Here is a 1,153,433-nt window from a genome sequence, read left to right as displayed (position 1 = left end):
CCTTCAATTTTCAAGTATGAGCTTTCCCTGGGGAGTTAGACCAAAGTGCATCTCAGAATTGGCAGTAGGGCTCAATTAAGCCAGAAAACGCAACTTTTGACACAGAGCTCAGATTTGCAGAAGAAACACATATTCATGCTCCTCATAGTCTGAAAAGCACAAAAACGCCTTCAATTTTCAAGTACGAGCTTTCCGTGAGGAGTTAGACCAAAGTGCATCTCAGAATTGGCAGTAGGCCTCAATTCAGCCAGAAAACGTAACTTCTAACACAGAGCTCAGATTTGCAGAAGAAAAACATATTCATGCTCCTCACGGTCTGAAAAGCACAAAAACGCCTTTAATTTTCAAGTACGAGCTTTCCCTGGGGAGTTACACCAAAGTCCATCTGAGAATTGGCAGTAGGGCTCAATTCAGCCAGAAAACGCAACTCTTGACACAGAGCTCAGATTTGCAGAAGAAACACATATTCATGCCCCTCACAGTCTGAAAAGCACAAAAACGCCTTCAATTTTCAAGTACGAGCTTTCCCTGGGGAGTTAGACCAAAGTGCATCTGAGAATTGGCAGTAGCGCTCAATTCAGCCAGAAAACGCAACTTTTGACACAGAGCTCAGATTTGCAGAAGAAACACACATTCATGCTCCTCACGGTCTGAAAAGCACAAAAACACATTCAATTTTCAAGTACGAGCTTTCCGTGAGGAGTTAGACCAAAGTGCATCTCAGAATTGGCAGTAGGGCTCAATTCAGCCAGAAAACGTAACTTCTGACATAGAGCTCAGATTTGCAGAAGAAACACATATTCATGCTCCTCACGGTCTGAAAAGCACAAAAACGCCTTCAATTTTCAAGTATGAGCTTTCCCTGGGGAGTTAGACCAAAGTGCATCTCAGAATTGGCAGTAGGGCTCAATTAAGCCAGAAAACGCAACTTTTGACACAGAGCTCAGATTTGCAGAAGAAACACATATTCATGCTCCTTACTTTCTGAAAAGCACAAAAACACCTTCAATTTTCAAGTAAGATCTTTCTGTGAAGAGTTAAACCAAAGTGCATCTCAGAATTGGCAGTAAGGCTCAATTCAGCTAGAAAACCTAACTTCTGACAGAGAGCTCAGATTTGCAGAAGAAACACATATTCATGCTCCTCACAGTCTGAAAAGCACAAAAACGACTTCAATTTTCAAGTAAGAGCTTTCCGTGAAGAGTTAGACCAAAGTGCATCTCAGAATTTGCAGCAGGGCTCAATTCAGCCAGAAAATGTAACTTCTGACACAGAGCTCAGATTTGGAGAAGAAAAACATATTCATGCTCCTCATAGTCTGAAAAGCACAAAAACGCCTTCAATTTTCAAGTATGAGCTTTCCCTGGGGAGTTAGACCAAAGTGCATCTCAGAATTGGCAGTAGGGCTCAATTAAGCCAGAAAACGCAACTTTTGACACAGAGCTCAGATTTGCAGAAGAAACACATATTCATGCTCCTCATAGTCTGAAAAGCACAAAAACGCCTTCAATTTTCAAGTACGAGCTTTCCGTGAGGAGTTAGACCAAAGTGCATCTCAGAATTGGCAGTAGGCCTCAATTCAGCCAGAAAACGTAACTTCTAACACAGAGCTCAGATTTGCAGAAGAAAAACATATTCATGCTCCTCACGGTCTGAAAAGCACAAAAACGCCTTTAATTTTCAAGTACGAGCTTTCCCTGGGGAGTTACACCAAAGTCCATCTGAGAATTGGCAGTAGGGCTCAATTCAGCCAGAAAACGCAACTCTTGACACAGAGCTCAGATTTGCAGAAGAAACACATATTCATGCCCCTCACAGTCTGAAAAGCACAAAAACGCCTTCAATTTTCAAGTACGAGCTTTCCCTGGGGAGTTAGACCAAAGTGCATCTGAGAATTGGCAGTAGCGCTCAATTCAGCCAGAAAACGCAACTTTTGACACAGAGCTCAGATTTGCAGAAGAAACACACATTCATGCTCCTCACGGTCTGAAAAGCACAAAAACACATTCAATTTTCAAGTACGAGCTTTCCGTGAGGAGTTAGACCAAAGTGCATCTCAGAATTGGCAGTAGGGCTCAATTCAGCCAGAAAACGTAACTTCTGACATAGAGCTCAGATTTGCAGAAGAAACACATATTCATGCTCCTCACGGTCTGAAAAGCACAAAAACGCCTTCAATTTTCAAGTATGAGCTTTCCCTGGGGAGTTAGACCAAAGTGCATCTCAGAATTGGCAGTAGGGCTCAATTAAGCCAGAAAACGCAACTTTTGACACAGAGCTCAGATTTGCAGAAGAAACACATATTCATGCTCCTTACTTTCTGAAAAGCACAAAAACACCTTCAATTTTCAAGTACGAGCTTTCCGTGAGGAGTTAGACCAAAGTGCATCTCAGATTTGGCAGTAGGCCTCAATTCAGCCAGAAAACGTAACTTCTAACACAGAGCTCAGATTTGCAGAAGAAAAACATATTCATGCTCCTCACGGTCTGAAAAGCACAAAAACGCCTTTAATTTTCAAGTACGAGCTTTCCCTGGGGAGTTAGACCAAAGTCCATCTGAGAATTGGCAGTAGGGCTCAATTCAGCCACAAAACGCAACTCTTGACACAGAGCTCAGATTTGCAGAAGAAACACATATTGATGCCCCTCACAGTCTGAAAAGCACAAAAACGCCTTCAATTTTCAAGTACGAGCTTTCCCTGGGGAGTTAGACCAAAGTGCATCTGAGAATTGGCAGTAGCGCTCAATTCAGCCAGAAAATGCAACTTTTGACACAGAGCTCAGATTTGCAGAAGAAACACATATTCATGCTCCTCACGGTCTGAAAAGCACAAAAACACATTCAATTTTCAAGTACGATCTTTCCCTGGGGAGTTAGACCAAAGTGCATCTCAGAATTGGCAGTAGGGCTCAATTCAGCCAGAAAACGTAACTTCTGACACAGAGCTCAGATTTGCAGAAGAAACACATATTCATGCTCCTCACAGTCTGAAAAGCACAAAAACGCCTTCAATTTTCAAGTACGAGCTTTCCCTGGGGAGTTAGACCAAAGTGCATCTCAGAATTGGCAGTAGGGCTCAATTCAGCTAGGAAAAGTAACTTCTGACACAGAGCTCAGATTTGCAGAAGAAACACATATTCATGCTCCTCACGGTCTGAAAAGCACAAAAACGCCTTCAATTTTCAAGTAAGAGCTTTCCGTGAAGAGTTAGACCAAAGTGCATCTCAGAATTGGCAGTAAGGCTCAATTCAGCTAGAAAACCTAACTTCTGACACAGAGCTCAGATTTGCAGAAGAAACAGATATTCATGCTCCTCACGGTCTGAAAAGCACAAAAACGCCTTCAATTTTCAAGTACGATCTTTCCCTGGGGAGTTAGACCAAAGTGCATCTCAGAATTGGCAGTAGGGCTCAATTCAGCCAGAAAACGTAACTTCTGACACAGAGCTCAGATTTGCAGAAGAAAAACATATTCATGCTCCTCACGGTCTGAAAAGCACAAAAACGCCTTTAATTTTCAAGTACGAGCTTTCCCTGGGGAGTTACACCAAAGTCCATCTGAGAATTGGCAGTAGGGCTCAATTCAGCCAGAAAACGCAACTCTTGACACAGAGCTCAGATTTGCAGAAGAAACACATATTCATGCCCCTCACAGTCTGAAAAGCACAAAAACGCCTTCAATTTTCAAGTACGAGCTTTCCCTGGGGAGTTAGACCAAAGTCCATCTGAGAATTGGCAGTAGCGCTCAATTCAGCCAGAAAACGCAACTTTTGACACAGAGCTCAGATTTGCAGAAGAAACACACATTCATGCTCCTCACGGTCTGAAAAGCACAAAAACACATTCAATTTTCAAGTACGAGCTTTCCGTGAGGAGTTAGACCAAAGTGCATCTCAGAATTGGCAGTAGGGCTCAATTCAGCCAGAAAACGTAACTTCTGACATAGAGCTCAGATTTGCAGAAGAAACACATATTCATGCTCCTCACGGTCTGAAAAGCACAAAAACGCCTTCAATTTTCAAGTATGAGCTTTCCCTGGGGAGTTAGACCAAAGTGCATCTCAGAATTGGCAGTAGGGCTCAATTAAGCCAGAAAACGCAACTTTTGACACAGAGCTCAGATTTGCAGAAGAAACACATATTCATGCTCCTTACTTTCTGAAAAGCACAAAAACACCTTCAATTTTCAAGTACGAGCTTTCCGTGAGGAGTTAGACCAAAGTGCATCTCAGAATTGGCAGTAGGCCTCAATTCAGCCAGAAAACGTAACTTCTAACACAGAGCTCAGATTTGCAGAAGAAAAACATATTCATGCTCCTCACGGTCTGAAAAGCACAAAAACGCCTTTAATTTTCAAGTACGAGCTTTCCCTGGGGAGTTAGACCAAAGTCCATCTGAGAATTGGCAGTAGGGCTCAATTCAGCCACAAAACGCAACTCTTGACACAGAGCTCAGATTTGCAGAAGAAACACATATTGATGCCCCTCACAGTCTGAAAAGCACAAAAACGCCTTCAATTTTCAAGTACGAGCTTTCCCTGGGGAGTTAGACCAAAGTGCATCTGAGAATTGGCAGTAGCGCTCAATTCAGCCAGAAAACGCAACTTTTGACACAGAGCTCAGATTTGCAGAAGAAACACATATTCATGCTCCTCACGGTCTGAAAAGCACAAAAACACATTCAATTTTCAAGTACGATCTTTCCCTGGGGAGTTAGACCAAAGTGCATCTCAGAATTGGCAGTAGGGCTCAATTCAGCCAGAAAACGTAACTTCTGACACAGAGCTCAGATTTGCAGAAGAAACACATATTCATGCTCCTCACAGTCTGAAAAGCACAAAAACGCCTTCAATTTTCAAGTACGAGCTTTCCCTGGGGAGTTAGACCAAAGTGCATCTCAGAATTGGCAGTAGGGCTCAATTCAGCTAGGAAAAGTAACTTCTGACACAGAGCTCAGATTTGCAGAAGAAACACATATTCATGCTCCTCACGGTCTGAAAAGCACAAAAACGCCTTCAATTTTCAAGTAAGAGCTTTCCGTGAAGAGTTAGACCAAAGTGCATCTCAGAATTGGCAGTAAGGCTCAATTCAGCTAGAAAACCTAACTTCTGACACAGAGCTCAGATTTGCAGAAGAAACAGATATTCATGCTCCTCACGGTCTGAAAAGCACAAAAACGCCTTCAATTTTCAAGTACGATCTTTCCCTGGGGAGTTAGACCAAAGTGCATCTCAGAATTGGCAGTAGGGCTCAATTCAGCCAGAAAACGTAACTTCTGACACAGAGCTCAGATTTGCAGAAGAAACACATATTCATGCTCCTCACAGTCTGAAAAGCACAAAAACGACTTCAATTTTCAAGTAAGAGCTTTCCGTGAAGAGTTAGACCAAAGTGCATCTCAGAATTGGCAGTAGGGCTCAATTCAGCCAGAAAACGTAACTTCTGACAGAGAGCTCAGATTTGCAGAAGAAACACATATTCATGCTCCTCACGGTCTGAAAAGCACAAAAACACCTTCAATTTTCAAGTAAGATCTTTCTGTGAAGAGTTAAACCAAAGTCCATCTGAGAATTGGCAGTAGGGCTCAATTCAGCCAGAAAACGCAACTCTTGACACAGAGCTCAGATTTGCAGAAGAAACACATATTCATGCTCCTCACAGTCTGAAAAGCACAAAAACGACTTCAATTTTCAAGTAAGAGCTTTCCCTGGGGAGTTAGACCAAAGTGCATCTGAGAATTGGCAGTAGCGCTCAATTCAGCCAGAAAACGCAACTTTTGACACAGAGCTCAGATTTGCAGAAGAAACACACATTCATGCTCCTCACGGTCTGAAAAGCACAAAAACGCCTTCAATTTTCAAGTAAGAGCTTTCCGTGAAGAGTTAGACCAAAGTGCATCTCAGAATTGGCAGGAGGGCTCAATTCAGCCAGAAAACGTAACTTCTGACAGAGAGCTCAGATTTGCAGAAGAAACACATATTCATGCTCCTCACGGTCTGAAAAGCACAAAAACACCTTCAATTTTCAAGTAAGATCTTTCTGTGAAGAGTTAAACCAAAGTGCATCTCAGAATTGGCAGTAAGGCTCAATTCAGCCAGAAAACGCAACTCTTGACACAGAGCTCAGATTTGCAGAAGAAACACATATTCATGCCCCTCACAGTCTGAAAAGCACAAAAACGCCTTCAATTTTCAAGTAAGAGCTTTCCGTGAAGAGTTAGACCAAAGTGCATCTCAGAATTTGCAGCAGGGCTCAATTCAGCCAGAAAATGTAACTTCTGACACAGAGCTCAGATTTGGAGAAGAAAAACATATTCATGCTCCTCATAGTCTGAAAAGCACAAAAACGCCTTCAATTTTCAAGTATGAGCTTTCCCTGGGGAGTTAGACCAAAGTGCATCTCAGAATTGGCAGTAGGGCTCAATTAAGCCAGAAAACGCAACTTTTGACACAGAGCTCAGATTTGCAGAAGAAACACATATTCATGCTCCTCATAGTCTGAAAAGCACAAAAACGCCTTCAATTTTCAAGTACGAGCTTTCCGTGAGGAGTTAGACCAAAGTGCATCTCAGAATTGGCAGTAGGCCTCAATTCAGCCAGAAAACGTAACTTCTAACACAGAGCTCAGATTTGCAGAAGAAAAACATATTCATGCTCCTCACGGTCTGAAAAGCACAAAAACGCCTTTAATTTTCAAGTACGAGCTTTCCCTGGGGAGTTAGACCAAACTCCATCTGAGAATTGGCAGTAGGGCTCAATTCAGCCAGAAAACGCAACTCTTGACACAGAGCTCAGATTTGCAGAAGAAACAGATATTCATGCTCCTCACGGTCTGAAAAGCACAAAAACGCCTTCAATTTTCAAGTACGATCTTTCCCTGGGGAGTTAGACCAAAGTGCATCTCAGAATTGGCAGTAGGGCTCAATTCAGCCAGAAAACGTAACTTCTGACACAGAGCTCAGATTTGCAGAAGAAACACATATTCATGCTCCTCACAGTCTGAAAAGCACAAAAACGACTTCAATTTTCAAGTAAGAGCTTTCCGTGAAGAGTTAGACCAAAGTGCATCTCAGAATTGGCAGTAGGGCTCAATTCAGCCAGAAAACGTAACTTCTGACAGAGAGCTCAGATTTGCAGAAGAAACACATATTCATGCTCCTAACGGTCTGAAAAGCACAAAAACACCTTCAATTTTCAAGTAAGATCTTTCTGTGAAGAGTTAAACCAAAGTGCATCTCAGAATTGGCAGTAAGGCTCAATTCAGCTAGAAAACCTAACTTCTGACAGAGAGCTCAGATTTGGAGAAGAAAAACATATTCATGCTCCTCATAGTCTGAAAAGCACAAAAACGCCTTCAATTTTCAAGTATGAGCTTTCCCTGGGGAGTTAGACCAAAGTGCATCTCAGAATTGGCAGTAGGGCTCAATTAAGCCAGAAAACGCAACTTTTGACACAGAGCTCAGATTTGCAGAAGAAACACATATTCATGCTCCTCATAGTCTGAAAAGCACAAAAACGCCTTCAATTTTCAAGTACGAGCTTTCCGTGAGGAGTTAGACCAAAGTGCATCTCAGAATTGGCAGTAGGCCTCAATTCAGCCAGAAAACGTAACTTCTAACACAGAGCTCAGATTTGCAGAAGAAAAACATATTCATGCTCCTCACGGTCTGAAAAGCACAAAAACGCCTTTAATTTTCAAGTACGAGCTTTCCCTGGGGAGTTACACCAAAGTCCATCTGAGAATTGGCAGTAGGGCTCAATTCAGCCAGAAAACGCAACTCTTGACACAGAGCTCAGATTTGCAGAAGAAACACATATTCATGCCCCTCACAGTCTGAAAAGCACAAAAACGCCTTCAATTTTCAAGTACGAGCTTTCCCTGGGGAGTTAGACCAAAGTCCATCTGAGAATTGGCAGTAGCGCTCAATTCAGCCAGAAAACGCAACTTTTGACACAGAGCTCAGATTTGCAGAAGAAACACACATTCATGCTCCTCACGGTCTGAAAAGCACAAAAACACATTCAATTTTCAAGTACGAGCTTTCCGTGAGGAGTTAGACCAAAGTGCATCTCAGAATTGGCAGTAGGGCTCAATTCAGCCAGAAAACGTAACTTCTGACATAGAGCTCAGATTTGCTGAAGAAACACATATTCATGCTCCTCACGGTCTGAAAAGCACAAAAACGCCTTCAATTTTCAAGTATGAGCTTTCCCTGGGGAGTTAGACCAAAGTGCATCTCAGAATTGGCAGTAGGGCTCAATTAAGCCAGAAAACGCAACTTTTGACACAGAGCTCAGATTTGCAGAAGAAACACATATTCATGCTCCTTACTTTCTGAAAAGCACAAAAACACCTTCAATTTTCAAGTACGAGCTTTCCGTGAGGAGTTAGACCAAAGTGCATCTCAGAATTGGCAGTAGGCCTCAATTCAGCCAGAAAACGTAACTTCTAACACAGAGCTCAGATTTGCAGAAGAAAAACATATTCATGCTCCTCACGGTCTGAAAATCACAAAAACGCCTTTAATTTTCAAGTACGAGCTTTCCCTGGGGAGTTAGACCAAAGTCCATCTGAGAATTGGCAGTAGGGCTCAATTCAGCCACAAAACGCAACTCTTGACACAGAGCTCAGATTTGCAGAAGAAACACATATTGATGCCCCTCACAGTCTGAAAAGCACAAAAACGCCTTCAATTTTCAAGTACGAGCTTTCCCTGGGGAGTTAGACCAAAGTGCATCTGAGAATTGGCAGTAGCGCTCAATTCAGCCAGAAAACGCAACTTTTGACACAGAGCTCAGATTTGCAGAAGAAACACATATTCATGCTCCTCACGGTCTGAAAAGCACAAAAACACATTCAATTTTCAAGTACGATCTTTCCCTGGGGAGTTAGACCAAAGTGCATCTCAGAATTGGCAGTAGGGCTCAATTCAGCCAGAAAACGTAACTTCTGACACAGAGCTCAGATTTGCAGAAGAAACACATATTCATGCTCCTCACAGTCTGAAAAGCACAAAAACGCCTTCAATTTTCAAGTACGAGCTTTCCCTGGGGAGTTAGACCAAAGTGCATCTCAGAATTGGCAGTAGGGCTCAATTCAGCTAGGAAAAGTAACTTCTGACACAGAGCTCAGATTTGCAGAAGAAACACATATTCATGCTCCTCACGGTCTGAAAAGCACAAAAACGCCTTCAATTTTCAAGTAAGAGCTTTCCGTGAAGAGTTAGACCAAAGTGCATCTCAGAATTGGCAGTAAGGCTCAATTCAGCTAGAAAACCTAACTTCTGACACAGAGCTCAGATTTGCAGAAGAAACAGATATTCATGCTCCTCACGGTCTGAAAAGCACAAAAACGCCTTCAATTTTCAAGTACGATCTTTCCCTGGGGAGTTAGACCAAAGTGCATCTCAGAATTGGCAGTAGGGCTCAATTAAGCCAGAAAACGCAACTTTTGACACAGAGCTCAGATTTGCAGAAGAAACACATATTCATGCTCCTCATAGTCTGAAAAGCACAAAAACGCCTTCAATTTTCAAGTACGAGCTTTCCGTGAGGAGTTAGACCAAAGTGCATCTCAGAATTGGCAGTAGGCCTCAATTCAGCCAGAAAACGTAACTTCTAACACAGAGCTCAGATTTGCAGAAGAAAAACATATTCATGCTCCTCACGGTCTGAAAAGCACAAAAACGCCTTTAATTTTCAAGTACGAGCTTTCCCTGGGGAGTTAGACCAAACTCCATCTGAGAATTGGCAGTAGGGCTCAATTCAGCCAGAAAACGCAACTCTTGACACAGAGCTCAGATTTGCAGAAGAAACACATATTCATGCCCCTCACAGTCTGAAAAGAACAAAAACGCCTTCAATTTTCAAGTACAAGCTTTCCCTGGGGAGTTAGACCAAAGTCCATCTGAGAATTGGCAGTAGCGCTCAATTCAGCCAGAAAACGCAACTTTTGACACAGAGCTCAGATTTGCAGAAGAAACACACATTCATGCTCCTCACGGTCTGAAAAGCACAAAAACACATTCAATTTTCAAGTACGAGCTTTCCGTGAGGAGTTAGACCAAAGTGCATCTCAGAATTGGCAGTAGGGCTCAATTCAGCCAGAAAACGTAACTTCTGACATAGAGCTCAGATTTGCAGAAGAAACACATATTCATGCTCCTCACGGTCTGAAAAGCACAAAAACGCCTTCAATTTTCAAGTATGAGCTTTCCCTGGGGAGTTAGACCAAAGTGCATCTCAGAATTGGCAGTAGGGCTCAATTAAGCCAGAAAACGTAACTTTTGACACAGAGCTCAGATTTGCAGAAGAAACACATATTCATGCTCCTTACTTTCTGAAAAGCACAAAAACGCCTTCAATTTTCAAGTACGAGCTTTCCGTGAGGAGTTAGACCAAAGTGCATCTCAGAATTGGCAGTAGGCCTCAATTCAGCCAGAAAACGTAACTTCTGACACAGAGCTCAGATTTGCAGAAGAAACAGATATTCATGCTCCTCACGGTCTGAAAAGCACAAAAACGCCTTCAATTTTCAAGTACGAGCTTTCCCTGGGGAGTTAGACCAAAGTGCATCTGAGAATTGGCAGTAGCGCTCAATTCAGCCAGAAAACGCAACTCTTGACACAGAGCTCAGATTTGCAGAAGAAACACATATTCATGCCCCTCACAGTCTGAAAAGCACAAAAACGCCTTCAATTTTCAAGTACGAGCTTTCCCTGGGGAGTTAGACCAAAGTGCATCTGAGAATTGGCAGTAGCGCTCAATTCAGCCAGAAAACGCAACTTTTGACACAGAGCTCAGATTTGCAGAAGAAACACATATTCATGCTCCTCACGGTCTGAAAAGCACAAAAACACATTCAATTCTCAAGTACGAGCTTTCCGTGAGGAGTTAGACCAAAGTGCATCTCAGAATTGGCAGTAGGGCTCAATTCAGCCAGAAAAAGTAACTTCTGACATAGAGCTCAGATTTGCAGAAGAAACACATATTCATGCTCCTCACAGTCTGAAAAGCACAAAAACGCCTTCAATTTTCAAGTACGAGCTTTCCCTGGGGAGTTAGACCAAAGTGCATCTCAGAATTGGCAGTAGGGCTCAATTCAGCTGGGAAAAGTAACTTCTGACACAGAGCTCAGATTTGCAGAAGAAACACATATTCATGCTCCTCACGGTCTGAAAAGCACAAAAACGCCTTCAATTTTCAAGTAAGAGCTTTCCGTGAAGAGTTAGACCAAAGTGCATCTCAGAATTGGCAGTAAGGCTCAATTCAGCTAGAAAACCTAACTTCTGACACAGAGCTCAGATTTGCAGAAGAAACAGATATTCATGCTCCTCACGGTCTGAAAAGCACAAAAACGCCTTCAATTTTCAAGTACGAGCTTTCCCTGGGGAGTTAGACCAAAGTGCATCTGAGAATTGGCAGTAGCGCTCAATTCAGCCAGAAAACGCAACTTTTGACACAGAGCTCAGATTTGCAGAAGAAACACATATTCATGCTCCTCACGGTCTGAAAAGCACAAAAACACATTCAATTTTCAAGTACGATCTTTCCCTGGGGAGTTAGACCAAAGTGCATCTCAGAATTGGCAGTAGGGCTCAATTCAGCTAGGAAAAGTAACTTCTGACACAGAGCTCAGATTTGCAGAAGAAACACATATTCATGCTCCTCACGGTCTGAAAAGCACAAAAACGCCTTCAATTTTCAAGTAAGAGCTTTCCGTGAAGAGTTAGACCAAAGTGCATCTCAGAATTGGCAGTAAGGCTCAATTCAGCTAGAAAACCTAACTTCTGACACAGAGCTCAGATTTGCAGAAGAAACAGATATTCATGCTCCTCACGGTCTGAAAAGCACAAAAACGCCTTCAATTTTCAAGTACGATCTTTCCCTGGGGAGTTAGACCAAAGTGCATCTCAGAATTGGCAGTAGGGCTCAATTCAGCCAGAAAACGTAACTTCTGACACAGAGCTCAGATTTGCAGAAGAAACACATATTCATGCTCCTCACAGTCTGAAAAGCACAAAAACGACTTCAATTTTCAAGTAAGAGCTTTCCGTGAAGAGTTAGACCAAAGTGCATCTCAGAATTGGCAGTAGGGCTCAATTCAGCCAGAAAACGTAACTTCTGACAGAGAGCTCAGATTTGCAGAAGAAACACATATTCATGCTCCTCACGGTCTGAAAAGCACAAAAACGCCTTCAATTTTCAAGTATGAGCTTTCCCTGGGGAGTTAGACCAAAGTGCATCTCAGAATTGGCAGTAGGGCTCAATTAAGCCAGAAAACGTAACTTTTGACACAGAGCTCAGATTTGCAGAAGAAACACATATTCATGCTCCTTACTTTCTGAAAAGCACAAAAACGCCTTCAATTTTCAAGTACGAGCTTTCCGTGAGGAGTTAGACCAAAGTGCATCTCAGAATTGGCAGTAGGCCTCAATTCAGCCAGAAAACGTAACTTCTAACACAGAGCTCAGATTTGCAGAAGAAAAACATATTCATGCTCCTCACGGTCTGAAAAGCACAAAAACGCCTTTAATTTTCAAGTACGAGCTTTCCCTGGGGAGTTAGACCAAAGTCCATCTGAGAATTGGCAGTAGGGCTCAATTCAGCCACAAAACGCAACTCTTGACACAGAGCTCAGATTTGCAGAAGAAACACATATTGATGCCCCTCACAGTCTGAAAAGCACAAAAACACATTCAATTTTCAAGTACGAGCTTTCCGTGAGGAGTTAGACCAAAGTGCATCTCAGAATTGGCAGTAGGGCTCAATTCAGCCAGAAAACGTAACTTCTGACATAGAGCTCAGATTTGCAGAAGAAACACATATTCATGCTCCTCACAGTCTGAAAAGCACAAAAACGCCTTCAATTTTCAAGTACGAGCTTTCCCTGGGGAGTTAGACCAAAGTGCATCTCAGAATTGGCAGTAGGGCTCAATTCAGCTGGGAAAAGTAACTTCTGACACAGAGCTCAGATTTGCAGAAGAAACACATATTCATGCTCCTCACGGTCTGAAAAGCACAAAAACGCCTTCAATTTTCAAGTAAGAGCTTTCCGTGAAGAGTTAGACCAAAGTGCATCTCAGAATTGGCAGTAAGGCTCAATTCAGCTAGAAAACCTAACTTCTGACACAGAGCTCAGATTTGCAGAAGAAACAGATATTCATGCTCCTCACGGTCTGAAAAGCACAAAAACGCCTTCAATTTTCAAGTACGAGCTTTCCCTGGGGAGTTAGACCAAAGTGCATCTGAGAATTGGCAGTAGCGCTCAATTCAGCCAGAAAACGCAACTTTTGACACAGAGCTCAGATTTGCAGAAGAAACACATATTCATGCTCCTCACGGTCTGAAAAGCACAAAAACACATTCAATTTTCAAGTACGATCTTTCCCTGGGGAGTTAGACCAAAGTGCATCTCAGAATTGGCAGTAGGGCTCAATTCAGCCAGAAAACATAACTTCTGACACAGAGCTCAGATTTGCAGAAGAAACACATATTCATGCTCCTCACAGTCTGAAAAGCACAAAAACGCCTTCAATTTTCAAGTACGAGCTTTCCCTGGGGAGTTAGACCAAAGTGCATCTCAGAATTGGCAGTAGGGCTCAATTCAGCTAGGAAAAGTAACTTCTGACACAGAGCTCAGATTTGCAGAAGAAACACATATTCATGCTCCTCACGGTCTGAAAAGCACAAAAACGCCTTCAATTTTCAAGTAAGAGCTTTCCGTGAAGAGTTAGACCAAAGTGCATCTCAGAATTGGCAGTAAGGCTCAATTCAGCTAGAAAACCTAACTTCTGACACAGAGCTCAGATTTGCAGAAGAAACAGATATTCATGCTCCTCACGGTCTGAAAAGCACAAAAACGCCTTCAATTTTCAAGTACGATCTTTCCCTGGGGAGTTAGACCAAAGTGCATCTCAGAATTGGCAGTAGGGCTCAATTCAGCCAGAAAACGTAACTTCTGACACAGAGCTCAGATTTGCAGAAGAAACACATATTCATGCTCCTCACAGTCTGAAAAGCACAAAAACGACTTCAATTTTCAAGTAAGAGCTTTCCGTGAAGAGTTAGACCAAAGTGCATCTCAGAATTGGCAGTAGGGCTCAATTCAGCCAGAAAACGTAACTTCTGACAGAGAGCTCAGATTTGCAGAAGAAACACATATTCATGCTCCTCACGGTCTGAAAAGCACAAAAACGCCTTCAATTTTCAAGTATGAGCTTTCCCTGGGGAGTTAGACCAAAGTGCATCTCAGAATTGGCAGTAGGGCTCAATTAAGCCAGAAAACGTAACTTTTGACACAGAGCTCAGATTTGCAGAAGAAACACATATTCATGCTCCTTACTTTCTGAAAAGCACAAAAACGCCTTCAATTTTCAAGTACGAGCTTTCCGTGAGGAGTTAGACCAAAGTGCATCTCAGAATTGGCAGTAGGCCTCAATTCAGCCAGAAAACGTAACTTCTAACACAGAGCTCAGATTTGCAGAAGAAAAACATATTCATGCTCCTCACGGTCTGAAAAGCACAAAAACGCCTTTAATTTTCAAGTACGAGCTTTCCCTGGGGAGTTAGACCAAAGTCCATCTGAGAATTGGCAGTAGGGCTCAATTCAGCCACAAAACGCAACTCTTGACACAGAGCTCAGATTTGCAGAAGAAACACATATTGATGCCCCTCACAGTCTGAAAAGCACAAAAACGCCTTCAATTTTCAAGTACGAGCTTTCCCTGGGGAGTTAGACCAAAGTGCATCTGAGAATTGGCAGTAGCGCTCAATTCAGCCAGAAAACGCAACTTTTGACACAGAGCTCAGATTTGCAGAAGAAACACATATTCATGCTCCTCACGGTCTGAAAAGCACAAAAACACATTCAATTTTCAAGTACGAGCTTTCCGTGAGGAGTTAGACCAAAGTGCATCTCAGAATTGGCAGTAGGGCTCAATTCAGCCAGAAAACGTAACTTCTAACACAGAGCTCAGATTTGCAGAAGAAAAACATATTCATGCTCCTCACGGTCTGAAAAGCACAAAAACGCCTTTAATTTTCAAGTACGAGCTTTCCCTGGGGAGTTAGACCAAAGTCCATCTGAGAATTGGCAGTAGGGCTCAATTCAGCCACAAAACGCAACTCTTGACACAGAGCTCAGATTTGCAGAAGAAACACATATTGATGCCCCTCACAGTCTGAAAAGCACAAAAACGCCTTCAATTTTCAAGTACGAGCTTTCCCTGGGGAGTTAGACCAAAGTGCATCTGAGAATTGGCAGTAGCGCTCAATTCAGCCAGAAAACGCAACTTTTGACACAGAGCTCAGATTTGCAGAAGAAACACATATTCATGCTCCTCACGGTCTGAAAAGCACAAAAACACATTCAATTTTCAAGTACGAGCTTTCCGTGAGGAGTTAGACCAAAGTGCATCTCAGAATTGGCAGTAGGACTCAATTCAGCCAGAAAACGTAACTTCTGACATAGAGCTCAGATTTGCAGAAGAAACACATATTCATGCTCCTCACAGTCTGAAAAGCACAAAAACGCCTTCAATTTTCAAGTACGAGCTTTCCCTGGGGAGTTAGACCAAAGTGCATCTCAGAATTGGCAGTAGGGCTCAATTCAGCTGGGAAAAGTAACTTCTGACACAGAGCTCAGATTTGCAGAAGAAACACATATTCATGCTCCTCACGGTCTGAAAAGCACAAAAACGCCTTCAATTTTCAAGTAAGAGCTTTCCGTGAAGAGTTAGAGCAAAGTGCATCTCAGAATTGGCAGTAAGGCTCAATTCAGCTAGAAAACCTAACTTCTGACACAGAGCTCAGATTTGCAGAAGAAACAGATATTCATGCTCCTCACGGTCTGAAAAGCACAAAAACGCCTTCAATTTTCAAGTACGAGCTTTCCCTGGGGAGTTAGACCAAAGTGCATCTGAGAATTGGCAGTAGCGCTCAATTCAGCCAGAAAACGCAACTTTTGACACAGAGCTCAGATTTGCAGAAGAAACACATATTCATGCTCCTCACGGTCTGAAAAGCACAAAAACACATTCAATTTTCAAGTACGATCTTTCCCTGGGGAGTTAGACCAAAGTGCATCTCAGAATTGGCAGTAGGGCTCAATTCAGCCAGAAAACATAACTTCTGACACAGAGCTCAGATTTGCAGAAGAAACACATATTCATGCTCCTCACAGTCTGAAAAGCACAAAAACGCCTTCAATTTTCAAGTACGAGCTTTCCCTGGGGAGTTAGACCAAAGTGCATCTCAGAATTGGCAGTAGGGCTCAATTCAGCTAGGAAAAGTAACTTCTGACACAGAGCTCAGATTTGCAGAAGAAACACATATTCATGCTCCTCACGGTCTGAAAAGCACAAAAACGCCTTCAATTTTCAAGTAAGAGCTTTCCGTGAAGAGTTAGACCAAAGTGCATCTCAGAATTGGCAGTAAGGCTCAATTCAGCTAGAAAACCTAACTTCTGACACAGAGCTCAGATTTGCAGAAGAAACAGATATTCATGCTCCTCACGGTCTGAAAAGCACAAAAACGCCTTCAATTTTCAAGTACGATCTTTCCCTGGGGAGTTAGACCAAAGTGCATCTCAGAATTGGCAGTAGGGCTCAATTCAGCCAGAAAACGTAACTTCTGACACAGAGCTCAGATTTGCAGAAGAAACACATATTCATGCTCCTCACAGTCTGAAAAGCACAAAAACGACTTCAATTTTCAAGTAAGAGCTTTCCGTGAAGAGTTAGACCAAAGTGCATCTCAGAATTGGCAGTAGGGCTCAATTCAGCCAGAAAACGTAACTTCTGACAGAGAGCTCAGATTTGCAGAAGAAACACATATTCATGCTCCTCACGGTCTGAAAAGCACAAAAACGCCTTCAATTTTCAAGTATGAGCTTTCCCTGGGGAGTTAGACCAAAGTGCATCTCAGAATTGGCAGTAGGGCTCAATTAAGCCAGAAAACGTAACTTTTGACACAGAGCTCAGATTTGCAGAAGAAACACATATTCATGCTCCTTACTTTCTGAAAAGCACAAAAACGCCTTCAATTTTCAAGTACGAGCTTTCCGTGAGGAGTTAGACCAAAGTGCATCTCAGAATTGGCAGTAGGCCTCAATTCAGCCAGAAAACGTAACTTCTAACACAGAGCTCAGATTTGCAGAAGAAAAACATATTCATGCTCCTCACGGTCTGAAAAGCACAAAAACGCCTTTAATTTTCAAGTACGAGCTTTCCCTGGGGAGTTAGACCAAAGTCCATCTGAGAATTGGCAGTAGGGCTCAATTCAGCCACAAAACGCAACTCTTGACACAGAGCTCAGATTTGCAGAAGAAACACATATTGATGCCCCTCACAGTCTGAAAAGCACAAAAACGCCTTCAATTTTCAAGTACGAGCTTTCCCTGGGGAGTTAGACCAAAGTGCATCTGAGAATTGGCAGTAGCGCTCAATTCAGCCAGAAAACGCAACTTTTGACACAGAGCTCAGATTTGCAGAAGAAACACATATTCATGCTCCTCACGGTCTGAAAAGCACAAAAACACATTCAATTTTCAAGTACGAGCTTTCCGTGAGGAGTTAGACCAAAGTGCATCTCAGAATTGGCAGTAGGGCTCAATTCAGCCAGAAAACGTAACTTCTGACATAGAGCTCAGATTTGCAGAAGAAACACATATTCATGCTCCTCACAGTCTGAAAAGCACAAAAACGCCTTCAATTTTCAAGTACGAGCTTTCCCTGGGGAGTTAGACCAAAGTGCATCTCAGAATTGGCAGTAGGGCTCAATTCAGCTGGGAAAAGTAACTTCTGACACAGAGCTCAGATTTGCAGAAGAAACACATATTCATGCTCCTCACGGTCTGAAAAGCACAAAAACGCCTTCAATTTTCAAGTAAGAGCTTTCCGTGAAGAGTTAGACCAAAGTGCATCTCAGAATTGGCAGTAAGGCTCAATTCAGCTAGAAAACCTAACTTCTGACACAGAGCTCAGATTTGCAGAAGAAACAGATATTCATGCTCCTCACGGTCTGAAAAGCACAAAAACGCCTTCAATTTTCAAGTACGAGCTTTCCCTGGGGAGTTAGACCAAAGTGCATCTGAGAATTGGCAGTAGCGCTCAATTCAGCCAGAAAACGCAACTTTTGACACAGAGCTCAGATTTGCAGAAGAAACACATATTCATGCTCCTCACGGTCTGAAAAGCACAAAAACACATTCAATTTTCAAGTACGATCTTTCCCTGGGGAGTTAGACCAAAGTGCATCTCAGAATTGGCAGTAGGGCTCAATTCAGCCAGAAAACGTAACTTCTGACACAGAGCTCAGATTTGCAGAAGAAACACATATTCATGCTCCTCACAGTCTGAAAAGCACAAAAACGCCTTCAATTTTCAAGTACGAGCTTTCCCTGGGGAGTTAGACCAAAGTGCATCTCAGAATTGGCAGTAGGGCTCAATTCAGCTAGGAAAAGTAACTTCTGACACAGAGCTCAGATTTGCAGAAGAAACACATATTCATGCTCCTCACGGTCTGAAAAGCACAAAAACGCCTTCAATTTTCAAGTAAGAGCTTTCCGTGAAGAGTTAGACCAAAGTGCATCTCAGAATTGGCAGTAAGGCTCAATTCAGCTAGAAAACCTAATTTCTGACACAGAGCTCAGATTTGCAGAAGAAACAGATATTCATGCTCCTCACGGTCTGAAAAGCACAAAAACGCCTTCAATTTTCAAGTACGATCTTTCCCTGGGGAGTTAGACCAAAGTGCATCTCAGAATTGGCAGTAGGGCTCAATTCAGCCAGAAAACGTAACTTCTGACACAGAGCTCAGATTTGCAGAAGAAACACATATTCATGCTCCTCACAGTCTGAAAAGCACAAAAACGACTTCAATTTTCAAGTAAGAGCTTTCCGTGAAGAGTTAGACCAAAGTGCATCTCAGAATTGGCAGTAGGGCTCAATTCAGCCAGAAAACGTAACTTCTGACAGAGAGCTCAGATTTGCAGAAGAAACACATATTCATGCTCCTCACGGTCTGAAAAGCACAAAAACACCTTCAATTTTCAAGTAAGATCTTTCTGTGAAGAGTTAAACCAAAGTCCATCTGAGAATTGGCAGTAGGGCTCAATTCAGACAGAAAACGCAACTCTTGCCACAGAGCTGAGATTTGCAGAAGAAACACATATTCATGCTCCTCACAGTCTGAAAAGCACAAAAACGACTTCAATTTTCAAGTAAGAGCTTTCCCTGGGGAGTTAGACCAAAGTGCATCTGAGAATTGGCAGTAGCGCTCAATTCAGCCAGAAAACGCAACTTTTGACACAGAGCTCCGATTTGCAGAAGAAACACACATTCATGCTCCTCACGGTCTGAAAAGCACAAAAACGCCTTCAATTTTCAAGTAAGAGCTTTCCGTGAAGAGTTAGACCAAAGTGCATCTCAGAATTGGCAGGAGGGCTCAATTCAGCCAGAAAACGTAACTTCTGACAGAGAGCTCAGATTTGCAGAAGAAACACATATTCATGCTCCTCACGGTCTGAAAAGCACAAAAACGCCTTCAATTTTCAAGTATGAGCTTTCCCTGGGGAGTTAGACCAAAGTGCATCTCAGAATTGGCAGTAGGGCTCAATTAAGCCAGAAAACGTAACTTTTGACACAGAGCTCAGATTTACAGAAGAAACACATATTCATGCTCCTTACTTTCTGAAAAGCACAAAAACGCCTTCAATTTTCAAGTACGAGCTTTCCGTGAGGAGTTAGACCAAAGTGCATCTCAGAATTGGCAGTAGGCCTCAATTCAGCCAGAAAACGTAACTTCTAACACAGAGCTCAGATTTGCAGAAGAAAAACATATTCATGCTCCTCACGGTCTGAAAAGCACAAAAACGCCTTTAATCTTCAAGTACGAGCTTTCCCTGGGGAGTTAGACCAAAGTCCATCTGAGAATTGGCAGTAGGGCTCAATTCAGCCACAAAACGCAACTCTTGACACAGAGCTCAGATTTGCAGAAGAAACACATATTGATGCCCCTCACAGTCTGAAAAGCACAAAAACGCCTTCAATTTTCAAGTACGAGCTTTCCCTGGGGAGTTAGACCAAAGTGCATCTGAGAATTGGCAGTAGCGCTCAATTCAGCCAGAAAACGCAACTTTTGACACAGAGCTCAGATTTGCAGAAGAAACACATATTCATGCTCCTCACGGTCTGAAAAGCACAAAAACACATTCAATTTTCAAGTACGAGCTTTCCGTGAGGAGTTAGACCAAAGTGCATCTCAGAATTGGCAGTAGGGCTCAATTCAGCCAGAAAACGTAACTTCTGACATAGAGCTCAGATTTGCAGAAGAAACACATATTCATGCTCCTCACAGTCTGAAAAGCACAAAAACGCCTTCAATTTTCAAGTACGAGCTTTCCCTGGGGAGTTAGACCAAAGTGCATCTCAGAATTGGCAGTAGGGCTCAATTCAGCTGGGAAAAGTAACTTCTGACACAGAGCTCAGATTTGCAGAAGAAACACATATTCATGCTCCTCACGGTCTGAAAAGCACAAAAACGCCTTCAATTTTCAAGTAAGAGCTTTCCGTGAAGAGTTAGACCAAAGTGCATCTCAGAATTGGCAGTAAGGCTCAATTCAGCTAGAAAACCTAACTTCTGACACAGAGCTCAGATTTGCAGAAGAAACAGATATTCATGCTCCTCACGGTCTGAAAAGCACAAAAACGCCTTCAATTTTCAAGTACGAGCTTTCCCTGGGGAGTTAGACCAAAGTGCATCTGAGAATTGGCAGTAGCGCTCAATTCAGCCAGAAAACGCAACTTTTGACACAGAGCTCAGATTTGCAGAAGAAACACATATTCATGCTCCTCACGGTCTGAAAAGCACAAAAACACATTCAATTTTCAAGTACGATCTTTCCCTGGGGAGTTAGACCAAAGTGCATCTCAGAATTGGCAGTAGGGCTCAATTCAGCCAGAAAACGTAACTTCTGACACAGAGCTCAGATTTGCAGAAGAAACACATATTCATGCTCCTCACAGTCTGAAAAGCACAAAAACGCCTTCAATTTTCAAGTACGAGCTTTCCCTGGGGAGTTAGACCAAAGTGCATCTCAGAATTGGCAGTAGGGCTCAATTCAGCTAGGAAAAGTAACTTCTGACACAGAGCTCAGATTTGCAGAAGAAACACATATTCATGCTCCTCACGGTCTGAAAAGCACAAAAACGCCTTCAATTTTCAAGTAAGAGCTTTCCGTGAAGAGTTAGACCAAAGTGCATCTCAGAATTGGCAGTAAGGCTCAATTCAGCTAGAAAACCTAACTTCTGACACAGAGCTCAGATTTGCAGAAGAAACAGATATTCATGCTCCTCACGGTCTGAAAAGCACAAAAACGCCTTCAATTTTCAAGTACGATCTTTCCCTGGGGAGTTAGACCAAAGTGCATCTCAGAATTGGCAGTAGGGCTCAATTCAGCCAGAAAACGTAACTTCTGACACAGAGCTCAGATTTGCAGAAGAAACACATATTCATGCTCCTCACAGTCTGAAAAGCACAAAAACGACTTCAATTTTCAAGTAAGAGCTTTCCGTGAAGAGTTAGACCAAAGTGCATCTCAGAATTGGCAGTAGGGCTCAATTCAGCCAGAAAACGTAACTTCTGACAGAGAGCTCAGATTTGCAGAAGAAACACATATTCATGCTCCTCACGGTCTGAAAAGCACAAAAACACCTTCAATTTTCAAGTAAGATCTTTCTGTGAAGAGTTAAACCAAAGTCCATCTGAGAATTGGCAGTAGGGCTCAATTCAGCCAGAAAACGCAACTCTTGACACAGAGCTGAGATTTGCAGAAGAAACACATATTCATGCTCCTCACAGTCTGAAAAGCACAAAAACGACTTCAATTTTCAAGTAAGAGCTTTCCCTGGGGAGTTAGACCAAAGTGCATCTGAGAATTGGCAGTAGCGCTCAATTCAGCCAGAAAACGCAACTTTTGACACAGAGCTCAGATTTGCAGAAGAAACACACATTCATGCTCCTCACGGTCTGAAAAGCACAAAAACGCCTTCAATTTTCAAGTAAGAGCTTTCCGTGAAGAGTTAGACCAAAGTGCATCTCAGAATTGGCAGGAGGGCTCAATTCAGCCAGAAAACGTAACTTCTGACAGAGAGCTCAGATTTGCAGAAGAAACACATATTCATGCTCTTCACGGTCTGAAAAGCACAAAAACGCCTTCAATTTTCAAGTATGAGCTTTCCCTGGGGAGTTAGACCAAAGTGCATCTCAGAATTGGCAGTAGGGCTCAATTCAGCCAGAAAACGCAACTTTTGACACAGAGCTCAGATTTGCAGAAGAAACACATATTCATGCTCCTCACGGTCTGAAAAGCACAAAAACACATTCAATTTTCAAGTACGAGCTTTCCGTGAGGAGTTAGACCAAAGTGCATCTCAGAATTGGCAGTAGGGCTCAATTCAGCTGGGAAAAGTAACTTCTGACACAGAGCTCAGATTTGCAGAAGAAACACATATTCATGCTCCTCACGGTCTGAAAAGCACAAAAACGCCTTCAATTTTCAAGTAAGAGCTTTCCGTGAAGAGTTAGACCAAAGTGCATCTCAGAATTGGCAGTAAGGCTCAATTCAGCTAGAAAACCTAACTTCTGACACAGAGCTCAGATTTGCAGAAGAAACAGATATTCATGCTCCTCACGGTCTGAAAAGCACAAAAACGCCTTCAATTTTCAAGTACGAGCTTTCCCTGGGGAGTTAGACCAAAGTGCATCTGAGAATTGGCAGTAGCGCTCAATTCAGCCAGAAAACGCAACTTTTGACACAGAGCTCAGATTTGCAGAAGAAACACATATTCATGCTCCTCACGGTCTGAAAAGCACAAAAACACATTCAATTTTCAAGTACGATCTTTCCCTGGGGAGTTAGACCAAAGTGCATCTCAGAATTGGCAGTAGGGCTCAATTCAGCCAGAAAACGTAACTTCTGACACAGAGCTCAGATTTGCAGAAGAAACACATATTCATGCTCCTCACAGTCTGAAAAGCACAAAAACGCCTTCAATTTTCAAGTACGAGCTTTCCCTGGGGAGTTAGACCAAAGTGCATCTCAGAATTGGCAGTAGGGCTCAATTCAGCTAGGAAAAGTAACTTCTGACACAGAGCTCAGATTTGCAGAAGAAACACATATTCATGCTCCTCACGGTCTGAAAAGCACAAAAACGCCTTCAATTTTCAAGTAAGAGCTTTCCGTGAAGAGTTAGACCAAAGTGCATCTCAGAATTGGCAGTAAGGCTCAATTCAGCTAGAAAACCTAACTTCTGACACAGAGCTCAGATTTGCAGAAGAAACAGATATTCATGCTCCTCACGGTCTGAAAAGCACAAAAACGCCTTCAATTTTCAAGTACGATCTTTCCCTGGGGAGTTAGACCAAAGTGCATCTCAGAATTGGCAGTAGGGCTCAATTCAGCCAGAAAACGTAACTTCTGACACAGAGCTCAGATTTGCAGAAGAAACACATATTCATGCTCCTCACAGTCTGAAAAGCACAAAAACGACTTCAATTTTCAAGTAAGAGCTTTCCGTGAAGAGTTAGACCAAAGTGCATCTCAGAATTGGCAGTAGGGCTCAATTCAGCCAGAAAACGTAACTTCTGACAGAGAGCTCAGATTTGCAGAAGAAACACATATTCATGCTCCTCACGGTCTGAAAAGCACAAAAACACCTTCAATTTTCAAGTAAGATCTTTCTGTGAAGAGTTAAACCAAAGTCCATCTGAGAATTGGCAGTAGGGCTCAATTCAGCCAGAAAACGCAACTCTTGACACAGAGCTGAGATTTGCAGAAGAAACACATATTCATGCTCCTCACAGTCTGAAAAGCACAAAAACGACTTCAATTTTCAAGTAAGAGCTTTCCCTGGGGAGTTAGACCAAAGTGCATCTGAGAATTGGCAGTAGCGCTCAATTCAGCCAGAAAACGCAACTTTTGACACAGAGCTCAGATTTGCAGAAGAAACACACATTCATGCTCCTCACGGTCTGAAAAGCACAAAAACGCCTTCAATTTTCAAGTAAGAGCTTTCCGTGAAGAGTTAGACCAAAGTGCATCTCAGAATTGGCAGGAGGGCTCAATTCAGCCAGAAAACGTAACTTCTGACAGAGAGCTCAGATTTGCAGAAGAAACACATATTCATGCTCTTCACGGTCTGAAAAGCACAAAAACGCCTTCAATTTTCAAGTATGAGCTTTCCCTGGGGAGTTAGACCAAAGTGCATCTCAGAATTGGCAGTAGGGCTCAATTAAGCCAGAAAACGTAACTTTTGACACAGAGCTCAGATTTGCAGAAGAAACACATATTCATGCTCCTTACTTTCTGAAAAGCACAAAAACGCCTTCAATTTTCAAGTACGAGCTTTCCGTGAGGAGTTAGACCAAAGTGCATCTCAGAATTGGCAGTAGGCCTCAATTCAGCCAGAAAACGTAACTTCTAACACAGAGCTCAGATTTGCAGAAGAAAAACATATTCATGCTCCTCACGGTCTGAAAAGCACAAAAACGCCTTTAATTTTCAAGTACGAGCTTTCCCTGGGGAGTTAGACCAAAGTCCATCTGAGAATTGGCAGTAGGGCTCAATTCAGCCACAAAACGCAACTCTTGACACAGAGCTCAGATTTGCAGAAGAAACACATATTGATGCCCCTCACAGTCTGAAAAGCACAAAAACGCCTTCAATTTTCAAGTACGAGCTTTCCCTGGGGAGTTAGACCAAAGTGCATCTGAGAATTGGCAGTAGCGCTCAATTCAGCCAGAAAACGCAACTTTTGACACAGAGCTCAGATTTGCAGAAGAAACACATATTCATGCTCCTCACGGTCTGAAAAGCACAAAAACACATTCAATTTTCAAGTACGAGCTTTCCGTGAGGAGTTAGACCAAAGTGCATCTCAGAATTGGCAGTAGGGCTCAATTCAGCCAGAAAACGTAACTTCTGACATAGAGCTCAGATTTGCAGAAGAAACACATATTCATGCTCCTCACGGTCTGAAAAGCACAAAAACACATTCAATTTTCAAGTACGAGCTTTCCGTGAGGAGTTAGACCAAAGTGCATCTCAGAATTGGCAGTAGGGCTCAATTCAGCCAGAAAACGTAACTTCTGACATAGAGCTCAGATTTGCAGAAGAAACACATATTCATGCTCCTCACAGTCTGAAAAGCACAAAAACGCCTTCAATTTTCAAGTACGAGCTTTCCCTGGGGAGTTAGACCAAAGTGCATCTCAGAATTGGCAGTAGGGCTCAATTCAGCTGGGAAAAGTAACTTCTGACACAGAGCTCAGATTTGCAGAAGAAACACATATTCATGCTCCTCACGGTCTGAAAAGCACAAAAATGCCTTCAATTTTCAAGTAAGAGCTTTCCGTGAAGAGTTAGACCAAAGTGCATCTCAGAATTGGCAGTAAGGCTCAATTCAGCTAGAAAACCTAACTTCTGACACAGAGCTCAGATTTGCAGAAGAAACAGATATTCATGCTCCTCACGGTCTGAAAAGCACAAAAACGCCTTCAATTTTCAAGTACGAGCTTTCCCTGGGGAGTTAGACCAAAGTGCATCTGAGAATTGGCAGTAGCGCTCAATTCAGCCAGAAAACGCAACTTTTGACACAGAGCTCAGATTTGCAGAAGAAACACATATTCATGCTCCTCACGGTCTGAAAAGCACAAAAACACATTCAATTTTCAAGTACGATCTTTCCCTGGGGAGTTAGACCAAAGTGCATCTCAGAATTGGCAGTAGGGCTCAATTCAGCCAGAAAACGTAACTTCTGACACAGAGCTCAGATTTGCAGAAGAAACACATATTCATGCTCCTCACAGTCTGAAAAGCACAAAAATGCCTTCAATTTTCAAGTACGAGCTTTCCCTGGGGAGTTAGACCAAAGTGCATCTCAGAATTGGCAGTAGGGCTCAATTCAGCTAGGAAAAGTAACTTCTGACACAGAGCTCAGATTTGCAGAAGAAACACATATTCATGCTCCTCACGGTCTGAAAAGCACAAAAACGCCTTCAATTTTCAAGTAAGAGCTTTCCGTGAAGAGTTAGACCAAAGTGCATCTCAGAATTGGCAGTAAGGCTCAATTCAGCTAGAAAACCTAACTTCTGACACAGAGCTCAGATTTGCAGAAGAAACAGATATTCATGCTCCTCACGGTCTGAAAAGCACAAAAACGCCTTCAATTTTCAAGTACGAGCTTTCCCTGGGGAGTTAGACCAAAGTGCATCTGAGAATTGGCAGTAGCGCTCAATTCAGCCAGAAAACGCAACTTTTGACACAGAGCTCAGATTTGCAGAAGAAACACATATTCATGCTCCTCACGGTCTGAAAAGCACAAAAACACATTCAATTTTCAAGTACGATCTTTCCCTGGGGAGTTAGACCAAAGTGCATCTCAGAATTGGCAGTAGGGCTCAATTCAGCCAGAAAACGTAACTTCTGACACAGAGCTCAGATTTGCAGAAGAAACACATATTCATGCTCCTCACAGTCTGAAAAGCACAAAAACGCCTTCAATTTTCAAGTACGAGCTTTCCCTGGGGAGTTAGACCAAAGTGCATCTCAGAATTGGCAGTAGGGCTCAATTCAGCTAGGAAAAGTAACTTCTGACACAGAGCTCAGATTTGCAGAAGAAACACATATTCATGCTCCTCACGGTCTGAAAAGCACAAAAACGCCTTCAATTTTCAAGTAAGAGCTTTCCGTGAAGAGTTAGACCAAAGTGCATCTCAGAATTGGCAGTAAGGCTCAATTCAGCTAGAAAACCTAACTTCTGACACAGAGCTCAGATTTGCAGAAGAAACAGATATTCATGCTCCTCACGGTCTGAAAAGCACAAAAACGCCTTCAATTTTCAAGTACGATCTTTCCCTGGGGAGTTAGACCAAAGTGCATCTCAGAATTGGCAGTAGGGCTCAATTCAGCCAGAAAACGTAACTTCTGACACAGAGCTCAGATTTGCAGAAGAAACACATATTCATGCTCCTCACAGTCTGAAAAGCACAAAAACGACTTCAATTTTCAAGTAAGAGCTTTCCGTGAAGAGTTAGACCAAAGTGCATCTCAGAATTGGCAGTAGGGCTCAATTCAGCCAGAAAACGTAACTTCTGACAGAGAGCTCAGATTTGCAGAAGAAACACATATTCATGCTCCTCACGGTCTGAAAAGCACAAAAACACCTTCAATTTTCAAGTAAGATCTTTCTGTGAAGAGTTAAACCAAAGTCCATCTGAGAATTGGCAGTAGGGCTCAATTCAGCCAGAAAACGCAACTCTTGACACAGAGCTCAGATTTGCAGAAGAAACACATATTCATGCTCCTCACAGTCTGAAAAGCACAAAAACGCCTTTAATTTTCAAGTACGAGCTTTCCCTGGGGAGTTAGACCAAAGTGCATCTGAGAATTGGCAGTAGCGCTCAATTCAGCCAGAAAACGCAACTTTTGACACAGAGCTCAGATTTGCAGAAGAAACACACATTCATGCTCCTCACGGTCTGAAAAGCACAAAAACGCCTTCAATTTTCAAGTAAGAGCTTTCCGTGAAGAGTTAGACCAAAGTGCATCTCAGAATTGGGAGGAGGGCTCAATTCAGCCAGAAAACGTAACTTCTGACAGAGAGCTCAGATTTGCAGAAGAAACACATATTCATGCTCCTCACGGTCTGAAAAGCACAAAAACGCCTTCAATTTTCAAGTATGAGCTTTCCCTGGGGAGTTAGACCAAAGTGCATCTCAGAATTGGCAGTAGGGCTCAATTAAGCCAGAAAACGTAACTTTTGACACAGAGCTCAGATTTGCAGAAGAAACACATATTCATGCTCCTTACTTTCTGAAAAGCACAAAAACGCCTTCAATTTTCAAGTACGAGCTTTCCGTGAGGAGTTAGACCAAAGTGCATCTCAGAATTGGCAGTAGGCCTCAATTCAGCCAGAAAACGTAACTTCTAACACAGAGCTCAGATTTGCAGAAGAAAAACATATTCATGCTCCTCACGGTCTGAAAAGCACAAAAACGCCTTTAATTTTCAAGTACGAGCTTTCCCTGGGGAGTTAGACCAAAGTCCATCTGAGAATTGGCAGTAGGGCTCAATTCAGCCACAAAACGCAACTCTTGACACAGAGCTCAGATTTGCAGAAGAAACACATATTGATGCCCCTCACAGTCTGAAAAGCACAAAAACGCCTTCAATTTTCAAGTACGAGCTTTCCCTGGGGAGTTAGACCAAAGTGCATCTGAGAATTGGCAGTAGCGCTCAATTCAGCCAGAAAACGCAACTTTTGACACAGAGCTCAGATTTGCAGAAGAAACACATATTCATGCTCCTCACGGTCTGAAAAGCACAAAAACACATTCAATTTTCAAGTACGAGCTTTCCGTGAGGAGTTAGACCAAAGTGCATCTCAGAATTGGCAGTAGGGCTCAATTCAGCCAGAAAACGTAACTTCTGACATAGAGCTCAGATTTGCAGAAGAAACACATATTCATGCTCCTCACAGTCTGAAAAGCACAAAAACGCCTTCAATTTTCAAGTACGAGCTTTCCCTGGGGAGTTAGACCAAAGTGCATCTCAGAATTGGCAGTAGGGCTCAATTCAGCTGGGAAAAGTAACTTCTGACACAGAGCTCAGATTTGCAGAAGAAACACATATTCATGCTCCTCACGGTCTGAAAAGCACAAAAACGCCTTCAATTTTCAAGTATGAGCTTTCCCTGGGGAGTTAGACCAAAGTGCATCTCAGAATTGGCAGTAGGGCTCAATTAAGCCAGAAAACGTAACTTTTGACACAGAGCTCAGATTTGCAGAAGAAACACATATTCATGCTCCTTACTTTCTGAAAAGCACAAAAACGCCTTCAATTTTCAAGTACGAGCTTTCCGTGAGGAGTTAGACCAAAGTGCATCTCAGAATTGGCAGTAGGCCTCAATTCAGCCAGAAAACGTAACTTCTAACACAGAGCTCAGATTTGCAGAAGAAAAACATATTCATGCTCCTCACGGTCTGAAAAGCACAAAAACGCCTTTAATTTTCAAGTACGAGCTTTCCCTGGGGAGTTAGACCAAAGTCCATCTGAGAATTGGCAGTAGGGCTCAATTCAGCCACAAAACGCAACTCTTGACACAGAGCTCAGATTTGCAGAAGAAACACATATTGATGCCCCTCACAGTCTGAAAAGCACAAAAACGCCTTCAATTTTCAAGTACGAGCTTTCCCTGGGGAGTTAGACCAAAGTGCATCTGAGAATTGGCAGTAGCGCTCAATTCAGCCAGAAAACGCAACTTTTGACACAGAGCTCAGATTTGCAGAAGAAACACATATTCATGCTCCTCACGGTCTGAAAAGCACAAAAACACATTCAATTTTCAAGTACGAGCTTTCCGTGAGGAGTTAGACCAAAGTGCATCTCAGAATTGGCAGTAGGGCTCAATTCAGCCAGAAAACGTAACTTCTGACATAGAGCTCAGATTTGCAGAAGAAACACATATTCATGCTCCTCACAGTCTGAAAAGCACAAAAACGCCTTCAATTTTCAAGTACGAGCTTTCCCTGGGGAGTTAGACCAAAGTGCATCTCAGAATTGGCAGTAGGGCTCAATTCAGCTGGGAAAAGTAACTTCTGACACAGAGCTCAGATTTGCAGAAGAAACACATATTCATGCTCCTCACGGTCTGAAAAGCACAAAAATGCCTTCAATTTTCAAGTAAGAGCTTTCCGTGAAGAGTTAGACCAAAGTGCATCTCAGAATTGGCAGTAAGGCTCAATTCAGCTAGAAAACCTAACTTCTGACACAGAGCTCAGATTTGCAGAAGAAACAGATATTCATGCTCCTCACGGTCTGAAAAGCACAAAAACGCCTTCAATTTTCAAGTACGAGCTTTCCCTGGGGAGTTAGACCAAAGTGCATCTGAGAATTGGCAGTAGCGCTCAATTCAGCCAGAAAACGCAACTTTTGACACAGAGCTCAGATTTGCAGAAGAAACACATATTCATGCTCCTCACGGTCTGAAAAGCACAAAAACACATTCAATTTTCAAGTACGATCTTTCCCTGGGGAGTTAGACCAAAGTGCATCTCAGAATTGGCAGTAGGGCTCAATTCAGCCAGAAAACGTAACTTCTGACACAGAGCTCAGATTTGCAGAAGAAACACATATTCATGCTCCTCACAGTCTGAAAAGCACAAAAACGCCTTCAATTTTCAAGTACGAGCTTTCCCTGGGGAGTTAGACCAAAGTGCATCTCAGAATTGGCAGTAGGGCTCAATTCAGCTAGGAAAAGTAACTTCTGACACAGAGCTCAGATTTGCAGAAGAAACACATATTCATGCTCCTCACGGTCTGAAAAGCACAAAAACGCCTTCAATTTTCAAGTAAGAGCTTTCCGTGAAGAGTTAGACCAAAGTGCATCTCAGAATTGGCAGTAAGGCTCAATTCAGCTAGAAAACCTAACTTCTGACACAGAGCTCAGATTTGCAGAAGAAACAGATATTCATGCTCCTCACGGTCTGAAAAGCACAAAAACGCCTTCAATTTTCAAGTACGATCTTTCCCTGGGGAGTTAGACCAAAGTGCATCTCAGAATTGGCAGTAGGGCTCAATTCAGCCAGAAAACGTAACTTCTGACACAGAGCTCAGATTTGCAGAAGAAACACATATTCATGCTCCTCACAGTCTGAAAAGCACAAAAACGACTTCAATTTTCAAGTAAGAGCTTTCCGTGAAGAGTTAGACCAAAGTGCATCTCAGAATTGGCAGTAGGGCTCAATTCAGCCAGAAAACGTAACTTCTGACAGAGAGCTCAGATTTGCAGAAGAAACACATATTCATGCTCCTCACGGTCTGAAAAGCACAAAAACACCTTCAATTTTCAAGTAAGATCTTTCTGTGAAGAGTTAAACCAAAGTCCATCTGAGAATTGGCAGTAGGGCTCAATTCAGCCAGAAAACGCAACTCTTGACACAGAGCTCAGATTTGCAGAAGAAACACATATTCATGCTCCTCACAGTCTGAAAAGCACAAAAACGACTTCAATTTTCAAGTAAGAGCTTTCCCTGGGGAGTTAGACCAAAGTGCATCTGAGAATTGGCAGTAGCGCTCAATTCAGCCAGAAAACGCAACTTTTGACACAGAGCTCAGATTTGCAGAAGAAACACACATTCATGCTCCTCACGGTCTGAAAAGCACAAAAACGCCTTCAATTTTCAAGTAAGAGCTTTCCGTGAAGAGTTAGACCAAAGTGCATCTCAGAATTGGCAGGAGGGCTCAATTCAGCCAGAAAACGTAACTTCTGACAGAGAGCTCAGATTTGCAGAAGAAACACATATTCATGCTCCTCACGGTCTGAAAAGCACAAAAACGCCTTCAATTTTCAAGTATGAGCTTTCCCTGGGGAGTTAGACCAAAGTGCATCTCAGAATTGGCAGTAGGGCTCAATTAAGCCAGAAAACGTAACTTTTGACACAGAGCTCAGATTTGCAGAAGAAACACATATTCATGCTCCTTACTTTCTGAAAAGCACAAAAACGCCTTCAATTTTCAAGTACGAGCTTTCCGTGAGGAGTTAGACCAAAGTGCATCTCAGAATTGGCAGTAGGCCTCAATTCAGCCAGAAAACGTAACTTCTAACACAGAGCTCAGATTTGCAGAAGAAAAACATATTCATGCTCCTCACGGTCTGAAAAGCACAAAAACGCCTTTAATTTTCAAGTACGAGCTTTCCCTGGGGAGTTAGACCAAAGTCCATCTGAGAATTGGCAGTAGGGCTCAATTCAGCCACAAAACGCAACTCTTGACACAGAGCTCAGATTTGCAGAAGAAACACATATTGATGCCCCTCACAGTCTGAAAAGCACAAAAACGCCTTCAATTTTCAAGTACGAGCTTTCCCTGGGGAGTTAGACCAAAGTGCATCTGAGAATTGGCAGTAGCGCTCAATTCAGCCAGAAAACGCAACTTTTGACACAGAGCTCAGATTTGCAGAAGAAACACATATTCATGCTCCTCACGGTCTGAAAAGCACAAAAACACATTCAATTTTCAAGTACGAGCTTTCCGTGAGGAGTTAGACCAAAGTGCATCTCAGAATTGGCAGTAGGGCTCAATTCAGCCAGAAAACGTAACTTCTGACATAGAGCTCAGATTTGCAGAAGAAACACATATTCATGCTCCTCACAGTCTGAAAAGCACAAAAACGCCTTCAATTTTCAAGTACGAGCTTTCCCTGGGGAGTTAGACCAAAGTGCATCTCAGAATTGGCAGTAGGGCTCAATTCAGCTGGGAAAAGTAACTTCTGACACAGAGCTCAGATTTGCAGAAGAAACACATATTCATGCTCCTCACGGTCTGAAAAGCACAAAAACGCCTTCAATTTTCAAGTAAGAGCTTTCCGTGAAGAGTTAGACCAAAGTGCATCTCAGAATTGGCAGTAAGGCTCAATTCAGCTAGAAAACCTAACTTCTGACACAGAGCTCAGATTTGCAGAAGAAACAGATATTCATGCTCCTCACGGTCTGAAAAGCACAAAAACGCCTTCAATTTTCAAGTACGAGCTTTCCCTGGGGAGTTAGAGCAAAGTGCATCTGAGAATTGGCAGTAGCGCTCAATTCAGCCAGAAAACGCAACTTTTGACACAGAGCTCAGATTTGCAGAAGAAACACATATTCATGCTCCTCACGGTCTGAAAAGCACAAAAACACATTCAATTTTCAAGTACGATCTTTCCCTGGGGAGTTAGACCAAAGTGCATCTCAGAATTGGCAGTAGGGCTCAATTCAGCCAGAAAACGTAACTTCTGACACAGAGCTCAGATTTGCAGAAGAAACACATATTCATGCTCCTCACAGTCTGAAAAGCACAAAAACGCCTTCAATTTTCAAGTACGAGCTTTCCCTGGGGAGTTAGACCAAAGTGCATCTCAGAATTGGCAGTAGGGCTCAATTCAGCTAGGAAAAGTAACTTCTGACACAGAGCTCAGATTTGCAGAAGAAACACATATTCATGCTCCTCACGGTCTGAAAAGCACAAAAACGCCTTCAATTTTCAAGTAAGAGCTTTCCGTGAAGAGTTAGACCAAAGTGCATCTCAGAATTCGCAGTAGGGCTCAATTCAGCTAGAAAACCTAACTTCTGACAAAGAGCTCAGATTTGCAGAAGAAACACATATTCATGCTCCTCACAGTCTGAAAAGCACAAAAACACCTTCAATTTTCAAGTACGAGCTTTCCCTGCGGAGTTAGACGAAAGTGCATCTCAGAATTGGCAGTAAGGCTCAATTCAGCCAGAAAACGTAACTTTTCACACAGAGCTCAGATTTGCACAAGAAACACATATTCATGCTCCTCACGGTCTGAAAAGAACAAAAACGCCTTCAAGTTTCAAGTAAGAGCTTTCCGTGAGGAGTTAGACCAAAGTGCATCTCAGAATTGGCAGTAGGGCTCAATTCAGCCAGAAAACGTAACTTTTGACACAGAGCAAAGGTTTGCAGAAGAAACACATATTCATGCTCCTCACTGTCTGAAAACCACAAAAACGCCTCAATTTTCAAGTACGATCTATCCCTGGGGAGTTAGACCAAAGTGCATCTCAGAATTGGGATTAGGGCTCAATTAAGCTAGAAAACGTAACTTCTGACACAGAGCTCAGATTTGCAGAAGAAACACATATTCATGCTCCTCACAGTCTGAAAAGCACAAAAAACGCCTTCAATTTTCAAGTAAGAGCTTTCCGTGAAGAGTTAGACCAAAGTGCATCTCAGAATTGGAAGTAAGGCTCAATTCAGCCAGAAAACGTAACTTTTCACACAGAGCTCAGATTTGCACAAGAAACACATATTCATGCTCCTCACGGTCTGAAAAGAACAAAAACGCCTTCAAGTTTCAAGTAAGAGCTTTCCGTGAGGAGTTAGACCAAAGTGCATCTCAGAATTGGCAGTAGGGCTCAATTCAGCCAGAAAACGTAACTTTTGACACAGAGCAAAGGTTTGCAGAAGAAACACATATTCATGCTCCTCACTGTCTGAAAACCACAAAAACGCCTTCAATTTTCAAGTACAATCTTTCCCTGGGGAGTTAGACCAAAGTGCATCTCAGAATTGGAATTAGGGCTCAATTCAGCTAGAAAACCTAACTTCTGACACAGAGCTCAGATTTGCAGAAGAAACACATATTCATGCTCCTCACGGTCTGAAAAGCAAAAAAACGCCTTCAATTTTCAAGTACGATCTATCCCTGGGGAGTTAGACCAAAGTGCATCTCAGAATTGGCAGTAGGGCTCAATTCAGCCAGAAAACGTAACTTCTGACACAGAGCTCAGATTTGCAGAAGAAACACATATTCATGCTCCTCACAGTCTGAAAAGCACAAAAACGACTTCAATTTTCAAGTAAGAGCTTTCCGTGAAGAGTTAGACCAAAGTGCATCTCAGAATTGGCAGTAGGGCTCAATTCAGCCAGAAAACGTAACTTCTGACAGAGAGCTCAGATTTGCAGAAGAAACACATATTCATGCTCCTCACGGTCTGAAAAGCACAAAAACACCTTCAATTTTCAAGTAAGATCTTTCTGTGAAGAGTTAAACCAAAGTCCATCTGAGAATTGGCAGTAGGGCTCAATTCAGCCAGAAAACGCAACTCTTGACACAGAGCTGAGATTTGCAGAAGAAACACATATTCATGCTCCTCACAGTCTGAAAAGCACAAAAACGACTTCAATTTTCAAGTAAGAGCTTTCCCTGGGGAGTTAGACCAAAGTGCATCTGAGAATTGGCAGTAGCGCTCAATTCAGCCAGAAAACGCAACTTTTGACACAGAGCTCAGATTTGCAGAAGAAACACACATTCATGCTCCTCACGGTCTGAAAAGCACAAAAACGCCTTCAATTTTCAAGTAAGAGCTTTCCGTGAAGAGTTAGACCAAAGTGCATCTCAGAATTGGCAGGAGGGCTCAATTCAGCCAGAAAACGTAACTTCTGACAGAGAGCTCAGATTTGCAGAAGAAACACATATTCATGCTCCTCACGGTCTGAAAAGCACAAAAACGCCTTCAATTTTCAAGTATGAGCTTTCCCTGGGGAGTTAGACCAAAGTGCATCTCAGAATTGGCAGTAGGGCTCAATTAAGCCAGAAAACGTAACTTTTGACACAGAGCTCAGATTTGCAGAAGAAACACATATTCATGCTCCTTACTTTCTGAAAAGCACAAAAACGCCTTCAATTTTCAAGTACGAGCTTTCCGTGAGGAGTTAGACCAAAGTGCATCTCAGAATTGGCAGTAGGCCTCAATTCAGCCAGAAAACGTAACTTCTAACACAGAGCTCAGATTTGCAGAAGAAAAACATATTCATGCTCCTCACGGTCTGAAAAGCACAAAAACGCCTTTAATTTTCAAGTACGAGCTTTCCCTGGGGAGTTAGACCAAAGTCCATCTGAGAATTGGCAGTAGGGCTCAATTCAGCCACAAAACGCAACTCTTGACACAGAGCTCAGATTTGCAGAAGAAACACATATTGATGCCCCTCACAGTCTGAAAAGCACAAAAACGCCTTCAATTTTCAAGTACGAGCTTTCCCTGGGGAGTTAGACCAAAGTGCATCTGAGAATTGGCAGTAGCGCTCAATTCAGCCAGAAAACGCAACTTTTGACACAGAGCTCAGATTTGCAGAAGAAACACATATTCATGCTCCTCACGGTCTGAAAAGCACAAAAACACATTCAATTTTCAAGTACGAGCTTTCCGTGAGGAGTTAGACCAAAGTGCATCTCAGAATTGGCAGTAGGGCTCAATTCAGCCAGAAAACGTAACTTCTGACATAGAGCTCAGATTTGCAGAAGAAACACATATTCATGCTCCTCACAGTCTGAAAAGCACAAAAACGCCTTCAATTTTCAAGTACGAGCTTTCCCTGGGGAGTTAGACCAAAGTGCATCTCAGAATTGGCAGTAGGGCTCAATTCAGCTGGGAAAAGTAACTTCTGACACAGAGCTCAGATTTGCAGAAGAAACACATATTCATGCTCCTCACGGTCTGAAAAGCACAAAAATGCCTTCAATTTTCAAGTAAGAGCTTTCCGTGAAGAGTTAGACCAAAGTGCATCTCAGAATTGGCAGTAAGGCTCAATTCAGCTAGAAAACCTAACTTCTGACACAGAGCTCAGATTTGCAGAAGAAACAGATATTCATGCTCCTCACGGTCTGAAAAGCACAAAAACGCCTTCAATTTTCAAGTACGAGCTTTCCCTGGGGAGTTAGACCAAAGTGCATCTGAGAATTGGCAGTAGCGCTCAATTCAGCCAGAAAACGCAACTTTTGACACAGAGCTCAGATTTGCAGAAGAAACACATATTCATGCTCCTCACGGTCTGAAAAGCACAAAAACACATTCAATTTTCAAGTACGATCTTTCCCTGGGGAGTTAGACCAAAGTGCATCTCAGAATTGGCAGTAGGGCTCAATTCAGCCAGAAAACGTAACTTCTGACACAGAGCTCAGATTTGCAGAAGAAACACATATTCATGCTCCTCACAGTCTGAAAAGCACAAAAACGCCTTCAATTTTCAAGTACGAGCTTTCCCTGGGGAGTTAGACCAAAGTGCATCTCAGAATTGGCAGTAGGGCTCAATTCAGCTAGGAAAAGTAACTTCTGACACAGAGCTCAGATTTGCAGAAGAAACACATATTCATGCTCCTCACGGTCTGAAAAGCACAAAAACGCCTTCAATTTTCAAGTAAGAGCTTTCCGTGAAGAGTTAGACCAAAGTGCATCTCAGAATTGGCAGTAAGGCTCAATTCAGCTAGAAAACCTAACTTCTGACACAGAGCTCAGATTTGCAGAAGAAACAGATATTCATGCTCCTCACGGTCTGAAAAGCACAAAAACGCCTTCAATTTTCAAGTACGATCTTTCCCTGGGGAGTTAGACCAAAGTCCATCTGAGAATTGGCAGTAGGGCTCAATTCAGCCAGAAAACGCAACTCTTGACACAGAGCTCAGATTTGCAGAAGAAACACATATTCATGCTCCTCACAGTCTGAAAAGCACAAAAACGACTTCAATTTTCAAGTAAGAGCTTTCCCTGGGGAGTTAGACCAAAGTGCATCTGAGAATTGGCAGTAGCGCTCAATTCAGCCAGAAAACGCAACTTTTGACACAGAGCTCAGATTTGCAGAAGAAACACACATTCATGCTCCTCACGGTCTGAAAAGCACAAAAACGCCTTCAATTTTCAAGTAAGAGCTTTCCGTGAAGAGTTAGACCAAAGTGCATCTCAGAATTGGCAGGAGGGCTCAATTCAGCCAGAAAACGTAACTTCTGACAGAGAGCTCAGATTTGCAGAAGAAACACATATTCATGCTCCTCACGGTCTGAAAAGCACAAAAACGCCTTCAATTTTCAAGTATGAGCTTTCCCTGGGGAGTTAGACCAAAGTGCATCTCAGAATTGGCAGTAGGGCTCAATTAAGCCAGAAAACGTAACTTTTGACACAGAGCTCAGATTTGCAGAAGAAACACATATTCATGCTCCTTACTTTCTGAAAAGCACAAAAACGCCTTCAATTTTCAAGTACGAGCTTTCCGTGAGGAGTTAGACCAAAGTGCATCTCAGAATTGGCAGTAGGCCTCAATTCAGCCAGAAAACGTAACTTCTAACACAGAGCTCAGATTTGCAGAAGAAAAACATATTCATGCTCCTCACGGTCTGAAAAGCACAAAAACGCCTTTAATTTTCAAGTACGAGCTTTCCCTGGGGAGTTAGACCAAAGTCCATCTGAGAATTGGCAGTAGGGCTCAATTCAGCCACAAAACGCAACTCTTGACACAGAGCTCAGATTTGCAGAAGAAACACATATTGATGCCCCTCACAGTCTGAAAAGCACAAAAACGCCTTCAATTTTCAAGTACGAGCTTTCCCTGGGGAGTTAGACCAAAGTGCATCTGAGAATTGGCAGTAGCGCTCAATTCAGCCAGAAAACGCAACTTTTGACACAGAGCTCAGATTTGCAGAAGAAACACATATTCATGCTCCTCACGGTCTGAAAAGCACAAAAACACATTCAATTTTCAAGTACGAGCTTTCCGTGAGGAGTTAGACCAAAGTGCATCTCAGAATTGGCAGTAGGGCTCAATTCAGCCAGAAAACGTAACTTCTGACATAGAGCTCAGATTTGCAGAAGAAACACATATTCATGCTCCTCACAGTCTGAAAAGCACAAAAACGCCTTCAATTTTCAAGTACGAGCTTTCCCTGGGGAGTTAGACCAAAGTGCATCTCAGAATTGGCAGTAGGGCTCAATTCAGCTGGGAAAAGTAACTTCTGACACAGAGCTCAGATTTGCAGAAGAAACACATATTCATGCTCCTCACGGTCTGAAAAGCACAAAAACGCCTGCAATTTTCAAGTAAGAGCTTTCCGTGAAGAGTTAGACCAAAGTGCATCTCAGAATTGGCAGTAAGGCTCAATTCAGCTAGAAAACCTAACTTCTGACACAGAGCTCAGATTTGCAGAAGAAACAGATATTCATGCTCCTCACGGTCTGAAAAGCACAAAAACGCCTTCAATTTTCAAGTACGAGCTTTCCCTGGGGAGTTAGACCAAAGTGCATCTGAGAATTGGCAGTAGCGCTCAATTCAGCCAGAAAACGCAACTTTTGACACAGAGCTCAGATTTGCAGAAGAAACACATATTCATGCTCCTCACGGTCTGAAAAGCACAAAAACACATTCAATTTTCAAGTACGATCTTTCCCTGGGGAGTTAGACCAAAGTGCATCTCAGAATTGGCAGTAGGGCTCAATTCAGCCAGAAAACGTAACTTCTGACACAGAGCTCAGATTTGCAGAAGAAACACATATTCATGCTCCTCACAGTCTGAAAAGCACAAAAACGCCTTCAATTTTCAAGTACGAGCTTTCCCTGGGGAGTTAGACCAAAGTGCATCTCAGAATTCGCAGTAGGGCTCAATTCAGCTAGAAAACCTAACTTCTGACAAAGAGCTCAGATTTGCAGAAGAAACACATATTCATGCTCCTCACAGTCTGAAAAGCACAAAAACACCTTCAATTTTCAAGTACGAGCTTTCCCTGCGGAGTTAGACGAAAGTGCATCTCAGAATTGGCAGTAAGGCTCAATTCAGCCAGAAAACGTAACTTTTCACACAGAGCTCAGATTTGCACAAGAAACACATATTCATGCTCCTCACGGTCTGAAAAGAACAAAAACGCCTTCAAGTTTCAAGTAAGAGCTTTCCGTGAGGAGTTAGACCAAAGTGCATCTCAGAATTGGCAGTAGGGCTCAATTCAGCCAGAAAACGTAACTTTTGACACAGAGCAAAGGTTTGCAGAAGAAACACATATTCATGCTCCTCACTGTCTGAAAACCACAAAAACGCCTCAATTTTCAAGTACGATCTATCCCTGGGGAGTTAGACCAAAGTGCATCTCAGAATTGGGATTAGGGCTCAATTAAGCTAGAAAACGTAACTTCTGACACAGAGCTCAGATTTGCAGAAGAAACACATATTCATGCTCCTCACAGTCTGAAAAGCACAAAAAACGCCTTCAATTTTCAAGTAAGAGCTTTCCGTGAAGAGTTAGACCAAAGTGCATCTCAGAATTGGAAGTAAGGCTCAATTCAGCCAGAAAAGGTAACTTTTCACACAGAGCTCAGATTTGCACAAGAAACACATATTCATGCCCCTCACAGTCTGAAAAGCACAAAAACGCCTTCAATTTTCAAGTACGAGCTTTCCCTGGGGAGTTAGACCAAAGTGCATCTGAGAATTGGCAGTAGCGCTCAATTCAGCCAGAAAACGCAACTTTTGACACAGAGCTCAGATTTGCAGAAGAAACACATATTCATGCTCCTCACGGTCTGAAAAGCACAAAAACACATTCAATTTTCAAGTACGAGCTTTCCGTGAGGAGTTAGACCAAAGTGCATCTCAGAATTGGCAGTAGGGCTCAATTCAGCCAGAAAACGTAACTTCTGACATAGAGCTCAGATTTGCAGAAGAAACACATATTCATGCTCCTCACAGTCTGAAAAGCACAAAAACGCCTTCAATTTTCAAGTACGAGCTTTCCCTGGGGAGTTAGACCAAAGTGCATCTCAGAATTGGCAGTAGGGCTCAATTCAGCTGGGAAAAGTAACTTCTGACACAGAGCTCAGATTTGCAGAAGAAACACATATTCATGCTCCTCACGGTCTGAAAAGCACAAAAATGCCTTCAATTTTCAAGTAAGAGCTTTCCGTGAAGAGTTAGACCAAAGTGCATCTCAGAATTGGCAGTAAGGCTCAATTCAGCTAGAAAACCTAACTTCTGACACAGAGCTCAGATTTGCAGAAGAAACAGATATTCATGCTCCTCACGGTCTGAAAAGCACAAAAACGCCTTCAATTTTCAAGTACGAGCTTTCCCTGGGGAGTTAGACCAAAGTGCATCTGAGAATTGGCAGTAGCGCTCAATTCAGCCAGAAAACGCAACTTTTGACACAGAGCTCAGATTTGCAGAAGAAACACATATTCATGCTCCTCACGGTCTGAAAAGCACAAAAACACATTCAATTTTCAAGTACGATCTTTCCCTGGGGAGTTAGACCAAAGTGCATCTCAGAATTGGCAGTAGGGCTCAATTCAGCCAGAAAACGTAACTTCTGACACAGAGCTCAGATTTGCAGAAGAAACACATATTCATGCTCCTCACAGTCTGAAAAGCACAAAAACGCCTTCAATTTTCAAGTACGAGCTTTCCCTGGGGAGTTAGACCAAAGTGCATCTCAGAATTGGCAGTAGGGCTCAATTCAGCTAGGAAAAGTAACTTCTGACACAGAGCTCAGATTTGCAGAAGAAACACATATTCATGCTCCTCACGGTCTGAAAAGCACAAAAACGCCTTCAATTTTCAAGTAAGAGCTTTCCGTGAAGAGTTAGACCAAAGTGCATCTCAGAATTGGCAGTAAGGCTCAATTCAGCTAGAAAACCTAACTTCTGACACAGAGCTCAGATTTGCAGAAGAAACAGATATTCATGCTCCTCACGGTCTGAAAAGCACAAAAACGCCTTCAATTTTCAAGTACGATCTTTCCCTGGGGAGTTAGACCAAAGTCCATCTGAGAATTGGCAGTAGGGCTCAATTCAGCCAGAAAACGCAACTCTTGACACAGAGCTCAGATTTGCAGAAGAAACACATATTCATGCTCCTCACAGTCTGAAAAGCACAAAAACGACTTCAATTTTCAAGTAAGAGCTTTCCCTGGGGAGTTAGACCAAAGTGCATCTGAGAATTGGCAGTAGCGCTCAATTCAGCCAGAAAACGCAACTTTTGACACAGAGCTCAGATTTGCAGAAGAAACACACATTCATGCTCCTCACGGTCTGAAAAGCACAAAAACGCCTTCAATTTTCAAGTAAGAGCTTTCCGTGAAGAGTTAGACCAAAGTGCATCTCAGAATTGGCAGGAGGGCTCAATTCAGCCAGAAAACGTAACTTCTGACAGAGAGCTCAGATTTGCAGAAGAAACACATATTCATGCTCCTCACGGTCTGAAAAGCACAAAAACGCCTTCAATTTTCAAGTATGAGCTTTCCCTGGGGAGTTAGACCAAAGTGCATCTCAGAATTGGCAGTAGGGCTCAATTAAGCCAGAAAACGTAACTTTTGACACAGAGCTCAGATTTGCAGAAGAAACACATATTCATGCTCCTTACTTTCTGAAAAGCACAAAAACGCCTTCAATTTTCAAGTACGAGCTTTCCGTGAGGAGTTAGACCAAAGTGCATCTCAGAATTGGCAGTAGGCCTCAATTCAGCCAGAAAACGTAACTTCTAACACAGAGCTCAGATTTGCAGAAGAAAAACATATTCATGCTCCTCACGGTCTGAAAAGCACAAAAACGCCTTTAATTTTCAAGTACGAGCTTTCCCTGGGGAGTTAGACCAAAGTCCATCTGAGAATTGGCAGTAGGGCTCAATTCAGCCACAAAACGCAACTCTTGACACAGAGCTCAGATTTGCAGAAGAAACACATATTGATGCCCCTCACAGTCTGAAAAGCACAAAAACGCCTTCAATTTTCAAGTACGAGCTTTCCCTGGGGAGTTAGACCAAAGTGCATCTGAGAATTGGCAGTAGCGCTCAATTCAGCCAGAAAACGCAACTTTTGACACAGAGCTCAGATTTGCAGAAGAAACACATATTCATGCTCCTCACGGTCTGAAAAGCACAAAAACACATTCAATTTTCAAGTACGAGCTTTCCGTGAGGAGTTAGACCAAAGTGCATCTCAGAATTGGCAGTAGGGCTCAATTCAGCCAGAAAACGTAACTTCTGACATAGAGCTCAGATTTGCAGAAGAAACACATATTCATGCTCCTCACAGTCTGAAAAGCACAAAAACGCCTTCAATTTTCAAGTACGAGCTTTCCCTGGGGAGTTAGACCAAAGTGCATCTCAGAATTGGCAGTAGGGCTCAATTCAGCTGGGAAAAGTAACTTCTGACACAGAGCTCAGATTTGCAGAAGAAACACATATTCATGCTCCTCACGGTCTGAAAAGCACAAAAACGCCTGCAATTTTCAAGTAAGAGCTTTCCGTGAAGAGTTAGACCAAAGTGCATCTCAGAATTGGCAGTAAGGCTCAATTCAGCTAGAAAACCTAACTTCTGACACAGAGCTCAGATTTGCAGAAGAAACAGATATTCATGCTCCTCACGGTCTGAAAAGCACAAAAACGCCTTCAATTTTCAAGTACGAGCTTTCCCTGGGGAGTTAGACCAAAGTGCATCTGAGAATTGGCAGTAGCGCTCAATTCAGCCAGAAAACGCAACTTTTGACACAGAGCTCAGATTTGCAGAAGAAACACATATTCATGCTCCTCACGGTCTGAAAAGCACAAAAACACATTCAATTTTCAAGTACGATCTTTCCCTGGGGAGTTAGACCAAAGTGCATCTCAGAATTGGCAGTAGGGCTCAATTCAGCCAGAAAACGTAACTTCTGACACAGAGCTCAGATTTGCAGAAGAAACACATATTCATGCTCCTCACAGTCTGAAAAGCACAAAAACGCCTTCAATTTTCAAGTACGAGCTTTCCCTGGGGAGTTAGACCAAAGTGCATCTCAGAATTCGCAGTAGGGCTCAATTCAGCTAGAAAACCTAACTTCTGACAAAGAGCTCAGATTTGCAGAAGAAACACATATTCATGCTCCTCACAGTCTGAAAAGCACAAAAACACCTTCAATTTTCAAGTACGAGCTTTCCCTGCGGAGTTAGACGAAAGTGCATCTCAGAATTGGCAGTAAGGCTCAATTCAGCCAGAAAACGTAACTTTTCACACAGAGCTCAGATTTGCACAAGAAACACATATTCATGCTCCTCACGGTCTGAAAAGAACAAAAACGCCTTCAAGTTTCAAGTAAGAGCTTTCCGTGAGGAGTTAGACCAAAGTGCATCTCAGAATTGGCAGTAGGGCTCAATTCAGCCAGAAAACGTAACTTTTGACACAGAGCAAAGGTTTGCAGAAGAAACACATATTCATGCTCCTCACTGTCTGAAAACCACAAAAACGCCTCAATTTTCAAGTACGATCTATCCCTGGGGAGTTAGACCAAAGTGCATCTCAGAATTGGGATTAGGGCTCAATTAAGCTAGAAAACGTAACTTCTGACACAGAGCTCAGATTTGCAGAAGAAACACATATTCATGCTCCTCACAGTCTGAAAAGCACAAAAAACGCCTTCAATTTTCAAGTAAGAGCTTTCCGTGAAGAGTTAGACCAAAGTGCATCTCAGAATTGGAAGTAAGGCTCAATTCAGCCAGAAAAGGTAACTTTTCACACAGAGCTCAGATTTGCACAAGAAACACATATTCATGCTCCTCACGGTCTGAAAAGAACAAAAACGCCTTCAAGTTTCAAGTAAGAGCTTTCCGTGAGGAGTTAGACCAAAGTGCATCTCAGAATTGGCAGTAGGGCTCAATTCAGCCAGAAAACGTAACTTTTGACACAGAGCAAAGGTTTGCAGAAGAAACACATATTCATGCTCCTCACTGTCTGAAAACCACAAAAACGCCTTCAATTTTCAAGTACAATCTTTCCCTGGGGAGTTAGACCAAAGTGCATCTCAGAATTGGAATTAGGGCTCAATTCAGCTAGAAAACCTAACTTCTGACACAGAGCTCAGATTTGCAGAAGAAACACATATTCATGCTCCTCACGGTCTGAAAAGCAAAAAAACGCCTTCAATTTTCAAGTACGATCTATCCCTGGGGAGTTAGACCAAAGTGCATCTCAGAATTGGGATTAGGGCTCAATTAAGCTAGAAAACGTAACTTCTGACACAGAGCTCAGATTTGCAGAAGAAACACATATTCATGCTCCTCACAGTCTGAAAAGCACAAAAACGCCTTCAAGTTTCAAGTAAGAGCTTTCCGTGAGGAGTTAGACCAAAGTGCATCTCAGAATTGGCAGTAGGGCTCAATTCAGCCAGAAAACGTAACTTTTGACACAGAGCAAAGGTTTGCAGAAGAAACACATATTCATGCTCCTCACTGTCTGAAAACCACAAAAACGCCTTCAATTTTCAAGTACAATCTTTCCCTGGGGAGTTAGACCAAAGTGCATCTCAGAATTGGAATTAGGGCTCAATTCAGCTAGAAAACCTAACTTCTGACACAGAGCTCAGATTTGCAGAAGAAACACATATTCATTCTCCTCACGGTCTGAAAAGCACAAAAACGCCTTCAATTTTCAAGTACGATCTTTCCCTGGGGAGTTAGACCAAAGTGCATCTCAGAATTCGCAGTAGGGCTCAATTCAGCTAGAAAACCTAACTTCTGACAAAGAGCTCAGATTTGCAGAAGAAACACATATTCATGCTCCTCACAGTCTGAAAAGCACAAAAACACCTTCAATTTTCAAGTACGAGCTTTCCCTGCGGAGTTAGACGAAAGTGCATCTCAGAATTGGCAGTAAGGCTCAATTCAGCCAGAAAACGTAACTTTTCACACAGAGCTCAGATTTGCACAAGAAACACATATTCATGCTCCTCACGGTCTGAAAAGAACAAAAACGCCTTCAAGTTTCAAGTAAGAGCTTTCCGTGAGGAGTTAGACCAAAGTGCATCTCAGAATTGGAAGTAAGGCTCAATTCAGCTAGAAAACCTAACTTCTGACACAGAGCTCAGATTTGCAGAAGAAACACATATTCATGCTCCTCACGGTCTGAAAAGCACAAAAACGCCTTCAATTTTCAAGTACGATCTTTCCCTGGGGAGTTAGACCAAAGTGCATTTCAGAATTCGCAGTAGGGCTCAATTCAGCTAGAAAACCTAACTTCTGACAAAGAGCTCAGATTTGCAGAAGAAACACATATTCATGCTCCTCACAGTCTGAAAAGCACAAAAACACCTTCAATTTTCAAGTACGAGCTTTCCCTGCGGAGTTAGACGAAAGTGCATCTCAGAATTGGCAGTAAGGCTCAATTCAGCCAGAAAACGTAACTTTTCACACAGAGCTCAGATTTGCACAAGAAACACATATTCATGCTCCTCACGGTCTGAAAAGAACAAAAACGCCTTCAAGTTTCAAGTAAGAGCTTTCCGTGAGGAGTTAGACCAAAGTGCATCTCAGAATTGGCAGTAGGGCTCAATTCAGCCAGAAAACGTAACTTTTGACACAGAGCAAAGGTTTGCAGAAGAAACACATATTCATGCTCCTCACTATCTGAAAACCACAAAAACGCCTTCAATTTTCAAGTACAATCTTTCCCTGGGGAGTTAGACCAAAGTGCATCTCAGAATTGGAATTAGGGCTCAATTCAGCTAGAAAACGTAACTTCTGACACAGAGCTCAGATTTGCAGAAGAAACACATATTCATGCTCCTCACAGTCTGAAAAGCACAAAAACGCCTTCAATTTTCAAGTACGATCTTTCCCTGGGGAGTTAGGCCAAAGTGCATCTCAGAATTGGCAGTAGGGCTCAATTCAGCTAGAAAACGTAACTTCTGACAGAGAGCTCAGATTTGCAGAAGAAACACATATATATGCTCCTCACGGTCTGAAAAGCACAAAAACGCCTTCAATTTTCAAGTACGATATTTCCCTGGGGAGTTAGACCAAAGTGCATCTCAGAATTGGCAGTAGGGCTCAATTCAGCTAGAAAACCTAACTTCTGACAAAGAGCTCAGATTTGCAGAAGAAACACATATTCATGCTCCTCACAGTCTGAAAAGCACAAAAACACCTTCAATTTTCAAGTACGAGCTTTCCCTGCGGAGTTAGACGAAAGTGCATCTCAGAATTGGCAGTAAGGCTCAATTCAGCCAGAAAACGTAACTTTTGACACAGAGCTCAGATTTGCAGAAGAAACACATATTCATGCTCCTCACGGTCTGAAAAGCACAAAAACGCCTTCAATTTTCAAGTACGATCTTTCCCTGGGGAGTTAGACCAAAGTGCATCTCAGAATTCGCAGTAGGGCTCAATTCAGCCAGAAAACGTAACTTCTGACACAGAGCTCAGATTTGGAGAAGAAACACATATTCATGCTCCTCACAGTCTGAAAAGCACAAAAACGCCTTCAATTTTCTAGTATGAGCTTTCCCTGGGGAGTTAGACCAAAGTGCATCTGAGAATTGGCAGTAGGGCTCAATTCAGCCAGAAAACGCAACTTTTGACACAGAGCTCAGATTTGCAGAAGAAACACATATTCATGCTCCTTACTTTCTAAAAAGCACAAAAACGCCTTCAATTTTCAAGTACGAGCTTTCCCTGGGGAGTTACACCAAAGTGCATCTCAGAATTTGCAGCAGGGCTCAATTCAGCCAGAAAACGTAACTTCTGACACAGAGCTCAGATTTGGAGAAGAAACACATATTCATGCTCCTCACGGTCTGAAAAGCACAAAAACACATTCAATTTTCAAGTACGAGCTTTCCGTGAGGAATGAGACCAAAGTGCATCTGAGAATTGGCAGTAGGGCTCAATTCAGCCAGAAAACGTAACTTCTGACACAGAGCTCAGATTTGCAGAAGAAAAACATATTCATGCTCCTCACAGTCTGAACAGCACAAAAACGCCTTTAATTTTCAAGTACGAGCTTTCCCTGGTGGGTTAGATCAAAGTGCATCTCAGAATTGGCAGTAGTGCTCAATTCAGCCAGAAAAAGTAACTTTTGACACAGAGCTCAGATTTGCAGAAGAAACACATATTCATGCTCCTCACGGTCTGAAAAGCACAAAAACGCCTTCAATTTTCAAGTACGATCTTTCCCTGGGGAGTTAGACCAAAGTGCATCTCAGAATTCGCAGTAGGGCTCAATTCAGCTAGAAAACCTAACTTCTGACAAAGAGCTCAGATTTGCAGAAGAAACACATATTCATGCTCCTCACAGTCTGAAAAGCACAAAAACACCTTCAATTTTCAAGTACGAGCTTTCCCTGCGGAGTTAGACGAAAGTGCATCTCAGAATTGGCAGTAAGGCTCAATTCAGCCAGAAAACGTAACTTTTCACACAGAGCTCAGATTTGCACAAGAAACACATATTCATGCTCCTCACGGTCTGAAAAGAACAAAAACGCCTTCAAGTTTCAAGTAAGAGCTTTCCGTGAGGAGTTAGACCAAAGTGCATCTCAGAATTGGCAGTAGGGCTCAATTCAGCCAGAAAACGTAACTTTTGACACAGAGCAAAGGTTTGCAGAAGAAACACATATTCATGCTCCTCACTGTCTGAAAACCACAAAAACGCCTTCAATTTTCAAGTACAATCTTTCCCTGGGGAGTTAGACCAAAGTGCATCTCAGAATTGGAATTAGGGCTCAATTCAGCTAGAAAACGTAACTTCTGACACAGAGCTCAGATTTGCAGAAGAAACACATATTCATGCTCCTCACAGTCTGAAAAGCACAAAAACGCCTTCAATTTTCAAGTACGATCTTTCCCTGGGGAGTTAGGCCAAAGTGCATCTCAGAATTGGCAGTAGGGCTCAATTCAGCTAGAAAACGTAACTTCTGACAGAGAGCTCAGATTTGCAGAAGAAACACATATATATGCTCCTCACGGTCTGAAAAGCACAAAAACGCCTTCAATTTTCAAGTACGATATTTCCCTGGGGAGTTAGACCAAAGTGCATCTCAGAATTGGCAGTAGGGCTCAATTCAGCTAGAAAACCTAACTTCTGACAAAGAGCTCAGATTTGCAGAAGAAACACATATTCATGCTCCTCACAGTCTGAAAAGCACAAAAACACCTTCAATTTTCAAGTACGAGCTTTCCCTGCGGAGTTAGACGAAAGTGCATCTCAGAATTGGCAGTAAGGCTCAATTCAGCCAGAAAACGTAACTTTTGACACAGAGCTCAGATTTGCAGAAGAAACACATATTCATGCTCCTCACGGTCTGAAAAGCACAAAAACGCCTTCAATTTTCAAGTACGATCTTTCCCTGGGGAGTTAGACCAAAGTGCATCTCAGAATTCGCAGTAGGGCTCAATTCAGCCAGAAAACGTAACTTCTGACACAGAGCTCAGATTTGGAGAAGAAACACATATTCATGCTCCTCACAGTCTGAAAAGCACAAAAACGCCTTCAATTTTCTAGTATGAGCTTTCCCTGGGGAGTTAGACCAAAGTGCATCTGAGAATTGGCAGTAGGGCTCAATTCAGCCAGAAAACGCAACTTTTGACACAGAGCTCAGATTTGCAGAAGAAACACATATTCATGCTCCTTACTTTCTGAAAAGCACAAAAACGCCTTCAATTTTCAAGTACGAGCTTTCCCTGGGGAGTTACACCAAAGTGCATCTCAGAATTTGCAGCAGGGCTCAATTCAGCCAGAAAACGTAACTTCTGACACAGAGCTCAGATTTGGAGAAGAAACACATATTCATGCTCCTCACGGTCTGAAAAGCACAAAAACACATTCAATTTTCAAGTACGAGCTTTCCGTGAGGAATGAGACCAAAGTGCATCTGAGAATTGGCAGTAGGGCTCAATTCAGCCAGAAAACGTAACTTCTGACACAGAGCTCAGATTTGCAGAAGAAAAACATATTCATGCTCCTCACAGTCTGAACAGCACAAAAACGCCTTTAATTTTCAAGTACGAGCTTTCCCTGGTGGGTTAGATCAAAGTGCATCTCAGAATTGGCAGTAGTGCTCAATTCAGCCAGAAAAAGTAACTTTTGACACAGAGCTCAGATTTGCAGAAGAAACACATATTCATGCTCCTCACGGTCTGAAAAGCACAAAAACGCCTTCAATTTTCAAGTACGAGCTTTCCCTGGGGAGTTAGACCAAAGTGCATCTCAGAATTTGCAGCAGGGCTCAATTCAGCCAGAAAACGCAACTTCTGACACAGAGCTCAGATTTGCAGAAGAAACACATATTCATGCTCCTCACAGTCTGAAAAGCACAAAAACGCCTTCAATTTTCAAGTTCCCTGGGGAGTTAGACCAAAGTGCATCTCAGAATTTGCAGCAGGGCTCAATTCAGCCAGAAAACGTAACTTCTGACACAGAGCTCAGATTTGGAGAAGAAACACATATTCATGCTCCTCACGGTCTGAAAAGCACAAAAACGCCTTCAATTTTCAAGTACGATCTTTCCCTGGGGAGTTAGACCAAAGTGCATCTCAGAATTCGCAGTAGGGCTCAATTCAGCCAGAAAACGTAACTTCTGACACAGAGCTCAGATTTGCAGAAGAAAAACATATTCATGCTCCTCACAGTCTGAAAAGCAGAAAAACGCCTTCAATATTCAAGTACGAGCTTTCCCTGGGGAGTTAGACCAAAGTGCATCTGAGAATTGGGAGTAGGCCTCAATTCAGCCAGAAAACGCAACTTTTGACACAGAGCTCAGATTTGCAGAAGAAACACATATTCATGCTCCTCATGGTCTGAAAAGCACAAAAACGCCTTCAATTTTCAAGTACGAGCTTTCCCTGGGGAGTTACACCAAAGTGCATCTCAGAATTTGCAGCAGGGCTCAATTCAGCCAGAAAACGTAACTTCCGACACAGAGCTCAGATTTGGAGAAGAAACACATATTCATGCTCCTCACTGTCTGAAAACCACAAAAACGCCTTCAATTTTCAAGTACAATCTTTCCCTGGGGAGTTAGACCAAAGTGCATCTCAGAATTGGAATTAGGGCTCAATTCAGCTAGAAAACGTAACTTCTAACACAGAGCTCAGATTTGCAGAAGAAACACATATTCATGCTCCTCACGGTCTGAAAAGCACAAAAACGCCTTCAATTTTCAAGTACGATCTTTCCCTGGGGAGTTAGGCCAAAGTGCATCTCAGAATTGGCAGTAGGGCTCAATTCAGCTAGAAAACGTAACTTCTGACAGAGAGCTCAGATTTGCAGAAGAAACACATATATATGCTCCTCACGGTCTGAAAAGCACAAAAACGCCTTCAATTTTCAAGTACGATATTTCCCTGGGGAGTTAGACCAAAGTGCATCTCAGAATTGGCAGTAGGGCTCAATTCAGCTAGAAAACCTAACTTCTGACAAAGAGCTCAGATTTGCAGAAGAAACACATATTCATGCTCCTCACAGTCTGAAAAGCACAAAAACACCTTCAATTTTCAAGTACGAGCTTTCCCTGCGGAGTTAGACGAAAGTGCATCTCAGAATTGGCAGTAAGGCTCAATTCAGCCAGAAAACGTAACTTTTGACACAGAGCTCAGATTTGCAGAAGAAACACATATTCATGCTCCTCACGGTCTGAAAAGCACAAAAACGCCTTCAATTTTCAAGTACGATCTTTCCCTGGGGAGTTAGACCAAAGTGCATCTCAGAATTCGCAGTAGGGCTCAATTCAGCCAGAAAACGTAACTTCTGACACAGAGCTCAGATTTGGAGAAGAAACACATATTCATGCTCCTCACAGTCTGAAAAGCACAAAAACGCCTTGAATTTTCTAGTATGAGCTTTCCCTGGGGAGTTAGACCAAAGTGCATCTGAGAATTGGCAGTAGGGCTCAATTCAGCCAGAAAACGCAACTTTTGACACAGAGCTCAGATTTGCAGAAGAAACACATATTCATGCTCCTTACTTTCTGAAAAGCACAAAAACGCCTTCAATTTTCAAGTACGAGCTTTCCCTGGGGAGTTACACCAAAGTGCATCTCAGAATTTGCAGCAGGGCTCAATTCAGCCAGAAAACGTAACTTCTGACACAGAGCTCAGATTTGGAGAAGAAACACATATTCATGCTCCTCACGGTCTGAAAAGCACAAAAACACATTCAATTTTCAAGTACGAGCTTTCCGTGAGGAATGAGACCAAAGTGCATCTGAGAATTGGCAGTAGGGCTCAATTCAGCCAGAAAACGTAACTTCTGACACAGAGCTCAGATTTGCAGAAGAAAAACATATTCATGCTCCTCACAGTCTGAACAGCACAAAAACGCCTTTAATTTTCAAGTACGAGCTTTCCCTGGTGGGTTAGATCAAAGTGCATCTCAGAATTGGCAGTAGTGCTCAATTCAGCCAGAAAAAGTAACTTTTGACACAGAGCTCAGATTTGCAGAAGAAACACATATTCATGCTCCTCACGGTCTGAAAAGCACAAAAACGCCTTCAATTTTCAAGTACGAGCTTTCCCTGGGGAGTTAGACCAAAGTGCATCTCAGAATTTGCAGCAGGGCTCAATTCAGCCAGAAAACGCAACTTCTGACACAGAGCTCAGATTTGCAGAAGAAACACATATTCATGCTCCTCACAGTCTGAAAAGCACAAAAACGCCTTCAATTTTCAAGTACTAGCTTTCCCTGGGGAGTTAGACCAAAGTGCATCTCAGAATTGGCAGTAGGACTCCATTCAGCTAGGAAAAGTAACTTCTGACAAAGAGCTCAGATTTGCAGAAGAAACACATATTCATGCTCCTCACGGTCTGAAAAGCACAAAAACGCGTTCAATTTTCAAGTACGAGCTTTCCCTGGGGAGTTAGACCAAAGTGCATCTCAGAATTTGCAGCAGGGCTCAATTCAGCCAGAAAACGCAACTTCTGACACAGAGCTCAGATTTGCAGAAGAAACACATATTCATGCTCCTCACAGTCTGAAAAGCACAAAAACGCCTTCAATTTTCAAGTACTAGCTTGCCCTGGGGAGTTAGACCAAAGTGCATCTCAGAATTGGCAGTAGGACTCCATTCAGCTAGGAAAAGTAACTTCTGACAAAGAGCTCAGATTTGCAGAAGAAACACATATTCATGCTCCTCACGGTCTGAAAAGCACAAAAACGCCTTCAATTTTCAAGTATGAGCTTTCCCTGGGGAGTTAGACCAAAGTCCATCTGAGAATTGGCAGTAGGGCTCAATTCAGCCAGAAAACGCAACTTTTGACACAGAGCTCAGATTTGCAGAAGAAATACATATTCATGCTCCTCACAGTCTGAAAAGCACAAAAACGCCTTCAATTTTCAAGTTCCCTGGGGAGTTAGACCAAAGTGCATCTCAGAATTTGCAGCAGGGCTCAATTCAGCCAGAAAACGTAACTTCTGACACAGAGCTCAGATTTGCAGAAGAAACACATATTCATGCTCCTCACGGTCTGAAAAGCAGAAAAACGCCTTCAATTTTCAAGTACGAGCTTTCCCTGGGGAGTTAGACCAAAGTGCATCTGAGAATTGGGAGTAGGGCTCAATTCAACCAGAAAACGCAACTTTTGACACAGAGCTCAGATTTGCAGAAGAAATACATATTCATGCTCCTCACAGTCTGAAAAGCACAAAAACGCCTTCAATTTTCAAGTACGAGCTTTCCCTGGGGAGTTAGACCAAAGTCCATCTGAGAATTGGCAGTAGTGCTCAATTCAGCCAGAAAAAGTAACTTTTGACACAGAGCTCAGATTTGCAGAAGAAACACATATTCATGCTCCTCACGGTCTGAAAAGCACAAAAACGCCTTCAATTTTCAAGTACGAGCTTTCCCTGGGGAGTTAGACCAAAGTGCATCTCAGAATTTGCAGCAGGGCTCAATTCAGCCAGAAAACGCAACTTCTGACACAGAGCTCAGATTTGCAGAAGAAACACATATTCATGCTCCTCACAGTCTGAAAAGCACAAAAACGCCTTCTATTTTCAAGTACTAGCTTTCCCTGGGGAGTTAGACCAAAGTGCATCTCAGAATTGGCAGTAGGACTCCATTCAGCTAGGAAAAGTAACTTCTGACAAAGAGCTCAGATTTGCAGAAGAAACACATATTCATGCTCCTCACGGTCTGAAAAGCACAAAAACGCGTTCAATTTTCAAGTACGAGCTTTCCCTGGGGAGTTAGACCAAAGTGCATCTCAGAATTTGCAGCAGGGCTCAATTCAGCCAGAAAACGCAACTTCTGACACAGAGCTCAGATTTGCAGAAGAAACACATATTCATGCTCCTCACAGTCTGAAAAGCACAAAAACGCCTTCAATTTTCAAGTACTAGCTTTCCCTGGGGAGTTAGACCAAAGTGCATCTCAGAATTGGCAGTAGGACTCCATTCAGCTAGGAAAAGTAACTTCTGACAAAGAGCTCAGATTTGCAGAAGAAACACATATTCATGCTCCTCACGGTCTGAAAAGCACAAAAACGCCTTCAATTTTCAAGTATGAGCTTTCCCTGGGGAGTTAGACCAAAGTGCATCTCAGAATTGGCAGTAGGGCTCAATTCAACCAGAAAACGCAACTTTTGACACAGAGCTCAGATTTGCAGAAGAAATACATATTCATGCTCCTTACAGTCTGAAAAGCACAAAAACGCCTTCAATTTTCAATTACGAGCTTTCCCTGGGGAGTTAGACCAAAGTGCATCTCAGAATTGGCAGCAGGGCTCAATTCAGCCAGAAAACGCAACTTCTGACACAGAGCTCAGATTTGCAGAAGAAACACATATTCATGCTCCTCACAGTCTGAAAAGCACAAAAACGCCTTCAATTTTCAAGTTCCCTGGGGAGTTAGACCAAAGTGCATCTCAGAATTTGCAGCAGGGCTCAATTCAGCCAGAAAACGTAACTTCTGACACAGAGCTCAGATTTGGAGAAGAAACACATATTCATGCTCCTCACGGTCTGAAAAGCACAAAAACGCCTTCAATTTTCAAGTACGATCTTTCCCTGGGGAGTTAGACCAAAGTGCATCTCAGAATTCGCAGTAGGGCTCAATTCAGCCAGAAAACGTAACTTCTGACACAGAGCTCAGATTTGCAGAAGAAAAACATATTCATGCTCCTCACAGTCTGAAAAGCAGAAAAACGCCTTCAATATTCAAGTACGAGCTTTCCCTGGGGAGTTAGACCAAAGTGCATCTGAGAATTGGGAGTAGGCCTCAATTCAGCCAGAAAACGCAACTTTTGACACAGAGCTCAGATTTGCAGAAGAAACACATATTCATGCTCCTCATGGTCTGAAAAGCACAAAAACGCCTTCAATTTTCAAGTACGAGCTTTCCCTGGGGAGTTACACCAAAGTGCATCTCAGAATTTGCAGCAGGGCTCAATTCAGCCAGAAAACGTAACTTCTGACACAGAGCTCAGATTTGGAGAAGAAACACATATTCATGCTCCTCACTGTCTGAAAACCACAAAAACGCCTTCAATTTTCAAGTACAATCTTTCCCTGGGGAGTTAGACCAAAGTGCATCTCAGAATTGGAATTAGGGCTCAATTCAGCTAGAAAACGTAACTTCTAACACAGAGCTCAGATTTGCAGAAGAAACACATATTCATGCTCCTCACGGTCTGAAAAGCACAAAAACGCCTTCAATTTTCAAGTACGATCTTTCCCTGGGGAGTTAGGCCAAAGTGCATCTCAGAATTGGCAGTAGGGCTCAATTCAGCTAGAAAACGTAACTTCTGACAGAGAGCTCAGATTTGCAGAAGAAACACATATATATGCTCCTCACGGTCTGAAAAGCACAAAAACGCCTTCAATTTTCAAGTACGATATTTCCCTGGGGAGTTAGACCAAAGTGCATCTCAGAATTGGCAGTAGGGCTCAATTCAGCTAGAAAACCTAACTTCTGACAAAGAGCTCAGATTTGCAGAAGAAACACATATTCATGCTCCTCACAGTCTGAAAAGCACAAAAACACCTTCAATTTTCAAGTACGAGCTTTCCCTGCGGAGTTAGACGAAAGTGCATCTCAGAATTGGCAGTAAGGCTCAATTCAGCCAGAAAACGTAACTTTTGACACAGAGCTCAGATTTGCAGAAGAAACACATATTCATGCTCCTCACGGTCTGAAAAGCACAAAAACGCCTTCAATTTTCAAGTACGATCTTTCCCTGGGGAGTTAGACCAAAGTGCATCTCAGAATTCGCAGTAGGGCTCAATTCAGCCAGAAAACGTAACTTCTGACACAGAGCTCAGATTTGGAGAAGAAACACATATTCATGCTCCTCACAGTCTGAAAAGCACAAAAACGCCTTGAATTTTCTAGTATGAGCTTTCCCTGGGGAGTTAGACCAAAGTGCATCTGAGAATTGGCAGTAGGGCTCAATTCAGCCAGAAAACGCAACTTTTGACACAGAGCTCAGATTTGCAGAAGAAACACATATTCATGCTCCTTACTTTCTGAAAAGCACAAAAACGCCTTCAATTTTCAAGTACGAGCTTTCCCTGGGGAGTTACACCAAAGTGCATCTCAGAATTTGCAGCAGGGCTCAATTCAGCCAGAAAACGTAACTTCTGACACAGAGCTCAGATTTGGAGAAGAAACACATATTCATGCTCCTCACGGTCTGAAAAGCACAAAAACACATTCAATTTTCAAGTACGAGCTTTCCGTGAGGAATGAGACCAAAGTGCATCTGAGAATTGGCAGTAGGGCTCAATTCAGCCAGAAAACGTAACTTCTGACACAGAGCTCAGATTTGCAGAAGAAAAACATATTCATGCTCCTCACAGTCTGAACAGCACAAAAACGCCTTTAATTTTCAAGTACGAGCTTTCCCTGGTGGGTTAGATCAAAGTGCATCTCAGAATTGGCAGTAGTGCTCAATTCAGCCAGAAAAAGTAACTTTTGACACAGAGCTCAGATTTGCAGAAGAAACACATATTCATGCTCCTCACGGTCTGAAAAGCACAAAAACGCCTTCAATTTTCAAGTACGAGCTTTCCCTGGGGAGTTAGACCAAAGTGCATCTCAGAATTTGCAGCAGGGCTCAATTCAGCCAGAAAACGCAACTTCTGACACAGAGCTCAGATTTGCAGAAGAAACACATATTCATGCTCCTCACAGTCTGAAAAGCACAAAAACGCCTTCAATTTTCAAGTACTAGCTTTCCCTGGGGAGTTAGACCAAAGTGCATCTCAGAATTGGCAGTAGGACTCCATTCAGCTAGGAAAAGTAACTTCTGACAAAGAGCTCAGATTTGCAGAAGAAACACATATTCATGCTCCTCACGGTCTGAAAAGCACAAAAACGCGTTCAATTTTCAAGTACGAGCTTTCCCTGGGGAGTTAGACCAAAGTGCATCTCAGAATTTGCAGCAGGGCTCAATTCAGCCAGAAAACGCAACTTCTGACACAGAGCTCAGATTTGCAGAAGAAACACATATTCATGCTCCTCACAGTCTGAAAAGCACAAAAACGCCTTCAATTTTCAAGTACTAGCTTGCCCTGGGGAGTTAGACCAAAGTGCATCTCAGAATTGGCAGTAGGACTCCATTCAGCTAGGAAAAGTAACTTCTGACAAAGAGCTCAGATTTGCAGAAGAAACACATATTCATGCTCCTCACGGTCTGAAAAGCACAAAAACGCCTTCAATTTTCAAGTATGAGCTTTCCCTGGGGAGTTAGACCAAAGTGCATCTCAGAATTGGCAGTAGGGCTCAATTCAACCAGAAAACGCAACTTTTGACACAGAGCTCAGATTTGCAGAAGAAATACATATTCATGCTCCTTACAGTCTGAAAAGCACAAAAACGCCTTCAATTTTCAAGTACGAGCTTTCCCTGGGGAGTTAGACCAAAGTCCATCTGAGAATTGGCAGTAGGGCTCAATTCAGCCAGAAAACGCAACTTTTGACACAGAGCTCAGATTTGCAGAAGAAATACATATTCATGCTCCTCACAGTCTGAAAAGCACAAAAACGCCTTCAATTTTCAAGTTCCCTGGGGAGTTAGACCAAAGTGCATCTCAGAATTTGCAGCAGGGCTCAATTCAGCCAGAAAACGTAACTTCTGACACAGAGCTCAGATTTGCAGAAGAAACACATATTCATGCTCCTCACGGTCTGAAAAGCAGAAAAACGCCTTCAATTTTCAAGTACGAGCTTTCCCTGGGGAGTTAGACCAAAGTGCATCTGAGAATTGGGAGTAGGGCTCAATTCAACCAGAAAACGCAACTTTTGACACAGAGCTCAGATTTGCAGAAGAAATACATATTCATGCTCCTCACAGTCTGAAAAGCACAAAAACGCCTTCAATTTTCAAGTACGAGCTTTCCCTGGGGAGTTAGACCAAAGTGCATCTCAGAATTTGCAGCAGGGCTCAATTCAGCCAGAAAACGCAACTTCTGACACAGAGCTCAGATTTGCAGAAGAAACACATATTCATGCTCCTCACAGTCTGAAAAGCACAAAAACGCCTTCAATTTTCAAGTACTAGCTTTCCCTGGGGAGTTAGACCAAAGTGCATCTCAGAATTGGCAGTAGGACTCCATTCAGCTAGGAAAAGTAACTTCTGACAAAGAGCTCAGATTTGCAGAAGAAACACATATTCATGCTCCTCACGGTCTGAAAAGCACAAAAACGCGTTCAATTTTCAAGTACGAGCTTTCCCTGGGGAGTTAGACCAAAGTGCATCTCAGAATTTGCAGCAGGGCTCAATTCAGCCAGAAAACGCAACTTCTGACACAGAGCTCAGATTTGCAGAAGAAACACATATTCATGCTCCTCACAGTCTGAAAAGCACAAAAACGCCTTCAATTTTCAAGTACTAGCTTTCCCTGGGGAGTTAGACCAAAGTGCATCTCAGAATTGGCAGTAGGACTCCATTCAGCTAGGAAAAGTAACTTCTGACAAAGAGCTCAGATTTGCAGAAGAAACACATATTCATGCTCCTCACGGTCTGAAAAGCACAAAAACGCCTTCAATTTTCAAGTATGAGCTTTCCCTGGGGAGTTAGACCAAAGTGCATCTCAGAATTGGCAGTAGGGCTCAATTCAACCAGAAAACGCAACTTTTGACACAGAGCTCAGATTTGCAGAAGAAATACATATTCATGCTCCTTACAGTCTGAAAAGCACAAAAACGCCTTCAATTTTCAAGTACGAGCTTTCCCTGGGGAGTTAGACCAAAGTCCATCTGAGAATTGGCAGTAGGGCTCAATTCAGCCAGAAAACGCAACTTTTGACACAGAGCTCAGATTTGCAGAAGAAATACATATTCATGCTCCTCACAGTCTGAAAAGCACAAAAACGCCTTCAATTTTCAAGTTCCCTGGGGAGTTAGACCAAAGTGCATCTCAGAATTTGCAGCAGGGCTCAATTCAGCCAGAAAACGTAACTTCTGACACAGAGCTCAGATTTGCAGAAGAAACACATATTCATGCTCCTCACGGTCTGAAAAGCAGAAAAACGCCTTCAATTTTCAAGTACGAGCTTTCCCTGGGGAGTTAGACCAAAGTGCATCTGAGAATTGGGAGTAGGGCTCAATTCAACCAGAAAACGCAACTTTTGACACAGAGCTCAGATTTGCAGAAGAAATACATATTCATGCTCCTCACAGTCTGAAAAGCACAAAAACGCCTTCAATTTTCAAGTTCCCTGGGGAGTTAGACCAAAGTGCATCTCAGAATTTGCAGCAGGGCTCAATTCAGCCAGAAAACGTAACTTCTGACACAGAGCTCAGATTTGGAGAAGAAACACATATTCATGCTCCTCACAGTCTGAAAAGCACAAAAACGCCTTCAATTTTCAAGTTCCCTGGGGAGTTAGACCAAAGTGCATCTCAGAATTTGCAGCAGGGCTCAATTCAGCCAGAAAACGCAACTTCTGACACAGAGCTCAGATTTGCAGAAGAAACACATATTCATGCTCCTCACAGTCTGAAAAGCACAAAAACGCCTTCAATTTTCAAGTACTAGCTTTCCCTGGGGAGTTAGACCAAAGTGCATCTCAGAATTGGCAGTAGGACTCCATTCAGCTAGGAAAAGTAACTTCTGACAAAGAGCTCAGATTTGCAGAAGAAACACATATTCATGCTCCTCACGGTCTGAAAAGCACAAAAACGCGTTCAATTTTCAAGTACGAGCTTTCCCTGGGGAGTTAGACCAAAGTGCATCTCAGAATTTGCAGCAGGGCTCAATTCAGCCAGAAAACGCAACTTCTGACACAGAGCTCAGATTTGCAGAAGAAACACATATTCATGCTCCTCACAGTCTGAAAAGCACAAAAACGCCTTCAATTTTCAAGTACTAGCTTTCCCTGGGGAGTTAGACCAAAGTGCATCTCAGAATTGGCAGTAGGACTCCATTCAGCTAGGAAAAGTAACTTCTGACAAAGAGCTCAGATTTGCAGAAGAAACACATATTCATGCTCCTCACGGTCTGAAAAGCACAAAAACGCCTTCAATTTTCAAGTACGAGCTTTCCCTGGGGAGTTAGACCAAATGCATCTCAGAATTGGCAGTAGGGCTCAATTCAACCAGAAAACGCAACTTTTGACACAGAGCTCAGATTTCAAGAAGAAACACATATTCATGCTCCTCAAAGTCTGAAAAGCACAAAAACGCCTTCAATTTTCAAGTACGAGCTTTCCCTGGGGAGTTAGACCAAAGTCCATCTGAGAATTGGCAGTAGGGCTCAATTCAGCCAGAAAACGCAACTTTTGACACAGAGCTCAGATTTGCAGAAGAAATACATATTCATGCTCCTCACAGTCTGAAAAGCACAAAAACGCCTTCAATTTTCAAGTTCCCTGGGGAGTTAGACCAAAGTGCATCTCAGAATTTGCAGCAGGGCTCAATTCAGCCAGAAAACGTAACTTCTGACACAGAGCTCAGATTTGCAGAAGAAACACATATTCATGCTCCTCACGGTCTGAAAAGCAGAAAAACGCCTTCAATTTTCAAGTACGAGCTTTCCCTGGGGAGTTAGACCAAAGTGCATCTGAGAATTGGGAGTAGGGCTCAATTCAACCAGAAAACGCAACTTTTGACACAGAGCTCAGATTTGCAGAAGAAATACATATTCATGCTCCTCACAGTCTGAAAAGCACAAAAACGCCTTCAATTTTCAAGTACGAGCTTTCCCTGGGGAGTTAGACCAAAGTGCATCTCAGAATTTGCAGCAGGGCTCAATTCAGCCAGAAAACGCAACTTCTGACACAGAGCTCAGATTTGCAGAAGAAACACATATTCATGCTCCTCACAGTCTGAAAAGCACAAAAACGCCTTCAATTTTCAAGTACTAGCTTTCCCTGGGGAGTTAGACCAAAGTGCATCTCAGAATTGGCAGTAGGACTCCATTCAGCTAGGAAAAGTAACTTCTGACAAAGAGCTCAGATTTGCAGAAGAAACACATATTCATGCTCCTCACGGTCTGAAAAGCACAAAAACGCGTTCAATTTTCAAGTACGAGCTTTCCCTGGGGAGTTAGACCAAAGTGCATCTCAGAATTTGCAGCAGGGCTCAATTCAGCCAGAAAACGCAACTTCTGACACAGAGCTCAGATTTGCAGAAGAAACACATATTCATGCTCCTCACAGTCTGAAAAGCACAAAAACGCCTTCAATTTTCAAGTACTAGCTTTCCCTGGGGAGTTAGACCAAAGTGCATCTCAGAATTGGCAGTAGGACTCCATTCAGCTAGGAAAAGTAACTTCTGACAAAGAGCTCAGATTTGCAGAAGAAACACATATTCATGCTCCTCACGGTCTGAAAAGCACAAAAACGCCTTCAATTTTCAAGTATGAGCTTTCCCTGGGGAGTTAGACCAAAGTGCATCTCAGAATTGGCAGTAGGGCTCAATTCAACCAGAAAACGCAACTTTTGACACAGAGCTCAGATTTGCAGAAGAAATACATATTCATGCTCCTTACAGTCTGAAAAGCACAAAAACGCCTTCAATTTTCAAGTACGAGCTTTCCCTGGGGAGTTAGACCAAAGTCCATCTGAGAATTGGCAGTAGGGCTCAATTCAGCCAGAAAACGCAACTTTTGACACAGAGCTCAGATTTGCAGAAGAAATACATATTCATGCTCCTCACAGTCTGAAAAGCACAAAAACGCCTTCAATTTTCAAGTTCCCTGGGGAGTTAGACCAAAGTGCATCTCAGAATTTGCAGCAGGGCTCAATTCAGCCAGAAAACGTAACTTCTGACACAGAGCTCAGATTTGCAGAAGAAACACATATTCATGCTCCTCACGGTCTGAAAAGCAGAAAAACGCCTTCAATTTTCAAGTACGAGCTTTCCCTGGGGAGTTAGACCAAAGTGCATCTGAGAATTGGGAGTAGGGCTCAATTCAACCAGAAAACGCAACTTTTGACACAGAGCTCAGATTTGCAGAAGAAATACATATTCATGCTCCTCACAGTCTGAAAAGCACAAAAACGCCTTCAATTTTCAAGTTCCCTGGGGAGTTAGACCAAAGTGCATCTCAGAATTTGCAGCAGGGCTCAATTCAGCCAGAAAACGTAACTTCTGACACAGAGCTCAGATTTGGAGAAGAAACACATATTCATGCTCCTCACAGTCTGAAAAGCACAAAAACGCCTTCAATTTTCAAGTTCCCTGGGGAGTTAGACCAAAGTGCATCTCAGAATTTGCAGCAGGGCTCAATTCAGCCAGAAAACGCAACTTCTGACACAGAGCTCAGATTTGGAGAAGAAACACATATTCATGCTCCTCACAGTCTGAAAAGCACAAAAACGCCTTCAATTTTCAAGTTCCCTGGGGAGTTAGACCAAAGTGCATCTCAGAATTTGCAGCAGGGCTCAATTCAGCCAGAAAACGCAACTTCTGACACAGAGCTCAGATTTGCAGAAGAAACACATATTCATGCTCCTCACAGTCTGAAAAGCACAAAAACGCCTTCAATTTTCAAGTACTAGCTTTCCCTGGGGAGTTAGACCAAAGTGCATCTCAGAATTGGCAGTAGGACTCCATTCAGCTAGGAAAAGTAACTTCTGACAAAGAGCTCAGATTTGCAGAAGAAACACATATTCATGCTCCTCACGGTCTGAAAAGCACAAAAACGCGTTCAATTTTCAAGTACGAGCTTTCCCTGGGGAGTTAGACCAAAGTGCATCTCAGAATTTGCAGCAGGGCTCAATTCAGCCAGAAAACGCAACTTCTGACACAGAGCTCAGATTTGCAGAAGAAACACATATTCATGCTCCTCACAGTCTGAAAAGCACAAAAACGCCTTCAATTTTCAAGTACTAGCTTTCCCTGGGGAGTTAGACCAAAGTGCATCTCAGAATTGGCAGTAGGACTCCATTCAGCTAGGAAAAGTAACTTCTGACAAAGAGCTCAGATTTGCAGAAGAAACACATATTCATGCTCCTCACGGTCTGAAAAGCACAAAAACGCCTTCAATTTTCAAGTACGAGCTTTCCCTGGGGAGTTAGACCAAAGTCCATCTGAGAATTGGCAGTAGGGCTCAATTCAGCCAGAAAACACAACTTTTGACACAGAGCTCAGATTTGCAGAAGAAATACATATTCATGCTCCTCACAGTCTGAAAAGCACAAAAACGCCTTCAATTTTCAAGTTCCCTGGGGAGTTAGACCAAAGTGCATCTCAGAATTTGCAGCAGGGCTCAATTCAGCCAGAAAACGTAACTTCTGACACAGAGCTCAGATTTGCAGAAGAAACACATATTCATGCTCCTCACGGTCTGAAAAGCAGAAAAACGCCTTCAATTTTCAAGTACGAGCTTTCCCTGGGGAGTTAGACCAAAGTGCATCTGAGAATTGGGAGTAGGGCTCAATTCAACCAGAAAACGCAACTTTTGACACAGAGCTCAGATTTGCAGAAGAAATACATATTCATGCTCCTCACAGTCTGAAAAGCACAAAAACGCCTTCAATTTTCAAGTTCCCTGGGGAGTTAGACCAAAGTGCATCTCAGAATTTGCAGCAGGGCTCAATTCAGCCAGAAAACGTAACTTCTGACACAGAGCTCAGATTTGGAGAAGAAACACATATTCATGCTCCTCACAGTCTGAAAAGCACAAAAACGCCTTCAATTTTCAAGTTCCCTGGGGAGTTAGACCAAAGTGCATCTCAGAATTTGCAGCAGGGCTCAATTCAGCCAGAAAACGTAACTTCTGACACAGAGCTCAGATTTGGAGAAGAAACACATATTCATGCTCCTCACGGTCTGAAAAGCACAAAAACACATTCAATTTTCAAGTACGAGCTTTCCGTGAGGAATGAGACCAAAGTGCATCTGAGAATTGGCAGTAGGGCTCAATTCAGCCAGAAAACGTAACTTCTGACACAGAGCTCAGATTTGCAGAAGAAAAACATATTCATGCTCCTCACAGTCTGAACAGCACAAAAACGCCTTTAATTTTCAAGTACGAGCTTTCCCTGGTGGGTTAGATCAAAGTGCATCTCAGAATTGGCAGTAGTGCTCAATTCAGCCAGAAAAAGTAACTTTTGACACAGAGCTCAGATTTGCAGAAGAAACACATATTCATGCTCCTCACGGTCTGAAAAGCACAAAAACGCCTTCAATTTTCAAGTACGAGCTTTCCCTGGGGAGTTAGACCAAAGTGCATCTCAGAATTTGCAGCAGGGCTCAATTCAGCCAGAAAACGCAACTTCTGACACAGAGCTCAGATTTGCAGAAGAAACACATATTCATGCTCCTCACAGTCTGAAAAGCACAAAAACGCCTTCAATTTTCAAGTACTAGCTTTCCCTGGGGAGTTAGACCAAAGTGCATCTCAGAATTGGCAGTAGGACTCCATTCAGCTAGGAAAAGTAACTTCTGACAAAGAGCTCAGATTTGCAGAAGAAACACATATTCATGCTCCTCACGGTCTGAAAAGCACAAAAACGCGTTCAATTTTCAAGTACGAGCTTTCCCTGGGGAGTTAGACCAAAGTGCATCTCAGAATTTGCAGCAGGGCTCAATTCAGCCAGAAAACGCAACTTCTGACACAGAGCTCAGATTTGCAGAAGAAACACATATTCATGCTCCTCACAGTCTGAAAAGCACAAAAACGCCTTCAATTTTCAAGTACTAGCTTTCCCTGGGGAGTTAGACCAAAGTGCATCTCAGAATTGGCAGTAGGACTCCATTCAGCTAGGAAAAGTAACTTCTGACAAAGAGCTCAGATTTGCAGAAGAAACACATATTCATGCTCCTCACGGTCTGAAAAGCACAAAAACGCCTTCAATTTTCAAGTATGAGCTTTCCCTGGGGAGTTAGACCAAAGTCCATCTGAGAATTGGCAGTAGGGCTCAATTCAGCCAGAAAACGCAACTTTTGACACAGAGCTCAGATTTGGAGAAGAAACACATATTCATGCTCCTCACAGTCTGAAAAGCACAAAAACGCCTTCAATTTTCAAGTTCCCTGGGGAGTTAGACCAAAGTGCATCTCAGAATTTGCAGCAGGGCTCAATTCAGCCAGAAAACGTAACTTCTGACACAGAGCTCAGATTTGGAGAAGAAACACATATTCATGCTCCTCACAGTCTGAAAAGCACAAAAACGCCTTCAATTTTCAAGTTCCCTGGGGAGTTAGACCAAAGTGCATCTCAGAATTTGCAGCAGGGCTCAATTCAGCCAGAAAACGTAACTTCTGACACAGAGCTCAGATTTGGAGAAGAAACACATATTCATGCTCCTCACGGTCTGAAAAGCACAAAAACACATTCAATTTTCAAGTACGAGCTTTCCGTGAGGAATGAGACCAAAGTGCATCTGAGAATTGGCAGTAGGGCTCAATTCAGCCAGAAAACGTAACTTCTGACACAGAGCTCAGATTTGCAGAAGAAAAACATATTCATGCTCCTCACCGTCTGAACAGCACAAAAACGCCTTTAATTTTCAAGTACGAGCTTTCCCTGGTGGGTTAGATCAAAGTGCATCTCAGAATTGGCAGTAGTGCTCAATTCAGCCAGAAAAAGTAACTTTTGACACAGAGCTCAGATTTGCAGAAGAAACACATATTCATGCTCCTCACGGTCTGAAAAGCACAAAAACGCCTTCAATTTTCAAGTACGAGCTTTCCCTGGGGAGTTAGACCAAAGTGCATCTCAGAATTTGCAGCAGGGCTCAATTCAGCCAGAAAACGCAACTTCTGACACAGAGCTCAGATTTGCAGAAGAAACACATATTCATGCTCCTCACAGTCTGAAAAGCACAAAAACGCCTTCAATTTTCAAGTACTAGCTTTCCCTGGGGAGTTAGACCAAAGTGCATCTCAGAATTGGCAGTAGGACTCCATTCAGCTAGGAAAAGTAACTTCTGACAAAGAGCTCAGATTTGCAGAAGAAACACATATTCATGCTCCTCACGGTCTGAAAAGCACAAAAACGCGTTCAATTTTCAAGTACGAGCTTTCCCTGGTGGGTTAGATCAAAGTGCATCTCAGAATTGGCAGTAGTGCTCAATTCAGCCAGAAAAAGTAACTTTTGACACAGAGCTCAGATTTGCAGAAGAAACACATATTCATGCTCCTCACGGTCTGAAAAGCACAAAAACGCCTTCAATTTTCAAGTACGAGCTTTCCCTGGGGAGTTAGACCAAAGTGCATCTCAGAATTTGCAGCAGGGCTCAATTCAGCCAGAAAACGCAACTTCTGACACAGAGCTCAGATTTGCAGAAGAAACACATATTCATGCTCCTCACAGTCTGAAAAGCACAAAAACGCCTTCAATTTTCAAGTACTAGCTTTCCCTGGGGAGTTAGACCAAAGTGCATCTCAGAATTGGCAGTAGGACTCCATTCAGCTAGGAAAAGTAACTTCTGACAAAGAGCTCAGATTTGCAGAAGAAACACATATTCATGCTCCTCACGGTCTGAAAAGCACAAAAACGCGTTCAATTTTCAAGTACGAGCTTTCCCTGGGGAGTTAGACCAAAGTGCATCTGAGAATTGGCAGTAGGGCTCAATTCAGCCAGAAAACGCAACTTTTGACACAGAGCTCAGATTTGCAGAAATAACACACATTCATGCTCCTCACGGTCTGAAAAGCACAAAAACACATTCAATTTTCAAGTACTAGCTTTCCCTGGGGAGTTAGACCAAAGTGCATCTCAGAATTGGCAGTAGGACTCCATTCAGCTAGGAAAAGTAACTTCTGACAAAGAGCTCAGATTTGCAGAAGAAACACATATTCATGCTCCTCACGGTCTGAAAAGCACAAAAACGCGTTCAATTTTCAAGTACGAGCTTTCCCTGGGGAGTTAGACCAAAGTGCATCTCAGAATTTGCAGCAGGGCTCAATTCAGCCAGAAAACGCAACTTCTGACACAGAGCTCAGATTTGCAGAAGAAACACATATTCATGCTCCTCACAGTCTGAAAAGCACAAAAACGCCTTCAATTTTCAAGTACTAGCTTTCCCTGGGGAGTTAGACCAAAGTGCATCTCAGAATTGGCAGTAGGACTCCATTCAGCTAGGAAAAGTAACTTCTGACAAAGAGCTCAGATTTGCAGAAGAAACACATATTCATGCTCCTCACGGTCTGAAAAGCACGAAAACGCCTTCAATTTTCAAGTATGAGCTTTCCCTGGGGAGTTAGACCAAAGTGCATCTCAGAATTGGCAGTAGGGCTCAATTCAACCAGAAAACGCAACTTTTGACACAGAGCTCAGATTTGCAGAAGAAATACATATTCATGCTCCTTACAGTCTGAAAAGCACAAAAACGCCTTCAATTTTCAAGTACGAGCTTTCCCTGGGGAGTTAGACCAAAGTCCATCTGAGAATTGGCAGTAGGGCTCAATTCAGCCAGAAAACGCAACTTTTGACACAGAGCTCAGATTTGCAGAAGAAATACATATTCATGCTCCTCACAGTCTGAAAAGCACAAAAACGCCTTCAATTTTCAAGTTCCCTGGGGAGTTAGACCAAAGTGCATCTCAGAATTTGCAGCAGGGCTCAATTCAGCCAGAAAACGTAACTTCTGACACAGAGCTCAGATTTGGAGAAGAAACACATATTCATGCTCCTCACGGTCTGAAAAGCACAAAAACACATTCAATTTTCAAGTACGAGCTTTCCGTGAGGAATGAGACCAAAGTGCATCTGAGAATTGGCAGTAGGGCTCAATTCAGCCAGAAAACGTAACTTCTGACACAGAGCTCAGATTTGCAGAAGAAAAACATATTCATGCTCCTCTCAGTCTGAACAGCACAAAAACGCCTTTAATTTTCAAGTACGAGCTTTCCCTGGTGGGTTAGATCAAAGTGCATCTCAGAATTGGCAGTAGTGCTCAATTCAGCCAGAAAAAGTAACTTTTGACACAGAGCTCAGATTTGCAGAAGAAACACATATTCATGCTCCTCACGGTCTGAAAAGCACAAAAACGCCTTCAATTTTCAAGTACGAGCTTTCCCTGGGGAGTTAGACCAAAGTGCATCTCAGAATTTGCAGCAGGGCTCAATTCAGCCAGAAAACGCAACTTCTGACACAGAGCTCAGATTTGCAGAAGAAACACATATTCATGCTCCTCACAGTCTGAAAAGCACAAAAACGCCTTCAATTTTCAAGTACTAGCTTTCCCTGGGGAGTTAGACCAAAGTGCATCTCAGAATTGGCAGTAGGACTCCATTCAGCTAGGAAAAGTAACTTCTGACAAAGAGCTCAGATTTGCAGAAGAAACACATATTCATGCTCCTCACGGTCTGAAAAGCACAAAAACGCGTTCAATTTTCAAGTTCCCTGGGGAGTTAGACCAAAGTGCATCTCAGAATTTGCAGCAGGGCTCAATTCAGCCAGAAAACGTAACTTCTGACACAGAGCTCAGATTTGGAGAAGAAACACATATTCATGCTCCTCACGGTCTGAAAAGCACAAAAACACATTCAATTTTCAAGTACGAGCTTTCCGTGAGGAATGAGACCAAAGTGCATCTGAGAATTGGCAGTAGGGCTCAATTCAGCCAGAAAACGTAACTTCTGACACAGAGCTCAGATTTGCAGAAGAAAAACATATTCATGCTCCTCACCGTCTGAACAGCACAAAAACGCCTTTAATTTTCAAGTACGAGCTTTCCCTGGTGGGTTAGATCAAAGTGCATCTCAGAATTGGCAGTAGTGCTCAATTCAGCCAGAAAAAGTAACTTTTGACACAGAGCTCAGATTTGCAGAAGAAACACATATTCATGCTCCTCACGGTCTGAAAAGCACAAAAACGCCTTCAATTTTCAAGTACGAGCTTTCCCTGGGGAGTTAGACCAAAGTGCATCTCAGAATTTGCAGCAGGGCTCAATTCAGCCAGAAAACGCAACTTCTGACACAGAGCTCAGATTTGCAGAAGAAACACATATTCATGCTCCTCACAGTCTGAAAAGCACAAAAACGCCTTCAATTTTCAAGTACTAGCTTTCCCTGGGGAGTTAGACCAAAGTGCATCTCAGAATTGGCAGTAGGACTCCATTCAGCTAGGAAAAGTAACTTCTGACAAAGAGCTCAGATTTGCAGAAGAAACACATATTCATGCTCCTCACGGTCTGAAAAGCACAAAAACGCGTTCAATTTTCAAGTACGAGCTTTCCCTGGTGGGTTAGATCAAAGTGCATCTCAGAATTGGCAGTAGTGCTCAATTCAGCCAGAAAAAGTAACTTTTGACACAGAGCTCAGATTTGCAGAAGAAACACATATTCATGCTCCTCACGGTCTGAAAAGCACAAAAACGCCTTCAATTTTCAAGTACGAGCTTTCCCTGGGGAGTTAGACCAAAGTGCATCTCAGAATTTGCAGCAGGGCTCAATTCAGCCAGAAAACGCAACTTCTGACACAGAGCTCAGATTTGCAGAAGAAACACATATTCATGCTCCTCACAGTCTGAAAAGCACAAAAACGCCTTCAATTTTCAAGTACTAGCTTTCCCTGGGGAGTTAGACCAAAGTGCATCTCAGAATTGGCAGTAGGACTCCATTCAGCTAGGAAAAGTAACTTCTGACAAAGAGCTCAGATTTGCAGAAGAAACACATATTCATGCTCCTCACGGTCTGAAAAGCACGAAAACGCCTTCAATTTTCAAGTATGAGCTTTCCCTGGGGAGTTAGACCAAAGTGCATCTCAGAATTGGCAGTAGGGCTCAATTCAACCAGAAAACGCAACTTTTGACACAGAGCTCAGATTTGCAGAAGAAATACATATTCATGCTCCTTACAGTCTGAAAAGCAGAAAAACGCCTTCAATATTCAAGAACGAGCTTTCCCTGGGGAGTTAGACCAAAGTCCATCTGAGAATTGGCAGTAGGGCTCAATTCAGCCAGAAAACGCAACTTTTGACACAGAGCTCAGATTTGCAGAAGAAATACATATTCATGCTCCTCACAGTCTGAAAAGCACAAAAACGCCTTCAATTTTCAAGTTCCCTGGGGAGTTAGACCAAAGTGCATCTCAGAATTTGCAGCAGGGCTCAATTCAGCCAGAAAACGTAACTTCTGACACAGAGCTCAGATTTGGAGAAGAAACACATATTCATGCTCCTCACGGTCTGAAAAGCACAAAAACACATTCAATTTTCAAGTACGAGCTTTCCGTGAGGAATGAGACCAAAGTGCATCTGAGAATTGGCAGTAGGGCTCAATTCAGCCAGAAAACGTAACTTCTGACACAGAGCTCAGATTTGCAGAAGAAAAACATATTCATGCTCCTCTCAGTCTGAACAGCACAAAAACGCCTTTAATTTTCAAGTACGAGCTTTCCCTGGTGGGTTAGATCAAAGTGCATCTCAGAATTGGCAGTAGTGCTCAATTCAGCCAGAAAAAGTAACTTTTGACACAGAGCTCAGATTTGCAGAAGAAACACATATTCATGCTCCTCACGGTCTGAAAAGCACAAAAACGCCTTCAATTTTCAAGTACGAGCTTTCCCTGGGGAGTTAGACCAAAGTGCATCTCAGAATTTGCAGCAGGGCTCAATTCAGCCAGAAAACGCAACTTCTGACACAGAGCTCAGATTTGCAGAAGAAACACATATTCATGCTCCTCACAGTCTGAAAAGCACAAAAACGCCTTCAATTTTCAAGTACTAGCTTTCCCTGGGGAGTTAGACCAAAGTGCATCTCAGAATTGGCAGTAGGACTCCATTCAGCTAGGAAAAGTAACTTCTGACAAAGAGCTCAGATTTGCAGAAGAAACACATATTCATGCTCCTCACGGTCTGAAAAGCACAAAAACGCGTTCAATTTTCAAGTACGAGCTTTCCCTGGGGAGTTAGACCAAAGTGCATCTCAGAATTTGCAGCAGGGCTCAATTCAGCCAGAAAACGCAACTTCTGACACAGAGCTCAGATTTGCAGAAGAAACACATATTCATGCTCCTCACAGTCTGAAAAGCACAAAAACGCCTTCAATTTTCAAGTACTAGCTTTCCCTGGGGAGTTAGACCAAAGTGCATCTCAGAATTGGCAGTAGGACTCCATTCTGCTAGGAAAAGTAACTTCTGACAAAGAGCTCAGATTTGCAGAAGAAACACATATTCATGCTCCTCACGGTCTGAAAAGCACAAAAACGCCTTCAATTTTCAAGTATGAGCTTTCCCTGGGGAGTTAGACCAAAGTGCATCTCAGAATTGGCAGTAGGGCTCAATTCAACCAGAAAACGCAACTTTTGACACAGAGCTCAGATTTGCAGAAGAAATACATATTCATGCTCCTTACAGTCTGAAAAGCACAAAAACGCCTTCAATTTTCAAGTACGAGCTTTCCCTGGGGAGTTAGACCAAAGTCCATCTGAGAATTGGCAGTAGGGCTCAATTCAGCCAGAAAACGCAACTTTTGACACAGAGCTCAGATTTGCAGAAGAAATACATATTCATGCTCCTCACAGTCTGAAAAGCACAAAAACGCCTTCAATTTTCAAGTACGAGCTTTCCCTGGGGAGTTAGACCAAAGTGCATCTCAGAATTTGCAGCCGGGCTCAATTCAGCCAGAAAACGTAACTTCTGACACAGAGCTCAGATTTGCAGAAGAAACACATATTCATGCTCCTCACGGTCTGAAAAGCAGAAAAACGCCTTCAATTTTCAAGTACGAGCTTTCCCTGGGGAGTTAGACCAAAGTGCATCTGAGAATTGGGAGTAGGGCTCAATTCAACCAGAAAACGCAACTTTTGACACAGAGCTCAGATTTGCAGAAGAAATACATATTCATGCTCCTCACAGTCTGAAAAGCACAAAAACGCCTTCAATTTTCAAGTACGAGCTTTCCCTGGGGAGTTAGACCAAAGTCCATCTGAGAATTGGCAGTAGGGCTCAATTCAGCCAGAAAACGCAACTTTTGACACAGAGCTCAGATTTGCAGAAGAAATACATATTCATGCTCCTCACAGTCTGAAAAGCACAAAAACGCCTTCAATTTTCAAGTTCCCTGGGGAGTTAGACCAAAGTGCATCTCAGAATTTGCAGCAGGGCTCAATTCAGCCAGAAAACGTAACTTCTGACACAGAGCTCAGATTTGGAGAAGAAACACATATTCATGCTCCTCACAGTCTGAAAAGCACAAAAACGCCTTCAATTTTCAAGTTCCCTGGGGAGTTAGACCAAAGTGCATCTCAGAATTTGCAGCAGGGCTCAATTCAGCCAGAAAACGTAACTTCTGACACAGAGCTCAGATTTGGAGAAGAAACACATATTCATGCTCCTCACAGTCTGAAAAGCACAAAAACGCCTTCAATTTTCTAGTATGAGCTTTCCCTGGGGAGTTAGACCAAAGTACATCTGAGAATTGGCAGTAGGGCTCAATTCAGCCAGAAAACGCAACTTTTGACACAGAGCTCAGATTTGCAGAAGAAACACATATTCATGCTCCTTACTTTCTGAAAAGCACAAAAACGCCTTCAATTTTCAAGTACGAGCTTTCCCTGGGGAGTTAGACCAAAGTGCATCTCAGAATTTGCAGCAGGGCTCAATTCAGCCAGAAAACGTAACTTCTGACACAGAGCTCAGATTTGGAGAAGAAACACATATTCATGCTCCTCACGGTCTGAAAAGCACAAAAACGCCTTCAATTTTCAATTATGAGCTTTCCCTGGGGAGTGAGACCAAAGTGCATCTGAGAATTGGCAGTAGGGCTCAATTCAGCCAGAAAACGCAACTTTTGACACAGAGCTCAGATTTGCAGAAATAACACACATTCATGCTCCTCACGGTCTGAAAAGCACAAAAACACATTCAATTTTCAAGTACGATCTTTCCGTGAGGAGTTAGACCAAAGTGCATCTCAGAATTGGCAGTAGGCCTCAATTCAACCAGAAAACGTAACTTCTGACACAGAGCTCAGATTTGCAGAAGAAAAACATATTCATGCTCCTCACAGTCTGAAAAGCAGAAAAACGCCTTCAATATTCAAGTACGAGCTTTCCCTGGGGAGTTAGACCAAAGTGCATCTGAGAATTGGGAGTAGGCCTCAATTCAGCCAGAAAACGCAACTTTTGACACAGAGCTCAGATTTGCAGAAGAAACACATATTCATGCTCCTCATGGTCTGAAAAGCACAAAAACGCCTTCAATTTTCAAGTACGAGCTTTCCCTGGGGAGTTAGACCAAAGTGCATCTCAGAATTTGCAGCAGGGCTCAATTCAGCCAGAAAATGTAACTTCTGACACAGAGCTCAGATTTGGAGAAGAAACACATATTCATGCTCCTCACGGTCTGAAAAGCACAAAAACGCCTTCAATTTTCAATTATGAGCTTTCCCTGGGGAGTTAGACCAAAGTGCATCTGAGAATTGGCAGTAGGGCTCAATTCAGCCAGAAAACGCAACTTTTGACACAGAGCTCAGATTTGCAGAAATAACACACATTCATGCTCCTCACGGTCTGAAAAGCACAAAAACACATTCAATTTTCAAGTACGAGCTTTCCGTGAGGAGTTAGACCAAAGTGCATCTCAGAATTGGCAGTAGGCCTCAATTCAACCAGAAAACGTAACTTCTGACACAGAGCTCAGATTTGCAGAAGAAATACATATTCATGCTCCTCACAGTCTGAAAAGCACAAAAACGCCTTCAATTTTCAAGTTCCCTGGGGAGTTAGACCAAAGTGCATCTCAGAATTTGCAGCCGGGCTCAATTCAGCCAGAAAACGTAACTTCTGACACAGAGCTCAGATTTGCAGAAGAAACACATATTCATGCTCCTCACGGTCTGAAAAGCAGAAAAACGCCTTCAATTTTCAAGTACGAGCTTTCCCTGGGGAGTTAGACCAAAGTGCATCTGAGAATTGGGAGTAGGGCTCAATTCAACCAGAAAACGCAACTTTTGACACAGAGCTCAGATTTGCAGAAGAAATACATATTCATGCTCCTCACAGTCTGAAAAGCACAAAAACGCCTTCAATTTTCAAGTACGAGCTTTCCCTGGGGAGTTAGACCAAAGTCCATCTGAGAATTGGCAGTAGGGCTCAATTCAGCCAGAAAACGCAACTTTTGACACAGAGCTCAGATTTGCAGAAGAAATACATATTCATGCTCCTCACAGTCTGAAAAGCACAAAAACGCCTTCAATTTTCAAGTACGAGCTTTCCCTGGGGAGTTAGACCAAAGTCCATCTGAGAATTGGCAGTAGGGCTCAATTCAGCCAGAAAACGCAACTTTTGACACAGAGCTCAGATTTGCAGAAGAAATACATATTCATGCTCCTCACAGTCTGAAAAGCACAAAAACGCCTTCAATTTTCAAGTTCCCTGGGGAGTTAGACCAAAGTGCATCTCAGAATTTGCAGCAGGGCTCAATTCAGCCAGAAAACGTAACTTCTGACACAGAGCTCAGATTTGGAGAAGAAACACATATTCATGCTCCTCACAGTCTGAAAAGCACAAAAACGCCTTCAATTTTCAAGTTCCCTGGGGAGTTAGACCAAAGTGCATCTCAGAATTTGCAGCAGGGCTCAATTCAGCCAGAAAACGTAACTTCTGACACAGAGCTCAGATTTGGAGAAGAAACACATATTCATGCTCCTCACAGTCTGAAAAGCAGAAAAACGCCTTCAATTTTCTAGTATGAGCTTTCCCTGGGGAGTTAGACCAAAGTACATCTGAGAATTGGCAGTAGGGCTCAATTCAGCCAGAAAACGCAACTTTTGACACAGAGCTCAGATTTGCAGAAGAAACACATATTCATGCTCCTTACTTTCTGAAAAGCACAAAAACGCCTTCAATTTTCAAGTACGAGCTTTCCCTGGGGAGTTAGACCAAAGTGCATCTCAGAATTTGCAGCAGGGCTCAATTCAGCCAGAAAACGTAACTTCTGACACAGAGCTCAGATTTGGAGAAGAAACACATATTCATGCTCCTCACGGTCTGAAAAGCACAAAAACGCCTTCAATTTTCAATTATGAGCTTTCCCTGGGGAGTGAGACCAAAGTGCATCTGAGAATTGGCAGTAGGGCTCAATTCAGCCAGAAAACGCAACTTTTGACACAGAGCTCAGATTTGCAGAAATAACACACATTCATGCTCCTCACGGTCTGAAAAGCACAAAAACACATTCAATTTTCAAGTACGATCTTTCCGTGAGGAGTTAGACCAAAGTGCATCTCAGAATTGGCAGTAGGCCTCAATTCAACCAGAAAACGTAACTTCTGACACAGAGCTCAGATTTGCAGAAGAAAAACATATTCATGCTCCTCACAGTCTGAAAAGCAGAAAAACGCCTTCAATATTCAAGTACGAGCTTTCCCTGGGGAGTTAGACCAAAGTGCATCTGAGAATTGGGAGTAGGCCTCAATTCAGCCAGAAAACGCAACTTTTGACACAGAGCTCAGATTTGCAGAAGAAACACATATTCATGCTCCTCATGGTCTGAAAAGCACAAAAACGCCTTCAATTTTCAAGTACGAGCTTTCCCTGGGGAGTTAGACCAAAGTGCATCTCAGAATTTGCAGCAGGGCTCAATTCAGCCAGAAAATGTAACTTCTGACACAGAGCTCAGATTTGGAGAAGAAACACATATTCATGCTCCTCACGGTCTGAAAAGCACAAAAACGCCTTCAATTTTCAATTATGAGCTTTCCCTGGGGAGTTAGACCAAAGTGCATCTGAGAATTGGCAGTAGGGCTCAATTCAGCCAGAAAACGCAACTTTTGACACAGAGCTCAGATTTGCAGAAATAACACACATTCATGCTCCTCACGGTCTGAAAAGCACAAAAACACATTCAATTTTCAAGTACGAGCTTTCCGTGAGGAGTTAGACCAAAGTGCATCTCAGAATTGGCAGTAGGCCTCAATTCAACCAGAAAACGTAACTTCTGACACAGAGCTCAGATTTGCAGAAGAAAAACATATTCATGCTCCTCACAGTCTGAAAAGCAGAAAAACGCCTTCAATATTCAAGTACGAGCTTTCCCTGGGGAGTTAGACCAAAGTGCATCTGAGAATTGGGAGTAGGCCTCAATTCAGCCAGAAAACGCAACTTTTGACACAGAGCTCAGATTTGCAGAAGAAACACATATTCATGCTCCTCATGGTCTGAAAAGCACAAAAACACATTCAATTTTCAAGTACGAGCTTTCCGTGAGGAATGAGACCAAAGTGCATCTGAGAATTGGCAGTAGGGCTCAATTCAGCCAGAAAACGTAACTTCTGACACAGAGCTCAGATTTGCAGAAGAAAAACATATTCATGCTCCTCACAGTCTGAAAAGCACAAAAACGCCTTTAATTTTCAAGTACGAGCTTTCCCTGGTGGGTTAGATCAAAGTGCATCTCAGAATGGGCAGTAGTGCTCAATTCAGCCAGAAAAAGTAACTTTTGACACAGAGCTCAGATTTGCAGAAGAAACACATATTCATGCTCCTCACGGTCTGAAAAGCACAAAAACGCCTTCAATTTTCAAGTACGAGCTTTCCCTGGGGAGTTAGACCAAAGTGCATCTCAGAATTTGCAGCAGGGCTCAATTCAGCCAGAAAACGCAACTTCTGACACAGAGCTCAGATTTGCAGAAGAAACACATATTCATGCTCCTCACAGTCTGAAAAGCACAAAAACGCCTTCAATTTTCAAGTACTAGCTTTCCCTGGGGAGTTAGACCAAAGTGCATCTCAGAATTGGCAGTAGGGCTCCATTCAGCTAGGAAAAGTAACTTCTGACAAAGAGCTCAGATTTGCAGAAGAAACACATATTCATGCTCCTCACGGTCTGAAAAGCAGAAAAACGCCTTCAATTTTCAAGTACGAGCTTTCCCTGGGGAGTTAGACCAAAGTGCATCTGAGAATTGGGAGTAGGGCTCAATTCAACCAGAAAACGCAACTTTTGACACAGAGCTCAGATTTGCAGAAATAACACACATTCATGCTCCTCACGGTCTGAAAAGCACAAAAACACATTCAATTTTCAAGTACGATCTTTCCGTGAGGAGTTAGACCAAAGTGCATCTCAGAATTGGCAGTAGGCCTCAATTCAACCAGAAAACGTAACTTCTGACACAGAGCTCAGATTTGCAGAAGAAAAACATATTCATGCTCCTCACAGTCTGAAAAGCAGAAAAACGCCTTCAATATTCAAGTACGAGCTTTCCCTGGGGAGTTAGACCAAAGTGCATCTGAGAATTGGGAGTAGGCCTCAATTCAGCCAGAAAACGCAACTTTTGACACAGAGCTCAGATTTGCAGAAGAAACACATATTCATGCTCCTCATGGTCTGAAAAGCACAAAAACGCCTTCAATTTTCAAGTACGAGCTTTCCCTGGGGAGTTAGACCAAAGTGCATCTCAGAATTTGCAGCAGGGCTCAATTCAGCCAGAAAATGTAACTTCTGACACAGAGCTCAGATTTGGAGAAGAAACACATATTCATGCTCCTCACGGTCTGAAAAGCACAAAAACGCCTTCAATTTTCAATTATGAGCTTTCCCTGGGGAGTTAGACCAAAGTGCATCTGAGAATTGGCAGTAGGGCTCAATTCAGCCAGAAAACGCAACTTTTGACACAGAGCTCAGATTTGCAGAAATAACACACATTCATGCTCCTCACGGTCTGAAAAGCACAAAAACACATTCAATTTTCAAGTACGAGCTTTCCGTGAGGAGTTAGACCAAAGTGCATCTCAGAATTGGCAGTAGGCCTCAATTCAACCAGAAAACGTAACTTCTGACACAGAGCTCAGATTTGCAGAAGAAAAACATATTCATGCTCCTCACAGTCTGAAAAGCAGAAAAACGCCTTCAATATTCAAGTACGAGCTTTCCCTGGGGAGTTAGACCAAAGTGCATCTGAGAATTGGGAGTAGGCCTCAATTCAGCCAGAAAACGCAACTTTTGACACAGAGCTCAGATTTGCAGAAGAAACACATATTCATGCTCCTCATGGTCTGAAAAGCACAAAAACACATTCAATTTTCAAGTACGAGCTTTCCGTGAGGAATGAGACCAAAGTGCATCTGAGAATTGGCAGTAGGGCTCAATTCAGCCAGAAAACGTAACTTCTGACACAGAGCTCAGATTTGCAGAAGAAAAACATATTCATGCTCCTCACAGTCTGAAAAGCACAAAAACGCCTTTAATTTTCAAGTACGAGCTTTCCCTGGTGGGTTAGATCAAAGTGCATCTCAGAATGGGCAGTAGTGCTCAATTCAGCCAGAAAAAGTAACTTTTGACACAGAGCTCAGATTTGCAGAAGAAACACATATTCATGCTCCTCACGGTCTGAAAAGCACAAAAACGCCTTCAATTTTCAAGTACGAGCTTTCCCTGGGGAGTTAGACCAAAGTGCATCTCAGAATTTGCAGCAGGGCTCAATTCAGCCAGAAAACGCAACTTCTGACACAGAGCTCAGATTTGCAGAAGAAACACATATTCATGCTCCTCACAGTCTGAAAAGCACAAAAACGCCTTCAATTTTCAAGTACTAGCTTTCCCTGGGGAGTTAGACCAAAGTGCATCTCAGAATTGGCAGTAGGGCTCCATTCAGCTAGGAAAAGTAACTTCTGACAAAGAGCTCAGATTTGCAGAAGAAACACATATTCATGCTCCTCACGGTCTGAAAAGCAGAAAAACGCCTTCAATTTTCAAGTACGAGCTTTCCCTGGGGAGTTAGACCAAAGTGCATCTGAGAATTGGGAGTAGGGCTCAATTCAACCAGAAAACGCAACTTTTGACACAGAGCTCAGATTTGCAGAAGAAATACATATTCATGCTCCTCACAGTCTGAAAAGCACAAAAACGCCTTCAATTTTCAAGTACGAGCTTTCCCTGGGGAGTTAGAACAAAGTCCATCTGAGAATTGGCAGTAGGGCTCAATTCAGCCAGAAAACGCAACTTTTGACACAGAGCTCAGATTTGCAGAAGAAATACATATTCATGCTCCTCACAGTCTGAAAAGCACAAAAACGCCTTCAATTTTCAAGTACGAGCTTTCCCTGGGGAGTTAGACCAAAGTCCATCTCAGAATTTGCAGCAGGGCTCAATTCAGCCAGAAAACGTAACTTCTGACACAGAGCTCAGATTTGGAGAAGAAACACATATTCATGCTCCTCACAGTCTGAAAAGCACAAAAACGCCTTCAATTTTCTAGTATGAGCTTTCCCTGGGGAGTTAGACCAAAGTGCATATCAGAATTTGCAGCAGGGCTCAATTCAGCCAGAAAACGCAACTTCTGACACAGAGCTCAGATTTCAAGAAGAAACACATATTCATGCTCCTCACAGTCTGAAAAGCACAAAAACGCCTTCAATTTTCAAGTACGAGCTTTCCCTGGGGAGTTAGACCAAAGTGCATCTCAGAATTGGCAGTAGTGCTCCATTCAGCTAGGAAAAGTAACTTCTGACAAAGAGCTCAGATTTGCAGAAGAAACACATATTCATGCTCCTCACGGTCTGAAAAGCACAAAAACGCCTTCAATTTTCAAGTATGAGCTTTCCCTGGGGAGTTAGACCAAAGTGCATATCAGAATTTGCATCAGGGCTCAATTCCGCCAGAAAACGCAACTTCTGACACAGAGCTCAGATTTCAAGAAGAAACACATATTCATGCTCCTCAAAGTCTGAAAAGCACAAAAACGCCTTCAATTTTCAAGTACGAGCTTTCCCTGGGGAGTTAGACCAAAGTGCATCTCAGAATTGGCAGTAGGGCTCCATTCAGCTAGGAAAAGTAACTTCTGACAAAGAGCTCAGATTTGCAGAAGAAACACATATTCATGCTCCTCACGGTCTGAAAAGCACAAAAACGCCTTCAATTTTCAAGTATGAGCTTTCCCTGGGGAGTTAGACCAAAGTGCATCTCAGAATTGGCAGTAGGGCTCAATTCAGCTAGAAAAAGTAACTTCTGACACAGAGCTCAGATTGGGAGAAGAAACACATATTCATGCTCCTTACGGTCTGAAAAGCACAAAAACGCCTTCAATTTTCAAGTACGATCTTTCCCTGGGGAGTTAGATGAAAGTGCATCTCAGAATTGGCAGTAGGGCTCAATTCAGCTAGAAAAAGTAACTTTTGACACAGAGCTCAGATTTGCAGAAGAAACACATATTCATGCTCCTCACAGTCTGAAAAGCACAAAAACGCCTTCAATTTTCAAGTACGAGCTTTCCCTGGGGAGTTAGACCAAAGGGCATCTGAGAATTGGCAGTAGGGCTCAATTCAGCCAGAAAACGCAACTTTTGACACAGAGCTCAGATTTGCAGAAGAAACACATATTCATGCTCCTTACTTTCTGAAAAGCACAAAAACGCCTTCAATTTTCAAGTACGAGCTTTCCCTGGGGAGTTAGACCAAAGTGCATCTCAGAATTTGCAGCAGGGCTCAATTCAGCCAGAAAACGTAACTTCTGACACAGAGCTCAGATTTGGAGAAGAAACACATATTCATGCTCCTCACGGTCTGAAAAGCACAAAAACGCCTTCAATTTTCAATTATGAGCTTTCCCTGGGGAGTTATACCAAAATGCATCTGAGAATTGGCAGTAGGGCTCAATTCAGCCAGAAAACGCAACTTTTGACACAGAGCTCAGATTTGCAGAAATAACACACATTCATGCTCCTCACGGTCTGAAAAGCACAAAAACACATTCAATTTTCAAGTACGAGCTTTCCCTGGGGAGTTAGACCAAAGTGCATCTCAGAATTGGCAGTAGGGCTCAATTCAGCTAGGAAAAGTAACTTCTGACACAGAGCTCAGATTTGCAGAAGAAACACATATTCATGCTCCTCACGGTCTGAAAAGCACAAAAACGCCTTCAATTTTCAAGTACAAGCTTTCCCTGGGGAGTTAGACCAAAGTGCATCTCAGAATTGGCAGTAGGGCTCAATTCAGCCAGAAAACGCAACTTCTGACACAGAGCTCAGATTTGCAGAAGAAACACATATTCATGCTCCTTACTTTCTGAAAAGCACAAAAACGCCTTCAATTTTCAAGTACGAGCTTTCCCTGGGGAGTTAGACCAAAGTGCATCTCAGAATTTGCAGCAGGGCTCAATTCAGCCAGAAAACGTAACTTCTGACACAGAGCTCAGATTTGGAGAAGAAACACATATTCATGCTCCTCACGGTCTGAAAAGCACAAAAACGCCTTCAATTTTCAATTATGAGCTTTCCCTGGGGAGTTATACCAAAATGCATCTGAGAATTGGCAGTAGGGCTCAATTCAGCCAGAAAACGCAACTTTTGACACAGAGCTCAGATTTGCAGAAATAACACACATTCATGCTCCTCACGGTCTGAAAAGCACAAAAACACATTCAATTTTCAAGTACGAGCTTTCCCTGGGGAGTTAGACCAAAGTGCATCTCAGAATTGGCAGTAGGGCTCAATTCAGCTAGGAAAAGTAACTTCTGACACAGAGCTCAGATTTGCAGAAGAAACACATATTCATGCTCCTCACGGTCTGAAAAGCACAAAAACGCCTTCAATTTTCAAGTACAAGCTTTCCCTGGGGAGTTAGACCAAAGTGCATCTCAGAATTGGCAGTAGGGCTCAATTCAGCTAGGAAAAGTAACTTCTGACACAGAGCTCAGATTTGCAGAAGAAACACATATTCATGCTCCTCACGGTCTGAAAAGCACAAAAACGCCTTCAATTTTCAAGTACAAGCTTTCCCTGGGGAGTTAGACCAAAGTGCATCTCAGAATTGGCAGTAGGGCTCAATTCAGCTAGAAAAAGTAACTTCTGACACAGAGCTCAGATTGGCAGAAGAAACACATATTCATGCTCCTTACGGTCTGAAAAGCACAAAAACGCCTTCAATTTTCAAGTACGATCTTTCCCTGGGGAGTTAGATGAAAGTGCATCTCAGAATTGGCAGTAGGGCTCAATTCAGCTAGAAAACGCAACTTTTGACACAGAGCTCAGATTTGCAGAAGAAACACATATTCATGCTCCTCACGGTCTGAAAAGCACAAAAACGCCTTCAATTTTCAAGTTCGAGCTTTCCCTGGGGAGTTAGACCTAAGTGCATCTGAGAATTGGCAGGAGGGCTCAATTCAGCCAGAAAACGCAACTTTTGACACAGAGCTCAGATTTGCAGAAGAAACACATATTCATGCTCCTCACGGTCTGAAAAGCACAAAAACGCCTTCAATTTTCAAGTACGATCTTTCCCTGGGGAGTTAGACCAAAGTGCATCTCAGAATTGGCAGTAGGGCTCAATTCAGCTAGAAAAAGTAACTTCTGACACAGAGCTCAGATTGGCAGAAGAAACACATATTCATGCTCCTTACGGTCTGAAAAGCACAAAAACGCCTTCAATTTTCAAGTACGATCTTTCCCTGGGGAGTTAGATGAAAGTGCATCTCAGAATTGGCAGTAGGGCTCAATTCAGCTAGAAAAAGTAACTTTTGAAACAGAGCTCAGATTTGCAGAAGAAACACATATTCATGCTCCTCACGGTCTGAAAAGCACAAAAACGCCTTCAATTTTCAAGTTCGAGCTTTCCCTGGGGAGTTAGACCTAAGTGCATCTGAGAATTGGCAGGAGGGCTCAATTCAGCCAGAAAACGCAACTTTTGACACAGAGCTCAGATTTGCAGAAGAAAGACATATTCATGCTCCTTATTTTCTGAAAAGCACAAAAACGCCTTTAATTTTCAAGTACGAACTTTCCCTGGGGAGTTAGACCAAAGTGCATCTCAGAATTGGCAGTAGGGCTCAATTCAGCTAGAAAATGTAACTTCTGACAGAGAGCTCAGATTTGCAGAAGAAACACATATTCATGCTCCTCACAGTCTGAAAAGCACAAAAACGCCTTCAATTTTCAAGTACGAGCTTTCCCTGGGGAGTTAGACCAAAGTGCATCTCAGAATTGGCAGTAGGGCTCAATTCAGCTAGGAAAAGTAACTTCTGACACAGAGCTCAGATTTGCAGAAGAAACACATATTCATGCTCCTCACGGTCTGAAAAGCACAAAAACGCCTTCAATTTTCAAGTACAAGCTTTCCCTGGGGAGTTAGACCAAAGTGCATCTCAGAATTGGCAGTAGGGCTCAATTCAGCTAGAAAAAGTAACTTCTGACACAGAGCTCAGATTGGCAGAAGAAACACATATTCATGCTCCTTACGGTCTGAAAAGCACAAAAACGCCTTCAATTTTCAAGTACGATCTTTCCCTGGGGAGTTAGATGAAAGTGCATCTCAGAATTGGCAGTAGGGCTCAATTCAGCTAGAAAAAGTAACTTTTGAAACAGAGCTCAGATTTCCAGAAGAAACACATATTCATGCTGCTCACAGTCTGAAAAGCACAAAAACGCCTTCAATTTTCAATTATGAGCTTTCCCTGGGGAGTTAGACCAAAATGCATCTGAGAATTGGCAGTAGGGCTCAATTCAGCCAGAAAACGCAACTTTTGACACAGAGCTCAGATTTGCAGAAGAAACACATATTCATGCTCCTCACGGTCTGAAAAGCACAAAAACGCCTTCAATTTTCAAGTTTGAGCTTTCCCTGGGGAGTTAGACCTAAGTGCATCTGAGAATTGGCAGGAGGGCTCAATTCAGCCAGAAAACGCAACTTTTGACACAGAGCTCAGATTTGCAGAAGAAACACATATTCATGCTCCTTATTTTCTGAAAAGCACAAAAACGCCTTTAATTTTCAAGTACGAACTTTCCCTGGGGAGTTAGACCAAAGTGCATCTCAGAATTGGCAGTAGGGCTCAATTCAGCTAGAAAATGTAACTTCTGACAGAGAGCTCAGATTTGCAGAAGAAACACATATTCATGCTCCTCACGGTCTGAAAAGCACAAAAACGCCTTCAATTTTCAAGTACGAGCTTTCCCTGGGGAGTTAGACCAAAGTGCATCTCAGAATTGGCAGTAGGGCTCAATTCAGCTAGGAAAAGTAACTTCTGACACAGAGCTCAGATTTGCAGAAGAAACACATATTCATGCTCCTCACGGTCTGAAAAGCACAAAAACGCCTTCAATTTTCAAGTACAAGCTTTCCCTGGGGAGTTAGACCAAAGTGCATCTCAGAATTGGCAGTAGGGCTCAATTCAGCTAGAAAAAGTAACTTCTGACACAGAGCTCAGATTGGCAGAAGAAACACATATTCATGCTCCTTACGGTCTGAAAAGCACAAAAACGCCTTCAATTTTCAAGTACGATCTTTCCCTGGGGAGTTAGATGAAAGTGCATCTCAGAATTGGCAGTAGGGCTCAATTCAGCTAGAAAAAGTAACTTTTGAAACAGAGCTCAGATTTCCAGAAGAAACACATATTCATGCTCCTCACAGTCTGAAAAGCAAAAAAACGCCTTCAATTTTCAATTATGAGCTTTCCCTGGGGAGTTAGACCAAAATGCATCTGAGAATTGGCAGTAGGGCTCAATTCAGCCAGAAAACGCAACTTTTGACACAGAGCTCAGATTTGCAGAAGAAACACATATTCATGCTCCTCACGGTCTGAAAAGCACAAAAACGCCTTCAATTTTCAAGTTCGAGCTTTCCCTGGGGAGTTAGACCTAAGTGCATCTGAGAATTGGCAGGAGGGCTCAATTCAGCCAGAAAACGCAACTTTTGACACAGAGCTCAGATTTGCAGAAGAAACACATATTCATGCTCCTTATTTTCTGAAAAGGACAAAAACGCCTTCAATTTTCAAGTACGATCTTTCCCTGGGGAGTTAGACCAAAGTGCATCTCAGAATTGGCAGTAGGGCTCAATTCAGCCAGAAAACGTAACTTCTGACACAGAGCTCAGATTTGCAGAAGAAACACATATTCATGCTCCTCACAGTCTGAAAAGCACAAAAACGACTTCAATTTTCAAGTAAGAGCTTTCCGTGAAGAGTTAGACCAAAGTGCATCTCAGAATTGGCAGTAGGGCTCAATTCAGCCAGAAAACGTAACTTCTGACAGAGAGCTCAGATTTGCAGAAGAAACACATATTCATGCTCCTCACGGTCTGAAAAGCACAAAAACACCTTCAATTTTCAAGTAAGATCTTTCTGTGAAGAGTTAAACCAAAGTGCATCTCAGAATTGGCAGTAAGGCTCAATTCAGCTAGAAAACCTAACTTCTGACAGAGAGCTCAGATTTGCAGAAGAAACACATATTCATGCTCCTCACAGTCTGAAAAGCACAAAAACGACTTCAATTTTCAAGTAAGAGCTTTCCGTGAAGAGTTAGACCAAAGTGCATCTCAGAATTTGCAGCAGGGCTCAATTCAGCCAGAAAATGTAACTTCTGACACAGAGCTCAGATTTGGAGAAGAAACACATATTCATGCCCCTCATAGTCTGAAAAGCACAAAAACGCCTTCAATTTTCAAGTATGAGCTTTCCCTGGGGAGTTAGACCAAAGTGCATCTCAGAATTGGCAGTAGGGCTCAATTAAGCCAGAAAACGCAACTTTTGACACAGAGCTCAGGTTTGCAGAAGAAACACATATTCATGCTTCTCATAGTCTGAAAAGCACAAAAACGCCTTCAATTTTCAAGTACGAGCTTTCCGTGAGGAGTTAGACCAAAGTGCATCTCAGAATTGGCAGTAGGCCTCAATTCAGCCAGAAAACGTAACTTCTAACACAGAGCTCAGATTTCAAGAAGAAACACATATTCATGCTCCTCACAGTCTGAAAAGCACAAAAACGCCTTCAATTTTCAAGTACGAGCTTTCCCTGGGGAGTTAGACCAAAGTGCATCTCAGAATTGGCAGTAGTGCTCCATTCAGCTAGGAAAAGTAACTTCTGACAAAGAGCTCAGATTTGCAGAAGAAACACATATTCATGCTCCTCACGGTCTGAAAAGCACAAAAACGCCTTCAATTTTCAAGTATGAGCTTTCCCTGGGGAGTTAGACCAAAGTGCATATCAGAATTTGCATCAGGGCTCAATTCCGCCAGAAAACGCAACTTCTGACACAGAGCTCAGATTTCAAGAAGAAACACATATTCATGCTCCTCAAAGTCTGAAAAGCACAAAAACGCCTTCAATTTTCAAGTACGAGCTTTCCGTGAAGAGTTAGACCAAAGTGCATCTCAGAATTGGCAGTAAGGCTCAATTCAGCTAGAAAACCTAACTTCTGACACAGAGCTCAGATTTGCAGAAGAAACAGATATTCATGCTCCTCACGGTCTGAAAAGCACAAAAACGCCTTCAATTTTCAAGTACGATCTTTCCCTGGGGAGTTAGACCAAAGTGCATCTCAGAATTGGCAGTAGTGCTCCATTCAGCTAGGAAAAGTAACTTCTGACAAAGAGCTCAGATTTGCAGAAGAAACACATATTCATGCTCCTCACGGTCTGAAAAGCACAAAAACGCCTTCAATTTTCAAGTATGAGCTTTCCCTGGGGAGTTAGACCAAAGTGCATCTCAGAATTGGCAGTAGGGCTCAATTCAGCTAGAAAAAGTAATTTCTGACACAGAGCTCAGATTGGGAGAAGAAACACAAATTCATGCTCCTTACGGTCTGAAAAGCACAAAAACGCCTTCAATTTTCAAGTACGATCTTTCCCTGGGGAGTTAGATGAAAGTACATCTCAGAATTGGCAGTAGGGCTCAATTCAGCTAGAAAAAGTAACTTTTGACACAGAGCTCAGATTTGCAGAAGAAACACATATTCATGCTCCTCACAGTCTGAAAAGCACAAAACCGCCTTCAATTTTCAAGTACGAGCTTTCCCTGGGGAGTTAGACCAAAGGGCATCTGAGAATTGGCAGTAGGGCTCAATTCAGCCAGAAAACGCAACTTTTGACACAGAGCTCAGATTTGCAGAAGAAACACATATTCATGCTCCTTACTTTCTGAAAAGCACAAAAACGCCTTCAATTTTCAAGTACGAGCTTTCCCTGGGGAGTTAGACCAAAGTGCATCTCAGAATTTGCAGCAGGGCTCAATTCAGCCAGAAAACGTAACTTCTGACACAGAGCTCAGATTTGGAGAAGAAACACATATTCATGCTCCTCACGGTCTGAAAAGCACAAAAACGCCTTCAATTTTCAATTATGAGCTTTCCCTGGGGAATTAGATCAAAGTGCATCTCAGAATTGGCAGTAGTGCTCAATTCAGCCAGAAAAAGTAACTTTTGACACAGAGCTCAGATTTGCAGAAGAAACACATATTCATGCTCCTCACGGTCTGAAAAGCACAAAAACGCCTTCAATTTTCAAGTACGAGCTTTCCCTGGGGAGTTAGACCAAAGTGCATCTCAGAATTGGCAGTAGGGCTCAATTCAGCCAGAAAACGTAACTTCTGACATAGAGCTCAGATTTGCAGAAGAAACACATATTCATGCTCCTCACAGTCTGAAAAGCACAAAAACGCCTTCAATTTTCAAGTACGAGCTTTCCCTGGGGAGTTAGACCAAAGTGCATCTCAGAATTTGCAGCAGGGCTCAATTCAGCCAGAAAAAGTAACTTTTGAAACAGAGCTCAGATTTCCAGAAGAAACACATATTCATGCTGCTCACAGTCTGAAAAGCACAAAAACGCCTTCAATTTTCAATTATGAGCTTTCCCTGGGGAGTTAGACCAAAATGCATCTGAGAATTGGCAGTAGGGCTCAATTCAGCCAGAAAACGCAACTTTTGACACAGAGCTCAGATTTGCAGAAGAAACACATATTCATGCTCCTCACGGTCTGAAAAGCACAAAAACGCCTTCAATTTTCAAGTTTGAGCTTTCCCTGGGGAGTTAGACCTAAGTGCATCTGAGAATTGGCAGGAGGGCTCAATTCAGCCAGAAAACGCAACTTTTGACACAGAGCTCAGATTTGCAGAAGAAACACATATTCATGCTCCTTATTTTCTGAAAAGCACAAAAACGCCTTTAATTTTCAAGTACGAACTTTCCCTGGGGAGTTAGACCAAAGTGCATCTCAGAATTGGCAGTAGGGCTCAATTCAGCTAGAAAATGTAACTTCTGACAGAGAGCTCAGATTTGCAGAAGAAACACATATTCATGCTCCTCACGGTCTGAAAAGCACAAAAACGCCTTCAATTTTCAAGTACGAGCTTTCCCTGGGGAGTTAGACCAAAGTGCATCTCAGAATTGGCAGTAGGGCTCAATTCAGCTAGGAAAAGTAACTTCTGACACAGAGCTCAGATTTGCAGAAGAAACACATATTCATGCTCCTCACGGTCTGAAAAGCACAAAAACGCCTTCAATTTTCAAGTACAAGCTTTCCCTGGGGAGTTAGACCAAAGTGCATCTCAGAATTGGCAGTAGGGCTCAATTCAGCTAGAAAAAGTAACTTCTGACACAGAGCTCAGATTGGCAGAAGAAACACATATTCATGCTCCTTACGGTCTGAAAAGCACAAAAACGCCTTCAATTTTCAAGTACGATCTTTCCCTGGGGAGTTAGATGAAAGTGCATCTCAGAATTGGCAGTAGGGCTCAATTCAGCTAGAAAAAGTAACTTTTGAAACAGAGCTCAGATTTGCAGAAGAAACACATATTCATGCTCCTCACAGTCTGAAAAGCACAAAAACGCCTTCAATTTTCAATTATGAGCTTTCCCTGGGGAGTTAGACCAAAATGCATCTGAGAATTGGCAGTAGGGCTCAATTCAGCCAGAAAACGCAACTTTTGACACAGAGCTCAGATTTGCAGAAGAAACACATATTCATGCTCCTCACGGTCTGAAAAGCACAAAAACGCCTTCAATTTTCAAGTTCGAGCTTTCCCTGGGGAGTTAGACCTAAGTGCATCTGAGAATTGGCAGGAGGGCTCAATTCAGCCAGAAAACGCAACTTTTGACACAGAGCTCAGATTTGCAGAAGAAACACATATTCATGCTCCTTATTTTCTGAAAAGCACAAAAACGCCTTCAATTTTCAAGTACGATCTTTCCCTGGGGAGTTAGACCAAAGTGCATCTCAGAATTGGCAGTAGGGCTCAATTCAGCCAGAAAACGTAACTTCTGACACAGAGCTCAGATTTGCAGAAGAAACACATATTCATGCTCCTCACAGTCTGAAAAGCACAAAAACGACTTCAATTTTCAAGTAAGAGCTTTCCGTGAAGAGTTAGACCAAAGTGCATCTCAGAATTGGCAGTAGGGCTCAATTCAGCCAGAAAACGTAACTTCTGACAGAGAGCTCAGATTTGCAGAAGAAACACATATTCATGCTCCTCACGGTCTGAAAAGCACAAAAACACCTTCAATTTTCAAGTAAGATCTTTCTGTGAAGAGTTAAACCAAAGTGCATCTCAGAATTGGCAGTAAGGCTCAATTCAGCTAGAAAACCTAACTTCTGACAGAGAGCTCAGATTTGCAGAAGAAACACATATTCATGCTCCTCACAGTCTGAAAAGCACAAAAACGACTTCAATTTTCAAGTAAGAGCTTTCCGTGAAGAGTTAGACCAAAGTGCATCTCAGAATTTGCAGCAGGGCTCAATTCAGCCAGAAAATGTAACTTCTGACACAGAGCTCAGATTTGGAGAAGAAACACATATTCATGCCCCTCATAGTCTGAAAAGCACAAAAACGCCTTCAATTTTCAAGCATGAGCTTTCCCTGGGGAGTTAGACCAAAGTGCATCTCAGAATTGGCAGTAGGGCTCAATTAAGCCAGAAAACGCAACTTTTGACACAGAGCTCAGATTTGCAGAAGAAACACATATTCATGCTTCTCATAGTCTGAAAAGCACAAAAACGCCTTCAATTTTCAAGTACGAGCTTTCCGTGAGGAGTTAGACCAAAGTGCATCTCAGAATTGGCAGTAGGCCTCAATTCAGCCAGAAAACGTAACTTCTAACACAGAGCTCAGATTTCAAGAAGAAACACATATTCATGCTCCTCACAGTCTGAAAAGCACAAAAACGCCTTCAATTTTCAAGTACGAGCTTTCCCTGGGGAGTTAGACCAAAGTGCATCTCAGAATTGGCAGTAGTGCTCCATTCAGCTAGGAAAAGTAACTTCTGACAAAGAGCTCAGATTTGCAGAAGAAACACATATTCATGCTCCTCACGGTCTGAAAAGCACAAAAACGCCTTCAATTTTCAAGTATGAGCTTTCCCTGGGGAGTTAGACCAAAGTGCATATCAGAATTTGCATCAGGGCTCAATTCCGCCAGAAAACGCAACTTCTGACACAGAGCTCAGATTTCAAGAAGAAACACATATTCATGCTCCTCAAAGTCTGAAAAGCACAAAAACGCCTTCAATTTTCAAGTACGAGCTTTCCCTGGGGAGTTAGACCAAAGTGCATCTCAGAATTGGCAGTAGGGCTCCATTCAGCTAGGAAAAGTAACTTCTGACAAAGAGCTCAGATTTGCAGAAGAAACACATATTCATGCTCCTCACGGTCTGAAAAGCACAAAAACGCCTTCAATTTTCAAGTATGAGCTTTCCCTGGGGAGTTAGACCAAAGTGCATCTCAGAATTGGCAGTAGGGCTCAATTCAGCTAGAAAAAGTAACTTCTGACACAGAGCTCAGATTGGGAGAAGAAACACATATTCATGCTCCTTACGGTCTGAAAAGCACAAAAACGCCGTCAATTTTCAAGTACGATCTTTCCCTGGGGAGTTAGATGAAAGTGCATCTCAGAATTGGCAGTAGGGCTCAATTCAGCTAGAAAAAGTAACTTTTGACACAGAGCTCAGATTTGCAGAAGAAACACATATTCATGCTCCTCACAGTCTGAAAAGCACAAAAACGCCTTCAATTTTCAAGTACGAGCTTTCCCTGGGGAGTTAGACCAAAGGGCATCTGAGAATTGGCAGTAGGGCTCAATTCAGCCAGAAAACGCAACTTTTGACACAGAGCTCAGATTTGCAGAAGAAACACATATTCATGCTCCTTACTTTCTGAAAAGCACAAAAACGCCTTCAATTTTCAAGTACGAGCTTTCCCTGGGGAGTTAGACCAAAGTGCATCTCAGAATTTGCAGCAGGGCTCAATTCAGCCAGAAAACGTAACTTCTGACACAGAGCTCAGATTTGGAGAAGAAACACATATTCATGCTCCTCACGGTCTGAAAAGCACAAAAACGCCTTCAATTTTCAATTATGAGCTTTCCCTGGGGAGTTAGACCAAAATGCATCTGAGAATTGGCAGTAGGGCTCAATTCAGCCAGAAAACGCAACTTTTGACACAGAGCTCAGATTTGCAGAAATAACACACATTCATGCTCCTCGCGGTCTGAAAAGCACAAAAACACATTCAATTTTCAAGTACGAGCTTTCCGTGAGGAGTTAGACCAAAGTGCATCTCAGAATTGGCAGTAGGCCTCAATTCAGCCAGAAAACGTTACTTCTGACACAGAGCTCAGATTTGCAGAAGAAAAACATATTCATGCTCCTCACAGTCTGAAAAGCAGAAAAACGCCTTCAATTTTCAAGTACGAGCTTTCCCTGGGGAGTTAGACCAAAGTGCATCTGAGAATTGGGAGTAGGCCTCAATTCAGCCAGAAAACGCAACTTTTGACACAGAGCTCAGATTTGCAGAAGAAACACATATTCATGCTCCTCATGGTCTGAAAAGCAGAAAAACACATTCAATTTTCAAGTACGAGCTTTCCGTGAGGAATGAGACCAAAGTGCATCTGAGAATTGGCAGTAGGGCTCAATTCAGCTAGAAAACCTAACTTCTGAAACAGAGCTCAGATTTGCAGAAGAAACAGATATTCATGCTCCTCACGGTCTGAAAAGCACAAAAACGCCTTCAATTTTCAAGTACGATCTTTCCCTGGGGAGTTAGACCAAAGTGCATCTCAGAATTGGCAGTAGGGCTCAATTCAGCCAGAAAACGTAACTTCTGACACAGAGCTCAGATTTGCAGAAGAAACACATATTCATTCTCCTCACAGTCTGAAAAGCACAAAAACGACTTCAATTTTCAAGTAAGAGCTTTCCGTGAAGAGTTAGACCAAAGTGCATCTCAGAATTGGCAGTAGGGCTCAATTCAGCCAGAAAACGTAACTTCTGACAGAGAGCTCAGATTTGCAGAAGAAACACATATTCATGCTCCTAAGGGTCTGAAAAGCACAAAAACACCTTCAATTTTCAAGTAAGATCTTTCTGTGAAGAGTTAAACCAAAGTGCATCTCAGAATTGGCAGTAAGGCTCAATTCAGCTAGAAAACCTAACTTCTGACAGAGAGCTCAGATTTGCAGAAGAAACACATATTCATGCTCCTCACAGTCTGAAAAGCACAAAAACGACTTCAATTTTCAAGTAAGAGCTTTCCGTGAAGAGTTAGACCAAAGTGCATCTCAGAATTTGCAGCAGGGCTCAATTCAGCCAGAAAATGTAACTTCTGACACAGAGCTCAGATTTGGAGAAGAAAAACATATTCATGCTCCTCATAGTCTGAAAAGCACAAAAACGCCTTCAATTTTCAAGTATGAGCTTTCCCTGGGGAGTTAGACCAAAGTGCATCTCAGAATTGGCAGTAGGGCTCAATTAAGCCAGAAAACGCAACTTTTGACACAGAGCTCAGATTTGCAGAAGAAACACATATTCATGCTCCTCATAGTCTGAAAAGCACAAAAACGCCTTCAATTTTCAAGTACGAGCTTTCCGTGAGGAGTTAGACCAAAGTGCATCTCAGAATTGGCAGTAGGCCTCAATTCAGCCAGAAAACGTAACTTCTAACACAGAGCTCAGATTTGCAGAAGAAAAACATATTCATGCTCCTCACGGTCTGAAAAGCACAAAAACGCCTTTAATTTTCAAGTACGAGCTTTCCCTGGGGAGTTAGACCAAAGTCCATCTGAGAATTGGCAGTAGGGCTCAATTCAGCCAGAAAACGCAACTCTTGACACAGAGCTCAGATTTGCAGAAGAAACACATATTCATGCCCCTCACAGTCTGAAAAGCACAAAAACGCCTTCAATTTTCAAGTACGAGCTTTCCCTGGGGAGTTAGACCAAAGTGCATCTGAGAATTGGCAGTAGCGCTCAATTCAGCCAGAAAACGCAACTTTTGACACAGAGCTCAGATTTGCAGAAGAAACACACATTCATGCTCCTCACGGTCTGAAAAGCACAAAAACACATTCAATTTTCAAGTACGAGCTTTCCGTGAGGAGTTAGACCAAAGTGCATCTCAGAATTGGCAGTAGGGCTCAATTCAGCCAGAAAACGTAACTTCTGACATAGAGCTCAGATTTGCAGAAGAAACACATATTCATGCTCCTCACGGTCTGAAAAGCACAAAAACGCCTTCAATTTTCAAGTATGAGCTTTCCCTGGGGAGTTAGACCAAAGTGCATCTCAGAATTGGCAGTAGGGCTCAATTAAGCCAGAAAACGCAACTTTTGACACAGAGCTCAGATTTGCAGAAGAAACACATATTCATGCTCCTTACTTTCTGAAAAGCACAAAAACACCTTCAATTTTCAAGTACGAGCTTTCCGTGAGGAGTTAGACCAAAGTGCATCTCAGAATTGGCAGTAGGCCTCAATTCAGCCAGAAAACGTAACTTCTAACACAGAGCTCAGATTTGCAGAAGAAAAAGATATTCATGCTCCTCACGGTCTGAAAAGCACAAAAACGCCTTTAATTTTCAAGTACGAGCTTTCCCTGGGGAGTTAGACCAAAGTCCATCTGAGAATTGGCAGTAGGGCTCAATTCAGCCACAAAACGCAACTCTTGACACAGAGCTCAGATTTGCAGAAGAAACACATATTGATGCCCCTCACAGTCTGAAAAGCACAAAAACGCCTTCAATTTTCAAGTACGAGCTTTCCCTGGGGAGTTAGACCAAAGTGCATCTGAGAATTGGCAGTAGCGCTCAATTCAGCCAGAAAACGCAACTTTTGACACAGAGCTCAGATTTGCAGAAGAAACACATATTCATGCTCCTCACGGTCTGAAAAGCACAAAAACACATTCAATTTTCAAGTACGATCTTTCCCTGGGGAGTTAGACCAAAGTGCATCTCAGAATTGGCAGTAGGGCTCAATTCAGCCAGAAAACGTAACTTCTGACACAGAGCTCAGATTTGCAGAAGAAACACATATTCATGCTCCTCACAGTCTGAAAAGCACAAAAACGCCTTCAATTTTCAAGTACGATCTTTCCCTGGGGAGTTAGACCAAAGTGCATCTCAGAATTGGCAGTAGGGCTCAATTCAGCTAGGAAAAGTAACTTCTGACACAGAGCTCAGATTTGCAGAAGAAACACATATTCATGCTCCTCACGGTCTGAAAAGCACAAAAACGCCTTCAATTTTCAAGTAAGAGCTTTCCGTGAAGAGTTAGACCAAAGTGCATCTCAGAATTGGCAGTAAGGCTCAATTCAGCTAGAAAACCTAACTTCTGACACAGAGCTCAGATTTGCAGAAGAAACAGATATTCATGCTCCTCACGGTCTGAAAAGCACAAAAACGCCTTCAATTTTCAAGTACGATCTTTCCCTGGGGAGTTAGACCAAAGTGCATCTCAGAATTGGCAGTAGGGCTCAATTCAGCCAGAAAACGTAACTTCTGACACAGAGCTCAGATTTGCAGAAGAAAAACATATTCATGCTCCTCACGGTCTGAAAAGCACAAAAACGCCTTTAATTTTCAAGTACGAGCTTTCCCTGGGGAGTTACACCAAAGTCCATCTGAGAATTGGCAGTAGGGCTCAATTCAGCCAGAAAACGCAACTCTTGACACAGAGCTCAGATTTGCAGAAGAAACACATATTCATGCCCCTCACAGTCTGAAAAGCACAAAAACGCCTTCAATTTTCAAGTACGAGCTTTCCCTGGGGAGTTAGACCAAAGTCCATCTGAGAATTGGCAGTAGCGCTCAATTCAGCCAGAAAACGCAACTTTTGACACAGAGCTCAGATTTGCAGAAGAAACACACATTCATGCTCCTCACGGTCTGAAAAGCACAAAAACACATTCAATTTTCAAGTACGAGCTTTCCGTGAGGAGTTAGACCAAAGTGCATCTCAGAATTGGCAGTAGGGCTCAATTCAGCCAGAAAACGTAACTTCTGACATAGAGCTCAGATTTGCAGAAGAAACACATATTCATGCTCCTCACGGTCTGAAAAGCACAAAAACGCCTTCAATTTTCAAGTATGAGCTTTCCCTGGGGAGTTAGACCAAAGTGCATCTCAGAATTGGCAGTAGGGCTCAATTAAGCCAGAAAACGCAACTTTTGACACAGAGCTCAGATTTGCAGAAGAAACACATATTCATGCTCCTTACTTTCTGAAAAGCACAAAAACACCTTCAATTTTCAAGTACGAGCTTTCCGTGAGGAGTTAGACCAAAGTGCATCTCAGAATTGGCAGTAGGCCTCAATTCAGCCAGAAAACGTAACTTCTAACACAGAGCTCAGATTTGCAGAAGAAAAACATATTCATGCTCCTCACGGTCTGAAAAGCACAAAAACGCCTTTAATTTTCAAGTACGAGCTTTCCCTGGGGAGTTAGACCAAAGTCCATCTGAGAATTGGCAGTAGGGCTCAATTCAGCCACAAAACGCAACTCTTGACACAGAGCTCAGATTTGCAGAAGAAACACATATTGATGCCCCTCACAGTCTGAAAAGCACAAAAACGCCTTCAATTTTCAAGTACGAGCTTTCCCTGGGGAGTTAGACCAAAGTGCATCTCAGAATTGGCAGTAGGGCTCAATTCAGCCAGAAAACGTAACTTCTGACACAGAGCTCAGATTTGCAGAAGAAACACATATTCATGCTCCTCACAGTCTGAAAAGCACAAAAACGCCTTCAATTTTCAAGTACGAGCTTTCCCTGGGGAGTTAGACCAAAGTGCATCTCAGAATTGGCAGTAGGGCTCAATTCAGCTAGGAAAAGTAACTTCTGACACAGAGCTCAGATTTGCAGAAGAAACACATATTCATGCTCCTCACGGTCTGAAAAGCACAAAAACGCCTTCAATTTTCAAGTAAGAGCTTTCCGTGAAGAGTTAGACCAAAGTGCATCTCAGAATTGGCAGTAAGGCTCAATTCAGCTAGAAAACCTAACTTCTGACACAGAGCTCAGATTTGCAGAAGAAACAGATATTCATGCTCCTCACGGTCTGAAAAGCACAAAAACGCCTTCAATTTTCAAGTACGATCTTTCCCTGGGGAGTTAGACCAAAGTGCATCTCAGAATTGGCAGTAGGGCTCAATTCAGCCAGAAAACGTAACTTCTGACACAGAGCTCAGATTTGCAGAAGAAACACATATTCATGCTCCTCACAGTCTGAAAAGCACAAAAACGACTTCAATTTTCAAGTAAGAGCTTTCCGTGAAGAGTTAGACCAAAGTGCATCTCAGAATTGGCAGTAGGGCTCAATTCAGCCAGAAAACGTAACTTCTGACAGAGAGCTCAGATTTGCAGAAGAAACACATATTCATGCTCCTCACAGTCTGAAAAGCACAAAAACGACTTCAATTTTCAAGTAAGAGATTTCCCTGGGGAGTTAGACCAAAGTGCATCTGAGAATTGGCAGTAGCGCTCAATTCAGCCAGAAAACGCAACTTTTGACACAGAGCTCAGATTTGCAGAAGAAACACACATTCATGCTCCTCACGGTCTGAAAAGCACAAAAACGCCTTCAATTTTCAAGTAAGAGCTTTCCGTGAAGAGTTAGACCAAAGTGCATCTCAGAATTGGCAGGAGGGCTCAATTCAGCCAGAAAACGTAACTTCTGACAGAGAGCTCAGATTTGCAGAAGAAACACATATTCATGCTCCTCACGGTCTGAAAAGCACAAAAACACCTTCAATTTTCAAGTAAGATCTTTCTGTGAAGAGTTAAACCAAAGTGCATCTCAGAATTGGCAGTAAGGCTCAATTCAGCCAGAAAACGCAACTCTTGACACAGAGCTCAGATTTGCAGAAGAAACACATATTCATGCCCCTCACAGTCTGAAAAGCACAAAAACGCCTTCAATTTTCAAGTAAGAGCTTTCCGTGAAGAGTTAGACCAAAGTGCATCTCAGAATTTGCAGCAGGGCTCAATTCAGCCAGAAAATGTAACTTCTGACACAGAGCTCAGATTTGGAGAAGAAAAACATATTCATGCTCCTCATAGTCTGAAAAGCACAAAAACGCCTTCAATTTTCAAGTATGAGCTTTCCCTGGGGAGTTAGACCAAAGTGCATCTCAGAATTGGCAGTAGGGCTCAATTAAGCCAGGAAACGCAACTTTTGACACAGAGCTCAGATTTGCAGAAGAAACACATATTCATGCTCCTCATAGTCTGAAAAGCACAAAAACGCCTTCAATTTTCAAGTACGAGCTTTCCGTGAGGAGTTAGACCAAAGTGCATCTCAGAATTGGCAGTAGGCCTCAATTCAGCCAGAAAACGTAACTTCTAACACAGAGCTCAGATTTGCAGAAGAAAAACATATTCATGCTCCTCACGGTCTGAAAAGCACAAAAACGCCTTTAATTTTCAAGTACGAGCTTTCCCTGGGGAGTTAGACCAAACTCCATCTGAGAATTGGCAGTAGGGCTCAATTCAGCCAGAAAACGCAACTCTTGACACAGAGCTCAGATTTGCAGAAGAAACAGATATTCATGCTCCTCACGGTCTGAAAAGCACAAAAACGCCTTCAATTTTCAAGTACGATCTTTCCCTGGGGAGTTAGACCAAAGTGCATCTCAGAATTGGCAGTAGGGCTCAATTCAGCCAGAAAACGTAACTTCTGACACAGAGCTCAGATTTGCAGAAGAAACACATATTCATGCTCCTCACAGTCTGAAAAGCACAAAAACGACTTCAATTTTCAAGTAAGAGCTTTCCGTGAAGAGTTAGACCAAAGTGCATCTCAGAATTGGCAGTAGGGCTCAATTCAGCCAGAAAACGTAACTTCTGACAGAGAGCTCAGATTTGCAGAAGAAACACATATTCATGCTCCTAACGGTCTGAAAAGCACAAAAACACCTTCAATTTTCAAGTAAGATCTTTCTGTGAAGAGTTAAACCAAAGTGCATCTCAGAATTGGCAGTAAGGCTCAATTCAGCTAGAAAACCTAACTTCTGACAGAGAGCTCAGATTTGCAGAAGAAACACATATTCATGCTTCTCACAGTCTGAAAAGCACAAAAACGACTTCAATTTTCAAGTAAGAGCTTTCCGTGAAGAGTTAGACCAAAGTGCATCTCAGAATTTGCAGCAGGGCTCAATTCAGCCAGAAAATGTAACTTCTGACACAGAGCTCAGATTTGGAGAAGAAAAACATATTCATGCTCCTCATAGTCTGAAAAGCACAAAAACGCCTTCAATTTTCAAGTATGAGCTTTCCCTGGGGAGTTAGACCAAAGTGCATCTCAGAATTGGCAGTAGGGCTCAATTAAGCCAGAAAACGCAACTTTTGACACAGAGCTCAGATTTGCAGAAGAAACACATATTCATGCTCCTCATAGTCTGAAAAGCACAAAAACGCCTTCAATTTTCAAGTACGAGCTTTCCGTGAGGAGTTAGACCAAAGTGCATCTCAGAATTGGCAGTAGGCCTCAATTCAGCCAGAAAACGTAACTTCTAACACAGAGCTCAGATTTGCAGAAGAAAAACATATTCATGCTCCTCACGGTCTGAAAAGCACAAAAACGCCTTTAATTTTCAAGTACGAGCTTTCCCTGGGGAGTTACACCAAAGTCCATCTGAGAATTGGCAGTAGGGCTCAATTCAGCCAGAAAACGCAACTCTTGACACAGAGCTCAGATTTGCAGAAGAAACACATATTCATGCCCCTCACAGTCTGAAAAGCACAAAAACGCCTTCAATTTTCAAGTACGAGCTTTCCCTGGGGAGTTAGACCAAAGTCCATCTGAGAATTGGCAGTAGCGCTCAATTCAGCCAGAAAACGCAACTTTTGACACAGAGCTCAGATTTGCAGAAGAAACACACATTCATGCTCCTCACGGTCTGAAAAGCACAAAAACACATTCAATTTTCAAGTACGAGCTTTCCGTGAGGAGTTAGACCAAAGTGCATCTCAGAATTGGCAGTAGGGCTCAATTCAGCCAGAAAACGTAACTTCTGACATAGAGCTCAGATTTGCTGAAGAAACACATATTCATGCTCCTCACGGTCTGAAAAGCACAAAAACGCCTTCAATTTTCAAGTATGAGCTTTCCCTGGGGAGTTAGACCAAAGTGCATCTCAGAATTGGCAGTAGGGCTCAATTAAGCCAGAAAACGCAACTTTTGACACAGAGCTCAGATTTGCAGAAGAAACACATATTCATGCTCCTTACTTTCTGAAAAGCACAAAAACACCTTCAATTTTCAAGTACGAGCTTTCCGTGAGGAGTTAGACCAAAGTGCATCTCAGAATTGGCAGTAGGCCTCAATTCAGCCAGAAAACGTAACTTCTAACACAGAGCTCAGATTTGCAGAAGAAAAACATATTCATGCTCCTCACGGTCTGAAAAGCACAAAAACGCCTTTAATTTTCAAGTACGAGCTTTCCCTGGGGAGTTAGACCAAAGTCCATCTGAGAATTGGCAGTAGGGCTCAATTCAGCCACAAAACGCAACTCTTGACACAGAGCTCAGATTTGCAGAAGAAACACATATTGATGCCCCTCACAGTCTGAAAAGCACAAAAACGCCTTCAATTTTCAAGTACGAGCTTTCCCTGGGGAGTTAGACCAAAGTGCATCTGAGAATTGGCAGTAGCGCTCAATTCAGCCAGAAAACGCAACTTTTGACACAGAGCTCAGATTTGCAGAAGAAACACATATTCATGCTCCTCACGGTCTGAAAAGCACAAAAACACATTCAATTTTCAAGTACGATCTTTCCCTGGGGAGTTAGACCAAAGTGCATCTCAGAATTGGCAGTAGGGCTCAATTCAGCCAGAAAACGTAACTTCTGACACAGAGCTCAGATTTGCAGAAGAAACACATATTCATGCTCCTCACAGTCTGAAAAGCACAAAAACGCCTTCAATTTTCAAGTACGAGCTTTCCCTGGGGAGTTAGACCAAAGTGCATCTCAGAATTGGCAGTAGGGCTCAATTCAGCTAGGAAAAGTAACGTCTGACACAGAGCTCAGATTTGCAGAAGAAACACATATTCATGCTCCTCACGGTCTGAAAAGCACAAAAACGCCTTCAATTTTCAAGTAAGAGCTTTCCGTGAAGAGTTAGACCAAAGTGCATCTCAGAATTGGCAGTAAGGCTCAATTCAGCTAGAAAACCTAACTTCTGACACAGAGCTCAGATTTGCAGAAGAAACAGATATTCATGCTCCTCACGGTCTGAAAAGCACAAAAACGCCTTCAATTTTCAAGTACGATCTTTCCCTGGGGAGTTAGACCAAAGTGCATCTCAGAATTGGCAGTAGGGCTCAATTCAGCCAGAAAACGTAACTTCTGACACAGAGCTCAGATTTGCAGAAGAAACACATATTCATGCTCCTCACAGTCTGAAAAGCACAAAAACGACTTCAATTTTCAAGTAAGAGCTTTCCGTGAAGAGTTAGACCAAAGTGCATCTCAGAATTGGCAGTAGGGCTCAATTCAGCCAGAAAACGTAACTTCTGACAGAGAGCTCAGATTTGCAGAAGAAACACATATTCATGCTCCTCACGGTCTGAAAAGCACAAAAACACCTTCAATTTTCAAGTAAGATCTTTCTGTGAAGAGTTAAACCAAAGTCCATCTGAGAATTGGCGGTAGGGCTCAATTCAGCCAGAAAACGCAACTCTTGACACAGAGCTGAGATTTGCAGAAGAAACACATATTCATGCTCCTCACAGTCTGAAAAGCACAAAAACGCCTTCAATTTTCAAGTAAGAGCTTTCCGTGAAGAGTTAGACCAAAGTGCATCTCAGAATTTGCAGCAGGGCTCAATTCAGCCAGAAAATGTAACTTCTGACACAGAGCTCAGATTTGGAGAAGAAAAACATATTCATGCTCCTCATAGTCTGAAAAGCACAAAAACGCCTTCAATTTTCAAGTACGAGCTTTCCGTGAGGAGTTAGACCAAAGTGCATCTCAGAATTGGCAGTAGGCCTCAATTCAGCCAGAAAACGTAACTTCTAACACAGAGCTCAGATTTGCAGAAGAAAAACATATTCATGCTCCTCACGGTCTGAAAAGCACAAAAACGCCTTTAATTTTCAAGTACGAGCTTTCCCTGGGGAGATAGACCAAACTCCATCTGAGAATTGGCAGTAGGGCTCAATTCAGCCAGAAAACGCAACTCTTGACACAGATCTCAGATTTGCAGAAGAAACACATATTCATGCCCCTCACAGTCTGAAAAGCACAAAAACGCCTTCAATTTTCAAGTACGAGCTTTCCCTGGGGAGTTAGACCAAAGTGCATCTGAGAATTGGCAGTAGCGCTCAATTCAGCCAGAAAACGCAACTTTTGACACAGAGCTCAGATTTGCAGAAGAAACACATATTCATGCTCCTCACGGTCTGAAAAGCACAAAAACACCTTCAATTTTCAAGTAAGATCTTTCTGTGAAGAGTTAAACCAAAGTGCATCTCAGAATTGGCAGTAAGGCTCAATTCAGCTAGAAAACCTAACTTCTGACAGAGAGCTCAGATTTGCAGAAGAAACACATATTCATGCCCCTCACAGTCTGAAAAGCACAAAAACGCCTTCAATTTTCAAGTACGAGCTTTCCCTGGGGAGTTAGACCAAAGTGCATCTGAGAATTGGCAGTAGCGCTCAATTCAGCCAGAAAACGCAACTTTTGACACAGAGCTCAGATTTGCAGAAGAAACACATATTCATGCTCCTCACGGTCTGAAAAGCACAAAAACACCTTCAATTTTCAAGTAAGATCTTTCTGTGAAGAGTTAAACCAAAGTGCATCTCAGAATTGGCAGTAAGGCTCAATTCAGCTAGAAAACCTAACTTCTGACAGAGAGCTCAGATTTGCAGAAGAAACACATATTCATGCTCCTCACAGTCTGAAAAGCACAAAAACGACTTCAATTTTCAAGTAAGAGCTTTCCGTGAAGAGTTAGACCAAAGTGCATCTCAGAATTTGCAGCAGGGCTCAATTCAGCCAGAAAATGTAACTTCTGACACAGAGCTCAGATTTGGAGAAGAAAAACATATTCATGCTCCTCATAGTCTGAAAAGCACAAAAACGCCTTCAATTTTCAAGTATGAGCTTTCCCTGGGGAGTTAGACCAAAGTGCATCTCAGAATTGGCAGTAGGGCTCAATTAAGCCAGAAAACGCAACTTTTGACACAGAGCTCAGATTTGCAGAAGAAACACATATTCATGCTCCTCATAGTCTGAAAAGCACAAAAACGCCTTCAATTTTCAAGTACGAGCTTTCCGTGAGGAGTTAGACCAAAGTGCATCTCAGAATTGGCAGTAGGCCTCAATTCAGCCAGAAAACGTAACTTCTAACACAGAGCTCAGATTTGCAGAAGAAAAACATATTCATGCTCCTCACGGTCTGAAAAGCACAAAAACGCCTTTAATTTTCAAGTACGAGCTTTCCCTGGGGAGTTACACCAAAGTCCATCTGAGAATTGGCAGTAGGGCTCAATTCAGCCAGAAAACGCAACTCTTGACACAGAGCTCAGATTTGCAGAAGAAACACATATTGATGCCCCTCACAGTCTGAAAAGCACAAAAACGCCTTCAATTTTCAAGTACGAGCTTTCCCTGGGGAGTTAGACCAAAGTCCATCTGAGAATTGGCAGTAGCGCTCAATTCAGCCAGAAAACGCAACTTTTGACACAGAGCTCAGATTTGCAGAAGAAACACACATTCATGCTCCTCACGGTCTGAAAAGCACAAAAACACATTCAATTTTCAAGTACGAGCTTTCCGTGAGGAGTTAGACCAAAGTGCATCTCAGAATTGGCAGTAGGGCTCAATTCAGCCAGAAAACGTAACTTCTGACATAGAGCTCAGATTTGCAGAAGAAACACATATTCATGCTCCTCACGGTCTGAAAAGCACAAAAACGCCTTCAATTTTCAAGTATGAGCTTTCCCTGGGGAGTTAGACCAAAGTGCATCTCAGAATTGGCAGTAGGGCTCAATTAAGCCAGAAAACGTAACTTTTGACACAGAGCTCAGATTTGCAGAAGAAACACATATTCATGCTCCTTACTTTCTGAAAAGCACAAAAACGCCTTCAATTTTCAAGTACGAGCTTTCCGTGAGGAGTTAGACCAAAGTGCATCTCAGAATTGGCAGTAGGCCTCAATTCAGCCAGAAAACGTAACTTCTAACACAGAGCTCAGATTTGCAGAAGAAAAACATATTCATGCTCCTCACGGTCTGAAAAGCACAAAAACGCCTTTAATTTTCAAGTACGAGCTTTCCCTGGGGAGTTAGACCAAAGTCCATCTTCGAATTGGCAGTAGGGCTCAATTCAGCCACAAAACGCAACTCTTGACACAGAGCTCAGATTTGCAGAAGAAACACATATTGATGCCCCTCACAGTCTGAAAAGCACAAAAACGCCTTCAATTTTCAAGTACGAGCTTTCCCTGGGGAGTTAGACCAAAGTGCATCTGAGAATTGGCAGTAACGCTCAATTCAGCCAGAAAACGCAACTTTTGACACAGAGCTCAGATTTGCAGAAGAAACACATATTCATGCTCCTCACAGTCTGAAAAGCACAAAAACGCCTTCAATTTTCAAGTACGAGCTTTCCCTGGGGAGTTAGACCAAAGTGCATCTCAGAATTGGCAGTAGGGCTCAATTCAGCTGGGAAAAGTAACTTCTGACACAGAGCTCAGATTTGCAGAAGAAACACATATTCATGCTCCTCACGGTCTGAAAAGCACAAAAACGCCTTCAATTTTCAAGTAAGAGCTTTCCGTGAAGAGTTAGACCAAAGTGCATCTCAGAATTGGCAGTAAGGCTCAATTCAGCTAGAAAACCTAACTTCTGACACAGAGCTCAGATTTGCAGAAGAAACAGATATTCATGCTCCTCACGGTCTGAAAAGCACAAAAACGCCTTCAATTTTCAAGTACGAGCTTTCCCTGGGGAGTTAGACCAAAGTGCATCTGAGAATTGGCAGTAGCGCTCAATTCAGCCAGAAAACGCAACTTTTGACACAGAGCTCAGATTTGCAGAAGAAACACATATTCATGCTCCTCACGGTCTGAAAAGCACAAAAACACATTCAATTTTCAAGTACGATCTTTCCCTGGGGAGTTAGACCAAAGTGCATCTCAGAATTGGCAGTAGGGCTCAATTCAGCCAGAAAACGTAACTTCTGACACAGAGCTCAGATTTGCAGAAGAAACACATATTCATGCTCCTCACAGTCTGAAAAGCACAAAAACGCCTTCAATTTTCAAGTACGAGCTTTCCCTGGGGAGTTAGACCAAAGTGCATCTCAGAATTGGCAGTAGGGCTCAATTCAGCTAGGAAAAGTAACTTCTGACACAGAGCTCAGATTTGCAGAAGAAACACATATTCATGCTCCTCACGGTCTGAAAAGCACAAAAACGCCTTCAATTTTCAAGTAAGAGCTTTCCGTGAAGAGTTAGACCAAAGTGCATCTCAGAATTGGCAGTAAGGCTCAATTCAGCTAGAAAACCTAACTTCTGACACAGAGCTCAGATTTGCAGAAGAAACAGATATTCATGCTCCTCACGGTCTGAAAAGCACAAAAACGCCTTCAATTTTCAAGTACGATCTTTCCCTGGGGAGTTAGACCAAAGTGCATCTCAGAATTGGCAGTAGGGCTCAATTCAGCCAGAAAACGTAACTTCTGACACAGAGCTCAGATTTGCAGAAGAAACACATATTCATGCTCCTCACAGTCTGAAAAGCACAAAAGCGACTTCAATTTTCAAGTAAGAGCTTTCCGTGAAGAGTTAGACCAAAGTGCATCTCAGAATTGGCAGTAGGGCTCAATTCAGCCAGAAAACGTAACTTCTGACAGAGAGCTCAGATTTGCAGAAGAAACACATATTCATGCTCCTCACGGTCTGAAAAGCACAAAAACGCCTTCAATTTTCAAGTATGAGCTTTCCCTGGGGAGTTAGACCAAAGTGCATCTCAGAATTGGCAGTAGGGCTCAATTAAGCCAGAAAACGTAACTTTTGACACAGAGCTCAGATTTGCAGAAGAAACACATATTCATGCTCCTTACTTTCTGAAAAGCACAAAAACGCCTTCAATTTTCAAGTACGAGCTTTCCGTGAGGAGTTAGACCAAAGTGCATCTCAGAATTGGCAGTAGGCCTCAATTCAGCGAGAAAACGTAACTTCTAACACAGAGCTCAGATTTGCAGAAGAAAAACATATTCATGCTCCTCACGGTCTGAAAAGCACAAAAACGCCTTTAATTTTCAAGTACGAGCTTTCCCTGGGGAGTTAGACCAAAGTCCATCTGAGAATTGGCGGTAGGGCTCAATTCAGCCACAAAACGCAACTCTTGACACAGAGCTCAGATTTGCAGAAGAAACACATATTGATGCCCCTCACAGTCTGAAAAGCACAAAAACGCCTTCAATTTTCAAGTACGAGCTTTCCCTGGGGAGTTAGACCAAAGTGCATCTGAGAATTGGCAGTAGCGCTCAATTCAGCCAGAAAACGCAACTTTTGACACAGAGCTCAGATTTGCAGAAGAAACACATATTCATGCTCCTCACGGTCTGAAAAGCACAAAAACACATTCAATTTTCAAGTACGAGCTTTCCGTGAGGAGTTAGACCAAAGTGCATCTCAGAATTGGCAGTAGGGCTCAATTCAGCCAGAAAACGTAACTTCTGACATAGAGCTCAGATTTGCAGAAGAAACACATATTCATGCTCCTCACAGTCTGAAAAGCACAAAAACGCCTTCAATTTTCAAGTACGAGCTTTCCCTGGGGAGTTAGACCAAAGTGCATCTCAGAATTGGCAGTAGGGCTCAATTCAGCTGGGAAAAGTAACTTCTGACACAGAGCTCAGATTTGGAGAAGAAAAACATATTCATGCTCCTCATAGTCTGAAAAGCACAAAAACGCCTTCAATTTTCAAGTATGAGCTTTCCCTGGGGAGTTAGACCAAAGTGCATCTCAGAATTGGCAGTAGGGCTCAATTAAGCCAGAAAACGCAACTTTTGACACAGAGCTCAGATTTGCAGAAGAAACACATATTCATGCTCCTCATAGTCTGAAAAGCACAAAAACGCCTTCAATTTTCAAGTACGAGCTTTCCGTGAGGAGTTAGACCAAAGTGCATCTCAGAATTGGCAGTAGGCCTCAATTCAGCCAGAAAACGTAACTTCTAACACAGAGCTCAGATTTGCAGAAGAAAAACATATTCATGCTCCTCACGGTCTGAAAAGCACAAAAACGCCTTTAATTTTCAAGTACGAGCTTTCCCTGGGGAGTAAGACCAAACTCCATCTGAGAATTGGCAGTAGGGCTCAATTCAGCCAGAAAACGCAACTCTTGACACAGAGCTCAGATTTGCAGAAGAAACAGATATTCATGCTCCTCACGGTCTGAAAAGCACAAAAACGCCTTCAATTTTCAAGTACGATCTTTCCCTGGGGAGTTAGACCAAAGTGCATCTCAGAATTGGCAGTAGGGCTCAATTCAGCCAGAAAACGTAACTTCTGACACAGAGCTCAGATTTGCAGAAGAAACACATATTCATGCTCCTCACAGTCTGAAAAGCACAAAAACGACTTCAATTTTCAAGTAAGAGCTTTCCGTGAAGAGTTAGACCAAAGTGCATCTCAGAATTGGCAGTAGGGCTCAATTCAGCCAGAAAACGTAACTTCTGACAGAGAGCTCAGATTTGCAGAAGAAACACATATTCATGCTCCTCACGGTCTGAAAAGCACAAAAACGCCTTCAATTTTCAAGTATGAGCTTTCCCTGGGGAGTTAGACCAAAGTGCATCTCAGAATTGGCAGTAGGGCTCAATTAAGCCAGAAAACGCAACTTTTGACACAGAGCTCAGATTTGCAGAAGAAACACATATTCATGCTCCTTACTTTCTGAAAAGCACAAAAACACCTTCAATTTTCAAGTACGAGCTTTCCGTGAGGAGTTAGACCAAAGTGCATCTCAGAATTGGCAGTAGGCCTCAATTCAGCCAGAAAACGTAACTTCTAACACAGAGCTCAGATTTGCAGAAGAAAAACATATTCATGCTCCTCACGGTCTGAAAAGCACAAAAACGCCTTTAATTTTCAAGTACGAGCTTTCCCTGGGGAGTTAGACCAAAGTCCATCTGAGAATTGGCAGTAGGGCTCAATTCAGCCACAAAACGCAACTCTTGACACAGAGCTCAGATTTGCAGAAGAAACACATATTGATGCCCCTCACAGTCTGAAAAGCACAAAAACGCCTTCAATTTTCAAGTACGAGCTTTCCCTGGGGAGTTAGACCAAAGTGCATCTGAGAATTGGCAGTAGCGCTCAATTCAGCCAGAAAACGCAACTTTTGACACAGAGCTCAGATTTGCAGAAGAAACACATATTCATGCTCCTCACGGTCTGAAAAGCACAAAAACACATTCAATTTTCAAGTACGATCTTTCCCTGGGGAGTTAGACCAAAGTGCATCTCAGAATTGGCAGTAGGGCTCAATTCAGCCAGAAAACGTAACTTCTGACACAGAGCTCAGATTTGCAGAAGAAACACATATTCATGCTCCTCACAGTCTGAAAAGCACAAAAACGCCTTCAATTTTCAAGTACGATCTTTCCCTGGGGAGTTAGACCAAAGTGCATCTCAGAATTGGCAGTAGGGCTCAATTCAGCTAGGAAAAGTAACTTCTGACACAGAGCTCAGATTTGCAGAAGAAACACATATTCATGCTCCTCACGGTCTGAAAAGCACAAAAACGCCTTCAATTTTCAAGTAAGAGCTTTCCGTGAAGAGTTAGACCAAAGTGCATCTCAGAATTGGCAGTAAGGCTCAATTCAGCTAGAAAACCTAACTTCTGACACAGAGCTCAGATTTGCAGAAGAAACAGATATTCATGCTCCTCACGGTCTGAAAAGCACAAAAACGCCTTCAATTTTCAAGTACGATCTTTCCCTGGGGAGTTAGACCAAAGTGCATCTCAGAATTGGCAGTAGGGCTCAATTCAGCCAGAAAACGTAACTTCTGACACAGAGCTCAGATTTGCAGAAGAAAAACATATTCATGCTCCTCACGGTCTGAAAAGCACAAAAACGCCTTTAATTTTCAAGTACGAGCTTTCCCTGGGGAGTTACACCAAAGTCCATCTGAGAATTGGCAGTAGGGCTCAATTCAGCCAGAAAACGCAACTCTTGACACAGAGCTCAGATTTGCAGAAGAAACACATATTCATGCCCCTCACAGTCTGAAAAGCACAAAAACGCCTTCAATTTTCAAGTACGAGCTTTCCCTGGGGAGTTAGACCAAAGTCCATCTGAGAATTGGCAGTAGCGCTCAATTCAGCCAGAAAACGCAACTTTTGACACAGAGCTCAGATTTGCAGAAGAAACACACATTCATGCTCCTCACGGTCTGAAAAGCACAAAAACACATTCAATTTTCAAGTACGAGCTTTCCGTGAGGAGTTAGACCAAAGTGCATCTCAGAATTGGCAGTAGGGCTCAATTCAGCCAGAAAACGTAACTTCTGACATAGAGCTCAGATTTGCAGAAGAAACACATATTCATGCTCCTCACGGTCTGAAAAGCACAAAAACGCCTTCAATTTTCAAGTATGAGCTTTCCCTGGGGAGTTAGACCAAAGTGCATCTCAGAATTGGCAGTAGGGCTCAATTAAGCCAGAAAACGCAACTTTTGACACAGAGCTCAGATTTGCAGAAGAAACACATATTCATGCTCCTTACTTTCTGAAAAGCACAAAAACACCTTCAATTTTCAAGTACGAGCTTTCCGTGAGGAGTTAGACCAAAGTGCATCTCAGAATTGGCAGTAGGCCTCAATTCAGCCAGAAAACGTAACTTCTAACACAGAGCTCAGATTTGCAGAAGAAAAACATATTCATGCTCCTCACGGTCTGAAAAGCACAAAAACGCCTTTAATTTTCAAGTACGAGCTTTCCCTGGGGAGTTAGACCAAAGTCCATCTGAGAATTGGCAGTAGGGCTCAATTCAGCCACAAAACGCAACTCTTGACACAGAGCTCAGATTTGCAGAAGAAACACATATTGATGCCCCTCACAGTCTGAAAAGCACAAAAACGCCTTCAATTTTCAAGTACGAGCTTTCCCTGGGGAGTTAGACCAAAGTGCATCTCAGAATTGGCAGTAGGGCTCAATTCAGCCAGAAAACGTAACTTCTGACACAGAGCTCAGATTTGCAGAAGAAACACATATTCATGCTCCTCACAGTCTGAAAAGCACAAAAACGCCTTCAATTTTCAAGTACGAGCTTTCCCTGGGGAGTTAGACCAAAGTGCATCTCAGAATTGGCAGTAGGGCTCAATTCAGCTAGGAAAAGTAACTTCTGACACAGAGCTCAGATTTGCAGAAGAAACACATATTCATGCTCCTCACGGTCTGAAAAGCACAAAAACGCCTTCAATTTTCAAGTAAGAGCTTTCCGTGAAGAGTTAGACCAAAGTGCATCTCAGAATTGGCAGTAAGGCTCAATTCAGCTAGAAAACCTAACTTCTGACACAGAGCTCAGATTTGCAGAAGAAACAGATATTCATGCTCCTCACGGTCTGAAAAGCACAAAAACGCCTTCAATTTTCAAGTACGATCTTTCCCTGGGGAGTTAGACCAAAGTGCATCTCAGAATTGGCAGTAGGGCTCAATTCAGCCAGAAAACGTAACTTCTGACACAGAGCTCAGATTTGCAGAAGAAACACATATTCATGCTCCTCACAGTCTGAAAAGCACAAAAACGACTTCAATTTTCAAGTAAGAGCTTTCCGTGAAGAGTTAGACCAAAGTGCATCTCAGAATTGGCAGTAGGGCTCAATTCAGCCAGAAAACGTAACTTCTGACAGAGAGCTCAGATTTGCAGAAGAAACACATATTCATGCTCCTCACAGTCTGAAAAGCACAAAAACGACTTCAATTTTCAAGTAAGAGATTTCCCTGGGGAGTTAGACCAAAGTGCATCTGAGAATTGGCAGTAGCGCTCAATTCAGCCAGAAAACGCAACTTTTGACACAGAGCTCAGATTTGCAGAAGAAACACACATTCATGCTCCTCACGGTCTGAAAAGCACAAAAACGCCTTCAATTTTCAAGTAAGAGCTTTCCGTGAAGAGTTAGACCAAAGTGCATCTCAGAATTGGCAGGAGGGCTCAATTCAGCCAGAAAACGTAACTTCTGACAGAGAGCTCAGATTTGCAGAAGAAACACATATTCATGCTCCTCACGGTCTGAAAAGCACAAAAACACCTTCAATTTTCAAGTAAGATCTTTCTGTGAAGAGTTAAACCAAAGTGCATCTCAGAATTGGCAGTAAGGCTCAATTCAGCCAGAAAACGCAACTCTTGACACAGAGCTCAGATTTGCAGAAGAAACACATATTCATGCCCCTCACAGTCTGAAAAGCACAAAAACGCCTTCAATTTTCAAGTAAGAGCTTTCCGTGAAGAGTTAGACCAAAGTGCATCTCAGAATTTGCAGCAGGGCTCAATTCAGCCAGAAAATGTAACTTCTGACACAGAGCTCAGATTTGGAGAAGAAAAACATATTCATGCTCCTCATAGTCTGAAAAGCACAAAAACGCCTTCAATTTTCAAGTATGAGCTTTCCCTGGGGAGTTAGACCAAAGTGCATCTCAGAATTGGCAGTAGGGCTCAATTCAGCCAGAAAACGTAACTTCTGACACAGAGCTCAGATTTGCAGAAGAAACACATATTCATGCTCCTCACAGTCTGAAAAGCACAAAAGCGACTTCAATTTTCAAGTAAGAGCTTTCCGTGAAGAGTTAGACCAAAGTGCATCTCAGAATTGGCAGTAGGGCTCAATTCAGCCAGAAAACGTAACTTCTGACAGAGAGCTCAGATTTGCAGAAGAAACACATATTCATGCTCCTCACGGTCTGAAAAGCACAAAAACGCCTTCAATTTTCAAGTATGAGCTTTCCCTGGGGAGTTAGACCAAAGTGCATCTCAGAATTGGCAGTAGGGCTCAATTAAGCCAGAAAACGTAACTTTTGACACAGAGCTCAGATTTGCAGAAGAAACACATATTCATGCTCCTTACTTTCTGAAAAGCACAAAAACGCCTTCAATTTTCAAGTACGAGCTTTCCGTGAGGAGTTAGACCAAAGTGCATCTCAGAATTGGCAGTAGGCCTCAATTCAGCGAGAAAACGTAACTTCTAACACAGAGCTCAGATTTGCAGAAGAAAAACATATTCATGCTCCTCACGGTCTGAAAAGCACAAAAACGCCTTTAATTTTCAAGTACGAGCTTTCCCTGGGGAGTTAGACCAAAGTCCATCTGAGAATTGGCGGTAGGGCTCAATTCAGCCACAAAACGCAACTCTTGACACAGAGCTCAGATTTGCAGAAGAAACACATATTCATGCCCCTCACAGTCTGAAAAGCACAAAAACGCCTTCAATTTTCAAGTACGAGCTTTCCCTGGGGAGTTAGACCAAAGTGCATCTGAGAATTGGCAGTAGCGCTCAATTCAGCCAGAAAACGCAACTTTTGACACAGAGCTCAGATTTGCAGAAGAAACACATATTCATGCTCCTCACGGTCTGAAAAGCACAAAAACACATTCAATTTTCAAGTACGAGCTTTCCGTGAGGAGTTAGACCAAAGTGCATCTCAGAATTGGCAGTAGGGCTCAATTCAGCCAGAAAACGTAACTTCTGACATAGAGCTCAGATTTGCAGAAGAAACACATATTCATGCTCCTCACAGTCTGAAAAGCACAAAAACGCCTTCAATTTTCAAGTACGAGCTTTCCCTGGGGAGTTAGACCAAAGTGCATCTCAGAATTGGCAGTAGGGCTCAATTCAGCTGGGAAAAGTAACTTCTGACACAGAGCTCAGATTTGGAGAAGAAAAACATATTCATGCTCCTCATAGTCTGAAAAGCACAAAAACGCCTTCAATTTTCAAGTATGAGCTTTCCCTGGGGAGTTAGACCAAAGTGCATCTCAGAATTGGCAGTAGGGCTCAATTAAGCCAGAAAACGCAACTTTTGACACAGAGCTCAGATTTGCAGAAGAAACACATATTCATGCTCCTCATAGTCTGAAAAGCACAAAAACGCCTTCAATTTTCAAGTACGAGCTTTCCGTGAGGAGTTAGACCAAAGTGCATCTCAGAATTGGCAGTAGGCCTCAATTCAGCCAGAAAACGTAACTTCTAACACAGAGCTCAGATTTGCAGAAGAAAAACATATTCATGCTCCTCACGGTCTGAAAAGCACAAAAACGCCTTTAATTTTCAAGTACGAGCTTTCCCTGGGGAGTAAGACCAAACTCCATCTGAGAATTGGCAGTAGGGCTCAATTCAGCCAGAAAACGCAACTCTTGACACAGAGCTCAGATTTGCAGAAGAAACAGATATTCATGCTCCTCACGGTCTGAAAAGCACAAAAACGCCTTCAATTTTCAAGTACGATCTTTCCCTGGGGAGTTAGACCAAAGTGCATCTCAGAATTGGCAGTAGGGCTCAATTCAGCCAGAAAACGTAACTTCTGACACAGAGCTCAGATTTGCAGAAGAAACACATATTCATGCTCCTCACAGTCTGAAAAGCACAAAAACGACTTCAATTTTCAAGTAAGAGCTTTCCGTGAAGAGTTAGACCAAAGTGCATCTCAGAATTGGCAGTAGGGCTCAATTCAGCCAGAAAACGTAACTTCTGACAGAGAGCTCAGATTTGCAGAAGAAACACATATTCATGCTCCTAACGGTCTGAAAAGCACAAAAACACCTTCAATTTTCAAGTAAGATCTTTCTGTGAAGAGTTAAACCAAAGTGCATCTCAGAATTGGCAGTAAGGCTCAATTCAGCTAGAAAACCTAACTTCTGACAGAGAGCTCAGATTTGCAGAAGAAACACATATTCATGCTCCTCACAGTCTGAAAAGCACAAAAACGACTTCAATTTTCAAGTAAGAGCTTTCCGTGAAGAGTTAGACCAAAGTGCATCTCAGAATTTGCAGCAGGGCTCAATTCAGCCAGAAAATGTAACTTCTGACACAGAGCTCAGATTTGGAGAAGAAAAACATATTCATGCTCCTCATAGTCTGAAAAGCACAAAAACGCCTTCAATTTTCAAGTATGAGCTTTCCCTGGGGAGTTAGACCAAAGTGCATCTCAGAATTGGCACTAGGGCTCAATTAAGCCAGAAAACGCAACTTTTGACACAGAGCTCAGATTTGCAGAAGAAACACATATTCATGCTCCTCATAGTCTGAAAAGCACAAAAACGCCTTCAATTTTCAAGTACGAGCTTTCCGTGAGGAGTTAGACCAAAGTGCATCTCAGAATTGGCAGTAGGCCTCAATTCAGCCAGAAAACGTAACTTCTAACACAGAGCTCAGATTTGCAGAAGAAAAACATATTCATGCTCCTCACGGTCTGAAAAGCACAAAAACGCCTTTAATTTTCAAGTACGAGCTTTCCCTGGGGAGTTACACCAAAGTCCATCTGAGAATTGGCAGTAGGGCTCAATTCAGCCAGAAAACGCAACTCTTGACACAGAGCTCAGATTTGCAGAAGAAACACATATTCATGCCCCTCACAGTCTGAAAAGCACAAAAACGCCTTCAATTTTCAAGTACGAGCTTTCCCTGGGGAGTTAGACCAAAGTCCATCTGAGAATTGGCAGTAGCGCTCAATTCAGCCAGAAAACGCAACTTTTGACACAGAGCTCAGATTTGCAGAAGAAACACACATTCATGCTCCTCACGGTCTGAAAAGCACAAAAACACATTCAATTTTCAAGTACGAGCTTTCCGTGAGGAGTTAGACCAAAGTGCATCTCAGAATTGGCAGTAGGGCTCAATTCAGCCAGAAAACGTAACTTCTGACATAGAGCTCAGATTTGCTGAAGAAACACATATTCATGCTCCTCACGGTCTGAAAAGCACAAAAACGCCTTCAATTTTCAAGTATGAGCTTTCCCTGGGGAGTTAGACCAAAGTGCATCTCAGAATTGGCAGTAGGGCTCAATTAAGCCAGAAAACGCAACTTTTGACACAGAGCTCAGATTTGCAGAAGAAACACATATTCATGCTCCTTACTTTCTGAAAAGCACAAAAACACCTTCAATTTTCAAGTACGAGCTTTCCGTGAGGAGTTAGACCAAAGTGCATCTCAGAATTGGCAGTAGGCCTCAATTCAGCCAGAAAACGTAACTTCTAACACAGAGCTCAGATTTGCAGAAGAAAAACATATTCATGCTCCTCACGGTCTGAAAAGCACAAAAACGCCTTTAATTTTCAAGTACGAGCTTTCCCTGGGGAGTTAGACCAAAGTCCATCTGAGAATTGGCAGTAGGGCTCAATTCAGCCACAAAACGCAACTCTTGACACAGAGCTCAGATTTGCAGAAGAAACACATATTGATGCCCCTCACAGTCTGAAAAGCACAAAAACGCCTTCAATTTTCAAGTACGAGCTTTCCCTGGGGAGTTAGACCAAAGTGCATCTGAGAATTGGCAGTAGCGCTCAATTCAGCCAGAAAACGCAACTTTTGACACAGAGCTCAGATTTGCAGAAGAAACACATATTCATGCTCCTCACGGTCTGAAAAGCACAAAAACACATTCAATTTTCAAGTACGATCTTTCCCTGGGGAGTTAGACCAAAGTGCATCTCAGAATTGGCAGTAGGGCTCAATTCAGCCAGAAAACGTAACTTCTGACACAGAGCTCAGATTTGCAGAAGAAACACATATTCATGCTCCTCACAGTCTGAAAAGCACAAAAACGCCTTCAATTTTCAAGTACGAGCTTTCCCTGGGGAGTTAGACCAAAGTGCATCTCAGAATTGGCAGTAGGGCTCAATTCAGCTAGGAAAAGTAACGTCTGACACAGAGCTCAGATTTGCAGAAGAAACACATATTCATGCTCCTCACGGTCTGAAAAGCACAAAAACGCCTTCAATTTTCAAGTAAGAGCTTTCCGTGAAGAGTTAGACCAAAGTGCATCTCAGAATTGGCAGTAAGGCTCAATTCAGCTAGAAAACCTAACTTCTGACACAGAGCTCAGATTTGCAGAAGAAACAGATATTCATGCTCCTCACGGTCTGAAAAGCACAAAAACGCCTTCAATTTTCAAGTACGATCTTTCCCTGGGGAGTTAGACCAAAGTGCATCTCAGAATTGGCAGTAGGGCTCAATTCAGCCAGAAAACGTAACTTCTGACACAGAGCTCAGATTTGCAGAAGAAACACATATTCATGCTCCTCACAGTCTGAAAAGCACAAAAACGACTTCAATTTTCAAGTAAGAGCTTTCCGTGAAGAGTTAGACCAAAGTGCATCTCAGAATTGGCAGTAGGGCTCAATTCAGCCAGAAAACGTAACTTCTGACAGAGAGCTCAGATTTGCAGAAGAAACACATATTCATGCTCCTCACGGTCTGAAAAGCACAAAAACACCTTCAATTTTCAAGTAAGATCTTTCTGTGAAGAGTTAAACCAAAGTCCATCTGAGAATTGGCGGTAGGGCTCAATTCAGCCAGAAAACGCAACTCTTGACACAGAGCTGAGATTTGCAGAAGAAACACATATTCATGCTCCTCACAGTCTGAAAAGCACAAAAACGCCTTCAATTTTCAAGTAAGAGCTTTCCGTGAAGAGTTAGACCAAAGTGCATCTCAGAATTTGCAGCAGGGCTCAATTCAGCCAGAAAATGTAACTTCTGACACAGAGCTCAGATTTGGAGAAGAAAAACATATTCATGCTCCTCATAGTCTGAAAAGCACAAAAACGCCTTCAATTTTCAAGTACGAGCTTTCCGTGAGGAGTTAGACCAAAGTGCATCTCAGAATTGGCAGTAGGCCTCAATTCAGCCAGAAAACGTAACTTCTAACACAGAGCTCAGATTTGCAGAAGAAAAACATATTCATGCTCCTCACGGTCTGAAAAGCACAAAAACGCCTTTAATTTTCAAGTACGAGCTTTCCCTGGGGAGTTAGACCAAACTCCATCTGAGAATTGGCAGTAGGGCTCAATTCAGCCAGAAAACGCAACTCTTGACACAGATCTCAGATTTGCAGAAGAAACACATATTCATGCCCCTCACAGTCTGAAAAGCACAAAAACGCCTTCAATTTTCAAGTACGAGCTTTCCCTGGGGAGTTAGACCAAAGTGCATCTGAGAATTGGCAGTAGCGCTCAATTCAGCCAGAAAACGCAACTTTTGACACAGAGCTCAGATTTGCAGAAGAAACACATATTCATGCTCCTCACGGTCTGAAAAGCACAAAAACACCTTCAATTTTCAAGTAAGATCTTTCTGTGAAGAGTTAAACCAAAGTGCATCTCAGAATTGGCAGTAAGGCTCAATTCAGCTAGAAAACCTAACTTCTGACAGAGAGCTCAGATTTGCAGAAGAAACACATATTCATGCTCCTCACAGTCTGAAAAGCACAAAAACGACTTCAATTTTCAAGTAAGAGCTTTCCGTGAAGAGTTAGACCAAAGTGCATCTCAGAATTTGCAGCAGGGCTCAATTCAGCCAGAAAATGTAACTTCTGACACAGAGCTCAGATTTGGAGAAGAAAAACATATTCATGCTCCTCATAGTCTGAAAAGCACAAAAACGCCTTCAATTTTCAAGTATGAGCTTTCCCTGGGGAGTTAGACCAAAGTGCATCTCAGAATTGGCAGTAGGGCTCAATTAAGCCAGAAAACGCAACTTTTGACACAGAGCTCAGATTTGCAGAAGAAACACATATTCATGCTCCTCATAGTCTGAAAAGCACAAAAACGCCTTCAATTTTCAAGTACGAGCTTTCCGTGAGGAGTTAGACCAAAGTGCATCTCAGAATTGGCAGTAGGCCTCAATTCAGCCAGAAAACGTAACTTCTAACACAGAGCTCAGATTTGCAGAAGAAAAACATATTCATGCTCCTCACGGTCTGAAAAGCACAAAAACGCCTTTAATTTTCAAGTACGAGCTTTCCCTGGGGAGTTACACCAAAGTCCATCTGAGAATTGGCAGTAGGGCTCAATTCAGCCAGAAAACGCAACTCTTGACACAGAGCTCAGATTTGCAGAAGAAACACATATTCATGCCCCTCACAGTCTGAAAAGCACAAAAACGCCTTCAATTTTCAAGTACGAGCTTTCCCTGGGGAGTTAGACCAAAGTCCATCTGAGAATTGGCAGTAGCGCTCAATTCAGCCAGAAAACGCAACTTTTGACACAGAGCTCAGATTTGCAGAAGAAACACACATTCATGCTCCTCACGGTCTGAAAAGCACAAAAACACATTCAATTTTCAAGTACGAGCTTTCCGTGAGGAGTTAGACCAAAGTGCATCTCAGAATTGGCAGTAGGGCTCAATTCAGCCAGAAAACGTAACTTCTGACATAGAGCTCAGATTTGCAGAAGAAACACATATTCATGCTCCTCACGGTCTGAAAAGCACAAAAACGCCTTCAATTTTCAAGTATGAGCTTTCCCTGGGGAGTTAGACCAAAGTGCATCTCAGAATTGGCAGTAGGGCTCAATTAAGCCAGAAAACGTAACTTTTGACACAGAGCTCAGATTTGCAGAAGAAACACATATTCATGCTCCTTACTTTCTGAAAAGCACAAAAACGCCTTCAATTTTCAAGTACGAGCTTTCCGTGAGGAGTTAGACCAAAGTGCATCTCAGAATTGGCAGTAGGCCTCAATTCAGCCAGAAAACGTAACTTCTAACACAGAGCTCAGATTTGCAGAAGAAAAACATATTCATGCTCCTCACGGTCTGAAAAGCACAAAAACGCCTTTAATTTTCAAGTACGAGCTTTCCCTGGGGAGTTAGACCAAAGTCCATCTGAGAATTGGCAGTAGGGCTCAATTCAGCCACAAAACGCAACTCTTGACACAGAGCTCAGATTTGCAGAAGAAACACATATTGATGCCCCTCACAGTCTGAAAAGCACAAAAACGCCTTCAATTTTCAAGTACGAGCTTTCCCTGGGGAGTTAGACCAAAGTGCATCTGAGAATTGGCAGTAACGCTCAATTCAGCCAGAAAACGCAACTTTTGACACAGAGCTCAGATTTGCAGAAGAAACACATATTCATGCTCCTCACGGTCTGAAAAGCACAAAAACACATTCAATTCTCAAGTACGAGCTTTCCGTGAGGAGTTAGACCAAAGTGCATCTCAGAATTGGCAGTAGGGCTCAATTCAGCCAGAAAACGTAACTTCTGACATAGAGCTCAGATTTGCAGAAGAAACACATATTCATGCTCCTCACAGTCTGAAAAGCACAAAAACGCCTTCAATTTTCAAGTACGAGCTTTCCCTGGGGAGTTAGACCAAAGTGCATCTCAGAATTGGCAGTAGGGCTCAATTCAGCTGGGAAAAGTAACTTCTGACACAGAGCTCAGATTTGCAGAAGAAACACATATTCATGCTCCTCACGGTCTGAAAAGCACAAAAACGCCTTCAATTTTCAAGTAAGAGCTTTCCGTGAAGAGTTAGACCAAAGTGCATCTCAGAATTGGCAGTAAGGCTCAATTCAGCTAGAAAACCTAACTTCTGACACAGAGCTCAGATTTGCAGAAGAAACAGATATTCATGCTCCTCACGGTCTGAAAAGCACAAAAACGCCTTCAATTTTCAAGTACGAGCTTTCCCTGGGGAGTTAGACCAAAGTGCATCTGAGAATTGGCAGTAGCGCTCAATTCAGCCAGAAAACGCAACTTTTGACACAGAGCTCAGATTTGCAGAAGAAACACATATTCATGCTCCTCACGGTCTGAAAAGCACAAAAACACATTCAATTTTCAAGTACGATCTTTCCCTGGGGAGTTAGACCAAAGTGCATCTCAGAATTGGCAGTAGGGCTCAATTCAGCCAGAAAACGTAACTTCTGACACAGAGCTCAGATTTGCAGAAGAAACACATATTCATGCTCCTCACAGTCTGAAAAGCACAAAAACGCCTTCAATTTTCAAGTACGAGCTTTCCCTGGGGAGTTAGACCAAAGTGCATCTCAGAATTGGCAGTAGGGCTCAATTCAGCTAGGAAAAGTAACTTCTGACACAGAGCTCAGATTTGCAGAAGAAACACATATTCATGCTCCTCACGGTCTGAAAAGCACAAAAACGCCTTCAATTTTCAAGTAAGAGCTTTCCGTGAAGAGTTAGACCAAAGTGCATCTCAGAATTGGCAGTAAGGCTCAATTCAGCTAGAAAACCTAACTTCTGACACAGAGCTCAGATTTGCAGAAGAAACAGATATTCATGCTCCTCACGGTCTGAAAAGCACAAAAACGCCTTCAATTTTCAAGTACGATCTTTCCCTGGGGAGTTAGACCAAAGTGCATCTCAGAATTGGCAGTAGGGCTCAATTCAGCCAGAAAACGTAACTTCTGACACAGAGCTCAGATTTGCAGAAGAAACACATATTCATGCTCCTCACAGTCTGAAAAGCACAAAAGCGACTTCAATTTTCAAGTAAGAGCTTTCCGTGAAGAGTTAGACCAAAGTGCATCTCAGAATTGGCAGTAGGGCTCAATTCAGCCAGAAAACGTAACTTCTGACAGAGAGCTCAGATTTGCAGAAGAAACACATATTCATGCTCCTCACGGTCTGAAAAGCACAAAAACGCCTTCAATTTTCAAGTATGAGCTTTCCCTGGGGAGTTAGACCAAAGTGCATCTCAGAATTGGCAGTAGGGCTCAATTAAGCCAGAAAACGTAACTTTTGACACAGAGCTCAGATTTGCAGAAGAAACACATATTCATGCTCCTTACTTTCTGAAAAGCACAAAAACGCCTTCAATTTTCAAGTACGAGCTTTCCGTGAGGAGTTAGACCAAAGTGCATCTCAGAATTGGCAGTAGGCCTCAATTCAGCGAGAAAACGTAACTTCTAACACAGAGCTCAGATTTGCAGAAGAAAAACATATTCATGCTCCTCACGGTCTGAAAAGCACAAAAACGCCTTTAATTTTCAAGTACGAGCTTTCCCTGGGGAGTTAGACCAAAGTCCATCTGAGAATTGGCGGTAGGGCTCAATTCAGCCACAAAACGCAACTCTTGACACAGAGCTCAGATTTGCAGAAGAAACACATATTGATGCCCCTCACAGTCTGAAAAGCACAAAAACGCCTTCAATTTTCAAGTACGAGCTTTCCCTGGGGAGTTAGACCAAAGTGCATCTGAGAATTGGCAGTAGCGCTCAATTCAGCCAGAAAACGCAACTTTTGACACAGAGCTCAGATTTGCAGAAGAAACACATATTCATGCTCCTCACGGTCTGAAAAGCACAAAAACACATTCAATTTTCAAGTACGAGCTTTCCGTGAGGAGTTAGACCAAAGTGCATCTCAGAATTGGCAGTAGGGCTCAATTCAGCCAGAAAACGTAACTTCTGACATAGAGCTCAGATTTGCAGAAGAAACACATATTCATGCTCCTCACAGTCTGAAAAGCACAAAAACGCCTTCAATTTTCAAGTACGAGCTTTCCCTGGGGAGTTAGACCAAAGTGCATCTCAGAATTGGCAGTAGGGCTCAATTCAGCTGGGAAAAGTAACTTCTGACACAGAGCTCAGATTTGCAGAAGAAACACATATTCATGCTCCTCACGGTCTGAAAAGCACAAAAACGCCTTCAATTTTCAAGTAAGAGCTTTCCGTGAAGAGTTAGACCAAAGTGCATCTCAGAATTGGCAGTAAGGCTCAATTCAGCTAGAAAACCTAACTTCTGACACAGAGCTCAGATTTGCAGAAGAAACAGATATTCATGCTCCTCACGGTCTGAAAAGCACAAAAACGCCTTCAATTTTCAAGTACGAGCTTTCCCTGGGGAGTTAGACCAAAGTGCATCTGAGAATTGGCAGTAGCGCTCAATTCAGCCAGAAAACGCAACTTTTGACACAGAGCTCAGATTTGCAGAAGAAACACATATTCATGCTCCTCACGGTCTGAAAAGCACAAAAACACATTCAATTTTCAAGTACGATCTTTCCCTGGGGAGTTAGACCAAAGTGCATCTCAGAATTGGCAGTAGGGCTCAATTCAGCCAGAAAACGTAACTTCTGACACAGAGCTCAGATTTGCAGAAGAAACACATATTCATGCTCCTCACAGTCTGAAAAGCACAAAAACGCCTTCAATTTTCAAGTACGAGCTTTCCCTGGGGAGTTAGACCAAAGTGCATCTCAGAATTGGCAGTAGGGCTCAATTCAGCTAGGAAAAGTAACTTCTGACACAGAGCTCAGATTTGCAGAAGAAACACATATTCATGCTCCTCACGGTCTGAAAAGCACAAAAACGCCTTCAATTTTCAAGTAAGAGCTTTCCGTGAAGAGTTAGACCAAAGTGCATCTCAGAATTGGCAGTAAGGCTCAATTCAGCTAGAAAACCTAACTTCTGACACAGAGCTCAGATTTGCAGAAGAAACAGATATTCATGCTCCTCACGGTCTGAAAAGCACAAAAACGCCTTCAATTTTCAAGTACGATCTTTCCCTGGGGAGTTAGACCAAAGTGCATCTCAGAATTGGCAGTAGGGCTCAATTCAGCCAGAAAACGTAACTTCTGACAGAGAGCTCAGATTTGCAGAAGAAACACATATTCATGCTCCTCACGGTCTGAAAAGCACAAAAACGCCTTCAATTTTCAAGTATGAGCTTTCCCTGGGGAGTTAGACCAAAGTGCATCTCAGAATTGGCAGTAGGGCTCAATTAAGCCAGAAAACGTAACTTTTGACACAGAGCTCAGATTTGCAGAAGAAACACATATTCATGCTCCTTACTTTCTGAAAAGCACAAAAACGCCTTCAATTTTCAAGTACGAGCTTTCCGTGAGGAGTTAGACCAAAGTGCATCTCAGAATTGGCAGTAGGCCTCAATTCAGCCAGAAAACGTAACTTCTAACACAGAGCTCAGATTTGCAGAAGAAAAACATATTCATGCTCCTCACGGTCTGAAAAGCACAAAAACGCCTTTAATTTTCAAGTACGAGCTTTCCCTGGGGAGTTAGACCAAAGTCCATCTGAGAATTGGCAGTAGGGCTCAATTCAGCCACAAAACGCAACTCTTGACACAGAGCTCAGATTTGCAGAAGAAACACATATTGATGCCCCTCACAGTCTGAAAAGCACAAAAACGCCTTCAATTTTCAAGTACGAGCTTTCCCTGGGGAGTTAGACCAAAGTGCATCTGAGAATTGGCAGTAGCGCTCAATTCAGCCAGAAAACGCAACTTTTGACACAGAGCTCAGATTTGCAGAAGAAACACATATTCATGCTCCTCACGGTCTGAAAAGCACAAAAACACATTCAATTTTCAAGTACGAGCTTTCCGTGAGGAGTTAGACCAAAGTGCATCTCAGAATTGGCAGTAGGGCTCAATTCAGCCAGAAAACGTAACTTCTGACATAGAGCTCAGATTTGCAGAAGAAACACATATTCATGCTCCTCACAGTCTGAAAAGCACAAAAACGCCTTCAATTTTCAAGTACGAGCTTTCCCTGGGGAGTTAGACCAAAGTGCATCTCAGAATTGGCAGTAGGGCTCAATTCAGCTGGGAAAAGTAACTTCTGACACAGAGCTCAGATTTGCAGAAGAAACACATATTCATGCTCCTCACGGTCTGAAAAGCACAAAAACGCCTTCAATTTTCAAGTAAGAGCTTTCCGTGAAGAGTTAGACCAAAGTGCATCTCAGAATTGGCAGTAAGGCTCAATTCAGCTAGAAAACCTAACTTCTGACACAGAGCTCAGATTTGCAGAAGAAACAGATATTCATGCTCCTCACGGTCTGAAAAGCACAAAAACGCCTTCAATTTTCAAGTACGAGCTTTCCCTGGGGAGTTAGACCAAAGTGCATCTGAGAATTGGCAGTAGCGCTCAATTCAGCCAGAAAACGCAACTTTTGACACAGAGCTCAGATTTGCAGAAGAAACACATATTCATGCTCCTCACGGTCTGAAAAGCACAAAAACACATTCAATTTTCAAGTACGATCTTTCCCTGGGGAGTTAGACCAAAGTGCATCTCAGAATTGGCAGTAGGGCTCAATTCAGCCAGAAAACGTAACTTCTGACACAGAGCTCAGATTTGCAGAAGAAACACATATTCATGCTCCTCACAGTCTGAAAAGCACAAAAACGCCTTCAATTTTCAAGTACGAGCTTTCCCTGGGGAGTTAGACCAAAGTGCATCTCAGAATTGGCAGTAGGGCTCAATTCAGCTAGGAAAAGTAACTTCTGACACAGAGCTCAGATTTGCAGAAGAAACACATATTCATGCTCCTCACGGTCTGAAAAGCACAAAAACGCCTTCAATTTTCAAGTAAGAGCTTTCCGTGAAGAGTTAGACCAAAGTGCATCTCAGAATTGGCAGTAAGGCTCAATTCAGCTAGAAAACCTAACTTCTGACACAGAGCTCAGATTTGCAGAAGAAACAGATATTCATGCTCCTCACGGTCTGAAAAGCACAAAAACGCCTTCAATTTTCAAGTACGATCTTTCCCTGGGGAGTTAGACCAAAGTGCATCTCAGAATTGGCAGTAGGGCTCAATTCAGCCAGAAAACGTAACTTCTGACAGAGAGCTCAGATTTGCAGAAGAAACACATATTCATGCTCCTCACGGTCTGAAAAGCACAAAAACACCTTCAATTTTCAAGTAAGATCTTTCTGTGAAGAGTTAAACCAAAGTCCATCTGAGAATTGGCAGTAGGGCTCAATTCAGCCAGAAAACGCAACTCTTGCCACAGAGCTGAGATTTGCAGAAGAAACACATATTCATGCTCCTCACAGTCTGAAAAGCACAAAAACGACTTCAATTTTCAAGTAAGAGCTTTCCCTGGGGAGTTAGACCAAAGTGCATCTGAGAATTGGCAGTAGCGCTCAATTCAGCCAGAAAACGCAACTTTTGACACAGAGCTCAGATTTGCAGAAGAAACAAACATTCATGCTCCTCACGGTCTGAAAAGCACAAAAACGCCTTCAATTTTCAAGTAAGAGCTTTCCGTGAAGAGTTAGACCAAAGTGCATCTCAGAATTGGCAGGAGGGCTCAATTCAGCCAGAAAACGTAACTTCTGACAGAGAGCTCAGATTTGCAGAAGAAACACATATTCATGCTCCTCACGGTCTGAAAAGCACAAAAACGCCTTCAATTTTCAAGTATGAGCTTTCCCTGGGGAGTTAGACCAAAGTGCATCTCAGAATTGGCAGTAGGGCTCAATTAAGCCAGAAAACGTAACTTTTGACACAGAGCTCAGATTTGCAGAAGAAACACATATTCATGCTCCTTACTTTCTGAAAAGCACAAAAACGCCTTCAATTTTCAAGTACGAGCTTTCCGTGAGGAGTTAGACCGAAGTGCATCTCAGAATTGGCAGTAGGCCTCAATTCAGCCAGAAAACGTAACTTCTAACACAGAGCTCAGATTTGCAGAAGAAAAACATATTCATGCTCCTCACGGTCTGAAAAGCACAAAAACGCCTTTAATTTTCAAGTACGAGCTTTCCCTGGGGAGTTAGACCAAAGTCCATCTGAGAATTGGCAGTAGGGCTCAATTCAGCCACAAAACGCAACTCTTGACACAGAGCTCAGATTTGCAGAAGAAACACATATTGATGCCCCTCACAGTCTGAAAAGCACAAAAACACATTCAATTTTCAAGTACGAGCTTTCCGTGAGGAGTTAGACCAAAGTGCATCTCAGAATTGGCAGTAGGGCTCAATTCAGCCAGAAAACGTAACTTCTGACACAGAGCTCAGATTTGCAGAAGAAACACATATTCATGCTCCTCACGGTCTGAAAAGCACAAAAACGCCTTCAATTTTCAAGTAAGAGCTTTCCGTGAAGAGTTAGACCAAAGTGCATCTCAGAATTGGCAGTAAGGCTCAATTCAGCTAGAAAACCTAACTTCTGACACAGAGCTCAGATTTGCAGAAGAAACAGATATTCATGCTCCTCACGGTCTGAAAAGCACAAAAACGCCTTCAATTTTCAAGTACGAGCTTTCCCTGGGGAGTTAGACCAAAGTGCATCTGAGAATTGGCAGTAGCGCTCAATTCAGCCAGAAAACGCAACTTTTGACACAGAGCTCAGATTTGCAGAAGAAACACATATTCATGCTCCTCACGGTCTGAAAAGCACAAAAACACATTCAATTTTCAAGTACGATCTTTCCCTGGGGAGTTAGACCAAAGTGCATCTCAGAATTGGCAGTAGGGCTCAATTCAGCCAGAAAACGTAACTTCTGACACAGAGCTCAGATTTGCAGAAGAAACACATATTCATGCTCCTCACAGTCTGAAAAGCACAAAAACGCCTTCAATTTTCAAGTACGAGCTTTCCCTGGGGAGTTAGACCAAAGTGCATCTCAGAATTGGCAGTAGGGCTCAATTCAGCTAGGAAAAGTAACTTCTGACACAGAGCTCAGATTTGCAGAAGAAACACATATTCATGCTCCTCACGGTCTGAAAAGCACAAAAACGCCTTCAATTTTCAAGTAAGAGCTTTCCGTGAAGAGTTAGACCAAAGTGCATCTCAGAATTGGCAGTAAGGCTCAATTCAGCTAGAAAACCTAACTTCTGACACAGAGCTCAGATTTGCAGAAGAAACAGATATTCATGCTCCTCACGGTCTGAAAAGCACAAAAACGCCTTCAATTTTCAAGTACGATCTTTCCCTGGGGAGTTAGACCAAAGTGCATCTCAGAATTGGCAGTAGGGCTCAATTCAGCCAGAAAACGTAACTTCTGACAGAGAGCTCAGATTTGCAGAAGAAACACATATTCATGCTCCTCACGGTCTGAAAAGCACAAAAACGCCTTCAATTTTCAAGTATGAGCTTTCCCTGGGGAGTTAGACCAAAGTGCATCTCAGAATTGGCAGTAGGGCTCAATTAAGCCAGAAAACGTAACTTTTGACACAGAGCTCAGATTTGCAGAAGAAACACATATTCATGCTCCTTACTTTCTGAAAAGCACAAAAACGCCTTCAATTTTCAAGTACGAGCTTTCCGTGAGGAGTTAGACCAAAGTGCATCTCAGAATTGGCAGTAGGCCTCAATTCAGCCAGAAAACGTAACTTCTAACACAGAGCTCAGATTTGCAGAAGAAAAACATATTCATGCTCCTCACGGTCTGAAAAGCACAAAAACGCCTTTAATTTTCAAGTACGAGCTTTCCCTGGGGAGTTAGACCAAAGTCCATCTGAGAATTGGCAGTAGGGCTCAATTCAGCCACAAAACGCAACTCTTGACACAGAGCTCAGATTTGCAGAAGAAACACATATTGATGCCCCTCACAGTCTGAAAAGCACAAAAACGCCTTCAATTTTCAAGTACGAGCTTTCCCTGGGGAGTTAGACCAAAGTGCATCTGAGAATTGGCAGTAGCGCTCAATTCAGCCAGAAAACGCAACTTTTGACACAGAGCTCAGATTTGCAGAAGAAACACATATTCATGCTCCTCACGGTCTGAAAAGCACAAAAACACATTCAATTTTCAAGTACGAGCTTTCCGTGAGGAGTTAGACCAAAGTGCATCTCAGAATTGGCAGTAGGGCTCAATTCAGCCAGAAAACGTAACTTCTGACATAGAGCTCAGATTTGCAGAAGAAACACATATTCATGCTCCTCACAGTCTGAAAAGCACAAAAACGCCTTCAATTTTCAAGTACGAGCTTTCCCTGGGGAGTTAGACCAAAGTGCATCTCAGAATTGGCAGTAGGGCTCAATTCAGCTGGGAAAAGTAACTTCTGACACAGAGCTCAGATTTGCAGAAGAAACACATATTCATGCTCCTCACGGTCTGAAAAGCACAAAAACGCCTTCAATTTTCAAGTAAGAGCTTTCCGTGAAGAGTTAGACCAAAGTGCATCTCAGAATTGGCAGTAAGGCTCAATTCAGCTAGAAAACCTAACTTCTGACACAGAGCTCAGATTTGCAGAAGAAACAGATATTCATGCTCCTCACGGTCTGAAAAGCACAAAAACGCCTTCAATTTTCAAGTACGAGCTTTCCCTGGGGAGTTAGACCAAAGTGCATCTGAGAATTGGCAGTAGCGCTCAATTCAGCCAGAAAACGCAACTTTTGACACAGAGCTCAGATTTGCAGAAGAAACACATATTCATGCTCCTCACGGTCTGAAAAGCACAAAAACACATTCAATTTTCAAGTACGATCTTTCCCTGGGGAGTTAGACCAAAGTGCATCTCAGAATTGGCAGTAGGGCTCAATTCAGCCAGAAAACGTAACTTCTGACACAGAGCTCAGATTTGCAGAAGAAACACATATTCATGCTCCTCACAGTCTGAAAAGCACAAAAACGCCTTCAATTTTCAAGTACGAGCTTTCCCTGGGGAGTTAGACCAAAGTGCATCTCAGAATTGGCAGTAGGGCTCAATTCAGCTAGGAAAAGTAACTTCTGACACAGAGCTCAGATTTGCAGAAGAAACACATATTCATGCTCCTCACGGTCTGAAAAGCACAAAAACGCCTTCAATTTTCAAGTAAGAGCTTTCCGTGAAGAGTTAGACCAAAGTGCATCTCAGAATTGGCAGTAAGGCTCAATTCAGCTAGAAAACCTAACTTCTGACACAGAGCTCAGATTTGCAGAAGAAACAGATATTCATGCTCCTCACGGTCTGAAAAGCACAAAAACGCCTTCAATTTTCAAGTACGATCTTTCCCTGGGGAGTTAGACCAAAGTGCATCTCAGAATTGGCAGTAGGGCTCAATTCAGCCAGAAAACGTAACTTCTGACAGAGAGCTCAGATTTGCAGAAGAAACACATATTCATGCTCCTCACGGTCTGAAAAGCACAAAAACACCTTCAATTTTCAAGTAAGATCTTTCTGTGAAGAGTTAAACCAAAGTCCATCTGAGAATTGGCAGTAGGGCTCAATTCAGCCAGAAAACGCAACTCTTGCCACAGAGCTGAGATTTGCAGAAGAAACACATATTCATGCTCCTCACAGTCTGAAAAGCACAAAAACGACTTCAATTTTCAAGTAAGAGCTTTCCCTGGGGAGTTAGACCAAAGTGCATCTGAGAATTGGCAGTAGCGCTCAATTCAGCCAGAAAACGCAACTTTTGACACAGAGCTCAGATTTGCAGAAGAAACAAACATTCATGCTCCTCACGGTCTGAAAAGCACAAAAACGCCTTCAATTTTCAAGTAAGAGCTTTCCGTGAAGAGTTAGACCAAAGTGCATCTCAGAATTGGCAGGAGGGCTCAATTCAGCCAGAAAACGTAACTTCTGACAGAGAGCTCAGATTTGCAGAAGAAACACATATTCATGCTCCTCACGGTCTGAAAAGCACAAAAACGCCTTCAATTTTCAAGTATGAGCTTTCCCTGGGGAGTTAGACCAAAGTGCATCTCAGAATTGGCAGTAGGGCTCAATTAAGCCAGAAAACGTAACTTTTGACACAGAGCTCAGATTTGCAGAAGAAACACATATTCATGCTCCTTACTTTCTGAAAAGCACAAAAACGCCTTCAATTTTCAAGTACGAGCTTTCCGTGAGGAGTTAGACCAAAGTGCATCTCAGAATTGGCAGTAGGCCTCAATTCAGCCAGAAAACGTAACTTCTAACACAGAGCTCAGATTTGCAGAAGAAAAACATATTCATGCTCCTCACGGTCTGAAAAGCACAAAAACGCCTTTAATTTTCAAGTACGAGCTTTCCCTGGGGAGTTAGACCAAAGTCCATCTGAGAATTGGCAGTAGGGCTCAATTCAGCCACAAAACGCAACTCTTGACACAGAGCTCAGATTTGCAGAAGAAACACATATTGATGCCCCTCACAGTCTGAAAAGCACAAAAACACATTCAATTTTCAAGTACGAGCTTTCCGTGAGGAGTTAGACCAAAGTGCATCTCAGAATTGGCAGTAGGGCTCAATTCAGCCAGAAAACGTAACTTCTGACATAGAGCTCAGATTTGCAGAAGAAACACATATTCATGCTCCTCACAGTCTGAAAAGCACAAAAACGCCTTCAATTTTCAAGTACGAGCTTTCCCTGGGGAGTTAGACCAAAGTGCATCTCAGAATTGGCAGTAGGGCTCAATTCAGCTGGGAAAAGTAACTTCTGACACAGAGCTCAGATTTGCAGAAGAAACACATATTCATGCTCCTCACGGTCTGAAAAGCACAAAAACGCCTTCAATTTTCAAGTAAGAGCTTTCCGTGAAGAGTTAGACCAAAGTGCATCTCAGAATTGGCAGTAAGGCTCAATTCAGCTAGAAAACCTAACTTCTGACACAGAGCTCAGATTTGCAGAAGAAACAGATATTCATGCTCCTCACGGTCTGAAAAGCACAAAAACGCCTTCAATTTTCAAGTACAAGCTTTCCCTGGGGAGTTAGACCAAAGTGCATCTGAGAATTGGCAGTAGCGCTCAATTCAGCCAGAAAACGCAACTTTTGACACAGAGCTCAGATTTGCAGAAGAAACACATATTCATGCTCCTCACGGTCTGAAAAGCACAAAAACACATTCAATTTTCAAGTACGATCTTTCCCTGGGGAGTTAGACCAAAGTGCATCTCAGAATTGGCAGTAGGGCTCAATTCAGCCAGAAAACGTAACTTCTGACACAGAGCTCAGATTTGCAGAAGAAACACATATTCATGCTCCTCACGGTCTGAAAAGCACAAAAACGCCTTCAATTTTCAAGTAAGAGCTTTCCGTGAAGAGTTAGACCAAAGTGCATCTCAGAATTGGCAGTAAGGCTCAATTCAGCTAGAAAACCTAACTTCTGACACAGAGCTCAGATTTGCAGAAGAAACAGATATTCATGCTCCTCACGGTCTGAAAAGCACAAAAACGCCTTCAATTTTCAAGTACGATCTTTCCCTGGGGAGTTAGACCAAAGTGCATCTCAGAATTGGCAGTAGGGCTCAATTCAGCCAGAAAACGTAACTTCTGACACAGAGCTCAGATTTGCAGAAGAAACACATATTCATGCTCCTCACAGTCTGAAAAGCACAAAAACGACTTCAATTTTCAAGTAAGAGCTTTCCGTGAAGAGTTAGACCAAAGTGCATCTCAGAATTGGCAGTAGGGCTCAATTCAGCCAGAAAACGTAACTTCTGACAGAGAGCTCAGATTTGCAGAAGAAACACATATTCATGCTCCTCACGGTCTGAAAAGCACAAAAACACCTTCAATTTTCAAGTAAGATCTTTCTGTGAAGAGTTAAACCAAAGTCCATCTGAGAATTGGCAGTAGGGCTCAATTCAGCCAGAAAACGCAACTCTTGACACAGAGCTGAGATTTGCAGAAGAAACACATATTCATGCTCCTCACAGTCTGAAAAGCACAAAAACGACTTCAATTTTCAAGTAAGAGCTTTCCCTGGGGAGTTACACCAAAGTGCATCTGAGAATTGGCAGTAGCGCTCAATTCAGCCAGAAAACGCAACTTTTGACACAGAGCTCAGATTTGCAGAAGAAACACACATTCATGCTCCTCACGGTCTGAAAAGCACAAAAACGCCTTCAATTTTCAAGTAAGAGCTTTCCGTGAAGAGTTAGACCAAAGTGCATCTCAGAATTGGCAGGAGGGCTCAATTCAGCCAGAAAACGTAACTTCTGACAGAGAGCTCAGATTTGCAGAAGAAACACATATTCATGCTCCTCACGGTCTGAAAAGCACAAAAACGCCTTCAATTTTCAAGTATGAGCTTTCCCTGGGGAGTTAGACCAAAGTGCATCTCAGAATTGGCAGTAGGGCTCAATTAAGCCAGAAAACGTAACTTTTGACACAGAGCTCAGATTTGCAGAAGAAACACATATTCATGCTCCTTACTTTCTGAAAAGCACAAAAACGCCTTCAATTTTCAAGTACGAGCTTTCCGTGAGGAGTTAGACCAAAGTGCATCTCAGAATTGGCAGTAGGCCTCAATTCAGCCAGAAAACGTAACTTCTAACACAGAGCTCAGATTTGCAGAAGAAACACATATTCATGCTCCTCACGGTCTGAAAAGCACAAAAACGCCTTTAATTTTCAAGTACGAGCTTTCCCTGGGGAGTTAGACCAAAGTCCATCTGAGAATTGGCAGTAGGGCTCAATTCAGCCACAAAACGCAACTCTTGACACAGAGCTCAGATTTGCAGAAGAAACACATATTGATGCCCCTCACAGTCTGAAAAGCACAAAAACGCCTTCAATTTTCAAGTACGAGCTTTCCCTGGGGAGTTAGACCAAAGTGCATCTGAGAATTGGCAGTAGCGCTCAATTCAGCCAGAAAACGCAACTTTTGACACAGAGCTCAGATTTGCAGAAGAAACACATATTCATGCTCCTCACGGTCTGAAAAGCACAAAAACACATTCAATTTTCAAGTACGAGCTTTCCGTGAGGAGTTAGACCAAAGTGCATCTCAGAATTGGCAGTAGGGCTCAATTCAGCTAGAAAACGTAACTTCTGACATAGAGCTCAGATTTGCAGAAGAAACACATATTCATGCTCCTCACAGTCTGAAAAGCACAAAAACGCCTTCAATTTACAAGTACGAGCTTTCCCTGGGGAGTTAGACCAAAGTGCATCTCAGAATTGGCAGTAGGGCTCAATTCAGCTGGGAAAAGTAACTTCTGACACAGAGCTCAGATTTGCAGAAGAAACACATATTCATGCTCCTCACGGTCTGAAAAGCACAAAAACGCCTTCAATTTTCAAGTATGAGCTTTCCCTGGGGAGTTAGACCAAAGTGCATCTCAGAATTGGCAGTAGGGCTCAATTAAGCCAGAAAACGTAACTTTTGACACAGAGCTCAGATTTGCAGAAGAAACACATATTCATGCTCCTTACTTTCTGAAAAGCACAAAAACGCCTTCAATTTTCAAGTACGAGCTTTCCGTGAGGAGTTAGACCAAAGTGCATCTCAGAATTGGCAGTAGGCCTCAATTCAGCCAGAAAACGTAACTTCTAACACAGAGCTCAGATTTGCAGAAGAAAAACATATTCATGCTCCTCACGGTCTGAAAAGCACAAAAACGCCTTTAATTTTCAAGTACGAGCTTTCCCTGGGGAGTTAGACCAAAGTCCATCTGAGAATTGGCAGTAGGGCTCAATTCAGCCACAAAACGCAACTCTTGACACAGAGCTCAGATTTGCAGAAGAAACACATATTGATGCCCCTCACAGTCTGAAAAGCACAAAAACGCCTTCAATTTTCAAGTACGAGCTTTCCCTGGGGAGTTAGACCAAAGTGCATCTGAGAATTGGCAGTAGCGCTCAATTCAGCCAGAAAACGCAACTTTTGACACAGAGCTCAGATTTGCAGAAGAAACACATATTCATGCTCCTCACGGTCTGAAAAGCACAAAAACACATTCAATTTTCAAGTACGAGCTTTCCGTGAGGAGTTAGACCAAAGTGCATCTCAGAATTGGCAGTAGGGCTCAATTCAGCTAGAAAACGTAACTTCTGACATAGAGCTCAGATTTGCAGAAGAAACACATATTCATGCTCCTCACAGTCTGAAAAGCACAAAAACGCCTTCAATTTTCAAGTACGAGCTTTCCCTGGGGAGTTAGACCAAAGTGCATCTCAGAATTGGCAGTAGGGCTCAATTCAGCTGGGAAAAGTAACTTCTGACACAGAGCTCAGATTTGCAGAAGAAACACATATTCATGCTCCTCACGGTCTGAAAAGCACAAAAACGCCTTCAATTTTCAAGTAAGAGCTTTCCGTGAAGAGTTAGACCAAAGTGCATCTCAGAATTGGCAGTAAGGCTCAATTCAGCTAGAAAACCTAACTTCTGACACAGAGCTCAGATTTGCAGAAGAAACAGATATTCATGCTCCTCACGGTCTGAAAAGCACAAAAACGCCTTCAATTTTCAAGTACGAGCTTTCCCTGGGGAGTTAGACCAAAGTGCATCTGAGAATTGGCAGTAGCGCTCAATTCAGCCAGAAAACGCAACTTTTGACACAGAGCTCAGATTTGCAGAAGAAAGACATATTCATGCTCCTCACGGTCTGAAAAGCACAAAAACACATTCAATTTTCAAGTACGATCTTTCCCTGGGGAGTTAGACCAAAGTGCATCTCAGAATTGGCAGTAGGGCTCAATTCAGCCAGAAAACGTAACTTCTGACACAGAGCTCAGATTTGCAGAAGAAACACATATTCATGCTCCTCACAGTCTGAAAAGCACAAAAACGCCTTCAATTTTCAAGTACGAGCTTTCCCTGGGGAGTTAGACCAAAGTGCATCTCAGAATTGGCAGTAGGGCTCAATTCAGCTAGGAAAAGTAACTTCTGACACAGAGCTCAGATTTGCAGAAGAAACACATATTCATGCTCCTCACGGTCTGAAAAGCACAAAAACGCCTTCAATTTTCAAGTAAGAGCTTTCCGTGAAGAGTTAGACCAAAGTGCATCTCAGAATTGGCAGTAAGGCTCAATTCAGCTAGAAAACCTAACTTCTGACACAGAGCTCAGATTTGCAGAAGAAACAGATATTCATGCTCCTCACGGTCTGAAAAGCACAAAAACGCCTTCAATTTTCAAGTACGATCTTTCCCTGGGGAGTTAGACCAAAGTGCATCTCAGAATTGGCAGTAGGGCTCAATTCAGCCAGAAAACGTAACTTCTGACACAGAGCTCAGATTTGCAGAAGAAACACATATTCATGCTCCTCACAGTCTGAAAAGCACAAAAACGACTTCAATTTTCAAGTAAGAGCTTTCCGTGAAGAGTTAGACCAAAGTGCATCTCAGAATTGGCAGTAGGGCTCAATTCAGCCAGAAAACGTAACTTCTGACAGAGAGCTCAGATTTGCAGAAGAAACACATATTCATGCTCCTCACGGTCTGAAAAGCACAAAAACACCTTCAATTTTCAAGTAAGATCTTTCTGTGAAGAGTTAAACCAAAGTCCATCTGAGAATTGGCAGTAGGGCTCAATTCAGCCAGAAAACGCAACTCTTGACACAGAGCTCAGATTTGCAGAAGAAACACATATTCATGCTCCTCACAGTCTGAAAAGCACAAAAACGACTTCAATTTTCAAGTAAGAGCTTTCCCTGGGGAGTTAGACCAAAGTGCATCTGAGAATTGGCAGTAGCGCTCAATTCAGCCAGAAAACGCAACTTTTGACACAGAGCTCAGATTTGCAGAAGAAACACACATTCATGCTCCTCACGGTCTGAAAAGCACAAAAACGCCTTCAATTTTCAAGTAAGAGCTTTCCGTGAAGAGTTAGACCAAAGTGCATCTCAGAATTGGCAGGAGGGCTCAATTCAGCCAGAAAACGTAACTTCTGACAGAGAGCTCAGATTTGCAGAAGAAACACATATTCATGCTCCTCACGGTCTGAAAAGCACAAAAACGCCTTCAATTTTCAAGTATGAGCTTTCCCTGGGGAGTTAGACCAAAGTGCATCTCAGAATTGGCAGTAGGGCTCAATTAAGCCAGAAAACGTAACTTTTGACACAGAGCTCAGATTTGCAGAAGAAACACATATTCATGCTCCTTACTTTCTGAAAAGCACAAAAACGCCTTCAATTTTCAAGTACGAGCTTTCCGTGAGGAGTTAGACCAAAGTGCATCTCAGAATTGGCAGTAGGCCTCAATTCAGCCAGAAAACGTAACTTCTAACACAGAGCTCAGATTTGCAGAAGAAACACATATTCATGCTCCTCACGGTCTGAAAAGCACAAAAACACCTTCAATTTTCAAGTAAGATCTTTCTGTGAAGAGTTAAACCAAAGTCCATCTGAGAATTGGCAGTAGGGCTCAATTCAGCCAGAAAACGCAACTCTTGACACAGAGCTGAGATTTGCAGAAGAAACACATATTCATGCTCCTCACAGTCTGAAAAGCACAAAAACGACTTCAATTTTCAAGTAAGAGCTTTCCCTGGGGAGTTACACCAAAGTGCATCTGAGAATTGGCAGTAGCGCTCAATTCAGCCAGAAAACGCAACTTTTGACACAGAGCTCAGATTTGCAGAAGAAACACACATTCATGCTCCTCACGGTCTGAAAAGCACAAAAACGCCTTCAATTTTCAAGTAAGAGCTTTCCGTGAAGAGTTAGACCAAAGTGCATCTCAGAATTGGCAGGAGGGCTCAATTCAGCCAGAAAACGTAACTTCTGACAGAGAGCTCAGATTTGCAGAAGAAACACATATTCATGCTCCTCACGGTCTGAAAAGCACAAAAACGCCTTCAATTTTCAAGTATGAGCTTTCCCTGGGGAGTTAGACCAAAGTGCATCTCAGAATTGGCAGTAGGGCTCAATTAAGCCAGAAAACGTAACTTTTGACACAGAGCTCAGATTTGCAGAAGAAACACATATTCATGCTCCTTACTTTCTGAAAAGCACAAAAACGCCTTCAATTTTCAAGTACGAGCTTTCCGTGAGGAGTTAGACCAAAGTGCATCTCAGAATTGGCAGTAGGCCTCAATTCAGCCAGAAAACGTAACTTCTAACACAGAGCTCAGATTTGCAGAAGAAAAACATATTCATGCTCCTCACGGTCTGAAAAGCACAAAAACGCCTTTAATTTTCAAGTACGAGCTTTCCCTGGGGAGTTAGACCAAAGTCCATCTGAGAATTGGCAGTAGGGCTCAATTCAGCCACAAAACGCAACTCTTGACACAGAGCTCAGATTTGCAGAAGAAACACATATTGATGCCCCTCACAGTCTGAAAAGCACAAAAACGCCTTCAATTTTCAAGTACGAGCTTTCCCTGGGGAGTTAGATCAAAGTGCATCTGAGAATTGGCAGTAGCGCTCAATTCAGCCAGAAAACGCAACTTTTGACACAGAGCTCAGATTTGCAGAAGAAACACATATTCATGCTCCTCACGGTCTGAAAAGCACAAAAACACATTCAATTTTCAAGTACGAGCTTTCCGTGAGGAGTTAGACCAAAGTGCATCTCAGAATTGGCAGTAGGGCTCAATTCAGCTAGAAAACGTAACTTCTGACATAGAGCTCAGATTTGCAGAAGAAACACATATTCATGCTCCTCACAGTCTGAAAAGCACAAAAACGCCTTCAATTTTCAAGTACGAGCTTTCCCTGGGGAGTTAGACCAAAGTGCATCTCAGAATTGGCAGTAGGGCTCAATTCAGCTGGGAAAAGTAACTTCTGACACAGAGCTCAGATTTGCAGAAGAAACACATATTCATGCTCCTCACGGTCTGAAAAGCACAAAAACGCCTTCAATTTTCAAGTATGAGCTTTCCCTGGGGAGTTAGACCAAAGTGCATCTCAGAATTGGCAGTAGGGCTCAATTAAGCCAGAAAACGTAACTTTTGACACAGAGCTCAGATTTGCAGAAGAAACACATATTCATGCTCCTTACTTTCTGAAAAGCACAAAAACGCCTTCAATTTTCAAGTACGAGCTTTCCGTGAGGAGTTAGACCAAAGTGCATCTCAGAATTGGCAGTAGGCCTCAATTCAGCCAGAAAACGTAACTTCTAACACAGAGCTCAGATTTGCAGAAGAAAAACATATTCATGCTCCTCACGGTCTGAAAAGCACAAAAACGCCTTTAATTTTCAAGTACGAGCTTTCCCTGGGGAGTTAGACCAAAGTCCATCTGAGAATTGGCAGTAGGGCTCAATTCAGCCACAAAACGCAACTCTTGACACAGAGCTCAGATTTGCAGAAGAAACACATATTGATGCCCCTCACAGTCTGAAAAGCACAAAAACGCCTTCAATTTTCAAGTACGAGCTTTCCCTGGGGAGTTAGACCAAAGTGCATCTGAGAATTGGCAGTAGCGCTCAATTCAGCCAGAAAACGCAACTTTTGACACAGAGCTCAGATTTGCAGAAGAAACACATATTCATGCTCCTCACGGTCTGAAAAGCACAAAAACACATTCAATTTTCAAGTACGAGCTTTCCGTGAGGAGTTAGACCAAAGTGCATCTCAGAATTGGCAGTAGGGCTCAATTCAGCTAGAAAACGTAACTTCTGACATAGAGCTCAGATTTGCAGAAGAAACACATATTCATGCTCCTCACAGTCTGAAAAGCACAAAAACGCCTTCAATTTTCAAGTACGAGCTTTCCCTGGGGAGTTAGACCAAAGTGCATCTCAGAATTGGCAGTAGGGCTCAATTCAGCTGGGAAAAGTAACTTCTGACACAGAGCTCAGATTTGCAGAAGAAACAGATATTCATGCTCCTCACGGTCTGAAAAGCACAAAAACGCCTTCAATTTTCAAGTACGAGCTTTCCCTGGGGAGTTAGACCAAAGTGCATCTGAGAATTGGCAGTAGCGCTCAATTCAGCCAGAAAACGCAACTTTTGACACAGAGCTCAGATTTGCAGAAGAAAGACATATTCATGCTCCTCACGGTCTGAAAAGCACAAAAACACATTCAATTTTCAAGTACGATCTTTCCCTGGGGAGTTAGACCAAAGTGCATCTCAGAATTGGCAGTAGGGCTCAATTCAGCCAGAAAACGTAACTTCTGACACAGAGCTCAGATTTGCAGAAGAAACACATATTCATGCTCCTCACAGTCTGAAAAGCACAAAAACGCCTTCAATTTTCAAGTACGAGCTTTCCCTGGGGAGTTAGACCAAAGTGCATCTCAGAATTGGCAGTAGGGCTCAATTCAGCTAGGAAAAGTAACTTCTGACACAGAGCTCAGATTTGCAGAAGAAACACATATTCATGCTCCTCACGGTCTGAAAAGCACAAAAACGCCTTCAATTTTCAAGTAAGAGCTTTCCGTGAAGAGTTAGACCAAAGTGCATCTCAGAATTGGCAGTAAGGCTCAATTCAGCTAGAAAACCTAACTTCTGACACAGAGCTCAGATTTGCAGAAGAAACAGATATTCATGCTCCTCACGGTCTGAAAAGCACAAAAACGCCTTCAATTTTCAAGTACGATCTTTCCCTGGGGAGTTAGACCAAAGTGCATCTCAGAATTGGCAGTAGGGCTCAATTCAGCCAGAAAACGTAACTTCTGACACAGAGCTCAGATTTGCAGAAGAAACACATATTCATGCTCCTCACAGTCTGAAAAGCACAAAAACGACTTCAATTTTCAAGTAAGAGCTTTCCGTGAAGAGTTAGACCAAAGTGCATCTCAGAATTGGCAGTAGGGCTCAATTCAGCCAGAAAACGTAACTTCTGACAGAGAGCTCAGATTTGCAGAAGAAACACATATTCATGCTCCTCACGGTCTGAAAAGCACAAAAACACCTTCAATTTTCAAGTAAGATCTTTCTGTGAAGAGTTAAACCAAAGTCCATCTGAGAATTGGCAGTAGGGCTCAATTCAGCCAGAAAACGCAACTCTTGACACAGAGCTCAGATTTGCAGAAGAAACACATATTCATGCTCCTCACAGTCTGAAAAGCACAAAAACGACTTCAATTTTCAAGTAAGAGCTTTCCCTGGGGAGTTAGACCAAAGTGCATCTGAGAATTGGCAGTAGCGCTCAATTCAGCCAGAAAACGCAACTTTTGACACAGAGCTCAGATTTGCAGAAGAAACACACATTCATGCTCCTCACGGTCTGAAAAGCACAAAAACGCCTTCAATTTTCAAGTAAGAGCTTTCCGTGAAGAGTTAGACCAAAGTGCATCTCAGAATTGGCAGGAGGGCTCAATTCAGCCAGAAAACGTAACTTCTGACAGAGAGCTCAGATTTGCAGAAGAAACACATATTCATGCTCCTCACGGTCTGAAAAGCACAAAAACGCCTTCAATTTTCAAGTATGAGCTTTCCCTGGGGAGTTAGACCAAAGTGCATCTCAGAATTGGCAGTAGGGCTCAATTAAGCCAGAAAACGTAACTTTTGACACAGAGCTCAGATTTGCAGAAGAAACACATATTCATGCTCCTTACTTTCTGAAAAGCACAAAAACGCCTTCAATTTTCAAGTACGAGCTTTCCGTGAGGAGTTAGACCAAAGTGCATCTCAGAATTGGCAGTAGGCCTCAATTCAGCCAGAAAACGTAACTTCTAACACAGAGCTCAGATTTGCAGAAGAAAAACATATTCATGCTCCTCACGGTCTGAAAAGCACAAAAACGCCTTTAATTTTCAAGTACGAGCTTTCCCTGGGGAGTTAGACCAAAGTCCATCTGAGAATTGGCAGTAGGGCTCAATTCAGCCACAAAACGCAACTCTTGACACAGAGCTCAGATTTGCAGAAGAAACACATATTGATGCCCCTCACAGTCTGAAAAGCACAAAAACGCCTTCAATTTTCAAGTACGAGCTTTCCCTGGGGAGTTAGACCAAAGTGCATCTGAGAATTGGCAGTAGCGCTCAATTCAGCCAGAAAACGCAACTTTTGACACAGAGCTCAGATTTGCAGAAGAAACACATATTCATGCTCCTCACGGTCTGAAAAGCACAAAAACACATTCAATTTTCAAGTACGAGCTTTCCGTGAGGAGTTAGACCAAAGTGCATCTCAGAATTGGCAGTAGGGCTCAATTCAGCCAGAAAACGTAACTTCTGACATAGAGCTCAGATTTGCAGAAGAAACACATATTCATGCTCCTCACAGTCTGAAAAGCACAAAAACGCCTTCAATTTTCAAGTACGAGCTTTCCCTGGGGAGTTAGACCAAAGTGCATCTCAGAATTGGCAGTAGGGCTCAATTCAGCTGGGAAAAGTAACTTCTGACACAGAGCTCAGATTTGCAGAAGAAACACATATTCATGCTCCTCACGGTCTGAAAAGCACAAAAATGCCTTCAATTTTCAAGTAAGAGCTTTCCGTGAAGAGTTAGACCAAAGTGCATCTCAGAATTGGCAGTAAGGCTCAATTCAGCTAGAAAACCTAACTTCTGACACAGAGCTCAGATTTGCAGAAGAAACAGATATTCATGCTCCTCACGGTCTGAAAAGCACAAAAACGCCTTCAATTTTCAAGTACGAGCTTTCCCTGGGGAGTTAGACCAAAGTGCATCTGAGAATTGGCAGTAGCGCTCAATTCAGCCAGAAAACGCAACTTTTGACACAGAGCTCAGATTTGCAGAAGAAACACATATTCATGCTCCTCACGGTCTGAAAAGCACAAAAACACATTCAATTTTCAAGTACGATCTTTCCCTGGGGAGTTAGACCAAAGTGCATCTCAGAATTGGCAGTAGGGCTCAATTCAGCCAGAAAACGTAACTTCTGACACAGAGCTCAGATTTGCAGAAGAAACACATATTCATGCTCCTCACAGTCTGAAAAGCACAAAAACGCCTTCAATTTTCAAGTACGAGCTTTCCCTGGGGAGTTAGACCAAAGTGCATCTCAGAATTGGCAGTAGGGCTCAATTCAGCTAGGAAAAGTAACTTCTGACACAGAGCTCAGATTTGCAGAAGAAACACATATTCATGCTCCTCACGGTCTGAAAAGCACAAAAACGCCTTCAATTTTCAAGTAAGAGCTTTCCGTGAAGAGTTAGACCAAAGTGCATCTCAGAATTGGCAGTAAGGCTCAATTCAGCTAGAAAACCTAACTTCTGACACAGAGCTCAGATTTGCAGAAGAAACAGATATTCATGCTCCTCACGGTCTGAAAAGCACAAAAACGCCTTCAATTTTCAAGTACGATCTTTCCCTGGGGAGTTAGACCAAAGTGCATCTCAGAATTGGCAGTAGGGCTCAATTCAGCCAGAAAACGTAACTTCTGACACAGAGCTCAGATTTGCAGAAGAAACACATATTCATGCTCCTCACAGTCTGAAAAGCACAAAAACGACTTCAATTTTCAAGTAAGAGCTTTCCGTGAAGAGTTAGACCAAAGTGCATCTCAGAATTGGCAGTAGGGCTCAATTCAGCCAGAAAACGTAACTTCTGACAGAGAGCTCAGATTTGCAGAAGAAACACATATTCATGCTCCTCACGGTCTGAAAAGCACAAAAACACCTTCAATTTTCAAGTAAGATCTTTCTGTGAAGAGTTAAACCAAAGTCCATCTGAGAATTGGCAGTAGGGCTCAATTCAGCCAGAAAACGCAACTCTTGACACAGAGCTCAGATTTGCAGAAGAAACACATATTCATGCTCCTCACAGTCTGAAAAGCACAAAAACGACTTCAATTTTCAAGTAAGAGCTTTCCCTGGGGAGTTAGACCAAAGTGCATCTGAGAATTGGCAGTAGCGCTCAATTCAGCCAGAAAACGCAACTTTTGACACAGAGCTCAGATTTGCAGAAGAAACACACATTCATGCTCCTCACGGTCTGAAAAGCACAAAAACGCCTTCAATTTTCAAGTAAGAGCTTTCCGTGAAGAGTTAGACCAAAGTGCATCTCAGAATTGGCAGGAGGGCTCAATTCAGCCAGAAAACGTAACTTCTGACAGAGAGCTCAGATTTGCAGAAGAAACACATATTCATGCTCCTCACGGTCTGAAAAGCACAAAAACGCCTTCAATTTTCAAGTATGAGCTTTCCCTGGGGAGTTAGACCAAAGTGCATCTCAGAATTGGCAGTAGGGCTCAATTAAGCCAGAAAACGTAACTTTTGACACAGAGCTCAGATTTGCAGAAGAAACACATATTCATGCTCCTTACTTTCTGAAAAGCACAAAAACGCCTTCAATTTTCAAGTACGAGCTTTCCGTGAGGAGTTAGACCAAAGTGCATCTCAGAATTGGCAGTAGGCCTCAATTCAGCCAGAAAACGTAACTTCTAACACAGAGCTCAGATTTGCAGAAGAAAAACATATTCATGCTCCTCACGGTCTGAAAAGCACAAAAACGCCTTTAATTTTCAAGTACGAGCTTTCCCTGGGGAGTTAGACCAAAGTCCATCTGAGAATTGGCAGTAGGGCTCAATTCAGCCACAAAACGCAACTCTTGACACAGAGCTCAGATTTGCAGAAGAAACACATATTGATGCCCCTCACAGTCTGAAAAGCACAAAAACGCCTTCAATTTTCAAGTACGAGCTTTCCCTGGGGAGTTAGACCAAAGTGCATCTGAGAATTGGCAGTAGCGCTCAATTCAGCCAGAAAACGCAACTTTTGACACAGAGCTCAGATTTGCAGAAGAAACACATATTCATGCTCCTCACGGTCTGAAAAGCACAAAAACACATTCAATTTTCAAGTATGAGCTTTCCGTGAGGAGTTAGACCAAAGTGCATCTCAGAATTGGCAGTAGGGCTCAATTCAGCCAGAAAACGTAACTTCTGACATAGAGCTCAGATTTGCAGAAGAAACACATATTCATGCTCCTCACAGTCTGAAAAGCACAAAAACGCCTTCAATTTTCAAGTACGAGCTTTCCCTGGGGAGTTAGACCAAAGTGCATCTCAGAATTGGCAGTAGGGCTCAATTCAGCTGGGAAAAGTAACTTCTGACACAGAGCTCAGATTTGCAGAAGAAACACATATTCATGCTCCTCACGGTCTGAAAAGCACAAAAACGCCTTCAATTTTCAAGTAAGAGCTTTCCGTGAAGAGTTAGACCAAAGTGCATCTCAGAATTGGCAGTAAGGCTCAATTCAGCTAGAAAACCTAACTTCTGACACAGAGCTCAGATTTGCAGAAGAAACAGATATTCATGCTCCTCACGGTCTGAAAAGCACAAAAACGCCTTCAATTTTCAAGTACGAGCTTTCCCTGGGGAGTTAGACCAAAGTGCATCTCAGAATTGGCAGTAGGGCTCAATTCAGCCAGAAAACGTAACTTCTGACACAGAGCTCAGATTTGCAGAAGAAACACATATTCATGCTCCTCACAGTCTGAAAAGCACAAAAACGACTTCAATTTTCAAGTAAGAGCTTTCCGTGAAGAGTTAGACCAAAGTGCATCTCAGAATTGGCAGTAGGGCTCAATTCAGCCAGAAAACGTAACTTCTGACAGAGAGCTCAGATTTGCAGAAGAAACACATATTCATGCTCCTCACGGTCTGAAAAGCACAAAAACACCTTCAATTTTCAAGTAAGATCTTTCTGTGAAGAGTTAAACCAAAGTCCATCTGAGAATTGGCAGTAGGGCTCAATTCAGCCAGAAAACGCAACTCTTGACACAGAGCTGAGATTTGCAGAAGAAACACATATTCATGCTCCTCACAGTCTGAAAAGCACAAAAACGACTTCAATTTTCAAGTAAGAGCTTTCCCTGGGGAGTTAGACCAAAGTGCATCTGAGAATTGGCAGTAGCGCTCAATTCAGCCAGAAAACGAAACTTTTGACACAGAGCTCAGATTTGCAGAAGAAACACACATTCATGCTCCTCACGGTCTGAAAAGCACAAAAACGCCTTCAATTTTCAAGTAAGAGCTTTCCGTGAAGAGTTAGACCAAAGTGCATCTCAGAATTGGCAGGAGGGCTCAATTCAGCCAGAAAACGTAACTTCTGACAGAGAGCTCAGATTTGCAGAAGAAACACATATTCATGCTCCTCACGGTCTGAAAAGCACAAAAACGCCTTCAATTTTCAAGTATGAGCTTTCCCTGGGGAGTTAGACCAAAGTGCATCTCAGAATTGGCAGTAGGGCTCAATTAAGCCAGAAAACGTAACTTTTGACACAGAGCTCAGATTTGCAGAAGAAACACATATTCATGCTCCTTACTTTCTGAAAAGCACAAAAACGCCTTCAATTTTCAAGTACGAGCTTTCCGTGAGGAGTTAGACCAAAGTGCATCTCAGAATTGGCAGTAGGGCTCAATTCAGCCAGAAAACGTAACTTCTAACACAGAGCTCAGATTTGCAGAAGAAAAACATATTCATGCTCCTCACGGTCTGAAAAGCACAAAAACGCCTTTAATTTTCAAGTACGAGCTTTCCCTGGGGAGTTAGACCAAAGTCCATCTGAGAATTGGCAGTAGGGCTCAATTCAGCCACAAAACGCAACTCTTGACACAGAGCTCAGATTTGCAGAAGAAACACATATTGATGCCCCTCACAGTCTGAAAAGCACAAAAACGCCTTCAATTTTCAAGTACGAGCTTTCCCTGGGGAGTTAGACCAAAGTGCATCTGAGAATTGGCAGTAGCGCTCAATTCAGCCAGAAAACGCAACTTTTGACACAGAGCTCAGATTTGCAGAAGAAACACATATTCATGCTCCTCACGGTCTGAAAAGCACAAAAACGCCTTCAATTTTCAAGTACGAGCTTTCCGTGAGGAGTTAGACCAAAGTGCATCTCAGAATTGGCAGTAGGGCTCAATTCAGCCAGAAAACGTAACTTCTGACATAGAGCTCAGATTTGCAGAAGAAACACATATTCATGCTCCTCACGGTCTGAAAAGCACAAAAACGCCTTCAATTTTCAAGTAAGAGCTTTCCGTGAAGAGTTAGACCAAAGTGCATCTCAGAATTGGCAGTAAGGCTCAATTCAGCTAGAAAACCTAACTTCTGACACAGAGCTCAGATTTGCAGAAGAAACAGATATTCATGCTCCTCACGGTCTGAAAAGCACAAAAACGCCTTCAATTTTCAAGTACGAGCTTTCCCTGGGGAGTTAGACCAAAGTGCATCTGAGAATTGGCAGTAGCGCTCAATTCAGCCAGAAAACGCAACTTTTGACACAGAGCTCAGATTTGCAGAAGAAACACATATTCATGCTCCTCACGGTCTGAAAAGCACAAAAACACATTCAATTTTCAAGTACGATCTTTCCCTGGGGAGTTAGACCAAAGTGCATCTCAGAATTGGCAGTAGGGCTCAATTCAGCCAGAAAACGTAACTTCTGACACAGAGCTCAGATTTGCAGAAGAAACACATATTCATGCTCCTCACAGTCTGAAAAGCACAAAAACGCCTTCAATTTTCAAGTACGAGCTTTCCCTGGGGAGTTAGACCAAAGTGCATCTCAGAATTGGCAGTAGGGCTCAATTCAGCTAGGAAAAGTAACTTCTGACACAGAGCTCAGATTTGCAGAAGAAACACATATTCATGCTCCTCACGGTCTGAAAAGCACAAAAACGCCTTCAATTTTCAAGTAAGAGCTTTCCGTGAAGAGTTAGACCAAAGTGCATCTCAGAATTGGCAGTAGGGCTCAATTAAGCCAGAAAACGTAACTTTTGACACAGAGCTCAGATTTGCAGAAGAAACACATATTCATGCTCCTTACTTTCTGAAAAGCACAAAAACGCCTTCAATTTTCAAGTACGAGCTTTCCGTGAGGAGTTAGACCAAAGTGCATCTCAGAATTGGCAGTAGGCCTCAATTCAGCCAGAAAACGTAACTTCTAACACAGAGCTCAGATTTGCAGAAGAAAAACATATTCATGCTCCTCACGGTCTGAAAAGCACAAAAACGCCTTTAATTTTCAAGTACGAGCTTTCCCTGGGGAGTTAGACCAAAGTCCATCTGAGAATTGGCAGTAGGGCTCAATTCAGCCACAAAACGCAACTCTTGACACAGAGCTCAGATTTGCAGAAGAAACACATATTGATGCCCCTCACAGTCTGAAAAGCACAAAAACGCCTTCAATTTTCAAGTACGAGCTTTCCCTGGGGAGTTAGACCAAAGTGCATCTGAGAATTGGCAGTAGCGCTCAATTCAGCCAGAAAACGCAACTTTTGACACAGAGCTCAGATTTGCAGAAGAAACACATATTCATGCTCCTCACGGTCTGAAAAGCACAAAAACACATTCAATTTTCAAGTACGAGCTTTCCGTGAGGAGTTAGACCAAAGTGCATCTCAGAATTGGCAGTAGGGCTCAATTCAGCCAGAAAACGTAACTTCTGACATAGAGCTCAGATTTGCAGAAGAAACACATATTCATGCTCCTCACAGTCTGAAAAGCACAAAAACGCCTTCAATTTTCAAGTACGAGCTTTCCCTGGGGAGTTAGACCAAAGTGCATCTCAGAATTGGCAGTAGGGCTCAATTCAGCTGGGAAAAGTAACTTCTGACACAGAGCTCAGATTTGCAGAAGAAACACATATTCATGCTCCTCACGGTCTGAAAAGCACAAAAACGCCTTCAATTTTCAAGTAAGAGCTTTCCGTGAAGAGTTAGACCAAAGTGCATCTCAGAATTGGCAGTAAGGCTCAATTCAGCTAGAAAACCTAACTTCTGACACAGAGCTCAGATTTGCAGAAGAAACAGATATTCATGCTCCTCACGGTCTGAAAAGCACAAAAACGCCTTCAATTTTCAAGTACGAGCTTTCCCTGGGGAGTTAGACCAAAGTGCATCTCAGAATTGGCAGTAGGGCTCAATTCAGCCAGAAAACGTAACTTCTGACACAGAGCTCAGATTTGCAGAAGAAACACATATTCATGCTCCTCACAGTCTGAAAAGCACAAAAACGACTTCAATTTTCAAGTAAGAGCTTTCCGTGAAGAGTTAGACCAAAGTGCATCTCAGAATTGGCAGTAGGGCTCAATTCAGCCAGAAAACGTAACTTCTGACAGAGAGCTCAGATTTGCAGAAGAAACACATATTCATGCTCCTCACGGTCTGAAAAGCACAAAAACACCTTCAATTTTCAAGTAAGATCTTTCTGTGAAGAGTTAAACCAAAGTCCATCTGAGAATTGGCAGTAGGGCTCAATTCAGCCAGAAAACGCAACTCTTGACACAGAGCTGAGATTTGCAGAAGAAACACATATTCATGCTCCTCACAGTCTGAAAAGCACAAAAACGACTTCAATTTTCAAGTAAGAGCTTTCCCTGGGGAGTTAGACCAAAGTGCATCTGAGAATTGGCAGTAGCGCTCAATTCAGCCAGAAAACGAAACTTTTGACACAGAGCTCAGATTTGCAGAAGAAACACACATTCATGCTCCTCACGGTCTGAAAAGCACAAAAACGCCTTCAATTTTCAAGTAAGAGCTTTCCGTGAAGAGTTAGACCAAAGTGCATCTCAGAATTGGCAGGAGGGCTCAATTCAGCCAGAAAACGTAACTTCTGACAGAGAGCTCAGATTTGCAGAAGAAACACATATTCATGCTCCTCACGGTCTGAAAAGCACAAAAACGCCTTCAATTTTCAAGTATGAGCTTTCCCTGGGGAGTTAGACCAAAGTGCATCTCAGAATTGGCAGTAGGGCTCAATTAAGCCAGAAAACGTAACTTTTGACACAGAGCTCAGATTTGCAGAAGAAAAACATATTCATGCTCCTCACGGTCTGAAAAGCACAAAAACGCCTTTAATTTTCAAGTACGAGCTTTCCCTGGGGAGTTAGACCAAAGTCCATCTGAGAATTGGCAGTAGGGCTCAATTCAGCCACAAAACGCAACTCTTGACACAGAGCTCAGATTTGCAGAAGAAACACATATTGATGCCCCTCACAGTCTGAAAAGCACAAAAACGCCTTCAATTTTCAAGTACGAGCTTTCCCTGGGGAGTTAGACCAAAGTGCATCTGAGAATTGGCAGTAGCGCTCAATTCAGCCAGAAAACGCAACTTTTGACACAGAGCTCAGATTTGCAGAAGAAACACATATTCATGCTCCTCACGGTCTGAAAAGCACAAAAACACATTCAATTTTCAAGTACGAGCTTTCCGTGAGGAGTTAGACCAAAGTGCATCTCAGAATTGGCAGTAGGGCTCAATTCAGCCAGAAAACGTAACTTCTGACATAGAGCTCAGATTTGCAGAAGAAACACATATTCATGCTCCTCACGGTCTGAAAAGCACAAAAACGCCTTCAATTTTCAAGTAAGAGCTTTCCGTGAAGAGTTAGACCAAAGTGCATCTCAGAATTGGCAGTAAGGCTCAATTCAGCTAGAAAACCTAACTTCTGACACAGAGCTCAGATTTGCAGAAGAAACAGATATTCATGCTCCTCACGGTCTGAAAAGCACAAAAACGCCTTCAATTTTCAAGTACGAGCTTTCCCTGGGGAGTTAGACCAAAGTGCATCTGAGAATTGGCAGTAGCGCTCAATTCAGCCAGAAAACGCAACTTTTGACACAGAGCTCAGATTTGCAGAAGAAACACATATTCATGCTCCTCACGGTCTGAAAAGCACAAAAACACATTCAATTTTCAAGTACGATCTTTCCCTGGGGAGTTAGACCAAAGTGCATCTCAGAATTGGCAGTAGGGCTCAATTCAGCCAGAAAACGTAACTTCTGACACAGAGCTCAGATTTGCAGAAGAAACACATATTCATGCTCCTCACAGTCTGAAAAGCACAAAAACGCCTTCAATTTTCAAGTACGAGCTTTCCCTGGGGAGTTAGACCAAAGTGCATCTCAGAATTGGCAGTAGGGCTCAATTCAGCTAGGAAAAGTAACTTCTGACACAGAGCTCAGACTTGCAGAAGAAACACATATTCATGCTCCTCACGGTCTGAAAAGCACAAAAACGCCTTCAATTTTCAAGTAAGAGCTTTCCGTGAAGAGTTAGACCAAAGTGCATCTCAGAATTGGCAGTAAGGCTCAATTCAGCTAGAAAACCTAACTTCTGACACAGAGCTCAGATTTGCAGAAGAAACAGATATTCATGCTCCTCACGGTCTGAAAAGCACAAAAACGCCTTCAATTTTCAAGTACGATCTTTCCCTGGGGAGTTAGACCAAAGTGCATCTCAGAATTGGCAGTAGGGCTCAATTCAGCCAGAAAACGTAACTTCTGACACAGAGCTCAGATTTGCAGAAGAAACACATATTCATGCTCCTCACAGTCTGAAAAGCACAAAAACGACTTCAATTTTCAAGTAAGAGCTTTCCGTGAAGAGTTAGACCAAAGTGCATCTCAGAATTGGCAGTAGGGCTCAATTCAGCCAGAAAACGTAACTTCTGACAGAGAGCTCAGATTTGCAGAAGAAACACATATTCATGCTCCTCACGGTCTGAAAAGCACAAAAACACCTTCAATTTTCAAGTAAGATCTTTCTGTGAAGAGTTAAACCAAAGTCCATCTGAGAATTGGCAGTAGGGCTCAATTCAGCCAGAAAACGCAACTCTTGACACAGAGCTGAGATTTGCAGAAGAAACACATATTCATGCTCCTCACAGTCTGAAAAGCACAAAAACGACTTCAATTTTCAAGTAAGAGCTTTCCCTGGGGAGTTAGACCAAAGTGCATCTGAGAATTGGCAGTAGCGCTCAATTCAGCCAGAAAACGCAACTTTTGACACAGAGCTCAGATTTGCAGAAGAAACACACATTCATGCTCCTCACGGTCTGAAAAGCACAAAAACGCCTTCAATTTTCAAGTAAGAGCTTTCCGTGAAGAGTTAGACCAAAGTGCATCTCAGAATTGGCAGGAGGGCTCAATTCAGCCAGAAAACGTAACTTCTGACAGAGAGCTCAGATTTGCAGAAGAAACACATATTCATGCTCCTCACGGTCTGAAAAGCACAAAAACGCCTTCAATTTTCAAGTATGAGCTTTCCCTGGGGAGTTAGACCAAAGTGCATCTCAGAATTGGCAGTAGGGCTCAATTAAGCCAGAAAACGTAACTTTTGACACAGAGCTCAGATTTGCAGAAGAAACACATATTCATGCTCCTTACTTTCTGAAAAGCACAAAAACGCCTTCAATTTTCAAGTACGAGCTTTCCGTGAGGAGTTAGACCAAAGTGCATCTGAGAATTGGCAGTAGGCCTCAATTCAGCCAGAAAACGTAACTTGTAACACAGAGCTCAGATTTGCAGAAGAAAAACATATTCATGCTCCTCACGGTCTGAAAAGCACAAAAACGCCTTTAATTTTCAAGTACGAGCTTTCCCTGGGGAGTTAGACCAAAGTCCATCTGAGAATTGGCAGTAGGGCTCAATTCAGCCACAAAACGCAACTCTTGACACAGTGCTCAGATTTACAGAAGAAACACATATTGATGCCCCTCACAGTCTGAAAAGCACAAAAACGCCTTCAATTTTCAAGTACGAGCTTTCCCTGGGGAGTTAGACCAAAGTGCATCTGAGAATTGGCAGTAGCGCTCAATTCAGCCAGAAAACGCAACTTTTGACACAGAGCTCAGATTTGCAGAAGAAACACATATTCATGCTCCTCACGGTCTGAAAAGCACAAAAACACATTCAATTTTCAAGTACGAGCTTTCCGTGAGGAGTTAGACCAAAGTGCATCTCAGAATTGGCAGTAGGGCTCAATTCAGCCAGAAAACGTAACTTCTGACATAGAGCTCAGATTTGCAGAAGAAACACATATTCATGCTCCTCACAGTCTGAAAAGCACAAAAACGCCTTCAATTTTCAAGTACGAGCTTTCCCTGGGGAGTTAGACCAAAGTGCATCTCAGAATTGGCAGTAGGGCTCAATTCAGCTGGGAAAAGTAACTTCTGACACAGAGCTCAGATTTGCAGAAGAAACACATATTCATGCTCCTCACGGTCTGAAAAGCACAAAAACGCCTTCAATTTTCAAGTAAGAGCTTTCCGTGAAGAGTTAGACCAAAGTGCATCTCAGAATTGGCAGTAAGGCTCAATTCAGCTAGAAAACCTAACTTCTGACACAGAGCTCAGATTTGCAGAAGAAACAGATATTCATGCTCCTCACGGTCTGAAAAGCACAAAAACGCCTTCAATTTTCAAGTACGAGCTTTCCCTGGGGAGTTAGACCGAAGTGCATCTGAGAATTGGCAGTAGCGCTCAATTCAGCCAGAAAACGCAACTTTTGACACAGAGCTCAGATTTGCAGAAGAAACACATATTCATGCTCCTCACGGTCTGAAAAGCACAAAAACACATTCAATTTTCAAGTACGATCTTTCCCTGGGGAGTTAGACCAAAGTGCATCTCAGAATTGGCAGTAGGGCTCAATTCAGCCAGAAAACGTAACTTCTGACACAGAGCTCAGATTTGCAGAAGAAACACATATTCATGCTCCTCACAGTCTGAAAAGCACAAAAACGCCTTCAATTTTCAAGTACGAGCTTTCCCTGGGGAGTTAGACCAAAGTGCATCTCAGAATTGGCAGTAGGGCTCAATTCAGCTAGGAAAAGTAACTTCTGACACAGAGCTCAGATTTGCAGAAGAAACACATATTCATGCTCCTCACGGTCTGAAAAGCACAAAAACGCCTTCAATTTTCAAGTAAGAGCTTTCCGTGAAGAGTTAGACCAAAGTGCATCTCGGAATTGGCAGTAAGGCTCAATTCAGCTAGAAAACCTAACTTCTGACACAGAGCTCAGATTTGCAGAAGAAACACATATTCATGCTCCTCACGGTCTGAAAAGCACAAAAACGCCTTCAATTTTCAAGTACGATCTTTCCCTGGGGAGTTAGACCAAAGTGCATCTCAGAATTGGCAGTAGGGCTCAATTCAGCCAGAAAACGTAACTTCTGACACAGAGCTCAGATTTGCAGAAGAAACACATATTCATGCTCCTCACAGTCTGAAAAGCACAAAAACGACTTCAATTTTCAAGTAAGAGCTTTCCGTGAAGAGTTAGACCAAAGTGCATCTCAGAATTGGCAGTAGGGCTCAATTCAGCCAGAAAACGTAACTTCTGACAGAGAGCTCAGATTTGCAGAAGAAACACATATTCATGCTCCTCACGGTCTGAAAAGCACAAAAACACCTTCAATTTTCAAGTAAGATCTTTCTGTGAAGAGTTAAACCAAAGTCCATCTGAGAATTGGCAGTAGGGCTCAATTCAGCCAGAAAACGCAACTCTTGACACAGAGCTGAGATTTGCAGAAGAAACACATATTCATGCTCCTCACAGTCTGAAAAGCACAAAAACGACTTCAATTTTCAAGTAAGAGCTTTCCCTGGGGAGTTAGACCAAAGTGCATCTGAGAATTGGCAGTAGCGCTCAATTCAGCCAGAAAACGCAACTTTTGACACAGAGCTCAGATTTGCAGAAGAAACACACATTCATGCTCCTCACGGTCTGAAAAGCACAAAAACGCCTTCAATTTTCAAGTAAGAGCTTTCCGTGAAGAGTTAGACCAAAGTGCATCTCAGAATTGGCAGGAGGGCTCAATTCAGCCAGAAAACGTAACTTCTGACAGAGAGCTCAGATTTGCAGAAGAAACACATATTCATGCTCCTCACGGTCTGAAAAGCACAAAAACGCCTTCAATTTTCAAGTATGAGCTTTCCCTGGGGAGTTAGACCAAAGTGCATCTCAGAATTGGCAGTAGGGCTCAATTAAGCCAGAAAACGTAACTTTTGACACAGAGCTCAGATTTGCAGAAGAAACACATATTCATGCTCCTTACTTTCTGAAAAGCACAAAAACGCCTTCAATTTTCAAGTACGAGCTTTCCGTGAGGAGTTAGACCAAAGTGCATCTCAGAATTGGCAGTAGGCCTCAATTCAGCCAGAAAACGTAACTTCTAACACAGAGCTCAGATTTGCAGAAGAAAAACATATTCATGCTCCTCACGGTCTGAAAAGCACAAAAACGCCTTTAATTTTCAAGTACGAGCTTTCCCTGGGGAGTTAGACCAAAGTCCATCTGAGAATTGGCAGTAGGGCTCAATTCAGCCACAAAACGCAACTCTTGACACAGTGCTCAGATTTGCAGAAGAAACACATATTGATGCCCCTCACAGTCTGAAAAGCACAAAAACGCCTTCAATTTTCAAGTACGAGCTTTCCCTGGGGAGTTAGACCAAAGTGCATCTGAGAATTGGCAGTAGCGCTCAATTCAGCCAGAAAACGCAACTTTTGACACAGAGCTCAGATTTGCAGAAGAAACACATATTCATGCTCCTCACGGTCTGAAAAGCACAAAAACACATTCAATTTTCAAGTACGAGCTTTCCGTGAGGAGTTAGACCAAAGTGCATCTCAGAATTGGCAGTAGGGCTCAATTCAGCCAGAAAACGTAACTTCTGACATAGAGCTCAGATTTGCAGAAGAAACACATATTCATGCTCCTCACAGTCTGAAAAGCACAAAAACGCCTTCAATTTTCAAGTACGAGCTTTCCCTGGGGAGTTAGACCAAAGTGCATCTCAGAATTGGCAGTAGGGCTCAATTCAGCTGGGAAAAGTAACTTCTGACACAGAGCTCAGATTTGCAGAAGAAACACATATTCATGCTCCTCACGGTCTGAAAAGCACAAAAACGCCTTCAATTTTCAAGTAAGAGCTTTCCGTGAAGAGTTAGACCAAAGTGCATCTCAGAATTGGCAGTAAGGCTCAATTCAGCTAGAAAACCTAACTTCTGACACAGAGCTCAGATTTGCAGAAGAAACAGATATTCATGCTCCTCACGGTCTGAAAAGCACAAAAACGCCTTCAATTTTCAAGTACGAGCTTTCCCTGGGGAGTTAGACCAAAGTGCATCTGAGAATTGGCAGTAGCGCTCAATTCAGCCAGAAAACGCAACTTTTGACACAGAGCTCAGATTTGCAGAAGAAACACATATTCATGCTCCTCACGGTCTGAAAAGCACAAAAACACATTCAATTTTCAAGTACGATCTTTCCCTGGGGAGTTAGACCAAAGTGCATCTCAGAATTGGCAGTAGGGCTCAATTCAGCCAGAAAACGTAACTTCTGACACAGAGCTCAGATTTGCAGAAGAAACACATATTCATGCTCCTCACAGTCTGAAAAGCACAAAAACGCCTTCAATTTTCAAGTACGAGCTTTCCCTGGGGAGTTAGACCAAAGTGCATCTCAGAATTGGCAGTAGGGCTCAATTCAGCTAGGAAAAGTAACTTCTGACACAGAGCTCAGATTTGCAGAAGAAACACATATTCATGCTCCTCACGGTCTGAAAAGCACAAAAACGCCTTCAATTTTCAAGTAAGAGCTTTCCGTGAAGAGTTAGACCAAAGTGCATCTCGGAATTGGCAGTAAGGCTCAATTCAGCTAGAAAACCTAACTTCTGACACAGAGCTCAGATTTGCAGAAGAAACAGATATTCATGCTCCTCACGGTCTGAAAAGCACAAAAACACCTTCAATTTTCAAGTAAGATCTTTCTGTGAAGAGTTAAACCAAAGTCCATCTGAGAATTGGCAGTAGGGCTCAATTCAGCCAGAAAACGCAACTCTTGACACAGAGCTGAGATTTGCAGAAGAAACACATATTCATGCTCCTCACAGTCTGAAAAGCACAAAAACGACTTCAATTTTCAAGTAAGAGCTTTCCCTGGGGAGTTAGACCGAAGTGCATCTGAGAATTGGCAGTAGCGCTCAATTCAGCCAGAAAACGCAACTTTTGACACAGAGCTCAGATTTGCAGAAGAAACACACATTCATGCTCCTCACGGTCTGAAAAGCACAAAAACGCCTTCAATTTTCAAGTAAGAGCTTTCCGTGAAGAGTTAGACCAAAGTGCATCTCAGAATTGGCAGGAGGGCTCAATTCAGCCAGAAAACGTAACTTCTGACAGAGAGCTCAGATTTGCAGAAGAAACACATATTCATGCTCCTCACGGTCTGAAAAGCACAAAAACGCCTTCAATTTTCAAGTATGAGCTTTCCCTGGGGAGTTAGACCAAAGTGCATCTCAGAATTGGCAGTAGGGCTCAATTAAGCCAGAAAACGTAACTTTTGACACAGAGCTCAGATTTGCAGAAGAAACACATATTCATGCTCCTTACTTTCTGAAAAGCACAAAAACGCCTTCAATTTTCAAGTACGAGCTTTCCGTGAGGAGTTAGACCAAAGTGCATCTCAGAATTGGCAGTAGGCCTCAATTCAGCCAGAAAACGTAACTTCTAACACAGAGCTCAGATTTGCAGAAGAAAAACATATTCATGCTCCTCACGGTCTGAAAAGCACAAAAACGCCTTTAATTTTCAAGTACGAGCTTTCCCTGGGGAGTTAGACCAAAGTCCATCTGAGAATTGGCAGTAGGGCTCAATTCAGCCACAAAACGCAACTCTTGACACAGAGCTCAGATTTGCAGAAGAAACACATATTGATGCCCCTCACAGTCTGAAAAGCACAAAAACGCCTTCAATTTTCAAGTACGAGCTTTCCCTGGGGAGTTAGACCAAAGTGCATCTCAGAATTGGCAGTAGGGCTCAATTCAGCTGGGAAAAGTAACTTCTGACACAGAGCTCAGATTTGCAGAAGAAACACATATTCATGCTCCTCACGGTCTGAAAAGCACAAAAACGCCTTCAATTTTCAAGTAAGAGCTTTCCGTGAAGAGTTAGACCAAAGTGCATCTCAGAATTGGCAGTAAGGCTCAATTCAGCTAGAAAACCTAACTTCTGACACAGAGCTCAGATTTGCAGAAGAAACAGATATTCATGCTCCTCACGGTCTGAAAAGCACAAAAACGCCTTCAATTTTCAAGTACGAGCTTTCCCTGGGGAGTTAGACCAAAGTGCATCTGAGAATTGGCAGTAGCGCTCAATTCAGCCAGAAAACGCAACTTTTGACACAGAGCTCAGATTTGCAGAAGAAACACATATTCATGCTCCTCACAGTCTGAAAAGCACAAAAACGACTTCAATTTTCAAGTAAGAGCTTTCCGTGAAGAGTTAGACCAAAGTGCATCTCAGAATTGGCAGTAGGGCTCAATTCAGCCAGAAAACGTAACTTCTGACAGAGAGCTCAGATTTGCAGAAGAAACACATATTCATGCTCCTCACGGTCTGAAAAGCACAAAAACACCTTCAATTTTCAAGTAAGATCTTTCTGTGAAGAGTTAAACCAAAGTCCATCTGAGAATTGGCAGTAGGGCTCAATTCAGCCAGAAAACGCAACTCTTGACACAGAGCTGAGATTTGCAGAAGAAACACATATTCATGCTCCTCACAGTCTGAAAAGCACAAAAACGACTTCAATTTTCAAGTAAGAGCTTTCCCTGGGGAGTTAGACCAAAGTGCATCTGAGAATTGGCAGTAGCGCTCAATTCAGCCAGAAAACGCAACTTTTGACACAGAGCTCAGATTTGCAGAAGAAACACACATTCATGCTCCTCACGGTCTGAAAAGCACAAAAACGCCTTCAATTTTCAAGTAAGAGCTTTCCGTGAAGAGTTAGACCAAAGTGCATCTCAGAATTGGCAGGAGGGCTCAATTCAGCCAGAAAACGTAACTTCTGACAGAGAGCTCAGATTTGCAGAAGAAACACATATTCATGCTCCTCACGGTCTGAAAAGCACAAAAACGCCTTCAATTTTCAAGTATGAGCTTTCCCTGGGGAGTTAGACCAAAGTGCATCTCAGAATTGGCAGTAGGGCTCAATTAAGCCAGAAAACGTAACTTTTGACACAGAGCTCAGATTTGCAGAAGAAACACATATTCATGCTCCTTACTTTCTGAAAAGCACAAAAACGCCTTCAATTTTCAAGTACGAGCTTTCCGTGAGGAGTTAGACCAAAGTGCATCTCAGAATTGGCAGTAGGCCTCAATTCAGCCAGAAAACGTAACTTCTAACACAGAGCTCAGATTTGCAGAAGAAAAACATATTCATGCTCCTCACGGTCTGAAAAGCACAAAAACGCCTTTAATTTTCAAGTACGAGCTTTCCCTGGGGAGTTAGACCAAAGTCCATCTGAGAATTGGCAGTAGGGCTCAATTCAGCCACAAAACGCAACTCTTGACACAGTGCTCAGATTTGCAGAAGAAACACATATTGATGCCCCTCACAGTCTGAAAAGCACAAAAACGCCTTCAATTTTCAAGTACGAGCTTTCCCTGGGGAGTTAGACCAAAGTGCATCTGAGAATTGGCAGTAGCGCTCAATTCAGCCAGAAAACGCAACTTTTGACACAGAGCTCAGATTTGCAGAAGAAACACATATTCATGCTCCTCACGGTCTGAAAAGCACAAAAACACATTCAATTTTCAAGTACGAGCTTTCCGTGAGGAGTTAGACCAAAGTGCATCTCAGAATTGGCAGTAGGGCTCAATTCAGCCAGAAAACGTAACTTCTGACATAGAGCTCAGATTTGCAGAAGAAACACATATTCATGCTCCTCACAGTCTGAAAAGCACAAAAACGCCTTCAATTTTCAAGTACGAGCTTTCCCTGGGGAGTTAGACCAAAGTGCATCTCAGAATTGGCAGTAGGGCTCAATTCAGCTGGGAAAAGTAACTTCTGACACAGAGCTCAGATTTGCAGAAGAAACACATATTCATGCTCCTCACGGTCTGAAAAGCACAAAAACGCCTTCAATTTTCAAGTAAGAGCTTTCCGTGAAGAGTTAGACCAAAGTGCATCTCAGAATTGGCAGTAAGGCTCAATTCAGCTAGAAAACCTAACTTCTGACACAGAGCTCAGATTTGCAGAAGAAACAGATATTCATGCTCCTCACGGTCTGAAAAGCACAAAAACGCCTTCAATTTTCAAGTACGAGCTTTCCCTGGGGAGTTAGACCAAAGTGCATCTGAGAATTGGCAGTAGCGCTCAATTCAGCCAGAAAACGCAACTTTTGACACAGAGCTCAGATTTGCAGAAGAAACACATATTCATGCTCCTCACGGTCTGAAAAGCACAAAAACACATTCAATTTTCAAGTACGATCTTTCCCTGGGGAGTTAGACCAAAGTGCATCTCAGAATTGGCAGTAGGGCTCAATTCAGCCAGAAAACGTAACTTCTGACACAGAGCTCAGATTTGCAGAAGAAACACATATTCATGCTCCTCACAGTCTGAAAAGCACAAAAACGCCTTCAATTTTCAAGTACGAGCTTTCCCTGGGGAGTTAGACCAAAGTGCATCTCAGAATTGGCAGTAGGGCTCAATTCAGCTAGGAAAAGTAACTTCTGACACAGAGCTCAGATTTGCAGAAGAAACACATATTCATGCTCCTCACGGTCTGAAAAGCACAAAAACGCCTTCAATTTTCAAGTAAGAGCTTTCCGTGAAGAGTTAGACCAAAGTGCATCTCGGAATTGGCAGTAAGGCTCAATTCAGCTAGAAAACCTAACTTCTGACACAGAGCTCAGATTTGCAGAAGAAACAGATATTCATGCTCCTCACGGTCTGAAAAGCACAAAAACGCCTTCCATTTTCAAGTACGATCTTTCCCTGGGGAGTTAGACCAAAGTGCATCTCAGAATTGGCAGTAGGGCTCAATTCAGCCAGAAAACGTAACTTCTGACACAGAGCTCAGATTTGCAGAAGAAACACATATTCATGCTCCTCACAGTCTGAAAAGCACAAAAACGACTTCAATTTTCAAGTAAGAGCTTTCCGTGAAGAGTTAGACCAAAGTGCATCTCAGAATTGGCAGTAGGGCTCAATTCAGCCAGAAAACGTAACTTCTGACAGAGAGCTCAGATTTGCAGAAGAAACACATATTCATGCTCCTCACGGTCTGAAAAGCACAAAAACACCTTCAATTTTCAAGTAAGATCTTTCTGTGAAGAGTTAAACCAAAGTCCATCTGAGAATTGGCAGTAGGGCTCAATTCAGCCAGAAAACGCAACTCTTGACACAGAGCTGAGATTTGCAGAAGAAACACATATTCATGCTCCTCACAGTCTGAAAAGCACAAAAACGACTTCAATTTTCAAGTAAGAGCTTTCCCTGGGGAGTTAGACCAAAGTGCATCTGAGAATTGGCAGTAGCGCTCAATTCAGCCAGAAAACGCAACTTTTGACACAGAGCTCAGATTTGCAGAAGAAACACACATTCATGCTCCTCACGGTCTGAAAAGCGCAAAAACGCCTTCAATTTTCAAGTAAGAGCTTTCCGTGAAGAGTTAGACCAAAGTGCATCTCAGAATTGGCAGGAGGGCTCAATTCAGCCAGAAAACGTAACTTCTGACAGAGAGCTCAGATTTGCAGAAGAAACACATATTCATGCTCCTCACGGTCTGAAAAGCACAAAAACGCCTTCAATTTTCAAGTATGAGCTTTCCCTGGGGAGTTAGACCAAAGTGCATCTCAGAATTGGCAGTAGGGCTCAATTAAGCCAGAAAACGTAACTTTTGACACAGAGCTCAGATTTGCAGAAGAAACACATATTCATGCTCCTTACTTTCTGAAAAGCACAAAAACGCCTTCAATTTTCAAGTACGAGCTTTCCGTGAGGAGTTAGACCAAAGTGCATCTCAGAATTGGCAGTAGGCCTCAATTCAGCCAGAAAACGTAACTTCTAACACAGAGCTCAGATTTGCAGAAGAAAAACATATTCATGCTCCTCACGGTCTGAAAAGCACAAAAACGCCTTTAATTTTCAAGTACGAGCTTTCCCTGGGGAGTTAGACCAAAGTCCATCTGAGAATTGGCAGTAGGGCTCAATTCAGCCACAAAACGCAACTCTTGACACAGAGCTCAGATTTGCAGAAGAAACACATATTGATGCCCCTCACAGTCTGAAAAGCACAAAAACGCCTTCAATTTTCAAGTACGAGCTTTCCCTGGGGAGTTAGACCAAAGTGCATCTGAGAATTGGCAGTAGCGCTCAATTCAGCCAGAAAACGCAACTTTTGACACAGAGCTCAGATTTGCAGAAGAAACACATATTCATGCTCCTCACGGTCTGAAAAGCACAAAAACACATTCAATTTTCAAGTACGAGCTTTCCGTGAGGAGTTAGACCAAAGTGCATCTCAGAATTGGCAGTAGGGCTCAATTCAGCCAGAAAACGTAACTTCTGACATAGAGCTCAGATTTGCAGAAGAAACACATATTCATGCTCCTCACAGTCTGAAAAGCACAAAAACGCCTTCAATTTTCAAGTACGAGCTTTCCCTGGGGAGTTAGACCAAAGTGCATCTCAGAATTGGCAGTAGGGCTCAATTCAGCTGGGAAAAGTAACTTCTGACACAGAGCTCAGATTTGCAGAAGAAACACATATTCATGCTCCTCACGGTCTGAAAAGCACAAAAACGCCTTCAATTTTCAAGTAAGAGCTTTCCGTGAAGAGTTAGACCAAAGTGCATCTCAGAATTGGCAGTAAGGCTCAATTCAGCTAGAAAACCTAACTTCTGACACAGAGCTCAGATTTGCAGAAGAAACAGATATTCATGCTCCTCACGGTCTGAAAAGCACAAAAACGCCTTCAATTTTCAAGTACGAGCTTTCCCTGGGGAGTTAGACCAAAGTGCATCTGAGAATTGGCAGTAGCGCTCAATTCAGCCAGAAAACGCAACTTTTGACACAGCTCAGATTTGCAGAAGAAACACATATTCATGCTCCTCACGGTCTGAAAAGCACAAAAACACATTCAATTTTCAAGTACGATCTTTCCCTGGGGAGTTAGACCAAAGTGCATCTCAGAATTGGCAGTAGGGCTCAATTCAGCCAGAAAACGTAACTTCTGACACAGAGCTCAGATTTGCAGAAGAAACACATATTCATGCTCCTCACAGTCTGAAAAGCACAAAAACGCCTTCAATTTTCAAGTACGAGCTTTCCCTGGGGAGTTAGACCAAAGTGCATCTCAGAATTGGCAGTAGGGCTCAATTCAGCTAGGAAAAGTAACTTCTGACACAGAGCTCAGATTTGCAGAAGAAACACATATTCATGCTCCTCACGGTCTGAAAAGCACAAAAACGCCTTCAATTTTCAAGTAAGAGCTTTCCGTGAAGAGTTAGACCAAAGTGCATCTCAGAATTGGCAGTAAGGCTCAATTCAGCTAGAAAACCTAACTTCTGACACAGAGCTCAGATTTGCAGAAGAAACAGATATTCATGCTCCTCACGGTCTGAAAAGCACAAAAACGCCTTCAATTTTCAAGTACGATCTTTCCCTGGGGAGTTAGACCAAAGTGCATCTCAGAATTGGCAGTAGGGCTCAATTCAGCCAGAAAACGTAACTTCTGACACAGAGCTCAGATTTGCAGAAGAAACACATATTCATGCTCCTCACAGTCTGAAAAGCACAAAAACGACTTCAATTTTCAAGTACGAGCTTTCCCTGGGGAGTTAGACCAAAGTGCATCTGAGAATTGGCAGTAGCGCTCAATTCAGCCAGAAAACGCAACTTTTGACACAGAGCTCAGATTTGCAGAAGAAACACATATTCATGCTCCTCACGGTCTGAAAAGCACAAAAACACATTCAATTTTCAAGTACGAGCTTTCCGTGAGGAGTTAGACCAAAGTGCATCTCAGAATTGGCAGTAGGGCTCAATTCAGCCAGAAAACGTAACTTCTGACATAGAGCTCAGATTTGCAGAAGAAACACATATTCATGCTCCTCACAGTCTGAAAAGCACAAAAACGCCTTCAATTTTCAAGTACGAGCTTTCCCTGGGGAGTTAGACCAAAGTGCATCTCAGAATTGGCAGTAGGGCTCAATTCAGCTGGGAAAAGTAACTTCTGACACAGAGCTCAGATTTGCAGAAGAAAAACATATTCATGCTCCTCACGGTCTGAAAAGCACAAAAACGCCTTTAATTTTCAAGTACGAGCTTTCCCTGGGGAGTTAGACCAAAGTCCATCTGAGAATTGGCAGTAGGGCTCAATTCAGCCACAAAACGCAACTCTTGACACAGAGCTCAGATTTGCAGAAGAAACAGATATTCATGCTCCTCACGGTCTGAAAAGCACAAAAACGCCTTCAATTTTCAAGTACGATCTTTCCCTGGGGAGTTAGACCAAAGTGCATCTCAGAATTGGCAGTAGGGCTCAATTCAGCCAGAAAACGTAACTTCTGACACAGAGCTCAGATTTGCAGAAGAAACACATATTCATGCTCCTCACAGTCTGAAAAGCACAAAAACGACTTCAATTTTCAAGTAAGAGCTTTCCGTGAAGAGTTAGACCAAAGTGCATCTCAGAATTGGCAGTAGGGCTCAATTCAGCCAGAAAACGTAACTTCTGACAGAGAGCTCAGATTTGCAGAAGAAACACATATTCATGCTCCTCACGGTCTGAAAAGCACAAAAACACCTTCAATTTTCAAGTAAGATCTTTCTGTGAAGAGTTAAACCAAAGTCCATCTGAGAATTGGCAGTAGGGCTCAATTCAGCCAGAAAACGCAACTCTTGACACAGAGCTGAGATTTGCAGAAGAAACACATATTCATGCTCCTCACAGTCTGAAAAGCACAAAAACGACTTCAATTTTCAAGTAAGAGCTTTCCCTGGGGAGTTAGACCAAAGTGCATCTGAGAATTGGCAGTAGCGCTCAATTCAGCCAGAAAACGCAACTTTTGACACAGAGCTCAGATTTGCAGAAGAAACACACATTCATGCTCCTCACGGTCTGAAAAGCACAAAAACGCCTTCAATTTTCAAGTAAGAGCTTTCCGTGAAGAGTTAGACCAAAGTGCATCTCAGAATTGGCAGGAGGGCTCAATTCAGCTAGAAAACGTAACTTCTGACAGAGAGCTCAGATTTGCAGAAGAAACACATATTCATGCTCCTCACGGTCTGAAAAGCACAAAAACGCCTTCAATTTTCAAGTATGAGCTTTCCCTGGGGAGTTAGACCAAAGTGCATCTCAGAATTGGCAGTAGGGCTCAATTAAGCCAGAAAACGTAACTTTTGACACAGAGCTCAGATTTGCAGAAGAAACACATATTCATGCTCCTTACTTTCTGAAAAGCACAAAAACGCCTTCAATTTTCAAGTAGGAGCTTTCCGTGAGGAGTTAGACCAAAGTGCATCTGAGAATTGGCAGTAGGCCTCAATTCAGCCAGAAAACGTAACTTCTAACACAGAGCTCAGATTTGCAGAAGAAAAACATATTCATGCTCCTCACGGTCTGAAAAGCACAAAAACGCCTTTAATTTTCAAGTACGAGCTTTCCCTGGGGAGTTAGACCAAAGTCCATCTGAGAATTGGCAGTAGGGCTCAATTCAGCCACAAAACGCAACTCTTGACACAGTGCTCAGATTTGCAGAAGAAACACATATTGATGCCCCTCACAGTCTGAAAAGCACAAAAACGCCTTCAATTTTCAAGTACGAGCTTTCCCTGGGGAGTTAGACCAAAGTGCATCTGAGAATTGGCAGTAGCGCTCAATTCAGCCAGAAAACGCAACTTTTGACACAGAGCTCAGATTTGCAGAAGAAACACATATTCATGCTCCTCACGGTCTGAAAAGCACAAAAACACATTCAATTTTCAAGTACGAGCTTTCCGTGAGGAGTTAGACCAAAGTGCATCTCAGAATTGGCAGTAGGGCTCAATTCAGCCAGAAAACGTAACTTCTGACATAGAGCTCAGATTTGCAGAAGAAACACATATTCATGCTCCTCACAGTCTGAAAAGCACAAAAACGCCTTCAATTTTCAAGTACGAGCTTTCCCTGGGGAGTTAGACCAAAGTGCATCTCAGAATTGGCAGTAGGGCTCAATTCAGCTGGGAAAAGTAACTTCTGACACAGAGCTCAGATTTGCAGAAGAAACACATATTCATGCTCCTCACGGTCTGAAAAGCACAAAAACGCCTTCAATTTTCAAGTAAGAGCTTTCCGTGAAGAGTTAGACCAAAGTGCATCTCAGAATTGGCAGTAAGGCTCAATTCAGCTAGAAAACCTAACTTCTGACACAGAGCTCAGATTTGCAGAAGAAACAGATATTCATGCTCCTCACGGTCTGAAAAGCACAAAAACGCCTTCAATTTTCAAGTACGAGCTTTCCCTGGGGAGTTAGACCAAAGTGCATCTGAGAATTGGCAGTAGCGCTCAATTCAGCCAGAAAACGCAACTTTTGACACAGAGCTCAGATTTGCAGAAGAAACACATATTCATGCTCCTCACGGTCTGAAAAGCACAAAAACACATTCAATTTTCAAGTACGATCTTTCCCTGGGGAGTTAGACCAAAGTGCATCTCAGAATTGGCAGTAGGGCTCAATTCAGCCAGAAAACGTAACTTCTGACACAGAGCTCAGATTTGCAGAAGAAACACATATTCATGCTCCTCACAGTCTGAAAAGCACAAAAACGCCTTCAATTTTCAAGTACGAGCTTTCCCTGGGGAGTTAGACCAAAGTGCATCTCAGAATTGGCAGTAGGGCTCAATTCAGCTAGGAAAAGTAACTTCTGACACAGAGCTCAGATTTGCAGAAGAAACACATATTCATGCTCCTCACGGTCTGAAAAGCACAAAAACGCCTTCAATTTTCAAGTAAGAGCTTTCCGTGAAGAGTTAGACCAAAGTGCATCTCGGAATTGGCAGTAAGGCTCAATTCAGCTAGAAAACCTAACTTCTGACACAGAGCTCAGATTTGCAGAAGAAACACATATTCATGCTCCTCACGGTCTGAAAAGCACAAAAACGCCTTCAATTTTCAAGTACGATCTTTCCCTGGGGAGTTAGACCAAAGTGCATCTCAGAATTGGCAGTAGGGCTCAATTCAGCCAGAAAACGTAACTTCTGACACAGAGCTCAGATTTGCAGAAGAAACACATATTCATGCTCCTCACAGTCTGAAAAGCACAAAAACGACTTCAATTTTCAAGTAAGAGCTTTCCGTGAAGAGTTAGACCAAAGTGCATCTCAGAATTGGCAGTAGGGCTCAATTCAGCCAGAAAACGTAACTTCTGACAGAGAGCTCAGATTTGCAGAAGAAACACATATTCATGCTCCTCACGGTCTGAAAAGCACAAAAACACCTTCAATTTTCAAGTAAGATCTTTCTGTGAAGAGTTAAACCAAAGTCCATCTGAGAATTGGCAGTAGGGCTCAATTCAGCCAGAAAACGCAACTCTTGACACAGAGCTGAGATTTGCAGAAGAAACACATATTCATGCTCCTCACAGTCTGAAAAGCACAAAAACGACTTCAATTTTCAAGTAAGAGCTTTCCCTGGGGAGTTAGACCAAAGTGCATCTGAGAATTGGCAGTAGCGCTCAATTCAGCCAGAAAACGCAACTTTTGACACAGAGCTCAGATTTGCAGAAGAAACACACATTCATGCTCCTCACGGTCTGAAAAGCACAAAAACGCCTTCAATTTTCAAGTAAGAGCTTTCCGTGAAGAGTTAGACCAAAGTGCATCTCAGAATTGGCAGGAGGGCTCAATTCAGCCAGAAAACGTAACTTCTGACAGAGAGCTCAGATTTGCAGAAGAAACACATATTCATGCTCCTCACGGTCTGAAAAGCACAAAAACGCCTTCAATTTTCAAGTATGAGCTTTCCCTGGGGAGTTAGACCAAAGTGCATCTCAGAATTGGCAGTAGGGCTCAATTAAGCCAGAAAACGTAACTTTTGACACAGAGCTCAGATTTGCAGAAGAAACACATATTCATGCTCCTTACTTTCTGAAAAGCACAAAAACGCCTTCAATTTTCAAGTACGAGCTTTCCGTGAGGAGTTAGACCAAAGTGCATCTCAGAATTGGCAGTAGGCCTCAATTCAGCCAGAAAACGTAACTTCTAACACAGAGCTCAGATTTGCAGAAGAAAAACATATTCATGCTCCTCACGGTCTGAAAAGCACAAAAACGCCTTTAATTTTCAAGTACGAGCTTTCCCTGGGGAGTTAGACCAAAGTCCATCTGAGAATTGGCAGTAGGGCTCAATTCAGCCACAAAACGCAACTCTTGACACAGTGCTCAGATTTGCAGAAGAAACACATATTGATGCCCCTCACAGTCTGAAAAGCACAAAAACGCCTTCAATTTTCAAGTACGAGCTTTCCCTGGGGAGTTAGACCAAAGTGCATCTGAGAATTGGCAGTAGCGCTCAATTCAGCCAGAAAACGCAACTTTTGACACAGAGCTCAGATTTGCAGAAGAAACACATATTCATGCTCCTCACGGTCTGAAAAGCACAAAAACACATTCAATTTTCAAGTACGAGCTTTCCGTGAGGAGTTAGACCAAAGTGCATCTCAGAATTGGCAGTAGGGCTCAATTCAGCCAGAAAACGTAACTTCTGACATAGAGCTCAGATTTGCAGAAGAAACACATATTCATGCTCCTCACAGTCTGAAAAGCACAAAAACGCCTTCAATTTTCAAGTACGAGCTTTCCCTGGGGAGTTAGACCAAAGTGCATCTCAGAATTGGCAGTAGGGCTCAATTCAGCTGGGAAAAGTAACTTCTGACACAGAGCTCAGATTTGCAGAAGAAACACATATTCATGCTCCTCACGGTCTGAAAAGCACAAAAACGCCTTCAATTTTCAAGTAAGAGCTTTCCGTGAAGAGTTAGACCAAAGTGCATCTCAGAATTGGCAGTAAGGCTCAATTCAGCTAGAAAACCTAACTTCTGACACAGAGCTCAGATTTGCAGAAGAAACAGATATTCATGCTCCTCACGGTCTGAAAAGCACAAAAACGCCTTCAATTTTCAAGTACGAGCTTTCCCTGGGGAGTTAGACCAAAGTGCATCTGAGAATTGGCAGTAGCGCTCAATTCAGCCAGAAAACGCAACTTTTGACACAGAGCTCAGATTTGCAGAAGAAACACATATTCATGCTCCTCACGGTCTGAAAAGCACAAAAACACATTCAATTTTCAAGTACGATCTTTCCCTGGGGAGTTAGACCAAAGTGCATCTCAGAATTGGCAGTAGGGCTCAATTCAGCCAGAAAACGTAACTTCTGACACAGAGCTCAGATTTGCAGAAGAAACACATATTCATGCTCCTCACAGTCTGAAAAGCACAAAAACGCCTTCAATTTTCAAGTACGAGCTTTCCCTGGGGAGTTAGACCAAAGTGCATCTCAGAATTGGCAGTAGGGCTCAATTCAGCTAGGAAAAGTAACTTCTGACACAGAGCTCAGATTTGCAGAAGAAACACATATTCATGCTCCTCACGGTCTGAAAAGCACAAAAACGCCTTCAATTTTCAAGTAAGAGCTTTCCGTGAAGAGTTAGACCAAAGTGCATCTCGGAATTGGCAGTAAGGCTCAATTCAGCTAGAAAACCTAACTTCTGACACAGAGCTCAGATTTGCAGAAGAAACAGATATTCATGCTCCTCACGGTCTGAAAAGCACAAAAACACCTTCAATTTTCAAGTAAGATCTTTCTGTGAAGAGTTAAACCAAAGTCCATCTGAGAATTGGCAGTAGGGCTCAATTCAGCCAGAAAACGCAACTCTTGACACAGAGCTGAGATTTGCAGAAGAAACACATATTCATGCTCCTCACAGTCTGAAAAGCACAAAAACGACTTCAATTTTCAAGTAAGAGCTTTCCCTGGGGAGTTAGACCGAAGTGCATCTGAGAATTGGCAGTAGCGCTCAATTCAGCCAGAAAACGCAACTTTTGACCCAGAGCTCAGATTTGCAGAAGAAACACACATTCATGCTCCTCACGGTCTGAAAAGCACAAAAACGCCTTCAATTTTCAAGTAAGAGCTTTCCGTGAAGAGTTAGACCAAAGTGCATCTCAGAATTGGCAGGAGGGCTCAATTCAGCCAGAAAACGTAACTTCTGACAGAGAGCTCAGATTTGCAGAAGAAACACATATTCATGCTCCTCACGGTCTGAAAAGCACAAAAACGCCTTCAATTTTCAAGTATGAGCTTTCCCTGGGGAGTTAGACCAAAGTGCATCTCAGAATTGGCAGTAGGGCTCAATTAAGCCAGAAAACGTAACTTTTGACACAGAGCTCAGATTTGCAGAAGAAACACATATTCATGCTCCTTACTTTCTGAAAAGCACAAAAACGCCTTCAATTTTCAAGTACGAGCTTTCCGTGAGGAGTTAGACCAAAGTGCATCTCAGAATTGGCAGTAGGCCTCAATTCAGCCAGAAAACGTAACTTCTAACACAGAGCTCAGATTTGCAGAAGAAAAACATATTCATGCTCCTCACGGTCTGAAAAGCACAAAAACGCCTTTAATTTTCAAGTACGAGCTTTCCCTGGGGAGTTAGACCAAAGTCCATCTGAGAATTGGCAGTAGGGCTCAATTCAGCCACAAAACGCAACTCTTGACACAGAGCTCAGATTTGCAGAAGAAACACATATTGATGCCCCTCACAGTCTGAAAAGCACAAAAACGCCTTCAATTTTCAAGTACGAGCTTTCCCTGGGGAGTTAGACCAAAGTGCATCTCAGAATTGGCAGTAGGGCTCAATTCAGCTGGGAAAAGTAACTTCTGACACAGAGCTCAGATTTGCAGAAGAAACACATATTCATGCTCCTCACGGTCTGAAAAGCACAAAAACGCCTTCAATTTTCAAGTAAGAGCTTTCCGTGAAGAGTTAGACCAAAGTGCATCTCAGAATTGGCAGTAAGGCTCAATTCAGCTAGAAAACCTAACTTCTGACACAGAGCTCAGATTTGCAGAAGAAACAGATATTCATGCTCCTCACGGTCTGAAAAGCACAAAAACGCCTTCAATTTTCAAGTACGAGCTTTCCCTGGGGAGTTAGACCAAAGTGCATCTGAGAATTGGCAGTAGCGCTCAATTCAGCCAGAAAACGCAACTTTTGACACAGAGCTCAGATTTGCAGAAGAAACACATATTCATGCTCCTCACGGTCTGAAAAGCACAAAAACACATTCAATTTTCAAGTACGATCTTTCCCTGGGGAGTTAGACCAAAGTGCATCTCAGAATTGGCAGTAGGGCTCAATTCAGCCAGAAAACGTAACTTCTGACACAGAGCTCAGATTTGCAGAAGAAACACATATTCATGCTCCTCACAGTCTGAAAAGCACAAAAACGCCTTCAATTTTCAAGTACGAGCTTTCCCTGGGGAGTTAGACCAAAGTGCATCTCAGAATTGGCAGTAGGGCTCAATTCAGCTAGGAAAAGTAACTTCTGACACAGAGCTCAGATTTGCAGAAGAAACACATATTCATGCTCCTCACGGTCTGAAAAGCACAAAAACGCCTTCAATTTTCAAGTAAGAGCTTTCCGTGAAGAGTTAGACCAAAGTGCATCTCAGAATTGGCAGTAAGGCTCAATTCAGCTAGAAAACCTAACTTCTGACACAGAGCTCAGATTTGCAGAAGAAACAGATATTCATGCTCCTCACGGTCTGAAAAGCACAAAAACGCCTTCAATTTTCAAGTACGATCTTTCCCTGGGGAGTTAGACCAAAGTGCATCTCAGAATTGGCAGTAGGGCTCAATTCAGCCAGAAAACGTAACTTCTGACACAGAGCTCAGATTTGCAGAAGAAACACATATTCATGCTCCTCACAGTCTGAAAAGCACAAAAACGACTTCAATTTTCAAGTAAGAGCTTTCCGTGAAGAGTTAGACCAAAGTGCATCTCAGAATTGGCAGTAGGGCTCAATTCAGCCAGAAAACGTAACTTCTGACAGAGAGCTCAGATTTGCAGAAGAAACACATATTCATGCTCCTCACGGTCTGAAAAGCACAAAAACACCTTCAATTTTCAAGTAAGATCTTTCTGTGAAGAGTTAAACCAAAGTCCATCTGAGAATTGGCAGTAGGGCTCAATTCAGCCAGAAAACGCAACTCTTGACACAGAGCTGAGATTTGCAGAAGAAACACATATTCATGCTCCTCACAGTCTGAAAAGCACAAAAACGACTTCAATTTTCAAGTAAGAGCTTTCCCTGGGGAGTTAGACCAAAGTGCATCTGAGAATTGGCAGTAGCGCTCAATTCAGCCAGAAAACGCAACTTTTGACACAGAGCTCAGATTTGCAGAAGAAACACACATTCATGCTCCTCACGGTCTGAAAAGCACAAAAACGCCTTCAATTTTCAAGTAAGAGCTTTCCGTGAAGAGTTAGACCAAAGTGCATCTCAGAATTGGCAGGAGGGCTCAATTCAGCCAGAAAACGTAACTTCTGACAGAGAGCTCAGATTTGCAGAAGAAACACATATTCATGCTCCTCACGGTCTGAAAAGCACAAAAACGCCTTCAATTTTCAAGTATGAGCTTTCCCTGGGGAGTTAGACCAAAGTGCATCTCAGAATTGGCAGTAGGGCTCAATTAAGCCAGAAAACGTAACTTTTGACACAGAGCTCAGATTTGCAGAAGAAACACATATTCATGCTCCTTACTTTCTGAAAAGCACAAAAACGCCTTCAATTTTCAAGTACGAGCTTTCCGTGAGGAGTTAGACCAAAGTGCATCTCAGAATTGGCAGTAGGCCTCAATTCAGCCAGAAAACGTAACTTCTAACACAGAGCTCAGATTTGCAGAAGAAAAACATATTCATGCTCCTCACGGTCTGAAAAGCACAAAAACGCCTTTAATTTTCAAGTACGAGCTTTCCCTGGGGAGTTAGACCAAAGTGCATCTGAGAATTGGCAGTAGCGCTCAATTCAGCCAGAAAACGCAACTTTTGACACAGAGCTCAGATTTGCAGAAGAAACACATATTCATGCTCCTCACGGTCTGAAAAGCACAAAAACACATTCAATTTTCAAGTACGATCTTTCCCTGGGGAGTTAGACCAAAGTGCATCTCAGAATTGGCAGTAGGGCTCAATTCAGCCAGAAAACGTAACTTCTGACACAGAGCTCAGATTTGCAGAAGAAACACATATTCATGCTCCTCACAGTCTGAAAAGCACAAAAACGCCTTCAATTTTCAAGTACGAGCTTTCCCTGGGGAGTTAGACCAAAGTGCATCTCAGAATTGGCAGTAGGGCTCAATTCAGCTAGGAAAAGTAACTTCTGACACAGAGCTCAGATTTGCAGAAGAAACACATATTCATGCTCCTCACGGTCTGAAAAGCACAAAAACGCCTTCAATTTTCAAGTAAGAGCTTTCCGTGAAGAGTTAGACCAAAGTGCATCTCAGAATTGGCAGTAAGGCTCAATTCAGCTAGAAAACCTAACTTCTGACACAGAGCTCAGATTTGCAGAAGAAACAGATATTCATGCTCCTCACGGTCTGAAAAGCACAAAAACGCCTTCAATTTTCAAGTACGATCTTTCCCTGGGGAGTTAGACCAAAGTGCATCTCAGAATTGGCAGTAGGGCTCAATTCAGCCAGAAAACGTAACTTCTGACACAGAGCTCAGATTTGCAGAAGAAACACATATTCATGCTCCTCACAGTCTGAAAAGCACAAAAACGACTTCAATTTTCAAGTAAGAGCTTTCCGTGAAGAGTTAGACCAAAGTGCATCTCAGAATTGGCAGTAGGGCTCAATTCAGCCAGAAAACGTAACTTCTGACAGAGAGCTCAGATTTGCAGAAGAAACACATATTCATGCTCCTCACGGTCTGAAAAGCACAAAAACACCTTCAATTTTCAAGTAAGATCTTTCTGTGAAGAGTTAAACCAAAGTCCATCTGAGAATTGGCAGTAGGGCTCAATTCAGCCAGAAAACGCAACTCTTGACACAGAGCTGAGATTTGCAGAAGAAACACATATTCATGCTCCTCACAGTCTGAAAAGCACAAAAACGACTTCAATTTTCAAGTAAGAGCTTTCCCTGGGGAGTTAGACCAAAGTGCATCTGAGAATTGGCAGTAGCGCTCAATTCAGCCAGAAAACGCAACTTTTGACACAGAGCTCAGATTTGCAGAAGAAACACACATTCATGCTCCTCACGGTCTGAAAAGCACAAAAACGCCTTCAATTTTCAAGTAAGAGCTTTCCGTGAAGAGTTAGACCAAAGTGCATCTCAGAATTGGCAGGAGGGCTCAATTCAGCCAGAAAACGTAACTTCTGACAGAGAGCTCAGATTTGCAGAAGAAACACATATTCATGCTCCTCACGGTCTGAAAAGCACAAAAACGCCTTCAATTTTCAAGTATGAGCTTTCCCTGGGGAGTTAGACCAAAGTGCATCTCAGAATTGGCAGTAGGGCTCAATTAAGCCAGAAAACGTAACTTTTGACACAGAGCTCAGATTTGCAGAAGAAACACATATTCATGCTCCTTACTTTCTGAAAAGCACAAAAACGCCTTCAATTTTCAAGTACGAGCTTTCCGTGAGGAGTTAGACCAAAGTGCATCTCAGAATTGGCAGTAGGCCTCAATTCAGCCAGAAAACGTAACTTCTAACACAGAGCTCAGATTTGCAGAAGAAAAACATATTCATGCTCCTCACGGTCTGAAAAGCACAAAAACGCCTTTAATTTTCAAGTACGAGCTTTCCCTGGGGAGTTAGACCAAAGTCCATCTGAGAATTGGCAGTAGGGCTCAATTCAGCCACAAAACGCAACTCTTGACACAGTGCTCAGATTTGCAGAAGAAACACATATTGATGCCCCTCACAGTCTGAAAAGCACAAAAACGCCTTCAATTTTCAAGTACGAGCTTTCCCTGGGGAGTTAGACCAAAGTGCATCTGAGAATTGGCAGTAGCGCTCAATTCAGCCAGAAAACGCAACTTTTGACACAGAGCTCAGATTTGCAGAAGAAACACATATTCATGCTCCTCACGGTCTGAAAAGCACAAAAACACATTCAATTTTCAAGTACGAGCTTTCCGTGAGGAGTTAGACCAAAGTGCATCTCAGAATTGGCAGTAGGGCTCAATTCAGCCAGAAAACGTAACTTCTGACATAGAGCTCAGATTTGCAGAAGAAACACATATTCATGCTCCTCACAGTCTGAAAAGCACAAAAACGCCTTCAATTTTCAAGTACGAGCTTTCCCTGGGGAGTTAGACCAAAGTGCATCTCAGAATTGGCAGTAGGGCTCAATTCAGCTGGGAAAAGTAACTTCTGACACAGAGCTCAGATTTGCAGAAGAAACACATATTCATGCTCCTCACGGTCTGAAAAGCACAAAAACGCCTTCAATTTTCAAGTAAGAGCTTTCCGTGAAGAGTTAGACCAAAGTGCATCTCAGAATTGGCAGTAAGGCTCAATTCAGCTAGAAAACCTAACTTCTGACACAGAGCTCAGATTTGCAGAAGAAACAGATATTCATGCTCCTCACGGTCTGAAAAGCACAAAAACGCCTTCAATTTTCAAGTACGAGCTTTCCCTGGGGAGTTAGACCAAAGTGCATCTGAGAATTGGCAGTAGCGCTCAATTCAGCCAGAAAACGCAACTTTTGACACAGAGCTCAGATTTGCAGAAGAAACACATATTCATGCTCCTCACGGTCTGAAAAGCACAAAAACACATTCAATTTTCAAGTACGATCTTTCCCTGGGGAGTTAGACCAAAGTGCATCTCAGAATTGGCAGTAGGGCTCAATTCAGCCAGAAAACGTAACTTCTGACACAGAGCTCAGATTTGCAGAAGAAACACATATTCATGCTCCTCACAGTCTGAAAAGCACAAAAACGCCTTCAATTTTCAAGTACGAGCTTTCCCTGGGGAGTTAGACCAAAGTGCATCTCAGAATTGGCAGTAGGGCTCAATTCAGCTAGGAAAAGTAACTTCTGACACAGAGCTCAGATTTGCAGAAGAAACACATATTCATGCTCCTCACGGTCTGAAAAGCACAAAAACGCCTTCAATTTTCAAGTAAGAGCTTTCCGTGAAGAGTTAGACCAAAGTGCATCTCGGAATTGGCAGTAAGGCTCAATTCAGCTAGAAAACCTAACTTCTGACACAGAGCTCAGATTTGCAGAAGAAACAGATATTCATGCTCCTCACGGTCTGAAAAGCACAAAAACGCCTTCCATTTTCAAGTACGATCTTTCCCTGGGGAGTTAGACCAAAGTGCATCTCAGAATTGGCAGTAGGGCTCAATTCAGCCAGAAAACGTAACTTCTGACACAGAGCTCAGATTTGCAGAAGAAACACATATTCATGCTCCTCACAGTCTGAAAAGCACAAAAACGACTTCAATTTTCAAGTAAGAGCTTTCCGTGAAGAGTTAGACCAAAGTGCATCTCAGAATTGGCAGTAGGGCTCAATTCAGCCAGAAAACGTAACTTCTGACAGAGAGCTCAGATTTGCAGAAGAAACACATATTCATGCTCCTCACGGTCTGAAAAGCACAAAAACACCTTCAATTTTCAAGTAAGATCTTTCTGTGAAGAGTTAAACCAAAGTCCATCTGAGAATTGGCAGTAGGGCTCAATTCAGCCAGAAAACGCAACTCTTGACACAGAGCTGAGATTTGCAGAAGAAACACATATTCATGCTCCTCACAGTCTGAAAAGCACAAAAACGACTTCAATTTTCAAGTAAGAGCTTTCCCTGGGGAGTTAGACCAAAGTGCATCTGAGAATTGGCAGTAGCGCTCAATTCAGCCAGAAAACGCAACTTTTGACACAGAGCTCAGATTTGCAGAAGAAACACACATTCATGCTCCTCACGGTCTGAAAAGCACAAAAACGCCTTCAATTTTCAAGTAAGAGCTTTCCGTGAGGAGTTAGACCAAAGTGCATCTCAGAATTGGCAGTAGGCCTCAATTCAGCCAGAAAACGTAACTTCTAACACAGAGCTCAGATTTGCAGAAGAAAAACATATTCATGCTCCTCACGGTCTGAAAAGCACAAAAACGCCTTTAATTTTCAAGTACGAGCTTTCCCTGGGGAGTTAGACCAAAGTCCATCTGAGAATTGGCAGTAGGGCTCAATTCAGCCACAAAACGCAACTCTTGACACAGAGCTCAGATTTGCAGAAGAAACACATATTGATGCCCCTCACAGTCTGAAAAGCACAAAAACGCCTTCAATTTTCAAGTACGAGCTTTCCCTGGGGAGTTAGACCAAAGTGCATCTGAGAATTGGCAGTAGCGCTCAATTCAGCCAGAAAACGCAACTTTTGACACAGAGCTCAGATTTGCAGAAGAAACACATATTCATGCTCCTCACGGTCTGAAAAGCACAAAAACACATTCAATTTTCAAGTACGAGCTTTCCGTGAGGAGTTAGACCAAAGTGCATCTCAGAATTGGCAGTAGGGCTCAATTCAGCCAGAAAACGTAACTTCTGACATAGAGCTCAGATTTGCAGAAGAAACACATATTCATGCTCCTCACAGTCTGAAAAGCACAAAAACGCCTTCAATTTTCAAGTACGAGCTTTCCCTGGGGAGTTAGACCAAAGTGCATCTCAGAATTGGCAGTAGGGCTCAATTCAGCTGGGAAAAGTAACTTCTGACACAGAGCTCAGATTTGCAGAAGAAACACATATTCATGCTCCTCACGGTCTGAAAAGCACAAAAACGCCTTCAATTTTCAAGTAAGAGCTTTCCGTGAAGAGTTAGACCAAAGTGCATCTCAGAATTGGCAGTAAGGCTCAATTCAGCTAGAAAACCTAACTTCTGACACAGAGCTCAGATTTGCAGAAGAAACAGATATTCATGCTCCTCACGGTCTGAAAAGCACAAAAACGCCTTCAATTTTCAAGTACGAGCTTTCCCTGGGGAGTTAGACCAAAGTGCATCTGAGAATTGGCAGTAGCGCTCAATTCAGCCAGAAAACGCAACTTTTGACACAGCTCAGATTTGCAGAAGAAACACATATTCATGCTCCTCACGGTCTGAAAAGCACAAAAACACATTCAATTTTCAAGTACGATCTTTCCCTGGGGAGTTAGACCAAAGTGCATCTCAGAATTGGCAGTAGGGCTCAATTCAGCCAGAAAACGTAACTTCTGACACAGAGCTCAGATTTGCAGAAGAAACACATATTCATGCTCCTCACAGTCTGAAAAGCACAAAAACGCCTTCAATTTTCAAGTACGAGCTTTCCCTGGGGAGTTAGACCAAAGTGCATCTCAGAATTGGCAGTAGGGCTCAATTCAGCTAGGAAAAGTAACTTCTGACACAGAGCTCAGATTTGCAGAAGAAACACATATTCATGCTCCTCACGGTCTGAAAAGCACAAAAACGCCTTCAATTTTCAAGTAAGAGCTTTCCGTGAAGAGTTAGACCAAAGTGCATCTCAGAATTGGCAGTAAGGCTCAATTCAGCTAGAAAACCTAACTTCTGACACAGAGCTCAGATTTGCAGAAGAAACAGATATTCATGCTCCTCACGGTCTGAAAAGCACAAAAACGACTTCAATTTTCAAGTACGAGCTTTCCCTGGGGAGTTAGACCAAAGTGCATCTGAGAATTGGCAGTAGCGCTCAATTCAGCCAGAAAACGCAACTTTTGACACAGAGCTCAGATTTGCAGAAGAAACACATATTCATGCTCCTCACGGTCTGAAAAGCACAAAAACACATTCAATTTTCAAGTACGAGCTTTCCGTGAGGAGTTAGACCAAAGTGCATCTCAGAATTGGCAGTAGGGCTCAATTCAGCCAGAAAACGTAACTTCTGACATAGAGCTCAGATTTGCAGAAGAAACACATATTCATGCTCCTCACAGTCTGAAAAGCACAAAAACGCCTTCAATTTTCAAGTACGAGCTTTCCCTGGGGAGTTAGACCAAAGTGCATCTCAGAATTGGCAGTAGGGCTCAATTCAGCTGGGAAAAGTAACTTCTGACACAGAGCTCAGATTTGCAGAAGAAAAACATATTCATGCTCCTCACGGTCTGAAAAGCACAAAAACGCCTTTAATTTTCAAGTACGAGCTTTCCCTGGGGAGTTAGACCAAAGTCCATCTGAGAATTGGCAGTAGGGCTCAATTCAGCCACAAAACGCAACTCTTGACACAGAGCTCAGATTTGCAGAAGAAACACATATTGATGCCCCTCACAGTCTGAAAAGCACAAAAACGCCTTCAATTTTCAAGTACGAGCTTTCCCTGGGGAGTTAGACCAAAGTGCATCTGAGAATTGGCAGTAGCGCTCAATTCAGCCAGAAAACGCAACTTTTGACACAGAGCTCAGATTTGCAGAAGAAACACATATTCATGCTCCTCACGGTCTGAAAAGCACAAAAACACATTCAATTTTCAAGTACGATCTTTCCCTGGGGAGTTAGACCAAAGTGCATCTCAGAATTGGCAGTAGGGCTCAATTCAGCCAGAAAACGTAACTTCTGACACAGAGCTCAGATTTGCAGAAGAAACACATATTCATGCTCCTCACAGTCTGAAAAGCACAAAAACGCCTTCAATTTTCAAGTACGAGCTTTCCCTGGGGAGTTAGACCAAAGTGCATCTCAGAATTGGCAGTAGGGCTCAATTCAGCTAGGAAAAGTAACTTCTGACACAGAGCTCAGATTTGCAGAAGAAACACATATTCATGCTCCTCACGGTCTGAAAAGCACAAAAACGCCTTCAATTTTCAAGTAAGAGCTTTCCGTGAAGAGTTAGACCAAAGTGCATCTCAGAATTGGCAGTAAGGCTCAATTCAGCTAGAAAACCTAACTTCTGACACAGAGCTCAGATTTGCAGAAGAAACAGATATTCATGCTCCTCACGGTCTGAAAAGCACAAAAACGCCTTCAATTTTCAAGTACGATCTTTCCCTGGGGAGTTAGACCAAAGTGCATCTCAGAATTGGCAGTAGGGCTCAATTCAGCCAGAAAACGTAACTTCTGACACAGAGCTCAGATTTGCAGAAGAAACACATATTCATGCTCCTCACAGTCTGAAAAGCACAAAAACGACTTCAATTTTCAAGTAAGAGCTTTCCGTGAAGAGTTAGACCAAAGTGCATCTCAGAATTGGCAGTAGGGCTCAATTCAGCCAGAAAACGTAACTTCTGACAGAGAGCTCAGATTTGCAGAAGAAACACATATTCATGCTCCTCACAGTCTGAAAAGCACAAAAACGCCTTCAATTTTCAAGTACGAGCTTTCCCTGGGGAGTTAGACCAAAGTGCATCTCAGAATTGGCAGTAGGGCTCAATTCAGCTAGGAAAAGTAACTTCTGACACAGAGCTCAGATTTGCAGAAGAAACACATATTCATGCTCCTCACGGTCTGAAAAGCACAAAAACGCCTTCAATTTTCAAGTAAGAGCTTTCCGTGAAGAGTTAGACCAAAGTGCATCTCAGAATTGGCAGTAAGGCTCAATTCAGCTTGAAAAACTAACTTCTGCCACAGAGCTCAGATTTGCAGAAGAAACAGATATTCATGCTCCTCACGGTCTGAAAAGCACAAAAACGCCTTCAATTTTCAAGTACGAGCTTTCCCTGGGGAGTTAGACCAAAATGCATCTGAGAATTGGCAGTAGGGCTCAATTCAGCCAGAAAACGCAACTTTTGACACAGAGCTCAGATTTGCAGAAGAAACACATATTCATGCTCCTTATTTTCTGAAAAGCACAAAAACGCCTTCAATTTTCAAGTAAGAGCTTTCCGTGAAGAGTTAGACCAAAGTGCATCTCCGAATTGGCAGTAAGGCTCAATTCAGCTAGAAAACGTAACTTCTGACACCGAGCTCAGATTTGCAGAAGAAACACATATTCATGCTCCTCACGGTCTGAAAAGTACAAAAACGCCTTCAATTTTCAAGTATGAGCTTTCCCTGGGGAGTTAGACCAAAGTGCATCTCAGAATTGGCAGTAGGGCTCAATTAAGCCAGAAAACGCAACTTTTGACACAGAGCTCAGATTTGCAGAAGAAACACATATTCATGCTCCTCACAGTCTGAAAAGCACAAAAACGCCTTCAATTTTCAAGTATGAGCTTTCCCTGGGGAGTTAGACCAAAGTGCATCTCAGAATTGGCAGTAGGGCTCAATTAAGCCAGAAAACGCAACTTTTGACACAGAGCTCAGATTTGCAGAAGAAACACATATTCATGCTCCTCATAGTCTGAAAAGCACAAAAACGCCTTCAATTTTCAAGTACGAGCTTTCCGTGAGGAGTTAGACCAAAGTGCATCTCAGAATTGGCAGTAGGCCTCAATTCAGCCAGAAAACGTAAATTCTAACACAGAGCTCAGATTTGGAGAAGAAAAACATATTCATGCTCCTCAGTCTGAAAAGCACAAAAACGCCTTTAATTTTCAACTACGAGATTTCCCTGGGGAGTTAGACCAAAGTGCATCTCAGAATTGGCAGTAGGGCTCAATTCAGCTAGAAAACGTAACTTTTGACACCGAGCTCAGATTTGCAGACGAAACACATATTCATGCTCCTCACGGTCTGAAAAGCACAAAAACGCCTTCAATTTTCAAGTACGATCTTTCCCTGGGGAGTTAGACCAAAGTGCATCTCAGAATTGGCAGTAGGGCTCAATTCAGCTAGAAAACCTAACTTCTGACACAGAGCTCAGATTTGCAGAAGAAACAGATATTCATGCTCCTCACGGTCTGAAAAGCACAAAAACGCCTTCAATTTTCAAGTACGATCTTTCCCTGGGGAGTTAGACCAAAGTGCATCTCAGAATTGGCAGTAGGGCTCAATTCAGCCAGAAAACGTAACTTCTGACACAGAGCTCAGATTTGCAGAAGAAACACATATTCATGCTCCTCACAGTCTGAAAAGCACAAAAACGCCTTCAATTTTCAAGTAAGAGCTTTCCGTGAAGAGTTAGACCAAAGTGCATCTCAGAATTGGCAGTAGGGCTCAATTCAGCTAGAAAACGTAACTTCTGACACAGAGCTCAGATTTGCAGAAGAAACACATATTCATGCTCCTCACGGTCTGAAAAGCACAAAAACGCCTTCAATTTTCAAGTAAGAACTTTCCGTGAAGAGTTAGACCAAAGTGCATCTCAGAATTGGCAGTAAGGCTCAATTCAGCTAGAAAACCTAACTTCTGACACAGAGCTCAGATTTCGAGAAGAAACACATATTCATGCTCCTCACAGTCTGAAAAGCACAAAAACACCTTCAATTTTCGAGTACGATCTATCCCTGGGGAGATAGACCAAAGTGCATCTCAGAATTGGGATTAGGGCTCAATTCAGCTAGAAAACGTAACTTCTGACACAGAGCTCAGATTTGCAGAATAAACACATATTCATGCTCCTCACGGTCTGAAAAGCACAAAAACGCCTTCAATTTTCAACTACGATCTTTCCCTGGGGAGTTAGACCAAAGTGGATCTCAGAATTGGGATTAGGGCTCAATTCAGCTAGAAAACCTAACTTCTGACACAGAGCTCAGATTTGCAGAAGAAACACATATTCCTGCTCCTCACGGTCTGAAAAGCACAAAAACGCCTTCAATTTTCAACTACGATCTTTCCCTGGGGAGTTAGACCAAAGTGCATCTCAGAATTGGGATTAGGGCTCAATTCAGCTAGAAAACGTAACTTCTGACATAGAGCTCAGATTTGCAGAAGAAACACATATTCATGCTCCTCACGGTCTGAAAAGCACAAAAACGCCTTCAATTTTCAAGTACGATCTTTCCCTGGGGAGTTAGACCAAAGTGCATCTCAGAATTGGGAGTAGGGCTCAATTCAGCCAGAAAACGTAATTTCTGACACAGAGCTCAGATTTGCAGAAGAAACACATATTCATGCTCCTCACAGTCTGAAAAGCACAAAAACGCCTTCAATTTTCAAGTAAGAGCTTTCCGTGAAGAGTTAGACCAAAGTGCATCTCAGAATTGGCAGTAGGGCTCAATTCAGCCAGAAAACGTAACTTCTCACACAGAGCTCAGATTTGCAGAAGAAACACATATTCATGCTCCTCACGGTCTGAAAAGCACAAAAACGCCTTCAATTTTCAAGTACGATCTTTCCCTGGGGAGTTAGACCAAAGTGCATCTCAGAATTGGAATTAGGGCTCAATTTAGCTAGAGAACGTAACTTCTGACATAGAGCTCAGATTTGCAGAAGAAACACATATTCATGCTCCTCACAGTCTGAAAAGCACAAAAACGCCTTCAATTTTCAAGTAAGAGCTTTCCGTGAAGAGTTAGACCAAAGTGCATCTCAGAATTGGCCGTAAGGCTCAATTCAGCTAGAAAACCTAACTTCTGACACAGAGCTCAGATTTGCAGAAGAAACAGATATTCATGCTCCTCACGGTCTGAAAAGCACAAAAACGCCTTCAATTTTCAAGTACGATCTTTCCCTGGGGAGTTAGACCAAAGTGCATCTCAGAATTGGCAGTAGGGCTCAATTCAGCCAGAAAACGTAACTTCTGACACAGAGCTCAGATTTGCAGAAGAAACACATATTCATGCTCCTCACGGTCTGAAAAGCACAAAAACGCCTTCAATTTTCAGGTACGAGCTTTCCCTGGGGAGTTAGACCAAAGTGCATCTCAGAATTGGCAGTAGGGCTCAATTCAGCCAGAAAACGTAACTTCTGATACAGAGCACAGATTTGCAGAAGAAGCACATATTCATGCTCCTCACAGTCTGAAAAGCACAAAAACACCTTCAATTTTCGAGTACGAGCTTTCCCTGGGGAGTTAGACCAAAGTGCATCTCAGAATTGGGATTAGGGCTCAATTCAGCTAGAAAACGTAACTTCTGACACAGAGCTCAGATTTGCAGAGTAAACACATATTCATGCTCCTCACGGTCTGAAAAGCACAAAAACGCCTTCAATTTTCAACTACGATCTTTCCCTGGGGAGTTAGACCAAAGTGGATCTCAGAATTGGGATTAGGGCTCAATTCAGCTAGAAAACGTAACTTCTGACACAGAGCTCAGATTTGCAGAAGAAACACATATTCCTGCTCCTCACGGTCTGAAAAGCACAAAAACGCCTTCAATTTTCAAGTACTATCTTTCCCTGGGGAGTTAGACCAAAGTACATCTCAGAATTGGCATTAGGGCTCAATTCAGCTAGAAAACCTAACTTCTGACACAGAGCTCAGATTTGCAGAAGAAACACATATTCATGCTCCTCACAGTCTGAAAAGCACAAAAACGCCTTCAATTTGCAAGTACGAGCTTTCCCTGCGGAGTTAGACCAAAGTGCATCTCAGAATTGGCAGTAGGGCTCAATTCAGCCAGAAAACGTAACTTCTCACACAGAGCTCAGATTTGCAGAAGAAACACATATTCATGCTCCTCACGGTCTGAAAAGCACAAAAACGCCTTCAATTTTCAAGTACGATCTTTCCCTGGGGAGTTAGACCAAAGTGCATCTCAGAATTGGAATTAGGGCTCAATTTAGCTAGAGAACGTAACTTCTGACATAGAGCTCAGATTTGCAGAAGAAACACATATTCATGCTCCTCACAGTCTGAAAAGCACAAAAACGCCTTCAATTTTCAAGTAAGAGCTTTCCGTGAAGAGTTAGACCAAAGTGCATCTCAGAATTGGCAGTAAGGCTCAATTCAGCTAGAAAACCTAACTTCTGACACAGAGCTCAGATTTGCAGAAGAAACAGATATTCATGCTCCTCACAGTCTGAAAAGCACAAAAACGCCTTCAATTTTCAACTACGATCTTTCCCTGGGGAGTTAGACCAAAGTGGATCTCAGAATTGGGATTAGGGCTCAATTCAGCTAGAAAACCTAACTTCTGACACAGAGCTCAGATTTGCAGAAGAAACACATATTCCTGCTCCTCACGGTCTGAAAAGCACAAAAACGCCTTCAATTTTCAACTACGATCTTTCCCTGGGGAGTTAGACCAAAGTGCATCTCAGAATTGGGATTAGGGCTCAATTCAGCTAGAAAACCTAACTTCTGAACAGAGCTCAGATTTGCAGAAGAAACACATATTCATGCTCCTCACGGTCTGAAAAGCACAAAAACGCCTTCAATTTTCAAGTACGATATTTCCCTGAGGAGTTAGACCAAAGTACATTTCAGAATTGGCATTAGGGCTCAATTCAGCTAGAAAACCTAACTTCTGACACAGAGCTCAGATTTGCAGAAGAAACACATATTCATGCTCCTCACGGTCTGAAAAGCACAAAAACGCCTTCAATTTTCAAGTACGATCTTTCCCTGGGGAGTTAGACCAAAGTGCATCTCAGAATTGGAATTAGGGCTCAATTTAGCTAGAGAACGTAACTTCTGACATAGAGCTCAGATTTGCAGAAGAAACACATATTCATGCTCCTCACAGTCTGAAAAGCACAAAAACGCCTTCAATTTTCAAGTAAGAGCTTTCCGTGAAGAGTTAGACCAAAGTGCATCTCAGAATTGGCAGTAAGGCTCAATTCAGCTAGAAAACCTAACTTCTGACACAGAGCTCAGATTTGCAGAAGAAAAACATATTCATGCTCCTCACGGTCTGAAAAGCACAAAAACGCCTTCCATTTTCAAGTACGATCTTTCCCTGGGGAGTTAGACCAAAGTGCATCTCAGAATTGGCAGTAGGGCTCAATTCAGCTAGAAAACCTAACTTCTGACACAGAGCTCAGATTTGCAGAAGAAACACATATTCATGCTCCTCACGGTCTGAAAAGCACAAAAACGCCTTCCATTTTCAAGTAAGAGCTTTCCGTGAAGAGTTAGACCAAAGTGCATCTCAGAATTGGCAGTAAGGCTCAATTCAGCTAGAAAACCTAACTTCTGACACAGAGCTCAGATTTGCAGAAGAAACACATATTCATGCTCCTCACGGTCTGAAAACGACAAAAACGCCTTCAATTTTCAAGTACGATCTTTCCCTGGGGAGTTAGACCAAAGTGCATCTCAGAATTGGCATTAGGGCTCAATTCAGCTAGAAAACCTAACTTCTGACACAGAGCTCAGATTTGCAGGAGAAACACATATTCATGCTCCTCACAGTCTGAAAAGCACAAAAACGCCTTCAATTTTCAAGTACGATCTTTCCCTGGGGAGTTAGACCAAAGTGCATCTCAGAATTGGCATTAGGGCTCAATTCAGCCAGAAAACGTAACTTCTCACACAGAGCTCAGATTTGCAGAAGAAACACATATTCATGCTCCTCACAGTCTGAAAAGCACAAAAACGCCTTCAATTTTCAAGTACGATCTTTCCCTGGGGAGTTAGACCAAAGTGCATCTCAGAATTGGCAGTAGGGCTCAATTCAGCTAGAAAACCTAACTTCTGACACAGAGCTCAGATTTGCAGAAGAAACACATATTCATGCTCCTCACGGTCTGAAAACCACAAAAACGCCTTCAATTTTCAAGTACGATCTTTCCCTGGGGAGTTAGACCAAAGTGCATCTCAGAATTGGGAGTAGGGCTCAATTCAGCCAGAAAACGTAACGTCTCACACATAGCTCAGATTTGCAGAAGAAACACATATTCATGCTCCTCACGGTCTGAAAAGCACAAAAACGCCTTCAATTTTCAAGTACGAGCTTTCCCTGGGGAGTTAGACCAAAGTGCATCTCAGAATTGGCAGTAGGGCTCAATTCAGCCAGAAAACGTAACTTCTGACACAGAGCACAGATTTGCAGAAGAAGCACATATTCATGCTCCTCACAGTCTGAAAAGCACAAAAACGCCTTCAATTTTTGGCCTTCCGGTTTGCTGTTTGTTACTGCCAGACGTTCCTTTGGGATCGTCAGCTTCCACTGCCTGTCAGAGCCGCCTTCACAACGGAACGGCGGCTCGAAAAAACTCCGTTTCCATGAGGAAATGGAGATAGAGCCGGCAGGGGTGGGTAGAACTCTCTGCGGAGTCCCAAAAGTTTTTTTTTTACTTTTGGGACGGAGCGGATGAGATGCCCCGTATCCCCAGCCGCCGCTCCGGGCTTTGGGAGACCTCTGCTGATGCAGAGCCAGGCGTCAAAAGCAAGCCTGCAAATTTAACAGACTACTCAAAGAAAATGTGAGCTGGACCTGTAATATTGAACCGCAAGTATTTTACTGATTTTTTAAAAAAGAAATTACTTAAGAGAGAGGAGGAGAGGAAGGAGGGGAAAAAAAAGCCTTTTAAAATGGCGTTGGCTGGAGGAGAGGCTTCCGTTTTCTATTACTACAATGTAGCGGAATAAATACCACTGGCTACATTTGTAGACAAAACTTCGCTCCTGTGTCTTTCTCTCTCTTTTTTTTCCCTTGGAGACCTGATATTGTTGTTGATTGGAAAGAAGTCCTTTTTTTTTTCTTGCTTTTTTTTAACAAAGCCTGCCTGGGCGGAAACATGGCACTGAGACTCATAAAGTCAGATAAACAAGAAGGGGGGGATCCCCCCACCAACAACTTAAAGGAACAAGTCTTAATTCTTCAGTCTCAGAAACCTGATTTTAATATAATAGAATTTTTTATAGAGGAGATTGAAAGAAGGGAGGAGATTGTGAATCAGCAATTTGAAAAATTTAAGCAGGAAATTAAAGAATTGGTGAAATCTAAGTTTGATTTTTGGGAGAAAAAACTCTCAAAAGTGGTTAATGGTTTTACAGGATTTATGATGCAGTTGGACACAAATACAAATGTACTAGAGTCTAAAATGGAAGAAATTCAAGATAAATTGGACAATAGAATTCAAAAAATTGAAAATGATTTGACAAACACTCAGGATAATAGCTTAGAAGAAAAATCTAAAATGGACGCTGATCAAAAGTATGGTAATGTAGAAAATCTGCAACAGAAGATTGAAAAAGAGATTTTAATGGTACAATATAATTTCACAGAATATGCGATAAGATTAAGAGGTTTGCAGGAAAATAATAGAGAGGATTTAAGGAAAATATCTTCTGAATTTCTAGCTGGGATTCTAAAGGTTCAACCTGACAAAGTGTTTTGTAGGATCGACAGAGCTTATCGAATCAACTCCTGGATTGCTAAGCAAAGGCAATTGCCTAGAGATGTGGTGATTTATTTTACAGATAAGGAAATTAGGAATAATATCGTTCAAAATTCCTTTAATTCTAATTTGCAATTGTATGGAAGAAAGATTTGGATTTATAAGGAACTCCCACCTAAGATATTGATGGAAAGGAAGAAATTTGGTTTTCTGGTGAATGAGTTAAAAAAGAGAAATATCTCCTACAGGTGGGACGCCCCAGTTGGTATTATATTTAGATACCAAGGAGAAAGATATCAGCTAAATACTGTTGAAAGAGCGGAAGAATTTTATCAAAATAGGTTGAAAATGAATTTAACATCTCCAGGTATAATACAGGATAAGCAGAAGGAGCCGGAAATAAAGGTAAAATTTCGAATTACAGAGACTGTACCAGATGAATTGCCTTTGGATTTATTGGATACCCCAGCTGGACTATCTACAAATTTGAGAGAAGAGGCATCTAATCTTAATGTGATGACTTATCAAGGCAAGGATAAACATGGAAACCAATTAGGGGATATACAAGGGATAAAAAAGAAATATGAGATACAAAAGCAAAACCAACAAGACCAATCTACAAAGCAGAATAAAAACCGACCAGATGATACATATTTTGTAGAAAGGGAACCAGGATGGAAACCAAACCCACAAAAAGAAAAGAAAAAAAGAAATAGGTGGCATAGAAATAGAAATTTCTAAATCAGGCAACAGTGAAGCCAGTGATTTTAAAATATGATCGATTATGTGTAAATACAGAAGAGGCGACGTATTGGTTAATATCATCCTGAGGTTTGTGGCAGATCTCTGCATGGCTGTAATCTGGGGACGTGAAATGAGCCTTAAACTGATGGATTTGAATTATCCATTTTGGAATTTCTTTTTGTGTTGATAAACATATTATATTATCTTGAATCACAAGGCAAGAGAATTATGCTGGGGCATGCAGAAGATCGGGTTGTTACCCACTACGATGATGGGAATTAATAATCCTGATGAAATCCACAATTATTACTATATGGAATATAATTATAATGTCACTCGGGTGGTTGTTTTTACTTTTATACATATAAGAAGATATTTACTACTGATGGGGGCAGATATGATTGAAGATCCTGAATAAACTGTTGCACCAGTGAGCTATGTTACCCGATTATGGATGTTGGTTCTACCAATCCAGTGGAAAGACCTCAAAGAAGATACTATATGGATTATAAATTTAAAGTCATTGTTTTTCTTTTTTTTTATTTAGATATAATGGAAAATATAGACATATATTTTTAAGTAGTGTGGGCAGTGAATCAAAGATGTTAAGAAATGTTGTGTATGGCAATTTTGCATGATAGTGGGTGAATAAGCTAGTTAGTAGATTGACTAGTCTAAGAAAAGGGATTTTTAAGTGTTATACTTGGGGGAGTGGAGGAAATGGATAGAGTGGAATAAATGTTAAACTAGATTTTACGGGGAAGGCCGCTTTGAAATGTTATAGTAATATATATAGAAGATTAAATGTTAAAGTAGGACTTATCGTATAGTTTTAAAGTGGAGAAGTTATTCTATAATGTCATAGTATAATGTCTTTTTTTTTTCCTTTCTTTTCTCTTTTTTGATATATATGGATAAAGGGGGATGTTATAATATTAATAATATTTTTAGTAAGTAAAGGTCAATATCTAGAGGAGGGAGTAAGTAATCTGTTATGAATTAGGTTTTTTTTTGTTATGAAGAAGTCACAGGGGGGATGGGTGGGGAGGGGGGGTTAGGGAGGGGGAGGGAGAGGGGAAAAAAAGGGGGAAAAATTTGTATTTGAAAACTTTTTCAATAATAAAAAAAAAACGCCTTCAATTTTCAAATACGATCTTTCCCTGGGAAGTTAGATGAAAGTGCATCTCAGAATTGGCAGTAGGGCTCAATTCAGCTAGAAAACGTAACTTCTGACACAGAGCTCAGATTTGCAGAAGAAACACATATTCATGCTCCTCACGGTCTGAAAAGCACAAAAACGCCTTCAATTTTCAAGTACGATCTTTCCCTGGGGAGTTAGACCAAAGTGCATCTCAGAATTGGCAGTAGGGCTCAATTCAGCTAGAAAACGTAACTTCTGACACAGAGCTCAGATTTGCAGAAGAAACACATATTCATGCTCCTCACGGTCTGAAAAGCACAAAAACGCCTTCAATTTTCAAGTAAGAGCTTTCCGTGAAGAGTTAGACCAAAGTGCATCTCTGAATTGGCAGTAAGGCTCAATTCAGCTAGAAAACCTAACTTCTGACACAGAGCTCAGATTTGCAGAAGAAACACATATTCATGCTCCTCACAGTCTGAAAAGCACAAAAACGCCTTCAATTTTCAAGTACGATCTTTCCCTGGGGAGTTAGACCAAAGTGCATCTCAGAATTGGCAGTAGGGCTCAATTCAGCCAGAAAACGTAACTTTTCACACAGAGCTCAGATTTGAAGAAGAAACACATATTCATGCTCCTCACGGTCTGAAAAGCACAAAAACGCCTTCAATTTTCAAGTACGATCTTTCCCTGGGGAGTTAGACCAAAGTGCATCTCAGAATAGGAATTAGGGCTCAATTCAGCTAGAAAACGTAACTTCTGACACAGAGCTCAGATTTGCAGAAGAAAGACATATTCATGCTCCTCACGGTCTGAAAAGCACAAAAACGCCTTCAATTTTCAAGTACGATCTTTCCCTGGGGAGTTAGGCCAAAGTGCATCTCAGAATTGGCAGTAGGGCTCAATTCAGCTAGAAAACGTAACTTCTGACAGAGAGCTCAGATTTGCAGAAGAAACACATATATATGCTCCTCACAGTCTGAAAAGCACAAAAATGCCTTCAATTTTCAAGTACGATCTTTCCCTGGGGAGTTGGACCAAAGTGCATCTCAGAGTTGGCAGTAGGGCTCAATTCAGCCAGAAAACGTAACTTCTCACAAAGAGCTCAGATTTGCAGAAGAAACACATATTCATGCTCCTCACAGTCTGAAAAGCACAAAAACGCCTTCAATTTTCAAGTACGATCTTTCCCTGGGGAGTTAGAACAAAGTGCATCTCAGAATTGGCAGTAGGGCTCAATTCAGCCAGAAAACGTAACTTCTGACAGAGAGCTCAGGTTTGCAGAAGAAACACATATTCATGCTCCTCACAGTCTGAAAAGCACAAAAACGCCTTCAATTTTCAAGTAAGAGCTTTCCGTGAAGAGTTAGACCAAAGTGCATCTCAGAATTGGCAGTAAGGCTCAATTCAGCTAGAAAACCTAACTTCTGACACAGAGTTCAGATTTGCAGAAGAAACACATATTCATGCTCCTCACGGTCTGAAAAGCACAAAAACGCCTTCAATTTTCAAGTACGATCTTTCCCTGGGGAGTTAGACCAAAGTGCATCTCAGAATAGGAATTAGGGCTCAATTCAGCTAGAAAACGTAACTTCTGACACAGAGCTCAGATTTGCAGAAGAAAGACATATTCATGCTCCTCACGGTCTGAAAAGCACAAAAACGCCTTCAATTTTCAAGTACGATCTTTCCCTGGGGAGTTAGACCAAAGTGCATCTCAGAATAGGAATTAGGGCTCAATTCAGCTAGAAAACGTAACTTCTGACACAGAGCTCAGATTTGCAGAAGAAAGACATATTCATGCTCCTCACGGTCTGAAAAGCACAAAAACGCCTTCAATTTTCAAGTACGATCTTTCCCTGGGGAGTTAGGCCAAAGTGCATCTCAGAATTGGCAGTAGGGCTCAATTCAGCTAGAAAACGTAACTTCTGACAGAGAGCTCAGATTTGCAGAAGAAACACATATATATGCTCCTCACAGTCTGAAAAGCACAAAAATGCCTTCAATTTTCAAGTACGATCTTTCCCTGGGGAGTTGGACCAAAGTGCATCTCAGAGTTGGCAGTAGGGCTCAATTCAGCCAGAAAACGTAACTTCTCACAAAGAGCTCAGATTTGCAGAAGAAACACATATTCATGCTCCTCACAGTCTGAAAAGCACAAAAACGCCTTCAATTTTCAAGTACGATCTTTCCCTGGGGAGTTAGAACAAAGTGCATCTCAGAATTGGCAGTAGGGCTCAATTCAGCCAGAAAACGTAACTTCTGACAGAGAGCTCAGGTTTGCAGAAGAAACACATATTCATGCTCCTCACAGTCTGAAAAGCACAAAAACGCCTTCAATTTTCAAGTAAGAGCTTTCCGTGAAGAGTTAGACCAAAGTGCATCTCAGAATTGGCAGTAAGGCTCAATTCAGCTAGAAAACCTAACTTCTGACACAGAGTTCAGATTTGCAGAAGAAACACATATTCATGCTCCTCACGGTCTGAAAAGCACAAAAACGCCTTCAATTTTCAAGTACGATCTTTCCCTGGGGAGTTAGACCAAAGTGCATCTCAGAATAGGAATTAGGGCTCAATTCAGCTAGAAAACGTAACTTCTGACACAGAGCTCAGATTTGCAGAAGAAAGACATATTCATGCTCCTCACGGTCTGAAAAGCACAAAAACGCCTTCAATTTTCAAGTACGATCTTTCCCTGGGGAGTTAGGCCAAAGTGCATCTCAGAATTGGCAGTAGGGCTCAATTCAGCTAGAAAACGTAACTTCTGACAGAGAGCTCAGATTTGCAGAAGAAACACATATATATGCTCCTCACAGTCTGAAAAGCACAAAAACGCCTTCAATTTTCAAGTACGATCTTTCCCTGGGGAGTTGGACCAAAGTGCATCTCAGAGTTGGCAGTAGGGCTCAATTCAGCCAGAAAACGTAACTTCTCACAAAGAGCTCAGATTTGCAGAAGAAACACATATTCATGCTCCTCACAGTCTGAAAAGCACAAAAACGCCTTCAATTTTCAAGTACGATCTTTCCCTGGGGAGTTAGAACAAAGTGCATCTCAGAATTGGCAGTAGGGCTCAATTCAGCCAGAAAACGTAACTTCTGACAGAGAGCTCAGGTTTGCAGAAGAAACACATATTCATGCTCCTCACAGTCTGAAAAGCACAAAAACGCCTTCAATTTTCAAGTAAGAGCTTTCCGTGAAGAGTTAGACCAAAGTGCATCTCAGAATTGGCAGTAAGGCTCAATTCAGCTAGAAAACCTAACTTCTGACACAGAGCTCAGATTTGCAGAAGAAACACATATTCATGCTCCTCACGGTCTGAAAAGCAAAAAAACGCCTTCAATTTCAAGTACGATCTATCCCTGGGGAGTTAGACCAAAGTGCATCTCAGAATTGGGATTAGGGCTCAATTAAGCTAGAAAACGTAACTTCTGACACAGAGCTCAGATTTGCAGAAGAAACACATATTCATGCTCCTCACAGTCTGAAAAGCACAAAAAACGCCTTCAATTTTCAAGTAAGAGCTTTCCGTGAAGAGTTAGACCAAAGTGCATCTCAGAATTGGAAGTAAGGCTCAATTCAGCTAGAAAACCTAACTTCTGACAAAGAGCTCAGATTTGCAGAAGAAACACATATTCATGCTCCTCACAGTCTGAAAAGCACAAAAACACCTTCAATTTTCAAGTACGAGCTTTCCCTGCGGAGTTAGACGAAAGTGCATCTCAGAATTGGCAGTAAGGCTCAATTCAGCCAGAAAACGTAACTTTTCACACAGAGCTCAGATTTGCACAAGAAACACATATTCATGCTCCTCACGGTCTGAAAAGAACAAAAACGCCTTCAAGTTTCAAGTAAGAGCTTTCCGTGAGGAGTTAGACCAAAGTGCATCTCAGAATTGGCAGTAGGGCTCAATTCAGCCAGAAAACGTAACTTTTGACACAGAGCAAAGGTTTGCAGAAGAAACACATATTCATGCTCCTCACTGTCTGAAAACCACAAAAACGCCTTCAATTTTCAAGTACAATCTTTCCCTGGGGAGTTAGACCAAAGTGCATCTCAGAATTGGAATTAGGGCTCAATTCAGCTAGAAAACGTAACTTCTGACACAGAGCTCAGATTTGCAGAAGAAACACATATTCATGCTCCTCACAGTCTGAAAAGCACAAAAACGCCGTCAATTTTCAAGTACGATCTTTCCCTGGGGAGTTAGGCCAAAGTGCATCTCAGAATTGGCAGTAGGGCTCAATTCAGCTAGAAAACGTAACTTCTGACAGAGAGCTCAGATTTGCAGAAGAAACACATATATATGCTCCTCACGGTCTGAAAAGCACAAAAACGCCTTCAATTTTCAAGTACGATATTTCCCTGGGGAGTTAGACCAAAGTGCATCTCAGAATTGGCAGTAGGGCTCAATTCAGCTAGAAAACCTAACTTCTCACACAGAGTTCAGATTTGCAGAAGAAACACATATTCATGCTCCTCACAGTCTGAAAAGCACAAAAACGCCTTCAATTTTCAAGTAAGTGCTTTCCGTGAAGAGTTAGACCAAAGTGCATCTCAGAATTGGCAGTAAGGCTCAATTCAGCTAGAAAACCTAACTTCTGACACAGAGCTCAGATTTCCAGAAGAAACAGATAGTCATGCTCCTCACGGTCTGAAAAGCACAAAAACGCCTTCAATTTTCAAGTACGATCTTTCCCTGGGGAGTTAGACCAAAGTGCATCTCAGAATTGGCAGTAGGGCTCAATTCAGCTAGAAAACCTAACTTCTGACAAAGAGCTCAGATTTGCAGAAGAAACACATATTCATGCTCCTCACAGTCTGAAAAGCACAAAAACACCTTCAATTTTCAAGTACGAGCTTTCCCTGCGGAGTTAGACGAAAGTGCATCTCAGAATTGGCAGTAAGGCTCAATTCAGCTAGAAAACCTAACTTCTGACAAAGAGCTCAGATTTGCAGAAGAAACACATATTCATGCTCCTCACAGTCTGAAAAGCACAAAAACACCTTCAATTTTCAAGTACGAGCTTTCCCTGCGGAGTTAGACGAAAGTGTATCTCAGAATTGGCAGTAAGGCTCAATTCAGCCAGAAAACGTAACTTTTGACACAGAGCTCAGATTTGCACAAGAAACACATATTCATGCTCCTCACGGTCTGAAAAGAACAAAAACGCCTTCAAGTTTCAAGTAAGAGCTTTCCGTGAGGAGTTAGACCAAAGTGCATCTCAGAATTGGCAGTAGGGCTCAATTCAGCCAGAAAACGTAACTTTTGACACAGAGCAAAGGTTTGCAGAAGAAACACATATTCATGCTCCTCACTGTCTGAAAACCACAAAAACGCCTTCAATTTTCAAGTACAATCTTTCCCTGGGGAGTTAGACCAAAGTGCATCTCAGAATTGGAATTAGGGCTCAATTCAGCTAGAAAACGTAACTTCTGACACAGAGCTCAGATTTGCAGAAGAAACACATATTCATGCTCCTCACAGTCTGAAAAGCACAAAAACGCCTTCAATTTTCAAGTAAGAGCTTTCCCTGAAGAGTTAGACCAAAGTGCATCTCAGAATTGGCAGTAAGGCATAATTCAGCCAGAAAACCTAACTTCTGACACAGAGCTCAGATTTGCAGAAGAAACACATATTCATGCTCCTCACGGTCTGAAAAGCACAAAAACGCCTTCAATTTTCAAGTACGATCTTTCCCTGGGGAGTTAGACCAAAGTGCATCTCAGAATTGGCAGTAGGGCTCAATTCAGCTAGAAAACCTAACTTCTGACAAAGAGCTCAGATTTGCAGAAGAAACACATATTCATGCTCCTCACAGTCTGAAAAGCACAAAAACACCTTCAATTTTCAAGTACGAGCTTTCCCTGCGGAGTTAGACGAAAGTGCATCTCAGAATTGGCAGTAAGGCTCAATTCAGCCAGAAAACGTAACTTTTGACACAGAGCTCAGATTTGCAGAAGAAACACATATTCATGCTCCTCACGGTCTGAAAAGCACAAAAACGCCTTCAATTTTCAAGTACGATCTTTCCCTGGGGCGTTAGACCAAAGTGCATCTCAGAATTCGCAGTAGGGCTCAATTCAGCTAGAAAACCTAACTTCTGACAAAGAGCTCAGATTTGCAGAAGAAACACATATTCATGCTCCTCACAGTCTGAAAAGCACAAAAACACCTTCAATTTTCAAGTACGAGCTTTCCCTGCGGAGTTAGACGAAAGTGTATCTCAGAATTGGCAGTAAGGCTCAATTCAGCCAGAAAACGTAACTTTTGACACAGAGCTCAGATTTGCACAAGAAACACATATTCATGCTCCTCACGGTCTGAAAAGAACAAAAACGCCTTCAAGTTTCAAGTAAGAGCTTTCCGTGAGGAGTTAGACCAAAGTGCATCTCAGAATTGGCAGTAGGGCTCAATTCAGCCAGAAAACGTAACTTTTGACACAGAGCAAAGGTTTGCAGAAGAAACACATATTCATGCTCCTCACTGTCTGAAAACCACAAAAACGCCTTCAATTTTCAAGTACAATCTTTCCCTGGGGAGTTAGACCAAAGTGCATCTCAGAATTGGAATTAAGGCTCAATTCAGCTAGAAAACGTAACTTCTGACACAGAGCTCAGATTTGCAGAAGAAACACATATTCATGCTCCTCACAGTCTGAAAAGCACAAAAACGCCTTCAATTTTCAAGTACGATCTTTCCCTGGGGAGTTAGGCCAAAGTGCATCTCAGAATTGGCAGTAGGGCTCAATTCAGCTAGAAAACGTAACTTCTGACAGAGAGCTCAGATTTGCAGAAGAAACACATATATATGCTCCTCACGGTCTGAAAAGCACAAAAACGCCTTCAATTTTCAAGTACGATATTTCCCTGGGGAGTTAGACCAAAGTGCATCTCAGAATTGGCAGTAGGGCTCAATTCAGCTAGAAAACCTAACTTCTCACACAGAGTTCAGATTTGCAGAAGAAACACATATTCATGCTCCTCACAGTCTGAAAAGCACAAAAACGCCTTCAATTTTCAAGTAAGAGCTTTCCGTGAAGAGTTAGACCAAAGTGCATCTCAGAATTGGCAGTAAGGCTCAATTCAGCTAGAAAACCTAACTTCTGACACAGAGCTCAGATTTCCAGAAGAAACAGATATTCATGCTCCTCACGGTCTGAAAAGCACAAAAACGCCTTCAATTTTCAAGTACGATCTTTCCCTGGGGAGTTAGACCAAAGTGCATCTCAGAATTGGCAGTAGGGCTCAATTCAGCCAGAAAACGTAACTTCTGACACAGAGCTCAGATTTGCAGAAGAAACACATATTCATGCTCCTCACGGTCTGAAAAGCACAAAAACGCCTTCAATTTTCAAGTAAGAGCTTTCCCTGAAGAGTTAGACCAAAGTGCATCTCAGAATTGGCAGTAAGGCACAATTCAGCCAGAAAACCTAACTTCTGACACAGAGCTCAGATTTGCAGAAGAAACACATATTCATGCTCCTCACGGTCTGAAAAGCACAAAAACGCCTTCAATTTTCAAGTACGATCTTTCCCTGGGGAGTTAGACCAAAGTGCATCTCAGAATTGGCAGTAGGGCTCAATTCAGCTAGAAAACCTAACTTCTGACAAAGAGCTCAGATTTGCAGAAGAAACACATATTCATGCTCCTCACAGTCTGAAAAGCACAAAAACACCTTCAATTTTCAAGTACGAGCTTTCCCTGCGGAGTTAGACGAAAGTGCATCTCAGAATTGGCAGTGGCTCAATTCAGCCAGAAAACGTAACTTTTGACACAGAGGTCAGATTTGCAGAAGAAACACATATTCATGCTCCTCACGGTCTGAAAAGCACAAAAACGCCTTCAATTTTCAAGTACGATCTTTCCCTGGGGAGTTAGACCAAAGTGCATCTCAGAATTCGCAGTAGGGCTCAATTCAGCTAGAAAACCTAACTTCTGACAAAGAGCTCAGATTTGCAGAAGAAACACATATTCATGCTCCTCACAGTCTGAAAAGCACAAAAACACCTTCAATTTTCTAGTATGAGCTTTCCCTGGGGAGTTAGACCAAAGTGCATCTCAGAATTGGAATTAGGGCTCAATTCAGCTAGAAAACGTAACTTCTGACACAGAGCTCAGATTTGCAGAAGAAACACATATTCATGCTCCTCACAGTCTGAAAAGCACAAAAATGCCTTCAATTTTCAAGTACGATCTTTCCTTGGGGAGTTAGGCCAAAGTGCATCTCAGAATTGGCAGTAGGGCTCAATTCAGCTAGAAAACGTAACTTCTGACAGAGAGCTCAGATTTGCAGAAGAAACACATATATATGCTCCTCACGGTCTGAAAAGCACAAAAACGCCTTCAATTTTCAAGTACGATCTTTCCCTGGGGCGTTAGACCAAAGTGCATCTCAGAATTCGCAGTAGGGCTCAATTCAGCTAGAAAACCTAACTTCTGACAAAGAGCTCAGATTTGCAGAAGAAACACATATTCATGCTCCTCACAGTCTGAAAAGCACAAAAACACCTTCAATTTTCAAGTACGAGCTTTCCCTGCGGAGTTAGACGAAAGTGTATCTCAGAATTGGCAGTAAGGCTCAATTCAGCCAGAAAACGTAACTTTTGACACAGAGCTCAGATTTGCACAAGAAACACATATTCATGCTCCTCACGGTCTGAAAAGAACAAAAACGCCTTCAAGTTTCAAGTAAGAGCTTTCCGTGAGGAGTTAGACCAAAGTGCATCTCAGAATTGGCAGTAGGGCTCAATTCAGCCAGAAAACGTAACTTTTGACACAGAGCAAAGGTTTGCAGAAGAAACACATATTCATGCTCCTCACTGTCTGAAAACCACAAAAACGCCTTCAATTTTCAAGTACAATCTTTCCCTGGGGAGTTAGACCAAAGTGCATCTCAGAATTGGAATTAAGGCTCAATTCAGCTAGAAAACGTAACTTCTGACACAGAGCTCAGATTTGCAGAAGAAACACATATTCATGCTCCTCACAGTCTGAAAAGCACAAAAACGCCTTCAATTTTCAAGTACGATCTTTCCCTGGGGAGTTAGGCCAAAGTGCATCTCAGAATTGGCAGTAGGGCTCAATTCAGCTAGAAAACGTAACTTCTGACAGAGAGCTCAGATTTGCAGAAGAAACACATATATATGCTCCTCACGGTCTGAAAAGCACAAAAACGCCTTCAATTTTCAAGTACGATATTTCCCTGGGGAGTTAGACCAAAGTGCATCTCAGAATTGGCAGTAGGGCTCAATTCAGCTAGAAAACCTAACTTCTCACACAGAGTTCAGATTTGCAGAAGAAACACATATTCATGCTCCTCACAGTCTGAAAAGCACAAAAACGCCTTCAATTTTCAAGTAAGAGCTTTCCGTGAAGAGTTAGACCAAAGTGCATCTCAGAATTGGCAGTAAGGCTCAATTCAGCTAGAAAACCTAACTTCTGACACAGAGCTCAGATTTCCAGAAGAAACAGATATTCATGCTCCTCACGGTCTGAAAAGCACAAAAACGCCTTCAATTTTCAAGTACGATCTTTCCCTGGGGAGTTAGACCAAAGTGCATCTCAGAATTGGCAGTAGGGCTCAATTCAGCCAGAAAACGTAACTTCTGACACAGAGCTCAGATTTGCAGAAGAAACACATATTCATGCTCCTCACGGTCTGAAAAGCACAAAAACGCCTTCAATTTTCAAGTAAGAGCTTTCCCTGAAGAGTTAGACCAAAGTGCATCTCAGAATTGGCAGTAAGGCACAATTCAGCCAGAAAACCTAACTTCTGACACAGAGCTCAGATTTGCAGAAGAAACACATATTCATGCTCCTCACGGTCTGAAAAGCACAAAAACGCCTTCAATTTTCAAGTACGATCTTTCCCTGGGGAGTTAGACCAAAGTGCATCTCAGAATTGGCAGTAGGGCTCAATTCAGCTAGAAAACCTAACTTCTGACAAAGAGCTCAGATTTGCAGAAGAAACACATATTCATGCTCCTCACAGTCTGAAAAGCACAAAAACACCTTCAATTTTCAAGTACGAGCTTTCCCTGCGGAGTTAGACGAAAGTGCATCTCAGAATTGGCAGTGGCTCAATTCAGCCAGAAAACGTAACTTTTGACACAGAGGTCAGATTTGCAGAAGAAACACATATTCATGCTCCTCACGGTCTGAAAAGCACAAAAACGCCTTCAATTTTCAAGTACGATCTTTCCCTGGGGAGTTAGACCAAAGTGCATCTCAGAATTCGCAGTAGGGCTCAATTCAGCTAGAAAACCTAACTTCTGACAAAGAGCTCAGATTTGCAGAAGAAACACATATTCATGCTCCTCACAGTCTGAAAAGCACAAAAACACCTTCAATTTTCTAGTATGAGCTTTCCCTGGGGAGTTAGACCAAAGTGCATCTCAGAATTGGAATTAGGGCTCAATTCAGCTAGAAAACGTAACTTCTGACACAGAGCTCAGATTTGCAGAAGAAACACATATTCATGCTCCTCACAGTCTGAAAAGCACAAAAATGCCTTCAATTTTCAAGTACGATCTTTCCCTGGGGAGTTAGGCCAAAGTGCATCTCAGAATTGGCAGTAGGGCTCAATTCAGCTAGAAAACGTAACTTCTGACAGAGAGCTCAGATTTGCAGAAGAAACACATATATATGCTCCTCACGGTCTGAAAAGCACAAAAACGCCTTCAATTTTCAAGTACGATATTTCCCTGGGGAGTTAGACCAAAGTGCATCTCAGAATTGGCAGTAGGGCTCAATTCAGCTAGAAAACCTAACTTCTGACACAGAGCTCAGATTTCCAGAAGAAACAGATAGTCATGCTCCTCACGGTCTGAAAAGCACAAAAACGCCTTCAATTTTCAAGTACGATCTTTCCCTGGGGAGTTAGACCAAAGTGCATCTCAGAATTGGAATTAGGGCTCAATTCAGCTAGAAAACGTAACTTCTGACACAGAGCTCAGATTTGCAGAAGAAACACATATTCATGCTCCTCACAGTCTGAAAAGCACAAAAACGCCTTCAATTTTCAAGTAAGAGCTTTCCCTGAAGAGTTAGACCAAAGTGCATCTCAGAATTGGCAGTAAGGCACAATTCAGCCAGAAAACCTAACTTCTGACACAGAGCTCAGATTTGCAGAAGAAACACATATTCATGCTCCTCACGGTCTGAAAAGCACAAAAACGCCTTCAATTTTCAAGTACGATCTTTCCCTGGGGAGTTAGACCAAAGTGCATCTCAGAATTGGCAGTAGGGCTCAATTCAGCTAGAAAACCTAACTTCTGACAAAGAGCTCAGATTTGCAGAAGAAACACATATTCATGCTCCTCACAGTCTGAAAAGCACAAAAACACCTTCAATTTTCAAGTACGAGCTTTCCCTGCGGAGTTAGACGAAAGTGCATCTCAGAATTGGCAGTAAGGCTCAATTCAGCCAGAAAACGTAACTTTTGACACAGAGCTCAGATTTGCAGAAGAAACACATATTCATGCTCCTCACGGTCTGAAAAGCACAAAAACGCCTTCAATTTTCAAGTACGATCTTTCCCTGGGGCGTTAGACCAAAGTGCATCTCAGAATTCGCAGTAGGGCTCAATTCAGCTAGAAAACCTAACTTCTGACAAAGAGCTCAGATTTGCAGAAGAAACACATATTCATGCTCCTCACAGTCTGAAAAGCACAAAAACACCTTCAATTTTCAAGTACGAGCTTTCCCTGCGGAGTTAGACGAAAGTGTATCTCAGAATTGGCAGTAAGGCTCAATTCAGCCAGAAAACGTAACTTTTGACACAGAGCTCAGATTTGCACAAGAAACACATATTCATGCTCCTCACGGTCTGAAAAGAACAAAAACGCCTTCAAGTTTCAAGTAAGAGCTTTCCGTGAGGAGTTAGACCAAAGTGCATCTCAGAATTGGCAGTAGGGCTCAATTCAGCCAGAAAACGTAACTTTTGACACAGAGCAAAGGTTTGCAGAAGAAACACATATTCATGCTCCTCACTGTCTGAAAACCACAAAAACGCCTTCAATTTTCAAGTACAATCTTTCCCTGGGGAGTTAGACCAAAGTGCATCTCAGAATTGGAATTAAGGCTCAATTCAGCTAGAAAACGTAACTTCTGACACAGAGCTCAGATTTGCAGAAGAAACACATATTCATGCTCCTCACAGTCTGAAAAGCACAAAAACGCCTTCAATTTTCAAGTACGATCTTTCCCTGGGGAGTTAGGCCAAAGTGCATCTCAGAATTGGCAGTAGGGCTCAATTCAGCTAGAAAACGTAACTTCTGACAGAGAGCTCAGATTTGCAGAAGAAACACATATATATGCTCCTCACGGTCTGAAAAGCACAAAAACGCCTTCAATTTTCAAGTACGATATTTCCCTGGGGAGTTAGACCAAAGTGCATCTCAGAATTGGCAGTAGGGCTCAATTCAGCTAGAAAACCTAACTTCTCACACAGAGTTCAGATTTGCAGAAGAAACACATATTCATGCTCCTCACAGTCTGAAAAGCACAAAAACGCCTTCAATTTTCAAGTAAGAGCTTTCCGTGAAGAGTTAGACCAAAGTGCATCTCAGAATTGGCAGTAAGGCTCAATTCAGCTAGAAAACCTAACTTCTGACACAGAGCTCAGATTTCCAGAAGAAACAGATATTCATGCTCCTCACGGTCTGAAAAGCACAAAAACGCCTTCAATTTTCAAGTACGATCTTTCCCTGGGGAGTTAGACCAAAGTGCATCTCAGAATTGGCAGTAGGGCTCAATTCAGCCAGAAAACGTAACTTCTGACACAGAGCTCAGATTTGCAGAAGAAACACATATTCATGCTCCTCACGGTCTGAAAAGCACAAAAACGCCTTCAATTTTCAAGTAAGAGCTTTCCCTGAAGAGTTAGACCAAAGTGCATCTCAGAATTGGCAGTAAGGCACAATTCAGCCAGAAAACCTAACTTCTGACACAGAGCTCAGATTTGCAGAAGAAACACATATTCATGCTCCTCACGGTCTGAAAAGCACAAAAACGCCTTCAATTTTCAAGTACGATCTTTCCCTGGGGAGTTAGACCAAAGTGCATCTCAGAATTGGCAGTAGGGCTCAATTCAGCTAGAAAACCTAACTTCTGACAAAGAGCTCAGATTTGCAGAAGAAACACATATTCATGCTCCTCACAGTCTGAAAAGCACAAAAACACCTTCAATTTTCAAGTACGAGCTTTCCCTGCGGAGTTAGACGAAAGTGCATCTCAGAATTGGCAGTAAGGCTCAATTCAGCCAGAAAACGTAACTTTTGACACAGAGGTCAGATTTGCAGAAGAAACACATATTCATGCTCCTCACGGTCTGAAAAGCACAAAAACGCCTTCAATTTTCAAGTACGATCTTTCCCTGGGGAGGTAGACCAAAGTGCATCTCAGAATTCGCAGTAGGGCTCAATTCAGCTAGAAAACCTAACTTCTGACAAAGAGCTCAGATTTGCAGAAGAAACACATATTCATGCTCCTCACAGTCTGAAAAGCACAAAAACACCTTCAATTTTCTAGTATGAGCTTTCCCTGGGGAGTTAGACCAAAGTGCATCTCAGAATTGGAATTAGGGCTCAATTCAGCTAGAAAACGTAACTTCTGACACAGAGCTCAGATTTGCAGAAGAAACACATATTCATGCTCCTCACAGTCTGAAAAGCACAAAAATGCCTTCAATTTTCAAGTACGATCTTTCCCTGGGGAGTTAGGCCAAAGTGCATCTCAGAATTGGCAGTAGGGCTCAATTCAGCTAGAAAACGTAACTTCTGACAGAGAGCTCAGATTTGCAGAAGAAACACATATATATGCTCCTCACGGTCTGAAAAGCACAAAAACGCCTTCAATTTTCAAGTACGATATTTCCCTGGGGAGTTAGACCAAAGTGCATCTCAGAATTGGCAGTAGGGCTCAATTCAGCTAGAAAACCTAACTTCTGACACAGAGCTCAGATTTCCAGAAGAAACAGATAGTCATGCTCCTCACGGTCTGAAAAGCACAAAAACGCCTTCAATTTTCAAGTACGATCTTTCCCTGGGGAGTTAGACCAAAGTGCATCTCAGAATTGGCAGTAGGGCTCAATTCAGCCAGAAAACGTAACTTCTGACACAGAGCTCAGATTTGCAGAAGAAACACATATTCATGCTCCTCACGGTCTGAAAAGCACAAAAACGCCTTCAATTTTCAAGTACGATCTTTCCCTGGGGAGTTAGACCAAAGTGCATCTCAGAATTGGCAGTAGGGCTCAATTCAGCTAGAAAACCTAACTTCTGACAAAGAGCTCAGATTTGCAGAAGAAACACATATTCATGCTCCTCACAGTCTGAAAAGCACAAAAACACCTTCAATTTTCAAGTACGAGCTTTCCCTGCGGAGTTAGACGAAAGTGCATCTCAGAATTGGCAGTAAGGCTCAATTCAGCCAGAAAACGTAACTTTTGACACAGAGCTCAGATTTGCACAAGAAACACATATTCATGCTCCTCACGGTCTGAAAAGAACAAAAACGCCTTCAAGTTTCAAGTAAGAGCTTTCCGTGAGGAGTTAGACCAAAGTGCATCTCAGAATTGGCAGTAGGGCTCAATTCAGCTAGAAAACGTAACTTCTGACAGAGAGCTCAGATTTGCAGAAGAAACACATATATATGCTCCTCACGGTCTGAAAAGCACAAAAACGCCTTCAATTTTCAAGTACGATATTTCCCTGGGGAGTTAGACCAAAGTGCATCTCAGAATTGGCAGTAGGGCTCAATTCACCTAGAAAACCTAACTTCTGACACAGAGTTCAGATTTGCAGAAGAAACACATATTCATGCTCCTCACAGTCTGAAAAGCCCAAAAACGCCTTCAATTTTCAAGTAAGAGCTTTCCGTGAAGAGTTAGACCAAAGTGCATCTCAGAATTGGCAGTAAGGCTCAATTCAGCTAGAAAACCTAACTTCTGACACAGAGCTCAGATTTCCAGAAGAAACAGATAGTCATGCTCCTCACGGTCTGAAAAGCACAAAAACGCCTTCAATTTTCAAGTACGATCTTTCCCTGGGGAGTTAGACCAAAGTGCATCTCAGAATTGGCAGTAGGGCTCAATTCAGCCAGAAAACGTAACTTCTGACACAGAGCTCAGATTTGCAGAAGAAACACATATTCATGCTCATCACGGTCTGAAAAGCACAAAAACGCCTTCAATTTTCAAGTAAGAGCTTTCCCTGAAGAGTTAGACCAAAGTGCATCTCAGAATTGGCAGTAAGGCACAATTCAGCCAGAAAACCTAACTTCTGACACAGAGCTCAGATTTGCAGAAGAAACACATATTCATGCTCCTCACGGTCTGAAAAGCACAAAAACGCCTTCAATTTTCAAGTAAGAGCTTTCCGTGAAGAGTTAGACCAAAGTGCATCTCAGAATTGGCAGTAAGGCTCAATTCAGCTAGAAAACCTAACTTCTGACACAGAGCTCAGATTTCCAGAAGAAACAGATAGTCATGCTCCTCACGGTCTGAAAAGCACAAAAACGCCTTCAATTTTCAAGTACGATATTTCCCTGGGGAGTTAGACCAAAGTGCATCTCAGAATTGGCAGTAGGGCTCAATTCACCTAGAAAACCTAACTTCTGACACAGAGTTCAGATTTGCAGAAGAAACACATATTCATGCTCCTCACAGTCTGAAAAGCCCAAAAACGCCTTCAATTTTCAAGTACGAGCTTTCCCTGCGGAGTTAGACGAAAGTGCATCTCAGAATTGGCAGTAAGGCTCAATTCAGCCAGAAAACGTAACTTTTGACACAGAGGTCAGATTTGCAGAAGAAACACATATTCATGCTCCTCACGGTCTGAAAAGCACAAAAACGCCTTCAATTTTCAAGTACGATCTTTCCCTGGGGAGGTAGACCAAAGTGCATCTCAGAATTCGCAGTAGGGCTCAATTCAGCTAGAAAACCTAACTTCTGACAAAGAGCTCAGATTTGCAGAAGAAACACATATTCATGCTCCTCACAGTCTGAAAAGCACAAAAACACCTTCAATTTTCTAGTATGAGCTTTCCCTGGGGAGTTAGACCAAAGTGCATCTCAGAATTGGAATTAGGGCTCAATTCAGCTAGAAAACGTAACTTCTGACACAGAGCTCAGATTTGCAGAAGAAACACATATTCATGCTCCTCACAGTCTGAAAAGCACAAAAATGCCTTCAATTTTCAAGTACGATCTTTCCCTGGGGAGTTAGGCCAAAGTGCATCTCAGAATTGGCAGTAGGGCTCAATTCAGCTAGAAAACGTAACTTCTGACAGAGAGCTCAGATTTGCAGAAGAAACACATATATATGCTCCTCACGGTCTGAAAAGCACAAAAACGCCTTCAATTTTCAAGTACGATATTTCCCTGGGGAGTTAGACCAAAGTGCATCTCAGAATTGGCAGTAGGGCTCAATTCAGCTAGAAAACCTAACTTCTGACACAGAGCTCAGATTTCCAGAAGAAACAGATAGTCATGCTCCTCACGGTCTGAAAAGCACAAAAACGCCTTCAATTTTCAAGTACGATCTTTCCCTGGGGAGTTAGACCAAAGTGCATCTCAGAATTGGCAGTAGGGCTCAATTCAGCCAGAAAACGTAACTTCTGACACAGAGCTCAGATTTGCAGAAGAAACACATATTCATGCTCCTCACGGTCTGAAAAGCACAAAAACGCCTTCAATTTTCAAGTACGATCTTTCCCTGGGGAGTTAGACCAAAGTGCATCTCAGAATTGGCAGTAGGGCTCAATTCAGCTAGAAAACCTAACTTCTGACAAAGAGCTCAGATTTGCAGAAGAAACACATATTCATGCTCCTCACAGTCTGAAAAGCACAAAAACACCTTCAATTTTCAAGTACGAGCTTTCCCTGCGGAGTTAGACGAAAGTGCATCTCAGAATTGGCAGTAAGGCTCAATTCAGCCAGAAAACGTAACTTTTGACACAGAGCTCAGATTTGCACAAGAAACACATATTCATGCTCCTCACGGTCTGAAAAGAACAAAAACGCCTTCAAGTTTCAAGTAAGAGCTTTCCGTGAGGAGTTAGACCAAAGTGCATCTCAGAATTGGCAGTAGGGCTCAATTCAGCTAGAAAACGTAACTTCTGACAGAGAGCTCAGATTTGCAGAAGAAACACATATATATGCTCCTCACGGTCTGAAAAGCACAAAAACGCCTTCAATTTTCAAGTACGATATTTCCCTGGGGAGTTAGACCAAAGTGCATCTCAGAATTGGCAGTAGGGCTCAATTCACCTAGAAAACCTAACTTCTGACACAGAGTTCAGATTTGCAGAAGAAACACATATTCATGCTCCTCACAGTCTGAAAAGCCCAAAAACGCCTTCAATTTTCAAGTAAGAGCTTTCCGTGAAGAGTTAGACCAAAGTGCATCTCAGAATTGGCAGTAAGGCTCAATTCAGCTAGAAAACCTAACTTCTGACACAGAGCTCAGATTTCCAGAAGAAACAGATAGTCATGCTCCTCACGGTCTGAAAAGCACAAAAACGCCTTCAATTTTCAAGTACGATCTTTCCCTGGGGAGTTAGACCAAAGTGCATCTCAGAATTGGCAGTAGGGCTCAATTCAGCCAGAAAACGTAACTTCTGACACAGAGCTCAGATTTGCAGAAGAAACACATATTCATGCTCATCACGGTCTGAAAAGCACAAAAACGCCTTCAATTTTCAAGTAAGAGCTTTCCCTGAAGAGTTAGACCAAAGTGCATCTCAGAATTGGCAGTAAGGCACAATTCAGCCAGAAAACCTAACTTCTGACACAGAGCTCAGATTTGCAGAAGAAACACATATTCATGCTCCTCACGGTCTGAAAAGCACAAAAACGCCTTCAATTTTCAAGTAAGAGCTTTCCGTGAAGAGTTAGACCAAAGTGCATCTCAGAATTGGCAGTAAGGCTCAATTCAGCTAGAAAACCTAACTTCTGACACAGAGCTCAGATTTCCAGAAGAAACAGATAGTCATGCTCCTCACGGTCTGAAAAGCACAAAAACGCCTTCAATTTTCAAGTACGATATTTCCCTGGGGAGTTAGACCAAAGTGCATCTCAGAATTGGCAGTAGGGCTCAATTCACCTAGAAAACCTAACTTCTGACACAGAGTTCAGATTTGCAGAAGAAACACATATTCATGCTCCTCACAGTCTGAAAAGCCCAAAAACGCCTTCAATTTTCAAGTAAGAGCTTTCCGTGAAGAGTTAGACCAAAGTGCATCTCAGAATTGGCAGTAAGGCTCAATTCAGCTAGAAAACCTAACTTCTGACACAGAGCTCAGATTTCCAGAAGAAACAGATAGTCATGCTCCTCACGGTCTGAAAAGCACAAAAACGCCTTCAATTTTCAAGTACGATCTTTCCCTGGGGAGTTAGACCAAAGTGCATCTCAGAATTGGCAGTAGGGCTCAATTCAGCCAGAAAACGTAACTTCTGACACAGAGCTCAGATTTGCAGAAGAAACACATATTCATGCTCATCACGGTCTGAAAAGCACAAAAACGCCTTCAATTTTCAAGTAAGAGCTTTCCCTGAAGAGTTAGACCAAAGTGCATCTCAGAATTGGCAGTAAGGCACAATTCAGCCAGAAAACCTAACTTCTGACACAGAGCTCAGATTTGCAGAAGAAACACATATTCATGCTCCTCACAGTCTGAAAAGCACAAAAACACCTTCAATTTTCAAGTACGAGCTTTCCCTGCGGAGTTAGACGAAAGTGCATCTCAGAATTGGCAGTAAGGCTCAATTCAGCCAGAAAACGTAACTTTTGACACAGAGGTCAGATTTGCAGAAGAAACACATATTCATGCTCCTCACGGTCTGAAAAGCACAAAAACGCCTTCAATTTTCAAGTACGATCTTTCCCTGGGGAGTTAGACCAAAGTGCATCTCAGAATTCGCAGTAGGGCTCAATTCAGCTAGAAAACCTAACTTCTGACAAAGAGCTCAGATTTGCAGAAGAAACACATATTCATGCTCCTCACAGTCTGAAAAGCACAAAAACACCTTCAATTTTCTAGTATGAGCTTTCCCTGGGGAGTTAGACCAAAGTGCATCTCAGAATTGGAATTAGGGCTCAATTCAGCTAGAAAACGTAACTTCTGACACAGAGCTCAGATTTGCAGAAGAAACACATATTCATGCTCCTCACAGTCTGAAAAGCACAAAAATGCCTTCAATTTTCAAGTACGATCTTTCCCTGGGGAGTTAGGCCAAAGTGCATCTCAGAATTGGCAGTAGGGCTCAATTCAGCTAGAAAACGTAACTTCTGACAGAGAGCTCAGATTTGCAGAAGAAACACATATATATGCTCCTCACGGTCTGAAAAGCACAAAAACGCCTTCAATTTTCAAGTACGATATTTCCCTGGGGAGTTAGACCAAAGTGCATCTCAGAATTGGCAGTAGGGCTCAATTCAGCCAGAAAACGTAACTTCTGACACAGAGCTCAGATTTGCAGAAGAAACACATATTCATGCTCCTCACGGTCTGAAAAGCACAAAAACGCCTTCAATTTTCAAGTACGATCTTTCCCTGGGGAGTTAGACCAAAGTGCATCTCAGAATTGGCAGTAGGGCTCAATTCAGCTAGAAAACCTAACTTCTGACAAAGAGCTCAGATTTGCAGAAGAAACACATATTCATGCTCCTCACAGTCTGAAAAGCACAAAAACACCTTCAATTTTCAAGTACGAGCTTTCCCTGCGGAGTTAGACGAAAGTGCATCTCAGAATTGGCAGTAAGGCTCAATTCAGCCAGAAAACGTAACTTTTGACACAGAGCTCAGATTTGCACAAGAAACACATATTCATGCTCCTCACGGTCTGAAAAGAACAAAAACGCCTTCAAGTTTCAAGTAAGAGCTTTCCGTGAGGAGTTAGACCAAAGTGCATCTCAGAATTGGCAGTAGGGCTCAATTCAGCTAGAAAACGTAACTTCTGACAGAGAGCTCAGATTTGCAGAAGAAACACATATATATGCTCCTCACGGTCTGAAAAGCACAAAAACGCCTTCAATTTTCAAGTACGATATTTCCCTGGGGAGTTAGACCAAAGTGCATCTCAGAATTGGCAGTAGGGCTCAATTCACCTATAAAACCTAACTTCTGACACAGAGTTCAGATTTGCAGAAGAAACACATATTCATGCTCCTCACAGTCTGAAAAGCCCAAAAACGCCTTCAATTTTCAAGTAAGAGCTTTCCGTGAAGAGTTAGACCAAAGTGCATCTCAGAATTGGCAGTAAGGCTCAATTCAGCTAGAAAACCTAACTTCTGACACAGAGCTCAGATTTCCAGAAGAAACAGATAGTCATGCTCCTCACGGTCTGAAAAGCACAAAAACGCCTTCAATTTTCAAGTACGATCTTTCCTTGGGGAGTTAGACCAAAGTGCATCTCAGAATTGGCAGTAGGGCTCAATTCAGCCAGAAAACGTAACTTCTGACACAGAGCTCAGATTTGCAGAAGAAACACATATTCATGCTCCTCACGGTCTGAAAAGCACAAAAACGCCTTCAATTTTCAAGTAAGAGCTTTCCCTGAAGAGTTAGACCAAAGTGCATCTCAGAATTGGCAGTAAGGCACAATTCAGCCAGAAAACCTAACTTCTGACACAGAGCTCAGATTTGCAGAAGAAACACATATTCATGCTCCTCACGGTCTGAAAAGAACAAAAACGCCTTCAAGTTTCAAGTAAGAGCTTTCCGTGAGGAGTTAGACCAAAGTGCATCTCAGAATTGGCAGTAGGGCTCAATTCAGCTAGAAAACGTAACTTCTGACAGAGAGCTCAGATTTGCAGAAGAAACACATATATATGCTCCTCACGGTCTGAAAAGCACAAAAACGCCTTCAATTTTCAAGTACGATATTTCCCTGGGGAGTTAGACCAAAGTGCATCTCAGAATTGGCAGTAGGGCTCAATTCACCTAGAAAACCTAACTTCTGACACAGAGTTCAGATTTGCAGAAGAAACACATATTCATGCTCCTCACAGTCTGAAAAGCCCAAAAACGCCTTCAATTTTCAAGTAAGAGCTTTCCGTGAAGAGTTAGACCAAAGTGCATCTCAGAATTGGCAGTAAGGCTCAATTCAGCTAGAAAACCTAACTTCTGACACAGAGCTCAGATTTCCAGAAGAAACAGATAGTCATGCTCCTCACGGTCTGAAAAGCACAAAAACGCCTTCAATTTTCAAGTACGATCTTTCCCTGGGGAGTTAGACCAAAGTGCATCTCAGAATTGGCAGTAGGGCTCAATTCAGCCAGAAAACGTAACTTCTGACACAGAGCTCAGATTTGCAGAAGAAACACATATTCATGCTCATCACGGTCTGAAAAGCACAAAAACGCCTTCAATTTTCAAGTAAGAGCTTTCCCTGAAGAGTTAGACCAAAGTGCATCTCAGAATTGGCAGTAAGGCACAATTCAGCCAGAAAACCTAACTTCTGACACAGAGCTCAGATTTGCAGAAGAAACACATATTCATGCTCCTCACGGTCTGAAAAGCACAAAAACGCCTTCAATTTTCAAGTACGATCTTTCCCTGGGGAGTTAGACCAAAGTGCATCTCAGAATTGGCAGTAGGGCTCAATTCAGCTAGAAAACCTAACTTCTGACAAAGAGCTCAGATTTGCAGAAGAAACACATATTCATGCTCCTCACAGTCTGAAAAGCACAAAAACACCTTCAATTTTCAAGTACGAGCTTTCCCTGCGGAGTTAGACGAAAGTGCATCTCAGAATTGGCAGTAAGGCTCAATTCAGCCAGAAAACGTAACTTTTGACACAGAGCTCAGATTTGCACAAGAAACACATATTCTTGCTCCTCACGGTCTGAAAAGAACAAAAACGCCTTCAAGTTTCAAGTAAGAGCTTTCCGTGAGGAGTTAGACCAAAGTGCATCTCAGAATTGGCAGTAGGGCTCAATTCAGCCAGAAAACGTAACTTTTGACACAGAGCAAAGGTTTGCAGAAGAAACACATATTCATGCTCCTCACTGTCTGAAAACCACAAAAACGCCTTCAATTTTCAAGTACAATCTTTCCCTGGGGAGTTAGACCAAAGTGCATCTCAGAATTGGAATTAGGGCTCAATTCAGCTAGAAAACGTAACTTCTGACACAGAGCTCAGATTTGCAGAAGAAACACATATTCATGCTCCTCACAGTCTGAAAAGCACAAAAACGCCTTCAATTTTCAAGTACGATCTTTCCCTGGGGAGTTAGGCCAAAGTGCATCTCAGAATTGGCAGTAGGGCTCAATTCAGCTAGAAAACGTAACTTCTGACAGAGAGCTCAGATTTGCAGAAGAAACACATATATATGCTCCTCACAGTCTGAAAAGCACAAAAACGCCTTCAATTTTCAAGTACGATATTTCCCTGGGGAGTTAGACCAAAGTGCATCTCAGAATTGGCAGTAGGGCTCAATTCAGCTAGAAAACCTAACTTCTGACACAGAGTTCAGATTTGCAGAAGAAACACATATTCATGCTCCTCACAGTCTGAAAAGCACAAAAACGCCTTCAATTTTCAAGTAAGAGCTTTCCGTGAAGAGTTAGACCAAAGTGCATCTCAGAATTGGCAGTAAGGCTCAATTCAGCTAGAAAACCTAACTTCTGACACAGAGCTCAGATTTGCAGAAGAAACAGATATTCATGCTCCTCACGGTCTGAAAAGCACAAAAACGCCTTCAATTTTCAACTACGATCTTTCCCTGGGGAGTTAGACCAAAGTGCATCTCAGAATTGGCAGTAGGGCTCAATTCAGCCAGAAAATGTAACTTCTGACATAGAGCTCAGATTTGCAGAAGAAACACATATTCATGCTCCTCACGGTCTGAAAAGCACAAAAACGCCTTCAATTTTTAAGTAAGAGCTTTCCGTGAAGAGTTAGACCAAAGTTCATCTCAGAATTGGCAGTAGGGCCCAATTCACCTAGAAAACGTAACTTCTGACACAGAGCTCAGATTTGCAGAAGAAACACATATTCATGCTCCTCACGGTCTGAAAAGCACAAACACGCCTTCAATTTTCAAGTACGATCTTTCCCTGGGGAGTTAGACCAAAGTGCATCTCAGAATTGGCAGTAGGGCTCAATTCAGCCAGAAAATGTAACTTCTGACATAGAGCTCAGATTTGCAGAAGAAACACATATTCATGCTCCTCACGGTCTGAAAAGCACAAAAACACATTCAATTTTCAAGTACGAGCTTTCCGTGAGGAGTTAGACCAAAGTGCATCTCAGAATTCGCAGTAGGGCTCAATTCAGCTAGAAAACCTAACTTCTGACAAAGAGCTCAGATTTGCAGAAGAAACACATATTCATGCTCCTCACAGTCTGAAAAGCACAAAAACACCTTCAATTTTCTAGTATGAGCTTTCCCTGGGGAGTTAGACCAAAGTGCATCTCAGAATTGGAATTAGGGCTCAATTCAGCTAGAAAACGTAACTTCTGACACAGAGCTCAGATTTGCAGAAGAAACACATATTCATGCTCCTCACAGTCTGAAAAGCACAAAAATGCCTTCAATTTTCAAGTACGATCTTTCCCTGGGGAGTTAGGCCAAAGTGCATCTCAGAATTGGCAGTAGGGCTCAATTCAGCTAGAAAACGTAACTTCTGACAGAGAGCTCAGATTTGCAGAAGAAACACATATATATGCTCCTCACGGTCTGAAAAGCACAAAAACGCCTTCAATTTTCAAGTACAATATTTCCCTGGGGAGTTAGACCAAAGTGCATCTCAGAATTGGCAGTAGGGCTCAATTCAGCTAGAAAACCTAACTTCTGACACAGAGCTCAGATTTCCAGAAGAAACAGATAGTCATGCTCCTCACGGTCTGAAAAGCACAAAAACGCCTTCAATTTTCAAGTACGATCTTTCCCTGGGGAGTTAGACCAAAGTGCATCTCAGAATTGGCAGTAGGGCTCAATTCAGCCAGAAAACGTAACTTCTGACACAGAGCTCAGATTTGCAGAAGAAACACATATTCATGCTCCTCACGGTCTGAAAAGCACAAAAACGCCTTCAATTTTCAAGTACGATCTTTCCCTGGGGAGTTAGACCAAAGTGCATCTCAGAATTGGCAGTAGGGCTCAATTCAGCTAGAAAACCTAACTTCTGACAAAGAGCTCAGATTTGCAGAAGAAACACATATTCATGCTCCTCACAGTCTGAAAAGCACAAAAACACCTTCAATTTTCAAGTACGAGCTTTCCCTGCGGAGTTAGACGAAAGTGCATCTCAGAATTGGCAGTAAGGCTCAATTCAGCCAGAAAACGTAACTTTTGACACAGAGCTCAGATTTGCACAAGAAACACATATTCATGCTCCTCACGGTCTGAAAAGAACAAAAACGCCTTCAAGTTTCAAGTAAGAGCTTTCCGTGAGGAGTTAGACCAAAGTGCATCTCAGAATTGGCAGTAGGGCTCAATTCAGCTAGAAAACGTAACTTCTGACAGAGAGCTCAGATTTGCAGAAGAAACACATATATATGCTCCTCACGGTCTGAAAAGCACAAAAACGCCTTCAATTTTCAAGTACGATATTTCCCTGGGGAGTTAGACCAAAGTGCATCTCAGAATTGGCAGTAGGGCTCAATTCACCTATAAAACCTAACTTCTGACACAGAGTTCAGATTTGCAGAAGAAACACATATTCATGCTCCTCACAGTCTGAAAAGCCCAAAAACGCCTTCAATTTTCAAGTAAGAGCTTTCCGTGAAGAGTTAGACCAAAGTGCATCTCAGAATTGGCAGTAAGGCTCAATTCAGCTAGAAAACCTAACTTCTGACACAGAGCTCAGATTTCCAGAAGAAACAGATAGTCATGCTCCTCACGGTCTGAAAAGCACAAAAACGCCTTCAATTTTCAAGTACGATCTTTCCCTGGGGAGTTAGACCAAAGTGCATCTCAGAATTGGCAGTAGGGCTCAATTCAGCCAGAAAACGTAACTTCTGACACAGAGCTCAGATTTGCAGAAGAAACACATATTCATGCTCCTCACGGTCTGAAAAGCACAAAAACGCCTTCAATTTTCAAGTAAGAGCTTTCCCTGAAGAGTTAGACCAAAGTGCATCTCAGAATTGGCAGTAAGGCACAATTCAGCCAGAAAACCTAACTTCTGACACAGAGCTCAGATTTGCAGAAGAAACACATATTCATGCTCCTCACGGTCTGAAAAGAACAAAAACGCCTTCAAGTTTCAAGTAAGAGCTTTCCGTGAGGAGTTAGACCAAAGTGCATCTCAGAATTGGCAGTAGGGCTCAATTCAGCTAGAAAACGTAACTTCTGACAGAGAGCTCAGATTTGCAGAAGAAACACATATATATGCTCCTCACGGTCTGAAAAGCACAAAAACGCCTTCAATTTTCAAGTACGATATTTCCCTGGGGAGTTAGACCAAAGTGCATCTCAGAATTGGCAGTAGGGCTCAATTCACCTAGAAAACCTAACTTCTGACACAGAGTTCAGATTTGCAGAAGAAACACATATTCATGCTCCTCACAGTCTGAAAAGCCCAAAAACGCCTTCAATTTTCAAGTAAGAGCTTTCCGTGAAGAGTTAGACCAAAGTGCATCTCAGAATTGGCAGTAAGGCTCAATTCAGCTAGAAAACCTAACTTCTGACACAGAGCTCAGATTTCCAGAAGAAACAGATAGTCATGCTCCTCACGGTCTGAAAAGCACAAAAACGCCTTCAATTTTCAAGTACGATCTTTCCCTGGGGAGTTAGACCAAAGTGCATCTCAGAATTGGCAGTAGGGCTCAATTCAGCCAGAAAACGTAACTTCTGACACAGAGCTCAGATTTGCAGAAGAAACACATATTCATGCTCATCACGGTCTGAAAAGCACAAAAACGCCTTCAATTTTCAAGTAAGAGCTTTCCCTGAAGAGTTAGACCAAAGTGCATCTCAGAATTGGCAGTAAGGCACAATTCAGCCAGAAAACCTAACTTCTGACACAGAGCTCAGATTTGCAGAAGAAACACATATTCATGCTCCTCACGGTCTGAAAAGCACAAAAACGCCTTCAATTTTCAAGTACGATCTTTCCCTGGGGAGTTAGACCAAAGTGCATCTCAGAATTGGCAGTAGGGCTCAATTCAGCTAGAAAACCTAACTTCTGACAAAGAGCTCAGATTTGCAGAAGAAACACATATTCATGCTCCTCACAGTCTGAAAAGCACAAAAACACCTTCAATTTTCAAGTACGAGCTTTCCCTGCGGAGTTAGACGAAAGTGCATCTCAGAATTGGCAGTAAGGCTCAATTCAGCCAGAAAACGTAACTTTTGACACAGAGCTCAGATTTGCACAAGAAACACATATTCTTGCTCCTCACAGTCTGAAAAGAACAAAAACGCCTTCAAGTTTCAAGTAAGAGCTTTCCGTGAGGAGTTAGACCAAAGTGCATCTCAGAATTGGCAGTAGGGCTCAATTCAGCCAGAAAACGTAACTTTTGACACAGAGCAAAGGTTTGCAGAAGAAACACATATTCATGCTCCTCACTGTCTGAAAACCACAAAAACGCCTTCAATTTTCAAGTACAATCTTTCCCTGGGGAGTTAGACCAAAGTGCATCTCAGAATTGGAATTAGGGCTCAATTCAGCTAGAAAACGTAACTTCTGACACAGAGCTCAGATTTGCAGAAGAAACACATATTCATGCTCCTCACAGTCTGAAAAGCACAAAAACGCCTTCAATTTTCAAGTACGATCTTTCCCTGGGGAGTTAGGCCAAAGTGCATCTCAGAATTGGCAGTAGGGCTCAATTCAGCTAGAAAACGTAACTTCTGACAGAGAGCTCAGATTTGCAGAAGAAACACATATATATGCTCCTCACAGTCTGAAAAGCACAAAAACGCCTTCAATTTTCAAGTACGATATTTCCCTGGGGAGTTAGACCAAAGTGCATCTCAGAATTGGCAGTAGGGCTCAATTCAGCTAGAAAACCTAACTTCTGACACAGAGTTCAGATTTGCAGAAGAAACACATATTCATGCTCCTCACAGTCTGAAAAGCACAAAAACGCCTTCAATTTTCAAGTAAGAGCTTTCCGTGAAGAGTTAGACCAAAGTGCATCTCAGAATTGGCAGTAAGGCTCAATTCAGCTAGAAAACCTAACTTCTGACACAGAGCTCAGATTTGCAGAAGAAACAGATATTCATGCTCCTCACGGTCTGAAAAGCACAAAAACGCCTTCAATTTTCAACTACGATCTTTCCCTGGGGAGTTAGACCAAAGTGCATCTCAGAATTGGCAGTAGGGCTCAATTCAGCCAGAAAACGTAACTTCTGACACAGAGCTCAGATTTGCAGAAGAAACACATATTCATGCTCCTCACGGTCTGAAAAGCACAAACACGCCTTCAATTTTCAAGTACGATCTTTCCCTGGGGAGTTAGACCAAAGTGCATCTCAGAATTGGCAGTAGGGCTCAATTCAGCCAGAAAATGTAACTTCTGACATAGAGCTCAGATTTGCAGAAGAAACACATATTCATGCTCCTCACGGTCTGAAAAGCACAAAAACGCCTTCAATTTTTAAGTAAGAGCTTTCCGTGAAGAGTTAGACCAAAGTTCATCTCAGAATTGGCAGTAGGGCCCAATTCACCTAGAAAACGTAACTTCTGACACAGAGCTCAGATTTGCAGAAGAAACACATATTCATGCTCCTCACGGTCTGAAAAGCACAAACACGCCTTCAATTTTCAAGTACGATCTTTCCCTGGGGAGTTAGACCAAAGTGCATCTCAGAATTGGCAGTAGGGCTCAATTCAGCCAGAAAATGTAACTTCTGACATAGAGCTCAGATTTGCAGAAGAAACACATATTCATGCTCCTCACGGTCTGAAAAGCACAAAAACACATTCAATTTTCAAGTACGAGCTTTCCGTGAGGAGTTAGACCAAAGTGCATCTCAGAATTTGCAGTAGGGCTCAATTCAGCCAGAAAATGTAACTTCTGACACAGAGCTCAGATTTGCAGAAGAAACACATATTCATGATCCTCACGGTCTGAAATGTGTAATGTGTAAAATGGTTTTACACCTAAGCAGGAAAAACCAAGGATACAAGTACAAATTAAGTGAAACCTGGCTCAATAACTGTGTGAGGGACCTTGGGGTTCTAGTGGATGATCACTTAAACATGAGCCAGCAGTGTGCAGCAACAGCCAAAAAAGCTAATATAATCATTGGCTGTATAAATAGAGGCATAGAATTAAAATCATGTGAAGTAACGCTTTATAAATCCTTAGTAAGACCACATCTGGAATATTGTATCCAGTTTTGGTCACCACATTACAAAAAAGATGTTGAGACTTGGGAAAAAGTGCAAAGAAGAGCAATTAAGATGATTAAGGGCATGGAGACAAAAATATATGAAGAACAGTTGCAGGAATTGGGTGCGACCAGTCTAGAGAAAAGAAGGACTAGGGGTGATATGATGACAGTATTCCAGTATTTGAGGGGCTGCCACAAAGAAGAGGGGGTCAACTTATTCTCCAAAGCACCAGAAAGTAAGACAAGAAACAACCGATGGAAACTAATCAAGAAGTGAAACAGTGGTGGTATTCAGCTGATTCTATCTGGTTTGGGTGAACTGGTAGTGGCAGCTGCGGAAGGCTCCGCCCACCAACCTGGATGTCATCACGTCCAGTTTTTGACGCTCTGCGCATGCACGGAAGGACCTGCATGCACGTGCTCACATTTGTGAACCAGTAGCGAGGGTAAGAGAATACCACCCCTGGAAAGAAGCAACCAGGAATGAAGGAGAAACTTCCTGACAGTGAAAACAATTAACTAGTGCAGGGGTCAGCAATCTTAAACATTCAAAGAGCCACTTGGACCCGTTTCCTACAGAAAAAAAAAACTCACCGGGAGCCACAAAATCTGGGTGGGCATGGCCAACTCAATGTCACTTACTCCCACCCAGTCACATGACCACCTAGCCACGCCTACCCAGCTACAAAACTATTATCTATGTCTCTCTCCCCCTCTCCCTATCTCCCCCTCTCCCCCCTCTTTCTGTATCTCTGTGTCTGACCCTCTCCCTATCTTCCCCCCTCTTGTGTCTCTCTCCCTCTGTATCACTCTCTCTCCCTCTCTTCCCCCCTCTCTATGTATCATTCTCTCTCTCTCTCTGTATGTGTGTGTATGTCTCTCTCCCACCTCCCTTCGGGCGACCTTCCTCCTCCTCCCCCCTCTTCTCGTAATTCCCTGGCCAGCTGTGGCTGAGCCAGAAGCGTTCGCACGCGCATGGAGACCCTCCTCAAGTGAGCGCCAAAACACAGTAAAGGCATGCGTGGGGTGGGTGGCCGCTCACTTAAGAGGGTCTTAACAGGACGCGGCTTCTCTCTTGCACTAATGCTCTGGCCATCGCCTTGCCATGTCATCGCCCACCCCTGGCAGTTCTTCGGCCGAAGGGAGCGCGGAGGGAGAGAGAGAGAGAGAGAACATGCATGTGTCTTTCCTGAGGGCGTAACTTTAACTCTGTTGAGGCAACTGAAAAGTTCATGTGGATGTGTAATAGTTGCATATTAGGAAGTCATATGAATTGCTAAAGCAATATGTTACTCTCTCTCTTATACAACACTAATAGTAATTACCTTGGGGATTTGTATTGCCATTTCAAAGTGAGGAGTTTCCATTCCTGTCCCATCACTGGTTGGCCCCGCCCCTCTTATTTCTTTTTGGGACTCTAGCCTGAAGTGGCAGGAAGCGAAGGCTGCCTTATGTGCAAATGTGGCGCAAAAGCAGATACAGGGCAGCTTCACTCCTGCACTCTCCGGCGACCCTCTTCCCCCTCCTCCTCTCAGGACGCCCAGGCCAGCTGTGGCTGAGCTGGGAGCGTGCACACATGTGGGGAGACCCTCCTCAAGCGAGCACCAAAGCTCAGGAAAGGCGCGCACGGGGCGGGCAGCGGCTCACTTGAGGGTCTCTTCGCACGTGCGCACACTCTCGGCTCATCCACAGCAGGCCATGGGGTTACGAGAGGAGGGGGGAGGAGAGTGCAGGAGCAAAGCTGCCCTGTACCTGCCTTCACGCCACATTTGAGCGTAAAGCAGCCTTCGCTTCCTGCTACTTTGGGCTGGAGTCCAAAAAAGAAATAAGAGGGGCGGGGCAAACCAGTGATGGGACAGGGAGCCGTGGCAGAGGGCCCAAAGAACCGCTTGTGGCTCTGGAACCGTGGGTTGCCGATCCCTGAACTAGTGGAACAGTTTGCCTTCAGAAGTTGTAGGTGCGTCATCACTGGAGGTTTTTAAGAAAAGACTGGACAGCCACCTATCTAAAATGGTATAGGGTCTCCTTCTTGAGCAGGGGGTTGGACTAGAAGACCCTCAAGGTACCTTCCAGCTCTATTCTGATTCTTTGGATTCTCTTTTACAAACCTCATGTGTTGATACTGGAGGTTTTATGGAGAGGTGTACTTGTATTCTTTGCACCATGTATCCTGTCCACACATCTAGAATGTTAATTAAATGGAATCCTAGACCGCAAACAAAAGTGCTACATTACATTCATGGAAAGCATAGCTGCCCTTTAAGAGCAAGATCAGTGTCTATACATCATTCTCTACTAAATCTGAAGCCCACCATACATTTATCTAAACCCCTAAAGGATTTAAAATAGATTTCCTGAAACTTCTGAGTCAAGATGTTCCTCCTTTCTCCAACATGAATAGCTCTGCATCTAATCTATCTATCCAAGGCTATAATTCCATTAAAATTAATGAATACTAACAAAGAAATTAAAAGACGCTTGCTCCTGGGGAGGAAAGCTATGGCAAATCTAGACAGCATACTAAAAAGCAGAGACATCACCCTGCCAACAAAAGTGTATATAGTCAAGGCTATGGTTTTCCCAGTTGCAATGTATGGCTGTGAAAGTTGGACCATAAGAAAGGCAGAGCGCCAAAGAATTGAGGCCTTTGAACTATGGTGATGGAGAAGACTCCTGCGAGTCCCTTGGACTGCAAGGCGATCAAACCGGTCAGTCTTAGAGGAGATCAACCCTGACTGCTCTTTAGAAGACCAGGTTCTGAAGATGAAACTCAAATACTTTGGCCACCTAATGAGAAGGAAGTCTGGCTGGAGAAGAGCCTAATGCTGGGAAAAATCGAGGGCAAAAGAAGAAGGGGACGACAGGGAATGAGGTGGCAGGATGGAGTCACTGAAACAGTCGGCATGAGCTTAAATGGATTCCAGAGGATGGTAGAAGATAGGAAGGAACAAAGAAAGAAATAACAAACAACTGGTGTATTATAATGGCTAAGGTGTTAAGGACTGGGGAGATGTAAGTCTACCCTTAGTCAGGGAAATTCACCGGTTCATCTCTCTGCCCAACTTTTTTTTACAGGTTTATTGTAGATAAAATGAAGGGGAACCTCATGAAAGTTCCTCTGAGCTCTTGGGGGAAAATTGGATCTAAATGGAATAAAGAAATTCATAATAAAGAACCTGCTAAAACAAATACCTTCCTAACAAACCCACAATATGTAATTTACAATGCATAATCTAAAATTATACATTACTACATTCTTCTTACCTCCATGTGAACATAGAGTTTTTCTGTGGTGTCAGTTTGCTTTTCACAGAAGAGACAGATTGCACAAACAGGATGTTCTTCCCAATCAGACCAGTCCCTATAAAAAAAAACAATGCAAAGAACCATCTGTAACTGGCATTTTGGAATTATTAGAAAAATTGTAGGCATGGAAACAAAATCTGTTTTAACTCATCTATTCCTGCAAAAAGCAGAAAGGTGTAATTCTGCTCTCATCAGTCAGCTGCAATCTTAAACTATTTCCTCTTCCATACCTGTCCCCATTGGCTTTTAGTTCCTCCTTCCTACCCCTGAAGATACTCAGTTTTCTGTTATCACTGAGCAGGTTTAATCCACTCTACGTTGTTTTGTCATATATACTTTTTCCCACATATTATTTTTGTAGCATTGCAAGTTTTGCAATTCCCAAGCATGCTGCTATTTTCTTCTTATTCTTGGTCTTAGTATTTTGAGGAGATAACTATTCCATCTATTAACTGTTATAAATTGTAACAACATACATCACCCAAATGGGTCAAAGGTACTTATGACTGGATGCTGCTTATGTCAAAGAAAGAAAAAAATAACATATCCCAGAATGGGGTTTTTTTTGCAGTTACCAAAATTTAAGTGGTTAATTTTTAGCAGCAAAACAAAGTAGATGCCATGTTTTTAAGCTTAAGTATAGTTTTATCCCGCTAAAAACCAACACCTCCCCGCTATCTCTTTTCCATGTACTGCAATGATGCCACCATAATATTCTGACTCCATTGTGATTTAATAGCATTGCTTGTGTCAACAGATATTTTACAACCTATATCCTGGCACCAAAGAGCCCTGAGATCCTCTTAACGTGGAGGAATGTTTATGATAGCCATGTGGATCGTTTTACTTTAAAGGATAACAGTGTGAATACATGTTTGTTTGGGTTCTCAGGGAAACTAGTAAAGAAAACATCTTCACACTTGTGTATTGGCTAAAATCTGCATTCTGATTTAAAGGGAGAGGTCTCTACTGCTTTAATCCTACTTGTCTTGCCTAAGGGTATTCAGATCTTGCTTTAACTTGCTTGCTTTCACTTCTGCTTAATAAAAGGTTCCTTTTGAACGACCACGTTTCAAGAGTCTTTACTTTCTTAAGTTGGCAGGAGAGGCAATCATTACACTAACATTTTTTCCTTAGGGTGCAAAAGTAAATTTGAGGTGGGATATTGTCATGCCAATTTATAATCTTTATATACTATTGTTGCTCTCTATCCCCATCTAGTGGCCGGACAGACAAATACCAATTATATTGTTTTGAAGTTGACCCAATCCCTTTACCCATCAGCCTGCACTCTCAAAACAAGTGCACTCTCAAAACAAGTGCACGCTGGGAAGCCAGACTTCATTTTTCTTTAGCATTTGGAGGAGACAGAAGCACAAAGAAGAATCCATCTTAATCTGTGGCACATGTTCATCCAAGGACAAATCCACATCCCAGACACAGAGCATCACTGGTAAGATTTAGATTGCTTGTATTTATTAATTGTTATGTTCAGCAGTAACTCAATCCTGCCTATCTTGTATTTGGTTCTCATTGTATGTATTTCTATCTTCCCCAGTTTCACCATATCTTGTTCTTTCAATAAAGCATCTAGATCTATGCACACAGTTTGTTTTATTGGCGGATTTTTTTTTTTTTGAAAAAAAAACAACAGTGATTCTCATTTAGATCAATGTGGCATTTGTTGTGCTTCATTTTTTGCTAAAAGAAACAAAGGAATTACAGAGTGGCAAATGATAGACCAGCCAGTACAGAAACTGTTGAAAAGAGACCAAAAAGAATAGATACTAATCAGTGATGAACAGTGGTTTTTTTCAGTGACCTGGGGTTTATTTGCAGGGTGATTTGTGCAAATCCTGCAAATCAAATTCTGATTTGATCAGGATTTGTGCAAATTTAGACTGTACCCAAAGACAAATGCCTGGCTTCAACTTCTCATACATTTTTTCTTCTGTTTACCATTTTGCTTAATGGGAAATCATTAAAAACCCAAATTACACATTAGGACAAACGCATTTATCCTCTATGGATCTATATAAAATATGGAAGCATAATCAGTGGCCTTATAAATTAATTTCAAACAAAGAAATCTACAACTTTACAGCTTTATAGCCAAAAAGTATTTAAGACAAAAATAGCAAATACAGATCTGTTAACATATGACTGTAAAGTCTATTAAAAAGTCATTCCTATTTTCAAACAAACTTCTAATTTCCAATCATTGAAGGCTAAACCAAGTGAATAGAATATAACTTTATTATGGTCAAAGACCAGCAATAGACATCACTGTTTACAATATATTAAAAAATAGTGCTGACATTAATAGTGGATAATAACATCCCTGTTAAGAAAATATGTGTTCTCAAACAGTTAGGATCACTCCCTAGTTTACGTGAGTGGAGAGCCGATAAGTATGTGAGTAAATATAACTTTCCAAAAATTGTTAGAGTTCCATAAAATTGGCACAAATTGGCAACTATAATTCTGTAACCAATTTTTTTCTTGCGGACATTGCAGCAACCCAGAATTTTGCCACTGCATGCATAATAATAATAATAATAATAATAATAATAATAATAATAATAATAATTTTATTTCTATACCGCCCTTCTCCCGAAGGACTCAGGGCGGTGTACAGCCTATTTAAAAACACAGAAACAAAACAACAGTTAAAATTTAAAATCATTAAATAATTAGGCTCCAATTAAAATCCCAGAAATTTAAAATACCCCAATTTAAAACGTTATGTTAATAGCCCGGCCTGGCGGAACAACAGGGTCTTCAGAGCGCAGCGAAACACCCGGAGGTCGGAGATCTTATGTATTTCCGGGGGCAGTTCATTCCACAGGGCTGGGGCTCCCACAGAGAAGGCCCTCCCCCTGGGTGTCGCCAGCCGACATAACTTGGCCGATGGCACCCTGAGGAGACCCTCTCTGTGGGAGCGGACTGGTCGGTGGGAGGCTATTGGTGGCAGAAGTCGGTCTCGAAGGTACCCGGGTCCTATGCCATGGAGCGCTTTAAAGGTGGTAACCAACACCTTGAATCGCACCCGGAAGACCACTGGGAGCCAGTGCAGCTCGCGCAGGAGGGGTGTCACGTGGGCGCAACGAGTTGCACCCATAACCACCTGCGCGGCCGCATTCTGGACCAGTTGGAGCCTCCGAGTGCTCTTCAAGGGGAGCCCCATGTAGAGAGCATTACAATAGTCCAACCGGGAGGTGACAAGGGCGTGAGTGACCGTGCGCAAGGCGTCCCGATCCAGAAAGGGCTGCAACTGGCGAATCAGGCGAACCTGATAAAAGGCCCCCCTGGCCACGGCCGTCTTGTGCTCTTCTAAAGACAGCCGTGCGTCCAGGAGGACACCCAGATTGCGAGCCCTCTCTGTGGGGGGCAAGGATTCACCCCCAATAGTCAGCGATGGCACCTGCTGACTATATCGGGGCGCCGGAAGCCACAGCCACTCAGTCTTGGAGGGGTTGAGTCTGAGCCTGTTCCTCCCCATCCAGGCCCGCATGGCCTCCAGGCAGCGGGACATCACATCAAGGGCACCGTTGGGGTGGTCTGGGGTGGAGATGTACAGCTGAGTATCGACAGCGTACAGATGACACTTCACCCCAAAACCACAGATGATCTCACCCAGCGGCTTCACATAAATGTTGAACAGGAGAGGCGAGAGGACTGACCCTTGCGGCACTCCCCATGCGAGATGCCTCGAGGTCGACCTCTGTCCCCCTGCCAACACAAACTGCGAGCGGTCGGAGAGGAAGGAGGAGAACCACCGCAGAACGGTGCCCCCTATTCCTAACCCCCTCAACCGCTGCAGCATGTTACCATGGTCAATGGTATCAAAAGCCGCTGAGAGGTCTAATAGGACTAGGACAGAGGAGCAACCCCTGTCCCGAGCCCTCCAGAGATCATCCACCAACGCGACCAATGCCGTTTCTGTGCTGTACCCCTGCCTGAAGCCCAACTGGTATGGGTCCAGATAGATAGCCGGGTTTGAGTCCTGGAAGAGAAAGCCTACAGAAAAATTGTCTGCCCTCACTGGCAATCTCTCTAATAAGTGGAGAATATATACTGACCTATAAACTCTGTATCACTCACAGTACAATAAAACATGTGAGATATCTTCAGCCGAGGGTTCAGGGGAGAGGAGGGGGGATAGCGGTTGTTATAAAGGAAGGTCTTGGTCCGAAGGAGGCCACTGTGCCTCAGATAGCCGGATGTGAGTCCCTTTTTGTGAAGTGGGGTCATGGGGTGCAGGTGGGCCTGCTGATCACGTACCTGGCTCCCTGCCACGTGGTGACGGACCTGCCCGAGCTGTTCAACATGATAGCCAGGATGGCGGTTGATACCCCCAGACTTATGGTTATGGGGGATTTCAACCTGCCGTCCGTCGGTGAAACGTCTGAGGCGGCTCGGGAGTTCATGGCTTCCATGATGGCCATGGACCTGACCCAGTTAGTTCATGGCCCTACACACATAGGGGGACACACTCTGGACTTGGTTTTCATCTCTGGCCAGTGGCTGAATGGTTTAGATATAGGGGATGTAGTGATTAAACCCTTGTCATGGTCTGACCATTCTCTCCTTCAACTTGACCTTCAAACCACTACACCCCGCCGCAGGGAGGCGGAACCGACTAAGTGGTTCTGCCCCAGGCACCTGATGGATCCTGATAGGTTCCAGACAGAGCTTAAGCCATTCCCTGAGGCTCTGGCTCACGATCCGGCTGAAGACCTGGTGGCTGCCTGGGATAGGGTGGCTGCTGGAGCTTTGGACCATGTCGTGCATTTGCGGCCTCTGACCCGCCGCCGATCTCACTTAGCTCCCTGGTTCTCCAAGGAGCTGAGGGAGATGAAGCGCTGGAAAAGACGCCTAGAGAGCAGTTGGAGGGCTAGCCTTTCCGAATCCAACCGAACACTGGTAAGGTCGCATATTAAGACCTACCTAGTGGTGATAAAAACGGCAAAGTTTAATTATTTTTCCGTTCTTATCGTGTCTGCAGATAACCACCCAGCCGCCCTGGTCAGGGTGACCCGCTCCCTGCTCCATCCGGGAGCACAGGAGGACCCCTTTGAGGGCAGGGCTGAGGATTTTGTGCAGTATCTGCATGACAAAGTCACTCAAATTCGGGAAGGCCTGGACTCTTGACTGGGTAGATACAGGCGGGGTGACGGAGACAGGTCTCGAGAGTGTTATCTGGGAGGAGTTTGACCCAGTGACCCCTGAAGACGTGGACTGGATTCTGGGTAGACTTAGCGCGGCCACATGTTTATTGGACCCGTGTCCCTCCTGGTTGGTGCTGGCTTCCCGGGAGGTTACACAAGGCTGGCTCCAAGGGGTTGTTAATGCTTCTTTGAGAGAGGGCTACTTTCCCGCCACCTTGAAAGAGGCAGTGGTGAGGCCTCTCCTCAAGAAGCCCTCCTTGGACCCGGCTGTTTTAGCAAATTATCGTCCAGTCTCAACCTTTGCTTTGTGGTGAAGGTTGTTGAGAGTGTGGTGGCATGACAGTTCCCCCAGTATCTGGATGAAGCAGTCTATCTTGATCCGTTCCAGTTGGGCTTCAGGCCTAGGCACAGCATGGAAACGGCATTGGTCGCATTGGTTGATGATCTCTGGAGGGCTCGGGACAGGGGATGTTCCTCTGTCCTGGTCCTGTTAGATCTCTCAGCGGCTTTTGATACCATCGACCATGGTATCATGCTGCGCCGGTTGGAGGGGTTAGAGGTGGGGGGCACCGTGTTGTGGTGGTTCTCCTCCTTCCTCTCTGACTGGTCGCAGTTTGTGTTGATGGGGGGGCCATAGGTCAACCCCGAGGCGCCTTGTATGTGGGGTGCTGCAGGCATCAGTCCTCTCGCCTCTTCTGTTCAACATTTATGTGAAGCTGCTGGGTGAGATCATCCGTGGTTTTGGGGTGAAGTACTATCAGTACGCTGATGACACTCACCTCGGACTACCCCAATGATGCCCTTGACGTGATGTCCCGGTGTCTGGAGGCCATACGGAACTGGATGGGGAGAAACAGGTTCAAGCTCAACCCATCCAAGACCGAGTGGCTGTGGTTTCCGGCATCCCGATATAGTCAGTTGGTGCCATCTCTGACTATTGGGGGCGAGTCATTGGACCCAGAGAGAGGGCTCGCAACTTGGGTGTCCTCCTGGATGCACGGCTGTCTTTAGAAGAGCATGTGACGGCCGTGGCCAGGGGGCTTTTTATCAGGTTCGCCTGATTCGCCAGTTGCGTCCCTTTCTGGATTGGGACTCCTTACGCATGGTCACTCATGCCCTCATCACTTCCCTCCTGGACTACTGCAATGCTCTCTACATGGGGCTCCCCTTGAAGAGCACCCAGAGGCTCCAACTGGTCCAGAATGCGGCTGTGCGGGTGATTATGGGAGCGTCATGGCGCTCCCATTTAACACCTCTCTTGCATGAGCTGCACTGGCTCCCGGTGGTCCTCCGGGTGCGATTCAAAGTGTTGGTGACCACCTTTAGAGCGCTCCATGGCTTAGGGCCAGGATATTTATGTGACCACCTTCTGCCACCGAGAGCCTCTCACCAGCCAGTATGCTCCCACAGAGAGGGGCTCCTCCGGGTGCCATCAGCCAAATAATGCCGACTGGAGGCCCTCAGGGGGAGAGCTTTCTCTGTGGGAGCATCTGCCCTCTGGAACAAGCTCCCCCCGGAGATACTGATGATTCCAGACTTACGTACTTTCCGTCGGGCCCTCAAAACCTTTTTATTTCATCAAGTTGGGCTGGCCTAATCTCTCCAATTGTGTATTTTAATTTGGATTTTTAATGGGGGATTTTAACTGTCGGGCCAAATTGTTTAATTCATTTTTAAATTGTTTTTATATTTTGTATTTGATGTTTTTTTTGTTTTTTTTTATTGAAAAAGTTTTCAAATACAAATTTTTCCCCCTTTTTTCCCCTCTCCCTCCCCCTCCCTAACCCCCCCTCCTCACCCAACCCCCCCTGTGACTTCTTCATAACAAAAAAAAACCTAATTCATAACAGATTACTTACTCCCTCCTCTAGATATTGACCTTTACTTACTAAAAATATTATTAATATTATAACATCCCCCTTTATCCATACATATCAAAAAAGAGAAAAGAAAGGGAAAAAAAAAGACATTATACTATGACATTATAGAATAACTTCTCCACTTTAAAACTATACGATAAGTCCTACTTTAACATTTAATCTTCTATATATATTACTATAACATTTCAAAGCGGCCTTCCCCATAAAATCTAGTTTAACATTTATTCCACTCTATCCATTTCCTCCACTCCCCTAAATATAACACTTAAAAATCCCTTTTCTTAGACTAATCAATCTACTAACTAGCTTATTCACCCACTATCATGCAAAATTGCCATACACAACATTTCTTAACATCTTTGATTCACTGCCCACACTACTTAAAAATATATGTCTATATTTTCCATTATATCTAAATAAAAAAAAAGAAAAGACAATGACTTTAAATTTATAATCCATATAGTATCTTCTTTGAGGTCTTTCCACTGGATTGGTAGAACCAACATCCATAATCGGGTAACATAGCTTACTGGTGCAACAGTTTATTCAGGATCTTCAATCATATCTGCCCCCATCAGTAGTAAATATCTTCTTATATGTATAAAAGTAAAAACAACCACCCGAGTGACATTATAATTATATTCCATATAGTAATAATTGTGGGTTTCATCAGGATTATTAATTCCCATCATCGTAGTGGGTAACAACCCGATCTTCTGCATGCCCCAGCATAATTCTCTTGCCTTGTGATTCAAGATAATATAATATGTTTATCAACACAAAAAGAAATTCCAAAATGGATAATTCAAATCCATCAGTTTAAGGCTCGTTTCACGTCCCCAGATTACGGCCATGCAGAGATCTGCCACAAACCTCAGGATGATATTAACCAATACGTCGCCTCTTCTGTGTTTACACATAATCGTTCATATTTTAAAATCACTGGCTTCACTGTTGCCTGATTTAGAAATTTCTATTTTTATGCCACCTATTTCTTTTTTTCTTTTCTTTTTGTGGGTTTGGTTTCCATCCTGGTTCCCTTTCTACAAAATGTGTACCATCTGGTCGGTTTTTATTCTGCTTTGTAGATTGGTCTTGTTGGTTTTGCTTTTGTATCTCATATTTCTTTTTTATCCCTTGTATATCCCCTAATTGGTTTCCATGTTTATCCTTGCCTTGATAAGTCATCACATTAAGATTAGATGCCTCTTCTCTCAAATTTGTAGATAGTCCAGCTGGGGTATCCAATAAATCCAAAGGCAATTCATCTGGTACAGTCTCTGTAATTCGATATTTTACCTTTATTTCCGGCTCCTTCTGCTTATCCTGTATTATACCTGGAGATGTTAAGTTCATTTTCAACCTATTTTGATAAAATTCTTCCGCTCTTTCAACAGTATTTAGCTGATATCTTTCTCCTTGGTATCTAAATATAATACCAACTGGGGCGTCCCACCTGTAGGAGATATTTCTCTTTTTTAACTCATTCACCAGAAAACCAAATTTCTTCCTTTCCATCAATATCTTAGGTGGGAGTTCCTTGTAAATCCAAATCTTTCTTCCATACAATTGCAAATTAGAATTGAAGGAATTTTGAACGATATTATTCCTAATTTCCTTATCTGTAAAATAAATCACCACATCTCTAGGCAATTGCCTTTGCTTAGCAATCCAAGAGTTGATTTGATAAACTCTGTCGATCCTACAAAACACTTCGTCAGGTTGAACCTTTAGAATCCCAGCTAGAAATTCAGAAGATATTTTCCTTAAATCATCTCTATTATTTTCCTGCAAACCTCTTAATCTTATCGCATATTCTGTGAAATTATATTGTACCATTAAAATCTCTTTTTCAATCTTCTGTTGCAGATTTTCTGCATTACCATACTTTTGATCAGCATCCGTTTTAGGTTTTTCTTCTAAGCTATTATCCTGAGTGTTTGTCAAATCATTTTCAATTTTTTGAATTCTATTGTCCAATTTATCTTGAATTTCTTCCATTTTAGACTCTAGTACATTAGTATTTGTGTCCAACTGTATCATAAATCCTGTAAAACCATTAACCACTTTTGAGAATTTTTTCTCCAAAAAATCAAACTTAGATTTCACCAATTCTTTAATTTCCTGCTTAAATTTTTCAAATTGCTGATTCACAATCTCCTCCCTTCTTTCAATCTCCTCTATAAAAAATTCTATCATATTAAAATCAGGTTTCTGAGACTGAAGAATTAAGACTTGTTCCTTTAAGTTGTTGGTGGGGGGATCCCCCCCCTTCTTGTTTATCTGACTTTATGAGTCTCAGTGCCATGTTTCCGCCCAGGCAGGCTTTGTTAAAAAAAAAGCAAGAAAAAAAAAAAAAAGGACTTCTTTCCAATCAACAACAATATCAGGTCTCCAAGGGAAAAAAAAGAGAAAAAGACACAGGAGCGAAGTTTTGTCTACAAATGTAGCCAGTGGTATTTATTCCGCTACATTGTGGTAATAGAAAACGGAAGGACTTTCCCTTTCAGCCTCTCCTCCAGCCAACGCCATTTTAAAAGGCTTTTTTTTTTCCTCTTTCCTTTCCTCCTCTCTCTTAAGTAATTTTTTTTTTAAAAAATCAGTAAAATACTTACGGTTCAATATTACAGGTCCAGCTCACATTTTCTTTGAGTAGTCTGTTAAATTTGCAGGCTTGCTTTTGACGCCTGGCTCTGCATCAGCAGAGATCTCCCAAAGCCCGGAGCGGCGGCTGGGGATACGGGGCATCTCATCCGCTCCGTCCCAAAAGTAAAAAAAAAAACTTTTGGGACTCCGCAGAGAGTTCTACCCACCCCTGCCGGCTCTATCTCCGTTTCCTCATGGAAACGGAGTTTTTTCGAGCCGCCATTCCGTTGTGAAGGCGGCTCTAACAGGCGATGGAAGCTGACGATCCCAAAGGAACGTCTGGCAGCGACAAACAGCAACCCGGAAGTCATATTTGATGTTTTTTACTTCTGGCTGTTCACTGCCCTGAGTCCTTCGGGAGAAGGGCGGTATATAAATTTAAATATTAAATAAAATTATTAAATTAACTTCTCTTTTACCACATATACCCATGATGGCGAACCTATGGCATGCATGCCCAAAGTGGCACACGAAGCCATGTCACCTGGCATGCATGGCCTTGCCTGTTTGTCTCCCAGGTTTCTGGCGCGCATGCGCACGTGATGATCAGCTGTCCTTCACATGTGTGGCAGTGCCAAAAACTGGTGAGCGCATGCATGCCGGCCAGCTGATTGTCGGGTGTGCATGCACGCTGGAACACGGAAGTTCATCTTTTCCAGAGCACAATCCCTTCGCATGCGGGGCAGTGCCAAAAACTGGCCTGCACATAAGCGCCAGCCAGCTGATCATCAGGCGCACATGCGTGCTAGAATCCGGAAGTTTGGCTTTTCCGGAGTGTGGCCCTGATGAGCGCGCATGCACGTTTCTGTGTGACCTTTTTGGCATTTGGTGCTGAAAAGGTTCGCCATCGCTGACATATACATACCCATTCTGATATTGGTGTACTCTTACACCTGCCCTGGAGGAGTGCTGAGGGGAGAATGTTAAATCTGGTTCTGAAGAAAGCTATTCTTTGTTTTGGGAAGATCAGATCATTTAGATATCTTGCCAATTCCCACACACCATGTTTGATTTTGTCCCTACTGTTGAGAGGCAACCTATTTAGTTCTTGGAACTCCATGTCCTTCATTCTATTGATTACTACTTGCTTTGTTTGGTCAAAGCCTAGGGACATTAAGAATACCGGTGAGAGCCCATAAGAACCCAGCTTGTGGTCTATCACCTGTTTCCAGGGGGAGGGGAAGTTATCAGTCAACACTAGCAGGGACAGTCCCTCTGGAAAGAAATGCATTTTTAGCCAATGAATGATCATTATCTTCCAGGCTCTTACCTGAATTTGAGGCATGCCTATCTCAATTCTTAACTGAGCATTTGAAGTTCCTTTGGGTGCAGCTAAGATGGCTTACAGGAATTTGGTTTGTATGGTTTCTAGCGAGTCTTTCTTTGCAAGGATTCCTATTTGTGCCCCATATAGAATTTGCACCAATGTTTTGGCCTCAAAAAGTTTTAAGGCAGCTGGTACTAATTGACCTCCACCTGTGTAAAAGAAATGTTTAATTGCATTTGAGGACCTATAGGCTGCTTGCAATGTATGATCCAGGTGTGTCTTCCATGTTCCTTGCGAGTGGAAAACCACCCCAAGGTATCTAAATGTCCTAACTTGTTCTAAACTTTGTCCTTCTATTTTCCAGGAGTATTGGCTAGGTCTTTTAGCAAAAACTAAATTTTTTGATTTATCAAAGTTAAGGACCAACTTATTCTGTCTACAATATCCAAGTGTTGCCATAATTGCTCTCTTCAGTCCCATGGGAGTTTGTGAAATAATAGCAGCATCGTCAGCATATAGGAGAATCAGAATTTGCGTTGTGCTAGGTTAGGAGGATGTAGATCAGGGTTCTGTAAGAGATCGATCAGAGGGTTAATATAGAAGTTAAAAGGGGAGGGGCAGGATGCAACCCTGCCGTACTCCTTTTTGTACCCTTACTAGGCCAGTTAAAGTCCCTTGAGAATTACACCTCACTTTCAAGGTGGAATTAACATGCAATTTTTGTATGAGGAAAAGGAGGCGTTTATCAATAGTAGTGTGTTTTAATTTCTCCCAGAGGTTGTTCCTGGATATTGAATCAAAGGCCTACTTAAAATCAAGGAAGTCAAAAAAAAGAGAGGATTTTTTTTAATATGTGAAATGAAGAAAATAATATAACAGTGAAAATCTGGTGATAATGGTTTCAGAAATGCTTAAATAGACAGCACAAAAGAATATATTTATAGCATCAAGGTTTTCTTCCTGATTTCATCTACCCCGACATGTTCCCCTTCCTAGAGAAACCTAAAATCATTCCAAAATACGATATTTAGAAGTTTTATAACTCAACATCATTCACATATAACATGGAATAATATTGACATATGCTATTTCATTGAATTTCTACCCTGCCTTTAATTTTCTCTGGAAAATTTCAAAAAATGTGTGATTTCCTAGGTCGGAGGTTCCCAACCTTTCCACCTTGGCAGCCTGGGCCAGTGCATTTGTGTGTGTGTGTGTCAGGTCTAGAAGTACACCTTCTCTGTAGTAGCAGATCCCCAGAGATCTAGATGGCCCTTACTTTGCTGTTGTTTAGAAGAGTTGTAAATACCTCTTCTTCCATGAATGAAGATAAATAATCTGTCCCAGGATAATGTTGCAGGATCCAATCTGTGTTGGTCACTGGGACTGGAAGTTTAGTCTTCTGAGCTTTTGGACTCATGCTGGAAGCCTTCCTCAGAGAATTTCTCTCTACCGACTGACCCAGATTGGATCCTGCAACCTCCTCTTGAACTAGGCATTTGGCAAGAGAGAATAAGACATCTTCCTTCATTGTGCTTGTCATGTTTTTTTCTTTTTATATCTTCTTGTGATTTCTTTAATTATTTTGAACCACCCAGAGTCATTGAAAGTCAAGCAGCATACTAGTTTAATAAAGTAGAAGAGTATTATTACTGTGTTTCCCCAAAAATACAACCTATCCCGAAAACAAACCCTAGCCTGATTTTTTGGGAGATCGGCCTAATATAAGCCCTACCCCAAAAATAAGACTAGTGAAGGGGTGGGCTTGGCCAGCACAGGAGACAGTCCTTCCCTTCCCCGTCACCTCATGGAGGCTCTGCCCCTTAATTGCGGCCCCACAGATCAGCTGAACCAGCAAGGGCTGGGAACTGTCTCTCATTCTGTCTCTCTGGCTGCTTGAAGGTGTTTCCTGTGCACTCTTGCCAGCCCCAGTCCTGCCCACAGCACCAGGCAACCTTGCAGCTGAAGGCCCCTCTCTTTTGCAACTCACCTTGTGGCTCTGGAGCAGGCGGCGACCATGGTTTGCGCTCCACCAGGCCTGGAGCTCAGGTCTTGCTCAGGCTGCTGCTACAAGGCAGAAAGCCATGCGGCACGTTGGAATCAGCTCCCTCCCCACCTCTCCTGGACTGCTGGGCCAGCTGCACCTGCTGCTGTTGGCCTCGCCCTGGGCTGTTCCTGCCTGGCATGGAGCAATTCGGCCCAGATCTCAAGAGCACCTCCCCTGCCGCCAGTCTGCCAGAGCCCCCATCGCCAGCAGTCTTGCTGCCCTGTGCAAGCTCCGTGGTGGCCCTGCAGTGGGATGGAGGAGGGTGGGAGAGATTGCCCCTTCCTCCTTTGCACCCCAAAACCCCATCTTCCCTGGCTGCCGAGCCCCTGGCCTGCATCCCTTTCACTGGAGCAAGACATGCAACTGAATGTTACCCACTGCGGCCTCCCAATAATAAGCCAAGTAAGTTCAGGCAAAAAACAAATACTGACCAAGATCCTGAAGAGAAGCATTCTTATCACACTTCTGTATGTCCCCTGCCCATCTTCTGAAGCTATTATCTATCTCCAGTCAGCATGAAACAGGATCTACACACTATTCTGGGGTCCGCTGAAGCTTAGTGCAGGTAGATTAAAAAAAATCTATATATAAAAAGTATATTTGTATATTCTATAAAAAAGAGTATAGATTACTGGTCTGACTTTTATATAGATTAATTAATGTGTTTACTTTCCTTGTCTATGCTCTATTGCTCAATCAGAAAATACTTGGGTATATTACTCAGATGTTTCAGTACCATTTTTTACTTAGTTGGAATCTTACTATCAGTATTGCTAATATGTAACCTTGGACATTTGAAAATTAAATTTAATTGCATTAAAGCAATTTAAGAACAAAAAAAATCTGTACAATATGGAATGAAGTATCAAATGGTGACCTTCTTTGAGAGCACAGTCAGTCAGGAAAGACAATTCCATCTAAACATAGAAATTGGTATTTTTCACTTCATTCTGACAACATTGCCATTGGCAATAAATCAAAGATTAGTAATATTTTTATAAGCATAAGCGTCATAACATACACGGAGATGCAATAGTAATTGTCACTAAAGAGTAAAATTCAAGAAATTCTCTTGAAGTTTGCCCATATCCCCAGCCGCTGCTCCGGGCTTTGGGAGACCTCTGCTAATGCAGAGCCAGGCGTCAAAAGCAAGCCTGCGAATTTGACAGATTACTCAAAGAAAATGTGAGCTGGACCTGTAATACTGAAGCGCAAGTATTTTACTTATCTTTTAAAAATTACTTAAGAGAATAGAGGAAGAGAAAGAGGAAAAAAGTTTCTTTTTAAAATGGCGTCTGCCGCGGCTGGAGAAGAGTTTGAGAGGGAAAGTTCTTCCGTTTTTTATTATTACAATGTAGCGGAATAAATACCACTGGCTACATTTGTAGACAAAACTCCGCTCCTGTTTTTGTTTTTCTCTTTTTTCCCTGGAGGCTTGAGTGTTGCTGGCTGGAAGTCTTTTGTCTTGTTTTTTTTTTTTTCTTCTTCTAACAAAGCCTGCTTAGGCGGAAACATGGCACTGAGGCTTGTGAAGTCAGACAAACAAATAGGTGGGGGGGATTCCCCCACCAAGAATTTAAAGGAACAAGTTTTAACTCTTCAGTCCCAGAAACCTGATTTTAATATAATAGAATTTCTCTTAGAGGAGATTGAAAGAAGGGATGAGATTGTGAATCAGCAACTTGAAAAATTTAAGCAGGAAACTAAGGAATTGGTGAAATCCAAGTTTGACTTTTTGCAGCAAAAAATTTTAAAATTGTCAGAATTCATGATTCGGTTGGATACAAATACTAATTTACTAGAGTCAAAAATGGATGAAATTCAAGATAAATTGGACAATAGAATTCAAAAAATTGAAAATGATTTGTTAAATATTCAGGATTATAGTTCAGAAGAAAAATTTAAAATGGATGCTGACCAAAAGTCTGGTAATGTAGAATATCTGCAACAGAGGATTCAAAAAGAGGTTCTAAAGATACAATATAATTTCACAGAATATGCAATAAGACTTAGAGGTTTGCAGGAAAATAACAGAGATGACTTAAGGAAAATATCTTCTGAATTTCTAGCTGGGATTTTAAAGATTCAACCTGAGGAAGTGTTTTGTAGGATTGACAGAGCTTATCGAATAAACTCCTGGACTGCCAAGCAAAGGCAATTGCCTAGAGATGTGGTAATCTATTTTTCAGATAAAGAAATTAGGAATAAAATTGTGCAAAATTCCTTCAATTCTAATTTGCAATTGTATGGAAGAAAGATTTGGATTTACAAGGAACTCCCACCTAAGATATTAATGGAAAGGAAGAAATTTGGCTTTCTGGTGTCTGAGTTAAAAAGGAGAAATATTCAATTCCGGTGGGACGTCCCAGTTGGTATTATATTGAGATATCAAGGAGAAAGATACCAGTTAAATACTGTTGAAAGAGCGGAAGAATTTTATCAAAATAGGTTGAAAATGAATTTAACGTCTTCAGATATAATACAGGATAAGCAGAAGGAGCTGGAACTAAAGACAGAGACTGTACCAGATAAATTGCCTTTGGATTTATCGGATACCCCAGCTGGATTATCTACAAATTTGAGAGAAGTGCCATCTGATTTTAATGTGATGACTTATCAAGGCAAGGACAAGCATGGAAACCAATTAGAGGATATACAAGGGATAAAAAAGAAATGCGAGACACAAAAAATTAGGATGGAGGTCAAACCCACAAAAAGAAAACAAAAAAAGAAATAGGTTGTACAAAAATAGAAATTTCTAACCCAAGCAACAGTGAAGCCAGTGATTTTAAAATATGAATGATTATGTGAAAACATAGAGGAGGCGACATATTGGTCAATATCATCCTGAGGATAGTGGCAGATCTCTGCATTGCCGTAATTTTGGGACATGGAAAGAGCCTCAAATTGATGGTTTTGAATTATCTACTTTGAAACTTCTTTTTGTGTTGATAAATATATTATAATTATCTTGAATTATAAGGCAAGAGAATCACATTGGGACATGCAGAAGATCGGGTTGTTACCCAATACGATGATGGAAATTAATAATCCTGATGAAACCCACAATTATTATTATATGGAATACAATTATAATGTCACTCGGGTGGTTGTTTTTACTTTTATATATATAAGAAGATGTTTACTACTGATGGGGGCAGATATGATTGGAGATCTTGAATAAACTGTTGCATCTGCAAGCTATGTCACCCTATCATGGATGTTGGTTTTAACAATCCAGTGGAAAGACTTCAAGAAGATATTATATGGACTATAAATTTAAAGTTATTGTCTTTTCTTTTTTTATTTAGATATAATGGAATATATATATATATATATATTTAAGTAGTGTGGGCAGTGAATTAAAGATATCAAGAATTGTTGTGTATGGTAAATTTGTAAGACAGTGGGTGAATAAGCTAGCTACAGACTGATTAGTTTAAGAAAAGGGATTTTTAAGTGATACATTTAGGGGAGTGGAGGAAATGGATAGAGTGGAATAAATGTTAAATTAGATTTTATGGGGAGCCCGCTTTGAAATGTTATTAAAGTAGGACTTATTGTATAGTTTTAAAGTGGAAGGTGGTTTTGAATTGTTGCAATAATGCATAGATATAAAACACTATTATGCTAAATTAGAAGTTATTTTATAATAGTTATAGTATAATGTGTTTGTTTTTTTTTGTTTTTTTTTTTCTCTTCTTCTTTTCTGAAATGTATGGATAAAGGGGGATTTATAATACTTTTAGTAAGTAAAGGTCAGTATTTTGAGGAGGGAGTAAGTAATCCGTTATGAATTAGGGTTTTTTTTTGTTACGAAGAAGTCACAGGGGGGGAAGGGTGGGGAGGGGGGGTTAGGGAGGGGGGGAGGGGGGGGAAAAGGGGGAAAAATTTGTATTTGAAAACCTTTTCAATAAAAAAAAAAAAAAAAAGAAATTCTCTTGAAGTTTGACGAAGATTTCGAAGAGGTGAGCTCATTCTCTGGATTTAAACTAATAAAAGTTAAGGAGTTAATAAACTTTGCTATGCCTCCACCAACTTAAAATAGCAAGAAACTGCCTTGGTCCGACTAATCACGGAATGACATCCAAGTTGATATCCGAATCGGTCATCGACCAAGCAAGCACGTTATTGCCAGACTCCGCCTCCTTTTTACATTGGTTCCTTCAGCCACTAAGTTCTTTCCAAAAACCTTTCAATTCGCTAACCAAAGTGACGGAGAAATCAGCCTCCCTTTGTCAAAGGGATCCACTTCTCCGAGTTTTCTGAACTCCCGGAGAAACGACACCCTCCGGCGATTGGCTTGTGCGGCCAGCTGCAGCCAATGAGATGCGAGAAAAGCTTTTCTCATTGTAGTGGGCACCCGACGCTGGAGTCCCATTAGCAGGGATACTCGCGGTTCTCCAGATTGATTCTTGCAGGAGCCGAAGGCTCAGCGGACGGGTCGTCACGCTTCTCCAGGTTGCTTTAGCTGACATCTTCCGCTCCCTTTCGCATTTACTATGCGGAGCTTTGGCTTGCACTGATTTTCCCAGGAAGCCTCGAGAGCCGAGCCGGACTTCTGAGCACCGCGGGTTCCTCTTCAATGTTGCTTCTTTGCCCTTTGTAGGAATACCTGGGCTGCTGCGTCGCCGGAGATCTTCTCTTAGGCAGTGAGTCGCTAAACCTTCTTTTGCGTACCGGGGAGGAGAAAGTGGGGAGGGGAAGTTGTTCTTTAGCGATATGAGCCTTCTCACTTTTCGGAGGGGAAAGGGAACCTGGCTACAGGATGGCTCAGCACCCTTTCCGCAGCATCTCCTGTCACTTCCTGCAGACCGAAGAGATTTATTAACCAAGCGCAGGGGAGTCGCAAAGCCAAGCCTGCTGCCGTTTTCTGCTTCGGAAAGTAGTGGTCGCAACGCTGGTTTGCAAAATAGCGGCTTGACTCTGAAATGTGGAGGCTGCCATCCTAAATGCATTTACCTGGCTGTAAGCTCTGACATCGGGATGCTACCATAACCTTTGGTATGAGTACTAAACACATATAGATTTGTTCAGAGAAGTAAATCCCGCTATATCGAATGAGGCTACTCTATTTTGTGCTTCCCCATCGTCTGGTCTACTCTGGATGGAGAAATGTGAAATCCGGGACGGAAGGGTAATGTGTAGTTACTGAAATTTAATTAATGCGGAACATCAAGAATGCGCGGCCCTCGGGCTAAGAGCCAACGTTCATAATCCGCAAGGCAATTAACTAACTTTATTTGCTATGCTTATAGTTCTTATGGGGATCTTTTTTTGTGGGGGGGGGATGTCTCTAGCTTTAAGAGGAGTTAAGCCTCTGCTGTGTGGGAGGGAGTTCTGTCTAAATTGCTGAGTGGGGCTTTGGGTTCCTACCCTTATGGCTGCAGAAGGTTGGTTGGGCTTGAGCTATGGTCCTGTATCCATTGAGAGAGAAGTTAAATGGATGTATTTCTTGGTACACATGGAACTGAATTGTAGCAGATATGAGAAACAAGAAGTATAAGAAACACCTTATTTTTGTTCAATATGCCCAATTTTGGCTTTGGAGAACTCTGGAGAGTTCTGAAAAACCAGCCCCAACTATTGAGCCCATTGTGCGGACTGCAGGTTCCAGTTAGTTGTAACCGACTTGAAGCCAAATCCAAAAAAACTGACTTCTGATTGCAGTGTTGCTATGCTGTCTACACAGCCAGCTGCTGCTCCTTACCAACACATGAACGTATAATCTGCCAGAAGAAATGTAAACATCTAGAATGGAGCATAGCATTATGAATTTACAAAGCTATTTATTACATTGAGGTCAGGGCATGTGTATAATTAAAAATTCTTCACACTAAGAAGCTATATTTGTCTCTTAGGACTGTAGCAAGCTGCTACACTATAATCAAAGGATGAAATATTTAAAAACCACAAACCTAGTGGCAATCTCTGGGTAATATCTGGCTTTATTATTTTTACTCCTAGCAAAAGCTCCATCTGTCTTTCTAGCAGTCCTTGACTATAGATGGGTGTGAATTTTGGTATGTCCAGATGTGTGAGCTCAGCTGTTGTTTGTTACTTGGGTGACAACTTCCTTTCCCCTCAAGAGTATGCTTTCTACATTACCTTCAGTCCAGTATCAGTGTTTCAAATACCTTATTTTGTGTAACAGTCTGCCCTATTAGGGCAGTTCTTTGGGGGATTTCCCTAACTCTGTCTAGCATCTTCTAAGATTGAGCCTTTTCTCCCGCAAATTGTGATAATAATCTTCTTGAATGGCCATAAACCTTGCCACAGGGATCTAAACCATTAAGAGTAACCATATCTCTTAAACGCCTGGGGGAATGGGGGAGAGGAATGATTTTTCTATTCAGGCTGTCATCAGTTTCTAGTAGAAGTTTCAGCTTGAGTCCTTGGTCAAAAAGCTGGCTTTGATCCCCCAGCTGGTGAAAATAAAATTCCCCTCCATTTGATATTTTTAAATGCCATCAACTAGAGAGCTGAAACAAACTGTCATTTTAAAAAGTGGAATTTAAAGACTACCACATTTTCCATGCATTAAGATTAAAAAGGTATAAGGTAAATAGATACTATATTTCAGGGATGAAATGCTCCGAAGTCTGCTACCGGTTCACTTCGCTACTGTTTGCTGTGCATGTACATGCGTGGTGTACACCAAATGCACGCTTTGCACACACATGTGTAGTGCACGCCAAACACACATTTCACACACATGCACACCACAGGCGCTACTATGCAGCGCTGAAAAAGGAGGATTAAGAAGCCTTTTCTAAGGTAAGTAGAACAGCGAGGGTTTCCTGCTTTCTAGCGAATATAAATTACGCGGCACAGCTGATCGTCTGAAATACCGGTTCATCCGAACCAGTAGCATTTTTTTACTACTGGTTCGCCTGAACCAGTAGCTTTTATTACTACCAGTTCAGGCAGATTGGTCCTAACCAGTAGCATATATTTGTTTTATATCTTGAATTGTAGTTGAGATGACTGACTCTTGGAGTCTTTTCCTCCACTTCCACTCCATGTTATAACTTTACTTCTAACTAGGTAGTTAGAATGATAGTATTCTGCTGAAGGGTTTGAAAACATAGAAGAGCGGTGCTAGTATCTATGTGGTTTGAACTGCTTGCTGAACAAGCTTTTACTGGTGCCTAATTAAAACTGATTTAGTGAAATAGAGAACAGAGATTTCTCTATTTCACAATTAAACACTGAATTGAAAGCTTAAAACAATTATAGCTTGGTCATATATATAGCTTAGAAGAAAACTCACTATGTTAAAAGGCCCCATGCCTCTGTAATCCTAAATCTGCATACTGTGCATCAGTACTGGAAATCAGTTCCACTGAATACATAAATATTCTAAGTGAGCTTTGCATAAGATACCATTGCAATCACATTTATACTTCATCATCTATACGATATTTTTCTTTGCATTAAGGGATATTATTTTCACTCAGTCTTAGCTACCTGGATAAACTTTAACATCAGCTGTGGGGCTGCGAAGGGAAAATTTTACAGGGTTAATAGCTGAGCTATTAAGATTGGAGTCAGATGTGACTAAGAGCTACAGAAGAGACTGAATTTTTCTAATATCTTGTAGCAAAACTGAAAATGTAATTGTGCAGTTACAGTTTAAGTGTTTTTTTAAAACCCTGGAAGAAAACAATATTTTAATTGTTATTCTAGGGTAGAATTTTGAATTGTGACCTTCAAACTGAGATAAGATTCACTACCATCATAAAATATCCTTGTATTTTCATTTCTTGGTGAAAAATCACATTAGTGTTCTAAAGGTCAGTAGGTTTTCTTTCTTTTTTTAAAGCAAAGTTTAAGATGCTGCACTCATTTAATGGTCTTAACATTAGTTCTTTACTGTGGATAATCAAAAAACAGTTGTCAAACAGTGAGATATTTGACCTTTTTTGCTTAGATAGTTCAAGAGTAAAAACTATGTGAAATATAAGCGTTTAACTTCATTGTGTATTTGGTCTGTCTCCCCCTATTGTCTTAGACTATACATTAGTTTATGTTGCTTCAGTTTATTCAAAGTTCTGTATCTTGCTCAGAATTCTAAAAGAATCATGGCACCATCAGAGCTACTTATGTTTAATATGATTACTATGTCATCACTTGGTAGTAGACAGTTTCTCAAGAACAATTAAAATATGTAGTAGATAAGCTATCCATACTGAAAGTCTTGTTGAACACTTGTTAAAAATATATTTTGCAATTGCTGAAACAATAAATCTGTGCTGCAGCTTTTAAATAGAAAGGCAAGGTCTGTATTCAAAGTATTCAAAAGCCATGTATTACAAACTCTTGCACTTTTGTATTCATTAAAAGTTTTTTCATGATAGCTTCTCTGAAGAATTTCCACAATATATAATATATTCTCTCACGAAGATAGATGCATGGATCAATAAAATGTTCTATATCTCTTTCAAGAAGTCAGCAAAATCAAATACTAAGCTTGCTATCATATATTTCTTCTTTGAGTGGTATCTGTCTGTCGTCCCCTCCCTTCCTCAGCTACAAGTTAGAATCAATTACAATGGTTGGGAAGAGTTAGTTTGGCCTAGTGATTAAGGCACGAGGCTAGAAATTGAGAGCCCTTGAGTTCTAGTCCTGCCTTAGCCATGAAAGCCAATTGGATGACCTTGGGCCAGTCATTCTATCTCAGCCCAACCCAGCTCACATGATTGTTGTTGTGGGAAAAATAGAAAGAGGGAGGTACATTGGATATGTTCACCACCTTGAGTTATTTGTAAAAATAAAGTCAGGATGCAAATAAAATACACTTCATCCCATTTAAGTAATGAGGCTGAAGTGTGATTGCTGATTTTTTGCAACAATCTTGCATTATCAAATACACAGAAGTATCTTCAAGATATTTTTGGAAACTTTTTAGGAGACTCATCATTTTAAGATTGCAATGATCCATCTTTGGAAAGACAGATTCTGTGTGATCAAGCTATTTTGGATTGGGATCTCCTCACTTCATTATAGATAGCATTGAAAGGACTACTGGTATAGTTCATATTTTTTAGAAGAGAGTGCTATGAATGAAATCTTGGAAAACCTGGCTTTTTTGGAGGATGTTTGCAATTTGGTTTGAGTTTATTGTCTCTTGTTTGGTTGTTGCTGGATGCTGTCTTGGTGCTTTGATATAATTATTATACAATTTTATTCTTTAATCTTGTTAATTGATAAGGGAGTGATAAAATTGTGCACAACTGGCATGAAAACTGTCAAAGATTTTTTAAAAATCAACCATTTCTATTGTAAATTGGACAGCTTTTGGAAAATTGCTTTCTTTCTGTAATCCCTAATATCTGTCTTTTTTTTACCCCCAATTATAATATGGGTGTGGTTATGCTAACGTAATTGTTTTAAGAGTTAAAAGTGGATAATGGTTATGAAACTCCTTTCTTTGTGGGAAAAACATAGAAATTATAACTATTACTGATACTAGCATTCTCAAAATGAGCACATATACCTTAATGTTTTTTTCTTGTATTGTGACAAAAGTTAGCAAAACTAACTAATTCTTAGGAAAACAATATTGTCTCAGCAAAGAATAATATTGCAGGTCTCTTAAGTAGTAAAAAAGTATCTTCTAAGACTTAATAAACAAAAAACACATTTTTTAAAAAAATGTTCTTGTTTATTAGCTGAAATCTCTACTTTGTTGGAAATTATGTATTTCTAATAGTTCAACTAATTGATGCCTTTAATTGAAGTCATTGACATATTATTTATATCCCACCTTTATTTTTTATTAGTTATGGATACAAAAATATGCCTCTTTGTGAACATGTCTAATTCATGCCTTCCTATTGCTCTATAAACTAAAATATCTGTTATATTCAGTGGTGAGATTCTGCCGGTTCTAGGCGGTTCCGCTGAACCGTTTGTTAAATTGTTGGCTCGCCCGCTCCTTACCCCCTCCCTCCGTACCACTATTTATTGCCAATAAATAGTGGTGGGCGAGGGGCGGGCGAGCCAGCAATTTAACAAATGGTTCGGTGTTTGTTTGTAATTTTATTGGCCCGCGGAGCTTCAGCATAGGCTAATTAGCCCATTGATTAGATCAGCCTCCCAACTCTCAGCTGATTTGCTCTCAGCTGTTTTGCTCAGGGCTCTGCTGCTTGCTTGCAAAGAGTGCTGGAGCATATTTTTTTCCCCCTAGCTATGCTGAAAAACGAAATTGAAAGTAAATCAGGCTGTTGGCTTTGCTGTTTGCTGCAACTGCTGTTTGCTGCAAAAATTAGGCAGGCAGATTTCTTTTCTTTTTCCTCACCAAAAAAGGTAGGTGCAAACAATGGGAAATTTAGGGCAAAAGAGGAGAGTTCAAGATTTTAAAACACAAAAGAAAAAAAGCTCTATTTAACTAAGAAATTGTAATAATTGAGATACTATTAATTGTATATTGTGTTGAAAGCAGAAATGGTTAAGTTGTGGTTTGGAGGAATATATGGGGGAAATTATTTGGTTTATTATTATTGGTAAATATAATTAATTGATTTGTAAGAAATTGGATTGCATGGAAATAATTGGAATATTCATGTTCATATTGATTAATATACAAAAAAGATAGTTATATAACTAATTGATTTATATTAAAATGTTGAATTTATATTAAACAACTGTAATATTACATAATTAACCAATGTGAGAATGGATATAAAAATAAATGACAATGGGAAGGGGTATAATATAGAATAGAAGGGAAAAATTGAATTTGATTAGGATTAGAGATGAGGATGAAGGGTAATATTGGTTTTTTAAAAAAATAGATAAGGAATAAATATGGCAAAAAGGAAATATAGAAATTGTAAATTTAATTGAAATGACTAAACACTGTTTAGATTTGTGAACCGGCCAAATACTCTGTTCAAAGAAAATACATTGTATGTTTGTATGTGTGTTTCTAATTATTGCTATTTATTCATATTTGTTCTCTTTTATTCTTTAAAGTTTAACAATTCATTCTTTATCTTAATATCTTTATATTTGTTTGGGGTTGCCTTTCTTCCATTTCATCTTTTTACTGTACAGCAATCTTTCTCCTCAAACCTACCACCTCTCTCTTTTCTTTCCTTCTTACTTTCTTCCTCCCCCCCGCTTCTTCTCCTCCCTACTTCCTCTCCCTTTCTTCTTCTCCTCCTCTCTTCCTCCCTCTCTTACCCTCACTCCTACTCTAATTTCCCTTCCCTTCCTTCCTCCCTTCTCTTCCTTCCCTCTCTCTCCTTCTTTCTTCCATCTCTCTTCTCCTTCCTTCATTCCTCTCTATTGCTGTATCCTTTTGTGCATATGGATTACTCAGAGGGCTGAAAAAGTTATTTTTGACTGGTCCTCACACTTTTGACCAGTCCTTGAAGTTACGACTGTCCTCACATTTTACGTTTTGCGCCCTATCTTGTCACTGTGGTGAAGAGAAGTAGTGGTGAAATGACTGACACGGTTGTTAAGAATGCCGCAACGGGCATAAATGTGAGGATGGTCATAAGTGCTAGGACCAGTCAGAAATGACTTTTTTCAGCCCTCTGAATAGTCCCTATGCACATAGCCACGCCCACCCGGTCACATGACCAGCTAGCCACGCCCACCCGGTCACATGACCAGCTAGCCACGCCCACCCAGTCACATGACTACCAAGCCGCACCCCCAACTAAGCCACACCCACAGAACCGGTTGTTAAAAAAATTGAATCCCACCACTGACTACATTGCTATCCCAAAGTCATTCTGACATACCATTATAGTATCATCTACTTTCAGAGACTGCCCAGTCCAGAAAGCTTTGGAATATCTGATTTGACAGCCATAGTCTGTGAGTTAAAATGCACTTTCAATTTGTGGTTTGTGTGTTAATTGAATTTAGAAAATTCTATAACTTTTTTTATTTATAAATACAAACTAAACAAAACAGTAAAACATACAAAACATATAAACATATGGACATAAATTTACATACACATCCAGTTTATCGCAACTGTAATGTATATTCTCATTGGTATTTTGACTCCTCCCTGTTTACTCTTTCCCTTCTGTCTATCTTTATAATTCTTGGTTGACCTATACTTGTAGTTTACATTCCTCTTTCTATATTTGGTCATTTCATTTATTTCCTAGTCTTTTATCCTTTTCCTATCTTCCAACCAGACATACCACTTTTCCCATACTAAATAATAGTCATGTTCAGACTTCCGGTTTGCGAGCTTCGGCGACGGCGGTGACTTTTTAAAGACCGCCAGCCCCGCCGCCTGTAGAGCCGCCCCGCGAACGAGGTGCGGCTCGAAAACTCCGAAATCTTGAAGATTGCAGGAGCAGAGACAGCAGGGTACAGGTTGAGCCCCTGTAACCCCCCCAGGGAATTGCTTCTGGGGGTGAAAACAGGTGTGGCTCCCTTCCAACCTGCGGAGACTCCGGGCGGCGTGGGACGATTCTGCCTTCAGCAGAACAAGCCGGCAGCAGCAAACTTTTAAAGTGAGAGGAATTAATTTTAACAAACAGCGGAAATATCAACTTGAATCCAGAAACTTGAAAACTGCAAGTATTGGTGCTTTGTTGACTTTTTAAATCAAAAGAGAAAGTGAGCGAGTGAAAGTGATTTGGAAAAAAATGGCGTCCAGCGTTTGAGTTAACGAGCTAGTGAAAGTGGATTTGTGAAGCCTCCCTGCTTTGCTACAAAGTTGTAAAATTGCTACAAAGTTGCTCTATCTAAAGAAAAAATTTCTTTTGCTAAAATTTGACTTTGCTTTACTCTAGTTCCACCTGATTAAATCTGGGGGACTTCTTTAGAAGTTTCTGTGGAAGAGGGAAAGGAAAAAGAACTTCCCTCTTCAAAAAAACTAGCTTACGTGGCACGATGGCTTCAAAGAAGCAGGAAGGGAAGGCATCAGGGGGGGGATCCCCCACATATAAACATCAAACGCAACTTCCCCCTGCTCAACAGTTACAAACTCAGAAAAAAGAATTTGATGTGGCAGATTTAAAAGAATTTATTTCTAAAACTTTGGATGATAAATTTCAAGAATCACAACAGGAGATAGATGATAAACTTCAAAAATCACATCAGGAGATAGATGATAAACTTCAAAAATCACATCAGGAATTTTTGCAGGAAATTAATGAAGTTAAAGACATGGTGAAACAGAATCAAATTATGGTGACCAAAAAAATATCAGAAGTGGCGTCTGGCCTGGCAGATTTTATTGGGAAAGTTGATTTTAAAGTTGAAGAATTTAAATCAGAAGTTAATGTTAGGATGAAAGATAATGACTATAAAATTGATGAAGTTGACAATAAAATGCAGAGAATTGAAGATGAGATTGTTATGATACAATTCCGGGCGATGGAATTTGCCATACGGCTTCGGGGAATTCGAGAGGAGGAAAGACAGGACTTGAGACAAGTTTGCTCTGAAGCCCTGGCTAAGATTTTACAAGTTAATCCTGATTTGGTATTTCATAAAATAGATAAAATTTACAGAGTGAACTCTTGGGTGGCCAGGCAAAGACAATTACCCAGAGATGTGGTCATATACTTTACTGAGAGAGAAATTAGAAATGATATCCTGCAAAAATCTTTTCACACTTCTATACAAGTGGGGGGCTCACGGCTTGTAATTTTTAAAGAATTACCTCCTAAAATGCTGAAAGCTAGAAAAGAATTTGATTTTCTTGTTAAGGAATTGAAAAATTTACAGATACCCTTCCGGTGGGATGCACCAGCTGGGGTAATTTTCAGATATAAGGGAGAAGGATATCGGTTGAATACCGTGGAGAAGGCGCAACACTTTTACAGTACTATTCTTAAGGAAAGAACACCATCTCCACGTACATCTACAGTTTTGGAGATTAAGGAGAGTGAAGAGAGGCAATTGAAAGAACAGTCTAAGCAGGAATTAGAAAACGTGCAAGGTGCAGAAGGAGGTATTCTGAGTGAGCCATTGCTGGATTCTTCTCCAATTTTGGATTTGATTCAGTTGACTGAAGTTAAAGATCAACGTATAACTAGAGCTCAATCCAAGCTACTTAAACAAAAGCAACAACAACAACAGGAAAGACAAGATAAGAAGGCAGTTAAGAGCACTGCACAAGAGACTGGCGCTATGGGAGGAGCGAGATCGAAGCTCTCGGATGAACTTCAAGCATATTGCTCTGCGCTCCAGAAAGAGGCTAATGACCTTTAAGTGTTTATCTTGGAATGTCAATGGGTTGAATTCAGCACAGAAAAGAAAAAAATTATTTACATATTTGAAACAATTTAATAATGATATAATATGTTTACAAGAAACGCATATTACAACTCAAGATCAAAAATATTTGATAAACTCAAAACTAGGAGTACATTATATATCTTCAACTTCGCAGAAAAAGAATGGTGTGGTTATTTATGTAAATAAAAAATTAACAGCAAAAGTTATAGAAGTAGATCAAGATGGTAGATTTGTAGCAATTGAATTGTTTACAGCAAATGGGCAAATTCTTTTGATTGGAATTTATGCTCCCAACCAACAACAGGATTATTTTTACAAGATGTTACATACTAAAATATTGCAATGGGACTACAGATCTATTTTAATTATGGGAGATTGGAATGGAGTAATTGATTCTAAATTAGATAAAAAGAGCTTGGCAAAGTCTAGAATTAGATTACCACAGACCTTTTTTGATATGAAAGAAGATATGGAACTAAAAGATGTTTGGAGAATACATAATCCAAATGAATTGGATTACACTTTTTTTTTCTGATAGACATAGATCCTTTTCTAGGATTGATTTTATCTTGTTGTCAAATGATCTACTTGTTAAGACAAAAAGAACAAAGATTTTTCCAAGAACTTTGACTGATCATAGTCCTGTATGGATAGAAATCGAGATGGATAAGGTTGAGAGACATTCTTGGAGATTAAATGAGAACTTGTTTAGATATGAAAAAAATATAATAGAACTTAAAAAGCATTTGAAAGAATTTTTTGAAATAAATTTGAATAAAGGTACCCCAGTTGAAATTGTTTGGGATGCAAGTAAAGCTTATATGAGAGGGGTACTTATCTACATGAATTCTAAACATAGACTGTTCCGACAAAAGAAAAGATCTGAGTTGGAAATGGAAATAAAGAATAAAGAACAGTTACTTATTAAAAACCCAACAGATGAAAGAATACGAAGTGCTATAAAACTTTTGAAAGACCAATTCCAAATGCTTATGGCGGAACAAGTTGCAACAAGCTTACAATACGCGAAGCATAATACATTTTGCAATGCTAATAAACCGGGCAGATGGTTGGCCTACACATTGAGGAAAAAACAAAGTATGCGGACTATTGACAGTATCGATATTGGAGGGAAAGAAATTTTTCAACAAAAATTAATTAAAGAAGCTTTTGTGGATTATTATACTAAACTATATGCTAAAGAAGAGGTGCAGAATGGACTTATAGAAAAATATTTAAAGGATAAGAGAGTTACAAAAATTACTGATCAACAAAAGGAAAGAATGAATTATCTTATAACAGAGGAGGAGATAATAGTAGCAATTAAACAGCTAAAAACAGCTAAAGCTCCTGGCACGGATGGTTTGACTGCAGTGTATTACAAAACTTTACAAGCTGAAATGGTGGGACAACTTAGAGATTTATTTTGCAATATTCAACAAGGGGGTAAAATACCCCCATCCTGGACAACTGCTTATATATCTTTGATACCAAAGGAACAAGTTGGTCCTAAAAAACCAGAGAACTACAGACCAATATCTCTTTTGAACACAGACTATAAAATTTATGCGAAGGTATTAGCCAACAGGTTGATGCCAGTAATCCAAAAGGTGATTCATGAGGACCAAGCGGGATTTATTGAGGGCAGATACATGAAGGACAATGTAAGGCAAGTAATAGACTTATTGGAATATCTTGATAAGAATAAACAGATTTCTGCAGTGCTGGTCTTTTTGGATGCGGAGAAGGCCTTTGATAGAGTGGATTGGAATTTTCTACTAAAGACTTTAAAAAAGATGGGCTTTGGGGACCAATTTACACAGGCGATCTCAGCAATTTATCAAGAGCAAAAAGCACAGATTATTATTAATGGAAGTTTGACGACAGAGTTTAAAATTGAAAAAGGAACAAGACAGGGATGTCCGTTGTCCCCACTTTTATTTATCTTAACATTGGAAGTCTTGCTAAACACAATACGGGACTCAAAAATTTTGAAAGGTATAATGATAAGGCAAGAGGATTATAGAATAAAGGCATTTGCAGATGATCTGGTGGTTACCCTATCACAACCAATGGAATCAACAATCCTGATGAATGACATTATACAAGATTATGGTAGAGTTTCAGGTTTTAGACTGAATTCAAAAAAGACTAAAATGATAGTCAAAAATATGACACAAGATCGTAAACATGAGCTTGAAAGGAGGGCAGGTTTTGAAATTGTACCTAAGGTAAAATATCTTGGAGTTCAGGTTGCAGAATCAAATATGAAATTGTTTCAAAATAACTATGAGGTGTTGTGGCGAGAGGTTCAGAAAGACATGGAGACTTGGAAAAAGCTGCAACTGTCTTTACTTGGAAGAATAGCAGCAGTTAAGATGAACATGTTGCCAAGATTTCTGTTTTTGTTTCAAATGATTCCGGTGCTTAAAAGTGATAAACAACTGAAAGTTTGGCAAACTGGACTTAATAAGTTCGTCTGGAACGAGAAAAAGCCGAGAGTGAAATTGAAAATTATGCAAGATGTTCCAGAAAGAGGAGGCCTTAAACTTCCAAACCTACAGTTATATTATGATGCAGCAGCTTTAACTTTAACAAGTGATTGGTTTGGGGGTAAAAAGGCTGGAATATTGAATGCAGAAAGTTTTGATCTTGAATTTGGATGGCATGCTTACCTATTTTATGATGACAAAGTTGATAAAGTATTTAAAAGTCATATACTTAGAGACTCTTTGATGAGAGTTTGGAAGAAGCACCGACTCAAATGGGATTATAAAATACCGCTATGGCTGGATCTTGGTCATACCTTGTGGAATACAAATATAATGTCACTCGGGGGGTTTTTATACAAAGAGGTTCTTTTTACAGATGCGGGCAGATGGCAGCTGAAGACATTGCAGACACTGTTGGATGAAGGGATTAATTTAACCTGGTTACAATATAATCAATTACAATTGAGATGGAAAGAGGACCAAAAAACTGGTATTATGTTGCATGAGGAAGAATTGGTTAGACATATAAGAGAGAAAGGTCCAATGCATATTAAAAGGCTTTATAATGTTTTGCTAGAAAGGGATTCAGAAACGGAATTAGTTAAAGATTGCATGATTAAGTGGGCACAAAATTTTGAAGAACCAGTGATGTTGGAAACATGGGAAAAAATTTGGGTTCAGAATGTTAAATTTACACAGTCGCAGAATCTGAGGGAAAATTTTTATAAAATGTTTTATAGATGGCATTTAGATCCTAAAAAGTTGTCATGTATGTACCCTAATGTTCAGCCAAAATGTTGGAGATGTGAATGTTTGGATGCTACGTATTATCATGTTTGGTGGACCTGTAGGAAAGTTAAGGCTTTTTGGATAAAAATATGGTGGGTCATGCAGAATGTTTTGAAGAAAAAAATTCAATTTTCTCCACAATTGTTTTTATTGGGCATAGTTAAGGGTTTTACACGGGATGAAACAAAATTAATATTGTATATGATAACAGCAGCAAGATTGTTGATAGGTAAATATTGGAAGAATGAAGCTTTGCCTACTATCGAGGAATGGACTTCGAAGATGGCCAGTTTTGCAGAGATGGCGAAGATTTCAGCATATTTAAAAGATTGTTCACAAGAGACTTATGAATGGGAATGGAAAAGGTGGATAGAATATGTTCAGAACAAATACCAAATTAGAAAGTATCAAATAGCTTTTATTTGAAAACAATGTATTAGAAATATTTTAATATAAAGAGACAAAGAGGGAAAATTATATAGGGGGAGGGATGGGTTCAGGTATATATATCAGTGTTATTAGTTATGAGTACATAATAGGGAAGTCTGGGGGGGGGAGGGTTAGGGAGGGTTAGGGAGGACGGGAAGTTTGGGGAGGGAGGTGGGGGGGTGAAAAAAGGGGTGAAAATGTAATTGTAAAACTTTTGCAATAAAAAAAAAAATAGTCATGTTCCTCCCTGTTTTGTAGTTCCTTTGTGAGTCTATCTAATTCTGCACATTCCATGATTTTGCTAATTACCCTATCTTCTGTTGGTATATCATTGCTTTTCCAATATTGTGCGTATATTATTCGTGCTGCTGTTATCATGTGTATGATTAAGTATGTTGTTTCTTTTCCATGCTGTCCATGTACTATACCAAGTAGGAAGGTTTCTGGTCTTAATTCTATCTTTTGGTGTGTTATTTCCTCTATTTGTGTTTTAATCATTTGCCAATATTGTTTTGCCATTGGGCAGGTCCACCACATATGATAATAAGTGCCTTTGTGGTGTTTGCATTTCCAACATGTTGATGGCGTGTTGGGGAACATTCTTGCCAATCTGGCTGGTGGCAGGTGCCACCTATAAAATATTTTATAAAGATTTTCTTTGTAGGGTACAGACATTGTCAATTTATAATTTATTGTCCACAATTTTTCCCATTTGTCTAGATCAATATTATAGCCAAAAAAATTTGCCCATGTTATCATATTTTCTTTCACTACCTCTTCTTCTAATTTGTATCCTCTTAAGTAATTATAAATTTTTTTGATCAGTTTATCCTGTGCCCCTTGCAAAATTTTATCTAATTCAGCCATCAAGTGCTCTTCTAAAGACAGCGGTGAATCCAGGAGGACTCACGCCCTCTCCGTGCCCTCTCCGTGGGGGCCAATGATTCACCCCCAATAGTCAGTGATGGCACCAACTGACTATATTGGGACGTCGGAAACTACAGCCACTCGGTCTTGGATGGGTTGAGCCTGAGCCTATTCCTCCCCATCCAGATCCACACGGTCTCCAGGCACCGGGACATCACTTCAAGGGCATAATTGGGGTGGTCCGGGGTGGAGATGTACAGCTGGGTGTCATCAGCGTACTGGTGGTACTTCACCCCAAAACCATGGATGATCTCGCCCAGCGGCTTCACATAAATGTTGAACAGGAGGGGCAAGAGGACCGACCCTTGCAGCACCCTACATATGAGGGGCCTTGGGGTCGACCTCTGCCCCCCTGTCAACACAGACTGCGACTGGTCAGAGAGAAAGGAGGAGAATCACTGCAACACAGTGCCTCCCACCCCTAACTCTTCCAACCGGTGCAGCATGATATCATGGTCGATGGTATCAAAAGCCACTGAGAGATCTAACAGGACTAGGACAGAGGAGCACCCCCTGTCCCGAGCCCTCCAGAGATCATCTACCAACGCGACCAATGCTGTTTCCATGCTGTATCCGGGCCTGAAGCCCGACTGGAACGGATCCAGATATGTCGTTTCATCCAGGTGCTGGGGGAACTGTTGCTCAACCACACTCTCAACAACCTTCGCCACAAAGCGAAGGTTGGAGACCGGACGATAGTTTACCAACATTGCCGGGTCCAGGGAAGGCTTCTTGAGGAGAGGTCTCACCACCGCCTCTTTCAAGGCGGCGGGAAAGTCACCCTCACCCAACGAAGCATTTATAATCCCCTGGAGCCAGCCTCATGTCACTTCCCGGGAATCCAGCACTAACCAGGAAGGACACGGGTTCAATAAACAAGTGGTTGCGTTCAGTCTGCCCAGAATCCTGTCCACGTCCTCAGGGGTCACAGGATCAAACTCATTCCAGATAACATTCTCAAGACCTGCCCCCAGTCCCTCCCCCTGAGACTACCCAGTCGGAGTCCAGATCTTCCCAAATCTGAGTGATTTTGTCATACAGATACTCAGCAAAATCCTCGGCTCTATCCTCCAAGGGGTCCTCCCGCGCTTCCTGGTGGAGCAGGGAGTGGGTTACCCTAAAGAGGGCGGCCGGGCGGTTATCTGATGACGCAATAAGAGCAGCAAAATAACTACATTTCTCAGGCTTTTATACAGAGAGATTACAGTGCTAAACAGATGCAAAAGGAAAACTGTTCTCAATCATAATTTGTCTTTGTTTTGGATGCTTTCAACAGATTGAATTCTGTTGAACAGATTGAACAGATGATGCCACGTATTATCATATATGGTGGACATGTAAAAAAATCAAAGCGTTTGGATAAAAATATGGTGGATTATGCAAAACATTCTTAAAAAGAAGATAAAGTTTACCCCACAGCTGTTTTTGCTGGGTATAATTACAGATTGTATGGTTATAGAGACTAATTTGATTTTAAATTTAATAACTGCAGCAAGACTTTTGGTGGCGCAGTATTGGAAGAAGGAAGATTTGCCTATGGAAGAAGGAAGATTTGCCTACGATTGAAAAATGGACACTAAAAGTAGCAAATTTAGCAGAGATGGCCAAAATTTCAGCATATTTGAAGGACTATTCAAATGAAAGATATATTTTGGAATGGAGAAGATGGATTGACTATATTCAAAACAAATATCAGACTAAAAAGTTTCAAATAGTTCAAATAGACTTCAAAAGTTTCAAATGAATGAAAAGAGAGATTTTAGAAAAGTACTTATATTTAGTCATGTTAAAGGGGAGTTAAATCACAAAAGGAAGATAGGAGTCTATAGATAGTTAGCTTGTGTTAGTATATGTTTGTTGAATGCTATACCCTGTATTTTGCTCTGGGAAGTCGGGGGGGAGGGTTGGGGAGGGAGGTGGGAGGTGGGATGGGAAAATATTTGTAAAATTCTCTAAAACTTTTCAATAAAAAAAACAGATTGAATTCTAAACCATAGTCAATACAAAATGTTATTGTTTTTGATGCACTGTTAGCCTTTTTGTTTTTTTGTTTTGCTTTCAACTCAGAGTTGACTCTTGCCTGAACAATTCCTTGCAGTTTTCTTTATCTAGATAAAAATAGATTGGCCCAAGGATCCACAGCAGACTGTGCAAATCCAAGAGGCAAGGAAGAGAAGTACTGAGTGAAACAGAAGGTGAACTTTTCAGTAGTTCAACTTTTAACTTTCTGAAAATCGATGCAGTTGGATAAATATTAAGATATAGTCTCCTGTCTCTTCCAAAGACTACAATTATTTTAAAACATGGATATGCTGGTTGTCTGCAGAGAATAGTAATTCAAGATAGGTAGGGCTCCAAAGTTTTCTTGCTTCATCTCTGAGATGGAATTTTGGGAAATGGGCTTTCAGCTGCTCTGGATACTTACCTATTTGGTTTCAGAATTTATCACCGATGGTTGCAAATGTTGGTATGACTAAGACCTTTACAATGTTGCTTACATCAGAATGGCCATAAGGCTGAAGAGATCACGACACCATGAATGAAGCCTTGCTTATTCATATTGTTAATTGGACTAATGAATACTTATTTGATTGAAGAAGGCACTTTTTAAAATATTAATCATGCTCAGGACTGCTTTCATACATTCATGTCTGTTGAAAAATTCTTGAATATATATACTTTCTGTGTTAGAAGACCACAGGAAAATTAAAAACAAAACAAAATAATAAAAGGAGTCCACACACATCTGAATCAGCCTTCTTCTTTCTTACATTATCTGTCTTAGAATAATTAATATGTTTGTAAATTGCTTATAATTTCTAAAGCGAATTTAAGTTTGGTCTGAAATACTTTTTTGCGTTTTCACAAATGTTTCCTGAAATATGTTGCTCATGTAATATTAAGAATTTTGTTGTGCTTTCTCTTGCTTCATTTATCAAAATTTTCATAGGGTAAGGTGACCAGATTTTAACATTGGTAAAGAGGGACATTGTGGGCGTGGCTTATTTTGCGGGCGTGGCTAGCTGGTCATGTGACTGGGTGGGCGTGGCTAGCTGGTCATGTGACCGGGTGGCCATGGCTATGTCTATAGGGTAAGGTGAACAGATTTTAACATTGGTAAGAAGGACACCATTGTGGGCGTGGCTTATTGTGTGGGCGTGGCTTGGAGGCCATGTGACTGGGTGGGCGTGGCTACCTGGTCATGTGACCGGGTGGCCATGGCTATGTGTATAGGGACTACTCAGAGGGCTGAAAAGTCATTTCTGACAGGTCCTCACACTTTTGACTGGTCCTCACACTTATGACCATCCTCACATTTATGCCCGTGCAGCATTCTTAACAACCATGTTACTCATTTCACAACTGCTTCTCTTCAACAAGGTGACAAGATAGGGCAAAAATGTAAAATGTGAGGACAGTCGTAAGTTCGAGGACTGGTCAAAAGTGTGAGGACCAGTCAAAAATAACTTTTTCAGCCCTCTGAGTAGTCCATATGCACAAAAGGACTAACCAGAGGGCTGAAAAAAAGTCATTTCTGACAGGTCCTCGCACTTTTGCCTGGTCCTCACACTTATGACCATCCTCACATTTATGCCCGTGCAGCATTCTTAACAACCATGTCACTCATTTCACAACTGCTTCTCTTCAACATGGTGACAAGATAGGGCAAAAATGTAAAATGTGAGGACAGTTGTAAGTTCGAGGACTGGTCAAAAGTGTGAGGACCAGTCAAAAATAACCTTTTCAGCCCTCTGAGTAGTCCATATGCACAAAAGGACTAACCAGAGAGCTGAAAAAAGTCATTTCTGACAGGTCCTCGCACTTTTGACTGGTCCTCACACTTATGACCATCCTCACATTTATGCCCATGCAGCATTCTTAACAACCATGTCACTCATTTCACAACTGCTTCTCTTCACCATGATGACAAGATAGGGCAAAAATGTAAAATGTGAGGACAGTCATAAGTTCGAGGACTGGTCAAAAGTTTGAGGACCAGTCAAAAATAACTTTTTCAGCCCTCTGAGTAGTCCATATGCATTAAAGGATTACAGCAATAGAGAGGGATGAAGGAATGGAAATTAGAGTAGGAGTGAGGGTAAGAGAGGGAGGAAGAGAGGAGGAGAAGGAGAAAGAAAGAGGAAGTAGGGAGGAGAAAAAGAGGGTGGGGGAAGAGAAAGTAAGAAGGAAAGAAAAGAGAGAGGTGGTAGGTTTGAGGAGAAAGATTGCTGTACAATAAAAAAGATGAAAGGGAAGAAAGCCAACCCCAAGCAAATATAAAGATATTAAGATAAAGAATGAATTGTTAAACTTTAAAGAATAAAAGAGAACAAATATGAATAAATAGCAATAATTAGAAACACACATACAAACATACAATGTATTTTCTTTGAACAGAATATTTGGCTGGTTCACAAATTTAAACAGCGTTTAGTCATTTCAATTAAATTTACAATTTCTATATTTCCTTTTTGCCATATTTATTCCTCATCTATTTTTTAAAAAAACCAATATTACCCTTCATCCTCATCTCTAATCTTAATCAAATTCAATTTTTCCCTTCTATTCTATATTATACCCCTTCCCATTGTCATCTATTTTTATATCCATCCTCACATTGTTTAATTATGTAATTATGTAATACAGTTGTTTAATACAAATTCAACATTTTAATATAAATCAATTAGTTATAAAACTATCTTTTTTGTATATTAATCAATATGAACATGAATATTCCAATTATTTCCATGCAATCCAATTTCTTACAAATCAATTAATTATATTTACCAATAATAATAAACCAAATAATTTCTCCCATATATTCCTCCGAACCACAACTTAACCATTTCTGCTTTCAACACAATATACAATTAATAGTATCTCAATTATTACAATTCCCTAGTTAAATACAGCTTTTTTTCCTTTGTGTTTTAAAATCTTGAACTCTCCTCCTAAATTTCCCATTGTTTGCAGTTTTTCACCTACCTTTTTTGGGGAGGAAAAATAAAAATAAAAATAAATCTCTCTCTGCCTCATTTTGTCACGCTGCACCAAAGACCCTGGTTTCGGTTTCGTTTCTGAAGCTTAGCTAGGGGAAAAAAAAACTGCTTTACACTGATTGCCTGTAGGGCGGCCCTTTGAAGTCCTGGGCAAGAGTTTAAACAGTTTTTTTTTCTTCTAGCCATCAGCTGGGGCTCAAGAAAAATCGGGACTTTTTTGAAACGCCGCGGGACGCGGGACAAATTGCTCAAAAGCGGGATTGTCCTGCCAAAAGCGGGACGTCTGGTCACCTTATCATAGGGTCTTCTTTGCTGTGAGATCCTTCAGTCTGTGAATTTCAAAAGGTAAATATAGTTTGCACTTATGGCTGATGAAGTGATATCTTTGTTTCTTAGGCATATAGAGGAAAAGAATAATATAGAGTTTATTTTAGTAAAATGTAATTCTATAAATTCCTTTGTGCTCTTTCCATATGTCTAGACAGCTTGGACTAAATGCCAGCAAACTGCCCAGTGTGCCTGAAAGAACCAGACAACTGTTCGACTACACTAGATGTACGTTTTCTTTTTTTAATTTACTAGAATTTACTAGAATTTACTAGAAGTTTGCTGCTTTGCTTTGAGAAGCAAATGGCTAACAAATCTAGACCTCCATGGGCAGGGCTGGATTTTCCTATAGGCTAACTAGGCTTCAGCCTAGGGCCTCAAGATGAAGAGGGGCCTACATAGTGGTGGGATTCAGGGGGCTCTAGGGGGTTCGGCCGAACCCTTTGTTAAATTGCTGGCTCGCCCGCCCCTCGCCTCCCACCCGCGCGGCGCCAGCCTACCGTAGCCAGGGGTAGGCAATTGTGGCTCTTTTACAACCTGTGGACTTCAAATTCCAGAATTCCTGAGACAGCTGGGAGTTGAAGGCCACAGGTTGTAAAAGAGCCACAATTGCCCACCCCTTCCCTAGCCTGAGTTCCGCTGCCTGGGATCCACGTGGGCTGCCACATGGTTTCCCACCGGCTCCGGACTTAAGAGAGCAAGATGGAGAAAGCAGCTTCCACGCCTTCACTCACCCTCACTCTCTGCTCTGTTGGATCGCCGGCCATTCGCTTACCCCACCCACTCCCAATCTATTGCTGCCTCCGATGGCTAGAGGGAAAAAAAACTTCAAATTCTTGCCGCGGGGCTTCAAAGGGCCGCCCTAGAGCCAGTGGTGCAGCCGAACCCTTTGTTAAATTGCTGGCTTGCCCCGCCCCTCCGCACCACTATTTATTGCCAATCAATAGTGGTGGGTGAGGGGTGGGGGAGCCAGCAATTTAACAAAGGGTTCGGTGTTTTTTTTGTAATTTTATTGGCCCACGGAGCTTCAGCATAGGCTAATTGGCCTTCCGGCTCTCAGCTGATTTGTCTCAGCTGTTTTGCTCAGGGCTCTTCTGCTTCCTTGCAAAGAGTGCTGATTTTTTTCCCCCTAACTATGCTGAGAAACAAAACTGAAACTGCTTTGCTGTTGCTGCAAGGTTGGAAAATTAGGCAGGCAGAATTCTTTTCTTTTTCCTCACCAAAAAAGGTAGGTGCAAACAATGGGAAATTTAGGGAAAAAGAGGAGAGTTCAGGATTTTAAAACACAAAAGAAAAAAAGCTCTATTAAACTAGGGAATTGTAATAATTGAGATACTATTAATTGTATATTTCTGAAAGCAGAAATGGTTAAATTGTGGTTTGGAGGAATATATGGGGGAAATTATTTGGTTTATTATTATTGGTAAATATAATTGATTTGTAAGAAATTGGATTGCATGGAAATAATTGGAATATTCATGTTCATATTGCTTAATATACAAAAAAGGTAGTTATATAACTAATTGATTTATATTAAAATGTTGAATTTATATTAAACAACTAATATTACATAATTAACCAATGTGAGGATGGATATAAAAATAGATGACAATGGGAAGGGGTATAATATAGAATAGAAGGGAAAAATTGAATTTGATTAAGATTAGAGATGAGGATGAAGGGTAATATTGGTTTTTTACAAAAATAGATGAGGAATAAATATGGCAAAAAGGAAATATAGAAATTGTAAATTTAATTGAAATGACTAAACACTGTTTAAATTTGTGAACCGGCCAAATACTCTGTTCAAAGAAAATACATTGTATGTTTGTATGTGTGTTTCTAATTATTATTTATTCATATTTGTTCTCTTTTATTCTTTAAAGTTTAACAATTCATTCTTTATCTTAATATCTTTATATTTGTTTGGGGTTGGCTTTCTTCCCTTTCATCTTTTTTATTGTACAGCAATCTTTCTCCTCAAACCTACCATCTCTCTCTTTTCTTTCCTTCTTACTTTCTCTTCCTCCCCCTCTTCTTCTCCTCCCTACTTCCTCTTCCTTTCTCTTTCTCCTCCTCTCTTCCTCCCTCTCTTACCCTCACTCCTACTCTAATTTCCCTTCCCTTCCTTCATCCCTCTCTATTGCTGTATCCTTTTATGCATATGGACTACTCAGAGGGCTGAAAAAGTTATTTTTGACTGGTCCTCGCACTTTTGACCAGTCCTTGAACTTACAACTGTCCTCACATTTTACATTTTTGCCCTATCTTGTCACCATGGTGAAGATAAGCAGTTGTGAAATGAGTGACATGGTTGTTAAGAAAGCTGCACGGGCATAAATGTGAGGATGGTCATAAGTGTGAGAACCGGTCAAAAGTGCGAGGCCCAGTCAGAAATGACTTTTTTCAGCCCTCTGAGTAGTCCCTATGCACATAGCCATGCCCACCCGGTCACATGACGAGCTACCCATGCCTATACAGTCACGTGACCAGCTAGCCATGCCCACCCAATCACATAATTGCCAAGCCACACCCCCAACTAAGCCACGCCCACAGAACCTGTTGTTAAAAAAATTGAATCCCACCACTGGTGAAAGGGCCTCATAAGTGGAATAGCCTAGGGCCTCTTTTCATCTAAATCCGGCCCTGTCCATGTGCTTGTGCTTTCAGAAGGCCTGTTCTCAACTTTTACCCTGCTGGGAGGGCCATGTTATTAAAGATAAAATATTACCATTGCTTAGCATACTGATTCAATACTAGGCTGTTGAGAGAGCAGTCTCACAGAACCTGGAGCTCCCATGCCCCGACACCTATCATGCCACTGCGCAACTTCTTCTGCAGCTGCTTGGAATCATGACTCTTCTAGAGTACTTGGAGTTGCAGGCTATTGGACACATACAATTTGGAGCCTTTTCAGGCTAATCCATCTTTCAATGTCTGTGCTTCTTTGTTGTTTCTATACTATGGGATGGCTGGCAATTCTTCCCTTAGTTTTTGGGTCATCTCCCCCACCATCTGTGGTCCTTCATCATTTAGCCTGTTCCCTGGTTGTGGTTTGAGAGACAAGTTGGGAGGGGGGATCATAGCATGGACCACCTCTTTGCGTTTCTATTGTACTGTGGCTTGCATGACAGAGCATCTACCAGGAGGTTCGTTCCCCCCCCCCGAGATGTACTTTAGTTCGAAATTGAACCATTTTAAATACTGTTTTGGTGAGAGTTTTGGTGGGGTTTTGAGTGCCTCTAGGTTGTTGTGTTCAGTCCACACTTTGAACGGCATGTGGCTGCCCTCAAGAAAGGCTCTCCACATCAGTAGGGCCAGTCGGACTGCATAAACTTCCTTCTCCCACACTGCCCATCTTTTTTCAGTCTCTCAATTTTTTGGAGGTGTATGTGTAGGGTTGCAAGTTACCATTGGCGTTACTCTCCTTTGAAGGAGAGTTGCTGCAATGGCCACATCACTAGCGTCGGCTTGGACTGTGAAGGACTGTTCTGGATTAGGGTGACTGAAGATTGGCTCTTTGGCGAATAGCCTTTTCAGTGCCTCGAATGCCCACTGGCATTCCAAAGTCCAGTTTAGGGGTTGGCTCAGCTGTGGTGTTGAGCCCCTGCCCCCAGTCTTTCAGCTCTGTGATGGGTAGGGCAATTTCAGTGAAGGAGGGAAGAAGTTAGCAAATCTCAAGAAGCTCTGAAGCTGTTTTCATGTGCAAGGGGGTTGCCAGTCTAGGACCGCTTTAACTTTAGCCAGGTCCATTTCTATGCCCTCGCTTGACACTCGATAGCCCAGGTAGTCTAGGCTAGTCTTCTGGAATTTGCATTTTGACAGCTTCACGTATAGTTTGGCAGCAAGGAGTTTTTTCAACACTTGGTGCACCAATTTGACATGCTCATCCAGGGTTTCAGTGAAAATAAGAACGTTGTCTAGCTATATGAAGATTCCTTTATACAAGTGCTCATGTAGCACCTCCTTTATCAGTTGCATGAAGACTGCAGGGACTCCCTGCAACCCAAAGGGCACTGCTTTGAATTGGAAGCTTCCTAAGGGACAGTTGAAGGCAGTTTTCCATTCATCTCCTTCCTTAATTCACATCCAGTAGTATGCCTCTCGTAGGTCTAGCTTGGTGAACACCTTCCCCTTGGGTAGATGTGCTAACATGTCTTTCATGAGGGGCAGTGGGTATGTATTCTTCACACATATGGCATTAATTCCTCTAAAATTGCTTAGCGCATTGTAAGCCACCCTGAGTCTCCGGAGAAGGGCGGCATATAAATCAAATTTAAAAAAAAATCAATGCAGAGCCTCATCGACTCGTCTTTTTTCTCTTTAAACAGGACTGGGGTGGCCACTCTGGATTTAGCTGGCTGGGCTAGGTTGGTGTCAATGTACTCTCTCAGTTTTCTCATCTCAATGGGGGTCATGGAGTACATCTTTGGCTTGAGTAGTTTGGCTCCAGGTACAATTTCTATGGCACAGTCTGTGGGGTGGGTGGAGGGTAGCATGTTGCAATCCTCCTCGCTAAATGCCTCAGCCAAGTCCTGGTATTCCTTGGGGATCTAGGGGGTGCCTGGTATGGTTGTGAAGCAGCTGCATCTCTTTCGCTTCACTTAATGCTGTTCAGTCTGAGGATAGCTCCTTCCCTAGCCATGTTGGGAGGGAGGAGAAGCCTATTCCTAGCTTCAGCTTCCTGTAGCTGCCTTCCCATGAGATGGTGGGGCCCCACTTGTCCAGCCATGCCAGGCCTAGAATTGCTGCTTCTGTCATTTTTGGCACTACTGTGAACCATATCAGCTCCCAGTGCTGGCCCATCTCTAATTTTATGGGTTCAGTGAGGATTGTGGCAAGTGCTCCCCCTATTAGCAACCTATCAACTTCTTCAAAGCATATGGGGTTGGCTATGGGCTTTATCTTGATTCCTAGCTTCAGAACTGTGGGCAGACTGATCAGACAATGGGTATAGCCTGTGCCCCTGTCTTAGGTACCACTAGCTTCAACTGGATGGCAAATGGACGGATGGTTTCACTGATCATCAGGTCATTCCCTCTTCCCCACTGAGGTGAGGGGGAGCCTTGATGACTTGGCGGGCAAATTTTCCCCTCTCTGTAGCTTTTTGCAGTGTTTTTTTCAGCTTGGTCTACTCTGAGGTCTTTGCTTGTGAGACAGGGGCTGGAGCCAGGCACTCCACTGCTCAGTGACCTTGCTGGCCGCATCAGAAGCATTTAATAATTTAGGTCCCCCGCAGGTTCTCTTCCGCTTGGCAGGGGCTGGGTTGCTGGCTGAGTTGTCACTGTTCAGGTTGGCTTTTGGGTTTCTTATTGGTCGATCCTCCCTTCTTGTGCCAGTGGAGCTCGAGGTCCATGGCCACTGCCATCCAGTACCACTCATGGATTCAGTTGGGCACCCCTCAGAGAAGGTAGGTGTGGAGAAGTTCCTTGTCCAAACCTTCCTTAAAAAAGTACACCCGGAGTCGCTCAGGCCAGTGCTGCAGTTTGCCAGAAACTCTTCTGAACTCTCAGAGGTACTCTTTGGCTGGGCGATCCCCTTGCTTAATTCCGTTGATTTCCTCTTCAGCTTTCTGGGCTTGGGATTCATCCTTGAGTCTGATCCTCAGCTCCTGCAAGAAAACATTGATGTTTCCCAACTCTGGCACATCCTCATCATACAGTTGGGTTACCCATTCTGCTGCCTCTCCCGTTAGGTTGTCAGTGAGTGCCAGAACTATTGCTTGATCGGGGTAGTCATCTCCATATCTGTCAATGTGGGCCCATGCCCAATTCAGGTAGAATACCAGCTTGTCTGGGTCTCCATCAAAAGTAGCTCTGAAGCATGGCAGAGCATCTGACTAGGCTGGCAGTGGATGCAGTGGTGGCGCAGGGGCAGGTGTCCACTGGGCTTGGACTCAGCCTTGCCCCAGGTGGTAGGTCCAGTCAGGTGGCACCTGCCAATCCTTTGGTAGCTGGAGCTGCTTGGGTAGGCTAGCTGCTCTCTGGCACCCTGGTAGCCTCCGCCGCTGCAGTCTTGGGCTCAACTGCACCAAAGGAAGCAGTGGAGGCCTAGTCAACCAGAATGCTGCAGAGGTAAATCACTCCCGCTGGGGAGGAAACATCAAAATCAGCTGGCTCAAGATCACCTTCATGCGCTCGGGCTGGTGCAAGTGCCCCAAGCTGCCAAGGCTCATCTGGTTGAACCTCTCCAGCAATTTCTCCAGGTCTGGCTGTGTACCACAGTATGGTATTTCCAGTCTTCGGAGTCACTCAGGTCCAGTGGCCCCTTCGCCATCCATTCGAGGATCATGGTCCTTGACTACCTCATCAAGGTTACTGGATGGTCCCTCACTGGCTCTGGGAATGAACCTTGGCCACCGAAGTCTTCTTCCTCTTGATACAGGTTCCTGGTGACAGGCCTGGGCCGGGCACCCACCTGGTGTGTGATCTCTGCCACTGCTTCTGCCATCCGTGGGGTCTCTGAAAGGACCGGCAGGCTCTCCTGGACCCCACCGCAGGCTCCTGAGGTCTCTCTCTGTTAGGGTTCCAACCAATGCCCTAATAAAATTAAAAGTCTCAAGCCATTTAGCAAGAAAAATCCAGTTGTTTATAGGGAGCGCCATGTCAGCATGACCTAGGTGAAGCCACCTCCCCCCAGAGTGTGTCACCAATCACGTTCCCCAATGAAACAATTTCGGTGCTTTGATTGGACCATGTAATGGTTATGTGGGTGTTGGGTAGGGACTTGGACTTTCTTTTGGGTGGGGAAAATCTTGAAGCTTTCAGATTTGGGTTTTCCCAGATGTGCCAATATGACATCTCTAATAAAATGGAATTTTGAGGAACTTCTAGCCTCGGAGTCTTCTTTCATTGGGGGTGGTACTTGGTGGTACTTGGAGCCTTGGTGGCGCAGCAGACTAAAGTGTTATTAAGTAGCACCAGCTGCCCGCAATTTCTGCAAGTTCAAATCTTACCAGGCTCAAGGTTGGCTCAGCCTTCCATCCTTTCAAGGTAGGTAAAATGAGGACCCGGATTGTGGGGGCAATAAGCTGACTTTGTATAAAAAAGAACACCGCTTGGGGGGGCCGAAAGCCCTACTAAGCAGTTATATACAAAAGTATGAAGGCTATTGCTTAATGCATTGTAAGCTGCCCTGAATCTCCGGAGAAGGGCACCATATAAATCGAACAAATAAATAAATAAATAAATAAATAAATAACCCTGACATTAACCCGAATCTCCTTTAAAATTCCGCCAGCTTCCCAGATTCCGGGGTGCTAGTAGTGCATTGGTTGATGGGTCATGGCCCCGCAACTGGTACCAGTCCAGGCACCACTGCAGCTCCAGCCACCAGGTGTGGCCCCACCTCTGATAGCAGCCCAGCAGCCAGCGCCATCCCAGCAGCCCACGCTGGCTCTGCAACGGGCCTCGCCAGCCGCTCCCCCTCCGTGGTTTAGAGCAACATTTGACAGGACCCCAGGAAGGCTAGCCTACTTCCTCGATCAAGTCTCGGGTTACGTCAACCATTATGGGTATCAATACCCATCTGATCAAGAATTGATTTCAGCATGAACAAGGGAGAAGCAGTGGAGTGGATAGCTGAACTACATGACGAGGAAGCCCCTGAGCTAGAAGATGCTGATGAATTCATCCAACTGCTCCGAGGCTGGTTCAAAGATATGGCCCATAGAGTAGAAGCTGAGGCCCAGATTACAGTCCTGAAGCAAGCAGGCTGGCCTCCCAAGGAACTAGTATGGGAGTTTCGAAGACTGACTGGGAAACTGAGGGACTGGCTGGAGCATCTCCTTGTCCACGACTTCAAGGAGGCTTCAACCCAAACCTTCGACTAGCTTGCCGCATCAGAGGAGTACCAGAACATATACAAGCATGGTACAGCACAGCAGTGGCCAGGGATCTGTAAATCCACCCCCATAGAAAACTAACTGCAGAGAAACCAATGAGAAGACCCCTGGGTCGCCGAACCCCAGCTAGACCACCCGAAACGCTGCAACCCACACTGTCCGGGACTATCAAATGCCACTGGTGTGGTCAGCACGGGCACCAAGCTTCTGAATGCTTGACTCCAGCCCTGGTCCCCAAAGCCCAGACTCCTGCCACACCCTGGGCAAGGAGGACCCCACAGAAGCTACTGGATAAAGGGAGAATCACAAAGCAGGCTGTGGAGGTTCCATTCCTTTCTATCAAAGTTGAGGGAACTCCAGCCAGGAAAAACCCCTCCAGGCTCCGCCAAAGGAAGCAGTGGCGATGATGATCCAATGGTAAGTGAAGCCATCTACCCTTTCACTATCAAGACCAGGATAGTAGTGCCAGAAACGGGGGCCCAAAGGGAAGTAGAAGTAGAATAGACACTGGCTGCCTCCCCATAGTCAAACAGCTAGGCATACGCACGAGGCTCCTAGCACGCCCCATCTGCTTTGAACAGGTCAATGGGACACTAATACGTGGAGCCCCTGCCACCCTAGTCACGGAACTTGTCAGATTAGAAATGGGCCACCACCAAGAACTCATCCGATTTGTCATAGCTCCAAAAATGACCAAATCAATCATATTGGGCCTCGCGTGGCCTGACAAATGGGGACCGACCATCACGTGGAAAGAGAGTATCAAGACCTATCTGGAATCTTTAGTGAGGAAGATTGCAACTTCCTCCCCCCTCATCGCTCAACTGATTGCGCAATCGAATTCGTGCTGGGAGCAAAGCTGCCTAAGCCAAAGATGTACTCCATGACTCCCAAAGAAATGGCGGAGCTGAGAAAATACATTGATGCCAACCTAGCGCGGGACTTCATCCAGCCCGCAAAATCCAGAGTGGCTGCCCCAGTACTATTTAAAAAAAAAAAGATGGGGGTGATGAGGCTTTGCATTGATTTTCATGGATTTAATGCTGTGTGCATGGAGAACACCTCCCCTCCCCCTCATGAAGGACATGCTAAGCCTCTTAACCAAGGGCAAGTTGTTCACCAAACTGGACTTGAGAGAAGCCTACTATTGCATAAGAATCAGAGAAGGAGATGAATGGAAGACAGCCTTTAACTGTCCGCTTCGCAGCTTCCAATTCAAAGTCATGCCATTTGGTCTGCAGGGAACCCCAGCAGTCTTCATGCAATTAATCAATGAAGTGCTACATCAGCACTTATACAAGGGGATCCTAGTTTATCTAGATGACATTCTTTTTTATATATATAATTTTTTAAAATTATTTTTAAAACAAAAACATAAAACACATCTTTTCAAAACGCAGCTTTTGCTTCAGTCACAAATTAATACCAATCACTAACTAATTTTAATTTTCAATTAACACAACTTAATATTTTACAAAAATATTTCCCTCAGATCTATTTAACTATGCCATTATCCCCAAAAACCCGTTACTTAAATCTTAAATCCTAACCAATTATCATTCCATTTTTTTCTTTCATTTGCTTAGATGGATATATTTTAACAATATAAGTCATACAATTATGATAAATATTCATAAAATATTTAATTTCAACATACTCATTTTCTTTTAACTATTAAACTCAAAATTTATACTCTTTATTACTATTATTAAACCTACTTATTTTATTTTAACTGTCACTCTCAGCATACACCTCCTCACTTTAATTATCCCACCTCGTTTTATATTTTGCTAAAAAACCCAGCATTGTTATCTTTATCTTTGTTGTTAAACCAATCATTTTTATTTCTTGGCTGTTAAACACAGCATAACCATTTTGTTTTTGGCTGTTGAATACAACATACCCATTTTTTGGCCGTTACATAGCATGCCCATTTTTGTTTGGCTGTTAAACACAGTATATTCATTTTTATTTTTTGGCGGTTACATGGCATATTCAGTTTTGTTTTGGCTGTTACACAGTATAACCATTTTATTTGGCTGTTCAACATAGCATATTCAGTTTTGTTTTCTGGCTGTTACACATCATACCTATGTTTACTTTTTGGCTGTTAAACACAGCATATTCATAGTTGGTTTAACTATTAATCCCTACTTAATCCTTTCTTAGTTGTTTCCATCCATCTATGCATTGCTTATTTTCACTTAATCATATTTATCTTTGTCCTTTCTCATGGCATTCATAACATTTTAACATTGAGACATGGTTCTTGCTTAAAACATATCTTTAGATGTATTTATAAATTCCTTTTAACATTTTCATTTAATCAAATTTATCCTTATTCTTTTAAGGATAATTATGTTTTAACATTGAGACATAATTCTTGCTTTAAACATACCTTTACATATATTTATTAATTCCTCTTAACATTCTTAATTTCTATAGGAACCTCCCTTTTATTATTACAATTATTATTTTGATCACATTATCTTCATTTCCTCGCCTGCAAACATATATTTCCTTCCATTTTCCAAGTTTTTAATTTTGTTCTCCATAAGTCAGATTAATTCTCTTTCTTATTTTTATTCCAGATATAATGTATCAAATCACTTCTTTTGAGCCTACGCTTAATCCTTCTTCTGTTCCTGCACCAGTATTTGAATTATTATTATTTCAACTATAGGAGTTCCATTGTAAATTCCTTTTGTTTTCACCAAAACCAAGCTGCCTGCAGACAGGGGGGAAAAATCCTCCTCCACAAAATCCAGTAACTTTTATCTGTAAAGCTCAGAGTTTCCCATAACAAAGAGAAATTACAAAGTTCCTCTTTAGGCCAAATGGTGTCTCTCTATAATCCACATTTTCCATTAGTCATGCAAGACTCCATTTTGCCATTATATAACCATCCAATTTATTTCTTCTTCTTTTAATTTAAAAAGTATCAAATCTTCTTTTTTTTCTTTTTAAAAACCAATTCAAGTTTTAAAGTATTTAGTCTTTTTACCATATCTTCATGATTAATTCCCTTAGTTCTGTTCCAAAATTAATTGTTTCTCAGGTCTTTGTCTCTTTAAGGTTGCAGTTTAAAAAAATTTCCAAAACCCCTTTGTTGCATAGCCTCTGTTTTAGGCTAGGGGTCTTCTAAATATTAATATTGCTCCAAACATTGCAAACCTGGGTTGTTGTCACTCACCCAGCTTCAAAGAGGTCCGTTTTACTCCGCTTTTCTCCAGCACTTTTCATAGCCCGGTTGTCCCAGCTTCGTGGCAGCCGCCATGGCTGCTGCCCCCCCACCGCCGACTCAGAGGGTTCCCTCTGATCTCCGAGGAACTTGCCTGTTCCTCTTGGTCACTGGATGACATTCTTATATTCAGCGAAACTCTCAACGAGAATGTAAAGATAGTGCGGCAAGTACTGAAAAAACTCCCCGCTGCAAAGCTCTTTGCAAAGCTGTCAAAATGTGAATTCTATCAAACCTCCCTAAATTATCTAGGCTACTGAATATCCAGTGGAGGGATGGAAATGGACCCAGGAAAAGTGAAAGCGGTGCTAGACTGGCAGCCCCCATGAACCCGCAAACAGCTTCAAAGCTTCCTGGGATTTGCAAACTTTTACAGGCAATTTATCGCAGCATTCGCAGAAGTCGCCCTGCCCCTAACAGAATTGTTAAAAACGGAGTCTCCTCCTGAGACACCACAACCGAGCCAACTGCTCGCCTGCTCAATGGACTGCCAAAGAGTCTTTGAGAAATTAAAACAGCTCTTTACCAAGGAGCCAATCCTCCAGCACCTGGACCTAGAATGACAGTTCATCATCCAAACAGACACCAGCGACGTAATGGTGGCAGCCGTGCTCCTACAGAAGGACCCACAAGGACAGTTCCTACCCTGTGCCTACGTGTCCAAGAAGCTCACAGACACTGAAAGAAGGTGGCCATTTGGGAGAAAGAAGCCTATGCAGTCTGCTGCGCCCTCCTCTCCTGGAGACATTTCCTGGAAAGAGGGAAAGTGCCCTTGGAGGTCTGCACTGATCCCAAAAACCTTGAAGCTCTAAAACCCCCCAGAAAACTATCTCCCAAGCAAATCCACTAGGCACAATACTTTTAGATGGTTCAAATTCGAGCTGAAGTACATCCCGGCGGGGAAAAATCTGCTAGCTGATGCCCTATCAAGAAAACCCCAATTCAATAGCTGCAGGGAAGAAGTCATCCATGCCATCATTCCCCCCTCGCAATCACCAGGGGCCAAGTCAGGTGGCAATCTGATCCAGGGCGGGACAAACTGACAGCAGATCCATAGCTCACAGATAATAGAGACATCTTGACCATGAGAGATGGATTGGCTTGGAAGGGATCAAAACTATAAGCACCTGCCATCTTGAGACTAGAAGTGCTACAATGCAGCCATGACTCCTGACTGGCTGGCCATTTTGAATTCTTGAAAACCCTACACCTCACCAGGAGGCCATTTTGGTGGCCAAAGATGAAGGCTGATATAGAAGACTACGTGAGAAGCTGTGCCACCTGTGTTGCCATGAAGATGAGACCAGGAAAACCTCCTGGGCTCCTCCAGCAAGTAGCTAGCCCCAGCAGACCTTGGGAGGAAATTGCAATGGACTTTATAGTTGAGCTCCCAGATAGTGGAGGAAATACGGTCATTTGAACAGTAATTGATTTATTTTCAAAACAAGCCCACTTCACAGCCTGTTCGGGATTGCCAACAGCAAAAAAACTAGCAAAGATGTTCATCAAACAGATTTACTGACTGCATGGAATAGCCCGCCGGGTCATCTCAGATCAAGAAGTCCAATTCACAGCTAAATTTTGGAAAGAGTTCCTGCGATCTACACAAGGACTTAGTTCTGCTTTCCATCTGAGTATGAATGAAGCTGTAGAACGAGCGAACGCAATGGTGGAACAATATATAAATTGCTATTGGTATGTGGATTACCAACAGGAGAACTGGACGGACCTGCTGCCATTTGCAGAAGTGGCTTACAACAATGCCATGCACAGCAGCACTGGATTAACCCCCTTCCAGGTCACCAGTGGCATGGACTTTGTACCCATGTCCAAACTGCCCAGAGAACCTCCCTCCTCCATGACTCTGACCGAGTGGAGGGAGTCGCTGAGGAAGAGCTGGGAGAACTGGAGCTTCAATATTCAGTGAGGTATTCTGTATACTGCAAACCATCTTTCCAAGCAGTCTCCATGTTTCCAGTGTCTTTTTCCCCACTTGGAGCTGAACCCAGAAGGATATTTCTTCCTACACAACAATTGGCTGACATCTTGCCAGCTAAATAACCACAACAACCCTTGCTATAGTCTAGCATTGAGCAGAATCCTACTACTCTGCTACTTCACAGAGAAAGAAACCTCAGGAATGTGTGGGAGAGAGAGAAAGAGCAGATAACCAGCAGTTCATATATTTCAAGACTGAAAACATCTTCATGCCAACAAACATTGGAAAGAAAGCAGATTAGATAAATGCAACTTTGGGAAAAGAACGCCAACGGCCCGACGAACACTAGTTACGTTAAGGTAACTCTGTTTGCATCCCTGGGGATACTTTTTCATCTTTTTTGCCTCAGAGACTGTATATTCATCAGCCATCGAAAGGAAAGGAAGAGCCCGCGGGAGAGGGCCTTCTCTGTGGCTGCCCCAGCTCTCTGGAACCAGTTACCTCCTGAGGTCTGGACCATCCCCACCCTACTGGCCTTCTGAAAAGCTGTGAAGACCTGGCTTTTCTGGCAGGCCTGGGCCCTCGGCTTTTGATACCATCAACCATGGTATCATGCTGCACCGGTTGGAAGAGTTAGGGGTGGGAGGCACTGTGTTGCGGTGGTTCTCCTCCTTTCTCTCTGACCGGTCGCAGTCTGTGTTGACAGGGGGACAGAGGTCGACCCCGAGGCCCCTCATATGTGGAGGTGGAGTACCATCAGTACGCTGATGACACCCAGCTGTACATCTCCACCCCGGATCACCCCAACGATGCCCTTGAAGTGATGTCCGGGTGCCTGGAGGCCGTACGGATCTGGATGGGGAGGAACAGGCTCAGGCAAAACCCATCCAAGACCGAGTGGCTGTGGTTTCTGACGTCCTGATATAGCCAGTTGACGCCATCACTGATTATTGGGGGCGAATCATTGGCCCCCACGGAGAGGGCTCGCAACTTGGGCGTCCTCCTGGATTCACGGCTGTCTTTAGAAGAGCACTTGACGGCCGTGACCGGGAGGATTTTTTATCAGGTCCGCCTGATTCGCCAGTTGCGTCCCTTTCTGGATCGGGACTCGTTACGCACGGTCACTCATGCCCTCGTCACCTCCCGCCTGGACTATTGTAATGCTCTCTACATGGGGCTCCCCTTGAGGAGAACCCGGAGGCTCCAACTGGTGCAGACTGCGGCCGCGCGGGTGGTAATGGGAGCGACATGGCGCTCCCATGTAACACCTCTCCTGCGCGAGCTGCACTGGCTCCCGGTGGTCTTCCGGGTGCGCTTCAAGGTTTTGGTTACCACCTTTAAAGCGCTCCATGGCTTAGGGCCTGGTTATTTACGGGACCGCCTACTACCACCAATAGCCTCCCACCGGCCAGTACGCTCTCATAGAGAGGGACTCCTCCGGGTGCCATCAGCCAAACAGTGTCAACTGGCGGCCCCTAGGGGGAGAGCCTTCTCTGTGGGGGCACCTACCATCTGGAATGAGCTCCCCCCAGAGATACGGAGGATCCCGGATCTGCGCTCCTTCCGCCGTGCTGTGAAGACCTTTTTATTCCATCAAGCGGGCTTGGCCTGATCTCTTCCCTTTTTAAATACGTAAATTTTAATCTGTTTTTAAATTATTGGGGTATTTTAATTTGTCTGGGCCAAATAATTTAATTTGATTTTATCGGGTTTTTAAATTTTGTGTATTTATGTATTTTATTGTTGGCTGTTCACCACCCTCAGTCCTTCGGGAGTAGGGCGGTATACAAATCAAATAAACTAACTAAACTAACTTGATCTTGCTTTGCGATCTGGCGAGATCCGGCCATGAATAGTGTGAATGCGTTCTAAGGTTTTTAATGTTTTTTAATCTTTTAAATGTTTTTAGAATGTTTTTTTTAAATGTATTGTGAACTGCCCTGAGTCTCCAGAGAGGGACGGCATATAAATTTAATAATAATTTTTAAAAAAATAGAACACTAAAAAAGCACTAGTGGAAGCCACTAAGGCATATAAAAAGCAAGCGGACAAACACCGATCTCTTCAACCTCCTTTCCATGTGGGAGATTGGGTTGATCTATCAATCAAATACATAAGACTGAAGTTACCTAGTAAAAAGGTACCCTTCGTCTGAAGCTACTTGGGTTAAAAGCTGCAATGTGAAAGCAGATAGGCTAATAAAACAATTCCATGATAAATACCCTGATAAGCCAAAGGGCCCCCCTGGGGGAGAAGAGGTGGTTAGTCCTTTGAATTAATCCCCTGTGTTACTCTCATTGCAGAACACGATCTTCTGATGGGGGGGCAGCCTGTCAGGCCTGGAAACCATCTTTTGCATTGGGCCTTCAGGCTTGGCACATTTACTGCTGTGGGAAACTGGGAGGGGGAATTGTATCCCCTGTGTTACTCTCGTTGTAGGACATGATCTTCTGATGAGTTTTAAGAGGCTACTGTGGAATACCGGATGTATTGCCTCAGTCGGGGCAGCTTCAGTTGCACCGTGACAGGGTTGATAATCTTTACTGTGGGGAATGGCCCCATGAACTTAGGTCCCAGCTTCTTGCTGGGAAGCTTTAGTCTTAAGTATTTTGTGGATAGGTAGAACAGACATTGTGGAGCTCATGTGCGTGGGTGCCACGGGATTGCTCTGTGGTCAGCTCCAGCTTAAACTTGGGGCTGGTTAATTGGAGTTTAGAGGGTTGGATTTGGCTTCTCCTCCCATCTGGGAATTTGATTTCATCCCCCATCTCTTTCCCCCTTTCTTTTGGGCAGCATGACTGCCCCTCGTTGCAAAGGGTGGTTCGATTGAATTATTCCCTCAATTACTCCAAGGATTCACCTAGGGTCCCAAGTATGGATTTTGGGGTTCTGACCTCTTCCCACTCCTTCATCCACTCCAGTCTTCCTAGTTTGCTTATGAGCTGTCCCAAATGACAGGAACTAGGGTGGAGGAATTCGGCCTCAGCTGCTTTGCGGACTTCTTTCCACCAATACTCATCCCTTTCCGCTTCGGTCGCTGAGGCAGGCATCCTGGCCATCTTGGTTTCCATGGTCAGAGACGGCTACACTTGGATTCCGATTTGGCTGCTGGTTCCTAGAGTTCCTGGATGGGAGTAGGATCTGCCTCCTTCTGGGCTTCTTCAGAGATTCCTCCTTCTACAATGGTGGCCTGAGTTTCTCTCCATGCACCCCAGGTATTGGAGAGCAAGTGGAGAGTCCGGGGCTCAGGAATCCCGTTCATTTTTGGTTAGTTTTTGGAGAAGTGGCTTGATGTCAGGGTTCTGACAAATACCCTAATAAAATTAAGCCATTTAACAAGAAAAATCCAGTTGTTTATTAGGAGTACCATGTCAGCATGACCTAAGTGAAGCCACCTTTGGCTTCACCCAATTCGCACCTTGCCTCTGACCCCGTTTCCCCCTCCCCCCAGAGTGTGTCACCAGTCACATTCCTCAACCAAACAATTTTGCAGAGCATAGAAGTCACTCCCTCCAGCCATTGCGGGTCTCCATGGAGGTGGCCTTGACTTTGGCCGGCTAGGCTGTGTCTTGTTTTGACTGAGGTGTGAATCCCTTGGTGCAGCTGCGAGGTGTGATTCCCATCCCCCTTGCCTATGGCAACTCGGGAGAAGATCAGGAAAGCTTCGCAATTTGACTCCTTTATCCTGTCATCTTTCCTGAGTCTTCCTGCTCCTGGGGTAGATCAGGTGAGCAGCTGGGGCTCAGGACCCTGGTTAGAGTGGAAATTAGGAGAGTCAGTTTAATGTCAGGGTTCCAAGTAATACCCCCATAGCATACATAACTCCAAGGCAACTATTCCTCAATTTTTATTGGATATATCTTATTGACACAGGCTGGTGAAAACCAACTCAGTTCCCATGGTTTTCACTAATTAAAACTAAAAGTTTTTTCTCTTCCCCAAACAGTTAGTCACAAGATCCAATCAAGGTGTCATCATGTCTGGCAACTTCACTCCTACTCTCTCCAACCACCTGTGTTCTTGGTTACCAGGAGAAAGTATTTTGTTTTGGCTACAAACTCCAACTATCTAACTAAACCCCTATCTAACTAACCCCAACTAACAAACAGGGGGAACCTGAACTATTAATACATGAAGGTTGATATGATATAATTAGAATTACAGAAACATGGTGGTACAAAATCCACAACTGGAACATACTGATAGAAGGATACAAACTGCTAAAAAAACCCAGACCCCTTAAAGGGGAAGTGGAGTTGTACTGTATGTAAAGGACCACTACATTGCTACAGAAATGCATGGAACCAAAGATGAAAACCTCGTAGAATGCATATGGGTCAATATAAAAGAAATAAAAGAATGACATTACCAAAGGTGTATACTACAGGTCAACCCAACCAAGCAGAAAAAATAGAATTACTTTTTGACAACCAACTAACAAATATATGTAGGAAACACACTACAGTAGTAATGGGGGACTTCAATTACTCTGACATCGAGGCTTCTGGTTGGCACTGCAGGCGTCGTGGACGGTCTCCTTAGACCACCAGCCCTGCGATCTCGTAAAAGCCGCTTTGACAGCACTAATCAGCTGTCTGGCAGCTGAAAAATCTCTCCATCGGGAGAAGAAGGACAGGAGAGCTGGTGGGTGCGAGTAGAGCTCCCTGAAAGTCCTCTGGAATAATTCCAGAGGCTTGGAGGGTGAGAGCTCCCCGGCCAGCCCACCAAGAAGCTCCGGATCCGAGGCAACTCTGTTTCAAACAGAGCCAGACGCCGCGACCATCCTGCTGTCAAAAGTGAGTTTGATTGATTACAAGCGCAGGCAGAGCATAAACAGGAGAACAAGTCTTAAAGTAACAGAGCTTAACTCCGGAGTTACTTTGTTTCAAACTGAATTTCTTTGAGCTGGAGGCTGAAGATGGCGTCTTTGTTATGGTTTTGAAAGTGAAAGTCAGAAACGGAAGTGCTTATTGAGAACTTTTAAAGCTGCTGGGAAGTGAGAACTTGTGGAGAAAAGACTATTTTGCCTGATAAATTAGAGACTATAAATTACAAGCACTTTAAAGTTGTTCAAGGGACTTTGTGGCTTTGGGGGGAAAAAAAATCTTTTTTAAAAAGGAAAAAAAGATGGCTTCTAAACAAGTTAAGCCAAGAGTTGTTAAAGGAGGGGGAGGTTCCCCAGTTGTGTCAGTGGTGACACAGAAAGCACAACTTCCGGCGGATTCACAGAGTCAGGAGGTTGCTCTCAATGATTTTAAAGAGTTTATGAAAGAAGCCATGAATAATCAAGCAACAGCAATGAAAAAAGCCATGAATAATCAAGTCACAGCAATGAATAATTTAACAGTACTTGTGGAAGGGAAATTAAAGAAAGTTGAGGAGGATATAAAATCAATTAAAGAAGTGGTTGCAAAAAAACACGATGAAATAAGAAATGATATTGTTTTTGCAGTATCAGGATTGTCAAAACTTGTTATTCAGTTGGATGAGAAAGTGGAAGAAATTAATGAAGCCAATTTAAATTTGGAAAGCAAAATGGGAGATGTCATGACAAAAACAGACAAAGTTGATGATGAATTGGTAATGTTATAATACAGGCCCATGGAATTTGCTTTGAGATTGAGAGGCCTGAAAGAAAACAGCAAAGAAAATTTAAAGGATATTTGTGCTGATGCTATTGCAGAGATAATTAAAGAAAGACCAGAAGAGGTGGCAAGCCGAATTGATAAAATCTACAGGGTTAACTCCTGGTTGGCAAGACAAAGACAGCTGCCAAGAGATGTGGTGATTTATTTTACAACTAGGAGGATCAGAAATGATATTTTACAAGCTTCCTACAAGAATAAGGTTCAGTTGGCTGGGCAAGAAGTGGTGGTTTTGAAAGAGATCCCTCCAAAGATGTTGAGAAGTAGAAAAGATTTTGGCTTTTTGGTAAATGAGCTGAGAAATCAACAAGTGGCATACAGATGGGACGTTCCAACTGGTCTAATAATGACTTATAATGGAGAAAGATACCGGTTAAACACAGTCTGGAAGGCAAAAGATTTCTATGTTAATGTTTTAAAGGCTGGATACCCACCCTCACCAGGGGGGAGCAGAAAGAAAATGGAGATGATACAACAAGAAAAAGATGGAAAGCAAATACAAACTTATGCTGAAGTTACAGCCGGAGGAATCATCACGGAAGAAGATCTGGATCTTGGGGGCTTACCCCCAACTCTGGAACCACTCAAGAAGGGAGAACCGAAAGCACAACGACTGACCCGATCAATTTATAAAGTTCAAGAACAACAGTTAAAAATGCAACAATCTCAAGTTCTATCTCAAGAAGTTCAGAAAATAGAAGCAGTGGGGGAAGCTAGGCTGAAGAGTAAGGTGGAGGAGGATCTTCAGCTGATGCTTATGCGGCTTCGAAAAGCTAAAGATGGCAACTAAATTTCTATCTTGGAATGTTAATGGCTTAAACTCACCACAAAAAAGAAAGTATTTCATTACTTGAAACAATTTAACAATGATGTTATTTGTCTGCAAGAAACACATATTAGGTTATTAGACCAAAAATATTTGATAAATTCTGGATTAGGTACACACTTTGTGGCATCAGCGCCAGAGAAGAAAAATGGGTTAGTTATATATGTAAAGAAAGGATTATCAGCTAATTTAATCGAGGCAGATGATCAAGGAAGATATATCGCAATTGAATTATTAACACAGACTGGAAAAATGCTTTTTATTGGAATATATGCCCCTAATCAGCAACAAGACAAGTTTTATAAATTTTTACACACTAAAATAATACAATGGGATTATAAATCTTTTATATTAATGGGTGACTGGAATGGAGTAATAGACACACAGAGAGATTAAAAAAAGTTTAAGATTTCAACACGTGCAAAATTACCTAAATCTTTTTTTGATATGATGGAAGAACTGAGAGATATTTCAGATATATGATGGAACTGAGAGATATTTGGAGAGAACGCAATATGGAGGAAAAAGACTTCACCTTCTTTTCTGATAGACATCAATCCTTCTCCAGGATTGATTTTATACTAACCACAAATGATTTTATTTCTAGGGTGAAGAAGACCAAGATATGTCCAAGAATTTTAACTGATCATAGTCCGGTTTGGGTGGAATTTGAACAGGAGAGGGGAGAAAGGAGGTCTTGGAGGTTAAATGAAAATATATTTAGATATGAAGAAAATGTGAAAGAGCTTAAAAAACAAATGAAAGAATTTTTTGCTATTAATATGAACAAGGGTACCTCTATGGAAATGGTTTGGGATGCAAGTAAGGCTTATATGAGGGATATGTTAATACATATGAATAATAAACATAGACTAAAACAACAAAAGAAGTGGAAAGAGATAGAGGAAGAAATAAAAAAGAAAGAACAATTACTTATACTTAATCCAGGAGATAAGAAGGTAAAAGAAACAATAAATATATTACGAGGGCAATTTAATATGTTAATGGCTGATCAGGTGGCAACTAGCTTACAATATGCTAAACATAATACGTTTTGTAATGCCAATAAACCAGGTAGGTGGTTGGCCTACATGCTGAGGAAAAAACAGAAATCACGAGTCATTGGTAAGATAGAATATAGAGATAAGGAAGTTTACCAACAGAATATGATTAAAAAGGCTTTTTTAGAATTTTATACAAAGTTATATGCTAGTGACGCAATACAAGGTATAGATATAGATAGATACTTAAAGGAAGGGAATATTCCGGAATTAACGTTGGAACAGAGGGAAGGATTGAATCAACCAATAACTTCTGAGGAGATCATTGCTGCAATTAAGCAGTTAAAAACATAGAAAGCTCCGGGAACAGATGGATTAACATCTGTTTATTATAAGAATTTACAGCTTGAAATGGTAGAACCGCTTAGAGCTTTAGTTTGTAAAATTCAATTAAGGGGAGGAGTTCCACCCTCTTGGAGAACAGCTTTTGTTTCATTGATTCCAAAGGAAGATCAAAACTGTATCAAACCTGAAAATTTTAGGCCAATTTCACTTTTGAACACTGATTATAAAATTTTTGCTAAGATATTAGCGAACAGATTAATGCCAGTTATGCAACAAACAATTCATAATGATCAATCAGGTTTTATAATAGGGAGGCAAATGAAATATAATGTTAGACAAATTATTAACTTATTGGAATATTTGGAAAAAAATAACCAGGTCCCTGCAGCGTTCATATTTTTGGATGCAGAGAAAGCATTTGATCGATTGAATTGGCAATTTTTGTTTAAGATAATAGAAAAAATGCATTTTGGGGAGTATTTTATACATTCAATTAGAGCAATATATCAGGAGCAAACAGCACAAATAATAGTTAATGGAGACCTAACCGAAGTCTTTAAAATTGAGAAAGGTACAAGGCAGGGTTGTCCCTTGTCGCCATTGTTGTTTATCTTAACTTTAGAAGTTTTGTTGAATAAGTTACGTGAATCTGATAAAATAAAAGGAATTGTAATTAGCAGGATTATAGATTGAGAGCGTTTGCAGACGACCTGGTTGTTACTTTATCTCAACCTATAGAAGTGGCTCCATATATGTTGGACATAATAGGTCAATACGGTAAGCTATCTGCATTTAAAGTAAATCAACATAAGACAAAGATGATAATTAAAAATATGTCCATATCTCAAAGAGAAGATTTAGGGAGAATAACGGGGTTTGAAATAGTTAAAAAGGTTAAGTATTTAGGAGTATATATTGCAGCCTTAAACACGAAACTGTTTAAAAACAATTATGAAGTTCTTTGGCAAAAAGTACAGAAAGAAATGGAAAATTGGAAAAAGCTACAACTATCATTACTGGGAAGGATAGCAGCAATAAAAATGGATGTTTTACCTAGGTTCTTATTTTTGTTTCAAATGATACCAGTGCTTAAGAAAGATGGAAATTTGTTGGAATGGCAGAAAGGGGTTAATACTTTTATTTGGGGTGGGAAGAAACCAAGAGTGAAACTGAAAATTATACAGGATGTACGTGAGAGAGGAGGTCTTAAAATGCCTATTTTAAGATTGTATTATGAAGCGGCTGTTTTATCACAAATTAGCGACTGGTTTAACATTCTTTGAAGAAAGAATGTTAAACATAGAAGGCTATGATTTGTTATATGGATGGCATGCTTATCTGTTATATGAAAAAAAAGTGGATAAAGTGTTTAAGGGTCATTTACTTAGAAATGCATTGTTGAGGGTTTGGAAAAAGTATCAATATAAGTTAAACTATAAGATACCCATATGGGCAAATCCTAGACATGCAATAGAAAATATAAGTATAGAGCAAAAAACAGAGGTGATTACTTATAAAGAGCTTCTTCTTTTGGAAAGGGGTAATTTGCAACTGAAATCTTTAGATGTACTAAAAGAAGAAGGGATAATCTATACATGGTTTCAGTATAGTCAGCTTCAAGCTAGATGGAGGGAAGATAAAAAAAATGGTGTTATGCAAAATGAGGAAAATTTGGTGAAACAGATTAGAGATCAAAATCAGATGCATATTAAAAGGTTGTATAATGCTTTATTGGAAATAGATTCAGAAACGGAATTTGTTAAGGATTGTATGATAAAATGGACACAAAACTTTCAGGAACCAGTGATGATGGAAACATGGGAAAAGATTTGGGTCAGAAATGTTAAATTTATGCAAGCACAAAATTTGAGAGAGAACTTTTATAAAATGTTTTATAATGGCACTTAGATCCTAAAAAATTATCATGTATGTACCCGAATTTGCAAGCTAAATGTTGGAGATGTGAATGTGATGATGCAACCTATTATCATATATGGTGGACCTGCAAGAAAATCAAGGCATTTTGGATAAAAATTTGGTGGGTGATGCAGAACATTTTGAAAAAAAAGGTTGAAATTTACTCCTCAATTGTTTTTACTGGGTTTAACGATGGATTGTACAGTATTAGAGACTAAATTGATTTTGAACTTAATATCAGCAGCAAGGCTGTTGGTAGCGCAATACTGGAAGAAGGACTTTTTGCCTACTATTGAAGAGTGGATACTGAAAGTAACGAACTTAGCAGAAATGGCGAAAATCTCAGCGTATTTGAAGGACTATACACAAGAAAGATACGTATCGGAATGGGGAAGATGGATTGATTATATTCAAAATAAGTATCAGACAAGAAAATATCAAATAGCTTATGAATGAATGTTTAAGTATTAGAAGTATTATGTTATCTATAGTGGAGTTAAGGTTTCAGGGGGGGATTTCGTAGTCTGAGGATAGATAGGTTAATTTAGCTTATGATTGTTAATTGAAGTACCCTGTATTTTGCTCTGGGAAGTCTCGGGGGGGGGAGGGGAGGGAAAGGGTGGGGGGAATATTGGGGGGGATTTTTTTTTTTTGTAAAACTTTTCAATAAAAAAAAATTACCCTAACATCAATTGGAAGACTAGTTCCGCACCAAGTGAGAAATTGAATATTTTCCTGACCAACCTAGCTGACAACTGTGTTGTCCAAAAGGTAGAGGAAGGAACTAGAGGGATAGCTATACTGGACTTAATTCTCATGAACAGAGAAGACGTGATAGGAAAAGTTCGAACCACAGGAACCTTAGGTGAGAGTGACCATGTCATATTAGAATTCAACATAATGCAAACACAAGCAATAGAACACAATAATAACAGAGTCCCAGACTTTAAAAGAGCTGATTTTAACAAGCTCAGAGAGAACTTGGGAAAGATTTCTTGGATGAAAATCTTTAAGGGGGAAACAATTCAAGAAGCTTTGGAAACTCTGAAAAATACAATCATGAAAGCCCAGTCCAGCACAATACCGCTGAAAAAGAAAAACAAGAAATCCAAGAAGAAACTAGCATGGCTGCATGAAGATCTCTGACAAATTGAAAGACAAAAAGGACAAGTAAAAAAAAATGGAAAGAGGGACGCATAACTAGGGCAGAAATTCAGCAGAAAGCAAGAATCTGCAAAGACGAAGTCAAGAAAGCAAAGGTTCAGAATGAACAAAGACTTACAACAAAAGTCAAAGATAATAAAGTTTCTTCCAACATATAAATAACAAGAAAAAAATCAAGGAAACAGTTGCTCCACTAAAGAGAGAAGATGGCAAACAAGTAACAGGCAACAGAAAGAAAGCAAAGCTGCTTAACTCTTTCTTTGCATCAGTCTTCACACAAAAAGAAACAATAGTCCAACCTCCCAAAAACATAACTGTAAAAGACAGACTAGAAATAAAAATTAAAATAAGCAAGAAAATGGTAAGAGAACACCTGTCTGACCTTGATGAATATAAATCACTGGGACCTGATGGATTACATCCCAGAGTTCTAAAGGAGCTGGCAGATGTCATCTCAGAACCACTGTACCACATCTTCCAAAAATCCTGGAGATAACCCAGTTATCTTGCTGATAATTTATGTAACATCTCAGATATTGTTCTAACACGGAATTGGTTCTCTCACAAGCCCCATTTGTCTGGGCGGAGCTTAACTCCTGGGCGGAGCCTATCAACATCAGAAACTCCTTCCAAAATTTGGATGTAAATTGTACACCCCTATCGGAGATTGTACATTTCGGAACACCATGTAACCTATACACATGTTAAATAAACATTTTTGCAAGAGTTTTAGCTGAAGGGATCTTAGGACATGGGATGAAATGCACCTGTTTGGAAAACAAATCAGTTACTGCCCATATGACTGTGCACCCCCCACTATCCGGCAGGTCTACAATAAAATCCATTGATATCTCGTTCCACGGGGCATTTGGCCTTGCCACACTCTGCAGTAGACCAAGTGGCTTCCCCGGAGGTCTCTTAGCTGAGGCACACACCGGGCAGCTAGCTACGTATGCCTCTATGTCCTTCTTGAGTGTGGGCCACCAAAATTGTCTTTTAACGAGATGGAGAGTTTTAACAAATCCAAAGTGTCCCGCCACTTTGGCGTCATGAGCGTTGTGCAATACTGTTATTCTCAAACTGGCAGGAATGTAAATTTGGCTCCAACCCAAGCTAGTCCATCATGAAGTGTACATTCATTCGAGTAGGTTTGAAACCACTCGTCAGTTTTCAGAGCTTCTTGTAGTTTTTGACGCAAACCGCCCGAGAGGGCTGGATCGCCCCTCGCTTGCGCTCTGGTAGTCACTGGTGCTGCCAGTTGGGTCGAAGGGATGATCAGCCGAACCACTTCCTCCTTGGTACTGTTGTATTGAGGCAATCTGGAAAGTGCATCAGCCATGAAATTCTTTCCACCAGGAAGGTAGCGTAGAGTGAAATTAAAACGGTTGAAGTGCTGAGCCCAGCGAATTTGCTTTGGTGACAGCTTACGCGGTGTTTTCAATGCCTCCAGGTTTTTATGGTCAGTCCAAGCTTCAAAAGGATGCTTAGCTCCTTCAAGAAATTGTCTCCACATTAACAATGCCCAGCATACTGCAAAAGCTTCCTTCTCCCATATGGCCCATCTCCTTTCGGTCTCCGACAATTTACGGGATGTATAGGCACAGGGTTGTAATTTCCCTTCTGCAGTCTTTTGCAGGAGTACTGCTCCTACTGCCACGTCACTCGCGTCAGCCTGTACTACAAAAGGCTCTTCCATGTCTGGATGTTTGAGGACTGGTTCAGCGGCAAACAACAGTTTTAGCTTTTCGAATGCCACCTGGCAGTCCATAGTCCACTCAAGGGCCCGGGAGAGCTTTGGTTTTGCTTCACCTTTTGTTTTCAGGAGATTTGTAATTGGTAGCACAATTTTTGCGAATGAGGGGATGAACTGTCTATAGAAGTTAGCAAATCCCAAGAAGCTCTGTAGTTGTTTGCGGGTGCAGGGCACGGCCCATTCCAATACAGCCTGGACTTTTCCAGGATCCATCTCTATTCCTTCATGTGATATGCAATATCCAAGATAGTCAATTTTACTTTGGTGGAATTCGCACTTGGAGAGCTTGGCATACAGTTCAGCAGCCCTGAGTTTTTTCAGGACAGTTCGTACCAATTTCACATGGTCGTCCATGTTTTCAGAGTAGATAAGAATGTCGTCTAAGTAGACCAACACCCCTTTATACAAGTGCTCATGCAATACTTCGTTGATCAATTGCATGAACATAGCAGGGGCTCCTTGTAGTCCAAAAGGGAGCACTCAAAACTGGAAACATCCCAATGGGCAGTTAAACGCTGTTTTCCATTCATCCCCTTCCTTAGTTCGTACTCTGTAGTAAGCCACTTGTAGGTTGAGTTTGGTGAAGATCTTCCCCTTTCCTAGGTGGGCTAGCATGTCCTTCATGAGCGGCAGGGGGTAGACATTTTCCACGCAAATGGCATTCAGATTCCTATAATCAACTACCAGATGAAAGGAGCCATCTATCTTTTCCCGAAACATCACCGGTGCCACCACCCTTGGTCTGGCTGGTTGGATAAACCCCCATTCTAGGTTTTTGTCAATGAATTTTCGTAACTCCCCCAGTTCTCGAGGGGTCATGGGGTAGATCTTTGGCTTAGGGAGCTTTACCCCAAGGAGTATTTCAATTGTACAATCCGTAGCTCTGTGAGGGGGCAGCACGTCCGAAGCTGTTTCACTAAAAACTTCTCGGAGATCCCAATACTCCTTTGGAATCTTCTCCTCCCCTTCAATATGACCTATTGCCACCTCTGCCCCTTCGTGTTCTACCCCGTCCTCAGGGGGGTTTTCTTCCCTTTCTTGCCCAGGGTTTCTGGTGCGGATGCGCAAAACCCCCATTTTCCAGTTAACACGTGGGTTCCATCTATGGAGCCAGGGCAGTCCAAGTATGAGGGGTCGTTCCATGCTAGGGGCCACAATAAAACTGAGAGTCTCTACGTGGTCCCCCAATTGCATTTCAATGGGTTCAGTCACAAAACTGTTGGGCCCCCTCCTGCTATTGATCCGTCCAGCTGACAGAACGCAATAGGCCTTTTCAACGTTTTTAGTCTCAGGCCCATTTTCTCCACCACTTTCGGGCTGATTATGCACCTGGTGCACCCAGACTCTAATAGGGCTAGCAGCTGCGCATGTGCCCCTGTGGACGGCACCCTTATTTCTATGGGAACGAACATGGGGCCCTCAGTGTGACACACCAGATCATCGGAGTCGGAGTCCGTCTCGCTGTTGTCCGCGGTGGTCGGGGTTCCCAACTCACCCTGGTTTTGGAGAGCGAACTCAACGACTTCCCCTTTCAGGGCGGCTTCATTGAGTTTTGCGGGCGCTTTGTCAGCCTTCTTTGGAGCCGGTAGATTTGGGCATTGGCTTGGAGAAACACTCAATGGCCCGATGACTTTCCTTGCCACATTTGAAGCACGTGAAGGGCTTTGACTTGGGTTTGAATTCCGCTCTCCCCCCGGCCATCTTGGGCGCTCCTTTGCGGTAGTAGGAGGATGACTGGTCCCTTGTAAGGGCCCCTCGGAGTCGGGTTTGGGCCAAATCGATCTCCACATCCTCAGCTACTATGTACCAACTCTGCAAATCTTCGGGGACCCCCCATGATCTACAGTCCTTGTAGACGTCTTCATTCAACCCATCCTTAAAGCTCTCCAGTAGGGCCGCTTCGGACCACCCTGTCATAAAAGGTGCCAGCTCGCGGAACTCTTGGGTGTATTCTGCCACTGATCTCCGGCCCTTCATTCGGAGTCTCGCCTTCCTCTCAGCTACGTGGTCTTCAAACCGCCTCCTCAGGGCCCCCATAAATAGGTTGTCGTTTCTCAGCAAGGGGGAGTTGTTATTATGGAGAACCACCATCCATTCAGTTGCCACTCCCTCTAGGGCATTCGTGATGCATCTCACTTGTGCCGCATCTGACAGGTAGTCCTCCCCCCAGTCCTGCATGTAGTTCCACACTTAGGTCAGGAAAAGCCCCAAGGTCTTCAGATTCCCTCCATACTTTTTGGTTGGGGGGAATTTTTGGCTTTTTGTGTCTCTGGGGTGGGGCCTCCAAGGCTGGGGGTCCCTGGGCTGCTGCATCCCTCGCTTGGGTCCCAGAAGCTTGAGATGCTCCTTCCCCAGCTTCCTCTTCCTCTCCCCCACAAGCAGTCTCTTCAGGGTCCACTCTGGGGTAGTCTCCTCCCTTCCCACTAAGGAATTCATAAGACTCATGGTTTTTTCGGCTTTCTTTGGCATCGTGGAGGAGTTGCATAACCTGACCAGTCATGAGGCTCTCCTTTTGCTCTTGCAGCCACACTGCCTCTCCTTTACGAGGTCTGGAGCTGGTTACTCCGTGGGGGGTCCTCGCCAGGTCCGGTAGCCTTCCTACTCCCCTCGACCATCTGGCTTCCTCTGGCTCCTCTCTCAGCCGAATTTTTTCCATCCATTCCGCAGCTTCCTTTTCTGCTTGAAGTGAAGTTATCATAGAACCAGAAGCTCCCATCTGGTCTCCATCATTCTCTTGATCAGACATAGTTTGAGTTCAGCCCCCTCGGTAGTTATCTGGGATGGCTGGAGAAAGGAGATTCTGCTTAATGTCAGCTGTGCTTTCTTCAAAGTCCAAGAAAGGATGACCCAGACTCCATTATTTTAGAAGCAGGTACTTTTACTGGAAAATGAAGTGATCGCAACCAAAGGAAAGCAGAATCTAAGCCAAAAAGAGCGAAAGTTACAGATAGGAAGCATTCCCTCCCACTGTCCATCGTAAATCATCCAATCCAAGGGTCTCCCAAAGGTCAGGTGGGAGCACATGTCTGGCAGCGTCATCAATGCCACGACCGTTTCTCCGAGAGCAGCTTCAAAGATGCAGCCCAGTAGTTTAAGAATCACTTTTGTTTTTCTGTCTCTCCTGTACGCTTCCCCTCCCCCCAACCTGGCTTTCCCCCCCCCCCATTACCATGGCAGCCAAAGCAGAAAAGGCGGAGGCTGACACTGGATGACAAACTGTACTCAATAAGTAGTCCTTAATGGTACTACATCTGCATGGAAGGAAGGAAGCAGTGGGGTACCACAAGGTTCTCTCTGGATCAAGTACTCTTCAATATCTTCATAAATGCTTAAATGAGGGACTAGAAGGGGAACTCATCAAATTTGCAGATGATATTAAACTGGCAGAAATAATCAACACCACAGGGGGTGGCGGCAAGGACAGGCAGGCTGGGGCTTTCCAGCCTCTCCGCCGGAGGCTTGGGGCTGCGCAAGAAGCCCACTTGGACGCGAAGGGAGGGAAGCATGCCCTCTCGCCCCAGCGGTTCTCATACTGCTGCTTCCCCAGCAGTGGCAGGAGCAGTGGGCTGGAGCTTCCCTTCTTCCCTGCCAGAGGCTTGGGGCTGTGCAAGAAGCCTGCTTGGGTGGGGAGGGAGAAAAGCATGCCCCCTTGCCCCAGCAACAGCAGTTCTTCCACTGCCGCTTCCCTGGTGGTGGCAGGAGCAGCGGGCTGGGGCTTTCCTCTCTCCCCACCAGAGGCTTGGGGATGCGCAAGAAGCCCACTCAGGTGGGGAGGGAGGGAAGCGTGTCCCCTTACCCCGGCAAATGGTGGTTCTTGCACTGTTGCTTCCTTCCCTCCCTGCTGGAGGCTTGGGGCCGTGCAAGAAGCCCACTCGGGAGGGGAGGGAGGGAAGCCTCGGCACACCTGTCCTCACCACCACCCCCTCGCCCCCACCAGCAGCGGCTGTTGCACTGCCGCTTCCAGCCGGGATGCTGGAGTAGCCAGGAGAAGGAGAAGCTGCCGGATGGGAGGCGAGCTGCCCCAGGAGGGCCGAAGGAGAGCACAGCTTCTCACTCATGGAAACCTGCTGGCCAGGAAGTGGTCAGGGTAAGTGGTAAGAGACGCGCAGGTCAGGAAGCTGTCATGCTCCCTTGGAAGAAGTGGCGGAAGAGGGTTGCACCAACTTTTGCTGGCGTGAATGGCCTGCTGCGATTCGCACCGGCAAAGTTTGGTGTAGGATGCTTTCCAGGCCCAAAACGGGGCGCAGGGAGGGCATGCGTGGGGGGGGCATGCGAGGGGAGCGTGCAGGTCATGCATACATGTGCAGATGGGGCACGCATTGCATTATGGATGTCGGCACGCACGAGCGCTGTTGCGGACGTGCATATACACTTTTGGCTCACAACAACAAAAAGGTTAGCCATCACTGCCCTAGATGAAAGGCTCAAGATCCAGATGGATCTTTTTTTTTTTGAAAAAGTTTTTTATTTTTCTTATAAACATATATTAAATGTACAATTTCTTATCTAACATACATATTTTCTTTTAACTTTCATACTAATATAATCTTCATCCTAAACAATTTAATTATAGTTATAGGGGGGCATTTGCCCAGGTTCACCTGGTGTGCCAGTTGCACCCCTACTTGGACCGTGATGCCCTACGCACAGTCACTCATGCGCTTGTCACCTCCCATGTTGACTACTGCAATGCTCTCTACATGGGGCTGCCCTCGAAGACCACTCGGAGGCTTCAGCTGGTGCGGGTAGTGATGGGAGTGTCCCGACACTCCCACGTTACACCTCTCCTGCGTGACTTGCATTGGTTGCCGGTTGCCCTCTGGGTGAGATTCAAGGTGCTGGTGATTACCTATAAAGCCCTTCATGGCTTAGGCCCGGGATACTTGGCAGACCATCTGCAGCCAGCAACAGCTTCCCATTGCCCTGTGCTTTCCCACAGGGAGGGCCTACTCAGGGTGCCGTCAGCCAGACAGTGTCGACTGTCTACCCCAAGGGAGAGAGCTTTCTCTGTGGGCGCACCCACCCTTTGGAATCTACTCCCTCTGGAGCTCCGGATGGCCCCCGACCTTCGCTCTTTCCGCCATGGACTGAAAATGTGGTTATTTCACCTGGCTGCCCTGGACTGATGGGGGTTTTAATAGAATTTTAACTGGGTTTTATTGAATTTTTGTTAATTTTAACTTGGATTTTTGTTTTAATGGTTTGTTTGTTTTGTTTTAATTGTTGTGAGCCGCGCTGAGTCCATTGGAGATAGGGCGGCATATAAGTTCCATTAATAAATAAATAAATATTCGGAGTTGCTCTTCTACCATTTCGTCTCTCTTGTTTTACAACAATCCTTCTTCTCCCTCTCATCTCTTTCCTTTCCCTCCCTTCTTCCATCTACTCTTCTACTTCCTTCTTTCCTCCTCTCCTTTTCCTTCTCTACTTCCCCTTCCTTTCCCCCCACACCTCCGTTCTTCCTCCCTTCTAACCTTCTCTCCTACTCATTTCCCCTCTCTTTCTTCCTCTCCTTTTCCCTTTCTTCTTTCCCTCTCTTTCCGTCCTCTCTTCTCTTCTCTATCCCTCTCCATTCTCTATTGTTGTATTCATTTTCAATTTAGTATTTTCCAAGGTGGTATTCGAGCAATTCCGATTTTTACTTTCTTTTCAATTACCTTTTCATTTTACTAAATTAACATATATCATAAATGTACATTTATATAATAACATTTTCCTTCTCCTCCCCCCCTTTCCCCTTTTCCATTTACACAGGTGTCTTCTGGGTTTCTATTTCTTTTTTTGTCTTCTCTCTCATTTACTCATACCCTATCTAATTTATTTCTCTATAATCTTTTATTCATATTTCTTTTCTAACCATACATAAAATCATCCCCATGTCTTGAAATACACTGATTCCTCTTTATCTTTTATTCTCATTGTTAACCTATTCATTTCTGCACATTCTAAAATCTTCTTTATTACCTCTCCTTCTGATGGGATTTTTTTCTGTCTTCCACTTTTGTGCAAATACAATTCCCGTCACTGTTATTATATGAATAATCAAATATGTATCTTTGCTATATTTTTCCAGTAATATACCCAATAAAAATGCCTTTGGTTTTAATTCTATATGTGGTGCAACATTTCCTCTAATCATGCCTGTATTCTAACCCAATAATTTTTTGCTTCTGTACATGTCTACCACATATGATATGATCCTGGCAATTGAAAATGTTTCCAACATTTAGCTGATTGATCCTTAAACATTTTTGCTAATCTTTCTAGTGACATATGCCATCTATAAAACATTTTATATAAATTTTCTTTATATGCAGTTGCCATTGTTAATTAATGGTTGTTGCCATCTCTCTAGTTCTATCGTATAACCAAAGTTTTTTGCCCATGTTATCATTGTCTCTTTTACTTCTTCCTCTTCTAATCTGATTTGCAATAAGTAATTATACAATTTCTTAATCATTTTTTCATCTGTCCCAGTCAATATCTCATCCAATTCTGATTTTTCCAAATTAAAACCATACTGTTTCAAATCTTTATCATATCTTGATTGTATTTGCAGTCGTATATACCAATCTGTCTCAATCCCTTGTTTTTCTAGTTCTTGTTTCTGTTTTAGTTCTCCCTTCTTTGTTAAAATATCCTTATATCTCACAATATTTTTCATGTTAATCATATTTGGATGTGTCAAAGCTTCTATTGTTGAAAGCCACATTGGTATCTTCATAAAACATCTTTCTTTCACTTTTTCCCATGTTGTTAGCACACCATTCCTTATGTAATATCTCTGAAAATACCCATGTATCCTATTTTTCCCATACCAAAGAAAAGCGTGCCACCCTAGTTGCAAATCATGTCCTTCCAGAGTCAATATTCTCATATTTCTCAATAAAATCCATTCTTTAACCCAGGTTACCATTGCCGCTTGATGTATAGTTCCCAATTTGGTAGTCCAAACCCGCCTCTAGTTCTAGAATCTTGAAACAGTTTAATTCTTGCTTTTTTCCCTTGCCATACATATTTCCATATCCTTTTGTTCAAATTCTCAAAATATTTTTTCTCCAATTTTATTTATATTTTGGGAAAAAAACAAGATTCTTGGTAGTATATTCATTTTAATTTACGCTATTCTTCCCATTAGTGATAATTGCAAATTTTTCCATTTCTCCAAGTCTATTTCAATTTGATTTCTCAGTTTGTAATAATTATCTTCCTTCACCGTTATACACCTTGAAGTTAATTGAATACCGAAATATTTCACTTTCTTCACTATTTAAACATCTAACTTCTCCATTAGTTGCTTTTCTTGTTTTTCTCTCATATTTTTAACTATGATTTTTGTCTTGTCTTTATTAATTTTCAATCCTGCTACTTTTCCATATTCCTCTATTTGCTCAATTAATTTTGGCCCTGTTTCTGTTGGTTCTTCCATGATAACCCAAGAGTGGGTTCTAAATTTTTTTACTACCGGTTCTGTGGGCGTGGCTTATTTTGTGGGTGTGCCTTGGTGGAGGGAGTAATGTGACGGTGGGCGTGGCCAACCTTTTTTTTTAACTTTTAAAAGCATTTTTTGTACAACCTTAAGAGGTTGCAGAAAAAAATGCTTTTAGAAACCTCTGACGATCAGGCAACTCAGCTGGGATCGCCGGAGGCTTTTAAAGGCATTTTTTTTCCTACAACCTCTTCGGCCGAAGAGGTTGCAGAAAAAAATGCTTTTAGAAGCCTCTGACGATCAGGCAACTCAGCCTCCAAAAATAACAATGCCATTTGCTTTTCTGGATGTGCTTCATAGCATTTCAACGTGTCCAATATAATTTGCATATTATCCCTAATCTGTCTTTTAGGTAGAAAACCATTCTGATCTGGATGTATAAATTCATTTAAAAGTCTCTTCAATCTTTCAGCCATAATTGATGCAAAAATTTTGTAATCCGCATTTAATAATGAGATTGTCTATAGTTCTTTATTTATTGTAGAGCTTCTTTCGGTATATGAGTTATATATGCTTCCATCCACAAATTCGGAATTGTGGATGTCAGCAGAATTAATTTCCAAGATATATAAGATTGAAATAGAAGCAAGTACATGGGCAGACCACAATCCAATAACAATGATATGGAAGGGGAAGAGAAAAAGAATGAGATGGACATTAAACCAAAACAAGACTTTCTTCTTTAAAGAAAATAGAAAAGAGGATACATCACTGCAAAATGTATGGGATACTAGTAAGGCATATATTAGAGGATTAACAATGACATATTTAGGAAAATGGAATAAATGGAACAGACAAAAACAAAAAAAGTTGGAAAAAGAATATAAGAATTTAGAGGAAGAACTACAGAAGTAGCCACAGAATAAAAAAAATTAAAAACTTGATGGATTTGCAAAAACATAAATTAAATTTAATCGAAAATGAAGAATTATCAAATAAAATAAAATTAACAAAGCAAAAAAAGTTTTGAAAATGCGAACAAGCCATGATGATGGTTGGCATATAAAATGAAAAAAGAAGAAGAAGAAAATTGATAAATCAATTATTAGATCAAGATGGAAGAATATGCTATCAAAATGAGGAAAAGAAAAAAATAATTGAGAAATATTATAAAAGTTTATACCAGCAAGAGATGGCGGCAGAAGGAAAGATAAAACAATACTTAGAAAAAGCTAAAATACCTAAAATTCCAGAAGAATTTAAAAAGTTGTTAGAAGAAAGAATATTGATGATGGAATTGATGGAGGGAATTAAGAAACAAAAGAATGGTAAAACACCAGGACCAGATGGATTGCCAGCAGAACTATACAAAATGTTGCAAGATGTATTAAGCAATGTAATGTTACAAGTATTTAATGATTTATTATTAAAAGCCAAGATCTAGATGGATCTTGACAGACTTGAACACTGGGCCCTATCTAACAAAATGAAATTCAAGGTAGAGAAAAGTAAAGTCTTACACTTAGGCAAGAAAAACCAAAAGTACAAATATAGACTGGGTGAAACCAGGCTTAATAGTAGTAATTGAGAGAGGGATCTTGGAGTCTTAGTGGACAATCAATTAAATATGAGCTAACAGTTGCTGCAGCAGTCAAAAAAGCTAATACAATCTTAAATTACATTAACAGAGGGAATCAAAACCAAGGGAGGTACTAATACCACTCTATAAAACCTTAGTAAAGGCTTAGTAGAATATTGCATCCAGTTTTGGTCACCACTCTATAAAAAAGATGTTGAGATTCTAGAAAGAGTGCAGAGAAGAGCAACAAAGATGATTAGGGGACTGGAGGCTAAAACATACAATGAATGGTTACAAATACTCGGTATGGCTTATCTAGTGAAGAGAAGGACTAGGGGAGAAATGATAGCAGTGTTCCAATATTTGAGAGGCTGCCACAGAGAGGAGGGGGTCAAACTATTTTCCAAAGTACTTGAAGGCCAGACAAGGAATAATGAATGGAAACTGAACAAGGAGAGATTCAACCTGGAAATAAGGATAAATTTTCTGATAGTGAGAACAATCAAACAATGGAACAGCTTGCCTTCAGAAGTTGTGGGAGCTTCATCACTGGAAGCTTTCAAGAAGAGATTGGACTGCCATCTGTCAAAAATATGGTGTAGGGTCTATTGGACAAGTGGTTGGAGTAGATGACCTACAAGTTCCGTTTCAACTCTGTTAATCTGTATATGTATCTCTATTCCCCCCTCCCTATCCCTCAGCTCCAGTGTGGTAACACTGAAGCCTCAAAATGGCCTCGATCAGGTCAGCTTCAGGGGTGACAGGTGGGTGAATTCACTTGCAATATATTCTTAAAGTCTCAGCAGGAGGTCACTTGGGTAGTAGGCTGAGAAAGTCGAGTTAATATGTGAGGTGTTGGTATGGGTTGAGCTTGGCATTTCACTTTCCTGCCTTTTGCGGACTTTTGCGGACTTTTGGCTGCACACAAGGAAAGCAAATGCAGCAGAGAGCTTGGCTTGTTTCTCTCTCCCAAACTCTGCCAGAAATGAGTCTTCATGAGGCTTGTTGTTGTGCAGTCGTGAGCGGCAGGAAGTGACAAGTTTTTCCAATTTTCTAAGTCTTTTTTTATTTGCTGTAGAATTTTATTGTAATTGTCTTCCTTGATTGAGGAACATTTCGCTGTAAGCCAAATCCCTAAATATTTTATCTTCTTGGTTGTTTGTATTTTTATACTACCTTCCAATTCTTTTTTATGTTTCTTTGTAAGATTTTTGGTTATTAATTTAGATTTATTTTTATTAATCTTGAGTCCTGCTACCTCACCAAATTCTTCTATTTTTTGTATCAGTTTTGGTCCCGATTCTAATGGTTCCTCCAATATAAACACCAAATCATTGGCAAAAGCCTGGACCTTATATTCTTCTTTCTTTATTTTTAGACCTTTTATTTCTTGATCTTCCCTAATTTTCATCAAAAGCATTTCTAGGGTTAAAATAAATAGAAGTGGAGAGAGTAGGCACCCTTGTCTCATTCCTTTTGTTATATCAAATTGTTCTGTAGTGTCATCATTCATAATTACCCTTGCCATTTGTTTGGTATAAATGTTTTCAATCATCTTTTAAAATTTTGTTCCAAATTCCATAAATTTCAATTGCCTTATTATAAATTTCCAATTCAAATTATCAAATGCCTTTTGGGCATCAAGGAAAACCAGTGAAGCATGTTTTTCAGGGTGTGTTTCATAGGGTTCTAGAATATTTATTATAGTTCTCATGTTGTTTTTAATTTGCCGGCCTGTCAGAAATCCATTTTGGTCCGGGTGGATATATTTGTTCAAGATTTTTTTGATTCTCTAGGCTACTATTGATGCAAATATTTTGTAATCCGTATTTAATAGTAAAATTGGTCTATAATTTTGAATTTGTTGGTAGTCTGTGTCTTCTTTAGGAATAAGGGTGATAATTGCTTCTGTCCATGTTATCGGTATTTTAGCCTCCTCAAGAGCATCATTAAATACCTCCAATATTATCCATCCCAGCGTTTCTTGGGTGTTTTTATATATCTCCACAGTGAGCACATCTGGGTCAGGTGTTTGTTGGTTTTTTTGTTTTTTTCGATGCCATTTCAAATTCTGTCACAGTTATCGGTCTATTTAATATTTCTTTTTGCTCTTCTGTAATTTTATTCAAGTTTGTTCCCTCTATCTATTATTTGACTTTTTCTTCTATTATAGCCTCCTGACAATATAGATTTGAGAAAATTTTTTGGATTTTTTTTTCTTCCCTTCTATATTGCATTGTCCCATTCTCATCTTGTAATTGATATATCATTCTTTTATCCCTTTCCTTTTTTAATTTATAGGCCAACCATCTACCAGTTTTGTTTGCATGTTCGAAATAATTTTTTTTTGACATCTTTATTTTCTGGGCTATTTCCTTTTAATTTATCAGATTGATTTTATGTTTTATAATATTCCATTCCTCTTTTAATTTATTATTCTGAGGGTCCTCCTGTAATTACATTCTGCCTTTTTAAATTCATCTTGTAATTTTCCTTGTTGACATTTCCTTTCCTTATTTTTCCTTGCTTTATAAGCTATCGTCAATCCACAGATATATGCTTTTACAGTGTCCCATAAATTTTGTATTGAAGTATCCTCTTTTTTATTTACAGTAAAAAATAGTGTCAGCTCTTTTTCTAGCATCTGTTTATATTCTTTATCTCTACATATACTTTGATTCATTGTCCATCTCTTAAACTGTTTTTGTCCTTTCCATTTTATAATTATTGGATTATGATCTGTCCAATCATTGACTTCTTCTAGTCCTGTTTGAATTTCTGCTGTCATCCAGGCCATATCGATTCTGAACCAGGATTGATGTGGGTATGAATAAAATGTATATTGGCTTTCTACGCTATGTGTTTTTCTCCATACATCTCAGTTTTAATTCTGTTGCCATATCAAAAAATGCTTTTGGTAATGTATCTTTCTTCTTTTTATTTTTCTTGTTACTTTTATAATCTTTTTTAACATCCGCTATTGTGTTATAGTCCCCAATTAGGCAAATATTATCATATTCTAATTCTATTATTTTATTATGCACCTTTTTAAAAAATCCGTGTTGGTTTTTGTTAGGCACATACATTACTGTAAGTAAAGTTTGTTTATGTTCAGTTTCTAATTCTACCATTAAAATTCTACCCTCTTCGTCCGAATAAATTAATTTTGATTTTATTCTTTCTTTTACATATATAGCAATTCTTCTTTTCTTTTTTTGTATTAATGATGTATATAGTATCCCTAACTTAGGGTTCTCTAACAACTTTTGATACCCCTTTTTAATGTGTACTTCCTGTAGACATATCACAACTTCTTCAAGCTTTCGCCATTTGGTAAAAGTTTGTGTTCTTTTTCTTGGTGAATTTAACCCGTTTATATTCACCGAGAAGAGTTTAATTGCCTCTTCCATTTCTTACTGGAGTTGTTTTTTTGTGTTTCTTGTCTCCTTTCGTACTGTCCCTTTCAGGCCCTATCTTTCTTCTCATTCTTTTTCTTGTGTCTTTCTTATTTCTCTTTCTCGTTCTATTTTCTCTATTTGATCTTCATCTTGACTTTTACTCTTCGATTCTTCCCTACTTTCTTGCTCTTTTTCCTGTGTAAAATTATGTTTATAAAATTCTTGAGCTTTCTCTAATGTGTCCACCTTGTATTTTTTCTCTTGCCACGTTATAAGTATGCCTTCTGGTATCAACCATCTAAACATAACTTTATATCTTGTTAATTGATTTGTCAAGAATTGATATTGCCGTCATTGGTTCTGTATCCTGGTTCAGAATTACAATTTCCTTGCCCTTATATGTTATTGATTCTTCTCTTGACTTTTTGTATATTTCATCCATCACTGTTTGTTTGGTAAATCTTACATGTATCTTCCTCACCAGTTGATGTCTTCATGCATAATTTGTGTGCACACGGTAAATTTTGTCTATCTGTCCTCTTAGTTCTGCCTTATCTCTTTGCAATACCTCCACCAAAATTTCCACCATTTTCTCTCCCAAATCTTCATCTTTTTCTTCCAGGATATTTTGGAACCGTAAAAAATATGAAGCTTTCTCCATCTCCAATAACACAATTGACTCTGTCAGCTCCCTGTTTAGTTGCAGAGACTTCTGCTCCATCATTTCCATTTTATTGTCCACTTGATCCATTTTTGTTTCCATTTTTTTATTTTTTTGTTCATTTTCCATCATTGCTTGTTGGATATTCCCTATTTTATCATTCATATTTTTAATATCATCTTTCATTTCTCCAATTTCATTTTTAATTTCTTTATTATGTATTTTCGTCTCTTTATGATTATCAGCAATTTTCTCTTATGCTTTCATTAATGTTTCTTGTATCATTTGCAGCATACTCTGCATACTCTGACTACTCACTGTCACTTCTGATTTTTCTTTTTCTTTTCCCAGCATATTTTCTATTGTTCTCTGATTTGATGGTGATCCTGTTATAGGAGAAAGATTTGTGGTTGTTTTTTTCACTGCTTTAGTTATAGTTGCCGTGTTTGACATTTTTAACACTTGAGTAAAATTCTTCCACAATATCATACAACAAGTATTATCAAAATATTTTTATATAGGGTTTCCGGTGATGTCATCGTGCAAAGCAAGACAGACATGGAGCTTGCTCCTGCCTTGTTCTTGCAAACTTTCTAACCTGGGCGGCTTTCGTGCCGGCAGCAGCCCCGGAGAGGTGGCCGTAAGTGGAGAGGAGCAACAGCACATGTGGAGTGGCGATCCTACGCGCGTAGGCGGATCTCTCTTGTCACAGGTTAGGAAGACGGCGCCAGTCATGGCGGCCCCAAAACGATGACTACCCCGTAATGGAAGGGAAACCCGATCACAGATGGGCAAAGAGCCCCTTTCTAATTTAAATTACTTTATTCTGAGCCGGATCTTTGATCCTCTTAATTAGTTTTTGATCTGTTCCCATTAAGTTCATTTGGTTCATTATAAAACCCATATTCCTTCCTGTCCTTTTTATACCTGGATTGTATCTGCAACTGTGGCCACCATGATAGGTCAACCCCTAATCTTTTTAGTTCTTGATTTGTTTTTAGTTCTCCCCTTTCATTTAATACGTCCTTATATCATATAATTTTATCCATATTTATAACATTGGGTTATATCCATGCCTCCATTTTCGATAACCATACTGGCACTTTCAAATAGTATTGTTGTTTAATTTTAGTCCATGCTAGCAGTAGTGCATTTTTAATATGATGCGTCTGGAAGTATTATTTATTGATTGATTGATTGATTGATTGATTGATTGATTGATTGATTTGATTTGATTTGATTTGATTTGATTTATATGCTGCCCTTCTCCGGAGACTCAGGGCGGCTTACAATGCGTTAGCTATGTATCTTGCCCTTTTCATACCAACAGCCTCTCTAGGAGTCTCTGGAGGCTGGGGACAGCAAAAAATGTCACTTCCTGTCCCACTGGGAGTTGGGAAATGGGCCATTTCAGTCCTCCAGGGGGCCTCCGAGGGAGTGGGAAAGGCTGTTTTCACCCTCCCCAGATGCATAGAGAGGATCTGGCGCCAGGTGAGAAACAAAAATGGACCTCCCCCCACCCAGGCCCTCTGGAGGCAGGAAACAGCCTGTTTCTCTACTTCTGGTCCGAAAATCAGCTGGCCAGTGCATGCATGCGCACCAAAACTGAGCTGACATGTCCAATGATGGCTACATGTGCCACCTGTGGCACACGTGCCATAGGTTCGCCATCATGGCCCTAGAAACTAGTGTTTAAATTGAGTCTCCGCTTGCAAGATCCTTTCTTCTGGAATTGCCTAAATCTCTTTTTAAAAAATGTTTTGCAACTTAATTTAAGATTAGGTATGTTTTGTTGTAGAAAACCAAATGAAATAACATATCTGCTATGTGTTTCATGCCTATTTTTAAAAGTGTTCTATGTATTGAGACTTCCATAAGTGAACATTGAACATACTGTAATACTACTGTATCACTATTGAATGGACATTTTACCAAAATGTATCCAAGACAGAAGTGGGTGATCAACCAGTGTCTGCAAAGAAAATTAACAAAATAAACAAAAAAGGTTCTGTATGAAAGCAGTCAAACTTTACAGTTTGCATAAGAGAAAATATTACTGGAACTTTCCTGGAGCAATTTAGCAACTGAAGTTTTACAGAAAACTTAGTCTTAAGTAAAAATGGTAGTAAATCTTAAGGGAAACATTGTACCATTATTTAATTAAATTTGCATTTTTTGTTTGAATTATTACTATGCTTTTTACTTTGAAAATATGATCATGGATAAAGAGGAATTATTCAACAGGTTTGTTTTTATTCAAATTAAGGTGTGGTGCAGACAAACTAATTGTAAGTGATGTACGTATAATACCCTACTATATAAACTTGTTGGTTACAAAGAAACGATTCAATGTATTTGTTTTTATGATTTAACTTTTACATTTTCTTCTAAGTGGTTTCCTGATTTTCACTTGTAAATTGTGTAAGTTGGGCTCTTCATGTATGTGTTTTAAATTGTTTGTGTACATTCACCATAATGCAAAATATGTTAATTGAAGAGAAATATAAATCTTGATAAAATTTATTTCCAAGTAACTCTAATTAGATAACAAGTATGCCAATGCCTTTAATACTATTTATCCTATATACAAAAAGAATAAATCATTGCAGGAAACTCCAACATGGAGCCTTGGATTAAAGACAGAACATATGGGCAGAGACAGGTGGCAATGGGGTGCCCATGTGATGCTCCTGTGACAAAAAAAATTCCCTTATCCTTCTCCTGTGTAAAGGTCAGTGCCTTTTTACTCCATCCTAGGCCTAGGGGACGCTCCGGGCGCAGGTCGTCATTGGCCTTACCTTTGTGGGCAGATGCAGTGAGCAGAGCAATATGAGCCGGGTTGTTAAATTACGCCCCCCCCATCAAAGTGAATCCTAGGCGCTGTACTGCAATGGAGAAATGGGAAATGGAGCAGCCGGCATGAGGGAATGACGAGCAGGGAAAGAGGAAAAGCGGCCTCCTTCCCTCATGCTGGTCACTCCGTTGCCCATTTCTCCATTGCAGTGCAGTGCTGTGGAGCTTGCCCCACCCACCACTGTCCACTGCCCACATGCCCTCGCTTCCCCCAAGCATTTCTTTGCCTGATTTCCAGCTCCGTCAGGTTTTTCCATCATGTCCTGCCTGCTGCTCCTTCCCAGCCAGAGCTGGAATGCCGCTGCATTTAAGTGCTGGTAGATGCTGGCCTTCCCTCCGGTGGGCCTGGGCAACTGCTGGAGAGAGACGGGCTCATTTCAACACCTGGTGCCCAGATGCCCATGCTTCCCCCAAGCATTTCTTTGCCTACCTGATTTCCAGGGCCATTGCGTTTCTCTGCCAGGTTCCTAGCCATCATGTGCAGGGAAACAAATTTGTGGGACTAAAAAAATAAAAGTTCAATCAATCAATTCTAACTTCACAAAATCTTTTTGGTTTTTTTGCAAGGTTGGAATTGATTGATTGAACTTTTTTTAGTCCCACAAACTTTTGTTTCCCTGCACACAATGGCGAGAAACACAATGGAGAAACGTGATGGAGCTGGAAATCAGGCAAAGAAATGCTTGGGGGAAGCAAGGGCATCTGAGCATTGGTGGGTGGAGTGGAGCAAGCTCCACAGCACTGCACTGCAATGGAGAAATGGGCAACAGAGCGGCCAGCATGAGGGAAGGAGGAGGCCACTTTTCCTCTTTCCCTGCTTCTTCTCCTTCCCTCATGCCAGCTGCTCCATTTCCCATTTCTGCTTTGCAGTGCAGCTTTTCTGCCCACAAAAACCTCATCTTTGATGGTTGACACTGAAAGGCAGAGAAAGAGCTGCCAGGAAGAAGCCAGTCAGCCCAGAAGTTGGGAATACCCTTCTTCCCCCGCCCCAGCCCTTTCCACCTGCCACCCCCAAATTGCATCGATAAAGGGCAGGGGGCTAAGTGAGGGACAGGAAGCCTTGTCATGCCTGGTGAGGGGGGGGTAGAAGAGATGGCAAGAGGTGCCCCTTCTCGCTCATGTGCCCCAATGAAAAGCAGCCTGACCACTTCCCTTCCCCACCTGCTCCGGCGCTAGAAGCCAACTGTCAGCCACATGTCATTCGCCCATTCATCCCCCCCCCTCTCTCTGTATCACTGGGCTCACCCGGTGCCACAGTCCACCACACAGGCCAGAAAGGGTACACCTCTGGTGGGGCAGCAGCAGTGGTGGCTGGGTGTGCTCGGCGAATTGCTCAATGAACTCATGTAGGCAGGCATAGAGCATGCCCAGGCAGCAGACACAGGCCAGGAGGGCAGCCTTGCTCACATGCAGGAACGGCAGCAGCTCGGAGGAGGAAGAGGAGGAGGAAGGGTGTTGGGCCATGCCTGTGGAGGGAGGGCCAGCCCCCCTGACCTGCCACCCCCCCACAGGCTGCCATGAAGAGGCTGCCCGGCTAGCTGTGCAAGACCAGCAGCAGCTTGTGGATCATGGTACCATGTGGGGACCGGGCTGAGGCCTTCTTCACAGGAGCCCCAACAATGCCCCCAGCCTCCTTAGGACAGAGCCCAGCCAAAGCTTTGTTCACCACCTGCTGAGGTGCCTAGACTTCTGGTGATGGATGGCACTTAGCTTGGCTGCTTGTTTAGTAGCTGCAGCCTCTCCCTCCGAGTGCCTTGTCAGAGCTGCCTTGGAGGGGGCGGGGAGCCAGTTAGAGGAGTGTTGAGATGCCAAAATGGCCTCAGACGAGGCGAGGAGTAGCTGGAAGGGAAGTGGCGAGCCACAAGGTGGACTCAAGTGTGGTGATTCAGCTGGTTCACCAAACTGCACACAAAGTTCGGCTGAAACTGTGCAATCTGGCTGAATACCACCACTGCTGCTCCCACTACAGTACAGACATGGAAGTGTTACTTTGCTCAGCCTAGTAGAAATGTAGATTCCAAATGCTGATTTAGAAGTGATAATGTCTTGATCTGCAATGATATTTGAAAATTATCCATTTTTAAGCAAGATCTTGGAATATATGAAGTCTTAAAATCCAGGTAGACCTGGAGGTTGTTGATTATTAAATACATTCCATACTGGCTTTCAGACTAGTTTTATACTGAAGAGTAGATGCAAGCATGTAATTCCATCATAGGAAAAAGTTGAGACAGTATCCTGGATCCATTTTGAGACATATTCCCTAAATGGAGGCATAATAAAATGTAGTCTTTTTTTTAAAAAGTTTTTTTTATTTTTTTTTAAACATGAAACAAAATACATCTGTAGTCTTAAAACACATTGAACATAGACATACATGTAGTGATAATATGCAATGTAGCCTTTTTCTGTTTGTGTTTCTTTTATTGATAGGGAACTTGGAGCTGTCCAGGTTCTGACAGCTGAAAGATTGCTTAGGTCAGATCCCTAAAAGTGATACTGCCATTCAAGTGGAGGAAGGTGGGACTTGGATTCGATTTACTAGCATGGCCTGTGTCATCAGATATTTTACAACCTATATCCTGGCGCCAAGGAAGCCTGAGATTCCCTTTACCTGCAGGAATTTTTATGATAGCCATGTGGGTTGTCTCACTTTAAAGGGTAGTGGTGGGAATGCATGTTTGTTCAGGTTCTCAAAGGAAATAGTAAAGAAAACATCTTCACACTTGTGTATTGGCTAAAATCTGCATTCTGATTTAAAGGGAGGGGTCTCTACCACTTTAATCCTATTGCTTTGCCTAAGGGCATTCAGATTGTGCTTTAGCTGGATGGCTTTCACTTCTGCTTAATAAAAGAATCCTTTTGAACAACTACGTTTCAAGAGTTCATACTTTCTTAAGTTGGAAGGAGAGGTGATCCTTACAGTTTATCCCTATGTTGAAAAATTGCTTATCCCTCAGTGTAAACCCTACTACATAGGGTTGGTAATTTGGGAATTATTTTTCAACAGCATTTGGATATCATAGGTTCTCCACTCTTCTTTATTGTTCAGAATGAAAGAAATCTAGTCCACACTTAGCTTTAGTTTGAAAGAGAAGATCAACCATTTTTTTTATTTATTTTTTTGCTTTGGGATTATTCATTCCAACTATTTGTCTACTCATTGGACTATAAGCAGTTTAAAATATTGAAATGTAAAAACAATTTTAAAAATCTTCCTCGGCTAATTGCTGAGGACCTTCCCTTCCAAAATGCCTATTAAAAGGGATGAGGGCCATTCTGACTTGAGATATAGTTTTTTTTAGTTGCACCTGCCTCAGGAAAGGTTGCAACTGGTAGACCAGCCAGATGGCTCCAATACTTTTCTAATCCTGGCTTCCACTTCCTGCCCTAACAGAAACCATGAGACCACAGTATAGTGTGCATATCTTTTCATATAAAGAACTACCATTCTATAAAGAGCAATGGATTAAATTTGAGTGGACATCCCTGTTTTAAATATATATACACAAAGAGAAGGTGATCTACATTAAATGCCACTTTTTCAGATATTTTAAGATGATCCTTCCAATTTCAAAGGTAAATTAATTTGTGGGAAAAATACTCTTCATTTCTTGTAAATATATTTAATCCACCCATCATGTTGTTTGTGTACAGATAGCTCAATGGGAACTAGAGACCAAGCTACTTTTGCCCACGGCCAATTGCATGAAGTATATGATAGGTTGATGCTTATTTATTTTGTAAAAAAAAATCTTTAATAATTAATTGAGGTACAAAAATGTTAATTCTGTGATATAGAAGATAGGATTTTTAACATTTTTTTCCCATGCCACAGACCTCACACATATTCCTACTGAAGCTGTTCTACCTGTCTAGAAGACTAATATCATTTTTACTTTTTGTTGTTTCTCTTTGGCACCAAACAACAGTTACTCATTGGGTTATCTATAATTTTCATTAGAATTGTAGTAAAGATTTAAATCTTCTCTTCCCAACATGCTAAGGTTCTCTTTGTGCTTACTGTGTCTATTCAAAAGTATGTATTACCAACGTGAAGATTATATTGTGCTATGTAAACATTACAATGGAACTTTAGCACAATTTTGTATTCCACAATACAAAATTGTGGAATACAAAATCAGACAATGCCTTTGATGAAACATAGTCAACAGATCACTGGTTCTGCTTCTGTACTCTTTTCTGAACAAACAACGCCACTGTGTCCTCCTATATTGCCAGCTAACCAACAGTAGAGCCAAAAGAATGCTGCCATCTAGTCCCACCTTTGTCTGTTGCCACATTTGCTTTTTATGCCAAGTGAAAAAAAGTATTGTTTTTTAAGAGCAGCTAGTGATTGCAGAAAGGGAATGGGAAGAGTCTATTTCTTGGAAGGGATAGAGAAGATATGCTATGGTGTTATGGTACCTTGACTGCAATACAGGGATGAAATCCAAGATCAAAAATCAGATGAAATAGGTTGTTCTTACCAGTAAGAAACTATCCACCCTGCTGTTCCAGAGGAAATGTTGTAAAACTGTCTTCACAGTTTTTACAAATGGAAAAGACGATGATTTAAAACTTCATTGGAGGACCTTTCTTCTCAGGATTCCTCTAATGAAAAATGCTTATGATAGAATGCCACTGGTCAAACTCAAATTTTGGATACCCTGTCATCTAAGCAGTTTTTTAAACTCTTCAACCAAGGATAAATTTCCTTTCTTCAGAAGAAAGACACACATCTGAGTCTTTTTCTTAGATATTATTATGGAAGCCTTCCTTCCTGTAGCCTTGGGTATTATCCTCAGTCTCTAAAATCTAAATGATAATTGAACACCAGGCTGTTGGGCTAAAAGAGGGGTTTCAAACGTGTGTTGTCACAGCAATGTCATGTGACATATTGGGACTTTTTCCCCCTTCACTAAACCGGCCAGCACATGATGCATCCGGCCCATGGGCCGCGAGTTTGACATCCCTGGGCTAAAACATTAGTCAAACTCTTCAATCAAGCAAAGTGTTTCCTTTGTGCAGTTCAAGGTCTAGTCATCAAATCAGAAAATAAGTGCTGCTGAAACCTATCTTCCTAATGTACCTTGATGGAATGATAAAGGCATAACCCAGTTTTCATTAGTTATGCCATCATACAAATAGGAAAAGCTTTTGGGAGATTGGGAAATGGAATTTTTTTCAAGCTTCTTGCAATTGCATTTTTTTTTATTAAAGAGTTTTACAGAAAGAAAAAAAAACAAAAAAATTTTTTACAAGTATTTGCCCATCCCTCCCTCCCTTCCTCCCCCCCCGAACTTCCCAGAACAAAATACAGGGTATACAATTGACAATCATATGCTAAACTAAGCTAATAAACTAAGGATGCTTATCCCCCCCCTTCACACTTTAACTCCCCTTTTATTAACTAAGCATCAATACTCTTAATTTTTCTATTCATTCATAAGCTATTTGATACTTTTTAGTCTGATATTTGTTTTGAATATAATCAATCCATCTTCTCCATTCCGATATATATCTTTCTTGTGAGTAATCTTTCAAATATGCTGAAATCTTCGCCATTTCTGCCAAATTCGTTGCTTTTAATGTCCATTCTTCAATAGTAGGCAAATCTTTCTTCTTCCAATATTACACCACCAAAAGTCTAGCTGCAGTTATTAAATTTAAAATCAATTTAGTCTCTATAACCGTACAATCTAAAACCTCTTGTCCTGCAATTTGAAGTTTATTTTTATAAAAAGCTTGTAAAATTTCATTTCGGGTCCTCCTCGTTGTAAAGTAAATCACAATGTCTCTTGGCAGTTGATTCTGTCTGGCAAACTAGGAATTAACACGATATATTTTGTCAATTTGCAATGAGAGATCTGCTTGTTGCTCCCCAGTTATCTTTGCAAAAGCCTCTGCAAAGATCTCTCTCAAATTATCTCGAATGTGTTCTCTCAAACCTCTTACTCTCAGGACAAATTCCATCGCTATATACTGTAACATCACCACTTCATCATCTGCCCTATCCACCTTGGTCTGAACTTCATCCATTTTATTTTCCAAATTCAAATTGGACTGATTAATTTCTTCTACTCTTTCATCCAACAACTCAATGTGTTTTGCCAGACCCTGAAATGCCATTACTATGTCTTCTCTTATTTCTTTATTCCGAGTTTGTATAACTTCTTTAATTTCAGCCATTTCTTCAGACACTCCCTTAATTTTCCCCTCTAAGTCAATATTTATGGGTTTGAAGTAGACAAAGATTGTAATTTTGATGGTTGTGCTGGCGATCCAGCACTTTTGAAACCAGATTTTATTTGCTTAGAAGCCATTTTTAGCTTTCAATTTATACTTCCTACAGAAACCAAATCAGTAAATCCAAATGTTTTTAAATCTTTTGTAAGTATTATAGTTTATTTAAAGTCCAAACTGTAGTCTTTCCACTTTAAATCTTTCTTTCTTTGGTGTAGAATCCAATAATCTTAAATAGCCTTAGAAGCAGTGGTAGGATTCAATTTTTTAAAAAACCGGTTCTGTGGGCGTGGCTTAGTTGGGGGTGTGACTTGGTGGTCATGTGACCGGGTGGGCGTGGTTAGCTGGTCACGTGACCGGGTGGGCATGGCTAGCTGGTCACGTGACCGGGTGGGCGTGGCTAGCTGGTCATGTGACCGGGTGGGTGTGGCTATCTGCATAGGGACTACTCAGAGGGCTGAAAAAAGTCATTTCTGACTGGTCCTCGCACTTTTGACCAGTCCTCCCACTTATGACCATCCTCACATTTATGCCCGTTGCGGCATTCTTAACAACCGTGTCACTCATTTCACAACTGCTTCTCTTCATCATGGTGACAAGATAGAGCAAAAACGTAAAATGTGAGGACAGTTGTAAGTTCGAGGGCTGGTCAAAAGTGCGAGGACCAATCAAAAATAACTTGTTCAGCCCTCTGAGTAGTCTATATGCACAAAAGGACTACCCAGAGGGCTGAAAAAAGTGATTTCTGACAGGTCCTCACACTTTTGACCGGTCTTCGCACTTATGACTGGTCATCATTTATGCCCATTGTAGCATTCTTAACAACCGTGTCACTCATTTCACAACTACTTCTCTTCACCATGGTGACAAGATAGGGCAAAAACATAAAATGTTAGGACAGTCGTAAGTTTGAGGACTGGTCAAAAGTGCGAGGACCAGTCAAAAATAATTTTTTCAGCCCTCTGAGTAGTCCATATGCATAAAAGGATACAGCAATAGAGAGGGTTGAAGGAAGGGAAGGAAAATTAGAATAGGAGTGAGGGTAAGAGAGGGAGGAAGAGAGGAGAAGGAGAAAGGAAGAGGAAGTAGGGAGGAGAAGAAGGGGGGAAGAGAAAGTAAAAAGGAAAGAAAAGAGAGGGGTGGTAGGTTTGAGGAGAAAGATTGCTGTACAATAAAAAAGATGAAAAGGAAGAAAGCCAACCCCAAACAAATATAAAAATATTAAGATAAAGAATGAATTGTTAAACTTTAAAGAATAAAAGAGAACGAATATGAATAAATAGCAATAATTAGAAACACACATACAAACATACAATGTTTTTTATTTGAACAGAGTATTTGGCTGGTTCACAAATTTAAACAGTGTTTAGTCTTCAATTAAATTTACAATTTCTATATTTCCTTTTTGCCATATTTATTCCTCATCTATTTTTAAAAAAAACCAATATTACCCTTCATCCTCATCTCTTATCTTAATCAAATTCAATTTTTCCCTTCTATTCTATATTATACCCATCGTCATCTATTTTTATATCCATCCTCACATTGGTTAATTATGTAATATTACAGTTGTTTAATACAAATTCAACATTTTAATATAAATCAATTAGTTATATAACTATCTTTTTTGTATATTAATCAATATGAACATGAATATTCCAATTATTTCCATGCAATCCAATTTCTTACAAATCAATTAATTATATTTATCAATAATAATAAACCAAATAATTTCCCCCATATATTCCTCCAAACCACAATTTAACCATTTCTGCTTTCAACACAATATACAATTAATAGTATCTCAATTGTTATAATTCCCTAGTTAAATAGAGCTTTTTTCCTTTTGTGTTTTAAAATCTTGAACTCTCCTCTTTTTCCCTAAATTTCCCATTGTTTGCACTTACCTTTTTTGGTGAGGAAAAAGAAAAAGAAATCTCTCTCTACCTCATTTTGTCACGTTGCAGCAAAGACCCTGCTTTACTTTTGGTTTCGCTTTTTCAGCATAGCTAGGCTAGGGGGGGAAAAATCTGCTCGAGCACTCTTTGCAGAGAGCAATAGAGCCCTGGCAAAACAGCTGAGAGCAAATCAGCTGAGAGTTGGGAGGCCAATCTAATCAATTTGGACTAATTAACCGATGCTGAAGCTGAAGGGGCTGTTTTTTCTTGCTGTTTGCTTGCAAGGAGGTAAGTGCTGCGAGGCACAGGGCAAAGGGTGGGGGCCACCCTCCTTGCCATTTAGCCCCTCCTGCTGCCCCCTTGCCTCTTACTGCCCCCTAAAGCATTCCACCGCCCCCCAGGGGGCAGTACCGCCCACTTTGGCAACCACTGGCTTAACTACTTAACCGGTTCTACCAAAGTAGAATCCCACCACTGGGTCTACTCATTTATTTTTGCAGGCGTCGGTCTACTCATTTCTTTTCTTTTAATACTGATCAGCTGTAGGGTGGCTCTTTGAAGCCCCGCGGCAGCTGCGAGGCCAATAAAATTATAAAAAAACACCGAACCATTTGTTAAATTGCTGGCTCGCCCACCCCTCGCCCAATGGTGTGGAGGGACGGGGCAAGGGGTGGGGTGAGCCAACAATTTAACAAACAGTTTGGCCGAACCGCCTAGAACCGGCAGAATCCCACCACTGCTTAGAAGCCTTGGAAGCGCTAACGATGTTAACTATCACTTTCACTTTCACGCCCTGTTACAGTTCAGGCACCATTTTTGCTTTCATTTTAAAAGTCTTAAAAGGAAGAAGTATAGACACAGAGTTCAAGTTCAGTACTTGCAGTTGCTAGGACTCCTGTTTTTGTTCTGCCTGCTTTGAGCTTATTTTGAATCTGAATGTTGATTGCAGAGGTGGTTGCGGCGTCTTGTTCTGCTTGAAGCAGAAAAGCTTCTGATTTGGAGCTCAGCCAGACTACCAGGGAGCTCTCACCCTCCAAGCCCCAGAATTGCTCCTAGGGCTTTTGGGGAGCTCTACCTTAGTCCGGCTGCTCTCCTTCCTCTCTTCTCCCAAGGGGAAGGTTTCCAAGCCACCAGACAGCTGATTTGCGCTGTCTTGGCGGTTTTAACAAAATCATGGAGCTGACGGTCCGAAAGGAGCATCTGTCAGTACCTGTGGTGCCACCGGAAGCCCGCAATTGCATTCTTTTAACATGTTTTAGCAGTCACTATTGTACCATATTAAAAATTAGGGAGCTGTGTTAATCATGTAATTTCCACAATGTGGGCTGAGCTTATAAGTATCAGCTTCCCAGTTAGGACAGCAACTAATGCTTCCTGTGGAATGCTTTAATTACAAATAAAACTTTAAATATTTAATACTGAGAGACCATGATAAGCTGATACCCTAAGAGTAGTTTTTTTAAGTTTCTTCTTAATCATTCCAGTATATTTGACTTCCCTCTGAGAACTCACATTCATAATATAAAGTGGAACAATCAAGCTAGCTTTCTCCTAGCCATGATTATTATATTGTGTAGAGCTAAAAATATAAATACGCAAACTCCCTATACAGTAACTAAGACTCACATATGTAATTAAAACAATTGCAAAAACCTTCCTATTTATGTTTCCCCTGCCTTTGTTTCCCCTTCCCTTCTGTTTATTTCTTTCACTTTCAGACATATTTTATTATTTTCTGTAAACCATTATATACACTGGTAGTATTATGCAAATAAAGTGGTACTTGGTATATTCCTAAAAGTACTTGTCGGAAAATGAGCTCCTTTGAATTTGGTGTGTCTTGATTCCAAGATAAATGTTCAGAATTTGACAGGTTCTTGGTGACCTTAGGTTTAATTACTTGATCTGGTAATCAAATGTTTGCAAGAGAAAAATCAAGTTCAGACAACAACAGGTACTGCACTATAAGTTTTACACAAGTATAACAGGTATCTCTGTAGCAAAGCAGGGTCTTGAGTTCTCCCTTAAATCAGCAACATACTAGAGCTAGCCAGCAGACTAAACCCTTCTAGCTCTAATAAACTGATGTTTTTGTCAGGGCATTGATTAATCCCATTTTTGGCTCTGGGACAATCACCACTGATTTAATTAGAGGATGGATCGTGGCTTCTCCAAGTTGCAATATTCTGAAATAAAACCCGAAGAAAGTATTTTCTAATAAAACTCATTTATTTGTTATAAAGAAAATAAAACACTTCACTAACTAAGAAAAGTAATTGTTACATTTTGAAATAGTTCGTGCCAGCTGCTTTTCTCAGCAACCGGCACCTCCGTGGCAAGAGAACAAAGGAAAGAGTGTGAAGGAATGTGGGTGGACACGGAACCACGTAGCTTACTGATAAGAAGTTGGAAAGCTACGGAAAGTCTGACAGTCCAGAAATGATGAGCTCAGCTGGTAAATAAAATAACGCAGTGACATTCCCCTTCTTTTGCCAGTTGAGCGAATATCAGTACATCATCAAATAAGGCACATCTTCTTACGCAGATACTCATGTTGAGCTGCTGGAAGTGGTTTGTTGAGCATATCAGTAATTTGATCATGTGTAGATACATATTGCATTTTAACAAAACCTTTTTTCACTAAATGTTTTATGTTTTGATAACGAATGTCAAATGTCAATGTGTCTGGACCTAGAACCTGTAAAATGTGATTCAGAAATATAAACCACCGATTCATTGTCTTCCATCACGGTGATCGGTCAGATCGGGTGTGTCCAGATATCTGTGACTAAAGCATCAAACCAAGTTAGAGAATTACATGCATCTGAAACACAAGCATATTCAGCTTCAGTAGATGAACAAGAAACAAAATTCTGTTTACGTACTTGCAAATAAACAGGACATCCATTTAAGAACATTATATAACCTGAAGTACTTTTGCGTGATTTCTTATCACTTGCCCAATCAGAATCTGCATAACAACATAATTCTGCATAATCAGTATGTGTTGGTTCTAACAATAACTTCAAATGTTTAGTGTATTTTAGGTATCTCAATAACTTCTTAATGCATGTCCAATGAAACTGTTTTGCCTTACCTACGTGTCGAGATAAGAGATTAACACTAAGTGCAATGTCAGGTCTGGTCCAACTACTAATATACAATAGTGACCCAATGACTGAATGATAAAGTGTTTGATCCTCGAACTCAGGACTTTCTTCTTGTGTCAAGTTGTGAAAATCTGTTTGCATGGGTGTCTTTGTTGTGTTAGCATCCTTCATGTTGCAATGATGCAAAACTTGTTCAATTTTATCTTCTTGTGAAAGACTAAACCCCTTCTGTGTTTTTTCAATCTGAACACCTAAATAAGTGCTAATATGACCTAATGATTTCAATGTGAAGTATCTCTGCAAAGCTTTGGCAAAAATTTCACTCATTTGCTTATTTGGACCAATATAAACAATATCATCAACATAAACAAGAACTATCTCATATGCATTGTTAGATCTTTTTGTGAACACGCACTCATCAGTTTCGGACTTAATAAAGCCCATTGAATTTAGTTTGTCAGTAAGACATAAGTACCACATTAAACCAGATTGTTTCAGACCATAAAGACTTTTGTTTAGAAACCAGGTATCCCCTTCTTGCTGTCGGAATCCTGGAGGACCTTTTATGTAGATCTCTTCGTCTAGGTCTGCATGTAGATAAGCCGTGTCAACATCGAACTGGAAAGCTTCTAAACCAAGAGTAGTGGCAGTGGCTAAAGCAATTTTTACATTCTCAGTCTGGACTGTCGGTGAGTAGGTATTTGTGTAGTCCTCAGGATAACGTTGAGCGAAACCCTGAGCTACAAGTCTGGCCTTGTACAGTGACTCACCATTTGGTTTCTTTTTGATTCTGTAGACCTATCGAGTGCCAATGACCTTTTTGTTTGCTGGAGGTTTTGCAGGTGTAAATACTTTAAGTTTCTTTAGACTGTCCATTTCAACCTGCATTGCATCATACCATTTGTCTTCCTCTGAATCAGGAAGATGTTTGATTTGTGTGAACGTATCAGGTGGAAGTGTAACATTGCAAATCAAAGGCAAGGGTGCTTTTGTCAGTTGCCAAGAATATCGTTGTGGACGGATCCCTTTTGTGGCCCTCTTGGAACGTCTCGGAACAACTGTCCAGTCTTCTTCTGCTTCGTCCTTGTCCTCACTTTCATTGCTAGCGTCAGCATCCGCGGCTTGCGAAGATGGAACATCGGGTTGAGAAGAACTGGTGGAATCTTGATTATCAATCTGCGTAGCATCAGCAGTATCATCTCTAGGAAAATAAACTCCAGGATCATTGAAATGAATTCTGGACCAGTCAATATCTTCCTCAAAATTAGCAGATTGGGAAATCACAATTACATGTTTAGAGTCAATAAATTTGCTCCATTTTGATTTATCATTGTCACTGCGTTATTTTATTTACCCGCTGAGCTCATTATTTCTGGACTGTCAGACTCTCCGTAGCTTTGCCAACTTCTTATCAGTAAGCTACGTGTTTCCGTATCCACACACATTCCTTCACTTGCCTCTCTCACTCTCTTTCCTTTGTTCTCTTTCCAGCAAGGTCCGGCTGATATAGCCGGCAAGAATTATTTTCAAAAATGTAGCAATTAACTTTTCTTAGTTAGTGAGGTGTTTTATTTTCTTTATAACAAATAAATGAGTTTTATTAGAAACCTTCCTCGCGTTTCTTTTCAGATTATTGCAACTTGGAATAAGCCATGATTCATCTCCTCTAAACCAGGGTAATTAGTCCCAGAGCCAAACATGGGATTAATAAATGCCCTGACACTCTGGTAGCTCGGATGGTCTGATTTATGGCTTTTTCCTTGTTTTTGTTATTTCTGATAAGAGCGCATAGGCAATTAGTTTTTAGCTACTGAGGTACGCTAATTATATTGCTGAGATGCTGAAACAGAAGTAAAACAAATACAAAATGTATTTTGCTGAGAAGGTGGCAGAAAGGAGGTTTCCAGATTTCCAGCCCCTTACTACAGCCACACGCCTGGAACGAGAAGAAGCCGTGGGAACAGAAATGGACGGAGATAAGACAGAAGCTGTTTTTGAAGATGATGATTTACGACTGAGGTCAGTAACATTTTCTTCTGATCTTCCAAGCTCTGAAAAAGTCTTCCCAGAACCTTCTGAATTTGTAACGCTCGATGCAAGGCCAAAGCACACTGCTGAGCAAAATTCCTCCCACACAGAGAGAGAAACAATTCATTACTCTTCTCAAAGCCCTGAGCTCACCCAGCGTGAGATGGCTATGAAAGCCTATCGTGACCATATAAAACTCTATGAACAGCAGCTATCCCAGGCAAAAATGGCTATATCTATGCTTGAGCAAGATATGGGAGATAACTTAAATTTTTCAAAAAGCGCCATATTGTCTTCTTGCTCAGAGCCAAAGACACTCCCCCTGGTGGATTCTGTGTCAGGCCAATTAAGACAGAGGGCACTGCATACGTCACATGAAAGTCTCCCTGATCAAGTTACACATGTCTTAAATAACCACTCCTACTCAAAAGCATACAATGTCCCGTATGCAAAGCTGCCCGAAGCTAAAGGTACAGCACCATCTGCTGGCAAAAGTAATTTACTACAGGAAGCTGAAATGCCACAAGTGTTTCCACAGGCCCAAACTCAAACACCCCCTGGCGGTGTTGGTGTCCTTTTAGATGGAACACAATTAAACTTAATGAAGCAAAGGCAGATGATTGCATCTCCAGCAGGTCATGCCAATATTGCAGATCAAGCACAAATGGCAACTGGAATACAGCAGATTCCAGTGCATCAGCCACAGCAGCTACAAATGCCTGCATATGTGCCCCAGCCACAAGTGCAAATAGGGCCACCTCCTGGCCCACCTCCAATGGCACAACCAAGACCATTTTTAGGTCCGCAACAGGCACAGCAAATACCACAGGCATTTCTGCCAGCACAGCCAGCGTACCAAGTGCAGGCTCCTCACGAGGCATTTTCTGTCTCTCCACTAACTGGTGAGTCAAAACTAAAAATGTCAGGACACAATTACAAAGCCTGGGTCAGTGAGATTACACTATTGCTTCTTAGAGAAGGCACTCATTTTATGGTATTTAACCCACCTGCTCAACCTTGGACTTATGCAATAAGAGATCTAGAGATAAGGGCTCGCACAACATTATTGATGTCCATGGATACTGAACTGCAGATCACTTTTCCACCAAATACAACAGCCCGACAAATTTGGGCTGAATTGGAAAATTGCTACAGGCCTATCTCAATTGAATCTTCATGTTTACTCATCTCTGAACTCCACGGTTCGAGATTGAAACCTGGTGAACAAATTGGAGGACATTTGACCAAACTGAAAGGTCTGAGAACAGAATTGAGAGAAAGAGGCCATAACATTGAAGATATTCAAATGATCAGCATCATTATTAACTCTTTGAATTATGAATGGAAAGATGCTGTTACAAAAATTAACCAAGTCCCAATTGCTCAACGCACAGTGGACAATGTCTGTAGACTTTTAATTGAAGAAGAGGCATTCATGCTGGCCACACCACACTTGAGAGGACCACCCGCATCAAGAGCTCCAGCTAGGCGCCCCTTCCGAGGAAGGACCTACGCTCCAAGGACGCCAAGATGCTACACCTGCAATCGTGTGGGACATGCCACCCGGGATTGTCCCCAACGAGTTCCAGCTCCCGTCACACACCAGCCCAGAGGAACAGATTCCAGAGGCAGAGGCAGAGGCGGTAGACAAGGTCGTCGTGGTCCCCGGCGTGATCCACAAACTCCAGTCACCACATTGGCTTTAACCAATGATCCACAACCTCAACCAGAGTACGACAGACGACTCCTGTGGACTTTGGACAGTGGTGCAGCATTGCATGTTACCTACAGAAAGGAACTTTTCACAGAAATGCACGAGCCTGAACCAGAACTACGTGAACTTTATTCTTTTTCAAATCATCCTTGTCAGGTCAAAGGAAAAGGAACTGTTTATGTTGAAGAGCTCAATGCATTCATTCCTGATGTTTATTACATACCAACAGCAACCAGTAATTTGCTTAGTCAGTGTCACTTGTCTAGAATGTTAAAGTTCCAAGTTCACCACCTTGAAAAAGCAAGTTACATAGTTAAAGATGGAGATATTGTTGCTGAAACCATATTAATTGGTGGTGTTTATTACTTAAAGCCAAAGCCTAAACCACAAACACAGGCAAGTATGCAAACTCCAAAAAGGCAGAGCACAGGCCCAGAGAGAGATGCTCCAGAGAGAGATCCTGTTGCTATTCCTAAGGCTCCTAAAGCCAACAAAAAGAGAGTTGGTAAACAGGTTGCTCAGAGCAAGCCTGAGGTTCCGCATAAAAATGTTAATGTTGAGAATTCACTAACAGGTAAACCTTTGCATTCCAGGTGTATCCACAAATGGCATAGAAGATTGGGGCATGCCAGTTTCCGTGTTCTTAGGAAGATGCCGGAGTTCGCAAAAGGTTTGGATCTAAAGGGGTGTAAGGTGTTTTTGGATTGCGCTGTATGCAAAAAGGCCAAATCCAAAGCAGCAGCCATTCCCAAACGTGCTACACGCCTGTCAACACGCATTTTTGATTTGGTTCACATTGACATAGTTGGTCCTTTCCCACCATCATTTGGTGGTAGAAAATATTTTCTAACAATTGTTGATAATTACTCTAGATATGGATATGTATATCCTATGAAAGAAAAATCAGAGACTTTTCAGATCTTTAAAGACTTTGCAACCCTTGTTTCTACCCAACACCAAGTTCGCATCGCCAGAATCCAGAGTGATCGTGGTGCCGAATTCATGTCTCAGCGTTTCCAGGACTGGATGCGTAAGAATGGAATTATTCATCAGACGTTGGCGCCTTACACACCGGCTCATAATGGAGTCGCAGAACAAAGACAAGGGGTACTGCAAACCATGATGCGTTGTCTCCTAGAAGACGCCAACCTTGGTAAGATATACTGGGGTGAAGCTATCAAGTATGCAAATTACATTGTCAATCGTACTTGGAGCAGTGTAACAAATCAGACTCCTTTCTTCATGTTGTATGGCTACAAGCCTGATCTTAAAAACATCCATATTTTTGGTTCATATGCTATGGTGAACATTCCCTTAGCTCAAAGAAGAAAAGGAGGTCCAGCAGCAAAGAGACTGAGATTTATGGGTATTGATGATAACTCAAAGTGGAGCAAATTTATTGACTCTAAACATGCAATTGTGATTTCCCAATCTGCTAATTTTGAGGAAGATATTGACTGGTCCAGGATTCATTCCAATGATCCTGGAGTTTATTTTCCTAGAGATGATACTGCTGATACTACGCAGATTGATGATTGAGATTCCACTGGTTCTTCTCAACCCGATGTTCCGTCTTCGCAAGCCGCGGATGCTGACGCTAGCGACGAAAGTGAGGACGAGGACGAAGAAGAAGAAGACTGGACAGTTGTTCCGAGACGTTCCAAGAGGGTCACAAAAGGAATCCCTCCACAACGATATTCTTGGCAACTGACAAAAGCACCCTTGCCTTTGATTTGCAATATTACATTTCCACCTGATAATTTCACACAAATCAAGCAGCTCCCTGATTCAGAGCAAGACAAATGGTATGATGCAATGCAGGTTGAAATGGACAGTCTAAAGAAACTTAAAGTATTTACACCTGCAAAACCTCCAGCAAACAAAAAGGTCATTGGCACTCGATGGGTCTACAGAATCAAAAAGAAACCAAATGGTGAGTCACTGTACAAGGCCAGACTTGTAGCTCAGGGTTTCGCTCAACGTTATCCTGAGGACTACACAAATACTTACTCACCGACAGTCAGAACTGAGAGTGTAAAAATTGCTTTAGCAACTGCAACTATCCTTGGTTTAGAAGTTTTCCAATTTGATGTTGACACGGCTTATCTACATGCAGACCTAGATGAAGAGATCTACGTGAGAAGTCCTCCAGGATTCCGACAGCAAGAAGGGGATACCTGGTTCCTAAACAAAAGTCTTTATGGTCTGAAACAATCTGGTTTAATGTGGTACTTATGTCTTACTGACAAACTAAATTCAATGGGCTTTATTAAGTCCGAAACTGATGAGTGCGTGTTCACAAAAAGATCTAACAATGCATATGAGATAGTTCTTGTTTATGTTGATGATATTGTTTATATTGGTCCAAATAAGCAAATGAGTGAAATTTTTGCCAAAGCTTTGCAGAGATATTTCACATTGAAATCATTAGGTCACATTAGCACTTATTTAGGTGTTCAGATTGAAAAAACACAGAAGGGGTTTAGTCTTTCACAAGAAGATAAAATTGAACAAGTTTTGCATCATTGCAACATGAAAGATGCTAACACAACAAAGACACCCATGCAAACAGATTTTCACAACTTGACACAAGAAGAAAGTCCTGAGTTCGAGGATCAAACACTTTACCGTTCAGTCATTGGGTCACTATTGTACATTAGTAGTTGGACCAGACCCGACATTTCACTTAGTGTTAATCTCTTATCTCGACACGTAGGTAAGGCAAAACAGTTTCATTGGACATGTATTAAGAAATTATTGAGATACCTAAAATACACTAAACATTTGAAGTTATTGTTAGAACCAACACATACTGATTATGCAGAATTATGTTGTTATGCAGATTCTGATTGGGCAAGTGATAAGAAATCACGTAAAAGTACTTCAGGTTATATGATGTTCTTAAATGGATGTCCTGTTTATTGGCAAGTACGTAAACAGAATTTTGTTTCTTGTTCATCTACTGAAGCTGAATATGCTTGTGTTTCAGATGCATGTAATTCCCTAACTTGGTTTGATGCTTTAGTCACAGATATCTGGACACACCCGATCCGACCGATCACCGTGATGGAAGACAATGAATCGGTGGTTTATATTTCTGAATCTCATTTTACAGGTTCTAGGTCCAGACACATTGACATTCGTTACCAAAACATAAAACATTTAGTGAAAAAAGGTTTTGTCAAAATGTAATATGTATCTACACATGATCAAATTGCTGATATGCTCAACAAACCACTTCCAGCAGCTCAACACGAGTATCTGCGTGAGAAGATGTGCCTTATTTGATGATGAACTGATATTCGCTCAACTGGCAAAGAAGGGGCATGTCACTGCGTTATTTTATTTACCAGCTGAGCTCATTATTTCTGGACTGTCAGACTCTCCGTAGCTTTGCCAACTTCTTATCAGTAAGCTACGTGTTTCCGTATCCACACACATTCCTTCACTTGCCTCTCTCACTCTCTTTCCTTTGTTCTCTTTCCAGCAAGGTCCGGCTGATATAGCCGGCAAGAATTATTTTCAAAAATGTAGCAATTAACTTTTCTTAGTTAGTGAGGTGTTTTATTTTCTTTATAACAAATAAATGAGTTTTATTAGAAACCTTCCTCGCGTTTCTTTTCAGATTATTGCAACTTGGAATAAGCCACGATTCATCTCCTCTAAACCAGGGTAATTAGTCCCAGAGCCAAACATGGGATTAATAAATGCCCTGACAATCATCAATACCCATAAATCTCAGTCTCTTTGCTGCTGGACTTCCTTTTCTTCTTTGAGCTAAGGGAATGTTCACCATAGCATATGAACCAAAAATATGGATGTTTTTAAGATCGGGCTTGTAGCCATACAACATGAAGAAAGGAGTTTGATTTGTTACACTGCTCCAAGTACGGTTGACAGTGTAATTTGCATACTTGATAGCTTCACCCCAGTTTATCTTACCAAGGTTGGCGTCTTCTAGGAGACAACGCATCATGGTTTGCAGTATTCCTTGTCTTTGTTTTGCGACTCCATTGTGAGCCGGTGTGTAAGGGGCCGAAGTCGGATGAATAATTCCATTCTTACGCATCCAGTCCTGGAAACGCTGAGACATGAATTCTGCACCACGATCACTCTGGATTCTGGCGATGCGAACTTGGTGTTGGGTAGAAACAAGGGCTGCAAAGTCTTTAAAGATCTGAAAGGTCTCTGATTTTTCTTTCATAGGATATACATATCCATATCTAGAGTAATTATCAACAATTGTTAGGAAATATTTTCTACCACCAAATGATGGCGGGAAAGGACCAACTATGTCAGTGTGAACCAAATCAAAAATGCGTGTTGACAGGCATGTAGCGTGTTTGGGAATGGCTGCTGCTTTGGATTTGGCCTTTTTGCAGACAGCACAATCCAAAAACACCTTACACCCCTTTAGATCCAAACCTTTTGCGAACTCCGGCATCTTCCTAAGAACACGGAAACTGGCATGCCCCAATCTTCTATGCCATTTATGGAGACACCTGGAATGCAAAGGTTTACCAGTTAGTGAATTCTCAACATTAACATTTTTATGAGGAACCTCAGGCTTGCTCTGAGCAACCTGTTTCCCAATTTTCTTTTTGTTGGCTTTAGGAGCCTTTGGAGCAGCAACAGGATCTCTCACTGGAGCATCTCTCTCTGGGCCTGTGCTCTCCCTTTTTGGAGTTTGTATACTTGCCTGTGTTTGCGGTTTAGGCTTTGGCTTTAAGTAATAAACACCACCAATTAATATGGTTCCAGCAACAATATCTCCATCTTTAACTATGTAACTTGCATTTTCAAGGTGGTGAACCTGGAATTTTAACATTCTAGACAAGTGACTCTGAGTAAGCAAATTACTAGTTGCTGTTGGTATGTAATAAACATCAGGAATGAATGCATTGAGCTCTTCAACATAAACAGATCCTTTTCCTTTGACCTGACAAGGATGATTTGAAAAAGAATAAAGTTCACGTAGTTCTGGTTCTGGCTCGTGCATTTCTGTGAAAAGTTCCTTTCTGTAGGTAACATGCAATGCTGCACCACTGTCCAAAGTCCACAGGAGTTGTCTGTCATACTCTGGTTGAGGTTGTGGATCATTGGTTAAAGCCAATGTGGCGACTGGAGTTTGTGGATCACGCCGGGGACCACGACGACCTTGTCTCCCGCCTCTGCCTCTGCCTCTGGAGTCTGTTCCTCTGGGCTGGTACATGACGGGAGCTGGAACTCGTTGGGGACAATCCCGGGTGGCATGTCCCACACGATCGCAGGTGTAGCATCTTGGCATCTTTGGAGTGTAGGTCCTTCCTCGGAAGGGGCGCCTAGCTGGAGCTCTTGATGCGGGTGGTCCTCTCAAATATGGCGTGGCCAACATGAATGCCTCTTCTTTAATTAAAAGTCTACAGACATTGTCCACTGTGCGTTGAGCAATTGGGACTTGGTTAATTTTTGTAACAGCATCTTTCCATTCATAGTTCAAAGAGTTAATAATGATGCTGATCATTTGAATATCTTCAATGTTATGGCCTCTTTCTCTCAATTCTGTTCTCAGACCTTTCAGTTTGGTCAAATGTCCTCCAATTTGTTCACCGGTTTCAATCTCGAACCGTGGAGTTCAGACATGAGTAAACATGAAGATTCAATTGAGACAGGCCTGTAGCAATTTTCCAATTCAGCCCAAATTTGTCAGGCTGTTGTATTTGGTGGAAAAGTGACCTGCAGTTCAGTATCCATGGACATCAATAATGTTGTGCGAGCTCTTATCTCTAAATCTCTTATTGCAAAAGTCCAAGGTTGAGCAGGAGGGTTAAAAATCATGCAGTAAGTGCCTTCTCTAAGAAGCAATAGTGTAATCTCACTGACCCAGGTTTTATAATTGTGTCCTGACATTTTTAGTTTTGACTCACCAGTTAGTGGAGAGACAGAAAATGCCTGGTAAGGAGCCTGCATTTGGTATGCTGGCTGTGCTGGCAGAAATGCCTGTGGTATTTGCTGTGCCTGTTGTGGACCTAAAAATGGTCTTGGTTGTGCCATTGGAGGTGGACCAGGAGCTGGCCCTATTTGCACTTGTGGCTGTGGCACATATGCAAGCATTTGTAGCTGCTGTTGCATTGGAATCTGCTGTATTCCAGCTGCCATTTGTGCTTGAGCTGCAATATTAGCATGACCTGCTGGAGATGCAGTCATTTGCCTTTGCTGCATTAAGCTTGGTTGTGTTCCATCTAAAAAGATACCAGCACCACCAGGGGGTGTTGGAGGTTGGGCCCGTGGAGACAACTTGTGGCATTTCAGCTTGAATCTCTGAGTGAGTTAGAGACAGGTTTGCCAGGGTCTGCTGTAATAATTTAAAGTGTTCATCTAAGCTTCGTTCTCTTTCAGCTTCCTGTAGTAAATTACTTTCGCCAGCAGATGGTGCTGCACCTTTAGCTTCGGACAGCCCAGTTACAAGAAATGACTGTGTGGCAGGTTTATATGTAACTTGATCAGGGAGACTTTCATGTGACGTATGCACTGCTCTCTGCCTTAATTGGCCTGACACAGAATCCACCAGGGGGTGTTTCTTTGGCTCTGAGGAAGGAGATAAGATGGCGCTTTTTGAAAATCTTAAGTTACGAGATTCTCCCTTATCTTTTTTTTTTTTTATTGAAAAGGTTTTCAAATACAAATTTTTCCCCCTTTTTCCCCCCCCTCCCCCCCTCCCTAACCCCCCCTCCCCACCCTTCCCCCCCTGTGACTTCTTCGTAACAAAAAAAAACCCTAATTCATAACAGATTACTTACTCCCTCCTCAAAATACTGACCTTTACTTACTAAGAGTATTATAAATCCCCCTTTATCCATACATTTCAGAAAAGAAGAAGAGAAAAAAAAAAAACAAAAAAAAAACAAACACATTATACTATAACTATTATAAAATAACTCTAATTTAGCATAATAGTGTTTTATATCTATGCATTATTGCAACAATTCAAAACCACCTTCCACTTTAAAACTATACAATAAGTCCTACTTTAATAACATTTCAAAGCGGGCTCCCCATAAAATCTAATTTAACATTTATTCCACTCTATCCATTTCCTCCACTCCCCTAAATGTATCACTTAAAAATCCCTTTTCTTAAACTAATCAATCTGTAGCTAGCTTATTCACCCACTGTCTTACAAATTTACCATACACAACAATTCTTGATATCTTTAATTCACTGCCCACACTACTTAAAAATATATATATATATATATTCCATTATATCTAAATAAAAAAAGAAAAGACAATAACTTTAAATTTATAGTCCATATAATATCTTCTTGAAGTCTTTCCACTGGATTGTTAAAACCAACATCCATAATAGGGTGACATAGCTTGCGGATGCAACAGTTTATTCAAGATCTCCAATCATATCTGCCCCCATCAGTAGTAAACATCTTCTTATATATATAAAAGTAAAAACAACCACCCGAGTGACATTATAATTGTATTCCATATAATAATAATTGTGGGTTTCATCAGGATTATTAATTTCCATCATCGTATTGGGTAACAACCCGATCTTCTGCATGTCCCAATGTGATTCTCTTGCCTTATAATTCAAGATAATTATAATATATTTATCAACACAAAAAGAAGTTTCAAAGTAGATAATTCAAAACCATCAATTTGAGGCTCTTTCCATGTCCCAAAATTACGGCAATGCAGAGATCTGCCACTATCCTCAGGATGATATTGACCAATATGTCGCCTCCTCTATGTTTTCACATAATCATTCATATTTTAAAATCACTGGCTTCACTGTTGCTTGGGTTAGAAATTTCTATTTTTGTACAACCTATTTCTTTTTTTGTTTTCTTTTTGTGGGTTTGACCTCCATCCTAATTTTTTGTGTCTCGCATTTCTTTTTTATCCCTTGTATATCCTCTAATTGGTTTCCATGCTTGTCCTTGCCTTGATAAGTCATCACATTAAAATCAGATGGCACTTCTCTCAAATTTGTAGATAATCCAGCTGGGGTATCCGATAAATCCAAAGGCAATTTATCTGGTACAGTCTCTATCTTTAGTTCCAGCTCCTTCTGCTTATCCTGTATTATATCTGAAGACGTTAAATTCATTTTCAACCTATTTTGATAAAATTCTTCCGCCCTTTCAACAGTATTTAACTGGTATCTTTCTCCTTGATATCTCAATATAATACCAACTGGGACGTCCCACCGGAATTGAATATTTCTCCTTTTTAACTCAGACACCAGAAAGCCAAATTTCTTCCTTTCCATTAGTATCTTAGGTGGGAGTTCCTTGTAAATCCAAATCTTTCTTCCATACAATTGCAAATTAGAATTGAAGGAATTTTGCACAATTTTATTCCTAATTTCTTTATCTGAAAAATAGATTACCACATCTCTAGGCAATTGCCTTTGCTTGGCAGTCCAGGAGTTTATTCGATAAGCTCTATCAATCCTACAAAACACTTCCTCAGGTTGAATCTTTAAAATCCCAGCTAGAAATTCAGAAGATATTTTCCTTAAGTCATCTCTGTTATTTTCCTGCAAACCTCTAAGTCTTATTGCATATTCTGTGAAATTATATTGTATCTTTAGAACCTCTTTTTGAATCCTCTGTTCCATATATTCTACATTACCAGACTTTTGGTCAGCATCCATTTTAAATTTTTCTTCTGAACTATAATCCTGAATATTTAACAAATCATTTTCAATTTTTTGAATTCTATTGTCCAATTTATCTTGAATTTCATCCATTTTTGACTCTAGTAAATTAGTATTTGTATCCAACCGAATCATGAATTCTGACAATTTTAAAATTTTTTGCTGCAAAAAGTCAAACTTGGATTTCACCAATTCCTTAGTTTCCTGCTTAAATTTTTCAAGTTGCTGATTCACAATCTCATCCCTTCTTTCAATCTCCTCTAAGAGAAATTCTATTATATTAAAATCAGGTTTCTGGGACTGAAGAGTTAAAACTTGTTGCTTTAAATTCTTAGTGGGGGAATCCCCCCCACCTATTTGTTTGTCTGACTTCACAAGCCTCAGTGCCATGTTTCCGCCTAAGCAGGCTTTGTTAGAAGAAGAAGAAAAAAAAAAACAAGACAAAAGACTTCCAGCCAGCAACACTCAAGCCTCCAGGGAAAAAAGAGAAAAACAAAAACAGGAGCGGAGTTTTGTCTACAAATGTAGCCAGTGGTATTTATTCCGCTACATTGTAATAATAAAAAACGGAAGAACTTTCCCTCTCAAACTCTTCTCCAGCCGCGGCAGACGCCATTTTAAAAAGAAACTTTTTTCCTCTTTCTCTTCCTCTATTCTCTTAAGTAATTTTTAAAAGATAAGTAAAATACTTGCGCTTCAGTATTACAGGTCCAGCTCACATTTTCTTTGAGTAATCTGTCAAATTCGCAGGCTTGCTTTTGACGCCTGGCTCTGCATTAGCAGAGGTCTCCCAAAGCCCGGAGCAGCGGCTGGGGATATGGGGCATCTCATCCGCTCCATCCCAAAAGTAAAAGAAAAACTTTTGGGACTCTGCAGAGAGTTCTACCCACCCCTGCCGGCTCTATCTCCGTTTCCTCATGGGAACGGAGTTTTTTCGAGCCGCCGTTCCGTTGTGAAGGCGGCTCTGACAGGCAGTGGAAGCTGACGATCCCAAAGGAACGTCTGGCGGCGGCCAGCAGCAAACAGGAAGTCGAGATTCTCCCTTATCTTGCTCAAGCATAGATATAGCCATTTTTGCCTGGGATAGCTCCTGTTCATAAAATTTTACACGGTCACGATAGGCTTTTATAGCCAGCTCATCCAGGGTGAGCTCAGAGCTTCGAGGAGAATAATGAATTGTTTCTCTCTCTGCATGGGAGGAATTTTGCTCGGCAGTTTGCTTTGGCCTTGCACCGAGCGTTACAAATTCAGAAGGTTCTGGGAGGACTTTTTGAGAGCTTGCATAATTAGAAGGGGGAGTTACTGACCTCAGTCGTAGTGCTTCGCCTTCAAAAGCAGCTCTTCTGTTATTTTCCTCCTGAAGCCGTTGTAGAATTCTTTTCGCTTCTTCATTAGTGAGAGCAGAGATATCTATATCTTCGGCAAAATGCATTCTGTATTTGTTTTACTTCTTCTTCGGCATCTTAGCAAAAATAATTAGCATACCTCAGTAGCTAAAAACTAATTGCCTATGCCCGTGATGGCGAACCTATGGCACGCATGCCACAGGTGGCACGCGGAGCCATATTAGTGGGCACGCCAGCTCAGCTCTGGGGCACATGCGCGCACCGGCCGGCTGATTTTCGGGCCTTCTGGGCCCACCAGAAGTAGGGAAACAGGCTGTTTCCTGCCTCTGGAGGGCGTGGGGGGTGGGGAAGGCCCGTTTTTTTTTCTTACCTGGCTCCAGATCCTCTCTGTGTATCTGGGCACGGCGAAAACAGCCTTTCCCACTTCCTTGGAGGCCCTACAGAGGCTTAAAGGGCCCATTTCCCCACTCCCGGTGGGACAGGAAGTGACGTTTTTTCCTGTCCCCAGCCTCCAGAGACTCCTAGAGAGGCTCCTACAGACTTCTAGAGAAGCTCTTAGAGACTCCTAGAGAGGTTCTGGAGGCTGGGGACAGCAAAAAATGTCACTTCCTGTCCCACCGGGAGTTGGGAAATGGGCTTTTTCAGCCTCCGTAGGGCCTCCAAGGGAGTGGGAAAGGCTGTTTTCGCCGTTCCCAGATACACAGAGAGGATCTGGAACCAGGTAAGAAAGAAAAACGGGCCTACCAGGCCATCATGTGCCAGGAGCGGGGGGTGAGGGGGAGGCGGTTGCACACACATGCACGTGGGCACGTGCGTGTGTGACCCTCCCCCGTCCCCCCCTCTCCTGGCACGCGATGGCAAAAAGGTTAGCCATCACTGGCCTATGCGCTCTTATCAGAAATAACAAAACAAGGAAAAAGCCATAAATAAACCGTCCGTCTGCTACCAGATGTCAAGGCATTGATTAATCCCATTTTTGGCTCTGGGACAATCACCACTGATTTAATTAGAGGATGGATCGTGGCTTCTCCAAGTTGCAATATTCTGAAATAAAACCCGAAGAAAGTATTTTCTAATAAAACTCATTTATTTGTTATAAAGAAAATAAAACACCTCACTAAGGTGTTAAGAAAAGTAATTGTTACATTTTGAAATAGTTCGTGCCAGCTGCTTTTCTCAGCAACCGGCACCTCCGTGGCAAGAGAACAAAGGAAAGAGTGTGAAGGAATGTGGGTGGACACGGAAACACGTATCTTACTGATAAGAAGTTGGCAAGCTATGGAAAGTCTGACAGTCCAGAAATGATGAGCTCAGCTGGTAAATAAAATAACACAGTGACAGTTTTGATCCCTGAAGTTAAATAATAAAAGAGTAGTTTGCTGGAGATTTTAATTCTTTGAATTCCCATAATAGCAACAAGAGAGGAGAGGAGAGGAAACCATCCCAAATAATGGAATAAAACCTTCCAAATTCCAGAAAAAAATATAATATAGGCCAGATGTCTATGGGTAGTGAATACTGGTGGTGCTAAGGATTTATTTTGTTTTGCATGTGTGAAAGCAAATGGCTGGTTTCCTCCCCGGCAGTTTTTCTCTTAGCCCTGATCTCCATGTGGGTTGGACATGCCAACTGTTCCTTTTGAAAAGACTGCAGTTTTCATTAATTACTGTATTTTTCGCACTACAAGATGCACCAGACCATAACACACACATGGAAAACAAGAAAAAAAAATCCGCCTCTGCCTCCCATCATCCATCCACCCAGTATTCATCTGGCTAGTGTCCTTACAGCAAATCCTTACAGCAAACCACAAACAGCCTGGTCAGCTTCAGCACATTATCGCAGCCCCAGCACGTGGCTCAACAAGGCTCTGCTCCATTGCACCCACCACCGGTCAACTAAGCTGAGTTGCCGCCGCCACTGAAGAATGTTGGAGCCTTTGCTGCCAAGCAGCTGATTGGCGGTTGGATCGGCCTCCTGGAACACCACCGATCAGCTGTTCTAGGTGGTGGGATCGCTTCCGCCTATCGCCGCTGCCCCAATCACCACCTTCGCTGTTCACTGCTGACCATGCTGATCACCGCTGCTGCCAATTGCCACTGCCACCGCCAATCGCTATGATTGGCAGCAATGCCCGCCACCTAGAACAGCTGATCGCTGGTATTCTGGGAGGCCAATCCAATCACTGATCAGCTGCTCAGCAGTGAAGGCTCTAGCGTTCCCCAGCAGCGGTGAATGGCGGCACCAAACCCCCTCTCCTCGCCATAATATTTGCTCTGTAAGGCACACAGACATTTCCACCCATTTGGGGTGGGGGGGAGTGCATCTTATAGTGCAAAAAATATGGTATATTTGGTGTGGTAATTCTACAGAGCAATGCTTGATGAAACAGGGTTACAATAGTCAGTTATGTGATATTTTATTATTTGGGGTGCAAAGAACAAGAGGACAGGAAACACCAGCTGGTGGGCATTGGAGATGCTTGCCTGTGAGTAAAGGCTTCTGATGTGGAAACAATATCTCTGTAATGCCATGTTCTAGCTTCTTTAAAAAGTAGTATAGTCAGTTTAACTGAATAAACTTGATTCTCTGGTTATTCTGTAATTTAACATGATTAAATTATTTTCAAGTCAGTTTGTGACTTCATTAAAATGTTGACAAATTCTTGATATTCAAGTTAACATAATAATTCAGAGTAGAAGAATAAAATAGAATTATAAGAACTGAATATCTGCTTTTAATACGCACATAGATTTGTTGGTCTTAAAATAGAGAAGCATAATAATAAGATGATGCTGATATTACATATATTGTAATTTACTAAATTAATTTGTAATAACAAAAAGCCTTTCCTAATTGTTTGAGTGTCATTAATTTGTATGGGCGAAACTAATTTCAAACACCGAAATGATAATAACTAGAAAGGTATAAGGAAGGTCTATGAAAAAGTAAAAGAGTTGAATGAATCAAGAGAACTGTTTGGTTTGATTTGATTTGATTTGTAGCACTTCATCTGGTCTGGCAAGCAAGATGCTTAGAAAGGTTCAAGCTTTTGATCTGAAATACCAGGTCTGTCCAATACACACTCTTGCTGATGTATTCTGTGTTAAATTTATGATTAAAGTGTTTTAATTTTGGACTACTTGTATTATTTTTACCTGTGCTATTTAGTTCTTTTGTCCTGGGTGTCTTTTGTCCTGGGTGGCTATAGTTGAATATTGCTCTTTTTTTTCTTTTGCAAGCTTGTTGGCTTGTCATTACAGTTGTTACAAATTCATAGAATGCTGCATATACTTAAAATTATATGTACTTGAGACAAAGTCCAGAATTTGGGCTGATAGTTTCATATGGTTCAATTTTAAGAACCATATGGACTTCAGAAATAAAACATGATGTCAGAATGTTTAGCACTTGAGCAAAATATAATAAGACAATAAAATAGATGGATGATATTGAAATATCTTTGGAGATAAATTTGGACATATGGTGAGTATTTAATGCATGCAGTCACAATTTTGGCTCAAAAATACTAAACTGATTCATTAAGAGGAGCCTAAGATTTTTTTTTAATTTGATTTATATGCCGCCCTTCTCCGGAGACTCAGGACGGCTTACAATGCATTAAGCAATAGACTTCATACTTTTGTATATTTATAGAAAGTCAGTTTATTGCCCCCATAATCTGGGTCCTCATTTTACCTACCTTAGAAAGGATGGAAGGCTGAGTCAACCTTGAGCCTGGTGAGATTTGAATTTGCAGTAATTGCAGGCAGCAGATGTAAGTGGATGTTAATTAGTCTGCTGAGCCACCAGAGCTCCTCTAATTATTATTAGTTTAATATATCTCTACAAGGAGAATCACTGATTTCCTGGTAAGGTTCTAACTTTTTTTTACTTCCTAAGTAGTTTGGAGGAATTTGGGTTATAAAACCATACTTTTAATTGATTTGAGAAAACTTAATAATACCATATTTATTGGATGCTGAGATAAGATAGATATTTGGTCAAACTAAAGTTGGATAAGTAGGGTAGCTGAGAAAAAAAAGACATGGGAAGAGAAAGAATGAATGGCATTCTTCCAGGTTGTGTTTACTTGGGAGCTCAAAAAAGAAACCTGTTCAAATAAAGAAAGTATTAGGCAATGAAATGGCCAAACTCTGGCACTTACTTTTTATAGTCACTTTGCATCTCAGTTAAGTATCCTATTTTGGAAAGATCAATGGATGTTTACTGCAACAATTACAATAGGGTCATGATTTAGTTGTGAGGGAATGGCTGGGAAGGTGGTTATGGATACTTTGTTTTGATGTATAAAACCAAAGCAAAATTGTTATAAAAAGCAGTTAACCTGCAACATTTTTGTGCCCTACATTATTTCCTATGGCTAAATAATGACTGCAGTTGAGCATTTCACACTCTGTCCCTATAATGGTTGGGTGGATTGTGAACCCCAGATTTATTTTGACATAGCTGTGTGACATTGACTTTATGCATTTTTTTCACATACAGGCCAGTATAAATCTTCAGACTTCTGCATGTAGAATGCCCAGTGGAAATTAGCATTGGTGACTGTGGTCAGTTCAAAGTATCTCTATAGTCCATATCTTTTGAAGTGCTTGTTTGATTGCACTATTGTCATACCAGTTGGAAACAAGATTTCTCTTTACAATTGAGCTAGCTGATAAATACTGGTATCCTGGTGTGAAATTGACCTTTTGAACTGAGAAGAATCACGTCAGATAAGTAACAAGTGATGCGATAAAAATACCTAACTTTTATTGTTTGATGTGTTTGTAACATTTAAAGTTCAGACTGCTTTTTCAATATAAGCCTTTCTCTCACCTCTGCGCAAATGTAGATAACAGAGTACACGTGTTGAAGATTAGGCTCAGGTTTGTTGAATTATCTTAAGAGCAGAGTATTGAAAACAAATTGGCTTAGACCATACTGCTTCTAACACAGATCATGTTTCAAATACTGTAAGATTAAAGTATAATTGTGTCTGGTAGTATGAAAATACATCTTTCAAAGGCAGAAAAAAGGTTGCTACAAAGAATGAATGACTTTTTTCCCCCAAAGGTTAGCATTTTAGTCACAATCTAGGAATCTTCTCTGGGAAATAATTCCAATTTGATAGAGTTTTAAAACAGTTCAATTCAAAAGGGAAAATATTAATACTTACTACATAAACAAAACATTACAAATATTAGTTTACTTTTTCAGAATCTGTGCAAATTGTTGAAACAAATTCATATTTTAGAAGGCAAGAAGTTCAATTTTCAGATCAAATTTTTCAAATTTGACAACTTTAATAATGTGTGACCTTCAAGTTCCAGAATTTCCCACATCTTAAAGTTACTGAGAAAAATAGATCTAGATGAATGGCTATAATGATTGCTTTCTATTTTATATATACAGTATATGAGGCCTGTTAGGTGAGCCTTTAAATACATTTTCGTTTAGTTTAGTTTAGTTTAGTTTAGTTTAGTTTAGTTTAGTTTAGTTTAGTTTAGTTTAGTTTAGTTTAGTTTAGTTGATTTGTATACCGCCCTACTCCCGAAGGACTCAGGGCGGTGAACAGCCAAACAATAAAATACATAAATACAAAAAAATTTAAAAACCAGATAAAATCAAATTAAATCATTTTGGCCCGGACAGATTAAAACACCCCAATAATTTAAAAACAGATTAAAATGTACATATTAAAAGAGGGAGGAGATTAGGCCAAGCCCGCTTGATGGAATAAAAAGGTCTTCACAGCGCGGCAGAAGGTGCGCAGATCCGGGATCCTCCGTATCTCTGGGGGGTGCTCATTCCAGACGGTAGGTGCCCCCACAGAGAAGGCTCTCCCCCTAGGGGCCGCCAGCCGACACTGTTTGGCTGACAGCACCGGGAGGAGTCCCTCTCTATGAGAGCGTACTGGCCGGTGGGAGGCTATTGGTGGTAGTAGGCGATCCCATAGATAACCAGGTCCTAAGCCATGGAGCACTTTAAAGGTGGTAACCAAAACCTTGAAGCGCACCCGGAAGACCACCGGGAGCCAGTGCAGCTCACGCAGGAGAGGTGTCACATGGGAGCACCATGACGTTCCCATTACCACCCGCGCGGCCGCACTCTGCGCCAGCTGGAGCCTCCGGGTGCTCCTCAAGGGGAGCCCCATGTAGAGAGCATCACAATAGTCCAGGCGGGAGGTGACGAAGGCATGAGTGACCATGCGTAACGAGTCCCGATCCAGAAAGGGATGCAACTGGCGAATCAGGTGAACCTGATAAAAAATCCTCCCGGTCACGGCCGTCAAGTGCTCTTCTAAAGACAGCCGTGAATCCAGGAGGACGTCCAAGTTGCGAGCCCTCTCCGTGGGGGCCAGTGATTCGCCCCAATAATCAGTGATGGCGTCAACTGACTATATTAAACTACTTTTATATAATATACCATAGAATGATAAATAGGAGTAGTTACAAAAAGTTTCTTGGGAGAAGTAAATATGGATAGACCTCTGAAATCTGCACTTCCCTATTTTTCATTTTGTATGGAGCATAGACAAATCTAGAAGCTGTTTTTCTTTCTCCTCTTGAAACATCAGAGTAGAATGATACTTATTGAGAAGATAGAATATTGACTATTTCTATTAAAACACATATTGCTGTATTTTTAAAGAACATTGCATCTGAATTTTAAAATAGATGTTGCTTTAAATAATAAGGTATCATTGTGAAGGATGGTTTATCTACTTCTCTGTAATATTAAAAAGCTATGCGATCAATTGTACAGATAACAATTCCTAACCTTTGCAGTGTATGTGTATGTGAGTTGCTCTAGGATATTTGCTAGTTAATGGAACTTTAACTTTTAATTTTGGAGAGAGGAGAGATGATGAAGATGATAGAAGGTTGAAGGTGAAGGTTCAAAATTTCACATCTTGTCTGAAATGTATTTGTCATCTGGTAAACGCATCTTCATTCCAGTTAACCAAGGTTATAAATTGGTTTTTTTTCCTTTATTAGAATTGAAAAATTCATTTGTTTCTTCAGAAAGACCAAAACTTAAAAGTAGATATGTTAAACACAGTATCACTTACATTTGATTTTCACCACTGGTTACATCAGACAAAGAATTATGGGAAAGTCTATTGCCAGTTAGACAATACTAGCTTTGTTGGACAAATAGTCTGACCTGGCATAACTTCTCTTAACTACAGTTAATTCTACTGTTGTTGCTTTAGGTTGTTTTTTTTTATCTCTCTCAGTCATGTTCTCAATATAATGTTTAGGATGAAATGAATTCAGAGCTATGCATGGCAATTCATACAGAAGTATCCTTGCCTTTTAGATGGCTGACACTGCATATGACAGAACTCTTTTTTTATTCCTCTTAACACATTCCAGGATAGCCTTGAGGGATGTTCCCTAAGCTAATAATTTGATTCTTGTTTAAACTAATTCAAAAGAGTGTATAAAAGTATAATTGGAAGACTTTAAAAAAATGTATAAAATTTCAAATTAGGGGATGGGTGCCTTTTGAATGACTTACCTTTGGGGAAATTAAATAATATACTGCTTCTTAAAAAATTGGAAATAACTCAAAATAAGAGTGATGCATTAATTTAATTATAGTTAGTATAAAAAATGGAAAGTAACATGGCTTGTGCCTAGAAGCAATTTTATAAAATTAAAACTACAATATCAGCAGTCTCTCTCTCTCTCTCTCTCTCTCTCTCTCCCTCCCTCCCTCCCTCCCTCCCTCTCTAAGGAAGGGAGGGAATGTCATGGTTTTTGAAAGTTGGTAAACTATTGCATTGAATTGAGGGGGGGGAATTATCATTCCACTCCACCTCATATAACATGAATAAACGCAAAAGCAGTGAGAACATACTTGTTGAATACAGGGCGCATATGATCATAAATACTTAATGAGTAAGAGGAAAAACACTCTTCAGATGTTGAATTGATTATGACTAGTAGATGAATATTTGTGTGTGGTTCCACTGGTTTAAGTAAACTGACATGAAATACTGGATGTATTTTCCCTAGTAAAGAAGGTAGTTTCAGTCTAACGGTTACGGGATTGATTACCTTGGTCACCAAGAAAGGTCCGAGGTATTTTGGGCTGAGTTTTTTACATGGGATTCATAGTTTGATATATTTGGTGGACAGAAACACACCGTCCCCCACATTGAGAGGTTTGGGTTCTGCCCTCCCCTTGTCTGCCTGGTGTTTATATTCCTCTTCGGCTTTCTTTAATGCTTGCTTTACGTTTGGCCAACTCACTCGAATTTTATTGGCCCAGGCGGCTGGAGACATGCCATCTGTAGTCTGAGTATCCAGTTCTGGTATGGCTGGGAAATCTTTACCTGTTACTACATGGAAAGGGGTTAGACCTGTACTCCTATGCACGGCATTATTATATGCCACTTCAGCAAACGGTATCAGATCAGCCCAATCTGATTGTTGATAGGAGACATAACTCCTCAAGTACCGTTCAATCATGGCGTTAGCTCATTCAGATGCACCATTTGTACTTGGATGGAAAGCTGAACTGAGAGCTTGTGATGACCCTATTGACCTTATGAAATCTCGTCAAAACCGGGCGGTGAATTGTACTCCCCTATCTGAAATGATTCTATGGGGTACTCCGTGTAATCAGTATATATGGTGGATGAACATTTGTGAGAGCTTTCGTGCCGATGGGAGCCCTTTACAGGGTATGAAGTGGGCTTGCTTTGAGAAAAGGTCTATTACAGTCCATGTTACTGTTTGTCCATTGCTTTCCGGGAAGTCAATGATAAAGTCCATAGTTATCTCCTCCCATGGCCTCCCGGGATTAGCAACTGACTGTAATAGCCCCAATGGTTTTCCTGGTCATGGCTTATACGTGGCACACGTCTTACAGGATTTGATGTAGTTTTCAACATCTTTGCGCATGCGAGGCCACCAAAACTGCCGCCGTGTGAGGTGTAAAGTTTTAAGAAAACCAAAGTGACCGGCGGGTTTGACATCATGACACTCCTTTAATACCTTCATCCTGACCATCTCTGGTATATCATTCCATCAGGCTAGACTGTCCCTTGTGGTGATCAAAGTTCTGTTGTTCTGTACCCACTGATCTGTCATTAGAGCCTGTGTCACTAAGTTATGCCACGGGTTCGTTGTTCGGTCGGGCGATACCTGGCCTGCTGTCTGTGCTGATGGTATTATGGCTTGTATTATTTCTTCCCTCTTGCTGTCGTATTGGGGCATCCGGGAAAGGGCGTCAGCCAAAAAATTGCATCCAGTGGGAACATATTTTAGAGTAAACTTAAAGCGGGAAAAATACTGCGCCCACCGGACTTGTTTAGGTGACATTGGTCTAGGGGTTTGCAAGGCCTCTAAATTCTTGTGGTCCGTCCACACTTCGAAAGGAGGTGTTATTCCTTCAAGTAAATGTCTCCAGGTTAGTAACGCCCAATGTATCGTGAACGCCTACTTCTCCCATATAGCCCATCATTGTTCTGTCACTGTCAGTTTTTTCGAGGTCTAGGCGCAAGGCTGTAAAGTCATCTGGGAGTTCTCTTGAAGCAATACTGCTCCAACAGACACATCGTTCACGTCAGTTTGGATTATGAAAGGGAAAGATGGATCTGGATGTTTCAGTATTGGTTCGCAGGCAAACAGTCTTTTCAGTTGCTCGAATGCTTGTTGACACACTGGTGACCACATGAGGACCTGGCCTGGTCTCGGTTTTGTGGTACTGGGTTTCATTTTTAACAAATCCATCAGTGGTAATGCAATACGGGCAAAGGAGGGGATAAACTGTCTGTAAAAATTTGCAAATCCAAGAAAACTTTGTAACTGTTTCCTCGTTTTCAGGGCTTGCCATTCTAGGACAGCCTGTACCTTCTTGGGGTCCATTTCCATTCCTTTGCTCGATATACCGTACCCTAAATAATCAATTTCCGTCTTGTGGAACTCACATTTCGAGAGTTTGATGAACAATTTGGCTGCTAACAGCTTCTCCAAAACCTGGTGCACAAGTCATATGTGTTCGTCCATGTCTTTTGTATAAATTAGAATATCATCCAGATATACCAGAACCCCCCGATAGAGATGTTCATGGAGAACCTCATTTATTACTTGCATAAAAACAGCAGGTGCCCCTTGTAAGCCAAATGGCATCATCCTGAATTGGTAACTTCCCAGGGGACAATTGAAAATTGTCTTGCACTTGTTCCCTGGTCAGATGCATACCCTGTAGTATGCTTCCCGTAGATCCAGCTTTGTGAAGATTTTTCCGATTGCCAATGTGGATAACAGGTCTTTCAATAACGGTAAAGGATACAAATGTTCAACACACACGGCATTGAGACCACGGAAATCGATGCACAGATGTAACCCACCGTCTTTTTTCTCTCTGAAGAGAACTGGAGCTGCCATGCGAGATCTGCTGGGTTGAATGAAACCCTGGGCCAAATTTTTATCAATGTATTCTTGCATTTCTATGAGTTCCCTTGGAGTCATAGAGTACATGCAGGGTTTTGGCAGTGTGGCCCCTGGTATCAGTTCTATGGCACAATCAATCGGACGATGGGGTGGTAATTCATCACATTTGTCCTCGCTACACACCTCTGCCAAATCTTCGTAAACACTAGGGAAAAGGTCTTCCATGGGGTGAAGTATTCCAGTTGGTATTGCCTTTGCCTGGTCTGTCACAGGTGGGTCAGGCCCTACAGAGAACCTGAGCTTTCTGAATCCCCCTTCCCACCAAATCATAGGTTACCACTTATCCAACCAAGTGAGACCCAGAATCAGGGGTCAATCATTCTGTCCACTATAAACTGCAGGGGTTCCCAATGTTCTCTTATTTCCATCCTAATAAGCTCCGTGACATGGGTAGCCGGGGCACCTCCCATGATAGACCCGTCCATTTGTTCGAACCGGATGGGCGTGTTTAATGCTACAACCCGGATAGACAGTTCATCCACAACAGAATGGTGTATTAAACACCGTGTGCACCCAGAATCAATTAAAGCCCCCTGGTTACTACTCACTCCCTTGTGTGTATTACGGATTACTACCGGGATGATGAATGGCTGCATGGGTTTGCTTACCATTGGGTCGTTTGGATCGTCCTCATCACTCCCCTCTGGTTCCTCCGGTAATGGGTCTCCCCCTGTGGCAAGAGACTTTCCTCCATTGTTCCTAAAGGTACCGGTCTTCCCGGCTATGATGTGAGCAGCCAGTCGTGTTTTTTCCAATGTTAATCTAGGCCAACCTCGGTCTTGAGGTTTCTCTCCAATTGTTGGGGCTTGTGGCCCTGCCATCCTTGGTGGTGTCATAGGACAGTCAGCCGCCCGGTGTCCAGCCTGGTTGCAACGGAAACACCAGAAGATAGGATGTCGTCCCAGTCCCTCTGGTCTCACCAACGGGTTGATCTGGACATTAGGTAACTTTGTTGGTAGCCTGTCCACTGGCCTGGGCTGATAGGGTACTCTGTTCTCCCCCCGAGGTATGAACTCTCGCAGGCCAACATCTAACTCCACCGTTGCTTTGAACCATTCGGACAAGCGAGGGGGTAGACCTCTGTAAAGACACACCTGTTATAGTTCCCTATCAAGCCCCAGGTGAAAATTATGAACCAGCAATTGTTCTGGCCATGCCCACAATCGGCCAGCTGCCTTTTTGAACTCTTTAATATATTCCTTGGCAGGTCGACCTCGTTGCTTCATAGTCACTATTTGTCCCTCCACTGCCAGCATTCTGGTTTCATCTTCAAACCTGCCCCGCAGACTTTCCAGAAACATACCTACGTTAGTTAACTCCCTAGCGTGCTCACTGTGCAAATTGGCCACCCAATCTGCCGCTTCTCCAGTTAACACTGTGATAACAGCTATCACCATGGACCACTGGGAAGGGTAAAACTGACCATATAGGTCGAAGTGACCTATAAAGAATAGTGCCACCCCATCTGGGCTTCCATCAAATGAGGGCTGGATGGGAGGTGGGCCCCAGAAGTGGGGTTGTTGAAGTGGCCACACCCCTGCAGGCCATACAGGTAGGTGCGCAGCAGCTCTGCCACTATCCACTATTCTGCCCATGCCCCAAGAGGACTCCCCCTGCTTCTGTCCAGGCAACGCTGGACATTGACCTGGTCCATAACTACTATCCCCACCCATGGGTACAGAAACCCCTCCACCAGGAGGTTGCTTTACTATTTCCTTTTTTGAGAGACTTGTTCCCTTTTCAGTTTTGGACTAGTGAGGTGGAAGCGAGTGTCGGAACCTGGCCCCCCTCACTCTCTCCATGTACTTGAGAGGTCCAGTCCTATTGCCCATGGTTGCCAAGAGGGGGCATCTCTGAAGCTGGCTTCGCCAAACCTCTCCCATGCTAGCAGTCCCAGGATCTGTGGTATAACCCCACTCCTGATCCTCCTCCTCCATCCATCATTGTTCCCTCCAACCCTGAAACATAGTCTTTGATGTGGGAGGTGGGGTTCTAGACAGTGCTTCCCCTTGGCCTGATAACACAGAGCTATGCAACTGGTGACCTGATGCAGCCTGTGATACCCCCTTCTCCTTCTCTCCCTGACCCTCCGCCAAGGGGTCTGTGGGTTGGAACTTCTTCTCCTTCGGTCACACCACACGTTCCTCACACTCCTTCATGACTATCTCCTCTGTCCGCACCCCCTCCTCCATCACTTCACCTTCTACTTCCTCCAATACTCCCATATTACACCTCTCCTGTGCGGCTTGCATTGGTTGCTGGTTGCCCTCCGGGTGAGATTCAAGGTGCTGGTGTTAACCTATAAAGCCCTTCATGGCTTAGGCCCAGGCTATTTGTCGGACCACCTGCAACCAGTGTCAACTTCCCATCGCCCGGTGCACTCTCACAGAGAGGGCCTACTCAGGGTGGCATCGGCTAGACAATGTCGGCTGGTGACCCCCAGGGGTAGAGCTTTCTCTGTGAGTGCCCCCACCCTTTGGAATCAACTTCCCTTGGGGCTCCGGTTGGCCCCTGACCTTCGCACCTTCCGCCGTGAATTGAAAACCTGGCTATTTATGTCCCCCAGCCTGGATTGATGGGGTAGTATATTTTAAAATTTTAAAAACTTTTCATATTTTTGTGTATATTTGTTGATTTTAACAGTTGCTTGGTTGATTGTTGTTGTGAGCCGCCCTGAGTCCTTGGAGATAGGGCAGCATACAAATTTTATAAATAAATAAATAAAATAAATAAATTTTCACTGACTCTTAACCATTTTCTTTTAAACTCTCCACAATCCCATTTCTTGATTCTTTCCTCCCTTTCTCCCATTCCCTTACCTTCTTCCTCTTCCTTTTCTTATATCTCCCTTTCTGCCTCTTTTCTTTAATTTTCATTCTGTTAATTTTCCCTCTCAATATTTCCCCATTTATTTCTCTTCTTTTCAGTTTTGAGATGTATTCTCTCTTATCCATTTTTATTCTATCACTGTTAATCCCAGTGTAATCATCTTTATCTTTATTTTCATTTATTTCCTTTTCAATATTTTCTCCTTGTTTCTCTTGCTTCTCATTCATCTTTTTTCTTTCTTTTTTCATTCTAACCAATCTTCTGCTTCCTTATTTCCCTTAAATGCTTCTCTTATTTTTTCAAACATCTCCCTTAATATCTCACATCCTCCCAATTCTCCATAGAAGTTTCCAATTTATTATTTTCATTTACTTATACTTCTAGTTTCAAAGTCCATGCGATATCTCCTTTTTCTTTCCAGATAGTGTCCAGTTCAAATGCTCACTTGAGCCATCACAATCTCAGTCCTCATCCTCTCTGCTTCTTTTAATCTTTTCAGCTGTATACTCCTATGGCTCTTTCCCACGATCTCTCCTCCAGCAGATGTCTCTCTTCAATTCACAACTCTTTCAGCAATATTTTATAACTCCATGGGAATGCCCGTTTCCTCTCTTCCGAGTTAAATCTTTTTATTGTTTAAAAAATGTTCCTCTGTCTCCTTTTCCCTTGTCTTGTTTTTATTTCTTTCAAAATCCAATTTTAAATCCAGGTGAAAGATTCTTTTTAGGGCTTTTGTTTTAACTTTAAAGTTCCTCTCCCCCCCCTTAAATTCCCAAGTGCAAATTAGCCACTGATTGCTCGTTGGGACTTTCAAGCTTTTAAAAGTTTTTTCTTTTTACCTGTGAGTTGGCCAATCACTCATCTGGTAACAATACTCTGTTCAATCACCACTCCTACACTTCCTCTTTCTGATTGTGGCTGCTCCAGCTTTTGACAGCTTTATGACTGCCTTTCTTCGCCGATGGGTCGAAGACTAATGCCAGCACTTCAGGGAACTTGCTCTTTCCCTATCCGTGCCAGCCTGTGTCTTCTTTCTTCACTGTCCCTACAAGACAGCTATGATCCCTAGGGATCCCCAAAATCGGCTGTGATATCAGTGCTCTTCTGGAGCTCCAGAATCCACACCGTATTGCCCGATGCCGGCCACGCCCTCTCCTTGTCCTTCTTCCTGAAGGGAAGAGGTTAATCCCATCCCTAGATGGGTGATTGATGGGTTTCCCTGCCCTAATCATGTCAGTTTCTGTTGTTTATTGACTTGATTCAGCCTGTGTCAGCTGCATTCCAGCTGCACCTGTTAAGTGGAGCTATTAACTGAAAGGAGAGAGAGAGAAAAGAAACCTCTCTTTATTTTTAACTGGTTCTCTGAACTGCCTAAGCAATTTACTAACAGTTCGGGAGAACCAGCTGAATTTCACCTGTGCTATGAACCTCATCCTGGGATGTTGAATGTGCCAAGGATCCTGTTTCCTGACTATATGGCTAACAGGCCAAATATCTTGCTCTTGTATATCTTGAATTGGGTGTTTTTAATGTATTACTGGTTTTAATGTTTTTTTCTGCTTATTGTTTTAAAATGTTTTTTTCAATTTTTAATTGTAATATATTTCTGAACTGTAAGCTACTCAGAGTCATTGACTGGGATGGACAGCCATAGAAATTAAACAAATAAATAAAATGCTTTGCTTACTTTATCTTAACTTTGTGTCTTAATCAGTTAATTTTCTCTTATTAAGAAATTGTGGTTGAGCCATCCATGGTTGAGCATGATGTATAAATTCAGCCAATTTTCATACAGTATATACAAATTCCATAGAGATTAATACAGTTTTATTAACTGGAAAATTAACTTGAGACACAAGTCACATCAAATTCAGCTTTATTGTAACTCAGCATATAGTTATTGTAAGTCAGCATTTATTTCTGTCTATATACAATTGGAAATAGTTTGTAATTTAATATGGCTTGTTAAAATCAAGAATACATATGCAGATTAAATAAAAGTAGGGTCTTTGAGCATGATCACAGTCTCATGTTAAAAGAGGTGATTCAAGACTAGAATAGTTCTCTCGCTGATATTTTAGTACTATAATTTAATCTAACTGCAGTTGTTCTTATATGATTTTTTCCAGCAAGTGTATGTGTCTGTGTGCATATGTATATAAAATCTATATGTTGGAAGCAGATTTAATACTTAAATCTGCTTCCTTCTTACTAACATATTGACTGTATATTTATCTTATCCCCCCCCTCGTTCTCAAAGTCATGTAAGTTTGCTCACATCTTTGTTGTATTCATCATAATTTCTACATAAGAGAGGAACATCCTGATCTCTTGGTATGGTCAGCATAGAACCATTCAGAATGAATCTCTACAAAAGAAAAGCTTCCATTCATGCAACCAAACTGAGATCCTGCTGAAATTGCGAATAAATAGGTAAAAACAACATCTATGGTAAATATATTAATGTCATGGGTGTCTGGGTAAAAAAACCAAAAGAAAAGAAAAACAGTGTGAGAAACAGAAGCTGGACTCATAGTGACAATGGATATACAGTCATGCCATTTTCTTCCTAACAGTGTAGTAATACTACATTTTTTTTGGAAGCAGCTACCAAGGCGCTTCCAGGTTGAAAGGATTAGCCAGTGACATCAACGTTGCCCAGGGAACGTCTGAGAAGGCTTCTTTCATGTCCCTGTTATTTTCTGACTGAAGAGGTACCTATTTATCTATTTGTATTATTAGCATGCTTTCAAACTGCTAGGTTGGCAGGACCTGGGAATTTTGAACTGCTGAGCTGTTGGCTTCTCAATGGTTTTCTGACAGTATTCTAGCCACGTGAGCCACTTCAGCCCCTAGTGTAGTAATAACCTATGCCTTATGGCAGGTTGCTTTCTTCATATTGCTGTTACAGTTTTCTCTGCTTCATAGAAACCAGTTATGCCCTTGCATAACTTTTATGCACACACAAGTTTCACCGGTGTTGCTACCTACTGAGACGTGTGCCTTAATAAAATAACTTTGTATATACTCTAGCCTTCACCAATCTGATGCTCTCCATATGTCATCTCACTTACTCCTTTGAGTTGAGAAGTTCTAGTGGACAAGGTTAAGAAACTTATCATATTCCCTGCTTATAAAGTTGTGTTCTACAATACTGCTTTTTGAGATGTTAATCTAAAATACAGTTTCCATTATTACCGTTTGTGTGAATTTGATTTTGTTTTGTTTTGGGTTTTTTGCTGGCCATGTTTTCATCAACTTTTCCAAAGAACATTATAGTATTTCTTCTAATCAAATTTAAGATACTACTGAAAACATTAGTATGGCTGACCTCTGATCACAAGTAGGGATAACTTCTTTTTTGGATCCCCCAGTGATAATATCCCTAGGACATTAACTTGTCCTGGTGTCAAATCACTTAAATTTGAACCAGCAGTGTGCTGCAGATCTGCCCCTCAGAAACCTTGTTCATCTGTCCAGAGACCTTGCCTGGCCTGTTGCAAGCCAAAATGGAGTCCCCAGAGGCCACATCCAGTCCTCCGAGGCTCCATTTGGTCCTCCATGCCCTCCCCCGGGCTGTTCCAGGCCAAAATGGAGCTTCTGGGGGCCATGGAGCTGCAACGGGCTGAATGGAATCTTGGAGGGCTGGAACTGCCCCTGGAGGCTCCATTTCAGCCTGCAACAGGCTGGAGAGGAGACTGCTTGCTAGATCTTCACAAGCTAAGTGACCCAGCACGGCAGGCTGGAGGGGAAGCAATTTGGGGATCATGAGGTGTTTCAGTGACATGGGGAGGCCTTGGGTGGTCTTAGACATATAGCCTGTTCCATCAGTAGCCCCCCCCATGGCCTTTCCCACCCTGAAATACCTCATGAGCCTCACATTCGATTAGTGAATGCGTGGGCAAAAGAAGGAAGTGATCTCTTTCAAGGTATGAGACTCACTCCCACGAATCCTCAGGTTACGAATGGAATGGGCAGGCTCCATTACATTCGTAACTCAACTACTTGTACGGCATATAGTTTTGGTCACCACAATGTAAAAAAGATGTTGAGACTCTAGGAAGAGTACAGAGCAACAAAGCATGATTAGCTTTAGACTGGAAGCTAAAACATCTAAAGAACAGTTGCTGTAATTGGGTATGTCTAGTTTAATGAAAAGAAGAACTAGGGGTGACATGATAGCAGTGTTCCAATATCTAAGGAGTTGCCACAAAGAAAAGGGAGTCAATTTATTCTCCAAAGCACCTAAACGCAGGACAAGAAGCAATGGATGGAACGTAATCAAGGAGAGAAGCAACCTAGAACTAAGAAGAAACTTTCTGACAGTTAGAACAGGGGTGTCAAACTCATGGGCCGTGGGCCAGATGTGTCACGTTCTGGCCACGCCCACACCCAGTTTAGTGAAGGGGGAAAAATTCGTGATATGTCATGTGATGATGCCGTCATGACTTGAATTTGACACCCCTGAGTTAGAACAATTAATTTGTGGAATGGCTTGCCTACAGAAGTTATGGGTGCTCCAACTCTGGAAATTTTTAAGAAGAGATTAGAGAACCATTTGTCTGAAATGATATAGGGTTTCCTGCCTGAGAAGGGGTTTGAATAGAAGACCTCCAAGGTCCCTTCCAACTCTGTTATTCTGTTATTCTCTTATGAAGAATCTTGTTATAAATGCATTGCACCTGGACTATGTGTGTGTGCAGATTAAATGAGTCAACAAAGATGTAAATTGATTTGTATCTAGAAATAGTTGAAGGTGATCCATCTAGCCTGGAGCTTCATGTCTGTTAGCAAAGTGATTAGTCTAGGTAAAGATACTTTAACAAGGTGTACTTCAATGTTCTGACACAACCTGTCAGTCTTGAGTTATTAAACAGGCTCTTATGACTTGGATATACTTTAGGTGGGGGATGGGCGCATTAAGATAATTTTTCTATATCTCTGTGTTTTTAAATTAAAGTACATAAGAGGAATTAAAAATAGAACTATTCCTCTGTAAAGAATATAGAATAAAGACCCTTTAAAAATATTTACTTTGCCTGCCACACACAACTGAGAAAGGATAAAATTTCTTAATGGGTGTCTGTTGATTGTCAATGATAACGCATATTTTGATTCTATGTAATACCATTCAGTTTACATTGCAATGTACAAAGTTAAGAGGATTTTCTTAAAAAGTAGGAGAAAATATTAATTTAAATGTAAAGGAAAGACATATTAGAAATATTGTCTCAAAGGTGCTGATTAGCCCCATATTCAGATATTTACACGTTCTCTTAGAGAATGGGTCTTCAAGTCAACTGAGTTTATTATTTGTCTATAAAAACCTGTGTATATCGAGATTTCCGGTTGGCACCGCCAGCGTCGCGGACGGTCTTTTTGGACCGCCAGCCCCGCGATTCCGTTGGAGCCGTTCTGACAGCGCTAATCAGCTGTCAGATGGCTTGAAAACCTCTCCTTTGGGAGAAGAAGGAGAGGAGAGCCAGTGGGTGAGGGTAGAGCTCCCCGGAAGCCCCTGGAGCAATCCCAGGGGCTTGGAGGGTGAGAGCTCCCCGTTCAGCCCACTGAAGCTCTGGATCCGTGGCGACTCCGTTTAAATGGAGCCAGACACCGGCGACTGACTCTGCTGTCAAAAAGGAGATTAATTGATTTCAAAAGCAGACAGAACGGAAGCAGGAGAACAAGCTATTGCAAGTATGATGCTTAACTCCTGGGATACATTGTTTCTACTTGATTTTGCTGAGCTGGAGGTGGTTAAGCTGCTGGATTTGAGAGCTGGGTGAAGAAAAGATTATCTTGCTTGATAAATTACAAACAAATCTGAGAAAGCTGTTCAAGAGATTTTATGGCTGTGAAAAGAAAAATTCTTTTAAAATAATATGGCTTCCAAGCAAGCAGTTCCTGAAAGTGGTGGAGGCTCTCTAATGGCGTCAGAAATGACACAGAGAGGATTTTTTTAGAGACCTTACAGAATTTATAAAGGAAGCCATGAATAACCAAATTGTGATTATTAATAACCTAACAGCAAAACTGGTGGAGGATATGAACTGATTGATTATATAAGCAAGAAGAGTCGATATGGGGGCTCTAAACAGAGGAAATGGTTCCAAGAAAGGGACAAGTTTTAAAGATACATCAACTCCCAGTTAAAATTCAAAACCTCCTCAAAATAAAAGTAGGAGGGAGGAAGAAAGACTGGAAAAAATACAGAAAGAAAGGAAGAATGGAAGATTAACTTTCTTTGGTCTAACTATTGATGTATTAATGATTAATTACAATGATTAAGTAAATGAATTAAGAACTCAATGATTAATTAAGGTTTAAGATTTTTTGAAAATATTTGAATTTTGAGAATAAAAGTAGTAGGAGGAGTAAAATATGTTATTTTGAGTTTAAAGGGAGGTTGATGAATAATCTGTAAAAGGGGAGTTAAGGGGTCTAGGGAGGTTTAAATCTTGCATTAACTTAGCATATTTTAGCGTATGTTTGGTAAAATATATGCCCTGTTTTTCTTCTGGGAAGTCGGGGGAGGGGGGTGGGAAGGGGGGGTTGAAGGTTGGGTTTATAAATGTTTAAACAGATAAGTGAAAATGATTTGTTTGATTATAAAAAAATAATAAAAACTTTTTTTTTCAAAAAAAAAAAAACCTTGTATATAACCAAATATATTGAAAGGCTAGTTAATCATAATCCCCTTTGTAATGCTTAGCAATATTTCTCAGAGCCAAATAGTATTAATATTATTAATTTGTTAATATTATTAATTTGTTCTTTATTCTACGACTGAAATTGTAGTTGCTCTGTCCCCAACCACTTGGTCATAATACATTACTATGAATGTGAGTACACTATTTAGCCCCAATCCTAATCTTTGGGACATCCACCATTTATAGATACTGGCTCAGAAAGATAGGCAAACACATACCTGGAACAGAATGCTTATTAGTACTCACATATTTTAAGTAACTGAACTGAGCTAGTAGTCACTGACTAATAGGATTTTGATTTAGGAAAGGATAAAATTGTTGCAAAATAATTTGGAATCAGAAAAAATTGCTGCCTGATGCTGATTTAGTTTTGTTTAACCAAAGTTATGCAGGTTCTATTAGCTGATTATCATGCCTTTAAAAGTCCATTAGTGATTTAGAATCAGTTGATGAAAGAACTATAGGTATTTAAAACTAAACTAATGTACTGTAGTACTGTACTGTAGTATACAAGTAAATATAGGAAGTGTGTATTTAGAACTAGACTAATATGGGGTGTACTGTAGTATATAACTGAACATAGGAAGTGCCTTATACTAAGACCATCTAATTCATTATTGTTCATCCCAATAGTAAGGAACCAGTGGCTCTTTGGATGTTCCTGAACTTTACAGACAATGATGAAGGATACTGAGAGGATTTTTTTTTATACAAAGTTTTTTATTTTTTATTTTAAAACAAACATTACATCATTAACCAATCAGTGTGTCATCTGGATACAAAGTTAACCAATCAGTGTGTCATCTGGATACAAAGTTTTGTGTCATCATATTTAACGCTTATCATCATTTTCTTAATATATATATTTCTTTGCTTTTACATTTCAATTTAATATATTTCCTGTTAAAAACATTTTTCTTCCAGATTTATTTAATTTTATACCACTTTTTGTCCATATTCATTTTCTATCCAATGATAAAATTGCCCCCATATGTTATAATACTCCAATTCTTCCTTCCCTTTAATTGCCAATGTTAATCTATTCATTTCTGCACATTCTAATATTTTCTTAATTATCTCTCCCTCTGTAGGGATTTTTTCCGCTTTCCAATTTTGTGCAAATACAATTCTCACTGCTGTTATTACATGAATAATCAAATATACATTTTCTTTACTATATTTCTCAGATAAGATACCCAACAAAAACAGCTCCAGTTTTAAATCAATGTGTTGCTGGGTCATTTTCTCTAACCATGCCTGAATAGTTTGTCCAATAGTTTGTCGCTTCTGCACATGTCCACCACATATAATAATACAATCCCGGTGTCTGGTGACATTTCTAACGTTTAGTTGATTTATCTTTAAACATTTTTGCCAATCTTTCTGGTGACATATGCCATCTATAAAACATTTTATACAAATTCTCTTTATATAGAGAACTTTATAAGAGCCTTGGTACTACAGTGGTCTAAGGCACCCTGTTATTAAGCTGGTTATTAAGACCAGATGCCTGCAATTACTGCAGGTTTGAATCTCGCCAAGGCTCAAGGTTGACTCAGCCTTCCATCCTTTCTAAGGTAGGTAAATTGAGGACCCAGTTGTGGGGGCAATAAGCTGACTTTGTATAAATATACAAAAGAATGAAGGCTATTGCTTAGCGCATTGTAAGCCGCCCTGAGTCTCCGGACAAGGGCGGCATATAAATCAAATTTATTTATTTATATATATATATATATATATATATATATATATATATATATATATATATATGCATAAATGCTGTAGCCATTGTTAACTTATAATTTCTTTCCCATAGTTGCTGCCATTTATCTAGCTCGATTGTATATCCAAAATTTTTCCCCCATGCTATCATTGTTTACTTGTTCTTCTTCTAATTTAATAGAAAGTAAGTAACTATACAATTTTTAAACATTCTCTCATCTGTTCCTGTGATTATCTCATCCAATTCTGTCATCTCCAAGTAAAAACCATATAACTTTGTATCTTTTTCATATCTCGATTGTATTTGCAATTGTGTACACCACACCATATCAATCCCTTGTTCTTCTAATTCTTGTTTCGTTTTCAATTCCCCCTTTTCTGATAAAATACCTTTATATCTAATAATATTTCCCATATTGATAATATTTGGATGTGCTAATGCTTTTGTTATGGAAGAAAGGATATAAGAGACATCCCTTTGGGTCAGCCAGAGCCAGTTTATTGCGCAATAGGTTCAGAGAGGTATGCGTACCTAAAAATCTGAACAATTTATGATTCTGAGACCACAGTTTTATACATTTTCAAACAAAAGATTCTGTTAACTCAGCAGTTTATATGGTCATATACATTAGTTATATTTAATTGACATTTCTTAATTACTAAAGTTTTACATTATCCTTGCCAAACAATCATAATTCTTCTGTAAATTATTGGAGCATAGATTCAAATTATCTTCTGTTGATAAACGACTTCTAACTCATGTGGATACCCTTGACCTTACCAACCTTTAAGCTGTATGTCATTAGAATGTTCCTATCTTCTGACAACTTAGAGGCCTCCTAAAGGTATCAAAAGGATTTTGGCTGACTTTGTACTTTTTCCAACTGGATGCATTTCCTGCTTTTAGAATAGAGTGAATAGAAAGTTATCCAGTGGTCATCTATCAGATCCCGCTTCATCCACATTATTCCCCCCTCTGAAAGTTTTTCAATGCAGAAACTTTCACTATTCTCTTATAAGTTTAACTTCTGAGTATACAAGGTTCCAATAAACAAATCTACCATTTATAGGGTCTAACAAAATATAATTACTAAAGGTAAAGGATAGGTAGTTCTTGATTGTTTTTACTCTCTTGATTCTTGGGGAGATTCTCTCCCTCTTTCTACAGGTTCCATTTCCTCATATGGGTCTGCCTCAGAATCTTTATGTTCTTCCACAGGATAGGGACCAAGTTGATTAAGAAAATGTTCTGTCAAAGCTAGTTCCTTTTCAATTTGTATCTCCTTTACTGCTCTTATTGATAGATGTCTGAGTATTGGGATTACGCATGGAATGAATGCTAGACCAGCTATCGCACATATTATCAAGAATATCATTTGTTTAATCCATCCAGAACCTGGCACCCAAGAAAATCACATATCTGATGTCTGTAACCTATGGCTTATCTTGGAAGCCCTTTCCTGCAATTCCTTAGCACCCTCCCTGACCACACCTGATTTGTTCATATAGAAACAACAGTCTTCTCCCAAAAATACACACACACCTCCTTTCTCAGCTGTCAGGAGGTCTAAAGCACGTCGATTTTGTAGAACTACTGCTGCCAAGGAATCTATCTGATCTTGGACTTCGACCAAGGTTCCAGCAATTCGATTCAGGCTTCCTTGAAGCTCCTCTGATATTTGCCGAAACTGTATTGAGGAGTGTGTTAGTCCTGCTACCCCTGTCCCAACAGCAGTACCCACACCCATAATCACTAATAGTGGGATCAATATTGGGACCCTCTTCTGAATATGTCCCATAAGGGGAACAGGGATAGTATGTTCTCCACTGACAACACCTATTTTAGGAAAAAGGTGGACTAATGTACATGTTCCTGTCCAGTTTGTTGGCAAACACAAATATGCATCCTTTCCACACAAGAAGAACACTCCTTTTTCCTCTACACATACTCTTATGTTCATGGAGAAAGCATGGATCCTAGGGTAGTTTTCATTAGTCCAGACCCCCAAAGTCTCTGCCACAAACATTCCTGCCAGTGGTTGCAATGGGACTTCTAGTGAAGGGTCCTTTTGTTTATCTGTAAGGATTGGTCCTTCAAAAAGATATCGGGAAGTAGTATTCCCAGGTGGAAAAAGGATACATAAACCTGATTTGGACTTAAAGTTTAACCAAACTGGAAACCATGGAGGCTGAAATGATCTTGGACAGCTTTCAAAGGATATATTCCATCCTCCCCACTTTCCTTTCTTAAAGCTCATTTCTGGTGGTGTTGAGAAAGTAACCTTTTGTCGAAATAGGTGGTGGGCAGAGGGAAAAATACCTTTTGTTAATTTTATATCCATCAAGTTCATCTTAGGGCCAAAGTATATTTCTGACTGACATTGTTCTTCTGTCAGGGACCCTACAGGCCTACCAAGTTTCTGGTGTCTCTTTACACACAGAGAAGCCATTCCTATGAGGTCTATACCTGTAGCTATTGGGCCTGCAATAGGAAGGTGGCTTTTTCCCAATCTTTTGAATGCCTCATAAAAATCTCCTTGTATTGGTGAGACGGGTGCTTTATTTCTACTATCCCTTTCAAGGATAATTGTAGCCTTTGTTCTAACCCAGAGTTGTGGCTTGACAGGAAAAGCATGATAAGATGCAGGGTCAGCAGATAAACATAACCAGCATTTCTGACCTAGGGTAGGGTCATACTGATTAACAAGGTCTTGACTTAATTCCAGGATCCTTGATATGTAGTCTCCTTTTTGCAATTGTTGTAGGGGCCCATTTTCCTTATTTATTCCCCCCTCTGCTGGGATTGTCAATAGTGCAACCTTAGGTCATGGAGTTGGCTTAGGTCTAAAGTAATGACCCCGTGCATAGACAATGCGTTTTTGGCGGGAGCGTACTTGACCTAAAGTGACTCTGCTTAGGGAACTAATGTTCATGATATGGTCACGTGAGATTCCTGTTGCGAACAATGTCCAAAGCCATAAACAAATCATAATCACCTATGGTGTAAGACTCACCACGTCAGGAATAGGATCAGTGGTACGTCGTGATTGGGAAATAGCAGTAGCAATAAAAATCCTAGGTTTACCACAAAACCGTTCCTTATATATGTAAAACAAGAGTAAAAGTAGGGCTAGGATAGCAACTACCCACAGAACCCACACCCACACCCAACCTTCCTCTAACATTAGTATGTGTAAGAACGTCTTATATTACAGCAAATAAGATGTATATCTACAGTGTGAAGGCAGTCTTCCTCCTTACTGATCTTTGGCCGTGCGCAGGGAACCAGCTTTCGGAGTGGTTCAGCAGGGCGGACGTTCACCACCCTGCATTGAGAGTTCGTTGCCGGTAGAACTCAGCAGGGTGTATTCTTCTTGAATTTCAGCACCAAGGGTTTTTCTGATCGTGTCACCTGATATGTCACCGGATCACTTTGGTTCGCTGGCTTCAGTCTCGTCCAATGGATCCAGGATTTGCCTTCTAGAGTCTTAACTGCAAGAGGTGAACACATCACAACAGTATATGGTCCTTTCCATCTAGGCTTTAAAGGTTCATCTTTCCAATGTTTTACCCATACTCTATCACCCGGTTTGTAATCATGACCTGCAGTTGTAATAGGGGGGGGGGTCTGCACTCTTGCATATAATGCCTTAATTGATTAACATGATTGTTATGTTGTTGTAACTGCAAAAGTAATCTTTTAGCTTCCACTCCCCCTTTTTGAGCTAAGTCAGGCCAGCCTTGAAAATGGTGTTTGAACAAAGCCGGGGGTCTTCCATATAGAAGTTCAAAAGGAGACAACTGGTATTTGGTACGTGGGGCAGTTCTAAAAATGTACAAGGCCATAGGAAAAACTTGAAGCCATGGCAAGTGGGTTTCTAAGCACAGCTTGGTAATTATTGCTTTCAATGAGCGATGGGGTCTTTCAATTTTTGCAGACAATTGAGGTCGAAACACACAGTGATATCTCCATTTTACACCTGCCGCTTCAGTTAAGTGGCGATTTACATGTTGTACAAATTCCGGGCCATTATCAGAACTGATGTTAGATGGGCAGCCGAATCTTGGAATTATTTCCTTTAAAAGAAAGCGTGCCACTTGTATAGCTAACTTGTTTCGATTAGGGAAGGCCTCCATCCATCCAGAATAAGTGTCAATAAAAGTGAGCAATGCTTTATACCCATTGCATTTAGGCATATCAGTAAAATCCACTACTAAATAATCCATTGGCAAGTGAGAGATGGGTTGTTGTCCTTGAGGTAAACGTGGTCCCTGCCTGGCATTTACTTGAGCACAAGTGGAACACTGAGAAGTTACCTTGGCCACCAGGCTGTGTAAATTAGGGATGTAAAAAGCGGCCTGTAACTGTTGGCCTCCAGGAGGGCAAAAATGGCCTCCCCTGGGGAGGCCCATCTCCAGACTCCCAATAGGCCCTCCCAGAGCCTCCGCGTGCGCCCTGCACTTACCTGGCATCCAAAACGGGCCTCTCTAGGAGTCTCTGGAGGCTGGGGAAAGCAAAAAATGTCACTTCCTGTCCCACCGGGAGTTGGGAAATAGGCCATTTCAGGCCTCTGGAGGGCCTCCGAGGGAATGGGAAAGGCTGTTTTCGCCCTTCCCAGATGCATAGAGAAGATCTGGAGCCAGGTGAGAAAGAAAAACGGGCCTTCCCCATCCCCCCCAGGCCCTCCGGAGGCAGGAAACAGCCTGTTTCCCTACTTCTGGTGAGCCCAGAAAGCCCGAAAATCAGCTGGCTGTCGCACACATGCGCGCCAGAGCTGAGCTGGCATGCCCACTGATATGGCTACATGTGCCACCGGTTCACCATCACGGGTATAGGATCTCCTGCTTAAGCAGGGGGTTGGAGTAGATCAGGGGGCCACAACCCTCAGGCTGCAGCGCACTAGTGGTCTGTAAGTCATTCGGAACAGCGCTGCAGAAATGGGTGAGCATGCATGTGTGCGCATATCCCCATTTGGGGATCAGTGGGTGAGCAGATGCACATGCACATGCACATTTGCGTGAGTGGCAAACAAATGTCCTGGCCAGTCCTGCAAATGGAGCTGCATGTGTACGCTTGCCAGCTGTTTGTGCGGAACCATCTCCTCTCCTCTCCCCCTCCCCCTCCCCCTCTCCCCCTTGCCGGTCCACAAAGCCAGTAAGGTTGGGGAACTCTGGACTAGAAGATCTCCAAGGTCCCTTCCAACTCTGTTATTTTCTGTGTTTGTATATTTCAAAATCAGATATTTTTCAGTTTTATTTGATATCTTGTTATTAATCTTAGTATTTAACTTATCAAGTATTTAACTTACTGAGAACACATTGTTCTCAGTAACATTTCCTAAATCCTTTTGGCATACTATATTATAGCATACTGTATAGTGTATTATACTTACTACTACTTACTGTAATATACCATTATACTTGTAGGTATATTGCATTATTTGCAATTCAGTGAAAGTAGGAATATATTTATTTATTTATATTTTATTTTATTTTTCATGTTTTTGGATTGCCCATCTCCTTTGGGGGGGGGGACTCTAAGAGATATACAATGAAATGTTAAAATATAAAAACTGTCAGGTTCCAAACAAAAAGAAAAAAAAAGAAACACAGCCAAACACAAACTTGGTTTGTTGCTGCCTGCTTTACTTCGTTTTTGGAATACACTGATAATTGCAAAAGGAACTTCTTTTTATTTTTATTTTTTCTTTCTTTTTTTTTTATTGGAAAAGTTTTACAATTACATTTTCTCCCCATTTCCCCCCCCAACCCTCCCTAACCTCCCTAACCCTCCCTAACCCACCCCTCCCCCCCGAACTTCCACAGAATATAATCCAAATCAAAATCCCCCTTTTATAAAACTTGAACCCCTCCACCCCCTGTATATTTTTCACATCTTCACAAAATTCAAATATTTCTATCTTTATATAATACTTTCAGTTAAAAGCTATCTGATACTTCCTAGTTTGATATTTATTCTGCACATAATCTATCCACTTTTTCCACTCCCATTCATAAGTCTCTTGTGAGCGATCTTTCAGATATGCTGAGATCTTCGCCATCTCTGCAAAGCTGGCCATCTTCAAAGTCCATTCCTCAATAGTGGGCATAGCTTCATTTTTCCAGTATTGACCTATCAGTAATCTCGCTGCTGTTATCATATACAATATCAACTTTGTTTCACCCAATGTAAAACCCTTAACTATACCCAATAAAAACAATTGTGGAGAAAACTGAATTTTTTTCTTCAAAACATTCTGCATAACCCACCAAATTTTTATCCAAAAAGCCTTCACTTTCTTACAAGTCCACCACACATGATAATATGTGGCATCTAAGCAATCACATCTCCAACATTTTGGTTGAACATTAGGGTACATGCACGACAATTTCTTAGAATCTAAATGCCATCTATAAAACATTTTATAAAAGTTTTCCCTCAAATTCTGCGACTGTGTAAATTTAACATTCTGAACCCATATTTTTTCCCATGTTTCCAACATCACTGGTTCTGCAAAATTTTGTGCCCACTTAATCATGCAGTCTTTAACCAATTCAGTTTCTGAATCCCTTTCTAACAAAACATTATAAAGCCTTTTAATATGTATTGGACCTTTCTCTTTTATATGTCTAACCAATTCTTCCTCATGCATCATTATACCAATTTTTTGGTCCTCTTTCCATCTCAATTGAAGTTGATTATACTGTAACCAAGTTAAATTAATCCCTTCTGCCAACAGCGTTTCTAGAGTCTTCAGTTGCCATCTGCCCGCACCTGCAAAAAGAACTTCTTTATATAAAAACCCCCCGAGTGACATTATATTTGTATTCCACATGATATGACCAAGATCCAGCCATAGCGGTATTTTGTAATCCCATTTGAGTCGGTGCTTCGTCCAAACTCTCATCAAGGAGTCTCTAAGTATGTGGCTTTTAAATACTTTATCCACTTCATTCTCATAAAATAAGTAAGCATGCCAACCAAATTCAAGATCAAAGCTTTCTATATTCAATATTCCAGTCTTTTTCCTTCCAAACCAATCACTTGCTTGGGTCAAAGCTGCTGCTTCATAATATAATTGTAGGTTTGGAAGTTTAAGACCTCCCCTTTCTGGAACATCTTGCATAATTTTCAGTTTCACTCTCGGTTTTTTCTCGTTCCAGACAAACTTATTCAGTCCACTTTGCCATTCTTTCAATTGTTTATCACTTTTAAGCACCGGAATCATTTGAAACAAAAAAAGAAATCTTGGCAAAATATTCATCTTAACTGCTGCTATTCTCCCAAGTAAAGACAGCTGCAGTTTTTTCCAAGTCTCCATATCTTTCTGTACATCTCGCCACACCTCATAATTATTTTGAAACAGTTTCATATTTGATTCTGCAACCTGAACTCCTAGATATTTAACCTTTGGTACTATCTCAAAACCTGCCTTGCTTTCAAGTTCGTGTTTTCGATCTTGTGTCATATTTTTAACTATCATCTTAGTTTTTTTCTGGTTCAATCTAAATCCTGATACTGTACCATAGTCTTTTATAATGTCTTTCATCTGGATTATTGATTCCATCGGCTGTGTTAGGGTAACAACCAGATCATCTGCAAATGCCCTTATTCTGTAATCCTCTTGCCTTATCACTATTCCTTTCAAGATACTCGAGTCCCGTATTGTATTCAACAAGACTTCTAATGTTAAAATAAATAACAATGGGGATAACGGACAACCTTGTCTTGTTCCTTTTTCAATATTAAAGTCTGTTGTCAAACTTCCATTAATAATAATCTGTGCCTTTTGTTCTTGATAAATTGCTGAAACCGCCTGTATAAATTGATCCCCAAAGTCCATCTTTTTTAAAGTCTTTAATAGAAAATTCCAATCCACTCTATCAAAGGCCTTCTCCGCATCCAAGAAGACCAGCACTGCAGGGATCTGTTTACTCTTCTCAAGATATTCCAGTAAATCTATAACTTGCCTTACATTGTCCTTCATATATCTGCCTTCTATAAATCCCGCTTGGTCACAATGAATCACCTCTTGAATAACTGGCATCAACCTGTTGGCTAATACTTTTGCAAATATTTTATAATCATTATTCAGAAGAGATATTGGTCTAAAATTCTCAGGTTTTTTAGGACCTATTTGCTCTTTCGGTATCAATGAAATATAAGCTGTTTTCCATGATGGGGGTATTTTACCCCCTTGTTGTATACTACAAAATAAATCTTTAAGATGCTCAATCATTTCTGCTTGTAAAGTTTTATAGTACACCGCAGTTAAACCATCTGTCCCAGGAGCTTTAGCTGTTTTCAGTTGTTTAATTGCGGCAATAATCTCCTCAGCTGTTATAGGATAATTCATTCTCTCCTTTTGTTGATTGGTAATTTTTGTAACTCTTTTGTTTTCTAAATATTTTTCTATAAGTCCATTCTGTGTATCATCTTTAGCATATAATTTAGTGTAATAATCTACAAAAACTTCTTTAATTAATTTTTGTTGAGAAATTTCCTTCCCTCCAATATCAATACTATCAATATTCCGTGTACTCTGCTTCTTCCTTAGCCAACCATCTGCCCGGTTTGTTAGCGTTACAAAATGTATTATGTTTTGCATATTGTAAATTTGTTGCTGTTTGTTCTGCCATAAGCATTTGAAATTGATCTTTCAGAAGTTTTATAGCACCACGTATTCTTTCATCTGTTGGGTTTTTATAAGTAACTGTTCTTTGTTCTTTATTTCTACTTCCATTTCAGATCTTTTCTTTTGTCGATTCAGTTTATGTTTAGAGTTCATATGAATGAGTACCCCTCTCATATACGCTTTACTCGCATCCCACACGATTTCAATAGGGGTACCCTTATTCAAATTCATTTCAAAAAATTCTTTCATCTGCTTTTTAAGTTCTGTTATATTTTTTTCATATCCAAACAAGTTTTCATTTAATCTCCATAATCTTCTCTCAGTCTTTCCCATCTCAATTTCTATCCATACTGGGCTATGGTCGGTTAGAGTCCTTGGAAAAATCTTTGTTCTTTTTGTTTTAACAAGTAAATCAGCTGATAGTAAAATAAAATCAATCCTAGAAAAAGATCTGTGTCTATCTGAGAAAAAAGTAAAGTCCAATTCTTTTGGATTATGTATTCTCCAAATATCTTTTAATTCCAAATCTTCTTTCATGTCAAAAAAAGTCTGTGGTAGTCTAATCCTTGACTTCGCCAAACTCTTTTTATCTATTTTAGAGTCAATTACTCCATTCCAATCTCCCATGATTAAAATAGATCTATAGTCCCATTGCAGTATTTTAGAATGCAAAGTTTTATAGAAATGATCCTATTCTTGATTAGGAGCATAAATTCCGATCACTAGAATTAGGCCATTTACTGTATGCAGTTCAATTGCTATAAACCTACCACCTTCATCTGCTTCTATAATTTTAGCTGACAGTCTTTTATTTATATAAATAACCACACCATTCTTTTTTTCCAAAATTAAGGCTATAAAATGTGTTCCTAATTTTGAATTTATCAAATATTTTTGATCTTGTGTTTCTTGTAGGCAAATTATATCATTATTAAATTGTCTCAAATATGTGAATAATTTCTTCCTTTTCTGTAGTGAATTTAATCCATTCACATTCCAAGATAAAAACTTAATCGTCATGTAGACTTTTTTGAAGCGACGAGCAGAATTGCCGAATATCTTCCGAATCGATAGTCTTCGGCTTTGCTCCCCCCATGGCTTCACATTCTTGTATATTACTCTTGACTCCCTTCTTGTATTGTTGTGGCTTGGGCCTTTCCTGTTGTTGCTTTTCTTTAAGTTGCTTAGAAATTGCTCGAGTTACACGCTGATCTTTAGCTTCAGCCATCCGGGCTAGGTCCAAAGCCACATCTCTTGTGGTCACAATCGGAGAGGGGTCTAGCAGGGGCTCCTCCAGAAAACCTCCTGTAGCACCCTGCATTTCCGCTGCCTCTGGTTCCACCTGCTTAAGCTGCTCTTCCATCTCTTGCTGAAGTTGCTTCTCCTTGTCACTCTCCTTTATCTCCAACACAATAGATGTACGTGGGGATGGTAAACTCTCTTTAAAAACATTAGAATAAAATTGTTCTGCCTTCTCAACAGTGTTTAATCGATATCTTTCTCCATTATACCTCAAAATTATGCCAGTTGGAGCGTCCCACCGAAATGGAATTTGTTGTTTTTTTAATTCATTCACTAAAAATCCAAAATCTTTTCTATCTTAGGTGGTAGCTCTTTATAGACTCCAATCTGAGTTCCCTCCACTTGCACAGCAGAGAGAAAAGACTTTTGCAAAATATCATTCCTCATTCTTCTGTCTGTGAAATATATCACCACATCTCTAGGCAGTTGTCTTTGTCTGGCCACCCACGAATTCACTCTGTAAATTTTATCCATTTTGTAAAAAATCTCTTCAGGGCTAATCTTTAACAACAGGGCTAGAGCATCAGCACAAATCTGTCTCAAATCTTGTCTATCATTCTCTTTTATGCCTCTCAGCCTTATAGCGAATTCCATGGACCTGAACTGCATCATTGTAATTTCATTTTCAACTCTCTGTATTTTGTTATCAGCATCAAAAATTTTATAGTCTGTTTCCTTCATTTTAACATTCATTTCTGATTTAAATTCTTCCAGCTTAGCATCCATTTTAATAATTGCTTCTGACAAACCAGACACCATTGTCATTAATTTTTTAGTCACCTTGTCATATTTCTCTTGCACCACCTCTTTAATTTCATTAATCTCCTGCTAAATTTCCTGTTGTGACTTCAAATTTCTCATCCAGAGCCTGAGTAATAAAATCCTTTAAACTTTCAAAATCAAACTCTTTTTTCTGGCTCTGCTGGCTGGGAGGCTGCTGTTCAGATTTACGTGTGGGGGATCCCCCCCTACCGCCTTCCCTTCCTGTTTGGACTGCTTGGAAGCCATTCTGCCACGTAGACTAGCTTTTCCAAAAAAGGAGATCCTTTTTCCTTTTCCACCACCACAAAGTCCTCTAAAAAATTCCCCCAGGTTTAATCAAATTGGGGATGAGATTAAAATTGAAGCAAGATCAGGCTTGTTTTAAAAGAATTTTTCCTTTCTTTTCTTCCTTGTTACAGACAGCGCAACTTTGTAGCTAGTTGAAGTAACGTTGCTAATCCACTCTCACTTTCAGCTTGTTAATGCTGAAGCCGGGCGCCATTTTCAAGCAACTTTCACTCACTCACGCTTCTACTTTGAATCACAGGGGTAGTAATACTTGCATTTTCAAGGTTTCGAGGTTCAAGTTGTTGTTTCCCCCTGGTTATTTGAATTAACTTTATTTAAATGGAAAGGTTGCTCCTGCCGCCTTGCTCTGCGCTGGGCAGACTTGTCCCATGCCGTCCGGAGTCTCGGCGAGCTGAAAGGGAGCCACACCTGTTTCCTCCCCAGTAACAGCTGTCTGGGGGCTCACAGGGGCTCAACCTGCTCCTCGCCCACTCTCTTCCACAAATCCTTTGGATTTGGGAACTTCCGAGCCGCTTCTCTGGATCGAAGCAGCTCTAACAGGCAGCGGGGCTGGCGGTCCAAAAACGGGACCGTCTTTCATCGGCAGGAAGCAAACCGGAAGTCGCAAAAGGAACTTCTTATTAGGGCTAACCGCCTGTGCTCCCAACCATCTTTTAAACTATAAGCACCCACTCACGCACGCAGCTCCCTCCCATGTGACCCTGAAATGATCAGGGGATAATACATGTGAAGAAACCAGCATCCGCCTTAAGTCCAGCCTTTTTTTTCCTCCTCCTTCGCTGCCAATAAGTTTTTAAGGAGGACTGGTCCTCTTCTTTCGCTGTCTGTCAGCCTTTACTGCCAGTCAGCCTTTACAGGAGGACCCTTCCCGGCCAGTCATCCAGGACGTTTCAGGATGGCCAGGGAAGAACGGTGGCTGCCTCCCCTCTGAATGGCAGCTCTGGGCAGGCCGGCACGCCGGAGCTGACATGTGACCCCCTCTACCATGGAGACAGCATCTGTAACGGAAAGAACATGATAAGTGGAGGGTGGTGGGGATGCCATCCCCCTGTTTCCCTGGATATTTCTGGTGGAACCTAGCGACCAGCCGGGGGGCTCGTACCTCTCTTTCGGGTATCCATGAGGCCTCAGAGAGGGGATATCCCTTCCACAGAAGAAGGTACTGCAGCTTTCCCCTGTCCCATCGGGTGTCCAATACCTTTTCTACTTCGTAGTGCTGTTCACCATCCACCATGAGTGGCAGAGGAGGCAGAGGGATTGGCTCCCTGAGGGGGGACGAGCGGGCTGGGCGAGGGAGACTGCAGTGGAAGACAGGATGTGTTTATCGCAGCAGACGGAGTAGCTGGAGCTGCACCAAAATGGGGTTAATCACCCATAGCTGTTGTGGCCCGTCAGCGGCCTGTGTAGCCAGTAGCTGATTCTGACAGCGAGGAGGCTGGTGTGGTGCTGTGCCAGCAGTCTGTGCAGCTGACTCTCGAGTTGGACAATGAGGAGGCTGGAGAAGATGTGGTGCCAGAGGCGGGGATTCAGCCAAGGCCTTCAGAACCTCCAGAAGCTCCCATAAGTGAAGAGGAAGATGAGGAGGAGCCTCTTCTCAATGCACGGGCGCGCAGAGCTGCCAAAAGGCAGGAGTGGCTCCTCAGGAGGAGATCTCCTCAAGAGTAAGGTTTGGGGCTAATTGGCCACTCTGCCTATTTAAGGAAGGACGACTGAGGCAATTTGCAGGGAACAACTTTGTTCACTCTCCTTCACGTCTTGATCTTAGTTCTCTTATCAGTTTCCTGCAAATTGCTTCTGGGCTTTCTGCCAACTATAGTAAGATTACCATTATTTATTCTTTGGATTCTTGTAGGCTGTTAAGAAATTTAATTAAGAGCCTTTGTTTGAAAAAGACTGATTTAATTTAGTAAACTAAGGTTTGTACAGAGTTTGTGTGTGCTGTGTTCTTTGGGGTCCGTAGCTGGGGCAGAACAATACCACTGGAAAAGGCCCAATGTACTTAGGACCCAGCTTCTTACATGGGAGATGTATTTGGTGGACAGGAATACCTATTGACCCATGTAGAAAGGGACCTGGGGCCTCTGGATTTTATCAGCCTGCTGCCTATACTTTTCGGCTCTGTGCTGCAAAGCCTCTGTAACCGTCTTCCACATTTGTTGCGCTCAGCCATCCATTCCCATACATCTGGATCCTCTGTGGTATTTTGTGGGCATTCGGGTATGGGCATGACCTCCTTTCCAGTAACCACTCTGAACGGGGTAAAGCCGGTACTGTTGTGTACTGCATTGTTGTACGCCACCTCTGCAAAAGGGAGTAGGTCAGCCCAATCTGTTTGCTGATGTTTCGTGTAACAACACAAATACCTCTCCACCATTGCATTGGCCCTCTCAGCTGCTCCATTGGTGGCTGGATGGAAGGCGGAGCTTAGATCCTGTTTGGTCCCCACCCTCTCTAAGAATTTCTGCCAGAATGTGGCGGTGAAGTGTACCCCTCTGTCTGAGATTATTCTTTGTGGAATACCATGGAGCCGATAGACATGTACAATAAACAGCGATGCCAATTTCCTAGCTGAAGGTAGGCCGGAGCAGGCAATAAAGTGTGCCTGCTTTGAGAACAGGTTGATAACCGTCCATATGACGGTATTTCCCTGGCTCTCCGGCAAGTTGATTATGAAGTCCATGGCTATCTGTTGCATTGGTTGGCTCGGATCGGCCACTGGTTGTAAAAGGTGTGGAGGTTTCCCAGGCTGGGCCTTCATGGTGCTGCACACAGCACAGCTGTGCACATACTCCTCCATGTCCTTCCACATTTGCGGCCACCAGAACTGCCGGTTTGTTAAATACAAAGTCTTTAGAAACCCGAAATGACCGGCTGGACAGATGTTGTGGCAATGCCATAGGACGGTCAGCTGCACAGGTCTGGGCACATACAGCTTGGACCCCTTCCAGGCAAACCCCTCTCTTTCTGTTAGCCATGTCTGGTTCCCTTGGAACCACGGATCAGTGGCAAGGGCTTCCCGGATAGCTTGGGGTATGTCCTCAACAAGGTGGCTCAGCAGAGTAGCTTCAGTGGGTAGGTCTGTGGTTGGTTGGGCCGAACTGACAGGGATCATTGCCTGGACCATCTCCTCCCAGCCACTGTCGTATTGTGGTTTTCTGGACAAGGCGTCCGCTAAGAAGTTTCCCCCCCCGGGATGTATTTCAACAAGAAGTTGAACCTCTAGAAATACAGTGCCCATTGTACCTGTTTGGGGATAGCCTACATGGGGATTTGAGAGCCTCTCAATTCTTGTGGTCCGTCCAGACCTCAAAGGGGATACTACCCTCCTTCAACAGGTGCCGCCATATGAATAGAGCCTACCGAACCGCAAACGCCTCCTCCTCCCAGGTGGCCAATTGTGTTCAGTGTTGTTCAACTTTTGTGATGTGTACGCACACGGAGGGCTCCTTCTCGTTGACCTGGAGGAGCACTGCCCCCACTGCCACCTTGCTGGCATCCGCCTGCAGTACAAATGGTTTTGACGGGTCTGGGTGCTTTAGCACTGGCTCCTTCGCAAACAGGGACTTTAACTGCTTGAAGGCCCATTGAAAATTGGTTGTCCACTGGATTGGAAACCCCGAACGTGGTTTTCTATTTAAGTGTTTAATTCTTAACAGGTTGGTCAGCGGAAGCATCACTTGGGCAAAGGATGGTATAAAGTGGCGATAAAAATTAGCAAACCCCCAAAAGCTTTGCACCTGTTTTCATGTTTTGGGGGCTTGCCAGTCTAATACTGCCTTGACCTTCATGGAATCTATTTCCACGCCCTTTGGTGAGATCCTGAACCCAAGGTAGTCCAAGGTCATCTTATGGAATTCACACTTTGAGAGCTTGACATACAAGTGTGCATTCACTTGTCGCACCAGCTGGATATCTTCTTCCATTGTTCTGGTGTATATGAGAATGCCGTCTTTGCACTGGGTACCACTCTTCTTGTTGCATGTGTCCTCTGGAGCGTGGGGTAGGCTCTCGTGGGGTGGTGGATCGGGCCCTATCCCTATTCTTAGGTGTCGGCAACCACTCCCCACCATATAGTAGGGCCCCATTTGTCCAACCAGGCTATCTCCTCGGTTATCCGAGGGACCACTACAAACTGCAATGTTTCCCTATGCTGGCTTAGCTCCAATGCTACCTTTCCGGTGACGTGCATTGCTGGTTGGCCTCCCAATAACAACCTGTCCATCTGCTCAAACTGAATTGGTTGAGCTAACCTGTGTAGGCTTACCCCCAGGTCGGAAGCAACTGCCGCACTCACAACCGGGTACACCCAGAGTCGATGAAGGTGGTGCACTTCCGATGCCGGCTGGCCTCCAATACCACTGGCACGACAAAGAGTTTTATGGGCATACGAACCATCGGGTCGGCTTCCCCATCGCTCTCGCTGGTGTCGGTGCTGTCGACGGGAGTGGAGATCTCCACCAGGGTTGACTGGGCCTGGACCCTCTGGCATGTCCCGCAGGACTTCTCTGGCATGGTTCGGATGGTTTTTTGGACGGACCCCTGTTTCGTGCTGGTAGGACACAGTGATGTCTTGGGACCTTCGTCGGTGCAGTCTGTGGCTCTCTGTTCCGGTCAACCATGTCATAGCCGGCCTTGCGGGCAGAGCTCACTCTGCAACCGCCAAAGGAGGCGCCGAAGCAGAGAAAGGCCAGGCTGTCAGGACATGGCCCGTCCATGACTGCCACCGCTGCCATGACCATGTCCCAGCGGAACTGTCAGGTTCCAAACAAAGAGAAAAAGAAAAACACAGCCAAACACAAACTTAGATTGTTGCTGCCTGCTTTACTTCTTTTTTTTGGCACGCACTGACAGTTGCAAAAGGAACTTCTTGTTAGGGCTCCCCACCACGTTTTACACTATAAGCACCACCCACTCACACGCTCAGCTCCCTCCCACGTGACCCTGAGATGAGCAGGGGACATGTGATGAAGCCAGCATCCGCCTTAAGTCCAGCCTTTCTTTTCCTCCTCCTTCGCTGCCAGTAAGTTTTTAAGGAGGACTGGTCCTCTTCCTTCGCTGTCAGACAGCCTTTACTGCCAGTCAGCCTTTACAGGAGGACCCTTCCCAGCTAGTCATCCAGGATGTTTCAGGACAGCCAGGGAGAGCAGTGGCTGCCTCTCCTCCGAATTGCAGCTCTGGGCTGGCTGGCATGCCGGAGCTGACATAAACAGCATATAAAAACTGAAAATTTAGAAAATTTAGAATTTAAAAGGTGGCAATTATTTTTAAAATTTAGAAATGTTAGAAATTAGTTAAAAAGGTGAGGCTCTCAGGCCACTAAGCACTGTGTTTCATGCTTAGCTGCATGCTCCTCCTCTACATTTTAATTCCTTTGTGGAAGGTCAGGAGAGTGGGGGCTGTCTCACCTGGGAGTGGGAGAGGATGTTCCACAGAGGAAATGGCAGAGAAGGCATATTTTTACCCATGATTATCACAACTTTTATAAAAATTATGTGTTTCTAGAACATTTTTTTTTATAAAAGTTTTTTTTATTTTTTTAGACAAACACACATACGAACATACAATGTATTTTCTTTGAACAGAGTATTTGGCCGGTTCACAAATTTAAACAATGTGTAGTCATTTCAATTAAGTTTACAATTTCTATATTTCTTTTTTGCCATATGTATTCCTTATCTATTTTTTTAAATAAACCAATATTACCCTTCATTCTCATCTCTAATCTTAATCATAATCAAATTCAATGTTTCCTTTCAATCTATATTGTACCCCTTCCCATTGTCATCTATTTTTATATCTATCCTCACATTGGTTAGTTATGTAACATTACAATTGTTTAATATAAATCCAACACTTTAGTATAAATCAGTTAATTATATAACTATCTTTTTTCTTTGTATATTAATCAGTATGAACATAAATCTTCCAATTATTTCCATGCAATCCAATTTCTTACAAGTCAATTAGTTATATTTACCAATAATAATAAACCAAATAATTCCCCCCCTTATGTTACTCATTAAACTCCTAACCAAATAGTTTTGCCTATATAATCCTCCGATTCACAACTTAATCATTTCTACTTTCATCACAATATACAATTAAAAATATTTCAATTGTTACAATTTCCCTAATTAAATTTACCATTACAGGTATTTTGATTGCTACAGTTTATGGTTATCCATATTTCTAAAAGAAATTTTAAAAAAGAAAAACTTGTCATTATCTAGATTTCAAAGATACAAAAACAAATATTCCAATTATTATTCATTTCATTTTTACAGTCATATGATTTTCCATTTGTTTCTTACTACTATTCATATTTCAATTCTAAATATATATATCTTTCTCTTTCATTTCTTTTTCTCCCTTCCCATTTTTATTTTTGCCTTTTTCTTTACCCTTTTTTTCTTTTGTGTTTTAAAATCTTGAACTCTCCTCTTTTGCCCTAAATTTCCCCTTGTTTCCCATCTTTTTTCTCTTTTTCTTATCTCCCCACTGTTTATTCCAATGTAATCATTCTGTATTTCATAAATCTGGACTCTTCTATTTGGCCCTGCATTTCCTGTTGTTTTCCATCCTTTTCCTCTCTTTTTTTCCTTTTCACTGTTAATCCAACTGTAATCATTTAAGTTTTTTATATTCTTTCTATGCCACCCTTCATTCCTTCTTTGTCTCTTTCTGCCCTTTCTGTTTTTTCCATTGTTAATCCCAATATAATCTCTAAAAATCTCCTTTTTATTATTGCTATTTACATATTCAATTATTTTTTCAAAATTAATCTCATTGTCTTTGTATTCTTCTTTATATTCAGTCTCTGTATCTTGCTTCTCTGTCTTTGTTTCCTTGTTAGCTTGAGCATGCTAAATTTTTGCATCTCAATTTTTGGATCCTCAAGTTTTGATTCTCCATGTAACATTGTAATTATTCCTCTTATTTCCGCTTTCCACAACGAGTACATCATTTCCATCATTTCTCTAATTTCCTGCACCATTTTGTTCTTTCTGTGTTAATATTGTTCCAGTTTTAAAAGTTCCATTGTTTTTCTTTTTTTTCTAAAGTCAAGCTGCTTGTGAACAAAGCAATCCTCCCCAAAAATTCTCACGACTATTATCACTGATGTAGTTCAAAATTTTCCAAAACAAAGATTCCAAATTGCAATGCTCTTTTTTCTCCTGAAGATGTCTCTCTACAATCCACAATTCTCTTAATTGTTTAACAAAGTTTTGTATCAGTCCTCCTTCACAATCTAGCTTCTTTTTTCTTCTTTTTAACTTTGAAAATATCAAATCAATTTTATAGTCCGGTCCAAATTAAACAATACTTTCCCCCTCTCTTTCTTTTCTCTCCTTTATTTTATCTTTAGGTATACAGCATTTCTCTTTGCAGGGCTAATATCCAATTGTCTTTTATTTTTCTTAGCCTTCAAAAAGAAAGGATCTATTTATTTTCTTTCCAATCCTTTAGTCAATTTTGGGGTTACTTCTTCTAATTCTTGAAAGTTTTCCAGATAATTTTATTCAAAAGTCAGTTTTCTTTTTGGGTTTTTGTCCCTTTAAATTCTGCTTGCATCCTCTTTTTCTCCCCCCATGCCCATTAGCCGCTATTTTTACGCTGGGGGTTTCAGGTTTAAAAATAATTTTGTTCTTTTTTTTTATTGAAAAGTTTTACAAAGGAAATTCCCCCCCCCAATATTCCCCCCACCCTTTTTCCCTCCCCACCACCCCCACACCCCTTCCCCCCTTCCCATCCCCCCCTCCCCCCCAGACTTCCCAGAGCAAAATACAGGGTATTTCAATTAACAATCATAAGCTAAATTAGCCTAACTATTCTTAAACTACCTAATCCCCCCCTGAAACCTTATGTTATCCACTATGGATAACATAATACTTCTAAAGTAAAGTTTAACATTCATTCATAAGCTATTTGATATTTTCTTATCTGATACTTATTTTGAATATCAATCCATCTTCTCCATTCCGATATGTATCTTTCTTGTGTATAGTCCTTCAGATATGCTGAAATTTTCGCCATTTCCACTAAGTTCACTACTTTCAATGTCCATTCTTTAATAGTAGGCAAAGAGTCCTTCTTCCAATATTGCGCTACCAACAGCCTAGCTGCTGATATTAAGTTCAAGATACTGTACAATCCATCGTTATACCCAGTAAAAACAATTGAGGAGTAAATTTCAACCTTTTTTTCAGAATGTTCTGCATCACCCACCAAATTTTTATCCAAAATGCCTTGATTTTCTTACAAGTCCACCATATATGATAATAAATTGCATCATCACATTCACATCTCCAACCTTTAGCTTGCAAATTCGGATACATACATGATAATTTTTTAGGATCTAAGTGCCATCTGTAAAACATTTTATAAAAATTCTCTCTCAACTTTTGTGCTTGCATAAATTTAACATTTCTAACCCAAATCTTTTCCCATGTTTCCATCATCACTGGTTCCTAAAAGTTTTGTGCCCATTTTATCATACAATCCTTAACAAATTCCGTTTCTGAATCTATTTCCAATAAAGCGTTATACAACCTTTTAATATGCATCTGACTTTGATCTCTAATCTGTTTTACCAGGTTTTCCTCATTTTGCATAACACCAATTTTTTGATCTTCCCTCCATCTAGCTTGGAGCTGACCATACTGAAACCAAGTATAAATTATCCCTTCTTCTTTCAATACATTTAAAGATTTCAATTGCAATTTACCCCTTTCCATAAAAAGAAGTTCTTTATAAGTAATCACCTCTTGTTTTTGTTCTATACTTACATTTTCTATGCATGTCTGGGATTTGCCCATATAGGTATCTTGTAGTTTAGCTTATATTGATATTTTTTCCAAACCCTCAACAACGCATTTCTAAATATATGACCCTTAAACACTTTATCCACTTTTTTTTCATATAACAAATAAGCATGCCATCCATATAACAAATCATAATCTTCTATATTTAACATTCTCTCTTCAGTTAAATTAAACCAATCGCTAACTTGTGATAAAACAGCTGCTTCGTAGTACAATCTTAAATTACGCATTTTAAGACCACCTCTCTCATGTACATCCTGTATAATTTTCAGTTTCACTCTTGGTTTCTTCCCGCCCCAAATAAAGGTATTAACCCCTTTCTGCCACTCCCTCAAGTTTCCATCTTTCTTAAGCACTGATATCATTTGAAACAAAAATAAGAACCTAGGTAATACATTCATTTTTATTACTGCTATCCTTCCCAGTAGAGATAATGATAGCTTTTTCCAATTTTCCATTTGTTTCTGCACTTTTTGCCAAAGAACTTCATAATTGTTTTTAAATAATTTCGTATTTGAAGCTGCAATATATACTCTTAGATATTTAACCTTTTTAACTATTTCAAACCCCGTTATTCTCCCTAAATCCTCTCTTTGAGGTATGGACATATTTTTAGTTATCATCTTTGTCTTATGTTGATTTACTTTAAATCCGGACACCTTACCATATTGACCTATTATGTCCAACATATGTGGAGCCGATTCTATAGGTTGAGATAAAGTAACAACCAAGTCATCTGCAAACACTCTTAATCTATAATCTTGCTGTCTAATTACAATTCCTTTTATTTTATCAGAGCCACGTATCTTATTCAACAAAACATCTAAAGTTAAAATAAGCAATTTTAAAAGCATCTGTTAAACCTCCATTAACTATTATTTGTGCTGTTTGCTCCTGATATATTGCTCTAATTGATTGTGTAAAATACTCCCCAAAATGCATTTTTTCTATTATCTTAAACAAAAATTGCAAATTCAATCGATCAATTCTCTGCATCCAAAAATTATGAACGCTGCAGGGACCTGGTTGTTTTTTTCCAAATATTCCAATAAATTTACAATTTGTCTAACATATTTCATTTGCCTCCCTTTTATAAAACCTGATTGGTCATTATGAATTGTTTGTTGCATAACTGGCAATAACCTATTCGCTAATATCTTGGCAAAAACTTTGTACTCAGTGTTCAAAAGTGATATTGGCCTAAAGTTTTCAGGTTTGGTACAGTTTTGATCTTCCTTCGGGATCAGTGATACAAAAGCTGTTCTCCAAGAGGGTGGAACTCCTCCCCTTAATTGAATTTTACAAAATAATGCTCTAAGCGGTTCTACCATTTCAAGCTGTAAATTCTTATAATAAACAGCTGTTAATCCATCTGTTCCCGGAGCTTTCCCTGTTTTTAACTGCTTAATTGCCGCAATGATCTCCTCAGAAGTTATTGGTTGATTCAATCCTTCCCTCTGTTCCAACGTTAATTCCGGAATATTCCCTTTCTTTAAGTATCTATCTATATCTATACCTTGTATTGAATCACTAGTATATAACTTTGTATAAAATTCTAAGAAAGCCTTTTTGATCATATTCTGTTGATAAACTTCCTTACCTCTAAATTCTATCTTACCAATAACTCGTGATTTCTGTTTTTTCCTCAACACATAGGCCAACCACTTACCTGGTTTATTAGCATTACAAAATGTATTGTGTTTAGCATATTGTAAACTAGTTGCCACTTGATCAGCTATTAACATATTAAATTGCTCTCGTAATATATTTATTGTTTCTTTTACTTTCTTATCTCCTGGATTAAGCATAAATAATTGTTCTTTCTTTTTTATTTCCTCCTCTATCTCTTTCCGCTTCTTTTGTTGTTTTGATCTATGTTTATTATTCATATATATTAAAGTTCCCCTCATATAAGCCTTATTTGCATCCCAAACCATTTCCATAGAAGTACCCTTATGCATGTTAATAGCAAAAAATTCTTTCATTTGTTTTTTAAGCTCATTCACATTTTCTTCATATCTAAATAGATTTTCATTTAGCCTCCAAGACCTCCTTTCTCCCCTCTCCTGTTCCAGTTCCGCCCAGACAATGGTCAGTTAAAGTTCTTGGACATATCTTCGTCTTCTTCACCCTAGAAATAAAATCATTTGTAATTAGTATGAAATCAATCCTAGAAAAGGATTGATGTCTATCGGAAAAAAATGTAAAGTCTCTCTCCTCAACATTGCGTTCTCTCCAAATATCTCTCAATTCCATATCTTCCATCATATGAAAAAAGGATTTATGTAATTTTGCACGTGTTGAAATCTTTGATAAAGTTTTTTTATCTTTCTGTGTATCTATTACTCCATTCCAATCACCCATTAATATAAAAAAATTATAGTCCCATTGTATTATTTTAGTGTGTAAAAATTTATAAAACTTATCTTGTTGTTGATTTGGGGCATGTATTCCAATTAAAAGCATTTTTCCAGTCTGAGTTAATAATTCAATTGCAATATATCTTCCTTGAATATCTGCCTCAATTAAATTAGCTGATAATCCTTTCTTTATATATATAACTAGCCTATTTTTCTTCTCTGGCGCTGATGCCACAAAGTGTGTACCTAATCTTGAATTTATCAAATATTTTTGGTCTGATAGTCTAATATGTGTTTCTTGCAAACAAATAACATCGTTCTTAAATTGTTTCAAATAATGAAATACTTTCTTTCTTTTTTGTGGTGAATTTAAACCATTAACATTCCAAGATAGGAATTTAGTTGCCATCTTTGGTCTTTCGAAGCTTCAAGAGCATCAGCTGAACATCCTCCTCCACCTTACTCTTCGGCCTAGCCCCCTCCACTGCTTCTGTTTTTTGAGCTTCTTGAGGTAAATCTGGAAGTTGTTGCACTTTTAATTGTTGTTCTTGACGTTTATAAGTTGCTCGGGTCAGTCGTTGTGCTTTCGGTTTTCCCTTCTTGAGTGGTTCCAGAGTTGGGGGTGGGCCCCCAAGATCCAAATCTTGCTTCCATGATGGTTCCTCCAGCTGCAACTTCACCATAAGTTTGTATCTGCTTTCCATCTTTTTCTTGTTGTAACATCTCCATTTTCTTTCTACCCCTCCCCCGGTGAGGGTGGATGTCCAGCCTTTAAAACATTAACATAAAAATCTTTTGCCTTCCAAACTGTGTTTAACCGGTATTTTTCTTCACTATAATTCACTATTAGTCCAGTTGGAACATCCCATCTGTAGTGCACTTGTTAGTTTCTCAGTTCATTTACCAAAAAACCAAAATCCTTTCTGCTTCTTAGCATTTTTGGAGGGATCTCTTTCAAAACCACCACTTCTTGTCCAGCTACTTGAACCTTATTCTTGTAGGAAGCTTGTAAAATGTCATTTCTGATCCTCCTGGTTGTGAAATAAATCACCACATCTCTTGGCAACTGCCTTTGTCTTGCCACCCAAGAGTTAACCCTGTAGATTTTATCAATTCGACTTGCCACATCATCTGAACTTTCTTTGATTAGCCCTGCAATTGCTTCTGCACAAATGTCCTTTAAGTTTTCCCGGCTATTTTCTTTTAACCCTCTCAGTCTCAGGGCAAATTCCATAGATCTGTATTGTAACATTACCAGTTCATCATCCACCTTCTCTGTTTTAGTCATAATATCTCCTACTTTGTTTTCCAAGTTCATATTGGCTTCATTAATTTCTTCCACTCTCTCTTCCACCTGAATAATAAGTTTTGACAATCCTGAGACTGCAAAAACAATATCATCTTTTATTTCATCATGCTTTACTTCAACAACTTCTTTAATTGACTTTATATTCTCCTCAAATTTCTTTAATTTCCCTTCCACAATTACTGTTAGGTTGTTCATAGCTGCAGCTTGATTATTCATGGCTTCCTTTATAAATTCTTTAAGTTCATTAAAAGAAGCCTGACTCTGTGACTCAGCCGGAAGTTGTGCTTTCTGTGTCACTACTGACACTACTGGAGAACCTGCTCCGCCTCTAGGAGCTCCTGGCTTAACTTGTTTAGAAGCCATCTTTTTTTTTTAAAAAAAAATCTTTTTTCCTTTCAGAGCCACAAAATCCCTTGAACAGTTTTCAAAAGCTTGTAATTTATAGTCTATAATTTATCAAGCAAAATAGTCTTTTCTCCACAAGCTCTCAATTCCCAGCAGCTTTAATCCACTCTCAAAGTGCAAAGTTCTCAATAAACACTTTCGTTTCTAACTTTCACTTTCACACCCATAACAAAGGCGCCATCTTCAGCCTCCAGCTCAAAGAGATTCAATTAGAAACAATGTAAATCCAGAGTTAAGCACAGTTACTTTTAAAGCTTGTTCTCCTGTTTCCGCTCTGCCTGCACTTGTATTCAATCAAACTCACTTTTGACAGCAGGATCGGTCGCGGCATCTGGCTCTGTTTAAAACAGAGTTGTCCCAGATCCGGAGCTTCTTAGTGGGCTGACCGAGGAGCTCTCACCCTCCAAGCCTCTGGAATCAATCCAGGATCTCTACTCACACCCACCAGCTCTCCTCTCCTTCTTCTCCCGATGGAGAGGTTTTTAAGCCGCCAGATAGCCGATTAGCGCTGCCAAAGCGGCTTTTATGAGATCTTGTTTTTACTTCACGTGTAGGTTGGCTGTCACTCACCCAACTTCAAAAACTCTGTTGCACTCACCACTCCAGCTCAATACTTAGTCCGATTGACCCAGCTTCTTGACAGCCGCAGTGGCTACCGCCCCCGCTGCCAAACCGGAGAGAGATTCCTCTGACCTTTGAGGAACTTGCCTGTTCCTCTTGGTCTTCCGAGATGTCTCTCTTTCTTCCCCGTCCCTACAGGACGGTTCTGGTCCGAAGACCCCTCGGCAGCAGTTCGTCAGTCTGAGTTTTCACGGAACTCATCAGAGCCCGTTAATTCCCCGACTGCCTCGCGGCGACGCTTCCGGTAATCTTGAACATTTCTTTGTTCAATATTTTTTTCTTCATGAAAATCCTTTGTAAAGAAGAATAAGGTTAGGCTCTATTTTGAAATGTGTGTTGGAGGCAATGAATATTTAATATTTTAGGATATTTTAGTGTAGAAATATCTTCTATTTGTCTCAATTTCTGTGGATAGAATGTAGTTCTTTCCTGTTTCATTTGTTTATACACTTTTTATACAGTATATCTTGTTAATTTTGTTATCTGAAACCTGATTCTATAGTTGTTGATATTCATTTTTTTCTCATTTACACTCAGTACCCTATTTTATGACAAAGTGAAAGAATTTTAGAAATGTCTGTAAATTTATTAAAAAGAAAAAACTGAAATATATTGGCAGACCCTTTACTCAGTACTTTGTTGAAGCACCTTTGGCAGCAATTATAACCTCAAGTCTTTTTTGGTATGACACAAGCTTTGCACATTTGGATTGGGGGATTTTCTGCCATTCTTCCTGCAAATCCTTTCAAGTTCTCAGACTAGATGGTGACCATCGGTGGACAACCATTTTCAGGTCCCTCCAGAGCTGTTCAATAGGAGTCAAGACAGGGCTCTGGCTGGACCACTCTAGGACATTCACAGAGTTGTTCCTAAGCCACTCCTGTGTTGTCTTGACTGTGTGCTTAGGATTGTTGTCATGTTGGAAAGTGTATCTCGGCTCGTCACCCAGCCAGCCCGGATTGCAACAAAAAGAACCAGACGAAAGAGCGATTCACAATGCTTTTTACTTTTGGTCGTTTCAGCAACACAGCCAGCAGAAAAGAACAAGCCGGATCACAAGTGTAAAGTCAGCGCTACACGCAGCCGCTGTGTAGCACTATTTATACATATCTCCCCATTCTAACCACCATCCGGCAGTTAAAGGCAAAATCCCTCCCAACAGCTGTTTGGTGGTGAAAAAGCCAGCGCTTCCCTGATGTCATAGGAGAGCGCCGCGCCCTTGGTCTCTGCTCCGCGCCGTCCTCTGTGCTGTGCTGCGACGCCCCGAGACAGTGTGACAAGCCGCCTCTCATGTAGGCCTTTTGAACAGCTGGTATCCTCCAGTCCTGTGAGTGGCGAGACCCAGGTGGGGCTCGACAGGCAGCTCCCCCTCTACGAGGAGTCCACCTGAGCAAGGCAAAACAGACATGTTAGTCACAGCGGATACCGTTCCTGATGGTCCTGGCCTATCTAGATACTTGCGGTGAAATCGGTTAATTAAACGGGTGGCATGAACATCAGGTGCTGCCACCCAGGAGGCCTGTGCTAAAGGATAACCTTTCCAGCACACTAGGTAGTGTAGTCGGCCCCTACGGAGTTTGGAATCTAAGACCTTATCTATTTCATACTGATCTGTATGGATCGGTCCTGGTGGTCCGGCTGAACCAGTATTCCTATCCACAGTAACGGGTTTTAATAAGCTACTATGGAAGACCAGGTGTATCTTACCTAGTAGCGAGGGTAATTTAAGTACCACAGTAACAGGGTTGATAACGTGCCTTATAGGAAATGGGCCGATATATTTCAGACCTAGTTTCCTGCTTGGTATTCGTAACTTTAAATATTTGGTCGATAGATAAACTTGGTCCCCCACTGCAAATGGTTTTGGGTCTGCTCTTTTCTTATTAACATACGCCTTATATTCCTCCACCGCTTTTTGTAAAGCGGACTTAACACCTGGCCAGATTTGGTGGATCTTGTCTGCCCATCCAGATGGCGTATCTATGTTCGTCGAGGGAGGTTCTACTTCTGGTATGGCTGGGAACTCTCTACCATAGACTATCTGGAAGGGGGAAAGCCCTGTACTATGGTGGGTGATGTTGTTGTACGCAACCTCTGCGAAAGGGATAAGATCGGACCAATCGGTTTGTTGGTATGACATGTAGCAACGGAGATAGCGTTCTACAGCGGCATTAGAACGTTCTGCAGCTCCATTGGTGCTAGGGTGAAATGCTGAACTCAACCCCTGGGTGGATCTTATCCTGTGTATGAAAGACTTCCAAAACTTTGCAGTGAACTGAACACCCCGATCCGATATAATTCGTTTGGGGACCCCGTGCAACCGATATACGTGATGAATGAACAGCTCTGTCAACCATCGGGCAGAGGGCAAAGCACGACAAGGTACAAAATGGGCTTGCTTTGAAAATAAGTCCACTACCGTCCATATGACAGTGTAACCGTTGCTGATAGGGAGGTCTACTATGAAATCCATAACGACCTCCTCCCATGGTCAGCTGGGGTCAGCCACTGGTTGTAATAACCCTATCGGTTTTCCGGACCATGGTTTGGCTGCTGCACATATGGGACATTCTTTTATATATTGTTCGATGTCACCTCGCATCCGTGGCCACCAAAATTGCCGTCTGATTAAGTAAAGCATTTTTAAAAACCCAAAATGTCCTGCTGGTTTGGAATCGTGACATCGACGAAGAACAGTCGCCCGAAGACTTTCTGGAACATATAACCGGTCTCCATTCCAACCTGAGCCGTCCTGCATGGTTATCAAGGCCTGATTCTGTGCTAACCATGGATCTTGTTGGACGGCTGTTTTCAGCTCAGTTAGAAAAGATGGTTCTGATCAAATTGCTGCTGATAGAGTCTGAACAGATCAACTGGGCGGTATAAGAGCCTCTACTACATCTTCTCGCCTGCTATTGTATTGTGGCATACGGGACAGAGTGTCTGCCAGGAAGTTCCTTCCTGCCGGGACGTATTTCAGTCGGAATGAAAACCGACGGAAGTATAGCGCCGATCTTAGCTGTTTTGGGGATAATCGTCTTGGTGTTTGCAAGGTCTCTAGATTTTTATGATCTGTCCACACCTCGAATGGGAGAGTTGCCCCTTCGAGGAAATGACGCCACGTCATCAGCGCCCATTGGACAGTGAATGCCTCTTTCTCCCAAATTGCCCACCTCCTCTCCGTGGGACTTAATTTGTGGGAGGTATAGGCACATGGTTGTACATAGCCCTGTTCATCCTTTTGCAGTAGCACCGCCCCACAGTGACATCGCTAGCGTTCACCTGAACGATGTACTCCCGCGCAGGGTCGGGATGCATAAGAATCGATTCCCTTGTAAACAGGTGTTTCAATTGGTCGAAAGCGACTTGACACTCCATGGTCCAGTCCAAAACTTGACTGGGCCTTGGTTTTGCTGTGGCTGGTTTAGTCCGTGAAAGGTCTGTCAATGGTAGAGCAATACTGGCGAAGGCAGGGATAAACTGACGATAAAAATTTGCAAACCTGAGAAAGCTTTGGAGTTGTTTTCTCGTTTTAGGGCTTTGCCAATCCACTATCGCTTGTATTTTTCGCGGATCCATTTCTACACCGTTGCCTGATATCCTATATCCTAAGTAGTTGATTTTTGTTTTATGAAACTCACACTTAGAGAGTTTTACGAACAATTTAGCAGCCAGTAATTTTTTCAAGACCTCGCGTACCAAAGCAGTATGTTCTTCCATGTTGCGGGTATAGATTAGGATATCATCCAGGTACACCAAAACCCCTCTGTATAAATGGTCATGCAGCACTTCATTAATCAGCTGCATGAACATAACCGGCGCGCCCTAGAGACCGAACGGCATAACTCAGAACTGATAACTACCCAGAGAACAGTTGAAAGTGGTCTTCCATTCATCCCCCGGTTTAATGTGAACACGATAATAGGCTTCTCATAAATCGAGCTTTGTAAAGACTCAACCAGTTGATAATGTGGCTAGAAGATCTTTCATCAAAGGGAGAAGATACAAATGTTCTACACACACTTCGCTCAAACACAGAGACGCAACCCGCCGTCCTTCTTCTCCCGGAAGAGAACAGGGGCTGCCATACGGGACCTACTGGGGGTGATGAAACCTCTGGCCAAGTTCTTATCTATGTACTGTCTCAAATCAGCTAATTCCGGTTGTGTCATTGCATACATTCGCGGTTTTGGCAATTTGGCTCCAGGTACAAGCTCAATTGCACAGTCGGTGGATCGATGGGGAAGTAATACCTCACACTCCTCCTCACTAAACACGGCTGCCAGGTCCTCGTACACACTAGGAAATCCTTTAGTGTTTGAAGACTCTGTTGAGACACTGCTACTGTTCCTGTTCCCTGCTACCAGGGGCGTAGATGGGATAGGGCTTGGGGTGGTCGATTCCAAATCGAGTGGTATCCTGAGCTTCTGAAAAAAACCCTCCCACCAAATGTTAGGCCGCCATTTGTCTAACCATGTCAGTCCCAATATGAGCAGTTCGATCATCGTCTCAATCACAATAAAACGAATGGTTTCTTGGTGACCTCCTATCTCCAATGATGTCATCTCTGTCACATGGGTGGCAGGCGCCCCCCCCCCAACAATGTGCCGTCCATTTGTTCAAACTTGACCAGGACTCTTAGTCTTCTCACTCTCAGACCTAGAGCATCCACTACAGCCTTACGGATAAGGCACCAGGTATACCCAGTATCGATCAAAGCCCCATACTGGAGACCAGTAGGACAACGTGGGTTTCTCAGCACCACTGGAATAACAAAGGGGTAAACAGGGTTGGTCACCATTGGGTCCTCTGGCTCCTCATCGTCACTGTCTCCCGACACCACTGGAAACCTCTCCACCGCTGATGTTGGGTTGATGTCTCAAGTTTGGGTATTTACGGTCACTTTCGGGCCTTGGAGCGCCTGTGTTCGTTCGGTTGGTTGTCTCGGACATCCTCTCATGGGGGCTCCAGCAGTTTGTTTTGGGGGCTGTGGTCGTGGTGGCGGCATGGGGCAATTGGCCACTCTGTGACCCACCTGATTATATCTATAACAATGAAAGATCGGCCTCTGGGCTCTGTCCTGGGACCGACCAGGTGGCACAAAACCCCCAGGAGGATCTCGTACTGTTGGAGGTTTTTCCAGCAGCCTCTCTACCGTGGACCACTGTTGTCCAAGGGTGGCTTCTGGTTTAGCACGAAACTCTCGGAGGCCCACATCCAACTCTATTGCTGCCTTGAACCAAACAGCCAACCACGGAACCAGACCCTGGTACACACAGGCCTGTCTCAGCTCCCGGTCCAACCCCATACAGAATTGCTGCACCAACATTTGTTCTGGCCAATCCACCAAACGACTGGCAAGCTTCCGGAAGTTTCGTACATAGTCCTTTGCAGGGCCACCCCTTTGTTTGAGTGCAACTAGATCACCTTCCGCCACTTACACTCTGGACTCGTCCTCGAAAGTGGAGCGAAGGGCCTCCAAAAACTGTCCTAAGTCCACCAGTTCTCTAGCATGGTTCCGATGCAAGCTGGCCACCCAATCAGCAGGGTCACCAGTTAACACCGCTGTAATGGCCACAACCAGGCCCATTGGGAGGGGTACCAACGCCCATATTGGTCTAGATAGCTTATCACCTGGCTTAAGAACAACGCCACTCGGTCTGGGCTTCTGTCAAACGTGGCTTGCAATGCAGGAGGACCCCAGGTGGGCTGAGGACCCCACATCCCTGGCACGGGGCCCCACACCGGTACCGGATCTGGGGTTCTGCTCGCTCCAGCACTCCTCCGCTCACCTCCTACCCTCCTCTCCGGCCGAGGTCGATCCATCACTGGTCGCTGTGTCCTTCTTTCAGCCCCGACCTCCGTCCTCTGTGGCTGCTGTTCTGGGGCTCAACCAACGCTCTCTCCCACAGGTGACCTCTGGTCCCAGGATCCCCCATGGTCATCCACTTGACCTGGTTCCTGTTCCCTCCGGAATTTAGGACTAGCAATGCGAAAATGTGAACTCGAATTGGGCAACCCAGTCTGCTGCCAGGACATGCTTTGTGATGTATCCAGCCCAGTGGCCCATGGCTGCCAGGCATGGGCATCATGGAAACTCCCCTCCCCAAAGCGGTCCCGAAGGGTATCCATCGTACTGGGTCCGGGACCGGTAGCAGCAAAACCCCAGTCCCCCTCTTCCTCGTCTGTCCAACGGGGCTCCCTCCAACCCCGGAAAGACAGACCCATGGGGGGAGGGGTCAGCATCTTGGGGCCGACGAGGGTATAGCTAGGCCACCAGTCTCCACCGGTTGACTGTCCAAGGCGGCCAGGGTCCTGACCCTGCGTGCCATCCATCCCACGACCGTCATCCCCACATGGTATGCGTAGTTTGAGTCTAACCACTGGTTGCTCTATGGTCTCCTGCGGTGCCTCCACCTCTGCAAGCACCTCTGCGGTAGCCTCAAACACCAGCTCCGACTCTAGCCCTCCTGGCACTGTCCCTTCAGCCATGCTCCAAACCATCAGTCAAAAAGTTAGAAAGAAGAGGGTAGCGCTGACTTTCTCTCGGCTCGTCACCCAGCCAGCCCAGATTGCAACAAAAGAACCAGACAAAAGAGCGATTCACAATGCTTTTTACTTTTGGTTGTTTCAGCAACACAGCCAGCAGAAAAGAACAAGCCGGATCACAAGTGTAAAGTCAGCGCTACATGCAGCTGCTGTGTAGCACTATTTATACATATCTCCCCACTCTAACCACCATCTGGCAGGTAAAGACAAAATCCCTCCCAACAGCTGTTTAGCGGTGAAAAAGCCGGCACTTCCCTGATGTCATAGGAGAGCGCCGCGCCCTCAGTCTCTGCTCTATGCCGTCCTCTGTGCTGTGCTGCTACGCCCCGAGACCGTGTGACAAGCCGCCTCTCATGTGGGCCTTTCGAACAGCTGGTATCCTCCTCCCCTCCAGTCCCGTGAGTGGCGAGACTCGGCTGGGGCTCGACAGTGTATGTTGTTCCATTCAGTTTCCCTCAACTCTAACCACCAATTTCCTAGTCCCTGCTGCTAAAAACAGCATCATGGCCATCACCATGCTTCACTGTTGGGATGATATTGGGCAAGTGATGAGCGGTGCCTGGTTTCCTCCAGACATAATGTTTAGAATTGAGGCCAAACAGTTCAATCTTCGTTTCACCAGACCAAAGAATCCTGTTCCTCACAGTCTGAGAGTCCTTCAGGTACTTTTTTGCAAACTCCAAGTAGGCTTTCATGTATTTTGCACTGTGGAAAGGTTTCTGTCTAGCCACTCTGCCATAAAGACCAGATCAGTGGAGGGCTGCAGTGGTGGTTGTCCTTCTGGAACTCTGTCCCACACAGGATCTCTGGAGCTCAGTCAGAGAGAACATCAGATTGTTAGTCACCTCTCTGACTAGGGCCTTTCTCCCCCAATTATTCAGTTTGACTGGGCAACCAGTTCTTGGAACAGTCGGGGTTGTGCCAAATTTCTTCCTGTCAGCCTCCATGATGCTTGCTTGCTATATGCTGCCATATAGGGAAGCGAGCTGGTGAAGATGTCTCATGATGTTACCAAAAAGGGAGGAAAAGGGAGGAATGCTCTCATTGTCTTCTGCACAGCTGAATGGACTTGTTGATAGCCAGTCAAGGTCAACCATTTTGGCATACCAGATGAATGGGGCCATCTGAAGATGCACCTCACACAACACCTTGGGGAGCTGGGGATTGGACATTCAGCCAGGGTCCTTGGGGGGAGGATTTGGGAATACTTACTTTCTTTCTTTTTATAAAAAGTTTTTTATTTTTGAATACATTAAAAACAAACACAAAACAAACAACACATATATAGAAATCATTTTTCCATTGTTAACAGCTCGTTTAAGGTGATCCTTATTATTTACATTTATTCTAACTTTATCTTAATCTATTTAAATAATCTAATTTCCTTTGTGTCAACTTCTCTTTACTTTGATCTTCAGCACATTCAATCCATATTATCACAAAAATAAACAATAGAGTATTATTTCCATTCCCCCCTTTCCCCCCCTTTATTCCTTTTTTTTGTTTTTCCTTTTCTCGCACCAATCATACCATCTAAACCATATTCTATAGTAATCTGAGTCCTATCTTTACTTAAGTTCCTTTGTAAGCTTGTCCATCTCTGCGCATTCAAGGATTTTTTTGATTAAATCCTCTTCTGTTGGTGGATATTCCTTCCAGTTTTGCACGTATATTATGCGGGCTGCAGTTAATATATGTAATATTAAATATTGAATTTCTTTTGTATAGTTTTCTGTTGGAATCCCTAATAAGAATTGCTCTGGCTCTCCCTTTACTGGTTTCTGTATTATATCCTCTAATAGTTTTTTAACTTTAGTCCAAAATTGTTTTGCCACCGGACACATCCACCAGAGGTGATAGTAAGCTCCATAATTATTATTGCATTGCCAACATTTTGGTGAATTACCAGGGAACATTTTTTCTATTCTAGCTGGCGGAAGATGCCATCTATGAAACATTTTCATCTGATTTTCCTTGTATGCCATTGATACTGTCAATTTCATATTTATTTTCCACATCTTTTCCCATTTCTCTAACTATCATGTGATTAACATTTCTTGCCCATTTAATCATAGTGTCCTTCACAGTTTCCTCTTCCATTTTATACCACAATAAAAATTTATAAATTTTACTAATTAACTTTTGGTCTTTTTCATATATAATTTTGTCTAATTCGTTTTGTTCCAATTGTATCTGATTAATCTTTGTGCCCTCTTTGTATTTTGATCTGATTTGCAAATACGTCCACCATTGTACTTCCCTACTCAAATCATGCTCTAATTGTTGTTTTGTTTTTAGATTTCCCAATTCGTTAAGTATATCCCTGTACCTAATTATTTTAGTCCAATCTAATAGACTTGGGAGGGTTAATATTTCATTGGGCGAAATCCAATTTGGCATTCCCGTATAATGTTGTTTTTTAATTTTCTTCCAAATTATTAATAATGAATTCCTGATTATATGTCTTTTGAAATATCCATGTAATTTGTATTTTTCGCCCCATTAAAATGTATGCCATTTTCAAAGCTTTTGACTCTGTACAATGGGAAACTATTAAAATTAAAACAATTGTTGAGGTACTAGGTTTTGGTAATAAGTTTATACATGTTATTTCAAAACTGTATCAAAAAAGTAGTGCAAGAGTGAAGGTGAATGGAAGGCTGACAGAAGAGATAAGATTGGAAGCGGGTACAAGACAAGGATGTCCCCTGTCTCCAACATTATTTTTATTAGTTATGGAAATTTTGACTAAAATGATAGAAAAAGATGAAGAATTGGAAGGGTATAAGGGATATAAGATAAATCTGTATGCGGATGATACTTTGATTATTTTGAAAGATATAGAGAAAGATTTGAAAAAGATACATAAGCATTTGGAAGAATTTGAGGAAATGACAGGTTTGAAAATAAATTGGTCAAAATCTGAATTATTAATGAATAATAATGGTAAGGAGTGGGAGAATATGCAAGAACAACTTGGGATAAGGATTAAAAAAACATTGAAATATTTGGGCATAACACTTTCACTCAAAGTTAAAGAAATGAAAAAATTAAATTATGATGTGGTGATGAATGAAATTGAGAAAAAGATAGATAAATATAAAATGATAAAGTTGTCTTGGTTTGGTAGAATTGCAATGTGTAAGATGATGTTGTTGCCAAAGTTTAATTTTTTATTTGAGATGTTACCGTTAAACTTGACAGAAAAAGATATTGAAGGATATCAGAAGAAATTGGATAAATTTTGTAATGGTGGGAAAAGACCTAGATTAGTGAAGAAAATGTGGTATCAAAATCAAAAGGAAGGTGGATTAGGAATCCCCAAACTACTCAATTATTATTGGGCTTATGCTATTTGGACTGTGGTAAAAATATTTAAAGGTGAAGATAGTCATTGGAGAGATTTAGAATTAAAGGACATCAAGAGATTTGGCTCAACATGGTTTTTAGATAAAGCAAAATCAAAATGTGTAATTAATAGCTATTGGTTAAAGGGACTGAGTAAAATTTGGAACAAATTTGTTAAAATTTTAATTCCAGATATAATTTTCTTAGGGAAGACAATTGAAAATTGGCCGATTAAAACTAATATAAGTCGTGATAGGGTAATGGAAGATGAAAATATACAAACTATAATAGATTGGTTAAAAACTTCAGAAAATGAAAGGAGGAAAAAAGAAATAATTGAAAAATTGGGTTTAAGCTGGTTTGAAAAAATACAGATAGAAAAATGGACTAAGAAGGTAAGGGACAATTGTTCGATAAGTAGAAGTAAAACTGAATTTGAATATTTAGTATTCCAAATTATGAAAGATGAAATTGGGCTAAAGGGACTCGTTAGTAAGATATATAAGATTATAAATTTTGATGGAAAACCACAAAGGGTGATGAAGATGAATTGGGAAAAAGAACTTAATATTAAAATATCAGATTTAGATTGGAACGTGAATTGGAAGAGTAGAATTATGAAGACTTTATCTGTAAGGATTAAAGAGCATAATTATAAGGTTGTTTGGAAATGGTATTTGACTCCATTAAGATTGTCACTGATGGATAAAACAATTAGTAAACAATGTTGGAGATGTGATATGGAATTAGGGACTTATGAACATATGTGGTACAAATGTGATAAAGTTAAAAAGTTTTGGCAACAATTGGAGGAAATGATATTTGAAATGATGGGGAAAGCAATAATATTGAGACCAGAAACTATATTACTGTTGATAATTAAGGAAATAGAACCAACAAAATATGAGAAGGAATTGATTAGAATTATGATTATAGTGGGTAGAATTATAATAGCCAGATATTGGAAATTAGATGTGAATTTTAGAATAGAAGAATGGTATTGTGAAATGTGGAAATTAGCTTTAAATGATAAAATGACATGTGATATTAAAATTAGAAATGGTGACTATAAAGAAGATATTTTCTGGAAAATTTGGAAACCATTTGTGGACTATGCGCTGGGAAAATTGGATGCTTCGGTACCTGTACCCCGAGAACGTGGATTTTGGCGATCATGAGGATATATCCGAAGAACCAAATCTTCCTTTCTTATGTATAGCACAGGGTGAAATATTGTATATGTTGTTTGTAATGTTAGTAATTTAAAATAAAAAATTTCTAAATAAAAAAAAAAATGTATGCCATCCAGCCTGTAGGTCATGATCCTCAATTATTAAAGTTCTTTTATTTCCCAACTCAATTCACTCTTTTATCCAGGTCAGGCATGCTGCTTGATAATAGGTCTCCCAATCTGGTAGGGCAACTCCTCCTCTGTCCCTCATATCCTGTAGAATTTTCAATCTAATTCTGGGTTTCCTCCCTTGCCAAATGAACTTTGCAATCAATCTGTTTAATAGGTCAAAACATTTTTTTTCCTATTTTTATCGGTATAATTTGGAAGAGGAACAGTATTTGGGGCAAGATATTCATTGTCAGTCTCCGCCTTTACTGCTTTGGCTGCCATAGTAGTGGGGGGAGGGGGAGCTAGCATGGAGTGGGAAAGCGTGCTGGAGAGACAGAGAAACGAAAGTGATAATTAAGCTACTGGGCTGCATCTTTGAAGCTGCTATCGGGTCAATGGTCGTGGCATTCCTGATTGATGACGCTGCCAGATGTGTGCTCTCACCTGACCTCTGGGAGACCCTTGGATTGGATGATTTATGATGGACAGTGGGAGGGAATGCTTTCTATCTGTAATTTTCGTGTTCTTGCATCTGATTCTGCTTTTCCTTGGTTGTGATCACTTCATTTTTCAGTAAAAGTACCTGCTTCTATAAACAATGGAGTTTGGGTCATTCTTTCTTGGATTTTGAAGGAAGCATACCTGACATTAAGCAGAAACTGATTTTCCCAGCCATCCTGAATAACTACAGAGGGGGCTGAACTCAAAGTATGTCTGATCAAGAGAGTGATGGAGATCAGATGGGGGCTTCTGGCTCTACAATAACTTCACTTCAAGCAGAAAAGGAAGCTGCGGAGTGGATGGAAAAAATTTGGCTGAGAGAGGAGCCAGAGGAAGCCAGATGGTTGAGGGGAGTAGGAAGGTTGATGGACCTGGCAAGGACCCCCCCAAGGAGTAACCAGCTCCAGATCCCATAAGGGAGAGGCAGTGTGGCTGCAAGAGCAAAAGGAGAGCCTCGTGATTGCTCAAGCTATGCAACTCCTCCACGATGCCGAAGAAAGCCGGAAAAACCGTGAGTCTTATGCATTCCCTGTGGGGAAGGGAGGAGACTACCCCAGTGTGGATCCAGAGGAGACTGCTTGTGGGGGAGAGGAAGAGGAAGCTGGGGAAGGAATAGCTCAGGCTTCTGGGATCCAAGCGAGGGATGCAGCAGCCCAGGGACCCCCAGTCTTGCAGGCCCCACCCCAGAGACGCAAAAAGCCAAAAATTCCCCCCCTAACCGAAAAGTATGGAGGGAATCAGATGACCTTGGGGCTTTTCCTGACCCAAGGGTGGAACCACATGCAGGACTGGGGGGAGGACTTCTTGTCAGATGCGGCACAAGTGAGATGCGTTACGAATGCCCTAGAGGGAGTGGCAGCTGAATGGATGGTGGTCCTCCATAATAACTCCTCCTTGCTGAGAAACTACAACCTGTTCATGGGGGCTCTTAGGAGGCGTTTTGAAGACCACCTAGCTGAGCGGAAGGCGAGACTCTGAATGAAGGGAATCCAGCAGGGCTGGAGATCGGTGGCAGAATACACCCAAGAGTTTCGGGAGCTGGCACCTTTTATGACAGGGTGGTCAGAAGCGGCCCTACTGGAGAGCTTTAAGGATGGGCTGAATGAAGAAGTCTACAAAGACTGTAGAGCATGGGGGGTCCCCGAAGATTTGCAGAGTTGGTACGTAGTAGCTGAGGACGTGGAGATCGATCTGGCCTGAAGCTGACTCTGAGGAGGCCGTGCAGGGGATCCGTCATCCTCCTACTACCGCAAAGGGGTGCCAAAGACAGCCGGGGGGGAGAGCAGAGTTCAAACCCAAGTCGAAGTCCTTCACGTGCTTCAAGTGTGGCAAGGAAGATCACCGGGCTGCTTAGTGCTTCTCCAAGCCCATGCCAAAATCTACTGGCTTGGGGCCTAAGAAGGCTGACAAAGCACCCACAAAAATCTGCGAGACCACCCTGAAAGGGGATGTCGTTGAGTTCTCTCCCCGAAACCAGGGTGAGTTAGGAACTCCAACCACCGTGGATGACGGTGAGACGGACTCCGACTCCGACGATCTGGTGAGTCACATTAAGGGCCCCATGCTCATTCCCATAGAAATAAGGGTGCCGTCCATAGGGGCACGCGCAGATGCTAGCCCTATTAGACTCTGGGTGCACCAGGTGCATAATCAGCCCGAAAGTGGTGGAGAAAATGGGCCTGAGGCTAAAAACGTTAAGAAGGCCCATTGCGTTCTGTCAGCTGGATGGATCAATAGCAGGAGGGGGCCCAGCCAGTTTTGTGACTGAACCCATTGAAATGCAATTGGGGGATCATGTAGAGACTCTCAGTTTTATTGTGGCCCCTGGCATGGAACGACCCCTCATACTTGACTGCCCTGGCTCCGTAGATGGAACCCACGTGTTAACTGGAAGACGGGGGGTTTGCACATCTGCACCAGAAACCCGAGACTAGAGAGGGAAGAACTCCACCTTGAGGACAGAGTAGAACACGAAGGGGCGGAGGTGGCAATAGGTCAAATTGAAGGGAAGGAGATTCCAAAGGAGTATTGGGATCTCTGTGAAGTTTTTAGTGAAACGGCCTCGGATGTGCTGCCCCCCCACAGAGCTACAGACTGTACCATTGAAATACTCCCTGGGGTAAAGCTCCCTAAGCCAAACCCCTCGAGAACTAGGGGAGTTACAAAAGTTCATTGACAAAAACCTAGAACGGGGCTTCATCCAACCAGCCAGACCAAGGGTGGCGGCACCAGTACTGTTCCGGGAAAAGAAAGATGGCTCCTTTCGTCTGGTAGTTGATTATAGGAACATGAACGCCATTTGCGTGGAAAATGTCTACCCCCTGCCACTCATGAAGGACATGCTAGCCCACCTAGGAAAGGGGAAGATTTTCACCAAACGCGACTTACGAGAGGCATACTACAGAGTTTCTTGGGATTTGCTAACTTCTATAGACAGTTCATCCCCTCATTCGCAAAAATCGCGCTACCAATAACAAATCTCCTGAAAACAAAAGGTGAAGTAAAACCAAAGCCCTCCCGTGCCCTTGAGTGGACTATGGACTGTCAGGCAGCATTCGAAAAGCTAAAGCGGTTGTTTGCCGCTGAACCAGTCCTCAAACATCCAGACATGGAAGAGCCTTTTGTAATACAAGCTGATGCAAGCGAAGTGGCAGTAGGAGCAGTTCTTCTGCAAAAGAATGCAGAAGGGAAATTACAACCCTGTGCCTATACATCCCGTAAATTGTCGGAGACCGAAAGGAGATTGGCCATATGGGAGAAGGAAGCTTTTGCAGTATGTTGGGCATTGTTAATGTAGAGACAATTTCTTGAAGGAGCTAAGCGTCCTTTTGAAGCTTGGACTGACCATAAAAACCTGGAGGCGTTGGGGACTTCCGGTTTCCTCGTCTTCAGCGGCGGCGGTGCCTTTTGAAGCTCCGCCAGCCCCGCCGCTTGTAGAGCCGCTTCGCGACTAAGAAGCGGCTCGAAAACTTCAAAATCCTTAGGATTTTTGAAGAGAGATTGCAGGGCACAGGTTGAGCCCCTGCAACCCCCCCAGGGAACAGTTTCTGGGGAGGGAACAGGAGCGGCTCCCGTTTAACCTGCTGGAACTCCGGGCGGCGTGGGACAAGTCTGCTTTTGCAGAACAAGCCGGCTACAGGAAACTTCAAACTGAAAGGAAAGGAATCAGCCTTAATAAGCAGCATATTTTCACTTGAACCCTGAAACTCGGAATCGCAAGTATTAGAGTTTTCTTGGCTTTCTAATCTGAGTGAAAAAATGCGGATGAGTGAAAGTGAACTGTAAAAACATGGCGCTTAGCCTCAGAGTTAACGAGCTGGCAAGTGTGGATTGCTGAACTCATCTTGCTTTGTCACAAAGTTTCTAAACTGTTACGAAGTTGCTTCGCTTGTAACAAGAGAAATAAGAGAGAAATTTCTCCTTTTTCAATATTGGACTTTGCTTTACTTTAGTTCTTATTTGATTAAATCTGGGGGACTTTTTCAGAAGTCTTTGTGGAGGTGGGAGAGGAAGAAGAACTTCCCTTTTTAGTAAAACCAGCCTACGTGGCAGGATGGCCTCAAAGAAGCAGGAAGCGAAGGCAACAGGAGGTGGATCTCCCACACATAAAACACAGCCTCCCCCTGCACAACAGACACAGATTCAGAAAAAAGATTTTGATGTGGGAGATTTAAAAGAATTTATTTCTAAAATTTTGGATGATAAATTTCAAAAATCTCAACAGGAGATAGATGACAAACTTCAAAAGTCACATCAGGAATTTATGCAGGAAATTAATGAAGTTAAAGATATGGTGAAACAGAATCAAAACAAGGTGACCAAAAAAATATCAGAAATGGCGTCTGGCCTGGCAGAATTTATTATTAAAGTTGATTCTAAAGTTGAAGAATTTAAATCAGAAGTTAATGTTAAGATGAAAGATAATGATTATAAAATTGCTGATGTTGACAATAAAATGCAGAGAGTTGAAAACGAAATCGTGATGGTACAATTCAGGGCAATGGAGTTTGCAATACGGCTTCGAGGAATTCGAGAAGAGGATAGACAGGATTTGAGACAGGTTTGTTCTGAGGCTCTGGCTAAGATTTTAAAACTTAATCCTGAGGTGGTTTTTCACAAAATAGATAAAATTTACAGAGTGAATTCTTGGGTGGCCAGACAAAGACAATTGCCCAGAGATGTGGTCATATATTTTACAGACAGAGAAATAAGAAATGACATCCTGTAAAAATCCTTTTACACCTCTGTGCAAGTGGGGGGCGCACAAATTGGAGTCTTTAAAGAATTACCTCCTAAAATGTTGAAAACTAGAAAAGACTTCGGCTTTCTTGTTAAAGAATTGCAAAATCAACAGATACCATTTTGGTGGGACGCCCCAGTTGGTATAATTTTGAGATACAAGGGAGAAAGATATCGTTTGAATACCGTGGAGAAGGCAGAGCACTTCTACACTACTACTCTTAAGGAAAGAACACCATCCCCACATACATCTACAGTTTTGGAGATTAAGGAGAGTGATGAGAAGCAACCTCAACGAGAATTGCAAGAACAGTCTAAGCAGGAACCAGAGGAAATGCAAGGCGCAGAAGGAGGTTTTCTGGATGAGCCTTTGCTGGAATCTTCTCCAATCTTGGACCCGGTTCGGATGATCGAAGTTAAGGATCAACGTATAACTCGAGCCCAATCTAAGTTACTTAAACAAAAGCAACAACAACAACAGGAAAGACAAGACAAGAAGGGAGCTAAGACTACTATACAAGAGACTGGAGCCATGGGGGGAGCGACTCCGAAGATTTTGGATGATATTCGGTTATTCTGCTCTTTGCTCCAGAAAGATGAAGATGACGCTTAAGTGTTTATCTTGGAATGTGAATGGGTTGAATTCAGTACAGAAAAGGAAGAAATTATTTACATATTTGAAACAATTTAATAATGATATAATTTGTCTACAAGAAACGCATATTACAGTTCAAGATCAAAAATACTTGATAAACTCCAAACTTGGAATACATTTTATATCTTCAACGTTGCAAAAAAAAGAATGGTGTGGTTATCTATGTAAATAAGAAATTTACGGCTAAAGTTATAGAAACAGATGAAGATGGTAGGTTTGTAGCAATTGAATTACTTACAACATATGGCCAAATTATTTTGATAGGAATTTATGCTCCCAACCAACAACAGGATTATTTTTATAAAATGTTACATACTAAAATACTACAATGGGACTATAGATCTATTTTAATCATGGGAGACTGGAATGGAGTAATAGACTCTAAATTAGACAAAAGGAGTTCAGCGAAATCTAGGATTAGGTTACCTCAGACCTTTTTTGATATGAAAGAAGATTTGGAACTAAAAGATATTTGGAGAATACATAACCCAAAAGAACTGGACTATACTTTTTTTTCAGATAGACATAGATCCTTCTCTAGGATTGATTTCATTTTGTTGTCAGATGATTTACTTGTCAAGACAAAAAGAACAAAGATTTTTCCAAGAACTTTGACTGACCATAGCCCAGTATGGATAGAAATTGAGATGGATAAGATTGAGAGACGTTCTTGGAGATTAAATGAGAACTTGTTCAGATATGAAAAAAACACAATAGAACTTAAAAAGCACTTGAAAGAATTTTTTGAAATAAATTTGAATAAAGGTACCCCAATAGAAATTGTGTGGGATGCAAGTAAAGCTTATATGAGAGGGGTGCTTATCTACATGAACTCTAAACATAGACTGATTCGACAAAAGAAAAGATCTGAATTGGAAATAGAAATAAAGAATAAAGAACAGTTACTTATTAAAAATCCAACAGATGAAAGAATATGCGGTGCTATAAAACTTTTGAAAGATCAATTTCAAATGCTTAAGGCAGAACAAGTTGCAACAAACATACAATACGCGAAGCACAATACATTTTGTAACACTAATAAACCGGGCAGATGGTTGGCTTACACATTGAGGAAAAAACAGAGTATACGGACTATTGATAGTATTGATATTGGAGGGAAAGAAATTTTTCAACAAAAATTAATTAAAGAAGCTTTTGTGGACTATTATACCAAACTATACGCCAAAGAGGAGGTGCAGAACGGACTTATAGAAAAATATTTAAACGATAAAAGAGTTACAAAAATTACTGATCAACAAAAGGAAAGAATGAATTATCCTATAACAGAGGAGGAGATAATAGTAGCAATTAAACAGTTAAAAACAGCCAAAGCTCCTGGCACGGATGGTTTGACCGCAGTGTATTACAAAACTTTGCAAGCTGAAATGGTGGAACAACTTAGAGATTTATTTTGCAATATTCAACAAGGGGGTAAAATACCCCCATCATGGACAACAGCTTATATATCTTTGATACCAAAAGAACAAGTCGGTCCTAAAAAACCAGAGAATTATAGACCAATATCTCTTTTGAATACAGACTATAAAATCTATGCGAAAGTATTAGCCAACAGGTTGATGCCAGTAATCCAAAAGGTGATTCATGATGATCAAGCGGGATTTATCGAGGGCAGATACATGAAGGATAATGTAAGGCAAGTAATAGATTTATTGGAATATCTTGAGAAGAATAAACAGATTCCTGCAGTGCTGGTTTTTTTGGATGCAGAGAAGGCCTTTGATAGAGTGGATTGGAATTTTCTACTAAAGACTTTAAAAAGATGGACTTTGGGGATCAATTTATACAGGCGATTTCAGCAATTTACCAAGAGCAAAAGGCACAGATCATTATTAATGGAAGTTTGACAACAGAGTTTAAAATTGAAAAAGGAACAAGACAGGGATGTCCGCTGTCCCCACTTTTATTTATTTTAACACTAGAAGTCTTGCTAAATACAATACGGGACTCTAATATCCTGAAAGGTATAATGATTAGGCAAGAGGATTACAGAATAAAGGCATTTGCAGATGATCTGGTTGTTACCCTATCACAGCCAATGGAATCAATAATCCTGATGAAGGACATTATACAAGACTATGGCAAAGTTTCAGGTTTTAGACTGAATTCAAAAAAGACTAAAATGATAGCTAAAAATATGACACAAGATCGTAAACATGAGCTTGAAAGGAGGGCAGGTTTTGAGATTGTACCAAAGGTAAAATATCTAGGAGTTCAGGTTGCAGAATCAAACATGAAATTGTTTCAAAATAATTATGAGGTGTTGTGGCGAGAGGTGCAGAAAGACATGGAGACTTAGAAAAAACTGCAGCTGTCTCTACTTGGAAGAATAGCAGCAGTTAAGATGAACATTTTGCCAAGATTTCTTTTTTTGTTTCAAATGATTCCGGTGCTTAAAAGTGATAAACAATTGAAGGTTTGGCAAACTGGAGTGAATAAGTTCGTCTGGAACGAGAAAAAGCCGAGAGTGAAATTGAAAATTATGCAAGATGTTCCAGAAAGAGGAGGTCTTAAACTTCCAAACCTACAGTTATATTATGATGCAGCAGCTTTAACTTTAACAAGTGATTGGTTTGGAAGGAAAAAGGCTGGAATATTGAATGCAGAAAGTTTTGATCTTGAATTTGGATGGCATGCCTACTTATTTTATGATGACAAAGTTGATAAAGTATTTAAAAGCCATATACTTAGAGACTCGTTGATGAGAGTTTGGAAGAAGCACCGATTCAAATGGGATTATAAAATACCGCTATGGCTGGATCTTGGTCATATTTTGTGGAATACAAATATAATGTCACTCGGGGGGTTTTTATACAAAGAGGTTCTTTTTACAGATGCGGGCAGATGGCAGCTGAAGACATTGCAGACACTGTTGGACGAAGGGATTAATCTAACTTGGTTACAATATAATCAATTACAATTGAGATGGAAAGAGGACCAAAAAACTGGTATTATGTTGCACGAGGAAGAATTGGTTAGACATATAAAAGAGAAAGGTCCAATGCATATCAAAAGGCTTTATAATGTTTTGTTAGAAAGGGATTCAGAAACTGAATTAGTTAAAGATTGTATGATTAAGTGGGCACAAAATTTTGAAGAACCAGTGATGTTGGAAACATGGGAAAAAATTTGGGTTCAGAACGTTAAATTTACACAGTCGCAGAATTTGAGGGAAAATTTTTATAAAATGTTTTATAGATGGCATTTAGATCCCAAAAAGATGTCATGTATGTACCCTAATGTTCAGCCAAAATGTTGGAGATGTGAATGTTTGGATGCTACGTATTATCATGTATGGTGGACCTGTAGGAAAGTTAAGGCTTTTTGGATAAAAATTTGGTGGGTCATGCAGAATGTTTTGAAGAAAAAAATTCAGTTTTCTCCACAATTGTTTTTATTGGGTATAGTTAAGGGTTTTACATTGGGTGAAACAAAACTGATATTGTATATGATAACAGCAGCAAGATTGTTGATAGGTAAATATTGGAAAAATGAAGCCTTGCCCACTATTGAGGAATGGACTCTGAAGATGGCCAGTTTTGCAGAGATGGCGAAGATTTCAGCATACTTAAAAAGATTGTTCACAAGAGACTTATGAATGGGAATGGAAAAAGTGGATAGAATATGTTCAGAACAAATATCAAACTAGAAAGTATCAAATAGCTTTTATTTGAAAATAATGCATTAGAAATATTTTAATGTAATGAGGGTAAAAAGAAAAATTATAAAGGGGAGGGAGGGGTTCAAGTTTTTACACAAGTTTTATATTAAGGGTTTTTTTATATTTTTTTTACCAGATATGAGTATAATATAGGGAAGTCTGGGGGGAGGGGAGGGTTAGGGAGGGTTAGGGAGGTTGGGAAGTTTGGGGTGGGTGGTGGGGGGGGGGAAAAGGGGTGAAAATGTAATTGTAAAATTTTTGCAATAAAAAAAAACAAAAAAAAAAACCTGGAGGCGTTAAAAACACCTCGTAAGCTGTCACCAAAGCCAGTTCGCTGGGCTCAGCACTTCAACCGTTTTAATTTCACTCTACGCTACCTTCCTGGTGGAAAAAACTTCATGGCTGTTTCACTTTCCAGATTGCCTCAATACAACAGTACCAAGGAGGAAGTGATTCGCCCGATCATCCCTTTGACCTAACTGGCGGCACCAGTGACTACCAGAGCGCAGGCGAGGGGCGGTCCAGCCCTTTCGGGCGATTTGCTTCAGAAACTACAAGATGCTCTGAAAACTGACGAGTGGTTTCAAACCCACTCGAATGAATGTACACTTCGTGATGGACTAGCTTGGGTAGGAGCCAAATTGTATGTTCCTGCCAGTTTGAGAGTAACAGTATTGCAGCACGCTCATGATGCCAAGGTGGCGGGACACTTTGGATTTGTTAAAACTCTACATCTCATTAAAAGACAATTCTGGTGGCTCGCACTCAAAAAGGACATAGAGGCTGTTAGGGAATGGGGTTGAGGGGTCCCCCGGACCTGGAACCAGCTCATGAGCAAACGCGCTAGGACTGAAATAAATCTAACAGAGGTGTCTTGTGTAAAAATATAATTTACTTTAAAATGTTTAAAAAGCACTATGTCTTTAAGAAAGCATATTAAAAACAAAGTCTTATCTTGGTTATGTGAAGCAAGGCTATCTCCCTAGATTCCTCTCCACAATACCGAAACAGTTCACAAGAGAATAAAGCTAACATGAAGATAAGCAGCTTCGGTGTCGATACATCATCGAGGTAGTAGAAGGGCGGCAGCACAAACTTCACAGCTAAAAGTCACCTGAAGTAAAAACAGTTCAAACAGCAAACATTGCTTGAAGCTTGTGGGAGGAAGAAGGTCCAGCAACAGCAGTCCCGATGATAGCTTGCGTGCTACAAAACAGCAAAAGGCAAGCATCCGTGGGAGTTTCTCTGCAACGGCGTCTGGGGTCCTTATCTGCATTCTTCTCCCATCTGCGGCATTTGCACTTAGCTTCCTACAGGAGCTGTGCATTTAGGCCTAAACCGGAGTCTAGGCCCGAGTAGCAAGCGAAAAGGTCCTTGCTTATATGGGGAGTTAACCTGCAATTAACTAGGGCGGGGAAGGCTTGCAGGTAATTGCAAACAGGAGATGGCTTGATTAAAACCGTACTGTTTGTGAGTAGGCAAGTAGCCACAGCAATCCTGGAAACACTCATGACAGAGGCATATGTAGCTAGCTCCCCAGTGTGTGCCTCAGCTAAGAGACCTCCGGGGAAGCCACCTGGTCTACTTCAGAGTGTGGCGAGGCTGAATGCCCCTTGGAAAGAGATATCCATGAATTTTATTGTAGACCTGCTGGATAGTGGGGGGTGCACAGTCATATGGGCAGTAACTGATTTGTTTTCCAAACAAGTGCATTTTATCCCATGTCCTAAGATCCCTTTAGCTTAAAACCCTTGCAAAAATGTTTATCCAACATGTGTATAGGTTACATGGTGCTCCAAAAGATATAATCTCAGACAGGGGTGTACAATTTACCTCCAAATTTTGGAAAGAGTTCCTGATGTTGATAGGCTCCACCCAAGGGTTAAGCTCCGCCCACCATCCCCAGACAAATGGGGCTTGTGAGAGAACCAATTCCGTGTTAGAACAGTATCTCAGATGTTATATAAATTATCAGCAAGATAACTGGGTGGACTTATTGCCATTTGCGGAGGTTGCATATAATAACTCCATACATAGCAGCACAGGCTTCACTCCGTTCAAGGTGGCTTCTGGCCAAGAGTTTGTGCCAATCCCAGAGCTACCTCAAGATAACCCACAGAACCCTTCTTTGATTGAGTGGATCGAACAGTTACGAGGCACTTGGGCAGTAACTCAAAAAGCTCTAGATGAAGCACACCGAGCGCATAAAGCTCAAGCCGACAAAAAGAAGTGCCCGGCACACGCTTACAAAGTGGGTGATATGGTTTACCTTTCCACCAAATATTTACATACTCCCCAGAAATCAAAAAAGCTCGGACCCAAGTATGTGGGCCCTTTCCCAATTACTCGAGTCATTAATCCAGTCACAGTTGAATTGGAATTGCCAAAAAATTTGTGACGAATCCACCCTGTGTTTCATGTCAGCTTGCTGAAACCGGAACATTCGTCCCCTTTACATCCGAACCAGGAATCTCCTCCTGTCCCCATACTGATTGAGGGGGAACAACATTTTGAGGTTAAGGAGATCTTGGACTGTAGGAAGCATCACGGTACAGTATCTGGTGGCCTGGAAGCATTTCCCATTGTCTAAAGCTGAATGGGTGAACAAACGTGATGTCCGGGCGCCAAAGAAAGTACAGTTGTTTCACACCAAATATCCTGATAAACCTTAATTTATATTTTGTGCTGTTATCTCCTTTCCCCTTTTCTTTTCCCTTTTAGGACTAACATTTCTTCTGAAGAGGGCTGAATGTCAGCCTCCGCCTTTGCTGCTTTGGCTGCCATAGTAACGGGGAGAGGGGGAGCTAGCATGGAGTGGGGAAGTGTGCTGGAGAGATAGAGAAACGAAAGTGATAATTAAGCTACTGGGCTGCATCTTTGAAGCTGCTATCGGGTCAACGGTCGTGGCATTCCTGATTGATGATGCTAGACGTGTGCTCTCACCTGACCTCTGGGAGACCCTTGGATTGGATGATTTACGATGGACAGTGGGAGGGAATGCTTTCTATCTGTAATTTTCACACTCTTGCATCAGATTCTGCTTTTCCTTGGTTGTGATCACTTCATTTTCCAGTAAAAGTACCTGCTTCTATAAACAATGGAGTTTGGGTCATTTTTTCTTGGACTTTGAAGGAAGCATACCTGACATTTATTTTTAATGTCGCCACTCTTCCCATCCATGAAATTTGAAGGTTCTTCCAATATTCTAAATCTTTTCCAATTTGCAGCATTAATTTATCATAGTTATCTTTTTTGATTGAGGAACCTCTTGCTGTTAACCAAATCCCTAAATACTTTATTCTCCTTGTTATCTCAATATCTGTAATGTTCTCCAATTTTATCTCTTGTTTTCTAATAAAGTTTTTTGTTAGCAATTTGGATTTTTTTGTTAATTTTTAGTCCTGCCACTACGCCGAATTCCTCTATTTTTTAAATCAATTTGGGGCCTGATTGTAGAGGTTCCTTGATTACAAAAACCAAATCATCTGCATAGGCTTGCAATTTATACTCCTCGTTTTTAATCTTCAGTCCCTTGATCTCTCGATCTTCCCTAATTTTTGTTAACAGTAGCTCCAATGATAGAATAAAGAGAAGCCTTTAGTAATTTCAAATTTGTCCGTTATATCCTGATTCATAATTACCCTTGCCATTTGTTTTGAGTAATTTTTTTCAATCATTTTTTCAAATTTTAATCCAAATCCCATCTTTTTAATTTGTTGTAACATAAAATTCCAATTCAAATTGTCAAAGGCCTTCTGGGCTTCAAGGAAAACCAGTGAAACCTGTTTCTCTGGGTGGACTTCGTAGAACTCTAAAATATCAATTATAATCCGTAAATTATTTTTAATCTATCGGCCAGGCAAAAAGCCATTTTGGTCTGGGTGTGTAAACTTATCTAGAATTGTCTTTAACCTTGCAGCAATGATTGACATATATATTTTGTAATCGGAGTTTAATAGTGAAATAGGCCTATAATTTTGTACCAATTGCTGATCTGAATCTTCCTTGTGTAATTAAGGCTTCTGTCCATGTTTGGGGAATATTGGATTGTTGTAATGCTTCATTAAATATTTCCATCATTAGTCCTCCTGTCTGTTTTTGTGTTATCATGTATAGTTCCACTGGTATTCCATCTGGTCCAGGTGTTTTATTGCTTTTTTGCCTTTTTATTGCAAATCCAAATTCTATTTCCGAGATTGGTCGATTTATTGCATCTTTCTGTTCCTCCGTGAGCTTACCTATGGTTAGTTCCTCTAAATATGTTTTAATTTCTGATTCTATTATTTCTTCCTGTGTATATAGTTTGAAGAAAAAAGTATGAATTATTCTTTTCTTAACTTCTTTTTTGTCTTGGGTTTTCCCTTCCTCATCTTTTAAACATTGTATCATTCTTTTATCCCTTTCCTTTTTTAGTTTGTAGGCAAACCATCTGCTTACTTTGTTTGCATGTTCAAAATAATTTTGTTTAGCCATCCTTATTTTCATAGCAATTTCCTCTTGGGTTATCAAATTTAGTTTGTGTTTAATCATTCTCCAATCCTCTTTTACTTTTTTATTTTGAGGGTCTTTCTGTAGAATTCCTTCTAATTTTCTAAGTTCTTCCTGTAATTTATTTTGTTGGGACTGTTTCTCTTTTCTTTTCTTTGCCATATATGCGATCGTCAGTCCTCTAATGTATGCTTTCAATGTATCCCATAAATTTTGGGTTGATGTGTCCTCTTTCTTATTTATTCTTAGGAAGATCTCTAATTCTTTTTCTAAGAACTGCTTAAATTCTTTCTCTTTACATACAGTTTGATTCAAAGTCCATCTCTTATATCATTTCTGTCTCTTCCATTGAATAATTATGGGGTTATGGTCGGCCCATTCATTTGTTCCTATATCTATTTTTTTTAATTCTAACTGTAGTTGTATTGTCATCCAGGCCATATCCATCCTGGACCAGGATTGATGCGGATGCGAAAAATATGTATATTGTCTTTCTTCTTTGTAGATTTCTCTCCATGTATCCCTTAAACTTAGTTCTGCTACCATGTTGAAAAATTCCTTAGGAAGTGTTTCCTTTTTTAAAAAAATTTCTTATTGCTGTAATAATCTCTTTTACTGTCAACTATAGCGTTATAGTCTCCTATCATACATACATTTTCTATCTCTTGTTCCAATATTCTATTATGTACTTTTTTGTAATATTCCTGTTGATTTTTGTTTGGGGCATATACTACTATCAATAGAATTTGTTTATGTTCCGTATTTAGTTTTATCATTAAAATTCTACCCTCCTCATCTGCATAAACTAATTCTGAATTTATTCTTTCTTTTACATAAACTGCTATTCCTCTTTTTTTCTGTTGCGATAACAATACATATAGTTTTCCTAATTTCTTATTTTCTAATAATTTTTGAAATCCTATTTTTATATGAACCTGCTGCAAGCAAATCATGTCAGTGTTTAATTTTTTTAATTTTGTAAATATTTGTGTCCTCTTTTTCTGTGCATTTAAACCATTGATGTTCACGGAAAATAGAGATCTTGCCTCTTCCATCTACTGTGCCTGTTTTTTGGTGTTTCTGGTCTCCCTTTTTACTCTTCCTCTTGCCCCTTCTTTATCTTCTCGTTCTCTTTCTTGGGTTTTCTTAAGTTCTTTTTCTCTTTCTATCTCTTCTTGTTGATCCTCTTCTTGACTTTTACTTTCTGATTCGTCCTTGCTTTCTTGCTCTTCTTCCAGGAAGTTTTTATAAAATTCTTCAGCTTTTTCTATCGAATCAAATTTATATTTCTTGTCCTGCCATGTAATTATCCTTCAGGGATAATCCATCTAAATATTATTTTATATTTAATGAGGTGTGATGTTAAGAAATGGTATTGTTGTCTTTGTTCTCGAATTCTTCGTGGGATTTGTTTTAGAATTATGATTTCCTTTCCTTTGTATGTAACCGTCTCTTCCCTTGATTTTTTATAAATTTCATCTCTCATTGTTTTTTTCGTGAATCTTATATGTACTTCACATGCTAGATGGTGCCTTCCTATGTAATTGTTGTGGACTCGGTAAATTTCATCTACGGAGTCTCGTATTTCCAATTTGTCTCTGTATTAAATCTGCAATTATTTCAATCATTTTCTCCCCCAAATTCTCCTCTTTCTCCTCCTCAACATTCTGGAAGTGCAAGAAAAATGAGGCTTTCTCCATTTCCAGGAGGATAATCGAATCTGATAATTCTTTGTTCAATTGCAGTGTCTTCTGCTTTGCCCTTTCTAATTTATAATCTAGTTGGTCTACTTTAGTTTCTATTTTTTTCTCTTTCCGCTCATTTTCTGCAATTGTTTGTTGAATATCTTGCATCTTTTCCTTCTGGCAAATTGATTGCAGAAGATAACTCGCGAAAATGCAGGGCGGCTTTTCACAAAAAGGGCTCCTTTCCAGGAATTAGTTGGGTTTTCGAGAGCTATCACTCACACCCTCACCCACTCCGCTCAGACATCACCGCTGGAAGCCAGGAATACTTTCAATATGTAATTTTTGCACCTTTTGCCTCAGATCATGCTTTCTTTTCGCTGCTATCAGTTCATGCTCAATAAAAGTACCTTTCTCTACAAACATGGAGTTGGGGTTTTTCTTCCTTGAGTTTTGAATGGGGACACACCTGACATTTCCATTTGAGAATTATGGAGGCCACTGGGCTCTTAGGGAGCTTCAGTGCAGCAGAAATTTTATTGTAGCCTTCCCCAGGTCTGTGCCTTGCAATAATCCTGTCTCTGAGCTCTTCAGGCAGTTCCTTTGACCTCATGGCTTTTGCTCTACTACAGTATGCATTGTCAGTGGTGATGCCTTCTATAGTGAGGTGTGTGCCTTTCCAAATCATGTCTGTTCAATTTAATTTACCACAGGTGAACTCCCAAGGTGTAGAAACATGTCAGCAATTATCAAGAGAAATGGGAGGCACCTGAGCTAAATTTCAAGTATTGTTGCAAAGAGTCTGAATACTTATGCCAATGTGATATTTCAGTTTTTTCTTTTTAATAAATTTACAGACATGTCTAAAAGTTTGCTTTCACTTCATCATTATGGGGTACTGAGTATAGATTATTGAGGAAAAAAAAGAATTTCAACAACTGTAAAATCAGGCTGCAGCATAATAAAATTGACAGAACTGAAAGGGGTCTGAATTAGGGGTGAAATGCTCCCGGTTCAGACCGGATCACCTGATACTGTAGCGATGGCGGCAGATGGTTCAGAGAACCGGTAGCAAAAATCCCTACACCCCCCCCCCATGCCCAGCTGAGCCGCAAGATCATCCGAGGCTGTTTTTTTTACTTTTAAAAGCATTTTTTTCCTACAACCTCTTTGGCCGAAAAAATGCTTTTAAAAGTAAAAAAAAAAAAGCCTCGGATGATCGTGCAGCTCAGCTGGGATCGTCAGAGGCTTCTAAAAGCATTTTTTTCTACAATCTCTTCGGCCGAAGAGGTTGTAGAAGGATGTAGGGGGGAAAAATGCTTTTAAAAGCCTCTGGCGATCCCAGCTGAGTTGCCTCATCGTCAGAGGCTTCTAAAAGCATTTTTTTCTGCAACCTCTTCGGCTGAAGAGGTTGTAGAAAAAATACTTTTAAAAGTTAAAAAAAAAAGTTGGCCATGCCCACCCAGTCACATTACCCCCCTACCAAGCCATACCCACAGATCTCACCCCTGTCTGAATACTTTCTTATGACCCAGGTGGTCAAGGTTAGGCAGGCCTCCAGAAAGTTATTTATTTCTCTTGGGAATGGTTAAACAAATGGCCTTCCACCATCCTGTAAGGCTCAACCCTCAGTCCCCCAAACAGCAGCCCATAGATTAGCTGGCAAGTCCACAAGACAAAAATCCAGGCATAAGACAAGGACAGTTTCGAAGGCAAAGTCCTCAGGGCTAGGGAAAGACAAGAACTGTCTTCAAAGCAAGGCAAAAACAGTGTTCAAGGCAAACAATGTCCTCGACATTCAAAGCAAGGCAAAAGGTCTGAGTCAAAGCCGGGGGAGTGTAATCCGAAAACAAACACTTGTTCCTAGCAAAAGCCCCCCCTCACGGTGTTTCCTTAAATTCTACTCTTTAGGTGAACTTCATGAGGAGGGATGGGGCATCCTCCTCCCAAGTAGTCAGTTCGCCCTGTACTGACTCTGCCTTCTTTCCATTCTCTGTGCTCAGGGATTGAGCAGGGGAGGCATTTGCTTGTTTCTGAAGCACTGCTGCTCCTGTGCTCCGCTGCCTGCCTTCCCCCCTTCCTCGGTCAGCCTGTACCCGCTCTTCCTCCCTGTGTACTTTTCTGAGGCTTGAGGGACCCGGGACTCCCTAGTCCTCATCCCCAGGTCATTCCTCATAGGCTATAGGGACTGAGATTAAAGGGGGAGGGAATCAAATGGGAAGCATGCAGTTCTAGTTCATATTTTCACATGATTAACATAAAAATGATTAAGCATTTTTCCTAAATTATACTACGTATTAAAGTATAATCTGCATATATTCACTTTATCCCAAAAATATTTTTATTTTTTCTTTGCCTATTACAGCATGGTTAGCATGCAGAACTTCACTTCTGTTTTCTTCTGTTTCACGCTCCACATGACTGGAAAAACATTTTATTACTTTGAAAAAATAACCTAGAATAAAGCACAAGTATAGGAGCAGAGATAGTATGATATCTGTGTGTTTTGAAGTAATAGCTATGCTTTTTATTGCAATATTTAACCTTTGAACTGTATTTTCTTAGAGCTCTTAATTGATGATCTATAACTGAACTTCTTGATATTGTCCCACTGACCTGTGTCTTTTGGAAATGGAGCCAAAAGTTGGCAATTGTACATCTGGCTTCCAACGAAGTTCAACATCAGATGATGATTCTGGGTGTGCCTTAGAAGAATATGCCTGGGTTCCTCCAGGTCTTAGACCAGAACAGGTATGGGCAACTATTAATCAGCTTATGTTTCAACTGCATATTCCAAAAGTAATTTTGTACTTAGGTTACCTTGATCTTCATTTTTTTCATATAAATTGTGGACAAAAAAAGCAATATCCTTAAAATCTGTTTTTATTATTTAGGTTTTATATGATAGCATTGTCATGATTAAAAAAGATAAGTAAACTTTGAAGTAAGATAAGAAGAAAACCAAAAGACAATAACACAATCTTCCCCAGCAACCAATAGCCAGATAAACAGGGATTAACACCATGCAAACAGTAAAACAGAAAACAGTACATAATCAAGGAATTATCATGGAGGAAATCACACCCCCATCAAAAGTGGGCAAACTATTGTACTGAATTGTAAGTAGGGAATAAACCAGGGATGAAATGCTCCTGGTTTGGTCCAGTTCGCCCGAACTGGTAGTAAAAAAGGCTACTGGTTCGCTGAACCAGTAGTAAAAAATGTAAAAAAAAAAAGTTCCGACGATCAGCTGAGCAATGCACGATCGTCAGAACTTTTTTTTTTTTTACTTTTTAAGCATTTTTTTTTACTACCAGTTCTCTGGAACCAGTAGTAAAAATGCTTTAAAAAAGTAAAAAAAAAAGGCTCTGATGATCACAGCTGTGCTGCGTGATTGTCAAAGCATTTTTTTTACTTTTTAAAAGCATTTTTTACAATCTATTTACCCGAATAGGTTGTAAATTTTTTTTTAAGTAAAAAAAAAAACTTGGCCACGCCCACCCAGTCTTATTACCCCACCACTAAGCCACGCCCACAGAACCAGTAGTAGCAAATTTTACATTTTACCACTGTAATAAACCACATATTCACTCACACTGATGATGTTTCCTGGTTGGGTAATGAAAGCCTGCAAGCAAACAACCAAGCTCAGCATCAAAGCATCAAACCTTTCAACTCTGAGCTACATATATTCTCTTCATATCAATTAAGAAACTATGAGCATCCTAGACCAAGCTAAATCCAAGAAATTCCTAGAAGCTGGCATTCAGACAAATGAACTATCAGTAGATATATATAAATAAACCGTATTTCCACACCATTCAAGAGACAATAAAAAGGCTGAGAAGGAAAGAAAAAGATCAGAACGCATCCTTTCCAGCAGCGAACACCCAAATAAGTAGGGATTAACACCAGGCAAACAATCAAACAGAAAAGCATATACTTATCAAAGAGAAAACCATACTCCTACCAAAATTGGCAGGGCAAGTTATTGTATATATAAACAGGGAGCAAACCCCATACTTAGTTGGGCAATGAGACCAAACTCAGGGCAAACCAAGGTGTCAAGAGTGATTTGCTCTTTCACCTAGTTGCTTCTTTGCTCTCAGCTTGACAACAGTTGGGAAGAGGGTGGTTGGAATGTTGGGGAGGGAATGGAATGCCAAGACTCTGTCTGCAGATCGTGAGACCCTGCTGCCAGCCCAAGATCATACAATGCAGGTGCTTGAACTATCCGGACTGTTCCCATAATAAAAGAAACAGATTTATTTAGACAATGCAATGAACTGAGGAGGAATGGCCAAATGGAAAAACAAGTTAACTGTGGGATTCTGTGCAGGAAAACCAGAGCTAGTTTCACTTCTTCTATGCCAATGTAGTGTATTCAATAAATTTTTACTTTTGGGAAGCACAATGTCCCAGGAGTTCTCTTTTTGGATTCTCTAGCTGGACACCTGACATTAAACCAGCTCTATAAACTACTGCTTACCTGGAATCTTCCAGGAGAACTGAGATAACGAGATGTCAGCAGTCAACAAGAAGACAGATGACAGGGTGAAGTTGGGAGAAGCCCCCCTCTTGGAGGCACCAACAGTGGATTGGAAGCCAGCCAATCAGGGCACGCTCTAAACTGGGACCCAAAAAGTTGGAGCAGCGACCCATATTTGGAGAAGAGGTGGTTTCAGAAGCTTTCTGGTCTAAGAAAAAGGAGCCATGAGCAGGCAGCATGGGAAAGGCAGCAGAGACAGAATACCCACTGATCCCTCACGGAGTTACATTGATCCGAGGAAGCAAGTGGAAAAGCATGAGAGCCGCCAAGTGGGAAGAGCTGATGGGATGGAGGTTCCTGATCGTGACCTGCAGCTTATCAATGGAACAGCTCAGAAGTTCGGTGGGCTGGAGATCTGAGGCTCCACCTCACCAAAGTCGATGATGACAGGGGCTGGGATGGGGATGGCCAAGCCGCTAGTTACCTCATCCCCTCCTCTATTGCAGTCAGTATGTTGAACCTACCTGGAGCAGTGGGTACCACGCAGCAAGGGGCAGAGGCAGCCCCCCTTTGGCAGGTCTGGCACAAGCCCAGTCACCTCTCATGGCGACGGGAAGCCCTGCACAGGTGCCACCAGGCTTCGTGTTGGTACAATAGGACTGAGAGCCTCCTCCCTTGAAGGCAAAGTTTGATGGCCAGCCCGAAAAGCTGGCCATCAACACAGGTGTGGAAATATTTGGAGTGGTACAGAGCAATGTATCCCAACGTGCCCTCCCATGTAAATATTGTCACATCGACCCTGGAAGGAGATGACACAGAGTGGCTGGTGTGACTTCACAATGAGGACACCCCAGAGCTGATGAATGTGAACGCCCTTATGCAAGAGATGTGGTACAGATTTGAGGACGCCATGGAAACCCAGCGAGCAGAGGCCAGGATCCGCTCCATTCGGCAAAGGAAGTGACCAGTCACAGAATACATTCAAGAATTTTCCAGCTTGGTGGCCTGCCTGAGGGAATGGCCTGAGCCCCTACTGATCTACCAATTCCAGGATGGTCTGAACCGAGAACTGTACCACAACTGCTTGCCCTGAGGGGTGCCTAATGATCTTTGGGCATAGTACCAACTGGTCACCAACGTGGAGCTAGACCTGATGGAGCAGCATGCTGTGCATGAGGATTGCCCCCACTGGACAACCAAGAGGTGCTCTGCAACCCTTGGAGGAAAAGGAGGTTCTCCTCAGATCCCCAAGAAGAAGCCCTGCCGTGTGTTGAGAGCCTGTTTCCGATGCAGGAAGAAAGGCCACTGAGAGGCTGACTGCCCCACCCCACATCCAGCATCTGCATTGCGAGCCTTGGCCCAACCAAAGAAGCCGCCAGCAAAGACAAAGGAGAAGATGCAGGCAGCACAGCAGTTTGTAGAGGTCTCTCCACAGTCCAGCAAAGGAGAGGGAACTCTAATCCCCAAAATACCAGACATGATCTTCTACAAGAGTGACAGCGAAGAGGAAGATGACCTGATGGTAAGTGACACCATCATTCCAATGACTGCCAGGGTGGAGATAATGGTGCCTTACTCGGGAATGAAGGACATCATCATGGCCTATTAGACTCAGGGTGCATCCAGTGCCTAATCAGCTTGCCGAGAACAGAGAAGTTGGAGCTAAGACTCAGGAAACTGAGGTGACCTGTGGGATTTGAACAACTAGACAGTTTCCTTTTGGGGGAGTGGTGCCAGTGATCTATCTGACAGAGCCAGTGAGCCTAAGGCTTGGGAACCACATGGAGACTATCCACTTTTATCGTGGACCCCAGAATGACTGAGGCCATGATTCTAGAGCTAGTCTGGCTAAAGAAATGGAACCTAGCAGTGGACTGGGAGAACAAGTGGCAAATGAAAAAGAAAATGGCTAACAGGAAATAGGGAAAGCACCAGGTGCCAGCGATGAGCTGGTGGTTGGGAAAGTGAAAGCAGAGCTGGCTAAGGTGCTGACAGAGGGCAAAGCATTACAGCTGCTTATTCGAAAGGAGTACTGTAATCTTGCTGAAGTGTTTAGTGAGAAGGAGTTGGATGTGCTGCCGCCCCCTCACAGACTGTGCTATTGAAATTCTGCAGGGGGAAAAACTACCAAAGCCAGAGATGTATTCCATGATGCCCAGGAAAATGGAAGAGCTTTATAGATAAGAACCTAACCAGGGGCTTCATCCAGTTGGCCAAATCAAGGGTGGCAGCCCCTGTTCTCTTAAAAAAAAAAAAAAGAGTCGGGTCCCTGAGAATGTGTGGATTATAGGGGGATAAACGCCATTTGCATGGAGGACATGTACCCCATCCCCCTGATGAAAGACATGTTAAATTACTTGTCAAAGGGGAAGCTGGACCTGAGGGAAGCTGGACTTGAGGGAAGCATTCTACTGAGTGAGGATTAGGGAGGGAGATGAGTTGAAGACCATGTTCAACTGCCTCTTAGGATGCTACCAATTCCAGGTGATGCAATTTAGATTACAGGGGAACCCAGCTGTGTTCATGCAGCTGATAAAGTCCTACATGAGCACTTATACAAAGGGGTACTGGTGTACTTGGTGATATTTTAATTTATACCGAGAACACAGAAGAACATGTAAAACCAGTAAGAGCTGTACTAAGGAGTTGCTAAAAGCCTTGCTATACACAAAACACATCCAAATGTGACCTTCACAAGACCAGCTTAGACTACCTAAGGTACCATATCTACAAAGAGGGGGTTAGAGATGGACCCAGAAAAGGTGAAAGCAATCCTGGGAGGCCCCAAGGACCAGAACACAGCTGCAGAGTTTCCTAAGATTTGTGAACTTCTATAGACAATTCATTCCCACTTTCACACAAATAGCACTGCCCATCACAAACCTGTTAAAAACGGGGAAGGTGGTGAAACCTAGACGAAGTCAGCCCTTGAATTGGACTGTCGAGTGCCAAGCAGCTTTTAAAAAGCTAAAGAGACGTTTTGTCTCTGAGCCAGTCTTGAAACACCCGAACCCAGAGGAGCCATCGGTGATCCAGGCAGACACTAGTGACGTGGCCGTGGGGGCAGTGTTATTGCAGAGGAATAAAAGGGGAAAACTGCAGCCTTGTGCCTATACTTCTTGGAAACTGTCCAACACCTAGAGACAATGGACAATCTGGGAGAAGGAGGCTTATGCAGTCTGCTGGGCTCTCCTTATATCTGGAGGCAGTTCTCAGAAGGCAGGAAAATCCCATTTTTATTTTATTTTTTTAAATTTGATTTATATGCTGCCCTTCTCCGGAGACTCAGGGCGGCTTACAGTGCGCTAAGCAATAACCTTCATCCTTTTGTATATTTATACAAAGTCAGCTTATTGCCCCCACAAACTGGGTCCTCAATTTAGAAAGGATGGAAGGCTGAGTCAACCTTGAGCCTGGCGAGATTCAAACTTGCAGTAATTGCAGGCAGCTGGTCTTAATAACAGGGTGCTTTAGACCACTGTACTACCAAGGCTCATTGAAGTTTGGACCAGCCACAAAAATCTAGAAGTACTAAAGACCCCTGGGAAACTGTCCCCTAAGCAGGTCCAGTGGGCTCAGTACTTTAGCTGGTTCAATTTTATCCTGCGTTAGTTACTGGGGGGAGGGATTTCTAGCTGACACACTTGTGCCTGCTGCAATATAAGAGCATGAGAGAAGAGATAATTAATTCTATCATCACATTCAACCAACATGCAGTGCCAGTTCCTGTGAGGCAACCACAGAAGAGCTCCCGTTGGTTAGAAGATGCACTGACCCAGGAGCTGAAAAAAGCCTTGGGTGGGAGATGAGCAATTCCAAAACCATAAAACTGACTTAATCATAAAGCAAGATTTAGCATGGAAGAGGAGCAAAATATATGTCCCAGCCAACCAGAGAACTATAGTCCTACAAAGAAGCCATGACGCGAAGCCAGCAGGACATTTTGGGTTTATAAAAACCCTGCATCTCATAAAGAGGCAGTTTTGGAGACCCAAGATGAAGAAGGACATAGAAATCTATGGTGAGTTGCCCTTTATGCGCATCTATGAAGGATTATTACAACCAGTAGCCAACCCAACAATGCCGTGGGAGAAGATAGCCATGGATTTCATAGTGGAGCTTCCCAAAAGTGGTGGGAACACTGTAATTTGGACTGTTGTAGACCTGTTCTCAAAACAGGCACATTTCATACCATATCCTTCAGCCCCAGGTCTTAGCAAAAATGTCCATGCAACACACCTACAGGCTGCACAGGGTCCTAAAGCAAATTATCTCAGACTGAGGGGTACATTTCACTAAGTTCTGGTGGAAGTTTTTAAAGCTAATAGGTTCATCCCAAGGGCTTAGCTCTACCTTTCATCCTAGTACTAATGGGGCAGCAGAACAAGCTAACTCAATGATAGTACAATACCTGAGATACTATATAAGCTATCTGCAGACTAATTGGGCTGAACTGCTGACATTTACCAAAATGGCTTACAACAACTCAGTGCATAGCAGCACAGGATTTACTCCTTTTAAGGTGGCTACGGGGGTCGAATTCGTGACTATGACAGAGTTTCCCCAAGGGACCCTATCCTCTGCGACACTGGTGGAATGGAGGGACTCTTTCAGAGGCATGTGGGCTATAGTGTGTAAGGAACTAGGAAAATATTAAAGCAATTTCATTCCAAATACCCAATGCAACCAATGTGAGAAAATCTTGTACAGTGATTAATTGTTCATGCTTATGTATTCCAGTTGTATCTTTCTTTCAGGGGTGTCGGCATGTCAAGAGTGCTTGAATTATCTGGACTGTTCCCATAATAAAAGAAGTGGATTTAATTGGACAACACAATGAACTGAGGGGGGATGGCCAAAGGGAAAAGCAAGTTTAATTATGTGGGATTTTGCACAGGAAAACTAGAACTGGTTTTGCTTCCTCTGTGCCAATGTGTATTCAATAAAGTTTTACTTTTGGGAAGCACAATGTCCCAGGGTTTTTTTGGGCATTTTCTAGCTGGACATCTGACACAAGGGTTCCACTTACTCTTTTCTGTTGGTACTTTGTCCTAAACCCGTGATGGCGAACCTGTAGCACACGTGCCACAGGTGGCACATGTAGCCATATCAATAGGCATGCCAGCTCAGCTCTGGCGCGCATGCACGCGCCAGCCAATTGATTTTCGGGCCTTTCTAGGAGTCTCTGGAGGCTGGTGACAGCAAAAAAAATCACTTCCTGTCCCACCAGGAGTTGGAAAATGGGCCATTTCAGGCCTCTGGAGGGCCTCCGAGGGAGTGGGAAAGGCTGTTTTTGCCCTCCCCAGATGCACAGAGGATCTGGAGCCAGGTGAGAAAGAAAAACGGGCCTACCGGGCCATCGCGTGCCAGGAGCGGGGAGGGGGGTTGTGCATGCATGCGCAGGGCAGGGCACATAGAATTATGGGTGTAGGTATGTGTGTGCGCAAACCTCCCCCGCCCCCCTTCCTGGCACGTGATGGCAAAAAGGTTAGCCATCACTGCCCTAAACATTAAAATACAAAATAATATTCAAACTAGCATTAATATGGCTTAACAGAAAAAGTCAATTTTTTAATATCACATGTAAGATGCAGCATGCATATACTTAAGATACCTGAGGTATTCTTTCTTTGGAACGTATGTTTGCTTTGTGCTGTGCATTTTATAAATGTCCTATTTGTTTGAAATGCTGTGAATAATGTCACATTTTTCTCCAAACTTTCTTTCATTTAAATGTAATTATCTGCCTACTTACCAATTTACTCTGTGCATTAAAATTAGAGCAGTACTGACACCAATAACTTAGTGTAGTCCTCCAAGTAAAATAATACTTGGAGCCAGAAAATAATATTCATTAAAGACATTTTATTTGTATAACTATAAAAATATCTTGCCTATTAATCCTTTCATAATTTAAAGAACAAGGCAAATGGAAAACAACTTTTACTTTGAAACATTTTCTTTTTCAATACTATTTGGGCAGGGAATAGAGAATAGAGTTTATTGAAATCACAAGCAGCAATAGCTTTTCTGCTTGTATTATGTGGCAAATATGGTTTTATTTAATAACTGTGAAGTTTAAATGGAATGAATGAACTTAAAAGCAAGAAAGTACAGGAGAGCCTATGGAACAAGTCAGACTTGTTGATATGTTAGTTGTTTTCTGGATAGCTTTATAATGTGTGATAAAATGCAGAGTGCTAACTATTCTGAAGGAGTTGGAAGTGAGATGTGCATAATTTATGGCAGCTGTAATTGCCACTGAAAATTGGATTCCAGGGAAGCAATTCAACAGCTGAGTGCTAGTAATCTTAGGTAATTTAGTTCTGCTGAGTTAGCTTATTTCTTTTTTCTAAAAAAAAGGAATGTAAATTCTGCTAAAAATGAAAAGAAAAAAGTAAAAAGTAAAACAGACCTAGCATACCCTATAAATAAAAAAATAAATTAGCAGATGAAGAATTCTTACAAGGAAGTGAATGAATGAGTTATATGTCTGGCTTCTAATTTAGGTTCAGCTTTTCTTTGCTTGCCTGTCAGAGGAGAAGGTCCCATATGTTAACAGTCCTGGAGAAAAATATCGAATTAAGCAGCTTCTCTATCAGCTACCACCCCATGACAATGAGGTAGGTATAGATAATCATGTTTGCTCTGCTAAGATGAGGCAGAGGGACATATTACCTTTTTTGGGGAACAAATCTATGGTTTCTCAAATAGTCTGACAAGATGTAACTAATTACAGTGACTCATGCCATGATAACTTCCAGATTAAATACTGAAACATTATGTACTTTGAAAATCTCCAGTTGGTAAGTAATACAGTTTAGTAATTCTGACTGCACATTTCGTTTCATGCAAATGATCTTGACTGATTTCCAAAAGTCAAGCAGGATCATATCTAATTAGTTTTCGAATGAATTTTTTGAATTTCCGCCAGGAAATTCTAGGATTTTACTGTAAATTAGACTAGGAAGTTGAAAAAAATTGTATAAGATCACAAGGATACACCACTTCTATACTGTTGACAAAATACACATCCATCTGGTAAGCAGGAGTCAAGTCTCTTGAATGGAGGGCTTCTTACAGGAGCTCTATTTCTGGTGTGTTTCTGGGACTAATTCAGATTACTAGAACACAAGTGCAAAGGTTTGCTCTTCCACTTCATCCTGCCAAGGACTTTTGCTGTGTTAAAGGCCAAGGATGAAAGTATTTTTCTAGATAAATCTGTGGGCCATCAGTAATTTTTTCATTTGGTCATCTCCCAAATCTTTAAATTTCATAGCAGTTAATAATTAGTTTTTTTAAAAAAAATTGCTGCCAGCAATATGACTTATTGTATTATTTTAGTGTTTTTAAATGTTTGTAAACCCCCTTATTAATAAATAATAAAAATAAAGAAATAGAAAATGGAAAGGTTGTGAGGAAAGGTATACTCATCAGCATATAAAACAATATGTGCAAATTGCATCTATATTTAGCACCCTAAAACTCTTAAAGAACATTTTAAACTCATCCCCTTGTGCCTTATTTTTATGCTTTGCTTTCCACTTTGCAACATTAGAGTTCCAGTACTTTCCTACAGTAGCACCTGTTGTATGGAATAATGACTATTCACTGTTGTGTGAGGCACTTCTCCTAGTGTAATTTAGTGTGGGGTTTTTTAAAAGTATAATAACCCTGGTTTATAACTACTTTTTATCAGTATTTTTATTTTTTCCTGCTATTGGATGCATAAGTTTAAATCATCATGAGTGCCTGAATGATCCCTCCTAGACAAAATAGAAGTATCTAATAAGAGATACATCAGTTAGATGGTTTTAGAAAATAAAAAGCCTAGTGTTTATCATTATATATTCTGGATTGCAAGATGTAGGCATATATTTACCATATAGCTCAATTCTTTGAAAACTATTTGGAAAAAAATGCATCTAATTCACTAATACAATTAGATTCAAACAGCAAAGTTTAATTTGGACAGGCTGGGTTTAGAAAATGATTTTGTAATTAAAGCCATCAGTGATCTCATGCCTGCTGTGGATGGAAACTGCACCGAAACCCTATGGTGCCACTTCTCCTCTCTTCCTTCTCATAAAGCATGAAAGGAATAATCTGCTTCTCCATTCTATACTTGTATGCTATAGAAATTTATCTTATATCCATAAATTAGGAAAACCAAATGCAGAAAACCTTAAATCTTCAAAATATGCCAGAATCCAGGGTAGTAATGCATAGATAGCAATAACACTTCATCTCATTGTAGCAGCTCCAATTGTTGAGACAGATTATTACATTGTGGTGAAAGTATAAAAAGAAAATTAGCTGTGTATGCAATTCTTTTTTATGTCTAAATCTGACACAAATCTTTCAGTTTCCAAACAGGTATATGTATACCTATTCATGCATGTCAATTCCAAATAGAACTTGTGTAGATTCTAAACATGTTATTGGCTTTTGTTGAAGGTGCGATACTGCCAGTCTTTAAGTGAAGAAGAGAAGAAAGAACTTCAAATATTTAGTACACAACGTAAAAAAGCAGCACTGGGGCGAGGCTCAGTCAAATTACTCCCTAGAGCAATAATACATGCACTTTGTGAACAGGTAACATTGCTATTGTTAAAATAGAATTCTGTAATTCTGTGAAATTCAGGTACTGATGAACATGGAATAAAACACATTTAAATAAAACATGCGTTCAAGCCTTTTAGGTTGAAAACTGATCAAACAGCGTTTGTTGGCTTATAATACTGTGTTTTCCCGAAAATAAGACCCTGTCATATATTTTTTGAACCCCAAAATAAGCGCTTGGCCTTATTTTCGGGGAGGTCTTATTATTTTAGGGCATGTGGAGCAAGATGGGGCTCCTCTTGCCGTCTTACCTGATTTCCAGCTCTGTTGTTTAAATATTTTCGGGGAGGGCTTATTTTCGGGGGAGGCTTATTTTAGCGCATGTGCTCAAAAGCCCGATTGACATCCCCACATCAGGGGATGTCTTATTTTCAGGGAAACAGGATACCTATTTTGTGCTTTCCGATATAGTGATACGTATAAAATATTGATCAAGATAAATCTGATAAATAGCAAGGTAAATCATGGGGATAATAAAGATTTGATTAGAGGATGTTGATGAATCAGTATGCTTGCATACTTAACACAATGGAATGCTCAAAGGAAGTGTCTAAGAAATTATGTTACTGACAGTTAATATGAGTCAGTAACCTTGTACCAAGGAAGAGCATATAATAGTAGTGGCATGTGCCCATTTAGTGTCCTGGTTTGTTCTTTCCTCACAGAAGTGAGGTCCCATTGTTCTGACAAGTTGTATATGTATGAAAATTAAAATCCATGTGTGTAGGTTTATCTAGATGGATATATGGAAAAAAAAACTTAAACCCCTGTTTTTATTTCCAGTGTGGTATAAAAATAAATGGAGGTGAAGTTGCAGTATTTGCTTCAAGAGCTGGGCCTGGAGCATGCTGGCACCCATCCTGTTTTGTATGTTTTACATGCAGTGAACTTCTTGTTGACCTAATCTATTTCTTCCAAGATGGAAAAATTCATTGTGGTAGACACCATGCTGAACTGCTCAAGCCACGATGTTCAGCATGTGATGAGGTAAATCTCACATTCTCACGAACCTTAAGATGGAATTGAAATTAACATGGCATTTATTACCCAGGAACTTCTGAGTGTGATCTTCAAATTTTTCTTCTATAGCCTTCATAAATATTGGCATCTAATTGCAGAAATGTGGGAATAGTGGGAGATTTGACTGAATTTGTAAATTTTATAATACTTGGAACATTTGTTGGGTCTTATTTACAGAATTTTCTTGAAGACTCAAGCCCTTAAGTCAAACATTATATAATGAAATGGATGCAAAATTAGAATACACAATAGAAATGCAATAATGGGAATTGTAATAGAAGATCATTAAATTTACCCAGAACATTATACTCAGAGAAAATAATATGTTTGATCATTTATTTCAGTTTTTTTTATTGAAACGTTTTACAAAAAAAAAAAAGAATTCCCCCCCCAATATTCCCCCCACCCTTTCCCTCCCCCCCACCAGAGACTTCCCAGAGCAAAATACAGGGTATTTCAATTAACAATCATAAACTAAATTAACCTATCTATCCTCAGACTACCAAATCCCCCCTTGAAACCTTAACTCCACTATAGATAACATAATACTTCTAATACTTAACGTTCATTCATAAGCTATTTGATATTTTCTTGTCTGATACTTATTTTGAATATAATCAATCCATCTTCTCCATTCCGATCCGTATCTTTCTTGTGTATAGTCCTTCAAATACGCTGAGATTTTCGCCATTTCTGCTAAGTTCATTACTTTCAGTATCCACTCTTCAATAGTAGGCAAAAAGTCCTTCTTCCAGTATTGCGCTACCAACAGCCTTGCTGCTGCTATTAAGTTCAAAATCAATTTAGTCTCTAATACTGTACAATCCATCGTTATACCCAGTAAAACAATTGAGGAGTAAATTTCAACCTTTTTTTCAGAATGTTCTGCATCACCCACCAAATTTTTATCCAAAATGCCTTGATTTTCTTGCAAGTCCACCATATATGATAATAGGTTGCATCATCACATTCACATCTCTTGCAAATTCGGCTACATACATGATAATTTTTTAGGATCTAAGTGCCATCTATAAAACATTTTATAAAAGTTCTCTCTCAAATTTTGTGCTTGCGTAAATTTAACATTTCTGACCCAAATCTTTTCCCATGTTTCCATCATCACTGGTTCCTGAAAGTTTTGTGCCCATTTTATCATACAATCCTTAATCAATTCTGTTTCTGAATCTATTTCCAATGAAGCATTATACAACCTTTTAATATGCATCTGACTTTGATCTCTAATCTGTTTCACCAAATTTTCCTCATTTTGCATAACACCAATTTTTTGATCTTCCCTCCATCTAGCTTGAAGCTGACCATACTGAAACCATGTATAGATTATCCCTTCTTCTTTTAGTACATCTAAAGATTTCAGTTGCAAATTACCCCTTTCCAAAAGAAGAAGCTCTTTATAAGTAATCACCTCTGTTTTTTGCTCTATACTTACATTTTCTATTGCATGTCTAGAATTTGCCCATATGGGTATCTTATAGTTTAACTTATATTGATACTTTTTCCAAACCCTCAACAATGCATTTCTAAGTATATGACCCTTAAACACTTTATCCACTTTTTTTCATATAACAGATAAGCATGCCATCCATATAACAAATCATAGCCTTCTATATTTAACATTCTTTCTTCAGTTAAGTTAAACCAGTCGCTAATTTGTGATAAAACAGCCGCTTCATAATACAATCTTAAATTAGGCATTTTAAGACCTCCTCTCTCACGTACATCCTGTATAATTTTCAGTTTCACTCTTGGTTTCTTCCCACCCCAAATAAAAGTATTAACCCCTTTCTGCCATTCCAACAAGTTTCCGTCTTAAGCACTGGTATCATTTGAAACAAAAATAAGAACCTAGGTAAAACATTCATTTTTATTGCTGCTATCCTTCCCAGTAATGATAGTTGTAGCTTTTTCCAATTTTCCATTTCTTTCTGTACTTTTTGCCAAAGAACTTCATAATTGTTTTTAAACAATTTCATGTTTGAGCTGCAATATATATTCCTAAATACTTAGCCTTTTTAACTATTTCAAACCCCGTTATTCTCCCTAAATCTTCTCTTTGATTTATGGACATATTTTTAGTTATCATCTTTGTCTTGTGAAGATTTACTTTAAATCCAGATACTTTGCCATATTGAGCTACTATGTCCAGCATATAGGGAGCCGCTTCTATAGGTTGAGATAAAGTAAGAACCAAGTCATCTGCAAATGTCTATAATCCTGCTGTCCAATTACAATTCCTTTTATTTTATCAGATTCACGTAACTTGTTCAACAAAACTTCTAAGTTAAGATAAACAACAATGGCGACAAGGGACAACCCTGCCTTGTACCTTTCTCAATTTTAAAGACTTCTGTTAGGCCTCCATTAACTATTATTTGTGCTGTTTGCTCCTGATATATTGCTCTAATTGAATGTATAAAATACTCCCCAAAATGCATTTTTTCTATTATCTTAAACAAAAATTGCCAATTCAGTCGATCAAATGCTTTCTCTGCATCCAAAAATATGAACGCTGCAGGGACCTGGTTATTTTTTTCCAAATATTCCAATAAGTTAATAATTTGTCTAACATTATATTTCATTTGCCTCCCTTTTATAAAACCTGATTGATCATTATGAATTGTTTGTTGCATAACTGGCATTAATCTGTTCGCTAATATCTTAGCAAAAATTTTATAATCAGTGTTCAAAAGTGAAATTGGCCTAAAATTTTCAGGTTTGATAACAGTTTTGATCTTCCTTCGGAATCAATGAAACAAAAGCTGTTCTCCAAGAGGTTGGAACTCCTCCCCTTAATTGAATTTTACAAAATAAAGCTCTAAGCGGTTCTACCATTTCAAGCTGTAAATTCTTATAATAAACAGCTGTTAATCCATTTGTTCCCGGAGCTTTCCCTGTTTTTAACTGCTTAATTGCAGCAGTGATCTCCTCAGAAGTTATTGGTTGATTCAATCCTTCCCTCTGTTCCAATGTTAATTCCGGAATATTCCCTTCCTTTAAGTATCTATCTATATCTATACCTTGTATTGAGTCACTAGCATATAATTTTGTATAAAATTCTAAAAAAGCCTTTTTAATCATATTCTGTTGGTAAACTTCCTTACCTCTATATTCTGTTTTACCAATGACTCGTGATTTCTGTTTTTCCCTCAGCATGTAGGCCAACCACCTACCTGGTTTATTGGCATTACAAAATGTATTATGTTTAGCATATTGTAAGCTAGTTGCCACCTGATCAGCCATTAACATATTAAATTGCCCTCATAATATATTTATTGTTTCTTTTACCTTCTTATCTCCTGGATTAAGTATAAGTAATTCTTCTTTCTTTTTTATTTCTTCCTCTATCTCTTTCCGCTTCTTTTGTTGTTTTAGTCTATGTTTATTATTCATATGTATTAACGTACCCCTCATATAAGCCTTTCTAGCATCCCAAACCATTTCCATAGAGGTACCCTTGTTCATATTAATAGCAAAAAATTCTTTCATTTGTTTTTTAAGCTCTTTCACATTTTCTTCATATCTAAATAAATTTTCATTTAACCTCCAAGACCTCCTTTCTCCCCTCTCCTGTTCAAATTCGACCCAAACCGACTATGATCAGTTAAAATTCTTGGACATATCTTGGTCTTCTTCACCCTAGAAATAAAATCATTTGTGGTTAGTATAAAATCAATCCTGGAGAAGGATTGATGTCTTATCAGAAAAAAAGGTGAAGTCTTTCCTCCATATTGCGTTCTCTCCAAATATCTCTCAGTTCCATATCTTCCATCATATCAAAAAAAGATTTAGGTAATTTTGCATGTGTTGAAATCTTGGATAAACTTTTTTTTATCTCTCTGTGTATCTATTACTCCATTCCAGTCACCCATTAATATAAAAGATTTATAATCCCATTGTATTATTTTAGTGTGTAAAAATGTATAAAATTTGTCTTGTTGCTGATTAGGGGCATATATTCCAATTAAAAGCATTTTTCCAGTCTGTGTTAATAATTCAATTGCGATATATCTTCCTTGATCATCTGCCTCAATTAAATTAGCTGATAATCCTTTCTTTACATATATAACTAACCCATTTTTCTTCTCTGGCGCTGATGCCACAAAGTGTGTACCTAATCTTGAATTTATCAAATATTTTTGGTCTAATAACCTAATATGTGTTTCTTGCAGAGAAATAACATCATTGTTAAATTGTTTCAAGTAATGAAATACTTTCTTTCTTTTTTGTGGTGAATTTAAGCCATTAACATTCCAAGATAGAAATTTAGTTGCCATCTTTAGCTTTTCGAAGCCACATAAGCATCAGCTGAAGATCCTCCTCCACCTTACTCTTCAGCCTAGCTTCCCCCACTGCTTCTATTTTCTGAACTTCTTGAGATAGATCTTGAGATTGTTGCATTTTTAACTGTTGTTCTTGAAGTTTATAAGTTGATCGGGTCAGTCGTTGTGCTTTCGGTTCTCCCTTCTTGAGTGGTTCCAGAGTTGGGGGTAAGCCCCCAAGATCCAGATCTTCTTCCGTGATGATTCCTCCAGCTGCAACTTCAGCATAAGTTTGTATTTGCTTTCCATCTTTTTCTTGTTGTATCATCTCCATTTTCTTTCTGCTCCCCCTTGGTGAGGGTGGGTATCCAGCCTTTAAAACATTAACATAGAAATCTTTTGCCTTCCAGACTGTGTTTAACTGGTATCTTTCTCCATTATAAGTCACTATTAGACCAGTTGGAACGTCCCATCTGTATGCCACTTGTTGATTTCTCAGCTCATTTACCAAAAAGCCAAAGTCCTTTCTACTTCTCAACATCTTTGGAGGGATCTCTTTCAAAACCACCACTTCTTGCCCAGCCACCTGAACCTTATTCTTGTAGGAAGCTTGTAAAATATCATTTCTGATCCTCCTGGGTGTAAAATAAATCACCACATCTCTTGGTAGCTGTTTTTGTCTTGCCAAACTCTGTAGATTTTGTCTTGTTAACTCTGTAGATTTTATCAATTCGGCTTGCCACCTCTTCTGGTCTTTCTTTAATTATCTCTGCAATAACATCAGCACAAATATCCTTTAAATTTTCTTTGCTATTTTCTTTCAGGCCTCTCAATCTCAAAGCAAATTCCATGGACCTGTATTGTAACATTACCAATTCATCATCAACTTTGTCTGTTTTTGTCATGACATCTCCCATTTTGCTTTCCAAATTTAAATTGGCTTCATTAATTTCTTCCACTTTCTCATCCAACTGAATAACAAGTTTTGACAATCCTGATACTGCAAAAACAATATAATCTCTTATTTCATTGTGTTTTTTTGCAACCACTTCTTTAATTGATTTTATATCCTCCTCAACTTTCTTTAATTTCCCTTCCACAAGTACTGTTAAATTATTCATTGCTGTGGCTTGGTTATTCATAGCTTCTTTCATTGCTGTTGCTTGATTATTCATGGCTTCTTTCATAAACTCTTTAAAATCATTGAGAGCAACCTCCTGACTCTGTGAATCCGCCGGAAGTTGTGCTTTCTGTGTCACCACTGACACAACTGGGGAACCTCCCCCTCCTTTAACAACTCTTGGCTTAACTTGTTTAGAAGCCATCTTTTTTTCCTTTTTAAAAAAGATTTTTTCCCCCCCCAAAGCCACAAAGTCCCTTGAACAACTTTAAAGTGCTTGTAATTTATAGTCTCTAATTTATCAAGCAAAATAGTCTTTTCTCCACAAGTTCTCACTTCCCAGCAGCTTTAAAAGTTCTCAATAAGCACTTCCGTTTCTGACTTTCACTTTCAAAACCATAACAAAGATGCCATCTTCAGCCTCCAGCTCAAAGAAATTCAGTTTGAAACAAAGTAACTCCGGAGTTAAGCTCTGCTACTTTAAGGCTTGTTCTCCTGTTTCCGCTCTGCCTGCGCTTGTAATCAATCAAACTCACTTTTGACAGCAGGATGGTCGCGGCGTCTGGCTCTGTTTAAAACAGAGTTGCCTCGGATCCAGAGCTTCTTGGTGGGCTGGCCGGGGAGCTCTCACCCTCCAAGCCTCTGGAATTATTCCAGAGGACTTTCGGGGAGCTCTACTCGCACCCACCGGCTCTCCTCTCCTTCTTCTCCCGATGGAGAGGTTTTTCAGCCGCCAGACAGCCAATTAGCGCTGTCAAAGCGGCTTTTATGAGATCGCGGGGCTGGCGGTCTAAGGAGACCGTCCACGATGCCTGCGGTGCCAAGCGGAAGTCCCATTTATTTCAGTTTTGATGCTAAACAGGATAGTTTATCTTCAAAAAATTAGTGGAAGTCTAATGAGCAAATGTGGTCATTTGTTTCTCATATTTGGCATTAAGCTTTAATGCCATACAACTCAACAATTCTGTAAGAGGATTCAGAATGAAACAATTCTTAAAACCTTAAGATTCATTTTAGTCTAAACTATTCTTATTAAACTACCAAACTATTTATCTCCTCAAAATATATGTAGATTTTTATGATAATTGTTGCAAGGATATTATCTGTTTCTTATTGGAAATATCTGAATCTTCAATGGAAAAATGGTTAGCCAAGTTGTGGGAGTATACTTTGATACTAAAATAAGTTGGTACCTTAAAAGTAAATCAAACACAAATTTTAGCTCAAACAGGAAACTGTTTTTCAAGTAAAATACATGGATTGGGAGCATATCCAATATTTGGGCTTATCTCTGCATAGATGTTATGCTTCAAGATATTTAAATAATCAAAATAATTTATTTTTACTTATTTTATATCCCGGATTTATTATTACAAATAACTCAAGGCGGTGAACACATCCAACACATCCTCCTCCTTTTTCTGCACAGTAACAACCCTGTGAATGACTTTGGCTGAGAGTGACAGGCCCAAGGTTACTCAGCTGGCTTTTATAGTCAAGGCGAGACTTGAATTCACTGTCTCCTGCTTTCTAGCTGTGTCTTAATTACTAGACCAAACTGGCTTTCTAATTCGTCTCTTATGAAACCCGATTCTAATAATTCTTAGCAATATGCACTGAACCTAATATAATATATAATTTATATCGTATCGACTATGACCAGCATGGTGGCCTAGTGGTGAAGATTCTCACCTCCCACTCAGAAGGTTGAGAATTCAATTCTAGGTAGTGACAGATGTTTCTCTCTTAGAGCGCAAAGGAAAAATATCTGCTGCGAACTCCACATGGATGGCAGGAAGGGCATCCAGCCAGTAAACACTCAGCTCCAGTCAGTCGCCCATACTCTACCCTGAATAGGGATTATAGAGTTGTAAAAAGGGAAGTTTTTTTTAAAAATTGTCCATAGTTCTTGATATTCATTCATTGGCCATCACCTTTACCATTGGGTGATTGGAAAACCATTTATACTATTGAAGGAGTGTGACATAATTATTTCTCTCTTTTAACATACCTTGTCAGCATTTGTTTCCTAATTGCTACCTGCACTAAAAATTGCTGCTGCTCAAAGGGAAAAGTCTTGTCCACAGGTTCCCAATGCTGCTTCAATTGCTAAGTAGCTTGGAAGGAACAAATGTGAGTAAATTTGGATATAACTTATCATCTGATATCACACACACTCTTTGGACAAAAATGATTCCCCGTATCACTTAAAACTAAATTTTTATGCATTGATTTCTAGTAAAAGTAATAATTAAATTGAAGAAATGTTACTTGCAAGAATACTGTTGGGTTGTATATGGCAGATAAGTCTTATGTGTGAGTTTTGCCCCTGTCACTTTTAATTTTTTTAAAAAAGAAAATAAAGAAGAGGAAAGAGTTAAAATGGTAGACTATCAGTAAGTAGACAAAGAAGTAGAAGTGGTACACTAGTGATCAAGTATATTGTTAATATATTCTACTTATTAATTTTCATTAAGATATTTTCAACAAGGGAAATGATTTTAAGATCCTTTGGAATCTCTGAACTGAATACCTTATTTACACAGATAATCCTTGAATTATGACTATAATGGAGCTTGTTGTAAGTTATAACAGTTGTAAAATGGGTCATCACGTGACCAACCTGGTTTTGCAAATTTTTCGAAGTGGTTACGTGAATACAGTGGCCATAAAACAAATGCCATAGTCATTAAGCAAACGCTGTGATCATTAAGTAAACCCATTATTCAGTATAGCACATTATGACCAAAACCCGGAATTAAATGCCATTTTTGGCAAAACCATTGTAAAATAGTCACATGACCATAAGATGTTGCATACCAGCTATAAATGCGGACATATTGTGAGTACCTGAAGTGCAGTAATGTGACCATGGGGGAATTCTGACTGTTGGAACTTTGGAGCCAGGTTGCAAACCCCCTTTTCAGATAGGTTGTAATGTTGAATGGTCACTAAGCAACTGGTCGTAAATTGAGGACTACCAGTAATCTCTTTTATCTCCACTTTTTATTGTTTAAGGATAAGTCATTATCCCCCAAAAGAGTGAGAAATAACTGAAACTCCTAAAACCTAAACTATTTCCTCCCCACCTACCTTAGATCATTTTTGCTGATGAATGTACAGAAGCAGAAGGTCGTCATTGGCACATGAAACACTTCTGTTGCCTTGAGTGTGAAACCATCCTTGGAGGACAGAGGTATATTATGAAGGACGGATGCCCATTCTGCTGTGGCTGCTTTGAGTCCCTTTATGCAGAATATTGTGAGACTTGTGGGGAACGTATAGGTAAGCTTGCATCTTGACTGGCAAAAAATATTTGTTGAAGCTAGTTACAAAATCATGTTTTCAACCTGATGAACAAGTTAAATGACCTCCTTTTAAATGGCTGTCATGACTCAATTGATTGGCTTTTAGTTTATTTGTAGAACCTGAGGTCCTTAGGATTATGCCTATTATTTTAAAATTATTATCCAGATGAGAACATCATTTCAGGCCCACAGAGTTGTTTCCTGTTGCTGCTAACATTATCATACTTCCTTCAAGGAAAATAAGACTAATTCTGTAAATGCAGGCTATCAGCAAATTGTTTTAATAGACATTTTAGTATGGTGGTATAGTTTTTCATCTTTTTTACTATTCTTGCTATTGTTTTTAATTATTGTTGATAGTATAGTCATGATAGATGGTTAGCTATACAAATTGAATGAATGAATAAATAAAAATTAATTAATTCCATTCTAATTGGGCAGTCTTTTTTTAGCCATGCTATGTTAATGTAATTTGACTAATATACTATTCTGGTTCATGTCTATACTCAAAACTATTTATTAGATTATCTTTTATCTAGTTCTCTCTGAATATTAGTTACCTAAGGCTAAACATTAATCCTTTATTTTACTGTATTTTAAAAACAAATTGATAGATGAATATCTGTAGACTGCTTTACTTATTCATAATGGAAATAGAGCTTTATGCCATGGCATGTAGTTTAGTTTAGTTTTTTTGCACCAGTATAATGTAAATAGACTTAGTCTCAAGTCTCAGTAATTAACATATTAACTAAATTAAATAACATATTAATGTGTGTTAACAGGGGTTGATCACGCTCAAATGACTTACGATGGACAACACTGGCATGCTACAGAAACTTGCTTTTCTTGTGCTCATTGCAAAGTTTCACTACTTGGTTGCCCTTTTCTTCCCAAGCAAGGACAGATTTTTTGTTCTAAATCATGCAGTTTGGGAGAGGATGTTCATGCTTCAGATTCTTCTGATTCTGCTTTCCAGTATGCTCGCTCGAGAGACTCCAGAAGAAGCATTCATATGGGAAAAAGCAGTCAATCAGCAGATCAGTGCAGGCAATCTCTCCTGTTGTCTCCAGCAATGAATTACAAATTCCCTGGTCTTTCAAGCACAGAGGATGATACTCTTTCACAGAAACTGGATGACTTAAGTCTTTCAAGGCAAGAAGTAAATTTTTTTGACAAAGAACTCTGGAAAGTAAGGGGAGATGAAATGCCAGAAGAATGGGCTGAGCATGAAGATTATATGACTCAGCTGCTCCTCAAATTTGTTGATAAAAGTCTATTTCAACAGTCAGTGGAAGCCAATCCTAGATCAGATGATCAGTGGATTTGTGAAAAAGTGGTTAAAGGAAGATCAGAATTGAAGAAAAATAATCAAAGCCTAGCATGTAAGAAATACCAGGCAAATATGTATTGGGCACAATCCCAAGATGGCCTGGGTGATTCTGCATATGGTAGCCACCCAGGACTTGCTAGTAGTAGGAAAATCCAAGAATTAGACATGGAACATGACACAAGATACAAACATAACCAAAAGCAAAGGTATAATGATTCATTGGAATGTTCGTCAAATCTGAAACAAGAGCAGTGTGTTCGAGACTCAATGGATTTCCTTGCTTTATCTAACATCACAGGTAAAGCAGCTAAAAACTATGTTCAGGGCCTCAAGTATTTTATAGTGGAATTTAAGTGCTTATGAATTTATCTTTTGCTTATTTATCACCTTGTACAAGTTCCTGATTTAAGATCATTGGTGACCTTCAAAGTTACAATAGCAGTAAAAAAAAGTAATTTACACCCAGTTCTTGCATTTAACAACCATTGCAGTGTCCTGGCATTCATGTGATTAAAATTTGAGCACTTGGCAACCAGCATATATTTACTATGGTTGCAGCATCCTGGGGTCATGTGATGATTTGCAGCCTTCTCAGGGGCTTATGACAAAGTCAATGGAGGAAATCGAATTATTTGCATCAATTAATGACGTGGTTGTCCCAATTGTGGTTGTCAATAAGAACTACCTGTGAAAGAGTCATTTGAGATGGGCAGTATAGAAATTTGATAATTACAAAAATTAACAAAACCATGTTCTCCAACAGGTGTCAGAGTAAGATGGCAATGGAATAGAAGCTTCCCTCTTGAATCCCTTATGTGTGATTAGATCAATGAACATTTTTAGCTGGACACTTTATGGATATAATTGCTTTGAATTGGAAGTCAGATGGTCAGAATCCAAGAGTAACATTTTGTGCAGTTATCTGGAATATTTTTTTTAACCTATACCAGGGGTATCAAACTTGATTTCATTGAGGGCTGCATCAGGGTTTTGTTTGACCTCGAGGGGCTGGGGTGGAGGTGGGCATGGCCAGCTTGGCATTACTCATGTCGGGGCGCCTGAGTGCTCTGCCAGTGAAAACGGGCTCCCGAGCTCCTTTTTTGGCTGCGACGGCCTCCTGCAATCCTCTGCCAGTGAAAGCAGAGCTCAGGAGGGCCGCCTCCATTTTTACTGACAGAGGCACAGTGGGCCAGTCCTTCACTGTTTCCAGGGTGGCCCCATGGGCCGGATCTAAGCACCCCATGGGCCACATCTGGCCCCCAGGCCTTGAGTTTGACACCCCTGACCTATACTGTCAAGAAAGTGGACAGCGTCCTTTGTTATATCAGTTCTGCTACTTGGAGTCTCTTGGTCTTCATTGTTGGTTCAGGCTGTCAGGGAGGGGATAAGCAACTGAATCCTAGTGATAGTCAATACCCGGTAGTGGAAGGGAAATCATGCCTATGTTGAAAGAGGTGCTGTTTCCTTAAGAGACCTGCTTTGAAATCAGCAATTTCAAATATCACTAATAATCAAGTTATTTCAAAATTAACTTAAATTACATTTTTAGAATTTAACTGGATGAAATAAATTTTCCAACCAAAATTATTTTTTTCTTTTCATTCTTAGGTGCTTCAATTGATGAAATCAAACCAAGACCTTCTCTGTACTCCTTTGAAACCTACCAGGAGCTAGAGGGGGATGATTGTGAGAAAATGAGCAACATGGGAACTTTGAATTCATCAATGCTTCATAGAAGCACTGAGTCTTTGAAAAGTGTAAATTCTGAATTATGTCAGGCTGAGACGCTGCCAGAAGAAAAGTCAATGGATGTGCCAGTATTGAGAAAATCCAAATCACGGACTAGGCCTCAGCAAGTAAAATTTTCAGATGATGTCATTGATAATGGAAACTATGATAATCTTGATATTCATCAACCTCCTATGAGTGAAAGGACTCACAGACATGTTTATCAGTTTGAAGTCCATGGAAAGAAACATCATCGAAGGAGCAGAAAGTCTCGATCTGAGAATGCACTTCATCTGGTTGCAGAAAGAAAACCTTTTCCAAAAGAAAAGCTTAATTTTTATTCCCCCCAGTATTATGATGCATTTATTCAGAATAAAAATCCTCAGGCAGTTCGGGCATATACTCCCACTTTTTTCAGCCAATATAATCATATTGCACCTGACTATGCAATGGGGAAACCAAGAGATCAGTGTTTTGGATTTTTGGGTGAGGACGAAGAAGATTGGTGCTCATCTTCATCATCTTCAGATTCTGAAGAGGAAGGCTATTTCTTAGGACAACCCATTCCAAAGCCAAGATCTGTGAGATATCACTGCTATGAAGATTTTGTTTCTAGTCCAAGTGCTGAACTTCCTACTACCCAATTTAGACAGATAACAAAATCTGAAAAAAGGAAAGTGCACAAAGGCAAAAACTGTATAATTTCCTAAAATGTACTGCCTATAAACTTGGTGCCTACACTGTGTTTCAAATCTTTTGTATCTAAAGAATGTCAGCAAAGTCTGTAACATGGAAAAAATTTGTTTGTGTTCTTTGTCAAGGCTTTGAAAGCAGTTCAAGACACTACATCAAAAAAATAAAAATATGATATTGATTAGCTTGTTTAGAACTATTCTGGTTTGCATAGAACTTCAGATTCAGGGAAAATAAACATTAGAAATTGTCCCTCTGATTATATGAAGAGTATATGAATGCCAGGCTCGGGACAGTCTTCCTTGTATACATATCCATAAGGATATAATACTAAATCAGAGATGAGTCTGTACTTTGGATTTTATTGGATTCTTATTCCCATCAACTCTGTTAACATGGCTATAGGGATGATGGAAACTTTCCACACAGAGATGGGCAGTATGAAGAATTAGGATTTTATAGAGATCCTGGCCTAATTTCAGAAGTTTGTTTTGAAGGGACAAATGCAATATTTTATAAAAGGAATACATTTTCCAAAGGATCAATTCAAGCATCTGGCAAAAACAAGCTGTCCAACTGAATGTGTCTCTTCAAAAAGAAAAATGGTAGTCTTATTCATGGCATGAAACTTCAGAGAGGCTATTACTCTCTGAGGGAATATGACCATAGACTGTAACAATTGCGCATTTAATGTTATGTGCAAATAATTTGATTTTTGCATTTTCTTTATCTTATATATTTAATGTAACCTAACCATTTTGATACCAAGCAACAATTATCTGGTTCTGTGCTGGACATTAAATTGCTTATCAAATTGACACTTTTATCTTCATGGGAGTGAATCTCAGGCAAATTTTGCTTTATATAATCTTAATCTACAGTTTGTAAAAACTAAAGTGATGTGAGCTAATAATCCCTGTTTTCAAAATTAATAAGATGTTACTGAATTTGCTTAAAGTAAAAAAAAATTATGAAAACATGAGAATCCTTGATATTTGAAACAGTATCTCAAGTTTCAAATGTAATATGAGCAGCAATTAAGATTTAACAGATTGATAATGTATTTTACAGTTTCCTGTATTCATAACTTAACAGTGCAATTAATGTATATATTGTAAAATTAAGATTTATCTGACTATTTTTATATTCCTGAATTGCAAGGCATTTGTTTAAAATAGACAAATAATTTTGTTAAGAACATCATTGTTTAACATCAGTTTGGTTTAGGCAGGAGTTTGTTAAATATTCATACATTTATAGTGAAATGTTTAATTTTTTATAGTAAAGCTCTGTTTGCATGGTGGAGCTATGTAAATAATGTTTCAGCGATGGTTCACAATATTAAAGAATTATTTATGGGTCAATAAACTTTAAATTGTGTAAATTAAACAAGTAAAACTGGCATGTATAAATTGAACTAAACATACTTTAAGCTAAATTTCAATGCTAGGTTCTAAACCTAAAATAGATAACATTGCTTTGTTAATTGTGATTTGTTCAGGAGACATTGTTATATCCTGCTCGGTTAAGTAGCAATACATAAAAGCTGATGAGCATTCTGAAGAGTGAATTAATCTCACCTTACCTTGATAGATTATTAAATCGCCCAATATAATTCTTCTAACAACCAAAAAAGTAAATGTTTTTACAATCAGCCGAATGTTATTTCTAAGATCAACTAAATAAAATTATACCATGCTTTCTACTAAGAATGGTTAATGGTCCACTGAATTCAAATCTACATTTGTAGCTTCTTTGCTTAGTGTGATATGGATTTACTTAAGATACATTTATTTAATGTATCTTAAGTAGTCTCAGGTTCCATCAGCATGCAAGTGATATAATTTTCTACTGGCTTTTGCTGAATTTTATTTACTAGTCAGTGAGATCAATTCTTTAATTCAGTTTCTAATATCTGCCTTTTCTGTAATTGTAATTTTTCACAATTTATAAATTTGGTTTATTTTCATATTTTTCTCAATATCTGTGTATAGGTTAGAACATTGAAATGTAATACAGTACGTTCTAGCAGCTTTCACAGTCCCTTTCACTGGTCATAGTAGCTGAGGCAAACTGAGGGACAGAATGAAGTGTTCAGAAGCATATCTGTATGTTTATTCATTTTTATGGGTTTAAACAACAAACATAAACCACCATGTTTCACTCCATTCCAATGAATACAAGAAGCATTGCTTCCAAATCATCTATCTGTTTAAACAGAGAAAACTGTTACTGTTTGTTACTTTAGGATTAAATAATCTTACACCTAACCATGGGTAAACAACACTTGAATTTACAGGACCAAAATTGTTCTGTATATTACATGTGGAAAGTACACTTGAACAGTGACAACTGTAATAAATAATCCTGTTGCCCATGAGGCAGTTAATCGTTTTATCAAGTATGATATGTGAATGTAACCAACCTTGTTGCAATTCTGGGAAGCTTACTTCTACCCCACAATTATGGGAAGTATCTTGTCTGAATTACTGTACCATTTGTGAAATGATGAATTACACACTTCTCATACTTTGAAAACACTTGTGCTGCCTTCACCAGACCCATTTCTAAAAATAATATCCCATAGTATAGTGGAAATTACAGAAACTGCAGAAGAGAATAAGAATATATATTTTCCATTACTATTAAAGACAAATATTGTTTATACAACTGTACAAAGCTTTCAAAAAAATGCAAATTTTGATATTAACTCTGAAGGAGTTTAATTACTATTTAAACTAGGCTATTTGAACTTACAAAACCACTAAGCTTAAACAAATAGCTTAATGGAACTGTCCTAACAATGGTTTCCAATCAAAGTTTATATAACTACTCTAATTAAGGGCAACACATATTTAAAATTTATATAAATACAGATGCACATTTATTTTATATACATTCATCAATATCAATAAAATTACAAAATGGTCTGTCATACTCAGCAACCTATTTCAATAATTGGAGCAGCTTTTTGTTAAGGATTTTCAAAATATGGCTGACATGAACTGAACTTTATATATTCAATATATTTTCCAAACGGAATCAACTAAGTAAATGATATTGTTGTTTTGCAATTAATTCAAATTTATGAAGAGATCAAATGCAAAGTGAACAAATTTAGAAGATTAGCATCCATGAATCAGGTAGCCTTTATATATATGAGCAACCCATAATTCATCTTACGTTTCTTCAAATTCTTGACTCGTAGAATCATATTCTGCAATGAAGTGTTTAAGTTCTTCAACACATCGCTCACCAATCTCATGCAAATTTTGTCTCAAAGAAAACTGAATAGATTTTTCTAATGCAGGGTCTTTTTCAATCAGCATCTTCACCACAGCACCAAAAGTTTCACAATCCTGTCGGTATACCTAAAAAATCAGTTTTAGAAATGCATGCAATGAAGTACATTATAGTATCTATCCCAAACTGAACTAAAGCTAGATTTATAGATCTTATCAAAAATGGTATAAGTTTATATTTCTATTTTCTGGAATGAAGAAAAATGTATTTTTGTGCAGGAGATGGAGTGGTAGAACCTGGGGATGGAAATAAAAGACGGAACATCCTAGATTCCCCACATAGCAACAAGCAAACTAAGTGCAACTCTCCCTTGAATTCTATTGACAACTATTAGCTGAGAAGATTCCTGTTCATAGGCTGTTTAGTAATAAACCATTTTAATTAGATCTTCACTTGTGGACCTGGTTTTTGTGTCTCTCATTATGCATGTTTTCTAAGATTTCAAACAAGTGTTAATATATTTAAAATTTAATAGCTGGAGTAGTGAAGGGTTGGACAATGAGTAAGAACACACTTACAGCTAATTGGTTAAAGAGAGCTGGCCACTGCATGAGGGAATTTCAGTTGTAATTAGTTGCTGTGAGAGTAAAGGAGGAGTTTTGTTTTTTCTCGCCTTTTGCCCTATATGCTCTGTGATTTACCTGATGTTCCTGCTGTGTTGATTTACCTAACGATGCTGCTGTTTGCCTCTCTTTTTTACTGTAAATATATTTATTTACCATATTTTTCGCACTATAAGATGCACTGGACCATAAGACGCACATTAGCTTTAGAGGAGGAAAAAAGAAAAAAAAATCCCTGCCTCTGCCTCCCAGCATCCATCTGGTATTCATCTGGCTAGCGTCCTAACAGCAAACAGCCTGTCTACTCAGTGTCAGCTGCCTCCGTCGGAGAAAGCTGGAGCTTTTGCTGCCGAGCAGCTGATTGGCGGTTGGATTGGCCTCCCGGAATACCGCCGATCAGCTGTTCTAGGCGGCGGGGATCACCACCACTGATCGCCACCGCCGCCAATCACCGCTGCCTATTTCCACCACCTCTGTTGTGGTGGCGATTGGCAGTGGTGGCGAACCGCAGCGATCCCTGCCACCTAGAACAGCTGATGGGCAGTATTCCAGGAGACTGATCCAACCATCGATCAGCTGCTCGGCAGCAAAGGCTTCAGTGTTCCCCGGCGGGGCAAACAGCAGCAGTGGTGACAGGTGGCGGCAAACGCTGCCGCACCAACCCCTTCCCCCGCCGCAATATTCACCCTATAAGACACAGACATTTCCATCCACTTTTTTACTGGGGGGGAGGGGAGAGTGCGTCTTATAGTGTGAAAAATACAGTATATAAAATCACAAATTCTTGTCAGCATCTCTGACTCCATTTGGACACCGGCTATGCAATTCCCTGACAAGAAATTGAAAAATTCTTCTATTTACTAATATTAAACATAAAGCAGTTGATCTCAATTATCAAAGTGCCAAGTAAGCATGCATAGGATTCTGATTCATAATGTAGTGGCATGTATTGTGTTGGGTTTATCCATGTTAGCTCCTCTGTTAGGTGAGGTGCACTGGCTTGCAGTTTCTTTTGGGATGCAAAATGCTGGTCATCATATACAGTCTTGAATGTCACAGAGCCAGGTTATTTCCAGAATGTCACAGAGCCAAGTTATTTACTGCCTTTCCTAAGGACATCTACCCATTCTAACAGATCATATACGGTGAACATGCTATGAATCCTTTCCTTTAACCATTACCATCTTATGGGAGTTAAGCAGCATGCCTGTCAGGTCCCACAGATTCCTATAGGGACGCTGTCATTCTGGTGGGAGGGTGAAGGCTTAGAGGGATCTCTGTATGGGGTTTCTGTTTCTATTTCTTGCTTTGCTTTGCTGTAACTTTCAGGACCTTGGGAGTGGAAAAGGAATGTGCCTCGAGTAGCTGCCTTATCTCTTCTCTGGAGATAAGGCAGTTTCCTTGGAGACCAGCGTTTATCACCTTCTCGGTCTGAGTTTCCCATAACATCTTCACACACCAGAATTGGCTTGATGATGTATTGGACTTTGGGAGGGGCTCTGTCTGCAATGGTGTAATATAACGTTTCAAACGGGAAAAGTTACTTCCTGCCTACATCTCTTGCTGTCACAATCTTCCAATAAAAGTTTCCTTTTGAAATGGCTTTCTTTTCAAGAGTTCTGCTTTCTTGAGAAGACTGGTGAGGCAGGACCTTATAGTGCCTTTTCCATGGCCATCCCTGCTTTGCAGAACACTCTTCCCCCTGAAATTTGGCAGGCCTCTACCCTCCTAGCCTTCTGAATTGCACTGAAGACCTGGTTTTCCCCCCAAGTGCTGGGATAGGATGACGTGATTGCATGTTGGAAGCTAGACATAGTGCCAGGGGGTTTTGTTTGTTTTTCATGTTTATGGTTTTAAGAATTTTAATGCAGTTTTTATGTTATTTTAATTCTTGATTGAGGGCCACTCAGAGTTTGGTTGGAGATGGGTAGCTATATAAATATTTTAAATAAATATGTAAACTTTCTCAGAGATGCCAATTAATTCAGAATCCCAACATTCACCAAAATAATACAAAAGGGGACAATGGCACAGATGGGGAATCTATCTGATATACAAGAACATTTTTTGAAAGAGTTACATAGAATTCTTGTGTAAAATAGATCATGATCAAGAGTTATTATTTTTATTCCATTTTGAATGGGAGGAGAGATGAGTGAGGTTTGTAAATAATAGAAAGCAGATAGAGAAACCCATGTATAGGACCATTTATTAAAAATTCTAATTTTAAACCTGAAATAATAATACAGATAGTCCTTAATTTACAACAGTTCACTTAGTGACCATTCAAAGTCACAAAAGCACTGGAAAAAGTGATTTATGACCGTTTTTCACAATTACAACATTGCAGCATTCAACAAGGCAATGATCACTACAATGTTTCCTTTACAACACGGGTGTCAAACTCGCGGCATCATGTGACATATCGCGTCGTTTTTCCCTTCATGGAGCTGGGATGGGCGTGGCCTGCACGTGATGCATCCAGCTGACGGGCCGCAAGTTTGACACCCCTGCTCTACAATAAAAAGAAGCATTCATGAATAGACAGATATGCTGTATATTCTAAAACGTAATCTTGGCATTTAATTATTCTAATTCTACTTATGGAGCTGCATTTTGTAAAGTAACAAAATGGTATCCTGTTAGCCTTGGAAGCCATATTAGGCCAGAAGCTTCAATGCTGCCACCTCCTCGTGTGTGGGAAAGTAGTGGGGGGGGATTTAGGAGAGGGGAATTAGTAGACATAATAGCATTCTTCCTATCGGTCAAGGTCAGGGCATTCTAGCATCTGGAGGAGGAGTGGTCAGGGGCTGAGTCGAGGTGGAACGGATGTTGATTGGAGCATGTGACCGACTGGGGAGAAATGGGATGGTTTCGGGATTTGAATTACTGAAGGAAAGCCCAGGCTTTTCAGATTCGGGATTTCCCAGATGTGCCAGTTTGCCTATTCTAGTAAAGAGGAGTCTGGAAAACGCTTGCTTCCGCATCTTTACTTGGAGAGGGGTTTTTTTCTGGAACGCTGACATTATCCCGAATCTCGCCCAAACCTAACAGCACCCCATAAGGGGGCTGTCAGGGGTACTAAGCCCCAGCATCTACCTAAACCCTGGGTGATGCAAAGACTCAGTGAAGATGGAGGAGAAAGGAGAAATCAGAAGGAGGCTCGCCAGGGGCCTGAATGCTCAAGAAATTGCCAATCCCTTGCTTTCTCTTGCTGAAGAAATGGGACGAGCCATGGAGGCTGCTGAGGCGTCAAGATTCCTGGAAGAGTTGTCACTCCGACCCAGCTCCAGGAGAGGAAAAGAAGTTGCCCCGTGAGCCAGACTGGAGGATGGAAGCGGAGATTTTCGCCCCCCCTTCTCAATCCCTAGAGGTGAGTTGGAGGCTAGTGAAACCAACATTCACCGTCCCTGATCCAGAACATGGAGGGGGGATTAGTAGGATGCAGAGCCCCCCTTACCCACCCAGAGGCCAAACAAGAGGATTAGCACAGCATTCCAATCCTGCAGCAGTGGGGCATCAGGCTCAGCCGGCATACGAAATGCAAAACCCCCCTTTCGGGGCCCCTTGCCAGCCTGCCTTCTCGCTACCTCCTGCTGAGAATATACAGTCCGGATGGGGTTTCTGTCCCGGCCAGGGATGGATCCAGGGCCAGTGGTATCCCGCGCCGTCTGTTTCAAGCTTCCAGGGATCCCCCTGGCCCCCCTCCTATGGCTCAACGATCCTGGCACCACAGGGGGGGCTAATCCAGCAGCTGGCTGGGCTGCCCTTCCCTCCAGCACAGCAAGCAGCTCAGCAGCCAGGCCCCCTCCCCCAACAGCCGATGCTGTTGCCCGCCCCCCCTCCAACCCATCTACCTTCACACTAACCTGTTGGAATGCAACAACCAGGGGCACCACAGGGGGGATTAATCCAACAGCTGGCTGGAATGCCCCCCCCCACTTCAGTGCAGCAAGCAGCTCAACAACCAGGCCCCCTCCCCCAACCACCCCGCTTCACAGCAACTTTTTATGGGACGCCAGCCAAGCTAGCTTATTTCCTCAGCAGGGTCTGAGCAATGTTGATCAGTATGGTGACCAATAAGAATCAGAACGGGACCTGGTGACAGCAATCTCAGATGGGATGAATGAAGTGGAGGCCTCTGAATGGATAGCCCAGCTGCACGATGAGGGCACTGTTGAACTGTACGATATTGATGGCTTTATCACACTGCTACGGTCCCGCTTCGACGACCCAGACTGCGTAAATGAAAATGAAGCCACGCTAAAAGTCATGAAGCAAGGTAATCGACCGATGAAAGAATTTGTATGGAACTTTAGGTAAGTCGCAGGGAATCTGGGAGATTGGCCTGACCGCATACTCCTGCACTACTGCAAGGAAGCCATCGACCCAGAAATCAGAAAAGCCTGTGGGATCCGGGGAGTGCCTGAGTGTCTCCACAAGTGGTATACCATGTCGGACTTCCGGGTGGCTCCGCGCGCACTGCAGACGCTCCTCCATGATCGCCCGATCCCCTGCTTAGTAAAAGCCGCCAGAACAGCTGAAAAACAGCTGTCTGGCGGCTTGGAAACTTTCTCCCCGGGCAAAGGGGAGAGAGGAGAGCCGACAGGTGAAGGTAGAGCTCCCCAAGTGCCCTAGGAGAAATTCTGGGGCGTGAAGGGCGAGAGCTTCCTAGAAGCCTGTCAATCTGCTCCGGACCTGGGACAACTCTGCTATTTAGCGGAGCAAAACGCCGTGACCAATTCTGCTAATAACAAATGAAGGGATTTCTAACATCTGAATTCGCTGCAAGCAGAGCAAGCCAGGAGAAGTCAGACTGCAAACTTAACTCCAATGCTTTTTACCTCCTTTGGAAATAACAACTTAGCAAATTTGTAACAAGATGGCGATTGAGGCTTGAAAGGGTGTGGAAAGTGAAAGTTAAAGGAAAGTTTTGTTTCGCTAGTAGCCTCTTGCTTGAAAGAACTTTTGTACCGAGAGAAGGAGGATCTTAAGACATTAATTTAAGACTGTGAAAATTTTTGAGTTTGTTGAACTCTTCCTTTTGGCTTCTGATTAAAATACAAAAAGTAATTTAAACTGAAAAATAGCCTCAAAACCTGTAAAGACCGTTCCTATTAAAGGAACTGGGAGCGCTGGAAGCTCTCCAGCCCACACTTCTGGAATGCAAGCCTCTGTTCCCCCAACAGATCCACAGATTTTAACGTTTGAAATGATACAAGAAGCTACACAGGATAAAATTGCTACTGTGATTAATCAAAAAATTAATGAAACTAATGAAAAAATACAGTCTGTCTCAGAGGAGATTGCAGTTCGGAACCAGGAAATTAGGGAAGATATAATACTGGCATTTAAAGGTTTGGCAGGTCACATTGAAATTTTGGATGATAAATTTGAAGAAATTAAGCAATCTACAGAAAATTTGGATAATAAATTAGGAGAGACTCAGAATAAAATTGAAAGGGCTGAAGCTGATGTAACAGTGATTCAATACAGGGATATGGAATTTGCTCTAAGAATAAGAGGGGTGAAGGAGAAAAAACAAGAGAATTTGAAAGAGATGATGTCAGAAGCATTGGCACAGATGTTGGGGGAGCAGAAAGTGGAGTTAGGCTGGCAGATTGACAAGATATATCGTGTCAATTCGTGGGTGGCCAGACAGAAACATTTACCAAGAGACATTGTAATATACTTTACCACAAGGAGACTACGCAATGAAATTTTACAGACCACTTTTAAAAATAAGCTTCAAGTGGAAGACCAGGAGGTGATGACAATGAAAGAAATCCCCCCCAAAATGTTGAGAGCCAGAAGGGAGTATGCTTTTCTGGTGGATGAACTGAGAAAACGCCAAATACAGTATAGATGGGAAGTGCCAGCTGGCCTAGTTGTGAATTATCGGCTTAATACAGTATGGAAAGCAAGAGATTTTTATGCCAATGTGTTAAAGGCTGGACCACCAAAAACTAAATCACCAGAAGTTAAAAGAAAGAAAGAAGTAATGGAAGGAGAGAGAGAAGAGCTGATGACAATAGTTCAGGGGGAAGCTTCGACCAGTCAAGAAAAGAGCCTTGGTGGCGCAGCAGACTAAAAAGTGCTGTTAAGTAGCACCAGCTGCCTGCAATTACTGCAAGTTCAAATCTCACCAGGCTCAAGGTTGACTCAGCCTTCCATCCCTTCGAGGTAGGTAAAATGAGGACCCGGATTGTGGGGGCAATAAGCTGACTTTGTATAAAAAAGAACACCGCTTGGGGGGGGGCAAAAGCCCACTAAGCAGATATATACAAAAGTATGAAGGCTATTGCTTAACGCATTGTAAGCCGCCCTGAATCTCTGGAGAAGGGCGGCATATAAATAGAACCAATAAATAAATAAATAAGATTTGCTACAAATTCAGATTGCTGTTCAAGGTTTGGATTTAATTGATGTATCAGAAGAACCAAAGGATCAAAGATAGACCAGAGCAGCAACAGCTAAATATAAGGAAGAATTAAGACTGCAACAACTGCAGATGGCAACTCAAGAAACTACAAAAACAGAAGCAGTGGGAGGAGCCAGACCTAAAGGTCAAATGAGGCAAGATCATCAGCGAATGCTCCAAATCCTTCAGAGGCCCAAAGATGGGAACTAGATTTCTAACTTGGAATGTCAATGGTTTGAATTCTCCACAGAAGAGGAGGAAAATATTTCATTATCTTAAACAATTTAAAAATGACATAATTTGACTCATATTAGGATACAAGATCAAAAATATTTAACAAACACAAGATTAGGAACACATTATGTAGCAGCAGCACCAGAGAAGAAAAACGGTATAGTTATATATTTGAAAAGAGACTTAATTGCCAAATTAATTGAAGCAGATGATCAAGGACGATTTTTAGCGATTGAACTTTTAATAAAAAGAGAAAAATTACTTTTAATTAGAGTATATGCCCCGAACCAACAACAGGAAAAGTTTTATAATCTTTTACACTCAAAGTTGATACAATGGGGATACAAAACTTGTATCCTACTGGGTGATTGGAATGGTGTTTTAGATGTTAAAAAGGACAAGAAGGGACCTAAGCAAAATGTTTTAACAAGAGCAAGATTACTCAAATCGTTTTTGGAGATGATGGATGATTGGGAGTTGAGGGACATTTGGCGTGAAAGAAACCCAGAAGAAAAAGACTTTACTTTCTTTTCGGATAGACATCAATCCTTTTCAAGGACTGATTTTATACTAATTACTAATGACCTCTTTTCTAGGGTGAAGAGTACGAAGATTTGTTCAAGAACATTGACAGACCATAGTCCAGTCTGGATGGAACTGGAGTATGGAAAGGGGTTTAGGAGGTCCTGGAGGTTAAATGATAATCTGTTTAGATATGAAGAAAATGTGAGAGAGTGTAAAAAATTTATGAAAGAATTTTTTGTTATGAATATGCAAAAGGGTACATCTATGGAAATGGTGTGGGATGCAAGTAAAGCATATATGCGAGGTATTTTGATATATTTGAATAATAAATATAGAAAGAAACAGGGGGAAAAAAGAAAGGAATTAGAAGAAGAGATTAAAAAACAAGATAGAGCTTTGATGGTTAATCCAACAGATAAGAAAATTAAAGAGGCAATTAATTTACTGAAAGGTCAATTTAATATGTTAATAGCAGATCAAGTGGCAACTAATTTAAAATATGCTAAACATAATACTTTTTGTAATGCAAATAAACCTGGCAGGTAGTTAGCATATCTGTTAAGGAAAAAGCAGAAATCAAGGACTATAGAGAAAATAAAATACAAGGGTAAAGAGCTGATTAAAAAATCTTTTTTAGAGTTTTACTCAAGGCTGTATACTGGTGATAAAATTCAAGATACAGATATAGATAGATATTTGCAGAAAGAGAATATTTATATGACCTCAGAAGAGCAGAGGGATAGTTTAAACCAATTGATAACTTCCGAGGAAATTCTGTTTGCAATTAAGCAATTGAAAGTGGGTAAAGCTCCTCGGACGGACGGTTTGACAGCTGTTTATTATAAAAGTTTACAGGAGGAAATGGTGGAACCACTGAAGGGATTATTTAACAATATACAACAAGGAGGAGAGGTACCTCCAACTTGGAAGACAGCTTTTATTTCTTTGATCCCAAAAGATGGTCAAGATCATACAGATCCAAAAAACTATAGGCCAATTTCACTTTTAAATACAGATTACAAGATTTTTGCTAAAATATTAGCAAACAGATTAATGATAGTTATGCAGCAAATGATCCATCATGATCAAACTGGTTTTATAAATGGTAGACAAATGAAAAGCAATGTAAGGCAAATTGTTAACTTACTAGAGTATTTGGGGAGGAACAACCAGGTCCCCGCAGTGCTAGTATTTTTGGATGCTGAGAAAGCCTTTGATAGATTGAACTGGCATTTTTTAATGAAATTAACAGAAAGGATGCAACTTGGAGAATATTTTATACAATCTATTAAGGCAATATATCAGAAACAAACAGCGCAAATAATAATTAATAGTGGTTTAACAGATATTTTTAAGATAGAAAAAGGAACAAGACAAGGTTGTCCCTTGTCTCCATTATTGTTTATTTTGACGCTGGAAGTCTTACTGAGTAAAATACGTGGGACAGATACAATAAAGGGAATTAAAATTAGACAGCATGAGTATAAGCTACGAGCATTTGCGGATGACCTGGTTGTTACTCTAGCCCAACCAGTACAATCGATTACAGCCTTGATGGATATAATTAATCCATATGGACAAATATCTGGTTTTAAAATAAATACAGCTAAAACAAAGATAATAGCTAAAAATATGACTAGAAGCCAAAGAGAAGAGATAGAAAGGGTAACAGGATTTGAGATAGTAAAGAAGGTCAAATATTTAGGGGTTTATATTATGACCACAAATAATATGACCACAGCATAATTATGAACCGCTGTGGCAAAAAATACAGAAAGAGATGGAAAACTGGAGAAAATTACAACTGTCTTTGCTGGGAAGGATAACTGCAGTAAAAATGAATGTTTTACCAAGGTTTTTATTTCTTTTTCAAATGATACCTATACTTAAAAAATTTGAAGGAATGGCAGAAGGGCATAAATAAGTTTGTTTGGGCAGGGAAGAAACCACGAGTAAATCAAAAGATAATGCAAGACACACGAGAAAGAGGAGGTCTTAAAATGCCCAATTTAAGATTGTATTACGAAGCCGCTGCCCTCTCAGCAGTTACTGATTGGATAAATTTAACAGAGGAAAGGATATTAAATATTGAAGGATATGGTCTGGTCTACGGTTGGCATGCTTATTTATTGTATGACAAGAAAGTAGATAAGACTTTTAAAAGTCATATATTCAGGAATGCTTTATTGCGTGTCTGGAAAAAGTATCAATACAAATTAAATGATAAGTTACCAATATGGACAGTACCCAGACACGCGATAAATAACATAAATGTGGAGCAGAAAGAAGATAGGACTACATACAAGGAACTCCTCTATAAAGAAGGAGTGAGATTACAATTAAAATTTATAGAACAATTAAGAGAAGAAGGAATAACTAGAACTTGGTTTCATTATGGACAGCTGCAGGCCAGATGGAGAGAAGATCAAAAAACTGGTATTTTGCAACAGGATGAGAATTTGATAAAACAAATAAGAGACAAAAATCAAATGCATATAAAAAGTTTGTATAATGTACTAGTGGAAATAGATTCAGAAACAGAGCTAGTCAAGGATTGTATGATAAAGTGGGCACAAAACATTGGAGAACCAATAATGATGGAAACATGGGAAAAGATATGGGTTAGAAATGTAAGATTTACACAAGCCCAAAATTTAAGAGAGAACTTCTATAAAATGTTTTATAGATGGCATTTAGATTCAAAAAAAACTAGCCTGTATGTATCCAAATTTACAACCTAAATGTTGGCGATGTGAGTGTGAAGATGCTATGTATTTTCATATATGGTGGACATGTAAAAAAATCAAGGCTTTTTGGACAAAAATATGGTGGATTATTCAAAATATTTTAAAGAAAAAGATTAAATTTACACCACAGGTTTTTTTGTTGGGAATAGTTACGGATTGTACTGTAATAGAGACTAAGTTGGTTTTAAATTTAATAACAGCAGCCAGGTTACTGGTGGCACAGTACTGGAAGAAGGAAGATCCACCTACTATTGAGGAATGGACATTAAAAGTCGTGCATCTGGCAGAGATGGCAAAAATTTCATCATATCTCAAAGACTATTCAAACGAAAGATATATATCGGAATGGAAAAGATGGATTGACTATATTCAAAATAAGTATCAGACTAACAAGTTTCATATAGCGTATGAATGAAACATTCTTAATTTTTTTAGTTTATGTCTATAGTGTTTTAAGTTATAAGGAGTTAAAGACCTGGGGAGAATTTGAAGTCAACAAATTGTTAGCGTATTTTAGTTTTATGTTTGTGAATGCTATACCCTGTGCTTGTTCTGGGAAGTCTAGGGAGGGGGGTGGGGGGAAGGAGGAGGGGGAAAGGGTGGAGGGGTGGGTAAAGGGGGTGGGAGGGGGTGAGGATGGAGGGGTGGGGGGGAGAAAATGTTTCTATCTTTTATAAAACTTTTCAATAAAAAAAACAAAAACAAGTGGTATACCATGTCCATTGCTCTAGAAAGAGAAGTCCACCCCCCCCAGCCAAACCCCAGCACAGCAGCCACCTCGTATGGCGTTAGCTAAAAAGCCCATTTCAAAACAAATCTCAGCCCCCCTCCACCGGGGTGTGTGTGTGATTAAGTGCTATCGCTGTGGACAAATAGGGCATCAAGCTTCTGAGTGCTTGGCTCCTGTCCCAGTTTCACAACAACGGCCCACCACAGCTGCATGAGAGAGGAGGGCTCCAAAGAAAACCCCAGACACTGGCCGATTTGCCAAACAAGCCGTGGAGATTCCCCTCCCCACTGAAGAGAGGGGGGGACCCTCCAGCTACAGGAGCACCTCCCGACAAGCCCAACGGGAATGAAGACCCGATGGTGAGTGCACCCATCAAGCCTCTCTCAATTAAAGTAAAACTAATCCTGCCAGAAACAGGGAAAGAAACAGAACTCCCAGCAGCAATAGATGCTGGCTGTACCAGATGTCTAATCGGTCTTAAGATTGTAGAACAACTGGGCATCAAAACAACACCCTTAAAACAACCGATTAAATTTTACCAGGTGGATGGCACGCTAATTGGGGGAGTCCCTTCCACTCATATTACTGAACTGATTAGACTGGAGATGGGGAAACATCATGAACTTATATGATTTATAATAACCCCAAATATGTCAGAATCTATCATATTAGCCCTGGCTTGGCTAGACAAATGGGGCCCCACCATCACATGGGAAGATGGATACCGGAAAATCAGGATAAGGGTTGGCCCAACACCCCCTGCCCCTCCCCCCAAACACCAACCTACCCAAAATGACCAGCAGCCAGAAACAGCAGTGGCTTGTTCAGATGGGCCTCCAGTCGAACACCAAATCCCTAAGGTGTATGCAGACTTAGCCAAAGCTTTGAGCGAGGAGGAATGTAACCTCCTCCCCCCTCACCGGCCCACAGACTGCGCCATCGAATTACAACCGGGGGCTAAATTGCCAAAGCCTAGAATGTACTCCATGACACCTGCTGAGATGACTGAATTGAGGAAGTACATTGACACCAACCTAGCCAGAGGTTTCATTGAGCGTGCGAAATCCACTATGGCTGCCCCAATATTATTTAAAGAAAAGAAAGATGGCACTTTAAGATTGTGTATCGATTTTCGATCCGTGAATGCTATTTGCATACAAAATACTTACCCCTTCGCACTGACGACTTACTGAACCACCTATCAAAAGGAAAAATTTTCACCAAGCTAGATCTAAGAGAAGCCTACTATCGAGTTCGCATAAAGGAGGGAGACGAATGGAAGACTGCTTTTAACTGCCCCTTGGGCAGCTTCCAATTCTGGGTCATGCTTTTCAGACTCCAGGGGGCCCCAGGGGTCTTCATGCAACTGATCAACAAAATTTTGCATGAACATTTATATCAGGGGGTTCTTGTTTATCTCGATGACATTCTTAATTCAGCGAAAATATGGAAGACCATGTCTAATTGGTCAGACAAGTGCTGAAAAAACTCCTAGCAGCCAAACTTTATGCCAAATTGTCCAAATACGAGTTCCACAAGGAGGCCCTGGACTACCTGGGATACAGGGTGTCCAATAAGGGCATCGAAATGACCCGGGTAAGGTGAGTGGTAGCCCCCACGCACCCGTAAGCAGCTCCAGAGCTTCCTGGAGTTTGCAAACTTTTACAGACAATTCATCCCTTCCTTTGCTGAGGTCGCACTCCCTTTGACAGAATTGTTAAAGACCGGCCCATCTCCCACCAAGCCAAAACCTAGCCAACCCTTAGCTTGGACAATGGACTGCCAAAAATCTTTTGAACGACTAAAATTCCTATTTGCGGTGTAGCCGATCCTACAGCATCACGACCCAACTAAACTCTTTGTGGTTCAGGCGGACGCAAGTGATGTGGCGGTGGCAGCTGTTCTACTACAAAGGGACCCCCAGAACAATCTAATGCCACGTGCTTATGTATCCAGGACACTGGATGCAGATGGGCGGTATGGGAGAAAGAAGAGTTTGCGGTGCGATGGGCTCTTCTGTCCTGGAGGCACTTCCTGGAGGGGGTGGATGAACCTTTTGAGGTTTGGACTGACCACAAAAATCTCGAGGCGCTGAAGACCCCGAGGAAACTCTCTCCAAAGCAGGTCTGTTGGGCTCAATATTTCAAATGCTTTAACTTTAACCTGAAATATATCCCAGGGGGTAGGAACCTTCTGGCTGACGCTCTCTTCCGCAAACCACAATTTGACAGCCGACGGGAAGAGACAGTTCACGCCATGATCTCAGAGACTCAGCCAGCCGTCCAAGCCTGCACCAGAGCGCAAACGCGCCAGGGTTCAAATCTCCCTGAAGACAAGTTGACAGCGGAGCTAAAAGCGGCACTCTCTAATGATTCCTGGTTCAAAGAAAACCAGGCAGACCTAACCCTAAGGGACGGGTTGGCCTGGAAGGGGACTAAACTTTATGTGCCCCGCAGCCTGCGGTTCCTGATACTAAAGAGAAGTCAAGATTCGCACCTAGGGGGCCACTTTGGGTTTTTAAAAACCCTCCACTTGACTAGGAGGCAATTCTGGTGGCCACAGATGAAAGCTGATGTGGAAGAGTACGTGAGGAGCTGTGCCACCTGCGCCACCATGAAATATCGACCAGGAAAGCTCCCTGGACTTCTCCAGGCTGTGGCAGAACCCACAAAGCCCTGGGAGGAGATTGCGATGGACTTCATAGTTGAGCTCCTGGACAGTGGGGGCAACCGGGTCATTTGGACTGTCATTGATTTATTCTCCAAGCAAGCCCACTTCACTGCTTGCAGCGGACTCGGCCAAAAAACTAGCAAAGCTGTTTGTGAAACACATCTACAGGCTACATGGAGTCCCAAAAAGAATAATATTGAACCGCGGGGTCCAATTTACCGCTAAGTTCTGGAGGGAGTTCCTACGATCCATTGGTTCATCCCAGGGACTTAGCTCGGCTTTTCACCCATCGACTAACGGATCAGCTGAAAAATTGAACTCAATGGTGGAGCAGTACATTAGGTGTTATGTGAATTATCAACAAGAGAACTGGGTGGACTTGCTACCATTCGCAGAAGTTGCTTATAATAATACACAGCAGTATTGGGTTGACTCCTTTTCAGATAACTACGGGCATGGATTTTGTGCCGATGCCTGAGTTGCCTAGAGAGCCGCCTACTTCCAAGTCCTTGACGGACTGGATGACCTCATTGAAAAAAGGGGTGGGAGAATACCAAAAAAGCTTTAGTGGAGTCAGCAGAAAAGTATGAGGCCCAGGCCGACAAACACCGGGGTCTCCAACCACCTTTCAGAATAGGTGATAAGGTGTATTTGTCAACCAAGTACCTAAAATTGAGATTGCCTAGCAAGAAGTTTGGACCCAAATTCATCGGTCTCTTTCCTGTAATGAAAGTGATTAATCCGGTGACTGTCCAATTTAGACTCCCTCCCATATTAGGGAAAATACACCCCGTTTTCCACAGTAGCTTATTGAAACCGGTCAGAGAAGCTACCCTCAGACCTTTGCCAGTTGCTACGCCCCTCCTTTAGTAGTACAAGGGGAGACTCATTATGAGGTGAAGAAAATCCTGGACTCTAGACTCTACAGGGGGAGATTACAATATTTGGTGCACTGGAAAGGCTACCCTTTGGCTGAAGCTACTTGGGTTAAGAGTTGGGATGTGAAGGCTGATGCGCTTGTGAAACAGTTTCTTGACAAATTTCCTGACAAACCGAAAGGTCCTCCGGGTGGAGGGAGGGGGGGGGTGTTGAAGGCATTGGAGCTAGCGTTAACCCCTTCTTTTGTGTTTGTCTGTTTTATTTTTAGGATGTGGTTTTTCTGCAGGGGGGGACGCCTGTCAGTCAGCCGGAAGCTTCAATGCTGCCACCTCCTCATGTGTGGGAAAGTAGGAGGGGGGATTTAGGAGACAGGAATTAGTAGACATAATAGCATTCTTCCTATCGGTCAAGGTCAGGGCATTCCAGCATCTGGAGGAGGAGTGGTCAGGGGCTGAGTTGATTGGAGCATGTGACCAACTGGGGAGAAATGGGATGATTTTGGGAGCTTTGAATTACTGAAGGAAAGCCCAGGCTTTTCAGATTTGGGATTTCCCAGATGTGCCAGTTTGCCTATTCTAGTAAAGAGGACTTTGGAAAATGCTTGCTTCTGTGTCTTTACTTAGAGAGGGGTTTTTTTCTGGAACGCTGACATTAAAGCACGTTTAAAAATTAAGAATATTTTATTTTTCTCTCCCCTTACTTTTTTTCCCTGTAGTGTTTTCTCCCATTTCTTCAAAATTTCTGGAAATGGACTTCCGGTGGCACCGCAGACACCGAGGAGGCTCTTTTCTTGAGCGCCAGCCCGCGATCTCATAAAGCCGCTAGAATAGCGAAAATCAGCTGTCTAGCGGCTTGGAAACTTTCTCCCCGGGAAAAGGGGAGGAAGAGAGCAGACGGGCATAGGTAGAGCTCCCCAAGGAACCCCAGGAACAATTCTGGGGCTCGAAGGGTGAAAGCTCCCTGGAAGCCCGACAGAGCTCCGGATCTGGGACGTTTCTGCTTTAAGCAGAAGACGCCGCGACCACCCCTGCAAACAACGCTTGAATAAACATCATTCGGAAGCAGGCTGAGCAAACTCAGGAAAGATTAGATCTGCAAGTACTGAACTTTAACTCCAAATGTATATTATTTCCTTCTGACTTATTAAGGGGAGAAAGTGAAACCAAGATGGCGATTGAGCTTTAATGGGGCGTGAAAGCGAAAGTTAAAACAGAAAGTTTCTTTTAATGTTGGCAGTCCCTGTTCAAAATTAGAGATTTGTGGTTTTTTTTTTTTTAAAAAGGAGAAGATCAAAGATTACAGCAGTGATTTTTAAAAAAAGGATTGATATTATTTAAAGACGGATTTCTGGATTTGGTGGATCTATTGTTCTGGCAGCTGATTAAATTTAAATTGGAAACTAAAAATGGCTTCAAAACAAATTAAGGCTATTGTCCCCAAAAGTGCTGGGACTTCGCCAGTTCAAACGTCCAGATTGCAATCTCTCTCTGTTCCAACGGAACCAACAATATTAACATTTGAAATGTTGCAGGAAGCCCTCAAAACACAAGCCTCTGTTACAGAAAAAAAAATTTGCTTCAATATTTCAGGAGCAAACTCGAGAGGTTGCTGAAGAGATAGCCCAAGTCAAAGAGACTATTCAAAAACGAAACCAAGAAATTGGAGAAGATATTATTATGGCAGTACAAGGATTGGCAGGACATATTGAAGCAATAGATGAAAAAGTGGAAGAAATTAAGCAGTCTAATGAGAACTTGGAAAATAAAATGGGGGAGGTCCAGGACAAGATGGAAAGAGCAGAGGCTGATGTGATAATGATAAAATATAGAGACATGGAATTTGCTCTGAGAATAAGAGGCCTCAAGGAAAATAAGCAAGAGAATTTGAGAGAGATCTTTTCAGAAGCATTTGCACAGATAATGGGAGATCAAAAAGCAAATTTTGAATGGCAAATTGACAAAATTTATCGTGTCAATTCATGGGTGGCTAGACAGAAACATCTAACAAGAGACACTGTAGTTTATTTTACAACAAGGAGACTACACAATGAAATCCTACAAGTCACTTTTAAAAATAAACTTCAAGTGCAGGGGCAGGAGGTTTTAACATTGAAAGAAATTCCCCCCAAAATGTTGAGAGCCAGAAAGGATTATGGCTTTCTGGTGGAAGAACTGAGATACCGTCCAGATACAGTATAGATGGGAAGTTCCAGGTGGTCTAGTGGTGAATTATTCAGGAGAAAGATATCGTCTCAATTCAGTGTGGAAGGCAAGAGATTTCTATACCAATAATGTAATTTGTTTACAAGAGACTCATATTAGAAGTAAAGATCAAAAATACTTAATAAATGCAAGGTTAGTTATACATTTTGTTGCATCTGCTCCTGAGAAGAAGAATGGTATAGTTATATACCTAAAAAAAGACCTAATTGCCAAATTAATTGAAGCAGATGATCAAGGAAGATTTATAGCAATTGAACTTTTAATAAAAGGAGAAAAATACTTTTAATTGGAGTCTATGCACCGAACCAACAACAGGAAAATTTTTATAAGCTTTTACATTCCAAGTTACTACAATGGGACTATAAATCATGTATTTTATTGGGTGATTGGAATGGAGTTTTGGACACTAAAAAAGATAAGGAGCTCTTGCAGAACATTTCAACGCATGCCAGATTGCCAAAATCGTTTTTTGAAATAATGGAGGATATGGAACTGAGAGATATCTGGCGAGAGAGAAACCCCGAAGAAAAAGACTTTACCTTTTTTTCTGATAGACATCAATCTTTCTCCAGGATTGATTTTATATTAATTACAAATAATTTCTTTTCCAGGGTGAAGAAGACGAAGATTTGTCCAAGAGCTTTAACGGATCATAGTCCAGTTTGGATGGAATTAGAGTATGGAAGGGGATCTAAGAGGTCTTGGAGGTTAAATGAAAATCTGTTTAGATATGAGGAAAATGTAAAAGAGTGTAAAAAATTTATGAAAGAATTTTTTATTATAAATATGCATAAGGGTACACCTATGGAAATGGTTGGGATGCAAGTAAAGCATATATGAGAGGCATTTTGATATATTTGAATAATAAATATAGGGGAAAAAAGGAAGGATTTAGAAGAGGAAATCAGAAAAAAAGAACAAGCTTTGATATTGAATCCAGCAGATAAGAAAATAAAAGAGGCAATTAATTTATTGCGAGGGCAATTTAATATGTTAATGGCAGATCAGGTCGCAACTAATTTGCAATATGCTAAATATAATATTTTTTGTAATGCTAATAAACCAGGGAGGTGGTTAGCATATTTGTTAAGGAAAAAACAAAAGTCACAGACTATAGAGAAAATAGAATATAAAGGTAAAGAGGTTTATCAGCAAAATATGAGTAAAAAAGCATTTTTAGAATTTTATACGAGGTTGTATGCTGGTGATAAAATTCAAGGTACAGATATAGATAGATATTTACAGAAAGAGAATATTTCTACAATTACAAAAGAGTAAAGGGAGGGTTTAAATCAACCAATAACCATTGAGGAGATTATGTTTGCAATTAAGCAGTTGAAAGTGGGTAAAGCTCCTGGGACGGATGGCTTGACAGCTGCTTATTATAAACATTTGCAGATAGAAATGGTGGGACCACTTAAAGGATTATTTACTAATATACAATCTGGAGGAGATGTACCCCCATCTTGGAGGACAGCTTATATTTCTTTGATTCCAAAGGAGGAGCAAGACCACACCCAGCCAAAAAATTATAGGCCCATATCACTCTTAAATACAGATTACAAGATTTTTGCTAAAATATTAGCAAATAGGTTAATGCTAGTAATGCAACAAATGATTCATAATGATCAAAGTGGTTTTATAAATGGTAGACAAATGAAGAGTAATGTAAGGCAACTTGTTAACCTATTGGAGTATTTGGGGAAGAACAACCAAATCCCTGCGGTGCTGATATTTCTTGATGCAGAGAAAGCATTTGATCGATTGAATTGGCAATTTTTATGGAAAATAATAGAAAAGATGCAGTTTGGAGAACATTTCACAAAATCTATTAAGGCACTATATCAGAAACAAACAGCGCAAATAATAATTAATGGTAGTTTAATAGATACTTTTAATATAGAAAACGGAACAAGAAAAGGATGCCCTTTGTCTCCATTATTGTTTATCTTGACTTTGGAATTTTTGTTAAGTAAAATACGTGGGTCGGACAAAATAAGTGGAATTAAGATTAGGCAGTATGACTATAGATTACGAGCATTCGCAGACGACTTGGTTGTTACTTTAACCCAACCATTACAGTCGGTTGTAGGTCTAATGGATATAATTAATCAATATGGACAAGTATCTGGATTTAAAATAAATGCAGGGAAAACAAAGATAATAACTAAAAATATGACTATAAATCAAAAAGAAGAATTAGAAAGACTAACAGGATTTGAAATTGTAAAAAAAGTTAAGTATTTAGGGGTCTATATTATGACATCAAATGCGAAATTATTTAAGTATAATTATGATCCATTGTGGCAAAAAATACAGAGAGAGATGGAAAACTGGAGAAAATTACAATTAACCTTGTTAGGAAGAATAGCAGCAGTAAAAATGAATGTTTTGCCTAAGTTTTTGTTTCTTTTTCAAATGATACCAATACTTAAAAAAGATGAGAATTTGAAGATATGGCAGAAGGGTATTAATAATTTTGTTTGGGCAGGGAAGAGACCGAGAATAAAACAAAAAATAATGCAGGATATACGTGAAAGAGGAGGTCTCAAAATGCCTAACTTAAGACTATATTATGAGGCAGCTGTTTTATCAGCAATGAGTAACTGGATGAATTTAACAGAAGAAAGAATATTGAATATTGAGGGATATGATTTGGTTTACGGGTGGCATGCTTATTTATTATATGATAAGAAAGCGGACAAGACTTTTAAAAGTCATATATTAAGGAATGCTCTATTGCGTGTCTGGAAAAAGTACAAGTATAAACTAAACGAGAAGTTACCATTGTGGGCAATACCCAGACACGCGATAGAGAATATAAGTGTAGAGCAAAGGCAGGATGTGATTACATATAACGAGCTTCTTAACAAGGAAAGAGGTATACTACAATTAAAATCTTTGAATCAACTAAGAGAAGAAAGGACAATTCGAACATGGTTTCAATATGTACAGTTGCAAGCTAGATGGAGAGAAGATCAGAAAATTGGTTTTCTGCAAAATGAGGAGAACTTGGTAAAACAGATTAGAGATCAAAGTCAAATGCACATAAAAAGGTTGTTTAATGCATTGGTAGAAATAGATTCAGAAACGGAGTTAGTTAAGGACTGTATGATAAAGTGGGCACAAAATATTGAAGAACCAATAATGATGGAAACATGGGAAAAAATATGGGTTAGAAATGTGAAGTTCACGCAAGCCCAAAATTTAAGAGAGAATTTTTATAAAATGTTTTATAGATGGCATCTGGATCCTAAAAAGCTAGCCTGTATGTATCTAAGTGTGCAACCTAAGTGTTGGAGATGTGAATGTGATGATGCCACGTATTATCATATATGGTGGACATGTAAAAAAATTAAGGCATTTTGGATAAAAATATGGATTATTTAAAATATTCTCAAAAAGAAGATAAAATTTACTCCACAGTTCTTTTTGTTAGGCATAATTACAGATTGTACTGTTATAAAGACTAAGTTGATTTTAAATTTAATAACAGCAGCCAGACTCTTGGTGGCACAGTACTGGAAGAAGGAAGACTTGCCTACTATTGAAGAATGGACACTAAAAGTAAAGAATTTAGCAGAGATGGCTAAAATTTCAGCGTATTTGAAGGACCATTCAAATGAAAGATATATATTGGAATGGAGAAGATGGATTGACTATATTCAAAACAAATATCGGGCTAAAAAGTTTCAAATAGCTTATGAATGAAATCTATATTTTCTTTTTGAATATGTTTAGTTAGTTGAAAGGGAAGTTAAAGAGCAAGGGGGAGTTTGGAGACCAAAGAAAGTTAGCCTATTTTAGTTTATGTTTGTTATGCTATACCCTGTTTTTGCTCTGGGAAGTCCGGGGGGTGGGTGTTGGGGGGGAGGGGGTGGGAGGGGGAGGGAGGATGGGGGGGTGGGAGGGGGAAAATTGTTGTAATGATTGTTAAATATTTTTAAATAATAAAAAAAAATGCTGGAAATGTTACTTTCTTTTCTAAGCTGCTTTTCTCAATATGCTGTTCTTTAGACATACTGGTCATGCTGCAAAAGTTGCAGTCTCAATATATCTAAAAAGCAACATATTGGGAAAGGTTCAGAATAATCATTTTTACTAGAACCTAAAATAGATGCGAGTCCAAGCAGTTGTTGCTACAGCTTCATAAAAGGGATTAAACATACTACTCTAGATCTATATTGTTTCATTCTATAGATGACTAGCAAGAGCAGCTGCCTCCAGTCTCAGCTTTTTTTTAAACTCTTGTAAGCATGCTATGGTGTAAAAGCATAATCCTATTTCATGGGAAATTTACTCTACTTTCCCAGTAATAAATATTGAAATTAAAAACAGTATAAGATGATTTAAAGATGGAAGGTGAGATAAAAATTTAAATAGAGATGTGAAAAAATGTGTTTTGCTCTTAGCATTTACTCAATTGCACCACAAAAGTTAATAGATGTTCACAAACCGTAACACTGGAGATAGTCATCCATAATAATTATTGAATAGCATTCCAAAATATAGTCATGGCAAAGTTGCAAATTACAGTGAAAATACAACCTTATACTTCCTAAAATGAACACTTATTAGGACAGTGAAACAAGCTAACTTAACGAAACATTCCTTTATATTCTCAATCCAATGAATGTATTAATTTTGATCTGATAACAACAAAAAACAACAAATAACGAAAGCAATTAAACTCTTTTTGTAGTAAAAGAAAGTGCCAGATTTATTTTTGAAATTTAAATCATTGTAATAAATTTGCTATTAATTTCATCTTAAACTATGTTGTGTAGATCAGTTAAACCTTTTAGTCAAATTGTAAGCAAAGTTAATTTGGAGGAAAAAAAACCCTCACAAGTATTCATAAAAGCAAAGTGTGGCTTACTTGTTCAATTTCCTTTGTCTTTTGAGCAATTGCCTTTGAGCGATTAACATGATGGTTGTCTTCAAATAATTGATTGCTGTCTGTTATACTAGCACCTGTTTCTTCATGGTGTTCTATATACAATGGATCTGAGGATGTGGCCTTTAAAAATGAAGAATAATTTTATGTGGCTAAAATCCATTATATGAAATATTGTTAATTTAAATAATTGCCACTAGTTATCTGAATTCTTATATTTCAAGCAATCCTCAGAGTTCACATTAGAAAAACATGAACATTGGACTTACCTGAAGGTTCTTTTTCCTTGCGCTGTGTGAGAGTCCATTGAGTGGACTTCGGATTCGGACTTCGTGCAGAACTGGGGCTAAACAGGTGCAGAACTGGGGCTAAACTGACACCCTGAGCGAAACAGAACACAAAGAAGGGTCCCAAGAAAAAAACAAGGGAGGGTATGGACTCTCACACAGCGCAAGAAGAAAGAACCTTCAGGTAATTTCCAATGTTCATTCTCCCTTGCGCTGTTTAGAGAGTCCATTGAGTGGGATATACCCAAGCTAAATATCCCCAGGGCGGGAAGAGACAGAGGAGGTGAAACTGCCCTCCACAGGGAGGATTCGCTGAAGAACCCTGCGGCCAAAGGCTGCCTCGGTTGATGCAAACTTGTCCAACTTGTAATGATGAATGAAGGACGTCAGTGACACCCAGGTAGCTGCCCGGCAGATCTCGAGAAGAGGGGCCTGGTGGCCCAGGCCACGGTGGTGGCGGCGCTACAGGTCGAATGAGCTGTAATACGACAGGGAAGCTGTTCGTTCCGTCGCTCATCAGCCAGAGTGATGCAGACCTTGATCCAGCGGGCGATGGTGGAGGAAGAAACCTTGGATTCAAGAGAAATAGGTTGAAAGGAAACCAACAATGATTCCGATTTGTGGAAGGAAGCGGTCCTGGTTATGTACTTTTTAAGCGCTCGACGAACATGCAATTTATGTCAGCGGCGTTCGCTGTGGTGAACAGGATGGGGACAGAAATCCGGTAGTACAACCTCTTGAGTCCTGTGGAAACAGGTATTGATTTTCGGAAGAAAGGTGGGGCCAATCGTAAGACAAGGTCCGAATGGAATATGCACAGATCCTTGCAAACGGAAAAGGCTGCCAGTTCGGATACATGACGAGCCAAAGTGATAGCAACTAGGAAGGCAACCTTGAAGGTCAGGAACTTGAGACTGACAGAAGACAGGGTCTTGAAAGGTGCCTCCATTAGAACCTGTAAAACAATGCACAAGTCCTACGAAGGGTATCTATGAATAACAGGCGGTCTTAGGTTGGCCAGTCCCTGTAGGAAGCAACGAACAAGGGGATGATTGGCCAGTGACTTGTGATCCTTGCAGGAGATAACTGTCGCCAGGGCCACGACCTGCCGTCGTAGGGTATTGACCGCCAACCCCGACTTGAGGCCTGCCTGAAGAAACTCCAGGATCTGTGGAATGGTCAGTCGTGTGGGATCAATGTGCGATGAGACACACCAGCGACGAAAAACAGACCAAGTAGCGTCATAAATGCAAGTGGTGGAGCTTCTGCACGATGTGAGAAGAGTGGCTATCACCTCGTCCGAAAACTGATCTTGTTTCAGAAGCTCCCTTTCAATAGCCAAACGGCTAGCTGAAGCCACTGGGGGTCTGGATGAGCCACTGCTCCTTGATGAAGTGAAACTTGGTCCGGCAGTATCCTCCAAGGCGGAGCTATCGAGAGCTCTTTGAGGTCCACGAACCAGGTCAGCCGGGGCCAAAAGGGAGCGATCAAAATGACCTCTTTCTCCTCCAGGATCTTCCGTACAACCCTTGGAATCAATGGAATGGGAGGGAAGGCATAGAGTCGACCTGGAGGCCACTGGCAGCGAAGTGCGTTGGTGCCCTCGGCCTCTGGAGTCCAGAATCTGGAGAAGAATCGGGTCACCTGGGCATTGGTCGGAGTGGAGAACAGATCCACTAACAGTTGACCAAAAAGTTGTACAATTTGACGAAAGAGAGAGGGATCAGGCTCAGCCAGTCCGCACGAGTGTTGGAGACCCCCTGCTATGTGTTCTGCTTGTAAGGAGAGCAGGTGTCTCTCTGCCCAAAGGCCCAGCTGAGCGGCTTCGTCCATGAGGAGTCTGGAACGAGTACCGCCCTGATGATTACATGGGCTTCTGTCGTGACATTGTCCATTCGTAAGAGAACATGATGCTCCAACAGTTGATTTTGGAAATGACGAAGAGCTAGATGGCAGCCCGCAGCTCAAGCCAGTTGATGTCGTTGAGAAGATTTTTGGACGTCCAGCACCCCTGAGTGATCTGGGAGTTGAAATGCGCACCCAAACCGACCAGACTGGCATCCGTGGTGACTATAAGACGGTGTGGTTCGAGAAAGGGAGACCTCTTTTTCAGAGCAGCGGATGTCCACCAGTGGAATGACCTGAGTACTTTTGGGGGCACCCTGATCCGGGTGTTAGAGTTGCTGGTGCCCGCCTTCTGGCTTGGAAGAAGCAGCAATTGGAGTGGTCTTGAGTGCAACCTTGCTCAGGGGACAATTGACAAACATGAAATCATTTGTCCTAGTAACTGAAAGAGGAGCTCTGCGGAGCGCTCTGACTTGTTGAACCGTAAGTCTGATGTTGTGAAGTCGCTCCTGTGATAGGAAGACCAGACCTGTCACAGTATTGATGCGGGCACCCAGGTGAACCAACTCGTTGGATGGGATCAACTGACTCTTTTCCCAGTTCACTGTGAAGCCGTGTTGCTGCAGAACCGCTGTTGTGGCTCTGTTACCTGAGCCTGTGTCATCAGCAGGAGAGGACTCCGAGAGTGAAGGAGAGGAGTTGCCAAGGCCTCCCTCTCCAGGACCCTCCTCTCTGGCAATGCCTTTGGTGTCCACCGAAGGTCAAGAGATAGGCCCGGAGCCAAGCACGTCCACACAGCCATAGGTGGACAGTAATGAGGGAGATGAGTCTTGGCTGGATCCTCAGCAGTGTCGCAGAGATAAGCGCGTGCAACAGAAGAAGAAGCGTGCCAGAGATTAAGCTGAGTCACTGGACCACATCCCACAGGGTATAAAAGGGGGTGAGGTGGACATTCAGACTCTGTGACGGACAAAACTAACTACTATCAAGTCACATTGCATCTTTGGAAACAACATTATCTGCCTTGGATTTAATTACGGACTGGACTTGACAATTCTTGAACTGTGTGCATCTTGTTTATGAGTAAAGTCTTGGCAAGCAGCTACTGGGTTACTGCCAATCCTCTTATCGAAAGAATTTGTTGTCTGCCAGTTTATTTAAGCCCCGGCTGTCTGTTTGTGTGCGTTGTGTGAGACAGGGACAGAACAACCACATGGTCTGCTGAAGATCCCTCCGGGCAAGTTGAGGTGAGGAAGACTGAATCAGAATGTCGTCTAAATAACATTGTAATCTAATCGGGAAGGACTGTAAATGAGCCGCCACCACATCTAGAAGTTTAGTAAAGATGCGGGGGGCCGAAGAAAGTCCAAAAGGCATAGCCCTGTATTGATAATGGGCCTGCCCGTAACAAAATCTAAGAAACCTCCTCTGGGACAGCCTAATGGGAACATGTAGATATGCCTCCCGGAGGTCAATTGATGACAAAAAAAATCACCCAATCTAATGCCGTTCAGGATGGAGTGCAAGAGTGCATTTTAAAGCGCCTGTAACAGATATGGACGTTTAGGCGTTTCAAATCCAGAATGGCCCTGTGACCCCCCGACTTCTTCTGAACTAAAAACAAAATAGAATAAAACCTGGAGCCCTGGTGTTCTGGGGGCACCGGTTCAATAGCCCGGATGGACAGTAGGTGTTGAATCCCAGCTTCCATCGAGGCCCTCTTGGAAGGGTCAGAGGAGATGGAACATTTGGTAAATCAACGTGGGGGCGTAGAAACGAGTTCCAAGGTGACCCCCAAGGGACACCATTTGTATGGCCCATGCATCGGTGGTCGAGGAGCGCCAGATGTCTGAAAAGTAAGCGAGCCGGCCACCAATGGGGACTGGAAGGGGAGAGGTATCATTTCCTGCGATAGGGATGAAACCCAGATCCCCGAAACGGATGTCTGCCCTGAGATTGACATGTGCGGTCTCTGAAGGACTGTTGCTCCTGAGGTTTGTCGGATGTATGAGCGAACTGTCTTGCAGGAGTTGGGGCCTGGAATCTGTGTTCAGCGGAACGAAAGGACTGCCTGCGATAAGGGAAGGTAGATCTTCTGTCGTAATGTCTGGATGAGAAAGGGAGGACCTTCTTTTTGTCCCTACCTTCCACTAAAACAGGGTCCAAGGCCTCTCCGAAGAGGGACCCACCCTTGAAGGGGGCTGCTGCCAGATGCCATTTGGTCTTCATGTCTGCCTGCCAATGGCATAGCCAAAGCAGACGACGTGACGTGATATTGGAAGCCATGGCACACAAGGCGAACTTGGCAGAATTAAGGGTTGCGTCTGCCATGTATTCGGAAGTGGCGATCATCTTATTGATGTTTTGATGCAGGCGAGCATCCTCAGCAGACGCTCTAGCCTACATTTGTCGGAGCCAGATGAGGGACGTTCTGGCAAAAAAGGAAACAGCCGTGGCTGATTTAATAGCCCATGTGGAGGCCAGATGAGTCTTACGTGTAGATATCTCAGTTCGTTTGTCCTCAGTGCGAAGACCCTCTGCCGCATCGGATGGAAGGATGCTGGGGGAGGGGGGGTCAGGCTGGCCATAGGAGGATCAATTATGGGTTTTAGGACATCCTCAAATTCCTGTTCAACTGTGTACAATTTCTTGTCCAGACCGCTCGGATTTGCTATGGAACCGGGTTGTGACCATTGACGTTGAAGAGTATCCAAAAAGAGTTTTGGAGATGGAACAGTCTCCTGCTGGGTGACCCGTTCAGTAAAAAGATGTGTCACAGGGATCCGAAGTTTCCGACGATAGCGGCTGGGCAAGGCCCATGTTGGCAGTGATCTTCGTCTTGTGTAGCAAGGTCTTGAACATCTCATGGCGGAAGAGACCCGTGGAAGGGGAACTGACTGAAGAAGGATCCTCCTCATCACCTGAAAGACAGTAGTCAAAGGCCTCTTCCTCATCAAGAAATGACTGGTCACTGTGATGAGAATGAGAATGAGCAGCTGCAGGGGCTTCGTGAGTCAAATGCGAGGAGGCCCTAGAGGAATGCATCGCTGGAACCGGAGCAGAAAAAGGAGCCAAGATACTCCTTTGTGAAAGGGCAGAGTCAATGCTTCTAGCCACTGTCTGAGCAATTAGATCACACATCTCCTGAGGGATTGAAGACGACAGGCTCTCCACAGGGTGGAGCCCCGCCGCTGTAGGGGTGAACGTGGCAGAAGGCTATTCAACTGTAGATGGGGATACATCTGTCCCTTGTGCAAAAACTTCTCTCACCATTGACTGATCTTCCTGAGTCGTAGTTGCTATGTTTGGAGACCAAGAAGAGGTGTCTTGGTGAGGAGGAGCCTCAGGAGCTTAATCTGAAAGAAGTTCAAGTGGAACTGGCATAACCGTGGGAGGAAAGTGAACAATGGCCTCTGCCTGCTTTTTAGCTTTATCAAATTGCCTATTCAAAGCCATGTGTCTTCTCTGGGCATCCTTTTCTGCAGCAGCAGAAAGAGTAGCAGAGGTGGCAGAGGTTGGATTGGGTTTGGATCTGCCCTTGTGCTGAGAAGGTGATTTGGCATTCCTGATAGACCGGGTGTGGTCTGCCATTGCTTGAATGAAAGAAAGCCGTGACCAAACTCAAACAAAAGGAGAAGAGGGGTAGAGGAAGAACCTCTGTCACTGTTCAAGATACCTGAAATAAACAAGGGAGATCAGGAAAATTAATAAAATCCCAACAGTGAAATAATAGAAAAAACAATACTGATGAATGGCAGCAGAGAAAAAGAAAGAATATCAATGCTGATTCACTGAAGCTCGAAACAAAAATGGCGCCCGCTGACTAATCAGCTCTGAGGAGGAGGGAAAACATGGCGGCCATTATAAGGGAACTAACAAACAGTTCCGCACTGAGAACCGACCCAAGCAGTGAGGTGAGAAAAGCCAACAACACAGCTCCTAAAGTAAACCTCAGATCACATAAAAAAGGTTTAAATGGCTCAGGACAGACGTAACAGTCCCACAAACACCAAAAATTCAGGCCGTTAGAATTAAGGCAAGGAAATCCAGGGAAGAGCTGAGCCCCGACACCACGAGGCTATTCTCTATTCCTGCGGCGCAAGGCTGAGCAACACAGCCTCCCATGCACCCTCCGCTCACTCCTCACATAAATTTAGAAGCGCACGACATAAAGCCTGCAACCCAGCCTCTGGTTCACCCTCCAAAGCCGATAATCATTAAAATCATACAGTGCGAGGCCAACAACACAGCCTCTCATGCGCCCTCCAGTAACTCACGATCGAAACCACTGTGATATAGAAGCGATTTGAGCCGCCGCTAGCACAACCGCTCGACAGCTGCTCAGCTGCTCGGCGAAGAATCCTCCCTTCTGATTAAATTCACTCCCCAGAAGAAAAAAGTAGCAAAAAAGAGAATATTTCCCAATTAGAGAGTCCAATGGGTGGAGCTCCAAAAAAGCAAGTCTCGAAGGCTCGGACTGAGTAAGGAACTGGGGCTAAACAGGAAGAGGAGGTGTGTTTAGTCAAATTTCTTACTCAGTCTGGCCTATCGGACGAGGAATAACCCACTCAATGGACTCTCTAAACAGCACAAGGGAGAAAATCAAATTTATTCTACGAATGAAATATGTATGTATACCAGCGGTGAAATCCAGCAGATTCTGACAGGTTCTGGAGAACCGATAGCGAAAATTTTGAGTTCGGAGAACTGGCAAATACCACCTCTGGCTGGCCCCAGAGTGGGGTGGGAATGGAGATTTTGCAAAATCCTTTCCCCAGGAGTGGGGAGGGAATGGGGATTTTGCAGTATCTTTCCCCTGTCACGCCCACCAAGCCACACCATGCCCACAGAATCGGTAGTAAAAATTTTTGGATTTCACCACTGATATATACTTACATTAAACTAGATATCAAAATATATTACAAATCATTGGGTAAATAGTACATATTTCAGATCTGATGTGTTGTGATAGCAACCAGATGTATTACATTGGAAAGTTGGTCTAGTGATTAAACACCAGTCTAGAAACTGGAAGACCAGGAGTTCTAGTCCCAATTTAGCCACAAAAGTTAACTGGGTGACCTTGGACCAGTCATTCTCTCTCAGCCCAACATCTCACAGGGTTGCTCTTGTGGAGAAAACAGGAGGAAAAAGTATTAGCTATGTTTGCTGCCATTAGTTATTTATAAAAATAATAAAGATGGGATATAAATAAATAAATAAATTTTTAGATATTAATTTTTAGATATTCAGATTTTAAACATGTATAAAGCAAAGAGTACAAATTAAGTGAAATCAAATTATATTGAAGAGTACATACAGTTTTAGTAATATAGTTACTGTGGAAGAATAATGAGAACTTTGAAAAGAACATGAGGTCCATGTTTCCAGATCTTTTCAACAAAAGCTGTGCAATCCTCATTGCCTAACCTTCAAGCACATTTTTTCCTCTTTGGAGAACAGCTTTGTATTTTGGTGACAAGCTGTGATTTTTTTTTCAATCTTTCTGAGAATCAAATTTTAAATAAATACCAAAAGCCTAATCATACACTAAAGAAACATTTTACTCAGATAATTAAGCAAGATTCTTTAAGAAAAAAAAAATGATACGGGATCATTTTTGGTATGTAAGGATAAGAAGAATATCATATCTGAAAAGCTAGGCATCTGTATTAAATGGGGATGAAAATAAAAGAAAGTACATTCATCATCAAAGACATCGTGCCAACTTCTATTTCTCATTAAAACAGAGTCCAAAACAATAGGTAGCTCTTGACTACCAACCATAACTGGGATTGGAATCTGTCACAAGTCAGTCTGTTTGTAAAACAAGATATCACGTGACTGCAGCAACTTATGATGGTAATCATGATGTTTGTCATTGTAACCATTAACCAAGATCATGGGTCATGAACTGAGTGTCTACTCAAATCCAAGTCTCAGTAAGGTAAGGGACTGCTTCCAATTTTCCCATCTGCTCATCTTCCCCCACATCTGACTTTTGGCCAATCTGCACCTTCCTTGCAGGTCACCAAGCAGCCCCAGGATTGTACTGCTTGCCCAGCGGCCTTCTCTCCCAGTTCCCTGCACTAATCTTTCCCTTTTTCACCCAGCTATCAAAGCAGAAGTGGCTCATTGCCTTTGCTGTCTTCTTTTGAGACTCTTTTTGCTACCTTTGCTGCCTCCTGCTTGGACTCAACTTTTTCCACAGTTATCTTTGAGCTTGAAATGCTCTTGTAGTTGTAAGTGGGAGTGAGTTAGCAAGGATCCAAAATTCTACCACGTGGCCTGTGGTCATGTGATTGAAATCTGGGAGCTTGGAAATTTGTTTATTCTTACAAACGGTTGCAGTACCCCTTGATCGCCCCTTGCAACCTTCCCTGTTGTACTTCTCCAGAAGAGTCAATGGGGAAGCTAGCAAGAAAGGTTGAAGATTATTAGAGTAAGTCTCTTCCACTGATTCATTCTGCCCCAGCCATTCTGCACTCATGTCACACCAATCACACATAATTTTGTGCTTCCACTGTACCTCCATGCATCCCTCCCAACTCTCGCCACTTGTGAATCTTATTGCCTGCATTACCTCTTTTGCTCTCTCCCTGCCCTTCATAATAATAAACTTTATTGTCATTGTATGTGTATACACAGTATACACATACAACGAAATTTACTTAACACCCAAAGACCAGGTCCCACACACATAATCCCCAAACACACTCCCACCCACCACAATTCCCCAACCCTAAACCACCCAAACATCCACACAACAGACCAAGTAATACTGTCCAACAGCTCACTGATGGTGGCCCTTTAGTTCATTGTTGAGTGCAATTATAGCTCTGGGATAAAAACTATTCAGAAAACGTGTGGTCCGAGTTTTAATTGTTCTGTATCTTCTGCCAGAAGGCAACAGTCCAAAAAGATTGTAAGCAGGATGGGAAGAGTCTCTGAGAATGTTATGCAACTTCCTCAAACAGAGAGATTCGAAGATGTTGTCCAGGGCTGGTAGCTGGAGTCTGATAATATTCTGGGCAGTTTTAATGATTCTCTGTAGAGACTTTTTGTCCGTTACAGAGCTGCTCCCATACCATGCAAGAATGCTGTATGTCAGGACACTCTCAATGGTGCTGCGATAGTAGACAGAAGTAGATGCTGAGATAGATTTATCTTCCTGAGCATTCTCAGGAAGTACAGCCTCTTCTGTGCCTTCTTCACAAGCATGTTAGCATTCATAGTCCATGAGAGGTCCTCCGAGATATAAGTGCCCAGAAATTTAAAACTACCCACCCTCTCCACCTCCTCACCATTTATGTACAGTGGTAGATATATATCTCTCTTCCTCCTGAAGTCAATTATAAGTTCTTTAGTTTTTGTGGTGTTAAGTGTGAGATTATTTTCATTACACCACAATGTCAGCCCTTGTACTTCCTTCCTGTAAGCAGACTCATTGTTCTTATTAATGAGCCCCACCACTGTTGTGTCATCCGCAAATTTAATAATTGTGTTGGTGTTATACAGTGGGGTGCAATCATGCGTGTACAAGGAATAAAGGAAAGGGCTTAGCACACAACCCTGGGGGGCTCCTGTGCTTAGTATCAGAGTAGAGGAATGATGAGATCCCATCCTTACTGACTGTGGCCTACCTGTCAGAAATTCCTTATCCACAAACAAATCCTCTGATTTATACCCAAATTGGACATTTTAAAAAACAACCTGTTGGGTAAAATGGTGTTAAAGGCAGAGCTATAATCCACAAATAACAGCCTTGCATATGTCCCCTGTTGTTCCAAGTGATTCAATACAGTATGGACAACAAGAGACATAGCATCATCAGTTGATCTATTACTCCTATATGCAAATTGGTATGGGTCCGAAGTAGATGGAAGACTAACCTTAATATAGTTCAACACCAGCCTCTCAAAACATTTCATGACAACAGATGTTAAAGCTACTGGTGTATAATCATTAAGGGATACCACTACTGTCTGTTTAGGGACTGGCACTATTTTTTTTTTTTTTAATTTGATTTATATGCCGCCCTTCTCCGGAGACTCAGGGCGGCTTACAATGCATTAAGTAATAGCCTTCATACTTTTGTATATTTATACAAAGTCAGTTTATTGCCCCCACAAACTGGGTCCTCATTTAACCTACCTTAGAAAGGATGGAAGGCTGAGTCAACCTTGAGCCTTGGCGAGATTCGAACCCTGCAGTAATTGCAGGCAGCTGTGTTAATAACAGGGTGCTTTAAACCACTGTAGTACCAAGGCTCCTATAATAGATGACTTCAGGCAGGTAGGGATAGAGCACTGCGACAGGGATAGATTGAAAATATCGGTGAACACTTCAGCTAGCTCTGCAGCGCAGTCCCTGACAACTCGTCCCAGAATTCCATCAGGCCCAACTGCCTTCCGGATATTAATATTCTGGAAAGTGCGTCTCACATCAGAGATCTGCAGTAGAGGTGGTTGTCTATTTATGGTAGATGTTAATGGTGCACTATCAGTGGTAAATGCTGGAATGATGGTCGTTCCTGTGTCCACCTCAAAACGGCTGAAGAATTGATTTAGCTGCTCAGCCAAAGAGTCACTACTCCCAGGCAAACTATTTTTATTGCTTTGTCCTGTGATTTGTCGCAGACCTTGCCATACCCGACCAGAGTCTGAGTTCTCAAAAAAATGTTCAATCTTTTGTTCATTGTGCCTTTCTTACACTTGCACACACCCTCTTGTTCCCTTCCATATTCAGCGGCAGCCACTTACCTGCCTAATGGCCTGGTGGGGAACCTTTTTGTTAGGTTCCCCACCAATTTTGGTTGTGGGAAGCTGGCAGGAATTTGCCTCACATAATTGTGAGATTTGATTAATAATGGCATTCGGAAGTGCAAGGACTGCCATTGCTAAGTAATTACATTTTATGACATTGTTTAGCCAATAGAAATTGTAGTCCCAATTGCCATTGTAAGTTAAATACTACCTATATATATTAAACAAATCTGCATGGTTGGTTAACCTGGAAAATATTATATTATCCAATTGACTTAAAAACTAGGACTTTCAAATCTGCTATCCGGGTTGTGTGGAAATAGAAGATTGTTGTTCAGCTCATATATGACAGTTTATCTCAGTACAGGTAGTACAAGAATTAACTGATTACTGATACCACTATAATTGAGTGAATGAAATAAATGACCATGTACAAATGTTTATTAGTGTTATTTTTACTCACGTCATACTCTGAAATTTCAGGTACAGTGCTTGCCTCTACTTTCTCTGTCTTTTCAGCTGCCCATCGGCTTGCAGCCTCTGCAAGCTCCTTTTCCGATAATCTGCTGCTTTTGACCAAAGTCTGATGAAAAAAAATCCCAACGTGTAAATGAAGTTGTATTAAATAGGATAGAAACATTTTAGTGAACGGTTTAAGAATCCTGCAGTAGACTCAAATGTATTACTGCAGCAAAAGCTATGTACCGAATAAAGAATGTTAACATTTTTCCAGCAGAACTCTCAACAATAAATCTTCTGCAGAAAACTGAGAAACTTTCCAAAATAAACTAAGGACACAGGTGTACCAAAACAGAGAGGAGACTAACTGAAAACCCCATTGCACTCTAGCTTAATGTAACACTTTAAAATATATGCACAAAAATCAAAATTTTTACTGCTAAAGATTTAGAACAATTTAGAACTTACTTTTGCAGGTGACAGTGCTGTAGCTCCTGAAGGAGATACATCTCCTGAAGTCTTCAAACTCTGAGTTGAAGATCTCTCTTTATGTAGAGAGAATATAAAAATATGAGCAGAAAAACATTTTAGCCTGTAGTACTAAGTCTATGGTTAGACTGAAAATATGTTATGAAACAACTATGATTGTGTGCATTGATTATGGATTAGAGTAGTGGTTTTTAAAACATTTTGGTCTGAGCAGCTCTTTAACATTCTTAAAAATGATTGAGGTTCATCTTTTAAGTGACTGACAATGTGTTTACATGGGTTATATCTATCAATATCTGCTGCATTAGAAATTAAAAAATTTTAAATGTTAAAAATATTTGACTTTGTGGACCCCTTGAAAGGTTTTGGGGATAACCAGATTCCCCAAACCACACTTTGGGAACCACTGGGTTAGACCAATATTTTTCAACCTATAGTATGCATACCAGTGGTATGATGCATAAATAAAAGGGTTTTTATTTTTTTATTTTCCTAGTATAATTACTAGGAAATTGGAATTTTCCTGATAATTAAGATTTGTTTCCCTTTCACTTTGTGACCAGCATGAAGTTTGATATATTGGGCACTGATATACTGCATCCACTGAACAGCTTGAAGAACCTCTGCCTTTTCACTGAAATTTAAAGAGTACAATAATCTAGAACAGGGGTGTCAAACTGGCAACCTGCGGGCCAGATGAGTCACTCGCAGGCCACACCCATCCCAACTCCGCAAAAAAGCATTGTGAAACGTCCCGTGATGGCAACGTGATGCTGCGAGTTTGACACCCGTTATCTAGACTGAAGAAGCATTGCCCACACAAAGTCAGATGTTTTGCTGAAGGGGATTCTTTGCAGACTATTTCCCTAATTTTCCCAAATTTTTATCTTCACTTTACTAGATGTGTGCATGTTTTTTCTTTGCTGCTTTGTGAAAAAAAAAAAAGAGAAAAGATTGTTTTCTCTCAGCACTACCAGGTTCCTTCTCTTCATATTTCCCTCAAGTATATATCTCACAGAACATATCATGATTTACCTTATATGTTATTCCTTTCATTGAACTGCTTTGGACTTTTACCAATTTGCACACAACTAAAATAAACAAAAGCTTTCCTCCAAAGCAGCAAAAAGAAATAAGAAGTCATGGGTAGATCAAGACAATCAGTAATTTTTCTTCTCTATATTGCTGGCCTAGTTTTAGAATGCTTACACCTAATCCTTTTTCATCCTCCACTCACTGGCTATACATAGCGTTTTGCCCTTTTTCTACTTTGCAACTAAAAGCAAGAAGCTAGAACAAGCTTTGGTGAGTCATACAGTAGTTGTTTGGCCCACTATTTTACTCACATTTTGATTCTTAGCTTATGGATAGAAATGGGAGAGAAGGGATACATATTTAAACATTAATTATAACAGAATACTTTTAACAAAGCTGTTAGAATTCTCAATTTGAAACATACAGCAATGATTTTTAGCTATGGTAGGTATATTGTTTAACAATTTAGATGGAATATAAGGTATGTGACTGAATTTATAAAGATTTAGATATAACCATGATGAAGAATAAAATATAAAGTTCAGAGTTCTTCTCAGAAAAAGTTAGGAAAGGATGTTTGTAGTATGGTGGGACCCATGTTCCTGACATGAGTCAGTTGTGGGGCATTCTATTCAGAGAAATATTATTTTGGGGAAAGGAATGGAATATACTGTCCATCTACAGGAGGGGAATATATAATTTAAAAAAAATCTGTTAACCTAGAACACTTACTTTTAAAAGGATATTTATAATCTTCCTGAATTAACCATTAGCCAATTAGGTTGCAATTATATACAATTATGCAACACATTATTAAGTGTAGTAATTATGTACAAACTCAATTCAAATAAAGCTGTCACAAAGTTCTAATGTATCTTTGCTTTGAGAGTCATATTATTTCACTGCTTATCTTTAGTATTTTTCTAAATAAAATCAAGTGACAACATTGTATTACTTCTAGGAACAATTTCACTGCAGATCATCATGTTCACATAATTCTTATTATATTCCTAACTCAAGACAGGTTCATTATGCAGAGACTGCTTCCTAGATATCTAGGGACAGAACTACTGCTCAAGGGATGTTACACTTGTGTGTAACATCCTTTAAGTCAGCGGTTCTCAACCTGGGGGGTCGCGACTCCCTTGGGGGTCAAACGGCCATTTCATAGGGGTCGCCAAAGCCCTCTCTCACGCCCCCACACCTTCACTCACCCTCACCCTCTGCCTCTGTTGGATCGCCATTCGCTTACCCGGCCCACTCCCAATCTATGCTGCCTCCTGAGTCCCAGCTGATGGCTAGAGGGAAAAAAACTGTTTAAATTCTTGCCACGGGGCTTCAAAGGGCCGCCCTATAGCTGATCAGTGTTAAAAGAAAAGAAATGAGTAGACCTGTGCCTGCAAAAATAGAAAAAACAGCCCCTTTCAGCTTCAGCATAGGTCAATTACCATAAGTTGATTTGATCAGCCTCCCGACTCTCAGCTGTTTTGCGGAGGGCTCTGTTGCTAGCTAGCTGCAAAGAGGTAAATTGCTGGAGCAGATTTTTTCCCCCCTAGCTATGCTGAAAAAGCGAAACTGAAAGTAAAGCAGGGTCTTTGCTGCAATGTGACAAAATGAGGCAGAGAGAGATTTCTTTTTCTTTTTCCTCACCAAAAAAGGTAGGTGCAAAACTGCAAACAATGGGAAATTTAGGGCAAAAGAGGAGGTTCAAGATTTTAAAACACAAAAGAAAAAAAGCTCTATTTAACTAGGGAATTGTAATAATTGAGATACTATTAATTGTATATTGTGTTGAAAGCAGAAATGGTTAAGTTGTGGTTTGGAGGAATATATTTATTTATTTATTATTATATTTCTATACCGCCTTTCTCCCGTAGGACTCAAGGCGGTGTACAGTCAAGAAAAATATAGATACACAAACATCATAAAATTGCTAATTAAAATTATTATTATAACATAGTTGCAGGGGCGACATTATAATATAATTTTAATTATATTTAAATGGTACTTTAAATTATTGTATTTTATCCCGATTTTATTTTAGATCGTATTTTATTCTAATTGTATTTTAATTGCGAGTTACTCCAATCTTACTTAATTTGTTTTACCAAACCTTTGTAATGATTTGTCTTTGTAATTCTGCACTTGATATGGCCCAAAGGGCTAATCAATAAATAAAATTGAAAATTTAATATAACATAGTTTGGCCCAATTAAATAGAACCTAAAATTAGATAACATTTTAAAAACATTCATATGTTCATATGTTTAGCCCCACCTGTTGGAACATCAGGGTTTTGAGGACACGGCGGAAAGCACGGAGATCAGGGATATTTCGTATCTCAGGGGGCACTTCATTCCAAAGGGTTGGAGCCCTCAGAGAGAAGGCCCTCCCCCTGGGAGTCGCCAGTCGGCATAATTTGACTGACGGTACCCTGAGTAGTCCCTCCCTGTGAGAACGAACTGGTCGGTGGGAGGCTATTGGTGGCAAAAGATGGTCTCGTAGGTACCCAGGTCCTAAGCCATGGAGCGCTTTAAAGGTGATAACTAACACCTTGAATATGGGGGAAATTATCTGGTTTATTATTATTGGTAAATATAATTAACTGATTTGTAAGAAATTGGATTGCATGGAAATAATTGGAATATTCATGTTCATATTGATTAATATACAAAAAAGATAGTTATATAACTAATTGATTTATATTAAACTGTTGAATTTGTATTAAAGAACTGTAATATTACATAATTAACCAATGTGAGGATGGATATAAAAATAGATGACAATGGGAAGGGGTATAATATAGAATAGAAGGGAAAAATTGAATTTGATTAAGATTAGAGATGAGGATGAAGGGTAATATTGTTTTTTTAGAAAAATAGATGAGGAATAAATATGGCAAAAAGGAAATATAGAAATTGTAAATTTAATTGAAATGACTAAACACTGTTTAAATTTGTGAACCGGCCAAATACTCTGTTCAAAGAAAATACATTGTATGTTTGTATGTGTGTTTCTAATTATTGCTATTTATTCATATTTGTTCTCTTTTATTCTTCAAAGTTTAACAATTCATTCTTTATCTTAATATTTTTATATTTGTTTGGGTTTGGCTTTCTTCCCTTTCATCTTTTTTATTGTACAGCAATCTTTCTCCTCAAACCTACCACCTCTCTCTTTTCTTTCTTTCTTACTTTCTCTTCCCCCCCTCTTCTTCTCCTCCCTACTTCCTCTTCCTTTCTCCTTCTCCTCCTCTCTTCCTCCCTCTCTTACCCTCACTCCTACTCTAATTTCCCTTCCCTTCCTTCATCCCTCTCTATTGCTGTATCCTTTTATGCATATGGACTACTCAGAGGGCTGAAAAAGTTATTTTTGACTGGTCCTTGCACTTTTGACCAGTCCTCGAACTTACGACTGTCCTCACATTTTACGTTTTTGCCCTATCTTATCACCATGGTGAAGAGAAGCAGTTGTGAAATGAGTGACATGGTTGTTAAGAATGCTGCACGGGCATAAATGTGAGGATGGTCATAAGTATGAGGACCAGTCAACAGTGTGAGGACCTGTCAAAAATGACTTTTTTCAGCCCTCTGAGTAGTTCCTATACACATAGCCATGGCCACCCGGTCACATGACCAGCTAGCCATGTCCACCCAGTCACATGACCTCCAAGCCACGCCCACAAAATAAGCCACACCCACAGAACCGGTAGTAAAAAAAATTAGAACCCACCCTTGGTTGGGGGTCACCACAACATGAGGAACTGTATTAAAGGGTCGCGGCATTAGGAAGGTTGAGAACCACTGCTTTAAGTGGAAAATTATTTTCATCAATTAATGTTTCCTTCTGTTTTCCCAGCATCATCTTCTTCATTATCCAGATGACTTTCCCCATTTTCTTGGAAGTAGTTTTGGAGACCAAGAAATGGCAGGGATAAAGAAGAATGTGTAAATGGAAAGCATTTTGGAAAGATGATCGAAGGCCTGGAGACTAAATCATATGGAGAACAGCTGCAGGTTTTGGGTCTGGCTAGTCTAAAGAAAAGAAGAATTAGGGGTGACATGATAGCAGTATTTCAGTATTTGAAAGGCTGCCACAAAGAAGAGGAGGGTCTAATTATTCTCCAAAGCACCAGAAGGCAGGACAAGAAATAATGGTTGGAAACTAAACAAAGAGAGAAGCAACCTGGAATTAAGGAGAAACTTCCTAATAGTGAGGACAATTAACAAGTAGAACAGCTTGCCTGGAGGTTTTTAAGAAGAGACTGGACAGTCACTTTCTGAGATGGTATAGGTTCCCCTACTTTAGCAGGGGACTGGACTAGAAGACTTCCAAGGTCTCTTCCATCTCTATTCTATTCTATTCTATTCTATTCTATTCTATTCTATTCTATTCTATTCTATTCTATTCTATTCTAGGTCTTATTAACAAAGATATAATATAAAAAATTCTCAATGAAATGAGAATTCACAATAAAATATTACATACCAATAAAATGTGTGTACTGAAATGATGTATGGATAAGATAAATAATAAAACCACTTGCTTTTCCTTTCCTTCCCACTCCCTTTGTGTCTTTTCCTGACTGCCTTGCGTCCTTTAAGATTAAAGTGTTTTCTTGTTTGTTTGCTCATTACGATGCAAAATTGCTACTTGAAATATTATTTCACTTGAGAAAATGTAAATCTACATGGTGCCAAGGATTGAATTTTTCCGGTTTTGAGTACTGTAGCTTTTGTTTGCAAGGATAGCCATTCCAGCTCATGGCTTTGGGTTTTCTTTTTTGAATGGTTAATCCTACATTACCTTGTAGGGAAATATTTCTTTTATGTAAAGATGACATACTTCTGCTATGCTGGGACTGATGGAAGGTGTAGGCTTTGCTTCTATCAGGTGAATAACTTCTGCTGCTGACACTGGAGCCAGATCTGCTGTGAGGAGATTCTCTCCGGCCAATTGGTGATTCTCTGAAGTAAGGGGAATCCCTTTTATGTGGGGAGCGATCTCTTGCATACTGAGGATATACAGGTTTCCGTCGTGTGCCATCTCTTTAAAAATCATTGCAATAAACAAATAAAAACATTCATTTATTCAGCAAGAGCGCCAAGTAAAGACCAATCTTTTTCTGAATCTTTCCTTAGACAAGGTTCTCAATTCTCTAACTGACAAGGAAGAAATACAATGAAAATCAGGATTTTTAAAATAATAATAAAAAAAGACTTAATCACTCAAGCAGGAAAAAAAAATTATCAACAAAGTGTATAATGGATTGGTAATGGAGGCAAGTTCAAATTTTGAGCAGTCTCAAAAATAAGTATTGTTCCTTTGCTAGGAATCTGGAATATTTTTAAATATATTTTTTACATTTTAAAATATTTTTCCATTAAGAAAAAAAGACTTCATACATATTTATGACTGAAAATCTTTTTTAAATTTCTTGGATTGTAGTAACAATTGTCTAAACCCATTTACTAAACAATAAGAAACAGAACATTTCCCGATGCAGCTCTATGTTTTTATCAATCATTATGTTTTACCCTTATGGAAATCATTGTTCAGGGAAAAAATATGACTTTCCTTTGTTTCACACTATTTCATACTTTTATATAATGACCAATTTAAGTCCAATGAAAACAAAATTTTACTCACTAGAAAACTAAATAGCCAAAGTTAACATTGCATCTGGCCATTAAATCAAAGCACAATATACTAAGGAAAATATCTAAGGATAATAAACAAAACTTCGAACTGTAGAGATACTTATAAAGTTAATAAGTGTGCAAACCCACACTAAGTAGATCCAGATTAGAGCTGTCCATTACAACTAGGAAATAGGTGAATGGGTACTTTTCAATGTATTAAAGAGTTCTCACCTCTTCTCTAGGCTTTTACAACCATTTTATTACATGCAATAAAAAGGAACTATTTAAAGCAACCTGAAACCCAAGTTATTTAATGCTTATTTCTGTCTCTTTCAAGTATATGTTGTAAAGTGCATGACCTCCAGAAAATAACACAAATTCAGCCACTGAATTAAAGGTAAATAGGGGAAAAACGACCTCTAGTGTACACTAGAGGCTCTTCAGCATTGAAACAAACATAATTTGCATGAAGTTTTTTCCAAGGTTGTAGCTAACAATAAAACAATCACAGTACTGGCATCAACTTAGCAAGATAGACCCTGAAAGTAATATAACCAAATACTATAATATCTAGAAATTCAATAGAAGAGGTTTCTGTAACAACCAAAGAAGTAGAAATCTGCAAATGTAGAGTATAATTCAACATCAACCAAACAAATAGTCTGGGGCTTCCAGGGAAACTGAAGACAGCTCTATGAGAGTGGAAGCAATGATCACAACAATAAGAGAAGACAGTTTGGAACTCCTCTCCAGATCAAGGAGAGGACAAGGATCACTCATAAGTTTGTTTCATAGAGTCTGCCCACAAATACTGATCTCCAGCGGGTTTGAGAGCTCTGGGAACCATTTGTCTAAGCCATGGTTGAGCATCTTCAGATAGCAGATTCACCTGTTTCCTCTCTTAACTTCTTTAGGAGTTGCTTATTACTGATTTTCTGGATTTTAAGAATCTTCTCAAAGACAGGTTCACTCAAGCCAAGAAAGTTTTTTTCTATTCTGGATAAAATAAGTTTAATTAAAATTTAAGGATTAAAAAGAAAAATTTTTTTTGGAAAACAACAAAAGGCAATTGAAGGTTGATTTTGGAAACTGAAAAGTAACTTAAAAGTCTGAATGGATCCCTTAGGGCAGAAATAACTGCAATTAAACATTTCCAATAACTATGGATCAGATCTGCACACTGGCTTGGAGGAATTTTATCCCATCACTCCTTACAAAACAGAATGAGCTCTTACATTTATTGTAGTATTTTAACACCACTCTATGTCCTATGTTATTAGATGGTGCAATGGTCATTAAAAATAAAATCAATCACACTAAAATAATAAATAATATCACATCAAAAGCATAAGCACTATAGCAAATTAAAAAGAATACAGGTAGTTCCCACTTAATGAGTCTAAGCAGGACCAGAATTTCCTTTGCTAAGCGATGTGGTTGTAAAGTGATTGCATTGCTTAGTGACGGCAATCCTGGCAGTCCCTGGTTGCCATAGTTAAGCAAGTCATTAATGACCTTGTTATCACAAGTCATTAAACAAGGACTGTGTGATTGTGACTTCTGAATTCCTGTTGGCTTCCTTATTGACTTTGCTGTGAAAAACTGGCAGGGAAGGTCAGAAATTGTGATCATGTAACATGCGGACAATGTGATAGTTTTAATTCCAGACTTGTTAAGTGTACAGATTGTGATCATGTGACTGCAGGGGTACTGTGATGGTCATATCTTCAAGGATTGCTCATAATTACCACTCATTCAGCACTGTCATAAGTTCAAACAGCCACTGAACGAGAGCCCATTAAGTGAGGAATATCCATATTCCAAAATGTATACTTTCACTGCATCATGTCAACATTACATTGCTTTAAATTTTGTATGTTTTGGTATCTTACTTAATACTGAAATTAAACCAGTAAGCAAACATATTTTTCAAATTTAAAAGACTGAGATATTTGCTTCTTTCAAATCATGTAAAATACCATCTATGCTTTGCTATTTCTTTCAAATGAAATCCTGACAAATGGTTGTCAGGATTCATTAGCCCGCTTTTTTGGCAACCATCTGTCACTGAAGACATCAATTTACTGGATTCTCCCTGGTGCCTATAGACAAATCTCAGAGCACCAGTTAATTTAAATGTACACAAACTATGTTTCCATTTTTTATTCTAGAGACTTCAGAACTTTATGTAGCTAAATTGAAAAACAATACCTATAATCAGGTGGCCGACTATCAGAATGGTCTTCTCTTGACCATCTATATCCTGGATCATCCTACAATAGAATATATCAAAAAAATTTAGTTTCAAGAAGCTAATAGTAATAAGATACTGTGTAACACCATTGAACATTTTTTAAATAATTTCTTCCAAAATTGATTAAAAGAAATTTAACATGCCACTAAAATGTATTTAATGTATTTTAAAGGGAAAAAGAACTATCCATTGAACAAATATTAAATGCAAAAATAAGAGGCTGATTTATCATATTGCTGTACAAGAAATAATCAATATATCATTAAAACAGACTGGTGATTGCTATGCATCCAACATTGTTATTTGCCTTCAAACAATATTTGTGAATGAATTCTCTTCCTCTTCTGAAACTCAATGCTCCTTCTCATGTTTTCTTCAGAGAGATGGAAGCTTTAAGCATTAATCTTCAAGCTTTCAAAAGCACAGTTGCTTTAGTACAGTATATTCATAGAGTTACAGTATAAAGTTTAAATATCCAAATTATTTTTAAGTGCTATTAATGTAACACAGAGCTGTACCTAACAATTATAGAACATTTAGCTTCCAGCCACATATTCATCAGAAAAGGAAAACTCACGATTCTATGTGGTAGTCCACTTCTTCGTTCGTGGGGAAAACCTCGACCTTCACCATAGTCTCTATAGCCTACATGAGCATGGCCATATTCATATCTACTATAGCTTCCTTCACCAGGTCTTTCTGGAAGTGGTAGTTTCTTGGATGCAAAACTGACTACTCGATGGTAGTCATCCTAAAATTATATACAATACCAATCATTAAAAATTATAAATAATAAAAATAATCTCAAAGATTAATATGGATATTGAAGTTTTAATAAAGCCAGTAAATACATTAGAAATCAAGATACAATCTTGCTTTAGTTCATGCCTCTTGTTAAAAAGCAGATGAAATATCCTGAATTTAACAAGATTGAAAATGTGTATTTAACTGAACAATAATTATACTAGGCTCATAAAAAAAATGAACAAATACTTGAACTAATTGTTTTTCTACAAGTTTAGTATCAACTATCGTATTATAAAATCTTTACCATTATTTGAAAATTATTTAGAAAATTTTAAATTACCTAGCTGTAACTGTTTAGAACTAAATAGGATTAAAAAAAATAATAGCATATATGGGAAAAATAATAGCACAGAAAACAAAAAATCTTTTTCTCTGCAAAACAACCATTGCTTTTGGCATCATCCTGAATAAATAGGCTTTCTAATGGAATACAAAAAATGGTGGTACAAATTTGAGACTGCACCCTGAGCTATCCAATGAAATAAAAAAATCTGCATTTGAAAAGAGAAAACAATTAGTTTATGCAGTTAAAAAAATCAAACCAAAAATAAAGTACAGGCCTGGGCTTTTAACAATTACCTCCCTATTTTATCTCTCCCATGCCAGATTTTTAGGGAACCTGTATTTGCCCAGTTTAGGCATACCTACATTTACACTGGTAAAACAGGTTACAGTGTGCAGTAGTATTTTGAGACAGCTGGAAACAGTGCCTTGGAGAAAGGAAGCTTGTTGTTTTTTTTTAAAAAAAAATCAAAGCAAAGCAAAAAAAGCCAAACTCAGCTCATCTACATTAGAATCCAATAAATAAACCATGGATAGGAAAGAGACACCAATTAATAATTTTTTGGTAAGGACAATTAGGTCAGTTTGGTCTAGTGTTTAAGGCAGCGTTCAAGTCCCGCCTTAGCCATTAAAGCCAACTGGGTGATTTTGGGCCAGTCACTCTCAGACCAATCCACCTCACAGGGTTGTTATTATGGGGAAAATAGGAAGGTGTGTGTTGGATATGTCCGCTGCCTTAAGTTATTTGTAATAATAAAGGCGGGATACAAATAAACAATTACCACAGTGGATGAAGAGAAGCAAAGTGAGCAAGGCCACATCATGATCATGGGTGGAGTTAGGATTTCTGTTCCTTCTCAATTTTTAAAAGAAACGTTTGTGTATGCGTAAGAAGCGGTGGGAGAGGGGGATGCTATACTGATTTTTATCCGCTGATATGGAAGGGAATGCTGTGAACTGGAAAAAAAAAGCCTGGGGGGGGGGAAGGCGGACATAGATTAGATATAAAGGATTTGTTTCTCCTTCTCATTTATCCATTCTAGGATAAGTAAGAGACTCACATAATCAAGATAAAAGCTCTATCAAAAAGCATTTTACAAAACCCAAATAGGTATTTAAGGAGGACATATTAAGAAAGAAACCAAGTTTTATAAAACACAGCATTAATTGTGAACCGTTGTAGGCCTTCTAATTGAAAGTCCGTCCATGTGTGCACTGTAACCCCCATAAGTTTAAGATCATAAATTTAAATTCCTAATCAACAGCTAAAAAGATTAAAAAGAGAAACCCATAACTATTAGCAATCAACTTACATCAGGACGTGGCGGGAGTCTTTCTCGTGGTAATCTTTCATATTCATACCGCTCAGACCACATTTCATCTCTTCTATATGACACTAAAAATAAACATGTTATCAATTAAAGATATATGTTTGAGTAACTATTTATTAACATGAACTAAACAAAACACTCCTTTGTATTAATATGCAAAACTTGCAATGGCTATTTTTAAATATACCAAGGCTGAGATATTTAGCATTTTTGCTTAAGAAACTTATTCATCATCAAAAATAGGTAAATACTCTCCGGTACATTATTTTAAAAATTATTTTATTTATATTATTTTAGAATAGAATAGAATAAATTCTTTATTGGCCAAGTGTGATTGGACACACAAGGAATTTGTCTTGGTGCATACGCTCTCAGTATACATAAAAGAAAAGATACATTCGTCAAAACACTTAATGATAGTCATAAGGAACAGATAAGCAATCAAATCATATTAGGAAACAGTTAATATAAATCGTAAGGATACCAGCAACAAGGTTACAGTCATACAGTCATAAGTGGGAGGAGATGGGTGATAGGAACGATAAGAAGATTAATAGTAATGCAGACTTAATAACTAGTTTGACAGTGTTGAGGGAATTATTTGTTAGCAGAGTGATGACGTTCGGGAAAAACTGTTCTTGTGTCTAGTTGTTCTGGTGTGCAGTGCTCTATAGCATCATTTTGAGGGTAGGAGTTGAAACAGTTTATGTTTAGGATGCGAGGGGTCTGTAAATATTTTCACAGCCCTCTTTTTTACTTGTGCAGTATACAGGTCCTCAATGGAAGGCAGGTTGGTAATAATTGTTTTTTTCTGCAGTTCTAATTATCCTCTGAAGTCTGTGTCTGTCTTGTTGGGCTGCAGAACCAAACCAGACAATTATAGAGGTGCAGATGACAGACTCAATAATTCTTCTGTAGAACTGGATCAGCAGCTCCTTGAGCAGTTTGAGCTTTCTGAGTTGGTGCAGAAAGAACATTCTTTGTTGTGCTTTCTTGATGACTTTTTTGATGTTAGGTGTCCATTTTAAGTCTTGAGATATGGTAGAACCTGGAAATTTGAAGGTCTCTACTGTTGATATTGTGTTGTCTAGTATTGTAAGAGGTGGTAGTATGGGAGGGTTTCTCCTAAAATCCACCACCATTTCTACGGTTTTGAGTGTGTTCAGCTCGATTGTTCTGGTCACACCACGAGGCTAGTTGTTCAATCTCCCGTCTGTATGCGGATTCATCATTGTCTTGAATGAGACCGATCACTGTTGTGTCATCTGCGAACTTCAGTAGTTTAACAGATGGATCATTTGAGATGCAGTCATTGGTATATAGCGAGAAGTGGAGAGAGCATACAGTCTTGTGGGGCCCCTGTGCTAATTGTATAGGTATCGGATGTGATTCTGCTTAGCTTCACCTGCTGCTTCCTGTCTGTTAGGAAGCTTATGATCCACTTCAAGTGTGTTCAGGTACCTCTAGCTGGTTTAGCTTAGTTAGAAGGATGTCTGGAATGATGGTGTTGAATGCTGAACTAAAGCCTACAAAGAGGACCCTTGCGTAGGTCTTTGGAGATTCAAGATGTTGTAGGATGTAGTGCAGAGCCATATTAACAGCATCATCTGTTGATTTATTTGCTCAGTATGCAAATTGCAGGGGATCTAACAGCGGATCCATGATGGTTTTCAAGTGGGACAGCATTAGCCTTTCAAAAGTTTTCGTAACTACAGATGTTAGAGCAACTGGTCTGTAGTCATTTTGTTCCTTGATGGTGGGCTTCTTCGGCACTGGGATGATAGTAGAGCGTTTGAAGCAAGAAGGAACATAGCACATGTCTAGTTATTTATTGAAAATATGGGTGAAGATGGGGGCCAATTGGTCAGCACAGACTTTTTTTTAAATTTTTTTTTATTGGATTTTAAACAAGAATATAAAGACAATACAAAGAATATAAAGACAAACAAAATCCCACCACCTACATACCCACACCACGTTTTACATACATATTTTGGTCATCATCAGAATATATATATATTACTTTGTAAATTAGTAAATAAGCGGTATATTCTTGATTCAAGTGTTTTAAATTAAAAATAATCTTGCATCTTCTCTTTATTCATCTCCTATTTTTAATTTTCCACCCTATTTTCTGTCATCTACATTTGTACTGATTTTCCTTTCCAGCCATTGATACCATCGGTGCCACACAAGATAATATTCACTTTCTTCCTTATCCTGGAGTTCCAGCGTCAATCTATCCATTTCGGCACATTCTGTTATCTTTGAGATTATTTTATCTTTGGTTGGCGAGTTGATCTGATTTCCAATTTTGAGCGAACAATAATCGTGCTGCAGTCAGAATATGTATGATAAGGTATTTTGTCTCTTTGTTGTGCTGTGTTGTTATCATTCCAAATAAAAAGAATTCTGGAGTGTTTTCTACTTGTTGATTTATTATTTCCTCAATAGTTTCCTTTATGTCCTGCCAATATTGTTGGGCCTTCGTACATTTCCACCAAGCATGGTAATATGTCCCCTTTTTTGTTTTGCACTTCCAACAGTGTGGGGAGGCGTTCGGGTATATTTTGGCTAATCTGGCTGGTGCTAAGTGCCATCTGTAAAACATTTTTATGAGGTTTTCTTTATAGGATGTGGCTCTTGTCATTTTGATGTTTTGTTTACACAATTTCTCCCAGTTTGCCAATTGAATGTTGTGCCCTATGTCCCTAGCACACCTTATCATGTTTTCTTTTACTGTTTCTTCTAATAATTTATATCTAAGAAGATAGTTATATATTTTGGTTATCATCTTTTGTTCTGGCCCTTGTAAAATCTTGTCCAATTCATTCAAATTATTCGAGATTCCATATTGCTTTTTGTCTGCTATGTGTCTTGAGTGTATTTGGGTATAGGGCCACCAATCGATATTTATGCCAGAATTTTGGAGTTGCTGTCTTGAGATGAGTTCGCCTTCCTGATTCAATAAGTCTTGATACCGCATCATCTTTCCTATTTCGAGGGTATTCGGGTATATCAATGCTTCCATCGGGGACCACCATTTTGGTATTCTGGTATAGTAAGTTCTCTTAATATCCTGCCAAATCTTGAATAGTGAAGCTCAAATTATATGACGTTGGAAGTACATGTGTCGTTTGTCCGATCCGTCCCATAGGAAAGCGTGCCATCCTCTTATTACATCGAAGCCTTCTAAATATAGAGTTCTTTTGTTGTCCAGTTTCATCCATTCTTTGATCCAGGTCAGTCCTGATGCCTTGTAGTAGAGTTCCCAGTCTGGTATTGCTAGGCCTCCTTTGTCTCCTGAATCCCGTAGAGCAGTGGTTCTCAACCTTCCTAATGCCGTGACCCTTTAATACAGTTCCTCATGTTGTGGTGACCCCCAACCAGGGGTGGGTTCTAAATTTTTTTACTACCAGTTCTGTGGGCGTGGCTTATTTTGTGGGCGTGGCTTGGAGGTCATGTGACTGGATGGCCATGGCTATGTGTATAGGGACTACTCAGAGGGCTGAAAAAAGTCATTTTTGACAGGTCCTCGCACTTTTGACTGGTCCTCACACTTATGACCATCCTCACATTTATGCCCGTGCAGCATTCTTAACAACCATGTCACTCATTTCACAATTGCTTCTCTTCACCATGGTGACAAGATAGGGCAAAAATGTAAAATGTGAGGACAGTCGTAAGTTCGAGGACTGGTCAAAAGTGCAAGGACCAGTCAGAAATAACTTTTTCAGCCCTCTGAGTAGTCCATATGCATAAAAAGATACAGCAATAGAGAGAGATGAAGGAAGGGAAGGGAAATTAGAGTAGGAGTGAGGGTAAGAGAGGGAGGAAGAGAGGAGAAGGAGAAAGGAAGAGGAAGTAAGGAGGAGAAGAAGAGGGGGAGGAAGAGAAAGTAAGAAGGAAAGAAAAGAGAGAGGTGGTAGGTTTGAGGAGAAAGATTGCTGTACAATAAAAAAAATGAAAGGGAAGAAAGCCAACCCCAAACAAATATTAAGATAAAGAATGAATTGTTAAACTTTAAAGAAAAGAGAACAAATATGAATAAATAGCAATAATTAGAAACACACATACAAACATACAATGTATTTTCTTTGAACAGAGTATTTGGCCGGTTCACAAATTTAAACAGTGTTTAGTCATTTCAATTAAATTTACAATTTCTATATTTCCTTTTTGCCATATTTATTCCTCATCTATTTTTCTAAAAAAACAATATTACCCTTCATCCTCATCTCTAATCTTAATCAAATTCAATTTTTCCCTTCTATTCTATATTATACCCCTTCCCATTGTCATCTATTTTTATATCCATCCTCACATTGGTTAATTATGTAATATTACAGTTCTTTAATACAAATTCAACATTTTAATATAAATCAATTAGTTATATAACTTTTTTGTATATTAATCAATATGAACATGAATATTCCAATTATTTCCATGCAATCCAATTTCTTACAAATCAGTTAATTATATTTACCAATAATAATAAACCAAATAATTTCCCCCATATATTCCTCCAAACCACAACTTAACCATTTCTGCTTTCAACACAATATACAATTAATAGTATCTCAATTATTACAATTCCCTAGTTAAATAGAGCTTTTTTTCTTTTATGTTTTAAAATCTTGAACTCTCCACTTTTTCCCCAAATTTCCCATTGTTTGCACCTACCTTTTTTGGTGAGGAAAAAGAAAAGAAATCTGCCTGCCTAATTTTCCAACATTGTAGCAACAGCAAAGCCAACAGCCTGCTTTACTTTCAGTTTCATTTTTCAGCATAACTAGGGGAAAAAAAATTGCTCCAGCACTTTTTGCAAACAAGCAGCAGAGCCCTGAGCAAAACAGCTGAAAGCAAATCAGCCGAGAGTCGGGAGCCGATCTAATCAAGGGCTAATTAGCCTATGCTGAAGCTCCGTGGGCCAATAAAATTACAAAAATACACGGAACCATTTGTTAAATTGCTGGCTCGCCTGCCCCTCGCCCACCACTATTTATTGGCAATAAATAGTGGTGCAGAGGGGCAGGGTAAGGGGCGGGGCGGAACCAGCAGAATCCCACCACTGGCTATAGGGCGGCCCTTTGAAGCCCCACGGCAAGAATTTAAACAGTTTTTTTTCCTCTAGCCATCAGCTGGGACTCAGGAGGCAGCAATAGATTGGGAGTGGGCAGGGTAAGCGAACGGCCGGCAATCCAACAGAGCAGAGAGTGAGGGTGAGTGAAGGCGTGGGGGGGGGCGAGAGAGGGCTTTGGCGACCCCTGTGAAATGGCCGTTCGACCCCCAAAGGGGTCGCGACCCCCAGGTTGAGAACTGCTGCTGTAGAGCTTTGATTTTAATTCTGGCCTTCTTTCCCTGCCATATATAGTTCATTGTTGTTTCGTTGAGATTCTTAAAGAAATCTCTTCTGGGGTGTATTGGTATCACTTGGTATAGATATAGTACTCTTGGTAATATATTCATTTTTATTGAGGCAATTCTGCCCATCAACGACAGTTGTAATCTACTCCAAATTTCCAAGTCTTTTTTGATTTGTTTTAGTAATTTATTATAATTATCTTCTTTGATTGTAGTTGCTTTTGCTGTCAACCAAATACCTAAGTATTTTATTTTCTTTACTATTTGAATTCCTAATTCTTCTTCTAATTTCAACTTCTGTGTTTGCGTCATATTTTTCGTCAGTACTTTTGTCTTCTGCTTATTTATTTTGAGGCCCGCAACTTCCCCGTATTCCTCTATCATTGTCATCAACCTGGTTCCATACTGGTTTTCCAGTATGAAAATCACATCATCTGTGAAGGCAAGTAGTTTATACTCCTCTCCCTGGATCTTGAGACCTTTAATGTCTTCCTCCTTCCTGATTTCCGTTAGTAAAACTTCCAATGCGATTATAAATAATAGAGGTGACATGGGGCAACCTTGTCGTACTCCTTTCTGAATGTCAAAAGTTTGTGTCATGTCGCCGTTTATTGTAATTTTGGCTGTTTGACAGGAGTAGATTTTTCTTATCAATTTAAGGAATTTCTCTCCGCAATTCATCAACTCAAGTTGTATTGTAAGGAAGGACCAATTTAAGTTGTCAAAGGCCTTCTGGGCGTCGAGAGATATTAGGGCTACTTCCTTGTCTATCTTCTTATCGTAATATTCCAGAAAATCTATAATCGTTCTCAAATTATTTTTGATCTGCCTCCTGGGTATAAAGCCGTTTGGTCTGCATGTATATATTTATGAATTATTATTTTGAGTCTCTGTGCTAGTATTGACATAAATAGTTTGTAATCCACATTGAGTAATGAAATGGGTCTGTAGTTTCTAACTTGGGTCGGATCTGAGTCTTCTTTATGTATTAACGTAATAATGGTTTCTGTCCATGATTTTGGAATTTCAGCTGTCAATAGTGCTGCATTGAAAACTTGTAGCAATGTTTCATCTATTTCTTGTTGGGAGTGTTTATAAAATTCAGTAGGAATTCCATCTGGTCCTGGGGTTTTATTGTTCTTTTGTTTTTTGCGAGCTTCGATCAGTTCGAACATTGTTATGGGGCGGTTCAGGGTCTCTCTGTGTTCTTCTTCGAATTGTATGATATTAGCTTTACTAAGATATTTTCGAATTTGGTCTTCCGGGACATCTTCCTGTCGATAGAGATTTTGAAAGAATGTTTTGACTGTGTTTTTTTTATCTAGGTGTGTGTGGACTAAAGTTCCTGATTCGTCCTGGAGTTGGTGAATAATTCTTTTTTCTGTTTGCTTTTTTAGTTTGTAAGCTAACCAGCATCCAGTTTTGTTTGCATGTTCAAAGTTGGTCTGTTTTGCCATTTTTATTTTTTGTGCCAATTCAGTTTTTGTAGTCAAATTCAATTTGTGTTTAGCCAAATTAAGTTTTTGCTGTGCTATCTTGTTATTAGGGTACTGTTGTAATTTAGTTTCCTCTATCCTGATTTCTTCCAATAAGTCATTCCTAATTCTTTGTTTCTCTTTTTTTCTTTTTGCCACATATGCAATGGTTAAGCCCCTAATATAAGCTTTCGTCGTGTCCCATAAGTTTTGTAACGACGTTTGGTCCTTTGTGTTAATTTGAAAAAATATCTTAATCTTCTTTTGTATCATTTGTAGATACTCTTTTTCCTTTATAATACTTGTGTCCATTTTCCATCTTTTTTGTTTTCGGGAGCCTTTCCAAATTATTTTAATGGGATTGTGGTCGGCCCATATGCTAGGCATAATTTCTACGTCGTGTGTTTCTTTACTTAATTGGGGTGTCATCCAAGCCATATCCAATCTGGACCACGATTGATGTGGGCCAGAAAAATATGTGTACTGTTTGGTTTTAGTATTTAATTCTCGCCAAGTGTCATGTAGACTCATTTCTTGTACCAAATCCTTGAATGTTTGTGGCAATGTCTTCCTTTTGATTTTATTCTTCCTATTACTGTGATAATCTTCTCATGTGTTGACAATTGCATTAAAATCTCTGACGATGCAAATATTTTCATAATCTAGCTCTTTTAATTTATCGTGTAGTTTTTTATAGAAATCTATTTGGTTTCCATTTGGAGCGTAAATGGCTACTAACAATATTATTTTTGTTTCCAGTTTTACTTCTATCATTAAGACTCGACCCTCTTTGTCCACATATATTAGCTTTGTTCTTATATGGTCTCTAACATATATTACCACTTCCCTTTTTTTACAGTCGCCTAAGGATGTGTATATTACTCCTAGTTTTTTATTTTCGAGTAATTTTTTCTGTTGTTTTCTTATGTGTACCTCTTGTAATGTAATTATATCTGCTCCTAATTTTTGCAGTTTAGTGAATGTCTGATGTCTTTTGCTTGGTGAGTTTAGACCATTTATATTTATAGAGATGAGTTTTAGTTCTTCTTCCATTCCTGCTGTTGTTTATTTGCCTGTTATTTTAAGTTTTGTTGTGTTTCTTGTGACTCTTTGTGTAGTCCCCGTCACTTCCTCCTTCCCCAACTTTCCCCTCTTCCGTTCCTTGTCCTCCTTGTTTGTTGGTTGCTCCTCTTGGTCACTGGGGTTTTGATCTTCTCTACTTCCTCTGCTTTCCTGTTCTCCTTCATATCCTAGGTGTTGATCGGCGAAGTCTTGGGCTTTTTCTATGGTGTCAATTCGAAATTTTCTTCCTTCCCATGAAATAAGTACTCCTTCTGGTATGAGCCATCTGAATTTTATCTTGAACTTGTTTAGCTGTCGGGTTAAGAAGTTATAATCTTTTCTCCTGTCCCTGGCCCTTCTCGGTACTTGTTTTAGTGTTAGAACTTCCCTCCCTTTATACATGACTGTCTCCTCTCTCATCTTTCAGTATATTTCTTCTTTCATTGTTTTCTTCGTAAATCTGATATGTACTTCTTTAGGGAGTTTGTTTCTTCTTGCATAATTTGTGAAGGCACAGACTTTTAAGCAAGGAGGAGTTATCTTGTCTGGGCCTCGAGCTTTTCCTGGCTTGTCTGTGAAATAGGTCTTGCACTTCCTTTTCTGTGATCACTAGGGGTTGTGAACCCAATGGAATGGGGTCAGTTGTAGGAGGCTTGGCTGTTGTTGGTGTATCTGAGATGGGGGTTGTGGAGATAGGTGGCTGTAGTTTCCTTTCAAACCTGCAGTAAAACATGTTCAGATCATCTGCCAGTTGTTGATTTCCTTCAGCCTGGGAAGGAGGTTTGCTGTAATCGGTAATATTTTTAAGAGTTTTCCACATGTTTGCTGGTTCATTTGTTGAGAACTGATTCTTTAGCTTTTCAGAACAGCTTCTTTTTGCTGCTCTGATCTCCCTTGTTAATACATTTCTCAGCATTTTGTTACCTTTTCTGTAAGCTTCCTCTTTGAAACAATGTAGCTGCTTAAGTTTAGCTGTGAAACAAGGTTTGTTGTTACTGTATATTCGCAAGTTCCTGGTCAGTTTGAGCTATGTTACTCAGGATCTATTTTTTTGAGTTTAATGAATAAAGTAAATAATAATAATAATACGATAATAATAATAATAATAATAATAATAATAATAATAATAATACTTTATTTCGATCATAGACCAGCAATAGACAAGAATTATCACTGTTTACAATAGTATTAAAAGATAGTATACTAATAATAGTGGATAATAACATCCATGGTAATAAAATACATGAACTCAAACAGTTTGGATCATGTCCTTGTTTACATGAAGTGCAGATAAGTATATGTGTAAATAGATTTCCTCTAAAAATTGTAAGAGAAATCTACAAAAAATAGGTGCAAGTAGACAACTTTGATTCTGTAACCGAATTTTTCTTTGTGGTCATTGCAGTAGCACAGAATTTTGCTACTGCATGCGTGGTAGCCGGGTTTGAGTCCTGGAGGAGACAGCCTACATAAAATTTGTCTACCCTCCCTGGTAATCTCTCTAATAAGGGGAGAATATGCACTGACCTATAAACTCTGTATAACTCACAGTACAATAAAACGTGTGATATTTCCTTTGGTAAAGTCATTCTCCTTTACCACATATACCTACTTGTTCCGCTATTGAGGTCTTCTTATACCTGCCCCAGAAGTGCTGAGGGGAGGATGTTAAATCTGGCTCTGAAGAATGCTATTCTGTTTCGGAAAGATCTGGTCCTTTAAATATCTTGCTCGTTCCCACGCACCCCTTTTAATTCTGTTCCTACTCTGGAGAGGCATCCTAATTAGTTCTAAGTGGAACTCCATGTCTTTTATTCTATTAATAACTATTTGCTTAGCTTGGTCAAACCTTAGGGATATTAAGAATATCAGGGAGAATCCATAAGAGCCCAGCTTGTGGTCTATCGCCTGTTTCCGGGGGGAGGGGGAAGTTATCAGTCAACACTAATGGGGTCAGTCCCTCTGGAAAGAAATGCATATTTAGCCAATAGATAATCATCAGCTTCCAGGCTCTTACCTTAATTTGAGGCATACCTGTTTCAATCCTTAACTGGGCGTTTAGTGTTCCTTTGGGAGCAGCTAAAATGGCTTTGCAGGAATTTTGTTTGTATAATTTCTAGCGGGTCTTTGTGAAGATTCCTGTGCCCCATATAGAATTTGTGCCCATGTTTTGGCCTCAAAAAGTGTTAAGGTAGCAGGTACTAATTTATTTGTTTGTTTTATTTATTTATTTATTTTGTCAAGCATGTATTAGATAACAGATATAAGTATAAACATGATTATGAATACATGAAATGGATATGAATAAAAGGGAAAATTAGGACAGGGACGGTAGGCACATTGGTGCATTTATGCACGCCCCTTATAGACCTCTTAGGAATGGGGTGAGGTTGACAGTAGACAGTCTAAGGTTAATGGTTTTGGGGATTTGGGGAAGAAACCACAGAATCAGGTAGTGCATTCCAGATATTGACCACTCTGTTGCTGAAGTTGTATTTTCTGTAATCGAGTTTGGAGCAGTTTACCTTAAGTTTGTATCTACTGTGTGCTCATGTATTGTTGCGGTTGAAGCTGAAGTAGTCATTGACAGGTAGGACATTGCAGCAGATAACTTTATGTACTACACTTAGTCAGACTGAAGGTGGCATAGTTCTAAGTTTTCTAAGCCCAAAATTTCAAGTCTGGTGGCATAAGGTATTCTGTTGCGAGTAGAGGAGTGGAGTACTTTTCTCGTGAAATACCTCTGGACCCGCTCAATTGTATTTATGTCCGATATGAAGTGTGGGTTCCAGACAGATGAGCTGTATTTGAGAATTGGTCTAGCAAATATTTTGTATGCTCTGGTTAGCAATACAATGTTACCAGAGAAGAAGCTATGCAGCATTAGGTTAACAACTCTTAATGCCTTTTTGGCAATGTTGTTACAGTGGGCTCTGGCACTTAGATCATTAGAGATAAGTACTCCAAGGTCCTTGACAGAGTGAGGGTCATCTATTAGGTTGTGTCCACGCAGCTTGTATTTTGTGTTCTGCTTTTTTCCCCAATGTGCAAGACAGAGCATTTGTTGCTTGAGATTTGAAGTTGCCAATTGTTTGACCATTCTGGCACACAGTCAAGGTCTTTTTGAAGGGTAGCAACATTGTCGGTGGTGTTAAATAGGGTGTTCCCTATTTTGACCACTTGTTGCCTGCCAAAAAAAACTTTATTGAACTCGCGAGAAGTTTTTTTAACAACGTGTTTCCTTGGACACAACGGTGAGAAACGCAACAGAGCTGGAAAGGTAAGACACGCGTCCCGCTCTGCACCCGCCCCACCTGCCACCCCCAAATTGCATCCCTAAAGGGAGGAGGTGGCTAAGCGAGGGACATGAGCCCTGCCTGGTGAGAGGGGTGAGAAGGGATGGCAAGGGGAGCCACGTCTCGTTCCACGCGTCTCGCTTGTCCCCCGCCCCACATGCCACCCCTCTTGATAAAGAGACAGCAGGGAAGGGAAGCAGCCAGGTGTGGGGTGAGATGTGTTGGGCTGCAATACACGCATCTTACCTTTCCAGCTCTGTCGCATTCCTCGCCGTTGTGTCCAGGGAAACACATTGTAAAAACAAACTTGCGAGTTCGAGAAGTTGGATTGAAATCGCGAAGGTTTTTTTAAAATGTTTCCCTGGACAAAATGGCAAGGAACACGACAGAGCTGGAAAGGTAAGACACGTGTCCTGCTTCTCCCCTGCCCCACCTCCCACCCCTCTCGATAAAGAGACGGCGGGGAAGGGAAGCAGGCAGGGGTGGGGTGGGACGTGTTGGGCCGCGAGATGCATGCCTTACTTTTCCAGCTCTGTTGCGTTCCTCGCCGTTGTGTCCAGGGAAACATGTTGTAAAAGAAAACTTCCTGCAAGTTTGAGAAGTTGAATTGAAATCGCGAGGGGTTTTTTACATATTTCCTGGACACAATGGCGAGGAATGCAACGGAGTTGGAAAAGTAATACGTGCATCCCACTTTTTGCCCGCCCCACCTGCCCCTGCCAAATTGCATCCCTAAAGGGGATGGATGGCTAAGCGAGGGGCAGGAGCCATGCCATGCCCAGCGAGGGGGGAGAAAAGACAGCAAGAGGAGCCATGTCTCACTCCACGCATCTCGCTTCTTCCCTGCCCCACCTGCCATCCCTCTCGATAAAGACATGGTGGGGAAGGGAAGCAGCCAGGCTGCTGTTGCCATTGGGGTGCGACGGGACGTGTTGGGCCATGAGACGCACGTCTTATCTTTCCAGCTCTGTTGCGTTCCTCACCGTTGTGTCCAGAGAAACCTGTTGTAAAAGAAAACTTCTTGCAAGTTCAATCAAATTTCTCGAACTCACGAGAAGTTTTCTTTTACAATGTGTTTCCTTGGACACAATGGCGGGGAACACAATGGAGCTGAAAAGGTAAGACACACCACCCGCCACCCCCAAATTGCATCCCTAAAGGGGGTAGATGGCTAAGTAAGGGGCAGGAGCTCTGCCATGCCCGGCGAGGGGGGGTAGAAGAGACGGTAAGGGGAGCCACATCTCACTCCACGCATATCAGTTCTCCCCTGCCCCACCTGCCAGAAATGAGTCTTTGTGAGACTTGTTGCGCCGCTGCCTCATGGAGCAGGACTCTGCAAGGCTTGTGCCGTTGCATGCATGAATGGCAGCACTGCCGTGAGGCTTGACATATCGGCGCAGCTGCAAGCTGCAGGATGCCAGCTGTGCAGGTATGATGAAGCTTGCGGCGGTGCTACAGTTCATGCATGCAACGGCACAACAAGCCATGCAGAGTTCTGCTCCATGAGGCAGTGGCAGGACATGTCAGGGAAGCGGCAGCCAGCTGCTCAGCCAGCACGAAGAACAGGGAAGCGACGGCAGCAACGGGACATCCAGTCCACGCTCGCCATCTCCTGCACCCCCAAAATAAGACTCCCCAATAATAAGGCCAAGCCCTTATTTCGGGGTTCAAAAGAAAATAAGACCCTGTCTTATTTTCGGGGAACACGGTAGTAGTTTTAATTTCTCCCAGAGGGTGTTTGTGGATATTAAGTCAAAGGCATACTTAAAATCAAGGAAGGCTACGAAAAGAGGATCTTTTTTTAATATGTGTATTTTTGAACCAGATGGTGAAATACCAAGATAGGATCCACTGTTGATCTTCCTTCTCTAAATCCAGCTTGTTTGTCTTTGATTATCCCCCTCTGAAATTAGACAATTCTGGAATTTATAATTTAGGTGGTTGGCATACAATTTACTAACATTCAGAAGACTAATGGGTCTATAATTGCCTGGGTCATTTCTATTACCTTTTGTAAATTGGAATAATAATTGTTAATCCCCAATCTCTTGACATACAGCCCATTTTATCTATAAATGTAAGAGATGCTAATAGAGGTGCCCACCCACTGGCATTCTTTTTAATTATTTCTGTCAGGACATTGTCAGCATCTGGTGCCTTATTAGCCTTGAGGGATCCGATCTACGAGGATATCTCTTCTGGTGTGACAGGGGGCCAGTAAGGAGTTTGATCCAAACTAATTTGGCTCTCCTTAGTTACATAGTTGGGGTCTGTATACAGCTCTCTAAAATATTCTTTCCAGGCCTGAATTGGTACCCGATTAGTTGGGGGGTAGGGGGGATTTTCACAATCCTCTGGCGATGTACCCAAAAAGGGATGTATTTTTTGTCTTAACTGATGCAATTACATATTTTTCGCACTATAAGACGCACCGGACCATAAGACGCAATTTAGCTTTAGAGGAGGAAAACAAGAAAAAAGAAGTATGATCCCTCAAACTTACTTCTTAGGAGAGATGTATGTAGTTCTTTGGTTTCTGGAGCTAACATCTGTTTTGTAACTTCCTTTGTGTTTTTCTCGCTCCATTTAATTTTTACCTGAGTATTTTGATTCTGTAACCTGGGTAGGTAGATTGAGCCAGCCCTTAAAAATTTCTGGTGTAATGTAAGAGTAAGGGTTACTGGATCGTGATTGCTTTCCAATCACTAATCTACCTCCATCTTCTGTAAGAACTTCAGGTCATCAGATATTATCCAGTAATCAATTGTGGATTTTCTTATTTTCTTCCTGCTCCCCAGTAAATATATTCTGCTGGGTAATCGCCATGTGTGGAACCATTAAAGATAAATAGGTCCATACGTACACTCATCTGTCTTATACACAAACCTGCCCAATTTGCTTTGGGGTCTTTAAATTGTCTGGAATGCAGGGGTTCTCCTGGTGCATTCTCATCGTAATGGATCTTAAATTGATTAAATAATGCTTGATTGTTTGGGCCCATCCTAGCATTTAAGTCCCACACCTATAATTATTACTGCTGTGAGATATTTGTCTGAGCAGCCAAGGATAAAATCTTCTATGAGGTCCCAAATGTTGTTCATCAAATTATTAAGGGGAGGAATGTAAAGCGAAGTCTCCATCTGTTTAGATAAGAGTAAGGTAGACACAACCCATGACTGTAAAGGTGGCAGTAATAAACATTTAAATTGCACGGATGTATTAACTAGTGTCACAATATCCCTTTGGCTCTCCCACCCACCTTACTTGGGACAGCCAAGATAGAGTTAGCCCAATAACCATCTGTATCTCTGCAGATGTCCAGGTTTCCTGTAAGAAGAGGATGTCAAATTGTGATATATAGTCAAAAAAGAGTTGGTCTTTTGATGGGACAGTCCAACCTGCTATATTCCAGGTTCTAAGGGAAAGAGGGTCATCATTTGCAGCTCATCAGGAAATATGATTTAAGGTTGTTACATTAGCTTGAGATATAGTCACGAACAAAATTGGCCTTCTCTAAAAGGAGAGGGGTCTCATCTAAGTCCTTTGTAGACTCCTGAGGAACTTGTTCAGAGTAAAAAGCTTTAACACCAGCTAATAGAGCTTGCCTTTCAGGTGCCTCCTCTCGAGGTGTAGGGCAAGGAGTTATTAAGTCATGCTGTATTTGACTTTGAAATTGTGGGTCCTCTCTCGATCTCTTGGCTTGATGCTGAAGGTATCATAGGATATTCATATAAGGATGATAGCATCTCCATCTCTACCGTGGCCTCTATTGGCCCCTGTAGATCTTGGCTTCTGTTTTCCATGATCTCATATTCATGCAATCCCTTGCCGGGGGGGAGGGGGGAGTAAGAGGCTCAATTATTGGGGAGACCAGATCTATAAGCGGCTCAGCTGTGTCGATTGTGACCAACAAGGATTTCTTTAAATTTTCTAACTTGAATAGTATGTTGTCTTGTTCTTTCCTTGGTAGAAAGCAAAAACATTAATGAGGCCAGCTTTTGTGTTGTTAAATACATCTTCACCGAATAAGGCTGACTGACTCCCCCTTTCTTTCTCTCGCTTTCCCAAGGTTGAAAATGAGGAAGAGACAGCAATCTTGAGAGCTCGCATGTTAACAATTAAGGGTTTAACTGTTTCCACACAGAAAACTCTGATGGGAAAGATTTGCCTTCATCTTAAATAGCATCAGAGGTATGGTGGGCTGCTTTGGAGTATCTGCTTCCAATTTGGGGCCTCAGGGAGCCACTCGGCAGCACGGAGCTCAATCTGCCCCCATTGGCAGTGAAGAAGCTGGGTTAGGGAATTTAGTATTGCACTCTTGGTATTCCAGCGTCCATAATTCATATGGATTCTAAGAGCAATCTGTTGTGTTTGCAGTGAACTATGTAACTGTTGTAATTGTATGAAGGCTATTGCTTAACGCATTGTAAGCCGCCCTGAGTCTCCGGAGAAGGGCGGCATATAAATCGAACCAATAAATAAATTGGGGCAAGGGTGGGGGTGGGAAGATGCTTTACTAGCTTCCAAGGAAACTTCTCTATTAATACATCCTCTTCTCACTGTCTTGTCAGGAGAAAGCCATTTTTTCTGAGAAGGCTGCCATTTTTTAGTAGGTTCTTTAACTGTTTCCTTGGCTCTTTGCTCCTTGTCGAGAGACTTATCCGGAATGTAGGATTTAACCAAGTCTGCTGCAAGTTCTTTAGTGCGAGTGCATGGACCCAGATCTTGTGCTTGAAGAAGAACAGCTATATCTTTTCTTAATGTCTCCAAATCATGTTGCATGGCTATTAGTTGCTCAAATATTGAAACAACAGTTTGGGCTGTGAGAAGGCATTATTTTGCCATAAATTCAGTTGTATTTTCCCATGGTAATCTCTATGTACTCTGGGTAGCTTGTTGTTCTTAGCCTTTATGTCAGACTCCATACAGGATGTAACTGGACTAGTTGTGAGAGCAGCTGGCTTTCAGTTTGCTCTCCCCCCCCAAAAAAAGATTGGGAAAGTCTAATAGCTGTTGTTTTGCCAATTCTCTTTGAAAGTCCAGTTCTAACATCTCAAATTTGTTGGAGATGGAGAAAGGTTAGTTTTACTTATAGTTCTCTTTCCAGCAAAGTGCTCCTCAATTCTTGGTTGTTTTGCAGTTTTCACGGACAGGAGAGATCCCGGGCTTATACCATGGTGTTTCTTTCTTTTTCCCATGTCTTATCAGTCCCAGGAAAAAAAAAAACACCTTTATCTGTGTTGTGGTCTTCGCTCTTATCTCATCCAAAGAATATTAGTTAAATAAAAATGGATCCAGTGGGAATACTAAAAATTGATAAAATAAAATAAAACTGAGAGAAGCTACTGCAAACATGCTCCGGCAGTTAACCTCCCAGTTCCTCGAGCCAAGTAACTTTTAGACAGAATCAATAAAATACAATTGGAGCATGACTTTGGTTCAAAGTACTTCTGTTTTTCTTGAGAGCATATATTTGCCACAATAGTGAGAAAAAAACAACAGAACTGCTGATAAAATAGGCCAATATATAAAGAAGTACTCCTTGACTTATATTTCTTGCCATGGTAAGGATAATTGCATAAGTATGTCTGTGTGCCAACTATAACCCTTTTAAACCAGTTTGACTCAGCAATGATAATCCATAACTTGATCAAATCCTTACAGTAGCACATTCCTGAAATCTTTATGGCTTCTGTTTCTTGAGATGTCATATCAAGAAGGACTGACATTAATCTTGAAAACATGGACAAGTTTCTCTTTGTCCTATCTTATATTAATCAAAATCAAAGCTTCTCATGCTTCCTATCTCTAAATTGTGTAAATTCTTGCACAAGCTCTTACTTAGCATTCTTCTTTCTTTCTTTCTTTCTCCAGTTTAGTTCTATGCCATGTACGTAGCTCTCAAGCAATGAAATAAGCTCCCTAAGGTGGAGTACTTGGCTCCTACTCTCATAGCATTTGGGAACATAGGAAAAAACACCTTTTCACCAAGCTGTCAGTTTCATGATTGCATTTTATTTTATTTAACTGCATCATTTTATTATGTTTTCTACTTTATTTTTTATAATTGTAAGCTTCTACAATGTTGTAATAAACAATGTGTAAATTTAATAATGAACAAAAATGTTCTGAAAATTCTAAAATTTACAATCTTTCTAAAGTTTTTTTTACTTGCAATTGGGACATTTCCCATATTAAAAGTTGTTTCTGTAATACCTACAACTAAACATTTTTTGATTCATATACAAATCTACATTCTTAGCTCACTTTCAGTCACTTGTACATCAACAGTTTCAACAGATGTATGAAAATATATAATGTATATAAAATACCCATCATAAATTGTCCACGTCACATCAAGTATAGCGAGTAATATTGTGAATAATATTTATCTCAATCATAGAGCACTTTCATTTAGATAAATCATTAAGATGCAGATAAATAAGTTATGAATTGCAAAAACATAGTGTCAAGGGATGGCATAAAATATTGACTGACTATCTAGGTTTCATTATAGGAATATTATAGAGGAAAACCTGGTAACTCACTATAAAGATTAGAAAGAAGCATGCACTTATTTTCACATGACCTTTAAAATGATATGTGTAATTTTTGTTGCAGACTGAGGTTTTTCATTTCTTTTCTAGTATCACTTTACAAATTACAATTTGTCATCAAATTGGAGGGGCTCAGAAGGCATGCCTAATGATTTACATGGCACAGATTATGCACCCGTAGTTTAGGAAATTAGAGTTAGTCTTCGTTTAGCAATTTCCTTGTTTAGTGGCCATTCAACATTATGACAATAAAGGTATTCCGGTTTGGCGCCACGGCAATTCAGTCAGGGAAATGGCAGGGCTCTGATGAGCCCCGCGAAAACAGTGACTGTCGAACCGCCGACAGGTCTGCAGACCGAACCTGTCCTGTAGGGACAGGGGAAAGAGAGGGACACCTAGGACGGCTGGGAGGAGCAGGTAAGCTCCTCGGAGGCCGGAGGAAACCCTCTAAGCCGGTGGCGGGGGTGCGGCAGCCATGGCGGCTGCCTCGAAGCCGGGGCAAACCGGAGAAGCGTTGTGCAGGAGGAAGAAAGAAGAGAAGGGCGAAGTGTTTGGAAGCCGGGTGAGTGACACCAACCCAGGCGGGAACAACGGTAGAACATGGATTTTTACAATTAACCCCTAGCCTTAAATAGCGGCTATGGATCTGTGGGGTAAGAAGATTTTGTAAAATAATTTGCAGGACGAAAGGACCCATTAAGGAGCTTAATGTACTACTGACTGATTTGGAATAATCTTCTAATTGAAACAAATTATAAAATTGAGAAACTTTTTTTAAATTGGAATATTTATTTATTTATCTATTTTATTTATATACCGCCCTTCTCCCAAAGGGACTCGGGGTGGTGTACAGTCAGCATAAAACACACAAATATAAAATTTAAAAACAATTTAAAAATATTAAATAGTTTGGCCCATATCTGATTAAAATAAAACTACTAGATTTAAATGTTTAAAAAATTAAGAATTGACAATTAAAAAATTTTAAAAATTAGGCTAGCCACAACGCTCCCACAACCAGGAGGGACACGGGTCCAATAAACATGTGGCCGCGCTAAGTCTACCCAGAATCCTGTCCATGTCTTCGGGAGTCACCGGGTCAAACTCCTCCCAGATAACACTCTCAAGACCTTCCTCCATCACCCCATCTGAACCTATCCCGTCAGAGTCCAAGCCTTCCCAAATTTGAGTGATTTTGTCATGCAGATACTGCACAAAATCCTCAGCTCTACCTTCCAAGGGGTCTTTCTGCGCTCCCAGATGGAGCAGGGAGTGGGTCACCCTAAACAGGGCAGCTGGGCGGTTATCTGCAGACGCAGTAAGAGCGGAAAAGTAGTTAGACTTTGCCGCTTTTATCGTCACTAGGTAGGTTTTAATATGAGACCTCGTGAGGTGTAGTGGTTTGAAGGTCAAGTCGAAGGAGAGAATGATCTGACCATGACAAGGGCTCGATCACAATATCCCCTACATCAAAATCATTCAGCCACTGGCCAGAGATAAAAACCAGGTCCAGAGTGTGTCCCCCCGTGTGAGTGGGGCCATGAACTAACTGGGTCAGGTCCATGGCCGTCATGGAAGCCATGAACTCCTGAGCCGCCTCAGACGTTTCCCTGATAGATGGCAGGTTGAAATCCCCCATGACCATAAGCCTGGGGGTATCAACCGCCACTTCGGCTATCAGGTTAAGCAGCTCAGGCCAGCAAGCCCATCTGCCCCCCACAGCCCCACTTCACAAGGAGGGACTCACATCCGGCTATCTGAAGCACAGTGGCCTCCCTCGGATCAAGACCTTCCTTAATAACAACCGCCACCCCCCGCCCCTCCCCTGAGACCTTGGCTGATGGAATGCATGGAAACCTGGTGGGCACATTTCAACAAGGGGGACCCTCCCCTCCAGGCCCAATCAGGTCTCCGTAATACCTGCCAGGTCCGCTCCCCCCTCTTGAACGAAATGAGGGGGGCTTTATTTATCACGGACCTGGTGTTGCACAACATCAACCGAAGGCCCGGGCCCTGAGGATCTGCGCAACCCAGGGAACAAGAGCATTGGGGGCCAGAAAATAGCGAATGCGTACTCCCCTAACATATGACCCTCTGCTCCCATATCTGCCCCTCCCACACACAGTACCGATGGAACAGCCCTCATTAATACGGAAACTAGCCCCCTCCTTGACCCCCGACCCCGCACTCCCAGTCACAGAGCCCGCTGTCGGGCTAAGCCCAACCCCTTGTGGGTTACCCCCCTTTAAACTTTACCCCCCTTTAACTTTAAAAGCTAAAAGATCAGAGACAAATGGATGATCACATAATTGACAAAATGGAGAATTGCCGTGACTAAGTGAAAGTGTTTGTGGATTGCTTTCAGCTTGATAGAGGAACAATGTGTTTTGTTTAGATTACTTTGAAAATAACCAAGAGTTTTGGACTTTGGGATTTAACATCTTTGGGAAGTTAAAGGAGAGACAAACGTATGGTTACATAATAGCCATAAAATGGGGATTGCTTTGACTAAGCGGAATGTGGATTGCAGAGTCCCTCCTTCTGTTTGGAAAAGAAACACTTTGAATTGTTATCTACTTTGGATTATTTTGAAACTTTGCATTTTGGAGATTTCTATTCTGTCTTTGGATGATTCTACAAAGAAAGAAGAAATACACTTGATTTATTAAAATTGAAACTAACTGGCTTAGCAACAAAAGGTGTGGCGCAGGAACAAAAGAATTGAAGTTGAACGTTTATGGACAGATAGGGAAATGAAGAAATAAAGCAGATAAAATTAAAGTGTAATGCTAAAGAGCTAAATATATAAATGATTTTTAGATAAAAACAGGAGGGCTCCTGAAGTAATAAAGATGGGAAATAAAAGAAGGTAATATAAAATAGAGGATTGATGTATAGGTGGTTAAAAATGATATTTTTGTTAAAACATAAAAGTATATACTAATATGAGACAAATTTAAGAAAATTTATTGTTTGATGTAACATGTTTTAATTCTAAATTTGTAAACAAATTTGAGAAGGGTAAATATAACTGATTAATGTATTATTGAATGAAAATATAAGATACACAGACTTAAGTAACGAACTGTGACTGAATTTAATATATGCTGGAAATGATAAATACTATGAAATGTGTTGAGAATCAATCTGGAAGAGTATACTGGGGAATTATTATCTAAATAATAGATAAACATACTGTAAGGAAAAAGTTAAAATAAGAGATGCTGGGTACCAGCGAAATAAGAGTTGGAATTCTGGAGATGATGCTGGAAATCAGCCAAAATAAAATATGCTGGAAATCAGCCAAACAATAGTTGGAGGCTTGGAGGAGATGATGCTGGAAATCAGCCAAAATAAAATATGCTGGAAATCAGCCAAACAATAGTTGGAGGCTTGGAGGAGATTATGCTGGAAATCAGCCAAAATAAAAGATGCTGGAAATCAGCCAAACAATAGTTGGAGGTACGAAGATTATGCTGGAAATCAGCCAAAATAATAATATGCTGGAAATCAGCCAAATAATAGTAGGAGATATGGAGGAGGATATGGATTTTGGGATCAATCTGTGTAAAATGAAATGTGTAATAGATGATAAATGTGAGAAAATTAAAGCTAAAGTGATAAAAGTCTAAGATTTAAAGATTTGATGAAATGGGCCTAGAGATTAAGAAATATGGATAGAATTGTGTTCTATAAATTGAAATAAAAATAAAGTTGTATTCAATTTGAAAACAAGATTTGTGGTAATAAAATTGAAAGGTAAATAATTAGATTAAGAGGTTAGAATATTGTTTTAAGATTAATGTTTTGATATTGAGGTTAAAAGATAAAAATGAGAAGTTTAGTTGGAAATTAAATTGGTGGTGATATAATAGAATGGTTTAGATTAAGATGTTAGAATTCAAGTTAAAAAAATTTATGTTTTGAATTTTAAAAGATGTAATGGGAAATTGTGAATGGAGCTGGTTAAAGAAATGTAAGTGATTGTACCTATCTATGACCGGATCGAGACTTCGCTCTTGAAAGATATATTTTATGTTTATGTTTGAAAAAATAAAAAAATATTTAAAAAAAAACATTATGACAATAATGAAAAAAGATTTTTTATGACCAATTCTTGTATTTACAACTTTAGGAAGTCTGTAAAGCAAAAGTGAAGTAACAACATAAGCACAATGGCAGTTTCACTTAGCAACTACCATATTTTTTGGACTATAAAATGCACCTTAGTTTTTGAGGAGGAAAATAAGAAAAAAGCTGATTGGCGCCTCCCGGAATACCCCCAATCAGCTGTTCCCAGAGGTGACTTTAGCAACAGGTTCATTGGTTGTGAGCTCTGCACGTCGCTTTATTTTCAGCCTCTGAAACCTCCCTTTAAGAGGCTGGGCGGGACTACATTTGCTGTATAAAACGCACCCAAATTTTCACTCTCTTTTAGGGGGGAAAATGGTGTGACTTATACTCCAGAAAATACGATACTTTGCTTAACAACCAATTTGCCAATCCTAATTGTGGTAAACAACTATCTATACTGGAGACAAAGTATTTCTGAATGACATTTTCAGTATTCAGAAATGGAAGTTATTTTCCTACCCTTTCTTACAATTCTCATATCTCAAAAATCGGCTATCTTGAATTAAAAGATTCACTTGAACAGAATTCAATTAAAGGAACAAAATTCTTTCTCAGCTCCTATCCTAGCCACAAGCTATCATTAACAATGATCAAACCATAAAGCTAGAATTTAGAAAAATAAAAATCAACTTAAACAGCATAATTTACTTCAAGTCATTCTACTTCCATTGTCAAAAAAGACATTTTAAAAAATCTACTTACTTCTGTGCTTCTTTCAACTATGCTTTAATCCCAATCCAACTAATTCCTGCATATTAAAAAAAAACATGAAAAAAGGTCAATAATTAAAACTTCCAAATGAATAATCAAATAAACTTTACTGAGATAAACACAAGGATACTTATGCAAGGGACCCTGTGCTGCACCCAAATCAGCCATACTTTCCAGTCAGAAGTTGAATACCTTTTTCAACTGATTTGTGGAGCAGAATATGGGGAATACTCCATGGCTTTCTATTCCACTCATTCATTTCCCATTCAAACAACTACAGTGTATAAACACAGCTTCTTAGCATGTTTAAAAAGTGGATTATTTTGCTAAAGCTCAAAACTTTATCACCTCCCTACAGTAATTCAAACTCTGATACAATCTATTCATACAATCCAAAACCGCTTTTGCAGCTTATGACTTTCTGCCAGCTTCCCCCTTGACTTTGGTTGTTGGAAGCTGGCTGTTGCAAATGGTGATTGTGAGACATTGTGATCATTGTAAATGTATGTTGGTCTTGAGGCAACCAAATCATATGACCAGGAGGATGCCATAATTTCAAGAACCAATCATAAATCTTCTTTTTTAGTGCTATTGTAACTTCCGATTGCTAAATGAGCAGTCGGTAAGTGAAGATACTTGTAATAAAGACAGGCTTTGTATCACTTCAGTGATGACTGGCTGTGCTATGAAAGTGTAAATAGTCACCATGGAAATGCTGCCCTAGATTCAAATCCACAGAAAACAGTGAACTGTAGATACTTACATCTAAATTTGGTTGTGCATCTGATTTTACCTTTGATTCTTAATGTATGTAGTTTCTTTAGTAGTATATGGTGAGGAAAATGGTGAGAAGTAAAAAAATTAGAATTTGTACTCCTCTTTAAATTTTCCCATTATAATTTAATTCTTAAATCAAAATATTGAAATTAAACATGTTTTAAGAGTCTTAAAATGGATAGACATCTAGTACTGTAACTAAAATATAATTTTTTAAAAAGGTTTTACCTGCTTGACAGCATGTGGTAGGATGAGGAAATAGTAGTTAGGAGCAATCTATTTACTGGCTGTTGTTCTTTGACAAAAAAAATCCCAAACTGAGCACAACATTGCTTAGTCAATGAGACTAATGAGTTAGCTTTAATCACTTTTAAGGGGAAGCTCATTATGTCGATGACAAACATTGAATATTGCGCCCCAAGGTTTGGCGTACCGTACTAAATTACCTCATTAGCGAAGAAAATATATACAATACTACGGGGGGGAAGGAATAAAAGAACCACCCATTACACACGCGGTAGGAACTTACATTACAGGGAACTAGCCTACATGCTTCAATCGCTAATTCTCAACAAGGAAAGTTGCGCGAAGCAGCTTCCTTGAAGTTATATTCAAAGCCTGATGAAGGGCAAAAGCGGGGCAGAGCTCCAAATCCTAAACAGAGCTTCACGTGAAAGCCAATCCGACTGAGCGAGCCGACATTCCTTTCAAACGAACGGGCCCAGGCCAACCTCTTCCGGACCAACACGGCTCTTACCCCTCCAGTCCATCCACCGGGCGCGCTTAACAAAGCAGGAGGAAGCCCATGCATGAGCGGGAAAAGAAGCCTCTGGAGGTCACGCTGAGCCGCGGTCGAGCGCCGAGGGTACGTCACAGCACGTCGCTCGGGACGGGAAAGCAGAAATAAGCTTTCTACAAAGGCCAGGGCCGATAACCCTTCGCACACACTTAGGCCGGTCCAAAGCCCAACCAAGTCACCCGCCGCAAATCAAAGTCTCGGCTGCACAGCGGTGTGACCTGGAGCATCCGGCGCGCCGGTTACGTCACCATTAAAGCGACAGCACCCCCTTTCCTTTTCTCGTCCCGAGTCCCGCCCTCAGTTGGAGGCACGAGTACCGCCGGGCAAGCGGGGGTCGTCTTTGCTGGTGCTGCAGTAGCAGCGGATAGCAGGACAGCTAAGCCTCACCGGTGCATAGTTCCTTCCCTTCGCGTGTAAATGAAGAGGGCGCTCTACTTCCTCCACCTGCGCTTTCCCGATTGCGCCCTTCCCCGCGCGCGTCGTTAGCAGAGCATCGAGCGGAGGCTGCTAAGAGCCGGCCTCTTGGTGGAGACGCGGCGGAATAAAGGAAGCGAGAGCGATGGTCTTCTTTGACCCCGACTGAGTGACGTCCTTCGGGCACGGTTAGTGCCTCAGTTGTTTTTCATTCTTGTCACATGGCCTCATCCTACCAGGAAATAAATGGTCGGGTTCCTCTACGCTAACTCCTGGGTCAACGAGCGCCTTCCGATTTTGTTAAGGACCTTGCGTTGCCTCTAGTTGCGTTTTAACGGTGATCTGTATTCTTTTTATTATTGATGTCAGGTATGCTTCCTTCAGTATCCAGGAAAGAAAAACCCAAATTCAAGCATTTTGAAGAATTTAGTACTTTTACTGAATATGAAATGAATAGCAACCCAGGTAAAGCTGGAAGTGAGCAAAACGCGCGAAATGCATCTACTAAGCTTCCCCCCCCCCCCCCCGTTCATAAATCATCAGCCAATCCAAAGGTCTTCCAAAGGTCAGGTGGCAACACATTTGGCAGCGTCATCCATCAGGAATGTAGGGCAGTTGGTCAGCCGTCCCCTTTTGAAGATCCACTTTCGTTTCTCATGAAGACACATCCTACAAGGAAAAAACACCTCCTGCTTCCCCCCACCCTTTGCTCCATAACTAATCCCTCCCCCCCCCCCGTTTCTTATGGCAGCTGAAGCAGGCAAAGCTGAGGCTGACATTCAGCCCCCCTTGCAGGCTGACAGATGAGCAGAAATAAGGTATCTCAAAAGAATTAAGGATGATTCAAAGTCTACAGTTCTGAGCATTCATTTCTCTAGCTACTTTTCTCTCGAACTATAGTGGGGAGGAAGGTTGTCAAATTGCTCCGAAGTTTTTTTTGTGTGTGCCCTCTCTTTTCCCCCTTCAAAATAATAGATAAGTTATTGGATAAAATACCCAAAGGATAAAATCCTTTGGTAAATAGTATTGAATTTGGGTAAGTATACCTTTGCTAACAGTATTAGTTCCCAAATGAACTAGGAATAAAGGGAGGATGGCATGGGGGCACCTGCAGGATAAAAGTGTGGCAATGCGGTTTCTTCCTCATTCATACAAGCCTGAGATGTTGCAGCATATGTACAAAAAGGCTGGGGCCAGTGGTGGGATTCAGCTAGTTCGCACTGGTTTGGTAGAACCGATAGCTAATGCCCTTGCTTCCCCCAAGCATTTCTTTACCTACCTGATTTCCAGCTCTGTCGCATTTCTCCGTCGCATTTCTTGCCACTGTGTGCAGGGAAAGAAAAGTTTGTGGGACTAAAAAAAAAGTTCAATCAATTCCAACTTCTCGCCAAAAAAAATCGCGCAAAGTTAGAATTGATTGAACTTTTTTTTTAGTCCCACAAACTTGTTTTCCTGCACACGACAGCAAGAAACACGATGGAGAAATGCGATAGACCTGGAAATCAGGTAGGAAAAAAAAATGCTTGGGGAAGTGAGGGCATCTGGGTGGTGGTGGGTGGGGCATCCTCTGTGGCATGGCATGGTGCTGCAATGGAGAAATGGGCAACCGAGCAGCCAACGCGAGGGAAGGAGAAGGCCGCTTTCCCTTTTTTTTCTCCCTGCTCCTCCTCCTTCCTTTGTGCCAGCCTCTCCATTGCAGCGCAGCGCCCAGGATCCACTTGGGGGGGGGGAGAGGGCAGTGGTGACATGTAAAATTTGTTACTACTGGTTCTGTGGGCGTGGCTTGGTGGAGGGGTAATGTGACGGTGGGCGTGGCCAACCTTTTTTTTTTTTACTTTTAAAACCATTTTTTCTACAACCTCTTCAGCTGAGCTGAGTTGCCTGATTGGCAGAGGCTTTTTTTTTCTTTTAAAAACATTTTTTCGGCAGAAGAGGTTGTAGAAAAAATGCTTTAAAAATAAAAAGCCTCTGATGATTGCGTGGCTCAGCTGGGCATGCGGGGAGGCAGGGATTTTTGCTACTGGTTCTCCGAACCACCTGCCGCCATCGCTACTGGATTGGGTGATCCGGTCCGAACCGGGAGCATTTCACCCCTGGGGGGATAATTTAACAACCGATTCACCCAGGGTCAGGTTGGCCATCGTGGGAGGCGTGGCTCATCCTGTATGTGCGGCAGAGCTGGGGGACGGGGATGTGCCATGCTTCCCACAACAGCAAACCTGACCCTGGATGAACTGGTTGTTAAATTATTTGAATCCCATTACTGGCTGGGGCTCACATCCTGATCACATGTTACTTTCATGCTGATGCCTCTGGGAGAGCTTTGCTCCAAAGACAAATGTAAAATGCCCCTTCTGCGCATGCTCAAGATGGCAGCCCGGATCTGAAGCTGCCGATGCCGCAGGGGTGATTTTCTGGCCATTTGGGGTCTTATGGGCCAATTTCAATCTTTCTGGCCCTGGCTCGGCAGAGTGAGCTTTTCGCTGGCTTGCTGAGAGCTTTTTGCTGTCCGGTACGCTGCAGCCAGCGAGTTGGAGCCAGTGTGTGTGGGCGCCGTGGAGAGGACGGCGGCTGTCAGCCTCCGACTTTCTGGTTTGGCTGCCATAAGAAACGGGAGGGAAGAGCGTGGGGGGAGGGAAGCAAGCTGGTGGATTTTTGAAGAAACGAAACCTAAGCACCGAAGTGGCTATCGGGTCAACCGTCATCGCGTTCCTGATTGTTGACGATGCCAGACGTGTGTCCACCTGACCTCTGAGAGACCTTTGGATTGGGTGATTGATGATGGACAGTGGGAGGGGATGCTTTCTATATGCAACTTTCGCGCCTATTGCTTTAGTTTCAGCTTTCCTTGCTTGCGTTCATTTCATCTTCCAGTAAAAGTACATTACTCTATAAAATATGGAGTTTGGCTCATTCTTTCCTGGACTTTGAAGGAAGCACAGCTGACAGCGGCGTTGCCGGGAGGACGCCAGAAGGATGGCATCAGCAGCCTGGGCGGCGGGCGGCCTGTTCGGTGGGTGTTAGCGGTGGCATCCGGAGTGGCGGCGGCCCACATCAGGGCCTGGGAGCCTGTGGAGGACCCAGGGGTGACGTGGATTCTGTCGGCTGCAATGGCGACCGCTGGGACGGCGCCGATGGGAGCGGCAGCAGCCTGGCTGTGGCCTACCTTGATGACGGGTTTTGGAACCCCGAGAGGTGGCATGCGGCGAAGAGGAGGTTTAGGGGTTTTTTATCTAAATCTTTAGCTCAATTTTTAAAGGGTTCGGGGGGGGGAGGGTTTTTTTTTTTAATTGATTTATATGCCGCCCTTCTCCGGAGACTCAGGGCGGCTTACAATGCGTTAAGCAATAGCCTTCATACTTTTGTATATTTATACAAAGTCAGCTTATTGCCCCCACAAACTGGGTCCTCATTTCACCTACCTTAGAAAGGATGGAAGGCTGAGTCAACCTTGAGCCTTGGAGAGATTGGATTGGTTGGATTGGAACTAGGGTTGTGGGTTTGAGGGATAACCCACTGAGGGTGGGGCCTGGTCCGGCTGAGGGTCACGGCATGGGAGGTGCGGGGCTCGGGGTCAAGGAGGGAGCCCTCATCGTTTGTACCGATGAGGGCCATTCCATCAGTACTGTGGGTGGGAGGGGCAGTTATGGTGGGAGCAGGGGGCCATATCCTGTTGCGGGAGTGCGCGCTCGCTGTCTTCAAGTGGTGGCGCGCTCCGGCCCCCAATGCTCTTCTCGTTCCCCGGGTTGCACAGATCCTCAGGGCCCAGGCCTTCGGCTGATGTTATGCAACGCCAGGTCCATGGTAAATAAAGCCCCCCTCATTTGTGATCTTATTCAGGAGGGGGGAGCGGACCTGACGAGTATTACGGAGACCTGGCTGGGCCAGGAGGGGGGTTCCCCCTTGTTGAATTGTGCCCACCTGGTTTCCGCGCATTTCATTAGCCGAGGTCACAGGATAGGGGCGGGGGGGGGGTGGCGGTTGTTATAAAAGAAGGTCTTGGTCCGAGGGAGGCCATTGTTCCTCAGATTGCCGGATGTGAGTCCCTCCTTGTGAAGTGGGGTCATGGGGTACAATTGGGCTTGCTGATCATGTAGCTGGCTCCCTGCCACGTGGCGGCGGCCCTGCCCGAACTGCTCAACATTATAGCCGGGGTGGCGGTTGACATCCCCAGGCTTATGGTCATGGGGGATTTCAACCTGCCATCTATCGGCGAAATGTCTGAGACAGCTCGGGCATTCATGGCTTCCATGACGGCTCTGGACCTGACCCAGTTAGTTCATGGCTCTACTCACACGGGGGGAAACACTCTGGACTTGGTTTTTTTTCTCTGGTCAGTGGCTGAGTGATCTTGATATAGGGGATATAGTGATTTTTCCCTTGTCATGGTCAGATCACCCTCTCCTTCTCTTTGACCTTCGAACTGCTACACCCCACCGCAGGGAGGCGGAACTGATGAGGTGGTTCCGCCCCAGGCGCCTGATGGATCCGGATAGGTTCCAGACGGAGCTTGGGCCATTCCCTGAGGCTCTGGCTCACGACTTGGCTGAAGACCTGGTGGCCGCCTGGGATAGGGCGGCCACTGGAGCTTTGGATCAGGTCATGCCTTTGCGGCCTCTGACTTGGCTCCCTGGTTTACCGAGGAGCTGAGGGAGATGAAGCGCCAGAAAAGATGCCTGGAGAGCGGTTCGAGGGCCAGCCTTTCCAAATCTGATCGAACACTGGTGAGGTCTCATATTAAGACCTACCTAGTGGCGATAAAAGCGGCAAAATTTAATTATTTTTCCGCTCTTATTGTGTCATCAGATAACCACTCGGCTGCCCTGTTTAGGGTGACCCGCTTCCCTGATCCATCTGGGAGCGCGGGAGGACCCCTTGGAGAGTAGGGCTGAGGACTTTGTGCAGTATCTGTATGACAAAATCGCTCAAATTCGGGAAGACTTGGACTCTGACTGGGTAGATTCGGGAGGGGTGATGGAGGCAGGTCTTGAGAATGTTATATGGGAGGAGTTTGACCCGGTGACTCCCGAAGACGTGGACAGAATTCTGGGTAGACTTAGCTCAGCCACATGTTTATTGGACCCGTGTCCCTCCTGGTTGGTTCTGGCTTCCCGGGAGTTTACACGAGGCTGGCTCCAGGGGATTATTAATGCTTCATTGAGTGAGGGTGACTTTCCCGCTGCCTTGAAAGAGGCGGTAGTGAGGCCTCTCCTTAAGAAGCCTTCCCTGGACCCGGCAGCGTTAGTAAATTATCGTCCAGTCTCCAACCTCCGCTTTGTGGCGAAGGTTGTTGAGAGTGTGGATGAAACGGTTTATCTAAATCCATTCCAGTCAGGTTTCAGACCTGGGTACAGCACGGAAATGGCATTGGTTGCATTGGTTGATGATCTCTGGAGGGCACGGGACAGGGGTTGTTTCTCTGTCCTGGTCCTATTAGACCTCTCAGCGGCTTTTGATACCATCAACCATGGTATTATGCTGCGCCGGTTGGAAGAGTTGGGGGTGGGGGGCACCGTGTTGCGGTGGTTCTCCTCCTTTCTCTCTGACCGGTTGCAGTCTGTGTTGGCAGGGGGGCAGAGGTCGACCTCGAGGCGCCTTGTGTGCGGGGTGCCACAAGGGTCGGTCCTCTCGCCCCTTCTGTTCAACATTTATGTGAAGCCACTGGGTGAGATCATCCGTGGTTTCGGGGTGAAGTACCACCAGTATGCTGATGACACTCGTCTGTACATCTCCACCCCGGGCCACCCCAATGATGCCCTTGAAGTGATGTCCCGCTGCCTGGAAGCCGTACAGATCTGGATGGGGAGAAACAGACTCGGGCTCAACCCGTCCAAGACCAAGTGGCAGAGATGGAGCTTAAGGACCAATCTCCTAAATGAAAAAGAGTTCACACTCAAATTGAATGAAGAAATCAAACGCTTCTTCTTAGAAAACGGAAACCGAGGGACAGCCAAAGAAATTGTGTGGGACACCATGAAGGCCTATGTCAGAGGAGTAGCTATTTCATATACTGCCTTTAAAAATAAGGAAAAAAGAAAGAGTAGAGAAGAACTTACTCAAAAATTATTACAAACTGAGGTTGAACTACAGCAACGACCGGGAGATGAGGCGACGAAACAACAGTGGTTGATGATGAGACATAGATTGAATCTATTGGACCAGGAGGAGGTAGCTCAAAAAATAAGAAGATCTAAGCACTATTGTTTCGAGAACGCTAACAAGTCGGGGAGATGGCTGGCATATAAATTAAAAAAAGAGAAGGAAAAAAACCAAATACTAGCTTTAGAAGACCCACAGGGCATCCTGTTGACGAAGGAAGAAGACAAATTAGAAAGTATAAGGAAATTTTATGAATGTCTTTACAAAAATGAAGGAATTGAGTTAAACAAGGTAGAACAGTATTTGTTGGAAGCCAACCTTCCTCAAATTCCGGAAGAAGAAAAGGAAATGTTAAATGAAAAGATCACCATAGGGGAGTTAAGAACTGCCTTATCCAAAATAAAGAAGAACAAAACACCAGGCCCTGATGGTCTCCCCGGGGAATTATACCAAAAACTTGATGATGCCCTGAAACTGGAACTGTTAGGAATTCTAAATGATGTTATTGCTGGCATAACAATCCCAGACTCCTGGAGGGAAGCGTATTTGACGATCATTCTGAAAGAAGGTGCCGACCCGAAGCAGATCTCCAACTATAGACCCATCTCACTGCTTAACGCAGATTACAAATTATTTATGACTATAATAGCGGAGAGATTCAAGAAAATTCTAAACCGATGGATACATAAGGATCAAAATGGTTTTCTCCCAGGGAGACAGATTAGAGATAACTTGAGAACAGTCCTAAATACCATTGAATATTATGAACAACACCCTGGAAAACAGATGGCCTTAATGTTTGTCGATGCCCAAAAGGCATTCGACAATTTGAATTGGACCTTCATGATAAACCAAATAGACTTAATGGGATTCGGGACTAATTTTAGGAGGATGATAGAGAATATCTACCAAAATCAGAGGGCAAATATATTAGTAAACGGAGGCAGAACCCAGACATTTCAGATCCAAAGAGGAGTCAGGCAGGGATGTCCCCTATCCCCCTTACTTTACATTCTAGCATTAGAGGTCTTACTTAGAAGGATTAGAACTAATGAAAATATCAAAGGCTTGAAGATTAGGAAGGAAATATTTAAAACACAGGCTTTTGCGGACGACGTTGCCTTCATAATAGAAGACCCATTAGACACTGGCTTAAAATTAATGCAGGAAGTTCAGAATTATGGAGAAGTCGCGGGCCTTAAACTTAATAAGAACAAAACTAAAATAATTGTGAAAAATATGACAAACCTACAAACGAAAGAATTAGAAGATTTACTAGGCCTCCAGGTAGTTAAGAAGATAAAATATCTGGGAATATGGATTACGGCGAGACTTTCTTCATTAAAAGATGATAACTATATCCCTTTATTGCAGAAAACTAATCAAGACCTCGATAGGTGGAGGAGGCTTAAATTGTCCCTGACTGGTAAAATTGTGGCGATCAAAATGAATATTTTACCGAAATTTCTATTTCTATTTCAAAATATACCGATATCACTAGATAAAAAAATTTTTTTGGATTTGAATAAACATATCAGGAATTTTTTGTGGGAGGGCAAGAAATCGAGGATTTCTCTCAAGACACTTCAAGGGAAAAGAAATTTGGGTGGGTTCGGGCTCCCTGACTGGGAATTATACCAAAAGGCGGCAAAAATAATTTGGATAAAGGAGTGGGTCAAATTACAAGAAGGTAGAATTTTGACACTAGAAGGACACGATCTCCTTGAAGGATGGCACGCTTACCTCTGGGATACAAAGGATAGGAGGAAAACTCATTTCTATAAACATAAAATTAGAGAGACATTGATTCGTACGTGGCTGGAAATTAGACAGAAGATATATACCAAGGTTCCTAGCTGGCTGTCGATTATGGATGCTCTAGTGGCCCCAAATAGAAGAGGGAACTATAAAATGGGCACATATAAGGATATCTTGGATGAAGAAGGGAAGCTCAAACCTTTGGAAGTATTGAGGGACCAGGGGTTTATTCTGGATTGGTGGAAATATCTCCAGATTAAGTCTAGATTTCAAGAAGATAGAGATAAATGTGGTATTGAAATGAAATATGGATATTTTGACAAAATTATTTGGGGACCAGATAAGAAAATGTTATCGAAAATCTATAACTTTATACTAGATGAGGATAGAGCCGAAACGATAGCTAAAAATCAGCTAAGCACTTGGGAGAAAAACTTAGGATATGGCCTTAATTTCAATGACTGGGAGATAGCTTGGAACAGAAATTTCAAAATAACGAAATCGGTAACATTCAGGGAAAATCACTACAAAATGTTGCATAGGTGGTACCTAGCCCCGGACAGGCTGGCCAAAATATTTCCAAACTCCTCTGCTTTATGTTGGAAATGTGGAAAGACGGTCGGCACCTTTTATCATCTGGGGTGGACTTGCCCTGAGACCAAAAAGTTTTGGTTAAAGATTCGACTCTGGCTCTCGGAAATAATGGGACAGGAGATAGCCTTGGCCCCGGAATCCTTCCTCTTAGGTATGATTGAAGATGGTCTCGACAACAATAAAACCCAACTGGCAATTCAAATTATTACTGCAGCTAGATTAGCCTTTGTGAAACTCTGGAAATCCAACTCTACCCCCTCTGAAGAAATATTAATAAATAAAATTCTAGAGTGCGCAGAGATGGCTAAATTGACGAGCGAGCTAAAAAATGAAGAGAACTCTAAGTACTACGAAGTATGGTGAATGTGGTATAACTGGTTAAAGAATAGGATAAAAATATGATAATAGGTTATGATTTGTTAGACACCCGAAATGGACTTAATTGTATAGAAATGTAGAGAATTGTATAGAACTGTATATTGTATAGTTATGGATGGAATTCATCTAATGTTTGATCTATGAAATGTGTAAACACTGCACCTCGGATCAAGATTGTGATTGTACATTGTCTTTTTAAAAAATTGGAAAATTCAATAAAGTATTTAAAAAAAAAAAAGAAAAGTGTAATAGATGATAAGTTGGATAAAATCAAAGATAAATTGATAAAGTTTAAGATATTAAGAATCGAGGAAAGGGTCAAGAGATTAAGAATTAGATGGAATTTTATCTTATAAAGTGTAATAAAATGGAATGGTATGGAATTTGAAATTAAGATTTGTGGTGATAAAATTGTAGGGTAAATAATTAGAATAAGAGGTTAGAATATTGTTAAAAAATTTTTTTGATGCTGATGGTAAAAGATATAAGGTGAAGAAGAAAAGATATAATTAAGTTTGATATATAGATATAAAAATGAGTAAAAGTTAATTTGAAATTAAAATTGTATTGATATAATGGATTTGATTAGATGAAGATGTTAGAATTTATGTTAAAACTTGCTTTTTTATGTTTTGAATTTCCATTTGTAAAAGATGTAATGGGAAATTGTGAATGGAGCTTGTTAAAGAAATGTAAGCGTGGTAACCATCTATGGACCGGATCGAGACTCTGCTCTTGAAAGTTATATTTTATGTTTAAGTTTGAAAAAAAATTAAAAAAAAAATTACACACAAAAAAAGGAGCATTTTTCAGGCAAGCATTTCTATCCTCCCAAAACTTATATTTTGTACTTTAGCTTACATAGATAATATGCACGTTTGAAAATAATGTTATATTTATATGAACCATTTGAATAGATTACATTTTTCCCACTGTTTAGGTCAATCTTGTTGGAATTACAATAGTCTAATCCTGAAGAAAATGAAAATATATTTGGATATTCTATAGGAGTCACGGTGGCGCAGTGGTTACAGTGCAGTACCTCAGGCTACTTCTGCTGATCACCGGCTGCCAGCAGTTTGGCAGATTGAATCTCACCAGGCTCAAGGTTGACTCAGCCTTCCATCCTTCGGAGGTTGGTAAAATGAGGACCCAGATTGTTGGGGGCAATATGCTGACTCTGTAAACTGCTTAGAGAGGGCTGTAAAGCAGTGTGAAGCAATATATAAGTCTAAGTGCTATTGCTATTGCTAATGCTATTTTTAAGATCTTGCCTTTTTCCCCTCCTTTACATTTTTTTCAATGGAACTACAAATGTCAGTTTCTGGTGCTGAAATTATATTTGGTTTTCTTTTTCTTTTATACTTATTTATTATATTTATATTTATTCTTTTATATTTATTAACAAACTCTTTCTATAGCTGTTATCATTAATAAATATTAAGTGTGATGTAATTAATAATGCATAGAATCAGACTCAATGTGTAGCTCCGAGGACAATAGACTAATTAGGACTGTGGGCTGCAGAGTCAATAGATGGCAGGAAAGAGTTATATTTTATACATTTCTTTGCTGCCAAATGCAGATTTTTAACAGATTAACAAAGTTGGAAGGGACCTTGCAGGTGATCTAGTCCAACCCCCCCACCCTGCCCAAGCAGCAGACCCTACACCATTTCTGACAAATGGCAGTCCAATCTCTTCTTGAAAGCTTCCAGTGATGAAACTCCCACAATTTTTGAAGGCAAGCTGTTCCATTGGTTGATTGCTCTCACTGTCAGAAAATTTCTCCTTATTTCCAGGTTGAATCTCCTTAATCAGTTTCCATCCATTATTCTTTGTCTGGCCTTCAGGTGCTTTGGAAAGTAGGTTAACCCCCTCCTCTCTGTGGCAGCCCCTTACATTTTGGAACACTCCTATTATGTCTCCCCTGGTCCTTCTCTTCACTAGACTAGCCATGCCTAGTTTCTTCAACCATTCATTGTATGTTTTAGCCCAGTCCCCTAATCTTCTTGGTTGCTCTTTTTTGCACTCTTTCCAGAGTCTCAACATCCTTTTTATAGTGTGGTGACCAAAACTGGATGCTGTATTCTAGGTGTGGTCTTACTAAGGCTTTATAAAGTGGTATTAGTACATCACTTGTTCTTGATTGTATCCCTCTGTTAATGCAATTTAAGATTGCATTGGCTTTTTTTTGGCTGCTGCCACACACGGTTAGCTCATATTTATTTGGTTTTCCACTAAGACTCCAAGATCCCTCTCACAGTTACTGCTATTAACCCTGGTTTCATCCAGTCTATATGTGTACTTTTAGTTTTTCTTGCCTAAGTGTAAGACTTTACTTTTCTTTACATTGAATTACATTTTGTTAGATAGTGCCCAGTGTTCAAGTCTGTCAAGGTTCATCTGGATCTTGATCTAGGTGTTGGCTATTCCTTCCATCTTATATCATCTGCAAATTTGGTAAGTTTCTCTTCTAAGGTGGTACTGGACTGCTTATTTCCCTACTCATTTCCCTACTCATTGAGTACGGTTGTCAGCCAGTTACAAATGCATCTGATGGTGATGCTATCTATCCCAGTTTTTCCTAGCTTACAAAAAAGTAGGTTGTGGTCTACTTCATCGAATGCCTTGCTGAAGTCTTAGTATATTATATCCACAGTATTTCACTCGTCTAGCAACTTAGTCACTGTATTGAAGAATGAAATAAGATTGGTTGGCATGATCTGTTTTTAACAAACCTGTGCTGACTTTTAGCTATTACTTTACTTGTTACTAGATGTTGGCAGATCTGTTTTTTTATTATCTTTTCCAGTATCTTCCTGGGTATTGACGTTAGGCTGACCCAGTGGTGAAATCCTCTGCCAGTCGCCACTGGTTTGCAGCCTGCGCATATGTGCTAGAAGTGCGTTGTGTGCATGCATGCACAATGCATGTTCGATGCATGCTGCACGCATGCATGCACAGCCTGCACCAGACACACACTATGCGTGCATGCACAATCTGCACCAAATGCGCGCTTTTGGATTTCCTGCTTTTTTTTTTTTTTACTTTTTAAAACATTTTTAACTACTGGTTCACCGGTAGTTGAACGATTATCTGACCTTTTTTTTTTTTTAACTTTTAAAGCATTTTTTTACTACTGGTTTGGGCAAATCAGCCCGAGCCGGTAGCATTTCACCCCTGGGCTGACCGGTCTGTAGTTTCCTGGGTCTGTGTTTTTTTCCCTTTTTTGAAGATGGGAACCACATCAGCTCTTTTCTAGTCCTGTGGTAATTCCCCGGTGCTCCTCAGGCTTAATTTGTTGCCTTCACTTCCCTTGTTTGCTGCTCTGGCCTTTTGTTGTTTTCTCTGCCAGCTCCCTTCTATCCTTTGGTGCTCTGGTCTTTTCAGCCTCGTCCCTGCTCTGGTCAGCTCTCTTGGCCTGCCGTGCAGCTTTCTGGACAGCTCAGCTCTGCTGACCGGTTTGCTCCAGTCAGCTCCACTGTCGCTTTCCCCGTTGCTCTCAGACTCTGCTCACGTGCTGCCCCGTGCTGCTGCTGGTTCTCTCTTTCCTCCTGTGTTGCCGCTGCTTTTTGCTCTGGAGCCACGTAGCTCCCATTTGCCATCAGCAGACAGGACTGCCTGGATGGTCCCCAGCAAGCTTGTCTTTCTCTTTCCTTCCTCCCTGCTCTGCTCGCTCACTGGCTCACCTTTTTGTTGTCTGCCGGTCATTGCCCTGCCCTCGATCGGCTGGCCTCTTTGCCCCACAGCTGTTTTTTCTCCCTGCTTCGCAGCTGGCTCTACTCGCTCACCAGCTCGCCTCGTTGTTCTCCACCAGTTGGCTTTGCTGCCTGCAGTCAGTTTGTCTCTCTACTCATCTCACTTTGATGGGCCTCTGGTCTCTTGGGTAGGCCTCTAGGGTGGAGTTGGGCTTCTGTCCCTTTTAATTTTTCCAATCTTCCTCTCCTTCTTCTATGACTTATCGTTCCACCTCTCCTCCTACCGTTTTATTTTATTTTAGTAGCAACTTTTCTGCCGGTGATGTGACTATGCTTCCTCCGTTGTCACCATCTTGAATTGGTAAGTGACGTTCAATGATCTGAAAAGCGGTCCCTGCACTTCTAGGAATACACTAGAAAGAAGATGATTCAATAGTTTGCAGAGTCCATTGAGTCTCCTTTGTTTGGTGTTGGCATAATTGATCTCTTCCATCCTGTTGGCCGCTGTTTCCAGATATGCTGGTATATTGCAGAATTAATTAAACTAGAATTCTCAGCTCAAAATCTATGTGAATAGGATTATTATTTCCTTGCATAAATTGAAAGGAATGTAGAAAATAGGAAGGAAATTTGTTCCCCAAAGATAAACATTGGGAAAAGTAACAAAGTGGCACATAACCTAACCATCTTTTTTCTGCGATGATAGTTGTTTTCATTGTTAAACACTATTTGTTCAGGGTAAGTAAGATTGTTGTGAAATTACCCTGTATATTTTAAATAAGTTTGACGCTTCCTTTTCACTTGACATTTTCTTTTTTGTTTCTAGAAAAAAAAAATGAGTGGAGGATTAGCACCAAGCAAAAGCACAGTTTATGTATCTAATTTGCCCTTTTCATTGACAAACAATGACTTGTACAGAGTAAGTATACTTTAAAATTAAACATTAGAATTGAATCTATCTTTGTGTGAATAATCATAGAACATTTATATTTACTTCTATGTTTTGTGAAGTATTTACTTTCTTATTTTTATATCTAACCTAAATAACTATATTTTTTCTGTCTTTTCAGATTTTTTCAAAATATGGGAAAGTAGTTAAGTAAGTATAAATATCGAATTGTATATAGCTTATTCTTTAATGTTGTGTCTAATAATAACAACACCCTCGATTTAACAAGATCTTTTCACATGTGTAATTTTTGTAATAGGATACTAAGCCAGGTGCTTATTTGTAATGTTACTGCCACACTTGGTAAGAACTTTCTATAAAAATATTCTATTCATAGGTTGTGCTTTTCTAGGGGAGGGGATTCTTCAAAAGTACTTATTTACCATTTCTGTGTTATGGTATTTATATTACATTTAGGGGTTATGTTGTATATATATATATATATATATATATACAGATGCAGGTGGACAGGCAGATAACTAGTCAAACGAACAAACAGGCACCCTACTACGCAGCAACAAAATTATTGGCTCACAAGAAATCGAACCACGTCTCAGTAACAACAGCCAGCCACTCAAACTATCAAACAAGCCAAAACCAGATCATCACTCAGAAGCACCCACATAAACAACTCTAATCCTAATCTGCATCACACAGATGGTAATTACAGTATATCACAGAAGTGAGTACATCCCTTCACATTTTGTAAATATTTAAGTATGTCTTTTCATGTGACAACACTGAAGAAATGACACTAAGTTACAATGTAAAGTAGTGAGTATACAGCTTGTATAACAATGTAAATGTGCTGTCCCCTCAAAATAGCACAACACACAGCCATTAATGTCTAAACTCCTGGGAACAAAAGTGAGTACACCCCTGAGTGATAATGTCCAAATGGGGCCCAAAATGTCAATATTTTGTGTGGCCACCATTATTTTCCAGCACTACCTTAACCCTCTTGGGCATAGAGTTCACCAGAGCTTCACAGGTTGCCACTGGAGTCCTCTTCCACTCCTCCATGATGATGTCACAGAACTGGTGGATGTTAGAGACCTTGCGCACCTCCACCTTCCGTTTCAGGATGCCCCACAGATGCTCAATAGGGTTTAGGTCTGAAGACATGCTTGGCCAGTCCATCACCTTTTCGGTTGCGCTGTTTAGTCAATTCATGTCTGGGATTTCCTCGCCTGCTTGTCAGGGACTGAGCGTCATATTTCTTTAAATTTGCATAGGTCACGCCTCCTTTGCCTTCTAGATCCCCAGTTGTTTTCGCTCAGTCTTCTTGTAGGGACCTGTTTTAAACTGCTCTGGCAGTTAGATAGGTGTTAGAGAGGCTTTAGGTTTTATTATTTTCTCTCTTCTCCTAACTAGTGGGAGCTGAAGAGTGCAGGTTCCGGCTGCCATTGCAGCTGGAGCTGCTTTACGTTGCTCGTGGTGGGTGAATGACTTTGGGGCTCCAGGTCACCCCCTCCACCTCGCTTTTCAGCAGCTGGAGGAGTTTATCCCGGCTGGGATACTCTGGAAGGCGCAGAGCTGCTGATTTGGCTGCCGGCAAGCCACGGGTCACCCGATATGCCGGATTAACCGCGGCCGCCATTTTAGGCTCCCGTTAGAGTAGGGCGTCACTGCCCGGGGCTCCGAGGCAAACTCTGAGGAGATTCTTCACTGATTGGCGCTTGAAGAGCATTTTGCTCTAGCGCATTGCCAGCCTTGGGACTGACCCACACTGAAGACCCCAGTTGGTGGAAATGTCTGGCAGCGGAGGAGTGCAAGAAGCAGGTGGATTGCTTCGCCCCAAATTGCTGACAGGTTTGACGGTCCCAGCGGCGGGAGGACATTGTTTCCTTCTCCACAGCTAATTTCAGTCTGTACAGAGGGCAGCGATAGGAGGGCTTAGCCCACGCTTTGAATAGTCAGCTGCTGGCGTCGCTGGAGTGGAAGGAGACTTATTCAAGAGTTCCCAGCACAGCAGCCAGAGAGCTAGGAGAGCTTTGCTCTAATGCCAGTTTGTATCTTTCTGGGAAGGAGTTGGCAGTTAATTTAGGCGCCAACTGTGCTATTGCTTCAGAGACGCAGGCCTTGAAGTGACTTTTAAAATGGCTGACCCAGAGTTCTCCTCAGACGTGGAACAGCCCCCGACTCCTCCCAGAGCTAAGAAGACCTCTAAATCTAGGTCTAAGAGCTCTTCTTCCTTTTCCAGTAGGAGGGAGCCTAACCAAGGAGCTCCTAGATCATCCATTGAGGAAAGGGATGCCCAGAGACGGCATAATGCCCTGAAAAGACAGTTTGAACGGGCCAAGAAGCAGGTCCAACCTATTCCTGAACCACCACCTTCTCAATTTGGAGGAGGAGATGTTGTTACTCAGTCTGTAGTGGCCAAGCCTCCTTCTGTTACAGCCTTAGAGCTTCAAGGGTGATGATCTGTCCCCGTACCCACACACACACACACAGCCAGTCGAGGGTTAAGGAAACACTTTGGAACGCACCCAGTTCTTATCTCCCCACTTGGCAGCGATAGACACACCGTCTGCCAAGGGACTTTATTTTCACAAACAGACAGATAAGATACGAACGTTCAAGAAAGTCCAAACAGAAATAATATTCCTCCCAGCAGTTCCGGACGAGGCTTTAGTGACTGTCCAAGGTTTTGCTTTGTTCGTCACAAGGATCCTTTGACCACTACCCTCTATTATATAGTCTCTGGGGTGTGGTCCAGTGACTCAGTGCTAATCCCTAGCACGCCTCCCAAGCTGCTGCAAACGTTTATCACGCCTTCGGAGGCGTGCGTCCAGGAATGATGTTTCATTATCACTTTGACTTGAATCAGCTGTCTCCTCTCCCTCGACTGGCACTTGAGACAATGCCAGAGGGGAGGGGCCTGGAGAGGGAGGCCTGGCTGACTCCTCTTCCTCATGCTCGGAGCTTTCTTCCTCCGATGGGACAGGCTCAGAGGGCGGGGCCACAACAGGTGTCAGGAGAAAGACCCAGTACCTGCCCTGGAGTCCCTTGGGGAAGCACAAGCACGGCAGCCAGGAGCCAGAATGGCACCAGAGGCCACTTATACCCCGACCGCAGCGGGGCTCCGCGCAGGGGTGGAGCAAGGACAAAGCCAGTCCTTTGATTTTCAGATTTTACTGACAAATGCATTAGCACAGGCTTTGGCAGCAGGCCTTAATCCGCATGGCCATATGCAACCACCCTTGACGGGTTGTCAGCCTCAACCCTCCATTCAATCGAGGCATCATCCTTTAACTATCACCCAGCAAGAATCAGTCTGCAGCGAAGATTCATGGCAGGAGGAAGGAGACCAAGGGGACCAGGAATTTTTGGAAGATGACAGAGCACTGCCAGATAAGCCGACCTTCGCAACCCTTTTCCGTCCATCTGTGTTCAAGACATTGTTACGCAAGGCAAAATTAGCAAGTAACATGGGGTCAGTAGAGAGTTCGGGGGATCAGTAGAGGGCTCGCAGACGTCTCAGAACAAATTCTTTGCAGTTCCCGCCCCTGACCATGATTTTATTCCGTACCCAGAATTATTTTCCGAAGTCATTAAGAGGCAGTGGGATCACCCCGGGGCCTTTTCTGCTCCCACGGGTCATGACAAAAGGACCTATTGTGTAGACCCAGTAATAGACAGGCTGTTAGCTTTTCCCATGGTAGATCCACCTGTGGTGAGTTTAACTTCCTCTACTGTTTTGTCTAGTGATGCTGCGGAAGTGTTAAGAACTGAGGATAGACAAGCGGAGGTTTCCTTTAGGAAGACACACCAAGCAGCTGCTTAGGCGGTAAAAGCAGCGACCTCTGCTTCCTTTTTTAATCACGCTAATTTGATCTGGTTGAAACAATTGTGTGATCGTCTTCCTCCAGACGATTTACGCCTCCAGCAGGATATCAATAAATGGTTGCTGCTGCCGAGTATTCGGCAGATGCATCTCTAGATACTGCAAAATTCGCGGTAAGGGCTATGGCTTCTAATGTAACATCTAGGAGGCTCCTCTGGTTACGCCCTTGGCGTGCAGATTTAAAATCAAAATGGAAATTGGCCTCCGCCCCCTATAAGGGAGCGGACCTGTTTGGAGCAGCATTGGAACCTATACTTGTAGAGGGTAAGGATAAACGGAAGGTGCTTCCGGTGTCCTATCGGAGACCAAACCACAGGTTCACACCGTACCCTCAGAGACAGCCTTTTCGCCAGGACTCAGGACCCAGTGGGTCCTACTTTTCTAGGACTTACCCCCAGGGGTTTGACAGAAATTCAGATAGGCAGTCCTTTCAGGACAGAGGTAGATACCACTGTGCCCCAAGGAGACCCTATAGAGGAGAAGGATCCGGAGCAGGATCCAGACCAGTTAGGTGAGGCAAGTGACTTGCAATCCCCTCTTCCCATTGGTGGACATCTCAGTCACTTCATCCATCAGTGGGAAACAACCACGTCCGAAGATTGGATACTTCGGATGGTGAGGCTGGGTCTCACCTTAGAATTCAGGGCCACACCTCCCAACCGCTTCCTGACTTGCCCAATGGCCAGACAGCTGGAGAATCGTCAGCAACTGTCCAAGGAAATTCAGCATTTGTTAGAAATAGGTGCAATAGAGCCAGTTCCAGCAGGACAGGAAGGGTCTGGGGTTTATTCGATTCTGTTTTTGGTCGCCAAATCTTCGGGGGGCTGGAGAGGCATCTTGAACCTAAAGTTCATCAACAAATTCATTCTGTACAAGAGATTCAAGATGCATTCTCTCCGGTCAATATTGGCCTGTGTGAGACAGGGAGATGTCATAACATCCCTGAATTTGCAGGAAGCATATCTCCACGTGCCCATACATCCGCAACACCACAGATTTCTGAGATTTGCCTTTGCCGGCAAGCATTATCAATATCGGGCCATGCCGTTCAGCCTGTCATCAGCCCCACGTACCTTCACAAAGTTGCTGGCAGCGGTGGCGGCTTCGATTCGTCTCGTCCCAATTCGACTGTTGTGTTACCTGGACGATATATTGCTTCTGTCTCCCTCACATCAGCAGGCCTTACGAGATCTACAGACTGTATGCCGCATTCTCGATCTTCACGGTTTCTCCATCAACCGGAAGAAGAGTCACCTGCAGCCCATGACGCGCATTACTCATCTCGGGGCTGTGATCGATTCCATACAAGGCCAGGTTTTTTTGTCGCCAGAAAGGCAACAGGACATCAGGGCTCTGGTGGACCATGTTTTAGCAAAGAGGCAGGTAACGTTGCACACCTTATTGCAACTGCTCGGCAAATTTATTTCCTGTATTGCAATAGTGCCCTGGGCACGCAGACATGCCCGCCAGTACAGTGGTTCCTGCTACCAGCGCAGAGAGCCAGCCGCAGTGCATCGAATGCCAAGGTGAGGTTACCGGACAAGGTACGTGCTTCCCTTCGATGGTGGGCGTCTGGGGCCATACAGAAGGGGTGCCTTTTCCAAGAGCCCACTTGGTTAGTGGTAACATCAGACGCGAGCCTGACCGGCTGGGGCGCTCATCTGGGGGCCCAGGTGGTCCAGGGACAGGGGTCACAGGTGGAGGCCAAGTTCAGTATCAATTGGCTGGAGCTGAGGGCTGTCCATCTCGCCCTCCGTCATTTCCAGGACATTCTATTACATCAACATGTTCTGGTCTTAACGGACAATGTGACCACAAAGGCCCATATAAATCGAGAGGGGGGCACTCAATCCCGGTCCCTGTTGAAGGAGATGGACAATCTGTTCAGCTGGGTAGAGAACCACTTAGTATCTGTTCGAGCAGAGCACATTTTGGGAGCTTCAAACGTTCGGGCTGACTGGCTGAGCCAGACACAGCTGGACCCATCAGAGTGGATGCTCCATCCGGACCTGTTCCGGGAACTGGTGAAGAAGTTCGGCCAGCCATCTGTCGACCTGTTTGCCTGTCCAGACAACGCACAACTCCCGAAATTCAGTCTCACGTTTTCTGAGCCCGGGGGCAATGGACTACAACGCTCTGTCTTGCCTATGGCCTGTTATACGCTTTCCCCCCAATCCGAGATTGGTGTCCGAGAGGGCAGAGATGTTACTGGTTGTGCCTCATTGGCCGAGATGCCCATGGTTCGCTGACCTGGTGGGCCTTTCTGTGTCACAGCTCTGGTGAATTCCTCAGGGGAGGATCTCTCTCAGCCAGGGGGCCGTATTACACCCAGACCCCCAGTGGCTGCAATTAACCGTGTGGCATTTGAGAGGATCCTCCTGAGGAAAGACAATTTGTCAAGGAAGGTGATTCGCACCATCCAGGCTGCCAGGCGGCCTTCCACCACAAGAATCTATGAGGCATCGTGGAGAATATTTTGTTTTTGGTGTTCGCATAACCATGTGGATCCTACTTCAGCTTCTGTGCCTGACGTTTTAAATTTTTTGCAGGAGGGCCTAGACAAGGGACTGGCTCCAGCAACCCTGAGGCGGCAGGTGGCAGCCTTGTCGACCGTTTTGTCCCGGGACGGTTCCCACTCTTTGACTCAGGACCCAAGGATTCGGGGGGTTTTGCAGGGGGCCACTAATATCAGGCCTCCAGTGGTCCACAGATTTCCTACATGGGATTTGACATTAGTCCTGCAGGTCCTTACGGCTTCCCCATTCGAACCTCTGGCATCAGTTAGTCTTAGACTTGTATCACTTAAAGTGGCCTTTCTTCTGGCAGTTACATCAGCCAGGAGAGTTTCTGAACTGGCTGCCTTGTCGGTCAGGAAGGATTTGTGTATTTTCAGGCCCAACACGGTTGTTCTTAGGCTTTTTTTTTTTTTTTTTTAATTTGATTTATATGCCGCCCTTCTCCGAAGACTCAGGGTGGCTTACAATGTGCTCAGCAATAGCCTTCATCCTTTTGTATATTTATACAAAGTCAGCTTATTGCCCCCACAAACTGGGTCCTCATTTCACCTACCTTAGAAAGGATGGAAGGCTGAGTCAACCTTGAGCCTTGGCGAGATTCGAACCCTGCAGTAATTGCAGGCAGCTGGTCTTAAGCAGCTTAATAACAGGGTGCCTTAAACCCTTGTACTACCAAGGCTTGACCCCTCATTCATGCCAAAAGTGAATTCCAGCTTCCATCATGCCCAGGAGATTGTTTTACTGGACTTTTGTCCCTCCCCCAGGCATCAGAGGTGCAATGGCACATGTTGGATGTTACGAGGGCACTATTGCGCTACATAGCTAGAACAGCCTCCTTTCGTAGAACAGAGGCTCTCTTAGTGTCTTTTAACCTTGCCTCAATGGGACAGAAGGTTTCTTCTAGTACTGTCGCACGTTGGATTAAGGCTTGCATATCATTAGCCTATAGTTCCAAAGGCAGACCAGTCCATGGTAGGGTGTGGGCTCACTCTACGAGAAGTGCGGCTACTTCGGCAGCCTGAGCTACGCAGGCATCAGTCCTGGACAATTGCAGAGCTGCCACTGGGACAACATTGACTCCGTTCGTCAGACATTATAAATTAGACAGTTATGCATCAGCCGAAGCTTCCTTTGGGCATAGAGTCTTGCAGCGAGTCCATTCAGATGCAGACGTGGGGTGCAGTCAGCCTCCCTCCCCATAAAGTGTGTTGCTTGGGTATATCCCAGACATGAATTGACTAAGCAGCGCAACAGAAAATGGACGTTGGCTTACCTGAACGTCCTTTTTCATTGCGGTTGCGTCTCAATTCATCCCGCCCTTCCGGCTGACTGAGCTTGGGGGCCGGGGAGTGTTTTTCTCTTTCTTATACATAGGTCACATTGGAGGAAGAAGCTTTTGCGGAACAACTGGGGATCTAGGAGGCAAAGGAGGCGTGACCTATGCAAATTTAAAGAAATATGACGCTCAGTCTCTGACAAGCAGGTGAGGAAATCCCAGACATGAATTGAGATGCAGCAGAACAAAAAAGGACGTTCAGGTAAGCCAACGTCCATTCACCCTCAGCTTCTTTAGCAAAGCAGTGGTCATTTTGGAGGTGTGCTTGGGGTCATTATCATGTTGGAATAGTGCTCTGCGGCCCAGTTTCTGAAGGGAGGGCATCATGCTCTGCTTCAGTATGTCACATTACATGTTGGCTTTCATGGGTCCCTCAATGAACTGTAGCTCCCCAGTGCTGGCAGCACTCATGCAGCCTTAGACCATGACATTCCCACCACCATGCTTGACTGTAGGTAAGACACACTTCTCTTTGTACTCCTCACCTGGTTACCGCCACACATGCTTGACACCATTTGAACCAAATAAGTTTATCTTGGTCTCATCGGACCACAGGACATGGTTCCAGAAATTCATGTCCTTAGTCTACTTGTCTGCAGCAAAATGTTTGCGGGCTTTCTTGTGCATCATCTTTAGAAGAGTCTTCCTACTGGGATGACAGCCTCTCTGGTCACTCCTCCCTTGTCTGGTGCTTCCCCAGTTCAGCGAAAGTCAATCGATGCATAGACTTGTGTCCTGTAAAAGAGGAGCCCCTCCCAGACTGTGGACCAGACCTTAGTAAGGGTGGGGCTGGATGCTCTCTTCCAGCTCTACTAGAAATGGCGTTCAGGTAGGATCAACACCCATTCTCCCTAGAGCTGGATCGAGAGCATCCAGAGTGGGACATACCAAAGCCGGCCTGTCCCTTTAATGGGTGGGTAGTGTCTGGTCTCAAGTCCACCTGGCATTATGGACCCTCTGGAGGACTCTTCTCCCAAAAGCCGCTTCCGCTGAAGCGTAGGTGTCCAACTTATAATGCCGAATGAATGATGAGGGGGAGGACCATGTAGCCGCTCGACACACCTTCTCGATGGAGGCCTGTGTCACCCATGCTGCTGTGGTAGCCACACTCCTAGTGGAGTGAGCCGTTACTCAGCTGGGAGTTGGGAGGGCGTGAACCCTCATATGCCTTGGCTATGCAGGCCCTCAGCCACCGACCCACCGTTAAAGGAGTGACCCTGTTGCCTAATGTTGATAGTTGGAATGACAAATAAGGATTCCATCCGTTGGAATGAAGACGTACGCTTGATATAAATACGGAGGACCCTTCTGACATCCAAGGTATGTCACCTGTGTTCAAGAGCATGTCGTGGCTCCAGGCTGAAGTTTGGTAGGACCAACTCCTGTGCCCTGTGAAACCAAGTGTTTATCTTGGGAATTAAATAAAGGTCCAGCTGCAGGATAACTCTGTCCTGGTGAAAGATACATAAGTCATTGTCTTATTGATAAGGCCGCCAGTTCTGAGATCCTGTGAGCTGAAGTGATGGCAATGAGAAATGCCACGTTGAGTGTTAGAAAACGCAGTGTGGCTAACAGTAAAGGTTCAAAGGGGCAGACAGTGAGGGCTTGCAAAACCTTAGTCAGGTCCCAGGTGGGATACCTGTGAACAACTGGTGGGCACAAATTAGTACCTCCCCTAAGGAATCTACGTACAGTGGGATGTCTAGAAAGTGATTCCCATGTTCCTAGGGAGAAAACAGAAGACAACGCCGCAACCTGTCTCTTGATGGTGTTGGGTGTCAACTCTTTATCCAACCCATCCTGGAGGAACTCCAGGACCTGGGCCACCAAGGCTCTCGATGGATCAACCTGTAGCCTGGAGCACCAGGTACAGAAGGAACGCCAGGTTGCATTGTATATTCTAGAAGTGGATTGTCATCTGGATGCCTGAATGGTGTGGATAACCCTGGGAGAAAAATGTTTGCACCTCAGGGCTCGCCACTCAACCACCATGCTGTCAGTTGTAGCCACTGGGGTTGTGGGTGGATCAAGACCCTTTGGCTGAGATGGATCCTGTTGTCTGGGATTCTCCAAGGCTGTTCTATCAATAGACTCATCAGGTCGGCAAACCAGGGCCTCCTGGGCCAATGAGGAGCCAGAAGGATCACCTCCGCCTTTTCCTCTAACAGCTTCCTGATGAATGCTGGAATCAGGGGAAGAGGAGGAAAGGCATACAGAAGGCCCGGAGGCCAAGGTGAGTGGAGGGCATCTATCCCCTCTGCTGCCCATGTACCTGCTGAAGTACCTGCTGAAGAAGCAAGGGAGTTGAGAATTCTCTGGAGATGCAAACAGATCCAGGACCGGAGTCCCGTAGTGATCTGACAGCCACTGGAACAGCGAGGGATGGAGGCACTATTCTGCTTGATCCACCGTTGTCCTGCTGAGACTGTCTGCCTGTATATTCAGAACCCGAGATGTGGTCGGCCCTCAACGAAAAAAGGTGTCGCCCTACCCAGCAACCCAACTGACCCGCTTCTGCCATGAGGGACCTGGAATGTGTCCCCCTTTGTTGATGTGTGCTTTGGCCATCACATTGTCTGTTAAGACTAATACATGGTGACCAGAGATTGAGCCCTTGAAGGCCTTGAGAGCCAAATGAACCGCTCTGAGCTCCAGCCAATTGATCCTATGGGTCAGGTTCTCCTGGGTCCACCTGCCTTGGGCTAGCATATTTTGGCCGTGTGTTCCCCAACCAAAAAGGCTGGCGTCGTCGTGATGGTGACTTGGAAGGGTTCCTTGAACAGGCAACCCTTGCGGACTGCTGTTGATGTCCACCACTGGAAGAAATGCCATATGGTTAACGGGAGTCTTACCTTGTCCTGAGAGTTGCTCCTGCTGGATCTTTGATATGGCAGGAGGAGCCATTGCAGTGTCCTGGCATGTAGTCTCGCCCATGGAACTATGGCAATGCATGACATCATTTTGCCGAGGAACTATGACAGGAGTGATAGAGGAACTGTCCTCATGGCTATGATACTCTTGGCTAGCTGAGGTATGCTGTCATGCCTCTCCGGAGAGAGGGAGACTTGGCATGTTGTTGTGTCTATTAGGGCTCCCCGATGGAGCAGATTGGTTGTTGGAGAAAGGTGACTCTTCTTGTGGTTTATGGAGAAACCATGGTCTTGAAACTCTCTTATTGTGGTCCATAGATCTCTCTCCGCCGTCTGGCCAAAGAGGACTGGACCAAAATGTCATCCAAATAGCATTGGACTCTTATTGGGACTGAGTGCAGATGGACTGCCAAAGCCACCAAAATCTTCGTGAAGTCTCTCGGTGCTGATGAGAAGCCAAACGGCATGGCTCTGTACTGATAATGTCTGTCCGAATAGGCAAAATGAAGGAACTCTGTGTGCTGGTTTGATCTGTACATGAAGGTATGCTTCTGTTAAGTCTATTGAGGTGAGGAAGTCACCCTCGTGCATGCTGTCTAATATTTATTTGAGAGACTGCATTTTGAATTGTTTGAACTCCAGACACTGGTTCAGGTGCTTTAAATCTAAGATTGTCCTCCAGTCCCCTGAATTCTTTTGGATCACAAATAGGATCAAATAGAATCCCTGTCTGTGCTGTTCTTGAGGAACTGGCTCAATTGCCTGGATTTCCAGCAAGTGCTGGATTGCTGTCTCCACCAGGCACCGCCGGGAAGAGTCCCTGGAAACAGGACAACTGAGAAAAAAGTTTGGGGGGGGATTCCAGCGCCAACCCTGATCTTATCGTGTTGAGAACCCATGTGTCTGAAGTTGTGGCCTCCCACTGTTGGAAATGGAGGCTGAGCCGACCACCTATGGGTGGTGCGGCCCTGCAGTCACTTTGCTCGATGGTAAGGACGACCTCCTGCCCCTCGAAAGGGCCGCTTGCCCTGGGTTTGATGTTGACTCCTGAACTCTGACCTGTCAGGATGTCTCTCCTGTCAGTTAGGGTACTGTTGTTGAAAGTGTTGATAGTCAAACTTTCAGGGGCCCAAAAGGGTTGCTTCCTATAATAAGGGGAAGACGGTGTTCCCCTCGCCAATAAAGGAAAGGCATGGCTTTACCCTTGCCTTTGGTGTCCACTAGGATAGGTTCCAGAATTTCTCAGAATAATTTGTCACCTGTAAAGGGCGCTGAGGCTAATTTCCATTTATTCTTATTGTCGGCCTGCCAGTGCTTAAGCCAGAAGAGGCGACGAGTGGTAATTGATGATGCTATGGACTGTGAAGCGAACTTGGCTGCATTCAATATCGCATCAGCTGAGAACTCAGCAACCGCAATTAATTTATTTTTATCTTGGTGTACCCTCAGATCTTCTGGTGGAATGTGTTTCTGCATCTAACGGAGCCAGAGCAGGGAGGCACGATTAAAGAATGAAGCCGAAGTGGCAGCTTTCACTGCTCAGGCAGCCACCTGATGGGACTTACATAACAACACCTCAGCTTTCTTGTCATCAGATCTCAGACAATCCATTGCATCCGTTGGAATCAGAGCAACCGATGTCACTGGCTTGTCCACTGTGGGTACCTGCAAAATGTCAGCCAAATATGGAGCTACATTGTTTAGCTTTTGTTCAGTTCTGGAAGGGGGTAGTCCTGCCCCCGGATTATGCCATTGCAGTTTAACTATGTGTAAAAATAGTTTGGGCGATGGTACCACCTCAGCCTCAACTGCTGGCTCTGTAAAGAGCAAGTGACCAGAACCCCATGGGGTGGGGTCAGGTTCTGTGACTGCCTCAGATTCCATGTTTGTAATGGATTTGGCCTTGCGAAGCAAGGGTTTGAAAAGATCTGGTTTGAAAAGGCCTGTAAAAGGAGAAGGCTCTGAATCTTTCCCTTCATCCTCAGAAAAGGCCAGCAGGTCCTCCTCCTCAGCCGAGGAGTCTCCACTTCTAATTGAATGGGCCCCAGATGGAATACTCTGAGGCCCCATTAAATCCTCTTAAAAAACAGGTTGCAACCCTGGAGGCTGATGGATTGGAACCCCTGGAGAAGGTTGGTTCCTTTGCTGTAAACCAATGGCTATTCCCTGGGTAATAGCCTGAGAAATCAGTTGCTGCAAATGTGCAGGCATTGCTGACATAGTTTCCTCCTGTGGGCGGATCAGTCAGAGTAAAGGAAGCCCTGGGGCCTGAAGTGGATGACTGTGCAAAACTTGTTGCAGACAAATTGGGATTTGCAAATGCAAAGGCCTCAGCCCTATCCAAGACATATCCTAAAGTGGGAGAGGAGGACTCCCTGGCATAAGAGGCTGGTTGCAAGTGAGCCGGATCATTTGTGGGATCCAATGGCTCCTGTCCTTGAGGGCGGGAAAATTCCATCCCTCCTCTGGGGTTCTCACTTCGCTCCTGGCTTTCTTTAGCCTTCTGAAGCTTAGCCAGCTCTTTTTGCAAGGCCTTTTGACATCTTTCTGTGGCTTTTTCGGCCGATTTGGAGCCCCTCTTGCCACTCGAAGTGGCTGCCTGGCTTCTCGTAGTTGTCCCTTTGGCTGCAGCTCTTTGGCTGTAAGCCCCTTGTTTCTGGCCCGGGGAGGAATTAGGGCAAGTCCTCTTGTCCCCTTTCTGGGCCTGCTGGCTGGTGGAAGGCGTACGCAATGCCATTTTCCCCATTTAATAAAGGCAAGCCACTTGCGAAGAGCTGAGACTGCCGCGGCTCTAAATAGCGTTCCCACCACTTCACAGTGTGCCCAGGCAGACTGGGCAGGGACTGATTCCCCCTCTGCCGTCTGGTGGGAATGCCTGGCCCCACCCCCTGCTCTGATCAATGCCTGTTGAGGCCCTACCGCTGCCTCGCGGCGGCGGGGACTTCACCTTGGAAGCTGGAACAAGACTGCTAGCCGGCAGACCAGCTAGTGGTTTGATCGCTGAAGCGATCTTCCAAATAAGTATTGTAAATCTCACGCTTAGAAGATCACAGAGAGAAAGGTGAAGCCGTTCTTCGATCACGTCTGTTTGCAATGCAGACTAAGCCAAACTGGGGAAGCACCAGGCGAGGGAGGAGTGACCAGAGATGCAAATGAAGATCACGTGCTCAGTCTATATGCAGAACATAGAGATACTACCCACTCTGGATACTCTCGATCCAGCTCTAGGGAGAATCAGAGAGTTCATTGCCATGTTGAACTTCCAGTTGAACTTCCAGTGACCAGTATGAGAGAGTGAGAGTGATAACACCAAATATAACAAACCTGCTTCCCTTTCACACCTGAGACCTTGTACCACTAACGAGTCACACGACACCAGGGAGGGAAAACAGCTACTTGGGCCCCATTTGGACATTATCACTTAGGGGGGTATTCACTTTTGCGTCCAGCAGTTTAGACATTAATGGTTGTGTGTTGCGTTATTTTGAGGGGACAGCACATTTACACTGTTATACAAGCTGTATGCTCACTACTTTATATTGTAGCCAAGTGTCATTTCTTCAGTGTTGTCACATGAAAAGACATACTTAAATATTTACAAAATGTGAGGCGGTGTACTCACTTCTGTGATAGACTGCAACTATAGCCCAGCAACAACAGCCAGCCAATCAAACAGTCTGAAATCAGACCATGGCTCAGAAATATCCGAACAAACAACATTCAGACTAATTTGCATCTCATAAAAAACAAACCGTATTTAAAGTCCTGTGTTCTGACGGATGAGCACAATTCAAAATACACTGAAGATGTCTCCCCGAATTGGGATGAAATGTTTGCAACCAAATTGCCAAGTTCAGAGCTCAAACCAACAGCCTAGATACTAGCCAATCAACCAGACATCATGGTAGTAGAAAAGATCAAAGGGCAACAGTGATGATAGATGTAGTGGTGCCAAGTGACATAAACATCAGGAAGAAAAGAGTATGAGAAGCTAGAGAAATACCAGGGCCTGAAAGAGGGATTAGAAATGATGTGGAAAGTAAAGGCCAAAGTGGCCCCAGTGATATTAAGAGCACTCAAGCCCATGACTCCTATGCCAGAAGAGTGGCTCCAACAGATCCCAGGAACAATTTCAGAGTTCTCTGTCCAGAAGAGCGCAGTGCTAGGATTAAATAAAATACTGCAAAGAACTCTCAAACTCCTAGTCCTCTGAGAGAGGATCTCAGATTGAGGAAGAAAATCATGCTTATTCATAGCTTTCTGGAATCTTATCATAAAAATGGCTTTTTAACACCTCAGTTCTTTAGGTTAAATGTTGTACAGCATCATCTAATGTAGCAAACAAATTGAAGTGTTATAGGTAATTACCTACCTATAACATTTCAATTTGTTTTCCTGCATTTACTTGCAAAATGCTGCTAGATACTGTACCTCCATTTTCTAAAATTAGGGTATCATCTACTCAGCATTTTAGAAGCTGGAAGAGAGAAACAGAATTGTATTTCATCTGCTTACTGATGACAACTCACCCAGATCACTATATTTCACAATACATCTCTATATTTACCCTTTTCCAGAAACCTATAAATACTTTTATCACAGCTGATACACATAAATAGAATCTGACCCAGAATGATAAAAAAAAAGATTGAATTATGTTCCAAAGAGCAAATGGCTCCCATCTTTTCAAGTATCTTACTTGTTTAGAATGTATTAGCTGAAAGGTATGTATAACAGGAATCAGACCAATCTCAATCAATCTCTCTCTCTCTCTCTCCCTTTCTCAAGTCTAAACAGAAAGAATATTCCACCGTTTAATACAATGATCCATAAAGTTTGTGAACTTCTGTCACTACTTAACCAGTTTAAGAAGTTACCGTATTTTTCGGAGTATAAGACGTACCTTTTCCTCCCCTAAAAGAGGGTGAAAATTTGGGTGCGTCTTATACATGAATGTAGCCCCGCCCAGCCTGTGAAACAGAGGTTTCAGAAATTGAAAAAAGCCTCTTAAAGGGAGGTTTCAGAGGCTGAAAAAAAAAGCAAGATGCAGAGCTCACAACCAACGAATCTGTTGCTAAAGTTCACCTCTGGAAAAAGCTGATTGGGGGTATTCCGGGAGGCCATCCACCCGCCAATCAGCTTTTTTCTTATTTTCCTCCCCAAAAACTAAGGTGTGTCTTATACTTCGGTGCATCTTATAGTCCGAAAAATACGGTATTTTATTGACCATCATTCCCACAGAATAAATCTTCAAATGAACTGTAAAGTATATCTGGTCTTGGTCACTTTGTTTTGTGCTCTTCCTTGCACAGCAGGAATGCAAAATCTTTGGCACTTCATAAAATGTTAAAGTATCTCCTAGCAGCCCAGCTAGCAAGATCAGTGAAGAGTGATATTAAGAGTTGCATTTCACCAATATCTGTACAGTCAAAGTTTCCCTATGGCTTGGCTTTGGATATTCTAAACTATTTTTTCATTCCTGAAATAAATAAGCTTAGAGAAGATTGCTGCCTACATCTTCTACACTATTGAGGTAGCATATGGTAAATCCATCCTTTTATACAGGTTTTTGGGGGAAATGATCAGAGACTATGCCTAATATAAATTGTATTATTTTTCATCCACATCAGACAAAACCAAATTCAGATAATAGATTATTCTGTGTCTGCTATCTATGACTTTAAATAGCCTGTCATAGTAGCAATCACATCCTGAACTACATTGAATAAGATGTGTATGCTGAAGTTTCCCCAAGTCCAAAATACTTGAAGTGCCAAGTATCTTCAAGGACAGAGGTATTACATCAGGCAGGAAACAGGCTAATTTTTATATCAATAGAATCTCAGTCCTATTACATTCCAGCAATACTAGGTTGAAACAACTGGAATTAGAATCTGTCAAACAGATTTATAATTTTAATAAGTAGTACCATTACGGATTTTTATTCTAGCCTTATTTGAGAGGAAAAACTGAAAGAGCATGTTTTTATGAAAAAGGATAATGGCACGTACTACTCTTGACAATATACTTGTTGATCTTAGTCTTATGCAAACATTTGTAATGTGGAGCTCCACAAATAGTTAATGAATGGACCTGACTGATTTATTGTCAGGTCTCTGTTTTTAGAAACACTTTTCATATATCATGACTCTCAATAAAGGCTATTCTTCAAGTTTAATGTAGTAACCTTTTCTCTATTGTCATTTATTAGGAATGATTTGAATTTCATTAGTAGTTTTTTATGGATGTTCTCATGCTGTGTTTACTTTGATAGCTGCCCTTTTTCTGGAATTTGAAATAAACGGGACTAATATAGGCAACCTGAATAACTGTAAGGCTTGCCTCTCTGTGTTGTAATAGTATGTGAATGTATCAGTATTTTTTTTTCTAGAGTTACAATTATGAAAAACAAAGACACACGAAGAAGTAAAGGAGTTGCATTTATTTTGTTCTTGGATAAAGAGTCAGCACAAAACTGTTCTCGGGCACTTAATAATAAACAAGTAAGTGACAAGGGTATATTATTAAGTAACTTTTGAGATATTCTGAAAGCTAAAATTGTATTTATTGGTTTTTTTAGCTATTTGGAAGAGTAATAAAAGCAAGTATTGCTATTGATAATGGAAGAGCTGCAGAATTCATTCGAAGGAGAAATTACTATGACAAGTCAAAATGCTATGAATGTGGAGTGAGTAAATGTTGATGTTTTTGTCATGTTCTTAACTAATGCCATCCACTGAAACTATACACACTTGGGTTATCAGTTGATAGTCAGTTCAGATAACTTTTTAAACTACATACAACGCTACATTTTCTAAGAGTAATTATAAATGAATACAAATCTACTATTTACAAGGTAAATTTATGAAGAAGTAAAAAGTAATCTCCAAATTCACCTTGTTCAATATTATTTCCTTTCTCTTAAGGAAATAGGACATTTAAGTTATGCATGTCCGAAAAACATGCTAGGAGAGCGTGAACCTCCCAAAAAGAAAGACAAAAAGAAAAGGAAGAAAGTAATTGAACCAGAAGAAGAAATGTGAGTAAAATATGTACAACACATATTCCTATTCTCATTTACTAATTTATGTGCCTGCTCTATACAATTCAATATATGTGGGTTTTTCTGTTTCCTTTGTGCTGTTCAGAGAAGAAGAAAGTGAAGATGAGGGTGAAGATCCTGCTCTTGATAGTCTCAGTCAAGCTATAGCTTTCCAGGTACTAAAATAAATATTTAATGCATTATTCTCTTCCTTTTAAAGCAATTTAAGGGCCTCAGAACTTGCAGTTAATGATTGTTCTAATTTCTTTTTTTCATATAATAATTGCTAAGATTCTCATAAAAGATTTTACTCATTCAGCTGAATGTGTCTCTGCATATACAGTGTATCATGATTCGTAACATACTTGGTTTCTAAGAAAATGGATACACTTTTATAAATACAGCCTCTCGGGCCACCAATAGATAGACATTCTTATTTTCTTCTATTTACAGCTGAATTAAGCATATTAGGTTTTCCCCTTTGGTTTTACACAATGGCAATTAAATAAAAAATAGCTCATTTTAATTAGGGGTTTTGGAACATGGTTCCACATAGTGTTTTGAGAAATACAGGTAGTCTTCAAGTTATGAATGGAATGGAGCCTGGCCATTCCCTTCGTAACCCGAGGATTTGTGGAAGTGAATCTCGTACCTTGAATGGGATCACTCCCTCCTTTCGCCCATGCATTCAGTAATCGAATGTGAGGCTCATTAAGTGCACATGAGGTATTTCAGGATGGGGAAGGCCATGGGGGGGGGGGCTTAGGCCACCTAAGACCACCCAAGGCCTCCTTGACCCACTGAAATACCTCATGCTTCCCACAATTGCTCCCCCCCCCCCAAACCAACCTGCCGTGCCAGGTCACTTACATTGTGAAAATTTAGCAAGCAGTCTCCTCTCCAGCCTCTCAGCCATGTGCACCCCTATGCAGTTCCGTTTGGGCCTCCACAGGCCTCACCCTGATTGCAGGTCGAAATGGAGCTTCCAAGGGATGGATTCAGCCCTCCGACACTCTGTTCGGGCCTCCACAGGCCTCCCACAGGCCCATTGCAGACCGAAATGGAGCTTCCGAGGGGCGGAATTATTGATTATGAATTATGGCAGAACATTTATTTCTTATTTTTTGAGTATCTTACTTAATATGCAAGCTGATTTAATTATCAAGTAATAGAGTCATGATTTCATATACAGACTAGATTCATATATCAAGGGATATGTGAACGTACTATGCATGAACAGTATATATGAATATATATGAACATAACCTGTGCACATTGTCCATGTGTGTGATTAAAGAATGAGTGTGAGATTAAGGAATGAGCATATATGAACATATATCAGAAGGATACATGTACATACACCACAAGGAACTATATTGATAGTTCATTTTCTGCTTGGTTGTTTTCATCTGGTATTAATCCCTGCTTATGTGCATGGTCGCTTGCATGGTTAGGACACTGGCTTGACAAGCAGCAAGTTCATGTTTGAGACCTGAGTGCTCCCATGGGACAAAGTGATCTCCTGTCCTTTGCTCTAGCTTCTGCTGGGGACATGAAAGGAGCCCCCGACTGGGTCCCCTGGACAACAATGTCACCAGCTAATCCTTTCAACCTGGAAGCACCTTGATCCCTCCAACACCAGTGCAATGAGAATCTCTGCTTATCTGGCTGTTGGCTGCAGGAAAGAATGTGTTGTGATATTTCTGTTTACTCAGCCTTTTTATTGTCTCTTGAATAGGGTGTAAATGTGTCTATTGATGGCTGATATGTCAAGAATGCCAAACTTCCAGGAATTCCCTAGCATTTGGGAATTTAGCTTGGTCTAGTATGCTCAGTTTCCCAGCTGAGTCTATCCATGTGTTGTGAGATTAAGGAGTTTTGATTGTGTCTTCTGACTGCTAGTTGGTGCTCATGGATATCCTCGCCTAATGTTTTGCCTTTCCTGTCTGTCCCATACAGCAACTGTTACAGTCCTTACAGTGTATGTTGTAGCTAAGTCCTATTCTTTGTTCTTGGGCTACTGGGTCATTTAGTTTACTTACAATGTTTTGGAGGGCTTTAGTTTTTTAGGTTTTGGTGATGCTGTATCAATATATATATATAAGTGAAATACCACTCACGCACCATCACAAAATCTCCAGAACCATAAAGCCTACAAACTTGAAATTTGCCACATATGTTCCTCTTGGCTTCTAGGTGCTCACTAAGAAAGGATTTTTCGAAATGACCATCAGAGCATTAGTATTTCCTATATTATTATTAACACACTCTGATCCTAAGGAGTTCTACTCCCCCTCCCCACCTGAAAAGAAATCTGTTCCAAATGCAAAACAGAAGCAGAGGAGTTTCAGTTTCAGTTTTACTTTCACAGCAGCAAGCAGGGGATAGGATAGGGGAGGTTTCTGGGGGCAAGGCCGAGTGAGAAAAGGGGATAGGATCAGTGGTGGGATTCAATTTTTTTAATAACCGGTTCTGTGGGTGTGGCTTATTTGAGTGGGCATGGCTAGCTGATTATGTGACTGGGTGGCCATGGCTATGTGTATAGGGACTACTCAGGGCTGAAAAAGTCATTTCTGACCGGTCCTTGCACTTTTGACTGATCCTTACACTTTCATAAGTGTCACGCTTACCACGGATGCCAGCCTGTTTGGGTGGGGCGCCCATCTGGAGTCATTCCTTGCGCAAGGCACTTGGTCCCCTCTGGAACGCCGACACAGCATCAACTGGTTGGAGCTCCGAGCAGTGCGGTTGGCCTTGGCTCATTTTCTCCCTCAGGTGCGCAAAAAACATATTCTCATTCTAACAGACAATATGGCCACAAAGGCCCATGTCAATCGACAGGGGGGCACGTGGTCCAGGGAGATGATGGCGGAGACAGAAAGGTTGATGTCTTAGGCGGAACAGCATACCCTCTCACTAAAAGCAGAGCACATATTGGGCAAGGCCAATCTGCAAATGGACTACCTCAGCAGGGGTCACTTGGATCCATCGGAGTGGCGATTGTATCCCCAACTGTTTCACGACCTTTCCGCCAAGTTCGGGATTCCAACCGTCGACTTGTTCGTGACGTCTCAAAATGCGCAGCTTCCACAATATTTCACCCACTTCCCTTCTCCAGGCGCAGAAGGCCACGACGCCCTCCGCTCCCCGTGGCCCAAAGGTATCCTCTACGCATTTCCCCCGCTTCTGGTCATTCCCAGGGTGATCCGGAAGGTAATTCTGGAACAGGCAGATCTTCTCCTGGTGGCGCCTCATTGGCCACGAAGGGCGTGGTTCGCCGATTTGATGGACATTTCTGTCGAGGCCCCATGGCGCATTCCTTGCAACCGAGTGTCCCTGAGCCAAGGTGTCATTCTCCACCCGAATCCAGATTTGCTCCAGTTGACCGTCTGGCGCTTGAAAGGATCATCTTAAAGAAGGATAACCTTTCTCCTGGAATCATCTCTACCATTCAAGCGGCCAGGCAGTCTTTGACCGTACACATTTACAACGCGTCCTGGAGGACCTTTGCGCAGTGGTGCGCTTCCAACCTTGTGGATCCTACGTTGGCTTCCGTTTCCAACGTTCTCCAATTTCTGCAGACTGGTTTCGACAAAGGCTTGGCTCCATCTACTCTTCGACGGCAAGTGGCGGCTTTAGCTACCGTCTTGACTGGTGGTGGTCAACAGTCTTTCTCTCATGATCGTAGGATTAGATCCTTTTTGCACGGGGCTGCGAATTTATGTCCGACCGTAATACACCGTTATCCTACCTGGGATCCTACCCTTGTATTGCAAGCTCTCACATCAGCGCCTTTTGAGCCCCTGGGTTCGGCTTCCTTGCGTTACTTGTCCTTGAAGATGGCTTTCCTCCTGGCGGTGACATCGGCTGGCAGAGTCTCTGAGATTGCGGCGCTCTCTATTCGCCAGGATCTTTGTGTCTTCTTCCCAGATCATGTAGTTCTTGGGCTCGACCCAGCGTTTGTGGCCAAAATCATTCTAGATTCCACTGGGCACAAGAGATCGTTCTACCAAATTTTTGTCCGGACCCACGCCATCCGCTAGAAAAGAAGTGGCATACTTTGGACATCCGCAGGACTCTGCAGCATTACATCCAACGTACCTCTTCGTTTAGGAAGATGGAGGCCTTGCTGGTGTCCTTTTTGCCCTCATCAATGGGACAGAAGGTCTCTTCTGCTACTGTGGGGCGATGGCTTAAAGCCTATATTTCCAAAGCCTATGAGTTGCAAGGGGGTTCCATCCTGGATGGGATCTTACCATATTCGACACGGAGTGCTGCCACTTCTGTGGCCTGGGCTACTCAGGCTTCTATAGATGACATCTGTCGGGCGGCCACCTGGTCCTCCCTTTCCTCCTTTATTCGACATTACCATTTGGATGTTTTTGCTTCTGCCGATGCTTCTTTCGACAGACGTGTTTTACAATCTGTAATTTCCCCCTATGTTCAGGGGATGGCTCCGGTTCCCGTGAGCTTGGGCATGTCCCATGAGTAGGATTGTCGGAGCAGCGAGTCAGGAAAATGGACGTTGTCCTACCTGAATGTCTCTTTTATGCTCGCTGCGACGACAATCCAGCCCGCCTGTTGGCCAGCCATCCCCTGCCATGGTTGGGTTTTCCTTTTATTACCTCTGCAGTCCTTGTTGGAGTTTGGAGGTGCTGTTCATCGACTTCTCTGGTCTTCGCCGGTTGGAGATACTTCGTGAAAAAGACTGATGGTGTGAGGCAGAGTGGGCGGGACCAGGACTGCAGGGGAGAAAATTATGAGCACTCAGTTGAACCAATCAGAAGAGAAGAACCATCCTCATATTTATGCCCATTGCAGCATTCTTAACAACCATGTCACTCATTTCACAACTGCTTCTCTTCACCATGGTGACAAAATAGGGCAAAAAAACATAAAATGTGAGAACAGTCATAAGTGCGAGGACTGGTCAAAAGTGCGAGGACTGGTCAAACATAACTTTTTCAGCCCTCTGAATAGTCCATATGCAGATAGGGACTACCCAGAGGGCTGAAAAAAGTGATTTCTGACAGTTCCTTGCACTTTTTTCTGACTTTTTCCTTGCACGGCTCGGGAGTTCATGGCTTCCATGACGGCCATGGACCTGACCCAGGTAGTTCAAGGCCCCACCCACTTGGGGAATCACACTCTGGACTTGATTTTTGTCTCTGATCAGTGGCTGAATGATCTAAGAATAGGGGATATAGACATCAAGCCCTTGTCATGGTCTGATCATTCTCGCCTTCACATGGACTTTCAAGTCACTTCCACCCACCGCAGGGAGACGGAACCAACCAAATGGTTCCGTCCCAGGCGCCTGATGGACCCCGAAAGGTTCCTGATGGAGCTTGGGCCATTTCCTGAGACTCTGGCTCACAACTCGACTGAGGACCTGGTGGTCGCCTGGGACAGGGCGGCTACTGGGGCCTTGGACCACATTGTGCCTTTGCGGCCTCTGACCCGATGCCGATCTCGTCTAGCTCCTTGGTTTTCCGAGGAGCTGAGAGAGATGAAGCGTCGGAAAAGACGCCTGGAGAGCGATTGGAGGACAAGCCGATCTGAATCTGACCGAACACAGGTGAGATCTTATATTAAGACCTACCTAGTGGCGATAAGAGTGGCAAAGTCTAGCTACTTCTCCGCTCTTATTGCATCTGCAGAGAACCGCCCAGCTGCGCTGTTTAGGGTGACCCGCTCCCTACTTCAGGTGGGGGTACGGGAAGATCCCTTAAAGGGTCGAGCTGAGGATTTTGTACAATTCCTGCATGATAAAGTCGCTCAGATTCGGGAAGGCCTGGACTCCGATTGGGTAGATCCAGGGGAGGAGACGGGGGCAGGTCTTGAGAGCGTTATCTGGGAAGAGTTTGACTCTGTGGCTCCTGAGGACGTGGACAGGATTCTGGGCAAGCTTAACGCTGCCACATGTTTATTGGACCCGTGTCCCTCCTAGTTGGTACTGGCCTCCCGGGAGGTTACACGAGGCTGGCTCCAGGGGATTATAAATGCTTCTCTGAGTGAGGATGTCTTTCCCACCGCCTTGAAAGAGGCGGTTGTGAAGCCCCTCCTCAAGAAGCCTTCCCTGGACCAGGCTATATTATCAAATTATCGTCCAGTCTCCAATCTTCGCTTTGTTGCGAAGGTTGTTGAGAGTGTGGTGGCACGACAACTACCCCGATACCTGGATGAAGTTGTCTATCTGGATCCGTTCCAGTCGGGCTTCAGGTCACGATACAGCACGGAAACGGCATTGGTCGCATTGGTGGATGATCTCTGGAGGGCTCGGGACAGAGGTTGCTCCCCTATCCTGGTCCTATTAGATCTCTCAGCGGCTTTTGATACCATCGACCATGGTATCTTACTGCACCGGCTGGAGGGGTTAGGAATAGGGGGCACTGTGCTTCGGTGGTTCTCCTCCTTCCTCTCTGACCGTTTGCAGTTTGTGTTGGCAGGGGGGCAGAGGTCGACCTCGAGGCACCTTATTTGTGGGGTGCCGCAAGGGTCAGTCCTCTCACCCCTTCTGTTCAACATTTATGTAAAACCGCTAGGTGAGATCATCCGTGGTTTTGGGGTGAGTGTTCATCAGTATGCTGATGACACACAGCTATACATCTCCACCCCAGACCACCCCAATGATGCCCTTGCTGTGATGTCCCGTTGCCTGGAGGCCGTGCGGATCTGGATGGGGAGAAACAAGCTCAGACTCAACCCCTCCAAGACCGAGTGGCTGTGGCTTCCGGCGTCCCAGTATAGTCAGCTGGTACCATCACTGACAATAGGGGATGAGATCTTGCTCCCCACAGAGAGGGCCTGCAACTTGGGTGTCCTCCTGGATTCACGGTTATCTTTAGAAGATCATTTGACAGCCGTGGCCAGGGGTGCCTTTTATCAGGTTCGCCTGATCCGCCAGTTGCGTCCCTTTCTGGATCGGGACGCCTTGCGCACGGTCACTCATGCCCTAGTTACCTCCCGTATGGACTACTGTAATGCTCTCTACATGGGGCTCCCCTTGAAAAGCACCCGGAGGCTCCAACTGGTCCAGAACGTAGCCGCGCGGGTGATTATGGGCGCAGCTCGTTACACCCATGTAACACCTCTCCTACTTGAGCTGCACTGGCTCCCGGTGGTCTTCCGGGTGCGATTCAAGGTGTTAGTTATCACCTTTAAAGCGCTCCATGGCTTAGGACCTGGATACCTACGAGACCGTCTTTTGCCACCAATAGCCTCCCACCGACCAGTTCGTTCTCACAGGGAGGGACTACTCAGGGTACCGTCAGTCAAATTATGTCGACTGGCGACTCCCAGGGGGAGGGCCTTCTCTGTGGGGGCTCCAACCCTTTGGAATGAACTGCCCCCGGAGATACGGAATATCCCTGATCTCCATGCTTTCCGCCGTGCCCTCAAGACCCTGATGTTCCAACAGGCGGGGCTAAACATACGAACATGTGAATGATTTTTTAAATGTTATCTAATTCTGGGTTTTATTTAATTGACCAAACTAAGTAATAATTTTAATTAGCAATTTTATGATGTTTGTGTGTCTATATTTTTCTTGACTGTACACCGCCTTGAGTCCTACGGGAGAAAGGCAGGAAAGAAAGAAAGAAAGAAAGAAAGAAAGAAGGAAGGAAGGAAGGAAGGAAGGAAGGAAGGAAGGAAGGAAGGAAGGAAGGAAGGAAGAAAGAAAGAAAGAAAGAAAGAAAGAAAGAAAGAAAGAAAGAAAGAAAGAAAGAAAGAAAGAAAGAAAGAAAGAAAGAAAGAATAAATAAATACTGGTCATCATTTATGCCCATTGCAGCATTCTTAAAAACCATGTCACTCATTTCACAACTGCTTCTCTTCACCATGGTGACAAGATAGGACAAATAACGTAAAATGTGAGGACAATCGTAAGTGCGAGGACTGGTCAAAAGTGCGAGGACCAGTCAAAAATAACTTTTTCAGCCCTCTGAGTAGTCCATATGCACAAAAGGACTACCCAGAGGGCTGAAAAAAGTGATTTCTGACAGGTCCTCACACTTTTGACTGGTCCTCACACTTACGACTGGTCATCATTTATGCCCGTTGCAGCATTCTTAACAACCGTGTCACTCATTTCACAACTGTGATGCTTCATGTGACTGGGTGGGTGTGGCCAGGTGGTCATGTGGTATCACTTCTTTGCCCTAATGACAGTTTGCTGCAATGGTCATAAATGTGAAAAACGTTCATAAGTCACTTTTTCCAGTGCCATTGTAACTGTTGTAAGTCAAGGATTACCTGTACAAAAATACAAAAAGCTTCTTTGCTTGCAAAAAGCTGCCCTAAATACCAATTATTAGATTAGAAATACCTGCAAACTGGAGTTACAAATCAGGGAAGGTGCCAAAGTACCTTGAGGAATTAAAATAGTTAAAATGCAATGATAACTATCAGCAGCCAAGTGAAACCCTTTAGCAGAGAAGTCATTTAAGCTCTCCAGAATGAAGCAAAGGAGAAAACAGAGTATCTGTTGCTTATTAAACCAATTACCAGAACAGATAGACACAGAACTAGTCAGATTTCCAAAGCTGGTTCTTTTCAGGAACAGAGATTAACATTTTTCCTTCCAAACAAAGCTGAATAGGTAAAATTACCCCATCACTAAACACAGGATTAAACATCACCAAGCACAGAATTAAACTTCACCAAAAACCAGTTTTAGACCAAAAGTCAGAAAGGGTATGTAAGCTCACATTTGAATGTCAATCTTTCTAGCTAGCCAATAAGCCTTGCTGAATGTCACTCATCTTGGTTCCTTGTCATTAAAAGTTTCTGCTTCGTTATTCAATTATTTCTTCAAAGTGCTGATCATTGCACCCTGGCTGGAAGAACTCCAGCAGGGGAGTATTTCCTCCCAACAGCGGTGTAAAAGGCTTAAAACAACCCTTCCCCTTTAAGAAAGTCAAGCAAAAAAAAAATCTCCGAGTACCTCCAGAAATGGAAGTCTAGGCATACTGCCGGAGAGGCAGTTTCTGTAAACTGGGCAATAAAGATTAGGTTAGGAAACAACACCGAACGTTGTAATTCCTTACAGGATTAACCCTGTAAAGTGGAAAAAAACCAAAAAGATTTCTTTTAACAACCGGTTCTCCGAACTGCTTAACTACTTAACAACCAGTTCTACTGAACCAGTGCGAACCGGTAGAATCCCACCACTGGATAGGATAGGAGAGGTTTCTGTGGGAAAAGGCCGAGCGAGAAAAGAGGATAGGATAGGGGAAGCTTCTGTGGGGCAAGGCTGAGGGAGAGAAGGGGATAGGATAGGGGAGATTTCTGTGGGGCAAGGCCGAGCGAGAAAAGAGGATAGGATAGGGGAGGCTTCTGTGGGGCAAGCCTGAGGGAGAGAAGGGGAGAGGGGAGGCCAATCATAACTACTCATTAATTTTCAAGCTGTGTCGATTTATCAAGCCCGATCACATAATTTCGTAGCGGAGCACAGGTATTCAGCTAGTGTTTATAATAATCTGTTGGTTGTTCCTCATTTGAATAATGTTTTTACACAGTTCCTGTTGTGAGGTTTGGTTCCCTCCTACTTGCTTGCTCCCTCCTACTTGTCCATGGCCGCAACAGCTTCCCAGGGCACACACACTTTTAGCCCAGACAGAGAAATGATGGCGACTGGAAGCCTTGTCTTTGCAAATGACTACTTGGTAGTACATTTGCAAATGTACTACTAAGTCTCTCTAAAAGAGCCTTGGTAGTACAGTGGTCTAAGGCACCCTGTTATTAATCTGGTTATTAAGACCAGCTGCCTGCAATTACTGCAGGTTCGAATCTCGCCAAGGCTCAAGGTTGACTCAGCCTTCCATCCTTTCTAAGGTAGGTAAATTGAGGACCCAGTTGTGGGGGCAATAAACTGACTTTGTATGAATATACAAAAGGATGAAGGCTATTGCTGAGCACATTGTAAGCCGCCCTGAGTCTCCGGAGAAGGGCGGCATATAAATCAATTTTTTTTTAAAAAAATGGGGTGCTTTGGAATAGAGTGATTAGCTAATTGCTCCGTTTCAAAGCGCCCCGTTTGCAAACAAAGCTTCCAGTCTCCCTCTGACCAAAGTGTGTGGTGGAGCCAGAGGCATGGGGGGGGAGGCAGGCAATTCCCAACGCACCTCCCACTCTGTCTCACTGTCTCTCGGCTTGGCCGCATTGGGGCAGGTGCCCATAAAGGGCATCAAAATTGCCTGCCTCACCCCTATGCCTCTGCTGCCGCACAAGCCTCCCATGAGCCAGCCGCACAGCATGTCTGGATCTGCTCTCTCCCCCCCACCCACCCCCGCCTCTGTGCTCAGACGTAACTGCACTGCACCATGGGGCTGGTGGTCTACAGCTACTGCCGGACACCATCGGCACTTACCGCCTCTTGTGCTGGCCATACCCATCCCCCAGGCTTATTTTTGGGGCAGGGCTTATATTAGTTCCATCCCAAAATATCAGGCTAAGGCTTATTTTGGGAGTGGGTCTTATTTTCAGGAAACATCGTAGTAACGATTGTTAAGTGAATCTGATTTCCCCATTGACTTTGTTTGTCAGAAGGTTGCAAAAGGTGATCACATGACCCAGGACACTGCAACCATCATAAATGTGAGTCAGTTGTTAAGTATCCAAATATAAATCACATGACCAGGGGATGTTGCAATGGTCATACCTGTGAAAAATGGTCATAAGTCACTTTTTCAGTGTCGTCGTAACTTCTAATGATAAATAAATGAACTGTTGTAAGTCGAGGACTATCTGTACTAGAGTGAATGTGTGCTGGCCTTTCTGTTTCCTTCTTAGCTTTTTTATTGTTTATTTTGAATGGTATGTAAATGTGGTTTATTCTTATGTATGCATTGATGGCATATTTGTCTTGAGTGTCAAGGTTCCAGGAATTCCCTTGTGGTTTTTGGATTTTGCTTGGTCTAGGATGCAGTTTTCCGGTTGAAACTATGGTTGAATCTGTTCATGTGTTGTGAGATTAAGGAGTATTGTGTTGTATATATATTCATAGTATAGGTAGATGTACACACAATCACACACACAGTCTATTTTTGTGTATGTGTAATTAGTAAAGAGATTAAGGATTAACATGAGAGGCAATGAAGCAGAAAATAATACCGTATCAAGGAAATACTGAAATAAACAAGCAAACAGTCAAGTAGGAAACAATACCCTAATTAAGGAACTATCAAAAAGAAAAAACTATATCCCTACCATCAATAGCAGGGCAAGCAAATCCCATTGATCACTCAAACAGCACTCATGGTATTATCTAACGTGGTAAGGAAATGTCTGCAAGCAAACAGCCAAGAGACCACTTAGGATTCCACAGTTCAAACCTGAGCTTCCTATATTCTCTTCTATTGATATCATATATCACACGAGATATGAAGAACACATCTTCCTTCCCCTATCCTTGCCACTTTCTATAGAGGGATGGTTGAAAGCATCTTGTCTTATTATATATTACTGTGTGGTTTGGATGTATTACTGTCACAGACAGGAAGGTTGTGTAGAGAGTGGTGAGGATGGCAGAAAAGATTATTGGATGCTTACTTACTTCTATTTAGGACATGGCATATAAGTGCTGCTTGGCCAATTCCATGACCAGTTTTCTTTGTTGCCTTCTGGGAAGAGGCTTCATGGTATCTAAAGCAGAGCAACTGGATTCTATAATAATATTGTGTGGTGCATGTGTGTGTGTGTGTGTGTGTCTGTGTGTATGCATTCATATGTATATGTATGTATATATTGCATATGTTTGTGCATGTATATGTATGGGTATATATTTATTTTCTTTTGAGAGTGAGCATCAGAATTTCATTTTTTAATGTGTGCCAGTGTGCTCCCAGAAAAAAATAAAAATCCCATCCCATCCCATTTTATCGTGGTGTGGTTTATGTGCAGCCATTGTGGTTTGGTTCATGTTATCTGTGAACATCGCCACAAACACTATAATAAATCAGTTAAAACATAATATTCTATTATGGAAAATTGCATGATGACTTGAGGAAAGAAGGCACCGTTTTGTCTTTCCTTTAATAATTAATTTGTAATTTAACCTATAGTTCAAAATAATAGAAATTACAGGGGTGAAGCAAACAACTGGGCCTATCTATTTTGGAGAATGTGTGTTACAGAAATTAATATAATTTTGTTTCCCATTTTTGTGTTTTATGCAATTACCTTGCAGCAAGCCAAAATTGAAGAAGAACAGCAAAGTTCAACTCAAAATGCTGGTGAGCCCTCCACATCTGATTCAAGACGACCACGCATCAAAAAAAGTGCATATTTTAGTGATGAGGAAGAACTTAGTGACTGATACAAATACTATGTAAATATACTTTATGAAATAAGATTACTGTTGTTAACCATGATCTCACTTTTGTAATTAAAATATAATTAGAAACACCAAACATCTATAGTATTATGTTTATTTCAGTTATTTCAGTTGTTTTTTGTTATATTTTTAAAATTTATATCATTTATATAGCATTCCATCTGATTGACTGCAGATAACATACATGAGCAAATAAAACTAAAATATATTTGAAAAAATAAAACAGTACGGAAAAAAATGCACATTGTAAATAGAATATGGATGTCCTGCAGCTATCCTACAATTTGAAGATTCAGCTGAAATGGGAGTTATGTTAGGCCAACCTCAACATGAGGAGGATAGGAGCCAAGTGTTCCTTTGGTGATAATATATTCCACAATTTGGAATCTAGAGAGATTTGCTCAGATTAGTAAGTAGTGGATTTTATTTTTTCTGTGTAGGAAAAACTGTTTGAGTCAGGGTTATGTTGCTCAGAAGAAAAAATATATATCCTGCCTTGATTGTGAATTAATTGTTCTTCACCAAAAGAAAGGGGCCAGTTGAATCAAATTTTAGTTTCAAACCTCTGAAAATTACAATACTTCCTTGTTAACTTCGTTGTATTATGTTTTTTAAATCCAAAAAGTGAAAAGTGATGTATGCTGTGCTCTTAAGTACATTTGGAGAGATTTGGATCCTTCTTAGGATTGTTAGCTTAATACTTATACTTTGTTAATAGTGAAATCAATGCCTGCACATATCTTTATTGTGAAAGATCAGAAGAATTGCATTATTCAGAAACCAGTGCATTTCATATAAGGTTAAAAAATGTGTTTAATAGGAAAAAGCTTTGGACAGTTGTCCATTACCTTTCTTTTAGTAGATACACTTTCTGAAAGTTGAAAGTGCAAAGTATTATACATATTTCAGGATAAAGGATTGCAGGGAAATATAAATTCAGGTTCTGTATATTTATCACTAGCTGAATACCTGTGGTCCGCTACGAAACTATGTGACTGGGCTTGATAAATCAACACTTACAGCTTGAAAATTAATGAGTAGTTATGATCAGCCTCTCCTCTCCCCTTCTCTCTCTCAGCCTTGCCCTACAGAAACGTTTCCTATCCTATCACCTTCTCTCCCTCAGGCTTGCCCCACAGAAGCCTCCTCTATCCTATCCCCTGCTTGCTGCTGTGAAAGTAAAACTGAAACTGAAAGTCCTCTCCTCTGCTTGTGTTTTGCATTTGGAACAGATTTCTTTTCAGTGGGAAGGGGAAGTAGAACTACTTAGCATCAGAGCATGTTAATAATAATATAGGAAATACTAATGCTCTGATGGTCATTTCGAAAAATCCTTTCTTAGTGAGCACCTAGAAGCCAAGAGGAACATACTGTACGAGGCAAATTTCAAGTTTGTAGGCCTAACGGTTCTGGAGATTTTGTGATGACATGTGAGTGGTATTTTGCTTTTTTATATATATAGATTATCAATAGTTCATATTTGGCCAGAAAATTTAATTATGACTGAGCCCTATCTTAAGAAATGAACATCATGATTTTACGTTAAAAATGTTATTTTGCTGATTCTGCTGTGTTTAGACGATAACATATTATGAAAATATACATTATTTTTTTGCTGTGAGCTTATCGTGCTAGATTTGAATAATTAAACATTAGATAGAAAACCTCTTATATTCAGTTTGTTCCTTGGTGACTTAACTGCAGAATTTGGAAACAGGACAAATGGGAAAAAAAGTTTCAAAAGATCTGCTTGGTTGAACTACAGTTGATTTGGCAGTATACTTTGTAGCTTTTTCATATCCCTTATTATGGTGTTGAGATTATCATTTTTTAATTTCATTTTGGTGGGTTTATTTCTAGGGGGTAATTTTATATTATATTTGTAATTGTTAGCTACTGAAAGCCTTCAGAAATGAACAGCATAAATAAACAAACCAACAAGTAACAAGCGATCTGTAATACTGACCAATGATTATGAGTGCTTTCATCTCTGGTCTTGGCAAATCAACAGATATGTAGGCATGGCTTTATAGAGCTTTATGGTTAGTGCCACATATAAAATCCTATGTTGTAAAAGCTACTTGGATTTGTTGTGTTGAGGAATGGCTTCAGTAGCATATGAAGCTCTGGTGAGGGGAATAATTAAACAGTATGGGTATATTTAACACACATACATAGAAGATCTTCCACATTTATTTATTCTGGCTATTACCAAACATAGATATTTTAGTAGTTCATAAATGTTGGCAGTGGGGAAAAACTCATTAAATTGAAGCTGCTCTGGTGTCATACCTAATGTTTAACAACAGGAAAATTGTGAGCATCCTAGACCAAGCCAAGTTCAAAAACATTAGAGAATTCCTGGAAGCCTGGCATTCAGACATATTGGCCATCAACAGGCACCTAGAGATAAACAACACCTACACACCATTCAAAAGAGACATTCAAACAGCCAAAAAGGAAACAAAAATACCACAATACCTCCTCACCAGCTATCAACATGAGCAAAGATTAATACTAAGTTCAACATTAGATCAACAATCAAGAAGCAAACAATACCCCAATCAGTAAACAGCCTAATGAAGGAACTACCAACACCACTCCCACCAACACTGACTAGTATATAAAATGAGAACAAGCCCCACTGCCTACTAGCATTATGTTACCTAGTTTGGTAATGAAACAAGAAAACAACCAAGCTCAGAGAGCACCAAGGACCATCGTACAGTTCATTCCTGAACTACAACTACTGTACGTTTCAGAGTAGAAGACATACTCCCACCCCCCCAAAAAAGATGGTGAAAATGTCAGTGCGTCACCCTGCACGTCCAGGTTTCCCAAAAATGGGCTCATTTTTCGCAAAAACGGGACGCACAAAGAGTTTGGGAGGCCTGCAGAGTGCTCCTGGGGGCTGGGGAGGGCAAAAATGGGATGCGTGGGAGGTTTGGGAGGCCAAAAACAGGCTCACTTTTTGCGAAAACGGGCCCATTTTTCACAAAAACGGGACACACAGAGGGTTTGTGTCAGGTATGCTTCCTTCAATATCCAGAAAAGGAAAACCCAAACACAACCATTTTGAAGAGATTAGTACTTTTACTGAATATAAAAAGATCGCAACCCAGGTAAAGCTGGAAGTGAGCAAAACGCGCGAAATAGCATCTACTAAGCTTCCCCCCCCCATGTCCATTGATCATCAGCCAATCCAAAGGTCTCCCAAAGGTCAGGTGGCATCACGTCTGGCAGCATCATTCATCAGGAATGTAGGGCAGTTGGTCAGCCGTCCCCTTTGAAGAATCACTTTCGTTTCTTGGGAAGACACGTCCTACAATGGAAAACAAAACACCTCCTGCATCTTCCCCCCCCTTAACTAATCCCTCCCCCGTTTCTTATGGCAGCTGAAGCAGGCAAAGCTGAGGCTGACATTCGGCCCCTCTTGCAGAAGAGACGTTATTCCTAAATAAGAGGAAAGAAAGGAGAAAGAAACAGAATATATACAATGATTATGGTTTATCTGGGTATTTGGTATAGAATTGCTGTATTTTCTTGGGAGCTCAGACATCCCGTTTATTCACCCATTCAGCCTGAGACAAAGGGAAATGTTTCCAGGCAATCAGATATTGGACTTTACCATGGTATTTTCTAGAGTCCAAGATTTCCTTAACTTCAAAATGTTGCTCCCCCTCTATGAGAATGGGAATTGGAGGGGTGCCTTGGTCAGCCCTTAGGGGAGACAAGTGTTCAGGTTTTAATAAACTAACATGAAATACAGGATGTATATGCCTCAACGTTTTTGGCAATTCCAATTCAACTGTTACTGGATTAATCAGTCTAATCACAGGAAATGGTCCCACATACTTAGGGCCCAGCTTTTTAGACTTCTGGGTAGTCTATAAGTATTTAGTAGATAAATGGACTTTATCACCCACTTTATAAATGTGAGCTGGGGACCTTTTCTTATCTGCTTGCGCCTTATGGGCCCGATGTGCCTCATCTAATGCCTTCCGAGTTACTGCTCATGTGCTTTTTAACTGTTCAATCCAATCCATCAAAGAGGGATTCTGGGGATCATCTTGTGGTAGCTCGGGAATGGGTACGAAATCCTGGCCCGATGCGACCTTAAAAGGAGTGAATCCAGTGCTACTGTGTACGGAATTATTATATGCCACTTCTGCAAATGGCAACAAGTCTACCCAATTGTCTTGTTGGTAATTTACGTAACACCTCAGGTATTGTTCTAGAACCCCATTGGTTCGTTCACAAGCCCCATTTGTCTGAGGGTGGTGACTTGAACTCAGCCCCTGGGCGGAGCCTATCAACTTCAAAAATTCCTTCCAGAAACAGGACGTAAATTGTACACCCCTGTCAGAAATAATTCTTTTTGGAGATCCATGTAGTCGGTAAATCTGCCGAATAAACAGTTTTGCAAGGGTTCTTGCTGAAGGAATCTTAGAGCAAGGGATGAAATGTACTTGTTTGGAAAACAAATCAGTCACTACCCAAATGACAGTGCAGCCTTCACTCTCTGGCAAATCCACAATAAAATCCATAGATATTTCCTTCCATGGGGCATTCGGTCTGGCCACACTTTGCAGTAATCCCGGAGGTTTTCCTGGAGGTCTTTTAGCCGAGGCACATACTGGACAGCTAGCCACATATGTCTCTATGTCCTTTTTAAGTGCAGGCCACCAAAATTGTCTCTTAACAAGATGTAGGGTCTTAACAAACGCAAAGTGTCCTGCGGCCTTGGCATCATGAGCATAATTCAGTACGGTTGTCCTTAATGTGGTTGGAACATACAATTTCGATCCAACCCAAGCTAGGCTGTCACGAAGTGTGCATTCATTCGAGTGGTTCTTAAACCACTCGTCAGTTATTAGTGCTTCTCGCAAATTTTCGAGTAAATCCCCCGAGAGTTCTGGTTCGGTTTTACTCTGCGCTCTGGTAGTGACAGGTGTCGCCAATTGTGTCAAGGGGATCATTGGTTGAACCACTTCCTTCTTGATGCTGTTGTACTGCGGCAATCTGGAGAGTGCGTCTGCCATGAAGTTTTTTCCACCAGGAAGGTAACGTAGAGTGAAATTGAAACGCTTGAAATGTTGGGCCCAATGCGCCTGTTTTGGTGATAGTTTGCGTGGTGTTTTTAATGCTTCTAGATTCTTATGATCAGTCCACACCTCGAAAGGGTGTTTCGCCCCTTCTAAAAATTGTCTCCATGTTAACAGCGCCCATCTAACTGCAAACGCCTCTTTCTCCCATATGGCCCATCTCCTTTCCGTCTCCGACAGTTTACGAGATGTGTAAGCACAGGGTTGTAATATCCCGTTTTCAATCTTTTGCAAGAGTATTGCTCCTACAGCTACGTCGCTGGCGTCAGCTTGTACTACAAAAGGTTGTTCCATGTCGGGGTGTTTGAGCACAGGTTCAGCCGCAAAAAGTCGTTTCAATTTTTCGAAAGCGGCTTGACAGTCCATAGTCCATTCTAGTGGTTTCGAGGGTTTGGGCTTAACTTCCCCTTTGGTTTTTAGCAAGTCTGTAATTGGTAGTGCGATTTTCGCGAAAGAGGGGATAAATTGTCTATAAAAGTTAGCAAACCCTAAGAAACTCTGTAACTGTTTACGGGTGCGCGGTGCGGCCCATTCCAGCACTGCCCGGACCTTTTCAGGGTCCATCTCTATTCCTTCATGCGATATACGATATCCAAGATAGTCGATTTTGTCTTGGTGAAATTCACATTTAGAAAGCTTGGCATAGAGTTCAGCCGCTCTGAGTTTCTTCAAGACTGTCCGTACCAACTTTACATGGTCGGCCATGTTGTCAGAATAGATCAGAATGTCATCCAAATAGACCAACACCCCCTTATACAGGTGCTCATGCAATACTTCGTTGATCAGCTGCATGAATACAGCAGGGGCTCCCTGTAGTCCAAAAGGGAGTACTCTAAACTGGAAACATCCCAGAGGGCAATTAAATGCTGTCTTCCATTCATCCCCCTCTTTTATTCTCACTCGGTAGTATGCCTCTCTTAAATCAAGTTTGGTGAAAATTTTTCCCTTCCCTAAATGGGCTAACATGTCCTTCATGAGTGGGAGGGGGTAGACATTTTCTACGCAAATAGCGTTCATATTTCTATAATCAACTACTAAACGGAAGGAGGCATCTTTCTTTTCGCGGAACATTACTGGCGCCGCCACCTTGGGTTTGGCTCATTCGATGAATCCCCGTTCTAAGTTTTTGTCAATAAAATTTCGCAATTCCCCCAGTTCTCGAGGTGTCATGGGGTAAATTTTCAGTTTGGGAAGCTTCACCCCAGGAAGGATTTCAATGGTGCAATCGGTGGCCCTGTGGGGAGGTAGAGCATCCGATGCCTTTTCGCTAAAACTTCCTTGAGATCCCAATATTCCTTTGGAATTTTCTCTTCTCCCTCAATATGGTTAATGGCTACTGCCGCCCTTTCTGATTTTATGTCGTCTCTCAGTGGGGGGCTTTCCTTTTCCGGAGTTGGTTCTGCCGTGCGGATGCGCAGGACCCCCGTCTTCCAATTTACCCGTGGGTTCCATTTTCGAAGCCAGGGCAGTCCTACAATGAGGGGTCTCTCCATACCAGGGGCTACAATAAATCTGAGATTTTCTACATGATTCCCCAGCTGCAGTTCAAGGGGTTCGGTCATAAAGCTAGCTGGGCCCCCTCCTGCAATCGACCCGTCTAATTGACAGAATGCAATGGGTCTTTTTAAAGTTTTTAGTCTCAGTTCCATTTCCTCCACTACTTTGGGGCTAATTATGCACCTAGTGCACCCCGAGTCCAACAGGGCTAACAATTGCGCGTGAGTCCCTGTGGAGGGCACCCTTATTTCTACAGGGATGAGTAAGGGTTCTTCCGTGTGACTCACCCGATCGTCGGTGTCGGAGTCGGAGTCCGTCTTGCTGTCGTCATCGTTGGTCGGAGTTCCCAACTCACCCTGGTTTCGGGGAGTGAACTGAACGACTTCTCCTTTCAGGGCGGTGGCGCGGGTTTTGGCGGGTATTTTGTCGCCTTTCTTTTGGCCAGTCCCGGTAGCTTTTGGCGGTGGCTTGGAGAAACATTCAGCAGCCCGGTGACCCTCCTTCCCACATTTGAAACAGGTGAAGGGCTTTGACTTGGGTTTGAATTCGGTCTTCCCTCCAGTCATCTTTGGTGCCCCCTTATGTTGGAAAGAGGATGAGTGGTCCCCCATGCGCCTTCCTCGGAGTTCGCTCCATCTCAGCTCGATCTCTACATCCTCAGCTACTATGTACCATCTATCCAAATCATCGGGGACCCCCATGCTTCTGCAGTCTAGATATATCTCTTCATTCAACCCATCCTTGAAACTCTCCAAAAGAGGCATTTCTGACCAGCCTGTCATATAGGGTGCCAGTTCACGAAACCCTTGGATATACTCTGCTACCGGCCTCCGGCCCTGCTGAATGCTCTTCATTCTGAGTCTCGCTTTTCGTTCAGCTAAATGGTCTTCAAAACGCCTCCTAAGGGCCCTCATGAACTGGTTGTAATTTCTCAGCAAGAGGGAGTTGTTATTGTGGAGAACCACCATCCACTCAGCAGCTACTCCCACTAGGGCATTCGCGACGCTTCTGACTTTAGCCGCCTCTGTTTCGTAGTCCTCCCCCCAATCCTGCATGTGGTTCCACACTTGGGTCAGGAAAAATCCCAAGGCTTTAGGATTCCCATCAAACTTCCCAGGAAGGGGGGGGGATTTTTGGCTTTTTACGTCTGCGGGGGGGGGGGCTGCAAGGCTGGGGTTCTCTGGCCGGCTGCATCTCTCCCTTGAGCTGCCGAAGCCTGGGATGTTTCTTCCTTAAAATCTTCTTCTCCCCCACAGGCTGTCTCTTCTGGCTCCCCCCTGGGGTCTACTCTCCCCTTCTCTACAGAAATTCCAAAAGACTCACGGTTTTTTCTGCTTTCTTCTACATCACGGATAAGCTGCAAGGCCTGTTCCATCATGAGACGTTCCTTTTGTTCCTGCATCCACACTGCCTCTTTTTTACGGGGTCTGGAAGTCGTCACTCCCCGGGGGTCTTCCCCCCAGTCCAGCAGTCTCCCCACTCCCTTCAACCATCTGGTTTCCTCCGGCTCTAAACAGAGTCTTTCCAACCACTCTGCATTCTCTTTTTCTGCTTGGAGGGCGGCGGCAGTCGAACTCGCTGCTCCCATCTTCTCTCCTCCATCACTGTCTCGATCTGACATATTTTGGATTTACAGTCCCCTCGGTTTTTCACTTTCGTTTCTTGGGAAGACACGTCCTACAATGGAAAAAAAACACCTCCTGCATCTTCCCCCCCCTTTCCCCCCTTAACTAATCCCTCCCCCGTTTCTTATGGCAGCTGAAGCAGGCAAAGCTGAGGCTGACATTCTGGGAGGCCTGCAGAGTGCTTCTGGGGGCAGGGGAGGCGAAAACCCTTTTTGTTTTCCTCTTTGAATTCTTGGTGCATCTTATACTCCAATGCATCTTATAGTCCAAAAATACAATATTCTATCATGGATACAATTCCCATAGTCTTTGACTATGCTGGCTGTGAATTTGCAAATGATCCTACAAAAGGAGTAGGTTGAGGAAACTTGTCCAAGTTTATAGAAGAAACTGACTGGATAACTCTATGGACAAACCATTCTATAACCTCAGTATACTTTCCAGTACTAGACTCATCGAAGAGCAATTTTTCTTTTCTTTTTTTTTTTTTGTAAATATTTTTTTATTTTTTCCCAAACATAAACATAAAATATAACTTTCAAGAACAGAGTTTCAATCCGGTCATAGATGGTTAACATGCTTACATTCTTTTAACATGCTCTATTACACTTTTGCATTACATCTTTTAAAAATTTAAAACAGCGAAAAAAAACAAAAAACAAATTTAAACATAAAATTCTAACACTTTCATCTAAACAAATCTAATATATCAATACAGTTTTAACTTCGAATTAAATTTTAGCTCATTATCTCTGTATCTATATCTCATCAATATCCAAATAGTTATTAACAATATTCTAGTCTCTTATTTTAATTATATACCTTACAATTTTATCACCAAAATTATCAAGTTCAATTTCAATACAACTCCATTTTGTTAAAATTTATAAAACACAATTTTATCAACATCTTAATTATTTGACCCTTTTTATCAAGTCAAAATATCTTGAATTTTCCAATTTAATATCCCACATATTAAACAGTTTTATCACAAGAACATATTGCTTATTCTTCTCCAAGTTATCAACTCTTTTGAGATTATTCCCAATATTATCTCCTTCCAATCTCCCAAAATTATTGGCTGATTTCCAGCATATTGTATTTGACTAGCTTCTAGCATAAGCTTCTCCCAGACTCCCTCCATTGTTTGTCTGATTTCCAGCATATTTTGTTTGGCTAATTTCTAGCATAATCTCCTCCAGAACTCCTTCCATTGTTATGCTGATTTCCAGCATATTTTTCTCCAACTCTCCTCCTATTGCTTGGCTGACTTCCAGCATATTTTATTTGGCTAATTTCTAGCATCATCTCCTGCAGAGCTCCTCCTATTGCTTGGTTGATTTCCAGCATTTTATTGGCTGATTTCCAGCATTTTCTGTTTGGCTGATTTCCAGCATAGTCTCCTCCAACTCTCCTGCCATTGTTTGGCTGATTTCCAGCATTTTATTTATTTTCTCACTTACTTCCTCTGAGTCTCTAACTCTTATCTAGTTAATATCCTTCACCTCATTGTTTTAGTTTCCCTTACATAATTATCTAGTTAATCTCTATATCTCAGCACATTCATCAAAATTAATTCTCATTATGTTTCATAATAATCATTTCCCATATTTGTTAAATTAGATTACAATTTATCTCTATCATCTGTGTATTTCATAGTTTCATTCAGTAATATGTTAATCAATCATAGTCAACAGTAACTTTGTTTGCAAAATATAGTTAAGACATATTACAACAAATAATAAGTTTTCTTAAAATTATCTCACATTAGTATACACTTCTCATAGTAATTTTTAACCACTTAGTATATAAATCCCTACTTTAATTGCCATTTATTATTACTTTTTTCTTTATTATTCCAAAAACCTTCCTGTTTAATCCAAAAGAAAAAAAAACCCTTTTATTCCTTTAGGCTTTTAAGCATTACATTACAATTTAGTTACATTTAGTTTAAATCTATTTTGTTTCTTCTTTTTCCTGTCTGTCCACATGTTCCACTTCAAAGTTCATCTATTCAAATTAAAAGTTCTATGTATCACTTTAATGCTCTTATAAATGTCTGCTCCAAGCATGATGTCTCCACTTCCTGTCTTTGTTCGTGCATCACACCTTCTTTTTGCTAAGTCTGTAAATTTCCATTATAGAAAAGGTCCAAGATCTTTCTTCTTAAAATCACCCAGAACAGGATAGAAATTTCCAAAGTTTATCAGTCTAATGTTAATTCCAAAGTAATCATAATAATCCAAAGTAGAAAGCCATTTAGGATATTTCTTTTCCAAGCAGAAAGTAAAATCTCTTCAATCCACTTTCCTGCTTAGTCACCGCAGACTTCATGGCAATTTTGTAGCCATCCGTCTGTCAATCTTCATTAACTTCGTTAACTTTCACAGGTTTAAATTCCCCAAAAAATACTTCTTCAATCCACTCCAAAGAGAACAGAAAAAAAAAAGTCCAATTTTCCAAATTATTAGAAACAAATTCTTCTAAGCCAAATTAATTAATGCAAAGTTTGTCTTGGGTCTCCATTTCCCCCCCCCTTTCTTTTAAGTCTTCGAGCCCCATGGATCAATAGCCACTGTTTAAGATTGGGGTCTTATTTTTTAAAAAAATATTCCAAGTAATCCCTTTATTTGCCTGGGTTGGTGTCACTCACCCGGCTTTTAAACGCTCGTTCTTTCTTCTTCCTCCTGCACGATCTTGTGTCCCGGTCTGCCGCAGCTTTGTGGCAGCCGCCATGGCTGCCTACCCCCGCCGCCGACTTTGAGGATTCCCTCTGGCCTCCGAGGAACTTGCCTGTTCCTCTTGGCCCTCCGAGGCGCTCCTCTTCACACCCCATCCCTACAAGATGGGGGTCAGTCCAAAGACCGGTCGGGCAGCGGTTTGTCAGTTGGGGTTTCCACGGGCTCATTAGAGCCTGCTAATTCCCCGACTGTGGTGCCGCGGCTCCAGACCAGAAGTCCCGAAGAGCAATTTTTTCAAAGGTATAATAAATATAATAGAATACATGTGAGACACTTTAGATTCCCCAAAGATAATATGAATATCTTTGAAAAATACATATTTCTGTGATCTGAGGACTATAAACACAAAGACTGAAGATTCCAAGTGTCTGAATTTTGATCATGTGACTATGGGGATACTGCAAGGTTTGTAAGTGTGAAAAAGTCATAAGTCACTTTTTCCAGTGCCATTTTAATTTTGAACAGTCACTAAATGAACTGTTTTAAGTCGTGTGCTACCTGTATTCATTTTTATTTGTGATGTAGACCTCATGCAGTTTAGTATTAACACAAGAGAGCTATTAAATACAGTGAACAGAGATTGATTTCAGAAATACTCAAAGACATTGAATGAAAATGATAGCCACCATTTGCCTCAGAAATAGATTCATAATATATCCTGTTATAGATGGTTTACTATACAACTTAAAAACCATGACAGTTAACATTATTTAAAAATATATTTGCCTGGTTTAACAATTATACCTATTCACTTTTTTGTTTGTATTCAGAATATTACAACTATAAAGTAATTACATAGATTTCATTTGTATTTTATTTTGAAAAACAGATCAAGCTTAATTTCATATTTTATTTTGGAGTTTATTTTTATTTCTCCTACTTCCTTTCTTATTATTTTATATCATCTCATGAGCTTGAAGCCATAACCAGGTTATATAATTAATAATGTAGAATCATGAATTTTAAGATACACTAAAATAACAGATTTAAATAATTTAAATTGAATTTATATTATAGTATAGTATACTATATATTACCCAATATATAGGTGAATGACATAATTATAAAAAATGCCTAGATAATTTACTGCTACAGAATTATACACAATATTATAAAGTATTGTGTGCAATTCATTTTCACAAAGAATTTGACACTCATCACATTATAATTGAAGTAATGTCTGCAGTAAAAAAAACATAAGGTGGAAGCTGATAATGAAATAGTAACATTACTTTCTTACAGTAATCAAAATAATGCTTTGCATTAATGCCCTATTTTAGACCCATGCACAGAGATTAAGACTATGAAGAGTCTTTGTTCCTTCAGATGGTGCTAAATTTGCACTATTAACATCCTAGCCACCATGTACTGAAGTCTTGCTGATTCTACGTCCCTGATAATCATCTATCCATGTTATAATCTTCTGAATTCCCAGCTGACTAATTTAGCATGCAACAAAGTTATAAAAAAAGTGTTTCCCTTTCAAAACAATTTTGGTGTTTCTGATCTCCCTTTGGATTGGTACAAACTGAAACATATACATATTTAAACGTGAAAGCTGATAAAATTAATAGCTCCAGCTATTATAACCATCTGAAGTTCCTATAAAACTGTTTCAACCAATGGTAAATGTGTCATTCTGTTCCCACAAAACAAAGCAGATGCCAAACTCCAAAGATAGGATATAAATATCAGAGCTCCTCCTTCATAATACTTAAAAAACAAAATATATTTATTTTTGTGTTCCTTTGAGTCAGTGTTGAGTCCTGCTGACCATCTGGACAAGTGCCTGAAATTTCTTGGCAAGATTGTCTGAAGTGATTTCTCATTGCCTTCTTTCTGGGATTAAGACTGTTCCTCAACAGCAATATTACAGATAGTCCTTGATTTATGATAATTGGGACCAGAATTTCAGTAGCTAAGCAATGTGATTATATGAGTCATCACATGACTGGATCAGATTTTATGACCATTTTTACTGCAGTTCATATATATATATATATATATTATATATATATATACCCCGTTTCCCCCAAAATAAGACATCCCCTGATAATAAACCCAATTGGGCTTTTGAGCGCATGGCAATAAGGCCAAGCGCTTATTTCAGGGTTCAGAAAAATATAAGACAGGGTCTTATTTTTGGCTCCAATCCAGGAGCCCTCAAGCAGTTGCATTCACGACGAACCATTTTATACCAAATTTATATTTTGCTGGATTGGAGCCAAAAGGCGAAAGGGAGCAGAATGCCCCCTCCCACATGTTGGGGTAGACCAGGTGTCTCGATAGAAAAACACTTAATCTTTCCCCTGGCTCAAGCTGATGAAGGGAGGAGAACTTGTGGCTCAGAAGGTTAATTCAACTGCCTATTATTATTATTATTAATTCAATCCTCTCCGAAGACTCAGGGCGGCTCACAATGCATTTAAAATCATTACAAAAAACATTTAAAAATTAAAAACATTAACTCATTCACACCATTCATAGCCGGATCTCGCCAGATCGCAAGAGCGAGCTCAACGGCCCCAGGCCTGCCGGAAAAGCCAGGTTTTCACCACTTTTTGGAAGGCCAATAGGGTAGGGATGGTCCGGACCTCAGGAGGTAACTGGTTCCAGAGCTGGGGCAGCTATGGAGAAGGCCATCCCCCACAGGCCCGCCAGATGGCATTGTTTAGCTAATGGGACCCGGATTAGACCAACTGTCAGCCTCCGCCTTTTCTGCTTTGGCTGCCATAGTAACAGGAGGGGGGAGAGCCAGGTAGCATGGGGGGGGAAGCGTGCTGGAGGAAAACGAAACCGATAGTTAAGCCACCAGACTGTATCTTTGAAGCTGCCGTCGGGCCAACGGTCATGGCATTCCTGATTGATGACACTGCCAGATGCGTGCTTCCACCTGACCCCTGGGAGACCTTTGGATTGGATGATTTACGGTGGACAGTGGGAGGGGATGCTTTCTATATGCAATTTTCGCGCCTTTTGCCTTAGATTCTGCTTTCCTTTGGTTGCGTTCACTTCATCTTCTAGTAAAAGTACCTTTCTCTATAAACAATGGAGTTTGGGTCATTCTTTCCTGGACTTTGAAGGAAGCACACCTGACACCAACTCTGTGGGATCTTACCGGTCGTTGGGAGTTATGCGTAGAAGGCGGTCTCAAAGATACCCTGGCCCTGAGCCATGTAGGACTTTAAAGGTAATAACCAACACCTTGAATTGTGACCGGAGACCAATAGGGAGCCAGTGCAGCTCGCGGAGAATGCCTAACATGCAGGAAGCCCAAGTTTGAATCTCAAATATATATATAATTTTATTTGTATATATACATCAACATCAATACATGAACAGTGTAGTATTTGGGTATCATTTTGACACAAATAACAATACTAATATCAATAATATTTGTTACATTAATTAAGCTTAAATACTATTAATAGTATTAATACTATTTGTATTGCCTTCATTATGTAATTATTCAATATTTCAATGTATCATTCTAATGCCAATTACAACATTGTTTAAACATGCATAATAATACTATCTTTCAACCTCTAATCTTTCCATTTAATTCTTTAATTTATTCTATTAATCAGACCATCCTTACTAATCCTAGTATACATATTGTATTACTCCATCCCGACAACAATCACCAAATTATTTAAGCATACATATTAAATCCATCTTTCATCCTCTAATCTTCCATCTATTTATTACTTTTATAATATGTATATCTTTATTTCTACTTCTATTCTAACTTTTAATCAGGCCATTATATTAAAGAAAGAAGGGGGGAAAATCCCAAGAAATAACATTTCCTTTCTAGCCATCATATCTTGCACGTTTTAACATTTCAATTCTTATTTGTTTTTTGGCATACCTCCCATACTCCTCTCTTGGATCTTTGTCTCTATCTACCTCTGCATTTTTACTGTTTAGTTTAAATATTCCTTCCATTTCTATCCTCTTGTGCTGCCAAGCCTCCAGGGTATCTGCCCAAACCCCTATCTCTTTTTCAATGGTATCTTCCCATTCTATTTTTAAATCTCTTAAAATACTTTTCCCCCAGATTTGTTTCATTAATCATTATGGCCTTTATTATCTTCTCGTTTTGCTTGTTGATTTATCTGTTCTGTCTTTTCCTCTATTCTTTCCGTTGTCTCCTCCCTCTCCTGGGCATCTTGGTCTTTATTCACTGTCTGCTGTAGAATATTTTCTATTTTCCCATCTATGCTTTGCATTAAATTGTTTATCTCTCTAAAGTTCTTTGTCATAGAGTCCTTAATGCTTTTGAACATCAACAATATTTCTTTTGAACTTCCACCCATTTCCCCCATATGGAGCATCTCGTCTTATTTTAATAAGATCCACTTTTACTCAATAGTTCAACAACCATATGTTCAGGCCTAATGTTGCTCCTCAAAGAACACTATAGTCACAGTTCTTTTATATCCAGGGTTATTCAATCAAACGTTCAGGTAGTCCAGGAAATTCTCCAAATATGTCATTATGTCCCCTCTATAAGTTTAATAGCATTCAAAAATTGCTTTACTTAGGTATCTTCCTTGTTCTCACTGTTGAATCTCCCATAGTTATAAGGAAGATAAGTATAGAACAATAAATATCACCACAGTTAAATGTTGGTTTATTTTTCTAATCAAAAATTTTCCCAGGGTTGTAGAGTATGGTATATTTTCCTTCGTCAGTAGATGGCGCTCTCAGCTTAGGTTTCAGCATCGTCTCAGTTCTAACAGTTATTAAATCCAATTTAAATTCAATTTATAAAAGCAAAGTCAATTATTAAAGTAGATAGATACAGCATTATGAAATGCCTTTCCAAAATAACGCCTACCCAATTTAGCCATCCAATTTTCTGTGCTTTGAAATTTTTAACTTTTACTCTCTTAGTTCTTTTCTTTCAGGTCTGTAGTTTTTCTCTATGTGATTATTCGCCGCTTTAATAAATAGTTAAGTGTCTTTTTCGGATTTATTTCCTCTTTTCTTTTTAAGGTTAGGTTTTGAGTAAAAAGAAATCATCTCACCGAGTTCCATTCACTGTTCATTTACACAGCTCCTGCGCTTTCTTTGTTGTCTCGGCTATCCCAGCTTCATGGCAGCCATTTTTAGCTGCCTCTTCAGGGGAAAAAACCGTGGAACAAATGGAAGAGATTGCGACTCTCTGTGATCTGCAGGTCGCCCCTCTTTTCTTCACTCGTCCAGGGTGGCTTTAGCTCCTTTTGGAGACTTCTAACGTGGAGAACTCAGCATGGGAGCATGGAGACCCATTCCTCATGTCTGATATCACCGCAACATCAGCTGAAAGTCATTTTTACTGCAGTTCTTATGCAAATCACCATAATCATTAAGTGATCATTTGGTTATTAAGTAAAACATGCAGTCATTAAATGAGTGCGGAGGTAGTTCACTCCCCGTGGTACACCCTAGATAGTGCGCAAACCTGAACTGAACATACTACCAATCTTGGCAGCAAAACAACTATTCTGTACTGACACTGTATTCTCCTGGCTAATGTACCATCATCATATACTAAAAAAAGTCATTAAATGAAACCAGCTTCGATGTGGTGGTCTATTTCGCAACCAGGAGGATCAGAAATGATATTTTACAAGCTTCTTACAAGAATAAAGTTCAGGTGGCTGGGCAAGAGGTGGTGGTTTTGAAAGAGATTCCTCCAAAGATGTTGAGAAGTAGAAAAGACTTTGGCTTCCTGGTAAATGAGCTGAGAAATCAACAAGTGGCATACAGATGGGACGTTCCAACTGGTCTAATAGTGGACTTATAATGGAGAAAGATACCGGTTAAACACAGTCTGGAAGGCAAAAGATTTCTATGTAAATGTTGTCAGCGTTCCAAATTAGGCTTTCTTCCAGCGCTGACATAACAAGTTGAAGCAGAAAGAGCGGAAGCTTGATTTATTGCTGAGATGAACTTTTACCTAGTTTTGTATATACAGATAGGGTTTCCTGGGAGACGAGGGTGGGGGCTGCATTCCTGTGAAAAGAACGTGCCGGGATGTAGAGATGGATCTGTATGATGGCCAATGGGACGTGGGGGCTGGAGAGCGGAAGAGGAGGGGGTTGGAAGGAGGGGCCAGTTTGGCTGCAATTTGAGTCAGAAATGTCGGATTCTGCTATGCTTAAAAATAAAATGTTTCATTAGACAGCTTGCGCTTGAGAATGAAGTTTATTCAAGATAGCACCGAAACCTGACAGACAGCCAAACTCTCCTCCAAATCCAGGCTGGCTGAGTTTAAATCATCCCGTTCCCTCCCAGACATCTGGTCGGACGGACTATGGCTGAAGCCAAGCTCTCGGAGGAAAGCCTGCTTCAAGAAACGGGAGGAGCAGAAGCGGTCGTGATTCCAGCCAACTTGGAAAATACAAAGGTAAAAGATAAAGAAAAACCCCTAAGTGAATTGGGAAGGGCGAGCTGGGGATGGGAATGGCAGCGAAGCCCAGACAAGGCAGCACCTCCCCACCCCACGATGAGAGACGAGGCAGAGGACTACCAACACCAAGGCTGGCCCTCCAGAGCTCAGCACAGAGAGGAGGGCAGAGAGGGAGGAACCACCCCAGTTCAGAGGGAAATTCGATGGTGACCCAGACAACCTCGCCCAATTCCTCGATTCAGCTGAGATATACATAGAGCGGTTCGGACACCTCTACCCTTTCCCCAGAGCCCTAGTGAATGCTATCTCGGAAGGGCTGGAGGGAGAAGCAAAGAGGTGGTCAGCATCACTCTACAAATACAGGGCCCCCCAGCTACAAAATGCGGATGGGTTCTTGCAACTATTGAGAGCCCGTTATGAGGAGGAGGAGGAGGACCCCTATGTGGAAGACGAGCTCAGAAACCTAATGCAGAGGGGGAAGCCTATCAGAGAGCATATCCGTGAATTCAGGAGAGTCATTGGGACACTGCCTCCCCTACCAGAGCGATTGCTGGTGTATTTTTTTAGAACAAGCCTAGATAAAAGAATTTCCCAAGTGACTGCCTATCGTGACATCCCAAACCGACTCGCTGAATGGTTCCGGGTAGCGATAAAAGTCGACAGAGGGCTGCGGGCGAGTGACACGTCAAAACCACCAGAGGGAAAGGAGAGAGGCCGACCAGACCAGGGGCCACTCAATAGACGAGAAACCCCAACATCACAGCCCTCCTACAGACCAACTGCCCCACGGAGCCCACTGAAATGCTACAGATGTGGGGGAAGCGGCCACATAGCAGCAAGATGTGGAACGCCTAGACCGGGACCCGATCCACCACCCAAAGCACGGCCGGAACGAGGGCCCAAGCGCGTCACCCACGTACTGCAGGAAGCTCCCCAAATCCCTGAGTTTTTCGCTCATCTGACCGAAACCAGAGGAATCCCAGACGAGAGAGATCAGTTCCCCGAACCCTATGACACGGAAGACGAAGGCGAGGATGACCCGATGGTGAGTGGACCCGTCCACCCTTTTCTTTTCCCCATACGCCTAACAGCCCCCAAAACAGGGGCCCAAGAGACTTTCCAAGCCCTAATAGACTCGGGTAGCACACGGTGCCTAATCAACCTACCCACAGTTCTAAAATTGGGAATCCGAGCTAAACAGCTCAAACAACCAATTCGCTTCGAGCAAGTTGATGGGTCCCTAGTGGGAGGAACGTATGCCACACATTTGACTGAACCCGTGAGACTAGAACTCGCAGATCACTGGGAGACGATCCGCTTCATAATAGCCCCCAAGATGACAGAACCAGTCATATTGGGACTCTCATGGCTCGACAAATGGGGCCCAATCATTTGGTGGCAAGAGGGAACCCGCAGGCTGAGAATAGCAAAGGGGCCCCAACCCCTGCCGACCCGACCAGAAGAATTCCCTCCCACGCTGAAACCCCAAAGCAGCCCTCCACTACAGAAGAAAACACCACCAACACAAGGGCCCCTCCCAGAAGGTACAGCAAAACAATTGGCAGCCGCACCCACCACCACTTGTAACGCAAACCAGATCCCAAGGGAGTACCAAGACCTTGCAGGGGTATTCAGCGAGGCCGAGTGTGACATTCTGCCCCCCCACCGCGAGACCGATTGTGCCATCGAGATTATCCCAGGAGCGAAACTACCCAAACCTAAAATGTATGCTATGACGCCCCGAGAAATGCAGGAAATGCGGGACTACATAGACAAAAACTTACAAAGGGGATTTATTGAGCCAGTGAAACCAAGGGTAGCGGCGCCGGTCATGTTTAAAGAGAAAAAGGACGGCTCCATGAGACTGGTGGTCGACTTTCGAAGTATCAATGCTGTTTGCGTACACAACTTGTACCCCCTCCCCCTCATGAAAGACATGTTAGCCCACCTAGCTAAAGGGAAGGTTTTCACCAAACTAGACCTTCGAGAAGCTTATTACCGAGTACGCATAAGGGCAGGAGATGAATGGAAAACAGCATTCAACTGCCCCCTGGGTAGTTTCCAGTTTAAAGTAATGCCTTTTGGATTGCAAAGAGCCCCGGCAGTGTTCATGCAGTTAATAAACGAAGTCTTACATGAACACCTTTACAAAGGGGTCCTCGTCTACCTGGACGATATTCTTATCTACACGGAGACCATAGACGAACATATACCCCTCGTCCGCCAAGTACTGGAAAAACTGCTACGGGCAAACCTATATGTCAAACTGCCAAAATGCGATTTCCACCAATCACGGCTAGACTACCTGGGCTACCGAGTATCAAATGAGGGGATAGAGATGGACCCAGCCAAGGTCCAATCAGTTCTACAATGGCAGCCCCCTCGCACCCGCAGACAACTGCAAAGTTTTCTAGGTTTTGCGAATTTCTACAGACAATTCATCCCCTTGTTTGCGAAAATTGCCAAACCTTTGACAGACCTCCTAAAGACAGGAAGCCCAGCGATGAAACCTCACCCGGGACAACCCCTACAGTGGGACCTGACCTGCCAACAGGCATTTGAGACGCTAAAAGGACTGTTCGCGAAAGAACCTGTCTTAAAACACCCGGATCCAGAACAGCCTTTTGTCATCCAAGCAGACGCAAGTGATGTGGCAGTAGGAGCCGTGTTACTCCAAAAGAACAACCAAGGGGATCTACAACCCTGCGCCTACACCTCCCGCAAACTCACTGATACGGAGAGGCGATGGGCGGCGTGGGAGAAGGAAGCGTTTGCAGTAAGGTGGGCCTTGTTGACCTGGCGGCACCTTCTAGAGGGAGGCCAGAAACCATTTGAAGTCTGGACTGATCATAAAAACCTAGAGGCCCTAAAAACCCCACGAAAACTGTCGCCCAGGCAAGTGCGGTGGGCACAATACTTCAATCGTTTCAATTTTGAGCTTAAGCACATCCCAGGTGGGAGAAATTTCCTGGCTGATGCCCTCTCCCGGATGCCCCAATACAACAGTGAGCGGGAGCAGGTAGTGAATGCCATCATCCCCTCCACCCAAGCTGCGGCCCAAGTGATCACCAGACGGCAATGACGTGACCAGCAAGGCCAACTTGCAAGTGACTTAACTGCAAAATTAAAAAATGAAACACTGACAGACCCCTGGTATCGGGACAATCAACATCTCTTGACAAAAAGAGATGAACTAGCATGGAGGGGGACAAAGCTCTATGTCCCACAGAGTTTACGCATCCTGATTCTCAAGAGGAGCCACGATGTTAAACCAGCAGGACACTTCGGGTTCCTAAAGACTCTGCACCTAGTACGGAGGCAGTTCTGGTGGCCACATATGAGAAAGGACGTAGACAGTTATGTAAAAAGCTGCACCATTTGTGCCACGATGAAGACAAGGCCAGGGTGCCCACCTGGATTGTTGCAACCAGTAGCTAAGCCAACAAGACCATGGGAGGAGATTGCAATGGACTTTATAGTAGACCTACCGAGGAGCAGTGGAAATACAGTGATCTGGACTGTAATAGACTTATTCTCCAAACAGGCACACTTCATTCCTTGTAGTGGACTGCCTTCAGCCCGTCAGTTATCCAAACTGTTCCTGAAACACATTTACCGCCTACATGGAGTCCCCAGGAGAATCATTTCCGACAGAGGGGTCCAGTTCACAGCAAAGTTCTGGAGGGAGTTTCTACGGTCCATAGGTTCATCCCAAGGGCTCAGCTCAGCATTTCACCCGAGCACCAATGGGGGGGCAGAAAGACTGAACGCTATGATAGAACAGTATTTAAGATGCTACGTCGACTACCAGCAGTCCAATTGGGCAGACCTCCTATCTTTTGCGGAGGTTGCATATAATAATGCTGTCCACAGCAGCACGGGGCTAACCCCGTTCAAAATAGTGAGTGGCATGGATTTTGTTCCCATGCCAGAATACCCGAGGGAGCCCCCTTCCTCAGTCAGTTTGACCGACTGGATGGCAATGTTGAGACAAACGTGGGAAAATGTTAAGAGGGCGCTGGCAAAGGCGGCTCAATCTTATAAGGACCAAGCAGACAAGTACCGAACTCCCCAAAGACCATTTCAGCTAGGAGAGAAAGTTTACCTCTCCACCAAGTACTTGAGACTTAGACTCCCGAGCAGGAAATTGGGCCCAAAATTTATAGGACCATTTCCTATAATAAAAATAATCAACCCCGTTACAGTGCAATTGCAGTTGCCACGGCTTTTGGGGAAAATTCACCCCGTTTTTCACAGTAGCCTTCTAAAACCTGTAGTGGGGTCTACTTTAAGGCCAACGCCACGTGAACCTCCTGGGCCCCTGGTTGTTGGGGGCCAAACGCACTACGAAGTGCAGCGGATTCTTGATTCAAGATGGCACAGGGGGCGCCTTCAGTACTTAATTAAATGGAAGGGTTACCCATTGTCAGAGGCTTCCTGGGTGAAGAGCGCAAACATCCAAGCTGATCGCCTTATAGCAAAATTCCATGCAGACCACCCGGGAAAGCCGGGAGGGGGGGTGCACAGCCAGGGAGGGGCTGATGAGACTAATCTTGTTGTGTTTTCCCTATGGGATAGGTGATGTTGCAGAAGTGAAGGGAGAGAGGCCGGATGTCAGCGTTCCAAATTAGGCTTTCTTCCAGCGCTGACATAACAAGTTGAAGCAGAAAGAGCGGAAGCTTGATTTATTGCTGAGATGAACTTTTACCTAGTTTTGTATATACAGATAGGGTTTCCTGGGAGACGAGGGTGGGGGCTGCATTCCTGTGAAAAGAACGTGCCGGGATGTAGAGATGGATCTGTATGATGGCCAATGGGACGTGGGGGCTGGAGAGCGGAAGAGGAGGGGGTTGGAAGGAGGGGCCAGTTTGGCTGCAATTTGAGTCAGAAATGTCGGATTCTGCTATGCTTAAAAATAAAATGTTTCATTAGACAGCTTGCGCTTGAGAATGAAGTTTATTCAAGATAGCACCGAAACCTGACAAATGTTTTAAAGGCTGGATACCCACCCTCACCGGGGGGGGGGGGGGAAGAAAACGGAGATGTTACAACAAGAAAAAGATGGAAAACAGATACAAACCTATGCTGAAGTTGCAGCTGGAGGAATTATTTTGGAAGAAGATTTGGATCTTGGGGGCTTACCCCCGACTTTGGAACCACCTAAGAAGGGAGAGCCGAAAGCACAACGACTGACCCGATCAACTTATAAACTTCAAGAACAACAAACAAAAGGCAAAAAAAAAAAAACACGCCCTCGCGCATGCCCAAGATGGCGACTCCCGATGAAGCTCCGATTTTGTGGGGGTAATGTCCTGGCGGTTGGGGGGTCCTTAGGGCCAACTACCCACCCGCCCATGGTGTGATGAGAGGGTTAACTCGTCGATCCGATGGGAGCATTTTTGGCTCCGGAAGACCTTTTAGGAGAGCAGTTTGTGGATTCGCTCTCCGGAACAGCTTGTGATGAGACGGGCGGTGCTGGCAGGATGTGAGAAGGCGAGTTAGGCCGAGAGCTCCATAATGGCCGGCCCTGTATTCAATTGGAGGCTGCCGGAGGGATGGCGGTGCGCGGCTGCGGTGGCCGTCCGGCACCCTGGGCGGGACTCCGTTGGACCCTTGGCGAGGATAGAAATTGCCTGTGGAGGCCAGCGGAGGGTGGAGTCGGCGCAGAAGAGGCCGATGGTAATAGCAGCAGTGATGACGGTGCCCAATATGGCGCCCGAAATGGCAGTTACAGGCAGTTACAGGCAGCGGTTACAGGCGGCGGAAATTGGAGCAATGGAGATCAAAGAGGCCACAAACGAGAGATTAGGGACCTGCCTATTTTTTCAACCGAATCTCCTGGGGGACGGAGGGATGCCGACCCTTTCATTATCGGGCCAGCCCTGGATTGCCTCCCAGAGGCCTCCCCCTCTCTTTCTATGGGGGGGGGGGTTTAAATCTTCATGCATAAAAGACCTGAAGAAGGCTAAGGAGAATAAAAAAGGATTGTTGCATCTATCATGGGGGGCTTTGCTTCTGCAAAGTGACTGCCTTATTCCATCTCCCCTCCTGTATTTTTATCTCCTGTGCCCCTTTTGTGGCTGGATATTCGGCTTTTTGTGATCATTTGCTATCCAGGTTTGTTGTTTCCTGTATGTCAGGATGAGAATTTCCCTACTTTTATGTCATCTGAATCTCTCTGGATTTTCGCCTACTATATATTTCCCACAGACTATCCGTATCTCTAAACTCAAGGATTGGCTATTCCATCTGTGCCTAGGTACATCATTGAAAGAACAGGACTATAACTGCTGTTTTTCTCCCTTATATCTGATTGCCATGAAAGGGTGATTGATGTTTACATCTGAGTTCAAAATGGCTTAAGTCTTCCTACTGCTGATGTGAGAGATCAGTGGGACTAAAATGACTTGTACCTCTGATTGATACTCTCTCCACAGGACCCTGGATAACTAGGACATGCCTACCAGCTGTAGACTATCTAGCTACAAAATGTACTCATTGGGAGAACTCCTCAAACTGCGAGATGCCCCCCTCTCGCAGGTCTGGCCCTCTTCTTTATCGAGGGCCTATCTCGATGACGGTCTTTGGAGTCCAGAGAGATGGCATACAGCAAAAAGAGGGTTATGGGGTTTTTTAGGGAATTTTTTTAATAAGATTTTAAGGGATTCTGGGAGGGGGATTGGTTGCGGGGGTTCGGGGGAAGACCCGCGGGGGAGGGTATCTGGGCCAGCCGAGGGGCGTGGCATGGGAGGTGCGGACTCAGGGGTCAAGGAGAGGATTAGACCTTACGATACAGATGGCCATAACGTCGATACTATAGGTGGGAAGGGCAGATATGGCGGGAGCAGGGGGCCACATCATCTTGTGGGAGTGCGTCCTCGCTGGTTGCAAGCGGTGGCACGCTCCGACCCTCAAAGCTCTTCTCGTTCCCCAGGTTGTACGGAATCTCGGACCCCAGGCCTTCGGCTGATGCTATGCAACGCCAGGTCCGTAGTAAATAAAGCCCCCCTCATTTGTGACCTTATTCAGGAGGGGGGTGCGGACCTGGCGGGTATTACGGAGACCTCGTTGGGCCAGGAAGGGGGAGCCCCCCCTTGTTGATATGTGCCCACCAGGTTTCCATGCTTTCCATCAGCCAAGGTCACAGGGGAGGGGCAGAAGGGTAGCGGTTGTTATTAACGAAAGTCTTGGACCGAGGGAGGCCACTGTTCCTCAGACGGCTGTATGTGAGTCCCTCCTTGTGAAGTGGGGTCATAGGGTGCAGTTGGGCTTGCTAGTCACATACCTGGCTCCCTGCCACGTGGCAACAGCCCTGCCTGAGCTGCTTGATGTTATAGCCGCGGTGGCAGTTGACACCCCCAGACTTATGGTCATGGGGGATTTTAACCTGTCATCAGTCAGTGAGACGTCTGAGGTGGCTCGGGAGTTCATGGCTTCCATGACGGCTATGGACCTGACCCAGTTAATTTATGGCTCTACTCACATGGGGGGACACACACTGGACCTGGTTTTTGTCTCTGGACAGTGGTCGAGTGATCTAGAGATAGGGGATATAGCGATTGAACCCTTGTCATGGTCAGATCACTCTCTCCTTCGCCTGGACCTCCGAACCGCCACACCCCGCCACAGGGAGGTGGAACCAACCAGGTGGTTCCGCCCCAGGTGCCTGATGGATCCTGAGAGATTCCAGATGGAGCTTGGGCCATTTCCTGAGGTTCTGGCACACGACTCGGCTGAGGACTTAGTGGCCGCCTGGGATAGGGCGGCTGCTGGAGCTTTAGACCGAGTTGTGCCTTTGCGGCCTCTAACCCGGCGCCGGTCTCACCTGGCTCCTTGGTATACTGAGGAGCTGAGGGAGATGAAGCGCCAGAAAAGACGCCTAGAGAGCAGTTGGAGGGCTAGTCGTTCTGAATCCGACCGAACACTGGTAAGATCTCATATTAAGAATTACCTAGTGGCGATAAGAGTAGAGAAGAGTAACTACTTTTCTGCTCTTATTGCGTCATCAGATAATCGCCCAGCCGCCCTGTTTAGGGTGACCCGCTCCCTGCTCCACCAAGGGGCGCGGGAAGATCCCTTGGAGGGTAGAGCTGAGGATTTTGTACAATATCTGTATGACAAAATCGCTCAGATTCGGGAACAGCTGGACTCTGACTGGGTTGATCCAGGGGAGATGACAAGGGCAGGTCCTGAGAATATTATTTGGGAAGAGTTTGATCCTGTGACTCCCGAAAGCGTGGACAGGATACTGAACAGACTAAATGCGACCACATGTTTATTGGACCCGTGTCCCTCCTGGTTGGTACTGGCCTCCCGTGAGGTGACACGAGGCTGGCTCCAGGAGATTATAAATGCTTCTTTGAGTGACGGTGTCTTTCCCGCCACCTTGAAAGAGGCGGTGGTGAGGCCCCTCCTCAAGAAGCCCTATGTCAGCATCAGCTTTCCTGCTTTAGCTGCCATAAGAAACGGGGAGGGATTAGGTATGGAGCAAAGGGGGGGAGAGAGCAGGAGGGGGTTTGTCTTTGTAGGAGGGGACTTCGTGGGAATCGAAACTAAATTTCAGAAGGGGATGGCCGACCAACTGTCTTGACATTCCTGATGGATGACGCTGCCAGACGTGTTGCCACCTGACCTTTGGAAGACCTTTAGATTGGCTGAGAAACTATAAACACGAGGGGGGGAAGAAGCTTAGTAGATGCATTTCGCGCGTTTTGATCACTTCCAGCTTTTCACTGGGATGTTAATCTTTTCATATTCAGTAAAAGTACCAGATTCTTCAAAATGCTTGAGTTTGGGGTTTTCTTTCCTGGATACTGAAGGAAGCATACCTGACATTAAGCTGGAAGTCATCTCAGTCATCCCGGACAAAACCCAAGGGGACTGAAAATCCAAAGTATGTCAGATCGATGGAGTGATGACGAAGGGAAGATGGGGGCAGCGAGTTCAACCGCCCTCCAGTCGGAAAGAGAAACTGCAGAATGGCTGGAAAAACTCCGTTTGGAACCGGAGGAAGCTAGATGGTCCAAAGGTGTGGGCAGACTGCCGGACTGGGGGGAGAATCCCCGGGGAGTGACGACTTCCAGACCCCGAAAAAGGGAGGCAGTGTGGATGCAACAGCAGAAGGAACGTCTCATGATAGATCAAGCCTTGCAGCTTATCCGTGATGTGGAAGAAAGCAGAAAAAACCGTGAGTCTTTTGAAACTCCTGTGGAGAAGGGGGAAGCAGACCCCAGGGGGGAGGCAGAAGAGACAGCCTGCGGGGGAGAGGAAGAGTTTGAGGAGGGAACATCCCAGGCTTCGGCAGCTCGAGGAAGAGATGCAGCCGGCCAGAGAACCCCAGCCCTGCAGGTCCCCCCCCCCGCAGACGTAAAAAGCCAAAAATCCCCCCCCCCTTCCTGGAAAGTTTGATGGAAATCCTAAAACCTTGGGATTTTTCCTGACCCAAGTGTGGAACCACATGCAGGATTGGGGGGAGGACTACGAAACAGATGCGGCTAAAGTCAGAAGCGTTGCGAATGCCCTAGAGGGAGTGGCGGCTGAGTGGATGGTAGTTCTCCACAATAACAACTCCCTCCTGCTGAGAAATTACAACCAGTTCATGAGGGCCCTTAGAAGACGTTTTGAAGACCATTTAGCTGAACGAAAGGCGAGACTCAGAATGAAGAGCATTCAGCAGGGCCGGAGGCCGGTGGCAGAGTATATCCAAGAGTTTCGTGAACTGGCACCTTATATGACAGGCTGGTCAGAAATGGCGCTTTTGGAGAGTTTCAAGGATGGATTGAATGATGAGATATATCGAGATTGCAGGAGCATGGGGGTCCCCGATGATTTGGATAGATGGTACATAGTAGCTGAGGATGTGGAGATCGAGCTGAAACGGACCGAACTCCGAGGAAGGCGGATGGGGGACCAGTCATCCTCTCTCTACCGTAAGGGGGCGGCCAAGATGACTGGCGGGAAGACCGAATTCAAACCCAAGTCAAAGCCCTTCACCTGTTTCAAATGTGGGAAGGAGGGTCACCGGGCGGCCGAATGTTTCTCCAAACCACCGCCAAAAGCCACCGGGGCCAGCCAAAATAAAAGCGATAAAATACCCGCCAAAACCCGCGGCACCGCCCTGAAAGGAGAAGTCATTGAGTTCATTCCCCGGAACCAGCATGAGTTGGGAACTCTGACCAACGATGACGACAGCGAGACAGACTCCGACTCGGACACCGATGAACGGGTGAGTCACACGGAAGAACCCTTACTCATCCCCGTAGAAGTAAGGGTGCCCTCCACAGGAACTCACGCGCAATTGTTAGCCCTGTTGGACTCGGGGTGCACTAGGTGCATAATTAGCCCCAAAGTAGTGGAGGAAATGGGACTGAGACTGAAAACTTTAAAAAGACCCATTGCATTTTGTCAATTAGATGGGTCGATTGCAGGGGGGGGGCCAGCTAGTTTTATGACCGAACCCCTCGAACTACAGTTGGGGAATCACATAGAAAAGCTCAGCTTTATTGTAGCCCCTGGCATGGAAAGGCCCCTAATTCTAGGACTGCCCTGGCTTCGAAAATGGAACCCACGAGTAAATTGGAAAACGGGGGTCCTGCGCATCCGTACGGCAGAACCACCTCCGGAAAAGGAAGGCCCCTCCCTAAGGGACGACATAAGACCAGAAGGGGCCGCAGTAGCCATTAACTATATTGAGGGAGAAGAGAAAATTCCGAAGGAATATTGGGACCTCAAGGAAGTGTTTAGTGAAAAAGCTTCTGATAATCTGCCTCCCCACAGGGCCACTGACTGCACCATTGAAATACTCCCAGGGGTGAAGCTTCCCAAACCAAAAATATACCCCATGACACCTCGAGAATTGGAGGAATTGCGGAATTTTATTGACAAAAACTTAGAACGGGGATTTATCGAACGAGCCAAACCCAAGGTAGCAGCGCCAGTAATGTTCCGCAAAAAGAAAGATGGATCCTTCAGATTAGTTGTTGATTATAGAAACATGAACGCCATTTGCGTGGAAAATGTCTATCCCCTCCCACTTATGAAGGACATGTTGGCCCATTTAGGAAAGGGAAAATTTTTTACCAAACTTGATTTAAGAGAGGCATACTACCGAGTGAGAATAAAAGAGGGAGATGAATGGAAGACAGCATTTAATTGCCCACTGGGGTGTTTCCAATTTAGAGTACTCCCTTTTGGACTACAGGGGGCCCCGGCCGTATTCATGCAGTTGATCAACGAAGTGTTGCATGAGCATCTATATAAGGGGGTGTTGGTCTATTTGGACGATATTCTAATTTATTCTGACAACATGGCCGACCATATAAGATTGGTTCGAGCGGTCTTGAATAAACTCAGAGCAGCTGAACCTGTGCTCAAACACCCCGACATAGAACAACCTTTTGTAATACAAGCGGATGCTAGCGACGTTGCCGTAGGAGCGATACTCTTGCAAAAGAATGAGAATGGAATATTACAACCCTGTGCTTACACATCCCGTAAACTATCTGAAACAGAAAGGAGATGGGCCATATGGGAGAAGGAAGCGTTTGCAGTTAGATGGGCGCTGTTAACATGGAGACAATTTTTGGAGGGGGCAAAACATCCTTTCGAGGTGTGGACTGACCATAAGAATCTAGAAGCATTAAAAACACCACGCAAATTGTCACCCAAACAGGCACGCTGGGCCCAACATTTCAAGCGTTTCAATTTCACTTTACGTTACCTTCCTGGGGGAAAAAATTTCATGGCAGACGCACTTTCCAGATTGCCACAGTACAACAGCATAAAGAAGGAACTGGTTCAACCAATGATCCCCTTAACGCAATTGGCAACACCTGTCACTACCAGAGCACAGAGTAAAACCGATCCAGAACTCTCAGGGGATTTACTCGAAAAGTTACAAGAAGCACTAAAAGCTGACGAGTGGTTTAAACTCCACTCGAATGAATGCACACTTCGCGATGGACTAGCTTGGGTTGGATCGAAATTGTATGTTCCGACCACATTAAGACCAACCGTATTGAAATATGCACATGATGCCAAAGCCGCAGGACACTTTGCGTTTGTCAAAACTTTACATCTTGTTAAGAGACAGTTTTGGTGGCCTGCACTAAAAAAGGACATACAGACATATGTGGCTAGCTGTCCAGTATGTGCCTCGGCTAAAAGACCTCCAGGAAAATCCCCTGGATTACTGCAAAGTGTGGCTAGACCGAACGCCCCATGGAAGGAAATATCTATGGATTTTGTGGTGGACTTACCCGACAGTGAGGGCTGCACTGTCATTTGGGTAGTAACTGATTTGTTTTCTAAACAAGTACATTTCATACCTTGCTCAAAGATCCCTTCAGCAAAAACCCTCGCAAAGTTATTTATTCGGCAGATTTACCGCCTACATGGGTCTCCGAAAAGAATAATTTCTGATAGGGGTGTGCAATTTACTTCCAGTTTCTGGAGAGAATTTTTAAGATTGATAGGCTCCGTACAGGGGTTGAGTTCCAGTCACCACCCTCAGACAAATGGTGCTTGTGAAAGAACCAATGGGGTACTCGAACAATACCTTAGATGCTACGTGAATTACCAACAGGACAATTGGGTAGACTTGTTGCCATTTGCAGAAGTGGCGTATAACAATTCTGTGCATAGTAGCACCGGATTCACCCCTTTTAAGGTTGCATCGGGCCAGGATTTTGTACCCATTCCCGAGTTACCTCAAGATGATCCCCAAAATCCCTCTTTGATAGATTGGATAGAACAATTAAGGAGCACCTGGACAGTGACTCGGAAGGCATTAGATGAGGCACACCGAGCTCATAAGGCACAAGCCGATAAGAAAAGGTCCCCAGCTCACATTTACAAAGTGGGGGATAAAGTTTATTTGTCTACCAAATACTTACAAACCACCCAGAGGTCTAAAAAGCTGGGTCCTAAGTATGTAGGACCATTCCGTGTGATCAGACTGATAAATCCAGTGACAGTTGAATTAGAATTACCAAAAACCTTGAGACGAATACATCCTGTATTTCATGTTAGTTTATTGAAACCTGAACACTCATCTCCCCTAAGGGTTGATCATAGCAACCCTCCAATTCCCATCCTCGTAGAAGGGGAGCAACATTTTGAGGTTAAGGAAATCTTGGACTCTAGAAAACACCATGGTAAAGTCCAATATCTGATTGCCTGGAAACATTTTCCACTATCTCAGGCTGAATGGGTAAATAAACGGGATGTCCGAGCTCCCAAGAAAGTACAACAGTTCTATGCCAAATACCCTGATAAACCTTGATCATTGTATATATTCTGTTTCTCCTTCTCTTTTTCCTTTTAATTAGGACTAACGTCTCTTCTGCAAGAGGGGCCGAATGTCAGCATCAGCTTTCCTGCTTTAGCTGCCATAAGAAACGGGGAGGGATTAGGTATGGAGCAAAGGGGGGGGAGAGAGCAGGAGGGGGTTTGTCTTTGTAGGAGGGGACTTCGTGGGAATCGAAACTAAATTTCAGAAGGGGATGGCCGACCAACTGTCTTGACATTCCTGATGGATGACGCTGCCAGACGTGTTGCCACCTGACCTTTGGAAGACCTTTAGATTGGCTGAGAAACTATAAACACGAGGGGGGGAAGAAGCTTAGTAGATGCATTTCGCGCGTTTTGATCACTTCCAGCTTTTCACTGGGATGTTAATCTTTTCATATTCAGTAAAAGTACCAGATTCTTCAAAATGCTTGAGTTTGGGGTTTTCTTTCCTGGATACTGAAGGAAGCATACCTGACACCCTCCCTGGACCCAGCTGTGTTAGCAAATTATCGTCCTGTCTCCAACCTTCGCTTTGTTGCAAAGGTTGTTGAGAGTGTGGTTGCACGACAACTGCCTCAGTACCTGGATGAATCGAATTATCTAGATCCATTCCAGTCGGGCTTCAGGCCCGGGTACAGCACATAGACAGCATTGGTCGCATTGGTTGATGATCTCTGGAGGGCTCAGGACAGGGGTTGCTCCTCTGTCCTGGTCCTATTAGACCTCTCAGCGGCTTTTGATACCATCGATCATGATATCATGCTGCACCGGTTGGAAGGGTTTGGGGTGGGGGGCACTGTTTTACAGTGGTTCTCCTCCTTTCTCTCTGACTGGTCACAGTCTGTGTTGACAGGGGGGCAGAGGTCGACCCCGAGGCCCCTTATATGTGGGGTGCCACAAGGATCGGTCCTCTCGCCCCTTCTGTTCAACATTTATGTGAAGCCGCTGGGTGAGATCATCCGTGGTTTTGGGGTGAAGTACCATCAGTACGCTGATGACACCCAGCTGTACATCTCCACCCCAGACCACCCCAATGATGCCCTCGAAGTGATGTCCCGATGCCTGGAGGCCGTACGGATCTGGATGGGGAGGAACAGACTCAGGCTTAACCCATCCAAGACCGAGTGGCTGTGGTTTCCGTCATCCCGATATAGTCAGTTGGCACCATCTCTGACTATTGGGTGGAGTCGTTGGCCCCCACAGATGGGGTTCGCAACTTGGGCGTCCTCCTAGACTCGCGCCTGTCTTTAGAACAACATATGACGGCCGTGGCCAGGAGGACTTTTTATCAGGTTCGCCTGATTCGCCAGTTGCGTCCCTTTCTGGATCGGGACTCGTTACGCACGGTCACTCACGCCCTTGTCACCTCACGCCTGGATTATTGTAATGCTCTCTACATGGGGCTCCCCTTGAGAAGCACCCGGAGACTCCAACTGGTCCAGAATGTGGCCGCGCGGGTGGTGACGGGAGCAATGTGGCACTCTCATGTGACCCTCCTCCTACGCAAGCTGTACTGGCTCCCGGTGGTCTTCCGGGTGCGCTTCAAGGTTTTGGTTACTACCTTTAGAGCGCTCCATGGCTCAGGACCAGGGTACTTACGAGACCGCCTCCTGCCACCAGTAGCCTCTCACCGACCAGTTCGCTCCCACAGAGAGGGGCTCCTCGGGGTGCCGTCAGCCAAACAATGTCGACTGGCGGCCCCCAGGAGGAGAGCCTTCTCTGTGGGGACTCCTGCCATCTGGAACGAGCTCCCCCCGGAGATACGGAGGATCCAAGACCTACGCATCTTCCGCCGCGCCCTAAAAACGTTTTTATTCCAACAGGCTGGTCTGGCCTAACTCTTCCTTTTAAATTGCCCTTTAAATTGGCTTTAAATTGGGTTTTAAATCTCTTTTAGTTAAATTGGATGTTTTAATCTTTGAACCTAATCCTAAATTATTTAATATTTTTTAATAGTTTTTAACTTTTGTATGTCTTTGTATTTATTTATGGCTGTTCACCGCCCTGAGTCCCTCGGGAGTAGGGCGGTATACAAATATGTAAATAAATAAATAAATAAATAAATCTCAAGACTTATCTCAAGAAGTTCAAAAAAACAGAAGCAGTGGGGGGGGGGGCTAGGCCAAAGAGTAAGGTGGAGGAGGAGCTTCAGCTGATGCTCACAAGGCTTCGAAAGGCTAAAGATGGCAACTAGATTCCTATCTTGGAATGTCAATGGCCTAAATTCACCACAAAAAAGAAAGAAAGTATTTCACTACTTGAAACAATTTAATAATGACGTTATTTGCTTGCAAGAAACACATATCAGATTATCAGATCAAAAATATTTGATAAATTCAAGATTAGGTACAAATTTTGTGGCATCAGCGCCAGAGAAGAAAAATGGACTAGTCATATATGTAAGGAAAGGACTATCAGCTAATTTAATTGAGGCAGATGATCAAGGAAGATATATTGCAATTGAATTATTAACACAGACTGGAAAAATGCTTTTTATTGGAATATATGCCCCTAATCAGCAACAAGACAAGTTTTATAAATTTTTACATACTAAAATAATACAATGGGACTATAAATCTTTTATATTAATGGGTGATTGGAATGGAATAATTGACACACAGAAAGATAAAAAAAGCTTATCAAAGATTTCAACACATGCAAAACTACCTAAATCTTTTTTTGATATGATGGAAGATATAGAATTGAGAGATATTTGGAGAGAACGTAACCTGGAGGAAAAAGATTTTACTTTTTTTTCTGATAGACATCAATCCTTCTCCAGGATTGATTTTATACTAACCACAAATGATTTTATTTCCAGGGTGAAGAAGACGAAGATATGTCCAAGAACTTTAACTGATCATAGTCCGGTTTGGGTGGAATTTGAACAGGAGAGGGGAGAAAGGAGGTCTTGGAGGTTAAATGAAAACTTATTTAGATATGAAGAAAATGTGAAAGAGCTTAAAAAACAAATGATTTTTTTTTTGTTATTAATATGAATAAGGGTACTCTATGGAAATGGTCTGGGATGCTAGCAAGGCTTATTTGAGGGGTATGTTAATACATATGAACAATAAATATAGACTAAAACAACAAAAGAAGCATAAAGAGATAGAGGAAGAAATAAAAAAGAAAGAACAATTACTTATATCTAATCCAGGAGATAAGAAAGTAAAAGAAACAATAAATATACTACGAGGGCAATTTAATATGTTAATTTAATTTAATTTAATTTCCAATTTATATACCGCCCTTCTCCCTGAGGACTCACAATGGCTGATCAGGTGGCAACTAGCTTACAATATGCTAAACATAATACATTTTGTAATGCCAATAAACCAGGTAGGTGGTTGGCCTACACGTTGAGGAAAAAACAGAAATCACGAGTCATTAGTAAGATAGAATATAGAGGTAAGGAAGTTTACCAACAGAATATGATTAAAAAGGCCTTTTTGGAATTTTATACAAAGTTATATGCTAGTGACTCAATACAAGGTATAGATATAGATAGATATTTAAAGGAAGGGAATATTTCGGAATTAACGTTGGAACAGAGGGAAGGATTGAATCAACTAATAACTTCTGAGGAAATCGTTGCGGCAATTAAGCAGTTAAAAACAGGGAAAGCCCCAGGAACAGATGGATTAACAGCTATTTATTATAAGAATTTACAGCTTGAAATGGTAGAACCGCTTAGAGCTTTATTTTGCAGAATTCAATTAGGGGGAGGAGTTCCACCCTCTTGGAGAACAGCTTTTGTCTCATTGATTCCGAAGGAAGATCAAAACTGTATCAAACCTGAAAATTTTAGGCCAATTTCACTTTTGAACACGGATTATAAAATTTTTGCTAAGATATTAGCGAATACATTAATGCCAGTTATGCAACAAACAATTCATAATGACCAATCAGGTTTCATAAAAGGGAGGCAGATGAAATATAATGTTAGACAAATTATAAACCTATTGGAATATTTGGAAAAAAATAACCAGGTCCCTGTAGCGTTCATATTTTTGGATGCAGAGAAAGCATTTGATCGATTGAATTGGCAATTCCTGTTTAAGATAATAGAAAAAATGCACTTTGGGGAGTATTTTATACATTCAATTAGAGCAATATATCAGGAACAAACAGCACAAATAATAGTTAATGGAGGTTTAACAGATGCGTTTAAAATTGAGAAAGGTACTAGGCAGGGTTGTCCTTTGTCGCCATTGTTGTTCATTTTAACTTTAGAAATTTTGTTGAATAAGTTACATGACTCTGATAAAATAAAAGGAATTGTAATTAGACAGCAGGATTATAGATTAAGAGCGTTTGCAAATGACTTGGTTCTTACTTTATCTCAACCTATAGAAGCGGCTCCCTATATGCTGGACATAGTAGCTCAATATGGCAAAGTATCTGGATTTAAAGTAAATCTTCATAAGACAAAGATGATAACTAAAAATATGTCCATAACTCAAATAGAAGACTTAGGGAGAACAACGGGGTTTGAAGTAGTTAAAAAGGTTAAGTATTTAGGAGTATATATTGCAGCCTCAAACACGAAATTGTTTAAAAATAATTATGAAATTCTTTGGCAAAAAGTACAGAAAGAAATGGAAAATTGGAAAAAGTTACAACTATCATTACTGGGAAGGATAGCAGCAATAAAAATGAATGTACTACCTAGGTTCTTATTTTTGTTCCAAATGATACCAGTGCTTAAGAAAGATGGAAATTTGATGGAATGGCAGAAAGGGGTTAATCCTTTCATCTGGGCTGGGAAGAAACCAAGAGTGAAACTGAAAATTATACAGGATATACATGAGAGAGGAGGTCTTAAAATGCCTAATTTAAGATTGTATTATGAAGCAGCTGCTTTATAACAAATTAGTGATTGGTTTAATTTAACTGAAGAAAGAATGTTAAACATAGAAGATTATGATTTGTTATATGGATGGCATGCTTATTTGTTATATGAAAAAAAAGTGGATAAAGTGTTTAAGGGTCATATACTCAGAAATGCGTTGTTGAGAGTTTGGAAAAAGTACCAATACAAGCTTAACTATAAGATACCCATATGGGCAAATCCCATATGCAATAGAAAATATAAGTATAGAGCAAAAAACAGAGGTGATTACTTATAAAGAGCTTCTGTTTTTGGAAAGGGATAAGTTGCAATTGAAATCTTTAGATGAATTAAAAGAAGAAGGGATAATTTATACTTGGTTTCAGTATGGTCAGCTTTAAGCTAGATGGAGGGAAGATCAAAAAATTGGTGTTATGCAGAATGAGGAAAATTTGGTGAAACAAATTAGAGTTCAAAGCCAGATGCATATTAAAAGGTTGTATAATGCATTATTGGAAATAGATTCAGAAACGGAATTGGTTAAGGATTCTATGATAAAATGGGCACAAAACTTTCAGGAACCAGTGATGATGGAAACGTGGGAAAAGATTTGGGTCAGAAATGTTAAATTTACGCAAGCACAAAATTTGAGAGAGAATTTTTATAAAATGTTTTATAGATGGCACTTAGATCCTAAAAAATTATCATGTATGTGTCCTAATTTGCAAGCTAAATGTTGGAGATGTGAATGTAATGATGCAACCTATTATCATATATGGTGGACCTGTAAGAAAATCAAGGCATTTGGGATAAAAATTTGGTGGGTGATGCAGAATATTTTGAAAAGAAGGTTGAAATTTACTCAATTGTTCCTATTGGGTATAACTATGGATTGTACAGTATCAGAGACTAAATTGATTTTGAATCTAATATCAGCAGCTAGGCTGTTGGTAGCACAATATTGGAAGAAGGACTCTTTGCCTACTATTGAAGAGTGGATATTGAAGGTAACGAATCTAGCAGAAATGGCGAAAATCTCAGCGTACTTGAAGGGCTATACACAAGAAAGATATCTATCGGAATGGAGAAGATGGATTGACTATATTCAAAATAAGTATCAGACAAGAAAATATCAAATAGCTTATGAATGAATGTTAAGTATTAGAAGTATTTTTTTATTTATAGTGGAGTTAAGGTTTCAGGGGGGGGAGTCAGTAGTCTGAGGATAAATAGGTTAATCTAGTTTATGATTGTTAAATGAAACACCTTGTATTTTGCTCTGGGAAGTCTGGGGGGGAGGGTGGGATGAGGGGAGGGAAAGGGTGGGAGGAATATGGGGGTGTGTGGAAAATTTTTGGGTTTTTTTGTAAAACTTTTCAATAAAAAAAAAATGAAACCAGATTCCTCAATTGACTTTTCTTGTTGAAAGCCAGCTCCGAAGTTTGCAAATCGCAATCATACGACTGCAAGACTCTGCAACTTTTGTAAATGCAAGCTAATTGCCAAGCATCCAAATTGTGATCATGTGATCATAGGGATGCTGTGACAGTTGTAACTTCAAGGACAGATCATAAGTCACTTTTTCTGAGGCTGTCCTAAGTAAAGGACTAACTAGGTAGTGCAATAGTTCAGTGGTTAAGATGCTGAACTTGTTAGCTGGAAAGCCAATAGTCCAGGTTCGAGACCGGGCACCACACAACAGTGAGCTCCCATTACTCACCAGCTCCTGCCAATCTAGCAATTTGGAAATATGCAAATGCAAGTAGATAAACAGGTACCATTTCAGCAGGAAAGGTTTACTGTGTCCTGTATTTTCATACTGGCCACATGATGATGGAAATGTCTCTCAGGCAATGCAAGCTCCCTTAGCTGAGAATTGGAGATGAGCACTGTCCCCTTAAGTCGGTTACTACTGGACAGGAGAAAACTTTAAACCTTTAAAAGATTACCTGTATTTTATTTTGTGTACATAGGAAGCAAGCCCCATTATTCGTTTGTTTTATTTATTTAAAATGAGCCATGGTGGCGCAGTGGTTAGAGTGCAGTACTGCAGGCTACTTCTCCTGACTGCTGGCTGCCTGCAATTTGGCAGTTCAAATCTCACCAGGCTCAAGGTTGACTCAGCCTTCCATCCTTCCAAGGTGGGTAAAATGAGGACCAAAATTGTTGGGGGCAATATGCTGATTCTGTAAACCAATTAGAGAGGGATGTAAAGCACTGTAAAGCAGTATATAAGTCTAAGTCCTATTGCTAAGTGCTATTGCTAAAATGCTTATGAATGCTGTTCATTCTAGAAAACACAATAATGGGTGCTTTACAACAATAAAACCCGAAAGACTGTTTGCTTAAATGATTTATGATTGCCAATCTCACAATATTGACTCTAGTGGTGTACAAAGTTGAAAAAGACTTAATCCCCTAACTATGATATGTAATATTAAAACAATAAATCCAATTATTAAAAGCAGATGTCAGCACTCCAAAGTATGATTTCCCCAGTGCTGACATGAATGAGTGGGAAAGAGCCTGTTAGAAGTAGTAGCTTGACTTTTCACCCAGTTCTTTCCCCCGGCAGAGAACGTCACCTAGGTGATGGGAGGAGGGGGAAATTCCTGTGACTTGAAGTAACTGAGATGGAAGATGGACTTGGAAGATGGCCAATGAGACACTGAGATTGAAGAACGGAAAGGGAGGGGTTTGGGATCAGAGGATCAGTTTCGGCTGCAAATGAGTTCAGGACTATATCGTTATTCTTCAATAAATAATAAATTTCATCAAAGACTTTGTGTTTGAGAATGAAATTTATTTGAGATAACATCGGAACCTGACAGACAGCCGAAACTCCTTTCCAAGCCAGGCTGGTTGACCTCCAATCCTCCAGTTCCCTCCCAGACGTATGGACTGAATGGAGATCTTCGCCTGACACCATGGCTGGAGCTAAACTGTCTGAGGAAAGTTTATTTCAAGCAACTAAAGAAGAGCCAGCTGTGATTCCAGCCAGCTTGGAAATTACAAAGTCTAAACCCTCCCCGTCTCCCCCGGCAAACTTCAAGCCAAGAAGAAGGCAGATAAGTATCCAGGGATTTTGCCAAAAGCCGCAGAGGCTGAGTTTCCCTTCCCGAACGTGCAGGGGAAACCCCTAAGTGAATTGGGGAGGGCAGACTAGTTATGGGACTGGCAGCAAGCCAGGCACAAGAAATTTTAAGGAAGCCACTCGATAGCCCCATAGATGAATTGAAGGAGAAATTTGACCATGCCATCCTTCGAGAGGAGGAGCCATCATGCAGACCAAAGGAAAAGAGGGAACCAGTTTGGGCTGCTGAACCGAGAGGCCGTAGGCTGAAGCGCAGCCCTTCCCCCCTCCCCAGCAGAAGGAGCCCAACAGTGCATCCATGGGTTCCCCCCTGGCCCAGCAAGCAGAGCAGCTTAGATGGGACAGCACCTCCCTACCCTAGAATGAGGGATGAGGAAGAGAACCATCAGCACCGAGGCCAGACTTACAGAGCCCCGCACAGGGAGGAGAGGGCAGTGAGGGAGGAACCACCCCAGTTCAGAGGGAAGTTCGATGGCGACCCAGACTACCTAGCCCAATTCCTTGACACCGCTGAGATCTACATAGAGCGTTTTGGGCACCTCTATCCATTCCCCAGAGCCTTAGTGAGTGCAATCTCAGAACGGTTGGAGGGAGAAGCAAGGAGGTGGTCAGCAGCCCTCTACAAGAACAGGGCCCCCCCAACTGCAAGACGCAGACGGGTTCTTACAACTACTACGAGCCCGTTTCGAGGAGGCAGAGAAGGACCCCTATGTGGAGGACGAGCTCAGAAACCTAATGCAGAAGGGGAAGCCCATCAGAGAGCATATCCGTGAATTCAGGAGAGTCATTGGGACCCTGCCTCCCCTACCAGAGCGACTACTGGTGTACTTCTTTAGGACAAGCCTAGATAAGAGAATTGCCCAAGTGACCGCTTATCAAGACATCCCGAACCGATCTCCGAATGGTTCCGGGTAGCGATAAAAGTCGACAGAGGGCTGCGGGCTAACGACATGTCAAAGCAACCAGGTAGCAAGGAGAGAGGCCAACAAGACCAGGGGCCACCCAGCAGACGAGGAACCCCAGCACCACAGCCCACCCAGAGGCCAGCCGCCCCACGGAACCCACTGAGGTGCTACAGATGCAGGGGGATTGGTCACCTGGCAGCAATGTGTGGAACCCCTAGATCGAGACCAGATCCACTGCCCAAGGCATGACCGGAACGAGGGCCCAAATGCGCCACCCACATGCCACGGAAAGCTCCCCAGGGCCCTGAGGTCTTCGCTCACCTGACTGAAACAAGAGGAATCCCAGATGAGGGAGATCAATCCCCCGAATCTTATGACAGCGAGGACGAGGGTGAAGACGACCCAATGGTGAATGGACCCGTCCATCCTTTTATTTTCCCCATACGCCTAACAACCCCGAAAACAGGAACCCAAGGGACTTTCCAAGCCCTAATAGACTCTGGCAGCACAAGGTGCCTGATTAACCTACCCACAGTCCTAAAATTGGAGATCTGAGCTAAAAAGCTCAAACACCAAATTCGTTTTGAGCAAGTTGATGGCTCCCTACTGGGGGGAACTTACGCCACACACTTGACCAAGCCCATGAGGCTGGAGCTAGCAGATCACTGGGAAATGATTCGGTTCGTAATAGCCCCCAAGATGACAGACCCAGTCATATTGGGACTCTCATGGCTGGACAAATGGGGCCCAATCATCTGGTGGCAAGAGGGGACCCGCAGGTTGAGTATAGCAAAGGGCCCCCAACCCCTACCTCCCCAACCAGGGGAGATCCCCCCCACGCAGGGACCCCAATCCCTCCCGCCTCAGAAAAAGAAACCACCGCCAACACAAGGGCCCCTCCCTGAGGGTACAGCAAAGCAACTGGCAGCTGCATCCGACAGTGCATATGACACAGATCAGATCCTAGGGGAGTACCAAGACCTTGCAGAGGTATTCAGTGAGGCCGAGTGTGACGTTCCACCCGCCCACCGCGAGGCTGATTACGCCATCGAGATCATTCCCGGAACGAAACTGCCCAAACCTAAACTGTATGCCATGACGCCCCGTGAAATGCAGGAAATGCGGAACTACATAGACAAGAACCTACAAAGGGGTTTCATTGAGCCAGCCAAACCACGGGTCGCGGCACCGGTCCTCTTCAAAGAGAAGAAAGACAGCTCTATGTGGCTGGTGGTTGATTTTATAGATATCAACGCTACCTGCGTACACAATTTATATCCCCTTCCCCTCATGAAGGACATGCTAGCCCACCTGGCCAAAGGAAAAGTTTTCACCAAACTAGACCTTCGAGAAGCTTACTACCGAATATGCATCAGGGAAGGAGATGAGTGGAAAACAGCATTCAACTGCCCCCTGGGGAGTTTCCAGTTCAAGATAATGCCCTTTGGACTGCAAGGAGCCCCGGCGGTGTTCATGCAGCTGATAAATGAAGTCCTACATGAGCACCTTTTCCGGAAGACCACCCTGTTAGGATGGAATACACATAAATCCTTTCAGACTGAAAGAGCTGCCAGTTCCGAAATGTGTCTGGCTGAGGTGATAGCCACCAAGAACATGACCTTAAAGGTCAGAAGGCGTAAGCTCACAATCTGCAACAGCTCAATTGGTGCTGATGTCAGGGCCTGGAGCACTTTAGACAAGTCCCAAGTGGGGTACCTATGGATTATCGGAGGCCTGAGGTTCACTGCCCCCTTGAGAAATTTCTGAAGGACTGAGTGATGATCCGGGAATGTTCTTTTCCCACACCTCAATACCATGGACAGAGCTGCCACCTGTTGATGAAGGGTGTTGTGTGACAGGCCCTTGTACAGGCTGTCCTGTAAAAATTCCAGGACTTGGGGCACTGATGCTGAGGTGGGTACAATGGTGTTCTTGACTGTACACCAGTTGGTAAAGGCTGCCCATGTTGAATTGTAAATGTGATTCGTAGATGGTCTTTGTGAAGCCTGAATAGTCCGAATGACCCTGGAGGAGCATTTGTCTGTCCTAGGAGTCTCCTCTCAAGTGCCAGATGGTCAAGTGGAGCCACTGTGGCTCTGGAAGGTTCAAGACCCCCTGGCTTAGAGAGATCCTCTCCTGAGGGATCCTCCAGGGCCGAGAAATCGAAAGTCCTACCAGGTCTGTGAACCATGGGCACCTGGGCCGGGGGGGGTCACGAGAAGGACTTCTGCCCGCTCCAGTAATATCTTCCGGATGAACCCCGAAAGGAGGGGAAGAGGCGGGAAGGCATAAAGCAGACCTCTGGGCCAAAGGCTGCAAAGGGCGTTTGACCCCTCTCCCCTGGCGACAGAAACCTGGTGAAATACCATGGTGGTTGAGCGTTCTGCGGGCCTTGGCCATCACGTTGTCAGTGAGGATTAGGATGTGTTGTCTCTGGATCATGTCCCTGAATTGGTGAAGGGCTAGGTGTATCGCCAGAAGCTCCAGCCAATTTATGTTGTGGATCAGGTCCGCTGGAGTCCAACAGCCCTGAGCCATGTGTGTCTGAAGATGGGCCACCCAGCCAAAGAGGCTGGCATCCGATGTAATCGTGATGCGGCTGGGCTCCTTGAAGACAGAGTCCTTGTCCAAAGCTGGGGACATCCACCAGTGGAGGGACTACAACACATCCAGGGGAACTCTTACCCTGGTGTGTGTGTTGCTGCTGCCCGTCCGTTGGTATGGGAGCAAGAACCAGTAAAGGGTCCTGGCATGCAGTCTCGCCCAGGACACTACTGAAATGCATGACACGAACATCCCCAATAGGCAAGCTAGCAGGGCAATTGGAACCGTGTGTTCTGATCTTACCTGCCGGATCAGGGAAATCAGGTCTGGAAGACCTGTCTGTCAGAGGAAACGCCTCTGATCATTTTGCTGCAACTAATTGATTGTTTAGTTTGCATGGTTTGAATGAACCAATCAGAGCACAGCTTCCTGGCTCTGAGTTTCCTGTGCTTTCCAACATCAGTTGGTCAGAATATAAGTAGCAACAGGATTACAGCCATCAGAGATCCTCAGAGAGAGCCTCTCCTGCAGACTCTCTGAGAGATGCTGAGAGACAGAGAGAGAACAGCTGTGAGCTGAGACAGCTGAGAACAGCCGAGAGCCTCCAGAGCTGAAGTCACTGCAAAGAGCTGAGTCAGTGCCTTGCTCCTGAGAAGACTTGCAGGAGAAGACTGGCAAACAACACAGAGAACCTCCCATGCTTTGGGAAGATTAGAGCAAATGGACTTTGCTAAGAGGAGAATCTTTTAGGCTGTTGATGCCTTTTTGTAGGTTTGTTTTTATGTGTTTTTTATTATTAAACTAGTTAAGACTCCTCTGTTAACTTGCATACTTTTGTGCGTTTGTGTGCGTATCGGGCCACGGTCCATTCGAACCCAGAACCCCTCCTTCACACTGTCCCAGACTGATGTCGATTTCTATCCCCAGATGTAAGAGCCTAGTGGCCGGAACCAGATGACTCTTTGGGAAATTGACGGAGAAGTCGTGTATTGTGGTCCGCCAGCAGCCTGCGGAACTGACAGCAGAATTGAACAGCTATGAGGCTGAGGAGGAACATGGGCCAGTCCTGGAGGCTGGGGAAGGCCTGGATGAGGACTCTGCGTCGGAGGCAGAGATGGGGCCAGGGCCAACGGGGAGTGATGTGCACACTCTGGAGCCTCCAGAGGCTGAGAGGCAGAGGAACAGGAGGAGCCTGTTCCTAGTGCACATATGAGAAGAGCTGCCAGAAGGCAAGAGCAGCTAAAGCAAAGAGACAACTCAAGGTTGACTCAGCCTTCCATCCTTTCAAAGGTAGGTAAAATGACCCAGATTGTGGGGGCAATAAGCTGACTTTGTATAAATATACAAAAGTATGAAGGCTATTGCTTAACGCATTGTAAGCCGCCCTGAGTCTCCGGAGAAGGGCAGCATATAAATTAAAGCAAAACAAAAAACAAAAAAACAAAAAACAAAACTCGAGAGTAGGGCCAAGAGATGATTGGCCCCTCCCATAAAGCTTAAAAGACCAGCAACGGCTCATGGGCCCTGTGTCGGAAAACAACATTGATAGACTTGTTCTTGTATTGCTGCACTTATCTCTGGTCGGCGTCTTCTGTTTCTGAACGTTTGCCAAGATAAGCCTTTGGCAGTTTGTCTAATTATACCAAGGTTGGTGATTAGACTGAAGAATTTGTGTTATGAAGAGTTTGTTTTGATTTAGTTTGAACTACGCTGAGAATGAGTTAATTCTCAGCTGTTCTAATAAAGTCTGTTTGTTTTGGAACTGTTTGCGTCGACTACTACCTACTTGGGCCTGGATCACAATAGTGTAATCCTGTAAAACTGTGATCGTAGTCTGCAATGCCTGTGTCGCCTCGTCGAAAGAGGACACCTGCACAAGGATGTCGTCTAAGTAACATTGTAGGCGGATTGGTATTGACCGGAGGTAAACCGCTAGAACTGCCAGAACCTTGGTGAAGGCTCGGGGCACCAACGCCAGGCTGAAGGGCAATGCCCTGTATTGATAATGGTTCTGTTTGTAGCAGAAGCGTAGATACTGTCGATGTGCATGGAGGTAAGCACATCGACATGGAGCATGGAGCATTGGGACATGGAGGTAAGCCTCCGTAAGGTCGATAGATGCCAGGAAGTCGCCCTCCCAATCTCCCTCTAAGATGGAAGTGAGGGAGTTCATTTTGAACCTTTTGTAGACCAGGTACAAATTTATTTTTTTTAGATTTAGTATTGCTTTCTATCCCCCGAAGACTTTGGAACCACGAAAAGCGTTGAGTAAAACCCCCGTCCTGTTTGGCTCTCCGGGACCGCCTCAATGGCCTGAATCTCCAGCAGATGCTGGATGGCGGTTTCCATGAGGCCTTCCTTTTCATTGTTCTTCGAGACAGGGCAACGAATAAAATAGTTCGGAGGAGTGGAGAGAAAGTCCAGGCTGAGGCCAAGCCTCACCATATTGAGGACCCAGAGGTCCCTCGTGATCATCTCCCATTGGGGCGCAAAGAGTGCCAATCAGCTGCCAATGGGAGGGTTGGGTGGGTAGTCATCGTGGTCTACGAAAGGTGCGACCTCCTGCCCCTCGAAAGGGCCATTTGTTCTGGAAGTTTTGGCTGGGCTGGTTGCGAAACCCCGCCCTATCCAATTGTCACTCTGCCCTCTGAGGGAAGAAGCGTTGTTGTTGTTGTTGAGAAGGACTTGAGTCAGGTCTAAATGAGGACCTGCGGTAGTATGGTGTGGTCCGACGATCAGTCCATTTGAAGGATAATGTAAGGACCTTTCACTTGTCCTTATTTTCGATAAGGACCAGTTTCAGAGCCTCCCCAAAGAGGTTGCCCCCTGTATAAGGGGCAGAGGTGAGCCTCCATTTGGATTTGGCATCTGCTTGCCAATTGCCGAGCCAAAGCATCCTTCTCAAAGTTATGGAGGAGGCAAGGGATCTGGAGGCATATCTGGCTGCGGATAAAGTTGCATCCGTTGAGAATTGCGTGGCTGCAATCAATTTATTTAGGTCTTGATGGAGTCTGGTCTCACTGGATGGAACCCTCTGCTGCATTTGTTGTAACCAAAGCAGCGAAGTGAGATTAAAAAATGAGGCTGCTGAGGCGGCCTTGATCGCCCAGGCTGGATTGGTGCACCTTCTGCAAGGTCAATTCAACCTTTTTATCATCTGGTTTCAGCCTTTCCACTATGTCACCTGAGACTAGTGCGGGTGAGACCAGAGAAGCCACCAGGCCATCTACCTTGGGCAATTGCAATGGTTCCTCCAACTCTGGTGCCAGATTCTAAAAGCGGCGTTCAAACCCACTTGGAGTTGGGAACGACCCTGGCTGTACTCATTGTTGCTGCACCACGTTTATAAATAACTGAGGAGCAGGTATGTCCTCCTGTACCATGGCCAGTTTAGCAAATAGATGGTCACTAGTGCTCGTGGTACCCCCGGATCCAGGGTTGGGATCTAATCCTATCCCTGATGTCACCGTGCCTTGTGCAAAATTGATTTAAAGATTGCAGGAGGGAAAAGGCCTGTGAAGGCCGGCACATCGGGTGTTAAACACTCATCCTCTGACAATTCTGCTTCTCCTTGACTCTCCTCCTGCATTAGTGAGTCCTCTCCATCAGAGGAGTTATCAGGTGATTGGGACTCCTGCCAGTAGGACTGGTTCCTTGCTGATTGAATGCCCTGTGGAAAACTGGTAGAAGGTTCCATGGGCGGGGCTGCCGGGGCATGGATGTTTTGCAATCTATCCGCAATGCCCTGAGAGATGGCCTGCGCTATCATTGATTTACGATCAGCAGATAAATCAAGAGATACTACTCTCACCTTGCCACAAGCCTGCGGCTGTCGGTATAAATATTGCAGAAATTTCCTTTCTGGTGGTGGAATGCTGAGATGCAGCAGTTGTTGCTGCTACAGAAAGGAGAATCTATTTCAATTGCAATATCAGCATGAGGAGACAAGTTAAAGGAATGCTCACTTGCTCCCTCTGGTGTGTAATTGCAGGCTCTGGAGGCCGCAACGTCTCAGATAGAAAAGGGTGGGAACTTTCTGCAGCAGCCCGATTAAAGGCTTGCTGTGACTGTTCTTTCTGAGCTCTGTGAATTTGCTTCTCCAGAGCTTTGTGCCTTCTGCTGGCATCTTTTTCAAAAGCCTTACATGCTTCTGATTACCCTGGGCTCGAGATTTAGAGGTGGCCTTTTTACTGGGAGCAGCTTCCCTTTCTAGGGAATGGACGTTGTCTTACCTGAATGTCCCTTTTCTGGGCGCTGCGTACACTATCCATGCATGGGTTAATCCCTCAGTCTTTGGCAACAACTGAGTGAAAAACAAAAGGCTTTTTCCCTCCTTTCCAGCTCCCAAGCCACGCCTCTACTCCCATGATCCCCCAGTCTGAACGAAGGCGCAGCAGACAAGAAACCAAACCAAGGTAAGATTAAACTCAACTTTATTAAAATTAACTTAACTTAATAAGGGAGAACTAGGTTCAGTCATAAAACAAGGGCAGGCAGCCAGAAGGGCGGGATATGGATAGTGTACGCAGCGCCCAGAAAAGGGACGTTCAGGTAAGACAACGTCCATTTTCCTGTGCGCTGCTCCCACTATCCATGCATGGGATATACCCAAGCTTAAACACCCTGGGCGGGATGCTGACTGCCCTCACGGTCATCCTCCGTCAGCACCTTCTGAAGAACCCTGCGGCCAAACGATGCCTCCGCTGAGTTGTACACGTCTATCCTGTAATGACGGATGAACGGTGTGAGGGATGACCAGGTCGCTGCTCTGCAGATGTCCAGGACCGACGCCTGAGTGGCCCAGGCCGCTGTGGTGGCCATGCTGCGGGTAGAGTGAGGTAAGATCCTGCTAGGTGTCGGTTTGGCATTCAGGTCATACGCCAAAGTAATGCAGGCCTTAATCCATCTGCTGACTGTGGCTGTTGATATCTTCTGACCCATGGACTTCGGGTTGAAGGAGACCAGGAGTCCTTCTGAGCGGCGAAAGGGCGCCGTCCGGCGGATTTAAATGCAGATGGCCCGGAAGTCGATATCTCTTTTGAATACAGATTATAAAATTTTTGCGAAAGTACTAGCCAACAGGTTGATGCCAGTAATTCAAAAGGTGATTCATGATGATCAAGCGGGATTTATCGAGGGTAGATATATGAAGGACAATGTAAGGCAAGTAATAGATTTATTGGAATATCTTGAGAAGAATAAACAGATCCCTGCAGTGCTGGTCTTTTTGGATGCAGAGAAGGCCTTTGACAGAGTGGATTGGAATTTTCTATTAAAGACTTTGAAAAAGATGGATTTTGGGAATCAATTTATACAGGCGATTTCGGCAATTTATCAAGAGCAAAAGGCACAGATTATTATTAATGGAAGTCTGACAACAGAGTTTAAAATTGAAAAAGGAACAAGACAAGGATGTCCGTTGTCCCCACTTTTATTTATTTTAACACTAGAAGTCTTGCTAAATACAATACGGGACTCTAATATCTTGAAAGGTATAAAGATTAGGCAAGAGGATTACAGAATAAAGGCATTTGCAGATGATCTGGTTGTTACCCTATCACAGCCAATGGAATCAATAATCCTGATGAAGGACATTATACAAGACTATGGCAAAGTTTCAGGTTTTAGATTGAATCCAAAAAAGACTAAAATGATAGCTAAAAACATGACACAAGATCGTAAACATGAGCTTGAAAGGAGGGCAGGTTTTGAGACTGTACCTAAGGTAAAATATCTAGGAGTTCAGGCTGCAGAATCAAATATGAAATTGTTTCAAAATAACTATGAGGTGTTGTGGCGAGAGGTGCAGAAAGATATGGAGACTTGGAAAAAACTGCAGCTGTCTCTACTTGGAAGAATAGCAGCAGTTAAGATGAATATTTTGCCAAGATTTCTTTTTTTGTTTCAAATGATTCCGGTGCTTAAAAGTGATAAACAATTGAAAGTTTGGCAATCTGGAGTGAATAAGTTTGTCTGGAACGAGAAGAAGCCGAGAGTGAAATTGAAAATTATGCAAGATGTTCCAGAAAGAGGAGGTCTTAAACTTCCAAACCTACAGCTATATTATGATGCAGCAGCTTTAACCTTAACAAGTGATTGGTTTGGAAGGAAAAAGACTGGAATATTGAACGCAGAAAGTTTTGATCTTGAATTTGGATGGCATGCTTACTTATTTTACGACGACAAAGTAGATAAAGTATTTAAAAGTCATATACTTAGAGATTCTTTGATGAGAGTTTGGAAGAAGCACCGACTCAAATGGGATTATAAAATACCGCTATGGCTGGATCTTGGTCATACTTTGTGGAATACAAATATAATGTCACTCGGGGGGGTTTTATACAAAGAGGTTCTTTTTACAGATGCGGGCAGATGGCAGCTGAAGACATTGCAGACACTGTTGGACGAAGGGATTAATTTAACTTGGTTACAATATAATCAATTACAATTGAGATGGAAAGAGGATCAAAAAACTGGTATTATGTTGCATGAGGAAGAATTGGTTAGACATATAAAAGAGAAAGGTCCAATGCATATTAAAAGGGTTTATAATGTTTTGCTAGAAAGGGATTCAGAAACTGAATTGGTTAAAGATTGTATGATAAAGTGGGCACAAAATTTTGCAGAACCAGTGATGTTGGAAACATGGGAAAAAATATGGGTTCAGAATGTTAAATTTACACAGTCGCAGAACCTGAGGGAAAATTTCTATAAAATGTTTTATAGATGGCATTTAGATCCCAAAAAGTTGTCATGTATGTACCCTAATGTTCAGCCAAAATGTTGGAGATGTGAATGTTTGGATGCTACGTATTATCATGTTTGGTGGACCTGTAGGAAAGTTAAGGCTTTTTGGATAAAAATTCGGTGGGTCATGCAGAATGTGTTGAAGAAAAAAATTCAATTCTCTCCACAATTGTTTTTATTGGGTATAGTTAAGGGTTTTACATCGGGTGAAACAAAACTGATATTGTATATGATAACAGCAGCAAGATTGTTGATAGGTAAATACTGGAAAAATGAAGCTTTGCCCACTATTGAGGAATGGACTTTGAAGATGGCCAGTTTTGCAGAGATGGCGAAGATCTCAGCATACTTAAAAGATTGTTCACAAGAGACTTATGAATGGGAATGGAAAAGATGGATAGAATATGTTCAGAACAAATATCAAACTAGAAAGTATCAAATAGCTTTTACTTGAAAATAATGTTTTAGAAATATTTTAATGTAATGAGGTAAAAAGAAAAATTATACAGGGGAGGGAGGGGTTCAAGTTTATACATAAGTGTCATATTAAGGGTTTTTTATGAGTATGAGTATATTATAGGGAAGTCTGGGGGGAGGGGAGGGTTAGGGAGGGTTAGGGAGGTTGGGAAGTCTGGGGGGGGAGGTGGGGGGGAAAAAGGGGTGAAAATGTAATTGTAAAACTTTTGCAATAATAAATGCAGATGGCCCGACACACGTCCAGGGTGTGCCACCTCCTTTCTCTGGGGTCCCGAGGCGAGGGACAGAAGTCCGGCAGGATGAGTTCCTGGGCCCGGTGGAACCACGAGTTGATCTTTGGGATGAAGGCCGGATCCAGACGAAGCATCACCGTAGAATCGTGGAAGATGCACAAGTCTTTGCGGACCGAGAGAGCCGCTAACTCTGAGACCCTCCTGGCCGAGGTGATCGCCAGCAAAAAGGTCACCTTAAACGATAGGTGCTTGAGAGAAGTCGAGTTTAGGGGCTCGAACGGAGGTCCGGTCAGCGCTCGCAGTACCAGAGGCAGATCCCATGATGGGTAGCAATGCACTGTGGGGGGATGCAGGTTGGTGGCCCCGTGCAGGAACCCTTTAATGCGAGGATGGTGAGCGAGTGATTGGTACGGAGCGCATGCAATAACTGTCGACAGTGCTGCTGTTTGTCTCCGTAGGGTTGCGGGAGCTAAGACCTTGTCTAGGCCCGCCTGTAGGAACCACAGTATATCTTGAATAGTAGCCGACGTGGGGTCGATGTGTTGGTGAGCACCCCAGCGACAAAACGCCTGCCATGACGCCTCGTAGATGCGGGTCGTAGATGGGCGCCTAGCCGCCTGGATGGTGGTGACTACTTCGTCCGGTAGTTTGTCCTTCTTCAGAATGACCCGTTCAAATGCCAGATGGCTAATTGAAGCCACTGAGGCTCTGGATGTGTGACCGCCCCTTGGCATAGGACGAGCTGCTGTGGAGGGATCACCCACGGTTGATCCACAGACAGTGCCACCAGGTCGACGTACCATGGTCTCCGGGGCCAGTTGGGGGCTACCAGTAGCAGATCGGCCTTTTCTGCCAGTAGTTTTTGGATGAGGTGCGGGAGCAGTGGGACTGGCGGAAATGCGTACAGGAGACCCTTGGGCCACCTGCAGCGCAGCGCATCGTGGTCCTCCGCCTGAGGTGTCAGGTAGCGCGACACAAAGCGGGGTAGCTGAGCGTTGGCCGGGGTTGCAAAGAGGTCCACCACTGGTTTTCCGAAGCGAGATGTGAGTTCTCGAAACAGCTGGGGATGAAGCTGCCACTCCGCTTGATCTATTGTTTCCCGGCTGAGCCAGTCCGCCCTGACATTGGTTACTCCCGAAATGTGATCTGCCCTGATTGAGAGGATGTGTCTCTCTGCCTCCCTAGCCCGGCGATGCTGGTTTGGTGCAGGAGATGTTGAAGCCTCCGGTCCGGGCCCTGACACTGTCTCGATACGGGGTGTTATGAGACTCGGCCCAACCCCTTCAGGGGTTCTAGGAGTTACTGTGATGTCGGCCACAGATGTAATTCCCAGTTCCGCCTCTCTTGGGGAGATGGGTGTTGGCTCCCCAGGTGCAGGCTCCCTGGGCGGGTTTCCTGAAACCGCCTTGTGCGCCCTCTCCCACTGTCGCTCCAGGGCGTTGTGTCTCCTTAGGGCGTCCCTATCCTGGAAGGGTAGGGAACCTTCTGAGGCAGCCCTGCTGGCAGAGCTCTCGTGCCTCTTTTTTGACTTCTTTTTCCCCCTTTTTTCGGTTATGCGTGGGGGGCTTAGTTCCAGCTCCATGTCTGACGATGGGGGGGAGCAAGACATGGCTGAGGAGGCTGGGATATTGAGGCAGAAACCTTGCCCTGTAGCTCGAAGAATGATCGCTGACTGAGAGTCTGGGGACCTCCCAAACCTCTTCAGACGGTGGTGGGTGGAGGTGGTTGGATGCCCCTTCCAGTCGTGGGGGGTGGGGTAGGTCTGCAGCTGGCTCCCTGATGGTGGAGGGAGGCACAAGCTTAACGATCTTGCCCAAAATGGCGGCCCAAAGGTCCGCCAATATGGCGCTGCCACGTGGTGCGCTTCTCCGTGGAGGCAGACTTTGGCAGCGGGCTTACAATGGCGGCCCGAGGGTCCGACCAGACGCCGCACGATTCCCCTATCGAGGGGTTATTCTGTAGTGCAGGGAAGGGCTGGCTCGTTCTCCGGCGCTGGTCTTGCCTCGCGCCCTCACTCCGGTGCAGCTCTGCGAGGCACAGCCCTGGGTGAGGCTCCGGATCGGCGCCGCGTGGGCGGCTGGCGCTTCCGGCTCTGCTGGCCAGCTGATGAGCGCGCCACCACTATGGAAGGCTCCGGCGTGGGGGCGATGAGCTTTGAGCCCTTTTGCCAGCTGGGGGGGCGCGGATCGTTGCGGTAGCACAGCACTCGCAGAGAACCAGCCGGTATGAGCTTGAGGGGCTGGCGAGCGAGCGTGTGGGCCCTAAGCTCCACTCCCCCTCTTCTGCTAGAAGTTGCTGTAAGCGCTTTGCACGAGAAGCCAAAAACAAAGAGAAACCGCGAAGGCGAGCTACTCAAAATTAACACAAAAGCCTAGACGCTCAAAGGAAAGGGGAAAGCCACGAACTTTAGAAATTTAAAGGAAAAAAAGGAGAAAAAACCCCCACAGAACCACTATACCTTAGAAATCTGTGGAGCTCCAAAAATCACTACAGTGTTTGCCAGCAACTGAGTGAAGACTGGGGGATCATGGGAGTAGAGTCGTGGCTTGGGAGCTGGAAAGGGGGGGGGAAAGCCTTTTGTTTTTCACTCAGTTGTTGCCAAAGACTGAAGGATTAACCCATGCATGGATAGTGGGAGCAGCGCACAGGAAAAAAGCTGGTAAAGAGCTGTTTCTTGGATCTATGCCCAGCTGTTCTTCCCGCCATTTTGGTTTTCAAATCTCATTGACCGTTGCTGCAACTGCTGTCTGTAGCCTGCCTGTTATATTAGTATGCCTAGTATGCCTAGTATGCCCTTGAGTATGCCTAGCCGAGACTAGGCAGGGACTCTGTTGCCGCTCCTGGCGATAAAAATAGTTGGAGCTGTTAAACAGCTTGCACACCCCAACTGGTTGATAATGAGGAGCCGACGATCCCACCGGCTCTGTGGCAGGAGCATTTATGCGTTGCCGCCAAATTGGGGCTCAAAGCTCCCAAGGGGAAGGCCAGATGATCCCATTGGTTCCTGGGCGTGCTGCGATCTGTCGTGGCAAACTGCAAGCCCGCCGTTGCCCAGTTATCCCAATCGCTAAAAACACTTGGCTGCAAGCCACAGCTCCGATACAAGCCTCCGCTTTAAATAAATGCTCTCCACTCATGAAGCGATCTAGTTGATTTCCTCCTGAAGTCCTAGCAATCTCCAGGAATGTTTTGACATGTCTCGTCAGGTTAAGATCGAGCCGAAACTGGGGCAGAGAGGATGAGGGTGTGGCCCAAAAGAAACTGACAGCTATGTCTCAACAGGAAACAGACGAATCAACCCATTCTTGGACACTCCTGGGAGCTTTCAGGAGAATTAACTATTCTGAAGCAATGGCTGAATATAATCAAATACCAAAATGTAAGTAAGGAGTAAAGAAGATGATCTTTTTCATACAATTTTATTTAAAAGGCTAAAAAATACAGAAGAAAAAAAGCAAAGACAAAAACACTAGACAAAAACATTAAAAATGCAAACTAATAAGAGTAAGGAAAATGATCTTGACCAAGATATACTATATGAGATTTATTACCAAAACCAGTTTGGTGTAATGATTAAGGCACAAGACTAGGAACCAAGAGATTATGTGTTTTAGTCCTGCCTTGGGCATGAAAGCAGATGGGTGACTTTGAACCAGTTACTTGGTCTCTCAGCCCAACTCATCTCACATGGTGGTTGTTATGGGGAAAATAGGAAGAGAAAGGAATATTAGGTATGTTTTGAGTTATTTATAAAAATAATAAACAAACAAAAAAAATGAATCTAAAGAACAACATAAAACTTGGTAAGGCAGAAATCATACTGTAAGTCCACAATAAGCAGAATATAGATGGAATATAGATACCTTCCTAATTCTCAAGAGTAAAGAAGGGGAGGACAATCAGACAATCAGATTCTGTTATTATAACAACTCTCTATAAAAGTAGTTTTAGATTTCCTATGATTCCTGGCCTACTTTAATTGATGGGGGCTGACATAGATCCAGCCCTACTATAGGTAGGTAAGCCATTGAGGAAGTCATAAGAGTAGGAACTTCGGGATGGGAAAGTTTCAAAGCAGGGAATCTGTCACACAGGATGGCCATATCATGCCCCTTCTTACTGCACCTCACAGTACGGAAGAACCTTCAGCAAGTGTTCTCTGTTCATCTAATTTGAAAAAGAAGAATATATCTGGGAAATGCCGTTTAAGAGATACCAAGACCCCAATCTATATAAGACTTGCAAGTAATGACCAGCACCTTAAATTGTACTCAGAAACATAGCATTTTCCAATACAGCAGTCTCAAAATTGCCCAGTAAGCATGTGGGCTATTGCATTAGCTCGAAAGGCAGCCCCATTTATATCTAATTATAATAATCTAGTAACAATGACAAGGATATGAGTGGCCATCTCCAGCGCTTCCTGATTGAGATAAACCTGTAATTGACCCCTAACCCTAACCCAAAGCTAGCCAAATGTTCCCCTGGGTACTGCTTCTAGAAAGTGGAAGCTAGGAGTTAGTAGTAGTTAGGCAGAAGAGGATCCAGAGTTAGTTTCTTAAGCAGAGAGCAAACCAGTGCCTCTTTCAAATCCACTTCTCTTTCTCTCAAATAGGTGTTGATTATCACCTGAATCCAATTTCCTATCACCTCCCAGACTCCTTGCCTTGATGTGACAAAGCTGATTCAAGAACTATAGCCTCAAAAACCTCCCAAGAAACACAGGGCATTACGTCTTTTCATTCTATTAATTTGGCTTCCTACTTGAAGCTAATACAAATAATTCTATCACAAAATTTCAGCCAGATAATTGCAATTTACCACCAATTGTCTCTTCTTAACTATTCTTCCCTAAAAATCTGATTTACAGAGACATAAACCATTACCCTAATTACCACAATAGGCTCAAATTTAAGTTTGTATCCTTGTCTGGTATATTCATTTTCATTTCCATCAATTGACATTTCAGAGTAATCCCATAGGTTCTATAAATTTGAAAAGTCTTTCGATCCATTAGGCACCAAAGGTAAGAAGGTAGTATTGCTTATTGCTGCGCAGGCCTCTACTATTTGCTGCAAGGAGGCAAATTGCTGGGAGGCAGAGGCAGATTTTTTTTCTCATTTTCCTCCCCAAAAAAGGTAGGTGCGTCTCTTCAGCTAGACTGAGTGAAAAGACTGAAGAGCAGGAGCAGGGGGCATTATACTCCGAAAAATGCAGTACTTCTGACTTCAAAAAAGATTTAAATGAATCAGAATTAACAATCTAGTCAAATCCATCCTTGCCCTCTCCAAATTCAAGTGCTGTAGTTCAGAAAGGGATATTGCTATACCACTAAAAGAAAAGTACAATAGCTGCATGCTTAATCTCATTTAGGCCTAACCTTATAAATACAGTTTTGCATCCCCTGACCTGTGAAACAATATTCCTCACAACAAACAAGGTCTTGCAATACGCAATTGCCTTCCACCTCACTGCTTTCAGGTTGTGAATGACCTGTAACTCAGCCAGGCAGATCATATTGAGAGATACCTTCCATTTGTTGTCCAGTCAGGTTTTGGTGATACATGTCAACACTGCTCCCTTGTCTACAATTTAATTAATTAGTCCACAATTATTTTATTTTATTATAAATAAATCTGGCAATCAAAATGTTATTCTGAGCCCAAGGCACCCAGCTACCAGAACGTTTAGTTCAAAATATGAGATATGGGGCCTGAAATAAATATTGCGTCCAAAATTACCCATCTCTCTTCCCCTCTCCCCAAAATGAGGTGCCCTCATTTACCAGCATATTTTATTCATCTGTCACTATTGTTATCCTCCCCTGTGTACATTGGTCAGCCATTTATACATACATATTCTTCTGTAAAAAACAGCTGTCTGGTCATTCCTGCAGTTCAAGCCAAAATAGTCAGACAGTGCCTAATGACTGAAATGGGGAAGGGGGGGATACATGTTTGCAGCAGCCTAAAGTGACCAATAGGAATGCAGCAGATTCTAACCCTTAGCTGCATCTGTAACCAAAAGATTGATGAAGCATGACAGATCCTATCCATAACACAACTGAAGAGGGAAAATATTGGTACAGATTAAAGGCTGATTTAAAACTGCCTTAGATAGGCCTGGGACAAAGTTGTCATGAGGTAAAAAAAAAAAAGAGCACATACCATGAACTATGTTCATGCCATGGTTAATGGCAAATGTGGAAGAATCCTCAATTGATCCAGGAAATGTTAAAATAATATATCTACTAAAAAATTGAAATGATTATAAATATAGCACACTGCTACAATAATCACTTTTGGTAATAAATCTAAACACATCTACCCATATTACATTTTACATTCTATGATTTCAAGGAATATGAAAAGGGATGTGATGTACTCCCTTTGCTTACATGATTAAAATTGTTCAATGCAGATCAGTTACTTCACCAACATCATATTCCGTTGTTTGCATTCTTAAACCATCCTTCACAGCAAGTTGACCCTGTCTTACCAGAGGTAGATGCGAGCACATGCCTTGGAGGTAGATAATTTCAGGCATTCGGGCACCCAATTACATAAGCATAGTTGAAGTCAGCATTGTACTCCTTACCGATATAAACGTGGAACAGGGTTACTCCAGATTTATATGAAATCCAACGGTATGATTTTGGGTTGACGGCGTGGACATGCTGGGAGACGCTAACCCAAATGAGAGACTAAGTTAAATTGAATATTAGGGCAACCGTTCGCTAAAAGGCTTGGCCTAGGAAGAGTTACGGCTTCACGACGGGGGGGGGGGGAGAAACCCATCTCCGGCAAAGCGAGCGCAAAAGGGGAGCCCGGCGACGGTGCTTCGCAAAAAGGGCTCCTTCTCGTCGCCGTCTGAGGAAGGCGAAAGCCGTTCCACTTTGCTCCGGCCGCCGTCTGGGACGCCTCGGCCTGGCTGTGGGCTGACGCTGGTTGGCGACGGCAGGAACACGTGAGTGAGAAGAAAGGGGGAGCACAAGGTCGGGTTGAGCAAGGGGGCGGCAGCAGCAGGAGTTTCCCCGACATCTGGAGGTGTCGGCGGCCGCGCTTGGGAGCGAGCGGCAGGCGGTAGCTGTCCGCCGCAGCAATAGCGGCTGCAGCGGCTCCTCCTCCTGCTACTGCTGCTTCGCTGAGTCCCTCCGCCCGAGTGCCAGCCGTCGCCTCTCCGAGCCTTCGGTCGCTCCTCCTTATTGACAAATACACAAAGGGCCGCGCCGGTCTGGAGACGCGTCTGTAGCCGGCATGGGAGACAAGAAGAGCCCCACAAGGTGAGAGCAGAAAGCCGAGCGGGAGGGCAACCACGTAGACAGACAGGCAAAGGGCCTCCGCGGGCAGGCCGGTCAGGAGACAGTAGGCGGCGGTGGGGCTGTGAGGCCGGCGTCCCCGCTTCTTTTCATCACCCTCCCCCTCTCCCTCCTCCTCTGCCAAAGTGTTTGGCGCCCCCCAACGTAGCAGAAGCGATGGCGGTGAAGAGGAGGAGGAGAAGGAAAAAAGAGGGAGAGGAAGGAGGAGGAGGAGACGTGGTGGGAAGCGGCGGCGGCGGCCGAGAAGAAGCGAGGCCCTAAGGGGAAGCAGGGAGGGATGAAAAGGGCGGCCGCGGCGATGCCTTGTTTTGTGTCTTAAATTTCCTTACGTTTTTCCTCGTCTTCCTCTCCCTTTCCCCCCGCTTTTTGAGTAGGCCGAAGCGGCAACCGAAACCTTCTTCCGACGAGGGCTATTGGGACTGCAGTGTGTGCACTTTCCGGAACAGCGCCGAGGCCTTCAAGTGCATGATGTGCGATGTGAGAAAGGGCACTTCCACCCGGTGAGTGAGCGGGCAAGAAGCCTGGCCTGACAGCCACTTCCCCGGGCAAAGCAGGAGCGGGGACGGATGTGGGGCGGCGGCGGGGAGAAGACGGCCCAACTCAGGGAAGGTGGATCAGAACAGGGGAGCCGGCGACTGCCACCACCATAGCCGTTGGGCAGGCGTATCGATTGCTCTCCTCTATGGGAAGCATAACAGCTCCGTTTGCACCTTTCCCCCTCTTTACTTCAATAAACACCCCACTCTCGGGCTGAAATAGAATTCCCCTGTGGTGAATTTAAAACTTGCGAATAAGATGCTCTTTCTGTCTGCTTCCCACCTCTCTGGATATGTAGGAAGATGGGAAGTGCTGGGCTGTTGGTTTTTAATCCTGGTAAGATAAAGTATTTCTCATGCTTTGGAATGCTCAAACTGACCAAATATTAATAGCAAGGAGTTGCACAAATTGTGAGAATATATTTTGTTTCATCATCAGTTGAAAAGAAAACAAAAATGGCCCAGAATTTGTTTTATTTTTATTGAGAAAACTATGTTGTTATACTGTGCTGTGTATACACAAACATATAGATAAGTCCATGGACTGTCCCATTTATATTGTGATATTAGAAATCACATATATACTGTTGATCAAAATAGAATCCGAGGTCAGGAAGTACTTTCTATTGCGTATATTTTTCTGTCCCTGTATTCCAGAACTTTTAAAAATTATTTGATTATCCAAAAGCAGTTACAAGGAGACAGGTAAATGAGGAAATACTGGATGGAGATACATATTTATGAAAGCTGAGTGAATGGTGGCTGCTGAGGTTATGAACATTTCAAACTTCTGTGGGATGTTTAAAAAAGTGAAAAACATGGTTATTGGTGATTTGGGAGGCAAAGGTGGACCAGGAGGTTTGTTAGTCCACATTCTAGAACAGTGGTTCTCAACCTTCCTAATGCCGCGACCCTTTAATACTGTTCCTCATGTTGTGGTGACCCCCAACCAGGGGTGGGTTCTAAATTTTTTTATTACCGGTTCTGTGGGCGTGGCTTATTTTGTGGGCGTGGCTTGGAGATCATGTGACTGGGTGGGCGTGGCTATGTGTATAGGGACTACCCAGAGGGCTGAAAAAAGTGATTTCTGACAGGTCCTCGCATTTTTGACCGGTCTTCGCACTTATGACTGGTCATCATTTATGACTGGTCATCATTTATGCCCATTGTAGCATTCTTAACAACCATGTCACTCATTTCACAACTGCTTCTCTTCACCATGGTGACAAGATAGGGCAAAAACGTAAAATGTGAGGACAGTCATAAATTTGAGGACTGGTCAAAAGTGCGAGGACCAGTCAGAAATAACTTTTTCAGCCCTCTGAGTAGTCCATATGCATAAAAGGATACAGCAATAGAGAGGGATGAAGGAAGGGAAGGGAAATTAGAGTAGGAGTGAGGGTAAGAGAGGGAGGAAGAGAGGAGGAGAAGGAGAAAGGAAGAGGAAGTAGGGAGGAGAAGAAGAGGGGGAGGAAGAGAAAGTAAGAAGGAAAGAAAAGAGAGGTGGTAGGTTTGAGGAGAAAGATTGCTGTACAATAAAAAAGAAAGGGAAGAAAGCCAGCCCCAAACAAATATAAAGATATTAAGATAAAGAATGAATTGTTAAACTTTAAAGAATAAAAGAGAACAAATATGAATAAATAACAATAATTAGAAACACACATACAAACATACAATGTATTTTCTTTGAACAGAGTATTTGGCCGGTTCACAAATTTAAACAGTGTTTAGTCATTTCAATTAAATTTATAATTTCTATATTTCCTTTTTGCCATATTTATTCCTTATCTATTTTTGTAAAAAACCAATATTACCCTTCATCCTCACCTCTAATCTTAATCAAATTCAATTTTTCCCTTCTATTCTATATTATACCCCTTCCCATTGTCATCTATTTTTATATCCATCCTCACATTGGTTAATTATGTAATATTACAGTTTAATATAAATTCAACATTTTAATATAAATCAATTAGTTATATAACTACCTTTTTTGTATATTAATCAATATGAACATGAATATTCCAATTATTTCCATGCAATCCAATTTCTTACAAATCAATTAATTATATTTACCAATAATAATAAACCAAATAATTTCTCCCATATATTCCTCCAAACCACAACTTAACCATTTTTGCTTTCAACACAATATACAATTAATAGTATCTCAATTATTACAATTCCCTAGTTAAATAGAGCTTTTTTTCTTTTGTGTTTTAAAATCTTGAACTCTCCTCTTTTCCCCTAAATTTCCCATTGTTTGCACCTACCTTTTTTGGTGAGGAAAAAGAAAAGAAATCTGCCTGGCTAATTTTCTAACATTGCAGCAACAGCAAAGCCAACAGCCTGCTTTACTTTCAGTTTCGTTTTTCAGCATAGCTAGGGGGAAAAAAATCTCTCCAGCAAGCAGCAGAGCCCTGAGCAAAACAGCTGAAAGCAAATCAGCTGAGAGTTGGGAGCCGATCTAATCAAGGGCTAATTAGCCTATGCTGATGCTCCGCGGGCCAATAAAATTACAAAAAAACACCGAACCATTTGTTAAATTGCTGGCTTGCCCGCCCCTCGCCCACCGCTATTTATTGGCAATAAATAGTGGTGCGGGGGGGCAGGGCGAGCCAGCAATTTAACAAAGCCCCGCGGCAAGAATTTAAACAGTTTTTTCCCTCTAGCCATCAGCTGGGACTCAGGAGGCAGCAATAGATTGGGAGTGGGCGGGGTAAGCGAACGGCCGGCGATCGAACAGAGCAGAGAGTGAGGGTGAGTGAAGGCGTGGGGGGGCGGGAGAGGGCTTTGGCGACCCCTGTGAAATGGCCGTTCGACCCCCAAAGGGGTCGTGACCCCCAGGTTGAGAACCACTGTTCTAGAAAAACACATCAGAACCTCTCTTGATGCAGATAATTGATGTCAATAGGATTGCCTAGTCCTGTGATAGCTAACCTTTTTGCTGTGGTGTGCCAAAAGCGGGAGCGCGGGTGTGTGTGTGTGTCGTGTGTGTGCATGTGCCCACACCCATAATTCAATGCCCCCCCCACATTGGATAGGTGGACTTCAACTCCCAGTATTCCTTTGCAACCATCTCCACGCTCCCCCCGCTTTTGGCACGTGATGGCAAAAAGGTTACCGATGGGCCTGGTAGGCCCGTTTTTCGCCCTCTCCAGGCTCTAGAGGCTTTCTTGGAGAGCGGGGAGGGTGAAAATGGTCCTTCCCACACACACACCCCGAGGCCAGAAACGGCCTGTTTCCTGACTTCCGGTGGGCCCAGAAGGTCCGGAAATCAGTTGGCCGACACACGCATGCACGCTGGAGCTGAGCTAGGGCAACGCTTGTGTGCCCACAGATATGCTCCACATGCCACTGTGGCATGTGTGCCATAGGTTCGCCATAACGGGCCTAGTCAGTAACAATAAATATTTGCTGAGCTACTCCCTGCTTCTTTACATGATTATACAAGTGTGTAAATATAATTAAGATAATATTTTCATATTACACTTATCTCCTAGGTCCCACTGTTACTTTAAGTAGTTACTAATGAACTTGCAGTTTTCTTTAATTTCTTTCAACAATTTACAGTGGCAATACATGTTTTCTTTCAAATGACCATCTCTCACAGCTGTTTCTTAACAGAGTTAGAGATCATATTTTGCTCCAGGTAGAGTAGTAACCTAGAACAGTACTTAGCATTTAATCCAAAAAATTAAACAGAAGTGATTTACCTAAATATATGAAGCAAGTGATCCATGTGCAGAATCCTCGGGGCTCAGGTTTCGTTGCAGCGAGGGGGTCGCACACCCTCTCCTCGCCTCCGAAGAAAGCCCCTCTGCTCCCCCTGCCTCTCCGGGGCTGAGAGTGGCTAAAAAAAGTCGCGGAGCTTTAAGAAATTTGATCGGCACAACGGAGCTCGTGCCGCACCGATCTTCCGCCTTGACAGCTGCACCGGAAGTCCTCGATTAATACTGAGATCTTGACCTATTTGTCCCCGTATCATTATTTGTTATTTCCATGGCACTCTCAGACTTTGACTATTCAGACCAAGCCAGTAGACATGCATGCACACATGCATTTGTGACATTTAAAAAATTTATCAGCAATATTTTCTGCCCAGTTCAATTATGCAAGATACTTGTTACAAATCTATTGTAGTTAAAAAAATCTTTTATAACTTGTGGCATTATAAATACATTTCAGACTTTGAAAAAGTGTGGGTGCTGTCACAAAATAGTTATCAAAAGGTCACGTGCACTAACATATTAGTGGCTATAATGTTCATGCTAATGCCCATAATAGAAGTGGCAAAACTTAAAGTCAAATAATCATTTGTCCAAGAAAGTGAATACAGAATAAAGCCAAAGTGCTTCTGAGCTCCAAAGCCACTTGTTTGAATCCAGATTTCAGTTTAAAATAATTCTCACTTTCTTTGTCTATTCTTTATCTTTTTTATTATGTAAATTTTAAAGAATAAGTTTATTGGGTATGTCATATTGGCACAGAATGGTGAAAACCGACTCTGATTATTCCCATGGTTTTCACCTAATTAAAAGTTTTTCACTTTCTCAAAACAATCAGTCACATAGTTCAATCACAATACTGTCCAGTTGTTAGGTGACTCCAGTCCCTTCCTTCCGAGCACCTGCAGGAATGTCCTTAGTTCCCAAGAGAAAGTATTTTGTTTTGACTACAACACCCCAACTATCTCTATTCCCCCCTTCCTGTCCCTCTTCTCCAGTGTGTGACCACTGAAGTCTCAAAATGGTCTCGGTCAGGCCAGCTTCAGGGTTGACACCCTCCCTAATCAAAGTTGCAATTGGTACATAGCAGCTAAACTGCTAACTAGTGCAAAGTAAAAGAATTACATATCTGTAAGAGTTCCACTTGCTTATCAGGCACAATTTAAGATAATGGCATGTACCCTTAAAGCCCAAATGTTTAGGTGCTGTGCAGTGAACAAGATCTATAGGAAAGAATTTCTTTTAATGATCAATCCACTGATTGTTGTTATTGTTCAGTTGCTAAGTCATGTCTGACTCTTCACGACCTCATGGACCATAGCACGCCAGGCCCCCTTGTTCTTCAGTTACTCCCTGAATCTGCCAAACTCATGTCCACTGCATCGATGCATACATACTATCTATAATCCTCTGCCATCTTTTCCTTTTGCCTTCAATCTTTCCCAACATAAGGGTTTTTTGCAATGAGTTGTCTCTTCTGATTTTGTCACCAAAATATTTGAACTTCAGATTCACTGATAGAGTTTCATTTATCTTGCATACAGGAGAAGATTTCCCTGTATTGTTTTCATGATTTGGAATGCACTCCTGTTTGAACTATATTTACTTTCTTGTCTTCCTATGTTTAGAAAATTTGCAAAAGACATACATTTTACTAGTTTACAATAATTTTGCTAACTTAAAAAAATAAACATGTTTGTATTTAGCAGTTTAATCATAGTTAGTCGCATAGGGTATTTATAGTATATCAATGTAAATATATTCATGAACTGGAATAGCCAGCCAATGGGGGATTGTTTGATAACTGAAACATAGTGTTTGTTGTATGGGGCCATAAGAAACAGTTTGGAGCCTGGGTGTGGCTTAACTGTTATTTATATAAGCTTGAGAGCTCTAGCTTCTCCCTTCTCCATTTTGTGTTTCCGTTTTGTGCTGTGTTTGTACTTGCTATTTCTCTTCTCTACAACGCGGAAAAACCTACAAGGGTATTGTATACATGCCTTATGTGTTATTATGTATATAACGAAATTTTGAATCCTGCTGAATTGTCTTATTGTGTGTGCTGCAACAAACTCTGACAAGTTATGGGCCCAGAGCACACAGAAAAACTGAAATGTAATTAAGCTAAAGGACTGCCTGTATTAATAGAGAAGGCTTGCGGGATGGCAGAGACCTCTTTGCCTTGATTGGGACAGAAGAATTATATTATTTGGGCTGCAAAATTGGAATGCTTCCTGAAGGCTAAGGAGCTCTGGGATATTGTTGTTAATTCACCCCAGCACCATTAGCAGCTGCAGATCAAAGGCAATATAATAAGGGACTGGCCTATATCATCTTAAGTTTAGAAGATGAACAATTCTTGAATGTAGCTGATTTAAAGACTGCGAAGGCGGTCTGGCTGAAATTAAGTGTGCATGTGAGTGCATCAGCATGCAATATTGTGCAATTATGGCGACAATTATACAGAGCCCGGCTGCAGTCACATGAGAATGTGGAAAAGCATTTGGTGCAAATGCCAACTTTATTTATTGAGTTGGAACAGCGTGGAATGCAGATTCCCAAATCTCAGAAGGTACTGTTGGTGTTAAATAGTCTTGATGAAACATGGGACATAGTTTCAGCCATATTTGAGTGCAAATCAGAGCAGGAGTTGCGTATGGAGCCCCTAAAAGCCTTTTTAATTTCTGAAGAGCAGAAATGCCATTTTAGAAAAAGCCACGAGGAGAAATTCCTGACGGTAACTCACTTAGTGATGGTGTCAGCGTTCAGGGAAGAGAAGCTGAAAAAGATATGAAGCAAGAGAGAGTTGAAACACAGCAGCAGTCAATGCCACGCAGTTCAGAGTGATGGAACAAGGGGATTCTGCTAGTAAAGTAAAGGTGTGTAATGTGTGGTATGAGCCAAGGAACTATAAGGAAGTATTGGCATTACCTAAAATTGAATAAGTAAAGTGGAAAGAAGCCATGGACAAAGAAATGAAATCCATGGGTGAAGATAAGGTGTTTACATTGCAAAGCCATAGGATGTAAATGGGTATACAAAAAGAAAGTACTACCCAATAATGAGGTCCAATATAAAACAAGGTTAGTGACACAAGGTTTTTCATAGATGAAAAATGTGCACTATGATGAGGTATTTGTGCCTACAGTAAAGTGTGAAAGCATAAGGCTGGCACTAGTGTTGGCAGTGGCACATGGCCATAAAATTTGGCATTTTGACATAACCACTGAATGCAGAATTAAAGGAAGAAATTTACATGGTTCAAGCACCAGGGTATGAAAGTAAAGACCCTAACACGGTGTATAAATTGAACAAGGCTGTGTATGGGCTGAAGTAGTCAGCCAGGAATTGGAATATCTGTTTAGATAAGGCACTGAAGGGTCTTGGGTTCAAGAGTTGCAGGGCTGATGGTTGCATATACACTGGAAAGTTACAAGGTGGGGATTTGTCAATTATTAGCATTTGTGGATTATCTCTGTTTCATTGCAAAAGATTTGTCACAGATAAAAGAATTCGTTAATTCGAAAAAAAGTTTGAATTAAAGAATTTGGAAGAAATACAAAATTATCTTGGTGTGGAGATACAAAAAACTGAGAAAGGTGGTTATGTTCTCAGTCAAAGAAGAAAAATTGAATAGTTGTTGGAGAGATATAACATGAAAGATTGTAATATTGCTCCAACACCTATGAGCACAGATTTTCATAACAGTTTGGGTGAGGACAAAAGTGAAGCCTGTGATCAAGAGATATATCAGTCAGCAATAGGAAGCCTGTTATATCTGTCACAATGGTCCAGACCAGACATAGGTTGTGCAGTAAGCATCTTAAGCCGCTTTACTGCTGCACCAATGCAATTGCATTGGATGGGTGTAAAAACGATTCTGATATTTTGAAGGGAACTGTGAATTTGGGTTTCTGAAGAATTAAAATTGAAATGTTATGTTTGCAATGATTATGCCAATGAAGTAAAAATCAGAAAGTCCAATTCTGGGATTATGTTATTGTTTGGAGGGGCTTTAATTGGTTGGAAGTCCAGAAAACAAACAACTGTAGCCATTTCTACTGCGGAGGCAGAATTTATTGCTTTATCTGAACTTTGTTCAGAGGTAACTTGGTACATACAGCTGTTACAGGATTTAAATGTAAAGGTAAATGAAATAATGGTGTTTGAGGATAATGCTGCCTTCATTAAAATGGCAACAGATGACAGAGTAAAAAATAGAAGCAAGCATGTGGACATTAAATATTGTAATGTAAGAGAAGCTATCAAACGTAAATTAATTAGCTTGCTTCACTGTTCTTCAGAGGACAATCTGGCAGATATAATGACCGAGCCATTGGGTGGAATGCACCATGGGAAGAATATTAAGTTATTCAATTTTATGTCTATTCCAGTTATGAAGGGAGGAGTGTCAATGTAAATATATTTATGAACTGGAATGGGCGTTGGAGTTACCTGATACGCCCCTTCTCTATCCAGGTGTCACGGCAGTCAGGCATGGGTAAGGCGTCGGTAGCTGCTTTATAGGACCGAGTCTACTGGAAGTTTTTAAGCTCCGCCCTCTCTGCTCGGCTTCCAGTTTTGAGGCGAAGGATTCCAGTAGACAGGCGTGTCTGTAGAGATAAAATGGTAGAAGTGAAAGCACCATCCACCCCGGAGGGCCCCCACGGAACAGCTCAGGGTGGGGCTGACTGCCGTGACAGCTGGATAGAGAAGGGGCGTATTAGGTAAGTTCAATGCCCATTCTCCTATTGGCTGTCACGGCAGTCAGGCATGGGACATACCAAAGCCATGTCCTATTGGGAGGGATCAACTCGAACACTTTGTGTTACTCTCCTGCCGAAGGCTGCGTCAGCGGAGGTGGAGGCATCCAAACGGTAGTGCCATATAAAGGGGGTCACCGAAGTCCACGTTGCGGCACGACAAACCTCGAGCGGCGCTTGAGTAGCCCATGCAGCCGATGTAGCAGCACTTCTGGTGGAGTGCGCAGTAATCCAATGTGGAACAGGCAGGGATTGAGATTCATAAACTGTAGAGATGGTAGCCCGCAGCCAACGACCCACGGTGGTGGATGTAATACGAGAACCCATAGACGACGGTTGGAAGGAGATGAAGAGGGCTTCAGTCCTCCGGAATGATGACGTCCGGGATAAATAGATCTTCAAAGCCCGGCGGATGTCGAGGGTGTGCCAGACCTTTTCCAAGTTGTGACGTGGAGACGGGCAAAAATTGGGCAGGATGGGTTCCTGAGATCTGTGGAACGCGGAGTTAATTTTTGGGATGAATGCAGGGTCCATATGGAGCACCACTCTGTCCTTGTGGAAGATGCATAGATTGGAGCGGACAGAAAGGGAGGCCAGTTCCGATATACGCCTTGCTGAAGTAATCGCAATCAGAAATGAAACCTTAAAGGAAAGGAATTTCAGGTTGACCTCTTGAAGGGGCTCAAAGGGGGGCTTCGTGAGGGCGGTAAGCACTTTGTTGAGGTCCCAGGTAGGGAACCGATGAACAACCGGTGGGCGCAGATTGGTGGCGCCACGGAGGAAGGGCCGAATGAGCGGATCTTTAGCTAGAGGGGTCCCGGGAACAAAGGACAAGACAGTCGACAAAGCTGCCACTTGACGGCGTAAAGTATTGGGCGAGAGGCCGGAGGCGAAGCCGTCCTGAAGGAAGCCCACTATCTGAGCTGCTGAAACAGAAGAGGGATCCAGGCGACTCAGAGAGCACCAACGACGGAAGGATTCCCAAGTTGAGTCGTAGATGCGGGAGGTAGATGGTCGACAAGCGGCCAGAATGGTAGGGATGGCAGCGGGAGGCACCTTGGCCTTGATCAAACGGCACCGCTCAATCTCCAGGCGGTCAAGTGAAAGGATTGTGGGTCTGGATGGAGCAGGTTGCCCTGCTGCAAAATGACCTGACCGTCCGGGATCCACCAAGGAGGAGCCACTGAGAGAGACACGAGGTCTGCAAACCAGGGTCTGCGGGGCCAGTACGGGGCAAAGAAGACGAGTTCCGCTTTCTCCAGCAACAGCTTGCGAATCACCTTGGCCACCAGAGGAAGAGGAGGGAATGCATAAAGGAGAAGGCCCTGGGGCCAGGGGCTCCATAGAGCATCCACTGACTCCGCCCTGAGCGAAGGGAATCGAGAGTAGAAGCGAGGGAGCCGGTGGTTGCTGGGGGAGGCGAACAAGTCCACCTGTGGGGAGCCGAATCGAAGAGTCAGTTGGGTGAAGAGATGTTGGGGAATGCTCCATTCCGTATGGTCCATCCAAGCGCGGCTGAGGGCATCTGCCTGGGTGTTGTCCTTCCCGGCAATGTGGTCCGCCCGGATGGACATCAGATGGCGTTCCGCCCAGAGTCCCAGACGGAGAGCCTCCTTCATTAGAGCCTTCGAGCGGGTGCCGCCCAGCCGATTTATGTGGGCCTTGGCCGAGATGTTGTCTGTGAGGACCAACACATCCCGGCCCTGGACTTGAGGGAGGAAGCTGCGGAGAGCCAAGTACACTGCATGCAGTTCTAGGACATTGATGCTGAGGGACTGTTCCTGAAGGGACCAACGGCCTTGGGCCGAGCAAGACTCGAGGTGAGCCCCCCAACCGAGCAGACTCGCGTCTGTAGTGATGACAGTCCTCTGGGGCTCGAGAAACTTGGAACCCTTGGACCCCGCAGGCGAAGTCCACCAAAGGAGCGATGTGACGACAGAAGGAGGGAGCTGCACACGATGATTGGGCGGCGTGGCGGGGTTCTTTTGGAAGGGGAGTAAGAGCCATTGTAGCTGCCTGCTGTGGAGTCGAGCCCAAGGGACGATCCCATAGGACAACACCATCTTGCCCAGTAAGGTGGAGAGATCTAATATAGAGGCAACCTTATGTGTCCTAAAACTGCTGGCAAGGGCGGAAAGACTGTATTGACGGTCTGGGGACAAGAAAACCTCCACCAAGATGGTGTCAATCACCGCACCCAAATGTTGAATCCGGGTTGACGGGACCAAATGGCTCTTAGCCCAGTTAATCGAAAAACCATGGGCTTGCAGAATGCCAATGGTACGGGTGACATCATGAGATGCCTGGGCAGAGGAAGGGGATAGGATGAGAATATCATCCAAATAGAACATGGCCCTGATGTGAATAGAAGAAACATGGGCCGTAAGGGAGGCCATTACCTTGGTGAATACTCTGGGGGCCGAGGACAATCCAAAGGGGAGGGCAGTATATTGAAAATGCCGGTCATTGATGCAGAAACAGAGAAATTTGCGATGGGCAGGCCGAATCGGGATGTGGAGGTAAGCCTCCGTCAAATCTATCGATGCCATGAAGTCCCCTTTCCTAATTCCCAGGAGAATGGTTTGAAGGGACTGCATCTTAAACCGGTGATATACAATGTGCCGGTTTAAGGATTTCAAATCAAGGATAGCCCTCCAACCCCCCGAGGACTTGGGGATGAGGAAGAGACGTGAATAATAGCTATGTGCCCGCTCAGAGGAGGGGACAGGCTCAATGGCTTTGATATCTAATAAATGTTGGATGGCCGAATTGATCTGGAAAGACCTGACGCGATCCCGAGAGACGGGACAGCGCAGGAAAAATTTGGGGGGAGTGGATCAAAACTCCCAAGGAAAGGCCAAAACGGATAGTAGACCCGACCCAGGCATCAGAAACCGTGACGTCCCATTGATTGGCGTACTGGGAAAGACGGCCTCCTATTGACTGATCTACAGGGAAATTACCGGGACCTGTGGAAGGGGCGGCCTCTGCCCCCTCGAAAGGACCGTTTGAACCCAAATCGTACGTCCTGTCTAACCTGACTGTCCGGGGGAGTGGAACCTCTGGAATTGAAGGAACGCAGGGGCCTCTGGGCAGCAAAGGAAGGGTCAGAGCTGCGAAAGGAGGGAGGACGAAAATAGGGCTGTGCCCTAGAGTCAGGGTGGCGGTTCAGGGAAGGGAGTACCTTGCGATGATCCTTTGTTTCAATCAGGAGAAGATCCAGTTGTGATCCGAAAAGTTTCTCACCGGCGAAAGGAGAAGATGCAAGGCGCCACTTGCTCCTGATGTCTGCTTGCCAGTTGCGGAGCCATAAAAGGCGTCGGGATGTTACGGAAGATCCAATGGCCTTTGCAGAAAAACGGGCTGCGCTGAGGGTAGCGTCAGCAGAAAATTCAACCGCTGCTAAGATCTTATTCAGATCCTGATGAGAGCGGTGGTCCGAAGGGGGAAGTTGCGCTTGGAGTTGCCTCAACCAGAGGATCGTAGCTCTATTGAAAAACAATGCAGCGGAAGAAGCCTGCACGGACCAGGCAGACGCCTGATGCCCCTTGATTAAGGTTCGTTCGGCCTTCCGTTCCTCCGGGCGAAGGCACTCTTCCAGCGGACCTGCGAGAGGGGAAGAAGATGACAGAGCCAAAACTGGTGAGTCAACTGAGGGAACTTGAAGAAGGTGCGAGAAATCAGGAGCCACATTAAAGAATTGCTTGTCCAGGTTGTTGGGTACCGGACCAGAACTGGAGAAGGACCATTGCCTGAGGACCATGTCGGAAAATAGCTTCGGGGCCGGAATTACTTCCTTTTGAATAGAGGGTTCCTGGAACAGGGAAGGAGCAGAACCCACAGTAGTGGACGTGGAGACCGCGGCAGAAGAGGTTGAAGAAGAAGCGGAAGCCACACCAAGGCCAGTGACAATCTGGGCCTTATGGAGTAGGGACCGAAATATTTGCGGGCGAAAAAGGCCGATAAAGGCGGGCTGGTCAGGTTCCAGACCTTCGTCATCTGAGAGGTCTTGGTCTGGTAGTAATTCCCCTTCAGACAGGGAGTCCTGGCTGACAGAATCAACCACATCATCGGGTTCAATTACGCCTTCAGCATCCTCCCTGTCGGGCAGGGAGGCGGCCTGATGTTGGGATCCCGACTGGGCGGGAGCTTCAGATGGAGGGGCAGATTTCTGCTGGAGCCCCTGGGAAATGCCCTGGCGAATGGCCTCAGAAATAACAGCTGCCAAAGCAGGTGTAATGTCAGGCAAGGGCTGAGGGATCTGGTTGACCTCCTGAGTAGGATTAGGCATGGCCTGAGCCTCCGGTACAGGGGGGAGTCAGGCTTCAGTGTTGACTGGGAAAACCGAGGCAGCCTCAGTGCCACAGACAGAGTCTTCAATGATAGACCTATCAGGGGACAAGGCAGGTGTAGGCCTTTGAGGAGGAGTATTGTTAGAGGCCTCATTGGAGGGAGGAGCACCGGAATGTTTAGAAGAGGCCTGCAGGGAGGAGGCGGCTTGGGCCTTGTGGAAGGCCTTTTCTATGGCCTTATGACGCCTCTCCTCCTCCCACGATGGCTTCGGAATGGTGGATCGCAAATGGACCTCTGAAGCCAGAGCCCTGGACTTGCTAGGGCGTCATCTTGATGTCCCCTCCTCGGGATCCTCCACCCGGGGACGTTTCCCCTTGTCACGGCCCTGGCATGAATGGCGCGATTTGGTTGCGTCCGCCATCTTGTTAAACGACCACGAGGCTAAGAAGGGGCCTTTCGGGACAATAAGCTGAGAAACAATCCCCGATTACTTGCGGTTGGGTCGGAGGGTGTGATCCACGAGGCAGGGTCTCCAGACAACGTCACTAGGCCGACTGGCAAGGCGTGACCTGAGGCGCGGCAAAAAAACCTCGCGCCGACAGACAGCTGCGAAGCTCGAGGCTCAGAAGCAGCAATAAGCCGCCGCGTGGTAGAAGGCGGCCAGACCCGGTTGCAGACCCCCCGGAGAAATTAAGAGGGGTCTGAGGAGAGGACCTCCGCAATTTGTTTGTCTGCAGGAAAGCCGGGCGACGCGGCAGAGCGAACTCGTGCTCGCGCCGAAGGAGGGGCTGTCAGCTGACAGCGCAATCAATTAACAGTAGCCGAAAAGTAGCCGTTCCGAGTCAAAAAACAGGTAATACAAGCAATTAGAAACAGAGAGCTCTAAGACACGACTAGTCCAGACAGACCGAGCCGAAAAACTGGAAGCCGAGCAGAGAGGGCGGAGCTTAAAAACTTCCAGTAGACTTGGTCCTATAAAGCAGCTACTGACGCCTTACCCATGCCTGACTGCCGTGACAGCCAATAGGAGAATAGGCATAGCAACAGGTCAGCCAATGGGGGGGACTGTTTGGTAACTGAAACATAGTGTTTGTTGTATGAGGCCATAAGAGACAGTTTGGAGCCTGGGCGTAGCTTAACTGTTCTGTATATAAGCTTGAGGGCACTAGCTTCTCCCTCCTCCATTTTGCCTTCTCCATTTTGTGTTTCCATTTTGTGCTGTGTTTGTACTTGCTATTTCTCTTCTCTACAACGTGGAAAAACCTACAATGGTATTGTATAGATGCCTTATGTGTTATTATTTATATAAAGAAGTTTTGAATCCTGCTGAATTGTCTGTGTGTGCTGCAATGAACTCTGACATAGTATTCAATTATTTATATTCATATTTATATTCAAGATGAAAGAAGATATAAATTTATGATCAGGCTTTCTATCAGCTAATGTAAAATTTTATTTTTCATTCAGATTGAAAGTTTAATTATTGTAAGAAACAATTGCTAGGTAGTCGAGTAACACAACTTTTATATGCTTTTAATTGTATGTTGGTGCTTATGTAAATTAAGCAATCATAAATAATAGTGAACAGCTTCTTATGTTAGGCATCATGTCCATGGGCATACTTAGGCAATTAGATATAAAGTATTATACACCTGTATCAAGCTCAGGCTCATTATGACTTTATTAGAATATGTCTGAGGATATCTTATAAATATTATATATTTTATATTCACATGCCATACATTGCTTGCAAAGAACATAAAATATAATTTGAAAGCAATAAGAATAAACAATACTTTAAATTCTTGTGAATAGCAGAAAAGAACACTTCTTGGTTCTTTTCTGGGACAAGCCATAGTGTCAGGGAAATTCAAATCCTCAGAGGGTAAAAGTAAAAGCATACAATAGAAATGAGGACATAACATTTTTTCTGAATTTTAGACTAGAAACATATATTTATTTATTTATCAAATTTTAAAACCCCACAAATCCTTCACAGAGATAGAGTAACATTTTGGATTCAGATAAGAAACAAAACTTGTCAACATAATTCCTGCAACTCTTCTTGAACCCACCTATAAGTAGTCCTCAAGTTACTGTACAACAGTTCATTTAGTGACCCTTTGAAGTTAAACGGCACTGAAAAAAATGACTTATGACCATTTTTAACACTTACAACCATTGCAGCATCTTCATGGTCACATGATCAAAGTTTGGATGCTTGGTAGCTGACTCGTGATGGTTACAAGTGTCCAAGGGTCATTGATCACTTTTTACAATCTGACAAGCAAAGTCAATGGGGAAGGCAGATTCATTTAACCATGTTAATGACTTAACAATTACAGTGATTCACTTAACAACTGTGGTAAAAACGGTTACAAAATGGGACAAAAATTATTTAACAAATGTCTCGTTTAACAAGAAATTTTTTGGACTCTTGTGGTTGTTTTTTATTGTTATTTTTTATTTTTTAAATACAAATAATACAAACATATTACATATATATTTAAATACAAAAAAAGAAAGAAAAAAGAAAAAGAAAAAAAACACAAATATTATAGTGCACCCCGATAACCCGGAGACCATTTTTCCCCCTTATATTTCTTTGTCTATAACAACTAAAAGAGATCTACCGTATTTTTCAGAGTATAATATGCACCTTTCCCCCCCCCAAAAAAGGGTGGAAATCTGGGTGTGTCTTATATTCTGCCCAGCTTCTCAAACAGAGGTTTCAGAGGCTGAAAAAAGCATCAGAAATGAAGCTTCAGAAAAGAAGCCCCAGAGCTTCAGAAAAGAAGCCCCAAAACAGAACTTCAGAGGCTTTTTTTCTGAAGCTCTGTTTCAGAGGCTTTCAGAGGCAGGAAAAAAAAAAGCAAGGCACAGAGCTCACAACCAAGGAACCTGTTGCTAAAATTCACCTCTAGGAACAGCTGATTGGGGGTATTCCGGGAGCCGATCCACCTGCCAATCAGCTTTTTTTTTAATTTTAAAAAACAAACTATTAAATTTAAAAATATTTAAAAAAAGAGAAAATATACAAATTTTCTCAATCATAAAATTACATTTTCAATACACAGTTACACTAACAAAGTAAATACATGTGATTATATAAACACATATATACAAACAGTGACTCATTTACCTATTCTGTCTATCTGACAGTGCATTCTTTATTGCTTGAATTTCCCCTAATTCTTATCTTTACCCTTTTTTCCTTTGGTTTATCCACTTATACCATCTATTCCATACTATAAAATATTTTGAGTCTTCCTTGTCTTTTAATTCTAGAGTTAATTTATCCATTTCTGCGCATGTATAAATTTTTTGAATTACTTCCTGATCTGTTGGCATACGATCTGTTTTCCACAATTGTGCTAATGCCAGTCTGGCCACCGTAATTATGTGTAGTGTTAAATATTTTATGTCTTTTCTAATGTTCCCTTTTATCATGCCTAATAAGAAAACTTCTGGTTCTAATTCAATTTCTTGGTCTATTATTTCTACTATCCATGTTTTTATTTTTTTCCAATATTTCTGGGCAAAGCCACCAAACATGGAAAAAAGTACCCTGGGCTTGTTTACATTTCCAACAAACAGGATTTACATTCGGGTACATTTTCGCTAGCCTCTGTTGTGGCTCCGTCCTCCGAGCCTATCTTATCGGAGGAAGAAGGCTCCGAACATGAAGGAGAGGAGATGGCCAGGCCTCCCTCTCCAGGACCCTCCTCTCTGGCAATGCCTCAGGTGTCTCCCGAAGGAGAAGAGATTGGCCAGGAGCCAGGTGTTTCCGAGCCGTCGGATAGTGACGAAGAAACATTGTGGTTGGACCCACGCCAGCGTCGGAGAGACAAGCGTGCGCAGCAGAAAAGGAGGCGTGCCAGAGATTAAGCTGAGTCACTGGACCACACCCCACAGGCTATAAAAGGGAGTGTGGTGGCCATTCGGACTCTGTGACGGACAAAACTAATCTCTGGCGAGTCACTTTGCACCTTTGGACACAACGCCTACTTGCTGTGGATTTAATTACAAACTGAACTATTCAAACTGTGTGTACTTTTGTCTGTGTTATCGGAGTAAAAGTTCTTGGCAGGCAGCCATGGAGTTGCTGCCAAGTTCCTTATCACTGATGTTGAGTGTTTAAAGAGTTTATTTAACCCTCGGCTGGCTGGTTGGGTATGTGCGTGGTACGGGGTCAGAACAGCCTCGAAGGAGCTAGATACCATCTATACCACATCTTATAATGGTTTTCCTTATATGCTACCGATTTTGTCATACTGTAATTGTTTTCCCAAATTGAATTCTAATAAGTATTTGTAAATTTTTGAAATTAGTTTTCCTTCTTTGGATTCTAATAATTTATCTAATCTGTTTGGTTTGGGATCTATTCCTCCCTCCTCTTGGTCTTTTCTGTATCTTATTTTTATTTGTGAATAGGGCCACCAGTCTATTAATATTCCTTGTTCATTGAGTTCTTCCCTTGTTTTCAATACTCCTTGTGAATCTAATATTTCTCTGTATCTTAACAGTTTTTGTTTTACTAATAAATTGGGATGAGTTATTGCTTCTATCATTGATAACCAGCCGGGAACTTTCATATTTACTTATTTGTTTATTTATTTTTCAAATTTATATACCGCCCTTCTCCCGAAGGACTCAGGGCAGTGTACAGCCAAAGTAAAAACATAAATACAAACATTAAAACCAATTTAAAAAGATATATATATATGTTTGATCCCAAAATTAAAAGAACAATAACAAAGCTATTAAAAACATTTTTAAAAAAGTGTTAAGCCAGCCCGGCTTGCTGAAAAAGAAAGGTCTTCAAGGCACGGCGGAAGGCACCGAGGTCTTGAATTCTTCGTATCTCTGGGGGCAGTTGATTCCAGAGGGCAGGTGCCCCCACAGAGAAGGCCCTCCCTCTGGGGGCCACCAGTCTACATTGTTTGGCCGATGGCACCCTGAGGAGGCCCTCTCTGTGGGAGCGCACAGGTCGGTGGGAGGCCATTGGTGGCAGCAGGCGGTCTCGAAGATATCCAGGTCCTATGCCATGGAGCGCTTTAAAGGTGATAACCAACACCCTGAAGTGCACCCGGAAAACCACTGGAAGCCAGTGCAGCTCACGCAGGAGAGGTGTTATGTGGGAGCGCCATGCAGCTCCCGTAACTACCCGCGTGGCCGCATTCTGGACCAGCTGGAGTCTCTGGGTGCTCTTCAAGGGGAGCCCCATGTAGAGAGCATTGCTGTAGTCCAGGCGAGAGGTGACGAGGGCATGAGAGACTGTGCAAAAGGAATCCCAATCTAGGAAGGACCGCAACTGCGGATCAGGCGAACCTGATAAAAGGTCCCCCTGGTTACAGCCGTCAGATGTTCCTCCAAGGACAGCTGTGTATCCAGGAGGACGGCCAAGTTGCGAGCCCTCTACGTGGGGGCCAAGGACTCGCCCCTAATAGTCAGTGATGGAGTCAACTGACTATATTGGGATGCCGGAAACCACAACCACTCAGTCTTGGATGGGTTGAGCCTGAGCCTGTTCCTCCCCATCCAGATTCGCACGGCGGATTTTTTGCTTTTTATCTCTTGCCATTTGTCAATTAGTGATTTCCTAATAATATGGTTATTAAAATGTTTGAATATTTTATTTCTGGGACTCCATAAAAAGGCATGCCATCCCTTCATTAAATCGTGACCCTCTAAATTTAATAATCTTTGATTTTCCAGGGTTACCCATTCTCTAATCCATGTTAAACTTGAGGCTTTATAATATTTTTCCCATGCCGGGAGTCCAAATCCGCCTCTAGTTTTGTCATCTTGTAATATACTTAATTTAATTCTTGATTTTTTCCCCTCCCACACGAATTTTGTAGTTATTTTATCCAAATTGCTAAAAAATTTCTTATCTAATTTTATTGGGATTGTTTGGAATAAATAAAGGAGTCTTGGCAGTATATTTGATTTTATTGCTGCGATTCTCTCCAACAATGACAATTTTAATTTCCCCCATTCCTTCCTGCTCATCATCGGACATCATTCTTCCAGTGGGTGCACAATGGCTGCATTTAGAGCCAGTGCTCAGCAGCAGTTTGGCTCGATGATCGAGAATTCCATGCCGGAGTTGATTGCATTTTCAGCCTGAGGGCTAGCGATTGGGGCCTTTGCAGCGGCTTCCATCCCACCATTTGCCTGATGGATTCAGCTACAGTTTTGGCCACAGGGTTTCTGTGCCGGCGCAGTGAATAGCGGTTTGGGGATCCAACCACATAGACCATAATTGGTGCAAAGCGGCTCCAAAATGACAGATGCCAATTTATCAAGATTGGCCCACATGGCAACGGCCCAAGGGAAGAGGAAGCGCCATAGTGACCCAGGAGAGGGGACTTTGGGAACTCAGCGCCAATACAAATGGACCAGGGTAGAGGGTCCTTCCCCTCAAACCCACCCCAAGTCCTCCCAGGCCTATAAGGCTGAGCAGAGGCAGCACATGGCCATCGAACGTGCCATACAGGAGGCACAAAAGAAGGCCAGGTCCCCTCCCAGATTGGAGCCTGCTCCTGCACTGGCTACTGTTTCTCCTGCTTTGGCTCGCCAATTGGCTTCTCAGCCTCTTCCTCAGGCCTCATTATCACCTGATGTTTTGGATCAAGGAGCTACCTCCACATCAGCTGAGGCAGCCATTTTGTTTGCGACCTTGCCTGCCAATGGCCTTCAACAGGCCCCTTCTATTCAAATGGACAGCCAGTCTAATCTTCTGGCCTCTACGGCACCCTTGGTTTCCACTAGCAGGTCTGCTGACCCGCAAGACCCACAAATAACCCCTGCCCTAGCCTCCTTGATATTAGAGGGCATTTGGCATGGTATTGCACAAGGCCTCCAACAGAGATCTGCTTCGGAGGTTTCTGAGTATGTGAGCCAGGTCAGTCAGTCCCACTGTTCCCGTCAGTTGGAGGAATCGGGTGGAGCAGGAGAGACCGGATTCTCCGGTTTCCGCTAGTCAGGTCTCCTTGTCTGTAGAAGAAATGTCTTTGGATCAGGAATGGTCTGATGATGAAGGACGGGAGCCAGACCATCCTTCCTTCATAGGCCTTTTTCGGCCTCAGCTCTTTCGCTCCTTGTTATTTAAAGGTCAATCTTCTACAAAGTTGGTTTCTACCTCTTCGGTGCTAGAATCGGTTTCGGCTGAGGTTGATCCGTCCGCCACTCTTTTCCTGGAACAGACTGTACGTGCCAAGATCTTGCCTGCTCCCAAATTATTTTCAGACGTGGTTCAGCATCAGTGGATGTCGCCCAGTTTGGGTCCCCTTCCCAATGCGCAGGACAAACATCTTTATAAACTGGCTGCGGAATTTTCTGATCTTCTACAGGTTCCCACGGTGGATGCTTCTGTCGTTGTTTTCTCTTCTTCTACGACCTGGCTGGTCCCCGGAGGAGTCCTTGTGCCCGGAGGACAAGAGAGCTGAGAGAACCTTAATCAAGGGCCAACAGGTAAGACCTGGTCGGTAAGAGCTGCTTCGGCAGCCTTGTTCTTTAACAGAGCTTCTATTTTGTGGTTGAAACAGCAATAGGAGAGGCTTCCTTCCTCTGATTCCAGGGCCCATCAAGATATCAATAAGATATTGGCGGCTGTCGAATTCTCAGCAGACGCTACCCTCAATGCTGCCAGATTCATGGCCAAATCTATTGGTTCCTCAGTTACATCTCGGAGGCTTCTCTGGCTCAGGCATTGGCAGGCCAACGCTAGAAATAAATGGCATGTGGCTTTGTCTCCCTACACGGGGGGAGAAGCTGTTTGGTTCTTCCCTCGACTCTATACTCGTTGAGACCAGGGATCGGCGTAAGGTTTTGCCTTCTGTCTCCAGGAAGACCAAATTTCGTCAACAGGGTTATTTTTGTTCCCAGCCCTTTTGGGCCTCAGAGAGCGGATTCAATCAACAGCGTCCCCAAAGGTCCTTTCCAGCCAGAGGGGCTCAGCATCAGGTCAGCAAGGGTCCCAATTCTTCCCCAAGAGGTCCTTTCGGGGTGGCAGGGGTCATCCCTTCCATAGTCCAGATAGATTTCCCCAGGACTCCCACATTGGTGGTCGACTGGCCCTCTTCTCCAGTCAGTGGGACTCCACGATATCTGATTCTGGGTGCGGGAGACGATTCAGGCAGGCCTCTCCCTTGAATTTCGCTCCACATCCCCCCCCGGGGGGGGTTGTATCTTGTCCTTTGTCTTGTGATCAATCCAAACGCCTGTACATGTCAGCTGCAATCTGTCATCTACTAGCTATTAAGGCCATTCAGTTGGTTCCACGGAACCAGCACAGACAAGGATTCTATTCTCGTTTATTTTTGGTACATTATATAGCACCGGTTCAAAATGCGCTCTCTTCAAACAATCCTAGAATCCATCCGAGTGGGTGACTTCCTTTCGTCAGTTGATCTGACAGAAGCGTATCTTTACTTCCCCATCCTTCCCACCCACCGTAAATTCCTTCATTTTTATTATGCTGAACACCATTATCAATATAGAGCCTTGCCCTTTGGGCTTTCCTCCGCCCCTCAGGTGTTCACTAAACTCATGGCTGCCCTCATTGCCCACAACCATTCCCTACCCATTCACATTCTCTTCTACTTGAATGATATCCTTATCCTTTCTAACTCCAAATCCCTAGCACAGCAGGACATCCGCACGTCCCTTCAGGAGCTGCAGGCCCATGGCTTCCTGATAAATGGGTCCAAGAGTCATTTGACTTCCTCTACCCGTATTAAGTACCTGGGGGCTCTGATAGATACTATCAGATTGGAGGTTTCACTGTCACAGGAACACCAATCCAGCCTCACAGAACTGGCTCGTCGTTGCCATAGGGATCATTCGGCCACTCTCCTTACCTTTTCCCGACTTTTGGGTAAAATGGTTTCCTCCTTCAGCATCATTTCCTGGTCTCGCCTTCATAGCCGAGAGTTGCAGTAATTCCTGCTTCCCTTCCAAAGGGCTCGCAGGAGCACAACCTTGACGAACATCCTCCTTACTCCCGTGGTCCTCAACTCCCTGGCTTGGTGGACCTCCCCTGCAATTGCCAAAGGCAGCCCGTTCCGGGAACCTCGCCGCATGGTCCTTACAACAGATGCCAGCCTGTTCGGATGGGGAGCCCATCTGGGTCCTCACATGGCTCAGGGTCAATAGTCTCAGCAAGAGCAGAAGTACAACATCAACTGGTTGGAACTCCGGGCCATCCACCTGGCTCTTCAGAAGTTCCACTGCCACCTGCTCCTAGGTCAGCATGTTCTCGTGCTGACGGACAATGTCTCGGCCAAGGCACATGTAAACAGGCTGGGCGGCACTCACTCAAAGGCCCTCATGCAGGAAGCCCTTCGTTTAGGCCTTTGCGCGGAAAGACATCTAGCCTCCTTAAAGGCCTTGACATATCAGGGGCAGCGAACGTTCGAGCTGACTCAGCTGCCACCCAGTAGACCAGGCGGAATGGAGTCTCCATCCTCTTTTCTTCAAGGAACTAACCTCTCTATTTGGTCTTCCCGCGGTAGACCTCTTCGCTTCCCGGACCAACCACCAGGTTCTGTGGTTTTATGCCAGATTTCCGGCTGCCGAAGCGGAGGCGGTGGACGCTTTACGCAGCCTGTGGCCTCTGAGGCTCCTTCTTTATGCATTCCCTCCTCTACTGCTCATAGCCAGGGTCATCAGGAAGATCCTGGAGGAGGAAGTGCAGTTGGTTCTTCTGGCTCCGCATTGGCCTTGGCGGCCTTGGTTTGCGGTCTTGGTCTCCCTATTGGTGGAGCGGCCCTGGCGGATCCCTAACGACAGGATCGTCCTACTTCAGGGGGCTTTGGTTCATCCAGAACCCCAATGGTTGCAGTTAACCGCCTGGAGACTGACTGGTGCCTCCTAGAAAGGGCCAACATTTCTGCCAGGGCCATCCGGACCATCCAAGTGGCTTGTTGCGCCTCTGCTAACCGCATCTACGAGGCCACCTGGCGCTCCTTCTCTAACTGGTGTAGGAAGAGCAGCCTGGCTCCATCCTCTGCCTCTATTGCTCACATTCTGGATTTCTTGCAGGCGGGCTTCGATGGTGGTCTCTACCCCTCCACGCTACGGAGGCAGATCGCCACCATCTTCTCTATTTTGGCATGCGGTTCATTGACATCTATTTCTAGAGATATCTTGATCTGTCAGTTCCTCAGGGGAGCCTCCAATCTACGACCTACAGTCATACACTGGTTCCCCATATAGGACCTCAACAAGGTGCTAACCGCTTTGACCAAGGCTCCCTTTGAACCCTTGCGTGAAGTCGCTCTCCAGTTCCTTTCCTTCAGGGTGATGTTTCTCGTCGCAATCACCTCTGCCCACCGCATTTCGGAGCTGGCCGCCCTGTCAATGCGTCACGACCTTTGTGTGTTCCACCTTGACAGGGTCGTGCTATGGCTTGATCCCACCTTCATCCCGAAGGTTAGTTCCATTTTTCATAGGGCTCAGGAACTTGTCCTGCCCAATTTTTGCCCATCTCCTGCGCATCGTCTAGAGAGGGTATGGCATACCTTGGACGTTCGAAGGGCTTTGAAAAATTACATTTCCCGCACATCTTCATTCCACCAGACAGAAGCCCTGTTCCTTTCATTCCAGACAGCATCCATGGGCTCCAAAGTTACAGCTCTGGCATTGGGTCACTGGATTAGGGCTACCATCTCCACAGCCTATGAATCTCAGTCTTTACCTATTCCTCGTCATATCCCAGCCCACTCCACCAGGAGTGCGGCTACGTCGGCTGCATGGGTGACTCAGGCCCCATTGGAGGAAGTCTGTAGAGCCGCAACCTGGTCTTCCCTGACATCATTCATTCGGCATTATCGCTTGGACTCCTGCGCATCGGCGGATGCTGCCTTTGGCAGACAAGTGCTGCAAGGGGTCCATTTATCTCAGGATCAGCGGAGCCGGCAGGTTCCTATCCAATAGGACATCGAGCTTTGGTTTGTCCCATGCCTGACTGCCATTTCCACCAAGGAGGAGAAGGGGCATTGGTCTTACCTGTCACACCCTTTCTCTTGTAGGGGGGGACAGCAGTCAGCCCCACTCTGGCTGAAGCCGACCCAGGGGGTGGTGTCAGGGTGGGTGGGTGCTGTTAACTCTTTATCTTTCCAGCTGGAGACACAGTCTGCATCAAGGTCCTCACCGACAAACTGGAGCACAGCAAGAGAGGCGGGGCCTAACAAATCTACAGACTCGGTCCTGATTGGCTAACAGACAGAGTCATCCCATGCCTGACTGCTGTTCCCCCCTACGAGAGAAAGGGCTTGACAGGTAAGACCAATGCCCATTCTATAAAATATATGGTGACAGAGAACACAATGAATTAATTCCCTTGCTATTATGCTTTTGAGGATATATGCATTATGTGTGAATGTGATAGCTTTGGATATTCCCTAAGGTCATTGCTTAGCATTGTTAAAAAGAAAGAAGTACATTATGCCATATTTTAAACTTGAATACTGGGAAATACTAGTTATTCTAGATACAAAAATCTATAGTTTTCTTATGTATTAATGTGTGTGCGCTTGGTATTAATGGTGTACACATTTAACCTTTGAATTATATGTAGGTTAGATACAAACAGATAATATTTGTTGAAAAATATTTAAAAATAAACATTAAGTTTCAATTTTCCAAGTTCCTGTTCTTTCTAAAGCAACAAACTGTAAACATATTGGGACTCTAATTTATCTAATATGAAATATTTAATAATGTCTACTTTTTTATTTATATATGACCCCATATATAAATCCCCCCCATGCTAAACAACTAATCCCATCCCCCCTCTGCTAAACAACTAATTCCCACAACACTTATCAAGCAAACTAAAAAGGCAGTATTACCATAATTATTTTCATCTTCCCTATTACCTATCTCCTTATGACTATAACTTTGTTGCTTATCACTATTGTTGTATGTACATTGCGAGCTTACACACCGGAAACAAGTTCTTTGTGTGTCTAATCACACTTGGCCAATAAAGAATTCTACTCTACTCTACTCTACTCTATTCTATTCTACTCTACTCTACTCATTCTATTCTATATATGAACATAAAAAGAAAACAGATACACCCAGATTGAACATAGTAGGGAACAAACAGCTTCTGTAAAAAAAAATGAGCCTATATCAGGGGTGAAATCCAGCAGGTTCTGACAGGTTCTGGAGAACTGGTAGCGGAAATTTTGAGTAGTTTGGAAAACCGGCAAATACACCTCTGGCTGGCCCCAGAGTAGGGTGGGAATGGAGATTTTGCAATATCCTTCCCCCAGGAGTGGGGAGGGAATGGGGATTTTGCAGTATCCTTCTGCTGGAGTGGGGTGGGAATGGAGATTTTGCAGTATCCTTCCCCTGCCACACCTACCAAGGCATACCATGCCCACCAAGCCATGCCCACAGAACACACCTTGTGCAACACAATGAAATTGCCCTTTACTTTTTTTTTTATTGAAAAAGTTTTACAATTACATTTTCTCCCCAATTTCCCCCCCCCAACCCTCCCTAACCTCCCTAACCCTCCCTAACCCCCCCTCCCCCCCGGACTTCCACAGAATATAATCCAAATCAAAATCCCCTTTTTATAAAACTTGAACCCCTCCACCCCCTGTATATTTTTCACATCTTCACAAAATTCAAATATTTCTATCTTTATATAATACTTTCAGTTAAAAGCTATCTGATATTTCCTAGTTTGATATTTATTCTGCACATAATCTATCCACTTTTTCCACTCCCATTTGTAAGTCTCTTGTGAGCGATATTTTAGATATGCTGAAATCTTCGCCATCTCTGCAAAGCTGGCCATCTTCAAAATCCATTCCTCAATAGTAGGCATAGCTTCATTTTTCCAATATTGACCTATCAGTAATCTCGCTGCTGTTATCATATACAATATCAACTTTGTTTCACCCAATGTAAAACCTTTAACTATACCCAATAAAAACATTTGTGGAGAAAACTGAATTTTTTTCTTCAAAACATTCTGCATAACCCACCAAATTTTTATCCCAAAAGCCTTCACTTTCTTACAAGTCCACCACACATGATAATATGTGGCATCTAGGCAATCACATCTCCAGCATTTTGGTTGAACATTAGGGTACATGCACGACAATTTCTTAGGATCTAAATGCCATCTATAAAACATTTTATAAAAATTTTCCCTCAAATTCTGCGACTGTGTAAATTTAACATTCTGAACCCATATTTTTTCCCATGTTTCCAACATCACTGGTTCTGCAAAATTTTGTGCCCACTTAATCATACAATCTTTAACCAATTCAGTTTCTGAATCCCTTTCTAACAAAACATTATAAAGCCTTTTAATATGCATTGGACCTTTCTCTTTTATATGTCTAACCAATTCTTCCTCATGCATCATTATACCAATTTTTTGGTCCTCTTTCCATCTCAATTGAAGTTGATTATACTGTAACCAAGTTAAATTAATCCCTTCTTCCAACAGCGTTTCTAAAGTCTTCAGTTGCCATCTGCCCGCACCTGCAAAAAGAACTTCTTTATATAAAACCCCCCCAAGTGACATTATATTTGTATTCCACATGATATGACCAAGATCCAACCATAGCGGTATTTTGTAATCCCATTTGAGTCGGTGCTTCTTCCAAACTCTCATCAAGGAATCTCTAAGTATGTGGCTTTTAAATACTTTATCCACTTTGTTCTCATAAAATAAGTAAGCATGCCAACCAAATTCAAGATCAAAACTTTCTATATTCAATATTCCAGTCTTTTTCCTTCCAAACCAATCACTTGCTTGGGTCAAAGCTGCTGCTTCATAATATAATTGTAGGTTTGGAAGTTTAAGACCTCCCCTTTCTGGAACATCTTGCATAATTTTCAGTTTCACTCTCGGTTTTTTCTCGTTCCAGACAAACTTATTCAATCCACTTTGCCATTCTTTCAATTGTTTATCACTTTTAAGCACCGGAATCATTTGAAACAAAAAAAGAAATCTTGGCAAAATATTCATCTTAACTGCTGCTATTCTCCCAAGTAAAGACAGCTGCAGTTTTTTCCAAGTCTCCATATCTTTCTGTACATCTCGCCACAACACCTCATAATTATTTTGAAACAGTTTCATATTTGATTCTGCAACCTGAACTCCTAGATATTTAACCTTTGGTACTATCTCAAAACCTGCCTTGCTTTCAAGTTCGTGTTTTGGATCTTGTGTCATATTTTTAACTATCATCTTAGTTTTTTTCTGGTTCAATCTAAATCCTGATACTGTACCATAGTCTTTTATAATGTCTTTCATCTGGATTATTGATTCCATCGGCTGTGTTAGGATAACAACCAGATCATCTGCAAATGCCCTTATTCTGTAATCCTCTTGCCTTATCACTATTCCTTTCAAGGTACTCGAGTCCCGTATTGTATTCAACAAGACTTCTAATGTTAAAATAAATAACAATGGGGATAACGGACAACCTTGTGTTGTTCCTTTTTCAATATTAAAATCTGTTGTCAAACTTCCATTAATAATAATCTGTGCCTTTTGTTCTCGATAAATTGCTGAAACCGCCTGTATAAATTGATCCCCAAAGTCCATCTTTTTTAAAGTCTTTAATAGAAAATTCCAATCCACTCTATCAAAGCCCTTCTCCGCATCCAAGAAGACCAGCACTGCAGGGATCTGTTTATTCTTCTCAAGATATTCCAGTAAATCTATAACTTGCCTTACATTGTCCTTCATATATCTGCCTTCTATAAATCCCGCTTGGTCACAATGAATCACCTCTTGAATAACTGGCATCAACCTGTTGGCTAATACTTTTGCAAATATTTTATAGTCATTATTCAGAAGAGATATTGGTCTAAAATTCTCAGGTTTTTTAGGACCTATTTGCTCTTTCGGTATCAATGAAATATAAGCTGTTTTCCATGATGGGGGTATTTTACCCCCTTGTTGTATACTACAAAATAAATCTTTAAGATGCTCAATCATTTCTGCTTGTAAAGTTTTATAGTACACCGCAGTTAAACCATCCGTCCCAGGAGCTTTAGCTGTTTTCAATTGTTTAATTGCGGCAATAATCTCCTCGGCTGTTATAGGATAATTCATTCTCTCCTTTTGTTGATTGGTAATTTTTGTAACTCTTTTATTTTCTAGATATTTTTCTATAAGTCCATTCTGTGTGTCATCTTTGGCATATAATTTAGTATAATAATCTACAAAAACTTCTTTAATTAATTTTTGTTGAGAAATTTCCTTCCCTCCAATATCAATACTATCAATAATCCGTGTACTCTGCTTCTTCCTTAGTGTATAAGCCAACCATCTGCCCGGTTTGTTAGCGTTACAAAACGTGTTGTGTTTCGCAAATTGTAAATTTGTTGCTGTTTGTTCCGCCATGAGCATTTGAAATTGATCTTTCAGAAGTTTTATAGCTCCACGTATTCTTTCATCTGTTGGGTTTTTTATAAGTAACTGTTCTTTATTCTTTATTTTTGCTTCCATTTCAGATCTTTTCTTTTGTCGATTCAATTTATGTGTAGAATTCATATGAATGAGTACCCCTCTCATATACGCTTTACTCGCATCCCACACGATTTCAATAGGGGTACCCTTATTCAAATTCATTTCAAAAAATTCTTTCATCTGCTTTTTAAGTTCTGTTATATTTTTTTCATATCTAAACAAATTTTCATTTAATCTCCATGATCTTCTCTCAGTCTTTCCCATCTCAATTTCTATCCATACTTGGCTATGGTCGGTTAAAGTCCTTGGAAAATTTTTTGTTCTTTTTGTTTTTACAAGTAAATCAGCTGATAGTAAAATAAAACCAATCCTAGAAAAGGATCTGTGTCTATCTGAAAAAAAAGTAAAGTCCAATTCTTTTGGGTTATGTATTCTCCAGATATCTTTTAATTCCAAATCTTCTTTCATGTCAAAAAAAGTCTGTGGTAGTCTAATCCTTGACTTCGCCAAACTCTTTTTATCTATTTTAGAGTCAATTACTCCATTCCAATCTCCCATGATTAAAATAGATCTATAGTCCCATTGCAGTATTTTAGAATGCAAAGTTTTGTAAAAATTATCCTGTTGCTGATTAGGAGCATAAATTCCGATCACTAGAATTAGGCCACTTACTGTATGCAGTTCAATTGCTATAAACCTACCACCTTCATCTGCTTCTATAATTTTAGCTGACAGTCTTTTATTTATATAAATAACCACACCATTCTTTTTTTCCAAATTTGAGGCTATAAAATGTGTTCCTAATTTTGAATTTATCAAATATTTTTGATCTTGTGTTCTAACATGAGTTTCTTGTAAGCAAATTATATCATTATTAAATTGTCTCAAGTATGTAAATAATTTCTTCCTTTTCTGTGGTGAATTTAGTCCGTTCACATTCCAAGATAAAAACTTAATCGTCATGTAGACTTTTTTGAAGCGACGAGCAGAATTGCCAAATATTTTCCGAATCGGTAGTCTTCGGCTTTGCTCCCCCCATGGCTTCACATTCTTGTATATTACTCTTGACTCCCTTCTTGTATTGTTGTGGCTTGGGCCTTTCCTGTTGTTGCTTTTCTTTAAGTTGCTTAGAAATTGCTTGAGTTACACGCTGATCTTTGGCTTCACGCATCCAGGCTAGGTCCAAAGCCACTTCTCTTGTAGTCTTAGGTGGTTCAATCACAATTTTCGAAGGAAGGTCTAGGAGGGGCTCATCTAGAAAACCACCTGTAGCTCCCTGCATTTCCGCTGCCTCTGGTTCCACCTGCTTAAGCTGCTCTTCCATCTCTTGCTGAAGTTGCTTCTCCTTATCACTCTCCTTTATCTCCAACACAGTAGATGTACGTGGGGATGGTGAACTCTCTTTAAAAACATTAGAATAAAATTGTTCTGCCTTCTCAACAGTGTTTAATCGATATCTTTCTCCATTATACCTCAGAACTATGCCAGTTGGAGCATCCCACCGAAATGGAATTTGTTTTTTTTTTAATTCATTCACTAAAAATCCAAAATCTTTTCTATCTTTTAACATCTTAGGTGGTAGCTCTTTATAAACTCCAATCTGAGTTCCCTCCAGTTGCACAGCAGAGAGAAAAGACTTTTGCAAAATATCATTTCTCATTCTTCTGTCTGTGAAACATATCACCACATCTCTAGGCAATTGTCTTTGTCTGGCCACCCACGAATTCACTCTGTAAATTTTATCCATTTTGTAAAAAATCTCTTCAGGGCTAATCTTTAACAACAGGGCTAGAGCATCAGCACAAATCTGTCTCAGGTCTTGTCTATCGTTCTCTTTTATGCCTCTCAGCCTTATAGCAAATTCCATGAACCTGAACTGCATCATTGTAATTTCATTTTCAAATCTCTGCATTTTATTATCAGCATCAAAAATTTTATAATCAGTTTCCTTCATTTTAACATTCATTTCTGATTTAAATTCTTCCACCTTAGCATCCGTTTTAATAATTGCTTCTGACAATCCAGACACCACTGTCATTAATTTTTTAGTCACCTTATCATATTTCTCTTGCACCACCTCTTTAATTTCTTTAATCTCCTGCTTAATTTCCTGTTGTGACTTTTCAAATTTCTCATCCAGAGCCTGAGTAATAAAATCCTTTAAACTTTCAAAATCAAACTCTTTTTTCTGGCTCTGCTGGCTGGGAGGCTGCTGTTCAGGTTTACGTGTGGGGGATCCCCCCCCCTGCCGCCTTCCCTTCCTGTTTGGTCTGCTTAGAAGCCATTCTGCCACGTAGGCTAGCTTTTCCAAAAAGGGAGATCCTTTTTCCTTTTCCACCACCACAAAGTCCTCTAAAAAATTCCTCCAGGTTTAGTCAGATTGGGAATGAGATTAAAATTGAAGCAAGATCAGGCTTGTTTTAAAAGAATTTTTCCTTTCTTTTCCTCCTTGTTACAGACAGCACAACTTTGTAGCTAGTTGAAATAATGTTGCTAATCCACTCTCACTTTCAGCTCGTTAACGCTGAAGCCGGGCGCCATTTTCAAGCAACTTTCACTCACTCACGCTTCTACTTTGAATCACAAGGGTAGTAATACTTGCATTTTTGAGGTTTCGAGGTTCAAGTTGTTATTTCCCCCTGGTTATTTGAGTTTACTTTGTTTAAATAAAAAGGTTGCTCCTGCCGCCTTGCTCTGCGCTGGGCAGACTTGTCCCACGCTGTCTGGAGTCATGGCGAGCTGAAAAGGAGCCGCGCCTGTTTCCTCCCCAGAAACAACTGTCTGGGGGCTCACAGGGGCTCAACCTGCTTCTCGCCCACTCTCTTCCACAAATCCTTTGGATTTGGGAACTTCCGAGCCGCTTCTCTGGATCGAAGCGGCTCTAACAGGCAGCGGGGCTGGCGGTCCAAAAACGGGACCGTCTTTCGTCAGCAGGAAGCAAACCGGAAGAAATTGCCCTTTACAATGGGGGAGACAGGGTCCCCTCCTCCTGGAGCCCATTATGACGCGAAGCCACAATGCAACCCTGTGTTGTCGTCGGCTCGCTCTTGCCTCCTGGATGTCAGTTGCTTTTCCTGCAGAGCTGCTGGTGCTGTGATGCCCCGCCTCCCCATCAACCAGCTGGTATTCATCTCTCTGCTGACCATCTGATCGTCAGCGCACTGCTCCTTGGCTTTTTGGCCTCTGGACATCAGATTCCCAGCACAAGTTCAGGGGTTCCTTTCCTCCCCTGGGGGGGAGAGAGAGAGAAGAGAAGAGACACAGAGACAGAGACAGAAAGAGAGGGGGGAAGAGAGGGAGGGAAAGAGAGAGTCAGAGAGAGGGGGAGGGAGAGGGAGGGAGGGAAAGAAAGAGAGAGAGAGAGAGACAAAGAGAGAGAAAAAAAAAGATGAACAACATTTTTACAGAATTATAAATACATTGAGGCCTTTATGCGAGCGGCCGGGAGGTGAGGCCGGGTGTGATGAAGTGGCCGGGAGGAGAGGGTTTAGGCGGGGCTGGACATTGCAAATAATTTAACAACCGGTTCTCTGCTCTAATGACTGGCTGTGTAGGCATAGCTGGGAAGGTCATGTGACTGGGTGGGAATGAGTGACGCCGAGTTGGCCATGCCCACCCAAATTTTGTGGCTCCCAGTGTTTTCTGTGGGAAACGGATCCAAATGGCTCTGAGTGTTTAAGGTTGCAGGCCCCTGACGTAGCCCACTCCAATGAAGCCATTCTGGAACTGAACAATTATTTTCATAGACTCCTCCTGAAAGAAAATATGCAGACACTCATAAAAGAGCATTCACCAACAGTTTCTAAAAAAGAGGCACAACGTAGCATTCCTGCAAAAGGAAGAAAAGTATCCCAGACTTCCCTAAGGAATAAAACGCAAATATTGGTGAGAGGAGATTCAATTCTTAGGGGTAGATAAACTATAGTTTTCAGACCAAGCAGTCAATCTAGGGCAGGGGTTCCCAATTCCCGGTCTACGGATTGGCAACAGTATGCGGCATGCCAGCAACCGGGCCACGCAAACAAGTGAAGCCCCAAGAAGAAACTGGACTGTCATCTGTCAGAAATGATGTAGGGTCTGCTTGGGAGGGGGATTGGACTAGATGATCTACAAGATCCCTTCCAACTCTGTTAATCTGTTAATACCACTGAAAAAGAAAAACAACAAATCTAAGAAAAAAATCAGCATGGTTGCACAAAGATCTCTTTGATAAACTGAAAGACAAAATGGATAAGTAAAAGAAAATAAATGGAAAGAGGGACACATAACTAAGGCAGAATATCAGCAGATAGCCTGAATCTGCAAAGATGAAGTCAAGAAAGGAATGGCTCAGAATGAACAAAGGCTTGCAACAAAAGTGAAATATAATTAAAAAAACGTTTTGATATATAAATAATAAGAAAAAAGTCAAGTCCACTAAAAAGTGAAGATGGCAAGGAAGTAACAGGCAAAGAGAAAGCAGAGCTGCTCAACTCATTCTTTGCATCAGTCTTCACACATGTTATCTCAGAAACATTGTACCATCTTTGAAAAATCTTTTTTTTTTAATAAAAATGAATGTTTTACCTAAGTTTTTATTCCTCTTTCAAATGATACCAATACTAAAAAAGGATGCCAATCTGGAAGAATGGCAGAAAGGTATTAATAACTTTGTATGGCAAGGTACGAAACCAAGGATAAAATTTATTTATTTATTTATTTTTCATATTTGTATGCCGCCCTACTCCCGAAGGACTCAGGGCAGTGAACAGCCATAATAAATACAAATACATATAGAAGTTAAAAACTGTTAAGAAACAGATTAAGTAATTTAGGCTCAAAGATTAAAAACATCCAAATTTATCTAAAGAGGTTTAAAACCCAATTTAAAAGCCAGTTTAAAAGCCAATTAAAAAGGGAGAGTTAGGCCAGACCAGCTTGTTGGAATAGAAATGTTTTCAGGGCACGGCGGAATATGCGTAAGTCTTGGATGTTTTGTAACTCCGGGGAAAGCCCGTTCCAGATGGTAGGTGCCCCCACAGAAAAGGCTCTCCCCCTGGGGGCCGTCAGTCGACATTGTTTGGCCGACGGCACCCTGAGGAGTCCCTCTCTATGGGAGCGAATTGGTCGGTGAGAGGCTATTGGTGGCAGGAGGCGGTCTCGTAAGTACCCTGGTCCTGAGCCATGGAACGCTCTAAAGATAGTAACCAAAACCTTGAAGCGCACCCGGAAGACCACTGGGAGCCAGTGCAGCTCGCGCAGGAGGGGGGTTACATGAGAGCGCCACATTGCTCCCATTACCACCCGCGCGGCCGCATTCTGGACCAGTTGGAGCCTTCGGGTGCTTCTCAAGGGGAGCCCCATGTAGAGAGCATTACAATAATCCAGGCGTGAGGTGACAAGGGCGTGAGTGACCGTGCGTAACGAGTCCCGATACAGAAAGGGATGCAACTGGCGAATCAGGCGAACCTGATAAAAAGTCCTCCTGGCTACGGCCGTCATATGCTCTTCAAAAGACAGCCGTGAGTCCAGGAGGATGCCCAAGTTGCAAACCCCATCTGTGGGGGCCAACGACTCGCCCCCAATAGTCAGAGATGGCGCCAACTGACTATATCGGGACGACGGAAACCACAGCCACTCGGTCTTGGATGGGTTGAGTCTGAGTTTGTTCCTCCCCATCCAGATCCGTATGGCCTCCAGGCACCGGGACATCACCTCGAGGGCATCATTGGGGTGGTCTGGGGTGGAGATGTACAGCTGGGTGTCATCAGCGTACTGATGGTACTTCACCCCAAAACCACGGATGATCTCACCCAGCGGCTTCACATAAATGTTGAATAGAAGGGGCGAGAGGACCGATCCTTGTGGCACCCCACATATAAGGGGCCTCGGGGTCGACCTCTGCCCCCCTGTCAACACAGACTGCGACCGGTCAGAGAGAAAGGAGGAGAACCACTGTAGAACAGTGCCCCCCACCCCCAACCCTTCCAACCGGTGCAGCATGATATCATGATCAATGGTATCAAAAGCCGCTGAGAGGTCTAGTAGGACCAGGACAGAGGAGCAACCCCTGTCCCGAGCCCTCCAGAGATCATCAACCAATGCGACCAATGCTGTCTCTGTGCTGTACCCAGGCCTGAATCCCGACTGGAACGGATCTAGATAATTCGATTCATCCAGGTACTGAGGCAGTTGTCGTTTAACCACACTCTCAATTGAAAAATTGTTAAATTGAAAATAATGCAGGATATACGAGAAAGAGGGGGGCTGAAAATGCCCAATTTAAAATTATATTATGAAGCAGCTGTCTTATCAGCAATTAGTGATTGGATTAATTTAACAAATGGAAGGATTCTGAACATTGAAGAGCATGATTTGGTTTACGGTTGGCATGCTTACTTAGTGTATGATAAAAAGGTGGATAGAGGATTTAAGAGCTATATATTGAGGAATGCTTTATTGCATGTCTGGAAGAAATATCAATATAAGTTAAATGAAAAGATACCTATATGGACAGTACCCAGGCACGCAATAGAGAATTCGAGTAAAGAAAGCAGACAGGATTTAATTACATATATAGATATTCTTAATATGGAAGGAGGTATACTAAAATTAAAACCTTTGAATGTGTTGAAAGAGGAGAAAATAATTCAAACTTGGTTTCAGTATGTACAACTACAAGCCAGATGGAGAAAAGATCAGAAAATTGGTATTATACAAGGTGATGAAAATTTAATAAAACAAACTAGAAACCAAAGTTCAATGCATATAAAAAGATTGTATAATATATTGATAGAGATAGACTCGGAAACAGAGCTAGTTAAAGATTGTATGATAAAATGGGCGCAAAATTTTGAACAACCAATAATGATGGAAATATAGGAAAAAATATGGGTAAGAAATGTGAAATTTACACAAGCGCAAAACTTAAGGGAGAACTTTTATACAATGTTTTATAGATGGCATCTAGATCCAAAAAAACTATCTTGTATGTATCCGAATGTACAACCAAAATGTTGGAGATGTGATTGTGAGGATGCTACATACTTTCATATTTGGTGGACATGTAAAAAGGTTAAAGCGTTCTGGATAAAAATTTGGTGGATTTTACAAAATATTCTTAAAAAGAAGTTAAAATTTACACCACAGTTGTTTCTGCTGGGTATAGTTACGGATTGTACGGTTATAGAGACTAATTTGATTTTGAATTTAATAACTGCAGCAAGATTGTTGGTGGCACAATATTGGAAGAAGCAAGATTTACCTACTATCCAAGAATGGACAATGAAAGTAACAAACCTAGTGGAGATGGCAAAAATCTCGGCGTACTTGAAGGAACATTCAAATGAAAGATATTTAAGGGACTGGAGAAGATGGATAGATTATATTCAAAGTAAATAACGGAATAAGAAGTTGCAGATAAGTTATGAATAAATATGTAGATATTTGGTGTGTTTTTAGGCAATTAAGTTAGCAGGGTAATTAGGGAATTGAAGGAATAAAAGATGCGGAATATTATAATTATTTAGATTAGGATGGATTATGATTGTTGAATGTTATACCCTGTAATTTGTTCTGGGAAGAGGGGGGGAGGTGGGCGGATTGGAAGGGGAAGGAGTGGGGGGAGGGGTGGGGGGTAAGGGAGGGGAGGGGGAGGGGTGGTAGGGAAGGGGGGGAAATAAACATGTAAACCTTCTGTAAAACTTTTTAATAAAAAAGAAAGAAAGAAAGAAAAATCTTAAAGCACTGGGGAACTACCAGAGGATTGGAAAAGAGCTGATACGGTTCCCATCTTTAAAAAAAGGGGAGGGGGGACAGACCTAGGAAGCTACAAACCAGTAAGCCTAACATCAATACCTGGGAAGATACTGGAAAAAATGATCAAAAAACATAACTCTAAACACCTAGAAACAAAGTTATAACTAGTAGCCAGCACAGGTTTGCTAAAAAGTTTGGTTTGGCATGATCTATTATTTCATTCTTTGACAAAGTGACTAAATTAGTAGACCAGTGAAATGCTGTGGACATAGTATATTTAGACTTCAGCAAGGCATTTGACAAAGTAGACCACAACCTACTTCTTGATAAGCTACAAAAATGTGGGATAGACAGCATCACCACCAGATGAATTTGTAACTGGCTGACAAACGGTACTCAAAAGAGTAGTCGTTAACGGTACTACATCCACATGGAGAGAAGTAAGTAGTGGAGTACCACAAGGGTCCGTCTTAGGCCCAGTATTCTTCAATATCTAAATGACTTAGATGAGGGAATAGAAGGGGAACTCATCTAAATTGCAGATGACACTAAGCCGGCAGGAATAACCAACACTCCAGAAGACAAGCTCAGGATCCAAAAATATCTTAACAGTCTTGAACAATGAGCCCTATCCAACAAAATGAAATTTAATGTGGAGAAAAGCAAGGTTTATACCTGGGCAGGAAAAACCAAAACTACAGATTAGACAAAACCTGGTTCAATAAAAGTAACTGTGAGAGGGACCTTGGAGTCCTAGTGGACAATCACTTAAATATGAGTCAGCAGTGTGCGGCAGCAGCCAAAAATGCTAATACAATCCTTGGTTGTATAAACAGAGGCATAGAATCACTTGAAATATTAGTACTGCTTTATAAAGCTTTAGTAGGGCCACATCTGGAATACTGCATCCAGTTTTGGTCACTACGTTACAAAAAAGATACTGAGACTTTGGAAAAAGTGCAAAGAAGAGCAACTAAGCTGATTAAAGGCCTGGACACTAAAACATATGAAGAACGGTTGTAGGATTTGGATTTGGCTAGTCTAGAGTTTGGGTTTGGCTAATCTAGTCTAGGATTAAGGATGACATGTTAGCAGTATTCCAGTATTTGAGAGTGTGCTACAAAGAATAGGGGGGTCAATTTATTTTCCAAAGCACCAGAGGACAGGACAAGAAGCAATGGATGGAAACTAGTCAAGGAGAGAAGCAACCTGAAATTAAGGAGAAATTTCTTAACAGTGAGGACAATAAACCAGTAGAACAGCTTGCCTTCAGAAGTTGTGCATGTTTCATCACTGGAGGTTTTAAGAAGACTGGACAGTCACTTGTCTGAAATGGTATAGGGTCTTCTGCTTGAGCAGAGGACTGGTCTAGAAGACCTCCAAGATCTCTTCTAGCTCTATTCTGATTGATTGATTGATTGATTGATTGATTGATTGATTGATTGTTGAGAACTGTAGTAAAGTAAGATTCCCAGTCGTTGAGAGATTTCTACTTGTATTTTAGCAGAACTTCTTGTTCCAAAAGTAAACTTAAAAATGTCATTTCATTTATTCATATTAGTAATATGAAACTAATTTGGTTATACTGTGATTAGATTATAGTGATTTATAGTCTGATGGAATATTTATTTGATTGTTATTTTTCCCTGTTTTTTTTTCCATCTTGTTCCTTTTTGTACCTATAGATTTTACTTCATTGGATTAAAAATATAATATTGCATTAAAACTTATACAATAGCAAAAAGGCACAATTTCCTTCTGTTTTTAGAATGTTCAAAAGATTTGTCAAATTTTTGGACTTTGAGCAGGAATGTTCTGAACATCTTTGCTACTCCTAACTAGGGCTATAATGAAGGAACAAGTTCTTGACAGAAGAGCTAAGGACTTCTAGACGAAAAGCTAGGTTGCATTAGGCTTTGTTTTACCTGACAGAATGAAATTGTCATATTATCTTTCATTGAGAATTCCTTAAAAGTAAAATTTCCTAGTGAAGTTTAAATTATCCAACCTTTCAGCTTCTAATATTCAAGAAAGTGAATGGACACACTAACTCATATGTTTGATGTATAGTCCTGTGATATTGCTAGAATCAATTATCATTTTTCTGGATTAAAATATGAAATTATTCATATTTATTGCATTTATTGCATGTTGAAAATGGATACTGCACATTGCAGTAGGCATATAATTATATCATGAAAAAATATTTGTTTTAATGCCCTTGTTCTAAGATGAGATATATGGAAATATAATACCTTCCAAAATAAAGTATATATATATTCTGACAATTAGAGGAAATTGTGTAGAGATAGTTCTCAACTTAATGGCCACAGTTGGGGCCAGAATCTCTTTCATAAAGCAATGTGAAGGATTTCAGTCTTCATTCCCCAGGAATGGGGTCTGAGGTAGCTCAGGAATTCATGCTTACCATGGTAGCCACAGGCCTGTCCCACGTTACACTGCTCTACAAGGAAAAAGCCTCAGAAATGAAAGTAACTTAATTTTACCAAAATGGGGTCACTAATAAAGGAAAATTAAGTCCTGTGTATTTATTGACTAATTCAAAACTATGAGGGGTGTGTGCAATTATGCTCCATAACTTTTCTGCAAAATGTGATACAGCAATGAGAATGGTGCCACACCAATCATTATAAATTTATCTTTTTATTGATACCAATAACATAACTTTCCATTCATTTATTGGTTTTTTCTTGTAACATTTTCATGCTTTTTGCATGAAAAACTGACAATCTCTAACATCAGATTAAGCGACAAGGTTCCATTTTTATTTGGTATCTAAACTGCACTTTTTGGCTTTTCTCTTGTGAACCGCAGTAGGATCATCCTTGGGGAGATTCCAGCAGTAATAATCAAGCATGGACGGACTCCATTTCCCTTGGTATCTTTTTCCATGCCTGCAATATCCTGGTGGAATCTCTCCCCATGCTCATCACTCATTGCCCCACAGTTCAAAGGGAAATAGTCTAAACGTGAGTGTAAGAAGTGAATTTTCAGTCACATGTTTGTCACATGACCAAGTGCTTTATAGGACCTAAGCAAATTTTCCATGTGTTTTTCATAGTCATCTGCCTTGCTGTTTTCAAAGTGAAGATATTTATACACTTCCATGTGGTACCATTTTCATTGTTCTACTGTACTTTGTCGAGAAGTTATGAAGTATCATGAACGTTAGACACCTCCCTCCCTTGTAGGCAAATATACTCGCCTGTGTATAAAAATTTATTGTGAAATATCTTGAAAACTTTAGCCAACCAGCACTTTTCTCCATTGTGGGTGGAGACAGCAGCCAGACGTGGGTTCCGCTCACGTGTTCAGATGAAGGACTGAGCCTGTCAATAAAGCTAAATCCCGCCCCTGTTACCAGGGACTCCCAGCTTTGCTCAGTCCTTCAGACTGGATGGTTGTGTGGAACTTTGTCTCTGTTTTCATTGCAGCATTCTTCATCTTTTACTTCGGAATTTTCGGCTTGATCTTTGGACTGTTATTTGACTATTCTTCTCATTTGGACAAGTTGTTTGCCTCGATAGCTACCCTTCTGGGCAGCCTTACGACTCCCAATTTTATGTCTACTGAGGCCTCTGGTCCACTTTCTCATGCTCCTTCTAGTGAGCCACCACCTGCTTCAGCTTCTGCTCCAGTTCGTACTTCTACGGAAGTCGGACCGGCTCGTGACCTTGCACAGGCCATACTATGACCTGAGGACATACAACAAATGATTACAGCAGCTGTGCAACAAGCCTTGGCAGCGCACATGTTTACCACTTCCAAACGGTCTGCGGCCCTGTCTGTTCACTCGGATCACTCCATCTCTCCTGACAGGATGTCTCTCCCGACGATGATGTTTTGTCGATTGTCCGGTCTGATTCTCCGACTCCTTCTTGTGGCAGCCACCCTTCAGCCCTTGGGGATGTAGAGGCTCCAGAACCAGAATTGTCTGAGGATGAAGGGCTTCCCCCAGACCAACCTGCTTTTACGGGCCTTTTTCCTGAGGCCTTATTCAAATCTCTGCTGTTTAAGGCTGTGAATACGGTGCAGCTCGCGACTTCTACGCAGCCCGATCCTCTGACAGGTGCGGGGTTGCTAGATCCCTTATTTGCGAAGCTGCCCAAACCGGTGATGGCCATTCCCACGCCTCCACTCTTCCTTGACGTCATCCGGAAGCAATGGTCATCGACTGCAACTCCTCCGGTTCCGTCTGCTACTATCGTAAGAACTTTACTGTATCGCTGGACTTGACTTCCCTTCTTCAGGTGCCCACAGTCAATGCCCCAGTTGCGGCGTTACTGTCTAATTCTTCTGTTCTCGGGGTTCCTGAGGAGAGTCTTCGCCTGGAGGAGCGCCGGTTTGAACAGGTCCTTCAAAGGGCTCACCAAGGGGCGGCCTGGGCCATTAGATTGGCTACCACCACCTCATTTTTCAATCGCTCAACCCTTCTCTGGCTACATCAGCTCCAGGACAACCTTTCTCCTGAGGACATGAGACTGAAACAATTCATTAATAAGATTGTTGCAGCAGTGCAGTTTTCCGCAGATGCGACTTTGAATGCCACCTGTTTTGCCTCTAAATCGCTGGCCTCGACTATTGCTGCCCGTCGCCTGGTTTGGCTTCGCCATTGGCCAGCTGACGCCAGGCATAAATGACGTCTGGCCTCGGTGCCTTTTATGGGGGGCAAATTGGGGACCCATTGGAGGCTTTCCTGATAGAAACCAAAGACAAACGGAAGATTTTACCTACGGTCTTCCGTAGGGGGGAGCCCCGTTACTCACCTTATATTCCTCATTCCCAGTTTCGACCATTGGACGGGGGTTTGGGATCCTCTCGTAGCATGGGTAATTTCGTCCCCAGGCAGAGGGGGTTTCAGGATAGGCCAGTGAGGGGCAGGTCCTTTATGTCTCGATGGCCCTTTTGAGGGGGAGGGGGCGGTTCCATTCGTCGCTGTCGTTACTAGTGCACTAGAGCCTCCCATTGGCGGAAGATTGGGACTCTTCGCCACTGTTTGGGAGCGTACTCCTTCGGATTGCTGTGTCTGGGCCTCCATTCAATCAGGGTTGGCCATTGAATTCATTTCCACCCCCGCTGTCTTTTCTCCGATGTCCTTTATGTAGTAGTTCCGAGCATAGAGCCCTTATGGATTCGGCTATTAGTCACCTTCTCAACATCAGGGCCATCCAGCGGGTGCCCAGAGAGCAAGTTGGACAGGGATTTTATTCTCAGGTTTTTCTGGTCCCTAAGTCATCGGGCGGATGGAGACCTATTCTGGACCTTAAACGTTTGAACCGCTATGAAGTATATCGTAAGTTCAAAATGCAATCCTTACGAACAATTTTAGACTGCGTTCGGAGGGGCAATCTCCTCTGTTCAATTGATCTCACTGAAGCGTACCTTCATGTCCCCATTCGGCCTTCGCATAGGCAGTTCCTTCATTTTTGTTATGCAGGGGCCCATTTTCAGTACAGGGCTTTGCCTTTTGGGCTCTCCTCCGCTCCCCGTAGTTTTACCAAGATATTGGCGGCTTTGGCAGCCTTCCTTAGACTTAGCTCGGTTCGTCTCCAGTGTTATCTGGATGACATCCTAATTATGTCCAGTTCTCTGCAAGAGGCCTATTCTGACCTTCGGCTCACAGTTCAGACCCTTGCTGCCCATGGCTTTTCAATTTAAAAAAAAAAATTAACACGGAGAAGAGCCATCTGATCCCTTCCACTAGAATTTTTCACTTGGGTGCTGTAATTGATTCCGTTGAGGGCAGGGTCTATTTATCCAGGGAGCGCCAGGATGGGTTGAAATCTCTAGTTGCCAAGGTAGAGAAGGACAGACAGGCATCTCACTTACTGCTGTCCATTCTGTTGGGGAAAATGGTCTCAGCCATTTCTATTGTTCCCTGGGCCAGATTACAGCTGAGAGACCTTCAGTGGTTTCTTTTGTCTTTACAGAAGGCGGGGAAGGGCACCTCATCGGCCAGGATTCTTGTTCCCAGGGAGGTGATCGCATCCCTGCGATGGTGGTGCTCCACGGCCATTTCCAAGGGCTGCCTGTTTCTGGAACCTCAGTTAGTAGTTGTGACTACCGACGCCAGCCAGTTCAGATGGGGAGCCCACTGCAATGCACAGGTGGCTCAGGGCAGGTGGTCGGCCAACGAAGCGTCTCGCAGCATAAATTGGCTGGAGCTCCGAGCAATTTATCTCGCCGTTCGGGCATTTCGACATCTGGTGGCCGGATCCCATGTTCTGATACTCACCAACAACATGTCGGCAAAGGCCCACATAAATCGCCAAGGTAGCATCAGGTCCAAGTCTCTGATACTGGAAGCCAAACGACTCTGTCTTTGGGCAGAACGCCATTTGTCTTCCTTGAAGGCGGAGCACATTTCGGGAGATGCGAATGTGAGGGCGGATTGGCTGTGCCGCCAGTCGATAGACCACTTGGAATGGCGCCTGCAGCCTCTTCTCTTCCAGACCATGGCGGACCACTTCGGACCACCAATTGTGGACCTGTTTGCATCACCGCAGAACGCCCAACTTCCCAGATTTTTCTCCCGTTTCCGGTCAAATCAGGCAGAAGCAGTGGATGCTCTGCGCTCCCCTTGGCCTTCAGGCCTGCTTTACGCATTCCCACCGATTCCCCTCATCCCGAGGGTCCTCCGGAAGCTAATACAAGAACGGGCAGAAGTTGTACTCATAGCGTCTCATTGTCCAAGGAGGTCGTGATTCACTGACCTCATGAACCTGTCAGTGGCTCCTCCCTGGAAGCTCCCGTGCACTACCGATTGTCTCAGCCAGGGAGTGATAGTGCACCCAGACCCTCAGTGGCTACGACTGACTGCTTGGCGGTTGAGCGGCTCGCTCTGCAGCGGGACAACGTCCCAGCATCTGTGATTAAGAACATCCAGGCCTCAGCGTCCCTCCATGGACCGGATTTATTCGGCCACTTGGCGGGCCTTTTGTACTCGGTGCGACACCCAGGGTTTCTCGCCACTCCAGGATTCAGTGGTACAAGTCCTGTGTTTTCTTCAGGCTGGATTGGACAAAGGGCTCTCGCCCAACATGTTACGGAGACAGGTGGCCGCTATTTCATTGATCCTGACTTACAATTATCTCCCATCCTTATCTCACCAGCCTCTCATACATCGGTTCCTCTGGGGGGCGACCAACTTATGTCCACCGGTGCTGCATTGGTACCCCACTTGGGACCTTTCGCTTGTGCTGAACTCTCTTACAGGTGCACCATACAAACCACTGAGGTCGGCCAGCCTATGGCTCTTGTCATGCAAAGTGGCCTTTCTTGTGGCTATAACTTTGGCGCGGCATATTTCGGAGATCACGGCACTGTCAATGAGGAGCGATTTGTGTGTTTTTCATGTGGACCGGGTAGTCCTTAGACTGGACCTACCTTTGTACCTAAAATTGACTCTCCCTTTCACCATTTGCAGGAGCTTGTTCTTCCAGATTTCTGCCCGCACCCGTCTTATCCGCTAGAACGATAATAGTGTCAGATCCCTAAAAGTGATACTGCCATTTAAGTGGAGGAAGGGGGGACTTAGATTCGATTTACTACATGGCCTCTGTCATCAGATATTTTACAACCTATATCCTGGCGCCAAGGAAACCTGAGATTCCCTTTACCTGCAAGAATTTTTATGATAGCCATGTGGGTTGTCTCACTTTAAAGGGTAGTGGTGGGAATGCATGTTCGTTCGGGTTTTCAAAGGAAATAGTAAAGAAAACATCTTCACACTTGTGTATTGGCTGAAATCTGCATTCTGACTTAAAGGGAGGGGTCTCTACCACTTTAATCCTACTGCTTTGCCTAAGGGCATTCAGATTGTGCTTTAGCTGGATGGTTTTCACTTCTGCTTAATAAAAGAATCCTTTTGAACAACTACGTTTCAAGAGTTCGTACTTTCTTAAGTTGGAAGGAGAGGCGATCCTTACAGAAAGCACAATCTGCAAAACGGTCAACCCAGAGAAGCACTCTTCGCTCTACTGAGGGGATCTTGCAAACCATGTCTGAACAAAGCAGAGAGCTGGGAGAAACCGATTGCTGGGGAGAGACAGCAACCGCCACCCAGTCAGATGCCTGTATCGTGCAACCCATCGGAGAGGATGAGGTAACCCTGGGGAATCCGGAAAAACCCCGCTGGTTGATTGGCATTGGGAAGAAAGATGGCTGGGATGAGAGAACCAGAGAGTCACCCTCAACCGTGGCAAACAAAAACTGGGGTGGAAACTGGAACTAGAAGCCCTTACTGACCAGGGGGGACTGACCGAAGCACCCCTGAGGGAGGACTATCTGAAGAGGCATATAACCCAATTGGTGATGGAGACTTTGGAAAATCTTAACATCCGAAGGGAGCCAGGACAACCACCAAAGAGCACTGAAGGGGCAGCAGTCGTGGATGATGTCAGGGGAGGCACCCTCCTCCTGGAGCCTGCCTATCGGGTAGGTGGTGCAGCAGCAATGGGAGAAGACCCAGCAAACCCTCCCCCCCAGGCAGCACGCACACCGGCACCCATTCCCAACCAACCCCGGGCTCCTCAACTGGAAAAAGAAACTCTCCCCCCCCTTGGGGTGAAGTTTGATGGGAATCTGCAACAATTAGGATTCTTTGTGGCACATGTGCTCACCTACATGCAAGAGTATGGGCGTGATTTCCAAACCCAAGGCTCCTGAGTGCGAGTTGTGACCCTAGCCCTAGAGGGTGCCTCAGCCAGATGGATGGTGACCCTACATAACGCCAACGCACCAGAACTGCAGAATTTTGACCGTTTCATGATGGCCCTGCGACGTCGGTTCGAAGACCCACTGGCAGATCGCAAAGCATGCAACCGCATTAAGGTGGTGAGGCAGGGGCGACGGCCAGTAGCAGAGTATACTGAAGAATTCCGGGACTTCGCGTGTCGTGTGCACTGGCCGGAAGATATTTTGGTGAGCTGTTTCAAGGACGGACTGAGTGATGATCTATACAATGCTTGCATGGCCAGAGGGGCACCGAATGACCTACATAAATGGTATGTCACCGCCGAAGAAGCTGAGATCGATATGGCCAGAAACCAGTATCGAGCGGGGCGAGCATGGAAGAAATCCTCACCCCAATGGAAGCAGGAGCCCCACAAACCACAAACCACATTCTCCCCGAGATCTTCAGCCTGTTTCAAGTGTGGAAAAGAAGGGCACCGAGCTGCAGAGTGTCATTTGCAAACACCCGCCCGGAACCACCCACCGGGGGAGGGTCCTGAAAAACCGGGTTGGCGTGGGAAGGAAACTGCTCTGAGGTGCAGGGGGACTGTAGAAGTCCCATCGCCTCCCCTCTTTGGGGAAGAAACCCTGGCATCTGAACAGGAGGAATCACACTCGTTCGGAAGCGATCCAGATGATGAGCCACTGGTAAGCAAACCAATTAAACCGCTTACCCTCCCCTTAAGACTATTTATCCCAAACCAGGACAGGGAGATAAGTATCCCCACCCTAGTGGATTCAGGGTGCACCCATTGTTTGATCAGCCCAACCTTAGTAGGGAAGTTAGGGATTAACGTAAGAAAGCTGAAAAACCCCATTGCTTTCTACCAACTAGATGGGTCAATAGCAGGAGGGGAGCCAGCTTCTCTGGCCACCGTGCCTCTACATATAGGCATCAGAAACCACGAGGAAAGGCTTACCTTTATAGTGGCACCTGGCATGGAATGGCCATTGGTTCTGGGCCTTGCGTGGCTAAAAAGATGGAACCCACAAATCAGTTGGAAACAAGGCATCATAAAATTTCAGAGGAAGGTGACTTTTGCTGAGTATCCACATAAAGGACTTGAGGGGGCAGAGAATCGAGAAACAACCATGCCTGGTCATGCCACACCAACTGAGGGCATACCCATAGAATACAAGGATTTAGCTGAGGTTTTTAGCGAAAAAGCCTCAGATTAGCTCCCCCCCCCACCGCGCCACTGTGCAATAGAAATCTTACCCGGCGCGAAACTCCCTAAACCCAAGATGTACAGCATGTCACCGAGGGAGTTGGAAGAGCTGAGAACATTCATTGAGAAAAACCTAGCAAGGGGTTTCATCGAGCCAGCCCGACCAAAAATTGCAGCTCCAGTGTTGTTTAGAGAGAAAAAAGATGATTCAAAATGCTTATGTGTTGACTTTCGAAACCTTAATACTATCAGTGTGCAGAACGTGTATCCTCTCCCCCTTATGAAAGTTATGTTAGCACACCTCGCTAAAGGGAATTTTTTTTCAAAGCTGGACTTAAGGGAGGCTTACTACAGGGTCAGAATTAAGGAAGGGGATGAGTGGAAAACGGCATTTAACACCCCCCTCAGCTGCTACCAATTCAAGGTGCTCCCCTTTGGGTTGCAAGGAGCTCCTGCAGTGTTTATGCAGTTAATAAATGAAGTGCTGCATCAGCATTTATATAAGGGGGTTCTGGTCTATTTGGACAACATTTTAATCTATACCGAGACCAAAGCAGAACATGTAAAACTAGTCAGGGCAGTTTTAAACAAACTCCGCGCTGCCGAACTTTATGCCAAACTTTCCAAATGTGAATTCCATCAAGAGAAGATTGACTATTTGGGATACTGCATTTCACACCAGGGGATTGAGATGGATCCTCTAAAAGTGCAGGCTGTACTTGATTGGGACCCTCCACGCACACGTAAACAGTTACAGAGCTTCCTGGGGTTTGCCAACTTTTACCGCCAGTTTATCCCTGCGTTCGCTCAGATTGCCCTCCCCATCACCAAGCTGTTAAAAACAAAGGGGGAGGACAACCCTAAACCAAAGCAACCATTGAACTGGACTATGGAATGCCAGGCAGCATTTGAAAAACTTAAATGGCTGTTCTCGGCAGAACCAATTCGGAGACACGGAGAAACCATTTGTCATACAAGCAGATGCCAGCGATGTGGCAATAGGAGCGGTCCTGCTTCAGAAGAATGAGCAAGACCAACTATAACCCTGCGCTTACACATCCAAAAAGTTGAATGAGACTGAGCAAAGGTGGGCTATTTGAGAGAAAGAGGCATATGCAGTTCGTTGGGCATTGTTAACCTGGCGGCACTTCCTAGAAGGCAGTAAGTCTGGACTAATCATAAAAATCTAGAAGCCCTAAAGACCCCAAGGAAACTCTCCCCAAAACAAGTACGATGGGCTCAGTACTTTAAACGGTTTGATTTTACTCTAAAATACCTCCCGGGGGGTGGGGAAACTTTCTGGCGGATGCGCTATCCAGAAAATCGCAATACATTAGTGCAAAGTCAGATGTAATCAAACCTATAGTACAAAACAATCAACTAGCCGCTAAAGTAGTCACCAGATCCCAGGAAAAACAAGAAACAGTGACGGACAATGACATCACCCAAAATTTTAAACAAGCATTGACCACTGATGAATGGTTTTTGAACAACAAATCCATCTGTCTGATGAAAGAAGACTTGGCTTGGGTGGGGGGGAAGTGGTATGTCCCTGCAAGCCAAAGACTATGCTTAATGGTACGGTGCCATGACTCCAAATTAGCTGGACATTTTGGGTTTATGAAAATTTTACACCTGATTAAAAGACAATTTTGGTGGCCATCACTAAAAAAGGACATAGAAAGTTATGTAGCTAGCTGCCCCATTTGTGCAGCAGCAAAAAGACGCCAGGGAAAATCCCCAGGTCTATTGCAGAAGGTAGCTGAACCTTCAGCGCCTTGGAGAGAGATCGCTATGGATTTCATCGTGGAATTGCCAAACAGTGAGGGAAATACTGTTATTTGGGTTGTGACAGACCTATTTTCAAAACAGACACATTTTATACCCTGCCAAAAGATCCCAACTGCTAAAAGTTTAGCCAAATTATTCCTAATATACATTTATCGACTTCATGGTGCTCCACAAAGGATCATCTCCGACAGAGGGGCTCAATTCACCTCCAACTTTTGGAGGGCGTTTTTGGGCTTACTTGGTACTGGCCAGGGGTTGAGCACATCTTTTCATCCTTGTACTAATGGTAATTCTGAAATTTTGAACCCGGTACGAGAACAATATTTAAGATGTTTCATTAACTTTCAACAGGATAACTGGACCGAACTTTTGTCTTTTGCTGAAGTTGCGTTTAATAATGCTGTACATTCAAGCACTGGTTTTACCCCTTTTAGAGTAGCAACAGGCCAGGATTTCAGCCCCATGCCTGAACTACCCACAGAAGAACCCACCATCCCCTCACTTAAGGAGTGGATGGATAATTTGCAAAACACGTGGCCAGTGGTTAGATTAGCCTTACAGGAAGCTAGAGAAGCTTTTAAGATTCAAGCTGACAAGAAAAGGATGGAACCCAAACCTTTTCATATTGGAGACAGAGTATACTTATCTACAAAATTATTGAAATCATTACAACCATCAAAGAAACTGGGGCCAAAGTTCATTGGACCTTTCCCCATCACTAGAATCATCAATCCAGTAGCAGTTGAACTACTTCTTCCAAACACACTCAGGCAGATCCACCCAGTATTCCATATCAGTTTACTCAAATGAGAAGTAATCTCATCCCTCAGACCACCTGCATCTACACCACCTGTTCCCATCATGATTGAAGGTGAACAACACTTTGAAATCAAGGAAATCCTTGATTCTAAGATCCACAGAGGGAAAATCCAATACTTAGTTGCTTGGAAACATTTACCATCAGCACACAATGAATGAGTCACTAAACACCACGTTAGGGCTCCAATCTTACTGAGAAAATTTCACTCCCAATACCCTAACAAACCTTGTTGATCTACTCTTATGAAATCTTCAAATCTTGTGTATATTTGTTTTTGTTTTTTTACAGGTGGACCCTTTTGTTTTCTAAGGAGGGTAGCATGTCAGATCCCTAAAAGTGATACTGCCATTCAAGTGGAGGAAGGGGGGACTTGGATTCGATTTACTAGCATGGCCTGTGTCATCAGATATTTTACAACCTATATCCTGGCGCCAAGGAAGCCTGAGATTCCCTTTACCTGCAGGAATTTTTATGATAGCCATGTGGGTTGTCTCACTTTAAAGGGTAGTGGTGGGAATGCATGTTCGTTCGGGTTCTCAAAGGAAATAGTAAAGAAAACATCTTCACACTTGTGTATTGGCTGAAATCTGCATTCTGACTTAAAGGGAGGGGTCTCTACCACTTTAATCCTACTGTTTTGCCTAAGGGCATTCAGATTGTGCTTTAGCTGGATGGTTTTCACTTCTGCTTAATAAAAGAATCCTTTTGAACAACTACGTTTCAAGAGTTCGTACTTTCTTAAGTTGGAAGGAGAGGCGATCCTTACAGATGGCACAAGTTAGATGTCCGGAGGGCGCTTCGCATCTACCTCAAGAGGACAGCGGATATCCGTCGGTCGGAGTCCTTGTTTGTCTCCTTTCTTCCTGCATCTTTATAGAGTCCAAAGTATCTTCTTCGATGATTGGTCATTGGCTCCAATATACGATCGCTACAGCATACGAACTTCGCTCCCTACCTCCGCCCGTATCTGTGACAGCTCATTCTATGAGGAGTGCGGCGACTTCTGCAGGGCTGGACTTCCTCTTGTCCCTTTATTCATCACTATAAATTAGATAAATTCGCCTCTGCAGAGGCGGCTTTTGGGAGGAGAGTGCTACAAAGAGTACATAGGGACGGGGAGTCTCTAGCCCAGACTGCTCCCACCCAGTAATTGGGACACTGATCTTGGTTATGTCCCACGTCTGGCTGCTGTCTCCACCCACAATGGAGAAGGGGTGTTGGTCCTAACTGAGATGGACCTTCTCATTGAGTGGAGACAGCAGCCAGCCCCACCCTTCGGCAGTCTGGTTTCTAATTTTTTTGCTTTCCCTTTTTTTCCACACGTCGAGCCTGTCTTCCTCCTTCGCAAAGCTGGGAGTCCCTGGTAACAGGGGCGGGATTTAGCTTTATTGACAGGCTCAGTCCTTCATCTGAACACATGAGCGGAACCCACGTCTGGCTGCTGTCTCCACCCAACGAGAAGGTGCGTCTCAGGTAGGACCAATGCCCCTTCTCACCTGTTTTCTAATTCATTTAATCAAAATATGTAGAATGAACACATTGTCAACTCTGAAGTGAACCTGACTGAAGCCATCTTATGCTGCCTCACAGTTGCCACTAAGCCTGAGAAAGGAAGGTCAGGGGGAAAGTAGATAGCCCAGCTAACAGTCAAAAATTTTTCCTGTGGGAACCAAGGTCATCGTAACAGGTGCTGGTGAAGGAGGATATATTCATTGGACAATGTGACTGATGGCCCCCGGGGGGGGGGATTTTACTCTTTTAATTAGGTGAAAACCGCAGGAACTTTCAGAGTTGGTTTTCACTGGCTGTGCTGATATGATGTATCCAATAAACATGTCCTTTGAGGAATCTACTTGCCTCAGAGTTCTGATTTTAATGGGTGCATTACTCAGAATGCTGACATTAAACCAACTCTCCTAACTCTCCACTCCAACCGGAGCCACTCTCCAGGGGCGTGAGCCCTGGCTGCTCACCTGATCTCTTGAGGGGAGCAGAGAAGACCCAGGGAAGACTGCGGATATGGAGAAACAGATAGAAAGAGGTGCTGGTGGACCCCCCGCCCCCGGAGTGCCTGCAGAGTGCAGCGATTCTGACAGAGGTCACCCTCCCTGCAGAGACCCGTCCCAAGATCCAAGCGGAGACAATGGCCACTGGGGACTTGTCCCGGGCCGAGGAGGACCTCAGACACCAGGGCTCCATTCAGAGACTTGGGGTGGAATTCCCACTGACATCTACATGGGAGTCGGCCGCTGTCTCACCGCACTGGAAAGAGGGAAAGCCTCCTGAACTAGACAAGTCCAGAGAATGGAGATACGTGACAGCTCACCCAGGGCCAGCAGTGGAGACCCTGCAGGAGAGGTTCAACCGGCTGAGCTTCGAGAGGATGGGACAGGCAGGTATGCTTGAACAGCCCGGCGGGGTCCTGAGCAGACCTGTCCTGATGTTCCCTCCTCATTGCGATCCAGCTTTAGTGGCAGTGGTGCAGCCAGTTAGCCCTCCTCCACCAAAGGAGGACTCCAGGCCCACATTAGAGCCCATCACACCGCTGTCGGATAACAAGCTCTCCCGGCTGTCTGGCCAACCCTCCAGGTTGGCGAGGCTCCCCCAGGCATACCACCCTGGGGCCAGTTAGGCTCCCAGTTACTGGCCTCTGGCTTGGCTGCCACCGCAACCACCTCCTCGCCCAGTTGCACCTCCCACTATGAAAGCCACCTTTGACGGGGACCTGGAGAAACTGGCATTCTTCATGAACCAGGTGTGCGCTCACCTAGATAATCACATGGCAGAATACCTGAGTGACTGGGCGATAGTCTGCACATTGACAGTGAACCTGGAGAGCGAGGCAGCTGAATGGGTGACCAAGTTCTATGAGAAGGATGCACCAGAGCTGGGGAACATCGACACCTTCCTTCAAGAGTTGAAGTCTAGGTTTGAGGATGACTCCCAGGCCCTGCAAGTTGAAGCCAAGATCTACAAACTAAAGCAGAGGGGGAGACTCACCAAATAATATGTCCTAGAGTTCTGACAAGTAGCTGGTAGACTGCGGCAGCGGCCGGAGAGGCTACTTGTCTACTTTAAAGGGGCCTGGACTGTGAGCTGCTGAATGCCTGCATTTACCTAGGGGTCCGTCATCAGATCCATGAGTGCTACCGAATGGCAGTAGCAATGGACCTCGAGCTCAAATGATGCAAGCAGCATGGAGCCAAAGCCAAAGGCCCAACCAGAGAAGCAACAACTGGAGAGATGATCAACCTCCAGTCAAGCTGCAGACTCCTCCAGCGGAGTTTCAGGACCACCCATCAAATGCTTTCACTGCGGCCAGCAAGGCCACTGGGCTGCTGCGTGCCTCGCTCCTCCCCAACCGAGTATGAATCCACCAGAACCTGCCAAGGAGAAGAAGCCCCCCCAAAAAGCCAAGAGAGAGGGGGAAGTTTGCCCATCAGGCTGTTGAGATCTCTCCCCTCCCCCAAGTGAAGGGGAGAGAACTCCAGCTGGGAACGTCCGGCAGCTACTGCCTTATTTATTTATTTATTTATTTATTTATTTATTTATTTATTTATTTTATTATATTTCTATACCGCCCTTCTCCTGCGGGACTCAGGGCGGTGTACAGCCAGGATAAAACATAGCATACAAAAATTTAAAAACGTTTTAAAAAAGAAATAATTTTGGCCCGAATTTAAAACAACCCAATTAAAACCGAAATTTGATTAAAAAACTGAGAAGAAGGGATCAAGCCAGCCCAGCTAGATGGAACAAGTGTGTCTTCAGGGCCCGACGAAAAGTCTGGAGGTCTGATATCGTGCGTATCTCAGGGGGCAGGTCATTCCAGATGGCAGGTGCTGCCACAGAGAAGGCTCTCCCCCTGGGGGTCGCCAGCCGGCACTGCCTGGCTGACGGCACCCTGAGGAGGCCCTCTCTGTGCGAGCGAACCGGTCAGTGGGAGGCTATTGGCGGCAGAAGGCGGTCTTGCAAATACCCCGGCCCTAAGCCATGGAGCGCTTAAAAGGTGGTCACCAACACTTTGAAGCGCACCCGGAAGACCACAGGAAGCCAGTGCAGCTCGTGCAGGAGAGGTGTTATATGTGAGCGCCCCATCGCTCCCATAATCCCCCGCGCGGCCGCATTCTGGACCAACTGCAGCCTCCGGGTGCACCCCAAGGGGAGCCCCATGTAGAGAGCATTGCAGTAGTCCAGGCGGGAAGTGACGAGTGCTTGAGTGACCCTGCGTAGGGAGTCCCGATACAGAAAGGGACGCAACTGGCGTATCAGGCGAACCTGATAAAAAGCCCCCCTGGCCATGGCCGTCATATGCTCTTCTAAAGACAGCCGTGCATCCAGGAGGATGCCTAAGTTGCGAGCCCTCTCCGTGGTGGCCAGTGATTCGCCCCCAATAGCCAGTGATGGCACCTGCTGGCTATATCGGGATGCCGGAAGCCACAGCCACTCGGTCTTGGAAGGGTTGAGTCGGAGCCTGTTTCTCCCCATCCAGGCCCGCACGGCCTCCAGGCACTGGGACATCACTTCAAGGGCATCGTTGGGGTGGCCTGGGGTGGAGATGTACAGCTGAGTGTCATCAGCGTACTGATGGAACTCCACCCCAAAGCCACGGATGATCTCGCCCAGCGGCTTTACATAAATGTTGAACAGAAGGGGCGAGAGGACCGACCCTTGTGGCACCCCACAAACAAGGCGCCTCGGGGTCGACCGCTGCCCCCCTGTCAACACGGATTGCGACCAGTCAGAGAGGTAGGAGGAGAACCACCGCAGAACGGTGCCCCCCACCCCCAGCCCCTTCAACCGGTGCAACATGATACTATGGTCGATGGTATCAAAAGCCGCTGAGAGATCTAACAGGACCAGGATAGAGGAACAACCCCTATCCCGAGCCCTCCAGAGATCATCCACCAACGCGACCAATGCCGTTTCTGTGCTGTGCCCAGGCCGGAAACCGAACCGGAGCGGGTCTAGATAGACAGCTTCATCCAGGTACTGGGGAAGCTGCCGCGCCACCACACTCTCAACAACCTTCGCAACGAAGTGAAGGTTGGAGACTGGACGATAGTTAGCCAAAATAGCCGGATCCAGGGAGGGCTTCTTGAGGAGGGGCCTCACAACCGCTTCTTTCAAAGCGACCGGCAGGACCCCCTCACTCAGAGAAGCGTTAACAATCCTCTGGAGCCAGCCTTGTGTAACCTCCCGGGAAGCCAGTACCAACCAGGAGGGGCACGGGTCCAATAAACATGTGGTCGCGTTCAGCCGTCTCAGGATCCTGTCCACGTTCTCGGGAGCAACAGGATCAAACTCCTCCCAGATAACACTCTCAAGACCTGCCTCAGTCATCCCGTCCGGACTTACCCAGTCAGAGGCCAGGCCTTCCCGAATCTGAGCGATCTTGTCATACAGATACTGCACAAAGTCCTCAGCCCGACCTTGCAAGGGATCATCCTGCGCTTCCAGATGGAGAAGGGAGCGGGTCACCCTAAACAGGGTGGCTGGGCGATTATCTGATGACGCGATAAGAGCGTCAAAATAGCTAGGTAGGTCTTAATATGAGACCTCACCAGTGTTCGGTCGGATTTGGAGCGGCTGGTCCTCCAACTACTCTCCAGGTGTCTTTTCCGGCGCTTCATCTCCCTCAGCTCCTCGGAGAACCAAGGAGCTAGGTGAACCAAGGAGCTAGAACCAAGGAGCAAAGGCACGACTTGGTCCAAAGCCCCAGCGGCCGCACTATCCCAGGCGGCCACCAGGTCTTCAGCTGAGTCATGAGCCAGAGTCTCAGGAAATGGCCCAAGCTCCATCTGGAACCTATCAGGATCCATCAGGCGCCTGGGGCGGAACCACCTGGTCAGTCCCGCCTCCCTGCAGCGAGGTGCAGTGGTTAGAAAGTCCAGTTGAAGGAGCGAGTGGTCAGACCATGACAAGGGTTCGATGACTATATCCCCTGTATCGAGGCCACTCGACCACTGACCAGAGACAAAAATTAAGTCCAGAGTGTGTCCACCTATGTGAGTAGGGTCATGAATTAACTGAGTAAGATCCATGGCTGTCATGGAAGCCATGAACTCTCGAGCCACCTCAGTCGTTTCACCGATAGATGGCAGGTTGAAATCCCCCATGACTAAAAGTCTGGGGATACCAACCGCCACCTTGGCTATGACGTTGAGCAGCTCGGGCAGGGCCGTTGCCACGTGGCAGGGAGCCAGGTACGTGATCAACAAGCCCATCTGTACTCCACGGCCCCACTTCACAAAAAGGGACTCACATCCGGCTATCTGTGGAACAGTGGTCTCCCTCGGATCAAGACCTTCCTTTATAATAACCGCCACACCCCCGCCCCTGCCCTGGGCTCTCGGCTGATGGAATGCACGGAAGCCTGATGGGCACATATCTACGAGGGGGACTCCCCCCTCCTGGCCCAACCAGGTCTCCGTAATACCTGCCAGGTCCGCTCCCCCCTCTTGAATAAGATCACAAATGAGAGGGGCTTTATTTACCACGGACCTGGCATTGCACAACAGCAGCCGAAGGCTCGGGCCCTGAGAGACTGAACAGCCTGGGGTGCGAGAAGGGCTATGGGGACCGGGGCGCGCCACCGCTCAAAGATAGCGAGTGCGCGCCCCCAACACATGATACAGCCCCCTGCTCCCGCCATATCTGCCCCTCCCACACAACGCGTTGATGGAAAGGCCCTCAACAGAATGGACTCTAATGTCCCCCTTACCCCCAGAATCCGCACCCTCCGTGGCCCCATTGACAGCTGGGCCGGACCCCTCCCCCCGTAAGTTAACCCCCAAACCCACACAACCCTCTCGCCCCTTAAAATCCCTTAAAAATCTTATGACAGTGAGGGTGAGGATGACCCGATGATAAATGAAGGCACCCCGTTGCCATCCCCTTGAAAAATCATAGCACCAAAATTCAGAGCCAAGGGGGGTGTAGAGGCCATAATAGACTCGGGGTGCACCTGCTGCCTAATCAGCTTAAAACTGTCCTGAAGCTAGGAATCAGGGTGAGAACCCTGACCTGACTCATAAGATTTGAGGAAGTCAATGGATTGTTGATAGGGGGAGCCCCCACCACACTCCTCACCGAACTGGTGAGGCTAGAGATGGGCACTGGGAAAAAATCCACCTCGTGGTGGCGCCAAAAATGTCTAGGGTGTCCACACTGGAGCTATTCAAACAGAAAAAGGATAGGTCAATGGGGCTGTGTGTTGATTTCAGAGAAATTAATGGAGGCTGCATGGAAAATATGTACCCTCTCCCCCTAATGAACAACATGCTAGTTCACCTATAAAAGTTAAAAAATCTTCACCAATCTGGATCTGCGTGAGGCATACTACCGAGTGAGGATTAAGGAAGGGGACACGTGGAAAACTGCATTTTATTGTCCCCTTGGGAGTTTCCAATTTAAAGTCCTGCCCTTTGGGCTGCAGCCCCTCCCCCCCCACAGTATTTATATAACTAATTAATGAGGTGCTGCATGAACACCTATACAAGGGGATTCTCATATACTTTGATGACATTCTCATCTTCACTGAGACACTGGAAGAGCACATCAGGCTGGTGCACCAGGTGTTCAAGAAAATCCTAGCGGCGAACCTGTATACCAAATTGTCTAGTGCAAGTTCCATAAATCCAGCTTAGGCTACTTAGGGCAGTGATGGCTAACCTTTTCTGGACCAAGTATCCAACCTTTTCCAGATTGCGTGTGCCCAAACCCTCAAATTGTGTGGGCCCTGCACATGCCCTATCCCCGTGCATGTGCGCACGGGGCCCCCACATGCACCCCACCCTTTGCACATACGTGGCAGAGACCCGACAACCACCTGGCTGGCGGGAAGCATGCGTGCATGCGTGGCGGAGCTGAACTTGGGCAATGTCTAGCATGCCCACAGAGGGCGCTGCGTGCCACCTGTGGCACATGTGCCATAGGTTTGCCATCACGGACTTGGGGTATCGTGTGTCCAGTGATGGGGTAGAGATGGACCCAGGGAAAGTCAAAGCCAGTCTGGACTGGCAACCGCCTTGAACCTGCAAGCAGCTCCAAAGCTTCCTGGGCTTCGCTAATTTCTACAGACAGTTCATTCCCTCCTTTGCTGAGATCACCCTCCCAATCACTGAGCTACTAAAGACTGGAGGAGGGGAGTGAAACCACGGCCAGGTCAACCCCTGAAATGGACCCAGAATGCCAAAAGCCATTCAAGATGCTCAAAAGACTGTTTGCCAAAGAACCGATCCTTAAGCACCCAGACCCGAACCAAGCATTCATCATCCAAGTAGATGCCAGCGATGTAGCAGTGGTTGCAGTCGTCTCCAAAAAAATGTGGAGGGGAACCTGCAACCATGTGCATACACCTTCAGAAAACTAACAGAGACTGAAAGGAGGTGATCAGTGTGGGAAAAAGAATCATACTCAGTCTGCTGGGCTCTGCTGACCTGGCACCATTTCCTTGAGGGGAGCTAAGAGCCGTTTGAAGTATGGATGGACCACAAAAACCTGGAGGCACTTAGGACTCCACCGAAACTCTCACCAAAGCAGGTCCGGTGGGCACAGTACTTCAACCGATTCAATTCCACTTTAAAATATATCCTGGAGTGTGGAGAAAACTTTTAGCTGATGTTTTGTCACGAATGTCACATTACAACAAGCCTGAGGAGGTGGTCCACACTATGATACCTCCCCCCCTGCCCCCAAAGCAAGCCTAACAAGCCACCACCAGGCAGCAAGCCTAAAGGCGGAAAACTAATGGAGGGGGTTTGACTCAACAGTTAAAAACAGAGCTACCCACCGATCCTTGGTACCGGGACAACAAGGAGCTACTAACCCTCAGAGATGGACTGGCCTGAAAGGGCTCTAAACTGTATGTCCCCAACAACCTGCTTCTGCAAGTACTGCAAAGAAGCCATGACGTCAAACAGTTAGGCCACTTCAGCTTCCAGAAAATCCTGCACTTGGTCAGGAGGCAATTTTGGTGGCCAAAGATGAAAGTTCCCTTAACATACTACTATGTTAAAAGCTGTGCTACATGTGTCACAATGAAGAAACAACCAGGGAAGCCCCCAGGACTGCTCCAACAAGTAGCTGGCCCTTCCTGCGCATGGGAAGAAATAGCCATGGATTTTATAGTAGAGCTTCCTGAGAGTGGGGGAAATATGGTCATCTGGACAGTGATTTATTTATTTATTTATTTATTATATTTCTATACCGCCTTTCTCCCGTAGGACTCAAGGCGGTGTACAGTCAAGAAAAATATAGATACACAAACATCATAAAATTGCTAATTAAAATTATTATTATAACATAATTTGGCCCAATTAAATAGAATCTAAAATTAGATAACATTTTAAAAACATTCACATGTTCATATGTTTAGCCCCGCCTGTTGGAACATCAGGGTTTTGAGGGCACGGCGGAAAGCATGGAGATCAGGGATATTTCGTATCTCAGGGGGCAGTTCATTCCAAAGGGTTGGAACCCTCACAGAGAAGGCCCTCCCCCTGGGAGGATTGACCTCTTCTCTAAGCAAGCCCACTTTGTAACCTGCTCCAGTCACCCATCAGCCCACAAGCTAGCCAAACTATTCGTAAAGCACATTTATAGGCTGTATGGAGTTCCTAGGAGGATTATCTCTGACCAGGGATCCAATTTATGGCCAAATTTTGGAGGGAGTTTATAAAGTCCATTGGCTCCTCCCAGGGGCTTAGCTCTGTGTTCCATCTGAGCACTAACAGAACCGCGGAATGCGTGAACACAGTGGTAGAACAATACTTAAGGTGCTATGTTAATTATCAACAAACTAACTGGACAGACCTGCTACCATTTGCTGAGGTAGCATACAACAATGCAGTGCACAGTAGCACTGGGTTAACCCCTTTCCAAATCACCAGTGGCATGGAGTTCATCCCTATGCTGAAACTCCTTCCTCCATGACCTTAAATGAGTAGATGGAGTCACTGAGGACAGCATGGGAGACTATAAAACAAGCCCTTCAGGAGGCTGCAAAAGCCAGCAAACGTAAGTGCAAGCCGACAAACATAGGTCCTCCCAACCACCCTTTCTAATAGGGAGCAAGGTTTACCTCTCCACCAAGTATTTAACGCTAAAATTACCCTGCAGAAAACTAGAACCTACATTCATAGATCCTTTCCCCATCGTGAAGATTATTAATCTTGTCATGGTGGAGTTGAAGCTTCCCCACCTGCTAGAGAAAGTGTATCCAGTTTTCCACAGCAGCTTGTTAAAGCCAGCAATCAGGTCTCAGCTGAGGCCAGTAGACCGGTACAGGGAATAAACACATTATGAGATAAAATGAATCCTAGATTCCATACTGTACAAAGAAAGACTCCAATACCTAGTGCAATGGAACGGGTACCTGTTGTCTGAAGCCACTTGGGTAAAGAGCTGGGCTGTAAAAGCAGATAGACTTAATTCAGCAATTTCACAATAAACACCCTCAAAAGTCAAAGGCACCTCTGGGGGGAGGGGAGTGATTGAAAAACTAATTTCTCTTCGTTTCAATTTTTCAGGAAATTCTCTCCAATTAAAGGGGGGAGGTCCAACTGTCAATTCTGAAGCAAACCTGGCTGAAGCCATCTTGTGCTGACTCAGTTGCCACAAAGCCTGAGAGAGGAAGGTGAGGAGGAAGTAGATATCCCAGTTTACAGTCAAAATAAAAAGTTTTCCTATGGGAACCAAGATCATCGTAACAGGTGGCTGGTGAAGGAAGAGAGGAGCCATTGTCCTTCATTGGACAATGTGACTGATGACACTGGGGAGGGGAGAACTTTTACTTTTATTTAGGTGAATACTACAGGAACTTTCAGAGTTGGGTTTCACTTGCTGTGCCGATATGATGTATCTAATAAACATATCCTTTCAGGAATCTACCTGCCTCGGAGTTCTGATTTCAGTGGGTGCATTACTTGGGATGCTGACACACATTTTATCTTGGAGGTCAATAATTTCCCAAAACTTATAGACGGAGCCTGACATGGGACAGTGGTCTCACACACATGGATCTGGTGTTCTTGTCAAATTAGTAGCTATGTGATATTTAAGTGGGGTAGCTTTAGTGTGCCCCTTTTCATGGTTAGATCACACCTTGATTACTCTAGGGTTCTTTGGCATTACTGTCCATTGCAGGGAGACAGACCCCATTAGATTGTCCGTCCCTGCTGACTGAAGGATCTAGAGAAATTTTAGAGATTAGTCGGGGTTGTTCCTGCTGGTCTGCACGGTCCATATGAAGCCTTTGTTGCCTCTTGGAATAATTGGCAGCTAAGGCATTGGATTGGATTGCACTTCTGCTAATTCTCTCTTGTGTTTCTCATGGGTTTCATCACTTCCTGTGATTTGTAGAGGAACTAAGAAAAATGGAATTGAGAAAAGAGACATCTTAGAACTCCACTGGCTTCCAATAGTCCTTTAAGGTCTGGTTATGCCAGCAAGCCTGAGGAGCCTAAGGAATGGGTGAATTTGTGAGGTGGTTTTATTATTATTTTAATCCCTTAATTGTTATTTCCCTGTTTGTTTTGTTTTTTATAGCTTTTAAACTTTTTTTATAATAATGATTAATAGTGTTAAGGATTTATTCATTGTTTAAACTGTGTTCTACACTACTCAGAGTCACTTCTGGTGAGATGAGTGGCTACATAAACTAGATAAGTAAATAAAATAATATTTTTAACTTAGGCATTAAAGATTTTTTCTCATTCTTTCTCCTTTTTTTAGTGACACTCAGAAGAATTGTTAAATGACATTGCATCTGTTCCATGAGTCTGTGTGTGCGCGCACATGCATGCATGCACATACATCAAAATAAAATAATAGACCACTAGTGAAGAATTGTAGAATAGCAGTAGTTTGTAAGTTGGAAAAAGTATTTGAATGTATTAAAATCACCAGGATGTATTTTAAGATTGCCCTGCATATGTGCAAATTTGGTCAAATTATTGCCAGAATATTGATAAACATCTGCAGCCAGGACACATCTATCCAAGGAGAGGCCTCACTAACACAGTAGTCAGGGGAAACTATTATTGAGGCCAGTTGTATCTTTAGCAGAAATTTTAAATCAATTCAATTCTTCATACTGTATTGTATTAGAAACCTTTAACAGCTTTTTGAAGTACTGCAAGAATGAGGCTCCTGCCATTCTCCAAACTGCACATTTCATTCTTGCAAGAGTTGGGAAAGACTAAAAGGTTTCTGAATGATTGCAAAAATGGGTCATAGCTTGGAGAAGGAATGGGATGTGTGACTACGAAAATTGCGTGAAGCGGCACAGGTCAGAAGGGCATGGCAGAACCTGTGAAGCACAGAGTGGCGGGGAAACGGGGGCTTTTTACAATGGTGCTGGTGTGATTAGCCGTGATATAAGGATTGAGATGGCATTTCTCAGTGATAGTAACACTCCTTGGGCTGAAGTAAAGGATGGGGCTAGTGGCAGCTGGTTGAAAGAACTGAAGGCCCTGGGCCTCTACTTCAGCCCCAGCCCCAGTGCTGTCACCACTGAATAACATTGTGCAGGTCAACCAAAAGGGCTAAGATCAGGTGGGAAGATAAGTAGGTGGGGGAGTTGCAGTGACCCTGCAACTTTAAGTACTGGTAGGCCAGAATGGTGGTTAGGTTTCCTGGTGTGCATCAGCTTTGCACCACACGGCTAGGTCAGGGTGAGGTTGCAACTGCAGCACGCTCCTAATTTGCATGCTGCCTGTGCTGGGTCTCCCAGGGCCTCCCTTGCCACTCTGAGGGACCCCCCCACCCTCTGCTTTAACAACCCTCGATTCTCACTTAATGGCAGTTAGGAGAGTTGATGTCTTGCATTATGACTGCATCTCTGCGATTGAAATTGTGGTTGTAAGTTGAGTACTACCTCTATATGAAGAACATAACAGAGCAATAAGATGATACATAATTTGACATTAGCTCATTAACCTTTACAGATTTACAGACTATAAAATAAAATTTTGTTTTGATAATATCACAGTAATATTGTTCTGACAATATAGTTACATGAACTTTGATTTCAGTGCCTCTGGCGCTGCAAAATCAAAATTTAGACTCAAAGAATAAACTTAACATCTCCCTTCATGACCATTGTGGGGAGTGTATTGAAATGAGTTAAGGATAAGGCCCTTCTGAATTTTGGAATTATAGTTCGTTTAAAAAATTGGCTAGTTCTAAACATCTGGATTGATGACTCACAAAACTCTTGTAGCCAAGGAATCTGTTACATTTGAACTTAAATATCTCATAGTGTACATATTTTTGAGAGTATAGTGTTCATAATTTATGACTGCTCAGATCCAAATAGTATGAATATTGAGAAGGTATGCAAGGAACTGGAATACAAAATATCAATGATAAAAAATAAAGTTCCAAAATTGTTATATTATTTCTAACACTGGGTACAAGTGTTTTATGAATTTTTATCTGTGCTTTTCATAAATAATTTATATCAGAATGCATACTATCAATTAGTTTTTCTTAAATAGCTATATTTTGCTAGTGCTTTTCTTATAGTCCGGTTTTTGTTCTCTTTTCTAATTTATGCTAATAGTCAAAAGACTATTAGCATTTTAGACTTGATCATGTATATTCTGCATGTGTGTCTATCCTAGGATAATATTCCCTGAGCGAAGAAGAAACATAATGCTTATGAACCACATTTCCATATGCACTCCCTATACATAATCATCATTCTTGCTTGTGGTCAAGGTCATGCAACTTTACTTTTATAAGGTAATGAAATACCGTATATACTCGAGTATAAGCCGACCCGAATATAAGCTGAGGCACCTAATTTTACCACAAAAAACTGGGAAAACTTATTGACTCGAGTATAAGCCTAGGGTGGGAAATGCAGCAGCTACTGGTAAATTTCAAAATAAAAATAGATACCAATAAAATTACATTAATTGAGGCATCAGTAGGTTAAATGTTTTTGAATATTGATTTCAAAAAAAAACAGTAAACTAGCTCAGTAAGTGGAAAAGAGGATCAACAAAAACAATATGGTATCAACAATAACTTTAAAAGTACTGTATATGAGTTGGGTAGTTATATAAATTTGTTTAATAAATACAATGGGAAAGGTCTTTGGGGATTCCAGAATTTACATGGCACTAATTGGATTTTTGATCTCCCTTTTATTTTGAGACACAATAAACCAGTTTTACACTATAACTAAATTACACAGGAGAATGTAGTATATATACCAAAAATAATTCAATAACAATTTAATCTGATACATTGGGTTAAGTGATGTAGGGCTTGATCTAATTTCATGCAAGTTCAAGCCTCTGTTAAAAGATACCTGCATTCCCCCCCCCTCTCTTCTTTTTTCTTTCTCTTTCTTCCTTTGTCTTTTTCTTTCTTCTCTCTCTCTCTTTCTTTCTCCCTCCCTTTCTCCTTCTCATCTGGCATTCTTAGAGCTCCACTATTGATTAGCTTAGCCCAGGGGTGGGCAAATGTGGCCTTTTACAACCTGTGGATTTCAACTCCCAGAATTCCTGAGACAGCCAAACTGGGAGAATTCTGGGAGTTGAAGTCCACAGGTTGCAAAAGGGCCACATTTGCCCACCCCGGCTTAGCCTGAGCAAGGATAGCTAGCAGCCAATTACAATAAGCTCTCAATTACAATTACAATAAGCTCTCAATTACAATAAGCTCTCAACTCAAGCTCAGTGCACATGGGGATTTCCCTAAAAGATAAGGATTTCTTTGTTTCTTTCTCCCTTGAAGCCCCCCCCCCCCGCCCGCAGCCCATTTTTGCTTCCAGGGGGCTGCAGGGAGTCTTGCTAGGCACCCCCCTCGTGCCCCTATCAAGCCTCCCTGCAGCCCCTGGAAGCCAAAAAGGGGCGCGGGGGAGGGGCGCCGCACTGCCCCCCCATGCCCCATTTTACCTTTAGCAAGCCTCCCTGCAGCCTCTGGGAGCCAAAAAGGGGCACGGGGGAGGGGCGCTGCACCCTCCCCACGCCCCATTTTACATTTAGGAAGCCCCCCTGGGAGCCAAAACGATTGCAGGGGAAAAGGCATTTTTTTCCTCACTCGAGTATAAGCCGAGGAGGGCTTTTTTCAGCATAAAAAATGTGCTGAAAAATTCGGCTTATACTCGAGTATACACGGTAAGTGTGTCATTTACTTAGAAACCTATATAGAGAAATAAAAGACATGATTAAAACTGCAAGTAATACAATTGATAATTGAATTAGAACTAAATAATACAAAATCTTGTTTGGATTTCCTCATATTAAAATAAATTTATTTACTTAAAGCAATTGAAGTTGAAGAAGAAGAAACTTCAGCAACTTCTGGAAGAAAAGCAGGGAATAATTCAAAAGTAGAAATAGAAATAATACGGCTTGGCTTTGGCTACAGGAAATGTTTGGAGGTTGCTATTTATGCAAAATGTAGTGCTTTAAAATATGGAGTGAAACTTCAAACTTTTGCATGACATATTTACTATTTATTCTGAATCTGTAAACAGGTACAGTTAATTCTCATTATTCATGGATTTCATATTTGTGAATTTACCTCCTTGCTAAAATTTACTTGTCACTGTAAAATCAAGACTTGTGGCACTTTCACAGACATGCAAAATAATTTGAGTCACCCACACTCTTGTTCCCAGCTGAGGTTCCAGTATTTGCTAATTCGGTATTCAGGTCAACTATATAGAATTACTGAAACTAATGGAAATTGACTGTATAAATACTTAGCATGCTTTCAAATTTGCAGAAATTTGCTTTGTACATGTTGGGTTAATCATCAGTTTTTGTTTACTTAGCAATTTACTGAGATTTATAATTTGACCAGAACACATTCAAACTTTTCTTATAACTATATGTCATGTTTTATATTTTTGAAATTGGTTTTTTAACCAACTTCATAGTGCTTTATAAATGATTGTAAAGTAATAGGAAAAGTCATATTTACATTTAAAGTAGTTTAAAATTATGGGAGAGAGAATCTGTTGATTGAACACATACAGAAACACAGTAGGAAAACCTGGACACTGCTACTAAGAATTATTCAAAAGTCTGTATTGGCAGATATCACTGTGCAAAAGTGTAGTGAAATGCTATTAGCATTCTGTGCAGTAGATGTTAGCAAGCAACTCATATGATTATGAACAATGACACTGACCGCTAAAGGCTACTAATATTGAGATAGCTTAATACTGTCCAAACTATTTCTTTCAAATCAGTTCTAACCAGCAAAAGTTGCTAAAACACAGGTAATATCTCTTTGTGAGGGAAGTGGGTGGTCAAAAATGTGATAAATATCTTGTTTGAATTATAAACAACTATTAACAAATAGATAATATAATTGCTATATCTTCAAACAAATACTCATCCAGATATTTTAATATTCTTTAAATATTATTTCCACTTCTTTAAAGCTTGGATTTTCTGCCAGATGTGCATGATTTGAAAAGAACTACAAGAGTGAATTTTAGCAAACCGACCTAATTCCAGCAGCCATGGAAATAAATAGCTTAAGTACTTCTAAGTAGTTTTATTTGTGGTCCCATAACATTTCAATGAGTAGTTTTAAGTGTGCCTAATTATGTTCAGATGTATACTCTTAACATCTTATTTACTAAACAGTATAAATTTATGGGCATATTTAATTAGCAGAAATAATATAATATTAACTCTAAAGAATATTTGTAGCTCAGGGATGAAATGAGGGATCCTTGGTGCTCTCTGAGCTTGATTTTTTCCTTAACAGATGTTTCATTACCCATACTAGGTAACATCATCAGTACTAGCACTAAACATAATGATTTTGAATAAAAATAAAATGTAAATATAAGTTTTTAACTCAAAAATTATTTTCTTAAGAGATTCTACGTATTTTGAGAAATCTTTTATAAAATGCTATATTTTCCTCCATGCAAGAAAAATAATTATAGGTAGATGAGAAGTCTTCCCGAAGATTCCTGACTTGTTTTGGTGACATACCACCTGCCCAATCAAGTGCATAATTCTATTCAAACCAATTACAGATCTTTCAGAGAGGCATAAAACATAAGAGCCTTGGTAGTACTAGGGTTTAAGGCACCCTGTTATTAAGCTGCTTAAGACCAGCTGCCTGCAATTACTGCAGGGTTCGAATCTCGCCAAGGCTCAAGGTTGACTCAGCCTTCCATCCTTTCTAAGGTAGGTGAAATGAGGACCCAGTTTGTGGGGGCAATAAGCTGACTTTGTATAAATATACAAAAGGATGAAGGCTATTGCTGAGCACATTGTAAGCCGCCCTGAGTCTTCGGAGAAGGGCGGCATATAAATCAAATTAAAAAAAAAAAAAAAAACAGTTGTGATAGAAGAAAGACTGAGCACATGATCTTTATTTGCATATCTGGTCACTCCTCCCTCGTCTGGTGATTTCCCAGTTCAGCTCAGTCTTCACGCAGAAGAGACGTATTAGAGAGAAGTACACCTTTGGGCTGGATTCTCCAATCATGAGCTTTACAAAAATATTTTTCCTTCTTCAGTGGATCACTTCAGCAATCAGGCAGTTTTTGGTCCACCAATTAGCTGCCTCCTTTCCAGCTTTGATCAGCCAAGGTCCCAGCCAACTGCAGTTAGCGGTAAGGGCCTAGATTTAGGATCCGGCTCTTTGGCAAGCGGAGGCCCAGGCATTCCTGCCAGAAGGGCGGAAGGGGACTCAGTTACTGCCAAGTGGCATCTGGGGCATACTGTGAAGCAGCGGGAGCACGATTTGAGCTGCGGCATCAGCTATCCATTGTGGGTCTGCCTGCCTATACTAAAAGAGGGAGATGGCATCTCATGCATCCTCCTCTAGCCAGCAGACCACAGCGGGTGGCAAGGGAGCTGGCCCTAGTTCTTCCCCAATTCCACAGCTGGGCTCATCGGGACAGAGAGTGGCAGCAAGGGGAGCTACAAGCAGGAGCCATGCAACTGCATCTAAGAGCAGTAGAGGTTCCAAAATGGCTAACAAGGATGCAAAATGGCGCCAAAAGGCTATAGGAAAAGAGCTGGCTAAGTTTCAGAAGGCTAAGAAAAGCCTGGATCAGGGAGGTTCCCCTGTGGGAGGGGCAGAGATTTCCCACCCTCAGGAAGAAAGACCATTGGCTCCTGTTAATGATCCAGGTCCTCTGCAAACTGCTTCTTACAGGGAATGATCGCCAGATGGCGCCAGAGAGTCGTCCAACCTTAGGGGACGTTATCCAACCTTAGGAGAGGTTTTGGATAAAGCTGAAGCCTTTTCTCTTGCAAGCACTAACTTGCCTGCAGCAGGATCAGTGGAGCTTATCCCTCCTCCAAGAGCCAGGCCAGAAGCCTCGTTTACTCCTACTGCGGCAGGGATCCGCCCAGTGGACGAAGCTGGTTCAGAATTGCCTGAACATTTAAAAGAGATTATTTCCTAAGCTATTACGCAGGGAATAGCTGCAGGCTTGCAGCAGAGGAATCTACCTTCTCATGATTCAGGAGGATTGGCTGGATCCTCGGGATCTTACTTCTCTTGCTCATTCCATGAGGAGTGTGAAATCCTCGGCTGAGGAGGAGGAATTCCAGACCTTTTCAGAAGATGAAGGGCTGAATCCGGATCCATCGCCTTTCACGGGCCTTTTAAAGCCGGATTTATTTAAGTCATTACTGTGTAAGACAAAGGCCATAACGAATGTGGATCCTGACCAAATTTCAGAATCGACCCAGAGTCCTGAGGATTCAGGTCATTTGCTCTTTTCCAAGCCCACGGTGGAAACTCAGGTAATTCCATCGCCCAAATTATTTTTGGATGTTGTTCAAAGGCAGTGGACCAATCCAGGAACTGGCATGCCTCCGTCTAGATCTGAAAGGAAGCTTTACAATGTAGCCTCAGATCTTTCTGAAGCATTGGAGGTACCCACAGTGGACAGACCTGTGGCTGCCATGACTTCAGTAGCACTCTTGCCTACTGAGGCAATAGCTTGTTTGAAGGCAGAGGACAAAAAGACTGAATTATCCTTGCGAAAGGCCCACAAGGCTGCTGTCTGGGCAATTAAGGCTGCCACATCAGCTTCTTTCTTCAATAGGGCTTTCTTGCTCTGGCTTCGCCAGATGCAGAAGAGGATTCCCCCAGAGGATGTGAGAATTCATCAGGATATAAATAAGCTGGTGGCTGCAGCTGAGTTTTCAGCAGATGCCACCTTGAATGCGGCCAAGTTCGCATCCAGATCACTAGCCTCTTCAGTAACAGCCCATCACCTGCTATGGCTTAATCATTGGCAGGCTGACAATAAAAACAAGTGGAAGTTGGCTTCGGCTCCTTTCATGGGCAATAACATGTTTGGGGAATCCCTCGATCCCATCCTGGTGGAGACCAAGGGCAGGGGCAAAACCATGCCCTCCCCTTACCAGAGGGGAGACAGAAGATTCTCACCTTAATTTAGGAGGCTCTCATACCCCAGAGTCGGGAGTTGAAATTCCAGAGGCCATATTCTGGCAGACAGGACAGACAGACGAAGAGGTCTGAGTTCCAGAGCTGCCAGCAGTTTCAGGGCAAGCGGCCCTTTTGTGGAGCAGGAAGTCGTCCTTATCATCGCTCAAAATGACCACAGGGCCGGTCTGCATCTGGGCAGTCAGATCAACCTCCATTTCCATCAATGGGAGACTACTACATCTGACAAGTGGGTACACAGTGCAATCAGGTTTGGCTCTGGAGTTTCTCTCCACCCCCCACCCCCTCACAAAGTTTTTTATCAGCTGCCCTGTCTCCAGGGATGCAGCCAAAAGAAATCTGATGGACTCAGCAATTCAGTATCTGCTGGAGATCCAAGCAGTTCAACCTGTCCCTCAGGAAGAACAGGAACAAGGCTTCTATTCAATACTGTTCTTGGTGCAAAAGAGCTCTTGCGGGTGCAGAGCTATTCTAGACTTCAAACGTCTATAACAAGTGTCTGGAGTACAAACACTTCAAAATGCAGTCAATACAATCAATACTGGGGAGTATACAACAGGGCGATTTCCTCACCTCCATAGACCTCACAGAGGCGTATCTCCATATACCCATCAGACCTGCTCACAGACAGTTCCTCTGCTTCTCGTATGCAGAAAAGCACTATCAATACAAGGCCATGCCATTCGGCCTCTCATCAGCACCAAAAGCCTTTACAAAGATATTGGCAGCTCTGGTGGCTCACCTTCAATCCATACCAATCAGGGTCCAACGTTACCTGGATGACATCATGATTCAGTCCTCGTCAGCAATCCAGGCAGAGGTAGACCTAAGTATCACAATCCAGGTCCTACAAGATCATGGCTTTTCAATAAACAACAAGAAAAGTCATTTTTCTCCGATCACCAGATTGCTCCATCTGGGAGCCATAATAGACACATCTGTATGCATGGTCTCTCTCTCCAGAGATACAGGACAGCTTGTAACAATTAGGCCATGGGCACAGTACCACTCGCACTCCTGTCGCAGCTCCTGGGGAGGATGATGTCGTGCATCTCCATCGTACCATGGGCACGACTACATGCCAGGGCACTGCAATGGTTTCTCCTGTCATACCAACGATCCGGCAGGAGCAACTCCCAGGGCAGGGTAAGAGTTCCCCTACAAGTACTGCAGTCACTTCAGTGGTGGAGGTCACAGGCTCTCACCAGGGGATGCCTGTTCAAGGAGCCAGACTGTCTGACCATAATGACAGACACCAGCCTTTATGGTTGGGGCGCCCATTGCCAGTCACAGAACGCACAGGGCCGGTGGATCCAGGCAGACCTGTCTCACATGATCAATTGGCTGGAGCTCAGGGTAGTTTATCTGGCTCTCGAGCTTCAAGGAAGCCATGGTGGGACAACATGTTTTGGTCTTAACAGACAACGTGACAGCCAAAGCCCACATCAATTGCCAAGGGGGGGCTCTTTCCAGGCCCCTCATGGCAGTGGCAGATTGTCTGGGGCACTGGGCAGAGAGATCTTCAGTCCATAAGGGCAGAGCACATCTCGGGGGTCCTGAATGTGCAGGCAGATTGTCTCAGCAGGGTGACAGTGGACCATTCAGAGTGCCGTCTGCATCCAGCACTTTTCCAGGAGCTGACAGTTCGTTACGGGTGGCCAGTTATAGATCGGTTTGCCTCTCCAGAATACACCCACCTTGTTGGATCCTTATCCTACGGTTGAGTAGATAATATGTACTGTAACTTTAACTGCTACAAGATGACTAATTGATTAAGTGGTTAAAACAGAAATAAAAGGAAGGCAGGAAGCTCATTCACTGCTGCTCACTCCTGCTCGTGATATTACTGCTAAAGATACTGTGACGGTGTTACGGAACTAGAACTGTAAGCAAACTTTGTTTTGTATTGAAAGTGTCATCTTTGTTTATGAGAAGCCAGGTTTGTTTGTTTTACAACAAGTAAAGACTATTTATTTTTCTAACAACGTTCAGAGTCTGAGAATATCTGTGTTGCAACGCTGTCTGGTCCGTCGCTTTACTCTGCAGAGGGCAGTTTACCCTTAACACACCTGCCAAGGTTCTTCAGCAGGTTCAGGTCACGGGGGGCGGAAGGGACGGATGGCCTATGCAGTCCATGGCCTCCAGGCCTTTTATGCACCTTTCCTCCTCTTGCCTTAATTCCAACAGTCATCAGGAAGGTACTCACAGTAAAGGTGGAGATGATCCTGTTAGCTCCCTATTGGCCCAGGAGACCATGGTTTGCCGACCTGTCCACCTGTCAATGGGACAACCCTGGAGGATACCTCGGGACAGAATATACCTCAGCCAGGGGGACTTGGTCCATCTGGAGTCTTAGTGGCTCCAACTGACCACCTGGCACTTGAGTGGAGGTTCCTGAGGTGGGAGAAGTTCTCCAGGGTCATCCAAACTATCCAAGCCTCCAGATGACAGTCCATGGGCAGGATATATAATGCGACCGGGAAGGCATTTTGCTCCTGGTGCTCTAGATCAGGGTCCAGTCCCTCAGAGGTTTCAGTGGCACAGATCCTGGAGTTCCTCCAGGAGGGATTAACACCCAATACCATCCGGAGACAGATAGCAGCGCTGTCTTCCATTTTATCATGTGGAGGTTTAAAGTCATTTACTAAGCATCCCACAGTGTGCAGATTCCTCAGGGGTGCCTCTAACTTGCGCCCACCTGTGGTTCACAGGTATCCCACCTGGGATCTAACTAAGGTTTTACAGGCCCTGACGGAGAGTCCCTTTGAGCCATTAAGATCAGCCAGTCTACGTTTCCTCTCATTGAAGGTGGCCTTCCTAGTAGCGATTACATCGGCCAGGAGGATTTCGGAGCTGGTGGCTCTTTCTGTGAGACAAGACTTCTGCATCTTCCACATGGACAGGGTAGTCCTACGTTTGGACCCTTCTTTCTTCCCTAAAGTCAATTCATGGTTTCATAGGGCACAGGAGTTGATGTTGCCCAACTTCTGTCCGGGCCCAAGACATGCCCTAGAGCAGAGATGGCATACATTCGATGTTAGAAGGGCCCTCCATATCTACATCAAGCCCACGTCTTCCTTCAGGAAGATGGAATCCTTGTTTATTTCCTTTCAACCATCTATACTAGGACACAGAGTCACTCCTTTAACTGTGGGTCATTGGATTAGAGCTTGCATTGCCAAGGTATGAGGTTCAGAACCTACCAACAACTAGACACATAACAGCGCATTCCACCAGAAGCGCGGCCACGACAGTGGCGTGGGCAACACAAGCCTCTATTGAGGAAGTGTGCAGAGCAGCTACATGGTCCTCCCCATCTCCATTTATTTGGCACTATAAGTTGGACTCCTTTGCCTCAGCGGAGGCAGCCTTTGGGAGGCGAGTCCTCCAGAGGGTTCATAGTGTCGAGGGGGACTTAGGACCAAACTGCTCCCACCCATAGGGGACAAGCTGGCTTTGGTATGTCCCATTCCTGGATGCTTTCGATCTAGCTCTAGGGAGAATGGGCATTGGTCCTACCTGAACGCCATTTCTAGTAGAGATGGAAGAGTGCATCCAGCCCCACCCTTACTAACGTCTGGTCCACAGTCTGGGAGGGGCTGCTATTTTACAGGTCACAAGTCTATTTATCGCTATGCCTTTGCCGAACTGGGAAATCACCAGATGAGGGAGGAGTGACCAGATATGCAAATAAAGATCATGTGTGCAGTCTCCATGCAGAAGATATAGAGCTACTACCCATTCCTGGATGCTCTCTTCCAGCTCTACTAGAAATGGCGTTCAGGTAAGACCAACACCCATTTTATTTAATTATCTTGATTTCTTTATGTTTTTAATTGTGTCAACTTTAGAGTAGATTTTATAAGCAGATCAGGGTCTGTTGGAATGGAGGGCCGTAGCTAATTTAACTAGCTAATACAATTTTACAGACTGCCAATGGTCTTATGAATTAGGCAGCCATAACAATTTCAAATAAATAACCCTCTCTATATATAAAAAAAATCAGATATAAACCTGACTCTCTCAGGGAATCTATTAAGATAGAGCTACTGTTTGTTAACAAATAGGGCAATCCAATACCACTGATCCCAATGATGAAAGCTAATGGGTTGTAGCAGCAATGAATTAAAAGTGGGAGACCCAAGTTCTAGTACATTCCTTTTCAGAATATTTATCCTGAATATTTATCCGACTAGGATAAAACTTAGACTTCTATTGGATATTGAAATGAATATAAAGTTGGCAGAAATGGATTTTTTTGTAGCTGACAAGAATGTTGCTGTTTTTCTAAAGAAAGGGGCTACTGACATATTTTGTTGTTGTTAGTTGTGAAGTCGTGTCCAACCCATCACAACCTCATGGACAAAGTTCTTACAGGCTTTTCTGTCCTCTACCTCTGTCCACTGGAGTCCATTTAAGCTCATGTCTACTGCTTCATTGACTCCATCCAGCCACCTCCTTCTCTGTCGTCCCCTTCTTCTTTTGCCCTCAATCTTTCCCAGCATTAGCCACTTGATCTATTCTTAACTGTCTTGATCATGAATTGCATTTATGAATTGTATTGTATTACTGATGAGTAGAGGGAGCATTTTAATTAAATATTACTTTTCTGATTGACATATAATGAATCAATATCATTACCATGATTAAACATGGGACTATTATTACAGAGCATTTGAAAGCTTCAACTGCTTTAGAATGCAGCAGTACAAGTTTAAATGGCACTGGTTACTCGGTGCCAGGGTGGATAAAAATCAATGATTTTTTTTAAAAAATCAAAAAAATCAGATTTTTTTTATTTAAATCGGATTTTTTTAAATAAAATGCTTTTTGAGGAAAATATATTACCATCCAAAGGTTATTCCATCATGAAATAAAGATTAGTTTTTTAATTATGTAGAATAAGGCTGTATATGTTTAAATTTTTTGGTAAATAAATTCCATTAATCCATTCACAATGTCATGCTCTTCCAGAGGTTTTTGTAACATTATTGGGCAGTTTCTCTGCCTACAAGATATTATCACAGATGCTTGGTTTACTTTTGCAGTTCTCAAAACTGAATTTGACTCAGCAGAGATCACATGCCTCTACTTCACAGCAAAAATGTTATAACATGAACAGAGTTGACAAAAAGACCTTAATCCTATTGTTCTACAAACTATGAATACAGAATCAACCCCTTCAGTGCTAAGTTTCAAGAAGTTCAGTGAATAGAATAGAAACAATATTTTTCTGATTGTTTGGAGTGGAATAGATCTGCACAAGAAGAAAGTGAAACTAATGTGAGGAGGAAGGGGCAAGCAGACAAGCAGTACAAAATGAAAGTGAAACTTTCTGAGCACAATACTGCACCGCCACAGACAGACAAGTCTTTGGATCTTTTTGTGTGTATGACCTGAGGTTTATCACATTCTTTCCTTGGAGGAAAAAACCTATAATGGCAGCAGGCCGTAAAAGAGACCCAGTTTGGCAATATTTTAATGAAGTTCCTTTACCTATCGGTAAGGCAGGCATGCGTGCAAACTGCAAACATCGCAACAAAGAAATGCAAGGCCTGGTGGCCCGAATGAGGCAACATCATGAGAAGTGCTATGATGAAGATGACCAAAGAAACACATTTGAACAGGCAGGATCTTCAGGTTGGTAAACATTTTTATTGAATCATATTTCTAAAGACTGCCTTGAACTGTCATGTTTGAGCAAAATTATATTTCTTATTATTACTGCATGTTACTGTCATTTGGTACAGTTATGAAGAAAAGCAAATATTCCTTTTGGGGCAGTGCTGTGTACAATAAGTAGAAATTGTATAAACAATAAAATAACAGCATTGACTTTTTTGTTTAGGGGAATTCATGGATTTTGGAAACTATCCACCTTCAAGATTACCATCCTCCTGTTCTACAGTTTCAGAGTTACCCATCCAGGATAGTGCTTCATTAGCATCATCATCATCAGACACCCACAGCCACATATCACTATCACCTAAAAGAAAGAAAAAACCCTTCCCTCCTGGAACCACCATAGATAAGTTTGTGATAAAAACTAGCAGATTAGAAAAAGAGTTAATTGATGAAAAAATTGCCCAGTTTGTTTATGCAACGAACTCTTCTTTCCGTCTGACTGAGAACCCAGATTTCATTAATATGATTCAGTCACTGAGACCAGGATACAGTCCACCCAGCAGAGCAGATGTTGCAGGGAAACTGCTGGATAAAGTGTATGACAGAGAAATGGAGCAATGTGCAACAGCTCTGGAGGGTAGAATTGTTAACCTAAGTATTGATGGGTGGAGTAATGTCCACAATTACTGTCAGTAATGTCAGCACTCCAAGCTGCATTCACTCCAGTGCTGACATAAGAAGGAGAAGGTGGGGGCATCTGGCAAGAGGACGCTTGACTTTTCACCTACTTATTTTCCCTGGAGATACTATCCCCTAGGAGATGGGTTGGGAGGGGGGAAATTCCTTTGAGCTGAAGTAGTAGATAACAGCAGAGTGACTTGGAAGATAGCCAATGAGAAGCAGAGCAGTGGGGAAAGGAAAGGGAGGGTTTGGACCAGGAAGTCAGTGTTGGCTGCAACTGAGTCGGAGATTCGATTGTTGTGCCTAATAAATGAAAGATTTTGATCAAGGACTATTTGTTTGAAATGCAGTTTATTTGAGACGACACCGAATCCTGACAGATCCTATTGTATGTGCTTGTATAACAACAGAAGAAGGGAAAGTCTTCCTTGCACAAACAATTGATATGTCAGGAAATGCACACACAGCAGAATACTTACAAGAAGTGGCAGTAAAAGCTATAATAACATGTGAACAAAAATTCAAATGTCTAGTACGCAGTTTGGTCACAGACAATGCTGCAAATGTATCCAAGATGAGAAGAAATTTAGAAGAGCAGGAAGGGAATACAAAGCTAATAACATATGGTTGCAGTGCTCATTTGCTGCACCTCTTAACCAAAGACTTAAGTGTTCCAGAAATAAAGACTAATGTTGTTGAAATTGCTAAATACTTCCGTAACAATCATTTTGCTGCAGCAGCTCTGAAAAGGATGGGTGGAACCAAGCTAACGCTCCCACAAGATGTTAGATGGAACTCTGTGGTGGACTGTTTTGAGCAGTATATCAAGAACTGGCCTATTCTGATGACAGTTTGTGAAGAAAGTCGAGATAAAATAGATGGCACTGTCCAAGCCAAAATCCTCAACATTGGGCTTAAGAGAAATGTTGAACATATGCTGAGCATCCTGAAACCCATCTCTGAAGCTTTAAACAAAATACAGAAAAATAGCTGTTTTATTGCTGATGCTGTTGAAATTTGGAAGGAACTGAGTGAACACTTAAAAACAGAACTACACATGGACAGAATTAAATTACAAGCATTAAAAAAATGAATGGGACAAGTACTGTCTCCAGCTCATTTTTTGGCAAATATTGTCAATATCCAGTATCAGGGTCAAAACTTAAGTGCTGAGGAAGAGGAGTTAGCTATGACATGGGTATCCAGCAATTATCCATCTGTAATGCCAACTATAATAAACTTCAAAGCTAAGGGGGAACCATTCAAGAAATATATGTTTGCTGAAGATATTTTAAAGAAAGTCACACCAGTGAACTGGTGGAAGTTGCTTAACGCATTGTAAGCCGCCCTGAGTCTCCGGAGAAGGGCGGCATATAAATCAAATTAAGAAAAAAAAAAAAGTTACTTAAGCACTTGGATTTAGAGACTGTTCAAGTAATGATTTCACTTTTAACAGCAGTAGCTTCTTCTGCAGGCGTTGAAAGAATATTCTCTTCCTTTGGACTCATTCATTCTAAATTGAGAAATCGTTTGGGACCCGATAAAGCAGGAAAGCTTGTTTTTCTTTTCCAGATTATGAACAAAGAAGAAGATGAAGATGACGAGTGAGCTACAGAGGACAGTATTTAAGTTTTTCATGTGTAGGCTGGGCTGACAGTCTAAGTTTCTTAAAATATATATATTTTGTTTAGCCAAATTAGTTAACAAACATGGATGTTTGTTTAAGCAAATAACATATGCTGTAATATTATTGTTTCAGTTGAATAAATCTATTTAAATTGTTATTATTAAGGTAATGATTATTTTTCTCCTTCCTAAGTACAACAGAAAAGTTGTCCAAATATGAATGATTAACCTATTAAACGGGGGATAAAAAAAACTAATATGAAAAGTTGTTATTCTAAAAATCTTCATCTACTTGCATATTAAAGTTATACCAGCAAGAATTAGTCTTTATGTAGAAAACTATTATTTAAATCAAGCCTTACTGACTAGTGATGTAAATCGTGATTTAAATCAGTTTGATTTAAATCAAATCCACCCTGCTCGGTGCATTCTAAACCTCTATTTTGTATGCTGGATTGCTTACCAGTGTACTTCTGAATGCAATTCAAGGTAATGGTTTAAAGCTCTTCATGACTTAGGACTGGGTTACTTGAGGGACCATCCTTGGCAGGATGGACACGCTTCAGATTCCATCAGCTAAGGATGCTGGTTGGTGGGGCTCTGAAGGTGTGTCTTTTCTCCTATAGTGCCCTCCCCCCCCGCCCCAACATTCTTCCTCTGGATATTAGGATGGTCTCAACTTTACTGGTCTTTTGTAAGGCTCAGTAGATCTGTTTCTCAGGCATGGGTACATGAAAGGATCCATCTCCTGGATATATTAGTTTTCGTTGCCTATGTAATTTCCTTGGTTGCTATGGATTTTAGTTTTTGTATTTATTATTACTGGATACTTATTTTTCTAGAAAATTTTTGCCTAGAAAATATGTACTATAAAATATTTCTCTGATCAAGAGCAATTGTTAGTGACTTCACAAACATACTCATTTAGTTTTTATGGCAACAATACAGATTTGCCACTGAACTCTTTTGTACTTTTTAAAAACTTATACTTGAATACTGCCTTGAAATTTCCTAATGTTCTCCCATTCAGGTACAGTTATTATGGAGTCAATTTGTTCCCAGCTTTTCAAGTTCAGCCAACTTTAGCTAAGAGCTGCTACCTAATTTGAAAAAAATAGATGTATTATATTGTTCTGATTTAATTAGGATATCCTTGATTCCTTTTCTTTTATGAATAATAGTAATTATTTTCACTCCTAAGCACTACTAGATATTGACAATGCATTGTATGCAGTCATATATGTCTGCTTGGAATGTCAGTTGTTATATACCTCTATGCTTAGAAATAGAGGCTAATTGAGTTAATTGAAGCTTCCTTGGAATAGATTTCCAAGCATGGGAATATGCTCTATTAACACAAAAAGACTTATAGCAGGACTGAAAAGAAAAGCAATGGTAAATATACCATATTATTCTAGGCGTTGGTTGCTCATATTAGTCAGAAATGTGTACTTACGGAGGATTGGACAGATAGAAATAGCAGATCTGTAGACTTTACTTTCTCTACATTCTAATCACTATTTCATTGTACCACTGAAAGTCAGGTAAGCTAGAATGACATAATGTTTTGGCATTATTTAGAAAATACTGTCTAGCAAGACAAGAGAGCAGCGAAAATAGCAACTCTAAATATATCCACACGTTGATGTTGTATAGGTTTATTTATTCAAATATTAGTTTGTAAAAATAAGGTAAAAAATTACTATACTAATGCTACTTAATTGAAATTTCTTATATATGTACAAACAGGAAACCTCGACCTGTCTCTCAGCTGGTTGCACAACAGGTTACCCAGCAATTTGTGTCCCCTACACAATCAAAAAAAGAAAAAAAAGACAAAGTAGAAAAAGAAAAAAGTGAAAAAGAAACTACTACCAAAAAGAACAGTCATAAGAAAACCAGGTAAAATTTATGCTGTTTGGGGTTGTTCAAAATAGATAAATAAATATTAAATTGTCATCTTCTTGTAAAAATTCTTAGAAAATGGTAATAAAAGCCAAATATGTAGATCAAACACAGAAAATAAATAAAATGTGTGAAATCAAAAAGGAGATCTATAAACTTTCCGGTATTGTCTGTCACTCGTTTTTAAATTGTGTATGTTACACAGGGACACTGCAGGATATTTTGTATTTTCAAGGAAAACATACAATACTCAAGATCTATCAAATACTGCAGAAACTATTACGTAGAGATAGGTCAGGGTTCTGGTCTAGAGGTATCAGGAAAACTACTGAGGCACTAAGTGCTCCGTGAACCAAAAATCTGGAAACCTATGAACTATACTAAATAAAACTATATTTATAGCTATCTGAAACTCAACTCAGTATATATATTTATATGTGTAAATATTGGGCCTTCCTAGTTTATGATGGTATATGTTTAGTTAGGATATTCCACAGTAATTAAAAAAAACATTTGATGAGTCTCTCATCCCCTATCTCGTGGCTTCACAAAGTGAACTAAGTCATGAACCAAGGTGAATAAGCCATACCACAATAAGCATATAAATTTCATTACAAGGCATTATATAACCTCATTCCCAGTTTGTTTCAGATTACACTTTTGCTACCAAATGTGGTGCATAAGTAACATAAATTATGTTTCAGAAGCTTTGACCCAGGTTCTCCATTTTCCAAATACACTTTAAAATACTCTTAAATTTTTGCTACTTGAATAACTGGATTTGCCTCATGCCATCCCATTCAGACTCTTAGTAGCTTCAATAATATAGGCATGAGACTGTGTCCATCATTAAATAAAATTTTGGGGGATGAATTAAGGAAATTATTTTAAAAAGGTAAATATGTCTTTGGTAAAGATAATTTAATTTTTATTAGATTTAATATGTTTGGTTGATTGCCATTATTATTTCAGAAGATTTTCTTGTAAATAAGCTTTCAGTATTTCCAGTCTCCTAGTTTTCTCTAAACCCCATTTAATAGCATGCAATAAAAAACTTTTTTCCTTTTTTCTCCTAATGTAAAATTCAGAAGCATTAACTGAAACAAAATACTTTTTTAGGGAATGCAAAAGTATAGAATTTGTTGCTGCAAAATTACTAGAGAAATTGGATACATTTATAAAGGATACCTGTATCAGTGATTATACAATGAGCCAGTTTAGATATAACATTGGTATTAAGATAAATATGTACAATAACTGCTCACCCTTATGTTATGCCCATTATTTTTCTTTTTTCAATGCTCATGTACTTTGTGCTGTAACTATGTTTAATACATTTAAAAATCAAATCAGCAAGCTGCAGTTTTCAAGTTTGGAATACACAAATGAACATACGACATCATATTGCAGATTCAAATAAATTTCTGAAGTCGATACCTCATAGCGTTTTTGTTTGGCTAAAATAAAAACTGATTAATTAATCCACAGTTTTCTTTAGCACAATGAAAAAGGCAAAGAGTGCCAAATCAAAATAGTGAACAACAATGAGGACATGAACCTCTCTGCTAACTTACATTAATAAATTACATTATACTGAGCAATATTTTTTCATGGAATTTACAAACTTAAGATAATGTACCTGACTTAACATTGGTTTTGTGAACAATAGCACTAGAAATTCATGTCTTATCATGCTTTGTAATTGGATATTTGCTGTATGTTATCAGTTTTTACATGATCTCAAATGTGATGCTGACCAGATGTTTTAGACCAAGTTTCCCTTAATTCCATCTAACAGAAATTTCCACAATGGGAATGAAAATTTGTTGATAACTTCTTGAAGAGTGGATTGACCGCTACATTTTTCAGTATAGACAGAACCATTCAATCAAGGATTACAGATAGTGTCCACTTAAACCACATTTGGGCCTGGAATCTCAGTCATTGAGCAAAGTAGTTGTTAAGTGAGATACTATATAACTGTTTCAGTCAACAACTACGATCCCAGCTCTTCTGGTTGTGCTCATAAAGCAGGGAATTGATCATTAGTTGAAACACTGAACAGAGCCATGGGTCTCCCAGGCTTGGTGGGTTGGGGAGAGGCCATTAACTCCCACACCACCCAGGAGGCTTAGTCCCTTTCCTCATACCATCAGAGAGAATGATTGTGAGAATGATGATACTCACTAGTGTTTTCCCCAAATTTGGGGTTTATTTCTCCAGCAAACCAAGGAATGTCCTCAGTGCACTGGAGGTACGGGCCTCAAAACTGGTGAAAACACTAGTAAACACCATTGTTCTGGGAGGCTCAACTCTGGAATAGAGTAATGTTTTTATAGCAGTGGTTTGCTCTCCAAGCTTGTTTCAATTTAGTTTCTGACTTGTTTTTATGTTGTGGTTGGCTGTGTATTTTGATGAGGTTTGGATGACAAGGATCGTGTTATGAAATTTTTTTGGATAGCCACTTCAGAGGAAAACATTGGAAAGATGTTTCTCTTCTGCTTTTCTTAATGACTCGGTGCTGCAGTGTGTTTTGGCTCTTTTGAAGAGTCCGGATACAGCTCTGCTTGTATGCAGCGGGGCGGCTGCTTGTAAAATTTAGAATTTGGTCTGGATGCGTGGATTTTCAATATACACAGGTGGTTAATTTGCAGTTATCTTGTCTCCTTATGTCAATATTTAGGAAGGGGAGTCGTTGTTCTTTTTCTTCCTCATGTGTAAACCTGAAGTGAATATGTTGTTGAGTAGATGGTGTGTCTCTTCTAGTCTGTTGCGTTTGATGATGGCAAAAGTGTTGTCCTTATAACATATCCAAAGGTTTGGCTGGATGATTGGCAGGACTGTGCGCTCAAATTTCTGCATTACTGCTTCTGCTATTAGGCTGGATATAGGTGATCCCATAGGCGTCCCTTGTATTTGTTGATAGATTTTGCCATTGAATTTGAAGTGTGTTATGAGGCATAACTCCAGATGTTTCATGGTAGTGTCGGTGACATGGAGTGTTCTTTAGGTGTCTTTTCATTATGGCTTTGATTTTCTGTGAGTAGATCATAGATAGTTTGTTTGGCCAGGTCAATGTTAATAGATGTGAATAATGCAGTTGTCAAATGAGACCATTATTTCTTTTTCATTTATTTTGATGTTTTTAATTAATTGAAGGAATTGCTCAGGTGAGTTTATAGAATAAGCCAAATTGTTAATGAGAGGGTGAAGTCTTTTTCTTAAAGCTTTTGCTAGGTTGTAGGTTGGTGCTCCAGATAGTGCCACTATGGGGCGGAGAGGAATTTCATTTTTGTGTATTTTGGGAAGTCAGTAGAATTTGGGTATACTGGAGTCTTGTGGTAGTTTTATTTCTGTTGAAGTTAGTTGTTGAGAATAGAGAATTTTTCAACATATGTAAGATTGTTTCCAAGTACTAGCTGAAGAAAGCCATTCCTGTTGTTCCATACTTCTACTGTTTAAATATATTTCAGTCAGATACCAGAACCGTGTTCCCTATATTATAAATATGACATTTCATCAAGCCAATAGGTTATATTGTGGCCCGCCGGCGGCCAGCAGAGTCAGACAGTGAGGAAGTTGGGGAGGAACTTGGGCCAGTCCTGGGGGCTGGGGAAAGCTCGGACGAGGGCTCTGCATCACAGGCAGAGAGGGGGCCAAGGCCATCTGATAGTTATGTGCTGCCTCTGGAGCCTCCGGAGTCTGACAGTGGGAGCCTGTTCCCAATGTGCGCATGCACAAAGCTGCCAGAAGACAAAAAAAATTAAGAAAAGAGGGTCAACTTGGGAGTAAGGCTTGGAGTTGATTGGCCCCTCCCATAAGACATAAAAGAGGAGCAAACAGGGACGTGAGCTTTTGCAGGAAGCAATTAGTTCATCTTGTCAGTTCAAGCTTTGAAAAGTTCTGTTTGACTCTGTGCCAAGTTTGGCCTTGCCCTGGGTTTGGCAATTAGTTCTCTGGCAGCATTCCAAGGGAGATAAGGTGGGTGTTTATAAACATTCCCCTGAAAGACTGTTTGTGAAGCCTTGCAGACTGTAAATGACAATAATTCACAGCCATATAAATAAAAGAGGTTTTGCTGGGACTAAAATTGTGCTTTATACTTTGTAAGGAAGCCTAGGTCAGAACAGGTTATAGGATAGACTTGCAATCAACAAGAGAACCAATCAGCTGCTCAGAATTTGAATATAGCTCCAAACGAACAACCAATCAAATGACCAATTGACCACACTGGCACACAAGCCATTTATAAGCTAGAGAGAATAGGACATGAAAATCCTGGTGATGATGTTACCCAGTCTGGTAATGAAACATTCCGAAACTAAATTGAAACAAGCTTGGAGAGCAAAACCGCTTCCAAAATCTAAAACCCAAGCTACAAGTATTTTCTATTATTTCACAGTAATGTTTTCTCCAGAGGAGCGTAAAACCTGGCATTCACTAGTGTTTTCTTTTCCAGAGTGGAAAGTGCTACCAAACATCAGCATTCTGAAAGGGTCAGAACCCTGGTGCTACCATTTTTGCCAGGTTTGAATTCTGTTACCCCAGTATGCCAAGAGATTTCCTCTCCCCTCCACGCAAGGAGAGAAAATTCTCTTGCCCCGCAAGAACAGATCTCAAATCTGATTAAAATACTAGTGAATGACAGCATTCTGAGCCATTTTCCCCCTTGGAAGAGTGGAAATTCCAGCATTTGCTAGTGTTTTCCCCTCCTGAGGGACTGAAATAGATATTCAGTACTGTTTTTGCCAGATTTGAGTTCCTTTTCTCCAGCATATGGGAGGATTTCCCCTCCTTGGAAAGGAAATCCCTCAGTGGGATCAAGATCAGTATGTTGTTTTATAATGGCTGGAAGTGCTTTATGGGCTGTAAAGCTCCTATTCCAAGGTTGCCATGACTGTGAACTGTCAGTTAAATGACAGGTTGTAAATTGAGTATTACCGTATTTTTTGCACTATAAGACGCACCAGACCATAATATTAGCTTTACAGGAGGAAAACAAGGAAAAAAAATCTGCCTCTGCCTCCCAGCATTTTTCTGGCTAGCGTCCTTGCAGCAAACAGCTTTGTCAGCTTCAGCACGTTATCACAGCCCCAGCACGTGGCTCATCAGGGTTCCGCTCCATTGCGCCCACCACCAATTAACTGAGCTGAACTGCTGCCGCTGCCGGGAAACACTGGAGCCTTCACTGCCAAGCAGCTGATTGGCGGTTGGATCGGCCTCCCGGAATACTGCCAATCAGCTGTTCTAGGAGGTGGGATTTGCCACCGCTTATCACCACCACCGCCATTTGGCAGCAGCGATCAGTGGCGAATGGCAGTGATCCCCGCCGCCAAGAACAGCTTATCAGTGGTATTCTGGGAGCCAATCCAACCGCCAATCAGCTGCTCAGCAGCAAAGGCTCCAGCGTTCCCCGGTGACAGCAACAGGTGGTGGTGACAGGTGATGGCGAATGCCACCGCCGCACCAACTCCCCTCCTCCCCGCCGCAATATTCTCTCCATAAGACACAGACATTTCCACCCACTTTTTTGGGGGGAGAAAAGTGCATCTTATAGCACAAAAAGTACAGTACCTATAATTTACCTCTGCTTGGACCCAACCACATCATCTCCCAGGAGGGACATAGATCTAATATACTGATTGCTGTCTTGTGCCTTTCTACTTGCTCATGACCAACAGGCTCAAACTCCTACCTAGTAACCAAATTGGATCATGCTTCTGTCAGCTTCACAGGGACTGCTCATCCAGAGTTCAGAACAAAACAGATCTGAACTACTTTATCTGTGAAATGCTTCAAATATTCCTCATAGTAGTTTTGCATATGTTCCTCTTGCCTCTCCTTTCCTAGTGAAATTGCGTTCATTAGTATTGGTTAGCAGGATGGTTAAGGCACCATGTTAGAAACCAGGAGACTGTGAGTTCTAATCGGTAGTGGGATTCAACCGGTTCACACACATTTGGCTGAACCGGTTGTTAAATTGCTGGTTGGCCCCACCCCACCCCTTCCAGAAGTCCCCACGGGCCCGGTTTTTGCTCCCAGGACACTGCAGGGAGGCCTGCTAGGTCCAATATGGGATGTGGGAGAGGTGCGCCCCCCTCCCCACAGCCCATTTATGCTCCTAGGAGGCTGCAGGGAGGCCTACTAGGCCCAAAACAGGGCACGGGAGGGCAGCGTGCCCCTCCATGGCCCATTTTTGCTCCCAGGGGGGTGCAGCAGGCCAAGTGCTGCCTGTCACACCCCCAGCCACACCCACCATGGCTACACCCACCCAGCGGTCATTAGGGCAGAGAACCGGTTGTTAAATTATTTGAATCCCACCCCTGGTTCTAATCTCACTTTAGGCATGAAAGCTGGCTGGGTGACTTTGGGCCAGTCACTCACTCTCAACCAACTAACCTCACAAGGTTATTGTTGTAGGAAAGATAGGAGGAAGGAGGAGTATTTGATATGTTTGCCTCTTGAGTTATTTATATAAATAATAAAGATGAAATATAAATTCATCTTATAATGCCTTGGTAAGGTTACACTTGGAATATTGCATTCAGTTTTGGTCGCCACGATGTAAAAAAGATATGGAGACTCTAGGAAGAGTGCAGAGAAGAACAACAAAGATGATTAGGGGACTGGGGGCTAAAACATATGAAGAACGGTTGCAGGAACTGGGTATGTCTAGTTTAATGAAAAGAAGGACTAGGGGAGACATGATAGCAGTGTTCCAATATCTCAGGGGTTGCCACAAAGAAGAGGGAGTCAAACTATTCTTCAAAGCACCTGAAGGTAGAACAAGAAGCAATGGGTGGAAACTAATCAAGGAGAGAAGCAACTTAGAACTAAGGAGAAATTTCCTGACAGTTAGAACAATTAATAAGTGGAACAACTTGCCTGCAGAAGTTGTGAATGCCCCAACACTGGAAATTTTTAAGAAGATGTTGGATAACCATTTGTCTGAAGTGGTGTAGGGTTTCCTGCCTGGGCAGGGGATTGGACTAGAAGACCTCCAAGATCCCTTCCAACTCTGTTATTCTATTTCTGTTTTCTAAATAAACAGATAGATTATGAGGTTAGAATCATAGGTCAGGGCCTAGCGCAGTGGTGGGTTGCTACCGGTTCGGACCGGTTCGTGCGAACCATTGGCAGAAATTTGGCTTGCCCCGGCCGCCATGTTCATTGCTGCCATGTTCTTCACCCATGCACATCCCATTGCAAGTCCAATGGGATGCACATGCACGAAGAACATGGCAACAGCAGCAGCTTTTTCTGCCGGTATGTTTTGGCGGCCTGCAGAGAAAGCAGCTGGCAAAGAAGCCTTTTCAGAGGCTTTTTTGCCAGCCGCTTTCCAGCAGCTGCGGCTGGCTGGGGGCTGCTGAAAACTACAGTCAGCTTGCCTTCCATACTGTGGACCAGCCGCAGAAGGTAAGCAGCATAAACAAGGAGGCGGTGGTGGGGGAGGAAGGCAGGCAAGTGGGCCTAGCCATGGGGACCGCTGAGAAGGCCACATGGAAGGCAGACAAGCATGCCGGGGCTGCCCAGCCGTGGGGAAGAGAGCTAGGAGCCTACTCCACCGTGGCCCTGCCATGCTTGCCTGCCTTCCATGCGGCCTTCCCGGCAGTCCACCATACCTTTGCCTTCTGAGGTCAGGTCACATCAAACCTGTGATGGAAGATGCAACGCTTTGGGCCTGGCCCGGTCAGCTGGTAGGCGGGTGGCCCTTTGGGGAGACGGAGCTGCTTCGCTGGGGCTGAGAGGGAAAACTGCCCAGGATTTCCGGGATGCCCCTCTGCTGCTGCTGTGCCTGCCACGGCAAAAACCACATGGGAAAACCTCCTGTGAGCTCTGGGACGCCCCTCCGCCGCCACTAATGCCTGCCGCAGCAAAAGCCGAGCAAGAAAACCTCCTGGGAGCTCCGGGACGCACTGCCACCGCCGCCACTGATGCCTGCCACGGGTAAAGCCGTTCAGGAAAACCCCACAGGAGCTCCGGGACTCCCCTCGGCCACCACCGCCACCACTGATGCCTGCTGTGGCAAAAGCCGCGCAGGAAAACCTCCTCCCCAATTGCCCAGCTGAACCCACCACCACCAAGCCACGCCCACAGAACCGGTAGTAACAAATTTTACATTTCACCACTGGTCAGGTTCAATGCTAGATGAGAACCTCACACACTAGTTTTCTATGTTTTAATCTGGAAAAGTTCTAGAAATGCTGGAGATGGCATTATCCACAGATTTTTTTACATGGCTTTAAAATATTGTCAAGATCTGAGTAATTTCACGGTATTGTCTGCTTTTGGAGTTGTCAAATTCTACCCTGTTTTATTGGAAACTAACAAAGCTCATTTCCCCTTGAGTTTCTGTAAACTTTCTGGGCAGGCAGCTGAAACTGTTGTCATTTTCTGGGGTATATATAGATGCAGTATCCTGTTCACATAACTTCTCCCTTCATAGATATAACTCATCTCCTTCTTTCTTTCACTCTTGAGAAAAATGCCTAATTATAAAACTATCAACATGCTATGATTTCCCAATTCACAAGAGCTTTTGAATGCAACAGAGGAATGTTAGCAAGGCAGTTGGGAAACCTTTCATTGCTTTTAAAACAAAAAAAAAGCAAAGCAAACAACTGGCTTGTTCTTGCAATAGCTTTTTATCATAGCAGCCTCTTAGAATATTAGGCAAATCACCAGATAATTGCACGTAGAATAGTGTGTGTATATTAATTCATTATGGTTTCTGGGGTTGAAGGAATGTTTGCTACTGATTTTCTCTTCTGGTATTGGTCACTTAGAGAGGACTGATTGGCTCATGGATGTCCCTGGTGAATTCAAGGTCAGAAGAAATGAAGACAAAGTTTGCTTTCCAGCTGCTTTGTGGGGGATTGGTGGGTGGAAATTCAGATTGTGTGGATGTGGCCTTTTAGTGTTTTGTAAAAGTGTTTTTTTGGGAAAGAATTATGCAACACTCCGTATTTACCGTGAAAGCAGCTTTACAAGGCTTGTGTTATGCTGGTTTTGAGACTTTTTCTCAACTGTACTGGAATAGTCATTTCTGAGTCTTTACCAAGATTGATCATAGATTTTAGAGTGGATTGGTGATTTACTTACAAAATCAAGTTTGTGCTGGATATTTACTAACTAGTAGCAACTGAAAGTATACTCATATCTCTGAAATAACACAGAGCTTTTTTGCTTAATTATTACATGGAATAACAAGAGAGTCAGCTTCCTATGAAAAATATACCTGAAAACACCCAGCATGACCACCCAGTCATATGACCAACCAGCCACGCCCACCCAGTCACATGACCAACCAGTCACATACGCCCAGTCACGTGACCACCAAGCCACGCCCACATCACATGACAACCAAGCCACATCCACAAAATAAGCCACGCCCACAGAACCGGTAGTAAAAAAATTAGAACCCACCCCTGGCCTAGTGCATATGCCTGGCATATCTAAAACCTCAAGATTTAGTATGTGGCATTTCTATTTTAAATATCCAGGGATCAGGACTAACAAAGACATTTGCTTGACATAATTCAAAGGTTCAATCAATTTTAGAAGATCTTGCTAATGAATTGTATCATAATACAGGAGATACAAGCATTCTTTGTGGTTCCAGAAAAATCTTTAAACTAAAACACTGGAACATTTTCTGAGTTTCCTCTTTCATTTGATTATTTATATTATTTTAGGCCCAGATTGAAAAATGTGGATCGAAGTAGTGCTCAACATTTGGAAGTTACTGTTGGTGATCTGACAGTCATTATTACAGACTTTAAAGAAAAAACCAAGTCATCACCTGCTTCAAGTGCAGCTTCTGCAGACCAGCACAGTCAGAGTGGTTCTAGTTCTGACAATACAGAGAAAGGAATGTCCAGGTCATCTTCACCTAGAGGAGAAGCCTCATCACTGAATGGAGAATCTCATTAAAGTTTATTTACTTCAGTTTATTTAGTCTTTCGTCTCAAAAAAAATTACATATATACAACTTCTGCCAACAGTTACCACATTTTCATGACGTATTATCACCGTGCATGATTATGTTTACTCAAATATGATTTATGCAGTTTTTTACAAGCAGTGCTGCAGTGCAATTAAATTGCACTGCAATCTACAAAACATTTTAGATCAACTTTTTAATCTTCATATACAATGGTGAGTGAAAATGTGGTTTGAATGTTCCTGCTGCAGTGTTACAAGACCTTTTCCTCTTTTACTTTAGTGAATTTTAACAGAATTCTTGGATTCTATGCTATTGGCATGTACTGAATGAATTAAAAAATAGTTCAAACTGCCTAAATATGTATTATTTGAGAATTGTGAATCATAGTTATATATGTATGCAAGTCAAAGATCAACTTAATCAACTATTGCTGCAAAAGATTGTTCATAATGATTATCTTTAAAACACCTGCTGGTACTTGGTGTGGTTGAATAGGAAAATGTTATTAAATATAACATTTGTATGAATTTTTGCCAATGTCCAACACATTTTACTGGATTATTGTAACTGAATAATGTTGCTAGCTTCTCCAATATTTTCCTCACACATTTAGAACATTTATTGTTAATGTTTACAAGCAAAAAAGTAAATACGTTACAAACATTAATTGTTTAGCTTTATAATTCAAATATAGTACTACCTTGTCCTTATACACTGGTATTCTCTGTTATAGAACATAAATTTATTCTGAAATTATTAGTCATTTTCTGTTTTTTTTAATTCTATATCTCAAAACTATTGCTGATAACTTTAAAATCCCAAACATGATGCCATCATAATTATTATTTTCTACTTACTTTCTCTGAAATTTGCTCAATGTTATAGTGATATATCTGTTCATCAGGAGGCTGGGATCCAAAGAGGCTTTTAAGTTTGTGTATGAGTTTAGTAGTTTATTTTGTTTTGTTTGTGTGTATTTTTAGCCATAGTTCTTTGCACCACACCAGAGAGCATTCCCAAAGATCTCCCAAGATTGGAAATGGGTAGTGCAGGGGACTGCAGTTGGAAGAGGTGAACTTTAAAAGCAATGGTGCCTGTGTATGTGTGTCCGTATGGTGTGAAAAGAACCTGTGCAGCCTTTAGGATTCAGGCTAATTATATTAAATGTTGCACCAGAGTAAATAAGTAAGCAAATGCTGTATGTATTACATTTGTTTCTGTATCAGCCTTTTGCATTTTTTTGAAATAACTTTTATTAAATAATATAGAGTAAATCATAGGTAAAATACAGTTCTTTGTTTTTGAAATAGTGGACATTTATGCATTTAGCAATATAGAGATACAGAACAAAAGGATTTACAGTCCCATTCAGTATTATGTAAATTTTCCAATAAAATATTTTTATGAGTATAGGTTTTGAAATTTTGTTTATAATCAGTTAAATCTTTCAATGTACAAATCATTGATTAACTCTTTCACCTGTACTGTAGAATTAGAAATATAGTGGGAGGGAGAAGATGATTTAGAACTTCTAAGAGTGTTTTTATATATGATTGTCCACTTAAATGGACATTTACTGATCAGAATGTAAACCCAATCTAAAATTATTTTAATTTAATAAGGCAATGAATTAACAATTCAGAACCTATACATAATTGACAGCACAAAAGTCTATGCATTTCTACTCAGAAATGCCTCATTGAGTTCATAGTTTATAGCACTACAGCAATCAGTGCAATCCTTGCATTTTTACTCAGCAGTGCAAACATGAGTGGGGAGGGAGGTTCATGGCATGTGCACAATGATGTCATCACAATAATATCTTAAGCTGCTTATTTGTGTCACATATCAGGTCACAAAGTACTTAATGGTAACTTTTGTATGATGACATCGTCAGCCATATTAGTTTGGTACCTTCATAATTTACTGCAAATGCAGCTGGGCTTGAGGTTGTTCCCCTAGGGCAGGGGTGTCAAACTCAATTTCATTGAGGGCTGGATCAGCATTGTGGCTGTCCTCCGGAGGGGAAGAAGGGGTGTGGCGGGGGTAGTCAAGGCCGACTGGGTGTGACCTGGAAGTGTGGCCAGCTTGATGTCGCTGTGTGTGTGGTGCCTGTGGGAACCAGGTGGGGTTGGGGAGGGAATCCAGGTGTCTCTGGCAGGTGGGGCGGTGGGCAGGAGACTCGTCCCACAGGATGAGGGGAGGGGAGGCGGGGCAGGGCAGCTACAGCCAGAAACAGTCAGCCACCACATGCTTGCCGCCCTTTGTATGCGGGGGAGATGGTTTCCGGCTATAGCTGCAGCCTGACGGCACCTCAGGTAGCCCATGCGGCTCCAGAGCCTGCTGCCACAAGCAGCAATTGGAGGCAAGGGGAGGAACGAGATGCAGACCGCTGGATGCGCTTACTCCATCTCAGTGTCTGTTTTGGCTTGTAGTTGGAGAGCAGGTTGCCACTGGTCACCTTCTCAGACCCGTCATGGGTCTTGCCCCTGGCCTGCGCATTGAGCGTGTTTCCCTCGCGCACCTGACTGCAACAACCCATAGTGGTGCTGAGGTGATCAGGTGCACAAGAGCGGTGCTTCGCTAGCAGGCCTGGCAGTAAATGGGGGAGGATGCGGCATTTCACTACCCACTACAAGACCCAAGGCGTGGCATCCGGCCAGGTTTCCCCAAAGCACGGCAGGTGTTGGGGTAGGAAGTGGCACCTGTCTCAAGGCTGGATGAAGAGGGCCTTTCTGTAGGAAGTGGGTCTTTGATCCCTGGTCACCGGTTTGGGCTTTGCCCTGCCAATTCACCCTGCTACCCCCGAATCACCCCGTCACTTACCGGTGCCCCGGAGGGTGAGGGATGCGGGGCCCAAAACTCCCAAATGCAGCTCCTTTCACTTTGGCCTCCCAGGCCTCCTGCAATGGCACTAGAAACAGCCACACCATGCCTTCTGGGAATGCCGGCTGAGTGGGGAATTTGCCTGCAACTCAGAACAGAGATGCGGCGCGGGGGTTGCAAGACAGAAAGCAGCCTTCCGCAGGGCCGCTTCAGTCCAGGGAAGGGACTGCACCCTCAGGGGCTCTGTGTGAAGGAGCTGCGTCGGCCAGACAGCACCCTGGAACTGCTACCTCGCGGGGCAGGGTAGGGCTCAGTTCTCCCCGCCGAGAAGACTCGGTGAAGGGGGCACATCATTTTGGGTCTCTACTCCTGACAGCTCCTGGATGGCAACTCTGCCACTACTTGGCAGACCCGCCCAGCCGGAAGGAGGTGAAGCGGCCAGCTAGAAAGGCCGAGTAGAGATGGTGGAGTATGCCCAAGCCCAACAGGCAAAAGACGGCCATTGCGAGTGGGGAAACCCAGATCCCCATCAGCACCATGGCCACCCAGACCCAGCAAAGATGGGGAGAGGCACACAATCCTGGCTGGGCCTAGGCGACCATGGTGCTAATGAGGATCCTGTTTTTCCCGCTCATAGTGGCCGTCTTTTGCCTGCTGGGCTTGGGCATGCTCCATCACTTCTACTCAGCCTTTCTAGCTGGCCGCTTCACCTCCTTCGGGCTGGGCAGATCTGCGCAGCAGTGGAGTTGCCACCCAGGAGTTGTCAGAGGTAGACCCTCCCCCCCAATGATGCGCCCCCTTCACCGAGGCTTCTTGGCGGGGAGAGCCAAGTACTGCCCTGCCCTGCCCTGCGAGGCAGCGGCCTAATGGACCTGTGCAAGCTGCTGGCAGCGGTGCAGAGGTATATCGGGTGCGTGAGGGAAACATGCACCACTTGCAGGCCAAGGACAAGACCCGTGAGGGGGCAGAGGAGATGACCAGTGATGACCTGCTCTCCAACCACAAGCAAAAACAGGACAGAGTAGGCAGGCCAATGGTGTCTGGCAGCCGCCACCCCACCCCGTTCCTCACTTTGTCTTGGTCTGTGGTGACAGCAGTATCTGGAGGCAAAGACGCAGAGAAGAGGCACAGGGTCCAGCCTGCTGGATGCACCAGGCTGTTCCAGCTATGTGGGATGTAGGCGCATCTGGTGGTCCACATCATGTGCCTTCCCTCCCCCTCCCTCTGCCTGCTGCTAGTAGTGCCATGCCTGTTTCTTGGAGGGCCAGTTGTGGAGCCCCCGCTCCCTGATAGCTCCGCCCATGTGCGCACACACAAACCTGAAATTCCAGACATGCTGTAGCAGGCATGGGGCTTATCTGCAACTTGGTGGCATCCATGCTGAGATGGAGGGGCTGGACCGAGGCGACGCTGGCCTGATGCCTCCTGTGCGCACAGGCCTGGCCCATGCCATCTGGGCAGGTGCGCGTGCTCTTGCTGTGCGCACAGGAGGCAGCAAGAGGATGCGCGACTTCCCAGATGGCATGGACTGGGCCTGTGCGCACATGCACATAACTGGATGGCATCAGCTAGGCCGAAGCAACGCAGACCAGCCCCTTAATTTCCAGAATGGCCGCAGGGGCCAGATCAGACCACATCGCAGCCCGGAAGAAGCCCGCAGGCCTTGTGTTTGACACCCCTGCCCTAGGGAATTTAGGCACGGAGCTGTTTGGAATTTACTTCCAAACAAACATGCATAGAGTTGCATTGCACAAAGTAAACAGTAGTAGTAGAAGCATTCTAATTCATTTCCCCAAATTATTCCCCAAATGTATTTTTCTGTTGCTTGGACCTGGTACCAATATTAGTGTTTTTGTACCCACAAACATTCTCATGAAAACATCCTTCAGACTCAGAGTGACTTAAAAATGAAGGTTCTCATAATGATGGATCTTAAAATAATAAGCTAGAAGAGAAAGTCTAGTCAATTTATATATTTGTGGTTTCTGTGTTAGATTAATCTTATGCACACTTACTTGGATATATCCCACTGAATTCAGTGAAATTTAACTCTGGGAAAATATACATAGGATCTGGCTGTTAATATTATTTGTTTTGGTAAAAAGTCCAGTTGTGTATTGTTGAAGGGAGCATTTCACATAATATTTAGGATTTAACTTTTTTTCACTTAAAATATTTATTTTGTGAACTATGAAAAATTACATAGGATATTTGGTAATAATTCTAACCAAAAAATATTAAATATGTATAGTGACAGCATTTCAGCTGAATTTTGTAGCCCTGCTAATTGTGATGTTTGCTGGTCTCTTGCAGTAATGTATTTTTCTGTTTTTAACTCCAGTACTTCTACAGGCACAATGGTACTGTCTATTTTGTACAATGTTAAATGTGAAATACAGTTAGTTGCATAAAATGAAAGTCTGATGTGATATGTAAAACTTGAATATGTCATTTCTTACTTTTGCTGTCTAATAAGTTAACATTAACTGTTTTCCTAAATGAATAAGAACTGAAAAGGCTGAAATTGGGATGTTTATTTTATTTTATTTATCTCATTTTTGAACCACCCATTTCCTCACAGACTATTTTTATGTTACAAAGTACTGCTTGGTCTTTTATTGGCTTCTAAACAGAGTTTATTTCTTTAAGTCATACTGGGGAACAATGCAATTAATTTCTCTGTAACCTTTAATATTTTTTTCAATTTTTAAAATAAATTTCTATAGGTAATTTCCCAATAAATAAACAACCTAAATCCACTTAGGGGGAAACTGAAATCTACAAGTGATATAACTACATAATTGGCATGTCTAGTTATTCATTTTGTCACAAGTATTTAGGAAGCTACTTTAGATACCCAATCAGTCCATATGATTCAGTCATCTTGACAGTGACTGCAGCAACTCTCTAGTGTTGCTAGCTCAGCTTGTGGATGGCAGGAACTGGATTCTTTGATGCAAAATATGTTTCAAAACTAAATTCTACATAGTTTCTTTACAAGAATCCCTCTTTAGAATATTTTCTTTTGTAATATCCATCTTTATAAATGGATATAAATACATTTTATTTATAAATATAACATATTACATTATATTAACATAGCAACATATTATTTAAGACATATGACATCTATATCAAATTAAGCTTGAAAGTGAATGTAAATATTTCTTAGGTGTGCCTTTTCATTAGAAGCAGTATACAATCCTAAAAAATTCCATTGGCTATTTCCAGTGAGTTATTACTATATAAAAACACTGGGTTGCTCTGTTTATTACAAAAATGTATACACTATCTGATTTATTACACTTCTGACTTGGGTAGAGAAAAATAAATTTCTCTAACATATCTCAAATATCGCTAAAACAATTAAAACCTTCTTATGCAAACACTATGTAGAATAGTACTGTTTTTGTTGTTCTAAAAGATGGGAGTGACTAATCTAACTTGGGGGAAGATGCGGTGTAATTGAAGCTGCCACAGCAAAGGCTATTTTCTGAGTGCCTGTACCATTGAATGAGCTATGATCCAATACTGTGCCATATAAAAGACTTTTGCTCTCCCTGTAACCTAAGATACACATGTTCCAAAATACATTCAGAATATCATTTGAAAATGCAAAGGAGAGGAGGCATTGTTTCCCTCTTGGTTGCAGAAAGCAAGCATTTCCATCGGTGGAAAATCCCTGGATTTCCCTTGAGCTCTTCAAGGACAGGTAGGATATTAATCTAACAAACATTTCATTCTGTATCCCATGTATTCAGATTTCATGATCCAGTTACAGCAGTTCTGAAAAAAAGCGACTTACGGCTGGTCCTCACACTTAACAACTATCCCACCCTTAGGAAGGAAACAATGGCAAATCACTTCCAAAATCTTTCCAAGAAGACTGCAGTGCCTAGTTCAGGCAGTTACCAGAAGTTAACACTTAAAGGAACCAAAAATCAATAAATTATTTTGAATTATTATTTCAAGATCTAAATTATTTTATTGGATATTAGTATATTTTATATGATTAACTGATATGGTAAGTACTGAGAATTATAAATGATCACTAATATCTGAAACATTTTGCTGTACCAAAATATTTGAATATAACTGAGTCCATTTACTAGGAATATGTTAACTTTTCCTTAAGAAATACCATAATTTCCTTTTTTAAATAATTAAATATTTCTTCCAAATAGATCAGAAGAAAGGACTTGCTTTATTAAACTCAATTATACACAGACTATCAAAATTCAGTGTGTAAGATTTTACAAAAATATTCTGATATTTGTAGAAAACAAGGGAAGGGAGAAGAGGGGTTTTTTTCCCTGTTGCTCATAAATTTAGTGGTGAATTACTTTTTAAAAAAATATTCTTAAGTGAATTAGGAGACAAAAATAGAATGTCAGAATAAAAAAAGAGAATCTCTTGCTGTAGAAGATACCATCTTTCAAAATTTTATTCTGATGGTTAATTTAGGATCACACTTTCTCTACCCAATCATGGAGAATATTGATTTATATTACCTAAAAGGCTAATATATCTGATTTTATTCTAAAATAAACCCAGGATGTTATTAAAGTATCATAATTCATTAATTAAACAATAAATACAAAATTAAATTTGGTTCTTTGGCATATATTTGATGAAGACTTCATCCTATTGTTAAACAGGTTTCCTTTTTGTTTGTTGAAACTGTTCCCGCTCAGCAGCATGCTTGTCAACTGCCAATATGCCCATTCCCAAAATCACCCAGCAATTAGTAAACTTCATCAGACATCAGTAAGTTTTTGAAGGCTTTTACCATATGACACAGCTTTCAATGGAATAAAACATGAGGAAAATGGTTTTATGATTCCACTATAATTAGCTCTTTAACTAATTGCTCAGCATGTCAGTGTGATGAGATGATGAAATTCTGGTTTTACTGGAAATAGGGTAATTGGTTTCTTTTGAAAGAATACTCCTTTAGACAGTTTAAATGTGTTTCTAAAACAAAGCTATTTTATGGAATATCCAGTTATCAGTTGATCTTGTTTTTTGACTGTTAAAGAGTTTGTAGCAATCCAACCAGCACACAAAAGTAAACAATTCAGCAGGATTCATTTATATAAGAAACTTATTTATATACAATACCATATAGCAGAAGCTAGAACCAGAACTCAGAATCCAGAAGTACAGAATCAATAATCACAGAAGCTATAGAATCACAGAAGCACTCATACATATATATAGATCAGTGAACCTAAGCCACGCCCAGGCTCCTAGCCATCCTCATTGGCTGACCTGTTACCATGTCTATTTCAATTCATGAACCCTTATATACCAACACTGCCAACACATAATTTTCATTATTACAGAGAGAACGAGAGATGCTTAACAACTTTGTACAATAGGGTCATGATTAACATTTCAGAGACAGATGTTGATTGTAATCAGTAATTGCCCTCTCCTTTAAAGTTTACTGTAACACAATGTTCAAAAGAGGTTGCAGCTTTCTACTTATCAGTTCTTGCAATGCCAAGGAAGCCAATTTATGTAGCGCCCCTCCTTCAAAGCATTCTCAAGCAAATTACTAATTTACAAAAAATAATTCAAGATGTTGTTTATCATAAAATATAAAACAGCCATCCAGAGATGTTGGGCAGTGGCTCATACTGTACTGTATTTTACTGTCTTTTGTTAACGTCTGTTTTTATCTTCCAGATAGACGTTATGTGTTGGCAGAAGAGCATCTTGATAAAAATAACTTTCTTCACAATTTTGTTTGCAGCAATTCTTATGGCATGATGCATGAGAACATTAAAATGTCACATCATGTTATAGTGGACCTATTTAGACGGGAAGTCCTATTTCAAGAGCATGGCACGTTTTTGCATGCAGGCGATCTAAAGTCAATGTTTGCTACCTGGGAAGGGAAAAAAAACCCGACCAGAAATTCTAGAGCTGTTGCCGATCAGGTTGAAAATACTAGATCAAAAGCAACCCATTATGAGCAGTATAACATAACAGCTCTCCTAATTTTAATTCAGATTACTCGGCTTCCAAGTAACTGCACTGGGGGATAACAGAACGTTCACCTTATGCACTGTTTCTTGGGGATAAAGGCAATAGTTGTCGATTAAATAGAACCAGCTCCTCTGCCGTTTTTGCTTTAATTAACTTCAATCTCCGGCTGCCCTACAGCCGAAGTGTTTCTGTCGCTCAGAATCTCTAGTTCAACTCCCCCGTTGCCAGGATAGGCCTTCGGCAGTCTTCGTAGCTCCACCCAAGCAGCCAGCCACAAGGCCCAACAACTCCCACTTCCCGCTCGGCTCCTCCTCGCTTAGGCCCAGCCACCTAACTGGCGCCGCCTTCCTCCATCTCGGAGGCCTCTCCCACTCTTCCTTTTCGTCCAGCGTTGGGAACCGAAGTGGCTCCGTCGTCGTTCTTGCGGTGTCGGCCGCCTTTCCGAGTCTCTCAAAGGGGTTGAGGACGCGTCCTTACTCTCCGGCGGAATTGCCGGTCGCCGCTGGGATTGGCGCTTCCCGGCAAGGCCCCGGCTTCAGTTGGCGGCCGGGGCCGTGGGAGAATGCGGCGGCTGACGCGAGTAGTGTTACTGTGCCTGGGTTGTGGTTTGTGCTCGCTACTCTACGCGTTCAGCCAACTGGCTCTGTCGCTGGAACAGGAGGCGCCCCGGCGCCAGGGGGACTCCGCCTTTCCAGTCCGGAGGCAGCTGAGTGGCGGCAACACGCGCTTGGGAGCTGTGGCGGGAAGCGCAGGCCGCGACGACAGATACCGGCGGTCGGAGCCGGAGAGGTATATAACTCGTCTCTTAAGCTTGAGGAGGAAAGAAAGGGGCTCTTCCTATATTCCTAAATTGAGTGGGGGGGTTCCCTCTTTCATGAGCGGTGAGCGGATGGATGGCTGGGTACCTAAGAAAGAGAGGAAAGCCCGCAAGGTGGTCCCTTGCTAAGAGTTGCTACTACAGTAATAGATCCTAGGCAAAGATGTCCTATCGACCTCTTCATGAAGTTTCAGATTGTTTATAGATCCCCAAATATTTGTTACATGAAAATACTTTAACTAATAGAACTAGGAACAAGAATATTAACAAGAATATTACCGACTTTTAGATTCTCCCATCGACCTTTGATTGTTTCCTTTCTCCGATGTACAGATTTGCACATGGCTCACTGCATTGTACTGCATATACCACTACTGCATACAACACAAACTGAGCAACTGGTATATGCAGTACAGTGCAGTGAGCCATGTGCAGATCTGTACATCAGAGAAACAAAACAACCACTTCATAAAGGTGGCACAAGGTAGGAGAACAAACACATCAGGACTAAATTCAGCAGTCCATCTGCATTTAAAAGACAAAAGCCGCTGTTTTGAAGGCAGCAAAGTCCACATTTTGGACACAGAGTTCCACTGGTTTGAAAGCGGTCAAAGAGTCAATCTATGTCAATATTGAACAGCCCTCTCAACAGGGGGAAAGATACAACATCTATAGTCTACAACACAGTCCTTTGAAGGGTTCCAAGAAGGATCCACACCTATTTGCACTACTCAGGTGACCCTGATGACACAGATAAACCTCCAGGTGACCTTAACGATAAAAGAATGCAAATGACCAGCCGTCTGCAAGGTCTATAAATCCTTCCATTCTCCACCATCCAGTCAGAGCTGAAGAAGCTTCTTGGATGAGAAGCAAAACATCTTCAAAGAAAAACCAGAAAGTCCAGTTGCCTCTTGAAAAAAGTACCTTTAGGACAACCATGACCTGGATGACTGAGAAATCTCCATAGACATTCAGCTAGGATTGAAGAGTTTGTGCCTTATTTATTTACATACATACATACTTACTTACTTATTTTAAGCTTATATGCCACCCAGCTCACCAAAGCTGACTCTAGGTGGCTCAAAATCAATAAAACATCAATGTAAAATATTAAAACAAATAGTTATGTTAAATTTGACAGAAGTGGGGAGGAAGGGAGCAAAAGATGTACATGGGGAAAGGTGGGAAATCTTATCTAGTTCTTAACCACTTCCAGAATGACCCACCTCCACTGGGGTCCCTGGCCACTTGTCAGAGCCAAGTCTTTAGGCCCTTTTGCAAGGCTAAAAGGGTGGCTGCAGATCTCAAGTTGGGGGGCACAATGTTGCAGTACAGGTAGGCCTTGATTTACAACCATTCATTTAGTGGCCATTTGAAGTTACAATGGATTTGAAAAAAGTGATTTACAACTGGTCCTTGTGCTTACAACATCACAGCATCGCTATGGTCATGTAATCAGAATTCAGGTGCTTGGCAACCAGCATATATTTATGACAGTTGCAGTCTCGGAGTCATGTGATCACCATTTGGACCTTTCCAGCTGGCTTTCAACGAACAGTCAATGGAAGCCAGATTTGCTTAACAACCATGATTCACTTAACAATTGCAGTGATTCACAACAATTATAGCAAAATAGATCCTAAAATTGGACATGACTCATTTAACAACTTAACAAATTGCGATCTTAGTTGTGATTGTAAGTCAAGGACTATCTGTATATGACTCCTGCAGCACCATATTTGCAGTGGACAGACATAAAATTTTGAATCCCTTTAAATATTCTGCTTGAGTCGTGAAGAATCTGAATGCCTTTGCGGCTACTATCACATTTTTGCTATAACGTGAACTACAGAAAAAAATCCCACTTGTAATACAACATGGAAAATTCCCAATTTGTAAATCGTTTTCTTTTTATTTGAAAGATTATTCACATGTTCAATTAAGTGATTAATTTAAAAGTTCTATCTCATTTGGTTATAGTTTAGGTTTTGTCCCAGCTATGGTTTACAATAAATACTTCAAACTAGGCTTCAAATAACACTATAGTGTAAAGCAATAAATATGTTACTGAAAATGATGTTAGTGAAACGTGACATTGTGAGATTTTTGTGAAAGAGCCCACATCTTGATTACTTGTGTTATGAAGTATACACAATTATGTTGAAGATGTGCAGGTGAGTTGTCTTGTTGCTCATGATGTTGCATATTTGTTGAATATTTGTTATAAAAAGATCAAATTTAAATCCAACTGCTATTTCACACCTGCAAATTTTGAAAGTAGTCATGGATTTAATCAAGAATTTTTCCAGACATTAATTTCCCTCATTATACTTTGGAAATTAAAATACATAGTACTCCGAAGTGACTTTGCATTTTAAGATTGTTGATTGCTTAAGTGTAAAATAAGATTTGATATTAAATTTGTTTACTGAAATATAATCATGTTCTACACATCTATTTAGCTACTTTTTGTTACATGAAAGACATGATGCAATGTGATAAATGCTGTTCCTGTTTTTTAGTAGAAAAAGAGTTAATCTATTATACAAACATTAACATGAAATTAGGAAATTTGCCTGAGGTCATTCTGATTCCACCTACTATATGCAGAACTCTGAAAATCCCATTCCTGCCCCAATATTGTATTTTCAGTTCTAACTTTTACAACATGTTTGAGCTTTATAATTAAAGTGAAATGAAATTTTTAGTTCTGAAGAGTAAAGCTGTCAATTTTAAACTTCATCTTTTGATTTTATGAGATGCTTTATATATAGGATAGCCCATAAGATTTGGAAATGGCAAAGGACGGTTTGTCTCCAGTTCAAGTGTTTCAGCAGATGGCTTTTATTAAAGGGAGTATTGGCTTAATATTCACTAACTGCTTTATGACAGCAATATCTTTTATTTGATTAAAGGGTTGTTGTGGGCAAATGAAGCTTGGTGTTGCCACTTAAGTATAAGTATATAATGAGAGGAACAAAAATTCCATTTACATTTCTCAGCCCTATTTCTTGTGGAGTATGCAATTCTAGCATTAATTAGTGGAAGCACATTTGTTTTACATCATAGAAATCATCATCTAAAATAAACTATATGCTTTTGCTTTTTGCTTACATAGGAATGAATTTTAAATTTTTTTGTAAAATACTAACTGAGAATTTAAATTATATTTTTAGTGCCTGTATTCCTGCTAGTATTTTTTATAAAGTACAGTTGGACAATGTATTGTCTATTGCTACTGCATTTCTAAATATATAAAATGCATTTCAGAAATGAATGCAGTAACCATCAGGGTGGATAAAAATCAATGATTTTTTTAAAAAAATAAAAAAACATTTTTTTTATTTAAATCAGATTTTTTTTATTTAAATCGGATTTTTTAAAATAAAATGCTTTTTGAGGAAAATATATTACCATCCAAAGGTTATTCCATCATGAAATAAAGATTAGTTTTTTAATTATGTAGAATAAGGCTGTATATGTTTAAATTTTTTGGTAAATAAATTCCATTAATCCATTCACAATGTCATGCTCTTCCAGAGGTTTTTGTAACATTATTGGGCAGTTTCTCTGCCTACAAGATATTATCACAGATGCTTGGTTTACTTTTGCAGTTCTCAAAACTGAATTTGACTCAGCAGAGATCACATGCCTCTACTTCACAGCAAAAATGTTATAACATGAACAGAGTTGACAAAAAGACCTTAATCCTATTGTTCTACAAACTATGAATACAGAATCAACCCCTTCAGTGCTAAGTTTCAAGAAGTTCAGTGAATAGAATAGAAACAATATTTTTCTGATTGTTTGGAGTGGAATAGATCTGCACAAGAAGAAAGTGAAACTAATGTGAGGAGGAAGGGGCAAGCAGACAAGCAGTACAAAATGAAAGTGAAACTTTCTGAGCACAATACTGCACCGCCACAGACAGACAAGTCTTTGGATCTTTTTGTGTGTATGACCTGAGGTTTATCACATTCTTTCCTTGGAGGAAAAAACCTATAATGGCAGCAGGCCGTAAAAGAGACCCAGTTTGGCAATATTTTAATGAAGTTCCTTTACCTATCGGTAAGGCAGGCATGCGTGCAAACTGCAAACACCGCAACAAAGAAATGCAAGGCCTGGTGGCCCGAATGAGGCAACATCATGAGAAGTGCTATGATGAAGATGACCAAAGAAACACATTTGAACAGGCAGGATCTTCAGGTTGGTAAACATTTTTATTGAATCATATTTCTAAAGACTGCCTTGAACTGTCATGTTTGAGCAAAATTATATTTCTTATTATTACTGCATGTTACTGTCATTTGGTACAGTTATGAAGAAAAGCAAATATTCCTTTTGGGGCAGTGCTGTGTACAATAAGTAGAAATTGTATAAACAATAAAATAACAGCATTGACTTTTTTGTTTAGGGGAATTCATGGATTTTGGAAACTATCCACCTTCAAGATTACCATCCTCCTGTTCTACAGTTTCAGAGTTACCCATCCAGGATAGTGCTTCATTAGCATCATCATCATCAGACACCCACAGCCACATATCACTATCACCTAAAAGAAAGAAAAAACCCTTCCCTCCTGGAACCACCATAGATAAGTTTGTGATAAAAACTAGCAGATTAGAAAAAGAGTTAATTGATGAAAAAATTGCCCAGTTTGTTTATGCAACGAACTCTTCTTTCCGTCTGACTGAGAACCCAGATTTCATTAATATGATTCAGTCACTGAGACCAGGATACAGTCCACCCAGCAGAGCAGATGTTGCAGGGAAACTGCTGGATAAAGTGTATGACAGAGAAATGGAGCAATGTGCAACAGCTCTGGAGGGTAGAATTGTTAACCTAAGTATCGATGGGCGGAGTAATGTCCACAATTACTGTCAGTAATGTCAGCACTCCAAGCTGCATTCACTCCAGTGCTGACATAAGAAGAAGAAGGTGGGGGCATCTAGCAAGAGGACGCTTGACTTTTCACCTACTTATTTTCCCTGGAGATACTATCCCCTAGGAGATGGGTTGGGAGGGGGGAAATTCCTTTGAGCTGAAGTAGTAGATAACAGCAGAGTGACTTGGAAGATGGCCAATGAGAAACAGAGCAGTGGGGAAAGGAAAGGGAGGGTTTGGACCAGGAAGTCAGTGATGGCTGCAACTGAGTCAGAGATTCGATTGTTGTGCCTAATAAATGAAAGATTTTGATCAAGGACTATTTGTTTGAAATGCAGTTTATTTGAGACGACACCGAATCCTGACAGAGAGCCAACACTCCTTTCCAAGCCAAGCTGGCTGACCTCCAAACCTCCAGCTCCCTTCCAGATATATGGAGTGAATGGAGAAGCAGTCTGGACGTCATGGCGGAAAGCAAACTGTCTGAAGAGAGTTTAATTCAGGCAACTGGAAAAGAGCCAGTCTTGATCCCAGCCAGTTTGGATGCTACAGAGCCTCAACTCCTCCCTCCTCCAGCAAAGCTGCAAGACAGCCAAAGTCAGACGATCGTGCCACAAACCAAGAAGAGAAAAGATGAGTATCTGTGGTCTTTGCCAAAATCCGCAGAGGCTGAGTTTCCCTTCCCGAGCGTTCAGGGGAAGGGGAAAGCCCTAAGTGAATTGGGGAGGGCAGACTGGCTATGGGACTGTCAGCAGGCCAGGCACCGAAAAGCTTCAGGGAAGCCACTCGAGAGCCCCATAGATGAATTGAAGAAGAAATTTGACCGTGCCATCATTCGGGAGAAGGGGCCATCGTGCAGGCCAAAGGAGAAGGGGGAGTAAGTTTGGTCTGCTGAACCGAGAGGCCGTAGACTGAAGCACAGCCCTCCCCCCTCCCACAGCAGAAGGAGAGGAAGCCCAAAGATGCATCCATGGGTTCCCCCCTTACACAGCAAGCAGAGCAGCCTAGATAAGACATCACCTCCCTACCCTAGAAGGAGAGATGAGGAAGAGGACCAGCTGCACCGAGAGCAGGCTTACAGAGTCCCACAGTGGGAGGAGAGGGCAGCGAGGGAGGACCCACCCCATTTCAGAGGGAAGTTCGATGGTGATCCAGACCAGTTAGCTCAATTCCTTGACACAGCTGAGATCTACATCGAGCGCTATGGACACCTCTACCCATTTCCCAGAGCCCTAGTGAGTGCCATTTCAGAAGGGTTGGAGGGAGAAGCAAGGAGGTGGGTCAGCAGCCCTCTACAAGAACAGCCCCCCCCAACTGCAAGACACAGATGGGTTCTTACAACTACTACGAGCCCAGTTCGAGGAGGCAGAGGAGGACCCCTATGTGGAGGACGAGCTCAGGAACCTAATGCAGAAGGGGAGGCCCATCAGAGAGCATATCCGTGAATTCAGGAGAGTCATTGGGACCTTACCTCCCTTACCAGAGCGACTACTGGTGTATTTCTTTAGAACAAGCCTAGACAAGTGAATCGCCCAAGTGACCGCTTATCGGGACATCCCGAACCGACTTTCCGAATGGTTCCGAGTAGCGATAAAAGTCGACAGAGGGTTGCGTGCCAACGACATGTCAAAGCAACCAGATGGCAAGCAGAGAGGCCAACCGAACCAGGGACCACCCAGTAGACGAGAAACCACAGCACCACAGCCTACCCAGAGGCCAATCATCCCACGGAGCCCGCTGAGGTGCTACAGGTGTGGGGGGATTGGTCACCTGGCAGCAGCGTGTGGAACCCTGAGGCGGAGGCCAGACCCACCGCCCAAGGCACGACCGGAACGAGGGCCCAAGCGCGCTACCAGTGTGCCACGGAAAGTCCCCCAGGGTCCAGAGGTCTTCGCCCACCTGACCGAAACAAGGGGGATCCCAGATGATGGAAATCAATCCCCGAAATCGTATGACAGCGAGGACAAGGGTGAAGATGACCCAATGGTGAGTGGACCCATCCACCCTTTTCCCTATACGCCTAATGGCCCCAAAAACAGGGACCCAAGGGACTTTCCAAGCCCTAATAGATTCGGGCTGCACAAGGTGCCTGATTAACCTACCCACAGTCCTAAAATTGGGGATCCGAGTCAAAAAGCTCAACCACCCAATACAATTTGAACAAGTTGATGGATCCCTAGTGGAGGAAACTTACGCCACACACCTGACCGAACCAGTGAAGCTGGAGCTAGCAGATCACTGGGAAACGATTCGGTTCATAATAGCCCCCAAAATGACAGATCCAGTCATACTGGGACTCTCTTGGCTAGACAAATGGGGCCCTATCATCTGGTGGCAAGAGGGAACCCGCAGGCTGATGATAGCAAAGGGCCCCCAACCGCTGCCGCTCCAACCAGGGGAGACGCCCCACACACGGGCCCCAATCCCTCCCGCCACAGCAAGGGAAGACGCCACCGACACAAAGGTCCCTCCCTATAAGGGTACACCAGAGAAACTGGCGGCCGCATCCGACAGTTCCTATGAGACAGAACAAATCCCAGAGGAGTACCAAGACCTTGCAGAGGTGTTTAGCGAGGCCGAGTGTGACATCCTACCCCCCCACCGCGAAGCCGATTGCGCCATCAAGATCATCCCTGGGGCGAAACTACCTAAACCTAAATTGTATGCCATGACGCCCCGTGAAATGCAAGAAATGTGGAACTACATAGACAAGAACCTACAAAGGGGTTTCATTGAGCGAGCCAAACCACGGATTGCGGCACCGGTCCTCTTCAAAGAGAAGAAAGACGGCTCTATGTGCCTGGTTGTTGATTTTAGAGACATCAATGCTGTCTGCGTACACAACTTATATCCCCTTCCCCTCATGAAGGACATGCTAGCCCACCTGGCCAAAGGAAAAGTTTTCACCAAACTAGACCTCCGAGAAGCCTACTACCGGATACGCATCAGGGAAGCAGATGAGTGGAAAACAGCATTCAACTGCCCCCTAGGGAGTTTCCAATTTAAGGTGATGCCATTTGGACTGCAGGGAGCCCTGGCAGTGTTCATGCAGTTGATAAATGAGGTTCTACATGAGCACCTCTATAAGGGGGTCCTCGTCTACCTGGACGATATTCTCATTTATACGGAAACCATAGACCAGCGGTTCTCAACCTGGGGTTTGCGACCCCTTTGGGGGTCGAAAGGCCATTTCACAGGGGTCGCCAAAGCCCTCTCTCGCCCCCCCCCATGCCTTCACTCACCCTCACTCTCTGCTCTGTTGGATCGCTGGCCGTTCGTTTATCCCGCCCACTCCCAATGTATTGCTGCCTCCGGAGTCCCAGCTGATGGCTAGAGGAAAAAAAACTGTTTAAATTCTTGCCGCGGGGCTTCAAAAGGCCGCCCTATAGCCAGTGGTGCAGCCGAACCGTTTGTTAAATTGCTGGCTTGCCCCGCCCCTCCGCACCACTATTTATTGCCAATAAATAGTGGTGGGCGAGGGGCGGGCGAGCCAGCAATTTAACAAATGGTTTGGTGTTTTTTTGTAATTTTATCGGCCCACGGAGCTTCAGCATAGGTTAATTAGCCCTGGATTAGATTGGCTCCCGACCCTCAGCTGATTTGCTCTCAGCTGTTTTGCTCAGGGCTCTGGTGCTTGCTTGCAAAGAGTGCTGATTTTTTTCCCCTAGCTATGCTGAAAAACGAATCTGAAAGTAAAGCAGTTTGCTGTTGCTGCAAAGCAGTTTGCTGTTGCTGCAAAGTTGGAAAATTAGGCAGGCAGATTTCTTTTCTTTTTCCTCACAAAAAAAGGTAGGTGCAAACAATGGGAAATTTAGGGCAAAAGAGGAGAGTTCAAGATTTTAAAACACAAAAGAAAAAAAGCTCTATTTAACTAGGGAATTGTAATAATTGAGATACTATTAATTGTATATTGTGTTGAAAGCAGAAATGGTTAAATTGTGGTTTGGAGGAATATGGGGAAATTATTTGGTTTATTATTATTGGTAAATATAATTAATTGATTTGTAAGAAATTGGATTGCATGGAAATAATTGGAATATTCATGTTCATATTGATTAATATACAAAAAAGGTAGTTATATAACTAATTGATTTATATTAAAATGTTGAATTTATATTAAGCAACTGTAATATTACATAATTAACCAATGTGAGGATGGATATAAAAATAGATGACAATGGGAAGGGGTATAATATAGAATAGAAGGGAAAAAATGAATTTGATTAAGATTAGAGGTGAGGATGAAGGGTAATATTGGTTTTTTACAAAAATAGATGAGGAATAAATATGGCAAAAAGGAAACATAGAAATTGTAAATTTAATTGAAATGACTAAACACTGTTTAAATTTATGAACCGGCCAAATACTCTGTTCAAAGAAAATACATTGTATGTTTGTATGTGTGTTTCTAATTATTGTTATTCATTCATATTTGTTCTCTTTTATTCTTTAAAGTTTAACAATTCATTTTTTATCTTAATATCTTTATATTTGTTTGGGGTTGGCTTTCTTCCCTTTCATCTTTTTTATTGTACAGCAATCTTTCTCCTCAAACCTACCACCTCTCTCTTTTCTTTCCTTCTTACTTTCTCTTCCTCCCCCTCTTCTTCTCCTCCCTACTTCCTCTTCCTTTCTCCTTCTCCTCCTCTCTTCCTCCCTCTCTTACCCTCCCTCCTACTCTAATTTCCCTTCCCTTCCTTCATCCCTCTCTATTGCTGTATCCTTTTATGCATATGGACTACTCAGAGGGCTGAAAAAGTTATTTCTGACTGGTCCTCGCACTTTTGACCAGTCCTCGAATTTACGACTGTCCTCACATTTTACGTTTTTGTCCTATTTTGTCACCATGGTGAAGAGAAGCAGTTGTGAAATGAGTGACATGGTTGTTAAGAATGCTGCACGGGCATAAATGTGAGGATGGTCATAAGTGTGAGGACCAGTCAAAAGTGTGAGGATCTGTCAGAAATGACTTTTTTCAGCCCTCTGAGTAGTCCCTATACATATAGCCATGGCCACCCGGTCACATGACCTCCAAGCCACGCCCACCCAGTCACATGACCTCCAAGCCACGCCCACAAAATAAGCCACACCCACAGAACCGGTAGTAAAAAAATTTAGAACCCACCCCTGGTTGAGGGTCACCACAACATGAGGAACTGTATTAAAGGGCCGCAGCATTAGGAAGGTTGAGAACCACTACCATAGACGAACACATACCCCTCATCCGCCAAGTGCTGGAAAAACTACTGAGGGTGAACCTGTATGTCAAACTGTCAAAATGCGAGTTCCACCAATCATGGCTAGACTACTTAGGCTACTGAGTGTCAAACGAGGGGATAGAGATGGACCCAGCCAAAGTACAATCAGTTCTAAAATGGCAACCCCCTCGCACCCACAGACAACTGCAAAGCTTCCTGGGGTTCGCGAACTTCTACAGACAATTCATCCCCTCTTTTGCAAGAATTGCCAAACCCGTGACGCACCTCCTAAAAAAAGGGAGTCCGGCGACAAAACCCCGGCCAGGACAACCCCTACAGTGGGACTTCACCTGCCAATGGGCATTCGAAACACTAAAAGAAATGTTTGCAAAGGAACCGGTCTTAAAGCATCCTGACCCTGAACAGCCCTTCGTCATCCAAGCAGATGCCAGCGATGGGGGGGGGCTGTGCTACTCCAAAAGAACAGTCAAGGGAATCTACAACCTTGTGGCTACACCTCCCGCAAGCTCACCGACACAGAGAGATGATGGGCGGCATGGGAAAAGGAAGCGTTCGCAGTGAGATGGGCACTGCTGACCTGGCGACACCTGCTAGAAGGAGGCCAAAGACCGTTCGAAGTTTGGACTGATCACAAGAATCTGGAGGCCCTTAGGACCCCACGGAAGTTGTCGCCCAGGCAAGTCCGGTGGGCTCAATACTTCAATCGTTTCAACTTCGAGCTGAAGCACGTCCCAGGGGAGAAAAACTTCCTCACCGATGCCCTCTCCCAGATGCCCCAATATAACAGTGAGTGGGAGCAGGTGGTGAATGCCATCATCCCCTCTACCCAAGTAGTGGGTCAAGTAGTCACTAGACGGCAACGTCACGACCAGCATGGCCAACTGGCAAGTGACTTGATGACAAGACTCAAAACTAAAACATTGGCGGACCCCTGGTTTCGAGACAGTCAACATCTCTTGACAAAAAGGGATGACCTAGCATGGAAGGGGACAAAACACTATGTCCCAGAGACTCTACACACCCTGATCCTCAAGAGGAGCCACGACGTTAAACCAGCGGGGCATTTCAGCTTCCTAAAGACTCTGCACTTAGTACGAAGACAGTTCGGGTGGCCCCACATGAGAAAAGAGGTAGACAGTTATGTAAAAAGTTGTACCATCTGTGCCACGATGAAAAAACGACCAGGAAAGCCTCCCGGACTGCTGCAGCCAGTAGCTGAACCAACAAGACCATGGGAGGAGATTGCAATGGATTTTATAGTAGAACTGCCGAGGAGTGGTGGAAACACAGTGATCTGGACTGTAATAGACTTATTCTCCAAACAGGCACGTTTTATACCCTGCAGTGGGCTACCTTCAGCCCGCCAATTGTCCAAACTGTTCCTGAAACACATCTACCGCCTGCATGGAGTACCCAGAAGAATCATCTCCGACCGAGGGGTCCAGTTCACAGCAAAATTCTGGAGGGAATTCCTACGGTCCATAGGGTCATCCCAAGGCCTCAGCTCAGCATTTCACCCGAGCACCAACGGGGGGGGCAGAGAGGCTGAATGCCATGATAGAGCAATACCTAAGATGCTGCGTCGACTACCAACAGTCTAATTGGGCAGACCTCCTATCTTTTGTGGAGGTCGCGTATAACAATGCTGTCCACAGTAGCACACTATTAACCCCGTTTAAGATAGTGAGTGGTATGGATTTCGTCCCCATGCCAGAGTTCCCAAGAGAGCCCCCTTCCTCAGTCAGCTTGACCGATTGGATGGCAATGTTGAGAGAAACCTGGGAGAACGTCAAGAAGGCGTTAGCCAAGGTGGCACAATCCTACAAGAAACAAGCAGACAAGCACCGAATTCCCCAAAGACCATTTCGAGTGGGAGAGAAGGTCTACCTCTCTACCAAATATTTGAGACTCAGACTTCCGAGCAGGAAATTGGGCCCGAAATTTATAGGACCATTCCCTATAGTAAAAGTAATCAACTTGGTTATAGTACAACTGCAGTTGCCTTGACTACTAGGGAAGATACACCCCGTTTTCCACAGTAGCCTCCTAAAACCTGTGTTGGGGTCAACTTTAAGGCCGGCGCCAGGTGACCCCCCCAGGGCCCCTGGTCATTGGGGGCCACACTCACTATGAGGTACAGCGAATTCTCGATTCGAGGTGGCATAGGGGATGCCTCCAATACTTAATTAAGTGGAAGGGTTACCCCTTGTCGGAGGCTTCCTGGGTGAGGAGCACAAACATCCAAGCTGACCGCCTTATAACCAGATTCCATTCAGATCACCCCAACAAAGCGGGAGGGGGCGGGACACACCCTCAGACGGGGTAACGGTACTTAACTTGTTGAGTTTTTTTGTAACAGGCCACCCTGGAAAAATGAAAGGGGGGCGGATGTCAGCACTCCAAGCTGCATTCACTCCAGTGCTGACATAAGAAGGAGAAGGTGGGGGCATCTGGCAAGAGGAAGCTTGACTTTTCACCTACTTATTTTCCCTGGAGATACTATCCCCTAGGAGATGGGTTGGGAGGGGGGATATTCCTTTGAGCTGAAGTAGTAGATAACAGCAGAGTGACTTGGAAGATGGCCAATGAGAAGCAGAGCAGTGGGGAAAGGAAAGGGAGGGTTTGGACCAGGAAGTCAGTGTTGGCTGCAACTGAGTCGGAGATTCGATTGTTGTGCCTAACAAATGAATGAAAGATTTTGATCAAGGACTATTTGTTTGAAATGCAGTTTATTTGAGACGACACCGAATCCTGACAGATCTTATTGTATGTGCTTGTATAACAACAGAAGAAGGGAAAGTCTTCCTTGCACAAACAATTGATACGTCAGGAAATGCACACACAGCAGAATACTTAACAAGAAGTGGCAGTAAAAGCTATAATAACATGTGAACAAAAATTCAAATGTCTAGTACGCAGTTTGGTCACAGACAATGCTGCAAATGTATCCAAGATGAGAAGAAATTTAGAAGAGCAGGAAGGGAATACAAAGCTAATAACATATGGTTGCAGTGCTCATTTGCTGCACCTCTTAGCCAAAGACTTAAGTGTTCCAGAAATAAAGACTAATGTTGTTGAAATTGCTAAATACTTCCGTAACAATCATTTTGCTGCAGCAGCTCTGAAAAGGATGGGTGGAACCAAGCTAACACTCCCACAAGTTGTTAGATGGAACTCTGTGGTGGACTGTTTTGAGCAGTATATCAAGAACTGGCCTATTCTGATGACAGTTTGTGAAGAAAATCGAGATAAAATAGATGGCACTGTCCAAGCCAAAATCCTCAACATTGGGCTTAAGAGAAATGTTGAACATATGCTGAGCATCCTGAAACCCATCTCTGAAGCTTTAAACAAAATACAGAAAAATAGCTGTTTTATTGCTGATGCTGTTGAAATTTGGAAGGAACTGAGTGAACACTTAAAAACAGAACTACACATGGACAGAATTAAATTACAAGCATTAAAAAAACGAATGGGACAAGTACTGTCTCCAGCTCTTTTTTTGGCAAATATTGTCAATATCCAGTATCAGAGTCAAAACTTAAGTGCTGAGGAAGAGGAGTTAGCTATGACATGGGTATCCAGCAATTATCCATCTGTAATGCCAACTATAATAAACTTCAAAGCTAAGGGGGAACCATTCAAGAAATATATGTTTGCTGAAGATATTTTAAAGAAAGTCACACCAGTGAACTGGTGGAAGTTGCTTAACGCATTGTAAGCCGCCCTGAATCTCCGGAGAAGGGCGGCATATAAATCAAATTAAGAAAGAAAAAAAAAAAGTTACTTAAGCACTTGGATTTAGAGACTGTTCAAGTAATGATTTCACTTTTAACAGCAGTAGCTTCTTCTGCAGGCGTTGAAAGAATATTCTCTTCCTTTGGACTCATTCATTCTAAATTGAGAAATCGTTTGGGACCCAATAAAGCAGGAAAGCTTGTTTTTCTTTTCCAGATTATGAACAAAGAAGAAGATGAAGATGATGAGTGAGCTACAGAGGACAGTATTTAAGTTTTTCATGTGTAGGCTGGGCTGACAGTCTAAGTTTCTTAAAATATATATATATATTGTTTAGCCAAATTAGTTAACAAACATGGATGTTTGTTTAAGCAAATAACATATGCTGTAATGTTATTGTTTCAGTTGAATAAATCTATTTAAATTGTTATTATTAAGGTAATGATTATTTTTCTCCTTCCTAAGTACAACAGAAAAGTTGTCCAAATATGAATGATTAACCTATTAAATGGGGGATAAAAAAACTAATATGAAAAGTTGTTATTCTAAAAATCTTCCTCTACTTGCATATTAAAGTTATACCAGCAAGAATTAGTCTTTATGTAGAAAACTAAGATTTAAATCAAGCCTTACTGACTAGTGATTTAAATCGTGATTTAAATCAAATCCACCCTGGTAACCATCTGTAGAAAGCCTACACTAATATCTGTAGAAAGCCTACACTACTAAGGATCACCTTCACTGAGGTTAATGCATATTACCAATTCCTAATGAACATAGGGTTTTTTGTATGTCTCTATATTCCATGTAATTCACGTTTTAAAACTGTTTTATTAGTACCATATGATGTACTTTTATATGAAAAATACTAAAGAATTAAGTGTGTTGATCATAAGAAAAAATACATTTAGGCAATACTGTTATTTTAAAAATAATTTTATTACGCTTATCAAGGTATAAATGCAAAAGAAAATGAAAATAGGAAAATGAGGGAACTTTTTTTTTGAAAAAGTTTTATTTTAGATTAAAAATAAAAAAAATAAAAATAAACACAACAATAACAAAAAAATATCATCCTTACAAACAATTAAAGACAGCATTTCAATCGGTTAAAATCCTTTCATGCTTACAATTCTCCAAATCTCCTCATATAGCAATTATTCTTTACTTAAACTAAAGATAAATATTTAAACATTTCATATATGCTATCTCATCTCCATACTTTTTTATCAAACCATTGATAAAATATCTCCCATATCAAATAGTATTGTTCATCTTCCTGTTCTCTTATTTCAAATGTCAATCTACTCATTTCAGCACAGTCCAACATTTTCATAATAATTTCTTCATCGGTAATTATCTTCTCGCCTTTCCAGTTTTTTGGCAAATACAATTCTGGCCGCTGTTAAAATGTTCACAATTAAGTATTGTAATTCTTTATTAAATGTCTCTGGTAAAAATTCCTAATAAAAATATTTCTGGTTTAAAGTCAGTATGTCTCTGTCATTTTTTCTAACCACGTATGTATTTTAGTCCAAAATTTCCTTGCTTCCACGCATGTCCACCACATATGGTAATACGATCCTGGAGTTTGATGACACTTCCAACATTTCTCCGATTTATTCTTAAACATCCTGGCTATTCTCGTTGGGGGTAGATGCCACCTGTAAAACTTTTTTTTAACATAGTAGAGGGAACTTTTTTTAACATAGTAGAATAAGATAGCAACATCACAGCTTCAACTTTTTACTTTTACATACTTAATATATATGAGCCATTTCTATAACAACAAATTTAACTAATGAGCAAACCCTAAAGTCAACGTTTCATTTTTTTTTTTTCCATTTCAAGCACAAAATCCAGAAGTGGTTTCCAAGTAGAAACAAAGCTGGATGTGTTTTCTTTGATTAAAGCAATTAATTTAGCCATTTCTGCTAGTTCCATCAGTCTTTCCAGCTAGTCACTATGGGAATTAAAGTATCTTTCCATTTTTGTGCATAAAAACATTCTTGTTCTGTCTACATATATAACAGCAAAGTTCCATATTTTTTTTCAAGTTCTTCGTCCATCAAGCCTAAAAGAAACAATTCTGGCTTGATTTTTATATTCATTTTAAGAATCTTCTGTATTAAAATATAAACCTTACTCCAGTATTTCTTTGCTTTGTCACAAGCCCATCAAAGATGATAAAAAGTTCCTTCTTTACATTTACAATTCCAACATACATATGAAATATCTTTATACATCTTTGACAGTTTTATCAGGCGCATCATTTTATAAAAAAATATTTTCAATTATAATTTAACATAAATTTTAAACCCTTTATCCACATGCTGTCCATACTTCGTCTATTGTACAATCATTATATTATACTCATTTTTTTTACTCGTTAGATTATGCAATGCTCCACCATATTCATTCTCCAAATCCAGATTTCAATAACAATTTATAAAACTTGACAATAACATCTTTACCACACAATACAATTTCAAATTCATTTTTTTTAAAAGTCAAATCTGTAATTTAGAGGTTTTTATATATCTGTATATTCTATGTGATTCACTTTTTAAAACTATTTTATTAGTACTGTATTATATATGGTATGAAAAGCACTAAAGAATTAAGTGTATTGATCATAAAAAAGGCAATACTATTTTTCATTTTTAATAATTCTACCTAATTTGTGTAGCATAATTACTATGCATATAAATTTGTTAAGCAAGAATTAGCTGTATTTAATACGGATTATATGAAAGTATGAATGTCCCACAGTAATATTTCATTCAATTGTACAATATCTCCATAATTATATCTCTTTACACTTTCCCTTATATCAGTTTCCTAGTGGTCCCATTCCTCATCCCTTTCACAATAATCAGCATTTTAATTTTACTTGAATATTTACTTGGTGTTGTATCTTGGTCTTTTTATAAAAAATGCTTCCTAAGTACTCCAGCATTTTTTTTGTTCATATAGCAGTTTGTATACTCTAAATATGAAAGAATTTGAGCTGTTTACTATAATGAAATTATCAATGTAAGTAAGCAATCTCTATATTAACCCATCTAGTTTTCATAAAAATATAATAAAGCATAATCTAGTAAAAATCCAAGCTGTGATATTTCTCATCCATTATTAATCACCAAATGTTTATCCTCATGCCTTTACATGCATGATATTCCACAGAAGAGGAAAGATCCCAAAAAGCATAAATTCTGAGACCCATCACTTGACTTCATTGGGAACCCTCAGCAGCATCTCTTCTCAGGAAGAATGCATTAAATTGGAAGTGCCCATTCACTACTTCTATCTTAAGTTGTAGCAAAGCAATGCTGCTTTGATTACATAGCAATTCAATCTCACTTTTAAAATTTAAATACATATTAATTTAGCCTGGCAAACATTCAAGAAGAAATAGTTCCTTCTTAGAAATATGTTTAGTTTTTGACTTAGCGACTTGCAACTTATTGTCCTATGAAATATAGTGTAATACAGGGGTGACATGCTACCGGTTTGGGCCGGTTCACCCGAACTGGTAGTATAAAATGCTACTGGTTCGCCAAAACGGTAGTAGGGAGAAAAATAAAAATAGAAAGCCTGAGTACGATACAAGACTTCCTTGACCAGTTGAGAGGTGCGGAGGAAGAGCAGAGTAGCAAAGAGGAATTAGAGACAGCAGCAGTAGAGGAGGAGGCCTTACACCAACAGAATACAAAGGAAGCAACCGCGGAGGAGAAGAAGACAGAAGAAGAAGCCAAAGGGAAAAAAGCAAGACCAGTAAGAGCCGTACGAACAAACAAAAACTAATAACCAGACAAGGAAACAGGGATGAATGATTTAAAATTAATATCTGTAAATGTCAATGGCTTAAACGACTACAAAAAGAGGAAACTAATATTAACAAAATTAGGTAAATAAAATGTCGATATAATGTGTCTACAAGAGGTGCACATAAAAAAAGAAGAGGGTAAATGTTTAGAATATAAAAAATTTGGTCAAACATTCACTTCGCTGGCAGAGAAAAAGAAGAGGGGGTGGTAATCTATGTAAAGAAAGGAATTGAAGCAGAGCAAAAGTTTAAGGATACAAAGGGAAGAACTCTTATGATTGAAATTAAGAGAGGGAACCCCAAAATATTATTAGTGGGTATATATGTTCCAAATAAAAAACAGGGAGAATTTTTCAAGAAACTCCATGAACAATTAGTAAAAATGGAATATAACGAAATCTGTATAATAGGGGATTTTAATGATATTGTGGATTTGGAGAAAGATTATAAAAGTAATAAAGCAAAAAAAAAAAAAGGACAAATTTACCGAGAGCTTTTTTTGATCTAGCCGATGAATTGGACCTAATTGATATTTGGCGTACCCTGCACCCAAACGATAGGCAATACACATTTTATTCAAATGCACAAAAGTCGTGGTCCAGAATAGACATGACATGGATTAGCAGGAAACTTGGATTAGAAATTGGAATGGCTGAAATTAACCTGAATAACTGGGCAGACCACAACCCCCTAGAAATTAGATGGAAGTGTGTAAAGACAAAGTACCAATAGAGATGGAGATTTAATGCCAAATTACTGGGTGACAGAGAATGCATACAAAAACTTAAAGAAGAAGTAAACTCCTTTTTCAAGGAAAATGAAAACCATGGAACGCCCCATGCAATAGTATGGGACACAATGAAGGCCTACTTGAGAGGAGTTGTGATCTTATATAGCGCATACAAAAATAAGGAAAAAAGGAGGACCCTGGAAGACTATTTAAATCATTTAGGAGAAGCAGAAAGAAAACTTCAAGACAATCCGGGCGATGAAATAGCCAAAGAAAGCTGGATGATGTGGAGACTTAAATTGAATATCATTGATCAAGAGGAACTAGCGCAAAAAATGAAAAGAACGAAACAATACCTCTTTGAGAATGCCAACAAATCGGGCAGGTGGTTGGCCTATAAATTAAAAAAGGAAAATGAAAAGGTGACAATTCATACACTAGAAGATTCTAACGGTAAGCTAACGGTAAGCTAACCAAAGAAGAAAAATTGGAAAGAGCTAGGGAATTTTATGAGACTCTATATAAAGAGGAGATCCCAGAAGGCAAAATAGAGCAATATTTGATAAATGCAGAGCTCCCACAAATAACAGAAGAAGAGAGAGAAACGCTTAATAGAAAGATCACAATTGAAGAACTAAAAACAGCCCTCTCCAAACTGAAAAACAACAAAGCGCCAGGTCCCGATGGGGAACCTGGGGAAATATATAAAAAACTAGAAGAAATATTGCAACCAAAAATTAGTAGAAATCTTCAACGATGTATTGATAGGCTCTAAAATCCCAGAGTCGTGGAAGGAAGCACATGTTACACTTGTGCCGAAAGAAGGTGCCGACCTAAAACAAATTCAAAATTATAGACCAATCTCCCTCCTAAACACTGACTATAAGTTATTTATGGGCATAATGGCAGAAAGAATGAAAAAAATATTAAACATTTGGATACATAAGGATCAAAACGGATTCCTTCTGGGGAGGCAAATCAGAGATAATCTGAGAACTGTGCTGGACACCCTAGAGTACTATGAAGAACACCCCGAAAAACAGATGGCCTTAATCTTTGTTGACCCCCAAAAGGCATTCAACAATTTAAATTGGAAATTTATGACCAAACAAATTGAGATAATGAAATTCGGAACAAATTTTGAAATGATGATAAAATCTATCTATGATAATCAAAAGGCGAGTATCCTAGTAAATGGAGATAGGACAAAAACATTCCAGATTAGCAAAGGGGTAAGGCAAGGCTGCCCCCTGTCACCACTATTGTTTATTTTGGCCCTAGAAGTTTTGTTACGGAAAATTAGAAATAACAAGGAAATAAAAGGTCTAAAGATTAGGAAGGAGATCTACAAGATGCAAGCATTTGCAGATGATGTAGCTTTAATTCTTGAGGACCCTATAGAATCGGGACCAAAAGTGCTAGAGGAATTGGGTAAATATGGAGAGGTGGCAGGCTTCACATTGAATAAAACTAAAACTAAAGTACTAACCAAGAATGTAACCGAGAGTCAGAAAAATGAGATAGAAGTGTTAGGATTACAGGTTGTCAAAAAAATTAAATACCTAGGAATTTGGATTACTTCAAGATGTTCGACCCTAAAAGAGGACAACTATATCCCCTTAATTAGAAAAATGAAACAAGACCTCGATAGATGGAAGAAAATAAAATTGTCACTTTTGGGCAAGATAGCCGCGATTAAGATGAATATTCTCCCCAAAATATTATTCCTATTCCAAAATATACCGGTGAACCTAGATAGAAATTTTTTCTCAGAATTAGATAAATTCATCAGAGAATTTATATGGGAGGGGAAGAAGCCGAGGTTTTCCATTAAAATTTTAAGGGGCAAAAGAGATATAGGAGGATTTGGGCTCCCCGATTGGGAAACATACTACAGGGCAGCTAAGCTAGTTTGGATAAGAGATTGGACCACCCTGGAAAATGAGAGGATCTTAACCCTAGAAGGCCACGACTTACAAAAAGGGTGGCATGCCCACATTTCGGACATAGAGAAGAAAAGGAAAACATATTTTCATAGACACAAAATTAGAGATTCACTGATACAAACATGGACCCCGATTAGGCAAAGATATTATTAAAAAGTCCAAAGTTGGCTCTCTACGATGGATGCCCTGATTTACCCCAATAGATGGGGAATGGAGAAAATGGGTAGGTATAAAGATATCTTAGATGAAGGAGGGAATCTCAAATCAAATGATATCTTGAGAGAGCAAGGAATAATTTTAGATTGGTGGACCTACTTACAAATAAAATCTAGATACCAGAAAGACAAAGAACAATACAGCTTAGAATTTGGACCTCAAAGTGGGTCACTTTGAAAGGGCGGCCTTTGATACTTTTTTCCCCACCATTAAATAGACTTATTATAATCACAAGACTTCCCATCGTCATGATAGGACAATGATGTCCCGATGTTCTGATGTTTTTAGCATATTGTCTTCTCTTTAACATCTTTTCCTCCCTTATTTAATCTACCAGTTTTTACCATCTCTAACATCCTTTAATAGAAAATGATCCTTCATCACTCTCAGCTCATTACTATTCTTTAATGTATTCAACTGCAGAGTTCCTTGCACTGCGAGACTCCCCCCTCTCGCAGGTTTGGCCCTCTCAACTATCAAGGGCTGCCCTTGATGACGGGTTTTGGAACCCCAAGAGGTGGTACGCTAAAAAACGGAAACTCTGGGGTTTTTTAAATAGATTTTTAGATCCAATTTTAAGGGGATCCGGGAGGAGGGTGGTTTCTAATAATAAAAATGAGACTGGGGGGTCTCTCAAGGATCAGCAGCCATGCCATTTTGACAGTCCCAGTGGGTTGGGGAGGTTGGGAGTCGTAGGAGATGCTCAGAGGAGGGTGGGACAAGCTATACCTGTGATGGTGGGAAGGGGCAGAAGAAATCGAAGTGGGGTGGGGAGCATCACACCAGATGCATTCGGATGGTGACTTGCTCCCATACCTCCTGTTCACCCTGCTTTCCTGGGGATATGAGAGCGAAGGATCCTGGTTTCCATCTGATATATGTGAATGCCAGGTCTGTGATGAATAAGGCTCTCCTCATACGAGATCTTATTGATGAGGAGGGTGCGGACCTGGCCTGTATCACAGAGACCTGGTTGGGGCAAGAGGGGGGAATCCCGCTCTCTGATTTATGCCCCTCAGGCTTTCGTGTCCTGCACCAGCCGCGACATCAGAGAAAGGGCGGGGGGGTGGCAGTAGTTGTTAGAGAAAGTCTGAGTCCTAGGGAGGTCACTGTCCCTCAGATAGGCGGGTGTGAGTCTCTTCTATTGAAGTGGGACCCTGGAGTTCAGTCGGGCTTGTTGGTCACATACCTATCTCCCAGCTATGTTGCCACAGCCCTGCCCGCACTGCTCGATGGCACTTGAACTCCCCAGCCTTTTAGTTGTGGGAGATTTTAATCTGCCTTCGATCGGTGAGGCATCTGAGACAATCCGGGAGTTCATGGCCTCCATGGCAGCCATGGACCTGACTCAGGTTATTCAGGGCCCAACTCATAGGGGAGGACACACATTCGACCTGGTTTTTCTCTCTGGGCTGTGGATAAATGGTCATGGTAAGGGGGAACTTTCCATCACTCCCCTGTCATGAACTGACCATTCCCTCCTTAGACTAGACTTTCAATCTGCCAACCCCTGCCGCTGGGAGACGGGACCCATAATATGGTTCCACCCTAGGCGCCTGGTGGACCCAGAAAGGTTCTTGAAGGAGCTTGGGACATTCCCCACCTCTCAATCCTGCGATTCAGCTGAGGCTCTGGTGGCATCCTGGGAACGGATGGCTACCGACGCCTTGGACAGAATCGCACTTTTGCGGCCTCTAACCCAACGCAGATCCCGGATTGCTCCTTGGTTTTCCATGGAGCTCCGGGAAATGAAACGTCAGAAAAGACGCTTAGAGGAGAGTTGGAGGTCCTCCCGATCTGAATCTGACCGAACACAGTTAAGAACCCATATTAGGTCTTATCTAGTGGCGATGGAAGTGGCGAAATGTCACTACTTCGCCGCCCTCATTGCATCTGCAGAAAACCGCCCAGCGGCCCTGTTTCGTGTGACCCGCTCCCTCCTCAATCAGGGAGCGAGGGAAGACTCTTTGTAGGGCAGAGCTGAGGATTTTGTACAGTTTCTGCATGATAAAATCGCTCAGATCCGGATCAGATTGGACTCTGACTGGGCAGAATCCAATCGGGAGACTAGGGTGGGTCTTGAGAATAATATCTGGATTGAGTTTGACCCTGTTTCTGTCAAGGAAGTGGACAGGATTGTGGGCAAACTTAGTTCATCCACTTGCTTATTGGACCCTTGTCCCTCCTGGTTGGTTTCAGCTGCCAGAGAGGTGACTAGAGACTGGATCCAGGCAATTGTCAATGCTTCGTTGAGACAGGGGAACTTACCCACCTCTCTTAAGGAGGCAGTGGTTCGACCTCTCCTCAAGAAGCCTTCCCTGGATCCAGACTTGCTTAATAACTATTGTCCCATCTCCAACCTTCGCTTCATCGCGAAGGTTGTTGAGACTGTAGTGGCTCAACAGCTCCCACAATTCCTGGAGGAAACGGAATACCTTGACCCGTACCAATCAGGCTTCCGACATGGTCACAGCACGGAAACGGCATTGGTCGCTCTGGTGAATGATCTCTGGCGGGCTCGGGATGGGGGTTGTTCCTCCATCCTGGTCCTACTTGACCTCTCAGCGGCTTTTGATACCATCAACCATGGTATCCTACTGCACGACTTGTGGGTTTAGGGGTGGGAGGCACTGTCTTTCGGTGGTTTTCCTCCTACCTCTCGGGTCGCTTTCAGTTTGTATGGGCGGGAGGGCAGAGATCCACCCCGAGGCCCCTTAATTGTGGGGTGCCTCGGGTCGGTTCTCTCCCCCCTGCTCTTTAACATCTATATGAAGCCACTGGGTGAGATCATTCGTGGCTTTGGGTGAGATATCAATATGCTGATGATACCCAATTATACATCTCCACCCCAGACCACCCCAGAGATGCCCTTTCCATGATGTCCCATTGCCTGGAGGAGGTACGGGCCTGGATGGGCAGAAACAGACTCAAACTCAATCCCTCTAAGACTGAGTGGCTGTGGATGCCGGCATCTTGGGTTTCAGAGGCTCCATCACTTTTGACAGATGGGGAAAAACTTGCACCCGTTGATAGGGCTCGCAACTTGGGTGTCCTCCTGGATGCTTGGCTATCCCTAGAAGACCATCTAAAGGCCGTGACCAGGGGGGCCTTCGCACAGGTTCGCCTGGTGCGCCAGTTGCGCCCTTTCCTGGACCGAGATGATCTTCGCACAGTCACTCATGCCCTGGTTACTTCCCGCTTGGATTACTGCAATTCCCTCTACATGGGCCTGCCCCTGAGATGCACCCGGAGACTCCAGCTGATCCAGAATGCAGCTGCACGGGTTGTTATGGGAGTCCCTCGTTACTCCCATATAACACCCCTCCTGCATGAGCTGCACTGGTTACCAGTGGTTCTCCGGGTCCGCTTCAAGGTGCTAGTCCTCACCTATAAGGCCCTTCATGACTTAGGTCCGGGATATTTGCATGACCTTCTCCTGTCTGCCTCTCACCGTCCTGTTCGCTCACATAGGGCCGCTCTCCTCAGGGTTCCGAAGGCGAGCCAATGTCACCTTGCTGTGCCCAGGGGTAGGGCGTTCTCTGTGGGTGCTCCCACCCTCTGGAATGAATTACCTACTGAGCTCCGGACGGCTCCTGATCTCCGCTCCTTCTGTCGGGACTTGTAGACTTGGCTTTTCAAACAAATAGGCTGAGACTGATTCCAGGCTTTATTATTTACTACTAATTAATTATTGGATTAAATTATGATTTTATTGTACTTGTTTCTTAACTTGTGTTTGCCGCCCTGAGTCCTTCGGGAGAATGGTGGCATATAAATAAATACATGTAATAGATAGATAGATAGATAGATAGATAGATAGATAGATAGATAGATAGATAGCAACAGCAGCAGTGGAGAGAAGCAGCCACAGACCCAGAGAGCACGTGGAGCATCTCCCCGAGCGCCCAAAGCACGCCCAGTACCAAGTGCTCCAAGTGCTGCAAGAAGCGGCCGCAAGATCAAGCAACATATTGCAGCCGGCAGAGCTTCTTGCAGTTGGTGCTGGGAGAGCCTCAGTCATTTGTGGAGATGCTTCACATGCTCTCCAGGTACTTTCCACCACAGCACTTTCCGGATGGGACCTCTTACAGGTAAGAACCCAAGTCATTTCGGCCTGCCTGTGCTGCCCCCCTGCGGCCCTTCGGCTGAGTGCGGCAGGCCACAGGCCAGATAAATTGCTTCGGTCCAGGGGTGGAGCATAGTTTGACCCAGGGGTTTTAGATGAGCGTTGGAGCAAATGTAGATTTCTCAGGAATGCATGCAACGGCCCCGGAGGTGAGGTATAAAGTAAAACAGCAACTTACTTACCTAAAATTAGGGAGCAGCAAAGGCTTGGGAGCCAAGAAGCTGGATAGCAGCTGGGACACAGGTGCCATCTGGTCTAGGACCTAAGAGAGCTGCAACGGCTGGGGACCCAGGCAAGCTGGCGAGTCAGTGAGGGAACTGGAGAGGACCTAGGTGAGCTGTGTGATGGTTGGGGAGCCAAGAAAGCGGGCGAGGGAAGTGGAGAGCAGGTGTTGCTCCCATAATCACCTGCACGGCCGCATTCTGGACCAGTTGGTTCCTCTGAGTGCTCTTCAAGGGGAACCCCATGTAGAGAGCATTACAGTAGTCCAAACGGGAGGTGACGAGAGCATGAGTGACCGTGCGCAAGGAGTCCCGGTCCAGAAAGGGATGCAACTGGTGAATCAGGCGAACCTGATATAAAGCCCCCCTGGCCACAGCCATCACATGATCTTCTAGAGACAGCCGTGCATCCAGGAGGACACCTAAGTTGCAAGCCCTCTCTGAGGGGGCCAAGATCGCACCCCCAATAGTCAGCGATGGAACCAGCTGGCTATATCAGGACGCCGGAAACCACAGCCACTCGGTCTTGGAGGGGTTGAGTCTGAGCTTGTTTCTCCCCATCCAGATCCGCATGGCCTCCAGGCACTGGGACATCACGTGATCCTAGATCATGGTGTGATCTAGGGTCTAGGTGAGCTGCGACAGCTGGCGAGCCAGGAAAGTGGACAAGCCGACAAGGGAATCGGAGTGGGCGTAGTCAAGCTGCAAGCAGGACAAGCAAGCGGCCAAAGCAGACACGAGAAAAGTGGCTGTAAGAGGCGGGGTGGGTGGGGCAGTGGGCAGGGCGGGCTGGGCGGGGCCAGCCAGTAGTGGGATTTGCCGATTATCCAAACTGTGCAGCATCGTAACAACCAGTTCACTTGAACCTGTCCGAACCGGCTGAAGCCCACCTGTGTTCATTGGGGTGTCTTTTAAAAGTTGCAATTTTTTCACTTCTTTTGTATGTCACTGACATTTTTATTATTTATAGGCAGCATCTGCTCTGTACAAATAGTATAGTATAAAAACAAGTTTAATAGCAAACATAGTAAATATGTGATAAGAAATATTAAGCTATTCATACTTGTCTAATAAGTACCACTGAATTTAACATGTGTAAGATTTGACATTACATTGAAACTAGGCTTTTCTGTTAAATTTTGATCCTATTTGATTTATCTTGATACAGTACAGTGTACTTGACACAACTAGAGGAAGTTATGTCTTCAAGGAGTGGAGCAGATCATTTAGTAATCAATCAATTAATCTTTATTACAGTCACAGACCAGCATTATAATTTTGTAATAATGTTTTCTTTAAGGAGCAAGTAAAATATTCCACAGCAATCTCTAATGATAAAACACAATATTCATACAGGATTGTTTCTGTCTTATCCTGTTAGGTGTAAGAATATTTCTGTATCTTACTGGAATTCCTATTGGATGCTGCCTTCTGATGTTTGTGGAAAGAACTGCTTTTGGGAAGCTGCCCATAGGTAGGCTTTGCCACAATCTTAATTGTTCGATTAACAATTTAGACATGCTAATAAGTATTGCAAAAGGTAGAAAAATGCTGATGCAATTACCCAACTCTAGGTTTTTTTCTGCCACATTACTCTTTAATAGACATAAAGGTCATTTTGATTTAATTTATTTTTAAAAGGTTCCCATTTTTAAATTATGCATTTCTTTAAATAATATATACCTTAAAATATGTATACTAACTGGTTGTTGTCGTAATTATAATCTAATCAGCCTAAGAAAGTGTCCCAAATGTGGGTACGTTTTTATAAATGTCTAAAGTTATTAAGATCGTACCATAAAGCAATAAACTGTGCAATATATGTTGTAATTATGTGATTTTTTAATTGAAATTTTGCTGCTGATTGCTTTAGTCAAAATTTAAGATCGTGAAATATATTTTTGAGGAAAAAATAGAATCTTTTGTTTTCTTCCTATTGGTAGGAGATCAACAGAAAGAGGTATGCAACAGTGGCAAATATATATAGCTCAGGTGTAGGATAAGGGTAAAGGTTTGTTCTTCAAGCTTGTGGGTTGGTTTCTAAACGTTTCATTACCAGGCTAGGTGTACGGATCTGCCTCAACTACCTTCCCAAGAAAGTAAAACTCTTGAAACAATTTACATTTCAAAAGGAACTTTTACTGAGAGATAGTGATTGCAGAGAAGTCAGGTGGAATCTGAAATTCAGGTGCGAAGCATTAGGCTAACTTTTCCCTTTCAACCCCTCCTCCCCCCCCCCATACCCTGTGTCCATCAGTAGCCAATAATATGCCACAAAGGTGTTTTGGAAATCACTGAGGCTGGATGATGAAAAGAGTTCATGTTCGGAGCACTGCAACCTTGGATACCCAGCCTGGATCAGTTCAGAAGGAGTCGCTGCAGATGGTGTGAACTTCCCCTCATTTTAAGCTCCCAAGCAGTTACATACAATTAAAGCGAAAGCATGCAAACTATGTGGCCCACGATGCCTCCCCCCTCCCTTCCAGAATGGCAGCTTTCTGATAGGGACCTAACACTAACATCTTCAGCGGAGTTTAGGGGATGTCAGTAAGAACAAACTTTTACCCTCAGAAAGAGGTATAACTGAATAGATAAATGTAGCCTGGCAGAGCTGGACAGCCCTTTTCTCTCTTTTCCCTGTGATACATTACATCCAGTGGTGGGATTCAAATAATTTAACAACCAGTTCTCTGCCCTAATGACTGGCTGGGTGGTCGTGACTGGGTGATCATGTGACTGGGTGATCATGTGACTGGGTGGGCGTGGCCAACTCAACATCACTTCTTTGTCCTAATGATTGTTTTAAGTATAAAAAAAGATATACAAAAAGGTAGTTTATTATTTCATGCATATAATACTTAAATAAGAACAATAAAAAAGGTACACAAAACTAGATTTTGTTACAAGAAAGAGTTAAAATATTAATGAAAAACTACTAGATAACAAAAAACAATAAAACTGTTATTTAAGGTATTTTCAAACTGCTGTTTGATTGGCGTCCTTGCACTTTTTTTTCAGTTTAACTCTAGCATCATCGGCTGTGTGATGTGCTCTCAACCATTTTTTGACTGTAGGAATAGGGACCCATTCTTGTAGAGGTAGGCCAATTACACTAATAGTCATTGGGTTTGTTATATTGGAAACAGGGGACTTCTTTCTGAACATATGATGTTCATTTGTGAAAAAAACCTTTCCGCTTCTGCTGAACTCACAGCAATTGTTCTGACAATATCATTAGCTTTTTGAATACTGTCAGGAATTGCATATTTCTGGGAATTTTAAAAAACATTTTCTATGAAATCTCGATAATCATTAATATTAATTTGATAATTAAAAATGTCACTAAATACAAGCAATTATTCTTCAGATGCTTTTCATGGAACTACTACTTCTTCAATATTCCAGTAATCTGGCTCCAAAAAATTGAGAAATTTTAATTTATTCATGTCTTGAAATTGGCTACCTGTTTTTAAATCCATTATTCACAATCCATTAGTCTTTTATTCAAATTTGTTACAATGCTTTCTAAAAGTCTTTCCTGAGGAAGTGCTACAAATCAGTGATTTTCTATAAATTTTATATTTTTAAAGGCTTCTGAAATAATTAATCCATCAATTTTTTTCATATGCACTCTTTTCCTTTCTAAGCATTTCAAATGCTTTAATTGATCTCATCACACGTTTTTCAGCCTTTATGATGTCTATATTTCTTGCTTGAAGTGCATTTGAAAGAAGAGAAATTTCATTTAGAATGTTGATCATCAATGCTAAATCAGTCATAAAATATATATATTTTCATGACTGGCAGCCATACCTAAGTATTTTTCACTTGAATGAAAATAGTGATGTAGCACTGGATAAGCACGCCACACAGCTAGGGTTGACCTTAAACTACAAGCAGCCCATCTTGATCCCAAAACTCTACCAATCTTTATAATTTCAATTCCAACTTGTTCGGATATTTTGGTAAGTTCAGTTTGGTTTTTATTGGATTGATGAAAAATAGTATATATCTTATCAATAAATATTTTTAAATGATTTACTTGCTAAATCATTAAAAATGATTTACGTAAAGGTAATATCCTTTATCGATTCATCTAAAACAAGTTGGAAGCGATGGTTTAACCAGTGCCATATTATGATGTTTGGAAACTCTTTTGCTATTCTAGTGCTCACTCCAGATTTTCTCACAAGCATAATGCTGGCACCATTGGAGCAAAATCCTTTTAAATGTTTTTCTAGGTAGTTCTCAGTAATCCCAACATTATTTAAACTTTCCATAACTGAAGAACATATTGTCTCTGCATTTTGTTTTTTCCAATTCAACTAGCTCAACAAAAATAGTTGGTGAGGTAACTGAATTCTCAACTTTTAAGAAAAGTATCAGAACTGGTTTGCAAGATATCGTTGAGGCTTCATCAATATACATACATACAAACATATTTTCAGATTTTTTTCAATAATTTTAGTAAATAATTTGTTTTTAATTTCTTTTGCAATGAAATCAACTATTTTCACTGCAGTTTTACATGAATACAATCCTATTCCCATATCTAGTCCATTTTTAATTTGCACTTCTATGTCATCTTCTATGTCTGAAAATAGTTTACATCTTCGTGCCAGGCTGTAAACTGTATTGAATATTCTACAAGTTGTACCTAAATATTTTTCAGTCATCCTATCTATTCCTTTTGTTACTACATCCTGCTCACATTGTTTTAAGTTCTCTGTGCAAATGGTATGAGCTTTTGATGAAAAATGTTCTTTCATTTTTTTTCTTAGAGAAGCTTGTTGTACCTCTTTGTTTTTCCCTGCTGCCTCAATCCGGAAATATTTCCATTTTTTTGATATATGAACACTTCTTTCTTTTATGAAGTCAAATTTAGCACAATACTTGCAACGTAACTTTTTGTTGGAAATTTCCAGTCCCTCATATTTTTCTTTAAAGTTGTTAATACTGTTGCAATGTCCAACTGACAGGAAGATTATTTTTAATTTCGGAGTTATCGGTTCTTTCAGTAATTGATGTGCTGCTTTCTCCAAGTTGTAGTGGTTGTGCTTGTGATTGCTTTGGATCATCCAAGGCCAATTCTATCGTATCTGATTCCGATCTTGGTTTCTTACTGAAGAAATCTGTCAAATTCTGTTGTCTTTTCATCCTGTTAAGGGCTAGTGCAAAAACAATAAAACAGAGTTGTAGTTTGGACTCGATTGTGGTTGTAAGTTGAGGTCTGTAGGTAACGGAAGGGATCTGAGTTTTCACCCAACAACGTACAGTCTGTTTGCATCCATTGCTGTGCACAATTTGTAATGTACTAATACAAATTGTCTGAAATGGTATAGGGTTTCCTGCCTGAGCAGGAGGTTGGATTAAAAGACCTCCATGGTCCCTTCCAAATCTGGATCTACTACTGGGCTCATTCCTCCCCTTTCCTTATTTTAACAGATTAATAAAGTTGGAAGGGACTTCGTAGGTCATCTAGTGCAACCCCCTGCCCAAGCAGGTGACCCTAACACCATTTCTGACAGATGGCAGTCCAGTCTCTTCTTGAAAGCTTCCAGTGATGAAGCTCCCAAAGCTTCTGAAGGCAACTTCTATTCCATTGGTTGATTGCTCTCAGTGTCAGAAAATGTGAAAGGCTCCATCAATGCAAATATGCCCTGCGATTGCTTGCTAGATTTCAATCACAATCTCTTCCCCTCTCACTCTCCCTCCCTCCCTCCTTCCCTCTCTCTCTCCGACAGAAAGACAGACAGCCAAGCTCAGAGTGCAGTGCAGTATGGACCCTTAGATCTGTATTTTCAAACTTGGCAACTTTTAAGATTTCCACTCCCAGAGTCCCTCAGTCACCATATATTTAGATTAACATGAAAGTCCTATTTGGCTGGACTCACACATTGTGCAAAACTTTTTCTGAATTATATTCACAGTTCAAATGCAGAAAAGCTCAAGAACATTTCAGCTGAGCAGCTTTTGTGATTCCAGCCTAGTTCTTTTTTAAAATTGCTGGGTAGACATTGTAGGCTCTTTATGAAATTTATTTTCAGATTTTTGGTGTTGGTATCTTTGCATTCATGGTTGCTTTTATAATGCTGCTACAGCTGCTCATTTGGCTGAAAAATGCAGTTTATACAGCATTTTATTGGGCTGAGTGGCCCAAATTTCTCTGAAATCAGTGTGTGGAATTAGTCAGGATAAACCTGATGCAGCTTAACTTTTGTTCACATCATTATTTTGTTCCCCTTATTGAAATGATAAAAAGGGCATCGTGGTTTTTGTTTTCTCCAAGCACCATTAAGCAGAAAACGTTTTCTGGAGGGGAGGAGAGACTCCAGGCATGGGATTCACTCTGTCTTCTAGCTCTACAGACTGGGTTGTAATTTGAAGAGACACCCCCTCTGGTGTTCCAGTTTCAACGATGCCCTCGTGATGTTTCAGGAAGCAGCACCTGTAATGACACTCCAAGGATGCCCCAGACCAGACCCCTCTTAATGGTGGGGCTGGAGTCTCTTCCCCTCCAGAAAAGGGGTGTGTCAGATAGGACCAACATCGGTTTCCTGATAGGGGACTCGAGACTCCAGGCATGGGACTTACCAAACCAGGTCATCCTCACAGATGGGTACCTGTCTGATCCTGGTTGCTGGGCGTCTCCAATACCTGCTGTAAGACTCTCCTGTCAAACGCTGCCTCCACCGAGGCGTAAGAGTCCAGCCTGTAATGTCAAATGAACGGCGACGGAGTCATCCAAGTCACCGCTCGACAGATCTCTTCCACCGAAGCTCGCGTCACCCAAGCTGCTGTGGTCACTGCACTTCTGGTGGAGTGGGCAGTAGTTGCCCTAGGTCTCAGCAATGATTGTACATCATAAGCTCTGGCAATAGTCGCCTGGATCAACCTGCCAACTGTGGAAGCCGAAAGCTGCTGCCCCATAGTGCCTGGTAACTAGGACACAAAAAGTGCTTCCGTCTTCCAGAAGGCCCTCATAATTTTATATAGATGTGCAAGGCCCTCCGCACATCCAGAGTGTGCCATACGTGTTCTCTGGAGTGAGATGGATTAGGGCAAAAATCCGGCAAAATCAACTACGCTCAATGAAACCAGGAGTTGATCTTGGGCAGAAAGGCAGGGTTCAGCTGCAATTCAACTCGATCCATGTGAAAAATACATAATTACTCTCTCACGGAGAGTGCGGCCAACTCCGATATTCTCCTGGCCAATGTTATGGCCATGAGAAAAACCACCTTATATGTTAAAAAGGTCAGGTGTACCATCCTGAGTGGTTAAAAAGGAGCTTTAGTGAGTACCTGTAACACTTTGGAAAGATCCCAAGTCAGATAACGATGAATCACCAAAGGTCTTAAATTGGTAGCCCCTCTTAGGAACCTTCCCACCTCTGGGTGCTGTGCTATCAAGGCACTCTCCCCACAGGACCAAACTGAAGCCAGAGCCGCTACCTGCCTATGTAGAGTCAATGGGGCCAATCCTTTTTCCAAACCTTCTTGAAGAAAGTCCAACAGTTGTGGAACGGAGACCCTGGTGGCCTCAGCGTTCCATCTGGGGCACCACTCACAAAAGGCCCGCCAAGTGGCGTCATAAATACATGTTGTGAACGGTCGTCTGGCAGCCTGTATTGTTCGAATAACACCAGAGAAGAAGTTCTGCTCCTTCAGAAGTCTCCGCTCAACCGCCATGCTGTCAAATGTAACCATTGTGGTCCAGATGATAGATGGGACCCTGGCTGAGGAAGATCCTGTCGGGCGGTATCCTCCACGGTGTGGCAATCAGCAAACCATGGATGCCTGGGCCAATGCAGGGCTATGAGAATTACTTTGTCCTGCAAAATCCGACTGACCACCCATGGTATCAGTGCCATGGGCAGGAAAGCGTAAAGAAGTCCCTGGGGCCAAGGGCAACGAAAGGCGTTGGACTCCCTCTGACCCCTGTGCTGGGAACCTGGAGAAGAAGTGAGGCAGCTGGCTGTTTGTCGGTGATGTGAAAAGATCTATGATCGGCTGACCAAATCGAACTGCAATTTCCTGGAACAATTCCGGCAGCAGGCACCACTCCACTATGGTAGCCCTGCTTAGTCAATCTGCCTGCACATTGCTCGAGCCCAAAATGTGCTCGGCTTTGATGGATATTAAGTGCTTCTCTGCCCAGCAACAGGTGAGCCTTGCCTCCTCCATCAGTGACCTGGAGTGCGTGCTCCCTTGTCAGTTTACATGTGCCTTGGCAGCTACGTTGTTGGTCAACAGGAGCACATGATGACCCGCAATCCTGGTCTTAAATTTCCTGAGAGCCAAGAGTGCTGCCCTCAGTTCTAGCCAATTTATGCTCCGACGTGACTCTGTCCTTGATCAAGTCCCCTGTGCCATTAAGTTCTGGCAATGGGCTCCCCAGCCCTCTAGACTGGCGTCCGTCATGACCAGTAGACGATCCTGGTCCCTGAAATAACAACCTCTGACCATGTGACTGGATGCCCACCAGCGGAAAGAGGTCAACACTGCCACCGGTACCTGAACTCTGACAGGGGAACTGCCCCGGCCTGACCTCTGAAAGGGTAGTAGGAACCACTGTAAAGGTCATGCAGGGAGTCTTGCCCAAGGGACAACATTTATGCAAGAAATCATCTTGCCTAATAGGGTTGAAAGTAAGTCTAGAGATGTTGCCTGGTTGGATCGAATCTGCGCTATCAGATCCCTGATGCTCTGCAACCTCTGGGGACAAGAAAACTTGACCCTCCAGGGTATCGATTATCGCCCCCAGATGTAAAAGGTAATTCGTCGGCGTGTGATGGCTCTTCGCCACATTGATGGAGAAGCCATGGGCCTGCAGGCATCTTACCGTAGTTTGTGCGTCCTCCCCCACTCATGCGTAAGATGTTGATTGGACCAGAATGTCGTCCAGGTAAGCCTGAATTTGGACCAGCCTGGGCCCTGAGCAAAGCTCCCAGCGCTGCTAAGATCTTTGTAAACACTCATGGCACTGATGCCAGTCCTAACGGGAAGGCACAATATTGGAGATGTTTGCCATTGTAGCAAAACCTCAGGTACTGCCTGTGTTGTTGAGAAATTGGGATGTGCAAGTATGCCTCCGTGAGGTTGATGGAGGTCAAGAAGTCTCCCTTTCGTGCATTCTCCATGATCGATTGTAGAGAATGCATCTTGAACCTCCGATACCTCAGAAATTTGTTCAGGCCCTTTAAATTGAGAATTGGTCGTAAAGCCCCCCCCCCAGGCCTTTCATGTTACAAATAACATGGAATTGTTGTTCTATGGGAACGGGCTCCACCATCTGAATCTCTAGCAAATGCTGGATGGCGGTGTCCATGATGTTTCTCTTGGCTGCATCCCATGATACGGGGCAGCTGACAAAAACCCTTGGGAGGGGGGTATGAGAAATTCTAAGGAGAGACCGGATGTTATGGTCTCCCTTACCCACGCGTCTGTGGTTGTCTGCTCCCACTAGTCCGCGTACAGACCCAGTCGGCCACCAATGGGAGCCCTGTCCCTGAAGTCAACGGGAACGACAGAGGGGGACGATTACTTCTTCTGTGAAAAGGCCATTTATTCGTGGGGTGAGCCCTGTTTCTGTCTGGGAACCCCTGACCTGTCTGGTGATACTGAGTTGTCTGGTATCCTTACGCCTGAGTGAACCCTCTCTGGGCACGGTTGAAACTCGATCCCCTGTAGGGATGAAAATAAGACTGCCGAAAGGTGGTCATGGCTCTGTTATTAAAGCACCTAGATAGGGCCGGCAATACTTTCCTCTTGTCCTTAGCCTCTACTAACAGAGGGTCCAAGGATGCTCCAAATAATTTAGACCCCTTAAATGGGACTGACACTAGCCTCCATTTTCGTTTGGAGTCCGCCTGCCAATTTCTGAACCACAGCAGGTGTCTGTCCATGACTGTGGAGGCAATGGAGCACGCTCCAAATCTGGCAGAACTCAGTGTGGCATCTGCAGTGAATTCTGCGGCCGCTACTACTTTGTTAAACTCTTGATGGGCCTTAATGTCGCTGGCCGGTATCTTATCCTGTATCTGTTTTAACCAGAGCAAAGATGCTCTGGTAAAGAAGGATGCAGCCGTGGCCACCTTTATACCCCAGGTCGCTGTCTGATGTGCTTTTCTTAACACCTGCTCCAATTTCCTGTCATCCAGCTTCAGCACCTCCTCCACCTCCGCTAGTGCTGCTGAAGGTAAAGTTAAAGCCATTACTGACTCATCCACCTCTGGCACCTATAAAAGTTCGGTAAGATTAGGAGTTGCATTATAAAACTTGTGTTCACACAAAGTCATGTTCGGATGCGCCGCCAGTGAAGCCCATTGTCTCTGGATCATATCAAAAAATAAAGGAGGCGCTGGAACAGAGCCTCTGTGGCAGGCTCTGAAAAGAGCAGCTCAACCAGATCCTGCATTGTCATAGACCCCTCTGGCCTTGTATCTGCTGTGCCCAACTTAGTTGAGGCCTTCGCTTTGAATAGTAGGGCCTTGAATAAGTGGGGACGAAACAATCTCCTGAAAACAGGTTGGTCCGGTAAAAGACCCTCCTCATCCAACAGCTCCTGTTCTAATTGCCCTTCGTCGAAGGACAGAGATTTGTCGGCCCCAGATAATGAGGCCAAAGAGGAAGAAGAAGAAGTGCTCTGCTGTGACAGCAGCTCCTTCTGTGCTGAAAGGCCCTGGTAGGTACCCAGAGTTGGTGCATCCGCCAGTAATGCTGACTGACTGTGCTGTTGTCGGCCGGTTTCAAAGCCGCGCAGTACCGCCTCCGAGATCCATTTCTGGGCCATATCCGGCGTACATGTGTCTCCCCCCCCCGGATTGGCGTGCCACCGCCTCCATTGGGGAAATTGAAACAGCTGTGGACACTGTGGTTCCCCTGTACCCCTCTACACTTGACTGCAGAGGTGACAACAATAGTGAGACCCTCACACTAGTGGAAGGGCCCAGCTCCAGCAATAAATCCCGTTCCAAGACTGGTTCTGTCACCTGCTGTGCAAGTCCTGCTCTGGTCTCCACCACCCCTTGGGGGCAAAGTTGTTTGCGCTTCTCGGTAGCCTTTAGTTCCTTTTCTATCTGTTTCTCTATAGCATTTTGCAGCCTCTTTTCAACCTTCTCCTGAGCCTTAGATGGTCTCCTAAGAGATATGGCCTTGGCCTTTAGTTTGGCCGCCATCTCCTTGCTTCCTCCCTTAACTTTATGATGGCTGCATTTGGAGCGTCACCCCTTAGACCAGTGGTTCTCAACCATCCTAATGCCGTAACCCTTTAATACAATTCCTCATGTTGTGGTGACCCCCAACCAGGGGTGGGTTCTAAATTTTTTTACTACCGGTTCTGTGGGTGTGGCTTATTTTGTGGACGTGGCTTGGAGGTCATGTGATTGGGTGGGCGTGGCTAGCTGGTCATGTGACTGGGTGGCCATGGCTATATATATAGGGACTACTCAGAGGGCTGAAAAAAGTGATTTCTGACAGGTCCTCGCACTTTTGACCGGTCTTCGCACTTATGACTGGTCATCATTTATGCCCATTGTAGCATTCTTAACAACCGTGTCACTCATTTCACAACTGCTTCTCTTCACCATGGTAACAAGATAGGGCAAAAACGTAAAATGTGAGGACAGTCGTAAGTTCGAGGACTGGTCAAAAGTGCGAGGACCAGTCAGAAATAACTTTTTCAGCCCTCTGAGTAGTCCATGTGCACAAAAGGACTACCCAGAGGGCTGAAAAAAGTGATTTCTGACAGGTCCTCGCACTTTTGACCGGTCTTCGCACTTATGACTGGTCATCATTTATGCCCATTGTAGCATTCTTAACAACCGTGTCACTCATTTCACAACTCCTTCTCTTCACCATGGTGACAAGATAGGGCAAAAACGTAAAATGTGAGGACAGTCATAAGTTCGAGGACTGGTCAAAAGTGCGAGGACCAGTCAGAAATAACTTTTTCAGCCCTCTGAGTAGTCCATATGCATAAAAGGATACAGCAATAGAGCGGGATGAAGGAAGGGAAGGGAAATTAGAGTAGGAGGGAGGGTAAGAGAGGGAGGAAGAGAGGAGGAGAAGGAGAAAGGAAGAGGAAGTAGGGAGGAGAGGAAGAGGGGGAGGAAGAGAAAGTAAGAAAGAAAGTAAAGAGAGAGGTGGTAGGTTTGAGGAGAAAGATTGCTGTACAATAAAAAAGATGAAAGGGAAGAAAGCCAACCCCAAACAAATATAAAGATATTACGATAAAGAATGAATTGTTAAACTTTAAAGAATAAAAGAGAACAAATATGAATAAATAACAATAATTAGAAACACACATACAAACATACAATGTATTTTCTTTGAACAGAGTATTTGGCCGGTTCACAAATTTAAACAGTGTTTAGTCATTTCAATTAAATTTACAATTTCTATATTTCCTTTTTGCCATATTTATTCCTTATCTATTTTTGTAAAAAACCAATATTAGCCTTCATCCACATCTCTAATCTTAATCAAATTCAATTTTTCCCTTCTATTCTATATTATACCCCTTCCCATTGTCATCTATTTTTATATCCATCCTCACATTGGTTAATTATGTAATATTACAGTTGTTTAATATAAATTCAACATTTTATTATAAATCAATTAGTTATATAACTATCTTTTTTGTATATTAATCAATATGAACATGAATATTCCAATTATTTCCATGCAATCCAATTTCTTACAAATCAATTAATTATATTTACCAATAATAATAAACCAAATAATTTCCTCCATATACTCCTCCAAACCACAACTTAACCATTTCTGCTTTCAACACAATATATAATTAATAGTATCTCAATTGTTACAATTCCCTAGTTAAATAGAGCTTTTTTTCTTTTGTGTTTTAAAATCTTGAACTCTCCTCTTTTGCCCTAAATTTCCCATTGTTTGCAGTTTTGCACCTACCTTTTTTGGTGAGGAAAAAGAAAAAGAAATCTCTCTCTGCCTCATTTTGCCACGTTGCAGCAACAGCAAAGCCAACAGTCTGCTTTACTTTCAGTTTTGTTTTTCAGCATAGCTAGGGGGAAAAAATCTGCTCCAGCAAGCAGCAAAGCCCTGAGCAAAACAGCTGAGAGCAAATCAGCTGAGAGTCGGGAGCCGATCTAATCAAGGGCTAATTAGCCTATGCTGAAGCTCCGCGGGCCAATAAAATTACAAAAAAACACTGAACTATTTGTTAAATTGCTGGCTCGCCCACCCCTCGCCCACCACTATTTATTGGCAATAAATAGTGGTGCGGAGGGGCGGGGCGGGGCAGAACCGGCAGAATCCCACCACTGGCTATAGGGCGGCCCTTTGAAGCCCCGCGGCAAGAATTTAAACAGTTTTTTTTCCTCTAGCCATCAGCTGGGACTCAGGAGGCAGCAATAGATTGGGAGTGGGCGGGGTAAACGAACGGCCGGCGATCCAACAGAGCAGAGAGTAAGGGTGAGTGAAGGCGTGGGGGGGTGAGAGAGGGCTTTGGCGACCCCTATGAAATGGCCGTTCGACCCCCAAAGGGGTCGTGACCCCCAGGTTAAGAACCGCTGCCTTAGACCCATGGGGATGAGAACCCTCACCCAACTCCATCAGGTCATTAGATGAGCCTTCAGCTGCCATCTTAATGCTTTGAGTCTACCTCTCTTTAGAACAGTTGCCTGCAGTGCCACTGAATTGAAACCTCAGTCCACAGTAGGTCAGTCTATCGAAAATACTGAAAGCTGTTTATCCAGTAGCCTTTCACCACAGTACGTAATGAGGGAAGTCACAAAGGCTCTCTAGTCCATGGCACTCCCAGGTGGCACTCCCAAGTTCCTGGGCCAGACTCTGCTGGCCGCTGCAGCAGCAACCCAGCCTTCAGCAGGTGGGGAGTGAGTAGCAGCTTTGTGCCTGCTCTCCTTTTTACTCTCTATTTTTATCCCTTTTAAATCCTTTTAAAATACTCTTTTAACTTTTAAATCAATTTTAACCTTTATTTCCCCTTTTTACTTTTTATTCTCTATTTTTATTTTTAATTTTTAACTCTCAATTTTAATTTTAATTTTTAACTTTTTAACTTTTAGCTATTAATTTTACTATTCGAAAGGTTCACTTTTTATCCCAGCTTTTTACCTCAGCTTTTACTCCAGCTGGTGAAGCATTTAGTGAATGAGAGGAAGTAAGTCTTCCGTACTAAGCAAACCAGCTATCCATGGCAGCCATCCAGTGCTCAGACAACCTAAGATCCTGACTGTGGGTTATTCATATAGCAACTGATTTGCCCCAGGGAAGAACCTTTGCAGCTGTGTTTGACTGGAGTCCGGATGGCCTCTCCCAAGGGGAAGAAAAGAAAGACGGCATATTGCTCTCCAAACAGTAAGGAAGGTGGAACCAATCCTCAAAAGCAACAGAAGATTGACGGATTTTGCCAGCCTTTGCACTCAACAGTGGGTCGTGCATCCTCCCCCCTTTCCCTGCCGGTTAGCCGTGATGTTTTGGCATTGTTTGGGGATTCCCCCCTGGAGTGGGAATTGCAGGCAGAGGAGAATCAATCAGGAAGTCAGCTGGGAAGCTTGCGAACCCCTCTGCGTAATTTGATGACAAATGACTCAGCAACTTTGGGTGAATGGCTCCAGGCCGGGACAAGGGCTTAGAGTCGGAGTTTTACAACCATAGTGAATTAGCTTTAGGACTTGAAAACCAGCTAAATGTTAGTACAAGGGATTTCATTAGCCGACACAGTATGCTCACTTCTCAGACAGTCTTGGCCATTTTTGACCAATTTGCAGAGGTGCGTTTAAAGTTGGACTCTGTGATCAATTTTATTGCTGCGGCACAGACGAAAAAGCCGCAGGTATGTTCAACTGGCTGTCAGACAGAACGACCCGGCCAGATGGTGCAACCGAGGGAAAGAACAAGCGGACAATATATTGACTGTAAGCATGGAAAAAAAGCAAAAGATGGTGAGCTGGTTGGACCTGAAATCCCACAGTACAGGAGTGGGGGGGGGAAACAGGCGATTATTGAAGGAGCAGATTGTATTGAATATATATAATTCTGAGATAAATGCGGGTAGATGGTCTTCAAAAAGACAGATAGTGACCTCTTTGTCACAGCTTACTCGGTGTGACAAGGGGGCAGTAGATTTGGCAGCATATGAACATCTTCCACAATGTGATAATTATTTCAGAATTCTTTTTAAGTTCAAACAACAGCTCTTCCCAAGCCTGCTAATGTGAATGAGAGGATTCTTGGCTTATTATCAAATTTTACCTGCCCGAGTTTTTTCTAGTGGTGAGGTCATCCCGCTAATTCAGAGAGCCCCTAGGGAGAGTGTGGCAGTGCATGGGACAGCTGTTTGGGAAAGTGGACTGAATAGGGAAAGCAGGCTGGCCGAGGTAGGGAGGAGATTTAGCGTTACAGAGGAAATGTCGGTTAGGGTTTTGGACCCAGCTGAAGTGAAACTTCCTTCAATTGGCTTGGTACAAGATGAGACATTTGATTCTGCCTGTTTGGAAACTTTTTCCTCACTTTCACAAATGGAGCAGCAAGAAGTACTTAAAAAACTTAAAGAGACGAGGAAGCTGCTGAAGCAGACTATTTCCTCTGCCGCTCCTTTAGCGTCGATAGCTCTACCCTCTTCAAGGCATGATGCAGCTCCGGAGAGTCAGCAGCCTATAAACCCAGGAAGCCTGATGCCCACGTCTATACAGCACAAGGTACCAGAGACAGTAGATTTGATAACACAAAGTGTTGTGGGACAAACATCGGAGATGGAAGGCACCCAGGAAGGAATCCCCCAATCCCCCTTAGTGGCAAAGATGATACCAAGAAACGACACAAACGCGGTGCCTCATGCAAAATCATTTACCGTGGAGGCAGAGATTAATAGAGCCCATGGACCTGCAAGTCCGAAAGTAACCGGCAGTGCAATGACGCCCAAACAGACTTCTATTGAACTCAGGTGATTAAATGGGTGTGTGTGTGTAAATGAGGTAAATGGGGTAGGAGAGATTATCCAAGCCTGACTAGGAAATAGCGAGCAACCACGTCCTTCAAGAGTGCACTTCCTCTCTTGGAATGTGGCAGGATGGAGAGGAAGTTGGTGCACAGATTACTGTATTAAATTTTTAAATAGGTACCATGTAATTGCCTTGCAGGAGACATGGGTTAGCAGCGATGAGACCCCAATTGAGCTCCCCGGGTTTAATATTTGGCAGCTGCCAGCAAACAGAGTAGCTAAAAAAGGAAGAGCCTCTGGAGGATTGGGCATCTTGGTAAAAGCCGAACTAGGATGGAAGGGAAACGAGATATGCTTGGAGGATGGCCCTCTATTTTTTCAAGCAATCCATTTGGTATATGAAGGGAAGTCAATGATATTTGCAAATGTGTACATCAACCCAGCAATGGGGGATTTGTGGGAGGCTCTAGAGGTAAAAATACTAGATATACGGAAAAAATTCACAAAAACACCTCTAATTTTGGCAGGAGACTTTAATGCACGTGTGGGTCCCTCGTTGGAACCTTTTATTGAAAATGGTACAATTCCAGAGGGATATTTACATAACCAACAATCATGGGTCTCCCAAGACAGGAAAAAGAACAAAGATGGGGGGAAATTTCTAACAATGGTATACAACTGTAACCTCCAAATAGTAGGTCGGAGCTCAGAAGGTATTCCATAACTTTTTTTGGCCCCAAGGCATGTAGTTCTATTGATTATTTTTGTGTCTCTCACAGCCTAGTAGCAGGGGCAACTTCGGTCTTGACGTTACCAAGGCCAGAAAGTGATCACCTTCCGATTGCGACGTCCCTGGCAATCCCTTCAGATTTAAGGAAAAGGAATCAAACAATCCAACAAATAGGCCTCAACTTAGAAATAGCCCAAGAGAGAAGATTAACATGGAAGAGGGTTGATAGCAAAGCAGTGACTGAATTCATGATTTCACCATGTATGGAAGCCTTAGCGCATATATGTGCAAACAGTACGGGTGAACAAGAGCCTATAGTTTGTTTTGCGGAAATATGCCATAAATTGCAGCATTTTTCCATGACTACCAAGCCAATGGGCCAGTCTGATTCTAGTAACTCAACATGGTTTGACAATGACTGTAAGGAAAAGGAAAAACAGCTTAGGAAATCACTTAGGAGATACTTAAGCAGCCCAAACATGGAACTACAGAAGGAGTATATTACCATAAGGCAGAAATATAAGCAGCTACTGAAGAGAAAAAAGGCCTCCTATACCAACAACTTATGGGCTGGTCTAGAACAGGCAGCAAAGCTGGCCTCACCTACACTATTCTGGTTGGAGGTCTTAAAAATTATTAGAGATAGAAAACTAATAAGTGACCCAAACATTAGTGCAGAAAGATGGGAGAAGCATTTGGCCACGCCAGCAGCAGTGGATAGCTCCGATGAGCTTATATCCTCTCCGGAGCTTGATACAGGAATATGAAGCTCTACCGCAGTGGGAAGAAGTGTCAATCATGGAGGTGAGGAGTTTAATCTCCTCCCTGAAGACAAACAAAGCTCCAGGACAGGATGCGCTCCCAGCTTCGTTATTTAAAGATAACATAGCCTGGTGAGCGCCCGTCCTGGTGGGTCTCTTTACTTTTATCAATAGAACAGGGCAAATTCCTGCTAGTTGGCGTTCATCAATAATTATCCCCTTACATAAAAAAGGCTCTAGAGATAACCCAGATAATTTTCGATTAATTAGTCTAATCGATATTTCAGCAAAAATTTATGCTAAGCACTTGCTTCATAAATTAGAGGATTGGATAATGAGAAATAACATTTTAGCTGAAGAGCAGTCAGGTTTCAGGAGCGGAAGATCTACTATGGATAATTGTTTTGTGCTGGACCATCTAATAACAAAGTTTAAGTCTTGGAAAAAACCTCTGTATGTGGCATTCATAGATTTGAAGGCAGCCTTTGATACAATTGATAGAAAAATTTTATGGGATAAATTAGAGGCTATGGGAATAGAAAAGAAATTGTTATATTTAATTCGACTGTTATACACGGAAACCCAAGTAAGAGTTCGAGTGAATAGGTCAGGATTGGTAACAAATGCAATCCCATTAAAAAAGGGCGTCAGACAAGGTTGTACTTTAGCCCCAACACTTTTTAATTTATATTTAAATGACCTCCCAAAATGTCTGGAAGATACATCACTCCATGGGCCTAGTATAGGAACAAGACAGGTCAATTGCTTGTTATATGCCAATTATATAATTTTGTTGTCAGCCTCACAGGTGGGGCTACGAAGGTCACTTGGGAGGTTGGCAGCATATTGTATAAAAAATCGCCTGACAATTAATATAGAGAAATCAAAGGTAATGATATTTAGCAGGCAACAAAATATAAGGAGATGGGTTCTAAGTGACAGAAGAATAGAACAAGTTCAGTCATTTACCTATTTAGGGCTAGTATTTCAGACAAATGGCAAATGGAATAAGCAGGTAAAAGCCGGAGCTCGGAAGGCCATGGCTCGGATGGCTCAATTAAACAAACTTATTTTAGAGAAAACTCCATCTTCATTAATCTCAGTGCTAAAGGTCTTCCAGGCGAAAATCGAACCAGTACTTACCTATGGGGCAGAAATATGGGGGTCAGTTAAGCTGCCTGGGCTGGAAATCCCTCAAAATAAGTTCCTGAGGAGAATTTTGTTAGTGTCCCCCGGAACCCCAGCATGTGTAGTAAGGGCACAAACAGGAGTCCATGCGACTGACACTAGGGCCTTGTTGAAGACTGTTTATTATTGGTTGAGAATAATCGAGATGGAGGAAGGGAGATTACCAAAATTAGCACTGATGGAGCAGATTATCTCAAGTAATAAAAATAACTGGTTATCAAGAGTTCTGAAGCAGGTGTCTAGCTCTGGTATCCCTTTAAATTGGCAGCAGTATGACTATAGGCAGATCCAAAATTGGATTGCACAGAGACTTAAGGACATAAGTGCCCAATCAGATATTGCACAGGTGACAGCAGTAAAAGTTTGCCCCTGGTTATCAGCCAATAAACAAATTTTCAAAATAGAAAAATATTTAGCTGTGCCTTTGTTTCCCGTCCTGAGAAGATTCTTTACAAAATTGAGGTTGGACCAACTTGGAACAAATATGCTCTGGGGTAGATATAAAGGTATTCCTGTAAGGGAAAGGGTCTGTCTATGTGGGACGGGGGAAGTCGAAACAACGTCCCACGTAATTTTTGATTGCCCCCTATATTCAGACCTGAGGGAACATCAACTGGGCAGGATCTTTTATACCAGCACCCCTAAGTCTAAAGAGCACTTTTTGCGATATTGTTTGTTAGGTTCCAACTTGCAGTTGGTAAAATGGATTGCTAAATTTGTGGTAAAGTTGATGGGAAGGAGGACAAAGTTGGTGCAGCAAAATGCGGTAGATTGTAAGAATGATCACTTGATCTAACAATGTAATTTTAATAGCAGTTAACACTGATTGGGTAGATGCAGGGGCAACATTATAATATAATTTTAATTATATTTAAATGGTATTTTAAATTATTGTATTTTATCCCGATTTTATTTTAGATCGTATTTTATTCTAATTGTGTTTTAATTGCGAGTTATTCCAATCTTACTTAATTTGTTTTACCAAACCTTTGTAATGATTTGTCTTTGTAATTCTGCACTTGATATGGCCCAAAGGGCTAATCAATAAATAAAAATTACAATTGCGTGGGGGGGGCGAGAGAGGGCTTTGGCGACCCCTGTGAAATGGCCGTTCGACCCCCAAAGGGGTCGTGACCCCCAGGTTGAGAACCACTGCCTTAGACCCATGGGGATGAGAATCCTCACCCAACTCCATCAGGTCATTAGATGAGCCTTAGCTGCCATCTTAATGCTTTGAGTCTACCTCTCTTTAGAACAGTTGCCTGCAGTGCACTGAATTGAAACCTCAGTCCACAGTAGGTCAGTCTATCGAAAATACTGAAAGCTGTTTATCCAGTAGCCTTTCACCACAGTACGTAATGGGGGAAGTCACAAGGACTCTCTAGTCTATGGCACTCCCAGGTGGCACTCCCAAGTTCCTGGGCCAGACTCTGCTGGCCGCTGCAGCAGCAACCCAGCCTTCAGCAGGTGAAAGAGAAAATTGCTGGCTGGAACTGGTCAGCCTCCTGTCTGATCCAGTATTGAGGCTGGGGCTTCAAGGCTCTTGAGCAGACTCGGACCAGTGGCCGTCACACTCCTAAATTTGAAGTCAAGCCCCTGAGGCCTCATTGCAGTCAATTGGAGATCATCATCTCCCTAAATCTGAGCCATGCCCGAGGGCTGAAACCAGACCCTTCTACCAGCCATTCCCAGATCTTAAACCCCCAAAATCAATAAGAGTTGCAACATTGTAATTTGGAACAAAATGACCACCGCTGCTGCTCCCAGTGGCTCTGACAGCTGTTTTGTGCCTAAATGCGCTCCGTGCCAAAGCCGCAGTGAATCTGGGCCTTCTTGCACACCCCGGTGTTGTCACAGCCGCCAAATGGTGGCGCCACTTGCCACCGCGCCACTACTTAGCTGCTCCGCGGTCGCCAGGGGTGTATAGGAACGATCTTCCACCTTTCCGGGGTTCCGGCTGGATCCTTTGTCCAGTTGCAAGTGCTCCCTGTCACGGAACCTCCAAAATGGTGGTTCCCCACAGCAGCCGCCAATGGTCTGCCCGGCCTGCCAGCTGCTTTGTGCCGATCCCCAGTGTGGAAGAGTGCTGCAACTGTCTGGAGCCTAAAGCTATCTGTTTTTATATTGTCTGAAACTCTCCAATAATACTTAAACCCTTATCAACTCCAATTAACCATGCAGGTCAGTTCATACAGGTCATTGAAACCCTGTCTGAATTGCTCAAGATTGAGTTGAAACTGGGAGGAGCACCAGAGGGGGTGTCCCTTCAAATTACAACCCAGTCTGTAGAGCTAGAAGACAGAGTGAATCCCATGGCTGGAGTCTCAAGTCCCCTATCAGGAAAACCTGATCCCCTGTTTAAAAGGAAAAACTGGAACCATTTATTTACTTAAATTTTATTCTTGGGAAAGAATATTGTCACAATATGATAATATGCCCATATCCTACTGTGCTCCATCAACATTCCAACTGAATTAGGGCATCTCCCAGCATAAGAGCCAAATGCTTCTGAAAACTTTATTCCTAAAAAATAACTTATTCACAAAAATAGAAAACTACCAAATAACCTGGGAATCAGTTAAGGGTAAATGATGACTGATATTTTATTCTTTCAATGTTTTACTCTTTCAACATTTCTAGCCAGGAAGGAAAATTTGTTTTGTTTATGCATCCTGATTTCCTAAAATTGTTCATGATTGCTGGTTGCCATCCTTCCTTCCCTCCCCCTCTTTCCTTCCCAAAGATTTGACTTTCTAAACAAAACCATTCTATTTCTGAAATGATAGAACAAAACCAAGTCAGACACCATGTGGAAAGCCTTGCTTGAGACATGCATCTTCATAAAACAAAACCAAAAGGACTATCATGCTAACCATCTTTTCTTTGAGTGAGGAAAATTAAATTTTGGAAAGAAAATCGGCTTTCTTAAAACATTTCAGAGAGAGAAGCAGCCAGGTCGGGCCAGTGTCTCGGGAGAGTATGTGGAGCATCTCCCCGAGCGCCCAAGGCACAGCCAGCACCAAGGGCTGCAAGAAGCAGATGCAAGATCAAGCAATATCTTGCGGCCACAGAGCTTCTTGCGGTTGGTGCTGGACGAGCCTCGGTCACTTGGGGAGACGTTCCATGTGCTCTCCGGGTCGGCGGCTGCTTTTATAAGGTCCAGCCTCTCCTCCTCGTTCGAAAAAGTAAAAACTCTTGAAGCTTTAGCATTTTAAAAGGAACCTTTTATTGAACAGGAGTGATAGCAAGATTAAAGGAAAAGCAGACTCCGAGTTTCCGTCAGGCAATACAGTTAGGATAAAGGAATTAGAAACCCCTCCCTTCAGTCCAATGTGTATTCAGCCAATCAGCAGGTGTGGAGATATTATCGTAACGGCCAGCCTGAGAACGTATAAGTGAACGTTTTTCAGAGTCATCTTCCGCCGGCTTTCAGAGTGATACAATCCACATGGCCCTCCCTTCCCCTCCTTTCCCCTAAAGGTGAGAAAATCTCAAGATGCCTATCCACCAGGATAAAGGTTATAAAGTGAAAGGTTACATGTTATGAAAGAGTGAGGAAGAAAGCAATAAACTAAGTAATACATCTATGGTGCCCCCTTCTCCCAGAAGAATGGCAGCATCATGATAAGGATCTGACATGCTGTCCTCCTTAGAAAAAAGGAAAATCCACCTGTAAAGAGAGAAGGAAAATGATTACAGTAAGTTGACATGGTTTGTTGGGATATTGAAGGTGGAATTTCCTTAAAAACATAGGGGCTTTAACATGTTTCTTGGCTACCCATTCATTTTGGGATGGTAGTAAATGCTTCCACACAACCAGATACTGCGTGAAGCCATGGTGAGTGTGGGAGTCAAGTATCTCTTTAATCTCAAAATGTTATTCTCCCTCCACCATAATGGGAACAGGAGGTGTGGGTGCAGGGTGGTCTGAGAGAAGAGGTAACTTCTGGTTTGAGTAGGCTGCAGTGAAACACTGGGTGGACTTGTCTAAGTGTTTTGGGAAGGAGTAGTTCTACAGTCACTGTGTTGATAACCCTGGTAATGGGGAAAGGCCCTATGAATTTTGGTCCCAATTTCTTTGAGATTTGTAGTGATTGTAATAATTTAGTAGATAAGTAAACTCTATCCCCTATGTGGAATGGTTTTGTTTCCACTCTTTTCTTGTCAGCTTGTGCTTTGAATGCAGCTCTGGCTTCTTTCAGGGTTAGTTTTACCACTGGCCATGTGGTTTGTAGGTTTTTCATCCACTCCACTTAAGGAAGGGGATGGCAGGTTCTTCTGTGAGTAGTTCAGGCATTGGAGTGAAATCTTGGCCTGTTGCTACTCGAAATAGGGTGAAACCTGTGCTGGAGTGTACTGAGTTGTTGTATACCAGCAAAAGGTAACACGTCAGTCCAATTGTCCTGTTGGTAATTAATAAAACATCTTAAAGTATTGTTCTAGAACGCCATTGGCTTGTTCCACCACCACCCCCCATTAGTCTATGGGTGGTGGGAGGAGCTTAAGCTTTGGGTGGTTCCTAGTCGGCTCAGGAACGCCCTCCAAAATTTTGAAGTAAATTGGATCCCCTGATCAGAAATAATCCTTTATGGGGCTCCATGGAGATGGTAAATGTGGATTAGGAACATCTTTGCCAGTGTCTTGGCTGTTGGGATTTTTGGGCAGGGGATAAAATGGGCCTATTTGGAGAACAGGTCAGTTACTACCCAAATGACAGTATTCCCTGCACTTTTTGGCAGTTCAACAATGAAATCCATGGAGATCTCTCTCCAGGTTGCTGAAGGCTCGGGAACATTTTGTAAGAGTCCAGGGGATTTCCCTTGTCATCTTTTCGCTGCTGCGCAGGCAGGGCAACTGGCTATGTAGCTTTCTATATCTTTCTTGAGGGATGGCCACCAGAATTGCCTTTTGATGAGGTGTAGGGTCTTTACAAATCCAAAGTGCCCAGCTAGTTTGGAATCATGACAGATTGCCATAAGGTGTAGTCTTCGACTGGCAGGGACATATAGTTTTCCTCCCACCCAGGCTAAGTCATCTTTCAGCAGGCAGGTACTTTTGTGTATCTGCAATCATTCATCCTTGATCATGGCTTGCTTAAAAGCCTGGGTGATGGCATTGTCTGTAGGCAGTTCCTGTTTGGATTGTGTCCTGGTGATTACTTTGGCTGCTAGTTGGGGGCTTTGGAGCAAAGGCTTAATTATTTCGGCTCTTGTGCTATTCCATTGAGGTTTTCTCGATAGCGCATCTGCCAAAAGGTTTTTCCCTCCCAGAAAATATTTGAGGGTGAAATCAAAGCGTTTGATATATTCAGCCCATTGTACCTGCTTGGGGGAAAGTTTCCACGGAGTCTTAAGGGCCTCCAAGTTTTTATGATCAGTCCAAACTTCAAAGGGGATTTTATTTCCCTCTAGGAAGTGTCTCCAAGTCAGGAGTGTCCAGCGCACCACATATGCTTCTTTTTCCCAGATGGCCCACCTCTCTTCAGTATCAGTTAATTTTTTGGAAGTATAAGCATATGGTTGTAGGTAGTCTTGCTTGTTTTTTTGAAGCAAGACGGCTCCTACTGCTACGTCACTGGCATCTGCCTGTACGATAAATGGCTTTTTTGGGTCTGGCTGTTTTAAGACTGGTTCCGCAGAGAATAGTCATTTGAGTTTTTCTATTGCTGCTTGGCATTCCATTGTCCAGTTTAATGGTTGTTTGGTTTTGGCTTGTCCTCCCCCTTGGTTTTTAATAGGTTGGTTATGGGGAAGGCAATTTGTGCAAATGCCGGAATGAATTGATGGAAGAAAATTGCAAACCCCAGGAAACTTTGTAATTGTTTGCATGTGCGGGTTGGTGCCCAATCAATCACGGCTTGCACTTTTTGTGGATCCATTTCTATGCCCTTGTGGGAGATTCGATACCCTAGGTCAGTGATGGCTAGCCTTTTTGCCATCGCGTGCCAGGAGAGGGGTGGGTGGGGGAGGGTTGCGCGTGCACGTGCCCACGCGCATGTGTGCGCACCGCCTCCCCCTCCCCCCCCCCGCTCCTGGCACATGATGGCCTGGTAGGCCCGTTTTTCTTTCTTACCTGGTTCCAGATCCTCTCTGTGTATCTGGGAACGGCGAAAACAGCCTTTCCCACTCCCTTGGAGGCCCTACGGAGGCCGAAAAAGCCCATTTCCCAACTCCCGGTGGGACAGGAAGTGACATTTTTTGCTGTCCCCAGCCTCCAGAACCTCTCTAGGAGCCTCTCTAGGAGTCTCTAGGAGCCTCTCTAGGAGTCTCTGGAGGCTGGGGACAGGAAAAAACGTCACTTCCTGTCCCACCAGGAATGGGGAAATGGGCCCTTTGAGCCTCCGTAGGGCCTCCAAGGAAGTGGGAAAGGCTGTTTTCACCGTTCCCAGATACACAGAGAGGATCTGGAGCCAGGTAAGAAAAAAAAACGGGCCTTCCCCACCCTCCCCCCAGGCCCTCCAGAGGCAGGAAACAGCCTGTTTCCCTACTTCTGGTGGGCCCAGAAGGCCCAAAAATCAGCTGGCCAGTGCACACATGCGCCCCAGAGCTGAGCTGGCGTGCCCACTAATATGACTCCGCATGCCACCTGTGGCACGCGTGCCATAGATTCGCCATCACGGCCCTAGGTAGTCTATTTTTTCTTGGTGGAATTCACATTTGGAGAGTTTGGCATAGAGCTTCGCTGAGTGGAGTTTGTTTTGGACCTCTCGGACCACTTTTATGTGCTCCGCTTTGGTTTCAGTGTATATTAAAATGTCATGTAAGTAAACCAGGACCCCTTTGTACCTCATTTATTAGTTGTATAAAGATGGCAGGGGCACCTTGTAGTCCAAATGGGAGTACCTTGAATTGATAGCAACCCAGGCATGCATTAAATGCGGTTTTCCATTCGTCCCCTTCCCTTATTCTGATCTGTAATAAACCTCCCTTAAGTCCAGTTTTGAGAACATTTTTCCCTTAGAGAGATGGGCTAGCATATCTTTCATAAGGGAGAGGGGGTACACATTTTCTACACTCACAGTGTTGAGATTTCTATAGTCCACACAAAGACGTAGAATGCCATCTTTTTTCTCATAAAATAGTACCGGGGCAGCGATTTTTGGTCGGGTAGGCTCGATGAATCCTCTTGCTAGGTTTTTATCAGTGAAAGCTCTCAGCTCCTCTAGTTCCCGGGAGGGACATGCTATACATTTTCGGTTTCAGAAATTTAGCCTTTGGTAAAATTTCGATAGCACAATCTGTGGAGGGGGGGTGGGAGTTCATCGGAGCCTTCTTCACTGAAAACCTTGGCTAAGTCTCTGTGCTCTCTAGGTATGCCCTGGGTTGGCTCAGTCCAGCCAGGCATTGCTGTTTCTTTGTTTGCACCTCCCTCAGTTTTTTCATTAGGTCATCAGTGAAAGTTATGTGCCCTTGAAATCTTGTGGTCCCTTGTTTCCAATTTACTTTGGGGTTCCATTTTCTCAATCATGTGAGCCCTAGGACTAGCAGCCACTCCATTCTGGGTGCCACTATAAACGTGAGTGTTTCATCATGGTTCCTCAAGTTTATTTGTAGGGGTTCTATGGCAAAGATGGCTGGCTTCCCCCCCCCCACCCGCTACTGATCCATCTAACTGGCAGAATGTGATGGGTTTTTTTAGCTTCCATAGGTGAATCCCCAGCTCTCCCATCAAGGTTGGGCTAATTAAGCATTGGGTGCACCCCAAGTCCAGTAATGCTGAGATTTTTACTTTTTTTTTCTCAACTGGGGATAAAAAGCCTTAGGGGCAGGGTGAGTGGTTCAATAGGGTCACTTACTAGCTGATCGCCTTCCGGGTCACTTTCAGACAAACTTGGGTTTTCACGTTGGGGTGCCGGAGTTCCTTCCCCTGGGGTTGTAGGGGCGTGAAACTCTAAAGCCTTTCTGCTTCTTAAAGCGATTTCCTTCCTTGGGGGGTTGATTTTGTGGGCTTTCTTCCTGACAAGTGCTCTGGTGGGTGTCATTCGAAAACTTCGTGGGAGTTTTCGAATGACACTGCTATGCGATGCCCCTCCTTTCCGCACTTGAAGCTGGCTGGCTTCAGCGCTAGGACAGTTTGCGGCTTGAAGGGTTCCCAGTTCCCCTGAGGTGGGAATCTTATCCAAACTCTTCCGGCTCAGTACTGGTTTCTGGTCATGTTGATCTCTGCCTCTTACGCTATGAGGTACCACTCATGCAAACGGTTAGGGGCACCCCGAGCCAGGCAGGCATTGTAGAGGTCATATTCAGGCCATCTTTAAGCCAGCTCACCAGAATATCTTCTGGCCAATCCACGCGCTGTCAGAGTTCCAAGTAACACCCCCAACAAAATCAAACTTCGAGGCTTGAGGTTCCTCAAAGCTAATTTTTATTAGAGATGTCATATTGGCACATCTGGGAAAACCCAAATCTGAGAGCTTCTGGGTTTTCCTCACCCAAAAGAAAATTCAAGTCCTTGCCCATCACCCACATGTTCATCACACGAACCAATCAGACACCTCATACTTCTCAGCATAGCTCCAGGGCACAACGGCCTTGACTTTCTAGAAAGAATGTTTTGACTACATATCATCTTCACTCTATACAATCCCCCCTCCCACAGTAGAAATTGTGGCATGCCTGAAGGTTCAAAGGTAAAAGATGGCTTCCAGATCTGACAGGCAGCAGGCAAGGTCTTGGAACTCCTCAATTTATTCTGCAACTGACCGGCATCCTTGCTTCATCCATGATCCCCCCCCCTCTCCCAGGAGAATGGCAACATCAGGATAGGGATCTGACAGCTTCTCTCCACTGCTGCTCTTGCTGGGAGAATATCTTGCGCAGCACAGGAAAATTTAGCCATGAGCTGCTGCTTTGGGTCCTGTAAGACCCATCCGGAAAGCACTCCGGCAGAGAGAAGCAGCATTCAATCCAGCTGCTTCTCTCCGCTGCAGTGCTTTCCAGATGGGAGCTAGAGGGACACAGCGGCTCATGGCTGCTAACTTTCACTGTGCTGTGCAAGACGCTCACCCAGCAAGAGCAGCGACGGAGAGAAGCAGCTGCTGATCTGGAGAGCACATGGAGCATCTCCCCGAGCGCTCGAGCCTTGCCCAGCACCAACGGGCTGCAAGAAGCTCTGCGGGCCGCAAGATGTTGCTTGATCTTGCGGCCACTTCTTGCTTAATTTGACTTTGAAGCTGTAATTCAGTACATGCTTACATAGGAACTGCTGGTTAATTATATAACATTGGGTGCTTAATAGTGGAACCATGGTTAAATGGTGTCATACATCCTTTATTTTCTTTCTTGCTCTAATACAGTCATGAGGAATAGATCTAGGCAACTAACAATATTCAAAACAGCATAAAAACCAGAAACATGTTGGGCTAAAAATAAGTTCACCAATAACAAAACAGCACAATCATTGCACAGACTCAACCACACCCACTGATTCCCATGTCCAATGACAGAACCAGGTCTGTAAATGTTGCAAAAGGATAATAGGATTGGGGCCAGTGGAAATGATATTCCAAAGTGAGGTCACAACAGAAGGGGCGTTGGTCCTACCTGAGACCAGGGTGGTGCTCAGTTGCTCATGATTGGTGGACTGAGTCTGCCATAATTGTTAGGTCCCGCCTATGTTGCCTAGGATACCCAGCTTTTGGCGAAGGCAGGAGACCGACAGACTCGGCGTGTGGAAGACCAAAGAAAGGTAAGGAAAGAAAGGACAGAGACAAGACTGGCGCAGGGAGGATCTGGCTGCTGTCTCCACCCTACGAGAAGGAGGGTCTCAGGTAGGACCAACGCCCCTTCTCCATAGTGGGTGGAGACAGCAGCCAGGATTGGACATACCCAAATTCACAGCCCCAATTAACGGGTGGGGCCAGGCTGGACCGAGGGACCCTCCCCTGAAAGAACCCCTTGCAGCACCCGACGTCCAAAGGCGGCATCCGCTGAAGCGAATTTGTCAATTTTGTAGTGGCAAATGAACAGTGATGGAGAAGTCCACATAGCCACCCGGCAGATCTCCAACAAGGAGGCCTGAGTAGCCCAGGCCGCCGACGTGGCTGCACTGCGGGTGGAGTGCGCTGTTAACCGAGGAGGACATGGCACGGAACACAGATCGTAGGCCGTAGCGATCGTGTGATGTATCCAACACCTGATGGTAGAAGATGATACCTTGGAAGCAAGCGACCCCGGCAGAAAGGACACAAAGAGAGATTCAGACCTGCGGAAGGAAGCCGTCCGTGCAATGTAAATCTTCAATGCTCTACGGACGTCCAAGGTATGCCAATGCCATTCCCTAGGATGCGTAGGTCGCGGGCAGAAATTGGGCAAGGTAAGTTCTTGCATGCGATGAAAAAGCATGTTCACCTTGGGCACAAAAGTAGGATCCAGCCGGAGGACAACACTGTCCGTGTGGAAAATACAAAGATCACTCCGAGTGGAGAGAGCAGCCAGTTCGGAGATGCGGCGAGCTGAGGTGATGGCCACCAAAAAAGTGACCTTACAAGTCAGCAAACGGAGGCTGGCAGTCCGCAAAGGCTTGTACGGGGGACCCGTAAGTGAGCTCAAGACCAGCGATAGGTCCCAGGTAGGTACTACAGTGGTTTAAAGCACCCTGTTATTAACACAGCTGCCTGCAATTTACTGCTGGTTCGAATCTCTCCAAGGCTCAAGGTTGACTCAGCCTTCCATCCTTTCTAAGGTAGGTTAAATGAGGACCCAGTTTGTGGGGGCAATAAGCTGACTTTGTATAAATATACAAAAGTATGAAGGCTATTGCTGAATGCACTGTAAGCCGCCCTGAGTCTCCGGAGAAGGGCGGCATATAAATCAAATTTAAAAAAAAAAAAAAAAAAAAGGTAGGTGGACACAAATTAGAGGGTCCCCGCAGGAAATGGCGGAGCAGCGGATGTTGAGCCAAGGAATCCAGAGATCTGCAGGCAAGCACTGAGGAAATGGCCGCCACTTGTCGGTGCAGTGTATTAGGAGACAGACCTTTGGCGAGACCCTCCTGGAGGAAGACCAGGATGTCGACAATGGAGGCATGAAGAGGTTGAATTCCGTGCCGAGTACACCACATGCAGAAAGACTGCCAGGTCGCTGAATAGATCCGGTTGGTGGAAGGCCGCTGCGAAGCCTTAATCATCTGGATAACGTCTGCTGGAATGTTGACGCTCCTCAGAGAGCGCCGCTCAATCTCCAGGCAGTCAAATTGAGCCACAGAGTGTCCGGGTGCCGCAAGGTCCCCTGTGTCAGGACATTCTCCTGAGGGATGCGCCAAGGAGGGGCGACCGACAAGGAAACAAGGTCCGCAAACCAAGGCTTCCGAGGCCAGTGAGGGGCCAGCAGAATCAGCTCCGCTCGCTCCGACACTAGCTTGCGGATCACCCGCAGCAGGAGGTGTACAGTAGCCCCGTTGGCCACGGGGATCTGAGTGCATCTGTGGCCACTGCGCGAGGAGCAGGGTACCTTGTGAAAAAACGTGGGAGCTGAGTGTTCGCTGGCGTCGCGAACAGATCAACCTCGGGAACGCCGAAGCAGAGGGTCAGGTCCCTGAAGATCCGAGGGTTCAGACGCCACTCTGTGTGATCCAGGCATTGATGGCTTAGCCAGTCTGCCTGAACATAGTCCACACCGGAGATGTGTTCCGCAACCAGGGAGGCCAGGTGACGTTCCGCCCAGAGCCCGAGCGACATGGCCACAGACATGAGGGAGCGGGATCTTGTGCCCCCCAGCCGGTTGACATGGGCCTTCGCAGTGACGTCTGTAAGGACCAGGACGTGGGAGCCGGAGATGAGATGCCAGAAAGCCCAAAGGGCCAAGAATATTGCATACAGTTCCAGCCAGTTGATCGGATGGTGAGATTTGCGACTGCTCCATGTGCCTTGCGCCGTCTGTCCCAGACAATGGGCTCCCCAGCTCTGCAGACTTCGTCCATGGTCACTACCACCCTCTGCGGTTCAAAGAAGAGGGAGCCCTTTGAAAGCGCCGGAGACCGCCACCACCGAAGGGACCTGCGTACTGACAGGGGAACCGGGCCCTAGAGGGACGAAGTGCCCCTGCCCGCCTTCTGCAATGGCAAGAGAAACCACTGAAGATCGCGGGAGTGTAGCCTGGCCCAGGGGACAATGCCAATGGTGGAAATCATCTTCCCTAAGAGCTGGGAAAAAACCCGGGGTGAGATCGATCTACTTGCCTCTACTTGTGCCACCAGGGCCCTTAAACTATCCTGGCGCTCTTGCGATAGGAAAACCTCCCTTGACACGGAATCTATGATCGCCCCCAAATGGAGGAGCCGGGTAGAAGGGACAAGTTGGCTCTTTTTAAAGTTAATCAAGAAGCTATGCGCAGCGACAGCCTGCAAGGTAACCTGCACATCCAAAGCCGCCTGCAATGGAGATGAAGATAAAATTAGAATGTCGTCTAAGTAGCATTGCAGGCGAACTGACTTGGCCCCAAGGGACGCCGCTAGGGCAGACAACACCTTTGTGAAGGAAAATGGAGCTGAGAAAAAGCCAAAGGGAAGGGCCATATACTCATAATGCACTCCAGCATAACAAAATATAAGGAGCCGTCGATGGGCGGGGAGGATGGGGATATGAAGGTAGGCCTCAGTGAGGTCTATAGAAGAGAGGAGATCGCCCCTCCGGACGCCGTCGAGGATGGACTTCAAGGGATGCATTTTGAATTTACGGTATGCAACGTACCAATTCAACAACTTAAGGTCCAGAATTGGTCTCCACTCCCCCGATGACTTCGGAACCAGAAAAACATGGAAGTAAAAACCCAACCCCCGGTCAGGAGGGACAGCCCTGGTTGAAAGGAGATGCTGCACTGCTGCCTCCATGAGGGCCCGCCTCTGGAGGTCGCGAGACAATGGATAGCTGACAAAAAACATAGGAGGAGTGGAGAGGAATCCAATTGCCAATCCTGATTTTAAGGTGGCCAAGACCCATTTCTCCAAAATAGTCGCCTCCCAGTGCGCAGCAAAGAGATTCAATCTGCCACGGATGGGTGGACTCGGACTGCATTCAATGACGGTGGCGGAAAGAGCGACCTCCTCCCCCAAGAAAGGGCTGTTTTCTGGTAAAAGGCCTACCTTGAGAAGCCCTGTCCGGGGTATAACGATGACGAGGCTGGGACTGTCCCTGGAATCTGGAGGAAGGGAAGGAAGAGGAAGACCCCCCGTCATGACCTCGGTAAGCCGAGCGAGTTGGATAAGGATGAAAGCGAGGTTCGCTCCTACGGTAGACAGTCGGTAGAACCCTCCGTTTGTCCTTAGTCTCCATAAGAAATGCGTCCAAACCGTCCCCGAACAGCTTGGTACCCGCAAACGGAACAAACGCTAAACGCCATTTGTGCCTGGCATCCGCCTGCCAGTGATGAAGCCAGACCAGCCGACGGGCAACTACCGCAGAAGCCAGGGATTTTGCCGCAAAACGAGCCGCGTTCAATGTGGTATCCGCCGAGAACTGTATGGCCGCAATGATCTTGTTTAAATCCTGCCGTACGCGGATATCGTCAGAGACCAAGGACTCCTGAATTTGGCGCAACCAGAGGAGTGTGGTCTGATTAAAGAAAGACGCTGTGGAAGCGGAGCAGATGGCCCAAGATGCCCCCTGGAAGACGCACTGTAAAACCTGGTCTGCTCTCCTCTCCTCAGGGCGAAGACCCTCGCCCGGGTCTTCGGGCATGGTCGCATTGGGGAGTAATGCCAACACTGGTGAGTCCACAGATGGAATTTGAAGTAGAGTAGCTAGATCGGAGGGCACGTTGAAATTTCTCCGTTCTGTAGTCGAAGGGGTTACCATCGTGCCAGGCGAATCCCACTGCTTCCTGACGACCTCCAAAAACAGAGGTGGAGTGGGGATCGTGTCCACAGTCTTGGAGGCTCCGTGAAGAGGGGATCCAGGTCCCCTGGAGATGTGGAGGAAGACGGCACCGGTGCAGCCAGGGAGGAAGCAAGCCCAGCTGTATTGATGGCTTTAAAGAGCAGAGACTTGAACAATGTTTGGGGAAACAAGCCAGTGAAAGCTGGTTGTTCTGGAGGCATTCCCTCATCCTCTGAGAGCTCATGCTCTAGCGGGTCAACGCCGCCTCAAGAAGAAATATGACTATCTGCCGAAGAAATAGGCGAGTCAGGAGCGGCTATGGAAAGAGCATCGTCACAGTCTGCCTCATGTGAGATGGCAGAACGGTCAGAACACACCGAAAGCTCTTATGAGAAGGTCGAATCTGGGCCAAAGACTGTTGCAAGGCCGATGCAATGATATTCTACATTTGGTCTGAAGAAAGGAGGACTGGAGCATCAGGAAGTGCTGGCCCTGAATGAGGAGATACCCCCGTGAGCTGGTGAGGAGAGGAAGACCGGGGAGGACCAGTCGGAGCAGGTTGTATCGTCTGACTCCACAAGCTGTCCAGCTGTATGACCAACTGACCGTCCAACAAGGACAAGTGGTCCAAAGGATGCGCCGACCCTGGGGGGGCGGGGCTCTCTGAGGGTGGAACCGCTAAGGACACTGGTGCTACTTGCGAAGGTCTGGCAACCCGCTTACAAAGCTTCTTCAGGGTCCTGTCCCTGCACATCTCGGCCCGTGTGGAAGCAGAGTGCTTGGAAGGCCCACGGCAGGGCTCCAAAGGTTGGTCACCGGTAGTGAGATCCGAGGGAGGATGAGTCCCCTCCACAGTGACCGATCGGGATGCGCTGCCGGCAGCCAAACTGGCTCTCCGCCCATGCTTGGACTTACGGCCTTAGGCATGGTGCCGTTGCCGGGAAAAAAGATGTTCTCTTTAAATCTGCTAACTGTCAAATACGGCAAAGGGCACAGACCAAAGTCTGGAGGCCACAGGAACAGTCCAGGTGAAGTCTAGAGTAGAGGTTGGGCCGCTGCCAAAATCCACTGAGAGAGGGGGGTGCGAAGCTCCACCAACAGACCTGCTCAGTGCCCACCTAGCAGGAACAATGGCAACAAAGGAGCAGCCGCCAGGGCGTAGGGCCGTTCAGGTCAAAGAAGGGGGCACAAGACCCTACCAGAACCCCTTGCTGCATCGCCTTGATATTCCGGAACCCAGAAGGGACTGTTAAGACGAGTGATTTCAAGGGCTAGAAGCCAGAGAGCCAATTTCAGGGGCGTAAGAACCGCTCAAATAGGGCACCCAGCCCCTCTTGTCAACTTGCAAAGCTTTCAAGTTGCCATGAGCAGGAGGGAGGGAGAACTGAAGTGAATTCCATACATTTTTCTGATCGCAATCAGAAGGAGGGTGTTAGATTTCACAGCCAGCCAAAGTGGTTAATTGGAGAATGTGATTTATGACATGGCCAGGCGGGAGGGGAGAGACAGGGTCATAGGGGAACGTAAATCTACGTGGGTCAGTCCTGACTGTCTGTCAAGTTTCCGAAAGATGCCCTAATTAATTCATGAGCCATGATCCAAACTTCAAAGGAAATATAGTGATTTATTAGGAGCACCATTCCGGCAATACTCGGCTGCAGTCAGGACTGCATAAATTCCCGTACATATTCCTTTGCAGATTGGCCACATTGTTTGAGTGCCACTATCTCCCCTTTGGCAGATTGGGCTCTAGATTCATCCTCGAATCTCCCCCTGAAACCCTCCAGGAACATCCTGACATTTGTTAACTCTCAGGCATGCTCGCTATGAAGATTGGCTACCCAGTCCGCCGCCTCCCCTGTCAACACTGTTGTGACGGCCACCACCATTGCCTATTGCGATAGGTGGCGATAGAACCGTCGATAGAGGTCAAGGTCGCTAATGACCTGGCTTAAAAACAGCGCTACCCGATCAGGACTCCCATCAAACAAAGCCTGGATGGGTGGTGGGGCCCAGAACCATGGTTGTTGAGGCCATAATCCAGCAGGCCATAATGGCACCTGCTCATGCCCCCTTGCATTGTCTGTGCTACTACCAGCTACCCGGGGAGGTTCCGAATGCTTCCACACAGGCGGAGGTCTGGTGGCAAGCATCTCATATCCTACGCTTGGGCCCTAACCAGGCCCATGCCCTGCCTCCTCAGTGGATGGTACCGGGGCCCCAACAGTATGTTGCTCTGCACCCCTAAACTGTCTGAGATCTTGCTCCTCCGAAGTTTGGGGCTGGTAAGGCGGAAGCGTGACTCAGAACTGGACCCTCCACCCCCTCACCAGGTGGTTGAGGGGTCCAGTCCCATTGTCCAGGGTTGCCATGAAGGCGCGTCCATGAAGCTGGCTTCCCCAAATTTTTCTCTCAGCACTTCCATGGTGGTAGGCCCAGGACTTGTGGAATAACTCCAGTCCTGTTCGTCTTCTTTCATCCACTGTCTCCCCTTCCAGCCCTGGAATGGTGCGCCCCCAAAGGGTGGTGGGGTTCTGTCCTGAGGCTCCCCAGGACCCGTTAATACAGAGCTATGCCACCAATGGCCTGTGGCAAACTGCATTGTCCCCTTATCCTTCTCCTGGCTCTCCACCGGACGGTCTTCGCTCCAAGCTTTCCTCTCCTTTGGCTGCACAACCCTGGCTTCACTTTCCTCAGGTGTCACTGCCTCCACCACCTCCTCTTCCCCTTCAGCCACCACAGCCTCAGGTACAGTTGTAGAAGTTCCCTCAGCCATGGCCTTACTCACGACTACAAACAGGCAGGTTGAGTATTAACGGGAGCGCTGACTTGCTCTCGGTTTTCTAATCCACGTCTCTGCGAACAAACGCTGAATCAATCAAAGTCAGTCTTATTTGTTTCACCAGTGTTCGTTTAGTTTTAGTTTAGTTTTAGTTTTATTGAATTTGTATACCACCCTACTCCCGAAGGACTCAGGGCGGTGAACAGCCATAGAATAAAACAATATAAATACAAAATTTAAAATAGAATAAAACGAATTAAATAATTTGGCTGAACAAATTTAAAACCCCAATACTTTAAAACCAAATTTAAAATTTCCATTTAAAAGGGGGAAAGGCCAGCCTGATGAAACAAGAAAGTCTTGAGCGCGCGACGGAAGGTACGCAGATCCGGGATCCTCTGTATCTCTGGGGGGAGCTCGTTCCAGATAGTAGGTGCCCCCACAGAGAAGGCTCTCCCCCTGGGGGCTGCCAGTCGACATTGTTTAGCCGATGGCACCTGGAGGAGCCCCTCTCTATGGGAGCATACTGGTCGGTGGGAGTCTATTGGTGGTAGCAGGCGGTCCCGTAAATAACCAGGTCCTAAGCCATGGAGCGCTCTAAAGGTGATAAGCAAAACCTTGAAGCGCACTCGGAAGACCACCGGGAGCCAGTGCAGCTCGCGCAGGAGAGGTGTTACATGGGAGCGCCACGTCGCTCCCATCACCACCCGCGCGGCCGCACTCTGTGCCAGTTGGAGCCTCCGAGTGCTCCTCAAGGGGAGCCCCATGTAGAGAGCGTTACAATAGTCCAGACGAGAGGTGACGAGGGCATGAGTGACCGTGTGTAAGGAGTCCCAATCTAGAAAGGACGCAACTGGCAGATCAGGCGAACCTGATGAAAAATACTCCCGGCCACGGCCATCAAGTGCTCTTCTAAAGACAGCCGTGAATCCAGGAGGATACCCAAGTTGCGAGCCCTTTCCGTGAGGGCCAATGATTCGCCCCCAATAGTCAGCGATGGCACCAGCTGACTATATCTGGATGTCGGAAACCACAGCCACTCGGTCTTGGATGGGTTGAGCCTGAGCCTGTTTCTCCCCATCCAGATCCGTACGGCCTCCAGGCACCGGGACATCACTTCAAGGACATCGTTGGGGTGGTCTGGGATGGGGATGTACAGCTGGGTGTCATCAGCGTACTGATGGTACTCCACCCCAAAACCACGGATGATCTCGCCCAGCGGCTTTACATAAATGTTGAACAAAAGGGGCGAGAGGACTGATCCTTGTGGCACCCCACATATAAGGGGTCTCGGGGTCGACCTCTGCCCCCCTATCAACACAGACTGTGACCGGTCGGAGAGAAAGGAGGAGAACCACCGTAGTACGGTGCCTCCCACCCCCAACTCTTCCAACCGGTGCAGCATGATACCATGGTCGATGGTATCAAAAGCCTCTGAGAGATCTAACAGGACCAGGACAGAGGAGCACCCCCTGTCCCGAGCCCTCCAGAGATCATCCACCAACAATGCCGTTTCCGTGCTGTACCCAGGCCTGAAGCCCGACTGGAACGGATCTAGATACGTCGTTTCATCCAGGTACTGGGGGAGCTGTCCCGCAACCACACTCTCAACAACCTTCGCCACAAAGCGAAGGTTGGAAACTGGACAATAGTTAGCCAATACTGCCGGGTCCAGGGAAGGCTTCTTGAGGAGAGGTCTCACCACCGCCTCTTTCAAGACAGCGGGAAAGACACCCTCGCCCAATGAAGCATTTATAATCCCCTGGAGCCAGCCTCGCGTCACCTCCCGGGAAGCCAGCACTAACCAGGAGGGGCACGTTTAATCCACTACAAACTGGTATCACTTAAAGACGAGTACGAGCTGTTCAAAGTCGGCTATCGCCTCTCAGCGGCTTTTAAATATGCTGCCCCGCCCCGTACCCCACCCTCGGCAGCGTGTCGCACCTGTCTTGAGTTTTGGCGGCTTCCAGCAACTTTCTGTGTTCCTCTGCTCCAGTGTCCTTCAAAGCCAGGAATCGTAGCCATGATGACCCCAATTCACCATCTCGTCCTATTCCCTAGTTGCTTCTCATAAGTAGCACCATCACCATCACCACCCGGTGAAACGCCATCACCGTGAAGCGAAGTCTAACCACTCAGTGCCTAGCCCTCCCTGGAAGTATTGGCTTGAGGGCTGTGCTTACGTTTCATTACCCTCAAGGATCATGTGTCAAGCCATGGCTGGGCTCGACATGTATCCTTACGATTTATATTGATATTGTTTCCTGATTGCTTATTTGTACCCCATGACTATCATTAAGTATTGTACCTTATGATGCTTGATGAACGTATCTTTTCTTTTATATACACTGAGAGCATATGCACCAAGACAAATTCCTTGTGTGTCCAATCACACTTGGCCAATAAATTCTATTCTGCATACATACATACATACATCTCCCCTCACATTAAGAACCACATTTCTGGACAGCTCATAAAACAATAAAAGCAATAAAAAAAGGAGCAGTATTTTATTTTGGCTTTAAAATCTGATTCTAGCAGAGTTGAGCCAAGACTAACGGAGAAGCCAGAAACGACATGAGCTACAAACCTCTTTTATGAGAGTAAGTTAGGTTGGATCCTGTTCTTTACTGCACTCTTTGCAACTTATTCCTGTAAGGAGCCATGATTCTACTCTCTTTACGATTTATTATCAATCTAAAGTGACTTTATTCATTCAGTCATTTAGCAGTTTGAAGGCTGCCTGACTCTTTGGAGAGCTTACAATTAAAAAGTGAGAACAATACAAAAATAATCATAAACACCATGAAGATGGACATGAACAAAGAACCCATATAACGAGTTGCACCACCAACCTATCCAAAGTCTCAGAGATACAGCCAAGTCTTCAGTAGCTTCCTTAATGTCAACAGCTTGGGAGCTATCCCAAGAACTGAATTAACATTTTACCGCAAGACAGAGTGCTTTATATTTGAATTCATTTCAGTGCAATAGTTAAGCCTTCAGATTTTTAAAAGAAAAAGTATTTGAACTATTTTTTATATCTCTATTCTTATGCATATAAATAGAAGATGTTAGAAAATCAATTTTTAAAATAAAAATATTCTAATTCATAAAATATATGGTGAGGTGTTTATTAAAGTTTGAAGAATAAATTATAAGAATAAAAAATGAAGTATCTAGTATTGAATTGATAGGTTGCATCCAGGACTTTCTTATATATTAGTGAAATGGTGATACTGGAATTTGACTACTTTTTAATTGATGATATTTTTCATCTACTCAATAAGATCTTAAGATAACCTTATCCTCATTTTTTTCTGTGAGAACTCTGGCACACATCTAATTATATATTTACTGTTTGCATCTTAAGGTTAACAGTTTATTGTCTGAAACATTTTGATTTTTATTGGAATTTATTTTGATATTACAAAAGGTTCATGTGTTTTAGAGTGTATGTTGACATTTTTTTCTGGCTATTAGTATTGTATTTGATTTTACTTTTGGTTTTTTGTTTATTTTCTTTACAACAAAGCATTTATGTTAGCAGCAGGAAATATTGTTAGGATTAGGCTGTAAAGAAAATAGTAATGAAAGCTACTATGAGGAATAATATGAGAAAATATTAAATTTTGCTGTAAGATGGATAGCTAAGTGGGCTACATTCTCAACCAAATGTGTTTATTAAAAGAAAACGTTCTTTGAGAAAAATGAGATGCTTTTTCAAATAAAAGTTTATGAGCAGATAACATAGAAAATTAAAATTACAAAAAAGTGATTTAAAAACTTGGTTTAATTTATTAGTTCGATTTATATGCCGCCCTTCTCCGGAGACTCAGGGCTGCTTACAATGCATTAAGCAATAGCCTTCATACTTTTGTATATACTTGCTTAGTAGGGCTTTTTGGCCCCCCCGAATGGTGTTCTGTTTTATACAAAGTCAACTTATTGCCCCCACAACCGGGTCCTCATTTTACCTACCTCGAAAGGATGGAAGGCTGAGTCAACCGTGAGCCTGGTGAGAATTGAACTTGCAGTAATTGCAGGCAGCTGGCAGCTAAGTGCTACTTTAACAGCAGCAGTTGAAATATATCCTTGTCATTCTCTTGGTTGTCATAACTACTTTTTCCCAAATTGTGATAAAGCTAAGTAACATTAATGACTAACTTGAATAAAGAATCTTTGTTTCAAATGTAATATAGAATGTTTACATTTAGCATTGTTTCCATAGAAACAATTATTTCTTGTATTTTTGCATCAGATATGATTTTCCAAGGCCTCAGCTTTCTGAAAGGATGCATTTGGCGGTAGTAGCCTGTGGTGAAAGATTGGAGGAAACTGTTACTATGTTGAAATCAGCTATTATTTTCAGCATCAAAAATCTTCAGTGTCATATTTTTGCTGAGGAATCATTACATAGTGACTTCAGAGAAATAGTAAGTATTCATAAAAGAATGTATGCCTGGATTAAGGTAACTTTGTTTGTATTTTTCCACCAAATCTAAGGCTGCTTGGTTCAGTCTCTAAATCTGTCAGTCTGCGATCTATATTCTGTGAAGATTTTTTTTTTACTTTGTAACTGGAAAATAGTATATTTCCAAGAGCAAAAAGCATGTAATTTGGGTATATTGTGACCTCATGGTGGATGAGTTGAACCCCTGCTGTCTTCTCAGTCATAAGTGGAGCTACACTACAGTATTCATCAATTGCACAGCAGTTTCCAGTTCTTTGAACTCTAAAGTTGAAAAGAAATTGAGTAATTAGAAATTATTATCCAATACAGGTGGTCCTTGATTTACAACAATTCATTTAGTGACGATTCAAAGTTACAGTGGCACTGAAAAAGTGACTTATGACCATTTTTTACACTTACACCTATTACAATATTCCCATGGTCATGTGATCAAAATTCAGACACTTGGCAACTGACTCATATTTATGACGTTTGCAGTGTCCTGGGATCAGGTGATCACCTTTTGTGACCTTCGTATAAGCAGAGTAAATCAGGAAGCCAGATTCACTTAATAACTGTGTTACTAACTTAACAACTGCAGTGATTCATTTAACTGTGGCAAAGGTTGTAAAATGGGGCAAATTTATTAATAACTGTCTCCCTTAGCAACAGAAATTTTGGGACTCAATTGTCATAAGTCAAGAACTACCCTTATCAATAAAATGTTCATAACATATTTTAACATTTGCACATGATAGAAGTATAGTCTTATAAGAAACACGCCTCTTAAATTTATATAAAACTTAAGAGTCAGTTTGGTATAGTGGTTAAGATGCTGGCCTAGAAACCAGGAGGTTGTGACTTCTTGACCTGCTTTTATCCTATGAATTGCATTTGTCTCACTTATCCTCTGATACAGTCTGAGTTTGGCAACATTAGTATCCTGCTGAACCATACTTTTTTTTTTTACCTTAAATATACACATGCTATAGCTGTCTTTTATGAAGACAGGTGCTTTTCATAGAAAATACATTTGTGATAAATTGTGAGTTTGGTTATTTGATATTCCCAATTATTTGCATAGAGTTTTTTTTTTTAAACTAACACCATTTTCTAAAACACGTATTTGCATTTATTTATTTATTTTATTTATTGGTTCGATTTGTATGCCGCCCTTTCTCTGGAGACTCAGGGCAGTTTACAATGCGTTAAGCAATAGCCTTCATACTTTTATATATACCTGCATAGTAGGGCTTCCCCCCCCCCAAGCGGTTTTCTTTTTTATACAACGTCAGCTTATTGCCCCCACAATCCGGGTCCTCATTTTACCTACCTCGAAAGGATGGAAGGCTGAGTCAACCTTGAGCCTGGTGAGATTTGAACTTGCAGTAATTGCAGGCAGCTGGTGCTACTTAATAGCACTTTAGTCTGCTGCGCCACCAAGGCTCATTTTATGTTGATTCGTTTTTCTCTGTTTTACATCAATTGCAAGTAGTGACTGATCCAAGATATTCTCACCCTCTTAGTAAAATATAATGAGTACCATTTGTTTTAGAAAGGTAGCATATAAATCCAATAAAATAGAGAACAAATTGTCAGTATTATATATTCCTTTCACAAATCTTAATTTTACAGGCTTGAAAACATACTGTTTAATAATCAAAATGAGAAATAGAGTAGTTAGAAATTGGTTAATCTTGCTTATATACTTTTGATACAAAAATACTAAAACATGTTGTTTTTTTCAGCTTGATAATTTGAGACATAATGAAAAATTTAATTATACTCTGTACCCTATCTCATTTCCAACTGAGAATGCAGCAGAATGGAAGAAATTGTTCAAGCCTTGTGCTTCTCAAAGACTTTTCCTACCAGTAAGTAGCAATGGTAGTTGTTAAGCAAAATTAATAATTCTAGTCATAAGTGAAAAATAAGTGTTATTTTATTCTTAAATAACTGCCTTGAGTCCTTTTTCAGAATGAGATGGGCAGCATATAAATATAATAAATAAATATGCTTCTAGAGAAAAGTGAGTTATTTGGTAAGCTATTGCTGTTTGAATGAACATAAAATGTAACTTCTTCAGTTATTTATTTGGCATATTATTACAACGTAATAATGTGGTGGACTAGTTCTGCCCTTTCAAAAGTAAGTAGTACTACCAAGTTGAAGCATAATCAGGTTGAATATGAAGAGGTAGGTCATTACTTGTTGGCTGAGATTCCTGTTTCAGTATTCCAGTTACTCCACACTAAAGATTTATTTAATTGATTTGATTTGATTTGATTTTTATACCGCCCTTCTCCAACAGGACTCAGGGCGGTGAACAGCCGAGATAAAACATAACATATAAAATTTAAAAAACAGTTTAAAAGATATTAAATAATTTTGGCCCACAATTTAAAACAACCCAGTTAAAACCAATTTCAAATTAAAACCGAAAGGATGGGATCAAGCCAGCCCAGCTAGATGAAATAAATGAGTTTTCAGGGCCTGACGAAAAGTCCGGGTGCTGATGATTGTGCTTTGGCTTGGAAATATTATTGGAATTCTGATTAGAAGGGTTTTACTTCCTTACAGTTTCCTCTCTCATTAATAAATTGATGAAAAAGTTAAACATTCTAATAAGCCAAGAAAAAACAACTTTACTCACCAAATAACAGAAATTTGAAGGCATATCTATGTATTCAGTACATTTGGCAATTACAGAATCACCAATACACAGCTTATATTGAATGAAATAACATCAAAAGTTGGAAAGAACAAAATTAGATTTTCAGTATGAAATTTTGCCCAATATAGAAATCTAAATTAAAGTATTCTGAGTAGATACTGTACTTTGCATTCTGTACCTAAGTGTCAGGGTTCCAAGTAACACTCCCCAACGAAAGAAAACTCTGAAGCTTCAGTTTCCTCAAAAGTTACATTTTATTAGAGATGTCATATTGGCACATCTGGGAAAACCCGAATCTGAAAGTTTCCAGGTTTTCCTCACCCAAAGAAAAGTTCAAGTCCCTGCCCAACCCCCACAAGTCCATCACATGATCCTATCAAAGCAGTATCCCAACTGGAGATGCCTCACAGGTCCAGCCTCCTAGGTAGAGGCAGGACGGCCTTGACTTTCTGAGAAAGGAGTGTTATTATGACTATATATCACCCCTGCTTCATACAATCCCCCTTCCCAATTTCCCACAGCAGTAAATGTGGCAGGCCTGAAGGCCCAATTCAAAAGATGGCTTCCATAAGCACATCTAATGAAAAGGAACTCACCATTTCTCTTGGTAATTAGCTTCACTATCAGACTGCTCTGAATGTTAGGAAGGTTTGTCTAACATTCACTTGCCATATGCTTTCTCATAACTTTTTTTTGCTGTATAATATTCACACTTGTTCAAACAATCTTGCCCATTTTTGTCCTTCCAAATCTTAAGAGAATGCTACCATACCTTCCCCATGTTTTATCTGTTTGAAGCTAAATATTGTGAGTTTCTTTAATTTTAGACTGACTTTCTAATTGCTATCCAGAATAATATGGGATCTCTCTCAGATATTTTACTAATAACAACAGCATTGCAACAATCTAAGGAGGATATAAGCAATCCTTAACTTGTGACCAAAATTGAACCCAAAATTTCTGTTGCTAAGCAAGACAATTGTTAGGTGAATTTTGCCCCATTTTATGACCTTATTTGCCACAGTTGTTAAGTGAATTTGGCTCTCCCATTTACTTTGTTTGTCAGAGGGTAACAAAAGGTGACCACATGACCCTGAGACACAGCAACTATCATAAATATGAACCAATTGCCAAGCGTCAGAATTTTGCTCATGTGACCATGGGGTTACTGTAATGGTCATAAGTGTGAAAACTGATCATAACTTACTTGTTTTAGTGCTGTTATAACTTCAAACTATCACTAAAAGAATGACTGTAAGTTGAAGACTACCATTACAAGTTTAAAAAAGATAGGGTAAGGATTACACTGGAATTAACAGTGACAGAATAAAAAATATGATTACACCGGGATTAACAGTGATAGAATAAAAAAGATGATTACACTGGGATTAACAGTGACAGAATAAAAAAGCTGATTACATTGGGATTAATAGAGATAGAATAAAAATGGATAAGGGGGAATACATCTCAAAAAGGAAGAGAAGAGAAAGAAATGGGGAAGAAAAAGGAGGAGAAGGCGGCAAGGGAATGGGAGAAAGGGAGGAAAGTGTCAAGAAATGGAATTGTGGAGAAATTAAAAGAAAATAGGAGATAGTAAAAAGGAATTTTAAAAATGAATATGCTAATTGAAGAGAAGGATGTTAACTTTAGAAATCATATGTAAAAAGCAATTTAGAAGGAAGATACAGATTATTGTAAAAGGGATATAAGTAAAGATAAAATGAAATGTGAGTAAGTAAAAAAGAAGAAATACACTACTTGATGTAAAATAGATCAGTAGATGGAATGTGAAAGACAGAATGGACTATATTTTGTTGTTGGAAGATGTACAAATTCGAGAGAAATAATAGTAACAAAAGAATTAATTGAAATTAAGGGGAAAATTGAAATGTAAAATGGAATAAAATGGAAATGTTAATAAATGATGCAAGTAAGAATACAACAATATACTGTATGTAAGAAATAAAATAGAAAGATATTGTTAAGGGTTGGAAGGTTATACTAGTAAAGGATTTAAGATAAAAATGGAATAAGTTGAAATACATTGTTAATAATTAAAAGATAAGGGGAATTTTGAGAAAATAAATGAAAGAAAAGTCGGGGTTGCCTGGACACCATAGTGGAAAATAGAAAGTTGAAAATAGATACAGCAATAGAGAGAGATGAAAGAGGAGTAGAGGGGTGGAAGGGAGGAAGAAGGAGAGAGAGGAATGAGAAGAAAGGAAAGAGGGGAGGAAGGAAGGGAGGGGAAATAAGAGTAGGAGAGAGGGTTAGAAAGGGAGAAAGAGAGGAGGAAAGGGAGAAAGGAAGGGGAAGTAGAGTTGCAACGCGCTCTACGTGGGACTACCCTTGAAAAGTGTTCGGAGACTACAGTTGGTCCAGAATGCAGCCACGCGAGTTATAGTGGGTGCGCCTAGATACACCCACATTACACCAATTCTCCGCGAGCTGCACTGGCTCCCTATTGGTCTCCGGGTGCAATTCAAGGTGTTGGTCATTACCTTTAAAGCCCTTTATGGCCCAGGGCCAGGCTATCTTTGAGACTGCCTTCTACCACATAGCTCCCAGCGACCGGTAAGATCCCACAGAGTCGGTCTCCTCCGGGTCCCGTTAGCTAAACAATGTCGGCTGGTGGGCCCGCGGGGGAGGGCCTTCTCTGTGGTCGCTCCAGCTCTCTTGAACCAATTATCTCCTGAGGTCCGGACCGCCCCCACCCTATTGGCCTTCCGCAAAGCGGTGAAGACCTGGCTCTTCCGGCAGGCTTGGGGCCGTTGATCTCATTATAATGATCTTGCGAGACCCGGCCACGAATTGGAGTGCATGTGTTTTAACGTTTTTAAAGTTTTAATGTTTTAATGTTTTTCTTTTAACATTTTTTATGGGATTGTTCGCATTGTTTTATTCTTTGTTGTAAGCCGCCCAGAGTCCCTTGGGAATTGGGCGGCATAGAAATGCGACAAAATAAATAAATAATAAGGAGTAGGAGAAGAGGGAAGAAGAAAGTAGAAAGGAAAGAAGGGAGGGAGAGATTGAGAAGAAAGATTGCTGTACAATAAAAAAAGATAAAATGGAAGAAAGGCAACCCCAAACATGCATAAATGTACTAAGATAAAGAATGAGTTATTAAAAAATAAAAGAGAATAAATATGAGTTAAAACAGAAAAACTAGAATTTGAGGGCAAATTAAAATGTTGCTTATATAAATAAGCATAGAAAGCATGATTAAAAAATGGGAAAAGGAAATTTTGGCAAAAATTGTAACTGAGTAAAATGTACTTGAATATGTTATATTGTATAAGTTATGATATGGCCAATACTCTGTTCATAAAATATGCGGGGGGAAATGGGGGGTGGGTGGATAAATAAAACTTGATCCCTCAAAAAAAAATAGCAAATTGAATAAAATGTCAGAGTTGGATGTTAATTTTGTTTCCAAAATTTTTTCTTCTATAGTTAATCCTCAGTAATGTGGACTCTCTACTATATGTTGACACAGACATCTTGTTCTTAAGACCTGTTGATGATATCTGGTCTTTCCTGAAAAAATTCAACTCTACTCAGATTGCTGCTATGGCACCAGAGCATGAAGAACCTCGTATTGGGTGGTATAATCGCTTTGCTAGGCACCCATATTATGGAAAAACTGGAATCAATTCTGGAGTAATGTTAATGAACATGACCCGCATTAGAAGAAAATATTTCAAGGTAGTGTGCTTTTTCATTTTCGGTACTTTTCTGTAAATTAAAATACCATGTTTTTTAGTAATATTCCAGAGTAGATTCTAACTAATCCCATATAAACACCATATACTGTTTTTATCAATGTTTTTTTAATGAAATACATTTGTTGTTGTTGTTTTCATTTTTCTTCTGCTTCTTTATACCTACTCATTTCTCATTGTTCTTTTATCTTGAAACTTCATATTAAACTGACTCAGAAATTTGTACTATGAGTATATATGCAATCTAACCTGAAGGTGGCGCTATTAGACTATTGACTTAGAATGCATGTAAGATGATGTACAGTCATTTTAAGATATTTGTTTTATTCTCACAATCTATCCAAAATAATGTTCTTTTTAAGGACATTGTTCATAAGTGATAGACTCATGAAATGTTTCATTCCAATGTAAAAATGTAGTGTAGGTCCTTATGCAAACTCCAAATTAGGGTGTGGAAATACAACATCTATTATCATTTCCAGTTTTTAATTTTAGAATGTTTGAACTGAAAATATGACTTTCAGGTGCTTTCTAGCATGCCTTTGGATTCCATGTGTCCTTTGTGCCCTGAAAGATTTTATTTAAAAAAAGAAAAAGCAATCAGAAGAGCCAGGATTTAACCTTGTATTTGAAAATTGAAACTATTCTTTAGACTTGTGTGCCATTTTCAAATTTAGATATTTATGGTTAGCTTAACATTATTTTGTTTAATCTAGAAATATTTCATGCATTGAGACAACACTAAAATTCATAAATCTCTGTTTTTGCATATCCTTTCTTACTCATTTTTAGAAAGTATTTTATATTGACCCTTAGGTATATTTGTTGTACTTCTAGAAGTTTGTAGTTTAATCTGGTAGAATCTAAACTGAAGTTTCTTTTGGTTTTATTTGTTATAAATATTTAATAATTTTTATTAATTGCCTATTTAAATCAGAAAGACTTATTACTGTGACATAATACTGCATAAAAATGAGGCAGTATGATAAAAATTAAAGAAGCATATATTTTATCATAAAAAGTAAGATCTAGATCCCTTTACTTCTAATTCTGGTATTTTGATTTTGAAGAATGATATGACATCAGTACGATTACGTTGGGAAGAAATTCTCATGCCGCTGCTGAAAAAATACAAGTTGAATATAACATGGGGTGATCAGGATCTTTTGAACATTATGTTTTTTCATAATCCTGGTAAGTTACTTTTAAAAATGCAATTTTAATTCTCAATCTTAATATGATATTGCTATTTGTGTTATACTGTGTTTTAAAGTGTTCCCAAGAAATTTAGTGTGTGTCAAATTTTCCAACTTTCAATTTCCAAACATTAGGGGTGTTCAAAAGTTGTGACATGCCTTGGGGTTTGTAAATATATTTTGGTTACTTTAATATAATTTAGATGTGCTTGGTAAATAAACTACATAAATATCATATTTTTTTAACATTTTGCTTGTTTCATTTCACAGGTTCAGCTGTCTTTCTCTTTTTGTTAAATGTTATTTTCTCTGACAGTGTTAATACTGCTGGCCTTCCTGTGAGTGTGATAACTGATCTGTAATGGCTTCTAAAAAAACAAGACTGGGAACATTCACTCATATGAGCAACATAATTGGGACTGGCAAAGACTTGTTGCTGTCTGAACTCCCAACACCCAACATTTTCAGATATGGCCTACTGTTAAGAGAAAATAGTGATGATGCTAGAAACAGACGACTGATGATTAAAATGAAGGGGAATGTGATAGAAGTTATGAAGAGGCCTTAGACTAAAAACACGTGCCCTCTACTTCAAAAGAAAAGACAGAATACAATAGATTAGAAATAACAGATTAGAAATAAAATTATTCATTGTATAATAGCAGAGCATAAGATACAGTGTTGGTCTACGTGCCACTGCTGCCATTACCAGAGGCGCCTTCACCGAAGAAGATAAGAGACTTGTAGTTGATCACAGTAAAGCCAAGAGATTCCAGGAAAAAAAATATGAAATCCCTAGGTCAAGAATTTGATGACCTTTGTAAGAAGGGCGAAATAGAATGCATATTCTTAGATGGCCATTTAGATGCAACTAAAGTTATGCTGAAAGCAAACAATTCAGACCAGCAATTCCCCAATACCATCAAAAAGAACATTATTCTGTGTGCAGTGAGTCGGGTGGAAGATATCTTTATCATTTCACTCCAGAGAAAGGCTCAAAAATAGGAAAACATGCTCAAGTTATTGCAGATGATCTGATGTATTTCATGAAGAAGAAAGGTATTGACAAAAGCTTGAAGCCATTGGTGAAAACTCTACAAATGTTAAGACTGGCTGTGAAGGTGGTGCCATGCGTTGTGTAAAAATCAAGCTTGACCGGAAGTTGATCTGGTTGGTGTGTGCACTCCACACAAATGAGTTACCCCTACAACACTTAATCACAACATTGGATGGGAAGATGTTGTCTAACAACAAATGGGCAGGTAAAATTGACAACATGCTGGACATTGCAACAGAACTTGACATTGTTTCTTCATTCACTGAGTTTCAATTGGTGAGTCTCTCGTTTCACTGAGCAACAGTGTTGTAAAGGATCTCTCTACTGATGAGGGGAATTGATATAGTATCACACAGGCCATAGGGACAGGAGAACTTCCCACAGATCTGGCTCTTCTGGAAATTGGCCCTGTAAGCCATTCACACTGGTTGACAACTGCAAATAGGCTTTGTCGAATATGGGTTTCAAAACATGACTTTAAAGGCAAAACTCTCAAAAACTTAAGTATGATAGTGGAATACATCATTGTTGTGTACTACACTTGCTGGATCAACATCAAAGTAAAACAATCCTGGATTGAAAGTCTGTGTCATATTGTTCCAGCTGCAGCAAGTCAGACTGCAAAAGAAGGTAAATGCTGTTTTGCCAACTATTAAACCAACTCAGCATGGTACGCTTTCAATGAAATGATAATCCAGACATTCTTGGGTTCAGATGACATTCAAGAGTGCAAAAGATCATTGACTTGAGGCAGTGGTGAAATCCAAACTTTTTTACTACCGGTTCTGTGGGCGTGATTTGGTGGGCATGGTGTGGCTTGGTGGGCGTGGCAGGGAAAGGATACTGCAAAATTTCCATTCCTACCCCATGCCTGGGGAAAGGATATTGCAAAATCTCCATTCCCACCCCACTCTGGGGCCAGCCAGAGGTGGTATTTGCCAGTACTACTCAAAATTTCTGCTACTGGTTCTCTGAACTGCTCAAAATTTCTGCTACCAGTTCTCCAGAACCTGCTGAATTTCACCCCTGGCTTGAGGGTTGCAGATGACACCCTGGGAGATTTTTCTGTACGTGCCAGAAAAACGCCTCAAATCAATGCCAGAACATCCACTCTGCTGGAGGTGACTGATTGGTCTGAAGGTGTATATGAGCCACCTTTCACGTACAATCTAACTACAGCGGAAATCAAGAAGTTCATTGACGAACCAATGCAAGTACCAAAGTGGCCCTGTCATGCCAAATCAATAGAGAGATGTGTGAAACAGGTCACAGAGGCAGCAAGCAAAGTACAAGACAAGACTTAATGAAACTCGCTTAAACATTTTTGTAACTCAGATAATTGCTTTCTGATGTTAGTTTATGATTGCATGGATTATTTTTTGTTTAGCTAGATAAGATTCATGCAGAAAAAAAGCTTTAATTTTTGTAGCACTAGGTGTAATTTTGAGAAGATAGTTAACAGTATTTGGCTTTTGTGGGGTATATGAACATGGATTTACCATACCAAGATAAATAATGTGCAATTGCAAAAATAACAGCAATTGGAATTCTTGGTGTAAAAACACATACCGTATTTTTCAGAGTATAAGTCGTTCCGGAGTATAAGACGCACCTTATTTTTGGGGGAGTATTGGTTTTAGTATTTGGCGCATCTTCCAGAATGAATTACTGACAAGGACTGAGGTACCACTGGGCTTTTGTGCTCGGCCAGGGATAGGAATGCTTCCCCACGCCGCCCCCTTCTTTCTCTTGGCCCTGCTGATGAGGGAGAAGGAAGGCCAGGCTTGGGGGATGGCCCCCACCCCACAAGATCCGTCCCTGCCGTTCTCTCCCAGCCCTCTTTGCTGGCAGCAACAGCAAATGTACCATGACAAAGGCGGAATCCTGTTGCCGCACAAAGGCAAGTGCAGGGGCACTTCGCTCCCGCACTAAGGCAACAGGGCGACAGCTCTTTCATCCCTCTGCCACCACAGGGAGCCGCAGCAGAGGGGTGAAAGACCCGCATGCGGCTCTAGAGCCACAGGTTGCCGACACCCGGGTTAGGGGATTAGACGAGTCCTATAAAAACCTCAAGCAAGCAGGTGTGTTTTGCTTTAACAGAAAATGACTGACATAAAGAAATAAAGCTCTCTTCAAATCATACAGAGGAAAGCCATTGTGTTTTCTTTAACCTCCTATAGTGCCAGACACAGAATAATGGTATTAAATGTATGGGTAAGAATATCAACCTTGCCATCAAGCATTTAATAGTGAGTGCCATACTGTGCACTAATCAAACAAGTAGGGGAAATCAGGCACAATGCAGGTTATGTGGAAAGTAAACACAGGGTCAATCAAAAAAGACACAGATGTCTATACACCAATACACAGAGTATGAGGAATAAACAGGGCGAATTAGAAATTCAAGTAAATGAGAGTAGATATGATACTGTTGCCATTATGGAAACTTGGTGGGATGAAACCCACAAATGGAACATACAGCTTTTAAATTTAAATTATTTAAAAGAAATAGACCAAATAAAATAACAGGTGGAGTTGCACTATACATAAGAAATAATTACATCTCTACAGATATAGGGCACAACAATGATGAAAACTGCCTTGAATGCATTTGGGTCAGTATAAAAGGTAGAAAAATTACATTGCCATAGATATATATTATAGACCACCCAACAAAGCAGAGTCAGTTAACTAAGATATGTAGGAAGCACATCACAATAGTAATGGGAGATTTTACCTACCTTGACATCAACTGGGAGACAAACTGCACCAAGTGGAAGATCAAACAGGTTCCTGACAAACCTAGCAGACAACTTTGTTTCCCAAAAAGTAGAGAAGGGAACAAGGGGGCCAGCCATATTGGAGTTAATTCTCACTAACGGAGATCAAATGATAAAAGGTGTTGAAGCTACAGGAATCTTGGGGGGGAGTGATCGTGCAATACTGGAATCCAACATTATGCAAGCACAGGCAATAGAACAAAGTAAAACTAGAGCCTTGAACTTTAAGAGTCCAAGAGTACTCAATAAATGGAATATTTCAGCAAAGATTAATTGTTTGGGAGTGCAATTTATTTGAGATGACATCGAAACCTGACACCTAATTTCAATAAACTTAGATCTTGGGAAGGATTCCATGGATGAGAATCCTGAGGAGGAAAACAACTCAAGAAGCTTGGGAAATTTTGAAAAGTGAGATTATAAAAGCACAATCTAGCACAATACCAATGAAGAAGAAAAATAACAGCTCTCAAAAGAAACCAATATGACTGCATAAAGAACTCTCTGATAAATTGAAAGACAAAAAGGACAACTATAGAAAGTGGAAAGAGGGGTACATAACAAAGGCAGAATATCGTCAAATAGCCTGAGCCTGCAAAGATGAAGTGAGGAAAGCTAAAGCTCATAATGAACAAAGGCTTGCTGCTTCCAACATATTAAAAACAAGAAAAAAGTCAAGGAAACAATTGGCCCACTAGTGGGAGAAAGTGGCAAGAAGGTGACAAGCAACAGGGAGAAAGCAGAACTACTTAATTCGATTTTTGCATCTGTCTTTACACAAAGGGGGGGAAAACAGTCCAACCTATCAAAAACAGCACCAAAAAAAACAGATTAGTAACACAACTTAAAATAAGGAAGAAAATGGTAAGTGAGCACTTGTCCACCCTAGACGAGTTCAAATCACCAGAACCAAATAGTTTACACCCCAAGGTTCTGAAGGAACTGACAGACATCATCTCAGAACCACTGAACTATATCTTTCAAAGATCCTGGAGCACAGGGGAACTGCCAAGGGACTGGAAAAGAGCTGATGTAGTTCCCACCTTCAAAAAAGGGAAAAAAAATAGATCCAGGAAACTACAGACCTGAGCCTGACCTCAATACCAGGGAAGTTTCTGGAAAAGATAACCAAGCAACGAATCAGCGAACACATAGAAGTAAACAAATTAATAATCAAAAGCCAACATGGGTTTGTCAAAAACAGATCATTCCAGACAAATCATATTGCATTCTTTGACAAAGTGGCAAAATTAGTGGACCAGAGGAATGCTGTGGATATACTTGGACTTCAGTAAGGCATTTGATAAAGCAGACCATAACCTACTTCTTGATAAGATAGAAAAATGTGGATTAGAGAGCATCAGCACCAGATGGATTCGTAACTGGCTGACCAATCACATTCAACATGTAGTCCTCAATGGAACTGCATCTACATGGAGGGAAGTATGGAGTGGGGTACTCGAAGGCTCTGTTTTAGTCCCAGTACTCTTCAACATCTTCATCAATTATTTGGATGAGGGAATAGACTCATCAAATTTGCAGACGACACCAAGCTAGCAGGAATAGCCAACACTTCAGAAGATAGACTTAAGATACAGAAGGATTTTGACAGGCTTGCATATTGGGCGCTATCTAACAAAATAAAATTCAATTGTGAAAAAAGTAAGATTCTGTATTTAGATAAGAAAAACAAAATGCACAGATACAATATACCTCACTCAATAGTAGTAACTGTGAGAGGGATCTTGGAGTCCTAGTGGGCAATAGTTTAAATATGAGCCAGCAGTGTGCTGCAGCTGCCAAAAAAAGCCAACATAGTTCCAGGCTGCCTAAACAGAGGAATAGAATCAAGATCACGAGGAGTGTTAATACTACTTAATATGCCTTGATAAGGCCACACTTGGAATACTGCATCCTGTTTTGGTTGCCATGATGGAAAAAAAGATGTTGAGACTAGAAAGAGTATAGAGAAGAGCAACAAAGATGATTAGGGGACTGGAGGCTAAAATATACAAAGAACAGTTGCTACAATTGGGTATGTCTAATTTGATGAAAAGAAGAACTAGGAGTGACATGATAGCTGTGTTCCAATATCTCAGGGACTGCCACAAAGAAGAGGGACTCAAGCTATTTTCCAAAGCACCTGAGGGCAGGACAAGAAGCAATGAGTGGAAACTAATCAAGGAGAGACGCAACCTAAAACTAAGTAGAAATTTCCTAACAGTTAGAACAATTAATCAGTGGAACAACTTGCCTCCAGAAGTTGTAAATGCTCCAACCCTGGAAGTTTTTAAGAAGAGATTGGATAACCATTTGTCTGAAATGGCATAGGGCTTCCTGCCTAAGCAGGGAGTTGGACTAGAAGACCTCCAAGGTCCCATCCAACTCTGTTATTCTGTTCTAAATTGGAGGAAGAAATTTCAGTTAAAATGCTAGGAATTTTTTTTAAAGTTTTTTGTTTTTTATAAAAATGTCAAATCAATGTGGGAATACTGTGGCACTTGAGCACCATACATTCCAATATAAATGAAACTGATCAGATTAAACATTATTACATTCAATCAATTTATGTATTTCTAATAACAATACACATCTATATTAGGTTACAGTCTATCACTATTCATTTATTCCACCTATTTCTCATTATTGCTTTCATTTTATCAAATAAAAATGTATACATTAATATTCCCTTTATTTCTATCATTTATTCTAGCTTTTAATCATGTCACCCTTTATAGACCCTTTCCTGTCTAACTTCTAATCATGTCATCTGCCTAAAAAAAGAAGGGGGGGAAAGAAGAGAGGGAGAGAGACGGAAAAGCAACTCAGAGCAGCAACAAAAAAGGAATCATCCATCCATCATCTCTTGCCCGCTTCATACTTTAATTGCTATGCTTTAAAAGAAAGAGAGGAAAAAGGAAAAGCAAATTAGAATAACAATAAAAAAGAAAATCATTTATCCATTGTCTCTTGCCCGCTTCATTACTTCAATTGCTATGCTTTTTTTTTTTTTTTGACTTGCCTCCCACATTCCTCTCTTAAGTCTCCATCTATATCTATTTCTTGGATGTCCAATCTAAGGGTTCCTCCCACCCAGGGGTGAAATCTAAATTTTTTCCCTACCGGTTCTGTGGGCATGGCTTGGTGGGGGGGGTGTCCTGTGACTGAGTGGGCATGGCCAATTCGATGTCACTCACAGCCACGCCCACTCAGTCACAAGACCCCCTTCCACCAAGCCACGCCCACAGAACCCGGTAGGAAAACTTTTTAAATTTCTTTCTCCTACGGCTTCGCCCACCCGCCCCATTCCCCGGACTCCTACTGCTCACCTTTCTCCTGCAGCTGGCTGTCAGGGAAGGCAAGCGCCCGAAAGGTACCGGAGTCGCTCACTTTCCTTGAATGAGCCGCTCTGGTCCACGCGCTGGCTGCGCAAGCGCACAATTCATTTAATTCAGCGGCAGGTTGGATGTGCGCTTGCGCAGCCGGCATGGACCAGAGCGGCTCATTCAAGAAGGAGAATGAGCGACTTGGGTACCTTTCGGGCACTTGCCTTCCCTGACAGCCAGCCGCCGGAGAAAGGTGAGCAGTAGGAGTCGGAGAATGCACCATTCCTCAACTCCGGCCTCGCCGCATAGCTGCTGCCTGCTCGCCCTTCGCCACATGGCTCTGCCCACCTGCCCCATTCCCTGGAGTCGGGGAATGCACCATTCCCGGATTCTTACTGCTCACCTTTCTCCTGTGGCTGGCTGTCAGGGAAGGCAAGCGCCCGAAAGGTACTGGAGTCACTCACTCTCCTTGAATGAGCCGCTCTGGTCCACGCGCCGGCTGCACAAGCGCACACCCAATCTGCCACTGAATTAAATAAACGATGTGGGCTTGCGCAGCCAGCGCCTTTCATTTCCAGTTAGGTATTTCTTCAGGGCATCCCAAAATGCTTAGGCACCACTTTAACACAGTTCTGGGCAAATGGTTCTGAATTATTTATTGGGGTTCAATTTAAAGCAAAAGAAAAATCCTCCCCCCACACCAGTTCCATCATGGCTCACCTCTCCAGCACCAGTCTCGGCTGTTATTCTTTGGTTATCCCAGCTTTGTAGCAGCCATCTTTAGGCTGCTCTTCTTGCCGTAGCTGAAAAGGACAGGAGAGCTGCCATTCTCCCCGACCTCACAGGGTGCCCCTATTTGCTTCACTGCCCCTACAGGGCAGTTTAGGCTCCCTCTGGAGCCCACAAACATGAAGAATTCAGCACAGGGAATGCGGAGACCAGCTCCTCTGTATCGCCACAACATCAACCGGAAGTCAGGAAAAAATTTTTTAATGGTAACGCATTTCAACAGTTGAACCCAGTGGTGGGATCCTATCGATTTAACAACCGGTTCACTGAACATGCGTGCACCAAACTGCATGCGCAGTTTGCAGAAAATTGAACTTCCATGTTGCTGAGAGCAAGGAAAACAGCTGAGGAGCAGCAATCCACTCTGCCGCCCCGATCAGCTGGGCTTCAGAAGCAGAAATATAGGTGAGTGTAACTCAGGGGCAGGTGGGCGGGCCCATTTCAAAGAAAGAGAGAACCAGTTGGCTCACGGCTGAAAGTTCGCCTGAACCGGTCCAAACCGGTAGAATCCTACCACGGGTTGAACCAGTTATCATGAGAGTATAAGTTTCACTTTGTTGCATGTACAGTATTCAGGCAAAGTCTGGGTAGCAAACTTTGGACATGCTTTAATTTTGATTTTTCCATTGAATAAGGGCTTGGACTTGATAGCCTAAGTCCTTCAATGAACAGTTTGCCTAGAAAAATTATAATGGATGATTTTTTATTTTTCTCTATAGAAAGCCTTTTTGTTTTTCCTTGCCAATGGAACTATCGGCCCGACCATTGTATTTATGGGAGTAATTGCCAGGAGGCAGAAAAGGAAGGAATATTCATTCTTCATGGAAATAGAGGAGTTTACCATGATGATAAGCAGCCAACGTTTCGCGCTGTTTATTATGCAATTAAAAATGTAAGTAAACATTTTAATTTGAACTTTTAAAATTAAAAATAATTTTTAGAACTCTATCTCAACCCTTCCAATAAATCTATTACCACCAGTTAAACAATAAATTGTACTTGTTTTTAAAAATAAATAAATACATTGAAAGTGGACATTCCAGAATCTGTTCTGAAATATTCAAGAATAAAATAGACTTTGAAAGGAAGTAAGGCTTTGACCTATACAGAAGGGCAGAAGTTACGTAATTGCAGTATTGATTTCAGTGAGACACTGAAAACTTCTAGTATTAAGCTTTCTAATTTTCAATTCATCAAGACCAGATGATGGTCTTGATGATGGTGTTGATGATGATGGTCTTGATGATGGTTATGGTCTTGATGATGATCGTGTTGATGATGATGGTCTTGATGATGGTTATGGTCTTGATGATGATGGTCTTGATGATGATGGTGGTGGTTATTTTGACTCAGGAGCACAATAGTATGCTTAAGAAATTCCATGCAATATATTGCTTCTATAAATGCTTGTAATTAGTAAATCTGCACTGGTGAACCAAAATAACAATTTCTACACAGGAATCTGACAATTCCTTGTTTCCTTTTTATTGCTAAAATTATATGTGATGCTTTGTTATTGAAAAGTTTTATTTCAATGTCATAGTTGTATAATTTTCTTATTTTAATTTTGTACTTTTTAAATATTATACATGCTTGTTTGCCAGTTCTAATAAACTATTTATCAGTCTTTCAGTATACTCACTTTTAATGCTTTTAATTAAAGCTTTTAAAGCTTTTAATTAAAGCTTTTAATGCAGCAGTGTTGCTTATTTTAATATTCATGCTACCTTGTATATAATCTTCAAAAATCAATAGTATATTTTAATGGTGCTTTGTGGCATGTTGTCATATAGCTTTAAAAATGAAAAAAAAAAGTACTATTGGGGGCCTTAGAGTTTATTATACCAAAAGAAAATGCAATTTCTTAATTCCTTTGAGTATTACCAAAAAATATTAAGAAAAGAAAACTGTTGGCTTTATTTAAGATCAGTTTTTGTTTATGCATAAAGCACAGGAAAGATGTAGATTAATTCCAGCAAAATAATAAAATTATTTTATTTGTAATGTTGTGTTTGCATATATTACAACATTTATAACATATTAAACAAACCTGTAACTGAAAAGCAATAGCCCTTTACTTCAGGTTTGCATTAAATACTGTGCAGACATGTTTATAGCTCAGTTTAATTAAAGTACTCCTTCTTTAATGATTCTATAGATCGCTATTTTTATGCTGTTTCTACTCAATATATTGTTTATTAATATATCACTTGAAAATTCTGGGGGAAGTTATATATATTTCGCACTAAAGCCACTTTATCAGAACAATGTGCTCCACAAAAATTAATGCATTATTTTAAGTGCTAATATGATTTTTATGTATCTTTGTGTGAATATTTGTGATTTTTACATTTATTTTATTTTATTTAAAGTGACGATAACTGGACATTATGAATAATTAGATGATATTGCTTCCTTGCCTGTTGAGGATTAAGAACATTGTTTTATTTTTTTTTAATTTATTTATTAAATTTTTATACCGCCCTTCTCCTGAAGGACTGAGGGCGGTGTACAGCCATATTAAAACAAGCATATACCCATAAAATTTAAAAACAATTTAAAATATATAAAAAAATTGGCCCTTGTATTAAAAACTACAGATACCCAATTAAAATTCATTTTCTAAGCCAGCCCGGCTTGTTGGAACAAAAGAGTCTTAAGGGCACGGCGAAAGGTATGTAAGTCAGGGATCATACGGATCTCCGGGAGCAGTTCATTCCAAAGGACAGGTGCCCCCACAGAGAAGGCTCTTCCCCTGGGTGTCGCCAGTTGACATTGTTTGGCCGACAGCACCCTGAGGAGTCCCTCTCTGTGGGAGCGTATTGGCCAGTGGGAGGCTATCGGTGGCAGAAGGCGATCTCGTACATACCCAGGTCCTAAGCCATGGAGCGCTTTAAAGGTGGTGACCAACACCTTAAATCGCACCCGGAAGACCAGCGGGAGCCAGTGCAGCTCACGCAGGAGAGGTGTTACATGGGTGTGCTGTGTCGTCCCCATAATCACCCACGCGGCCGCATTCTGGACCAGTTGGAGCCTCCGGGTGCTCTTCAAGGGGAGCCCCATGTAGAGAGCATTACAGTAGTCCAGATGGGACGTGACAAGGGCGTGAGTGACCGTGCGCAAGGCGTCCCGGTCCAGAAAGGGACACTACTGGCAAATCAGGCGAACCTTATAAAAAACTCCCCTGGCCACAGCCGTCATATGATCTTCTAAAGACAGCCGTGCATCCAAGAGAACACCCAAGTTGCGAACCCTCTCTGAGGGGGCCAAGATCTCGCCCCCAATAGTCAGTGATGGAGCTAGCTGACTATATTGGGATGCCGAAAACCACAGCCACTTGGTCTTGGAAGGGTTGAGTCTGAGCTTGTTTCTCCCCATCCAGATCCGCACGGCCTCCAGGCACCGGGACATCACATTAAGGGCATCATTGGGGTAGGGGCAGGTTTTTTACTGGACCTAGATTTTATTTTATTTAGAAATACATATGGATCATTCCATGTCAAGTAGTCTGGGGCTCCCAGCTCAACCATTATGGATTTTGACCCATCTTATTTGCATGCTTCCAACGCCTTCAGTTACATCATCAGGTCGACAGTATCAATTCCCAGAACCAACGCTAAAGAATGTGGCACGTAAATTCAATAATAAATAAGCGATCATTGGAATTTGGCAGTTCATATGAACAGTACGGACTTCGGGTTGGGAACTATATAAGATACCCACTTTAGGCTTGGGAACCTAGGATAAGCTGGCCAGTTGCTGGCTTGGGAACCGAACAGATACCCATACAAGGCTTTGGAACCTTGAGGAAGAAACCAAACTACAGGCTTGTCATCCTGAACCAAGAAACCCACCCGTGGCTGGTATTACATGGCTATCAGGCATGCCCCCTATGGTGATGTGGTTGCTGGGTCAAGTGCGTGAACTGGTTGTGATAATGTCACCATGGACTAACGCAATATAATAGTAGTAATGATGTCTATATAAAACAAACAAGACGAAACAATAATAGAATGCATGTGATGCTGCCATAGCAACGTCCTCAACTTTGTCCCTATTTTTAGGGCTTTATACATTAGCAATGAAACATCAGCCCTACTTTTTTAGAGGGGTTGAAAATGCTCTTTCTAATGAGAATGATTTAACAGAGTTTCCAGAAGGTCTTTTTTTTGTAAAAGCGGGCTGAAAATATCTTATTTTTGGCATTTTTACAAAAACTGTCATCTTTAACTCAATTTATGAACTATTGGAAAGCAGTAAGATAATGAAATTTTATATTTGACAACCTTGTGTTGCTAAGTTATTACGCACAAACTTTCACAATTCTCATACCTTTCCTTCCAGAGATATAAGAAGCCAAACTTTATCCTTTTTTTCGCACCGCAGTCATTTTTGACCAACTTTGCTCCAAATTATCTAGATGGAGATCGCTCATGAGAATGTTTTTATTATTTTGTTTAATAGAGCACAAGTTGTACAAGATGGCCAAGTTTTGTTTCTCTCAACAAAATATTGCCGGAGATATTATGTCTCAAAGTTGCCGAAACCTTAGAGTCATAGTGTAGAAGGCTGTGGTATGGGGTCAAACAAATGACTATATCTCCTCAAGTATTGCATCGGGAAACGTAACACTTTACCAGTGTTCATTGGGGACATGTGTTCACACCAAATTTCATCAAAATCCATGATGGGATTTTCTGAAATCAGACCACTTGACATGGAATGACCCATATTTATAAAATGCAGTATATTGCATGACAGCAGTTTTAGAACTACATCAGAAAATCTGGCATTGGTAAATCTTAACTTTTCAATACAATGTTTCTAACTAATACTATGTTTCTAATACTTTTCTAGTATTCGTTTGAAGATGACCTTCCACATGCATTGCTTCTGCCTCTTGAACACGAATTACAAAAGACACAGCATACCTACTGTGGAAGAATATACGAAGTGTTCATAAAACAACTCAAAGAAAGTATAAGGGACCTTAGTAACAGAAGAACTAAGGAAAGGTGATCATTGCAAGTTCTGCTCTTCAGACTTTCGTATTGAACAGATCAATGTAGGAGAATATTTGATGCCTGAAGTTTGTTCCTACACAAATGGTGTGCTCTAATATACTGTTATTTGAAGTTTGCATTATCTCCCATTGAGGACAAAATGAAGATAGTGAGCATCTTAGGCATCTAAAAGTTGAGGGTTGGAAATAATGATAAAACATGGCTTGTGAAACCACATGTATCTTACATCAGTGGTCCCCAAACTTTCCACCTTGGTACTCTGGCCCGGCATGGGAGAAGGCTTGTGACCAGCAGGCGCACACATGCGGCCACAGCTCTATTGGTGCAAGCGACATGGGCACGTATCCTCCATTTGTGCAAATGGATCTTCGCACGCAACCAGAGGGTGCTTCACTGGGCATTTGAATGGAGCTTCGCACACAAGCACAAACACCCTCTGCTCAAGTACCCTCCACTCATGTGAGTGGAGCTTTGCATGTGAGCCAAAGGACTCACCACTTGCACAAGTGCTGCTTCATGCAGGCTCCAGCCTGGTAGTAGCCTGCAGTCCGGGGGTTGGGAACTTCTGTCTTACATACTTGCATCTGACATTGGGCTACAAGTTCAAAAAGGCTAGGATTTGCATAGTGATATCACAGTGGATGGGGGTTGGTTATTATGTTTTTTACCATAATACTTTATGGGCTTATCTTGAATTATTCTTTGCGGAATATTTTTTTAACTTACAGGGATCTTTGAAGTTGAATTAGTACATGTTACTGCAGTGAGTTAGGAGAGCTATATTTGTATTCAGGTTTATTCTTTATAATTCAGTTCAAGAAACCTCAAAAGAATCAGATACCGTATTTTTCGGAGTATAAGATGCACTCCCCCCCCCCCACTAAAAGTGGGTGGAAATGTCTGTGCGTCATATACAGCTAATGTTGCCGAAGCCATGCCCAACCCCTGGCCCCCACCCTTTCGCTGTTTTTGACCTCCACATGCTCCATTTTAAACCCGTTCCAGGCTGTGGCGATCGCCATAGCCCATCACCGCCAATTGCCACCTTCGCACGTCGCCTTTCCGGCCTCAGTTCTTAGCCTCTGCACGCCCTGTTTTTTGCCTCAGTGCATCACATTTTTAGACGCTTCCAGGCAGCAGGGATCGCTGCCGCCATTCCACCACCTGGGACCAGCCAAAAACGTGACGTTCGGAGGCCACAAATGGGGTGTGCAGAGGCCGAAAACGCAACGTGCAGAGGCCAAAAATGTGACGAACTGAGACCAAAAACGCAACGAGGGAAGGCAGCAGTGGACAATGGCGATCCCCGCAGCCTGGAACAGTTGATTGGCGGTATTTCAGGAGGCTGATCCAACCGCCAATCAGCTGCTCCGACTGAATCACGCTGCGATAATGTGCTGAAGTTGACCAGGCTGTTTGCTTCTTGCTACAAGGACGCTAGCCAGATGAATACTATAGGTTATCACCATCGTTGCTGCCGCCTATCACCGCCTCTGTGTGCCCCATTTTCGGCCTCCGCATCCCATTTTTGGCCTCCACATGCCCCATTGTCGGTTCATTCCAGGCGGCGGGGATCACCACCACCTATCCCTGCTACCTGAAACGGGCTGAAAATGGGATGCATGGAGGCCAAAAATGGGGCGTGTGGAGGCAGAAAATGGGATGCATGGAGGCCAAAAATGGGGCGCATGGAGGTGACGATAGGCGGCAGCAGCGATGGGCAGCGACGCTGGCGATGGGCGGTGGTGATCCCCGCAGCCTGGAACAACTGATAGGCGGTATTCCAGGAGGCAGATCCAACTGCCAATCAGCTGCTCATGCTAAATCAGGCTGTGTTGAAGCTGACCAGGCTGTTTGCTGCAAGGAGGCTAATTTCTCACAGGCAGAGGCCGATTTTTTTTTCTTGTTTTCCTCCCCAAAAGCTAAGTGTATCTTATAGTCCAGAGAGTCTTATAGTCTGAAAAATTTATGTGCCTTTGTTTTCATGTCTTATACATTAAAAGATTTGACAATCAAGTTTTACACATATTTACACATATATGCTGTAAACTGCACATAACAATAGAATGTTCACTCTACGCAAGATTACTTAACGGAAATAAATTTAAGCTTTTCAGTATTTTCATTATATATTGCTATAGATAATTCATTAATCTGATATTCTACAATAGTTCTGAATTGTAATTTTTCTCACTTCCAGTCAGCAAGGTCATACTGGAGAACATTGAGTACTAATATGCAACAACATACATCTATGGAACTTCATGGCAGAATAAAATGTTTGGGATGATCATGTTTTTATTTATTTATTTATTTATTTATTTTATTTAAATTTGTATACCACCCTTTTCCTAGTGGACTCAGGGCGGTGCACAGCCAAGTAAAAAACATCCAATACAAAATTTAAAAATTTAAAAGAATTATACCCTTTGGCCAAACATTAAGAACCTTACGACTAAAACCCATTAAACAATTAAAAAATCTAATATCTCAAAAACGGGGGGGGGGGGAGGTTTCACGCCAGCCCTGCTTGATGGAAGAAAAAAGTTTTTAGGGCACAGCGAAAAGCCCGGAGATCTGATATCCTCCGTATCTCCGGGGGCAAATCGTTCCAAAGGGCAGGTGCAGTCACAGAGAAGGCCCTCCCCCTGGGGGTCGCCAGCCGACACTGCCTAGCTGACGGCACCCTGAGGAGTCCCTCTCTGTGGGAGCGTACTGGCCAGTGGGAGGCTATTGGCGGCAGAAGGCGGTCCCGCAAATACCCAGGTCCGATGCCATGGAGCGCTTTAAAGGTGGTAACCAGTACCTTGAAGCGCACCCGGAAGTCCACCGGGAGCCAATGCAGCTCACGCAGGAGAGGTGTCACATGGGAGCGCCCTCTCGCTCCCATAATCCCCCGCGCAGCCGCATTCTGCACCAGCTGGGGCCTCCGGGTGCACCTCAAGGGGAGCCCCATGTAGAGAGCATTGCAGTAGTCCAGGTGGGAAATGACGAGTGCCTGAGTGACTGTGCGTAAGGAGTCCCGATCCAGAAAGGGACGCAACTGGCGAATCAGGCGAACCTGATGAAAAGCCCCCCTGGCCACGGCCGTCATATGCTCTTCTAAAGACAGCCGTGAACCCAGGAGGACACCCAAGTTGCGAGCCCTCTCTGTGGGGGCCAATAACTCGCTCCCAATAGCCAGCGATGGCGCCAGCTGGCTATATTGGGACGCCGGAAGCCACAGCCACTCGGTCTTGGAAGGGTTGAGTCGAAGCCTGTTACTCCCCATCCAGATCCGCACGGCCTCCAAGCACCGGGACATCACTTCAAGGGCATCGTTGGGATGGCCTGGGGTGGAGATGTACAGCTGAGTATCGTCAGCGTACTGATGGAATTCCACCCCGAAGCCACGGATGATCTCGCCCAGCGGCTTCACATAAATGTTGAACAGAAGGGGTGAGAGGACCGATCCCTGCGGCACCCCACACACAAGGCGCCTCGGGGTCGACCTCTGCCAACACTGACTGCGTCCGGTCGGAGAGATAGGAGGAGAACTACCGTAGAACGGTGCCCCCCACTCCCAGCCCCTCCAACCGGCGCAGCATGATACCATGGTCGATGGTATCAAAAGCCGCTGAGAGATCTAATAGGACCAGGATAGAGGAGCAACCCCTGTCCCGAGCCCTCCAGAGATCATCCACCAACGCGACCAATGCCGTTTCCTTGCTGTGCCCAGGCCTGAAGCTGGACTGGCGTGGATCCAGATAGACAGCTTCATCCAGGTACCCAGGCAGTTCAATAGATCTTCATATATTTTCTCTATATTTCTATAATGAACCATTAAACTAATGTGAATTGTTATGTCATGAATGTGTTTTCAAATTTCCTGTAGTTCTGAACTCATTTTGCTATGTACCATAGAGAACTAAAAGCCTAAAGTATCTTAGATGAAAAAAAAACAGCCTGTCATAATAAAGTGGCAAAATATGGCTGGATTTTTATATTTACCTGAGGTTCAATTTGATACAGATAACTCTCAATACAACTTTGATGATTTGTTTAGTTATTAAAGGAGGGTAAATCAGTGCAAAATAAGTGTTTATGAAATATTCTTAGAATTTAAATCTTAATAGTACACTAAGTTCTTTCTTATAATTCATTGAAATCTATTTACATCCTAGCCTTATTCAAGCATTATGATGCCTAGCAACCATCCTAGTCTCAGGTGTGGGCACAAAGCCAGGTTTTCAAAAATGTATATAATACCCTCAGGATGGGGAGAAATTGGGTACGGGGAAGGAGTTGTTCCAGAAGACAAGCACCACAACTGAGAAGGCACACATCCTAGGTCCTGATAGATTACATTTTCTCCATCCATTCTCACCACAAAACTCAACCTATGTTCTATATTACTACAAGAAATCATCCCAAGTTTCTCTGTACTTACAGTTTTTGCATTCCAATTGCACATTAATAGTACTACAACCTTTTCTGGAAGTTTCATATAAATTTACTAACTCACTTTATAATGCTAGTTCATTAATGTCTTAACACTATGTATCAAATCATCATTGGACTCTTTCACAAGAAATACTTTGTCTCAACTGCTTTTTTTTTTATCCTGCAGTTTCACTTGGAAAAATTACTGTGTCATTATTCTACTTAGCAAAAATAGAGTAATTTGTTCATTCATAAATAGTATTTACTTTTGCCACCTAATATCCAAAATGCTAAAAATATTTGTTTAGGCAGCTTTGATTTATTCAAATATTTATCTCTTGGAATAACTGAAAGTAGATCTGAAATATCAAAACTTGTAGGCAATTTTTTCTTCTGTATTCCATTTAGCTGCTTTAGAATAAAATTTTTATAATATCCATTGTACCCCAACACAGTAAATTTGGGAGCCTATGATGTCATATTAAAAAAAACCTTGCATCCACTGATATAACATTAGACTTGTCCTAGACACAGTTTCCTTGAACTAAAATCTTTATGTACAGTACTGGCTTTCTCTCTGTAGATTGTGTGAGCATAGGAACCATAATGATATGGTATCATTCAGATATTTAATTGTGCCCAACCCTGTTGCATGAAAACTAAATATTGATTTGCTGATAAGTTTTCCAGCTAGGAGTCATGATTGTTTTTTAAAAAGGTAACCATTTCTTTCCCTTCTCATGCAATCCATCTTCATAGCTTTTCTTAAAATTGCCTGAGGTTTTTTTAAGGATTGAGCTTGTTTGTTTTAGGGTGGGTTTTTGTTTTTGTTTTTGTTTTTGCATTATCAAAATTATAAAACCAGTACTGAGGTGCAGTTATTGAGAATGCGCGACTCATGTCCTGGGTTGCACAGAGCCTCAGGCCCTGGGTCCGCGGCTGATGTTGTGTAATGCCAGGTCGGTTGTTAACAAAGCCCCCCTCATTTGTGATCTTATCTTGGAGGGGGGTGCGGACCTGGCTGGTATTACGGAGACCTGGTTGGGCCAGGAGGGAGGGTCCCCCTCGTTGAAATGTGCCCACCAGACAGGACTGGAAGTTGACCCTGCGGCAAGACGGACGGGCGATTTTGGGGCTCCAGAATCGCCACCAATAGCCCCGCTGCCAGATGGTCCAGTTAGGACCCCACAGTCTAGTTTTGACTGTGGCAGTGGAGGGCACCTGTTGATCTCAGGGACATCGCAAAGTCCCTGATTGATCCAGGAAAGCCCTTTTTCCGGCAGTGGGGAAGCAGCCATCGCAGCTGCCAAGGCTGGGGCAGCTTCAGAGGAAGAAAGAGGAATGACAGCTATCCGATCTGGTGAGAGAGCTTTATTTTGACTGACAAGTTCACCTTAAGAGATGAGTGAGTGTATGATTAACTAAAGGAAGTTAAGCGGCGAATTTATTTTGAATAGACTATTTGAAACCCGATTGCTGATTGGAATGGCTTTTAAACTAATTGTTTTTTAAGACCGAGACTGGACTGAATGAGAAGAGAGGGGAAGGCATTGATTTTTGGGACTGTGCTTTTTTAAAAAAAGAAATAATTTTGTCTGAATTGTGATTGATCCATTGTGAAACCTCTTTTTTTTTCCTTTTCTCTGTTTTTTTTCTTTTATAACTTTTCCTTTTTTAAAAAAAATTAACTTTCAACAAAGAAGATTTGGATTTTTAATGTAGGAAAGCTAAGAGAGTGAAAGTGCTGCCATCTACTGGGGAAAAGAAAAGAAGAGAAGAAATTCAGTTGCAATGTGTATCCAGGCAGAAAGAGGAAAGATATATTGTAGCCAAAATAATAACAAAGTGGCTCTGAGCACCAGCTTGTTTAGCATAAGTGAAGAGAACATCTGAGACAGTATCTATCTGCATTGTTGATTCAGATGTTCTTGGTGACTTTGAAGTAGGAGCCTTGGAAAAGTGTGAAGGGGAATTTTCCTCTCTATTATCATCACTCTTTTGGGCAGCTACTGTTATTCTCTCTTTCTGAGGCTTGTATGAGAGAGAATTCTCTGTACGCTTTCCGGATAAATATAAGGAAAGATCTTTTTTTCATTTTGAGGCTTTTTAAGGATTGGATTGAATTGAATTGGATTTAGGCATTCAAGAGCCTGAAGCTCTTTTCTTTTTCTTTTTCTTTCTTTTCTTTTTCTTTCTATCTCTTATGATTTTTTTCTCCCTCCATATTGTTCCCTATTGTGGATTTTTGATTTTGGACCTCTATATTTTTATAATTCATCGTTTTTTTTTTTCTCTCTCCTTGATATTTTGTTTATGCATGAATTTTTTTCTCTCTTTTTTTTTTCTTTTCTTTTTTCTTTTTTAATGGAATCTTAGTTGGATTAGGGTTTGGAAGAACCTGAAGAGCTGGCTTTTTTTTTTCTTCCGTATTTGATTTTTCGCTTTTTTGCCTCTCCTTTTCCTTTTTCCCTTTTTGTTTCCCTTTTTGTTTTTTGTTTTTTAATTTTTTATTTTCTCTCTTGGTCTTTACACCAGTGGATTATAATAAAATGAGTAAAAAAACAGTAACAGTGGGAACTGCAACCACATCTTCTGCATCTCCATCTGGAGGACAACGTCCGATCCAGGCTATGATACAACAAGAGAAAGAGAAAGAAGTATCGCTACAAGCAATTTTGAGCACAGTTCAGAGGATGGAACAACAATTACTTAAGACAGACGAGAATGTCCAACGGATGGAACAACAATTAATAAAGACAGATGAAAAAGTGTTAGCATCCAACAGGCAATGTCAAAATTTGAACGAAGACTACAAGAGCTTGAGAAGAAGGATGACCAAAAGGAGGAAAAAATGAAAGATTTTGATAATAGACTGAAAGAAGTGCAGTAGTGGAACTTGAAATGGATAAAGCAGAATTCTATCTTAGATTTCAAAATGTGGAGGAAGAGAAAGGAGAAAATCTTGCGAATGTCACGATTTCTATGCTTGCTGATGCTTTGGAGATACCTAGAGAGGAGATGACATATGGTGCGGACGAGATTTATCGAGTATAAAGTTATGCTGAAAGCAAACAATTCAGACCAGCAATTCCCCAGTACCATAAAATAAGAACATTATTCTGTGTGCAGTGAACCAGGTGGAAGATATCTTTTTCTGGGCTCTTTTGACTTATAACACTTATTCAGTTCCAGTAGCCATTTCGTTTCCCCCCTTCATTACAAATATTCACATCTAAACATTTCTTTAAAATAGACAATCCATAACCTAACCTTTCTCCACCCACTTTCCTACAGAATTACCATAATTATTCTTAATATCTTTATTCTTCTACCCAATCCCCTAGAAAAATATTCCCTTATGTAAATAAGATCCTAAAAGAAAAAAAAAACTTTAAACTTATGATCCATATAGCATCTTCTGGAATATCTTTCAACTGGATGATGAACTCCACCCATGTTAGGGTAACATCGCATCCTTATTCCAACAGTATTTTCGATATCTTCAGTTACCATCTGCCCCCATCAGCAACAAATATCTTCATATTGGAAAAGAAAAAACCCCGACAACCACCCGAGTGACTTTATAATTATATTCCATATAATGTTTATGGAGGTGTCTTTGATCCAGATAATTGGTTCCAACCATCATAATAGGGTAACAAACAGATCTTCTGCGTGCCCCAATCCAATAAGTCTCTTGCCATATAGCTCAGCATACACGTATTTATCCGGAACTCCAAAAAACAAACAAGATATTTCCAACCATTTGGTTTAAGGCCTTTTTCACACCCAATAATTCAGCACTGCAGAGATCTGCCACTCTCCTCAGGATAAAATAAGCCAATATTTTGCCCATTATCTTTTTATATATTCAGTCCTCTCATAAGTAACTGGCATTACACTGTTGTTTAATTTAAAAGTTTTTATGTTTGTGAGACCTACTTCTTCTTTTCTTAACTTCTTGTGGGTTGGATCTCCATCCTAAACTCCTTTCTGTAGATTGTGTATCAACTATTTGGTTTTGCTGAAGAGTAGCTTGATCCTGTTGGGTTTGCATCTGTGGCTGAGATCTTTCTGGTTCTGTAAATTGTATATCAGCTGATTGACTTACATGCTCGTTTGTGGCTTGACAAATCATTGCATTAGGGTCCGGAACCGCCTCTCTTATATTAGATAATCCAGCTGAGGCCTCTGAAAGAGGATCCAAAAGCGGCTCATCTATGGAGACCTCTTTAATTTGTTGTTTCTTCATTATTTCCATCTCCTTCTGCTTTTCTTGGGTTTCTATCTCTTGTTGATTTTGCTTTTTAAGTACCTTATAATAGAATTCTTCCGCTTTTTCAACAGTATTTAACTGATATCTTACTCCTTGATATCTCAATATTATACCCACTGGGACATCCCACCTGTATAAGATATTCTGTCTTCTTAACTCAGTCACCAAGGGCCCAAATTTCTTTCTATCTCTTAAGATCTTAGGCGGCAATTCCTTATATATCCAAATTTTTCTCCCATTCAGTTGTAAAGTAGAGTTAAAGGATTTTTGCAGAATATCATTTCTTATCTCTTTTTCTGTAAAGTAAATTACCACATCTCTAGGCAATTGCCTTTGCTTGGCAATCCAGGAATCCACTCTGTAAGCCTTATCAATTTTACTGATTACGTCCCCGTGATGAACCTTTAAGATCCCAGCCAAAACTTGAGCAGATGTTTTTCTTAAGTCATCACTATTATTTTCCTGTAAGCCTCTAATTCTGATCGCAAATTCTGTGATCCTGTATTGCAACATTACAGCCTCTCTTTCAATTCCTTGCTTTATATCTTCTAGATTATAAGTCTCGTGACCAGCTTCTTCTTTAGACTTTACTTCTAAGCTATTATCTCGAATATTTGCTAAGTCCTTTTCAATTCTTAATATTTTATTGTCCAAGTTATCAATTTTCTCCATTTTAGACTCTAGCAATTTAATATTTGTATCCAACTTTATCGCAATTTCTGAAAAACCATTAGTCACTGTTACAATCTTTTGTTGCAAATTATCATACTTTAGTTGTATCATTTCTTTAATTTCCTGCCTTAAATTTTCAAATTTCTGATTCACAGTTTCATAATATTTTGCCATTTCCTCCTGAATAAATTCTTTTAAATTACAACCATTCTGCAGGGTCTGTAGGCTCAGAGAGTGGGGGAGCACCCCCCCCTTTCTTGTCTGTCAGCTTTTATTAACGCCATCCTTCCAGCAGACTTTTCTCTTTTACCCCCCAAACAAGATCAAGTAATCACCAGGAAGAGAGGAACCTAAAATAACTATTGTTGTTTCAAATTGTAGCCAGCGCTGTATATTCCGCAACTTTGTATCTGTTATAAAAAGACTCTTCTTTCTTCTACTTTCCAAGCCTCCGCGGCCATTTTAAAACTTTTTTTTTTTCCTTCTCTTCACTTTAAAATGCTTGTAAATTCATTAAGAATACTTGCGGTTTAGAGTCCCAAATCCAAATCCAAATCTCATATTTTTTTTTTTTAGTAGATCCATCTGTTAAGTTCATTGATTAGTCCGGTTCCAGCGCCTGGCTATGCAAAAGTGCATAGTGCACCCGATGCCTGGAGCGGCGGCGAGGGAAAAAGGGGGAGCGCCAACCTGCTCGTCCCCAAGAGTTTAAAAAGACTCTGGGGACTTCGCAGAGGGCTCTACCCACCCCCACCCGCTCAGACTCACATTTCCATCAGGAAATGGAGTTTTTCGAGCCGCCTTTCAGATGTAAAGGCGGCTCTTTTACAGGCAACGGGGGGGCGGTCGCAGAGGACCGTCTGGCGGCACCGGAAACCAGACAGGAAGCCCGTCAGAGCTTTTTAAAAGCATTTTTTCTACCAAAGGCTCTGACAATCAGGCAACTCAGCTAGGATCGTCAGAGCCTTTTAAAAGCATTTTGTACAACCTCTTTGGCCGAGGTTGTTAAAAAAATGCTTTTAAAAGGCTCTGATGATCCCAGCTGAGTTGCCTGATTGTCAGAGCCTTTTAAAAGCATTTTTTTACAACCTCAAAGAGGTTGTAGAAAAAATGCTTTTAAAAGTTTTTTTAAAAAGTTGGCCATGCCCACCCAGTCAAGTTACCCCACCACCTAGTCATGCCCACAGAATCGGTAGTAACAAATTTTACATTTCACCACTGGTCTAAGGACTCTTCATAACTTCCATCACATTCTGCTTCCTTTTCATCATCAGTCGTCTGTTCTTCATTTTCATCATAAGAAATAATTACTTCATTTATCAGTATCAAAATCTCTGGAATACTTCTCTGATTATATTCAGCGAGCCTTTGTCTCTCATCATCTTGCTGCTTTTGCCTTTTGTCTAGTTGTTTCTGCTCTAGCACTTCTGGCAAACCAATCGGGTGCAATACAAAAGAACCAATCTTATCTCTCTGATCTTTAACGAATGCAAATTTCTTTTTTTTTATTGAAAAGTTTTACAAAAAAAATACAAAAATTTTCTCCCCCCCCATGTTCCCCCCACCCTTTCCCCCCCTCATCCCCCCTCCCCCCCAGACTTCCCAGAGCAAAATACAAGGTATTTCATTTAATCAATCATAAACTAGATTAATCTACTTATCCTCAAAGTACTAACTCCCCCCCTGAAACCTTAACTCCACTATAGATAACCTAATACTTCTAATACTAACATTCATTCATAAGCTATTTGATATTTTCTTGTCTGATACTTATTTTGAATATAATCAATCCATCTTCTCCATTTCGATACGTATCTTTCTTGTGTGTGGTCCTTCAAGTACGCTGAGATTTTCGCCATTTCTGCTAGGTTTGTTACTTTCAATATCCACTCTTCAATAGTAGGCAAAGAGTCCTTCTTCCAATATTGAGCTACCAACAGCCTAGCTGCTGAGATTAAGTTCAAAATCAATTTAGTCTCTGATACTGTGCAGTCCATAGTTATACCCAATAGAAACAATTGAGGAGTAAATTTCAACCTTCTTTTCAGAATGTTCTGCATCACCCACCAAATTTTTATCCAAAATGCCTTAATTTTCTTACAGGTCCACCATATATGATAATAGGTTGCATCATTACATTCACATCTCCAACATTTAGCTTGCAAATTAGGATACATACATGATAATTTTTTAGGATCTAAGTGCCATCTATAAAACATTTTATAAAAATTCTCTCTCAAATTTTGTGCTTGCGTAAATTTAACATTTCTGACCCAAATCTTTTCCCACGTTTCCATCATCACTGGTTCCTGAAAGTTTTGTGCCCATTTTATCATAGAATCCTTAACCAATTCCGTTTCTGAATCTATTTCCAATAATGCATTATACAACCTTTTAATATGCATCTGACTTTGATCTCTAATCTGTTTCACCAGATTTTCCTCATTTTGCATAACACCAATTTTTTGATCCTTCCTCCATCTAGCTTGAAGCTGACCATACTGAAACCAAGTATAAATTATCCCTTCTTCTTTTAATTCATCTAAGGATTTCAGTTGCAACTTACTCCTGTCCAAAAGAAGAAGCTGTTTATAAGTAATCACCTCTATTTTTTGCTCTATACTTATATTTTCTATTGCATGTCTGGGATTTGCCCATATAGGTATCTTATAGTTCAGCTTGTATTGGTGCTTTTTCCAAACCCTCAACAATGCATTTCTGAGTATATGACCCTTAAACATCTTATCCACTTTTTTTCATATAACAAATAAGCATGCCATCCATATAACAAATCATAACCTTCTATGTTTAACATTCTTTCTTCAGTTAAGTTAAACCAATCACTAATTTGTGATAAAGCTGCTGCTTCATAATACAATCTTAAGTTAGGCATTTTAAGACCTCCTCTCTCACGTATATCCTGTATAATTTTCAGTTTCACTCTTGGTTTCTTCCCAGCCCAAGTGAAAGTATTAACCCCTTTCTGCCATTCCATCAGATTTCCATCTTTTTAAAGCACTGGTATCATTTGGAACAAAAATAAAAACCTAGGTAGTACATTCATTTTTATTGCTGCTATCCTTCCCAGTAGTGATAATTGTAACTTTTTCCAATTTTCTATTTCTTTCTGTACTTTTTGCCAAAGAATTTCATAATTATTTTTAAACAATTTCGTGTTTGAGGCTGCAATGTATACTCCTAGATACTTAACCTTTTTAACTACTTCAAACCCCGTTATTCTCCCTAAATCTTCTCTTTGAGTTTTGGAGATATTTTTAGTTATCATCTTTGTCTTGTGAAGATTTACTTTAAATCCAGATACTTTGCCATATTGAGCTACTATGTCCAACATACAGGGAGCTGCTTCTATAGGTTGAGATAAAGTAAAAACCAGGTCATCTGCAAACGCTCTTAGTCTATAATCCTGCTGTCTAATTACAATTCCTTTTATTTTATCAGAATCACGTAACTTATTCAACAAAACTTCTAAAGTTAAAATAAACAACAATGGCGACAAGGGACAACCCTGCCTCGTACCTTTCTCAATTTTAAACACATCTGTTAAACCTCCATTAATTATTATTTGTGCTCTTTGTTCCTGATATATTGCTCTAATTGAATGTATGAAATACTCCCCAAAGTGCATTTTTTCTATTATTTTAAACAGGAATTGCCAGTTCAATCGATCAAATGCTTTCTCTGCATCCAAGAATAGGAACGCTGCAGGGACCTGGTTATTTTTTTCCAAATATTCCAATAAGTTTATAATTTGTCTAACATTATATTTCATCTGCCTCCCTTTTATAAAACCTGATTGGTCATTGTGAATAACTTGTTGCATAACTGGCATTAATCTATTCGCTAATATCTTAGCAAAAATTTTATAATCCGTGTTCAAAAGTGAAATAGGCCTAAAGTTTTCAGGTTTGATACAGTTTTGATCTTCCTTCGGAATCAGTGAAACAAAGGCTGTTCTCCAAGAGGGTGGAACTCCTCCCCCTAATTGAATTTTACAAAATAGAACTCTAAGCGGCTCTACCATTTCAAGTTGTAAATTCTTATAATAAACAGCTGTTAATCCATCTGTTCCCGGAGCTTTCCCTGTTTTTAACTGCTTAATTGCCGCAATGATCTCCTCAGAAATTATTGGTTGATTCAATCCTTCCCTCTGTTCCAACATTAATTCCAAAATATTCCCTTCCTTTAAATATCTATCTATATCTATACCTTGTATTGAGTCACTAGCATATAACTTTCTATAAAATTCCAAAAAAGCCTTTTTAATCATATTCTGTTGGTAAACTTCCTTACCTCTATATTCTATCTTACTAATGACTCGTGATTTCTGTTTTTTCCTCAACATGTAGGCCAACCACCTACCTGGTTTATTGGCATTACAAAATGTATTATGTGACCTTACGTTCAGGAGCTCAAATTAGCACACAAAGTGCTCCCTTCTCCTATTTTATCCCACTACAGCCCTAGTTTGATCTAGTGGTTAAGAATCAGGCAAGAAAGCGGGAGACCATGAGTTCTAATCATGCCTTAGCCATGAAAGTCTGGATGACCTTGGGCTGGACAAATCACTCTCTCTCAGCCCAACTGTCCTCACAGGGTTGTTGTTGTTGTGAGGAAAATAGGAGAAGAAAGGAATAATTAGATATGTTCACTACCTTGAGTTTTTTATAAAAAAAATAATAAAGGTGAGATATAAATATTGGAATATGTTGAGCTAAAAGTGAGTGTTCCCAAAATCAAATAATCAGCATTTATGGATGAAGGTGGACAAGGATCCAGTCTTACCTATTCCTGGTTCAACATCTTAAATGTGATACCACTCTGGTATATCTCTGGTATAAGTGTTCTATTCGGGAAAACAAAGGTGCTAGAAACTGAGACGAGGCAGTTTTCAAGGTAATTCCCTTTTAATAGGGTAACAGCTAACATGCAACAAGTAATGCAGAACCGGCAACAACAATTTTCTGTCAAGCCGCTATTTATATAGCAGCTGTCAAATGGTTTAACCAATGGTGCATGTTTATTCTCCGGCTGGCTGAGCTGTCATGTCTTAGCCAATGGGAGGTGCTTCTGCATCATGCCTACCAACGGTGTGGCTTGCGGACGCAACATTCCTCCCCTCCTGCATGGCACATGCATAATCTTGTAGATACGCTGGATGCCTGCACTCCTCCCAGATCAATGCAGTTCAGGAGTGACTTTACCTGGAGGAGGAGGCTGCTCCTGAGCCGCTGGAGCTCCTGGAGACTTTGCTGAAATTTCAATTGGTGGCTCCACAGACGGAAGAAGGCTCATTTCTTCAGATGAGCCTGATGGGAACGTTGTACAGGAAGGAGCGTTTGGGACGTTGATTGGTTGGGGACTGTCTGAGGAGGCTGCCTCAGCAATTAGTTCTGGTAAGGCCCCTTCCAGCCGAGAGGCAGAGATGAATGCTCGCCCTCGGAGTTGATCAATGTGGTAAAGCCAATTTCTTCCATCTTCAAGCTCGACCCTATAAGAACAAGGTCCAGTTACTAGGGTTATTTGTCCCAGCAGCCACTGAGGTTCACCTCCAAAGTTCCAGGCGTACACTTGGTCTTCCATTTTAAAAGTTCTGACTCAGCTGGTCGAGTCCAGGGGGGTGCCAGTTGCGTAGCTTGGGTGCAACCTGTCCAGGGTGGTCCTGAGTTGTCAGCCCATGAGTAACTTGGCAGGGCTGCAGTTGGTCGCCGGGTATGGGGTTGTATGCTGTGCTAGGAGGTATTTTGCGATTTTCTCCTGCCAGTTCCCCGGGCCAAGTCTAGCCAGAATGTCCTTAGCAGACCGGACTGCTCATTCTCCCATACCATTACTGGCAGGGTGAAAAGAGGCCACCTGGGCATGATGAATGCCATGCTCAACAAGGAACATCTGGAACGTGGCCGAGGTTAATTGCGGGCCATTATCCAAAACCAATAAGTCAGGCAGGCCATAGGTGGCAAACAATTTTTGTAGGACCCTAATTACGGCTTTGGAAGTGGTTGGTGCCATGAGGGCTATTTCTACCTATTTGAAGTATGCATCAACCACTATCAAAAAGGTCTGTCTCTGGAATTGCCCAGCAAAGTCTATATGAATTTGAGGACTTCTGGTGCTGTTGGGAGGGACTGTTGAAAGCGCTGGCATTCCACAACCCAGTCAGAGATTGCCTGGTCCAATTTTGGCCACCACACATAGCTGCGACCTAATGCCTTTATCCTGATTATGCCAGGATGTCCCTCATGCAGGCTTCGTAATATCGGCATTTGTAATTTAGGAGGAACCACTACATTACTACCCCACAATAAGCAGCCCTTCAAAATGGACAGTTCATGCTATCTCGTCTTGTAGGGTGGGAACACTGCTGGTAGATGTCCTTGCGACTACCCCCTGCACATCCAGTCCAGTACTTGTGCAAGTATATGGTCTCTGCTTGAGTATTTCGCGATGTCTGCCACTGTTACAGGGCTTTGAATTCATCAATCAATAAGACAGACATCGCTGGAGCTTGGGTCTTGGACTGCGACCTGGAGCGGGCAAAGGCTGAGGCCATTGGCGTTACTTAGTTCCTTCCCAGGGTGATAGACTAGTTGATAATTGTATGCAGCCAGGAATACAGACCATCTGGACATGCAAGGGGAGATAATTTGAGAGGTTTGCTGGTCACCTGCCAACAGACCCAAGAGAGGCTCGTGGTCTGTTATTAGTTGAAAGAAACAGTCGACTTCTGGCGGTGACGTGGGGTCAAGGCAGCACGGGGGAAAATCACTCTGTTCCCAGTACCAATTTTCTGGTGTTTTGGTGGCCCTTAGGGGTAAGGATCGGTTCTGATGGGACCAGCAAGAAGGAGGAGATCTTCAGAGGAGGTGTGGAGAGGTGCAGTCTCCCACCACACCAAGAAGGACCCTCAATCCAGACACAGAAGAAGGCAGCCGACATGGCTGACCCAGAGGCTTGACGTCCTGGTTTAGAGCAATAGGAGGTGGAAAGTGAGTACGGTGCGAGATTCAGCGGTGAGAGCAGGAAATAGAAGTTTCCAGTTTTTGGACTATTGGAGAGGAGGAGTCCAGAGGGGCAGCGGAGAGGAAAGAAACACTCTGAGTGTGAACGGGCGGCAGATAGTGTGGAGAGCAAAATGGAAAGAGGGCGAATTTCAGACCAGCAGAAGAACACCAGGGGAGTGGAAAAGGAGACGATTGGAAGGAAAGTGAGTGTTCCAGGAAGCTGGGAAAGAGAAGCGAATCTGAATACGAGGTTCTGTCTACATTTGCTACTCTAACGAAAGAAGTGTGGATTGGCAAAAAGTAAAGGGTGCATGAGAGTGACAGTGCAGATTGGAGATCGCCATCTTGAAGGCAAGGACCAGCTGATGGTCACTTTTGAGTGAAGGACTAAAATTTCAAAGGAAAGATTATATTTGAATTTTTAAAACCTACAAGAACTGAAAGTACTATCTACATTTATATATAACTTAAATGCTGATATATTTATTTATATAGTAACAAATAGAATTTAAATTTTTACATTTATAATTAATTAATAGCAAATTATTACTAATTATTGGTAAATTTATTGTCTTTTTACCTTTTCTCTTCTTTTTTTATTTTGTCCTGCTCTTTTTCTTTACCTTTCCTTTTGACTTGTTCATTTATTATTTAAAACAAATATTTAAAGTTAATATTAGAGCTTAATTGATTAAATTAATATTTGTATATCTGCTTATTTGTTGGGTTTAACCTAAAAGTGGAATAATTTTAGTAATTAGATATTAATTAAGGTATTAATGAATTTCTCTTTTGAATAGAATTTTATTAATTAAGTTAGGAATTATATTATATAGATAAGCTTTTTGGGATATGATGCATTGTGCATTGTGAATTGTAATGGACTAGTTTATAATCTGATAGTAAGGGATAAGGAAAAGAAAGAAAGGAAGTTGAATAGTGAAGGGGATGGTGATTTGGGAAAAGATAGATAGGATTTTAGGGGAACACTATAGAATAATAAAGGAAATGACCAGCACCACCACAACCATTGTGAAGGCGGGAAAGAAAACTACTTCGACATTGACTGGGCCATCAGCTTCTCCTGCAGCCCAGAGAACAATAGAAGGAATGTTCCCATCAGAAAAACAACCCCACACTTCGAATATGCAAACTATGCAGGCTACCCTCTCAGCAATTCAAGAGACTATAGCAAAACTGCAGGAATGTATAACAGAATCATGAAGAAACGAGGAGGGATATGGATGAGATCAAGAGGAAAGTCAAAAGCGATATTCAAAAATTAGATGAAAAGATGGGTTCAATACAAGAAATCATACAAAAAAAATGATTCTTTTCTCATAGAGAAAAGAACAGAAGAGACAGAAGGAAAATTGGACTCATTGGACCAGAAAATGATAGGACTAAATAAAGAACTGGAAAACACCGTGACCCACCTGAAGATGAAGAGAGCTTCATTCTATCTGCGATTTCAGAACATTGTCGAAGATAGAGAGGAGGACTTGACATTTGTGATGGCGGAAGTGATTGTGGAGGCCCTCCAGCGAGATAAGGATGAAATAATAAATGAGCTGGACGAGGTCTATAGGGTCCACACGAACTACGCCAGACAATATAAACTACCAAAGGAGGTCCATGTAAGATTTGTGTGAAGAAAAGTAAGAGACATTGTTTATAAAATAACGAAAAATGAACCCATGTTTTATGGAGGCAAGGAAATAATCACATTAAAGCATGTCCCTAAGAGAATAAGAGAACTGAGAAAGGAATACTGGTTCCTAGCCACATTATTAAATAAGCAGCACATACCATTTAGATGGATAACACCGGAGGGAATGTTGGTGTCATGGCAAGGGAAAAAAATTAAAGTGGACTCACAAAGCAAAGCACAGAACCTTCACGACCAAGTGATGGGTATAGAAGGAGTAAATAGTAACAGGGAGGAACCGTAACACAGGACTAAAGGGGCCCAAAGACAGGAAGAGCAGGAAAAGGTACTAGAGGAGGGAGCTAAAGAGGAAGAAGGGGAACTTCAAGAAGAAGAACGAGTGAGAACAAGAACGAAGAGAAGGGACAGGAAGTAATAGGAAATAGCGCGTAGTAGAACCACAAAGGAATGGAACAAAATTTAAAAATTATATCATTAAATGTAAATGGTCTTAACTCTCCGGCTAAACAACATCAAATTTTTAGAAAAGTGGCAAAACAAAAAATGGATATAGTGTGCCTCCAAGAGGTGCACATAAGGAAACAGGATGAAAAATACTTACAGTGTAAAAAATTAGGGGAATCATTTGTAGCATTAGCGGAAGAAAAGAAAAGAGGAATAGTGGTGTACATTAGAGAAGGAATAGAGGGTAATTTGAGATATGTAAATTCAGCAGGAAGAATATTGATGATAGAGGTAAAATTAGAACATAAAAATATTTTATTGGCGGTCATCAATGCGCCGAATAGTGGACAGCTAGAATTTTATTTAAAAGTACATGAAAAGATAATAGAAGAAAAAACAGAGAATATATGTTTAATTGGTGATTTCAACGCAGTTGTAGATGTAAAAAAGGATTATAGCAGTGATCAGAATAACAAAAAAAAAGAAAAGAAAGAAAAGAAAAGAAAAGAAAAGAAAAATGTACTTCCTAGAACTTTTACGGACCTAGTAGAAGAATTAAATTTAATAGACAGTTGGAAATTCTGCAACCACAAGGTAAAGAAATTTACACATTATTCCAATCGTCACAAGTCCTGGTCCAGAATAGACATGGTATGGATAACGAAGACACTTATTCAAAAGATAGAAACAGTAGAAATAATGTCAAACAATTGGATTTAATACGGACTGGACTTGACAATTCTTTGACTTTGTGTACCATCTCCAATGAGACAACCCATTTAGGAACTTGGGTATAAGTTTGTTTCTTCACCTTTTCCCATACTTTTATTAAAATTCTTCTAATATAGTGGTTAGTAAAATATTTAGATTGTTTTCCTTGTTGTGCCCACAAAGCTGAATGCCAGCCTTGGTGAAGATCAAATCCCTCAACCATTAATATGCGTTTTCTCGCAAGGGATACCCAGTCTCTTATCCAAAGAAGGGACAAGGCTTGGTAATATAGCTCCCAATTTGGGAGCCGCAAGCCCCCCCTTGTTTTGTGCTCCGGTAGCATTTTTCTTTTAATTCGTGATTTTTTTCCCTTGCCAAATAAATTTGCTTATTGCCTGATCCAATTTCCTAAAGAATTTTTTTTCCAAATTTACAGGAGCCGTTTGAAATAGAAAAATCCACCGTGGGATAATATGGGCTTTGATTGCGGCCACCCTGCCCAGAAGTGAAAGCTGTATATTCTTCCATCTATCTAGGTCCTCTACTGTATCAGCCAATAATTTAAAGTAATTGGTCTCTTTAATATTATAGCATTTGTTTGTCAGTCAAATCCCTAGGTATTTTACCTTCTTAGTAAATTTAAGTCCCATGGCTTCCTGCACCTTATTTTTTTGATCCTCTGTTAAGTTTTTGGATATCATTTTAGTTTTATCTTTGTTAATTTTTAATCCTGCGACTTCTCCATATTCTTCAATTCTCCTTAGCAATATCGGACCTGAGGTTAGGGGGTCTTTGAAGATGAATACAAGATCATCAGGGAAAGCTTGGAGCTTGTATTCTTCTCCCCTAATCCTCAGGCCTCTAATATCCTTGTCTTGCCTAATTATGTTGAGAAGTGGTTCCAAAGTTAAAATGAATAATAACAGTGAGAGAGGGCAACCCTGTCTGGTACCTTTGAAGATTTTAATCTCATCGGAGATCATTCCATTAAATAGCAACCTGGCTGACTGTTTAGTATATATAGCCTGAATTGCATTTATAAATTTAGGGCCAAATTCCATATTTTTAATTGCTGTGTAATAAAATTCCAATTGACCCTATCAAAGGCCTTTTGGGCGTCTATGAATATCATTGCCATACCTTTGTCTGAATACCTTTCATAATACTCCATTACATTTAAAATTACTCTTACGTTGTCTCGAAGTTGTCTATGAGGTAGAAAGCCATTTTGGTCCTGATGGATGAAGTGGGAAAGAAATATTTTGAGTCTTTCTGCTAGTACTGTCGTAAAGATCTTGTAATCGACATTTAAGAGCGAGATTGAATTAGTGATCGGTCCGAGTCGGGCTTTGAAATCAATTAAATATAAGCTTCCCTCCAGGATTGAGGTATCTTGGCATCTGTTAAGACCTCGTTAAATAGACTTCCTGTCTGGCTTCCGGCGCCGCCAGACGGTCCTCCATGACCGCCACCCCGTTGCCTGTAAAAGAGCCGCCTTTACATCTGAAAGGCGGCTCGAAAAACTCCATTTCCTGATGGAAATGTGAGTTTGAGCGGGTGGGGGTGGGTAGAGCCCTCTGCGAAGTCCCCAGAGTCTTTTTTTAACTCTTGGGGATGAGCAGGTTGGAGCTCCCTATTGTCCCTCGCCGCTGCTCCGGGCATCGGGTGCACTCTGCCTTTTTGCAGAGCTAGGTGCTGGAACTGGATTAACTAACGAACCTAACAGACGGACTTATTAAAAAAGATGAGACTTGGACTTGGGACCCTAAATCTCAAGTATCCTTAATGAATTTACAAGCATTTTAAAGTGAAAGAGAAAAAAAAAAAGCTTTAAAATGGCCGCTGACGCTTGGGAAGTAGAAGAAAGCTGAAAGTAAGAGTCCTTCCATAACAGATACAAAGTAGCGGAATATATAGTGCTGGCTACAACTTGAAAGAAAAATAGTTATTTTAAGTTCCTCTCTTCTTGGAGATTTGTACTTGATCTTGTTTGGGGGGTAAAAAAGAAGAGTTTGCTGGAAGGATGGCGTTACTAATAAAATCTGATAGACAAGAAGGGGGGGTGCTCCCCCACTCACAACTGTTTGAACAAGCTTTGAGCCTACAGATTCTGCAGAATGGTTTTAATTTAAAAGAATTTATTCAGGAGGAAATGGCAAAATATTATGAGACTGTGAACCAGAAATTTGAAAATTTAAGGCAGGAAATTAAAGAAATGATACAACTAAAGTATGACAATTTGCAACAAAAGATTGTAACAGTGACTAATGGTTTTTCAGAAGTTGTTGTAAAGTTGGATACAAATATTAAATTGCTAGAGTCTAAAATGGAGAAAATTGATAATTTGGATAATAAAATATTAAGAATTGAAAAGGACTTAATAAATATTCGAGATAATAGCTCAGAAGTAAAGTCTAAAGAGGAAGCTGGTCACGAGACTTATAATGCAGAAGATATAAAGCAAGGAATTACTATTATTATTATTATTATTATTATTATTAATTAAATTTCTATACCGCCCTTCTCCAATAGGACTCAGGGCGGTGCACAGCCAAGATAAAAACAAAGCATACAAAATTTAAGAACAGTATTAAAATAATTAAATATTTTGGCCGAAATTAAGATAACCCAATTTAAAATCAATTTAAAATTTAACTCAGGCCAGCCCAGCTTGTTGAAATAAATAGGTTTTCAGGGCCCGACGAAAAATCCGGAGGTCTGTTATTATACGTAACTCTGGGGGAAGGTTGTTCCAGAGGGTGGGCGCCGTCACAGAGAAGGCTCTCCCCCTGGGGGTCGCCAGCCGACATTGTCTGGCGGACGGCACCCTGAGGAGGCCCACTCTGTGCGAGCGTACTGGCCGGTGGGAGGCTATTGGTGGCAGAAGGTGGTCTCGTAAATACCCCGGCCCTAAGCCATGGAGCGCTTTAAAGGTGGTCACCAACACCTTGAAGCGCACCCGGAAGACCACTGGGAGCCAGTGCAGCTCGCGCAGGAGAGGTGTCACATTGAAAGAGAGGTCGTAATGCTGCAATACAGGATTACAGAATTTGCGATCAGAATCAGAGGCTTACAGGAAAATAACAGTGATGACTTAAGAAAAACATCTGCTCAAGTTTTGGCTGGGATCTTAAAGGTTCATCCTGAGGAGGTATTCAGTAAAATTGATAAGGCTTATAGAGTGAATTCCTGGATTGCAAAGCAAAGGCAACTGCCTAGAGATGTGGTGATTTACTTTACAGATAAGGAGATAAGAAATGATATTGTGCAAAAATCCTTTAATTCTACTTTACAACTGAATGGGAGAAAAATTTGGATATATAAAGAATTGCCGCCTAAGATGGTAAGAGATAGAAAGAAATTTGGTCTCTTGGTGACTGAGTTAAGAAGACAAAATATTTTATTCAGGTGGGATGTCCCAGTGGGTATAATACTGAGATATCAAGGAGTAAGATATCAGTTAAATACTGTTGAAAAAGCGGAAGAATTTTATCATAAGGTACTTAAAAAGCAAAATCAACAAGAGACAGAAATTCAAGAAAAGCAGAAGGAGATGGAGACAATGAAGAAACAACAAGTTAAAGAGGTCTCCACAGATGAGCCGCTTTTGGATTCTCTTTCAGAGGTCTCAGCTGGATTATTTAATATAAGAGAGGCGGTTTCGGACCCTAATGCAATGATTTGTCAAGCCACAAACCAGCATGGAAGTCAATCAGTTGATATACAATTTACAGAACCAGAAAGATCTCAGCCACAAAAGCAAACCCAACAGGATCAAGTTATACATCAGCAAAACCAAATAGTTGACACACAACCTACAGAAAGGAATTTAGGATGGAGATCCAACCCACAAAAAGTCAAGAAAAGAAGAAGTAGGTCTCACAAACATAAAAACTTTTAAACTAAACAACAGTGTAATGCCAGTTACTTATGAGAGGACTGAATATACGAAAAGATAATTGGCAAAGTATTGGTTTATTTTATCCTGAGGATAGGGCAGATCTCTGCAGTGCTGAATTATTTTGGGATGTGAAAAAGGCCTTAAATCGAATGGTTGGAAATATCTTGTTTGTTTTTTGGATTTCCGGATAAATATATTACGTGTATGCTGAGTTATATGGCAAGAGATCTACTGGATTGGGGCACGCAGAAGATCTGGTTGTTACCCTATTATGATGGTTGGAACTAATAATCTGGATAAAAGACACCTCCATAAATATTATATGAAATATAATTATAAAGTCACTCGGGTGGTTGTCGGGGTTTTTTTTTTTCTCTCTTCCAACATGAAGATATTTGTTACTGATGGGGGCAGATGGTAATTGAAGATACTGAAAATACTGTTGGAATAAGGATGCGATGTTACCCTAACATGGGCGATGGAGTTTATCATCCAGTTGAAAGATATTACAGAAGATGCTATATGGATTACAAGCTTAAAGTTTTTCTCTTTTAGGATTTTATTTACATAAGGGAATATTTTTCTAGGGGAGTGGGCAGAAGAATAAAGATATTAAGAATAATTATGGTAATTTTGTAGGAAAGTGGGTGGAGATAGGTTAGGTTATGGATTGTTTAGTCTAAAGAAAAGGGATATTATGTTTAGATGTGAGTATACGTAATGAAGGGGGGGAAGGAAATGGGTAGCTGAACTGAATAAGTGTTAAATTAGGATTTATTGAATAGTCTTAGAGTGGAAGTATGCTATGAAATGTTATATCGTATGGGGGGTAGTAAAAGGGTAGATCACGAGCAGAAATTGTTAAATTGGGAGATATAATATTATTATGTTAAATCAGGAGTTATTAGACATTGTTATAATAGAATGTCACTTTGAAATGCATATTATAGCATAGTATAAGGGGGGTATGATAATTTTATTAGAAAGAAAGGGTCAGTATATGGAGATGGAGTAAGTGGATAGTCAAGCATGATATAATCTGTTATGAATTTGGGTTTTATCATGAAGAAGTCAAAGGGGAAGGGGGGTGAGGGGGGTTAGGGAGGAGGGGGGAAGGGGGGAAGGGGGAAAAATCTGTATTTGAAAAACTTTTTCAATAAAAAAAAAAGACCTCGTTAAATACATCCTTTAGTTGAGGACCCAGCAGGTCAATAATACCTTTATATAATTCACTTGGGACACTGTCAGGCCCAGGGGTCTTTCCCCCCACTTGCTTCTTAATAGCTCTTTCAATTTCACCAATAGTAATCTCTTTATTTAAAGTGTGCTTAAAAGAATCGGGGATCAGTTCCAATTGAAGTCCTTGTAGATATTCCTCAAATTTATTTTCTTGACATCTTTCTTCTCTGTATAAAGAGCCATAGAATTCCTGGGCTATTTTTATTTTTTTGATCCTATTAACTGCCAAATTTCCATTTTTATCCTGTAAGTATTCTATTTTTCTTGCTTCTGCCTCTTTCTTTAGTCTATAACTTAACCATTTCCCAGTTCACATGCTCAAACTGTCTTTGTCTGCTTTTCCTAATTTTGTCTGCCAACTCCTTTTGGTCTATTAATGAAATCTCGTGTCTAATTAAATCTTTTTTCTCTTTGGATTTAAGATTTCGTGGGTCTAATCGCAATCGCAACACCTCTTCCATTTTTTCTAGCTCTGATAGTAGCTCCACCCTTTTTGATCTTTTTTTTTTTTTATTGAAAAGTTTTAAAAAATTTTACACATATTTTCCCCTCCCTCTTCCCCCCTTTTGCCCCAACCCTCCCCACCCCCGGGCTTTCCATCTTTTTGATCTTTCTTCTTTCCACTTGCGGGCTAAGTATTTTATTGCCAATCCTCGCACTACGGCCTTAGCAGTGTCCCAAGTATTTTGTAGAGAAGTGTCCTCTCTTTTATTTTCCATAAAAAAGAATTGTAATTCCATTTTTATCATATTAACAAAGTCCTCATCCTTCATTAATTCAGCTCTCATGGACCATCTCGCTCTTTTTTTTTAACCCCTGCCCATTTGATTATTATAGGATGGTGGTCCGCCCATACATTCGTACCTATCTCCAGTTCTTTAATCGCCTCTTTAATCTCTGATGTTGACCAAAACATGTCAATCCGTGACCACGACCAATGCCTGGGGGAGAAGAAAGTGTATTGTTTTTCTTTAGGATGTAGATCTCGCCATACACCTGACAGTCCTATTTCAGTTGCCAATTTGTCCCAAATTTTTGGTAGTGTTTTTCTCTGTCCTTTTGCATATTTTTGGGATCCCCTCCCTGTTTCATAATCCTTACCTGCGTCAGAGATTGCATTAAAATACATACATTTTCATAATCGAGATCAGCTATCTTCTTATACAGTTTTTTTAAAAAGTTTTTTTGATCAATATTGGGGGCATAGATAATTACTAGTAGAGTCAATTTTAAACCTATTTTAATCTCCAAACATGATATTCTTCCCTCTCCATCTTCATATAGTTGTTGAGTCACTAATCCTTTACGGTCATACACCGCAATACCTCATTTTTTCTGGTCGGCCAGGGATACATACAATTTCCCAAGTTTGGGACAAACTAACACCCTCTGCTGGTCTTTACGTATGTGGGTTTCTTGTAGACAAATTAAATTGTAATTTTGTTTTGGAGATTAAGCCAAACTTTCTTTCTTTTATTTGGGGTGTTTAGACCATTGATATTCACCGAAAACAAGTGCAGCCCCTCTTCCATATCCTCACTTTCCTGTGGCTTTCTGTTTTCGTGATCTAGTTTCTACTTGCAATCCGAGTCCATCCCCAACCTTTTCCTTTCCGTTCATCTTCTCCTGTTTGCCATGACTTTCCATCCTTGTCTCCAGTATAATATCCTCTGAGCTCCTGCTCTCTGGTTCCCCTTCACTTTCTCGATCAAAAAGAGTAGATTGAGATTCGTAAAATTCCTGTGCATCTTGTGGTGTTTCAAGTCTAATCCTCTGCCATGTGAACGATAACCCCTCTGGCAGTAACCAGCGATACTGAATTCCATATTTTCTTAAGTTTGTTGTAAGAAAGTTGTATTGTCTTCTAGAATCCCACACACATCGTGGTAGTTATGGTAATACTATAATATGCTTCCCTTTGTACGTGAATGATTGATCCCTGGTTTTCTGAAGTACCTCCTCCCAGACTGCCTTTTTAGAGAAACGAATGTGGATTTCTCTTGGGAGATTATGACGCCTGGCATAACTGGTGTAAATGCGGTAAATTTCATCAACATCCCTCATTGCGTCGAGTTGATCCCGTCCTAGAATTCCCGCAAATATTTCTCCCATCACTTTGTTGAGACATTCTTCCTTTTCCTCCACCACATTCTGGAAACGTAGAAAATACCCAGATCTGTCCATCTCAAGCAGCACTATCTCGTTTTCCATCTTTTTATTGATCATAGTATAGTGAGAGTCCATTTTTTCTAGTCTGTTATCCATTTTAGCTGTTTTCTCTTCTATAGTTTGTATTCGCTCTTCATGGTTGATTAAAATATTCTGGATCTCTTCAAATCTTGTGTGGAATTGCCTTGTCTCGTTTGATAAAGTTGCCACATCCGATTTTAATTCCTCAAGTACTTTAGAAGTACTTTCTTGATTATTAACTAGCGTATCTTGATTCTTGAGTACCATATCCTGTATGGATTTAAGAATGTCTTGCAGTTCTCAGGATATGGCTGAGGGTGAGGCATCTTCTGCTGATTTCCTTAACATCTGTGGAATTGTTATCAGAGAGGGGGAGGAGGAAGATGTAAGCGTCTTCTTCTTAAGTGTTGTCGTGGTCGTAGCCATTTTGGATAGGCCTAACAGATCTCTTCAATCAATCATGCACTGCCATGTTTCTTTGTCAATATCGTTCAGTTTCGTATTAGTGAGACTACTTTATCTCAATATTTTTCCTACTAAAGTATGGATTAATCAATTAATTAAGCCCTTAAATTATAATTATAGTTGCTGATAATGTGCTGATTATAAAATACATAAATTATCCAGGTACTTGATATTCCAGATAATTTTCTCTAACAGTAATTACACTACTTGACCAATCCTTCAATTAGAAAATGAATTGAAATCAATAACTCTAAGAGTCTATCTATCTTTAATATAATAAGTATGAAGAGCAATTAATTAAGGCAAATAAGCTGTAGTTTTACTATTAAGAGATGAATAATCAATTAATAATTAACAATATAATATCTATCAAATGCTCAATAATAGTAATAACCCGTGGATAATAATAATCACCAAACCAATCACAATAAATAATTTCTCAAAGAAAAAAGAGGGTTAGCTTAGTTGTAGAATAAATCCCAGGGTTGATCACTAGATGGCAATCGAAGAGCAACGTAAGTTCACTTTCACATTCAGAAGATTGTTCCAAATTGACAGCTCATGCAAATGGCGTCTTACTTGTAGCTTCCGGAGTAACTTTCCAAAATAGTTTGAACGAATTGCTACTCCCCTTCACCAGATCTTCAGAGAGCCCAGATTTACAAACAGCAGAGAGATTGTTTTATTAAGAATAACAAAATCCAGCCTTCCTCTTCTACAATCTTATTCAAGGCAATGTCACTCTCTCTTTTTTGGTTCACCTCCAAAACCCTTTTGTCACCCTTCTTAATTCTGTCTTAAATATGAGGAGCAAAAGCAAAATTTGTGATAGAAATGCCTTTCAAAGTTCCCTTATTTTCTTCCGTTTTAAAATCGAATCAAGTTAAATGCGATTACCGGGATGTCCTGGCTTCCTGCTTAGATGTAGTCATGGCTTTTGGATGCCATTCCAGTCATCCTCTTGATGCATCGGCCCCAGGGAGTTCCTCAGCTTCTTCCAGTAGCTTGTACCTCTACTTCGGAGCTGGAATGCTCCCTTCCCTTTCCCCGAGCTTTTCCTGCTCGAGGATGGCTTTAATCAGCCACCAGATGCAGCAAACGGAGCTGTCAGCTTCGGGAGAGAATCCCTTGCTTGCTCTGGCCACTGTGACATCACTTCCCTAGATGATTCTCTCCTTGAGCAACTGGTATGTAGCGTGAGGGACATGCAATTGCAACGTTGCCTGTTAGCCAAAAAGGACATTAGCCTCCAGTCTGCCCTGGATGAAGCATGTGCTTTGAAATATCAGATAAGTCAAATATCAGATAAGTCAATGGCTGAGATGCACAGGACCCAGACCACCTCTGGCCAAACCTCAGCTGTTCACCATGACGATGAGGTCCCCGACAACATTACAGACGACGAGGACGATGTAAGTCACCTCAAATCATCCCAAAAAAACAAGTGGGCGGCAGATAAAAAACCTTCTCAATCATCCTGCTGTCAGGATTCCAATGAACACCCCCAACAAAATAAAGCTCTGAGTCCTGAAGTTCCTCAAAGTTCCAATTTATTAGAGATTCATGTTGGCACATCTGGGAAAACCTGAATCTGAAAGCTTCCAGGTTTCCCCCACCCAGCCCTGCCCCACACCCACAAGTTCATCACATTGTCCAATCAACTCTTCACACTCCACCGGATACAATCTTCATGCAGTCTGCATCAGAGCAAAAGTCCTTGAGTATGGAATGTTGTTATGACTAACTTTCTATCGCTCCAACAACAACCCCCTCCCAACTTCCCCAGCTGAAATATGTGGCAGTTTAGAAGCAAAAAGAAAATTGTCTTCCAAAACTGACACCTGCCTTGGCTGCGGCGAAAATCACCTCAGGTCTTTATGCAGATTTAAAGCCATCATCTGCCTTCTTCATTCCCTAGGCCAGGGCACCATTTTCGCTAAGTTGGATATGGCACAGACCTACCAGTAACTTCCAGTAGACGATGCTATAGCAGAAGCCCAAACCATCGTCACACACAGTGGAGCATTTAAATACCATCGCCTTCAGTTTGGGGTTAGTGTGGTCCCTGGCCTGTTTCAAAGTCTTATAGAATGCCTGCTTCAGGGTATTCTGGCGTCGTTCCCGATTTTGATGACATTTTAATTTCTGCCACCAGTCAAGCAAACCTCATTAAACGGCTACGAATGGTTCTTACCCATTTCCAACAAACTGGCCTCAAACTAAAAAAGCCTAAATATAAATTTGGAGTCCGTAAAGTAGAATTCCTGGGATTTCTAATAGACTCTGCTGGCCTATACCCTACTGCGTCTAAGGTTGAAGCCATTAAAAAGGCACCACCACCCACTTTCAAAAGTGAATTGCAGGCTTTCCTGGGGCTACTAAATTTTTATAGTGCCTTCCTGCCTCATAAAGCCTCAGTGGCTGAGCCACTCCACAGGCTGTTGGACAGCAAGACACACTGGTCATGGGGAAAAACTAAGTCTAACGCTTTTACAGCAGTGAAGAATCTTCTAACCTCTGATGCTGTGCTGGTCCAATACAGCGACCTTAGCATGCGATGCCTCGCCCTATGGCATTGTGGCTGTCCTAAGTCACAAACTGCCCAAAAGGGCTGAGGCCCCAATTGCCTATTTTTCTAGAACCCTATCTCCTGCAGAGAGCTACTACAGCCAAATAGATAAAGAGCCTCTGGCAGCTATCGCTGCCGTTAAATGTTTCCATGATTATGTCTATGACCGTTTCTTTCTTTTTTTCTTTTTTCTTTTTTTAATTAAAAACAAAACTTTATTAAACATATAAAAAGTAAAATATTATACCATGTATATACAAGATACATATATATTAATACAGGCGACAATACATAAAAAGAAAAAGTGACTTTGGTCACACGTCCATTATCTTATTAATAGTGCATATTTGTTAATTATTATTATCGTACAGAATTTTACATTTACTCTCATTTCTACGAGTTATCCAATCATACCACCTATTCCACGGTATATAACATTTTGAGTCTACCTTATCGTTCATTTCAAATGTTAGTTTGTCTATTTCTGCACAGAAATGTCCCTTTACTAATTCCTCTGCTAAATCAAATTCCAATAGATATTTGTATATTTTTGAAATCAATTTTTCCTCCATGGCTTCTAAAAGTTTATCCAACCGATTCGGTTTTAATTCAATTCCTCCTTCCTCTTGATCCTTTTTATATCTTATTTTTATCTGAAGATAGGGCCACCAATCTATCTGTATTCCTTGATCTCTGAGTTCCTCTTGTGTTTTTAGTGTATAGTATACTACAGTGTATATATACTACCTGTATAGTGTTTATACCTAACTGTCCCAACCATTGTTGAAAACTTGCTGACATGAATTCTGAACCTCTGTCAGTTTGCAGCTGTCATACCTGTTTATATCTCCTTTCTACAAAGCTTACCCATTGCTTAAATTTCCGTAGCACCTTTTATTCTTTAGTAAATAAGCAGAACCCAAACCTGCTGAAGTAATCTACAATGACCAGCACATACTTTGCTCCTCCCAAACTGGTTTGCATCAGCACAACCAAATCTGCATGTACCATCTCTAGAGCTCTTGTTGTCTGCCTTGTGCTACTCTTCCTTACTTGGAAGGCTTTGGACTTTGATGATTTGCATACTGCACAGTCCAAATATGCCTTACATCCCTTTAAATTTAATCCTTCTGCAAACTCTTGCATTTTTTTTTTTTTGCAAAACTCTGAAGCTGGCATGGCCAAGCTTTCTGTGCAAGAGATGAACACATGAATCATGTGATGGCACGGTGATTAATGTCCATTTAACCAATTTTCCTTAATCATACTATTTACAAATTTACTTGCTTATACCTTAATATATTCATTGAAGTTCAGCAGTATCTTTCTACAAACATATTAACCATTTATTTATACAATCCTACGGCTCATCTCATGTATCTATTTCTACAATTCTTGAGTTATGTTCTCCTAATGTCCTATGTTGTTGGCCCTATCCTTCTTTCTAACCATGTGTACCATTTTTGCCAAACTAAATAAAAGTCAGTGTTCTCTTTATCTTGGAGCTCTTTTGTGAGCCTATCCATCTCTGCGCATTCATTTATTTTTGTTATTATTTTTTCTTCTGTTGGTATTATCTCGGATTTCCAATTCTGAGCGTACACTATATGTGCCGCTGTCAATATGTGGATGGTAAGATATTTTATCTCCTTGGTACACTGTGGTGTAGTCATTCCAAATAGAAAGAATTCTGGTTTCATTTCTACACTTTGCCTCGTTGTTTCTTCGATTATTCTCTTAATCTCTTGCCAGTAGCGTTGTGCCTTCCTGCAAGACCACCAGAGATGGTAATATGTCCCCATTTGTGTCTTGCACTTCCAACACATTGGTGATGTGTTTGGAAACATTTTAGCCAAACGTGCCAGAGGAAGGTGCCATCTATAAAATATCTTGTATAAATTTTCTTTGTATGGAATCGACAGTGTCATCTTATAATTTTCTGCCCATAGCTTGTCCCATCTGTCCAACTCTATTGTAACCTATATTTCTTGCCCAGCTTACCATGTTTTCTTTCACTGTTTCCTCCTCTAATTTATACCTTATTAAATATTCATAAATTTTAGATATTATTTTCTCATCTGTGCCTTTTAAAATTTTATCTAGTTCACTTGGTTGGCTTTGAAAATCATAATGTCTCCGGTCTGCTGTATATTTTGACTCAATTTGAAGATATGGCCACCAATCAATCATAATGCCTCGTCTTTCCAGTTCTTGTCTCGTAAGTAGGTCTCCCTCACTACTCAACAATTCTTGTAAAACAATTTAGAATTGTTAACAATTGTTTGACTTGCTCTACTGTCAATCAACCATTTGTCTCTGTTATTACAATAGCCAATTTTTGCAACATCATCTTGTCCATCTTGCAATTTTCTTTGCAAACAGTTCCTGTCTTGCGAATAATTTCTTCCTTGCAAACAGCTTTTTCTTTGCAAACAGTCCTTCTTTAAATGTGTTGTTTCTTTTTTTTTTTAATTTTTATTATATTTTTATTGTTAAAGAATAACAGAAAGGAAAAAAAAATCAATACAAAAAATCAATAGTAAGGAAAGAAAATTTTTTTTCCCCCAACGTGCTATACAAACGGAAAGGAAGTTTTAGGAACTTGAAGTCTTCAATTCTTCCAGAAATCTCTTTGATAAGGTACTAGTGCCGATTCATCCAATCTCCCAAGTGCAAAGTCCACAAATGGTTGCCAAGTGTTCCAAAAAACATTTTCTTTATATATACCACTTCTAATTTTAATATCACAAGTCAATTTATCATTTAATGCAAATTTCCATGTTTCATTGTACCATTCTTCTAATTTTAAGTCAACATTTAATTTCCAATATCTAGCAATTATAATTCTCCCCATTATAACCAAAATCCTCACCAATTCTCTTTCTCCAGTTGTTAATGTTGTTTCATTCAATATTAATAATAATATGGTTTCCAATTTCAATTTGTCCCTCTTCTTAATTATTTCAAATATTTCATTTTCTATCCTAGACCAAAAAAGTTCAACCCCATTACATTTACACCACATATGAACATATGTCCCGAGTTCCACTTTACATCTCCAACACATTTTATCCACTTTATTATCCATTTGAAAAAGTCTTATTGGGGTCAAATACCACTTCCAAATGACTTTATAGTTATGTTCTTTAATCCTTATTGATAATGTCCTCATTATTCTACTAACCCAGTTCATATTCCAATTTTGATCAGAAATTTCAATACTCAGTTCTTTTACCCAATTCTATTTCATTACCCTTTGTGAATTATTATCAAAGTTAATAATTTTATAAATTTTATTAACTAATCCCTTTGGCCCAATTTCATCTTTTATTATTTGAGATATCAAATTTTCAAATTCCGTTTCCTTTCTACTCTCATCATTCCTTTCTTTGCATTTCCTATTCCATTTATTCATTTGAATTCTTTCAAACCAATTAATGTTTAATTTTCCATAAATTTCCTCTTTCCTCATTTCATTTTCTATAAATTTCAACCATTCACTAATTGTTTCCACTTTCTCTTCTATTATAATCCTCTCTCTGTTACTATTTAATTTCATTGGGCAATTCTCTTTCAGTTTACCTAAATACAATGCGTCTGGTATTAATTTTTTTGCTACTCTGTCCCAATTTTTAGTCAAACTATTTAACCAATAATTACAAATTTTAACCTTACCTTTAAAATTTTCCAAAAACCATTTGTAACCAAACTTCTTTATTTCCTTCATTTCCAAATTACCCCAAAGTTTAACATCTCCTTTTAAAATTTTTACTACTGTTTTTATATTAAATGCTCTATAATAGTTTAATAATTTTGGAATTCCTAAACCACCTTGTTTTTGGTTCTGATACCACATTTTCTTAATCAATCTTGGTTTTTTATCCCCATTACAAAATTTATCTAATTTTTTTTTATATACTTCAATGTCCGTCCTCAGTTAAAAAAATCGGAAGCATCTCGAATAAAAAATTAAATTTAGGAAGTAACATCATTTTACATAAAGCTACTCTACCAAACCAAGATAACTTAAGTTTTTTATATTTCCCAATTTTCTCTTCAATTTCTTTTATTACTATGTCATAATTTAGTTCCTTTAAATTTTTAATTTTAAGTGAGAGTATAATACCTAAATATCTTAAATTATCCTTTATCCTAATTCCAAATTGATTTTGTAATTTTTCTAATTTATTTTCCCTATCAATTTCCATTAATAATTCTGATTTTGCCCAATTTACTTTCAAATCAGTCATATCTTCAAATTCTTCCAAATGTATTTGAACTCTTTTTATATCATTTGTAATATTATTTAAAATGACAAGAGTGTCATCTGCATATAAATTAACTTTGACGCCTTTATAACCTATTAATTCTGAATCCTCTTCAATCAAAGTTGTTAAAATTTCCATTGCTAATAAAAATAGGGTCGGAGACAGGGGACAACCCTGTCTTGTCCCTGCTTCCAAATTTATATCTTGTGTATATACCATTATGTATATACCATTTACCTTCACTCTTGCCGTACCCCTCTGGTACAATTTGGAAATAATATGAATAAATTTATTACCAAATCCTAATGCAGAAATCATTTCTTTTATAGTATCCCATTGTATAGAATCAAAGGCTTTAAAAATATCCAAGGCAAGAATACCTATCTTATCACCATTATTCTCAGCAATATCAATAACATTTAATACTCTTCTATATATATATACACATATAACGCCCTTTAACAAAACCTACTTGATTATGGTTTATATATTTATCTATAAAATTATTCAATCTATTTGCTACAATTGCAGTAAATATCTTAGCATCTTGGTTAATCAAGGAAATGGGCCGATAGGATTCAATTTTTTCTAAATCTTTACCTGGTTTCGGGATTAAGGATATAATTGTTCTTTTCCAGGACATGGGAATATCATCTCCATGTAATATCTTATTATACAATTTATGTAATTTTGGGATCAAAGTTTCTTTAAACTCTTTATAAAATTCTGCTGGTAACCCATCCTCACCTGGAGATTTTCCAAGTTTTCGCTTCTGAATCACATCTTTAATTTCCTCAGAGGTATATCCTTTTCCATTTTTTCTTTATATTTATTATCAATTTTTTTCTGACCATATTTTTCTAAGAAATTTTTTAATTTACAATTATCAATTTCTTTTTTAAGATATAATTCTTGAAAAAACTTTTTAACAATTTCACATTTCTCTAATTTTTTATAACATCTCTTACCTTTTTCATCTATTAGGACACCTATTTCTCTTTTTTCTTTTTTATCTTTCGCCATTCTTGCTAATAATTTTGAATTTTTATTACCATATTCAAAAAATTCTCTTTTTAAATAGCTTGATTTTTTTTAACTATTTCTGTATCTTCCGCTATTTGTTTATTTTTCAATTTTTTAAGTTCCTCCCATAATTTCCTATCCTTAGTCTCTAGAAATCTATTTTCCAGTTCTTTTATCAATTTCTTCTTTTCCTCTATTTTTACTTTATAATTCTTATACTTCCTACTTGATAATTTAATACTTTCTCCTCTAAAAATTGCTTTCATTGTGTCCCAAACTGTTCCATAATTGACTTCCCCATTATCATTCCAATTCCAATTTTCTTCCCATTTCTTAAGAATACGATTCTTATCTTCCTCGTTTTTATACAATTTTTCATCATATCTCCAACAATTTTCTTTTTTCTCCAAAAACATATCTAATTCTAGTAACAATTCTGCATGGTCAGAGTCTTTAAATATTCCAACATCCATATTATCCACGTTATCCATCAGATTCTTGGATACAAAAATATAGTCAATTCTTGAATATGAATTAAATACCTTTGAGTGAAAAGTATACATTCTTTCGTTACCTTTAATCTCCCTCCAAACATCTGCTACACCATTTTGCAACATCCAATTATCAAGTATCCCCATTTTTCTTATTCCACCATATCGGGTAGGATTGGTACTATCCATCTGGTTTCTAATTAAATTAAAACCACCAGCAATAATTACCTTCCCTACCCTTTCAATTTGCAACAAATCGGTAATCTTATTCAAAAAATCTTTTTGATTCACATTTGGTACATATAAATTAACTAATGTTATTTTTTCCTCGTTAATACATCCTGTTGTTATCAAATATCATCCATCAATATCTGCTATTACTTTGTTTTTTTCAAATTGGACTCTTATTTGATATTAATGTTGCAACACCTCTAGATTTTGAGGACCCAAAAGCTTTTTCATAAACCTGCATCCCTTTTAAATACATCCTGTTTATATCCTCAGATTTCTGATGAGTTTCTTGCATAAAGAGTATGTCAGAATCTCTTTTAATCTTAAATTCTAAACGTCTTCTCTTAATCTGATTCCCAGTACCTTTAACATTCCAAGTCATTATCTTAATTACCCCCATTAATATTTTTAATTTTAACTATTCCCTCTTTTTTCTTTCCGTGACCCAAAACCCAAACAAATATATATAGACAACACATAACATAAAATAATAATAATAATAATAATAATAATAATAATAAACATACAAACAACATAAAACAAAAACTAACATAACACACAACCACATAAAATCTTCATCTCCCACCGTTTCCCGCCTCGTTTCCAAGAGTGGGGGAGAGGGGACCCCGTCCATCAGCTGGGTCATCTCTTCATTGCATAATTCTGGTTTCAATTGAACAACTACAGGTTCTTCGTCCCCACATTCGGGCTCATCTTCCCTTTTATGTTCAGAGTCCAATGTAATCATCCTTTCCACTCCTTCACCAGTAAGATCTCAACTTTTCTTCTGTACCTCCGCCAAGGATGGAGAAATATCTTTCATTGGTTTTCTTTTCCTCTTTGGTTTTGGACCTAAACCTCCGACCATCCCTCCTTTTTCCACTGGTGTTGATGTATATATTTCAATTCCACCCATTTTGAGTAATTGTGATCTTAATTCACTTTGTTCTTCCTCTTTTTCCAGAAAGCCAAGCTCATGGAAGTATTGGACCACATCCGTTTCTATTGTAAATATATGCCTTCTATTTTTATAGAAAAATTTCATTCGCTGTGGTGGTCTCCAATTATACTTAATACCTCTATCTCTTAATATTTTAGTAATTGGCTTCAGATAATATCTCCACGATCTTTCCTCTCTTGAGATATCTTGAAAGACTTGGACCTGTTTTCCCTGGTGATGCAGCACAGCATCACCATTTTCTCTAATTTTTGCCATTACTTGTAATTTATCATTAACACTTGCAAATCTCACCAAAACATTTCTTATTATTTCACGTTGTCTTCTGAATCCAATTCGATAGACACTTATCAAATCTGTAGTTGTAAAATTTTTATCCAATCCAAGTTCATTAAGCCATTTCAAAACACGTTGTTTAACATTGTCCACTTTTTCTTCCACTATGCCTCTTATAACAATGTTGGACTTCCTAACTTCTTCTTCCAGAATACATATTCTTCTATCCTGTTTTTCATTTTTAAAAAAGATTTCAGTTATTTGCTTATCAATTTTTTTTGTTTGCACTTGTTTTGGCTGTTAATCACAGCATAATCTTCTTAAGTTTTACTGTTACGCCCAGTATAATCATTGTTTTTACTGTCAATCCCAGCATAATTATTTTTATCTTTACTGTTATACCCAGTATAATTCTACAATCCACAATTTCCTTTAGTCATGCAAATCGCCATTTTGTTTCAATTATATAACATTCCAGCTTAATTCTCTCCTTCTTCTGTATTTTAAAGATAATAATTCTTCTTTATCTTCTTTTCTTTAAAAATCCAATTCAAAATTAAAGTTGTTCAATTTTGAACCAAGTCTGAATGTTTATTTTTCCAATTTAGTCTATTCAAATATCAACTTTCAGTCGGGTCTTTTTCTTTTCTTTTAAAAATTTCATCTTAAAATCTTCTATGCCCCATAGCTCCGCAGCCATTGTTTTAAGGCTAGGGGTCTTACAAATAAAAAAAGCCATTACTCCAAACGTTGTTTAGAGCCTGGGTTGGTTGTCACTCACCCGACTTCAAAAGGCATCGCTCTTTTCCGCTTTCCTCCTGCACATCACTTGCCCAGTTTGTCCCAGCTTCGTGACAGCCGCCATGGCTGCCGCCCCCCACCAACTCGCAGAGAGCTCCCTCCGACCTCTGAGGAATTTGCCTGTTCCTCTTGGTCGTCCGGCCGTTTTTCCATCCCCGTCCCTGCAGGATGGTTCCAGTCCGAAGACCCATCAGCGGCGGTTCGGCAGTCGGGGTTTTTGCGGGGCTCGTCAGAGCCCGCTATTTCCCCAACTGTCTCACCGCGATGTCAAACTGGAAGTCTCCCCAGTCTATGGAATTTTCCATTCTTCTCTCTCTGCTCTTTGGGCCCCCACCTCAGGAATTCCGCCTTGTGGTTTTTTCTATAATGGCGTTCGTTCTCCTCAGCAATCAAACAAGGTTTTAAAGCCTCCAAATACAATTGCTGCTCTGATTTGCACTCAAACACTGGAGGAACAATGTCCCACATTTCATCCAGACTGTTTAACACTAGCAGCACCTTCTGAGACTCAGGAAACTGCAATCCATTCCACAAACAAAGTTTGCATTTGTATAAAATGCTGTTCCACACATTCTCCTGGTTGCAAACAGGCTCTGTTTATCAATTTTCTTGATAATTGTACAATATTGCATGCTGACACACTCACATGCACATTTCTTAATTTCAGCCAGACCTCATTTGCAGTCTTTAAATCAGCTACATTGAGAAGTTGTTCATCTTCTAAACTCAAGATGAGATAAGCCATTGTTTTATCATGCTGCCTCTAATCTGCAGCAGTAAACGGTGCCTGTGGTGGACTAATAACCATATCCCACAGCTCCTTAGCCTTCAGGAAACATTCCATCTTTGTAGCCCAAATTATGTAGCTCTTTTGTCCCAATAAGGCAGACAGGTCTCCTGCAATTTAACAGCAGCCATCATGCAATCTTTATCTGTCTGGTTTCTCACACAGGCAGTCTCTCAGCTTAATTAGGGCCTGGTGGCTCAGCAGACTAAAAGCATTGTGATTAACACCAGATGTCTGCAATTACTGTAAGTTCGAATCTCACCAGGCTCAAGGTTGACTCAGCCTTCCATCCTTTCTAAGGTAGGTAAAATGAGGACCCAGTTTGTGGGGGCAATAAGCTGACTTTGTATAAATATACAAAAGTATGAAGACTATTGCTTAACACATTGTAAGCTGCCCTGAGTCTCCAGAGAAGGGCGGCATATAAATCAAATTTTTTAAAAAATTACAATTCAGTCTTCTGTGTGCTCTGGGCCCATAACTTTTCAGAGTTTCTTGCAAAAATCAAATCCAGAAGCATACACAGATAAACTGATTCAGCAGGATTCATTAACTTCTTTATACGCATAATAACAGATGAAGTATTTACAATATCAGTAGTTGATTCTTCTTCAACATAGTAGCAGTTACAACACAAGGCAGGAGAGAACAGTTAGTTTCATTTTCAACAGAGCAGACAGTATGCACACACTGGTTTCAGTTTCGTTTCTCTGCACAGAATCAGAAGCTGCAGACTAAAACATGCCCTGGCTCCAGTCTGTCTCAGCTCCCAATTGGCTGACTTAGTTGTTATGCCTATTCATTGACTGACCTTGTTACCATGTCTTCCTAGTCATGAATATTCTGACACATTTGACAGCTTGTTAGCTTTAAGCTTGGCTCCCACAATGAATGCTGCAGAGATCACATTTAATGCATGATATGAAAAAAGATAATAGTAGGACAAAGATGTAATTCACAGCATTATTTACTTTCCTTTTATTTTATTGTTTAGCTGTTTTACATGAAAATATGTAATTTTTGTAAAAATTTAGTTTGTCATTTATCCTAAATACATTTGAATAAATTATTTCTATTTTCTCTGAGAAAGGAAAAAAAATGAAATCACCTATTAAAATTAGGAACAAAAAATAGTAAGTATATTTCCAGGAGGAAGGTTTGTTTCATCTTACTTTGGCTTGATTAATAAATTACACAAGATGCAAAAACCTCTCTCTTACAATAAGTTTAATAAAGTGTTAGTCTTCATATCTAAGTTATATTAATGTTTTCCTGGTATGAAAACATTCAGTCATTAACATTTAAGCACTATCTTTGCTTGAAATATAAAAAATTATAACTATTTTAACAAGATATTATAATATTATGATATTAAAACATGAGTTTTAAGTGTTTTGTATTTTAGGATGATAGAATATGGGCAAAAATGAATGTTTTCATCTAATTGCTGACCGGACTGTTGCTAGATAATAAAGACATAAATTGGTTTAAAGTTAACAAACATAGAGCATTTTGTTATTTTACATAAGACCATTTGTTTTTTAATTTGGTGTTAAAGTAATGCTTGGAGCCCTTCCTTCACATGCTTTATTGTGTCTCTTGTTTTTCCTCTGGGGCCATGCATTAAAATATCACAAATAGCTGCTATTAAAGTGTGAATCATGGTAGCTGCCATTTTTCATGAGTGCTAAAGGAAATGTGACATGTTGAGGAAACCCTGCCATTGATACTAATGCTCTGATCTTCAGGCAAGTGTTTAATGACATACTCAGTATATTGCACAAACTTCACTATCTCCTGAACAAAAGGTTACTGCTAGAGTGCTATAAATATTTGGAAATGTCAGGAGACTATAGTAAAAGAGGATCTGTATTTTTTTCGATCATTGAAGACAAAATGACAATCAAATCTGCTTCATGCTTACATATTTTTCACTTTTGTATATTCCATTACAATATTTCCAATTAATATGGTACTGTTGTTGAGCACAATCTACTTGTATAGATTCTGAGTAAATTAAAAAAAAAAAGTTTTTGTTAAAAAATAATGGTTACATTTTAAGATAGCCCATTAGTTTCAGCCTTATAAAACAGATTTCCTTCTCTTCCAGTGAATCAATCAATTATTTAATTTTGGTAATAGGAAAACAATCACTTTCCATTTCTGCTTCCTGTAGGTACTTAGTTTGTAATTTCTGCTGCCACATTAATTGTGCAGGCAGAAGACAAAGAAGTACACAATAATCTTTGCACGTACACCTAATACCTTCCATACTGATGCTTCAACAATTGTGAATTTCACTTATTTACAACTGAGCTCTCTCATCTAACTCAGTTATACATTCTATGTTATGGCAAAGCTAGTTTTAAAAATGGCTTATCTTCAGCAGACCTGGATTTCTGGAGTATAATTTCCATGCCATCCATCAAAGCAGAAAAATGCAACCTAGTTTGAAGCTTTTTTTGTGAGAAAGCCACTCTGTTAATAGAAACTGAATTGCGATTTTGCAGATAGTATCTCTGTGTGTGGTTCATAACCTACACAATTGATCACATCTCATCATTTCTTGAACTCATTTTGCCATGCAGTAGTCACATGGGGACTTCATGAACAAGAGATGAGCAGAAACAAGAAATGTAAGGATGTATTTGCCAGACAAAATGGGAGTATGAAAACAATTTTGAAAGCCCAAAGCCCAATTTTACAGAACAATAATATTCAAAACAGTTCTCTGATTAATAAAAGTATCAATTACTATGCATACCTTTAATATACTCGTATCCAGAATAATATTGTTGATAAACATATTTTCCAAATGCCTATTGTTAATAGCAATAGCACTTAGACATATACTGCTTTATAGTGCTTTCTCGTTTCTCATTTTACCAACCATACAAGTAGTTCTCAACTTACAACAGTTCGTTTAGTGACCGTTCAAAGTTACAACAGTCCTGAAAAAGTGACTTATGACTATTTTTCACATTTATGACCGTTGCAGCATCCCCACAGTGTTCTGTCTCCGTCTCACACACGGACACAAACAGATAGCCAGGAGTTAAATAAAACTTGCAGACAACAAATTCTTTTGATAAGAGGATTGGCAGCAACCCAGTAGCTGCTTGCCAAGAACTTTACTCATAGAGGGAGGGGTTGTTCCTCCGTTAGATAAACCCAAACAAGATACACACAGTTCAAGAATTGTCAAGTCCAGTCCGTATTAAATCCAAGGCAGATAACGTTGTTTCAAAGATACAATGTGACTCACTAATAGTTTAGTTTTGTCCGTCACAGAGTCTGAATGGCCACCTCACCCCCTTTTATCCCCTGTGGGACTCAGTGACCCTCAGTGACTCAGCTTAATCTCTGGCACACCTCCTTTTCTGCTGCGTGCGCTTGTCTCTCCAACGCTGGCGTGGATCCAGCCAAGACTTATCTCCGCCACTCTCCGACTGCGAGGAGATACCTGGCTCCTGGCAAATCTCTTCTCCTTCGGGAGACATCTGAGGCATTGCCAGAGTGGAGGGTCCTGGAGAGGGAGGCCTGGCCAACTCCTCTCCTTCATGTTCGGAGCCTTCTCCCTCCGATAAGTCAGCCTCGGGGGTCGGAGTCACAACACACAGTCACATGATCAAAATTCAGATGCTTGACAACTGACTCTTAGTTATGACAGTTGCAGTGTCCCATAGTCATATGATTCCCCTTTTGTGACCTTCTGACAATAGCAATAGCATTTAGACTTATATACCGCTTTACAGTGCTTTACATCCCTCTCTAAGCAGTTTACAGAGTCAGCATATTGCCCCCAACAATTTGGGTCCTCATTTTACCCACCTCGGAAGGATGGAAGGCTGAGTCAACCTGGAGCCTGGTGAGATTTGAACTGCCAAATTGCAGTCAGTTGGCAATCAGCAGAAGTAGCCTGCAGTACTGCACTCTAACCACTGCACCACTGCAGTTCATGATACTGGCATATTCATTTTATAGAAGTACAACTTCATTATTATGCTTGAATAATAAGTGCTCTGCACTTGAAGGAATTTCCACTGACAAATCCTTTATTACAAGATGATTAAAGAAAATGGCCTTATGCTGAAGTTTAGGAAAAAACAGCAAACTATACAAATAAATAATTATATCTTGGTCAGATCTGTATCAACCTACTCCACAGTTGGTCAGTGGTTAGTTGGTGTCAACTATCTCATAATTATGAAGCATCAGAGAAAGAAGCTATAAAAATAAGTAGTTATGGATGAAATGTGGTTTTGATTATTTTCTGCCTGGAGTACTCTTTTTTTTTAAAACAAAACTTTATTAAACATATAAAAGTAAAATACTATACTATGTATATACAAAATACATATATATTAATACTAATGACAATACATAAAAAGAAAAAGTGACTTTGGTCACACGTCCATTATCTTATTAACAGTGCATATTTGTTAATTATTATTATCGTACAAAATTTTTCATTTATTCTCATTTCTACGAGTTATCCAATCATACCACCTATTCCACGCTATATAACATTTTGAGTCTACCTTGTCCTTCATTTCAAATGTTAGTTTGTCCATTTCCGCGCAATTATAGATTTTTTGGATTATCAATTGGTCTGTTGACAGTTGAATACATTTTTGCTAATCTCGAAGGGGCCAGATACCATCTATACCACATTTTGTATTGATTCTTTTTATAAACCACTGACTTTGTTATACTATAGTAATTTTCACACGCTTACTATTATACTTGCTTTTTGTTTTGTGTATTTGGAGGCTATTATATTTTCAAATCTCTCCCCAAATTTCATGTTTTTTATTTGTTGAAGCATAAATTGCCAATTGGCCTGATCAAAAGCCTTTTGGGCATCCAAAAAGACCAGGGCTACCTGCCTCTCTGGATGCACCTCATAATAGTCTAATACATTAGTTACCATTCTTATATTATTTTTTATTTGTCTTGTTGGTAAAAACCCCTTTTGGTCTGGGTGTATTCTACAATTTAGTATTTTTTTCATCCTGTTTGCCATTATATTCATAAAAATTTTGTAATCAGTGTTTAATAAAGAGATTGGTCTGTAATTTTTTATCTGTGCTATATCTGCTCCTTCCTTCAATATTAACGAAATGTATGCTTCTCTCCATGAATCTGGTAGCTTTGCCTCTATTAATGTTACAAGTTTCTAATAATATCCAATCCAATACTTCTCCTAGTCCTTTATAGAACTTGGTAGTCCATCCATCCCTGGGGTTTTATTATTATTATTTTGTTTCTTAATCGCCTCTCTTAATTCTTCTATAGTGATATCCCTATTTAATATCTCCCTTTCTTCCTCTGTTAAAGCCAACATTCCCTCCCCATTTAGATATTGATTTATTTCCTCCTCTGTCACTTTATCTTGCTCATAGAGTTATTGAAAAAATTGACATGCTATCTCCTTTTTCTTTTCTAAACTATATTGCATTTTACCCCTTTTATCCTGTAGTTGCTGAATTGTTCTTTTCTCCCTTTCTTTTCTTAATCTATAAGCAAACCACCTCCCTGGTTTATTTGCGTGTTTATAAATTTCAATGCCTTTGCATAATTTTCCTGTTCCAATATATTCAATTTATGTTTAGCTGCTATCCATTTACCTCTAATTTATCTTGTAATTTTTCTTCCCAATTTTTGATCTCTTCCTGCACGTTCTTATATTCTTTTTCCCTTTCCTTTTTTCTTTTTGCACTGTCGGCTATGGTTAATCCTCTCACATAAGCTTTCATTGTATCCCACAGATTTTGAAGGGAGGTATGGTATTTTGTATTGTCTCTAAAAAACAACTCTAATTCCTTTTTCATTTGCTCTATATATTCCTTTTCCTTCAGTATCTGTGGGCTTAACGTCCATCTCCTCTTTTTCCTTTGATGTCCTTTCCACATCAACATTACCAACATTATACATCATACATTTCTCCTATCTTTATCACACTATAAAGATACTAAATATGTAAGATACCAAGAATGCTTTCTTAACAGAGATTTGAAGCCAGATAATTAAAAAGCCTTGTCAACTTAACAGTACTTAAATATGTTTAATTTTGTTACGTTTACAATACTTAATGTTAATCGCTGCAAGTTAGTACCAAATAAGTCCAAAAATGCCCTCCAAAAGTTGGAGGTGAATTGAGCCCCTCTGTCGGAGATGATCCTTTGTGGAGCACCATGAAGTCGATAAATGTGTATTAGGAATAATTTGGCTAAACTTTTAGCAGTTGGGATCTTTTGGCAGGGTATAAAATGTGCCTGTTTTGAAAATAGGTCTGTCACGACCCAAATAACAGTATTTCCCTCACTGTTTGGCAATTCCACAATGAAATCCATAGCAATCTCTCTCCAAGGCACTGAAGGTTCAGCTACCTTCTGCAATAGACCTGGGGATTTCCCCTGATGTCTTTTTGCTGCTGCACAAATGGGGCAGCTAGCTACATAGCTTTCTATGTCCTTTTTCAGTGATGGCCACCAAAATTGTCTTTTAATCAGGTGTAAAGTTTTCACAAACCCAAAATGTCCAGCTAATTTGGAGTCATGGCACCTTACCATTAAGCATAGTCTTTGGCTGGCAGGAACATACAACTTCCCCCCAACCCAAGCCAAGTCTTCTTTCATCAGACAGCTGGATTTGTTATTCAAAAACCATTAATCAGTGGCCAATGATTGTTTAAAATTTTGGGTGGTGTCAATGCCCATCAATGTCTCTTGTTTTGCCTGGGATCTGGTGACTACTTTGGCAGCCAGTTGATTGTTTTGTACTATGGGTTTGATTATGTCTGGCTTTGCACTATTGTATTGCGGTTTTCTGGATAGCGCATCCGCCAGAAAGTTTTTCCCCCCCGGGAAATGTTTTAGAATAAAATCAAACCATTTAAAGTACTGAGCCCATCGTACTTGTTTTGGGGAGATTTTCCTTGGGGTCTTTAGAACTTCTAGATTTTTATGATCAGTCCAGACTTCAAAAGGAGTCTTACTACCTTCTAGGAAGTGCCTCCAGGTTAACAATGCCCAACGAACTGCATAAGCCTCTTTCTCCCAAATGGCCCATTTTTGCTCAGTCTCATTCAACTTTTTGGCTGTGTAAGCGCAGGGTTGTAGTTGGTCTTGCTCATTCTTCTGAAGCAGGACCACTCCTATTGCCACATCACTGGCATCTGCTTGTATGACAAATGGTTTCTCCGGGTCTGGGTGTTTTAGAATTGATTCTGCCGAGAACAGCCGTTTAAGTTTTTCAAATGCCACTTGGCATTCCATAGTCCAGTTCAATGGCTGCTTTGGTTTAGGGTTGTCCTCCCCCTTCATTTTTAAGAGTTTGGTGATGAGGAGGGCAATCTGAGCGAAAGCAGGGATAAACTGGTGGTAAAAGTTGGCAAACCCCAGGATGCTCTGTAACTGTTTACACGTGCATGGAGGGTTCCAATGATCCTCCTTAGAGGATCCATCTCAACCCCCTGGTGTGAACTGCAGTACCCCAAATAGTCAATCTTCTCTTGGTGGAATTCACATTTGGAAAGTTTAGCATAAAGTTTGGCAGAGCGGAGTTTGTTTAAAACCACCCTGACTAGTTTTATATGTTCTGCTTTGGTCTCGGTATAGATTAAAATGTCGTCCAAATAGACCAGAACCCCCTTATATAAATGCTGATGCAGCACTTCATTTATTAACTGAATAAACACCACAGGGGCTCCTTGCAACCCAAAGGGGAGCACCTTGAATTGGTAGCAGCCAAGGGGGGTGTTAAATGCCATTTTCCACTCATCCCTCTCCTCAATTCTGACACGATAGTAAGCCTCCCTTAAGTCCAGCTTTGAAAATTTTTTCCCTTTAACGAGGTGTGCTAACATATCTTTCATAAGGGGGAGGGGATACACGTTCTCTACACTGATAGCATTCAGGGTACGAAAATCAATGCAGAGACATTTAGAGTCATCTTTTTTCTCTCTAAAAAGCACTGGAGCTGCGATTTTAGGTCGGGCTGGCTCTTGCTAGGTTTTTCTCAATAAATGTTGTCAGCTCTTCCAATTCCCTCGGTGACATGCTGTAGATCTTGGGTTTAGGGAGTTTCGCACCAGGTAAGATTTCTATTGCACAGTCAGTGGTGTGGTGGTGGTGGTGGAGCTCATCTGAGGCTTTTTCGCTAAAAACCTCAGCTAAATCCTTGTATTCTATGGGTATGCCCTCAGTTGGTGTTAGGGTGTGTGTAAAAAGTATTTGTTGCTTGTGCAACGAGCAGAGCAGAAACACACAGGGAAGGAGATAAACATGCGGCTCATGTGAGAAAAATACTTTATAGATAACAAGCAGTCTCGGTGTAAGTAAAACAGTCCAAGGTCATAAACAGTAATATCAGTCCAGTAAGTATCTTCCCTTACCAAAGCAAACAGACTTTAGTAACTCTTGGTATACAGTACCATATAACAGACGCAGTAAGCAACAGGATACAATCAGGTATCAATCCGGAAGAAGCAGGAAGAACGAACGCTTCTCTGTGCTGCTTATTTATGCACTGTAGCCTAATTACAGGGTTCAGCAAACCCTGATTACGTGGCTCAGTTGCTTCTTAAAGAAACAGATATATTGCCTGACCAACAAGTTAGGAGTAAGCTGCAAGCTGAACCTAACAGTTGGTATGGCGTGACCCGGCATGGGTGTTTCTCGATTCTCTGCCCCCTAAGTTCCTTTATGTGGATTCAAGTTCTCAGCAAAAGTCACATTCCTCTGGAATTTTATGATGCCTTGTTTCCAATTGATTTTTGGGTTCCATTTTTTCAGCCACGCAAGGCCCAGAACTAACAGCCATTCCATGCCAGGTGCCACTATAAATGTAAGCCTTTCCTCGTGGCTTCCGATGCCTATATGTAGAGGCTCAGTGGGAAAAGAAGCTGGCTCCCCTCCTGCTATTGACCTATCTATTTTTTTATTTATTTATTTATTATTCAAACTTCTATACCGCCCTTCTCCTTTCGGACTCAGGGCGGTGAACAGCCAAAATAAAAACATTTATACATAACATTACAATTAAAAACAGATTTAAAATAATTAATAAATTTGGCCCATAATTTAAAATTTGTCAATTTAAAATCAGTATCAAAATTTTAAAAACCAACCCTAAAATCAAGACAGACTGGCTAACTGAAAAAAGTAAGTTTTTAGGGCCCGACGAAAAGTCCTGAGGTCGGAGATCACTCGTATCTCTGGGGGTAGATTGTTCCAAAGGGTAGGTGCCACCACAGAGAAGGCTCTCCTCCTGGGGGTCGCCAGCCAGGATTGTCTGGCCAACGGCACCCTGAGGAGGCCCTCTCTGTGGGAGCGAACCGGCCGGTGGGAGGCTATTGGTGGCAGAAGGCAGTCCCGTGAGTACTCCGGCCCCAAGCCATGGAGCGCTTTAAAGGTAATCACCAACACCTTGAAGAGCACCCGGAAGTCCACCGGAAGCCAATGCAGCTCGCGCAGGAGAGGAGTCACATGGGAGCGCCCCGTCGCTCCCATAATCCCCCGCGCAGCCACATTCTGCACCAGTTGGAGCCTCCGGGTGTACCCCATGTACAGAGCGTTACAATAGTCCAGACGAGAGGTGACAAGTGCTTGAGTGACCGTGTGTAGGGAGTCCCTGGCGTATCAGGCGAACCTGATAAAAAGCCCCCCTGGCCACGGCCGTCATGTGCCCTTCTAAAGACAGCCGTGCGTCCAGGAGGACACCCACATTGCGGGCCCTCTCCGTGGGGGCCAATGATTCGCCCCCAATAACCAGCGATGGCGTCAGCTGGCTATACCGGGACGCCGGCAGCCACAGCCACTCGGTCTTGGAAGGGTTGAGTCGAAGCCTGTTTCTCCCCATCCAGACCCGCACAGCCTCCAGGCACTGGGACATCACTTCCAAGGCATCGTTGGGATGGTCTGGGGTGGAAATGTACAGTGAGTATCATCAGCGTACTGATGGAACTCCACCCCAAAACCACGGATGATCTCACCCAGCGGCTTCACATAAATGTTGAACAGGAGGGGCGAGAGGACCGACCCTTGTGGCACCCCATAAACAAGGCGCCTTGGGGTCAACCGCTGCCCCCATCAAAACGGATTGCGACCGGTCGGAGAGATAGGAGGAGAACCACCGCAAAACGATGCCCCCCACTCCCAGTCCGTCCAGCCGGCGCAACATGATACCATGATCGATGGTATCAAAAGCCACTGAGAGGTCTAATAGGACCAGGATAGAGGAATAACCCCTATCCCGGGCCCTCCATAGATCATCCACCAACGCGACCAATGCCGTTTCCATGCTGTACCCAGGTCTGAAGCCGGACTGGAGCGGATCCAAATAGACAGCTTCATCCAGGTACTGGGGAAGCTGTCGCGCCACCACACTCTCAACAACCTTCGCAATAAAATGAAGGTTGGAGACTGGACGATAGTTAGCCAAAACAGCCGGATCCAGGGATTCTTGAGGAGAGGGCCTCACCACCGCCTCTTTCAAGGCGGCCGGCAGGACACCCTCACTCAAAGAAGCGTTGATAATCTCCTGGAGCCAGCCTCGTGTAACCTCCCGGGAAGCCAGCACCAACCAGGAGGGACACGGGTCCAATAAACATGTGGTCACATTCAGCTGTCTCAAGATCCTGTCCACGTCCTCGGGAGCCACAGGATCGAACTCCTCCCAGATAACACTCTCAAGGCCTGCCTCAGTCATCTCGTCTGAACTAACCCAGTCGGCGGCCAAGTCTTCCCGAATCTGAGTTATTTTATCATACAGATACTGTACAAAGTCCTCAGCTCGGCCCTGCAAGGGGTCCTCCCGCGCTCCCAGATGGAGAAGGGAGTGGGTCACCCTAAACAGGGCAGCTGGGCAGTTATCTGATGACGTGATAAGAGCAGCAAAATAGCTAGATTTCGCCGCTTTTATCGCCACTAGGTAGGTCTTAATATGAGACCTTACCAGTGTCAAGTCAGATTCGGAACGACTGGCCCTCCAACCGCTCTCTAGGCGTCTTTTCCGGCGCTTCATCTCTCTCAGCTCCTCGGAGAACCAAGGAGCTAAGTGAGTTCGGTGCCGGGTCAGAGGCCACAAAGGCACGACCTGGTCCAATGCCCCGGCAGCTGCCCTATCCCAGGCGGCCACCAGGTCATCAGCCGAGTCATGAGCTAGAGTCTCAGGAAATGGCCCAAGCTCCATCTGGAACCTATCAGGGTCCATCAGGTGCCTGGGGCGGAACCACCTGGTCGGCTCCACCTCCCTGCGACAGGGTGCGGCGGTCAGAAAGTCAAGTTGAAGGAGCGAGTGGTCAGACCATGACAAGGGTTCAATATCTACATCCCCTATATCAAGGCCACTCAACCACTGACCAGAGATAAAAACTAAGTCCAGAGTGTGTCCCCCCATATGAATAGGGCCGTGAATTACTTGGGTCAGGTCCATGGCCATCATGGAAGCCATGAACTCCTGAGCTATCTCAGATGTTTCACCGATGGATGGCAGGTTGAAATCCCCCATGACCACAAGTCTGGGGGTATCAGCCGCCACCTCGGCTATAACATTGAGGAGTTCGGGCAGGGTCGTTGCCACGTGGCAGGGAGCCAGGTACGTGATCAACAGACCCATCTGCACCCCACGACCCCACTTCACAAAAAGGGACTCACATCCGGCTATCTGAGGTACAGTGGTCTCCCTCGGATCAAGACCTTCTCTTAGAATGACCGCCACCCCCCCGCCCCTGCCCTGAGCTCTCGGCTGATGAAATGCACGGAAGCCTGATGGGCACATCTCCACAAGGGGAACTCCCCCCTTATGGCCCAAACAGGTCTCTGTGATACCTGCCAGGTCTGCTCCCCCCTCCTGAATAAGATCACAAATGAGGGGGGCTTTATTTACTACGGACCTGGCATTACACAACATCAGCCAGAGACTCGGGCCCTGAGACTCTGAGCAGCCTGGGGAACGGGAAGAGCTAAGGGGACCGGGGCACGCAATCACTCAGAGATAGAGAGCGCATGTCCCCACCACATGATACGGCCCCCTGCTCCTGCCATACCTGTCCCTCCCACTCAGTGTATTAATGGAGAAGCCCTCATTAGAGGGCATTCTAACAGTCCCCTTTCCCCCAGAGTCCGTACCCCCTACCATTAATAGCAGCCGGACTAGTCTCCAACCCCCGTGGGTTTTTCCCCCCAAACCCACATAACCTCCCCACCCCTCAGAGCCCCTTAAAAGTCTATTTAAAAATGTCTTTAAAAAACCCCTCAATCCTCTTTTTGCGACATGCCACCTCTCGGGGTCCCAAGATCCGTCATTAAGGTGAGCCCTCAATAACATAGAGGGCCAGGCCTGCGAGAGGGGGGAATCTCGCAGCGCAAGAAGCTTTGCCCTAGAATACATTTAAAACACTAGAGTGATAATACAAATTTGGCCTAGACATGGCCTAGGGGTCTATAATGATGGTTTCCAATGTCCAGGAAGCAAGACTAAGTTAATCGGAAGAGTCACCACTACCCTCTCACGGTAATGGGTAGTTGGCAGAAAGCAATGGGGGTTTTCAGCTTTCTTACGTTAATCCCTAACTTCCCTACTAAGGTTGGGCTGATGAAACAATGGGTGCACCCTGAATCCATTAGGGTGGAGATACTTATCTCCCTGTCCTGGTTTGGGATAAATAGTTTTAAGGGAAGGGTCAGCGGTTTAATTGGTTTGCTTACCAGTGGTTCATCATCTGGATCGCTTCTGAATGAGTGTGATTCCTCCTGTTCAGATATCAGGGTTTCCTCCCCAAAGAGGGGAGGGGATGGAACTTCTGTGGTCTGCCTGCTCCTCAGAGCAGTCTCCTTCCCACACCGACCCAGTTTTGCAGGGCCCTTCCCAGGTGGGTGGTTCTGGGCAGGTGTTTGCGAATGACACTCTGCAGCTCAGTGCCCCTCTTTTCCACACTTGAAACAGGCTGAAGATCTTGGAGAGAATGCGGTTTGTGGTTTGGGGGGCCCTTGCTTCCATTGGGGTGGGTATTTCTTCCATGCTCGCCCCGCTCGATACTGGTTTCTGGCCATATTGATCTCAGCTTCTTCGGCGGTGATATACTATTCATGTAGGTGATTCGGTGCACCTCGGGCCATGCAGGCATTGTATAGATCATCACTCAGTCCATCCTTGAAACAGCTCACCAAAATATCTTCCGGCCAGTGCACACGACACCTGAGGTCCCAGAATTCTTCAATATATTCTGCTACTGGCCATCGCCCCTGCTTCACCACCTTAATGCAGTTGCGTGCTTTGTGATCTGCCAGCCTGACTGACTAGCCTTATCACCAAGCATGCCACCCAGCAGACATGAAAGAAAAGACCCTGAGATGTACAAGTAAAGACTAAAAGACTCTTTTCAAGCCACAGAAGACAGCTGGAAAGATTGGGGGGTGGGGGTGGAAATTCATTGTAAGGTTTTTTTCTTGTCTCATTTATACAGTATAATAATCAGTCTAATGTACTCATGTAAGGATTGTATTTGAGAGTGGCTGGCACAGCAAGTTCTGTACACCTTGGATGTCTATCTGGTGGGAAGAAAATTGTCCAAAATGTCTGTATTGCCTGTACTGTAAAAGTAGCTACATACACATACACACAGAGACAGACACACCATTCAGAATTAAACTGAAACTATTCCCTTCATTTACCTCTACACAAAGCTTCTCCTAGGTTGATTTTTGCTCTGTGGCACTAAAAGCCCAAGGAGTCATATCTCACTGCTAATTCCATGGGGGAGGGGGCAATCCCCCAGGCAATCCCCTCACTTGAAGAGATAGCAGAAAAAAGTGGTATCCAAAACCCAAGCCCTGACCGTGACTCACAAATGATGCCGCCAGTTGCCCAGTAAAGAAAGATATGTTGCACTGGTGGTTCAAAGCTCAGAGAGGGCATAAAACTAAGGCACGCTCAGCATCTTCGCTGTTAGATTGGCGCAGGGAAAGGAAGACGTGACTAGCGTTGGTCCATTCAGTACCTTTATTTCAGCTCTGAATGAAGGCGGACGGCTGTGCTGCCAAAGCTCTTTTATACGCTTCGGCAGACTCAGCCGTCCAATGACAGCTGTTTGAATTTCCCGCTGGTGGATTAGCCAATCCCCAGCGGATGTCCTTATAAGGACATAATACCCCTCCCCTCCTAGTTCGATGTCTGTCTATCAACACTAATGAATGTCACGTAGTCACACAGATAGGCGGGACGCTTGATGGTCCTGGCTGACCTGCGCAGTTCCATTTGGGTTTCGCCGCCGGCCGGAGCAGGCAGAGCTCCTGTCCCCTCCGGCTCTCGATCCGGAAGGGTCTGGGGTCTGGCCGTCGAGTGTGTGGGCCCTGTCCCAGCACCTCCGGCCGCATCGTCTGGATTTACCCGCTGGTGGCACTGGTCCTTCCCCTGACCGGGATCCCTGGAACCTCACGGCTGGGCATTGCTGTCGACCCGGGGGTGACGACTGATGTCCGGTAAATCCATTTTATTCTCCTTGGCCCCTTGCAGCTTCTGTTGGTGGCTCTGTTGTCTCAGCTGTTGTTGTTGTTGTTGCTCTTGCGTGTCGGCTTGTCGTGGTGGGTGGCTGACCCCGCCGGGGGGTCGCCTGTCTACCATGTCGGGCTGGTGCAGGTCGACCTCACTGGGGTGGTGTTGGTCGACCCTGCTGGTGTGGTGATGGTGGTCTCCCTCATGGGGGAGTCGTTGGCTGGCTCTGCGGGGGCGTTGTGGGTCTGGGTTGTCCCCGGTCTACTATCTTGCATCGGTGGTGGTCTCCCTCGCCGGGGTGTGGCCGGTCGCCCTCACCAGGGGGTTGCGGGTCTCCCTCTGTGCGTTGTCCCTTCGTCGTGGAGGTGGAGGTCTCCCTCGCTGGGGTGGCGAATGGCCTCCTCGTCGGCGCGGTGCTGACTCCCCTCAGGCTGCGGGTACCGGTCTACTCCCTTGGATCGGCGATGGCTTGACTTGCTGAGGTGGTGCGGGTCTATCTCGCCGGGGTGTCACCGTCCTTCCTCGCTGGGGAGCGGCAGGCCTACCTCATCGGGGTGTTGTAGGCCTACCTCGTCAGGCTGGTTTCCTTCCGCTTCCCTCCACCTTTTCCGGAGCTGGTCGATGTGACGTCTACAGACCTGTCCATCTTCCAGCTCCACTCTATAAGACTTCAGGCCGGTTGTGCTCTCAATTCTTCCTTTCAGCCATTTCGGAAACCCGTGGAAATTGAGCGCGAAGACCGGGTCTCCTATGGCAAAGGTGCAGGGGGTGGCGGCTGGCAACTGATGGCACCTCCTGGTTGCACAGGGGGTGCAGCCGGTCCAGATGTGACCTCAGTCTTCTGCCCATCAGCAGTTCGGCCGGGCTCTTGTGCGTCGTTGAGTGCGGCATGATGTGTTGAGTGAGGAGGAACTGGTCGATCCTCTCCTGCCAGTCGCCGGTGCCCATCTTGGTGAGAGCTTCTTTGGTAAGCCTCACCATCCTTTCAGCTTGCCCATTTCCGGCCGGTCTGTAGCAGGCAATCATGGCATGGCGGATGCCCAGTCCTGCCAGGAACGTTTCCATGGGCTTGGATGTGAGCTGCGGCCCATTATCGGAAATGAGGACATCCAGTAGCCCGTGCGTGGCGAATAGTCTCCGGAGTGCCTTGGTGGTGGCTTCTGTTGTTGTGGATGCCATGGGCACGACCTCCAGCCACTTCGAGAAGGCATCCACGACGATGAGGAGGTATCTTCCGCTCATCGGACCCACAAAGTCTATGTGGATTCTCGACCATGGATTGCTGGGAGCCTCCCACTCTGTAGACTGGGCGCGGGGTGGCGCTGGGCGGACTTCCTGGCACGGGTCACATCTGGCACCAGGTCTCTATATCCTTGTCCAGGGTTGGCCACCACACATAGCTTCGTGCCAGCCCCTTCATGCGAACGATGCCTGGGTGCCCCCTATGCAGAGTCTCTAGAGTCTTATTTTGGAGTGAACTGGGAATCACGACCCTGTCGCCCCACAGGAGGCAGCCTTTCATAGTGGCCAGTTCTTGCTGCTTTCTGGCAAATGGGGCGAATTCTGCCATCTTCCCCGTGGGCCACCCGCGCAGAACCCAAGATAGTACCTGCTTGAGCGTTTGGTCCTTCTGGGTCTGTGATGCCATGTCTGTGGAGGTGACTGGGCAAGCGAGGTCATTGTCAATGTGGAATAGTCCAAGTGTGGGGGCTGGGTCTTCCACCGGCTCCTGGGATGGGCACCTACTCAGGGCATCAGCATTTCCGATGGTCTTGCCGGGTCTGTGGGTTAGGGTATATGAGTACCCGGCAAGGAAGATTACCCAGTGTGTCATCCTGGGTGACATGTAGCTTGGTGTGGGTTTGTCGCCTGCAAATAGTCCCAAAAGTGGCTTATGATCTGTGATAACTGTAAAGTTCTGGCCATACAGGTACTCATGGAAGCGCTTGATGCCCGTGATGATGGCCAAGGCTTCCTTGTCCAGCTGACTATAGTTCCTTTCGGTGCTGAACATCGTTTTTGAAAAGTAAGTGATGGGCGCCTCTGTTCCATTTGGGAGTTGGTGACTGCTCCAATCCCGTATGGTGACGCGTCGCAGGTCAGCAGGAGGGGCAGCGTCTCGTGATATTGCATTAGGACGCTGTCTGAAGAGAGCAGTGTTTTGATGTTTTTGAAGGCTGTTTCCTCCTCTGTCCCCCATCTCCACGGTACCGCTTTCCCCAACAGGCGATGGAGTGGTTCAGCAGCTGTGGCTTTCTGTTTTAAAAAGACACTGTAAAAATTCAGTAGTCCCAAGAAAGCCTGAAGCTCCGCTTTGTTTTTGGAGGCCGGAGCTTCGTGGATAGCCTTAACTTTAGATTTGGTGGGGTGGATGCCAGTTCCATCAATGAGATAGCCCAGGAACTCGACCTCCTGGACCCCAATGATGCACTTATCTCTCCTGACTGTCAAACCCTTCTCCTTAAAGCGCTGTAGAACTAGCTTCAGTCGCTCAAGTAGCTGGGTTTTAGAGTGGCCGGAGATTAAGACATCATCAAAGTACGGCACCACCCCTGGAATGCCTTGAAGAAGGTGTTCCATCATAGATTGAAAAATTCCTGGGGCTGCATTGACTCCAAATTGGAGACGGTTACATTTAAATGCGCCCCAGTGGGTGACAATTGTTGTGCCTCCACTGTTTTTTCATCTACTGGCAGTTGCTGGTAAGCCTGGGCCAGGTCCAGTTTGGCAAATATTGACCCACTCCCTAGTGAATGCAGCAGATGTTGCACCACTAGAACTGGGTATGCGCTCTGTTGCAAAGCCTTGTTGATTGAACATTTATAGTCGGCACAGATGCGCACAGATCCATCATGCTTCATGGGGGTAACATTGGCCCTTTTTTTTTATTAGAAATTTTATTATTGCATCTCGGCCCTTTTCTGTTCAGGAACTCAAACCATGTGATCCTGTCCACCATTAAACCATCTTTCCAAGCAGTCTCCATGTTTCCAGTGTCTTTTTCCCCACAGGAGCTGAACCCAGAAGGATATTTCTTCTAATAAAACTATGGGGACCTCAAGGAAGCATAAGATATCTCAGTGGCTTGGGGGAGAAGTTGGGTGGTTGGAAGCAGGTAGCCTCTTCCAGCACTTGGCCCTCCATGGTCATACCACCCTGAGATACCTCATGTACACTTAACAACCTGTGCATTTAATTAATAAATGATCCATTCATTTAATGTGAGCCAATCAATAAATTCTCAAGTTATGAATGTAATTCACAGGCTCTACTACATTTGTAACTTGAGGATTACCTGTACTGCATTCTAATCATTGCAAAAAAAATAAAAAATAAGATAATTGAGAAATATATGTATTAAATCAGTAACATTAAAGAGATTATTGATTAATCCATATGTCACTAGAAAATATTTTAGGACACTTTATTTCTATGAATCATGTACTTTTCCCCTCTACACCTATACAAAGAAATCTAAGGCTCTGGAAAATTCAAATGACAATTGTTATATCTGGAGTACTATTAATACATTTATTTAATTATAATTTATTTTTCAACCATAAAATGGACAAAGTGTAGTCCTGGTCTATTCAATAGTAAAGAAAATGATAAAAAGTAACTTTAAAAATTAATATTTACTAGTATCAAATACCGGTAATAATATCAATATTGCCTGAAATACAAAGAAACAAGCAATGTATCTATATAAATTTTAATTAAGAACCTTGCATTGTAAACCAGATGATACAGTATATAGTTAATTGTGCCAATAACTGTTGGTAACTGAATATTTCAGTAAAATTTGTACAGCTGTATAGAACAATGAAAATCTGGGATTAGTTCATTAGTCTGAGTGATGAAATTTTGCTCAAGTGTATTGCAGCTTAAATTAAATACATGTGCTTTCATTTTTCAAATGTTATCCATGCAAAAAATATCTACTTTTGATATTTTTATCATGTGTTAGAAATTCATTAGGCAGACATGCATTTTGGCAAAAAGAAAGAAACAAACAAACAAAAATTGTGAATGTAAGTTATATAAAATATGAGATACCTTGCATAAAAGTGAACCAAAACAAAATATATAGAAGACTCCCAAAGACATTAGTTTCTTATGCATGAACTTTAGTTTCTTCAAATAAGTATATAATTATGAATAACATTTATTAATCTTCTAACATTCAGTTAAAAAGAAATTATCCTTTGACCTACTGTTTAAAAAAGTTTTAAACTATAACAAAAGTAAAACATTGATAAAATATTGATATTTTGCATGAAGAGTCTAGAGTTTTAAAATGTAAATATATAATACAAAGTCATACAAATTAAAGAACGAGTGTAAAGTACTGACAGATCTGTTCTTGCTTCACATGGATGGTATCATTATGGGCATCTACAATATCAGTTCTAAAAAGTTAAATTCTATTTCTAAATCAGCTAGCAAAGCTCTGCTAATAAAATAATGACTCCAAGTTTATAATACTGGAAGCATCAGACACTTGCACTATTACTTGAGCCAATGATTCAGTATAACTTGAGCAGTTTTTTTCTTTTAATTCATATCAAATTCTCAATACACCATAGTTTCTGAAAGAAGTAAGTATTCCTTTTTTAAAAATTTAAATACCGCATAGAACAAACAGTCAGAACAAAGACATTCTTTATCTTTTGTGGGAACCCTAAATTTGAAAACATATTTGAAGGAAACAATATTTGAGCTCTATTTTTGAATTGTAATGAATCTATCTCTTGGGATAATTAAATTGGGAAAATTGGATTAGGACATTACAACTCTTATTTACAACTCTAGGAAGTAAAACAATGTTAATTTATTGGAAAATGCAAATCATTTTCCTCCAGGTTGGCCTTCACTAAAAGAAAGCCATATGTGTCTCAGAGGGAAAAAAAATCCTTTCAGATAGATTTTGTTAACTGCTAATGTGTTTTCTTTTTACTGCATATTTATTTATTATTACAGCATTTGCTTTGATTTTTAAACATTATTTTAAATACTATACTCATGTCAATATTTATGCAATCAGGTAATTACTTTTCAAATTTCCATATTTATAATGAGCAAAATAAGGTGTCTGCAATATTAAAATCTAAATTATGTATTTGGATAGAAGTCAATTTATTCAAATGTGGCAATTACATTTAGATAAAATACTAAAAGTAAATTTGTTTATATAGCTATTGTGGGAAGAAATATCCATCTGGTTCAGTTCCAATCCAGGAGAAAGGCACTGGAGACAAAATGGAGGCTGGAGGCTGATTGAAAAGAGGGCCCATTTATTGATGACTAGGACCACATGTTTGTGGTTCTGGTGCAACTGACATAATGGAGTTGAGAGTGAGGGGTTTTTATACTTTCTCTTGGGCTTTGCACTTGAGCTCTTGTTCCTGTTTAAGAACATGTATTCTATTGGTTGTTGTCAGACCCCATGGTGCCATGTAGGGATTATTTAAGGGTTATAGCTGGCTCTATAGGCAAAGTACAAATCCTAGGTGTTTGTCTGAGCTAAGTTTGGTTGAAGTTTGGACTGCAATAATGGGTGATGCAATAATTCCTATTTTGGCTTAATGGCTTTTGTCTTGTTTTGGATCTTGAGTGAGGACTAATCCTATCTTTGTTCAGACTTTGCTGCAGGGAATTTCAAAATATTCTGTCTTCAACGGATTACCAAATCTGCATTTCTAAAAGCTGCCTCCCCAGTATCTGCTTGGGGGCAGGGAGCTGGGGCTCTGAGTTTCTGACTTCCTTAAGATTTTTTATTTCTCTTTTGGGGGAAATATTTTATTCTGCCTTTTTTAATATTCCTCAAAATATTTCATTCTTCGGGGGGGGGGGTGATTCCCACACTAGTAAGATAATTTTACATCAAAATAAACTTCTCTGTGATTTGCATTATTTAAAACAATATGTTGAGTTAAATTTCCATTATATAATTAAGGTACTGGAATCCTTTGCTGTTAATACTTATTAATAGATCCAGAAATAAAATCCTTAACTTGCATCCTGGTGTTTTCAATCCATTTATTTACTTCAAGTTACAAAAGCTGTAAAATGAGTGCAATGCTTTTGCTTTGACTGTATCTTTAAAAACCTGAAAAGTCATAAATGACAGGGGCCATTAAAAAAAAACGCAGTACACAAAACAGATAGGATAGTACCGACAGACGTAGTTGCTTCTACATATACCACATACAATCAATTTTTCAATCTCTATTATGTTTTCACAATTTATTATGAAAGTTAAAGCACCTATGTGTGGTGATTTTATTTTTACTATACAGCTTACATTATTAGATTTAACACTACACTGTAACTTGCCCCATTGGACCGAATCATGCAACTGTTGCAGATCAGCAGAAGTGTTTCATAAGGCATAATCGAACATGTTAAAAAATATTCCTCAAACTTTCAAAACTTGAGTTGCTTGATGAAGGAATTTCTAGGTGTCTCAGTCCTTGAAGTTCCATAGTTAAGTCAGGAAGATAATTTACTTGGAAGTGTAATTTATTTGGCTTAGGACAATGCCTCAAGAAATCGAAAAAAAGAAGAATTTCTTTTAGGTTCAGTCCTTTGCACTAAACTGAGGACATGTTCAGGTACATTCAGAATTCCAAAAAGATAAGGATACCAAGGGCAGGCAACAATAAACCAAGACAGCTAGGTAATATTCCAGCAGCAGCTCCTGAAAAATCAAACAGGTTTACATTTTATACAAAAGATTGAAGATTAAGGAAGATTACAAGTAAAACAGAGATGTTCTAAAGATTCTTCCCCAAATTGTATTCTCTGAATTGTGATAGTCAGATATTTTCTAATTATTTGCTAAACCTTGTCCTCTGTGTGATTTCAAATTAGACTTTACTCCTGACAACTACACAGACAAGCTCCTGCAGTTTGTTTTTCTTGACAACATTTTTGGGAAGTGGTTTTCCATTGCCTTCTTTCTAGGGCTCGGAAGAGTGACCGCCCCAGGATCAATATCAATAATGAACTATCAATATCAAATTGTCAGTTTTGGATTTTCTTTTCCTGAATGATAATATCAGTAGCAGAACATTGCTAAGATTTAAATCTAACCATTATTATACCGTTAATACTCTGAAAGATCCTCAGCTCCTCAGAAGAATGTGGATCCCTATCAGACCTGGGGGGTCATTATCCAGCATTACATCATCAGATAATCAGATTATTTTATAATCTGTTCACGTAGTTTTCTCAGTAAAATAAAGTAGAATAGGTTTATCCCATGTAGTATGAAACAATGCCTTTGTTATTGCCCCTAAAGTGATCATCCATCTCCAATACCTTCTATATTGCTGCCCAATATAGGTGTCTACTTTTTTTTTTTGGTAGGATGACCCTCATACCTCATGGGACTCTGCTGGTGGCTTCGCCATCAGCATTCTTTGTTCAGCCCTTCTAGGAACAACCACACAATAAGGAAGAATAGCAAGATTTTAGGAAGGGGATTATTAGTGAAAAATTGCTAATTTGCTTCTCTCAACCACTAAAATGTATATTTATGATATATTAGCTAGAAAACAAATAAAATATTTTTTGTTAGACAATTATTTGAAAATAAATGACTACTGTACATATTTATTTATATTTTATATTTCTTGACCAATTATCACCACTATATAAAAGACACCAGGAAATACTGTTAAAATTTTAAACCTTAAACTTAGCTAAATATTAAAACACTTAAACTATAGAAAAAAAATAACATCTTTCATACAGTTTCATTTTTTCATATACATACCTGGAATTTTTACGTGAGCTACTTCTCCATCTCCCCCTTCACTATGGACCCGAACTTCAACAATGTACTGACCTTTAACAGGTGCAGGAACTTCTATATAATGGTTACCGGTCTTAAATAGTGTGCCATTAAATTGACCATCTGGTCTATAGAGCACCTTTTAGAGAATAATAAAAAAATAGCATTGTTAAATTCACAAACATCATCCAACAAATTAATACTCCAGGTCATTATTTAAAAAATCAGGGCAAAATATTTATAAATGCTGTCTTGAATCAATATGTTATTACATTTTATATACATTTTTGTAAATAAAAGTGAAAAGCTTCCACTCCTTTTTTAAGGCTTAGGGAGAGAACATTAGTAAATTATATTTAAGTAACCTGTCAGCCTCCACTCTTTTGATGCTTACTTGCTCGGCTGCCATGGAAACGGGGGAGGGGGAGCTAGGGGATTCTTGGGGGGGAAGCGTGCTGGAGGAAAACGAAAGTGAATCTTTGCTGCAGTTCTTTCTTTGAAGTTGATATGTTTCAAGGTCAACGGTCGGGGCATACCAAGAGGATGACACTGCCTGACGTGTGCTCCCACATGATCTCTGGAGGACCTGTGGATTGGATGATTTACGCTGGACAGTTGGGAGGGGATGCTTTCTATATGTGATTTTCGCGCCTATGCTTCAGATATTGCTTTTCTATGGTTGCATTCAGTTCATACTCAGTAAAAGTACCTTTCTCTATGAAAATGGAGTCGGGGTTTTTCTTTCCTGAGTATTGAAAGGAGGCACACCTGACATAACTGGTATATTTAAATTTTCTGTTGTTTCTGTGGTGTAAGCAGAGCAAGTAGTAATGGGCAAAGAGGATGGGCTCTACCAGGAAATCAAATCATTAATTTCCTATATATGATCACTGGGAATAGGAAACAATGGTGGTATTACATACGAACAGCATTAACCAATTACCGTTATGAGAAGTCAACAGCAACACTTCCACACTTCATATGAGGATATAATTGCTTCCATCTTATATGAGGATATAAGATGGAAGCAATTATGCCCTGTCTCCTTTATGGTTCATTCTTTTTCTGTGCTCTGTAGACCATTGTTCCTAATGTTTCCTTCTTGCTGAAATAAAGAAAGTACCAAATAGATTGCCTCAGCCATCGCTGCTTACACACTGTGAGGGATGTCCAACCTTGACAACTTTAAGACCTATGGACTTCAACTCCCAGAATTCCCCAGCCAGGACCCCTGGTTTACACTGATCTCCAGTCTGTTTCCTTCTTTCCACCACTGAAAAGAAGTGACATGTATGTCATCATACAGAAGATGAATCAGCTCTGAGCATAATAGATACTAATACAAAAGTTGATTGATTACTCTTACACTTATTAGTGTAAGAGAATAAGAACTCATAGGTATGTTTCTCTGCCTTATAGCTATTTTTATATCTTGTCAAGGCTCATATTAGAAGGTAATTTCTAAGAATTAGCTGAATTATCAATATAATAGATCTTGAGAGAAATTTCATAACGGGTGTCCGTTGTCCCCACTTTTATTTATTCTAACATTAGAAGTCTTGCTAAATACAATACGGGACTCTAATATCTTGAAAGGTATAATGATTAGGCAAGAGGATTATAGAATAAAGGCATTTGCAGATGATCTGGTTGTTACCCTATCACAACCAATGGAATCAATAATCTTGATGAAGGACATTATACAAGACTATGGTAAAGTTTCAGGTTTTAGACAGAATCCAAAAAAGACTAAAATGATAGCTAACAATATGACACAAGATCGCAAACATGAGCTAGAAAGGAGGGCAGGTTTTGAGACTGTACCTAAGGTAAAATATATAGGAGTTCAGGTTGCAGAATCAAACATGAAATTGTTTCAAAATAATTATGAGGTGTTGTGGCGAGAGGTGCAGAAAGACATGGAGATTTGGAAAAAACTGCAGCTGTCTCTACTTGGAAGAATTGCAGCAGTTAAGATGAACATTTTGCCAAGATTTCTTTTTTTGTTTCAAATGATTCCGGTGCTCAAAAGTGATAAACAATTGAAAGTCTGGCAAACTGGTGTGAATAAGTTTGTCTGGAACGAGAAAAAGCCGAGAGTGAAATTGAAAATTATGCAAGATGTTCCAGAAAGAGGAGGTCTTAAACTTCCAAACCTACAGTTATATTATGATGCAGCAGCTTTAAATTTAACAAGTGATTGGTTTGGAAGGAAAAAGACTGGAATATTGAATGCAGAAAGTTTTGATCTCGAATTTGGATGGCATGCTTACTTATTTTATGATGACAAAGTTGATAAAGTATTTAAAAGTCATATACTTAGAGACTCTTTGATGAGAGTTTGGAAGAAGCATCGACTCAAATGGGATTATAAAATACCGCTTGGTCATACTTTGTGGAATACAAATATAATGTCACTCGGGGGGTTTTTATACAAAGAGGTTCTTTTTACAGATGCGGGCAGATGGCAGCTGAAGACATTGCAGACACTGTTGGACGAAGGGATTAATTTAACTTGGTTACAATATAATCAATTACAATTGAGATGGAAAGAGGACCAAAAAACTGGTATTATGTTGCACGAGGAAGAATTGGTTAGACATATAAGAGAGAAAGGTCCAATGCATATCAAAAGGCTTTATAATGTTTTGCTAGAAAGGGACTCAGAAACTGAATTAGTTAAAGACTGTATGATTAAGTGGGCACAAAATTTTGAAGAACCAGTGATGTTGGAAACATGGGAAAAAATTTGGGTTCAGAATGTTAAATTTACACAGTCGCAGAACCTGAGGGAAAATTTCTATAAAATGTTTTATAGATGGCATTTAGATCCCAAAAAGTTGTCATGTATGTACCCTAATGTTCAGCCAAAATGTTGGAGATGTGAATGTTTGGATGCTACGTATTATCATGTTTGGTGGACCTGTAGGAAAGTTAAGGCTTTTTGGATAAAAATTTGGTGGGTCATGCAGAATGTTTTGAAGAAAAAAATTCAATTCTCTCCACAATTGTTTTTATTGGGTATAGTTAAGGGTTTTACATCGGGTGAAACAAAATTGATATTGTATATGATAACAGCAGCAAGATTGTTGATAGGCAAATATTGGAAAAATGAAGCTTTGCCCACTATTGAAGAATGGATTTTGAAGATGGCCAGTTTTGCAGAGATGGCGAAGATTTCAGCATACTTAAAAGATTGTTCACAAGAGACTTATGAATGGGAATGGAAAAGGTGGATAGAATATGTTCAGAACAAATATCAAACTAGAAAGTATCAAATAGCTTTTACTTGAAAATAATGTATTAGAAATATTTTAATGTAATGAGGTAAAGAGAAAAATTATACAGGGGAGGGAGGGGTTCAAGTTTATACTTAAGTGTCATATTAAGGGTTTTTTTAATGTGTTTTTTTTTACGAGTTATGAGTATATTATAGGGAAGTCTGGGGGGAGAGGAGGGTTAGGGAGGGTTGGGGAAGATGGGGAAGTTTGGGGGGGTGGAGGGGGGGAAAGGGGTGAAAATGTAATTGTAAAACTTTTGCAATAAAAAAAAAAAGAAAAGAAATTTCATAAGATTCCTGTATTCACTGGAACCAAAGTTTGCTTTTTATGGTCTAACTCTAAGATATCCTTTCTTAAATATCACTTAACTCTCTTCCTTTTAAATAGCAATTTACTTTATGAACACACAATTCAAATAGGGCAACAAAACAGCCAGTATTACCCAGTTATGCCCAAAAGGCTTAAATATCAATCTTACTTTATATCCTTTCACAGTAGATTCATTGGACTGTGACTTAACATGCTCCCATGTGATGATGTACTTTGAACCCGACCTTACAGCATTAATAATTCTTGGTTGCTGCCTTGGAGCTAAAAAAAAATAGCACATACCTTTATTCTAACCAGTACAATTAAATTTTATAAACATTATTCTCTCAGTCATACACATTTGTCTATTTATGTCCCCAAGTAAAATTCAGAATGATATCATCTACTATCTACTTCCCATTCTGATTTATACAATTATTCATAGCTTCCTCTTGCTTAAAAATTGTCACCAAATCTTATGCAGCTACTGTCCAGCATTTGCAGACCACGTCACAGTGATCTATGGAAGAGAAGCAAAACTATGCAGCCAAGATGATACTGTTCACACCAGAGGTTTGTGTATCTACCAATATGCATAATTTACCATCAATGACTGAGTACATTTAGACAAACTGGCAATTCCATATGAAAAAAATTAATTTAAGGTAATTAAAACATTACAATATCCACAAACCAAAAATGGACTATTTCAAGCTCCCAGACATTTTACATTGAGCTCATCCTTGAACAAGGAGTTTTAAGACAAATTGTGTTGTCTGATGAAGTCTACAGATATAAGTTTCCTTTATTCTATGTCCATCTGATATTATCTTTACTATTCATCTCCATCTCCTACTTTAGATACTTACGTGCTTTTTCTGTAACAAAATCCAAAGGATAAGTGTAAGGTCCAATGCCAGCTGCATTGAAAGCTGCAACTTTTGTATAGTATTTTGTATAAGGTTTCAGGTTTTCTAACATTACTGAAAAATTCCGACTGCTCACTTGCACTCTACTTGCAGCTATTTCTTTTTCACTGCTGGACCAGTAACTGATCTGTAAAAATGAAAAAAAAAGTCAAATGTAAAAGGAAATATATATTTGAAATAATTACTCCTAATTATTTCAAAAGCAATGGAAACTTATATTTAAAAACATACCAGATTTTAGAACTAACTCAGCAGGAGAAACAGAAAAACTAAGATTCTCAGTCTGTAAGGACCTGCCCCGCTGCCCTAGCTGGTCCCTCAGAAAAGCAAGACTCTTGACTCAAGAATCATAAAAACTTTTACTGAGAGAGTGTGGTTGCAGTATAGTCAGGTCGAATCTGAAAAAGCCCACGCAAAGTACAAAGCAATTCTTTCATCCCCAAACCAACCCCCTGGCCAGTCCACCAGCAGCCAATGTGATGCCGCAAGGTTGTTTTGAGAACTCTGAGGTGTTAGGCAGATAATGGTCCACTCTCAGGGTATGACGGCCTTGAAACCAGGCTGGAACCAGCTGAGAGGAAGTTTGCTCTGTCTCAGAAGACAATCCCCCTCCCTAATTCCAAAGAGTTATAGCAAAAGCAAAAGCATGAGAAAAATGCCAGCAAGCCATTCTTCCCACCCCCGCCCTGCTTCAAACAGAATGGCAGGATATGATGTAGAAATGACACAATCATCCAGAAGCAAAATGTTTTCAAGGAAAAGAACAAGAAAAACCAGTTACCTTTTAAATAGCATCTTTCGGACAGCCCCAAAGATGCTGTTTAAAAGGTAACTGGTTTTTCTTGTTCTTTTCCTTGAAAACATTTTGCTTCTTATCCAAGAAGCTTCTTGACTTCAGAACTGAAGAAGCTTCTTGGATGAGAATCAAAACATTTTCAAGGAAAAAACTAAGAAAGTCCATTTGCTTTTTAAACAGCATCTTTCGGTCATAGAAACTGGTAGGACATTTTTTTCCTGGAATACTCTTTACTCCCAGCAACTCCACTATTTAGATTGAATCCTTTTGGAGGAATCACTTTAGAAGAGTCATTACAACCTTGGTAGAGGGGCATGCATGCATGCATGAGCAAAATGATTGGGGATCTTCCCAAAGCAAGAGCCTGGAGCTGTTGGGAGAAAGCTTTAAGTCACCCAAGGCTTCCTAAAGATAGAACAAACACTGGGAAGTAATAGCCAAAGGGAAGTGATTTTCACTCCAGGGATATATCCAATTTGCCAGGTAAGTAATGGTGTAAGATTTCCTGCTTCTTTGATATTTGGCTAAGAGATTCTAGGTGGGCGAGTACAGGTCCTCTACTTACAACAGTTCATTTAGTGACCATTCAAAGTTACAATGGCACTGAAAAATGTGACTTATGACCGTTTTCAACCTTTGTAGCATCCCCATGATTATGTGATCAAAACCAGATGCTTGGCAACTGGTTCATATTTATGACTGTTGTGTCCCAAGGCTATGTGGGCCTTTGTGACCTTTTGACAAGTAAAGTCAATGGGGAAACCAGATTTACTTAACAACCAGGTTACTAACTTATCAACTGTAGTGATTCACTTAACAATTGTGGCAAGAAAGGTTGTAAAATGGGGCAAAACTCACGTAACAACAGAAATTTTGGGCTCAATTGTTTTAAGTCAAGAACTACCTCTATACTTTCCTTTTGGGCTCAGTTGTGTAAGTCAAGAACTACCTCTATACTTTCCTTTTAAAATATTTTACTGATTTAGAATACAATAGAATAGAATATAATTCTTTACTGGCCAAGTGTGACTGGACACACAAAGAATTTTTCTTGGTGCATATGCTCTCAGTGTACATAAAAGAAAAATTACATTTGTCAAGAATCATAAGGTACAACACTTAGTGATAGTCAAGCAATCAAATCATATTAGGAAACAGTCAAAATAAATTGTAAGGATACTAGCAACAAGTTTACAGTCATAAGTGGGAAGAGATGGGTGAAAGGGATTTATTAGTACAACATCTCAGAAGTGATGGGGAATAGAAAATTTGGTTTTGGCAGGTTGACAGGAGAAAAAAGTTTGTACATTTAAGAGTTATTCCTCCTCCTGCCAGTTGTTTCAGGTTGAGAACAGGTTGGCTCATACACCTAATGTCTCCTTTTACTACAGGACTGTGGTTTGTACTAATCCTTTCAATAAGGCATTGCAGATAAAACCTCTTGTATTTAGCATGTCTAGATGACAACTATGGAAGTGTCAAGTAATTTCTTCTGAATGGGAGAATGAGAATGGGTCATAAGTCAGAAGCTACTTGTATTTCCATTATTGCATTTTCTGGTAATTATTTGTTTAATCATTTATGAATCACTATAGTATTTTTATATAGACAGAAACTTCAGGAATAGTAAAGGGCAGAAGTATCTAATTCTCCAAAGCTATTCTTGTATTTATAATTCATTTCAAACTCAGATACACTTTTTGACTATAAAAATAAATATGAATTAAATATCATGTTCAGTTCTTTTGTATCTTGTGGTATGAGTAATAAAAGAGAATGCATTTTTAAGCTCACCTCATACCCAGTAACAACTGGATTGAAAATGTGCTCCCAGGAAACAGAAACTTCCATGGATGACAGAACTTTTATTTTCACATTTCTAGGCCTTTCAGTAGGAGCTGGAAAATTGAACAGAATATTAATATTGTGAATCCAATATTCTGACTAATGTAGAGTAAATAATCAAGGATTTCCAATTATTTCATTTGGTGTTTTCTTTGGCAGTGTGGTCAATATTTCTTCCAGTTTCTAGTCTGGTGCCTTTAGCAACCAGATTAAGTCATCTGGGTGACTTTGGGCCAGTCACTTGCCCTTAGCCCTAGGAAGAAACAATGGCAAGCCACTTCTGAAATTATGGCAAGAAACCTGCCAGTTTTATCTTTCATTTTGTTTCTACTTAAGCAAGTTGCCTTGAACTCTGAAAAGGAGATTTATGAACCATTTAAAATAATCAAATACCAAACCTACTGTATGTAAATTTTAAAAAATGTGTGAATATATAAATTCACAAAATTCCTGATTCACAAAATTCCTGATGTTTTCCCCAAAATAAGACATCCCCAATAATAAGACCAATCAGGCTTTTGAGCGCATGGCAATAAGGCCAAGCGCTTATTTCAGGGTTCAAAAAAAATATAAGACAGGGTCTTATTTTTGGAGAAACATAGTAGTTTCTCACTAACATCATAAAGAAACGAAGTACTAGTATATTGCAGAGAGAGAGATATAGATGTTTTTATGAAATAACCATTGATTAGGCATTGAATGAATAATTCTTTTTTTAGTATCCAAATTATGTATCTAAATGTGCAGTGATGGTTAGGTGCAATTATTGAATTTCCCCAAGTGCCTAAAATGTGTGGTTTATTTTTTGTTATAGACAGAATAAATGCAAACAGTTTGGGTGTCCTATAGTTTTGACTTTACTAGATCATTCATCACATACATACATACCACACACACACATATATAAAACTAATTTTTGAATTGCTTGTTGCATTTTGATTAATTCAAGATTAACTACATTAAACAGATGCTGCTGCTCTATTTAAATATTTTTAAAAGAAAATATTAACCTACTCGTGAACACAATTCACTGAAGGCAGTCCAATGTCTATAAAAATTCATTTGTGATGGAAAGATCAACCGACCTTCTTGCGCTGCGAGACTCCCCCCTCTCGCAGGCCTGGCCCTCCATGTTATCGAGGGCCTATCTTGATGACGGGCTTTGGGACCCCGAGAGATGGCATGCAGCAAAGAGGGGGTTGAGGGGTTTTTTAGCTAAATTTTTAAGGAAAATTTTAAGGGGACCCGGGAGGGCGGGTGGGGGTTGTAAAAGTGGACCTGGGGGGGTCCAGATAGCGACTGCGCGGGATGATGGGTCGATTAGCTGCAGCAGAGGGGTCGCGAAAGGAAATTTAACCGGGGGGCAGGGGGACGATAGAAAGGGCTGTGTAATTGAAATAATGAGTGGGAGGGGCAGGTATGATGGGCGCAGGGGGTCATATCAAGTGTCGGGGGTACACACGCGCTGTCTCCGAGCGATTGTGCACTCCGGTCCCCAATGCGTGACTCGTGTCCTGGGTTGTGTAGAGCCTCAGGCCCAGGGTCCGCGGCTGATGTTATGTAATGCCAGGTCGGTGGTTAATAAAGCCCCCCTCATCTGTGATCTTATTTTGGAGGGGGGTGCAGACCTGGCAGGTATTACAGAGACCTGGTTGGGCCAAGAGGGGGGGTCCCCCTCGTCGAGATTTGCCCGCCAGGTTTCCGTGCATTTCATCAGCCAAGGGCCCAGGGGAGGGGTGGGGGAGTGGCGGTGATCATTAGGGAGAGTCTCTGTCCGAGGGAGACCACTGTTCCTCAGATAGCCGGATGTGAGTCCCTTTGTGTGAAGTGGGGCCGTGAGGTGCAGATGGGTTTGCTGACTACGTACCTGGCTCCCTGCCACGTGGCAGCGACCCTGCCCGAGCTACTCAACATCATTGCCGGGGTGGCGGTCGATACCCCCAGACTTATTGTCATGGGGGATTTCAACCTCCCATCCGCGGGTGAGGCGTCAGAGGTGGCTCGGGAGTTCATGGCTTCCATGACGGCCTTGGACCTGACCCAGTTAGTTCAAGGCCCAAACACATAGGGGGACACACTCTGGACTTGATTTTTATCTCTGGTCAGTGGTTGAATGATCTTGGTAGAGGGGACCTAGATATTAAACCCTTGTCATGGACAGATCATTCACTCCTTCAATTAGACTTTCCTACTGCCTGCCCCCCGCCGCAGGGAGACGGAACTGACCAGATGGTTCCGTCCCAGGCGCCTGATGGATCCCGAAAGGTTCCTGAAGGAGCTTGGGCCGTTTCCTGAGACTCTAACACACGACTCGACTGAAGAGCTGGTGGCCGCCTGGGAAAGGGTGGCCGCTGGAACTTTGGACCGCGTCATGCCTTTGCGGCCTCTGACCCGATGCCGATCTCAATTAGCTCCCTGGTTCTCTGAGGAGCTGAGAGAGATGAAGCGTCGGAAAAGACGCCTAGAGAGCATTTGGAGGACTAGTCAATCCGATTCCGACTGGACACAGATGAGGTCTTATATCAAGACCTACCTAGTGGCGATAAAAGCGGCAAAATCTAACCATTTTTCCGCTCTTATCGCATCTGCAGAGAACCGCCCAGTCGCCCTGTTTAGGGTGACCCACTCCCTTCTTCGGGGGGGAGTGCGGGAAGATCCCTTGCAGGGTCGTGCTGAGGATTTTGTGCAATTCCTGCACAATAAAGTCGCTCGGATTCGGGATGGCTTGGACTCCGATTGGATGAGTCCACGGGAGGAGACCAGGGCAGGTCTTGAGAATGTTATCTGGGAGGAGTTTGATCCTGTGACTCCCGAGGATGTGGACAGGGTTCTGGATAAGATTAGTGCCGCCACGTGTTTATTGGACCCATGTCCCTCCTGGTTGGTACTGGCCTCCCGGGAGGTTACACGAGGCTGGCTCCAGGGGATTATAGGTGCTTCTCTGAGTGAGGGTGCCTTTTCTGCCGCCTTGAAAGAGGCAGTAGTGAGGCCCCTCCTCAAGAAGCCTTCCCTGGACCCGGCTGAATTAGCCAACTATCGTCCAGTCTCCAACCTTCGTTTTGTGGCGAAGGTTGTTGAGAGCGTGGTGGCACGACAACTTCCCCGGCACCTGGATGAAGCTATCTATCTAGACCCGTACCAGTTGGGCTTCAGGCAGGGGTACAGCACAGAAACGGCATTGGTCGCGTTGGTGGATGATCTCTGGAAGGCTCGAGACAGGGGTTGCTCCTCTGTCCTAGTCCTATTAGATCTCTCAGCGGCTTTTGATACCATCGACCATGGTATCATGCTGCAGCGATTGAGGGGGTTAGTAATAGAGGGCACCGTTTTGCGGTGGTTCTCCTCCTTCCTCTCCGACCGCTCGCAGTTCGTGTTGGCAGGGGGACAGAGGTCGACCTCGAGGCGTCTCGCATGGGGAGTGCCGCAAGGGTCGGTCCTCTCGCCCCTCCTGTTCAACATTTATGTGAAGCCGCTGGGTGAGATCATCCGTGGTTTTGGGGTGAAGTGCCATCTGTACGCTGATGATACTCAGCTGTACATCTCCACCCCAGACCACCCCAACGATGCCCTTGATGTGATGTCTCACTGCCTGGAGGCCGTGCGGGTCTCAGACTCAACCCCTCCAAGACCGAGTGGCTGTGGCTTCCGGCGCCCCGATATAGTCAGCAGGTGCCATCGCTGACTATTGGGGGTGAATCTTTGCCCCCCACAGAGAGGGCTCGCAATCTGGGTGTCCTCCTGGACGCGCGGCTGTCTTTAGAAGAGCATATGACAGCCGTGGCCAGGGGGGCCTTTTATCAGGTTCGCCTGATTCGCCAGTTGCAGCCCTTTCTGGATCGGGACACCCTGCGCACGGTCACTCATGCCCTTGTTACTTCCCGGTTGGACTATTGTAATGCTCTCTACATGGGGCTCCCCTTGAAGAGCACTCGGAGGCTCCAACTGGTCCAGAATGCGGCCGCGCGGGTGGTTATGGGCGCAACTCGTTGTGCCCATGTGACACCCCTCCTGCGCGAGCTGCACTGGCTCCCAGTGGTCTTCCAGGTGCGATTCAAGGTGTTGGTTACCACCTTTAAAGCGCTCCATGGCATAGGACCCGGGTACCTCCGAGACCGTCTTCTGCCACCAATAGCCTCCCACCGACCAGTTCGCTCCCACAGAGAGGGTCTCCTCCGGGTGCCATCGGCCAAGTTATGTCGGCTGGCGACACCCAGGGGGAGGACCTTCTCTGTGGGAGCCCCAGCCCTGTGGAACGAACTGCCCCCGGAAATATGTAAGATCTCCGACCTCCGGGTGTTTCGCTGCGCACTGAAGACCCTGTTGTTCCGCCAGGCCGGACTATCAACATAATAGTTTTAAATTGGGGTATTTAAATTTTTTGGGGTTTTAAATCAGAGCCAATTTATTTAATTATTTTAAATTTTAATTGCTGTTTTGTCTGTGTTTTTAAATAGGCTGTACACCGCCCTGAGTCCCTCGGGAGAAGGGCGGTATAGAAATAAAATAATAATAATAATAATTATTATTATTATTATTATTATTATTATTATTATTATTATTATTATTATTATTAATGCTCTTCTGAAGATCTTTTTTTAGCAAGTTGCAACATAAAAGCTCAAAAAAACCTTTCATATATTTAATCCTGTAACTGGGCACTCAGTCAAATAGGCATCAAGTAGTTACTGCTCAGAGGAAACAATTATATATTGGATGAAAATGTTCATAAATTTCAATTTTATTTAATTTCATAAATAAAACTGAATAATCTTGTATGGAAAGGTATTTAAATTAACTTTTTATACTAGTGATTTTATTACATTTAGAATTTTAGTGTATTTCCAGAGATGCAGAAGCTTGGCTTGCATTGCAATATGCTCAGTAAAATAATAGAAAATTGATTTTTTATACAGAAATGTTAATTAACCTGAGATGGCCTAACAATCTGAAACTTTTATAATACATTGCTTTATTTGATATTCACTTAAAACATGAATTATCATGACATGCACTTTCCTGAATTTTGCTTTCTTCTCATGGCAGACATCCTTGGGCTCAGTTCTACTTTCAATTCATCCAAGAAAAATGGATTCCTCTGATATTACAGGTCAGAATTGACTCAGATATGTGAGCAGTCAACTTAATTATCTTTGGAAATAGATCTTAGGAATTAGACTGTTTACATGAGAATTATTTTTTGTACATTGCAGCAAGCATAACAAAACCTATTCTTAACTTTCATCACACCATCTTTTACTCACCATCTTCTGCCGAATAGATAATAGCAGTAAGACTAAAAGGTCCTTCCCCTTTGTTATTAAATGCTTTCACCTTTACTTGATACTTTGATGAAGGAAGCATTGATTCATCCTTATGGACATACCGACCAATTTCAGGTTGAGGAACTATAACACTTTTCCAATCATTTTGATCAAAGGACTTGAAAGCTACCACATATCCAAAATTATTACCAAAGTGATACTCTTTTGGCAAAGGCTATAAGACAAAACATAAGAATTATGCATTCCTTTCATTTTAGTTCTTTGTTTGAATGAGTATAAATAAAATTTCAATATTATCATCTACTAGGAGGAATGTTCGCATGAAGATTCTAAGTAAGGAAATACATTTTTTTTTTTTTGCTCAAGGCTTGTCAGGTGGAAAGTTTCTAGATTGTCTTCTTCTTTCTCACAGATAATCTGAAACCATCTTAAAATCACAGATCAAATACTTTCTAAATATAAAATAACTTTTATAAAAGACCTTCTACAATATCAGCTTATATAGTTACCCTCATTTTTTATTCCTCCCCTTACTGTTAGCCTTTATCTCATAATATATAGATTTTGAATACAAATAGATTGAAATGTCTTTATATAATAAAAACTAGTATCAATGATTTGTGCATTTAGAGCTGTAGGCATATATCCAGTATAGATGATTAAATCTGAATTATTACAATGCTATGATTTTACCTAAATAATGATATAGAATGGATCTAGCCCAATAACTCAAAAGACAAGTAGTTATAAGTTTCAGGTATCTTTTATTTCTTGCCTGGCTTGTTCCAGGCCTATCAAGCATAGCACTTACTGACATCAGATCTTTCCATTTACAGGTACGTTCTTGGATCTCATCGATCTCCACGTGGGGAGAGTTCTTATACCTAGGGGGAGGAGCCTAAAGGTAAGGTGTGGTTAAGGGGATGATGGGATGTGTGATCGGTTAACCCTTGCATGGCCCTGGGCCTGTGATTATGGTGAAGTTAGACATTTACCCTGACAAATAAAGTGTGGTACTGACTTTGTATGACCCAAAATATAATAGGTTCTTTTTTAAAAAAAATCTACTCCAAAGGTAGGACCTATTTCTGTTTGCTTTTTCTAAAATAGTTCCATTTTTTAAGACAGATATACACATGTGGATTTTAGTCACTAAAGGTTTTAGAGAGAAGATGAAATAGACATTACAGGAAAAAATAGATGTTGTTTTAAGTTCTACATTCTTTTTAATTGGTACTAAGGAAATATATTAGTGGATATATACAGTAGTAGTGGAAATAACTTTATAACCATTAATTTTATTTCTAAAACAAGATAGCCAATTCTATGAAAGAGCTTTCATAGAATCTCAAAGAAGTCAAATAACTATTTTTTATAGTTATAGAAACATTTCCAAAGTTTTCTTAAAAATATATTTCAACAGTAAAATAACTTGTACATGTTTATTTCTGAAATATTTTAAATATTTTTATTATAATGTGTTTGTCAGACCTGGAAGCCATCTTTTACATTTGGGCCTTCAGGACTGCCACATTTTCTTTTGTGGGAAAATGGGAGGGGGGATTTCATAGAGTATGGGTGATATGTAGTCAAAATAAAATTCCTTTCTCAGAGAGTCAAGGATGCCTTGCCCTGGCACCTGGAGTCGGATGACTGGGAGGTGCCTCCAGTTTGGAAACTTTCAGATTCGGGTTTTCCCAGATGTGCCAATATGACATCTTCAATAAAAAGGAACTTTGAGGAAACTCAAGCCTTGGAGTCTTCTTTCATTGGGGGTATTACTTGGAACCCTGACAGTGTTATTTTAATACGAATTTTTTGTATCAGAATGTAAATGTGGGATAGACAGCATCACTACCAGATGGAATTGTAACTGGCTGACAAACCATATTCACAAGTAGTTTTTAACAATACTACATCTACATGGAAGGAAGGAAGCAGTGGGGTACCAAAAGGTTCCATCTTAGGCCCAGTACTCTTCAATATCTTCATAAATGACTTAGATGATGGACTAGAAGGGGAACTCATCAAATTTTCAGATGACACTAAGCTGACAGGAATAGCCAACATCACAGAAGACAAGCTCAGGATCCAAAAAAAATCTTTACAGACTTGAACAATGGGCCTTATCCAACAAGAGAAATTTATCTTGGATAAAAGCAAGGTTTTACACCTGGGCAAAACCTGATTTAAAAAAGTAAATATGAGAGGGACCTTGGAGTCCTAGTGGACGGACTAGCAGTGAGTTAGTAGTGTTGGCAGCAGCCAAAAAAGCTAATACAATCCTTGGTTGTGTAAGTAGAGGCATAGAATCTAAATCACATGAAGTATTACTACTGCTTTATAAAGTCTTAGTAAGGACACACCTGGAATACTACATCTAGTTTTGGTCACCACATTACAAAAAAGATGTTGAGATTTTGGAAACAGCACAAAGAAGAGCAACTAAATCATATGAAGAATGGTTGCAGGATTTGGGTTTGGCTAGTCTAGAGAAAAGAAGAACTAGTGGGGGACATAGCAATATTCCAGTATTTGAGAGGCTGCCACAAAGAGGAGGTGGTCAATTTATTTTCCAAAGCACAAGAGGGCAGGACAAGAAACAATGGATGGAAACTATTCAAGGAGAGAAGCAACCTGGAATTAAGGAGAAACTTCCTAACCAGTGGAAGAGTTTGCCTTCAGAAGTTTCATCACTGGGGGTTTTTAAGAAGAGATTGGACAGTGACTTGTCTGAAATGGTATAGGTCTCCTGCTTGAGCTGGACTGGACTAGAATAACTCCAAGGCCTCTTCCAGCTCTATTCTGATTGATTGAACAGTTGTAATTGTATAGTCAACAAGCACAGAGCAAATAGAAATATGAACACTCGTAGTAACTTTATTGGTATTAATTTTTACTAATTCTTTATTAAAAGCATCCTTAACTTTAAACTTTTAAAATTATTTAAAATTATAAAATGTAGCTTTCAAATATATACAGACTGAAGGCAATAGTATTCAAGGTCGGTATGGAATATATGATAATTTTCTAACTACCGTGTTTCCCCGAAAATAAGACAGTCTTAATTTCTTTTGAACCACGAAATAAGGGCTTGGCCTTATTATTATCAGGGGGGCCCAGCAGAGAGAGGCTCCCTCTGTGCGCCATCAAGCCCTGCCCCTCCTGTGGGGAGAGAACGCGAGTGGCCCAAAGGTGCCAAGCTGAGCGAGCACCTGTTCCCTCCCCCGCTTGCACGCCTCCCAGGCCTCACCATGTTCATTGGGTGAAGCTGGTGAGCACCTGGCTGGAAGCCCCTGGAAGCAGAGAAGACGCCGGTCAGACCAGCCACCTGCTGCCAAGTCTTCCAGGAGCCGGGGCAGAGAGTCTTATGGCAGCCGGGCCAGAGAGATGGCGAAGGGCGAAGTCAGCTGCAGCTCTGCATGGGGAGACCGCGCTACTGCCGCCACCATCTGAACACTGAAGATGGCTTCCTCTGTGGTTTCCAAACCCCAGCTGGAAGCCGCTGGAAGCGGAGAAGAAGCCGGTCAGGCCAGCTGCCTACTGTTGAGTCTTCTGGGAGCCGGGACAGCCACATGGAGTTGGAACCATAGAGTGGGAAGCGCATAAAAAGGAGTAAAAAATAAAATATTGTCATGTCACATTTAGTTCCATTATATTCAGTGGTGTGTCAGCTTTGGAAGCCATATTAACACCAGAAGCTTCCACGCTGCCAACTTTTTGCACTTGGGAAAGTAGGAGGGAGGATTCAGTAGAGTGATTGTAGTTAGACATAATAGCATTCTTCCCTTCAGTCAAGGTCATGGTTTTCCTGCATCTGGAGGAGGAGTGGTTGCAGTGATGGCTCAAGTTGGGATGGATGGTGATTGGGCCATGTGATGGACTGATGGGTGCAGGGGTTGGATTTGGGGTTTTGATTTACTGAGGGAAAACCTGGAACTCTCAAATTTTTATTCCAATAAATGAAAGTTTTGAGATGATGCTTGTCTCGGAATTTTCTACTGGAGTTGGGTTGTTCTGGAACCCTGACATGATGTGATTCAGCCTGTTCAGGCCGGTTTGGGCAAACCAGTAGTTAAATTGCTGGCTGGCCCTGCCCCACCCCGTCCCTTCCAGGAGTCCCCACGTGCCCCATTTTGGTTCTCATGTAAGTGCAGGGAGGCCTATTAGGCCCAAAACGGGGAGCAGGGAAATGGTGCACCCCCCACAGCCCATTTTCACTCTCAGGAGGCTTCAGGGAGGCCTCCTAGGCCCAAAACAGGGTGCAGAGGGATGTGGCCCAGCTTGCTAGCCTGCCTTCCCTGTGGCCTTCCCTGTGGCCCAGCTACTTGCCTGTCTGGTGAGCCTTCCTTTGCCTGTTTGCCAGCAATAACAGCCTGTTACAGGGTCTTCCTAGGGCTCCCCGGCCTGTTAAAGGCTGAAATGGAGGGTCCCTGGCCCCGATCTGCCCTTCCAGGCCCCATCCAGGCCTTCCTAGGGCTTCCCCAGCCTCTTACAGGCCGAAATGGAGGGTTCCTGGCCCTGATCCGCCCTCCCCACCCCATTTCCCATGGCTTTACTTACTTTTCGAAAGAGTTGCAGAAGAGGCTAAGCCAGGTGGCAGAGAAGCCAGTCTTTTATTCAGAAGTTGGTGAAGCTATAAGAATGTGAGATGTAAGGAAAATAGCTTTCCCCATCTGAATAAAAGACTTCAGCTTCTCTGCCAGGCTTAGTTTTTACCCAGTCTGGTCAGGCTTAGTTTGGGCCCAGTCTGCTTGCTGCTGACTGGCTAATTCGAATGAGCAGCTTCAGGGATTGGGCCATGGCAACCAATCAACAAGGGCCTTGCAGTTCAGCCCAATGAGACAAAGGAAGCTACCTCCCCTTTCATTGGCTGCTGCTGTTGCTGCCTCAATCCCTGAAGCAGGAAGCTGCTGCTTCCAGGCCTAGGCCTGCTGGCCACATGGCCCCGGCTGAAGTCTTTTATTCAGAAGCTGGTAAAAATGTTTTTCTTAGATTTCACATTCTTACAGATTTGCCATCATCTGAATAAAACACTTTGGCTTCTCTACCAGTGGGTCAGCCTCTTCTGGACCTCTGGAGATCTTCAAAAAAAGTAAGATCTTCAAAAAGTAAGTAATAAAATAAATGGCATGATTATCATTTCCATTATTTTCAGTGGGAAGTAAAGGTAATTAAGTTAGCATGAATGTAACCTATTAAGATTATGTTTAAAAATATAAAAGAACTATATGTTAAAAATGTTCCTGATTTGCAACTAAAACATTTATGTCCGTCCTTTGATTTTTTTAGCAAATTGTAGATTTGTAGCAAAACAAATCCTTTCTCTCTGACCGGTTGCAGTCTGTGTTGGCAGGGGGGCAGAGGTCGACCCCGAGGCGCCTCATATGTGGGGTGCCACAAGGGTCGGTCCTCTCGCCCCTTCTGTTCAACATTTATGTAAAGCCGCTGGGCGAGATCATCCGTGGTTTCGGGGTGAAGTACCATCAATACGCTGACGATACTCAGCTGTACATCTCCATCCCAGACCACCCCAACGATGCCCTTGAAGTGATGTCCCGGTGCCTGGAGTCCGTGCGGATCTGGATGGGGAGAAACAGGCTCAGGCTCAACCCATCCAAGACAGAGTGGCTGTGGTTTCCGACGTCCCGATATAGTCAGTTGGTGCCATCACTGACTATTGGGGGCGAATCACTGGCCCCCACGGAGAGGGCTCACAACTTGGGCATCCTCTTGGATTCACGGCTGTCTTTAGAAGAGCATTTGACGGCCGTGACCGGGAGGATTTTTCATCAGGTTCGCCTGATTCGCCAGTTGCGTCCCTTTCTGGATCGGGACTCTTTACGCACGGTCACTCATGCCCTCGTCACTTCCCACCTGGACTACTTCAACACTCTCTACATGGGGCTCCCCTTGAGGGACACCCGGAGGCTCCAACTGGCGCAGAGTGCAGCCGCGCGGGTGGTTATGGGAGCGACATGTAACACCTCTGCTGCGCGAGCTGCACTGGCTCCCGGTGGTCTTCCGGGTGCGCTTCAAGGTCTTGGTTAGAGACCTTTAGAGCGCTCCATGGCTTAGGACCTGGTTATCTACGGGACCGCCTGCTGCCACCAGTAGCCTCCCACCGGCTGGTACACTCTCATAGAGAGGGACTCCTCTGGGTGCCGTCGGCCAAACAATGTCGACTGGCGGCCCCCAGGGGGAGAGCCTTCTCTGTGGGGGCACCTACTATCTGGAATGAGCTCCCCCCGGAGATACGGAGGATCCCGGATCTACGCACCTTCCGCCGTGCTCTCAAGACCTTTTTATTCCATCAGGCTGGCTTGGCCTAATTTTTCCCTTTTTAAAACGCAAATTTTAATTCGTTTTTAATTCATTGGGGTGTTTTAAATCTGTCTTCGGCCAAATTGTTTAATTCGGTTTTATTCTGTTTTTTAATTTCGTATTTATGTGTTTTTATCTTGTGGCTGTTCACCGCCCTGAGTCCTTTGGGAGTAGGGCGGTATAAAAATCAAATAAACTAACCTAAACTAAATAAACTAAAACAAAGATTTTTGTTTTGATAAAAGTGAATATTCATTGAGAATCAGTTTCTTCAGAGTAGTTCCTCTCTCACCATTCACTAAAGCTCTACTCCTTAACTGATTTTTCTTAATACTTTGTCTATTTAGAACAACATAAAGGAAGCAGAAAAAAAAGACAACAGAAGTCCTAAGGGAGCAAAATCCCTACAGCTATATAGAGACCCTACAGTGGTCTCTAAAGTGGTCTTAATTACCACAGTAAAAAGCTAATACAATGACTTTAAAATACAGCTATTACTGTTTCCAAAAAATATATACTGGTACTTGCTAAAAATTTTAGAAGGTACCTATGTTAACAGATAGCTGCTTCCATTAGCAGAAGAACAGCTTCCAATATAGGGGGGAATAATCACAAATCCAGCAAGTTTTTATAGTTGCTTGAGAGTCTGTGAGAAACCTTTTCTAATGTTAGAATGAGACTTCACTGAACAACTAATATAGCTTTGTCTTATTGTAGTTCTTGAAATCCATGTCACAGAATTCAATGTTTCAAAGGTATTAATATCATTTTAGCAATTTTTGACATAAGATTGCCAGATTTAAAAATTCTGAGTGTTTAAACATTTCATGGAAAAGTCTTTTTATAATGCCACTATCAAGCATTGTACATTAGGCTTGTCAAATTTCTTGTTTCTGGTCAGATTGTATTTCACAATGCCTCAAGTGTATAATGGCTTATTTAGTTATATTAACAGAATAGATATCAGTAAAAATTATACCTTTATAGCAAAAAAAAAGGTAAGTAATCCAAAAAATGTTCACAACATTTTTACAGAACTATAGATACGTTGAGGTGGGGCGTGACAAGGAGTGGCTAGGAGGGGAGGGGCCGGGCGAGGCATCCCTTGACATGAGTGACATTGAGTTGGCCACACCCACCCAGTCACATGACCACCTAGCCATGCCCACAGAACCTATTGTTAAATTATTTGAATTCCACCACTGATTATACTGACATTTTCAGTATAGGAAGTAAACTCTAAGATGCAAGACGTTTATGATTTTTTTATAACATTCCAGGTATTTTTTTATTCTGGCAAAACATAAGAGGCAAAGCAAAAGATAAAAAAGAAGTATCCTCTTTGAATTGTGGAAGTAAGAAAATGATCAACTACTCTTTTTATAAGAAAATACTTGCAGTTGCTGGTTAGGAAAGACGGATTGTATTTTCTAAGCAGAATTTCTTCGAATTGGAGAAATTGGTAGTGGCAGAATCGGAGGCGGGGAGAAACACAGCAGCAGAATCCATGGAGGGGAGATTGTAGCAGAAGCAGAATCCATGGAGGGGAGATCATAGCAGCAATAGATTGGCGGAGGGGAGATCATAGCAGCAGAGACAAGCAGCACAGTAGCAGAGGTGCATGGAGTTAGAGAGATCTGATCTCTAAAGATGAGTGGCAGGCTGAGCGGAGCAGACCAGACAGCCAATCGGAAAGTTAAACGGCTGGCTGAGAGAGCTGACCAGAGCACAAACGAGTCTGAAAAAACCTCAGCACCGAAAGACAGAACCTAGCTGGGAGAGAAACCAACATGAGGCCGGAGCAGCAAACAATGGAAAAGGCAACAAACTAAGCCTGAGGTTCCAATAGGCAGGGATGGAAGGCCCCAGTAGAGAATAAAAATAAATACAATAGAAAAGAAAAGAAAAATAAATAGGCAAATAATAAGGACAAGAGTAGAAAATTGGAAATCAAGGAAGAATAGTATTAATAAAGAGCCATCAAATAAATAAGGCAAATCTTAAATAATAAGGTAAGGAGGAATTAGAGCTCAAAAACTTTTTAAAAATATAGGGAAGAAAAGGATAAATAAAACTAACATAATAGTAAGCAAGTTACATAAATAACAAGGCAGAGAAACGAGGACATAGACAGAAAAAATGATAGAAAGAAATAGGGATAATTACCTAAAACAGAGAAGGTAGAAAAAAGGCTAAGAGGAAAGCACATCCACCAACCAAAAAAGGGATTTTCAAATTCTAAATTTTTAAATCTTAAAACTTTTAAACTTTGAAAACTTTAAATGAACTATTACATTTTTAAAGTAAGGGATAGGCTGCACCTCACAAAATCAGGGGAAAATGTACTAGGAAAAAGACTGGTCCAACTCATCAGAAGGGCTTTAAACTAAAATTGAGGGTGGAGCATGGAGGGTGACCAACCTTTAGTATCTCTAAAACACAACCATAAATCCCAAGAAAACAAGTCAAACAATGAGGTAGGGAGTGATGAGGGAAAAAAAAGAAAGAAAAACTCAAACAACAATTAGGAGATGCAGGAATTATACCCATGGACAGGCATAAAAGTCTTAAATGCAGGCTTCCGGTGGCGACATTGTGGCAGTGCAGAGGAAAGAGGACGGTCTCCATCCTTTAACTCTGAGTTTTTCACGATTGGGGACCCTTCGGGGCACAGAGAGCCTGGAGAGCCACGCGAAATAAAGGGGAAGCCTGGGGGGTAGCGGGATGAAAGGCGATCACCAGCTGCAATGAAAGGAAACCCCTTAAACCTGGCGTGAAAGCATCTGCTATTGCAAGATGGCAGACCCGAGTCCATGACTAGTCACAGACGATGCAGAAGCAAGGATATATTTAACAGACTGTGTCATTGAAGTGAGTAGAGAACTGTAGAGAAGAGCCTAAAGAAAAGTAAGTCCTTGATTTTTGGTGAAAGAAGGAAGCTCAATTTGCGAGGGAATCCTCAAAGCAAGCGGCAACCCAGTGGGAAGAGCTGTGAGTCAGCAAATTAAAATAACTAAAGATTGAGAGAAGGAAGACAAAGAACATTGTGGCAAGAGCTTTAGGAGAAGAGGAGAGGCAAGAAAGTGGCTGGGAGAAGATTGGAAGGTGTAATTTGAAACCCAAAACGAAGAAAGATTGAAAATAGAAGAAAGAGAAAAGGGAGATGGTACAGTGAAGATGAGAGACGGCGGAGTAAGCAAGACGAGGTGACAGGTGACAGACAGCTAGAAGGCGGAAAAAAATTGGTGGTCCAGGAGAGCAGAGAGAGAAGTGAAAAAATCGAAGGAAAGCAAATTGAGACAGAGAAGGAGCAGTATGTAGCAGAAGGCTGGAGAAAGTAAAAGAGACAGAGAAAGGACGAGACATGGCAACAAGAGTGACAAGAGTGGATTGGCGCCAGATGGAGGAAGATTGGAGAAGGAAACTGCCTCTTTAGAGAGACTGTGAGCCAAGTAGGAGGAAAAAAAGAAAGTGAACTGTGTTGGAGAAGAAGAGAGGTTCAAGAGTGGAAGAGAAAGGAGGGACAGTGGATATAGAAGAGAAAGAAAAACGAAGAAACGGAGGTTTGGAGAGAAAGTGTGAAATTAATAGGCTGCTAACTAAATAAGGAAATATTAAAGGGATTAAATGTATAGGCTATATATAGATACTTAATATACAGATAAGAGTTATAATAATTGATTTAGAGTTATAAGTATATTTTATTTACAATTAACTGACTGATAGTTCTATATATATATATTAATTAATTTGAGTATTGTGAAAATAATATTTATAGACATTATATAAATATATAGTGGTAATGAATAATTAGAGGCTAAGTGGATTAAGTTAGGGTATTAAGAGGAGATTAAGGTATAAAGGTATAAAGGTATAAAGAAGAGTTAAGAGAACAAACAGCATTGTATTCAAGATACTGCCAAGATTGGTTATAAAGGGAATTGAGTAGATTTGAATTAAGTTGAAAATTAATTAAGAGTACTGTAAACTTGAGTAATATGACAAGCACTACAACGACAACATTGAGAACAGGAAAGAAAACAACATCAAGCCCATCACTGACACCCTTATCCCCATCTGTCAGAGAACATTTGAAGGAATGCTGGGGACAGAAAAACAGAGCGTAATATCAAACATGCAAACTATGCAGACAACATTATTGGCCATTCAGGAAACGATGATGAAGATGCAGGAAACAATGTATAAAAATCATATAGAATTGAAACGAGATATGATTAAATTGGACAATAAGATAGAGATGATACAACAAACAATTGAGAAAAATGAAGAAAGAATAAAAACAGTGGAAGTGGGTCAGAACAAATGGAAAAAAAAGTTGACGTAGTAGACAAAAAGTTGATGGCAATGAACAAGGGACTCAAAGAATCAATTATCCACCTGGAAATAGAGAGAGCTGCATTCTATCTAAGATTCCAGAATATAATGGAAGAAAAGGAAGAAGACTTGGGCACTATTATGGCAAGGCTGATAGTGGGAGCATTACAAAGGGATAGGCAAGAAATATTATTGGAGATCAACAACGCGTACTGAATTCACACAAACTACGCTAGGCACAATAGACTGCCATGAGAAGTTCATATAAAATTTGAGAGAAAGAAAGTCAGAGACATAATTTATAAGATTACGAGAGATGACCCAATGATTTATAACGATAAAGAAATACAAACACGTTTTAATCCCGAAGAGAAGAGACTATAGGTTTCTCGGTGCTCAGCTGATTAAAAGAAATATACTATTTAGATGGTTAATCCCAGAAGGGATGTTGGTATCATGGCAGGAGAGAAAGATCAAGATAGACAATATAGACAAGGCACAAGAACTCTATGATCAGCTGGAGGGGGTAGAAGAAGAGAGCAGTAGCAAAGAGGAATTAGAATCTAGAAGTCAGGAAGACCAGCAATGGGAGCTAAAAGAAATAGAACTGGAGATAGAAATCAAGGAAGAAAAGGGACAAAGGGAAGGAGAAGGAGCGGGTTTGAGAACACGACCACAAAGAGATGTTAGAATCAATAGAAGATAGAAACCAATATATAAGTAGAACAATGGAAGAAGAAATTAGGGTAATATCGATTAATGTTAACAGATTAAATGCCCCTGCTAAAAGAAAACAAATACTAACAAAATTAGCAAAACAAGGTATAGATATAGTGTGCCTACAAGAGGTACATATAAAAGAGCAGCATAGAAAATGTTTGGAATTCCCGAAATTAGGAACACTATACACAGCATTAGTGGAACAAAAACAGAGGGGAATAGTGGTATATATTAGGAAGGGAATAAATTAAATTAAATTAAAATATCAAGATATAGATGGAAGAGTTTTAATGATAGAACTACAAATTGGGCAGAAATCATGGTTGTTGGTGACAATTTATGCCCCAAATGAGAATCAAAAAGAATTTTACAGCAAATTACACGAAAAACTTATAGAAATGGAACAGGGAAATATTTGCATGGTAGGAGACTACAATGCGGTGGTGAACGAAAAAAAGGACTATGTTAGCAGTATGAAAAATAAAAAGTAATGAAAAATACTACCAGGATCATTCTTTGATATGGTACATGAACTCAATTTATTCGATCAGTGGAGGGAATTGAATCCAAAAAAAAAAAGGGGGAATACACTTTTTTCTCGAACCCACATAAATCCTGGTCCTGATTAGATATGGCATGGATGAATGGAGATGTAGGAAAGGATATAGAAACAATAGAAATAATGCCAAATACGTGGGCTGACCACAACCCCTTAAAAATAATTTGGAAAGGACAGAAAAAAGTTAGGAGAAGGTGGACACTGAATCCCCAAATTTTAAAGGAAAAAGAATTTATTTTAAATATTTAAAAAGAAATAGAATTATTTTTTTACAGAAAATACAAAACAACCAACATCATTACAAATTATATGGGATACAGCTAAAGCGTAGCTAAGGGGCATATATATAGCTTTTATATATATATATATATATATATATATATATATATATATATATATATATATATATAAGCAAAAAAGCAAATGCAAAATACACTGCAGGAGGAGATTAAAAAATTAGAATCTAAATTAGAAAGGGAGCCCCAGGATGAAAAAATTAAAGGGAAAATGGTTCTGGCTAAACATAAACTAAATATAGTGGAGCAAGAGGAAAGGGCAAAGGAATTGAAAGCGGCAAAACAAAAAATTTTTGAACATGCAAAAAAGCCCGGGAGGTGGCTAGCCTGTAAATTAAAAAACGATAGGGAAAAAAGATTGATTCAGGAATTACAGGATGAAAATGGAAAGTTACATTACAAAATGGAAAACAAGAAAAAAATAATCCAGAATTACTTTGAGGTGCTATACAAAAAAGAAGAAATAGACGAGGAGAACATAAAACAATATTAAAGGTTAATGGTTTGCCGGAACTAAAAGAAGAACAGAGGGAAATATTAAATAAAGAGATAACAGCCACAGAATTAAGAAGAGCAGTGCAAAAACAAAAAAGTAATAAAACCCCGGGGCCAGATGGACTTCCAGGGGAGGTATATAAGAGTTTGTATGAGGATTTTGAAATGATACTACTGGAAGTGTATAATGATATATTGGAGAAGGCCAAATTACCAGACTCCTGGACTGAAGCTTATATATCTCTTATTCTAAAAGAAGGTACAGACCCCAAACAAATAAAAAATTTGGCCAATCTCACTGTTGAACACAGATTACAAAATTTTTACTACTAGAATTGCAGAAAGATTGAAATTAATATTAAATGAAATAATACATTGGACCAAAATGGTTTTCTACCTACAAGGCAAATTAGGAACAATATAAGAACAGTGTTAAATGTCTTAGAGTACTATGAAGCACATCCTGAAAAACAGGTGGCACTAATATTTTTAGACGCCCAGAAAGCATTCAATAATCTTAATTGGTAGTTTTTGTTCCAACAGATCAAAGATATGAGATTTGGAGGGAAGTTCGAGAAAACAATAAAGGCGATATACACGACACAAACAGCTAGAGTGATAATTAATGGGGATAACACAGAGAAATTCGAATAAAGGAGTAAGACAGGGATGCCCAATGTCACCTCTGCTTTTCATCTTGACATTAGAAGGGCTGCTAACCCAAATTAGATACAATAGAGAGATAAAAGGACTAAAGGTAAAAAAAGAAGAATATAAGACAGAGGCATTTGCGGATGACCTAGTTTTCTTCATAGAAGAGCCGCTGGAAACAGGAAACACCTTAATGAATGAAATAGAAAAATTTGGGACAGTGGCAGGACTGAAAATTAATAGAGAAAAGATCAAAATGTTAGTAAAAAATTTAACTGAAAAAGAAAAGAAAGAATTAGAAAAAGATTTGGGATTGCAAATTGAAAAAAAGATTACATATTTAGGAATTTGGCTCACTGTAAGGTGTTCTTCAATAAAAGATGATATTTATAAAAAACTGATATAACAAATAAAAAAGATTTAAAGATTTGGGGAAAATTACAGTTATCACTACTAGGAAGGATAGCAGTGGTTAAAATGAATATATTGCCAAAATTATTATATCTATTCCAGACAGTCCCTATAAAATTGTAAAGGAGATTCTTTGAGGAATTAAATAAAATAATTAAAAAATTTATTTGGCTAGGTAAGAAAGCACAGATAAATATGAAAATGTTACAAGATAGTATTACGGTCTTTGACTAGCCTTTACAATTAAAAAAAACCACAGTAAAAAGAACAGTTTAATACAACAATTAGTTGTTAGAGAAGAGAAAAATAATGGGACAATAAAGCAGCATGCCTAATTTAAAAAAATTCTGAACGTGTGACTTGGTAAAAAAAAAATTGGCCACCTGATGTGTAAGTGTAGATGCCCCTTAAAAAATAATAAACATAAAATTTATCCATATCCATATAATATATAATAAACATAAAATGCATGGCCCTCATAGTTGCAAATGATTGGTGCAATCAAAGCACATCTTAGGGCATTGTAGACACCAAAGTCTAAGTGATTTAAAGTGAGGCGAAACAAGGTACTAGGTAAGGATGCACATTTCTCTGCTGCTCTCACTGCTTCATATTTGTTTAGATTTGCAATTCCTTTAGTCATATTGAATTAACACTGTATCAAAGCAAGCTTATTCTAAGCATATGCTAGGTTCTAGCAATCACTTCATGTTTAAAAGGTGTGGTATGATTTGTGGCACTTTTTTCAGATCCCAGACCAAAAAATGAGTAGCAATGGTTTAAGCAGTGATCTGAACAAAAATCTAACTGACCCAAATAGAATGAATGTTCATCAACAAAAATTCTAATGTGACTATACTATTTAGCAATCAATATTGTAGCTGGTCTGCATTCATATACAAAGTAGTCTGTTTGCTAAAAGTTTATGTGTAGATTCTAATTTAATGTTCTGGCCTAAGAAAGAAATGCCCAGTATTTATTCAATATATAATATCATCATCACTTTTGTTAATTTTATTCCATTTAGCCTTTAAGATCACTTTGAAAAGGAATTTTGAATCTTAAAAAATATAAGTATGGACACAAAAACTCATTATGTATGTTCGCAAATTATTTAGTAATATTTATAATAACCTGCATTCTATAGTGATCTATTTTATATGCACAAAACACATTTATCTCAGCAGAATAATGTAACTTCTGTTTGTTTATTTATTCATTTATTTAATGTCTACGCTGACCATCTCACCTAAGTGACTCTGGACAGTTTACAACATTCTTCTACAATATAGATAAATATACTGGATAATACCTACCACCCATGTTATTGTCAGTTCTCTATTGCTTCCACCTCCTCCTCCAACCTCAGAAGGGGCCACATTTGGAGCTGAATAATAGAAAATAATGATAATAAAGATCCATCTGCTTCCATGAAATAAAAACATCATTAATTTCTCCATTATTAATTATATGCATTTGAGATATGTCTTGCACAATTTTAGGCATTGAATAATGAAATATAGACTGCTACCAGCATAAATCTGCCAATTTTCTTCAGTTACTGAATTTACACTTTTCCACACTGAATAGTTTCTCTTTGGAGACCATGGGTAAGCAGATACTAGAAGGATATATTGTTCTTAGCTCAAGAGTTTATACTTAATGGATAATATTTTGAAATCAGATAATGTGCATGCTTATATTTTATGGCTTGCTTACAGTAGCCTTCCCCTCAAAGTAAGATCTTCCTGAAGGGGTAAAGTAGAACATCATTTTCAATCAGTATGGACATAGAATGTGCCTAATGAGAAATTTAGTTTTACCCATCTGGAAATACAGAGTTGGAGAAACCTGACCCACAAGATAGTTTGCATTATATTTGCCATTTGACAAATGATATTTATTTGATAATGATAATCTATTTATGATTACTATAATATACATAATAAAGAATCAAAGCTGAACTGGCTAGGCCTACTTGCCTCTGATGCACCCGTCTTCTATTCATGAAGACTTTGTAATTCAACATCAACACATCTGGAAAGTAGCAGGATAGGAAATGCTACATTTAAATACTAGATTCTAGATATGCTTTGAACTATCCTAAAAATAAAAATGTCATCAAAAAGTCTAAAGGCAAGAAGAGTCAGAGTGGTAGGCTAGAAAAAGAGACTAACTCAAATTGTGTATCATTTTCACAGGTTAAGAGCCTGGCTAAAGAAGAATACTGAAAAGCAGGTCAACCCTGGACAATGTAACAATTTATTTATACTAGAGCTGAGTGCAACCAGAAAAAGCAAGATGCAACGTGAAATGTCAGTTCCAGCCAGGCATATCATCACCCCTACAAGAAAATCCATCTGATAAATCTGATATTTCAAATAACAGTACCAAGCCTCATATATCTTTGGAAGGTATATGCAAGTTTTACTGTTTGTGACTGCAGCAGAGGCTTTTTAGAACTGGAACTAGATAGAAACCCTGCCATCCCTGACAATGCTGGAAACAATAGGGAGAGATAATATTCAAAAAGACTGATGCAGGGAGATGAAGCTTTGCAGAATTATATTCTGACCAAATCAAGGCTGTACACTTTTACCTGCATTTGGATATAGAATATAGAGATTGTGTTAAGGTTGCCCAGATGGTTTGTGCCTAGTTGGAGCAAATTTATCTATGGTGTTCAAAGTCTCTTCAACATTGTTGATACTTGAGCTGATATCAATTACTGCATACATCTCACTCCTTCAAACACTGATTCTTTGCAGGAATTGTAATACTACCTTTGTTTAAGATTTTTCAACACTAATTCAACAATTCTGGTTTAATTTACTGTTTTACAACCTGGTTTAATACAGACTGACTGACTGGCTGGCTATTCCATTTAACCCTGTTAGAATCTGGCAATATGTGAGAACTTCTTTAGCCAAGGGCTAATACAAGAAAACCACATTCTTTGGGACAGCTGCACTTGTTATACAATGCAGCATCCATTGAGTCAGTTTATTGCTTAAACTCCTCCTGCCTCATTCTCTAATTTGCCTAAAATATCAAGTTTTTCACACACAAAATGGGAAAGGAATCCAGAGATATTTACATTACTACATTTCTAATATGAAGTGATGTGTTCCTGAATAACCAATATTGGGTTGAGAGCTTTACCAATTTGGGAATTAAATAAACATTTTATTATTATTTTCTTGTCTTGAAGAAGAACTCTTAACAAATTTCACTGACTTTGTGAGGATGTTTGAAAATTCTTCTTCAAAGGCTAATACAGATAGACCTTCAATGTTTACAAGAGGGGCATAAGTCTGTGTTGAACTACTATATACCTGTGCTTTTAGATTAAAGGCTGAATGAACCAGCATTAGTGGTCCAATTTCAGGAAAGCCTAATTGATGATGTGTATTAGGAAGAGGCAAGACAATGCCTATTTTAACTACTCATGTGGTTCTATTAGTATAAAATCAGCTGGAGGGTTGGGATTCAGTTGAGAAAATGCCTATATATACACATATGTACATACCCACATACTGTTATTTAAATAACATACTATTATTTTAAAAACTTTGCAACTGAGTCTGCAGTAACAGAGTCCATGATGCTGGGTGGAACACACCTATGATTTTCCAAAAAAAAGAGAAAAGATGTAAAAAGGAAGCATGACTGAAAAGGAAGCATGTGCCTTATTATGAGCTGCCAAAACAAACTCTATTGTATCTTTCAGAAAGATATGAATCTTTTTCTTGCTAATATTTGCACATTTTCAGTTTTCTACTCCTGTAATACTCAGAGAGATGAAGAGTTTTCCTTGATAGTTTCAGAGGCCTCTAACAATTTCAGGCACTTGGAACTCAATTTCTACCCACAAATTAGGTCAAATGTGGATGCAGACTGTGGCAGTTGTCCATAGGCTTTGGATTCTATAATCCTGACCTTTGTAATTATGATTCAAGTCCATATTAAGTAATTACAATTTTATGTAACCGAAGTTCATCCTTTTCAAATGATTATGTAATGGTTCAGTCATCTTCCAACGCTTCATAAACAAATGTGCTATGAGATTTCATAGATTAGTTCTATGAAATAGAACTAATCTATGATTAGCATATCATAGGCATATCATAGTGATCTTCTAATATATTTCAGGAATATTTAAGAATACTAATGAAAACAGTTTAACAATGGCAAAATCATCAACTTTAGTAGATACATAAAAATATTTTTCCTGTGTTTGATTTCTGTAGTTTTTGTATTTTAAAATTAGACATGAACCCAGATTAGGAACAAGCTATATGTGAGAGATTTAAAAGTTCTGGTTTGTTCAACTATCCCCTACAGCCTTGGTGCATGCTAATAATCCTTTAATTTATGTAATACAAAGCCTTCCAGCAGGCTAAGAGTCTATCATATCAAATCCCACCCTGAAACATCCATATCCCAGTATATTACTTCTGATAAAAAGGAATGTATCTGGAGCAATGCTGCTATACCTATACCATTTATAAAAACTCAGTCTAGCTGAAATGAAATGGGATAAGGAATTTGTAGTCATCAAAGAAGTTTTAGAGTGAGCGAAGAACCCAATGCAGCCCCATTCATCACATGAAACCTTGGAAAACCTCTAAATTGTAAGGAAACTCAGTTAAGACTGATTTTTTGTATCCCCCCCCCCAGATTATATTCTTTTAACTGGAAGAATTGAAAGGAAGATGCCTTAACACACACATGGGAGGAGTTGGTGGATGAAAAGTATCCATGATTTTATGAGTGGAAAATTTTGCAGCTTGGACAATTGCAGCTTGGACAATTTGGACAATCATCAGTCCTAGCCTATGAAATTTAAAATAACCAACAACACATGTCTTACACAGAATAAAGTAAAACAACAGAAGGATGCTTTTAGCCCAGACTCTATTTTCAGTTCAATAAAAGATCCTGCTTTAATGAGGTTCAATCTATTTGTCATTCAATGAATTTAGAGGGTATGTCCTGCAGGTGTGCTCTATCAATCTGAAAGGAGAACATTTTATTCATTCAAGATTTAACACATTTTCTGATATTTCTGGGGTGCTTGTGTAAAGGCAGAAGTGCAGCATTACATGGAAATATAACTTACGTACACACAAGAGATTGAAGAACTCATTATTTAAGTTTACAAATTTATTAATACTTTTGGAACCCTGGGAGGTAATCATTTTGGACTTCTCCCAATGCACAAAGGATTACATTCCTACATACATTACTTTCTAGTTATAGTAAACCTGTTCTCAAAAATTAGTCATTTTCTTTCTTCTTTGATCATATGTGATCTTAGAAGCTAGCTCAATTACAGTATCACTTCACAATGTTTGGAAACTATGAGATCTATGAAACTACTGCCATATGAGATCTCATAATTGGAATAGGGGTGCATAGTTCACTATGTGATTCTGGGAAAACTTCTGTAGGCAGAGTTGCTCTTTGCATTGTCCATTTTCCCAACTCAAACTGCACTGACTGCACAAATTGACCAAATCAAAGACATGCTTGAACAGTGCTTAAGATGCTGTGTCTGTTACTAAGAAGATTCAGGTGGTTCAGATTGAAGGAAATTGGAGCAGAGCACAATTACAACAGCTTTGCAGATTGTTGATAGTAATAAGAATTATCCTTTCAAATGGACCAGAAAGTGTGTATGTCCATAATCATCTGCTTGTGAAAAGTCAGGCAGGAACCTAAATACATTATACCATTCTGTCATGGCCCAAATCAATCCAATGGAATTCAAGCTCTTGCTGTACATTATTCATATTATACCATTTCTTTCTCTTCCCAGACTATCTGGTGCATTCAATGTACCCCAAATTGTATGACCACCACCACTGCCATTCCAGGTCAAGTGACAAGAGGAAAATGAGGTGAATAAGATCTTGGATTTGTAGAAATCTATCTCTGTAGGGGAAGGAGGTAATGTTGGGAATACTCAGAAAAACCAGGTCACATTCAAAAGCAGAGGAAATGCTGCATGCCAAATATGTCATTATTCTCAGAAGAGCTTCCACCATTCCTGACACTTAACCTGAGCATTTGCATCTGGAATTATAAGTAAGGTTTTGTCATTTTCAAGAACATAAAATAAAGATAAAGGTTTCCACTGTTCAATTGTTTTTGACTCTAGGGGGCAGTGCTCATTCTCATTTCTTAGCCAAAGTAGTATGCATTGTCTGAAGACATTTCCATGGTCATGTGGCTAGCATGACTATATGCCGAGGTGCACAGAAAGCTGTTATCTTCCACAGAAATGGTAGCTATTTATCTATTCTCATTTGCATGCTTTTGAACTGCTAGGTGGGTAGGAGCTGAACCATCGCACAGCATTTGGGTCTTCCACCTGACATGTTCTGCATTTTTAACAACTGAGCCACCATGACTCCACCTCAAGAACATAGGAAACAATAAAGGGAGATAGCTAAGTTGGCTATAAATGAGCTACCTGTCAAAAAAGATTTTATTTGGAGAACTGAAGCTTTAGAGCAGGGGATCAAACTTGTGGCCCTTGGGCCGGATGTGTCACATGTTGGCTACATCCACCCTCATTTTAGCAAAGGGGAAAAAGTTGTGATACATCACCTGGCGATGTGAATTTGACACCCCTGCTTTAGAGGATCATCTCCTGACCAAATCAAGATTTCAGAGTTTCAGCAGCATTTGTATATGAAATAAAGAGGATTGTGTTACAGTATTTAAAGCTTCTCAGAAGATTCATAATTTGCCAAAATAACATATTCTTGGTGCTGAAAATATCTTGACTATTTCTGGGACTAGCCTATCACTTCCACCTCACCCCTTGATATTCTGATTTTCAGTCTCTTGCTGAAATTCTAATTATGGTTTTGCCAATAGTGGTTAAGGACCTTGAATTGATTTTTGGTTTCACAGTGCAGCATTTTAGTGATGAGGTCAATATATGGCTGCTCTTTTTAACTGCCTGCCCAAATAGGCTTTATTTACTTAGTTATAGTCATTGCCATTAGATTTACAACCGTTTTCACTGGTTATCAAAGCTGTGTCTAGTTAAATATTTTAACTATGGTATGAGAATACTAGCTTCTAGTCTGAGTCTGACATAGACACAGCATTATTGGAAATCTTAGTGTGTATTGAGTTTGGAAGGCTGCCAATTACTGGATTCAGTAATGTCAAAGTCTAGAAGAACCACTTCAGTGGTCTTTATTACTAATCGTTATTAGTATCTGTCCATTGTCTGTCATCCTAGTCAGTGTTCAAGTCATGATCCAAAGTCTGCATGGTGGCATGCATATTGCTAAATCAAATGTGCATAAACACAAAGCACATTAGTTGTAGGCCAAATATCAGGCATTTACACTATGTGCCCTCATCACTGCAATAATTACATGAAGAAGCAACAAATAATACATGTATGTGTGTTTGTGTGTGTGTGGTTATAAACTAGGCAGATGAATCTATGCTCAAATCCACAACCATTTGTAACAGTCACACAAGGGTAAATGAATATAAACATTTCTGAACATCATAGGACAACATTCAGTATTTTATTACAAAGTTTGATATTATAGACATGATAAAGAAAGGCAGTTCATCACTGATATGGACAAATATAGAAAAACGAAACAAGTTGTATCATTATTTCTATATGTAACACATTAAAACTATAAAATTAAGCCATTACAGAAAACAATCTCAGTTATTTTCTTTGTTTCTGCTAATATTAAGACACATTAATGTTAAGTTTAGTTTATACCCTTAGGAAGTTTTAGGATATCACTGTCTTAAACATAACTGCTTTAAATTTAAGTCATGATCCAGGTAATAATGTAATTGGTTTTCTCCACAACTGTGCTAGGTCTCAGTTTAAGAATGTATTAAAAAATCTTCAATTGCTTATCTTCAATTCACTTAGCAGAACAAAATGTTAAACTATGGAGGAAATAGTGCACTTTAGCAAAATATGATAGGATTGATGATGGAGACATTATAGCTATTGTTTCTGTTCTGCAATGTTCTCAAAATTTGTTCTCACTGGTTCTCTTATAATCCTTTATCTATCAAACTATATTGCAATATAAGTAACAAATAGGGTTTTTCAAATGCTATAATTTTGCAGTTATTCCAGTTATTTATCTTCTTAAAAATAGCAACAATCTGCTACATTTTGTGTAAGCTTCACCTACAAATGATTGCCAACAGTCAATGATGCTAGGTGTTAACTTTGTTTAAGTTATACAACTGAATATTCATTATTTTGTTAAAAAAAAAGTCTTCATGCATTTTAATGCTTTTTTCTATTCATCAAATTGTCTTAAGCACTTATTTTTCACATAAGCACTCTTACAAGTTTATGTATTCTGTATTTAATATTTATGCTCTTACATTAAAGCAAATATAGAAAAAGGAAATATAAATAACATTAGCTCAATTTATTGGCTTACATTCTGTTTTACTTGGAATTATACAGATTTTCTTCACTGAATTTTTGATTAGCCTGTATAGCTAAAGCTTTCTTAGTCCTTAAAACAATAGAAGACTAGTGGTTGTTGTTATTTTTTTAGCAATGCCAATTTGTATTTCACATATGCATTTATACTCAACAATGCACTAAAAAGCAAATACAAAAGAATAATTTAGACTTTGTTGCAGAACGATATTCAAGCTTTTCTAGACATTTTTACAATGATATACGACTTCCTGGAGAAATGCTGTTATGTCCTTCATACAGTCAAAACAGCATGCATTATCTTGAACAATAGAAGCAGTGCTAATTCTTCATGTAGAGAAAGAAATACCTGTTGAAGGCAAAATAATATGCACATTCAACTATGTGCTAAGATCTAAATGAAACAATTAAACAAAGCAGGACATGTGTTGCAGAGGATAAAGTCACGCATCTGATATTGGACTTCAAAAAATCAGAGTTAAAAACTTTCAATCAGGTGTACATTTAAATGATCTAATCCAATGTTTTGACATATTTTCTTTTTTTTATTGAAAAGTTTTACAAAAAAGAAATACAAAAAATCCCCCCCCGTTCCCCCCACCCTTTCCCCCCCTTCATCCCACCTTCCTCCCTGACTTCCCAGAGCAAAATACAAGGCATTTCATTTAATCAAACATAAACTAGATTAATCTACTTATCCTCAAAGTACTGCCTCCCCCACTGAAACCTTAACTCCACTACAGATAACCAAATACTTCTAATACTAACATTCATTCATAAGCTATTTGATATTTTCTTGTCTGATACTTATTTTGAATATAATCAATCCATCTTCTCCATTCCGATACGTTATCTTTCTTGCATGTGGTCCTTCAAGTACGCCGAGATTTTCGCCATTTCTGCTAGGTTTGTTACTTTCAATATCCACTCTTCAATAGTAGGCAAAGAGTCCTTCTTCCAATATTGAGCTACCAGCAGCCTAGCTGCTGATATTAAGTTCAAAATCAATTTAGTCTCTGAAACTGTACAGTCCGTAGTTATACCCAATAGAAACAATTGAGGAGTAAATTTCAACCTTCTTTTCAAAATGTTCTGCATCACCCACCAAATTTTTATCCAAAATGCCTTGATTTTCTTACAAGTCCACCATATATGATAATAGGTTGCATCATTACATTCACATCTCCAACATTTAGCTTGCAAATTCGAGTACATACATGATTATTTCTTTGGATCTAAGTGCCATCTATAAAACATTTTATAAAAATTCTCTCTCAAATTTTGTGCTTGCGTAAATTTAACATTTCTGACCCAAATCTTTTCCCACATTTCCATCATCACTGGTTCCTGAAAGTTTTGTGCCCATTTAATCATACAATCCTTAACCAATTCAGTTTCTGAATCTATTTCCAGTAATGCATTATACAACCTTTTAATATGCATCTGACTTTGATCTCTAATCTGTTTCACCAAATTTTCCTCATTTTGCATAACCCCAATTTTTTGATCCTCCCTCCATCTAGCTTGGAGTTGATCATACTGAAACCAAGTATAAATTATCCCTTCTTTTAATTCATCTAGAGATTTCAATTGCAACTTGCCCCTTTCCAAAAGAAGCTCTTTATAAGTAATCACCTCTATTTTTTGCTCTGTACTTATATTTTCTATTACGTGTCTGGGGTTTGCCCATATAGGTATCTTATAGTTCAGCTTATATTGGTACTTTTTCCAAACCTTCAACAATGCATTTCTAAGTATATGACCCTTAAACACTTTATCCACTTTTTTTTCATACAACAAATAAGCATACCATCCATATAACAAATCATAACTTTCTATGTTTAACATTCTTTCTTCAGTTAAGTTAAACCAGTCACTAATTTGTACTTCTTGAGATAAATCTTGAGATTGTTGCCCTTTTGGTTGTTGTTGTTGCAATTTATAAGTTGATCGGGTCAGTCGTTGTGCTTTCGGCTCTCCCTTGCCCAGCCACCTGAACTTTATTCTTGTAAGAAGCTTGTAGAATTTCATTTCTGATCCTCCTAGTTGTAAAGTAAATCACCACATCTCGTGGCAGCTGTCTGTTTTGCCAACCAGGAATTAACCCTGTAAATTTTATCAATTTGGATTGCCACATCTTCTGGTCTTTCCTTAATTATCTCAGCTATAGCATCAGCACAAATGTCTTTTAAATTTTCTTTACTATTTTCCTTCAGGCCTCTCAGTCTCAGAGCAAACTCCATAGATCTGTATTGTAACATTACCAATTCATCATCCACTTTCTCTGTTCTGGTCATGACATCACCCATTTTGCTCTCCAGATTTAAATTGGCTTCATTAATTTCTTCAACTTTCCCATCAAGCTGGATAACAAGATTTGAGAGTCCTGATACAGCAAAAACAATATCATCTCTTATTTTATCATGCTCCTTTGCAACTGCTCCCTTGATCGAACCTATGTCTTCCTCTATTTTCTTAAATTTCCCTTCAACAAGTAATGTTAAATTGTTCATTGCTTCTCTCATTGCTGTTGCTTGATTATTCATGGCTTCTTTCATAGCTTCCTTAAAATCATTAAGTGCTGCGTCTTGACTCTGGGTCTGGCTCTGTGAATCAGCCGGAAGTTGTGCTTTCTGTGTCACCACTGACACAATTGGGGAGCCTCCCCCTCCTTTAGCAACTCCTGGTTTCACTTGTCTAGAAGCCATTTTTTTTCCTTCCCCCCCTCTTTTCTTTAAAAGCAATAAAGTCTTTAAAGATGTTAAATTATAGTCTCTAAATTGCCAAAGTAGTTTTTTTTCTTTATTCTCTTCCCTTCGCACTCTCAGTTCCCAGCAGTTAATAGGCAGCTAATCCACTCTCCCAGCGCGAAGTTCTCAAACACTTTCGTTTCAGGCTTTCACTTTCAAAGCCCTAACAAAGACGCCATCTTCCGCCTCCAGCTCAAGATTCAGATTGAAACAAAGTAACTTTGGAGTTAAGCTCTGTATTTTTAAGGCTTGTTCTCTTGTTTTCTGCTCTGCCTGTGCTTGGGATCAATCAAACTCACTTTTTAAAAGCAGGATCGGATCGCGGCTTCTTGCCCTGCTTTTGCAGGGTCGTCCTGGCTCCGGAGCTTCTTGGCGGGCTGCCTGAGGAGCTCTCACCCTCCAAGCCTCTGGAAATGATCCAGAGGACTTTCGGGGGGGCTCTACTCTCGCCCACCGGCTCTCTTCTCCTTCTTTTCCCGAAGGAGAGTTTTTTCAGCCATTTGACAGCTGATTTGCGCTGTCAAAGCGGCTTTTACGGAGACGCAGGGCTGGCGGTCATAAATGACCATCCACGGAGCCTGTGGTGCCAACCAGAAGTCGACATATTTTCTTTATGGTCATAATTTAACAATTACCTGCATGTTTTGTGTCCTTGCACTGCCAAACTAACATAAAAGCTAAAGTGTATCCATTTCAGTTTAAATAGATAACAGCTTCTAATCGTGTGAAAAATCATTTAGAAATACCTGATTTTCAGCTATTTCGCATACTATGTTCTAGGAGGTTTCACATATGTTTTTGATTGAAACTTCAAGAAACCATAAAAATCATTATATTAGAGATGATAGACATTTATACATTACCTCAGATTTAAATTTTTTCAGTAAACTTTCTGGTCAGAAGATTTAAAGAGATGTTAAAGCCAAATAGTTTTAAGTCAGGCTAAGTCAAGAAATGATCAGTTTTGTAGTAAAGCAGTGATGAAAGGAACAATTAAAAGATCAAATCCATTAAGGCTATAAATCACTATGCATATCTAAAGTGATTCAATATGTAAGAGTAAATGATGAATATTTATTAACAATCCTAATTTTAAATACACAAGGGGATGGTTGAAAGGATCTATATTAGTGAAAGTAGTCGAGAAAAAGGACATTTCAGAGGTTGATAGTAGCTTGAGTAAATATAGGTTTAAGATTTAGTAGATGTACCTTAAAATCAAGGCTGATATATATTGAAAAAGCAGCTAACAATAACACTGGTAATGTTTTATACATTTCTATGTAAGGCTGGTAAGAAAGCTTATCACTTGCCAGCAGATTTCCGGGGGAAGTATGGTGAACTACCACATCTCTATATGAATGGAGATGATTACCAAGGCGCAGACTGAAGAACAGGTGAGTTGATTGGTTCTAAGGAACTTCTCTGGATAAGGAAAGGATGAGATATTACCCACAAGTACTTCAGACATCCATAGGACAGCAGTCTCCCAGAGATTTGCGCACCGGGAGACAAAGGAAAAAGCCATCATGTCTCAACCATGGCAGAGCCTATTAAAGGACATTGGGTTCCCTAACCTCACTTTCAAATCAGTTTTGGAAATCATCTATTTAATTATATTAAGGCTATTAGAGATCCTTGAAATGACAAGTTTCAAAAGCTACCTAGTGAGTTTAATCTTCATTCTTGAATAAAATAAATATTAACCATAAACTTAACAATTTAAGAAATTGTAAATAAATGGCAAAAAGCTAAATAATACTCTGATCCAAGAAAGTTATCAATGAATTAAAGAACCAGACAAACATAGAATATTTTGCTATAGGTTTTTGGAATGAATATATACCGTGTTTCCCCCCAAAATAACATCCACCCCAATAATAAGCCCTAGCCTGCTTTTTTGGAGTGTGCCTAATATAAGCCCTACCCTCAAAATAAGCCTGGGGGATGGGCATGGCCAGCACGAGAGGTGGCAAGTGCCAGGGGGGCGACGGTGTCTGGCAGGAGCCATAGCCCACTGGCCCCTTGGTGCAGCACAAATACCATTAAGTCCAAGTATGGTGGCAGAGGTGGGAGAAGAAGATAGGGGATCCGGATGTACTTCATGACTGCCTGACTCAAGGGAGGCTTGTGCGGCAGTACCAGCAGCAGGGAGAGGCAGAAGTGTAGGGGATGGGGGGAGACAGGTGATCCTAATGCCCCATGTGGGTGCCTGTTCAGCGTGGCTGCAGACAAGCTGAGAGATGGTGGGATGGAGTGGGCAGCACGTTGGGATCACCTCTCCCTCTGCCTCGTTCTGCTGTGCACTTTTCACCCAGAGGGAGACAAAGCTTTGTCTGCTTGCAATAACACCAGGTCTTATTTTCAGGGAAACATGGTTTATACACACATACATATACACATACACATACACATACACAAACACACACACACACAGACACAGAGTGAGGGAGGGAGAGGGAGAGAGATATTTTCATGGAAACTACATTGTTTTGTCTATCCAAAGTCATAACAGACATTCAGGACTTCAAGATTTTGGAAACTGATCACCAGAGGTCAGCAATTAAGTCTGTTCCTATGGATAGACTTATGTCCAAAAGATGTTAATGAAGGAATGACAGGTGTGAAAGAAAATATTTTGAGAAATTTACAGGATAAATAGATGGGGATTTTTTTTGCCTGATCTCCCCCCCTCCGTCTCTTGTCTCTCTCTTCCCCCCCTCTCTCTGTGTCTGTCTCTCTTTCCCCCATCTCTTGTGTGTGTCTTGTCTCTCTCTTTCTCCCATCTCTCTGTGTCTTGTTTCTCTCTTTCTCCCCTTTCTCTCTGTGTCTGTCTCTCTCTTTCCCCCTCTGTATGTCTGTCTCTCTCTTTTCCCCCTCTATGTGTCTGTCTCTCTCTTCCCCCCCCCATCTCTCTGTGTCTCTTGTCTCTCTCTCTCCCTCCCTCCCTCTCTCTCTCTGTCCCCAGGGGCGAGGGAAGGAACTTCTGAACTGGTGCTGGTTAGTGAGAATCTGACGTCCGGAGGCCGACGAGCCACGTACTGAAGAACAGATGGGGGCAATTCCGCAAAAATATCTTGTTGCTTGTAAGCACTTCTGGTTAGGAGGAAGAAGAGCATGGTGGGAGGAGGCCTGTCGGGTATCAGAGGGGCAGTGAGCATTTCGTGGCTCCTAAGGGGGATTTGGCCTCCCCGCTCACATCTTTGCCTGAGGGCATCGCTGGCAGCTGCTTCCTGAATTTCAGGAGGTCTGTGCTTTTCCCGCTGCTGCTCGGCCTCCTCGATGCACGAAGGCAGGAGGCGATGGTTTTGTTCACTACCTGCAAGCTCTGGTCAGCAAGCAGCCAAGCAAGCAAGCCAGCAATCTGCTGGCTGCCTCTAATCTGCAGTTTATTCGTGAGCACCATTGGCCTTTCTCCCTAACTCTCCTGGCCAGTGGTGCTCACGAGTAAACTGCAGCTAGGAATGTCAAATACGGCCAGGAATGAACATTTGTGTGGTAACCGCTGGCTGGAGCTACTAAATAGGTGGACAAACTAAGTGCCTGAAGGACCCCATCCTGTCACTGGGAGTCCAGGTGACTTGGCAATTGGCGAGCGGCTGGGCTCCTCAAGAGACAGAGTTCGTAGGGAACTGATCTACCACTGGCTACAACACAATCTTCATTCTCATCCATATTTGAGATTCCTAGGTAGGGTTGACTTTGGCAGCTTCTCTCTGCCGGAGTGCTCCCTGGATGTGGCTTAAAACTCTGAGCCCAAAGCAGCAGGAGGCACAGGCTCCTTGGTGCCATCAGCTTTGGGCTCTTAGGCGTCCATGGAGGATACACTCATATTGGCACCGAGTCCAGGGTCCCAGAAGGGTGCAGGCTAAGACTTTAGGGCTTTCTTTCTGCCTTGCAGAAGCAGAGATGGGCGGGAGGCCCCAGAGCACCCAGGGCACAGCACAGGGCGCAGGAGATTGCAGCCCCAGAGCACACAGACCACAGCGGGCGGGCAGCACAGCGCTCTCCCGAGGGTTACCGGCTTGCCCCTGTCCACCTCACTAGTCCAGTGGGTGATCTACTGCGTGCTTCCCTTCCAGGCAAGCCAGCTTCGGGAACCACATGGGGAGGCTCTGGGGATGTGATCTCCTGCACACTTCCCTTGCAGGCAAGCCGGCTTCGGGAACCACACAGGGAGGGCTCTGAGGCTGCTATCTCCCACAGGCTTCCCTTGCAGGCAAGCTGGCATCGGGAACCACATGGGGGGCGGGCTCTGGGGCTATGATCTCCTGCGCCCTTTCCTTGCAGGCAAGCCAGCTTCGGGAACCACACAGGGAGGGCTCTGATAGGATCAAGATTACAAGCATGGCAAATATTCTCTACACATTATGTCAGGATGTTCAAAATTAATTGAATCTATTTTGAGCATGTGGTGAAGTGTTCAATTATGACAAAACCACAGAAATGTCTGTGGAGTATACAATGACTTCATTACTTTTCATAATCATTTTAAAATTGCTCATCAGCTTTTCATTGTATTTTTTCTACCTTGGTTGTGGGTTTTGGTTTACATTCCAGGAGAAAAGATTCAAATCTTTCCCTTTCCAATCAAGCAAAAGTAAGTGCCAAAACTTTAAAGCAAATGCATCTACCTGTCTGGCTAAAGAAAGAGGTATGTTTAATATTGTCCATCAACTGGGTCTGGAATTTCTGCACCTGAGAACAGAAATCTTTACCCTCTGTTATGATATTTGATTGGTGGGCAAAACATAACAAGTGCTCATCATATGGATAGTCCTTGGCTTTCAAATGATCACTTAATAACTATTTTGCTGGACTCCCCAAAATCTATTTATAATCCATTTTTGAAATTACAGCAGCTGCACACCCCTCTGGGCATCTGATTGCATTTTGGGTACTTGGCAACTGACTCACCTTTATGGTTGTTTGCATGTCCCACGGCCTAATGACCATAATTTGTGACATTTTTTAATGGTTTCTGTCATTTACTTTTGGTTTCCAGTGAAAAATGCCCATGGTATTTGCTTAACCACAATATTTGCTTAATGCCTGCAGAATTCACTTAATAACCACCAAAACAATGTCAAAAATCAGATTTGCTTAAGTGATTCCCAACTTATGACTATAACAACTTGTAACTGTAATTCCAGGCTCAATTCCAGTTGTAAATTGAGGACCACCAGTAATATATCACATTCTAAAAATTTTGAAATTGGTAATGTACAAATCTTTTTGTTGCAATATAAAACTTCCTTTGAAATAGCAATTGTAGGAATGTAATATTGACTTGAATACCAGTGAACTGGTGGAAAGGTAAGATATATTTGTTTTTAAAAATGTAAAAATGATGCACTCTATTAAGTTCAGTATAGCATACTGTCTGAAAGTTTTCATTTTTAGTTAAGAGAAATTTAAAACAATCCTCTTAATTGATGCATTTCTTTGTGTAGAATAGCCAGAATAGTCCAGTACTGAGCAATCCCACCCTAGGACATTTCAAAAGGCTCAAAGTTGCAAAGGAAGATATAATGTGCTTTAAGAGAGCTCTCTATGTATTGGAAATCAAATACAGATAGTCCTCAATTTATGACAATTGAGCCCAACATTTCTGCTGCTAAGTTAGTTGTTAAGTGAGTTTTGCCCCCTTTTACAACCTTTCTTACCACAGTTGTTAAGTGAATCACTGCAATTATTCAGTTATTGACACCGCTGATAAATGAATCTGGCTTCCCCATTGATTTTGCTTGTCAGAAGATCGCAAAAGGTGATCACATGACCACAAGAATGGTCGTGTGAAAAATGGTCATAAGTCACTTTTCTCAGTACTGTTGTAACTTTGAATAGTCACTAAATGAACAGTTGTAAATCAAGGATTACCTGTAGATCTGTTTCAGAACATGTTTGGCTTTATATCTTCCAGTAAAGTTATTTAAAGTGATTCCAGTATAGAAAAATTTCAGAAACACAAATGCTTGAATGTATAGAAAATGTGTTAAACTTTGCATAAGTAGTAATTCATTGAAATTATCAAATAATCATTCTGAAGTTCAAAACAATAATTAAATCAAATGCAACATTTTTTGTACGTACGAGATCCTTCTGTTCTAATTTTCTGTGACGGTATACTAGGATCTCCTGTCCCTAAAATATTAGTGGCCATTATATGAAATTCATATTCCATCCATGGAATTAAATCAATAACTTTTGCTGATTCCGCATTTCCATCAACAATGGAAGGATCTAAATACAAACAGAGACAATAATTAAAAACAGCACTGCAACAAAAATCATATCCTAACATCTAATATTGGCTTGCTCAAGTGATTTTAATTGCTGAATAATCCAGTTTAATTCCTTGAATGAATACAGAAATATGGATGGAGAAATCTGTTAGGACGATTTTTCTGTTTTTCGTTTTGCCCATTTTGAATTGTTTTTGTTCATTTATTCAGCAGGTTGTAATTTTTAAAAACAAATATGTATAAAACACATTTATTTGAAAATAAGTTTCCTTTTTCTTAATAGCCACATTATTTAAAAGCTTCATTCTATATATGTGTTTATACATTTTTCACTAATGTAGGTGTTATTTTTGTACATTTCTACTGTATGCACCTTTTGGAAAGATGTGCAAAATTCTGAACAGTGTGAATATCAAGAGATATCTGCATTCATAGTTGCACATCCTTTAGGAAATACTTCATGGTATAATAATGGACTGATTTTTTTAAAAAAAATATAGTATTTAATGAGTAAAACAATTACTTGAAATATGAGTCAAACACATTGGCAATCAATGTGATTGGTGTAATGAATATTACACAAGAACCATTGCCCAAAGTATAACTAGTACTAAGATAATATTTAGTACTATTTGGCACAGTAGTTAGAATGCAGTACTGAAGGCTAATTCACTGCTCATTCCAGGAGTTTGATTCTGAACAGCTCAAGGTTGACTCAGCCTTCCATCCTTTCAAGGTCGATAAAATGAGGACCCAGATTGTGGAGGGCAATATGCTGACTCTGTAAAACCGCTTAGAAAGGGCTGTAAAGCACTATGAAGCAATATATACTGTAAGTCTAAGTGCTATTGCTATTTGTGCTTGCTGATATAACAAAATTGTTTTTTTGAAAAGCAGCCCTTTTCAATAGAAATTAAAATAATATTGTTTGGATATTACAAGCATTTTCTTTGATATTGCTCTTACACAAACATCCTATTAATAATAGTCTAGTACAGGGGTGTCAAACTCGATTTCATTCACGGCCGCATCAGGGTTGTGGTTGACCTGGGGCTGGGTGTGTGTGGCCAAGGTTGATGTGGCCAGGGTGGGCAGGGCCAGCCTCCCTCCTTCTCATTCCCATCTCCCTCCCTCCTTCCTTCCTCCCTCCCTTCTTCTCCTTCTCATCTCCCTCCTTCTGTCCTCCCCCCTCCCTCCCTCCTTCTCCTTCTCCTTCCCATCTCTTTCCTTCCTTCTTCCACCTCCCTTCCCTTTCCTGGGGGAGAAAGCAACTCCCCCACCACCACTTTTAAATGTGGACATTATCAAGAGCTAGGGATGCCCATTCAGATACCTGCTGCTCAGTGGTGGGTTTCAACATTTTTTGCTACTGGTTTGGTAGGCATGGCTAGGTGGGGGTGGGAATGTGACTGAGTGGGCATGGCCAACTTGACGTCACTCACGCCCACTCAGTCACATGACCCCCCCACCTACCCACACCCACAGGAAAAAGTAGGAAAATTTTTGGAATTTCCACCTATCTACCCCCGCCCTTCCTTCACCGGTCGCCCCCATTTCCCCTCCTTAGTGGCCCCGGTCCTAGCCCTCCTTCCTCCCCCCCCACTGCCACTTTGTTCAGGCTGATTACCTTCCGGAGTGGCTGGCCCAGAGTCCAGAAGGCAAGCTGACCGGTGTTTTCGGCACCTCCCCCAGCCAGCTGCCGCTGCTGGAAAGCGGCTGGCAAAGAAACCTCCCAGCCGCCTCCTCTTTGAAAGCTGCTTTGCCACAGCAAAACAGCTCTCAAAGAGGCGGCGACTGGCCACAGGCCACCAAAAAGTACTGGAGGTTGCGGAAAAAGCTGCTGCCATCGCCGCCATGTTCTTCATGCATGCGCATCCCATTGGATTTACAAGGCAATGGGATGCATGTGCACGAAGAATATGGCAGTGATGAACATGGTGGGCAGGGTGAGCGAGCGGTGACCAGGGGACTGGTTTGGGGGCATGGCCAGCCAGCCATTGCTACTGGTTCGGTGACCTTGGCCAAATTTCCGACAATGGTTTGTGCAAACCGGTGCGAGCCAGCTGAATACCACCTCTGCTGCTGCTTGTTTTTTCCCAAAAGAAAAAGAGAAATTGTCCATCTGTTCTCTACTCTACTTCCCATTTTTCATGTGTATCTCTCTTTCTCAATTTATATTCTACTTTGTCTAGGCTATGGTAGCTAATGTTGGTTATATATTTTAACCAATCCTAATTTTATAAATTGAGGCAGACATCTTACATTCATACAATATAACAATGGAACAAGTTAATGAGACAAAGCAGCAGAAGTGTGAACCCATTACACACATCTATTATTAAGTTGGATAGCTTTGAAGATCACCTGGAAGACCTTTGCTTGGGACAAGTTGATTATGAATGTACATTACAAACTGTAAAATGTACAGATGGGGGAGGGGATTTGCAAAAGAATCATAGCAGGGAGAAATAATTAATCCTTTTTAAAAGTAAGCCATAATTCTGGATTTACAACAGGCAGTTGCTATATTCTTATAACATATTACGCCCAAATAAACAAACCACACTTCACTCAACACATTTTGCTAATGCATGCTAAAAAAATGGCCAGGTACATACAACATGCTGAGCTATGCTTTTAGCTAGGCAAGTGTGCTATGGAAATACCACAATTTTGTCTTAAGATGTATAATTTAGCAAAATAATTGCTAATTTAGAAAATTATTTTGCTGCTGTTGCAATAATGAAATGTTTTATGACACTTAACGGGCTTGAGAAAATCATATGAAAACCTGCTAGACTTTGGACTTTGAAGTGCATTTCTAGTAGTTAGATGATTATTGAGCCTACAGGTTTGCCAAAAAGGCAAATACTACTGTGGGAAGCCACCCACCCTCCTAGAAGAATGAAATATTTTGGGAAATATTTTTTTAAAAAGGCAGGATAAAATATTTCAGCTAAAAGAGAAATAAAAAAACTTAAGGGAGACAAAAACTCAGAGGCCTAGCATCTTGCCCCCAGCAGATATTTTGTGCTCATTAAGAAAGACTGGACCAGCCTATCTACAAAACAAAAGACCTTCCACTCCAGGGTGAAGGGATTAAGATATGACCCTTGAGGACATAATAGGATTAACCCACTAAAACACAAAGCTCACTACATTGCACAATCTCCTAAGGACATTGCATCACTCTCAGAAACTTCAACCAAACTTAACTCAGACAATCTATAGAGCCAGCTATAACCCCTACATGGCCTAATGGGAGTCTGACAACAGCCAATAAAGTACATGTTCTTGCACAGGAACAGGAAGCTCAAGTGCAAAGCCCACGAGAAGGTATAAAAACCCCTCACTCTCAACTTCATGTAGTCAGCTGCCCAGAATCACATGGTGGTTCTGCTTCATCAATAAATGAACCCTCTTCCCAATCAACCTCCATTTTGTCTCCCGTGCCTTTCTCCTGGCTTGGAACTGAACCAGATGGATATTTTTTCCCACACTATCTATATAAACTCATTCATTTTGTTGTTGTTTCTACTTTGTAACACAGGGATCCTCAAACTACGGCCCGCGGGCCAGATATGGCCCGCCAATGCAAAGCATCCGGCTCGTGGAGTGGTGGGATTAAACCCCGCTCCCTTATTCTCGGCTTTATTTCCAGCGAGCATCCACTCCAGCCACACTTCTTTCACCGGTTGAGCTGCACTTCTGATCACACAGCTGCTGCTGAAGGTAAGGCCGAAGGGTGTGGGGGAGGGCCAGTGAGGGATGATATGAAAAGCTTTAAAAAGTACTGCCTTAAATTAAAAGCCTTTGAAAGCAATGTAAACGGATCTTTTTCACAGTTGGAATGGGGATTTTTTTCTTGTCTTTTCCTAGCTTGGAAACGGGCTGCTTTAAATTAAAAGCCTTTGAAAGCAATGTAAACAGGATCTTTTTCACAGTTGGAATGGGGATTTTTTTCTTGCCTTCTCCTAGCTTGGAAACTGGCTGCTTTAAATTAAAAGCCTTTTTCACAGCCATGTGAACCAGGGCCAGTGTTTGAGTAGGGGAGGGGCTACTTGTAAAGTAGCACTTTTAAAGTGGGTGGGTGGGGGATATGTCTCCATGTCTCCTAGCTTTTTCAAAATCAGCTGAAGTTGGCTAACACTAATTCAAAAGCAACACCATTATAATGCCTTATAATTCACCCACTGCTTTGATTTTGCAATACATAAAGTACATCCACTAAATCAGTTGCTGAACAATTTTGGTAGCTTTCATGTGTGTGGATACACAGGCACAAGTGTGGCAAAAAACAAATCAGTTTGAATTCTCCTTCAGGCTTAAAAGACCTTTAGTTTTGTAATCCCAAATAATTAAAAAAAAGTAGTCTGGTCTCTTATTCCTTCCCTGGCCGCCTCCCCTGTTGGCAAGTTCTCACAGGTCCTGCTGCTGCTGCTTGCAAAGAGCCCCAAAGGCTTTGGCTGGAACCAAAGGGGAAGGAACCAGGTGGGACCATAGAGAGGAGAAGGGAGGGGAGGTGCATTCTCTCAGCCTGTCATTACTTCTGTGCTATAGCGATCCCTATTTTTTGTAGCTCTGTATTTATTGGTATCTTACTAATAGCAATTTTGCATCCCTAGGAAACATGTCAAAGAAAAGAAAAATTGACTCTGAGTGCAGGATCTTCAAAGAACAGTGGACTTACGATTACTTTTTCGTGCAGTACAAAGAAAAAACTGTTTGTCTGATATGCCAGGATTTAGTGACTGTGTTCAAGGAATACAATTTGCGTCGACACTATGAGACTCGACATAAAGACAAATATGATTGTTTGGTCGGACAAGCAAGAAAAGATAAAAATATTAAAACTGAAAAATGGATTGATAATGCAGCAAAATGCTTTTGTGAAGCAGAAGCAGGTAAATATGTCATCACTGCAAGCAAGTTTTCAAGTTGCCAATTGTAGAGGGAGAATTTGTTAAAGAATGCCTTCTTTCTGTTACCAAAGAGATGTGTCCAGAGAAGGCTGATTTGTTTAGTACAGTGAGTCTTTCAGGACCTACAATCACAAGAAGGATTGAAGAAATGGGGGACAATTTGATGAATACTTGCATCACTTGTTACGACTGGCAGTGATAAATATGGAACCGGACATTGACTTTCTCATCAGCCAAAAACAGGCCCACACTTCCCATTGAATTAGTATATTTTTGTTGGTTAAAATCATTCTTCATTTTAAATATTGTATTATTTAACTTTTTTTTGCACTACAAATAAAGATATGTGCAATGTTCATATAAGTTTGTTTATGTTTGTTTCAAACTATAGTCTGGCCTCTAACAGTCTGAGGGACCATTATCCCTCCTTAATTCACAATTGGATGCTTGGTGGGGGGGGGTGTTGTGTTGATTCTCGCCTTCTGCCTGCTTCCAATGTCTCTCAATGCCCATCTTGGGGGTTTTAGTTGCAGTCTTAATTGCTGCAGTTCTCAGTCTTGTTTATTGTGTGGTCATCTGAAACATGATCAGGAGTCATTTTGAAGGAAATCCTGTTCGTTTTATTCCTTTTTCAATGGACTATTTTAAGGAGCCTGAAGCAGCTGTTTTGTTTTTTTTTAATTTGATTTATATACTGCCCTTCTCCGGAGACTCAGGGCGGCTTACAATGCGCTAAGCAATAGCCTTCATCCTTTTGTATATTTATACAAAGTCAGTTTATTGCCCCCACAACTGGGTCCTCAATTTACCTACCTTAGAAAGGATGGAAGGCTGAGTCAACCTTGAGCCTGGCGAGATTTGAACCTGCAGTAATTGCAGGCAGCTGGTCTTAATAACAGGGTGCTTTAGACCACTGTACTACCAAGGCTCTTATAATGTAGTTAGGCAAGTGGCAAGAAAGTTTGTGCTCTTTTTCCCTTTGGGGGGTGGATCTTATTAAATAAATAATAAGAGGTATAATAATAATTCCTTGGCTTGAATAAGAACATCTTAGGAAGGAGAAAGGCATAAAATGGACAGTTAAATTGGCCACGCCCACCCAACCACATGACCACCTAGCCATGCCCACCCAGCCAGTTCGGGCCCCCAACAGTCTGAGGGACTGTGAATCGGCCCCCTGTTTAAAAAGTTTGAGGACCCCTGTTGTAACACATTATCAGGAATAATTAAAACACTGTTCTGCTAAATGAAACTATATCAAGAATGTTAGTTTATTATTTAGGCTCCAAGCTAATATTTTTTATAAGATTCTTACCTGTTTTCATGTCTTTCCAATACTCGGACAAAAAAGTCCTTGACTGAATAGTGTAATTTGATATAGGACTATGATTTTCTATCCCACGGCTCCATGTAAGAATTACAGATGTATTTTTAATGTCTTCTACTTTGAGTCCACCAGGGGGTCCTGGGGGACCTGAAAAATATTTCCATGAAAAATTATGACATAATCTTGTCAAAAAGTGAACCAATGTTTTAAACTGTATCATCATATTTACCTGAGTTAAATTATTTCATTACAACTTTCTGTAATCTACTATTCTCACATATTAAAATTTAATCTGCAAAATCTCAGGTAAGATGGCCAAATGAAATGTATACTAAATATACTAAATAAATATTAAATACTAAATAAATAAATAAATAAAATAAATAAATACTAAATAAATAAATATAAATAAATAAAAATAGGGAATACTAAATTGGAAAGGGTATTTTATAAAGTAACATCATAGTTTTGGTCTCATACAAATCTCATACACTGGTGCGAGCAGACAGTGGGGGCGGTATGTGAATGGCAGGCATGCGTGTGCAAATCTCCATTGGTGTGAGTGGCGCATGCGCACACCCTCTACTCATGCAAATGGAGCTTCGCATGCAAGCAGAGGGTGCTTGCGCTCGTGCACAAAGCTCCATTGGCATGAATGGTGAGCATGAGTGGCAGGCATTTGTGCTCGCGTGCGAAGTTCACCTCGCAAGAACAGAGGGAGCTTGAGCTTAAGGTGCTCGTGGCGAAGCTTCATTCATGGGAATGAAGCATCACACATGAGCACTCTCTGCTTGCATGAGGGGAGCTTCGCCTGGGTTGAACTTCACACGCAAGCTCAAGTGCCCTCCTCTCAAGCACCCTTCACTCGTGCAAATGGAGACTTCTTTATTGCAAAAGTTTTACGATTACATTTTCACCCCTTTTCTCCCCCACCCCCCCAAACTTCCCAACCTCCCTAACCCTCCCTAACCCTCCCCTCCCCCAGACTTCCCTATAATATACTCATACTCATAAAGAACCCTAATATCACACTTATATATAAACTTGAACCCCTCCCTCCCCTATATAATTTTTCTCTTTACCTCATTACATTAAAAAATTTCCAATACATTATTTTCAAATAAAAGCTATTTGATACTTTCTAGTTTGATATTTGTTCTGAACATATTCTATCCACTTTTTCCATTCCCATTCATAAGTCTCTTGTGAACAATCTTTTAAATATGCTGAAATCTTCGCCATCTCTGCAAAACTGGCCATCTTCAAAGTCCATTCCTCGATAGTGGGCAAAGCTTCATTCTTCCAGTATTTACCTATCAACAATCTTGCTGCTGTTATCATATACAATATCAATTTTGTTTCACCCAATTTAAAACCCTTAACTATACCCAATAAAAACAGTTGTGGAGAAAATTGAATTTTTTTCTTCAAAACATTCTGCATGACCCACCAAATTTTTATCCAAAAAGCCTTAACTTTCCTACAGGTCCACCAAACATGATAATACGTAGCATCCGAACATTCACATCTCCAACATTTTGGCTGAACATTAGGGTACATACATGACAACTTTTTGGGATCTAAATGCCATCTATAAAACATTTTGTAGAAATTTTCCCTCAGATTCTGCGACTGTGTAAATTTAACATTCTGAACCCAAATTTTTTCCCATGTTTCCAGCATCACTGGTTCTTCAAAATTCTGTGCCCACTTAATCATACAGTCTTTAACTAATTCGGTTTCTGAATCTCTTTCTAGCAAAACATTATAAAGCCTTTTGATATGCATTGGACCTTTCTCTCTTATATGTCTAACCAATTCTTCCTCATGCAACATAATACCAGTTTTTTGGTCCTCTTTCCATCTCAATTGTAATTGATTATATTGTAGCCAAGTTAAATTAATCCCTTCGTCCAACAGTGTCTGCAATGTCTTCAGCTGCCATCTACCCGCATCTGTAAAAAGAACCTCTTTATATAAAACCCCCCCGAGTGACATTATATTTGTATTCCACAAAGTATGACCAAGATCCAGCCATAGCGGTATTTTATAATCCCATTTGAGTCGGTGCTTCTTCCAAACTCTCATCAAAGAATCTCTAAGTATATGACTTTTAAATACTTTATCTACTTTGTCGTCGTAAAATAAGTAAGCATGCCATCCAAATTCAAGATCAAAACTTTCTGCATTCAATATTCCAGTCTTTTTCCTTCCAAACCAATCACTTGTTAAAGTTAAAGCTGCTGCATCATAATATAGCTGTAGGTTTGGAAGTTTAAGACCTCCTCTTTCTGGAACATCTTGCATAATTTTCAATTTCACTCTCGGCTTCTTCTCGTTCCAGACAAACTTATTCACTCCAGATTGCCAAACTTTCAATTGTTTATCACTTTTAAGCACTGGAATCATTTGAAACAAAAAAAGAAATCTTGGCAAAATATTCATCTTAACTGCTGCTATTCTTCCAAGTAGAGACAGCTGCAGTTTTTTCCAAGTCTCCATATCTTTCTGCACCTCTCGCCACAACACCTCATAGTTATTTTGAAACAATTTCATATTTGATTCTGCAACCTGAACTCCTAGATATTTTACCTTAGGTACAGTCTCAAAACCTGCCCTCCTTTCAAGCTCATGTTTACGATCTTGTGTCATGTTTTTAGCTATCATTTTAGTCTTTTTTGAATTCAGTCTAAAACCTGAAACTTTACCATAGTCTTGTATAATGTCCTTCATCAAGATTATTGATTCCATTGGTTGTGATAGGGTAACAACCAGATCATCTGCAAATGCCTTTATTCTGTAATCCTCTTGCCTAATCTTTATACCTTTCAAGATATTAGAGTCCCGTATTGTATTTAACAAGACTTCTAGTGTTAAAATAAATAAAAGTGGGGACAACGGACATCCCTGTCTTGTTCCTTTTTCAATTTTAAACTCTGTTGTCAGACTTCCATTAATAATGATCTGTGCCTTTTGCTCTTGATAAATTGCCGAAATCGCCTGTATAAATTGATCCCCAAAGTCCATCTTTTTCAAAGTCTTTAATAGAAAATTCCAATCCACTCTGTCAAAGGCCTTCTCTGCATCCAAGAAGACCAGCACTGCAGGGATCTGTTTATTCTTCTCAAGATATTCCAATAAATCTATTACTTGCCTTACATTGTCCTTCATATATCTGCCCTCGATAAATCCCGCTTGATCATCATGAATCACCTTCTGAATTACTGGCATCAACCTGTTGGCTAGTACTTTCGCAAAAATTTTATAATCTGTATTCAAAAGAGATATTGGTCTATAGTTCTCTGGTTTTTTAGGACCGATTTGTTCTTTTGGTATCAAAGATATGTAAGCTGTTGTCCATGATGGGGGTATTTTACCCCCTTGCTGAATATTGCAAAATAAATCTCTAAGTTGTTCCACCATTTCAGCTTGCAAAGTTTTGTAATACACTGCAGTCAAGCCATCCGTACCAGGAGCTTTGGCTGTTTTTAACTGTTTAATTGCTACTATTATCTCCTCCTCTGTTATAGGATAATTCATTCTTTCCTTTTGTTGATCAGTAATTTTTGTAACTCTTTTATCGTTTAAATATTTTTCTATAAGTCCATTCTGCACCTCCTCTTTGGCATATAATTTAGTATAATAGTCCACAAAAGCTTCTTTAATTAATTTTTGTTGAAAGATTTCTTTCCCTCCAATATCAATACTATCAATAGTCCGTATTTTTTCCTCAATGTGTAAGCCAACCATCTGCCCGGTTTATTAGCGTTACAAAATGTGTTATGCTTCGCATATTGTAAGTTTGTTGCAACTTGTTCCGCCATAAGCATTTGAAATTGGTCTTTCAAAAGTTTTATAGCACTACGTATTCTTTCATCTGTTGGATTTTTAATAAGTAACTGTTCTTTATTCTTTATTTCTATTTCCAGTTCAGATCTTTTCTTTTGTCGGAACAGTCTATGTTTAGAGTTCATGTAGATAAGTACCCCTCTCATATAAGCTTTACTTGCATCCCACACAATTTCAATTGGGGTACCTTTATTCAAATTTATTTCAAAAAATTCTTTCAAATGCTTTTTAAGTTCTGTTATATTTTTTTCATATCTAAACAAATTCTCATTTAATCTCCAAGAACGTCTCTCAACCTTGTCCATCTCAATTTCTATCCATACTGGGCTATGGTCAGTCAAAGTTCTTGGAAAAATCTTTGTTCTTTTTGTCTTAACAAGTAAATCATCTGTCAACAAAATAAAGTCAATCCTAGAGAAGGATCTGTGTCTGTCAGAAAAAAAAGTATAGTCCAGTTCTTTTGGATTATGTATTCTCCAAACATCTTTTAGTTCCATATCTTCTTTCATGTCAAAAAAGGTCTGTGGTAATCTGATTCTAGACTTTGCCAAACTCTTTTTATCTAATTTAGAGTCGATTACTCCATTCCAGTCTCCCATAATTAAAATAGTTCTGTAATCCCATTGCAATATTTTAGTATGTAACATCTTATAGAAATAGTCCTGTTGTTGATTGGGAGCATAAATCCCAATCAGAAGAATTTGGCCATTTGATATAGACAATTCAATTGCTACAAACCTACCATCTTCATCTGTTTCTATAACTTTAGCTGTTAACTTTTTATTTACATAAATAACCACACCATTCTTTTTTTGCGAAGTTGAAGATATAAAATGTGTTCCTAGTTTGGAGTTTATCAAATATTTTTGATCTTGAGTTGTGATATGCGTTTCTTGTAAACAAATTATATCATTATTAAATTGTTTCAAATATGTAAATAATTTCTTCCTTTTCTGTGCTGAATTCAACCCATTAACATTCCAGGATAAACACTTAAGCATCATCAGCCTCTTTCTGGAGCAAAGAGCAAAATAATTGAAGATCATCCGAAAGCTTCGATCTCGCTCCTCCCATAGCTCCAATCTCTTGTGCAGTACTCTTATCTGCCTCCTTGTCTTGTCTTTCCTGTTGTTGTTGTTGCTTTTGTTTAAGTAACTTAGCTTGAGCTCGAGTTATACGTTGATCCTTAACTTCAATCATCCGAGCCGGGTCCAAGATTGGAGAAGATTCCAGCAAGGGCTCATCCAGAAAACCTCCTTCTGCACCTTGCACTTCTTCTAATTCCTGCTTAAACTGTTCTTGCAGTTCTCGTTGAGGTTGCTTCTCTTCACTCTCTTTAATCTCCAAAACTGTAGATGTACGTGGGGATGGTGTTCTTTCCTTGAGAATAGTAGTGTAGAAGTGCTGTGCCTTCTCCACGGTATTCAAACGGTATCTTTGTCCCTTGTATCTGAAAATTATGCCAACTGGTGCGTCCCACCGGAAAGGTATCTGTAAATTTTGCAATTCCTTAACGAGAAAACCAAATTCTTTTCTAGCTTTCAGCATTTTAGGAGGTAATTCTTTATAAATTCCAATTCGTGAGCCCCCCACTTGTACTGAAGTGTAAAAGGATTTTTGCAGGATATCATTTCTTATTTCTCTATCTGTAAAATATATGACTACATCTCTGGGTAATTGTCTTTGTCTGGCCACCCAAGAGTTCACTCTGTAAATTTTGTCTATTTTGTGAAAAACCACATCTGGATTAACTTGTAAAATCTTAGCCAGGGCCTCAGAACAGACTTGTCTCAAATCCTGTCTTTCCTCCTCTCGAATTCCTCGAATCTGTATAGCAAACTCCATTGCCCTGAATTGTATCATGACAATCTCATCTTCAACTCTCTGCATTTTATTGTCAACATCAGCAATTTTATAATCATTGTCTTTCATCTTAACATTAACTTCTGATTTAAATTCTTCAACTTTAAAATCAACTTTCCCAATAAATTCTGCCAGGCCAGATGCCACTTCTGATATTTTTTTGGTCACCTTGTTTTGATTCTGTTTCACCATATCTTTAACTTCATTAATTTCCTGCATAAATTCCTGGTGTGATTTTTGAAGTTTGTCATCTATCCCCTGATGTGATTTTTGAAGTTTATCATCTATCTCCTGTTGAGATTTTTGAAATTTATCATCCAAAGTTTTAGAAATAAATTCTTTTAAATCTCCCACATCAAATTCTTCTTTCTGGGTCTGTAACTGCTGAGCAGGGGGAAGTTGCGTTTCATGTTTATGTGTGGGGGATCCCCCCCCTGTTGCCTTCCCTTCCTGCTTCTTTGAAGCCATCCTGCCACGTGATCTAGTTTTTCTAAAGAGGGAAGTTCCTTTTCCTTTCCCTCCTGCACAAAGACTTCTTAAAAAGTCCCCCAGATTTGATCAAATAAAGGTTGAAGTAAAGCAAAGTCAAATTTTGAAAGGGAGAAATTTTCCAATTGTTTCTCTTATAACAAGCAAAGCAACTTTGTAGCAACTTGGAAACTTTATAACAAAGCAAAATAACTTCACCAATCCACACTCGCTGGCTCGTTAACTCTGAGGCTAAACGCCATGTTTTTTCTAAGCACTTTCACTCATTCGCATTTTCTCAGGTTGAAAAGTCAACAAAGCGTTTCCAAGATTCAGGATTCAGATAGTTTCACTGTTGATTAAAGCTGGTTCTTTCGCTTTAAGTTTCCTGCAGCCGGCTTGTTCTGCAAAGGCAGACTCGTCCCACGTCGCCCGGAGTTTCAGCAGGTTGGGAGGGAGCCACGCCTATTCTCTCCCCAGAAGCTTCCCTGGGGGGTTACAGGGGCTCGACCTGTGCCCTGCGATCTCTCCTTCTTCAATCCTACGGATTTAGAAGTTTTCGAGCCGCTTCCTCGTCTCGGAGCGGCTCTACGGGCGGCGGGGCTGGCGGAGCTTCAAAAGGCGCCGCCGTCGCCGAAGACAGGGAAACCAGAAGCCCCAAATGGAGACTTCATGTGCAAGTGCAAGTGCCCTTTGCTCTTGCGAGTGGAGCTTCATGCATGAGCGCAAGCGCACTCCTCTTGCACTCAAAGTTCCATTGGCACGAGTGGAGGGCGCGCATGCCAGCCACTCATACCAATGGAGCTGTGCATGCACATCTGCCTGCCACTCCCACGCCCATCCCACGCCGGGTCAGGTTGGAGACCGCTATCTTAAAATGCAGAATATGATCTCTTTTTCTTGAATCCCATCTCTTATCTATAAACAAATCCTTACAGCCTCAGTGTTTCATTCCTGATCAGGAAAAATCCATTAAGGGTTACCAGAGATACCAACATATCTATTTTAACCTTGATCAGGTATGTCAGTTTTATATTCCTTCCTATATTTTCTTCTAATGATCTTTAACTTTAGTCCACTCAAATAATGTCCTAGAACTTGATTTACTTTCATTTTTGTTTATTCCTTCTCACAAAATTTTTCAAAGCTTTAATAAACTTATTTTGTAAATCCATTACAGGAAAATATGTAAGTCACTCCATTTATTATTTGTATATCCCTTCAAATATTAAGACATCAGATGCTTTCTTTTAAATGTCCAGCGCAACATCTTTTTCCATGTCATTCTTGTACCCTATCTTCTGTAAATCAACTTTCTTGTCAGGTAGAATATGTTCCCTTTCCATAACATCTCTTAAACTTAGTCTTTCCATTGAAGCAGATGTTTCTGTGGGCACTATTAAAATTAACTTCTGAGTTGTTGTTCAAAAATATTAATCAATATGTCCAATGTTAAAATATTTTGCTTCATTCTGTAATTGTAGAGTTTATGAGTTCTTTGTAATTTTTGTAGTTGTGATATTTAGTTCTCTCTATTCTCTGATTTTTAAATTTTCATTTTAGTTGTCGTTAAAGAAAATTCAAAACAAAAGCATTTTCCCATAGGAGGAATTTTTTACAATTAAATCCAGAATCTTATATCAAATTTATTTGGATCCTTAGTCCATTTTTTACTTTTTGAAATTAAAAGATAACTTTTTTGCTGCTTATCGGCTCCTAAATTTTTTAAAGTTCTTAAACTTGTAAGTAACTTCACTAAAGATTGAAAAAACAGTGAAGTAAAATGTGTGGTGTGATGGGACGCAGTAGCTCAGTGGCTAACACACTGAGCTTGTCGATCAAAAGGTCGGTAGTTCAGCGGTTCAAATCCCTAGGGCCGCGTAACGGGATGAGCTCCTGTTACTTGTCCCAGCTTCTGCTAACGTAGCAGTTTGAAAGCACGTAAAAAATGCAAGTAGATACAACAATACAACATACAAAACAGAAAAACATCAATCAAGTCTTACGACTTGCTCTTAAAGCTATCACATCGGTAGACTGTTTTAATTAATAAAAAAAAACTTATCCTTTAAAAAAAATGCAAGTAGAAAAATAGGGACCACCTTTGGTGGGAAGGTAACAGCATTCTGTGCACCTTTGGTGTTTGGTCATGCTGGCCACATGACCACGGAGACATCTTCGGACAGTGCTGGCTCTTCGGCTTTGAAATGGAGATGAGCATTGCCCCCTAGAGTCGGGAATGACTAGGAATGACACAGGTAAAGGTAAAGGTTCCCCTCGCAGATATGTCCTAGATCTGCAAGGGAATCTTTACCTTTACCTAAAATGTGTGGATCCAAAATTTTCTAATAATTTTACAAGAGTTTCAGTTTTAAAAAGTTATTAGAAGAAGTATGCAAAGTTAGTGTCCTTTCAAGGATGCTAACCATGGTTTGAACAAGATGGCTATTTCCTCATCTCCCCGAGTTCTAAACTTGGCTGCTGTCTTATTGTCTTTGTGAGGGCAGCTATCTGGAATACTTGTAGGTGATATCAAGTCCTCTTTTTCTGGAGTAGAATTATCAGAGAGATGATCTACTCGCCAGTTCTTCATTCCACCTCAGTTGCCGACTCTGATTTTTGTAGAGCTGTCTTTAGTCCATCAGGTCTTTCTCTTGAAACACAACTGGAATAAATGTTCAAAGTTCTTTCCAAATTATTGGAAGTTGGAAAGTGAAATATAATTGCTTCCCTTTGTCATATTTCTAGGGATGATTAATTCTGGGAACAGGATCTGATTCTTATATGTTAATTCCTGTTGGAAATCCTGTACACCCTCCCACCCACCCCAACTTTATGTGATAGTGTTATAATGAATAATGTGGGAATAGCTTAATTTTAAAAAATCAAGAAAATATTTTACCTCTCACAACAAGATCAGCTGAAGCTGTGGCATTATCAACAATTGTCTGAGCAACACAAGTGTATCTTCCAGCATGTCGCAACTGAGCATTCTTGACAATAAGTTCACCATTGTCTTTTATCTACAAATCAGAAAAAAAATCTGTAACAGTCCTTTAAATTTAAATTTCATATAGAAGTCAAAATACTCCTAAAAATAAATCAGTAAAATGAATAAGACATCTATTTCTGAACTGCCTATGGCTCTTAAAAATAATATAAATATCCTTGATATCAATTAATTATATTGTATTTAAGATACATATTAAAAATTGTGAAATCAGATATCACTTTCAAAGTCAGTAATATTTAATCTTACAACATAAATTGTTATTATGTATCAATATAATAATTTGTATTATGAACAATAAAATGGCTTTTAAAATCATTATCTCCCCTTTTTTGCAGAATACCAATCTTTAGTATTTGTATTACTTGCTGCAAGGAACATACTGACATAGTTAAAGTTTTATTTCTGTAGCTGTCTCTCAATTACAATCTACTTAAATGTATGGAAGTAACCTTAAATCCAATACTGACCATTCAATATTTGGAAACAGAGTAATCAACATTTATAATTCATAGCCATATAAAAATTATAGATTGCCCCAAAATATATTGCTTAAATATGCATTTTAATAAGGTCCTCAATCACATTCTCATATATATAAAAGAATATTTAGAAATGTGGCAAAATAAAGCATATTTTAACTATTATTCTGGAATAGTTAATTTTTTGCTTATTCTTAATTCATTCCAGATTATTCATTTATTTCAAGGTATTCAGGATCCTAGTGAGGAACAGGAAAATAAAAGATCTTCTGGGGTTATTACAATGTTCATTTAAAATGTGTTTATTGAAGCATTAGAAAAGAATACAAAAATGATTTTTGGAGCACATTTTTAAAAAACCTTTAACACAAGGAGTCTTAATGTTTTTCAACAGTAAAAAGTGAAGTTACCTCAGTAATCTACCATGTCCAGAATATAAATGTTCATTCATGAGGCAACCATGTTCTGTTTGGCACTATATTTAAATCAGCCTATGTTTTCCAATTATGGTGTTCAAGTCAAGCCAGTGTTCCTCATTAAGTAAAGTTTCATGATATACATCAAACATTTTCCCAATGCATTTATTTTTTTAAAATCAAAATGCACAGATAAAAACATGAGCAATTCTGATACTGGTATTCTGAGTACCTGATCTGAAGCATTAAAAGAAGCTCCTGGGCATCCATTAGATACATTGGGAGAGACAGCTGGAGAATACAAAGTAAAGCAATGCAGCACTTCAGATCTGCTGTTTCAAGGGAGAACATCCTTGCTTAAGGAGCAAGGTTTGAAGGTTGTTTGGCTCAAGCCATGCATTTAAAAAAAATAAGAATTCTCTATGGGAGTTTTCCTCCTTTGGAACAGCTTATCCTCTATGGCAGGGGTGTCAAACTTCCGGCCCATTGACCAGATGCATCACTCACTGGCCACGGCCATGCCCGTATAGCAAAGGGGAAAAAAGTCCTGATACGTCACGTGACACTGCTGTGATGATGTGAGTTTGACACCCCTGTTCTAAGGCAAGAGTACATATGATGACCTCTTCCAAACTTCACAACTGTGGTTGTTCCAAAAGTTTTTATAACTAAATTTTCTATTATTTTTGCATAGGAAAATCCAGCCCTGGAGTCTTTGGGCTTGGATGGGCTTTTGAAGAAATCAACAGAGAATATTTACGCAGGAGGATAGTAAGTAATCTGTCAAGTTTCCATTTCGCAAGAATGTCATAATAGTCAGATGATCCAGTGGTAATTGTTCATGCAGAATTCTAAACACACAATATGATGTGTTTTTTTCCTCTTTTAATTTATTTCCATATGATAGTTCTGAAGAACTATCATTTATTCCTAACATATAGGAATAAATTAAAAGAGAAAAAAATGTATGAACCATTGTGTAACTAGGTGAGTCATATGGATGTATGAATCAAAAACTAATTTAATGTATTAATCAAAAACTAATCTCAATTCTGTAGGATAATATACAGTATGTTCTATATTATAATTTATTTTCCTGTATTAGGAAATTCTAGTTCTTATCATAAGTCCAGCAGACATGTTGCAACCCACCCACCCCTTGAAATTCCATCACAATAAATATGCCTGCCCAAGGTCTAAGCTTAGGTTCAAATCTGCACTGTAACCACTGTTTTACTGTTTTACTGTTGAGTTAAATGGGGAAGTGATTTTTCAAAAAAAAAAAAAAAAGTGGTTGAAAAGAAGGGATACCTTCTATGTATAGTCCTGAAAATTGGACAACCCCAAGAACAGAAAATAAACAGTTGCGCATTAATTAATATACAGATTGATTCTCAGTTAATTAATTTATGCTATTTGTATATGCTGGTTCCACATAGACTCCCAGTGGTTTATATAAACACACATACCGTGTTTCCCTGAAAATAAGACCCAACCAGAAAATAAGCCCTACCATGATTTCAGACTGCTCGTAATATAATCCCTACCCCAAAAATAAGATCCAGCTAAAATTGTCAGCCAGATGGACGCATTTACATTAGTATTGTGGTTGCCCAATGTGTGTGTGTGTGGCCAGCTCAGTGTTGCTCGTGTTCACCTGTGGGGGGGAGGAGGATTTCTTTACCCTCCCTTACCTTCTTTTCTCCCTGAACATTTGCTGCTTGGCTCTTTCGGCAACTACAGAAGGGTCTGAAAGGGAAGAAAGTGCCTCCTCAGTCATCTGTTCTTCCCCAGATTGATTTCAGAAGCCCCGGTTGCTGCCTGGATGGCCCTGAGGCCCGGCTGCTGGGCCTGTTGCACCTGCTGCTGCTGGGGGCTGTTCTTTGGCAAGGCTGATGAGCGGCAGTGGGAGCAGCTCCCTGTACTGGCTGTGTGGCTGCTGCACAACCTGCCTGAGCTCAGCTCTGACCACCACCCTGCTGCTCTCGTGGTGCCCATGGACCAAGCTCTTGGTGCACCTGGCCTCTACCCACCCTGCCTGCTGGCCCTGCTGCTGCTGGGATACTTTTTGGCTGCAGAAGCCGCCATGTTGACTGCCGAGCAGCTACCCATGCTACTGCTGGCCTCACAGGGTCTCTTCACCCTCCTGGCTGTACTGCTCTCGGCCATCCTACTGGGCTGCTCCTGCCTGGCATAGGGCGAATCAGTTCACATCTATGACTTCCGGAGTGTCCCGCTGGCTGCCGGCTGGCCAGGGCCCCTTTGCCAGTGCCTGCTGGTGGAGCCATGCTGGCCACACTGCCTTGGCCACTGCTGACTTGGGCTGCTGAGTGCCAGCCTGCATGCCTACTTGCTGCAGGCTTTGGGCTATGGGCTGAGCCAGGCACTCTTCAGGCTCTTTGGGGCATGCTCCGGTGGGTGCTGCAGCTCTCATGCCAGCTATGTGAGGCAGACGTGGGGCTGCACCTGGCCGCCTTCCGGCCTCTACTTCACTTATTATTATTATTATTATTATTAGTTCAATTTATATGCCGCCTTTCTCAGGGCAGCTTACAATGCATTTTAAAAAAAATTATAAAAACATTTAAAAATTAAAACATTAAAACCCATTCACAACATTCATGTCCGGATCTCACAAGATCGCAACAGTGAGATCAACGGCCCCAGGCCTGCCGGAAAAGCCAGGTCTTCACCGCTTTTCAGAAGGCCAATAGAGTAGGGGTGGTCTGGACCTCAGGAGGTAACTGGTTCCAGAGAGCTGGGGCAGCCACAGAGAAGGCCCTCCCCCACGGGCCCGCCAGCTGGCTTTGTTTAGCTGATGGGACCCAGAGGAGACCAACTCTGTGGGATCTTACTGGTCACTGGGAGCTATGTGGTAGAAGGCGGTCTTGAAGATAACCTGGCCCTGAGCCATGTAGGGCTTTAAAGGTAATAACCAACACCTTGAATTATGCCTGGAGACCAATAGGGAGCCAGTGCAGCTCGTGGAGAATTGGTGTAATGTGGATGTATCTAGGTGCATCTTGTGGCTGTTCTGTTGCTGGTGACTGCCATTGCCTCTCCTTCCACCTGGCAAGGATGACGAGGTGAGGCAGGTGACATGGTTGGGTTGAGCTGCCTCCCTCCGCCTGCCAGACACCTGCTGAAGCCATTCAGAGCAGGGCAGGGGTGCACTGCCTGGCCTGCGGGGTGCCTGGGACAGCTTCAACAGGAGATAGTCAGACTGGCTGTGGACCATGGTCTGCTTCTCATGCTAGGTCAGCGCCCAGTGGAGGCTGCTGGGTAGCATCTGGGGCTTAGCAGCAGGCCAGGCCAGGCAGAAGGTGAGGCAGCAGCCACAGGTGAGATAGAGGCTAAAGGCAGCCAGGAACAGGGCCTGCAGGCTGGCGCTCAGCAGCCCGAAGATGGTGGCAGGTGAGGTGACACAAGTTTATTTATTTATTTATTTATTTTATGCAATTTATATGCCGCCCTATCTCTGAGGACTCAGGGCAGCTCACAACAGTAAAATGCATAATTCCTATTAAAACGATATAGAGTTAAAACCCAGTTTAAAACAGTTTAAAATTCATTAAACCCCCCCCCCCCATCAGTCCAGGCTATGGAACAACCAGGTCGTCAACTCGCAGCGGAACAAACGAAGGTCAGGGGCCATCCGGAGCTCCAACGGAAGTTGGTTCCAGAGGGTGGGTGCGCCCACAGAGAAAGCTCTCTCCCTGGGGGTCACCAGCCGACACTGTCTGGCCAACGGCACCCTGAGGAGGCCCTGTCTGTGGGAACGCACCGGGCGATTGGGGATTGTCGCTGGCTGCAGGGGGTCCGACAGGTATCCCGGGCCTAGGCCATGAAGGGCTTTATAGGTGATAACCAGCACCTTGAACCTCACCCGAAGGGCAACCGGTAACCAATGCAAGCCGCGCAGGAGGGGTGTAACATGGGAGTGTTGGGACGCTCCCATCACAACCTGCGTGGCCGCATTTTGCACCAGCTGAAGCCTTCGAGTGGTCTTCAAGGGCAGCCCTAGGTAGAGAGCGTTGCAGTAGTCAAGACGGGAGGTGATCAGCGCATGAGTAACAGTGCGTAGGGCATCTTGGTCCAAGTAAGGGCCCAACTGTTGCACAAGGCAAACCTGGGCAAATGCCCCCCCTGGTCACGGTCGTCACATGGTCTTCCAGAGACAACCGTGAATCCAGGAGGACTCCCAGGTTGCGGGCCCTATCCACAGGTGGTAACACCTCACCCCTGATGGTCAACGATGAAACATCTCGATCGGAACAAGATGCCGGTACCCACAGCCACTCGGTCTTGGCAGGGATGAGTCGAAGCCTGTTCCTCCCCATCCAGGTCCGTACCGCTTCCAGGCAATGGGACATCACGTCGAGGACATCACTGGGCTGGTTTGGGGTAGATATAAAAAGCTGGGGATCATCTGATGATACCGCACCCCAAAACCACGGATGATCTTCCCAAACGGCTTCATATAGATGTTGAACAGGAGAGGTGAGAGAACTGACCCCTGGGGCACCCCACAAGTGAAGGGCCTCATAGCCGACCTCTGCCCCCCTGCCAACACCGCTTGCGTACGGCCCGAGAGATAGGAGGAGAACCACTGTAGAACGGTGCCTCCCACTCCCAACCCCTCGAGCCGTCGCAGCAAGATACCATGGTCGATGGTATCAAATGTCACCGAAAGATCCAAGAGGACCAGAACAGAGGAATGTCCCCTGTCCCGAGCTCTCCAAAGATCATTCACCAGTGTGACCAATGCTGTCTCCATGCTGTACCCTGGCCTGAAACCCGATTGGTACGGATCCAGGTAGTCTGTATTCTCCAGGGCCAATGGGAGCTGCCGTGCCACCACGCTCTCAACAACCTTTGCTACAAAGCGAAGGCTGGAGACCAGACGAAAGTTATCCAATATCCAAGGCAGGTTTCTTGAGGAGGGTCTCACCACCGCCTCTTTCAGGGTGGCAGGGAAGATCCCCTCATCCAAGGATGCCATTATTACTGACTGGATCAAATCACGTGTCACCTCATGGGCCGCATAAGCTAGCCAGGAGGGACACAGGTCCAGTACACACGTGATGGCACTCAACTTTCCCATGATCCTGTCCACTTCCTCAGGGGTGACAGGATCGAACTTTTCCCAAATCACAAGACCAGCTGCCTCCTCACCGTCAGACCCTGCCCAGTCAGAGTTCAAGCCATCCCGAATCCGAGTGATTTTATCCAGCAGATGCTGACTAAACTCCTCGGCACGTCCCTGCAAAGGGTCGTCTCCCGCCCTCTGATTTAGGAGGGAGCGGGACACCCTGAACAGGGTGGCCAGGCGATTATCTGCGGACGCGATGAGGGCGGAGAAGTATGCTCGCTTCACCGCCTCTATCGCCACCAGATAGGATCGTGTAAACGATCTCAACTGAGAGCGGTCGGATTTGGAATGGCTGGCTTTCCAACCGCTCTCTAGGCCTCTCCTACGACGCTTCATCTCCCGGAGCTCCTCCGTAAACCAAGGAGCCAACCAGGATCTGCGTCGAGTCAGAGGCCGCAAAGGCACGACACGGTTGAGTGCCTCGGAGGCCCCCTTTTCCCAGGCATCCACCAGATCCTCGACCGGGTCATGGGAGAGAGAGACAGGTATTGTCCCAAGCTCCGTCTGGAACCTCTCCGGATCCATCAGGCACCTGGGGCGGAACCAGATGGTCGGTCCCGCATCCCAGCTGGGGGGGAGGGGTTGGCATTCAGGAAGCCTACCTGCAGGAGATGATGATCGGTCCATGACAGGGGATGGATAACTGGTACTCCCCCACCGAAATCATCATGCCACTGTTCTGAGATAAAAACAAGATCAGGGGTGTGCCCCCCCCTCATGAGTCGGGTCCTGAATTATCTGGGTCAGGCCCATGGCTGCCATGGAAGCCATGAACTCCTGGAGCGCCCCCGACGCTCCACCCAGGGACGGCAGATTAGAGTGGTGTGGTATGGTTCCACTGGCAGCTGCAGACAAAGGGGCCTTGGTAGGGTGTCAGCAGGTGGGGTTGTAGATCTGGCCAACTCGCTCCACACCAGGCAGCAGCAGCCCAGCAGGGAAGTTGGGAGCAGTGTGGCCAGGAGGGCGAAGAGCTCCTGCGAGACCAGCAGTAGCATGGGCAGCCACTCAATGGCACCCACCACAGTCAAGAAGTGTCCTAGCAGCAGCAGGGCCAGCAAGCAGGGTGGGCAGAGGCCAGGGCATGCCAAGAGCTTGGTCTGCTGGCACTGCAAGAGCACCAGCAGGGTGGCAGCCAGAGCCGAGGTCAGGCAGGGCAGCGGCAGGTCATGCAGAGCCATACGGCCAGCACGGGGAGATGGTCCCACTACCACCCCTTGGCCTGGCCGAAGAGCTGTTCAGCCTGGGTGCCACTGGCCTCCAGCAGAAGCAGGTGCAGCAGGCACAGCAGCACGGTGCCCGCCACAGCTGAGAAGTATCCCAGCAGCAGCAGGGCCAACAGGCAGGGGAGGCAGAGGCCAGGGCACTTGGCTCATTGCGGCCATGGGCAAGCAGATGGTGGGACAGAGAGGGCTGCTCCAACTCCCATGGGCCCCTACACTCGCTACCTCCTGTACATGAAAAAAATAAGACATATCCCAAAATAAGCCCTAATGGGTTTTTCAGAGGAAAAATAAATTTAAGACTCAGTCTTATTTTCAGTGAGACACAGTAGAACCCAGTGGTGAAATGTAAAATTTGTTACTACCGGTTCTGTGGGCATGGCTTGGGGGGGTGGGGGTAATGTGACTGGGTGGGCATGGCCAACTTTTTTCTTTACTTTTAAAAGCATTTTTTCTACAACCTTAAAAGGTTGCAGAAAAAATGCTTTTAAAAGCCTCTGATGATCAGGCAACTCAGCTGGGATCGCCAGACATTTTTAAAGGCATTTTTTTTTCCTACAACCTCTTCATCTGAAGAGGTTGCAGAAAAAAATGCTTATTTATTTATTTATTTATTTATTTATTTATTTATTTATTTATTTATTTTGAATTTGTATACCGCCCTTCTCCCTGAGGACTCAGGGCGGTGAACAGCCAAGTAAAAACATCAAGTACAAATATTAAAATACAGTTAAAATATACATATATAAATTTGGCCCCATTAATTAAAAACAATAAACAAAACACTTAAAAAAACTTAAAAAATTAGGCCAGCCCAGCTTGCTGGAAAAGGAAGGTTTTAAGGGCACGGCGGAAGGCACTGAGGTCTTGGATTCTCCTTATCTCTGGAGGCAATTGATTCCAGAGGGTAGGTACCCCCACAGAGAAGGCCCTCCCCCTGGGGGTCACCAGCCTGCACTGTTTGGCTGATGGCACCCCGAGGAGGCCCTCTCTGTGGGAGCGCACGGGTCGATGGGAGATCGTCGGTGGCAGCAGGCGGTCTCGAAGATAGCTAGGCCCTATGCCATGGAGCGCTTTAAAGGTGATAACCAACACCTTGAAGCGCATCCGGAAGACCACTGGGAGCCAGTGCAGCTCGCGCAGGAGCGGTGTTACATGGGAGCGCCAGGCTGCTCCCGTCACTACCCGCGCTGCTGCATTCTGGACCAGTTGGAGCCTCCGGGTGCTCCTCAAGGGGAGCCCCATGTAGAGAGCATTGCAGTAGTCAAGGCGAGAGGTGACGAGGGCATGAGTGACTGTGCACAGGGAATCCCGATCAAGAAAGGGCCGCAACTGGCGGATCAGGCGAACCTGACAAAAGGTCCCCCTGGTTACAGCCGTCAGATGTTCCTCCAAGGACAGCTGCCTATCCAGGAGGACTCCCAGATTGCGAGCCCTCTCTGTGGGGGCCAAAGACTCGCCCCCAATAGTCAGTGATGGAGTCAACTGACTATATCGGGATGCCGGGAGCCACAGCCACTCAGTCTTGGAAGGGTTGAGCCTGAGCCTGTTCCTCCCCATCCAGATCCGCACAGCCTCCAGGCACTGGGACATCACTTCAAGGGCATCGTTGGGGTGGCCTGGGGTGGAGATGTACAGCTGGGTGTCATCAGCGTACTGGTGGTATCTCACCCCAAAGCCACGGATGATCTCGCCCAGCGGCTTCACATAAATGTTGAACAGAAGGGGCGAGAGGACCGACCCCTGAGGCACTCCACATATAAGAGGCCTTGAGGTCGACCTCTGCCCCCCTGCCAACACGAACTGCGACCGGTCGGAGAGAAAGGAGGAGAACCACCGTAATACGGTGCCCCCCATCCCCAACTCTTCCAACCGGTGCAGCATGATACCATGGTCGATGGTATCAAAAGCCGCTGAGAGGTCTAACAGGACCAGAACAGAGGAACAACCCCTGTCCCGAGCCCTCCAGAGATCATCAACCAACGCGACCAATGCCGTTTCCGTGCTGTGTCCAGGCCTGAAACCCGACTGGAACGGATCTAGATAGGATGTTTCCTCCAAGAATTGTGGAAACTGTCGCGCGACCACACTCTCAACAACCTTCGCCAGGAAGCGAAGATTGGAGACAGGACGATAGTTGGCCAATATTGCCGGATCCAGGGACGGCTTCCTGAGGAGAGGCCTCACCACCGCTTCTTTCAAGGCGGCGGGGAAGTGACCCTCACTCAACGAAGCGTTGATAACACCCTGGAGCCAGCCTGGAGCCAGCCTCGTGTAACCTCCCGGGAGGCCAGTACCAACCAGGAGGGACACGGGTCCAGTAAACATGTGGCCGCACTAAGTCTCCCCAAAATCCTGTCCACATCATCTGGAGTCACAGCATCAAACTCCTCCCAGGTAACATTCTCAAGACTATTCCTCGTCACCCTGCCCTGATCTACCCAGTCAGAGTCCAAATCCCCCCGGATCTGAGCGATTTTGTCATACAGGTATTGTCCGAAATCCTCCGCCCTGCCTTCCAAGGGATCCTCCCGCGCTCCCGGATGGAGCAGGGAGCGGGTTACCCTGAACAGGGCGGCTGGACGATTCCCTGATGACGCAATAGAGGCGGAAAAGTAGTTAAACTTTGCTGTCTTTATCGCCACTAGGTAGGTCTTAATATGCGACCTTACCAGTGTTCGGTCAGATTCAGCGAGACTGGCCCTCCAACCGCTCTCTAGGCGTCTTTTCCGGCGTTTCATCTCCCTCAGCTCCTCGGTGAACCAAGGAGCCGCGAGGGATCGACACCGGGTCAGAGGCCGCAAAGGCACGACTCGATCCAAGGCCCCACCAGCCGCCCGATCCCAGGCAGCTACCAGGTCCTCGTCCGAGTCGTGTGCCAGATCTTCAGGAATTGGCCCAAGCTCTGTCTGGAACCTATCAGGATCCATCAGGCGCCTGGGGCGGATCCATCTAATTGGGTCCGCCTCCCTGCGGCGGGGTGTAGCGGTTCGAAGGTCCAGACGAAGGAGTGAGTGATCTGACCATGACAAGGGTTTCATGTCTATATCCCCTATAATAAGACCACTCAACCACTGGCCAGAGACAAAAATCAGGTCCAGCGTGTGTCCCCCCCTGTGAGTGGGGCCATGAACTAACTGGGTCAGGTCCATGGCCGTCATGGAAGCCATGAACTCCCAAGCCATCTCTGACGTTTCACCAACAGACGGCAGATTGAAATCACCCATGACCATAAGCCTGGGTGTATCAACTGCCACCGTGGCTATCACGTCGAGTAGCTCGGGCAGGGCCGTTGCCACGCGGCAGGGAGCCAGGTACGTAAGCAGCAACCCCATCTGAACCCCATGACCCCATCTCACAAAGAGGGACTCACATCCGGCAATCTGTGGCACAGTGGTCTCCCTCGGACACAGACCTTCGTTAATAATAACCGCCACCCCCCGCCCCTCCCCTGGGCCCTCGGCTGATGGAATGCTCTGAAGCCTGGTGGACACATCTCAACCAGAGGGACCCCTCCCTCCGGGCCCAACCAGGTCTCCGTAATACCCACCAGGTCCGCTCCCCCCTCTTGAATAAGATCGTAAATGAGGGGGGCCTTATTTACCACAGACCTGGCGTTGCACAGCATCAGCCGGAGGCCCAGGTCCTGAGTATCTGAGCCACCTAATATCCGAGGGGAGCCTTGAGGACCGGGGCGTGCAATCGCTCTCAAGTAGCGAGTGCGCACCCCCGGCACAAGATAAGGTCCTCTGCTCCCGCCATATCTGCCCCTCCCATCCACCGTGCTGATGACATCCCCAATCCCTCGTCCTGCGCCCTCCAAACCGTTACCCTGTGCCAGGCTGGGCCCTGACCTAGGTGGATTACCCCCCCCATCCCCTTTGGTCGCCCTCCCAGTTCCCCTTAAAAGATTATTAAAAACCCTAATTAAAAAACCCCTCAATCCCCGCTTTAAAACATGCCACCTCTCGGGGCTCCAAAGCCCGTCCTTAAGGTAGGCCTTCGATAGAGTGGAAGGCCATCGCCGCGAGAGGGGGACATCTCGCAGCGCAAGCAAATCTGCCGAGGTATAAGCCATACAAGTATGATGAGATGGAAAAGGGGAACCTTGGATGTCAGCAAGATTTAAAGATAGTCATTGAGGTGAGAGATGGCAAAAGAGGCTGGCCAGGATGAAGCTGGGGCCCCTTCACTCTCTCACAGTGATGGGGCGACCAGATCAGATGGTTGCAATGCAGGCGGATGGCCACAGCCGTTCTCTCACCGCGGCTGGATGTAAAAGGCCAACAATAGTCACTCTCTCCCTGCAGATGGAGCAGCAGTCCTTGACCTGGACTCTCAGCTTCTCCCTCCAGCCTGCAATCTCTCCTCCCCCGAGCCAAGGCCTAAAGGTGGAAATCGGGCGGCAGGAATAAACTAGCCAGCAGCAGAAGGAGATAGAGAACAAACATAAAAACATAAAAATCCAGGAGGGTGATAATAAAGTCCCAGAGTCAGTAGTGATGGAAAAATGGGCCGACCTAATAGAGAGTCCAGGTAGCAACGGGGGGAGGCCATTTTCATGGGGGGTGGGGGCGAATCCAAGAGGGAAACCAGATGGTAATTGGCAATCCCCCTCTATCACTCCCCAACTCCCTTCGATGTTCCGGGCCAAATCACCCCCAATAGTCCTGCCCGTTTTCTCTGAGCAAATTCTGCCACGATCTTCCCAGGTCTCGGTCCATGTAGGGGGTTTTCAGGCGCAGCTGACCGCTGGGCCATACACCCCGAGCCTCAAATCTGGGCTAAATAACTGTTTGAAGCAGCCAACAGGCCTCCGAGCCTCCGGGTGCCGGGTCCATCGCCTTCCCGCACCCCCCCTCCCCCGGCAGCTCAGCTTTTTTCCGGCCACCGTCAAATCGAAGGGAGGCTTGGGTCGCTATAGATGATTCCCTCACCTCCCTCAGTTCTCCATCCGGCTCAGTTAGACTCCGCAGACCACCTTAACTCCTTCACCTCCTACAGTCGGTCCGTAAGATGAAATGCCCGATCTCCGGGGCTCCGCGGCTGTGGAGTCATTGTGGAGGCCGCCATTGCCGCTGCCCTCCTTACAGCGCTCCGATTACGTCTCCTCGCTGTAGTTCTGCCATCCCAGGGCCAATCCCGATAAGGGATGGCACATCCGAACCATCAGACCATTGGCATGCTGAACGTGGGGCTCAAGATCACTAAAACAGCCTCCGACGTTTCCAAAGTTCTCCTTTTCCCCATCAACCTCAACAGCGAGCCCCTCGGAGGTCCGGCATCTTACGCATGCGCAGGGATTTACCTGAAGATTTTAAAAGCCTCTGACGATCCTAGCTGAGTTGCGCGATCATCAGAGGCTTTTTTTTTTTTACTTTTAAAAGCATTTTTTCGGCCAAAGAGGTTGCAGGAAAAAATGCTTTTAAAAGTAAAAAAAACAGTCTCTGATGATTACACAGCTCAGCTGGGCATGGGGGTGGGGGCAGGGATTTTTGCTACTGGTTCTCTGAACCACCTGCCGCCATCACTACTGGATCGGGCAATCTGGTCTGAACTGGGTGCATTTAACCCCTGGTAGAACCTATTATCACTAAAAACACAACACAGAATCCAGGCTACCAGTAGGCAACATTTACATTTAAATCTTTAATATAATTCATAGAATTATTTCTTTAAAGCTCTGTGAAGTACCCCTTTTGACTCTGAACACTGTTAGGGAAGAGGTCATCCACATTTCTGGAGACACGGTATTCCACAAGGTGGGAAGTGTCTAAACAAGAAATTTCAATTCAATTTCTTATGCATTTGTGGAGGGAATCTTAATATCTTGGCTCGAAACAACCACACCAGATGGGACAGTTCTGTTTGAAGGACCCATAGAGTATGTAAAGCAGCACTTTAAGAGGTTCTTTAGTAGCCATGGAAATGCAAGAAATGGATGCTCCAAGACTTTGCCTAAACAAAAAATGACAGTTACTATAAATGCAATAAATAAATAATATATCTGGTCTGACACCAAACACAGTGGGCTGGATTTATCATAGTGGGGCTGATTCATATCAATCATTCTGCAGACCCAAGTGCATTTTTTTTGTTTTTAGTTGGAGGAACTTTGAAAGAAGATATTGCTATGTATAAACAACATTCTCTATTGCTTGAAGTCAGGACATGAAAATAAGCAATTTTTGGAATAACTTGTTTTGATGCTGGAGTGCTACTAATGAATTTATGAACAATACGTTTATAAGAGGTTATAATATTGTGGCTCATCAGACAGTAACTTTTTCTTCTTCTTCTTCTTGTCTTCAGAGAGGGGCGGCATACAAATTGAATTAATAATAATAATAAATAATAATAATAGCTTTCCTTTCTGGAATAAACTGTAATATGGGGGAAAAGAAACACTTCATAATAATTATTCCCTCTTTTTCTTTCTCCAAAATGCCAAGAAAAAAATTTACACCCAAATGTAAATATGTGAAAAGAGAAATGTGAGGCAACTCACCATGATAGATCTTTCATAATAATCACTCTCTTTATCAACATTTACTGGATATCCATTTAAAAGCCAAATAAAAGTCAGGTCTAAAGAAGGATCATGGGATGCAAGACATTGCATGGTAGCATTCAATCCAACAATGACATCAACATTAGTTGGTGCTAATGTTATCCTTGTTGCAGCTTTGCAGTTAACAGAAAAAATGTGGTTATATATTAGCAAGTCATTAAATATGCAACAATTGAGGCTCTGATCTACTTAAAACCTGAAAAATATACAACTTTACTATGGATGACTGTATTTCAATAGCAAAAGAGATATAAAACGTTTTTAAAATTTGTGATTGTTTTGGTAGGTCTTTCTTTTCTTTGCAAATTCTGATACAGAAATGGTTTTTACTTAACCTTTCTTTCATGAATAGTATATACAGTTCTAGGCCAATCTTAGGGTCAAAGGAAAAAATTATGGCAACAACCTGTGTCGAAGATTATTCATAAGAGAGCTATTTGGGGACCAACCCAAATAATATACCCTATTTGTATCCTACTGATGAGAGAATGATCCAGCGGTGAGAGTATCATGTGAATTTATCATGCAATTACCAATTTCTTGGCAGGAATTTCTTTAGAATAATGTTCCAGATCACAGCTGAGACTAGAAGCAGCAAATACAAGCAGCAGATATTTAAATTTTTGCAAGAGGTTACTTCTAGAAAATTAATTTTCATGGGGACTTTAATAAAGTGTGGGTGAAAATTTGCATTTGTGTCAATAAGGGTAATATTTCTGCAATAAAAATGTAGGCTGGATTATATTCAAATCCTCCCCAAACCAAATTTGTGGTGTAAAGTCATGTTAGTACCATGTAAATTTACTGCAGGGTACATAAGTGAATAACAGGTTGAGCGTCTGCAATGTAATTAGTATAACATGGAAGTTCAGAATTAAATGAATTTATCTATAAATAAAATACTCAAATTGCATTGAATACATGAAATAAATTCAATTGCATTGAATACAATGCAAATTGCATTGAATACATAAAATTCTATTCTTAGTACTATAAAGAATGTGCATATTTCCTATTCCTCAATAATATTTAAAGTAACTTCTATGAAATACTCCAACATTATTTGAATAATGGTGCTATAAACAATCACTTGTTAAATGGTTAGGTGCCTAAGATCTGAATTTAATCATGTTTAAAATTATGTGACTCAGATCTAGCTTAAAGTTATATAAAATACTATTGTATAATGCTATGTGTTATTCTGAAAAAATAATTATATCATTTCTATTTGACTAGTGAAGGGATGTCAAACACAAAGTCCGTGGGCTGGATCCAGCCTGCGAGGTGATTAGATCCGGCCCGCGGAGCTGCCCTGGAAGCAGGGAATGATTGGCTCGCAGTGCCTTAGCTCAGCCCAGGCTGATCGGGTGCCGATTTACAAGCTGCTGGTAGCCATCTGGGCCAGAACACAGCCAGCCTTAGATCCGCAGGGCCACCCTGGAGCCCACAAGGGGCCACCCCAGGCCCGCCCCCATGGCGCATGCACAGGGGGTGGGGCTGAAGTGGCAGGGCAGCCACTAAGTGGCAGGATCAGATCTAAGCCAGGCATATGAAACAACACTATTTGTGTCTCAGGTTCGCCCCAGACATAGTGAGGGACTGGCTACCCCTGCCAGATGCCCCCCCCTCAGAGCACACACAGGAGGCAGTGAGCGTGTGAGGGCCGAAGGTGTCTGGCAGGAGCCCGCCAGCTGAGGGGCTCTGTAAAATGCACAGTGAGGGTGGGTCTGGGGCGCTGTGACTGCCAAGATGGCCCTAAGCAGCAGGCAGAGGCATAGGGGAGGAGGCACATTATTCAGCCTGTTAGAAATGCTGGGCAGCCATCTACCCACATGCTCCATCCCACAGTATGTCTTTGCTGCTATGAGGGGAGGGGAGGCAGGTGGCGGGGTGGGGTGGAGCCATCCAACTTCATCTTCTAACTGCGCTGCACATGTGGGGTGAGTCTTAGACCTGCTGCTCCACTCGTGAAGGCCCTAGCAAACGGGAAAAGCAGGGAGCTTGAGAGAGAGGGAGGGAGGGAGGGAGGGGGGGGAGATGTCCTGGGTGCTTTTTGTAGGTTTTTCAGCACAACTTTGCAGGTTGCAGTGAGGAAGAAAGGCTGGCTTGTGAAAGGGAGAACTAGGAGCTATAAAGGCTTGTGGTTTATGGCAATCTGATGTTCCAGAGACCAATGCTATTCCAGCCTTGAACATATCACATGATCAGGGATCCACTCTCTGATACCAATGAAAATGCCTCAATGTCCACCAAAATCCCTCCAGGTTCTGTATTAAAAGACTGTCAGTTCATCTCTTTGCCCCTCTTCTACTGTCAATTCAACTTTACTTTGCTCCTGAAATTCAGTGCAATGTAGACCTTCTCAAAATCCATCCAAACTTCTCAAAGCAAAAATAAACCTCCTACAAAGCCCAAGTGCCCAGTAACAATTGACTCTCCCTCCCTTTGCTATCATGAAAAAAATGAATTGCTGCTTGACTTGCTGAATGCAGGATCCAGTGTGGAAGGAAAAGGTTTGGCTGGCAGAGGGCTATCCAAACAAAACATTTGAGCATGGAAGAAGGGACAGGAAAGGAGAAAGGGAAAGAAGAAAGACAAAAAGAAGAAAAGATGGGAAGAGAGTAAGGAAGGAAAAATAAGGAAAGAGGGGAAGGAAGAAGAAGGAAAAATGAAGAGGGAAGGAAAATGAAAAGGAAGGAAGGAAGGAAGGAAGGAAGGAAGGAAGGGAGGGAGGGAGGGAGGGAGGGAGGGAGGAAGGAAGGAAGGAAGGAAGGAAGGAAGGAAGGAAGGAAGGAAGGAAGGAAGGGAGATTATAATGAGAATGAGGGAAGGTCTCAGGGAAGTCCTGCCTTAGCACTGGGCTGCCACAGGTTCCCCCACATGAGTTCCATGTCACACCCACCATGGCCACGTCCCCCTTAGCCCTCTGAGGTCAAACAAGACCCTGATGCAGCCCTCAATGAAATCGAGTTTGACACCCCTGGACTAGTGCAAATTGTACTCCAATACAAATAATTTTTATTATGTCTCTGACATAAAATATTCTTCCTCTCACTTTCCTCTACAAATAAATATCTATGTACTTGATTTTAACTTTTAATATATGAGTAACTATGCATCTAAAGAAGCAACCTATAGTTCAAGAAAGCTTATGTGATAATAAAAGTTCCAATTGTCACAAGACTCTTTGCTGAATGTTTTAGATCAGGGTCCCCCAATCCCTGGGCCACAGCCCATTATCGGGCCATGGCCTCTTCAGAATTGGGCCATGTGTGTGGCTGGCTGGAGTGTGCGTGTACAGCTTAACTTGCATAAGCAGCAGGCCAGCAGGCACTCATGTACATGTGCAACAGCCCTCGCACAAGTCAAGCTGCATGCCTATGCGTCAGCCCGTCACTTGCACAAGGGCTGCATCCACGCTTTTATACACCAGCCCACCACTCACACAACCCAATTCCCCTCTCCCCCTGCAGACGGGCTGCCAAACCGCAATGGTTGTGGACCTCTGCTTTAGATTAATACAGCTACTCTTCTGTAAAGTGTAAGCTCAGTGATCCACATACAAAAAGTCAGTAATCAGAATCAGAGACAAGATATAAGAAATATATATTATTTTGTTATACACAACTAAATTAATAGGCTTATCAAATTGACCCAGATTTATTTAGAAAATTGAAAAGGATTTCAACATATGCAATCTGAAGTCCATGCTTTACTTAAATTTGAGAATGTAGAGAAGTTTGAGAATTACCTGTGACTATAAGAGCAGAAGAACTGTTAGCTTTTCCTTTGTTGTTTTCCACAAAACAGGTGTAATTGCCTGCATCTACTGCTGTAACATTAATAATTTCTAGGCTGCCATCATACCATATATGTATCCTATTGAAAAAGAAATTGTTAAGAAACTTGACAATCAACAATATAATAATAAGAAAATGTGGATGGAAATGGAAGTATGGCATTACACATTACACATTACACTCCTGTCTATTACAGTCTGTTCATACCTGTGCTGCTTAACTCCAGGAAAGAGGGAGAGTTACTCAATTGCCCAAATAGAACAAACACAACTTCCAGTATTACACAGCAGTTCAATGGTGGCAAAATATAGGCAACCATATAGCTTATGCTGAACTAGTATGACTGGAGAAAAAAACCCTTTATAGGAAGCAGATGGCACCAATAGGTGTATGAAAAAAATGCCACTATTTTAAAGGTTGTATTGCCCATAAGGAGTAGACTCCTTAAAATACTTGTACACTTTTTTAGATTCATTCAAAAGCAACCACCGTCTTGAATGACAAACAGATAGGGTTGCGTTCATTCATTTCTTGTCACTCTGCGTATCTTTGTGCAATGAATAAAGGTCAAAAAATGGAAAGAGAGACACATAACTAAGGCAGGATATCAGGAGATAGCCAGAATCTGCAAAGACGAAGTCAGGAAGGCAAACGGTCAGAATGAACAAAGACTTATAACAAAAGTCAAAGATAACAAAAAAAGTTTCTTCCAACATATAAATAATAAGAAAAAAATCAAGGAAAAAGTTGGTCCACTAAAGAGAGAAGATGGCATGGAAGTAACAGGCAACAGAGAGAAAGCAGAACTGCTTAACTCATTCTTTGCATTGGTCTTCACGCAAAAAGAAACTATAGCCCAACCTAACAGAAACATAACTGTAAAAAAGAGACTGGAAATAAAAGTTAAAATAAGCAAAAAAAATAGTAAGAGAACACCTGTCTGATCTTGATGAATACAAATCACCAGGACCTGATGGATTACATCCCAGAGTTCTAAAGGAGCTGGTCATCTCAGAACCACTGCACCACATCTTTCAAAAATCCTGGAACACTGGGGAACTACCAGAGGACTGGAAAAGAGCTGATGTGGTTCCCATCTTCAAAAAAGGAAAAAAAAACAGACCTAGGAAACTACAGATCAATCAGCCTAACATCAATACCCGGGAAGATACTGGAAAAGATAATAAAAAGTCAGATCTGCCAACACCTAGAAACGAGTAAAGTAATAACTAGCAGCCAGCATGGGTTTGTTAAAAACAGATCATGCCAAACCAATCTTATTTCATTCTTCAACATAGTGATTAAATTAGTAGACCAGCGAAATATTGTGAATATAATTAGACCTCAGCAAGGCATTCAACAAAGTAGACCACAACCTACTTTTTGGTAAGCTAGAAAAAAGTGGGATAGATAGCTTCACCACCAGATGGATTCACAACTGGCTGACAAACCATACTCAATGAGTAGTCCTTAATGGGTCTAAGTCTACATGGAGAGAAGTAAGCAGTGGGGTGCCACAAGGTTCCATCTTAGGCCCAGAACTCTTCAATGTCTTCATAAACGACTTAGATGAGGGAATCAAAGGGGAATTTACCAAATTTGCAGATGATACTAAGCTGGCAGGAATAGCTAACATCCTAGAAGATAGGCTCAAGATCTAGATGGATCTTGACAGACTTGAACACTGGGCCCTATCTAACAAAATAAAATTCAATGTAGAGAAAAGTAAAGTCGACAATTATGGCCGAAAGATTAAAAAAATTCTTAGAAAATTTTATCCACTCTGATCAAAATGGCTTTCTGCCCAGACGATATATAAGAAATAACATTAGGATTATATTAGATATTATGGAATACTATGAGCCTCACAATGAAAAACAGATGGTACTAATATTTGCTGATGCACAGAAAGCATGTGATAATGTTAAATTCATTTTAAATCAACTAAATTCATTTTAAATCAACTAAAGTATATGGAATTTGGGAAAAATTTATAAGGATGTGCAGAGCAATTTACTTGGAACAAGAAGCAAAAGTGGTAATTAATGGGGAAATAACAAAGAACTTCCAAATTTAGAAAGGCACAAGACAGGGCTGTCCACTATCGCCCCTACTGTTTATTTTATCGTTAGAAACATTAAATAGAGTAATTCGAGAAGATATTCAAATTAAAGGCTTGAAGATCAGAAATGAAATTTTTAAATTGCAAGCATTCGCAGATGATGTCATCTTTATTATTGAAGAGCCAATGCAATTGGGCGTACGATTATGGAAGTACTGGAGGAATATGGGGAGGTAGCCGGCTTAACGATAAATAAGGACAAAACGAAAATGTTAGTAAAAAACATGACAGAGGAGCAAAAAAGAGATATAGAGGGAAAATTGATATTCAGATAGTTTAAAAAATTAGATATCTAGAGATTCAATTGACATCAAGATGCGTGACGCTTAAAGAGGAAAATTACAATAGACTAATTGAGCAAATTAAAATTGATTTAGAAAGATGGGGAAGATTGCAACTCTCCTTTATGGGGAGGATTGCTACGATTAAGATGAACATGCTACCCAAAATTTTATATTTATTTCAATGTATACCAATCCGGCTCAAAAATGATTTATTTACAAATTTGAATAGAATCATAGCAAAATTTATATGGCAGGGCAAAAAGCCAAGAATTAAATTAAAATTATTACAAGATGCAAAAGGAAGAGGAGGATTTGGCCTTCGAAATTGGAAAAAATATCGGCAAACTGCAACCCTGGTTTGGGTAAGTGATTGGCTACACCTCAAAAATAGAAGACTGTTGACACTAGGACATGACCTTCAAATAGGGTGACACGCTATCATCTGGAAAGAGAAGTATAAGGTTCACCAGTACTTCCAAAGGCATTATATTAGGCGGGCACTTTTAGATATTTGGATCAAGACCAAGAGAAGTAATTATATAGACATCCCCAATTGGATATCAACAGTAGAAATGCTCACATATCCTAATCTTCTCAAAATGGGAGGGGCTATTACATATAAAGAATTACTAAACATGAACAGGGAATTAAAATCAAGGAAGGAATTAAGTTAAAGTTAAATCAAGTTAAAGGAAGAAGGAATTGAATTAAAATGGTGGATATACCTACAAATACAATCCAAATTTACAAAGGATAAAAAAGAGCGAGATATAAAATTAGAATCATTAGAACTGGATAAAATTTTACTAAGCACAGAGGGAAAGGCCATAAAAAAACTGTACCACTATTTATTAGAACAAGATATGCTTAAAGAACAAGTTAAGGAGACGATAATAACTTGGAGTAGATGTTTTGGGTACAGTATTGATTTGGACAATTGGCAAAATCTATGGGGAAAAATATCAAAATTACACTGGCGGCTTCTTATAAAGAAAACCTGTATAAAATGTTCTACAGGTGGCCCTTCCCACCCACAAGATTGGCAAGAATTAGTAAAAAAATACTCCCCAATTTGTTGGAAATGTGAGGTGGAACTGAGGTCATATTACCATATGTGGTGGGAGTGCTCAAAAGCCAAACGTTTTTGGCAGCAAAAAAGGAGCTGGTTAGAAGAGACGTTAATGGTCAAAATAGAATCCAGAATTTTTCTTACTGGGCATGACAGATGGCAAATATGACAAAAATGTAACCTATTTAATATTGCATATACTTACCACAGCAAGACTAGCATTTGCTCAAAAATGGAAGTGTAAAGAAATACCCTCAGAAGAAGAAGTAATACACAAAATTTACAGCTGTGCAGAGATGGACAGACTTACTTTAGAACTCAAAGTGAATCAAAATACTATGAAGTCTGGAATAAATTTTATAACTGGTTAGATAAGAGGAAAAATGCCAAAAACAAAGGATAACAAATATCTGGAAATGTACAGTATATATCAATGTATATTAATATATCAATGCATATTAAATTTGTGAATGTAAATACTTGCATAGTTGATTAGGAAATAAAATACTGTATACTTGATATATAATGAAGTAGGAGATATGTAAATTTGTATATAGAGCAAGGAATAGACTACTTATTAACTTGATTTTGATGTAAATGTTAGAAACCAGAGACGTTGAGCAATGTCCATTGTTTACTTTTAAAACTAATAAAAGATTTTTTAAAAAATAAGTAAAGTCCTACACTTAGGTAAGAAAAACCAAAAGTACACATATAAACTGGGTGAAACCAGGCTTAATAGCAGTGACTGTGAGAGGGATCTTGGAGTCTTAGTGGACAACCAGCTAAGTATGAGCCAGAAGTGTGCAATGGCAGCCAAAAAAGCCAATGCAATCCTAAATTGCATTAACAGAAGGATACAATCAAGATCAAGTGAGGTACTAATACCACTCTATAAAGCCCTAGTAAGACCACACCTAGAGTACTGCATCCAGTTTTGGTCACCACACTATTAAAAAGATGTTGAGACTCTAGAAAAAGTTCAGAGGAGAGCAACCAGAATGATTAGGGGACTGGAGAGTAAAACATATGAAGAACGGTTACAGGAAATGGGCATGGCTAGTCTAGTGAAGAGAAGGACCAGGGGAGACATGATAGCAATGTTCCAATATTTGAGGGCCTGCCACAGAGAGGAAGGGGTCAAGCTATTTTCCAAAGCACCTGAGGGCCAGACAAGGAACAATGGATGGAAACTGATCAAGGAGAGATTCAACCTAGAAATGAGGATAATTTTTCTGACAGTGAGAACAATCAACCAATGGAACAGCTTGCCTTCAGAAGTTGTGGGAGCTTCATCACTTGAGACTTTCAAGAAAAGATTGGATTGCCATTTGTCAGAAATGATGTAGGGTCTCCTGCTTGGGTGGGGGTTGGGGGTTTGGGCTAGAAGACCTATAAGGTCCCTTCCAACTCTGTTCATCTGTTAAATCTGTCAAATGGATAAACTTAGCTATGCTGGAGCTATGTTGGAGAAGTATACACACCCACATATTTTTTGAAACAGAGCATTGACCATATCACATCATATCATATACAATTTATCATATTGAAATGTATTTTACTTTGTTACTGTTTCTGCCAAAGTGTTCTTTTTCCATATTTATTAATCAACTTTTAATTTTTCTTTTTTTATTTCTATAAACAGTATCTTCTTCACCCTCAAATTCTATTTTCCCATTCTTAATCATTTTACATTCTCCTTTAATTTTTTAAAAATAGTTCATTCTTTATCTTGATATAGTTAAATGTTTTCGGGGATGCCTTTCCTCCATTTCCTCTTTTTTGTGTTACAGCAATCTTTCTTCTCTTCCTCTCCCTCCCTTCTTTTATCCTTTCTACCTTCTTCTTCCCTCCTCTCCTATTCCTTCTCTACTTCCCTTTCCTTTCTCCCCCTCCTTCCTTCCTTCCCTCTATCTAACCTTCTCTCCTACTCTTATTTCCCTTTCCTGTCTTCCTCTCCTCTTCCCTTCCTTCTGCTCCTCTCTTTCCTTCTCCCTTCCTTCAATCTCCCTCCTCCTCCTTCTATCTCTCTCTGTTGCTGTTTTTATTTTCAATTCAGTGTTTTTTTATGGTGTCCAGGCATCCCCATTTTTCTTCTCTTTATATCACATATTTCTCAAGATTTCCATCATATTATTAAAATTCTTAACATTATATTTCAACTTATTTCATATTTACCTTAAAATATTTTCAATTTAATTAACTTTCCACCCTTATTTCATTTCAATAGTTATTTTCTTTTTCCCTATCATTTCAATCACTTCCAATTATTTTTACATTTAGACCATTCTACATCTGCTGGTCCGCTTACAACATTATCTAACATTTCAATTTCATTTCTTTCTTTCAACATACATTTTTTAACTTTCATTTCAACTTTATATCTTAATTTCACTGCAGAATTTGAAGAGAAGAAAAAAAAGCATGGTCTTGCTTTCTTTTAACAATGTTTCCTCACAAACCTTAACCATGAAGAAGGCCAATATGACCAACTAACCTAAAGATTTAGTCTGTTGTATTAATAAAATTTCCCATTTCTGTGGCACACTTACTGTATATTCAGGCCAAACCATGCAGAAACACAGGTTTTTTTTAAAAATTTGAGACCAAACTCTGAAATAATGCTTTGTAGATTATTTACTATACTCAGCAGTAATACTAACCTGGTTGAGTTTCTAAGAATTTCTGTCCCTCTACTCCAGGTAATTTTTGGTTTAGGAGCTGCTCTAGGCTTGCACTCAATTATAGCCTGTCCTCCTTTTGCAGCCAAAACCTCTTTCTTCATTGGGTAGAATTCAAAGGTTGGAGGTAAAACTGTGAAGAAAAATATAATTTCCAAAGAATTTTACAGTAATTAGACAACACAATAACAATTTAAAATACTACAAATTATGCAAATAGATTTCTACTGTACAATAAGCATTTTATACTTTTTTCCACATTCCACAAATCTTTAAATATGTAGAATTCTTCAGATCAAACATGGAGTTTGTATAAGGCTAATGAGGAATCAATTTGTTTTCAATGGAACAATCCCACAGCATAAAATATAATAAACTATCACATATTTATATCTAAATATAAAGCCACTATGGGAAAAAAAATATTCAAATTGTTCAAAAAGAAAAAACGTGGTCATGTGACTCTAAGAACATGCAAACAGCCACAAATACAGGCTGGTTGATGAGCACCTGATATGTGGTCACATGACCAGGGGGCAGCTGATTGTTGTTATTGTATTTTCTACCTAAAATGTTTTATTGGTGGAGCTCCCCAGACTTATGGTGCTGGGGAACTTCAACCTGCCTTCCCTGGGCGGGGTGGCGGGGGTGGCTCGGGAGTTCATGGCATCCATGGCGGCCATGGACCTGACTCAGATTATTCAGGGACTGACTCATGAGGGAGGGCATACACCGATCTTGTTTTCATCTCGGCGCAGTGGTGTGTTATGCTCGGTGGGGGGGTATTTGTCGTTTTCCCCGTCATGGACTGACCATCATCTCCTCCGGTTGGAATTCCAGAATGCCGCCCCACCTTGCTGGGATGCTGTTGTGACTCCGACCCCTGAGCCCGTCTTATCGGAGAGAGAAGACTCCGAAAGTGAAGGAGAGGAGTTGGCAAGGCCTCCCTCTCCAGGACCCTCCTCTCTGGCAATGCCTCAGGTGTCTTCCGAAGGAGAAGAGATACGCCAGGAGCCAGGCATTTCCGAGCAGCCGCAGTTAGACAGCGACGGAGATAAGTCTTGGCTGGATCCCCGACAGTGTTGGAAAGACAAGCACACGCAGCAGAGAAGGGGGCATGCCAAAGATTAAGCTGAGTCACTGGAGCACACCCCACAGGGGATAAAAGGGGGTGTGGTGGCCATTCAGGCTTTGTGACGGACAAAACTGAAAGCTAGCAAGTCATTCTGTATTTCTGGAACTTGCTTGGACTAATTTTTTGGACTGGACTTGACTATTCTTTGGCTTTTGTGGACTTTGATGTTTTTGGTCAGAGGAGATAAACCTCCGTTTGTAAGTAAAAACTATTGGCAAGCAGCCACTGGGTTGCTGCCAATTCTGTTATCAAAGGAAATTCTTGTCTGTTAGTTTATTTTAACTCTTGGTCGACTGCTGGTGTGCGTGTGTGAGACGGGGACAGAACAGATGCGGAACCGACCATCTGTTTCCACCCCAGGCACCTGATGGACCCAGAGAGGTTCCAGACGGAGCTTGGGATGATCCCTCTCTCTCTCTCCCACACCCCGGTCAAGACCTTGGTGGAGACCTGGGATAGGGCGGCCGCTGGGGCTCTCGACCGTGTCGTGCCTTTGAGGCCTCTGACCCGGCGCAGATCCTGGCTTGCCCCTTGGTATACTGAGGAGCTCCGGGGGATGAAGCGCAGGAGGACAGGCCTAGAGAACTGTTGGAGGACTAGTTGTTCCGAATCTGACCGAGCCCATGGTTTTACCTGAAGGCGATGGCGGCGGCGAAGTGTACATACTTCTCCACCCTCATCGCGTCTGCAGATAATCGCCCGGCTGCCCTGTTTAGGGTATCCCGCTCCCTCCTGTATCAGAGGGCGGGGGAGGACCCTTTGCGGGGGCGAGCCGAGGAGTTTAGCCAACATCTGCGGGACAAGATCGCTCAGATTCGGGACAGCTTGGACTCTGACTGGGCAGGGTCGGATGGTGGGGAAGCGGCGGGTCTTGTTGTCTGGGAAGAATTCGATCCTGTTACCCCGGAGGAAGTGGACAGGATCATGAGAAAGCTGAGTGTGACCACTTGCATACTGGACCCATGTCTCTCCTGGCTGGTTTATGCAGCTCGGGAGGTGACACGTAGTTGGATCCAGGCAGTGATAACGGCATCCTTGGATGGAGGGAGTTTTCCCACTGCCTTGAAGGAGGCGGTGGTTAGGCCCCTCCTTAAGAAACCTGCCTTGGATCCAACCATTTTAGGCAACTTTCATCCGGTCTCCAACCTTCGCTTTTTGGCTAAGGTTGTTGAGACCATGGTGGCATGTCAGTTTCTGGTGGCCCTGGATGAAGCAGATTACCTAGATCCGTGCCAATCGGGTTACAGGCCCGGTTACAGCACGGAGACAGCATTGGTCGTGCTGGTGGATGCTCTCTGGAGGGCTTGGGACAGGGGTCATTCCTCGGTCCTGGTCCTATTAGATCTCTCGGCGGCTTTTGATACCATCAACCAAGGTATCATATTGCGATGACTTGAGGGGTTGGGAGTGGGCGGCTACCGTTTTACGGTGGTTTGTCTCCTACCTCTTGGGTCGTACGCAAGTGGTGTTGGCAGGGGGGCAGAGGTCGGCCATGAGGCCCCTCACTTGTGGGGTGCCCCAGGGGTCGGTCCTCTTGCCCCTTCTGTTCAACATTTACATGAAACCGCTGGAAGAGATCATCCATGGTTTTGGGATGGGGTATCATCAGTATGCTGATGATAAGCTTTTTATATCCACCCCGAACCAGCCCAGTGATGCCCTCGACGTGATGTCCCGGTGCCTGGAAGCAGTACGGATCTGGATGGGGAGTAACAGGCTTCAACTCAACCTGGCCAAGGCCGAGTGGCTGTGGATACCGGCATCTCGGGCCGAGCAAGAAGTTCCAATGCTGTCTATTGGGGGCGAGGTGTTGCCCCCCATAGACAGGGCACGCAACTTGGGCATCCTCTTGGATTCATGGCTGAGTTTGGAGGGTCATATCACTGCCGTGACCAGGGAGGCATTTGCCCAGGTTCTCCTGGTGCGCCAGTTGTGCCCATACTTGGACCGAGATGCCCTACACACAGTCAGTCATGCTCTAGTCACCTCCCGGATCGACTACTGCAATGCTCTCTACCTGGGGCTGCCCGTGAAGACCACCCGGAGGCTTCAGCTGGTACAGAATGCAGCCACACGGATTGTTGCGGGAGGGACTCGATACTCCCATATTACACCACTCCTGCACGGTTTGCATTGGTTGCCGGTTGCCCTCCGGGTGAGATTCAAGGTGCTGGTGTTAACCTATAAAGCCCTTCATGGCTTAGGCCCAGGCTATTTGTTGGACCAGCGTCAACTTCCCATCGCCCGGTGTGCTCTTACAGAGAGGGCCTACTCAGGGTGCCGTCGGCTAGACAATTTCGGCTGGTGACCCCCAGGGGTAGAGCCTTCTCTGTGAGCGCCCCCACCCTTTGGAATCAACTTCCCTTGGGGCTCCGGTTGGCCCCTGACCTCCGCCGTGAATTGAAAACCTGGCTATTTATGTCCCCCGGCTTGGACTGATGGGGTAGTATATTTTAAAGTTTTTAAAAACTTTTTAATTTTTGTGTGTATATTTGTTGTTTTTAACAGTCGCTTGGTCGATTGTCGTTGTAAAACGCCCCGAGTCCTCGGAGATAGGGCGGCATACAAATTTTATAAATAAATAATAAATAAAATAATAATGTAGTATAATATACTTACCAATAACTTTTAATTCAGCATTTGAATAAATCATTCCATGTATATTTTCTGCTACACATTGATACATGCCTGAATCTTCAAGCTTCAGACTAGAAAATCTCAATTCTCCTTTCCAATACTGTGAGTAAAACACATAGTAAAAATAGATAATGATAAATTTCAAGATAATAATGATTGTTGTTTGATTTTTTTCTTCTCCTTACATCTTACCCTACCTTAATTTTTTAAGGCAAACATAGATTTTTTAGTTTGGTTTCATTGGATAACAGCTTTTGTCAGACTTGCCCCAATCTGATACCTTAGGAAAGAAAAACCTTCAATTCCATTTGGTTAAAGCAAAGGGTTCTTTTACTAAGAGTGGTGGTTGCAATAAAGTCAAGCCAGCTCTGACAGTACCTCACTTGGTGAATACAAAAATAAGATAAAGTCCATTTCCAATCCGTTTCCAGCCAACCAGAGCTCGCCAAGATGTTTTGAAACTCTGGGATGTTTGGAGAGTAATACACATTTTTCTCAGGGTGCCTGTCCATGGGATGCTGGTACAAACAGGAACCGGCTGCTATGGTCCTTCTCATCTGTCATTCCCCCCTCCCGATTTCCTATCATGTACACACAAAGGTTTATTGTCCTTTCATCCTTCCTTCTTTCATCCTTCTCCCCTTCTTCCCCCTTTCATCCTACCCCCCCCCATTTTCTTTTTATGGCAGGATGCCTGTGAGCCCCTCCCCCCAAGCCGAGCCAGGCAATCTGATATTCTTCCCCCCTTGACAGTGACATTAGTCCTGCAAAAAGGAAAAGAGAGGGGAGGGAGAGATACACAAAATTTCCCAATTAATAGGCAGTCCAATGCAGCTTATTTAGGTAATGGTCATGGATTTTTAAAGCAATCTGGAGGCTTTAATATGTTGGGAGTCAACCCATTCAGTTTCTGAGGGGAGAAATCTTTCCAGACTACCAAATACTAAGTTTTTCCCTGATGTATGTGAGAGTCCAAAATGTCTTTGATTTCAAAGTGCTGCTCTTCCTTGATCATAATGGGGTTGGGAGGTGCTTGCAATTTGTGACACAGAGAAGATGTGATTTCTGATTTCAGTAGGCTACAATGAAATACCAAGTGTACACATCTGAACATTTTTGGCAGCTCAAGTTCTACAGTTATGGGTTAATAATCCTCTTGATGGGGAAAGGTCCAACGTATTGTGGCACCAATTTCTTTGACGGTTGTAGATTGTAGGAATTTGGTAGAGAGATAGACCTTGTCTCCCACCTTAAAGTCCTTTGGCTTGATGCACTTTTTATCAGCCTGTTTTTTGTATGTTTCCCTAGCTTCATCCAAAACTTTTCTCACCACTGGCCAGGTGTTCTATCCTGGGGCAACCCAATCTATCAGCGATGCAGTCAATGGGGTGACCTGAGGTAGTTCAGGGATAGATACAGAGGTGGTATTCAGCCGGTTCTGACTGGTTCTGGTGAATCGGTAGCGGAAATTTTGAGTAGTTTGGAGAACCGGCAAACACCACCTCTGGCTGGCCCCACCCCTAATCTATTTGCTACCTCCTGAGTCCCAGCTGATTCCCAGTTGATCGGTTGGGTCTTCTTTGGTTGCCCTGCACAGGAGAATGGAGCTGGAAAGCAGGTTAGTTGGGTGGGGAGGGAATGGTGATTTTACAGTATCCTTCTCCTGGAGTGGGGTGGGAATGGAGATTTTACAGTATCCTTCCCCTGGAGTGGGGTTGAAATGGAGATTTTACAGTATCCTTCCCCCTGGAATGGGGTGGAAATGGAGATTTTACAGTATCCTTCCCCCTGGAGTGGGGTGGAAATGGAAACTTTACAGTATCCTTCTCCTGGAGTGGGGTGGAAATGGAGATTTTGCAATATCCTTCCACTGCCATGTCCACCAAGCCACACCATACCCATCAAGCTATACCCACAGAACCGGTAGTAAAAATTTTTGAATCCCACCGCTAGATAGATACCAAGACTTGTCCTATGGCCAGTTTAAATGGAGTGTACCCGGTGCTACTGTGCACTGAGTAGGCAATCTCCATGAAAGAGAGGATGCCCACCCAATTGTCTTGTTGGTAATTAATGTATCATCTGAGGTACTGTTCCAGGACGCCTTTGGCCCTTTTGCAGCCCATGTTAGTAGCCAGATGATGAAAGAATATGAGCCCCTGAGTGGTCCCCAAATGTTTTAGGAAATCCTGCCAAAGCCACCAATTGGACTCCGCAATATGAGATGATTGTTTCTGGAGCACCATGCAGCCAATAAATGTGCTGCACAAATAGTTTAGCCAAAGCATGTGCTGAGGGGATTTTTTGACAGGTATAAAGTGCACTTCCTTGGAGAACAGATTGGTTATCACCCAGATCACTGTATTCCCCGAACATTTGGACAGTTCTACAATAAAATCCATTGATAACTCTCTCCATGGGACTTTGGGCTCTCTACTGGCTGGAGAAGCCCGGGTATTTTCCCTTGTCGCCTCTTGGCAGAAGCACAAATGGGGCAGCTAGCCACAAAGCTCTCTATGTCCTTTTTCAGTGATGGTCACCAAAATTGCTGCTTGATTAGGTGTAGGGATTTTACGAAGCCAAAGTGCCCTGCCACTTTTAAATCATGACTTTTTTGTAAAACCAAGTGATACTGTCAATCAGTTGGGAGAAGGGAGAGACTTGGATTCGATTTACTAGCATTGCCTGTGTCAACAGATATTTTACAACCTATATCCTGGCACCAAAGAGCCCTGAGATCCTCTTAACGTGGAGGAATGTTTATGATAGCCATGTGGGTTGTTTCACTTTAAAGGATAACGGTGTGAATGCATGTGTGTTCGGGTTCTCAGGGAAACTAGTAAAGAAAACATCTTCACACTTGTGTATTGGCTAAAATCTGCATTCTGACTTAAAGGGAGGGGTCTCTACTGCTTTAACTTGTCTTGCCTAAGGGTATTCAGATCTTGCTTTAACTGGGTTGCTATCACTTCTGCTTAATAAAAGGATCCTTTTGAACTATCACATTTCAAAAGTCTTTACTTTCTTGCATTCCCAAACAAAAAGTGTGTGGATTCACTGGAAATGTTGCAAATGGAGTTTCAAATTAGATTTAAAGAGCTTCGTGCACATGAACAGGACATACAGCTTTTCCGGAACCCATTTTCTGTTGACATCGAAATTGTTGATCCAATTTACCAAATGGAACTGGCTGAACTACAGAATTGTGACTCTCTGAAAGACACATTCAAGTCAAACAGCCTTACTGATTTCTATGCATCTCTCCCCTCTGAGACATATCTTCATCTCAGGAACCATGCACTCAAAATGGTAACCATCTTTGGCAGCACCTATATCTGTGAACAGACTTTTTCCCGAATTAAACAACTGAAATCTCCAACCAGATCCAGACTAACTGATGAATACTTGCATCACTTGTTACGACTGGCAGTGATAAATATGGAACCGGACATTGACTTTCTCATCAGCCAAAAACAGGCCCACACTTCCCATTGAATTAGTATATTTTTGTTGGTTAAAATCGTTCTTCATTTTAAATATTGTATTATTTAACTTTTTTTGCACTACAAATAAAGATATGTGCAATGTTCATATAAGTTTGTTTATGTTTGTTTCAAACTATAGTCTGGACTCCAACAGTTTGAGGGACCATTATCCCTCCTTAATTCACAATTGGATGCTTGGGGTGTATGTGTGTGTGTGTTGATTCTCGCCTTCTGCCTGCTTCCAATGTCTCTCAATGCTCATCTTGGGGGTTTTAGTTGCAGTCTTAATTGCTGCAGTTCTCAGTCTTGTTTATTGTGTGGTCATCTGAAACATGATCAGGAGTCATTTTGAAGGAAATCCTGTTTGTTTTATTCCTTTTTCAATGGACTATTTTAAGGAACCTGAAGCTGCTGTTGTAATGAAATTAGGCAAGTGGCAAGAAAGTTTTTTTCCCTTTGGGGGGTGGTTCTTATTAAGTAAATAATAAGAGGAATAATAATAATTCCTTGGCTTGAGCAAGAACAGCTTAGGAAGGAGAAAGACATAAAATGGACAGTTAAATTGGCCACATCCACCCAATCACATGACCGCCTAGCCATGCCCCCCCCCCAGCCAGTTCGGCCCCCCCAACAGTCTGAGGGACTGTGAATCGGCCTCCTGTTTAAAAAGTTTGAGGACCCTTGCCCTAGAAGATAGGCTCAAGATTCAGATGGATCTTGACAGACTTGAACACTGGGCCCTATTTAACAAAATAAAATTCAATGTAGAGAAAAGTGCCTTACACTTAGGCATGAAAAACCAAAAGGCCACCCCAGGCCACCCCAACGATGCCCTTGAAGTGATGTCCCAGTGCCTGGAGGCCGTGCGGGCCTGGATGGGGGGAAACAGGCTCCGACTCAACCCTTCCAAGACCGAGTGGCTGTGGCTTCCAGCGTCCCGATATAGCCAGCTGGTGCCATCGCTGGCTATTGGGGGCGAATCACTGGCCCCCATGGAGAGGGCTCGCGACTTAGGCATCTTCCTGGATGCACGGCTGTCTTTAGAAGAGCACATGACGGCCGTGGCCAGGGGGGCTTTTTATCAGGTTCGCCTGATACGCCAGTTGCGCCCCTTTCTGGATCGGGACTCCCTACGCACGGTCACTCAAGCACTCATCACTTCCCGCCTGGACTACTGCAATGCTCTCTACATGGGGCTCCCCTTGGGGTGCACCCGGAGCTGCAGTTAGTCCAGAATGCGGCCGCGCGGGGGATTATGGGAGCGACGGGGCGCTTACATATGACACCTCTCCTGCGCGAGCTGCACTGGCTTCCTGTGGTCTTCCAGGTGCGCTTCAAGGTGTTGGTGACCACCTTTAAAGCACTCCATGGTTTAGGGCCGGGGTATCTGCGAGACCGCCTTCTGCCGCCAATAGCCTCCCACTGACCGGTTCGCTTGCACAGAGAGGGCCTCCTTAGGGTGCCGTCGGCCAGACAGTGCCAGCTGGCGACCCCCAGGGGGAGAGCCTTCTCTGTGGCAGCACCTGCCCTCTGGAATGACCTACCCCCTGAGATACGCACAATATCAGACCTCCGGACTTTTCGTCGGGCCCTGAAAACACACTTATTCCATCTAGCCGGGCTGGCTTGATCCCATCCTCTCAGTTTTAATTGAATTCGGTTTTAATTGGGTTGTTTTAAATCTTGGGCCGAAATTATTTAATTGTTTTTTAAACTGTTTTAAATTTTATATGCAATGTTTTATCTCGGCTGTACACTGCCCTGAGCCCCGCAGGAGAAGGGCGGTATAGAAATAAAATAAAATAAATAAAAATAAATAAAATAAAAGTACACATATAGACAGGGTGAAACCAGGCTTAATAGCAGTAATTGTGAGATGGATTTAGGAGTCTTAGTGAACAACCAGCTAAATTTACGTCAGCAGTGTGCAGCGGCAGCCAAAAAAGCCAACCTAATCCTAAATTGCATTAACAGAGGGATACAATCAAGATTATTATATCAATAATTGATACATAAGGAGCCTTGGTGGCCCAGCGGACTAAAGTGCTGTTAAGTAGCACTTAGCTGCCAGCTGCCCGCAATTACTGCAAGTTCAAATCTCACCAGGCTCAAGGTTCACTCAGCCTTCCATCCTTCCGAGGTAGGTAAAATGAGGACTCGGACTGTGGGGGCAATAAGATGACTTTGTATAAAAAGAACACCGCTTAGGGGGGGCCAAAAGCCCTATAAGCAGGTATATACAAAAAAGTATGAAGGCTATTGCTTAACGCATTGTAAGCCACCCTGAGTCTCCAGAGAAGGGTGGCATATAAATTGAACCAATAAATAAATAAATAAATAAATAAATAAATAAATAAATAAATAAATAAATAAATAAATAAGAATGCCTTTTTAAATGAACAGTGCAAAGAAATAGAAGAAAACAATAGAATAGGAAGGACCAGAGAATTGGAGATATGAAGGCAACGTTTCATGCAAAGATGGGCATGATAAAGGACTAAAATGGCAGGGACCCAACAGAGGCAGAAGAGATTAAGAAGAGGTGGCAAAATTGCACAGAAGAACTATACAAGAATAAACTTAACATCCCTGATAACCACGATAGGGTGGCCACTGACCTCAAGCCAGACATCCTAGAATGTGAAGTCAAATGGGCCTTAGGCAATCTGAGCAACAACAAAGCTAGTGGAGGTGACAGTATTCCACCTGAGCTATTCAAAATCTTTTTTAAAAAATTTATAAACTTTATTAAAACACATATAAAAACATATAAAAACATTTACATAACATACAACACACAAATAAATTAATCTTTTGAAGCATTTGTTTCGTATTGGTCCTTCAATTAATACAAATGTAGTCTTAAACTAATAGTTTTCTTTTTCTATTTCCCCTCCCCCTTCTTTTCCTCCCTTAAGAATTCCCCCATATTAATCTATATACTATATATGTGGATTATTCCTTTCATTTTAAGTTTCCCTCTACAAATTTATCTGCCCGTAGGAAGGTATTTATATACATATTTACACTTTTATCCTATCCTTCTTCTAAGTGTATTCCTTTATTAGTAGTTATGCCATTGATACCACTTATCCCATATTTTGTAATACTTTGTCTCTTCCTTTTCCTTTAACTCTTTTGTTAGCATATCCATTTCGGCGCAGTGTGTAATTTTATTCATTACTTCTTCTTTCGTTGGAATTCTTTCCTGTTTCCAATTTTTGGCATATGTTATCCGGGCTGCTGTTAGAATGTGTATCAACAAATATTTTATTTCTTTAGAGTATGTTTTAGTGAAAATTCCTAGTAGAAAAGTTTCTGGTTTCTTCTCTATTTGTAATTTAGTAATTTGTTCTAGCCATTTCTTGATGTTTGATCAAAATTTCTTTGCTGCCAGGCATGTCCACCATAGATGGTAAAAGGTGCCTTGTGATTTTTTATATTTCCAACATATTGCACTATTTTTCGGGTGTATTTTGGCTAGTCTTGTAGGCGACATATGCCACCTATAAAACATCTTCAGCTGGTTTTCCTTGTATGACACTGCTAATGTTATTTTTGTATTCAATTGCCAAAGTTCTTCCCATTTCTCCAAGTCTATTGTATATTTAAAGTTTTGCATCCATTTAATCATCGTGTTCTTAACTGTTTCCTCCTTCAGTTTATATCGCAACAGGAATTTATAAATTTTGCTAATTAGTTTCTCTTCTGAGTCTAGTATGATTTTATCTAACTCTTGTTTTTCTTTGTGAATTTCATATGATTTTATATACTCGTTAGGTTTTGATTGGATCTGTGAGAAAGTCCACCAGTCTATTTCTCTGTTTAAGTCTATTTCCAATTGTTGTTTGGTTTTCAATTTCCCTTGGTGATCAATTAAATCTTTGTATCTAATTATGTCTTTGGATTCTATCAAATTTGGATGCCTTAATGTTTCTGATGGTGAAGGCCAAGTCGGGATTTTTATATACTGTTATTTTTTAATTTTAAGCCAAATTAATATTAGTGTATTCCTAAGTGTGTGTCTTTTGAAGTAAGTGTGTGTTTTATACTTTTCATCCCATAGAAAGGAGTGCCAGCCAAGTTGTAAATCGTGGCCTTCTATCATTAATATTCTACTGTTTTTCAGGTCCATCCAATCTTTAATCCATGCTAGCACTGCTGCTTGATAGTAGAGTTCCCAATCTGGGAGTGCTGTTCCCCCTCTGTCCTTGGTGTCTTGTAATAACTTCAGTTTTATTCGTGGTCGTTTCCCCTGTCAAGTGAATTTGGAGATCATCTTATTTAAAGTTTCAAAGAATTTTCTCTCTACTTTTATTGGTGCGACTTGAAACAAAAAGCAACTTTGGTAGAGTGTTCATCTTAATAGTGGAAATTGTTCCCATCAGGGAAATCTGCAAATTTTTCCAATTATCCAAATCTTTTTTTATCTGTAACATTAGTTTATCATAATTATTTTCTCTTATTGATAAAGTTTTTGGTGAGAGCCAGATCCCTAGATATTTTATTTTTTTTTTTGTTACTTGGATTGGTGTCTTATTCTCCAATTCTATCTCTTGGGACTTCGTGAGATTTTTTAATAATAGTTTTGATTTATTCCTATTTATTTTTAGGCCGGCCACCTCTCCAAATTCTTCAATTTTCTTGAACAGCTTTGGCATTATTTCTAATGGCTCTTCTACTATGAATACAAGGTCGTCAGCAAAAGCCTGAACCTTGTATTCCTCTCATCTAATTTTTAATCCTTTAATTTCCTGATCCTCTCTAATTTTTTTTAACAAGATTTCCAGTGTTAAGATATACAATAGCGGAGAAAGTGGGCAACCTTGTCTAACCCCTTTTGTTATATTAAATTGGTCAGTCATGTCATCATTCAAAATTATTTTTGCTGTTTGTTTAGTATATATTTCTCCAATAATTTTTCCAAATTTTGTTCCGAATTGCATGCTCCCTAATTGTCTTTTTAGAAATTCCCAATTTAAATTGTCAAATGCTTTTTGGGCATCGAGGAAAACCAGCGAAGCTTGTTTTTCCGAATGTGCCTCGTAGTATTCCAATGTATTTATTATTACCCTCATATTGTTTTTAATTTGACAGCCCGGCAGAAATCCATTTTGGTCCATATGGATAAAGTTATTCAGTACTTTTTTGATTCTTTCTGCTATGATTATTGCAAATAATTTATAATCTGTATTCAATAGAGATATTGGTCTATAATTTTGGATTAATTGGTGGTCAGTGTCGTCTTTGGGTATAATTGTGATTATGGCTTCCGTCCAGGTTACTGGAATTTTTGTCTTCTCTAGGGCCTCATTGTATAATTCCAACATAATCTCTCCCAATGTTTCTTGTGTGTTTTTGTATAGTTCCACCGGTATGCCATCTGGTCCGGGAGTTTTTTTGTTTTTTTGTTTTTTCAGAGCAGCTTCTAATTCCATCTTTGTTATTGGCCTATTTAACATTTCTCTCTGTTCTCTGTAATTGCTGGAATATTTGATCTTTTTATGTATTGTTTTATCTTTTCTTCTTCTACTTCTTCCTGTTTATATAAGTTTGCATAGAATGTTTGAATAATTTCTTTTTTCGCTTTCCTACTGTATTGGATTTCTCCATTTGCATCTCTAAGTTGGTGTATCATCCTTTTATCTTTATCTCTTTTCAGTCTGTAGGCCAACCATCTCCCAGTTTTGTTCGCGAATTCAAAATAATTCTGTTTGGCCATTTTTATTTTCCAAGCTAGTTCTTTTTGATTTATCAAATTTAATTTGTGTTTGATTATTTTCCATTCTTCTTTTATTTTTTTACTATGCGGATATTGTTGCAATTTATGTTCTATATTTTTTAGTTCTTGATGCAGATTGTTTACCTGTTGTTTCTTTTCCTTATTCTTTTTCCCTATATATGCTATGGTCAGACCTCTTATATATGCTTTTGCTGTATCCCAAGTGTTCTGTAAGGAAGTATCCTCTTTTTTATTTATTCTAAAAAATAGTTCTAGTTCCTTTTCTAGCATCTGTTTAAATTCTTTTTGTTTACAGATTCTTTGGTTCATTGACCATCTCCTAAATCTTTTTTCTCCTTTCCAATTTACCAAGATTGGGTTATGGTCTGCCCATTGATTTACCTCTATCTCTATCTTCTCAACCCCATTTCTAATGTTTGCAGTCATCCATGCCATGTCAATCCTAGACCAGGATTGGTGGGGTTGAGAGTAAAAGGTAAACTGCTTCTGTTCCTCATGGATTTTCCTCCAAACATCTCTCAGGTTTATTTCCCTGGGAATTCTTTTGGGAGTGTTTCTTTTTTTTTCTTATTGTTTTTATTCATTTTGTAATCTTTTTTAACATCTGCTATCGCATTATAATCTCCAATGAAACAAATATCTTCATACTCCAATTCTACCATTTTATTGTGTAATCCCTTAAAGAATTCCTGTTGGTTTTGATTGGGGGTATATATTACTACCAATAACATTTTCTTATTTTCCAGTATTTCAAAATCTTAAAAGACGATGCAGTAAAAGTGCTACACTCAATTTGCCAGCAAATTTGGAAAACTCAACAGTGGCCACAGGATTGGAAAAGGTCAGTTTACATTCCAATTCCAAAGAAAGGCAATGTCAAAGAATGTTCAAACTATTGCACCATTGCACTAATTTCACATGCTAGTAAAGTTATGCTTAAAATCCTACAAGCTAGGCTCCAGCAGTATGTGGATTGAGAACTACCAGAAGTACAGGCAGGATTTCAAAGATGCAGAGGAACTAGAGATCAAATTGCCAATATACGCTGAATCATGGAGAAAGCTAGGGAGTTCCAGAAAAACATCTACTTCTGCATCATTGACTATGCTAAAGCCTTTGACTGTGTGGATCACAACAAATTGTGGCAAGTTCTTAGAGAGATGGGAGTACAGACCATCTTATTTGTCTCTTGAGAAACCTATATGCGGGTCAAGAAGCAACAGTGAGAACTGGACACCGAACTGATTGGTTCAAAATTGGGAAAGGAGTCCGGCAAGGCTGTATACTGTCACCCTGTCTATTTACTGTAACTTATATGCAGAGCACATCATGAGAAAGGCGGGGCTAGATGAATCAAAAGTTGGAATTAAGATTGCCGGGAGAAATATCAACAACCTCAGATATGCAGATGATACCACTCTAATGGCAAAAAGTGAAGAGGAATTAAAGAGCCTCTTGATGTGGATGAAGAAGGAGAGTGCAAAAGTTGGCTTGAAACTCAATATTAAGAAAACTAAGATCATGGCATCCGGCCCTCTCAATTCCTGGCAAATAGATGGGGAAGAAATGGAGGTAGTGGCAGATTTTATTTTCCTGGGCTCCAAGATCACCGCAGATGGGGAATGCAGCCAAGAAATTAAAAGATGCTTGCTCCTGGGGGGGAAGCTATGGCAAATCTAGACAGCATACTAAAAAGCAGAGACATCACCCTGCCAACAAAAGTGCATATTGTCAAGGCTATGGTTTTCCAAGTTGCAATGTATGGCTGTGAAAGTTGGACCATAAGAAAGGCTGAGCGCCAAAGAATTGAGGCTTTTGAACTATGGTGCTGGAGAAGACTCCTGTGAGTCTTTTGGACTGCAAGGCGATCAAACCGGTCAGTCCTAGAGGAGATCAACCCTGACTGCTCTTTAGAAGGCCAGATCCTGAAGATGAAATTCAAATACTTTGGCCACTTAATGAGAAGGAAGGACTCACTGCAGAAGAGCCTAATGCTGGGAAAGATTGAGGGCAAAAGAAGGGGATGACAGAGAATGAGGTGGCTGGATGGAGTCACTGAAGCAGTCAGCGTGAGCTTAAATGGACTCCAGAGGATGGTAGAGGACAGGAAGGAACGTTCCTGGAGGAACGTTGTCCATGGGGGTCGCAATGGGTTAGACATGACTTTGCAACTAACAACAACAACAACAACAACTATCAAGATCGAGTAGAATAGAATAGAATAGAATTCTTTATCGGCCAAGTGTGATTGGACACACAAGGAATTTGTCTTTGGTGCATATGTTCTCAGTGTACATAAAAAGACAAGATACATTCATCAAGAATCATAAGGTACAACACAATGATAGTCATAGGGTACAAATAAGCAATCAAATCATACTAGGAAACGATCAATATCAATATAAATCGTAAGGATACAAGCAACAAAGTTACAATCATGCAATCATAAGTGGGAGGAGATGGGAGACAGGAACGATGAGAAGAATAATAGTAATACAGTCTTAATGAATAGTTTGACAGTGTTGAGGGAATTATTTGTTTAGCAGAATGATGGCATTCAGGAAAAAATTGTTCTTGTGTCTTTGGTGTGAAGTGCTCTATAGCGTCGTTTTGAGGGTAGGAGTTGAAACAATTTATGCCCAGAATGCAAGGGGCCTGTAAATATTTTCATAGTTCTCTTCATGACTCGTGCAGTATACAGGTGCTCAATGGAAGGCAGGTTGGTAGTAATTGTTTTTTCTGCAGTTCTAATTATCCTCTGAAGTCTGTGTCTGTCTTGTTGGGTTGCAGAACCAAACCAGACAGTTATAGAGGTGCAGATGACAGACTCAATAATTCCTCTGTAGAACTGTATCAGCAGCTCCTTGGGCAGTTTGAACTTCCTGAGTTTGCGCAGAAAGAACATTCTTTGTTGTGCTTTTTTGATGATGTTTTTGATGTTAGGTGTCCATTTTAGGTCTTGAGATATAATAGAACCTAGAAATTTGAAGGTCTCTACTGTTGATACTGTGTTGTCTAGTATTGTAAGAGGTGGTAGTATGGGAGGGTTTCTCCTAGTCTACCACCATTTCTACGGTTTTGAGTGTGTTCAGTTCCAGATTGTTCCTGTCGCACCACAAGGCTAATTATTCAACCTCCCGTCTGTATGCGTATTTATCGTTGTCTCGAATGAGACCAATCACTGTTGTTTTATCTGAAAACTTCAGTAGTTTAACAGATGGATCATTTGAGATGTAGTCATTGGTATATAGAGAGAAGAGAAGTGGAGAGAGCACACATCCTTGCGGGGGGGGGGGGCTGTGCTAATTGTACAGGTATCTGATGTGATTCTGCTTAGCTTCAGCTGCTTCTTCCTGTTTGTTAGGAACCTTATGATCCACTTGCAAGTGTGTTCAGGTACCACTAGCTGATTTAGTTTAGTTAGAAGAGTGTCTGGAATGATGGTATTGAATGCTGAACTAAAGTCTACAAAGAGGACCCTTGCATAGGTCTTTGGAGATTCAAGATGTTGTAGGATGTAGTGCAGAGCCATATTAACAGCGTATCTGTCAATCTATTTGTTCTGTATGCAAATTGCACGGGGTCTAACAGCGGATCCATGATGGTTTTCAGGTCAGACATCACTAGCCTTTCAAAGGTTTTCATAACTACAGATGTTAGAGCAGGTGGTCTGTAGTCATTCAGTTCCTTGATGGAGGGCTTCTTTGGCACTGGGATGATAGTGAAGCATTTGAAGCAAGAAGGAACATAGCACATCTCTAGTGATTTATTGAAGATTCGGGTGAATATATGGGCCAGCACAGACTTTTAGCAAGAAGGAATTATCTTGTCTGGGCTTGGTGCTTTTCCTGGCTTTTGTCTGTGAAATAGATCTTGCACTTCCTTTTCTGTGATCACCAGGGGTTGTGAACCCAATGGGATGGGGTCAGTTGTAAGAGGTTTGGCTGTTGTTGGTGTGTCTGGGATGGGGGTTGTGGAGATAGGTGGCTATAGTTTCCTTTCAAACCTGCAGTAAAACACGTTCAGGTCATCTGTCAGCTGTTGATTTCCTTCAGCCTGGAAAGGAGGTTTGCCATAACCGGTGATATTTTTAAGAGTTTTCCATATGTTTGCTGGTTCGTTTGTTGAGAACTGATTTCTTAGTTTTTCAGAGTAGCTTCTTTTTGCTGCTCTGATCTCCCTTGTTAATACATTTCTGGCCTGATTGTACAGCTTTCTATCACCTTTTCTGTAGACTTCCTCTTTGGTACAATGTAGCTGCTTAAGTTTAGCTGTGAACCAAGGTTTATTGTTACTGTAAATTCGCAAGTTCCTGGTCGGTACACATTGGTCTTCACAGAAGCTAACATATGATGTTACAGTATCTGTGACATCTAAGTCTGCAGACGTATTTTCGAAAACATTCCAAGCAGTGCAGTCAAGGAAGGCTGTAGCTTTAGCTTTGGCTCCTCAGTCCAAGTTCTCACTGATTTAATTGTTGGTTTCATAGTTTTAAGTCTTTGTCTGTAAGCAGGTACAAGGTGAGTCATGCAATGATCAGAGTGTCCCGCAGCTGCTCGTGGTACAGACCAATAAGCTTTATTTATTTATTTATTTATTTATTTATTTATTTATTTATTTATTTATTTATTTATTACATGTATTTATATGCCGCCATTCTCCCGAAGGACTCAGGGTGGTGAACACAAGTTAAAAAACAAGTACAATAAAATCATAATTTAATCCAAATAATTAATTAATAGTAAATAATAAAGCCCGGAATCAGTCTCAGCCTATTTGTTTGAAAAGCCAAGTCTTCAAGTCCCAACGGAAGGAACAGAAATCAGGAGCCGTCCGGAGCTCAGTAGGTAATTCATTCCAGAGGGTGGGAGCACCCACAGAGAACGCCCTACCTCTGGGCACAGCAAGGCGACATTGGCTCGCTGTCGGAACCCTGAGGAGTGCGGCCCTATGTGAGCGAACAGGACAGTGAGAGGCAGGCAGGAGAAGGTCATGCAAATATCCCGGACCTAAGTCATGAAGGGCCTTATAGGTGAGGACTAGCACCTTGAAGCGGACCCAGAGAACCATTGGTAACCAGTGCAGCTCACGCAGGAGGGGTGTTATATGGGAGTAATGAGGGGCTCCCATAACAACCCGTGCAGCTGCATTCTGGATCAGCTGGAGTCTCCGGGTGCATCTCAGGGGCAGGCCCATATAGAGGGAATTGCAGTAATCCAAGCGGGAAGTAACCAGGGCATGAGTGACTGTGTGAAGGTCATCTCGGTCCAGGAAAGGGTGCAACTGGCGCACCAGGCGAACCTGTGCGAAGGCTCCCCTGGTCACGGCCGTTAGATGGTCTTCTAGGGATAGCCGAGCTTTCAGGAGGACACCCAAGTTGCGAACCCTATCAACGGGTACAAGTTTTTCCCAATCTATCAAAAGTGATGGTGCCTCTGAAACCCGAGATGCTGGCATCCACAGCCACTCAGTCTTAGAGGCATCTCTGGGGTGGTCTGGGGTGGAGATGTATAATTGGGTATCATCAGCATATTGATGATATCTCACCCCAAAGCCACGAATGATCTCACCCAGTGGCTTCATATAGATGTTAAAGAGCAGGGGGGAGAGAACCGACTCCTGAGGCACCCCACAATTAAGGGGCCTCAGGGTGGATCTCTGCCCTCCCACCCATACAAACTGAAAGCGACCCGAGAGGTAGGAGGAAAACCACCATAAAACAGTGCTTCCCACCCCTAACCCCACAAGTCGCTGCAGTAGGATACCATGGTCGATGGTATCAAAAGCCGCTGAGAGGTCAAGTAGGACCAGGATGGAGGAACAACCCCCATCCCGAGCTCGCCAGAGATCATTCACCAGAGCGACCAATGCCATTTCCGTGCTGTGACTATGTCGGAAGCCTGATTGGTACGGGTCAAGGTATTCCGTTTCTTCCAGGAATTGTGGGAGCTGTTGAGCCGCTACAGTCTCAACAACCTTCGCGATGAAGCGAAGGTTGGAGACGGGACGATAGTTATTTATTTTTATTTATTTTATTTTTGAATTTGTATACTGCCCTTCTCCCTGAGGACTCAGGACGGTGAACAGCCAAATAAAAACATCAAATACAAATATTAAAACACAGTTTAAAAAAATATATAGATTTGGCCCCATTAATTAAAACCATAAACAAAACAAAACAATTAAAAGACCCTTAAAAAGAATTAAGCCAGCCCGGCTTGTTGAAAAAGGAAAGTTTTAAGGGCACGGCAGAAGGCACTGAGGTCATGGATTCTCCTTATCTCAGGGGGCAACTGATTCCAAAGGGTGGGTGCCCCCACAGAGAAGGCCCTCCCCCTGGGGGTCACCAGCCTACATTGTTTGGCTGATGGCACCCCGAGGAGGCCCTCTCTGTGGGAGTGCACGGGTCAGTGGGAGGTCGTCGGTGGCAGTAGGCGGTCTCGAAGATAGCTAGGCCCTATGCCATGGAGCGCTTTAAAGGTGATAACCAACACCTTGAAGCGCACCCTGAAGACCACCAGGAGCCAGTGCAGTTCACGCAGGAGCGGTGTTACATGGGAGCGCCACGCTGCTCCCGTCACTACCCGCGCTGCTGCGTTCTGGACCAGTTGGAGCCTCCGGGTGCTCTTCAAGGGGAGCCCCATGTAGAGAGCATTGCAGTAATCAAGGCGAGAGGTTACGAGGGCATGAGTGACTGTGCACAGGGAATCCCGATCAAGAAAGGGCCGCAACTGGCGGATCAGGCGAACCTGATAAAAGGTCCCCCTGGTTACAGCCGTCAGATGTTCCTCCAAGGACAGCTGCGTATCCAGGAGGACTCCCAGATTGCGAGCCCTCTCTGTGGGGGCCAAAGACTCGCCCCCAATAGTCAGTGATGGAGTCAACTGACCATATCGGGATGCCGGGAACCACAGCCACTCAGTCTTGGAAGGGTTGAGCTTGAGCCTGTTCCTCCCCATCCAGATCTGTACAGCCTCCAGGCACTGGGACATCACTTCAAGAGCATCGTTGGGGTGGCCTGGGGTGGAGATGTACAGCTGAGTATCATCAGCGTACTGATGGTATCTCACCCCAAAGCCATGGATGATCTCGCCCAGCGGCTTCACATAAATGTTGAACAGGAGGGGCGAGAGGACCAACCCCTGAGGCACTCCACATATAAGAGGCCTCGAGGTCGACCTCTGCCCCCCTGCCAACACGAACTGCGACCGGTCGGAGAGAAAGGAGAACCACCGTAACACGGTGCCCCCCATCTCCAACTCTTCCAACCGGTGCAGCATGATACCATGGTCGATGGTATCAAAAGTCGCTGAGAGGTCTAACAGGACCAGAACAGAGGAGCAACCCCTGTCCCGAGCCCTCCAGAGATCATCAACCAATGCGACCAATGCCGTTTCCGTGCTGTGCCCAGGCCTGAAACCAGACTGGAACGGATCCAGATAGTTATTAAGTGAGTCTGGATCCAGGGAAGGCTTCTTGAGGAGAGGTCGAACCACCGCCTCCTTAAGAGAGGCGGGGAAGTTCCCCTCTCTCAACGAAGCGTTGACAATTGCCTGGATCCAGTCTCTAGTCACCTCCCTGGCAGCCAAAATCAACCAGGAGGGACAAGGGTCCAATAAGCAAGTGGAGGAACTAAGTTTGCCCACAATCCTGTCCACTTCCTTGACAGAAACAGGGTCAAACTCAATCCAGATATTATTTTCAAGACCCACCTTAGTCTCCAGATTGGATTCTGCCCAGTCAGAGTCCAATCCGATCCGGATTTTAGAGTTGTGTAGCAATGGTCTAAAGTATTCTTGCCTCTAATGGGACAATTGACATGCTGAAAATATTTTGGAAGCTCTTTCTTTAAGTTTGCTTTGTTTAAGTCTCCCAGAATAATGGCCAGTGAATCTGGGTATTTGGCTTCAGCCTCCATAATTTGGTCAGCTAGAGTTCCTAATGCCTTGTTTACACAAGCTTGTGGAGATACTAATACCACTCTATAAAGCATTAGTAAGTCCACACATTGAATACTGCATCCAGTTTTGGTCACAAAAAGATGTTGAGACTTTAGAAACAGTGCAGAGAAGAGCAACCATGATGATTATAGGACTGGAAAGTAAAACATATGAAGAACAGTTACAGGAACTGGGCATGGCTAGTCTAGGGAAGAGAAGGACCTGGGCAGACATGATAGCAGTGTTCCAATATTTGAGGGGCTGCCACAGAGAGGAAGCGGTCAAGCTATTTTCAAAGGCACCTGAATGCCAGACAAGGAATAACAGATGGAAACTTATCAAGGAGAAATTCAACCTAGAAATAAGGAGAAATTTTCTGACAGTGAGAACAATCAACCAATGGTAACTTGCCTTCGGAAGTTGTGGGAGCTTCATAACTGGAAGCTTTGAAGAAGAGATTGGACTGCCATTTGTCAGAAATGGTGTAGGGTCTCCTGCTTGGGCGGGGGAGGGGTTGGACTAGATGACCTACAAGGTCCCTTCCAACTCAGTTAGTCTGTAATCAGGGTTTAGTTCCGCCTTTTATCCGAGTACAAACGGAGCGGTGGAATGTGCTAACGCAATGATAGAACAATATCTGAGCTGCTATGTTAACTATCAGCAATCTAACTGGGCAGATCTCCTGCCATTTGCTGAGGTTGCCTACAATAATACCGTGCATAGTACTCACCCACTTTAAAATAGCCATAGGGGTGGAATTTGTCCCCATGCCGGAATACCCTCAGGAACCCCCCTCCTCAGTGAGCCTAATGGAATGGGTGGTTCCTTACAAAATGCATCGGGGAATGTAAAACAGGCATTAGTTAAAGCAACAGAAATGCAGAAGGCACAATGAGATAAGTGATGGTAACCCCAGAGGCCATTTCCCATTGGGGAGAAGGTCTACTTCACCACAAAATTCCTGAAATTGTAACTACCCGGTATGAAGCTGGGTCCAAAGTTCATAGGACCTTTCCCAATGGTAAAAATAATTGACAGTGACAGTAGAATTGAGACTGCCTCGTTTGTTGGGGAAAACGCACCCAGTGTTCCATTGTAGTCTGCTGAAGTTGGTGGTAGGGTCAGAACTAAAGCCACTAGCAAGGTTAGCTCCAGCTCCAATAGCTGTGGACAGGGAAACCCACTACAAAATCAAGAGGGTCCTGGATTCCAGGCTACAGAAAGGTAAACTTCAATATCTGGTCCAATGGAAATGATATCCACTAGCAGAGGCTAGATGGGTGAAGGCAAGGGATATGAAAGCGGACCATTTAATAAAAAAAAGTTTCACAAGCAGTACCCCCCAAAACCAGGAGGTCCTCCACCAAGTCAGCCACTGCTAATGTGTACATGTGCTTGATGTTTTCCAGGTACTTCTTATTCTTTAGGGGGATCCAACTGTCAACTTTGAAATAGATTAGACCCATCGCAGCCATTTCTCAGCTTGATACACTTTGGAATGTCAGACCAGATATCAACAACTTATTATCTTGTGGGAACCAAGATCATCCCAACAGGTGCTGCCAAAGACTGGAAGGAGATGCCAGAATACCTAACTGGACAATGTGACCAATGACAAGGAGGGAGGGAGCTGTCTAATCTTTAATTATATTGAAAGCTCAGGAAACGGCCAGAGCTGGTCTTAAATCATTCATGCTAAAATGATGTACTCAATAAAGCAGTTCTTTGAGGAAGCTGAAAGAGTGCTGACTCATTTGGGTTCACTAGTCAGAACCTTGACACTCTATTCACATGGTGCCGGTTTTGGGGGCTCTTTTTTTTTCAGGGGGGGATCTTTTCCATCTACGGCTTGGCTGATATTTGGATCAGGCCAGGTCAATTTCCACTTCCTCTGCTAGAACATACCAGCCATGGAGGAGGTGGGGCACTTCGGAAATGCAGATGTTGTAGACCTCGTCCCTTAGCCTATCTCAGAAGCATCCAATCGATGTCTTCTGGCCAGTAGGACAGGCCAGGTCGCAAAACTCCTGGATGTACTCAGCCACTCCTCTGCGACTTTGGCTGATTGTTTTTATGCGATCTCTGGCTTTGCGGTCGGCTAGAGGATCTTCAAAGTGCCGCCATGAAGCAGTCAAAGTTTTTGAGCTCAGGGAGATCATCATTGTGGAGGGTGACCATCCATTCAGCTGTGGCCTTCTCTAATACCACAATCATGCACCACACCTTAGTCCCTTTGGTGACTATTTCTGGACATACTCTTGCATGATTGTCCAAACTTGTGCCAGGAAGAATCCCAATTGCTTAGAGTTTCCAGTGAACTTTACTCCCAAGGCTGGTGTCTTGCATCTTCTCCACCTGCTGGTTGTGTCCTCCAGCTGGTGCAGGCTGGCTGCAGGGCCAGGTGCTGGGGCAGTTGCAGTTGCCAGCGGGCTTGCTGCTGCCATCATTGCTGAGGCAGAAGTAGTTGCCCCCTCGCTTGCTGTTGCTGGAGTTGGCTGATCAGCAGGATGTGCTACCCAGGCTAGGGCTTCTCAAGCTTTGAGACTACCAAAAGTCCCCCTCATGAAATTTATGACCTGCTCCAGCATCCAGTCCTCTCACTCCTGACTTGCCTTTGCCTGAATGTTCCTCCAGTTCCTCCAACTCCACTCACTGGTAGCTGCCATGGTCTGCACATGTGAATGTCACTCCCATCGGTTTCTCTTCCCATTCTTCCTTTTTCCTGACTCAGAGGGATCATCCAGGTCTTGGTGGGTTGTCCTCTCCCAGCCATCTGGATAGATCCAGCCCTTCAGGAGGGGGTTTCAAGCATGCTTCCCCCCAGGCCTTGATCCCTTCCTGGTCGCTCTCTTGAGCCGACATATTTTGCACACTTCCCATAGTAGAGGCGGTTTCCTCTCTGGGTTGACCACAACTGCAGAGCTGGCTTAATATCAGACATGCCCCAATCCAATCCCTTGGAAAAGAAAAGTCTTCAACTACATTTGGTTAAAGCAAAGTGTTCTTTTACTAAGAGTGGTTGTTGCAATAAAGTCAAGTCAGCTTTGAAAGTACCGCTCTCACTAGATACAAAAATAAGGCATAGGTTTCCCCACCTCCCTCCTCCCTCCCGTGACCAATCTGTTTCCAGCCAACTGGAGCTTGGCCAAGATGTTTTGAGAACTCTGAGGTGTTTGTGGAGTAATCCACATATTTCTCAGGGTGTCTGGCCATGGGATGCTGGTACAAACAGGATCTGGCTGCTCTGGTCCTTCTCATCTGTCATTGCCCCCTCCTGATTTTCTATCACATGCACACACAGCTTTATTGCCCTTTCATCCTTCCCTCTTTCATCCTTCCACCCCCTTTTATCCTTCCCCTCCTTCTTTTTATGGCAGAATGCCTGTGAGCAAAGCCCCCGCCCCCCTAAGCTAAGAAAGGCAGATCTGATAGCTTTAATAACACTACAGTGAACATTTCCATGTTTCTTTTATTTGTTTTTCCAATTCTGAGAATTAAGGGAGAATCCAATGTCTATTTAAGACATTTTTTCTTGGCCAATTTATGATATACATCTTAATAGTCTGCAGTTTCCACCACAGCCAGCATAGTAACCTAATCAAGATGGAGAAACTTTGCACACGGGAAGAGAATCTTATTCCCTCCCTTTCCAATTACATAATTTACAAAATAATAAGTTTGTTAAACAAAATCAAGTATGAATGTTTTAATTTTTGTGTAAGCTTCTGCCCAGGATGAATGGAATTAGGCAAAACAAGCAGAATTCACCATGGTCTTCATCTTAATAACTACGTTCTCCATAGTTCTGCCATAGAAAGCTATAATAAAGAGTTTTACAAACACTTACAACATTTTCACAGAAAAATAAGATGGTTTCAAAAATAAATTAAATAGAAATACATGTGTTTCTAAAACATTTATGGTGTAAAAGTTCATTTCTGGAAACTTATTTCACTTGGACATTATTTAACAAAAGAACTGTATCAATTTATTCTTGCTTTTTAACCATTAAAGATAGTATTTTGTGATTCATAAATAAGTTAAGCCTACCGGTAATCCATTTCTCAGCCACCGGATTGTTGGAATAGGCTTGCCTGCAGCTATACATGGCCAATGGAATTCACTGCCAATATCTCTTTCGGTATCATTAATATGTTCCACCCATTCTGGATATGCTGAAGGAGAAGAGAAACAACTTTTCTTGTTTTGTATGCATGCTTAAAACAGTTTTTTCTAGCCCTAACAGCCAGCTTAATTCCTACTTATTATATAAAACTCTAATTCAGGGTTATCGAACTCAAGACCTGTGAGCCAGATCCAGCCCACGGAGTGCTTAGGGTTAGGGTTAGGGTTACTGCAGTTTCCAATGAGACTTCTGGGAACTTGACAGTGATCTAAATCTGGAATATAACATCCTATTGCTAGCTTCTCCCTTAGAATTGCTGAGGTCATCTGATGTATATCCAGCACCATTCGGTTGAACAGATACTATGGAATACATTGCAGAAGATTGGTTCAATTGCTTTTTGAACCTTGCTGATGTTTGTGGTGTGGTTTTAGGCTGCTGCGCCATTTGAGCTATGGTGTTGTCCACAGGTTCTGAGGTATGAGTGGCATAGATGGAGGCTGTGACAAGGAGCAGGCTACAGCTTGTTCTTTATTGTTAGGCATTGCCTCTGTGATATGAAGGCAAGAGGGGTGACCTGGTTGTCAGTATCTTCTTTGACTAATCCCTGCTTGGTCATTTCTAAAGGGAGTTTGTTGTCAGTAGTTATTGCCACCCGATTGTCATCTTCCATCTTTTGGAAGACTGTGCACCTTAAATGACCTTGGTCACTGTCACAGGTGAGGTTGTCACTAAAGGGGCCTATGAAGGGACAAGGCAAATGGGTAATGTGCAGTGATTCCTTTAAGAGGAATTGGTTGTGGCTTGGCTGAAAAATAGAAGAATGTCTATTCTCTAATGGGATTGTGAGCATGTTGTTAATAGAGGTTCGTTTGTGTATGCTGCCTGGACAGATATATCCTATAATGACGCACCCTACATCTAATTTCTGAGTGTATAGAGCATTGTGTGGACCATTGATCTGAGCTCTTGCCTTGTGGACTCATAAAATATCTCCCCTTAGGAGCAAGACTGAGCTTGAAGATCATACTCTGGTATCAAATGTGCCATGCAGTTCAAATGTGGGTTATGAATCGCTGCATCTGTTGTGCAATCTGCTTTCTGGATGTCATATACTAGAAAGATCTGAAAGAGAAACTAATTGTGGATTTAATGGAGGCTGTTCCATGAAATTAGGATTATACAAAAGAAGTAGGCCTTCTAGTTTTGTCCTTCTTCACATTATGAAATTGGGAAACAACTTGCCTTGTCAAGAGTATATGTTGGTTCAGTAGAAGAAGAGAGTTCTGCAAATATCAAGGTGCCAAGACATTATTTTCCAAGTAGATTCTGTTACACTGACAGAAAGAATGATTTCCTTATATGTTAAGGAAAAGCCAATTATTTCTGAATCTTGTAAACTAGTGAAAACATAACTATCATATTCCAGCACAGCCAATATCTAATTAAGATTGGATAGCATAACAGAAGTTAATGTATGTTAACCAGTGTGACAGTATTGAACTTTTTATCCCAACTAGGCATACTTATTGAATTAGATTTGGTTGCATGCTGACTCAGACTGACATAACCTCAGTTTCTACATTAAAGACATGTGCTGCAATATCTGATTGGTTATCTATGGAGATTCTCAGTCATCCAGGTCATGGTTGTCCCAAAGATGCTTTTCTCAAGAGGAACTGGATGACTGAAAATTTCCACAGACATTTAGCTTCCCTGTATTTCATAGTGCATTTTTTTTCAAAGTATTTTTAAAATGCTAAATTAATATCCTACAGTAAAGCATGCTGAGTATTTTCAGACACTATATTTTGGGAGAAAATATTTTCAAAATGCATATATATATGTAGAATATGTGAATTTTTTAAAAGATTAATATAGAAACAGGATAAATTGTTTTTAATAAATGAATATACAAAAAACAGAAAAAGCATGTGAGTAACAGAATAAAGAACAGACTAGAAATAAATCCCTAAGTTCTATACTATATAAAGAATTCATTTTCTGACTTCTGGTTTGGCATCACTGCGGAACAGTTGTAGAGAGCGGGGCTACATGAACCTAGGCTGAACCCTCCTCGTTGGAGGGCCCTTAAAGGGCTAAAGTCACCCTGAAGGGGTGACAAAGAAAGGAGGGGCATCTTGCAGGTTGCGGAGCAGCAGCTCTCTTGCTTGATCCGAGGCTCCCTCCCAGCCAACAATGGAGATGCAGCCATTATGGCCACCATGAAGCTGGAACAACTGAAGAAAGAAATGTGCAGGAGCGGTTCATGAACAGTGTACTGGAATTGGGTGAGGTGATTTTCAACTTCTATACTAGAGATCTAATCCCAAAGAAAAGAAATTCCAAAAAGATAGACTCTTTAAAGTGGTAAAAAAGCGGGTAACAAATACTTAGAGAAAGATTACTGACCTGAAAGAAAATGAAACCTAAGGGAGAATACAAAATTTTTAAAATACAGGAAGACTGGACTTGAATATTCTATTGGTAATATTTTGAAAAGGCATTTTAAAATGCTGGAAATATTTGGTTGATTATTGGAAGAAATTGCTTGAAGAAAATTGGAACAGATTTTCAGCTGTCACATTGGGTGCAACATTGAAATGTTAGGCGATGGTGCCATCTACTGATGAAAGAATATACATTATATTTTTACAAGACTGGGAATGTCCCTGAAATAATCTGAGGACTGATAATCCAGAGTGGACACAAACAACACCTGGAAGACTGCCCTTTTGCATACTGTTCTATATCTATTTGCTTCACTGCTAAGGAGGAATAAATTCTGAGACTTTTGAAGATTGCTAAGTAGAATGGCTTACAAATACATGGAATTATCATTGAAATTAAAGAGTTTAAGACATGGGGAAACCTGATGGATTACTAGGACAGTGTTGGTGAACCTTTTTGGGAGAAATGGGCGCGCACCTGTGTGTGCCAGAAACCAGAAGAGGAGCCCCCTGATGCGTGTGCCAGGTGGCTGCCCTTCTGGTTTCTGGTGCACATGCACGTGTGGAAACCAACTGACAGTTTGCATGTGCACGCTGTAAACCGGAAGAGCAGCCATCCGGTGCACATGTGCATACTGGGAAGATGATCTGGTTTCCGGCATGCGCATGCGCACCAGCAAGCTGGTCTTTTTTTTATTATTATTAAAAAGTTTTATAGAAAGTACAAACATTTTCATCCCCCACCCTTCCCCCTCAACCCCTCCCTCCCCTTTCCCACCCCCCTTTTCCCTCCTTCCCCCCCACCCCCTCCCTAGACTTCCCAGAACAAGCACAGGATATAGCATTCACAAATCAAAAGCTAGAATATGCTAACAAATTGTTACATTTCATATTCTCCCTAGATCCTTAACTCCTTATAATTCAAAAAACAAACATAAACTACTCAGTTACTTCATTCATATGCTATATGAATCTTCTTATTCGGATACTTCTTCTGTATATAATCGATCCATTTTCTCCATTCCGATATATATCTTTCATTTGAATGGTCTTTAAGATATGAAATTTTTGCCATTTCTGCCAAATGCACAACTTTTAATGTCCATTCCTCAATGGTGGGTGGATCTTCCTTCTTCCAGTACTGTGCCACCAGTAACCTGGCAGCCGTTATTAAGTTCAAAACCAACTTAGTCTCTATTACAGTACAATCCATGACTATTCCCAACAAAAAGAACTGTGGTGTAAATTTAATTTTTTTCTTTAAAACGTTTTGAATAATCCACCATATTTTTATCCAAAAAGCCTTAATTTTTTTACATGTCCACCATATATGAAAATATGTAGCATCTTTACACTCACATCGCCAACACTTAGGTTGTAAATTTGGATACATACAGGCTAATTTTTTTGGGTCTAAATGCGATCTATAAAACATTTTATAAAAATTCTCCCTTAAATTTTGTGCTTGTGTAAATCTTACATTTCTGACCCATATCTTTTCCCATGTTTCCATCATTATTGGTTCACCTACGTTTTGTGCCCATTTTATCATACAGTCCTTGACTAACTCTGTTTCTGAATCTATTTCCACTAGTGCATTATACAACCTTTTTATATGCATTTGACCTTTATCTCTTGTTTGCTTTATCAAATTCTCATCCTGCTGCAAAATACCAATTTTTTGATCTTCTCTCCATCTGGCCTGCAGCTGTCCATACTGAAACCATGTCCTAATAATTCCTTCTTCTCTTAATTGCTCCATTGGTTTTAACTGTAATCTGACTCCTTCCTTATAAAGAAGTTCCTTATATGTAATCTTATCTTGCTTTTGCTCTAAGTTTATATTCTCTATCGCGTGTCTGGGTACTGTCCATATTGGTAACTTATCACTTAATTTATATTTGTACTTTTTCCAGACCCGCAATAGAGAATTTCTTAATATATGACTTTTAAAAGCCTTATCTACTTTCTTGTCATAGACTAACCTTTTTTTTTGCGCATGTCCAAGATGGCGGCGTCCGCTGGGATCGCGATCTGAGGACGGGGCGCCGACCTACCCTTTGGGTCCTTTGGGGGTCGTTTTGAAGATCTATGACCCCAGGACCAGTCAGGGGAGCTCCTTGCCAGCACGGAGAGGGTCTTCTTTCCCTCCGTGACTGAGCAGAGAGGAAGGCACGATGTCAGGAGCGTCAGGCTGATCAGCTGGGCATCGGCAGCGTTTTTTCACAGCCGGAGGCCATCGGTTAATTGGAGCGGCGTTGTGCCGGAGGCACCCGCCGCGCGGCGAGTTTTTAGGCACAGGGAGGCTGCCCGAAGAGCTGCAAGACGTGTCGGGCACCCCCCGAAGATCTCTGGGACGTCACCAGGCTCTTTCGGGGGTTGGCGACGATGGTGCGGTGGCGGCGGCAATGGCGGTTGCAGTGGAAGCTAGCTGGCGGTCAGACGACGCTGGTGACCCCCCCTTGGAATAGGAGTTGGGAGGGGCAATGAATCAACAGGACTGGGAGACCTGCAACCACGGTTGGGGCGGAAAGGACCCAGAGTGACTTTTGGGGGGTTGGGGGATAACCCACCAAGGGGAGAGTCGGGCCTGGCCAGGACGTTCGGCGGGGGGGTGGGGGATACGGAGGGGGTCGAGCTTGTCCAGACTGTGTTTCTACCATCGGTACTGTGTGTGGGAGGGGTAGATATGGCGGGAGCAGGGGGCCATATCATGTTAAGGGAGCACGCACCCGCTGTCTTCAAGCGGTAGGGTGCTCCGGCCCCCAAGGCTCCACTCGTTCTCCAGGTAGTACAGACCTTCAGGGCCCGGGCCTCCGTCTGATGCTGTGCAACGCCAGGTCCGTAGTAAATAAAGCCCCTCTCATATGTGATCTTGTTTATGAGGGGGGAGCGGACCTGGCGGGTATTACGGAGACCTGGCTGGGCCCGGAGGGAGGGGTCCCTCTGGTAGAAATGTGTCCACCAGGTTTCCATGCATTCCATCAGTCGAGGTCACAGGGGAGGGGAGGGGGAGTAGCGGTTATTATTAGAGAAGGCCTTAGGCCGAGGGAGACCACTGTTCCTCAGACGGCCGGTTGTGAGTCCCTCCTTGTGAAGTGGGGCCACGGGGTTCAGATGGGTTGGCTCCCTGCCACGTGGCGGCAGCCCTGCCCAAGCTACTCAACGTTATCGCCGCAGTGGCGGTTGATACCCCCAGACTTATGGTCATGGGGGATTTCAACCTGCCATCCGTGGGTGAGGCGTCTGAGGTGGCTCGGCAGTTCATGGCTTCCATGATGGCCATGGACCTGACCCAACTAATTCATGGCCCTACGCACACTGGGGGAAACACACTGGACTTGGTTTTTGTCTCTGGACAGTGGTTGAGCCCTTGTCATGGTCAGATCACTCTCTCCTTCACCTTGACCTTCGAACCGCGGCACCCCGCTGCAGGGAGGCGGAACCGATAAGATGGTACCGCCCCAGGCGCCTGATGGAACCTGATAGGTTCCAGATGGAGCTTGGGCCAATCCCGGAGGTTCTGGCTCATGCCTCGACTGGAGACCTAGTGGCAGCCTGGGATAGGGCGGCTGCTGGAGCCCTGGACTGAGTCGTGCCTTTGCGGCCTCTGACCCGGCGCCAATCTCCTTGGTTTACCAAGGAGCTGAGGGAGATGAAGCGCCGGAAAAGACGCCTAGAGAGCTGTTGGAGGGCTAGTCTTTCTGAATCCGACCGAACACTGGTAAGATCTCATATTAGGAATTACCTAGTGGCGATAAAAGCAGCAAAATGTACTCATTTTGCTGCTCTTATTGCATCATCAGATAATCGCCCAGCCGCCCTGCTCCACCAGGAAGCGCGGGAGGACCCCTTGGAGGGAAGAGCCGAGAATTTTGTTCAGTATCTGCATGACAAAATCACTCAGATTCGGGCAGGTCTGGACTCCGACTGGATAGATCCAATGAGGGTGACGGTGGCAGGTCTTGAGACTGTTATCTGGGATGAGTTTGATCCTGTGACCCCAGATGACGTGGACAGGATTCTGGGTAGATTGAACGTGACCACATGCTTGTTGGACCTGTGCCCCTCCTGGTTAGTGCTGGCTTCCCGGGAGGAGACGCGAGGCTGGCTCCAGGGGATTATAAATGCTTCATTGGGTGAGGGTGTCTTCCCCGCCGCCCTGAAAGAGGCGGTGGTAAGGCCCCTCCTCAAGAAGCCTTCCCTGGACCCGGCAGTATTGGCTAATTATCGTCCAGTCTCCAACCTTTGCTTCGTTGTGAAGGTTGTGAAGGTTGTTGAGAGTGTGGTTGTGCGACAGCTTCCCCAGTACCTGGATGAAGCATCGTATCTGGATCTGTTCCAGTCAGGCTTCAGGCCTGGGTACAGCACGGAAACGGCATTGGTCGCGTTGGTTGATGATCTCTGGAGGGCTTGGGACAGGGGTTGTTCCTCTGTCCTGGTCTTGTTAGATCTCTCAGCGGCTTTTGATACCATCGACCATGGTATCATGCTGCACCGGCTGGAAGTGTTGGGGGTGGGAGGCACCGTTTTACGGTGGTTCTCCTCCTTTCTCTCTGACCGGTCGCAGTCTGTGTTGACAGGGGGGCAGAGATTGACCCCGAGGCCCCTTATATGTGGGGTGCCACAGGGATCGGTTCTCTTGCACCTTTTGTTCAACATTTATGTAAAGCTGCTGGGTGAGATCATCCGTGGTTTTGGGGTGAAGTACCATCAGTACGCTGACGACACCCAGCTGTACATCTCCACCCCGGACCACCCCAACGATGCCCTTGAAGTGATGTCCCAGTGCCTGGAGGCCGTATGGATCTGGATGGGGAAGAACGGGCTCAGGCTCAACCCATCCAAGACCGAGTGGCTGTGGTTTCTGACGTCCCGATATAGTCAGCTGGCGCCATCGCTGGCTATTGGGGGCGAATCATTGGCTTCCACGGAAAGGGCTTGTAACTTGGGCGTCCTCCTGGATTCACGGCTGTCTTTAGAAGAGCACTTGACGGCCGTGACCGGGAGGATTTTTCATCAGGTTCGCCTGATTCGTCAGTTGCGTCCCTTTCTAGATCGGGACTCGCTACGCACAGTCACTCATGCCCTCGTCACCTCTCGTCTGGACTATTGTAATGCTCTCTACATGGGGCTCCCCTTGAGGTGCACTCGGAGGTTCCAACTGGCGCAGAGTGCGGCCGCGCGGGTGGTTATGGGAGCGGCGTGGAGCTCCCATGTAACACCTCTCCTGCGCGAGCTGCACTGGCTCCCGGTGGTCTTCCGGGTGCGCTTCAAGGTTCTGGTTACCACCTTTAAAGCGCTCCATGGCTTAGGACCTGGTTATTTACGGGACCGCCTACTACCATCAATAGCCTCCCACCGACCAGTACGCTCCCACAGAGAGGGGCTTCTCCAGGTGCCGTCGGCCACACAATGTCGGCTGTCGTCCTCTAGGGGGAGAGCCTTCTCTGTGGGGGCACCGACGATCTGGAACGAGCTCCCCCCAGAGATACGGAGGATCCCGGATCTGCGCACCTTCCGCCGCGAGCTGAAGACTCTTTTAGGCCTCGCCAAAATCTTCTCCCTTTTAAGTGCAAATTTTAAATTTTAATGTGTTTTAAAATATGGGTATTTTAAATTATGGGTATTAATTCAGCCAAATTTATTTAATTAATTTTATTCAATTTTAAATTTTTATATGTATGTGTTTTATTTCATGGCTGTTCACCGCCCTGAGTCCTCCGAGAGTAGGGCGGTATAAAAATTCAATAAAACTAAACTAAACTAAACTAAATAAGCATGCCAGCCGTAGACCAAACCATATCCTTCAATATTCAATATCTTTTCCTCCGTTAAATTTATCCAGTCTGTAATTGCTGAGAGGGCAGCGGCTTCATAGTACAATCTTAAGTTGGGCATTTTAAGACCACCTCTTTCTCGGATATCTTGCATTATCTTTTGTTTAACTCGAGGTTTCTTCCCTGCCCACACAAACTTGTTTATGCCCTTCTGCCATTCCTTCAAATTTTCATCTTTTTAAAGTATAGGTATCATTTGAAAAAGAAATAAAAATTTTGGTAAAATATTCATTTTTACAGCAGCTATCCTTCCCAGCAAAGACAATTGTAGTTTTTTCCAGTTTTCCATCTCCTTTTGTATTTTGTGCCATAGTGGTTCATAATTGTGCTGATATAATTTCGTATTTGCAGTCGTAATATAAACCTCTAAGTATTTAACCTTCTTAACTACTTCAAATCCTGTTAACCTTTCTATCTCTTCTTTCTGGCTTCTGACCATATTTTTAGCTATTATTTTCGTTTTGGCTGCATTTATTTTAAAACCAGATACTTGTCCATATAAGCAGGTTATGTCCATCAAGGCTGTAATCGATTGCACCGGTTGGATTAAGGTAACAACCAGGTCATCCGCAAATGCTCGTAACTTATACTCATGCTGTCTAATTTTAATTCCCTTTATTGTGTCCATCTCACGTATTTTACTTAGTAAAACTTCCAGCGTCAACACAAACAATAACGGAGACAAGGGACAACCTTGCCTCGTTCCTTTTTCTATATTAAAGGGATCTGTTAAGCCACCATTAACTATTATTTGCGCTGTTTGTTTTTGATATATTGCTTTAACAGATCGTACAAATTATTCTCCAAATTGCATCCTTTCTATTAATTTTAATAAAAATTGCCAATTCAATCTGTCAAAGGTTTTTTCAGCATCCAAAAACACTAGCACTGCAGGGACCTGGTTGTTCCTTCCCAGATACTCTAATAAGTTAACAATTTGCCTTACATTACTCTTCATTTGTCTACCATTTATAAATCCAGTTTGATCATGGTTAATCATTTGCTGCATAACTGTCATTAGTCTATTTGCTAAAATTTTAGCAAAAATCTTATAGTCTGTGTTCAATAATGAAATCGGCCTATAATTTTTAGGGTCTGTTTCGTCTTGCCCTTCTTTTGGAATCAACGAAATAAATGCTGTCTTCCAAGTTGGAGGCACCTCTCCTCCCTGGCTCATCAGCCAGCTGGTCTTTATGTGCATGCGCACCAGAAACCATAAGACCAGGTGGCTGGTGCACATGTGCGTGCCGGAAACTGGAAGATCATCTTCCCAGTGTGCACATGCGCACCGGGTGGCTGCTCTCCCAGCTTCTGGTGCGCGCGTGAAGACCAACTGGCCGATGAGCCAGAACCCAGAATAGCAACGGGCAATGGATCGCGTGCCCAGAGAGATGGCTCTGTGTGTCACGTCCAGCACGCATAGCATAGGTTTGCCATCACTGACCTAGGATTATAATTGTTGTCTGATAACTACATAAAGAGGAAAAAGAAGGAAAAAGAAGACTTTTTGGAGTGAGGGAAGACCTCTTGCAGGGTAGGGCTGAGGATTTTGTGCAATTCCTGCATGACAAAGTCACTCAGATTCGGGAAGGCCTGGACTCCGACTGGGTAGATTCAAATGGGGTGACGGAGGTGTCAAGCTTCGTTGTTATCTCCAAATAAGTGAATTTCCAAACGCCCGATCTTTGAGGAAACTTTTCTCTTTATTGGGCATAACGAACTGACCCTGACTCAAAGCGCAGTTAGAATTGAACTTTGCCCCCCCCCAAAACCTCCCTTTCTGGTTCCCAGCTCTCTGCATCTCATTGGCCATATTCCAAGCCACTCTACTCATCCCATCTCTGTCATTTCACAGGAATGCCCCCCCTCCCATCTCTATCTCCGTGGAGACAGTTCTTCAGGGGAAAAAGTAGGTGAAAGTTCAAGCCTCTCCTCCTGTCCTTATGGCAGCTTGGAAGCTGACATCCGGCCCCTCTTCCTTCATTCTCTCAGTGAGGCCTGCGCAAGACACACAACAAGTTTAATACCTTTACCCCGTCCGAGGGTGTGTCCCACCCCCTCCCAGTTTGTCCGGGTGATCTGCATGGAATTTAGCTATAAGGCGGTCAGCTTGGATGTTTGTGCTCTTCACCCAGGAAGCTTCTGACAAAGGGTAACCCTTCCACTTAATTAAGTATTGGAGACGCCCCCTGTGCCACCTTGAATCAAGAATTCGTAGTACTTCATAGTGAGTGTGGCCTCCAATAATTAAGAGCCCTGGGGGGGTCATGTGGCACCAGCCTTAAGGTTGACCCTACCACAGACTTCAGGAGGCTACTGTGAAAAACGGGGTGTATCCTCCCTAGTAACCGGGGCAACTGCAATTGTACTGTAACCGGGTTGATTATTTTTACTATTGGAAATGGTCCTATAAATTTCGGGCCCAGTTTCCTGGTTGGGAGTCTGAGTCTTAAATACTTGGTGAAGAGGCATACCTTCTCCCCTACTCGGAATGGCCTTTGGGGGGCTCGGTGCTTATCTGCTTGTTTCTTATAAGACCGTGCCGCCTTGTCTAATGCCTTCTTGACGTTCTCCCAGGTTTCTCTCAGAATTGCCATCCAGTTGTTCAAGCTAACTGAGGAAGGAGGTTCCCTTGGGTACTTTGGTATGGGGACGAAATCCATGCCGCTCACTATCTTAAATGGGGTTAGTCCTGTGCTACTGTGGACAGCATTGTTATATGCAACCTCCGCAAACGATAAGAGGTCCGCCCAGTTCGATTGTTGGTAGTCAACGTAGCACCTCAGGTACTGCTCTATCATGGCATTCAATCTCTCCGCCCCCCCATTGGTGCTCAGGTGAAACGCTGAGCTGAGGCCTTGGGATGATCCTATGGATCGAAGGAATTCCCTCCAGAACTTCGCTGTAAATTGGACACCTTGATCGGAGATGATTCTTCTGGGTACTCTGTGCAGGCGGTAGATGTGTTTCACGAACAGTTTGGCCAATTGGCGGGCTGAGGGTAGTCCGCTGCAGGGTATGAAGTGTGCCTGTTTGGAGAATAAGTCTATTACAGTCCAGATCACTGTGTTTCTGCCGCTTCTTGGCAGTTCGACTATGAAGTCCATAGCAATCTCTTCCCATGGCCTTGACGGTTCAGCTACTGGCTGCAGCAGCCCCGGAGGTCTTCCTGGTCGGGTTTTCATCGTGGCACAGATGGTACAACTTTTTACATAGCTGTCTACATCTTTTCTCATGTGGGGCCACGAAAACTGTCTCCGTGCTAAATGCAGAGTCTTTAGGAAACTGAAATGCCCCGCTGGTTTAATGTCGTGACTCCTCTTGAGGACCAGGGTGCGTAGAGTCTCTGGGACATAAAGTTTCATCCCTCTCCATGCTAGGCCATCTCTCTTTGTCAAGAGATGTTGATTGTCTCAGAACCAGGGGTCCGCCAACGTTTCTGCCTTGAGCCTTGTCGTCAGGTCACTTGTTGGTTGCCCCTGCTGGTCACGATGCTGCCGTCTGGTGGTTACCTGACCCACTCCTTGGGCAGAGGGGATGATGGCATTCACCACCTGCTCCCGTTCACTGTTGTATTGGGGCATTCGGGAGAGGGCATCGGCCAGAAAGTTCTTCCCCCCTGGGATGTGCTTCAGTTCGAAGTTGAAACGATTGGAGTATTGGGCCCACCGGACTTGCCTGGGCGATAACTTCTGTGGGGTCTTGAGGGCCTCCAGGTTTTTATGGTCAGTCCAAACCTCGAACGGTGTTTGGCCTCCTTCTAGCAGATGTCGCCAGGTTAACAGCGCCCACCTCACTGCAAACGCTTCTTTTTCCTACGCCGCCCATCGTCTCTCTGTGTCGGTGAGTTTGCAGGATATGTAGGCACAAGGTTGTAGGTCCCCCTGGCTGTTCTTTTGGAGTAGGACTGCACCCACTGCCACATTGCTGGCATCTGCTTGGATGACGAAGGGTTGTTCGGGGTCAGGATGCTTCAAGACCAGTTCTTTTGCAAACATTTGTTTTAGTGTTTCGAATGCCTGTTGGCAGGCCGGGTCCCACTGTAGAGGCTGTCCTGGACGGGGTTTCGTTGTCGGACTCCCTGTCTTTAGGAGGTCTGTCAGAGGTTTGGCAATTCTTGCAAAGGAGGGGATGAATTGCCTGTAGAAATTTGTGAACCCCAGGAAGCTTTGCAGTTGTTTGCGGGTGCGAGGGGGTCGCCAGTCTAGGACTGATTGTACTTTAGCCGGGTCCATCTCTATCCCCTCGTTTGACACTCGGTAACCTAAATAGTCTAGCCGTGATTGGTGGAACTCGCATTTTGACAGTTTGACATAGAGGTTCGCTTTCAGCAGTTTTTCCAGCACTTTGCGGACGAGGGGTATGTGTTCGTCTATGGTCTCCGTGTAAATGAGAATGTCAGATAGGTAGACGAGGACCCCGTTATAGAGGTGGTCATGTAGAACTTCATTTATCAATTGCATGAACACTGCTGGGGCTCCCTGTAACCCAAATGGCATCACCTTGAATTGGAAACTTCCCAGGGGGCAGTTGAATGCTATCTTCCACTTGTCTCCTTCCCTGATGCGTATTCATTAGTAGGCTTCGCGGAGGTCTAGTTTAGTGAAAATCTTCCCCTTGGCCAGGTGGGCTAGCATGTCTTTCATGAGGGGGAGGGGATATAAGTTGTGTACGCAGACTGCATTGATAACTCGAAAGGCAACTACTAGATGCATAGAGCCATCTTTCTTCTCTTTGAAAAGGACCGGTGCTGCGATCTGCGGTTTGGCTGGCTCAATGAAAACCCTTTGTAGGTTCTTGTCTATGTAGTTTCGCATTTCTTGCATTTCACGGGGCGTCATGGCATACAATTTAGGTTTAGGTAGTTTCACCCCAGGGATGATTTCGATGGCGCAGTTGGCATCCTGGTGGGAGGGTAGGACGTCACACTCGGTCTCGCTAAATACCTCTGCAAGGTCTTGGTACTCTTTTGGGATCTGTTCTGCTTCATGGGAGCTGTTGGATGTGGCCCCCAGCTGCTTCGCAGTGCCCTTCAGGAGGGGCCCTTGTGTCGGCGCCATCTTCTTTTGTTCAGGCGGGAGACGTTGGGGCTCGAGTGGGGGGGCATCTGTCCTGGTTGGAGTGGCAGAGGTTGGGGCCCCTTTGCTATCCTCAATCTGCGGGTCCCCTCTTGCCACCAGATGATTGGACCCCACTTGTCTAGCCAAGAAAGCCCCAGTATGACTGGATCGGTCATTTTGGGGGCTATTATGAACCGAATCATCTCCCAGTGATCTCCTAGCTCCAGCTTCACTGGCTCGGTCAGGTGTGTGGCGTAAGCCCCGCCTACGAGGGTCCCGTCCACTTACTCAAATCGAATTGGGTGGTTGAGCTTCTTCGCTCGTATCCCCAATTTCAGGACTGTGGGTAGGTTAATCAGGCACCTCGTGCAGCCTGAATCAATTAGGGCTTGGACAGTCCCTTGGGTTCCTGTTTTAGGGGCTGTTAGGCGTATGGGGAAGAGGAAAGGGTGGATGGGTCCATTCACCATTGGGTCATCTTCACCATCGTCCTCGCTGTCATATGAGTCGGGGGATTGATCTCCACTATCTGGGACTCTCCTTGCTTCGGTCAGGTGGGCGAAGACCTCTGTGCCTGGGGGGAATTTTCGTGGTGCATCGGTGGCGCGCTTGGGCCCTTGCTCTGGTCGTGCCCTCGGTGGTGGGTTTGCCCTCGGCCCCGGGGTTTCACATGTTGCTGCCAGATGGCCCGTTCCCCCACATCTGTAGCACCTCAGCGGGCTCCGCGGAACGAAGGGCCTTTGGTTGGGCTGTAGTGCCGTGTTTCCGCGTCTGTTATGTGGTCTTGGATCCGATTGGTACCTCTCCTTGACATCTGGTTGCTCTAGCATGTCGTTGGCGCGCAGCCCCCTCTCAACTTGCATCGCCACCCGGAACCATTCGGAGAGTCGGTTCGGGATGTCCCGATAAGCGGTCACTTGGGCGATTCGCTTGTCTAGGCTTGTTCTGAAGAAATACATCAGTAGTCGCTCTGGTAGAGGAGGTAAGGTGCCAACGACTCTTCTGAATTCATGAATGTGCTCCCTGATGGGCTTCCCTTTCTGCATTACGTTTCTGAGCTCGTCTTCCACATAGGGGTCCTCCCCTGCCTCAATCGAACCTGGCTCGTAGTAGTTGCAAGAAACCATCTGCATCTTGCAGCTGGGGGGCCCTATTCTTGTAGAGGGCTGCTGACCAGCTCCTTGCTTCTCCCTCCAGGCCTTCTGCAATGGCACTGACTAGGGCTCTGGGGAATGGGTAGAGGTGTCCATAGCTCTCGATGTAGATCTCAGCTGCATCAAGGAATTGCGCTACCTGGTCTGGATCCCCATCAAACTTCCCTCTGAACCGGGGTGGCTCCACTCTCGGTGCTCCCTCCTCCCATTGCAGGGCTCTCTGAGCCTGCCTAGGGCGCCATTGGGTTTCTTCCTCATCTCTCATTAGGGGGCGGGTGGGCGATGCCCTGCCCAGGCTGGTGTGCTTGTTGGGGAGAGGGGGAACCCATGGATGCACACTGGGACCATTTCTCCTTCTGGTGTGGGAAGGGGGAGGGCTGCGCTCCCGTCTACGGTGACTCAGTTCAGCAGGCTTGGCTGGCCTTCCCCTGTCCGTGGGCCAACAGGATGGCTCCTCCCCCAGTCGGATGGCACGGTCAAAATCATCCTTCAATTTTTCCATGGGGCTCTCAAGTGGCAGCTTTGAAGCTTTTTGCTGCCTGACTTGTTGCCAGCCCCAAAGCCCATCTGCCCTCCCCAATTCACTCAGGGGATTTCCCTTACCTTTCATGTCCGGAAAAGGGAACTCAGCTTCTGAAGCTTTTTGCAAAGTCTTGCAAAAGCTTTTTGCAAGGTTCATTTTTTTTCTTGGCTTGGAGCATGATTGTCTGACCTTCGTAATGGTGTGGCAGTGCTGGAGGAGGGGGTGAGGGCGGCTGGTTCCCAGCTGCTTGAAGTAAGCTTTCAGTAGAGAATTGGCTTTCTGCCATGGCTTCTGAACCTTGGCGCCACTCTGTCCAAACATCTGGCAGGGAGCTGGAGGGCTGGAGGCTTGCCAGTTTGGCTTTGAAAATTGAGTGCTAACTATCTGTCAAGCTTCGTTGTTATCTCCAAATAAATGAATTTCCAAACACCCGATCTTTGAGGAAATTTTTCTCTTTATTGGGCATAATGAACTGACCCTGACTCAAAGCGTAGTTAGCACTGAACTTTGCCCCCCCCAAACCTCCCTTTCCGGTTGCCAGCTCTCTGCATCTCATTGGCCATCTTCCAAGCTACTCTACTCATCCCATCTCTGTCATTTCACAGGAATACCCTCCCTCCCATCTCTATCTCCGTGGAGACAGTTCTTCAGGGGAAAAAGTAGGTGAAAGTTCAAGCCTCTCCTCCCGGATGTCACCGTTCCAAATTATGATCTCCTCCAGCGCTGACATGAATGAGAGAGGGAGAAGCTTTGCTTTAATGCTGAGATGAACTTTTACCTAGTTTCCTGCTCTTTAGTAGATAGCATTACCTGGGTGATAGAGGGAGGGGGGAATTCCTGTGAAAAGAAAGTGCTTGGGACGAAGAGATGGATCTGCACAATGGCCAATGAGACATTGGCGTTGAAGAACGGAAAGGGGGGGGGGTTGGAAGGAGGTGCCAGTTTTGGCTGCACAAAGAGTTCAGGGATGTCGTTCTTTCTATTCTTAAATAAAAAAAAAGATTCATTAGAGACCTTGCGTTTGAGAATGAAGTTTATTTAAGATAGCAGCGAAACCTGACAGACAGCCAAAACTCTTCCAAAGCCAGGCTGGCTGATTTTAAATCATTCCGCTCCCTCCCAGACGTGTGGTCGGACTGGAGGTTATCTCCGGACACTATGGCTGAAGCCAAGCTCTCGGAGGAAAGCCTGCTTCAAGCAACGGGAGGAGGAGAACTGGCCGTGATCCCAGCCAGTTTGGAAAGTACGAAGGCTCAACTCTCCCCGCCTTCCCCCTCGGCAGAACTTCAAGCCAAGAAACAGGAGTCAGATAAGTACCCGGGGTCTGTGCCAAAAGCCTCCGAGGCTGAATTTCCCTTTCCAAACGTGAAAGATAAAGGGAAACCCCTAAGTGAATTGGGAAGGGCGAACTGGCTATGGGAATGGGAGCAAGCCAGAAAACAAACTAAGCACGAAGAAATTCTAAAGAAGCCACTCGAAAGCCCCATAGATGAGTTGAAAGAGAAATTTGACCGTGCCACCCTTCAGGGGGAGGGGCCATCTTGCAGACCCAAAGAAAAGAGAGAACCAGTCTGGGCTGTTGATCCAAGAGGCCGTAGGCCAAAGCGCAGCCCTTCCCCCCTCCACAGCAGAAGGAGGAGGAGCCCAAAGACGCATCCATGGGTTCCCCCCCCTCCCAGCAAGCAGCGAAGCCTAGATGAGGCAGTACCTCCCTACCCCAGGATGAGAGACGAGGCAGAGGACTATCAACACCAAGGCCGGCCTACAGAGCTCAGCACAGAGAGGAGAGGGCAGAGAGGGAGGAACCACCCCAGTTCAGAGGGAAGTTCGATGATGACCCAGATAATCTTGCCCAATTCCTCGATTCGGCTGAGATATACATAGAGCGTTTTGGACACCTCTACCCTTTCCCCAGAGCCCTAGTGAATGCTATCTCGGAAGGGTTGGAGGGAGAAGCAGAGAGGTGGTCAGCATCCCTCTACAAAAACAGGGGCCCCCAGCTGCAAGATGCAGATGGGTTCTTGCAACTATTGAGAGCCCGTTATGAGGAGGAGGAGGACCCCTATGTGGAAGACGAGCTCAGAAACCTAATGCAGAAGGGGAAGCCTATCAGAGAGCATATCCGTGAATTCAGGAGAGTCATTGGGACACTGCCTCCCCTACCAGAGCGATTGCTGGTGCATTTTTTTAGAACAAGCCTAGATAAGAGAATTTCCCAAGTGACTGCCTATCGGGACATCCCAAACCGACTCTCCAAATGGTTCCGGGTAGCGATAAAAGTCGACAGAGGGCTGCAGGCAAACGACATGTCGAAACCACCAGATGGAAAGGAGAGAGGCTGACCGGACCAGGGACCACCCAACAGACGAGAAACACCAACATCACAGCCCACCCAGAGGCCATCCGCCCCACGGAACCCACTGAAATGCTACAGATGTGGGGGGAGTGGCCACATAGCAGCAAGATGTGGAACCCCTAGACCGGGACCAGCTCCACCGCCCAAAGCACGATCGGAACGAGGGCCCAAACGCCCACTCACGTACCACGGAAAGCTCCCCAAATCCCGGAGTTTTTCGCTCACCTGACCGAAACCAGAGGAATCCCAGATGAGGGAGATCAGTCCCCCGAACCCTATGACACGGAGGACGAAGGCGAGGACGACCCGATGGTGAGTGGACCCGTCCATCCTTTTCTTTTCCCCATACGCCTAACAGCCCCCAAAACAGGGACCCAAGGGACTTTCCAAGCCCTAATAGACTCTGGTAGCACAAGGTGCCTAATTAACCTACCCACAGTTCTAAAATTGGGGATCCGAGCTAAAAAGCTCAAACAACCAATTCGCTTTGAGCAAGTTGATGGGTCCCTAGTGGGGGGAGCGTACGCCACACACTTGACTGAACCCGTGAGACTGGAACTAGCAGATCACTGGGAAACGATCCGCTTCATAATAGCCCCCAAGATGACCCAGTCATATTGGGACTCTCGTGGCTGGACAAATGGGGCCCAATCATTTGGTGGCAAGAGGGAACCCGCAGGCTGAGGATAGCAAAGGGCCCCCAACCCCTGCCGCCCCGACCAGAAGAATTCCCTCCCACGCTGAGACCCCAAAGCCACCTGCCACTGCAGAAGAAAACACCGCCAACACAAGGGTCCCTCCCAGAAGGTACAGCGAAGCAATTGGCAGCCGCACCCGCCAGCGCTTGTAATGCAGATCAGATCCCAGGGGAGTACCAAGACCTTGCAGAGGTATTCAGCGAGGCCGAGTGTGACATTCTACCCCCCCACCGCGAGACCGATTGTGCCATCGAGATTATCCCGGGAGCGAAACTACCCAAACCTAAGATGTATGCCATGACGCCCCGTGAAATGCAGGAAATGTGGGACTACATAGACAAGAACTTACGAAGGGGATTTATTGAGCCAGTAAAAACCAATGGTAGCGGCGCCGGTCCTTTTTAAAGAGAAAAAGGACGGCTCTATGAGACTGGTGGTCGATTTTCGAAGTATCAACGCCATTTGCGTACACAACTTATACCCCCTCCCCCTCATGAAGGACATGCTAGCCCACCTAGCTAAAGGAAAAGTTTTCACCAAACTAGACCTTCAAGAAGCTTATTACCGAGTACGCATCAAGGCAGGAGATGAATGGAAAACAGCATTCAACTGCCCCCTGGGTAGTTTCCAGTTCAAGGTAATGCCCTTTGGATTGCAAGGAGCCCCGGCAGTGTTCATGCAGTTGATAAATGAAGTCCTACATGAGCACCTTTACAAAGGGGTCCTCGTCTACCTGGACGATATTCTCATCTACACGGAGACCATAGACGAACATATACCCCTCGTCCACCAAGTACTGAAAAAACTGCTGAGGGCAAACCTGTATGTCAAACTGTCAAAATGCGATTTCCACCAATCACGGCTAGACTACCTAGGCGACCGAGTATCAAACGAGGGGATAGAAATGGACCCAGCCAAGGTCCAATCAGTTCTACAATGGCAGCCCCCTCGCACCCGCAGACAACTGCAAAGCTTCCTAGGCTTCACAAACTTTTACAGACAATTCATCCCCTCATTCGTGAAAATTGCCAAACCTTTGACGGACCTCCTAAAGACAGGAAGCCCAACGACAAAACCCCGCCCGGGACAACCCCTACAGTGGGACCTGACCTGCCAACAGGCATTCAAGACGCTAAAAGGAATGTTTGCGAAAGAACCTGTCTTAAAACACCCTGATCCTGAACAGCCTTTCGTCATCCAAGCAGACGCAAGTGATGTGGCAGTAGGAGCCGTGTTACTCCAAAAGAACAGCCAAGGTGATCTACAACCCTGCGCCTACACCTCCCGCAAACTCACCGACATGGAGAGGCGATGGGCGGCGTGGGAGAAGGAAGCGTTCGCAGTAAGATGGGCGTTGTTGACCTGGCGGCACCTACTAGAGGGAGGCCAGAAACCGTTTGAAGTCTGGACTGATCATAAAAACCTGGAGGCCCTAAAAACCCCACGGAAACTGTCGCCCAAGCAAGTCCGGTGGGGTCAATACTTCAATCGTTTCAATTTCGAGCTTAAGCAAATCCCAGGAGGGAGGAATTTCCTGGCTGACGCCCTCTCCCAGATGCCCCAATACAACAGTGAGCGGGAGCAGGTAGTGAATGCCATCATCCCCTCCACCCAAGCAGCGGCTCAAGTGATCACCAGATGGCAACAACGTGACCAGCAGGGCCAACTTGCAAGTGACTTAACTGCAAAATTAAAAAATGAAACACTGACAGACCCCTGGTTCCAAGACAATCAACATCTCTTGACAAAAAGAGATGACCTAGCATGGAAGGGGACAAAGCTCTATGTCCCACAGACTTTATGCACCCTGATTCTCAAGAGGATCCACGACGTTAAACCAGCGGGACACTTCGGCTTCCTAAAGACTCTGCACCTAGTACGAAGGCAGTTCTGGTGGCCCCACATGAGAAAGGACGTAGACAGTTATGTAAAAAGCTGCACCATTTGTGCCACGATGAAGACAAGACCAGGGTGCCTGCCTGGACTGTTGCAACCAGTAGCTGAGCCGACAAGACCATGGGAGGACATTGCAATGGACTTCATAGTAGACCTACCGAGGAGTAGTGGGAATACAGTGATCTGGACTGTAATAGACTTATTCTCCAAACAGGCACACTTCATTCCTTGCAGCGGACTGCCCTCAGCCCACCAGTTATCCAAACTGTTCCTGAAACACATCTACCGCCTGCATGGAGTCCCCAGGAGAATCATCTCCGACCGAGGAGTCCAGTTCACAGCAAAGTTCTGGAGGGAGTTCCTACGATCCATAGGGTCATCCCAAGGGCTCAGCTCAGCCCAAGGGCTCATCCCAAGCACCAATGGGGGGGCAGAAAGACTGAATGCTATGATAGAACAGTATTTAAGATGCTACGTCGACTACCAGCAGTCCAATTGGGCAGACCTCCTATCTTTTGCGGAGGTCGCATATAATAATGCTGTCCACAGCAGCACGGGGCTAACCCCGTTCAAAGTAGTGAGTGGCATGGATTTTGTACCCATGCCAGAGTACCCGAGGGAGCCCCCTTCCTCAGTCAGCTTGACCGACTGGATGGCAATGTTGAGAGAAACTTGGGAGAATGTTAAGAGGGCGCTGGCCAAGGCGGCTCAATCTTATAAGAAACAGGCAGACAAGCACCGAACTCCCCAAAGACCATTTCAGCTGGGAGAGAAAGTCTACCTTTCCACCAAGTACTTGAGACTTAGACCCCTGAGCAAGAAATTAGGCCCGAAATTTATAGGACCGTTTCCTATAGTAAAAATAATCAACCCCGTTACAGTACAACTGCAATTGCCATGACTCTTGGGGAAGATTCACCCCGTTTTTCACAGTAGCCGTCTGAAACCTGTAGTGGGGTCTACTTTAAGGCCGATGCCATGTGAACCCCCTGGGCCCCTGGTTGTTGGGGGCCAAACTCACTACGAAGTGCAGCAAATTCTTGACTCAAGATGGCACAGGGGGCGCCTCTAGTACTTAATTAAATGGAAGGGCTACCCGTTGTCAGAGGCTTCCTGGGTGAAGAGCTTAAATATCCAAGCTGACCGCCTTATAGCAAAATTCCATGCAGACCACCCGGGCAAGCCGGGAGGGGGGATTCGCAGCCAAGGAGGGGATAATGATACTTATCTTGTTGTGTTTTTTTTCCTATGGGGCAGGTTACGTCGGAGAAGTGAAGGGAAAGGGGCCGGATGTCAGCGTTCCAAATTATGATCTCCTCCAGCGTTACATGAATGAGAGAGGGAGAAGCTTTGCTTTAATGCTGAGATGGAACTTTTACCTAGTTTCCTGCTCTTTAGTAGATAGCGTTACCTGGGTGATAGAGGGAGGGGGGAATTCCTGTGAAAAGAAAGTGCTTGGGACGAAGAGATGGATCTGCACGATGGCCAATGAGACATTGGGGTTGAAGAACGGAAAGGGAGGGGTTTGGAAGGAGGTGCCAGTTTTGGCTGCACAAAGAGTTCAGGGATGTCGTTCTTTCTATTCTTAAATTTAAAAAAAGATTCATTAGAGAACTTGCGTTTGAGAATGAAGTTTATTTAAGATAGCAGCGAAACCTGACACCGTCCTGATGGCAGCTTGGAAGCTGACATCAGGTGGGTCTTGAGAGTGTTATCTGGGAGGGGTTTGATCTTGTGATTCCCAAGGACGTGGACAGGATTCTGGGTAGGCTTAGCGCTGCCACATGTTTATTGGACCCGTGTCCCTCCTGGTTGGTGCTGGCCTCTCAGGCGGTCACACGAGGCTGGCTCCAGGGGATTATTAACGCTTCTTTGAGTGAGGGTTTCTTCCCTCCCTCCCTGAAGGAGGCGGTGGTGAGGCCCCTCCTCAAGAAGCCTTCCCTGGACCCGACTGTATTAGCAAACTATCGTCCAGTCTCCAACCTTCGCTTCGTTGCGAAGGTTGTTGAGAGTATGGTGGCGCGACAACTTCCCCAGTACCTGGATGAAGCTGTCTATCTCGATCCGTTCCAGTCGGGCTTCAGGCCGGGGTACAGCATGGAAACGGCATTGGTCGCATTGGTTGATGATCTCTGGAGGGCTTGGGACAGGGGTTGTTCTTCTGTCGTGGTCCTGTTAGACCTCTCAGGGGCTTTTGATACCATCGACATGGTATCATGCTGCGTCGATTGGAGGGGTTGGGAGTGGGGGGCACCATGTTGTGGTGGTTCTCCTCCTTCCTCTCTGACCGTACGCAGTTTGTGTTGGCAGGGGGACAGAGGTCGACCTCGAAGCACCTTGTTTGTGGGGTGCTGCAAGGGTCGGTCCTCTCGTCCCTTCTGTTCAACATTTATGTGAAGCCGCTGGGTGAGATCATCCGTGGTTTTGGGGTGAAGTTTCATCTGTATGCTGATGATACTCAGCTGTACATCTCCACCCCGGACCACCCCAATGATGCCCTTGATGTGATGTCCCGGTGCCTGGAGGCCATGCGGATCTGGATGGGGAGAAACAGGCTCAGACTCAACCCTTCCAAGACCGAGTGGCTGTGGTTTCCGGCCTCCCAGTATAGCCAGTTGGCTCCATCGCTGACTATTGGGGGCGAGATCTTGGCCCCCTCAGAGAGGGCTCGCAACTTGGGTGTTCTCCTGGATGCGCTGCTGTCTTTAGAAGATCGTATGACGGCTGTGGCCAGGGGAGCTTTTTATCAGGTTCGCCTGATTTACCAGGCATCCCTTTCTGGACTGGGATGCCTTACGCACAGTCACTCATGCCCTTGTCACGTCCCGTCTGGACTACTGTAACACTCTCTACATGGGGCTCCCCTTGAAGAGCACTCGGAGGCTCCAACTGGTCCAGAATGCGGCCGCGCGGGTGATTATGGGGGCGACTCGTCGCACCCACGTAACACCTCTCCTGCATGAGCTGCACTGGCTCCCAGTGGTCTTACGGGTGCGATTCAAGGTGTTGGTTACCACCTTTAAAGCACTCCATGGCTTAGGACCTGGGTATATACAAGATCGCCTTCTGCCACCGATAGCCTCCCACCGGCTAATACGCTCCCACAGAGAGGGGCTCCTCAGGGTGCCGTCGGCCAAACAATGCCTACTGGCGACACCCAGGGGAAGATCCTTCTCTGTGGGGGCACCTGCCTCTGGAATGAACTGCCCCCGGAGTTTCACATGATCCCCGACTTACGTACCTTTCGCCGTGCCCTTAAGACTCTTTTGTTCCAACAGGCCGGGCTGGCTTAGAAAAATGAATTTTAATTGGGTGTTTGTAGTTTTTAATATAAGGGCCAAATTTTTAATGTATTTTAAACTGTTTTTAAGTTTTGTGGGTATATGTTGTTTTAATATGGCTGTACACTGCCCTGAGTCCTTCAGGAGAAGGGCGGTATAAAAATTTAAATAATAATAATAATAATAATAATAATAATAACAACAACAACAACAACAACAACAACAACAACAACAACAACTTGGAAGGAGTAAAATGACAGGTTGAGGACTATAAAGAACTATAAATATTGTTCATCCTGAGGAATAATTTTGGGACTGAGTAAATTGTTTTAATATTGGCTTTTGATGTTATAGACAACCGAGAATTTGAGACCTTGGTAGCTTACTGAGTAACCTTTTGACTCATCAAAATAAGACAAAATGCTTCAACAGGGAAAATAAGTGAATTTCAAAAAGAAATATTATTGATGTTTCAAAGTATTCATGAAACTATAGCAAAGAACCACAGGGAGATAAAGGACTTGATACATGATATAGTTGTCAGACCAGAAAATGTTCATCAAATGACAATGAAAAATGAACAGGAAACCCAGGAAATAGAGGAGAAAATAGAAAAAACAGAGGAAAAGATAGAGCAGATAAAATAACAAATTAATCCAAAAGATAAGAGAAGAAAGAGATAATTAAAACAGATGAAATAGAACAGGCAGATTATACATTAAGAAATTAAAAAATAGAACTGGATAAACAGAAAGACATTCCTGAACTGAGGCTAGAGACACTGAAATGTGTAGTGAAGGTTTGGCAGTGAGAGGTAAATGTAGAGAAAGAGGAAACATTTAGATCAAAGAAGAATGATGTATAGAGATACAAAATCCTAAGGGAGGAGTATAGAAAACATGCCAAAAAATAAACAAGAATTGAAATACTAAAATGGGCAAGAGATGATAGATAGAAATAGAATACCTATTGATACCATGTGATAGAACTAGAGTAGTGGGAGAGGATGTGGAAAACGAACATGAAACTAACAATTGCGACGGCATACAAGGAAAACCAGATGAAAATGTTTTATAGATGGCACCTCCCACAGGCCAGAATTGCGAAAATGTTCCCTACCAACTCCCTGAAATGTTGGAAGTGCAAGACTGGCTACGGAACATACTATCATCAATGGTGGACCTGCACGATGGCACAAAAATTCTGGAAGAAAATCAAAACTTGGATAGTAGAAATAATTCAGAATCCAATAGAGGGAAAACCGGAACAATTTCTGTTAGGAATCTCAATGGACAATTATACTAAAGAAATACAGTACCTTATATTGCATATATTGACTGCAGCACGTATTGTATATGCACAATATTGGAAGAAGGAAACACTACCAATGGAAGAGGATTTAATTAAAAAAATTCTAGAATGTGCAGAATTAGATAAATTAACTAAAGAAATTAAGGGGAAAGAAGAATCAAAGTATTATAAGGTTTGGAGTAGATGGTATGAATGGTTGAAACATAAGGAAATAAGTTAAATGAATGAAGAAAGGAGGGGGAAAATGTGTATGATCTTTTGTTAGTAAAGAAGAAATGATATAAAGTAGAAAATGAACGTCAAATAAGTTTATACTTAAATATTTGTAAATATTGATGTATAGAAAGAGCAGACCGCTGTGTATAGCTGAAAAGAAAAGTGATATTTTTCTTTTTTGTCTTATTTTTTGTTGTATGTACATGTTTGATTTTTAATGTGTTTTTAATGTGTTTAAAATAAAAAACTTCTTAAAAAATAGAAATAGAATATCTACAAATATAAGATTTGTTCTATTAAGAAACAGAATGGAGGTAGAAACTAGATAGGGGAAAATATTATTATGCATATTTCTATATAATATTTTAAAATTAGTATGCAGATGAAAGGATCAGAAGTTGAAAGATGGTTGTATTATGTACACTTAAACAACAATATTATGGTTATTAGCATTGTGTATTAAAATACTTTAATAATCAAATGATGAAGGATTATATACATGGTGGAGCAAATACTAAAATGTTAACAACTTTAATTGTAATATTTATAATGTTATTATAATGATGTGTGTATGATTAATGTAATTAAGTTTATCAAGATTATCACTATTATCTGGTTTCAAAATTAATGATACCCAGATGCCACACTGTTCATGTATTCAATAACTATATATATATACACATATAGTTGGTCTTTGGTTATTTGGGTCATATAGATATATATAAAAATAAAAAATTACATACCAAAAGAATTAATTTTCTATGCTTGAAATTAGAAGTAAAGCCAAATTAATGCTTAAGTCACATGCTGCTAATTAAAAATTGGAATAATGTTTGCTGGCTCAGCTTATTACTCAACCAACCTTTAGTTAATTGAATTATTCTGAATTGTGTCACAGTGCAAAATGTTGCATTAATTTATGAAATTTTGAAAAACCAACCTTCTAAAATGATATGGGATAAATATGTATAAATGTATTTTTCAGTGATGAAATGCATGAAGAAATTCTACTTACCTTGAACATACACTTTTGCTGAATGTTTATCCTTTCCTCTGTAATTTTCAGCTTCACATTCATATATTCCTTCATCTTCAAACTGAATATTGAAGATCTTTAGAACTGCACCAGACAAGCTTATATCTGCACTGCTTGGCATTGGTTCAAGATATTTACTCCATCTGAGTTCAGGAACAGGGCTTAAAGAAAATAGGACACATTTTAATTCAGCTTTGATTAGCTGTTGGATCTTTCATTTATTAAGTAACTTCAGCATCAACTTTCCTCTTCATGTTTCACAATTACAAAAGAGTGTTTCTTAAGCAGAAATTTCACTTAGCTGTTGTTTAACTGCCCACTGACATGACCCTTCCCCTTCTCAATCTGCTTCCTTCACTTGTCTAAAACAGAATGAATATTTCTGCATTACCTCTACATACCTCTAATGCCAATAATATATTAAAACAATCTTTTTTTGTCAAGTAAACAGGTTATACAACATTGTTTTAATGATATCCTTCTACAAGGACCTGAATCATAAAATAAATTGAATTCATAATAACTGGAAAATAAACTGGAGAATGTTTGGCTAGTTTCATTAAGGGCAATTTCATTGTCACCTTCAATGCTTTTTTGTAGCTGTAATGCTAAGCCATACCACATTTGGAGCCATATGCATAAAGGAGAAACATGTTAAATTTATATATAAAGTTTACTTGTGTTTACAGATTAACAGAATTGGAAGGGACCTTGTAGGTCATCTAATCCAACCCCCCACCCAAGCAGGAGACCCTACACCATTTCTGACAAATGGCAGTCCAATCTCTTCTTCAAAGCTTCCAGTAATGAAGCTCCCACAACTTCTGAAGGCAATCTGTTCCATTGGTTGATTGTTCTCACTGTCAGAATGTTCATCCTCATTTCTAGATTGAATCTCTCCTTGATCAATTTCCATCCATTATTCCTTGTCTAGCCCTCAGGTGCTTTAGAAAACAGATTGTCCCCTTCCTCTTTGTGGCAGCTCCTCAAGTACTGGAAGACTGCTATCATGTCTCCTTGGTCCTTTTCTTCACTAGACTAGCCATGCCCAGTTCCTGTAACCGTTCTTCGTATGTTTTACTCTCCAGTCCTCTAATCATCATGGTTGCTCTCCTCTGCACTTTTTCTAAAGTCTCAACATCTTTTTATAGTATGGTGACCAAAACTGGATGCAGTATTCTAGGTGTGGTCTTACTAGGGCTTTATAGAGTGGTATTAGTACCTCACTTGATCTTGATTGTATCCCTCTGTTAATGCAATTTAGGATTGCATTGGCTTTTTTGGCTGCCGCTGCACACTGCTGGCTCATACTTAGCTGGTTTTCCACTAAGACTCCAAGATCACCCTCACAGTTACTGCTATTAAGCCTGGTTTCACCTAGTCGATATATGTACTTTTGGTTTTTCTTGCCTAGGTGTAGGACTTTACCTTTCTCTACATTGAATTTCATTTTTTTAGATAGGGACCAGTGTTCAGGTCTGTGAAGATCCATCTAGATCTTGAGCCTATCTTCCAGGGTGTTAGCTATTCCTGCCAGTTTAGTATCATCTGCAAATTTGGTAAATTCTATTCCTGAATCTAAATCCTTTATGAAGATATTGAAGAGTACTGGGCCTAAGATGGAACCTTGTGGTACAAGTCTGTTTACTTTCCTCCATGTAGACGTAGACCTATTAAGGACTACTCATTGAGTACGGTTTGTCATCTAGTTACAAATCCATCTGATGGTGATGCTATCTATCCAACTTTTTTCTAGCTTACTAAGAAGTAGGTTGTGGTCTACTTTATTGAATGCTTGCTGAAGTCTAAATATATCCACAGTACTTCACTGGTCTACTAATTTAGTCACTGTGTTGAAGAATGAAATAAGATTGGTTTGGCATGATCTGTTTTTAACAAACCTGTGCTGACTGGTAGTTATTACTTTACTCATTTCTAGATGTTTATTATCTTTTCCAGTATCTTCCTTGATATTGATGTTAGGCTGATTGGTCTGTAGTTTCCTGGATCTGTTTTTTTCCCATTTTTTGAAGATGGGAACTACATCAGCTCTTTTCCAGTCCCCTAATAGTTCCCCAGTGCTCCAGGATTTTTGAAATATGTGGTACAGTGGTTCTGAGATGAGATCTGCCAGCTCCTTTAGAACTCTGGGATGTAATCCGTCAGGTCCCATTGATTTGTATTTATCAAGATCAGACAGGTGTTCTCTTACTAATTTTTTGTTTATTTTAACTTTTATTTCTAATCTGTTTTTTACAGTTATGTTTTTGGTAGGTTGGGCTAAAGTTTCTTTTTGTGTGAAGACCTTGACATGACCCTATCAACTTAATGAACTACCTCCAAAATTTAGCAGTGACACACAGTGCAACTCCACCTCCCTTTTTATGGGATCTGGATTTTTTGAACAGTTTGTATCCTTCTATCAGTACGTTCCAGTCATGGGGTTCATCCCATCAAGTTTCTGTTATTCCAACTATATTATATCCACCTTCTTGTATTAGTAGTTCACCCTGTTTGTTTCCTAGTAGGGTGTTAGTAGCTAACACCCTAGAACAGCGGTTCTCAACCTGGGGGTCGCGACCCCTTTGGGGGTCGAATGGCCATTTCACAGGGGTCGCCAAAGCCCTCTCTCACCCCCCCCACGCCTTCACTCACCGTCACTCTCTGCTCTGTTGGATCGCCGGCCGTTCGCTTACCCCGCCCACTCCCAATCTATTGCTGCCTCCTGAGTCCCAGCTGATGGCTAGAGGAAAAAAAACTGTTTAAATTCTTGCCGTGGGGCTTCAAAGGCTGCCCTAGAGCCAGTGGTGGGATTCTACGTTTGTTAAATTGCTGGCTTGCCCCGCCCCTCCGCACCACTATTTATTGCCAATAAATAGTGGTGGGCGAGGGGTGGGCGAGCCAGCAATTTAACAAATGATTCAGTGTTTTTTTGTAATTTTATTGGCCCGCGGAGCTTCAGCATAGGCTAATTAGCCCTTGATTAGATCGGCTCCCGACTCTCAGTTGATTTGCTCTCAGCTGTTTTGCTCAGGGCTCTGCTGCTTGCTGGAGATTTTTTCCCCCCTAGCTATGCTGAAAAACAAAACTGAAAGTAAAGCAGGCTGTTGGCTTTGCTGTTGCTGCAACGTTGGAAAATTAGGCAGGCAGATTTCTTTTCTTTTTCCTCACCAAAAAAGGTAGGTGCAAACAATGGGAAATTTAGGGAAAAAGAGGAGAGTTCAAGATTTTAAAACACAAAAGAAAAAAAGCTCTATTTAACTAGGGAATTGTAATAATTGAGATACTATTAATTGTATATTGTGTTGAAAGCAGAAATGGTTAAATTGTGGTTTGGAGGAATATATGGGGGAAATTATTTGGTTTTTTATTATTGCTAAATATAATTAATTGATTTGTAAGAAATTGGATGGCATGGAAATAATTGGAATATTCATGTTCATATTGATTAATATACAAAAAAGGTAGTTATATAACTAATTGATTTATATTAAAATGTTTAATTTATATTAAACAACTGTAATATCACATAATTAACCAATGTGAGGATGGATATAAAAATAGATGACAATGGGAAGGGGTATAATATAGAATAGAAGGGAAAAATTGAATTTGATTAAGATTAGAGATGAGGATGAAGGGTAATATTGGTTTTTTACAAAAATAGATGAGGAATAAATATGGCAAAAAGGAAATATAGAAATTGTAAATTTAATTGAAATGACTAAACACTGTTTAATTTTATGAACCGGCCAAATACTCTGTTCAAAGAAAATACATTGTATGTTTGTATGTGTGTTTCTAATTATTGTTATTTATTCATATTTGTTCTCTTTTATTCTTTAAAGTTTAACAATTCATTCTTTATCTTAATATCTTTATATTTGTTTGGGGTTGGCTTTCTTCCCTTTCACCTTTTTTATTGTACAGCAATCTTTCTCCTCAAACCTACCACCTCTCTCTTTCCTTTCCTTCTTATTTTCTCTTCCTCCCCCTCTTCTTCTCCTCCCTACTTCCTCTTCCTTTCTCCTTCTCCTCTCTTCCTCCCTCTCTTACCCTCCCTCCTACTCTAATTTCCCTTCCCTTCCTTCATCCCTCTCTATTGCTGTATCCTTTTATGCATATGGACTACTCAGAGGGCTGAAAAAGTTATTTCTGACTGGTCCTCGCACTTTTGACCAGTCCTCGAACTTACGACTGTCCTCACATTTTACGTTTTTGCCCTATCTTGTCACCATGGTGAAGAGAAGCAGTTGTGAAATGAGTGACACGGTTGTTAAGAATGCTACAGATAGCGACAGACCTAACAAAATGGGAGAATTTGCAGTTATCATTGATAGGGAGAATATCAACTATTAAAATGAATATACTGCCCAGACTTCTATACTTGTTTCAGACAATTCCAAGTTGGGGAAAAAATATTTTGAAGATTTAAATAAAATGGTGTTAAAATATATATGGCAGGGCAAAAAGGCAAGGATAAAATTAAAATTGATGCAAGATGTTAGATTAAGAGGAGGTTTTGGTTTGCCGGATTGGGAATTGTATTATCAAGCTTGTAACTTGATGTGGATTAAAGAATGGATAACACTAAGGAATATTAGATTGTTGACCTTAAAAGGACATGACTTATTGTTGGGTTGGCATGCTTTTATGTGGTATAAAAGTACAAAAATACAGGGTTATTTTAGAAGACATATGATACGAGAGTCTTTGTTATTAAACTGGGAGAAGATCAAACAATGTTACTACTTAAAAATTCCAGTCTGGCTATCACTTATTGAAGCAGTCTCACACGCAGTAACGTTTAGGAAGGAACAAATTGTTAGATATGGTGAATTATTAAATGAAAAGGGTGAACTTAAATCGAAGCAAGAATTAGAAGAACAAGAGCTTGAAATGGATTGGTTTTCATATATGCAAATACAGTCTAGATATGATGAAGATTCTAAAAAGGAGGGTTTTTATAGCACCTTGATAAACTTAGATAAAATTTTAATAGGTTCTGATGACCATGTGATTAAAAAATTGTATAGCCATTTATTAGAAGTAAAACTGGCAGAAGAACAAGTTAAAGAAACAATGATTGCATGGGGGAAAAATGTGGGTCATGGGATTGACTTAGAGAAATGGGAAAAATTATGGTCACAGAATTATAAAATGACAATATCAACAGCATATAAGGAAAACTTGTATAAGATGTTTTACAGGTGGCATCTACCCCCGGCGAGAATAGCCAGAATGTACAAGAACAAATCGGAGAAATGTTGGAAGTGTCATCAGTCCCCGGGCTCATATTACCATATGTGGTGGACATGTGCAAAAGCTAAAAGATATTGGACTAAAATCCACAGGTGGTTGGAAAAAATGACAAAGAAACATATTGACTTTAAACCAGAGATATTTTTATTGAGGATTTTACCAGAAATATATAATAGAGAAATGAGATATTTAATTGTGAATGTTTTAACGGCAGTTAGAATTGTATTTGCTAGAAACTGGAAAGGTGAGAAGATACCCACGGATGACGACGTTATCAAGAAAATTTTGGAGTGTGCTGAAATGAGTAAATTGACATTTGAAATTAGGGAACAAGAAGATAAACAATGTTATTTGATATGGGATTTATTTTATCAATGGTTAGACAAGAAAGAATGGAAATGAAATATGAAATGAAATGGATAAGATAATAAAATATATAAAGGGTTTTTTTTCCCCCCTTATAGAGGATAATTTACTGTTAAATAATTGGTAAAGGAGAATAATAATGTAATAAACTGTTAAATAAGAAAATGTGGGTTAGAGGATTAAGCACAAAAGATTCGTAACCGATCAATACACTTTCTGTAATTGTAATGGATGACAATTGTTTTATGTTTTAAGTTTTGTTTAAAAATAAAAAAAAATTTCAAAAAAAAAAAAGAATGCTACAATGGGCATAAATGATGACCAGTCATAAGTGCGAAGATCGGTCAAAAGTGCGAGGACCTGTCAGAAATCACTTTTTTCAGCCCTCTGGGTAGTTCTTTTGTGCACATGGACTACTCAGAGGGCTGAAAAAGTTATTTTTGACTGGTCCTCGCACTTTTGACCAGATCTCGAATTTATGACTATCCTCACATTTTACGTTTTTTGCCCTATCTTATCACCATGGTGAAAAGAAGCAGCTGTGAAATGAGTGACATGGTTGTTAAGAATGCTGCACGGGCATAAATGTGAGGATGGGCATAAGTGTGAGGACCAGTCAAAAGTGCGAGGATCTGTCAGAAATGACTTTTTTCAGCCCTCTGAGTAGTCCCTATACACATAGCCATGGCCACCTGGTCACATGACCAGCTAGACACGCCCACCCAGTCACATGACCGCCAAACCACGCCCACAAAATCCATGCCCACAGAACCGGTAGTAAAAAAAATTAGAACCCACCCCTGGTTGGGGGTCACCACAACATGAGGAACTGCATTAAAGGGCCGCGACATTAGGAAGGTTGAGAACCACTGCCCTAGAAGATAGACTCAAGATCTAGATGGATCTTGAAGACTTGAACACTGGTCCCTATCTAACAAAATGAAATTCAATGTAGAGAAAAGCAAAGTCCTACACTTAGGCAAGAAAAACCAAAAGTACATATATAGACTGGGTGAAACTAGGCTTAATAGCAGTAACTGTGACAGGGATCTTGGGGTCCTAGTGGACAACCAGCTAAGTATGAGCCAGAAGTGTGCAGCGGCAGGCAAAAAAGCCAATGCAATCCTAAATTGCATTAACAGAGGGATACAATCAAGATCAAGGGAGATACTAATAGCACTCTATAAAGCCTTAGTAAGATCACACCTAGAGTACTGTATCCAGTTTTGGTCACCACACTATAAAAAAGATGCTGAGACTCTAGAAAGAGTGCAGAGAAGAGCAACCAGGATGTTTAGGGGACTGGAGACTAAAACATATGAAGAACAGTTACAGGAACTGGGCATGGCTAGTCTAGTAAAGAGAAGGACCGGGGAGACATGATAGCAGTGTTCCAATATTTGAGGAGCTGCCACAGAGAGGAGGGGGTCAAGCTATTTTCCAAAGCACCTGAGGGCCAGACAAGGAATAATGGATGGAAACTGACCAAGGAGAGATTCAACCTAGAAATAAGGAGGAACTTTCTGACAGTGAGAACAATCAACCAATGGTAACTTGCCTTCGGAAGTTGTGGGAGCTTCATCACTTGAGACTTTCAAGAAAAGATTGGATTGCCATTTGTCAGAAATGATGTAGGGTCTCTTGCTTGGGTGGGATTTGGGGGTTGGGGGGTTGGGCCAGATGACCTACAAGGTCCCTTCCAACTCTGTTAATCTGTCTATCTGTCTATCTGTTCCCCAGACTTTGTGCATTTGTATATAGTGCAAAGAATGAGTGATAGGAGTGCAAAGTATGAGTGATAGGAGGCACTGAGAACACTTTCAAATTCATGTTTTGGGATTGCTTCTGATCGCAGAAGAAAGCTACCCATCCCTGGCCAAAATAGATCACATTTTGCCATGTATATCACTAAATTCAAGCATACGTACTTTCCAAGCGCAAAGCATTCTAGTGTCACATTTTGTCCTAAAAGTGCATATGTATCTTTGAACTTCACTCTGATATCTGGCACATAGCCTTTTGACCCTAATAAGAAAAAACAATAAAATAAATAGTTTTCTAAAAAATGGATACTTAGCACATATAATATTTGAAAAGTTTATTTCCTTAAAAAAAACTTAGAGAGACTGTGAGTAGAGATGAATTTCTAAAATAAAACAGTTGTAGGAAGCAGGAAGAAAGGATCACACACATTTATTCTACTATCAATTAAGAATAGATTTAACTTGTCATGAAATATCACTACGTCACCTAGGCCATAAAAATCTGGACAACACTGGAGGCTAAGTGATTACAGAAATTCTAACTGCTTTTTTGATAACTTGTATAAATTCACATAAAGTAAAAGTTGAAATATTTAACCAGAACAGAATATGAAAATCTTTAAAATAGATCAAATCCCAATATTTCATTTACATAATCTATTTCTTACCAGTTAACCAAAAATTGTTTTGAGAAAGTTAATATTGTTTCCTGTCACATGTCACATCTCAAAAATGTAAATATACTCATATTTGATTTTCCAAACATGGGAAAAGCAATGTCTGTTTTGTATCCTTTTATATTTCTATTTTTTATAGCTTACACATTTTATATCATACATTTTTGAGACACACATTATTCAGTCAAGCAAGTGAGTTAAATTTGAAAGTAAGCCATAGTCAAACTTGGCTCCCTGATTATTTATAACTGTTGTGTTCTCTCTCTGTTTCTCTTTCTTTGTATGTGTCTCTCTCACACACACAGAAAAAGAGGCTGAATGAGTGAGTATATTTTGGATAATAAAAACAAAACAGTTGGATTCATGAGATAAGATGTAAAATCTAAAATTTAGAAATAAAAAACAAGCTGAAAAGAGAATCTAAGCCAAACATTTCTTTCATATACTGTTTCACTGAACTGGATAAAGTGAACAAAAGGAAAGGAGACATTATTTAAGAAGAACATCTGACATACATAAGACTTTTGAGGAATACTTACGATCTGCTTGAGGAATGAGTGAAATGAAACTGCTGAATACACTCTTAGTAATTGAATTACTAGTCACACAGCATGAATAGTTGCCTTTATCAGTAGGTTCAACTTTGGCTATGTAAAGATTACCATTTGTTTGTGACACATATCGCCGTTTATCCAAAGTAATGAATTCTGGGAAATCATTCAGAAACCAGCGATAACTTAGATCATCTGGAGATAGAAAAATGTATTTAAAATTTATTAATAGAGATGAAGCTATTGTTTAGAGGATATGGTAACATCTAGCTAATTTTGTTGGAAGCTAAACAAGATAAGCACTGGTTAGTCTTGGATCAGGGATTACCAGTAATATCAGTGCTCTTGGCTATACAGATAGTACTCAATTTACAACTGTAATGGAGCCGGCCCACAAATTGTGATGGTCATAAAGCAGACCACTAACACAACCAACCAAATTTTACTACCATTATTACATTATGCAAATACTGTGGTTGTTAAGTGAAGTCATTGTTTGCAGTGGGCCATTTTTGCAAAAAAACCAAAAAACGAAACAAAACCCAGAAGTAAATGCCAGTTATCAGCATCAATGTTGTAAAAAGCAGTTACATGACCATGGAACATTGCAAAAAGCTATAAATGCGGACTGGTTACTGAATGCCCAAAATGAGATCACATGACTGCAAGGGGGGCAGCTGTTAGAACTTTGGAACAACTTTTCTTCATTTACTTATCACTCCATGCTATATATGACAGTAAGTGGGCATTGAAGTCCACATTTCTTAAATTGTCAAGTTTAACATGTGTGACCTCTATTTATGCATACTGTAGGCTTAGGCTAGAGAAGAGTACAGGTAGTCCTCGAGTTACGAATTTAATGGAGCCTGCCCATTCCATTCGTAACCCAAGGATTTGTGGGAATGAATCTCATACCTTGAATGTGATCACTTCCTCCTTTTGCCCACATATTTGATAATTGAATGTGCAGCTCGTTAAGTGCACATGAGATATCTCAGGGTGGGAAAGGCCATGGGGGGGCCTAGTGATAGAACAGGCCACCTACTCCAAGGCCTCCCCTAACCCACAGATACCTCATTCTCCTTCCCCCTGGGTCCCCACAATTGCTTTCCCCTATTCTGCCATGCTGGGTGTCTTACTTTATGAAGATTTGTCTCCTCTCCAGTCTGTTTCTTTGCCTTCTTCATCACCAAAGGGCTTGACAAGGTCTCCAGTGATGAAAAAGGAGGCCAGGCCTCCTTCCTGGACTCTTTTTTCATCACCAGAGGCCTTGTTAAGTGGATTGCTGGCGAGAAAGGAGGCCCAAAAGACTATGCACGTTCCTCTGTGCCTCCTTTCTCATCACCAAAGCACTTGAGGATTGCGTCCCTTTAGGCTTCACCAGTCCTTTTCAAAAAGGCTTTGCCTATAGGAACAAAGCTTCAGAGGGACACACCCACTCCTCCCAAGCTCTGCTGATGCCACCAAAAGCTTTTTGCAAAGAGCTGCCAAAGCCTACAGGAATGCAATCTCCCTGCAGGCTTCGGCAAGGAAATGGCAAACAGAGGGAAAGCCTGAAGGAAAGCCTTCCATCCATTTGCAATCTCCAGGCCTCAATTCACAGAGAATAGAGGCCTAAAGTCCAAGATCACACGAGATCAGTAGCACAAGATCTCGCACTACTGATCTTGCAGCATGTTAGGCCTCTGTTCTCTGCTTAATGCACTGAAAGCCTGAAGTAATAAAGCAGTCAAAGAAAGCACGACAGAGAGGAGATCTTGAAGACCCAGCTGGGAGGGGGGGAAATAGGCGGAATAAATGTTGCAGAGCCTCTGTGGTCGTTCGTAAGAATGAACAACTGCCATGGTGCTGCAATATTCATAATTTCAGGACTTGTTCATAAACACTAGGGGGCACTAATCATGCAATTTCAAACATTTGCTAAGGGAACCCTCATAACCCGGGGATTACCTCTACAGAATACATTAAATATATACCTGAAAAAGCTGGTTTCCATTTGTAAAATACATACAGTATTTCTCTGAAAGTTTTCAGCTGTTTTCAACTTTGAACAATCAAATCTTATAATAGTAAACAGATTCAATTACTTTATAATCTGAAGGAAGACAATCATACTGTAAGGAATTTTATTTTCACATGTCAAACAGGAACAATTCTTTTTTTTATAAGGCTCTAGAGGCTTAGGTAACTTAGTTACAGTCAACATTAATACTATTCTAATTGTATTAATTTTTATGTCATTGTTCCAATTGAAACTGAAATATATAAATTTAATTACCTGGATAATGAGGTGGAGGATCACAGAGAAGAACAGCACCTACACCTTCTCGTACTTTTACTGCATGTCTCTCTTCCGGAGGAAAAGGATATAAATCTATGCATGATAATAGATAGATAGATAGATAGATAGATAGATAGATAGATAGATAGATATAGAGATATAGATATAGATGTAAAATAAAAAGATATTATTAAATAGCAATGTTAAGAAGAATGTCTCTCATATTAACTGTTATCCAATTTATCTACAAAAAATAACATCTCCCAATATCTATGTGTATCATAATAGAAGTTGATGCCTTTATACTCTCAGGAGTGTTTGTAACCTCATGTTTATTTTTTTGAGGTCAAACTGGAGAATTCTTGCTAATAATGGAAACAAACATTTCACAAACATAGAGATTACTGTCTCAGTGATATGTAGGGCTATAAAAACATTCAAGATATCTATTCAGGAAATTGTTTTACAAGGATCAGCGCTTATGTTACTGAGCAAATAAAAAGCCAATTTCAAGATACAATATTGGAACATGGATAAAATTGCAAGGCTGACAATTCAATAGTCTAGTCTTGGTTTGTGTATGGGTTGAAAAGCAAATCATCCATAACATTATAATCTTAAATTTAAGATTCAATAAAAGGTGGGCAGAAAATAAGATTAATTTAAGATTCCAAAAGAATTTTATTGGCTTATCTGGAAAGGAACAGTTCATGAAAGCCGAGAAATTAAAAGATGGATGAAGATAGTCTGTGAGATTGTACTAAACACCAAACTATTTTAACATATATCCATCAATTATTTCATACTTTACTCTATTTAGCCATCATTGCTAGACTTTAAAGTTTGCTAAGGTATTGTTTAGAAGAAATTTGGGTTTACTTGACATTTGCAAGTTAATCAGGGCTACAGACTAAAAGCCACTACAGCAAGCCACTCACACATGCTTCTCAGAGAATTGACTACCCATGCAGTCATGAGGAATCAAGCCTTCTTTGAAAGTGTCTTCCATTTTATTAATTGATAAGAATGACATCAGTCTTTGAAAGTTCTTGTCTTTTTATCTCTATTCACTGAACTAAACAAACAAACAGAAAAAATGTTATAAAAGAAAAAATTGCAACTATATTTCTTGGCTTTTTCTTCGGTTTCCAGGAATGAGATTAAAGTGGGATTGCTTTTGCAAAAAAACATAGGTTGCAAAAACCTGAAGTGGGTCATATATTTTATTTTTATTTTTTTATTTTTATTTGATTTATATGCCGCCCTTCTCCGGAGACTCAGGGCGGCTTACAGTGCGTTAAGCAATAGCCTTCATACTTTTGTATATTTTATACAAAGTCAGCTTATTGCCCCCACAAACTGGGTCCTCATTTTACCTACCTTAGAAAGGATGGAAGGCTGAGTCAACCTTGAGCCTGGCAAGATTCGATCTTACTTTAATTGCAGACAGCTGGTGTTAAATTACAGTGCTTCTGTCTGTTGAGCTAAACCAGGCTCCTGTATGCATTAATGTATACAGAATTAAATTTGAAATATTTTAATTCATTTTAATTATATGAAAGTGATTTAACTTAAGTAACTATGATTTTAATATTAATAGTAGCCCTAAGGATTACACATATATTTGCAATCATTCACCATAAACAAAACGTTGCATTTATGCTATAGGGAAAATGATAACCTTTCAATATAAATATTTTCTATTCAATTCTTTTTTTTTAAGAAGTGCATGAAGGGCTACAGTGCATGAACACTGTTAATGTCTTCAAAATGAGTAATAATATGTAGTCAAAACAAGAAAAGTTTTAAATTACGGGCCAAATTTATTTAATTATTTTAAATCTATTTTTAACTTTTGTGTATAAATGTTTTTTATCTTGGCTGTTCACCACCCTGAGTCCGAAAGGAGAAGGGCGGTATAGAAATTTGAAAAATAAATAAATAAATAAATAAATAAGAAAGAAAAGGAAATAGCCTATCAATTCAGTGATTGCTGAACAAGCAAATAATCATTTTTCATAAATGAATTTCTATTATGCTACTTAATATTACAAAACTACAGAACTATTGCAGGCAGGGAACTGCAATGGGTCTATGGAGAAAAAAACAGTCATAATAGTATATTTAAATTAGGTTCACCTCTTTTACCCATGTAACAGGGAGATTTGTGTGAATAAACATATCTATACATTAGCTCATTAATTTATGTTTGATAGGGCTTGGCATGCCATTGCAATACTATAAGTATCTTACCAAGTAAAAAATTCTGTTGTAAGTTTACAATGGTATTTTTCTGTTATTGGTTTATCTGAGGTCCATAGGCATGTAGAAAAGGATAATTATTTTAGTAAAATGTTTATTAGGGTAATAATAGCTCCCCTTATTTTGTTTGTTCTTGTTATTTCTAAATCTCATTTATGTTGAATTTAGCTCTTTTAAATGCAAACTGGCTATGAATGATTATCACTAAATGTTGTATCTAATGTTTTATGATGAATGTATTTTTACAATGACTAATGATCGAATACTATTGTTGTATGTATACTGAGAGCTTATGCACCGGAGACAAATTCCATATGCCTAATCACATTTGGCCAATAAAGAATTCTAATTCTAATTTTAATTCACAGCTTGGTAGCACTGAAACAGAAATTAAGGCCTCAGTTACACAGCACTGATAATATGCTTTCCTCTTCTCCTTGGGCTGTAGGAAAGTATGTCACTAAAAAAAGTCATACACACACACACACACACTTTTTTTGCTTTGTCTCAGTAACAAGACCAGCAATATTGCTGCCTTCACTCAATAAGGCAAAGAAATAGTTGGTAGCTGGGAGACTGCTTTTAAAAAAGCCACTTTCCACAAATGCTGGGAATTACATAATTCAATAGTGCTGCAATAAATAAAGAATTTACACACCTGTTATTTCAGTAGGAGGAATGCTATATAGAAACATATAAAAATACTGGAAAAAATAATCAAAAAACAGATCTGCCAGCATCTAGAAATGAATAAAGTAATAACTAGAAGCCAGCACAGGTTTGTTAAAAACAGATCATGCCAAACCAATCTTATTTCATTCTTCAACGTAGTGACTAAATTAGTAGACCAGCGAAATGCTATGGGCATAGTATATTTAGACTTCAACAAAGTAGACATAGATAGCATCACCATCAGATGGATTTCTAACTGGCTGACAAACCGTACTCAACGAGTAGTCCTGAATGGTACTACATCTACACAGAGGGAAGAAAGCAGTGGGTACTACAAGGTTCTGTCTTAGGTCCAGTACTTTTCAATATCTTCATAAAGGACTTAAATGAGGGAATAGAAGGGGAATTTACTAAATTTGCAGATGATACTAAGCTGACAGGAATAGCCAAGGAATAGCCACCCTAGATGATAGCCTCAAGATCCAGATGGATCTTGACAGACCTGAACACTGGACCCTAACTAACAAAATGAAATTCAATGTAGAGAAAAGTAAAGTCTTACACTTAGGCAAGAAAAATCAAAAGTACATATATAGACTGGGTGAACCCAGGCTTAAAGCAGTAACTATGAGAGGGATCTTGAAGTCTTAGTGGACAACCAATAAAATATGAGCTAACAGTGTGAGGTGGCAGCCAAAAAAGCCAATGCAATCCTAAATTGCATTAACAGAGGGATACAATCAAGATCAAGTGAGGTACTAATACCACTCTATAAGGCCTTACTAAGACCACACCTAGAGTACTGCATCCAGTTTTGGTCACCACACTATAAAAAAGATGTTGAAACTCTAGAAAGAGTGCAAAGAAGAGCAAACGAGATGATTAGGGGACTAAAACATATGAAGAACTGTTACAGGAACTGGGCATGGCTAGGCTAGTGAAGAGAAGGACCAGGGGAGACATGATAGCAGTGTTCCAATATTAAGGCCTGCCACAGAGAGGAAGGGGTCAAGTTATTTTCCAAAGCACCTGAAGGCCAGACAAGAAATAATGGGTGGAAACTGAACAGGGAGAGATTCAACCTGGAAATAAGGAGAAAATTTCTGACAGTGAGAGCAATCAACCAATGGAACAGCTTGCCTTCGGAAGTTGTGGGAGCTTCATCACTGGAAGCTTTCAAGAAGAGACTGGACTGGCATCTGTCAGAAATGGTGTAGGGTCTCCTGCTTGGGTGGGGGGTTGGACTAGATGACCTATAAGGTCCCTTCCAACTCTGTTAATCTGTAATCAGACCCATTATTCTTCACAGTTAACAAATTCACAGCTTCAAATCCAGACAGACAAAGTTGAATTCTAACATCAGGAGAACTAACATGACTTCATGAGAGATCTACTTTTGTGGATGGAAACAAAACCATCCCTTGAGGCTAAAATATCTAAAGTTGATATCATACCTCCTTATCAATAAATTTGTAAGAAAGCAAGGATATATCATGAAGACATGTTTTCCACCAATGATTGGCAGGGTAACTTTGCACTAGAAAGTTTTGAGAATGATCCTAAAGCAATACTTTTTGGGAAGTTTTTCAGTTTTAGTAAAAAACTGAAATAAGATGTTTTTTATTAAAGTCATGTTGCAAAAATATCATTATTTTGGTATCTACTATTTTATAGAAGCACAAGGTTTGTTTTAATAAACTGCTATGTAATCAACCAGCACTGATAAAATTCATCATTACATATAAGCAGATAGGTTTATATAGAAGATATAATAAATGTCCACAAATTTTTTTTCATCTAGAAAAAAATGATCCATTCATATTCACTCACTTTTGTCACTCTAATCACAGTAAAAAAATTTTTTTAAAAAAAATAGTAATTATGGTTAGAAAAAGTGTCTCTTTCATAGTGTTTCAATCAGCATGGGTCATGACAATAAGTCAAACTAAATTAAGTCAGTAGACTTAGAATAACTTTACTTTGAATGTACACTAATTGGCATACATTAAAATGAAATTTTGTTGCATACAGCTCTCAAAGTGTCACCACCTCCATTACATACTACATAAACATGACAAAATAAACAAATAAATACAAAAGTATGCATATACCCATATATTATTTGACACGGAGAAATAACACAGTCTAACATACCAATCTACTGAACACCATTTCAAAGAGTTTGTATAAAGGAAAGGTTCATGTAAAGACAACTTACAACCAAAGTTTAAAGTTGCTTCCCGGCTCCTTATAGTTCCATGTATATTGTATGCTATACAAACATATGTTCCTTCATCCCTTGACTTCTCAGGATTATTGATTTCCAGGTTACCTCCTACCATACTATAATGTTCTTTTGTCAGCTTAATATCAACATCCCAGTTGTTACGTTGCCACCTATTCAAGGAAAATATTTATTTTAAAAAAATATTAACACTTTATTTCAGCACTTCAGTGCTGAAGTGCACATTGCCTCCAAAACATAGTATCTTATCCCTACAGAATGAGATTATGGCAATAAGAGTATCTGTTTCATTGAATAATGCATAGTTTTAATTGGAAATTCAGTTTGAATTTGACTGTGTTTCTGTATCAGTCTGAATTTACTCCAGGGGTGAAATGCTCCCGGTTTGGACCGGATCGCCCGATCCGGTAGCAATGGAGGCGGGTGGTTTAGAGAACCGGTAGCAAAAATCCCTGCCCCCCCCGCCCAGCTGAGCCACACAATCATCAGAGGCTTTTTCTTTTAATTTTTAAAAGCATTTTTTCTACAACCTCTTTGGCCGAAAAAATGCTTTTAAATTAAAAAAAAAAAAGCCTCTGATAATCGCGTGGCTCAGCTGGGATCGTCAGCTGATGATCCCAGCTGAGTTGCTTGATCGGCAGAGGTTTTTTTTCTTTTAAATGCCTCTGATGAAGCAAGCTGAGTTGCCTGATTGGCAGAGGCTTTTAAAAGAAAAAAAAGCCTCTGCCAATCAGACAACTCAGCTGGGATCATCAGAGCCTTTTGAAAGCATTTTTTTACAACCACTTCGCCAAACAGGTTGTAGAAAAAATGGTTTTAAAAGAAAAAAAAATTGGCCACACCTACCCAGTTACATTACCCCCACCACCAAGCCACGCCCACAGAACTGGTAGTAACAAATTTTAGATTTCACCACTGATTTACTCCAATTTGATAATTTAGAAGATCTGTGCATGCAGGAAAAATATTTTTTCCCTGAATCAAACTGGATTTCCAAATAATGTAATTTTATTACTTAAAGCATCAAACTGATTTTCCAGATTGAGTTAGATATTTGACCTGAATTGATCTGAATTGACAATACAAATCTGATCTTATTGCATACAGTAGTATTGCTAGGTGTAAATTACAGATTCCCTGAAATATATTATCCATTGTGCTAGTTACAGAATGACAGCGATTCCTAAATAATATGGTTATAGAATTGAAAATAATTATTTGAATGTTTTTCACAGATACGATTTGTTACTACTAGTTCTGTGGGCATGGCTTGGTGGGGTAATATGACAGAGTGGGCATGGCCAACTTTTTTTTTTACTTTTAAAACCATTTTTTCTACAACCTCTTCAGCTGAAGAGGTTGTAAAAAAATGCTTTTAAAGCCTCTGACGATCCCAGCTGACTTGCCTGATCAGCAGAAGCTTCTTCTTTTTTTTAAGTCTCTGACGATCCCAGCTGACTTGCCTGATCGGCAGAGGCTTTTTTTCCTTTTAAAAACATTTTTTCTATAACCTCTTCGGCCGAAGAGGTTGTAGAAAAAGTGCTTTTAAAAGCCTCTGATGATCCCAGCTGAGCTGCGCGATCATCAGAGGCTTTTTTTTTTTACTTTTAAAAGCATTTTTTTGGCCAAAGAGGTTGTAGAAAAAATGCTTTTAAAAATTAAAAAAAAGCCTCTGATGATTGCACGGCTCATCTGGGCAATTGGGGGGGGAGCAGGGATTTTTGCTACTGGTTCTCCGAACCACCCACCTCCATTGCTACCGGATTGGGCGATCCGGTCCGAACCGGGAGCATTTCACCTCTGATTTGTCCCCAAGTTAATTGTTTTATTAATTATAAGAGCAAAATAATGCATTGTAGAATACAGATTATAGCAGACTATGGTGATATTTTATAATAAAAAATTAGAAATCGTTAACACTATGATGTTTTGGGTAAGTTAAATCTTTTTTTCCCAATAATTTTTATTAAACAGTTTTTTAAAAACAAAAAAACCCAAAAACAGATATTTACATTTTCTTTTTTTCAACATCTCCGCATCAGTAATCCATATTTATACATTTTCTCTTTCTTATCTTAATATATCTTTTATACATATATTTCTAGTATAGTTTTAATCTGTCTGGGCCAAAATGATTTAATTTGATTTTATTTGGTTTTTAAATTTTTTGTATCTATGTATTTTATTGTTTGGCTGTTCACCGCCCTGAGTCCTTCGGGAGTAGGGTGGTATATAAATCAAATAAACTAAACTAACTAAACTAAACTATATCATATATACCGTTATAATATATTTTCTTAATCTAAATATTTTATTTCCATTTAATATAAACAGGTACCTAGTTTCCTTTCCACAATTTTTATAGCTTCCCATTTGTTTCCATATTCCTCCACCTAATTTAACCATTGTTTAGTTTTATTTTGTCACCCCCCTTTTTCCCCCCTTTCTCCTCCAACCATTTATACCATTTCTCCCAGAGTAAGTAATATTCTATTTCATCTTTTTCTTGTATCTCCTTTGTGAGCTTATCCATTTCCGCACACTCCATAATTTTTCTAATCACCTTGTCTTCTGATGGTATGTCATTGTTTTTCCAGTTTTGGTGTCAGGTATGCTTCCTTCAGTATCCAGGAAAGAAAACCCCAAACTCAAGCATTTTGAAGAATTTAGTACTTTTACTGAATATGAAATGATAGCAACCCAGGTAAAGCTGGAAGTGAGCAAAACGCGCGAAATAGCATCTACTAAGCTTCTCCCCCCCCCCGTGTCCATTGACCCTCAGCCAATCCAAAGGTCTCCCAAAGGTCAGGTGGCATCATGCCTGGCAACGTCATTCATCAGGAATGTAGGGCAGTTGGTCAGCCAGCCCCTTTTGAAGATTCACTTTCGATTCCTGGGAAGACACGTCCTACAATAGATAAACACCTCCTGCGCCTTCCCCCCCCTTTCGCCCCCCCTTTACTAATCCCTCCCCCGTTTCTTATGGCAGCTGAAGCAGGCAAAGCTGAGGCTGACATTCGGCCCCTCTTGCAGAAGAGACATTATTCCTAAATAAGAGGAAAGAAGAGAGAGAGAAACAGAATATATACAATAATTATGGTTTATCAGGGTATTTGGTATAGAATTGCTGTATCTTCTTGGGAGCTCGGACATCCCGTTTATTCACCCATTCAGCCTGCGATAAAGGGAAATGTTTCCAGGCTATCAGATATTGGACTTTGCCATGGTGTTTCCTAGAGTCCAAAATTTCTTTAACTTCAAAATGTTGCTCCCCCTCTATGAGAATGGGAATTGGAGGGGTGCTTTGGTCAGCCCTTAGGGGAGACGAGTGTTCAGGTTTTAATAAACTAACATGAAATACAGGATGTATACGTCTCAATGTTTTTGGCAATTCCAATTCAACTGTTACTGGATTAATTAATCTAATCACACGAAATGGTCCCACATACTTAGGGCCTAGCTTTTTGGACTTCTGGGTGGTCTGTAAATATTTTGTAGACAAATAGACTTTATCACCCACTTTATAAATGTGAGCTGGGGACCTTTTCTTATCAGCTTGCGCCTTATGGGCCCGGTGTGCCTCATCCAAAGCCTTCCGAGTCACTGCCCATGTGCTCTTTAATTGTTCAATCCAATCCATCAAGGAGGGATTTTGGGGATCATCCTGTGGTAACTCGGGAATGGGTACGAAATCCTGGCCCGACGCGACCTTAAAAGGAGTGAATCCAGTGCTACTGTGTACGGAATTATTATATGCCACTTCTGCAAATGGCAACAAGTCTACCCAATTGTCTTGCTGGTAATTTACGTAACATCTCAGGTACTGTTCTAGTACCCCATTGGTTCTTTCACAGGCCCCATTTGTCTGAGGGTGGTGACTGGAACTTAGCCCCTGGGCGGAGCCAATCAATTTCAAAAATTCTTTCCAGAAATTGGAAGTAAATTGCACCCCCCTGTCAGAAATTATTCTTTTCGGAGATCCATGTAGTCGGTAAATCTGCCGAATAAACAGTTTTGCAAGGGTTTTTGCTGAAGGGATCTTTGAGCAAGGGATGAAATGTACTTGTTTGGAAAACAAATCAGTTACTACCCAAATGACAGTGCAGCCCTCACTGTCTGGTAAGTCGACAATAAAATCCATAGATATTTCCTTCCATGGGGCGTTCGGTCTAGCCACACTTTGCAGCAATCCAGGGGATTTTCCTGGAGGTCTTTTAGCCGAGGCACATATTGGACAGCTAGCTACATATGCCTCTATGTCCTTTTTAAGTGCGGGCCACCAAAATTGTCTCTTAACAAGGTGTAGAGTCTTGACAAACGCAAAGTGTCCTGCGGCCTTGGCATCATGAACATATTTCAATACGGTTGTCCTTAATGTGGCTGGAACATACAATTTCGATCCAACCCAAGCTAGTCCGTCACGAAGTGTGCATTCATTGGAGTGGTTGCCAAACCACTCATCAGTTTTTAGTGCTTCTCGCAATTTTTCGAGTAATCCCCCGAGAGTTCTGGTTCGGTTTTACTCTGCGCTCTGGTAGTGACTGGTGTTGCCAATTGTGTCAAGGGGATCATTAGTTGAACCACTTCCTTTTTGATGCTATTGTACTGCGGCAATCTGGAAAGTGCGTCTGCCATGAAGTTTTTTCCACCAGGAAGGTAACGTAGAGTGAAATTGAAACGCTTGAAATGTTGGGCCCAATGAGCCTGTTTTGGAGATAGTTTGCGTGGTGTTTTTAATGCTTCTAAATTTTTATGATCAGTCCACACCTCGAAAGGGTGTTTCGCCCCTTCTAAAAATTGTCTCCATGTTAACAACGCCCATCTAACTGCAAACGCCTCTTTCTCCCATATGGCCCATCTCCTTTCCGTCTCTGATAGTTTACGGGATGTGTAAGCACAGGGTTGTAATATCCCGTTTTCATTCTTTTGCAAGAGTATTGCTCCTACAGCTACGTCACTGGCGTCAGTTTGTACTACAAAAGGTTGTTCCATGTCGGGGTGTTTGAGCACAGGTTCAGCCGCAAACAGCCGTTTCAATTTTTCGAAAGCGGCTTGACAGTCCATAGTCCATTCCAGTGGTTTCGAGGGTTTGGGCTTTACTTCCCTTTTGGTTTTTAGCAAGTCTGTAATTGGTAGTGCGATTTTCGCGAAAGAGGGGATAAATTGTCTATAAAAGTTAGCAAACCCTAAGAAACTATGTAACTGTTTACGGGTGCGCGGTGCGGCCCATTCCAGTACTGCCCGAACCTTTTCAGGGTCCATCTCTATTCCCTCATGCGATATACGATATTCAAGATAGTCGATTTTGTCTTGGTGAAATTCACATTTAGAAAGTTTGGCATAGAGTTCGGCTGCTCTGAGTTTCTTTAAGACCGTTCGTACCAACTTTACATGGTCGGCCATGTTGTTAGAATAGATCAGAATGTCATCCAAATAGACCAACACCCCCTTATACAGGTGCTCATGCAATACTTCGTTGATCAGTTGCATGAATACAGCCGGGGCTCCCTGTAATCCAAAAGGGAGTACTCTAAACTGGAAACATCCCAGCGGGCAATTAAATGCTGTCTTCCATTCATTTCCCTCTTTTATTCTCACTCGGTAGTATGCCTCTCTTAAATCAAGTTTGGTGAAAATTTTTCCCTTCCCTAGATGGGCTAACATGTCCTTCATGAGTGGGAGGGGATAGACATTTTCTACGCAAATCACGTTCATGTTTCTATAATCAACTACGAGATGAAAGGATCCATCTTTCTTCTCGCGAAACATTACTGGCGCCGCCACCTTGGGTTTGGCTCGTTCGATGAATCCCCGTTCTAAGTTTTTGTCAATAAAATTTCGCAATTCCCCCAATTCTCGAGGTGTCATGGGGTAAATTTTTGGTTTGGGAAGCTTCACCCCAGGGAGTATTTCAATGGTGCAGTCGGTGGCCCTGTGGGGAGGTAGAGCATCCGATGCCTTTTCGCTAAAAACTTCCCTGAGATCCCAATATTCCTTTGGAATTTTCTCTTCTCCCTCAATATGGTTAATGGCTACTGCCGCCCTCTCTGATTTCATGTCGTCTCTCAGGGGGGGGCTTCCTTTTCCGGAGCTGGTTCTGCCGTGCGTATGCGCAGGACCCCTGTCTTCCAATTTACTCGTGGGTTCCATTTGCGAAGCCAGGGCAGTCCTAGAATGAGGGGTCTTTCCATGCCAGGGGCTACAATAAATCTGAGATTTTCTACATGATTTCCCAACTGCAGTTCAAGGGGTTCAGTCATGAAGCTAGCTGGGCCCCCTCCTGCGATCGACCCGTCTAATTGACAAAATGCAATGGGTCTTTTTAAAGTTTTTAGTCTCAGTCCCATTTCCTCCACTACTTTGGGGCTAATTATGCACCTAGTGCACCCCGAGTCCATCAGGGCTAACAATTGCGCGTGAGTCCCTGTGGAGGGCACCCTTATTTCTACGGGGATGAGTAAGGGTTCTTCCGTGTGACTCACCCGTTCGTCGGTGTCGGAGTCGGAGTCCGTCTCGCTGTCGTCATCGTTGGTCGGAGTTCCCAACTCACCCTGGTTCCGGGGAGTGAACTCAACGACTTCTCCTTTCAGGGCGGTGCCGCGGGTTTTGGCGGGTATTTTGTCGCCTTTCTTTTGACCGGCCCCGGTAGCTTTTGGCGGTGGCTTGGAGAAACATTCGGCCGCCCGGTGACCTTCCTTCCCACATTTGAAACAGGTGAAGGGCTTTGACTTGGGCTTAAATTCGGTCTTCCCGCCAGTCATCTTGGGTGCCCCCTTACGGTAGAAAGAGGATGACTGGTCCCCCATCCGCCTTCCTCGGAGTTTGCTCCATTTCAGCTCGATCTCCACATCCTCAGCTATTATGTACCATCTATCCAAATCATCGGGGACCCCCATGTTCCTACAGTCTCGATATATCTCTTCATTCAATCCATCCTTGAAACTCTCCAAAAGAACCATTTCTGACCAGCCTGTCATATAGGGTGCCAGTTCACAAAATTCTTGGATATACTCTGCCACCGGCCTCCGGCCCTGCTGAATGCTCTTCATTCTGAGTCTCGCCTTTCTTTCAGCTAAATGGTCTTCAAAACGCCTCCTAAGGGCCCTCATGAACTGGTTGTAATTTCTCAGCAAGGGGGAGTTGTTATTGTGGAGAACCACCATCCACTCAGCCGCTACTCCCTCTAGGGCATTCGCGACACTTCTGACTTTAGCCGCCTCTGTTTTGTAGTCCTCCCCCCAGTCCTGCATGTGGTTCCACACTTGGGTCAGGAAAAATCCCAAGGCTTTAGGATTCCCATCAAACTTCCCAGGAAGGGGGTGGATTTTTGGCTTTTTACGTCTGCGGGGGGGGGGGGCTGCAAGGCTGGGGTTCTCTGGCCGGCTGCATCTCTCCCTCGAGCTGCCGAAGCCTGGGATGTTGCCTCCTCAAGCTCTTCCTCTCCCCCGCAGGCTGTCTCTTCTGGCTCTCCCCTGAGGCTTGCTCCCCCCTTCTCCACAGGAATTCCAAAAGACTCACGGTTTTTTCTGCTTTCTTCTACAACACGGAAAAGCTGCAAGGCTTGTTCTATCATGAGACGTTCTTTCTGTTCCTGCATCCACACTGCCTCTTTTTTTCGGGGTCTGGAAGTTGTCACTCCCCGGGGGTCCTCCCCCCAGTCTGGCAGTCTCCCCACTCCTTTCGACCATTTGGCTTCCTCCGGCTCCAAGCGGAGTTTTTCCAACCATTCTGCAGTCTCCTTTTCCGACTGGAGGGCGGCTGAACTCACTGCCCCCATCTTCTCTTCTCCCTCACTCCCTCGATCTGACATAATTTGAATTTACAGTCCCCTCGGTTTTTGTCCGGGATGACTGGATGTGACTTCCAGCTTAATGTCAGGTATGCTTCCTTCAGTATCCAGGAAAGAAAACCCCAAACTCAAGCATTTTGAAGAATTTAGTACTTTTACTGAATATGAAATGATAGCAACCCAGGTAAAGCTGGAAGTGAGCAAAACGCGCGAAATAGCATCTACTAAGCTTCTCCCCCCCCCGTGTCCATTGACCCTCAGCCAATCCAAAGGTCTCCCAAAGGTCAGGTGGCATCACGCCTGGCAACGTCATTCATCAGGAATGTAGGGCAGTTGGTCAGCCAGCCCCGTTTGAATATTCACTTTCGATTCCTGGGAAGACACGTCCTACAATAGATAAACACCTCCTGCGCCTTCCCCCCCCTTTCGCCCCCCCTTACTAATCCCTCCCCCGTTTCTTATGGCAGCTGAAGCAGGCAAAGCTGAGGCTGACATTTGGGTAAAAACTATTCGTGCTGCTGTAATTATGTGAATAATTAAGTATCTTATTTCTTTTTCTTATGACCCAGTAATTATTCCCAGTAGGAAAGTTTCTGGCATCATTTCTATTTGTTAATTTATAATTTCTTCTATTTGTGTTTTAATTATTTGCCAAAATTGTTTTGCCTTACGGCAGGACCACCACATGTGATAAGTTCCTTTTTGATGTTTACATTTCCAACATAGCAGGGAGGTATATCTTTGCCAATCTGGTAGGTGGGAGATGCCACCTATAAAACATTTTATATATATTTTCTTTATGGGGTACAGACATAGTTTGTAATTTATATTCCAAATTTCTCCCATTTATCTAATTCAATATTATATCCAAATTTTTTCACCCAAATTTTCATATTTTTTTAAACTATCTCTTCTTCCAATTTGTATCTTAATAAATAGTTTTTTATCAATTCATCCTCTGTTCCATGGAGAATTTTATCTAATTCACGTTCCCTTTTGAAATCCAAATTGTGCCAAATCTGTCTTGTATCTAGATTTTATTTGCATATAGGGCCACCAATCAATGTCTGTACCCAATTCTTTCAATTCCTGTCTTGTTCTTAATTCCCCTTGATTATTAACAGATCTTTGTAAATTTTCATTTTACCAATATCTAAGACATTTGGGTAAATTTGTGCCTCCATAGTGGATAACCATTCTGGAATTTTATCATAATGGTTCTTTTTTATCCCCTGCCATGTCCGTAGGAATGCTTCCCTGATCAAATGTCTTTGAAAATATCCGTGATGTTTACTTTTTCCCTCCCACAGGAAAGCATGCCATACTCTTTGTAGATCGTACCCCTCTAATGACAATATTCTTTTGTTTTTCAGTTCCATCCAATCCTTAATCCATATCAATGAAGTTGCTTTGTAATAGGTTTCCCAGTCTGGGATTGCTAATCCTCCTCTCTCCTTCGTGTCTTGTAAATGTTTTATTTTGATCCTTACTTTCTTCCCCTGCCAAATGAAATTCACTATAAGTTTATTAAAATCTTTAAAAAAAATCTTCCCCAATTTTATAGGTATCACTTGGAATAAAAATAGCATTCTTGGTAGGACATTCATTTTGATTGAGGCTATCTTCCCTAGAAATGATAACTGTAGTTTGTTCCAGATTTCTAGATCTTTCTTTATCTGTCTTGTTAATTTGTTGTAATTGTCTTCTCTAATCGATGATCCTTTATTTGTTAGCCATATTCCTAAATATTTTAATTTTTTTGTCATTTGTATACCCATTCTGTCTTCTAATTCTTTCTGTTGTTGTTTTGTGAGGTTTTTCGTTAGTGCCTTTTGTTTTTTGCCTGTTAATTTTGAGTCCTGCTACCTTCCCATATTCTTCTATTTGTGATAACAATTTGGGTCCTGTTGATATTGGCTGCTCTATGATGAAGACCAAGTAATCGGAAAAGGCTTGAAGTTTATATTTCTCTTTTTTAACTTTCAGTCCTTTTATTTCCTTGTCTCTTCTAATTTCATTTAACAGTATCTCTAAGGATAGTATGAACAATAAAGGGGATAAAGGGCATCCCTGTCTCACTCCTTTTGTTATTATAAATTGTTCAGTCATATCTCCATTTATTAAATTTATTTAATAAGTTAAACTTTTAAAGATGAGCACAAAAGCTATATTGATGTTAAATATAATTCCTAAAATGTTAATTAACATAACATTGTTTGAAATATATAATTAATGCTAAGTATGATATTATGTCAGATCTGCCCCAGTCTGATCCCTTACAGATCAGTAAAACTTTCAACTCAATTTGGTTGAAGTGAAAAGGCACTTTTACTAAGAGATGCCGATCGCAGTAAAGTCAAGCGGAATCTAAAATTCCTATGCGCCAATACAGAACTAAACCCCTGGTTTCCCCTAGCTCTCCCCTGTGGTCTGTCCATGTGGAGCCAATCTGGCACTGCTGACATTTTTGGGAAATGCTGAAGTGTTTGGGTTGGTGAAATTCCACTCTCAGGGCAAATGGCCTTGAAGATGCTAGTGCACCAGCACGAACCGGATTCCAAAACCAAAGAACAATTCCAAGTTGTTCTTTCTCAACTGTCAATTATCCCCTCCAAATTTCCCATAATAAGACTATACAGCTTTATGGGCCATTTGTCCCCTCCTCCCTTCCCCGATTGATGGCAGAATGCTGGCAAAGTGCCAGGCTGAAGCTGGTGGATAATTCATGCTGCCCCTCTTGACAAGGACATCAATGGAAACACACAACAAAGAGAGAGAGAAATAAGGTAGATATATGGTTAAAATAGGGAACTATTTTGGTTTATAAGGATATCGCTAATGGAAACGTTTGAAGAGTTTGAGTGCCTTAATGTATTTAAGGTCTACCCATTTAGGAGCCAACGTACTTCCCGTTTTTTTGATCCCAGTTTTTTGGAAGGCTGTCTGGATTGCATGTATTTAATGTACAGGAAGATCCATTCTCCTATTTCTAAGTCTTTGGGCTTTGTTCATTTTTTGTCTGTGTGCTTTTTATAAATTTATAAATTTCCAAAGCACCTGAAGGCCGGACAAGGAATAATGGATGGAAACTGAACAAGGAGAGATTCAACCTGGAAATAAGGAGAAATTTTCTGACAGTGAGAGGAATCAATCAATGGAACAGCTTGCCTTCAGAAGTTGTGGGAGCTTCATCACTGGAAACTTTCAAAAAGAGACTGGACTGCCATCTGTCAGAAATGGTATAGGGCAGTGGTGGGATTCAAATTTTTTTACTACCAGTTCTGTAGGCGTGGCTTGGTGGGTGTGGCTTGGTGGTCATGTGACTGTGTGGGCATGGCTGGGTGGTCATGTGACTAGCTGGGTGTGGCTTGATGGTCATGTGACTGGGTGGGCATGGCCAACTTGACGTCATTCATGTCAAGGAGCACCTTGCCTGGCCTCTCCTTGCCTCAAAGGCCTCAACAAGATACAATTTCCCTATTTATTTACTACTACTGAACATCCAAAATATATTATTTAATCCAATGTTATATATGCCATATGTGTACATACATATTACATAGTATAGAGTGTGTATAGGCACACAAAAAGATACATTATCTACTATATATACTGTTTGTGTATGTACACACACATACACATACACACAGCTCTTCTAAAACTATACACATTCAACCTCACTTACTGCATTTGGAAAAACACACCAGAATCCATTTTCTGCCACACATTGAACTATAACTTCTGTACATTAAAACATTACACACACCTTCAGATGTTCTTCCCTAGCTTGCACATGACTGTTAGAGCCTGGAGATGTCATGGATTGAGTAAAATGTGGTACAACTCACTTAACAACGCTCTTGCTTAGCAACCAAAATTTTGGGCTCAACTGTGCCTTCCTCTGCCTTCCTCTGCATGGCAGCCTTGTCCTAGTAAACTCCTTCTTCTTTCTGGCAATTTTCCTCTCTGTTAGAGGCACCAAAATAATCCAGACGATATAAGGTTTCCTGCTGGAGCAGGGGGTTGGACTAGATAGCCTCCAAGGTCCCTTCTAACCCTGCTATTCTATGATTCTGTAAGGATCTCCTGCTGGAGCAGGGGGTTGGACTAGATGGCCTCCAAGGTTCCTTCCAGTTCTAGATTGCTGTGCTGTTTCAAAGCGTCTTCGGAAGCCATGTCTAGTGGCAGGGTTTGTGACCCTTCCTTCCTCTTCTTTGTCTTTCTCTCTCTCTCTCCCACTTCCTTCCTTCTTCCTTCCTTCCTTCCTTTCTTTCTCTTTCCTTTTCTTTCTTTGTCTCTTTCTCTTTCTTTCTTTCTTCCTTCTCTCTCTCTCTCCCTTCCTTCCTTTCTTTTTCTTTCTCGATTTTCTTTCTCACTTTTTTCTTTTCTTTCCCTTCCCTTCCCTTCCCTTTTCTTTCTTGTCTCTCTCTTTTTTCTTTTTCTCCCTCCCTCCCTCCCTCCCTCCCTCCCTCCCTCCTTTCTTTCTTTCTTTCTTTCTTTCTTTCTTTCTTTCTTTCTTTCTTTCTTTCTCTTTCTTTCTTTCTTTCCTCTCTCTCTTTCTTTCCTCTCTCTCTCTCTCTCTCTCTCTCTCTCTCTCTCTCTCTCTCTCTCTCCCTTCTCTTCCTCCTTCAAAGGCTAGGAGAGTGAGACCCACCCAAGACATGCGAGGCAGGAGGCCTGAGAGAAAGCACCTGGTCTGGGCGCACAGTCCTCCACAACAGAGCCCTTCCCAGGGAACAAAGCAAGAACTTACTGATACTGATCCTGATGGTGAGCTCCAGTCACAGCAGTGGCGATGGAAGAAGCATGGTGGCAGTGGTGGTGGAAGGAGCGCAGCAGCAGCGGCGCTCTGAGAGGTCGGCCCTCGGGGCCCTGGGCGCACAGCAAAATTTACTTTAGCAACAGGGAGTTGCCACTTTGGGTCCTCCTGTAAGTCCCAGTCTGGAAAACACTGTGGGTGGCAGAGCTTTTCTCTGCTGCCCGCAGCACTTTCCTGATCGGAGTGAAGTCAGGCCCAAAGCTAAATTTTGCTGTGCTGCAAAAGACACTCTCTCGCTCTCCCAGGCAAGAGCAGCAGAAGGGGAGAGAAGCAGCTGCTGGCCTGGAGAGCACATGGCACCCTCCACATGTTCTCTGGCAACCTGTTTTCTCTCCCCTGCTGCTCTTCCTGGGAATGGGAAAGCGTCTTTCACAGCACAGCAAAATTTAGCTTTGGGTCCAATTTCACTCCCATTGGGAAAGCGCTGAGGGTGGCAGAGAAAAGCAGCCAGGTTGAATGCAGTTTCTTTCTGCCGCCTGCAGCATTTTCCAGATGGGAGTGGGACTTACAGGACCCAAAGTTGCAACTCCCAGTCGCTAAAGTAAATTTCGCTGTGCTGCACAAAACTGCACAGCAAGAGCAGCAGGGGAGAGAATTGAAAACAGGTCACCGGAGAACACCTGGAGCGACTCCATGCACTCTCCAGGCCAGTCAGTGGCTGCTTTTCTCTGCCGCAGTGCTTTACAGATGGGACAGTAAGGTAAGAGCCTTACCCAAACCCACTTCAGCCACCTGTGCCCATACCGGTCACCCAACCCGCACTGCCCCCACCGGCAGCCTTCGGCCAAGCATGGCAGGCCGCAGGCAGGGTAAATTGCTTCGGCCTTAGGGAGGGGTTTAGTTTGAAGCCTGCCTAGGTTCTCTAGGTGAACATGGGCAGTGAGCCTGGCCACGGGAACCACTGAGAAGGCAGGGAAGCATGGTGGGGCCGCGGGCCACGGGGGAGTAGGGGAAGGCAAGCGGGGACAGAGGGGGTGGGGCAGCTAGCTAAGCCACAGCCAGTGCTGTCTCCTGGGATGGAGCCATGCTGATGGCTTAGCCAGCTACGCAAGCCTGAGGACGATGGGGGGGCAGCTAGCTAGGCCGCAAGCGCCATGGCTCACATGGAGCCGTGGCGATGAAGCAAGACAGGCAAGCTGGAGGCCGGGGACCAGGATTGTTTGGGCGGGGGGTGCTGGGTTATATGACCTACAAGGTCCCTTCCAACTCTGTTAATCTGTATAAATCTGTATAAATTTCTCTTGCCTCCTCTAATGATTTTCTGATGACCAGCCAGGAATTCTGTAGCTGGGCAACCCAGTCTTTTAAAGATGGAATGGGGGAGTGGGGTGGTGATGGTCAAGGGCAGCTCAGGCATGGGCCCAATGTCCTGTCCTCAGTTGGAAATTATCCACTGTGGAGCAGCATGCAGCCTATAGACATGGTGGATGAATAAGCCATTGTATGGGTAGAAGGGATCTTTTGGCAGGGCACGAAATGCACTTTTTTAAACAACAAACCAGTGATCACCCAAACTACTGTGTTTCCTGAGCTTTCTAGTAGCTCTACTATGAAGTCCATAGAAATTTCTTTTCAGGGGATGTTAGTTCTGTCACTGGTTGGAGGAGTCCTGGTGTTTATGGCCACATAACTTTTTTTTTTTATAAAAAAAGTTTTTTTTATTTTATAAACAAACAAACAATACATAATCAATCATTATATCTTCTGAATACATCTTTTAAGTCTTCTTTTTGCTCCTCCAATATTTATCATATCTTAATATTGTCATTCCCTTTATTATAACATTTCCCCCATTTTTCTTACTTCTCTATTAATACCTTAATCTATCTTTTAATTATATTAAAAGTTAGACAACCATTTTATCCCCACACAACCTTCTACCCCTCCTCCCCACCCCCACCCCCGACTTCCCAGAGCAAAAACAGGGTATAGCATTAAACTAAACATAAACTAAAATATACTAACTTGCTACAAGATTCAAAACTCCCTCACCCTCTTTAACTCCTCTTTTTAAAAATTGTTCATCAGCCTCCCCTTTTAAAATTCTAATTTAAACATTTTAAAACTTTCTTTAAAGCATATCTCTTTAAGAAAAAGAAAAAAAAGAAGATATTATTTTGCATCCATTCAATTTTAAATTAACCATTTTAGTACTTCATTAAGTTCTTTTTTTTTCTTTCTCTCAAAAAAAATACTTCAATAAAATATTCTTCAGAATATAACCTTAAAGATACTATTAATCCATTGAGTTTAGTTATTTCTAAGTCTTAAATTCATTCTTTAAAATATCAATTTCAAAACTTTCAGAAAATCATCCATTAACTTTAAAGTTAACCATTTTAATACCACAGTCATTTTTTAAAAAAGCTATCCATTTTTAGTTAAACATTTTTACTTAAACTTAAAAAAAGTGCTAATTTCAATAGACTTTTCAAATTTATTATTAAAATCCTCCCCAAAAGAAATTAATCTTCAATTCTTCCTTTCTTTCTATATTTTTTCCAATCCTTCTTCTTCAATAATACTCTCTCCTTCAACATTGCTCCTTCCCTGCTTTTATTTTCAAAAATTTTTGAATGTAGATTTGATACTGATGCATCTTTGAAAATCACTCTCTCCTTAAAGTTATCTCCTTCATTTTGAAAGCTCCATTTCTACTCTTCCTGCTATAATCAGTCACTTCCTCCCTTAAAAATTGATTCTGTCTATAAAACCAAGAATTGTCACGATAAAGTTTATCAGTCTGCAGGAAAGAGTCTATTTGCTGCTTTTCATTTAACTGCATAGAAGCCTCTGCCAAAACCTCCGTTTTCAATGTGCTAACTTCCATCGTGTTCCTGACAGCCTCTTTTCCCTGCTCCAAAGACAAGTTAGTTTGATTTTCTTGCTCTTTTCCAGCCAGCAAATCATTTTTGTTCTTCAGATTATAATTTTGAATAGTCCTTTCAATTGATTCCAGTATAGCAGAAGTATAGAAATTATAAGTTCTTGTAAAACCTCTACAGTCACAACTTGTGAATTTGCTGGCTCATATAGTAATGATCCTCCATCCTTGATGTCAGCCATATTTCAATTCCCAGTTTAAGTTTATTCAGCTATCAGGTCAATAAATCCAATAATTTTCCACACAATTTAGAAGTATAATGTAGTTGAGGTCAATACCATAGTCTTTTTCATTTCACTAGCACTTTAAATCTTTTTCTTGCCGCATAATCCGGTAGCTTTTACAATGTTGCAGCTTTAACGATCACTTTCACTTGTAAGTTTCGTTTTAAATGCCCTTAAGCGCCATCTTTTTTCCTTTTTCTTTTAAACGGAGTTAAAGTTTAATACTTGCATTTTCTGTTCTCCTGATTTGCTCTGCCAGCATCCAGATTCGAATTTTCTCATAGTCCTTAAAATTGCACTGCTGGTGTGGTCGCGACCGCTTGTTCTGCATAGAGCAGAATCGTCCCGGATCCGGAGCACTGAAGGGCTTTCAGGGAGCTCTCACCCTGCAAACCCCAGGCTTAAAAAAAAAGCCTGGGGGTCTAGGGGAGCTCTACCCAGACCCTTCTGCTCTTCTCTCCCCCTTTTTCCCTGGGGGAGAGTTTCGAGCCGCTAGAACAGCTGATTTTCGCTGTTCTAATGGCAAACGGAATCACGGGGCTGGAGCTCCTAAAGGAGCGTCCATTTGGGGAACGCGGAGCCACCGGAAGTCTATGGCCACATAACTTTGAATGTCTTTCTTAAGCGGCAGCCACCAGAACTTGCACTTAATCAGGTGTAACATTTTTACAAAACCAAAATGTCCTGCAGTCTTTGAATCATGGCTTTTCTCCAGGACTTGTAATCTTTGGCTTTTCAGAACATACAGCTTGGCCCCTACCCAGGCTAGGCCACCTTGCATTGTGCATTCATTTTTGTGAGATTGAACCATTTGTCTCCCTCTAGTGCTACTTTTAGAGTGTCTGTTAGAGTGTCCACTATGCCTTCCCCAATTTGGGGTTTTGCTTTCACCTGTGCTCAGGTGATGACTAGTGCCGCAAGCTGGTAAGACAGAATAACCAGTCTGACTATTCCCTGCTTGGAGCTGTTTTATTGGGGCATCCTGAATAGTGCATCAGCTACGAAATCCTTTCTCCCTGGGAGGTAGCAGAGCTTGAAGGTAAACCAATTAAAGTATTGAGTCTACTGAACTTCTTTGTGCGATAATCTCCGGGGCGTTTTTAGGGCTTCTAGGTTTTTGTGGTCAGTCCAAACTTCTAAAGGGCTCTTGCTCCCTTCCAGGCAATGTCTCCATGTTAAGAGTGCCCAGGGCACTGCATAAGCCTCGTTCTCCTAAACCACCTACTGCCATTCAGTATCAGTTCATTTCCTGGAGGTATACACACAGGTTGTAAGGCACCCTGGCAGTTCTTTGTAAAAGAACTGCCCCCCACTGCCACATTGCTAGCATCCACCTGAATAATAAATGGGATGTTAGGGTCTGAGTGTTTTAGCACTCGTTCGGTATTAAACAATTGTGCTGGGCTGTGGAAGCTTCTGCAGTCTCAGATCAATCTCCCACATTGCCTGCTGTGCTGGATGTGGTCACCCCATTGGTCACTAAGGCTGGACATGGCTGACTGTCTGGCGACAGCAAGGGTTCTGCGTGCCTTGAGGCTTTTGAAAGCCACCTCCATAAACTTGACTTGCTCCATCATCCAGTCAGCCTGGCCATGCTTTCCACCTGTCTCTTCCTCCTCCTCCTCCAGTTCTTTCAGTTCCATTCTCTGTTCTCATTGGTGGCTTCTGCAGCTTCCACAAGTAAAAGTCACCCCCGCAGGCTTCTCTTCCCAGTCCTCCTTCCTTCTGATGCCCAGGGACCACCTGGATCTTAGCAGATCATCACACATCTCCCTGTTTCTAGTCCTTTTGTAATGATCCAGCCTGCACAGAGGCTTGGACGAAGGCTCCCCCAGCATTCAATTTCTTCCTGGTCACTCTCTTGAGCCAACATCACATGCATGTTCATGATGGTAGAGGTGATGCTCTCAATTGCAGATTCCATTTAATGTCGGATGTGCCCCAGTCTAATCCCTTAGGGAAGTAAAATTCTCAACTCCATTTGGTTGAAGTGAAAAGGCACTTTTACTAAGAGATGCTGATTGCAATTAAGTCAAGTGGAATCTAAAATTCCCACATTCCAATACAGAACTATACCCCTGGTTTCCCATAACCTCCCCCACTCCCTGGTCCATCCATGTGTAGCCAATCCAGCGCTGCCCAGATGTTTTGGGAAATGCTGAGGTGTTTGGGTTGGTGAAATTCCACTCTCAGGGCAAACGACCTTGAAGATGCCAGCATGCCACTTCCAAAACCCTCTGTTCTTCTTCAACTGTCAATTCCCCCTCCCTCCCAATTTCTCATAATAATACAGCTTTATGGCCCATTTGTCCCTTCCCCCCACCTTTCCCAATTGATGGCAGAATGTCAGCAGGCATCAAGCCGAAGCTGGTGGATCTGACACATTGATAAACAGAAGCAAAATGCAACTGAATCATTTCCTCATAAGAAAAAGGTTTCGATCTTTGAGGTTAATACTTCTTATGATTTCTAATGTACTGTTATTTATAAATGTTAAAAAAGAGAAAAATAACAATTGTACCAGGGCAGATTGATTTCAGCACTGCTCATCTCTTACTATTTGTTTTCTATTCATTTTTACAGTACACTTTTATTTGCTAAAAATAATATACAGGTAGGACTCACTTAGTAATAACAATTGGTGTTTTCCATTGCTAAACGAAGCAGTCATTAAGCGTGATATTTGACCATACGAGTTAGCAACAGCAGTTATAGCAGTCCCCAATTACTTTTAGTTAAGTGAAGACTGTGTGCATTATTAAGTGTGGATCTCACATGATCATCATCATGACTTCTGACTTCCTGCAAACTTCCCAATTGACTTTGTCCGCTACTTTGCATTGCTACTCACATAGCAATGATATAGGTGGCTGTAAGTTAAAATGCCCTTTCTGAAAAAGTAACAAAACCTTGGAACTAAATCATTAAGCTTTCTGCAGTTGTTAGTAAACTGACTTTTCCAAACTTGCTAGAGTTATCCACCACAGTTGCATTTTTGGACCAAATCTCAGCTCTAAACTGAATTAGTACAATTAGTATTATTAATATAGCATTAGGAAAGCAACTCTAGTTACTTGTAAGTAGGTGTAGGGATTCCTCTGGCTCTGCAGTTCATTGACACTTTTGCATCTGGAGACTCTTCTGGGTATACCGTATCAATGGGCTGCTCTTCAAAAATTGGTCCATAACCTTTTAGTTCATCTGCAAATAGATGGCAAGGCAATTGAATAATGTTACCCAATTAGTACATATGAAATGCAGATACTTTAAACATTTCTAAATTCTTTTAGAGATGGAACATAGGAACAACCACAAGCTATAATTTCCAATTAATTTTATCTTGTCAGTATACTACCCATTAGAAAATAGTGTAAAGCAATTTCAGTTCCTTTTAGCCACATTAGCTTTCCATTGACACCGTCAACCATCCTGCCAATTATAGCTAAAGCTTATGGAGCATTGGTGACTTGTGCACTTTTATAAAAAGAATAGCAAGACAGAGAGTTCAAACCTCCCAGGTTATCCCTATAGCTTTCCTAAAGTCCACTGGACTGGGTCATGTAACAAAGCTGAAGCTGATAGATCAATTTCATTAGCAGTGTGCTTATTCTTCATACTCTGCCATCTGATTTTCTTTCTACCCTTCTTTTAAGGATAAAATGTTTTTAATTAATGTGTGGTTTTGTTTTCAAAATTGTTCAATTCTAGGGGAAAATTTTTTACAAAATACAGCTCAAAGCTAAGAGGAATTTCTAGAAGCTTTTTAAAATATTGAAACAATGCATAAAAGAGAAAGCAAATCTATACAATTTGATTTTGCTTAGCTTTCCATTTTCCAACCATTACTTTAGAACCATATTCTTGACTCTCCACAACACCTATTGCTGTATTCTTTATTTTGAATGAATATCTTCCCTAATGCCTTAATGCTTCCAGAACAAGCCCCAAAGGATATTTTAAGTAGCTACAGACAATTCATTAATAGCTATTCTATATTGAAAATGCACCTACTGAAAGCACTTATTTTCATACTCTTTTCCATCTAGTTCTATGTTTACAGTCCAAATGAAAGCTCAGTGCAAAATTTATGTAGCGGATTATGAATATGCAATAAATGCTATAAAATGAACATTGGATCTTACCTGAATGTTCGATCTATGTGCGCTGCAGGAGAGTCCAAGCAATGGGTTCAAGTTTAGCTTGGTTGGCCAGAGACTGAGTTGAATTTTCCTAGCCATGCCTCTTTCTCCCATGAGCCTTCAGTGTTTCGACGAAGAAGTCTGTAGAAGATGTAGCAATGATGATAGAAGAATGTCCACTATAACTAGGTGTTGGATGCTGGACCGCTACCTTAGGGCGGGGTTGGACTCTCCTGCAGTGCACATAGATTGAACATTCAGGTAAGATCCAATGTTCAATCTCCTGTGCGCTGCTTGGAGAGTCCAAGCAATGGGATATACCCAAGCTAAGTATCCCCAGGGTGGGAGTCCGAGCGGTCCAGGTGTCGTTCTCCTGGTAGAACGCAGGACTCTTCTGCCAGGACTCTTCTGCCAAACGAAGCCTCGGCTGAGGCAAAAACGTCCAACTTGTAATTTCTGATAAAGGTAGTGGGAGAAGCCCAAGTTGCGGCCCTGCAAATCTCCAATATGAAAGCCTGAGTAGCCCAGGCTGCTGTGGTAGCAGTGCTACGAATTGAATGTGCAGTGATGTTTCTGGGCACTGGAGTAGCTTGGTGTTCGTAAGCCATTGCGATGCAAGCTTTGATCCATCTCGCAATTGTAGATGGGGTAACTTTCTTGCCCATGGCAGTAGGCTGGAATGATACAAATAGTGCTTCAGACTTCCTGAATGAAGCGGTCCTGTCAATATATTTGCGAAGTGCCCTACGAACATCGAGCGTGTGCCAACGCCGTTCTCTAGGATGTGCTGGGTCAGGGTAAAAGTTAGGTAAAACCACCTCCTGTGCCCTATGAAACCAAAAATTGACTTTTGGTATGAAAGTCGGGTCCAACCTGAGGACCACCCTGTCGGAGTAAAAGATGCATAAATCTCTACGTACCGAGAGTGCCGCCAGTTCGGAGATCCTCCTTGCAGACGTGATTGCTATCAAGAAGGCGACCTTGAAGGTAAGTATTTTGAGATTGGCGGATCCTAAAGGCTCGAATGGAGCAAATGTGAGCGCTTGTAGGACGAGAGGCAAGTCCCAGGAAGGATACATATGGACTGGAGGAGGCCGTAAATTAGCAACACCTCGAAGAAAACTCCTCACCTTGCGGTGTTGAGAGAAAGGGATAGGACCCTCTCCATGCAGAATAGTCGCTAAGGTGGCCACTTGTCTGCGGAGCGTGTTGGCAGTAAGTCCCTGTTTGAATCCTGAGTGAAGGAAACTCAAGACGTCCAGAAGGGAAGCTGTCCTGGGAGGAATGTGCGATTTTCGGCACTAGCTAGAGAACGCTGACCAAGTGGCGTCATAAATCCTGGTAGTAGACGGACGACGAGAGGCCTGGATGACAGAAATGACTTCGCTCGAGAATCTGGAGTCCCTCAGGATTTCCCATTCAATCGCCAGACGGCCAGTTGGAGCCACTGGGGCTCGGGATGTTGCACTGCCCCCTGGCTTAGGACAATCCTGTCTGGCTGAATCCTCCACAGGTGGGACACTGACAGTGACACTAGGTCCGCAAACCATACCCTTCTGGGCCAGTGCGGAGCCACCAACAGAATTTCTGCCTGCTCGTCCAGAAGCTTCCAGATGACCCATGGTAGTAGAGGTGTCGGAGGAAAGGCTTATAGAAGGCCTCGAGGCCAGGGCGCCCGAAGGGTGTCGGTCACTTCTGCCCCTGCCGTCGGAAATCTGGAAAAGAACCGAGGTAGGTGAGTGTTCTTTGGTGTTGCAAATAGATCCACGCATGGTTGGCCGAACCTGGTTGTCAGTTGGTGAAACAGGTCTGGATGGAGACGCCATTCAGAGTGGTCAATGGTTGTTCGATTCAACCAGTCCGCCTGTTCATTGTGTGCTCCTGAAATATGTTCCGCCTGAAGGGAGAGCAGGTGTGATTCCGCCCAGAGGCTGAGGCTCGCTGCTTCGGACATCAGGTACTTGGACCGGGTGCCTCCCTGCCTGTTCACATGTGCCTTGGCAGTGACATTGACGGTTAACAGCAACACGTGCTGGTTGGTTAGCGAGAGGTGGAAGTGACGTAGAGCTAGGTGGGCAGCTCTGAGTTCCAACCAATTTATGTTGTGCAACAGATCCTGTGGTGACCATCTGCCCTGTGCCATCTGGGAACCCAGGTGAGCCCCCCAGCCGAATAGACTGGCATCTGAAGTTAGTGTTAGACATGGCGGTTCCTTGAAGAGACAGACTTTCTCTAGGGAAGGTGACATCCACCAGTTCAGGGAGTGGAGAACTTTTGGAGGCACCCTGACTCTTGTTGTGGAGTGACTGATACCTGCTCGTTGGCTTGGTAGGAGGAACCATTGTAAGGTCTGGGAATGTAACCTTGCCCAAGGAACGATGGCCAGACATGAAATCATTTTCCCTAGCAACTGGGGCAATACTGCGAGGGAGACAGAGCTGGCTGACCTGACCCAATGTATCAAGGCCCATATGCTGACTAGACGTTCTGGTGATAGAAAGACCTGGCAACTGACTGTGTCTATCCGGGCACCTAAATGAAGAATAGAATGGGATGGAATTAACTGGCTCTTTTCTAGATTTACTGAAAACCCGTGAAGTTGCAGAGCCTGAATAGTCTCTGACAAATCCTGTCTCGCCTGCCTGATGGATGAGGATTGAATCAAAATATCGTCTAGGTAACATTGAAGCCTGATTGGGCGAGCCCGCAGATGGGCTACCACCACGTCCAGGAGCTTTGTGAACGTCCTGGGGGCAGAGGACAGGCCGAATGGAAGGGCCCTGTATTGGAAGTGTTGCCCTGCGTAACAGAATCTGAGATATTTCCTGTGTGAAATCCGAATTGGTATGTGCAGGTAGGCTTCCTTTAGATCTATGGATGTAAGCAGATCCCCCTGTCTGATGCAATTTAGAATAGAGGTATTTGATGTGTTTGTTGAGTCTTTTTAGATCTAGTATTCCCCTGCAACCCCCCGATTTCTTGGGAACCAGAAAGAGGATCGAATAGAAACCGAGACCCTTCTGCGAGACAGGCACCGGTTCTATTGCCTGGATGGAAAGTAGATGAAGGATCTCGGCTTCCATCAGAGACCTTTTGGTGGCATCTCTGGGAAGAGTGCAAGAGATGAATCTCATTGGAGGGAGGGATGAAAACTCCAATGTGAGACCGAGCCGGACTGTTTGCAGAGCCCAGGCGTCGGTTGTGATGAGCTCCTATTGGGCTGAGAACCTCATGAGGCGGCCTCCAATGGGAATGTGTGACTGGGAGTCATTTGGACCTGCGGTAAGGTCTACCGCCGGCCAATCGAAAGGGTCTCCTAGACTGGGATTGTCTAGACCTGTCCCTGAACTGAGCCCTATCCTGGGATCGGTCTGAAGTTGGGGGGGTAAGTCCCCTGATAGGTTGGGGCGGAGTAACCGCCCTCCGCCCCATGAAAGGACTGCCTGCGATAATATGGAGAGTATCTCCTGTCTGTCCTCCTGTGAGACAGGGGAAGTACCTTCCTTTTATCCTTGGTCTCTACCAAAATGGGATCTAAAACCTCACCAAAAAGATTATTGCCCTGAAAAGGAGCAGACACCAATTTCCATTTGGATTTCATATCGGCTTGCCAATGGCGAAGCCATAATAATCGCCTGGAAGTCACGTTAGATGCCAGGGCCCTGGAAGCGAACTTAGCTGAATTAAGGGTTGCATCAGCAGAGTATTCTGCTGCAGCAATTAATTTGTTGATGTCCTGGTGTAATCTGACATCTCCGGGGGAGCCCTTGCCTGCATTTGACGCAGCCACAAGAGGGAGGTTCTATTAAAGAAGGAAGCTGCCGTGGTTGATCTGATCGCCCAGGCAGCTGCTTGATGTGTCTTACAAACTGACATCTCAGCTTTCCTATCCTCGGTCTTCAGCCCTTCTGCAGAGTTTGAGGGGAGAATATTGGAAGATGCTAGATTGGCAAAGGGAGTATCTATTGTAGGCAACTTAAGCATGTCCTCTACCTCCTGTTCTACAGTGTACATCTTTTTGTCTAATCCGCTGGGATTAGACAAGGATCCAGGTTGAAGCCATTGCTTCTTGATAATGTCTATGAATAATCTGGGAGAAGGAACAGCGTCCTGGGTAGTGACCGGTTCTGTAAATAATCAAGCATGGGGATCCTGCTCCGCCGAACGGTCAGATGCCCCAGCCACAACCCCTAGATTGGCAGTGGTTTTGGCCTTGTATAACAAGGTCTTGAACATGCTAGGGTTGAAAAGGCCAATGAAGGCTGGTTTGTCTGGAGATCAGCCTTCATCTTCAGAAAGATCATGATCTGCGAATTCTTCCTCCTCCCCAGTATAAGACCATTCACTGCCCTGAGAATCATGGGGTGAGTGGAGGGCCCGGGAATAAACCCTATCCTGGTGGGCCTGGTGTACATTGGGAGTGGTACCAGCTGAGGCGGGAGCAGGAATGCCCCTCCTAAGCAGGGCAGAGTCTATGCCCTGGGCAATGGTCTGAGCTAACATCTGGCAGAGTTCCTGAGAAAGAACAGGGGCCTGGTTTACCTCAGGGCGGAGCCCCGCCGCTGTAGGGGTGAAAGTAGCTGAGGGAGCTGACCTCCTAGGTACTGGAATGACTCCCTGATCAGATGAGCCCTGTTCTGATATGGGAATAACCTCCTCAGCACTCTCAATTAATTCAGTTGGAGGATCTGTGGTAATATCTGGAGACCAATTCAATCTATCTTCGTTTGAAGCAGAAGGAGGTGTATCCTGAATTGGAGGGATATTAGGCTCCAATAATATTAGATATTAGAACAATGACAAGGCCTAGGCCTGAGGAGGCTTCTGCCTGCTTTTTTTGCCTTTGCAAATTGTTTCTCTAAGGCTTTTTGCCTTCTTTCTGCATCCTTATCAACAGCTGTGGAAGAAGAGGCCTTGGATCTGGTGGAAGGCCCAGGCTGAGGCCCCATTGCTTTACTGTGATCTGAAGACTTAGCTCTCTTAGAAGCAGAAGAATGGGATGCAGTACTTTTGGAGTGATAGGAGCTGCGATCCGCCATCTTGGAATGACAAGAAAAAAAGGCAATTCAATCAGAAGAGCTTACTAGGACAATGATTATAATAATGATATTATTCCTCACTCCAGTATTGGTAAATATGGCGCCAAACTGATACAATAGTGTGTAAGCGCAATTTTCCACTGCTGCTAGGTATTAGGCATGAGACTGATCAATGACCAGCTCTAATAACGCTATGAGAGAAAGGCAGCAGTAATCAATGGTGCGGGACAGACACAACAATCCCCAAACCACAAATGGCAATAGCAGTAAATCTCCTTGCTGTTTCCGATAAAGAAAAACTGCTAATTAGCGATCCCATGATAGTTTCTGAGGCATTTGAGGCTTTTTGCTACGTTTCTGAGCTGTTAGGAGCCTAATTTGCCTTTAAAAGGATTGCCTCGGTTGTGCTGTTAATGGCGGCAATTAGGAACGGCACCTGAGGCAAGAGATTAGCTCCGGAGCTAATTAGTTCCACGGAGCTCCTGGCAGTGGGAAACACTTCAGCTGTTAGTGTTAAGTTTTAAGAGAAAAGGGAGAAAGACGGTTTCTTCTGTGGCTGGCAGAATATTTTAAAGAATTTTAAAGAAATTTTCTAAGACGGAGAAATTAAAGCAAGTCTCTTTAGGCTGACTGAGTTGAAACACTGAAGCCTCATGGGAGAAAGAGGCATGGCTAGGCAAATTCAACTCAGTCTCTTGCCAACCAAGCTAAACTTGAACCCATTGCTTGGACTCTCCAAGCAGCGCACAGGAGATTAACATTTTTCCCCTTGATCATCCTTCTCATACAAAGGTGTTGACAAGATCTGTAGGTACAATGCACATACTATCTTACTTAGTTTGTGGTGGTCTCAGCTCCATTAGTATATAATACTATAACAGAAACATCAAGGAAGCAATATGTTAACTCCTTCTTTATGAATCTGAAAGTTGCCAAGTTTAAAAAACACTAACCCTCTGGACTAATGAGTTAAAGAGCTGCCTCTAGACATTCATTTTAAAAGATTTTTAGAAACCTGCAGTTGAAAGTTCTTCATGTTTCCTTACCCTGAAGACCCAAACTGGTTTTCAGGGTAAGGAAATCCCAAACTGATTGCCCTTTTAACATTTCTCTTGACACTTCTCCAAAATGCACCCCCAAGAAGCCACATCTCTCTCCCTCCCTCCCTCTCTCTCTCTCTTTTACACACACACACACACACACACACACAAAATTTAAGCAAATTCCCTTTCTTGGAGCCTTTAGAATCGTAGGCTAGAAGGTACCTTGGAGGTCTTCTAGTTCAACTTTCTGCTCAAGGCAAAAGACCCAGAATGGGTCTCCCTCCCCGCTGTTAGCCTTATCTTCTCAGGCCAGGTGAGGAGTGGCTTGGAGGGGAGGAAAGAAGGGCCGGGCACAGGCATGCTATTCAGCTGGTTCGCCAAACTGCACAAAAAGTTAGCTACTGGTTCAACTGAATCAGTGCGAACTAGCTGAATCCCACCACTGATTAAAACTCTCCTGTTACAAAATAAAACAAAAGTCTTCTATATTCTAAGAAATTTGCATAAAACAATATTGTTGTGGCCTGTCAGCCACCAGCCCCTCCAGCAGCTGCATCAGATGAGGAGGAGGCATGGGAGTCAGGGCCAGCATCAGGCAATCAGAGAGCTCTAGGAAAAGGGAATGGAGCTGTCAGAGATAGAGACAGAGCCTGAGCCATCCATCAGTCCTCAGATGGAGAGTCAACAGCTCGCAGGTCTGGAGGTGGCTGATGAGGAAGAGGAGGAACAGCTGGGCCCAGTGCCTGATGCACGGATGCACAGAAGGCAGAGAAGAGGACAGCAACGTGAATCTATGGGATGGTCCTTGGAATGGAAGAGCCACTGCTGCTAGCGAAGCCCCACCCTAGTTCTGGGGATAAAAGGCAGGGGGCAGAGATGAATAGATATCACAGACATCTATTCATCTCCCTGCCAGTCAGCCACTGATAGCCTGCACTTCCTAATCCTGTCTGGAAATTATCAGAATTCTTCTTGGAATATACAGCAACTTCTCAGCATGTGTGTGTGTGCCTCTGTTGCTGGAAGAAAGCGAGCACACTTTCCAGGACTTTCTTTGCAAGTGTGGGAAGAGAGAGAGAGAGACTCCTGGTGTATTGGGGCTATTTCAGGGGGAAAGGGAATGAGCATCACTTTCCACAAGACTTAGAGACTTTGTAGCCTGCTGTGAGAGAGCGATTGCTGGTGCTCGTAATAAAGGGAACATTTCGTTAAATACAAAGGGCTTGTAGTGTTTGGGAGCCGGGTCAGAACAAATATTTTTAAAAATTATTTATATCCTGCCTTTATTATTTTTATAAATAATAATAAATAATAAATAAGGTGGCAAACACCAACATATATTCCTTCCTCTTATTTTTCCCACAACAACACTGTGAGAATGACTGGGCTGAGAGACAGTGACTGGTCCAAACTTAATCAACTGGCTCTCATGTTCTATCTTGGTCAGACTTTTGTAAAAATTCTAAGAGTTACATCCCAGCATCTAGAACAGTATTTCTCAATCTCAGCAGTTTTAAGATATGAGACTTCAATTTCCACAATTCTCCAGACAACATAGTTGAGGTCTACACAACTTAAAGTTGCTGGGATTGAGAAACACTGGTCCAGAGCATGAAAGGTTAAGGAAGTTTGTTTAAAACCATTAAAAAAACCTTGGGAGCCTGGTGGCTCAGCAGACTAAAAGCATTGTGATTAACACCAGCTGTCTGCAATTACTGTAAGTTCGAATCTCACCAGGCTCAAGGTTGACTCAGCCTTCCATCCTTTCTAAGGTAGGTAAAATGAGGACCCAGTTTGTGGGGGCAATAAGCTGACTTTGCATAAATATATAAAAGTATGAAGGCTATAGCTTAATGCATTGTAAGCCGCCCTGAGTCTCCGGAGAAGGGTGGCATATAAATCAAATTTTAAAAAAATAAAATAAAAATTATTGTCAACCCTGAAGCTAACCTGGCTATGGTCGTTTTCTTTTCTGTAGCTTTTTCTATGGGGATTTTTCTTCACATGGCTTCAGGCTTGACACAGCCTGAAGCAGAGGGGGATGTAAAGATAATTGGGGTTTGTAGCCAAAACAAAATAGTTCTCTGATGAGCCAAGGACATTCCAAATGCTGGTTGGCCAGAGGAGGAGGAGAAAAGTAACCAGGCAACCAGCCAGCACTCAGATTGGACAGTGTGACTTATTGTTTGGGAGAACAAGAAACTTTCACTTTTTAATGAGGTGGAAAATGCAGGAACTTTCAGAGTTGGTTTTCCACCAGTCATGCCAAGATGATATCTCCAAATAAAGCTGTTCTTCGAGGAATCTACCTGCCTCAGAGTTCTGTTTGCTATGGGTGTATTACTTGGAACCTTGATATTAAACCAATTCTCCTCCAAAATTCTCTGCTCCAACTGGAGCTGCCCTCTGGGGTCCTGAGTCCAGCTGCTGCCCTGGTTTACCCAGGCAGCAGAAAGACTCAGGGAAGAAGGCAGAATGGAGGGCTACTGGGGTGGCTTCCTGGAGAGCCTGCAAACTCCCTAGGGGACCCAGTGGATGGTGGAAGTGGCAGCGGAGATCGTCCAGCAGATGGGCACCTGGCTGAAGACCTATACCGAATGGCCAGCCACTGGGGACCTGTACCGGGCATAGGAAGACTTCAGGTGCCGAGGTTCATTCCAAGGGCTGGTGAGTGACTCCCAGTGATGACGACAAGGGAGCTGGTGACCACTGCCATCCAGAGGAGAGCTGGGGCCTGTGTTCTGTCCCTGTACCACGCACACACTCAACCAGCCAGCTGAGGGTTAAATAAACTCTTCAAACACTCAACGTCAGTGATAAGGAACTTGGCAGCAACTCCATGGCTGCCTGTCAAAAACTTTTACTCCGATAACACAGACAAAAATACACACAGTTTGAATAGTCCAGTTTGTAATTAAATCCACAGCAAATAGGTGTTGTGTCCGAAGGTGAAAAGTGCCTCGCCAGAGATTAGCACCCCGCCGCAGGGAGGCGGAGCCGGTAAGATGGTTCCGCCCCAGGCGCCTGATGGAACCTGATAGGTTCCAGATGGAGCTTGGGCCATTTCCTGAGGCTCTGGCACACGCCTCAGCTGGAGACCTAGTGGCCGCCTGGGATAGGGCGGCCGCTGGAGCTCTGGACCGGGTCGTGCCTTTATGGCCTCTGACCCGGCGCCAATCTCATTTGGCTCCTTGGTTTACTGGGGAGCTAAGGGAGTTGAAGTACCGGAAAAGACACCTAGAGAGTAGTTGGAGGGCCAGTCTTTCAGAATCGGACCGGACACTGGTAAGATCTCATATTAGGAATTACCTAGTGGCGATAAAAGCAGCGAAATGTAGCTATTTTGCTGCTCTTATTGCATCATCAGATAACCGCCTGGCCGTCCTGTTTAGGGTGACCCGCTCCCTGCTCCACCAGAAAGCGCGGGAGGACCCCTTGGAGGGTAGAGCCGAGGATTTTGTTCAGTATCTGTATGACAAAATCACTCAGATCCGGGAAGATTTGGACTCCGACTGGGTAGTCTCAGGGGGGAGGGACTGGGGCAGGTCTTGAGAATGTTATCTGGGATGAGTTTGATCCTGTGACCCCTGAGGACGTGGCCAGGATTCTGGGTAGACTGAACGCGACCACTTGTTTATTGGACCCGTGCCCCTCCTGGTTAGTGCTGGCTTCCCGGGAGGTGACGCGAGGCTGGCTCCAGGGGATTATAAATGCTTCGTTGGGTGAGGGTGACTTCCCCGCCGCCTTGAAAGAGGCGGTGGTGAGGTCTCTCCTCAAGAAGCCTTCCCTGGACCCAGCAGTGTTGGCTAATTATTGTCCGGTCTCCAACCTTGGTTTTGTGGCGAAGGTTGTTGAGAGTGTGGTTGCGCGACAGCTCCTCCAGTACCTGGATGAAACGATGTATCTGGATCCGTTCCAGTCGGGCTTCAGGCCTGGGTACAGCATGGAAACGGCATTGGTCGCGTTGGTTGATGATCTCTGGAGGGCTTGGGACAGGGGCTGCTCCTCTGTCCTGGTCCTATTAGTTCTCTCAGCGGCTTTTGATACCATCGACCATGGTATCATGCTGCACCGGCTGGAAGAGTTAGGGGTGGGGGGCACTGTTCTATGGTGGTTCTCCTCCTTTCTCTCTGACCGGTTGCAGTCTGTGTTGGCAGGGGGGCAGAGGTCGTCCCCAAGGCCCCTCGTATGTGGGGTGCCACAAGGGTCGGTCCTCTCGCCCCTTCTGTTCAACATTTATGTAAAGCTGCTGGGCAAGATCATCCGTGGTTTCGGGGTGAAGTTCAATCAGTATGCTGATGATACTCAGTTGTACATCTCCACCCCAGACCACCCCAACGATGCCCTTGAAGTGATGTCCCGGTGTCTGGAGGCCGTGCGGATCTGGATGGGGAGGAACAGGCTCAGGCTCAACTCATTCAAGACCGAGTGGCTGTGGTTTCCGACGTCCCGATATAGTCAGTTGATGCCATCGCTGACTATTGGGGGCGAATCGCTGGCCCCCACGGAGAGGGCTCGCAACTTGGGTGTCCTCCTGGATTCACGGCTGTCTTTAGAAGAGCACTTGACGGCCGTGACCAGGAGGATTTTTCATCAGGTTCGCCTGATCCGCCAGTTGCGTCCCTTTCTGGATCGGGACTCCCTACAGTCACTCATGCCCTCATCACCTCCCGCCTGGACTATTGTAATGCTCTCTACATGGGGCTCCCCTTGAGGAGCACGTGGAGGCTCCAACTGGCACAGAGTGTGGCCGCGCGGGTGGTTATGGGAGCAACATGGCGCTCCCGTGTAACACCTCTCCTGCGCGAGCTGCACTGGCTCCCGGTGGTCTTCCGTGTGCGCTTCAAGGTTTTGGTTACCACCTTTAAAGCGCTCCATGGCTTAGGACCTGGTTATTTACGGGACCGCCTACTACCACTACTCTCTCATAGAGAGGGTCTCCTCCGGGTGCTGTCAGCCAAGCAGTGTCGACTGGTTGCCCCCAGGGGGAGGGCCTTCTCTGTGGGGGCACCCACTATCTGGAACGAGCTCCCCCCGGAGATACGGAGGATCCCGGATCTGCGCACCTTCCGCCGTGCTCTTAAGACCCTCTTATTCCAGCAAGGAATTTTTCTCCCCTTTTTAAAATTTTAAATTGAAATTTTAATTGGTTTTAAATTTATTGGGATTTTAATTGTCGTGGGCCAATATTATTTAATTTGGTTTTAAATTGTTTTAACTTTTGTATTTCTGTATTTTATCTTGTGCCTGTTCACCGCCCTGAGTCCTTCGGGAATAGGGCGGTATACAAATTTAATAAAACCTAAAACCTAAAACCTAACATAATGATAGAACAATAGCTGAGGAGTTATGTCAATTACCAACAAACTTGCTACCTTTTGCTGAGGTGGTATACAACAATGCAGTGCACAGTAGCACTGGGCTAACCTCCTTCAAAATCACCACAGGCATGGATTTCATCCCCATGCCTGAGCACCCCAAGGAGCCACCCTCCTCCATGACCTTAACCGAATGGATGGAGTCACTGAAGAAAGCATGGGAAAACTTGAAACAAACCTTTCAGGAAGCCACGAAAACACAAAAAGTGCAAGCCAATAAGCATTAGTCCCACCAATTGCCCTTTTAAATAGGGGTCAAGGTTTACCTCTCCACCAAGTGTTTAAGTTTAAAGCTGCCCTGTAAAGAACTAGGACCAAAATTTATAGGACCTTTCCCCATCGTGAAGATTATTAACTCGGACTTCTGGTTTGCTTTTCGTAGCCGCCAGACGGTCCCTTGGGACCGCCAGCCCCTTCGCCTGTAAAGAGCCGCCTTTACAACGGAAAAGGCTCGAAAAACTCCATTTCCAGGAGGAAATGTGAGATAGAGCAGGTGAGTGTAGGTAGAGCTCTCCGCGTAGTCCCCAGAGTTTTTTTTTTTACTCTTGGGGGCGAGCGGATGCGGCTCCCTATAGCACTTGCCGTTTGCTCTGGGCGTTGGGAGACCTCTGCTTTTTTGCAGAGCAAGGCTACGAAAACGAGCCTTTCAAGATAACTAACAGATTAACTAAAGAGGATGAGATCTGGATCTGGACCTGTGACCCTAAATTGCAAGTATTTATACTTCTTTTACAAAGGAAAGTAAAAAAGAGTTTTTAAAATGGCGACTGCCGAAATTTGAGCTGGGAAGCTGAAAAGGGAAAGTCCTTCTGTTTCTTATTAAGCCACAAAGTAGCGGAATAAATGCTCTTGGCTACAATTGAAGAAAAAGCTCCACTTTTGTGTTTTCTCTTTTCTGGAGATTTGATTTGATTTTGATCTCGTTGGAAAGAAGCTTTGCTTTTTAAAAAGTTTGCCTGTGTGGAAATATGGCGTTTAGGCTTCCAAAGCTGGATAAACAAGCGGGGGGGGGATTCCCCCATCCACAAACTATATGAACAAGTTCTTAACCTACAGTCTCAGAAAACTGATTTTAATATAATTGAATTTCTTCTGGAGGAGATTGTAAGAAGGGATGAGATTATGAATCAGAACTTTGAGAAATTTAAGCAGGAAACTAAAGAAAAGATTATAAAAATGGCTAATGGTTTCTCAGAATTTTTGATCAGGTTGGATACAAATATTAATCTATTAGAGTCTAAAATGGAGGAAATTGAGGATAATTTGGAAAATAAAATAGAAAAAATTGAAAATGATTTGATAAACATCCAAGACAATAGTTTAGAAGAAAAACCTAAAATGGAAGCTGATTGTAATGTAGAAAATATACAACAACATATTGAAAAGGAAGTTTTAAAGATGCAATATAATTTTACTGAATATGCGATCAGACTGAGAGGATTACAGGAAAATAACAGAGATGACCTAAGAAAAATATCTTCTGAAGTTCTGGCTGGGATTTTAAAGGTTCATCCTGAGGAGGTATTTTGTAGGATTGATAGAGTTTATAGAATAAACTCCTGGATTGCAAAGCAGAGGCAATTGCCTAGAGATGTGGTGATTTATTTTACAGATAAAGAAATAAGGAATAATATTGTGCAGAAATCTTTTAAGTCTACTTTGCAATTGTTTGGAAGAAAGATTTGGATTTATAAAGAACTCCCGCCTAAGATGTTATTGGAAAGAAAGAAATTTGGTTTTCTGGTGGCTGAGCTTAAAAAAAGAAAAATTTTATTCAGATGGAATGCTCCAGTTGGTATAATATTGAGATATCAAGGAGAAAGATATCAATTAAATACTGTTGAAAAAGCGGAAGAATTTTATCAAAAATTTTTAAAAATGAACTTAACATCTTTATGCACAACACAAGACAAGCAGAAGGAGTTAGAAATAAAGGAAAAATATCGAGTTACAGAGGCCTTGGTAGATGAATTGCCTTTGGATTCTTCAGACACCTCAGCTGGATTATTTATAAATAAGAGAGAAGTGGTATCGGATTCTAACGTGACGACTCACCAAGCTACAGACAACCATGGAAATCAATTAATTGATACACAACTTACAGAAAAAAAATATGAGTCACAAAAGCAAAACCAACAAGATCAAGTTATAAAGCAGAATGAAAACCGATCAGTTGATACACAACTTGCAGAAAGCAAATTAGGATGGAGATCAAACCCACAAAAAGAAAGGAAAAAAAGAAATAGGTCTCACAAAAATAAAAATTTCTAAATTAAGCAACAGCGAAGCCAGTTATTTTTTTAAAAAAAAAATATATGACTGAATATATGAAAAGATGGTTGAGGCGAAGTATTGGTTAATATCATCCTGAGGAGAGTGACAGACCTCTGCAATGCCGTAATTTTGGGATGTGAAAAGGGCCTTAAATTGTTGGATTGGAATTATCTATTTTTGGGTTTTCTTTTTTTTTCATTGGTCAACGTATTATACTTATGCTGAGCTATAAGGCAAGAGAGTTATGCTGGGGCATGCAGAAGATCTGGCTGTTACCCCATTATGAGAATGGGAATTAATAATCCTGAAGAAAGCCACTATTACAGATATTATATGGATTACAATTATAAAGTCACTCGGGTGGTTGTTTTCTTTTTTCTTATATATATATATATATACGAAGATATTCATTATTGATGGGGGCAGATGATAACTGAGGATTTTGAATATTCTGTTGCAATTGGGATGTTATGTTACCCTAATTCGGATGATGGAGTCAGCAATCCAGTGGAAAGATATTAAAGAAGATATTGTATGGATTATAAATTTAAAGTTATTGATTTTGTTTATATAAGGGAATATTTTTTAGTAGGATGGGCAGAAGAACAAAGATTTTAAGAATTGTTGTGTATGGTAATTTTGTAGGAAAGTGGGTGGAGATAGGTTAGTGATTTGATTATACAGATTAAGAAAAGGGATGCTTAAGAGATATATTTATGGGAGTGGAGGAAATGGATAGTGTAGAACAAATGTAAAACTAGAATATATGGCGAAGGCTGCTTTGAAATATCATATTAATATACACAAAAGATTAAATGTTAAAGTAGGATTTATTATATAGTTTTGAAGTGGAAGGTTATTTTGAAATGTTATATTAATAAACAGACATAAGTATGGGGGAGGAGAAAAAAATGGCAGATTATCGATAAATTGGGAGTTATAATAATATTACTGTGTTAAATCAGAAGTTATTACATAGTGTTATAATGGAATGTTATTTTGAAGTGTATGGTAAGAGGGGGAAGTAATAATATTAATAATATCACTAGGAGTAAGGGTCAGTATTTGGAGGAGGAAGTAAGGGGATGGTAAAATATTATATAATCTGTTATGTATTAGGTTTTTATTTTGAAGAAGTCATAGGGGGGAGGGGGGAGGGGGTGGTGAGGGGGGGTTAGGGAGGAGGGGGGAAAAAGGGGGAAAATTTGTAATTGAAAACTTTTTCAATTAAAAAAAAAGATTATTAACTCTATCATGGTGGAGCTGAAACTCCCCCACCTATTAGGGAAAGTGCATCCGGTTTTCCACAGAAGGCTGAAACCATCTTTTGCTGCCTCATAGTTGCCATGAACTCTGAAAGGGGGAAGGGAGGGAGAAGTAGATAAACTGGCTAACAGTCAAAACAAAAAGTTTTCTTGTGGGAACCCAGTTCACCCTAACAGGTGGCAGTTGAAGGAAGAGAGGAGTGACCAAGCACCCTGCCAGCTACTTTCATTGGACAATGTGACTCGTAACATCTGGAGACCATTTGTTCTTTTAATTAGGCTAAAACCGCAGGAACCTTTAGAGTTGGTTTTCACTGGCTGTGCAGATATGATGTAACCAATAAACAAGTTCTTTGAGGAATCTACCTGCCTTGGAGTTCTGCTTTTGGCAGAACACTGACACTCTGGTTTTCCTACACAAATGCTTGCCCAGTTAAGTAATACCTTCCCCTTCTCCCCAGCCTTGGGTGATCACATTGTCAAATTATGAGCTGTTCTTTTGTTATGGGAACAGTCCATCTCTTTCTTAAGCACCTGCAGCAGTGACCTTGATGGCTCCCATGCTCTCATGATCTCTGCATACATTCTCCACATTCCATTTCCCCTTTCCCTCCCCCCAGTTCATTGGCAAATTGAAAAGCATCAAGGTTTGAAAGAAGCAAAATGGTTCAATCTTGACATGCTGGCCCCCTGAAGGAAAAGGGCACCTGGAAAATATTAAACATAGATTAATTATTGTTGCTTGGATGGTCTTAGCCTTTACTAATTTCTTTGGTCGTTCGAGGTATTTTGCGTGGAACCTTTCTACTAACTTGTCTATGCTAACATTTTGGGCACCTATCCACTCAGCATTGGCTGAGGGATATCCTTTCCACTGCACTAAGTATTGTAATTTATTTTTATTTTTATTTTTATTTATTTTATTTTATTTTTATTTATTTTTATATGCCGCCCTTCTCCGGAGACTCAGGGCGGCTTACAATGCGTTAAGCAATAGGCTTCATACTTTTGTATATTTTATACAAGGTCAGCTTATTGCCCCCACAAACCGGGTCCTCATTTTCCCCTTGAAATATCTTGAGTCCAGTATCCTCTTTATCTAATAGTGTTTCCTCCCTCCCATCTCGGGAGGTGGAGATTTCTCCTCAACTGGCCTTAGCTTGGAGCCTTGGAAGGGCTTCAGTAAGCTACGGTGGAACACTGGGTGGAGTTATCTGAGTACCTTAAGTAACTAATTCCACTGTAACAGGGTTTATGACTCAAACAATTGGGAATGGACCTATGTACTTGGCACCCAGTTTTTTACAAGGTTGGTTCAGCTTTAAGAATTTAGTAGACAAGTAAACTTTCTTCTGAGGGACTCTTTTCTGATCTGCCTGTCTCTTTTGTGACTCCCTGGTTTTATTCAGGGCTTTCTGCACATTTCCCCAAGCAGCTTTCAGGATATCCATCCATTCAGTTATTGTTACTGAGGGAGGAAATTCCCTCAGAAATGCTGGCATTGGTACAAATTCAACCCCTGTGGTTACTTTGAAAGGGATGAATCGAGTGCTACTATGACCAAGTTATTATCAGTTCTACGAAAGATAGGAGCTCCGTCCACTTGGTTTGCTGATAGTTTACATAGCAATGTAGATATTGCTCCACTATTGTGTTAATTTGTTCTGCCACCCCATTGGTCCTTGGATGGAACCCTGAACTAAGTCCCTGAGCTGACCCTATTTGCTTTAGGAACTCCTGCCAGAACTTTGTTGTAAACTGCACCCCACCCTTCCGGTCTGAAATGATGTGCCTTGGGACTCCATGCAGCCAGTAGACGTGCTGCACAAACATTTTGGCCAAATTCCAGACTTTGGGAAGCTTTGGGTGAGTGTTGAAGTGTGCTTGTTTTGAAGTCAACCACAATCCAAATTATGGTGCTTCCATTACTCTCTGGCAATTCCACTATGAAATCCATGGCAATTTTCTCCCATAGTCTGCTAGGGTTGGCCACTGGCTGCAGTGACCCAGGAGTCTTCCCTGGCAATCGTTTCATAGATGCACACACTGGATAACTGGTTACATTGTTCTGTATGTCTTACTTCATCTTAAGCCACGAGAATTGTCTTTTGACCAAGTGAAGAGTTTTTACAAGCCGAAAGTGTCCAGCCGGCTTTACGTTGTGGCTCCTTTGTAGGATTTGGGTCCTCTGGCTGACTGGAACATACAGCTTGTCTCTCTTCCATGCCAGGTCTTCCTCATCATTAGATCAGCTTTGTGATTTTTGAGCCATTCATCTTCCTTCAGGGCTTCTTTTAGCTGTTGGATCAGTGTGCTGTCGGCTGGCTGAGGAGTACGTTTTCCCGAAAATAGAACATGTCCCGAAAATAAGGCCAAGCCTGATTTTTGGGGTGGGCCTAAATATACGCCCTCCCCGAAAATACCCCCTCTCTCACACACACACGCACACACAGGTCCCTCACTCCCCCAACCCTCCCAAGGCAGCCACATCCCTGCGAACTCCTGCGTCCCCTGCCCCTTTTGCCACCCGCAGCACCAACAGTAGACCGCGAGTGCCTGCTCCTGCTCCTGTGCCATGGTGGCGGCCTGCCCACTGAGCCCCAGTGCCCAGGCGCCGCATGCTCATACCCTGTGCTACTGAGTGCCCGCCAGAGCAGCCCCAGTGCAAGCATCACCGCCCCGAGGCTTCTTTGGCAGGGCGGCCACCGGCAGCAGAGAAGCTTCCATGCATGGTGGGCAGTTGCAGAGGACTACAACAGCAGACCTGGTGCATCTCACCAAACTTGGTTTTCCATGGAGCTCCGGGAAATGAAACGTCGGAAAAGACGCTTAGAGGAGAGTTGGAAGTCCTCCCGATCTGAATCTGACCAAACATAGTTAAGAACCCATATTAGGTCTTATCTAGTGGCGATGGAAGCGGCGAAACGTCATTACTTCACCGCCCTCATTGCATCTGCAGAAAACCGCCCAGCGGCCCTGTTTCGTGTAACCCGCTCCCTCCTCAATCAGGGAGCGAGGGAAGACCCTTTGCAGGGCAGAGCTGAGGATTTTGTACAGTTTCTGCATGATAAAATCGCTCAGATCCGGATCGGATTGGACTCTGACTGGGCAGAATCCAATCCGGAGACTAGGGTGGGTCTTGAGAATAATATCTGGATTGAGATTGACCCTGTTTCTATCAAGGAAGTGGACAGGATTATGGGCAAATTTAGTTCCTCCACTTGCTTATTGGACCCTTGTCCCTCCTGGTTGGTTTCGGCTGCCAGGGAGGTGACTAGAGACTGGATCCAGGCAATTGTCAACGCTTCATTGAGAGAGGGGAACTTCCCCGCCTCTCTTAAGGAGGCAGTGGTTCGACCTCTCCTCAAGAAGCCCTCCCTGGATCCAGACTCACTTAATAACTATCGTCCCATCTCTAACCTTCGCTTCATCGCGAAGGTTGTTGAGACTGTAGTGGTGCAACAGCTCCCACAATTCCTGAAGGAAATGGAATACCTTGACCCGTACCAATCAGGCTTCCGACACGGTCACAGCACGGAAACGGCATTGGTCGCTCTGGTGAATGATCTCTGGCGGGCTCGGGATGGGGGTTGTTCCTCCATCCTGGTCCTACTTGACCTTTCAGTGGCTTTTGATACCATCGACCATGGTATCCTACTGCAGCGACTTGTGGTGTTAGGGGTGGGAGGCACTGTCTTACGGTGGTTTTCCTCCTACCTCTCGGGTCGCTTTCAGTTTGTATGGGCGGGAGGGCAGAGATCCACCCCGAGGCCCCTTAATTGTGGGGTGCCTCAGGGGTCGCTTCTCTCCCCCCTGTTCTTTAACATCTATATGAAGCCACTGGGTGAGATCATTCGTGGCTTTGGGGTGAGATATCATCAATATGCTGATGATACCCAATTATACATCTCTACCCCAGACCACCCCAGAGATGCCCTTTCCGTGATGTCCTGTTGCCTGGAGGAGGTACGGGCCTGGATGGGCAGAAACAGACTCAAACTCAATCCCTCTAAGACTGAGTGGCTGTGGATGCCAGCATCTCGGGTTTCAGAGGCACCATCACTTTTGATAGATGGGGAAAAACTTGCACCCGTTGATAGGGCTCGCAACTTGGGTGTCCTCCTGGATGCTCGGCTGTCTCTAGAAGACCATCTAACGGCCGTGACCAGGGGGACCTTTGCACAGGTTCGCCTGGTGCGCCAGTTGCGCCCTTTCCTGGACCGAGATGACCTCCGCACAGTCACTCATGCCCTGGTTACTTCCCGCTTGGATTACTGCATTTCCCTCTACATGGGCCTGCCCCCGAGATGCACCCAGAGACTCTAGCTGATCCAGAATGCAGCTGCACGGGTTGTTACGGGAGCCCCTCATTACTCCCATATAACACCCCTCCTGCGTGAGCTGCACTGGTTACCAGTGATTCTCCGGGTCCACTTCAAGGTGCTAGTCCTCACCTATAAGGCCCTGCATGACTTAGGTCCGGGATATTTGCATGACCTTCTCCTGCCTGCCTCTCACCGTCCTGTTCGCTCACATAGGGCCGCTCTCCTCAGGGTTCTGATGGCAAGCCAATGTCGCCTTGCTGTGCCCAGGGGTAGGGCGTTCTCTGTGGGTGCTCCCACCCTCTGGAATGAATTACCTACTGAGCTCTGGACAGCTCCTGATCTCCATTCCTTCCGTCGGGACTTGAAGACTTGGCTTTTCAAACAAATAGGCTGACTCTGATTCCGGGTTTTATTAGTTACTATTAATTAATTATTTGGATTAAATTATGATTTTATTGTACTTGTTTCTTAACTTGTGTTCGCCGCCCTGAGTCATTCGGGAGAATGGCGGCATATCAATACATGTAATAAATAATAAATAAATAAATCCCGCAGCTGGGCGTGGGTCTCAGTGGGGATGGCTGAGACGCTGCAGGTGTTGCTGCCGCTACCACCTCCAGAGACCCAGTGGCCCCCTGCAGCCAAGTTCAGCAGTGGGCAAGGAACGTTGGCTGGGCCGGCCGAACTGTGTCTGTCAGGGCTGCTCTCAGCGTGGCTGCTCGGCATCTCACAGCAATCAGAGCGGGAGGAGCAGGGGAGAAGGGGAAGCCTCTGGCGACCATCACCATAGACTGGGAAGCACACTCTGAGAGTGGCTACTGCCCTGGCTGGAGTTTGGAAGCTGCAGAGGCAGAGTTTGGGGGAGAGAAAGAAAGACTTCTGCTGCTTATGCTTTTGGCTGCATGCAAGGAAAGCAGCAGAAGCAGCAGAAGTCTTTCTTTCTCTTCCCCAAACTCTGCCTCTGCGGCTTCCAAACCCCAGCCAGGGCAGTGGCCACTCTGGGAGTGTGCTTCCCACTCTATGGTGACAGCTGGAGTTGGAGCTGGACCCTGCAGGGAGAGGTGGCCCAGGCAGTGGCTTCCGTGTGGGTGCTGGTGGTGGGTGCCGGCAGCATTGGCTAGGAGCATCTCAAGAACCTGGTGCTCACTGGCTTCGCCCACATCGACATGGTGAGGCCTGGGAGGCACGTGAGCAGGGGGTGGGGACAGGCACTGGTGTGGCTTGGTGCCTTCAAGCCTCTCGCACTCTACACACATACCTGCGGGATGGGAGGGGCTTGATGGCTGCATGCGAAGGGGGCCTCTCTCTGCCAGACTCCCGGCTCTGAGTGTGCAGGCCCACCCCAGGGCCTCCTGCACCCCCAAAATAATAAGACCCCCTGATAATAAAGCCAAACTCTTATTTCGGGGTTCAAAAGAAAATAAGACCTTGTCTTATTTTCGGGAAAATACGGTAGCTAACTGCCATCACTCTCACTGAGACCTGCGCTGCCAGCTGCCTGGAGGAAATGATGGAATTAACTATTTCCTCTCAGGTGCTTTTGTATTGGGGCATCCAGCAGAGTGCATTAGCAAAGAATTTTTTTTCCCCCTGGCAAATATCGAAGGGTGAAATTGAACTCATTAAAGTACTGAGACCATTGCACATGCTTAGGAATAACTTCCTTGGAGTTCTCAAGGCTTCTAAGTTCTTTTGGTCAGTCCACACTTCGAACAGAATCTTACTGCCTTCTAGGAATTGCCTCCAAGTCAGCAATGCCCATCGAACGGCATATGTTTCCTTTTCTCATACCGCACATCTTTTGGTGTTGGTCAGCTTACAGGAGGTATAGGCGCAGAGTTACAGTGTCCCCTTCACATTTTTTGTGAGCAAAACGGCCCTCACCACGACATCACTTGCATCAGCTTGTATTACAAATGGCTCTTCTGGGTTCAGGTGCTTAAAGATTGGCTCTGCCGCAAAAAGCCATTTAAGCTTTCCGAAAGCCATTTAGCATTCTATAGTCCAAGTGAGCAGCTGGCTTGGTTTGGGTTTCACTCCCCCTCCACCAGTGGTGAAATCTAAAATTTGTTATTACCGGTTCTGTGGGCATGGCTTGGGGGGGTGGGTAATGTGACTGGATCGGCGTAGCCATTTTTTTTTTTACTTTTAAAACCATTTTTTCTACAACCTCTTCAGCGAAGAGGTTGTTAAAAAATGCTTTCAAAAGGCTCTGACGATCCCAGAGTTGCCTGATTGGCAGAGGCTTTTTTAAAAACCCTATTTTTCTTTTAAATGCCACTGACGAGCCAAGCTGAGTTTTTTAAAAAGCCTCTGCTGATCAGGCAACTCAGCTTGGATCGTCAGAGGCATTTAAAAGAAAAAAAAGGTTTTTTTTCTTTTAAAAGCCTTTGACAATCCCAGCTGAGCTACGCGATCATCAGAGGCTTTTTTTTTACTTTTAAAAGCATTTTTTCCATTGAAGAGGTTGTAGAAAAAATGCTTTTAAAAGTAAAAAAAAAAAGCCTCTGATGATTGTGCGCTCAGCTCAACTGGGCATGGGGGGAGGGGGCAGGGATTTTTGCTACCGGTTCTCCGAACCACCTGCCTCCATCGCTACCGGATCTAGTGATCCGGTCCAAACCAGGAGCATTTCACCCCTGCCCTCCACCCGTTTTTAACAGTTTGTTGATAGACAGGCCTATCTGTGCGAACGAGGGGATGAATTGGCGATAGAATTTGGCAAAGGCCAAGAAGCTCTGCAGTTGCTTTCTCGTCCAGGGGAGGGGACTTCCCACTCTAGAATGGCCTTCACACTTCCATTTCCAACTTCTTACTAGACATGTGGTACCCCAAGTAGTCCAAACTGGTTTTGTGGAAATTGCACTTAGATAGTTTAGCACAGAGCTTAGATTTCAATTGTTTTCTTAGCACCTCCCGCACTAACTTCATGTGGTCTTCCATTGTCTCAATAAATGAGGATGTGGTACAGATACACCAGCACTCCCTTATAGAGATGCTCATGTAATACTTCATTGATTAGTTGCTTGAACATCGTGGGTGCTCCCTGCAGCCTGAAAGGTATCACTCAAAACTAGAAATACCATAAGGTACAATTGAAAGTGGTTTTCCACTCATTGCCCTCTTTTATTCTTACTCAGTAATATGCTTCTCTCAAGTCCAGCTTGGTGAACACCCTTCCCTCTTGGCCAGGCATATCCTTCGTAAGGGGGAGGGAGGTTTTCCACACAGACACCACTACCCTAAGAAAATCCACTCATAATCCCAAAGGCCCATCTTTCTTTTCTTTTAAGAGCACTAGGGCTGCCATGCTAAATTTTGTTGGTTGGATGAAGCCCCTAGGTAGGTTTTATTCATGAAGTTTCTGAGATCCTCTATCTCTCTTGGGGTCATTGAGTACATCTTTGGTTTGGGTAATTTGGCCCCTGGCAGTATCTCAATGGCACAGTCAGTGAGGTGATGGGGAGGGAGTGCATCTGATTCCTGCTTGCTGAAGGCTTCAGCTAGGTCCTTGTATTCCTTTGGGATGAGCGGTCCCTGTTGGCCACCCTCAGTTAATGAATTGACGGGCTCTATCTTTCCCCTCCCCACCAGCAGGGTTTCACTACTTTTGCATGTCACTCCATGCATTGCAATCTGCTGCTCTATTCTTCCAGTGCCAGTTGTCTTTCCCATCAAATACTGGGTTCCACTTCTTCAGCCACCAATATCATAGTCTCTGCCATTTTCAGAATCATATAGTTTCCTCATAGCTCCTTGATCTCAGGATTACTGACTCGGTTAGCCTTGTAGCTGGCAATCCCCCCAGTAAGGGAGCTATCAATTTGTTCAAATTTCATAGGTTGCCTCAAATTTTAAAGTCTCACCTTTTCCACAGTTCACAGACTAACCAGCGAGTGCAACCTAAGTCTACCAGGGCCCTGAAGACCCCTGTCGCCCCTGAATGAGGCACTAGCATCTCCACCCAGGTAGTCAAAGGGGCGATGGTTCCACTTACCATTGGATCATCCTCCCCTTCGCTGTCACTCTTGTAGAAGCCCAGGTTGGGCTTGCTGGGGGTTGAAGTTCCCTCCCCTCCACTAGAGAGAGAAAAGACCTCCATGACCTGCTGCACCACGCACGTCTTCTCCTTTCCCTTTCTCAGCACCATCTTGGCCTTCAGCTGGCCTAGACCCCTCGCTGCTGACATGGGTTGTGGGCAGTTGGCTGCTCAATGGCCCTCTTTTCCATATCAGAAGCAGGCTCCAGGCAGGCACCACGGTTCTCCCTAGGGGTGGCATGAGGGGCCTTGATCCCCTGCATGTTGGTAGGCATCTCTCCTGCCTCATCAGGGGAGATCCTCATGCGCCGCATGTTGCCAGTACTCCAACAAGTCTAGCTCCACTGTGGTCACCAGCTGGTACCATGCCCCGAGGTTGTCTGGAATTCCTTGGGGCAGGTAGTTTTGGTACAGTTCCTTATTTAATCCATCTTGGAAGCGGTAGACCAGAATGCATTCCAGCCACCCTCTCAGCTTCCCAGCCAGGCTGTGGAACTCCTGAATGTATTTGGTTACCAGCCAATTCCCCTGCCTTATGGCGCGGATCCCAAATTCCGCTCAATGGCCCTATCCAAAATTTCCAAATGTGGCTTGAAGTTCATCCAGGACAGAATCCACATTCCCCAACTCTAGTGCTCCTTCATTGTGGAGGTACATCACCTACTCTGCTGCCTCATCCTCTAGGTTCGAAGTGATGGCATTCATGTGGGCAACTTCGTCTGGGTACATTGCCCCATACCACTCCAGATAATGCCACACCTGGCTCTGGCCATCCATCAAACATAGCTTTTAGAGGTGGGGCTCCTGATCATCCTAAACTAGCATGTAGCCCGGTGGCAGCCCCCCTCTATGGGCTTGCTTGAGCCTGGGCTCCTGCCACTGCAGGGATTCCCTGGGCATGTCCCTCAGATGTAGGAGGGACTACAGCTCTTACTGAGGGAGCTCCAGTTCCTTGGACCTCACTTCCTAGTCTCAACAATTGGGGTGGAGAGGGAGATGGGCCTGCTGACACTTGGCCTGTCTCAACCCCTCTCCTGGGACTGACTGGTTCGACACTGCTCCCCACATTTCCATTCTGACAAATCTTTCATGCAGTTGCTCCACAGATGGGCTATGGCATGCAGTTAAGGATTTCCACTCCCCTGGTTTTTTCCAATCTGTAGCCCTCCAGGCCTTCCATTTGCTCACTTGAGTCACTCCAGGCGGGACTAAGGGGAACTCCAACTAGCTGCCTTCCCCACTCTGCTTGGCCATCTTGTCTTCAGGTCAGGGGAAATGGATACAGCCACAATTTCTTCCTCACATACCAGTGGCTGCTCCATCTTCTCCGCTCTCACTTTGGATTGGGTCACCACTGTTTGCACCCCAGCATCGACTTGGGCAACTGCTGGTGCCTCCTGAGTAGGGAGCGATCCAGGCTTCACTGTGACATCAGCTTTTCAGTCCGTTCTGGACATGATCTGTTATGTTACAGCTCTCTCGGCAGTATCCCAGTAGGCTGTGTTGAGTTAAAATGGTGCTGCAGTGGTGACCTTGATGGCTTCCATGTTCTCACAATCTCTGCATACGTTCTCCACATTCCATTTTCCCCTTCCCTCCCCACACTTCATTGGCAAATTGAAAAGCATTAAGGTGTGAAAGAAGTAAAGTGGTTCAATCTTGACACCAACATGCTTTGGTCCCAGCTTTTTGGAAAGTTGCCTGGACAGCAGGTATTTTGTAGACAGGTAAACATGGTCCCCTACTTTAAAATATTTGGCCTTTATTTGCTTTTTATTGGTTTGTGTTTTGTAACTTTTTCTTTCTCCAGTGACTTTCTAATCACTGGCCAGGTATTTTGTAACTGAGTAACTCAATCCTTCAGTGATGTGATAGGAGAGGTGGCTAGGGGCAATTCAGGCATGCACACAAAGTCTTGTCCTGTAGTCACTTTAAATGGGGTGAAACTTAGTGTTGCTATGTACAAAGTTGTAAACCATCTCAGCAAATGGGAGAAGGTCTGTCCAATTGTCCTGCTGGTAATTGATGTAACATCTGAGGTATTGTTCCAGAACCACATTCTAATGTTCACAGTCCCCATTCATTTCTGGATGATTACTGGAACTAAGCCCCTGGGACATTCCAAGGAGTTTTAGAAACTCCTACCAAAACTTTGAAGTGAATTACACTCTGTGATCAGAGATCATTCATTGCGAAGCATTGTGCAGTCTATAGATATGTTGAATGAACAGCTTAACCAGAGTGTGGACAGAAGGAATATTTTGGCAGGGCACAAAATGTACCTGCTTAGAAAACAAGTCAGTGATCACCGAGAGCATGATATTCCCTCAACTTTCCACTATGCAGTCCATGGAGATTTCCATGGGGCACTAGGCTCCGCTATCGGCTGAAGGAGTTCTGGTGTTTTCCCTTGCTATCACTTTGCTGAGGCACATACTGGGTAACTGGCCACATAAGTCTGAATGTCCTTTTTAAGTGATGGCCATCAAACCTACCACTTAATTAGGATAAAGTCTTTACAAATCCAAAATGCCCTGCAATTTTTGAGTCACGCCTTTTCTCCAATATCAGCAATTTCTGGCTTTTGGGGACATATAGTTTGGTTCCTACCCAGGCTAGACCACTCTGTATTGTACATTCATTTTGTGGGTTTGGAACCATTTGTTTCCCTCTAGTGCTGCCTTTAGGGTCTCTTCACCTATTTGGAATTTCACCTTGGCCTGTGCTCGGATGGTTACTGGTGCCACAAGCTGGTGGGATGGGATGACAAGTCTAAGTACCTCCAGCTTGGAAAGGTTGTATTGAGGCATTCTGGATAGCACATCCACTAAAAAAATCTTTCCCCTGGGAGGTATCAGAGGATGCACTTGAATCAATTAAAGTACTGAGCTCATCAGACTTGCTTGGGTGACAACTTTGGGGTATTTTCAGGGCTTCTAAATTTTTATGGTCAGTCCACACCTCAAAGGGTATTTTGCTCTCTTACAGGAAGTGCCTCCAAGATAGAAGTGCCCAGCACACTGTGTAAGCCTCTTTTTCCCAAACTGCCCACCGACACTCAGTGCCAATGTGTTTTTTGGATGTGTACACACATAGGACACCCTGGTTGTTTCTTTGTAAGAAAACTGCCCCCACGGCCACATCACTAGCATCTGCCTGAATGATAAATGAGGCATTAGGGTCAGGCTGTTTCAGCACTGGCTCAGCTGCAAACAGGTGTTTGAATTTCTTATATACTTCTTGTCTTTCCTTTGTCCATTTCAGTGGCTGGCTGGGTTTGGGCTTCCCCTCTCCATTTGTTTTTAACAGGTTGGTGATAGGGAGGGCAATTTGGGCAAATAATGAGATAAATTGGTGGTAAAAGTTCCCAACGTCCAAGAAACTTTGCAGTTGCTTCCTGGTGCAGGGTGGAGCCTACTCTAGCACAGCCCTGACCTTCTCGAGATCCATCTCTATCCCCTCAAGGGTGATGCAGTAAGCCAGGCAGTAGATATTAGTTTGGTGGAACTTGCTTAGTATATAGCTGTGCAGCCCAAAGTTTTTAAGGACTGCCCTAATCAATTTTACATGTTCTGGCATAATGTCTATGGAGATTCTCAGTCATCCAGGTCATGGTTGTCCCAAAGGTGCTTTTTGAGAACAAAACATTTTCAAAGAAAAAACCAGAAAACCCAGTTGCCTCTTGAAAAAGCACCTTTGGGACATGTCCTGCCATAGTTTCAGTATAGATCTGTATGTCATCCAGGTACCAAAACCCCTTTATATAAATGCTCATGCAGTACCTCATTTATTAGCTGCATAAAGACAGGGGGGGTGTAGTCCCAAAGGGAGAACTCTGAATTGAAATCCCCCCAAAGGGCATTTAAAAGTGGTTTTCCATCCATTCCCCTCTTTAATTCGAACTTGGTAATAGGCTTCCTGCAAATCCAGTTTAGTAAAGATCTTCCCTTTTGCCAGATGGGCTGCTAACATGTCGTTCATTTTACACATACACCACTCTATAGTGGGTAAACATTTTTTACACATGCACCACTCTATAGTCCATACATAAATGAGGGACCTGTCCTTTTCTTTCCCAGAACAGGACCAGGACAGCTACCCTGGGTTGGGCCAGGTGGATGAACCAACATTTCAAATAATTGTCTATAAAGGACTGTAATTCCTCCAGTTCTCTAGAAGTCATTAAGTAAAATTTGGGCTTAGGCAGTTTAGCCCCTGGCAGGATTTCTATGGAACAGTCAGTTGTCTGGTGGGCTAAACAACATAATTGGTAAACATACACACATTATTTCCTGTTTGTATGATAACCGTGATCTGACCTTAGAATGGATTACAACCTATATTTCGGTGTAATCTAAAAAAAACAGAACAATTTCAGTTTTAATTTAAAAAGTAAAGATGTTCAATTTCTAATTAATCAGAATTATAATTCATTGGAATTAAAGGATCATTTTATTAGTTCATCAACTTTCAAAATGTAGCCAAATATATGCTCCTAGTTATTTAGTTAAACTAATTGTAACTAAAAGCATTATTCTCATGTTTCAGAAGATTGTGGTAAAAAAACATAACCAAACAAAGAATCAGTATGTATTAACCTTTCCAAGTGTCATCATAGTTACTACTGAGAGCAGATATAATTATATTAGGATAAAATGGACATATATGTTATTTATATATATATATATGTTTAGGGCAAAAATACTGCTGTTGTTCCTGTCCTCTGAAACATCTTGCCCCCTGATGTGAGGTTGTCCCCAACCCTCCTATCTTTTTGTAAGAACTTAAGGACATAGCTATGGCAGTTGGCTTGGCACTTCAATGGGGAATCAGTGGAATGGAGATGGTTAATTAATAAAAGATCCCACCTCCCCACCACTCCACCCCCACCATTCTCCTATCTTTTTGTAAGAGCTTAAAGATATGGCTATGGCAGTTGGCTTGGCACTTCAATGGGGAATCAGTGGAATGGAAAGGGTTAATTAATAAAAGATCCCACCTCCCCACCACTCCACCCCCACCATTCTCATATGTTTTTGGTTTTAATGTTTGTTTTTAACTTTTTATGTTTTAGATTTTATGTAACTGTAAGCAACCCAGAGTTACCTTATGGTAAGATGGGCAGCCAATAAATAAATAAATAAATAAATTGAAGTTGTTATTAAAGTTTCAATAATATTTGTTCAATATATAATGATAGAAACATTATTAAATTTGGTCAGTTTTCAAGACATCATTCAATTCAGCATGAGGAAAAAGCAAATGCAGCTGGGCTCCTGCCATAACATGCAGTTATGATTTAATCAAAGTAAAAAAAAAAAGCATGAATCTATTTTTCATTGTTTCTAAAGTTTTTCTTTAGAAACTTTAGAGAATAACCAGCGTTCTCCTATTCCTTGAGAACAGGGTGATTGCAATGATTTGTTTTGTTTCAGTGTAGTGTGGTCTGCTTTGCTTTTGTTACGGTATTTTTGCTCTTCTGCTCAATTGTATTCTTTGTACGATAGGTTTTTTAAAAAATTGCAAATCACCCAGTCATTTAGTCAGGCAGTCTGTACTTTAAATTATTATTTTTTTAAATAAAGGAAATAAGCAATGTGTTACATTATTTTTTCTACCAGGATAAAACTACAATCCAAGAGATGAAATGTCACAATATATGGTGTCAGGGACATATGATTGAAAAGTGGTTTAGTTTCATGATTCTTTCTCTAGAGTGCCACTTGGGAAAATCAGTAAAAGTAGATGCCAGTTGCAGGAGTGGACTGCTTTCTTTTTATAGAATTGCAAAATATAAAATGAACCTTAACATTCTTTTTTCAATATTTTTGACTATTTTTCTTCTAGTATATCTAGCTTACTATCTTCTTAAATCATGTTCTCTGTTAACAAGCCCTGCATTCATTTTGCATTCCCAGATTTGAGATAAATATAGGACTATAAATGATTATTAGTGAACAGCAGAGACTTTTTAGTTGTCATGTCTCACATCTACTCAGCTCAAGTTGACATTAGTCCTTCAAAATGATGGCAGTATTTAATTTATAAAACAAAGCATATATTTTTCCATGCAAAAGGCCTCTGTTTTAATTTATTGAATTTCCAGTGGGAAATGCATGCTAAGATGCTAAAGAGAAACTACCAAACAAAATAGAAATTACTTAGGTAAGTAACCTAGTTGTCTGATAAGATATCAAAATAAGTCTCATATAGCTTTAATTTTTTCCTTTGTTTTTAAAATTGTTTAAATATTATTAAAACTATTTTCTTTCAACTGCTGTTTTATTACATGTAAATTACTTTGAGAATCATCGGGGCTCACAAGCAGTAATTATTTTATATTCACAGTTTAAATTGCAAAACTTGTCCATTAAATATACTATTGCCTGTTAAATTGAAAACAAGACTAGTAATTTTTAAGGTTTTTTGTTTAAAGATATAAAATCATTCACTGAATTATCCAATCTTACCATGAGAATAGAAGAGCTCAACTTACCTCGTACGTGAACTGTGATTCCATGTATCATGTCACGAACTTTTAAATATTGGAATAGAAAAAGAAAACATTATTTTTTCAGTGAGTCCCCCAACCCATGAGCAGCTACTACTGAGTTAAAAATGTCACTGCTAGTGTAAGACATACCAAAGATTATTACTTTACAGAGAAATCACTTTAATATTATTTTATTGCCAGGGATGCATCAAATAGTACTTGACCTGGGTTGTACGAGACATTTGAAACAAATCTGGGGTTCAATGAAAAGAGAAAAGCAAAAAGCAAAGAATTGCTCACGCAAAAAAATACAGAACAGTTGATATATTAATTTTAATATCCTGCATATTAAATAGTAACTTGAATCAGAATAGATGTTACAGTAGTGTATTTTACCAAATTGTTTATTGATAAAGGAAATTGAACCAAAATTTATTCTTGATATAACAGCAATAGGACAGTAATGACATGATTAATAATACACATTCAACTCTGATAGTTTGGCATATCTTAAATATTACTTCCTGTATCAAAAGATGTTCATCCATCTTTTGAGCATTTATATTTCATTTGAGTGTTTCTTTCTTAAACTTGGAAGACCTAATTGAGACAAAGTTAAATGTTTCAGGTAAAAAAATCTAAAATGTATTTGCCATATTTTTTGGAGTATAAGATGCACCGGAGTATAAGACACAGCTTAGTTTTTGGGGAGGAAAATAGGGAAAAAAAAATCTGCCTACCAAGCTAGCATCTTAGTATGGTCAGCTTCAACACATTAGTTTGCTATTTTTTATCCCCTGCTTAGGGATAAAAAACAGCTTCTATAGCACAACTGATCTTTGGAGAGAGAAGCAATGAGAACGGACTTTGTCTTACCTGAACGTCCCTTTTCTGGGTGCTGTGACTACAATCCATGGATCGTTTATTTCATGTGTGTTGTTAGGGACTGAGTGTAGATTTTTTTCCTTCCTTTGATTGACCACGCCTCCTCTGCTCTGCCTACGTCAGTCTTTTGTAATGAAGGTGCAGGCATCCAAGAGTCTACGAGACAAGGTAAGCACACAAAAAGAAAACAAAACAAGGCAACCCACCCAGACAAGAGCAGGAAGCCAAAATGGGAGGGTATGGATTGTAGTCACAGTGCCCAGAAAAGGGACATTTAGGTAAGACAACGTCCGTTTTCCAGTGCGCTGCTTCTACAATCCATGGATGGGATATACCCAAGCTCACTTCTCTTGGGAGGGAGGCTGACTGCTCCCCGGGTCCAGGGTGGAGTGAACCTGCTGTAGTATCCTCCGACCAAATGAAGTCTCAGCCGAGGCGTAACTGTCAATCTTGCAATGACGGATAAATGGAGAAACCGAGGACCAGGTGGTCGCCCGACAAATGTCACTGATGGAAGCCTGGGTAGCCAAGCAACCATAGTAGCAGCGTTGCGAGTGGAATGGGCGAAGATCCTACCAAGTACAGATCTGGCCTTGAGCTCGTATGCTGTGGAGATGCAGGCTTTAATCCATCTGCCCACAGTGGAAGAAGAGACTTTCCTGCCCATAGAAGATGGGTGAAAAGAGACTAAGAGAGCCTCCGACCGGCGAAAGGAAGCCGTACGCCTGATGTATCAGCGAAGGGCCCTTCATACGTCCAAGGTATGCCAATGCTCCTCATGTGGATGTTGCGGGGCCAGGCAGAAGTCTGGCAAGATGAGCTCCTGGGCCCGGTGAAACCATGAGTTCACCTTGGGCAGAAACGAAGGGTCCAACCTCATCACCACTCTGTTGGAATGAAATATGCAGAGGTCTTTGCGGATGGACAAGACAGCGAGCTCCAAAATCCTCCTGGCGGACGTTATGGCTAGCAGGAAGGTGAGCTTGAAAGTCAGAAATTTTAGACTGATGGAGCCTAAAGGCTCAAACAGGGCAGATGTGAGCATTTGAAGAACCAAGGACAGATCCCACGATGGGTATTGATGGACAACCAGAGGACAGATGTTGGCAGCTCCTTGAAGAAAACCCTGAATTCTTGGGTTTTGAGAAAGCGTGCAGTGTGGATCACAAGTTAAAACCGTAGCTAGAGCCGCTACCTGGTGCCTCAAGGTAGTTGGGGCTAGACCTTTATCCAACCCCACCTGTAGGAAGTCAAGGACATCTGGGATTGAAGCCGATGTCGGGTCGACATGCTGCTTTGAACACGAGGCACAGAATGATCTCCACAAGGCCTCGCAAATACGCATTGTCGATGGACACCTGGAAGACTGGATGGTCTGGATCACCTTGTCAGATAGTTGATCTTTCCTCAGCAGGACCCTCTCAAGTGTCAGACGGTCAACTGGAGCCATTGGGGCTCTGGGTGGGTGATGACCCCCTGGCTGATAGAGACCTTGTGCTGAGGAATTGTCCAGGGTGGGGAGACAGAAAGACTCACCAATGTGGAGCTACTAATAGAAGCTCCGCATGTTCGGACAGCAGCTTCCGAATAACCCTCGGGATGAGAGGGATGGGAGGAAAGGCGTAAAGAAGCCCGAATGGCCACGGGCAGCGAAAAGCGTTGCATCCCTCTGCCTCTGCGCTTGGAAATCGCGAGTAGAACCTTGGAAGCTGAGCATTTTGAGGGCTGGCAAACAGGCCTACTAGAGGATGGTCGACCTCTGTGATAACTCCAGAAAGATGTGCGGATGAAGCTGCCATTCCGCTGGAACGAGTCTCTCCCTGTTCAGCCAACCCGCACGAACGTTGGAAAGGCCAGAAATGTGGTCTGCCTTGATTGACAGAGTGTGACATTCCACCCAGCTCAGCAGTTTCTCCGCATCGATCATTAGGGGTTTGGATCGAGTGCCCCCCTCCCGATTGACATGAACTTTTGTGGTCATATTGTCTGTGAGGATCAGCAAATGCTGTCCTTCCAATTTTGGGCAAAAATGATGGAGGGCCAGACGAACAGCTCGCAACTCCAGCCAATTGATGCTGTTCGTCCGTTCCTCCGGGGACCATTGTCCCTGAGTCACTTGCTCAAGAAGATGTGCTCCCCATCCATGAAGACTCGCATCTGATGTCAACACCAGACGTTTGGGTTCCAGGAACATGCACCCTTTCAGAAGAAGAGGCGATATCCACCATGTGAGAGACAAGTGAACTCGAGGGACAACGTAACCTGAGTCCTGGAATTGCCGCGTCCCGATCTTTGGAATGGCAGCAGGAACCACTGCAAGGGGCGAGTGTGTCTGCGTGCCCAGGGAACGATGGCTATACACAATACCATCTTCCCAAGAAGTTGTGAAAGCAGTAACAGGGAAACCAACCTTTGGGCCCTCACCTGCGCCACCAAGTCCTTGATGCTGAGAATCCGGTCGGGAGATAAGAACACTTGACCTTTAACCGAATCGATCACTGCCCCGAGGTGTAGAATACGAGTGGTAGGAATCAGATTACTTTTCTGCAGGTCGATGGAAAAACCATGCTGTTGGAATACATTGATCACCGACTCAATGTCCCACGCTGCCTGCAGAGGAGATGACGATAGGACAAGAATATCATCCAGATAGCAGAGAATGCGTATTGGAAGAACCCTGACAGTCGCAGCTACCACTGCCACCAGTTTGGTAAAGATTCTGGGGGCAGAGGAAAGACCGAACGGCATGGCACAATACTGAAAGTGATTGTTTGCATATTTGAACCAAAGGTACTTGCGATAAGCCGGGTGAATTGGCACATGTAAGTATGCTTCTCTGAGATCCACCGATTGTAAGAGATCTCCCTCCTGAACGCATGCCAGAATCGATCTGAGGGACTGCATCTTGAACCTGCGATAGAGAATGAACTGGTTTAGATGCTTGAGGTTCAAAATCTCCCTCCAACCCCCCAAGTTTTGGACACTAGGAACACTAGGAACAATGTGGAGTAGAACCCGGTCCTCTCCTGTTCTCTGGGCACCGGCTCAATGGCTCTGATGAATAACAGGTGTCGAATTTCGACCTCCATCAGTTGTCTCTTTGCCAGAAGAAGGGAAACTGGACAGCGTAGGAAGTGACTGGGAGGGCTGGAATGAAATTCCAGGCAGAGGCCATGAGCCACTGTGCGAAGAACCCAGGCATCGGACGTTGACACTTCCCATTGTCGGTGAAATTGCTGGAGACAACCACCAATGGGACCCGACAGCCACGAATCACTTGCCCCTCCTAACGGATCTGTAGCCAGCTCCTCGAAATGGTCGTTTAGCTGGGGCTTGGTATCTACCTCGATCTCAAAAGGACTGCCTATCGGAAGTACAATCTGCTCCCTGGGAGTAAGTAAGTATGTTGAGAGTAGGACCCACTGGGTCCGGAGAAGGATCGAAAGGGCTGCCTCTGTGAATAGGGAACATAGGCTCAGGCCTCCGATATGAAGAGCGGAGCACCTTTCGCTTATCTTTGTCCTCCACTAAGAGAGGATCAAGAGCTGCACCAAATAGGGTAGGGGCCTTGTAAGGTGCCGAGGTGAGCTTCCACTTAGCCTTCATATCCGCCTTCAATTATGGAGCTAGAAACGTCTGTGAGATGTAACAGCAGAAGCAAGGGCACGAGAGGCAAATTTTGTGGCATTCAAAGATGCGTCTGTGGAATACTTTGTAGCTGCCACCAATTTATTAATGTCCTGATGGAGCCTAGTTTCGTCAGGTGGAAGCCTCTCCTGCAGTTGGCGCAACCAAATGAGAGCTGCTCTGTTGAAGAACGAAGTGGAATTGGTGGCCTTAATCGCCCAAGTGGCAGCTTGATGAGTCTTCCTGAAGGCCAGCTCAGACTTCCTGTCCTTGGATTTGAGGCCATCAATGATGTCAGTAGAAATGATCGAAGATGAGGAAAGACTCGCCACTGGAGCATCTACAGTCGGTAAGGTCAAAAGCTTCTCCAGCTCTGGAGCAGAACAATAGAGTTTCTTGTCTAGTCCACTTGGGGCGGTTAGTGAACCACGTTGGCCCCATGCACTCTGAACTACCTCAGAGAACAGTAGAGGACAAGGGATTACCTCCTTGTTGGAGTTAGACACTTGAAACAAGGCGTCATGTGGGGCAGAGGCCGGCTGAGTACTTTCAGGCATGGTGTCCATCACACCAAACTTAGTAGTAACCTTAGCCTTGTACAGCAAGGATTTGAAAACTGAAGAGCGAAAAAGACCTGTGAACACTAGTTTATCTGGCATTAGCCCTTCATCCTCCGAAAACTCAATCTCCTCTGGGTAGTCATCTCCTTGCTCAGACTCCTCACTAGAAATAGACTCATGATGAGCTGAAGCAATAGGCCTGTCGGTCAAATGCCCCTGTGCCTGGGGCTGAGGGTTAACAGTCTGACAAAGGTTCCCTACCCCTTGTTGAATACCGGCCGCCAAGATTTTGGCTAGAGCGTCAAATAGCATGGAGTGAAGGTCTAACTGGTTACTAGGGACCCCAGAGCGGAGCCCCACAGCTGTTGGGGTAAAGGTGGCCTCCGGGATGCGCCTTTGAACCGCTGGTGGCTCAACAAAGTTTGCAGCAGAAACATCAGGCAAGGAAAGAGAAACTCCTTTTGACAGACCCAGAGCAGAAGTATTCTGGCCTCCAAATCCCCCTGAAGAACAACAGGGAATTTCAGTTGGCAGATGTTGAGGCACTGCACCCAAATGAGGCTGAGCGGATGGAACAGCCTCAGTGGCAGGGGCTCTGTGAGGTGTAGACTGGGCTGTATGCCTGGCCTTGTCATACTGTCTCTCCAACTCCTTGTGACGCCTTAGGGCGTCCTTGTCCTGAGCAGAAGTGCCCCTTGAAGATGCCAGCTGTGACTTGGCAACCTTGCTTCTAGTCTTAGTTTTGGTTCCTTTTGGAACTGCCTGGCAAGGCTTATGAACTCTGGGGGGGCTAACTTCCTGCTCCAAATCTGAAGACAGGGAGGAGTCAGTCATGACAATATAATATATCTATAGAAAAGTATATATATATATGCCAATAGAGAGAAATAGAGCTGGAATCTAATCAAGTCAAGTAAACAGGGTCCAGGAGAACTCATCAGTGAAATGGGACTATGGAACCCCCAAAGTTACGACCACTTCAGTCTCACACCAAGTCCTGGGTGCAGACGCTGAGTGCAGGGCCCCAAGTACAATAATCAAACCTAGAGTCTTAGCGGTGCAGCACGAAAGAACACGCTCTCCCAGCGCTGAGATTCCAGCCACAATCCAGGAAATTGAAGCGCAGGCTCAATCACTAGCCAAAAGGCGCTGCTTCGCTATAGTGGATGAAATTATGCAAAGTCCCGAAACTGAGGCTTTTCTTCCTCTTGTCACATCCACTGAAGTCTGCTGCTGGTCCCAAAATGGCGGCCGCCAGTCACTGACGGGACGAGAAAATGGCGGTCGCGGTAGGAAACCACTTGCTACCTTCCTCAGTGGCTCACGAAGCAGCAGAAATTGGCGCAACGTCAACTGACTTCCTCAGTGCTGCGAAGCTATCCTGGACCTCAGAGTGTGCCGCGGAAACCGGGCAGTGACTCCGGAGCTGCCAAACACAAAACAGAGCTGAGGTGGTGGCAGTTGTGCCGGCGGACCGGGAAACCAGCACACCTGCCAGTGGCTGAATCAATGTCGCGGATCCGCCCAGCCGGGTCAGAATCCGGACCGCTGCCCCCGTGAATGATGAGGGAGGCGCAGAACAGCCTGGAGCCCCAAGCTCGTTACTGCACTCTGGCAGCTTACAAATCCACAAACAATAGCGTAGCAGCTCCTCAGCGACAAACAGGAAAACAAAAAACTAAAATAAGTAAATCTAGCTGATCAATCCAACTAAATTCAAAGCTAAAGGCAGAGCAAGCGAAAAACACTAGTCTCCTCAGCAACTGAGTGAAAAAGACTGACGTAGGCAGAGCAGAGAAGGAGTGGTCAATCAAAGGAAGGAAAAAAATCTACACCCAGTCCCTAGCAACACACATGAAATAACCCATCCATGGATTATAGGAGCAGCGCACTGGAAAAAAGCAGGCAAACCACGGAGATCCCTTCACTTGCTTGTGCCTCATTAGGGCTAAAAAAAAGCTTCACAGCTGAGAGTCTGAGGGAGCAGGCAAAGCACGAAAGATTGCTTCACTGAAAAAAAGCTTAGCACAGAGATCGCTTCACTCACTAGCGCCTCGTTAGGGCTGAAAAAAAGCTTTGAAAAAGCTACATTTGGAGGATAAGACACACCCAAATTTTCAGCCTCTTTTAGAAGGGAAAAAAGTGTGTCTTACACTCCGAAAAATACGGTAGTTCTTTTTACTCAAGTCAGTAGGCACCAAAAATATTTAATACTGTCTAAATCACACCTTTGAGAAGATGGAATGCTGATTCTTCCTTGCACATAATCAAACACACACACCCCTCTTTCTAAAAGTAGTATTTAAATGCCAAAGCTTCCATGGATATCAGATTGTTTTTTGATGTTGTTAAAAAAGGCTAATTGCACATTTGGAGTCAGAATGCTACAAATTCTTAAAGTCTGGTTTCACAGGACAAGTTTCTTAATAATAGTTGAGCAATAATTGATTGGATATTTCTCTGACCCATAAATCATGGCTTGCAAGCAACAATGGCTATTTCATAAAACACACAAAGCCAAAATCAATAACTATATTATGGGTTAGCTTGATGCATGATCAGCATTGTCATTTACTTATATCATATATCATATCATCATTAACAGCACAAATCTGTCAAAGTTTGAACCTCAGATGCCTTGGAAATCTATGCTTGCATCAATCTACAGAAAAGCAAAGGTGGGTATTTCTAAGTGCTACATTACTCACCATTACTTCCAATAGCAGTTGAGTATTTCAGGCCTATTTTTAATAAAAGAAGAGTAAAGAATTTTTTAAATAAGCAGTTACATTTTTTTATATAAAAATAGAAGCACTCTCCTGACTATTTTAAAACTTGCTAGGAATAGTTCAGGAGATGGAACGAAAAGGAAACAAGAGGAAGAGAAAGGCTTCTTAAGTGACTTTTTTAAAAAATCAAGTCAATTAAAATGTTTTAATAAATAATTAATGGAAACGATAAAACTGCTAATTAAGGCTTGAGGCTTGAGACTGAATGATTTCTGAATTTCAACATGAGACGTAGTATCCAAGTTCACATTTTGTTCCTACAAATCCTGTCTGGAGAACAAAATGCTGACTATGTTAAACTAAAACAAAATAAACTTATCTAGTGGGAGAAAGGATATATCACATAAGGATAAGATTACAAATAATTAATATGTTGGTTTCTAGTAGTTGAATTTGACTCTTAACTACCATGTTTCCCCAAAAATAAGACCCGGTCTTATTTTCTTTTGACCTCTGAAATAAGCGCTAGGGCTTATTTTCAGGGGATGTCTTAATTTCCCCCCCCCCCACCTTTCAGGGCAGCTCACCATCCAAGAGAAGCTGAAAACAATGCTTTGGCTCTGGCCTCTGCTGCCGCAACAGGCACTGCTGGTGCTCACTGAGCATGCTCGAGGTCAGCAAACAGACGTGGTTGGAGCCACAGCTGCAGCTTCTTCCTGCTTTAGCTTTGTCCTCAGTCGGGAGCAGGGTGGTTCATGGTGAAATGGTGGGTGAATTCACTTGGAAGGTATTCCTAAAACCTCAGCAAGAGGGGAAGGTTGCTTGGGTAGTAGGCTGAGAAAGTGGGGTTAATACACAAGGTGTTGGTATGGGTCAAGCTTGGCATTTCACCTTCCTGCCTTTTGTGAACTTTTGGCTGCACCCAAGGAAAGCAGTTGCAGCAGAGACCCTGGCTTGTTTCTCTCCCACAAACTTCACCAGAAATGGGTCTTCGCAAGTGGCGGCATCGCTGTGATGAACCTCACGGTGGTGCCACTGCTCATACATACAAAGGTGCAACAAGCCTTGCAGTGTCCTGCCGCGAGTGGCTGCACCAGCACAAGTCTCGCAAAGACTTATTTATTTATTTATTTATTTATTTATTTATTTATTTATTTATTTATTTATTTATTTATTCGATTTATATGCCGCCCTTCTCCGGAGACTCAGGGTGGCTTACAATGCATTAAGCAATAGCCTTCATATTTTTGTATATACCTGATTAGTAGGGCTTTTTTGGGGCCCCCAAGCGTTGTTCTATTTTATACAAAGTCAGTTTATTGCCCCCACAAACCAGGTCCTCATTTTACCTACCTCGGAAGGAGGGAAGGCTGAGTCAACCTTGAGCCTGGTGATAATTGAACTTGCAGTAATTGCAGGCAGCTGGCAGCTAAGTGCTACTTTAACAGTAGTTTAGTCCGCTGCGCCACCAAGGCTCAATTTCTGGCAAAGTTTGGGGAAAAGAAACAAGCCAGGGTCTGCATCTGTTTCCTTGTGTGCAGCCAAAAGTTCGCAAAAGACAGGAAGGTGAAATGCCAAGCTTGACCTGTACCAACAACTCACGTATCAACCCCATTTTCTCACCCTACTACCCAAGCGACCCTCCCATCCTGCTGAGGCTTTAGGAATACCTCACAAGCCAATTCACCACTATTTCACCATGAACAGGGCTCCCCAAGGAAAGGAGGATCAAGGAGGATCAGCAGGAAATCAACCCCCCCCATTTTCCTGCTGATCATCCTTTCCTTGTGCCGAAGATGCAGAAAGAGCATTTTTTGATGTGCATCTGTACAGTGCTGGCAGGGCTGATGAGCAGAGAGGAGAGGATCTGGCTTAGGTAAGTATGGGGAGCGGGCAAGCAGAAGTGCAGGCTCTTCTTGCATCTTGTTGGCCACCTTGTTCATCATGGTTTGATTTTGCTTCAGATGCGGGAGAGGGAGAAAGATTGGAAGCGGGCAGGGTGAAGAAAACTCTTTCAGACAGTGATCTGTGAGTGTGGAGGGGGATTTTCCTGCCAATCCTCCTTTCCTTGGGGAGCTCTGCACAGATGCACATACCAAAAATGCTCCCTCCATGGCTTCAGAGCCTCCAGCCTTGCAATCCTGCACAGGGAAAGTGAAGGTTTGCTCCAAAGCTGCGGCAGAGCATAGTACTGGGAGGCCTCTGCAGGTAAATTGATTTGCTCATCTTGCTACAGCGAGAGGGTGCAGGCTGGGGGCTTGGTGGCCAGGGAAGATGGGGTTTTGGGTTGCAAAGGAGGAAGGGGCAATCTCCCCCTCCCTCCTGTTGCAGGGCCACCATGGCGCTCGCACAGGGCAGTGTGACCACTGGCAAAGGGGGCCCTGGCAGGCTGGCAGCAGAAGAGGTGCTCTGGAGTCATAGATATGGGCCAAGTTGCTCCACCTGTGAGAGCAGCACAGCCAGGAGGGTGAAGAGCCCTCACGAGGCCAGCAGCAGCAAGTGCAACAGGCCTAGAAGCCGGGCAGAGGCAGGGGGGAGACGATTCCGATGTGCTGTATGGCCTTCTGCCTCATCATAGCAGCAGTCTGAGCAGGACCTGAACTCCAGGCCTGGTGGAGCACAAACCATGGTCACCACCTGCCCCAGAGCCACAAGGTGAGCTGCTGAAGAAAGGGGCCCTCAGCTGTGAGGTTGCCTGGCACCGTGGGCAGGGGCAGGGCTTGCAAGTGTGCGCCAGAAACACCTCCAGGCACTCAGAGAGACAGAATGAGAGGCAGTTCCAAGCCCTCGCTGGCTCAGCTGATCCACAGGACAATGATTAAGGGGCCAAGTCTCCATGAGATGACCGAGGAAGGGAAGGGTCGCCTCCTGTGCTGGCCACCCCCTTCATTAGGGTTTATTTTTTGGGGTAGGGCTTATATTAGGTGCAAGCGTGAAAATTGGACAACAACTTGTTTTCGTGGTAGATCATATTTTCAGGGAAACACAGTATTTTTTACTATGTATTAAAACTTCAAGGCTGAATTCTTTCTCTTTCTCTAACTTTATTTGAACAATTCTGTAAAGGAGATTAAGTTGAATACTGTTGAATCTAATGGATTCATTTATGTATTAATATTCAAAACATTGTGATACAGGATTATAGCCTTTCTTTTTAATTCTTTGCACATTTACTTGAAAGTAGGTCACAAGGATGATTCCAGCCCTATTAAAATAAGTTAAAATAATAGCTATTATTGATAAAAATTAGAATATATCTTACCCGCCAGATAAAAAAATGGAAAAAGGGCAACAAAATAATTGGTTGAAGCCCTCAACTTCATGTTCACAGGAATGTTGATTCCCAAGAATGTCTGCACTTCAAATAATGGAATTCAGCTATATATAAAGACAAAAAGAGAGAAATAAATGATTTTGTTTCTGAGCATCTCCTGGCATTATTTCAAAATCTGTGGCATACCTGATTAGTATCCATAGAACAGGATACATGCCACACTGTTTATGAATTAAGATCTGAATGACATATACTTATTAATTTTAGTATTATTTATAATTTAAGATAATCAGAAACTATCAATATTAACTGTTAACAATATTATTTCAGGTATAATATAAATTTCAAATTCCAGAGATTAAGAATAAACTCCACATTGCCCAATTGCCACCTCTTTGAATGAGTTATTTTGATTTTCTAAACAAATAATTTGTTAGTAATTACTTTAAATGATTTGAACTATCCTACCCTTTAATACTGGATTGTACATTCACTAATTAAAATAATTAATGTTTCAAATTCTTAAATGATTACAAAATGAATTATCCACTTAATTAGACCAGTATAATCAAAATTATGCATAACATACAATTGCGGTGTAAATTTTTGTTTTATTTTTATAAATTATAATATTTTTATAGTTCTTCATAATTGTACTGTAATTGTAGTTTTGGTTAAAAGAAAATTTATGAAGTTGAAATGAAGCAAAGTTACTTCTCAGGAATAGGAACCCTAATTATTTTTATGTAATCGCTTCTCATTGAGTGGGCCAAAATCCTGCCCAGTAGAGGTTTGTTCCGGATTGCGTATGCTTTGCTGATGCATGCCTTTAACCATCGTCCAATTGTGGAAGAAGAAACCTTCTTGCCCAATGATGCCGGGAGGAAGGAAACAAAGAGGGCCTCAGATCGTCGAAAAGGCACAGTTCTCTTAATGTACCTGTGGAGAGCCCTCCTAACATCCAAGCTATGCCATTGTGCCTCTAAATGATGTCTTGGGCCCGGGCAGAAATCCGGTAGGACAAGTTCCTGGGCGTGATGATATAAGGAGATAACCTTGGGCAGGAAGGAAGGATCCATCCGCAGGACAACTCTGTTCGAATGGAAGATACAGAGGTCTTCCTTCACAGACAGCGCAGCAATCTCTGAAACACATCTTTCAGAGGTTATCGCCACCAGGAAGGCAACTTTGAGCATCAAAAGTCGAAGGCTGATGGAGCCCAATGGCTCAAAGGGAGCGGACATGAGAACTTGAAGAACCAGGGAAAGGTCCCATGTTGGGTAGTGATGGACAATGGGGGGCCGAAGGTTGGCTGCCCCTTTAAGAAAACACCAAATCCGAGAGTTATGAGACAGAGGATGATCGTCGTCTCCAGACAGGACGGTATGCAAGGCCACGACCTGCCTGCGAAGCGTGTTTGGCACAAGGCCCTTGTCAAAACCGTCCTGTAGAAATTCAAGAACTTCAGATTCAGATGCCATAGTCGGGTCAGTGTGGGTTCAGGAACACCACAAACAGAACAAACTCCAGGTCGCATTGTAGATCCTGGTCGTAGATGTGCGTCTAGAAGCTTGAATGGTGGAAATCCCCTGCCCCAAGAGATTGTCCTTCCTTAGGAGGATCCTCTCAAGTGCCAGAGAGATCCAGTCCCCGGGAATCCTCCAGGGATGGGCAACAGACAGGCTCACTAGGTCCACGTACCAGGGCCAGTGAGGCCAGTGTGGGGCGACTAGCAGGACCTCTGCTCTCTCCGCTAACATCTTGCGAATGACTCGTGGGATGAGTGGAAGGTGTGGAAAGGCGTAGAGCAGGCCCTGAGGCCAGGGACATCGCAGAGCATTGCTGCCCTTGGCCGCGGGGCATGGGAAGCAGGCGAAGAATTGAGGCAATTGAGTGTTGTTCAGGTGCGCAAACAGGTCGAGGACCGGGCGTCCAAACCGGCAGGACAACTCGCGGAAGAGCGAAGATGAAGACGCCACTCCACATGATCTATCTACGTCCTGCTCAACCAATCTGCTTGGATATTGGTGGACCCGGAGATGTGTTCCGCCGTCAGAGAGATCGTGTGCTTCTCTGCCCAGGTTAGCAGTTTGGTCGACTCCTCCATGAGTGGCACAGACCGAGTGCCGCCTTCGCGGTTCACATATGCTTTTGTGATCACGTTGTCCGTTAGGACCAGGATGTGATGGCCTGCTACAAAGGAGTGGAAGTGGCGCAGGGCAAGCCGGACTGCCCATAGCTTCAATGATGTCATTGAGCAACTCCGCCTGCGACCAACAACCCTGGGTTACTCGGGAGTGAAGATGGGAGCCCCACCCGAGCAGGCTCGCATCCGTTGTGAGAGTAACACATTGAGGTTCTTGAAACAGACATCCTTTGTGCATGGTCCTCAAGGTCCACCGGTGAAGGGACCTACGTACAGTTGCCGGGAGCTGAACCCGTGCCCTGGAGTTGCTGTAGCAGGTTCTCTGGTATGGTAGAAGTTACCACTGCAACAGATGGGAATGAAATCTCGCACAAGTGATGATAGCAATGCATGAGATCATTTTCCCAAGCAACCGCGACAGGAGGATCAGCGGCACAGTCTGGAGTGAAAGAACCTGGAGCACCAAGGAGTTGATGCTGAGGCGGCGATCCGGAGATAGAAAAACCTTGCCCTGAACAGAGTCTATCACTGCACCCAGATGAAGGATGCGAGTGGTTGGGTGAAGCTGGCTTTTCTCCAGGTTCAGGGAAAAGCCGTGTAGCTGCAAGGTTTGTCGCACTATGATGAGCTCCTGCAAGACTTGGTCGGTCGAGGACGACAAGATTAGAATGTTGTCCAAGTAACAGAGCACTCTGATGGGTATCTGCCTGAGGGAGGCCACCACAGTTGCCAGTAATTTTGTGAAGGTCCTGGGGGCCAATGACAGGCCGAAAGGCATGGCCCTGTATTGAAAATGCCGATTGGCATTCACAAAATGCAGGTACCTTCGATGTGATGTCCAAATTGGAATGTGAAGATAGGCCTCCTTGAGGTCTATTGAAGACATCAGATCCCCGTGTCTTATGCAACCCAAGATCGACTTGAGGGATTGCATTTTGAATTGGTGGTACACAATAAGTTTGTTCAATTCCTTGAGGTCCAAGATCCCTCTTCAGCCCCCGGAACTTTTGCTCACCAGGAAAAAGATGGAGTAGAAGCCAGTCCCTTGGTGTTCTGTGGGAACCAGTTCTATGGCGCAGATGTCCAGAAGATGTTGGATTTCTGCGTTCATCAACCTCCTCTTCTCTGGGTTGGCTGAAACCAGGCATTGAATGAATCGGAGTGCAGTGGAATTCCAGGGTGAGTCCCAGCCTCACCATTTGGAGGACCCAGGCGTCCGTTATGGACAGCTCTCATTGGCTTCTGAAATGATGGAGATGACCGCCAATGGGATAAATGGTTTGACAGTCACTTGCCTCTTCTGAAGGGCCTATTCCCGTCCCTCTGAACAGACGCTCGGCTGGGGGTTGGCGCCTACCTTGATCCCGAAAGGAAGACCTGTCGGAAGATCTTTCGAAGGACTGGGCATAGGGCCAGCTAAAGTAGGACCCACTGGGTCCGGTGTCAGTCTGAAAGGGCTGCCTTTGATTATAAGGTGTATAATGGCGATCAGCCCATCTGTACGAGGAAGGCATTACTTTCCGCTTATCTTTGTCTTCCACCAATATTGGGTCCAACACTTCGCTAAATAGGTTGGATCCCTTATATGGTGCCAATGCAAGCTGCCACTTGGATTTAATATCTGCCCTCCAATGGCGTAACCAAAGGAGGCAGTGAGAAGTCACCATTGAAGTTAGTGCACGGGAAGCAAACTTAGCTGAGTCAAAAGATGCGTCTGCAGAGTATTCAGTGACCACAACTTATTAATGTCCTGGTGGAGCCTCGTGTCCTTGGGAGGAAGACAGTCCTGCAGCTGACGTAGCCAAATTAACAATGCACGATTAAAGAATGAAGCCAATGTAGCTGCTTTAACGAACCACGTGACTGCTTGGTGTGTTTTGCGGAAGGTGAGTTCCACTTTCCTTTCCTCCATCCGAAGGCCATCTGCAATGTTATTGGATAACACGGTGGAGGAAGTTAAATGGGCGACAGGGGTGTCCACTGTAGGAAGCTGAAGCATTGTGTGCAAATTTGGGGCTGAGCAATAAAGCTTCTTGTCCAGACCGTTTGGCATGGCTAAGGAACCTGGAGTGCCCCATGGGTGTTGAATAGAGAACAGTTGTGGGCAGGGTATAAACTCCAGCTCCGCTTTTGGGACTGTAAACAGCTCACCATGCAGCCGAGCAGTATCTTGCGCGGCGGCCTGTTCTGCCGAAGCCTCCAGATTAGTTGTCATCTTGGCATTATGTAATAAGGACTTGAAAAGGGATGGTCGGAAGAACCGTGTAACAGGTGGTCTGTCCGGTAAGATTCCTTCATCATCGGAAAATTCCATCTCCCTATTGTCATCATCATCCAATAAGGAATCCTCGCTATGGATGGAATCCTGTTGGTAGGGGCAGTCTGGACAGCGATCCACCTATACTGGGGCATGCCAACGGGCCACTGCCTGTGGACCAGGCAATGGAACGTCCTGAGAAGCTCCAGCAGCTATAATTCTGGAGATAGTCTCTGTAACCAGCATCTGGATATCGAAGGGGAGGCACGGCTGTAGCCCTTCCCCCGCGCGAAGCCCAGCAGCGGTGGGCGTAAACGTGACCTCTGGTGCAGATTGTCGTGCAGATGGTTGGGTGGGGTGGGGACGCCAGGGAAGCTTGTACCATGTTAGAGCATGCAACATCAGCTCGCTGCGGAAAGCCTGCTGCTGAATCCCGACCCCAGGATTTCTCTGGCAAGGTCTGAGGCCCTGGAGTGGATACAGGGGCCGTTGAGACAGATGGATCAAATCGCTGAGGAGCAGAGGATTGGGCCTTTTGCTGGGCCAAGGCGAATTGTCTTTCTAGAGCCCGATGCCCCCTCTGGGCATCCTTGTTGGTGTCAGGCAACTTTTTTGAGGCCCGGGAGCTTGAGGGGCAAAACACCTCAGAGATATGCTTGCTGTGTCTTTTTGTCCCTTTGGTTGCCTTTTGCACATGCAAATGGACTTTGGAGGGGCTGTAGGCCTGTTCAAGGTCTGATGAAAGATCTGAGTCAGCCATGGCTATAATCCAGTTGGACAAACTGTAAGTACAGTCAGAAATTCGAACAATACTTTAAATGCAATCCAAACGGCCAGTGAAATATTTATTTATTTATTTTTATATTTTTTTATTTTTTATTTTTTGGTGTTTTAAACAGAGGGAATGGGTGAGAAGAAGCAATGGAATATAAGAAGCGTTCCTCCAATCCTCAAGTAGAATCCTCGAGCGATGGCTGAAACCCCCTGCAGAAATGTCACGCAATTGTGAAGCTGCTGAGAGACAGCAGAAATCCCAGCAGCAACTAGTCCTGGCTGAATCACCGGCAGACAAGGCGCTGGAGTAATTGATTCTCCTAATGTGCCATTTTGCTAATTGCCCCTTGACAAAGCGGCTCGAATAAGGCTTTTAACACTGGCGCGGGAAAGGTGAGAAACCCCTCAGTGCCTCCGCAGTCTTCTGTTGACAGTTTAAAATGACGCGAGAGCAGGAAACCGTTCTCCAGTGCCTCCGTGGGCGAGCCGAAGCGCACGAGCACTCAGAAGCACTCCCAGCGCAGTGAAGCCGGTAACAATAACACGGAGTATGCCCTTGGGATTGGCAGTGACTTCGGAGCTGCCTGAGGGGAGAGAGGAGCTGGGTGGCGGTGGCGGTATTGCCGGCAAGCCGGGGAACCAGCACACACACTGGTGGCACAGTTAAAAGATAGAGATGTCCCTGAAGGGACAGAGCTCCGAAAAGCTGCCTCAAAACAATCCCAGACTGGGGGAGCCGACCTGGAGCCCCAGGGATGACTCACCGCCTCCAGCAACTTAGGAGGAAAGGAACACTCTCCAAACACCGATCCAAGTCCACAAACAAAAGGAAAGGTAAAACAACTCCTCCATGGACAGAACTGACAGCTCCTCAGAATGTTGATTGAAGAATCCAAAGCGGGGAATTTGCCTATTATCAGAGCAAACCTAAAAGCAATCTCTTCAGCTCGACTGAGTGAATAAACTGAACCACAGCCGAACACAGGAGGCGTGACCAAGAAATTTAAAGGAATACACACTCAGTCTCTGGCTAATAGACAGTGATTAACCCTTGCTTTGGATTCTCCAAGCAGCGTGCTGGAGAATATTTTGCTCTTTTTTTACTATCTATCTATCTATCTATCTATCTATCTATCTATCTATCTATCTATTTAATTTTATTTATTAGTCATATTTCTATGCCGCCCACTCTCCGAGGACTCTAGGCAGCTTACACCAAAGACAGTATACTAAATAGCATATTGCCCCCAACAATCTGGGTCCTCATTTTACCCACCTCGGAAGGATGGAAAGCTGAGTCAACCTTGAGCCGGTGAGATTTGATCCGCTGATCTGCTGAACTAGCAGTCAGCTGAAGTAGCTGCAGTACTGCACTCTAACCACTGCACTACCTCGGCTCATACTATGCCTTACATCCTTCCGAGGTGGGTAAAATGAGGACCCAAATTGTTAGGGGTAATATGCTCTGTAAACCACTTAGAGAGGGCTGTAAAGCACTGTAAAGCAGTATATAAGTCTAAATGCTATTGCTATTTCAAAACAACAAAAGAGATGCACAGTGCATGTTAGCCTGGTTCGTTTAATGCAAATGAAAGTAGTGAAGATGTGGATATATTTTTATCACAAATATTTGCCTGCTTATTTCTGTTTCTAAAATTGAAAATCATAGGTAGAGCAATACTGAATACTGAATTTTATGTGTTCTGCATCTTTCCTTGTTTGTCAGCCTGAATCCTCGCTTGTTTGTCAGTTTGCTGCCTACTGCCATGGAAACGGGGGAAGAGGGAGTGATGGGCACTTGGGGGGGGGCATGCAGGGGGCAATTTTTTGTGAGGCTTTACAAATGCCAGCTTGGACTTTATTATTTTCAAGGGCAACTCTTCTAGCTTTGGAATGGAGGGACTTTCCCAAAATGTCTTCTGGCCAGGGATTGAACTCTAGTTGCCGAGTTACAAGGGGGGGTGGATGGATAGGCTCTAGGGTTTGCTTCAATTTAATGCTTCATACAGTTTTGCTTCAGATCTGGCCTGACTCACTTCTTTCCTAGTAAAAGTACCTTTTCTCTAAAACTATGGAGACAAAAGTTTTTCTTTCCTAGGAATTGAATAGAAGCAGCTCTGACATTAGACAAAATCTGCATTAATGGTTAACTCAGAGATAGCAATCTACTGTAGTGACCAAACGTCTAATGTTCAGCCACAAGAGCGAGCTGGAAGAAACTGGAGCTACGGCTGGCTCCCCACCCCCCAGACTGCACTGTGCTAGAGATGAGGCAGAATGGTGAGAGGAGCTGGACTTTGACAAGGAGCCTGTCAGGCCTAGATGGTCACTGAGTGTGCAGCAAAAGGAAGACACCCCCCCCTCTGGATGAAAGCCTGGAGGGTGCCATGCTGGCCCTGTACCTGATACAAGAGGCAATGGAGAGTTGAATAGCCCAGGAAACTCTGATGCATACAACCCAGGCTCCCCAGGTGGCCCCAAGACAAGCCATTGATGGAGCTACTATGGTGGTGGCTTCACCTGGTCCACCTGGTCTGGCACCAGTGCAAACAATGCCACCAGCGACTGCTGCACAAGCCCCCTCCTGCACGGGCTGCAGGAGGCTGCCCTTCAGGCCCCAAAGGTCTTAGCCTTGGGCGTGAAATATGGGGGAGACTCCAAGTAACTGGTGTTCTTCCTGATGCATGCTGGAATTGCATGCAGGAGTATGGGGCTGAACTGGGGACAGAGGCAGCCTGAATGAGATGCATAACCATGGTTCTGGAAGGTGCAGCTGCTGAGTGGATGGTCTCCCTCCACAATAACAATGCCCCCCAGCTGCGGAACTACAATCATATGGCAGCCCTTTGCCAATGGTTCAAAGACCCACTGGTGGAATGCAAGGCTCGAAACTGGAGGAAGACCATGACCCAAGTGCGGTGGTCAGTGGCTGCATATACCCAGGAATTCTAAGAGTTCGTGTGCCAGCTAATCACATAGCCTGAAGACATTCTGATTGATTGCTACAAAGATGACCTCAGCAATGACATCTACCACACTTGTATTTTGTGTGGGGCCCTATGCACCCTACAACACTGGTTTGTGTTGCCAGATGAATAGAATTCGACTGCACCCATGATCGACACCATGGGGGCTGTGGATAGCATGAATCCTCCCCTCCTGTATGTAAAGGAGCCCCAAGGTCATCAAAGAGTATCGAGGTCCACAGCATGGTGGCTGTAGTGCCTCAGAGAGAAAGTCCATTCAGAGAGTGGTAAGGACAGCCGAGAAGATTATAGGAAGTTCGCTTCCTGTTTTTCAGGATACTGCTTATAAGCACTATGTGCTCAGAGCTCAAAGCATTATTAGATACCCCACACATCCACTTCATGGTCTGTTTCTGTTGCTCCCCTCGAGGAGGAGGTTTCGAAGTATTTCTAGCAGAACTACCAGATTCTGTAACAGCTTTGTTCCCTATGCCATCCGTCTGGAAAACTTGCAAGATTCATTTTTCTCACCATGTACATGTATACATCTGAACTAAACTGTTTGTTTCTCTGTGTCATATAATATATGTGGGTATATGCATAATTTTGTATTTATTTATTTATTTATTTTGTCATGTTTATGTAGTGTATATTAGAGGTCGAGACCCTTTGAGAGCTGTATGCAATGAAATTTCATTTTAATGTATGCCATTAGTGTACTACGGTTTTTCTTTCCTAGGAATTGGATAGAGGCAGCCCTGATACATCAGTTTTGATTGATCTAATGCAGGAAGACTTTCAAGGGAAAAAATACATAGATATGCTGCCTATCTACCTATCCCTTAGAAAAGATCTGAAGACCTGTTGCTAAAACAACTCCACATTTTTCTTCAATCAAGAGATTTATTAGAACAGATTTCAACAATTTAATACCAGCTGTCTGCAATTAATGTAAGTTCAAATCTCAGGCTCAAGGTTGACTCAGCCTTCCATCCTTTCTAAGGTAGGTAAATTGAGGACCCAGTTTGTGGGGGCAATAAGCTGACTTTGTATAAATATACAAAAGTATGAAGGCTATTGCTTAACGCATTGTAAGCTGCCCTGAGTCTCCGGAGAAGGGCGGCATATAAATCAAATTAAAAAAAAAAAACTCAAATGCCACAAAGTTGCCATTGTTTCATGGAATCACCAATGGAATATAACACTATCGAAGATTGCAGATCAAAAAAAAGTGGAACCCAGCAGTATGCAATCATGACTAAATGTATTTGGTGACCTCCAGATTCAAAGTTACACTGAATTTGATGGTAAATTAAAATGAAAGAAGAACAGGAACTGAATGGATTAGCTTTGTTTTGTCCATAACTATTTACAAGATAAAGAAAATAAAACTTGAACAGAATTATTTCTGTTATAATATATTGCAACATTCTGTTATAGGCATTAATATTAGGTAATAAAACTATATCCCAAATAAAGTCAAAGAAGGAACAGTAAACACATTTAAGAAAATAGGAACACACTATAATTGCACAGCCAAAATTAAAAAGAAGGCACTGTATAGAGTTAATGAGATTTAATTACATTTCTGCTGGTTGTAATCCAACTGCATTCACCATTTATATATACTTCTTACTTCCTTTAATTTTATAGAGGCTTACTTTTTAAAACCAAGAACTCTAGAGAATTACGATATTTTACATAGGTAAGGTAAGGCAATATATTGATGGTGCATAAAACAATTTTTAAAATACACATTGCAATACACACATGTAGATAAAAATACACAGTACTATGTAATACTTATATGATTAAAATAATATATTTAAAAAGTTAACTTACTTCAAATAGTCATCTTTCAGATAATCATAATTTGGAGATCAGGGCTGGAAAGTTTAGCTTCTGTTCTCATGATGGTACCAGAAGAAAGGAAAGGAGAATGCATGTATATATATGAAGCTGATCTTAAGCTTCAGCTTGTAATGCTTAATTATGTTTATGTAGCATGTGTACAAAACTAATTATACTTAAATAGCTTTAGAGGCAGCGTATGCTCCGTCCCATATTTGGGTAGATCAGGTTGCCCTGATGAAAAACAATCTCTCCCCTGGTATAGCCAACAAACCAAGGAGAGACTGTGACTTAGAGGTTAATACATCTACCTAATATGTAAGTAGCCCAGGATCGAATTCCAGAAGGGTATTGTTAGCTGACGAGAGCTAAATAGCTTGAAATAGGTCTATACTAGTCTCCCTTTATTTATTTGTTGGTAAATATAAATTTAACATTTATAATGTTTCTTTATAATTTTTTTCAGCATTATAACCGTTCTTGGATCCTATTTTCCAAATCAACATTACTGAATTAAGACTATATCATTTCCTGTAAACTCTAGATAGAATATTTTCAAAGTGTATTTTATTGGTGACACAATGTTACATATTTATCAGAGATAAAGGTAAGCCACTTTCTGAGACCATGCAATTTATTTTACAGCAAAAGTTAATCTTGGCTGGTCTCCTGAAGTAAATAGGAATTAGTGGCGACCCAAATTTATTGTTCCTTTCAGACAACTCTTAATCAATGTCTGGTTCTTAATCATTTATCTCTCAAATACATCTCCCATTCCATCATAAAGCAGCATAGGGATCAAATTGCTGGTTTTTCCATTGAATGGAATCTCTTTATTTTGATTATAAATTACTGTATAGATTTATAGCAAGACAATTATGAAGTATCAAGAATACATATCGACCAAATTTTTGAAATTGCAACAGAATCCAATGCAGTCAGAATTTTTATTGTTTCATAAAATTTTATTGGGATTTTGAAAACCTTCCTATGTGGTTCATGATTACAATCTCAAACTAAGACACAGCAACATAAACACTTAAATAGAATAAGCCTCCAAACATTGAGGACAAGCTCAATAGGAGATCCTCTGAACGGTATGTTTCCTAGCAACTCTTAAACAGAGTGACTTTTTAACATCAGTCACAAGCTTCTGTAGAGAATGCTCAAAAACAACTCTTTCATTCCGTGAATAAACAGTGTAAATTAAACTAGCTGCAGCTGCAACTAGAAAGGGAAACAGGAAAGTCAACCCAGATCTCCAGCTGATTTGAAATAATGTCACTGTTCATTTGGTTTTAACCCTGAACAGTAATTGAATATTTAAGATAAACCCCATTGAGTTTAGCAAGGCTAACCTCCAGAAAAATGAGGTCACAACTCTGAATTTTTTTAAAAAAATATTTTTATTAAATATTTCATTATTTTATATCACATGTACCATTTTTATAGCGTTCCAGCATTGATAATACACATATATACAAAACATATATAACATTCCATATTCTTTCTTTAACTACATACAATATATGTAAGGACCAGTTTATCCCCCCCCTTCCAAGAAAGTACAAACTCTTGAGAATTTTGTATTTCAAAAGGAAACTTTTATTGAAAGGGATGAAAGCAAGTCAAAACTCAAAGCAGGCTCTGGGGTCCCTCAGGGCATGCAGTTCAGGATAAAGGAAATTAGGAACCCACTCCCCACCTTCCGATGTGGTTTCCAACCAATCCACCAGTGTGAAGATGAATTGCACCAGCCTCTCTGAGAAACAGATTGTCAGCGTTCCAGAAAACCCCAACTCTTGAGTAAAAACGCAGAAGTAAGCATTTTCCAAAGTTCTCTTTACTAGAATAGGTAAACTGGCACATTTGGGAAAACCTGAATCTGAAAAGTCCGGGTTTTCCCTCAGTAAATCAAAATCGCTAAAACCATCCCCTCACTCTTCACTCGATCACATGCTCCAATCAACTTCCACCCCATCTCGACTCAGCACTTCGACCACTCCTTCTCCAGATACTGGATCACCCTGACCTTGACCGACAGGAAGAATGCTATTATGTCTACAAACAACCCCTCTACTAAATCCCCCCTCCTACTTTCCCACACATGAGAAGCTGGCAGCATGGAAGCTTCCGGCCTAATATGGCTTCCAACGCTAACACAGATATGAAGTTTCTCAGGGTCATTTTACAATCCACTCGTTCCCCACCCCCAGCTCCCCTTTCATTTCCTTAGGTGTGAGAATTCTCCAGGCATTCCTGGCACCAGGCAATGGTTATAAATCATGTTAAAGCTCATATAAAGAGGACCAGGCAAGAAATTGGATACTTAGGACACATAGGAAAAGAACTAAATGTGACAACTCCAACCCCCCTCCACTTCTTTCATGAAGAATGGCAGATACACGGATCTGACATATTGCCCTCCTCAGAAAAATGGAAAATCCATTATAAAGGCATAAAACATATAATATGTTAAGATTTAGGATGGTTTGTGTGGGTATTTCAGGTGGAATTTTCTTAAGAATGTGGGGCTTTTACCAAGTTGGGTTGGGTTGGCATAAGGCACTTTGGCGTGAGAATACCCCACAGAGTAAATGGTTTACCCGACATTATATAAGAAAGATTTTAATCTGAAATTGGGAAAAAGTCAGTAAAAAATATTACATTAAAATGCCTTGTTGGTTAGCACCTTTAGAAGCAGTGACATATCCCAATTTATACAACGTGGCTAAAAAATTAACATATAAAGACTTGCTGAATGTACAAGGGAGATTAAAGTCTAAACAGGAATTAACCTCTCAAGGAGTGCAAATAGATTGGTGGAGTTACCTGCAGATTCAGTCTAAATACCGAAAGGATAGGGATGGAAGAGGTATTGATGACGAATTACAAGAACTAGATAAAATCTTGATGGGCCAAGAAAAAGGCATGATTTCAAAATCTTACAAACTGCTTATGAAATTAGAGATAGGGGAGGAAATAGTCAAAGATTCTATGATCGCTTGGGGGAAGAATTTTGGGTATCCAATACACCTAGATAAATGGCAAGAGATTTGGTGGGATAATATGAAATTAGTAGTATCTATGGCCTACAAAGAAAATATCTATAAAATGATATATAGGTGGCACCTGCCTCCCGATAGACTAGCTAAAATGTTCTCTGGGCAGTCGGCGGATTCTTGGAAATGTGGAAGGGAGCATGGCACCTACTATCATCAATGGTGGTCGTGTCCGAAGGCAGTAATATTTTGGGGAAAAATTAAAAAATGGCTCAATGAGATTTTAATGTTAAAAATTGACTGGCGACCAGAGACATGCCTGCTCGGCTCTAAGCCGGAAAATATAAAAAGGGACTTATGGTATTTGGCATTACAGCGGCGAGACTGACATACGCGCAACTTTGGAAAAACCAAAATATCCCAACAGAGGAGGCTATTATAAAAAAAAATTTAGAATGTGCGGAAGCAGATACGCTAACTAAAAAACTACAGGATAGAGAGCAAACACAAGTAGGTTTGGCTTGGGACAAATTTTATAAATGGTTAGAAAAGAGGAAACTATAACCCACATTAGATGAGGAATGGTATTTAAAGAGAAATTTATATTATATAAGATAAGTGTGGTTGGATAGACCTAAGTGATGTACTAAGAAATATAAGCTGTTCTGTCTTCTCCGGAATATAATTTAGAGCTAGAGTACCGAATACTTGTTCATTAAGGTACTATATGGAAGTACATATGTTTATTGTTGTATTGTGTTTTGTGTGTCACTTTATGTTGTGTTGTTTTTTCTTTTTAACTGAAATGTAAATAAAGATTATTTTTTTAAAAAAAAGAATGTGGGGGCTTTTACCTGTTTTTTCCATGCCACTAAATATTGTATGGAGCTGTGGTGAGTGCAAGAGTCAAGGATGTCTTTGATTTCAAAATGTTGTTCTCCTTCCACCATAATGGGGGTTGGAGGTGTGGGCAAAGGGGGTCTGACTTTTGAAGTGATTTCTAGCTTGAGTGAAACACTGGATGAACCTGCCTAAGTGTCTTAGGAAGGAGGAGTTCTACTGTGACAGAGTTTATGATTCTGGTGATGGGGAATGGGCCAATGAATTTTGGTCCCAGTTTCTAAAACGGTTGTAAGGATTGTAGAAACTTTGTGGATAGATATACGCAACTCCCAATCGATGATGGCTTTTACTTTTAGTGCATCCATTTCTATTCCCTCATGGGATAGTCTATATCCCAGGTAGTCAATTCTTTCTTGGTGGAACTCGCATTTAGAGAGTTTTGCATAGAGTTTGGCGGCTGGGAGTTTAGCAAGAACTGTTCCTCCTGTTCCTCTGCCTCTCTACTAACCGTCTCTGGAGTCCACGCATCGCTCCCAGATGGCCCTGGCCCCATCTCTGCCTCCGACACAGAGCCCTCTTACGGGCCTTTCCCTGACTCCAGGACTGGCCCATTGTCCTCCCCAGCCTTCTCACTGTCTGACTCCACTGCCAGCTCCACAGGCGGCTGGCAGACCACAACAGGCTGTGGGGAAGGGAGTTAGCAGCCTACACCCTTCCCTGCAGCCCTGCCATGCTTGCCTGCCTTCCACACTACCTTCCTGGTGTCCTCATGACCAGTTTGCAAAGGCAGGCAAGTGGAAGGCCACGTGGAAGGCAAGCAAGCATGGCAGGGCTGAGGAGAAGGGAGCTAGCACTACTCCCTTCCCTGTAGCCCTGTCATGCTTGCCTGCTTTCCACGCTGCCTTCCTGGCGGTGAATCTGTACCAACATAAATCTCCTAGCGGCTTTGACTGCCCAGGCGGCCGCCTGGTGCGATTTGCGAAAAGAGACCTCTGCTCGCCTATCTTCTGTTTTTAAGACCTCCACAACATCATTAGACAGGACAGTAGACGATGTCAGCCTGACTACCAGTGGATCTACAGAAGGAAGGGCCAGCAACCCCTCCAAACCCGGATCAGCGCAGTAAAGCTTTTTGTCATGGCTTGTGGGAGCCGAAAGGATCCCTGGTTGGTCCACTGCCTTTTAATGACATCAGAGAAAAGGTCTGGGCAAGGTATAAAATCTTTGTCTGGGGAAGGGACTGAGAATAAATCCTCATGAGGCTTTAAGGCCCCTTGATCCTGTGTTTGTGGATTAACAATCGTCCCCATGTTAGTTGCTAATTTTGCTTTACGGAGCAATGTCTTAAAGACAGATGGACGGAAAAGAGTAGCAAAAGCCGGTTTATCCGGTTCTACTCCCGCATCCTCGGAAAATTCAGGCTCTTCCCTCTCCTCCTCTTGCCCAGACTCCTCACAGAATCCTGCTGGGCAAGAGGTAGAGACCTAGGGTTTTGATGTACAGGAGGCTGAGTCTGCCAACTGGGCAAGGCAGATGGAATGTGGCCTTGCTGGTTAAGGCCAGATGCTAAAGCTTGTGCTAATGCATTGGTAAATAATGTCTGAAAATCTAAAGGTTGGGCAGGTCCATGCCCTTCCCCCACACGGAGGCCCGCTGCTGTCGGGGTAAAGGTAGCTGTTGGAGCCAATCTTGATCCAGGCTGACCTGCCTGCAAACCCACTCTGGGCTCTGAGTGCATATCTGCATCTGCCTGTAAATCCTGGGGTGTCAGATCAAGTGGCTGAGAAAAGACCTCCCCACCTCCTGAATGAGAAACGTCAGGAGTTGTTAGCAATTGGTTGGATTTCTTAGCCTTTTCAAACTGCCTCTCCAAGGCACTGTGCCTCCTCTGGGCATCTTTATCCGCACAGGCAGACCTGTGAGTAGCAGGGTTAGAATCCTTCCTGGCCACAGTCAGTAAGTTCTTAGACCTGGCTTTAGAAGCCTTCTTAACTCTGGGGCGCGTTACAGCTGCTCTGAATCTGAGGAGAATTCTTGCTCTCCAATAATGCCCTGCGGTGAAATGCGAAATTAACTTCAGGGCAATCCACCCCGCAGAGGCAGCCGTTAATATTTTTTGGCGCCAAAAGTCAACTGTCAAAAATTGCCTCAGAACAAAAATGGCGCGAGATCAGCTTCTCCCAGTGTCCAGACAGACCTTGCTGAGAAGAGAGAGGAACGATTTCCTCTAGTTCTGCCTCTCGCGTTAGCCCTCAAATCAATGGGTTCAAATAAATGAAAACCCTTCACTCGGTTTTGGGCTGTCAAACCTTGCCACCAAGAGGCTCACAAAGCAAGTCCTCAGCTCCACTCACTGTCCGGAGCTCCAATCTCTTCCTCAACCGACCAGCGTGAAGTGGCAATAAACGCTAGAGCTAATGCTCTTCAAGCACTAAGAGGCAATTTAATTTCACTGACTTTGCCTTTGAAATGCTATCTTCGCAACAGCTGAGAACGCGAGGTGAAAAGGCACTGGAGCGAAACGCTCCTGCAACGCCCAGAGGCAAGTCGATTCCACAGAGTTTGTCTCGGAACCCCGAGCAGTGACTCTGGAGCCGCCCTAGTCTGAAATTTCGTTGGTCTGTTGTTGAAGGACCTGGAGCCGATCCAGGCGAGGACCACTGCCTCCGTATAATGTTGAGGAACAGAGGTGGAGTTGGGATAGTGTCCACAGGACAGGATGGTTCAGCGAACAGAGGGTTCAGAACCCCTTTGGCTGTGGTTGAGGCAGCTGGTGATAGTTTTGGAGTGTCCAGCTGTGCAGTAATGATCGCCCTGTGCAGAAGGGATTTGAACAAGGCCTGGGGAAACAAACCCGTAAAAGTGGGCTGATCTGGGGGAAGATCCTCATCTTCTGACAAATCCAGATCCTGAGACACCTCGTTGGCCACGGAGGAAGCACAGCTCGCAATTGTCACTGCGTTTTTTATTTACCAGCTGAGTTCTCATTTCTGGATTATCAGACTTTCCGTAGCTTGCCAAGAATCCTTGTCAGTAAGCTAAACTGCGCATGTACTCCACCACATTCCACACACACTTTTCTTTTGTTCTCTTGCCAAGAAAGGTCCGGCTGAGAAATAGCCGGCACGAATTTTGCAAAAATGTAACTTATTAGATCAGTAAGATGTTTTATTTTCTTCTTTACAATAAATATGAGTTTAATTAGAAGATGTATTCCGGTTTTATTTTTCAAAAGTATACACAAGGAAAATGCCACGATCCAGGCAATTACCCCAGGAAGGTAACGGGGCTGATTGCCTCTGACAATGGTAGCAGAGGGCGGTCGAAATTTATGGGTTTTTTTCCTTGTTTGTTACTTTTGATGATAAGCACATAGGCAATTAGTTTTTAGCTACTGAGGTATGCTAATTATTTTTTGCAAAAATGCCGAGAAAGAAGAAAAAGGGCAAAATGAAGGAAAAGGGCAAAATGAAGCCCAGAGTTTTATCCTCTTTGGATGAAGAGCAGGAGATAGAAAGACCTTCAAGATTTCAGCCCCTTGCTACAGCCACATGCCTGGAACTAGAAGCCGTGGGAGAAGTAACAGAAGATGTATTCCGGTTTTATTTTTCAAAAGTATACACAAGGAAAATGCCATGATCCAGGCAATTACCCCAGGAAGGTAACGGGGCTGATTGCCTCTGACAGCAATAGAGGAGACAGGGGAGTCCAGAGCCTCGATCGAGAGGGCATCATCCTGCTGAACATCCACCCTAGAAACAGAAGCCCCAGATCGAATAGAATCAGCTCTGTTGGTAGGCAGAAATTGTGAGGCCAACGATTGCTGCACCGCTGTCGCGATTATTTGTTGTATTTGGTCAGGCAACAGAAAGTCGTGCTGCTGACCAACGGCAGACATCTGGTCAGTTGGATGAGGCTAAGCCACTGTTTCAGGGGCAGCCTGTCCTGAAGAAGAGGCCAAAGGAGCCTCAGATAAAGGTAGCGGTGCTGGGGCCGCCTCCGAACCCCACAGATTTTCCGGCTGTATGACCACCGGGCAATCTTGAAGAGAAACTTGGTCAACTTGCACTCCTGTATCAGATGCGGTGGTCACCCGCGAAGAAACAGCGCCTACCTCCCTGACAGAAGGCTGGTGGTTGCTTGCTTTAGCGCAGAGCTTTTTGAGAACCTTGTCCCGGCGAGCCTCAGCACGGGAGGTCGTAAAGTTGGAGGAGGACTTATGATGAGGCCGAGGAGCGTCAGAGGCAATAGGTCGAGAAGAAAGGACCGCAGATTGGTCTTTTCTGGAGTGCGAGTCCCCCTTAAGTTTGGGGCTCTCTGAGCGACCAGTCTTCCGGCCATGCTTCGTTTTATGTGAAGCTTTGGGCATGGTCAATCAATCAATACAACAGTCAATAAATGACTCAGAAATATCATGCAATGCCCAGGGAACGTGCCTAAAGTCGTAAGACAAGCAAGGGGAGATATAATATGTCCCCAGAAGGCACAGGCCGAAACCTGGAGGCCCAAGCAGCTGAGAAACCCTGAGGCAAAGGGCACAAACAGGGGCCTTAACAAATGGGAGCGCTAAACTCCACCAAATTAAAGGAGCGGCCGGTTACTCACCAATGTGAGGCTGTGAATCCACAGAGCCCTGCGCGAATCATGCTGAAAAGGGAGCGCAAAGCTTCACGCAGGATCGCTCTCCTCGCTGGGGGGCCAATAATGCTGGTGACGGGGGGGCGCGACCCCTCCGATAGAATTTTAATGACAACGATCGGCCATTCACCACTGAAACCGTTGGTGCGAAAAAGGGGCGCGCGCCGCAGCAAACGGCGAGACAAACCGCCGCCTCAGTTGACTTTCGCGCCGAAACAGGCAGCGGCTCGCAGAGAAACTCCCCAATGTGCCAAGTGAATGAATGGTTCAGACACGCAATCAGGCACCGTTGGGAGCACGAAGCTCCACTAGCAGGCTCCGATCCGCTGTTTCCTTACAAACACCAGAGAAAACGCCGTGATGCAATAATCAAAGGGAGACAGTCAGTCACAATCGCCCTCAAAATGGCCAGCGGAGGGCACACGGGAGCGCGAAGCTCCGCAATTGTCAAATCGGCCAAATAGCTGAGGCAAGGTCTATAGACTCCCCCAGGGAAGCGTGAAGCTCCACAAACCTAAAAACCAGCTTTCTACTCGCAAGCAATATGAAAGTGTTAAAGGTGAGGAAAAACCTTCCCCAGATAACCAGGCAAGCCAGTTACTGGGGATTTAAAGTCTTACAGTTTAAAATCGAAGTCCAAGAGCAGTCCAGATAAAAGTCCAAAGTCAAACCAGTAATATCAATCAGAATCAGGGTCCAAATAAGAGGAAGGTAAAGAGATAGAAATTGCCAGAGGAACATTCCCACATGCCTGTCCAGACTGACAGATTGAGCCAAAAGCTGGATCTGCCCAGTAACAAGGGGGGGGACTTAGCAACTTTGACAGGCTCAGTCTATCTGCCTAACAGACGAGCACACCCATCCTGGCTGCTGTCTCCACCCACAATGGAGAAACAGAAAATATCACTTATCTTTAAAAGAGAAAATAAATTTCCTTTACAAGGAACATTATAATTAAGTGCACCTTAATGTTGTTTGGTTGATATTTGAAACACACAATTAGGAGACAGTTTTTTATATGTTGATACCCATTTTAAAAACAAGGATATCATTTATACATTTATTCAACTATCTTTAAAAGGAGGGTATAGGCTTTTATTGAAAATATTATTCCAGACACTTCACATAATAAAACAGGTGTGTTATATAAAAATCTCTTCTAGTCAGTGAAGAGCAATTAAGGTGTCATATACTGAACGTGAATGTATTTATGAATTTCAGTCCTGATAAATGCAATACTAGTTCGAAGGCAAGATGTTTAAGTTTCTTTTTCCTTGACTATTCTTTCTACCTATAATTTTTGTCAAACTATTTAGAAAACAGTTCTGACTTGAAATTACTAATCCCAATCCTGAACTCAAGCATGGTATCATTCTATCAACAAAAAACTATGCAGTTCAGTTATATTCTTCCTACAGAAATGCTAAGTAAGGAATTTGCATTTTTCCATCTGGTGTGGTAGTAATCTTCCAAAGCTCCAAATTACAAAGCAAAAATTTCAAATTCTTGTCTTATATAAATGCAATCAGTGATTGATTTTGAAAATTTTGGCTAGACATTAAATTATCATAAATACAGTTATTTGTCTTCAATAAAATCCATATGTCTATGGAGATTCTCAATCATCCAGGGCATGATTGTTCCAAAGGTGCTTTTTTTCAAGACGCAATTGGACTTTCTTGTTTTTCTATGAAGATGTTTTGTTTCTCATCCAAGAAGCTTCTTCAGCTCTGATTGGATGGTGGAGAATGGAAGGATTTATATTCCTTGAAGATAGCTGGTCGTTTGCATTCTGTTAGAGAGTCATTGAGGCTATGTGAAGGTTTATCTGTGTCCTCAGGGTCACCTGAGTCATTGAGAAGTTAGAGCTGTGCTTTCTGCAGGATGTTTTCTGCCTGTGTCCCTTCACTGTTGAAGGGACACACCTGTTGTGCAGGCTGTTGGGGATGAGTCTGCTAATGTGTTAATTGCTTAATGTATCACTTTCTACAAAGTTTAATTTTTCATTTCTTCATCACAGCTTCTTCTTTTGAGGCAGTGTCACAGTATGAATATATCTGTTTTAGCAATACTAATAATTTAGGAATTTTTAAAGAAATATTCAGTATAATATGAACAATCATTCCATGAAGTCTTCCAAAGTATTCATTATATGAAATGAATGTGACATTAAAATTTTCAGCCTACATTTAGTCTACAAAAGTCCAAATTCAACAAGAAATTTATAAGATGGTCAATCAACCATTATAGAATAAAGCACATTTTATGACACTTGAGGGACATCAACTGAATTTTTTTATATAAAATAAAGCACATTTAATGACATTTGAGGGACATTAATTGAAAAAAATGTTGTGTAAGATAAAAGAAATTAAATATATTTTATAAGTAGCTGAATTATATCAGACACTGTATGAACAGGCTGATACTATTTTGAGAATTAAAACAGCCCAGGTACCAAGATGTTGAATGAAATTCTTTGCAAGTCAGGAAGCAGGCTGATAAAAAAAAAGGGCCAATGCATTCCTTCTTACCACTATATGCAAACAAGCAGACTATTGGAAGAATAAAGCAGTCTTGTCTACTGCCATCAAGCGGGTTTGTATCAACAGTACAAAGCTTTTCCTTTCTTTGTAAGCATAATCTAATTGCAGATGTATTTACAATAAAGCATTTTTCATTATATGTTCTGTGGAAGGCCAGTTGCTTGGCAAGTAGGGGAAAGAAGGAATGCAGTTGCAATAATGGTATTTATAGACACCAAACAAAAGGGGCGTTGGTCCTACCTGACACGCACCTTCTCGTTGAGTGGAGACAGCAGCCAGTGTGGGTAGTGCTAGTCCAATCAGACTGAAGGACTGAGTCTGTCAATCAAGTTAAATCCCGCCCTTGTTGCCGGGTAGAACCAGCTTTTGGCGAAGGACTGATAGAGACAGACTCGGCGTGTGTGTGAAACAAGCTACCAACTACCAACAAAGAAGGAGCCTGAAGTAGAAAGAGAGAGGAAAAAAAGGACCAGACTGGAACAGGGAGGGTCTGGCTGCTGTCTCCACTCAACGAGAAGGTGCGTGTCAGGTAGGACCAACGCCCCTTCTCCATTGAGAGTGGAAACAGCAGCCAGTGTGGGACATACCCAAGTTCACTGTCCCAAGATCTGAGGGGGACCAGACTGGTCCGAGACAGCTCCCTGGCAACCACCCACTGTAACACTTGACGTCCAAAAGCAGCCTCAGCTGAGGCAAAGGTGTCCAATTTATAGTGGCATATAAATGGGGCCAGTGAAGTCCACGTAGCCGCTCTGCAAATCTCCAGTAAGGACGCTTGAGTAGCCCAGGCCGCCGATGTGGCTGCGCTGTGAGTGGAGTGTGCAGTCAGTCGGGAAGGTCGTGGAAGAGAATGACAGGCATAAGCCAAGGCGATAGTCTGTCGTAGCCAGCGGCCAATAGAAGACGAAACCTTGTGTCCTAAGGAGCTGGGCAAGAAGGAAACAAACAGTGCTTCCAAATGCCGGAGAGGAGCAGTCCTCTTTAAATAGATCCGTAATGCCCGCCTGACGTCCAAGGTATGCCAACGGCGTTCACGAGGATGAGCGGGTCGTGGACAGAAGTTCAGAAAGATCAGTTCTTGTGAGCGATGAAAAACAGAGTTAACCTTCCGCACGAAGGTAGGGTCCAAACGCAAAACCACGCGGTCCGCGTGGAACACACAAAGATCAGCATGACAATCTCGGAAATGCGGCGAGCTGACGTTATGGCCACCAAAAAGGAGACCTTACAAGACCTTACAAGCCTGGATAGCTCTGCAGACTAAGCACTGTAATTTAACACCAGCTGTCTGCAATTAAAGTAAGTTCGAATCTTGCCAGGCTCAAGGTTGACTCAGCCTTCCATCCTTTCTAAGGTAGATAAATTGAGGACCCAGTTTGTGGGGGCAATAAACTGACTTTGTATAAAATATACAAAAGTATGAAGGCTATTGCTTAACGCACTGTAAGCCGCCCTGAGTCTCTGGAGAAGGGCGGTATATAAATCAAATTAAAATAATAATAATAATAATAATAATAAAAAGACAGTAAGCGAGGACTCGCAGTCTGCAGGGGCTCATATGGGGGCCCCATAAGTGATTCCAAAACCAAGGAAAGGTCCCAGGTGGGGTAACGGTGCAAGACAGGTGGAGATAAGTTAGTTGCGCCGCAGAGGAAACGGCAAATCAGCGGATGTTGTGTCAGCGATGAAAGAGAGCTGCAGGTAAGCACAGAGGAAATAGCTGCCACCTGGCGACGCAAGGTATTAGGTGAGAGCCCTTCAGAGAGACCTTTCTGCAAGAACACAAGGATGTCCACAATGGAAGCCTGGAGAGCGGAAACACCGTGTTGATCACACCATGAGCAGAAGGCCCACCAGGTAGCGGAGTAAATCCGGTCCGTTGAAGGACGAGATGCTTGGATGGTTCGAATAACATCCCCGGGAATGTTGGCCCCTCTTAATGAGCACCACTCAACCGCCAAGCGGTCAGATTGAGCCACGGAAGATCTGGGTGGCTCAAGGACCCCTGAGTTAGGACATCCCCTTCGGGGGGAATGCGCCATGAGGGGGCAACCAAGAGGGAGACTAAGTCCACAAACCAAGCCCTCCGGGGCCAGTGAGAAGCCAAGAGAATTACCTCTGCCCACTCGTCTAAAATCCTGCGGAAGATTTGTGGAAGCAGAGACATCGGGGGAAAGGCATACAAAAGTCACCCCGGCCAAGGGGACCTGAGTGCGTCGATGGCCTCTGCCTGAGGCTCTGGGAATCGGGCGAAGAAGCGTGACAATTGTGCATTTGAGCTCGTTGCAAAGAGGTCGAGGATCGGGGCACCGAACCGACGACTCAGCTCCTTGAAAATACAAGGATGTAGACACCACTCCGCATTGTCTACCTGTTGTCTGCTCAGCCAATCGGCTTGAGCATTGGCGACCCCGGAGATGTGTTCCGCCCGAAGAGAGCAGAGGTGGCGTTCTGCCCAAAGCCCGAGTTTCAAGGCTACAGTCAACAGAGATCTGGACCTGGTGCCCCCCAGTTTGTTCAGGTGTGCCTTGGCGGTAATGTTGTCCGTGAGCACCAGCACGTGAGCTCCGGAGGCAGGGTGACGGAACGCTTTGAGCACCAGAAACACCGCCTGCAGTTCCAGCCAATTGATAGGGTGACGAGCCTCCAAGGAGGTCCAGATCCCTTGAGCCAGCTGGCCCTGGCAATGAGCCCCCCAGCCTCGAAGACTGGCATCCGATGTGACGACCACCCATTGGGGCTCGAGGAAGAGACAGCCCGCTGACAGTGACTGCGACTTCCACCACCGGAGAGATCTGAGAACCGAGGAGGGAACAGGAACTGGCCTGAGAGACATGCCTCTGACCGCCTTCTGTAAAGGTAAGAGAAACCATTGAAGCTCCCAGGCGTGGAGTTGAGCCCAGGGAACAATGGCTATGGCAGATATCATTTTCCCCAACAGTTGAGAAAGTACATAAGGGGAAGCAGTCCGATACCCTTCAATCCTACAAATTAATGCTCGCAAGCTGTCCTGCCGTTCTGGAGAAAGGAAAACCCTACCCTGAACCGACTCAATCAAGGCTCCTAAATGGATCAGGGAGGTAGAAGGGACCAGATGGCTCTTTTCCATATTGATAGAAAACCCATGAGAAGCTAACATCTCCAGAGTGAGTTGAAGGTCCCTGACAGCCCGCTGGGGGGAAGAGGATAAAATAAGAATATCATCCAGATAGTATAGGAGTCTAACTGAACGAACCCGGAGAGAGGCAGCCAAAGCTGCCAATACCTTTGTAAAAGTACGGGGGGCAGAGGAAAGTCCAAATGACAAGGCCCTGTATTGGTAATGGACCCCCCTGTAACAAAACCTTAAATACCTGCGGTGGGAAGGGAGAATGGGAATGTGCAAATAGGCCTCAGTAAGGTCAATAGAAGAGAGCAGATCGCCCCTCTGAACACTGTCAAGAATTGATTTTAGAGATTGCATCTTAAATTTCCAGTATATGACATACTGATTTAAATGTTTCAGGTCAAGAATGGGTCTCCACCCTCCCAAGGATTTAGGTACCAGAAAAACACAGGAATAAAATCCCGTTCCCTGTTGATCAGGAGGCACAAGTTGGATAGCCCTGATCGCCAGAAGATGCTGAACTGCAGAGTCCATACGAGCTCTCCTTTCGGCATTACGAGAAAGCGGACAGCAGACAAAGGTATTCGGGGGGGGGGGAAGGCATTCAATGGCCAGACCGGATCGTAAGGTGGCCAGGACCCATTTATCAGAAGTGGACTTCTCCCAGGCGGTGGAGAAGAGGGCCAATCTACCACCTATGGGAGGGCCCGAGATGCAATTAGCGACGGCGCTGGTAGGAACGACCTCCTCCCCCTCGAAAGGGCCACTTGGACCCAAAGGATTTGCCCCACAACGCCCTGCCCTGGGAGCCTCGTGGCCGGCCAAAGGTATTGTAAGGCCGAGGCGGGGAAATGAAAGAAGAGGAAGAGGAAGGACCCCCACCATCAGCACCACAGGAAAAGGGTCGTGCAGCATAAGGAGCAAAGCGGGAGTCCCCCCTGCTATACACCGCAGCCAAAATCTTCTTCTTGTCCCTAGTTTCGGTCAGGAACGGCTCTAGAATGTCTCCAAAGAGATGGGACCCCCCAAATGGAATGGAAGCCAGATGCCACTTATGTCTGGCATCCACCTGCCAATGGCGGAGCCAGACCAAGCAACGAGCAGCGACAGAGGATGCCAATGATTTCGCAGCAAACCGTGCGGCGTTAAGGGTCGAGTCCGCCGAAAACAGAACTGCCGCTATGATCTTATTAAGATCCTGCTTGACATTAGTCCTCTGCTTGACGTTAGTCCTCTGATGACAGTTTTTCTTGTAGTTGGCGTAGCCACAATAACGTGGAGCGGTTAAAGAACGAAGCCGTAGAAGCAGCTTTAATAGCCCACGCAGAGCCCCGCTGCAGAACGAGGTCAGAGCGTCGCTCGTCTGGTCGTAGACCCTCGTCAGGATCTCCAGGAACGTTGGCATTAGGCAAGAGTGCGGCGACAGGAGAGTCAACTGAAGGCAGCTGCAGAATAGAGTCCAATTAAGAAGACACATTAAAAAAATTTCGATCAGTAGACGAAGGCAGGGGAGCCGAGCCTGGAGAAACCCACTGTTTTTTGACAATGTCCAAGAAAAGGGGAGGAGTTGGGATGGTGGTGACCGGTTTAACTGGCTCTGCAAACATAGGATCCAAGGTACCCGGGGGAACAGAAACAGCCGACTCCGGAACCGAAGCAGACAACTGAGCAGTGTTGACCGCTTTAAAGAGCAGTGACTTAAACAAAGCTTGAGGGAACAATCCAGAAAAGGCGGGTTGATCCGGAGGAAGGTTCTCATCCTCCAACAGACCGGAGTCACTATAATCGCCTTCTGGCACAGTAGAAACCTGAGTATATTGCGAGCGGGCAGGAGATACTGGAGCCGTGTACGACACCTGGTCTGAAGAAAAATTCGTTCCGGGGAGATGGAGCGTACGGAACCGGCAACAGTCGGGGGACGAAGGCCAGCCGCCAGTGACTTCTGTATAGCAGCTTCTATGAGCTTCTCAAGTTGACCCAGAAGAAGCTGACAGGAAATAGGTTCAGCGGAGGCAGGAGGAGCCGACACAGCTGGAGAAGGTTCCTGAGGGGCCTCAGGCTGTACTGGAACCGGAGAAGCTGGAGGACGGGAGCCCCACAGGTCCGTAGTAGAAATAGCTACTAGACAATCCCGTAAGAAGAGTTGGTCTGGAGTAACCGGACGGGGTTCTCTTGGTGTCTCCAATGGCTCGGATGACACAGGAGCAGAAACAGTTGTCGAAATTAGGTGGGCGCTGGCCTTGTCACAAATTTTGGTGAGCACCTTATCCCTGTGCTTTTCCACACGCGTAGAAGTGCCGCCATGTTGATGAGTCGAGTGATGAGAGCGGGGTGCCGGGACAGCCAAAGGTGGGTTAGGCGGGCTGTGGCTGGACTGTTGGTGGGTAACAGACTTAATGTCTGATTGGCCATTGGAGGAAGAGCTGGCCTTGCGGCCGTGCTTTGATTTTGAAATGGCTTTGGGCATAATTGCAGAAACTAGGCCCAGTGATAAGGCAAGAGGCTCATGAAGGCCAACAATAGCGCTATATCAGGAGGGGAGCGCGGAAACTCCACAAATCAGGGTCCAGCAATAGAGCCAGGAAGGAACAGGGAGTGCAAAGCTTCCACAAAATGGCCACTGTCAATTAGTTGCCCTTCAAAATGGCGGACAGCCCAGATATCTGACAAGATCCGCAAGATAACAGAAGCCTCAGTGTAACCAATTGGGAGCGCAAGGCTTCCCTGAAAACAAGTGTGGTAATTTAATTAGGAATGAGGCTGGGCCCTTGCCAATACTGGCACCGAATGCAGTGCGTTCAAAAGCGCTTGACGGCTGTTCCCCGGGCATTTGAATAACAATGAAGCAGGGCACAGCAAGCCCTGAAGCCGTGGGTGTGAAGCTCTTTGAAGCGCCTGACAGACGGTCTTCAGGCGTTCTTTTAAGGGCACCTCCAATTGCCGATATGTGGAAAGACTATCAACTTGACCCCGCTCTAAATGCCGGCTTCCAAGTGTCCCTAGGGCCCTTTAAAGAGTTTCAATGTCCAGCCCAGGAGTAACAAGGGTTGGAATGGGCTGTAGTCTGGGGAAAAAAGGGAAAACGAAGGCAGTTCGGAACGCCAAATCTTGCAGTAAAATGGCCGCCGCCGCTCCAATGGCGCAAAAAACGGCCAGAAACTCCGAGGAGACTCAAGTCAGCAGGAAAATAGGAGGCGGCTGCGAAGAAGCCCCCAATAGTCAAAGTCCAGCAGAAGGAGTAGAAAGGAACCGCTAATGAAGCACTTCACCTCCCCAAAGGATTTTCCCCGGGGGAAGGTAACAAATGACAGCCTCCGCTAATTGTAGACCGATAACAGTCCCCAAGCAAAACTCACAGCACCATAATGAAAGTCCAAAGGCAACCAAGTTTCAAGGAAAGAGATAATGCAAAGTCAGACAATGCAAGTCGAAAAAACACGAGAAATCCAAACCAGAGAAGAAAATTTAGCAATAAGAGACAGAGCTAGAGACACACACGCCAGTCCAGACTGAAGGACTGAGTCAAAAGCTGGGTCTACCGACAACAAGGGCGGGATTTAACTTGATTGACAGACTCAGTCCTTTAGTCTGATTGGACTAGCACTACCCACACTGGCTGCTGTCTCCACTCTCAATGGAGAATATTAATCTGGGACATAAAAGAATAAGAAACATCTGTTGAGGAATTACAGACCAGTGACAAAAACATAAGCAGTGCTGTTGATACACCTTGTTTTCTGCCCCATCTCACCTCTAGAGGCTAAGGTAGACACAGCTGGAAGCAAAATAAGTCCAGATGCTTTTCACATCCAATGCTGAGAAATGAACAAGAAGTAGTAACCACATAAGAATGGGATGTGAGATTTAAACCCTGGGTCTGCAATATATAACATGCTGTACTGCTATATTCTGGAGTAGATGTATCTACAGTAAAAGCAGATCTGAGCCTTATCAGACTCTTCAACTATAACCTCCTCAGTACCGACCAAATATCTAAAGATATATTTATTGCTCTCTCTTTTTGGATGCCTTTAATACAATGTTGACTGCCTGGACTATCCCGTAATTTTCTTGGCAAGATTTCAGATGTGGTTTTCCATTGCCCACTTCCTAGAGTTGAGAGAGACTGAGTGACTCAAGATCACTCAGCTGGCTTTGTGTCCAAAGCAGAACTAGAATTCATCATCTCCTAATTTCTAACCTGATGCCTTAAATGCTTCACCAAACTGGTTCTCTTTATTTCTGAATCCTGTGTAAATCTCTGATGGAACTTGTGCAATGTTATTCCACTGGATTACAACAAATTTTGGGAATTGCTTCTTAGACAACATGTCAGATGAAAAGATCTACCATGTCTAAGATCCAAAAATTCCATCAATCAAATTATAATTTTTGTGGCCCAATGTATCATAAATCTATTTTACATCTGTATGATGCTTTAATTATGCAACTTACAATTTCCTACAACTGTTTCAACCTTAGAGAAAGCTTTCAATTAATGACTCATTATTTCCCATATTGTTTCATTCCTAGAGTTGGATTTCCTCAGCATTTTAACCAAAATTATGTCAGGCACAGGAAACCAAGAATGACACAAGTCATTGCACCAAAGTACCGTAATTTTCAGAGTATAAGATGCACTCCCCCCCCCAAAAGAGGCTGAAAATGTGGGTGCATTTTATACTCTGAATGTAGCTTTTTTGAAGCTTTTTTTTCAACCCTAACGAGGTTCTAGCAAGTGAAGTGATCTTCTGCTGGCTTTGGCTGCTCCCTCCGACTCTCAAGCTGTGTTTTAGAAGCCTTTTTTCAGCCCTAATGAGGCACTAGCAATTTTCCACCCACTTTGCCTGCTCCTTCTGACTCTCAGCTGTTTTTAGAAGCTTTTTTCAGCCCTAACAAGGCGATCTGAGTGAGTGAAGCAATCTCAGTGCTTTGCCTGCTTTTCTCATTGCTGCTCCCTCTCAGCTGTGCTTTAGAAGCTGTTTTTTATCCCCAAGCAGGGGATAAAAAGCACGCATGCTCGCTCAAAACCAGCCAACTAATGTGCTGAAGCTGACCAAACTAAGGACGCTAGCCAGATGAATACCTGGTAGGCAGATTTTTTTTTTCCTATTTTCCTCCCCAAAAACTAAGCTGCATCTTATACTCCGGTGTGTCTTATACTCTGAAAAATACGGTAATTTTTTTATTGCTCTTCAGCTAATAGACAGAATCTTGCCAAACTAAAGTATACTCTGCATAACTGATAAGTACTGTGAAAAATTAGGGAGGATCATTTCTGTATCTCCTCCTGCATAGCATTGATTCAAGGCTGATGTGTCTCTTTACTACTCTCTCCCATAACTCAGCGCCAGATTTTACTGTATAAGTAAGAGGTCATCCAATCTGAATAAATATTCTCAGGTATCATCTACAATTTGGCTCAAAAGGATTACCACAGGGGTGTCAAACTTGATTTCATTGAGGGCCGCAGCAGGATTGTGTTTGACCTCGAGGGGCCAGGGTGGGTGTGGCCAGGGTGGGAATGGCTAGCTCAACATCATTCGTGTCGGGGACACCTGTAGGGGCCTGAGTGCTCTGCCAGCCAAAACGGGCTACTGAGCTCCATTTTCAGCTGTGACAGCCTCCTGCAACTCTCTGCCAGTGAAAATGGAGCATGGAAGAGCCGCAGGCGGATCTCGTGAGCTCCGTTTTCGGCTGTGACCACCTCCTGCAACCCTCTGCCAGTGAAAATGGAGCTCAGGAGAACCGCATGCAGCCCTCCCAAGCTCCATTTTTCGCTGGCGGAGGCACTGCAAGCCGGTCATTCACTGTTTCCAGAGTGGCCCCTCAGGCCAGATCTAAGTACCCTGTGGGCCGGATCTGGCCCCCAGGCCTTGAGTTTGACACCCCTGGACTAGCAGAAACTCTTCTCACAACTTTGAAAACCCCTCTCTTGAAGCCTCCATTTGTTATGAATACACTTCTACCTAACTTTCAACTTTCCTCACTGTACTGTATCTGATATAGAAATTATGATGTAGTTTAATTTGATAAGAAAAAGTGGCATAGTACAAAGAATGCAATCAGTATGAATACAAGGTCAAACAAGGGCTTTTCATATGACAATTGCTAGATTCATCAGCATCTTACCTAGGAAGAAATTTGTCTATTTCTTACAAAGCAGGTATCTGCTTATAACAAAATTTTGTTCTGAATAATCTTTAGTTCATAAAATCTCAGTTACATTGTAAAAAGGTTAGGTATCACTTATTTGCTTCAAGTTATCTTTCAACTGCAACTCCACATGGAAAACTTTCATTTGTTTTTATTACAGTATTTCTAACCATTGCATAATCATTTATCTCTGAGACCAACATTTTTATATAATTAACTTTTGCTAATTCATTTTAATTATAAAATGAGTATGAGTATATTTTCAGATTTAAGATTGGAAGATAGCACTGCTAAAACCATTCAAGTTACTGTCAACTTCAAACCAAACCTGGCAGCAGCCTTTTTTCTGTTCCTCATTTGCCTCACAGAGGAGGAAGGGGGGAAGGAGGTTGAATTGCTTTACAAGAAACAACAGAGAGGTTTCTTGTGAAAACAAAAGTCATCTCTATTGGCAACGGATAAGGTTGGGGAAGGAGTGCTTGGAGAGCTTGCCAATGAACCCAATTGGCCAACATGACCTTGACACTTGGGGGATGGGGTTATTTCCTATTTTAGTTATACTGAAACTGTGGGAAAGAGTTAGAATTGGTTTTCCTTTGAAACTGTGCTCAATAAAGAATAAACTCAATAAATAAGAGCTTTAAGGAGGATCCTAGTCTCTGAGTTCTGATTTGCTTGGGACATTAAACCAACTCTCATAACCCTGCCCTGAATGTAGGGCACCCTTCCAGGATCCTGAGCCCCGGGCACCCACCTGACAGGACTGGGTGGACATGGAAGACTTGGAGATGGAGAAGATAGGGGAAGCAGCCACCAACCCTAGTGCAGCCCTGGCTGGGGTTGCGCAACTGACAGGTCAAGCTGAGGAAGGGGCCCTCCCCACAGCAGAGCTCCCAAGGCAGCAGAAGCAGAGTTCCTCCTGATGTCCCCTTGATCACCCACTGCTCTGTTCCTGAGATGGAAAGTGAAGAGAACAGCTCAGTGTTAGGGATCCAAGCGAGGAGACTGTCCCAAGCCATGAGGTTCAAGCAGATCAAAGGATCATTGATAGGAGGTTCTCCCACAACACACTTCACTGAGCCAGTGGAGCTAGAGATGGGCCAACATTGGGAGATTATCTGATTTGTGATAGTCCTGAAAATGACAGAGGCAATAATTCTGGGACTGTCATTGCTAGAAAGTGGGGCCCGACACTCTGGTGGTAAGGGGGAGAGAGGAAAATGAGACTAGGAAGAGGCCCTCTCCCTCCTCAAAGCAACCGGGAGGGAGAAGTTGTCCAGTACCAAGCAGGAACTAAAGGAAATGAGTTCCTGAAAGCCACATCAAAGCAACCACCAGGGACCCAGCTAATCCCCAGAGTACTGGAGGTGTTCAGTGAGAAAGAATGTGCTACACACACATCCCATTGCCCCACCGACTGTGCGGTTGAGATCCTGCCAGGTGCAAAACTCCCCAAATCAAAAATGTACTCCATGACCCCAAAGAAAATGAAGGAGCATAGGGAGTACATCAACAAAAACCTAGCTAGAGGCTTCATTCAACCAGTGAAATCCCATGTGGCCATTCCCATACTATTCTGTTGTGGCCCTGCCCTCTGAGCCTATCTCATCGGAGGAAGAAGGCTCCGAACATGAAGAAGAGGAGTCGGCCAGGCCTCCCTCTCCAGGCCCCTCCCCTCTGGCACTGCCTCAAGTGCTGGCCGAGGAAGAGGAGATTAGTCAGGAGCCAGGTGTCTCCGATGAGAGCAAGGGAGGTGATCTGTCGTTCCTGGATCCACGTCAACGAAGGTGTGATAAACGGTTGCAGCAGTTAAGGAGGCGTGCTAGGGATTATAACTGAGTCACTGGACCAAACCCCAGAGACTATATAAGAGAGTGTGGTGGCCATTTAAGACTCTGTGACGGACAAAAACTAACTCTGGCTAGTCACTTGAACAACGCTTAAAGCTGTCGAAAGGTTTCTTGTTTGGAACTGAACTATTTGCAATTTGTATGTATTTTCTGTTTACCTCATGAAGTAAAGCCCTTGGCAGTCGATGCTCGTATAGCTGCCAAGTTTTAGATAACAACCTGTGTGCGTGCCAAGTGCTTTCTTAACCCTCGGCTGACTGTGTTTGTGTGTGTGTGGAGACGGGGACAGAACACTATTCAAGGAGAGAAAAGACAGGACAATGAGACTGTGTGTTGATTTTACGGGAATAAACGAATTATGTGTGGAGAACATGTCATCCCCCTAATGAAGGATATGTTAGCCCATCTGGCAAAGGGGAAGATCTTCACCAAGCTAGACCTGAGGGAGGCATACTACACAGTGAGGATCAAAGAGGGGGACGAATGGAAAACTGCATTTAACTGCCCACTGGGGAGCTTCCAATTGAATGCAATGCCATTTGGGCTCCAAGGAGCCCCTGCAATGTTCATGCAACTCATCAACAAGGTGCTGCATGAGCATCTGTATAAGAGGGTCCTAGTGTACTTAGATGACATTTTCATCTTCACCGAAAGGATGGAGGAGCACATCAAACTGGTCCAGCAGGTACTGAAAAAGCTCCTGGCTGCAAATTTATACACTAAGTTGTCCAAATGCAAGTTCCATAACACCTGCCTTGACTACCTAGGTTATCAAGTATCGAGTGAGAGGTAGAAATGGACCTACGAAAAGTAAAAACCATCCTGAAGTGGCAACTCCCTTGAAACTGCAAGTAACTGCAGAGCTTTTTGGGCTTCACAAACTTGTACCAGCAGTTCATCTCTCCTTCACCAAAACAGCCCTGCCAATCATCAAACTGCAAAAGACAGGGAAAGGGGGAGGGGGCAAATCATGGCCCAGCCAATCACTAGAGTGGACTGTGAAGTGCCATGGGGCATTTGAGAAGCTCAAACTAGGCAGTTTGAGTGCCTGAAGAGCCCGTCAAATAACTTAATTGGCCAACGTGACCTGTGACACTTGGGGGATGGGGTTATTTCCTATTTTAATTATACTAAAACCATGGGAAAGATTTAGAGTAGGTTTCCTTTGAAGCTGCGCCGATATAATGTACTCAATAAAGAAAGCTTTGAGGAGGATCCTGGTTTCAGAGTTCTGATTTGCTTGGGTTCATTAGTCGGAACCTTGACAGTTACATTAAAAAATAACGAAGTTCAGAGAATGTCAAAGGTTAAGAGAAGAAAGATGCATTATTAGAAACAAGAGCTCAAGGTAAAAACCATACTGAACCAATAGTGTCTTTCATAAATAGTGATTTTGCAGTCTCTATTTGTCCTAACAATTATTTGTCTCAGTAGTGATAAATCTCAAGCGGGACCTCTTTTTTGTTAGTATCTCACTTATTTCAATTCATATACACACACATACCACTCTGGTGATGTGGGTTGTCCTTCTATATTAATTTTTAACTGTGTTTGTATTATCTGCCTTTGAAACATAATTGCAAGTAACAACTTTTGTTATGACTCAGAACATATGATGATCTTAATGTAGGTCTCATAAGTAACAAAAAATCATTGCTTATTATTTAGTGAGAATTGTATTCACCCAACTGGATTAGATATTTTCATTAACACAGCCACTATTTCTAATTTAATATACTGTTTAAGTTGGTAAGCATTTCTAAGCCTCATCTATAATATATATCCAGCAGCTCTTGTAGTCAAATAAGGTTTTTTCACATAAAAGCCTAATACATTTTTCATTAGGCTTTTATGTGGAAAAAAAAACTCACTTGACTATAAGAACTGCTGGATAATATATTGCTTGCAAGTCCAAAATTACTCTCAGTGACTCAGCATGCAAGAGTTTCTAAAAAGCAAATAATTTTCTCTCATAAGCTGTTTCATCAAACTCAAATAGCTCAGAAACTCTATGCAGAAAATAGACAGCTAACACAAGTTATACAGTGATATAAGGTAAGACATTGCAATTCAGGAAAAGGAGCTCATATAGACTCCTTAATGTAATAAAGCAATTATTATGTATAAATTTATTCTATATAAAGCCTAAATATAACATTAGAGTACCTTGTTTGAGATGGGTTGATAAAGAAATTGAATAAATAAATAAATAAATAAATAAATAATGACAATGATTGAAGTCAATTTTTCCCCTTAGCTATCAGTTCCTACCTGCATCTATCAAGTTACATTCAGAAAAGTATTAATCCAAAGAACCTGGGAATCCAGAAACACTACAAGTTACTCTTGAACCTGAGTATGAGCCATGAAAGAACAGTTGAAGATCTTGGCCTGATTCTGATACAGAGGATTATGATCTTCTTCACAGTTCTTGGGAAGATCCACAGTAGAGGGTTGAGCACAGAAATTAACCAAGTGAAGAACTAAGACTGTTTAGCTTCATTTGTATTTGGATGGAGAGACAAGGGTAATTAAAGCTACAGCAATTTAAAAGTTCAGTTTCTGCTATCACATATTTGGCAACATTCTTATTTTGAAGAAGCATTTCTCATTCTTGCCTAATTGAATCCTTTGATAGTAGCTAGACCAAGGGCAACCTTAAACACTCAAAGAGCCATTTGGACCCATTTCCTACAGAAAACACAGGGAGCCACAAAACCTGGGTGGGCATGGCCAACTTGACGTCACACATTCCCAGCCAGTCACATGACACACACACACCATCATGCCTACCCAGGTTTTGTGGCTCCCAGTGTTTTCTTTTCTGTGGGAAACAGATCTCTCTCTCTCTCTCTCTCTCTCTCTCTCTCTCTCTCTCTCTCTCTCTCTGCCTTGCGTGTGTGTGTTCCCTCTTGAACCATTTTCCAAAAACGGGCAAAGGTTATTTTTTTGTTTTTGCTGATGTTGTTATTTCTTCTTCTTGGGGTGCTTTTTACCATATGATTTAAATCAAGAGTCATTTCAGATTCCCACATAAATGAAGCTCTTTCGTCCCCCTGCTGTGGCTCCTTGTCGGCTGAACTCACCACTGTCTGGCCCTGCCCCTCACCCTCCCCTCCCAGTCACTCCTTGCCTGGCCTGAGAAGGTAAGGGCAACAGCAGGGGAGGGAGACTCACTCCATATTCCAGAGTGGGAGTCAAGTGCCCCTGTACTTGTTGACGCCGCTGCTATTGCCACCTCCATAGCCTGCCCACTGCTCTCACAGAACCTTGCGCAGCACTGTTAAATTTAGCAAGCTTCACAATGGGGGAGATGGCATCCCCCCCTCCTCCTGGAGCCCATTATGATGCTGAGCATCGGCCACGGCCGGGCTATGCCAGTGTCTATGGGTGGAGAGCAAGTCACGCGTCTCCCCAAGCAACCAAGGTTATTCTATAGTATAATTTGCTAACATCCCTACTAGTTTGTCAAGTGGAAACCAAAATGTTAAGATTGAACCACTTTTGAAACTTTTGAGTCTTATTGTTATTCAACTTGCCAAAGAACTGGGCAAAGGGAAGGATGAGAAGGAATGCAGATGCTCCAGGGATAGACTGTGGGAGCCAAGAACCCACCAAAGTCACTGCTGCAAGTTTCCGACAAAGAAGTGAACTGTTCTCAAAACAAAAGGACGATTCATAATTGAATAATTTTTACTTTTAAAAAAAATGTATTTGTCAAACATGTACAAAATAGCAAGTATGAATATGAACATGGATGTGAAGAAGGAAATGAACACAAATAAATGGGGGCAGTAGGACAGGGATGGTAGGCATGCTGGTGTATTTATGTATTCAAATTTTATAGCTGCTCATCTCAAGCATATAATTCTGGGAATTTGGAAAGGGTATGAAGACATCGTAGCAATTTAATAAAATATGCACGTAAGGAAGAGTACTCAATAAGATTTTATTTTATTTTCAACCTATTAATTTATAACATTGGAGTGTACTAAAGAAAAAAAAGAACATAATTTAACCAGTGCTTATATTTGAGGTTAATGTAGGAAATGAAAGGATTAGAGCTTTGCAATATTGTAATTGGAACAATGGTATGACTTGGCAACAACCAGAAATTAGGATGTAAAGGGGGAAAAGATATAAAGCTAAGGACAAAATTCTGTGTTGGATTTAAAACAATAGTAAAATATGTTGTGTGATGGACAATGAAAATAGGAAGCACTGCCCTGAGCTCCTGAACTAGTAGGTATGTAAATATAATTAAATAAAATAAATAGCGTGTAAGAGGAAAGTGAGAATAAAATGGGCTCCAACAGGAAAGAAAGCAAAAACAAAATGTATTCCTGTAGAAACATTCAATGAATAGTTATACAGAAAAGAAAAAACAGCTATAAAAATATTGCACATAAGAGAATTCAAGTTAAAAAAGCTATTTACTATACTAAGCGTTCAGAAGTTTTAATGAAGAGATATTACTGAACTGCAAATTATATAGAGATTAAAAATGAGTTGAATTTATAAGAAAAGATGTATTTAATAGCTATAAAAGCAACAGGTCAAAAAGGTCAAAAACAGGAATAGACATGGGACAGAAGATGAAAATGATTAAGTGGAAAGCAAAAATAGCATTACAATAAATTGTAACTAAAATTTAGAGAATATTTTATTTTAGAATTATTACTTTAGAAAGTGAAACTTTTATATCTATATTATTAAAACTAATTATTTTAAACCCAAGAATATTTAAATGCTGTGATTAGCTAGTACATTTCTGACAATATCAAAAAGCTGTCAGATACCTAATAAATTTAGTATAGCATATGTTTAATAGCATTTTTGATACTATTCATTATGTTGCACAATGCATTAGCTTTTATTAAACACCAGTTACAAATGTATATTCAGTTATTATATTGCATATAAACCATTCTTCCACAAATCGTGAACATTCAACTACATAGAAAATAATGGAATTTTTATTTTCATAATATCCATCTATTGTTGCTTTTGACTCCTAGTTTCAAAGAGCAATGCATACAAATATACTAATTCCTTATCCCTATGTAGTAATACGCTGTTGCATTATAGTTATCATCTAGTTTTTGCCAAAGTATTTTAGTATTAAGAAACTTAGAACGAAATTATATATGTATACAGATATGCTTCCTAAATTGTATCATTTCAACCCTTTGCCCATTTGAGAATCTCAAGCACCGCAAATGCTTTTAACAACAGATGGTGATGGTTTACCTGGTGTGCATACTAAAAGCATGAAAATTAAACAATGTAGTCAAGTCCAGGTAACATTAATAGCATTGTAGGTATTGATAATGTGTAGATTATCTTTTGTATCAGCTTAATATACTATGCCCCCTTCCTGTTAGACATCTTCAGTAAAAGATCCAAATCTACTACAAACAGTATTTTAAAAAAAATATCAAGGAGCTTTCCACATTATAATGCCTCTTCAGATGCCTGCTACAAAAGCAATACTCCAAAATGATCTAGGTTTCACATACTGTCTTAAAAAGTTGATCACAGAAAAAGCTGAACACAGAAATCTGACTGAATTGCCATATAAGGGGTTAGAAATATTTACCTTAGCTGAAGAATTTCCTTTTGTTTTTTTGTCTATAATAAATATCTTAAACAAATGCTCTGAAATGTAGATAGCTGCACCCTAAAACTTCACATATTCTCTTCTGTGGCAGAAAGCAAATTAAAAGAGAAAGACGGAACAGGGATGACTTGTGATTTCAAGCTGTGACTTCAGAGCAAAGCACAGCTGTTATCATCTCTCAGCCAATCTTCTGAGAAAAACAAGCTAGGGGCAAGAAACTAGCTTTTAGATGGCTACAACATTTTTAAATCAGCTGTTCTGAGCATGGTAAACTCAAAGAATTATCTTTTTTAAAAAAAAGCAGTCCCCACACAGTCATTTTCTGCAAAGGTTCATCTCATAATAATGAGATCCATACTTTTCAGTCTCAAGACTAAAGCAAGAAAATGCATAATGTATACATTACAATAATCAGGATACTTCCTGCATAGCATTGCAGTCCATAATGGAAATATATTGATCGGATTACTAAAATAATCAAGAAGAAGCACTGACTCACTGCAGCAAATAGTTGGTCCAGCCTACATCAGAGGCAGATCTAAGTTTTCCCTCCCTTGCAGCACTGAATTGTAATGCCAACATGCATGGCATGATACAGCTAAATTTCTTCCCACATCTTTATTTTATATACTGCCCTTACTTTTGGATGAAAAAAATACATTGCCAATTACTCTTTTTTCCTTATTCTAAATAGGCATTATCAGCCCTGCTAGATTAGTTATGCTCAATTCTATCAAATAAAGCAGGGCTGTCAAACTCCCAGCTGCGGGCCGGATGCATCATGCCCGGTTTAGCAAAGGGAGGAAAAGTTCTGATATGTCACGTGATGCTGCAGTGACAATGTGAGTTTGACACCCCTGAAATAAATATTTTCTCCTACTGCCATGGGATATATTTTACTAAGATCAAAAAAACAAGAACAAACATTAGATTTTGTTTGCTACTTTAATCATTTTATATATATTATAATTTGTATTGCTACACTGGAATAAAAAAGTAGAGTAAATGTCTTGAAAATTATAACACTTAAAATTAAATAATATTAAATTCAATTTCCTTAATTAGACAGCAATTAATGAGAGTTGGCTATAGCCAATTAGATCTACTCCTAGTATTCCTAGCTACTTCCTGTTTTCATAAAAATGAATTTTATAAAATTGGATACAAATCAAATAAATTATGAAATAGGAATAATTTTAGAACATAAGTTATAAATACAATTTTTAAAAGTTACAACTTTTCAAATGGGAATTGATACATTTCTAAAAATATACTTGATAAATGAGAACACAAACATAAGTATTTATTTCTCTTTAAAATTTAATCAAACATAACAATGAATAAAAGGGAGGGTGGAGAAAAATGTTCACAGAAATGTCACAAGATGTTCTAATAATATCAAAAACTGAATCCATTCTAATCCTCAAAATTACATTAGGTTCATTGTGACAAAGTTTAATGTCAACCTGTTCCAATAAATGTCTTTAATTATAAAATATTTGAAAGAACAATTCTAGAACTATGTCAACAAATTTCTATAACCAGATATGAAAACATCATTGTATTATATTAATAATAGCCATGAATTTTGTAAAATGTGAATAAATATCTGTTAAAATTATTTTCCAACATTTACAAGAGCATCCCAAAATACCATTTCCCAACAGGAAACTACTATAGAAAACTGATTTGTATTGTTTCTAATTTGTGAAGAAAAGTTGCTTTCCAAATGGAAATGAGACTTCTCACCATGATTAGGAATGTCATTTCTAGTGACAAAGTACTAGAATAATTCTGCAGTTAATCAGCGTTCTTCTCACTTATGTTCCCTTTTTTCCAAAGATTTTTCTGTATGCAAACATTTTTTCAAAACAAACTCAGATTAACAGAGTTGGGACCTTCTGGTCATCTACTCCAACCCCCCGCCCAAGCAGGAGACCCTATACCATTTCTGACAAATGGCAGTCCAATCCCTTCTTGAAAGCCTCCGGTGATGAAACTCCCACAACTTCTGAATGCAAGCTGTTCCATTGGTTGATGGTTCTCACTGTCAGAAAATTTCTCCTTATTTCCAGGTTAAATCTCTCCTTGTTCAGTTTCCATTCTTTATTCCTTGTCTAGCCTTCAGGTGCCTTGGAAATAGTTTGACCCTAACTCTCTGTGGCAGCCCCTCAAATATTGGAACACTGCTATCATGTCTCCCCTGGTCCTTCTCTTCACTAGACTAGCCATGCCCAGTTCCTGTAACCGTTCTTCATATGTTTTACTCTCCAGTCCCCTAATCATTCTGATTGCTCTCCTCTGAACTTTTTCTAGAGTCTCAACACCTTTTTTATAGTGTGGTGACCAAAACTGGATGCAGTATTCTAGGTGTGGTCTTACTAAAGCTTTATAGAGTGGTATTAGTACCTCACTTGATGTTGATTGTATCCCTCTATTAATGCAATTTAGGATTGCATTGGCTTTTTTGGCTGCATTGTGGAAGCTTCATCACTGGAAGCTTTCAAGAAGAGACTGGACTGCGATTTGTCAAAAATAGTGTAGAATCTGCTGGGTGGGGGGTTGGACTAGATGACCTACAAGGTCCCTTAAAACTCTGTTAATCTGTATCTGTATCTTCCTGGGTATTGATGTTAATGTAAGGCCTGCCTCTCTTCCCCATTCAAGAAAGCATGAACTCTTGAAGTTTCAGCTTTTCAAAAGGAAACTTTTATTGAAAGGAAAGTGATTGCAAGACAAAAGTAAAGCAGGCTCTAAGTTCCCCTTAGGCAATTCCATTAGAATAAAGGAGTTAGAAACCCCTCCCCTCAGTCCGATGTTGAATGAGCCAATCCACAGGTGCGAAGATGTTGTGGAAATGGCCATCCTGGGAAGGAGATAAGGAACTGTTCCCAGGCGCTTCTTTCAGGGGGCTTCAAAACTCAGGCAAAACAGATGACCCTCCCCCCTTACACATTCCCCAAAGGTAAATCAAAGCACAGGGCAGATAGGTGTCAGAGCTAGGATTATAAACTAAGGGATTACAGGATGTGCAGGAAACAGGAAGAGGGCAATAAGTGAATAACGAGATCCAGGCCCCCTCCGCACAGAAATGGCAGTATCAAGGTAGGGATCTGACATGCTGCCCTCCTAGAAAAATGAAAGATCCACCTATAAAGGAAACACAAAGAGAGACAATGTAGTGGGTTAGTTGGGTTTGTCAGGTACTGCGAGTGGAATTTCTTGAGTAATGTAAGAGCCCTAAAATGTTTTTAGCCATCCATTCATTCTGGGAGGGAGGGTAAATGCTACCGGGCTACTAAATATCACATGGAGCCATGGTGTTTGTGAGAGTCTAGTTCCTTGATCTCGAAGTGTTGTTCCCCCTCAATCATAATAGAGGTCAGAGGAATGGCTGCAGGTGGCCTTAGAGACAAGGAAATTTCTGGCTTCAGTAGGCTGCAGTGTAACACTGGATGGATCTGCCTAAGTGTTTTAAGGAGGAGTAATTCCACAGTTACTGGGTTAATGATCCTAGTGATAGAGAAAGGTCCTATGAACTTAGGTCTCAACTTTTTAGAGGGTTGCAAGGACTGTAGGAATTTGGTGAATCAGTAGACCTTATCACCTATTTTGAAAGGTTTTTGTTCAGTTCTTTTTTTGTCGGCTTGAGTTTTAAAAGCGGTCCTAGTCTCGCTTAGAGCTAATCTTACTACTGGCCAGGTGTAAGGGAGGGTATGGTTGGTTCCTATACTGGTAGTTCTGGCATTGGGGTTAAATCCTGGCCTGTTGCAACTTGGAACGGGGTGAATCCCATGCTAGAATGTACAGAGTTATTGTATGTCACCTCTGCAAAGGGCAGGAGGTCTGTCCAATTATTGATTGATTGATTGATTTGATTTGATTTGATTTGATTTGATTTGATTTCTATACCGCCCTACTCCTGAAGGACTCAGGGCGGTGCACAGCCAAACAATAAAACACATATATACAAAATTTAAAAGTAGAATAAAATCAAATTAAATAATTTTGGCCCCGACAAATTTAAAACCCCAAACTTTTAAAACCAATTTAAAATTGAATGTATAAAATACTAAAAGATATTTAAAAATTAAAAATCTTTTATAAAAGAGGGGGAAAATTAGGCCAGGCCGGCCTGGTGAAATAGTAAGGTCTTTAAAGCGCGGCGGAAGGTGCGCAGATCCGGGATCCTCCGTATCTCTGGGGGGAGCTCGTTCCAGATAGTAGGTGCCCCTACAGAGAAGGCTCTCCCCCTGGGGGCCGCCAGTCGGCATTGTTTGGCTGACGGCACCCGGAGGAGCCCCTCTCTATGGGAGCGTACCGGCCGGTGGGAGGCTATTGGTGGTAGTAGGCGGTCCCGTGAGTACCCAGGTCCTAAGCCATGGAGCGCTTTAAAGGTGGTAACCAAAACCTTGAAGCGCACCCGGAAGACCACCGGGAGCCAGTGCAGCTCGCGCAGGAGGGGTGTTACATGGGAATGCCATGTCGCTCCCATTACCACCCGTGCGGCCGCACTCTGTGCCAGTTGGAGCCTCTGGGTGCTCCTCAAGGGGAGCCCCATGTAGAGAGCGTTGCAATAGTCCAGGCGGGAGGTGATAAGGGCATGAGTGACCGTGCGTAACGAGTCCCGATCCAGAAAGGGACGCAACTGGCGAATCAGGCGAACCTGATGAAAAATCCTCCCGGTCAATTATCTTGCTGATAATTAATAAAATATCTCAAATAATGTTCTAGAATGCTGTTCAGTCTCTCTGTCACTCTGTTAGTGGCCAGATGATGGGAGGAGGTTAGGCCCTGGCCAGTATCTAGGAGGCCCGCCCAGAAAAGCTTTCCAGAACTTTGAAGTGAACTGAACCCCCCAATCAGATATTATCTGTGGGGCCCCATGCAGTCGATAAATGTGCTGTAGGAACATTTTGGCAAGTGCCTTGGCAGTGGGGATTTTTTGGCAGGGGATAAAATGGGCCTGCTTGGAGAACAGGTCCGTTATGACCCAAATGACAGCATTACCCCACTTTCTGGCAGCTCTACAATAAAATCCATAGAGATCTCTCTCCAGGGTGCTGAAGGTTTGACTATGTTTTAAGAGTCCAGGAGTTTCTCTCTGCCTTCCTTTCGCTGCTGCGCAGACAGGGCAACTAGCAACGTAGCCCTCTATGTCTTTCTTGAGTGATGGCCACCAGAATTGTCTTTTTATAAGGTGCAGGGTTTTCATGAACCCAAAGTGGCCAGCCAGTTTGGAGTCATGGCGTACCTTCATGAGAGGAAGCCTCTGGCTAGCTGGAACGTATAATTTTCCCCCTATCCAAGCCAGGTCATCTTTAAGCAAACAGGTATTTTTATGGGTTTAGAACCAGTCATCATTAAGTAGGGCTTGTTTAAATGCCTGAATGGTGGCATTGTCCACTAGAAGGCCTTGTTTGGCTTGCGATCTGGTTATCACTTTGGCTGCCAGCTGGGAGGCTGGGAGCAGGGGTTTGATCTCTTTGGGTTTTCTGCTATTATATTGTGGTTTTCTGGACAGTACGCCTGCTAGAAAATTCTTTCCCCCAGGAAAATATTTGAGGCTGAAGTCAAAATGCTTAAAATATTGAGCCCAGCACACTTTTTGGGGGAGAGTTTCCACAGGGTCTTAAGGGCCTCCAGATTTTTATGATCAGTCCACACCTCGAAAGTGATTTTGTTTCCCTCTAGGAAATGTCTTCACGTAACGAGAGCCCATCGCACTGCATATTCCTCTTTCTCCCAGACAGCCCACCTTTGTTCAGTGTCTGTTAATTTTTTAAACGTGTATGCACAGGGTTGTAGTTGGCCCTGTTCATTTTCTTGGAGTAGGACGGCCCCGACAGGCATGTCTCTGGTGTCTGCCTGTATGACAAAAGGTTTTTCTGGGTCTAGGTGCTTTAGGATGGGTTCAGCTGAGAATAATTGTTTCAGTTTCTTGAATGCTGCCCGGTATTCCATAGTCCAGTTTAGGGGCTGTTTCAGCCTTGGCTTGTCCCCCTGGACAAGAGTTTGTTTAGGACCCCCCAGACAGTTTTATGTGCTCAGTTTTGGTGTATCATCTAAATACACCAGAACCCCCTTTGTATAGGTGCTCATGGAGCATCTCGTTTATGAGTTGCATGAACATGGCGGGAGTGCCTTGTAGTCCAAATGGGAGCACTTTGAATTGGTAACACCAAGGGGGTGTTAAAAGCTGTTTTCCATTCATCCCCTTCCCTAATCCTGATTCAGTAATAAGCTTCTCTCAAGTCCAGTTTTGAGAAGACTTTTCCCTTGGAGAGGTGACCTAGCACATCCTTCATGAGGGGGAGGGGGTACACATTTTCTACCCTTACAGTGTTTAAATTTCTATAGTCTACACGTAAGCATCCCATCTCTTTTTTTCTCAGAACAGCACTGGGGCGGCATTTTTGGTCACATTGGTTTGATGAAACCCCTAGCCAGATTCTTATCTATGAAGATCCTCAACTCCTTGAAGTCTTGTGGGGGGACATGCTATACGTCTTGGGGTTTGGTAGTTTGGCACCTGGGAGGATTTCGATGGTGCAGTCTGTGGGATGGTGGGGGGGGAGCTCGTCAGAGCCCTCTTTGCTGAAAACTTCAATTAAGTCCTTGTATTCCCTGGGAATGCCTTGGGTTGGCACGGCTCTCCCAGCCACAGCTGTGGTGCTTTGGGCTGACCGGGGACGTTCGCAGGAGCCGGCGCTGCACGGGGCAGGTTTAGCGGGACGGCTGCTGCTCCAGTGTAGCCATCAACTGACCCTGTGGCTTCTGGATTCAGGATGATGGCTCCGGCTCCACTGGCTGCCGCTACAGTCTCTCCCCCCTTCTGGGGGCGATCCAGCTCCCCCTTTACTCCAAGGTTCTCAAAAGCTTCCATCATGAGTTGGATGACATGTCTTTTGAGTCAATCGTCCCCGGACGGCTCCTCAGTCAGTTCTTCTTGGTCTGACAGGGCTTTCAGCTCACATTTCCAGCCTGGTTGCCAGCTGCCATGGGTGAGGGTGACTTCTCTGGTTCTGCCATCCCAGTTGTCTTTCTTCCCCACTCCTATTGACCACCGGGGCTTTGTGGAGCCTTCCAGCACAGTTTCAATGTCTTTGATAGTGCAGATAGAGCTGGCACCTGGCTGGATGGTAGGAGAGGTCTCCCCTCAGCATTCTGCCTCTCCTTGCTCACCACTTTGTTCAGACATTATTTGCAGGGTCCCCTCAGTAGAGCGAAATTGCTTCTCTGGGTTGACCACTTTTGCAGAGCCTGCTTTATGTAAGGCCTGCCTCTCAAGATGGAGCCTTGTGGTACCCCACTATTTACTTCTCTCCATGTGGATGTAGTACCATTAAGGACTTACTCATTGAGTATGGTTTGTCAGCCAGCTACAAATCCATCATCCATGATGATGTTGTCTATTCCACATTTTTCTAGCTTACCAAGAAGTAGATTGTGGTCTATTTTGTCAAATGCCTTACTGAAATCTATACTTTGTCCACAGCATTTCGCTGGTGTATTAATTTAGTCACTTTATCAAGGACTGAAAAAAGATTGGTTTGGCATGATCTGTTTTTAACAAACCCGTGCTGGCTACTAGTTATAACTTTATTTACTTCTAACTGTTTGCAGATCTGTTTTTTTTATTATTATTATCTTTTCCAGAATTTTTCCATATATTAATGCTAGGCTGATTGGTCTGTGGTTTCCTGGGTTTGCTTTTTTTCCTTTTTGAAGATGGGAACCGCATCCAATTTTTCTCCATCTTCCTGTAGTTAACCGGTGCTCCAGGATTTTTGAAAGATGGTACAATGGTTCTGAGATAACATCTGCCAGCTCTTTCAGAACTGTCAGGTCCCAGTAATTTATATATGTCAAGGTCAGATAGGTGTTCTCTTACTATTTTCTTGCTTATTTTAATTTTTATTTCTAGTTTGTCTTGTACAGTAGTTTTTTTGGTATGTTGGGCTATAATTTCTTTTTGCATGAAGATTGATGCAAAGAATGAGTTAAGCAGCTCTGCTTTCTCCCTGCTGCCTGTTATTTCCTTAGCATCTTCTCTCTTTAGTGGACCTACTGTTTCCTTGGATTTTTTCTTGTTATTGATACATTGAAAGAAACTTTTTTTAAATTATCTTTGCCTTTTGTTGCAAGTCTTTGTTCATTCTGAGCCTTGCTTTCCTAACTTCTTTACATGTTCTGGCTATCTGCTGGTAATCAGCCTTAGTTATGTGTCCCTCTTTCCATTTTCTTTACTTGTCCTTTTTGTCTTTCAATCTGTCAGAGAGATCTTTGTGCAGCCATGCTGGCTTCTTCTTGAATTTCTTGTTTTCCTTTTTCAGTGGTATTGTGCTGGACTGAGCTTTTATGATCGTATTTTTCAGAGTTTTCCACAAGAGTTGTTTTCCCCTTTAGGATTTTCATCCATGGATTTGTACAAATGCATAGTTGTTTAAAACTTTAATTCATTAAACACAGACTATCTCTTGGCCTTATATTTTTAACATGAACTTGCTAACAATTCACTTCAATTTAGAAATGTTAAGTATTTTTAAATAAATAAACTAATAGAGATAAATACAAAATGAGTAGGAAAGTTAAACCTATACAGGATAACCTACTGTACATATTTATATAATGCACTAAGCCAAATTGTAGTTGCATGTTCTGTGCAGCGGTGAAATGCACTTACCTTCGCTACTGATTCGGAAATGTGAGTGCGTGTGCGCGCTCGCTACGCTCACGCATGCCTCTTCTGCACATGCACAGAGCCTTCTGTACATGCGCAGAGGGTAAAAAACGGGACGTAATGACATCCTGGCGGGTGAGTGGAGCCTCCCGCTGCTGGCCCTACCAGTTCGCATGAGCTGGATAGATCCAGCCGGATTTCACCGCTGGTTCTGTGTCATCCAAACAGATCATGAATCAAGTTTTATGGTTAAGAAAAAGCATTATAACTACAATCTGTAATTATGCCAATCTGTATGGTTATAAATTGTCTTAGCTGCATTCCAATATTTTGGAAAAATTACGTATATGGTTCAATTGCCAGGATTCCAAGAAAAAAGTGAGATGCAGGAATAGCCATAAAAAGGAGTTAGTCCTATAGATGTTTTTCTGTTGTTCCACTTTTGTTTTTCAACACCTCAAATCTGGTGCACGGAGGCTTTGTGTAGAAAACAAAGAAGCTGTGAAAAAGTTTAGCCTTCCCACATATAGCATGAGGTGGCCCCATTGTCAGCTACATCATCCTGGGTTTTCTGTTGTTCCCAAATCATCATCATCAATATGTGTAAGCAACACAAAGGTCCTGGGATAGTGGTCATCGGGACAGAGGAGATAGGACGCTGATTATTTAAAAGACATAGTTCTTAATGGTAATCATAGCAAAATTGATCAACTTTGTGAATGTCCACATTCTTATAATAGCCAATTACTATTTTAAAATGTTGTGTTTTTTTGTCTTCTTCTAAGTCTCTTCTCTCTCAACAGATAAATCTTGGTTTTATATTTTGTTTCAATAATGGCAGTTTTATTCAAAACAAAAACCTTTAGATAAATGCTATTAATCTGAAACTCATTAGTCTCTTGCCAATTAAAAAAAACACAAAGCATATGGAGAACTGTGTAATGAAAAAGTTGTATAAATGCCCTCTTCTGTGGTCAGCGGAAGAGCCCATTCCAAGCCAAATTAATAGGATACACAGGTTTTCTTCAATGTAAAATACTTAAACTGAATGTAAAACAGAAATGCAGTATTCAGATAAGTTATTTTTAGTGTGTAAATAATTAAAAAGGCCTATCTTTGAGTATTATTTTATTAACTGTTTCCAAAAAGATATTTACTCCACAGTCTACTGAATATCAGTTAAGCAATATCTTTTGTGTTCTTGATACATTTTTAATGTATCAAGACGTAAATACATAAAAATGTAACATTTTTACATATTCTTCTTATAAGCTGAATTCACTATAATATCAATTGCTTCCTTCAGCTAAAACAGTATGACACATGTGAAGAATCTTACACATGATACATCTATTACAGAATTTTCAAGCTTCAAAATATTGATTTTGACATATAGACTGTATTTATTGTTTGCAATACATTATAGTTAAACATAGTTTGTTAAATAACATTTAGCAGTCAATATCCAATACATAATTCTAAGCCATAACCTTTATCATCATTATTAGAGGATCAAAACAATAATAGAAAAAAAAAGGCAAAATGAAGTCAATTGTTATCCAACTCTCAATTTAGCTTTAATACTAAGATAGGGCTTCTAATTTAATTTAATAATGTGATGCAGTGGTTAGAATACAGTATTGCAGGCAAACCTTACCCACAGCCAGGAGTTCAATTCTGACAGGGCTCAAGGTTGTCTCATCTTCCATCCTGCGAGGTCAATAAAATGAGGATCCAGATTGTTGGAGACAATATGCTGATATTGTAAACTACTCAGAGATGGCTGTAAAGCCATCTCAGGTTCAGACTTGGCAACTAACAATAATTAAAACAGGATATGAAATTTACAAAGACAAAACAATTTACATGTGATCCGAACCAAGTGTCATGGCCCCATCAGAGTCTGGGTCCGAGGAGGAGGATGAGATGGTGCAGGGCCAATGGAGGAGGATGGTGCAGCTTCTTTAACCCTAGGGGAGCAACCAGGGGAGCAGGACAGGGCAGTCCCAGGTCCCTCGGGCCTTGGTGGAGTGGCCAGTGATGGAGAGAGGGAGGACCGAGCGAGGGAGGAGGAGAGGGAAAGAGTAGACAGCAGAGCAGAGGAGTGACGGAACTCCAGGGAGGAGCGATTGCCTACCCCACTCGATCCTCGAGTGCGGAGGGTGGAAAGGAGGTGGGATCAACAAAGGGCGAACCAACGGCTCAGAGAAGAGCATTCCACCCCTCTTCACAAGGCTCACCTGGGAAATAAGATTTAAAGACATGCCAAATTTCCTGACCTATGTTTGCTCTCAGAACTGGCTGCTTTTCCAGACTCACAGTAGCCAGGAACTAGTGAAGGTATGTATATGTGTGTGTTTGGAGCAGTGCTCTTGGACGTACAGTGAACTGTGGGAACTTTTGGGGGAAAAGTTGGAGCAATAAAAGGGAGCTAAGCCTTCACTCTGGCTGTGTTGCTTTCGTGTTCAGCCCCAGGTCATCACACTAAGGTAAAAACAAACTTACAATAACAAATTGGTGCTACCTGATCCCCAGGTCTATGACAGACCCACATCTTTTTATCTTTGCAACAGGCCAGCAGGATTGGGACCAATCTAATCTCTGGAGGAATGATATTCCAAAAGATGACCCTTTTTAAAAAAAAGAATAGCCCCTTATCACAAGTCTTCATTTTGAATATTATGTCTTTACAAAATTATGTCTACCTAAGATCAGATAAAAATACAGAGCATACTAACAATTACTTGCATTTTCTTTCTGGAAAAAGTATAGAAGTGGAAAACCACTATAGGTACTCCTGAATTTATGACCATAATTGGGACCAGAATTTTGGTTGTAAGTCATGATAGTCATACTTTGAGTAAAAGGCGAAAGATTTATACGATACTTTGAGGCACCAACTTGACTAGACCCAATTTTACGACTATTTTACAATGGTTGTTAAATGAATCATGTCATAAGTCTGAACCCATTATCCTGAATGGGTATTTTTTTGCTAGAAACTGGTAAAAAAGTTACAAATATGGCAGAATATTCCAGGAATCCTAATGTAAATGGCACTTATATTAACAAAATAAATTATACTGAACCACATAATATAAAGATAGAATGATACTGGGAAGGAAGAATAAACAATTCACCAAAGCAGGTTGAAGTAATGGACAATACTGAACCTATATCAGTGTAGAATCAGTGTAGAACTTATTCCTGTTTTACACATAGAACCAACTCCTACCAGACAGCTTTTGATTAGATATTCAGTGTGTTCTGGAAAAATAGTTTCCTGGCAGAGGAGTTAGGGTTGACAATGGAGTTAGGGTTGACATTGTTAGGGTTGACAATGGAACTGCTTGGAACATTGTTGTCTGTCTTGTCCTTGTAACCACTTGTAACCACTGCAGATAGTCAGACCCTGGTAGGAAGGGATTTGATACCTCTCAATTCCCCGTAGCCTCTGCAACTCAGGATTCACATCACAGGAAACTCAGATGCCATTCAAGGAGTTCCAGCATTACTATGGGTCTTTCCATAATTTAGTTTCCTTCCTTCCTTCCTTCCTTCCTTCCTTCCTTCCTTCCTTCCTTCCTTCCGAATGGGCAAGTAAGGCTAGATTGCTGTAAGAGAATTTACCTGTCTATTCCCTATGGAGTGAAATTATGAACTGAAAAAAATGTTTAGGGGGACAGGGGAGGCCTGCACTTCTCTATGGTTGCAATGACTTATATATTTATGTTTATTTTATAGATACTTGGTGCTTGAAAAAGTTTCAGAACCCCAAAACAATGTATACAAAATGTACATCAAAAGTAGATGTCATGCCAGCCACAGCATATGCGCATACAGAAAGGGAGTGCAGATTCATTCTACATTTTAATAATAGTTTTAAATCTTTCCCTGTACAAAGATGTTTTATAGAGAACTTGATTAATATTTAAGGCAGATCAAAATAAATCTACCTAAAATATTAATCACATTGCATTTGGAATATGAACTAAAGCATTTATCCAAAGGAGTATTTTTATACTTTAATTCAGTATTTCTCTATGTCTTCTCCTAAAACCACTTAGAATTTTACAAACTATATCTGAATTCTGGCTACAGAGCACAATATTTCTGTTGATCTCACTGGGATGTTTGTGCTTACCATCAAGGTTTCTCAGGACAATGGCATGTTTTCCAAGTGAATAGCTATGAATTGGCACATTTAGAATTTGCTGTCTTATCTATCAGAATTTCAACAGCACTGAAAGGATGTTTTGTTCACTCAGGCTACTGAACAAATTCACACTACTTTGTTTTTGCTCATTATTGTTCTTTGTTCTAGCAAGCTGGGTTATTCACTTGCTTCCAATTTTTCATGACAGGAGAGCCACTCTGGGGTAGTGGTTAATGTATTGGATTAGTAACTAAGAGACTGTGGTCTTTCTTAGGCATGAAAGCTGGATAGGTGACTTTGGGCTAGTCTCTCTCCCTAGTTCATCTCACATCACAGGGATTGTTATTGTGGGGAAAATAAGAAGTGAGAATAGTACAAAAGAAAGATATAAATCTAATAATAAATTAATAAAACATTACAATGGACTTCATTTCATAAGGATTGCCTTTCTGTAACTGCTAATTCAAGTATTTGGACTGCTAATTCAGTAAGGTATATGCTAAAGTACCTACTCAAAACATTCAAAATCATACAATATCATAAAACCAATACCATAAGGTCATGATTAGAAATATCTTGGCTATTTGCTTAATTGATATTCTCCATGCTGACGGCTTGCATAAAAGCACCACTTTTACAGTTTTTCCAAATATAACAGTGTGAGAGTCATCCTTAACCCAAGGAACAAGTTGCTCCAGGAGAGGTTACTGCTACAGCAAAGTAGACTTTTACTTCAGGATCTCTTGGGGTGAAAAATACCCTCAACATACCTCCCAACCAGCGTATATCGAGTGGGCAATTTTTATCTGGAACAGGTGATCCCAGAGGCAATGAGTCATAAAAGATTTATAGATAATCATCAACAACATTAACTAGCCCAGACCTAGCTACAATTACTAAGTTTCTGCAATATTATCAGCCCTTTTAGGTATCCCAGACAAGAAATCAAACCATGAGATCTCTATTATAAATTACAATATCAGAATCTTGCCAAGTCTGAAAACACTTCTGCCCTGGCCTTTATGGCTGAAAACAGCATTCAAATGCTGGATCCAGACTGCTGAAATCTCTCCAGAAAAAGGAGACATCTTAAGAAGACAGTTGTTTTTGTGATGAGATGGCATCACAACATTTTTGCAGTTGGCTTGTTAATTGGCTGGGAATTGCAATTTCCATCAAGCTTATAGCTGTTAAAGTAGTCTATATGGATTCTAGGCTCAACTGAAGTTTACCTATGAATCATTTTGGATTTAATCTTTTCAACTGCTTCTTAAAAGTTTAGAATTTTCACAATAGCAAATATTATTGAATTCGCTAGATGACTTTTCTTCAATCCTTTTAAGAAAGAAGTCTTAACTACAAGTTTAAAGATTTGTAAATTTTGTTTGAATAATATAAGAAAATGATGGTTAATGTTGGTTTTAGAATGGTTTAAAATTAAATAGATTAAGGGTTAAAACTTTGACTTCAATTAAAAGAATCTTTCCCATGGGGAAATCTGTTTGTATTTCATAAGACAACTTTGATGTTAGACACTAGAGACCATTCAAAGGAAACAAATGCATATGTGGCCTCTTTGAGTGACATCTAGTGTGAATGGACTTGGGAATTAATTATAAAGTTATCTACTATTAGAAAAAAATTAGGTGTTTCTGAAGAGGAACAAGTTCCATTAAATAAAACTGAACGTGGATTTTAAAATGATACCTATAAAAAAGAGATTGAAATAATGGTTTTAAACAAAAAAATGGCCATTAATTAAATAATTTTAAAAGACACAAAAATATTCAAGAAGAATAATGTGGATAATTTCTCTACATTGAATATACAAAAAGAAATTCTTGAATTTATCAAAGATTTTGTGAGAAGGGATAATGAAAAGGGGCGTTGGTCCTACCTGAGACGCACCTTCTCGTTGGGTGGAGACAGCAGCCAACATGGGTTGTACCCGCCCGTTCAGATTGATGGACTGAGTCTGTCATACCTGTTAAGTCTCGTCCATGTTACTGGGCAGATCCAGCTTTTGGCGAAGATGTAAAAACAGACTCGGCATGTGGGAGACCAAGAGAAAGGCAAGTAATAAAGAGAGAGAGACCAGACTGGCGAAGGGAGGGTCTGGCTGCTGTCTCCACCCAATGAGAAGTTGAGTCTCAGGTAGGACCAATGCCCCTTCTCCATTGTGGGTGGAGACAGCAGCCAGCATGGGATATACCCAAGTTCACTGTCCCTAAACATGGGGGGGACCAGGCTGATCCGAAGAACCCTCCCCAGGAAGGACCCTTTGCAGAACTCAACAACCAAAGGCGGCATCCGCTGAAGCGAATTTGTCCAGTTTGTAATGCTGGATGAAGGGAGACAGCGATGTCCACATCGTCACCCTGCAGATTTCGAGCAAAGAGGCCTGCGTGGCCCAAGCCGCTGATATCGCAGCACTGCGGGTCGAATGCGCTGTCAAATGAGGAGGTCTTGGTAAGGAACACAGCTCATAGGCAGAAGTAATAGTTTGTCGGATCCAGCGACCAATGGTCGATGATGACACTTTGCAACCCAGGGAGAAAGGCAGGAAGGACACAAACAACAATCCTGTCTTGCAGATGGTGGCAGTCCGCTTAAGATACACGCAGAGTGCCCTCCTGATGTCCAGAGTATGCCGCCGGCGTTCCAGGGGATGAGCAAGATGAGGGCAGAAGTTAGGAAGGATAAGTTCCTGCATGTGGTATAACGTTGTGTTGACCTTTGGCACGAAGGTAGGGTCCAGTCGAAGAACCACGCAATCCGTGTAGAACACACAGAGGTCACTATGAGTAGAAAGGGCGGCGATCTCCAACATGCGGTGAGCCGAGGTGATGGCGACCAAAAAGGCGACCTTACAGGATAGCAGACGGAGGCTCATTGTCCGCAAAGGTTCATACGGGGGACCCGTATGCGAGTTCAACACAATCGAGAGGTCCCAAGTAGGGTAGCGATGCAGGACCGGAGGACACAAATTAGTAGCACCGCAGAGAAAATGATGAATCAGAGGGTGTTGAGCTAAACAAGTCAAAGAACTGCAGGTAAGTATCGATGAGATCGCCACCACCTGCCTCCGCAAGGTATTAGGGGAAAGATCTTTGGAATACTCCTGCAGGAAAACCAAAATATTCACTATTGAAGCATGAAGGGCCTGAACACCGTTCCGATCACACCATGCACAGAAGGCCCACCAGCTGGCCGAATAGATACGGTCCGTAGAAGGCCGCCGCAAAGCTCGAATTGTTCGCACAACATCCAGTGGGATGTTGACGTCCCTTAAAGTGCACCGCTCAACCGCCAAGCGGTCAGATTGAGCCACGGCAGGTCCGGATGTCACAGAGCCCCCTGCATCAGAGTGTCCGCCCCCTGGGGAAGGTGCCACAAAGGGGTGACAGATAAGGAGACGAGGTCCGCAAACCAAGGCCTCCGAGGCCAGTGAGGGGCCAGAAGTATGACATCCGTCCATTCCAACAACAGCTTGTGAATGACTCTGGAGAGGAGGGAGATCGGTGGGACCACATACAGGAGCCCCGCCGGCACGGGGATCAGAGAGCATCGACGGACTCCGCCAGAGGTGACGGGTAGCGAGTGAAGAATCGCAGGAGTTGGGCATTCGCTGGAGTTGAAAACAAGTCGACCTCGAGAGCACCGAAACGGTCTGTCAGCTCCCTGAAGACCCGTGGGTGTAGGCGCCATTCTGCATGGTCCCCTTGCTGGCGGCTCAGCCAATCTGCCTGATTGGTGAGGAGGTGATTTAGGACACCATGATTGCCTGGGGGAGGAATCTCAGATTTTCCCCAAATCTGGATAAATGGGATGCGATATGGAATAGGAATATGAAACTTACTTTGTCAACCCCCTACAAAGAAAACATTTGTAAAATGGTCTATCGTTGGCATATCCCCCGGCAAGAATCGCAAGAATGTTTCCGGGAGCCTCCCCGGCATATTGGAAGTGCGGGAATGGTAGCGGGACATATTATCACCAATGGTGGATATGTCCCAAAGCAGGCAAATATTGGTCCAAGATTAGGAATTGGATAGTGGAAATTACAGGATATAATATAGAACTGAAACCAGAGACTTTTTTATTGGGAATGAAACCAGATAAAATATCTAAGGAAAAATGGTACTTGATCCTCCACATTATTACCGCAGCTAGGATATTATACGCGCAAGAATGTTAAAACGAATTAATATCCACAGAGAATAAATTGATTTGGAAAATTACAGAATGCGCAGAGGCAGATCGGTTAACGAAATTACTTAGGAACCAAAAAGATTCTGATTATTATGAATGTTGGAATTTATGGTATATTTGGGTGAAAGGAAAGGGAGGGAAATGAAATGGATTTCATTAGGGGTATAAGCGCATATTTGTAGATGTTAGTTGCAATAATTTCGTGTATATGTAAAGCTTTGTTTTTAAAATGGAAATAAACTTATCGTATAAAAAAAAAAAGAGAATAAGCCTAAGAGTCATGAAAGCTGGTACATTCCATTTACAATAAAACTTTTAGAAAGCAATTGAAGCATACTTTGTATGGTGGGAACCAAGTGCTTTAAGCCAGACTTATTCTAAGATTAAAAGAATTTACTTCAGCTTGGCACAAGAAGACTGAGGACACACGGCTATGCTGCAAAAATAAATAATGGGTGCAAATGTAATAGAAGAGAAAGTGCTCATTTAATTAAAAAAAAATTGGTTGAAAAAAACAAATAAATTTTAGAAAATAGATGAAAAATAAAGATATGGGAGACAAGGAAACAATTACCACATAATTCTATGAAGAATTTAACTATAAGATTATTAATTTGATGGAAATTGATTTACAAGTCACCTAGCAAGTTTTGAGCCTTAAATATTCTTTTGCAACTCTCTAAAAAAATCTCTCAGAATCCCAGCTTCAAACAAATAAGATACCAATCTTTTCAATAATACCTTAGGATTTATTTTTGGGATTGTAGCTGACTGTTAAAAATTGAATGCTGCTTCTAGACTAATGATATTATTTTGATCTAAAGATATTTAGCATAGCATCCCTAACCCACTTTGTCTTTGTGAAAACATAACTTTCTCATATTACAAATACCATTAATATATATAATTTGTATGTCTAATTTGTATCTCTTGAACCATAATTCAAACCAAAATACAACCATGTATTTCCATTGTTATATTTTTGCATTTATATTTTCAAAAATTTCTGATACTTTGTTTTATTTATACCTTTGGCAGCTCTAACATGTAATGTCAGACCTTCCCCAGCTTGCCCACCTATGGTCATTTGGCTTTTCTGTTAAAGTAAGGAAATGTTTTTGAAATAACTCAATGGGGCATGGGTTGTCAAGTTAAATTCTGTAATTAAAGTCAAACTAAAACATAGTTAAAAATTAAATAAATAAAATAGAGCTAGAAGGGACCTTGGTGGTCTTCTACTCCAGTTCCCTGCTCAAGCAGGAGATCCTATACCATTTCAAGTGACTGTCTAGTCTCTTCTTAAAAACCTCCAGTGATGGAGCACCCACGATTTCTGAAGGCAAGCTGTTCTATTTGTTAATTGTCCTCACTGTTAGGAAGTTACTCCTTAATTCCAGATTGCTTCTCTCTTTGATTAGTTTCCATCCATTGTTTCTTCTCTTGCCTTTTGGAGAATAATTTGACCCCCTCTTCTTTGTGGCAGCCCCTCAAATACTGGAATACTGCTATCACATCATCCCTAATTCTTCTTTTCTTTAGACTAGCCAAACTCAGATCCTGCAGCCGTTCTTCATATGTTTTAGTCTCCAGGCCTTTGATCATCTTAGTTGCTCTTCTCTGAACTTTTTACAAAGTCTCAACATCTTTTTTGTAGTATTATTATTTAAATTAAATTATTTAAATATGTATATGCAAATTGACATATAGTGAAAGAACAGCATATAAATTTCCTTTCAATTGTTCTAGCATTCTTAATTCAATGGAACAGGTTCACATTTATATTTAATACTATACCCATGGAATAAAAGCATAATTTACAATATGTATAGAAAAAATTATTATATTTTGCCTGATAATTTAAGTGTAGATCAAAATAAAGGTTAAACAAAGTAATTTTAAAACATGGATTGGAAATTGCAAATGTACCCATGAAACCAGCCCTGTAGTGTATATCAATCATTAAAGTATATCATAGCAATAAAAGCAATATAATTAAATAATTAGCACTTAGACTTATGTACCGCAAGTATTCCACCTGACAGGTATTCTGCTAGTGAAGTAAAAGTGTGTAATGTGTGGTATGAGCCAAGGAACTATAAGGAAGTATTGGCATTACCCAAAATTGAATAAATGAAGTGGAAAGAAGCTATGGACAAAGAAATGAAATCCATGGGTGAACATAACGTGTTCATATCTATAACTTTGCCACAATGTTGCAAAGCTGTAGGATGTAAATGGGTATATAAAAAGAAAGTACTACCCAACAATGAGGTACAATATAAGGCAAGATTAGTGCCACAAGGTTTTTCACAAAGGAAAAACATGCACTATAATGAGGTATTTGCGTCAAACGTGAAGAGCGAAAGCAGATTGTTAACAGATTAAAAGAGTTGGAAGGGGCCTTATAGGTCAGTGATGGCAAACCTTTTTGGCGTCATGTGCCAAAAGCAGGGGGAGTGCGGGGGAGGTCACATGTGTGCATGCCCACACCCATAATGCAATGAACCCCATGCGCCCCCCGCACATGCGTGTATGACTCCTTGCGCATGCACTCACACCACCCCAGCGCATGCACACATAACCCCCACCCCACCCCCCATTTTGGTCCTAGCAGCTCTCCCTGAAGCCTCCTGGGACCAAAAACGGGGATAGCTTTGGCTCTCTCCTAACAGGAGAAGATCAGCACTCAACCTTGACTTGAAGTGGTGAGCCGCTCTGGATCCTCATTCCCCAAATGAGTTTCCCCACTCAAGGTGGGGGGGAGGCCAAAAGAGGGAGCCAAAGCCATCCCCAAGCTATTACGGTAAAATATTCCAAGCACTATGAATCACACGCTCCCTTTGGCTATTTGGGAAAGGGATTGGGAGTTCTCTCTCCCATTCCATTGGAGGAAAAGTGGCCAGATGGGCGGCCTCACTCAGCCACTGCTAGGTTGAGATAACTTCCTAAAAAGCCTGCTTGCCTCTTCTTCCCACCCCCGAGTGGGAATCGCCAAGAAAGGGGCCAGGAAGGTGGCAGCGCCTGGTCACGGCACATTTGCAAGCTGCCTGAAGTTGAGCCGTCTGCCTGACGATATAGGTCCAGAGAAGAGCAAGAAGTTGGGCACTGTTTTCCGGAAAGAGGGGAAAGGGACAATGGCCATCACTCCTTTGCCCCTTTCTCTATGCTACCTTTTCCCTTCCTGAGTATGCATGTACTTCCTAAGCGCCTTTGGCTTGAAAAATTGCAACAGGTGAGATCTCTCTGAGATGGTTAATTAACATTGTGCTCTACCAGCTGCTTCGGAGTGCTTTTTGCCTGTGCCGCTGCCTCTTTGCAGAGGCAGCGGCAGCAACTCCTCCTCCCCCTGCCAGCCTCACTGTAAATCTTGGAGTTTGCCTTGGGAGGAGGGGGGAAATGTCCTGGTTGGGGGGGGATCCTCTTTGCAGAGGCAGCGGTGGCTCCTCTTTCTCTTTCTGCCAGCCTCGCTGTAAATCTCGGGGTTTGCCTTATGGGGGGGGGCTGGCAAACTTATGTAGGCAAGCCCCGTGCCCCGCCAGCATGCCGGAAATCACCCAACCAGCTCTGTGGGACTGCAGAGCTGAGCGTCTGGCATCCCGCTTCTCTTGCACTGACCACCGCCTTGCACACAGCTGATCGGTGCTCCAACAGGGCTTCTCCAGAACATGGCTGCAGTCACTGGAACCACGGACATTTCTCCCCCCCCCAGGACTTTTCTCCCCCCCCCCCCGTAAGGCAAACCCCGAGACTTACAACGAGGCTGGCAGGGGGAGGAGGAGGAGCTGCTGCTACCTTTGCAAAGAGGATCGCCTTCCCCCCCCCAGCCAGGACCTTTCACACACCCACGTAAGGCAAACCCCGAGATTTACAGCAAGGCTGGCAGGAGGAGGAGGAGCCGCTACTGCCCCTGAAAATAGGATTCCCGAGAGGGGTGTGTGGTCAGCACCACAATGGTATGGCAAATTCCGGGGCTCCGGGAAAACGCCGATATCTCAGATGCTTCAGAGGATCCCCAAGGATCATACCTGTCCTGTAGGGACAGTGAACAATGGAGGCACAGGCTGGTACAAACAGGGAAATCGCAAGTTTCCTGAAGTGCCGGCATTAGCCTCTGACCCAGCGGCAAGGGAAGACAGCCATTAGGAGCTGTCAAAAGCCGGGGCGGCCACACGCAAGAAGAGAAGGAAAAAACAACAAGGTGATCATTTGGGTGAGAAACTGTTGTCTTGGAAACAAGATTCCTTTATATATTTAACTCATGAACTTTTAAACCTATTTTACTTGCGAGGATTGGCAAAGAGGAGAGGGGAGGGAGCGGAATAAGGCTACCTAGAATAGTGATGAAGGAGCAGAAGCCATTAATACAGACTGATTAATGAAAGATGAAAAATTAAATGAATTGAAAGCAGATTGGACAAAGAGGTGAATGAACTGTACTTTAAAATTTTGAGTTTTGTCACTGGGAGTCCAAAACGGAAAAATGGAAAGTAAATGGATATTTTTAAGATTTTGAAGACTATTTTAAGTGGACAGCAGTGCCATCTAGTGGTGACAGAAAAAACTAAATAGATATATTGAATAAAGGAGAAGATGAGAGTGGAATGACCTTGGAAAATGTTTTGGAAACTGGCAAGAAGTTTTTGATAAGAAGTGGTCTTGTGATTTTGTAACAAAAGAGGGAATGGGCGTTGTACTTACCTGATACGCCTCTTCTCTGTCTGGCACCCACGGCAGTCATGCCTGGGTAGTGACACGGCTGTTAACCAATGACCGAGTCTCCTGGAAACTTTCAGCACCGCCCCTTCCTGCTGCATTCCAGTTTTGAGGAGAGGCTGTCCAGAAGACTGGAGTGTCTGTAGAAAAAAAGCAGATAGTAAAAAAACTCCCCACCCCCGAAAACCCAGGGACGGCCGGAACGGGTGGGGCTGACTGCCGTGGGCGCCAGACAGAGAAGAGGCGTATCAGGTAAGTACAACGCCCATTCTCCTGCAGGGCGCCCACGGCAGTCATGCCTGGGACATACCAAAGCATGATGTCTCCTAGGGCAGGAGAGGCCGGACCTGCTGTAGAACTCTCCTGCCGAAGGCAGCGTCCGCCGATGCGTAGACATCCAGACGGTAGTGCCGGATGAAAGGCGAGACAGACGACCACATGGCGGCCCGGCAAATCTCATCCAAAGGAGCCTGCGTGGACCAGGCAGCGGAGGTGGCGGCGCTCCTTGTGGAATGCGCCCTAATATTCGCAGGAACCCGCAGAGATTGAACCTCATAGGCCAATGCAATCGTAGCTCTGATCCACCATCCAATGGCAACAGAGGAGACCCGGGAACCCATAGTCGAAGGTTGGAAGGAGAGGAAGAGAGCTTCTGACCTCCAGAAGGGAGCAGTACGAGCCACATAAATCTTAAGTGCCGGCGAGGAGACGGGCAAAAGTTCGGAAGCGTGAGCTCTTGTGACCTGTGAAAGATGGTGTTGATCTTCGGCACGAACGCCAGGTCGAGGCGAAGAACCACCCTGTCCGTGTGAAAGATGCATAGGTCAGATCGCACGGACAGAGCAGCGAGCTCAGAAATCCGTCTCGCGGAGGTAACTGCAACAAGAAACGAAACTTTGAACGATAAAAACTTGAGGCCAACTTCTCGTAAGGGCTCAAATGGAGGACCCATCAAGGCAGAAAGAACTTTGTTCAGATCCCAAGATGGGAACCGGTGCACCGTGGGCGGACGGAGATTGGCCGCACCTCTCAAAAAGGATCGAATGAGGGGATCCGTGGTAATAGGCGTGGAGGATGAACATGAAAGGATTGACGATAAGGCAGCTACCTGTCGTTGGAGGGTATTATGGGCGAGGCCTGCAGCAAAACCATGATGCAGGAAGTCCAGCAGATGAGGGATAGACCGCTCCGTAGGAGTAATTCCTTTCTTACGACACCAAGAGCAGAACACGCGCCAGGTGGAGCCGTAGATCCGGAGCGTCGACGGACGGCGTGCGGCTTGGATGATGGGGATTGCCCCTGGAGGAACCCAAGCCCTCGCTAAAAGGAGCCGCTCAGTCGCCATGCGGTCAGCTGGTAGGACCGAGGATCCGGATGGAGAAGAGGACCTTGGTGGAGAGAGATCCGATCGTTGGGGATCCTCCAGTGGGGGGCGATGGACAGATCCAGAAGGTCGGCGAACCACGGTTGGCGAGGCCAGTGTGGCGCCAAAAGAAGAACCTCCGCCTGCTCCACTACCATCTTCCGAACGACCTTGGAAAGTAGAGGCAGAGGAGGGAAGGCGTAGAGCAGTTGATTCTGCGGCCAAGGACTCCGGAGTGCATCCATTGCCTCCGCTCCCGGACAGGGAAACCGAGAGTAGAAGCGGGGAAGCTGCTGCAGGTCCACCGATGGAAGGCCGAACCGGGTGCACAGATCCTTGAACAGGAGGGGATGTAGGCTCCATTCGGCCGGATCAATGAGGGAGCGGCTGAGAGAGTCCGCTTGGGTGTTTGCAGATCCCGAAATGTGCTCGGCATGAAGCGACGACAGATGGGCTTCCGCCCAGAGACCCAACTGGAGAGACTCTTTCATTAGGGACTGGGACCGAGTCCCCCCTTGCCGGTTGACATGAGCCTTGGCCGAGACATTGTCCGTGAGGACGAGGACATCCCGACCAAGTACATGAGGCTCGAATTCGAGGAGGGCTAGGCGGATAGCCCTCAATTCCAGGACGTTGATATTCATGGCTCGTTCTGCCTGGGACCAGAGACCCTGAGCCAGGTGACAGTCCAGATGTGCTCCCCAGCCCGAGAGGCTGGCATCCGTGGTGACAACAATCCTGTGCAGGTCTCCGAACGAAGAGCCCCGGGATATGGCTGACGATGTCCACCAATTCAGAGAGTCTCGAACCAGAGGCGGAAGGGCGATTTTGGAGGGTGAGGTGCTGGCGAGGCGCCGTTGGTAAGGAAGTAGCAGCCACTGCAGCTCCCGGCTGTGGAGGTGAGACCATGGCACGATGCCGTAAGTAGAAACCATTTTACCTAGGAGGCTAGAGAGACCCAGGAGAGAGGCGGAGCCCCGCCTCCGAAACTTGGAGGCCATGTCAGCGAGACTTGTCTGGCACTCCTGCGACAGGGTAACTTGAAGGGAGGTTGAATTAATGATGGCCCCCAGGTGCTGAAGAGAAGTAGCAGGTGATAAATGGCTTTTGGACCAATTAATGGAGAAGCCATGCCGTTGTAAAGTGGACACGACGGAATCTATGTCCTCACGGGCCAAAGGTAGAGACTTAGAGAGGATGAGGATATCATCCAAATAAAAAGTGTTCGAATAGGGATAAAGCTAATGTGGGCCATAAGGGCCGCCATCACCTTAGTAAATACCCTGGGGGCGGAGGAAAGTCCAAAGGGTAAGGCAGCATACTGAAAATGCTGACCATTATACGAAAGCCTGAGGAACTTGCGATGGGGAGGGAAGATGGGGATGTGAAGGTAGGCCTCCGTTAGGTCAATGGAAGACATAAAGTCCCCTTCCCTAATGCAGAGCAGAATAGTTTGGAGTGACTGCATTTTTAAATGGTATTTAATATGCCGATTTAGAGACTTCAAATCAAGGATAGCCCTCCAATCCCCCGAAGATTTGGGGACCAGGAATAGGCGGGAATAAAATCCCTGGCTGCGTTCGTGGAGAGGGACAGGCTGAATGGCTTTGATGGCCTGGAGATGTTGGATAGCCTGATCAACTCTAGCCCTCTTAACAGGGTCCAGAGATACGGGACAACAAAGGTAATGGGTAGGAGGGGAAGACTGAAATTCAAGCCTAAGGCCAAATCTAACTGTGTCTTTGACCCAAGAGTCAGAGACAGATAAATCCCACTGGTCGGCAAAATGAGATAATCGGCCGCCCAGCGAGGAATCAGGGAGATCCCTAGCGGGACCTTCTAAAAGGGCGACCCCTCCCCCCACGAAATGAGGACTTCGAACTAAACTGGGGTCCCTGTCTGACCTGGTTTCTGAAATGCTGTGGTGTCCTGGAAGGAAAGGAGCGGTGAGAGCGGTGCTGGAAATAGTTGGAGTCGGATCCTCGAAAGGAAGAAGGACGAAAGGAACCTTGGGATCGGGTTTCAGAGCGACAAGATATGGAGGGAAGGATCTTTCGGTGGTCCTTAGTCTCGATTAACAGCGGATCTAGTGGAGCGCTGAATAACTTGTCAGCAGAATAAGGTGACGAGGCCAGGCGCCATTTATTCCGGCCATCCACCTGCCAATTCCGGAGCCAGAGGAGGCGTCGCGAAGTTATAGTACTAATGGCCTTGGCTGAGAATCAGGCTGCATTAAGCATAGCATCAGCTGAGAACTCGGCCGCCGCGATGATCTTATTTATGTCTTGATGGGAGCGGTGGTCCGAAGCCAGAAGACGGTCCTGCAGCTGGCGTAACTACAAGATGGATGCACGGTTAAAGAAAAATGCAGCGGAGGAGGCTTGGATAGACCAAGCAGAGGCTTGGTGGCCTTTGATGAGAGTCCTTTCAGCCTTCTTTTCCTCAGGCCGCAAGTAATCCTCCGAAGGGCCCGTGGGAGGAGATGCAGTAGATAAAGAGATAACGGGAGGGTCTACAACTGGAACCTGTAAAAGGTCGGAAAATTCCAGAGCCATACTGTAGAACTTTCTATCTAAGTTGTTCGGGATTGGTCCGGAGCTGGGGGAAGACCATTGGCGTTTCAAGACCTCCGAAAATAATTTAGGAGCCGGAATAATATCTGACTGCACCTTAGGTTCCTGAAAAAGGACAGATGTAGGATCAGTCAGCACAGGGAGGTTGGAAGAGGAGGAGCCCTCAATTCCAAGATGGGTGGTTGCCTTGGCCTTGTAAAGTAAAGATCGAAACATGTGTGGCTTGAAGAGCCCAACAAATGCCGGTTGATCAGGCTCAAGACCTTGTCTTCCGACAGGTCTTGGTCGGGCAACTCCCCTTCCTCAGACACGGAATCCTGACTCGCAGAGTCGTGGTCAGAGAGATTAGCCGCCGATTGCTCGCGGGTAGAACGAACAGGCGAGCGAGTGACCACTCTATCCGGTCTCCTGCTACCAGAAGAAACTGGCACCTCAGGTCGATGTTGTTGGAGACCTTGGGCGATACCCTGGCGAATGGCTTCTGAGATAAGGTCAGCCAAGGAGGCCTGCATGTTCATGGGCAAATTGGGGGCCTGCAGGGGAAGTTGAGCCTCAGAAAGAGAATGGAAGGAACCCTGCGGATCCTGGGTGGGAGTAGGAGACCGCTGATACTGCGCTTGGTTATCCACAGGATCAGAAGGGAACACGGATGCCACTGCAGCTGTATTGATAGTGTCCCCTTGAATAGACCTATCAGGAGATAGGGCACGGGAAGGTTCAGGTAGAGTGGGGCAGGCAGAAGGAGAAGGAGGAGCAGATTGACCTGGGACAGCTCTAGAGTGAGCTTTCTCAAAGGCCTTCTCCATGGCCCTGTGGCGCCTGTCTTCGTCCCTGGCCAGGGCTGAGGATTTTGGTGGAGCAGTAGCCCTGACCTTGCTCCTGGGGCCTGCAGAAGTGCCCTCCTCGGGATCCTCCTGATGGTGACGTTTCCCTCTAGATTTAGATCGGGCGGGAACGTCAGCCATTTTGTAGCGCTGCCGAGCCTGAAATGGCGCCCAAAGCTGCTTAGCAAATTAAATTTAATCAGCCCTTGTTCTCGCTAGCCGTTCAGGCTGAAGCGCGAGATTCAATAGTTGGCGCGGAATTCAGCGTCGCGTCAATCAGCTGGGAAGCGGGGGCAGTAACCGAGGGAGCCGCCGATACCTGAATTGCGGCTCGCGTCGGAATTAGAAGGTCTCCGGCTTGAAGAGGGGTGAGAGAGCACGGAACCAGCACTGGCACTGATCAGAGGCGTAGGAGATCGCCTCGCAGTTAAGGAGCCGGCCGGCTTTGAAGGCGGTGAAAAAACGGCGCGGAATTCTCCCTCGCGCCTCTCAGCTGTCCTGCGGAGCGCTGGAGCACTTTGATCTGCCGCTGACTCACCAATTAGGGCAGCAAATGCGGCGGAGCAAGCCAAGTGAGCTCGTACACGTGCTAGGCTAGCAGAAGCTGTCAGAAGTCAGTTCTAGCCGTTGCGATGCTCCAAAGTAACCAAATTTGAGAAAAAAACGCTGAAGGTTTTGAGGAAAACTACAGACACGACTGTTAAGGCACAGACCGAGTCGAAAAACTGGAATGCAGCAGGAAGGGGCGGTGCTGAAAGTTTCCAGGAGACTCGGTCATTGGTTAACAGCCGTGTCACTACCCAGGCATGACTGCCGTGGGCGCCCTGCAGAAGAAAAGCTGGGCTGTCTGTTTTCTTTCCCCCCCCTTCTTTATGAGACTATATCTTATACTTTTTTATTTTTTTATTGTTTGGTTGGACATTTTGAGCAAATACCTTGGTTTTGGAATTTTTTATTGGTGGGTTTTTTATTTTTGTTCTGATTTGGCTTCTCCTTTTCTTTTTTTTCTCTTTTTGTTTTTGGCTTTTTGCATGTTTTTATATAGTGTACCTTTTCTTTTTATATGGATTAAGCCTATGTGGATTAGGGTATCAAGAACCTGAAGAATCTGATTGATTTGGGAGAAGATCTGGAATTTGAATTTGGGATTTAAATAAAGGAACAGCTGAAACCTAAGAATTGGATTATTTGGATTACAAACTGGATGATGGGATTTGAAGAGACAACATGAAGAAAACAATACATTTATCATCACCATCAATATCAACAGCACCGGGCACTACAGGACAAAAGACAACAGAAACTGCATCACAGCAAGAGAAAATTAACACGGAATTTAAAAATATGCTACAGACTATATATGAAGCTACCATACCCTCCCTTTCTTTCTATGGTTCTGGATTTGGTTACTTGTTTATCTCTGCTTGGGTTTCAGCATTCTTCAGATCCGGACTTTCGTTATGAACTGGAGCCAAACCGGAAGGGGAGGCGTGTTTAAATAAATATTAACTCAGTCATTGGCCAAGGACATGAGGACAGACCATTCAATGGACTCTCACGCAGCGCAAGGAGAAGGAACCTTCAGGTAAGTCCAATGTTCCTTTTCCCCCCGTATAAGTCATTATCAAGCCCCTTATATATGCTTTACTAGTATCCCATATGTTTTGTAATGATGTATCTTCTTTTCTTTTTTCTTTAAAGAAAAAAGTCAATTCTTTTTCCATATATTGTATAAAGTCTTTCTCATTTAATAAGCTTTGATTTAATGTCCATCTCATTCTTTTTCTTTGTCCTTTCCATATCATCATTATTGGATTGTGATCTGCCCATATATTTGCTTATATATCAATCTTGTCTATCTTGGATATTAAATCTGTGGACATCTACATCATATCTATTCTTGACCATGACTGTCACTGCGTTTTTTTGTGCTTGCCAGCTGTGCTTGAATTCTAAGACTTACGGTAGATGCTGGGCACCTTATCTCTAAGCTACTCAGCATGTCCACATTCTTTTTCTTTCTTCTTCTAAAAACTTTCTTTGTTCGCCTGCCAAGAGGTAAGGCAGGGAAGTTTGCCAAAATGTAATTAGTAGCTAGTAAGATTGTTTTTTATTTCTTTATAATAAAATGTGTTTTATTAGAATGAATCTCAGGTTTATTTTTCTTAAAAAGTATGCTGCAAAGGAAAGCCACGGTCCGTCTCTAATTAAGTGCAATTACTCCAAAGGGGAACGGGATTAATTGCCACCCTGACAATGACATATGTCTATTTGAATAAAATGTGTACTGTTTTTCCTTTAGGTTTCTTTTTCTCCAAGCATCTTGCAGGCTTAGTTCATCCACCATTGTATAGAATGCTTTTGGAAGTGTTTTCTTTGGTTTTTTATTCACTTTTGTAGATTTATAGTCTTACTCATTATCAACAATTGCATTAAAATCTCCTATTATGCAAATATCCTCATATTCATGTTGTAGTATTTTCCTGTGTAGTTTAACATAAAAGTTCTTCTTGATTTTCATTCGGAGCATATATACCCACAAGTAATATTTTTTTGTAGTTCATTACAATTTCTACCATTAATACTCTTCCTTCCTCATCCTCAAATATTTGTTTGGATTAGATTGTCTGTTTAATGTAAAATACTACTCCTGTTTTGCTATGAGAAGCCAATATTGTGTACAATGTCCCCAATTTTATTCACTCCAAAAGCTTTTTATGTTGCTTTCTATTATGTACTTCTTTTTTTATTATTTTTTAAAAAAATTTAAACAAACATACATAAAACCATCTTCAATTGCAAACAATGTGTCAGTTGGTTACAAGTCTTTTGTGCATCATTCACCAAATTCATAACTTACAATTTACAGTTTACCTAAATTCTCATATCATCGATCTATTATATCTCTATATATTATTATCCTCATTAATCATTTATTTGACTGTGGCTATTCCTTCCCTCATTTATTCAAAATATTCTAAGATTTGAGTTAATTTTTATTATAACATTCATTTCATTCTCTTGAATCTATCCAATGATAATATATTTTTATGTTATATTTCACATAGTTCTACAATTCTTGTATTGTGAAGATCTCTACCATATTTCATTTCCATATTTTTTATCTAACCATTGATAAAATAGGTCCAATATCTTATAGTATTGTTTATCTTCATGTTTTCTGATTTCAAATGTCAATTTGCTCATTTCAGCACATTCCATTATTTTCCTAATAACTTCATCCTGTGTTGGTATTTTCTCATTTTTCCAATTTTTAGCAAACACAATCCTAGCCGCTGTTAATACATTCACAATCAGATATCTCAATTCTCTATTATATATTTCAGGTACAATCCCCAATAAAAAAATCTCTGGTTTAAAAGCTATGTGTTTTTTTATCATTTTTTCCAACCATGTGTGGATTTTAGTCCAGTATCTTTTGGCTTCTGTACATGTCCACTACATATGGTAATATGAACCCAGTTTCTGATGACATTTCCAACATTTTTCAGATTTGTTCTTGAACATTCTGGCTATTCTCGTCGGGGGTAGATGCCACCTGCAAAACATCTTACACAAATTTTCTTTATATGCAGTTGACATTGTCATTTTATAATTTTGCGACCACAATTTTTGTTATTTCTCTAAGTCAATTCCATGTCCAAAGTTTTCCCCCCAAGCAATCATTGTTTCTTTAACTTGTTCTTCTTCTAACTTAACCTCTAATAAATATCCATATAAATTTTTAATTACATTTTCATCAGTACCTGTTAAAATGTTATCTAGGTTAGTCAAATTATTATAAAACCCTTCTGTCTTAAAATCTTTATCGTATCTACAGCGTATTTGCAAATAGGAAAACCAATTCATCCTTATACCTTGTTCTTCTAATTCTTGCATAGATTTAACTTCACCCTTTTCATTATTATAGAAATATAATAATAAATAAATAATAAATTCAATAATTCACTATATCTAACAATTTGTTCCTTTCTAAATGTTATTGAATATGAAAATGCTTCAATAGTTGATAACCAGACTGGATTTTTTAATTGTCTTTTAATCTTCTTCCAGCTTAAAAGCAAGGCCTCTCATATAAAATGTCTTCTAAAATACCCCTGAGTTTTGGTTCCCTTATACCATAAAAAAGTGTGCCATCCCAACAACAAATCATGTCCTTCTAAAGTCAATAATCTAGTATTTTTTAGCATTATCCATTCATTGATCCACATCAAACTTGTTGCTTGACAGTATAATTCCCAATTAGGCAAGCCAAATCCACCTCGCGTTCTAGCATCTTGCAACAGTTTTAATTTTATTCTCGCTTTTTTGCCCTGCCAAATGTATTTCAAGACTATTTTATTTAAATCTTCAAAATACTCTTTCCCCAACTTAATTGGAATTGTCTGGAACAAATATAGGATTCTAGGTAATATATTCATCTTAATCGTTGATATTCTCCCTATGAATGATAGTTGTAAATTTTCCCACTTTGCCAAGTCTGTCACTATCTGTTGTTTGAGTTTGTTGTAATTGTTCTCTTTAAGTGTACTACATCTTGCTGTCAAGTATATCCCCAAGTACTTAATCTTATTTGTGACCTGCATCTTCAATACTTCTGCCAGTTCTTCTTTTTGTTTTATTAACATATTTTTTGTCAAAATCTTTGTTTTGTCTTTATTTATTTTCAAACCTGCTACTTTCCCATATTCTCCTATCTTGTTTATCAATTTAATTGCTGATTCTAATGGATCTTCTATCTATTATGTACTTCTTGTAAGCATGTAATTTCTAATTTTAACTTCTCTAATTTGTTGAACATTTTTTTTCTTTTTATTGCTGAGTTTAGTCCATTTATATCCAAAGATATTATTTTAATTTCTTCTTGAAAATTGAAAAAAGATAGCTGGTAATTTTGCCAATTAGAGAGTCCATTAAAGGAGCCACAGAGAAAGCAGTCTGGATAGCCGGACTGAGTTAATGAACTGGAGCCAAACCAGAAGGGGAGGCATGTTTAAAGAAATATTAACTCAGTCATTGGCCAAGGACATGAGGACAGCCCATTCAATCGACTCTTTAAGCAGCGCAAGGGAATAGACAAACTCAAAAGAAATTGGAAGACGAGTATAAGAAATTAGAGAAAGAATTACAAAAAAACCCAAAAGACAAAAAAATTAAAAATTTAATGGACATGGAAAAACATAAACTGAAATTAATTGAGAATGAAGACTTGGCAAGGAAAATAAAATCAACAAAGCAATGTTTTTTCAAAAATGCAAATAAACCAGGAAGATGGCTGGCATATATAATAAAAGGGAAAAAGAACGGAAACTGATAACTCAATTACTAGATCAAGATGGGAAGATATGTCATCGAAATGAGGAAAAGAAAAAAATAATGGAGGAATATTATAAGAAATTATATCAACAAGAACAGACATCAGAAGAGAAAATAGAACAAAAAGCAATGACTCCCAAAATACCAGAAAAATTCAAAGAAGCACTAGAAGAAAGAATATCAATGATGGAATTGGTGGAGGGAATTAAAAGGCAGAAAAATGGAAAAACCCCGGGACCAGGTAGACTACCGGTAGACTATATAAAAAATTGCAAGATGTACTAAGTGATACAATGTTACAAGTATTTAATGACTTATTAATAGAAGCCATGTGCCGAACACATGGATGGAGGCATATATAACTCTTATACCAAAAGAAGAAACAGATTTACAACAAATAAAGAATTATAGACAAATTTCACTATTAAATGCAGATTACAAAATATTTGCATCAATTATGGCGGAAAGATTGAAAAGGTTACTAAATGAACTCATACATTCAGACCAAAATGGTTTTTTGCCTAAAAGGCAAATTAGGGACAATATACAAATTATACCAAGAGCCTTGGTAGTACAGTGGTCTAAAGCACCCTGTTATTAAGAACAGCTGCCTGCAATTACTGCAGGTTCGAATCTCGCCAAGGCTCAAGGTTGACTCAGCCTTCCATCCTTTCTAAGGTAGGTAAATTGAGGACCCAGTTGTGGGGGCAATAAGCTGACTTTATATAAATATACAAAAGAATGAAGGCTATTGCTTAGCGCATTGTAAGCCGCCCTGAGTCTCCGGAGAAGGGCGGCATATAAATCAAATTTTTAAAAAAAATTATATTGGATACATTGGAATATTATGAGGTACTGTAAGGATTGCCTCTCCTTCCAACTTAAGAAAGTAAAAACTATTGAAACGTAGTATCTCAGAAGGAACCTTTTATTAAGCAGAAGCGACAGTAATGGATTCAAAGAAACATCTGAATACCCTTAGGCAAGACAAGTAAAATTAAAGCAGTAGAGACCCCTCCCTTAAACCAGAATGCAGATTTTAGCCAATATACAAGTGTGAAGATGTTTTCTTTACCAGCTGTCCTGAGAACTGGAGAAGTATGTATTCACATCGTTTCTCCTTTATCCTTTAAAGTGAAACAGCCTACATGGCTGTCATAAACATTCCTCAATGTTAAGGGGATCTCAGGGCTCTTTGGCGCCAGGATATAGGTTATAAAATATCTGTTGACATAGGCAATGCTAGTAAATCGAATCCAAGTCTCCCCCTTTTCCCAACTGAATGGCAGTATCACTTTAGGGATCTGACAGGTACATTCAAAGAAACAAATGGCAGTTATTTTTAGATGTGCAGAAAGCATTTGACAATGTGAATTGGCAATTTGACTATATGACTATACAATTGTATGACTATATAAAAGATGGATTTTGGGGATAGATATAGTTAAGGCTATATATAAAGACCAATCAGCAAAGGAATTAACAAATGGTGAAATGACAGAGAAAGTAGATATCAGAAAAGAAACTAGACAAGGATGTCTATTATCTCCATTGTTATTTATCTTGATACTAGAAATTTTAAACAGAAAAATATGGCAAGATAAAGAAATAAAAGGAATGAAAATTAAAAGAGAAGAATACAAGCTACAAGCATTTGCGGATGATTTAGTATTTATTATAGAGGAACCTATAGAAATGGGCCCAAAGCTAATGAAGCAAATAGAGGAGTATGGAGAAGTAGCTGGATTGAAAATAAATAAAGATAAAACAAAAATTATAGTTAAAAATATGAGAGAAAAACAAAAAACGCAATTAATGGAGAAATTGGATATTCAAATAGTGAAGAAAGTGAAATACTTGGGCATCCAATTAACCTCAAGATGTATCACAGTGAAGGAAGATAACTACTATAAACTGAGAAATCAAATTGAAATAGACTTGGAAAAATGGAAAAATCTACAATTATCGTTAATGGGAAGAATAGCGCTAATCAAAATGAATGTACTACCAAGAATTTTGTTCTTTTTTCAAACAATTCTGATAACGCTGGAAAAAAAATATTTTGAAAGTTTGAATAAAATGATGTGGAAATATATATGGCAAGGAAAGAAAGCAAGAATATTAAACTACTTCAAGACACTAGGACTAGAGGAGGTTTTGGTCTACCAAATTGGGAACTTTATCATCAAGCGGCGATGTTAACTTGGGTTAAAGAATGGATTCTATTGAGAAATACAAGACTATTGACTTTGGAAGGACATGATTTGCAACTAGGCTGGCATGCTTTCTTATGGTACGGTAAAAATAGGATACATGGATACTTCCAGAGACACTGTGTAAGGAATGGCTTGTAGCGGTATGGGAGAGAGTGAAAGAGAAACCTTATATGGAAATACCAATGTGGCTTTCAACAATAGAAGCGTTGACATATCCAAAGATGATAAACATGGACAATATTGTTAGATATAAGGACATTTCAACAGAGAAGGGAGAACTAAAACAGAAACAAAAAACAAGGAATTGAGATTGATTGGTATGCACGAATGCAGATACAATCAAGGTATGACAAATATTTGAAACAATATGGTTTTAATTTGGGGGAATCAGAGTTGGATCAGATAATGACTGGAAAGGATGAAGAAATGATTAAAAGGTTGTATAATTATCTACTGCAGATTAGATTAGTAGATGAAGAAGTAAAAGAGACAATGATAACATGGGTGAAAAGCTTTGGTTATGCAATAGAATTAGAGAAATGGTAACAACTATGGGAAAGGAACTATAAATTGACTATGGCAACTGCATATAAAGAAAATTTATATAAAATGTTTTATAGATGGCATATGCCACCAGAAAGACTAGCAAAAATGTTTAAAGATAAATCAGCTAAATGCTGGAAATGTTTGCATTTGCCGGGATCATATTATCATATGTGGTGGTCATGTACGGAAGCAAAAAACTATTGGTCTAGAATACAGATATGATTAGAGGAAATGTTACATAAACCTATAGAATTAAAACCAGAGATTTTTCTATTGGGTATTTTGCCAGAAATATATAGCAAAGATGGAGTATACTTAATTATACACATAATAACAGCAGCAAGAATTGTATTTGCACAAAATTGGAAGACAGAGAAAATTCCGTCAGAAGGTGAAGTAATAAAAAGATTTTAGACTGCGGAAATGAACAGGTTGACACTAAGAATAAAAGATAAAAAGGAATCGGTGTATTTCAAGACATGGGAAAAATTCTATGTATTGATAGAAAAGAAATATGAATAAAAGTTGATAGATAAATGATAGAGATAATAGAAAGTTAAATGAGGGATAAGATAAAAAAAGAAATAGAAACTCAGATGACACCAGAACAGGGGTGAAATCTAAAATTTTTCCCTACCAGTTCTGTGGGCGTGGCTTGGTGCATTTCTCCTGCGGCTGTCTAAGGAAAAATACCATATCAGTAGTGGATCTGTTGGGTCGAAATCCATACTGTGATTCTGGATAGACTCTTTCTCCAAGCACCTGGAGCCTCTTCAGTACGACACGGGCAAGCAACTTCCCTACAACACTGATAGATGCCGCGGTAGTTGTTACAGTCACCCGTCACCTTTGTTCTTGTACAGTGTGATGATATTTGCATCCTTCATGTCCTGTGGTATTCCACCTTCCCTCCAACAAAGACAAAAGATTTCATGCAATTCAATGGGGCACTTTGCAGCACTTCAGAACTTCGGCAGGGATGTTATCTTTCCTGGGTGCTTGCCAGGACCACATTTAGTTCTTCTAAAGTTGGTTCAGTGTCAAGCTCCTCCAAGACAGGCAGGAACTCAATGTTATTTAAAGCTTCTTCAGTTACCACATTTTCTCTGGAATATGTAGTGCTACACCCAGCGTGCCATCTGCTGTGCTCGGTCCTGGATAACCTCACCTGTAGCAGACTTCAGAGGGGCAGATTTCTTCTGTGTTGGACCCAGGGGTGAAATGCTCCCGGTTTGGACCAGACCGCCCGATCTGGTAGTGATGGCGGCGGGTGGTTCGGAGAACCGGTAGCAAAAATCCCTGCACCATGCCCAGCTGAGCCTCATGATCATCAGAGGCTTTTTTTTTTACTTTTAAAAGCATTTTTTCTACAACCTCTTCTGCCAAAAAAATGCTTTTAAAAGTAAAAAAAAAAGCCTCTGATGATCGCGCGGCTCAGCTAGGATCGTCAGAGGCTTTTCAAAGCATTTTTTTCCTGCAACCTCTTCGGCCAAAGTGGTTGTAGGAAAAAAATGCCTTTAAAAGCCTCTCTGGCGATCCCAGCTGAGTTGCCTGATCGTCAGAGAGGCTTTTCAAAGCATTTTTTCTGCAACCTCTTCGGCCGAAGAGGTGGTTAAAAAAAATGCTTTGAAAAGCCTCTGACGATCCTAGCTGTGTTGCCTGATCAGCAGAGGTTTTTCAAAGCATTTTTTTCTTCAACCTCTTTGGCTGAAGAGGTGGTAAAAAAATGCTTTGAAAAGCCTCTGACGATCCCAGCTGAGTTGCCTGATCGGCAGAGGCTTTTCACAGCATTTTTTTCTGCAACCTCTTCCGCCAAAGAGGTGGTTAAAAAATGCTTTGAAAAGTTAAAAAAAAAAGTTGGCCATGCCCACCCAGTCACATTACACCTCCCCCACCAAGCCACGCCCACAGAACCAGTAGTAACAAATTTTACATTTCACCCCAGGTTGGACCTAAGGCCTGCTTGATGCCACCATACATCCCCTTGATGTTGCCTGTGTCAGCTGCTATTTGGATCCAAGAGCAAAGCTGCAGCCAATAATTGTTAGCACATCTCCTGGCGGTCTGTTGGACTTTGCTACAAGCAGCTCGCAGAACCTGTAGGTTGCGCTCACTGGAACAGGCTTTATAAGCAATTAGAGCTCTCCTTTTTTCCTCAATGGCTGGCATCAACTCCTCCGAATGGGCTTCAAACCAATCTGCTGTCTTTCTGATCTCCTTACCAAATACTGACAAGGCGGTGTTATAAACAGCATTCTTGAAATAATCCCATCGTTCAGATGCATTTACTTCAGCTGGGCCTGGGAGAGTTTCCTTGAGTGCTTGTGCAAATTCCTCCACTTTGCCCTGATTGCGGGTCTTGTTGATATCAATTCGTGGTCTTCCTTCCTTCTTCGAGTGATGCAATCTCTTTGTTTGCAGTTTTATTCTGCTGCACACCAAGGCGTGGTCTGTATTGCAATCAGCACCCTGATAGCTGCGTGTGATTGTAATATTGGGGAGGTTGGAGCGCCTGGTAAGAATCAAGTTGAACTGGTGCCAATGCTTCAATCTTGGATGTCTCCAAGAGACTCTGTGTTGAGGCTTTGTTTTAAAGTATGTATTGCTAACGCAAAAACCATAGTAGCAGCAAAACTCCAGCAGGGGTTGGCCATTTTCATTCATCTTCCCTATGTTGAACTGACCTAAACAAGTGGGCCAAGAACTATAATCAGATCCAACTCTGGCATTACAATCACCAAGGATAAACAGTGGTTCTTTCTCAGTGATTTTCTTGATAGTAGCAGCCAGATTGTTGTAGAATTTGTCTTTGGATTCTGCTGAAGATGATAATGTCGGTGCATATGTGCTAATAAGAGTAACCAGCCCTGCTGATGAGTGGAGCTGCAAGGACAGAATTCTTTCACCTCCTGCAGCAGGTGGAGGACTGGATCCTAGTAGGGTGTTTCTGACCGCGAAGCCAACCCCATACTCCCTAGACTCGTTTGATGGTTTTCCCTGCTAGAAGCCCTCTTCCGCCTTCAAAACAGTTGACCATCTTCTCCTGTAACCCTGGAAAGGGGCCCTTACGAGGTGCTATCAGCTGGGCCAGCTGGACCAAGGTTTTTTAGAGAAGTATTACTCCTCTAGATCTCCTCCTTACTCCAGGACTCCTGCTCCAGGTTTTGCCTCAAGGTTGACTCCTGAAGACTTTTCCATAGATGGGTAAGGCAGTGGAGGTTTGAGATCGGAGTTTTCCTTCTCCTACATGAGTTGCCTTCCAAGGCTGATGGACACCATCTAACCGGTTTTTCCCATGCACACAGCTAACAAGACTTCCCACTTACACTCAATCAAACAATCACTCTCCCTCCCCCTAGAAACAAGCAGATTCTTTCATGAGGTGAACTGGAGCACCTTCCTCCCTGCAGTTACATGATTCACTCATTCAAACAGACACTCCCCTTCCCCCTAAAACAAGCCGATTTACCGATGAGGAGAGCTGGAATAAAATGTCTTATTTTTATGCTTTTCTTAGAAAAAAATATGTATATATATGATCAATTATGGATAAGAGAATGTATATTTACAATATGAGTATAAGAAATAAAAATAAAAATCTTTTTTCAAAAATGAAAAGAGGATTCCCCCCCCCGGACCTTTCTCTCCCCACCACCCCCACCCCCCGTAAGGCAAACCCTGAGCAGAGGCAGCGGCGCAGGCAGAGGCAGCACTGCTTTGCCAGTGTGAACCACTTCTAACGTGGATCCCAGGCAGCGGCTGTTGATGGCATGGCTGGTGCACATGCATGCTAGGAGGAGCTGCCCTGTGGGCATGCACGTGCTGGGAAATAAACTTCCTGTTTCTGATGCACACATGCACTCCGGCCACCTAGTCTTCTGGTTACTGGTGAGCATGCATGTGGGACGATCAGCTGGCCCGCTGATCTTCTAGTTTCTGGCACAGCCATATGTGTGAAGGCCTGCTGATCGTCGCATGCACAAGAAGACTAGCTGGCCAGTGCCACCTGTGGCATGTGTGCCATAGGTTCGCCATCACAGTTATAGGTCATCTAGTCCAACCCCCCGCTAAAGCAGGAGACCCTACACCATTTCTGACAAATGGCAGTCCAATCTTTTCTTGAAAGTCTCAAGTGATAAAGCTCCCACAACCTCTGAAGGCAAGCTGTTCCAAAGGTTAATTGTTCTCATTGTCAGAAAGTTCCTCCTCATTTCTAGGTTGAATTTCTCCTTGGTCAGTTTCCATCCATTATTACTTGTCTAGCCTTCGGGTGCCTTGGAAATAGTTTGACCAGTGGTGGGTTGCCCCCGGTTCGCACCGGTTCCATAAAACCGGTAGTAAAACTGGCGGGAGGCTCCACCCACCGACCCTGACATCATCAAAACGCTTCTGCGCATGCGCAGAAGCTTCTGTGCTTGTGCAGAAGAGTGTGTGCATGGCCCCGCTGCGAAACGGTAGTAAAGGTAAGTAGAACCCACCCCTGAGTTTGACCCTAACTTTCTGTGGCAGCCCCTCAAATATTGGAACACAGCTATCATGTCTCCCCTGGTCCTTCTCTTCACTAGACTAGTCATGCCCAGTTCCTGTAACCGTTCTTCATATATTTTAGTCTCCAGTCCTCTAATCATCCTGGTTGCTCTCCTCCACACTTTTTCTAGAATCTCAACATCTTTTTTATAGTGTGGTGACCAAAACTGGATTCAGTGTTCTGGGTGTGGTCTTACTAGGGCTTTATAGATTGGCACTAGTAGCTCACTTGATCTTGATTGTATCCCTCTGTAGCCATTTCTATGGCAAAGGTAGAATTTATTGCTCTATCTGAGCCTACCTTTGTTCAGAGGTAACTTAGTATGTACAGCTTTTAAAGGATTTAAACGTAAAAGTAAATGAAGCTGTAACAGTGTTTCAGGATAATGCTGCTTGCATAAAAATGGCAACAGATGACAGAGTAAAGAATAGAAGCAAGCATGTGCATATTAAATATTGTAATGTAAGAGAAGCCATCAAATGTAAATTAATTAGCTTGCTTCACTGTTCTTCAGAAGACAATCTGGCAGATATAATGACCAAGCCATTGGGTGGAATGTACCATGGGAAGAATATTAAGTTATTCGGTTTTATGTCTATTCTAGTCATAAAGGGAGAAGTGTCAGTGTGTAAGAAATTATGAGCTGGGATAGCCATAACCACAAGTCAGCCAATGGGAACTGTTTGGTGACTAAGAAACAGGATCTGTTGTAAGCCATGGGAGACGGCTCGGAGCCTAGGCGTGGTTTAGTTTGATTGATCTGTATATATATAAGAGTTGGTTTGTCCTTCATGATTGCTTTTGTGCTTTTGGATTCTGAGTTCTGGTTCTGTTGTGACCCCGGCCCCAGAGGCTGATTTATCTTCACATGCTGAGTCGGAGGATGATATGGAGGAGGAGGAAGCTGTCACGAGATATGTGCCAGAGGGGCCGTCTTCACGGGTGAGTCAGCATGAACTGACAGTTGCTGACATGCCTCTGGACCCCAGCCAAATTGAGGAGGAAACAGAGGCCGGTAACGATGAGGGGGAGCCCCTATTGGATGCAAGAGAGAGATGTAGGAGACATCGTAGAGAACAGCTATTGCCACGTCCCAAGAGGTGTGGTCAGGAGACATAGGGCCACACCCTACAAAGTATAAAAGGGGTGTGACTGGGCAGGAAAGGCGTGGTGAACAATTTGTTGGCGTTTTGGATGCAGTGGATTTACAACTGTTACTTTGGAGGGTTTTTTTGACAAGAGTCTGCATTCCTGCATTAGCCTGCTGGCCGTCTGCCAAGACCTTTGGTACATTGCCCGGTAACTATTGGACTGATATACGCTTTGGAAGAGAACTATTTATTAAAGGGCAAGCTTCAGTCTCTCTAGCCTGCGTTTGTTACTGCCGGGCTATTTGAGCCTCTGCAAGGCCACTCGTGGGAGGGGACAGAACAGGTTCTGGCTTCTGCTGTAGGGGAAATGGAAGTGAGTGCAACCAGACGGTAATCATTAAGACATGTGATGCAATTGTGGGTTGCCCCCAATTCGGACCAGTTCTATAGAACTGGTAGTAAAACAAGCGGGAGGCTCCGCCCACTGACCCTGATGTCATCAGAAGCGATCTGCGCATGCGCAGAAGCAAGGTGCATGTGTGAGTGAAGCAAGTGCGCGCACGCAATCCCGTTGCGAACCAGTAGTAAAGGTAAGTAGAACCCACCCCTGATGTGATGATATTTTGGGGGGGCATTGGTACAGTGATGGCAGTCTTAAAACATGATGGAACCATGACCTGATGCAACAAGAGGTTGAAGATCTCTGTGAGAACACTAGCCAGCTGGTCAGCACACTCCTTAAGTACTTGCCCAGGGATATTATCAGGACCAGCAGCTATTGACTTTCCACAGGACCTTCCAAACAGTAGTTGTATCAAACCTGTGTGCCTGCTCATCAGGGAGGGGAACAGCCTTTCTTGCTGGAACTTTGTTGTTTCTTTTGTATTCTAATTACAAATTACGCTGCCAGCAAAAACGGAGCTCGGGAGGTGCGCAGGCAACCCTTCGAGCTCCATTTTCAGCTGCAATGGCCTCCTCCAGCACTCTGCCAGTGAAAACAGAGCTCGGAAAGGGTGCGGGTGACCCTCCCAAGCTCTGTGTTCTGCTGTTCCAGCACTCTACCAGCGAAAACAGCTGCCACCAGGTTGTAGATCAGCGCTCGGTCAGCCTGGGCCGGGCCAAGGCACTGCAGGCCGGTCCTTCACTGTTTCCCTGGTAGCCCCATGGGCCAGATCTAAGCATCCCGTAGGCCAGATCTGGCCTTGAGTTTGACATCCCTGGTCTAGCCAATACTTGAACATTTTTACTTTAAGAGAAACACTTAAAAATCTAAATCAAATAGCAATAGCACTTAGACTTATATACTGCTTCACAGTGCTTTACAGCCCTCTCTAAGCGGTTTACAGAGTCAGCATGTTGCCCCCAACAATCTGGGTCCTCATTTTACCAACCTCGGAAGGATGGAAGGCTGAGTCAACCTTGAGCCTGGTGAGATTCGATCTGCCAAACTTCTGGCAGCTGGTGATCAGCAGAAATAGCCTGCAGTACTGCCCTCTAACAACTGTGCCACCACCAAATAATGTCTTCTGGATATCACCTTTGAAATATATAATTACACTATGAAAGGTACATAATCCTGCAGACAGCTGTTCTTGGGCTGGGCCGGCTTCCTCGGAAGTGCGGACCAGAGCAGAAGATATAGATGGACCTGGCTGAACCAGGTGCGCAGCCTGTTTTGTCTCTGCGATGATCTTAGACGCTGCATGGGAAATAGGCCCCCACAAATCAGCAGTCTGGATAGTTACCGGGCAGTCCTGCAAAGAGATCTCATCCGGTGTTAATAGCGGGTCCCGAGTTTCCGTGCCGGAAGAAATCCTCTCTGTGCTACCAGCAGGAGGTAAAGAGCAATGGCCGCTGGCCTTGTCACACACCTTCTGCAACACCTTATCCCGGCTCTTTTCAACCCACAAGGAGGCAGAAGAATGCTTGTTGCTTTTACGATGATGATGAGAGTCCTTACTGCCGGAAACTTTGTCCAAAGGACCAGTACCTTGAGTGGGCTTGGAAGAAGAAGAGGACCTGGAATGGGACCAGACTGTTCCTGAGGCATGGCCTTACTGCCATGCTTGGTCTTGGCCAAGACTTTAGGCATTGTAGGTTGCGATAACTAGAGCAATACCAATACCAACGCCCAATATGCCACCTTGGGCGTAAAAGGGGGCAATATATCTGCCAAATGCTAGATAGATCGGTTCAAACTGTAGCGCCTCAGCCCTGTCAATAAAAGCCTGCTGCCGCAGGTGAATGGCCAAAAAAGGCACAGGCTAAAGCCTGGAGGCCTGAGTAATGCCCACCCATGTGCGGCTAATCGGGAGATGTTTCAAAATGGCAGATGCTTTGTAGCGTTCTGACAGGGAGTGCGAAGCTCCACCAGCCGCACCCGGGTGCTGAAATCAGCCGGCTGGAGCGCGCAGCCCCCAAGCCTTCAATCCCACGTCAATTAGAATGTCGATGACCCGGTTAATAGTGGGATACAAATGGGCAATAAGGGGAGCGCGATAACTCCACCAATCATTAATACATCAGCAGTTGAAGAAAATGGCCACCCATCACTCAAATCGGGAGCGCAAAGCTCCGCAGGCACTCAGCAGCTAAAGGGGGCTCGAAAGGGGCTTCAGCCGGAACGCGAAGCTTTAGAAACTCAAATCCATGCTCGATAGGGTGCCAGGGACCCGGTTAATCGAATGAGGTGAACGGGCACAAAGGGGAGCGCGAGGACTCCACCAAAAGGCAAGCCGTCAGTAGTTGAGGCAAAATGGCCGCCCGTCAATAAATCCAGGAATGCAAAGCTCTGCAGTCAGTTATTGGCAAAAGGGAGTGTGAGGCTCCGCAAACGAAGGGGGACAGCTCCTGCCCTTACAGGGAGCGCGAAGCTCCACAAGATCTCAGAGTGTTGTCCAGTCCGAAGCGATCTAATTCCCAGGGCAGTCAGGAGCGAAGTATACTCCTCCCCCCCCCAGTGAACCAGCCAAGCTAGTCGCTGAGGTAATCGAAATTCAGAAAATTGTCCAAATTCAAAAATCGAAGAGTCAAAGTGAAGTCCAAAGTCAAAAAAACCGAGGCAATCTGAGAATCTCACAATTGTGAAGAAGTAAAGAAATATAGCCAGAGACACAGTTCCACACGACTGTCCAGTCTGACGGACTGAGTCAAAAGCTGGAAGCCCCTAGCAACAGGGACGGGATTTAGCTTAAATGACAGACTCAGTCCATCAATCTGAACAGATGAGTACAACCCTTGCCTGGCTGCTTTCTCCACCCACAATGGAGAATGTGATTTACAGACGGCTGTTATGTATAAACTGGGTTAACAAAATCACAAATGAGGAAGTGATAAGCTGCCTGGGAAAGCAAAGGGAAATCATCAAAGCTATTGAAAAGTGAAAGTTAGAATATTTTGGACTTGTGATGCAACACCCAGAAATATACAGCATCCTTCACTTAATTCTCCAGGGAAAGATGGAAGGCAAATGAGGTCCAGGCAGAAGAAGAACATCATGGCTTCAAAACCTAAGGGACTGGTTTGGACAAAACTCAGCAGCACTTTTTCATGCAAAAATAGGATTGCCAACATGATCGCCAATGTCCGATGACAGATATGGCACAAGAAGAAGAACACATACTTACAATATTCATTCATTTTACTACCATATGGAAAGTCCAAAAATACAGTTGTGGCTCCTTTAAGCTGCTAGTCAGTTGACTGATATTAAAAATGAGATGCTTATCTTGATTCATAACAGCATTTTCAAATTTTGATCATTATTATCTCTCTATTCCTATCTCTGGATGAACAAGTTGACATAAATCACTGGGTAGTCTATAGTCACAGTGCAAATGAGAGTTATTGCTGACTTTCTTATAATAGCCAAAATACATTTGATTATAGAACTAACACATAACAGAAAATATATTTATGCTTTTCAACCAGAAAATTGGCTTTATCCATGCTTGTCTCTTTTGAAAGTGCACTCTGTGTCAAGAAGATACATCTTTGGGATCTTACATTTACTTCAAATCTTTCTGAATATATAGAAAAAGAGAGATTACAAAAGCTTTCCATTCATCTCCCTGATTTGTGAGCTAGCATCAGCAAAGACACTAAATATCCAACAAGAAGAGAATTTGGATTTTATTTTTTTGCTCAATGGAGGAGTTATGGAAAAAATAATAATTAATAACTTTTACATGTTTGGAGACAACATGAGAGAAGATTCACATAGCACAAAAAAAAAAGCACTGACTCCAACAGAGAAATGATATACTATCATTTCTAAAGCGCTTGTAGTAGACTTGTTAATCTAAGTTCATTAATTGCTTTTCTCTGCCTTCATTTCCCATTACACACTCCCAAGAAAATAAATTTCTTATTTCTGAAAACTGCCATCCATTCCCAGTTTCAATAAGGGCTCTTCTCTTCACAGTAGCTACCTACTATATTCTAACTTTGCAATCTTCTTCCATTCTACAATCCACTGAGCAAGCTGTACATTGCATTTCAATAACCTGCCACACAAAAATAAGGGAAGAGTGGGGAAAATGAATTTTTGGCAGATCTTTCACTTCTGTCTTAAAAATAAATCAAATTTAATGGCATCAATCATGCATTTCTGAAGTTACGAGTCTGTAAGATGAGGCAATTTTTTGTATCAAATATAATAATAAAAATAAAAGAGCCCTTTTTGTCTTTACCTCTACATTTTAAAAATTCCTTAAACAAAACAGAATTTCTCTTTTGCTGATTCAGAAAAAAAAAGTTTAATTTAATTCCATCAAAAAAGAAAGAAGTAATAGTTACTTTCATTTTTTAAGAAAACAGAATGTGTTGAAATTAAAAATCAAATTTGTTCATTTCTTTATCATAAGTGTGGCACATTTCATTGCAACAGAGAAATAACATGTTCCTCAGATTTTTATTTTCCTACAACTTGTTTTATTTTATAGTTGTTAATTTTGTATAAGAAATAATAACTCATACAACATTATCAGTTTCCAAGTCTTGCACTGAATTTAGCCATTAGTTCAGCCAAGCTTTTAATATATGGTCAATCTGTTGCCTGAATAAACACTCGGTCACCTCTTTTTAGCCACACACACACACACACACACACACATTGTCAGATCCCTAAAAGTGATACTACCATTCAATTGGAAGAAGGGGGAGACTTGGATTTGATTTACTAGCATTGCCTGTGTCAACAGATATTTTACAACCTATATCCTGGCGCCAAAGAGCCCTGAGATCCTCTTTATGTGGAGGAATGTTTATGATAGCCCTGTGGGTTGTTTCACTTTAAAGGATAATGTGTGGATGCATGTTTGTTCGGGTTCTCAGGGAAACTAGTAAAGAAAACATCTTCACACTTGTGTATTGGCTAAAATCTGCATTCTGACTTAAAGGGAGGGGTCTCTACTGCTTTAATCTTGCCTAAGAGTATTCAGATCTTGCTTTACCTGGGTTGTTATCACTTCTGCTTAATAAAAGAATCCTTTTGAACAACCACGTTTCAAGAGTTTTTACTTTCTTAAATTGGAAGGAGAGGCAATCATTACATATATCAATACAGTGGAATGAAGCATCAATAAGCATGAGGAATTTGGGTCCTTAAAGCAAGGCAATCTTGTTCAAAATTAGACTGATTAATTCTCATTTATTTCAATAAAACTTAAGCAGCCTTTGTGTGATTGTCTTACAAATCTATTGTATCCTATAGCAATAAGATGGCTTAATTTATGTACTTTTGTTAGGAATGTACAATGTAATCCTAAGGAATCTCACTTGGTAGATTCCAAGTACTGCCAGCCTATTTATAGAACACATGACATGAGTCACTGTGAAACACCAAAGCTATGAGATGTATTAATTTTCTCATAATAATGGATAACTGTAATTGTGACAATACTACCATTGCTACTCCACAGTACAATATAATAATGTTTTTGAATTCAAATGTGTTGTGTCTATTATGTCTGTTACTGCTTATCTAACCAGGGAGTCGATGTGGATAACTATAGATCTTTCAAATAAGCATAAATAGTTTGATGGGGCATTTTTACTCCTTCTCCAATTTCTGGCCTATCTTGTTAACATTTTTTTAGGTATGAAAGGATCAACTGTGCTAATCAGCATGGAAAATGAAGTCCAAGAAATTGCAACAGCAGAATGATTCTTTAATAGAGTGTGGAAATATTGATTTCAACAAAACATTTGACAAAATACCTATGACATTCTGGTCAGCAAGATAATTAATATGGGTTGGATAACAACAATTAAATAGATCTGGAGCTGGCTTGAAGATTATACCAAAGTTGACTTCCGGTTGGCTCCGCGAGCTTCGCTGACGCTCCTTTGTGGGCGCCCGATCCTCGGCACCGTAAAAGCCCCAGAACAGCCGAAAAACAGCTGTCTGGGGCTTGGAAACCCTCTCCCCGGGTAAAGGGGAGAGAGAAGAGCTGACAGGCGGAGGTAGAGCCCCCCAAGCGCCCTAGGAGAAATCTTGGGGTGCAAAGGGTGAGAGCTCCCTAAAAGCCTGTCAATCTGCTCCGGACCTCGGAACGACTCCGCTAAAGCGGAGCTAGAAGCCGTGACCATCCCAGCAACGCAATTTTAAATTTGGGCTTTGATATGCTGGCAGAGCAAATCGGGAGAACAAAGGAAAAAAAATGCAAGTAACACTTTAACTCCGTTTAAAAATGCAGAAAATGGCGCCTGAGGGCGTAAGTAAAAGCTATTAATGAAAGTGCTTGTTACGCTTGTAACATCGATACAGCTACTGGATTACACTCTAAGAAAAAGATTTAAAGTGGAAGCGGCATGAAAAAGAATTTGGTATTGACCTCAATTAATTTACATCTTCACACTGTGTGGAAAATAGTTGGATTTGTCAACCTGATAGCTGGATAAATATAAAGTGAAGATTGAAACATGGCTGACATCTGGGCTGGAGAGTCATTGTTTGGTGAATCAGCAAATTCTCAAGTTGTGACCGTAAAGGTTTTTCAAGAACTTTTAGACTCTTTTAACTCTGCTCTTTTGGAAACAATTGAAAGAACTTTTCAAAAATGTAGCTTGGAGAATTGTAATGATTTGCTGGCTGAGAAACAGAAGGAAATTAAACAGAGGATTTTGATTCCGGAGGATAAAGACGCTGTCAGGCTGGAAATGGAGGTTGAAATAGACGCTTCCACTCAACTAACAGAAAAGCAACAAGTAGACTCTTTATTGCAAGTTGACAAACTTTATGGCAACAATTCTTGGCTTTACAGACAAAGGAATGAAATGATTGATTATACAAGCAAGAAGTGTCGAAAGGGGGGTTTTAAATCAGAGAAAATGATTTTAAGAAGAGAGCGAGCTTTCAAGATACATCAACCTCAAATCAAAATTCAAAATTTTTCGAAAATAAAATTATGGGGAGGAGCAATGTTGAAAGAATTATTGAAGAAGAAGGACTGGAAAAAATATAGAAAGAAGGGAAGAATAGAAGATTAATTCCTTTTTTGGGGGGAGGATTTTAGTAATAAATTCAAAATTTTAATTAACTGGTATTCTTAAAGGTTATTCTAAGACAATGATATAAAGGAAGTGTTTTCTTACAATTAGCTTTGGATATAAAAATGATTGCTTTTTAAAAGTTATGGAAGTTGTTAGGGTGTGTGTAAAAAGTATTTGTTGCTTATGCAACGAGCAGAGCAGAAACACACAGGGAAGGAGATAAACCTACAGCTCGTGTGAGAAAAATACTTTATAGATAACAAGCAGTCTCGGTGTAAGTAAAACAGTCCAAGGTCATAAATAGTAATATCAGTCCAGTAAGTATCTTCCCTTACCAAAGCAAACAGACTTTAGTAACTCTTGGTATACAGTACCATATAACAATCAGCAGAAAGACGCAGGAAGCAACAGGATCATTCAGGAAGAAGGAACGCTTCTCTGTGCTGCTTATTTATGCACTGTAGCCTAATTACAGGGTTCAGCAAACCCTGATTACGTGGCTCAGTTGTTTCTTAAAGAAACAGATATATTGCCTGACCAACAAGTTAGGAGTAAGCTACAAGCTGAACCTAACAGAAGTATTAAAATGGTTAATTGAAAATTTGAAGGATATCTTCCTGCAGGTTTTGAAATTCAATTGTGAAATGAATTACGAATGTTTTATTGATGTATTAAGATGTCTAAGGTTTGAAAATGTTCAATTTTATGAAGGATTAAAGAGGATAAATGTTAAATTTAGAATTTTATTCAGATCATCCTTTATTTACAGATGTTTCTCTTTGCAGGTATCAGCAACAACAGCAACGGGAGCAGCGTGAGACGGCCTTAAGTACCCTAGAGGCGGAGCTTCAGGTAAGGAGTACCCAGGGGAAGGGGAGGGGACCAGAGGTGCATGAATTAACCCTTGAGGTGCCAGGCTAGGGGGAGTATGTTGAGCAGGTATGACATTTATATGTGACAGCGTTGGAATTGAGCTGTGCCATATCCCTCTGTAGCTCAGGGCACGCCTACTTTGCGTCCATCCCACCAGTCTTTTCACTCGGTCGATTGGATTCAGACCTCAGTTGCCTTTCTCTACGTTTCTTTTTGGACTTTAATGTTGCAACAGCACAATGGCAGGCGCGACCCGGGTCTTTTCCCTTCAGCGCCGCTGCTGCCCAACCCACAAGCAAAATGGCGGGAAATGTCAACTGTCGCGAAGCATCCTCCTGACTAACGGAGTATGCCGTACCTTTGGCAGGGACCCCGATGCCGCCTGTGGTGCGGAGAGCTGCGAAGGTGACGGCGGTTATAATGCCAAGCCGGGAACCCAGCTCTTGCACCCGCGGCAAAGTATCCTTGGAGGCGTCCGAAGACAAACCTCCAGATCCCCAGGAATGCAAACTCACCGACGGCAGCCCAGGCAGAGGCCTCCGCCAATCCCATGATGCGCAGCTCTCCCAATACAACCACCAAATAGGTAAAAGTCCAAGAAAGCAATTGATTAAGCGACGTTGTCAGGTATGCTTCCTTCAATATCCAGGAAAGGAAAACCCAAACTCAATCATTTTGAAGAGATTAGTACTTTTACTGAATATGAAATGATCGCAACCCAGGTAAAGCTGGAAGTGAGCAAAACGCGCGAAATAGCATCTACTAAGCTTCTCCCCCCCCCCGTGTCCATTGACCATCATCCAATCCAAAGGTCTCCCAAAGGTCAGGTGGCATCACGTCTGGCAATGTCATTCATCAGGAATGTAGGGCAGTTGGTCAGCCGGCCCCTTTGGAGATTCACTTTCGTTTCTTGGGAAGACACGTCCTACAATGGAAAAAAAACACCTCCTGCACCTTCCCCCCCTTCGCCCCTTAACTAGTCCTTCCCCGTTTCTTATGGCAGCTGAAGCAGGCAAAGCTGAGGCTGACATTCGGCCCCTCTTGCAGAAGAGGCATTATTCCTAAATAAGAGGAAGGAAAAGAGAGAGAAATAAAATATATACAATAATTATGGTTTATCAGGGTATTTGGTATAGAATTGCTGTAATTTCTTGGGTGCTCGGACATCCCGTTTATTCACCCATTCAGCCTGAGACAAAGGGAAATGTTTCCAGGCTATCAGATATTGGACTTTACCATGGTGTTTCCTAGAGTCCAAAATTTCCTTAACTTCAAAATGTTGCTCCCCCTCCATGAGAATGGGAATTGGAGGGGTGCTTTGGTCAGCCCTTAGGGGAGACGAGTGTTCAGGTTTTAATAAACTAACATGAAATACAGGATGTATACGTCTAAACGTTTTTGGCAATTCCAATTCAACTGTTACTGGATTAATCAGTCTAATCACACGAAATGGTCCCACATACTTAGGGCCCAGCTTTTTGGACTTCTGGGTAGTCTGTAAGTATTTAGTAGATAAATAGACTTTATCACCCACTTTATAAATGTGAGCTGGGGACCTTTTCTTATCGGCTTGCGCCTTATGGGCCCAGTGTGCCTCATCTAATGCCTTCCGAGTCACTGCCCATGTGCTCTTTAATTGTTCAATCCAATCCATCAAGGAGGGATTCTGGGGATCATCTTGTGGTAGCTTGGGAATGGGTACGAAATCTTGGCCCGACACGACCTTAAAAGGAGTGAATCCGGTGCTACTGTGTACGGAATTATTATATGCCACTTCTGCAAATGGCAACAAGTCTACCCAATTGTCTTGCTGGTAATTTACGTAACACCTCAGGTATTGTTCTAGTACCCCATTGGTTCTTTCACAGGCCCCATTTGTCTGAGGAAAAGACAGTTCTCGGAAAAGAGCAGGATGGAGATACCACTCTGATTGATCTATCTGAGTCCTGCTCAACCAATCTGCCTGGGTATTGGTTGATCCGGAGATGTGTTGTGCTGTGAGAGAGAGAACGTGTCTCTCCGCCCAGGACATCATCTTCGCAGACTCGTCCATAAGTGGTCGGGACTGAGTTCCACCCTCTCGGTTGACATGTGCTTTTGTCATCACATTATCTGTTAAGACAAAAATGTGGTGGTGTGCCACGGCGGATCGAAAGTGGCGGAGGGCAAGGTGGACCGCCCACAGTTCCAACCAGTTGATATCATTCTGAAGATCCACTGGAGACCAACGACCCTGAGCTACTCGGGAGAGAAGATAAGCGCCCCAACCCAACAGGCTTGCATTCGTTGTAACGGTGACACATTGTGGCTCTTGGAAGATACATCCCTTCCATATGGCCACCGAAGTCCACCAATGGAGGGATAGGTGGACCGAACTGTGGCCCTGGAATTGTTGCGGCATGACTTCTGGTACGGTAGTAGGTACCATTGCAAAGGCCGGGCATGAAGCCGTGCCCAAGGGACTATTGCAATGCACGAGGTCATCTTCCCAAGCAGCTGGAACAGGAGAAGCAGGGGAACCGACTTGATGGAAAGAACGTGAGACACTAAGGACTTGATGTTGAGACAATGATCTGGGGATAGAAAACTTGACCCTTGTCGGAATCTATCACTGCACCAAGATGGAGGATGCGGGTGGTAGGCTGCAGATGACTTTTCTCCAGGTTCAGGGAGAATCCGTGTAGCTGCAAAGTTCGGCACACCTTAATCAGGTCCCGCGCAGCTTGAATATGAGAGGATGAGAGAATTAGTATGTCGTCCAAGTAGCAAAGAACCCTGACAGGAATGTGCCTGAGAGTGGAGGCTACAGCCACTAGAAGTTTTGTGAAGGTCCTGTGGGCTGATGAAAGGCCGAATGGTATGGCCTGGTATTGAAAATGCCAATTGGCGAGATTCGACCGGAAGCATTGAGGCAAGATAGTCAAGGAATTTGCGGGCTCCGATGAGCTCCGCAAAAACCTGGACTGACGAACCGCTGCCAAGGGGTCTTCGGACCGGAACTGTCCTGTAGGTACGGGGGTGAAGGAGAGGCACCTCAGAAGACCAAGAGGAACAGGCAAGTTCCTCGATGGTCAGAGGTAGCTCTCTATGACTTGGCGGCGGGGGCCGCAGCCATTGCAGCTGTCACGAAGCTGGGGCAACCGGACTAAGCATGGAGCAGGAGCGGTGATTTGATCGGAGTTTTTGGAGCCGGGTGAGTGTTAGCCAACTCATAATAAGGGAAAAACTTTTTTAAAAAACCTGAAACCCCCAGCGAGAAAACGGCAGCTAATAAGCATGGGGGGAGGAAAAGAGAACATTGGAGCGTATTTTTTAAATAGACAAAAAAAGAACCCAAAATAGAAAATTGATCCTTGAACAAAAAGATTTGGAAAATAACTTGGAAATTTTTAAAATGAAAGAAATTGATTGATTAAAGGATCGGAAAGGAATAACTAGATCCTTTTTTCTCCTCTTTCTCATGAACTTTAAGAAAAATAAAAAGAGAATGGACAATAAGCCTTGTAACAGAAGTGCTGTATAAACAAAGGGAAAAAGGGAAAAAGAAAGGAAAAGAGATTTTTAAATTTGGACTGAACTACAAAATTGACTTGGTATTCTCAAAGCCAAAAAGAAAAAGAAAAACTAGTTAAGATCGTTAACATACTGAAACAAAATGGGTACTTGCTAAATAACCGGAAATTGTGGATTGCAAGACAGACACCATCAGGAGTAAAAAGGAACATTGTAACTTGGTCTGTGTTTTGGAAAATCGTGAACTTTACAGATAATAGCCATGACAACTTTTGGGGAGGATCCCTTTGCCAGCAATGGGTGTTCTCGCCTGTTGCAAAATTAAGCCCCTCCCTTGTTCCTAGGGATCTCCAGCTTTTTACGAAGACAACAACAAACTCAATGTCTTGGGAGAAAGAAAGAAAGGTTAATAAAGGAGACCAGACAGTCCGGGGGGGGGGCTGGCTGCTGTCTCCACCCAACGAGAAGGTGCGTATCAGGTAGGACCAATGCCCCTTCTCCATTGTGGGTGGAGACAGCAGCCAGGAATGGGACATACCAAAGCTTAGAATGCCAACTACGGGCAGGCTCCAGTCTGGTCCTAAGTCTCTGCATCAGAATGAACCTACTGCAGAACCCTGCGGCCAAATGCTGCCTCCACCGAAGCAAACTGGTCCAGCTTGTAGTGTCTAACAAAAGACGAAGAAGACGTCCATGTCCCCGCCCTGCAGATCTCGCTCAAGGACGCCTGAGTGGCCCAGGCCACAGAAGTCACCGCACTGCGCGTGGAATGCGCTGTCAGATGGGATGGTCGTGGCAAGGAACACAATTCGTATGCCTTGGCGATCGTCTACCGAATCCATCTGCCAATGGTGGCAGAAGAGACCCTGGAACCTAAACACACTGGAATAAGAGAGACAAACAAGGACTCCATCCTGTGGATATCAGCAGTACTCTTGAAATAAATATGAAGGGCCCTCCACACATCCAATGTACGCCAGTGCCGTTCTAAAGGGTGAGTAGGATGCGGGCAAAAATTTGGAAGGACCAGGTCCTGCATGTGATGGAAAGTCATATTGATCTTCGGAACGAAGAAGGGGTCCATACGAAGGACCACATAGTCTGAGTGAAAAATGCAAAGGTCACTACATACAGAAAGGGTGGCAATCTCAGAAATCCGCCTGGCAGAGGTAATAGCCACCAAAAAGGCGACTTTGCATGAGAGTAGGCGGAGGCTGGCAGTCCTTAAGGGGTCATACCGGACTCCCGTAAGGGAGTTCAAAACAATGGTCAGATCCCAGGTGGGATATCTGTGTACCAAGGGGGGATGTAAGTTAGTGGCTCCCCACAGGAACCTATGTATGAGAGGGTGTTGGGACAAGGAGGTAGGGGACCCACAAGTGAGCACCGTAGAGATAGCCGCCACCTGCCTCTGAAGAGTATTGGGTGAAAGTCCCCTCTCAAGTCCGTCCTGGAGAAAAATCAGGACATGGACAATTGTGGCCTGCAGGACAGAAACCCCCATACGGTCACACCAATCACAAAATGCCCGCCAAGTGGCCGAATAAATGTGGTCTGTGGACAGTCTCCGGGATGCTTGGATGGTACAGATAACCCTGGATGTTGTCCCTACTCAGAGTGCACCACTCAAGCGCCAGGCGGTCAGTTGGAGTCACCGAAGGTCCGGGTGGAGGAACGCCCCCTGGCTGAGCAAGTCCACAGACTGAGGGACCCACCAGGGAGGAGCCACCAACAATGATTTGAGGTCGGCAAACCAAGACCGCCGGGGCCAGTGTGGCGCTAGCAGAATGACCTCTGCCCGCTCCTCCAGCATCTTCTGTACCACACATGGAATGAGTGGCAGTGGGGGAAAGGCGTAAAGAAGCCCTTTCAGCCAGGGACTGCGAAGAGCGCCCACTCCCTCCACCCAAGGAACTAAAAAGTGAGCATAGAAGCAGGGGAGCTGAGCATTCTCCGGGGTAGCGAAGAGATCCACCTCTGGATATTTATTTATTTATTTATTTATCAAAGTTTTATACCGCCCTTCTCCCAAAGGGACTCAGGGAGGTGTACAGCCAAGATAAAAACCAGCAACCGACGGCACCCTGAGGAGACCCTCTCTGTGGGAGCATACTGGTTGGTGGGAGGCTATCGGAGGCAGAAGGCGGTCTCGTAAATATCCAGGTCCTATGCCATGGAGCGCTTTAAAGGTAGTGACCAACACCTTGAATCGCACCCGGAAGACCACTGGGAGCCAGTGCAACTCGCGCAGGAACGGTGTTACATGGGAGCACCAAGTCGCCCCCATAATCACCCGCGTGGCCGCATTCTGGACCAGCTGGAGCCTCCGGGTGCTCTTCAAGGGGAGCCCCATGTAGAGAGCGTTACAGTAGTCCAGACTGCTGCAATGTGACAAAATGAGGCAGAGAGAGATTTCTTTTTCTTTTTCCTCACCAAAAAAGGTAGGTGCAAAACTGCAAACAATGGGAAATTTAGGGCAAAAGAGGAGGTTCAAGATTTTAAAACACAAAAGAAAAAAAGCTCTATTTAACTAGGGAATTGTAATAATTGAAATACTATTAATTGTATATTGTGTTGAAAGCAGAAATGCTTAAGTTGTGGTTTGGAGGAATGTATGGGGGAAATTATTTGGTTTATTATTATTGGTAAATAGAATTAATTGATTTGTAAGAAATTGGATTGCATGGAAATAATTGGAATATTCATGTTCATATTGATTGATATACAAAAAAGATAGTTATATAACTAATTGATTTATATTAAAATGTTGAATTTGTATTAAACAACTGTATTACATAATTACATAATTAACCAATGTGAGGATGGATATAAAAATAGATGACAATGTGAAGGGGTATAATATAGAATAGAAGGGAAAAATTGTATTTGATTAAGATTAGAGATGAGGATGAAGGGTAATATTGGTTTTTTTAAAAAATAGATGAGGAATAAATATGGCAAAAAGGAAATATAGAAATTGTAAATTTAATTGAAATGACTAAACACTGTTTAAATTTGTGAACCGGCCAAATACTCTGTTCAAAGAAAATACATTGTATGTTTGTATGTGTGTTTCTAATTATTGCTATTTATTCATATTTGTTCTGATTTTTTCTTTAAAGTTTAACAATTCATTCTTTATCTTAATATCTTTATATTTGTTTGGGGTTGGTTTTTTTCCCTTTCATCTTTTTTATTGTACAGCAATCTTTCTCCTCAAACCTACCACTTCTCTCTTTTCTTTCCTTCTTACTTTCTCTTCCTCCCCTCTTCTTCTCCTTCCTACTTCCTCTTCCTTTCTCCTCCTCCTCTCTTCCTCCCCCTCTTACCCTCACTCCTACTCTAATTTCCCTTCCCTTCCTTCATCCCTCTCTATTGCTGTATCCTTTTATGCATATGGACTACTCAGAGGGCTGAAAAAGTTATTTTTGACTGGTCCTCGCACTTTTGACCAGTCCTCGAACTTACGACTGTCCTCACATTTTATGTTTTTGTCCTATCTTGTCACCATGGTGAAGAGAAGCAGTTGTGAAATGAGTGACACGGTTGTTAAGAATGCTACAATGGGCATAAATGATGACCAGTCATAAGTGCGAAGACCGGTCAAAAGTACGAGGACCTGGCTTCCGGTTGGCACCGCCGGTGTCGCGGACGGTCTTTTAGGACCGCCAGCCCCGCGATTCCGTTGGAGCCGTTCTGAAAGCGCTAATCAGCTGTCAGACGGCTTGAAAACCTCTCCTTCGGGAGAAGAAGGAGGGGAGAGCCTGTGGGCAAGGGTAGAGCTCCCCGGGAGCCCCTGGAGCAATTCCAGGGGCTTGGAGGGTGAGAGCTCCCCATTCAGCCCACTGAAGCTCCGGATCCGTGGCGACTCCGTTTTAAACGGAGCCAGACGCCGGCGACCGACTCTGCTGTCAACAAGGAGATTAATTGATTCCAAAAGCAGACAGAACGGAAGCAGGAGAACAAGCCTTTGCAAGTATGTTGCTTAACTCCTGGGATACATTGTTTCTACTTGATTTTGCTGAGCTGGAGGTGGAAATAGTGTCTTCATTGTGGGCGGAAAAGTGAAAGTTAAGTGCTTGTTAACAGATTTGTGCTTAGAGACTGGACTTAAGCTGCTGGGATTTGGGAGCTGGGTGCAGAAAAGACTATCTTGCTTGATAAATTACAAATAAATCTGAGAAAGCTGCTCAAGAGATTTTATGGCTTTGAAAAGAAAATTTCTTTTAAAGTAATATGGCTTCCAAGCAAGGAGTTCCTGAAAGTGGTGGAAGCTCTTTAATGGCGTCAGAAATGATATAGAGAACTGACTCACAGAGCCAGGAGGATTTTTTTAGAGACCTTACAGAATTTATAAAGGAAGCCATGAATAACCAAATTGTAATTATTAATAACTTAACAGCAATAATGGAACGAAAATCTATAGAACTGGTGGAGGATATAAAAGCAAATGAGAATGTTTTTGAAGGAAAGCACAATGACAATGTAGGAGACATTTTGACTAAAACAGAGAAGCTGGAATTGGCTGATTCTCAAGAATCTTCAAACTTTCTTCCTGCCTTTTTGGAATTTCAAAAATATAATTTGGAGCAGAAAGAAGAAGAAACTGACCAGCCCTACGAGGTTTTGGAGGATAAAGAAGATTTGGAAGAGGCTTTCACACAATTAAGTTTGCAAACTTTTCTTTGCAAACTGATCGCGTTAACTCTTCGTTCTATGAACTGACTGATTATATAAGCAAGAAGAGTCGATATGGGGGCTCCAAATCAGAGGAAATGGTTCCAAGAAAGGGACAAGTTTTAAAGATACATCAACCCCCAGTTGAAATGCAAAACCTCCTCAAAATAAAAGTAAGAGGGAGGAAGAAAGACTGGAAAAAATACAGAAAGAAAGGAAGAATGGAAGATTAACGTTCTTTGGTCTAATAATTGATGTATTAATGATTAACTACAATGATTAAGTAAATGAATTAAGAATTCAATTAATGATTAATTAAGGTTTAAGAAAAAATATTTGAATTTTGAGAATAAAAGTAGGAGGGAGAGTAAAATGATTAAGTAAATGAACTAAGAATATCTTACAGATGTATCATGAGATTTTTAGGCTTTGAATGATCTATTAGTGTTTGTTAATGTTTTTTAAAACTCTCAGGTTTAAAGGATTATATGTTATTTTGAGTTTAAAGGGAGGTTGATGAATAATCTGTAGAAGGGGAGTTAAGGGGTCTAGAGAGTTTTAAGTCTTGCATTAACTTAGCATATTTTAGCGTATGTTTGGTAAAATTTATACCCTGTTTTTCTTCTGGGAAGTCGGGGGAGGGGGGTGGGAAGGGGGGGTGGAAGGTTGGGTTTATAAATGTTTAAATAGACAAGTGAAAATGTCATTTGTTTGATTTTAAAAAAAAAAGTGCGAGGACCTGTCAGAAATCCCTTTTTTCAGCCCTCTGGGTAGTCCTTTTGTGCACATGGGCTACTCAGAGGGCTGAAAAAGTTATTTTTGACTGGTCCTTGCACTTTTGACCAGTCCTCGAATTTACGACTATCCTCACATTTTACGTTTTTTGCCCTATCTTATCACCATGGTGAAGAGAAGCAGTTGTGAAATGAGTGACATGGTTGTTAAGAATGCTGCACAGGCATAAATGTGAGGATGGTCATAAGTGTGAGGACCAGTCAAAAGTGCGAGGATCTGTCAGAAATGACTTTTTTCAGCCCTCTGAGTAGTCCCTATACACATAGCTATGGCCACCCGGTCGCATGACCTCCAAGCCACGCCCACAAAATAAGCCATGCCCACAGAACCGGTAGTAAAAAAATTTAGAACCCACCCCTGGTTGGGGGTCACCACAATATGAGGAACTGTATTAATGGGTCGCAGCATTAGGAAGGTTGAGAACCACTGCACTAGACCCATATTGTTTGAGTTTGCAGCCATATAAACCTCAAAATTATCTGGATCTATTTCAGTCTGTTTCAGGCCAGGATACAATACAGAGACAGCCTTGATCCTTCTGCTAATAACCTTTGGCAGAGCCAGCATGGCAGTGGTGTATCTATCCTAGCACTCCTTGATCTCTCACTGGCTTTTGATAGTGTTGACCACATTATCCATTCACTCTAAGTGTAATTATTCTCAGTGGTAGGATTCAAATAATTTAACAACTGGTTCGGCAGAACCGATACCTAATTTTTTGTTGAGTTCAGTGAACCAGCTTCGAAATGGCCAGAGTGACATGCATTCACATGCTTCCAATCTCTTCCTTGCTGCAATGCAAGCAAGGGGATTGGAGGTACATGAATGCATGCTAGTCCGGTGTCTCAAAAAAATGGAGTGTTTTTCCCCCACTCCTGAATTAGTGTATACTATTTTGAGTCTAAATGAATTTTTTTTTAAAAAGTATGAATGACAGTTTCTGGTACTTACAACATACTTAGACACTGCAATTAGGGGTTTGGAATGAAGTCTGGAAAGATTAAGCCAGAGAAAGGAGGTGTTGCATGCAAAACATGTGAACTAAACTCTCAACACACCCTGTGTCTATACCGCAACTTAGAAGAAGAGGTATCCCTTCTTAGCGAAAAAGGATGGGTGCATAGGAATAAATAAGGAAAAAGAACCCCAAGCTTGAAAAATCAAACTTGAAAAAAAGCTCACTTTGCCTGATTCAAAAATGCCAGGTTTAAACATGTAATTCAGTGACCTGACCAAAAAAAAAGTTCTAAAGTCATAAAATGAGCTGTACCACTTCCAAATGGAGCAAAATTGTAACATCATTTACTTCTCCATGATATTAAAAACTCCATTTGGGAAATCAGCACGAAAAGAAACAAAGAGCTTAGATTCAAATTCTTCTGTCCCACATCTGGCTCTGCTGTTTTTCCTACTTGCAGATAAAAAAAGTTATTTAGAGAAGCAATCGAGAAAGCGGACTCTTATCTACCCTCTGAAATAGAACAGTCCATTTTACTACTGGAGGTCTTCTTCTCTATCGTGTACACGTAATTCTGTAAACTAGCAGGAGCTATTGCATCTGTATAAAACGCATGTCTGAGCTGCAATTACAAAAGCCAGATTAAAAACCTGAGTTATTACAATTTGAATTAAAGTAAAGGTTTTTTAAGACACCAGACTAGCGTGCATTCACATGCCTCCAACCCCCTTGCTTGCTGCAAAGCCAGATTGCAACAAGGAAGGGATTGGAGGCACATGAATGCAAGCTAATCTGGCCATTTCGGAGCCGGTTCACCGAACTCAACAAAAAATTAGGTATTGGTTCTGCCGAACCGATGCAAACTGGCTGAATCCCACCACTGATTATTCTCCATTTGGAATAACAATATTTAGAGGTCTCTAGAATCCAGTCTCACATGGCTCTGAAATCTCAGATTGTCAATTTCTGAAATGGAGAGATAAATTACCCAATAAAGTTACATCACAATTGTATCAAGATAAACATCAAAGATTTGGCATTTAACTATTAATTTATGTGAACACTGTATGAACATTGTTTTATTTGGTCCAATAGTTAATTAGCAGTAATGCAATTTACAGTGAAGAAATAAATATCTGAACTGGGATTTGTTAACAATTTTATTTGTAGAAAGTTAGCACCCATTCCTCTCCTAGAAGAATGAAATATTTTGAGGAATATTAAAAAAGGCAGAATAAAGTATTTCCCCTAAAACAGAAATAAAAATCTTAAGGGAGACAAATACTCAGCCCCAGCTCCCTCCCCACAGCAGATATTTTGTGCCCATTAAGAAAGAGTGGGCCATCATATCTACAAAACAAAAGACCTTCAGCTCCAGGATGATGGGATTAAGTTTAGTTTAGTTTAGTTTATTGTCATTGCACCTCGTACAATGAAATTAAATGGCATCTTCAGACAAGACATGACCCTCCAGGACATAATAGGATTAACCCACTAGCAGCAGAGCTCACTACATTGCACAATCTCCTAAAGACATTGCATCAGGCAAATTTCAACCAAGCTTGGCTCAGACAAACTCCTAGGATTTGTACAGGGCACCATGGGAGACTGACAACAGCCAATAGAATACATGTTCTTGCACAGAAACAGGAAGTTCAAGTTCAAAGCCCAAGAGAAGGTATAAATACTCCTGACTCTCAACTCCATGTGGTCAGCTGCACTAGAGAACCATGTGCTTGGTGGTTCTGCTTCATCATTAAACCATCTTTCCTATCAGCCTCCATGTTTCCAGTGTCTTTCTCCCAGCTTGAAACTGAACTAGATGGATATTTCTTCCAACATATTGTTAACTTAATTGTTCCTTATTTAAGGAAACAAATTTAGATTATTACTATTCTACCACCCTAGTAAAATATATAAACTGGACCAAAAATACTGGTAGAAATAATGTAAAACAGTGTGCTTTACCTTACAGTAACTTTTGACCAATATTGTTGTGTGTTGTGGGCTTTAGTTATCTTTACTGTATCTGCTCAGTATGGATAATTGATTTTGGATTATTTTTGCTCATTATTGATAAATTATTGATTTGGATGGTACATATGGCTAAGGACATGTTTTACAGGCTCTTGTATTCACATCAAAGCAGTAATTTTTCTCTAAATGCGTTGAAAAGTATTCCTACATATTATATTTTAATTAATATGAGGACATTTCTTCTGAACTCAATGGTAGCTCTGGGAGCAGTTTTCTATTCTTACCAGCAGATGCTACTACAATTAAGATGAATTACCTTAAAAGTATAACATATGCGATATGAACATTTTTAAGAACGCTTGCATTTCAGATAAGTATGACAGGAAATTTAAGCATATTTTGTTCCGATGTGGAACTGTAAATTATTCTATAAATATATAAAACATTGGACACACATTACCAGATAGAAAAACAAAACTGCTTGTTGCCTGCATAATCGTAAGAGTAATACTAAAATTTATATGTGAACTATAACCAACACTATTAACGCTTATCAAAATACATGTAAATAAACATTTTAAGTTTAAAACCATGAAGATAAATCTAGGTTAAAGATTCATGTTGAGATGTGTCTGCAGTTTTAAAAAAATCATTTTTAACGTATTTTCACAAACCATAAAGTTGGATCAAGTTCCAGCTGTCTGTGCATTTATGCTACAATATATGTGACCAACACCCTCTCGCCCTGAACTAGTACACTAGTACATGTATATTACATACACATAGCATAAATGACTTAGATGAGGAAATAGAAGGGGAACTCATCAAATCTGCAGATGACACTTAAGCAGGCAGGAACAGCCAATACCCCAGAAGACAAGCTCAGGATCCAAAAAGATCTTAACAGACTTGAACAATGGGCCCTATCCAACAAAATGAAATTTAATGTGGAGAAAACACATTTCCTAATGTGCAGGAAAAACCAAAAGTACAAGTACAGATTAGGCGAAACCTAGCTCAAAAACAGTAATTGAGAGGGATCTTGGAGTTCTAGTTGACAATAACTTAAACATGAGTCAGCAGTGTGCAGCAGCAGCCAAAAAAGCTAATACGATCCTTGTATAAACAGAGGCATAGAATCAAAATCACATGAAGTATTAGTATCACTTTATAAAGGCTTAGTAAGGCCACACCTAGAATACTGCATCCAGTTTTGATCACATCATTACAAAAAAGATGTTGAGACTTTGAATAAAGTGCAAAGAGCAACTAAGATAACTAAAGGCCTGGAGACTAAAACATGAAGAATGGTTGCAGGAATTGGGAATGGTATAGGGTCTCCTGCTTGAGCAGGGGGCTGTACTAGAAGACCTCCAATGTCCCTTTCAGCTCTATTCTGATTGGTTTTCTTTAAAATATATATTTTTACTTTTCTGACAGGATTTACAGGCCTCTTCACACTTCATCCTGTCTTGCTGGAACGTATTTTAACATATGTGGAATGTCATAAATACCTCAAAGAAAAAGTCAAGTTGTGTCTTCACAATAAGAACTCCTATGTTCAGACAAACTCTTTAAACCATGTTTTGACATTCCCTGTAAAATATTACTGCTAAATTTAAGATTGGCAGCACAGAGATTCAGGTTTAAATCATGGAAACCCATGGAGCTTCAGTCCCTCTCAGCCCATCCAACTTCACAGCTCTGTTGTTGCAGGAGAGAAAGATCACAAACAAACAAATAATGTTTGTGCTTCTACAAATAAGCAGAAGTGGAATCCTGCCTTTCTTTTTTTTTAGCTATTCCAGTCTATGACACTTAGCTGTTTCCAACCTGTTTGCTTTATACAGCAAAATAATACGCAAATATGTATGACCTTGTGGCAAAGCTGTGATAGTGTGCCCTTGAAATTGAAACTTCTAATATGGAAAAAAAAAACAAGCTTTATAGGGGGAAATGAGGATAAAGGGGCTAGGAAGCCCCCTTTGATGAAATGACACTAGTTTATCTATATGATCAATTTTCATAGCCCAAACTGGTTGGAGCTGATTATTATTCCAGGCACAGCTTCTTGCTGCTGCTGCGGCATCCACTACAAAAATCTACCTGGCACTCTCTTTGACAACTTTGAATAGCAAAGTTGACCTGCCCATCCTTCTCTCCATCCTCCCCCAGAAGATGACCTGCCCTCGGCCAGATTCTGCCTTTCCCTAGTAGGTTACTTTTCAGACACACCCTTCCTCCGAATGACACGCATTCCCTAAAACGCTCCTGGCTCATCCGTCACCTCCGCCGGGCTCTTCAAGCCTCCATTTATGCAGCGAATAACAAGAAAAAGCATATATCCTACCTGTGTGGTGGTAGCTACTGGCAGAGGGATGGATGCGCAAACAGCTGGGCTGTCAGCTGAAGACTTCCCGCCTCAGCCGCAAGCACCTGGGAGTGCCCTACTCGTACGCCTGTCCAGCCCACCTTCTCCAGCACAGCGCGTCCTCCCCACTGCCTTGACAGTTGCCCGCCCTTGCCGGAGGGGCAGTGGGCGGACCAAGCTGATTGGGGCAATAGACTGGGAACTGAGGTTGGGAACTGAGGCAGCGCCGGTACCGATTGGACGAGGGTGATGTCACTCTTGGATCAAACAATCAGAACCGCGATGTCAGAGTGGGGCTTTGCAGGCTAAGAAACCGTCGCAACCTGCCAGCCCGTTGCAAAAAAGCCACGGACGGGAGTGTCAGTGGGAACTGGTGGGACTAAACCAGCCGGCACAACCGTATGATCCCCTGGAGAGACAGCGGCGACGGCAAAGAGAGTCAGTGACCCGCTCCATCCCGCCCGCCTATCTCTTCTCTATTCGCGGTGACACATGATTGCAGATGCAAAAGCGACGCAGCAACCCCACCCGCCGCCTCAGTGCTTGGGGGGGAGGGGGTGGAGGACGACGAGGAGGAGGAGGAGGAGGAGGAGGAGGCGGCAGCTCTTTGCACATGCTCAGTCTCACAATGAAGCCCTAGCGAAGCTTCTACCCTGCATCGGCCATCGATCTGGGTGTCGTTCCTAAGGAATTAGGGCGTGGAGAAATTTAGGTCGCCGCGCTGCGAGGAAAGTATAGCGACGGCAATAAGTAATCGAATACTAGTTAGACAGGGGAGTCAGAAAAACCGTGCCCAGAAGAGCTACACGTCGAATTTCAGGAATAGAAAAATAAAGAAGCAGTGCGAGAGAAAGAAAACTATAAAGAGTGAGAGTTAAATATTCGAGCTTGTATATTATGTCACTTTAAAAGAAAATTCACCATCTGCGTCAATTTTCCCTATTATTACTTGCACTCTAGCTTGTTAATAATAGGTTTAAATATTTTGAGGCAAATTTCAACTATATTTTAGTTGTATAGTCTCTCTTGTGTAGAAAGGAAGCAGATAAACAAATTATTATAACAAAAACAGTAATTATATTGTAAGGTCCGGCTATACGCTTAAGCTCTCAGTGAACCAAAAAGAAAGACTTAAACGGAGGCTTGAATAAGAATCAACATTTAATCTTTGATCAAAGACAAAAGGCTGGGTAAAACCATTCCAAACACATACAAAGAGATATGTATATGGGAGGGTTCACATCTTCAGAGAAGATGTAACCACGTTTTATACCTTTAAAGCATCAGTTAGATCCCCAATTCTGGCCCCTTAATTTATGTTTGTGTATTCTTTGTTGCCCTGCAAAGGAATCTAAACTTCCAATTAGTCTTATCTTTGTTTACTTAATTGGCCACTTAGCCCCTGGCTCCTGAAGACCAGATCTTATCCAGATCAGGCATAAATTAGGATTGAGATGTAAATTACCCCTTTGTTGATGGCTGGAGTTCCAACAGATACATACCATGTTTTTAGGTGGCACAGAAAGAGATTGATATGAGCAGGTCAAATGGCAGGGACATACGTTTGACAAATACCAGATACATTTCAGAGGCCTAATGACAATATGTTTGTAACAGGAGATACAAATAGAAAGGAATAATATATGTGATACAAAAGCACAATATATATGTTACAGGAACCTAATGATTACAGAATAACAAGCTTTTACTAAATCTAGTATATCAGTATTTTATATTCTATATTATTGTTTCCCTACAATATGAAAAAGACACAAGATTCAATGTACACTATAATAAAACAGTTGATATTTCAATGTATTTTTTTTGTTTGTCTTTCTCTTCTACACAGTATAATTGCACACCACCCTTGACTACAGTATGTAGGAAACATACAAAAAGCCAAAAATTGGGTTACATTCAGTATCTTGTGTTTCAATGTGACTGGATTTTACTTGGAAGGTGCCATTACTTTCAGGTAGTATTTTGCTTATTAAATAAATATAGTAAACTAAGTTTACTATACTTTTCTGAAACTTTGACTGCAAATTTATATTCCCTCACCCCTAATCACACTGTTGAGTGATTCTTACTATGTTCTTATTTTATTAATTATTAATCCCCATAAATTAACTTTAGTATTTTATTGGATCTTTGATGGAGACCTTTCTTGGTTGCACATCTACCATGTTTCTCCGAAAAGAAGGCCGGGTCTTATTTTCTTTTGACCCCTGAAAAAACAGACTTCTTTTCAAGGGTTCTTATTATTGGCTCACCTCGCGGTGGTGGCACAACAGTCTTGCCCAGCAGGAGCCCACTGCTAGCCCACTTCTGCAGCCGCTTGCCACCACTCGCACGCATCACCCTGGCCTCCGTTTCACCTTCAGATGCCTGCCAGAAGGAATCTGCAGCTGATAACAGAGCTCTGGATTGATCCGGAGCTCTGTTATTGGCTGCAGATAACACATGCCAGCAGACATCTGAAGGCGAAACTCGAGTGGCGGCAAGTGGCCACAGAAGAAGGTGAGGCAGTATCAGGATTTGTGAGGCCTGGTAAATAGGGCAGCTCCCCCCCTCCATCCCCACCCTAACTTATTTTTTACCTATGTACCTCACCCCACCCCCTGCACCCCGGGGTGAGGAGTCTTAATTAGGGTTAATTTTGTAGGTGGGGCTTAATTTGATAGCATGCGCTCAAAAACATGATAGGGCTTCTTTTCAAGGTGGGTCGTCTTTTTGGGGAAACACGGTATATTAAATGGTAAATTTTAGGCACCATTTATAAATCACTGGTAGGGATTAGAAACAAAATATGGCAGTAAAAAAAAAAAGTAGGATCTAGAACAGGGGTGTCCAATCTTGGCAACTTTAAGACTTGTGGACTTCAACTCCCAGAATTCCCGTGGCTGACTAAGGAATTCTGGATCTGTTCCACACACTAGCACTGAAGTATTATTACCTAATAGTGGATCAAAATATAGAGGAGGGAACTAGAGGCACAGCCATACTGGACTTACCGTATTTTCCGGAGTATAACATGCTCTGGAATATAAGACGCACATTAGTTTTTGGGGAGGAAAACAAGAAAAAAAATTCTGCTCTGCCTACCAGCATCCATTGGTATTCATTTGGCTAGCGTCCTTGCAGCAAACAGCAAATAGCCTGGTCAGCTTCAGCATGTTATTGCAGCCTGATTCAGCACGAGCAGATGATTGGTGGTTGGATTGGCTTCCCAGAATACCAGCAATCAGCTGTTCCAGGCTGCAGGGATCGCCACAACCCATCACCACCTCCGCCCATCGCATTTTTGGCCTCCGCACATCATGTTTACGGCCACCGCACATCCCATTTTTGGTTTCCATGCGTCATATTTTTGGCTGGTTCCAGGTGGCGGGGATCAGCGGCAGTGGCGGCAATCCCCACCACCTGGAATTAGCCAAAAAATGGGGTGCGCGGAGGCCAAAAACATGATACACGGAGGCCAAAAACATGATGCGTGGAGGCAGCAATCGGTGGTGGTGTGCTGTGGTGATCCTGGCAGCCTGGAAGGGCTCTAAAATGGAGCATGCAGAGGCCGAAAATGCAACAAGCAGAGGCTGAAAACGGCTGAAAGGTGGGGATGGGCAGGTGGGCAGGGCTTCAGCAACATTTGGTGTATAAGACACACAGACATTTCCACCCACTTTTAGGGGGGGAAGTGTGTCTTATACTCTGAAAAGTACAGTAATTCTTACAAACAGAGAAGAAGTGATAGAGGGAGTTGAAACAGCAGGAACCTTGGGTGAGAGTGACCATGTCAGCCTCCGCTTCTTCATGCTTTGGCTGCCATGGTAACGGGGAGGGGGAGTTGTAAGCATGCTGGACAGAGAAACAAAAGTAAATCCTAAAATATAGTATTGCATCTTTGAAGCTGGTATCGGTTCAACGGCCACGGCATTCCTGATTGATGACACCGCCAGACGTGTGCTTCCACCTGACCCCTGGGAGACCTTTGGATTGGATGATTTATGTTGGACAGTGGGAGGGGATGCTTTCTATCTGTAATTTTCGCACTCTTGTCTCAGATTCTGCTTTTCTTTGGTTGCGATCACTTCATTTTCCAGTAAAAGTACCTGCTTCTATAAACAATGGAGTTTGGGTTATTCTTTCTTGGACTTTGAAGGAAGCACACCTGACATTAAGCAGAATCTCCTTTCTCCAGCCATTCCGGATAACTACTGAGGGGGCTGAACTCAAACTATGTCTGATCAAGAGAGTGATGGAGACCAGATGGGGCCTTCTGGCTCTATGATAACTTCA

The 1,153,433-nt window shown here is 42.3% G+C and overlaps 7 protein-coding genes, 5 long non-coding RNA genes and 4 pseudogenes across 47 annotated transcripts; 9 read left to right on the top strand and 7 right to left on the bottom strand.

Moving 5' to 3' along the window:
* The first annotated feature begins 235,060 nt into the window (after positions 1-235,060).
* On the top strand, positions 235,061-422,557 carry PRICKLE1 (prickle planar cell polarity protein 1). Its single transcript, XM_034404243.3, has 8 exons — positions 235,061-235,381; positions 396,821-397,006; positions 405,254-405,367; positions 407,202-407,339; positions 408,150-408,353; positions 416,882-417,068; positions 417,877-418,722; positions 420,033-422,557. Exons 2-8 carry the CDS (start codon positions 396,887-396,889, stop codon positions 420,860-420,862), a joined length of 2,439 nt encoding a protein of 812 aa, XP_034260134.1. The 5' UTR covers positions 235,061-235,381; positions 396,821-396,886; the 3' UTR covers positions 420,863-422,557.
* Positions 422,558-422,933: 376 nt separating this feature from the next.
* Positions 422,934-593,700, bottom strand: PPHLN1 (periphilin 1). 14 transcript variants are annotated; one of them, XM_087873262.1, is made up of 11 exons: positions 593,337-593,529; positions 507,114-507,172; positions 491,823-491,868; positions 469,215-469,297; positions 467,390-467,563; positions 466,770-466,831; positions 463,762-463,964; positions 457,861-457,937; positions 457,397-457,516; positions 446,019-446,159; positions 422,934-424,216 (listed from the first exon to the last, which is right to left on the bottom strand). In XM_087873262.1, coding segments are annotated over exons 3-11 (1,053 nt in total). In that variant the 5' UTR covers positions 491,824-491,868; positions 507,114-507,172; positions 593,337-593,529; the 3' UTR covers positions 422,934-424,024. The 14 variants fall into 14 exon arrangements, with proteins under 14 accessions (XP_087729388.1, XP_060545023.1, XP_087729386.1 ...); XM_060689040.2 differs by having other exon boundaries at positions 463,723-463,964; positions 593,337-593,471; XM_087873260.1 differs by lacking the exon at positions 507,114-507,172 and having other exon boundaries at positions 593,337-593,700.
* On the bottom strand, positions 447,108-451,759 carry LOC148112866 (uncharacterized; annotated as a pseudogene). Its single transcript, XR_015728818.1, has 2 exons — positions 451,556-451,759; positions 447,108-451,384 (listed from the first exon to the last, which is right to left on the bottom strand). The product of XR_015728818.1 is annotated as an uncharacterized LOC148112866 (transcript).
* Positions 493,354-538,911, top strand: ZCRB1 (zinc finger CCHC-type and RNA binding motif containing 1). Of its 6 annotated transcripts, XM_087873268.1 has the most exons (10): positions 493,869-494,009; positions 503,659-503,785; positions 506,653-506,711; positions 507,177-507,269; positions 507,421-507,449; positions 524,260-524,371; positions 524,449-524,556; positions 524,795-524,907; positions 525,017-525,086; positions 537,101-538,911. In XM_087873268.1, exons 4-10 carry the CDS (start codon positions 507,186-507,188, stop codon positions 537,227-537,229), a joined length of 645 nt encoding a protein of 214 aa, XP_087729394.1. In that variant the 5' UTR covers positions 493,869-494,009; positions 503,659-503,785; positions 506,653-506,711; positions 507,177-507,185; the 3' UTR covers positions 537,230-538,911. The 6 variants fall into 6 exon arrangements, with proteins under 6 accessions (XP_087729392.1, XP_087729393.1, XP_087729394.1 ...); XM_087873267.1 differs by lacking the exons at positions 493,869-494,009; positions 506,653-506,711 and adding an exon at positions 493,377-493,473; XM_060689049.2 differs by lacking the exon at positions 506,653-506,711.
* Positions 513,405-516,841, top strand: LOC148112865 (uncharacterized; the record flags this gene model as incomplete). The annotated part of the gene is made up of 1 exon (XM_087873475.1): positions 513,405-516,841. A coding segment is annotated over one exon (678 nt), but the record flags the coding sequence as incomplete, so codon positions are not given.
* YAF2 (YY1 associated factor 2) lies at positions 593,572-683,720 on the top strand. 3 transcript variants are annotated; one of them, XM_060689053.2, is made up of 4 exons: positions 593,572-593,705; positions 594,432-594,557; positions 672,209-672,361; positions 682,060-683,720. In XM_060689053.2, exons 2-4 carry the CDS (start codon positions 594,523-594,525, stop codon positions 682,295-682,297), a joined length of 426 nt encoding a protein of 141 aa, XP_060545036.1. In that variant the 5' UTR covers positions 593,572-593,705; positions 594,432-594,522; the 3' UTR covers positions 682,298-683,720. The 3 variants fall into 3 exon arrangements, with proteins under 3 accessions (XP_060545036.1, XP_060545033.1, XP_060545035.1); XM_060689050.2 differs by lacking the exon at positions 593,572-593,705 and adding an exon at positions 593,881-594,021; XM_060689052.2 differs by lacking the exon at positions 593,572-593,705 and adding an exon at positions 594,208-594,276.
* LOC148112864 (uncharacterized) lies at positions 653,695-670,617 on the top strand. Its single transcript, XR_015728765.1, has 2 exons — positions 653,695-653,747; positions 670,406-670,617. It is a non-coding gene; the product is annotated as an uncharacterized LOC148112864 (long non-coding RNA).
* A 5,813-nt stretch (positions 683,721-689,533) lies between the features above and the next one.
* Positions 689,534-779,386, top strand: GXYLT1 (glucoside xylosyltransferase 1). Of its 7 annotated transcripts, XM_034404282.3 has the most exons (8): positions 689,534-691,919; positions 718,241-718,333; positions 756,337-756,511; positions 758,277-758,402; positions 762,656-762,907; positions 763,995-764,118; positions 772,792-772,964; positions 776,930-779,386. In XM_034404282.3, the coding sequence occupies exons 1-8, from the start codon at positions 691,693-691,695 to the stop codon at positions 777,089-777,091; spliced, it is 1,332 nt and encodes a 443-aa protein (XP_034260173.1). In that variant the 5' UTR covers positions 689,534-691,692; the 3' UTR covers positions 777,092-779,386. The 7 variants fall into 7 exon arrangements, with proteins under 7 accessions (XP_034260173.1, XP_034260175.1, XP_087729383.1 ...); XM_034404284.3 differs by lacking the exon at positions 718,241-718,333; XM_087873257.1 differs by lacking the exon at positions 758,277-758,402.
* On the top strand, positions 710,753-718,186 carry LOC148112863 (uncharacterized; annotated as a pseudogene). The gene has a single exon (XR_015728761.1). The product of XR_015728761.1 is annotated as an uncharacterized LOC148112863 (transcript).
* Positions 719,821-726,001, bottom strand: LOC148112862 (E3 SUMO-protein ligase KIAA1586 pseudogene; annotated as a pseudogene).
* On the bottom strand, positions 726,500-727,653 carry LOC148112861 (lamina-associated polypeptide 2, isoforms alpha/zeta-like; annotated as a pseudogene).
* Positions 779,387-791,372: 11,986 nt separating the features above from the next.
* Positions 791,373-805,274, bottom strand: LOC132711045 (uncharacterized). Its single transcript, XR_009621819.2, has 3 exons — positions 805,002-805,274; positions 802,314-802,390; positions 791,373-791,975 (listed from the first exon to the last, which is right to left on the bottom strand). It is a non-coding gene; the product is annotated as an uncharacterized LOC132711045 (long non-coding RNA).
* A 28,431-nt stretch (positions 805,275-833,705) lies between these two features.
* CNTN1 (contactin 1) lies at positions 833,706-1,149,682 on the bottom strand. Of its 8 annotated transcripts, none has more exons than XM_060689026.2 (26): positions 1,149,117-1,149,606; positions 1,058,468-1,058,527; positions 1,048,471-1,048,586; positions 1,045,188-1,045,220; positions 1,037,411-1,037,449; positions 1,006,487-1,006,613; positions 987,670-987,848; positions 982,515-982,610; positions 980,225-980,431; positions 979,174-979,270; positions 971,597-971,778; positions 945,721-945,845; positions 924,485-924,602; positions 920,713-920,863; positions 914,526-914,653; positions 910,712-910,887; positions 896,826-896,946; positions 887,732-887,890; positions 881,343-881,492; positions 865,355-865,425; positions 850,227-850,461; positions 844,915-845,018; positions 842,265-842,451; positions 841,565-841,677; positions 837,788-837,944; positions 833,706-836,707 (listed from the first exon to the last, which is right to left on the bottom strand). In XM_060689026.2, exons 3-26 carry the CDS (start codon positions 1,048,529-1,048,531, stop codon positions 836,628-836,630), a joined length of 3,096 nt encoding a protein of 1,031 aa, XP_060545009.1. In that variant the 5' UTR covers positions 1,048,532-1,048,586; positions 1,058,468-1,058,527; positions 1,149,117-1,149,606; the 3' UTR covers positions 833,706-836,627. The 8 variants fall into 8 exon arrangements, with proteins under 8 accessions (XP_060545009.1, XP_060545007.1, XP_087729381.1 ...); XM_060689024.2 differs by lacking the exons at positions 1,058,468-1,058,527; positions 1,149,117-1,149,606 and adding exons at positions 1,086,217-1,086,319; positions 1,086,737-1,089,381; XM_087873255.1 differs by lacking the exon at positions 1,149,117-1,149,606 and adding an exon at positions 1,086,217-1,086,424.
* LOC148112860 (uncharacterized) lies at positions 855,140-872,461 on the top strand. Its single transcript, XR_015728762.1, has 3 exons — positions 855,140-855,358; positions 866,240-866,452; positions 869,860-872,461. It is a non-coding gene; the product is annotated as an uncharacterized LOC148112860 (long non-coding RNA).
* On the bottom strand, positions 871,576-881,336 carry LOC148112859 (uncharacterized). The gene is made up of 2 exons (XR_015728764.1): positions 876,563-881,336; positions 871,576-872,848 (listed from the first exon to the last, which is right to left on the bottom strand). It is a non-coding gene; the product is annotated as an uncharacterized LOC148112859 (long non-coding RNA).
* Positions 883,116-886,772, top strand: LOC148112858 (uncharacterized). The gene is made up of 2 exons (XR_015728763.1): positions 883,116-885,226; positions 886,120-886,772. It is a non-coding gene; the product is annotated as an uncharacterized LOC148112858 (long non-coding RNA).
* Positions 1,149,683-1,153,433: the final 3,751 nt, after the last annotated feature.

The sequence above is a fragment of the Pantherophis guttatus genome, chromosome 7, assembly GCF_059756535.1.
Source record: "Pantherophis guttatus breed Tessera chromosome 7, ASM5975653v1, whole genome shotgun sequence".
Lineage (NCBI taxonomy): Eukaryota > Metazoa > Chordata > Lepidosauria > Squamata > Colubridae > Pantherophis > Pantherophis guttatus.
The sequence above is the reverse complement of the archived record's forward strand: the minus strand, read 5'-3'. Positions and strand labels throughout refer to the sequence as shown.

Coding starts and splice junctions, on each gene's coding strand:
- GXYLT1 (XM_034404280.3), top strand. CDS start 732,080: ATGAGAGGATTCTTGGCTTATTATCAAATTTTACCTGCCCGAGTTTTT. Junction 764,119..772,791: donor TATGTTTTTTCATAATCCTG/GTAAGTTACTTT, acceptor TTTTCTCTATAG/AAAGCCTTTTTGTTTTTCCT. Junction 772,965..776,929: donor TTTATTATGCAATTAAAAAT/GTAAGTAAACAT, acceptor ATACTTTTCTAG/TATTCGTTTGAAGATGACCT.
- PRICKLE1 (XM_034404243.3), top strand. CDS start 396,887: ATGGAGCCAAAAGTTGGCAATTGTACATCTGGCTTCCAACGAAGTTCA. Junction 397,007..405,253: donor CAGGTCTTAGACCAGAACAG/GTATGGGCAACT, acceptor CTTCTAATTTAG/GTTCAGCTTTTCTTTGCTTG. Junction 405,368..407,201: donor TACCACCCCATGACAATGAG/GTAGGTATAGAT, acceptor CTTTTGTTGAAG/GTGCGATACTGCCAGTCTTT.
- CNTN1 (XM_060689023.2), bottom strand. CDS start 1,048,531: ATGAAGTTGAGGGCTTCAACCAATTATTTTGTTGCCCTTTTTCCATTT. Junction 914,654..920,712: donor ATTCTTAGAAACTCAACCAG/GTTAGTATTACT, acceptor CTTTTTCAATAG/GATACATATATGGTATGATG. Junction 910,888..914,525: donor TTCTGCTCTTATAGTCACAG/GTAATTCTCAAA, acceptor TTAACTGCAAAG/CTGCAACAAGGATAACATTA.
- YAF2 (XM_060689050.2), top strand. CDS start 593,996: ATGGGAGACAAGAAGAGCCCCACAAG. Junction 594,558..672,208: donor AGAAAGGGCACTTCCACCCG/GTGAGTGAGCGG, acceptor ATGTACAAACAG/GAAACCTCGACCTGTCTCTC. Junction 672,362..682,059: donor AACAGTCATAAGAAAACCAG/GTAAAATTTATG, acceptor ATATTATTTTAG/GCCCAGATTGAAAAATGTGG.
- ZCRB1 (XM_087873266.1), top strand. CDS start 493,414: ATGCATGAGCGGGAAAAGAAGCCTCTGGAGGTCACGCTGAGCCGCGGT. Junction 507,450..524,259: donor AAATATGGGAAAGTAGTTAA/GTAAGTATAAAT, acceptor TTTTTTTTCTAG/AGTTACAATTATGAAAAACA. Junction 524,908..525,016: donor ATTGAACCAGAAGAAGAAAT/GTGAGTAAAATA, acceptor TGTGCTGTTCAG/AGAAGAAGAAAGTGAAGATG.
- PPHLN1 (XM_060689041.2), bottom strand. Junction 457,938..463,722: donor AAGAAATATTTCCCTACAAG/GTAATGTAGGAT, acceptor CTCTACATAAAG/AGAGATCTTCAACTCAGAGT. Junction 457,517..457,860: donor CAGCACTGTCACCTGCAAAA/GTAAGTTCTAAA, acceptor TTTTTTCATCAG/ACTTTGGTCAAAAGCAGCAG.